Below are 1,153,433 nucleotides of genomic sequence, written 5' to 3'. Positions count from 1 at the left end.
CCAAAAAAATGGCCTGCAGCTCTGTAACCTTCTGGGAGCAGAGCAAGGGGTTGGACAATGGGAAGGGAGGGACCCCACAGGCACAGGGCTGGGGCCAGCTCTGAGAGACCCCCTCTCTCGGCCTTTCTCCTGATCCTGTTACAGTGAAACCTATGAGAGCCGGAACTCAACGGGACTGCCTTTTTTCCCAGGTCTCACAAGTTTTCTGCCTTTGACAAGACCACTTCCCTATCGGTCTCTATTAGTGGAAAGGATCTGAGTTTTCCTTCTCTGACAGGTTTCCACCTTGGTCCAGCTTTCACAGGTTTTACTGTATTATTATTATTTTTTACTGTATTATTAATGGTGGAATTTTTCATCACATTCAAGCTCCCGCTCCATTCTCTGCTGAGCCGTTTACAGAGGGACAGACTGCCCATTAGGACCAATTGTCCAAACCTTGAAATGAAGCAGGGTGAAGCAATGAACATCTTGGCAGAGGGCAGAATTAATCACGAGTGACCATTTGTATTTAAGTTCCCCCAAATGCAAGACTGAAAGGCACTTATGAGTTCCCACAAAGAGGAATTTCTGAACAGCAAGCATTCAATCATTTCCACGTTTACTGTTAAGAAAGCTGCAGAAGAAAATGTACACTCCACAGCTGCTTTCTGAAGGTCCCACAAAAACGAGGCTGTTCTACAGTCTGAAGCATGTCTTATTGTCTTGTTTGTTAATAACTGCAACCTACTGGATTCAATATTAAATGAAATTTTTTCCATCTCCCCAAGCTATGGATAAAGACAACCAGGCTCACTCCCAAATGCATCTTGTACTCAGCATTGCCAGATCCCACCACCCCTCTGTCTGTGTGTTGTACTGTGGTGGCCTGCACATTGTCACGATGCTGGAAGCTATGTCACTAGTATTCCAGACGGCAGAACAGTCACCCATGGTGAACAGGTTTCAGTGGCACTTCCAGACTAAGAGACTAGGAAGAAAGGCCTGGTGGTCTGCTTCTGAAAATTAGTCGAGGAAAACCCTATGGATCACAACAGAACATTGTCTGACTGATCCGTTTTGGACACACATAAGGAGGGATTAATGTAGAGGAGGACATTATGTTTAGCAGATCTGGCTCAGATCACAGACCTACCCACTGACACATAAACGCATGCAAAAATAATACATAGTAGCACTTTGGAGCCGTTAAATGCTGGAGTGTTTGTTACGCAGCATCATGAAGGCAGTGAACAGCTGATACAAACGTAACAAGAGTTACCACCTATTAAAAAAAAAAACATTGTCATCGAGTCCATTCTGACTCATGGCGACCCCATGTGTGTCAGAGTAGAACTGTGAGCCATAGGACTTTCAATGGCTGATTTTCATCAGTAGATTGCCAGGTCTTTCTTCTGAGTCATCTCAGAGGGGATTTGAAAGTAAGTACATGGCACCTGGTACTTTACAGGCTCGTCTCTTGTCTGCCCAACAATGCCAGATGTAGTTCTCTTTATTCCCGTTTTCACGGAGAATGGGATGTGCCTTACACAAGCGGAGCTCAGTAAGCAAAAGAGGCTGAGTTTGAACTCGGAGCAGCCAGTCACCAAAACTCCTCCCAGTTCCCCAAGCCACCTGCCCCCACATTGACAGCTGCCTGCATCATGGCCAGGGGCTCCCTCTGAGCATAACAGGCCAGCCGTGGCATCAGTCTGAATACAACAACAACCTCTCGTTGATAGGCAAGGACTTGATAGCCCGAGTCCTGTCTCTGAATGGTCAGTCTGTCGTGTCGATGCCACATGAACAAACTCAGTTCTCACGTCTGAAAGTAGGCAGACGGGCTAGGAGCTCCCATGTGCAGCCGTGTGTCGGTGCTTCACCATCGGGCTCTTCCTCCCGCTAGGTTGTGAGTGTGGCCTCTCCTAACAGCTCCGCACACGCGGACACCAAGCCCACCGCGCATCCGCCAGGATTCCCACCTTCCGGATGACAACGGGGTGGTGATCGTGCTCTCTGAGGCCTCCAGCTGCAATCACCCACCCTCTGCAGAAATGCACACTTGTGATGGCTCCGCCGCATCCACCTCTCTGCCCTGTGCAGACGCCGGCATTCTTAGCTGGCGATAAGCCTGGCAGCTTCTGCCACATTCCCCCGGAAGCCATGGGCCTGTAAGCCTCATTCACGGCGGCAGCTATCAGCCTTCTTCATCACCATATCCTTGCCATCAGGCACAGTGATAAACATCAGAAATAAATATTTGTTGATGTTGTTAGGTGCCCTCAAGTCAATTTTGACTCACGGCAACCCCATGTGACAGAGTAGAACTGCCCTATGGGGTTTTCTCAGCTGTAATCTTTACAGAAGTGCAGCCTGAATGCTCCTTGGAAGCAAGAATGGTGAGACTTGATTCCAGGTACATTGGACATGTTCTCAGGAGGGCCCAGTCCCTGGAGAAGGACATCATGCTCAGTAAAAGGGTCAGCGAAAGAGAGGAAGACCCTCAACGAGATGGGTTGACACAGTGGCTGCAACAATGGGCTCAAACATAGCAAAGGTTGTGACAACGGCACAGGACCAGGCAGCGATTCATTCTGCTGTACACAGGCTGGCTGTGAGCTGGAACCGACTCGATGGCACCTAACAACAACAACAGTCTTTATAGAAGCAGGTCATGAGGGCTTTCTCCCACGGAGCCACTGGGTGGGTTCAAACTGCCAACCTTTCCCAATGAGCAGCTGAGCACTTAACTGCTGCACCACCGAGGCTGCTCATTTGTTGATGAACGAATGAAAAAACGTCTTGTTGTGCGCCATCCGGTCAACTCTGACTCATCGCAACCCCACCCGACAGAGTAAAGTTGCCCCGGAGGGCTCCCTGGGCTGTCATCTTTGTGGGAGCAGACTGCCAGGCCTTTCTCCCAAGGAGAGGCTGGTGGGTGTGAATTGCCCACCTTTCAGTCAGCAGCCTAGTGCCTCAAAGCGTAACAGCTGTCACCCAGGCTTATGTGTTTATAGCATGCTTCTCCGCACTGGTTGCACATTCGAATCTGAGGAGTTCCAGAAAATCCTGACAGTCAGGCTCCACTCTGGACCAACTAAGCAGACTCCTTGGGGTGGAGCCTGGGTCGAGGTTTTGTTTTAATTCTCTGTAGGAGAGTCAGAATCGCCGGACAGCTACTGGGAGAGGTTGTCAGTGGTTCAGTGGTAGAATTCTTGCCTTCTATGAGGGAGACCCAGGTTCAATTCCCGGCCAATGTACTTCATGTGCAGCCACCACCTGTCTAGCGTGATGCTAGGATGCCGTACAGGTTTCAGCAGAGCTTCCAGACAAAGTCAAACTAGGAAGAAAGGCCTGGCAACCAACTTCTGAAAGTCAGCCAATGAAACCCCATGTATCATAATGGTCCGATATGCAAGAGTTCATGGGGATGGTGCAGAACCGCTCCACTGTGCATGAGGTCACTGTGAGTCGGGGCCCACTCAATGGCAGCTCAAAACAGGCGGCTCTAAAGTGCAGCCAGGGTTGATTCTCCCACCCACAACCCTACCCCCACCAACTTCACTTTAAATACGGAGTTGTAGCCAACTTCCTTCTCACACTCAGAATCTGAGGTCATCTCCCCAGGGGGGCTCTTACATGGGGCTTCCAGAAGAGGGGCCAGGAAAACTCCCTGTGAGTGGATAAGAAGCCCCTGTTGTCCACTCTCTCCATGCTTACAGACCCAGCAGGCCACTCAGGCCCCCCCAGACCACGCAGACCCCCAGATCATGCAGATCAGACCCTGAAGACATCACAGGCCCCGCAGACCCACAGACCCCACAGGCCATGCAGGCCTGCCAGACCCCATAGACCATGCAGGCCCCCCAGACACTGCAGACCCCACAGGCCACACAGGCCGCCCAGGCCCTGCAGACTCCCCAGATGCTTCCGAACCCACAAGCTCCAGACCCCACAGACCCCACAGGCTATGCAAGACCACCAGGCCCCACAGACCATGCAGGACCCCCAGAACTGCAGACCCCACAGGTCATGCAGACCCCACAGGCCATGCTGACCCCCCCGGACACCCCAGAGCCCACAGACCCCCAGACCGCCAGACCCTGCAGACACTACAGGCCCCGCAGACCCCACAAGACAAGCAGACCCCCAGACCAAACAGGCCCCCCAGATCCCACATACCCCGCAGACCCCACAGTCTCTGCACAAGGTCCTGCTTTCCCTGCAGCTATCTGTGCATGTGACTCTCAGGATGAGCAATGAGCTGGGACCACTGAGACACGGCTTGGGAAGGGGCTTCCTGACCTAGCTCTTTGTTGAAGACTGATCCCACGCCAGGCCCCACACAGACTCAGGTTCTCTGCAGCCCCCAAAGACCGCCCCGTGGTGCTGGAACTGTGACTCCACGGCACAAGGCAGACTCAGCAGCAGGCTGGGCCCCGGTCCCAGCCTGTCCCCCTGGTGAGCCAGCCGGCCTGATAATTCGCTGGTAAAGCCACAGCCGAGAGGACTTACCTGACTCTGAGAGGGCACTGATTATGAGTATTGTCCCTTTCAGCCCAGTTAATGAAGCATCCAGTTCACACCAGCTTTTCTGTCAGATAAACACCAGCGAACGAGGTAGAGACCAAGCCAAGCCTGTTGTGAAGCATAAACTTCACGTACATTAGGAAAGAAGAGAACTTGTGGGTTTCTCTAGCACAGACGTGTTGTGTGAAATCAGGCCTTTCAGAGAGGCTCTCGGCCTGTGCTCTAGGGCCATGCCTCAGTGTGTTCTAAGGAGCTCCTGGGTGGTGCAACCCATCATTGCACTCAGCTGCTGACCAAAATGTTGGCAGTTCAAATCCTCAGAAGAAAGGCCTGGAGAGCTACTTCCGAAAAATCAGCCACTGAAACTCTGGGGAGCGCAGCTCTGCTCTGACACATGTGGAATTACCAGGAGTGAGAATCTGCTCGATGGTAGCTGGCGGTTAAGGCCATCTGAGAAGGAGACGTTTGCCACGGTCAGGGTCCTTGACCACACGGCACCAGCCAAGCCAGTGCCGACCCTGGACAGCAAGCACCCGTGCCAGGCAATCAGCTCAAGGTGCACAGTCCTCTACCAAACCGTGTAAAATTGCAGCCATATTAATCCACAAAAACCCCAATTCCGTATGTTTCACCGTGGAAGGACTGGCTATTTTGCTGGGAGTATCTCCCCTGGGATAGAATAGAAAGACGATTGGGTGTGGCCAGTTTTCCAACCGAGGTGACAGCTTCCAAGCACTGTTGGGATTAATAGCAGCAGTCTCAGATTCCAGATCTTCTGGATGGTGGAGGAGGCGGTGGCTGTCTGTGTGTGGGTTCTCTGAACGTGTTCTCTGTAAGCTGGCAAGCCGGCAGGTCGGCCAGTCTCCAGCGCCCACTTGTGCACTTGTGCTCCTCATCCAGCAATTCCGCAGGCGCCTGATTCCCTGCGTTAAGTCACTTTCCGTTCGCAAGGCCTCGAGGAGAGCCTATCCCCAGCACTGAACCCTAACCGATCCCCCTGGTATCTGGATGGATTCCTAGAAAGTGAAGAAAGCTCTTCAATTTTCTCACCATGTACCTGAGTGCTTTCTCTCCATGTGAATTCAAGATACTTTGAATCTTGGCCAAACACGCGTTAGGCTACATAATCCTACCTCAAGTACTTATGGGGCTTGCAGTCTACCAAGCTATTCTGCAGAAATCATTTTGTTCAACCCTCACGACAGCTCTCCGAGGCGGGCGTACTCAGCCCATTTTACGGACGAGGAAACTGAGGCTCAGAGGCAGAATATACTCTGGTCAAGTTCAGCAAGAGACAAAGCCAGAAGTCCATACAGATTCCACACCAGGGGTAGTCCTTTCTCTCCTTCATATAATAGCACCTCCTATGATTTATTCTTCTCGTGACTTCATAAATTACACCCCAACTTAAATCTTCCAGCTTCACACACAGGAACTGCAGAGTAAAAATGGACGTTCAGTTCTACGTCTTAGGCATTATTTTCTCAAGCTCATTCCCATAAGGCTTGCTTGATTGTCCAATGAATAAAACCCTGCTAAGTGAGAACCTGAACCCCTGAGTAATACAAATTGTTAAGGCACTTGGCTGCTAACAGAAAGGATGTTTGAGTCCACCCAGAGGTACCGCAGAAGAAAGGCCTGGCAATCTACTTCTGAAAAATCAGCCTTTGAAAACCGTGTGGATCACGATCCCACTCTGGCACACATAAGGTCACCGTGAGTCAGAGTCGACTGGACGGCAACTGATTTGAGGTAAGAACCAGTTCACCCAATTGTTAGTTTTCCAAATACATGAGGGTCTACTCTGGCAAAATCAGGACACTGCCCAAAGATCCACCATCAGGATGTGATCAAGGCTTGAAAGGCACCCACGCTCCTCTTGCCCAATCTGTGCCTGACACAGGGCTGCCTTCCAGGAGTGTGACCACCTCCTTCATCTGCACAAAGATGCTGTCTTCATGCTCAGCCCTACGCCCACGGGGCCATGCTCACCCACAGGGAGTGCTTTTTTTAATTCATCCTCATGGATGGGTGTGTTTCTCTAATTTGGAAAAGGGCACTGCATCAGCCATGGCAGCCCTGCTCCAGCTGGGGATCCAGGTGTGAGCAGGACCTGTCAGAGGTGGGAGGCATTTGTGATGTCAACAAGAAGGCTGGTCTCCCGGTCCTGAGGTTACCTGCAAACCCTTCAAATATGCCTGCTCCAGAGGACAGTGGATTCTTAGACAGTATGTCCTAGAGGCCAGAATTGAGAGCAAGGAATGGGGATGCCGGGAAATGGGGGCTGATTGTTCAAGGTGTCTGGAAAGAGCCTTCTCTGAGTGCAGCAGGCCCCATCTCGAGGTAGTCAAGCAGAGCTGGACAAGCACAGGACAACATGGGAGGGACGGTTACTACCTTTATGGACAATAGAACCTCAGCATAGGGACCCTCTGAGCCCCTTGTCTGGGCCCTTCACCTTCCCAGCGTTGTTTACGACCACTGGCAGAGAGTATTCCTAAGATGAGTGTCTTCATCCCCCACCTTATTTGCTTTTTGGGGTGTGCAATGCTACCACGCCACAGCCAGGGTCCCTGCCCTGTGTCACCTGTCATCTCATCTGGGTAGGGGGACAGGCAGAGCAGGCACCGCCTTTGCTTCTAATCAGGCAACACAGTGAACAGCACAGACGGAAAGGGATTTGTTTTCAAGGTCCCTGCTAATAAGCAAGGAGCCTGGTGGTGCAATGGTGAAGCACTTGGCTGCTAACCAAAAGATAGGCAGTTCAAACCCTCCCAGCAGCTCCAATGGCGAAAGACCTGGCAATCTGCTCCCATAAAGATTATAGCCTAGAAAACCCTATGGGGCAGTTCTACCCTGCAACACACGGGGTCACCATGAGCTGAAATTGGCTCTGTAGCATCCAATAGCAGCAACAACATGCTGATAAACTGCCTCAAAATAATACATTATGAACATTTTTCAAGCTCTCAGCATGTAATTAGGAGCTCTGATGGTGCAGTGGTTAAAGCACTCAAGTGCTATTTGAAAGGTCGATGGTTTGAACCCACCAGCCACTCCACGGGAAAAAGATGTGGCAGTCTGCTTCTGTAAAGATTGCAACCTTCAAACCCTATGGGGTAGTTCTACCCTGTCCTATAGGGTCGCTATGAGCCAGAATTGACTCAACGGCAGTGGGTTTTAGACATTGACATAGACATAAACATACCAAACCAAACTCATTTCCACTGAGTTGATTCCAATTCCTAGGGACCCTCAGAGTTAGAACTGCCCTATAGGGTTTCCAAGGCTGTAATCTTTATGGAAGCAAACTGCCATATCTTTCTCCCGAGGAGCAGCTGGTGGGTTCGAACCACCGACCTCTCAATTAGCAGTCGAAGACTTTAACCACTGCACCACCAGGGCTTCTCAGACATAGACATAGACCTAGCTATGTATTTATCTGTGTATCTATCTATATGTGTTTGTTTGTGTATTTGTGTTCGGAAAGTGATTTTTTTAACTGGCGTTCACTGTGGTATACGGGCCTGGCAAAACCACAAAAGCAGTAAATGAGTTACTTAAGCCTATGGAAAACTTTTCCAACGAAGGCACCTGGCAGCCAAGCATGAGCCCCATAAAGTCCCTAAGTCAGAGCAGCATTTCCGAGTGAAAGGAATTATGACTGTGAGAACCAGTGAGAAGTGGTCCATAAGCTCCCAGAAATGAAAGCAAGTGCTGGACAGGAGATGGATCCCCCTGCTGTGGCCTTGGGCACCTCAGGAGGGTCAAATGAGCACCAGGGAGCTGGCACAAGGACAAGGAGGCGCTAATGGGGATCTCACCAATTCCCTCTCCAGGTTCCATTAAGAGAAGTTTAGCTGAGTTCAAGGCCCCTTGTGGGCAATTCACTACTGGACTTGGATTGGGGAATTTGGTCCGCCATGTTCTAATGCCACCGTGGAGCTCCAAGAAGGACTTCTTTTTCAGCACTGGTGGCCAGGTCACCCCTCCCAAGAACACGATGAACATGCCTGTCCAGACAGAGGTGAACACTACCCTTTCAAGGAGTGAGCTTGCAGCGAGAGAGTCAGGCCCCTGGAGCACTGCTTTTTGGTGGGAGAGGGCATGTCTGTTTATTTGCTTATTTTTAACTTTGTGGTCTCACCAGCTCTGAGCACTCCCCCGTCCCTCACCAGCCAGACCAGCTGACATCCAGCATTTGAGGAAACAGCAACCTCCTCCAGATGGAAAGTCTCCAGTCAGTCACTCCTGAATCCTTACCACTCAAGACCCGCTTGTTGCTTGGTAACAATTTTCACGGTTGCATTAAAAGGAGAGTTCTGAAAAGAGGATTGCTGAAAACCTGACAGCAATTACAGCGAAGGCAGGCTGCTTCTTTCATTTCAGAAACCAATACACAAATGGAGCTTCCCATTCAGTTAGTATTTTATTATTATTTAAATAGTCTCCCCACTCTACTTGAAGCAGGCTTTGTGTCAACACTAATTCCACTCCCCTTGCCTTTGAGCCTCTTCAGAGGAGGAATGGCAGTCGCTACAGAGAGAAGGCTCTTTCTAACTGGATTTTGACTTCCTCTTGGCTTCAGGGTTTGTGTTAAGCAGCACCACCACAATTCTGCAATCAGATCACAGCCCCAAGAAGAAGAGCCTTCTTTCGCCCCTCCTTCCCCAGGAAGCCACCCCACAGCCATCTCTCCTCTTCCAGTGCAGTTAAAAACAAGTGAACACTAAACTGCTGATTCACAGACTTGTGCATGAATGTGCTGGGTGAAACTGAGTTCCTAGAGGGCAGGAAGAATGTAGGGATTATTTGTCCCTGGGTGGTGTAATAGAAACTATGCAAAATAAACCACAGTGAACAGAGGCTTAAGGATTTATTTGACAATATCAGATAAGCTCACATATAAGCAGTTGGAATCCCAAAAAGAGAGGAGGGAGAAATTTGATCAGAAAAAAAAATTGGGGGGAGGGAAAATGATTGTCAAGATTTTTCCAAATTTGAGAAACTGAACTCCAAGCATGATAAACACACACACACACACACAATACCCATCTAGGAACATCATAGCCAAATTGCACTTAGAGGGACAACTGTGAGGCATGCTACTGGCTTTTCATCAGACATAATTCAAGGCAGAAGACAGTAGAAAGATATCTTTCAAGTACTGGAAAAAGAGAGAGAGCTATCATCCTAGAATTCTATATCCAACAAAAATATCCTCAAAAAAAGGATAATAATCCAAGAATAGAGATTTCATATAATCCAAGAATAGAGATTCTACACTACAAGAAATATTCAATAAAGTTCTTTAGGCTGGAGGCAAATGGTATTAGGTGGAAACTTGGATCTAAATAAAGGAATGTACAGCACCTAATTTAGTAACCATATGGGTAAATAAAAAGACTTTTTTATAAAATTTCTTAACTTTTAAATAGACGGTTGACTGCTTAAAGCAAAAAAACAAAAACAAAACAGAAAAACAATGTATTGCAAAGTTTACAAAGAAGTAGAAGTTAAATGTATGACCACGATATCTCAAAGGACAGAAGGGAGTGAATGGCCGTATATTCTTGTAAGCTTTTTGTATTATACATGAAGTGATATAATATTAATTCAAGATAGACTGTGATAAGTTATGATGAACATTGTAATCCATAGAAAACTTAAAAAAAATAAAACAATGAGTTTTAGCTAAAAAGCCAATGGATGAATTAAAATGAAATACAAAAAAAAGAAAAGAAAAATCTTAAGCTAAAACCAAAACCCCAAACAAAGAAAGCAGGAAAAAAGAAAGAAGCAGAGATAGTGGAAATAGGGGGGAAAAAAGTGAAATAGTAAACTCAAGTCCAACAGTATCAACAATTATATTAAATGTAAACAGACTAAACATTCCAACTTAAAAGCCACAGATTCTTAGAGACCGGATTCGAAACAAAAAACCCAACTCAACTATTTATAAGACATGCACTTTAAGCTGAAAGAACCAGATAGGTTAAAACTTAAAAGACAGAAACAAATACCATGCAAAGACTACTCGTAAGAAAACAATATATAATTCTCTCAGTTATGTTGTTTTGCTGTTGCATTTTTGTTTTATCATTAAGTGAAATCTATATACTATTCCGTGTTTGAAAAATGACCTATATGGCATTTATCTCCCTAAATGAAATTTCATAAATGCATCCAAGATTCTGGAAAAGTTTTACGGTTGCTGTTTGGATAAATTAAGCAGCAATAACACAAAGGACTCACATTGGTTATTCTACGTAAAACCTGTGAAAGTCGGAACTGTTGAAGGTGGAAGCCTGTCAGAGGAGGAAAATGCAAATATCTTCCACTAAAACAAATGATAGAAAACTTGTGAGATCCAGAAAAACAGGGCAGTTCCATGGAGTTCTGGGTTTCACAGGCTTCACTGTAAAAGAAAATGATATTGACTGAGTGCCACCCATAATATCTTAGAAGACAGAGGGCTTCAGAATACCCTTCAGGGCACTGAATAAGAAATACTTACTGATTTAACTTGGTTTGAGAAAGTGGGAAAACACTTTGAAAATCAATTTGTGAAACACATAGGATTCTTGAATAATATTCCACTTATGTTAAAAGAAAAGGGCATCTTCCTTTTCTCAACGAGAGAGACCTGCAAGTTTGGGTAGACCCTGCACTTCTCACTGCAGCTCACAGAGTTAAAGTTAACTTCTTACTGTCGTCTGCATCTGTCGTAGAGAAAACGGGGACATAAAACCCAGCCTCTGTCATGTTCGCTTCAGACGTATCATTTATTTATTTGGTTAGCTAGCTTGTCGGTACTATCAGTTACCGTCGAGTCAATTCCGACTCAGGGCGATCCCGTTGTGTGCATGGTAGAACTGTTCCCTAGGATTTTCAAGGCTGTGTGCCCTTTTGGAGGCAGATCGCCAGGCTTTTCTTCCAAGGTGCCTCTGGGTGGGTTGGAACCAACAACCTTTCAGTTAGTAGTCCAGCACTTAACCATTTGCATCACCCAGGGACCCCTAGTTACTTCAAGGGCTTCAAAAATGTTTAATAAAAAAAAAAAAAATCACGAACCACATTGAAGTTCACGCCCTCCTATGCCTAGATTCTGTTTTCCTTCCTTCTTCCTCTGCAGAGGAAATCAGTACAATCACTCTGACATATACCTAAAACACATGTGATAAGTTATGACAAATACTGTAATCCACAGCAAACTGGAAAAATGAAGTGAAGCACTGGGCTTGGTTTTGCCCGGGAGCCAGCAGGAGTCACTCCCTAGCACCCTAAAGGGGCTGCTGGGTCTGGGCAGAGGATGAGCAATGCTGTGTTACTGGTTGGGTGGCCTTAGGCTCGCCATTCCTCCCTGAGTCTGTAAAATTGGAGTAACAACTGTGAGTGACCCATAGACTCACAGTAAGATTAAATACAAGTATGCAACCCTCCCCCTCGTCCCACCCTTTCTCCCCTTTTTATTGAACGCCCCACAGAATTTCATTATCCCTCTAACCAAAACCAAACCATACCCACAGCCATCAAGTGGATTTCAACTCATAGTGACCCGATAGGGTTTCCAAGGCTATAAATCTCTACAGAGGCAAACTGCCACATCTTTCTCCCACATCTTTCTCACCACTGACCTGTCGGTTAGCAGTCAATTGCTTTAACCACTGCACCACCAGGGCTCCTTATTATCCCTCTACGTGCCCAGAAATTCTAAGCCTACAAAGAAATGGAAGCTAAGACAGGGCATGCCTTGTAGTGGGGGTGCCACGGGAGGAACTTGTCCACCCAGCTGACCCCTCCTGAGCTCTGGGAGCAAACGGGCTGCATGCTGTACCTACCAGCATGTCTCCTCCTGAGAGGCCCATCGCTCCCACTTCTTGATGGGGTGAAAGGAAAGGAGACCCTGGATCTAATGAAATGTTCCAGCGAGGGGACAAATCGACGTCCCCTCGGACTTGTCCAGACTCCTTGTTGTGAGCTATCCAGCTGCTCAGTAGGGGCCTGTGGCCTCCAGGTCCTGGAGGAAAGTCCTGGGCCCTGAAATCCTTCCCACAGCTCCTTTCCACTCTTCTGCTTTTCTTATTTTGAAAGCAAATGCTTTTCCCGGCAAACCGATAACACTAAAGTATAACGATTCCTTGTTCTTCCTCCTGTGGCAAGTTGGCATGGATAAAGGAGGCTCTGGCCATTGACTTCTAGAATCCCTAGGAAGAGGGACAGGCAGCGACAGTTGTCGTGGGGCTGGGTGGAGATGAGGCCAGGACTAGGCGAGGCAAGAGAAACGCCACAGACGGTGAGAAACTGAAGGAGACGATTACTCTCATGGTGCTTCTTAGGGGCAGATTATCCAATAGGCAAGGTAATTACCAGATCATCTGTAGTGAACCAATGAACCCAAACCATTACCATCAAGTCGATTCCAACTCATGGTAACCCTATAGGACAGAGCAGAACTGCCCCACAGAGTTTTCAAGGAGCAGCTGGTAGATTCGAACAGGCAACGTCTTGGTTAGCAGTTGAGCTCTTAACTACTGAGCCCCTAAAGTAAATGAAACCCATGTGAACTGTTCACTACAGATTAGTAAGTAAGCACCAGTAAGGCTGTGCTTACCTTGTTTGCTGGGTCATCCATCCCTGTCAGGGGTTGTAAATTTAAAAAGAGGCTTTGATTCTGTAGGAAGGTGCTGTGGGGTTGGGAGAGAGACAGATGCCAGCCAGACCTAGAAGCAGAGTCTCTGATGTGGTGAAAAAAGGTGAAATTGTTCACTGCAGATGATCTGGTGAGCAAGGTAAGCATTGTGCCTGTTGGATCATCTGCCCTAGTGCTTAGAAAGGAGCACTGCCTTAGGTCCTGTGCCCTAGCCGCCTCTCTTGCCCCACCTGGCCTTGTGGAAAGGTTCTGGAATTGGCAAGGGGACCAAAGCGGTGGAGTGACCTCGGCGAGGAACTCAGCAGAATGCCTGTGGAGTTGCAGTCTTCTCAGCTGCTTCACCAGAGCAAAGCTTGTCCGCACACGTTGGTGGGATGGATTCCCAGCCCACAACAGGACGTCTGGCCCAGGAAGGCAGGGTGAGCCCAGGGAACTGGGTTTCCAGAAGTTAGCCCTGGAGATTCCTGTACCTCACTTGGAGAAGCTCTGAATGGAGTTGGAGTACCCATGCCCTCAAATTATTTTTCAACAACTTTATTGAGGTTTAATTTAAACAGCAAAAACCAGTTGCCGTTGAGTAGATTCAGACTCATGGTGACCCTATGATGTATCAGAGTAGAATCAAGCTCCATAGGGTTTTCTTGACCATAACCTTTATGGAAGCAGATTGCCAGGTCTTTCTTCTGCAGTGCTGTTGGGTATGTTCAAACCGTCAACCTTGTAGTTAGTAGTTGAGCACAAACTGTTTGCACCACCCAGGGACTTTTTAACAGCTTTACTGAGTTATAATTTCTTTTCTTTTCTTTTTTTATGCCTTTCTATACACATACATGGGAGCCCTCATGGCACAGTGGTTAAAGTGCTTGGCTGCTAACCAAAAGGTCAGCGATTGAACCCAACAGCTGCTCCACAGGAGAAAGATGTGGCAGTCTGCTTCCATAAAGATTTACAGGGTTGGAAACCATATGGGGCAGTTCTACTCTGTCTTACAGGGTCGTTATGAGTTGGAATGGACTGGACAGCAGTGGGATTATACACATATGAGCATCAATAACTACCTAAGTAACCACACACATATTTTCTGGTTATTTCTACTGTTGTTGCAAGATTGTGTATGTTACAGCATTTATCAAAATTGTCCCTTTATCTCATGTACATCTCAGTGTCTTTATTTACCTTGGTCAAGTTGTGCAGGCTTCACCCATGTTTGGTCTTGCCTTTCCATCACCAAAAGTAACAAGTGTCTGCTACCTAGAAAGTGATTACCCCTCCCTTCCCCTCCCATCTCTGGTAACCATCAAAACACCTTGCTTTCTGTGTGTATATCTATTCTTGACTTTTTGTAACAGTGGGACCATACAATATTGTCTTTTTGCAATTGAATAATTTTACTCAGCATAATGTCCTCCAGATACATGTTCCATGGACATCTCATTATTCCTTATAGTTTTGTAGTATTCCATTGTATGTACGTACTATAATTTGTTTATCCATTCATCCGTTGATGGGCACTTAGATTGTTTCCATCCTTTTTCTTTTGTGAACAATGCTGGAAAAGGAACATGGGTTTGCATGTCTATTCATGTGATGGTTCTTACGTCTCTAAGATATATTCCTAGGGGTGGGATTGCTGGATCATATGGTATTTCTATTTTTAGCTTTTTGAGGAAGTGCCATACTGGTTTTCATAGTGGTTGTACCATTTTACAATCCCACCAGCAATGTAAAATAGTTCCAATCTCCCCACAGCCTTGCCAACATTTGTTGTTTTGGTTTTTTGTTTATCATTGCCATATTTGCAGGAGTGAAATTGTATCTCATTGTAGTTTTGATGATCACAAGCATCATTTCATGTATTTCCTGGCCACCTGAATGCCCTCTTTGGTGAAATGTCTGTACACGTCCTTGGACCATTTTTTAATTGGATTGTTTGTCCTTTTGTTGTTGAGTTGTGGCATTTTTCTATAGGTTTTAGAGATTAGACCCTTATCAGATATGTGATTGCCAGCAGTTTTTTCTCAGTCTGTAGGTTCTCTTTTTACTCTCTTGGTAAAGTCTTTCGATGAGCATAAGTATTTAATTTTTAGGAGATCCCAGTTATCTAAGTATCTTCTGTTGTTCATACATTCTCAGCTTTGTGTGATAGGCTATTTACCGTATTTTTTACAAAATAACACACATCTTGCAAGTTTGCTTGCCAACCACGCCCTCCCTACAGGTATTTTTGTAAGCATGCTGTCCTAATTTTTTACAGCTATATATTAAAAAAAAAAAAAATTGGCCTAGCAATACTTACGAAAATACCTCACAGGGTCGGGGGGAGAGTGTGGCTGGAAAACAAATACAGAAGGTGCATGTTATTTGCAAGAAAATACTGGACAAGGAAATTTAGGTCCCCTGGGTTTGATCCTATGTCATCTTCCAGGAAGGAACTTTACAGTTTTAGCTTCAACATTTAGGTCTTTGATCCATTTTGAGCTAGTTTTTGTGCATGGCGTGAGGTATGGATCCTGGATTCATTTTTCTGCATATGGATATTCAGTTTTGCCAACACTGTTTGTTAAAGAGACTGTTTCTCCCCCCATTGAATGGACTTTGACTCTGTTGAAAATCAACTGTCCATAGGTGGATGGATTTACTTCTAGGTTCTCAATCCCATTCCATTGATCTTTGTGTCTGCTATTGAACCAGTAACAGGCTATTTTAATTACTGTGACTGCATAGGAAGCTTTGAGATTGGAAAGTTTGAGGCCTCCTATTTGTTCTTCTCCAATATTCATTTAGCAATTCAAGACCTCCTTCTTTTCCCTATAAAGGTGGAGATTAGCTTTTCCATTTCGTTAAAAAAATGTGGTTGGGATTTGGATTGACATTGCATTGTAACTATGGATGACTTTTGGTAGTATTGACATTTTAACAATGCTAACTCTTCCAATCTACAAGCATGGAATGTTTTCTCATTTATGTAGTGTGTTGCTGTTAGATGCCATCTCGTCAGTTCTAACTCAGAGACTCTATGTACAACAAAACACTGCCCAGTCCTGCACCATCTTTACAATCCTTGCTATGTCTGAACCCATTGTTGCAGCTACTGTGTCAATCCAACTCTTCGAGGGTCTTGCTCTTTTTCTCTTGACCCTCTACCTTAGCGGGAGCCCTGGGGGCACAGTGGTTCAAAGCTCAGCTACTAACCAAAAGGTTAGCAATTCAAATCTACCAGCCTGCCCCTTAGAAACCCTATAGGGCAATTCTACTCTGTCATATAGGGTTGCTATGAGTTAGAATTGACTTGACAGCAACAGGCTTGGTTTTTGTTTTTTTCTAACTTATCATGCATGATGTCCTTCCCCAGAGACTGGTCCCTCCTTGTAACATGTCCTAAGTAAGTGGGATGAAGTCTCGCCACCCTTGCTTCCAAGGAGCACTCTGGCTGTACTTGTTCAAGACAAATTTGTTTGTTCTTCTGGCAGTCCACAGTATATTCAACGTTCTTCACCAATCCCATAATTCAAAGGCATCAGTTCTTCGGTCTTCCTTATTCATTGTCCAGCTTTCACATGCATAAGATACAATTGAAAATACTATGGCTTCGATCAGGCACACCTTAGTCCCCAGAGTGACATCTTTGCTTTGAAACACTTTAAAGAGGTCTTTCACAGCAAATTTGCCCAGTGCAATAATACATCCTTTGATTTCTTGACTGCTGCTTCCATGGGTGTTGATTGTGGATACAAGTAAAATGAAATCTTTGATAACTTATATCTTCTCTGTTTATCATGATGTTGCTTTTTGGTCCAGTGGTGAGGATTTTTGCTTTCTTTATGTTGAGGTGTAGTCCAATACTGAAGGCCATAGTCTTTGATCTTCATTAGTAAGTGCTTCACTTTCAGCAAGCAAGGTCGTGCCATCTGGGTATAGAAGGTTGTCAGTGAGTCGTCCTCTAATCCTGGTGCCCTGTTCTTCTTCATATGGTCCAGCTTCTCAAATTGTTTGCTCAGCATACAGAAAGAATAAATATTACGAAATAATACAATCCTGACACACACCTTTCCTGATTTTAAACCACGTAGTATCCCCTTGTTCTTTTCTAACAACTGCCTCTTGATCTATGTATAGGTTTCTCATGAGCACAATTAAGTGTTCTTGGATTCCCATTCTTCACAGTGTTATCCATAATTTGTTAAGATTCATACAGTCAAATGCATTTGCATAGTCAATAAAACACAGGTAAATATTTTTCTGATATTCTCTGCTTTCAATCACGAACCATCTGGCATCAGCAATGATATCCCTTGTTCCACATCCTCTTCTGAATCTAGCTTGAATTTCTGTCAGTTCCCTGTTGATATACTACTGCAACTGCTTTTGAATGATCTTCAGCAAAATTTTACTTGGATGTGATATTAATGACATTGTTCAATACTTTCTGCAATCTGTTGAGTCACCTTTCTTTGGAAAGAACACATATATGGATCTCTTCCCATCAGTTGGCCAGGAAGCTGCTTCCAAATTTTTTAGCGTGGACGAATGAGCACCTCCAGTGCTGCATCCATTTGTTTAAACATCTCACTTAGTATTCTGTCAGTTCCTGGAGCCTTGTTTTTCACCAATGCCTTCAGCACAGCTTGGACTTTTTCCTTCAATACCATCAGTTCTTGATCATATACTACCTCCTGAAATGGTTGAATGTCGACCAATTCTTTTTGGTAGAGTGACTCAGTGTATTCTTATTCTTTCCACCTTCTTTTGATGCTTCCTGCGTCATGCAGTATTTTGCCCACAGAATCCTTCAAAATTAAAACTCGAGCATTGAATCTTTTCTTCAGATCTTTCAGCTTTGGAAATGTTGAATGTGTTCTTCTCCTTTGGTTTTCTAACTCCAGGTCTTTGCACATGTCATTATAATACTTTACTTCGTCTTCTGGAGCCAGCCTTTGAAATCTCTTGTTTAGCTCTTTTACTTCAGCATTTCTTCCATTAGCTTTAGCAACTCCACTTTCAAGAACAAGTTTCAGAGTCTCATCTGACATCCATTTTGGTCTTTTCTTTCTTTCCTGTCTTTTTAACTACCTTTTGCTTTCTTCATGTATGATGTCCTAGATGTCATTCCACAACTCGTCTGGTCTTTGGTCATTAGTGTTCAATGCATCAAATCTATTCTAGAGATGGTCTCCAAATTAAGGTGGGATCTACTCAAGGTCATATTGGTTCTCATGGATTTGTTTTCTAATTTTCTCAGCTTCAACTTAAACTTGCATATGAACAACCGATGGTCTGTTCCACAGTCAGCCTCTGGCCTTGTTCTGACAAACGATACTGAGCTTTTCCAACATCTCTTTCCACTGATGTAGTCTTTAATTCCTGTTTTCCATCCAGTGATGTCCACATGTATAGTCGTCATTTATGTTCTTTAAAAAAGTTATTTGCAGTGAATAAGTTCTTGGTCTCGCAAAATTCTATCATGCAATCTCCAGCGTAGCTTCTATCACTGAGGTCATGTTTTCCAACTAATGATCCTTCTTTGTTTCCAACTTTTACCTTCTAATCAATACAGCTTGATTGCATGTTTGATCAATTCCAGACTGCAGAAATTATTAAAAAGAAAAAAAAAAAAGCTTTAATTTCCTCATCTTTGACCTTAGTGGTTGGTGGGTAAATTTGAATAATAGTTGTATCAACTTCCTTGTAGTTGTGTGGATAGTATCCTATCACAATGTTGTACTTCCCTTTATAGATCTCTTTTAGTTTCTTGCAGTAGTGTTTTATAGCTTTCCTTGTATAAGCCTTTTACATCCCTGGATAGGTTTATTCCTAGGTATTTTATCCTTTTGGAGTCTATTGTAAATGGTATCTTTTTCTTGATTTCCTTTCAGAGTTCTCCTTGTTAGTACAGAAGAACCCACCTGATTTTTGTGTGTTGAACGTGTACCCTGTCTCTTTGCTGAATCCTTCTGTTACCTCCAGTAACTTTCTGGTGAAATCTCTGGGATTTTCTATGTATAAGATTATGTCATCTGTGAAAGGATAATTTTACTTCTTCCTTTCCAGTTTGGATACTCATTATTTCCCTTTCTTGCCTTATTGCTCTAGCCAGGACCTTCAGGAAAGTATTAAATAAGAGTGGTGATAAAGGGCATCCTTTTCTTGTTCCCCTTCTCAAGAGGAATGCTCTCAATCTTCCTCCACTGAGAATAATGTTGGCTGTTGGTTTTGCATATATGCCCTTAATTATATTGAGGAATTTCCCTTCTTTTCCTATTTTGCTGATACTTTTTATCAGGGAAAGGTGTTGGATTTTATCAGGTGACTTTTCTGCATTGATTGCAATGATCACGTGATTCTTTTCCTTTGTTTCATTTATGTGGTGAATCAAGTTGATTGATCTTCTAATGTTGAGCCATCTTTGCTTGGACGAATCCCACTTAATTGTGATAATCGTGATGTGCTATTATTTCTCATTGATATGCTGTTGAATTCTGTTGGCTAGAGTTTTGCTGAGAATTTTTTTGTCTATATTCATGAGAGGTATTGGTCTGTAATTTAAATTTTTAGTGGTGTTTTTGCCTGGCTTTGGATCAAGGTTATGCTGGCTTCATAGAATGAATTAGGGAGTATTGTTTGCTTTTCTGTGTTCTGGATTACTTTGAGTAGAACTGGTGTCATCTCTTCTCTGAATGTTTGGTGGAATTCTCCAGTGAAGCTGTCTGAGCCAGGGTTTTTTTTTTTTTTGGATGGGAGGGGCAGTTTTTTAAAGACTTCTTCAGCTTCTTCTTTTGTTATGGTTTGTTCACATTTTCTGCCTCTGTTTGTTAGTTTAGGTAGGTAGTGTGTTTCCAGAAATTTGGCCATGTCTTCTAAGTTTTCAAATTTGTTGGAGTACGGTTTTTCATAATATTCCATTATGATCCTTTATATCTCAGTTAGTTCTGTTTAACATCATCCAGCCCATTTCTTATTTTGGTTATTCGCATCATCTCATTTTTTTCATTTGTCATTCAGCTAGTGGTTTGTCAATTTTATTGATCCTCTCAGAGAACCAACTTCTAGTCTTGTTGACTCTCTATTGTTTTTCTATTTTCTCTTTCTTTTATTTCTGCTCTGATCATTAGTATTTCCTTTCTTCTGACTACTGTGGACTGCCTTTGCTCCTTTTTTATTTGTTCGAGTTGTAGAGGTAAGCTATTGATTTTGGCCCTTTGTTCTTTTTCAATGTGTGCGTCTATTGATATAAAGTCTCCTTTGAGCACTGATTTTGCTGTGTCCCAAAGGTTTTGGCAAGCTGTGTTTTCATTCCCATTTGACTCTAAGAATTTATTAATTTCATTTTAATTTCTTTTATTATCCAGTAGTTTTTTAGTAAGGTGTTATTCAGTTCCATGTATTTTTTTCTCTTTCTCTCATTGATTTCTAGTTTTCTAGCATTATGATAAGAGAAGATGCTTTGTATTATTTTGAAGTTTTTAAATTTATTGCGGCTTGTTTTGTGACCTAAAATATGCTCTATTCTAGAGAATGATCTGTGTGCCTTAGAGAAGAATGCGCACTGTGCTGCTGTTGGCTGGTATGTTCTATATATGTCTGTGAGGTTGAGGTTGATTGTGTTATTTAGATCATCTGTATCTTTACTGAGTTTCTTTTTAGTTGTTCTGTCTGTCATCAAAAGTGGTGTGTTAAAGTCTTCTACTATTATTTTAGAATAGTCTGTTTCTCTTGCAAATTCTGTTAGAGTTTGTTGGTTTTTTTTTTTTTTTTGAGCCCTGTCCAAAAAAAGAAAAAAACCAAACCCAGTTCTGTCGAGTCTCTTCCAACTCATAGCGACAGAGTAGAACTGCCCCATAGAGTTTCCAAGGAGTGCCTGGCAGATTTGAACTGCCAACCCTTTGGTTAGCAGCCTAGCACTTAACCACTATGCCACCAAGGTTTCCTGAGCTCTGTGAGTGGTTCGTAAATATTTATAATGGTTACGACCTCTTGGTGGATTGACCCTTTATTCATTATATAGTGCCCTTCTTTGTCTGTTATAATGAATTTTGACTTTGCTGCTCTTGTTAGGTGTTCACTCAGTTCCGACTCATAGTAACCCTTTGTACAACAGAACAAAACACTGTCCGGTCCTGCACCATCCTTAAAATGATTGCTATATTTGAGCCTATTGTTGCAGCCACTGTGTCAATCCATCTTTGCATGGATTCGTCTTTTTCTCTAAACCTCTGTTTTACCAAGCCAGATGTCCTTCTCCAGGGACTGATCCCTCTTGATAACATGTCCAAAATACATAAGACAAAGTCTCAAGATCCTCAAGTCCAAGGAGTTATCTGGCTGTATTTCTTCCATGACAGACATGTTTGTTCTTCTGGCAGTCCATGGCATATTCAATATTCTTTGCCAGCACCATAATTCAAAGGCATCAATTCTTCTTCGATCTTCCTTATTCATTGTCCAGCTTTCGCATTCATATGAGGTAATTGAAAATATGATGGCTCGGGTCAGGAGCACCTTAGTCCTCAAAGTGACATCTTTGCTTTGGAACACCTTAAAGAGGTCTTTCACAGCAGATTTGCCCAATGCAATACCTCCTTTGATTTCCTGACCGCAGCTTCCATGGCCGTTGATTGTGCATCCAAATAACATGAAATCTTTGACAAATTCAATCTTTTCTCCATTTACTGGTCCAGTTGTGAGGGTTTTTGTTTTCTTTGTGTTAGGTGTCATCCATACTGAAGGCTCTGGTCTTTGATCTTCACCAGTAAGTGCTTCAAGTCCTCTTCACTTTCAGCAAGGAAGGTTGTGTCATCTGCATATCACAGGTTGTTAATGAGTCTTCCTCTAATCCTGATGCTACATTCTTCTTCGTATAGTTCAGCTTCTCAGATTATTTGCTCAGCATACAGTCTGAATAAGTGTTGTGAAAGGATACAACCCTGATGCACACCTTTCCTGATTTTAAGCAAAGCAGTATCCCCTTTCCCTGTTCAAACAACTGTTTCTTGGTCTATTACAGGTTCCACATGAGCACAATTAATTGTTCCGTAGTTCCCATTCTTCGCAACACGCAAGCTACCACAGTATGACAAACTGATAGATGTAAGGTGGCCCAATGCAATACATTATTTGATTTCTTGACTTCTTCCATGGATGTTGATTGTGGATACAGACGTCATAATCTGTGGACAAGAGGACACCAACAAATGGGCCACTCTCACTAAAAGAGACTAGAAACTGAAGTTGACTTATTTTTTGCCAGAAGCAGTTGTGGTTCAAAAAGGACATGCTTAGAATGTCACTGCTCTGTGCCACTGTCTCTCCTCTGCTCCGGGTGCTCTGGGCTCCTGATCTCTGGAACGTGATTATCAATAGGTATGAATGTACTGCTGCCGTTTTGTTATACTTTTTTTGTGGTGGTGGTGGTGGTGGTGTTGAGGGTTTCTTTGTTCTTCTTAACTTCTTGTGCTGAATTTTTTTGTGTGTGAATTTTCTTTTTGTGTTCTTCATTGTTGTTGCTTTCGTGTTTACTGAAGCTTTTTTCTTTTTCTTCATTTTGATGAGTGAATTTATTAATTTTCTTTGTGGTTATTCTGAAATTTACCTTTATCTTCCTAAATTTAAAAAAAGCAGTCTGTTATATCTTGATATCTCCTTGACTTCCTCTCCATATGGAAGTTCTATAACTACACCATTTATGTCCCCTTTTTGTTTTGATGTTGTTATCGTTTACAGATTGACATCTCTGGCTCCCCATTTTCAGTTTTGCAGCTTTATATTACTTTTGTGAATTCTTTATCTGGCGTGATATCTGAGTGACCATGTCATGTGTCTTAATCTTAGGTTTTTGTCTGACTTTGTCTGTTCTCTGTCCAAAAGGCTCCTTTTAATATTTCTTATAAAGTTGGTCTGGTTTTTATAAAATCCCTTAATTTCTGTTTTTCTGGGAATGTCCTAGATTCACCACCATATTTGAAAGACAATTTTGCTGGATATACGATTCTTAGTTAGCAATTCTTTTCTTTCAGGGTTTCGTATATGTCATCCCATTGCCTTCTTGCCTGCATGGTTTCTGCTGAGAAATCAGCACTTAGTCTTATTGGTGCCTCTTTGTAGGTAATATTTCTTTTTCACAAGCTGCTCTCAGAATTCTCTCTGTTTTTGCTTTTGGAAAGTTTGATTATGATATGTCTTGGTGGTTTTCTTTTGGGGTCTCTCCTGTGTGGGGTTCATTGACATTCTTGGGTGGAAATCCTCCTGTCTTTCATATTTATTAGGGAAATATTCTGCCAATAAATCTTCAAAAATTCTCTCTGTACTTTTTTTTTTCTGCTCCTGCTCTGGAATTCCAATCATGTGTAAATTAGTTCCCTTGATAGCATCCCACACAACTCTTAGGCTTTCTTCATTTGTCTTCATTCTTCTTTCTGTTTGTTCCTCAAGCAAATTAGAATCATATGTGAGTCCACTGTGGTTAGTCTCACATGTCTTCCCTTACCAGTGGAGGTGGGAGAGCAGGCTATTTCCCTGATATAGGGTTAGAAGTGCTGGGTGGTCAGTGTCCCTCTACAGCCCTTGCGGGGCCATGGGGTCCTTCCAGGTTAGTGCTAGCAGTTAGTGCATTTTCTGGAGGTCAGGGCAGGGCATCTCTGTGTACTCTGTGAGAGGGTGCTCCTTAAACAGATGGGGTAGGTCTGCTGTGTGTGCATGAGTTGGGGTCTCGGGGTATCAAGGGGTTTCATGGCAAGTGCAGACAGCCTGCAGGAACTGTTTGAGTGTGGGATGTGTGACGTTGTAGCCAGGTGGACATTGGATGAGGGCACTAAGATCTCCTGCTCATAGCTTTGCACAGATGCAGATGGCACCTGTCAAGATATGACTAGAGTTGCTGATGAGGTGATATGCCTGTCTGGCCAGTCACCAGGGCATGGATGCAGGGACCATTCTCCCCAGTCACTGCTTGTTGCCAGGTGACTGGGGTGAGGATGCATGGGCCACTGATCACCAGGTGGGTGGCACAGAAACTCGCACCACCAGCCACTGGTGAGGGGGGTGGTGGGTGAGGGGTGGGTCTCACAACTCTGTTCAGTTGCCAGTCTGGCAGCAGGAACACACACCACTAGTAGCCAGGTGGGTGGGTCATCATGGGGATGGGTGGGCCAGCAGAGCCTCCAGTTGCAGGTCTGATGGCGTGGGAGGGCACCCTGCGGATCGCCAGGCAAGGGGAGAGGGGACCACAACACTGGACACCAGGAGGGCAGGAGTTGGAGGAGGAGGGAGAGTGCGTTCCCCCAATCTCTTGCATAGGTGCTGGGGCACCCCCTCCCCTCCAGAGTGCAGCCTACCATCAGGACCCACCCAAATGATCAAGTACTGTGCTAGCAAGTAGTTTTGTCCCTATTTTCTGGCTCCCTCCCTGCTCTGTGGTCGCCTGGATTCCTAGCTCTCACCCCGCACCTTCTCTCCTTAGATCCCTTGCTTCACTCCTTGTTTGTCTGCACAGTAGCTCTGTCTGCTGTTGGGAATTCTATGACATTGCCTTCCTGTGCCCCTTACCTAGGAACACTGCTGGCTTTGTCTGAAGGTGGCCACACTGCACCAGACCGGCCAGCAAGATACCTACAGTCAGTAAGTCTCCTCGTTTGCTGTTTTCATTCATTCTCTCCTTCCCTCCGGTGTTCAGTCTAATTCTTCATCCTTCCCTTTGCTGTTCTGGTTCCCAGGTTGTTGTCTGTATCTGTTTCACTTGGTTTCTCAGTTCTTTCCTGTAGGGGGAGAGTGTGGTGTGTGTGACTAAGCCACCTTCTCAGGCCATCTCCCTTGAGTATAATTTAACCAATAAAAACCAGTTGCCACTGAACCGGTTCCAACTCATGGCAACCCACGCGTGTCAGAGCAGAACTGCGCTCCACAGAGATTTCCGTGGCTGATTTACAGAAGCGGCTCACCAGGCCTTTCTTCAGAGGCACCTCTGAGCAGACTCGAATGATCCGCTAGGAGTCCAATGTGTTAGCCACTTGCACCACTCAGGGACTGATTCAATGACTTCATATATTTACAGAGTTATATCCCCATGACCATAATCTAGTTTTAGGGCATCTCCATTACGCCCAGAAAAATTTCTCCTGTCCATTCGCAGTCATTCCCTGTTCCCACCCCGAGTGCCAGGCATCCCCTCAAGTTCTTGCAATGAAAACAATCTAAGTTCACGTGTGCGTATCTGGGGAAGAGAAGATTTTCACTTGTCTTTTTACATGGCTGGGCAAGAACTGCTACCGTTTTTAAACAGGAAACAATACTGTATTTGTTTTCCTCTTGTAGCGATCCTATCTTTATTCAAGAAGAAACAGCATGCCTTGGGTTGTTTCAAGCAAGGACTCACCTCCCCATTGCCTCCTCCTTTCCCTCCAACACTGTTTGCTTTCCGAGCAAGGTGGATTGCCTATGAATCGGTAGAGCTGAAGTTTTGAGAACTCTCACTAGCACCAGCCTCTTCCAAGGCCCTAGGCAGAACCCTAACAATATGTTTATATGGTCGAACATTTTTGCAAAGTTTTCAAAAGTAAGGTATTTGGATTGGGATTTAAGACTGTTCTGTGTTTCCACTCCAACTTCCCCTCCAGTAAATTACTGCTGCCAGTGCCCCTCATCTTCTTCTTTTTTCTTGGAGCAATAGCTTTAATGTAGCAGAGGGATGTAAATAGAAACAGAGCTGTGCATAGGAGGAGGTGCAGGAGGGTCCAGCCGGAGCCTCAGCCTCTGACCGGACTTGCTTATGTCTCAGAGGGGAGCACCACTTGACATTTGACACAACAAAGCAGCGCTGTTTGTTACATAGTGATATCAACAACAGCCAAAGAATACAAACAGTGGAGAAGAAACAAGGACCCAGAAGCTAGTCTGTGGAAAATGTTTTCAAATCTTATAGACCACACAGGAAATAAACTTGGTGCAAGATTTCCCAAATTTGACAGCCATCCAAACATTTTGTATGGCATTAATAAAAACATTTTGTCAAGACACTTGAAACATTCTACAGCTATTAATAATAATAATGCAATTTTCGATCAGTAATGCCAGACGAAATACAATGATTCTTTAGTAGATCATTCCATTTTCTCACCTCTGAAATGACTTTCTTCACTAATTATTGTGATTCAAAGGATGCACTGAGCCTGAACGTGCTTTGTAAACTCTGCAGCCCTGAACTGATGGTAGCTGTTATCATCCATCATCCTCATCATTATCATTAACAACTTAAAATAGTGCTCTTGAACTTTCAGTTTCTGAAACATGTAATCACCTAGCTGACCACGGCAATCACTTAACTCAGCATGAGTTGCGGATATAGTTGTGAATGGAGAGGTTTTTTTTTTTTTTAATTAAAAAGTTTGTTAATTAAGAAAGGTCTGTGTTTTGTTTATTTTATTTTAGTTCTTATACGTCCTCCTTCCTGGTTATGGTCACCTAAGTTCTTCTCCCTGAAGAACAAATAAATCAGTCCTAGGAGAAATACCACCAGAATGCTCCTTAGAAGTAAGGATGGAGAGACTTCAGCTGGCTTATTTTGGACACATCACCAAGAAAGACAGATCTCTAGAAAAGGACATCATGTTTGGTAAGGTAGAGGGTCCGTGAAAATGAAGAAAACCCTCAGAGAGCTGGATTGACACACTGGCTGCAACAACAATGATCATGAAGACAGCACAGGACTGGGCGAAGCTTCCTTCTGTTATACGTGGGGTCGCCACGAGACGGAGCCAGCTCCATGGCACCTAACAGCCACAATGAGAACGTAAGAGCTGCCTTCTGGTGGCTGAAGTTGTCCGGTTTCCATCAATCACTTAGTCTTCCAACAGGGGTGTCTTCAGAGATCTCCTGGGTCAGCCTTCAGCCGGGGAAAACTCCTTCCTCAGCTCCCTGCCAAGCTCCCAAAGAACTAGAAAGGATGGACAGCCCGCCCCACCCCGCATTTCGGGGGTCCTCCCAGCCACCTTGATTTTTCCTAAGCCAATCAGACTCTCAAACACCATCTCTCTGTTGCGGTTCTGTTTGTCTGCCTGTCATTCTACGCGGTATCACTTTCTTGTTTTCTATTTCAGAGAATGAGTTACCTGGAATTGCCGCGAGTAGCCCCAGACCGCACAGCGGTCCCCGCTACCGTTAGTGAGACAGCGGCTCCAGCCTCCCTCTCTGGAATCGTTTGTGCCAAGGGGTCAGGGCTGGCGAGAGCAATGAAAAGTCCTTGCTTTCCTACCATTAGGGCACTTGGCAGATAATGATATGATTTCCCAAGTACTCCTGGGGATCCACTTCAGTGGCCCCGTCTTCTGAGTGAAATTTGACAACAGAAAATTGTGGGTAATTTCTGCTTGTTTGGGTACCATTTCTATAATAAGAATAATTATTAATAAATGGAGAGAGCTGTACTGGGGATACTAGTCAATAAATAATCTTAATTTTTTTTTAATGTTTACAATAGAGCTTTAAGCAGAAAGAAGCAAATAGTGGGTATCTCACAGAGTCTTTTTTTTTTTTTTTTGGCTACTCTTGCAGGTGAGATATCAATTTAATTAAAGGCATGAGAAGTGATGGGCTGCAGGGTTATATTTCTAGCTGCAATCCCAAATGCCAAGGAGTTTGTCTCTGACGAGAGAAGGGGAAAGATGGCTGGTGTGTTTAAAGGACAAGGTGCCTTCCCAGCACGGCCTGCACCTGTCTGTGAACCTGTCACACGTTAGCGCCTGGCACACGGCTGTGGGAAGGAAGTAGTACAGACAGCCGTCGGCAAGCAGTGGCCGCGGCCCCTCCAGTATGCAAACAGGCAAGCACATGGAGCCCCCAAACTGGTGGTACCCCAAGGCTAAAAAAAATGCCCTTCCGTTTTCCAATTGACTGAACAATGAAATGAACAAACGGTCTCCCTTCTTCCTGGCGGTGTTGTGATCCTGGAAAGGTCCCCGAGTGGTACAAATGGCTTGCACTCGACTGTTAGCCTAAATGGAGCCCTGATGGCACACTTGTTAAGAACTCAGCTGCTAACCAAAAGGTCAGCAGTTCAAATCTACCAGCTGCTTCCTGGAAGCTGTATGGGGCAGTTCTACCCTGAGTCAAAATCAATTCAATAGCACCAGGTTTTGTTTTGGCTGTTAACCTAAAGATTGGTGATCGGAACCCACCCCGTGTTGCTGAGGAAGAAAATCATGAAGATATGCTGCCATGTAAAGGTTACAGCCAAGAAAACCCTGTGGGGTAGTCCTGCCCTGTAACACATGGGGCTGCCATGAGTCAGAATTGACTCTACAGTAATGGGTTTTGTTTTGTCTGGTTTGGTGAGTCTGGCAAACTGTGATGGTTAGAGAAGCCTCCCTACCCTTGGGCTGGGAAAACCGAAAATAGCTACCCTTCCCTTAAGACTGAGATAAGACTCACGTTTGCCCCCTGGTTTACCGCGACAAGGCCAGACACCAAAACAGACAAACCTATGACCATCAAATTGATTCTGACTCCTCATGACCCTACAGGATGGAGAAGGACTGCCCCATAGGGTTTCTAAAGCTGTAATCTTTATGGAAGACACCAGTTTTATTTTTAAAATCACAGCTGGGATAGGCTCAGTCCTGGCGACTTTGTTCAGAACATGTTTCAGTTCATCACTGCAGAAACCCCCAGGCCGCTCAAGTGGGGGACCAAGTCTACAGGAACCCCCAGGCTGCTCAGGTGGGGAACAGAGTCTACAGGAACCCCCAGGCTGCTCAGGTGGGGGACAGAGTCTACAGGAACCCCCAGGCTGCTCAGGTGGGGGACCGGGTCTGATTCCGCCTTTTTGTGCCCCTTCTTGGGGCATTGATTAAAGAATTATCCCAACCCCCCCCCCCCCCCGGAAACGAGCCGACCAGAAATCAGTAGTTAACTTACAGTTTCAGAAACAACTCCACTGGACATGCGGGTGGGAAAGAAAGGGCTCCCCCCAGTCGGTGATGCTGGGAGAGCAGCCACTCAGGGGGGTCCTGATAAAAAGGCAGTGACGCAGTGTTATGGCATTCAGGGGTGATGGGCTTTTGTTTTTGTCGTTGTTAGTTGCCAAAGTCAACCCTGACCCATGGCGACCCCACATGTGCAGAGTAGAATTGCTCCATAGGGTTTTCAAGGCTATGACCTTTTGGAAGCAGGTTGCCAGGCCATTCTTCCAAGGCACATCGGGTGGGTTCCAACTGTCAACCTTTTGGCTAGTAGTCTAACCTTAATCTTTTGTGACTCCCAGGGACCCAGGGTTTTGGTGTAGTCATTTTACAATGTGCCCCTGCCCCGGTAATGCACATTCAGTTTTAACCTTCGTGGGTCATTGGGGCAGAACGAGTAGGGTGACACTCGGCGTTCAGGGAAAGATACACAGTGCAGTGGCACTGGTCCCCAACCCAGGTAGAGCTCCGGGCTCACACCGCAAACCGTGGAAACGAACACTGCCTGCTGGAGGAGGGACAGGATTTACTGGGAGCTGATGTAACAACTCAGAGAAGGAAGGGAGAAGCTGGGCACCCAGGACCCAGGAGGAGCAGACCTCTGTGCACAGCTGCGAGCCTCGGTGGCTGGAACCAGCAAATGCTCTGCGTCCCTGCACCCTGTTTGTTTGGGGAGACGCGGCATTCTCACATAGCAGGAGACTATCCTACCATGCCCTGCTTCCCCAGGTGGCCCTGAGCACTCGTCTTCCCTCCGTCTCAGCCTCTGCTTACTGGCCATCCACCCAGAGGGTCCCTCCCTGACCCCTCTGTAAGAAGTACCACTCTGCCTCTCTCGCTGAAGTCAAGACCACGTCCTCTGTTTGCTGTTATATCCTGGGTGCCTAACACGGCCCCTGAGAAACAGGTGGGCACTCAGTCAATATGTGTAGAATAAATGACTGGCAGGGCCCAAACAATTTATAAATTGTCCATTCTGGCTCACAGCAAGCCCGTGTGTGCAGAGTAAAACAACTCCATAGGGTTTCCAAGGCTGTGACCTTTCCAGAGAAGATCGCCAAGCCTGTCTTCCAAGACACCTCTGGGTAGGTTCCAACCACCAACCAACATTTTGGCTGGTAGTCGAATGCTTAACCATTGTGCCACCCAGGGACTTCCTTATAAATTAGGGGAGAATTCTTTTTTTTTTTTTTTTAGGTGCTTTAGGTGAAGGTTTACAGAGAAAATCAGTTTATTGAACAATTAATGCACATAGTGTTTTGTGACATTGTTTGCCAACCCCGTCTGTATCAACACTCTCCCGTTCTCGACCTTGGGCTCCCCATTTCCATTCATCCAGCTTTCCTGTCTCCTCCTGCCTTCTCATCCATGACCCTGGCCTGGTGTGCCTCTTTTGTCTCCTGTACACGGCTGAGCTACATGTATTGTTGTTTGTTTTATGGGCCTTATTTTGATATTTGATTTTTTTTTTTTTTTTTTTTTTTTGATACTTGAGGCCAACACGTTAGCTGGTTGCTGGTCTGCTCATCCTGGACTAACACAGTAATTTATCTTAAAACTTTTAGGAATCAAAGTGCAAATAACACGATTTCAAGACACACATCCCTCCTCCCCCATCCCTGGTGTGAAGCGTTCACCTGCTAACCTTTGGCAGTTGGAACAAACCCAACAGCTCTCCAGGAGAAAAACCTGGTGATCTCTTCCCATAAAGAATACAGCCTAGAAAATCCTCTGGAGCAGTTCTACTCTGTCACATAGGGTCACCATAAGTCAAAATCGACTCAGCGGCACCCAACAACAGTGTCCCCGTCCTCTTTGAGGGGGATGAGGGAGAGGAGCTGACACGGTCCTTCAGCCAGCTATTCTGCATGCCCCGTCTGGATGTCTTCCCTGAGAAGACTGCCATCTGATGGAAGAAGAGTCTTGAGCCCTCTTGACTAGACTTGACAAGGATCCTTCTTGCCTTCATTGCCGCAGTAGAGCAAGCTGTTGCCCTTTGGGGGCACACGCGCAACAAAGAACCAGTTCCTTCAAGGGCCATGTGGCTTTGACTTTTAAACCCCCATAGACAGCATGACATTCTCCCTTCTCTCCCCACTTTTTTGGCTGAGCCCCCCATCCAGGAGCAAGCAGAGGCCCCAGGAAGCTGAGTGCCAGATGCAGATGCAGGACTTTGGGGACAGGCCCTGCTGATAACTGCCTTTCTGTCCCCTTGCTGTGGTGCCCCCATCACCTACTTTTCTGGGCCTGACTTGGCTTATTTCCTGTACACTTGGAAAGAGAGAACATTAAGGAGTAATTTATTCCGTAAATATTTTACATGAGTCCTGCTCTGTAGAGTCACAACTTCTTGTTCTCTGGGCCCCCTGCTCCCCATTTCCTGAGGCAGCCCTGTTTGCTGCCGCTTCATCGTGGCCACCTCCTGTGGCATAGGGGCACATTCCGAGGTGTTGGGGTTCTGGGAACTTCCAGGGAAGCTGAGCACGATGCTCTTTGTGTTACTCATTCCGACGGAGAACTCATCACCTCCGTAGACTAGGAACGGATAATGCACCGGTTGATTTTAAATAATTTTTTTAAGGAATAATAATACCTGATAGGATATGAATTACATGGGGTTTTTTTTCCCCCACTACAATTTGCACTTACAGCATTTTTCATCAATTCAAAGCACTTAAATGAAGATCATCTAGTATTCCTGGGATAATTATGTCTATCAAAGAACACTTCCCGCTGCACAAAGTCTGGGGACGCGATGCTGACTCTGTTTTGTTTTGAAGTATAACTGAAGGGAGAGTAGCTACAGAAACCATGCAGGTTATTCGAATGCCATGGACTTCCTGATAACACGTCCATTAATGAAATAGGACTTTGATTTTCAATCACACTTAATGACATCTTTTGTGTAGCCAAAACCCATACACACCGACAGGATCAAATAGGCCACGACAAGTGGGGCAGTGAAGCGAGGAGGGAAGGAGTGATGCCGGACAGCGCTTTAAGGCACAAGTCAGAGAAACCCACACATATCTCCCTCATTACAGCCATAGCAAAGGGCCAGTAACGGCGGCAGAGAAGTCAGATGAAGTCTGCGCTTTTGGAAAGCTAGTATTATCCATACAACCAAACAGCAAGCCCGTCATTGCCAAGCTGATTCCGGCTTGTGGCAACTTCACCTCTTGGAGCAGGACTGAGCTCCACAGCCTTTTCTTGGCTGCAACCTTTATGAAGAAGGAGCCCGGGTGGTGAAAGAGTTAAGCCTTGGCTGCTAACTGAAAGGTTGGCAGTGCGAACTCACTCCGCGGCTCCGTGGGAGAAAGACCTGGTGATCCCTACGGAGCAGTTCTGCTCTGTCACGTGGGGCTGCTACAAGCCGAAGATCGGCGTGACAGCACCTAGCAACAACAACCATCTTTATGGAAGCAGATTGCCAGGCCTTTCTTCTGAGGCACCACTGGGTGGGTTTGAACTGCCAACCTTCAGGTTAGTTAACAGTCAAGTGCAAGCCGTTTGCACCACGCAGGGACCGTGGTCTTCCAATGTAACACTCAAAGACAATGAGAGAGAGCCCCAGCGGTGTGCCAGATCCAAGCCCCACGCACAGCTCCTGGGCCCCCTGAAAGCCATGCATTTTCACCTGCAAGGTCTAAAGAGGTGAGGGGAGGAGCAAGTGGGGTCCACCCAGAACGCACTCCATCCTTCAGGAAAACCCTCCCGCAGCGCACAGGAGCAGGTCCTAGCCATCAGGGTGGTATGTCTGTGCCCTGGCCGTGGAGGGGTGAAGTCCAGATGGGCACCCCATTCAAGCTGAGCCAATCAGCTGGTCTCCAATTGAGCCAGAGAGAGAGAAGGCAGCCGGGCGGCAGGTAAAGAAGGGAGCTTCGGGGCAGCCACATTCAGCCCCGCATGCACAGAGACAGGGGAGAGAGGGAGAGAGAGGGCCCCGGGTTCCTGCTCGATTCTGTGTCCTACCCACATGCCCTGCTGGGATGCTAGACCTTCCTGTTGCTTTCTTTCTCCCTGGTCTGTGTCATCAGCCACCTCTGTCTTCAGCCACCTGCAGACAGTGGAGCCCCACCTGAGGGCCCCTCTTTGAGGCAGGTTTGGCCAGGTTTCCCCCAATGTTTAGTCCTGAGAAACCAACCTTCCAAAATGAGCCCCACTTCCCCCAAGACCCTCGCCTTGAGCCTTGGGCTCCTCCCTGCCTCCACCATGTATCTTATTTGACTGAGACATTGCTGCTTCCGCCCACAGAACTGGCAGGCCTGGGACACCCCACATCACGCCCAGCCAAGCCGCCTGGCACCAGGGTCCCAGCTTGGCAGTGCTGAGAGCTTCCCTTTCATAATGGATTTTTAGCGATTTTGCTTCCATATTCCTGGCCCTCCATCACAAAATCGCTCTCAATCTAATCAGCAGGACGCACCATGAAGCTGGAAGGGAAAAATACCAATCTTCTGAATGAACAAGGTTTTATTTTGGATCATTTTTTCCCTTTTACTTGAAAATTGTTGACAGCTTTCCTATCCTGTTCTCTCTAAATGTTCACATTCCTGAAAAAAGCCTCTCTGACCTCAGAAGCTAGAGCAGTGCTCGTCGGTGGGATTCTCTGGCACCAGAGGCAGGTGTGAGCCCCCCAGAAATCCTCTCTCCTCCCAGTGTCCCTCACAGGCGGAGCCGCAGCCCAGCCCTGCAGCCAGGAGCGAGACCCACTGATGAAGTTAGCATCTGCCTAAGCAGGGGGTTCAGGCGACGTTCCCCAACTCCCTGTCCATGTGCCGAGAGGACCATCGATGCCACTGTGCCCCACAAACCACCAACTGACCCCAAAGGATATCGCGAGAGGTTACATACAGGGATGTGCCTACAACCTGGCTGATGTCGCTGAAAGCTTGAAAACAGAGAAATGCCCAACCGTGAGACCAGTTGTAAAATGTAAAATCTGGCCGGTACAATCTCGCATCCTAGATTCAGGCTGTGATCTGATGTTGTTTGTTCTTAGACCAAAAGACTCCCTTTAATAATTCTTGTAAATTTGGTTTAGTTTTTATATATTCCCTTAATTTCTGTTTATCTGGAAATGTCCTAATTTTACCATCAATGCAGAGCAGAATTTCAAAGTCTCACGGAATCCAGACTTTCTGGAGCCATAGAGGCTAGATGAGCCCCTGAAACTATTGCCCTGAGATAATCTCTAAGACTTAAATCGAAAATATCTCCTGAAGTCTTCCTAAAACCAAACAATAAAAAAATAGCTTAGGTTAATTAGTAAAGAATGTCTCTCTTGAGCATTGTGCTCTTTTAAAACTATCAATATGGGATCAAATTGACAACAGCAACTCGAAAGATTAGATAAGAAGCTTAGGGGACAGTGAGTTGTTTTTTTTTTTTAATTGAACTTTAGATGAAGGTTTACAGAACTAACTAGTTTCTCATTAAACAGTTAGTACACACATTGTCGTATGACATTGGTTAGCAACCCCACGACATGTCAACATTCTCCCTTCTCAAACCTGAGTCCCCTATTACCGGCTTTCCTTTTCCCTCCTGCCTTCCAGTCCCTGCCCCAGGGCTGGTGCACCCTTTAGTCTTGTTTTGTTCCATGGGCCTGTTCAATCTTTGGCTGAAGGGTGAACCTCAGGAGTGGCCTCATCACTCAGCTGAAAGGGTGTCCAGGGTCCATACTCTCAGGGTTTCTCCAGTCTCTGTCAGGCTAGCAAGTCTGGTCTTTTTTTTTTTTTTTTTTTTTGAATTAGAATTTTGTTCTACATTTTTCTCCAGCTCCGTCTGGGACGCTCTATTGTGATCCCTGACAGAGCAGTCAGTGGTGGTAGCCGGGCACCATCTAGTTGTACTGGACTCAGTCTGGTGGAGACCATGGTAGACGTGGTCTATTAGTCCTTTGGACCAATCTTTCCCTTGCGTCTTTTCTTCATTCTTTCTTGCTCTTGAAGGGGCGAAACCGGTGGAGTATCCTAGATGGCCGCTCGTAGGCTTTTAAGACCCCAGACGCTACTCATCAAAGTAGAATGTAGAGCATTTTCTTTATAAACTCTGTTATGCCGATTGAGCTAGATGTTCCCTGAGACCATGGTCCCCACAGCCCTCAGCCCAGCAGTTTGGTCCCTCAGGGACTTTAGATGTGTCTAAGGAGCTACCATGGTCTTGCCTTGTACAGGTTGTGCTGGCTTCCCCAGTACTGTATACTGTCTTACCCTTCACAAAAGTTACAGCTTATCTTTTGTCTGTTAAGTGTTTTTCCAACCCTACTCTCCCCTCCCTTGTAACCATCGAATATTGTTTCTTTTTGTATGTAAACCTTTTCATGAGCTTTTACAGCAGTGGTCTCATACAATATTTGTCCTTTTGTGATTGACTTATTTCACTCAGCATAATGTCCTCCAGATGCATCCATGTTATGAGATGCTTCACGGATTCACCTAATGTTTTCTTTGTTCCTCTTACTCTCCTTGCTGAATTCCCTTTGTGAATTTCTTTTGTTTTTGTGGATTTTGTTTTTATTGAGACTTTATGTTTTTCTTCTTTATTTTCATGAGTAGGTTTTTTAACTTTCTTTGTGGTTACCTTGAAATTTACCCGTATCTTCTTAGGTTTACCTACTTAGTATTACTTGGTATCACCTTGCCTTCCTTTCCATTAGAAAGTTCTATACCTACACCATTTATTCCCTCTTTTATTGTTCTGATGTTGTTTTCATTTACAGAATAACCTCTCTGGTTCCCTGTTGCAAGTGTTTTGGTTTTGGATAGTCCTTGAAGAGTTCATTTCCTAGGCTGGTATCTGGCTGGTACAATCTTGCATCCTAGATTCAGGCTGTGGTCTGATGTTGTTTGTTCTTAGACCGAAAGACTCCCTTTAATAATTCTTGTAAATTTGGTTTGGTTTTTACATATTCCCTTAATTTCTGTCTATCTGGAAATGTCCTAATTTCACCATCATATTTGAATGACAGTTTTTCTTGGTTGGCAATTTTTTTCTTTCAAGGTTTCATATATGTCATCCCATTGCCTCCTTGCCTGCATGGTTTCTGGTGAATAAGCAGGGCTTAGTCTTATTGTTTCTCCTCTGTATGTGACTTTTTGTTTTTCTTGAGCTGCTCGTGTAATGTTTTCTTTCTCTTTGGTTTTAGTGAGTGTGATTATGATATGCCTCAGTGTTTTTCTTTTGGGGTCTATCTATATGTGGTTTGTTGCTCTTCTTGGATGGTCAGCTTTTCATCGTTCATGATATTAGGGAAGTTTTCTGTCAGCAATTCTTCGGTGATCCTCTCTGGGTTTTCTGTTTTCTCTACCTGTTCTGGAACTCTGGTCATTTGCAAATTTTTGCTTTTGATTGTATCTCACATAATTCTCAGGGTTTCTTCATTTTTCTTTGTTCTTTTTTCTGATTTTCCCTCAAAAAGATTTGTATCCAAGTATTTGTCTTCAAATTAGCTGATTCTGTCTTCCACAGTTTCAAACCTGCTCCTCAGCCCTTCTGTGACACTGCCCATTTCTGAAATCTTGTTGTTTATCTTTTGGATTTCTAATTGTTGTTTTTGTATGATTTCAAGTTGTGAATTTATTTTGGCATTTTGTTCCCGTATTACTTTCCTGAATTGTTCCATTTTTTCGTCTGTATTTTCAATGAATTTGTCTGCTTTTCCAAAAATTTGTCAATTTTTCCTCATTTTTGTCTGCTTTTTGGTTCAACTCTTGGATTGCTTTGGATATTAGAGATTTGAATTCCTATCAGGTAGTTCTAGTGTCTTTTCTTCTACTGGAAAGTCATTTGGTGTTTTATTTTGGAAGCCTACTAGAACCATCCTGTCCTGATTTTTATATATTTAGATATTTTCTGCTGTCTTTGGGGCATTCAGTTCTTATTTTCTTCATTTCTTGATTGCAGATTTGTTTGTTTTGTCCTGCTTTTCTGTTTTATTTTGTTATGTCTGAGCAGGTTGACTGTGCATTCTTTGTTGTTTATTGGTCTGTAGCCACAATAAGTTTCACCTCCTTGTCCAATGGGCAGGGCCAGTCATTCAGCTATGGTGCAGCAGGGCAGATACAGCTGAAGGGGAGGGACTGGGATTTTTTTTGTGGAACATACTAGGGCTGACAGGGCAGGCCAGGAATTAGTGCTGGTCAGGTTCCACTAGGCCATGACTGTGCTGCTCAGGGGTGTGATGTTCAGTTCACAGTGCAGGTGGGCAGGAAAGAGGGGAGGGGTTGTGATGTGTGGAGCTAATAAGGGTGTGGGAAAGAGGAGAGAGAGGAGAGAAAAACAGGAGCCAATAACAAACAAGCAAACAAAGAAAGAGGGAAAAAAAGAGTGCTAAGGGAACTTACCATTGGGGTGGAGAGATGAGAAACTAAGAAATGGAGAAAAGCAAAAAGAAAGAAAAGAAAAACAGAAAAAGAAAAAAAAAACTAGAGAAAAGTTTGGAAAAGAAAAAAAGGACAGAAAAGCACCAGGAGTCCTGGAGTCCCACCGGTGGGGCTGCTAAGATGGGTGAAGTGGCCCCCCGGCTATACAGTATAGCCTGGCTAGAGGGGGAATAGAATGTCACACAGCACCAGGTATTCAGGAGACAGGAAAAGAAGATGAGTGTAGAGAGATGAGAGCTGAGAAATGAAGACAAACAGAAAGGGAAAAATAGAAAGAAAAGAGAAAAAAAAGAAAGCAGAAAAAAATGAGATGCCCCAGCGATCCCACCTACATGGCTGTGCAGATTTGGGAAGTGGTTCCTAAGCTGTGCAGTGTAGTCCAGCTAGAAGGGGCTCCCAAGCTGCAAAAAGAAAAAGAAAACAAAGCAAAACAAGGAAAAAAAACCCAGTGATCCCACCAGCGTGGTGTCAAGGGCCGGGGGAGTGGTTCCCCAGATGAGCGTGGCTTCACAGACTTTCAAGAAGAAGCAAAGATGGCACACAGAGCCATGTGTTTCAGAGAAAACAGAGGAGGGTGGTAGGAGGCACAGAAGAAACCAAAAGAAATAGGAAGAACCAACACCAGCTCAGGGGTCTGGCCAGCCAAGCAGCCTGAGGCCAAAGCAGTTGCCTCCCTGTCAAGAGACTGCGGCTGGCCTGGTAGCAAGCAGAGGAGGCTAGGGGGAGGGGGGAGAAGAAGGGGAGGGCTAGGGAAGCATATACCACTCATTACCGGATGCTCTGGCTCCTACTGGGAACTTTGGGGAGCTGCTTTCCTGTACTACCTGTTTACTGATCTCCAGTGTGGGTGGGGGGAATCCAAGCAGCACGGATGCTGCACTTCCCAGCCAGCCGAGCCACTGCAGCCAGCCAGGAAGCTTGGAGGGAGGGCAGCGGGGAGAGAATGGGGGGTGGGAAAGTGTATATGTTTGGTTACCGGGTGCTCTGTCTCCTTCTGGGAGCTCCGCAAAGCTGCTTTCCCGTGCTCCCTGACTGCCAATGCCCGACGGAAGTCCAAGATGAAGGATCCATGCTGCATTAGCTGATGGGGCCTTCAGCACATATCTTTCCTCGCTCTCCATCCGCTGTCAGTTTCTTATTCCATTCGGCTCTTGGCTGAGTTCTCTATATCTTCTTTTGGCACTTCAGTTTCCAAGAATGACGTTTGTCTCTGTTTTACTTAGTTTTTTAGGTCTTTGCTGTGGACAGTGTTGTGCTTCTGTCTATGGCGCCATGTTGGTCGGAAGACGCAGGTGAGTTTTTGTTAATGGGGGAGGAGCAATTTGGAAAAGGGGGGTTAGAATGGTTGCACAACAAGGGGAAGGTGCTGAGGGGCCCAGAGATTCCACAGCAGACACAGCATCACTGGATGGCGTCGCCTTCAGGCAGCTGTCCTTCCCAGTTGCCAACCACCAACTCTCTGGAGTGCAGCCTGCTCAGCCTGTAGGGCGGGCATTGGTGAAGGGCCAGATGCATCAGTTCCTCCTCTGCCGGAGCAACACTCATTCCAAAGACATGAAAAGCCACTTTTTAAAACCTCTGATCATGCATGAAAGTCTAATTTCAGTGTTCCTGCCCTGTTATTGAATTCTGTATCTTCTACCTGGAATTTTCCTTTCTTGAATCCCCAACCAGCTTTGTCATAAGCCTCCCTTTATAGGGTGGTACCAAAAAAAAAAAAAAAAAACAGACCCGTTGCTGTCAAGTTGATTCAGACTTGCAGCAACCCCGTGTGTTACAGAGTAGAACTGTGCTCTATAGGGTTTTCTTGGCTGTAATATTTACAGATTGCAAAGCGATCAGCTGCTAGTGGAAATGGTGATTCAAACCGCCACTGACTCCATGGGGGAAAGACATGGCAGTCTGCTTCTGTAGAGATCGATGACAGCCTTCGAAACCCTGTGTGGTTGCTATGAGGCAGGATCCACTTGACGGCAGTGAGCTTTGTTTGGTTTTGAATCTTTGCAGAAGGAGGTCTGGTGGCAATATGGTTAAGCATTTGGCTGCTGACCTAAAGGTCAGCGATTTGACCCCACTTGCAGCTCCATGGGAGAAAGACCTGGCGATCTGTCTCTGTAAAGATTACAGCCTAGAAAACCCTGTGGGGCAGCTCTACTCTGTCCTATAGTGTCACCACGAGTGGGAATCAACTTCATGGCATCTAACAACAACAACAGCAACAATCTTTATAAAAGCAGGTCAGCAGGCCCTTGTTCCATAGTGCCACCAGAAGGATTTGAACAGCCAACCTTGAGGTTAGTAGCTGAGCACAAACCATTTGTGCCACCCAGGGACCTAGGAGAAGAGAAAAGAGGGAAGAGAGATTTTCTAAGCAGTTAACAATGCATAAGTGCCACTTCTGCCATTTTCCCCTGCTTTTGGTATTTCATTGTCATGCCACACTGATGAAGTCAATGAAAACCAAGAAGGGAATAGGTTTGGGGAAAACAATAAAAAATGTAATATAGCCACAATTTAGATTGTTTCTATGACTCTGATTTAAGAGACAATTTTTTTTCTCCTTAAGAGTCCAATTACTTAATGGAGCCACCATCTCACACAAAATCAGGTCCTCCTTGGATTAATATCTTTGAAAATTGAGTTGATTTATAACCAATTTTCTCCTCATTTAAACAGCGACCCGCAAGGTCTCCTCTGGGGAACCACAGGATCCGAGAAATGATGTGTTGCCAGGATTGCTCAGTGAAGCAGAATCCTCCGCGAACATGTACATATGGTGGTGGCCGCTTAAGGGAGCAGAATGATGCATTTCCTTGTTCTACATTCCTTCCCTAGTTTTGGATTTATGCATGCACTTTGCTGAGGATGAGGAAACACTAATTGGATAATTATAAAACAACTCCGCCTGTGTTCCCATTTTTAGAAGTAACCACTGCCCTCAGCACTGAGTAGCCGCGTTGGGCGTGGATTGGTTGTCTTCAGAATATTGACAAATCTCGCTCAGCGTCAGATGAGCCAGAAACAAGGGTCACCCTCCCTGAAGCTGTGGAATAACAGAGTGGGCTTCGCTCCAGTCAATGTGAAGTGTGGGATAACTTAGAGATGCTCCCCACCTATGCGAGAGAAACAAAGACTCGATGTGGAGTATACCTGTAGTGGATTGAATTGTGTTCCCAAAAAATGTACACCAACTTGGCTTGGCCACGATTCTCATTATTATGTGATTTTCCACCATTTTGTCATCTGAGGGGATTTTCCTATGTGTTGTAAATCCTACCTCTATGATGTTAAGGAGGCAGGATTAGTGGTAATTATGTTAATGAGGCAGGACTCAAGCTACAAGATTAGTGCGTTTTAAGTCAATCTCTTTTGAGATATAAAAGAGAGAAGCAAGCAGATTAACAGGGGAACCTCATACCACCAAGAAACAAGAGCCTGGAGAACAGGACATCCTTTGGGCCCAGGGTCCCTGCACTAAGAAGCTCCTCAACCAGGGAAGATTGATGACAAGGGACCTTCCTCCAGAGTTAGCAGAGAAAGAAAGCCTTCCCCTGGAGCTGGCACCCTGAATTCTGACTTTTAGTCTCTTAGTCTCTTCGTTAAAACCATCCACTTGTGGTATTTCTGTTGTAGCAGCACTAGATAACCAAGACAGAATTTGGTACTGGGAGCAGGGTGCTGCTCTGACAGATACCAAAAATACGGAAGCTATTTTGAAACTGTGAATGGATAGAGGCTGGAAGAATTTTAAAGTGCCTAATAGTAAAACTCATAACTTATAGCTCCTTGCTCTGCACATTGCAGTGAAGTTACTTCCTCTTTCTCAAAGACAGGTGTCCAGATTATTGGCAAGTCTGAGCATGAGGGACAAGGACCCACCTTCCTGGGTTCGATAACAAGTTGGCTTTCATGCATGGCAACACCATGTAAAACAGAACAAAACATTGCCCTGTCCTTTGCCATCTTCACAATCTTTGGTATGTCTGAGTCCACACTTCTGTCGGTTTGTCATAATGTGCTGGCTTTCATGTGGCTGGGATACTGGAAGCTATGCCACCAGTATTTCAAATACCAGCAGGATCACCCATGCTGGACAGGTTTCAGTGGAGCTTCCAGACTAAGAAAGACTAGGAAGAAAGGCCTGGTGATCTACTTCCAAAACTCAGCCAGCGAAACTTTACGGATCACTATAAATCATTTTAAATGCTACCTGCAACACAGTCTATATTTCATTATTTACTCTGCCCACTGTTTGTAAACTCTGCAAGGACAGATGAATTTCCAGTGTTATTACTAGACATTAGTGTGCCTGGCAGAGAGCAGGGGCCCTGGTCGCACAGTGGTTAAGCATTTGACTGCTAACCAAAAGGTCGGCAGTTCAAATCCACCAGCCACTCCTTGGAAACCCTGTGGAGCATCTCTACTCTGCCCCATAAGATCACTATGAGTCAGAACTGACTCAACGGCAACCAGTTTGTTGTTTGGGGTTTGACTGAGAGCAGCATTCAATAAGTATTTGTTTAATGAATGAATACTGCTCTGAACCATCTCATGCCGCCCAACATAGATCATTCCAGGCTCCGCCAACTCTTCCCAAACTAGGAAAGGGCTTCCCACAGCTGTGGCCACACAGGCTGCCAAGCTTCCGCTATTGAAATGTTTTCCACAGTTAGCTGTGCCCCTAGATTTCTGCCCTTTGCAGATTTCCGGCAGCCCTGGCTGCAGGTACCGATGAACGTTTCTGTGGAAAAGGCACCTGCACTAACTCCTCAGCGTCCCCGCACAACCCCGCGTGGACAATCGAAGGGAAAGAGCACTTTGGAAACAGTTTTGATTTTGCTTTTTGTTGGGGCAAAAGATACATAACAAGAAGGCTGTAGTTTTAACCATTTCCAAATGCACAATTCAGTGACGTCACTCACATTTCCCACATTGTCCCACCATAGCTACTATCTATTCCCAAAGAGAAACTAGGCCCTTTAAGCAGTGACACCCCTTCCCCCCTTCCCAGCCCCTGGTGAACACTAATGAACTGTGTTTCATGTAAGTGGGATCGCACAGCATCTGTTCTCGTGTGGCTGACTCCTTTACTCATCATAAAGTTTTCTAGGTTCATCCTTGTCGTAGGGCATAGCAGAATGTCACTTCTCTTTACGGCTGGGAGATATTCCATTGTATGGATGGACTACATTTTCTTTATCCATCCAACTATTGATGGGCACTGGGGTTATGTTCACCTTTTGGCTTTGTGAAAAGTGCTGCTCTAAGCATTGGTGAAGATGTGTCTGCCTGAGTCCTCGGACCCTGAGTGGGGGTGTAGACATGTCTGTCTGAGTCCCAGGACTGTGAGCGGTGGTGTAAACATATCTGTCTGAGTCCTGGGACCATGAATGGCGGTGCAGACACATCTGTCTGAGTCCTGGGACCATGAGTGGGGGTGCAGACACATCTGTCTGAGTCCTAGGACTGTGAGCGGTGGTGTAGACGTGTCTGTCTGAGACCCAGGACTGTGAGCGGTGGTGTTCGAGTCCCAGAAAACTGTTTGGATTCACTGAGTTCTCCTTCTGCAGCTCAGAGTCCAGAGGCCCAGTTTTCAAGCTGACTTTAGTAATAACAAGAGCAGTTTAAAGTCCGTGGAGAGATGTGTGTATCAGCCACCAGACAGAGCAGACTTGTGAAACATGGATGTGGCCAACTGCACCAGCCACTTGGCTGAGAGTCAGGGAGGGGCACTTCCAGGGAGAGCCAGGATCTGGGGAGAGAATGAACGATTTTACTCTCTTCTGGTGTGAGGTGAAAGGAGCCCCGGTGGTGCAATGGTTAAGTGCTTGGCTGCTAACTGAAAGATTAGCACTGAGGGAGAAAGACCTGGCGATCTGCTCCACTAGAGATTACAGCCCAGAAAAATCTATAGGGGAGTTCTCCTTGTTGTGTGGGCTCACTGTGAGTCAGAATCGACTGGGCGGCTCACAACAGCAGCAACAACCCAGGAGGCACTAGGCGGACCTCACAAATGAACAACGACGCATCTTCCCACCACGTTCCTAACTATGGCACAGCCACACCCCGAGCTGGGACTGTGAGAATTTACAACTGCCACCACCACAAACTCTACCCACCCGCCAGAAGAGTGCATAGCTGCTTCTGGTGAGCAATACCACCATTCCCTGCACTGGTCACCGTCCTCGTCACACGACAGGACCCGCTCACCTGGGTCATTTACAGACAGGCCTAACTCTCCAAATCCCCTCAAGTGGACATGAGTCGTGAGCAGCTCCAGCTGAAGCTGCTAGCTCTGACTCTAACCACTGCCATTCGCTCCATCACAGCCCAGCCCTCCCTACCTGGGGTGATAACGCACACCTTGAAGAATGTCCTTAATGAAAATGGTTGGGATATCAGAGGCCGCCAGGGACCCGCAGGAGAGCGCTTTACCCCAAGCGGCACGCCCACCTTCCTGGGCTGCCAGAGGGAAGGCGGGATTAGAGGGACAGCGGGGGGCGGGCTTCCCTGGGGGCCTCGTCGGCCATGGCTCACATTTTATCACATTTCCTTTATTTAATTTTATCTGGACGCAAACATGATTCCTGAACCAGGGTTGCTGAGAGTCTGGTTAGCTTTAGAAGCTGTGCCCTCTTTAGCAGGATCCTGTCACTCTATCAGCAAGTGTTTACGGAGTGGCTACTGTGTGGCTGAGACGTGGGCACTGGGGAGGCAGCTTCGGAGCCAACGGAGCAGCCCCTGCTCTGCACAACTCCACCAGCTGGCAGGGAAACACGCCCTGCCACATGGGAACCTGCAAGAAGGAAGGGTGTCCTGAGAGGAGGAAGTGTCTTCGCTTCCTGCCACCCCATGGGGTCCTTCGCTCTAACTCCACCTCATCTTTTTTGCAGAAGGGGACACAGAGGAGGCCTGGAAGGAGACGTGGGGTGTCCCCCATATTGAGCTAGTATGGGAGACATACCCATGCCCAATATGCTGGCTGCATTAGTTTCCTATTGCTGCTATAACCAACATTAATGCTGACTTGGCAGCTTTAAACAACAAGGATGTAGTAGTCTCTTCCAGTTTTGGAGATCAGAAGTCTCAAATGTGTGGGCAGGGCTGTGCTCCTTCCTGAGCCTCCAAAGTTGAATCTGTTTCCTTGCCCTTTCCAGGTCCTAGAGGCTGCCCTGGTGGCGCAGTGGTTAAGCGCTTGGCTGTTAATGGAAAGTTGGCTGTTTGAACCCATCAGCTGCTCCACAGAAGAAAAGACCTGGTGATCTGCTCCCATAAAAAGATTTCAGCCTAGGAAACCCTATGGGGTAGCTCTACTCCATCGCATGGGGTCGGCATGAGTTGGAATCGACTCCAGGGCACCTAACAACAACAGAGGCTGTCTGAAGTCCTTGGTTTGTAGCATCTCCTCCATCTTCAGGCCAGCAGGGCAGCATCTTCATATCTCTCTGTCTGAAGATGACCCTTCTGCCTCCCTCTTATTAGGACCCTGTCATTGCATTGCACCCTCCCCCCAGATAATCCAAGATAATCTCCCTGTCCCAAAACCTTAACATGATCCACCTGCAAAGTTCCCTGTGCAGTGTAAAGTGAATATGTTCACAGAATCTAGGTATTGGTATGTGGACATCTTTGGGGAGCCATTACTCAGGTCCCCCCAACCAAAGAGAACCCTCTCTCTGGATAACTAAAATTCCACATCTGGAAATATCACGATGTTTACATATTTATGCTACCCCATGGCAGGGAGAAACACATTTTTCAGGGAATTCGTTGTTTTGCCAAAGAGTTAAAAAAAAAAAAAAAAAAGCAATGATTTAGGATTTCTTTGTTTGAACAGCAAGGAGAGTGAAAAAAAAATCTTGAAATGATTGTTGCTGTTTTTGTCCTTTGAGAAGGTGGAGAATCATTTTGGGTTGGGACTTGCTGGCATCTTCTGTGCAGGAAGATTTCTGAAGTGGAAGCTCCTGTTAGTACAGAATGCCCTGACCAAGGACCACCTTGACGGGGTGCTGGGGGGTGTGGGGGAAGCTTGAGCGCATGTCTGAGAATTCCTCTGCAAAGCCACTTGATCACAGAGCCCTGTAATCCAGGGAGTGTGTCACTGATCAAAGAGTGAGCCCTATGAAAACCCACCTGTTTACACTGTCTCCATGGCAACGGCCTGCATAATGGTGGATTTGACTCTGGGGAGTGTGAAACATTTTCACAAAGCTTTATATTAACCTCCTCACAATCCGATGTGCTGCCGAGAGGGGGAAATAAAAGAAAAAAATCAGGCTGAAGGTTGATGGCATGATGAGAAAGAAAGCAAGGATACAGGTGAAAGGGCAGTTTTCTCGGAAGGATGGAGAGGGGGAGGAGGCAAAGCGACAGGCCTCTCCTGGGCCAGTTAGTCCCTTGTGTCCCTCTAGTCCAGATGTCCCCAGGGACAAGGGACAGAAGAAAATCGATGTCAGACACAGGGTCCTCTCAGACCTGCCCCTTTGTCTGCATGGACAGTGCTGCCCAAAGGAGGACAGACAGAGCACCTCATCACCTGGTTGACAGTGACACTGGTATCAGAGGGGCCTGACACCTTCTGGGGCTTGGGGAGGCACAGCCCTCATGCCCAGGCTGATGCAAAGAGAAGGGTAGGCTCTAGCTCCTCCCAGCCCAGGGCAGTGACAGCTGGGAGGGGATTGTGACTCTCAGTCTTGCTTATTTTGCATGTCAGCAGCAGTCAGGGCCAGAGGTTCCCGCTGCTGTGATGTTGGGTTCTTGAGCCCAGCCCTTCTCGAGGCATCCAGAAGGAGGACACTTCCTGCCCACCTGCCGCTCAGCCCTCTCCCCTGGCCTGCTCTCCCTGTGAAGTGGCACAGCTCACTCTGAGCTGGGACAGGGCTCTGCTGGCTGCTCTGCCCACACCCTACAGTTTGGAAAGTCTGGAGGGCTCAATCTATTACCAGAAAAAAAAAAAAAAAAGTATCTTGAGGGTTAGATGGTCAAGAATGTTCACAGAGTCTAAAGTGGCCAGAAAGCACTGTTCCTTGTTTGTTTTTTTCTTCAATCCCCATTGGGTCCTGGCGGCAACTCCCATCTGTCCCCACCGCCTGCCCCGTCTTCCTCTTTCCCCCGTTGCCTCACACTCTGGAGCCCCCAAGCTGGCCCTTTGCTCTTCCTTGTGGTCTTATTCTCAGGGCCAATAGCTCAGACTGTCCTCCATCAGGCCAATTAATGGATTTGGCGACAACACGTGTGTGAAGGTAGAAAGTGCAGCCCTTCTCCACACAACAAACACTGAACAGTCCACAAGACGAGCATTAGTGTGGCTTTTTATGCTATTGTCCATCAAGGGTCTTTGTCTCTTTTCTCCATCTCTCCAGAGGCCTGTTGTTGTTGTTAGTCACCGTTGAGTTGGCTGGTATTCACAGCAACCTTGTATACAACAGGAAGAAATGTTGCCCGGTCCTGCACCAGCTTCGTGATCTTTGGCAAGTTGGAGTTCATCGTTGCCTCCGTTGTGTCAATCCACCTCATAGAAGGTTTCCCTTGTTTTCGTTGACCCTCTGCATTACCAAACATGATGTCCTTTTCTAGCAACTGGTCTTTCCTGATGACCCGTCCAAAGTAAGTGAGCCAAAGTCTCACCACCTTCATTTCTAAGGAGCTTGCTGGTTTTATTTCTTCAAAGACAGATTTTTTCTCTCTTCTGACTGTCCACATATATCCAGTCTTCTTTGCTGACACCACAGGCCTAACTTGGTGTATCTTTGCTATAGGAAGCAGGTGGGGGTATCCCACTCTCCCTCATATTTGCCTTAAGTTTTTACTGATTGCTTCATTAACAGGACAAATGAGATCAAGACCCATTAGGCCCCTCGTTAGAGAGTCACAGTTCTAGATGGGGAGACCCTGGCACCAGGAGGGAAAAGGGCACTGGGGGCTCCACCGACCCCCAGAAAAGTGCTGAGCTGCATCAGGGGCTGCTCACGTCTCAGGAAACTCTGTCCTTTGCTGTAGCCATCTGTGCACCCAGGAAGGAGCGGGGAGGGGGGTGATTCTCCACGAGAAAAACAGGGCAGGGGCTGGAATCAGCCATGGGACCAAGTTGGAAGCAGACCCAGGGAGGCCAGAGGAAAGAGGTTGGAGGAGATACCAACAGAGAGCGAGCCTGTGGTGAGCGTTTCCTCTGTGAAAAGCAAACAAAAGGAAGCTGCTTTGGCGTCAGTGCTGACCTTTGGCCACCCCGTGTGTGTCTGAGGAGAACTGTGCTCCATGGGGTTTTCAGTGGGTGATTTTTCAGAAGCAGATCACCAGCCCTTTCTTCTGTAGCATCTCTGGGTGAATTTGAACTGCCAACCTTTTGGTTAGCAGCCGAGCATTGAACTGTTTGCATCACACAGAGAGTTTTATATAGATCACTTCCTATCCTCAACAACAGCTGATAGTATTTTTCCCATTTTACAGATGTGGAAAGTGAGACTTGAAAAGATTCAGTACCGAGCCCAAGACCACATGACCAGCAAATGGTGGCAGTTGATTCAAATCCCAACAAGCTCCTGAGCCCAGAGTCCTAAATATTTACCAAACCGTCCTCCACATCAAAACACCTGGAGTTATAATAAACATGCATTTCTAAAAAAAAAACACCTGGTGAGATCCTTTGATGAAGCATCACCTTGTCCGCATGGCTGGGGAGACCGAGAAGTCCTGCTGGGTGACTAGAGACGAAAGCAGTTGAACCCGGATTTCTGAGGCAGAAGCTGCGTGGAGGCTGCATCTAGGCTTCAAGACTCAGGATGGTTGAAGAGGGGGACTGAGAACCCATTGTCGCCGGAAGGTTCAGGAGATGTGACTGTGTCTCTGAAAGCCTTCCGAGCACTATAGGGGATTAATTAGGATTTTGGGGTTGCAAGAAATAGAGAACAATTTGAGCCAGGAGATGGAGGGCTCACTACAATGGCCCCGTGTCTCTGGAGCCCAGGACGGAGGTGCAGCGGACCCCAGAGAGGGGCTGAAGCAGGGACAGGCCACCTTTCCGTGTCCTTTTTCAGCTCTCTTTGCTACCTTCTCCAGTAGTTGGTGGACACAGTCCCCTGGGTCCCCAGTTTGTCTCATGCATTGGAGAGACACTTCCCCACCCTACACAAGAGTGGCATAACCAGGTCCAAATTACCAAAATGCAGAATCTGATTGGTCCACCTGGGTTCATGTGTCCACCACGTGGTGTAACCAATGGACCTAAGATAAGAGCCCACGCGGTGCAAACAGGGCAACCGGGTCCAACCCAAAAGTGCGGGAAGGGCTGAGAGTGCCCACAGGACCTGAGCAAAGACCTCCAAAGAGCCCTCCATGGGCTGACACACCACTGCCCTGCTTGGGTTTCACCTTTCCAGGGTTTTGGGTTTAAAAATGAGGGGCCATGATGAGACATGAGAGATAACTTCTTTGTTTAAAAAACAAGTTGGGGGTTGGGAAGAAGGAGCTTTGTTCTCCTCAAATCAAGCGTTTCCAACTCTGCGGTGTGCAGTGCTTCACCCTCTTCTCCAAACAGGGCCGCCTGCTTCTGTACTGGTTTCTTAGCAACTAAATACCTGACTAATATTCAATTTTTTCCAGGGCTTTAAGAGCTGCAAGGTATTAATTCCAAACAAGACATCTAAATTGTTACTCTGGAAACTCGAGTACGCAACCCTTCACAGATTAGATGATGAAATGCCATATTAAAAATAGCCTGGAGTCACTCACTGCAGCCTTCCCAGGTGTGTGACTGCGAGTCCTGGTCCCCAGGTCCAGAGAGCAGGATGCAGGCTGCTTGAACCCCCTGCAGGAAAGGGACAGCGGGGCTTGGGGACTCAGTTCAGGCTGTGGACAGCTGCAAAGACAGTTTGCACTCCAGTCTGTCCACTTCTTGGCTTGGTGATCTCTGCACATCCTGTAACTCTGCTGGAGGCTCAGTTTGCCCCTCTGTAAATTGGGACTGCAGCCACGTATGCCCCAGGGTGAGGGCCAGGGTGATTCCAAGATGCGTAGTGCAGTGCAGAGGGTAAAGTAAGCACTTGGGAGGCACGGAGGGAGATGCAGGACGCTGATTATTCAAAGTGAGCAATAACTGAGTGACACTGAGAAAATGACCCATGAAAATGCCCGGGTTTGGCTAGAGAGGTGCTCAGAGCCCAAAGTACAACTTTCACACAGAGGGTGAAAAAAAAGAAAAAAAAAAAAAAGAGAATCGAGCTTTTAACTCAAAAGTTAGGGAAAAATCATACTTGCAGTGCTTTGTATTCTTACTGTTCACCAGGCTTTTGGGGTATCATTTCCTTTACTCTTCACCCTGGCTGTTGAGACAGGGACCCTGATCACCCTCATTTCATCGACGGGAAACTGAGGCACAGCCTGAATAAGTGATTTGTCCAAGACCACAGCCTGTAAGGTGGAGGAGGGATTTGAACCCAGGCAGGGAGTGCCTACAGCCTGTCTCCTGAGCAAGCTTACTCCAGGCTGTGCCCCCAGCAGAACACCAAACCAAACCCAAAGGAAATGGAAGGAGGGATAGTGATTTAGGAAAGAAAGGAAGGGAGGTAGAAGAGAGGGAAGGACAAAAGAATGAAGGAAAGAAGAGAAAATCAAAAGTTAGAATTGATCAATAAAGTCACAAAGTATGTATTTTTTAAAGATAACTAAAATCATCAAATCTTTGACATTTATGATCAAGGAGGGGGAAGAAAAAAGGAAGATACAAGCATCAGGATCAAAAAGCAGGACATGCTGAAATAGAAGGCCCAATTGACAGTGCAGGGCCTTGGCCATCAAACCTCTCCCTGATGGAACGAGCCAGGAGCTCTCTGACACCCCAGTCTGCCAGTGATGGGCCCCAGTGGGCTAAGGGGTGTTGGGGCTGAGAGGACACTCCATCTAAAGCCAGGTCCCATGCGCATGGAGCTACCAGGTGTGGGCTCGAGTAGTCTGGATGTTGGTCAGTGCGGACTGTCTCTAGTTGGCTCATTCAGGCTTTATTTAACAAGTATACACAAGCTTTGTGTGCTGGCCAGAGTCTGGGGGTGGAGATTACAAAGATGCTGCCTGTGTTCTCCTGAGAAACTTTGAGGCGAGCCTGGTCATGGGACCTCTTCCAGTCCCCCTGGGCCCCCTGCTGAGTGACCTTAGGAAGCCTCTGAGCCCATTTAAGACACTTCTGTGGCCCAATTATCTTTTCCCTCTGGTTCTTTGTTGATACTGTGTTTCCAGAAATGGAGGGCATGCTGAATTACTGAGCGTGTCTGAATTTTTGGTAGGTAAAACAGCTTTTGATTTATGCCTCATTCCACAATGGTACCTCTGGGGTCCAGAGGTATATATGTGTACCCCTTGAGAGCACAAATTCTACCCCCAGAGTCCAGAGGTACACATGTGTACCAAATTTTAAAAATTCAAAATTTATGTTTTTCTTACCAAAAATTCAGTGATTCAGCACCACCTCCTACAATACTGTGTAAAACCAGTCATCTGTGGCACACACCTCTTTTTCACATTTCAAACTGTTATATAGGACCCTGCCCGCTGGCAGGACCTACTGTCATTGGGACAGCAGCTTCCCGATGAACCCTGGAAATACAACAAGGAAGTGGTAGCTATATATACCACTGGTCCTGAAAGGGTTAAGCCTCTGTCCTTCTCATCTGTAAAGTGGTAAAAAGGTAATGACTGTAGCACCTACCTCTGATGGCTGGGGTTTGGCTCTTATCACTGCACAATATGCTTTTATTATCTCAGTAGCCTTTACTCAGCAGACTTTGAAACCGTTAAGCGCTCAACTACTAGACAAAAGTTTAGCGGTTCGATGCACCCAGAGGGGCCTTGGAAGGCGGCCCTGGTGGTCTTCTTCCTCAAGGTCACAGCCTCGAAAGCCCTTTGGGGCAGTTCTACTCTGCACACATGGGGCCTCCACGAGTTGGAACAGACTCACCAGCAATAGACAGCAGCAGATGGGGAAACTGAGGCTTAAGGAAGGTAAATGATTGCACCAAGTCCCACAAGCAGAGGGTGGCCAGGCCCCAGCTGGAGACCACACCCGCTCCACTGCCCGACCTCGTTCCAGTAAAGGTCCGCAGAGCAGGATGCCTTTCAGAGCAGCCATGGTGCTGAGCACAGTAAAAAAAAAAAAAAAAAAAGCACAGTAGAACCGGTTAAATTGGCTTCCTATCAACTGGAAATCTTACCACATAATGATCACACCACACAGTGATAATTGATATTCATAAGGAACTTAATTGAAATTAAGTTTAAAATAGCTTTAGTGTTAAGTGCATTTTATTCTAATTCCTGGAAAATTGGTCATCCACGTATAGCAAATGAGGTAACAAGAAAACAAGCTTCATACAACCACTCAGCCCCAACCTTCAGGGGCCTCAGTTTCTTACAGAGAAGGAAGGGTGAGAGAGCAGCCCGGGGTCAGGGTCAGGGTCAGGGTCAGTTCTTGACATCTGGCACTCGATCAGGTGGACTGGCTTTTCTTTCCCAGACCCTCGTCTCTGCTCCAGACCCCAGTACATGTGCACACTGTCCCAGAAAAAGCCACATCACCCCGCCCACCAGCCCCCACCCAGGGTCTATAGTAGTATGAAAACCAAAACTCTTTGCTGTTGAGTTGATTCCAGTTCCTAGTGATGCTATAGGACAGAGTAGAACCACCCCATAGGGTTTCCAAGGCTGTCATCTTTACAGAAGCAGGTCCCAGGTCTTTCTCCGTGGAGCAGCTGGTGGGTTCCAACCTCCGACCTTTTGGTTAGCAGTCGAGTGCTTAACCAGAATGCCACCAGGGCTCCTTTTGTACATTGAAGAGCAGTCGCTCAAAAGGTAAGCTCATTCCTTAAACCCCAGGACCAGTGAATGGAACCTTATTTAGAAAAAGGGTCTTTGAAGAAGTGATTAAGGTAAAGATGAAGTCTGAGGGCTTCCTGGATTTGGGATAGTCCTTATGGGAGAAAGGAGATGGGGACTGAGACACACAGACACCAAGAAGACACACAGAAGGAGACGCCATGTGAGACGGAGGCAGACGTTGGAGTGATGCACCCACAAGCCAAAGGATGCTTGGGGCCACCAGAAGCTGGAAGAGGCAAGAAAGGATCCTCCCCTAGAGCCTTCTGTTGGAATGTGTCCCTGTTGACCTCTGGCCTCCAGAATCATGAGAGAATAAATGTCTTTTGTCAATGTGGTGGCTTGTTGGACAGCCCCAGAAACACGACACAGGGCCTGACTCCTGGTCCCCTCTAAAACCTCAGCATGGGTGTGCCTTGTCCCACCCCACCACTGAGTCTCACGCTACTGTGCTCAGCACCACGGCCACTCTGAAAGGCATCCTGCTCTGCGGACCTTTACTGGAACGAGTTTGGGCAATGGAGCGGGTGTGGTCTCCAGCTGGGGCCTGGCCACCCTCTGCTTGTGGGACTTGGTGCAATCATTTACCTTCCTTGAGCCTCAGTTTCCCCATCTGATGGCCAGTTTTCAATTCTTGACCTCATCAATGACTGGAGAAATGACACAAGAAAATGAAACCAGTTTTTTGGTTGTTTTGGGGTGCTGTGGAGTCTATTCTGACTTTTATCGACTCAACGTGACAGAGTAGAACTGTCCCATAAGGTTTCCCAGGCAGTGATCTTTATGAAAGCAGACTGCCAGGTCTTCTTTCCTGCAGAGCTGCTGGTAGGTTCAAACCACCAACCTTTCTGTTAGCAACCAAATGCTTAACCATTGCACCACCAGGACTGCTGAAGCCAATTTTAGCCACCACAGAAACCTCGAAGGAGCCCATAGTCCAGAAGCGCAGCCTTTCCATGACCTTCAATGTCAGCTGAACATAGAAGCAGAAGGTTCTGGAATTTGCAAAAGGAAAGCAGCATTGGTGATGTGGGCCCTCTATTCTACCTCCCCATCCCGCCCCATGTCTCCCAGCCCACGGCCACCTCCAGCCCGGAGTCCCACCCTGCAGACAGAAACACATCTCATTGCTGAAGGTACATGCAGATCTCAAACCCAGTTGGTCTAATTATCTCTGAAGCACATGTTGAAACCCAATTTGCATATTGGAAATATGGCAGGGTAGAAAGAGAGGGCGTTGCCTTCTGATTGACAGCATGAGACACTCTCCTAATGAAGCAATATAAAGAGTGTGAAATATAAAACCACCCAAGGACATCTTCAAATTACACCATCCCCCCTCCTGCAAGGATGCCAAAGGAACGTTTCCCTGGGGACCCCTCCCCGGTCCAGACAAGCAGTGTAAATATTCATGCCGATGACATCACTCACAGCCCAGTCGATGCCTAGATGGCATCTAAATGTCCCCAGGGATAACAGAGCTTCAGATACTAACTACCTGCTGTCCCTGAGTTGATTCTTCTTTATTCTAGTTTCCTGAGCAAGCGATCAGGGCACTGATGTGAAGTCGGCTGCCTGTGCCATTCCACCTTAAAAAAAGAAAAAAAGTTTAATTAAAATATGTGTAACTGTGAAGACAGCCAGGTGCTAGAGGGAGACTTTCTTTTAAACAAAGACACATCTTCCAGCAAATGTTCTATTTACCGTATCTATGTGTGTGTCTATGTGATGCCACATGCCGCTGGGTAGGAAATAACACTGTTGCTAGAGAAAACTCCATGCAGAAGGCGGCACCAAACAGTCTAGGAAACCCTTCACCAGTCTTTTCAGCACCCAGCACTGTCACCTTCAGCTATCCCTCAGAGAAGAGGCAGGTCCCTGCAGTTGGCCTGGGGCCAGACTTTCCCATCTCCCTGCACTCCTTCCCCTCCCAGCAGTAGCACCCCCCACCGAGGAGCCTGTGTTGCCCCTGGGCTGTAGCTCCGGGGCCCTGAATCTTCCACCTGTGACAGGTGACCTGTCCTTGGCTCTAGTCTCCCAGGGCTCTGTTGGGACCAGTGGGCTGATAGGCAGACAGGAGCTTAGAAGCTAATTCACCCTAGAGAGGGACAGGTTAGGAGTGGTTCCTCCCTCACTTCCACCCAGACCCCCCATGAAGGAGGCCCTACAGGCTCCGCCACCACCCTCTCCTTGTCGCTGTGGGTCTTCAGCACCGTCAGCCCCACAGCTCTACCCAGTGTTTGCACAGCTGGCTTCCAGGCCAGGTCTGCAGAGCTGCCCTTGCTGAGCCCTGGCAGTAGAGCCCCTCTCCCTGGAGTCACTCTATCACTTGATCTTGCTTTGTTTTAGCACAGATTTGTCTGGAAGAGTATTGTTTGCAAGCTTATGCATGTATTGACTGTCTAGACCCTCCCTGGACACTAGGAAGTAAGGTCCACAGAGAAGGGAGCACGGTGGACTTCCCTGCCTGTGGCTCCTCACCTAGCACAGGCCTAGGCACATTAAAAATAAAAAATCCACAGCCAACATCACCCTAAATGGAGAGAGCCTGAAAACATTCCCACTGAGATTGGGAACCAGACAAGGATGCCCTTTATTGCCACTCTTATTCAACATTGTGCTGGAAGTCCTAGCCAGAGCAATTAGGCTAGGTAAAGAAATAAAGGGCATCCAGATTGGCAAGGAAGAAGTCAAAGTATCTCTATTTGCAGATGACATGATCTCATACACAGAAAACCCTAAGGAATCCTCCAGGAAACTACTGAAACTAATAGAAGAGTTCAGCAGAGTATCGGGATACAAGATAAACATACAAAAATCAGCTGGATTCCTCTACACCAACAAAAGAACATTGAAGAGGAAATCACCAAATCAATGCCATTTACAGTAGTCCCCAAGAAGATAAAATACTTAGGAATAAATCTTAGCAGAGATGTAAAAGATTTATACAAAGAAAACTACAGTACACTTCTGCAAGAAACCAAAAGAGACTTACATAAGTGAAAGAACATACCTTGCTCATGGATAGGAAGAGTTAACATTATAAAAATGTCTATTCTACCAAAAGCAATCTGTAAATTTAATGCAATTCCGATCCAAAGCCCAAAGACATTCTTTAATGAGATGGAGAAACAAATCACCAACTTCATATGGAAAGGAAAGAGGCCCCGGATAAATAAGGCATCATAGAAAAAGAAGAACAAAGTGGGAGGCCTTACTTTACCTGATTTTAGAACCTATTATAACGCCACAGTAGACAAAACAGCCTGGTACTGGTACAACAACAGATACATGGACCAATGGAACAGAATTGAGAATCCAGACATAAATCCATCCACGTGTGAGCAATTGATATTTGACAAAGGCCCCAAAACAGTTCAATGGGGAAAAGACAGTCTTTTTAACAAATGGTGATGGAATAACTGGATATCCATCTGCAAAAAAATGAAACAAGACCCATTCCTCATTCCATGCACAAAAACTAACTCAAAATGGATCAAAGACCTAAATATAAAATCTAAAACGATAAAGATCATGGAAGAAAAAATAGGGGCAATATTAGAAGCCCTAATACATGGCATAAACAGGATACAAAACATTATAAAGAATGTAGAACAAAAACTAGATAACTGGGAGCTCCTAAAAATTGAGCACCTATGCTCATCCAAAGACTTCACCAAAAGAGTAAAAAGACTACCTACAGACTGGGAAAAAGTTTTTAGTTATGGCATTTCTGATCAGCGCCTGATCTCTAAAATCTACACGACACTGCAAAAACTCAACTGCGAAAAGAAAAAAAACCCAATTAAAAAATGGGCAAAAGATATGAATAGACACTTCACTAAAGAAGACATGCAGGTAGTTTTTCACAGATATATGAGGAAATGTTCACGATCATTAGCCATTAGAGAAATGCAGATCAAAACTACAATGAGATTTCAGCCCTCTCCAACAACAACAAAAAAAAAAGGCTGGCATTAATCCCAAAAACACAAAATAATAAATGTTGGAGAGGCTGTGGAGAGATTGGAACACTTATACACTGCTGGTGGGAATGTCAAATGGTACAACCACTTTGGTCGATTTGGTGCTTCCTTAAAAAGCCAGAAATAGAAATACCCTACGATCCAGCAATCCCACTCCTTGTAATATATCCTAGAGAAATAAGAGCCTTTACACAAAGAGATATATGCACACCCATGTTTATTGCAGCACTGTTTACAATAGCAAAAAGATGGAAGCAACCAAGGTGCCCATCAATGGATGAATGGATAAAGAAATTATGGTATATTCACAAAATGGAACACTATGCATCGATAAAGAACAGTAAGGAATCTGTGAAACATTTCATAACATGGAGGAACCCGGAAGGCATTATGCTGAGTGAAATTAGTCAGTTGCAAAAGGACAAATATTGTATAAGACCACTATTATAAGAACTTGAGAAATAGTTTAAACTGAGAAGAGAACGTTCTTTTGTGGTTACCAGAGAGGGGAGAGAGGGAGGGTGGGAGAGGGGCATTCACTAATTAGATAGCAGATAAGAACTACTTTTAGGTGAAGGGAAAGAAAACACACAATACAGGGGAGGTCAGCACAATTGGACTAAACCAAAAGCAAAGAAGTTTCCTGAATAAACTGAATGCTTTGAAGGCCAGCGTAGCAGGGGCAGCGGTCTGGGAACCATGGTTTCAGGGGACATCTAAGTCAATTGGCATAAGAAAATCTATTAAGAAAACATTCTGCATCCCTCTTTGAAGAGTGGCATCTGGGGTCTTAAACGCTAGCAAGCAGCCATCTAAGATGCATCAATTGGTCTCAACCCACCTGGAACAAAGGAGAATGAACAACGCCAAGGACACAAGGCGATTACGAGCCCAAGAGACAGAAAGGGCCACATGAAACAGCGACTACATCATCCTGAGACCAGAAGAACTAGATGGTGCCCAACTACAACCGATGACTGCCCTGACAGGGAACACAACAGAGAACCCCTGAGGGAGCAGGAGAGCAGTGGGATGCAGACCCCAAATTCTCATAAGACCAGACTTAACGGTCTGACTGAGACTACAAGGACCCCGGTGGTCATTGCCCCCAGACCTTCTGTTGGCCCAGGACAGGAACCATTCCCGAAGCCAACTCTTCAGACATGGATTGGACTGGACAATGGGTTGGAGAGGGATGCTGGTGAGGAGTGAGCTTCTTGGATCGGGTGGACACTGGAGACTATGTTGGCATCTCCTGCCTGGAGGGGAGATGAGAGGGTGGAGGGGGTTAGAAGCTGGTGAAATGGACACGAAAAGAGAAAGTGGAGGGAGAGAGCAGGCTGTCTCATTAGGGGGAGAGTAATTGGGAGTGCATAGCAAGGTGTATATGGGTTTTTGTGTGAGAGACTGACTTGATAATGTAATCTTTCACTTAAAGCACAATAAAAATTATTAAAAAATAAAATAAAATAGAAAATCCAAACCAGTTGCCATTGAGTCGGCTCTGACTCATGGTAACCCCACATGTGTTAGAGTAGAACGGAACTCCATAGGGTTTTCAACAGCTGACTTTTTGGAAGTAGCTCGCCAAGCCCTTCTTCCAAGGTACCTCTGGGTGGGCTCGAACTGCCAGCCTTTTGGTTATCAGCCAGCCTCTTAACCATTGCACAGAGCTCATAAACTTTTGTGCCACCCAGGGATACCAGGGGTTCCTAAATATGAACGAACAAACAAATGAACCAGTGAATGGACTAGTGCCTTGATCTATTTGGAACCCAGAGGTGGAGGAAGGCAGCACAGTGGTTAAGAGCTCAGCTGCTAACCAAAAGGTTGGTAGTTCAAATCCACCAGCCACTCCTTGGAAACCCTGCTGTGCAGTTCTACTCCATCCTATAGGGTCACTATGAATCAGAACTTGACGGCAATGGGTTTGGTTTAGTTTGGGGGAGGAATTGTACACGCCTCCACCCGTTGCCATTTAGTCGACTTCAACTCATGGCGAATCCATGTGTTGCAGAATAGAACTGCTCCATAGGGTTTCCTTGGCTGTAATCTTTATGGAAGCAGATCGCCATGGCACCTCTGGGTGGGTTTGAACCATCAGCTTTTAGGATAGTAAAAAAAAATTGTCTCTGCCACCAGGGACCTTACTTTTGGGAGAGGCGAGGAAGATAATGACACGAGGCAGAGTATGCTACCTGCCAAAGAATGAGTGGCCGCATCCCCTGGCTTATCAGAGTGGGCAGGCAGCAGCTTCCTGCAGGGACCACGTTTCTGGCGGAGCACATGTCTCTGGCGGCCCAGCGCCAGCATGGTGGGGTCCATTGCTCCAGGAGCAAGCCTGCAGGCATCCAAGGTCCCCTGTCTCTGCGTGCAGACCAAGCCAGGAGACCAAGGCGTGGGCAGTCAAGGGCTAGTCTGCCCCCAGCCCACCCTTCAGACCCAAAGGATGGGTATGGCCATCCCTATTTTAAACACGTGAGGATGGTACGATTCCTCCAAGTGCTGATGGGATGCCCTGTGATGGGCAAATATGACACATGGAAAATTCTAGTAGTTTCGGTGGTACAGCAAGAAGACTTTGGGCGGTGTTGTTCAGGGTCTACTTGAATGAAAGGATACACATATGTTTGATTCTCGTCATGTGCCAGGTCCTTTCTCACATGACCCCATTTACTCAGGATAATCCTGTGAGACACGTACACCTTCCTGGCATGTAACATCTTTCCAGGCATCATGTCTAGGGCTGTGGATCAGCCCTTTCTCTTCCATTCTTAGGATCAAGCCCATGGATTTACAAAAGTTGGGAAGACAAAGTCAGAAGCACTCTAGGTAGGGAAATCCATCCAATCACTTACAATATTTACGTTTGCGATGTGTACCATGTCTGAAACTCAAAACACCCACCACATTTTTGGTCTCCCAAACCACTTGGAAATATCTCAAAGGCTGCTGAAACCAGTCCTTGCAAGTGGAATTGCTGAACGTTATTTATTAGCAGTTAATAGGCACACATTTCAGCAAAGAGGCAATCTGTCCAATGGATAAATTTGCTAGCTGACTTTCAGTGAATTGAATTATGTTAGATTCTAGGGATTTGGTTCTGCAGCCAAGTGCTCATTTGGCGAAATTTTGACCACAAGATAGAGTTGCCAGCCGATCAATTTCGGTCCAAAGCTTATCTTTTCGCTCTGCCACAAACCCTTTGGACCATACCATTCTTCTTCAAGGAGTTCCTTACCTTGTCTACCGAGCTCCATATGTTCCACTTTCTGAACCTCATGTCATTGTTATGTGTCCAAAGTAACCCAATCCCTGCCCTGGCCATGCGAACAACTCCAGGGTTTTCCAAAGACGGTGTCCAGGAAGTTGGAGTCTTCCTACTTTTCTACTGCTGCACACGAGATGAGAAATGTGCTCCTTCTGCCCTCCCCCGCCCCACACACATCACAATGATGTCGTCTTCAGGGGGCATTTTGCATACCACGCTGTATAAACCTGGTCCTGTATTTGGCTGATGACAGATGTTTTTCTGCCAGAGTTCACAGCCCACCCCCTGCCCCCGTCCCCCACACAGATGTGATTTAGGGCAACATGAATCAATCACTACTTCTGGATTTCAGCTAACAGATGTCCTTTTTAGAGATCCTAATACAAACACTGCAAACCCACAGATTTCTGTGCTGTTTTTTTTTGTTTTGTTTTTTTTGTTTTAGAAGTGCCGGTTGTCTGTGGACATTGGGTTTCTGGGCAAACCTTCCTTGGGAATAAAATGAATGCATCTCTACGGAGCAAGCTTGGGTGGTGAGTGCCAAAGAGGAGTCCCAGCTGCAGCATCAGCTTGAGCCAGGTGATGTCATGAGCCAGCAAACGGACGCTCGGCAGAGCATCCTAAATTAATCACTGCTGCTGGCATTTTAATAAACAGCTGCTTTTGGAAATGCTTGAGAATGAACACAGACCATGAACAAATCTTTTCAAAAGAAGATCAGGGGGTTATAAAGCTGCCTGTTTTGAAAGCAAGGAGAAAACAAGCTTGAAAGTGACTCTTAATCAGGCTTTCACTAGTCTGCAAAGTGACCCCAAGAGAATTTTCATGAGATCAGGCCCAAATAGGAGCACCAGGTAGTGAGACGCTTTCTCCCCACTAGGCCTGGACCAAGCTCGCGTCACCTTTTCTGCTGCGTAGAAAAGGTTCCGGTCTTCCTGCTTCAGTTCACCACCCGGAGGCAGGCAGGCCTCCCGGTCCTCTGCTGCATGGGTGTCCTCTTAAATGGTGGACCAGCTTGACTTCTTGGACAACTTGTCCCATGTCAGAATGCCCTGTTATTGTTGCTGTTAGCTGCCACAGACTGGGCTCCAACTCATGGAGACCTTAAGTGTAAGAGAACTAAGCATTGCCTTGTCCTGCACCATCTCGTGATCATTGCATGTTGGAGTTCAATGCTGTGACTATTGTGTCAATCCCTGTCATTGAGGGTTTCCCTCATTTTTGCTGGCCCTCTGCTTTACCAACTGCAATGTCCTTTTCTAGAAATTGATCTTTCCCAACGACATGTCCAAAATAAGCGAGTCAAAGTCTTGTCATCCTCACTTCTAAGGAGCGTTCTGGTTGTATTTCTTCTGAGACTCATTTGTTCATTCTTCTGACAGTCCATGGTATATTCAATATTCTTCACCGACACCACAATTCCAATTCTTCTTCTGTCTTCTTTTTCCATTGTTCAACTTCCTAGTGCATATGAGGTGATTGAAAAGACCGTTGCTTGGGTCAGGTGCACCTTAGTCATTAATGTTACATCTTTGCTTTTTAGAACTTTAAAGAAATCTTTTGCCCAATACAATATGTCATTTGATTTCTGCATGTACTAGCTCCCTGGAATACATGTCCAGAGACCTAAGTGGGGACAGCTGCACTCCTAAAATGGCAACCAAGGTGCCATTTTAATGATGGAGCACAGCTAGTTCGGGGGAGACTCCATCTAAATGTACCAATATTTTAGACAATGTTTGCTTTCCAAACAAAAAACTTTTGTTCCTACAGAGAAACTAATCAGGCTGCCTACAGAGAAAATAAACCAGTACCTGTTAGTTAGCTTAAATATCAGTTTCATACTTCAGTGTTTACTAGGTTGAATTCTGGAGCTGAGAAGCCAAAGAGGAAATAATATCCACTGTTTCTAAAGGCTAAAGTGTTGATGTTCATAAAGGTCAAAAAAAAATTGAATTTCTGAGAGTTGCCTTAAAGTAGTCCAGGGAGGGAGGGCTAGTGAAGATGGGTGGACATGAGCAAAGATTGGGCATGCATTGATCATTCCCGAGCCTGGGGGTGAACGTGATCATTCTCTCTACTTTGGTATATGCTAGAAGCCTTCCATAATTCAAGGTCTGTTTCTGTTTTTGTTTTTAATCCACGCAAGTCCCATACTCTCAGCTTTTTGTGTTTCTAACATTTAAGTGTTAAAAAAACAGTTTAAGAACATATGAAATCTCTAAGAGACAGACAGTAATGAGAAGCCTGGCTATGGCTTTTGGAAGCCTTCTCCATTATCGCTGAGACTAATGGTCTGACTGACCCAGTTCTCAAAGGGGGACAAGAGGAATGGCAGTTTTCCAACTTCTCTGCCAGCACTTTGGGCAAAAGTCCAAGAGTCATCTGTCTCTAATGCTTTCCCGTGAGTTAATATGGCAGACACTGTTGGTCTGCGTCCCTTTCCCCTTCCTAATCAGCCCTAGAATTTTACTGCCTGGTAACGTGAGTGGAATGGACTTCCTCCAAGTCTAAGGATGGGCCATAATTGGCCCAAACCCATGAGCAGCATTTTAAATGCCCCCCCCACCCCATGATTGGCGAGGGTTGGGCCATATGACCTGGAGACTTTTGAGAGGGAAAGGGACTTGCTGTAAGCTACCATCAAGATGGTCCCTGACTCACAGTGACCCCCACGCACAATGGAACATGTGGTGCCCGGTCCTGCACCATCTCCATGATCAGCTGAGGATCAACCCTTGTGATCTGTAGGCTTTCCATTGGCTTATTTTCAGAAGTAGTCTTCTGGTTTCTTAATTCAGTTCTTTGGGCCTATCCCCCTCTGCTCCTCCTCCTCCTCCTCCTTCTTTTCTTTCTCTTTCTCACTATCTCTGTATCTATTTTTATCTCTGTCTCTCTCTAATTTAAACTGGGTTTTGATGTTTCGAACTTGGTGATATAAGGATCTTCTTTGAGAATGTAGTTGAGTAAGACCGAATGTGCATGGTTGGACAGTTGCGTGTGTTAACTGAGGGGTTAGTCAACCAATAAATTGTAGCCAACCGAGCAACCGCTGACGAGGTCAGTCGCACATGTGGACACTACAAGGCTGCTTGTTCACTGTAAGGGCTGCGATTACACTTAAAATGATTTATGGCTGTTTATTTAATTCTCTCCTCCTTGACACTCCCTCCCCTCCAATGAAATTAAAAAATTAGACATAGTTTATTTCATAATTGGCATTTTACTGCAGTGCATTTATTGCTCTGCTGGGGGAGGATTTGCAGGCTGCTAAAATGGCCTCTGCTTTGCCAGTGAGGAGGTCTGTGGTCACTGAGGAACCAGAGCCTTCCCCCTCCCACCCCCTGCCATCTCTGCCATGCCTGAGAGCTCCCTGTGGGCACCTTTGAGGTTTCATTACCCACCTCATGAAAGAGCCAATGGGCTCCTTTTGTTACTAGTTGGACATTCACACCCAACAATAGAGCCTCCACAAAATGAACAGTGTTGGCACTCACACTGGATTCTGTTATTAACACAGCCATGGAATGCCATCAAAGGTATAATTCAGGGCTGCCTTGGATGAAAAGGAATTTCAAAGGCAGCTTTCTCTTGCTGACTTCTTTGAATCTACTCGCAAGAAATCAGAACTTGATTCCAAGCTTGCTCTAGAGGATGGCAAATTAATGAACAGTCCTCATCTCACTAAAGACTCAGCTCAAAACCCGGGTTCCCAGGCAGATTGGTTTTTATTAGGTGCCTTACTCTGGCTCTTTGCGATCCCAGCCTCTCATTGTTGCGTTTTCCGCAGGGGTTGTGTGAGCCTGATGAGTGTTTGCTGCAGAGAGCTTAAGTATAATCAGAGATTAAGTCACTCCTTTCTCCTCTTCCACTTGTCTCCTCCTGCAGTCAAAAGAAGCAGGAAGGCAGAATTCAAGTGAAAACTAAGCAGGGCATAATTCCTAAACGCAAGAGTTAAACGCCCATAATAAGTAGAGCAGCTATTAGCAAGGCGCTTTTCACAAAAGGTTCGGATGCTTGCCTCTCTTTTGAAAGATTCTATTCCTTAGATTCTGACTTTGGTGATATTCACTCAGCATGAATATCTCCAAGGCACTTTCACCATAGATAGCTGTCAACTCTTCTGAACAAAGCCGCACATTTACAATATATTTACACGCAGGTCCACGTGGAGAGTGCTTGAATACACTCATTGTGTCCCCTTCAAAGTGGAGTGATGAGGAATCGGAGGGTGCTTTACAGCTCGGGAAGAAGGCAATTTGCCATTATGTGACACCTTTCAGGCTCAAAGAATCCCAACAGTGAACTACTTTAGAAGGAATAAAGTGCTTACACTTTGTAAGTGAGATAGCGTTGGCACAGGAAAGAGGCTGGAAAGGGAGAACCCTCAAGCCTAGGGCAAGTTTGAACCAAACTTTAGACAAGTCTAAAGACAGCCCAGCTGCAATCCCAGTGGAGGTGGCCTTTGAGATGGGTAGAATCTGCTCACAGATTTTAAGTGATCAAAGCCAAGTCCTTCCACAGCCCACTGTTGAGGGCAAAAACCCTGCCGCCAGCTGCTTTCTTAGGGTGCAATCCCCACGTCTCTCTCTTGTTCCTTATTTGCCCAAGGAGCTCTGTCTCCCTCCTCACTTGAATTTTTTTAGTTGTGGTAAATATGCGTAACAGAATACTTGCCATTTTGGTATTTTTCTACATGCAGAGGTCAGTGACACAATTACTTTCCTCACGTTGTCCTATCACTGTTTCCCACCTTCCCTGTCACCCTGACAGAAGCTCAGCGCCCCTAAGCAACGAGTCCCTCTTTCGCCCTCCCTCCTTCCTGCCAGCTCCTGGTAACCATTGATAAACACTGGTCTCTATACACTTGCGTATTCTAGAAGAATACAACCAGAATGCTCCTTAGAAGCAAGGATAGTGAGGCTGCCTCTTACATACTTTGGAGATGTTATCAGGTGGGATCAGTCCCTGGAGAAGGACATCATGCTTGGTAAAGTAGAGGGTCAGTGCAAAAGAGGAAGACCCTCAACAAGATGGATTGACACAATGGCCTTAGCAACGGGCTTGAAGCATAGCAACAACTGTGCGGATGTCACAGTGTTTCATTCTGTTGTGCACAGGGTCACTATGAGTCGGAATGGACTCGATAGCACCTAACAACAACAACAACATTCTAGATGTGTAAGTGGCATCACACTATATTTGTCTGCCTGTGTCTGGCTTATTTCTCTCAGCGTCAGGTTTCCAGGGTCCCTCCATGCCGTATCATGCATCAGAACTTCGTTTCTCTTCATGGCTGAGTAACCACTGCGTGGATGGACCGCATTGTGTTTCTCCACCCTCTGTGGATGGGCACCTGACCTGTGTCCACACTCCAGTGGCCAGCCTGCCATGATTGTCATCCTCAGGTTAGGGAGATTATATGCCAGTGAAATCTGCCATGTTGAGAAAACACTCACTGGGCTTCTGATGTGCCAGGCCCCTCCACACGCTGAGCCGTGGCCTTGGAAGGGCCCAGAAGCCCCTGTCCTCATGGAGCTCCCATTGCAGAGCAGAGGAAGACAGTAAACAAGGAACAAGTAAATGCCCTAGAGGCCCCAGGTATGAGAAGAGCCTCAAAGAACTTGTCGCACACAATGCTGTGATGGTCAGCCTCCTTGGGGATGGATGGGGAGGGGAGTTGTTCCAGTGGGGGGGTGGGGGACACAAGGCTGAGACCTGAGTGATGGAGGGAGCCAGCCATGCGGGGATTTGGGAGAAGTGATTTCCAGGAAGAGACAACAGCGAGTGCTAAGTTCCTGAGGCAGGATCTCTCCTTGTTCAGGGAATGGAACAGAAGAGGGTGTGGCCTCCCTGCAGAGTGCTCCAGAGAGAAGGTCGCCCTAGTGGGACCTGAGAGGCTCACAGGGGTCAGCGTTCCAATGATATTCCAGAGCAATGGAAAGCCACAGCCGGCTTCTCCCTCAGGGTGTAGCACATTCTAATCTGCGTTTTGAAAGATCTCCCTGAACAGTGTGAGAGTGGTATAAAAGCAGGGTGAAACAGGGGCTCAGGGGCTCTTTCTGGAGGCCATCTCAGGTGTTGGCTGGTTGGCAGTGATTAGGTTAGGGACAGAGGAACATCAAGGAGCAGCGAGAGTCACCAGCGTTTGCTGATGCCCTGAACTGAACAGGCAAGGAGTCAGAGAAAGGGAAGAGCAACCAGGCGGACAGGAAAGGCCCTGGACCATCAGATTCCAGAGGGCAAACAGTGTCTGTTTTCTTTGATGGTCAATAGAGTATGAGGGGGGTGTGTGTGTATCTCTGTACCTCTGTGTATATACATTAATATACTATTTATATAGTATAACATTTGTGACAGCGTTTATGTAATATTACATATATACACAGTGTATATATCGATTATATATCAATACATTAATTACGGAGCCCTGGTGGCACAGTGGTTAAGTGCTTAACTGCTAACTGAAAGGTTGGCAGTTGGAACCCACCCAGTGACTCCTAGGGAAAAAATGTGACAGCCTGCTTCTGTTAATATTACAGCCTTGGAAACCCTACCAGGCAGTTCTACTCCGTCCTACAGGGTTGTTGTGAGTCAGAATTGACACAATGGCAATGGAAAAAAAAAAATATGTATATATACACATGTATATACATATATATCAATTTAATTCTTGTTATACATATTATGTTGTTGTTGGGTGCCTTCGAGTTGATTCCTGCTCGCATGGAGCTGCGGGGGGTCACACCACCGACCTGTCACTTAGCAGCTGAGCACTTACCCTTTGCGCCATAAGGGCTGCTTCAGGCAAAGGAGGGAGGCCAGAAATTGCAGTAAGTGAAATGGTGTGGGTTTTTGAGGGGTCATGGGCACAAGCAGAAGGGCTTGGGGTCTGGCCCCCCTCACACCTGGGACATGCTGGCAGTGCCAGTGAGCAGAAGCCTGGAGGCAGCTGCAGTCTGTGCTTCTCTGCAGGGCCTCAGGGTGCCAGTGGGGGGAGGGCTATGCAGGAACAGCAAGGGGGGACAAGGCCGCCTGCAGCCAGGAATGGGTGGGCTCAGGACTGTGGGATCTCAGCTGGCGGGCACCAGTCTCCCTCAGGGCTGATGGTTCATGGAGCCATCTCCAGCCCCTCATTTCCTGCGCCAGCATAAACCACAGCTTTCTGTCGCTCTGCCCACCTCACTTACAGATTAACACAATGGCTCCATGGCCCATCACGTCGCTGCCCCTTCGGTCTTCCATCAGCCAGAGGCTCCACAGCTGCCTCGGGAAGGTCCCCAGTCCAGGCTGTGATGAGTGGTGCTGCCAGGCAAATCAGATATTAGCATATCCTACATAAGCCAGGAGGCACTTAGGCCGGGAAATGACAGACCAGTCTCCGTATCTCAGTATTGTATAAAACAGGTAGGTCTCCTTTTAAGAAAAACTATTCTTTTAATGAAAAAGCACACCCGTGGTGGTTGGGTTAAGGCGTGCAGCGTGGGAACACACAGCCCACTCTCCCACCCTGGCTGCAGCCCAGCCCCTGTCGCAGGGCTGACAAATGTGAGCCGACTGCCCCCATAAAGGCACGGGAGCCTGGAGGTGTTAACACATCACAGGAAACTTCTTTGATGATTTGACCTACAAAGCATGTTATAACTCTTCTTTACCCTCCAGAGCACGTCATGACAGAGAGGGAGGTACCTTCTGCAGCATGGTCAATTTGACAAGTTCAATTTGATCTTACATGCCAGCTGATTTGTTATGAAAAGTTGCCGGGCAAGTGGTTCTCCCAGGAACCACGAGGTTGCCAGGCGCCAGGCCTGCTTCCTTGGCATTGCAGGCTGGTCAAGCCCCCTCCTTCCCAGGGAGTCAAATGTCCCCCTGTGCCCAGTCCAGCCCCAGCATCAGCCAGGCAGAGCTGGGTTCCAGCGAGGGGTCAGCCAAGCCCACCCAGGAGCTCGATGCTGGTGGCCACAGGGGAAGCCAAGAGCAGCTGCGTCCAGTGTTCCTGGGGGACTGGGAACTGTCCAGGACCCCTTGCCTTGAACACAGCTTTGTGTACTCATTGAGCCTCCTCGGAAACATGCCCCCTGTTTGTCTCTGAGGCGATCACCCTGTCTGCAAGAGAAAGCACCAAACTAAATGTGTGCAAGGCTGAATGTCCTTCTGGAAGCAGGAGGCAGCTTCCACCCGTCCCTGGTTCTGCGGAATAGTGCTTCTAGGGGACCACGTTAACAAAACTAAGACCTATCTCCTTTTCGTGGGTGTCAAGTCTGAAAGAGAGATTTGAACTCTGGCATCGTCCTCGTTAAGTGTGTGTGTTTGTGTGTGTGTGGTTTTTACCATACATTTTTAAGAACCATCTTCTGTTGCAGAATAAAGTGTAATCATGGTGAAGGAGGTCAGTCTTCCCAGGATGTCTTCTGCCCCATGGTTCCTGGAAACCCTTGCAGCTTCTGGAGTGCAGTGGGACTGGGGTGACCTAGGACCCAGGAATTCCATCAGCACTGGGGCCTCTCGCAGCCCCATTGGCAGTGACCCTTCTGATTCCAAGATAAGGTGTCAGGGCTGCCAGACTTATAACCCTCAGCACCTTGTTAGAAGAGAGCAGCCACCCCCAGGAGTGTGAACCCCCAAATCCCAAGACTAGGAGAGCTTCCTGGCCCTTGGCCACCCGGCCCCTGAGAGCATTTCCGAGCAGAATTGATTCTATAGATCTTACTCGTCCCTATCACGTGCCAGGGCCCAGGCCAGGGGCAGCCATGGCAAGTACACAGCATCAACCATCCTGAACAGTCACTAGATGCCAGCGGTCTGGCCCAGATCCCAAAGACCCGGGACGCAGCAGACGGTCATAAGAGGTGCGGCTGCTCAGCTTCATTCTTGGAACAGATGGCAGTGTGAGAGCAGATGGGGAAGGCGGGAAGTGGGTGTGGGCAGACCGCCTGGAGGCTCCTGCAACCATCCAGGTGCCAAAAGACGTGTGTTTGAGTGTGTGTATGTAAGTGTACATGTGTGTGTGTAAATTATTGTGTGGGTGTATATATGTGTGTACGTGTGTGAGAGTGAGTGTGTGTGAACGAATGTGTGCATGTGTATACGTGTGTGCACATGTGTTAGTGTGTGTATGTGTGAGTGTGAGTGTATTGTGAGTGTGCATACATGAGTGTGTGTATATATGTAAGTGTGTGAGTATGAGTGTGCACGTGTGTGTAAAACTGTGTGCATGTGTGTGAGTATATGCATGTGTGAATGTGTGTATGTAAATGTGTGAGTGTGTATGTAAATGAGTGTGTGGGGGTGTATATATGTAGGTATGTGAGAATGAGTATGCACATGTGTGTAAATGTGTGTGCATGCAGGTGTGCATTTACTTGTGTGAGTGTGAGTGTGTATGTGTTGGAGGTGAGAAGGGATTTCCAAGAAGAGAGAAAAGGTCAGGATAGGTCAAGGATCTGGACCACATCACGAGCTAGTAAACCACAGAGGCCAGGATCTCATGGTCAGCTGAGAGAACAGAGAGGGGGAAGTCCCGTCTACACATCTCATGTTGTTAGCTGCTGTGAGTCAGCCCCCACTCATGGAGACCCCAGGCACAACAGGATTGAACTGCTGTGACCAATAAGATTTTCCTTGGCTAGATTTTGGCAATAGATGGCCAGGCATTTCTTCTAGCCTGTCTTAGCCTGGAAGCTCCTCTGAAACATGCAAGCCTCTGTGGACAGACAGGTGGTGGCTGAGCATGAGATGTCTGGCCAGGAATCCAGCCACCACTCCCCTCTACATGCCCCAGATGGCTAGAGAAAACAGGGCTTTGGTCTTGACAACCCCATCTGCTTAGGTTAAGGCTCTTGGCCTTTATCCTGAAGGTGATGACAATCTATTTACAAATCTTAAAAAAAAGAGAGTGGACATGATCAAATTTAACACTTAGAAATTTCACCCTTCAGGCTGTCATTGGAGGGGGAATGGGATGGGAGGAGAATGCTTCTTAAGGCTTCTGCAAAAATGAATGAGTCAAATCAATTTCTTCATCTTTAAAATTATGTTAAAAAAAACTCATTTTGGGTTTTGGGGAGTATATAAAATAACAATCATCATAGCTATCATTCATTGTATGCTTAGGCACCATGCCAAGGGCTTCCCATACAAAAATCTCATTTAATTTCATCTTCAAAACAATCTACCAGAGATGCCAGAGATACAATTGCCTGTCTTTCATGGATGAGAACACTAAGTATCAGAGAGTTGGACAATTTGCCATCCAGTGACTGGGGCAGAGCTGGGTTTTGAAACCACAACTGTTTAACTGGGAACTCCAGCCTCTTAAAGTCCTCACACCCCAGAGATAAGGCGACACAAAGCAGGGCTGGTTTGTAGTTTGCAGATCCGTTTGTTTCACAGCAACATTTCCAACATTTCCAGCCCCTACTCTGTCCGATGACACTGTCATGAAGCAGAAGCTGCTGCACATGATCACTGTGGCAGTGCTACCTACAAACGCCCCGTAATGAAAGTATCTTCAAATTTGCGCTTTCATCTGAGCAAGACCTTGAGCAATCTGGCAAAGGGTAAGGACATTTTTAATGTGCAAAAAGAGGAAGACTCTGTGGCAGAACCTCCATCTGAGGGACCAGGCTACCAAGTCACCACAGATCTGAGAGAACTAGGAGAGTGAAGGGGCGGGGAGAGGAAGCCGTCTGGCCGTTGAAGGATGGGATACACAGAAAACAAACCAAAACCAAGCCCATTGCCCTGCAGTTGATTCTGACTCATGGAGTCGCCATGTGTGACAGAATAGAACTGAGCTCCAGAGGGTTTTGAATGGCTGTGATTTTATGGAAGTAGATCACCCGGTCTTTTTCTAAGCAGCACGGCTAGGTGGATTCAAACTATCAACCTTTCAGTTAGTAGCTGAGTGTAAACCACTTTCACCAGCCAGGGACCTCAGAGGACAAGGAAAGGACTCCAAAGGAATGTGGGGAGGGTGGAGTAGTACAAGCTGGAGAAGCTTCATTGTCTCCACGGACCTGCTTTGTGGCGTGGTTCAGGGCTTTTGGTCCTTGGTGATGATGGGTGATGCTGGTGGTGACCACACCCCCACGCCCCATCCAAGCACCTAGACACAAATAGAAAGGGGTCTGTCTAAGTTATTTAGTGCTTCTATAACAGAACTACCACCAGTGGATGGCTTTAACAAAGAGAAATTTATTCTCTCACAGTCTAGTAGACTACGGGTCCAAATTCAGGGCACCAGCTCCAGGGGAAGACCTTCTCTCTCTGTCGGCTCTGAAGGGAGGTCCTTGTCATCTCCTTCCCTGGTTGAGGAACTTCTCAGCACAGGGACCCCAGGTCCAGAGGACACACTATTCTCCCGGCTCTTGTTTCTTGGTGGTGTGAGGTCCCCATGCCTCTTTCCTTGCCTTTTTTTTTTTTAATCTCAAAAGAGATTGGTTTAAGACACAGCCTAATCTGGCAGATTGTGTCCTGCCTCATTAACATGTCTGCCTCTAATCCTGCCTCATTAACATCAGAGAGGTAGGATTTACAATACATAGGAAAATCACATCAGATAACAAAATGGTGGACAATCACACAGTACTGGGAATCATGGCCCAGCCAAGCGGACACACATTTTTGGGGGACACATTTCAATCCACAACAGGGGCTGAGGGCTCTTCAGCGTGAGTCTTCCAAGATAGTTTCCTCGTGGAGAAGCTCCTTGTCCTGATGATCAAGCCTTTTCATACAATCGCTGCTAACATCTGTATTGCCAGAAGAGCCAAAGCAATTTATTTGAGAGATGAATTCAAGCCCTTGAGCAAACCACGTAAAAAATTGTGACTGCAGCTAAAATTCATGAAGAAATGAAGTAGCTAATGGAGTTTCAAAAGTCTTGAGAGTTTGCGATTCTGGAAGGCAAGGTGACAGAGCCCCCGCCTTGGGACACAGTTTGCCCTGCAGTGCATTTGCATCACAACTCGCCATACAGAATGGGGTGACACGAAGTCCTGGTCATGCCAGAAACAGTGCCATGCCCCAGCTTCTTCAGTCTCTCGTTTCTCTTTAAGCCTGTGTGGGTAATTGCAAATGGCAGCACACGTACCACATACTCAGCCCCAAAAGTGTAAGTTTTTTCAACTATTTCATCAAATCATTGCAGATACAACGTGGTTCCATGATCTCACAATTCTTTCATACATACAAAATGCAAAAATAACAAGATTATTTTTCACTGAAGATTACAGCCTGGGAATCCCTATGGGGCAATTCTACTCTGTCACGTGGGGTCATTACCAGTCGGAATCAACTTGAAGGTAGATAACAACAATAGCAACGGCTAGCTGTAGGAGGCCAGTGAGAGGTTTCTGCCCACAGCTGGACTTGTGAGGGAGTGAACGAGGCACAGGATCAGCTAGAGCGGCAGCCCCAGTGAGGGTGGGAGTTCAGGGACAAGGATGGTAGTCAGGGATGCAGGCACACTGTGGCGAGGACCGTGGTGGCAGTTCTGGGGGAGGGGAGGTTGGGGCAAGTGCCCAGAGGACCTCGGCAGCTGCCCTTGTAGTAGAATTTTGTCTGAGCTATCTGTGTCTGTCCATCCATGTAAGCCTGCTTCTCCAGCCTTTTTATTGACTCTATGAACTAAGAGATGTCCTTGCATCAAGATGTCTGTATTAGTGTCCTCTTGCTGCTGTGACAAATTACCACAAAGTTAGAGTCTTAAAATAACACAAATTTATAATCCTATCGTTCAAGAGTTTGCAGTCTGCAGTGGTCTTATGGGATTGAAGCTGAGGTGTCAGCAGGGATGTGTTCTTTCTGGGGGCTCTAGACCCAAAACCAAATCTCTTGCCCTCTAGTTGATTCTGACTCATAGCAACCCTACAGACAGAGTAGAACTGCCCCATAGGGTTTCCAAAGAGCAAGTGGTAGGCTCAAACTGCCGACCTTTCTGTTAGTGGCTGAGCTCTTAACCACTGCGCCACCAGGGCTGTAGGGGAGGATCCATTTCCTTGCCTTTCCCCCCTTCCAGAAGCTGCCTGCATTCCTTGGCTCAGGCCCCACCCCACTGCAAATTCTCCTTCTGCCCTCTCCTGTCCCTATCTCCTTGGACTCTGACCCTCTGTGTCCTTCTCCTAAGATCCTTGTGCTTACATAATCTGAGATAATCCAGGATAACCTCCTCATTTTAAAATCCTAGTTTAATCACATCTACAACGTCCCCTTCACGACATAAGTAACATCCTCACAGCTCTGGGGATTAGTGTCTGGATGTCTTAGGGGAACATTATTCTGTCTACCACCATGCCTTTTGTTTACCTTAATCAGAAACTCTGCTTGATCTTGGCGCAAAAAACTCCCGACTGGACTCAGGTTGCAGCGCCCTGAATGGTTCCAGTTGTTGGGGGTGGGGAGGGGTATGGATATTTTATTTATATATGTTTCTGCATATACATATATACGGGTAGCCCCTGACTTACAAGGTAAGATGAACCACATTTATGACCGCTCATTTTTTCTTTTTTTTGGTACATTTTATCATCAGTAATGTGAACTACCTACACTGTTGCAGCACATAATTCGCTAACGTTGTCATTCTCGGATGTTCACGTGAAGATGTTCACTTTTCTGATTTACCCTTCAAAACATTGCCAGCTTACAAGCTATGGTCTGGTCTACAGTGAAGTTGGTGTTGGTGTTGAGAGTCATAACGGATAGAGAGTTGGGCAATGTTCAACCGTAATGACATACAATTGAACTGCACACGTGCCCAACAACCCTTATGATGCCAGCTTCATTGTTACAACACTGACACTGACTTTCTCTAATTGTGACACCTGCACTGCTTATACCTCCAACAATATGTCAGCAAAAGAAGTCACACCACTGAAAGTTCTAATCCAAAAAAAGCAGGTAAGGAAGACTCTAGACATAGACGTAAAGACGAAGATTATTAAGACCTGCGATAATGGAAAGAAGAAAGGATGAAGAAGGACTGTCTCATTCAACCAATTCTGGAGGCAGTTAAAGGAGCATTATGCAGAAAATCAACAATTTTAACAAAGAAGGGGCAAGGGCCAATCCAGGAGATGGAGAAGCTGTTGACAATTTGGATAGAAGGCCAAATCCAGAAGAGAATTCCTATGAGTTTACCGATGATTCAAATGCAAGTAGGCAGCCTTTTTGAAAACCCAAAGGAACAGCAAGGAGCAGACTACCGTGAGTACTTGAATGCCACCAAGGGCTGGTTTCATCGCTTCAAACACGGATTTGGCTACATAATGCGGGTATAACTGGAGAAGCAGGAAGCGCCAACCTCAAAGCTGCAGAAAAATCAAGGATAGGCTGGACAAGATAATACAAGACGAAGAATATCTACCAGAGCAGATTTTCGATGTGGACAAAACAGGCTTGTTTTGAAAAGGATGCCAGAACAAAGCTGTGTTCACAAAGAGGCAAAGCTGACTCCTGATTTCAAGGAATTTAAAGACGGAATTGTGGTGCTGCTTGGAGGATTTAAATTAAAACCTGTTCTTGTTTACCATTCTGAAAACCCCCGAGCGTTCAAAAACATTGACAGAAGTAAGCTGCCGGTCTACTACAGAAGTAACTCCATGGCCTGAACGATGACTATATTATTCGAAGACTAGTTTTCACATTGTTTCATCCCAGAAGGGCGAGTCTGCTGCCTCGAAAAGAGCAATCCTTTCAAGATTCTGCTGCTACTTGATGATGACCCAAATGACACCCTTCTCACAAAAAGATGATCCAAATCAAGAGGTGAAGGTGGTGGGTCTGCCTCCCAACATGACAGCCGTGATTCAGGCTGGATCAATGTTCTATCTCCATCCTCAAGACAACTACCTACAGACCACGTTTGCTCCGGCAACAGCTGCAACAGGTGGAGGTATGGTAACATTACACAATTTCTGGAAGAATTATAATATTCTTCAGTGTACCTAGAGATATGGAAAAAATTACTGAATTATGTGAACATGGTCCAAGCATTGGACCAGGATAACATGATGGAAGAGGTGGGTGGGAAATCATCCATATGGCAAGAACTCGTTATCCCAATGTGGAAAAGCTCATTGATCATGAAGAAGGGGAATTGACAGATCGGGACTTAGTGAATTTTGAAGAGGAAAAGAAATGCTGAAGAAGAAAGAAAGAATGAGGAAGAGGAAGGAAAGAAGTAGTTGAAAATTTTTACAGCAAAAGGATTAACTGAAATTTTTTCTAAACTAAATCAGGGGGGCTTCAGTTGCTTGGAAACATGGACCCAATCGCTGATCACTTTGCTAAAGTTGATAGGCAGATTCAGGAAGCAGTGAGATGTTACCAGGAAACATATGAAGATATTTTAATAAAATATCTTCACAGATTTATTATTCTTTATTATTACGTGATTTTTAATAAAATATCACACAGATATTTCTCACTAGTTTTTCACCTAGAAACACCATCCCATTCCCAGGGATAATCCGGGTGATCCACAACCTTCCATAAGTGGAGTTATTACCACAATTGACAAAATGTCAACTTTGTCCATCCAGTCTTCACTGTTGGAGTAAATTTTTATGACTTGCGCATTTTTTATGTATGTGTGTACGTATGTGTTAAAATATATCTGTAAGTTTATATGTAATGTTTCCAAACCCTAAAGATAAAGATCAACTTCATAAAGATACTGATAATAAAAGGCAATAATAATGAAAATTAAAAAAAAGAAAAAATAGCAGGTATTTGACTCACATCAGAACTGACTTACAATGGAATTGCCAGAACGGAAGCCTGTTGTTAAGTGGGAGGCTACCTGTATAAACGAGAAAAAGCAGCCCTAAAGTCCTTATGCCAAAATGTTAACAGAAGTATTTATTGGTAATTAGATAATGAGTGACTTTCTTTTGTTCACTTCTTCTTTCCACATTTTCTACTTCTTATCACTGTTGCATTTTATATTATTTTATTAAAAGTTTAAAAATACATCAATAGATGCAGAAAGAACATTTGACAAAATCCAGTACCCTTTCTTGATAAAAACAATCAACAAGCTAGGAAAAGAAGGAAAATTACTCAGCCTGATAAAAAGCATCTATGACAAACCCACAGATAACAAACCCTAGTGGCACAACAGTTAAGTGCTCAGTTGCTAACCGAAACATCGGCAGTTCAAACCCGCCAGTGGTTCCATAGAAGAAAGGCCTGGCGATCTGCTTCTGTGAAGATCATGGCATAGGAAACCCTACGGTGAAGCTCTACTCTGTCACACAGGGTCTCTATGAGTCTGAGCCTACTCGACAGCACCTAACAACAACAGCACACGTCATACTCAATGGTGAGAGACTGTAAGTTCAGGAACAAATCAAGGACATCTGCTCCTGCCACTACTACTCAATGTGATCCTGGATGTTCTAGACAGAACAATTAAGCAAGAAAAAGAAATAAAAGGCATCCAGATTGGAAATAAAGAAGTAAATCTATAAGTAAAAATGACGTGATCTTATATATAGAAAACTCTAAAGAATCTACAAAAAAAATCTATTAGAACTATTAAGTGAGTTCAAGAAAGTGGTAGGATACAAGATCTTTTTTTTAAATATCAGTTGCATACATTAGAAACAGACAACGCAAAAATGAAATTAAGTAAACAATTCCATTTAAACAGCATCAAAAAGAATAAAATGCCTAGAAATAAATGTAAATGGGGAAGTACAAGTATTGTACACTGAAAACAACAAAATATTGCTGAAAGTAATTAAAGAAGACTTAAAAGAATAGAAAGACATCCCACGCTCATGGATTGAAAGACTTAATATTGTAAAGCTGTCAGTACTTCCCAAACTGATCTACAGAATCAATACAATTCCTATTAAACAATTTTTTTTTTTCAGAAATGGGTAAGTTTATTCTAAAATTCATATGGAAATGTGAGGGATCAAGAACAACCTTTAAAAAATCTTGAAAAGTAAGAACAGGCCTAAGGACACACCCTTCCGAATTTCAAACTAACCACAAAGCTACTGTCGTCAGAAGAGTTGGATACTGGCATACAAATAGACATAGAAAAATGGCACAGAATTGAGAGTCCAAAAATAAACCCACACATATAGGGTTAACTGGTTTTCGACAAGGCCATTCAGTGGGGAAAGAGGAGCCTTTTCAACAAATGATGCAGAAACAATTAGATACCCACATAGGAAAGAATGAATTTGGACTATAATCTCACACCATACACAAAAATAACTGAAAATGGATCAAAGACCTAAATGTAAGAGCTAAAACTATAAAACTCTTACAAAGAAGGAAACATAAGTGTAAATCTTCATGATCCTGGGTTAGACAATGGTTTCTTAAATATGATACAAAAGTACAAACAACAAAAGAAAAAGCATAAATTGGAACTTACCAAAATTAGGACTTTTGTGCTTGAAAGGACACTATAAAGAAAGTGAAGAGGCAGCCCACAGAATGGGAGAAAATATTTGCAAATTATATTTTGATAAGGGGCTAGCCTCCAGAATAAATAATACACTTCTAGAACACAGTGATAATAAGAAAAAAAAACCAATTTAAAAAGAGGCAAATAGGGGCGGGGCCAAGACGGCGGACTAGGTAGACGCTACCTCGGATCCCACTTGCAACAAAGACTCGGAAAAACAAGTGAATCGATCACATTCATAACAATCTATGAACCCTGAACAACAAACACAGATTTAGAGACGGAAAACGAACAAATATGGGGAAGCAGCGACTGTTTTCGGAGCCTGGAGCCAGCGTCCCAGTCAGGTAACCTTGGCGCCCGGTTTAGGTCAGGGCCCAGGGGAGCTGATGGCGCAAACAAGGGGCGCAGCCCTACTCCCCTGAAATCACCCCGGGAGGGGACCCAGCCAGTCTGCGCGGGCGTCGTGGCGACGCAGCCTGTGGGAGAAGTCCCCGGGAGGCAGTGACTGGTCTTGGAGCTGGGAGAGCAGCGTCCCAGCTGGGGAATCTTGCTGCCGGGCTTTTGACTGGGTGCTGTCATGGCGCAAGCATGGGGAGCAGCTCCACTCCCCTGAACTAACCCCGGGAGGGGGCCCAGCTGGTCCACAGAGGCAGCACAGCGACGCGGCTGGTGAGACGAGAAGTCCCCGGGAGGCAGCAACTGATTTTGGAGTCGGGAGTGCAGCGTCCCAGCAGGGGAACCTTGACGTTGGGCTTTGGACTGGCAGCAGAGGATCGGACCGTGGCTTCAGTGGGCCAGATCCCCGGGGGCAATCTCCACACAGCCAGCACACATAGGCGACACGCTCCTCAGGAATCTCAGATAAAATAGTCATTCCAAGCAAGACAAGCAACTCTGGCTATATTCCAAGGCGCTACTCTCCTATCTCTCTGATCCCTCCCCCACCCTCCCCAGGCGGCTTCATTAACATTGGAATTTCCTGAGCCAGAGGGAGAACGGCTCCAGGTCTGCGGTGGCTTTGCTTCCCCCCCCCCCCCTTTTTTTTCTTTTGGTCTTTTCCTAACCCACTCTTTCGGCCTGAGAGAAGGAAACACAAAAAACACAGGGACCAAAAATCCATCCCGAATTGGACTAAAAACACAGAACCAGCTACAGCCAAGCATATATGATCCAAATCTCAGACTTTCATCCTTACAGGGAGCAAGGTGGCAGTTATAATCCAAAGGCAGTTCTGATAGGGACCAGACTGCATTTTTTTTAGCAGATTTTCTGGAAAAACAAGTTTCCCAGTGATGGCTCGGAGACAGCAGCCATATCAAACCACATAAAGAAGCAGACCATGACAGCTTCTACAACCCCCCAAACAAAAGAATCAAAATCTTTCCCAAATGAAGATACGATCCTGGAATTATCAGATACAGAATATAAAAAACTAATTTACAGAATGCTTCAAGACATCAGAAACGAAATAAGGCAAACTGCAGAAAAAGCCAAGGAACACACTGATAAAACTGTTGAAGAACTCAAAAAGATTATTCAAGAACATAGTGGAAAAATTAATAAGTTGCAAGAATCCATAGAGAGACAGCATGTAGAAATCCAAAAGATTAACAATAAAATTACAGAATTAGGCAACGCGATAGGAAGTCAGAGGAGCAGACTCGAGCAATTAGAATGCAGACTGGGAAATCTGGAGGACCAGGGAATTAACAGCAACATAGCTGGAAAAAAAATCAGATAAAAGAATTAAAAAAAAATGAAGAAACCCTAAGAATCATGTGGGACTCTATCAAGAAGAATAACTTGCGTGTGATTGGAGTCCCAGAACAGGGAGGGAGGACAGAAAACACAGAGAAAATAGTTGAAGATCTGCTGACAAAAAACTTCCCTGACATCATGAAAGACGAAAGGATATCTATCCAAGATGCTCATCGAACCCCATTTAAGATTGATCCAAAAAGAAAAACACCAAGACATATTATCATCAAACTTGCCAAAACCAAAGATAAACAGAAAATTTTAAAAGCAGCCAGGGAGGAAAGAAAGGTTTCCTTCAAGGGAGAATCAATAAGAATAAGTTCAGACTACTCAGCAGAAACCATGCAGGCAAGAAGGGAATGGGACGACATATACAGAGCACTGAAGGAGAAGAACTGCCAGCCAAGGATCATATATCCAGCAAAACTCTCTCTGAAATATGAAGGCGAAATTAAGATATTTACAGATAAACACAAGTTTAGAGAATTTGCAAAAACCAAACCAAAGCTACAAGAAATACTAAAGGATATTGTTTGGTCAGAAAACCAATAATATCAGATACCAGCACAACACAAGGTCGCAAAGCAGAACATCCTGATATCAACTCAAATAGGGAAATCACAAAAAAAAATTAAGATTAATTTAAAAAAAATGCTCATAACAGGGAATCACTGAAGTCAATATGTAAAAGATCACAATAATCAAAAAGAGGGACTAAATACAGGTGGCATAGAACTGCCATATGGAGAGGGATACAAGGCTTACTTAGAAAAATAGGGGTAAATATTAAGGTAACCACAAAGAGGTATAACAACTCCATAACTCAAGATAAAAGCCAAGAAAAACGTAACGACTCAACAAACATAAAGTCAAACACTACGAAAATGAGGATCTCACAATTTACTAAGAAAAAAGTCTCAGCACAAAAAGGTAAGTGGAAAAATGAAATTGTCAACAACACACATAAAAAGACATCAAAATGACAACACTAAACACTTATTTATCTATAATTACCCTGAATGTAAATGGACTAAATGCACCAATAAAGAGACAGAGAGTCACGGACTGGATAAAGAAACACGATCCATCTATATGCTGCCTACAAGAGACACACCTTAGACTTAGAGACACAGACAAACTAAAACTCAAACGATGGAAAAAAATATATCAAGCAAACAATAAGCAAAAAAGAAGAGGAGTAGCAATATTAATTTCTGACAAAATAGACTTTAGACTTAAATCCACCACAAAGGATAAAGAAGGACACTACATAATGATAAAAGGGACAATTGATCAGGAAGACATAACCATATTAAATATTTATGCACCCAATGACAGGGCTGCAAGATACGTAAATGAAATTTTAACAGAACTGAAAAGTGAGATAGACACCTCCACAATTATGGTAGGAGACTTCAACACACCACTTTCGGAGAAGAACAGGACATCCACTAAGAAGCTCAATACAGACACGGAAGACCTAATTACAACAATCAACCAACTTGATCTCATTGACTTATACAGAACTCTCCATCCAACTGCTGCAAAGTATACTTTTTTTTCTAGCGCACATGGAACAGTCTCTAGAATAGACCACATATTAGGTCATAAAACAAACCTTTGCAGAATCCAAAACATCGAAATATTACAAAACATCTTCTCGGACCACAAGGCAATAAAACTAGAAATCAATAACAGAAAAACTAGGGAAAAGAAATCAAATACTTGGAAACTGAACAATACCCTCCTGAAAAAAGACTGGGTTATAGAAGACATCAAGGAGGGAATAAGGAAATTCATAGAATGCAACGAGAATGAAAATACTTCCTATCAAAACCTCTGGGACACAGCAAAAGCAGTGCTCAGAGGCCAATTTATATCAATAAATGCACACATACAAAAAGAAGAAAGAGCCAAAATCAAAGAACTGTCCCGACAACTTGAACAAATAGAAAGTGAGCAACAAAAGAATCCATCAGGCACCAGAAGAAAACAAATAATAAAAATTAGAGCTGAACTAAATGAATTAGAGAACAGAAAAACAATTGAAAGAATTAGCAAAGCCAAAAGCTGGTTCTTTGAAAAAATTAACAAAATTGATAAACCATTGGCTAGACTGACTAAAGAAATACAGGAAAGGAAACAAATAACCCAAATAAGAAATGAGAAGGGCCACATCACAACAGACCCAACTGAAATTAAAAGAATCATATCAGATTATTAGGAAAAATTGTACTCTAACAAATTTGCAAACCTAGAAGAAATGGATGAATTCCTGGAAAAACACTACCTACCTAAACTAACACATTCAGAAGTAGAACAACTAAATAGACCCATAACAAAAAAAGAGATTGAAACGGTAATCAAAAAACTCCCAACAAAAAAAACCCTGGCCCGGACGGCTTCACGGCAGAGTTCTACCAAACTTTCAGAGAAGAGTTAACACCACTACTACTAAAGGTATTTCAAAGCATAGAAAATGACGGAATACTACCCAACTCATTCTATGAAGCCACCATCTCCCTGATACCAAAACCAGGTAAAGACATTACAAAAATAGAAAATTATAGACCTATATCCCTCATGAACATAGATGCAAAAATTCTCAACAAAATTCTAGCCAATAGAATTCAACAACATATCAAAAAAATAATTCACCACGATCAAGTGGGATTTATACCAGGTATGCAAGGCTGGTTTAATATCAGAAAAACCATTAATGTAATCCACCACATAAATAAAACAAAGGACAAAAACCACATAATCTTATCAATTGATGCAGAAAAGGCATTTGACAAAGTCCAACACCCATTTATGATAAAAACACTTACCAAAAGAGGAATTGAAGGAAAATTCCTCAACATAATAAAGGGCATCTATGCAAAGCCAACAGCCAACATCACTCTAAATGGAGAGAGCCTGAAATCATTTCCCTTGAGAACGGGAACCAGACAAGGATGCCCTTTATCACCGCTCTTATTCAACATCGTGCTAGAAGTCCTAGCCAGGACAATTAGGCTAAACAAAGAAATAAAGGGCATCCGGATTGGCAAGGAGGAAGTAAAATTATCTCTATTTGCAGATGACATGATCTTATACACAGAAAACCCTAAGGAATCCTCCAGAAAACTACTGAAACTAATAGAAGAGTTTGGCAGAGTCTCAGGTTACAAGATAAACATACAAAAATCACTTGGATTCCTCTACATCAACAAAAAGAACATCAAAGAGGAAATCACCAAATCAATACCATTCACAGTAGCCCCCAAGAAGATAAAATACTTAGGAATAAATCTTACCAAGGATGTAAAAGACCTATACAAAGAAAACTACAAAGCTCTACTACAAGAAATTCAAAAGGACATACTTAAGTGGAAAAACATACCTTGCTCATGGATAGGAAGACTTAACATAGCAAAAATGTCTATTCTACCAAAAGCCATCTATACATACAATGCACTTCCGATCCAAATTCCAATGTCATTTTTTAAGGTGATAGAGAAACAAATCACCAATTTCATATGGAAGGGAAAGAAGCCTCAGATAAGCAAAGCGTTACTGAAAAAGAAGAAGAAAGTGGGAGGCCTCACTCTACCTGATTTCAGAACCTGTTATACAGCCACAGTAGTCAAAACAGCCTGGTATTGGTACAACAGGCACACAGACCAGTGGAACAGAATTGAGAACCCAGATATAAATCCATCCACATACGAGCAGCTGATATTTGACAAAGGCCCAGTGTCAGTTGATTGGGGAAAAGATAGTCTTTTTAACAAATGGTGCTGGCATAATTGGATATCCATTTGCAAAAAAATGAAACAGGACCCATACCTCACACCAAGCACAAAAACTAACTCCAAGTGGATCAAAGACCTAAACATAAAGACTAAAACGATAAAGATCATGGAAGAAAAAATAGGGACAACCCTAGGAGCCCTAATACAAGGCATAAACAGAATATAAAACATTACGAAAAATGATGAAGAGAAACCAGATAACTGGGAGCTTGTAAAAATCAAACACCTATGCTCATCTAAAGACTTCACCAAAAGGGAAACAAGACCACCTACAGACTGGGAAAGAATTTTCAGCTATGACATCTCCGACCAGCGCCTGATCTCTAAAATCTACATGATTCTGTCAAAACTCAACCACAAAAAGACAAACAACCCAATCAAGAAGTGGGCAAAGGATATGAACACACACTTCACTAAAGAAGATATTCAGAGAGCTAACAGATACATGAGAAAATGTTCTCGATCATTAGCCATTAGAGAAATGCAAATTAAAACTACGATGAGATTCCATCTCACTCCAACAAGGCTGGCATTAATCCAAAAAACACAAAATAATAAATGCTGGAGAGGCTGCGGAGAGATTGGAACTCTTATACACTGCTGGTGGGAATGTAAAATGGTACAACCACTTTGGAAATCTGTCTGGCGTTATCTTAAACAGTTAGAGATAGAACTACCATACAACCCAGAAATCCCACTCCTCGGAATGTACCCTAGAGAAACAAGAGCCTTCACACTAACAGATATATGCACACCCATGTTTATCGCAGCTCTGTTTACAATAGCAAAAAGTTGGAAGCAACCAAGGTGTCCATCAACGGATGAATGGGTAAATAAATTGTGGTATATTCACACAATGGAATACTACGCATCGATAAAGAACAGTGACGAATCTCTGAAACATTTCATAACATGGAGGAATCTGGAAGGCAATATGCTGAGCGAAATTAGTCAGAGCCAAAAGGACATATATTGTATAAGACCACTATTATAAGATCTTGAGAAATAGTATAAACTGAGAAGAACACATACTTTTGTGGTTACGAGGGGCGGAGGGAGGGAGGGAGGGAGAGGGTTTTTTACTGATTAATTAGCAGATAAGAACTGCTTTAGGTGAAGGGAAGGACAACACTCAATACATGGAAGGTCAGCTCAACTGGACTGGACTGGACCAAAAGCAAAGAAGTTTCCGGGATAAAATGAATACTTCAAAGGTCAGCGGAGCAAGGGCGGGGGTTTGGGAGCCGTGGTTTAAGGGGACTTCTAAGTCAATTGGCAAAATAATTCTATTATGAAAACATTCTGCATCCCACTTTGAAATGTGGCGTCTGGGGTCCTAAATGCTAACAAGCGGCCATGTAAGATGCATCAATTGGTCTCAACCCACCTGGAGCAAAGGAGAATGAAGAACACCAAGGCCACACGACAACTAAGAGCCCAAGAGACAGAAAGGGCCACATGAACCAGAGACGTACATTATACTGAGACCAGAAGAACTAGTTGGTGCCCGGCCACAATCGATGACTGCCCTCACAGGGAGCACAATAGAGAACCCTTGAGGGAGCAGGAGATCAGTGGGATGCAGACCCCAAATTCTCATAAAAAGACCATACTTAATGGTCTGGATGTGACTAGAGGAATCCCGGCAGTCATGGTCCCCAAACCTTCTGTTGGCACAGGACGGGAACCATCCCCGAAGACAATTCATCAGACATGAAAGAGACTGGACAGTGGGTGGGACAGAGATGCTGATGAAGAGTGAGCTAATTATATCAGGTGGACACTTGAGACTGTGTTGGCAACTCTTGTCTGGAGGGGGGATGGGAGGATAGAGAGAGAGGGAGGCTGGCAAAGTTTTCACGAAAGGAGAGACTGGATCATTAGGGGGAGAGCAAGTGGGAGTAAGGAGTAAGATGTATATTAACTTATATGTGACAAACTGACTTGATTTGTAAATGTTCACTTGAAGCTCAATAAAAAAAAAGTTAACAACAAAAAAAATGATGAAAGAAATGAAAACATTTTGAGCTCAAAAAAAAAAAAAAGAGGCAAATAATCTGAATATACATTTCTCTAAAGGAGATACACAAACAGGCCATGAGCACATGAAAAGATGCTCACGTCATCAGCCGTGGTCGTTGATGTGTGCCTTTAAGTCAACTTTCGACTCGTATTGACCCCACGTGACACAGTAGAACTGTCCCATAGAGTTTCCTGGGCTGTAATCTTTACAGGAGCAGATTGCCAAGTCTCTTTTCTGAGGAGCCATTGGATGGATTCAAACCACCAACCTTTTGATTAGTAGCTGAGAGCTTAACAGTTACACCATAAGGGAAATGCAAATCAAATTCATAATAAGATACCATTTTACACCCTCTATTAGGGTGGCTGTGGAAACGCTCGTGGTGCAGTGGTTAAGAGTGCCGCTGCTAACCAAAAGATCAGCAGTTTGAATCCACGAGGTGCTCCTGGGAAACCCTATGGGGCAGTTCTACTCTGTCCTGTAGGGTTGCTGAGTCGGAATCAACTTGACGGCAATGGGGTTAAGGTGGCTATAATAATAATTTTTTTAAAAAATGAAAATAAGTGTTGGTGAGGATGTGGAGACATTGAAGCTCTCATACATTGCTGGTGGGAATGTAAAATGGAGCAACTGCTGTAGAAAATAATTCTGGGGCTAAAATTGCACGCTGGGTAACGTTCAGCTAGATGCTGGCCTCCTCAGGGCCATGTGGGAGACAGAGGTAGTACCGCCTCCTCCTCCCACCTGTCCGAATTTTCTGAAGCTAAATTAAGGTAAAACTCAAGAAAAAGCTTTGAGAATGTTTAAAGAAGACGTGCTCAAGTAATGCTTTTTTATACAAGCTCCTTATAGTTTGATTCAAAGGTCCTCGTGTTTCTTTTTCTTATTTTACTGTTTCAGAAACTGGTCTGCGTTACAAAAATAAAAGAGCACAATGCATGAAGTGGTTTTCCCCCAGAAAGCTGTTGTGAATTTAAAAGATGCATATTGCAATTAATGGTGTCAAAGAGTTGTGGGATTGTACCATACACATGCAAGGTGTTAGTAACAGGAGAAACAGCGTGCAGACGGAAGAGGGCTACTTGAGAACTCTCTGTACTTTCTACACAGCATTTCTGTAAACCTAAAACTGCTCTAAAAATAAAGTCTATTACACACATACACACGTACACACACACACACCAAACACCAAGGAGCCCTGTGGCGCATTGGTTAAGGGCTGGACTGCTAATCAAAAGGTTCATGGTTTGAACCCACCAGCCACGCCACGGAAGAAAGATGTGGCAGTCTGTCTCCGTAAAGATAATAGCCTTGGAAGCCCCATGGGGCAGTTCTACTCTGTCACATGGGGTTGCTATGAGTCAGAATCAACCTGACAACAACAACAGTCTTCACAGGAGCTTATCGCTGGTTTTTTCATTCCGAGGACCTGCTGGGTTGGGTTTGAACACCAACCTTTCAGTTAGCATTCGAGCACCTACCAATTCTACCACCAAGGCTCCTTCCTTCAGCGATGGACCAAGCTCTTCTCCAGGCAGAGAGAAGAATATCTGTACCTCCCATGGCCCCAGCTCCCTCGACAGTGCTGAGACCTGCCTTCCACCTACTCGGACTCCCCCAAAACAGTAGGCGTGTCCCGATGCTTAGAAGCAGAATGATGACTTTGCCGGCTACATTCCAATTAACGGTGCACGGTAACATTTTCTCCGTGTTGCTGAGTATTTTTTTACAATGTAAATTTTTTAAAAGCCTCCTTGGTGGAGATGAAGCATTTAGGTTGTTTCTAATTTTTGGTTATTTTAAACAACACTGTAGTGAACATCCTGTCTAGTTAAATCTTTGGAATCTACGCGCACATCCGTGAGTATTTCTTCAGGATAAATTCCCCAAAGTTGGATTGCTGCACTGATGGTTTTCCAAAACCAAAGCCTTTTGTTAAATATCGCAAACCCTGCGTGGCTGACCAGAGTACGGCTACCAGTGTTCTGATAGGCAAGACACAGTAGCCCCAGCCTAGTCAAGATTTTTGTTTACGAAGAACAACACAGCTTTCGATTAACTTAAACACAAAAGGCATTGTTGTAGAGAGAATAATGTCCCTCCAAATATGTCCACTCGCTAACCCTCAGACCTGTGAGTATGCTAATCACACAGAAAAAGGAACTTGGTGGGTGCGATTAAATTAAGCATCTAAATATGAGATGTGTACGTTTACTACTTTACATGTAGTGGCAACTTTTTTTTTTTTAATCTGACTTATTAAACACAATGTTCCTCATGGCTGCACTGTGGCTGAGGCGTCGTGTTTTTCTTCATCTTAGAGACCTAGCGTGCAGCTGACTGAAATAACAATTTCACAGATTCCAGCTTCGGTATCAAGAAAGGTTATTATTTCGATGACAAACACTAAATGTTCAAACTTTTCTCATGTGTGGCAAATGTGTTTTGCTGCATTTTAATAGCTCTTAGAATTCATTTGTGTTGGAAGAGTGTGGCCAAAGTATGATTTCCAATGTGCAGTGGTATAGTCTGAATGCTATCCTGGCCTTCCTTCCAAGTACGTAAAACCTGTGAAAGCGGAAACCTGTGGTAGGCGGAAACCCGTCAAAGAAGGAAAGTTCAAATATTTCCACTTAAACAAGTGATAGAAAAGTGCTAAGACTATACCCTGTTAAATGCTGGAAACTTGTGAGACCCGGGAAAAACAAGACAGTCTCAGGGAGTTCCAGCTCTCAAAGGCTTCACTGTGTGTGTGTGTGTGTGTGTGTGTGTGTGTGTAAGAGGTCTCGGTGGCACAATGGTTAAGCACTTGGCTGATAAGTGAAAGTTCAGCAGTTTGAACTCGCCCAGTGTCTCTGCGGGAGAAAGACCTGGTGATCTGCTCCCATAGAGATTACAGCCTAGAAAGCCCTATGTGGCAGTTCCACTTTGCCACATGGGGTCTCTATGGGTTGAAAGTTGACTCAAAAGCACCTAATAACAAATACATATGTATATACCAAAAAACACACTGCTGTCAGGTGGATTCCCACTCATAGCGACCCTATAGGACAGGGTAGAACTGCCCCACAGAGTTTCCAAGGAGCACCTGGTGGATTCAAACTGCCAACCATTTGGTTAGCAGCTGTAGCTCTTAACCACTACGCTACCAGGGCTTCCTCCATGTATATGTACATCACACGGAAAAAGGAAGCCCTGTATATACATATATCAAACAGATTAGTTTTAAGTGTACCCATTCACAATTAAAGATTTCGGATCAATAGTGAGATGAAACACAAACTGAGAACTCAGAACACCCCCCAACCAGTGACTGAAGCGGTCTCGTGGTCAAGCAACTTCTTCAACGTAAGGAAATTGTAGGGTTTCCCTGAGCCCTTTGGTTGAGCCCGGTTGCTTGCGGACAACATCTGCATTCTCTGGCCTGGCTTCTCACCTCCTTCTCAGTTAGTTCCCCGGTTAATAAGAGGGTGAGGTGCAACCCAAAAAGGAAGGTTTGTCATCAATTTAAAAACTCTGAATTAGGGTTAGATTTTTCCTTATGTTTAATGAAGTCTAATTAAACAATGCAGACATCTTCCTGTCACCGGTGGTGCGATGATGTTAAATACTTAATGTTTGTGATGGATTAGGTTGCACTTCCAATCTATAGCTAACAATCTGTTCTCTCTCCAGAGTAGTTTTTGTTTAGTTCTGTTTTTGTATCATGAGTTATATTTCAAAGGATATTATTAAAGACTTCAGCACAGAAGGGGCCCTAGTGATGCCCATCGGCTGGAGAAGAGGCACCATGCCCACACAGTTCAAGTGTGAGGCCCCAACCCTTTCTGGACCACGCTTGTGGCTTCCTTGCAGAGAGGAAGGAGGAGGTGCGTGGCTCAGGGCTTCAGCTTCAGGGAGCTGTTTTCAGCTCCATGCAGCCTGGAGATCAAGGGCTCTGGGCGCTCTGAACATATTTCATGGATGCACCTTCTCCAGCCCCCTCAGATCCAAGGGCTCTCAGCTATAGAATGGAAATGTATTTTGTATGTCTTTACCCCACACACGCCCATCCATACTCCTCCCAACAAAACAAAGCCACTCTACAGAGCTGAGCACTTCTTTCAAAGAACTCACTCCAAAGAAAAGGTGGTGGTTATTTCGGAAAGCAAAATTATAAATGCTGAGTAACGGTGCTTGTAGGGCCTCAGGCTCCTCCTCCAAAGGGAAGCTGGTCCCTCGTCATTCATGGTGGCCGGTGATGCTACTTCCGGAAGAAACTCAAAGTGCTCTTCGCATACGCAACGGCCGCTGTGAAGACACTCGAATCTTGAATCTTTGTTTGAACCACATCTCGGAGCAAAAGATAGCGTTGTGTAATGAGTTTCCAGTGGGCCGGCTCTGTGTAATCAGTTTCTCAGGGTTTTTAAAGATCCTCGCTCCACAGGAGAGCAAGGCGGCAATAGCTACTTCTTACTCAGAAGTCAGAAAGAAGATCCTTTTGTTAAATCACGTGAACTATTTCAAAATTAAATTCGCACAGCTAACTGCAAGCACAGGGGAGTGAGCCTCTGTGGTAGAGCTCTCCCCTTCCACGTGGGACACCCAGGCTCAACTCCCGGCCAGCGCACCTCACGTGCAGCCACCACCCTCCTGTCAGCGGAGGCTTCCGTGTTGCTAGGATGCTGAGCAGTCTTCAGCAGAGTGTCCAGACTGAGAAGGACTAGGAAGAAAGGCCTGGCAACCTACGTTCCAAAATCAGCCAGTGAAAACCCTGTGGATCCCAATGGTCCCGTGCACAGTCAGTCACGGGGATGGCAGAGGGCCAGGTAGCTTTTTGTTTCATTATGTATGGGGTCGCTATGAGTCGAGGGCTTAGTCAGCGGCAGTTGACAACAACAACAATGCCAGTTCTGGTGGTGAGCTAGTTACCGTCAACCTTTTTTGGCAGAGAGGAAAATCAACCCTCTCTACCCCTGTCTGTTCAACTCCAAGGCTTCTGAAGAGACCAGGAGAATGAGTCCCTGAAAGGAGCCTGCTCACCAAAACCTACAACTGCTGCCCCAAACTCCCTCCCAAGGCAGGCTGGGAACGCAGACGGAAGCAGAAAGCCAGGCTCATGGTCAGGGAAAGAATCTTGTCTAGGGACTAAGACACTCCTCGGTCGGTTAAGGTTGCAGTTGAACGGTGGTAGCTTTTGGGACAGGCGAGTCCACTTATTTCTCACACACAGAAGTGGTGTTCCATTTAGCAGTGGGCAGGCATGGGGTGATCCTTCAATGTAACTGGCGGGAAGTCCTCACCCCTACCAGAAGGCGCCCCGTGTGAAAACCCAGCCCGCCTGGCTGCCTCGGCACCAGGCACCAGGAAACAGCTCCTCACCACCTGCTGAGAGGCCAGATAAACCACGTGCATTCAAGAGCATAACTGGATTTTCAAAAGTAACTTGACTGTCATGTAAAATTAACGGGGTTTATTCCTTATGAGCTCCATGCGGCGTCTATTAGCCACTCCCTGCTGCTGGGAGCAGAGGCGGAGGCTCCTTAAGCTGGGGTTTGTTGCCCTCTAGTGAAGAAGGTCAGCAGTATGCATGCAGAATTATTTTGATCTCCGCATAATTAATGTTTACAGGGGGAGGGAGAAGCGAGTGGAAGCCCTGCCTGCCTCTAGCCCTAAGCACACATGTGTGTGTATATGAATGTACTTATAAATGTGTGTGTATCTTCCTTCCCTTGCCCCCTCTGACTTAGTTAACATATGGAAGCCATCTCCCCTGTCCCATCGCTGATTTTTTGGCACGGGAGTTTACTGTTACATGGCTATCAACAGGCAAAGATCCAAGCATAAAGAATAAATCAACAGAGCTGCTCAGAGACACAGAGCTTTAATGCTTAAGTATATATTTAATGTGTCTGCTGAAAGAATGTCTAATTATCCCGTCATTGAACAAAGCCCATATTCAACTGTGATAAATTATGCCATCCTTTACTTCTGCAAAACATATTGTGATTTGGGAACACTGCAGCAAAATCACTAAGCTATCTACCCCGAGAGCAGGCGCCCAGGCCACCTGGAGCAAAGGAGGACGGACAGCAGGGCAGAGCAGTGATTTTCCAAGCCTGTCCTTTTCCACCCGCGACTGCATTCGGCAAGAAGAAAGCCTGCTTGAGTTTTCAGTCTTTTTTAGTCGGTCTCCTCTTATCCCCAGATTATGGCATCTGTATCCACAGTCAATGTCCCTGGAAGCAGCAGTCAAGAAATCAAACAATGTATTGCATTGGGCAAATCTGCTGCAAAAGGCCTCTTTAAAGTGTTCAAAAGCAAAGACATCACCTTGCGACTAAGGTGCGCCTGACCACGTCATGGTATTTTCAATCCCTTCATATGCATGCAAAAGCTGGACAATGAATAAGGAAGCCGGAAGAATTGATGCCTTTGAATTATAGTGTTGGTGAAGAATATTGAATATACCGTGGACTGCCAGAAGAACAACCCAGTCTGTCCTGGAAGAAGTACAGCCAGAATGCTCCTTAGAAATGAGGATGGCAAGACTTCATCTCACATACTCTGGACATTTTATCAGGAGGGACTAGTCCCTGGAAAAGGACATCATGCTTGATAAAGTAGAGGGTCATCGGAAAAGAGGAAGACCCTCAAAGAGGTGGACTGACACAGTGGCCGCAACAATGGGCTCGAGCACTGCAACAATTGTGAGGATGGCGCAGGACCAGGCAGCGTTTCGTTCTGTTGTACACAGGGTTGCTGTGAGTCGGAACCGACTCGACGGTACCTAACAACAACATATGCCAGCCTGAACACTGCTTTTCTGAAGACTGGATTCCAACATCCAAAGAGAAACCTGTACATGGTTCAGAAACAGTAAGAACGAGAAGCCCTGGATACCTAGTGCCTTGGCCTCCAGCTGCAGGAGCAATGTCATCATTGTCTCCTTGTGGCTTTAATCCTCTTTCCACGTGAGGCACCATGATTCAGACACCAGAGGCCTATTCTCAAAGAATTTAGCCCCCAGGGTCTTTACAGAAACAAGGGTCAGCTTAAGATGGTGTCCTGCTTATTTAAAATGCACAGACAGATTAGCTTGGGGAGGAGATAAAGCCAGGGTAATTGAGAGCAGGGGGCCGTGCCACTCAGTGGTAGAATTCTCACCTTCCACGCATGAGACCTGGGCTCGATTCCTGACCGATACAGCTCATGTGCAGCCGCTGCCTGTCTGCCAGTGGAGACTTGCGTGTCACCATCATTCTGAATAGGTTCCAGACTAAGACAGACTAGGAGGAAAGGCCTGGTGATCGATTTCCAAAAATCAGCCAGTGAAAACTCTGTGGATCACAGGGGTCGGATTTACTGCTGATCATGGGGATGGCACAGGACCAGGCAGGGTTTCATTCTGTCATGGCCGGGATCACCGTGAGTCGTGAGAAGCCTGGACAGCAGCTCATGGCAATTGTGACTTATAAAAAACAAATCAAAGCACAACTCGCTGACACATGTAGACCATTGTGGTCAGGGATAACACTAGGGCTCTTGGACTTGAGGAACACTCTAGAAACCAGTGACGTAGCAGCCATTCTGGAGAGTAATGCCAAACAGATGCTCCCTGCTAATGTGGGATCAGTTTAGACTCATTCCTCTAAGTAGGTCACCCCTAGTCATGCCCCACTTTAGCACCCTCCGCCTCAGACCTGCTCTCCTGCCCTGAGTCTTGGGGCTTGATGTCTCCCGGTCTTCAAGGCCACTCATCCCAGGTCCATCACAGGTCCCTGGACATTCCACCAGCAGGAGAGAGTCACAGCCCAGAGTCCCAGCTGCCTTTTATTATGCAGCGGCAGGCCAGGGACCCCGCTGTGCTCTATGATTTTTGCAGAACCCGGGCCATGGACACAGAAGTCCTGGGTTTCTGTTTACATCGGCAAGAGGCACAACAGACCAGGAGAGAAGGTACGAATCTGTCCTGCTCCAGCTTCTCTTCCTTTTCTACGAGAACACCCAGAGCAGCTGTCTGCTTTCTCAACGGCGATTGTATTTCTTATGTCTTTGATTACCTCTTGTAATAGTATTTTTTTATTTCCTGACGTATAAGAGAAAGCTTTACCGCGATGTCTCTATCCTGTGTAGGATATACAGCCAGCAACATCAGTCCTTTTATTTGCTTCACTGAGTTGTGATCTGTAGACTGAGGGGTAAATGAAAAATAGAGATAAAAAATCCATTTTTGATACCATATTGGCTTTAAAATGTCAAAGTTCTTTCATTGCTTTAGGAGATTTGTATCCTTATTTATCTTTCTCGGTTTATTTTCAAAGGCTGCCGTTTCCACGCTCCTTGACTGGATTCTGTTTTCATGAACTATCAGGGCTCCCCCTCCCTGCTTTCCTGTACTGCATCAAGGCTTCCTAAACCAGGTGAGAAAGAAAAGCCCAGGCACCGAACCCACCCAGAGTCCCCAGATAGAGACATTGGCATGTGCCAAGCTGGCCAAGTGCCAGGTGCCCACAGGTTAAGCTAATTTTAGTCATTAGCAAGAAATTGATAGGCACCTGTTTCTCTGAATAGTAAGAATTTGATGGACACACTAAATACCGTGCTTCTAAAGGAATATTTAGTGCCTCAAGTTTTACAGCCAGAATTGAGTAACCCAAGCTGTGCTCCACAGTCTTCTTGAACTTAAAAGCTCTACCTAAGTTAGCCAACTTTTCTCTGTACTTGGAAACAAAACACACCTTCAGAATGAGGTTCTGTAGAAGGGGCTGTTTTCCTCTGCTCAACTGTAACTGACTAGATGGGGAACAAAATGAAATAAGACTCAAACAGGGGAAATTATGCCACCGATGTGCTTTCTGCTCTTTTTCTTCAATATCTTGTTGTCATTGTTGAGAATACGCACAGCCAACAGACCAGTTCAGCTGTTTCTGCTGCACGGTCCGGGACGTTGATGGCAGTCTCCGAGGTGTGCAGCCACACCCACCCTCCTCTTCTAAGCTGTTCCTCCCCCGTTAACATAAACTCACTGCCCCCTGAGGTTCCTATCTAATCTTTCAAGTTGCTGTTGTTACTTTGGTCACATTATAGGTAGATCATAAAAGAGCACAGTGCTCAAGGCAGATATTTTTTACTAGTTAAGCTAAACTACTGTTTGGTTTTAAGAAGACTTCAAGGGGTATTTTCTATGACACTCTTTCTCCTTGACTCTTGCTCCAAAACCAACCACCAGCCTCGGCTTCAAGAAGGAAAGGAAGTAGAATGGCCAGAAAAATGTCCTTCCCTCCAGCCTCCTCTGAGCTCTACAACCTCCATAAAAAAATTAAAAAAAAAAATATTTCATGTTAAATTATACTGCCTCCTGGACAGTGGGTTTCTCAGCTTGTGAAGTATCACAGGGTACTGAGCCCACCTTAACAAGCCAGGTTGGGATCATTTCATCTGGGGAGACCAGACAGGGACCTGCCTTGTCTTGGGCCTGCTCACCTAGAGACCGTCTCCCCCGATATCACACGTTGACAGATGTCTGGAGGAACCCCACGCATGGTGTCACTGCCATTGCAAGCTGGAGTCTTGAGACAAGCCCTGTGGTTCCAGGATACGTGAATTGAGGTTTAAGAAAACAGTGACGCAAGGGTTCTGGAAAACCCAAGTACTGCCCCGTGGCTCTGCCCACGAACGTAGCGCTGAGCGAGGGGCTTCGGATTCTCCATCCTGGGCAGTGCTGAGTGGGGCTCCTTGGTGACAGCAACTGAGCAGAGTGAACTCAAGCAACCACAAACCCAAAAACCCAAACCTATTGTCACATTGACTCAAACGCACGGGGACCCCGTGTGCAGTGTAGAACGTGCTTCGTGGCGTTTTCAAAGCATGTGGCCTTTTGTAAGCACAAAGTGCCTCCTTTCCTCCTTTCCTTGGACCTTTCCTAGAAGTACATGCTCCAAGTACAAGTCCATCAGCTCCTGAAAACTTCCCACTACTCTTCCATGTGACAAGTCTTCACTGAACGCCTGCCATCGGCCAAGCAAAGTGCCTGGTACTGGGGCTAAAACCACTATCTTCAGGTCTGGCAAGAGGGCTTCTCTGAAGGAGGTGGGGTGCCAGTCAGAGTCAGAGGAGGGAAGAGTCCTCAAACGAAGTTCTGAGAAGAGCCTAGTTTGTCCTAGAAACTGAAAGAACAGAGAGAAGGCAAGAAGCTTGAGCACTGGAGGGCTTTCCTATCCTGTCCATTAATCGGAGCAGTGGTTTTCACCCGACCCATCCTCCCCACCCCTCACCTCCCACAGCTATTTTGGCAATGTCTGGAGACATTTTTGCTGTCACCCCTGGGGAGGGGGTGCTAATGGGTGAAGGCCAGGTATGTTGCTACAAATCCCATAGTGGGCAGGTCAGCCCCATCACAAGGAATTATCTGGCTTAAATAAACCAAGACCAAACCAGTAACGGTGGAGTTGGTTCTGACTCCTGGAAACACATGTGTGTCAGAGTAGAACTGTGCCCCATAGCAGGGTTTTCAGTGGCTAATTTTCCGTAAGTAGATCTTGACTTAATTCCAAGGCGCCTTGAATGGACTCGAACCTCCAACCTTTCAGTTAGTGGCCCTTCATGTTGACCATTGGCACCAACCAGGAACTCCCAAAATATCAGTAGTCAATGTCAAAAGGTTGAGAACCCTGCTCTAGAGATGTTGCCCTCCAGATTAGCACTGAGCTGCTCTCTGTTATTATGCCTGTCTTGGCTTAGTTTCCTTAGCCAGGTGATTGGCTCCTTGAGAGAAGACTGTTCCATGGCTCAGAACAGCATTCTTTCTCCCAAACACCCTGTCCCCTGGTGGTCACATCCCCACAAAGGCGAAGCTTACCCATAAGAGAGATGCCGCCAGCCAGCAAGGCAAGGGTAAGACTTTGGGCAAGCCGAGGGATTCAGAACAATCAAGACAACCACCTCAATGCCTTTAAAGATATTTTTCACCCAGTAACTTCTCCCAAATTGCCACTGTCTGGTGAGCTTGGGCAGCGTTTGCATTGTCTCTGGGGTGATAAGAGGAGGGGGCAGCCATGACAGAGCTGAAGAAGCAGAAACCTAGAGAGACCGGGTCCAACTGTGCCTCTAAAAAAAATTACGTCGCCATGGCAGCCATTTAGCCTCTGGGTTATTAGAGTCCACATTTGAAAAAGGAGCTTGGCAGTAATAAAAACTACCTCTCAGAAGTGGGGCTAAAGACTGAATGAATTGGAGCCATTTTAAACACACCTGACTCATTGTAGGCACTCAGTTGTTGTTAGCTGCCATCGAGTCAGTGCTGTCATGGCGACCCCATGTACAACAGAACGAAATGTTTTCCAGTCCTGCTCCATCTTCACGATCGCTGGTACGTGCAAGTCAATTGTCGCAGCCGCTGTGCATTTCGAGTGCCCTCCAACCTGGGGATTCATTGTCCAGCACTGTCTGTGGGGTCCACAGGGTTTTCACTGACTGACTTCCAGAAGTAGGTCACCAGGCCTTTCCTCCTAGTCTGCCTGTTATGGATGGAATTGTGTCCCCCCAAAATATGTGCTGTGAATCCTAACCCCTGTAGTGGTTACAATCTTATTTGAGAATGGGTTTCCTTTTTTTATGTTAATGAGACAGTATTAGCATAGGGTGTGTCTTAAGTCAATCTCTTTTGAGATGGAAAAGAAGCAGATTGAGCAAAGAAGAAAAGAAGCTGAGATGGGGGGAAGAGAGATGCCATGCCACGTGAAGATCACCGAGGATGCTAGGAATAAAAAAAAAAAAAACACAGACCTTTCCCCAGAGCAGGTAAAGAGAGAAAGCCTTCCGCTAGAGCCGGTACCATGGATTCATATTTGAAGCCTCCTGACTGTGAAGAGGAGCCCTACTGGTGCAGTGGTTAAGAGCTACGGCAACCTACAACTGCTAACCAAAAGGTCAGCAGTTCAAATCCATCAGCTGCTCCTTGGAAACTCCATGGGGCAGTTCTACTCTGTCCGATAGGGTTGCTATGAGTTAGTATCAACTTGACGGCAATGGGTTTAACTGTGAAAGAATACATTTTTGTTTGTTAAAGCCACTCACTTGTGACATTTCTGTTATAGAGGCACAAATAACTAAGAAACTGTCTTCTCCTGGAAGCTCCACTGAAACTTGTCCACCTTGGTGACCCTGCTGGTATTTGAAATACCAGTGGGATAGCGTCCAGCATCATAGCAACACACGAGCCACCACAGTAGGGCAAACTGACAGATGGGTGGTGGAGACACTCAATTATTAGTGCATATTTAATGAAAGAAACAAATGATTCTCCTTTCTGAAGCTATTTCAGTCCCTTACTTTGGAGCTGTGAGGTCAGTCAGACCAGGGTTATGAAATTTTTGAAACAGTTTTTTCTGGCTTTACCTGCCTGCTGTTTCCTGGGCTTCTGCTGCCCTTTCACAAGCAGCCTTAGTGACCCATGCACATAATGACCCTTCCAGCAAGACCACCTTCCAGACACCCCTTCATATGGGCAGTCAAGGATAGCATGGCCTACAGCTGAAATGGGGCACTTGGTTCCCGAATGGTCTTTTTTCAAATCTTTACTCTTATGCAAAATTCATCAATTCCAGTTTGCTTACCCTAGTCAATTTGATGGTAATGCTCTGATGGAAATGACACTGCACTTGGGGAAGGCTCCAGAGTTCTGATCCTCAATCAGGCACATTCAGGCTTTTCAGGAACGCCAGCTTTCAGTAAAACCCAGATGCATCTAGCAGTGTTGTGATAACTAACCCCATGGCACATGGTAACCAGGTGATGGTTATGAGGAATTGAGTTGTGTCCCCAGACAATATGTGCTGTAATCCCAATACGTACGTCTGGGCTATAACCCCATCTGGGAATGCGTTTTCTTTGTTGTGTTAGTGAGAGGATACTAGTGTGGAGGGTACCTTAAACCAAGGAGCCCAGGCAGCACAGTGGTGAAGTGCTCAGCTTATAACCGAAAGGTTGGTGGTTCAAACCCACCAGCTGCTCCATGAGAGAAAGATGTGGCAGTCTGCTTCCGTAAATATTACAGCCTTGGAAACCCTATGGGAGCAGTTCTACTCTGCACTATCGGGTCACTATGAGTCGGAATGGACTCAATGGCACAGGTTTGGTTTGTTATTGTTGTTTGGTGTCTTAATCCAGTCCCTTTTGAGATACAAAAGCAGATTAAGCAAGTAAGTAAACACAAATGCAGGGGACGTTACAGGTCATGTGATCATGAAGGAACCTAGAAACAGAGGCTAAACAGAGCCAAGGACCTTCCTCCAGAGCCAACAAACACAGAGAGAGCTTTCCCCTAGAGCTGATGCCCTGAATCTGGACTTCTAGCCTACTGAACAAATGACTGCCTCTTGGTCTATGTACAGGTTCTGCATGAGTACAATCAGCTGTTCTGGAATTCCCATTCTTTGCAACGTTATCCATAATTTGTTATGACCCACACAGTTGAATGCCTTTGCATAGTCAATAAAACACAGGTAAACATCTTTCTGGTATTCTCTGCTTTCGGCCAGGATCCATCTGACATCAGCAATGATATCCCTGGTTCCACGTCCTCTTCTGAATCTGGCTTGGATTTCTGGCAGTTCCTTGTTGATGTACTGCTGCAACTGCTTTCGAATGATTTTCAGCAAAATTTTACTTGTGCGTGGTATGAATGATATTGTTTGATAATTTCTGCATTCTGTTGGAATGAGTATGGGTATGGCTTTCTTGCAGTCGGTTGGCCAAGTAGCTGCCTTCCAAATTTCTTGACATAGACAAGTGAGCACCTCCAGTGCTGCAGCCATTTGTTAAAACATCTCAGCTGGTATTCTATCAATTCCTGGAGCCTTGTTTTTCTCCAGTGCTTTCTGTGCAGCTTGAAATTCTTTCTTCAGTACCATTGGTTCTTGATCATATGTTGCCTCCTGAACAGAACAAGGGGATACTACATGGTTTCAAGTCAGAAAAGGTGTGTATCAGAGTTGTATTCTTTCACCATATTTACTCGATCTGTATGCTGAGCAAATAATCTGAGAAGCTGGACTATATGAAGAAGATTTCAGCTTCAGGATTGGAGGACGACTCATTAATAACCTGAAATACGCAGATGGCACAACCTTGTTTGCTGAAAGTGAAGAGGACTCGAAGCACTTATGATGAAGATCAAAGACTTCAGCCTTCAGTATAGATTTCACCTCAACATAAAGAAAACAAAAATCCTCAAAACTGAACCAATAAACAACATCATGATAAATCGAGAAAATATTGAATTTCTTAAGGATTTCATTTTACTTGGGTCCACACTCTATTCTCATGGAAGCAGCAGTCAAGCAATCGAAAGACCTATTGCATTGGGCAAATCTGCTGCAAAAGACCTCTTTAAATTCTTAAAAAGCAAAGATGTCACCTAGAGGACTAAGGCATGCCTGACCCAAGCCATGGTATATTCAATTGCCTCATATGCATGAGAAAGCTGGGCAGTGAATAAGGAAGACCAAAGAAGAATTAATGACTTTGAATTATGGTGTTGGCAAAGAATCTTGATTATACCATGGACTGCCAGAAGCATGAACAAATCTGTCTTGGAAGAAGTACAGCCAGAATGCCCCTTAGAAGTAAGGATGGCAAGACTTCATCTCACATACTTTGGACATGTTATCAGGAGGGGCCAGTCCCTAGAGAAGGATATCATACTTGATAAGGTAGAGGGTCAGCAAAAAAGAGGAAGACCCTCAAGGAGGTGGACTGACACAGTGGCTGCAACAATGGGCTCAAGCATAACAACGATTGTGAGGATGACACAGGACCAGGCAGTGTCTCATCCTGTTGCACACAGGGTGGCTATGAGTCGGAACTGACTCGAGGGCACCAGCCACAATAGCAACAGCAGGTTCTTGAACTATGAGAAAACAAATTTCTGTTTGTTAAAGACATGCACTTGTGATATTTCTGTGATAGCGGCACTAGAGAACTAAGACACGTGCCTACCACATTATTATCATCTCCACCAACCTGGGATCATTGGCAAAACCATTCAGCCTAGAAAGCTTAGCACTCTGGTTTGCAATCAAAGGCACAAGGACAATCGTTTGCTCTCACCTTTCTGCCAGAGACCAAGAATAAAATTCCCAGCATCCTTCAAGAGAAGGATGTCATCCAGGTGAAAGTTTCTAGCAACTGATCTATTGATGGCACACCTGGACAGGCTTTTTAGCCTAGAATAATCACAGTAAACTACCCCTGGCATTTTTCACTCATTGAGGCTTATTCAGAGGAACACATTTACATTTTCTGTGCAATAAATCAAAAGCAAGATACCGTTGTTTCTAATTTATCTTGTAGAGTGTTCTGGTGCTATCTTGCCATCGCAAATATTTCTAATATTTCCTAAAAATCATAAGATAAACAGGTTCTGAATGCTGAATATGGCAGTTATCTTCCTCCCCTAAAAACTTTCTTTCGGAGGTGGGTGCTGTTTTCTTTTCTTTCCGGTTTCTAAAGAAAGTAATATACAAATTACGTGAAGTAAGCATTAGCTGTCAACACAGAAATATTGACTTTGCTCAAACCCCTTCTTACAAAGAGAAAATATTAACAAGTGTGATTGTTAGTAGACCTGGTGCACAAAGCCTGTGAATTATGAATCAAAAGACAAAAATGTGTGCTTTTTTCCTTTCTGCATAGACGTAGAACAGGATATTATAAGCCTAAGGGAAAATAAATGTTTGCGCCCTTGAAGCGTCCCACCCCTGCCACACTGTAAATTCAGCAAAAACAGCCCCCCCTACCCTCGTTGCTCTTTCTCTATGAGAACAGGACCAGCAAGCACTAACCGATTGGCTGACTGATAATAAATTTAATTGCAGGAAATGGTCATTAATGTGGACCCTGCTACTTGAGAATCTGTGCTCAGGCAGGCAGGATTGGCTTGAAAAATACCTTTATAATCTTTATGAGGAAAATTCGATTTACTAGACAAACCTTACCACCAATACAATTACTCTGGAAACATATACCGGGCTTAAGAGCACAGGCTGCTTGTAAGAATATTTGAAGTGTTCCATTTCCCTATAAATTTTTATTATAGCCTAGTTAGGAACCATATTAGCCTGTGTTTAATTTTTATTATGAAATAATGTAGCTTCTTATAATAAAAAACTAGTGTAAAACATACAAAATAGTGAAATTCTCTTAACGGCTACTCCCAGATTGGGGAAGATTGAGCTTCATTGTTCCACCTGCTGGTTCTTTTTTTTAATCATGATGAAAAATATGTAACAAAACTTGCCAATTTAAAAAAATTTCACCTGCACAAATTCGGTGATATTAATTACATTCACCATTGTTATGGACTGAATCGTGTCCCCCAAAATACGTGCTAAAATCCTAACCCCTATATCAGAGGATCGAATCCCATTTGGGAACAGGGTTTTCTTTGTTGTGATAGTGAGGCCATGTCAGGGTAGGGTGTGTCCTAAACCTCATCACATCTGAGTTATAGGAAGCAACAGGGACACAGGAACAAGTAGGAACAGGGAAGACAGATGCCAAGGAACCAAGGAATACTGGGGCTACAGAAGCTAAAAGAGACGAGGATCTCCCCACAGAACTGACAGAGAGAGAGACTTGCCCTAGAGCCAGTGTCCTGATTTCAGACTTCCAGACTTCTGAACTGTGAGAAAATACATTTCTGGTCTTTAAAGCCACCCCCTTGTGGTATTTCTATTCCAGCAGTGCTAGGAGGCTAAGACAACCATGTTTCCCAGTCATCAACACTATCTAATTCCAAATTATTTTCATCAGCCTTAACTGACACTCAGGGCCAATTTAGTAGTAACTCCCCTTTTCCCCTCTCAGCGCCCGTGGTAACCACTAATCAATCTACTTTGGTCTCTGTGTATTTGCCGATTCTGGGTATGTCACACAAGTGAGATAGTACAATATTTGTCCTTTTGGGTCTGACATATCAGTCAGCATAATGTTTTCAAGGTTCGTCCATGTTACAGTGTGTATCAGGGCTTCATTTCTCTTTGTGGCTGAGTAAATATTCTGTGTGAATAGACCACATTTTGTTTATCCATCATCTGTTCATGGACGCTTGGGCTGTTTCCACCTTTTGGCTGTTGTGAATCAAGCTGCAATGAACATTGGTGTACAAGTATCTATCCGTCTCATTCCCTGCTTTCAAGTCTTTTGGGTATATACTCAGGAGTGGAACTGCGGGGTCACGTGATAATCCATGTTTAACTTTTTGAGGACTCACCAAACTCTATTCACAGTGGCTCCACCAGTTTATAATCCCACCAACAATGGATGAAGGTTCGAATTTCTCCACATCGTCGCCAACACTGCTGTTTACCCTTTTTCTGGTAATAGCCATCCTGCCCACCTGGTTTTAATAAGTGGATCCCAATAGACATTCCCTGTTGGCTTAATTCAAGTTGAGATCAACTTGCAAGTAAAGTGGTGATTTTAAAATCAGCAATCCAGAATTTCCAGTAATAGCAGAGATTTATATTCCATCTAAAAGTGCTTTTATGGAATCTCCATTGTTCCTGGTGATGTCACAGGAGTCCCCCGTTCTAGTGGAAGGATGGTCTTTTCTAGACATTCCTTCGTGCTTTCTTCTCGCTCTCTGAGGATGTATTTGTGCCTCCACAGGGCCAACATAGATACTGCCAGGAGAGGACCTGGCTGCCAGATTTTATGATGTTCAGATTCATTAAGCAGTCCCTGGTGGTGCAAGTAGTGAACACACTCAATTGCTAACCAGAAGGTTGAAGGTTCAAATCCACCCAGAGGTGCCTTGGAAGAAGGGGCTGGCAATCTGCTTCCAAAAAATCAGCTATTGAAAACCCTGTGAACCTAGTTCTACTCTGGCACACATGGGGTCTCCATGAGTCAGGGTCAACTCAACAGCAACTGGTTTACTGGTTTTGGATTCATCGCAGGGCTCCAAGGGGATGGAACAGAGCTGAGTCTGTTGACTGTGAGCAAGCAGAGCAGCCAGGGATGGAAACTTTCAGATTCCTTAGCAATGGGGGTGGCCCAGCACCTGCCTGCTGACACTTGACCCAGAGACAGGCTGCATGGTGCTCCTTGGGAGGCTAGGGCTAGAGGTTGGGGGTCCCACTGCCACCAAAAGTGCACACACCTGAGCTTGGAATAGAAGCTTCCAAGAGTACCCCTTTAAAGTAACAAGCAACCAGGACAAGTGCATGTCCATAGTAACCAGTGAGACAAAAGTCAGGTGCAGCACCCTAGAATGTCAGCCCTGCAAGCCTCCTCTGATACCTTAGCACCCACCTGGAAGGGGGTGGGGCCCCTGCAGTGACTCTGTTGAGTTTCCTTCCATGAGGGCTTACTAATGATTTACTGCCTTGCAAAGAAAAGGATGCACTGCCCCTTACCTGCCTTTGTCTGTGGGATAAGGCTCACCCTTTACCAGCAGCAAATGGTGCTGTGAGTGCAGTGGACAGGTTCCTCACGGTGAAAGTCCAGTTATGGAGTCTCCTGTATCCACATGTCTCTTCCTCCCTCTCGTCTGTCCTTTGTGAAATCAACTCCCCGGGAGCTGTCTTTGCTGTATGCTAAGCTAACAAGAACAAAAATAGCCGCCTCTTTGCAAATCTCCAAGCCAAGGATCCATGGGAGTGTTTAGCCCACAGCTATATAAAACACTGACAATATATCTCTCAGTCTTTCTAAGAGGTATAAGCATAGCAAAGGACTGCCTGGGGAATGAGTTGGAACTGCCTGTTCCAGTTGTAGATCACTGTCTACTGGTGGTTGTCACTGGTGGCCTTGGTTCTAGATCACCATACACAGGTGGTCACCGCTGGTAGGCCCAGTTCTAGATCACTGTCTATGAGTGGTCATCATTGGTGTCCCCTGTTCTAGATCACTGTCTACGGGTAGTTGACATTGGTGGCCCTGCATTCTACATCACTGCCTACAGATGGTCATCATTGGTAGCAGCCACACTGAACTGACCTGATGGATGGCCAAAGCTTCTCTTTCATTTCCAGAATATTCTCAGCATGGACCAGGAGCAGATCCAGGAAGGAGAAGGAGTCAGGTGTCATCATGTCCATCCACTCACTAATTAAACTGTTGGCTTAATGACCATTCATGAAGCTCCTATGATGGGCCAGGTGTTGTGCTAGTCGAGCAAAAGCTGAGCCTGGTTCTGCCCTGTAGGGCTCAGTGATAGTGGACCCCAAGTTCAGTCTCCTGCCATATGGGCTGTCTAGGCATCCCAGTTCCTCCACGTCCCTCCTTCTGCCTGTATGTGACCTGGGGATTCTGCTACTTTTCAGCCTGGGGTACAAATTCCTGCCGTTTTGAGGTGCCCAAAGCACAGTGGGAGCTCCCCCATGTCCAGACATGCAGAAGGGTCAGCCCTACCCTGATGCCACACAGGATCTCCTCAACAGCCACTCCGTCCCTTCATCACCCCATGTGTTGAGTTGTTGGGCCCTCCAAAAAAGACATGTTTAAGTCCTAACCCTGGTACCTGAGAATGCGACCTTTTTTAGAAATAGGGTCTTTAAAGATATTATCAGTTATGTTAACAGGGGGCCACACTGGAGAAGCGGGGGTTCTACTGCCATCTGAGTGACGTCCTGTAAACTAGGCGAGATGCAGAGGGCAATGGCTTGTAAGAATGCATCGACAGGCCAAGGAACGCCTGGACTGCCCAAAGTGGGGTAAGACACAGGACGACCTTCACTTGAAGGGGATGCAGAGAGACCACGGTCCTGCCAGTGCGTGACTTTGCCTCTCAGCCTCCAGAACTCTGAGAAATAAAATGTCTGCTCTTTTAAGCCCCTACTTTTTGTTGGGGCAGCCCCAGGGCACTAATGTGCTACAATGGAGTATCCACTGGTCTTGCCTCTTTCTGCCCCATGGAAACTTCATCTTAGGGTCTCACTGTCCTTGCTGGTGACTGGTCTCAGCCACTCCACCCCACCCCTTTCAGGACCTTGGTGTCCTGGGAGATGGTGGTGGGGGTCTCCTTCCTCCCAGCTTTATCCACAGGGATCTTTGCTACCAGACGGAGGTGGCACAAAGGCATAGAATGTGGATGTCTGTGTGGGTGGTCATTTCATCACCGGGCCTCCACCCTGGAGACCCCAAGACATGTGGACCCTCAGGTCCAACTGACACCCCACACAGGCCAAGTGCTTTGGGAGGTTTCCACCGTATCCTTTTGTGAAAGACAATATCCAGGTTAACAGCTGCATGTCTGTGAAAAGCCAAACCCGGCTTATCTGCGAATCAGCCAGGGATAAAGCCTCTGAGCAGGAAGCAGTCAGAGGGAATCAAAGGCACTTGATACTAACACTGCCTTCCGACCCTCAGCATCACGTACACGAGCCAGGGCCAGGCCTGCGTGGTTCCACACGGAGCTGAAGCCATGTTCCAGTGGTGAGGAGGCTGTGGTTCGCTGGGCGTCAGTATCCTGGGACAGCTGCAGCAGATACCACACAGCAGGTGGCTTGAACAGCAGAAATTACTGTCTTACAGTGGTGGAGGCCCCAGTCCTGTAGATTCCTCTAAGGGTTCAGGGTAGGGGGAACCATTCCATGCCTCCCCTGGCTTCAGGTGGCTGCCAGCAATCCTGGGTGTTCCTTTCCTGCTTGCAGCTGCACCCTCATGTGTGTGCCCCCCCCACCCCCAGTGTGTGGCTCTGTCTCCATGCCTGTCCTCCTTTTTTAGAGGAGACCACTCTTACAGGGTTAGGAACCACCCTACCCCAGTATGACCCCTTAGCATAACTGGTAGTATCCTCAAAGACCGACTCTATCTCCTCAAGCAAAGTCACTTCCGCACATACAAGGGTTTCGACTTCAGCATATCTTTTGGGGGAGACAATTCAATCTAAAACGTTGTTGTTAGTTGATGTCATGGATTGAATTATGTCCCCGCAAAAATGGGTGTATCAATTGGGCTGGGCCATGATTCCCAAGGTATTGTGTGATTTTCCTGTATGTTGTAAATCCTGCCTCTGTGATGTCAATGAGGGAGGATGGGTGGCAGTTGTGTTGGTGGGAAAGGACTCTGTCTACAAGACCGGATTGTGTCTTGAGGCTATCTCTTGAGATATAATACATAAAAGCGAAAGGAGAGACAGCGGGACTACATACCACCAAGAAAGAGGCACTGGGAGAAGAGTGCTTCCTTCGGACCCAGGGTCCCTGTGCGGAGACGCTCCTAGTCTGGGGGAAGATTGACGAGAGGCCGACAGAGAAAGAAAGCCTTCCCCTGGAGCTGACACCCTGAATTTGGACTTTTAGCCTATTTTACTGTGAAGAAGTAAATTTCTCTTTGTTGAAGTCATCCACTTGTGGTATTTCTGTTACAGCAGCACTAGATGACTAAGACAGTTGACTTTGAGTTGATCCCAACTCATGGCGAACCCAAGTGTACAGAGCAGAGCTGCTCCTTAGGATTTTCAAGGCTGTGGCCTTTCAGAAACAGATCGCCAGGCCTTTCTTCCAAGGCACCTCCAGATGGGTTCGAAGCTTTCAGTTAGTAGTCCCCGTGCTCAACCATTAGCACCACCCAAGGAAAGCCATCCATAACATGAGGGACACGCATCTGCCCAGTTGGCCAAAGGCATAGGGGAACGACTGGAGTATTGAACAGCCAAGCCCCTAGTCTGGTAAGTTAGAGGAGTGGCCCAGTGCCCAGTTCACTCACCTTTTGGTGGGAACCCTAAGTGGGGTCCTCTCTTCTCCATGTAACACCCTTCATCCAAGCCAAACCTGCGTGTCCGCCGACAGGGAGGGAGGGAGGTGAAGCTGCCCCCTTCATAAATATTTTCTCCCCTGTAATTAGGACAGATAAGTAGCCTAGCTGCCTGCCGAGGCCCTTCCCCGGCTGTCAGAAGGTCTAATCGCTGTGCAAAGGTAAGGCCACTGAGTAGCTGATAAATCATGATATGACTATGATTGCCGTGATTAACGGAAAGGGAACCTCATTAAAGTGTGCACTTTGGTTGGACTGACATCCAAAATGTCTTCAAACATTCTGAATACTAATGAAAGAGCAGTCCACAAGCCAGCATGGTAGGAGAGGAGCAGCCCCACGTCACGCTGCAGGCTCTGCCCAGGCCGGGACTGGCCACCACGGTGGTACAGAAGACACCGCACTCCGTGGTTACAGTCAGCTCCTTCTGGGTACAGTGTGCCTGGAGGGGGAAGGCTGGGTCAGCCTAGGAGGCAAGGCTGCAGAGTTTTAAACAGTCTGGAACATGGTAGTGGTGATGGCCGCCCAACACAGTGAACGCACCTGAAGCCACTAAATTGCATCCTCTAAAATGGCTGTTGTAGGGTGACAGCGAGTCGGTTCCCATCCACAGCGACCCCATGTGACGGAGTGCGACTGCCCCGTAGGGTTCCTAGGCTGTAGTCTCTATGGGAGCAGATCACCAGGTCTTTCTCCCGAGGAGAAAGTGGGTGGGTTCAAACTGTCGACCTTTTGGTTAGGAGCCAAGCACATAACTATTGGGCTACCAGGGCTCCTTTTAAAATGGTTAAAATGGCAAATTTTACATAATGTGTATCTTACTGCTGGAGGGTGGGTGGTTCTGAATCTGGGCAACTCAGGATCTGCAGTAGCAAGACCAGTGGCCCCTCCAGAAACTCCTCTCAGGCAGGTGGCCAGCCTCTGCTCCTCCCCACAGCTCTAAACACTGGCAAAATCCTTTCCATGTTTCTTGTCCAAATTTACAAGCGTGAGCCTGATGGCTGTTGTAAGCTGCTGTCCAGCAGGTCCCTGACTCATGGCGACCCCATGCACATCAGAACCAAAATGAGCCATCCTCATGATCAGTCATCGGAGACCATCGTGATCCATGGGTTTTCACTGGCTGATTTTTCAGAGGTAGACCGCCTGTCCTTTCTTCCTAGTCTGTCTTAGCCTGGAGGCTCTGATGAAACCTGTACAGCATCATAGCAGTACGGAAGCCTCCACTGCCAGACGGGTGGGGGCTGCGAATGAGGTGCATTGATCAAGAATCAAACTTGGGTCTCCGTCATGGAAGGCGAGAATTCTACCAGGGAACCACTGTCCCCTTTAAGCCTGACGAGGCCTGCTTATGTTTATGCCAGACCACGTGGATTTCACGTCACTGACTCAATCGTGGTGGACGCTCCTGAGTCAGATGCACCCTATCAGCTGGCCCAGAGAGGCGGGGCCCAGGCATGCCCACTGTCCCCCCCCAAATTCATACAAAAATTTCCCTTGACCCAAGCCCACCTCAGAGGTTTTGTGTGCATTTTTCCAGACTTGTCTTACACAGGTACATGCAGATATGCACATAGAGATATACAGGGATTTGTCTTTCCACAAAAATGATTGTACTACACTTTATTATTTTGGAAATTGTTTTTTTTCTTGTAACATATCTTCCGGTGGCCCTGGAGCAGAGTGCTGAGGTTGTCCTGGGCAGCTGTGGGGTCTCCTCCCAGAGGCAAAGGGTCCAGGCAGATGCGAATTTCCCTGCGTCAGGAGAGGCAGGTGCCGCTGCACTCACGTCTGTGCCCACCCGAGGCCTTAATGGGTGAGGAAGGCCCCTGGGGGCTGAGCCCAGCGCTGTAGGCGGGTCCCAGGAGGGGCAGAGCGGATCCTGCAGCTGCAGGCCCAGGAAGACGGGAGTGCATGGCCTAAAAATGTGCTGAGTCTGAAGCATGAAGAGAACCAGACAAGGTGTTTGGGAGGACGCCTGGGCCCACTGTGGTGTGTTCTGGGAAACTGTGCTTTCAGTGTGTCCTCCCGGTCTCCCTTCCCTTCCCAGCTACTTGGCTGAAAACTCAAAGGCAATGGAAAGGAGAGATGAGGAGGAGGATGGTGGTGGTGATGAGGGTGAGGACTGCCGTGCATGCTGTCATGGAAACTGACTTCCCCTTTGCAGAAACATCTGAAGTCTCCAAGAGGTTGGGTGGACAGACCCAGGAGGCATGGGGCACCCCTGGAAGTGGGACCGCTGACCGCAGGGCCCTCAGGGAGCTCCATGACTGTGTCCTGGACGGAGCCCCAACTTGACGGCTCCTTCCCTCTCCTCCACGTCCTGAAGTCCTGCTTGGCCTCTACCACCAGCTCTCCCAGCTCCTTCCCAGGCGCTGCCATCATTCCGCCCCAGGGCATTCACACTCACAACCCCTTTCTAAGGGTCAAAGCATCCCTCAAGCCCAGAACCCAGTGCCGTCGAGTCGATTCCGACTCATAGCGACCCTATAGGACAGAGTAGAACTGCCCCATAGAGTTTCCAAGGAGCGCCTGGCAGATTTGAACTGCCGACCCTTTGGTTAACAGCTGTAGCACTTAACCACTACGCCACCAGGGTTTCCAAAAAAAAAACACCAAAGCACCCCCATAATCCCTAATTTCCTGATTGCTGATCTTGACTTTCAGTTTCCTCCACTCTGCTCTCAAAGGAGGTCCAAGTTTCCCCAAAACTGGCATCTGAATGTCCGGATGAGATACTCTGTGTCTTGGAAACCAGCCCCATCTTGGCACGTTGCCTACACTGTACCAGCCACACAGGTCAGCACTGCTTCCCAGAACTTGGAAGGGAGAGAAGCGGGCGGTGGGGGGGCCCGGCAGAGTAAACCGCCCGCGCAGAACATGCTGACAGGGGCCCGCGAGGAGCGCCGTGTTGGTGAAGTGCAGCCGAAGCGAGCTCTGCAAACAGACGAGAACGGCCAGCTGCAGCGGTTCTCATTTTCACTGGCTGAGGTCTGTTACAGCGCTCAGACCGCAGGGGAAATTAAGATGCTGCTGCTCTCCAAGGTTCGGGTTCCTGGAACTCGTCAAGAAAATGACTTGAGGCAATTGTCTTTAGAATAATCAGAGCTGTGCGTAGTGCCATTACGCAGCGTGTGTTGTTGGGTGCCATCAAGTCAATTCCGACTCTCGATGACCCCGTGGAATTTCCTAGGCTGTCATTCTTACAGGAGCGGATCACCAGGTCTTTCTCCTGTGAACCTCCAACCTTTCGGTTCGTAGCCGCGCACTTAACCACTGTACCACCAGGGCTCCTTACACAGGTACACACACCGAAAATACCAGAGACTAGCAATGGTCATCCCAGTTAGCCAAGGGGAAAGTGACTGTTGTGTGAACCCCTTGCTACTCCAAGGACTCTTCTATCCAGAAGGTCCCACAAGGTCTGTCGTGTTTGTAATGATAGACGAGGCTCTGCCTACTTGTTTGCATGGAGAGGAAGTGAGCTCAGTGAAAAGTTACAATGGCCTCGTCTTCCGTCTTCCGTACACTAGTGCCACTTCTCCACCCACGTCCTGGGGAGATAAACACACGCAGCCCTCTAAGGAGCATCTGAAGGTGGTCATTGCAGTGTTTATGGCACTAGCAAAAAAAATTAAAATAAAAAAAAAAAAATGGAACAGCCGAAATGCCCACCAATAGGGGGTTTGTTGAAGAATCCTTTGTGGCGCAGATGTTAAGCCCTGGGCTACTAACCGAAAGGTTGTCAGTTTTAAATCACCAAGGGCTTCGCTGGAGAAAGACCTGTCGATCTGCCCCCATAAAGATTACAGCCTAGGAGACCCTGTGGGGCAGTTCCACTCTGTCACATGGGGTCTCCATGAGTCTGGGTCAACTCAAGGACACATAGCAACAGGATATTTATTGGGTAAATGCTGGTATATCTACACTAGGAGTTGGCAAACTTTCTGAAAAGGGCCAGATAGTAAAAATTTTAGGCCTTGCAGCCAATTTGGTCTCTGTTGTATATTCTTGTCTCCCCCCCCCCCCGCCCCCCACAATCCATTAAAAATATAAGAATCACTCTTAGCTTGAGGGCTGTGCAAAAGTAGGCAGTGGGCTGGGTTTGGCCTGGAAGCCATAGTTTATAGATAGCCTGGTCTATAAATTTATTTGTATATTACATAAATTTTAAAGAATTGAGTGCTTTTTATATGTTCTTATATGGAAACATTTCCAAGATATGTTACAAGAAAAAAACAATTTCCAAAAGAATATAGTGTAGTATGATCATTTTTGTGGAAAGACAAATCCATATATTTCTCTGTGTGCATATCTGCATGTACCTGCGTAAGAAAAGTGTGGAAAAATGCACACAAAACCAACGTGGTAACTACCTCTGAGATGGGCTTGGGTCAAGGGGAATCGCTGTATAGTTTTTTTTTGTTCTTGATTTTTTTTTAATAAGTCATAGTTACTTGTGAAATTAAAAATTTATATTTTTTTAAATAATAAGGACAAAACGGACTGGGATATTTCCCCCACCCATAATGTGTAATACAGTGACGGTTTCTCTCTGCCTGAGAAACCAAACAGGTGCCTGGACATGCCATAGACCTAGACCCTGGCTTCTCCCCTGATGTATTTGCCCCCACACAAGAGAATCGTGGTATCCAGAGAAGCAGGAATGCAAAAGTCCTTCCTGCAGATGGCTCCAAGACTTTCAGGAATTCCATCAATGCCTGGCTTCTCTATTGTAGAAATAAAATAAAGATATTTATGGACACCTCAGGGCACTGAGGTTGTTAATTGGAATACCCTTGGAGGGCTAAAAGTGCTCAGTCATGCACTTTCCTGTCTAAGGCCTCTCTCCCAAGGCAGGGACCAGCTAAATGATTTGCTTTACTTTCATGACCTGGAGCCAGGGTGTCAGGTGAACCATTTACAACCATTTAACACAGGAAGGATGGACAGAGAGCACCGTGGTGGCTCCATAGCAGAATTCTCGCCTTCCACACTGGAGACCCTGGTTCGATTCCTGGCCAGTGCCCCTCATGTGCAGCCAACACCTGTCTGTCAGTGGAGGCTTGCAGCCTGTTGCTAGGATGCTCAAGAGGTTTCAGCAGAGCTTCCTGACTAAAAGAGACTAAGGAGAAAGGCCTGGCGATCTTCTGAAAATCAACCAGTGAAAACCCTGTCAATCACAACAGCACACTGCCTGACTTGCTTGCTTTGGACACATCATCAGGAGGGATCAGGCCCTGGAGGAGGACATGATGTTTGGTGAAACAGAGGGCCAGCAAGGGCCAGGGAGGCCCTATGGATCATGAGGATGGTGCAGGCCATGAAAGATGAGCGCCGTTCCCCAAGGGGCAGATGAAGCCCTGCAGTGTCCTCCTGGACAAGATCCACCAGCTATCTTCTTGGAGTCTCCGTGGTGTGTCTCATGATGGGACCGATTTACTGTGTCAAAAAACCAACTGTGCCTCGTGGGGTGCATGGTAACTGCTGCCTCCACCCTGGAAGGGCCATTCATTTTGCATTTGTTGGTGTTGTAGTGTTTGGCGGGCCTTGGTGGCTCAGTGGTTAAGAGCTCAGCTGCTAACCAAAAGGCAGGCAGCTCAAATCCACCAGCTGCTCCTTGGAAGCACTATGGGGCAGTTCTACCCTGCTCTATACGGTTGCTATAAGTTGAAATCGCCTCAATGGCAATGGACTTGGTTTGGTTTTTTTGGTAGTGCTTTTGTTGTTGGTTTGTATTACAAAACTATCTGTCATAAATGCAGATACTGCAGACATGTGTGAAATAAAAACCCTACCCACACTGTAACGCCATGTGGAGGTAACAGCTGGTAGCTGACAGGTGTGGGGCCCTCCAGGCTTACAACCAACACATACACAAACATACACAAACACACAAGCACACCACCACACACACACAATTTAGTTTTATGATTATGCTTTTTAATAAAATTAGGATTGTACAACGCACACCATCCTAAATTTGCTTTCTACACTTAACAATATGTTGTGACCCCAACCATGGTAATACATAAAGTCTACCCTGTTCTTTCTCATGGCTACGTCATATTCTACTTTATGAGTGTGCTATAATTTATTTAACTATTCCTCTGTATGGTGGGTTTGAACTGACAACTTTTTGGTTAGCAGCTGAGCGCTGTAACCACTGTGCCACCAAGGCTCCATGCACTCTTGTACAGGAGGCAGTAGTGATTGACTGGGAGAATCCTTGCCCTCTCTGTGTTTGTTGTATGCAGCATTCCTGGGATCCGTTTCTGGTTGATGCATGTCATGCACAGCCGTCACTCAGTCAGCGTTGCTATGATGCTGAACAGGTTCCAGCAGAGCTTCCAGACTAAGATGAACTAGGGAGAAAGGCATGATGATCTACTTCTGAAAATCGGCCAGGGAAAACCCTATGGATCACAATGGTCTGACCCCAGTGGATCTTGGGGTGGCACAGAACCTGGCAGCATTTTATTCCATTGTGCACCAGGTTGCCATGAGTCGGAGGCCAACTCAATGGCAGCTCACAGCAATTCTTGTCCACTGATCTGCTGACTCTCAATGATTTCCTAAGGCAACAATGTTGCAATGAACCTTCTTTTTAATACACGGTTGAGCACCCACGCTGGCATTTCTACAGAGCCGCGCACTTGAGGAATGAACTGCCTGAGTAAGAATGAGCTCCTAAAAATCCTACCAAGGGAGAAAGAAGTGCGATCTTCAGTCCAAATTAAAGTCTTCCCAAGCAGTGGGGAAGGAATGTTAAAACCACCGTCTGCACAAATGTGACCCAAGTGCCAGCCCTTTGAGTATTCCATTCACCTGAAACACCCCATAGGTTGTCTATGTTAATCAGCCTCAACACTTAATTGTTTGAAGAGCCACATGTTGTCATAATTGCTCTGATACTTTGGGCAGAGGTAACATAATATTGTTACAATGTCCTGCAGGAGTCACGAAATCTTAATATCCAATGCATGGGAAGGTGACCAGTTTTCAGCCCAGCCAAAGCTCACTCCGGCAGCACCTTGCCAGAGACAGATTGCCTCTGCTTACATCGGGCTGCTGTGTTGATCGTAACATACTACTTCTCACCTTGCTAAATCTGTGAACAAAGTATAACGTGCCTTTCCTTTGAAATATCCAATTAGAAATATAGAAAGTGGGGGATTAAATTTGAATTTCCTACAAGTTAGGTGTTTTTTCCCTCGTCTTCCAATTAAGACTTGATAACTAAACAGTATTGCCTATGGAACTAGATATGAAGCCAAACTGATCTCTCAGTCACCCTTTACGACGTAATGTGTGTTAACCTTGTCTTCAACTTAGTAATGAGGATTGCAGAAACCACTACATCAAAGACAGGCTTGCTTTTGTCTTCCAACCTGCCAAGCCAGGATATACGTACGGGTTGTTGTTGTTGGTTGTTGTCCAGTTGACTAGGGCTCATAGTGACCCTGTGTATAACAGAATGAAACCTTGCCCAGTCCTGTGTCCTCCCCATGAAAGCTGGCATGTTTAAGTCCACCTTTGCAGCCATTGTGCGAAACCGTCTCACTGACTGTCTCCCTCCCCCTCACTGGTCCCCTATTTCACCAATTGATTCCTCCTGGTGAAAATGAGTCAGGCAATGTTATGTTGCAATCCATTGGGTTTTCGTTGGCTTGTTTTTGGAAGTAGACCACAGGGATTTTCTTCCTAGTCTGTCTTAGTCTGGAAGCTCTGCTGAAACCTGTTCACCATGGGTGGCCCTGCTGATATCTGAAAAACCAGTGGCCTAGCTTCCAGCATCACAGCAGCACGCAAGCCACCACGGTACAACACGCCGACAGGTGATGGTGGACGTGCGTGGGAAGAGCGATTTATTTGGTAAAGTCGGTGTCATCCACAACCTCAGGTGTTTAAAAATCACTCATTTCATCTAATTAGATCTCTCAGTAGCTCTGGAAGTTAGATAATATCATAGCAATCATGGTGTTAATAAGCGTCCTAACTTGTGCACGACGAAGACAAGCAACTGAGTGGCCCATCAGGATCTAGGCACTGGTGTGACAGCAGGCTGGGGCAGTGCTTCAACCTAATTTCTGTGACTTAATTTGGGGGTAAATTACCCATTTTTACAAGGCCAAGTGGCATCCAAGTGCTCTGATTATTTAGCTGGCTACATTTAGGGAGAAAAATGAAAAATATATATATAACCAACCATGATTTAACAAAACTGACATGGCATTTCTTCATTTTTTTCCCCCAAACCTTGTGTTTTCAGCATCAACCACATTAAAAAGCATGTAAGCAGGATGAGGCCCTGGGTCTTGCATATATTAATAAAATAATCGATTTTCCAAGAGCAGCTTTTCACCAGTATCAGGAAACTGAGTACCACCATGCAAAAGCATTGCTCGTGTCAATTGCCAATGTACCACCGTTAATATCCAATTTTTAGAGTACATCTTTTATTTGTAAGAACAAATTACTAGAAGATGCAGTTGCCACTGGCATTCTGTGTTTCCAGTTATAGCATGCATCCTCATGGAAAATTTATAGGAAGGAATTTTGGAAATTTCTCCATACCCCGTGTGATCCTGGTGTTTATCATATGTATAGATACATATTTGGCGTGATCAAATTGGAAAAAAAAATAAAAGACGACCCGTATGAATTTAAAATGAGGTTACTTTGGGGTGCATAAATGGAATAGATTTCAATGGAGGATTAAAATGAAAGGCAAAAAGAGTAGGAGCGATAGACTGAAAAACACAAGCCTGAATCACCTTTAGTATTTGGTATGGGGCCCTCTGAGCCAGCAGCTGAGAGCCATCATGCTGCAAGCCGGCTAGATTGGGGAGCCATAGGAGCAAGTCTGGGAATTATAGCAAGGAAATTCAGGGCATTTGCTGGAGAGTTCAGGGAAAGCAATTGTTCTCTGGAATTATTGGCTGAATGCTAAGTCAAGTAATGTTAGCATCAAAGCGGCAACTGTGGACCAGAACAAGTAAATAAAAGAATGATACACTTTATTAAATGCAATTGTTACAAGGTGCACTAGGCAAGCACTCTATTAAATAAACTGCTTGGTGCTGGATGCATTTAAAGCTTCTGATATGTCTTTGTGTATGTATAAAATATAGCAAAACAGGAAAAAAAGTAAGTAGAATAATAATTTCAGCAGGACCAAGGCAAACTGTCACATCAGGCTGTTGATGGTAATAATTCCAGTGACAACAGATCATGAGGCAAAGCCGTAAAGTGGGTAGCTAGAAGAATTACTAAGAACAAGGCAAAACCTGAGAAGATAAAAGCCCCAATGTCCAGAGCAGACTCAGAGTAATTAACCTGTCACCAATGAGGTTCAGGAAAATGTTTGATTTAACCCCAATCATAGTTTTTTTTTTTTTTTTATAGTTATAGAGCAGGGGTCACGAGCAGCAGTCTGATAACAGCCTATCATCTGCTGGGCTGTTTTGTTTAGCTTTCACGGTGCTTTGTTATTTTTTTCTTTTTTTAAGTACCCTCCAATATTTAAAAATGGGGAGAATTCATGTAAAAATCTGGATTCCTGGCTTTGCTTGGAAATTTAGGATTGGAGGGCACGCGGGCCACCTTCCCCGGTGCTCGTAATTTGCTGTAGTTTCAGGGAGGAGGAAGAGAAAAGGAGGTTTCCTTCACTGCATACCTCCTGCACGTTTTACTCACTTGAAGACATTTGATTTTTAGCTCCCTTGTATAAGGGAAAAAAAATAATAACAATTTATTATTTTTTTGTATAAGGGAGGAAGGAGCTCTGGTGGCACAATGGTTAAGCGCTCAGCTGCTAACCAATAGGTCAGTGGTTCAAACCCACCTAGCAGCTCTGCTTGAGAAAGACCTGGTCATCTGCTTCTGTAAAGATTCCCAAAAACCCAAACCCACAGCTGTCAAATCAGTTACAACTCATAGCGACCCGATAGGGTTTCCAAGGCTGTAATCTCCACAGATGCTCCTGAGGAGCGGCTGGTGGGTTTGAACCACCGACCTTTTGGTTGGTTAGCAGCTGACCACTTTAACCACTGCGCCACAAAGATTACAGACTAGAAAGCACTGTGGAGAACGTCTACTCTGTCCTACAGGGTCGATAGGAGTCATAGCAGGTTTGGGGCTTTTTGGATTTGTTTTTTGTTTTTTGTTTTGGCTCTGGTATAACGGAGGAGTCCCCGGGTGGTACCAACAATTAACGCACTTGGTGGCAAACTGAAAGGTTGGAGGTTTGAGTCCACCCAGAGATGCCTCAGAACAAAGAATTGATTATTTACCTCTGAAAAACCAGCCATTGAAAACCGTACGGAGGGCAGATCTTCTCTAACACAGATGGGGTCTCCATGAGTCAGGATCAACTCGACCTCAGTAGGTTTTAAATAAGAGAACTCAAGAGCGTAAGTTAAGTCTTCTTGTCTAACAGGCCAATAAGATGGCTCAATATAACCTGGTGGAGGAGTTTAAAACCATAGGCTGCCTGGTACTGATCATTTTATGCGCAGTGGTGGCATCCTTCACTTATCACTGTAAAGATTATATAAAGATCAGAAGCGCTTGTGCGTTCCAATGTCGTACTAGAAGAAAATCAATTTTCCATTCTTCTAAAAAGCTCATAATGCGACTGGAATTTTACCTGAACGAAGTAAACAAAATTGTCATCTAACTTGAATAAAAAAAAAGTGTTAGAAAACGTCTTGCCTGTGCTATTTTCAACTCTCCCATTATTATCTAAGTCAGACTGATCTTTCAGGGGACAGAATTGTTATGAGATGACATAAAGGTGAACCTGCAGAAACCAAGCTTCAAGGTTTATAATAGAAACACTTTTAAAATTAAAATTACCAGTGGCAGATTGAAGCCATGTGGTCAGGAAGCTGTGATATTTTTGTTTGTTTGTTTGTTTTTGTTTTGTTTTGGGGGGGCGTTTATTTTCCATGGAAAGGTTAACTGAACGTGGCACGCAGTGTGGCCGTCTAACAGTAAAGCTGGTGACGCGGTAGAGAAGGAAGAGTCACCTTTAACTTGCCACTGTCGCAGTAATAAGCTGTCTGTCTCCTGGATCCAGACCCTCAGGCAAGGCAGTTCCACACTGAAGGTGCTACTCAGGGGGGAATGAGCACTTTGAAGGGCGTTTGCAGCTCGCACGGCTATGGGGGCAGTGGTGGCTCAATGGTGGAGCTCTCGTCTTCCACGCGGGAAACCCAGATTTGCTTCCCAGTCAGCGCAGCCCATGCACAGCCACCACCCATCTGTCAAAGGAGGCTTCCACGTTACTATGTTGCTGAACAGGTCTCAGCAGAGCTTCCATACTAAAACACTAGGAAGAAAGGCCTGGCAATCTACTTCTGAAATTCAGCCAATGAAAACCCTGTGGATCACAACGGTCCAATCCGTAACTGATCACGGAGGTGGCGCAGGACCAGGCGGTATTTTGTTCCATTGTGTGTGAGGTTGTCTTAAGTCAGGGGCCAACTCGACAGCAGCCAACAGCAAGGTGGCCGTGAGATGGAACTGACTTGACAGCAATTAAGGAGAAGTTTCAGGATTAGGAGTGTGTTCCCAGGTCACCTGCAGTCCTGACTCTGTTACAGCGAGACCCCCCCCCACCCCCGCAGGCCATTATCTACACATCTGGAAGAAAAGAAGTCTCAGAAAACATTTCTGTGGGTTCCCACAGCCCCACTCATGTGCGATAAGTCATCCACACACAAAGGGGTGTGGTGTATACATTTATAATGTGCTAACACAGAGCCCGCCACATGGCAAGCAATACATCCTGCTGGCCACCTTCACTGTGAAGATGCTGGAGGACTGGACAGTTAGGGGTCAAGGTTCAAAACCTGGTGCCACAGTTGACTGGGAAAACTACTGGATCACTCGTTCTTGTTGTTATGGCCATGAAGTCTATTCCAACTCCTAGCAACCCTGGACACAGTAGCACAGCCCCACAGGGTTTTCTAGGCTGTGATCTTTACAGGAGCAGACGGCCAGGTCTTTCTCAAGGAGCCACTGGGTGGATTCAAACAGATGATTTTTGGTTAGCATCTGTCTTAGTTATCTAGTGCTTCCATAACAGAAATACCACAAGTGGGTGGCTTTAACAAAGAGAAGCTTATTCTCTCACAGTCTAATAGGCTAGAAGTCTGAATTCAGGGTGCCAGCTCCAGGGGAAGTCTTTCTCTCTCCATCAGCTCTGGAGGAAGGTACTTGTCATCAATCTTGCATTGGTCTAGGAGCTTCCATGCAGGAACCCCAGGTCCAAAGGGTGTGCTCTGCTCCAGGTGCTGCTTTCTTGGTGACATGAAGTTCCCCCAGTCTCTCTGCTCGCTTCTCTCTTTTATATCTCAAAATAAGATTGATTTAAGACACAATCTAATCTTGTAGATTGATTTCTGCCTCGTTAACATAACTGTTGCTAATCCCATCTCATCAACATCATAGAGAGGGGATTTACAACACATAGGAAAATCACATCAGATGACAAAACAATAGACAATCACACAATACTAGGAATCATGGCCTAACCGAATTGATACACATTTTGGGGGGACACAATTCAATCCATAACAGCAGCCAAGGCTCCTTTTTTGATCACTATGTCTCATCTATAAAGTAAGAATAACAACGCCTGCTTGGAATTCCATGAGGTAGCATTTGGAACATGAAACAAGACAGGTACACAAATATTATTATCATTACTATTGTTGCATATAGCCTACATTTTCCCAGGACCCGTCTTTCCAGAAATTGGACGTGGCCACGTAAATTGGACAGCTGTTTTCACCTGCACCAACGCTTGAGAAAAACACAACTCATGTAGGAGACGAGAGGGCAGGAAACAGCATCCGTGGCCTGTCCACTGCATTCACTGACTGAAAATGTCCACCTCGGAGTGCCAGCAACTGCAGCACAAAACCCCACACCCGCCCCACGTACCTGCCACGTGCTCAAGACCCTAAACGGTTCACTGAGAATTCTTCGCGAATGTGCTGTTTGCTCCTGGTGGTTGAGAGTTTCATGATTAATGTAATATTGTTAACTGTTGTTCTCTCTTCATAGACTTAGCTATTGCTGTAATTCTGACTCTTGGGGAAGGTACTACGGATTTACTTAAGCTAGTAAAACACTTAGAGACAACCTCAGCAGGGCCAGCAGATCCCAGAGCTGCTCCCAGGATGTGAGGGAGGCCTTCGTCTCCTTGGTATTTTCCATCAAGACCACAGTTGCCATTGCGTTAACTAATCACATTTATTTCAGGACTGTTAACATAAACTTAAAGGAGCCCTGGTGGTGTAACTGTTAAGCACTTGGCTGCTAACTGAAAGATTGGTGGTTTCAACCCACCCAGCAGCCCTGTGGGAGAAAGACCTGGTGATCTGCTCCTGTAAAGATCACAGCCAAGAAAGCCCTACGGGGCAGTTCCACCTTGTCATGTGGGGTCACCGTGGGTAGAAACTGACTCGGTGGCACCTAACAACAACAACATCATGGACTCGTACACCCTTGCAGACAGACCAGCGATGGAACCACTGCTAGAACTATTGACACTGCCTTGGGAACAAGCTGTGGGCCATTATCAGGAATAATGAGTGCATCAAATAGCCAGAACGTATGGAGGCACAGGAGACCTGGTGCCTTAGAGAAATGTTGGGTGCCCTATCACCTTACCACATGAAATGTGCTCGGCTTTGCCAGGGGCTTACAGGTACCTCCGCAGGGGAGCATGCGCTGTGGTTTTCTGTCTTGGATTCCGCGCATGCGCCATCTGGAAGGACGCCTGGACACGTCTCTCATTAAATGATACACACAATCCCTTGAATGCCCCACTTGTATATACTAAAGACATCAAACGCACAAAAAAAGGGTCTTCATTTCACAGTGGAGCAAGCCCCCGAGACTCAGAACTCATATCCAGGACTGCAGCCCACTCACCCAAGCTTGGCTCATTCTCTGGGATGTGTGGTGTCCTTGTAGTTTCCCCCCATCTTATCAACAAATGTCTGATGAGTTGGCTTCTTGCTTGGTATAATGGGGTTTTGATCTGATTTTCTAGCTGACGGCTTCATTCTTAAAGCATTAACTGCTTGGAGCTTTTTTTGGAAGTTGGCCTAAATTGGAAAGTGAGAACCTACTTGTTACATAAACAAAAATCTGTGTGATGAGTTATTGCTTCTTTAATATACTCAGGGAACATCACCTTTCATTTGAACTCCAGAGTTTTCTCCTGATCAGCGAAGAGTTGGGGTCAGGGTTTTAGGTGAACGGTGATCTGTTGGGTTGAATACCCCCAGGCCCCTCCCTAAGCTCCATCCACATTTTCCTCATTTTTACGAAGACACACCATCTGCTTCCAGAGACTCCAAAGGGAATGTTTACCACCTGTTAGCTGCTTCCATGAGGGCAGAAATATTTTGAGAGCTGCCAAGCCCACCTTCCTCACTCTCCATGTATGAAAAATTCATTGAGGTTGCTGTTTGTCAGGAGACTGCAAACATCTCCCATCATTTATCTCAATTCTTGCTTGGATTTCAACACCCATCTCAGAAACCCACAGCCTCTGTTGCTTGATGCCTTCATCCCCTCCCCCTTTTTCCTCAAACCCAAGTTATCCATCACTTATTTTCCAGGAATAGAGAGGATGTCGCTGCATTGGGTCTATACAAATCTCTGTCAGTCTATAGAAATAAATGGTGTGACTTCTGGAGGGAGGGGGGTAGTTTTGCCAGTGGAATTCCACTGTGGAACTCCAGCTAAAGTCACAAGCGAATAAAACTCAGCATGCCCCTGCCCGCTACTAGGAATGCTGTGTGTCTTCAGCATACATGCTGACATGGACATGCCGTTTCCATAAGAGTGGTGTGAAGTTTTCATCATGCTTGCGGATATCTGTTTGTCCAGATATAACCAAAAACCAAAACCAAACCCAGTGCCATCGAGTCGATTCTGACTCATAGCGACCCTATAGCATCTGAATATTGGCATTACACCGTGGCCAGGAAGCAGGGAGTAGAAATCGAATCGCTGTCTGAATTATCCGTTCAGCACAGATAGCCGGAGCAGAAATCCATGCTTTTCTTGCACTTCATGTTTTGTTTTTTAATCATTAGTATTTTCCATCTTGCTTTTTAATTGGCTAGAAAATTCCATCTTTAGGTGCATAATGGTCGGCTTGAGTCCACTCCCTTTGGTAGACAGCTTCCAAGAATTTAACCACAGCCAGGCCAGTGTCGGAACAGCTGATTCCTAAATAGCTTGAACTCTCCTTGTCATTGGAAACCTCAAACTCCATCGCCTAAAAAAATAAAATAATAAAGAGAGCAGCTGTATCCATTCCCAGCGGCTTCACCCTTTCATAAACTGTGTTATTTAGCAGGGGCATGATCACACTGCCTGACTTGTACCTGACATCAGCACTGTCAGAGTTCACCCTCCTCCCAGGCAAAGTGAATAAAGCTCATTCATCTTAAGATATCAAGGGCCATTGATAAACCTGTGTGGCTCTGAGATGTCACAGACAGAATTAAGTGGGCAATTAAGGGGTTAAACAAGATCTACCCAGTAGTTCCTGACACCCATCAGCCTCCAGAATAGAAGCCAGGATGGTGGGGGCTCTTCCCTTCCAGGTCCAGCCAGCCACGTCCGTCAGACAAATACAATAGAAATTACTTAATTTAACACCGTTTCCCTTCTAATTGAATTCCATTTTCTAAATCCTGAATAAATACATTACAACCAGCGGTTCGGTCAAACGGGGAGAAATAGCCATCTTTAGCTGACTCCGCTGTGGATTTAATACCTATTCTCTCCATGAGGATAATGTCTCTGACACCCCTGGACTACACTGAAGGGATAATGGCTATTTAAACATGCCAAGTCTTTATGGAGCAGATAAGTATTCTAATTTGCATTTATGAAAAAGTAAGCACCAGGAAGCCAGTACCAGTGTGTCAACTTTGAAGCCATGGAGCTGCAGAGCCATGGGCTTAGGAAGGGGGGGGGGGGAGGAGCTCGGCCATTCTCTCTGGACAGGACCCGCCACTGGCCCATCTGCCCCCAAGCAGCATTCTGGAGCTTGGCCTTTAACACAACCATCCTGATCACACCCCCACCTGGCTTTAAGCCTTCAATGGCTTCCCCCTGCCCTTAGCATCAAGAACAAAGGGACCAGCTTGGCTGCCAGGCTCTGCCCGGCCTTGGGCCTCATCACCACCACCTCCTTCTTGTGGTCATTGTTAGATGCTATCAAGTCATTTCCAACTCAAAGCGACCCCGTGTACAACAGAACAATACACTGGCCGGTCCTGCACCATCCTCACAATTGTTGCTATGTTTGAGCTCCTTGTTGCAGCTACTGCGTCAATCCATCTCATTGAGGGTCTTCCTCTTCTTTGCTGACCCTCTACTTTACCAAGGGTGATGTCTTTTTCCAGGGACTGGTCCCACCTGATAACATGTCCAAAGTAGGTGAGACACACACACCCACTCCACCATGTGTTACCATATTTTGAGTTATATCATAATCTGACTTACATGTGTCTCACCTGGTAGGCAGTAAACTAGGGATCTTGTCTATTTTGTTCAAGGATATAGTCCCAGCACATTACACCTGGCACACAGTATGATCTTGATAATTTTTTTATTGCATAAATGAATGAATGAATTGATCGATCCATCAATGTCCCACTTTGCAAATTCTGTTGAGCCTAAAAATAATTAAGCCTTTTAGCCAAGCTCTGTTTCCATTACCCTGTGACCCAGCACCTCTTACTTGTGGAATATCTTCATGATCATCCTTCCCTTGTCTTTCCTCTAACCGCCTTGCTCCATTCCTTACAACTCACAATTCACTCGTCACAGTTTGCCCAAGAAACGTTTAACTCTTCTCCAAGGTCCTTGGGTGGTGTCCAGTCCTCTGCCTGTGCCTTTGTCCCAGTCCTGGGGCAGCTTTCCCTCTCTTGTTCCAGGTCCAAAGTATCCTAGTACAGGTGCCTGCCTGAGACTCTGCAGAGGTGGAGCTTTCTCTGCAGGTTCATTGGCATCCTCCCATGGAGCCTAGCACCTCCATCACCTGCCCCTGCCTAAGTGTTGTCTGTCATCCTCCTTCTGTTCCTGAAATGGGCTATGGGGGTCACTCCACCTGCCTGATCTCCAACAGACACTTGGAGAGATAACCCTTGCTCCAAAATGGGAAGCCAGGTCCTCCTTCAGGCCAGCAAGCAGGTCCACTAACTCAAGGTGGAGACTCAAGGGACAGTTTGGGCCAGTGGTGTGGTGGTGGGGGCTTACCAACCAGCTCCTGGGGGAGATCTGGGAAAACCCTGACTTAACGATGTTTGCCAGTTACCACTGTGTAAACACAAGGTGACATCACTGAGCACGGAGTTGGAAAGCGAAGTGCCTGGTTGGTTGCTGCAGGTCATGCAGCCCCTTCACTCACCACTGGTCCTGGAGGGCTTGCAGGAGAGGACTATGTCACAGGGAGCCACCCCCTGACCCCAGCTTCAGCCTTCATTCACTGTAGGCATCTCCCAATATCCTATTCTTCTTAACGTTTGTTCCACTGTTGGCAATGACCCTTTATTTCTCTGTTTGCTTGCCTGACATCCCCTGGTTCTGAGAAAATGCGGGCCACTGCCCCAGCCATTGTGTCCACTCAGGACCTTTTTATGCCGACTTTCTTGTGCCCACTCAGGACCTTTATGTTGACTTTCTTGGTGACTAGAAGATGGTTCCATCCTCCTGCTACAGGGCCTGAGAGAAGGGACCAGATTAAGTTGAGTTTCTAGTTACTCATGGGTCTGCTTTCTTCCCAGAGATCTTTGCAAGCATCTGGGAATGTTTTCCTATAGGGTCTCTATGAGTCCTAATCAACTTCATGGCAACAGCTGTTTTGTTTGTTTGTTTGTTCTTTTTACTTAACTGCCTAATGACGTGGATTTTAAAAGCCCCAAATGTAATTCAAATATTTCTTGGGAAGACATTCTGGCAACTCCATAAACCTCATCTCAAAACACAGGCAAAATTTAAGAGCATCGAGAGGATAAAAATTTTTCTCCAAAGAAGAGTGATGGTCAAATGCACGAATATAAAACATATGTGAACACATGAGATGAACCACCCGTCTGTCATTTTGTCCTACTGTGGTGGCTTGCCTGTCTTTGTGATACTGGAAGCTATGCCCCCAGTATCTCAAATACTAGCAGGGCCACCAACCATGGTGGACAGGTTTCAGCAGAGCTTCCAGACTAAGACAGACTAGGAAGAATGGCCTGGCAAACTACTAAACTAAGATTAAGAAGAAAGGCCTGGCAAGCTACTTCCAAAAATTAGCCAGTGCAAACCCTGTGGATCACAACAGAACATCATCTGATACAGTGCTGGGAGATGAGCCTCCCAGACTGAAAGGCCTGCAGGACTCACAGTTGTCACGACGATGAACTTGAGCGTACCAACAATCGTGAAGATGGCGCAGGGCCGAGCCATGTTTCATTGTTTTACACGTGGCGTCGCCATGAGTCGGAGGAGCCAACGTGATGGCAACTAACAACAACAAACACACAAGAACCCCAAGTCTCAAGTTTCTCTTGCCTTCAAATAAATTTTTCACCACAAACAAAAAAGGAACCAAAGAGGAGAAATGACATCCTCACAGTCTGACGCCCAAGGTGGCAGGGGTCGTTTGGTGGTAGAATCTCATCTCCCATGCAGGAGACCTAGGTCCAGTCCTGGCCAATGCACCTCGTGTGCGGCCACCACCCGGCGGCTGTCAGTGGAGGCTTGAGTATTGCTAGGATGCTGAGCAGTGGAGCTTCCAGATTGAGACAGACTAGGAAGAAAGGCCCGGTGACCTGCTTCCAGAGGTCGGCCAAAGAAAACCCAGTGGATCGCAGCAGTCTGAGCGGCAGTCGATTACGGAGCTGGCATAGGACCAGGCAGGGTTCTGTTCTGTTGTGCAGGGGGCCACCTTAAGTCAAGGCTGACTCAATGGTAGCTAATCCTCACATTTCAGATTCTGACCCCTCCCACCGTCCTGCCTCCTCCTGTGGCTGCGCAGACGTGCCTCTTAGCAGAGCCGCTCAAACACTGACATCCTGTAAGGCAGGTGCTCAGGGACGGGAGCCGGTGTCCCGCCTCAGCAGTGCCAAATGCCTCACCGCCCAGTGCAGGGATCCAGCTTCATGGTTGCCTCGGGATTGCCTTGAAGAGCAGAAGGCCTGGTTGAGGGTAGGAAGACAAGGGGCCTGGGTTTGAACCCCCCTCCCTGCCCCATGAACCTCATTGATTTTGTTTTTGGTGCTCAGCATGGGATGTGCATGTCAGAGAGAGAGGGGCAGGCCAGGTGGGTGGCACAGAGTGACTCCCCTGCCTGCTGAGCTATAATCCAACGATGCTGCCGATTTCCCTCTCAGAAGTTTGAGTCAAAGGCCAAGTGTGGCCAAAAGAGTCACGTCATGGCACGGATGGCAGAATCACGTCACGGCGCGGATGGCAGTGTCACATCCCAGCATAGATGGCAGAGTCATGTCACAGCGCTGACAGCAGACTTAAGTCACAGCACAGATCAAACACCCCCCAGGCAGCAGCCAGCATTGTGGGTGCTGGGCATCTGGTCCACCCTAGGTGAGCAGGGCCTACCACGGCAGCACCTCTGACACCTGGTACCACGTGAGCATCAGCGTGGGCACCAGCAGAGCAAATGAGGGGCTATGCACCGAGATGTGTGCAGGGGTCTAGAATCATTAAATTCCTACGTGTCCCCTCACGAATCCAGTCACTATTTTAACGCATGGTAGCTCCACCCTCCCCTTCTATCCACGGACCCCTGGGAAGAGGCATCTGCCCACCAGGCAGCTTGCCCAAGTGGCGCCACTTTCCTGAAACGACAGGTTGGGGTCCCATTATCATGGCGGGAATGGCAGGGTTGCCAGTCTCATTGTCCTAAGGTGGTGTGGCTGTGGGGGTGGGGAGATAAGCACCCCTACTCACTGTCAGTGAGAGAGCGTGTCGATGGGACTATTTTGGGGGTTCAGGAATTGTTCTGCTTGATTGCATTTTTTTTTGTTTTTAACTTTGCAGAGCAGTTGGGCGATGTCATTTAGAAATAACAATGTGTGTATCCGATGACCCAACAATCTCGTTTCTAGGCAATCTGTTCTACCAAAATAACAGCACAAACGAGCAAAGGTACGTGTGTATGGGTGGTCATCAGGAATAACAGTGAGAACCTGGGAACAGCCTGGCTGTCCCCCATGAGGGGTCTGTTTAGTTCGGGCGCCTGCATATAACAGTGCCGTCAGTGCAGACGATACCAGGGCTAGTGCAGATCTAAACACAATGTTGCAGAGACACCCAGGACAGTTAGCAGCTTTACCAGAGGTGTCGGCGCACACACTAACTGCACGTGTTTAGTGTGTGATTGAGACACATCGACACGTGCACACAAAGCACCGCAGCCACAATCACGCTGGCGGGGGCTCCTGGTACCACAAGCTTCCTGCCTCCCTTTGCAGTCCCGCTCTCCCACTCCTCGCCCCTCCCTCCCCAGGCAACCCCCGATCTGCTTCCTGTCACTGTAGATTAGTAGTCATTTTCAGGAGTTTTACGTAAATAGAATCATACAGTATGGCTTTCTCTCTGGCTTCTTCCACTCAGCACGATTATTCTGAGGTTCATCCAAACCGTCTGAGATTCATTCAACTGTCGTCGCGGGTGTCGCTAGTTAATTCTTTTTATCGCTGATTAGGAACTCATGGTTTGGGTGTGTTGTTGCTGTTGTGTGCCGTGGGGTCTATTCCTGCCCCCAGCAGCCCCGTGTGACAGAGTAGAACTGCCCCATCGGGTTTTCTAGCCTGCAACCTTTAAAAGAACAGATCTCCAGGTCTTTCTTCTGCAGGGACACTGGGAGGGTTTAGACTTCAGACATCTCAGTGAGCAGATGAGCGCTTAACTGCTGTGCCACCAGGGCTCCTGTGGTATGGATGTGCAACAATGTTTTTACTAATTCGCTTGTTGATGGGCAGTTGGGTTGCTTAGTTTGGGGCTAATGCAAATAAGAGGGCTGTGAACACTCATGTCCGAGTTTCCACACGGGCAGGGGCTTTCTTTCCTAACAAATACCTCGAAATGAAATGTCCAGTTCTGCGGTGGTATTTTCGTTGCACGGTTTTTCTATAGTGTTTTCTAGGCTGTAATCTTTAGGGGAGCAGATCACCAGGTCTTTCTCCCTCGGAGCTGCTGGTGAGTTTGAACCACTGACCTTTCTGTTAGCAGCTGAGTGCTTAACCACTGCGCCACTAGGGCTCCCTCCTTATGGTACATGTAGATTTAGCTTTTTAAACTGCTCTCCAAAGTGACTGCACCATTTTACATTCCTACCAGAAGTGTATGACCATTCAGGACGTGTTTTTAAGGGAAATCAAATAAAAGTAAATACCTAAAGGATACATACGGCACTGTTTCAATCTAGCACACAAACACACGGAAGGTATCTGTGTGTTGTACTCCTGTTGTGGAAGAGTCTTCATCAAACTCTTAGTGACGCCTACCTCCTGGAGGTTCAGTTGAGATTTTGAATTTTTACTGAAGTTTTGGAGTAATTTTCAAACGTGTGTTAGTTTTACAGGTTAAAAAATATATATTTTATAGATATCAGAGTGCATGTAAGAATTAAAAATTGACTCCATCTCTCTCAGCCTTTGTCTAGTGAATGCTGAGACCTGATCCAACGGTGTCTCCATTTTGATTCATCCAAGTCTTCATCTCTAGTTCCGGGCCCCTGTCTCTAAGTTGCTGTCTACAGTGTCACTGTGGGACTTCCAGGTGAGAGCTGACTGTGCCATCAGGCTTGGAGATTTCCAGGCTAAGGGGGAATGGCATTGGGCACTCAGGCATCCCTGATTCTGGGGTCTGCTCAGCCCAGGACTAGGTGCACTCTGTCACCCTCTCCACTCTGTCACCTGCTCCGTAGAATGAAGGAATATCTTAGAAGTCTATTCCAGTTGTAGAAACCATTTGCCATATTCTTCCTTTGGGAGGATAATTGTGTTATGTGTGCGTAGTGTTTACATGAAACTGTTGTGTTCAGGTTTGTCAGGCAACTGTTGATTTCACAACTGGCACTTCATAAGATTAAAAAGTAAAAGAAGAAAGGTCTAGAACATTCAGATTGCTGGCTGTGCCTTAAACAATGGCCTGAGAGCCTCTGCCAAATGCCATCATCCCCACACTTTGGAATGATCAGCAAATGTGCATTTTGGAAAGGCCAATGTTTGAGAGAATGCAGGAGAAGCCCTGGGAAAATGCTGCTAACAGGCTGTCCATAGGTGAAGACTCTGAAGGGGCATCTCTTTTAGGGTCTACACCCCAACTCCTGGTGCCCCAGGAAGCTTACTGGACCAGAAACTCAGAGTCAAGATGAAGCACTCAAAAGAGTGAGAGAAATCCACAGGATAGAGCCTAAGGACATACACACCAGCTACAGGGCACTTCTTCCCTCCTAAACACCATAAGAATCTGCTAATCTCTCTCCGGTTCGCCTCAGCCCTCAGGAGGGAACCCTCCTTCCAAGAAGCAGAACATCACCAGGGCGAGGGACCACACTGCTCTTGCTTCAGAAGGCATCCCTATGACTGTGGGCCTGCGCTCTAGGCTGAAAGCAGAGAAAGTTACCAAAATGATCTTCGTTTTCTCTCATTCATTCAGCTAAATATGAATCAAGGTAACATTGACTTAAAGTTACCATTAACTAAAAAGTAACAGTTGCCCCTAATTGTAATATAAAATTGAAACACCATTTTTTTAAACAATTTTATTGTGCTTTAGGTGAATGTTTACAGCTCAAATTAGCTTGTCATTCAAAAATTTATACACAAATGTTTTCGTGACATAGGTTGCAACCCCCGCAATGTCAGCACTCTCTCCCTTTCCACCCAAGTTCCCTGTGTCCATTCATCCAGGATTCCTGTCTCTTCCTGCCTTCTCGTCTTGCTTTTGGGCATGAGTAGCCCATTTGTTCTCCTGTGTTTGAACTAAGAAGCATGTTCGTCACATGTGTTATTGTTTGTTTTACAGGCCTGTCTAATCTTTGGCTGAAAGGTGGGCTTTGAGAGTGGCTCCAGTTCTGAGTCAGTAGGGTGTCTGGGGGCCATAGTCTCAGGTGAGACATCATTTTATACCAGGTTTTTGTTTTTTTTTTTTAAAGTAGGTATGCAACTTACATTTTGACTTCTGTGAATTAGTGAAACTCTCTGGACCTCAGTTTTCTCATCTGTAAAACAAACGTAACAGCACCTACCTCATAGGCTTTGCATGTGCTAAATTACTTAACACCTATACAGTGCTTAAAAATAGGGCAATGGAAATGTTGACTCTTGCTGTTAGGTGCCCTCAAGTCATTTCCCACTCACAGCAACCCTATGGACAACAGAACGAAACACTGCCCGGTCCTGCGCCATCCTAAAAATCCTTATTATGCTTGAGTCCATTGTTGCAGCCCCGGTGTCAAGGCATCTTGTTGAGGGTCTTCCTCTTTTTCACTGGCCCTCTACTTACTTTACCAAGCATGATGTCCTTCTCCAGGGGCTGATCTCTCCTGATAACATGTTCGAACTGTGTGAGAAGTAGTCTTGCTTCTAAGGAGCATTCTGGTTGTACGTCTTTCAAGACAGATTTGTTTATTCTTTTGGCAGTCCATGGTATATTCAATATTCTTCGCCAAAAGCACAATTCAAAGGTGTCGATTCTTCTTTGTTCTTCCTTATTCACCGTCCAGCTTTCGCATGCATATGATGTGATTGAAAACACCATGACTTGGGTCAGGCACACCTTAGTCTTCAAGGTGATGTCTTTGCTTTTTAACACTTTAAAGAGGTCTTTTGCAGCAGATTTGCCCACTGAAATGCATTTTTTGCTTTCTTGACTGCTGCGTCCATGGGAGTTGATTGTGGATCCAGGTAAAATGAAATCCTTGACAACTTCAATCTTTTCTCTGTTTATCATGATGTTGCTTATTGGTCCAGTTGTGAGGATTTTTGTTTTCTTTCATGTTGAGGTGCAACCCATACCGAAGGCCGTAGCCTTTGATCTTCATCCATAAGTGCTTCAAGTCCTCTTCATTTTTAGTGAGAAGTTTGTGTCATCTGCATAACGCAGATTGCTAATGAGCCTTCCTCCAATCCTGATGCCCGACTCTTCTGCATATAGTCCAGCTTTTTGGATTATTTGTCAGCATACAGTTTGAATAGGTGTGGTGAAAGGACACAACCCTGATGCACACCTTTCCCGACTTTAAACCATGCAGTCTCCCTTTGTTCTGCTCAAATGACTCTTAGCACTTGTATTAAACCAAACAAGCCAGTTGCCATCAAGTCGTCTCCAACTCACGGTGACCCCATGTGTGTCACAGTAGAATTGTGTTCCGTAGGGTTTTCAGTGGTTGTAATATTACAGATATGAATTGCCAGGCCTTTCTTCTGAGGCACTTCTGGGAGGATTCAAACCACTGACTTTGGGTTAGCAGCCAAGCTCTTAACTGTTTGCATGGCCTAGGGTCTCTCTAAAATGTGACCCCCTTTTCCTGTTGCTTATTTACTCACTCGCTCAGTCTTTTATTCGTTTATTTGAGCCATAGTTACTGAGTGTCTGCCCTAAAGAGGTGGGTGCAAAGGCTCAGCTAGTTACTGAGGCTGCTGAGTAAGCAAAATAGACTCAGGCACTGCCCTTTAAGAGCTCAGAGTCGGGGAGAAGAGAGGGGCCCCGAGGGGAAGTGAAGCCAGTGGGGCTCGGTAAAAGTACTACCCTGGGAACAGCGGTGGGAAGCAAAAGGACACGCAAGCTGGCAAAGGTGTGAAGCCGTGAGGGCATGACTAGGGTTGCATTTCAGAAGGAGCACTTGGCAGCAGACTGGGGGCCTGCTTCATGGGAAGCAATTTCAGGTGGTGGTAGGGTTCTAATGGAAAGATGCTGGTGCCTTGGAAGGAGCCTGGTGAGTAGGTGTGGGGTGAGCAGGTGTGGGGTGAGCCGGTGTGGGGTGAGTAGGTGTGGGGTGAGTAGGTGTGGGGTGAGTAGGTGTGGTGAACATTTCAGAGGACGAGGTGTGACGATGAGCTGGGGCTGCATCTGGAATGGCTCCTAGGTTTCCAGCTTTACACCGAGCGGAACCCAACACTGGCCAGGGAGCAGAAGCTGGAGATGTGGCCTTTCTGGAAGGAGAATGGCCTTGAGCCTTTACAGATGCCTGCCAAAGGCTCTTTCCTAAAGAAACAAATAGCTTTGAGGTTTTTAACAAGTTACCTAAGCACTGTTGAGTGTAATAGCAGTAGCCACACGCGATGGCTGTAGAGGCTGTCATGTGTGTGAAAAGAGAAATTCATGATCATCCATCATGGTCATCCCAGTTTAGGAGACTCCAAGAGAGTAAGAAAGTGAACACTGTGATTTGACTAGAAGAAGTGGAACCCAAACTTGAACCCAGATCGATCTGATTCCAGAAGTGATTTCCATCCTAAGGGCACCTTGCAGGTTTCTGGAGAATCTTCTATGAAGATCGTAGGAAAGAAGCCCTGGAAGTAATGAAAAGGCGAGATAATGTCTTGCAGATTTCAACTCTGAGATACAATTGGTAGGTGCTCTGAGGCTTGGCAGGGAGCCTGACAGTTCCGTAGAAGATGCAGCAGCCAGATAGCTAGATAAGATCAAGCTTCTATAATGGAAATTTTGTTCCCTGAGAAAGAGTAAAATGCAATCCAAGCCAAGTGGAGTTGGAAACTTCAGATTTTGCTTCGGAAATGGAGAGAGCCGGAGAGTGCATTGTCATGATTACAGCAAGAAGTGGACAGCTGCAAACCACTGGCCCTTCACAGGACTGAGGTTGCAGAGCAAACAACAAACCCCAAATCTGGAGAAATAACAGGTGTTTGCAGGGAGAAAGAGGACCGAACATTTGCTTACATGGGGCAGAAGCTGTCTGATAGCAAACATGTTGGTAAAAAAAAAAAATTAGGTAAAAATATTAACAGACACGTAACAGCCAAGCAGGGGTACGTGGGGAGTGCACACTCTTACAACACATGTTGTACATTTGTAACATACAGAAAAGTGGAATACCTGACAACAATGGCACAAAGAAGAGAAGGACAGACTTAGAAATACACTTACACTACATGTGAACAAGTATGATAGGATTTGAAGGTGATCTCAGATTGTTCAAAATGCGTATTTTAAGTCCCAGGGCACCCACTTAAAATGTCTAAGAGGTATACACAATTAGTCAATGAAGAGATAAAGTGGGGTCACAGACATGGCCAATTAAACCTACAGAAAGAATAAAAGAGGAGGGAAAATAAACAAAGGAAGCAAGTAGAAGACAATTGGCAAAATGGTAGCTTTAACTCGACTATATCATAATTTTAAATGTGGGTGGTCTAAACGCAACAGTTAAAAAACAGGTTGCCATACTGGATATTAAAAAAAAGACCCAACTGTATGCTGTGTATAAAAAAACCTATTTTAAATATATGATACATTAAAAGGATAGAGAATAACATACCACGCAAACACTAACAAAAGAAAGCTGGAATAGCGATATCAACTTCCTAAAAGACAAAATTTAAAATAAGGGATGAGGACATTAAAAACCAAGCCCAGTCTGTGGCTACCAGACTGCCTCCGACTCACGGCGACTCCGTGGGTTACAGGGTGGACCTGCGCCGCAGGATCTGACTCACGGCGACTCCGTGGGTTACAGGGTGGAACTGCGCCTCAGGATCTGACTCACGGCGACTCCGTGGGTTACAGGGTGGAACTGCGCCGCAGGATCTGACTCACGGCGACTCCGTGGGTTACAGGGTGGACCTGCGCCGCAGGATCTGACTCACGGCGACTCCGTGGGTTACAGGGTGGAACTGCGCCTCAGGATCTGACTCACGGCGACTCCGTGGGTTACAGGGTGGAACTGCGCCTCAGGATCTGACTCACGGCGACTCCGTGGGTTACAGGGTGGAACTGCGCCGCAGGATCTGACTCACGGCGACTCCGTGGGTTACAGGGTGGACCTGCGCCGCAGGATCTGACTCACGGCGACTCCGTGGGTTACAGGGTGGACCTGCGCCGCAGGATCTGACTCACGGCGACTCCGTGGGTTACAGGGTGGAACTGCGCCGCAGGATCTGACTCACGGCGACTCCGTGGGTTACAGGGTGGACCTGCGCCGCAGGATCTGACTCACGGCGACTCCGTGGGTTACAGGGTGGAACTGCGCCGCAGGATCTGACTCACGGCGACTCCGTGGGTTACAGGGTGGAACTGCGCTCCAGGATCTGACTCACGGCGACTCCGTGGGTTACAGGGTGGACCTGCGCCGCAGGATGTTGTTGGCTGTAATCTTCATGGAAGCAGATTGCTAGGCCTTTCTTTTGCCAAGCTGCTGGGTGGAGTCAAATTGCCAACCTTCAGGTTAGCACGTGAGCACTTAACCAATGTGCCACCAGGGCTCCTCAGGAAGGACCTTATGTAATGATAAAGAAGTCAATTCTCCAAGAAGAGATAATACTCTTAAACATATGTGCACCTAACCAACACCATAGCTTCAAAATACACAAAGCAAAAAATTACAGACCTGTAAGGAGACATTCAATCACACACTCACACTCACCCCTCCACTCACTAACCCACACACAGTCACACTGACACGCTCACACTCACACAGTTACTAAAACACACTCACATTCACTCACACACATGCACTCACTCACACACATACTTACACACACAGATACTAACACGCACTCACATGCATTTACACACACACTCACAGGTACCAACACACACATTGACACACACACTCTCACTCACATATTGACACAGTCACATACACACACTGACACACACCAATATACACAGTCACACGCACACTCACAGTGACATACTCACACACATTGACACATACCAACACACACACACTCTCACTTGCTCACACACTGACACAGTCACACACACTGACACTCAAACACCAACATACACAGTCGCACACACACTCACAGTGACATACTCACACACATTGACACTCACATACCAACACACACTCTCACTTGCTCACATACTGACACAGTCACACCCACACACACCAGTACATGCAGTCACACGCACACCAGTACACACAGTCACACACACAAACTGATACTCACTCACACCTTCCATCACACTGTTACTCCAGTTCTGTTTCCTTCAGGGCTCTCATGCCCTTGTTCATGAACATGTTCGTTCTCTCTGCCTGTTGACCCCTTCCTTGTCTGAGTCCTTCTCTATAACCTCAGGTCTGGGGGGCCAGGCTTGTTGCTCACTGCCGTCCCCACCACAGTGTCTGGCATAGTGCAGGGGCCCCATAAACACTTGGTTTTGAATAACAGAGGGTGGAAGCCTAGGATAAGGAATGGAAAGGAAAAGAACAAAGAAAAGAGGGGAGAGGATGTGGATGAGAAAGACACCATCTTTGTTGACTAGGGCAAGTGCCAGGCTCGGAGCTAGGCTAGCGGATGGCGCTCTCAGCTTCTGTCTTGTGACTGCCTTTCCCCAGGTCATCACACCACGGGTTCCCCAGCAGGCTGCCTGGTTAGGACAGAACCCTACCTAACTCTGAGTAGACACAGAGCTTTCTCCACACCCAGTTGCCATCTAGGTAACTACCCACAATGGCTCCTCTCACAAGTCAAGGAAGTGTTTCCATGGTGATCTTCTGATAAGTAACTCCTTGGCAGGGGTCCAAGGTAGGCCGGCATTCCCTAGCTTAAGCACCTCCAGGGGTCCTTCCTGCCCCAGGCCATTCATTTTTGAAAGGTAACTTGTATGTTAAGTTCTCAGAAGGGTCATTTCTTCCCCCTTTTGACCTGGGGACTCACTCGCCCATAGATTGTCGTTAGCTGCCCACCAGTCACAACGACTCCATTTGTAATGGAGGGAAACACTGCCCAGTCCTGTGCCATCCCAACGGCCAGTTGCGGATTGGACTATCATGATCCACAGGGTTTTCATCAGCTGATCTTTGGAACTAAATCGCCAGGCCTTTCTTCCTAGTCCATCTTAGTCTGGAAGCTCTGCTGAAACCAGTTCAGCATTCCAGCAACACGCAAGCCTCCACCGACGGATGGGCAGTGGCTTGGCATGAGGTGCATTGGCCAGGGATGGAACCGGGGTCTCCCACATGGAAGGCAAGAATTCTACCCCTGACCCACCACGGCCTCATTCCCAACAGACAGGTGCCATCAAAACCTCCTCTTCTCCAAGCAGGAGAAGCTCTTCCTTCAATCAGTCTGCTGTGAGCTTTACCGACGGCCTCAGGTCTGTTGTGAGAACCCGGAGAGAAACCCAGAGGAAGGAAGAAGGGACAGCCCATTCAGCCACTTTCATCCTTGGCCATCTGCGTAGTTTGGAAATGTAGAAATGACAAATCCCTTCTATGAAGAAAAAGGGATTGCGTGGCAGAGCACTGCAGGCCGACGTATTTTTTAAAGGTATCTTATGTGTCGGGTGGGGGTGTTCCGAGCCAACGTTCTGAAATGCATTGTTTAGCTTCTTTACACTGAGGCAAAACACTTACGGAAGAGACAATGACAGCGCGCTGTGGAAACAATGATGATAAATTCTAAATAGATGTAATTACCCTGTGGCCTGGATAGGGACCTGCACACAACTAATATTGAAATTTGGCAAATGTGCTACCAGAAGAAACATATAATTTATCAAGTAAAGAAATTTTAGGGGAGGGGCCATTTGTCAGCACTGCAGAAAACGTTTTCTGAACTAGACATTGAATCCCATCCTCGATAAAATGCAAAGATGAAGGGATTGTATAACGCTGGGCTTATGGAAACCACAGTTCTGTTTTCACCCCTTACAGCCCCGTTCTAAGGAACCGTGGCTGGGCGGTAGTTAAAGCGCTCGGCTGCTAAACGAAAGGCCTGAGGTTTGAACCCACCAGCAACTCTGTGGGAGAAAGATGAGGCAGTCTGCTCCCCTAAAGTTTATAGCCTCGGGAACCTTATGGGGCAGTTCTGCCCTGTCCTGTGGGATTGCTGTGAGTCAGAATCGGCTCGGCAGCAACGGGTTTGGTGTTTCTGGTTTCAGCCCCAGTTCTGGTGTGACACGGAACAGAATTCTGCAGATTCAGCTGGGAACATGTGTTCCGGAGGAAGCAGACCTGTGGTAGCGACGGCACGGGCAAGCTGCTGCACTTCTCCTGGCCCAGGAATTAAGGAAGTTCTGGTGTGGAGAGGAGCTGGTATGGTCCGCTTGTTTGTATCTGAAGAGAAGCGTGGCCAGACCCTAGCGTGCTGGGCCAGGTACCGACTTGAAGCAGCGGGTTAGGTTTGGAGACATCAGCAGAGCTGAGCAAACTCCCCCAGCCACCTATTCTTGAAGGGAGGTGTTCAGGGTTGATGAAGAGCAGGAGGTCAGGAACATGCCTTGGAATTAGACCTTCCTGTTCCGTCCTGGAGTCTCTCGAGTGGTGCAAACTGTAACACGATCAGCTGCTAACCGAAATGTTGGAGGTTTGAGTCTACGCAGAGGCACCTCAGAAGAAAGGCTGGTCATCTACTTCTGAAAACCAGCCATTGAAAACCCCATGGAGCACAGTTCCAGTCAGACTCTCATGGGGTCGTCATAAATCAGGGTTGTGTTAACAGCAACTGGTGCTAGTTGTTTTGTCCCTTGGTTTTGCCACTTCCTGTGGCAACTTAACAAGCTTCCAAACCATTCGGAGCCCCTGTCTCCTCATCCCTGTAAGGCAGATGGCCATGGCCAAGGGTTAAAGATGACATAACATTAGCAAATTACCTGGTGCATTGCTGTTCTTGTTGTCGTGTGCCATTGAGTTAATTGTGATTCATAATGACCTCATATGACAGAGTAGAACTGCCCCAGAGGATTTCCTAGGCTGTAATCTTTATGGAAACAGATTATCAGGTCTTTTCTCCCATGAAGGGTCTGGTGGGTTCCAACTGCCAACCTTTTGCTTAGCAGCCAAGCACTTAACCAGGGCTCCTGTCTGGCTCTCCGTGGAGACAAGTGAAGCTTTGATTCTCAGATCCCTGTCAGATAGTCTAGCACTTCCTGAATGAAGCAGAAACTAAACCAATGCTAACATTCAATCAAAATAGTAGGCATCCAATGGGCTTTAATGTTCCATTACCAAGTTGAAAAGAAATGGCCCAGCAGTTCAAACTACCTTGGACTCTGCTCCTGATGGGTGTATTCAAATGAGACTGAAGGATGTCCACAAAAAGACTTCTAGTGTTTAAACTTTGACCTATAAACCTTTAAGAAAATTAATCTCCCTGAGTCAGTTTTTACCCATTTCCATCAGAGGGATCACAAAACCACGCAGCTTGGCAGCTCTGGAGTGATGGCCAGGATTGAGGCTGATGTGTCTGGTGTCCCGGAGACCAGCTACCTCCAGCATGTTTACGGCCCCCATATGTATGTGCATCAGGGAGCCGGGCTTACTCAGCTTCCTTTGGCTCTCTCCACAGCAAAAGAAGTTATTCCAAGAGGCAGCCCCTCCCCCCCAAAAGCAGCTGTTTTATTTCTGATTGACTCTTTTTTGAGAAAATCCTCCAGAATCAAGTTGCTTGAAGGGTAATTGTCCCTGACAAATATCTTGTTTTTTCATCTGTGCAGCTGTGGTTATTCAATCGCTGTATCACCATCTATTGAGGGGCGTATTTATTGCTTGACTTTCTTCCCTCCTTTTATTGTGGTCATGTGTTGCTTGGTTCTCTGTTAGTTTTGGAGGGTTGCATTCCTTAGGTTTCGGGGGGTTATTTTCCCCTTTATTGTACTTCTAACACATACCAGTTACCGGCCGGTTCCTTTTGAATCAGTTCCAACACTTGGCAACCCCATGTGTGTCAAAGTAGAACTGTGCTCCACAGGGTTTTCAATGGCTGATTTTTCAGAAGTAGATCACCAAGCTTTTCTTTCGAGGCACCTCTGGATGTGTTTGAAACGCCAGCCTTTTGTTTAGTAGTAAGTACTTAACTGTTTCTTAATGTATAGCATAAGAAATCTTTGTTTTGCAACTAAAAAAGAATAATAATTAAATATAATCTCAATAGGGGCCCTGGTGCCTCAGTGGTTAAGAGCTCAGTGCTAACCAAAAGGTTGGCAGTTCAAATCTACCAGCAACTCCTTGGAAATCCTATGGGGCAGTTCTACTTTGTCCTACAGGGTCGCTATGAGTTGGAATCAGCCCAATGGCAACAGGTTTTTTGGGTTATAGTCTCAACAAAGACATTCTAAAACTCCGACACTGGTCCGTCAACTGACAAGATGAAAATGACTAGCCTCGCATGTCTGAAGATGGCTTTAGTCACTCTGGAACATTGCCTCAGTGAGCTACACGAAATGCCCTGCAAGAAAGAGATTTCATACTCATATAGGTGTTTAACACATCACCAGAATGGCTCGGAGGTATACACATCCCTTGCAAATGTCAAGGGAAAAAAGTTTCATAACCTCCCAGGAGTAATTAAGATTCCTGGGTATTTCCTCTGGGTCCTCTGACTTGTAAAATATCCTCACAGGAAAACCGCAAATTCTCAAGGTCAGGGTCAACCCTGGGAACAGGATCCATCCTAGCAGAACCAGGACAACCTGGAATCAGGGCCAGGGCATGGGGAGGGGCAGAAAGAAGGCACCAGGGAGGCCCAGAAGGAAAAGCACTGTAGATCCTCCTGAGCGCCCTTCGAATCCAGACTGCCACATGTGTGTGAGTCTGCTTCAGAGGATCTAAACCACGAGAAAGGGACCCTGGTGGCACAATGGCTAAGTGCTTGGCTGCTAATGGGAAGGTTGGTAGTTCAATCCCACCCATCTGCTTCACAGGAGAAAGACTGGGAAATCTGCTCCCATAAAAATTACAGCCAAATAAACCCTATGGAGGAGTTCTACTCTGTCGTACAGGGTTGCTATGAGTCGGAATTGACTGATGGCATCCAACAACGTTCCATGAACTTTCCAATCACAGTTCTGTCTTACATAACTTGCCCACACTCAACCCCTGGAAAGACCACCTACATAACATTGGGTCCTCAGCCCCCGCCCTGACCACAGGTGACGGGACCAAGAGTTGGAAAGCACTGCCTGTATTGGAAAGATGCTATTGAACAGCCAGAGAGAGCTGGGCCTGAGAGATTCAGTTCCGGGCAACTTACAAGCTTCAGAGCAGAGAGAGAACAAAGAAACAGAGCACAGAGGAAGTGAGACAAGCCCTCGAGAGACTTGGAAATGACCTCAATTCCCGACTCCCCGGTTTCTGCTCAGAGCCCTGTGGTCAGTCCTCCACAGCCGCTGGTGCTCCTCACACCTCACCATAAGCTTCTTGAGAGTCTTCTCCCTGAAGTGTAAGCTCTGCAAAGACCCACACCTGCGTCTGTCTTGTTCACCACCTATTCCCAGGACACAGCTCCACGCCAGGCACAAAGAGGCTTCCAGAAGGAATGAAGAGTGAGCTTTGTGTCAAGAAAGCAACAGACAATGTCAACAGAAGATCCACAGAATGGAGAGCAGTGGGGCATGTAAGAACTGTAATTATAATTACAGCTAAAAATGTAGATAAACATATTAAAGGGCAAAAAAAAAAATCACTTGGTTAAACATTAGAATAAAGTTTGTTTAATGGATCTAGTAATATCACAATATCTGGTAATACAGCGGTTACATTGTGGGTGCACATCCTACACAATAAGCATCCTCCCCATCCCTACCAGTAAAGCAGCCACGGGGACCCATGTGAAGCATCCCAGCACGTACTCCTAGGAGTCAACAAGGAAAGCAGACAGATCCCCTGGAAGAGTAATTGATCCAATGTCCTGGAGGGAGAAGCCAAGATGATCCTAGACCGTCTCATTGCCAGAGAGCGAAGATTCTTTTTAAGATATCTGGGGATAACACCCAGTGGATGAAAAAGGTAACCCATGAGGCTTCCGATGGACATACTACAACAGTGTAACCACCATCAAGAGAGTGAAAATTATGAGTAATTAGAGCTAATCAATCCAGTGACAAGCCACGGGTCTGTGATGCTACTCAAAATGAGAAAAGTTCACCATAAAATTAGCAAAGCCTTTTGTGAGAAGTGGGTGGGGGTTGAACAGTAATCCCACAGATCGTTGTTGGGTGCTGTCGAGTCGACTTTTGACTCATAGCGACCCCATGAGACAGAGTAGGACTGCTCCCTAGGACTTTCTAGGCTGTATGTCCAGTTCACAGGTAATACCGCAGACACAGGAACAAGCTGACAGAGGGCAGCATCTGGCTGATGCAGGGTGGTCTATAGAACAGCCCATGAGCCTTCTTTGCAAACCACTGCCATGCGGAAAAGTATGAGGGGTGTTCCTCTAAACGAAGAGACTTCACAGATGCTACACCCAGAGTAGAGCGTGACCCTGGACTGGGTTCTTCATGAATAAATAGCAGAGGTACACCTGAGCACATGTGAACATGGCCAAGGCTGTATGACCACAAGGAACCACTATCAGTTTTGTGTGGGAGATGACGGCAGAGTGGTTAAATGGGGAAAATGCCTTATTTTACAGGGATTCATGTAGTTGTATTAGAGTGAGGTGTTGTGATGGCTGTAATTTAAAGCACTCAGTCAAAAGGAGAGGACAGGCGAAGCAATCATGAAAAAAGGTTGACGATTGTTAGGTCCACCTAATGCACAGGTAGGCGTCCATCACTGCATTCTTTCTTCTCTGCTTGAAGTGTTTCATAAATAAAAATCAAATACACACGCAAGTGCACACACACAGACGTCTGTGTGTGTCTGTGTGTTGTCGCTGCTATTTTTAGTTGCTGGCAAGTCGGCTCTGACTCACCGCGATCCCACGTACGAAAGAATGAAATATTGCCCACTCCTGCGCTATCTTCACAATGGATGGTGTGGTCCAGTCCGTTGTTGTAGCCTCTCTGTATTCTGAGTGTCTTCTAACCTGGGGAGGGCTCATCTTCCAGCACCATATCAGACAATGTTCTGTTGTGATCCATAAGGTTTTCATTGGCTAATTCTAGGAAGTAAATCTCCAGGATTTTCTTCCTACTCTGTCTTAGTCTGGAAGTTCCACTGAAACCTGTCCACCAAGGCTGACCCTGATAGTAATTAAGATACCAGTGGCATAGCTTCCAGTATCACAGTAACACGCAAGCCACCACAGTATGACACGCTGACAGATGTACACATATATGCATATGTGTGTGTGTGTGTATGTGTATGTATATATACATATACCACAAAAAAAATTAAAAAAGCCCATTGCTGTCGAGTTGATTCCACAGAGACCCTATAGCACTGAATAGAACTGCCCCACAGAATTTCCAAGGAGTGCCTAGTGGACCTGAACTGCCGACCTTTTGGTTGGCACCCGTAGCACTTAACCACTAGGCCACCAGGGTTTCCATATACATATAAGGAAACCCTGGTGGCGTAGTGGTTACAGATGGCTGAATATGGTGGACTTATACTCATAACAACCCTATAGGGTCACTATGAGTTGTGATCAACTCAATGGCAGCTGGTTTGGCTTTGGACGCAGTGGTTAAAGTGCTCGACTGATAAATGAAAGGTTGGCAGCTCAAAACCACAAGTGGCTCCACGGGAGAAAGGTGAGGCAGTCTCCATCCATAAAGGTATCAGGCTTGGAAAACGTATGGAGTGGGTAGGAGTCGGAATCAACGCGATGACAGTGGGTTTTGTTTTGTTTTTAATAGTTCTTACTGAGCTTTAAGTGAAAGTTTAAAAATCAAGTCAGTCTCTCACACAGAAACCCATATACACCTTGCCACACACTCCCAATCACTCTCCCCCTAATGAGACAGCCTGCTCTCTCCTTCCACTCTCTCTTTTTGTGTCCATTTCGCCAGCTTCTAACCCCCTCCACCTTCTCATCTCCCCTCCAGGCAGGAGGTGCCAACACAGTCTCAAGTGTCCACCTCACCAGCATCCCTCTCCAACCCATTTTCTAGGCCAATCCATGTCTGAAGAGTTGGTTTCAGGAATGGTTCCTGTCCTGGGCCAACAGAAGGTCTGGGGCCCATGACCACCGGGGTCCTTCTAGCCTCAGTCAGACCATTAAGTCTGGTCTTTTTATGAGAATTTGGGATCTGCATCCCACTGCTCTCCTGCTCCCTCAGGGGTTCTCTGTTGTGCTCCCTGTCAGGGCAGTCATCGGTTGTAGCTGGGCACCATCTAGTTCTTCTGGTCTCAGGATGATGTAGTCTCTGGTTCATGTGGCCCTTTCTGTCTCTTGGGCTCGTAATCACCTTGTGTCCTTGGTGTTCTTCATTCTCCTTTGATCCAGGTAGGTTAAGACCAATTGATGCATTTTAGATGGCTGCTTGCTAGCGTTTAAGACCCCAGACACCACTCTTCAAAGTGGGATGCAGAATGTTTTCTTAATAGATTTTCTTATGCCAATTGACTTAGATGTCCCCTGAAACCATGGTCCCCAGACCCCTGCCCCTGCTATGCTGGCCTTCAAAGCATTCAGTTTATTCAGGAAACTTCTTTGCTTTTGGTTTAGTCCAGTTGTGCTGACCTCCCTGTGCTGTGTGCTGTCTTTCCCTTCACCTAAAGTAGTTCTTATCTGCTATCTAATTAGTGAATGCCCCTTTCCCACCCTCCCTCCCTCCCCCCCTCATAACCACAAAAGAATGTTTTCTTCTCAATTTAAACTATTTCTCAAGTTCTTATAATAGTGGTCTTATACAATATTTGTCCTTTTGCAACTGACTAATTTCACTCAGCATAATGACTTCCAGGTTCTTCCATGTTATGAAATGTTCCAGAGATTCCTCACTGTTCTTTATCGATGCGTAGTATTCCATTGCGTGAATATGCCATAATTTATTTATCCATTCATCCATTGATGGGCACCTTGGTTGCTTCCATGTTTTTGCTATTGTAAACAGTGCTGCAGTAAACATGGGTGTGCATATATCTGTTTGTGTAAAGGCTCTTATTTCTCTAGGATATATTCCAAGGAGTGGGATTGCTGGATCCTATAGTAGTTCTATTTCTGGCTTTTTAAGGAAGCACCAAATCAATCCAAAATGGTTATACCATTTGACATTCCCACCAGCAGTGTATAAGTGTTCCAATCTCTCCACAGCCTCTTCAACATTTATTATTTTGTGTTTTTTGGATTAATGCCAGCCTTGTTGGAGTGAGATGAAATCTCATTGTAGTTTTGATCAGCATTTCTCTAATGGCTAATGATCATGAACATTTCCTCATGTATCTGTTAGCTACCCGATTGTCTTCTTTAGTGAAGTGTCTATTCATATATGTTGGCTATTTCTTAATTGGGTTATTTGTCTTTTTGCAGTTGAGTTTTTGCAGTATCATGTAGATTTTAGAGATCAGGCGCAGATCAGAAATGTCAAAGCTAAAACCTTTTTCCCAGTCTGTAGGTAATCTTTTTACTCTTTTGGTGAAGTCTTTGGATGAGCATGGGTGTTTGATTTTTAGGAGCTCCCAGTTATCTAGTTTTTGTTCTACATTCTTTATAGTGTTTTGTATACTGTTTATGCCATGTATTAGGGCTTCTAATGTTGTCCCTATTTTTTCTTCCATGATCTTTATCGTTTTAGATTTTATATTTAGGTCTTTGATCCATTTTGAGTTGGTTTTTGTACATGGAGTGAGGTATGGGTCTTGTTTCATTTTTTTGCAGATGGATATCCAGTTATGCCAGCACTATATGTTAAAAAGACTGTTTTTTCCCCGTTTAACTGTTTTGGGGCCTTTGTCAAATATCAACTGCTCACATGTGGATGGATTTATGTATGGATTCTCAATTCTGTTACACTGGTCCATGTATCTGTTGTTGTACCAGTACCAGGCTGTTTTGACTACTGTGGCGGTATAATAGGTTCTAAAATCAGGTAAAGTAAGGCCTCCCACTTTGTTCTTCTTTTTCAGTAATGCCTTATTTATCCGGGGCCACTTTCCCTTCCATATGAAATTGGTGATTTGTTTCTCCATCTCATTAAAGAATGTCCTTGGGATTTTGATCGGAATCGCCTTAAATGTATAGATCGCTTTTGGTAGAATAGACATTTTTATAATGTTCAGTCTTCCTATCCATGAGCAAGGTATGTTCTTCCACTTATGTAAGTCTCTTTTGGTTTCTCGAAGAAGTGTGCTGTAGTTTTCTTTGTATAAGTATTTTACATCTCTGCTAAGATTTATTCCTAAGTATTTTGTCTTCTTGGGGGCTACTGTAAATGGCATTGATTTGGTGATTTCCTCTTCAATGTTCTTTTTGTTGGTGTAGAGAAATCCAACCGATTTTTGTATGTTTATCTTGTATCCCGATACTCTGCTGAACTCTTCTATTAGTTTCAGGAGTTTTCTAGAGGATTCCTTAGGGTTTTCTGTGTATAAGATCATGTCATCAGCAAATAGAGATAATTTTACTTCTTCCTTGCCAATCTGGTTGCCCTTTATTTCTGTATCTAGCCTAACTGCTCTGGCTAGGACTTCCAGCACAATGTTGAATAAGAGTGGTGATAAAGGACATCCTTGTCTGGTTCCCGATCTCATTGGGAAAGTTTTCTAGCTCTCTCCATTTAGGGTGATGTTGGCTGTTGGCTTTGTATAAATGCCCTTTATTATGTTGAGGAATTTTCCTTCTATTCCTATTTTGCTGAGAGTTTTTATCACGAATGAGTGTTGAACTTTGTCAAATGCCTTTTCTGCATCAATTGATAAAATCATGTGATTCTTGTCTTTTATTTATGTGGTGGATTACATTAATCATTTTTCTAATGTTGAACCATCCCTGCATACCTGGTATGAATCCCACTTGGTCATGGTGAATTATTTTTTTGATATGTTGTTGAATTCTATTGGCTAGAATTTTGATAAGGATTTTTGCATCTACATTCATGAGGGATATAGGTCTATAATTTTCTTTTCTTGTGGTGTCTTTACCTGATTTTGGTATCAGGGATATGGTGACTTCATAGAATGAGTTGGGTAGTATTCTGTCCTTATCTATGCTCTGAAATACCTCAGTAGTAGTGGTGTTAACTCTTCTCTGAAAGTTTGGTAGAACTCTGCAGGGAAGCCATTCAGACCAAGGCTTTTTTTGTTGGGGGTTTTTTGATTACCTTTTCAATCTCTTCTTTTGTTATGGGTCTATTTAGTTGTTCTACCTCTGTGTGTGTTAGTTTAGGTAGGTAGTGTGTTTCTAAGAATTCATCCATTTCTTCTAGGTTTTCAAATTTGTTTGAGTATAGTTTTTCATAGTAATCTGATATGATTCTTTTAATTTCAGTTGGGTCTGTTGTAATATCACCCATCTCCTTTCTTATTCGGGTTATTTGCTTCCTCTCCTGTTTTTCTTTTGTCAGTTTGGTCAGTGGTTTATCAATTTTGTCGAATTTTTCAGAAAAACAGCTTTTGGTCTTGTTAATTCTTTGAATTGTTTTTCTGTTTTCTATTTCATTTAGTTCAGCTCTAATTTTTATTATTTGTGTTTTTTTTCTATTGCCTGTGGGTTTCTTTTGTTGCTCTCTATTTGTTCAAGTTGTAGGGATAATTCTTTGATTTTGGCCCTTTCTTCTTTTTGGATGTGTGCATTTATTGATATAAATTGGCCTCTGAGCACCGCTTTTGCTGTGTCCCAAAGGTTCTGATAGGAAGTGTTTTCATTCTCATTGGATTCTCTGAATTTCTTTATTCCATCCTTAATGTCTTCTATAACCCAGTCTTTTTTGAGCAGGGTATTGTTCAGTTTCCAAGTGTTTGATTTCTTTTCCCTGCTTTTCCTGTTATTGATTTCCACTTTTATGGCCTTATGGTCAGAGAAGATGCTTTGTAATATTTCAATGTTTTGGATTCTGCTAATGCTTGCTTTATGACCTAATATGTGGTCTATTCTAGAGAATGTTCCATGTGCACTAGAAAAGAAAGCATACTTGGTTGCTGTTGGGTGGAGTGTTCTGTATATGTCTACGAGGTCAGGTTGGTTGATTGTGGCCTTTAGATCTTCCGTGTCTTTATTGAGCTTCTTTCTGGATGTCCTGTCCTTCACCGAAAGTGCTGTGTTGAAGTCTCCTATTATTATTGTGGAGCTGTCTATCTCACTTTTCAATGCTGATACAGTTTGTTTTATATAACTTGCAGCCCTGTCATTGGGTGCATAAATATTTAATACGGTTATATCTTCTTGGTATATTGTCCCTTTAATCATTATATAGTGTCCTTCCTTATTCTTTCTGATGAATTTAACTTTAAAGTCTATTTTGTCAGAAATTAATATTGCTACTCCTGCTCTTTTTTGATTGTTGTTTGCTTGATATATTTTTTTCTATCCTTTGAGTTTTAGTTTGTTTGTGTCTCTAAGTCTAAGGTGTGTCTCTTGTAGGCAGCATAGAGATGGATCTTGTTTTTTAATCCATTCTGCAACCCTCTGTCTCTTTATTGATGCATTTAGTCCATTTACATTCAGGGTAATTATGGATAGGTATGAATTTAGTGCTGTCATTTTGATGTCTTTTCTTGTGTGTCGACAGTTTCTTTTTCCCACTTGATTTTATGTGCTGAGTAGATTTTCTTTATATATTGTCCTTTCCTCATATTTGTTGTTGTTGATTTTGTTTCTGCTGAGTCTGTATTTTTCCCTTGTATTTTATTTTGATGAGTAGGATAGTTGGTCTCCTTTGTGGTTACCTTATTGTTTACCCCTAATTTTCTAAATTTAAAACTAAATTTCATTTCTTTATATCGCTGTATCTTCCTCTCCATATGGACGGTGTACGGTTACATTTCTTAGTCCCTCTTTATTATTTTAATGTTGTCTTCTTTTATATAATAACATCGCCGTTACCCTGTGTGTTGGCCTTTTTTTTTTCAATCTTGCTTTTTTTGTTTGGATTTCTTTGTCTGGGTTGACTTCTGTTTGCCTGCCCAGTGTTCTAGTCTTGGGTTGATACCTGATATTATTGATTTTCTAACCAAAGAACTCCCTTTAATATTTCTTGTAGTTTTGGTTTGGCTTTTACGAATTCCCTCAACTTGTGTTTATCTGGAAATATCTTAATTTCACCTTCATATTTAAGAGACAGTTTTGAAGGATATATGATTCTTGGCAGGCAATTTTTTTCCTTCAATTTTTAAAATATGTCATCCCATTGTCTTCTTCCGTGCATGGTTTCTGCCGAGTAGTCTGAGCTTATTCCTATTGGCTCTCCTTTCTAGGTGACTTTTCGTCTATCCCTCGCTGCTCTTATAATTGTCTCTTTGTCTTTGGTTTTGCCAAGCTTGATTATAATAAGTCTTGGTGACTTTCTTTTAAGATCTATCTTATGTGGAGTTCGATGAGCATCTTGGATATATATCTTCTCAACTTTCACAATATCAGGGAAGTTTTCTGCCAACAAATCCTCAACAATTTTCTCTGTATATTCTGCTATCCCTCCCTGTTCTGGTACTCCAGTCACTCGTAGGTTATTTCTCTTGATAGAGTCCCACATGATTCTTAAGGTTTCTTCATTTTTTTAAATTCTTTTATCTGATTTTTCTTCAAATGTATTAGTGCCAAGTGATTTATCTTCGAGTTCAGAAATTCTAGGTTCTACGTGCTCAGTTCTGCTCCTCTGACTTTCTATTGGGTTATCTAATTCTGTAATTTTATTGTTAATCTTCTGAATTTCTGATTGCTGTCTGTCTATGGATTTTTCCAGCTTATTAAACTTTTCATTATGTTCCTGAATAATCTTTCTGATTTCTTCAGTTGCTTTATCCGTGTGTTCCTTGGCTTGTTCTGTGTATTGCCTCATTTCCTTCCTGATGTCTTAAAGGGTTCTGTATGTTAAACTTTTGTATTCTGCATCTGGTAATTCCACTTTCATCTAGAAGATCCCTGGATTCTGTGTTTTGAGAGCCTGTTGAGGTGATCATGGCCTGTTTGTTTATGTGACTTGATAGTGACTGTTGTCTCCAAGCCATCTATAAGTTATTGTATTAGTTTATGCTTGCTTACTGTGTCATAGCTGCTTGCTTTGTTTTGTTTTGGTATACCCCTATGGGTTGCTTGAGTGAGCTACCTTGATTATTTTCACTTTTGGAGCTCTCATGTCCTGTCCCCAGCTGGCTAGAGCTGTTATGAGGTATATCAGTCTAGGAGTCCATTCAGTTTTCTTGTATGAATTCAGCTCAGGTTTCCAGGTAGCTGATATCAAGTGTGTGGTATCTGCTCTGTCCTACAGTCTTAGAGGGGCAGGGGTGATTGGCGTATACACTGGTATCTTATTGCAGCAGGGGGTCACGCTCTGAACAAGGCAGGGGCTGAGAACTGACCCCCAAGTGTCTCTGAGGAAAACAGGTCTCTGTTCCCTAGAGCATGATGGTGGGTGGGTTCTGCAGAGGGATCATGGGTACCCAGTGTTTTTGGCTGTAAGGACTGTGAGGTGCTAGTTATCTTTGGACCCCTGTCACAGGTGGCTGGGTGACCTGAGTGGAGCTACCAGTCCTTAGGTCCCTGATATGGGTAGGTGAGGACCTTGTTTAATAGGCAAAGCAACGTCAAACGTCAAACACCCACCTCTCCACCGCACTGCTGAAATGGTTGGAGTTTGCCAACAAGGGCCTATTCTCCCGAAATAGGCCCACACAGGTCCATGAAGAAGGGAAAGGTGCTCAAGGTCCACGGACGGCTTATGCCTGGACAGGAGCCACTTCTGTCCTGAGATCCCCTGGTTAATGGAGCTAGCAAATTATCTTTTCTCCCTAGATGTAAATTTTTTCCTTCCCCAAGGCCTGGAGGATGGCTCTAGGTGCTGACCAGGGTCTATCTCAGGCCCAGGGATTCAGCCACTGAAGCCGGCTTGGGGGTGGGGGGGTGCAGTAAAATATACGCAGGTACTTAGCTTTTGCCAAGAGCGCCCTTCTCCTCAGGTTCCGGAGGTGTGAGTGGGCTGTGTGGCTGGCTGCTTCTCCCTCAGGAAACTGTGGCCGAATGCTAGGACCAGCCCCCAACAGCCACCTCTCCGGGAATGGTGCCTGAGGGCTCCCTGCGATTCAGGTCGGGTAACTCCTCTCCGCTCCTGAATGGCCTTTTCCTCCCCCGCCCCTCAGTTCTTTGTCTAAGCTTGCCTTTGATGCTCAGGGCTCCCAGCTTGTCACAGATATACTCGTTTCACTTGGTTTTTTGGGTCTTTGTTGTAAAGAGGGCTTGATGGAAGTGTCTGTCTATTCTGCCATCTTGGCTCCTTCCTGGGTTTGGTTTTTAATACAATAAATTCACTCTATTAAAAAAAAAAAAAAAATTTTTTTTTTTTTTTTTTTTTTAGAATGTACTTATTTCTCACTAATTGAACTTTATACATACACAGGGAGATAAACATGGCTGCAATACCAGAAAGCTGCGTTAGGAGATGTTTATTTCTCATTGATTGAAATGTAGGTGTACAGATACAGGTAGCTAACAGGGTGCGAAAGCAGAGGGAAGGCTCCATTAGGAGACGTTTATTTCTTATTGTTGACATGTAGTTGTACAGTGGTGCACAGCCCAGTAACGGCTGGCTGGTTTGAAATCACCTTGGAAGTCACAACCAACTCCTGAGTCACCCCAAAAGGAATTTCTTGATCAATAATTTGGAACCTGCAGCCTCACGCGCGCTGAACTCTGTTCTGTTTCTCGTGTGTTTGGTAAGGTGATGCTAACACCAAGGCGACCAGGAAACGAGGTGTTTGGTAAGGTGATGCTAACACCAAGGCGACCAGGAAACGAGGTTAGCAACAGTTATGGAGTAAGTCCAAACCATATGCTCATACTTTCAAATGGCCTTAAATGCAGGTGTGATCTAATTTTTATAAATTATCGTAATGATGTGTTTGTGCTTTAAGGTGTTGGAAGCACTTGGAGGAGTTTGGCATAACAGACTTGCATGTTTTCTACACTGTTTGGGAGACTAAGACTATAATTGATTTTAAATTCATAAGATAACTTGATTTATAAAATTCATATTTTGATGTATAGCCATATGCTGTTGTTATTGTTAGGTGATGTCATGTCGATTCTGACTCATATCAACCTCATATGACAGAGTGGAACCACCTGTAGGGTTTTCTAGGCTGTTGTCTTTATGGAAGCAGATTCACCAGTCGAGTGCTTAAGCATTGCGCCACCAGGGCTCCTTATATGTAATGTTTCAATGTTTAGGAAAGTGTTGCATGCAGTATTTGGAATCTTAACAAACTGGGCATAAACTGAGAAAGCGCAAGTGATGTCTGAGAAGCAGCTCAGAGCAGTGGTTATGAGCCTGGGTGAGTCATTCTGCCTGGGTTCAAATCCTGCTTCACCACAGCAGAATTCTTCCTAGATTTCTCATCTACAAATGGGGATGATGTCAATGACACCCCACGAAAGCCTTATAAAAGTGAATGTGAAGTGTCTGGAACAGCATCTGGTGTATTGTAGCTATTCCAAAAACTGTTGGCCAGAACTGGCATTTCCTCCTTGCACCACGCCTCTCAGACATTAAAACACTGAGAATTGCAACAGAATCCAGAAGACCTGCTTGGAGACACTGGCCCAGATAAAAGATCAAGACATCGTATCTATAAGCCAGAGAAAGAATGGCGAGCAGAGGCCTTCCCAGGAACACAGGTGGTGAAAACCCAGCCACAACAACCCGTCCTCACTTGGAAAATTGCTGTTTATTATAGAAAATGCTGAAGTCAGTGTCTTTATCAGCTCGCTATTGCTTACTGATAAAGACCCCAGACCACAGCCTTCAGCATGGATTACACCTTAACATAAAGAAAACAAAAATCCTCACAACCGCACCAAAAAGCAACACCATGACGAATGGAGAAAAGACTGAAGTTGTCAATGATTGCATTTTACTCGGATCTGCAAGCAATGCCCATGGAAGCAGCAGCTGAGAAATAAAATGATGCATCATTGCATTGGCCAAATCTGCTGCAAAAAACCTCTTTAAAGTGGTAAAAAGAAAAGATGTCACTTGAAGACTAAGGTGCACCTGACCCAAGCCATGGTGTTTTCAATGGCCTCATATGCATGCAAAAGCTGGACAATGAATAAGGAAGACCGAAGAATTGATGCCTTTGAATTATGGTGTTGGTGAAGAATATTGCATATACCATGGACTGCCAAAGAACAAACAAATCTGTCTTGGAAGACGTACAACCAGAATGCTCCTTAGAAGCAAGGATAACGAAAGTATGTCTCAGATACTTTGGACACGCTATGATAAAAAAAAAAAAAAAAATGGAGGGACAAGGCCCTGGAGAAGGACATTATGCTTGATAAAATAGAGGGTCAGCAAAAAAGAGGAAGACCTTCAATGAGATGGATTGACACAGTGGCTACAACAAGGGGCTCAAACACAGCAATAACTGTGAGGATGGTATAGGACGTAGCAGCGTTTCGTCCTGTTGTATGTAAGGTCACTATGAATCAGAACTGACTAGACGGCACTTAAAAACAACAAATGGGGCCAGCTGGTCTAGGATGGCCTTTCTTGGGCTGGTCTCCTTCTCATAGTCTCTCATTGTCCAGCTCGCTCCTCTACATTCTGCTGGCCAAAGCAAGCCAGGGGCAGCCTAGATCCAAGGGAAAGTGAAAATGACTCCACCTCCCGCTGAGAGCAACTCAGGAGTCACATCACAAAAGTCATGGATACGGGGAATGGTGGGGATGTGGGGCCATCACAAGCCATGGACCACAACCCGCCTGCATCCACTGTCATTACCAGGAAAGGTGGGATGAAAACAAAAGAGGTTTCTCTGTGACTTACAAAGTTGAAAATTTGCATAGCTGGGCTTTTCTCTGTGTCTCTGGAAGAGGACTTCAAGGCCAGTAGAGGAGAGGCCTATCCTTTAATAATGGCAATAAACCGTCCTGACTAACTATGATAAATGGGCCGTAGTCTATCCCGAGCACTTGCATGCCATCTCATTTTTTCTTCCCAACAACTCTGTGAGGTCAGTTCTATTATCATCCCCCTGGGAAGCCGAGGAAGGTGAAGCACAGAGTTGAAAGGTCAAAAAGCTGGTAATGATGGGATTGGGACTGGACCCACACCCTACCTGACATCAGGTGCACACTTGACATGTCTGGAAGCTTCAAGGCCGCAGGTCCCAATCACCAGAGGGCCAACTGTTCGACAAGGACAAATTGGGTAAAATAAAGGCATTATAGGAAATATTTTTCAAATGCTAACTCCATCTACCTGTGTGTGTGTGTGTGTGTGCGCGCGCGCGTGCGTGTGTTTTCTGAGTTGATTCTGACATTATAGCCTTCCTACTTTTGGGCTGTTAAAGTAAACTTGTGCTTATGCAACAGCGGAAAAAGGAAGTAGTGGCTGCATGTTTGTGGCATCTCTGTTTTGGGTTATTGTTGGTGGTGCTGCTGGTGTCTGTAATGTTCTCACCTGCAAAATAAAAAACTGGTAGCATTGCTCTGATCCTCCACAAGATGTCTGACACATCCCTCTTCTGGGAAATCCAAAAGTCTTGAGTTTACTGTAAGGATTTCATTTTACTTAGATCCATAATCAGCACCCATGGAAGCAGCAGTCAGGAAATCAACCGATGTGTTGCCATAGGCAAATCCGCTGTAAAAGGCCTCTTTAAAGTGTTAAAAAGCAAAGACGTCACTTTGAGGACTAAGGTGTGTCTGACCCAAGCCGTGGTGTTTTCAATCGCCTCATTTGCATGCGAAAGCTGGACCAGAAATAACGAAGACTGAAAAAGAATTGGTGCCCTTTGAATGAAGGTGTCATGAAGAATATTGAATATAGATGGACTGCCAGAAGAATGAACAAGTCTGTCTTGGAAGAAATAAAGCCAGAGTGCTCCTTGGGGAAGCGAGGATGGTGAGATTTCATCTCACGTACATGTTATAAGGAGAGACCAGTCCTTGGAGAAGGACGTCATGCTTGGTAAAGTAGAGGGTCAGGGAAAAAGAGCGAGACCTTTGGCAAGAAGAACCGACACAGTGGCTGTAACGATGGACTCAAGCATAACAACAATCGTGAGGATGGTGCAGAACAAGGTAGTGCTTCATTCTGTTGTACATGGTGTTGCTATGAGTCGGAACCACCTCAAAGGCACCTAACAACAACAGAGTTTACTGTAGTGGGCAAACACATTGCCACCATGCATTCCCCACCTCCCTCTCAAATTCTGAACCCCGTAAAGGTCCAGGTGGCAGCCAGACAGCTGTCTCTTCCTTGATCCCAGCACATGAGCTCAGGTCCTAGCTAAGCCCACCGGGGAGCCCCAGACCCCTGTCCACAGGCTCTGGGTCAGGTGTCGGGCCCATCCACATCAAATGAATCTGAGCATGTTTCTGGGAAGACTGGGGCAGAGATGCCCTTTTGCTTTTACAGGATGCATGTCACTCTAGGTATTGCAGCCACCTTGCACTCTTGAGGAGAGGCAGCATTGGGATGAGACCAACCCTTGTAGGAAGAGTAGAAAGATGGAATCCAATGGGTCTTCCATAGAGTACAGAGCCCCAAACAAGTCTACCCTCAAGTCAGCCCTTTATTCAGATTTATCACTTACTTAGCCAATGTATTCCGTTTATTGTTTAAATCAATTGGAGATGGGTTTTTTAGCGGGAACCAGGTAAGATTCCAAATATGACATGTAACACCTTCCTAAACATTAAAACACTACTTATAAGGTGCCCTGGTGGTACAATGGTTACATTAACCAAAATGTTGGGGGTTCGAATCTACCCAGTGACTCTGCAGAAGAAAGACCTAGTCATCTGCTTCTGTAAAGATTACAGGCTAGAAAACCCTACAGACAGTTCCACTCTGTCATATGAGGTTGCTATGAGTCAGAATCAACATGACGTCACCTAACAATAACAACAGCATATGGCTATATATCAGAATATGAATCTTATACATCAAGTTATCTTATAAATTGAAAATCAATTATAGTCTTCGTCTCTCAAACAGCGTAGGAAACATGCAAGTCTGTTATGCCAAATTCCTCCAAATGCTTCAAACACCTTAAAGCACAAACACATCGTTATGATAATTTATAAAATTATTGCCTGCACTTAACGCCATTTCAGAGTATCAATGTATGGTTTGGACTTACTCCATAACTGTTGCTAACCTCATTTCCTGGTCTCCTTGGTGTTAGCATCACCTTACCAAACACACGAGAAACAGAACAGAGTTCAGGGCACCTGAGGCTGCAGGATCCAAGTTATTGATCAAGAGATTCTTTCTGGGGTGACTCAGGAGTTGGTTGTGACTTCCAAGGTGATTCCAGTATAGAATGTGGGACTCCTCAAGGAAGCTCTTCCTCCCATTGTCCTGTTCAACTAGGGAAGGGCCCAGGACTCTGCATTTCCTGTTATTCCAACTAAAATCTGTCGGGCTGGGTTAGGTGTTCCATTCTTTTTAAAAATAAGTTGTCATTTCAGCCATGCCTTCTTCCCTCTAGTCAGCTTTACCCTCGTAGAGTGGGAACCAAGGCTGGGGTGTAGCCATGTTGCTATGTGCCAGGACTGCACAGGAAGGAACGTTCTTGCCATTGGGTTTTCTTTTTATTTTGATGAATCTCACAGACAGACGCCCAGCCTCTGTGGTTCTTCAGGGACACGTCTGGGATCTCAGTCTCATTTCTAACTCACATTGACCCTGCTTCTCAAGAAGTTGCTTCTCGAATCTTAAAACCACTGGCACGGTTGGTGCCTCATTTGGGAGGGAACCAATCTGCAGGGCGGATGATATCTGTAATTATTCTGATGGCATCTGTGATGAATTCCACTGGACTTCCATCAGAATCATTAGTGGAAATCATGGCATCGTGAATCTCAACAATGAAAAGGGAGTTAGAGGGTGGCAGCCTTCCTGTTGTTTCATTAACCTCCAAAAATACATCCAGGTATGTGATGCAAAATTTGTTGTGGCAGGACAGGCAGGCTGGCATGAAAATTCCTCTGTGCTGGTTACTCCACACACCTTTTCTGCTTGTACTGGAGCTCCCTGTTCCATATTCCTCAAAAGCCGAGTTTCAACAAAGAGTTCTTTCCACAACCTCCACCGTTTTCTAGAGACTGAGACATGCATGTCAAATTATTTTAAGTCATTTACAGAAGTATTGAGATTTCCTAATGCTAAATGAGCAGAGTGGGGCTGTGGATGGCAAAATTACCCGTTGCACGCAGTAATTCAGCAGCTGTCCATCACGCACGCGAGACACAGTGGAGGGGAGGCCTGGCTGACGTAAGCTACTCAATGGATGCATCCAAAAATACCACTTAGAACTTGGTATTTATTTTCCATTGAAAAGAGTAACTGCACCTTTTCCTGCTGGGAAATTTACTACGCCTTTATTCTGTTTAACCAATAATACCTATGGGTTTTTGAAAATTATATTCATTTTAAGACCAAGCAATCATTTTCATTTGTCCTGACAGAGAAGTGTGAGTTGCAGTCGGGTCTACAAAGCCCAGCTTCAGTCAACGGTTTGCTAGAATCACAATGGCTACAACCAAACTCATTGTCAAACTTGAATTGTTCTTGTCTAAAACCAGTTACCATTGAGTTGATTCAGACTCATGGGACCCCAGGTGTGTCAGAGTAGAAGTATGCTCTACAGGATTTCAATGGCTGATTTTTTGTAAAAGGATCACCAAGCCTTTCTTCCAAGGTGTCTCTGGGTGGATTCCAACCTCCAACATTTGGTTTGCAGCTGAGTGCTTAACTGTTTGAACCACCCAGTGACTCTCTTGTCTAGTGCTAATAGACACGTCCCCTGTCACGTGGCTTCCTGTTTTTCCTTGTTCCCGCCTGGCCAAACTCAATGCTCTCCCTGAGGTCCTACCCCAGCCTTCTCTTCTCTATGAGGCTCTTCCTAGGCTTATACCCACATTAACCTCTCTCTGTGGGCCTCCACGGTAGAAGGATTAATTGCCCGACTTATTAGCCCCTCCCTACCTCCATGTCCTTGCTGTGTAGCTCTTCAGCTCCTCCCATGGAACAGTCTCCCTCCCTGCACCTAACTTTGGGTTTGGCCACATTATTTGCTCCGCCAGTGGAATGAGGGTAGAAGGGATAGTGTGCCAGCTCCGAGCCTAGAGCAGTAGCTTAGAACTGCCAAACAGAGCCCAGACAAGACCAACAAAGCCATGCCAGACAATGCACAGACACGTGAAAAACAAACCCTGGTGGCATAGTGGTTAAGAGCGATGGCTGCTAACCAAAAGTATGACAGTTCAAATCCACCAGGCGCTCCTTCGAGACTCTATGGGGCTGTTCTGCTCTGTTCTATAGGGTCGCTATGTGTCGGAATTGACTTGACAGCAGCGGGTTTGGTTTTTTGTTTTTATATGCTACCAAGATTTTGAAGATTTTTGTTATGCAGCAATAGCTGACTGATGCAACCTTCTATGGCATCATTTTAAGCCACTCATTTCAGGAGACAGGAATGTAATAAAATGTGTTTGGCAAATATGAAATCCAGCCAACTGGCTAGCATATTTAATAAATAAAACTTTCTTCATTTTTCCCAATGTTAAACCTAACACTCAGGCTCCATTCCACTGGGCTGGGAGAAACTTAGTCTCAGTCTGTTTAATTCTTCACATGCCCTTTACCCTGTGATTGTAGCTAAGACCTAGATGCTTACAAAGTGACAAGACAGAGAAGACTGGGTCCACCTGGTTCGTGGTATCATCCATCTAGATGGTCACTACAGGAACGTCCATTGGTCATGGCCCATTAGGCCACCCTGGAGATACCCTCACCCACACAGTCCCCTCAGCTCTAGTGTCTCGCTTGACCACATCTACCACGTGGGAAGATCTGGCTGCTCCAGCTGTGTGCTGGAATGTGGGGTCCCCTGAGGGGATCCTCACAGCTTTGTAGAGCAGCCCAGGTGCTAGGCACTGTCTGCCTGAAAAAAGTTAGTGTCTCCATCTGTTCTGGGGCCCCACAAATCTCTCTAGATGCTCAGCACAGGGAGCAAGATGAGGGATCCATTTCTACGGTCCCTACTATGACTGCCCCTCAGGCCACCCAACTCCCCCTGCCCCCCATCTTCTCTGAAGGCAGGAGAGCCTACTCTTCGTTTCCTTCCAAGTCTACCAGGCATTCCCTGCATCTGTTTGCTGGTACAGGGACCTCAGCTTTGAAGTTCAAAAGCCAGTAGGAGTCACCATGCCTCTGTGCTTTCTGATGTCACTTTGCTTTTCTCAGTCAAGGACCACAGTCAACCTAAATGTACTGAAGGAGCCAAAAAAGAAAGAAACATCAAGAGGTGGGAGGGTCCATTAATATTACAAAAGTGCTGTTGGAGAGAAGAACATCAATTTGAGGATCAGGGCTGGGTGTTAGTCCTGGCTTGCCCATCACTAGCAGTGTGCTTAGGGCTGAGCCTCCTCTCCGTCTTCTCTAGGACGGAGACAGACTGTGGGGGTCAAATGACAAAACAGATATAATGGCGTTTGGGTATAAGAGGCACTTGATAACAACAATGGCTCCCATTTACTAGTCTTGAGGTCAAGGAGTTCGATAAACATGATCTAATTTAATAAATATTGCCTCTTTTCAATTGAATCATGTTTATGATCCAAGCCTTCCTCTGCCATTTGAACAGGATTTGTCATTTCCCCAATTCACTTAAAATTACCAGCAAGGAACAAATTCACATTGCGTTCTCTCTTTCCTTCAAAGTTCCCAACCTGATGCAATGCGTATAAAAGTTTGTCCAGGCAGTCTTTGAACTGATTTCAAGGCATTATAACAAACACTTCTTGGGGATTGGAGAGGGGAGAACCCCATAGTAATTCTTGTGTTTTGTTTGTTTTGTTTTTATTTTTTATTGTTGTTGTTGACAATGTACGCAGCTAAACATACACCCACTCAACAATTTCTACATCTACCGTTCAGGAATGTTGATTACATTCTTTAAGTTGTGCAACCATTCTCACCTCCCTTTTCCAAATCGTACCTCTGGGTCAGTTCAACAACCTCAAAAACAGCAAATAAAAGAAGTAATTAAGTAACTTCGTTAGTCCGTATTTTGCCACAACCAATCTCCTGATCTCATATGAAGGTTTGTGTAAGAGTGCTCTGTGCCATGGTTTCAGCAGAGGTCTCTTTAACGAATAGTTCGGTATAATTGGTGTTTGATTTGTTGATTTATTCATTTGTCCATTTAAAAGTTATTCAGCAATGACTACAGAACTCTTGACGGGTTAATCTTCACTCATCTGATGTTGTTGTTGTCATTAGGTACCATCAAGCTGATTGTTAACTCATAGCAATCCCACATTACATCGTAGAACCGCCCCATAGGGTTTTCTAGACTGTAATCCTTACAAAAACAGATCACCAGGTCTTTCTCCTGCTGAGCCACTGGGTAGGTTCAAACTGCCAGCCTTTTGGTTAGCAGCGAAGCTGTTACCCTTTGTGCCTTCAGGTCTCCTTTCTCATTGAAAGTAAAAATATGGAAAATGCATTGAAAGAGGAAGCACAGAACACCTTCCATGGCTATTTCTGATGTCCTAAACCTGGGTGCTCTCAACCCTGGCCGCACTTTAGAACGACCTGTGAGAGAACGCTGCTCAGAGAGCACCTGGAACAGCAGAGGCCCCTTGAGTGTTCAGCTGAGCACAAATTAGCACATGCATGTAAGGGAACAGCCTATGGCTGGAGAGAGAACAACCAAATGAATTAGAGGGAACAGTGGCTGGAACTCTCACAAGGTCAGGAATCGTGCCTATGCCCACCAGCCAAATTGGATAAACTCACATTTAATGGCTCTTTGGGTAGAGAACTCAGGAAGCCTGGCTCAGCAGTGGGGAACAGTCAACCCTAGACTGACCACCGCTCTGGCACCCCTCACCAATCATAAAAGCAAGACCCAAAAGGATCAAACTGTCTCCAAGTAGCTTAACTGAATCCCAGGTGGGTAGGGGACAAAACCCTTAAAGATATTTATAAGAATTTTCAAAAACTGTTGTTGTGTGCTGTTGAGTCAACTCAGACTCATCGTGACCCCATGTGAGAGAGGAGAACTGCTCCATAGAGTATGCTAGGGTGTCATCTTTACGGGAGCAGATCAGCAGGTCTTTTCTCCTGCTGAGCCGCTGGTGGGTTCAAACTGCCAACTTTTAGTCAGCAGCTGAGTGCTTCACCCTTGCACCACCAAAACAAAAAAACAGAAACAAAACCCATTGGCATCGAGTCTATTCCTGCTCATAGTGACCCAATAGGACAGAGTAGAACTGCTCTGTAGGTTTTCCAAGGAACAGATGATGGATTCGAACTGTCGACTTTTGGTTAGCAGCCAAGCTCTTAACTACTACACCACCAGCGTTCCTTAAAAAAGTACAGCTCCTGAAAAGGTAAAATTCACAATGTCTAACATCTGACCAAAGATTCCCAGACATAGAAATAGGCAGGAAAACAGGACCCATAGTGAGAACAATCAATCAAAACCAACCCAGAATTGATGTTAGAACCATTACTATAACTGCATCTCATATGTTCAAAAACTTACACAGAGAAATGTTGTTGTTGTCGTTAGGTGCCATCGAGTCGGTTCTGACTCATAGCCACCCTATATACAACAGAATGAAATACTGCCCAGTCCTGCACCATCCTCACAACAGTTGTTACGCTTTAGCCCATTGTTGCAGGCACTGTGTCGATCCATCTCCTTGGGGGTCTTCCTCTTTTTCACTGACCTCCTCTTTATCAAGCATGATATCTTTCTCCAGGGACTGGTCCCTCCTGATAATATGTCCAAAGTACTTGAGACAAAGTCTGCCCTTCCTCTCTTCTAAGGGGTGGCCTGGCTTTGCTTCTTCCAAGACAGACTTGTTTATTCTTCTGGCAGCCCATGGTATATTCATGTAGAGGCATAAAAAGCTATAAAATAGACCTGGGGTGCTTTTAAAAGTACCACCCAGGACATTTCAATCAGAGTCATTAGGGGTGGGGCCTATGTTGTTGTTGTTGTTGTTAGGTGCTGTCAAGTCTGTTCTGACTCATAGCGATCCTACGCACAACAGAATGAAACACTGCCCGGTCCTGCGCCATCCTTACAATCGTTGTTATTCTTGAGCTCATTGTTGCAGCCACTGTGTCAATCCACCTTGTTGAGGGTGTTCCTCTTTTCCGCTGACCCTGTACTCTGCCAAGCATGATGTCCTTCTCCAGGGACTTGTCCCTTTTGACAACATGTCCAAAATATGTAAGACGCAGTCTTGCCATCCTTGCCTCTAAGGAGCATTCTGGCCACACTTCTTCCAAGACAGATTTGTTCATTCTTTTGGGAGTCCATGGTATATTCAATATTCTTCGCGAACACCACAATTCAAAGGTGTCAACTCATCTTCGGTCTTCTTTATTCATTGTCCAGCTTTCACACGCATATGATGTGATTGAAAATACCATGGCCTGGGTCAGGCGCACCTTAGTCTTCAGGGTGACATCTTTGCTCTTCAACACTTTGAAGAGGTCCTTTGCAGCAGATTTGCCCAATGCAATGCGTCTTTTGATTTCTTGACTGCTGCTTCCATGGCTGTTGATTGTGGATCCAAGTAAAATGAAATCCTTGACAACTTTAATCTTTTCTCCGTTTATCATGATGTTGGTCATTGGTCCAGTTGTGAGGATTTTCATTTTCTTTACGTTGAGGTGTAATCCATACTGAAGGCTGTGGTCTTTGATCTTCATTAGTAAGTGCTTCAGGTCCTCTTCACTTTCAGCAAGCAAGGTTGTGTCATCTGCATAATGCAGGCTGTTAATGAGTCGTCCTCCAATCCTGATGCCCCGCTCTTCGTATAGTCCAGCTTTTCATATTATTTGTTCAGCATACAGATTAAATAGGTATGGTGAAAGAATACAACCCTGGCGCATACCTTTCCTGACTTGAAACCAATCAGTATCCCCTTGTTCTGTCTGAACAACTCCCTCTTGATCTATGTAAAGGTTCCTCATGAGCACAATTAAGTGTTCTGGAATTCCCATTCTTCACAGTGTTATCCATAGTTTGTTATGATCCACACAGTCAAATGCTTTTGAATAGTCAATAAAACACAGGTAAACATCCTTCTGGTATTCTCTGCTTTCAGCCAGGATCCATCTGACATCAGCAATGATATCCCTGGTTCCACGTCCTCTTCTGAAACTGGCCTGAATTTCTGGTAGTTCCCTGTCGATATACTGCTGCAGCCGTTTTTGAATGATCTTCAGCAAAATTTTGCTTGCGTGTGATATTAATGAAATTGTTCAATAATTTCCACATTCAGTTGGATCACCTTTCTTGGGAATAGGGCTAAATAAGGATCTCTTCCAGTCAGTTGGCCAGGAAGCCGTCTTCCATATTTCTTGGCCTAGACGAGTGAGCACCTCCAGCGTTGCATCTGTTTGTTGAAACATCTCAATAGGTATTCCATCAATTCCTGGAGGCTTGTTTTTCGCCAGTGCCTTCAGAGCAGCTTGGACTTCTTCCTTCAGTACCGTCAGTTCCTGATCATATGCCACCTCTTGAAATGGTTAAATATCGACTAATTCTTTTTGGTATAATGACTCTGTGTATTCCTTCCATCTTCTTTTGATGCTTCCTCCATCATTTAATATTTTCCCCATGGAATCCTTCACTATTGCAACTCAAGGCTTGAATTTTTTCTTCAGTTCTTGCAGCTTGAGAAATGCCAAGCATGTTCTTCCCTTTTGGTTTTCCATCTCCAGCTCTTTGCACATGACATTATAATACTTTACTTTGTCTTCTCCAGAGGCCCTTTGAAATCTTCCATTCAGTTCTTTTACTTCATCAATTCTTCCTTTTGCTTTAGCTGCTCGACGTTCAAGAGCGAGTTTTAGAGTCTCCTCTGACATCCATTTTGGTCCTTTCTTTCTTTCCTGTCTTTTCAGTGACCTCTTGCTTTCTTCATGGATGATGTCCTTGATGTCATTCCACAACTCGTCTGGTCTTCTGTCACTAGTGTTCAGTGCATCAAATCTATTCTTGAAATGGTCTCTAAATTCAGGTGGGATATACTCAAGGTCATATTTTGGCTCTCGTGGACTTGCTCTGATTTTCTTCATATGTGAGTATTTTTTAAAAGGTACTCTGCTGAGTTGTGTTGAGATCCATCACAGGAAACAAAGAAACTTAACAAAAGACTCCAGAGCTGAAGGAGGTCTTAGTTACCTCCAGAAAGCCACAAAGCACTTTGCATTTGCTAATTCATTGGCCAGCATTCCTCTAAAGGGGAAAGGGAGCCTGGCCACCTACATCCTCCTCACATGGTGCCCTGAGACTTCATAAAAAAACACTTAGTAAAGAGGTATTCCCCTGGTACAGAAAGAAAAAAAAAAAAAGAACCCAGGCCCTGGAGAAACACAGGACAGCTATTTCTGTAATGCATACACAGTTAGCAATTTACACAAAGCGACTGCCACCTAATGCAATTTTCCAAGTTTTAAAATCTGCACAAGTTGCCACTCTCATCGTTTTGAGTTGGAGAGCCCACTCTCTGGTTCTTCTGAGTATGTGGTTTCTAGGAGGCCCTGTGTTCCTAGCAGGCAGGTAAGCAGCCCTGGCTGGCTAGATCTAAATTGGAGAATACCTGGAGAGTTCTCCTGCAAACAGAAGGGCTGGCTGGTTGTGATTGCCCTTACATACATATGCAGAACTGCTGATGGGGGAGGGTGTTTGGAGGGGTCTGGCTCCTGATGCTTGGGTACCACACCAGATCAATCACATCAGAAGGCCTAGGAAGGGGCTCCAGTCATGGGTGTTTCTTTTATTTTCAAGTTGTGGTAAAAATATACACAACAAAACATAAACTAGTCCAATAATTTCCACATGTACAATTCAGTGAGATTGATTATATTCTTCAAGTTAATTATATTGTTCAAGTCGCTACCCTTTTCCGAATCATCCCACCACCATGAACATAAAGTCCCCTTTTCCTCCTCCCTTTCACCCCTGGTAACCACTAATAATCTTCGGTTCCCATACATTTCATATAAGTGAGATCATACAGCATTTGTCCTTTTGCGACTGGCTTATCTCGCTCATCATGATGTTTTCAAGCTTCATCCATGTAATGACACGCATCAACAGGTATTTAAAAAAAAAAAACCCAAGTGGTTTCGGCAGGCAGCTGAAGTTGTGCAGGTGGTGCCGGGGTTACTTACAGTGCTGCAGGTGTGAGCTTAAGAAACAGTGAATTGTATTCAATCCTCTGACTACTCAAGTAGAAAGCCCAATTTGGTATTAATCTTAGCATCTCTCTAACTCTTGTTGATGTGGCCATTTAACATACGGGCTTCTAGCTCAGAACCTGGACCAAAGGGAAAAAAAAGCAAACTTGTTGCCGTGGAGTCAGTTCTGACTCATAGTGACGCTATAAGACAGAGTAGAACTGCCCCATAGGGTTTCCAAGGAGTGGGCTGGTGGATTGAAACTGCCGACCTTTATTGTTAGCAGCTGAGCTCTTAACCACTGCACTACCAGGGCTCCAGACCCTGGGCAGACATCATTATGTTTATCACAATTATTTCAAATCATATAACAATTTTTTCAGTTCACTCAGGCTCATAGTGGCTGCCAAAATGGAAGAGGCAGAGTGAAGAGCTAAGCCTTGGTCCGTCTGTCTCCAAAGGCACGATAATATGCCTGTCTTTAGAGGAGGAAAAGCCATGTAATAATATATTACTTACAAGTTTTAAGGGACATAAACTGTACAGCCTGGAGAAGTAAGGGAAAGTTTTACAAAGGAGCCTCACATCTGAGCTGAATATTGACGAAGGAGAGGTGGAGCCGTGTGTTTCCAGCAGAAAATCAGGAAGTAAGATTTCAGAGAACCTCAGGGAAGGGTAGAGAGTAAGGCAGGCAGGATGTGGAGAGGCTGATGGTCCTAGCAAGAGTGGAGATGGATGTGTTCCCAGAGGCCGACCTCGCAGTGGGTTCACCATGTGCCATGTAAAGAACTGTGGTTTTCATGCAGAGGCTGAGTGGTACCAAAGGAAGATTTTATGAAAGGGGGTGCCCTGATCAGCTCTTTGTTTTGGCAAGAACATTCCGATGCTATATGGAGAACAGCATGCTTTCTTCATCTTTGGCAAGAACGTTCTGGATGCTATTAGAGATCCGATTTAGGAAGGAGTCTGCAGGCTAATACAAAAGAACATAACGTGACTGTGCTGTGTAAAGAATCACCAAACAATGAGTTTCCGAGAAGCCAACAAGCAGGTTAAGAAAAGCAGATCACTGTTGGCTTGGAAGAGCCTGGAGATACTGTCCGCCTTCTCCACATTCCATCTCTTCCCGTCTCAGGTTTGTGCTTACTGTTCCCTTACAGTTCTCTACAGTTTTAACAAATGTGCCTATGTCCCCGGTCAGTATATGCTCAACTTTCCCATGCCTAATTTATTGTGTTGTGAACATTACTGAACTTGATTAATGCTACATATATCCTTCTATAGCTTGTTTTTCACCTGGTGTAATGTTCCTGGTCTGTCTGTCGGATTGTCTGGGGCTGTGACTTGTCCATTTTCAATGTGGTATAATATTCTGCTGTATGAACACACTGCAATTATTTCTCCACTCCACTCTTAATGTTCTGGGGTTATTTTTACTTTTTATTTTTTCCACTGTTACACACAGTACTTCTACAGCCAAGCTTATCCATGCCCCTTGCTGCAGGTGAAGAGAGTTTCTCTGGGGTGAATAGCCAGGAGTGGGATTGCTGGGCCAGGGGGCATGTGTGTCTTCAAATTTACTAAATAATACCAAATCGTTTCTCAAAGCGTGAGCGTCAGTTTACATGCCTCCGGCAGTATACCAGTTGTTCCACATCCTCACCAAGTCTTGATATCGTCAGGGTTGTGTCATATTGTATTGTCCTTAGATTGTCAATCTATTGGGTTTTAAGTGGTGTCTCATTTTGTTTTAATTTGTCTTTCCAAACACTCTTAATGTGTTATTGGTCACTTAGGATTCCTCTTTTGTAATCTCTTTTCAAGTTGTGGTGCCCAGTTTTTATTGGATGTTTAAAATTATTCCTGATTTGATATGGGAGTTATTTGTATACTTTGGGTACTTAGCCTTTGCCTCTTACATGTGTTGCAAATACCTTCTCCAGTTTGAGGCTGATGTTTTTGGTTTCGTTTTGATAGTGCTTCTCTACACTGTTCTCATCGTAGTCTACAGAAAGAATGATTTCTCCCAGATTTATGTGGCCCCCCTGGGGCACTGTAGTCAACAATCCTGGAACACATATTCTTTTCAAGGACAATTAGAACATTTATACAAATTGACTACATACTGAGCCATAAGGAAGTCCTAACATATATCAAAGGACTGGTATACGTGTATCAAATCAGCTACCTACAATGCAATTAAATAGAAATCAAAATTTAAAAAAAGATAAGTAAAAAATTTATATATTTGGGTATTAAAAAAATAAATTACTCATTGGTCAATGAAGAAATTATGATAAAAATTACAGCATATTTAGAATCAAGTGGTGAAAAAATCCCTGCCTGTCAAATTTTGTGGGATGCAGCAAAAGCAACATTTAGAGGGAAATTTATATATGCAGTTTCTGGGTTACAAACAAGATTCATTCCTAAGTCTGTTTTTAAGTCGAATTTGTAGGTAAAGTCGGAACAGGTACATGCGATTCTTATTTAGTGTCAGTTAGTGAAATGTTTGTCTTACTATATAGTATATATTTTACCTTTGTATACATGTGTAACACTTAAGAAACACTTTCAAACCACACACTGTTTTCATGAGTATCATATAAATAGTGCATGCATTTGTTATTATGAACCATTGTACATATTTAACTCAAATTTTTTAATATAATAGGCTTTATGGCAGTCTATTCTTAAGCATAAGTTGTTCATAAGTCAGACATTTATAACCGGGGGACTGCCTGTAGCCTTAAAAATGCTCATATTAGAAGAGAAGGAAGATTGAAAATAAATGAGCTGTGTATCCATGTTATCAAAGAGAATATTCAACTAAAATTCTGTAGAAAGAAGGAAAAATAATACATATAAGAGAAGAAATTGACGAAATAAGAAATTAGCATATAACAAAAAAAGATTAATAAGAAAAAACAGAATAATATAAGAAAAGTTTTAAAAAAAAGAATTCAGTATTTGTTATTAGAATCCATAGATAAATTATTATGAATAACAAGACAGATTATTAAGGTATCTGTAAAAAAATACGCCTTTCTTTGGAAAGAAAGGTGGTCCAACTGAATGCAGAAATTATCGAACAATATCATTAATATCACACCCAAGTAAAATGTTTCTGAAGATCATTCAAAAGCAGTTGCAGCAGTACATTGATGGGGAATTGCCAGGAATTCAAGCTGAATTCAGAAAAGGATATGGAATGAAGGATATCATTGCTGATGTCAGATGGACATTGAGTGAAAGCAGAGAATACCAGAAAGATGTTTACTTGTGTTTTGTTGACTATGCAAAGGTATTTGACTGAGTGGATCATAACAAATGATGGGTAACATTGTGAAGAATGGGAATTCCAGAACACTTAATTGTGCACATGAGGAACCTGTACATAGATCAAAAGGCAGTCTTTTGAGCAGAACAAGGGGATACTGCATGGTTTAAAGTCAGAAAATGTGTGTGTCAGAGTCGTGTCCTTTCACCTTACTTATTCAGTCTGTGTGCTGAGCAAATAATCTGAGAAGCAGGACTATGTGAAGAAGAATGGGGCATCAGAATTGGAGGAAGATTCGTTAACAATCTATGTTATGCAAATGACACAACATTGTTTGCTGATAGTGAACAGGACTTGAAGCACTTACTGATGAAGATCAAAGGCTACAGCCGTCAGTATAGATTACACCTCAACATACAGAAAACAAAAACACTCACAAGTGGACTAATAAGCAACATCATGATAAAGGGAGAAAAGGTTGAACTTGTCAAGAATTTCTTTTTATTGGATCCACAATCAACACCCATGAGAGGCAGCAGTTAAGAAATCAACACGTTGCAGTGGGCAAATCTGCTGCAAAAGATCTCTTTAAAGCGTTGAAGAGCAAAGATGTCACCTTGAGGACTAAGGTGCACCTGACCCAAGTGAGGTGTTTTCAATCGCCTCATATGCTTGTGAAAGCTGGGCAATGAATAAGGAAGAAAAAAGAATTGACGCCTTTGAATTGAGATGTGGTGAAGGATATTGAATATACCAGGAGGGATCAGTCCCTAGAGAAGGACATCATGCTTGGCAGAGTACAGGGTCAGAGGAAAAGAGGAAGATCCTCAGTAAGGTGGATTGACACAGTGGCTGCAACAATGAGCGGATGCATAACAACGATTGTAAGGATGGTACAGGACCGGGCAGTGTTTCGTTCTGTTGTGCGTAGGGTCTCTATGAGTCAGAACCGACTCGACAGCACCTAACAGCAACAACAACAACATAGACTACCAAAAGAATGAACACATCTGTCTTGGAAGGAGTACAGCCAGAATGCTCCTTAGAAGCAAGGATGGTGAGACTTCATCTCACATACTTTGGACATGTTATCAGAAGGGATCATTCCCTGGAAAAGGACATCATGCTCAGTAAAGTAGAATTTCAGCAAAAAAGAGGAAGACCCTCAATGAGATGGACAATGGGCTCAAGCATAACAACGATCATGAGGATGGTGCAGGACCGACCAGACAGTGTTCCATTCTATTGTACGTAGGGTTGCAATGAGTCGAAAACAACTCTATGGTACCTAACAACAACAATAACAAAATATAGGAAACTATACCAGCAAACAGAAATGAAAATTTATGACATATTAATTATAAGAGTACCAAAATGTTAAATACCCAAAAATATATCCAACAAAGGCCCTGTAATACCTCCCTGATAAAAAATTGTAATTTTTTTTGATGCACAAAGAGAACCTAAGTATATATACATATATATAAAATGTTAATGAAATCTGAAGACTGTATCTTTTATATCCTTTTATATCTTTATACCTTTTTTTTTGAAATGTCAGTTTTCTCCAACTGATGTATCAATTTCCTGCAATGCCAGAAATTCTAATCAATCACCTAATGTTTTATGTATTTGTATCTGTGTGTGTAACACAACGAGATTATTCATTCCAACTTTTAAAAAAGACACACAAAGACAACAAGAGTCAATATACTGTTGAAAAAGCACCAAGGTGAGAAGAATTTGCCTACCCAATAGCAGAACTACATTAATTAAGGCATAAAGAATATACCAATAGTCCGGTGGGGAAAAAATAAGAGGGCCAGAATCAGACCCAGACGTGGCCAGGCTGACGAGGCAGAGTAGAGGCAGGAGAGATGGAGTTTTCAATAAGCGGTGCTGAACAGTAGGATTTTCACCGAGGAAAAAAAAAAAATTACACCCCAAACTCAGCGTCAGATTCAATAAACAATTCAATTGGCTTAATGGAATAAATATGAAAGGCAGTTCTCTACAGATTTCATAAAATTATACAGGAGAACACTTACAATTGTTGCTAATGATAAACCAGTTTGTTGCCTAAACTCGTAAGCATTCTTCATCTTTTCTCTCTGGTTGCTTTAAGATTGTCTCTTATCTTTATTTTTTTGCAGTTTCACCAAAATGTGTCTAGATGTGTTTTGTTTTTTCAATTTTTTTATCCTGCTTAAGGTTAATTGCACTTCCTGAAGCTGTAAATTGGAGTCTTTCACCAATTCTGGAGAAGTCTAGCCATTATCTCTTTAGATATTATCCCTGTCTTACTGCCTGTCTACTCTGGAACTCTGAATAGAAATATACTGTATCATTTCAGTTGATGCTTCATATTTGATTTTTTGTCTTAAATATTTTTCATTTCTTTATCTTTTGGTCTGCATTTTGGATAATGTTTTCAGATATATGTTTCAGTAATCTAATTCTCTGATCATCTGTATTTGATCTGCTGTTAAGCCCATCTGTTGAGTTTTTAATTCTAATCCTTGTCTGCTTTTATTTTTACAATTCTAGTTGGTTCTATTTCAAATTTATTTAGTCATTTTATACTCTTTTGCACTTTACTCATACTTCCAGTCCTTTTGTTTGTTTCTTTACATAAACCAAAAGTGCTTATTTAAATCAAGCACATTTATTTTATGTTCGGAGCCCTGGTGGTGTAGTGTTTAAGAGCTACGGCATACTACAGCTGGTAACCAAAAAGGATGGCAGTTCAAATCCACCAGCCACTCTTTGAAGCCCTATGGGGCAGTTCTACTGTGTCCTATAGGGTCGCTATGAGTCAGAATCAACTCGATGGCAATGGGTTAGGTTTTGGTTTTGGTATTTTATATTCTGTATCTAATAATTTTAATGTTTAAAATTTTAAAGTTATTTTTTCGTGTGTGTGTTTACTAGTCCTTGCTATGATTTTATGATTTTTGCATGAGCTCACATTTATTTGCAACCTCATCTATGGGAATTCTTTGTGATCTGTATTGAAGGTAGGGTTATTTCTTTTTATTTCTGAGTTTCCCAGGACATCGCCTGGTAAGATTATTTTAAATTCTCAGTGTGAGATTCACAAACTAGGTGGTGATGGAAATTCAGCCTGCAGAGCTGAATTCTCCAGTTATAAATTTGCAGGCAGATTTTCTCTCTCTTAAACCCTATCTCAAGTTTAGAGACAGGCGGTTTTCCTTGCAGTCTCCTGAGGGATGGTTTTATTTCCACTTCACCTTATAGTCCTCTGGGGCCCAGTTGTATGTGGGAGGAACTCCTGTTAGACTTACCACCTTGGACAGATCCTGAGCTTTGTCTTGCCTTTTCTTCCCTAAACCCCTGGAGGCTCTAAAACTGAAGCTCAGATTTACTTGGGTTGGCAAATGCCTTCAAGGTAAAACTAGCTTCCTTGCTGATGTTACCTCTCTGGGTTCCCAATGACAATCAGTCACTGACCTCCAAGTGTAATGTATGTTCTTGCCAGCATATCATGATTTTTACAAGGTGTTTTTTTTTTTTTTTAATCTAGAATTTTGGATTACTTTCAGTGACAGAGCTTGTCATTTCTAGCCTACCATTCTGACAGAAGGTCTTTTTAATCTCTGCATAAAATTTCACATTATAAATGTCTCACATTTTAAATCGTTGATGGATGGAGAGTCAGTTTGTTTCCGGATCATTTCGTCCATTTTTGATGCTGAAAGAGATGTTAAGCATACATCTTAATGAATGTATGCGCCCATCTCTCCAGGATTGACTCCAGAGGCAGGATGGCACTTTCTTTCTTTCTCTCTTTCTCTCTCTCTCTCTCTGTGTGTGTGTGTGTGTGTGTGTAGATACATAGATAGATTCATTGACATACCTGTAACATTTTACATTGTGCACATTTGCCCCTTCTTTTTTCAGCATTTTGTTTTGAAAGATTGTAAACCTGCTTGATATATAAGGCTGGCACAATAAGCACATATGTGCACAAGTGTACACACACACACACACACACACACGATCAAGGCATTTATCTACGTAAGGACAGTATAGGTTGTTTTACTGAACCGTTCGAATCACACAGCCACCAGGACACTTCACTGCTAAATATATCCATGTGTATTTCTAAAAACAAGGACATTCTCCCCCATAACCACAATGTAGTTACCATACTCAAGAAATATAAAAATATGATTTTATTATATAAAATATCATCCATATTCAAGGTTCTCCAAAGGTTCCAACAACTTCCTTTCCAGCTGTTTTATTTTTTAGTCCAGGAAAAAAAAGGAAGCATTCAGGCTGGCGAGTTGCCTATAGTTACAAGCTTCCCTTCCTCCGCTTTAATCTGGGCAGCCTCCTGTCTTTATTTTCATTTTTTGTCTTTCATGGTATTAATCTTTTGATGAGTCCGGGACAGTCATTTTGCAAAATATCCCTCAAATGTATTTATCTTACTGTTTCCTCATGATTGGATTTGGGAAATCATTTTTGGCTGGGACACGTTTTGGGGTGCAACTCTGTCCTTCCCAATGCATCACATCACGGATCATTAGGTCACTTGGTCTCATTCTTCACGATGTTAAGTTTGTTCATTTGGTTAAGGTGGTGTCTGTCAGGTTTCTCTATTAGCAAGTTATCCTTTGCCCTAGGTAATTAATAAGTGATTGGTGGTGCTTGGCCTTGAGGTGGTGCGGATACTCTCCTCACTGGCAGTCTTTCACCCAGTGATTTTAGCATCCGTCAGTGACTCTTCCCAGAATCGGTGGTTATTGCGGTGTCTGTAAAGTGGTGATTTTCTATTTCTTTCATTCCTCTACATTCAGCAGTTGGCACTTTCTGTAAAGAAAAGCTTTCCTGTGTCCCCTAACTTACAAATATCTATGTGTGTGTGCATGGATACATATATGTACAAGTATATATACATGCCTCTATATATATACTTATACATGTACATATGTAAATTTTTTTTATTTTTTTTCTATATATATACATACATATGTACATGTATACATACATAAGAGCCTTGGTGGCACAGTGGTTAAGTGCTCAGCTGCTAACCAAAACATTGATTATTTAAACTCGCCAGCAGCTCCACCATAGAAAGGTGCGGCCATCTGTTCCTGTAAAGACTACAGCCTTGGAAACTCTATGGGGCAGTTCTCCTCTGTCCTGTAGGGGCACTATGAGTTGCAATTGATGCGATGGCACCCAACAACAACAACCACATAAATAGAGATATGTGTGAGCATGGAGACCCTGGTGGCATAGTGGCTAAGTGATATGGCTGCTAAACAAAGGGCTGGCAGTTCGAATCCACCAGGCACTCCTTGGAAACTCTATGGGGCAGCTCTACTCTGTCCTATAGGGTCGCTATGAGTTGGAATCAACTCGATGGCACTGGGTTTTTCTGGGTTTATATATCAGCATGAACTCATGGATTTCTTTTTTCTTTTCTTACTTGATAAGTTATAACTCATTTGTTTCATCTTACTGTGATGCTGGAATCGCTGCACACCTGGCCAGCAGGCGCCCTATTCAGCTGGGTCTGGTGTCTTTCTGACAGGTCTCCAACAACCCCTGAGAAAGCCCTCACTTCCTAACAGACAGGTACTGACAAGGGGGTGCAGTCGCAGAGGCAGCTGCAGGAGGCCCACCTCGCTGTTTCAGGCAGACTGCACTTCTGTCCGTATCTCGGGCGTTTGGTATCTTCCCTCCTCACCTGTAGCTCCCAGGCCCCTCGACTGGTCAATGAACTCCTCCTCCACAGCACCAGCCACACCAGGCAAACGAAGCTCTCACAAAGGTTCACTGAACACTCAGGTGGACGGGGGTTCTGCCTGTGCACATGTGTCTTTGACTTTGAGCAATGACAGCATGTGTATAATTCCAAATACGTGAAGTCATGCTTCCTTTATTTAGTCTGAGCAGGTTTTCTTTGCATGGCACAGGTGTGCCTCCTGAACTGGGGAACTGGGACTTGAAGAGCAAGCTCGTCTCCCTCTCTGCATTCTCTTTGTGACTCAATAGATACATTTCGCATCCTGTTGACCTTTCTGCTTGGAAAATGACTCATCCTTGGACCTGCCTCTCTGTGGAAGCCATTCTCTCTGCTCCATCACAGGACCCCTCAGAGGGTCCCAGGGTTGCTTGGGAGCTCCCTGAGCCACACTGACCAGCAGTGAGGCAGCTTCCAGGTATAGACACCACCACTTTCCTGGCTCTCAAAGGAGACATAAAAAGACAAGATGCAAAGTGATTAAGAGTGAAATGGCTTGGTCTTATGACCATAGCAGAGCTGCCAGATTTAGAAAGAAAAAAAAAAAAGACCTTCAGTTGAGTTTTAATTTCAGATAAACAAGAAAATTTTTTTAGTATAAATATGCACTGTGCAATAAACAACATTTTTTTAATGTAAATATGCCCCAAATATAACATGTGGGATACTAAGCTAAAATGTCATTCATTGTCTGTCTAAAATTTATGTGCAATTGGGTGTTCTGTATTTCGTCCAACAACCCTTGATCACACATGTGCCTAAGCCACACCCTGCAGTGACAAATGCTGTTGTAGGTATTATCATCCGACTTATTCCTCTCAGTGAGCTGGGCAGAAAACAACAACAACAACAACAATAGCGACCCTATAGGACAAAGTAGAGCTGCGCCATAGAGTTTCCAAAGCTGGAAATCTTTTTTTTTTTTTTTTTACTTAATTGATAACACATGATGTATTTATTTTAGCCCAATGTCTTGTCAAGATTATAACCAAATGTCAAGATTTTCTAATAGAAAATTTTAATTCTGCATTTTTTGTGTGCTTTAAGTGAAAGTTTACAAATCAAGTCAGTCTCTCATACAAAAATTTATATTCACCTTACTATATACTCCTATTTGCTCTTCCCCTAATGAGACAGCCCGCTCCTTCCCTCCACTCTCTCTTTTAGTGCCTGTTCAGCCAGCTTCTGACCCCCTCTGCCCTCTCATCTCCCCTCCACACAGGAAATGCCAGCATAGTCTCATGTGTCTACTTGATCCAAGAAGCTCATTCTTCACCAGCATCTTTTTCTATCCCATTGTTCAGTCCAATCCCTGTCTGAAGAGTTGGCTTTGGGAATGATTCCTGTCTTGGGCTAACAGAAGGTCTGGGGTCCACAACAACCAGGGTGCTTCTAGTCTCAGTCAGGCCATTAAGTCTGGTCTTTTTATGAGATTTTGGGGTCTGCATCCCACTGCCCTCCTGCTCCCTCAGGGTTTCTCTGTTGCGTTCCCTGTCAGGGCAGTCACTGGTTGTAGCCAGGCGCCATCCAGTTCTTCTGGTCTCAGGCTGATGTAGACTCTGGTTTACGTAGCCCTTTCTGTCTCTTGGGCTCATATTTAAGGCTGGCAATCTTTATAGAAGCAGACTGCCACACCTTTCTCCCATGGAGCGGCTAGTGGGTTCAAACCACTGACCTTTCGGTTAGCAGCTGAGTGCTTTAACCACTGGACGGAGCAGGTGTCATTAGCTCCATTGAAATAAGCATCTTTAACAAAAGTCGCAATACTGTTAGGTGGCAAAGCCTCTACCAAGCTTGGTTGTGTGGTTTCTGTTCTACCCATCTCCATGGTTTTGCCAGGGGATAAATGGTTCCCTCCAAAAGGAGGAAGGTGACTGTGCCCGATCACCACCATTCACCACCAGAGCACCATTTTTCCTTTGGGAAGGTAGCTCATCCCACCCTGGGTCTACGTGCTCAGAGAGGGCTGATCCTAGACCCAGGCCAGGGGTTTACGTGGTGCAGCCCCCTGGTCACAGTTGTGAGTTCATTGGCACATGATCTAAGACAAGGCAATAAGTCACAATCGTAAGATTTTGGCTGGAAATTATTGGGAAAGAGGTTCATTCTTCTCTTGGGTGTCCAGTTTGGTAAGCCTGGAGTACTGTTGGCCATCTTGTCACCGTGAGGGGAAAACTTGCCTGACAATTAACCCATCATAAAGGAAAGCAAAGCAATGAGGAAAACGGAGTAATTGAGCACCTGGACCCAGCCATGCTTGAAGCCGAACAGCCGTGGAGTTCTCAATTGTACATGAGCCAATTCATTTTATTTTTCCCTCAACCCAGGTTTGGTTGGATCTATGCCACTTGCCTCTAAAAAGGCCCTGAACACCCACTTGCGTATTTAAATGTCAATCTTTTGAAATATGCCCGGCCAGCAACCTGACAGGTGTTTATTGAGCACTAGCTGTGCTCTGTGCACTGTGACAACCACAGACACACAGCAGCAGACAGCGTAAGCACGCCCGCCCTCTGCCCTCAGGGAGTCAGTCCCAGCGGGAAGGCAGACTCTTCACGTGACCTGGCCAGTTTGAGAGAAGTTTCAAAAGGCCACGCTCTGGACCATTCCTGCCCTACCAGTGTACACATCCAGGGTCCCTGGGTGTGCAAATGTTTAAGCACTCAACAACCAGCCAAAAAGTTGGCAGTTCAAACCCACGCAGAGGTGCCTCAGGAGAAAGGCCTGGAGATCTGCTCCCAAAAGGTCACAGCCTTGAAAACCCTACGGAGCAGTTCTACTCTGCACACGTAGGGTCGCCACGATTCAGGCTTGACTGGACAGCAACCACCAGGTGTACAAACCCCAAGTGGCCTCAGCACATCAGTCACCCAGTGCAGCCCACACAGCCGCGCCTCTGGTTAGAGCAAGCCCCGAGTGTTTCCTTCCCCGTGCCCTGGCTTCTGGTCTGTTAAAGCACAGGACACCTTCCAGCACCACCCACACATCTGCCCATCCTCCAGCCACCTCCCGGACAAACACACCGTCTTGTATAAAATACACAGATACCAGCAGTAAGACCCCAGCAGGTGGTAAATCCCACCCAGCCCCAAGATTTACATCCCGACAGTGGAAGTCAATAAGAACTAATTAGATGTTTACCTCATTTCCTTAGTAACGACCCTGACACGCCACTGATTGTCAAACCGAATCTACGTGTAGGCTGTGCCTCAACTGGGGTCAGGGCTGATGTCTGTGTACACAAAGAAACCTCGTGCAGTTATTTATACCTGGGGCCGGAGTGTGTGTGCAGATGCTGGTAGGCTCATCTCCACAGAAGGAGGTGCTGGAGCCGAGGTATGAGTGCACTGAGCCGGGAATTAGGTACGCAACAGCCATTAGCAATAATGAGAGTTATACACCTAATTCTCCAGCATCGTTTTAAAATTTGTTTTATTAAATAATGCTGTAATGCTGTGTTAAGTAATGCAATGTTAGGTAACATTGACTTCAGCCTCATTAAATAATCTCCTTAACTATCATACTGGAAAACCAGTATCATTAGACAAATGCTATTTGTCGTCTGCCATGATGCAATTGCTACCGAAGGTTCCACGCAGAGCAATTAGTGAATAAACAAGGAACCACCCGTACAGGGCCAATAAAAGGGTGAAAAGAGGTAGTGAGCAGGCCTCAAAGGTCTTAGCAGAGAGAAATCGTAATCCTCCCTATTGGTCGAACTCAGAAACACCAGGTGAAGCAGAAGGTAAGCCATAACCACCCACCTTTGCTCTTGATCTATTGCACCTAAATGAAAGACTTGAACTTCGCGGTGGTTGTGAACTTGATATACTGTTGGGGAGAGAAGGCATCAGTAAACGAACACCATTTAATAGATTTACTTGTCCATTTCTTTCCCTAATATTGGGGAACCATGTGAAAAACCAACCAGAATATCTTAACAATTCTACCTTGTCTAGGTCAGGATAGGTCCATTTTTTAATTAAAGCTATACCTCTGTTGGAAACCCTGGTGGTGTGGTGGTTAATAGGTACATCTGTTAACCAGAAGGTTGGTAGTTTGAATCCACCAGGCACTCCTTGGAAACTCTAGGGGGCAGTTCTACTCTGTCCTATAGGGTCACTACGGGTTGGAATCAACTCAACGGCAATGGGGTTTTTGTTTTTTTAAATACCTTTGTAAGGTAGAACATTGAGATTTTTCTCTGCATTTTATTATCATATTTTCAGTTATGATCGGCAGAATAATGCCCCCCACCCCCTGCCAAGATGTCCACAACCTAATCCCTGGAACCCGTAAATATGTTTAGTTACATGGCAAAGGGGAATTAAGGTTGCAGGTGGAACTGACATTGATAATCAACTGAACTTAAAATGAGATTACCTAAGTGGGTCCAATACCATCACAAGGGATCATTAAAGATGGCAGAGGAGGCAGAGGAAGAGGAGAACCTGATGTGGTACGAGAAAGACGCGACCCACCATTGCTAGCTTCACAGGTGGAGGGAGAAGGGCCACAAGCCAAGAAGTATGGGTAGCCTCTAACCCAGAAAAAACCCAGTGCCGTCAAGTCGATTCCTACTCACAGCGACCCTATAGGACAGAGTAGAACTGCCCCATAGAGTTTCCAAGGAGCGCCTGGCAGATCTGAACTGCCGACCCTTTGGTTAGCAGCTGTAGTACTTAACCACTACGCCACCAGGGTTTCCAAACTGCTCTCTTCTAGACGCTGGAAAGGCAAGGAAAAGGTTCCTCACCTAGATCCTCCAGAATGAACGTCCCCTTCTGACACCTTGATTTAACCCAATGAGACCCACGTCAGAGCCCTGACGTGTAGAACTGTGAGATAATAAATACTTGCTTTTTTTTAAGCCACTAAGTTTGTGTCCACCACCCATCAGTTGGTTTGTCATACTGTGACGATGCTGGAAGCTATGCCACCAGTATTTCAAATACCAGCGGGCTCACCCAGGGTGGACAGGTTTCAGTGGAGCTTCCAGACTAAGACAGGCCAGGAAGAAATGCCTGGTAATCTACTTCCGAAAATCGGCCAGCGAAGACCCTATGGATTATAATGGTTCAACCCTCAATGATCACAAGGACGGCGCAGGGCCAGGCAGCATTTCGTTCGGTTGCGCGTGAGGTTTCCATGAGATGGGGCTGCTCGGCGGCAGCTGACAGCAACCACTCAGGCCCGTGGGTATCAGTCAGCAGGGATCTTTGCACGCACACTGTGTATATACACATGAGTGCACACCTGTGGTGTAAAGAATTGTTTACTATGGCCCTGCACTGGCAAGAACCAATCTTCTAGGGAAGATAAAAGGGCCAAGATGTGAAGGGGAGATCAAAGGGTGTGAATGGAAGGGTTAGCTCTAAACGTCCAAGTACCTTCTGTGAGGAGGAAGATGTCTGTATCGGTCCTCATCTAATATGGTAGCCCATATGTAGCTATTGAGCACTTGAAAGGTGGCGAGTGTGACCAGGGAAATAAGTGTTTCATTTTAGTTAATCTAAGTTAAATGTAAATACCCACGTATGGCTGGTGGTATTCCATTTGCGAGCTTAACTGTGCATCAAACTTCAGGGGCCATTTGCCTTGGAACGGTCGGCTCCATAGACAGCGTCACCCCAACCCCCAGGACCTAGAAATATAATCCTCCCATGGCAAGTGTGCTCGCTCATCCATCATCCTGTCATTTTTAAAAAGACCTTTAGTCTGGGTGTCTTGTATCTATGTCTTGGGTTTCTGTGCCTGTCAATTTGCATTACGCACTGCTCCTGGACCCCCTGTATGCCCCGGGGTGGTTCTCCGGGTGCCTTTTTATTGCACATGCAGAATTAATACCAGTGTTAATTACAGCAATCAATTAAAAACAGAACACATAATAAAAAATACCCTTGAACTTTTTGGAAACTCTTAGCAAAATCACATGTAGGCAGATGTCACTTTGAGTAAGGACGGAGTCCACCACAGGTTCCAGTCCCAGTTTTTCTCACTGGGGGAATTTTGATCATGCCTCTCTCTCACAATCCGTGAAGAGCGAGCCCGTCGCCACTGTTGCTGGGGCACAGCAAAGGCCACGTGAGAATCCCATTCTTTAGCTTCACTTCAGCAGTCACAAGTATCTCCCGCTGCGCTAGGGCCCCCAGACCATAATCCAGATTGAATGACATTTTCAAACGAGGAGAACAAGATTTATAGATTTACTTGCCACTTCCAATGTTTTGATCCTCATGCTGAGAACAGTACGTTTGGCGTGTGTTATTTAGGATGCTGCCTGATTGGGACTCCCGGAGAAACGGCAGCTTCCGGTTCGGAGACCACAGACGTTAGCTGTTTTCACGGGAGAACATTGCCTTTGCTCATTGATAGCCTGTGTTCTAGTCCACACACTTGCTATAAAGTTGCTTTATTGATCACCTGGTAAAATGTGATCTTTCCAGGTAAGACTCTGAAATATTTGTTTAGCTAAGACAGCAGCTGTGGTTTAAGCCAGTTAAAGGGCACGGGGTAAGCACGACAGGCCCGTTACACGCATTTCCAAAGATCTTAGAAGGCAATCCAACCGGGGATCAGTGTGCAGGGGAGAGAGGCTGCTCCTGATGAAGCTTTGGCTTAAACAAGTCACTATTTACCGCTCCCAAGGAAAGACCGAGAAACAAAACCTAACCAGCATGTTCTCAAGCAGCATACACCTAGGTTCCCAACACGCTGGTTCCCAGAATGCATTCCTCGCAATAGTCATGTAATCCACTAGGGTTCTTGCTTCCGAGTCAATAGACTCTGCCTCCAACTACATTAAGGGTAAAACAACCAACCAAGCTCCACCATGGGAGACCCTACTGGTATTTGAAATACCAGTGGCATAGCTTCCAGCATCACAGTCACAGTAAGACACTCTGACAGATGGGTGGTGGGAACTGGGATAGAGACACGTTCCTGACGAGAGGGTGAAGGTGATCCCATCATCTCCCTCAGCGCAATCACCTGGGCTCCTCCCTAGGCCAGAACCAGAACCTCTAGGCAAGAGGCCTGGGGATCTGCATTTCCAACGAAGTTTCCCGATTTGGGAAAGCCTCATACGTTTTCACTGAGCCCCCTACAATCAGAGTCCTGCCAAACCTCCTCCTTGCCCACCTTTCTCTGCCCCCTTGCCCGAACACCAGCATTTCAGACAATCTCTCTTTCCGTCTTCATCCTCACAGGCAAACATAGGGTCTTGGATGCATTGGGGTTTACCTTCACTCAACGCCCATCCGTCAGCCCATCACTCACAGGCTTGTACTGTTTACTGCTCAGAACATGCTAGGACACAGGCATCGATTTCAGTTTAAGAATCTCTCTCACACATATTCAGAGCAAATTAAATCAGATCAAGCAGAAATTGCCTTAAAAAAAAAAGGGATTTAATATTCTGACTAAACTCCTGCTTAAAGCGGCGTGCTAAGCAGCTCCACCACGTTCCACCTATTATCTGGGTCAGATGAATGCACAAACATTGGCCCCTGGGGTGACTTTAAGAGCTGGCTCTGGGAAATCCCATTCGCCTTATACCTCTGGATTTCAAACGATGCCAAGGGTTAGCTGCCCACCCAAACTGGTTTTGAAGGAGTAAAGGTTTAGGATATTGTCTATTCAGAACGTGAAAAACGTATACAGTGCTTGGGAAGCATTAAAATGGAGGCAATGATTTTTATAGCTAGAAACTGGAAACGACTCAAAAGCCAGCGGGAGGGAGTGGAGAGGCACATCAAGGGAAGGGAAACGGAAGTGACATTGCCATTGGAAATGCCAGTTTTGAGGCTTGGGCGGAAACAATATGGTGGCCTAAACCATGGGCTCTTGGGGTGAATAACACACCCCCAAGATGTCCATGCCCCAACGCCCCGAACTTGTGACCATGTTACCTTAGACGGAAAGAGAGACTTTGCAGATGTGATTAAGGTTATGGGCTTGAGACAAGGAGATTCACCCAGGTGGTCCCAATGCATTCACATGAATCCTTAAAAAAAAATAGCTGCCATCATGTCAATTTCCACTCCTGGTGACCCCAAGTATGTCAGAGTAGAACTGTACTCCATCGGGCTTTCAATGGCTAATTTTTCAGAAGTAGATTGTCAGGCCTTTCTTCCAATGCACCTTTGGGTGAACTGGAACCAGCAACCTTTCAGTAGCAGTTGAACGCGTTAACCATTTGCACTACCCAGGAGCTTCCAGACTTAAAAGCAGAGACTATTTCCCAGCTGCGGCCAGAGAAGAAGGCATGATGACATGATGATGGAAGAAGGGTGAGAGAGATGCAACCCAAGAAAGGCTAGAGCAGCCATTATTGGCTTGGAAGATGGAAGAGCAAGGCCGTGAGCCTAGGGATACCAGCAGCCTCCAGGAACTGGAGAAGGCAAGGAAATGGGTTCTCCCCTGGAGGCTCCAGAACAAAACCTTGCCCATCCCTGGGTCACCTTCACGGTCATTGGTATGCTTGGGTCCATTTTATTAAAAAAAATAAATAACCATTGCCATTGAGGCAATTCTGACTGGTAGTGATCCTATAGGATAAAATAGAACTGCCCCGCATAGTTTCCAAGGCTGCGATCTTTACAGAAGCAGGCCGTCACATCTTCCTTCTGTGGAGCAGCTGGTGGGTTTGAACTGCTGATCTTTAGGTTAGCAGCCAAGCACTAACCACTGCACTACCAGGGATCCTCCCACTGCATCTATGCATGTATTTAGGTGTTCAAGAAAACTATATGAATTTGGCAGCTCTGCCAACACCTTAACTTCAGCCCGGTGAGACCAATTTTGGACTTCGGACCTCCAGAACTGTGAGAAAATAAATTTGCATTGCTTAACCCACTAAGTTTGTTATAGCAGCAACAGGAGCCTCAAGCAGCTCTGGAGTCGAGGGCCCCAGCTGTGCCACAGCACTGCTCCACAGGGTTATTTTTAGGTTCAAATGAGATAAAACATGGAGAGGTGCTGGCCCACAGAGAGCACTCAACGTGTGTAAGACATAACTAGAGACAAAAAGGAAGGGACCATGCGCTGCACAACAAAAAATGTAGACTTCATAACGATAACAGTGATGTAAAGTGAAAGACTTGTTGCCACTGGGTTCATCCCAACTCACGGCCGCCCTCATGTATCACCTAGAACTCTGCTCCCCAGGGTTTGCAAAGACTGTGACCTTTCAGAAGCAGGTGGCCAGGACTTTCTTCTGAGGCGCCTCTAGTTAGGTTAGAACAGCCGACCTTTGGGTTAGTAGTTGAGTGCTTAAGCGTTTGCACCACCCAGGGATTCCATAGCAATGATATAAATCATACTGTATAAATAACAGACTTATTACAGAATTTTTCAACAAAGATTTATTGGTTAGCGTTATTTCAATTGAAAGTGGAACCAGTGATATTTAGATGACCCTGCTTCAATTTTTACTCATCCATCGATCCATCCACGCACTCAGCGAGCATTTCGAGCCCCCTGGAGGCTACGCTCTGGGCTGGGCTCTGGGAGACACTTTGCTGGGGTCCATGCAGTTCACTGGCCAGCGGCTCAGTTCATTAAACGCCCCTGGAATATAAGGGGGAGCCAAACGAGGAAACAGTCTGGGGGCAATCTGATAGGAAGCAAGGCCTTTGCAGACTCTGGACAACACTGGAATTCGTGACATTGTCCTATAACACAAAAGGGAAAGGAGTTTAATTCACCCGGCCTCAGCACTTCGAAGTGTGAACTGTTCTATTTTCTTCTTACTTCCCGGGGCCGAAACCAGGGCTTCCTACTGGCACTGTGCCATCTCCATACTTAGTTTGTCCCTCCCCATTTTTTGCTTGTAAATTCCTTCCTCTTTGTGGTTTTTCTCGCACAGGTCATCCTGAGTTTCTTGGGGTGTCTTTGTTTCCTTTGGGAGTGCATGCCTCGGTCTTCATCCCTCTTAGCCTGGCCAGGGACAACCGGACAGCCACTGCTGGCCTGAGGAAAATGTTCTCACTTCACCTCCACCAGGCACGGCTGCACCTCAAAACCAGCCCACGGAAGACAGCGAGCTGCAGGCAGCGCCATTTGGTGGCTGCAAGCCACAGGCACGCCCACTGTGCAGACCTTTCTCCTTAAGCTTTGGCATCAAAAAAAGTGTGTGTGTGTGTGTGTGTGTGTGTGTGTGTGTGTGGTTTAAGTCATCTTTTCATTTGGTTCCTAGAGTTGTCTGCGGATCCCAGAGCTCTGGGGAAATTTGCAGGCAGTAGCAAAATATGAATCAAAGAATCTGATAGAATTACAGAAATTATGTTCTTGCTGCTGTGGTGGGTTGGCCTGGAGTCGGCTCTGACTCATGGAGATCTTACGTACAACAGAATGAAGATTTACCTGGTCCCACTCCGTCTTCGTGATCCTTGGTGCATCTGAGTCCATTATATACGTGTGTGCGTTTATGTGTCCAATAGAATAACATGAAATTGCCATTTTTGTACATCGAAAATAATTGAAAGGTTCAACCTAATATTTATGTATGGAAACAAATATTATATTTGTGAAATAAAAAGTTTTATATATAATAAATATAAACATATATGTGTAAGCATGCATATATATGTATATGTGTACACATATACACATAACTTATACATACATGTGTATATGTGTGTATGTGTATATACATGTATACATACATATATATTTACATATACATGTGCCCATACCCACACCCATACCCATTGTCATGGATTGAATCATGTCCCCAAAAAATATGTGTCAACTTGGTTAGGCCACGATTTCCAGTATTGTGTGGTTGTCCTCCGTTTTGTGATTGTAATTTTATGTTGAAGAGGACTCGGGTGGGACTGTAACACCCTTACTAAGGTCACATCTCTGATCCAGTGTAAAGGGAATTTCCCCGGAGTGTGGTCTGCACCACCGTTTATCTTACAAGAGATAAAAGGAAAGGGAAGGGAGCAGGGAGGGGGGACCTCATACCACCAAGAAAGCAGTGCCGAGAGCAGAACGTGTCCTTTGGACCCGGGGTTCCTGTGTGGAGAGGCTCCTTGTCTGGGGGAGACTGATGACAAAGACCTTCCTCCAGAGCTGACAGAGAAAGCCTTCCTCTAGCTGACAGCCTGAATTTGGACCTCTAGCCTACTAAACTGTGAGAAAATTAATTTCTCTTTGTTGAAGCTATCCACTTGTGGTATTTCTGTTATAGCGGCACTAGATGATAAAGACCCATACACGTACATGCACAGAGTTGTTAAAAAAAAAAAAAAAAAAGAAGTTGCCTTCGAGTTGATTCAGACTTATAGTGACCCTTTAGGACAGAGTAGAACTGCCCCGTAGAGTTTTCATGGGCTGTAATCTTTATGGAAGCAGACCACCTCATCTTTGTCCCTTGGAGTAGCTGGTGGGTTTGAGTTGCCAACCTTGTGGTTAGCAGCCGAGTGTTTAATCGCTGCACCACCAGTGCTCCAGCACTGTACTGTATTCTATTACATATTATGTATGTAATATTACATATTAAACACATCATGAGATTATCATGATTTCCTTGGCGTGTGTGTATGAAATTCCGATTATGTTTTAAGAAGGAGTAAAGGAGCTGAGCACTCTGTCTCCTGAGCTTGCAGACAAGCACTGGTGTTGCATCCATGCCTAGCCTTTTCCCTAGTGACAAGGATGAGCCTTGCTGGGCACTTGGTGGATGTCAGAATGTTAGCCAAGGACTGTGGACAAGAAGGCCATCTGGGAGGGGCAGGGAGGCCTCTGCCTGGGGACAGAGAGGCCCCTTCGTCCTCCCCAGCAGCTCTGAGTCAATGTCCCAGTAAAAGGTGCCGGGTCAGCTGTGTGTGTCTTGCTGACGGCTCCTACCCTCCCAACGAGCTTCCAGTCCCCTTCCTTCTCCTCGGTGTTTGATCCACTGACATGCTCACATCTTTACTTCAAGACAAGTATTTGTTTTTTCAAATAAATGACCTCTCTCTGGGCTCATGTCTCACCCCTTTCCCCTACATGACTGAGGAGGATGGGGAGGACTGCCCCTGCCCACAAGACTTGTAGCTCCCAAGCCATAAAACCACTGACTCCCTGCTGGGGTTCCAATTCCAAACTCTCTCAAGAGAGAACAAAATTGGCTGCTTCTAGCCAGTGAAGAGCTTCCATTAGGTCACATGTCCATGCCTGGTCCAATCAGCTGAGGGCAGGAAGGGGTTGGTCCCTTCTGGCCTCCTTACCTGATGGACTCCTGACCTGATGGACTTCTGACCTGATGGCCCCCTGACTGATGGCATCCTGACCTGATGGCCTCCAGATCTGATGGCTCCCTGACCTGGTGGCCCCCTGACCTGATGGCCCCCTGACCTGATGGGCCCCTGACCTGATGGCCTTCTCACCTGATGGGCCTCCTCTAGCCACCCCATTCTTCCAGTGCCTCCTGCAAAGACCCACCTCAGGCCCCTTGCATTCTCTCTGCATAGAATGTTCCAGGATCCACCCAGTGGTCACCTCCTCCAAGAGGCTTTTCCTGACGACCTTACCAAATGCCATCCACCCCACCATTTAGACTGTCTCTACTGGGATTTCTGTCTTCTCTCCACAGCACGGTCCCTACTGAAATCGTCTAACATGTTTGCTCTGTGTGAGCTGTGCACCGCTTCTGGGATGTAAGTGCTGTGTGAGCTGGGTCCTTGTCTTGTTTGCCGTTTCCCTGATGCTCAGAAAGTTGCCAGGCACACAGTGGGCACAGCCAGTGTTTGCTAAACTAATGAAATGTATCTATTGAAAATAATGCACTTCTCACTGTCAAATGCCCTGAGAGGAGCAAGAGATCTGAACAGACACTTCACAAAAGAAGATACACAGATGGCAAAGAAGCCCATGAAAAGATGTTCAACATCTCATTAGTTATTGGGGACATGTAAATTAAAGCTACAGTGAGATAGCCCTGCACGTTTTCAGAATGGTTTAAAAACAAAAGAAAACAAACCAAAAAAATTGTTTTTAACATTGCCAAATGCTGACCAGGATGTGAAGCAACTGGAACTCTCATGGATTGCTGTGAGAATGCCAAATGGAACAATAATGATGGGACAACAGATTGGCAGTTTCCTACAAGGTTAAACATTCAGTTACTATATGACCCAGCAGTCCTGCTTCTAGGTATTTACCTAAGAGAAACAAAAACACACCCCCACACAAAAACCTGCACTGACTGTTTAAAACGGCTCCATCTTTAATTACCCAAAACTGGAACTAGTCCACATGTCTCTTAGCAATTAAAAAAAACAAAAACAAAAACTACTGATACGTTCAGTAACAACTTCCAGGACTGCACTCTAGAAAAGGCAACTTTTAATGAATGTAAATGATAATTTAATTTTTAAATGCCTTTGAAGACTTTTTCTCCATTGGCTAATTCCCTGCTGTCTGCCTTCCCTGAGTGGTAAAACCTTAGCAATTTCTATAATCGTCTTCTCCCTGCCCCCACCTGCACCCCGCTGTCCACACTTTGAAGAAGGCACCACAACCAGGATTAGGTTGGCCAAATGGCGGCTCCCCTGAGTCTGAGTAAATGTTTCCAGTCTGATGTCCACTTCTGCTCAGCCTCCTGCCCTGGGCTTTAACAGAGAAAATTACATTGAGCAACTCCTCTGAGCCCAGCTCAAAGTTAGACGCCTGGGAACAGGGCTGGCAAGAGAATCCAAAGACCCAGACAGCATCGCAGGTCTCCACTCAAGCAGCCTCCATCCAGGTTAGAAAAGCTGCAAAGGTGCACAAAATGTTGTTTTTTGGTGCCATCGAGACAGTTGCAACTCATAGCAACCCTATGTACGACAGAACAAAATGCTGCCCAGTCTCGCACCATCCTCACATCATTGCTGTGCTTGAGCCCGTTGTTGCAGCCACTGTGTCAATCCATCTCTTTGAGGATCTTCCTCTTTTTCGCGGACCCTCTACCAAGCATGGTGTCCTTCTCCAGGTACCGGCCCCTCCTGATAACGTCTCCAAAGTAAGTGAGACAAAGTCTTACCATCCTCGCTTCTAAGAAGCATTTTGGCCACACCTCTTCCAAGATAGATTTGTTCATTCTGGCAGTTCATGCTGTATTCAATATTCTTTGCGAACACTAACTAGCCATTGTTAAACTTCATTTATCACTGATTTTGAGCCTAGTAAGTGCTATGGGGATTCTCTCCTTTAATGCTTACCCCAGCCCTGTGGGTTGGGTCACCTTGTTTTCCCCATTTTGCAGGTTGGGATACAGATATCCTCAGCTACTTATTTAGGGTCATACCTCTGGTCCTTGAACCAGGGCTGGCTCTAGCCAGAGTCTGTGTGTTAAACCCTTGCCACACTGACAAACTTGATCACCTGTGGTTTCCATGGTCATGAGGAGCAGCTGCTGCCCTTGGTTGTTAGCTAGGGGGTAGGACCATATTCAATGCAGACCTGGTTATGCGCTCAGCTGCTAAACAAAAGGCTGGGGGTTCAAACTCATCCAGCACCTCAATGGGAGAAAGACCTGGCTATCAGCTCCCAGAAAGATTACACCATAGAAAATCCTATGGAGCAATTCTGCTCTGTCACGTGGAGTCGCTATGAGTTGGAATCAACTCACCCAAAACAACAGAACATTATTCTAATCTTCTAATCCTTATTCACTATTGCCCACTGTGGGTGAGACCCTGAAGGTGAACAGCAGGCACCAGGGATTCCCACCATCAGAACTACTGGCATTTAGGTTCTTTGTTGTGGGGCTGTTCTGTGCATTGTAGGATGTTTAGCAGAATCGCTGGTCTTTACCCATGGATGCCAGTAGCATCTGCCCCCCAGTTATGACAGCCACAAATGTCTCTGGTCATTTCCCAATGTCAAATTCTTCATTTCTCACCATCTTCCTGCAAGGAAGAGGTCATCAGTTCTTCACGGAATAGGAGTGTGAGCTCAGAGAGGTTAAGTCATGTGTCCACAGGGACACGATGAGTAGTTGGAGGAGCAGCGATTCAAACCCACACCTCAGCCCCTTTGAAATCTCCAGAATGGATCTGCCTTGCCTCCAACTCCATTGACGGCAGTTTTGTTGAGGCCTTTAACGTTGCATCCGCGTGAGCTGGGGTCCATGTGCCCAGTCTGGTGCCAAGGAGAAGAGTGCCTGAGTCTAGATTGCCAGTCGCCCCTCCGAAACTGAGTGCCACTGTGGTGCTGAACTCATTGCTGAGTGAGTGTGGTCGGTGAGCGGGTCACCTCCTCGGGGCACCGTGCGTCCTGAGGGCTCCCTCCGCACCCCCTCGGGGGCACCGCGCATCCTGAGGGCCCCCTCCGCACCTCCTCGGGGGCACCGCGCATCCTGAGGGCCCCCTCCGCACCTCCTCGGGGCACCGCGCTTCCTGAGGGCCCCCTCCGCACCTCCTCGGGGGCACCGTGCACCCGTATGATGTTGAAATGTGAGGGCTCCCTCCGCACCTCCTCAGGGGCACCGTGCATCCGTATGATGTTGAAATGCCGGGGCTCCCTCCGCACCTCCTCAGGGGCACCGTGCACCCGTATGATGTTGAAATGCCAGGGCTCCCTCCGCACCTCCTCAGGGGCACCGTGCATCCCTATGATGTTGAAATGTGAGGAAGAGGCCGTGGCCCCACTCCTCCCCAGGGCAGTGTGAAGGTCCTCGCTCTGAGCACACGTTGGGGCAGCTGTTAGCAGACCAGGAGGAGGGCAGGTACAGGGCCACCTTCCTGGAGGTGGGCCCCGCATTGAACAACCTGAGCACTAGGACACCTTGCATCTTGAGTGTCCTGGTCCTGGTCCTGGCTCTTTGCCTTGCACTCACCCTGGGCTCTGTAAGATGTTTAGATTCACATATTCCCAATTGTCCCAGCCATAACACCTAGCATCCCCAGACCCAGCCCAGAAAGTTTTTCCAGATTCATCCAGAAAAGGAGGTTGGGCCCCAGTTCCATGGTCCCCTCTGCCACAAAAGAGAAAGGCTGTGCCTCTAGGAGGCTCCTCAAGGCATGGCTGGGCCCAGAGCAGGTAGGCCGGGCCAGCTTAGGCCATCCAGACCAACCTAGGCCAACCCAGGTCAAATCCAGCCCAACTCAGAATAAACCTAGACCAACCCAGGCCAGCCCAGGCCATCCAGACCAACCCAGGCCAGCCCAGACCAACCCACGTCAAATCCAGACTAACTCAGAACAAACCTAGACCAATCAAGCCATCCCAGGCCAAACCCAGGCCAACTCAGACCAGGCCAGACCAACCCAGGTCAAATCCAGATCAATCCAGGCCAGCCCAAGCCACCCAGGCCAATCCAGGCCAGCTCAGGCCATCCAGACCAACCCAGGTCAAATCCAAACCAACCCAAGCCAGTCCAGGCCAACCCAGGTCAAATCCAGACCAACTCAAAACAAACCTAGACTAGCCCAGGCCAGCCTAGGCTGACTCAGACCAAGTCAGGTCAACTGAGGTCAAATCCAGACCAATCCAGGCCAGCCCAGGCCATCCAGACCAACCCATCCCAAATCTAGACCAAACATAGGCCAACCCAGACCAACCCAGGCCAAACCCAGACCAAGCCAGGTCAAATCCAGACTAATCCAGATCAAACCCAGTCCAAACCTAGGCCAAACTCAGTCCAACTCAGACCAAACCCATGTCAACCCCAAGCCAACACTGGCCAGCCTTGGCCACCCTGTTGCACTGCCCCAGCTAGGCTGGCAACATTGTCCCCAGGAAAACAGGCCCATGTGCTGCAGAGACAAGAGGGAGTCTGCGGAGCAACTACCCGAAGTCCAGCCCAATGCCGTCCTGTCCAGGGCTTTGGAATGCTCCTTAAAGTGCACCCTCTCCCAATTAAACACTCTGCATGCAGACGTCTTGACAAGATCAGCATCCAGGAACTGCCAAAACAAAGACCCTGCCAGGTACGGCTTCTTGTTTGACAGCAGAATCATTAGGCTACCAGCTGCTTGACATCACTTTCAAACCACTTCTTTATTCCAATAATTATAAAGCTTCCTGGCCTCTGAAAAATAAATGTGAAGCCTTCCCACACGCCACAGCGCTGGGAAGGCAGTGCTCAGGGAGCCGGCCTCAACCTGTGTGGGGTCTGCTCTTCCTAATTTGTGTTCGCCCAGAGCGATGGGGAAGCTGGAGGTTTGCAGACTTTTTCCTCACTTTCCACCCCGTCAATCATGGTGAAGGTTTACATTATTGGATATGAGTTTGGTATTCAGGTTTCATATTTTGATGAATGGGGAGGATACCTTAGAGAACACAGAATTCTTTGTGTGTGAGGATGTGTGTGTACACACACGTGTGCATGTGTGTGCACCCATATGCATGTGTGTGCACCCATATGCATGTGTGTGTGCTTCAGGAAAACAAACATCACCTTTAGCAATCACCACTTCCACTTCCGGTACAGGGTTTTCTGCCAGTTGTTCATGCACAGCGAGTAATGAGTGCTGAGAGAACTGGAGACGCGCTGCTCTGCACTCACCTCCAGAGACTTGTCTGTCTCCCCAAGCCTCCTTGTCCTCATTTGAAGACGGCAATAGCAGTGATAATAATACCCACAGCCCCGAGTGGTGGGAAGACTATTTACCAAGTGTACCGGGAAATCTGTGTGTTGCCAAGCACTGTGAAAACAGCAACACGCCCTCCTCAGTCATTGGAAAGTACCCACCATCACACTGCTGTGGAAGCCCTGGGTGTGGTACAAATGGTGGATGTGCTCAGCCACTAACTGAAAAGTTGGAGGCCGGAGTCCACCCAGAGGTGCCTTGGAAGAAAGGCCTGGTGATCTACTTCCGAAAAATCAGCCACTGAAAACCCAATGGGACACAGCTCTACTCTGACACATGAGGGTGCCATGACTTGGAGTTAACTTGATGGCACCTGGTTTTTGCACTGGCTGGAAGCAGGTTTTTAAGAATGAACACTGTTAGGTGCTGTCGTGTCAACTCTGACTCATGGTGACCCTATAGGAGAGCATAGAACTGCCCCAAGGCTATAAATCTTTATGGAGGCCGACTGCCATACCTGTCTCCCATGGAGTGGCTAGTGGGTTTGAACCACCGACCTTTCAGTTAACAGCTGAGTGCTTAACCACTGAACCACCAGGGCTCCTTTACACAGGTATAGAGGTTAGGATTGCAACACATATTTTGGGGGACACCATGCAATCTGTAACAGACCTGTTCCATCATCACCTCTAATAAATTGAAGGGTTGCCTAATGATACTGTCCCCCATTTTCTCGTCTGTAAATGAGGGGACCCCCTTGCTTGTGAGAGGTGTCCCAGGAGAGACAGGTGGCCCCAGGATATCAGGAACACGGATGGAAGATGTGACTCCGTGGCACTGTGGTCCTCTCTCCTCCCAGATTTATTTACTGGCTAACCACCTGAGCAGGACAGTTGCCTTTTACTCGTGTTTAGATAACCCCAGAGGATGTTGGGTCAATTGGCTAGATGCAGCGAAGTTTGTCAGAATACCCGCTCCCAGGGAAACCCATCTCTTCTCTCCAAACTTAGCTGGCTTCAGTGGCATCTTGGCAATACACCTCCTCCACCCCGTGTTATTAATTTCATTTATAGCAGAGCCAATAACTCAGGCGTTTGAGGCAGTTTGTCACGCATGCCTGTAAGTAGATTGGAAGTGTACTGAAGCATGGGGGGTAAACATGATCACGGTGTCGGGAGCCACCTGGAGCGGCACCAGGTTCCTCAGATCCCGGCGATATTTTCCAGAATGCATATGCATTCAGCTAGAGAGGCACACCCGCCAACCCGCTCCCCGCCTCCATCACCCCTGAAATTCCATTTAGTTTCAATTTTACTGCTCAAAACCCGCGCTGTGCTTGCTGCGCCCTGTAAAGGTGAAATGTCACCGCCAGCATTTTTGTATTGATTTAGAAGCATCTCTGCCACGGGCATTGGCTCCTGCAGGTTTCTTTTCAGCCACCTTAGCAGAAAGGACTTCACTCTGCACCAGGTGAGGAAATGGAGGCAGGGGACCCCAGAAGAGGGCAGGGGGGTCAAACACAGGCAGGCGGGGTGCACCCCTCACCTGCTCCCCGGGGGGGTCTAGAGTCGCCCACCAAGAGACAGCTCTGGACAGAGGACCCCTGCACACCTAGAGCAAATCTGTTCTTTTTCTTTATAGGTCACATCACAAGAGAGCAGAATGGACATCTGTCCCCAGTCAGCAGTCTGTTGAGCTTTGGGGGACAGCTGTGCTCCCCAATCAACAGTCTATCGAGCTTTGGGGGACAGCTGCAGTCCCCAGGCTTCTCCTGTGGCTGTGTTCACAAACACTCTTATAGATGGCGTATGTTCAAGATAGGAGGCTGTTGTTGTTGTGTACCATCGAGTCAATCCTGACTCATAGGGACACTACAGGGCCAAGCAGAACTGTCTCAGAGAGTCTGTTCCCATAAGGATTACAGCCTAGGAAACTCTATGGGGCAGTTCTACTCTGTCCTATAGGTTCGCTATGAGCGGGAATTGACTCAATGGCACCCAACAACAATAAAAACAACGATCTTTACAAAAGCGGATCACCAGGTCTTCCTCCCATGGAGATGCTGGGTGGGTTTGAACCACCAAGCTTTCAGTTAGCAGCCAACCCCTTTATCATTGCACTACCAGGACTCCTCAAGGTAAGGAGAGCCCTAGGCTGTTAGGGAGGCCCTCAGGCCTGAGGGCAAAAATGCAATATGACTCCTTCATGGATGTCCATGTTTCTTCCTTCCCAGTTCCTGTCCCTTCACTTACGATATCAGGTCCTTGATTCCATTGGGGGATTCCATTCTCTTACTGGTGAAGTTTGAGTCGATTGATGCCACCCTGGCCTATGGCTGCGGTCATATGACCCAGGTCTGGATCCATCACATGGAATCATTCTGGTTTGGTGCTTCACTCAGAGCAGGCTGAGATGACCCAAGTTGGCGCAAAAAGTCTCACTTCTCTTCTAGGACTTTGACTGAGATGATCGAATAAGTTTAGCTCACTTGTTGCTGGGGTTGATGAGAAGGAAGGATATAAACTTGGAGATACTGGTGACCACCATGCCACCACACAGAGAGAGCCTCATTCAGAAGGAACCTAATATGTCCAAATACATAGGAGGTCAGAGTCCAGAGATCAAGAGAAATCTATTGAGCACCTTGATTCAGCCACACCTGGAGGTACTATATGTCCTGACTTTTGGCTTACCTGAAGGAATACATTCCTTTGTTCTTTTTTAACTTAAGCCAGTATGACCCTGACCACAAGGCTGGAGGGGCAGCTGCCAGCTTGCATGGGAAGAGCCCACCACCTCTGTGGCTGGAGCCCAAGAAGGTTCCAGACGATACATATCGGGACAGCAAAGCTTCTGCTCTGGTGTAGCGGCCCTCCTGACCATCCGTCTGAACCAGCCCGTACAATTCCCCTCCCAACTGGAACAAGAAAGTGTGACCCCGGACAGCATGTCCCACCTTCTTACTCTTCCTTCTCAACGTACCTTAGGGACTTGAGTGGGCCCCACACCTGGGGCCATCGACTTAGCCTGGCCTGGACGTCAGTAACCTCCCATCCCAAATCTCTTTGCCAGGTGGGTTTGCAGAGCTGGGCCCCCTCAGTGCCTCTGCCACCTGCTCACAGGGTGAGCTGCCTCCACAGCGAGTTTGGAAAGTTCACTCCTCCCGGCTGTGCGTTCTCGCTCACCTCCCCTTGGCTGTGTGGGCTCTCCGCATGTGATTAGGGTGCCAGGGAGCAGGCTTCCCAGAGGCGTTCCTCCAGTACAGCTGCCATTTGGCAGAGGCTGCTCGGTCAGGGTCAGTGTGCCTGGCCCACAGCCGTCAGGGACCAGGCAGTCTAGAGTGGACACTCCGCCCAGCTTCGTCCCATGATTGCAGTCTTCTAGAGGATGAGCATCCCATTTTCCCCAACATGTTTTACCCTTAGGGTAGTGCTGTGTTGATGTTGGGAGCAATAACACAACAAATGTTCTCCGGATGCCTTCACGTCATCTCGCCAGCCTTAGCTCACGCCCCCAGAGCCCCCTCCTGGGACCCTCTAGTCTCACCTGCTGCAGCTCAGCCCAAGAAAACAGCAGGAGGGAGGCAGAGCCTGTGTCCAGTTTCTTGAAATGCATTATTTTCATCCCCTTTTGGTCTTCTCCTCCCCTCGCCCCCCACATCCTTCTGAGCTTGGGGAGAAAGTGAGTTGACTCCCTGCGCCCTACATCCCTCTGAGCTTGGGGAGAACATAAGCTGACCCCATTCCCCGTGCCTCCCTCTGAGCTTGGGGAGAACATGAGCTGACCCCCTCTTCCGCCTCCCTCTGAGCTCGGAGCTGACCTCCAGCCCCCTGCATCCCTCTGAGGTAGGGGAACGTGAGCTGACCCCCACCCCCCCCTGCCGCCCCCTGCCTCCCTCTGAGCTTGGGGAGAACGTGAGCTGACCACCCTCCCGCATCCCTCTGAGGTAGGGGAATGTGAGCTGAGACACAGGATTTCTGCCTGTTGCTCTCCCACAAACAAGGGTAGGGACAGACTAACAGGCACCACATATGGGGAGGCGTGGGAAGGGCTTGCACGCTGAGCTGGCCCCTTGGAAGCTGCTGCTTCCTCCCACCTGCGTGACTGCAGACACCCCCATTGGGGCACACTGGGGTTTCTAGGTCTGATCTCCATGTTTGGGGCTGAATCAGCAAGGTGTGGAGCTGGATCCCTGCCTTCATCTGGCGGTTCCCTGTGACCAAAGGAAGCAGACACCCTCCTCCCTTGCCCATATCCGACAGCTGTCTGGTGCACCAGCAACCTCAGAGCCTCAAAGGTGCGTGGACAGGAGTGGGTTTCCCTTCTGCGTCTTAACTGCACGTGGTTAAGTAAGCAGACTTGGAGACACGGGATGTGCACCTGAGTAGGTCCTTCCTCTTCAGTCGGCAGTGTAACAGTCAGCTGTTGCTGTGTAACAAATTACCCCAAACCACAGAGGCTTCAAACAGCCACCATCTTGTCTCTCACGATGCTGTGGGTCAGGACCTCGGACAGGGCTTGGCAGGGTGATTCTGTTGCACGCCGTGTCGGCGGAGGCCGGTCGATGGCACTCAGCTGGCAAGCGGCTGGTCTGGAGGGGCCAGGAGAGCTTCACTTACCAGTCTGTTGCGTTGGCCAGGATGGCTGGGAGGAGACCTACCCGCGGACTCTTCAGCATGGTGGCCTCAGAGTGGTGACACGTCTTACATGGCAAATGAGAGCGTATGCAGAGACAATGTCCAGGAGGCCCCCAGGGAAGCTTAAGGAATCTTATGACCTAGTTAGGGAAGACCCAGAAGTCAGCTCTGTACCACTCTATTGGCCAAACGAATCACTGAGACCAGCCCAGATTTGAGGGGAAGGAAATCCAATTGCACCTTTCGTGGAGACAAGCAGCAGAGAATGGGCAGCCATCTTTGCTTTACCATGGGGGCCCTGGGTAGTGAACCCCCTCAGCTGCTAACCAACAGGTTGGTGGTGAGCCCACCCAGAGGCACCTTGGAAGAAAGGCCTGGTGATCTACCAAGAAGTCAGGCACTGAAAACACAGTTCTACTCTGACACACACCTCCATGGCACCTGGTTACTGGCTGACCTACCACAGGCAGAGCTGCTGCTTCTTTTATGAGTTTCGGCTTCCTCCTGTGTGAACAGGGATAATATGGGCCATACCTCGGAGAGTGAACGGGAATATAACATGAAGTAACTCTTAAGGTACTCTGCTCTCGGCCAGTAAACAGGCTTGCAGGAAGGATGGCTCTACTTTTCCTTGGCTCAGGTTAAACCAGAAACTTCCTGGACACCAGCCTTCTCAAGAACTTCAGACCCAGCGAGGGAACACTGCAACCTAGAGGGCCCAGCCCTCTTCACCTGGGTTACCTGTCCCGCCCAGTCATGATGTCCCTCTGACCACTGATGTTCAGGTGCAACAAGCTGGGAGGTCATGGCGGTCACTCAACACCATTCTCTATCTTTTATTGGTGTGTGTGTCTGTGTTGAAAACACACACAGGAAAACATACACCATCTCAGCGTCTCCACACGTACAAGTCAGTGACACTCATTACATTCTTCAAGTTTAGCAGTCATTCTCACTGTCCTTTTCCAAAGCGTTCCAGCGCCATTAACATGAACTCACTGCTCCCTACGCAGAAGCTCCCCTTTTCCCTCCCTCCCACCCTTGCAGCCACTGGTAATCTTTGGTTTCTACAGATTTGCTTATTTCATGTAAGTGAGATCATACAGTATTTGTCCTTTGGTGACTGACTTATTTCATGCAGATTCATGTTTTCGAGTTTCATCCACGTTGTGGCAAGCATCAGGACTTCGTTTCTCTTGGTGGTTGAGTAATATTCCATTGTAGGTGTGTGCCATGTTTTGTTTATCTCCACGCATCTGTTGACGGACATTTTGGCTGCTTCCACTTTTTGGTTATTGTGAAAAGTGCTTCAGTGAACATTGGTGCACAGGTTTCTGTTTGTGTTCCTGCTTTCACTTCTGGGCATATACCTAGGATTGGGAAGGCTGGGCCATATGGTAGCTCTACGTTTGGTTTTGAGGAACCGACAAACTATTTTCCACAGTGTCCATGCTATTTTACGTTCCCACCAGCAATGGACGAAAGTTCCGATTTCTCTGAAATCTCACCAACACCTTTTTTTTTTTTTTTTTTTATAATTGCCATTCAGATGGGGGTGAGGTGCTATCTCAATGTCGCTTTGATGTACAGATCTTCTCATGGCTAATGAAGGAGCCCTGCCAGCGCAATGGCTGCTTACCGAAAGGTCAGCGGTTCGAACTCACCAGCTGCTCCGCAGGAGAAAGATGTTGTAGTCTGCTTCCATAAAGTTTTACAGCTTTAGAAACCCTATGGGGCAGTTCTGCTCTGTCCTGTAGTGTTGCTATGAGTCTGAATCAACTCAACGGCAACACGTTTTTTGGTTTAATGGCTAATGACAGGCCTCTGGAGGGCACAAATTGTTTGCACTTGACTACTGACCTAGAGGTTAGCGGTTCAAACCCATCCAGCAGCACTGCGGAAGAAAGGCTTGGTGATCTTCTTCTAAAGAGTACAGCTGGGGATCAACGTTACTCTGTAACACATAACTTACAGGGTCACCGTGAGTCGGAATGGACGCCCTACAACGAATTTGGTTATTGGAACGGCTAATGGTGTTGAGCATCTTTTCATGTGCCTATTGGCCATTTGAATATCCTCTTTTGTGGAATGTCTGTTCAGGTCCTCTGCCTATATTTCAATTGGGCTGTTTGTCTTTTGTTGTTAAGTCGTAGACAGTTTATACATTTTTTGAATATTAGACCTTTATTGGATCTATGGTTCCCGAACATTTTCTCCCAATCTGTAGGCTGTCCCTTCACTTTGTTGCTAAAGTCCTTTGATAAGCAGAAGTATTTAATTGTTATGAGGCCCCATAACTCCACCTGAACAGGCGATATCCCAGCCACCTTCTCTTCATCAAATCGGGCATTCCTTCGCCCAACCCATGGTAGCCACATTGCTGGGAAGAATACCAAAAATAAATCACCACAAGGTGTGCAAGAGGGAAACATTTGGAAGAGAGTCAATGCCTTAGCAGAAGATGGTGAACACGGGCGTGCATTTAAGTCCCCTGGAGACGTGTCAGGAGTGGAGCCCCTCAAACCCTCAGTGATATTGGCTGAACCTGAATCTACAGGACCAGAGTCCATGCCTCACATTTCTAAGGAGCTTGCCAGGTGGTTCTGCTAGTCAACTAGTTGTTGTTAGTTACCATCAAGTCTATTCCAACTCACGGCAACCCCACATGTGCGGAGTAGAACTGCTGCATAGGGTTTTCAAGGCTGTGACCTTGAGGAAGCAGATAGCCAGGACTGTCTCCTGGGGCAGCTCTGAGTGAGTCTGAACTGCCAACCATTCGGCAGGTAGTTGAGCAACCACTTAACAGTTCGTGCCACCCAGCTACTCAGTTGAAGTTTGGGAATCCTTGCCTTATCCCAAGGAAATGACGTCTATTGGCCATGTTTGAGCAAGTGGCTTCCTCCGTCTGCTACAGCTTCCACTGAGACCCAGGAGGCACAGAGAGGTCCTCACTGCAGGACGAATCGAGGGAGCTTCTGGAGGGCAGTGATGAGAGCCTCTCTGGCCCCCAAGCTTAGCATAGCTCTTGTGTTCAGCTGGTTCTTGATGTTTACTGGCTCCCCCGGAGCAGGACAGACGGGGCTGGGAATCCCTGTCACACTCTCCAGGGATCCAATGAAGGGCTCATTACTATCTGAAAGGTTGGCGGTTCAAATCCACCCAGAGGCACCGTGGAAGAAAGGCCTGGCAATCTGTTTCTGCTTACAAAATGTCACAGCCTTGGGACAGTCAGTGTTTGGAGAAGGTGATCAGCAGCAACCCCCAAAATCTCAGCAATAAACCAGGTTATGTAAATCGGAAAGGATCCCCAGAGACTCTGTGGGTGAAAGATGTTCCCCCGGGGAACCCAGCGGGGACCCCAGAGTGCCTGCAACAATGGGTTCAAACATAACAAGGATTGTGAACATGGCGCAGGACCAGGCAGCATTTCCTTCTGCTGTACAGAGGATGACTATGAGTCGGAACCGACTTGACAGCACCTAGCAACAACAATAAATGTATGTGTGCATATATAGACATATATATATTCAATTATTCAGCATTTACTGAGCACCTACAATGTGCCGGCACTGCCCCTAGTGCTGCTCAGTCCCAGGACAGGGCAGAGCCATGCTGAGACCCATTCTGCCCAGTGGGGACCTTAAATGAGTCCAGACCATGGTGGGTGCCAGAAGGCCCTGGCTGCATAGAGGTGGGGGGCAGGATTCTGCTGTGCAAAGATGGGCCGAAGGCTCCAAGTAGAGGCCACCGCCTTTCCCGGTGCAGTGACCCTGACACAGGAACCAGCTCTGCAGGAGCAAGAAGGCAGGACGGGGGTGGCCCAGGGGAACATCTTTCACCCACAGAGTCTCTGGGGATCCTCTCTGATTTACATAACCTGGTTTACTGCTGAGATTTTGGGGGTTGCTGCTGCTCACTTTCTCCAGACACAGGGCTGAGCACTTGGGGAGGGCAGCGTGCTCAGGGACCGGTGGGCTATAAAGAGGCTATTGGGGCCCGGGGGGGCCACCAAGGGCTTTAGGCCTGAGGCTTTGTTATGCAGTGCTCCCTGATTCCAGTGTACAAGGATCCCTCAGGGCCTGGATTGCAGACAGTAGCCAGCAGACAGTACCCGAGGAAGAGGTGGTGGGAGTACATATAGTTCACTAGCTGGAGGCAGGTGGGCGACAGGCTTGGGATGTGGTTAGGGGAAGAGCCAATAGAAAAGAAGGAAAGAGAGACAGAGACAAAGAAAGAAAAAAGAAATAACAAAAGAGAGAGAGAAAGAAGAAGGAAGGAAGGAGAGAAAGGAAGAGAATCCTGTCGTCTCTGCCTACCCTGGGGCCTGGGATCGTGGGGCTGGCCGGATAAGCTGACAGCAAGACAAGGATGGCCCAGCTCCACTCCCCGTTAGGGGTCCCAGGGGACAGCGTGGGGACAGTGTTAGCTCCTGGGATCCGGGGGCCGTGCCTACAGGGGAACCTAAGGACATAAGGTGCTGGGCCTCCCAATGACACCTATTAGTCCACCTGTGTCAGCGGCTCCCCTCCCGGCCAAGGTCACCGTGACCTCCTTCCGCCTCTGTCAAAAGCCTTCTAAAAGCAGCAAGCAACAACTGTGCCACGCAAAGTCAGGACGGAGAGCTCTGTTATGGTGTCCCCCACCCCCATGACGCGCATCTCCCTGCTCCCCTAACAGGAAGCAACAACAGGAGCCACAGCACAGAACAACACGGAGGCCCTGGGGTCTGGAGGTACTCCCCACTCTCTGTCCTTTCTCTAGCAGCCCCATACCTTTGATGGGCACCCAGGGTGTCTATACATACGTTCCCATGTCTTTCCCTTCTGAGCTGCATCTCCTGCTTTAAGAGATATTCGAAGATCCAAAGTCCCAGGTCTCCCTCCTCCAGTGCCAGAGGAGTGGTGCCGCCCAGAGACCTGAACTCTCCAGGACCCGGTTCTTCCTCAAACCAGCAAGCTCCACAGCCCACTTTTGGGGCACTGTCACGGTGAGGATGTGGATCCGGGTCCAGGCAGCCTGGGTTCCTGGTCAAGTTTCAGGCTTGCTTCCTCCCTCAGTTTCTTTGGAAAATGGGTGGAGCTGTGGATGTGCCCAAGATGGAGGAGAGCTAGGCAAGAGAATGCAAGTGGGGAAGCAGCAAGCCTTAGCTGCTATGATTACGGGCGGCCTCTGGAGGCCCAGGCCCTGCGCTGCATGGAGGGGGCGAGCAGACTCCAGGCTCTCACAGGACCCAGGGACAGACACCTCGAATGTCACTCTAGGAGGCAGAGGTGAGTGTGAGGTCCTAGGTGGCCCATACCCCTGCACTGCCCCTGGAGAAAGGCAGGTGCCTTAGTCACCTGGAGTCCCTGGGTGGTGCTAACGGTTAAGTGCTCAACTACTGGCCAAAACGTTGGCAGTTCGAGCCCATTCAGAAGTGCCTCAGAAGACAGGACTAGTGATCTTCTTCCAAAAGGTTGCAGCCTTGAAAACCCTATTGAGTGGTTCTACTCTGCACACATGTGGTCGCCATGAGCTGGAATAGACTCCAAGGCAGCTGACAACAACAACAAGCTGGTGTAACACAAATACCACAAGTGGGCGGCTTTAAAGAACAGGAGGTTGTTCTCTCACAGTTCTGGAGGCTGGGAATCTGAATCAGGTTGTCAGCCATGTTGATCCCTTCCTTGCTGGTAGCCCTGAGCGTTCCTCCGCTTACAGAGATCATCACCTATCATCTGTCTCCTCCCACGTGTGTATCGCTGTCTAAGCTGCTCCAGCAGTGCCACAGAAGAAAGGCCTGGCAACTGCTTCCCTAAAGGTTACAGCCAAAAAAAACCTAGAGAGCAATTCTGCTCTGTACCACAAAGGGTCGCCATAAGTCAGAATCAGCAGCAATGGGTTTGGGTTTTTTGTTGTTGTTGTTGATGTTGATTAGCATAATAGAGAAAACTCTATTTTCCAGCAGGGCCATAATTCCAGGCACAGGGATTGGGACTTCTTTATATATTTCGGGGGACACAATTCAATCCCTAACAGCAAGGCAAGCTAGAGAGAAGAGCTAGGGTGGCAGCAGTACAGTTGGAAGACAAGAAGCTGTATCTGCTCCTGTCTGGGCTGGGCATCAAGCTCCTGGGGCGAGGCAGTGGGCACGGCTGAGGAGAGGCTAGACAGGAAGATTGGGGTTAGGATGGTGGGGCGGCGGTGGGGGGGATTTGCATCTTTCCCCTGGGTTTTCTGCAGCAGGAGAACCTAGGTATTAACCCCCCGGTGCTGAGTTGCAGTGCCCAGCCTAGAATCTCAGCCCGGCCAGGCACAGCCCGTGACCCTGGCCCACCCCCTTGCTTCTCCAGGGCTGTTTCTGTGTGTGGGGCCAGAGAAACTCTCCTCCTCCTTCCTGTGTGAGAATGACAGGAGATAGTGACCTGAAGACAGTCAGCACAGGGCCTGGCACAAGGAGACGTCAGTGAATGTTAGCGGAGGGACGGGGGCGGGGGGAAGGTGTTATGTAAAATGGAAAACAATAATAATAGCGGCCCTTCGCCCTTCGTCCCCAGTGTAACTCGGCTGGTGTAGGAGCTTTATTGGAGGTGAAGGCAGCACGCTCCTGGTATTGGGCTCTCTTCTTTTTCCCTTTTGCCTGTAAGATTGTTTTCCTCTGCTCCTTGCAGGGGGTTCTCCTGAGCCGGGCAGCAGGCCGCTCTCAGCCAGGTAGACAATACCTTGAATATCTTCACTTGTCCACAAGGCTGTTGTCATTCTGCAAACACACTTCTTGCGAACATCTTCCTTTTTTCTTTACAAGCAGCTCTTTATCTGCATTGAGGTGTGTGAAAAATCATGATAAATGGGGGGTGGGGGACAAAACAAATTAACTTCAGACAAAAAGGAGGCAGGGGACTGTGCCAGTGCAACCAGCCTTGGATTTGTGTCTGGAGATGAACCTCCAGTGAGCGGGGGGGGGGCAGAGAGGCCTATCACACTTAGCAAACGGCTGCAGCCCAGTTACGCTCTACCATTTTAAGGTGTTGAGAGGAAAGAGTCACTCACTCGCCACGCCCTCAAATGCATTTTCTTAAGAACAGCACACTTTTCTCTAGAGCTCTCCGGCTCTCCGTCTGTACTGGGAGCCGACATTGCAGCTCTTTCTCTAGGAGGCGGGGCAGTGGGAGGCGGGACCCTTCCCTCCAGGGGTGGCTAGTCTGCCTTCTCCAACTTCCTCATGCTGAGTGCCAGGCCCCAGCCCTGGAGACCTGATTCAGCAGCTCCAGGGAGGACCTAGAAAGCATCATTTTTCTCACGAAGATCGTGGAGCTGCTTATTATCTGAAAAGTAGGAGCCTTAGTGGCACAATGGTTAAGCACTCGGCTGCTAACTAAAAGGTTGGTGCTTTGAACCCGTCCAGTGGCTCCATAGGAGAAAGACTTGGTGACCTGTTCCCATAAAGACCACAGCCTAGGAAACTCTATGGGCAGTTCCACTCTGTCATTTGGGGTCACTGTGAGTCAGAACTGACTGGATGACACCCAAGAAGAACAACAGTGCCGGTGGGGTAGACCAGGGGTCCCCAGCCTGTAGTGTTCGTGCACACCAGCTGCAGAACCAAAAACCAAATCTGCTGCCTCTGGGTTGATTCTGACTCATAGCGACCCTATAGAAGCTGTGAAAAGAGAAGTTCCCAGGCCCATTTCCCCAAAGCTCCGTGTGGGTGGATCTTGCCTTGGGCCCAGGAATCTGCATTTTTCTGGCACGTCTGGTGACCCTGTGCCAGGGAGTTGAGGACCAGTGGGTGTGCATGGCGAAGAGAACGGTTTACTTCCACCTTAGGATTCAGTAGGCCTGGGGTGGGGCCTGAAACTCTGCATTTTCACCTGCGGCCGCAGCTCAGTGCTGCTGGTCTGTGGTCCGTTCTGAGAGGCTGCAGACCAGCCCTGGGAAGAATTGCTTTAAATCTGAGTGGCTGTTTTTCCCTCCTCTCTAATGTATTCTCCCAGCTTTCTTCACAGCAAGTCTGATAAACCAATGCTCTCTGCTGGACTTCTATCAGCTACTGCAGGGCTTCTGCCTGTATCCATGAGACAGTGAAGGCTGCCGAGAAAGCCTTCCTCCCTAAATATGTTCGGAAATGCCACACACTCCAGGGTCTCAGGGCCTGGGCTGGAATGCTGGCACAGCTTTGTCCTCCTGTGAGATTTTGGCCAGTCACCTCCATGCCTCCCTTGACCAAGTTGTAAAATGGAAACAATAACAGAGCCTGCTTTATGGAGTTAGCATGACTCCACACGTCCGTGTACATAAAGCTCCTACATCTGTGCCGGACACACAGTTAGCACCTGATAAGGGCTGAGGGCAGTGGTGGTGCAGTGGTAGGATTCTTGCCTTCCATGTGGGAGACCCAGGTTTGATTCCCGACGATGCATCTCAAGCACAGCCACCACCTGTCTGTCAGTGGAGGCTTTCATGTTGCTACGATGCTGAACAGACTACGACAGACTAGGAGGAAAGGCCTGGGAATCTACATCTGAAAATCAGCCAGTGAAAACCCTCTGGATTACAATGGTCCATTCCAAAACTGATCATGGGGATGGCACCAGATCATTGCGAGTGGGGTCCCCAGGAGTCAGGGGCTGACTCAGCAGCAGCTAACGACAACAGCAATGAGTTAGGATGTACCCCAATCTTGAAGCCACAATGCACTTAGCAGAATCCAGGCTCTGAGATATTTGACAGTAGAGAGCGGTGTTGACGAAGTGTTTGGACCTCAGACCCCCAACACCATTTCCCCCAAATGGGCTGAATGTCTGCACTTGTGCAGTGTCACGGCACACAGGAGAGCAAACGCTAGGTGAACATAATCCCTCTCCGAAAACCAAGTTTGTGCCCTGCTCAAGCTCCAGTGATGGGCTTTTGGGGGAAGTTGTGAAAACAGGGGGGCTGTTTTGGTGCCTAGAGACGCTTCTGTCATCACACCTTCCCACCCCCCCCCCCCAGGGACAAAGCTCCTTGAAGAGGAATGAAGCAGGAAGGATGCCTCACAGGTGTCAGCATGTGGCTGAGGCATGGGAGTTCATCTCCGTGTGGATTTAGGGAGATTTGTTCATGAACCCTCCCGGGCTGCACAGGACCTCTGACGGCATCTGAGCATAACGGTCAGCTGGTCTGACTCAGCCATTTGAATTGGTGGCCCTTCTCCCACCGGGTTGGGCATGGGATACAATGTGGGCAGGGATGGCAGGCTGGTCCAAATTTCGTGTCCTTTTTAGTAACCCCTGAGTTAGAGAAATGAAGCCTAGCCTTGTGCTCTTGGATGTAAAACTTGCCCTCTTCCTCTTGAGTTATCTGAAACCTGACTGCCTGAAGGCCAAGGCAGAGCCCTAACCATTGGACTTTCCTATCCTCAGGGTTGGAGCTGTGGGAGAGGAAGGTAGCTGGGATATTTTGCAGCTTTTCTCTTTCTCACTCCCAAGTTGACTCTGACCTTGGAGCTGAACATTTTCTCCCAATCTTCTTCCCCTCCTACGGGGCGTATTTCTTAAACCAGAACTAATGTATTCTGGACACAAGGCTCCTCCAAACTAAGACAAAGAAATTTTGAGATATCTAAGCAAACAAAACCACTTTTCTTTACATCTTCGAGCCAGAAGGGAACGTGCACAAACAAGGACTCACTTTCCAAGCTGGACATATTTTTCACTTGATGACTCCCTAAAGAAAAGCCTCCCTCCCACCCCGCCCCCCTCAGCTCAGAAATCGCCCTTGCGGAGCAAATGGGGCTGGCCCTGCCTGCCGCTGGTGTTCCTCAAGCAGTTCTCCCATCCAGGGTGCCTCTAATTTCCTTCTTGGCTTCTAACAGGATGCACTAACAGGAATTAGTACTGTCCCCAGCCCCAAGGAGCACCTCAGAGCCAGGGCCCAGGCTCAGAGCATTCTAAGGAGCCAGATGTCTGCACAGCCCGGCAGCGCTGTGACCCGAGCCTGGTCCTCGCTCTTGTCTTTGGTCATTTGATGGCCTTTCAAGATAGTGACTATCGCTCCAGAGCTGCCTGGCCATGGGTTTATGGCTCTGAGATAGGCCTGGGACAGAGGATTTAGGAAGAGGACACTCTAAAAATGAAGGACAGGGTGGACATTCCCACTCCACCCTTGACCCAGAGGGAAGCAGACTAAGAGAGCATGGCTCCCATGCATAGGGGTGCTGGGGTTTGGGTGTGAGGATTCCAGGCCCTTCTTCAGTCTTCACGCCCCCGTTTTTGTCCCCTGGGGCTTCTTCCCCAGAAGCCAGCTGCAGGCGCCCTGCCCTGGTTTGGCTGGCAGGGACGCGGGCGCGGGCGCCGCCGCGGGCCAGCGCACGCGGCCCCTTTAAGGCCTGCGCAGGCCGAGCCAAGAGCGCGGGGCCGGGCGCGGGGCGGGGCCTCCGGGCCGCCGCTTCCACCTGCAGTCGGAGCGCGGAACAGAGGCGCGGGCGGCTGCGAGGCCGGCGGACGCACCGCCGGGGGGAGCGCGCCGCCGGCCGAGTTGGCCTGGCTCCCGGAGGCGCCGGCGAGCGCAGGGCGCATCCAGGCCGGGGGCGCGGGGCCGGCGCCGTTGAGTGGCGGCGGCGATCGGAGCAGCGGCGGCGGCGATGCGAGCGGCGGCGGGGAGCGGGGTCCGGGCGCCGGGCACCGCGCGGGCGCCTGGGCGCGGCGCGGCAGGGAAGATGACCGTGGGTGCCGGCGTGCTCCTCCTGCTGCTCTCGCTCTCCGGCTCGCTCCGGGTAAGTTGCCGCCTCCCGCGCGGCCGCTCGGAAGCCTGGGCAGCTCGGGGCCGGCGCGGAGCCGGCGGGGCTGTTCGGGCTTCCCGTGACCGCACCGGGCGCCCCCGCCGCGCGCTCCGCGGCTTCCAGCCCGGCGCCCGCGCTCGCCGAAGCCGTCTGCGGTCGGCAGGAGCCCGGAGCCACCGGGCAGCGAGGAGTGGCGGTGCGGAGCGTAGAGAGAGGGTGGGTAGAGACCCGCGCTCTCTGCCCGCAGCGCGACCCGCCGCGCATCTCGCAGCCGCCCCATGCCCGCGGCCGTTGCCCAGGGCTCGGCTCGCCGCGCGGGGGTAAGCTGCTGGCTGGCGGAGTCGGCGCGCCCTCCATCGCCCGGGAGCTGCGCGCCTCTGGAGTTGGCGAGTCCGGCCCGGGCTAGGGATGAGGGCGCGGAGAGCCAGGCAGGAGCGGCTGGGGGGTCGGGCGTTGGAGGGGGGGGCCGGTCCGGCGGCTGCTGCCCGGGGCTGGGGTCCGCGGCGCTGCGCCGCTTCACTCCCCTAGTGCCAACAGGGGCCGTCGCTGCGGGTGGGCAGCGGATGCGGATCGTGGGGCACCCTGGCGCCGAGAACCCCGCGGCGTGGGCCGGAGTCAGAGTGCGTGGGGGACCCTGGGCTCGGAGAGCTGCCGGGGGAGTCGGCACAGTGCGGGCGCGGGCCGGGTTGCGCCCAAGAGCTCGGGCCAGTGCCCGCCCTCTGCCTGCGGAGCCCCTGAGCTGCGTCGGAGCGCGTCTCTGTGCCTCGCGTGGTGTAGGGCCCGCGAAGGCACAGTGCAGGCGGCTCCTGAGCGCCGTTGGGCGGAGGCGGAGGGACGTCAGGAGTTGCAGGCACCCCCTCTCGTGGTCGATTGGCCTCGCTGCCTCCTCCCGGGCGCGAGGTGGAAACCTCGTAAATAAAAAGTGTCCGCGCCTGCCGCTGCGAGGCCGCGGGGCGCCAGGTGCCCAGAGCGCACACCCCGGAGCGGCCGAAACTTTCGTGCTGAGTGGAGCCTCCCCCCGGGCTTTGGGGCTGTTTGGAGCTTCGTTCCCGGACCTAAGCCACGGTCGGGAGCTTGTCTCTCAGCCTGACTCCGGGCCCCGCGCTCCCTCCTCTTGGGGCTTTGGGTGGAGGGCGCCTGCGCCTCGGCTGGTATCCGGGGCCAAATCCACGGTCTCCAGAGCCCAAGCCAGGCGGGCAGCGCGCTGGGCTGGAGCAGGCGGCGGCGGGCAGGTGCACTCGCTCGGCTCCCGTGGGCTGGCTTCCCTGGTACAGATGCTGCTTCTCCCTCCACCCACACCCCCTCGCCTTTGCGCCCACTTCCCGCAGGCAGAGAGGGGGCCGTCAGCCCACGTCTCGGCCTCTCCGCCCCTGCCCTCCCTATGCCATCGGCGCTGGACTTCCTGGCTGGGCAGGAAAGCTAGAGAGCTCCGAGGGCAAGAGGAGGCTGCGCACCCTCTTCGCCAGCTAGTGAGCGCTGGCCTGATTGGGCTGGAGATGGGGGCTCCAGGGTGGACAAGTGTTCAAGGAATGGGGGGGAGTGGAGTATGGAGCGGAGCGGTCCTCCTTAACCCCTGCTGCCCTGCAGCCCCCGGAGCTGGTCTCTGCCCAGCCCTAAGCTGAGTCTTTGGAGAGTCGCCTTTGTCGCACTCCTCCCCCTCCCCCCTCCCCTGAGCTGCAGAGAAGAGACTTAAGAATCCCCCCCCCAATCCACCTCACCCAAGGGCATCAGGGCCCAAAGGGTGAACTGGAGCTGCCAACAGACCAGGCTACACAGCGCCCTTCCCCCACTCTGGCTCTGGCCAAGGGAGCCCAGAGTCCTTCACTGGCTTCAGTGGTGGAAGCGGGGCTACCCTGCCTGCTGCCTTTTGGACACTCTTCTGTCCTCCCCTGCTGCCTGATGCCAATAAGGCTGGCAGGCTCCTGCCCGACTGTCAGCCTGCCCTTCACTGTCCACAGCATGTCCCTCCATCGGCCCCACGGGAAGGTGATTCCAGTCTGGGAATGCCACTTCACGTCCCTGAGCCCCAGAAAGAGAGAGGCAGTTGTCGGGGTGGGCGCTGTGGCTGTGTTCCCGCATGGTGAGGCCTTGCACACAGCAGACCGTCAGTAAGTGACAGCTGGCTCAGTTTCTGTGAACTTAATTCTGTTTACCCCCTTCTTTCTGTTCTCAGGCCCACAATGGGGATCTTACTGCCAGAGAGACCTGCAAGGCTGGGTTCTCAGAAGAAGACTACACAGCGTTGATCTCCCAGAATGTTCTGGAAGGAGAGAAGCTACTCAAAGGTAGGGGGGCTGTGTGTGGGGGAGGGGGTGGTGGAGTGAATTCACAGCCTGCTCCGGATTGGGAAGAATGTTCAGACTCCAGAGCCAAGGCTTAGCTGGGCTCTACCGAAGGGGTCTGTGAGGACAGGAGGTGCACGTTGGCCGACCTAGAAGGCGTTTTGCTTCACAGGTGAATGATTCAGAATCCTGTCAGTTTTGCGTGAGGTGAATCATTTCCTGGGCAACAAATTGGAATTCAAATGTAACGTCACCCAAATAACGTGGAGAGAGACTGGCTTACCAAGTATTTTTATGTATGAAATTCTGGATCCCTCAATTATTCCTGCTTTGAGATGCGCGCTAAGGCAGACGATGTTGTTGGAAATGCAGTAAATAAGCCCACAGACGTTCTGTTCACAAACATGGCATTCGGTTTCATTCCTGCCCCGCTGACAACAGGAAAACACACGTGCGGAAGGGAGCCACCGATTAGCTTGATGGTAATTGCAGGATTATACCCACATCCGAGATGGGGGCCTGGGAGACGGTTTCAGAACGCTATTGACAACAGATCACCCTGGGTATTGATCTGTTTCCCTTTCAAGACAAACTCATTAAACTTTATATGTGCATGGGAGGAGAAATACGTCAGTTTTTCCTTTGCTGAGGTTTCAAAGTCGACCGCTAACACCTTCTCTGCACTGGTTCCCCAGAAGTGGCAGCCTTTGCAGGAATTTCAAAGCCGTGGAGGGAGCGGACTTTAAATAAAGTATCAAAGCTAAATTCCAGCATTCTTGGCTGCATAATCTGCGGGCTGCTGACTTTTCCCAAGGTCTGTTCTCCACTCTCAGCACTTCGTGAGGGATGGGGGTAGGGTTTTCCCTCCAGAACTGACAGCCTTTCGGGGTGTGTGCCTGTGAGTGTGCATGCATACGTGTGTGTATACATGTACATGCACACATACGTGTGTGCATACATGCACATGTGCCTGAATGTGTGCGTACATGTATGCCCTGTGGTGCACATGTATGCATGCCTACAGATGTGTGCACACGTGCATATGCATGAATGCACACGTGTGCATGCACTGTATGCACATGTACACACGTGTGTGTGCACACATACAGGTGTGTGCACGCATGTGTGTAAACGTGTACAGGTGTGTGTATGCTCATACATTCCCGGAGTGACATCCCTTTTTGCAGCCTCACCCTTTGAGACACAGTGTGTTGACTCGTTTGTTTCCGGCTACGCGAGTCATACTTCCTATTCTACACTGACTCCAGCCCCCCTTACTTAGTTATCTGTGTTGACTGCTGAAGCAGCTGTGGGCTGGTATTGACTCTCTCATTCATCACACACACACACACACACACACACACACACACACACAAATCTAGGCAGTTGGCCTGGAAGCAGAATGAATACACCTGTGAATACCGTATGAGCTGGCACAGATGGTGACGTTCTCAAAAGGTACTCCAGGACCTGCACCGTTAGGTCTTTTTCGGGGTGAGGGGATAGGGGCCAACCACAGTCCTTGGGCTGCTGGGATACCTGCATGTCTCAGAGGCATCTGGGGGTGGGAAGTCTCCAGTGCAGGATGGCTGTGGGCCTATCTTGAACTATCCGCTGTCCTTCTGAGGTTGGCCTCTGCATCTGTTGCAGGGATGTTAAACTTGTCATATCTGGGGACATCCATTTCACTCTGGGATTTAAGGAAAAAAAGCCCTCTACTTTAGTAATAACCTATATTGCCTGCTACAGAATAGAATGGAAACCTACCTGCTTTTTATGATATCACGTGAGGTCACCAAGCAGCGCCTCTTTTCTGGGTGGTGCGCTGGATGGGCTGCCCTGCTGTCTCGTAGGTCAGGGTTAATCTTCACGCTGCTCTGGGCCCCATGTGGGGAGCTTCCAGAGACACCTCAATCGCTGGCCCGATGCTGGCCTGGCCCGTGGGGGACAGAGGTGAACTCAGGCTGGCTCAGTTGGAGAGGTGTGCTCATTCTTTGAGCACATATTTGTACCTGAGATAAGGATCAGCCTGCCCTGACTTGGGGGAGAATTTCTGTGTGTCTCCAAGCCCCAGGGAACGCTGAGTCCTGTCAGCCGCTGGGTGGACTGTGCTCGTGTTGCTTCTCCAGTGCCTGGCTGTGCCCCCTACTGCTGTCCTCTTCCGCTGGCTCCTCTCCCCACGCCCCCCGCCCCGCCTCCCTGCTTCCTCTTCCTAATTGTGGTAAACTATACATACATGACAATGTTTGCCACTGTAACCATTTTACCGTCTACAGTTTAGTGGCATTAATTGCATTGCTGTGCAACCCACCACCACTATTTCCAAAATGTTCTCATCGCCCGAGTCAAACTCTGTGCCCCTGGTGACCATAATAAACCTGGGTCTCTATGCATTTGCCAGCCTAGACACTTCATCTAAGTGGTGTCATCCAATATTTGTCCTTTTGTGCCTGAATTCTTTCACTTAGCATCCTATTTTCGTGGTTTTAGTCTGTATTAGAACTTCATTTTTCCTTTTCTTGTGGCTGCATTGTATTCCATTGCCTGGGAGCACTGCGTTTTGCGTCTCCATCCATCTGCCCGATGGACACCAGGTTGTCTCCACCTTTTGGCGCTTGTGAATAATGCTGCAGTGAACGTTGCTGTGCACGTACCTGAGTCCCCGCTTTCAAGTCCTTTGGGTGTCTCCCTAGGAGTGGAATTGCTGGCCATGTGATAATTCTGTGTTAAACATTTTAAGGAACCGTTGATCTGTTTTTTCTGGCTCTTCTTAACGTGTGGAATTTCAGGAACAAAGAGGCATTTTCATATCTTAGAAATAATTTTTATGCATTTAGAGGTGAACGCTGAGGCTGCCTTACACTCGAGCCAGGGCAGGTAAAAACCTCTTTTTGTGTAGAAAACTTTGCAGCCGCCAGTCCATACTGAGTCTACGTCATGTGTCAAAAATAAATAAGAAGCTCAATGTTTCTGTTATTCCGGAAGGAATCAATTTAAATAGATAATGACTACTTGTAATCGAGTTATTCCAACGGAGAGAGCTTCACCTTAATTTGACAAGCGCAGCTTCACCAAGCCACCGTTTGACTAAGTGCGCCTTGAGCTATTAACGACTGCTTTGTGGCTTCTTCGCCTGAGTCGCCTGAGTCAGTGTACCAGCAGCCCTCCAACATCCAGATTCCGGCAGGAGCGATTTGTTACACAGTAATTAACTTGTTTATGATACATGGATGGAAGAAATGTCGTGGGATTTTGTTTTATGTCTAAATGAAAAGCATTCGCATTCTAGAAATTTCATGCTAATTAGGCTTAAAATAGTTTCCTCCAATAGGGGAGCAAATACGGAGTATTTATTGCGAACCTTTTGAAAAGTGGAGCTGCCCAGTATGGAAACCTGAGGGCTCGTGGGCTGATCTGTAGCATTCCTGGATACCCTCCTGAGCTGATTTGGGGCGTTCCTGGATACCCTCCTGGGCTGATTTGGGGCGTTCCTGGATACCCTCCTGGGCTGATTTTGGGGCGTTCCTGGATACCCTCCTGCGCTGATTTGGGGCGTTCCTGGATACCCTCCTGGGCTGATTTGTTGTGTTCCTGGATACCCTCCTGGGCTGATTTGGGGCGTTCCTGGATACCCTCCTGGGCTGATTTGTTGTGTTCCTGGATACCCTCCTGGGCTGATTTGGGGCGTTCCTGGATACCCTCCTGGGCTGATTTGTTGTGTTCCTGGATACCCTCCTGGGCTGATTTGGGGCGCTCCTGGATACCCTCCATGTGTGTCTCCATCTGAGCTTTTACTGGTGAACGCTAGAATGTAACTGCACCTACTCTTAGGCTGTAGTTTTGTTTTTAGGGTAATTCACTTCTGGCCATGATCACTGGCATGTGGCATTATCGAATATGGGGTGATGAGCCGTTTTCTGTGGGCTAAAACGGCACGTTCACAAAGCCAGAGTTTAGTCTGGGACAGTTGCTAAGCTGATGTCTCTTTCTCAGCTTTGTTAATAATTGATGGTCAGCCTCACTGGAGGCTGCAGCCCAGGCCATGGCCTGCATTACTTGCCTGCAGGTGGTGGGTCAGGGAAACCCAGGACCAGGCTGCTGTGGAAAGCCGGTCAGGGCGGGAGAGTTACAGGCGGTGTAGTGTGAACTTATGGCTCCTGGGCCATTATCTCCCCTTGGTCTTGGAGACTAGGGTGGCAGGTGAATAGAAAAGTGGTGTCATGGGGCAAGGAGGAGGTGGGGCGGGTCTGGACAGTGTCCCAGGAAAGCGGGAGTACTTTGAGTTCAAATAATGTAGAAAGCTTTGCTCACGATGATTCAGCGAGACCTCCTCAGCAAAGCCTTTCCTCTTCCCTGTCACCCAGTTAGTTTAGAGCTATCTTGTGTACCCTAATACCACCCTCTGCTTCCTCATGGGAGGATTTGCATGTTTGTTCAGTCATCTCTTAGTTAAACTGGAAGATTCACGAGAGAAGCAGCCCCCTCACTCTTGTTTACCTTTTTATGTCATTCTGGAGTGTTCTTGGCCAACAGAGTAAAACCCAGTGAACAGAATCTTAAATGAACAGGGGATAATTTTTCTCACATGACAACGAGGGCTGGAGCAGCAGCTCAGTGACACCATTGTGTGACTTGTCTTCCTTATTCTTGCCATTCTATCATCTTTAGTTTGTCAGTTGATTGCCTCGTGGTTGCAGACTTGCTGCTGTGGTTCCAGGCATTGCATCTGACTTTAGAGCAGGAAGAAGGTAGGAAAGAATGCTTTCTTAGAACCCTTGCAGAAGGTCTCATAGGATAGAACTGGAGCACATGCCCTTCCTAGCTTCAGGTGGAGGCGGAGGGAAGCTATGAAAGAATTACATTGTCATGTCGACCTGAGGCCCATCTTGGCCCGTCACCTGGGAGATGAGGAAATTGCCATTGGAACAGAAGTGGGGCTCTGCTTGAGGAAGGAAGAAGGGTGGCTAGGTAGACAACTGCCAGCATCTGCCACACCACGTTTCCTCAGTATCCAGCAGCGTGTCTGAAGCAGAGTGGACAGGCAGTAAATTGTTGAGTGAATGAACATGAATGACACATTTCCGTACCAAGGCACACAGAGAGCTGGTTGAGGAGAGGTCAAACACAGGTTCTGAACTCGGCATCCCAGCATTTGCCTTGGTGGGGTGGGCATGGCTAGAAGCACTGTTCTCTCGTCTTTGCAGGTGAGTTGAGACCACCTCTTTACCCATGTGTTGGCTGGACCTCTCAGTGTAGACAGGAGCTGGCCAGGGTAGAGGTTGTCCCTGGATGTATGGGCAAGATCAGCAGGCTTCCTGCATCGTGTGTAGCCCGCGGGATGGGTGCGATCAGTATTAGTCGAGCGCAGTAATGAATAAGCAAGAAAATGCTGACACTGTTCGTGTTCCTGAGGCCCCTTGTTAACGGGCAGCAGGGTGGGGACTGCTGTGAGTGTTGTGAGTGCTCAGATGAATGATAAGCCAACCACGCACGCTTAGAATTACCACACTGCATGTTACCTTACAACATCCGTCCTCTCCTTCTGCCTTCCTAACGACCTGTCTGTGCTCATCCTTTTGGGCAGTGTGCTTAGTTTAAAACACGCTCCAGATTCACTTGTACCGGGTGCCTGCGTGGACCGATTCTGGTTGCGGGGATGGAATGGATGTCTGTTACTAGGCGAACTTCTGGGAAAGCCATATGTGTGTGTGTGTGTGTGTGTGTGTGTGTGTATAGACACATGTATCTATCTATATATATTTTTTTCCCTGATAAGGAGGAACAGACTCATCTAGCCATGCTCCTGCCCTTTTCCTTTACCTCTTCTTCCTCCCTGGAATGCAGACGCAATGTCTGGGGGTGCAGCTGCCGCCTTGTGACTATGGGGATGGTGAAGCGGGATCTAGATCCTAGTTAGCATCTTTGAACAGCTACAGAGCCCTGAATTTGAGGCCCCCTGAAAGGTGAGACAAACAAGGTGAAAACACCACAGGTGAGTTGGTCATCAGGTATAGCCAGATATAGCCACTGACTTATGGAAGGTGAGTGCCAGGCACATAAGTGCGTTCTGTCTTTCCCCCTGGAAGTCAGAGCATGTTTTGTCCTCTGCCCTGAGCCTAGGTTTGCAGGCTCATTGGCCGGCCCATCCTTTGTCCTTGGAGCCTGCTTACCGGCCCTTTGCTCCTTTGGACAGCGCCCCTGCCCAGCACAGAGAACCACGTAGAACAGGGCATGTGGGCACTCAGTATTGTTGAGTGAATGAAATGAACGGTTGCCATTCCAGACTCTCCCCTGTGGGCAGGATATGAGCGGAACAGTAAATACATTAAGCCAGGGTTATCTACCAGAACTAACTGTCAGAGAAAGCAAAATTGCCCTGGACCTCACAGTGACCTCTGCCGAGAAGCCGGGTCAGGCTCCAGGGCTCCGTCTTGCCTGCAGTAGCAGTGGGTCCGTGAACCCTGGTCCCGACCACAAAGCAGAGGCACAGTCAGGTTGAGCAGGACCCAAACCCCCTGGGCGACTAGACTCACTTGGAGCCAGGACTCTCAACTCTTGCAGCCCGGGGACACCTCTCTCTGAGCACCCAGAGCTCCGGCACATTCTGCCGAGGCCAGGTCATGTGTCCTCCACAAGTGAGGCTGGAACACGTAGTGGAGGACACCAGCTCTGTTGCTGCCTTCAGGGCCAGTACCTGCCTTGCCTGGGGGCCTGTGCTGTTTGGGGTTTCTAAGCAGCCTCCCCTGCCATAATTTCCCAGCTGCCTAGAAAGAAGAGAAGGTCCCTAGGTGGCGCAAATGGTTTGCACTCAACTGCTAACCTGAAGGTTGGTGCTTAAAACCTACCCAGCAGTGCCGTGGAAGAAGTCTGGTGATCTGCTTCCACTAAGTTTACAGCCAAGAAAATCCTGTGGAGCGCAGTTCTACTCTGTAACACATGGGGCCACCGTGAGTCAGAATCGAGTGGACAGCCACTAATCACGACACAGTAAAGGGGCGTAGAAAGGGACGTTTGTACAGCTACATGGTGGCTTCTGTCATGTAACTGGTAAGAAAGGTGCAGTGGCCCAGCATGACACCCCTGCACTGGAGGTTGTCCTCAGACCACGGTTCACACCAGCGCAGCCTTTGGTGGTTGTTCGCTGCCGGCACATAGGCCCCCGACTCATGGTGACCCCATGGCCAACGGAACAAAACGCTGCCCAATCCTGCACCATCCGTGATAGGTTGTGGATCACACCATTGTGATCCATGGCGTTGTCACTGACTGATTTGCAGAAGCAGATCACCAGGCCTTTCCTCCTAGTCCATCTTATTCTGTAATCTCTGCTGGAACCTGTTCAGCATCACAGCAACACACAAGCCTCCACTGACAGACAGGTAGTGGTGGCATGTAAGGTGCACTGGCCAGGAATCGAACCCGGGTCTCCTGCATGGAAGACAAGAGTTCTACCACTGACCCACCACTACCCCCAATGCCACGGTTAAAAACAAAAACACAGCAAAGGGACTGTGGTCAGTTCCACCTCCGCTGCCCTCCGTGTGTTTGGCTGCGTCACAGGCCCGTGAGGCAGGCACAGTTCTCGTGGCCATTTTACAGGTGGGCACACTGAGGCTCAAGGAGGGTCTGACAGTTCCCCAAGGCCACTCGGTTCCCAAGTCATCCATGGATCAGGATCCCCGCCCTGCCACCTCCTCGCTGCTGAAGGCAGTGCCGCACCACTTACAGAAACGTGGACCTCTGAAGTGGCCGGCACTTGCGGCTTAATGATTAATTAAAATCCTACATTTTCAGAAGTATGTGTTTTAATTGAGTGCTAAGATGAGGAATGTGAGATTTTGTGTAATGATAATATTGTGATGACATTAAGTTCTGGCCTGGCAACGTGCCAGGCCTGTGTTTAATCCCCACAGAAGCCCTCCCAGGAGCTGGAACGGTTCCCATGTTACGGATCTGGGACTAAGGACTGGCGGGGTCGAGCGGTGGCCGCTGCGGGTGACCTTGGTTCTGTGTCACCTCTTGTGTAGACTCGCACATCAGCTCCTTCGGGTCTCCCACATGACTTAAAGAAGTTGTTTTTTAGGGTGCTAAAGTTATGTGGACATGGGCGGACACCCCAGAGATTCAGGGCTGCAGTCATAAAATCAACGGTTACCCAGCAAGCAGACGTGCTAATTGTTTCTCATCTTGGACGCTTGCAATAAACGGAGACTCAGGGTATCCAGAGTGCTTCGTGAGATGAAGCTGCCGCATCTGGGCTGATGGCAAGGTCCAGGCTCTGGGGACACCTGGGTTTGTACAACTGGCCTGAGATGAGGAGGACAGTGGTCCCTGGTGTCAACTGGAGTCTTCTGACCCAAGCTTGTAGCGAAGGGCCCAGAGCAGTGCTTGCACCAGGCTCTCAGCCTATGCTAGTGTTGGGGATACAGCACAGAGAATCACCCCAGTGAAGGGCCAGCCAGCTCCAGAAGCTGAGAACATTCCATCCGAGTTTGGTTTAGGCATAGTACCAGCTCTGAAGCTGTTCACACCGTGACACAGGGCATTGGGGGCACTCACGGGGCCTAGGGTTCTGGAACAAGAGGACAGCCAGCTGGCTGTGGTCAGAAGGCAGCCCCCCCGACACCATCCCTCCAGGGCCCGTGGGTGAGAGTTGTCCTCATGTCTATGCATGGGGGCTCCCTGCCTGCGCCTGCAGTCCTGGGGTTTGCAGGGCCTCCTGGCAGGTCAGGGGGCACAGCTTTAAAATCTGAAAATGAGGTGCTCCTCAGAGTGTGTGCATCATCCCCCGGCCCCACCAGACCGTGTCACACACTCCCCTGAAGCCCGTGTACCTGTCCTCCCCGGGCTGGCGGGCAGGTGGCTGCTCTGCGCACCGAGTGTGTGGCCACGCAGGGGGACTGGTGGATGTTTGGATTTCAGAACTAGCTGGGGAGATGTGCAACTTGTTTGTTTCAGAAATAGTGATTTTCTAATTGTACCCTGCAGGGTTCTTTTTTTTCACAATGGAATTTGCACACAAGGTTAAACAAAATGTATTTGGTGCAGTTACCCTGTGTTGTTTGCCTCACAAGGTTGATTTCACATGTGGACACGTTGTGAATTTGCTGAGGTGGCAAACGCAGGTGGGTTAAGATGAAGGGAAGGGCCTTCCCCTCCCCACTTCTTTCCCTCCTTCCCCCTCCCCACCCTGTTCCTCTGTGTCTTTCTGTATCTCTCTCTGCCTCTCTCTCTGCCTTTCTATCTCTGTCTCTTTGTCTCTCCCTGTTTCTCTATGTCTCTTTCTGTTTCTCTATCTCTCTGTCTCTTACTTTCTTTGAGTGTGGTTAAGTAGATGCCAAAACTAATCACAAGCTGAGAGAGAGCAAAGTAGCATTTCTCTTTTCAAAGAAAGTGCCTATTCTTCTGACTTTCTGAAGTAACGGTTTTTCTTCTCAGTGAATTCCACCATTAAAAAAGGAAACACTGTGAGGCTAGTTAAGTTTCTCTCTGCCCAGGTGATGAAGTTCTCTGTGTAGGCCCTTATAAAACCTCGTGGCATTTGCCAGTTGTTTGAATGCCCAGAGGGGGCGTGTGGTCTGTTGCTGGTGGGCTGTTAAAATTGTTTGCCCTCTGTCAAAAGGCTCAGAATGTTGGTGGCTGGTTGCCCAGCCTCTGTCCAATCCTGCTGACCTCAGGTCCTGCCCAGGCTGGTGCCATCCCCATCGGCTGTGTATCTTCCCCTGTGGTTCTTAAACAAACAAGCAACAACAACAAAACAAAATGCCGTTGACTTGGCCCAACTCACAGTGACCCCATGTGTGCCAGAGTAGAACTGTGCTTCACAGGGTTTTCAATGGCTGACTTTTTGGAACATGCGCCACTGCTAACTGAAAGGCTGGATATTCAGATCTACCCCAGAGGTTCCTCAGAAGACAGGCCTGGTGATCTGTATCCAAAAAATCAGCCGCTGCAAACCCTACGAGCACAGTTCTACTCTGACACATGTGGGGCCACTGTGAGCTGGGCTGGGCTTGGTTTTTGGTGTCGGTGATGACGTTGGGCTGCACTGGATGACCCAGGACGATCTCCCCATTTCAAGGTCCTTACTTCATTGCACTGCAAAGTCTCCTTTGCTGAGTAAGGTGGCATAGTCACGGGCTCTGTGATTAGGACATGGGTGCCTTTGAGGGCGCCATTTCTGCTGCCCACAGGCATGTCTGATGATGACATGAAGGCCACGTGGGTCTGAACGGCATTTGCTTCTTGTCTCCACTTGGTGAGAACGGCTCAGCAGGCACAGTGCTGGGCACTTCATCAGCGCTTGTAGTACCGTCTGAGGTTCGTGATGTGCCCCCATTTTACTGTTGAGGAAACTGAGCCACAGAGCAACTGAGTAACCTGATCTCCGTCACCAACTAGGGAGGCCCCCGATTCAGCGCTCTGGCCCTCAGCTATGCCCCACGCGGCTCTCTCACCCAATCCAACCCCCTCCTCTCTGGAGCCCCCCACCCACCAGGAGAGTCACCCCTCTATCCCTGTCCACAGGGAGGGCTCAGATTGGTCGGCAGTGGGAAGTGTGAGCCGCGGCTGGAAGGCTCCAGCAGCTTTTGACCGGCTGTGTTTGGATTCACTGCTTTCTTGCTGGGGATTTAGAAGGATTAAGGGAAACCTGAAGTGACAGATAATCGTCCACAGGGCTGTGAGTGCCCCCACGCCTTGCCAGTGGGAGGAGGGTCCTCGTGTGGAGGGAGGTGCTGACCGATTCTCGAGGGGCAGTGGGCAGGAGCTGTAGGGGTGGAAGGCCTTCTTGTCCTTTGAGTGGCCGCATCTCCACCTGGAATACAGTTTAAGGAACCCCAGCAGCAGGGGTGGGTGTGGACAGTGTCCTCCGGACAGATAACCTGATGTCCGGCCTCCGAGCAGGTGGACAAAGGGTCTGTGCTTCTAGGGCACCTCCCAGGAGTGGTGTGTGTCCCATGTGCAGAGATGTCGGGTTTTTTGTTTTGCATCTGTGTGTTGTTGCTGTTATTGTTACTTATTTTTTTTCCCCTTTGGGCTAAACTGTTTATTTATTTATTTTTATTGTGCTTTAAGTAAAAGTTTACAAATCAGGTCAGTTTCTCACACAAAAACCCATATACACCTTGCTACACACTCCCAATTACCCTCCCCCTAATGAGACAGCCCGCTCTCTCCCTCTGCTCTCTTTTCGTGTCCATTTCACCAGCTTCTAACCCCTTCCACCCTCTCATCTACCCTCCAGGCAGAAGATGCCAACATAGTCTCAAGTGTCCACCTGATCCACGAAGCTCACTCCTCACCAGCATCCCTCTCCAACCCATTGTCCAGTCCAGTCCATGTCTGAGGAGTTGGCGTCGGGAATGGTTCCTGTCCTGGACCAGCAGAAGGTCTGGGGGCCATGACCACCGGGGGCCTTCTAGTCTCAGTCAGACCATTAAGTCTGGTCTTATGAGAATTTGGGGTCTGCATCCCACTGCTCTCCTGCTCCCTCAGGGGTTCTCTGTTGTGCTCCCTGTCAGGGCAGTCATCGATTGTAGTCGGACATCATTTAGTTCTTCTGGTCTCAGGATGATGTAGTCTCTGGTTCATGTGGCCCTTTCTGTCTCTTGAGCTCGTAATCGCCTTGTGTCCTTGGTGTTGTTCATTCTCCTTTGATCCAGGTGGATTGAGACCAATTGATGCATCTTAGATGGCTGTTTGCTAGCGTTTAAGACCCCAGACGCCACTCTTCAAAGTGGGGTGCAGAATGTTAATAGATTTTCTTATGCCAATTGACTTAGATGTCCCCTGAAACCATGGTCCCCAGACCCCTGCCCCTGCTACACAGGCCTTCGAAGCATTCAGTTTATTCAGGAAACTTCTTTGCTTTTGGTTTAGTCCAATTGTGCTGACCTCCCCTGTGCTGTGTGCTGTCTTTCCCTTCAGTGAAAGTAGTTCTTATCTGCTATCTAAATTAGTGAATGCCGCTTTCCCACCCTCCCTCCCTCCCCCCTCTCGTAACCACATAAGAATGTTTTCTTCTCAGTTTAAACTATTTCTCAAGTTCTTAATAACAGTGGTCTTATACAATATTTGTCCTTTTGCAACTAATTTCACTCAGCATAATACCTTCCAGGTTCCTCCATGTTATGAAATGTTTCACAGATTCCTCACTGTTCTTTATCGATGCGTAGTATTCCATTGTGTGAATATACCATAATTTATTTATCCGTTCATCTGTTGATGGGCACCTTGGTTGCTTCCATCTTTTTACTTTTGTAAACAGTGCTGCAATAAACATGTTAATGTAAAGGCTGTCATTTCTCTAGGATATATTCCAAGGAGTGGGATTGCTGGATCGTATGGTAGTTCTATTTCTAACTTTTTAAGGAAGTGCCAAATCGATTTCCAAAGTGGTTGTACCATTTGACATTCCCACCAGCAATGTATAAGTGTTCCAATCTCTCCACAGCCTCTCCAACATTTATTATTTTGTGTTTTTGGGATTAATGCCAGCCTTGTTGGAGTGAGATGAAATCTCATTGTAGTTTTGATCAGCATTTCTCTAATGACTAATGATTGTGAACATTTCCTCATATATCTGTTAGCTACCTGAATGTCTTCTTTAGTGAAGTGTCTATTCATATGTTTTGGCCATTTCTTAATTGCGTTGTCTGTCTTTTTGCAGTTGAGTTTTTGCAGTATCATGTAGATTTTAGAGATCAGGCACTGATCAGAAATGTCATAGCTAAAACCTTTTTCCCAGTCTGTAGGTAATCTTTTTACTCTTTTGGTGAAGTCTTTGGATGAGCACAAGTGTTTGATTTTTAGGAGCTCCCAGTTATCTAGTTTTTCTTCTATGTTCTTTATAATGTTTTGTATACTGTTTATGCCATGTGTTAGGGCTCCTAACATTGTCCCTATTTTTTCTTCCATGATCTTTATTGTTTTAGATTTTATATTTATGTCTTTAATCCATTTTGAGTTAGTTTTTGTACATGGCGTGAAGTCTGGGTTTTGTTTCATTTTTTTTGCAGATTGATATCCAGTTCTGCCAGCACTATTTGTTAAAAAGACTGTCTTTTCCCCATTTAACTGTTTTGGAGACTTTGTCACAAGTATCAACTGCTCGTATGTGGATTTATGTCTTGATTCTCAATTCTGTTCCATTGGTCCATGTATCTGTTGTTGTACCAGTACCAGGCTGTTTTGACTACTGTGGCGGTATAATAGGTTCTAAAATCAGGTTAAGTAAGGCCTCCCACTTTGTTCTTCTTTTTCAGTAATGCCTTGTTTATCCGGGGCCACTTTCCCTTCCATATGAAATTGGTGATTTGTTTCTCCATCTCATTAAGGAATGTCCTTGGGATTTGGATCAGAATTGCATTAAATGTATAGATCGCTTTTGGTAGAATAGACATTATTATAATGTTAAGTCTCCCTATCCATGAGCAAGGTATGTTCTTCCACTTATGTAAGTCTCTTTTGGTTTCTCGAAGAAGTGTACTGTAGTTTTCTTTGTATAAGTCTTTTACATCTCTGGTAAGATTTATTCCTAAGTATTTTATCTTCTTGGGGGCTACTGTAAATGGCATTGATTTGGTGATTTCCTCTTCGATGTTCTTTTTGTTGGTGTAGAGAAATCCAACTAATTTTTGTATGTTTATCTTGTATCCCGATACTCTGCTGAACTCTTCTATTAGTTTCAGGAGTTTTCTGGAAGATTCCTTAGGGTTTTCTGTGTATAAGATCATGTCATCTGCAAATAGAGATACTTATACTTCTTCCTTGCCAATCTGGATGCCCTTTATTTCTTTATCTAGCCTAAATGCTCTGGCTAGGACTTCCAGCACAATGTTGAATAAGAGCGGTGATAAGAGGCTTCCTTGTCTGGTTCCCGATCTCAATGGGAATGTTTCCAGGCTCTCTCCATTTAGGGCGATGTTGGCTGTTGGCTTTGTATAAATGCCCTTTATTATGTTGAGGAATTTTCCTTCTATTCCTATTTTGCTGAGAGTTTTTATCACGAATGAGTGTTGAACTTTGTCAAATGCCTTTTCTGCATCAATTGATAAAATCATGTGATTCTTGTCTTTTGTTTTATTTATGTGGTGTATTATATTAATCATTTTTCTAATGTTGAACCATCCCTGCATACCTGGTATGAATCCCACTTGGTCATGGTGAATTATTTTTTTGATATGTTGTTGAATTCTATTGGCTAGAATTTTGTTGAGGATTTTTGCATGTACATTCATGAGGGATATAGGTCTGTAATTTTCTTTTCTTGTGGTGTCTTTACCTGGTTTTGGTATCAGGGATATGGCGGCTTCATAGAATGAGTTTGGTAGTATTCCGTTCTTTTCTATGCTGTGAAATACCTTTATTAGTAATGGTGTTAACTCTTCTCTGAAAGTTTGGTAGAACTCTGTGGTGAAGGCTTCTGGACCAGGGCTTTTTTTTGTTGGGAGTTTTTCATTACTTTTTCAATCTCTTCTTTTGTTATGGGTCTATTTAGTTGTTCTACCTCTGTGTGTGTTAGTTTAGGTAGGTAGTGTGTTTCTAGGAATTCATCCATTTCTTCTAGGTTTTCAGATTTGTTTGAGTACAGTTTTTCATAGTAATCTGATATGATTCTTTTAATTTCAGTTGGGTCTGTTGTAATATCGCCCATCTCAATTCTTATTCGGGTTATTTGCTTCCTCTCCTGTTTTTCTTTTGTCAGTTTGGCTAGTGGTTTATCAGTTTTGTCGACTTTTTCAAAAAACCAGCTTTTGGTCTTGTTAATTCTTTCAATTGTTTTTCTGTTTTCTATTTTATTTAGTTCAGCTCTAATTTTTATTATTTGTTTTCTTCTGGTGCCTGTGGGTTTCTTTTGTTGCTCTCTATTTGTTCAAGTTGTAGGGATGATTCTTTGATTTTGGCCCTTTCTTCTTTTTGGATGTGTGCATTTATTGATATAAATTGGCCTCTGAGCACCTCTTTTGCTGTGTCCCAAAGGTTCTGATAGGAAGTGTTTTCATTCTCATTGGATTCTCTGAATTTCTTTATTCCATCCTTGATGTCTTCTCTAATCCAGTCTTCTTTGAGCAGGGTATTGTTCAGTTTCCAAGTGTTTGATTTCTTTTCCCTGCTTTTCCTGTTATTGATTTCCACTTTTATGGCCTTATGATCATAGAAGATGCTTTGTAATTCAGTGTTTTGGATTCTGCTAAGGCTGCTTTATGACCTAATATGCGGTCTATTCTAGAGAATGTTCCATGTGCACTAGAAAAGAAAGCATACTTGGTTGCTGTGGGGTGGAGTGTTCTGTATATGTCTACGAGGTCAAGTTGGTTGATTGTGGCCTTTAGATCTTCCGTGTCTTTATTGAGCTTCTTTCTGGATGTCCTGTCCTTCACCGAAAGTGCTGTGTTGAAGTCTCCTACTATTATTGTGGAGCTGTCTATCTCACTTTTCAATGCTGAAAGAGTTTGTTTTACGTATCTTGCAGCCGTGTCATTGGGTGCATAAATATTTAATATGGTTTTATCTTCCTGGTGTATTGTCCCTTTAATCATTATATAATGTCCTTCCTTATCCTTTCTGATGGATTGAACTTTAAAGTCTATTTTGTCAGAAATTAATATTGCCACCCATGCTCTTTTTTTGATTGTTGTTCGCTTGATATTTTTTTTTCCCATCCTTTGAGTTTTAGTTTGTTTGTTTTTCTAAGTCTAAGGTGTGTCTCTTGTAGGCAGCATAGAGATGGATCTTGTTTTTTAATCCATGCTGCCACTCTCTGTCTCTTTATTGATGCATTTAGTCCATTTACATTCAGGGTAATTATGGATTGGTATGAATTTAGTGCTGTCATTTTGATGTCTTTTCTTGTGTGTCGACAGTTTCTTTTTCCCACTTGATTTTATGTGCTGAGTGGATTTTCTTTATATATTGTCCTTCCCTCATATTTGTTGTTGATTTTGTTTCTGCTGAGTCTGTATTTTTCCGTTGTATTTTATTTTGATGAGTAGGGTAGTTTGTCTCCTTTGTGATTACCTTATTATTTACCCCTAATTTTCTAAATTTAAAACTAACTTTTATTTCTTTTTATTGCCTTATCTTCCTGTCCATATGGAAGGTGTATGGTTACATTTCTTAGTCCCTCTTTATTATTTTAATGTTGTCTTATTTTATATAATAACATTGTTGTTACCCTGTGTTGGGCTTTTTTTTTTTTTTTTTTAATCCTGCTTTGTTTTTTTGGATTTCCCTGTCTGGGTTGACTTCTGGTTGCTCTGCCCAGTGTTCTAGTCTTGGGTTGATACCTGATATTATTGATTTTCTAAACAAAGAACTCCCTTTAGTATTTCTTGTAGTTTTGGTTTGGCTTTTACGAATTCTTTCAACTTGGGTTTATCTGGAAATATCTTAATTTCACCTTCATATTTAAGAGACAGTTTTGATGGATATATGATTCTTGGCAGGCAATTTTTTTCCTTCAATTTTATAATATGTCATCCCATTGCCTTCTTGCCTGCATGGTTTCTGCCGAGTAGTCTGAGCTTATTCCTGTTGGCTCTCCTTTCTAGGTGACTTTTCGTCTATCCCTTACTGCTCTTGTAATTGTCTCTTATCTTTGCTTTTGGCAAGCATGATTATAATAAGTCTTAGTGACTTTCTTTTAAGACCTACCTCATGTGGAGTTCGATGAGCATCTTGGATAGATATCTTCTCATCTTTCACAATATCAGGGAAGTTTTCTGCCAAAAAATCCTCAGCAATTTTCTCTGTATTTTCAGTTATCCCTCCCTGTTCTGGTACTCCAATCATTCGTAGGTTGTTTCTCTTGATAGAGTCCCACATGATTCTTAAGGTTTCTTCCTTTTTTAAAATTCTTTTATCAGATTTTTCTCCAAATATATTAGTGCCAAGTGATTTATCTTCGAGTTCAGAAATTCTAGCTTCTACATGCTCAATTCTGCTCCTCTGACTTTCTACTGAGTTATCTAATTTTGTAATTTTATTGTTAATCTCTGAATTTCTGATTGCTGTCTGTCTATGGATTTTTCCAGCTTATTAAACTTTTCATTATGTTCCTGAATAATCTTCCTAATTTCTTCGGTTGCTTTATCTGTGTGTTCCTTGGCTTATTCTGCATATTGCCTCATTTCCTTCCTGATGTCTTGAGGGGTTCTGTATATTAAACTTTTGTATTCTGCATCTGGTAATTCCAGGAATGCACTTCCATCTAGAAGATCCCTGGATTCTTTGTTTTGAGAGCCTGTTGAGGTGATCATGGTCTCTTTATGTGACTTGATATTGACTGTTGTCTCTGAGCCACCTATAAGTTATTGTATTAGTTTATGCTTGCTTACTGTGTCGTGGCTGCTTGCTTTGTTTTGTTTTGGTATACCCCTATGGGTTGCTTGAGTGAGCTAGCTTGATTATTTTCAGCTTTGGCACTCTGGTGTCCTGTCCTAAGCTGACTAGAGCTATTATCAGCTATATCAGTCTAGGAGTCCATTCAGTTTTCTTGTATGAATTCAGCTCAGTTTTCCAGGTAGCTGATATCAAGTGCGTGGTATAGGCTCTGTCCTACAGTCTTAGAGGGCAGGGGTGATTTGCTTATATACCGGTATCTGATTGCAGCAGAGGGTCTAGCTGTGAACAAGGCAGGGGGCTGAGAACTGACCCCCAGGTGTCTCTGAGGAAAACGCGTCTCTGTTCCCTAGAGCATGCTGGTGGGTGGGTTCTGCAGAGGGACCATGGGCACCCAAAGTTTTTGTTGTAAGGACTGGGAAGTACCAGTTATCTTTGGACCCCTGTCGCGGGTGGCTGGGTGACCTTAGGTCCCTGATGTGGGTAGGTAAGGACCTTGTTTAACAGGCAAAGCAATGTCAAATGTCAAACACCCACCTCTCCACTGCACCACTGAAATGGTTGGAGTTTGCCAACAAGGGCCTATTCTCCCGAAATAGGCCCACACAGGTCCATGAAGAAGGGAAAGGTGCTCAAGGTCCATGGACGGTTTATGCCTGGACAGGAGGCACTTCTGTCCTGAGCTCCCCCAGTTAATGGAGCTAGCAAATTATCTTTTCCCCGCAGTTGCAAATTTTTTCCTTCCCCAAGGCTGGGAGGATGGCTCTAGGTGCTCACCAGGGTCTGTCTCAGGCCCAGGGATTCAGCTGCTGAAGTTGGCTTGGGGGTGGGGGGGTGGTAAAATATATGCAAGTACTCAGCTTTTGCTGAGAGCACCCTTCTCCTCAGGTTCCTGAGGTGTGAGTGGGCTGTGTGGCTGCTGCTTCTCCCTGAGGAAACTGCGGCCGAACATGAGTACTAGCCCACCGCCACCGTTGATCTGGGAATGGTGCCTGAGGGCTCCCTGTGATTCAGGTCTGGTAACTCCTCTCCACTTCTGAATGGCCTCTTCCTTCCCCTGCCCCTCAGTTCGTTGTCTAAGCTTGCCTCTGATGCTCAGGGCTCCCAGCTTGTCACAAATATACTCGTTCCACTTGTTTTTTTGGGTCTTTGTTGTAAAGAGGGCTTGACGGAAGTGTCTGTCTATTCCGCCATCTTGGCTCCACTTCCTGTTACTTATTTTTCACCTGGGGTAAGTATACAGGTAAAAGAGCCCTGGTGGTGCTAACGGTTAAGTGCCCAGCTGCTAACCAAAAGGTCAGTGGTTTGAACCCACCAGTGAATCCGTGGTAGAAAAGACTGGCCATCTGCTTCTGTTAAGATTACAGCCTAGAAAGATCATAGACTCGGGGCACCTACATCAGTTGGCACAGCATGGTCCTTAAGGACGATGTTCTACGTCCTGCTTTGGTGAGTAGTGTCTGAGGTCTTAAAGGTTTGTGAGCAGCCACCTTAGATACACCCATCTGTCTCTTCTAGTGCAGAGCAAAGGAGAGGGAGAAATACTAAATACCCAAGGGAGTAATTAATCCAAAGGACTAATGGAGCAGATGAACCACAGCCCACGTGACTGAGACCAGAAGAACTAGATGGTGCCCTGCTACCAATACTGAGCGCTCTGACTGGGATTACAGTAGAAGGTCCCCAGGCAGAGCAGGAGAAAATTGTAGGACAAAGGATCAAATTCACAAAAAAGACCAGACTTACTGGTCTGACAGAGACTGGAGAAACCCCTGGCACTGTGGCCCCTGGACATCCTTCTAACAGAAGTTTACCTTTTAGCCAAAGATTAGGCAGGCCTATGAGACAAACGTGTGAGGGATGTTCATCTTAGCTCGGTCAAGTGTATGAGATCAAATGGGTAACACTTGCCCAGAAACAAAGGTGAGGAGGTGAGAGGGGGCGGGAAAACTGGGAGAGTGGACACAGTGAACCTGGGGTGGAAAGGGGAAGGGGGAGAGTGCTGACACATCCTGGATTGCAGCCAACACCGTGAAACAATGTGTGCATAAATTTTTGAACGAGAAACTAACTTGCTCTGTAAACCTTCACCCAAATCACACACATACACACACACGCACACACACAAAACCTTGTAGGTCAGCTCTACTTTGTCACATGGGGTGGCTGTGAATCAGAATTTACTTGACTACATCCAACATATTGTTCAGCCATCACCATGAACCAAACCTCAGTTTTTCTGTCACCCTCAACAGAAGCTCAGTGCCCCCTAAGCATTGTGTCTTCCTTTCCCCCCGCCTCTGTACACTTTGGTCTCTGTACACTTGCCTATCCTAGATATTTTGTACAAGTGTGGTCGTACACTACTGGCCCTTTTGTGACTGACTGATTTCACTCAGCATGATGTTTTCAGGGTCATCCATAGCACCCCTCCTTATGGCTGAGTAATACCATTTTATGTTTTGTTACGCGGATGTGAGTTTGAGCATTGTCTGCGTTATCAGGTTGGAAACCAAGAGGAATGCTGCTCACAGGTGTCCTGAGTGTGCTGTCCAGGCGCCTGCCCCCAGAGAGACCCAGGGTTGCTGGCCAAGACACACACGGATGCAAAGACATTGGCTGGAGTCTGGGCGCCCAGGCGGAAGAGCAGGTGAGTCAGGTGGTGCCCCTGCACTGGACCTCTGCTTATCTGTAGAGTGGAGGGATAGGATCTCCACGCGTGGTTCAGGAACTGCCCACTGGGGGGATGCTTGTGAACGCCAAAGGCCTCAGGGACTCAGCCCAGACCACTGCAGGAGGTGGACAGCGTTCCCCAAAAGCCATACCCACATCAAATCCCCAGAACCTGTGAATATGACTGTATTTGGAGAAGGGGCCTTTGCAGATGGAATTGAGAGTCCTGAGATGAGGAGTGGGTAAGGTTGTATGTCAACCTGGCTGGGCCATGATTCTCAGTAGTTTGGCAGTTATGTAATGATATAGTTATCCTCCATTTTGTGGTATAGTGCAGTCACCTCTGTGATGTGATCTGATGTGATCAGCCAGTCAGTTGTAACGGGAGTTTCCTCAGAGGTGTGGCTTGTATCCAATATATGTGGATATTCTGGCAAAGCTAGCTGGCTTTTGCTCACTGTGGATCCTGCATCCAGCTAATCAGCATCTACCTGCAATAATAGGGACTTGAGCCAGTGGCCTGCCATCTTACCTGCCGATCTTGGGTTCATCAGCCCCCTGCAGCTACATGAGTCAGGAGAAGTCTCCAGCCTGACGCCTGACCCATGGACTTGGAACTTACCAACCTCCACAACCATTTGCTTGAGATAAATTTTTTGATAGTTGGATAGGCAGATAGATTAGATAGATAGACCTCACTGGTTTTGCTTCTCTAGAAGACCCAGCCTTGGACAGGGATTATCTGGGTGGTCCTAACTCCGATGACAAGTGTCCTGAGAGACAGATGAGAAGAGAAGACAGGCCCACATGGAGAAGGCCACTTGAAGATGGAGGCAGAGGCTGGAGTGGTGCGGCCACAAACCCAGGAATGTCTGGGGCCCCAGAAGCTGGGAGAGGCAGGAAGGGGCCGCTCCCAGAGCCTTTGGATGGAGCATGGCCCTGCCTATACTCTGATTTCAGAGTTCTGGCTTCCAGAACTGTGAGGGGATACCTTCCTGTTGTGACAGCCCCCCAGCGTGTGGGCCTTAGCTCCAGCAGCCCCAGGCCACAAAGACACAGACCGAAGGTGAAAGTCTGTCCCAGAAACCCCATGTGGGTTCCAGCCTCTGGACTTAGTGTTCAAGGCTTTCTAGCTTCACAGTTCCCTAGTGTGAAAACATGCAGTCAGGGGGGCGTCAGCAGGGGGTACCCAGTGTCCTGGCAAGCAGATCAGGTGGGCCGTAATGACGCCACCACGTGTTGGATCTCTCCGGCTTGGCAAGCGAGTTTTCAGCACAGTGATACAGCTGTGGTATCACGCTGCGTGACGCCGAGCTGTTCCACTGGAGTTAAAATGTGTGTGGGACACTTGCCCCTATCCCATTGCCTTCCCGTCAGATACGGTGTTAACAAGGATTATGGCTCAGACGATGTCGCGGGGACGCATTGTAAATGTTTTGTTAATCTAAAGGTCTGCCGTCAGGGCGCCGGCTTCACTCCATTCCCGCTACCGCCGGGAGGTGGTGGCGCTCGCAGACAGGGATGCTCATGGAACGGCCTGCTCCCTCAAAATGGCTTACTGTGGACGTGCAGGAAGGCCTGACTTCTGGCTTTGAGTGTCTCGCTCGGGTGTCTCTGGCAGCCACGTTATTGCCCTGGCCGCTGGAAGCAAGCAGCACTGCGCCCAGGAGAGCAGCTGCTGAGCTCAGCCTGGCTCCGTCCTGTCCTGATACTTTTGGGGGGAGGGCAATGCAGTTGGGGGCAGCTCTGCACACACGTAGGGGCCCATGGTACCTGTCGGGGTGTGGCTCCAGGTGTTACCCAGGAGTGGGCGGTGGCAGTGGCTACAGCCCAGCCATCCTGCCTATCTTGCTGGGCTGGGCTGGGCTGGGCTGGGCTGGGCTGGGTGGCCGGAGGGCTGGAGGCTGGGTGGGAATGGGCCTGGCCTGCCCGGAGAGCCTGCCGTGGTGCATACCAGAGGCCCAGTCTGTCCTTTCTCCAGCATGGAGCCTGTGGAGAAGTCTGAGCTCACGGGAAGGATGGGCTCCCTCTTCCCCTTTTCCATCCCACCACCAATGTCTGGAAGGGCTCAACCAGAGGCAACATCGGAGCTCAGGAGCTCCCCTCCGTGGGACCAGGGATCAAGCCAGGCAGGAGAGCAGTCTGCTTGTGCTTCCCAGGAGCCCCCCTCTATGGGGCCGGGAATCAAGCTGGGCAGGTGAGCGGTCAGCTTGTGTTTCCCTGATGCTCAGCGTGGTTTGTGCTCAGTGAGAATTTGAGAGAGGAAGATGCGTTTTTCCCCACTGTCTCTTATGTTTTTATGTTTCCAGTAGGATGTTTCCAGAGAGCTGTGTCCTCATTCTGAGGGCACCCATGGCATTTGACTAAGAGATGCTGTAAAGAGATAACCAGCCTCACACAGCAACCCAGGTGCTGCATCAGAATCCGTGGGAAACCATGTGCTGTGGGCTGATGTGTGTCCCCCATAAAGATGCCCATGTCCTGGCCCCAGGTACCTGGGAACGTGACCTGGTTTGGAAATATGGTCTTTGCATATGTGATTATTAAGTTGACATGAGGTCCTACTGGAGTCAGGTGGGCCCTAATCCATTGTGACAGGTGTCCCTATAAAAGGGGAGAAGAAACAGAGCAAAGGTGGCCGTGTGAAGACAGGGGCAGAGGCTGAAGGGATGCAGCTACTAGAAACACCAAAGATTCACAGGAGCCACTGGAAGCCGGGAGAGATACATAGAGCAGAGCCCCTCAGCGCTTCAGAAGGAACCAACCCCGGTGACACCATGAATTCCGACTTCTGGCCTCGAGAACTGCGAGAGAAGACATTCCTCTTGTGTAAAGCCATTTGGTTTGTGGCTGTTTGTTCTGGTAGCCCGGTAATAGACCAAGAAACAGTGCAGTGCCCACTCCACTCAGGTGTCAGCAGGAGAGTTGTCACTGACCCAGGCTCCTCTGTGCCAGCCCCTCACCTGCGCCAGAGAGTACACGCCCACCTGTGCGGCAGGTATGTCATTCACTCCATTTACGAAGCGGAGATGCTGAAGCTCCACGATGCTGGCCCCTCACTCATGCTCACAGCCGGTACCCAGAGGAGCCTGGATTTGAACAGGGCAACACAGGGCTTCGCCAGGGTGGAGTCCAGTGGGCCCGTGGCCCAGTGAGCAGGCTGGGCAGTGGACAGACCTCGGCTCCAACCTGATGCCCAGTTATCGGCTGTGGTGTCAGGCACACATCGTCACCTGGTCATCTTCAGTCCCCCCTTCCACAGAACGGAAACAACAGTCCCCACTTCCCAGGGAGGTTGTGAGGCTTCCCCAGGATGATGCCTATCAAGTGCATGGCCCGTGGAGAGTCCGAGTCAGTGCTGGCTGCGCTGAAGTCACTGTTGTTACTCACTGATACAAATTCATTAGACCCGACTCAGCCAAGTGCAGGAGAGAGAGCTGTCACTGCTGGGGCCTGACCTGGCCGGCGACTCTCCTGCCAGCCACCGTCTCTTCTGACTCTTGAGGGATGACTGTCCTGGTGCCCCACCTCGCTTTACCCCCGGGACTTTGATGTTCAAGCCTCAGGCTTGTTCACTGCCCTCTGGAAGAATGTTGGTAATCCCACCTCCCTGTGATTCTGGAATCTGGAAGGTGCTTTTCTTTTCCAAAGGCCCCATTTGTCGATGGGTGACCCCAAATCCCCCAGGCAATCCTATTCCGGAGTCTGGTCCCGGGGATATGGAGGGGGTGAGCTGACCTTTGCCACAGTAATTTTCCATTAGACAGAGGCCTGATTTGATAGTCTTCACACTTTTGTTTGAGGACTTTCCTCCTTACTGGCCTTTACATTCTATATGTGTGGCCAGAGACTTTTTGGCAAAAGGCATGTTTTTAAAATTGAATAAATAAATTAAAGAGTGGCTCACTGAAAGCTCGGGAGGTCCATGGGGGAAGGGAGGCAGCACGGGTGTCTAAGTGACCGGCTCTGGCTATTTATTAACAAGGTGTGGGTATGCTGGGTCATGCCCTGTTATATTTCACACTCGAACAGGGATGAACTGTTGAAGTTAGAAAGTGAGTTATTCCAAAGGTAGCCACACCTCGAGGCTCCTGCCTGTTGAAAGCTCTCGTTGTTTTTCTCCCCTAGAGTTATCTTTTTCTTTCCTGTCTCCCCCAGATACAAAGAAGGGATTATAAAACTTGTCTTATCTAGTTCTTAAATTTTAAGATAAAAACTGAATGGCAGTGAAGGGCTGAAGGCTATAAAATTGTGATCAAAAGTCCGTAAAATTATAGAACTTAGGTTTTCACGAGAACAGAGGAGCAGCGTGTTGAAGGACAGCTGGGATTTGGCTTTTTTTTTTTTTTCTCTTAAAGGAACTGGACAGCTTCGGGATTGATCAGCGCAGAAGTATAAGGTATACTTCCATGTGGGAACAGAGAGAGAGTTGGTGCTTGGAAGGTTAATGGCTGGTAAACGTCAATTTTCTGCAAACCTTCCTAAGAAAAATAGCTTGTATAAGATGTCACACTGCCAAAATGACTGAGGCCTCTGAAATCCATTTCAAGTCTTCTATCTTTTGAAACTGGCTGTGGGGGAGGCAGTGCAAGCCTCGAGTATTTTCTCTTTGTTGGGTGATGGCGCCTGTGGAAGAAGGCAGGGCACCGCCAAGACGGGGGAGTGCTTTTTAGGGTATTTGTGGTTGGATAGCTGAGGAATACTCTGGACTGGTAGCTGCCGTCGAGTCAGCTCTGCCTCACGGTGACCCTGTGTGGGTCAGAGTGGAACTGTGCTCCATAGGGTTTTCAGGGGCTGATTTTTAGAACTGGGTCTCTAGGCCTTTCTTCTGAGGCGTCTCTGGGTGGACTTGAACCTCCAGCCTTTCAGTTAGCAGCTGAGTGCGCTGACCGTTTTTGCCACCCAGGGCCTCCCCTCCACCTTGGTGATGCTGACCACTGCCTGTGAGTCCACCATGGGGCCCCAGTTAGGGGTGTTTGCGTTGTAAGCCCAACTGAGTCTGTGATTCCCTAAAAATCTGAGTTTTTAAATGTGATGGGAGTGACAGGCTTCTTTTGCAGCCCTAAGGAGTTAGAATGGGGTTTTCTTCATTTTTAGGTTGGAATTCCAGCGTGCGGGCCTTCCGGAACTTGGCAGAATGTCATAGGGATGGGCTGGGGGATGGAAGAATAAGGACTTCCTCCTGTTAGCATCCCCAACTCCACTTCTCTGACTGCTTTTCCTGGGATGCGACTTTGAGTGGGCAGAAGGAAAGCCTGTGCAGTTAGCAAAAACACCTGGAGCCTGGCTTAAAAAAAACATTGCATCTGTGCCTCTGGGCATAGCACCTTCCCCTGTGTGAATCCAGCCCCTGGACAGCACGTTCCCAGCCCGGCCTTGCTGAATCAGCGCTGTAGTGGGGTCTTTCTCCTGCATTTGGGAGCACCATTAAATTACTCCACAGGCTGGCATGGAGCCACAGGCCTGCATTCCTCTTTTTAGGATGTGAGACCCCCACGTGTCTGAGTGTAAATTATAATTTACATGCCAAGCCCCTGGTGTTTCCTTGGTGGTTCTTACCTGTCACCGACCTGTGGCATGTGAGGCCACGGGAACGGAACGTGGAATCTGAGTTTTCAGCACTGTAAACCTGGGGGCCGCCCTTTCCCCCTGGAACACGAGAGAAACCAAAAGCCAAATCCATTGCCATCAAGTCTATTCCAACTCATAGTGACCCTGTAGAACAGAGTAGAACTTCCCCATAGGGCTTCCAAGGCTGTCATCTTTATGGAAGCAGACTGCCACCTCTTTCTCCCACAGAGCAGCTGGTGGGTTCGAACCACCAGCCATTTGGTTTGCAAACAAACGCTTTAACCACAGTACCACATGAGAAGAGGTGCCACTAACTGGACAACTCTGTCACCACGTGGGAGTGCCTGGGTTTTGTCTTTTCATGAATAAATAAAGGTAGCTGTGATGGCAAGGGTGCGGTGCCCTGCGGTTTGGCCAAATGCTAGTCCAGCCACGTGAGATTAAACCAGTTGGCCTCAAGTAAAGCCGGTCGCCCCCATGATGTAGTGGGCCTCGTTCAATCAGTTAAGGGTCTCAAGAACAAAAGGGAAGTTTCCTTAGGGTGTGTTCTGTCTCCAGACTATAAATAGACATTTTTCTAGAACCTTCTTACTCTTCATGCTTCCCGTTGCCTGAAACACAGCCTGCAGGAGTCTACAGCCTGTCGCCTGACCTATGGATTTTGGACTTGCCAGCTCCCCCAGTTGCCTGAGCCAATTCCTTGAAATGAATCTCTGTATATACACATAAAAACCAAAAAACCAAAGCCCATTGCCTTCAAGTCAATTCCAACTCACAGTGACCCTATAGGACAGAGTAGAACTGCCTCATAGGGTTTCCAAGGAGCGGCTGGTGGACTCAAAATGCCAACCTATTGGTTAGCAGCTGATGGTTTAGCCTTTGGTCTCCATTGACATATACATATCTATATTTCTGTATAAGGAACCCTGGTGGTGCGATAGTTAAGCCTGAAAGCTTGGTGATTTAAACCACCCCGATGGCTCTGTGGGAGAAAGACCTGGCAGTCTGCTTCCATAAAGATTACAGCCTAGGAAACCCTGTGGGGCAGCTTTACTCGCTGTCACATGGGGTTGCTGTGAGTTGGAATCGACTGGATGCACCCAACCCCAACAAGATAGACCTGCATAGCTCTAGGTATCTCACTGCTCTGTTTCTCTAGATGATCCTAAGACAGGAGGTGAGGTCTCCCCACAACCTGCTGAGGTTTGGCTTTAGGGGGCCCGCTGGAACTCCAGGACTGGCCTGATTTTGCACATGCTGTGTTTGAGTAAGGGGCCCTGGTGGTGCACTGTTAAGCGCTCGGCTGCTAACTGAGAAGTAGGCAGTTCAAACTCACCAGCCGCTCCGTGGGAGAAAGATGTGGCAGTCTGCTTCCGTCAAGGTGACAGCCTTGGAAACCCTGTGGTGCAGTTCTGCTCTGTCCTGTAGGGTCGCTATGAGTTGGAATTGACTCCATGGCAACAGTCTTTTTTGTGTTTGAGTAAGGCAGCTCATTCTAGAAAGAGGACAGACCAGCTGATTGGGGGTGGGGTGGGCAGGGGTGCTGGGTGCCTGGGTGAGGGCCAGGGAGAGGCTTAGGCTTGGAAGCAAGACTCTGTTGCTTCTTTCTTTCATTGGAATTGTGTCAGTCACGGCTTTTCCTTCTGCCCAAAAGCAGCCGCAGAAGAGTGTCCTGCCCCAGCCAGGTCTCCGCTCTCCTGGCAGTGCAGAGACCCCAGCCTGCAGGCACTCAGGGTTGTCAGAGATGAGCCCACTGTTGGGTTCCAAAGAAGCATCCTGGAAGGATATCATCCTACAATGTGCAGATATCCCAGTGGCTTTCTGAGGCTGCGGCTTCAGGAAAAAAAAAAAAGAGGAACTAATTAATCACTCTCCAGCCCCAGGGGACCAGAGGGACCACTTTGGAGATAAGGAGGCTGCAGGCCCCCTCCTGTCTGCCGGCTCCTCTTTGCCAGCAGAAATCCTATTGTCTCTGGCTTTGAAAGGGGGCTATTTTATCAGGAAGGCGTCCACGCCATGCAGTTATCTATGAATTGTCTTCCTGCCTTTCTCCCTTATCAGTTTGGAAATAATATGGTTTCCTTCTTGCTAAAATGCCACCCCTGTCAAAACTTCTCTTGTTGGACAATGGTGTCACCCAAGAGTACGCCGTTGATTGCAGAAATTCCTGGCCACGCGCACGGGTGGGAAATGCCCGTGCAAGGCCACGCACGACTCCAGACCCTGGCCTGTGTTTTCTGAGAGTCCGGGGCTCTGAGCTTCCACCAGGAGCAGGGAAGCCAAGCACTTATCTACGTATTTCCTAACACATGTGGCTGTAATCCCAGCTTGCCGCCTCCCAATGGAACTCTTCTTCACAAGACTGTGGGGCTCCAGGAAGTTATTTGATTTTTGATGTAGGGAGCGGGATTAATGCCGTTGGGTTTTGATAAGCCCAGAGTCTCACGATATGGTTGCTCGCCTCCAGCTCAGATCGCTGACGGTGGGGTTTTTAGGCCGGGGCACTGCAAGCACCATCAGACCTGTGGGGATAATTGCAGTTTTGCTATTTAAAAGCTAAGTCGACTTATATGTGACAGACTGATTGGATTTGTAAACGTTCACTTGAAGCTTAATAAAAGTTATTAAAAAAAAAAAAAAAAACCTAAGTCGAGTGCTTTGCAATGTTAAAATGACAGCCTGTTGAGGCAAACATGCAGGGCCCGACTTTTGGCACAGAAAACCCTCTTCCAGTGAGTTGGAGCCTATTCATCTCCTGGTAGCATTCTCACCTTCCCTGCGGGAGACTGGGTTCGATTCCCAGCCAAGGTACCTCATATCCAGCCACCCGCCATCAGTGGAGTCTCGCATGTTGCTATGATGCTGAACAGGTTTCAGTGGAGCTTTCGGAAAAAGACAGACTAGGAAGAAAGGCCTGGCAAACTGCTTCCACAAATCTGCCAATGAAAACCCTATGGAGCACACAGCGTAACCGACCATGGGGACAGAGCAGGACTGGGCAGCATTTCCTTCTGTTGTGCATGGAGTTACCATGAGTTGGGGCTACACGTTTCCCAGGCACGCCTGCTGCTTCCAACTGAACACTTTCCAGTGAGTTTGTGCTGGTTTCACGTAGCTGCCTCTGCTTTCTAATGATCTCAACCTTTGAGATTAGAGGCTTTTGGTCGGACACAGGTGTGGAGCTTGATCTAAGGTGATGCTTCTGATCACGATGTTAATCTCAGTGCTTATGTGGAATTGGGGAGGACAGTGCTAGGAGGCCACGTGTAAGTGGCTGGGAGCCATTGGTGGCCACCTTCCTTCTCCACCAGGAGGATGACAGGTGGTATCCCTAGCACCCTTCTGGGCTATGGTCAGTGTCTCTCTGACTTCCTCTTCCCTGTGGCTGGGTGAGCTGCTCTGGCGTGATGCCCTCCATGGAGGTCCGTGGAGGGGTCCTGGGAAGGCAGTGCAGGGCCACACTGGGCCTGCTCTCCTATTGCAGCAGCTTTCAGAAGGCCGTGGGGTCAGGGCTGGAGGACAGATGGAGGAGTGGAGCCAGCAAGGCTCCTCACTCTTCAACCCTAAGTCACATTGTTCATTTTGCCTTTGTTATTGATGTTTTACTTCATAGATACTTGTGGCTCCCTAGGTGCCTTGATCTCAAAGCAGGAACTTTAGCCAGAGTGTCCTGGAGAGTCTTAGGTCCCCCACACAGTGACTCCCAGGCCCCTGGTGCTGTGGATCATGCATCTTCCCCTTTCTCTGTGCCACGCCCACCCCTTCTAGACACCTACCTGAGGTGTGTGCTGAGGTTGGGAGAACCGGCTCAGCCCTCAGTGCCCTGCGCCTTTGCTCCTCCTCTAGGGAAGCTCGCAGGGCCTCCTGATTCCACTGTCCTTCTCTGCAAAAGTCCTCTTTTGCTGTCTTCTCCCTTGGCTTCTGCCTGAGCTGAGTGAAATTCATCACTCTTAGTACCCTGGGGCCGCCAAAACAGAGGACCACCGCCTGGGTGCTCGAAAGAGCTTTATTGTCTTACAGTTCTGGAGACTAGAAGATTGATTTCAGGGCGTCAGCAGAGCCATGCTGTCTCCAAGTGGTCTAGGGGAAGGTCCTTCCTTGTCTCTCCCAGCTTCTGGTGCCCCAGGCATTCCTCGGCCTGCAGCTACAGCTGAACTCCATTATCAAATGTCCGTCTGCCCTTGGTGTGTTGGGTCAGGACCCACCCTGCTCCAGTGTGACCTCATGTGAACTGAGAACATCTTCAGAGACCCTGTTTCCAAGCAAGGTCACGTTCACAGGTCAGGGGTTAGGACCGCAACAGATTCTTTTGGGGATACAATCCAATCCATAATGATTTCCTACACTTTGATTGTCTCCTGTTTTTCTTAAAATATGTGAGATTTATTGTACTCTCCTCCATGTTTGCCCAGATTGTGGTCTTATTGTGATTGTGTGTGTGTGCGCGTGCATGTGTGTGCATGTGTTCACGTGTGTGTGCATGTGCGTGCATGTGCACATGTGCGTGTGTGTGTGTGTGTGTGTGCTGGCTAACCCCTGTAGAGTGGGGAGGGTGTGTGAGGGAACCGGGGAGAGACAGATGCCCCCTGCAAGCCCACATGGACTCCCTCCTGCAAGGGAAAGGAGAAGGGGGTCTTCCCACTCGGGAGGGGCAGAGCCTGGAACTGAGAAGCAAGAACGTATGAAAGCGTGGTAATTAGAGAAGGATGGGCATAAAAGGGAAAAGCCAGAGTCTGTTGCATTTTGCTTCTGTTGTTAGGGCTTGCTCAGTTTATTTATTAGGTCATTATCAAAGTGAAGAAGACAAGTGGGTCTCAGTCTAATGAAACGGCCCCTCCGTGGACTTGGTGGCTTCAGGCAGTCAGCAAATAAATGGACAACAACGAGGATCACTGCATCTGGAGCTTAGTGAGGGCAGCCTCCCCCTGTGTGGCTGTCTGCACAGTGGGCTCACCAGCACCCTGGGGGACAGGGAGGGGGCCCAGCTCCGGTATGAGCTTGAGCTGCAGTGGGGTGTCAGTCAGGGCCAGCAGAGCACCTGCTCCAGCCCCAGCTCCGTTCTCTAATGCCGGTCTCTTATAACCCTGGGAAAAGGAAATTTGCTGCCATTTGGTAAACCTTTGGTCCCTGGGCAGTCCAGCTGCTCCCGGCATCTGAAAGCCAGGGTCCAGGGTCCCAGGTGGCCTCGTACTTACATTGCTGTAATTTTTATAGGATTTAACTCACCCCCCCAACCCCACCCTGCTCACCCGTCTTCCCCAAGCCTCCCCTCTGCTGGTACCGCTCATGCTGAGAACCAGGCACCTTTAAGATCATAACTGAACTGAGGGAATTGCAACCAGAAGTGTCTATGTGCTCACATGTGCAGGGATCAAACTGCCCAGCTGATAACGTTTTATCGATTCTTCTGGTTTCACCGCGGGGCCGAGCCGGAGCCTCGGTGTTGGGTGCCGTGGCTTGGGAGTCCAGGTCCTCCATGTTGAAGTGACGTGTCCCTGGTCCAAGGACACGGCTCGTTGTCACGGCTCAAAGGGACTTCGGGGGCAGCCTAACTCCCTGACCGGTGGCAGGGGATCTGTTCTACTTTGAGGACCAGTGTCCCCCCCTTTTCCTGGTGATCAGGCCCCCGTGAGATAGTTCAGCCTCTGTTACAGCCTCTTCAAGGGCTTGGGATAACTGCGCTAAGACCCAGGAGAAATAGAGGCCGTTTGGGCGTGGAGGTGACCTGCTGAGCACACTCCCTCCCCCTTGCAGCAGGGCTGAGAATTCCCCAGGCCCTTCCTGTTCACCTGAATGGCAGGCCTTTGGGAGCCTTGTGGCTCTGGGGACCGAGCCTGTCCCTGGGGGTCTAGCCAAAGGCTGACTGATTCAGGACTTGTGATGGTACTGATTGGTGTACCTCATGTCTTAGGTGGGGGCTGGCTTTGGACCCCAATGACAGGACCCTGGGCTGCTGTTGTCTCCGAGTTGGTGTTGAGTCACAGGGCGATTGCCTGGAAAGCAGTACTGATGTGAGATATTGAAGATAGATCATTGGAGCAAAAGAGAACCCTTCACTGGGGACCTTTTGGTTACAAGGAGAATAATGTACTCCAGCTGCAGGAAGCCAGGGCAGCACACGGGTATGACAGTTACTGCGTCCCTAGGTGGTACAGATGGTTAAGCGCTTGACTAGTAGCAGAAAGGATAGAGGTTTGAACCCACCCAGAGGCACCTCGGGAGAAAGACAATCCACTTCTAAAAGGTCACAGTCGTGAAAACCCTGTGAAGCACAGTTCTGTTCACCATGAGTCAGAGTTGACAGCAGTAGTTATTAGAAACCAGCCAAAGGCCTGGCTGCAGGAGGGGCCAAGCCGGCCAGGGACACCCTGGGGCCCCAGCAGAGCGGTGTTCATGCCCCCGGGGTGAGTGAGTTCATCTGGCCTTGACCGAGTCTGTTGCGGGGGACGGACCCCTGGGGAGCTGGGCTTGGGACGGGCTCCCTGAGGAGGGTGAGAAGCAGGTGTAGAGAGAGAGTTGGGGCGTGGTACCTGTAAGTGGCATGGGGAGAAAGCTCGCTTTGGGCTGTATGGCCAGGATGGTGGCAGAGCATGTTTTGTTCAGACGCGGACTGTTAGAACTGAAGGCATGCAGGGCACCAGGCCCTCCAGGTCTTCCTCAAAGCCGGGACTTGCGAGGTGAAAGGGTTTTCCAGAGTTTTTGCGGCTCACACAAGGCTCTGTGTATAACAAGCCCCATAGTGAAAAGGTGACCCCCTCTTACATTTCAGCATAAAGGACAGGCCCCGGGTTGTCCAGGACGCCCCACTCGTGCTAACCCAGCCTGTTCACAAAGAGAGGGCAGACATACAGCATGAAGCCAGAATCTGCTGGCAACAGCTTGCTTTCACTATGCGTAAGTAAGTAGGAGCACAGTCTTAGGGCAGAGATAGAAATTTCCCTATTAAATCCATTGGCTTATGTGCGCAGTGGGGTCAGTTAAAAGCCAGGGCCGGTAGAGGAGTGCTGAAGCTGTGCAGGCGTGGGGGATGACTCCTTTCTGTGGCACAGGCAGAGGCGGCGCCGTGCGGGCGTGGGGGATGACTCCTTTCTGTGGCACAGGCAGAGGCGGCGCCGTGCGGGCGTGGGGGATGACTCCTTCCTGTGGCACAGGCAGAGGCGGCTCTGTGGTGTCTGAGCAGGATGTGTTGGCAGCTCTGGCCTCTCTCGGGTGGAGTTAGGCGCTGAAGTGTCTTTACCAGTTGCCGTCAAGTCAGCTACAACTCACAGCCACCCCACGTGTGTCAGAGTAGAACTGTGCTCTATGAAGTTTTCAATTGCTGATTTTTCGGAAGTAGATCGCCAGGCCTTTCTTCCGAGGTGCCTCTGGGTGGACTTGAACTTCCAACCTTTCGGTTAGCAGTCAAGCATATTCACTTTTTGCACCTCCTAGGGACTCCAGTATGCCTTTACTGTCCATTCGGCCTCGCCGCTCTCCCTTTGCTGTAAGCGAGGGAAGGGCAGGCCCTGGGCTCAGGTCAATGTCCTGTTGTCGGTCTGTTTCTGTCCTTCTCATCATTGCCCCCTCTTTATGGAAGACAAGACTGGCTTTCCATGTGCCGTAGTGGTGGACGGCTTTCCATAAGGTCATGAGCAATTAAAGAACAGACGGCTACAGATGTGGCAGTGACCCTGGGCAGGGCCAGCTGCGTCGGAGCCATGCTGAAATCCTGTGTGGGCCACTTCTCTGTGTCCCTCTTGGACTCATGACCCTGGAGAAGCAGCATGATCTGGGAGTGTCTGTGATGGAGGGGCTTCCTGTCACCCTTGTCTCCAGGCGAAGCCTCCAGGACAGCACGATCAATCTCAGGGGAGCTGAAGGCAAAGGGCAGTGTTTGCCTTTGAGGACAGGCCCTGGAACTGAGCGTCCATCTCGAGGGAACCCCATCAGTCTTGTCAACCACCCAGACGAAGTGCCGACATGCCAGAAACAAAGAGAACACACTGGGTTTGCAAACTTAGCAGTTCTGTCCACACAGAGGAATCCATCTGAAGGTTTCTTTGAGCGTACCCACTGGTCTGCAGAGACCCCAGGAGCTGAAGAGAGCTGGGGGGGCAGAGGCCCCGTGAGCTTCCCTAGGGGAGGAGGCAGGCACTCACTGCAGCAGCCTGCTGCAAAACAGGGCTTTTTTGTCAGGAAGTGCCTGTCTCACTAGTCACTTTTATTTTAGGAAAACATTTTCTATTTTAAGAAGCTAAACATAATTGTTGTTGCAAACTTGAAAAACCAAAAGATATAAAGAGAAAAGTGTAAACTCATCTCCCTCTTACGAACCAAACCCCCTTTAACTGCAAGCACGTCCTAGTGTGTGTGTATGCATGTGCTTGTGTGCACATGCATAGCATGTATGTACCCGTGCTCGGGTGGTGTGCAAGTGTGCATGTGAGTGTGTCATGCACGTATGTGTGCGTACACACGTGTGGTGTGTTCGAGTGCACATGTGAGTGCTGTGTGCTTATCAGTGTGTGTGCCACACACATGTATGTGCACACACGTGAGGTATGTACACATGTTCAAGTGTGCATGTGAGCAGAGTGTGCACGTGTCTGTGTACACATAGGGTATGTGTGCGTGTGCATGTATGTGTGTCTGCATGCCATATGAACATGTGTGGTGGGTGTGTATGCATGTGCATGTATGCGTGTATATGCATGCTATATGAACTTGTGTGGTATGTGTGTGTCTGTATGCCATATTAACGTGTGTGTGGGGTGTGTGTGTGTGCATGCTGTATGAATGTGCATGGTGTGTGTGCATGCCATATGAACGTGCATGGTGTGTGTGCATGCATGCCATATGAACATGTGTGTGGTGTGTGCATGCCATAGGAACATACGTGATGTGTGTGTGTGCATGCTATATGAATGTGTGTGGTGTGTATGTGTCCATGCCATATGAACGTGTGTGTGGTGTGTGTGTGTGCACATGCCATATGAACATGTGTGTGGTGTGTGTGTGTGCATGCCATATGAACATGTGTGTGGTGTATGTGTGTGTGTGTGCATGCCATATGAACGTGTATGGGGTGTGTGTGTGCATGCCATATGAACATGTGCGGGGTGTGTGTGTGTTTGTGCATGCCATATGAACGTGTGTGTGGTGTGTATGTGCGTGTGTATGCCATATGAACATGTGCGGTGTGTGTGTGCATGCCATATGAACGTGTATGGGGCGTGAGTGTGTGTGTGTGCATGCCATATGAACGTGTGTGTGGTATATGTGTGTGTGTCCATACCATATGAACGTGTGTGTGGTGTGTGTGTGTGCATGCCATATGAACGTGTGTGTGGTTGTGTGTGTCTGTGTGTATGCATGCCATATGAACGTGTATGGGGTGTGTGTGTGTGCATGCCATATGAACGTGTGTGAGGCGTGTGTGTGTGTGTGCGTGCCATATGAATGTGTGTGTGGTATATGTGTGTGTGTGTGCATGCCATATGAACGTATGTGTGGTGTGTGTGTGCGTGTGTATGCCGTATGAACGTGTGCGGTGTGTGTGATGTGGCTGGAGAGAAGGGCATTTCCAGTCCTTTGCTCCTGGAAAGAATGTGTGATGAGGATCTCTGTAAACATAGCCTGCAGACCATCTCTTGTTATTCTTTCCTGATGAATCATTAGGAGCAGAATTCAGGATTTTTGGCTCAGAGGCTGTGTTCGTTATACGCCGGGATCCGTGCATCTCAAGGGTGTTTCAGAAAGGCAGTGGCCATTTGTATTCCCGGCGTGCAGGTCGGCGATACCAGCCCCCACCCAGGAGTGCAGCTGTCTTTCAGGCCCACGTAGCCCTGGCCTGACTGTGGATGGAGCCGAGTGGTGACTCCTGTGGAGACCCTGCTCTGTGTCACTAGGGGCTTCTGAAGCCCACTGGGCTGTGTGCCCCGGCCCCTGCTGTGGGCCATCCTCTGTGGGCCGCCCGCCGTGTGACCCCGCCACCATCTGGGCGCCACCTTGTGAGCGCCACCATGTTGACCTGCCATGTGAGTGGCTGGAGAGAGGCTTGCTACCACAGCCGAGTGGCCAGCAGCACACTCCAGGAGGGAGGGCAGTTTTGTTTACGAACATGATAGTTACACAAATCTCTTAATGAGAGCTTCCATTTAGGGAAGTATGTGGTGCCTGCCCATCACCACGGTGGCCACTTTAAACCAGGGTTTCTCAACCAGGGCATTGCCATTCAGGGCTGGAACATTCTCTGTGGTGGGGGCTGTCCTGGGCATTGTGGGATGTTTAGCACGATCCCTGGCCTCTGCCCACTAGATGCCACTAGCACCATTCCCCATCCTCCAGTTGTGATAATCTGTCTGCAGACGTCACCAGGTACCCCTGGGGGGCAGATCCCTGCTGACTGGGAGTTGGTGCTCTGAAGGCATCCTTCTGAAGTCCTTCTGACAACCTTGTGATGTTTGGTGCTGTCATTCCATTTTACAGATGAACAAACTGAGGCCAGCAAGCTTAGGTGACACATCCCAGGCCACGTAGATATTATTGATCGAGCTTGGCCTTGAACTAGGGCTGCCTGACAGCCACGCTGGCAATCCAAGCTCCACCATTCAGAATAGGGTCAGGCATCAGGGTCAAAGGCCATGGCGTGTCCTTGCATGCCACAGTTCCCAAGTCTTGAGGAGTCTCCAAAGGGAAGTAGCAGAGGTGAGGACACAGAGAAGAGCAGACGGGACTGGCCTAGCCCTGCCCTCTGGGCCCCCCACTGAGCACATCCTGCTGGGGAGAGCGCTGATGGCGCCCGTCACGTGGCTGTAACAAAGAGAGATAAAGCACACAGACTATTAGCGACCACTGATGGATAGGTCATTGATGGATAGGATACTCCGTTTTCAATTTAATGATCTGCCGTTGCAAATCTATAGTTAAAAATGAACCAGTTTCTCACTTCCTTTTGCTCTGTTCATCCCAGATAAGGAAATGAAAGGATTCCCCCACAGACTTGAGCTCCAAATGTCAATGATCTGCCTCATTACCGAGCTGGCGCAGATGTCCTGAAGCCCATGCTGGCCAGTCACGTCACCTGCTCACCTGCTCTCAGGTCCGTGGGGCCCGGCCTGGAAGGGAAGGGACGGAGACGACCTGGGGAGCTGCACCCACCTGGGCTGGGACCCCCTGAGGCTACCTTCTTTCCTGTGCACCTTCCTTGAGCAGGCAGTTAATTTCGTCTAATCCATCGTTCCCACCGCCAGCGTAGGCCTGGGTCATTTGTTCCTTGCAGCAAAGTGCAGGCAGCCGTTTAGAACCCACGGTGGAGATGCGTGGTGGCAAATGCTGTACTTGGAGCCCATGATGTTGCTAGGGTTGGTGTCAGCCAGTGCTGTAATCATGGTGTTACCCCCCTCCCATGGACCTCCTGCTGTACCAGACCATACAGAATCCTTAAAAAAAAAAAAAAAGAATCCTTAGGAATGTTTTTTGTACTAATGTTACTCATAAATTGTAATTCCTCTATATCACTCCTTCTTTCCCTTTAATTACAACCTTATTCTCAAAAAAGTTATTGCTAGTGGTTCACAAATACTAATTACCACAATATTGTAGCTGAAACACCAGAAAATTGGACAAAAACGGCGACTCCAACAACACCCGCAGCAATGACAACAACAGTGCAGGCTTGTAGCACGTGCAGACGAAACCACGTGATCAGAAGCGTCACTGTAATTGGGGTAATGATGACAGCTCTGCCAGAACACGTTAGAAGGTTCAAGAAGTAAATTAGCATGGAGCTTTAGCTTGTAGGTGTATTGATGCATGTAAGCTGGGCTTAGGAAAATGTTTTTTTTGGTGTAACCAACTATAACGATATTTTTACACACATTTTGGTGTTGCCCCCTCTGACAGTGTCACCTGATACGATCTGTGCCCCCTCACCCCTTTAGTGACAACACCGCTCAGAATGTCCAGCCCATCCAGGGAAAAGTTGGGAGATCAGAAGGGAAGTTCAGTGTTTTAATTAAGGAGGCCTGGTGGTACAGTGGTTAAGCACTCGGCTGCTAACTGAAAGGTTGGTGGCTCGAACCCACCAGCCGTTCTGTGGGAGAAAGACCTGGTGATCTGCTCCCGTGAAGATTAACAGCCTATGAAATCCTGTGGGGTGGTTCTACTCTGTCACATGGGGTCACTATGAGTCAGAATCAACTTGATGGCATGCAACAACAACAACTGAGATTTGGCCCCTCCGGTCAAATCTTCCAAAATGCCCTGGCATGACAGCTGTGGAGGGAAGCTATGGACACCATCCGTTCATAATTAGCTTCAAACTGGCATCACCGTGCGTGTGCTTTCTGTTCAAAGCCAGGAGCCGTTCCAGGGGCGTGTTTGTGATGAGGTTGGGGGACAATGCTGAGGAACTCACCTCTGTGTGCCACTTGGATTTGAGGGCCATTTTAACTTACTGCCACCACCTGTTAATCAGTTTGTGGTATTGGGTGGCTTGTGAGTTGCTGAGATCCTGGAATCTATGCCACCAGTATTTCAAATACCAGCAGTGTTACTGATGGTGGACAGGTTTCAACGGAGCTCCCAGACTAAGACTAGGAAGAAAGGCCTGCTGATCTACCTCTAAAAAATTAGCCAGTGATAACCTTATGGATCACAACAGATCACTGTCCAGCTAGCTTGCTCTGGACATGTCACCAGGAGGGATCAGTCACTGGAGGAGGAAATCATGTTTGGTGAAGTAGAGGGCCAGCAAGGGCGAGGGAGACCTGAGGTGAGATGAATTGGCGCAACGGCCATAAAGATGGACTTCAACATGGCAGCAGTCTTGAGAATGATGCAGGATCAGACAGCGTTTTGTTCTGTGGTACATGAGATCGGCATGAGTCAGAGTTGATTCGATGACGGTTTATCTATCGTCTATCTATCTGTCTACCTATCACCTATATATCTATCTACCTACCAATGTTATGAAGCCAACTTTTTCCATGTGACTTAGTAGAACTTTCCAGATCAAACAATGGGAACTGCTGCTGAGGGCACGAAGAAACGCAGTCTTTTTAGACAACTTGGGTGTGGGTTGGGGATCTTGGCCAGTACAGGAGCCAGAGTGCTAGCTGGTGCTCTGACTTCAGGAAAGGAGTTACGAGCAGACACGCTGCTCCTCCAGTCTGTGAAAGCAAACATATGACAGTGTCAATGTTTTTTTTAATTTTTATTAAGCTTCAAGTGAACATTTACCATTCCAATCAGTCTGTCACATGTAGGTTTACATACATCTTACTCCCTTCTCCCACTTGCTCTCCCCCTATTGAGTCAGCCCTTACAGTCTCTCGTTTCGTGCCAATTTTACCATCTTCCCTCTCTCTCTATCTTCCCATCCCCCCTCCAGTCAAGAGTTGCCAACACACTCTCCCATGTCCACCTGATTTAATTAGCTCACTCTTCATCAGTATCTCTCTCCCCCCCACTGACCAGTCCTTTTCATGCCTGATGATTTGTCTTCGGGGATGGTTCCTGTCCTGTGCCATCAGAAGTTCTGGGGAGCATTGTCTCTGGGATTCCTCTAGTCGCAATCATACCATTAGGTGTGGTCTTTTAATGAGAATTTGGGGTCTGCATCCCATTGGTCTCCTGCTCCCTCAGGAGTTGTCTGTTGTGCTCCCTGACAGGGCAGACATCGACTGTGGCCGGGCACCAACTAGTTCTTCTGGTCTCAGGATAATGTAGGTCTCTGGTTCAAGTGGCCCTTTCTGTCTCTTGGGTTCTTAGTTGTCGTGTGACCTTGGTGTTCTTCCTTTGCCTTTGCTCCCGGTGGGTTGAGACCAATTAATGTATTTTAGATGGCTGCTTGTTGGCATTTAGGACCCCAGGTGCCACAATTCAAAGTGGGATGCAGAGTGTTTTCATAATAGAATTGTTTTGCCCATTGACTTAGAAGTCCCCTCAAACCAAGTTCCCCAGACCCCAGCCCCTGCTCCGCTGACCTTTGAAGCTTTCATTTTATCTCGGAAACCTCTTTACTTTTAATCCAGTCCAATTAGGCTGACCTTCCTTGTTTTGAGTGTTGTCTTTCCCTTCACCCAAAGCAGTTCCCATCTACAGATTGATCAATAAAAAGCCCTCTCCCTCCCTCCCTCCCTCCCTCCCCTCTTTGTAACCACAAAAGTATGTGTTCTTTTCCGTTTTTTCTATTTCTCAAGATCTTATAATAGTGGTCTTATACAATATTTGTCCTTTTGCAACTGACTCATTTCGCTCAGCATAATGCCTTCCAGATTCCTCCATGTTATGAAATGTTTCAGAGATTCGTCACTGTTCTTTATCGATGCGTAGTATTCCATTGTGTGAATATACCACAATTTATTTACCCATTCGTCCGTTGGTGGACATCTTGGTTGCTTCCAGCTTTTTGCTATTGTAAACAGAGCTGCAATAAACATGGGTGTGCATATATCTGTTTGTGTGAAGGGTCTTGTATCTTTAGGGTATATCCCGAGGAGTGGGATTTCTGGGTTGTATGGTAGTTCTATTTCTAACTGTTTAAGATAACGCCAGATGGATTTCCAAAGTGGTTGTACCATTTTACAATCCCACCAGCAGTGTATGAGAGTTCCAGTCTCTCCGCAGCCTCTCCAACATTTATTATTTTGTGTTTTTTGAATTAATGCCAGTCTAGTTGGTGTCAGATGGAATCTCATCGTGGTTTTAATTTGCATTTCTCTAATGGCTAATGATCGAGAGCATTTTCTCATGTATCTGTTGGCTGCCTGAATATCTTCCTTAGTGAAATGTGTGTTCATATCTTTTGCCCACTTCTTGATTGGGTTGTTTGTCTTTTTGTGGTTGAGTTTTGACAGAGTCATGTAGATTTTAGAGATCAGGCGCTGGTCTGAGATGTCATAGCTGAATATTCTTTCCCAGTCTGTAGGTGGTCTTTTTACTCTTTTGGTGAAGTCTTTAGATGAGCATAGGTGTTTGATTTTTAGGAGCTCCCAGTTATCTGGTTTCTCTTCATCATTTTTGGTAATGTTTTGTATTCTGTTTATGCCCTGTATTAGGGCTCCTAGGGTAGATCCTATTTTTTCTTCCATGATTTTTATCGTTTTAGTCTTTATGTTTAGGTCTTTGATCCACTTGGAGTTAGTTTTTGTGCATGGTGTGAGGTATGGGTCCTGTTTCATTCTTTTGCAAATGGATATCCAGGTATGCCAGCACCATTTGTTAAAAAGACTATTATTTCCCCAATTGACTGACACTGGTCCTTTGTCAAATATCAGCTGCTCATAAATGGATGGATTTATATCTGGATTCTCAATTCTGTTCCATTGGTCTATGTGCCTGTTGTTGTACCAGTACCAGGCTGTTTTGACTACTGTAGCTATATAATAGGTTCTGAAATCAGGTAGGGTGAGGCCTCCCACTTTCTTCTTCTTTTTCAGTAATGTTTTGCTTATCCGGGGGTTCTTTCCTTTCCATATGAAATTAGTGATTTGTTTCTCTATTCCCTTAAAGTATGACATTGGTATTTGGATTGGAAGTGCGTTGTATGTATAAATGGCTTTTGGTAGAATAGACATTTTTACTATGTTAAGTCTTCCTATCCATGAGCAGGGTATGTTTTTCCATTTAAGTGTGTCCTTTTGAATTTCTTGTAGCAGAGTTTTATAGTTTTCTTTGTATAGGTCTTTTACATCCTTGGTAAGATTTATTCCCAAGTATTTTATCTTCTTGGGGGCTACTGTGAATGGTATTGATTTGGTTATTTCCTCTTCGGTGTTCTTTTTGTTGTTGTAGAGGAATCCAAGTGATTTTTGTATGTTTATTTTATATCCTGAGACTCTTCCAAACTCTTCTATTAGTTTCAGTAGTTTTCTGGAGGATTTCTTAGGGTTTTCCATGTATACGATCAGGTCATCTGCAAATAGTGATAGCTTTACTTCCTCCTTACCAATCTGGATACCCTTTATTTCTTTGTCTAGCCTAATTGCCCTGGCTAGGACTTCAAGTACGATGTTGAATAAGAGCGGTGATAAAGGGCATCCTTGTCTGGTTCCCGTTCTCAAGGGAAATGCTTTCAGGTTCTCTCCATTTAGAGTGATATTGGCCATTGGCTTTGCATATATGCCCTTTATTATGTTGAGGAATTTTCCTTCAATTCCTATTTTGGTTAGAGTTTTTATCATAAATGGTTGTTGGACTTTGTCAAATGCCTTTTCTGCATCTATTGATAAGATCATGTGGTTTTTATCTTTTGTTTTATTTATGTGATGGATTACATTAATGGTTTTTCTGATATTAAACCAGCCTTGCATACCTGGTATAAATCCCACTTGATCAGGGTGTATTATTTTTTTGATGTGTTGTTGGATTCTATTGGCTAGAATTTTGTTAAGGATTTTTGCATCTATGTTCATGAGGGATATAGGTCTAAAATTTTCTTTTTTTGTAATGTCTTTACCTGGTTTTGGTATCAGGGAGATGGTAGCTTCATAGAATGAGTTGGGTAGTATTCCGTCTTTTTCTATACTTTGAAATACCTTCAATAGTAATGGTGTTAAGTCTTCTCTGAAGGTTTGGTAGAACTCTGCAGTGAAGCCATCTGGGCCAGGACTTTTTTTTGTTGGGAGTTTTTTGATTACCGTTTCAATCTCTTTTTTTGTTATGGGTCTATTTAGTTGTTCTACTTCTGAATGTGTTAGTTTAGGTAAGTAGTATTGTTCTAAGAATTTATCCATTTCTTCTAGGTTTTCAAATTTGTTAGAGTACAATTTTATGTAGTAATCTGATATGATTCTTTTGATTTCATTTGGTTCTGTTGTGATGTGGTCCTTCTCGTTTCTTATTCGGGTTATTAGTTTCCTGACAGTGTAAATGTTTTAACGGCCCTTCGTGTTGGTCTGGTTCACGAGACGGTGAGAACCGAAAATAAAACAATGAGGAAGGGTGCTGGTGCCAGCTCACAGCGCGGGCTCCCGAATGGTTGACGGGCCCGTTTCTGCTTGTTTAGGGGCGGATCTCAGTGTGGCATCTGTAGCTACTTGGTCTGCACCAGGCATTCTGTGTTTTTGGACTCATGTGGCTGACATTCGCCCCAGGTTTCATGTCACGTGGACCAGATGAAAGAAACATACCGTATCAGTAAAGGCGACTGATGTCATTTTAAACATTTCTGACATCAAACTTCTCAGCAGTACTTCCTTAGCCATTGGACTTGTAGGACCGTGATTTTTAAAAGGGGCAGGAAGCCCCCCAGACGTGCGAGGAATTGATGCACTGTGGACTCCAGTTAGCATGCCTTCTGCCTGGTGGTGTGTGGATGAAAGGAGGAACTCCTGTCAACAGCTTTGCACCGTACCTGTCTGAGATACCTAGTGCTGCTATAACACAAATGCTACAAGTAGTTGGCTTTAAGGAATAGAGATTTATTTCCTCACAGTTCAGCAGGCTAGAAGTCCGAATTCAGGGCACTGGCTCTAAGAGAAGGCTCTCTTTCGGCTCCAGGGGAGGGTCTCTCAGCTTCTGTAGCCCCAGCGTTCCTTGGTTCCTGGACAGTCTCCAAGTGGCAGCTGTTTTCCTCTCTGTGTGCCCACTTCTGGGTCTAATATGCTCTTTTTACAACTCAGAAGTGATTGGTTTTAGGACACACCCTACACAGATACAGTGCCATTAACATAAGAAGAAAACCCTGTGCCCAGATAGGACTGCATTCATAGGTATAGGGGTTACGATTCTGGCTCATAGTGACCCTATAGGACGGAGTAGAACTGCCCGCAGCTGGTGGATTCAAACTACCTACCTTTTGGCTAGCAGCTGAGCTCTTAACCACTGTACCACCACACCCATCTACGGGGACAGGTCAATCCATAACAGAGCCTAATGGGCAGCTACAGCCCACGGTAGCTCTTCGTGAAGATCAGCATGGTTAAGTGCTGTTGTGGGGCGCCATGAGGCAGCTGGGCTGTGTTCTTCCCCAGTAGGGTGGGTTCTCTGGGGGATGCCCAGTCCCCCCACTTCCTTGGGGGGACTTCTGGGCATACAAGTGGTGTCCCTGCTTGGAGTTAGCGTAATCATCAAAGGCCGATTCCCCAGGTGGCTCAAGAACCTGCCTTACGTGCACCGCCTCAGACTTCACTGTGGAATCCTGAAATCTTGTACCTGGGGGTGACTCTGGACACCTGTGTTCACATCCCTGACAACCCCCAGCAGACCTGTGGGGGAAACATGACCATGAATAGGGCTCTTGTCTGCTGGGGTTGCTGTGAAAGATGCCCAGCAGCTGAGTGACCAAGCGCAGGTGTCTGGGCAGGTAACTGGGCACCTGTGTGCATCTCTGTGAAATGCATGCTTGTCACCTCAGTGTGTGGGAAAATTCATTTGGGGCCATATATATATATATTTTTTATTGTGCTTTAGGTGAAAGTTTATAGCTCAAGTTAATTTCTCATACAAAAACGTATACACATATTATTATGTGACACTAGTGGCAGCACACTCCCCCTTTCCACCCTTGGTTCCCCATGTCCATCCAATCAGCTCCTGTCCCTTCCTGCTGTCTCATCCTGTCGCCAGACAGGAGCCACCCATTTGGTCTCCAGTATCTGCTTGAACTAAGAAGTACACTCTTCACGAGTATTATTTTATGTTTTATAGTCCAGTCTAATCTTTGTCCGAAGAGTGGGTTTTGGGAATGGTTTTAGTTCTGTGTTAACAGAGCATTTGGAGGCCATGGCTTCAGGGGTTCCTCCAGTCTCAGTCAGATCATTGTCTGGTCTTTTCATGTGAGTTTGAGTTCTCTTCCACACTTTTATCCTGCTCCATCAGGGACTTTCTGTTGTATTCCCAGTCAGGGTGGTCATTGGTGGTAGTCGGGCACCATCTAGTTCTTCTGGTCTCGGGCTGATGGAGTCTCTGGTTTATGTGGCCCTTTTGTGTCTTAGGCTAATATTTCCCTTGTATCACTGGTGTTCTTCATTCCCCTTTGCTCCAAGTGGGTTGGCATCAATTCATGCATCTTAGATGGCAGCTCCCAACCTTTTAAGACAGTAGATGCCACTCACCAAAGTGGGATGTAGAACATTTAAAAAGAGAGGTTTTTCAGACATAAGTAAGCAGGCAGAAAAAGACTGGGAGTGGGCAGGAACCTGTATTCTTATAACCCCAGGATATAAGCAGATACTACTCTGGTAATGGGGCCTCCTCTCTCTGGAGTTAGCCAGCTGGCCAGCTGGGACTCCAAGAGTCATGTGTATCAGGGCATGCAGGGGGAGGTTGCTGCACCTCCCACATAGGACAAGGAGAAAAAGGACAGGAGAAAAAAATTCACACAGGAAAATGCAAAGAAAGGCTGGTTTTTACAGTTGCTCCTGTTACTGAACTCTTTCTCTCTGGTAGAAAAACACTTGTTTCCTAATCAAAATAACTATCAGTTTTTCTGATTTCCTGTCTATATTCTTGCTGTTTCTCAGCCAGGAATGTCCTTTCCCTCATCTCCACAAATGGAAATTCTAGCCATTCTGTGAGACTCAGCTGAGATACTACATCTTTGTGGATGACTTTGCTGATCTCCCAGTTTGAATCCACCTGCTTGCCAAATGTTGCCCAGACACTTTCTGAGATGTCTGGGGTTAGGCAATCAAGATGGCTAGTCTGGTCTTCTCCCTAGAGAACCCACAACCTGATTAATAAATTGCTCTTTGCTTTTGCTCTATCCTAGCATCCCTTGCACCTCCACGTAACACATGCCTTGTTGTTGCTGTTAAGTGCCGTCGAGTTGGTTCTGGCTCATAGCGACCTTATGCACAACAGAATGAAACACTGCCCAGTCCTGAGCCATCCTTACAATCGTTGTTATGCTTCAGCTCATTGTTACAGCCACTGTGTCAGTCCACCTCGTTAAGGGTCTTCCTCTTTTCCGCTCACCCTGTACTCTGCCAAGCATGATGTCCTCCAGGGACTGATCCCTCCTGACAACATGTCCAAAGTATGTAAGACGCAGTTTCGCCATCCTTGCTTATAAGGAGCATTCTGGCTGCACTTCTTCCAAGACAGATTTGTTCGTTCTTTTGGCAGTCCAAGGAATATTCAGTATTCTTCGTCAAAACCACAATTCAAAGGCATCAGTTCTTCTTCAGTCTTCCTTATTCGTTGTCCAGCTTTCACATGCATATGATGCCATTGAAAATACCATGGCTTGGGTCAGGCGCACCTTAGTCTTCAAGGGGACATCTTTGGTCTTCAACACTTTAAACAGATCCTTTGCAGCACATTTACCCAATGCAATGTGTCTTTTGATTTCTTGACTCCTGCTTCCATGGCTGTTGATTGTGGATCCAAGTAAAATGAAATCCTTGACAACGTCAATCTTTTCTACATTTATCATGATGTTGCTTTTTGGTCCAGTTGTGAGGGTTTTTCTTTTCTTTATGTTGAGGTGCAATCCATACTGAAGGCTGTGCTCTTTGATCTTCATTAGTAAGTGCTTCAAGTCCTCTTCACTTTCAGGAAGCAAGATTGTGTCATTGCAAAATGCAGGTTATTAATGAGTCTTCCTCCAATCCTGATGCCCCATTCTTCTTCATATAGTCCAGCTTCTTGTATTATTTGCTCAGCAGACAGATTGAATAGGTATGGTGAAAGAATACAACCCTGACGCGCACCTTTCCTGACTTTAAACCATGCAGTATCCCCTTGTTCTGTCCGAACAACTGCCTCTTGATCTACGCAAAGGTTCCCCATGAGCACAATTAAGTGTTCTGGAATTCCCATTCTTTGCAATGTTATCCATAATTTGTTATGATCTACACAGCTGAATGCCTTTGCATAGTCAATAAAACACAGGTAAACATCCTTCTGGTATTCTCTGCTTTCAGCCACGATCCATTTGACATCAGCAATGATATCCCTGATTCCACATCCTCTTCTGTAACCGGCCTGAATTTCTGGCAGTTCCCCGTCCATATACTGCTGCAGCCATTTTTTAATGATCTTCAGCAGAATTTTGCTTGCGTGTGATATTAATGATATTGTTCTATGATTTCCACATTCAGTTGGATCACCTTTCTTGGGAATAGGCATAAATATGGATCTCTTCCAGTCAGTTGGCCAGGAAGCTGTCTTCCATATTTCTTGGCATAGACGAGTGAGCACCTCCAGTGCTGCATCTGTTTGTTGAAACATCTCAATTGATATTCCATCAATTCCTGGAGCCTTGTTTTTCGCCAATGCCTTCAGAGCAGCTTGGACTTCTTCCTTCAGTACCATCAGTTCCCGATCATATGCCACCTCTTGAAATGGTTGAACATCAACTAATTCTTTTTGGTATAATGACTCTGTGTATTCCTTCCATCTTCTTTTGATGCTTCCTGCGTCATTTAATATTTTCCCCATTGAATCCTTCACTATTGCAACTCAAGGCTTGAATTTTTTCTTCAGTTCTTTCAGCTTGAGAAACGCCGAGCGTGTTCTTCCCTTTTGGTTTTCCATCTCCAGCTCTTTGCACACGTCATTATAATACTTTGTCTTCTCGAGATGCCCTTTGAAATCTTCAGTTCTTTTACTTCATCAATTCTTCCTTTTGCTTTAGCTGCTCGACGCTCAAGAGCAAGTTTCAGAGTCTCCTCTGACATCCATCTTGGTCTTTTCTTTCTTTCCTACCTTTTCAATGACCTCTTTCTTTCTTCATGGATGATGTCCTTCCACAACTCGTCTGGTCTTCGGTCACTAGTGTTCAATGCGTCAAATCTGTTCTTCAGATGGTCTCTAAATTCAGGTGGAATATACTCAAAGTCATATTTTGGCTCTCATGGACTTGTTCTGATTTTCTTTGGTTTCAGCCTGAACCTGCATATGAGCAATTGATGGTCTGTTCCCCAGTCGGCCCCTGACCTTGTTCTGACTGATGATATCGAGCTTTTCCATCATCTCTTTCCACAGATGTAGTCAATTTGATTTCTGTGCATTCCATCTGGTGAAGTCCATGTGTATAGTTGCCATTTATGTTGGTGAAAGAAGGTATTTCAATGAAGAAGTCATTGGTCTTGCAAAATTCTATCATCCCATCTCTGGCATTGTTTCTATCACCAAGGCCATATTTTCCAACTACTGATTCTTCTTTGTTTCCAACTTTCGCATTCCAATCCCCAGTAATTATCAATGCATCTTGATTCCATGTTTGATCAATTTCAGACTGCAGCATCTGATAAAAATCTTCTGTTTCTTCATCTTTGGCCCTAGTGGTTGGTGCGTAAATTTGAATAATAGTCGTATTAACTGGTCTTCCTTGTAGGCGTATGGATATTATCCTATCACTGACAGCGTTGTACTTCAGGATAGATCTTGAAACGTTCTTTTTTTTTTTTTTTTAATAATTTTTATTGAGCTTTAAGTGAACGTTTACAACTCAAGTCAGTCTGTCACATATAAGCTTATATACACCTTACTCCATACTCCCACTTACTCTTCCGCTAGTGAGTCCACCCTTCCAGTCTATCCTTTCGTGACAATTTTGCCAGTTTCTAACCCTCTCTACCCTCCTATCTCCCCTCCATACAGGAGATGCTAACACAGTCTCAAGTGTCCATCTGATACAAGTAGCTCACTCTTCATCAGCATCTCTCTCCAACCCATTGTCCAGTCCCTTCCATGTCTGATGAGTTGTCTTCAGGAATGGTTCCTGTCCTGAACCAACAGAAGGTTTGGGGACCATGACCGCCTGGATTCCTCTAGTCTCAGTCAGACCATTAAGTCTGGTCTTTTTATGAGAATTTGGGGTCTGCATCCCACTGATCTCCTGCTCCCTCAGGGGTTCTCTGTTGTGCTCCTTGTCAGGGCAGTCATCGGTTGTGGCTGGGCACTATCTAGTTCTTCTGGTCTCAGGATGATGTAAGACTCTGGTTCATGTGGCCCTTTCTGTCTCTTGGGCTCATAGTTGTCGTGTGACCTTGGTGTTCTTGTTCTTCGTTCTCCTTTGATCCAGGTGGGTTGAGACCCATTGATGCATCTAGATGGCTGCTTGTTAGCATTTAAGATGGGGCCATATTTTTAATGACGTGTTGAGTTTCACAGGATGAAAGAAAGCTACGTTTAATAGGATTTGGAAGGGCACTTATCAGCATTAAAAATTACGTTTTTCCAAATTCACTTGGAGAAGGAGGAAGTCTTTGGCACATTTTATTCTCCTGTTTTTGTTTTTCTCAAATGCAATGCATCCCTCTGTAGAGCTCTTTGGGCCTGTGTTCCACTGACGTCTCCCCAGAAAAATCCATTTTTATGGGGACGAGCATATTTCCTGGCTCATCTGTAATGATGGGATTTTCCTGTCTTCTCTTCATGCCCTGAGAATTGAACTGTGTAACCATTTTTAGCCAAAACGATCATGTTTGTCGCTCTCAGCTGACAGCCCAGCGCCCTTGGCTCCCAGCATTTGAGGTTGTGGCCTTTGGTGGCAGTTGACCAGGGTAACCTGGGCCCCATCAGGCCAGCCTCCTTCGTGCCTGGGGAGGACAAGCAGGCAGAGGGTGTGCTCATGGATCTCAGCATCATCCAGCCAGTCCTGGTGGCAGCCCTGGAGCCCAAGGAGGAGGACTCTGAGCAGCACCCTCACTCACTGGCCTCCGCTGCCAACGGAGCCCTGGCTGGCTGGCTGGAGCCGGTTCCCACGGGCCGGGCCAACGTGCTGCGAGGCGCAGCAATCCAGTTGTTAGAGACGCAGCTTTGTGAGGCTGCGGGGCCACTCCAGGTGGGGCAGCGAATAATGGCACCTGTGAGTCCAGTGCACAGAGGCGGCAAGGGCCGCTCCTCGTGGGGGGTGGCCGAATGATGGAAATGTAAGCAGTTCCGGCTTTTCTCTGTGTCGGGAGGCTCCAGGCAGCTACGATCTGCTCACCGCATTCTCAGTCAGGCGAAGGCAGTGGCCGTGCTCCCTGCGAGTTAACAGGCTGACAAGAAAGTGGCTTCTGGAGACCCTGTTAGGGAAGGACAAGAAACCTTTAAGAAGACAGGGATCCATCCTTTCTCTCAGGGATTATGGTGACAAGTGTTCTGTGAGGCACGTGTCTCTGAAAGCCGTGCGCCGTGGAAGGCAGTTATTTCTCGGCCGAGGCTGGATGGAAACTTGCTGCTGCTGCCAAGAGGGATCCAGGATGTTGGGGGGACAGAGGAGCAGGGGCCTCACGACACCCCGACCCTGTCTGTGCATCCTCGTCCTCGTCCCAGCGTTTCTGAGCATCTACGTATGCTGACTGGGTTCCCCACACGGCCCTGCTGGAGGCATGGGCTCAAGGCTGGCCCGGTCCCGGGATCTGGTGCAAAGCCTCTTCTTTCCTTCTAGATGGAAGGGCAGCACCTGAAGGTAGTGAGCCCCTCCCAGGCCCCACCCAAGGCCAGCACCACCCATCTCTCTGGTAACTCCATGAGGAGCTTGTACTGTTATCCCCACCATCCTCCCCCACTTGCAGACAGACAGCATCCTAGAGAGGCCATGGAATCCACCCACAACATCACCAACCAGCCACGCAGGGTGTGAGCAGAGCTGGCAGGCAGAGGAGAGGCTCTCCCAGAGAGCACAGAGGGGCACGGGCTTTCGGAGACAGTTTGTAAGTGGTACAAAGGTCCAGGAGCCCCTGGGTGCTGCAGACAGTTAAAGCACCTGGCTGCTAATTAACAGGCTGGAGGTTCAGGTTCACCCAGAGGCACCACAGAAGAAAGGCCTGGTGATCTAATTCCAAATAATCAGCCATTAAATGCCCTGTGGAGCCCATTCTACCCTCACACACCTGGGGTCACCATGTGTTGGAGTCTTCCTGACAGCAACTGGAGGAAGGCCCAGCCCACTTGAAATCTGTCCCAGTGCTCACGTGCTCCTGGACAGCGAAGTCATTAGGGGGTGCAGACAGCACCGGGCCACCATCGGAGGGGGCCATACCAAGATGACTGTCTGTGAAAAGATCTTTGCAGTTCGTTGTAATGACAAAAGCGTTTTCCATAAGCCCGGTTTACATGGATCAGTACATACCTACAAGGCTGAAACTCTGTGCTGGTTTACTGTTTGAACCTTCTCGTGCCCTCTGACCAGAGCTGTCATTGTTACCCAGTTATAAGGACAGTTGAATCAGGTGGTCTTATCTGCATTTGCTCCAGGCACGTGCTGTTCTCGTTGCTGCCGGCGTTTTTATAGTTGCTAATTTTGTCCAATTATCTGGTGTTTTAGCTACAATATTGTGGTAATTAGTATTTGTGAACCACTATCAATAACTTTTTTGAGAATGAGGTCGTAATTAAAGGAAAAGACGGAGTGATTTATGAGAATTACGATTTACAAGTAACATTAGTACAAAAAACATTCCTAAGGATTCTATGTGGGCTGGTATGGGAGGAGGTCCATGGGCGGGGGGGAGGTGACTCCATGAATTACCATACTGGGTGACACCAACCCTAGTCACACCACTGCTCCTGGATGCTGGGCTGTCCCATTACCAGGCAGAGGAGACGTACTACATGGCTGCCCAGTCCTCTGCCCTGGTGCCCTGAGCCCAGGGCAAAGGCCTCTGTCCTCTGTGACCATCTTGATCTGCTGGCCGCCTTAACTCGACTGGTCGGTCAGGGCAGAAGCTGAAGCCAAGACAGCAGGGCCCAGACGCCAAGACCCTGTGGGTGAGACCCAAGGACAAACCCCCAGCCTGACCCCGCTCGCCGCAGCCCCGACCAAGACTCCCTTTCCTGACCATGGCCCCTGGCCCCGACCATGGCCCCCCGGCCCTGACTATAGCCACCCAGCCCCTACCATGGCCCACCAACCCCAGCAACAGCCCCCCGTCCCCAACCACAGCCCCTCCACAATGACAAGGGCCTCCCAACCCTGACAACGACCCCATGTCCCCAACCTCAAGTGCTTTGCCCTGATCACGGCCCCTGGCCCCAGCAGTGGCTTTTCTGTGCAGTTCACAGGCAGGATTCCAAGCCTTGGCTGGAGAGCCAAGGGTCACCTGGCTCAGGCCCGGCATCCTGACGGGCCACATGACTTTTCTGGAAGAAAAGGGAGCAAGAGAGGGTGGGATCCACAGGAGTGGGAATAGCACATGATTCCAAATGGCCCTAGGTTATTTCATCCAAGGCCTGGGTTTTTGTGGAATCACGTGGTGTAACTGTAACTGCATTTGCGTGCATTGATTATCTGATGATCTGGCTATTCTACGGGATGGGGGGAAGGACGCTTTTGTTTTTAAAATGCAATTAAAGCACTTTCCCACCTTCATGGAGAGGGTGTACATTTCGCCATATGTGGGACCTGCTTACTGATGTTTTAAGCCCCACTGTTATATAGAGACCTGCAGTTAGGGCCCCAGGAGAAGATCTCAGAGGGATCTGAAATTTCATGCCCCAGAGACCCTACGATTAAGCCTGTGGCTCCAATGTGGGTGTCTGTCTGTCCTCTGCACAGGAGGGCATGACGCCATCCCCATCACCTCAAAGAATGTTGTGGTGCCAGGATGCACTTTGCAAACTCTAAAGTCCTCCGTCCCCATCACCTCAAAGAATGTTGTGGTGCCAGGATGCACTTTGCAAACTCTAAAGTCCTCCGTCCCTATCACCTCAAAGAATGTCGTGGTGCCAGGATGTGCTTTGCAAACACTAAAACCTTCTGTGCTTGTCGGAGAGCGCCACTGGTAGTAATAGTCAGAACGTTCCTTCTGCCTTTTGGGATCTGTGATCTGATACTCGAGCCGCCTGTCATCGGCGTCTATGATCCGAGGAAGTCGGGGACTTGGAAGTGACCTTGGGAGCCATCCTGGTGCCTTCTTGTTCGCACGCGAGGAACAGAGACCATGGGTTGTGTTGCCCAGCCCAGAGCTTGGAGCAGACCCAGTGCACGGTCAGCAGGCTGCCTGAGCAGAGTGGCTGGCGGGAGGACAGAGAGCTGGGGGCTCATCACATGCCTCACCTTGGCCGGCATCTGCTCCTACACCTGAGATCAACGCACCCACCCCGGGGCTGCGGTGGGGGATCTACCCTGGCCGTGGGTGGTGGTGGATGTGAGGGTAGGTTAGGGGAGATACTGGAGAAGCCGAGACAGAAGGACAAGGAGAGAGATTTAAGTGGAGAGAGGAGTCCAGGCAGTGGGTCAACCAGATGACAAAGTACTGTCTCCAGCAGGTGAAGAACTAAATTCTGCTGGAAATATTAAAGGTTGTTGGAAATATCAAGGGGGGGTGGTGTGTGTGTGTGTGTGTGAATAAGAAGGGGACGGAGACAGAGACTGATAGAGAGAGGAAGTAAGAGACAGGGAGACAAATATAGAGACAGACAAAGAAAGAGAGATGGGGAGAAAGACCGAGGAAGAGAGACAGACAGAGACAGAGACAAAGAGATTGCGAGACTGAACTATGACCTGCCTCCGTTGCTCCCAGCACTGGGATGCCTGTCTTGGGTGACCAGGAGAATCCCGGCTCACCGTCAGACAGGTTTGACCATGACTCACAGGGAAAGATGAATTTTAAATTGTGAGCCAATGAGCACTCCCTTTACACTTTTTTTTTTACACCCACACACACACGCGCCAACAGAAATAAAAGTTTTACCAAGAGTGTTTATCTTCCTAGGCCCTGTGATATAAATACACCAGGTCTTTTCTATTCTCTTTGACTGCATTAAAGAATGCCCGTCACTACCCACTATGCCTGTGCCCACAGCTTGAAGAGCACTGCCTGAGGCTGGGCACGCACCGGACATCTGGATGATGTTCCAGAAAGAGTGGTTTTGGGTGAAACTGGCCATTTCCAGCCAAGTCAGGTAGGAGGCGTGTGAGAACTTGAGCCCACAGCCCCAGGACTGGAGCTTCAGGGCACTCAGCTCACTGATCCTCAGATTCCTCACAGACAAGAGGGAGTGACTGGGTCTGCTCTCTCTGCCTAGTGCACAGTGGTACATAAATGCGGGGGCTTGATGGTCACTGCCATTTTGTGGTCACTGGTTTCCTTGTTGTTATTTTAGGTATGTAAGCTTTACAAGGGGAAGTCTTTTTACCTATTCTGTTCATTATTGTATCCTCAAATGCCTTGAAGAATGCCTGGACAGTATTAAGTGCCTAATAAGTTTTTATTGGATGGATGGATGGATGATGGGTAGATGGGTGAGTGGATGGATGGATGGATGGATGGATGGATGGATGGATGGATGGATGGATGGATGGATGGATGGATGGATGGATGGATGGATGGATGGATGGATGGATGGATGGATGGATGGATGGATGGGTGGGTGGGTGGATGAATGGATGGGTGGGTGGGTGGGTGGATGGATGATGGATGGGTGGGTGGGTGGGTGGGTGGATGGATGATGGGTGGGTGGATGGATGAATGGATGGGTGGGTGGATGGATGGATGGGTAGTGGGTGGATGGATGGATGGGTGGGTGGGTGGATAGATGGGTGGATGGATGAATGGATGATGGATGGGTGGGTGGATAGATGGAAGGATGGATGGGTGGGTGGATGGATGGATGGGTGGATGGATGGATGAATGGGTGATGGATAGCTGACTGGGTGGATGGATGGGTGGATAGGTAGCTGGATGAATGGATCAGTGAATGAATGATGAATGGATAGATGGATGGGTAGGTGGATGGATGGGTGGGTGGACGGCTGAATGGATGATGGATGGATGGGTGGGTGGGTGGATAGGTAGCTGGATAAATGGATCAGTGAATGAATGATGAATGGATGGATGGATGGGTAGGTGGATGGATAGATGGTTGGTTGGATCGGTAGAAGGATGGATGGATGAATAAGTGGATAGATGAATAAGTGGGTGGATGGGTAGGTGGGTGGATCCACGAATGAATGATGAATGGGTGGGTGGGAGGATGGATGGATGGATGGATGGACGGACGGACGGACGGACGGACGGACGGATGGATGGATGGATGGGTGGGTGGATGGGTGGATGGGTAGATGGGTAGATGGATGGGTGGACTAGTAGAAGGATGGATAGATTAATGGGTAGATAGATGAATAACTGGGTGGATGGGTAGGTGGATGAATCCATGAAGGAATGATGAATAGGATGATTTGAGTTTCTATGTAATAACTGCTACTTAGCAGATTTTCTGGAGCTGCTAGATGAAATTGGCAGGGCTTGGGGCCAAACCACACGAAGAGGACCTTGGAGGCCCCACCTGAGCCTCAGTTGGAGCAGCTCTCTTTTTACCCGCAGGTATTCTGGGGTTCCTCATAAGGGCTCCTTGCTTTTACAAAGTGGAAAAGCCCTGGCCTGCTAGTGTGAAGGACATTGTACCTTTATTTGGTGCCAAACAATACTATGGGCAGTGGCTTCACAGACTATCACGCATCACTCACAAAGTTGTGTCGTGATCTCTAAGTGTCATTGTCACAAGTACATGGTTCCCTCAAGTACCAGCCCCACCAGGGCAGAGGAGTTGTCTTCCTGGCTCACTGTCATTACTGGTGTACAGGACAGTGCCTGGAGGGTAGTCGAGGCTCCATTAACATCTGTCGGTTGAATGAAGAGACACATCTGTCCTGAGCTCCTCAAAGGCTGGATCCTGGAAGCCTTTTGGCATGTTTTCAGCTCCTCGTGTGTGTGATAGAGACATTAGTGCATGTCAAGCCCAGTGCCGGGGGTTCCGTTGTTTTAACGTGTTCCTTTAATCTAATAAGTACGCGCCCTTGGCTGAACTTCCTCAGAGTCTGTGGGGAAGCCGAGTGAATACGTTAAGGCGGTGAGGGGTGAATGACAATCAGCAGGGCCGCGATAGCTGCAGAGACTTCTTTGCCATTGCACAGTGCTGTGCCTTCACCTGGCATTGGGTTTGGGAGGCTCAGGGGACCTGTTACCTGCTTCAGTGATACCCACGCGGGATTTTTAGGGGTGGCTTTTGTGCGGGCAGTTTCAGTCACTCTGGTGGTTTCCGAAGCCTCCTTTGCCTGTGCCTGGAGTCAGGGACAAAGTGTGGTTCAGCATCACGGGTGATGGATCAGGGGTCTCTGCCCTGTACTTGGCGGTGGCCTGACAGTGGACACAGTGACTCAGCCCTGGGCAACCATTGGCGTCCTGACTGCCGGCTCCTCAGCAGCAGGGGATCAATGAAGTTGAGTGTGTATTAAGTCTCAAGGATTAGATTGAAGTGCACGGCATCATTGATCAGTTGTCCTGGCAATCAGCAAGCCCCTGGAGAACCCACCATCTGCAGTGCAGCAAAAGGCCTGGCTGGCTTTTCTCCCTCGCCCCTTCCTCCCAAACGTCTCCACCTTCCTCTCTCCTGGCTTTTATTTCCGGAAGGTTCTCATTGGCCAGGCCCTGCCTGGTCCTCCAGGGCTGTGGGATGATCACCCTGTCTGCGGATGCTGCAAACAGAGGAACCGGGCCCTGGCATTCCCATGGAGTTATCGCTTTTCCTTTGACAAACACCATGTTATCCTGGCAAGCACACTGAGGTCTCTGGCAACCATGTTACCCTTTAATTCTACTATAATTATTACCTATTCTCCTGCCAAAAATACAAATACAAAAAAAAAAAAAATTTAAAAGAGCACCTACTAAAAAAAAATAACTTCCAACTCAAGCTGCAGAGGAGTCTGAAATTAATAGCTGGTAAAGAAGGAATCCACTTTTTTGTCATGGTAACAACAAACACAAGGACAGTTGTGTCTGGGTATCTTCTCAGCATAATGGTCTGCTTAAACTCAGGAACTAAAAAATGCTCAAAAGAACAGAATCGGTTTCCAAAAATAGCAGAGTGGTAGCCCTGGTGGCGTGTTTTGAATAAGAACATCACCAAGGAAAATGGCAGTTTTGGGAAGCCCAGAAGAAAACGATGTGGAACAAAAATGCTGGTTCAAATGCGTGTTGGCAGCCGAGCTTCTTAGTAATGCCCAGAAATGACTTTTTAAAAAAGGAGCGTCCTTCCTCAGTGGGGGCAGGTTTTGGGTTTTAACTTGCTTTGTTGGCTGAAGAGTGAGTTGCTCCGTTCCAGAAACCCCAGGGTTAATGTCTCCACGTCACAGGCATTTTCCCTGAAAGCCACCTCCAGAGACCACAGCTCCCACTTGTGGTGGCCTCACCTGTGTTCCTCGTACACGGCCTAGTAGAAAGTTTGTAAAGGCACGCTCCTTATGCAGACGATGGTGAGGACTAAAGCCGAAGAAAGCAACCCATGAAAGTGTCACTTGTTGCTTGAGTCGATTCTGACTCATAGGACAGGGTAGAACTGCCCCATGGGGTTTCCATGGTTGTAATCTTTATGGAAGCAGATCACCAGGTCTTTTCTCCCATGGAGCGACTGGTGGGTTTGAACCACCAACATTTCAATTAGCAGCCAAGCTTTTTAATCACTGTGCCACCAAGGCGTCTTATAAAAGTGTTAAAAGCCAAAAAACCCATTGCCATTGAGTTGATTCCAACTCCTAGCAACCCCATCAGACAGAGTAGAACTGCCCCATAGGATTTCCAAGGCTGTAAAAAAAAAAAAAAAAAAAAAATTTTTTTTTTTTTTTAAATCTTTACAGAAGCAGATTGCCATATCTTTGTCCTGTGGAGTGGCTGGTGGGTTTGAACTGCCAACCTTTTGGTTAGCAGCCGAGAGCTTAACCACTGCTCCACCAGGGCTCCTTATAAAGGTGTTACAAAAAACCAAACGCAAACCCATTGTCATCTAATTGATTCTGACTCATAATGACCCTATAGGACAGAGAAGAACTGCCCCATACCATTTCCAAGGAGTGGCTGGTGGGTTTAAACCACTGACCTTTCCATTAGCAGCCAAGTATGTAACCACTGTGCCTCCAGGGCTCCTTATAAGAGTGTTAACCACCCCCCCCCCAAAAAAACCCACCTCCATCGAGTTGATTCCAGCTCATAGTAACCCTATAGGACAGAGTAGAACCGCCCCATAGGGTTTCCAAGGAGTACCTGGTGGATTTGAACTGCTGACCTTTTGGTTAGCAGCCATAGCACTTAACCACTGAGCCACCAGGGTTTCCATGAAAGTATTAGGGGCCCTTATATCATCCATAGTGTGGCCAGCAGCTTCCCAGGGATGTGATGTTCACAGCCAGCTCTGCAGGGTTGGGGCTTGGCCGGTGGGTCATTGACATAAAGTTTGTAGGAGGAGGTCGGGGTTTGGGAGGAGTTCTTAAAACACGGTATTTTTAAAATGGTATTTTTGGGTTCCACGTATGTATTTATTCATTCCACAAAAAAGTGGAGGCTGGCTGCCGATGTTGTGGGCCGTCCACAGAGCAGACCCGCCCACCAGAGTCTAACCAGGGAGGGGCACGATTCCCAGGAAAAGTCTGGTACCTGGAACCAGGACAAAATGGTGAGGGGGTGGATGGACTGGCCAGAGGTGAGGACCTATCTGGTACAGTAGCATTAGGGGGACACCTGAATCTTGGGGAGGAGAGGAGGAAGCATGTGAAGACACAGGGGAGAGTGTCCTGGGCTGGGGTGTAGCACATGCAAAGGCCCAGAGGCAGGCCTGAGCTGGCCTATGCCAGGACAGAAGGAGGCTGGTGTGGCCTGGGCAAAGGGAGGATGGGTGTGCAGGTTACAGCAGCCATCTGTCTGCAGGTGACGAAGTTTTTTTTTTTTTTAATAATTTTTATTGTGCTTTAAGTGAAAATTTACAAATCAAGTCAGTCTCTCACACAAAAACCCATATACACCCCGCTACACACTCCCAATTACTCTCCCCCTAATGAGACAGCCTGCTCTCTCCCTCTACTCTCTCTTTTTGTGTCCATTTCGCCAGCTTCTAACCCCCTCCACCCTCTCATCTCCCCTCCAGGCAGGAGATGCCAACATAGTCTCAAGTGTCCACCTCACCAGCATCCCTCTCCAACCCATTGTCCAGTCCAATCCATGTCTGAAGAGTTGGCTTCGGGAATGGTTCCTATCCTGGGCCAGCAGAAGGTCTGGGGGCCGTGACCACTGGGGTCCTTCTAGTCTCAGTCAGACGATTAAGTCTGGTCTTATAAGAATTTGGGGTCTGCATCCCACTGCTCTCCTGCTCCCTCAGGGGTTCTCTGTTGTGCTCCCTGTCACTGCAATCATCGATTGTGGCCGGGCACCATCTAGTTCTTCTGGTCTCAGGATGATGTAGTCTCTGGTTCATGTGGCTCCTTCTGTCTCTTGGGCTCATAATCACCTTGTGTCCTTGGTGTTCTTCATTCTCCTTTGATCCAGGTGGGTTGAGACCAATTGATGCATCTTAGATGGCAGCTTGCTAGCGTTTAAGACCCCAGACTCCGCTCTTCAGAGTGGGATGCAGAATGGTTTGTTAATAGATTTTATTATGCCAATTGACCTAGATGTCTCATGAAAACATGGTCCCCAGACCCCTGCCCCTGCTACACTGGCCTTCAAAGCATTCACTATATTCAGGAAACTGCTTTTGGCTTAGTCCAATTGTGCTGACCTCCCCTGTGCTGTGTGCTGTCTTTCCCTTCACCTAAAGTAGTTCTTATCTGCTATCTAATTAGTGAATGCCCCTTTCCCACCCTCCCTCCCTCCCCCATCTCGTAACCACGTAAGAATGTTTTCTTCTCAGTTTAAACTATTTCTCAAGTTCTTAATAACAGTGGTCTTATACAATATTTGTCCTTTTGCAACTGACTAATTTCACTCAGCATAATACCTTCCAGGTTCCTCCATGTCATGAAATGTTTCACAGATTCCTCACTGTTCTTTATCGATGCGTAGTATTCCATTGTGTGAATACACCATAATTTATTTATCCATTCATCCATTGATGGGCACCTTGGTTGCTTCCATCTTTTTGCTATAAACAGTGCTGCAGTAAACATGGGTGTGCATACATCTGTTCGTCTAAAGGCTCTCATTTCTCTAGGATATATTTCAAGGACTGGGATTGCTGGATTGTATGGTAGTTCTATTTCTAGCTTTTGAAGGAAGTGCCAAATCGATTTCCAAAGTGGTTGTACCATTTGACATTCCCACCAGCAGTGTATAAGTGTTCCAATCTCTCTACAGCCTCTCCAACATTTATTATTATGTGTTTTTGGGATTAATGCCAGCCTTGTTGGAGTGAGCTGAAATCTCATTGTAGTTTTGATCTGCATTTCTCTAATGGCTAATGATCGTGAACATTTCCTCATATATCTGTTAGCTACCTGAATGTCTTCTTTAGTGAAGTGTCCACTCATATGTTTTGCCCATTTTTTAATTGAGTTATTTGTCTTTTTGCAGTTGAGTTTTTGCAGTATCATGTAGATTTTAGAGATCAGGCGCTGATCAGAAATGTCATAGCTAAAACCTTTTTCCCAGTCTGTAGGTAGTCTTTTTACTCTTTTGGTGAAGTCTTTGGATGAGCACAAGTGTTTGATTTTTAGGAGCTCCCAGTTATCTAGTTTTTCTTCTACATTCTTTATAATGTTTTGTATACTGTTTATGCCATGTATTAGGGCTCCTAACGTTGTCCCTATTTTTTCTTCCATGATCTTTATCATTTTAGATTTTATATTTAGGTCTTTGATCCATTTTGAGTTAGTTTTTGTGTATGGAGTGAGGTATGGGTCTTGTTTCATTTTTTTGCAGATGGATATCCAGTTCTGCCAGCACCATTTGTTAAAAAGACTGTCTTTTCCCCATTGAACTGTTTTGGGGCCTTTGTCAAATATGAACTGCTCATATGTGGATGGATTTATGTCTGGATTCTCAATTCTGTTCCATTGCTCTATGTATCTGTTGTTGTACCAGTACCAGGCTGTTTTGACTACTGTGGCAGTTTAATAGGTTCTAAAATCAGGTAAAGTAAGGCCTCCCACTTTGTTCTTCTTTTTCTATAATGTCTTATTTATCCAGGGCCTCTTTCCCTTCCATATGAAGTTGGTGATTTGTTTCTCCATCTCATTAAAGATGTCCTTGGGATTTTGATCGGAATTGCATTAAATGTATAGATCGCTTTTGGTAGAATAGACATTTTTTATAATGTTAAGTCTTCCTATACACGAGCAAGGTATGTTCTTCCACTTATGTAAGTCTCTTTTGGTTTCTGGAAGAAGTGTACTGTAGTTTTCTTTGTATAAGTCTTTTACATCTCTGGTAAGATTTATTCCTAAGTATTTTATCTTCTTGGGGGCTACTGTAAATAGCATTGATTTGGTGATTTCCTCTTCCATGTTCTTTTTGTTGGTGTAGAGAAATCCAACTGATTTTTGTGTTTCTCTTGTGTCCTGATATTCTGCTGAACTCTTCAATTAGTTTCAGTAGCTTTCTGGAAGATTCCTTAGGGTTTTCTGTGTATAAGATCATGTCATCTGCAAATAGAGATACTTTTACTTCTTCCTGGCCAATCTGTATGCCCTTTACTTCTGTATCTGGCCTAATTGCTCTGGCTAGGACTTCCAGCACAATGTTGAATAAGAGTGGTGATAAATGACATCCTTGTCTGGTTCCCGATCTCAATGGGAATGTTTTCAGGCTCTCTCCATTTAGGGTGATGTTGGCTGTTGGCTTTGTATAAATGCCCTTTATTATGTTGAGGAATTTTCCTTCTATTCCTATTTTGCTGAGAGTTTTTATCACGAATGAGTGTTGAACTTTGTCAAATGCCTTTTCTGCATCAATTGATAAAATCATGTGATTCTTGTCTTTTGTTTTATTTATGTGGTGGATTACATTAATTGTTTTTCTAATGTTGAACCATCCCTGCATACCTGGTATGAATCCCACTTGGTCATGGTGAATTATTTTTTTGATATGTTGTTGAATTCTGTTGGCTAGAATTTTGATGAGGATTTTTGCATGTACATTCATGACGGATATAGGTCTATCATTTTCTTGTGTTGTCTTTACCTGCTTTTGGTATCAGGGATATGGTGGCTTCATAGAATGAGTTTGGTACTATTCCGTCCTTTTCTATGCTCTGAAATACCTTTAGTAGTGGTAGTGTTAACTCTTCTCTGAAAGTTTGGTAGAACTCTGCAGTGAAGCCTTCTGGACCAGGGCTTTTTTGTTTTGTTGGGAGTTTTTTGATTACCTTTTCAATCTCTTCTTTTGTTATGGGCCTCTTTAGTTGTTCTACCTCTGTTCGTGTTAGTTTGGTAGGTAGTGTGTTTCTAAGAATTCATCCATTTCTTCTAGGTTTTCAAATTTGTTTGAGTATAGTTTTTCATAGTAATCTGATATGATTCTTTTAATTTTAGTTGGGTCTGTTGTAATATCACCCCTCTCATTTCTTATTCAGGTTATTTGCTTCCTCTCCTGTTTTTCTTTTGTCAGTTTGGCTAGTGGTTTATCAATTTTGTTGATTTTTTCAAAAAACCAGCTTTTGGTCTTGTTAATTCTTTGAATTGTTTTTCTGTTTTCTATTTCATTTAGTTCAGCTCTCATTTTTATTATTTGTTTTCTTCTGGTGCCTGTGGGTTTCTTTCGTTGCTCTCTATTTGTTCAAGTCGTAGGGATAATTCTTTGATTTTGGCCCTTTCTTCTTTTTGGATGTGTACACTTATTGATATAAATTGGCCTCTGAGCACCTCTTTTGCTGTGTCCCAAAGGTTCTGATAGGAAGCGTTTTCATTCTCGTTGGATTCTCTGAATTTCTTTATTCCATTCTTAATGTCTTCTCTAATCCAGTCTTTTTTGAGCAGGGTATTGTTCAGTTTCCAAGTGTTTGATTTCTTTTCCCTGCTTTTTCTGTTATTGATTTCCACTTTTATGGCCCTATGGTCAGAGAAGATGCTTTGTAATATTTCAATGTTTTGGATTCTGCTAAGGCTGCTTTATGTGGTCTATTCTAGAGAATGTTCCATGTGCACTAGAAAAGAAAGTATAATTGGTTGCTGTTGGGTGGAGTGTTCTGTATATGTCTACGAGGTCAAGTTGGTTGATTGTGGCCTTTAGATCTTCCGTGTCTTTATTGAGCTTCTTTCTGGATGTCCTGTCCTTCACCGAAAGTGCTGTGTCGAAGTCTCCTACTATTATTGTGGAGCTGTCTATCTCACTTTTCAATGCTGAAAGAGTTTGTTTTACGTATCTTGCAGCCCTGCCATTGGGTGCATAAATATTTAATATGGTTATATCTTCCTGGTGTATTGTCCCTTTAATCATTGTATAGTGTATTCCTTATCCTTTCTGATGGATTGAACTTTAAAGTCTATTTTGTCAGAAATTAATATTGCCACTCCTGCTCTTTTTTGATTGTTGTTTGCTTGATATATTTTTTTCCATCCTTTGAGTTTTAGTTTGTTTGTGTCTCTGAGTCTAAGGTGTGTCTCTTATAGGCAGCATATAGATGGATCTTGTTTTTTAACCCTTTCTGCCACTGCCTGTCTCTTTATTGATGCATTTAGTCCATTTACATTCAGGGTAATTATGGATAGGTATGAATTTAGTGCTATCATTGTGATGTCTTTTTTTATGTGTTGATAGTTTATTTTTCCCACTTGTTTTTATGTGCTGGGTAGATTTTCTTTATATATTGTTCTTTCCTCATATTTGTTGTTGTTGATTTTGTTTCTGCTGAGTCTGTATTTTTCCCTTGTATTTTATTTTGATGAGTAGGATAGTTTGTCTCCTTTGTGGTTACCTTATTATTTACCCCTAATTTTCTAAATTTAAAACTAACTTTTATTTCTTTGTATCGCCATATCTTCCTCTCCATATGGAAGGTGTATGGTTACATTTCTTAGTCCCTCTTTATTATTTTAATGTTGTCTTCTTTTATATAACATCGCCGTTACCCTGTGTTGGGCTTTTTTTGTTGTTGTTTTAATCTTGCCTGGTTTTTTTTCAATTTCCCTGTCTGGGTTGACTTCTGTTTGCTCTTTCCAGTGTTCTAGTCTTGGGTTGATACCTGATATTATTGATTTTCTAACCAAAGAACTCCCTTTAGTATTTCTTGTAGTTTTGGTTTGGCTTTTACGAATTCCCTCCACTTGGGTCTATCTGGAAATATCTTAATTTCACCTTCATATTTAAGAGACAGTTTTGATGTATATATCATTCTTGGTGGGCAGTTTTTTTTCCTTCAGTTTTTTATATATGTCATCCCATTGCCTTCTTGCCTGCACGGTTTCTGCCAAGTAGTCCGAGCTTATTCTTATTGGCTCTCTTTTATAGGTGACTTTTCTTTTATCCCTCGCTGCTCTTATAATTCTCTCTTTATCTTTGGTTTTGCCAAGCTTGATTATAATAAGTCTTGGTAACTTTCTTTTAAGATCTACCTTATGTGGAGTTCAATGAGCATCTTGGATAGTTATCTTCTCATCTTTCACAATATCAGGGAAGTTTTCTGCCAACAAATCCTCAGCAATTTTCTCTGTATTTTCTGTTATCCCTCCCTGTTCTGGTACTCCAATCACTCGTAGGTTATTTCTCTTGATAGAGTCCCACATGACTCTTAAGGTTTCTTCATTTTTTAAAGTTCTTTTATCTGATTTTTCTTCAAATATATTAGTGCCAAGTGATTGATCTTCGAGTTCAGAAATTCTAGCTTCTACTTGCTCAATTCTGCTCCTCTGACTTTCTACTGAGTTATCTAATTCTGTAATTTCATTGTTAATTTTCTGAATTTCTGATTGCTGTCTGTCTATGGATTTTTCCAGCTTATTAAACTTTTCGTTATGTTCCTGAATAATCTTCCTAATTTCTTCAGTTGCTTTATCTGTGTGTTCCTTGGCTTGTTCTGCATATTGCCTCATTTCCTTCGTGATGTCTTGAGGGGTTCTGTATATTAAACTTTTGTATTCTGCATCTGGTAATTCCTGGAATGCACTTTCATCTAGAAGATCCCTGGATTCTTTGTTTTGAGAGCCTGTTGAGGTGATCATGGTCTGTTTCTTTATGTGACTTGATATTGACTGTTGTCTCTGAGCCACCTATAAGTTATTGTATTAGTTTATGCTTGCTTACTGTGTCGTAGCTGCTTGCTTTATTTTGTTTTGGTATACCCCTATGGGTTTCTTGAGTCAGCTAGCTTGATTATTTTTGCTTTTGGAGCTCTGGTGTCCTGTCCCGAGCTGGCTAGAGCTGGTATCATGTATATCAGTCTAGAAGTCCATTCAGTTTTTTTTGTATGAATTCAGCTCAGGTTTCCAGGTAGCTGGTATCAAGTGTGTGGTACAGGCTCTGTCCTACAGTCTTAGAGGGGCAGGGATGATTGGTGTATATACTGGTATCTGATTGCAGCAGGGGGTCAAGGTCTGAACAAGGCAGGGGGTTGAGAACCGACCCCCAGGCATCTCTATGGAAAATGCGTCTCTGTTCTCTAGAGCGTGCTGGTGGGTGGGTTCTGCAGAGGGACCATGGGCACCCAAAGTTTTTGGTTGTAAGGACTGGAAGGTACCAGTTATCTCTGGACCCCTGTCGCAGGTGGCTGGGTGACCTGAGTGGAGCTACTAGTCCTTAGGTCCCTGTTGCGGGTAGGTGAGGACCTTATTTAATAGGGAAAGCAATGTCAAACGTCAACCACCCACCTCTCCACCGCACAGATGAAATGGTTGGAGTTTGCCAACAAGGGCCTATTCTCCTGAAATAGGCCCACACAGGTCCATGCAGAAGGGAAAGTTGCTCAAGGTCCACGGATGGTTTATGCCTGGATAGGAGGTGCGTCTGTCCTGAGCTCCCCCAGTTAGTGGAGCCAGCAAATTATCTTTTCTCCGCAGTGGCAAATTTTTTCCTTCCCCAGGGCTGGGAGGATGGCTCTAGGTGCTCGCCAGGGTCTATCTCAGGTCCAGGGATTCAGCGCTGTAGCCGGCTTGGGGTAGGGGTGGGGGGCACGATAAAACATATGCAAGTACTTAGCTTTTGCTGGGAGCGCCCTTCTGCCCAGGTTCCGGAGATGTGAGTGGGCTGGGTGGCTGCTGCTTCTCCCTGAGGAAAGTGCGGACCTGCCTGCCACCCGCCAGCACCGCCACTCCAGGAATGGTGCCTGCGGGCTCCCCGCGACTCAGGTCCGGCAACTCCTCTCCACTTCTGAATGCTCTCTTCCTTCTCCTGCCCCTCAGTTCGTTGTCTAAGCTTGCCTTTGATGCTCAGGGCTCCCAGCTTGTCACAAATAGACTCGTTTCACTTGTTTTTTCGGGTCTTTGTTGTAAAGAGGGCTCAATGGAAGCTTCTGTGTATTCCACCGTCTTGGCTCCGCCTCCGGTTACAAAGCTTTGAGACATGTGTGTCCCCCCCCCCCCCCGCCAGGGCCCAGCTCTTCCTCTTTCTGCCGCTAGGGCCTCAGCGCCCTCCTAGGAGCCCTGCGTACTTGGCTGAGCAGCTGCAGGGGGTTCTCTGCAGAGCTGCCTCCTCCCAGGGAGAACGCCGGCTCCCACAGTGCAGGGCCCTGGGCCTTGGCCGGAGAGCCTGCATGCCTCCCATGCTGTCCCCTGGTTCTGCTGCTGATTCTTTTCTCTGCAGGCCTTGCTTGGCCCATCCCCCAACCTGTCCCCCACACTCACCCTGCCCAGGCTCCCCTCTCACACCTCTGCCCCCCCCAAGCAGACATCCCTTAGCCTTACTGCCTGCTGAGGAGTGGGTCCCCTCTGCTCCCCAACCTTACGGGGCCTCTGCAGGTGGGCCAGGCAGGCTCTTGTCTGCCCCCCAGGACACACTCCCTTTAGGGAGGGAATGACAGGATTACTGATGGCGCCCCAGGGGGACTAGCCCACCATCTGGGCCCTGCGTTCTAGAACATTTCCAACTGCAGTGAAGCATGGAGCAAAGGCGACTGGAAACCACCCCCCGCAGTGACGAAGGGCACCACCCACCGACTCCCTTTTCACCGCCCAGGAATCCACAGATTTACTCCCCTTCCTAATCTCGTTTACCTTGAAGGCGTTCCGTTCTGTGTAAGAAGATGGCAGACAGTGGCAAGTGTTCTCTTCTGGCAGGCCTGATGTGCGCCAGGCACCCACCTGCCGTGCCCCTTCTTAAACTTTGTATTGTGTTGAAATACCTGTGGCAGAATGTTTGACATTTTAACGAGTTCTGGTGTCCAAGTCAGTGACAGTAATTACACTCACCACGTTGTACAGCCATCACCGCTGTCCATTTCCAGATGTTTCCGTGACCCTGGACAGAAACTCAGGGCCCTTTAAGGAATAAATCCCCCTTCCCCTTCCTGCCCCCTCCCCGGGTAACCACTAACAAACGTTTGTGTCTATGTATTGGCCTGTTCTAGGTGTTTCATATAAGTGCGATCATATGATATTTGTCCTTTTACGTCTGGGTTCTTTAAGCTGGCATCATGTTTTCAGGATCCTTCCATGTTGTAGTGTAAATCAGGACTTCATTCCTTTTTATGGCTGAGTGAGACTCCATTGTATGGATAGACCATATTTTGTCCATCTGTCGTGCCTTGATGGACACGTGGGTTGTGTCCACCTGCTGGCCATTGTGGATAGTACTGCAAAGTGCAGCATCTTACTGAAGGGTCCCTTTGCTCTCAGCCCATTCTACAGTTGGAGGCACCAAGACTTAGCTGGATTAAGACCTTTGTTCTGGTTACTGGACAGTGGAAGGAGGAGGATCTGGCGCCACCTGTCTTGGTAGCTGGTGTAAACGCTCAGGGTCACCTTGTACAAGCATCAGAGGGAAGCTGTGCTTACCCCTTACACGTTTCCACTTGGGAGAAAGCAGCAAAGTGTGGGCCACATTCCTGTTTCATTTAACCAGGGCTCCTGAGTGTCCCTGGGGGGCACAAATGGCTAATGTAGTCAGCTTCTCCCCCAAAAGGCTGGAGGCTCGAGTCCACCCAGAGACACCTTGGAAGAAAGGCCTGGTGATCTACTTCTGAAAAATCAGCCATTGAAGACCCTGTGGAGCCCAGATCTACTCTGACAGACATGGGGTCCCCATAAGTCAGAGCTGACTCCATGGTACCTGGTCCTTTACTTTGGTGTTCTCTCTTCCCAGACGTGTGTATCTTGCTTGCGCTTGAGCCCAGCCCTGGACTGATGACCCCCTGTTGGTTCTTGACCTCTCTTGCCTTGGGCTTTTGAATCCAGAGAGCGTTGCTGCTTTTTTGATTGTTTTCAGTGATTATTCTCAGGCAGTAAACTTCATTCTTAAAAATAGGTCACACAAAGGCCTTGACTTTCCTTCTAATTAGTATGAGAATTTATTGAACACACATAATATGGTGTAGATCATAATAATATTAGAATCACTGCTAAGATTTTACACATGGAAACATTCCAGGCCTTGGGGAGTCAGGGAGCCTGGCGCTGCCTGAGAATCATATCTGCGTTAGCAAGATAAAGGGCAATTTAGGACGATTACAAAGGAGTGGTTTAGAGGACAACATACAACTCTGCTGAGAACTAATTCTTAATGCCAGCTGCTGCTAAGCTTCTTAATCTTTATCTAGTTCAATTAAAATCTGAATGTTTGGGATTTCATTAACAACTGGGGGTTTGGAAATTACATGCACTTTTACGCCACATTCCACTGCTGATGCACAATTCTGGAAGTTTCCCAAAACACGTTCAGGTAGACGTCGATACAATTAAAACTTAAGCACTTAAAGGGTAATGCAAAGGTAAAAGAGGATTATTTTAATTTTTCAGCCAGATACAATTGACAAAAGCAGAAGGTCTCCCCTCCCACCCAAACACAGTGTACCTTTTGGGCAGGGGAGGGGCAGCGAGGCGCGGAGGCTGTGGGCAGGTCCTGGCTGCAGTGCCAGGCAGGGGGCAGGTTTCATTTCTGGACCAAGAGCTACTCTTACATCTTCTTCTTTTTATTGTCATCGGAAGTAAACAAAGCAAAACATACACCAGTTCACCAGTTCCTAGTTGTGTAAGTCAGTGACGTTGATTGCCTTCTGCTAGTCGGGCCACCAACCTCGACCTCCTTTTCTGAGTTATTTTTCCCCCGTGAACTGCCTCCTAAGGTTCCTCTCTGCCCCTTTCAGTTGCTGTTGTCAGTTTGATCCCTTATAGACAGCTCTTCAAAAGAGCATGATGCTCAAGGCAAACATTCTTAACTAGATGTGCTAACTTACTGTTTTGGTTTAAGAAGACTTCAGGGGATATTTCTCGTTTCAGGTTTAAAGATTATCTCAGGGCAATAGTTTCAGGGGTTCATCTAGCCTCCATGGCTCCAGAAAGTCTGGAGTCCATGAGAATGTTAAATTCTGTTTTGCATCCTCCCCGCCTCCCCCCCCGTTTGATCAGGATTCTTCTGTAGAATCTTTGATCAAAATGTTCAGTAATGGTAGCTGGGCACCATCCAGTTTTTCTGGTCTCATGGCCATGGAGGCAGTCGTTCATGGAGGCAGTTAGCCACACATTCCATACCCAGTGCCGTTGCTCCTCCAATTCCTGACTCTCCTTCCTCCTCTGCTGTTGCAGGCAAATAGAGACCAATTTTCTTGCATCTTCGTAATTGCTCTGCAGCTGCTCTGTTCTGTGCCTGTTCTTCACACCGTCTTCATGTTGGCACAGACATGCTTTCTGTCTATTCACTATGCATCTTCAAGACTTTGCAAGCAGGTCTTTCTAAAATTAAACTAGCTAAACTGATGAGCAAGCTTCATATATAACTTTAGATGAGAAACATAAGGCAGAAGGAATGTTTCACGTGTGTGTTTTACCTTGTCCTGAACTTTACTCTTCTTCCAAGTTTGGAGGGTTCCTTCATCTCCCTCCAGGGTCCTGACTAAGGAACCCTGCGGGAACCTGCATAGTTATCGGACTCCCCATGTCAGCCTGAGGCAGGCGGTCCCCTCAACATGCTCTGCACACCACAGAGAGCAAGGTTAAGAGACCAGGCTGTGTGTGGACGCATCCACTTTCTGCTCTCAGCTTGTGTGACCTCCTGTGTGCCGTCAGCAGGATAATGCACCCAAAGGCATCCACGATCAAATCCCCAGAACTCATGAATACATCACCTTATATGGCAAATGGGACTTAGCATATGTCATGAAGTTATGGATCTGGAGATGGGGAGGTGGTCCTGGATTACCTGGGTTGGTCCAATGTAATCACTAGGGTACTTACGAGAGGAAGGCAGGAGGGTCAGAGAGAGAAAAGGTGGTGGAAGCAGAGGTGGCTGACTACTTTGAAGATGGAGGAGGGGCCCTGAGCTCAGGAACGCAGGCAGCCTCTAGAAGCTGGAAAAAGGAGGGAAACAGTTTCTCCCCTGGAGCCTCCAGAAGGACTGCCCCTGCCAACACGTTGATTTTATTCCAGCGAGATCCATTTTGGATTGCTGACTCCCAGGATGGTAAGATAAAAATGTGTGTTGTTCTAAGGCACGGTGTTTGTGGTAACTTGTTACAGCAGCAACAGGAGGCTCACACACCAAGTAAACCAGAGCAAGTTGTTTCTCTTAGCCTCACTTTTCTGTGAAATAGAGACAGGCGAGTGTGAGCCCCGGGGGGCCACGGTGAGGATCAGATGAGATGGGGGTCCTTAGCAGGGCCTGGCACAGGGCACAGAGCACTGGCCACTGCTTCGAGGGTGCTTGCTCCTCTTACTGGTGCCAGTCCTGATGCTGTTACGGGGACCCTCCCAGGTGGCCAGGGCACGTCTATGGGGAACTGCCCTGAGAAGCTGGGAGGTATCTCCAATCCAGGGGTCCAGTGGCATCTACCCCTTCCTTTGCGCCTTCTCTCAGCACCGCCAGGTGTCTCTTTCCTCCTCTTCCGGGGTCCCCAGGGAGGCTGCCTGGAGCAGTCATGGGAAAGGGGTTCAGGTGCACCCCAAAACCAGTTGCCCCTCTGATTTGGGGTGAGTCTTCTCCTCCCCTCTCTCTGGGAAGCTGAGGGAATGGTGAGCTACCTCTGGGATGTGCCCAGTTCCCAGGAAGTCTTTCCCTTTCCTTGGGGTCTCTGCCCTCTGTCCCCTTCCTTCTCTTGCCCTGCTCACTTCCAGCTCTGGTGTCTAATTGCCCAGTGGCTATTAGTTGGGGCTAAGGAGGATGGAGAAGCAGACCAAGATCCACTGAGGCGTCCATGCACTGCACACCCAGTGGCTCAGAGGCGCCAGGACGAGCCAGCTAGAGTGGAGGTCTTCAGAGCAGGACTTTGAACTGGTTCGTTTTGGTTTGACCTCTCTAAGAATTTGCATTTCTAACAAGTCCCCAGGTGATGCTAATACTGGTAGTTAGGGACCAATTCTGAGAACCACCAGTAGAGCAGTAGTTCTCAAAATTTATTATACATGCGAATCACCTGGGGATTTGTTAAAATGTAGATTCTGATTCAGCATACCTGGGGTGGAATCATTAGCATCACCTGGGAACTTGTTAGGTATGCAAATTCTCAGCAGGAGGCCGAACCAGAGCGAACTGGTTCCAAGCTCTGCTTCAAAGGCAGGGAGGAATCTAAGAGCTTCAGGTGGAAGAGCCGTGGTTTCCCCTGTTAGTTTAGCCCAGCCCCAGGTAGTTTAGGCGACAGATTAATTTGGTCTCGAGCAATAAAGAGGGTGCTTTGGGGTCTCATTGAGTGGGGACTGCCCTTCTGAATGGGGAGCGAGTCATAACTTCCTGTTGGCAGGATGGCGGCAGCACAGAGAGGCTGTTTCTGTTTGTTTCTTCAGTGGCCAGCGCATCCACAGTGTACGCAGCGCTCAGAGAACTCAGGGCCCGTGGTGTAGGAAACAGAAGCTTGGCTCTCCTTTTCTCGGCTACAGATCAGTTCCTTGAAGGCATATGTTAGTGTTTTGTTCCTTCCCTCTCCACCTTGAAGCCAGTGATCCTAGTGGCCGTTTCTTAGAATCTGGTACTTCAGATGGAAGATAGGGAGGAGCTTACTCACTCTGTCATGAGGGTGTTGGTGTGAGTGATTTCCCCAGGTGATAGTCGAACTGTTCGGCATGTCCCGTTTTAAATCATTCTGAAGCCGTAGTTTTCTGCAGCCTCATTTTATTATTTTACATCTTATTGCTTTGTAACTGTCTGCATGATTGTCTTCTCTCTAAACTCTGAGCTCCTTGAAGGTAGGAGGGTTGTATGTGTGTGTGTATGTGTGTGTATGTTCATGAGTGTGTTACGTGCATGTGTGTGAACGTGTGTGCGTGTGTACGTATGAGTGTGCTGCATGCATGCTTATTGTGCATATGTGTGCATGCATGTCTGCATGTGAACTGTGTGCATGTGGATGCATGACTGTACATGTGAGCAAGTATGCTGTGTGCAGGAGTGTTGTGTGTACGTATGTCTATGTATGTTGTGCATGTGTGTGTTTGTGTGTGTGCACGTGAATGTTTTCTGGCAGATCTGATATTGAGCGTGACACTCCGTGAGTGTTTCTTGCATGGATCCATAAACTTGGCTTATCTTTTCATTTAGTGATTTTTTTTTTTTTTGTCCCAGGCTACAAGGGTGGGAAAGAGACGTTGTATCCAAGGCAACTTGTGATACACTTTCCCTTAAGGGTAACTTTCTTATGCCACAATCTTACTTTCTTCAGGCTTTCAACTTTTAATGTATATCAGTGCAACTTATAGGACACTTCCCCTTAAGCGTCACTTACATGTCTTATTCCACAATCTTACCTTCTTCAGACACCTCAATTTTAATGTGCTCACAAACCATGAATCACATTGGAATCTTGATAAAATACCAATTTGGCAGGCCTGGGTGGGGCACAGCTCCTAGCCGAGGCTCAGGCTGCTGGCCCATGGGCCACACTTCTGTACTGAGGGCCCAAAAGACCACATCCAGGCTCCCGAAGTCCTTAAGTCAGCCTGAGTCCCGGAGTGAAATAATGCCACTTCCTGAGAGATCCTAAATAAAACTTTGATTCCTTTAAACTCTCCTGCCCTGTTTACCAGTTTCCACCTCCCCCTCAGTTTGAGAGCTTCGCAGAGCATGGGCGGACAGGCGTTGGCACATGTCTAGGGCAGTCCAGCTGACTGTTCGTGTCCATCTAAGTGGCTGGGTGTTAGAGCAAGATTAAAAGGAGCTGCCATGATTTTGCACTTGTCATTCTTGTAAAGAAGAAGACAGAAGTAAATAAAGGACGCTTTTACGTCACCACTGGATTCGGTAAATGTCTTGCCAGGGAGAGTGTGGGAGTGGAGAGCTGAGCATAACTGCAGATATGATGTGTGTGTGTACCTTTGGCTTCAAACAGAAAAATCCAGCTTCAGATTGCTCCAACAGGAGGAATAAATGCCTGTTGTCTGTAATTGTTCATGAACTTTCTAAGCCTTCTTCTAATAACTCCGTTTCTTTTGTTTTTTTCCTCTGTTGTTGTTTGGCCCCACTGAGTCAATTTTGACTCATAATAGCCCCATGCGACAGAGTAGAACTGCCGCATAGGGTTTTCTAGGCTGTAATCTTTATGGACACAGATCGCCAGGTCTTTCTCCCATGGAGAAGCTGGGTCGGACCCATCCACCAACTTTTCAGTTAGCAGCTGAGTGCTTAACCACTGTGCCACCCAGGATCTCTAGGCCTTTTAATTATTTTCTGACCCAGCTGGGCATTCGAGCACAATTCAGAGAGCTTAACAGCTGTGGGCTGTCGGGCTGTGTGTACTCCTGGGTGCTGGGCTGTCGGGCTGTGTGTAGTCCTGGGTGCTGGGCTGTCGGGCTGTGTGTAGTCCTGGGTGCTGGGCTGTCGGGCTGTGTGTAGTCCTGGGTGCTGGGCTGTCGGGCTGTGTGTAGTCCTGGGTGCTGGGCTGTTGGGCTGTGTGTACTCCTGGGTGCTGCTCTTGAGAAGTTTGGAAGCTCTGAGCCTTCACTTCGTTGCTTAGGGCTTTGTTTTTGTCTGCTGATTTTAAGAGTCTTTCAGAGGTCATTGGAAAGGATAATTATTTTGAATCTTGACTCACCACATCACTTTAGAATATAATAGGCAAAACAATATAGATTCCTTTAAAACGCATTCAACTCCAACAGAAGTGGCTGCTTTTACGGTTGTTGTGGGTTAAATAGTGTCCTCCCCACCCTGCAAATACGTGTTGGAATCCTAACCCCTATGCTGTGGATGTGGTCCTGTTTGGAAATAGCATCTTCTTTTTATGTTAATTAGATCATATCTGAGTAGGGTGGGTTCTAAATCTAACCACTTCTGAGTTATAAAAAGAGCAGATGAGACAGATATACACACGGGGAAAGACAGACACCACGTGAAGATCATCTACAAATAAAGAAAGTCAAAGAACCAGGGAATGCCAGGGCCCCAACAAGGAAGGGGTCAGCATGACTGAGACCGTGAATTCAGACTTCTAGCTTCCAGCAGTGCGAGAAAATAAATTCTGGTTCTCTAAAGCAACCCGGTTGGGTATTTCTGTTATAGCAGCACTAGGCAGCTAAGACAGCAGTGATGACATTAACGTTTCATGCGTTTTTCATTGGCGTCGACCATACATACAAAGTGTACAAGTCATGGGGTGATGGATCTTCTCAGGCTGATCACACCCTGTGGCCAGCATCCTCATGGCCTCTACCAGCTTCTGCTGCCCCCCAGAAGTGCCTGCTGTAGATTGGTTTTGCCTGTTTTTGGACTTTATATATAGGTACTTAGCACATACCCTCTTGGGTATGGCTTCGTGTGCCTGGTGTTGTTTGTGCAATTCTTCCATAGTGTGGTAGGTGGGTATAGCTGCTTCCTTCTCGCTGCTGTAAAGTATTGCTTGGCAAGGAGGCTTGGTCATGCAAGCCATTTACCATTAGCTGCAAACTAAATGGTTGGTGGTTCAAACCCACCTAACAGCACCACAGAAGAAAGGCCTGGCAATCTGTTTCTGTAAAGATTATGGCCAAGAAAACCCTGTGGAGCACAGTTCTGCTCTGTCACACGTGGGGTCGCCAGGAGTTGGGGGCCAATTCGAAGGCAGCTAGCAACAGCAACAATTGCTTAGTGTGAATACACCGTGATCTGTGTATCCAGTCTACCATTGGTGCACACTTAGGAGGTCCCTAATGCTGCCACAATGGACACTGTCATACGTGCCAAGTCCATGGAGCAGCCATGAGCTTAGCATCTGCAGAGGCCTTTTTGAGCACAGCTCTCCCCAGGAAATGAAACAATCAGAAATTTTAGAAGTACAACCAAAGTTTGAAACTGTGGACTGTGCCGAGGCTGAGCTTCACTGCTCAGGAACAGATGCAGCCATGCCTTGCACCTTTTAGTGTTTGTAAGCCTCTCAGTTTTTGCATGTGTGGCATGTTTGGATACATGTTTGTACAGTGCTCAGGGCTGTGCAGTTTCCAGGGTCTGCAGATGAGTTCCTGACTATCAAATACTGTGGGGTGGGCAGAATTGGCCCCAAACTGCCTTGAGCTGCAGGCTGGGGCGGTGCCCTTGGTTTGTGCCAGTCGAATCATGGACTGAACATGATTTGTGGGGAGGGAGAGTCAGGGAGTGAATGAGGTTCTGCCACCTTCATTCCTCTCGTTGCCCCAAACAGGAATGCTAGGCAGAGCGTTAATCTCTGTCCACCTGTAAATCCTGGCCAACGTCACGCATGCCAGCAGCCTCTGAAGTCTTTCTGCTGAAGTGGCTGCTGCTTTTGTTCATGGAGGTAATTGCTGGTGCCGGGCAGGGTGGGGGTAACTGCTGGTGCAGGGCAGGGTGGGGGCGGCAGGACTGGGAGAGCCCCAGCCACCCACCAAGCGTGTTCCAGAGAAAATACTCTTGGTTCACTTAGCGAGTGTGGGGTTGTCATTTGCTAATGTGAACATTTTCGGGTGAGTCCCTGGGGTCTTGCAATAAAGGTGAACTGGAGGATTGCAGGCAGAGGAAAGGCCAGGCAAAAAGATGGCTGGAGGTGGAACTTGCCCAGCAGAAACTTGCACAGTACCAGTGTCCTTCTTCCTGTACATCAGCTGTTGCTGGGCACTTGATCAGAAGGGCCAGGAGAGATGCCCTGTGGGAGCTGACCAGCCTGGATTTGCAGGCGAGGCGACTCCTGCTCGCATCTGGTAGGACCCCACGAGCCTGCTGCTCAGAGCATGGTCCCTTCCTAAGGGCCCTCGACCAGGGCCTGGTACCAAACAGAAACGTGGGACCTCTTGTTAAAATAATATTTAGAATGTCAAGATGCACGGCATGGTTCATAGCAGCACTCTTCATGATAGCCAAAAGATCGATGCCACCCACATGTCCACCAACAGAGGAGTGGATTAACACAATGTGGTCCATCCACGCAATGGAATATCACTCACCCATGAAGAGAAATCCATCTGATACACGCTACGACAGGAACGAGCCTTGAAAACATCATGCTGAGTGAAATAAGTCAGCCACAGAAGGACAAGTATTATATTATCCCACGTATGTGAAATAGGCAAAGATACACAGCCTTTGCCTGGGGGGCACCGAGGGGTGGTAGGGTGGCTGGGAGACAGGTCGTGGCAATGGCTGCACAGTGACGCATGTACTCAGTGTCGCTTGATGGTGCGTGTAAAAATGGCTGAATTGGCAAATGTTTTGTTATATGTATTTAAATGCTTTGTTATGTATTTTCACCACAATAAAAAATAATAATATTAATTTCAAGAAGGCAAAGCAGAGTGTTGACCAAACATCAGCCCTTTAGCGTGCAGGGCCTGCGTGACTGCTTGAGCCACACGCCCATGAAGCCAGCCCTGTGTGGGGTCAGTGGGGCCCAGGAGACCTGTAGTCTCTTTGGGGCAGGGCCCTGAGACCTGACTCAGCACTGGGGGAGCATGTGGGTGGGGGGCTCCCCACACTACGGTGAAGCTGGAGCTCAGATGCAGCTTGAACCCCCAGATCTGTCTGGAGGTGGCACAGCAGAACCGTGCTAGTGCACCCGTGGGGGCCAGCAGCACCGAGCAGCTTCTCCCGCCTTCCAGCTGCCTGGGGTGGGCACTGCCCCACCCCCTCCCTCTGGGCACTTATTGGAGGTGTTTGATGCAGCAGTGAGTGGGTGCTGTGGATAAGGCAGCAAGTTGGAAACCAAGTAAAGAAAGAAAAAATGTAAGAGGGAGGGAAGAGAAATGGTGTACAGACATCGTGACACCCCCAGAGCTGTTTCCAGAAGTGGCCGGTTCCTTTCATGCTACTATTTCAAGGAAATGCTTGGGCTTCATTGTAATATGTAGTGTGAGATTGAGCAGAATGAGACTCCTGGGTAGATCGCCTCACTTATTTGTTCATGCAGCAGCTTATCCTGAACACAGGCTCTGTTCCAGGCCCTGGCCAGAGCAGCGGCCAGAACAGAGTCCAGCAGGATCGAAGGCCATTTGGACAGGTTGAATGTGTTACTTGGGGATCTTTGGGGTGAATGTGGCTATCTCCAAGCTAGTTTTTTACAAATCTATAAAGAATGAAAAAACGGCAATGATGCACATGAGGGCCAGGGAGGGGCTGGCCAGGTGTGGAGGGGGCTGATGTCAGGCTGCTCAGGGCATTGGCTCTATGTCCCTATAATGCACTCCCTTCCACCTTCCCTGTACAATGCTTTGTCAGCAGGCTGGCTGTCCTCTGGGCCACAGGATTGTCCAGGCGTGGCCCTGCAGAAATCCCAGGGTCCACAATGACTGGATGGCTGAGGTTGCCTGTCCACCTCCGAACCAGCAAGTGTGCCCACAGGAGTGCCGACTGTAGAACTGCTGCGGCCTGTTTCGACCCAGCCGGGGGCAGGGTGACAGTTTGGGCCCAGTATGTCTGGCCAGTTGGGGCTGTTCGCGAGCATAAGGGTGGAGCTCTCTCAGACAAGCCAGGTGGGGAGGGTGTGATTTTCCAGGGTGCTTCTACCTTGGCATAGGAACTGATTTTCTGGTTTTCCAGTTTGACCTGGAGTAAGGGAGTGTTGTTGTCTAGCATGTCCACCACGTCCACCATTTCCATAGTGTCCGCTATGTCCGTTGTATCCACCTTGTCTACCGTGTCCACTGTGTCCACCTTGTCTACCGTGTCCATCGTGTCCAGTGTCCGTCACATCCACTGTGTCCACCTTGTCCACTGTGTTCATGGTGCCTACCATGTTCACCTCCTTGTGTCCATAAGAGCCCAAATAGTTGACGACCATCTGACCCCTCGGGGTTAGATGCCTCTTAATGAGTAGTTATTTGAATTCCAGATGGATCAGACAGACCATTAGCACTGGACACACACCCCCCCCCCTCCAGGGAGATGAGTGTTTTCTTGAAGTCCCTGATGGCACACTTGGCTGCTAACCAAAATGCAAAAAGTTGGAGGTTCAAGTCAACCTGGAGGTGCTCTGGAAGAAAGACTCGATGATCTACTTCCAAAAAATCAGCCGTTGAAACCCCATGGAGTATAGTTCTACTCTGACACACATGTCAGGGTCACCATGAGTCGGGGTCACCGTGAGTCAGGGTTACCATGAGTTGGGGTCAATTCAATGGCAACTTTTTTTTTTTTTAATAGCATAGGGAAAGACTTGCTAAACCAAAAAGCAAAAGAGATCCAAAAGGAAAAGATGGTGGAATCTGCCTAAATATTAAAAAATATATATATATAACAAAAAGCTTTCACATTAAAAGGCAAACAGATTTGGAGAAATAATTGTTACACATATGACAAAGAATTCCTCACCTTTAAATATAAATAGGTAATATAGATTGGTAAGAAGAATGCAAATTAGAAAACAGTCAAAGCATAAAATTGGAAACTTAGAGGAGAGCAAACACACTTCCTGAACGAGCAGAATAATGCACAGTCGCTCCGGTAACCAAAGTGAAGGCCTGGAAACACTGTCTCCCCACCTTTGTTCTACTGGTTAATAAGGTATTTTTGTTTGTTTTCCTTTTAAGTGATTTCACTCAAAGCTGGGCATATGCAGAGCTGGGTATTCGTAACACTGCTGAAACACTGGCCATTGTCCTCGCGTCCACCCCAACTCACGGCGACCCCAGGCACGTCAGAGTAGAACTGTGCTCCAGAGGGTTTTCAGTGGCTGGTTTTTTTGAACCAAATCACCAGGCCTTTCTACCATAGCGCCACTAGCTGGGTTGGAATCACCAACCCTTTGGCTGGTGGCTGAGTGTAAGCTGTTTGCAATACCCGGGACCTGTTACACTGCTGAAAGAAATATTAAATTCATGTAGAAAAAACTTGACAAAATCTATCCAGAGTCCCAGAGATGGTGATGCACTGTGACTCAGTGATCCTAGGTCCAGTGACTGATCTAAAAATAACTATACAGTTGAATCCACAATCAATGCCCATGGGAGCAGCAGTCAAGAAATCAGAGGACCCATTGCATTGGGCAAATCTGCTACAAAAGACCTCCTTAAAGTGTTCAAAAGCAAAGATGTCACCTTGAGGACTAAGGTGCACCTGACCCAAGCCACAGTATTTTCAATTGCCTCATATGCATGGGAAAGCTGGACAGTGAATAAGGAAGACTGAAGAAGAATTGATGCCTTTGAATTATGGAGTTGGGGAAGAATATTGAATAGAACTAACAAATCTGTCTTGGAAGAAGCATAGCCTTATTTCCTTAGAAGCGAGGATGGTAAGACTTTGTCTCACATACTTTGGACATCATGCTTGGTAAAGCAGAAAAAAAAAAAAAACCCCAAAAAACAAAAAATCTGTCAAGCTGATTCCGACTCATAGCAACTCTATAGGACAGAGTAGAACTACCTCATAGCGTTTCCAAGGAGTGGGTGGTAGATTTGAACTGCCAACATTTTGGTTAGCAGCCAAGCTGTTAACCAGTTGAGAAAGTAGAGGATTAGCAAAAAAAAGAGGAAGACCCTCGATGAGATGGATTGACATGGTGGCTGCAGCAGTGGGCTCATGCATAGCTACAATTGAGAGGATGGCATGGGCCCGGGCAGTGTTTCCTTCTGTTACACATGGGGTAACTGTGAGTTGGAACCAACTTGATGGCACCTAAGAACAACAACAAAGAAACTTGGGGGAAGATTGAAGCAGGTGTGGCTCCTGGCGATTCCTCTTCATGATGGGTGGACCTGGGCTTCCCTGGCCCACCAATATGAGGACCAGCAAGGCCTTCTGGACCACTGGACGGGGTGAGACCATGGCATCAGCCTGGCATTGCTCAGATAGGAGGGGCCCTGGTTTGGGTCTCAGGGTGTCTCCTGCTCCAGCAAGCCTTAGTCAGGATCAGGCGCTTGAGACTTTTTTTGTTTTTGGGGGGGAGTATACCTCAATAGGAGCCTTGGCAGCACAGTGGTTAAGAGCTATGGTGAGCTACAGCTGTTGACCAAAATGTCAGCCATTCAAATCTACCAGCCGCTCCTTGGAAACCCTGTGGGGCAGTTCTGCTCTGTCCTGTAGGGTCACTATGAGTCGGAATCAGTTTGACAGCAATGGGCTTGTTTTCTTGGTTTGGTATACCTCGATAGGAGTCATTGGCCCAGGCCTCCTGGTGTAGCCAGGGAGGCCCAGAGAAAGGCTCTTGGTGGACAGTGGGGCTGACATCCCAGTTTTTCCTCTGCCTTTGTTGATCTTGTGGTCTTTGACCCAAGTGTTGGTGTCCTAGGGCCTCAGCTGTGTGTTCAGTAAAATGGGTACTTCATGGCCCAACTCTCAGAATTGGGGCTGTGTTCGCTGGGGAAGTGGAAGCTCCGGGTGTACGTGAATGCACGTGAGTGCATTCTGCCAGGTGAGCTGGTGGTCTCCTGCAGGCCCCGTGGTGACAGGTCAGAGGTGACTTCTTTAGCTCTTCTAGACTGAAGCCCCCTTTTGTCCTCTGCCCTTCCCTCTACTGCACCGATTCCTAGCTGTTTCCTGGGAATTCCCAGCTCTAGGCCTCCGTTTCTGCTGTTCCCATTCCCCGAATGCCTTTCCTTACATCCCCTGCCTTGCACCCCTTCTTTGTCAGGCCCAGCTCTTGAACTTTTCTCTCAGGAGCCCATTTGCCACATCACCTGGCCCGTGACATCGCGGTGTCTGTGACATCTGGCCAGCTGCTTTCTTCTTTGTGTGCATCTCTCTCCAGCTGCACGGTGAGCTGGGCACCCCAAAACCAGGGCTGGGGTCCCCTCCCTGTCCATAGTCCCCGCTGCATTTGACCCAGACCTTCGGACCTTGTGTACCAGGTTGGAGGATGGGCGGGGTACTGGTTTGTGTTGTGAAGCCTGGGATGACATCCTCTGGATATCTGATACCCTCTGGTCCCTGCACGTGGAGCTGCAGGGTGGGGACCTCTCACCTGTCTCCTTACCTACTGCATGCCGTTGACCCCTCTGTGGAGCAGCCAGCTCCTCACAGGGTCATAGGGGAGCTCAGCAGGCCGCTACCCCTCCCCCTCACTCAGCCTTGCCTCCAGCCACCCCACTGCCTCCCTCCAGGGGAGCTGGGGTGAGCTTTCCTAGCTACACCCAGCTCCTTCCCTACCCCGCCACCAGTTCTGAGTCCTTCTTGAGATGGCAGGGTTATTCCTTGCACTGTGGATGCAGTTCTAGTAATTCCCCAAGCAGGAGGCAAAGCCATATACCAGCTGGCTCTGCTCCAATGTGACTTTCCTGTTTGACTTATGGAGGTCAAGTCGCATCTAAAGCCTCATTTATTCCTTCCCTTCTTAACCGCATGTAGTACACGGGGCCGGGATTAGCCCACGTGTTGCAGAAGGGGTCCACTGATTGTGATTATGAATGGTGCTCCATGGTGAGTCTCCAGCCACTCTGTGCAGAAACACCCAGAGGACACCCCGGAGCTGGCACCTGGGGCTGGGCAAGGGGGTGGGCACAGGCAAGGGGGCGGGCGTGGGCAAGGGTTCCTGGGCAGTTGGTACAAAAGCTCTCCCTCCGCTCTGGGAGCCTGGTCGACTTCCTCGGCAGGAGGAACTCTGATATTTGAGCTGCTGTTGATGGCCCTCGGCATGCTTAATTTCAGCCTGGACAAGCCTGCTGGGAAGCCACTAGTCCCTCCTCAGGTACATAAGCCTCTAAGTAAGTATGTTTTTAGAACCAAAAGGAGAGAGACATTCACGCCACCTGCAAATGAAGGCTGCTTTGCAGCCTGTGGGATTCCTGGGTGGTGCATACGGTGAGCGCACTCGGCTGCTCATCAAGAGGTTGGCGGTTTGAGTTCACCCGGCGGCAGCTCAGAAGAAAGGCCTGGTGACCTGCTTCTGAACAATTAGCCGCTGAAAACCCTGTGGAGCACAGTTGTCCTCCGACCACACGAGGCTGCAGAGAGTCGGAGTCGACGCAACGACAGCTGGATTTTTCAGGTTGCAGCTTCACAGGGCGAGGGCGTCTGCAGTGAGCTGGAGTGGCGAGGGGTGGCTGTGCTTCAGGGCTTTCTGCTTGAAGGGGGCGAGCCTCCATCCTGCCAGATGTAGCCTGAATTGTGCTCAGCCTTGTCAGGGCAGCTGGTCACATGCATGTGGGAGGAGGGCTTCATTTTGGGGAAAACAAAGGACCCTCTTGGAAATATAACTACACTGCAGTGTGACTTCCAGCTGACGCCAAAGACCACATGGGAGAGAACAGTTACTGCTGCTCAGGGGTCCGCCATATGCTCCCTGGGAGGGCAGTGAGGTACTGGGCCACATGCTGGTCCTCAGGGCCCTGGAGGGCTGCTTGGTGTGTGTCCATCCCTCACCCGTGTACCTTCCCTCGGGTTCCAGGACCTCGGTTCATGTCTGTGGAATCCCTCCCCTCAGAGCCGCCTGCTCTCTGTCGGATTCCTCCTCAGGCTCAGGAGTGTAAAGGGGCCCCAGTCTCGCCGAGCAGCCCTCTCATTTCTGAGGCACAGGGACGGGTTGGCTGGGATCCAGACAGGGCCATGAGATATCTGCAGTTTTCAGGATTCCTTGGAAAGAAACTTCTCCTTCCCTGGACATGAGAGGGGAGGGTGTAAGTTGTGCTTCGCAGCTGTAGCTGGGCTGGTATCCAAACAGAGAGAACAGCTGGAGGTGGGGGGCTCAGAATGGCGCAGGGAAGCTGGCTCTGGTGCCAGTCCCCACCCCCCCCCCCAGCCGATATCCCTGCTACAAAAGCCTGTCAGTCACGTTTTAGTCTAAGCTACTTGAGTCAGATTTGGTCTCATGTTGCAGAAAGATAAGTAACAGAGTGCCTCGGAAGAAAGACCTGGCAATCTACTTCTGAAAAACCAGTGATTGAAAACTCTGTGGAGCGCAATTCTACTCTGACACATGTGGGCGGCACCATGAGTCAGAGTCGTGAGAAGGGGCAGGAGGTCAGAGAGAAAGGAGGATCCCGCTGAGCACATTGTCCATGACATCATCCTCTGGACTTGGGAGAGGCGGGAAGGCCACTGGAGAAAGCTGGACTTCTTTAAGGGCCTCAGAAGATGGAATTTTGATGTGGGAGGCAAGAGGTGTCCTGGGTGGCGGAAAGACATGGCAGCCTTCCCTTTAAAGACACTACTCAGAGACGTCATAATTTGGTGGTGTAAAGTCAATTTCTGACTCAAAGCGACCCCGTGAGGCAGAGTAGAATTGCCCCATAGGGTCTCCTAGGCTGTAATCTTTACGGGAGCAGATCGCCAGGTCTTTTCTCCCTTAGAGCTCCTGGGTGGGTTAGTAGCCCAGCTCTTAACCGTTATACCACCAGGGCTCCTGACTTATAACTCGCCTCCTCCTGAAAGCCTAATGCTCTCATCCTCCCTCCCGCTGCCACAGGTTTGCCAGGCTTCGTGATTTGCAGGTCTTCAGGAAGCCTGTAAAACAAGAAATGAAAGCTTTCTTGCCAAACAGAAGGATATTTTCAGATTGGCTTTTTGATGGATCTGTGTTTTTCAAAATCAGTTCCACTGGGAGAGGTTAGGAAAAGGGAAATCTAATTTTCGGGAACATCGACGCCGGAGAAGGTGGTGCCCCCCCCCACAGATGGAGACTGTGCTTAACCAAGTTTAGGATTTGAAGGCTCTAACAAGGTTGAAAAGCTCCACTTGTCCCCCTAAATCAGGTTCCGGCAGCCAAACAAATGTATTGCTCCAAAGGAGACCAAATCAGCCCTTGGCTGGAAGGGAGGTAGAGACCTCTGCTCCATCTTCTCGGGCTTCTGCCTCTTTCCCTCTCTACCCCACACACCATGTCTCGGGAGCGGGAAGCTGTTGTTAAAGCCAGAGCGGTTGGTTTTCAGCGAGATTAATTTAGTAGGCCGCGAAAGTTGCCGACGGATGGGCGGGCTGTGAGATCAAACAGATTGGTTAATTGGGAGCTGAGAAATGTTGGCCATGTGAGAACGGATGAAAGCGAAGTTGGATGCCGCAGTCATTAGAGCGGCCTCCCCATGTTTTTCCGGGGGGGGGTTCTCTCTCTGGGCTTTTGCTGAGGCTGGAAATGATTTTTTAACCATGGTTCCAGGGTGGCACTCAAAGCTGAGCTGCCAGGCCCGGAGAGGAGGTACCTGGCCTGGGTTCCAGACCTACCTCAGGTGGGCAAGTCAGCCTCTTCACCTGTAAGTGCACAGCCCCCTTTCAAGAGCGCACCCTGGAGGGGAGCTGCAAGTCTTCCCCCTAACCCATTATTTCTAAAGCGGGATAAACTGAGTCTCCTCCTGTGCTATAGATACTGTCCAGTAATGCTGGAATTGAGGTGTTTATTAAAAGTCCTGGCCACATGACCTGGTTGGATACAGGAGGGCTGGCTGGTGCACCCCACTCAGGTATGTGGGGTGCCTGAAGCCTCCCTCCATTTTTGCTGGAGACCAGGTCTTCCCTACCTTGATGCTGCTGACATTTGGGACCGGGTGATTCTCTGTGATGGGGACTGTCCCATGCATTGTAGGGTGTTGAGCAGCATCCCTGGGCTCTGCCCATGAGGTGCCAGCAGGACGCCCTCCCCAACTGTGACAGCACAGATGTCTCCAGACATGGCCACATGTCCTCTGGGGATCAAAGCCATCCCTGGTTGAGAACTGCTGCTCTAGATAAAGGACCAACCATGGGGATGAGGAGTATCCTTTCTCATTTGTCATGGGTGTCTGTCCAGTCAGGCAAGGATGAATTTGCTGGGATCTCTGTAGAGAGCCTGTCAGAAAATAGGGCAAAAAAACAATTTGGTGGTTCCTCAAAAAGCTAAACATGGAGCTACTGTATGACCCAGCAATTCTGCTCCTAGGCGTATTCCTGAGAGACTTGAAAGCAGGGACTCAAACAGATACATGTACACCAGTGTTCACTGCAGCACTAGTCACAGTGACCAAAAGGTGGAAGCAACACAAGTGTCCATCAACAGACAAAAGGATGATCAAAATATGGTCCATCATACAAAAACAAACCAAAACCAAACCCATTGCTGTCGAGTCGATTCTGACTCATAACGACCGTATAGGACAGAGTAGACCTGCCCTATAGGGTTTCCAAGGAGTGACTGGTGGATTTGAACTGCTTACATCTTGGTTAGCAGCCTGAGCTCTTAACCACTGTGCTACCAGGGCTCCAAGAGAGCCTGTCCATCATACAAGGGAATGTTATTTGGTCACAAAGGAAAATGAAGCCCTAATACACGCTACGACACGGATGAACCTTGAAAACATGCTGAGTGAAAGAAGCCAGACACAAAGGACAAATATTGTGTGACCCCACTTAGATGAAGTGTCTACAATAGGCAAATGCATGGAGAAAAAACAACATTAGTGGTCACCAGGGCTGGGAGGTGGGGATGTGGGGAGTTAACACTTCAGGATACTGAGTTTCTGCTTTGGGGGATGAAAACGTTCTGGAAATAGATAATGGTGGTGGGTCTGCAACGTGGTAAATGTATTTAACAACACTGAAGTGTAGTCTTCAAAATGGTTGAAAGGGCAAACTTTCTGATATACGCGTGCAAGCGTGTGTGTGTGTGTGCATGTATGTGTGTATGTCATACACAGTCCCCAGATTGTGAACGAGTTCTATTCCTAAGCCTGTCTTAAAGTCGAATTTGTACATAAGCCAGAACAGTTAGGTTCGGTTTGTAGCTAATGTCAGTCAAATGTTTGTCTTAGTATATAGTGTATGTTGTTAGGTGCCTTGAGTTCATTCCAACTCATAGCCACCCTATGCACAACAGAACAAAGCACTGCCCGGTCCTGTACCATCCTTGCAGTCGTTGTTATGCTTGAGCTCATTGTTGCAGCCACTGTGTCAATCCACCTCGTTGAGGGTCTTCCTCTTTTCCGCTGACTCTGTACTCTGCCAAGCATGATGTCCTTCTCCAGGGACTGATCCCTCCTGACAACATGTCCAAAGTATGTAAGACTCAGTCTCACCATCTTGCTTCTAAGGAGCGTTCTGGCTGTACTTCTTCTAAGACAGATTTGTTCGTCCTTTGGCAGTCCATGGTATATTCAGTATTCTTTGCCAACACCACAATTCAAAGGCATCAGTTCTTCTGTCTTCCTTATTCATTGTCCAGCTTTCACATGCATACGATGAGATTGAAAATACCATGGCTTGGGTCAGGCGCACCTTAGTCTTCAAGGTGACATCTTTGTTCTTCAACACTTTAAAGAGGTCCTTTGCAGCAGATTTGCCTGATGTAATACGTTGTTTGATTTTCTTTGACAGTTGTATATAGCGTACCTTTTTATGCATAAAAAACAGTAAAGAAACTTCTCGATACACTGAAACATCTCTAACATAATAATACAGTGATAATAATAATAATGTCTTGATGCATGTTGCAAAAGAACACTCGTTTGTTATTACAGACCAGTGTACGTACCTTGAATTTTCAATATAGAAGTCTCTGTGGGGGTTGGCTCATACCTACGGGCTATATGTAAGCCCAGCATTCGGAACTGCTTGTGTGTACAGATAGACATCCATATCAATAGAGATCTCTCCAACAAAAATTTTTGAAAATATTTTTTAAAATGAGACAAAAGTGTATAACATGGTAAAATAGAACCATCCAGTCCTTCCTCCATGGGCTAGCGTTGTGAACACCTTGCTGAGGTAAAATGCAGAGTTTGTTTGCTCCCGGCAAGCCTAACAGAGCAAAGATGCAGAGACCAACAGCCGGCCTGTGCCTGCTAAGGAGGGACGTCGTCTTCTCTGCCTGGCCGGGGACACTCCCTGCAGGAGTCCAGTCAGGAGTCCAGTCACTGCAGGGGTGTCTCCTGCAGCATGCAGGGGCTGTATGCTCCCCTACCCTCGGCTGTCATGATGGGGGAATGTCTGCGAAAACGGGGGCGCACCACCCTAGTATAAACCAAAACTCTGTCTGCATGGAGTGCCTGGGCACGTCTCCTGACCACCTGAGGGAAGGTTCTGCCCGAGCAGTTTGCAGAGGTCCCTAGCCCAGGCTGTGACCATCCTAATCGACCAGGAGGTCCATAGGGGGACACAGCCTTGTGTTTGGTTGTGCTAGGGCTTATACACGGACGGACTGAATACCTGGGCATGTGAACATCGTGTGAGTGGACACCTTTTTTCTCTTACCCTCCACCTACTGGCTTGTCTCTTATATGCTTGTCCCTGGGTGTCCACAAGGGATTGGTTCCAGGACCCCCGTGGATACCAAGATCTGTGGGTGCTCAAGTCTCATATAAAATGGCGTGATATTTGTGTATAGCTTGTGTGCACATCCTTCCGTATACTGTAACTCATCTCTAGATTACTTACAATACCTGATACAATGTAAATGCTGTGTAAATAGTGGTTAACTTAAGACTTAATGCTTTCTCAGTCTTTGTAAGCTCAAGCGCTGAGGACTGGAGAGAGGGTGAGGGCCTGTGAGCTGGCGGGAGGCTACAGCTGGGGATGCCTGCACTTCAGTTCATTTGCGTGGATTCAGCCAAGGGCTCAGCACACAAATTCAGGTTCTGCTTTTTGGAACTGTCTTTTGTTATCTGAATATTTTCAACCTAAGGTCAGTCGAATCTGCAGATTCGGAACCTGCAGATATGGAGGGCTGACTGTAACTAATTTTGATGCTCTCCTAAGGAAACTTGATTCACCAGATAATTTTGTTATTAAATCATGAACCAGTTGCATGAATCAAATCAGGAATCAAGGTTGCTGGATACACTCTATGGAAAAAGGCAAATGAGACAAAGGCAGTGGCTGGTGCCCAACAGGAACTTGGGATCTGGAACCCTTAAGTCAGGGTGTATACTTAGTGCATACTGGATGCTTAGAGAATTATAAACTGCTTGAAGTCAAGGAGTGTGTCTAATCTCCTTGACTTTTGCCATCAGTTACTACTGCATGTTTCTTCACAAAACCGGAAAACCAAACCAGCTGCCGTTGAGTTAACTCCGACTCGTGGGGACCTCGTATGTGTCAGAGTGGGGCTGTGCTCCACTGGGTTTTCAGTGGCTGATTTTTTGGAAGCAGATGAACAGGTCTTTCTTCAGAAGCACCTCTGGGGGGACTGGAATCTCCAACCTTCCATTAGCAGCCAAGTGCGTTAACAGTTTGCAACACGCAGGGACTCCAGGTTCAGTAAAGTCTAAATCGGTGACTCTCAGCCAGGGGCGGTTTTGCCCCCAAGGTACATCTGGTAATGCCCTGGAGGGTTGCTGTGAGTTGGAAATGACTCCACGGCAACGGGTTTAATGGGGACCATTTTTTATTATCACACTGGGAACGTCTGCTACGGGCATCTCATGGCTTGAGGCCAGGCATGCTGCTAAACATCCTGTAATGCACATACGGGACAGCACCCTAGAGCAAAGAACTGTTATTGTTAGGTGGAGTGGAGTCCGCTCCAACTCATAGGAACCCTGTGAACAACAGAACGAAACATTGCCCCATCCTGCACCATCCTCACTGCCTGTTGTTGTGCCAATCTGTCAGTCCATCTTCTTGAGGGTCTTCCTCTTTTTTTCTGACACTCAACTTTACCAAGCACCATATCCTCCAGGGACTGGTCCCTCCTGGTAATTTGTCCAAAGTAAGGGAATTGAAGTCTTGCCATCCTAGCTTCTAAGGAGCGTTCTGGCTGTACTTCCTCCAAGACAGATTTGTTCGTTCTTCTCGCAGTCCACAGTGTATTTGATTCTTTATCAGCACCATAATTCAAATGCATCAGTTCTTCTTTGGTCTTCCTTTTGGAGCAAAGAATTATTCAGCCCAAAATGTCAATGATGCTGAGGTTGAGAGACTTCGGCTTCAGCTGAGAGCTGAGGGCTGAATAGGAGCCAGCGGATGAAGAGGGAGTCACGTATGCAGAGGCCGTGTGGTTGGTGGGAACATGAGGAGACTAGCAAACTGAGGAAAGGCCCCATGGCTGGAGGGGGCATGGGGCGCAGAGGCTGGGCAGGAAGGCCTTGGCCAGAGGGGGTTAGCGGGGGCTTGTCTCCCCACCCTGCTTTGAAAAGCAGCCAGTGTTCCCTCTAGCAGGCTTGCTTTGTCTGTCTCCAGCTCTTTGACCACCACATCAGTTCTCCAGGGTCACTGACTTGGGTCCTGCCTGGGGCAGCACTGACCAGCCTCACCTGGCCTCCCAGTCAACAGTGCTTGACCTGAGTGACAAATGACAAGGAACCACACCACAGCGTTCTGCCCCTGAAAGAGCAAAGGAGAGACTGAGGTCAGGGAGCAATTGATCCTGGGAAATTAATGCAGTGTCTGCATTGATCTGGGGATTGCTGGCCTCAGCTCGGAGCAGGGGGTAGGGGGCGGGTTGGTGTAACTCTGCAGGCAGGCCCACTCCCCACGCAGCCCAGCTGCTCAGCCTGGCTTCCTGCCTTTTTCTTTATTTCATTTGTTGATGCCTCCTAAAATATGTCCCTTGAATGCTGATGTCCTTAACGTGAATAGTGGTGTGTGTGTGTGTTTGTGCATGCATGTTTGTGTGTGTGTGCATGTCTGCGTGCATGTGTGTTGTGTACTTACGTACGCTTGTGCATGCGTGTTTGTCCATGCATGTGTGGGTACATGTGTGTGCATACAAGCATGCTTCTGTGTGTGTGTGCATACGTGTGTGTACATGTGTGGGAATCTGGGGACTTTCCCGGGGGAGACACTGCGTCCTCTTCCCTCCCGGTATGTGTTGTGCACCCTGCCCATTAAGAAAAGGTTCTGAGAAGGCCTGCAGTGAGCAAAGGGTGTTTGGCTGGACTGGATGTAGCCATCACCATTGATTGTGGCCCCTCCCTCCCCAAACAGTCCTGCTGAGCAAGTGTCCCTCAGGACAGCCCTCGGGAAATGCCACTCTCTCTTATAAGAAAGTGAGATCACCACTGTAATAAACAGATGGTTTAATTATAACACTTACGATAAGGAACTGGTATTGACTACTTGAAAGGACCCGGCAAAAATGCTTACTGTGTGTTAGCTCTGTCCTCCCCACAGTCAAATGAGGGCTGTGCCATCATCATCAACAGCAGCAGCAGCAGCAGCATCCCCACTTTACAGATGGGGAGACTGAGGCACAGAGAAGTCCGGTCTTACTCAAAGTCATGTGCTAGGAAGACGTCAAGCCAGGTGATGAGCCCGGGATCTGGGGACTCAGTCCAGAGCTCCTCTGTGCTCTCTGGAACAATCTGTGACTCGTATAATGCACATGCTGTCCGTACCTCCTCCTGCAGGCCCTGCACTCTGCTCGGCTTGTGGTTTGGACCTTACATTTTTCATCTTTACTGATTAAAAACCACATACACACACACACACACACACAGGTGAGAGGAGGGGCACCCCGAGATGCCACCTGGCTTGGCAGGTACTCGGCTCTCGTGGCAGCTCTGGGGCCCGTGTCAGGAGCCACAGCCCAGAGAGGAGCAATCACTCCATTTCTGTGTGTGTCACATCCGTCTGTCTCTATCAGCTGCCAAGGACTTACTCGTGAGGGTGTGCTAGATGCAGGGAGGATTCCAAGATGCCCTGGGGAATCTTTGCCATCAGCTGTCTGATGAGTACCAGGCTTGGGGGCATGAGTCCCAGGGCTGCTGGCACGCCACACTTTGGGGGACCTGTAGGAGGATATTCCTGAAGGAGTCTGGACGTTAAATGAAAACCGGTCAACAATGAGCAGCAAAGAGGGGCAGTGGAGGTTTCTGGCATCCGCCAAGAGTTCTGATGAATCCTTTGCAGGGACACCAGCCACGAGTCACTCAGGCTGTTGTCCAGTCTGCATGCCTCCCCATTTATGTTGAGCCAGAGTGCAGGGCACAAGGCCTGAGAGAGGAAACTGGGGTGGGAAACTCCCCAGGGCCGTCGGGTAAGTAGACGGAAGAGCAACATCTTAGACCATCATCAAGCCTTCCTCCTTAACTTGGAGGCAGTGTTTACAGTTGTGTGGCTGTGGGCCTTGGATTTTGCCACGGGTGACATGTGATGCTGGACAGGTTGTGGAACCTTCTAGAGCCTCCATTTTCTCAGCTATAAATTGCACTGTTCTCACAGGGCACTTGTGGACATTCAGTGAGAAGGTGTGTGAAGTACTTTGCACCAAGCCCTGCACGCAGTCAGCCGTCAATAGCCCAGTGCAACCCAGTGACGTATAGAGTTGATATTATTTCTCTGGACCCCTGTAGCATTATCATTCACTGCCGTGTGTGGGTTGTAAATAGTCACTGGGGGAAAAAAATGTCTTGGGTTTTAAGCACTTTCACGTGGAAAATCTCTTGAAATGCTCAGAGGAGCCAACGTCCCAAGTTGTGTTTTGCGCAGCCTTGGGGCAGATCCGAAGGTCCCCTCCTGTTCTGTCTGGAGGTGCTATTTCAAATTCTGTAATGTTCCCTTACCTGTTGAGAGTTAGGCCTCGAACTTTCTCATTTTCCTGACAAACTTTCTCATTTTCCTGACAAAGGGCAAAAACAGATAAGTACAGACGATGCATCTTTCCTGGGGATATCGAAAAGGGGGAGTATGCCTTTGGGGAGAGAGCATGCTTCAGGCAGGAAACGGCCTTCCATCCAGGTGGGGCACAGGGAGGGGAGGGGAGAGTGTGTAGGGGTGAGTCTCTGATGTGTTCGAGGTCCCAGGAGCAGACACAGACCAGGAGCACAGTCAGGGGGTAGGGGTGACAGGTAGGCGCCCTGGAAGCCTTTCTCAGCAAGAAGACTTGATGATGTTGCTCTGGTCAACAGATGTTTATTAAACACACACACACGCCCCTACATGTGCGCACGCACGCACACACACGTACCAAAAGGACATTTTGCCCTTGAAGAATCCTGTTATGAAATGCATTGTGTCCCCCAGAATTGTAAATCCTAACCCTTGTAGTGGTTATCATCCCTTTTGGGAATGGGTTTTCTTACGTTAGTGAGACAGTATAGGGTGTGTCTTGAGTCAGTCTCTTTTGAGATATAAAAAGAGCAGCTTAGGCACAGAGAAGTGGCAGAGATGCATGCCACGGCACATGAAGATCACCAGGGAGACAAGGAACAAGGGCTTTCCCCAGAGCCAACAGAGAGAAAGCCTTCCCCTAGAGCTGGTGCCCTGATTTTGGACTTCTAGCCTCTAAACAATGAGAAAACAAATTTCTGCTTGTTAAAGCCTCCCACTTGTTACAACAGCAGCTGGTGACCAAGACTGTCCTGTGGCCATACATGCTGGAGGGCTGCCTCCAAGGAGTCAGCAGGCTCTGTCAGGAATTGTAGGAAAACGTAGACTCAGCTGTACTTCCATCACAGACAGTCTAACCACTTTGACCCCATTTTCCTGTGGGAGCCCCCGGGGAGCCTGGCCATGCACAGCCATGTGTCTTCACTTGTTGCTCTTTCTGACAATGGCAGCATTGGAAACTACGAGACCATTTCAGACGCTCCAGGAAGAGAAACATTGCCATGCATACCTGAGCAATACAGAAACCAACCAGGTGCCAGCGAGCCAACCCCAGCTCACGGTGGCCTCCAGTGTGTCAGAGTAGAACTGTGCTCCATAAGGTTTTCAATGATGTTTTTGGAAGTAGATTGCCAGGTCTTTCTTCCGAGTGCCTCTGGGTGGACTCGAACTTGCAATCTGTCAGTTAGCAGTTGAGCACATTCACTGTCTGCACCACCCATGGGCTCCACGGAGCAATGCCGGAGTGAAACTAAGTTGGTGGAACCAGTTGTAATCATATATTCCACTTGTTTACAGACACTCATTTCAGGCACTGAATATAAAGAAGGAATGAACAAGGTGACTCCTCTGAGTCTGTTGCGGAAACTTCATTTAGGCAGGTAGTTCATATGTTATTTCCCACAGGCTTTTTACGGAAGTCCATTTGTCTTAGGGAAGGTGTAGCCCAAAGCAAAGCAGTAGGTTTCCGTGAACATATATTGAATGAATGGGTGACATGTTTTGCACTCTGTTGACTCATTGATACAAAATAGCTTGTGTAACAGGGAGCTTGTTTAAGGGGAAAAAGTGTTATCCTAGTGGAAAGCATGGTTATCTCTCGAATGTGTTGAGTGACTTCAGAATCTCCTAGAAACCCACAGTACTGTGGTTGTCAGGCCAGGTTAGAGAGGGTGGAATTTTGGCTAACCAGATGTGGTGGAGATATGAGTGTCACAATCTATAAAACACAAGTTGCTGTCAAGTCAGCTTGGATTCATGGCAGCACCGTGTGTGTAGAGTAAAACTGTGCTCCGTCAGGTTTTCAATAGCTGATTTTGTCACAAGTAGATTGCCAGGCTTTTCTTCCAAGGTGCGTCTGGGTGGATTCGAACCTACAACCTTTTTGTTAGCAGCCAAGTGCGTTTACCATTTGACCCACCTAGGGACTCCTATATATAAAATTGAACACTTTTCAAGGATTCAGTATAATGAAATATAGCTGACATACTTACAGTTACACTATGCATAATTAAATTCCTCTTTAGCCCAGAGGCAGGCAGCCTTCTGGAGAACCTCAAGGCATCCTTGGGGACCATGGGTTGCTGTACTCGGGGCTGCGCATGTGCTGCCAGAGAGAGTCCGGTGGTGAAATTCCACAGAACAGAGGCTTGCTGTATCAGGTCACATCTGTTGAGAGCAAAAATGAGTTGTTTTCTGTTTCCTTGAAGGAGAAATTTGTCTGGTTTTAGGTGGCAAGAAGGCACAAGTGAATGGAAGACATGTTGCTTCTTATGACTTTCCATCTCGGTAATCCTTAAGCGTCTGAAGAGCCAGGATATAGCGGCTGAGGGTGTAGCGAGTTCTATGAAATAACCATTCCTAGTATTGCCTTCCAATATGTTATTCCCAGATAACTTGTGTGTCGAGTATGCTGTTACTGGCTATAAGGTTTAAGATTTACCTCCACCAGGCAAGATTAGGCTATTCTCCTCAGCCTCTCTCTCTGAGCAATTCCACGGCACAGGAGAGTGAGGTGTAGCCCTGGGCGTTTGTGAGCATCATGTGAAGTGGTCTGCTGGAAGCAAATAATTGCTTTGAAGTCTCATATTTTATCTGAAAAAGTCATGTTCCCAGAAGCCAAAAAAGAAAAGAAGGATATGTTTGACTACATAAAAATTAAATTTCCTGACTCTCAGAAATACGCCATTTACGTTTTACAGGGAAAAACAATGAAAACCTAGGGAAAATAATTTGATAGAGTTGATAGTTTTCCTTAATAAATAAAGAGCTCTTAAAAATCAATGAGAAAAAAAAGACCAGCAACCCAACTCGGTGAGGGGGCAGTTGAAGAAACAATCGCTTAATTATGTGACCCCACAGTTAACGAAAAAAGGATTTTAGGTAACTAAGAAACACTTTAAACTATCCTCAAGTTCGCTTGAATTAAATGTTATACATTTTCACTGATCAGACTGGTGAAGATGGTGATACAAGTGCTCCGGGTTGGGAGGCCCTGGGGATGTCGGCCCTCACACCGGTGGCCGGGGGAGTGTAGGTACCCAGCACTGTGCCGAGATGTGACACACCGGTGGCCGGGGGAGTGTAGGTACCCAGCACTGTGCCGAGATGTGAAATGGTCATGCCCTCTGGGCCCGCCATTGCCCTCGTAGGCCCATGCTTTTCAGATACGCGCTCAGGGCTCACTGAAGAATGATCTATAATAGGCTGCTGGAAATAACTCCAGCAACTGAACTGCTCCAGCCAACTGTAGACCATCCACAGAGCAGGAAACCATAAAAAAAAATGAAAAAAAAAAAAAAAAACCCTCTGCCGTCACGTCTATTGCGACTCATAGCAACCCTCTAGGACAGAGTAGGAAAACATGCCACTATGAAAAGAATGAGCTATCTTCCCATGAGTGGCCATGGAGCCTTGATCTGTAACTACTCCTGTGTGAAGAAAACACTCTCTCCAAACAATACATTTGTTACGATCCCGTTGGTGGGAAGTAGGGGACTCTGTGTGTGTGTGTGCGTGTGCGTGTGTGTGTGTATAGGAGCCCTGGTAGCACGATGGTTAAGGGCTTGACTGCTAACTGTATGGTTGGCTGTTTGAACCCACCAAGCAACTCCGTGGGAGAAAGACTTGGCAATCTGTTCCCATAAAGATGATAGCCTAGGAAACCTGTGGGGCATTTCTCCTCTGCCACACGGGGTCACCATGAGTTGAAACTGACCCAGCAGCACCCAACAACATCACCTATATGTTGTTGCTGTTGGCTGCCATTGAGTCGGCCCCCAACTCACGGTGACCCCATGCACAACGGAATGAAAGGCTGCCCAGCCCTGCGTCATCTCCATGGTCAGTGGCAGATCAGACCGCTGTGATCCACCGGGTTTTCATTGGCTGATTTTTGTAGGTAGATGGCCAGACCTTTCTTCCTAACCTGCCTTAGTCTGGAAGCTCTGCTGAAACCTGTTCAGCGTCATAGCAACACGTAAGCCTCCACTGATGGACAGGTGTTGACTGCACGTGAGGTGCGTTGGCCAGGAATCAAACGCAGGTCTCCTGCATAGCAGGCGAGAATTCTGCCACTAAACGACCACTGCTGCATCTGCCATTCCTGTTGTTGTTGTTGTTGGGTGCTGTCGAGTTGATTTGGATTCGTGGTGACCCCATGTGACAGGATAGAACTTCCCCATGGGGTCTGCTAGGTTGTAATCTTTATGGGAGCAGATTACCAGGTCTTCCTCCCACAGAGCTGCTGGGTGGGTTCTAACGGCCAACCGTTCAGTTAGCAGCTGAGCGCTTAAGCACTGCACCACCAGGGCTCCCCATACCGTTCCTAGATGGATTTAAATAGGGGTGAGTGTTTCTCCTCGGGAGAGCGGATTGGGGGCAGCAAGTAGAGAAGGGGTTTTTACTTCTTATTGTGGAATATTTATGGTGAACATCAATTATTTCTATAATAAAATGGCTGGTTTAAAAAACACTTCCAAGTAAGTTTGCTCAAGGAGCCCTTTCTGTTGGGTGTAAATGATGGTCAGAATCCCCGTTATGCTTTATAAGTAATAAAAGTATTCTCGTGCATTTTGCATGCCTAGCCGCTTGCAGCCATACTTAGTACAGGGCGCTATTCCCAATGGTGCTATTCCCAAAACGCCGTGTGTGGGTCGGAGCTTGAGGAATGAGCGCCCCGATTCCCGTGCATCCTCACAGACACCCTCGAGGACCCAGACGCGTTTGCAGGTGGCCGAAGCAGCTATTCCGCCCCTTGCTTTTGTGCTTTACCTGAGAAATGAGCGGAAGCTCGCGGGTGCTTTCTCTCTCCCTCTCTCATATACTCTCCTGCTTCCAGGGTTTCCTTCCTTCTCTTTTAACGATGTTCTTCCTAAGATACCGGAAGGCTGAGCCCTGTCCTCTTCCCTCAGATCCCTGCAGATGCCTGGGTCATCACTGTTGACTGTGTGCTTGTCATGAGAGCGACCCAGGCTTTGGCTGAGCAAGATTTAAGTGGTAGCCAGCAGTTCCCTTCGGAAGAGCACCCGGGCAACTCAGCCTGGATGTCCGCCTCCGGGCAGGCAGCCGGGGATTGTCCGTGGGCGGGGCGGCAGCCCTGCTCTGGCCCAGGCCCTGTGAGGAACTGGCTCTGCCAGGCAAGGCTGTGTGCACGCGGCACCGACGCGCGCCGGTGACGTCCCTGTTGTTGTTAGTTGCCGTTGAGTTGATTCTAATGCATGGCCACCCCAAGTGTGCAGACTGGAGCTACTCCATGGGGTTTTCAAAGCTGTGACTTTCCGGAAGCAGATCACCAGACCTTTCTGTCGAGGTGCCCCTGGATGGGTTTGACCCTAAAACCTTTCTGTTAGTAGTCCAGTGCTTACCCATTTCCACCACTCGAGGCCCCCTAGATACCTCATGTAAGTGGGGTCGTGCAGTATCTCGTCCTTTTGCGTCTGGCTTATTTCACTCAGCACAGTGTTTCTGAGATTTCTTTCCTCTTTATGGAGCAATATTCCATTGTGTGGGTGGGCCGCATTTGGTTTATCCATTCCTTTGCTGATGGGCACTTGGGTGGTTTCCACCTTTTGGCTTTTGTGAATCGTGCTGCAATGAACACCTGTGTGAATCTCTGCTTTTGAGTCTTTTGGAATACACCCAGGAGTGGAATTGCTGGGTCATAGGGTAGTTCTACATTTAACGTTTTGAGGACAGTCACACCGTTTTCCACAGCGGCTACACCATGTGACATTTCCACCAGCAGTGGATGACGGACCAGTCTGGCCACATCCTCGCCAACATCTGTTATTTTCCTTTTTTTTAATAGCCATCCCAGTGGGTGTGAAGTGGTATCTCCGTGTGGTTTTGATTTACATTTCCCTAATGAATGATGATATTGAAACTGAAAAATCCCATTGCTGTCTGATCCGTTCTGACTCACGAACCCCACATGTTATGGAGTAGAACTGCTCCACGGGATTTTCTTGACTGTAATCTTTATGGAAGCAGATCACCAGGCCTTATATCCGTGGTACCACTGCGTAGGTTCGAACTGCCAACCTTTAGGTCAGTAGTTGAGCACAAACCACTGCGCAACTGAGGGATCTAATCATACTGAGCAGAGGGGTATTTGTGTGTGTGTGTGTGTGTGTTTCGTTGTTGTTGTTGAGAATATACACAGCAGAGTAGACATCAGTTCAGCAGTTTCTACACGTGCCAATTCAGGGACATCGGTTCCATTCTCCAAGCTGTGAAGCCGTTCTCCCCCTCCTTTTCTGTATTCCCACTAATGTAGACTGACTGCCCCCAGGCCTCCCATCTAACCTTTCGAGTTGCTGTTGTCATTTTGATCACATGTAGTTTTTTTTTAAGAGCACAAGAGCAGAGGGGCATTTTTAAAAACATGAATCAAATCGTGCCCCCCTCTCCCCAGCCACCCTGTGCTCAGCAGATGCTCCCAGACCTTCACCATGATACAAGAGGCTTTCCGTCAACCGACTCCTCTTAGTCCCCAGACCTGACCCTGGCAACCCTTTGTGAGTGAGCCAGGCTACTCCTTCTGTTCCTCATGCCTCTCCAGGCTGTCCCCTCCTTGGTCTGTGCTTTGGCCCTTCCCTCCGCCTGGAATGTTCCCTCTGGTCATGGCTGCACCTCGCCGTCCATGTCTCAGCTTAGATGCCACCTCCTCACAGAGGCCAGCCCCAACCACTGTGTTCAGCCAGGCTGCAGACATGGGCCCTCGCCCACCTGCTGGAGCCTCTTCTCAGCTCTGCTCTCTGCCTGCCGTTGACTCACTTCATTACTCACCTGCTCAGCTCTGTCTCTTCCTCCTAGACCAGGAGCCCTTGCCATGGTCCTTGGCCCTGCCAGTGCTAGGCACACATCAGGCACACAATAGACACTTGCTGAATACATGAATGAACTCTTCAAGAGAGGCAAAACCATGCATGTTCCTGGGTTTTTTTTTTTTTATTTCAACATCATCAGTCATTAAAAAAAATCATCAGTAATTAGGGTAGTACAAATCAAACCACACTGAGCTATCACTCCACACCCACTAAACCAAAAAACCAAACTCATAGTGACCCTACAGGACACAGCAGAACTGCCCCATAGGGTTTCCAAGGAACAGCTCATGGATTCAAACTGCCAGCCTTTTGGTTAGTAGCTGTAGCTCTTAACCACTGCTCTGTTACCAAAAAACTACCAAGTGTTGGCAAGGGTGAGGAGAGATTGGAGCCCTCACCCAGCGCTGATGGGAATGGAACGCGGGCTCTTCTCGTCATGAGTCTTCATGCTGGGAACAACGCCAGGCAAGTAGTGGGCCTAAAAAGTCCTGATGGGGGTGGAGGCCAGCTTCCAGACGATCAGCTGGACACAGAGAAGAATCAGGCATCCCTACAGAATGGCAGCCAGTGTCCTTTCTGGTTGCCTCCTTCCTCTCTGTCTGCCTCGGCATTGTTTTCGTCTCAGTGGCTGAGTGGTTGGGACGTGGGCCCATCTGGAGAGCTGTTTGGACGAGGCCGGAATGGGTGCATGTCAGCATGGTGCTGGAGGGTGGGTGCGAGGGGGAGGGGGGGTGCCGGGGGGAGGGGCGGGCGCAGGGGAGGGGGGCACATTTCTGGAGCAGGAACAGGCTCATCATCTGGGCACCAGGGAATCGGGGCTTGTGGACTCAGAGCCAGCTGGGTCTTGGTAGAAAAAATGCCAGGCTGTTTCCCCGAATAAGTTCGGAGCCCTCTCCCCCAAAAAAGTCCAGAGCCTTCTTGTGCTGCTGGGTGGGTTTCTAGCCCAGGGACGCCCCTCCTGGCCCCCACGTGTGGGTTGGATGGGCCTGGGTAGCCAGTCTCTCTTGGCAGAGCGCCCTCCCTGGCCTAGCACAGACCCCTCAGTGAACTTCCTCGTCCTGCCGGGTGGGATGACTGTGGGTGCCTACTCCCCCTACCCCACACAGAGTCTCCCTGTGTCTCAGTTGCCCAGACAGGGTCCCTTGAAGAGGATGCAGCTGGTGCCCCCTCTGTCTTGGGCTTTTCACAGTTCTTTCAGACTCCATAGGATCTAAACCAGAACCAAGCCAGTTGCCACTGAGTTGACTGACTGACGGCAGTCTGGTGTATCAGAGGAGAACTATGCTCCATAGAGTTTTTGACGGCTGATTTTTTAAATAGACTGCCAGGCCTTTCTTCCAAAGCACTTCTGGGTATATCTTAAACCTCCAACCTTTTGGTTAGCAGCCGAGCCACCCAGGGCCTCTTCCACAGGATGTGTCCTGGGCAAATTCTGAGACTTCTGACTTCCCTCCACCCCCTAGGTGAGGCCTCCTGTCCCCTTCTTTGCTCTTCTGACTTTTCGACTTGTAGGAAGAAATTGGTCTTCCTGGGTGTTGCTCTCCCTTGCCCGCAGGAGCAGCAGCCTTCCCCAGTCTCACTGGGTTTCCAGCCTCCCGGGCTGTTTCAGGGAAAGGCTGTGGTTCTAATAATCTCAGCCCTGTTGGGATTGGGGGCCCCTGTCCCCTCACATGACCAGTGGAAAGCAGTACCTGAGACCAAGCTCCGCCCCCCCACACCCTATGTGACATTTTTATTTTGTAAAGGGTGGTGCTCCCTGTTCCACCTGGGGTGGTGACCTCCTTCCTCATCCTTGAGCAGGGGATTCCTTCTGGAATCCTTGCAGCAGCTCTAGTAAAGACAAGGAACAGGGATGGGCATGACAGCCACTTGGAACTGCACTCAGTGTCTGCACACACCTGGGGCCAGGAGCGGGCAGTGGTCTCTTTTGTCCACCATTTGGCAGTCCAAGTGCAAAAACCTCCATGTAGACGTTCCAGGGTGCTGGTGAGGCCGGGCTTGACAGGACCCTCCTGGCCGTTACTGCACCTCACAGATGGCCAGATAATTCTGTAAAGAGGACAGAGTGCCCAGCTGCAAGCTGGTTAAGTGGGGAGATAAATGCTCGGTCCTGCCCCCTGGGCTAGTTTATCCCAGCCCCTGGTCAGAGGGAGGATGCTGGGAGGAGGGGGGCCAAGCCCTGAAACCAGGACTGCGGAGGGCACGACTACCCTGGCCCAGCAGTGAGGGAATCCCACCCAGTGCGGTGGCTACGATGCCCAGGCACACCTCCGCTCAAGTCCAGGTTGATACTCCCGGTGGAGTGCACAATAATGTAAAGTTTATTGCCCTTACATCAAAGCGGCTAAAAACTAAACTCTGGCTGTCTGGGAGGCCTGCTGTGAAAACATGTTTTTGGCGGCTCCAACGCTCCATTTGCCACATGGCTGTCTGTGACCTGCAGGGCTTGCAGGTGGGGGGCAGAGTACAATCTTAGTAACTGTTGGAGATGCAGAGGCCAGCTGGGGATGGGGGTTGATGAGCGAGCTGACCCTCTGAGGAAGAAAGCAGCAAACACACCCCCATGTCCAGCCTGGATGTCAGTTATCTGAAGGGGTCATCCTTGGTCCCCATCTTCCTTCCGCTGCATCTTCTCTTGGCATTGCCTGGCACTCCCCAGGCCGTGAACCCCCTGCCTGTCCCCTATGAGTGTGCCTGTGGCCTGCTGCCCCCCACCCACCACCCGGCTGTCAGTGGTCGTGCTGTGGTGGCTTGCCTGTTGCTGCAATGCTGGAAGTTACGACACCAGTATTACAAATGCCCACAGGGTCACCCACAGTCATAGGTTTCAGTAGAGCTTCCAGACTGAAACAGGCTAGGGAGAAAGGCCTGGCCATCTACTTCCAAAAATTAGCTGATGAAAACCCTATGGATCACAACAGAGCATTGTCCAACTCATTTGCTTTGGACATGCCATCAAGAGGGTTCAATCACTGGAGGAGGACATTGTGTTCGGTGAAGTAGGGAGCTAGCAAGGACGAGGGGGACCCTCGGTGAGATGAACTTGAACATGCCAGTGATTGACACAGGACCAGAACCTGGCAGCATTTTGTTCTGTTGTACATGAGGTCACCGTAACTTGGATTTGACTCAATGGCAGCTAGCTAGCTGTATCTATCTGTCTGCCTATCTTTCTGTCTATCTGCCTGCCTGTCTATCTATCCATCATCTATTTACTGTCTGTCTACTATCTATCTATCATCCATCCATCCGTCCATCTGTCCGTCCGTCCGTCCGTCCGTCCGTCCATCCATCCATTATCTAGCTATCTATCTTCCTCCACCATAAAGGATGCCCTGTGAGCATAGACACGCCTGTTTGGCTTACTGCTCTGTGCCTCGTGCCTGGCACGTAATAGGTGCTCAGACTTTTGCTCAGTAAGTGTTGACAGAAGGCATGGTCCTCCAGGTCTTGTCCCATCTGGTCTTGTCCTGGGTACATGAGGCCCAGAAAGGCCATAAAACATGGAGGCTGCCCACAGGGAGCGTACTATGTGGTGAAACAGGACGTGGGTTCCCTGTGTCATGAAGGAATCAGGAAATATCCAAGAAGGTGTTACAGAGAGACGAAGGAGGACGCCCCCCTTCCACCTGCCCAGATCAGCCCCAGCCATCCCTCACCGGTGGAAGGAAACTGTGTGGCGAGCTGCCTGAGCCTTCAGTTACCATTAAACCTCAAAGACCTCTCAGCAGATGCATGAGGCATTCTGTGTCATAAGCATCATGACAGCGATAATGTTGCTACAGGAAGCTAATGAGATAAAACGTATCTGACAATGTTCTCTAGTATTATGGGTCCATGTTCAGCGTGAGCACTCTTAAAAGTCAGCAAGGAGGGGGAGGGTGACTGTTGACAAATGTCAATGTACTTTTATTGATTCCTTCCCTAATGGCCTGGCCGGCTGGGAATGAATGAGCAGGGGACATGTCAGCAGTTTCATCTCTGCTCCACACAACACTTAAAGTCACAGTATACTTGGTCCAAGGGAATTTGAAGGTAATTACTTGGTTCAGAAACTCAGGAATAAGCCACAAGTAAAGCATTTAAAGATTCCAGACAAATGAATTTGATATTTAAAAAATTCAGTTGCACCTTTTGGTGATGCACAAAGTGTGATCACTGGCGCCACGAATACATGACACCTGGTTTGGACACACACTAGCTGGTTACTCGTCTGAGCCTCTGATTCTTCCAGAGGCTAGCAAGGGGTCCTGTCTGCCCAGAGATGTTCCTTTGTTGTTGTTGGTTGCTGTCGAGTCGGCTCTGACTCATAGCGACCCCACATACAACAGAATGAAATGTTGCCTGGTCCTGCGCCATCTTCATGATTTTTGGTATGTTTGAGTCCATTGTTGAGGCTATTGTGTTAATCCATTGATGAAGGTTTCCCTGATTTTCTGTGACCCTCTATCAACCATGATGTTCTTTTCTATTGATGGGTCTTTTCTGATGGGACCTTAATTGCACGAGCAATTGACAAGTTAAAACATCACTTTGAGTATCCCAGACTGACTTTTTTAAATCCCTGCTTCCTGTCAAGGAATCTGCAGAAAATTTGAACCAAGATGGGATCAACAAGTTGAGCAAAGTGTCAGAGAAGTCCTTTGCATGGAGAACATCACCTTCTGAGAAAATGAATGTAAGGAGCCTGACCTGAACATCTCCTTTGGGCCTGTTGCCATAGGCTCATGGTTTGGTTGGACAGCAGTGATTTCTGAGTAAGGTGTAAAGAGTTAGCCTCATGCCTTTGGTCTCAGCCACTAGGCTGTTTAAAGGGTGGCCTTTTTTTGGTAAGAGCCAGCTCTCTATTCCACCTGGCTCCCAACAGAGATGGACTGGCCTGGGTGGGAATCCTGACTTATCTGCTCCCTGATGGGATGGCCCTGGCAGGTTACCACTTTGCTCTCTGAACAGGTATAAAGTGGGAGTGCTTCAGGTACCCACGTTCCAGGAGAACTGAAAGTGAAAAGAGTTGTTCTCTTGAGTGTGGCTGGCAAAGTGGACTTCCAGACCAAAACAACAGCAGTAATGATGGTGAATGATGATGATAATGGTGGTGATGATGACAATGACAATAACGATAATGCGTAGAGACCCCCGCAGATCTGATCCTGAGATCCTTTCAGCGCTCACATACAGGAGTCTAAAGAGAGTCCATTTTTAAAGTCCTCTCCCCAAGGCTTCCCCCTCACACTTTCACACACTGTTCAGCTGTCTTCCCTCTTTGGGAAGTTTGATGTCCTGTTCCATTCAAGATTTCTCCACTTCTGAGCTGTGCTCTTCCTTTATCATGCATACTTTTCCTGGCTTTCTAACCGTCACTGCACCAACGGTTCAAGCTGCTATGAAGGCAGATAGGTGCTTCCTCTCTTCCTCCAGTCATTTGAAATGTGTGAGTTTCTGCCTTGGCGTTCTTAGTTTTCTCAGACTGCAGGGGATTAATTAGTTTGGTTATTTCACAACAGCATTTACAGTTTTCTTATGAAGTGGGCAGACATCCAAGGGCTTATATTCTTCCTAGGGGTCCTTGCAAGGTTTTAATCACAGGGACAGATGGGAGGGTGGCAGGACTTGCAGGGGAGAAGCCAAGAACAAGGAGAGACTGAGCCATTTGCGTCATCTCTAGCTGTCCCCTGGGAAGTCACGGAGCCCAGTTGGCCCCTTGGGTTTGACCAGGGAGGGAAATACCACACATTATGTGGCCCAGTTGTCCAGACTTTGCTTCAAAACACTTGTAAAAGGTTACGTTATCTAAGGAGAGAGTTTTGGAAATGCCTGGGGAGAAGAGAACCTGGAGTTCAGAATCAGCAAAAAGGCTTTTGCTACACATAAGTACCTCCAGAGAGAACATTCTTTCCTGGCCATGATTGAGTTGAAAATGAGACTTGAGCAGGAAGAGAGGTAAACAGGGAAGTGAAGTAGGTTCTTACCATGAAACAGTGTTCTCCAGGAAGAATGGGGTCCTGGGGAGGGGCCAGGTCCCTGCTGGACTCCAGGGCTTATCTCTTACCATCTCTGCTGCCCCGAGCAGTTGCTCGTCCCCCCATTGTCCATTCCTCTGACCCAGGATTAACTGTCGTTCCTTGGAGAGTCTTCCCTGACCCTCCAGGCCAAGTTCCCCCAATCAGCCACCAGTGTTCAGGATTTTAATAATAATATCAAGGCCATGATGGAAGCACTTGCCAGCGTGAAGACATAAATTGGAATCAAAGGGAGATATCGTAACGATACTAATAGTTCTCCAGGAAGTGTTCCTTTTTTAATTGTTGAACAATCCTTGGGTAATACTGGAGACCAGGAATTTTGGGGAAATGCCCATCGTTCATTTTACGTGCATAGATGTCCTAAAGTGAAGTCGCTGCTTCTAGGAGCATCCCTAGAGACATCCTTGAATGTGTCCCCAAGAAGAATATACAGGAAATATATTGCAGCATTGTTGTGATGGCAAAAGCAAACAGAAACAAAAGAAAATCAAAGTTCCAATGATAAGAGAGTAAATATGTAAGTCGTGATATATTCAGTGGGATTCTCTGATGAACTGGAGCAACATACGTACGTGTGTGTATGTGCATGTATGGGTATGTATGTGTTATATGTATGTATATAAATGTATGTATGTATATGTATGTCTAAAACAAACCAAACCCAACCCATTGCTTTCGAGTCAATTTTGACTCATAGCGATTCTATAGGACAGAGTAGAGCTACCCCATAGGGTTTCCAAGGAGCAACTGGTGGATTTGAATTGCAACCTTCTGGTTAGCAGCCAAGCCACTGAACCACCAGGGCTCTGTATGTATGTATATGGGTGTATATGCATGTATGTATGTGTATTCATATGCATGTACATGTAGGTATATGCATGTGTGTGTATGTATATATATCATATTTACGTATGAAACATATGTTTAGTGTATATTGTCTTAGCCTCCTAGGCTACCATAACAGAAATACCACAAATGGGTGGTTTTAAAGAACAGAAATTAATTTTATTGTTGTTCTGGAAGCTAAAAGTCCAAATCAGATCCTTGGTCTTGTGGATCCCTTCCTTGTCAGTAGTCCTGGGCTTTCTTGGTTCCTACGCTTGTAGGTGATTATCACCTTTGTCTTTTCTTGTGTGTTTCCATGTCTGTTCTGCTCTTTTTGTAACTCAGAAGTGATTAGGTTTAGGACACACCCTACACTGATATGGCCCCATTAACATAATATTGGATTTGCAGTATGGAAGGTGATTACATTGTATTTCATCCACAAGTATAGAGGTTAGGATTTCAACACATTATGGGGGGACAAAATTCAATTCACAACATGTATTAGATATATATAATTATATATTCCATAAAATAAAAGTCACATTTTGGCTTTCGTGGACTTGCTCTGATTTTCTTCAGTTTCAGCTTGAACTTGCTTATGAGCAACTGATGGTCTGTTTGACAGTCAGCCCCTGGTCTTGTTCTGACGATGATATTGAGCTTTTCAATCATCTCTTTCCACAGATGTAGTCAATTTGATTTCTGTGTGCTCCATCTGGTGAGGTCCGTGTATATATAGTCACCTTTTATGTTGGTGAAAGAAGGTATTTGCAATGAAGAAGTCATTCGCCTTGCAAAATTCTATCATGTGATCTCCAGCATTGTTTCTATCACCAAGACCATAGTTTCCAACTACTGATCCTTCTTCATTTCCAGCTTTCACATTAAAATCACCAGTAATTATCAATGCATCTTGATTGCATGTTCGATCCATTTCAGACTGCGGCAGCTGATAAAAATCTTCTGTTTCTTCATCTTTGGCCCTAGTGAATGGTGCGTAAATTTGAATAATAGTCGTATTAACTGGTCTTTCTTGTAGGCGTATGGATATTATCCTATCACTGACAGCATTGTACTTCAGGATAGATCTCGAAATGTTCTTTTTGACAATGAATGCAACACCGTTCCTCTTCAAGTTGTCATTCCCAGCATAGTAGACCATTTCAGTTCACTAATGCCTAGGATATTGATGTTTATGCGTTCCATTTCATTTTTGACAGTTTCTAATTTTCCTAGATTCATACTTCGTACATTCCAGGTTCCGGTTATTAATGGATGTTTGCAGTTGTTTCTTCTCATTTTGAGTCGTAACACATCAGCAGATGAAGGTCCCAAAAGCTTTACTCCGTCCGTGTCATTAAGGTTGACTCTACTTTGAGGAGGCAGCTCTTCCCCAGTCATCTTTTCAGTGCCTTCCAACCTGGGGGGCTCATCTTCCAGCACTATGTCAGACAATGTTCCGTTGCTATTCATAAGGTTTTCACTGGCTAATACTTTTCAGAAGTAGACTGCCGGGTCCTTCTTCCTAATCCGTCTTAGTCTGGAAGCTCAGCTGAAACCTGTCCTCCATGGGTGACCCTGCTGGTATCTGAATACTGGTGGCATAGCTTCCAGCATCACAGCAACACGCAAGCCCCCACAGTATGACAAACTGATAGACAACAACATATATGTAATGTTTATCTTAAAATCACAGAGTGACATTTTCAAAATAGTAGCACTTATATGATCTTTAAAAACCTCCCCAATACCTTATTTTGTTTGTGCACGCATGGAATGAAAGCATGACTGTGGACAGAGAACAGGAGAGACCCATTTCCAAAGACAGGTTGTCCCTGTGGAGGGAAGGGACAGGGTGGAGGTGGACAGGGAAGGCTTCCACTGCATTGTGTGATGTTCCCAGAAAATCTGAAGCCGATTTGGTGAAGGTCCGCAGTTGTCAAATTTGGGTGGAGTGTGTGTGTGTGTGCGTGTGCACATGTGTGTGTGATGTTGTTTACATGCTTCTGTATTCTGAAATCTGTCATAGTTAAACAGATAGTGTTGATCTTGTTATGGACTTGGTGAAGAGATTTTCCATAATTGTTTAAGCGTCAGAATCTCCCAGAAGGGGTGGAATTCTTGGGTGCAGATCAAAATCAGGGTCAGCCGTGAGAAAGGTTACTGCCCACCCAGGAGAATTAAGAAACACAGGGTGGCATGTGCGTTTCCCCTGCCTTTTGCCTTTCCCAGACCTGTGACGTGGGGCTTGTGTTTCCTCGAGCTTGGTCACCTGCTAGGCAGGGCTGGGACTCATCTCCCTCACGGGGACGCATGGCTATCTGCTGGGGACTTGGAGACGGCATCTGTCCTTGTGCTGCTGAGGAGCAAGGACTCTGGCGTCCCATGTGAAGCAGCTAGTTTGGAGTGTTCGAAGGGAATGCCATTTGAATTAGTAGCAACTTTGAAGAGTTATTTGCTTGTCAATTCTAAATGCAATCTCATTGCTTTCAAGTTCATTTTATGAATAAAAAGGGTATTACCGAGTTTAAGAAGATGAGTTAATTAAGAAAGTACAATTCCCAGAAAGCCTCTTGGCATAATTAAAAAACCCAGGTGCATATAATCCCATCATCAAAAACCCTACTTTGAAGAGGAGACCAGGAAACAATATTCTGATTGCACAAGGCAAGTAACCCCAAGAGTGGGATGGGGTAGTGGGGAGAGGTAGCTGAAAAAAGGAGCTCCAACTTTGGAGGACCCATAGGTGGGCCAGGAAAGAGATTCATTCTGTTTCTGAGGTCACAGTATACCTGTGGGGACACCTCCGGGAGATGGCTGTAGGTAAACACGTGGACGAGTTACTGACAACTAGAGCCTTCCAATAGTGGGACAGCCGCCAACACACCACTGTCCACCACATCATGGACCAACAGACAAAGGGAAGGTGACTGTCTGTTGGGCTGTTGCTAAAGGGGCTTCTCAATGAGGGCGTATGTTGGACTTTCCAAATATGATTCTGTAATGATCTGCATTTAAGTGATTCCTCAGAAAATAGTTGGTGGATCGAGAATTTAGAGTACACAGTTGAGCAAATAATAATTTCTTAGTCTTTTTGGCTTATGTTTGAGTCTATCTACTTACAAAACTCTGAACAATTGGGTACAAATAAATTTTTTCTAATGTTCAGTCCTGTAAGAACTTCATAGGCCAAAGGTCCAAAACCCTTTGCCATTATGTAGGTTCCAGCTCAGAGTGACCCCACATGTGCAGAGGAGAGCTGAACTCGGGAGGGTTTTCTTGGCTGTAATCTTCGTGGGAGCACATCACTAGCCCTTTCTTCCATGGGGCAGCTGGGTGGGTCAGAACCACCAACTTCTTGGTTAGTAGCCGAGCGCAAACTGTTTGTACCACCCAGGGACCCTGTGGTACGTGATCATAATTGTAGAATGTGACTCATAAGAAGACATCTCATTGTATCACCTTGCACAGCAGGGAGTGTCTGTTGGATAGCAGCAGCAGGTAGCAGCAGCCTCATGCCTCTCCAGTGTGATGAGGTTTGGGATAAAACCCTTATTTATACATACTGTCCTCCTTCACTTGAAAGACCATCAAAGCCCCGGGCTCAACAATTATCTTGATTTCCTAGCTTGGCGCCTGATAAGGCCAGAGCACTTAGTAAATGTACTTTACGGGGTGGCCGCTGATGCAAGGTTGTACTGTGAATGTCTGCACTATTTTCAAGGAGGAAATGACTGGCTGGAGGTATTGCAGCTGGTTGTGATTCATACAGAAATGAGCGTTCAGCACGAGATACGGCACATGGTTTGCTCTCAGTGAATGTTAGTCACGGTTATTACATTTACTGAACTTTTCACGTCAGCTGTGGAAACTCGGGGGAGAAACGAATGACTCCCATGACAAAGGAAAAATGTTGTGGCCTAATATTGACCAGATTTGAGAGTTGTGAAGTAGCCAAGAAACAGCATTCCCTTTGGTTGACCGAACTATCGGAAGATTACTTGGCTTCGGTACTTGTTTTCTTTTTTTTTTTTTAAGATAAATTGGAGTTGAGGAGGGAGATTGAGATCTTGATTCTTAGCAGCCTTGGAAACTGGCAAATGTGAGGACCGGTGAACAACATTAATCCAAAGCAGAAGCTCTTTCTTCTAAGATGATAAACACCTCTGGTGATTAATTGCCGTGCACTATTAATAGGAAGCTGGGTAATTGGAAGTAACTGGCAGAAGGTCTTGTCGACCCATCTGTTTATTGCATTTTATGACCATTTTCAGTGCAGAACATTTTTACAGCTAGCTGAAGAAACTTGAATAGTAATGAACGAGAGACCAAATATAAAAAAGTAGTCGCCATTGAGTTAACTCAGGCTCATAGCCACCTGAAGTATGTCAGAGTAGAACTGTGCTCCACAGGGTTTTCAGTGGCTGGTTTTTTGGAAGTAGAGCACCAGGCCTCTCTTCCAAAGCACCTTTAGTAGACTTGACTCTACAGCCTCTCAGTAGACAAGCACATTAACCTTTTGTTCCGCCCAGGGACTCCAGGATCTCACTAGATATGTGCTAAATGAATGGGTGAAGGAATGAATGATTGTCTTGATCCTTTTGGGAGCCCAACGGAGGAGAAAGAGGTGGCACCCATGGGAACTGTACATCACCCGTGGGAATTGTACGTCACCCCTGGGAATTGTACGTCACCCATGGGAACTGTACATCATTCTCATGGGAACTGTACATCATTCTCATGGGAACTGTACATCATTCTCATGGGAACTGTACGTCACCCATGGGAACTGTACGTCACCCATGGGAACTGTACGTCACCCATGGGAACTGTACGTCACCCATGGGAATTGTACGTCACCCATGGGAACTGTACGTCATTCATGGGAACTGTACGTCACCCATGGGAACTGTACGTCACCCATGGGAACTGTACGTCACCCGTGGGAATTGTACGTCACCCGTGGGAATTGTACGTCACCCGTGGGAATTGTACGTCATTCATGGGAACTGTACATCACCCATGGGAATTGTACGTCACCCGTGGGAACTGTACGTCACCCGTGGGAATTGTACGTCCTTCATGGGAACTGTACGTCACCCGTGGGAACTGTACGTCACCCGTGGGAACTGTACGTCACCCGTGGGAACTGTACGTCCTTCATGGGAACTGTACGTCACCCGTGGGAACTGTACGTCACCCGTGGGAACTGTACGTCACCCGTGGGAATTGTACGTCCTTCACGGGAACTGTACGTCACCCGTGGGAGCTGTACGTCACCCGTGGGAACTATAAGTCACCCGTGGGAATTGTACGCCCTTCATGGGAACTGTACGTCACCCGTGGGAACTGTACGTCACTCCGCAGCTTGCCGTTGAGTCAACTCTGACTCCTGGCAACCTCCTATGTGCCAGGGTACAACTATGCTTCGTAGGGTTTTCAGTGGGTGATTTTTTAAAAATAGACACCAGGCCTTTCTTCTGAGGCACCTCTGAGTGGACACAAGCCTTCAGCCTTTCAGTTAGCGTCTGAGCGTGTTAGCCATTTGCACCACCCAAGAGTTTCAGAGATCAAGTAGAGCCAAGCTTTAGAATGCTGAGCTCCAAGTCAACAACAAAAAGACAAATAATCCGATCAGAAAATGGGCAAGGGGCTTGAACTGAGGTTTCACCAAAGAGGATGTTCGAATGGGCAAAAAACACATGAAAAAATGCTCAATGTCAGCAGCTATTAAAAAACCAAAAACCAAACCCATTGCCACTAAGTCAATTCCAACTCAGAACAACCCTATAGGTCAGAGTAGCACTGCCCATAGGGTTTCCAAAGAGCAGCTGGTAGATTCAAACCGCTGACCTTTTGGTTACTAGCGAAGCTCTTAACCACTGTGCTACCAGGGCCCCGGAACTAGCATATGACCCAGCAATTCCACTTTTAGGTATATACCCGAGAGATTTGAAAGCAACAAAGCAAACAGCCACGTATATACCAATGTTCACTGCACACTATTCAGCCACAAGCTGGAGACAACCGAAGTGTCCATCTACAGATGATGGATAAACAAAACGTATTCCATCCATATGATGGAGTACTACTCAGCCATGAAAAGAAATGAAGTCTGATACCTGCCGCTACGTAGATGAACCTTGAAAACGTTACACTCAGTAAACTAAGTCAGTCATGAAAGGACAAATATTGTATGGTCTCACTTACATGAAATAACAAGAAAACACTCAGAGACAAAACTTTATTAGTGGTTACCTGGGGCAGGAGGGAGGGAGAAAAGGGGGTATCGTCGTTTAGGAAGCAAGGAGGTTTTGTTTGTGGTGACGGGAAATTTGGCAACGTTTATGGGTGATGGCGGCACAGTGTGATTAATGTCATTGATATCACTAATTTGTACACCTGAAACATGTTGAATTGGCAAACGTTGTGTTACATATATATTCACAACGACAACAATAATAAAATAATGCCAAACTCTCCTGGAGAGATTTCAAGATGAGTAGAGTTTTTTCTTGCCCATGGTGTTAGCAAGGGGCAGGGAGAATAGTGAAACCCGATGGTTTAATCCAAGGGCTTGGAGCTCATAAAACTCTTTAAAAATGCAAGGTCCGCAGTCCCAGAGCCCCATCGACAGTGGTGACCTTGTGACAGAATTATGGATTGCTACCAGCCATGCGTTCCGGGGCTGGCGAATGGGAGAGCTCCGATGGCCAAGATTAGCCATATGATTTAGGCCATTGCTCTGCGACGGTAGCGGGAGCCGGACCTTGGCTGGGTAGGTGGACGACACGCATGCCGTTTCCCTGCTTATCTCCCAACTGGGACGTGATTTCTGGGGCTGGAGGAGCCCGAAGAGGGACAGCAGATGAGTTTATGAATGAAAAGGATTTGTATTAAAATTCTACGTGGTAATTCTCGCTGGACGTAAAGGTGGCATCTTAAATGGAATTGGCCCAATTGTACAAATAGCGTTTTTCATCAGTCACACAAGGGAATGAAGAACCCTGGATATTCAAAACTTTTGCCTGTGTTGGTCGGGAATCAAACCTGGGTCAACTGCTTGGAAGGCACCTATGCTAACCACTATACCCCCAGCACCTCAACTCTGGTGGCAGAGTGGTTAAGCACTCAGCTGCTAACTGAAAAGTAGCAGGTGGTTCAAACCGACCAGCCGGTCCATGGGAGGAAGATGTGACAGTCTGCTTCTGTAAAGATTACAGCCTTGGAAAACTTATGTGGCCGCTCTGCTCTGTCTTATAGGGTCGCTGTGAGTGGGGATCCACCCAACAGCAATGGGATTGTTCTTTTGGATACTTGACGTCATCCAGCCTCATGCCGTCAAATGTACCTTCCCTCTTGCTATCAGAAAGGATTTCACTGACTATCAAGAAAACGGAACTTGAAGGAGCCCTGATAGTGCAGAAGTTAAGCGCTCAGCTGCCAAATGGAAGGTTGGTGGATCGAACCCACCAGTGGCTCCACAGGAGAAAGGCCTGGAGATCTACTTCCATAAAGATCATAGCCAGGAAAACCCTGTGGGGCAGCTCTGCTCTGTTACATGGGGTCACTATGTGTCAGAATCAACTCAACAACAACAAAGCCAATTATGTAACAGTAAGTGGTAATCTAGCCCTTCAAACAGAGGAGAGCATGGAACCTGGAAGTGCTGCCCTTCCTGATTTCTGTGGGCACACGTGTGTGTCAGCTCCCAGGCTGGAGGCGTCTCGTGGTGCTGTCCGGAAGCTCTGCTGCGAAGGCAGAGGGTGCTGGTTTGCGCTGACACCGGGGAGGTGTGCGTCTGTTTATACCTCCTCTGGAATGTATTCTGTTCCTGAAGAGTGTTTTTGCTTAACGAATGTCATGTGGGTCACTAGATGAATACCTGCTCTGTGCTGCAGAGGAAGGCATGAAGTGATTATGAATTAAGGTGAAAGAAGTTTCAGGTTGGGAGTCCCTGCCAAAAAAATAATTTTCATTCAGATTATATCAAGAGGCTGGCTGGGAGCCAGGCACATAAAAAGAACAATATTTGACTAGACTTTCTGAATCGTTATGTGAGAAAATGTGTGTGTGTGCACATGTACGTGTTGTGTATCAGTGTTCAAAGCCCAGAGAGACCTCAACCAACAATATGATGTGTGTAAGGAACTCGCTCTGTGTGGATATGTGCAAGTATTAAACATGTCGAGTAATTATCTCCCACTCTTTCCCCCTCCATTTCCCTAAAGAAACAAAACCGAACCAGGTGCTGCTGAGTCGATCCCGACTGAGGGCAACCCCAAGCGTGCTGAGTAGAACTCTGCTCCCTGGGGTTTTCGGTGGCTGGTTTTTCAAAAGTAGGTCACCAGGCCTTTCTTCCGAGGTGCCTCTGAGTGGGCTTAAACCACCAAGCTTTCAGTTAATAGTTGAGTGCTCAACTATGTGCACCACAAGGGACCCGTCCCATTCCAGCGTAGATCCTTAGTGACTCCGTATCAATCAGCACAGGTAAGTCATGGCTGCTGTAATAAGTGACTCCAGAATCTCAGTGGCTTATAGGCACAGAGGTTTATGCTTTGCTCACAAAACATGTTGTGGCTTGACTTAGTGTCTTTTTCTTCTGGGATCCTGGTGCAAGATGTCAGGCATCCTTCTAGTTCCTTGTGTCTTTTCTTGAAAGCTGTTTTCCTAGTCCATATTGTAAATGGGCTTGTGTTATTGTTATGTTATGAACTACATGTTATCAGGAGGGCCTAGTCCCTGGAGAAGGACATCGTGATTCGTAGAGTAGAGGGTCAGCGAAGAGGAAGACCCTCAATGAGATAGGTTGACACAGTGGCTGCAACAATGGGCTGAAACATAACAACGATTGTGAGGATGGCACAGGACGAGGCAGTGTTTCTTTCTGTTGTGCACAGGGTTCCTATGAGTGGGAACCGACTCAAGGCAGTGAACAACAACACAACAAGCTCCAAGAAGGGGTGGATCCTTAATCTGCATCGTAGAGCAGAGTACGTGTGACAGCAGTGCCAACCAGTCCCATCCGCTGAAAGAAGGGGGCCTACTTAGGCCAGATAACAAAGTAAAACATAAGAAAGCTCCCTGAGAAATTGACTTAGGTTTAGAGAATGGCATGCAGGTGAAGAAGGCAGGACGCACATTCCAGATAGAGGGCGGCTGTGCAGGGCTCCCCAGAGGACAGCCATGCACAGTCCACAGAGGACAGCTGTACACAGTCCACAGAGGACAGCCATGCAGGGCTCCCCAGAGGACAGCCGTGCAGGGCTCCCAGAGGACAGCTGTGCACAGTCCACAGAGGACAGCCATGCAGGGCTCCCCAGAGGACAGCCGTGCAGGGCTCCCAGAGGACAGCTGTGCACAGTCCACAGAGGACAGCCATGCAGGGCTCCCCAGAGGACAGCCGTGCAGGGCTCCCAGAGGACAGCTGTGCACAGTCCACAGAGGACAGCTGTGCACAGTCCACAGAGGACAGCCGTACAGGGCTCCCAGAGGACAGCCGTGCAGGGCTCCCAGAGGACAGCTGTGCAGGGCTCCCCAGAGGACAGCTGTGCACAGTCCACAGAGGACAGCCGTGCAGGGCTCCCCAGAGGACAGCTGTGCACAGTCCACAGAGGACAACCGTGCAGGGCTCCCAGAGGACAGCTGTGCACAGTCCACAGAGGACAGCCGTGCAGGGCTCCCAGAGGACAGCCGTGCAGGGCTCCCGGAGGCATGGCAAACCTTGGAGTGCCAAGGATTTCTGGAAGTTACCTGGGCCTGCTAAGGTAGGCAGCCAGGACTTTCTTCCATGGCACCCCAGGTGGATTCAAACCACCAACTTTTTGGTTAGCACTCAAGTGGTTGTTGAAATGGAGAGAGAGAGGCAGCACACTGAGAGCTTGCTCCTCCTCAGTTCCCTTGTTTTCCGTTTGCCCTTTTTCCCAGTGACGAGGTAGCCGGGGCTGAATATCCATTCACTGAAAGTCGGAAGTGGTTTTGCCTTGTTACCCATTAATCCATAAAGTTCCAAACATTTTGCCAATTCCTAAATAACTTTTCGGGGTTTTTTTGTTGTTGTTGGTGGTGGGGGGGTTAAATAACTTTCCAGGAGGAGGTTTGGCTTAATCTTAGTTCCTACTGTCTTGTATTCCACTTTAATATTTTACACTTTCTGGTGATGTCTGTAACAGTAACAAGCTCAAACACACACTCAAAACATGGCTTTTCCTACATTAAAATCGATGCTGCAAAGTCACCCTAGAAATGAACCGAATTGGCAGAATTAGACCCAAATTAGACAACACTTAATCATTGGATCCCAAGGTCTGGGGCAAATCTCCTTTGAAAGCAGTTAGTTTTATGCTCTAGCTGTGTAACTGGGGCTCAGGGTGCACCTGGATTCTTACTTCTGCTGTGTGGAGACTAAGATTATGGTAAGGGTCCAGGGTGGAACTAAGGATCAGATGATATTTGGGGCATAAACGTTTTCCGTATCATCTTGATTCTTAGCTGTCTCTTTTGGTAAATGATCAAATTCTACTAAAGTCAATGTGCTGTTCCCAGTGAGCAGCATCAGTAGATTGTGTGTGTGGTTTGTGGTTGTCCTGCTTTGTTCCCCTCATTGTGACGCATTTGTGGATTCCATCCCTATAGAAGTGATGGTTCTGCCCCAGTCACATGAAGACGGACCCCTTCCCAGTTTCCTCTTCCGTATCTTATCTGAGTAGCTTTAAAAACACCGCACGGTATTAGCACAGTGAAACCCGGACTCTCGGGCTTTGAAAAGCTGTGTTAGTTCCTGGAATTAATTAGCCATGTTTCGTTGGGAATATAATGTTTCGCTGCACGTTCCGTGTTTTATTTTAACTCAATTTCTCAGTGTAGGACGGGGTTAAAGTGGCCTACCTCAACCAACTAGCTGGGCCTTTAGGGGATCCCTGAGGTGTCGGGTCTGTAATAACTGCGTAGCAAAAACTTACTGGGACACCGCTAATAGTTTATTCATCTTACTAAGACTAAGAGAGTGTTTATCTACCACCTATTGGGTTTTTTTTTTTTATTGGGTTTACATTCACCTTTTTTTTTCTTTTATTGCGTATTTTACGATATACTCACCGTTCACTGCAAGTCTGAGAAGGGAGAGTGTGAACCTTCACCTGTGTAATAAAAAAAAAAACCCAAACCCACTGCTGTCGAGTCAATTCCAACTCATAGCGACCCTATAGGACAGAGTAGAACTGCCCCATGGGGTTTCCAAGGAGCGCCTGGTAGATTCGAACTGCTGACCTTTTGGTTAGCAGCTGGAGCTCTTAACCACTAACCCACCAGGGTTTCCACCGGTGTGATAGTGACTCAAATAGAGAACAGTGGCTGGGACCCTGGAATTGTGTGTAATTCTCGAGGAGGGTGGACACACTGCTCGGAAGAAAGGCGTGTGACAGATAGGAAGGTCGTCCGAGGGCCATTTCTCCCACAGACAGCCACTTCAGCTGCTAGTTCTCATTCAGCACACGCTGACTGCACGCCTGCTACAGACCCAGCACTGCTCCAGCCATCTAGGGGACACACACACCTTCCCTCACGGGGATCCAAGTCTAGTTTCAGAGGGAAAAATACACACATGGGCATATATACGAAAGATGACTTCACGTGGAGCTAAGTGCCATGGGGAAAATGAAGCAGAGTGGAGCGTCACGATGGAGCTGGATTGTCGACTTTAGACTGGCTCTTCATAGGGGTGAGGAGTCCTGGTGGCGCAGCGGCGAAAGCACTCAGCTGCTAACCGAAAGGTCAGTGGTTCCAATCCACGAGCTGCTGCATGAGAGGAAGATGTGGCAGTCTGCTTCTGTAAAGAATACAGCCTCAGAAACCCTGTGGGGCAGTTCTGCTCTGTCCTACAGCGTTGCTGTGAGTTGGAATCGACTTGATGGCAACAGGCTTTTTTTTTTTTTTTGATTCATGGAGGTGAGGTGGATGGTTGATCCAGCCAAGCCTTGGGGTTGACATTTCCTGCAGAGGAAACAGCAAGGGCAAAGAGACTGAGGCAGGAAAGAGCAGGGCGTTCTAGAGGAAGAAACAGGGCCGCAGGCTGGGGCACATGACCCAAGGAGCATGGTGGTCCATGTCTGGTTGGAGGAAGAGGGGGCAGTCAATCGGGGCATATGACCTGAGGAGCATGGTGGTCCGTGTTTGGTTGGAGGAACAGGTGATGGTCAGACGGGTGGTCAGACAGGTGGTCTTGGAGGCCATAGGACAGTTTGGGTTCTGTTCTCTGTGCAGTAGGGTGGCATTGGAGGGTTGCATCACGTGCGCGGCTTCTGGTTAGCATAGCCCTCCTGGTGTGTGAAGGTGGGCTGGGATGACAGTGCAGCAGGGAGGCCAGCAGCTGCTGCGTGTTCTCCCTGCGAGCAGTGGTTGGAGCTGGGCCAGCACGGGGAGGTACGTCCTAATGACCCATGCCCAAGGGGCTGGCTAGTGCACCCCTCCTCCTACCTCCCCTCCCCAGGCAGAGCCACTCCCCAGCTTTCTGGTCCCTGCAGATGGCACATATTCTACTAAACCACATGCCTCGTTGTCTGAGAATGTGGTTTTCTTGTCCGTCTCCCTCCTCAGTCTATAGGCTCATGGTCAGTAGCCAGGCTTGACATTGCTATTGTTCATCCCCAGTGCCTGATGCAGGTCTGGCCATCACAGTAGGATCCCAACTACACCTGATCAATGGATGACTCACCTGTGCAGAACCTGACACTGTGAGTCCAACATTGGGGACTCCCCCCGCAGGGCCCTGAAAAAGCCAGTTGCCAGTTGCTGTTGACTGTTACTCATGGCGACCCCGTGTCAGAGGAGAACTGTGCCCCGTGGGGTCTTCAATGGCTGTGGTCTTTGGGAATTAGATCACCAGGCCTGTCTTCTGAGGCTTCTCCGGGTTGGTTTGAACCATCAACCTTTTGATTAGCAACCATGTGCTGAGCCGTTTGCTCCACCGAGAAACTCCACATGGCCCTGAGACCCTACCTTTCATTTCAGAGAACGATTGAACATCTATTCTTTGACCTGGCAAACACTGTTACATGTTTTGTTAGTGGCAATTGAGCTTGTATGAGATGGTGGCCCTGTTTTTAGTAATACACATATAATCAGGTTAGAAGAGCCTACCATTTTAGATTGTTCTGAATGTTCTTATTTGGATTTCACTTAAAGAAGAAAAAAAAGAAAACTATCAACACATTTTTCCTTCTTCATACTTTATAAAGAAAAAAAACACAGTAACAGGATATTGAGTCTCCCACGATTCTTCCAGTGATGACTAAGTATAAACACCACTGACAGATGACACAAGGAGCCATGGATGGCAGCTGTCAGTGTCATGTAAAATGAATTAGACCTTTCAGTCTCCCCTGTAGTACCGAATGCAGAGAGAGACATTTAAGCTTGTTCAGCTTCATCATACACCTGGGAGTCAGGAATCACACATACTCACAAGGCAGAATGAGTTCTGCCAGTGTTTGTGAGATGTCAGCAGACCTTCTCTGTCTTGTGATGGCGTCTACACCGTCTTTTCTTGATTTGATATGAGACATGGGTCTTGTCAGCTTCCGCCGATATGACCCAGTTGGAGTTTGAGCCACAGGTCGTGCAGGGTATGAGAACTAGACCTTTCAGTCCTGCATGGATCATCAGATAATCCTGCGGTTGGCCAGTCTTGACCACTAGAGGGAATGTTGATTCCATAAAATTAGGTGTAGCCCATCACAGAATTCAAGGGATGTCCGGAAACACAGGTGTTTGTCAGGGGAACTCCTGTCTCCGGCTGATAGGTCTATAGTATGGTTCCCACTGGGCTACCCTCCAGTGTGAATTGTAAATGTATGGTCAACATTGCTACGTGAAATCAGGAGAGAGTAGAAAGCTGACTGAACTCCCAACAAACGTATGTCAGCCAGCAGTTCTCTTCTACAAAGTGTGTTGTTGTTGTTGTTGTCTGCCCGTGGAGTTGGCTCCTGACTCATGGCCACCTCACGCACAGTGGAACAAAACACTGCCCACTCCTGCGCCGTCCCCATGTTCGGTTGGGGGTCAGACCATTGTGATCCATAGGGTTTTCACTGGCTGATTTTTGGAAGTAGATCATCGAGCCTTTCTTCCTGGTCCATGTTAGTCTGGAAGCTCCCCTGAAACCTGTTCAGCATCCTAGCCACACACAAGCCCCCACTGACAGACAGGTGGTGGCTGCCCTTGAGGTGCACTGGCCGGGAATCGAACCGGGTCTACTGTGTGGAGTGTGAGAATTCTACCACTGGCTCAATTCTACCCAATGTTTCTCTAACCTGAAAACCCCATTTCCAACGAGAGCACCATTTCTGTTCCCCTCACCTGCCTTCTGACCCCTGTATTTAAATAACCCATGATCTGTTTATACTTCCTGGTGGCCAACTCTCTCCTAATGGCCCGGAGACCCTGGCACCTTCAGGGAGAACGGACAAGTGTGGAAAAGCAATGTAAGACCTCCAGAAATAGCAAAAAGCTTGCCGTTTCCAAGGAGTGACTCTTCCTGGCTTCAAAACAAGCAACCGGTTGAGAGCGAATAGCTGCTTTTCTTTTCCTGGATGGAAGAGGAAACAGTTTGGATTTTTAAAAATAATTGATATAGGGTCTCCAAAGTGGTTTTTTTTTGTTGTTGTTTTTTGGTTTTGGTTTTGGGTTTTGTTACTTGGTTTTGTGCTTCGGTTTTCAAGCTACCTTTTTGGAGAAGAGGCATAGGATGCTCCGTTTGCCTCACCTGGGTGGGGAACACAGCCTTCTCTTTCCTTGGCTGGTCGAGGTTCCCGTGGATAATGCGGTGGGGTGGGAGAGCAGGGTCACATGTCACATTTTGTCAGTCACTCCGTGCGGTGTCCAGCTCCGTGTTTTGTTCTATGCTGTGTAGCCCTGCCACCCAGGACTTTTGTGCTTGGAAAGCCACAGTTACAGCATATAGAGGGCCTTTCTGCACCGAGCATGGGCCGAGTCTCTGGAGCTAGCATAGGGTCTAGAGGGGACCAGTTGTTGCTTCATGAGTGCGGGGAGCCCAGTGCTTCCACCGAGAGCACCCCCCTGCCACTGGCTGGTGGCAGCTCTACAGGAAGCTGGGTGGCATTCTAGGAGAAAAGAGGAAAACAAGTGGAGGTTCTTTTCACCCATCCTTCAGGTGGGGCTTTGATGGGCCCTGCTCTGATGGGTAGGGTTTCACGTATCCACTGGGGAAGTTATCATCCTGAGTACCAGCTGATGTTGGCTGTGACTTGAATCATGGAGGAGAAAACACCCACTCAAGGTGTGAGCCGGTTAATTTACAAGGTCAGTGCATGAAGCCTCCAGGGAAGGTTTGCAGATCCTTTTCTGCTGTCTTTCATCTCCTCAGTTTACAGCCCGAGAGTTACTTTAGCTGGGTGTGAGGCTGTGGCACACGGGAGCCCGGGAGTGTAGACACACCTTTGTTGCAGGTGGGCTGAGTGAGAACCTGGCTCTCCAGAGCCCCTTTCTGGGTGAAGGGCTCTAGCGTGTCCCATGATACACAGCCCTGTTGTTTGAAGAGTAACCCGCAGTTCCGTTTGTCAGCAGCTCACTGGAAGGAGTCATGCTGCGGCTGCTGCAAAGTTAGACCCCTCTGCCACAAAGCAAGAGCCCTGAGTGGTACAAACAGGGAATACTGCTCATCAAAAGGTCAGAGGTTGGAGCCCACCTGGAGGTGCCTTGGAAGAAGGGCCTGGCAATCTACTTCAAAAGAATCAGGCATTGAAAACCCTATGGAGCACAGTTCTTCTCTGACACACCTGGGGTCACCATGAATCGAATCACTCAGATGGCAGCTGGTGACAAAGCATGTGCTGAAGAAAAGGAGACCACGTAAACATGGTGCTTTTGCAGAGAGGACAAAGCCAAGCACAGATTGGGGCTGGCTTCTCGCCTGGCCTGCCTGCCATGCCAGGAGCCACTTGAGGGGCAGCGTCTAGCAGCAGACTTGATGTCAGACACACCCCAGTTACGAGCCTGGGGAACCCCTTCTTCACCCTGCACCACAACCTGCCGTGTTTGGGGACAGTCATGTAAGGACAGGAAATGTGTAACAGTCACATCAAGGGGGGAAGGTGGCCCTGCCCTGAAGTTCAGCTAGAGGTGGTGCTGGAATGGAGATCCCTGGCCCAGAACAGCCATGCCTGGCCTTTGTCAGCAGAGACCCCCGCCAAGTGTGTGGAAAGCCTAGCCAGGTGCTAATTAACCTTGCCCTTTTCCCAGGAGTTTTTCCCCCTGTGTGGCCTTGAGACTCTGTGGGCTCTGTTCTAAGCAAGAAAACTGTGCGGTTCTCCCAGGAATGAAGTCAAATTTGGAACCCTGGCTTCACTTGGAATTATTATTCCGCGAGCATGCCATGGGTTGCTTTTCTTTATTTTCCAGAAATAATTTTGAAAAGAAACCTTGTACAAATCAGTGAGTAAATCAAGAGAGACAGAGACTAATGCTGTAGGCTAAACAAAGGGGAAGTGTGGTCAGATGTCAGCCGTGTCTCTACACGCACGCAGACCTGTGTTTCTACATGCACGCAAACCTGCGTTTCTAAATGCACGCAAACCTGCGTTTCTAAATGTGCACAAACCTGTGTTTGTGATGGGACGGGGACAAGACGTGGGGTCCCTGCCCAGTGCTGAGTCCCACCAGACTTAACTCTTTGTCAACTGATACTACGCACGTACTTCTGCAACCTGCTTTTTAAGGTTTATGTGCACTGGACCACACGCCATGTCAGAACGCATAGTTGTACCTCCTTTTTAGTAATTGCAGAAGAGTGCGTAGATATCCATTTATGTAAAAAAGGAGCCCGGATAGCGCAGTGGTTAAGCACTCAGTTGCTAACTGAAAGGTCGGCGGTTCGCACCCATCCAGTAACTCTGTGGGAGAAAGACCTGGTGGTCGTCGCCAGGAAAGATTACAGCCTAGGCAGCCCTCTGGGGCAGTTCCCCCATATCGCCACGACAACCATGTGTGTAACCGTTAGCAGCGATGTTTACTTTGTTGCCAATATTTTCCCCTTTTAGAAACAGTGTCCTTCTCCAGCCTGATCACCACATCTAAAATTGTGATGTTGTTGTTGTTGTTAGGTGCCATCGGGTCAATTCCAACTTGCAGCAACCCTATATACAACAGAACAAAACACTGCCTGGTCCCGTGCCGTGCTCATGATCACTGTTATGCTCGAACCCATTGTTGTAGCCACTGTGTCAATCCATCTCATTGAGGGTCTTCTTCTCTTTCCTTGACCCTACTTTACCAAGCAAGATGTCCTTCTCCAGGGACTGATCCCTCCTGATAACCTGTCCAAAGTCTGTGAGATACAGTCTCACCATCCTTGCTTCTAAGGAGCATTCTGGCTGTGCTTCTTCCAAGACAGATTTTCCATTTTTCTGGCAGTCCATGGTATATTCAGCATGCTTCGCCAACACCATAATTCAAAGGCATCAATTTTTCTTCGGTCTTCCTTATTAATAGTCAGCTTTCTCAAATGGGATAAATTCTGTTAAATTGTCTTTAAAAATGGCATCACCACCAATCTACAAGAGTGCTCGTTCTGGTAGCCTCTCCAGCATGTGATAGTTTCAACCCTTCTAATGTGTGACCAACTGCTACGTAAACCAAACCAGATCCATTGCCACAGAGCCCATTTGAATTTGTAGTGACCCTACAGGACAGAGTAGTACTGCCCCATAGGGTTTCCAAGCCTGTAATCGTTAACTGCCGCATCTTTCTCCTGAAGAGCAGTTGAACCACTGACCTTTTGGTTAACAGCTGACCGCTTACCCAGTGACCCACCAGGGCTCCTTTCCCTAATAAGTAATAGGGTTCGACCTTTCAGTTCTTTCATTGACCATTTATATTTCTACTTGGTTGGGTTGCTGTTTCATTCTCTTTGTCCATGTATTTTTTGGGTGATTCAGCTTGTTCGTGTTGATTGGTAGGAGCTCTTTATATATTCCGGACACCCATTACTTGTTTGCCATGCTTGTCGCATTTGCTTTCTGGGCATCAGCTGTCTGCCCTTTTTCTTCTCCTCTGAGTTCTTTAGCGGAACATCAAGCAACCTGACACCCTATGGATGTGTGAAATGCTGCAGGCACAAGGGGGCCAGTATCCCATTCTCACGTGGCACAGAAGGCCACAGGACTGTAGGAACCTGATGAAGTACCATCCCGCCTGTCTGGGCTTGGAACTGACAGGTGCCCCGAGGTAGAATCAGGTCCCTGGAAGTCAGGACTCTCTTCCTGTTCTCCCATCATCTCAGGACACACTGCACTGCCCATCCTCCCCTCCACACTTTGAATAAACACACAGCCAAGGGCTTCTCAGCTCTTCCGGCTTCTAACCCTGACGGGGTCTCACACACCCGGCTCCTCCCAACTGTTCTTGCCCCTGTAATGCTCCGTATCCACATTCCACACTGATAAGCCCTCTGTTTCCCCAGCATGCAAATAACAAATGTGCTTCTCCCTCTATTAGAGGCGAAGTTTTGTCGGAAGTGGAGACTCAAGGTTGGGGAGGAGGTGCCTGGGGGTAGCCAGACACAGGGCCAGAGGGACATGCGGTAGCGGAGACCCCCTGGAGCAGCCTATCTCCCAACGAACGTTTCCTCTTCCATTAAAATTAATTTCAGGATCTCTGGCAACATGCCAAGCCGCCACAGATTGCATAACGCTGTGACTCGGGCCTGTAAATTCATTTCACTGCCGTTATCTAACTCATTACCTTGTAAACGGCCTTAATATACTGTGGCTCTGCGGAACATGGTCTTCACATAAAGCCAGATTTTATTCCACAGCCCAGAGAGTGGATACCATTCTAATTAATCACTCCTCCTGCAGCCTGGCTTTGACTCACCTTAATTCTGCCCTTTTTGTTTTTTCATCATTTTATTTGCCTGTAGAGGTCGATGAAAATGTGGTATTTATGATTTGTCCCTGTTTACCTTCCAGTGGACAGGAGTGGGCATCCAGTTCTGAGCTGGGAATGGGCCGATTTGGAAACATCTGAAAATGAAAATTGCTTTTCAGCCCAGCTGAGTGATGACATTTATCTCCGAGCGTAGTCCAGAACAAGGAGGTTTCACCCCAACACCCCTGACCTGTGTTTAAGGGACTGACCTGGGGGTTCACCGTCCTAGGGGCCATTTTTTGCCGTTTTTTTTTTTAGTGGGAAAGCGGGTAATTGACAGTGATGGTCATAATTCAGAAAACTCTGTGTCAGTGATTCTCGATGGGAGATGTTGGGGTGTCTCCTGTCACGGGTGGGGAGGAAGGTGCTACGAGCATCTTACAGGTGGAGGCCAGAGGTGCAGCTGAACATCCTACAATGCCCAGGACAGCCTCCACCTCAAAGAATGATCTGGGACAAAATACCAACAGTGCCAAGCTAGAGTACCCTGCTCCATGGAGCTGAAATGCTCTTCAGGCAGCATGTGTGTGAGGAAGGACACAGGTTTGCCAGAAGGTTCTCCTGGACCTGCTGGACTCTGGGTCACATGCTCCTTCTTGGAACACCGAGGCTTGCCGCTTATTAGCTATTTGGTGGGCAACTTAATCTCTGTATCAGCGTTTCCTGGTTGGTGGACCAGAGATAGCTATACCCAGTTTGATGGGTTGTTATGAAGGTCTGTATGGTAGTTCCTGCTTGGTGTTGTTGGGTGCCATCAAGTCAGTTTTGACTCACAGCGACTCCATGTAACAGAGTAGAACTGCCCTTTAGGGTTACCTAGGCCGTAATCCTTACAGATTACCAGGTCCTTCTCCCACGGACTCACTGGGTGTGTTTGAACCTTTCGGTTAGCACCTGAGCGCCTAACCTTTGTGCCACCAGGGCTCCTTCATTCATACTTAGAGCTTATCGGAATACCTGCATGTGGTATTCAGATGGCAGTCGCTACTGTTGCTGCTGGTGTTGCTCTTGATATAAACCAAAGATAATAATCCAGACGAGAGAGGGGGGCTCTCCAACCTCAGCCTGTCTCAGGCCCCAGACAGGCCAGACCATGACACCCCCACCTGCCACCAGCCTACGCAGACTCCCCTTTTGTGCCCTATGCCTGGTTGCATGGGGAACAATGGGCCCGCCTGCAATCTTGGCTTTGTCGGGAATGCCAGCCTCGGCTTTGTGGGTCTTAATCAGCCCGCTGTCACAGTGACAGCCGTCACACACCCGCTCTTAGTGCTCCGGGTGAAACTTTTGTGTCAGGGAGCCAGCAGGGCTGCACTGGGCGCTGAGGAGCAGGTCTTTGCAGGGATGCCAGCCGAGCAAGGAGTGTTTGTCCGCTACCACCGAGGCGCCCACTTACATGCGAACACCCTTTTAATTAGGCGTTCCCAGCCTCACTTGGAGCCACGATTAATGTTTTATAGGCCATTTTCTCATAGAGAAAAGCAGAGCCAACTTAATTCTTGCTGGCTTTGGGGTTCTGGCTTCACACTCAGCACATCAGACATAGCCACTTGGGGAATAAAATTCCTTAAATGTGGCCATATTTGTTGAGTTGAGAGGAAAAGGCTCAATTTCAGTTCCTGTAGCGAAGACCTCCCAAATCCTTTAATTTCCAGGCAGTAAATACTGAGTGAACCTGCCTGGGAGACTTTAAGACCCCAGAACGAGCTACAGGTCACAGGGACCGCCAAGAAAACAAAAATTCGGAAAGACGAGCAGAGAACGCCACTCCCATCTTGTCTTTGCAGAAATACAAAGTATATGTTTAGAGGCAAAGCGAAGCACACATTTGTGCTGTAAATGTACTTGGAGCTTGGATGTGCTCTTGGGGTACGGTGGGAGGGCCAGTAGGTCTTCCTCTAGAAAATCTGAATGTTCGGATCATAGCCGGACACCAAACATGAGGCAAAAGAGCATCCCACAGAAACTTCAGTGTCCATCCTGAGCTCTTTCGGTCTTAACCTAGATGGCCTGTGCCTTAGTCACCTAGTGCTGCTATAACAAAAGTACCACAAGTGGACGGTGTCTCAGTCACCTAGTGCTGCTATAACAAAAGTACCACAAGTGGATGGTGTCTCACTCACCTAGTGCTGCTGTAACAGAAGTACCACAAGTGGACGGTGTCTCAGTCACCTAGTGCTGCTGTAACAGAAGTACCACAAGTGGACGGTGTCTCAGTCACCTAGTGCTGCTGTAACAGAAATACCACAGTGGATGGTGTCTCAGTCACCTAGTGCTGCTCTAACAGAAATACCACAAGTGGATGGTGTCTCAGTCACCTAGTGCTGCTGTAACAGAAATACCACAAGTGGACGGTGTCTCAGTCACCTAGTGCTGCTGTAACAGAAATACCACAAGTGGATGGTGTCTCAGTCATCTACTGCTGCTATAACAGATATACCACAAATGGATGGCTTTAACAAAGAGAAGATAATTGCTCACAGTCTAGTAGGCTAGAAGTCCAAATTCAAGGTTTCAGCTCCAGGGGAAGGCGTTCTCTGTCGGCTCTAGAGGAAGGCCCTTGTCATCACTCTTTGCCTGGATTAGGAGCTTCTCTGCACAGGAACCCTGGGTCCAAAGGACATGTTCTGCTCCCGGCACTGCTTTCTTGGTGGTATGAGGTCCTCACTCTCTGCCTGCTTCCCTTTCCTCTTATCTCTTGTAAAATAAAAGGTGGTGCAGGCCACACCTCAGGGAAACTCCCTCTACATCGGATCAGGGATGTGACCTGAGCAAGGCTGTCACATCAAACCCTAATCCTCTTTAACCACTGGCAGGGATTATGATTTATAACACACAGGGAAACCACAAAATGGAGGACAACCACACAATACTGGGAATCATGGTCGAACCAAGTTGACATGTATTTTAAACCCACTGCCGTCGAGTGAATTCCGACTCATAGCGACCCTATAGGACAGAGAAAAACTGCCCTGTAGAGTTTCCAAGGAGCGCCTGGCGGATTCGAACTGCCGACCTTGAGGTTAGCAGCTGTAGCACTTAACGGCTACGTCACCAGGGTTTCCGACACATATTTTAGGGGGACACAATTCGATCCATGACACTCTCCTTGTTTTCTGTCACTCATGAGTGCAGCCATGAGAGGTTCCTTAACTTGGAGGAGACTTGAGGTGTGGGGGCTGCTAAAGGCGTGTGTATCGAGAACGCTGAGAACAGTGGCTGACAGCTTGGTGTCGTGAGTTGCCACTCAAGGTGACACTGTGTACAACAGAGGAAAACACTGCCTGGTCCTGTACCATCTTCACAGTCATTCGTATGCTCAAGTCTACTGTTGCAGCCACTGTGTATTCTGAGTGCCTTCCAACCTAGGGAGCTCGTCCTCTAGCACCATCTCAGACAGTGTTCCGTTGTGATCCATGGGGTGTTCATTGGCTGGTTTTTGGAGGTAGATCCCCAGGCCTTTCTGCCTAGTCTGCAAGTCTGGAAGCTCTGCTGAAACCGGTCACCATGGGTGACCCTAACGGTATTTGAAATACTGGTGGCATAGCTTCCAGCATCATAGCAACATGCAAGCCATCACGGTAAGACAAACTGACAGACTGGTTGTGGCTGACAGCTCAGTACGTGTGCATGTGTACCTTTGTGTGTGAGTATGTGCACTCTCTACACACACGTGCACATGCACATGCAGGCACACACATGCATGTGTGCACACACGCATGCACACACGCAGACAGGAACACACATGGACACATGCATGTGCACACATGCAGTCACACACATGCACACGTGCATACATGCACGCACACATGCACAGACAGGAACACACATGGACACACACGCATGCACACGTGCACACATGCACACACACAGCAGTCATAAGAAGTGAAAAGCATCAGGAGGCTGCTGGGCCATTTTATAGACATGGACCTGTCCCACCCTCTTCACAGCCCATAAGGACCTCGGTGTCCATGGATGCCCTGGCAATGGTCAGGCTGTCAGGAGAACTTGCTGGTGTGTCAGCCATGGAAATCCGTCATGCAGTTTGTAAAAGTTTCTTTCCAACAAGGTTAAACTTTTTTCCTTCATATTATTTTTCACTTTAAGAAATTGTCTTTGTTCCTCTGGACGTTGCATTTAGGTGGAAGAGTAAATACAGCAGGGACATTTAGCTCTCCCACCACGTGGGGTCGCTATGAGTCAGAATCCACTCAAGGGCACACGACAACAACACTTATGCACATAGCAGTACAGCTGTCCCCCCAAAGGAGGAGGCCATCAGTTCTCCAGGGGTGTTGGGAAATGAAGCGTTCCCCATGAGTGCCCCAGGGCCTTAGCCAAGGGAGCCGAGCGCCTGGACGCCTAGTTGTTTATGAGTCCAGCCAAGCAGAGAAATGGCGGATTTGCTTTTTATCCCTTCACCGTTAATTGTCCAACTGCATTTTATTCACGAGGCAACAAAGAGTCAATGCCAAGCAGTTGCTTTGCTATTTAGCTGGTTGTAAATATTCAGCCAGAATTTGACTGACAGTGCAATATTGTGCTCCCCAAAGCCTGCACCGTATGTGAATATTTTAATTAGGATTGTAACAAGCTATTGAGAAACTTTGAGCTAAATTGGTTCAGCTGTTTTTGCGTTAGTGAAGCATGAAGAGGAATTTTTTTCTCATCTATTAGAGAATATCCCTTTTTATAAGATTAAGCCCAAGCAACTGAAAACCAGCCAGTTTGGAAGACTTTAAAGTCAGTGGGTTGGCTCTGTTGTTGAGTGCGGTTGAGCTGATTTCGACTCATGGTGACCCCATGTGACAGAGTACAACTTCCCCGTGGGGCTTCCTAGACTATGATCTTCATGGGAGCAGATCGCCAGGTCTTTCTCCCTCAGAGCCGCTGGGTGGGTTCAAACTGCCAACCTCTCAGTTAGCAGTCAAGTGCTTACGTTGCGCCACCAGGGCTCCTTGGGTTGGCTCTAGGGTGGGAGTATGTGGACAGATTTAAAAATTTTGAAGTAAAGTTTAAGGAGGTTATTCATGTTTAGCCCCTTCTTCTCTCTGACGGCTGTTTGGAAAGAAGAGATGGTTGTGACAAGGACCATCTGTTCTGAAAATGGAGAAAAATCATAGCCAAGTTCTGATTCTTCGTGGAGGCTCAGGTTGGGAGAGCCATAAAGGCGATTTGCCCTGTGTCATTGATTGAATCTCGTTGCCATCGAGTAGATTTCAAATCATAGCAACGCTGTAGGACAGAGTAGAACTGCCCCATAGGGTTTCCAAGGAGCAACTGGCTGGTGGATTTGAACTGCTGACCTTTTGGTTAGGAGCCAAGCTCTTAACCACTGTACCACTAGGGGTCCATCGATTGAATGGTGTCCCCCAAAAGGATATGTTGACGTTCTAGCCCCCCAACACCTGTGAACATGACCTTGTTGGGAAATAGGGTTTTGAAGATGTTGCCAGTTAACACGAGGCCACACTATGGTAGGGTGTGCCCTGACCCCATCTGCGTGGCATCCCTATAAGAGAGGAGAGCAGACACAGACGTACACAAGGAGAGACACCATGCAAAGATCCATCTACAAGCCAAGGAATGCTAAGAACTGCCCGGGGCTACCAGAGTCCAGAAGAGAAAAGGAAGGACCTTCCCCTAAAACCAACAGAGAGAGAGCAAGACCCCGTTGATGCTCTGAACTCAGACTTCTACTTCACAGACAGTGAGAGAATGTTTATTCTTAGAAAACAACCATTTTATGGTCTTTTGTTACAGCAGCCCTTGTTGTTGTTAGGTGCTGTTGAGTTGATTCTGACTCATAGCAACCCCAGGAGCAACAGAACGAAACACTGCCTGGTCCTGCACCATCCTCACAATTGTTGCTATGCTTCAACTCATTGTTGTAGCCACTGTGTCAGTCCATCCTGTTGAGGGTCTTCCTCTCTTTCACTGACCTGCTACTTAACCAACCATGATGTCCTTCTCCAGGGACTGGTCCCTCCTGGTAACATGTCCAAAGTATGTGAGACGAAGTCCTGCCATCCTTGCCCTAGAGCACTAATACACTCCCCCACCCAATAAAATCCTGGGATACCTTGTCCAACGCATGACACCCCCTCCACCGGGGACAGCTCCAGATTGTACTCCTCCAATAGCTGGAGGCACAGGCAGTGCTGCCATCTTGGGAATCGTGTCGAGCTGAGGTCTGATCCCTGTCTTCCACCTACATGTTTGCTCTGTCTCCATTATTTCTGGGTGGTCTCAGTTTTGCTTTGTTCATGCTTCTTCTGGAACATCACATGTCCCTCTTGTTTCCCTGGGGGTTAAGTAAGAGGAAGAGAAGGCCATGGCTGATCAGATCTACTGCTAAATCACGCTCATCACAACAACCCTTTATGGCTGGGACACCCCTTGGCTTCTCTGGTCCTCGGAAGTTCCTTTATCCCTGCGGACCTCAGGAGAAGGGCTCTCGTTTGCCTCTGGTGGCAGCGAACTTCTGCTTGCACGTCTCACCTCACGGACCAGTCATGGTCCATCTTCTCAGTCCTGCAGGGCTAGACAGTCCCCTGGGGAACCTGACAGCGGGCAGCTCAGGACCCACGTGGGGAGGAACAGATGGCAGTAGCAGTATGGAATTCCGGCCCGGTGTTGCCAGATCTTCACATTTTTTAGAAGAAGCCAGAAATCTGGAATTAAATGTGAAATCTCCCATTTTCAAATATTGGCCAGTAATTCAAATGTTTTTTAAAACATAGTGCAGACCACACAAAGCAGATCTGTGTCCCAAAAAGGGCTGAAAGCCAGCCAGCAACTTGTGATTCTGATCCTGTCCCCGCCAAGGGCAGGAACCATGGCTCTTCGTCCTTATTTTTCCCCTTTGTTCCCCCACGACACCTACAAGACCGAGCACTTGGTCGTTGCTTAATAAATGTTTTCTCAAACAAAAAATACGTGTGTATTTTTGTCATACTCAGTATTACAGCAGCTCCAACTTGTGCATAGTGTTAAGGATGGGTGTACCTTAACTGCTTATTCCAGTGGGAAGTGTTAATAAGTAGGAATTATCCTCTTTTTTTTCTTTCTGCGTATTGTGATTCGACTGATCCCAAGAGCTCAGTTCACGGGGACCGTTCCCCGCACCGGTTGCCGTGGAGACAGCTCAGCCTCCCAGTGCCCGCTGTGTGTCACAGTACAACTGTGGTTTTCTATGGCTGGTTTTTTTGGAGTAGATTGCCAGGCCTTTCTTCTGAGGCACCTCTGGGTGGACTCGAACCACCAACCTTTCAGTTAGCAGCCAAGCATGTTATCCACTTGTACCACCCATGCACAGGGTCCTCAAAACCCTTGCTCGGAATCTGTCCTTTGAGTTGTTGGTTTGGGATGATCCATGGTGGTGCCTGCTGCTCTCCGGCACAACCCACCAGGCTGGACTCAGCAGGGTCTTCCTCTCTCTCCCCCTCAAAGCCCCCCACCCACGTCCAGCACACGGGGGCATCGGTAAGCGCTTTACTACCGAGGCCCTGCAATAGCCCAGGTTAACTGCAAGCTCCATGAGGGCAAGGTCCCATCTGCCTATTTCTCTGCCCTATCCCAAGCCTATTAACGGGTCTGGGGTAAAGCCGGCATTCCATAAATATATGCCTGATAAAGGCTGGGTGAACTGTGGGTTCCCTTCACCTGCCTCCCAACATCTTTGATGTCCATTGTTGCTGTTGTTGTTGGGTGCCATCAAGTCCATTCCAAATCATGGTGACCCCATGTGACCAGTAGAACGGGCCCACAGGGTTTCCTAGGCTGCGACCTTTACAAAGATTACGGAAGGAGCCCTGGTGGTGCAGTGGTTAAGTGCTGGGCTGCAAACTTAAAGGTCCAGCTGTTCTGCCGGAGAAAGACATGGCAGTCCGCTTCCATAAAGATGACAGCCTTGGAAACCCTAGGGGCACTTCTGCTGTGCCTTACAGGGTCGCTGTGAGTCGGAATCGATTAGACGGAAACAGGCTTTGTTTTGTTTTTATTTTTATAATCTTTATGGAAAGGAGTCCTGGCAGCTGGGTGGTGAAGTGCTCGGCTGCTAACTGAAATGTCAGAGGCTCGAACCCACCAGCCACTCCACAGGAGGGAGATGTGGCAGCCTGCTTCTGTACAGATGACAGCCTTGGAAGCCCTACGGGGCAGTTCCACTCTGTCACAAAGGGTCGTTATTAACTCGATGGCAATGGTTTTTGGCTTGATCTTCACAGAAGCAGATCACCAGGCCTTTCTTCCTGGGAGCTGCTGGTTAGCAACCAAGCACTTAACTGTTGACCCACCAACGCTCCTTCTTTAGCATCTGAAGGAGGACATTTTAAGCCATTCACATTATACTATTAATAAGTAAAACCGGAACCCAGGCCCTCATCACGGAGCCTCTGTGTTCGCTAGGGGAGGGTCTTCCCCAGATTCTCCTTTGCAAACCCCAGGCAGAGTTTGTCTTGAAAACACATTTGCTTCTGTTCTTACGGGCTGGGCACTGGAGCAGAGGCTTAAGGTGATGGTGCAGCTGGCCTCCAGCCGAGGACAGTAATTCTTGCCGAAGGGGACAATTCCACACATGTAGGCGGGAAGGAGAAGAAGCCGAAATAAAGCCACATAAAACCATTCACTCTACCGAGAGTCATCCTGCCAAATGCTCCCCGTAAACTTCACCCAGGGACAGAGGGAGGGAGAGGTTCTCTGGGGTACATTCAGCTTCCGGGCATGGCGCACCCCAAATGAGAGCCAGGGAGTCTTCTCCAATCGGGGTTTTTGCCCTTAGTCCTGGAACTTTTCGGAGGGTCTGATGGGGAAGCAGAATGTGGAAAGTGGAGGCAGACTGACCCAGAGACCAGCTGGCAGCCTGAATTCATTAATTCCTGGGGAGGTTCCTGGGTCAGTGGCTTCTCGTCCTGGCTTCCTCCTTAGGAAGAAACTACAAGCTCACAGGTCAGCACCCCAGGAGAGCCCTGCTTCAACTGGGCCATCATTTCCTCTGTGCACTTTGCTCACTTTATTAGGACACGGGTGGGGGGCTGGTGAGGAGGGTCTTCCTATCTGGTTAGCCTGCTGTACCCCCCACACCCCTGCAGTTCTCTGCGTGTTTGTCAGTGTGTGCATCTGTGTGTGTGCGTGTCTGTGTCCATGTGTATCCATGTTCATGTGTGTGTCTATGTGTGCCTTTGTATGTGTCCGTGTGTTTGTGTGTATGTCTCTGTGTCCATGTGTGCGCATGTCCGTGTGTGTGCGCCCACATGTCTGTGTGTTCATGTCCATGTGAGCATGCATGACTGCGTATGCCCTTGTGTGCCTGTGCGTGCGTGCTTGCTTGTGTGTGTCCATATGTGTCTTTTTGTCCGTGTGTGTGCATGTATGTGTGTGCCTGTGTGCCCACATGCGCACATGTGCTCATGTTCTCATATGCTTGTGTCTGTGTGTCCGTGTGTCTGTGTGTGCATAGCCCCCACCTGCCTTTACTGAGAAAGCCTGCAGGAAAATGCAAACACACCAAAGTGCCAGGGTCTGTCTAGAAACAATGGCCCCGAAAGCCCCTTAGTTGCTTACTAGGATCGCCTGTGCCTTGAGGCTGACTGGTTCCCACCACCCCAGTGTGTCGGGGTAGAAGGGTCTGGGCTACATCTTTTGTCCTGTCCCCACAAAGCAGCAAATGAAGCATGCACCCCGCGCCCCAGGCAATGGCAAGCCGGGGTCTCTTTGGCGTGAGGGTTTAGCTCTCTCGTCTCCGTTCCCACAGCTTTGTCTCCGGCCCTGGTGAGAAAGGCGGAGGGGAGGGAAGACTGTTGAGGCTGTGCTCACACTAAGCGCTGTGTCAGAGCCCGCGGCGGCCACGCAAAAGAGGCTGATGGAGGGAAATCAGAAGAGAGGAAGACAACATTCCACCCCAGCGAGACGGTGCTTTGAAGGAAAAGGCCTGGGAAGGAAAGTTCTTGATGAAGCAGTCAGCCGTAATGAGCCCAGATGAGACAGCAGACCAAACGAGCTTCCTTGGAAGAAAAGAAAAGAGACGACGACTTTCTGGAAGCAACAACAGATAACATCCAAAGCTGAAATCTGGAGCTCTTGGCCAGAGCTGGGCTCTAAATAAAAGTAAACTGCTACACACGGCTTTCTCTTCTCACTGAGCCCGAGGGTAACTGGGGTGCTCGAAGCTGAGAGAGGCTGTCTTTGAGAAGCTGCTTGGTAGGCTCAGAGCCTCGGTGGAGAATAGCAAGGTGTTTGAGGTCACAGATGTGTTAGAAAGAGCCAGGGACAGGGAACCAATGTCCAGGTGTGCCGAGATGGGTGCTAGGCACAGGTGCAAGTGGTTAAAGAGTGGTGGATGTGGTCCTTGACCTTGAGTAGCTCTCAAGGAGCTGAACATACAAGGGCAGGGTTGGAAGAACCTCTTCAGAGGCCTCAGCCAGGGTCTCAGAGCTGCTGCTGCCTCGAGGTCCCTGCGTCCACCCATCACCCAACCCTGGGTGGTTGTTAATTATTGATCTTTGTATGAACCAGGCAGAGGCTCTGCTAGAGTTGCAGGGGTAAGATCCCCTGCTCAGGAGCCCAGACTCAGGGAGCCATGGTTGCAGCCCAGCGTGGTAGACTCAGGGGTGATATTAAGAGAGAGGCTGCCGCCCAGCCTGAGCAAGGGCGTGGGGCCTGGGAGATCCCAGGAGGAGAGGAGTTGGAAGAACAAAGGTATATCTCTTCATGCTCCGTTCTGACCGGTTCTCGGAGCCCGTGGGGGGTGAGGTTTCTGTATTTCATCCTTTACAGAGCCTATTGAAAGGCAGCCAGGGTATCCAAGGTGTATCAGCTCAGCTTTAGGAAGAACACTTCGATAAATAAGGGCTTCGTCGGTGCAAATGGATGGTGTAAAGCTGCTGCCCAAGAAGGGTGATGACTGGCTGGTGCTCATCTCAACAGAAGAGCAGAGAGGATGGAAGGGATTGCAATGCAGCAGAGGGAACCCTGGGTTCTGGGATCCAGGGTGTTGTAAGCTCTGCTCTCATCTCAGCAGGTTAGAGACTGAGGAGACGACAGAGGGCAAGAGGTGTGGCCAGCGTCAGAGCTAAGACAGCAGCGTGTTGTGGCCTAAAGTCTGTGAGAGGTCCATGGGGCGTTTGTCCAGCTGAGGTCCAGAAAGGAGGCACCATCGAGGGCCCTCATCTCCATCAGCTGGAGCATGGGGCTTGTCCTGGTGTTCTGGAGACTTCTAGATGCTTTTAGACTCTTCTAGTTATGAGAAAAGATTTTTCTTTTTCCTAAGAGACCAGGCACTGGTGATCTTACGTGTGGGCCACAGGGGGAGTAGGGGAGGGATATTATTATTTCTTACGGCATAACCATACGTGCCAAAGACGAGAGAAGAGAACTTGGGAAAGTGAACAAATTAGAGACTCGTTGGCAAGCTGGTGAGTGTTTGTAACTCACAAAGAGGTGTGACTTTAGGGGAGAGGCGGAGGATGGGAATTTAATGATCAAAGTAGACATGTCAGCACGCTGTTTGGGCCTGCTTCCTGTAATCTGCTCGGTGTCTGTTCCTGGCCCTTACTCCAAGAAGGAAAGCACCCTGTGCTAACTTTGGGTCCTGACAGTCATGCTGGGGAGGAGGCTGGAAACAATGCCTCCTTCACACAGACACCAGCTAGACAGATAGACACACAGACACCAGCTAGATGGATAGATACAGGCAGAAGGTATGAGGGGAGAGCAGCTGTCCAGGGAGGGGTGCGGGATGTGGTTGCGGGGGCCTCTACCTGTCCATTTTCCCTGTACCACCACCCTGACCAGCCATGGCGGAGTCCGGGAGGGTGCTGTCTTCCCACCAAGAAGGCAGCCTTGCCTAGCATGCTGCCGTCCCCCAGGCCACATACTTTCCGGCCCCAGAATTTCCGTCAGAGTGAGCAGGTGGGCACCTGCCTCCATGGAACTTGCTCTCTCAGGGGACAGAGTGGACCAGTGAGCGAAAGTCTGTCCCATGAGACCAGTTCACATGGCAGCAGGGGCCAGTGAAGAACGCCCAGCAGGGGTGGGCAGGGGACAAGGCAGGCCAGGTCCTTCCATGGGCATGATCAGAGGGGCTTCCTGAGCAGGAGCTGTAGGGCTGAGTCCTGAGTGGCCACAGCTGGGGTGAGAACAGTCCAGGTGGGGACGCAGTGAGGTGGGGCCTTGTGGTGGGGGGAGGGAAAGGGGCCTGGGGCCTAAGTGCAAGGGGAGCCATGGAGTGTTGTAGGCAGATGTCTTCTTCCGTGGGAGACGAATATATAAAAATATTTACTTTAAGGAAATGGCTCATGCAGTTGCAGGGCAGCAGGTCTGTGGGTCAGGCAGTAGGCGGAGTCCTGCTGACTCAGGTCCCAGGACTCAGAGGTCAGGCAACAAGAAGAGGCCGCAGTTGAGAGAGCGAGCTTTCCAGAACAGACATTTCTATCCTGGAGGCAGGCCACACCCCCAAGGAAACGTCTGTTTCAACCGATTGGCTGCTCACGTCAGCTCACAACATGGAAAGTGATTACATTATATTAGATTACAGAAGAGCACCCTGTCCAGTGTCTGCCATGACATGATTTTCAAATATATATGTGTGTGTGTGTGTGTGAATAATATTTCATGCAAACAAAAGTATATATAAATATGTTTTAAAGAATAATGGAAAAACCAAGCTCCTGGCATGAAAACAGGACCTTTCCAGCCGAATAGAAGCCCCTGTGTGCCTGCGCCCTCTCAGTCCCACCTGCCCAGTGGAGACGGTCACTACTGGATTTTGTGTTTCTCATTCCTTGTCTCTCACACTGCTTTGTTTTGAGCTTTATAAAAATGAAGTCAGGATGGACACACTCTGAGCTGGCTTGTTTCACTGTGTGCTGAGAGGCAGAAGGATGAGTGGCGTTGACTTTGGAACAAAGGGTCCTGGGTTCACTTCCCAGCTCTGCCCTGTGACCTGAGCAAGCCCATCGCTGTTTGCCCTCTGCCTTTTCACCTGTAAGACCTGCTGCACAGGTGTGTTTCCAAGCACTGAGAAGAGTAAGTGGCACGTAGGAGCACTCCATTGTACACATTGTTGTTAGCTGCCCGGCTCCCGCTGCTTTCGCTGACCCTCTGCTTTACCAAACAAGATGTCCTTTTCTAGCAGCCGGTCTTTTCTGATGACATATCCCAAGGAAGTGAACAGAAGTCTTACCATCCTAGCTTCTAAGGAGCATTCTGGTTGTGTTTCTTCTAAGACTGGTTTGTTCATTCTTTTGGCAGTCTATGGTATATTCAGTATTCTTTGCCAGTACCACCATTCAAATGAGTCAGTTCTTATGTCTTCCCTTTTCCCTATCCGATTTCCGCACGCATGTGAGGCTTGGGTCGGGCACACCTCAGTCATAGTGTTTTTAATTAAAAAATAAAATACATTTATGCATTCACGTCACTGCCTGTAGCTTTGAGTCCTTCATTGTCACTGCCGTGAAGGGCTCCCTTGTGTGAATAGACTGTAATTTATCCAGCCTCCTGCAATGGACAGGTGGTTTGTCTCTAGGTTTTTCCTTTCATGAGCGGTACTTCTGTGAACTTTCGCAGTCCGTGTAGAACTACTCATTTCCAACTTTAATAGAAAATGTCAAATTGTTTTGCAAAGTGGCTGAATAGGTTTACACTCCCACCAGCAGTGTTTAACAGCTCTTGTTGCTCCAAAGACTTCGTGAAGCTTTTGTCAGGTTTTTTTTAAACTGTTGCCTTGCTGTTGGGCGATTTCATTCCTGAAATTCTTAATGAAGTTGAGTATCTTCTCATTTGTTCACTTGTTCGATGGCCATTCTTTATGTTAAATTTCAGTTTCACTCTTTAACTCATTTTTCTGTCGTCTGTTTTCTTAAACCCAAAAAAACTATAGAAATTGCTTATATATTCTGGATGCAAGTAAAATTATGCTGAAGATAATTAAAAAACAGTTGCAGCAGTATGTGGACAGGAAACTGCCAGAAATTCAAACAGCATTCAGAAGAGGACATGGAACTAGGGATATCATTGCTGATATTAGATGGACCTTGACTAAAGCAGAGAACACCAGAAAGATGTTTGCCCATATTTTATTGACTATGCTAAGGCATTTAAATGTGTGGCTCATAACAAGTTATGGATATCATTGCGAAGAATGGGAATTCCAGAACATTTAATTGTGCTCATGAGAAACCTGTACATAGACCAAGAGGCAGTTGTTCGAACAGAAAAAGGGGATAGTGCATGGTTGAAAGTCAGGAAAGGTGTGCGTCAGGGTTATATCCATTCACCACACTTATTAAGTCTGCATGCTGAGCAAATAATCTGAGAAGCTGGACTGTATGAAGAAGAACAGGGCATCAGGATTGGAGGGGGACTCATTAACAACCTGCGTTATGCAGATGACACAACCTTGCTTGCTGAAAGTGAAGAGGACTTGAAGCACTTACTGATGAAGATCAAAGACCACAGCCTTCAGTATGGATAACACCTCAACATAAAGAAAACAAAAGTCCTCCCAACTGGACCTATAAGCAGCATCATGATAAACAGAGAAAAGATTGAAGTTGTCAAGGATTTCATTTTAATTGAATCCACAATCAACGCCAGTGGCGTGGCAGTCAAGAAATCAAATGACACAGTGCACTCGGCAAATTTGCTGCAAAAGATCTTTTCAAAATGTTGAAAAGCAAAGATGTCACTTTAAGGATTAAGGTGCACCTGACCAAGCCACGGTATCTTCAATCGCCTCATAAGCGTGCAAAAGCTGGACAATGAATAAGAAAGATGGAAGAAGAATTGGTGCCTTTGAGTTATGGTGTTGGCAAAGAATATTGAATAACTGGGCTGTCAGTGGAAACCCTGGTGGCGTAGTAGTTAGTCTGCTAACCTAAAGGTCTGCAATTGGAATCCACCAAGCGATACTTGGAGTCTGTATGGGGCAGTTCTACCCCGTCCTATAGGGTAGCTATGAGTCGGAATCAACTCCACGGCAACATTTTTTTTCTTTCTTTTTTATGCACTGCCAGAAGAAGGAACAAATCTGTCTTGGGAGAAGTAAACAGCCAGAATGCTCATTAGCAGCAAGAAAGGCAGGACTATGTCTCACATAGTTTGGACGTGTTACCAGGAGGGACGATTCCTGGAGAAGGACATCATGCTTGATAAAGTAAAAGGTCAGCAAAAAAGAGGAAGACCCTCAAAAGGTGGATTGACACAGTGGCTGCGACATTGGGCTCAAGCATAACAACGATTGCAAGGATGACACAGAACTGGGCAATCTTTTGTTTTGGGTCGCTATGAGTTGGAACCGACTCGACAGCACCTAACCGCAGCAACATGGACTGCCAGAAGAAGGAACAAATCTGTCTCGGAAGAAGTACACCCAGAATGCTTCTTAGAAGCCAGGATGGCGAGACTTCATCTCACATACTTTGGACGTGTTAATCAGGAGGGACCAGTCCCTGGGGAAAGACATCATGCTTGATAAAGAAGAGGGAGGGTCAGCAAAAAAGAGGAAGACCCTCAGTGAGATGGACTGGCACAGTGGCTGCATAATAGGCTCAAATATAGCAATGATTGAGGATGGTACAGGACCGGGCAGTGTTTCATTCTCTTATACGCTGGGTCACTATTAGTGGAACCAAATGGATGACACCTAACAACAGCAACAATAATTATTTATTAGATTTGTGTGTGGAAAATCTTCTCCCAATTAGCAGCCAAACACAAATTCTTAACTGAGTGTGGGGGAAGTTATCCATATTTTTCTTTCTATATTGAGCTTGTATCATCTTATTTAAGAAACCCCTCCTTAACTGGTACTGTATTTTACACAAATAACACGTGCCTTCCATGTTTGTTTGCCAACCACTCCCTCCCCCCACAAGATATTTTTGTAAGTGCGTTGCGCAAATTTTTTACAGCAACAAGTAAAACAAAATTAGTATAGTGGCACTTATGAAAATACCTCACTGGGGGAGGTGGCGCAAAAACACAGCAACTATTGGAAACCCTGGTGGTGTAGTGGTTAAGAGCTACGGCTGCTAACCAAAAGGTTGGTAGTTTGAATCTACCAGGCACTCCTTCGAAACTCTATGGGGCAGTTTTACTCTGTCCTGTAGGGTCGCTATGAGTCAGAATTGGCTCGATGGCAATGGGTTTTATTCTTCTTTAGTTGCTTCTAAAAGTTCGCACTTTTGCTGCTCACATTTAAGTCCTTCATCTTTCCAGAACTGATTTTGCAAATGATGTGGGATGTTGTATGTCTTTGAGTCAATTCCAGCTAATAGCGATTCCATGTGAAGAGCAGAGCTGCCCCCTTGGTGTTTTCTTAGTTGTAATCAGATCACTAGATCTTTCTCCTGCAGAGGCACTGAGTGGCTTGGAAACATCAGCATTTCAGTTAGCAGCCAGGGCTCCTTAGGATGTGGATAGAGGTCCAGTTTCACTTCGTTCTGTGTGGGTAGCTGACTGTTCCAGATAGTGTGTATAGTGTGGGGTGTGTGAGTGTCTGTGAGTGTTGGGAGCGAGAGCGTGTGTGCATGAGGAACTCTGATGACTGACTGATTTCCTTTAATGGTCAGAGGACTATTAGAACATCCTGCTGATCCGCAAATCAATTTTGGCTGTTCATACGGCCCTTAAGGAGAGAGCTCTACTCTTCACAGGTGTCCCTCGTCTCCCAGGTGACCCCACGTCTCCCAGGTGACCCACGTCTCCCAGGTGACCCCACGTCTCCCAGGTGACCCACGTCTCCCAGGTGACCCCACGTCTCCCAGGTGACCCACGTCTCCAAGGTGACCCACGTCTCCCAGGTGATCCACGTGCTGCAGTAGATTTGGAAAGCTCTCCTGATCTCCCATTCCTTAGGTGACATCTGTGATCCAACACCTGATGATGCCCTTCCACCTGTGATGCCTGCCACCTGCCCCCACCAGATGTTCAAAGGTTAATTAGGAAGCAGTCCCTGCCCAGGAAGCATGCAACTTATCTGGGATAGAGACGTAGGATGTGTGGGGCCAGAGTGTGGTTGCTGGGGCAGGTGCCAGAGACAGCGGAATCTTCCAAGATGAGCAGAATTCATGGCAACCCCATGTACAACACAACAAACGCTGCCAGGTCCGGAACCATCACCAGGATTGTTGGTGTGCTCAAGTCCGTATTGCAGCCACTGTGTATGTTGAGTGCCTTCCGGCTTCGGGGGCTCATCTTCCAGCACTGCACTGGACAATGTTCTATTGTGGTCCATTTTAGATGTTAATAGCCAGGACTTTCTTCTTAGTCTGTCTTAGTCTGGAAGCTCTGCTGAAACCTTTCCCCCATCGGTGACCCTGCTGGGATTTGAAACACCGGTGGCATAGTCTCCAGCAACACACAAGTACTTGTCTGTCAGTTTGTCGTACCCCTGCAGAGCTGGTTGAAATCCTCCTGACCAAAGGAATCACAGGGAAGTATTGACAACAAAGACCTCGGCGTCCCGCTCCCAGAGTTCTGATTGAAGGGCTTCCTGCATACCTCAGCAAGCTCAGGTGTCCTTGATGCAGACGCCCTGGCCACTCTAAGAAGGGCAGCTCTGGGCATGGCACGGTGTCTGGCACCCACCATGCTGAGTGGAGAGTGAGTAGGGAGAGGAGCAGAAATTATATCAGCCAAGAGCTGGCTCTCATTCAAGACAAACCATTATTGAGTGCCTTTTTTCTTTGGTGAGAATATATACCACAAAACATATACCACTTCAACAACTTCTGCATGTACAATTCAGTGATGTTGGTGACATTCTTCAAGTTGTGCCACCCCTCTCAACAACCTTTTCCAAACCATCATTAACTCAAACTCACTGCCTCCCTAAGCTTCTCATCTATCCTTTCGAGTTGCTGTTGTCACTTCGATCACATGTAGATAGCTCTTTAGAAAAGTATAATGCTTAATGCAGGCATTCTTTTCTAATTAGCCTAAACAATTATTTGTTTCAAAGGTGACTTCAGGGGATAATTTTGGTTCAAAGGTTAAAGAGTTCCTCAAGTTAATAGCTTTGGGGTGGAGGGGGTCACTGGTCTCCATGGCTCCACAAGTCTGGATTCCAGGAACATTTGAAATCCTGTTCCTCATTTCCCCCCTTTTGATCAGGATTCTTCTATAGAATCCTTGATCTAAATGTTCAGTAATGGTATCCAGGCACCATGCAGTTCTCCTGGTCTCATGGCAAAGGAGGAAGTTGTTCATGGAGGAAACTGGACACGTATTCTTCAGTGCTGTTTTTAGAGAATTAAAAAATCTAGATTTTGCCCTCAGTTCTTGGAAAGTGATTCTTGACCTAAAATGGCAGGCCTTCATGCTGAAGGCAATGCATTCATGCCTCACGATGCATTCATGCAGAGGGGGTAGAATCTTCCAGATGTCAGATGTACCCAGAGCTGCCGTGACTGAGTCTCCTTAGGAAGCTGTTTTAGGAGCGGGAACAGCAGCTGTCTCAGTGGGCCCACGTTGGTCCCACCTGCTGGGTTTGTTTTGATAGCAGCGTGGAGCCGGTGTACACTCTTTGGGTGACTTATCAGCTCTAGCCTGCTATTTGCGTTCATCTGCACATCACTGATAGGGCGCTTACCAGAGCCCCACACCTGCCCCAGCTTCCCTCCGCAGCAACGCAGACGAGCTACATCCCCGGAGAGCAGAGGAGGCCCTTGATCACAGCCTGCAGCCAGCGGTCTCAACGTCTGCTGCCTCAGAGGCTCAAGGTTGCCTGCTGAAATGCAGATTCCTGGGCCTTGGCCTTAGAGATCCTAGGTCAAGGGTCTGGGTGTGCCCAGGAATCTGCATTTTAAAAGCAGTTGGTTTGTAGCCCAGGGGGTGGTTCAGATCCCACCCACCTCCTTACTGCTTATTAGCACGCGGCCACACTCTTTCTAATTGTCTGTGGCTGCTCTGCACCTCAGCTTCCACACCTTGCGGGCAGAGTTAAGTTGTTGCTGGGACAGTGTGACCACCACCAGCTGCTGTGGGGTCAACCCCGACTCTTGATGACCCCTGAGTGTCAGAGCAGAGCTGTGCTCCAGAGAGCTTTCAGTGGCTCATTTTTGAAGTAGATCTAAGGTGCCTGTGGGTGGACTTGAACCACCAAATTTCTGTTAGCAGCTGAGCGCATTTACCGCCTGGACCACCCAGGGGGCTCCCCATGAACTGTCCTCCGTGGCCTTTGCCATCGTGCTCCGTTAGGCGCACCTGTATCCACTTTTGGAAAGAGACTTTTCTAGCTCCAAACAAGTAAGTGAGACAGGAATCTCCTTGAGGCTAGGAGGGATCAAAGCGCTATCTTCAGCCTTGTGATGACGTGTGCATGAACCAGGATGAAACCACGTGTCTGTCAGTGCGTCCTACTGTGGTGGCTTCCGTGCAGCTCTGGTGCTGGAAGCTGTGCCGTTGATATTTCAGATTCCAGCAGGGTCACCTGTGGAGACAGGTTTCAACAGAGCTTCCAGACTAAGACAGACTAGGAAGAAAGGTCTGGAGATCTACTGAAAATCAGCCAATGAAAACCCTATGGATCACAACAGAATATCGTACAGTCTAGTGCTGGAAGATGAGCCCGCTAGTTTGGGAGGCATTCAGAACACACCAAACCAAAACCAAACCCAGTGCGGTCGAGTCGATTCTGACTCATAGCCCACAATAATGGATTTGAGCGTATCGATGATCATGAAGATGGCACAGGACCGGGCAGTGTTTCCTCCTGTTGTACATGAGATCGCTATGAGTTGGAGCTGACTGGATGGCAGCTCACAACCTCCCATGACCCCGCTGTCTGACAGGACTGTAACCTAATGCCACTTCTCATTTTGTCCAACGCCAGGCTTTCCCCATCTAAGGGCACAGCTGTTAGTTGCGTCTAAGTCCTGGAAATGGACTCAAATAGACGCTGCCAGCCAGGGCTTGAGAAATGGCTGACTTACAAAAAGACAGACCATTCCACAGAGTCCTTAAATGCTGATTGCTTCTTTGCTTTGCAAATAGCTCAGTGGTAAATTTTTACAATATTGTTTTTACAGGGACTGTAACGAGAAGGCAATTTTTCCTCCCTGTTGCTTGGATATTAAGCTCTTTAACGAGTGTACATGAGACAGCTACATAAACCTTGGTGTGGAGCACGCCATGTTGGGGCCGGATGCTATATTGAAGTTGCAAGGGTGCCAATAAACTGATGAAGGGCCCTTTTGTCATTGCAGGGAATAGAATCGCCCAGGCTGCTTTTCTTTCTCCTCCTTCCCTCGTCCCCGCTTGTCTGCGGAGAAGCCAGGCTGTTCGCGGGCCAGTCACTCAGGTTTCCTGGGAAAGGGTGAGAAGCTTGGCCCGGGGGATTTTGTATTTGGGTGCGTGCCTACTTTTTAATTGGCCTTGGTGCTAATGAATTGATTCGTTCTGTTTGGAGCGAGCAGGGCTGGGTGCTGGAGCGTGTAATCTGATTGCAGCCAGGTGCTCTGGGCCCTGCAGAGGGTTCTGGAACGTGCCATGATTGGTTTGGCCCGGGCTGCACAGTGCTTGGCAGCGGCAGGGCAGGAAAGGGTGGGAATGTGCCCTCAGCCTCCGCTTGGGATTTGGAGGTCATCGGGCTGAGCAGTCACCTTGCAGCCCTCCCTGAGAGGCTGGCTTTGGGCTCCGGCTCTCAGTGGCTGGTACAGAAATGGAGATTCCTTTCCTGGCACAGGTGCCGGGACCCAGTAGGCAGTCAGCAGACATCACCCCCACCCTGCTTGAGGACCAGGAGACATCATCACGGATGTCTTCCATCCTGAGAGCTCCTGGTCCAGCCAGTAAAGCCGTCAAACAGGTTTGTGTCGGACACTGTCTTAGTTAGCTGGTGCTGCTGTAACAGAGGCATCCCAAACAGAAATTCACTTTCTCACCGTAGGAGGCTGGAAGTCAACAGTCAGGGCACTGGCTCTAGGGCAAGGCTTCCTCTCTGTCTGCTCTGGGGGGTGGTCCTTGTTTCTTTTCAGCGTCTGTTCCTTGGTTCTTTGGGGACCTTCATGTGGTGTGGCATCTCTCTTCCCCCGTCTCTCCTTGCTTGCTTAATCTTGGGCTTTTATGTCCCAAAAGAGGTTGATTTTGGTGCAGTCGTTAAGAGCTCGGCTGCTAGCCAAAAGGTTGGCAGTTTGAATCCACCAGCTGCTCCTTGGGAACTCTATGGGACAAGTTCTGCTCTGTGCTGTAGGGTCCCTATGAGTCAGAATTGACTCAAAGGCAACAGGTTTGGTTTTTGGTTTTCTTCACTAATACTGCCTCATTATCGTAATAAAGAAAACCCATTCCAAATGGGATTATATAACCGCAGCTATAGGGGTTGGGATTTACAATTCACAACAGGGACCATCTGCTTTTCCCTGAGCTCCTTCTTGTTTTCTTTCTGGGGTTTCTCAGCCTTTCAAGGCATGCTGTGCTTTAAGCCCCCACCCAAAGGTTCCCCCCCACTTTCTGCCAGGAAGGGTGTGTGCCCCCAGCTTCCTTCCTGGACTCCTGCCTCCTTGGGAGACCTGCGACATTCATGGCAGGGGCCCCAGAATGGCGCTGAGCTGAACCTCCTGCAAGATGAGGGAGCACACCGTGGAATCAGGCCTCACCCCTGCTTTGGGGCACATCCTGAAGACAGACTTTGCATCTGAAATCCGTTCCCCCAGTGATGTGCCCCCTCCCCCGCCACCCGCCACCTCTGCCATGCACGACCATTGTTGTCATCTCTGCTAATGTGGACCGTGGCCCATCTCGTGAGCATGTCTCAGAGGGGATTTGTGCTCTGACGGTGGTGACAGTGGGTGCTTGTGAACTTGGGGCCCGGGCAAAGGCTAGCAGACTTCTGTAGGGATCTAAGTAATTCGGAACTGCCTTCAATGTGTGAGCCCAAACCCGTGTCCCAGCCTCCCCTCTTTGGATAAATGATGATGCAGGCTCGCTGGGCTGCTGTTCCTGCCCCAGAGTTAAACATGTGGCTGGTGTGGCGGCCTGGTGGCCTTTGGAGGGCCAAGTACCACGTCCTCCAGATGACCCATCCCTTGTTTGTGAAGTCACTCAGTGTGGTGTGCCTGTGTGTCACACAAGACACGGAAGTGGGAGCCTCAGCCCAAGCTCCCACCCCTAAAGGCCAGGATTTTTGTGAAAAGAACAGGACTGAGGTTTGTGTAAATGTACATCTTGGCTTACTCTCTTAGTCAGGGTTCTCTAAGAAACAGAACCACTGAGAGAGAGAAGGAGAATGAAAGATAGTCACTGATGGATTGATTTTAAGGAATTGGCTCATGAAATTGTGGGGAGCTGGAGAGCCCTGGTGGCTCAGTGGTTCAGAGCTCAGCTGTTAACCATAAGGTCGACGGTTGGAATCTACCAGCCACTCCCTGGAACCCTATGGGGCAGTTTGACTCTGCCCTATAGGGTCGCTATGAGTCGGAATCGACTCAGTGGCAATGGGTTTGGCTTTGGTTTGGCAAGTCCAAAATTCGTGGGTCAGGAGACAGGCTGGAGACTCCTGCAGGCTTCTGTCCCCAAACGTGAAGGTCAGGTGACAGGAAGAATGAAGGGTGTGGGAGTTCTGGCAAAATGTCTGTTTATAGTCAGGAGGCAGAATCCTCCCTCAGGAAGTTCCCTTTTTGCTCTAAGGCTTTCAGCTGAGTAGATGAGGCCCACCCACTTGATGGCAGGTCATCTGCTTCACTTGAGGCCAGCTGACTAAATCAGGTGTAACTGCTCCACAGCAGCAACTAGACTAGTGTTTGGCCAAACCACCAGGCAGCAGAGCCGAGCCAAGGTGGCACCTAACATTCTCCAGCTCACTTCTCTGTCTCTCACTTCACCGCACCCCTGCCGAGTCACTGGGGTCCCTGTGCTCACCCCGTGGCTCTCTACACGTCTGTCTGTGGACGTGTTTCAGTGACTTCCCTGGAGTCAGGGCACCCTCTCTGTTTGGCCATCATTTCCACCAGGGCCAGCACCGCACTGGGGTTTCCTGCCTGGCCGCCGTGGCCGGGCATAAAGCCTGTGTCTTTGTGTACGTGGTCGTCAGTGTTCACCAGCCCCCGATTCTGTGAGGTGCTCCAGGACCCAGCACAAATCCTGGCTGTAGGTCAAAGACCTAAAAAGCAAACCTGCTGCTGTGGAGTCAATTCAGACTCATGGCAGCCCCACATGTAACAGAGTAGAACTGCGCCATTGGGTTTTCTTGGCTGTAATCTTTACAGAAGCAGATCACCAGGCTTTTCTTCAGCAGCACCCCTGGCTGGATTCAGACCACCCACCTTTAAGCTAGGAGTCAAGTGCAAATTGTTTGCCCCACTCAGGGACCTTTTGGCCCCAGGTAGACAGATACTGGGAGAGTGAATGGGGGTTACACCATTTTGTCCTGGGAGAGAGAAGTGGGCCTGCCCTCTAACCGCTCATTTTGCATTGTCGGAGATGGAATCAAGAGCAATGACTGTCCTTTGCTCCCTGAAGATAATTAGTGGAGTTTCTTCCATTACATTTCTTGTAATGAATGCCGTCCTCACCCTCTTAGGGCCTTTTGGGCTTAGTGGGGAAACTGTAGCAGATAAGACTCTAGACGGTCTGCCTAGCTGACCTCGCAGCAAAGCAGGATTAGTCACATCCATTCTCATACCTAACTGACACCTGAATTGTTGGGTGACCCTGAGCCAATTGTGTGGGATATCTGGCTCTGTCTCTGAGACTGCAAAATTGCAACAATAATTCTTGCCTTCTGGATGTTCCTTGGATCAGTTGTTGAATACATCACAAATTGATTTGAAAACATCTAGGGCAACAGGATGTTGAATATGATTTATTCAAAGGCATGGTTACCTGAAAAATGGAAATACATGTGTATCTGTATAAACTCTCTGTACATAATCACATTATACATGCGGGATACCCTGTCCTCCTGAGGAAATAATGGAAATTGGTGTGGAAGCTGCCACACATGGACCGGGGGGCTCTGGGGGTAGGGGGCAGGCGTGATGCACACGCGGGTACAGGGGAGGGGAAAGCTACAAGGGTCACGGAGCTGCTTGATGAATGTGAGTCAACACTTTTCAACAGGTCACCCACTCTGACTGTTTACGTGTTTGTCAAACCCTGTTGTGGACCAGGTACTAAGCCTGGTGCTGGTAGGGGGGTGGCTGTCAAATGCAGGCATCCCTGAGGAGCCTGATGTCTAACAGAGAGGTGGAGGTGGAGAATGAGCCAATGAGGACTGGTGGGCAGGAGACATATGGGGCAGGAAGGGTGACACCTCGCCCACAGGATGGGGAAGGCCTCACAGAGGTGATTACTGGGACAGGGAGCAGGATGAAGGATGTGAATTTGAGGTTGGCTAGGGCAGCCCCCCGTGGCAGCGTGACATACCGTGATATGTCTACCAGGAGTCACAGGTGAGTCCTGAAGAGGGAATGGGGAAGGCAGTGTGGGGCTATGGTCAAGCATGGACTCTGGACTTGGTCTGCTGAGCTCCAGTCTGGCTCCTCCACTTACTTCCCCTGTGACCGCAGGCTAGTTGCTGAAGTTACCTGGGCTTCAGTTTTCTCAGTTGTAAAATGGGATAATTACTAATATCTACCTCACAAGGTTGTTACAAGCTTGGAGCTTAGGAGAGCGCTTGGCACCTACTAAGTGCTCAGCAGTGTTAGAAAGTAGCAGCCGGTGGTGGTGATGGTGATGGTGCTGGTTGGATGGTAGTTACAGTGGTGATGGTGGTGACTGGTGCTAGTGGTGGTGATGTTGGTGGGGATGATGATGAGGATGGTGGTGATGGTGATGGTGGTGGTGGTAGTATCGGCGATGATGGTGGTGATGGTGATGGTGGTAGTGGTAGTATCGGTGATGATGGTGGTGATGGTGGTGGTGGTAGTATCGGTGATGATGATGGTGGTGATGGTGGTGGTGGTAGTATCAACGATGATGGTGGTGATGGTGGTGGTGGTAGTATCGGCGATAATGATGGTGGTGATGGTGGTGGTGGTAGTATCGGTGATGATGATGGTGGTAGTATCGGTGATGATGATGGTGGTGATGGTGGTGGTGGTAGTATCGACGATGATGGTGGTGATGGTGGTGGTGGTAGTATCGACGATGGTGGTGATGGTGGTGGTGGTAGTATCGGTGATGATGATGGTGGTGATGGTGGTGGTGGCAGTATCGACGGTGATGGTGGTGGTAGTATCGGCGATGATGGTGGTGACGGTGGTGGTGGTAGTATCGGTGATGATGATGGTGGTGATGGTGGTGGTGGTAGTATCAACGATGATGGTGGTGATGGTGGTGGTGGTAGTATCGGCGATAATGATGGTGGTGATGGTGGTGGTGGTAGTATCGGTGATGATGATGGTGGTAGTATCGGTGATGATGATGGTGGTGATGGTGGTGGTGGTAGTATCGACGATGATGGTGGTGATGGTGGTGGTGGTAGTATCGATGATGGTGGTGATGGTGGTGGTGGTAGTATCGGTGATGATGATGGTGGTGATGGTGGTGGTGGCAGTATCGACGGTGATGGTGGTGGTAGTATCGGCGATGATGGTGGTGACGGTGGTGGTGGTAGTATCGGTGATGGTGGTGGTGATGGTGGTGGTATTGGTGGTGGTGGTGATGGTGGTGGTAGTAGTATCGGTGATGATGATGGTGATGGTGGTGGTGGTATTGGTGGTGGTGGTGATGGTGGTAGTAGTATCGGTGATGATGGTGGTGATGGTGGTGGTGGTAGTATCGGCGATGGTGGTGGTGATGGTGGTGGTAGTATCGGCGATGGTGGTGGTGATGGTGGTGGTGGTAGTATCGGCGATGGTGGTGGTGATGGTGGTGGTGGTAGTATCGGCGATGGTGGTGGTGATGGTGGTGGTGGTAGTATCGGCGATGATGGTGGTGGTGGTAGTATCGGCGATGGTGGTGGTGATGGTGGTGGTGGTAGTATCGGCGATGATGATGGTGGTGATGGTGGTGGTGGTAGTATCGGTGATGATGGTGGTGACGGTGGTGGTGGTATTGGTGGTGGTGGTGATGGTGGTGGTAGTAGTATCGGTGATGATGATGGTGATGGTGGTGGTGGTAGTATCGGTGATGATAGTGGTGATGGTGGTGGTGGTAGTATCGGTGATGATAGTGGTGATGGTGGTGGTGGTAGTATCGGCGATGATGGTGGTGATGGTGGTGGTGGTAGTATCGGCGATGGTGGTGGTGATGGTGGTGGTAGTATCGGCGATGGTGGTGGTGATGGTGGTGGTGGTAGTATCGGCGATGGTGGTGGTGGTAGTATCGGCGATGATGATGGTGGTGATGGTGGTGGTGGTAGTATCGGTGATGATGGTGGTGATGGTGGTGGTGGTAGTATCGGCGATGATGGTGGTGATGGTGGTGGTGGTAGTATCGGCGATGGTGGTGGTGATGGTGGTGGTAGTATCGGCGATGGTGGTGGTGATGGTGGTGGTAGTATCGGCGATGGTGGTGGTGATGGTGGTGGTGGTAGTATCGGCGATGGTGGTGGTGATGGTGGTGGTGGTATCGACGATGATGGTGGTGATGGTGGTGGTGGTAGTATCGGTGATGATGATAGTGGTGATGGTGGTGGTGGTAGTATCGGTGATGATAGTGGTGATGGTGGTGGTGGTAGTATCGGCGATGATGGTGGTGATGGTGGTGGTGGTAGTATCGGCGATGGTGGTGGTGATGGTGGTGGTAGTATCGGCGATGGTGGTGGTGATGGTGGTGGTGGTAGTATCGGCGATGGTGGTGGTGATGGTGGTGGTGGTAGTATCGGCGATGATGATGGTGGTGATGGTGGTGGTGGTAGTATCGGTGATGATGGTGGTGATGGTGGTGGTGGTAGTATCGGCGATGATGGTGGTGATGGTGGTGGTGGTATTGGTGGTGGTGGTAGTATCGGCAACGATGGTGGTGGTGGTGATGGTGGTGGTAGTATCGGCAATGATGGTGGTGGTGGTGATGGTGGTGGTGGTAGTATCGGCAATGACGGTGGTGGTGGTGATGGTGGTGGTGGTAGTATCGGCGATGATGATGGTGGTGATGGTGGTGGTGGTAGTGGTAGTATCGGTGATGATGATGGTGGTGATGGTGGTGGTGGTAGTATCGGCAATGATGGTGGTGGTGGTGATGGTGGTGGTAGTATCGGCGATGATGATGGTGGTGATGGTGGTGGTGGTAGTATCGGCGATGATGATGGTGGTGACGGTGGTGGTGGTAGTATCGGCGATGATGATGGTGGTGGTGGTGATGGTGGTGGTGGTAGTATCGGCGATGATGATGGTGGTGATGGTGGTGGTGGTAGTATCGGTGATGATGGTGGTGATGGTGGTGGTAGTATCGGTGATGATGATAGTGGTGATGGTGGTGGTGGTAGTATCGGTGATGATAGTGGTGATGGTGGTGGTAGTAGTATCGGCGATGATGGTGGTGATGGTGGTGGTAGTATCAGCGATGGTGGTGGTGATGGTGGTGGTGGTAGTATCGGCGATGATGATGGTGGTGATAGTGGTGGTGGTAGTATCGGTGATGATGATGGTGGTGACGGTGGTGGTGGTGATGGTGGTGGTGGTAGTATCGGTGATGATGATAGTGGTGATGGTGGTGGTGGTATTATCGGTGATGATGATAGTGGTGATGGTAGTATTGGTGATGATGGTGGGGGTATTGGTGATGATGGTGGTGATGGTAGTGATGGTTGGTGATGGACATGGTGGTGGAGGTGCTGACAGCAGCAGAGGGCATTGATGGCATAGTTAATAGTAGTAGCTGTACTGTTCTGTCACCCTGTCCAATTCATGATGGTAAGATGAGTATAGAATCCACAAGAAAGAAGGCTACAGAATGAAACACCCTGGAATTCTGTGCCCTACAATGTGAGTGCTATTGGAAAGGATCCCAGGTGGAGGAGGGCTGTAGGTGGGAGGAGTGGGAGGATCTGGGTTCATCCCCTGGAGAAAGCCAGGCTTTGACAGAGCCTCAGAAGGGAGGCTGACTTTCCTAGTTTGGGGAAATTGGACCAGCACAAAAGTGGAGGCAGGACGAGCATGGAGCCAGACCAGAGATTGGAGTGGCCATGTGGACTTGGGCATGTCTGACCACAGAACGCCTCTCACCCAGAGCAGTTTAGCTTACCTGTTTGGCAATGGCCACCATGGATTGTAGTGTGAGGCTGAGTGGCCACCTCCTGCGGGCCCTTCTGTGTGCCCAGCACTTCCCTACACCATCTCTCCCAGCACAGACCCTGTGAGGTTGGGCTAATATTCCCATTCCACAGACAAAGGAAACAGAGGTGAGGAGACTTACCCAAGGCCACCTAGCTACCTCGCTAAGGGTGCTGAAGCCAGGAGTCCCCATGGTGTGGGGGCCCCACCCACACTGCCTCTCACTGGCAGTCCCTCTGGGAAAATACCACACTCCAGCTGCCTTCCTGCTGAGTTCAGACATGGGTTGGAAGCCTCCTCCACATGTCTTGAGGGACATGTCCACCGTTCCCACCAGTGAGCACTAGTTAGGGAAGCTTGAAGCTGCAGAATGATCCAAACATGGAGGTGTGCCCTGCACCAATACAAGATGGGAGGCTGCTGGCCTTCATGCCTGCGTTGCTAAGGTAATAGGGGATTTGGAAGGGGCTGTGAGTGACATGTTTTGCAAGCAGTTTTCTGCAGTTATTGGAGACTTTGTGGCTCAATCCAAAACTGAGGGGATTTTGAACTTGAGGAGGTCCTGAGGACAGTGGCCTCTTTCCTGGAGGACTCAGGTGGCCAGCTCTAGACCTGGCTGCTTTTACTTTCCTACTTCCTTTGGGGGATGCTACAGTTGGAGGTTCCTGGCCCTGATGGATCCAGTGGGTCCTTCTGTGTCTGAGTGCCAGTCTGATGGTTGAGTTGTCCTGTGGCAGAGGGACTCTGGTCGGGACTCCCCTCCTGGTTTCTAGCTTCTATCATCTTCTCTCCCTCCATCAGCTTCTCTCCTCCATCAGCTTCTCCCTTCCCATCAGCTTCTCTCCTCTATCATCATCTCTCCTCGTGTTAGCATCTCTCCTTCCATCATCTTCTCTTCTTCCATCATCTTCTCACCCTCTGTCAGCTTTTCTATTCCAGTCACCTTCTCTCCCTCCGTTATCATCTCCCCTTCCATCAGCTTCTCTCTTCCCATCAGCTTCTCTCCTCCATCAGCTTCTTTCCATCTGTCATCATCTCTCCTCCCATCAGCTTCTCTCCTCCCATCATCTTCTCTCCTCCATCAGCTTCTCCCTTCCCATCAGCTTCTCTCCTTTATCATCATCTCTCCTTGTGTCATTGTCTCTCCTTCCCTTATCTTCTCTTCTTCCACCATCATCTCCCCTTCTGTCAGCCTCTTTCTTCCCATCAGCTTCTCTCCTCCATCAGCTTCTTTCCCTCTGTCGTCATCTCTCCTCTCATCAGCTTCTCTCCTCTCATCAGCTTCTTTCCCTCTGTCATCATCTCTCCTCCTGTCAACTTCTCTTCTCCTGTCATCTTCTCCCCTGCTTCCTTTGGTACCTTGCCCAAATGCAGAGCCCTCCAGCACCGATACTTTGCAACATGTAACTTGGATGAGAAGGATGTGATCATTAAAGGCACCTCCAACTGTCATTGTATGTAATTAGGGGGCATGAGGGATGCCCAGGCTGGTACTCTGTCCAGTGTCTCTTGCCTTCTCTGACTTATTTGAGGCCATGGCCCTCCCACTGCTGTGCTAGCACACCCATCCTGGCTGGGATGAAGGCTAGTTTGCCTGAGTAGAGACCTTGTTGGTTTAGCTTCCCCAGTGTGTGCTTTGAGACATTCTGGAGTCCATCCCCATTTGGAAACCCCCAATGCCCCTGAATAAACCTGACCTCACACAAATTCTGAAAGTGCTTTGAACCTTCTGCATGCATGAAAGGGAATTGGTCTTTTGCCTTTCAACTCAGATATGAAACAAAAACTGCTTGCTTGGTACCTTTGTTGTCAACTAATCACTTGAGTTTTGAGGTAGCCTCTGTCTCTCTGATCTGGCTGGGACAGTGTGAGCTGGATTCCCAGAAAGAACACCCACACCGGGCTCATTTCAAGGCCCTTTTAGAATCCAGAGGAGCCCCAGCCCTCAGATGGCAGACTCAATGGTTGAGGCAACCCTTCAGTGCCGTGCAAACAGGGCTTTCCACCTGTTCCTCATCGTGGCTGCTTGGGACGATCCTTCAGCAACGTGTCTGGTTTGGGCATGATCGCTTGTGTCACGGTAGCTGAAAAGCACATCCAGATGGCCTCGTGGTGACCCAGCCCCCTTTCAGACAACCCCGTGGCTCTCCCCCGGTACATATAGGATGACTTGACGGCTGTGTCCTTCAGGATTTCTTACCAATGTGTTGATTTCAGTTGATCTGAATAAACTTGCTTAGGGAAAAACGGTTCTGAAGATTTCATCGGGGCACAGTTTTCCTTTTCTCTAAGAGTTTGAAGGTTTGGTGTATGAGATTGCTGCAGGTGCTGTAACAAAGCGCCACAAACCGAGTGGTGTAGAGCAACAGAAAGGCCTGCTTCCATAGTTCTGGAGGCCAGAAGTCCAAGATCAAGGCATAAGCAGGGCTGCCTCCCTCTGAAGGCTCTCTGGAAAATTCCGTTCTTGCCTCTTCAGCTCCTGGTGGCTCTAGGTGCTCCTTGGCTTGTGGGCACACTCCCTCCTGTCCCTACCTACGTCTTCACAGCACCACCGCCTTCTCTTCTCTGTTGTCTCCCTTTGTGTGACCATCTGTCATCTGCCTGTCTCTTAGAAGGACACCATCATCAGGCTTAGATCCCACCCAGAAAATCGAGGGGATCTCATCACAAAACGCCTCACCTAATCACAGATGCAAAGTCCCCATTTCCAAATAAGGCCACATTGACAGGTTCCAAGGATTTGGTATGAATGTATCTGTTGGCTGGGGCCACCATTCCGCCCACTGCATATAACTCTGGATAGAGGGATAGAAAGATGGTTTAGTATAACTAAAAACAAAACAAAAAAACATTCCATTTGGAAATAATTAAACATCCCAGTGAAGTTGCGAAGACAGTAGAGACAGATCTCTCTACCCAATGTCCCCCGGATCGTAATACCTTGCCGAATGATAGCTCATCACAACCAGGACATTGGTGCAATTCAGGGATTTCAGGCATGATCTTTTAAAGGACTTATTTCAAGTCAGAAAAATCTTTTCTTTTTAATCCCAGGCCCCCACTTCTTACCAATGTGACTTTAGGCACACTTTTAACCATCTGAGCCTCCCTGGGTTGTTGTTTGACCACCCTTGGGGGGTGGCGTGGATCCACTTGGTGGGGGTTGTGAGGGTTAAAGTAAGGTCCGGGGAATGGCGCCGCAAGCCTGCCTGACCACTGCGGAGGGCTGTTCCTGTTAACGGATTAAAGCGGGAGCTCAGGAACGTAACCAGTTTCCAGGTTGCCTCGTTGCAAGAGGCCTGGAGATCAGACACAGAACGTGCAAGTGATTGGGGCAGGTGTCTTGAGTATGGAGGACAGGGTCTCTGTGGGCTTCTGGGAAACCTCTGCTCTCCCCATCACTCATAGGAGACCCCGCTGCCTGGAGATGGCACGATTGACAACAGAATCCTGTACTTCATGAGGTAAATTTCCAGGACCGACGAGGCAGAGCCATGGTTTTCATAGTTACTGAGCTTAATCCAGCGTGTGAATCTGTATGGGAAAACCCTGAAGGTCATAAGCAGATTCAGAACCGCATCTTTCTGATTCAGAAGGAGCAGGGAGGGGGCGGCAGTGGCCATGCTTTCAGTTGGTGTTTAAATATCTTACCTTCTCCCTGTTTTACAATATAACCGTCTCACTTTTTTCTGTCTAAAATGATGGCAGGGAGGGATCTTCTTACTTAAAAGAAGAAGAAGAAAAAAAAAAGGCGGGGCTATTAGCATGCCTCATTTAAATCCTTGATTTGATTAAGAATTCCTTTAAAGAGCAATAGAAAAATTGCCGCTACGTTCTTTCCTGTTCCCACTGTTGAGCCAACTCTACTCCAGGCTCCTGTGCCTAGACGTTCTTTGTGTAAATTCCGTTTGCACGGTGCAGAAGTGAAGTGTCAACTCCAGGAGTATTAAACAAAAGGAAGTATCACTAAAGGTAGGCAGCAGTGCCTGGAGAGGAGACAGATGACCCAAGGCAAAGCAGACTGTGATTGGCCTTTGTTTAAAGCAGAGTTATGCAAACAAGGATGGCGTAGATAATTCTGTTGCAGGCTTTATTTTTTTTTTTAATTACACAGATTAATTTGATATTGTCCTGGAAAGACATCCCTTTGAATATTCAACAAAAGCCACAATGCGCAAGGAGAGATGGCAGAGTATTATTTTTGCATAATTTATGCTGGGTGACAGTTATCGCCTACTTCACTTCATCACTGGCTTACGGGAGGCTGCTCTATGCTTCAAATCTCATTAAGCTATTTATTCATTGTAATGGATGATTTTAATGTGCCGCATTAGGGTTGTGCCACACTGAACTGTTAAGGAAATCCGTCTTATTGTACACGTTTTAATCTTTGCAGCTAAATTAATACATTTATTACGGCCTCAGTGGTTGGATGGACACCGTTTGCAGATGGATCTGACTAGTCTCGGCTTCATCCCACCGTGCCGGGCCACTCCTGATGGAGTTGTGATAACCTCAGCCTGTCAGTGTCTGCAGACAGGTGCCTTACCCGATGTGCCTAAACGCACGCTATTCCAGAGGCTTCTGATCACAGCCCTCTTCAGTCCTTGGCCTCTCCCAGAGACAACTTCCCTTCTGCCTGCAAACCCTCACTTTCTCCCTCCCACCCATGTGTCCCCCGCCCTGGATCCTTCAAGATGTTGTTGGCATGTTGCAAGGACAGGAAGATAATATCTTTGGGGAGGGTGGAAGGCAGTTCTAATAAAAAGCTGTCATTCACAAACCCAGCTCCACTTTCACACTAGATGCATGTTAACGACCATATGAACTGTTAAATGGCTCAATCTGGGTAGCCAGCATGGTGATTACACTTGGAGAGTTTTTAACAGCATGGAAAATGCGGTGCGGGGCCGCTCACAGCTTTGGCAAACGCAGGGGCTTGGATGGTACAGAGAAACGTGGCATCTAGGTGCTGGCGCGTCAGGATTCTCTCTCCAGCACCTGTTTGAGGAGCCACCAGAGACACTCGCCGTGAGCAGGGAGGAATGGGGGCAAATGGACGTGTAATGAGACACCGAGTGTCATCCATTATGATCTAGCAAATATTTGAAGACATGTGACAGTGTCGCCATCTGAATACAGCAGATGGAAGATGAGAGCGTCGCTTTGCAAGGGGAAGGCTTGGGAGGCCTGGGATGGAGCGCCCTAAAGTTGGAGAGGAAGAGGGTGAAAGAGAGAGCACGGGCTAGGCGCCCACCTTTGCAGGACTGGGGTGTGAAAGAAGCTAGGCGCTCCTGAGCTCTCCCTCGTTTGTCCTTCAAACAGGTAGCTCTGTTTTCCTCACCAAAGGTCACCAGGCCCTACTGTGATGGACGTGCAATATGAATTCCTGCTTATTTTTACAGATGACATCACCAAGGTCCTTTCAGGAACTTGGGCTTTAAAGTTTAAGGGAGAAGAATGCGTTCTTTGGGAGAAAGCAAATGCAGAAAATTGTAGACGATTATTTTGGGCATGTTGTAGATTGTGCAGAAATAATTAGTCCGTCACATACAGCCAGGGGTGGAAGACAAAGAAGAACATCCACTTAGCGGGAGGGTTTTCAGTTTCAGAAGAAGAGAAATGGCATGAAGCAGGAGAGCGGTGCCCCTTTCCCCCAGCCTGTGGGCCTTGTCACCTTTCCGAATGGCTCGAAGCTCAACACAAAAATTGCAGAAGTTACTGAGGACCAGTGCTTGCAGAATCAGTAGGGCATCAACCTTGGAAGGTCCCCACTTTGAGAATGTGAGCTCTCCATCCGTCCACCTACCCACTCACCCAAAGAAATGAGAGTTATTTACTTCATCATTTGTTTTCTTTTGGCCTTCTGCAGAATTGAGTAACAGGGGAAAAAAAACCTTCTTCAGATAATGTCTTTCAGAGAACTATTTAGAATGACCACTACTGTAGAGGAGAATTTTTAACACCTATGGAAAATTCTTTCCTTTAATTGGATGCTTAAAGGTAAAAAAGAAGCAGGCGCAGAAAGGAGAACTAAAAACAGTTTTTACTTGATACTTATTAACTACCTAGATGCCTAATGGAATTTTCGAACTCAGTGGCTCTAACTTGTTATGTAAGGATGGGGAATAGTGAGGTGGGCACCATTTTTCAGCGACGGCAAAGCAACAAAGAGAAGGAAAGCCTTGGTGTCAAAAGAAGACAAGCGACTTGGGGAGGTGTTCCTAGCATCTGCCTGCCGTTGGTGCCCCAACTGAAGGCAAAGGAAGGGAGCACCTTTATGAGTCTCCTGCGGCTGCTTTAACAACCACACACTGGGGGCTTAAAAGAACAGGAACGTATTCCCTCACTGCTCTGGAGGCCACAAGTCTGAAATCAAACTGTTGGCAGGGCCGCACACCTTCTGGAGACTCTAGGGGGAGAATCTTTCCCAGTCTCTTCCAGCTTCTGGTGGCTCCAGGCATTCCTTGGCTTGTGACCGCACAACTCCAGACTTTGCCTCCATGCTCACATGACTTTTCCCCTATATCTGCCCTTGTCTTAGAAGGACACCAGCCACTGGATTTATGGATCACCCTATGTACAGGATGGTCTCATATCGAGATCCTTAACATCTGCAAAGATTCTTTTTCCACATGAGCTCACACTTCCAGGTACTAGGGGTTAGGACTGTAACATATCTTTTTGCGGAAAACGATTCACCCTGGTGGCACAGGGGTTAACAGCTACAGCTGTGAACCAAAAGGTCAGCAGTACAAATCCACTGGCCACTCCTTGGAAAGCCTCTGTCTTAGAGGGTCGCTATGAGTCAGAATTGACTCGTTGGCAACAAGTTTGGTTTTTTGTTTTTGGGGGTATTTTTAGTATACCCAAAAGAAGAGACAATGATGCTGTGGAGGAGTTGCCAGGTCAAAACCAGGGGAGAACCAAGAGGGTGAGAACAGTGTCTCCCCACAGAGCATGGACCCCTGTGTCACACCCTAACCTATGTGGTTTAGCCGGCATTGCTCAAGGCTTGGCATCCTATCCAGGCCTGAGAAGGATGGAGGAGTGTCACACCACCACCCTGAGTGTCTGGCATTCATGTACTGCCCTGCATCTTGGAGTAGGGGGTGACCTGGGAACAAGTGGGCCCTGCAAACCACAGCCTTCTCTATAGGTCTGTCAAGTTGTCATCTGTTACCCATGTTTTATAAGCTTTTATTTTCAACCTCTTTGACTCATTTGTTGTTGCTGTTAGAGGTGCCTTTGAATTGGTTCCAACTCATAGTGACCCTGTGTACAACAGAACGAAACACTGGCCAGTCTTGCGCCATCCTCACGGTCTTTCCTTTATTGGAGCGCATTGTTGCAGCCACTGTGTCAGTCCGTCTCATTGAGGGTCTTCCTCTTTTTCACTGACCCTCTACCTTACCAAGCATGATGTCCTTCTCCAGGGACTTGTCCCTCCCCATAATATGTCCAACGCACATGAGATGAAGTCTCACCACCCGTGCTTCTAAGGAGCATTCTGGCTGGACTTCTTCCAGGACAAATTTGTTCCTTCTCAGGCATTCCATGGTGCATTCAGTATTCTTAGCCAACGCCATAGCTCAAATGCATCAGTTCTTCAGTCTTCCTTATTTGTTGTCCAGCTTTCACATGCGTATGAGGTGATTGAAAATACCATGGCTTGGGGCGGGCGCACCTTAGTCATCAAAGTGACGTCTCTGTTTCTCAACACTTTAAAGAGGTTCTTTGCAGCAGATTTGCCCAGTGCAATGTGTTGTTTGATTTCTTGACTGCAGCTTCCATGGGCATTGATTGTGGATTCAAGTAAAATGAAATCCTTGACAATTTCAATCTTTTCTCCATTTATCATGATGTTGCTCATTGGCCCAGTTGCGGAGGATTTTTGTTTTCTTTATGTTGAGGTATAATCCATACCGAAGGCTATAATCTTTGGTCTTCATCAGTAAATGCTTCGAGTCCTCTTCACTTTCAGAAAGCAAGGTTGTGTCGTCTGCGTAATGCAGGTTGTTAATGAGTCTTCCTCCAATCCTGATGCTGCATTCTTCTTCATGTAGTCCAGCATCTCGGATTATTTGCTCAGGATACAGATTGAATAAGTATCGTGAAAGGATACAATCCTGACACACACCTTTTCTGATTCATACCACACAGTATCCCCTTGTTCTGTTCAAATACTGCCTCTTGGTCTATGTACAGGTTCCTCATGAGCACAATTAAGTGTTCTGAAATCCCCACTGTTCACAATGTTATCCATAATTTGTTATGATCCATACATTTGGGTGCCTTTACTTAGTCAATAAAACAGTTACCTTTTTCTGGTATTCTCTGCTGTCAGCCAAGATCCATCTGACATCATCAATGATATCCCTCATTCCCTGTCCTCTTCTGAACCTTGATTTTATGGCAGTTCCCTGTTGATATGCTGCTGCAACCGTTTTTGAATTATCTCCAGGAAAATTTTACTTGCATGTGATATTAATGATATTATTCAATGATATCTGCATTCTGTTGGATCACTTTTCTTTGGAGTGGGCACAAATATGGATATCTTCTGTTGGTTGGCCAGGTAGCTGTCTTCCAGATTTCTTGGCATAGACGAATGAGTGCTTCCAGTGATGAATTTGTTTGTCCAAGCATCTCATTTGGTATTCTGTCAATTCCTGGGGCCTTGTCTTTTGCCAATGCCTTCAGTGCATCTTGGACTCCTTCCCTCAGTGCCATTGGTTCTTGATCGTATGCTGCCTCCTGAAAATGTTGAACATTCACCAATTCTTTTTGGTACAGTGACACTGTGTATTCCTTCCATCTTCTTTTGATGCTTCCTGAATCATTCAATATTTTGTCCACAGAATCTTTCAATATTGCAATTCAAGGCTTGAATTTTTTCTTCAGCTCTTTCAGCTTGAGAAATGTTGAACGTGTTCTTCCCTTTTGATTTTCTAATTCCAGGTCTTTGCACATTTCATTATAATACTTTACTTTGGTTTCTTGAGCCACCCTTTGAAATCTTCCGTTCAGCTCTTTTACTTCATCATTTCTTCCATTCACTTTAGCTACTCTACATGCAAAAGCTAATTTCAGAGTCTCTTCCTACGGTCTCTCAGTATTGCATCCTAAATTATTTCTTCTTGCCGGCCTTCCAGTTTACCAGTTCTCTCTTCAGCAGTATTGACTCTACTATTAATCCCACCCACTGAGTTTTTACTGCCAATTTCTGTATTTTTATTTCTTGGGATTCTTTTTGATTTGTTTTAAAATCTTTTTGGTTATCTTTTATAGTGTTATGTTCTGTGCAGCTATATCGAAGCCTTAAAATCATCTCTTTAGACGTGACAAGCATAGTTATTCTAGCATCTAAAGCAGATAACTAAATTCTGATGCACACAGTTCTCTTTCTACTGTCTTTAGTTTCTACTTGTTCTTACACATAGCACCTGTTTCTGAGTGTACTTCACTTAGTTGTGTTTAGCTCTGAATTACGTGCTTTCTGTGGATGCTTTTGGTGAGAAGTTTTTGGGGCTGAGAACGTAGATGCATGATCCAGAGAGGATTTGCATTGTTTTTTTTCCCAGGCATTGGAGTGTTACCAGTTCAGAAACACTTTAAATTCAGTTCACACCCTGAATTTTGTTTGTACTACCTAAAAAAAAAAGCCTTTGCCATTGAGTTGATTCTAACTCATAGGGACTCCATAGAACAGAGTAGAACTGCCCCCTAGGGTTTCCAAGGAGCAGCTGGTGGTTTCAAAACTGCTGACCTTTTGATTAACAGGCGTAGCCCTTAACCACTGTGCACCAGGGCTATTATTGTACTACCTACGCGTGGTGAGTTTGAGCTACTAACTGTAGCACAGTGGGGTCAGAGGGATCTGGGCTTACTTGGTTCTGCCTTTTCTAGAGAGGCTTGGATAGATCCTTTTCCTCTGAAATGTCTCCCCCAACTTGGGGTAATGGTGTCCACTGATGGTATTGTTGTAAAGGTTAAATGGGGTAATGCTGCTAAAGTACTTGGCACGGTACCCAGCTGGTAATGAAGTGCTTGAGTAAATAGTGGTCATTACCGTCGATATTTTGACTCACATTCTATAGGTGCACAAGCTATGCATGTATCTGTATCTATATAGGTATATCTATATGTTACAACTTGATTGTTTTAATATATAATGGACAATTGACTGATGTTGGTTGTGTGTGTGTATACAGATATATATATATACACGTTTTACACTTTTATAGTCTATTTTTTTTATTTGACAATGTATCCTCGAGCTGTTTCATGAGAACAAAAATATATCCTAAACATTAATTATGCGATTGTGTGAACATAACATACATTTAACTAATCCCTTATATTTGGACATGCAAGTTGTTTCAATTTTTCACAATTATAAACCGCTTTGAGATAAGCCAGCTTGAAGTAAAATCTTCTCACATTTGAATTTTTCTGCCTTTAGGGGATATTTTCAATAGTAGAATTGTTGATCAAAGGGCATATTCATTTTTAAAGCTTTGTGATGTGCCTGGCTAAACTGATCAAGGTTTTTGGGTGGTGTTCTTCGTTTGTTTGGTTTTGTTCTTGTTTTTTTGAGAAAGAAAATAACTCCAGGTTATTCCTGGAGTAGCTGCGACTTCCATACACGGTCTGTGAGTGTATCCCAGGGTGGCCCATCCAGCCAGAGGCAGACGAGGGAGGATGGCAGCAGGGCCATGGTCTTTTCCATCCTCTTTCTCTTTGGCTTGTGCATTCTCATCCACCAGCAATTGGCTTTTCCTCCTTGATCACTCCGGTGGCCTGGCCACATGTTCTCTATCACAAGACGTTGTCTGTGATAGCACCCTTGGCACTTTGCACAACGTGTGAATATCTGCATGCCTCCTTGGCTACCGTCTTTGTCCCCATAAGAAGGTGAGCGTGTCTTTGTGGCTCACCACAATATTCCTCCTGCCTAGTTCTCGCGCTTACGTGTAGTAGGAGCTTCACGAATATTTGTTGAGTGGATGTTTGATTTGATTTGATACATACATAGAGAGACAATTGGAAGAATGTCTACCAAAATGGTAAGAGTAGTTATCCAGATCATTAGTTCTAGACCGGACCCAGGGGACACTGGGCGATGTCTGGAAACATTTTGGTTGTCACTGTGGGGTTGTCTGCTGCTGGCATCTAGTGGGAGGGGCCAGGGATGCTACTGAACAGTCCACAAAGCCAAGGCAGCCCCCACCACAAAGAATTATCCGGTTCACATGTCATTAGTGCCAAGTTTGAGAAACTCTGATCTAGATCATGAGATTGTACGTGATCTTTTTCTTCCTTTGCAATGAGTCAGCATTCCAAATTCTCAGAAATAATTTTGTAATTAAAAAATTGTTCATTGAAGAGGTGTCGTTAGTCAATATGGAGTCCCAGGGTGGTGGTGGTACAAATGACTAACGCACTCAGCTGCTAACTGAAAGGTCGAAGTTTCGAGTCCACGCATAGGTGCCTTGGAAAAAAGGCCTGGTGATCTATTTCTGAAAAGCAGCCATTGAGAACCCTCTGGAGCACCATTCTACTCTGACATACATGGGGTCACCGTGAGGTGGAGTTGACTTGATGACAGCTGTATTTGTTTTTTTTTTCTTTCTTTCTTTTATTGTTATTATTATTATTAATTAATATGGGCTGGAATGAGAGAAGCAGTGAGCCTTGGGCATGACCTGACCACAACGCACCACTCCTGAGGCCAGTGTTTGTTCTGAGGGGGAGGAGCTTTTTGGTGCCTGCTTGAATGCTGCCCTGGTGACACAGTGGTTAAGAGTTCACCTGCTATGCAAAAGGTCGACAGTTCAAATCCACCAGCTGCTCCTTGGAAGCCCTATGGGGCAGCTCTGCCCTGTCCTGTAGGGTCACTGAGTCGTAATCGACTCAATGGCAGTGGGTTTGTTTATTTTGATTTGGCTGAATGCTGCACTTGCTCTCAGGCCCAGAGCACTTAGAGGTTTAAAGAGTGTTCTAGAAAACATCCCCGAGATGTATGCACTCTGTGATCTGCTGAGAAAGTGAGTCTGATAAGGCAATAATTTAAATAGAATCAGCATGGTTTAGGGAGAGAGGGGCTGGGAGCAATCAAGGCTGGGCTGGGAGCAATCAAGGCTGGGCTAGGCTGGGCTGGGCTGGGCTACGCCCTGAACACGTCAGGTCTGAGCCCGGCACCTGCAGCTGCAGAAAAGGTCTAGGGCTGTTGGTTTTCTTTGGGGAAGGATTAGCCACCTGCCGCTGTCCCATCCCTGTAGTGGTGAGAATGGCTGCCTCCTGGGCCCCGTTCCCCCCACTGAACTGCCTTAGTGGACGTAGGGACAATGTCAGAGCTGGGCAGGAGCTACCACCTCAGCACTGTTCACTAGCCTTTCGGGAAAATCCCCTTTGGCATAAGGGACCTATGTTGGTCCCTGAGGGCTGCCAGAACACAGTGCCGAAAACGGGTGGCTCGTGAGACCGGAAATGTGCTCTCTCCCAGTTCTGGAGGCTGGGAGGCTGAATTCCTGGTGTCGGTCGGCAGGGCACTGACAGCCCTACAGGAAGATCCTTCCTCGTCTCTCCTGGCTTCAGGTGGCCCCAGATGTTCCTTGGCCTATGGATGCATCTTCATGTGGCCATCTTACCTCTGTCTGTCTGTCTATCCGTGTCTGTTTGCTCTCTTACAAGGACTCTACTCAGACTGGATGAAGACCCAGGCTACGGCAGCATGACCTCATGTTAACTGATGACATCTTTAAAGACCCCGTTTCCAAACCAGGTCACGTCCACGGGCCCTGGGCTTAGGACTTCAGCATATCTTTTTGGGGGCACACTTGAGTCCATCACGGGGCTCCGTGGCCATCTAAGTGGCCACCCCTTCTTGGACAGCACAGAGGTGTGCTTCATATCCACCCACTGTATTTCCTGTGGGGATGTTCCCTGTTCTACCACACTGAACTTGGCTGGTATCATTAGTTCGCCCAGCTTGTTTCCTCCCTCAGGGAGTGCAAGCAGAACAGTCCTTGAGTGAAAAAAAAAAAAAAAAAAAAAGGCGGAAATTGTGTTTTGCATTGGTGGGTTGTCCTCTGAGCCATGGGCGAGAGTGAAGGAGGAAGGACATTGCCTGGCCCTCATTACCAGCCCTGCATCCAGTTGGGCTTCCCTGGGCAGCTTTCCTGAGACATGGCCGTGGGGGCACTGAGCCGGCAGCTGGCAAGGGGGAAAGTCTGGAAAATGTATTTCTGCCCGGCACCTTCCTCTCTTGTGTCCAGCTGGAAGGTGCTAATGAGCAAATGAGGGGAGGACAGCCCTGAGTGCTCCCTGCACTGATAAGCATATAAGCACAGAATGCAGGAAGTGCTAATGAGCAGATGAGGGGAGGACAGCCCTGAGTGCTCCTTGCACTGATAATCACATAAACACAGAATGCAGGAGGTGCTAATGAACAAATGGGAGGAAGACAGCCCTGAATGCTGCCTGCACTGCTAATCATATAAACACAGAATGCAGGAGGTGCTAATGAGCAGATGAGGGGAGGACAACCCTGAGTGCTCCCTGCACTGATAATCACATAAACACAGAATGCAGGAGGTGCTAATGAGCAGATGAGGGGAGGACAACCCTGAGTGCTCCCTGCACTGATAATGACAAACACAGAATGCAGAAGGTGCTAATGAGCAGATGAGGGGAGGACAGCCCTGGGTGCTCCCTGCACTGATTATCACATAAACACAAAATGCAGGAGATGCTAATGAGCAGATGGAGGGAGGACAGCCCTGAGCGCTCCCTGCACTGATAATCATATAAACACTGAATGCAGGAGGTGCTAATGAACAGATGGAGGGAGGACAGCCCGGAGTGCTGCACACATTATAATTGCATAAACACAGAAGGCAGGAGAGCAGGCATCTCCCACCCTTGCCCAGGCCTTAACATTCAAGGAATCTGCTTTTGGAATCTGTGATATGCTCTAGAGCCCAAATAGGGAACCCTAGTGGCACAGTGGTTAACCAAAGGGTCGCCAGTTCAAACCCACCAGCTGCTCCGTGGAGGGAAAATGTGACAGTCTGCTTCTGTAAAGATTTACAGCCTGTGGGCAGTTCTACTACTCTGTGCTACAGGGTTGCTATGAGTTCAGTGGACTGAAAGGCATGACAACAGAGCCCAAATGTGAGGCTAAGAGTGAGCAAAGCTTTCAATCTGACGAGTGTGCAGAAAATGCACAGAGAACGTGGAGGAGCAAATTTGCTTTGGGTGGTTGCCTAGCTCGTGTTACGTGGGCATGAATGCAGGCTGTCATGTAAAAGCAATGCTTCATTTCCTGTCATGCTTTCCACCTGTTTACACAGAGTGTGACCAAATTTGCACGGTACGAGGAGAACCTGGTGGCATAGTGATTAAGTGCTAACCAACAGTGCTGACCAAAAGGCTGGCAGTTCAAATCCACCAAGCGCTCCTTGGAAACTCTATGGGGCAGTTCTACTCTGCCATATAGGGTCGCTATGAGTCGGAATTGACTTGATGGCAACAGGTTTACAGGCATGGTGTGAACAGTTAATGCACTCAGCTGCTAACCAAACCTTTGGAGGTTCTGGTCTGCCCATATGCGCCTCAGAAGAAAGGCCTGCCAATCTACTTCCAAAAAATTAGCCATTAGAAATCTTCTGGGGCACAGTTCTGCTTGGACACACTTGGGGTCGCCATGAGTCCGAGTAGACTCAACGGCAACTGATCGGTTTGACCGACTTCAAAACGAAAACCTGAGCCGTGTGTCCTGTGTGTGGCATGTTGCTGAGGAAAGCGGCCCCAAGCCGAAATTGTCTGTCAAGTGGGCGCCTTGCTCTCAGGACCCAGACTCTTGGTGGGAACAGACTCTCACTCCGACTTTCATTTTGGAATCAGATCCCCTCAGCGAGTGCCATTGTAGGGCCCCATTGTGATGGAACACCTGAGGCCTGGGCACTATTTCCCAGAGAATTGAGTTCCCTGCATAGGAAAATTAACCTTTTTTTAAATAACAAAAATGATACCTTCCATTGAAGTAGGGTTGAATTTATCTTATGACTGTGCTTGTCACAGCCTTGAGTATTCACTGAGTAGTTTTAAAAGTTCATTAAACTCAGGAGATTAAATATGGCCCCGAGTGGTATCCCATAAAGGGGAAATATGGCCCTATTACTTGGTGAAATGTTGTGCTATGCTGTTAATTTAACTCCCCTGAGTTCTCATCTTCTGACTCAAAAGACATTTTCCCATGCTCCTAAATTTGACATTTTCAAAGAAGCTTGGACTGCTTCTTGCAGTGTTTGGCAGAAGCTCAATATTGCGCATTTATTTTGTGGAGGGGAGGAGAAACACTCGCCCCCCACAGCTCCCCAGAAATGTCAGATGCATTAGTCCTCCATTTGTCCGCTGCCGTTTTCCTGGGCCACTATACTCGGCAATAACCAGCTGGCTGGCACAAAGGCCCCCTCCTGGGGAGGGCGGTGCAGACTGGACCCGGTACTTAGGCCAGGCCCCCTGGCTATGCGTTCCCCTTGTCCCCGGGAGATCAAATGGGACGGGAGACGTGGGACAGGGCCACGCGTTGCTACCTGCTGGGCCCTGCCTGTGATTATTGCCATTTATGTGGCTTCTAATTTCTCACTGAGTTGGTTCCTGCTGAATCTCGGTAGGAATATCCTTTTTATTATTTGATTTGACCTGAGGGCCTTCATTTGCTTTATACAGAAAAGTCTTTATGACATGACAGCACTGGCTAATTGGTCTCCATGTAACAGGAAGATATCTGATGGGGACCTCACATCTCTGGAGAGGAAAAAAGGATCAGTGTTTGGTCTCCCTTTGGTCGTGGGGTAAGGGGGGGATCCTTCCTTACCTTGTGTTTGATGGGGACCCCATAGTCCTAGAGAGGAAAGGCCGTCTGGTGTTTGGTCTCCCTTGGTCATGGGGTTTGGGGTGGGGAGGTCTTGCTTACCTCATATCTGATGAAGACCCCACGTTCCTAGGGTTGAAAGAGGATCAGCACTTGGTCTCCTGTTGGCTGTGGGAGTTGGGATGGGGGGGGTCTTCCTACTTCATGTCTGGTGTAACAACCAGCCCCTCTGATGTTAGGGCCCCAACAAGGACTGGCAGAATTAAGCCTGGAAACTTTGATTGGAGGTGGAGAGGGACACCCTGAAATGAGGCTTTCTCAGCAAGGTGACTCTGAATTCAAGTCCAGCCCCGAGTCCTCATTGAGTGCATTCATTACCTTCATTACCTGGAAGGTGTTCAGTTTGCACCTATTATGGTGGGCCGTGGTGGCGAAGTGGCTGCTAACCAAAGGGTCAACAGTTCGAATCCACCAGCAACTCCTTGGAAACCCTGTGGGGCAGTTCTACTCTGTTTGTTTGTAGGGTCGCTATGAGTTGGAATCGACCCAACGGCAACGGGTTTGTTTTAGGTGTGGTCAGTGCCATCATTCAATAGTGGAGACTGTCTTAGCTTCCTGGTGCTGCCATCCCTAGCAGAGTACCACAGACGGGGTGGCTCAACACTGCAGAAATCTAGTCTCTCTCAGTTGGGATACCAGAAGTCTGAAATCAAGTAGTTGGCAGGGCTGGGCTCCCTCTGAAGTATCAAGAAGAAGATCATTCCTTGGCTTGTGGCAGTGTCGCTCCAGTCTGTGCCTCTGTCTTGAGGTGGCCGTTCCCTCTGACTGCCTGTCACTGTCCTCTTTCATAGGAACATCAGTCATACTCCACTCCGACCTGTTAACTCAACCAATTACACCTGCAAAGACTGATTTCCAAGTAATATCACACTCACGGATACCAGGGGTTAGGATGTGGGCATATCTTTTTGGGGGGCTCCATTCAACTCTGCAGACACAAAGCGTAGTGGTCACTGCATGGATAGTGGAGGTGGGCTTCCTGGCCATGTGGCCTGATCAGTCCATACCTCTTGGCTCCCTTGTTGCATCAGCAAATAAGAGTGTGTAGCTCACAGGTCTCTTGTGGGGACTGACTAGGATAATGCACAAAGGCTGAGCATCATGGCAGGGGAAAGGCTCAATTATAACAACCATCAACACCGCCACCATCCCACCACCAACAGCAGCAGCAGCAAGCACCAGCATGGATTAATCCCTTGTGTGTTCCAGACAGTGGCCTAAACTGTATTCGCTCATACAGTCTGCACATCAGCCTGCGTGGGGGCACTCCTACAGTGTCCAGATAGGGGACTACAGAGCACATCACAGAGAGGTTAGGTAACTTGCTCCAGGTCTCATAGCTAAGAAGCAGCAGAGCCTGGAGCCACATGCAGGCTGCCCAAATCGTATGATAAAAACAAAAATCCACTGCCATCGAGTCGATTCCGACTCATAGTGACCCTAAGGACAGAGGAGAACTGCCCATAGGGTTTCCAAGGAGCGCCTGGTGAATTCCAACTGCCGACCTTTTGGTTAGCAGACAAATGCTTAACCACTGCACCACCAGGGCCTCTTGGCACCACAGGGCCTCTCAATAAATGCTAGTTGCTTCTACCCTGAGCACCAAGACGGATGTGGGCTCTCCCATCACAGAGCACACACCTTCTTCTGTAAAATGGGTCTGCAACCCCACCTGGTAAAGAGTATTGTGTTAGCCATCAATAGCGTCACAGCCACCACCACGGTGATAATAATTGTTACATGTTACACTAATGCGGCCTAGAAACATTAGGCTGTGCCATGTATTGAAAAATATTATGTTTTTGTTGTTATTATTAGCTGCCACTGAGTTAACCCCAATTCATGGCAACTCCATGAACAATGGAGCAAAATGCTGTCCGGTCCCGCACCTTTCCCATAATTGTTTGTGGGTCAGACCATTGTGATCCACAGGGATTTCAATGGCTGATTTTTGAATATAGATCGCCAGGCCTTTCTTCCTAGTCTATCTTAGTCTTTAAGCTCCTCTGAAACCTGTTCAACATCCTAGCAACATTTACGCCTCCACTAACAGATGGGTGGTGGCTGCACGTGAGGGGCACTGGCCGGGAAGCAAACCTGGGTTTCCTGCATGGAAGGTGAGAATTCTACCACTGAGCCGCCGTTGTCACCAATGTATACACACATACGGAAACCCTGGTGGTGTAGTGTTTAAGAGCTGCAGCTGCTAACCAAAAGGTCAGCAGTTCGAATCCACCAGCCACTCCTTGGAAACTCTATGGGGCAGTTCTACTTCGTCCTACAGGGTTGGTATGAGTCGGAATCACCTTGATGGCAATGAGGTTTTTTAACAGGTATACATATGTGTGTGTGTGTGTGTGTACATATATGTGTGTGTGTATGTATGTATACATACATGTGTATGTATATGTGCATATGTATATATATGTAAAATCTCCCTTTTCATTCCCTTTCATAGAGGTATATATACCTACTCCCAGTCGCCATGGAGTTGACACTGACTCATGGTGGCCCCATATGTGTCAGCATAGAGCTGTGTTCCATAGGGTTTTCAGTGGCTGGTTTTTCAGGAGATCACCAGGCCTTTCTCCCAAGGTGCCTCTGGGTAGACTCAGACCTGCAACCTTTCGCTTAGCAGTGGAATGCATTAACGGTTTTCACCACCCAGGTGCTCCGAGTATCTATGTACATACCAAAAAATCCCAAATCCATTGCCCTTGAGTCAATTCTAATTCATAGCAAACCTATAGAATAAAGTAGAACTGCCCCATAGGGTTTCCAAGGAGTGGCTGGGAGGATTTGAACTGTTGACCTTGTGGTTGGCAGCCATAGCTCTTAACCACTGCAGCACCAGAGCTCCATAAATATACATATGTACATATATATGTATGTCTGTATGTGTGTATGTAGTATTGTTGATAATGTTCTAAGCACTTAGCTTTTAAAGGCCTTACTAAGTCTGCTATCATGGTATTATTTTCTCAAAGCACAGTAAAAAGAGTGAGGTCCCTTATTAATGGTAATGGGAATAAATCCATATTTCAAATAGTGTTCTTATTAATTTCACATGTTTTAGATGAGTTCATGGTAGTCAATTAGATCCTGGTTGTCTTTAGCCTCCTAACGTGGCCGACAGAGAGCTCAGATTAGGACTAGAAGCCGGCCCCCAGTTCTGGCCCACTGTGTGTTTTTGTAAATAAAGTTTTATTGGTACACAGCCACACCCTGTCATTATGTATTGTCTGTGACTGCCTTTGCTCATGGCGATCGTCATAATACGCTTTTTAATACTACTTAAATCTTTAAACTGTGAAATTATTTTGATAAAAGAATAATTTAAAGGGAAAACAACAACAAGAACTAGAGAGTATTTTAAAATGAGGCTTCCAATGGGTGGTGGTTCCTTTGGGGAGGAGGAAGGAGTGGAGGGAAGTCCCAGGAGGCTGGTGGAGGTCTTCCTCCTGATCTGGGGGCACTGACATCGGTGGAGCCACTTTGTGGAAATCGATTAAGCCGTGTACCATGACTTTGGTGCTTTTCTGCATGTATTACATATTTTAAGCATATATACGTATGTATGCATGTATATATATATAGGCGCCATGGTGGTGCAGTGGTTAAGTGCTTGGCTGCTAACCAAAAGGTCGGTGGTTCGAACTCACCAGTTGCTCTGTGGGAGCAAGCTGTGGCAGTGAGCTTCCATAAAGATTTACAGCCTTGGAAACCCTGTGGAGCAGTCCTACTCTGTCCTACAGGATCGCTATGAGTTGGAATCAACTGGACAGCAACGAGTTTGGTTTTGTTGTGTGCCGTCCAGTTGATTCCAACTCATTGACCCTATAGGACAGAGTAGAGCTGCCCCATAGGGTTTTCTAGGTGGTATAGCAGTTAAGAGCTCAGCTGCTAACCAGAAGATCAGCTGTTCAAATGTTACCGGTCGCTCCTTGGAAACCCTATGGGGCAGTTCTGCTCTATCCTATAGAGGTGCTATGAGTTGGAATCTAATTGACAGCAACAAATTTTTTTTTCTTTTAATTTTTACAGGAGCAGATCCCTGGTCCTTCTCCTGAGGAGCTGCTGGTGGATTGGAACCGCCAGCCTTTCGGTTAGCACCCGAGTGCTTAACCACTGCCCCACCAGAGCCCCTTTGTGTGTGTGTGTGTGTGTGCGTGCGCCAGCGTGTGTGTGTGTGCGCGCACGCCAGCGTGTGTGTGCACATACAGGCCTTTGAGGCGGGTCTGAACGAGCTCGCCCCGACAAGACTGAACGTAGAGCCTGTGTCCGTCGCACTCAGCCCCCGTCACCCTTTGAGTTAATACATCACAAACCCTTGTCCTGGGAATCACACGGTCACAGCGCGTGGCACTTTTACTTTTTGTTCCCTTTTTTTTTCCTTTAAAGTGTTAACATCTTAGACGTACACATTTAAGTTACACTCTAGTTTTTGTTAGTGAAGAAGGAATGTGCACTGGGGCAGGGACCCTTCCATAAATGCCCAGCAGAGTGGCGGCCTGAACCTTAGGGAACAGCTGTCAGGTGACTGGGTGCCTGACCGAGGGAGCGAGGTTCTGACCGAGGGAGCGAGCGAATGAGGTCCTTGCTGTTGCTGTGAGCTCTCGTCGAGTCCGCCCCTGACTCACGGAGGCCCCCGTGCACGTTGTAAGGAAGCGCTGCCCAGCCCTGCAGCACCCCCACGATGGGATTGGTTGCTGATTGGACTATTGTGATCTATAAGGGTTTTTGTTGGCTGCTTTTCGGAAATAGAGCTCCAGGCCTTTCTTCCTAGTTCATCCTAGTCTGAAAGCTCCACTGAAACCTGCTCAGCATCATAGCAACATGCAAGCCTCCCTGACAGATGGGCGGTGGCTGCGTGTGAGGTGCGTTGGCCAGGAGTGGAACCCGGGTCTCCTGCATGGGAGGCGGGATTCCACCACTGACCTGCTCTACTAGAACTTTACCTAAAACTCCTGCCTGGATTTTTACTGTTTTTTAAGCGCCCCCACTCTGCTGAAGCCCTGTTTCTCTTTTCGCCCTCACTCGTGCTCTGAAGAAGGCAGACATGAACCCTGTTTCTCTTTTCGCCCTCACTCGTGCTCTGAAGAAGGCAGACATGAACCGGCGGTCGAATGAACCGGCGGTCGAACAATGGGAATGGCACCTGCACGGCCCAGTGGGCGGGCCTGCACTGTGGACGTGGAGGCAGGACCATCAGGAATGTGAGCCTACACGCACTTGCCTCCATGGGACTTGGTCTCCATTTACAGAGGTGTTGTCACTTTGGAATTGAATGAGCTTTCAGGTAGATCAGTCTTAGTTACTTATCTTGGAATTGATCATGTGCCTCGAAAGATTTTTGGCTTTAACTGTTTACAGAGATCTGATTTTTGCATTATGATGGATTTGCATTCTAGGTTTTTGCAGCTTAGGCATGAAATGTATGACGTTCCCAAGAGTGCTGTTTAAGGGATGGCGGGGGGATCTCTGATGATTTTGTGTTGTGATTGGTAGAGTCTGTGTTATGATCGGTAGAGTCTGTGTTATGATCGGTAGAGTCTGTGTTATGATCGGTAGATTCTGTGTTATGATCGGTAGAGTCTGTGTTATGATCGGTAGAGTCTGTGTTATGATCGGTAGAGTCTGTGTTATGATCGGTAGAGTCTGTGTTATGATCGGTAGATTTGTATTCCAGATTTTACAACTTATATTTGGGTCTGGGTACATGAAAGGTAGGATGTCCCAAAGATTGTCATTTACCAAAGGAGAAGAAAGAAAAAGAAAATCGGGGGTGGGTCAGTGGTAGAATCTCACCTTCCATGCCAGAGACCTGGGTTCCATTCCCAGCCAGTGGACCTCATACACAGCCACCACCTGTCTGTCAGTGGAGGCTTTCATGTTGCTCTGAGGCTGAACAGGTTTCAGCAGAGCTTCCAGACTAAGACAGACTAGGAAGAAAGGCCCAGTGATATATTTCCAAAATCAGCCAGTGAAAACCCTGTGGGCCACAACAGTCCAGTCCTCAGACCCATCATGGGGATGGCGCAGGACGGGGCAGCGTTTTGTTCCATTGGGCATAGTCAGGGGGCCATCTCAGTAGCAGCTCACAGCAACAATACAACAGGGGTGAAGCCAGCAGGTAGGCTGGGCCTCTTTCTCCTGGGTTCACTGACAGGTGCCTCAGAAGGTCAGTACAGTGAGGGCAGGCGGTGTTGTTTTTCCATCCCGAGCCCCTGACCTGCACTTAACAGCGTGAATTGTGCCGAGAGGGAGGAGAGGAATGCTGTCCTGGTCATCCCTGACTGTCTAACCAAGTGCCGTCTCTGCGGAGGCGGAAGAGCAGTTAGAGGAGGTGCGTGATGGCCTTCCCCTCGTTTCCACATCTCTGACTTCCCAGACAGGAGACACAGGAGTTCCCAGTATCCCAAAGGCCTTTCACATCCTCAGGAGCAGTAACACCAGCGGCCCAGGTCAGGCACCCAGACTCGAGGTCGGCTAGAATCCAGCTGAGCGATGCTGTACTGCGAGGCATTTCTTGAGCTTCGTACATTCTGTCCTGATGCCTTCAGATGCAGGTCGCGGAAAAACATGGGCCTTGGAGGTATTCCATACCGCCACTCCAATTAGAGCCTTGCTGGATGGCCTTCACACCCTTGGGGAAGTTAGGAAAGTCCCCATTTTCTCCCGTGGTCCTCTCATCCTAATCTTATTACATGTACTCTTGTTTAAAAATAAGCTTGAGGAGACGGTTCCTGAGCAGCATCACTCTGGCCATCTGACTCTTCAGAGCCACACAGAAAGGGTGGTTGGTTTCTCATTCACTGGAGGTTGGGTGGACACAGTGGCCATTAGCTTCTGGTGCCAGACTCACCCACATCCCCCAGAAGCTAGGAGCTGCAGGCCGCCCCGAGGCCACACGATCCAGGATTAGACACTGGGCTAAATTTCTCCCCTCTTCCTGCCACCTCTGGCACAAGGTGAAGCAGGAGCATTTGTGTCATTGTCATGATGGCCTGGTCCACAGGCAGCGGCCATTCGCCTCCACTCCAGGGTATCCTCATTTCTTGGGAAAGCATTCTATGTGCATCAGCCTTGAGGGTCGCTCTCTTTTATCATATCCAGTGTCCTAGCCGGAACCTCAGAAAGAGCACCCACCCTCAGTCCCCCGAGCAGTGCCACCCGGGGTCCTGTGCTCGGGCTGGCGTGCACCCTACTGAGCAGATTCAGCCTGCGCAAACCCCTATAGCAGAGGCATCACGCCGCCAACCTGGGTCAAAACTGTTGTAAATGGAACCCCAAACCTTTATTCCTGCTGACTTATTCGGATGGCCGCTGCAGGCAGGACCTTGTCATCATTCAAAGTTAAAAAAAACCCACTTGTTTTTTAAAACACTTTTTAATGGGAAATTTCCAACTTATTTGAAAATAGAACTTGAACCCTGGCCCGTCTCTGAGCTTCTGAGCTACCACAGTGGCCCATCCTTTGCACCTGTGACCCTTCTCTGATTCCCCAGATAGCCACTCCATCTTCATGCAGAGCCACACAGCCATTCACGCCTGGTCCGTTGTCATCTGTGGACTTTGCTCAGGAATGCCCCTTGTGCTCACATCTGACACCGATCACTCACTGACTTCTTAGCATCTCCGGTTTGGAATCCGATGTTTTTTCAACCAGCCTCTTACTTACACCTGCTTATATGTGCAGTGGTCCCCCTGTGGCACAAATGGTTTGCACCTGGCAACTAACTAACTGAAAGGTTGGCAGTTTTAACCCACCCAGTGGTGCCACAGAAGAAAGGCCTGGCAATCTGCTTCCATAAAGATTGAAAACCCAAACCAAACCCATTGCCATCAAGTTGATACTGACTCATGTAGTGGCCATAAAGATTACAGCCAAGAAAACGCTATGGAGCAGTCCTACTCTGTAAAACAAGGGCCACCATGAGTCAGAATCGATTTGAAGGCAACGGGTTTGGTTTTGGTTTGGTTTATACCTTCGATGCTGGGTCATGGAGATAATGAAATGAGACGAGCCCAGAACCTACCCTCCAGGGGCTCAGGTCCAGCAACTGGACAGCAGTAACCTCAGGACAGGGGGTGAGGGTGGTGAGGTCTGGGGTGAGAGGCTCTGTGCTTCTTGGATGAAGGAGCAGTGAGCACAGGACACCGTGCCCCTGAGCCCAGATGGAGTCAGGGCTGCCCATCGCCAGAGCCATTTCTCCCATGGCTCTGGGTGCAGAGGTCCTTCCAGACAGCTCATTCCAGATGCCCAAGGATTGAGAGAAATATTGCTTAGTCCCTGGGACTTTTCCACTGCAGTTACAGGAAGAAGCCAGGAATCTAAATGGTCAGGGCATGTCACAAGTCCCACCATGTGGAGAGAGCTTGCTCAGCAGTGGAAAGAGACACTGTGCCCCAGTGACAGCACTTGAGTGCCTAGATCAAGCCGTGCCTGAAGTCAGTCTCTCTCTACACATCAAGGTGTGTGAAGAAACCATTCTCTTTTTGATTTACACTAATTTGACTTGGGTTTCACTAACAGCCCTCTGGTGGATGGTGTGCAGGGGTGACTTTGTGGCCACCAAGGCCTTCCTGGACCTCAGGGTATGCCATTCTCTGCATTCTTCCCCAGACGACTGTGACTTTCCGTGTGTCTGTGCTCAGCTCACCTACCACGTGTCTGCTGCTGAGTTTACATAGGAGGCTTTTGCTATACAGATAAATAATAGATCTTAAATTTCCTGTCCTCTGCTGGCACAGCGGTTAAATGCTCTACCGCTGACCCAAAGGTTGTTGGTTCGAACCCACCAGCTGCCCTGTGGGCGAAAGATGTGGCAGTCTGCTCACGTAAAGATCACAGCCTTGGGAACCCTATGGGGTAGTTCTTCCCTGTCCTGTAGGGCTGCTATGAATTAGAATCGATTCCACGGAAATGAGTTAAACCCAAAGGGAAAACCAACAACTTTGACAATGAAATAGCTTGTCCCCTTTATCTAAACCCAACAGCAGAATGTCTGGCAGGACACAGGGTATCAGAGAAAAAGCGAGAAACTGCGGTCTGCAATCTTTGACTCAACGAAATATCTCCACATGTCATTCTTAATTAATTATACTTTATTGAAGCATTTAGGTGACTTATAACCTCAGTTAAGGACTAATGAAAGGACTGTGTCTTTTCACATGCTATTGACAGGAAGCGCCGCTGGGAATCCTGGGGTGGGAGTCCGGCCTGAGCTGGTGAAACCAGGCAGACAGGGGGTCCTGGCCCGTGGTCCCCGCCTCCTCTGTCCCATGTTCAGTCTCCCTTCCAGAGGAGAGCTGCTCCTGCCCGGTTTTATCCCATTCCTCTGCTTTTTGTGTGTGTTTTGATTTCCAAAAACAACGAAGACAGCTGCCGAAGTCTTGAACCAGTGCTTCTCTGGGAAGTTGGATTAATTTGTTTAATTTCCGCACCCTTCACTCTCCCCACAAAGGCAGAGCAGTTCTGCATCAAAGCATCAGATGAATTTCACGCTTCTTGCATTTTCCGAAATATCCAGTGGCATTAAGAGAACCCAGCGCACCTGGCTCAGACCTGGGGCTTGGAGACGTAATTGTGATTACGACGGGTGGAAGGAGGGGACGTGATTATTCTCGATGTCACGTAGAGGGAGGCACCGTGACAGCGTGGGCAGGGATCGGGGTGGCACTGATTTCCCGTTAGTCTGAGTTCCTTTTAGGGGCTTATGCCAAACATGGGGCTTCCTGGATTCATGGATGGGACGTTTTGTTCTTTCTAGGAGGAAAATTGCTTAAAAAATGATTATTTTTACTGATGTTGTTAATATGTGGATCAAAGGCCTTTTTCTGGCTGATCTTTGTTTTTTGGGTTTTTTTTTGTTTGTTTTAGGCCTAGTATTGCACTTAAAGGAGCCCTGTTGGCACAGTGGTTAAGAACTCAGCTACTAACCAGAAAGTTGGCAGTATGAATCTGCCAGCCACTCCTTGAAAACTCTATGGGGCATTTCAACTCTGTCCTATAGGGTCAGAATGAGTGAGAACTGACTCAATGGCTCTTAATAGCTTGTGCTTAAAAGGCCCTTGGGAGGTGCAAGTGATTAAACGCTCGGCTGTTAACTGAAAGGTTTGTTATTGCAGTCCACCCAGAGGAGCCTTGGAAGAAAGACCTGGCAATCTACTTCTGTAGGATCACAGCATTGGAAACCCTGTGGAGCTCAGTTCTACTCTGAAACACGTGGGGTCTCTGTGAGTCAGAATTGACTCAATGGCATTGGGTGTTTTGGTTTTATTGGGGCCAAAGGTGCCCTTGAGCCTCACTTTATGTCCAGCCTTCCCATGCTTGAGTTCCCTACAGAGAAGCCACTGCCAAGCTTGGTCGTGACCTTTTACGACGTCACCCTGTTCTGTGAAGCTGTGTGTTTCTGCAGTGTGGATCCCAGGGAGACGTCGTCCCTTCTCAGGTTTTGTAGAAACCAGCCCTCTCTGAGTGCTGTTCGCGGCAGGGTGAGACATCAGCATCTCAGAGACGCGCCTGGGGGTGGTTGATGATTTTAGGGCTGTGATCCTCCTCTCCTGTGAGGACGCTGCTTGCAGAATCAGTGTGGTCAGACGCGTGCTTCATCCCCCACCCAGTCCCCTGCAGATTCATATTATTAAACCAGTTAATATTCTCACATCTGTGACAGGGGAAAAGGAGACTGTAACACGTAACCATAAAATGTGTGTGCGTGTGTGTGAGACCCACAATCCACGGGTCTCAGCTCCCCTCTTAGGCCTTTTCCGTAGTAAGTAGTTAGAGCAGGTGTGGAAAGAAGTGAACTTGCTGCATTTGAGCAGTTAATCCCTGTAGATCACAGTGACATTTGCCCCACAAACCCAGCCCCTCGCTTTGGATCAATGTCTTCTAAGTCTTCATTTCTACTTTGCTGCAAGGTCTCTGTGTTCTCTTTCAGGAAGCTGACTTCTCCCCATGACTGGTGCTTGGTTATCCTGGCAGTGGGGCGTACACAGGGGTTGGCTGGTCCCTGGACTGGTAGATGGGTGGAGTGGTCTGTTCACTCATAAATACTTGCTGAGCCTTCTGTGGTGAGTCTGGGGACACAGTGAAGAGGCCTACCCCAGGGAGCCAGCATTTTACGGGGTGCATCTCTGTTTGATGTTCCAGGGGTCATGTCCGATGTTGGGGTACTGTAAAGACATCACGTGGTGGATGTAGGGGGCTGGGAGGGGCAGTCACAGCTCTGGGTTGGGGCAGCACGGCCGGCCTCTCTGAGGAGGAGAAATTAGGACTGAGATTTGAAGCTGACTGATGCGGGCTGGCCTTCAGGAAGCCGGGGGGCAGTGGGGGAGCACATTCCAGCTGAGGGCAGCATACCAGGAGCCGGAGCTCTGAGCTGGCTTCTCAGCGTCCCACTGCCTGGACACGGCACGGTGTGACCAAAGCCATGGGTCGTCCTCATGGAGCAAAGTGTTCCTCTTTCACAGGTCACTGCGAGCTCCTTGTTGAGACACCTGAGACTGCAGCAAACATACTGCCCCCTACAAAAGCCGTCTCCTTGGCCCGCGGCATCTCCCTCCTGGAGTGCCTTTCCCCACTTCTGTGCACACTCGTTCCTTGTCATACAGGGCTCCCCTGCCATGTCCTCTCCTCAGAGACCATCCCACCTGCCCAAAGGTGACAGTGGCCACCTCCCCCGCTCTGCCCCGCAGCGCGCTCTTTAACTTCGTAATATCTGCCATGTCCCCTCTGCTTTTTAAGGTGACATAGTCACAGGTTCCGGAAGGGACAGACGACCCAGTAAACAAGGCAAGCACATGCTTAGGGGCGTCAACAAGACAGGAGCACCAGGTGTCCAAAGCAAAGACGCAGAAATGCCAGGCAGACGGGACACGAGGAAAACCGAGCATCGCAGTGGACGGGAACCAGTGGGGCATGAAGCGAAACTGATACCAGGTCTGATGTGCGAGGACGTGCCAGCGGGAAATAAGGTTCACGGGGTCCGCCGGGCAGCACGTGCAGGGTCGTGTAAGCTGTGAGGCCCCTACTATGGGCTTGTTTTCTACGTTGTAAATATGTGGAATATTCTTTTTGTAGAAAATGTTGTGTATAATAAAAATCTTGGTACTCCCCCTTGCTAAAAGCTTTATAATCTAGCTCATCTCATCCTGCTAAAATGGCACGTGCCACTTTTGTGTTCAATTGCTGATATTATAGACACATTTAAAGGGAAGTTACATCCCGGAGAGCTAAGACAGACAGACAGACACACACACACACATAACTCACATATCCCGTTTGAAAGCATGGGTGGGCAGAGGAGGGGGCACCACAGGTTATGGGTGGGTGTTCAGGGCCCTCACACACCCTAACCTGGCCCTGAGCACTGGATGTAAGGCTGAAACCTAGTGGGTTTTTCCATACATACATACATGCCTGTGTAACTAACACCCAGGTCATGATCTAGAAGATTCCCTCAGGCCCATTCCCCATCAGTACCTCCCCCAAGGTAACCCACTACTCTGCTCTGGGGCCGGCGGAATAATGCTCACCCCACCCCAAAGGTGCCCATATCCTAATTCTAAGTCATGACCTGGGTGTCAGTTACACAGGCAGCCACATATGGAGACTCCACTGGGCTTCAACCTTAAATCCAGTGCTCTTTACTGCACCTAGGCTATACCTCGTTCAGATTTTAAAAAAGAAGGTTGAGCTCAGTTGTCCTCCAGATACTACGCTTCCCAAGTGGAGCCATTTCACTTGGGCTTGGTAGAATGAACAAAGAAACAGCCAGGTTCTGGTGTTAGTTAAGGTCTCTGGGTGGCTGCTAGCCAAAAGGTTGGAAGTTTGAGTCCACCCAGAGGCACCTTGGAAGAAAGGCCTGGCGGTCTACTTCTGAAACGTCAACCATTGAAAACCTCATGGAGCACAGCTCTACCCTGACACACGGGGTCACCATGACTCGGAGTTCACAACAAGTGGTTTGGTTTTTTGGTTGGTGTTAGGGAGCTCTGGTGGCGCAGCAGTTAAGAGCTTGGCTGCTAACCAAAAGGTCAACAGTTCTAATCCACCAGCTGCTCTTTGGAAACCCTATGGGGCAGTTCTGCTCTGTCCTGTAGGGTCACTATGAGTCGGAAGCAACTCGAAGGCAACGGGTTTGGTTTTTTTGGTTTTTGGTTAGGTAGCAGCATGCCGATGCCTTAGGACCTTGTGGAAGCAGCAGGGTGGTAGAATGGCCACTTTGCAGCTTCAGTCTGGTTCTGTTCATTCTGTGCATGAGGCCCATGGAAGCAACACACTTGAAGAGAGTGGAGCAACTTCTTTTTTGAACAGGGCCCCTGGCAGTCTGGAGAGTGGGCTCTTGTAAATGTTTGTGATGTTTTCTGTGATCAGCACTCTTTCCCTAGCTTGTCTTAAAGGATCCCAGCCAAATGGCTATCCAGGTAATGGGGCCCCTGGGGCCTGAGCACTGCACGCACAGCCACGCTCTTGCAAAGATGACAGGCCCCGCAGGCGTCTCCACTCTTTAAAGTGGCACTTAGGGCTCTAGAAACCGTTCAGTTTAGAAAACTGCTGGGTAGTTTTGTCAAAAGAATGCACTGTGGACGTTTTCAAGATATTTTTGCCATGAAAGGCCCAGCTCTGTCTGGCAGGTATACAAAGAACCAGGGAGCTCTGATGCAGTGGCTCTCCGTGACCCCACGTGCAGGCTTTGCGGTGTGCGTGGCTCATTGGCCGTGAGAACGGTGTCCTTGACCTTTAGCTTCTCCTCTGCCTGGAGCCAGAGTCAGAGCTATCAAGCAAACGTTGCAACGGGGGAGGACGGGGGGTTTGCGAGAGAGAGAAGCTACACCCCCGCATCACTCTGTAAATAGCAGCAGAGTAAAACTGCAGAAAGGGGTTCCCTCCCTCCCCACAAGGAACTAAAATATGCTCTTTGCAGATAAATATTTCAAGACCAGACCAATTCATTTGGATCAAATTTTGCCTTTCTAAAGACGCAAGTTGAAAACCAAGCATCAGAACACTGGCTTCTGGAAGGCCACTACCACGGGCTGGGAATTGTCCATCAGACCCAGGGCCAGCTGGAAGCCTGGTCCTACTGCCTGGGGGCTCCTGAGATGCTCCTCACACTGAGCTGTTGCTTCATTGAGTTGTCTTATGTGATGACACATAAGAGAAAATAGGATAAGAACCACTACACATCTCCCAAGTAGGTGAAAGCCACTGTGTGTGAGGTGTGAGACAGGGAAGTTACAGAAATCATCCTGACAGACGTTGGCAGGTGTTCCTCAGCACTGCAACCTCATTGAGGCCATGGGGCATCATTTGCTTTCTCACAGTCCCAATCTGGAAACTTTTAAAGTAGGTCGAGCAAAGCTACTGCAGAGATGTAGCGTTAGGAACGTAAGCACACTCAGCGGTTTAGAAAACTCATCATCCAAATGAATGTCGGGGATTTATAGGACCCCAGGTTCCGTCCTTGCCCAGGCCTTCTGGTTCAGCACAACTATCACTCCCTTTCCTCAAATAGAAATAGGGAACCTGGAGAAGGGATGTGACCTGCTCAGGGGCACACAGCTCAGGGCAGAGCAGGGATCTAAGTCCAGCCAGTAAGAGTCCTGGTAACAAGCCACTTCATCTAATGGGGAGTTGCTCTTATACTGAGCTACCAGACAAGCTGGAGTTTCAGAGAAGTCCGCTGATGCTTTGGTAGCCTTCAAATATGTTATTGGGGAAAGAAGAATGTCCTGTATTCATCCATCCACCCACCTCTTCATCCATCCATCCACTCATCCTCCCACCCACCCACCCATCTACCCATCCATCCATCACTTCACCTGCTTACCCACCAAGACCTCCAACGGTTTCAAAACTGTTCAGTCATGGCTGTTGTAAACAAGGGCAGCATAGGAGTTGCATAGCAACCAAACTTGTTGCCCACTGGGTTTTAACCGAAATAGGCAACAGCAGTGACCTGTTCAAAGATGGCGGCCGACCGCACAGCTTTGAGTGTTTCAGGAGCCTGATCCAGAGTTTGGATTATTGGCAGGGCTGTAGAAAGCAACACACATTCAAAGCAGTGCGGTTGGCCACCGTCTTTGAGCAGGACACCGCTGTTTGTTTCCTACTTGGGTCAAAATCCTACAGGCAACAGATTCGGTTGCTATGCCATGCCTACACTGCCCTGTTTATGACGGCCGTGACCGATCCACTTCAGAACTGTTCAGAGCCCTGTTACCCATGCATTCATCCATCCTCTCACCCACCCACCCATTCATTCACCCATCCACCCACCCACGCACCCTCCATATCGAGGATTCCACAGCCAATGAGACTGATGGGGTCACTCCTTTTGCGGGTCTGATGTTTTCACCCCTTGTCACCCTGAGCCCTGTCACAATGGGGAGCTGTGTCAGTGCTCCCCACTGGGAGTCCACTTTGGAGCCTGTCCAGTGTGAGTCTGACCTCAAAGCTGCATCAGTTCCCCCTCACCCAAAGAAGGCTGCGTCTGTAGATATAAACACCTCAGCATAAAAATGGGCCTGATAATTGCCTTGGCTGAAGCTCAAGGAAGGCTCTCTCTCATCCATTTATTTTAGTTTTCAAATGGGCAGCATCCCTGAGGATGGGAAAGTCCAGCTTCCCCATGGAACACCAGCTGCCGTGCGGCAGGTGCCTGTGTGACTTGCATGGAAGGTGCCAGCGCCGCCAGAGGCCACCTTTCAGGTGCAGCTGCCATGCTTCCTGCTCCGCGCCTAGGCCAGTAGCTCCTTCCAAGGCTCCCTGTGCTGCAGAGCAATTTTGAGCTCAAAAGAATAAGAATGAGATGAGCAGGGAGGCTGGTCTGGATGGGAAAGAATGAACAGAAGTAGGGAGATGTATGTGGGTGGGTGTGTCAGCCCCAAGGGCAGAGCTGGCGGGCAGCCGCAGACCAGGGTGGATGGAGCCCACAAGATGACACTCATCAGTGCCCTCAGGCTGTTGACATACCTGCTCCATAGCAGGAGACTGGACAAGGCCTGAGCCTCACCAGCGCAACCCCGTGATGGGCAGCTCCCTCTTCCTCTCCACCTTGTGGCCATCAGGAGGCTTTGTGGCCATCACCAGCCCCATCTGCAGGCCCTTGCCCCTGCTTATTCCCCCCCAGACCTTGGCGGCAGGCAAGTAGCTCTGCCGTTCCTTTGTGGGGGTTGTTGTTGGGTGCCCTCGAGTCAATTCAGACTCCTGGTGACCCCTGTGAGAGGGTAGAACTGCCCCACAGGGTTTTCTTGGCTGTAACCTGCTCCCATAAAGATTTCAGCCTAGGAGACCCTACAGGGTGGTTCTGCTCTGTCCTGTTAGGTCACTCACTGTGAGTTGGATTTGACTTGAGGTCACATAACAACAACCACCAGGGGCTGGAGGGGGTGCTCATTGCTTAAGGGACACATAGCTATGGCTGAGGGTGATGGAAGAATCTGGAAACAGTGGTGATGGCTGCCCGTCATGATGAACATGGTCAATGTCACTGAACTGTACGTGTAAATATTGTTGAGATGCAGATGTTGGTCACACAGTCTTACCACCATTAAAACTCCACCGCGTGCACCCTAGGACCAGTGGGTTCACCGTTTGCATAAATGACAGCTCTTCAAGGGAATGAAATCTTTGGGCAGTTTTTCCTGAGATGGCTGCCTGCGGGGAGGATTGGACATCTGTCTGTCTGTCTGTCTGTCCACAAGGCTGTTCGTTTTGAGGGTTAGCCCCGTGGTTGGTTGGAAATGACTTTGGACCCGAGGAAAGGCCAAGTGGGAGGTGTTTGGAAACACCATCAGAACCCAGCAAGCCCACGAGCTGCTCAACAGAGAAACACAAGCAGCCCCAGAGCTGCCCATGGCTCTCTGCAAGACCCAGAGCCAGGGGCCTGGTCCTTCTTAAGAAAAGACTGCTTCAGGGGAGTGCGATCCCAGGTCTCCAGGAGACCAGCTCCTATCGCTCCCTCAGTCTATTTATCTGTCTCTCCTCCCTCCATCCCCCTCAGTCTGTCTTTCTCTCTTCCTCTGCCTCTCTCTCTTCACCTCTCTCTTGTCATCGCACTGTCTCTGGCTCTGTGTCCTCTATTCTGTCACTCTCTTCACCTCTCTATCTTTGTCATTGCACTGTCTCTGGCTCTTTCCTCTATTCCTTCTCTCTCTCTTCATCTCTCTCTTGTCATCACGCTGTCTCTGGCTCTCTGTCCTCCATTCCTTCTCTCTCTCCTCACCTCTTTCCTTCCCCCCCTTCTTTCTCTCTCCTCCTCGCCTCTCCCCTTCCCTCCACCCCTGCATCAGCAAACCTGCTGAGGTGGCCTCTTCTACCTGAGCCAGCTGTAGGTGCAGGACCAGGGCCTAGTGCCAGCTGTTTCCTCTAAAAATACCACCCCACATGAGGCATGCCTCAGGTACAAGGAGTTGGCCGTGGAAGGCGTCCCCTTCTGAGGGGTTATTATCGAAAACCATTAGCAGGCTCCTCCTGGCCCTGGCTGGAGCGAGTTCTGCATGGCTGTCTGATGGCGCTCGCAGCACCAGGGTTCTGGGGGCAGGGCTCTAGTGCCTAGGACTGGAGATTCAGCTTCTTCAGACTGGTGACACTTGGTTTACTGCTAAGGTGGAGGGGCGCTCAGGACAGGAGGCATGCCTGACGTTGTTCTTGGGGCCAAGCTTGGCTTCTCCAAAAGCCTCCATTCCCTGGCGCTGCCCGAAGCTTGAGCTCCAAGGAACAGGCAGTGTGGGCCACCCGGCTGTGCCAGCAACAACCAGCCATCTTTACACCCAAAAGGCACAACCCTGAAAATAAACGAGCCTTCTGCCCCTTAGGTTTTCTGTTGGGGACATGTCCTACCTGTGGGATAGTGTTTTACATGTGAGGGGTCTGCAGGCCAGTGAGCTGTCTGTGTGATGTGCTCTGCCCATAGGTCACAGGGAGCGGTGTCACCTGGATCTGTTGTTTTCCTGTCACACCCCAAGAGCTGATAAGGAGGGTGAAGATGGCCCTCTTGCCTTTTTGGTCCTGAAGTCAAGACATTTGATTTAAGCGAATGATGTGGGTTGGTGTTTTGTTTTTGTAATATAATTGTTAGGTGCTGTTGAGTCAGTTCTGACTCATAGTGACCCCACATATAATAGAAGGAAATGTTGCCCAGTCCTGCACCATTCTCACAATTGTTACGGTTGGGCCCATTGTTGCAGGCACTGTGGTAATCTGTCTTGTTGAGGGTATTCTTTTTCACTGACCTTCTACTTTACCAAGCATGATACCTTTCTCTAGAGATTGGACCATCCTGATAACATGTCCAAAGTAAGTGAGACAAAGTCTCGCCACCCTGGCTTCTAAAGAGCATTCTGGCTGTGCTCCTTCCAAGACAGATTTGTTCACTCTTTTGGCAATCCGTGGTATATTCAATATTCTTCACCAATACCATAATTCAAAGGCATCAATTCTTCCATCTTCCTTATTCATTGTCCGACTTTGGCATGCACATGAGACCATTGAAAACACCATGGCTTGGGTCAAGTGCATCTTAGTCTTCAAGGTGACATCTTTGCTTTTTAACACTTTAAAGAGATCTTTTGCTGCAGATTTGCCCAATGCAGTACCTCCTTTGATTTCTTGACTGCTGCTTCCATGAGCGTTGATGTGGATCCAAGTAAAATGAAATCCTTGGCACCTTCATATTTTCCCCATTTATCATGATGTGACTTATGGGTCCATTTGGGGGGGGGTTGTTTTCCTTATGTTGAGGTGCAATCTACAGAGAAGGCTGTAGTTTTTGATCTTCATCATGAAGTGCCTCAAGTCCTTTTTACTTTCAGCAAGGAAGGTTGTGTCATCTGCGTATAGCAAGTAGTTAATGAGTCTTCCTCCAATCCTGATGCCCTGTTCTTCATATTGTCTGGCTTCTCAGATTATTTGCTCAGCATACGGATTGAATAAGTATGGTGAGAGGATACAACCCGGACACACAACTTTTCTGGTTTTAACCACATGGTATCCCTTTGTTTTGTTTGAACAACTATGTACAGATTCCACATGAGCACAAAACCCATTGCCGTCGAGTCGATTCCGACTTATAGCGACCCTATAGGACAGAGTAGAACTGCCCATAGAGTTTTCAAGGAGTGCCTGGCTGATTTGAACTGCTGACCTTTAGGTTAGCAGCCGTAGTGCTTAACCACTATGCCACCCGGGTTTCCTCGAAGCACAATTAAGTGTTCTGAAATTCCCATTTTTTACAGTGTTACCTGTAATTTGTTATGATCCTCACAGTTGAATGCCTTTGTATAATCAAAGGTAAACATTCTTCTGGTATTCTCTGCTTTCAGCCAGGATCCACCTGTCATCAGCAATGATATCCCTCATTCCACATCCGCTTTTGAATCTGGTTAGAGTTTCTGGCAGTTCCCTGTCAATGTACAGCTGCAACAGTTTATTAATTGTCTTCAGCAAAATTTTGCTTGCCTGTGGTATTAATGTTATTATTCAATAATTTCTGCATTGCATTGGATCACCTTTCTTTGTAATAGGTATGAATATGGATCCCTTCCAGTCAGTTGGCCAGGAAACTGTCTTCCAAATTTCTTGACTTAGACGAGTGAGCACCTCCAGTGCTGTATCTGTTTGTTGAAACATCTCAGTTGATATTCTGTCAATTCCCGGAGCTTGTTTTTCACCAGTGCCTTCAGTACAGCTTGGACTTCTTTCTTCAGTACCATTATTTCTTGGTCATATACTGTCTGCTGAAATGGTTGAACATTGACAGGTTCTTTCTGGTACAATGAAATGCGCAAAGAAAAAAAAACCAAAAGGGAAAAACACGCTCAGCATTTCTGAAGCTGAAAGAACTGAAGAAAAAATTCAAGCCTTGAGTTGCAATCCTGAAGCACTCTATGGGCAAAAAAACGAAATAATGCAGGAAGCATCAAAAGAAGATGGAAAGAATACACAGTCACTGTACCAAAAAGAACTGGTCAACAAGTTAGCATTTTAGCCCTGGGCTTTTCTAAGTGGGATCATTGGATGAACCACTTTTCCCCCCAAAACTCTAATTTCCCATCTGTAAGATGGGGTGATAATAGCACTTATGTTACAGTCAAGCAAAATCATACGTGAGTCTTAGTCTCCAGGGGCTGCTGTCACAGATGACCACAATCAGGACGGCTTAACAACAACAGAAGTGTGTTCTCTTACCACTCTAGAGGCACGTGTCTGAAGTCAAGGTGCCAGCAGGGTTGCTTCTCTCTGGAGGCTCTTGGGGAGGATCCATTCTTGGCTCTTCTCCAGCTGGTAGCTGCTGGCATCCCTTGGCTTGTAGGCGCATCCCTCCGATCTCCGCCTCCATCTTCACATGGTGTCCTCCTCTGTGCATCTGTCTTCTCCCCTTCTTTTCTCTAAGGACACTCACCATTGGATTTGGAGTCCCTGGGTGGCGCAAGCAGTTAAGAATTCATCTGCTTGCTGAAAGGTTAGAGGTTTGAGTCCACATATAGATGCCTCAGAAGAAAGGCCTGGCAATCTACTTCTGAAAGATCAGTCATTGAAGACCCTATGGAGCAGAGTTCTACTGTGACACATGCAGGGTCACCATGAGTCAGAATTGACATGGAGCTCCCCTCATCTTCACAATGCCGGTTGACGCGGCTCCTCCACATGCTGGGAGGGTGGGCTGGGTGGGGGCTTGAGGGCTGAGAGTGGCGGCCTCTATCCTTAGTTCAGGAGAGCCCTGGTGGTGCAGCAGTTAAGCACTCCACTGCTAACCAAAAGGTCTGGGGACCCACCTGTGGCTCCGAAGGAGAAAGGACCTGGCCATCTCCTTTGTAAAGATCACAGCCTAGGAAACCCTGTGGGGCGATCCTAGTCTGTCACAACATGGGGTCGCTGTGAGCCAGAATCAACACGATGGCAAGTAATAATATAATAAGCATATAGAGACCTGATTCGTTTGGAGTGCACCAGGTTAAGTGGATTTGCAAATTATTACCTAGTTTTTATTAAACTCTCCCTCACCAAATAGAAAAAAGCAAAACAACAACAAAAAAAACCAAACCCGTTGCTGTCAAGTCAATTCTGACTCATAGCAACCCTATAGGACAGGCTAGAACTGCCCCGTAGGGTTTCCAGGAAGCAGCTGGTGGATTCACACTGGGATCTTTTGGTTTGCATCTGTAGCTCTTAGCCGCGGCTTCACCGGAGCTCCACCAAATAGACAAGTGGCTTCAAAATATTCCTGCAGAGAAGCTGCAGCCTGATGAGAGGGTCCTCAGCCTGTAAGGGTTAAGTGAGGCGAAAACTGCAGAACGACACCCTATCCACATGCAGGTGAAGCCCCTCGTCACCACGTTCCGAGGTTAAAACACAGAGGTGACAGAAAACGATAATCTCATCATGTCAGATGAGACGTTGGCCCCAAACAACTTTCTGAAAGATAGCCCGCTCCCGGACTCTGCATGCTGAGCCTTAGGCTACTGGCTGGTAAGAGCAATGCACTTCCATATAGATACCTCGCATTTATGTGTTTATGCACGTGCGTCTTAGCTTCCTAGGGCTGCCATGACAGACACCACAAGTGGTGGCTGAAAAGAACAGAAATGTGTTTTATCACCGTTTTGGATGCCCAAAGTCCAAATCAGGTCTGGGCCGTGTGGATTCCTCCTGTGGCCCCTGTCCTAGTCCTGGTGGCTGCCGCAATCCTTGGGGTTGCTTTGGTTGCAGACAGTCCTCAGATGGCGTCTGTGCCCCCCTCCCCCGTGTCTCTGTGTCTATTCTGGTCTTTTTATAACTAGGAGGCAGTTAGGTTTAGGACCCACCCTGCTCTGGTATGACCTCCTTAGCATAAAAAAAAAGAAACCCCCTCTTTCCGAAGAGGATCTATTCACAGGTACAGGGCTTAGGACTTATCTGGGGGGACACCATGAAGTTCATAACAGGGCGCATGGCAAAAAAAAAAAAAAAGTCCTCTTTCTTGATGGACACAGGTATAAAAACTTACAGACCAGCCGTCTAGAAGAACACCCTCGTCTGTGGATCAATTCTGAATCAGCTGAGGCCCACTGCTCAGCACATCAGCCCCATGAATAGCTTTCCCCCGGCCTCAGCAGCTTCAGCAAGCTCTAGCCCTGGCAGCCATTAGCCACCCCGCTCTGCTCAGTGTGTCAGGGAGTTTCGTTGGCCTGGGTGCTCATTGTTTATCCCCTCTGAGCCCTGAGCAGCAGTGGGGTGCTTTGTGTGTCATGGGGAGCCCTGCCCTTGTTTCTGGAATGAGTCTGTGTCGGGATTCCATCAGGGAAGCAGATCACTCACAGCAACATGGAATAAGGGATTTCCTGTAGGGCCCCACCCTTGCACAGTTGCGGAAGAGCTGGGGACGGGGATTCGGAAGAGGACGTTGGAAGGGCAGAGAAGTCACAGACCAAACAGAGATGGGAGAGACGAAGACACCTGTGGACAGCTGCTGCCACTGCATTTGGTGGGCTTGGGGGCAGGGCAGGCAGTGGGAAGAAAAGCTGGGTGCAACGTGGGGAAAGTGAGGGCACACAGACATGGCGTCTGTCCTTCACACGTCGGCAGGCAGGAGAGGCTGGGGCCCCAGAGCTGTGGTCAGGCACGGCGGCACCAATGAGGGCAGCCCACAGGGGAGCAACCACAGTGCCCCTGGCCTGCACCCACCCAGCAGATGCAGCGGGTGCCGTCTGTCCGTCTCAATCTGTTCAAAGTTCTCTCGTTCCAGACAACTGGTCTGTGAGCTTTTGTATGTGTGTCCCATCAGCAGAGGGTACGTTTTTGCCATGCACCCTGATACGGATTTCATTGTACCCCCCGCCACATGCCTTGAAGTCCTAACTCTGTGCCTGTGAATATGGGCCTTTTAGATACAGGGATTTTCTTCTGTAACGTTAAGGAGGCTGTATCCGTAGGCTGGTCCCACACCTAATTCCTTCAGAGTCCGATAGCACCAGAGACTGGCGGTGATCTCCGGTGCAGACCCCACCGCAACATGTTCTGGGAGGTGCTTTGTCTTCACCTGGTTGACGGATCACAGGGCGACCAGAGTCCAGGCCAGACATGGCGTGGCAGGCGTGGTCTGTCTGAGTTTGGTCCTGGGGTTGGCTGATGTGGCACGTGCACTCTGACAGGCAGAGCGTCAACTTCAGAGTGTGTTCGCGAAGTCGCGTCTGTGGGAGCCATGGTGGAGGGTGCCGTCTGCTGCCAGTCTGTGCGGCGACCCCTCCTTAACCTGGCAGGTGCATTTGTCATTGCGTTTTTCTCGTTTTAAGAGCTACGTGCTTAAACCCTTTTATTTCTGCTTCATCAGGAGTGCTTTCCTTGGTGCTAATGAAATGCGTCCTCACCTCAGCTGCATCCACAGACATAATCGATGCTCCTACCGTAGCACCAGCCACACAGCTTACGGGCTGCTGAGAACTGCTACCACCTGACTTCTGCCTGCACCCTCAGCTTCCCATTGCATCACCCCTGCGCACGCGCACACGTGTGATGCACATGTGTACACACGGCACAAAGCACATGAGCATATGTGTACACACTTGTGCACACTTCACACATAAGGACACAACAAGAACACACGTACACACGTGCTGCACACCTCCCACATACAGAGACAGCATAAACACATGTATACACACATGCACACCTCACACAGATACAATGTGAACACACGTATGCACACACGTGCTGCACACCTCACACATACAGACACAACGTGAACACATGTATACACTGGGGCACACATCACATATACAGACACAACATGAACACGTGTATACGCTGCTGCGCACTTCACACAGACACAACATGAACACATGTATATGCTGGTGCACACATCACACATACAGGCACAACATGAACACATGTATACGCTGGTGCACACCTCACACATACAGACACAACACGAACACGTATATGTACACGTGCACACCTCACACATACAGACACAATATGAACACATGCATACACATGTGCACACCTCACACACACAGACACGTACACATAGACACATGTACACTACACACGTGTGCACACTTCCTGTATTACTTGGCACCACTCCATTGCACGATGGCCAGTCGTAGGCATATCGATATCTGTGAACCATCATCAGTATAATTGAAAGTCTGTTCAAGGTTCTTTGTCTAATAAGACAGGGGAAATCACAGGCAACTAATGGTTACAGTGCTTGTCTCCTGGATGAGATCTCTGGGGACTCTTGATCCCTGCTAGTTGCCTGCAATGAGAAGACATGATGAAGAGGTATTAAATTTGTGATCAAAAAGTAGTAAAATAAATAGGAGAGGACAGAGGAATGTGCAGTGTATTTAATGGAGGTGGCCACGTATTTGTTTTTCAATTTGTCATTTAAGGGAATTCAAATTTGACAGAGCCAGGCATTTTAATCTACTTGATTGTAATGCGGGCTTTTCTAGAAAATACTTTGGCTTAATATACTAAAGATGAGAAATATTGGAAAATGTAGGTATATATAATCAGCTACGTGGCCAACCACTGACTGGAAGAGATCCATATCTGTGCCTATTCCAAAGAAAGGCAATCCAATAGAATACAGTAATTATCGAACAATATCATTAAAATCACATGCAAGTAAACTTTTGCTGAAAATCATTCAAAAGCGGTTGCAGCCATACATTGATAGGGAACTGCCAGTAATTCAAGCTGGATTCAGAACAGGACGTGGAACCAGGGATATCATTGCTGATATCAGATGGATCCTGGCTGGAAGCAGAGAATACCAGAAGGATGTATCCATGTGTTTCATTGACTATGCAAAGGCATTCAACTGCGTGGATCATAGCAAATTATGGACAGCGTTGCAAAGAATGGGAATTCCAGAACACTTCATTGTGCTCATGAGGAACCTGTACATAGACCAAGAGGTAGTTGTTTGAACAGAACAAGGGGATAGTGTGTGGTTTAAAGTCATAAAAGGTGTGGGTCAGGATTGTATCCTTTCACTATGCACATTCAATCTGTATGCTGAACAGGTAATTCCAGAAGCTGGACTATATGAAGAAGAACAGGGCATCAGGATTGGAGGAAGACTCATTAACAACCTGCCTCATACAGATGACACAACCTTGCATGCTAAAAATGAAGACTTGAAGCACTTACTGATGAAGATCAAAGACTGCAGCCTTCAGTATGGATTGTACCTCAACATAAAGAAAATAAAAGTCTTCACAACTGAACCAGTAAGCAACATCCTGATAAACCGAGAAAATATTGAAGTTGTCAAAGATTTCATTTTACTGGATCCATGATTAACACTCAAAGAAGCAGCAGTCAAGAAATCAAACAATGTAACGCACTGGGCAAATTTGCTGCAAAAAATCTCTTTAAAGTGCTAAAAAGCAAATATGTCATTTTAAGGACTAAGGTGCACCTGACCCAAGCCATGGTATTTTCAGTAGTCTCATGTGGATGTGAAAGCTGGACAATGAGCAAGGAAGATTGAAGAAGAGTTGATGCCTTTGAATTATGGTGTTGGTGAAGAATATTGAATATACCGTGGACTGCCAGAAGAACAAGCAAATCTGTCTTGGAAGAAGTACAGCCAGAATGGTCCCTGGAGAAGGACATCATGCTTGGCAAAGCAGAGGGTCAATGAAAAAGAGGAAGACCCTCAAAGAGATGGATTGACACAGTGGTTGCAACAAAGGGCTCAAGTGTAACAACGATTGGGAGGATGGCGCAGGACCAGACAGTGTTTCCTTCTGTTGTTCGTAAAGTCACTAAGAATCAGAACCAACTAGATGGCACCTAACAACAACAAAGGTGTATATAATGGAGAGTTTCTATATCCTATATAACATGTTATCTGCAACTCTTATCTACTGAGGGTACATAACTTGCTAGTTGCTGTTGAGTTGGCTCCCACTCGTGGCGACCTTATGTACTAACAGAACAAAATGTTACCCAATCATGTGCCATCTTCAAAATTGTTGGTGTGTTTGAGTCCATTGTCACAGTTATTGTGTCAGTCCATCTCATTGAGGGTTTCCATTGCCTTCACTGGCCCTCCACTTTACCAAACATGATGTCTTTCTCCAGCGCTTGGTCCATCCTGATGATGTGTTCAAAGTAAGTGAGTCAAAGTGTCTGTTACCACACAGGTAACTATCCATAGGGTTTTTTTTTTTTTTTTTTTTATTAACTTTTATTGAGCTTCAAGTGAACATTTACAAATCAAGTCAAACTGTCACATATAAGTTTATATACACCTTACTCCGTACTCCCACTTGCTCTCCCCCTAATGAGTCAGCCCTTCCAGTCTCTCGTGACAATTTTGCCAGCTTCCAACTCTCTCTATCCTCCCATCCCCACTCCAGACAGGAGATGCCAACACAGTCTCAAGTGTCCACCTGATACAAATAGCTCACTCTTCATCAGCATCTCTCTCCTACCCACTGTCCAGTCCCTTCCATGCCTGATGAGTTGTCTTCGGGAATGGTTCCTGTCCTGGGTCAACAGAAGGTTTGGGGACCATGGCCGCCGGGATTCCTCTAGTCTCAGTCAGACCATTAAGTGTGGTCTTTTTGTGAGAATTTGGGGTCTGCATCCCACTGATCTCCTGCTGCCTCAGGGGTTCTCTGTTGTGCTCCCTGTCAGGGCAGTCATCGGTTGTGGCCGGGCACCAACTAGTTCTTCTGGTCTCAGGATGATGTAGGTCTCTGGTTCATGTGGCCCTTTCTGTCTCTTGGGCTCTTAGTTATCGTGTGACCTTGGTGTTCTTCATTCTCCTTTGATCCAGGTGGGTTGAGACCAATTGATGCATCTTAGATGGCTGCTTGTTAGCATTTAAGACCCCAGACGCCACATTTCAAAGTGGGATGCAGAATGTTTTCATAATAGAACTATTTTGCCAATTGACTTAGAAGTCCCCTTAAACCATGGTCCCCAAACCCCTGCCCTTGCTCCAATGACCTTTGAAGCATTCATTTTATCCCGGAAACTTCTTTGCTTTTGGTCCAGTCCAGTTCAGTTGAGCTGACCTTCCATGTATTGAGTATTGTCCTTCCCTTCACCTAAAGTAGTTCTTATCTACTAACTAATCAGTAAAAAACCCTCTGCCACCCTCCCTCCCTCCGCCCCTCGTAGCCACAAAAGTATGTGTTCTTCTCAGTTTATACTATTTCTCAAGATCTTATAATAGTGGTCTTATATAATATTTGTCCTTTTGGCTCTGACTAATTTCGCTCAGCATAATGCCTTCCAGGTTCCTCCATGTTATGAAATGTTTCAGAGATTCGTCACTGTTCTTTATCGATGCGTAGTATTCCATTGTGTGAATATACCACAATTTATTTACCCATTCATCCGTTGATGGACACCTTGGTTGCTTCCAGCTTTTTGCTATTGTAAACAGAGCTGCAATAAACATGGGTGTGCATTTATCCGTTTGTGTGAAGGCTCTTATTTCTCTAGGGTATATTCCGAGGAGTACTATCCATAGGGTTTAAATTGGCTCATTTTTTTGGAAGTAGATCCCCAGGCCTTTCTTCCTAGCCTATCTTAGTCTGGAAGCTCCTCTGAAACCTGCCCACCGTGGGTGATCCTGCTGGTATTTGAAGTAATTGACCCGTGGTGGCATAGCTTCCAGCATCATAGCAGCACGCAAGCCACAGCAGTATGACAGACTGACAGACGGGCTGTGGGCACGTAGCTTAGGTACAGAAAATACCCATTTCCATGATAAGCTGATAGATAAGTGGTCTCTGACATCCTGTGGAGAGTATTTTTAGACATGCATATTGCTCAGTTCTGGTCTTCAGAGAATACACAGGTTTTCCTCTCTGCTCGTTCCTTATAGATCGCCGGTGTTTCTGTTGTGTGTGTCACTCATGACTGCCCCTGAAATTCCCGGTGAGCGTGCGATTGCACAGCGCAGGCTGGGCCGTTCCAGACTTCCAGAGATTGCAGGGCTGCCTCATTATCAAAGGTGGCATGGGCTGTTGACATCTGCGGAGGTGGCTCAAGGGCTTTGACCAAGCAATTTCCTGGCAGGAATCGAGGCCAAAGCACAGTTTCTCTATTAAGTCTTTGTTTGGGATTGTCTCAGAAATATAGCACAAATTCAGGGGTGGTTTCAGGTGTTTAGTATTTTGAAATAAAGACATTCTTCTAAATAAAGATCTGGCTTGTGACTTTTTCTGTAAAACCAATTATACAGTCCTGGGCTAATTGTTAGTAATTTTTCTGTTATTGGGTACTGTGTTCTATGTAGGTGGTGTTTTCCTTTAATGATGTTCTTGTCATTCATTTATGACTGAAGTGAGCACTGTATGTAGGGTAGCAACTCCAAGGCTAATTAGGGAGAAGAAAATTCAGGGAAGTATGTGCTTCCCAAGCCGGCATCTTTGGAACAAGCAATTAAAAACAACCTTGAAGGCACTCGCACAGACAGCTTCCTGATGCATCTTAAAATGCTGAGATGGAAACTTCAGTGTGCGTGCAACTCTTGGTTTGAGCTCCGTCTTTCCAGCACTACGGAGGAGACCTTTTGCACAGTGTCGTGTTAGAAGCCGCCGGTTCTGTTGCGGTAGCAGCCTGGCCCTGTTCTGGTGAGCTATGTCTGCAGTACAACCTTGCCGAATGGGCTGTGATAGCCTATTTCCCAGGGGCCAGCCAGCATGGGGACTTGTCATTCTCCCAGCACAAGCAGATCCAAAGGCCAAAGGCATTAGCAAATATTCTGCAGGGGTCTTAGGAATCATTGCATAAAATCAGAGCTTCATCTTCTCTGATATTAGGTTTACTTGCTGGCTTAGTTCTCTAGTGCTGCTATAACAGAGATACCACAAGCTGATGGTTTTAACAAACAGAAATTTATTTTCTCACAGATTAGGAGGCTAGAAGTCTGAATTCAGAGGGCCGGCAGTAGGGGAAGCGCTGTTTCTGTCGGCCCTGGTGGAAGGTTCTTGTCTCCTTTCAGTATCCATAGCCCCAGTATTCCTTGGAGATCTCCATGTGTCACGGCTTCAATCTTCCCCTGGGTAAAGGAGGTTCTCAGCGCAGGGATCCTGGGTCGAAAGGACTGGCTGCGCTTCTGACTCTTTCTTGGTGGTATAGAGGTCTCTTTCCTCTCTGCTCACTTCTCTATCCCTTCCTCTCTTGTAAGACAAAAGGTGTGACTGAAGCAAGGGTGCGACTTGAGTAAGGGCGTGACTTGAGTAAGGTGATTTGACTCAAGATACACCCTGCCCTAATCTTGCCTCATAGATGATTTTGGGTTTACAACGCATCACAATATGGAGGATAATTACATCAGATCACAAAATGGAGGATAATTACATACTACTGAGAATAGTGGCCTAGCCAAGCTGACACATATTTTGGGGGGACATAATTCAATTCATGACATTCCACTCTTTAGTCCACCAAAATTCATGTCCTTGCCACATGTAAAACACATTCACCCCCCATCATATCATACCAAATATCTTAAATCGACTCCAAGCCCAAAATTTCATTTTCTGAATCATCTAAATCAAATATGGGTGAGACTTTAGGGGTATTCTATCCTGGGGCAAAATTCCTCTTCATCCGTGAACCTGTAAAATCTAGAATACAGGTTATCTGTTTCCAAAGTACAATGGAAGAACAGACACAGGATAGACATTCCCATTACAAATAGGAGAAATTAGAGGGAAAGAAAGGATAACAGGCACCAAGTAGGTACAAAACTCACCAAAACAAATTACTTTAGCTCTCAAGTCTTAAAAATAATCCTCTCTTCTCTGAGATCATGTAGGCAATGGCCCGCCCTCCAGACTCTGGGTGTTGACCACACCCTGGCAAACCCCATTCTTCTTCCCTTTGGGCGTGGCAGTCCCTCCCCCTCAGCTTTGGGTGGTGGCCCCATCCCCCGGTATACCTTAATGGCAGCCCACACTTTGGAACCACGTTGGTGAAGATCTGACTCTTTGAAACCTAGGAGGCTGTAGCCCCACCCTTTGAGATCTGGGAGACCATGGCCTCACCCTTTGAAACCTAGAAGGTTCTGCTTTCTGTGACCCTTCCAACAGTTCCGCTGATCTCCAAGCTGCTCCAGGGGAAGATTGATGCCAAGACACATGGAGATCTCCAAGGAATGCTCGGCCCACAGATGTCAAAGGAAGACAAGGACATTCCTCCAGAGCCAACAGAGAAAGAGCCTTTTCCTAGAGCTGGTGCCCTTAATTCAAATATGTAGCCTCCTAAACCGTGCGAATAAATTTCTGTTTGTTAAAGACCCCACATGTGGTATTTCTGTTATAGCAGCACTAGACAACTAAGACATCTGCCATCCTGAATTAATCTAAGCTGTGTCCCACCTGAGGTTTCTCGAACCACTTGGGCTTCTAGCCTGTTTAGCTGTATCTCCACCCCTCTCCTGCCCACCCTCCCACCTTACACTTTATTCTCCACACTGCCAGGCTGCTACTTCCAGTATCCTGAACGGGATCATCTAGTCAGGGCCTTTGGAGCATGTGGCCCATGCTCTATCTTCTGCCTGGAATGGCAACCCTGAACCACCATTTTCCATAGTGGACAACCACCTGTCCAGTCATCCCGAACATTTGTTCTAGTAGCCCCTACCCCATACATCCCCAACTCCAGGTAATCAGTCCATACATATCTGCTAGGATTTCCAGTTCCAATACAGTAGAGTGGCTGGTATCAGACTAACCTCACGAAAAATAAAAGCTGTATTGACAGATAGAAAGGAAGGAAGGGAATGGAAGGGAGGGAATGGAGGGAGGAAGGGAAGGAAGGAAGGAGAAAGAGAGAGAGGGAAGGAGAGAAGGGAGGAAGGAAGGAGGGAGGGAGGAAGGGGAAAGAAGGAAGGAATAAAGGAAGGAAAAGGGGAGGGAGGGCAGAAAGAGAGAAAAGAAGGGAAGGAGAGAATGGAAGAGGGAGGGCAGGAGGGAGAGATGGATGGATTGATTTTGAAAACATCAGAAAACAACTGATGTAGTCAGAACTTGAGGAGCCAAAATCCCAGGGAAAAGAGAACCACAGAGAAGTGAAATCAGCACTTCCTGTGGCATCTTCTCTGAGCCATCACTGACTCCTTGGCTGCATTCACTGGAGCGGAGACAAGGACCCCAAGCAGGAAGCAGCTGCTGAGCAGGAGACAGAGTGGGGACCCTCTGGTTCAGTGGCTCTTAACAGTGGGGAACAAGCTCGTTCTAAGTCCGTCGGAAGAATTGGTGTCCTGTCTTGTTCCCTCTAAATTAAGCCCAGATTACTTTAGTCTACCACAAAACCTGTTGCCGTCAAGTCGATTCTGACTGATAGCAACTCTATAGGACATAGTAGAACTGCCCCATAGGGTTTCCAAGGAGCAGCTGGTGGATTTGAACTGCCAACCTTTTGGTTAGCAGCCAAGCTCTTAACCCATGTGCCCACAGGGCTTGACTGTCTACCCAGGAAGGGTTTTAAAAATCTTCTTGGAGATGTGGGCTATTGGCTAATCCGTTGATAGGAGTCAGAGTAGTGGGTACTTTGGGGAGTAGTGACTGGGAGGGGACATGCAGCAGGCTTCTCTTGTCCTAGAACATTCTCATCTTTTTTTTTTTTTTTATGTCTAACTGGAACATTCTCATCTTGATCTGGATGCAGGTCCACAGGTCTGTTTGCTCTGCAAATCCATTGAGCTGAACACTTGTGATTCGTGCACGTTACCTATACATACTTTAATATAAATGTTAAATAAATAAATGGCAAAGTAAATAACGATGGCTTACCATGTTCCAGGGACAGTAGCATGCGGACTGAGGTCTGTTTCTCCCATCTTCTCAGTATATTTGGATTCTTCTACCTCTTCTATAGAAATTATCCTATTATATTGTACTTGCCTATATTTCTGGACTGTGAGTTCCTTGTTCACAGAGTTGATGATGAAATTATGGCCATAATGGTAGGTTATACTTGCCACTCACTTTTTCTAGATACTGTTCTGAGAGTTCCCTGTGGGTTAATTCATCTAAGCTTCATAGACAACCCTTGGAGGAGGAACCATGATAACCCCCATCTTATAGATAGGAGAAATTTGAAACTCAGTGAGCTTACTCAACTTTCTCGGAGTCACACAGCTAGTAAACAGCAGAGGCACATTTCAGAGCCCACACGCCCTAACCATCAGGCTCTCCTACCTCTCCTGGTGAAAAGAACATCAGCTTATTTATGGCCAACTGTATGCCAGATATTGTTCAGAGCACAACACCAGTGAGGTTTCTCATCCATGTGTCTCCCATACCAGGCATCAAGTTGGTGTACAGTATCTGTTTGTTGAATGGATGGATGGATGGACGGATGGACGGACGGACGGAAGGATGGATGAATGGATGGGTGGGTGGGTGGGTAGGTGAATGGCTGGGTGGATGGGTGGGTGGGTGGATGGACAGGTGAATAGACGAATGGATGGATGATGGATGAATTGTTGGTAAATGCGTGGGTATATAAATGGATGGATTAATGGATGGGTAGGTGAGTCAGGGAAACCTAGTGGTTAAGAGATATGGCTGCTAACCAAAAGGCTGGTGGTTCGAATCCATCAGGTGCTCCTTGGAAACTCTATGGGGGCAGTTCTACTCTGTCCTATAGGGTCACTATGTGTCAGAATCGACTCGACGGCAATGGGGTTTTTTGTTTTGTTTTGTTTTAGATGAGGCAGTGGATGAATGAATGTGTGGATGGGTAAACAAATGGATGAGTGGTTGGTGAGAATGTTGGATGGATGAATGGGTGGGTAGATGGATGTGTGCATGGATGGATGGATGGATAATGGGTGGATGGGGAGAATGTTGATTGGATGAATGGGTGGATAGATGGACGTGTGCATGGATTGATAGATGGATTATGGGTGGATGGGTGGGTGATGGGTGAACAGTTGGACAGATGGAGTCTTTCAAAGTGTTACCTCTGTTACAGAAGATTATCCGATAAGCAAGTTACACTCAAGCTTATTTGTGCTTACTTACTAATCTGTAGTGTGGTGAAACCATGTGAAATCGTTCACTACTACTGTAGCTTCCCTCTGATCCCATCTTGAGCCTGGGCCTGCAGGTAAGTGACCCCCTGAGAACAGCCCCAGGGGGCACAGGTTACCTTCTTGCCTGGAGCTGCACTTTAAAATAGATTCCTGGGTCCATACCCAGAGATTCTGAGTCAGCATGTGTCCCTTGGGGCTTGCATGCCTAACAAGCTCGAAGGGGTTCCTCTGTTGCCGCTGGTCTACGGACCACACTGGAGCGGCAAGGACGCAAAGCTCTCACCTGTGCCTGCACTGTCGCAGTGGCTAATGTTTCCCCCAAACTGTCAGCCGATTGGACTCAGTGGAGACAGAGCGATTCCTGGGGCACGGCTTTAGGGCTGTGCAGAGTGGAGGTGTGCACGCGGGGCCGGCGGAGCACGTTTCCAGCAGCCTCCCCCACCCCTGAGTCTGCACTCAGCTTTGAAGCCGGGCTCATCAGCGTGCCAGGCGGCCTTCTGCCTGGAGGCTGTTTATAGTGCTGCGGCTTGTGAAGCTGAAACGGTTTGAAGTGTAATTGCAGAAGGAAATGGGAAACCCGCTGAGCGTGGTAGGATATAGTGCCTTATCACCCTTTATGTGCAGCTGCTGCTCCCCCAATTGCCAGCAGATCTGCACCAGCGACAGGACGGTGACATTTTTCACGGGCCGCAGTGTTCTGAATCAACACTGCAGAGGTGCGATTAGAGAAGGGAAAGGGAGGAAACAATCACAGAGCCGCGCTGACACGTCCCTCCTCGCAGTCCTTCCTCCCTCCTCACTGCCTGCTGCCCCTGTGATATGCAGAGCAGCTTCTCCAGACGCATTACACCTTCACATTACCTGAAAATTGAATTTTATTTGGTGGCCTGCATATAATTTATAGCACTCCTCCAAGACGTTTCAGTTCTCATTTAGCTAAAAGTGTGTTCTTTATTTCCTGCCGGCAAAGAAACAGAGAAAGAAGCCTTAGTGTTCATTTGTGCTTTAAGCCCCGGGGCCCTATCTGAATGGGGCTCCAAGATGCTCTGGCTGCTCCCTGATGAGGGCGGCCTGTCTCAGAAATGCTCTCAGATGCCTTCTCCCTAAAGGGTGAGACCCTGCCCTCAGCATTAACCACAGGAGAGTTCTCGGAGCCGGTGTTCGTGCTTGGCTAAGGTGTCCTTGCTCCGTACACCAGGCATGTTAGACACACCTAGGGATTCACCATTCCCAGTGGGGCACCTCAGGATAGGACGTGGCTGTTTTAACTTTAAAGCTTCATTGGAATGGTTTTCTTCTAAAAAACAAGCAAATACTCCTTCACACACACACACACACACATGCAATTTTAAATCTTAAAATAATCTTGGAAGTTGTGCTCGGACAAGTCTTGGCATGTAGAAGAAAATTCTGCTTGGCCAAATTGCTCTTCAAAAAAAAAAAGAATCATATCACCCCCATTAAAATGGCAGTGATAAAAAAAAAAAAAAACAGAAAACATTAGGTGTTGGCATGGAGAAACTGGAACCCTCATCCATTGCTGGTGGGAATGTAAAATGGTACAGCCACTGTGGAAAACAGTTTGGTGGCTCCTCAAAAAGTTGAATATAGAACGACCACATGACCCAGCAAGTCCACTCTTAGGTGTAAACCAAGAGACCTGAAAGCAGCCACGTGAACAGACACATGTACACCAATGTTCACTGCAGCACATTCACGATAGCCAAAAGGCAATATAGCCTAAGCCCATCAACAGGTGAAGGATAAACACAATGTGGTCCATCCATACAATGGAACACTACTCAGCCATAAAGAGAACGAAGCCCTGATGCATGTCACAGCGTGGATGAACCTAGAGGACATGGTGCTGAGCGGGATGAGGCAGATGCGAAAGGACAAACACTATATGATATCACTTATATGAAATAATCAAATATATACAGACCAAAAGTAGTTAGTGGTTACCGGGGGTGCAAGGGAGGGGGAAGGAGGGCAGTTTTGTGCAAAATGTCTGGAACGTATGTTAATGGTGTTGGGATCATCTGGAAAAAGAGAGCTAAAATAGTCACGCAACTTGAAGAATGTAATCAGTGCCACTTAAGTGTACATGAAGAAACGGATGAATTGCCGTATGTTTTGTTGGGTGTGTATCACTGTAATAGAATAAATCAAGTTCCGGTATAATCTGTGTACAATAAACAGCACCCATTTAAAGAGTACATTTAAATGAGTTTTGGCGGATGAAGACGTCTGGGAAACCACCACCATAATCAAGATACAGGATATTCCTGTCTCCCCCGAAAGTTTCCTGGGCCCCTTTGCAAGCCATCCTTCCCTCTCACCCCAGCCCCAGGCAATGACTGGTCTGCTTATTATTGCTATAGATTAGTTTGCACTTTCAACAATTTTATATAAATGGAATCGTAGGGTGTGGACTCTTTGTGTCTGACTTCTTTCAGGCATTTAAAGATTTTGAGGTTCATCCATGTTATTAACTGTAGTTTGTTCCTTTTTTGGAAACCCTGGTGGCATAGCAGTGAAGAGATATGCCTGCTAACCAAAAGGCCAGCAGTTTGAATCCACCAGGCGCTGCTCCTTGAAAACCCTATGGGGCAGCTCTACTCTGTCCTACAGGGTCGCTATGAGTCAGGACTGATTTGACGGCAGTGGGTTTGGTTTGGTTCCTCTCTTATTGTTGCATAGTATTCCACTGGATGGGTATAATTCCTTTTTTATCCCTTCGCCTGCTGATGGACATTTTGGGTTGTTTACAGGTTTTCACTATGGTAAATAAGGCTGCTATCAACATTCAAATACAAGTGTTTTATGGTTTCATTTATCTAAGGTAAATATCTAGGAATGGGTGGCTAGGTTATACGGAAGGTGTATGTTTAACTTTTTAAGATATTGCCAAATGATTTTCCAAATTGGTTGAACCATTTAGTAATCCCACCAGCAGCGTACGAGCATTCAGTTCCTCCACATCCTGTCCCACGTGTCCTGTGGTCAGTCCTTCTAGTGAGTCTGTAGTGGAGTCTCATTGTGGTTTGGTTTTCATTTCCCTGATGACTCATGACGTTGAACATCTTTACATGTTCTCACTGGCCATTTATGTATTTTTTTTCTGTAAAGTGTCTTTTAAGATATTTACTCATTCTTAAATTGGATTGTCTTATTATAGCATATAGGATTTCTTAATATATCTGGGATATAATTTTGTCATATGTATTTGTATATATATGTGTGGGTATAGATAGATAAACAGACAGACACCTAGTGCCCCTTCCTGCCTATACATGTATGAGCCAAACCAAACTCGTTACCATTGAGTTGATTCCACCTGACAGTGACCCTATAGGACAGAGTAGAACTGCCCCATAGGGTTTCCAAGTAGCGGCTGATGAATTGGAACTGCTGACTTTTGGGTTAGCAGCTGAGCTCTTAACCAGTGTGCCACCATATATACATACCATATTTTTACGCATATAACATGTGTCTGCTTTGTTTGCCAAAAGCTCCCTCCCCTGGGAGGTATTTTTGTAAATGCATTATGCAAATTCTTTTACAGTAACAGTAAAAAACAAAATTAGCATAGTGGTTCTTAGGAAAATATCTCCAGGTGGCCAGAAGCAATTGGCAAACAAATATAGAAAGCACTTTTTTGTGAAAAAATATGGCGTGTGTATATATATATGTATTGAAACATAGCAATGATAGTGAGGATGGCACAGGACCAGGCAATGTTTCATTTTGTTGTATATAAGGTCACTGTGAGTTAGAACCCACTCAACAGCACCTAACAAGAACTATGCACACACATTTAATATATATAACATACAAATATAACACCTTGTTGTTGTTAGGTGATATCGACTGGGTTCTAACATAGCGACTCTACGTACAACGGAACAAAACACTGCCCGGTCCTGCGCCATCCTCACTATCATTGCTGTTTGAGCCCATCGTTGCAGCCACTGTGTCAAGCCATCTCTTTGAGGGTCTTCCTCTTTTTCACTGACCCTCTACTTTACCAAACATGATGTCCTTCTCCAGATAGTGGTCCCTCCTGATAACATGTCCAAAGTACATGAGACGAAGTCTCACTATCCTCACTTCTAAGGAGCATTCTGGCTGCACTTCTTCCAAGATGGATTTATGCTTCTGGCAGTCCATGGTATATTTAGTATTCTTCACCAGCACCATAATTCAAAGGCATCAATTCTTCAATCTTCCTTATTTGTTGTCCAGCTTTAGAATGCCTATGAAGCAATTGAAAATATCATGGCTTGGACCAGGCATACATTAGTCCTCAAAGTGACATCTTTGCTTTTTAATACTTTAAAGAGGTCTTTTGCAGCAGATTTGCCCAATGGAATACATCGTTTGATTTCCTGACTGCTGCTTCTATGGGTGTTGATTGTGGATCCAAGTGAAATGAAATCTTTGACAACTTCAGTCTTTTCTCTGTTTATCATGATGTTGCTTATTGGTCCAGCTGTGAGGATTTTTGTTTATGTTGAAGTGTAATCCATACTGAAGGCTGTAGTTTTTCGTTTTTTTTTTTTTTGCAAAAAATGTGAACACTTGATTAAGAAAGAGGTCTGAGTTTATTGTTTACATGATGGGTTGGGTTTGGAAGACAGTGAGGTTGCTTAAATCCTGTCCCTGGTATGTTAATTTTTTTCTTCTTAGGCATTTAAAATTGGAGCTGGTTTTCTTGCAGCAAGGCTAGTTGTGAGTGAAGAGTCTAGTAGAGACTAAAAAAAAAAAAAAATTTTTTTTTTTTTTTTTTTTTTTTTGACTAGGACACCTCAATTTTCCTGCGTCATGTCCTCTGCTCTTGAGCTGTTTCTCCAAAGTAAGCGAGTGGAAGTCTTGCCATCCTCACTCCTAAGGAACATTCTGGTTGTATGTCTTCTAATACTGATTTGTTCATGGCATACTCAATATTCTTCATGTACACCATAATTCAGATACATCAACTCTTCTGTCTTCCTTTCTCATTGTTCAGCTTTTGTGTGCATATAAAAAAAATTTTTTTTTATAAGGTGATTGAAAAGACTATTAGACATTTAAAGTCGGACCTGACATCTTTGTTTTTTAAAAGTTTAAAGAGATCTTTTGCAGAAGATTTGCCCAGTGCTATCTGTCGTTTGATTTCTTGCCTGCTGCTGCCATGGGCATTGATTGTTGATCCAGGTAGAATGAAATCCTTGACCTTACTACATGTGAAAATATTTATTGTTGATAGGGCTAAACAAAATATGACACATAGTAGATGAACTGTGAATGCTTGTGGATTTAAATCTTAATCTGCCTTGCATAGACCCACCTATCTGCCTTGCTAGGTAGGGTATCTCCGCCAGTGCTCTCTCATGCCCAGTCGTCAGCATGATGGCCAGTGGCAGGCGTGGTGTCTTGTTAAGGGTTAGGTTTTACCTTCTAGAACCCACTACTCTGTGGTTTCTGTCCAGGGGCTGATGCTCCATGACTAGTCCTTGTGACTTCCACTGCTGAGTACTGAAGTTCAAATCAGCCACAGTTCATAGAAACACCCACCAATGACATCTGACCCCGGATAACTGCTCAGTCAAAAGTAGGCTCGCAGCTGTACCTGCCTTGGTTGTGCCGAGCAGTCCTTGTTAGATTTTGCATGATCCGATTTAGCCCTGCTCTGTGAGAGCCTGTACAAACCAGCCCCTCCTCTCTGCCATTTGATAGGATAATAGATCCATGGGAGAATTCATTTGCGACTCTAAGCCCAAGTTGAAGATGTCTCCTGGGATCCACGTGGGTGATTTGTGGAGCGTTGCGATGCATTTAGGAGATAGACGGAGTATTCCTGTGCAAGGTGAGACCCAGATCAGGTCGCATTAGAGGCGTCAGCCTCTTCCGTATATAATCTGGCTCTTCTTTGGGGGCGAGAACACAAGCTTTAAAGAGTGCTAAGTATGAAAAGCTGCAGTGGAAATTGCTTTCGTGGCGCTGGTTCTGGGAGAAGGCACCTGCTTGCCATTCTTTAAGCCATTAGTGGACTTCATAAACCCTGAAGTGGCTCACAGGGCGCCTCATCTCCAGCCCCAGCCACCTCTCCCGCTGTCCCACACAGGCAGTGAGAAAGAACTGGGCTGGGCCTGACAAGCTGCAGCTGGCAGAGTGGGGTGGCAACTTCCAGACCCCCATGCAATGTTTGGCAGGTCTGTCCTTGGCTGTATGGCCCCATCTTGCCCTCCACTTCCCTCTTCTTGCTGTCCTCCACTCCCTATCTTTCACACATGTCTTGGCAATAAATCTGTTCATTGGTACTTTTGTAGACACCCCAGCTATTCCCCTCATGATGTAAAGCCCCTGGAGTGACTGGTTCAATTTCCTCTTGCTTTTTCTTGGTGCGTGGCTTTCACCCAGTCTTCATCCCCTCCACCCCAGCCCACATACCAAGTGAAATTCATTTGTTCCTTGTCTTGAACTTGACAAAGGACATTTGTGTACGCGGATGTGGTTTTTCTTCTGAAGCCGTGATGCTATGTGATTTGTGAAATCAGTTTTGTAGTAATTATGCCTTACTGTACCAAGGTCCCTGGCGGTGCAAAAGGTTAAGACGCTCAACTGCTCACCAAAGGATAGAGGTTCAAGTCCACTGACAGGCACCTTGGAAGAAAGGCCTGGTGACCTACTTCCAAAAACCAAACACTGAAAACCCTGTGGAGCATAGTTCTACTCTGACACACATGGGGTCTCTGTGAGTTGGAGTTGACTGGACAACAACTGTTTTTGTTTTTGTTTTTGTTTTCATTACTGCATCCAAGTAATCTCTGTGAGTCTTCAGTTCAGAAGACATGGGGGCTTGCAGTGCACCACTGTGCCCATTTTACAGATAACTGAGGCTTGGAGGACTGATGTGACCTGCCCAGGACAGGCAGCTCCAGGTGGGGGAGAAGGGTTCAAACCTGCACTTGTAAGACCTCAAGCCTGGCTCCTGCACCAGCCATCATGCCCAGAGGGCCCAGGCCCGCTGCCCAGAGCACAGCCCCAGGGACATCATTCCTCGGACTCACCTGGGCCCTGGTTCTCTGAGAATAGTCAGCCCGGCTGCCCTGGACTCTTCCTGGGTACACAGAGGGGAGAAGAGGTGGAAGATGGAACATGGAATCTCAGGGTAGGGCATGGAAAGCAGGAAGTAGACAGAGATAGTAGGTCAGGGAATCGGGGAAATGCCACTGTCCTCGTAGCTAACACCTGGGCCCTGTCCCCGTGGACCTAACCCAGCCCTCCACCTCTCTGCAGCTGGCTGCCACACCGCCCATGGTCAGGTGAGGCGCCCTGCCCCGATAGGTGGCTTTCTGCACCTGATCCCATGGGACCAGCACATGATGCCTCCACAGTGGCCTGCCCACTACCCCCCAGCCTCAACATCTACCCCCCAAAACAGCCCATCTTCATTATCGCAGCAACTAATGGTTTCTTTGCCCTTGGCAGGGGCGGACTGCTGAGCCCAGTCCTTTAAATGGATTTGCCATTTTCCTTCTAGAAGCTTCTACCCAAGGAAAAATTCACAGTCACTGAGCTCAAGGATTCCAGGTAGGGGAGCAGGAAGCAAGGGATTGTGGGACCATAGGAAGGGTGAGAGGAGCCTGTGCTCTTGATGGGTCTCAGGACTGGCTGCAAAAGTGGCGGTGGGGACACCAGGTGCACTCAGTGAACCAGATGCACTTGGTGAACCAGATGCACTCGGGGAACCAGATGCACTCACTCAGCCAGGTGCACTCACTCAGCCAGGTGCACTCACTCAGCCAGGTGCACTCAGCCAGGTGCACTCAGCCAGGTGCGCTCAGTGAACCAGGTACACTCAGTGAACCAGGTGCACTCAGTGTACCAGGTGCACTCACTGAACCAGCTACACTCACTGAATGGTGGAAAGGAGGTCCTTCTGGCTCAAAGGCTGGTGCAGGGGCTCCCGGGGCTGTGGGGCCACACCTCTGTGACCACCAAGGCCACGTGATGTGGCTGCTGCCCCCTCCCTCGCTCTCTTCTGGCCACACTCACGGTCTCTTGGTGCCACCACAGGGCCTTTCCCTCTGCCTGGAGTGCCCTTTCTGGACCTTCAGATCTCAGCTTATAGGTCGCTCACTTCCTCAGGGAACCTCCCAACTTGGCCTACTGGCCAGGCCCTCCTGGTTTCAGTGTTGGCCAGCCTCATTCCTCCTGGGCATCCTCACGGTACCAGCTGAGATGTCACACGTCTGTGTGGACATTCCATTCTTGTCTGTCTGTCCTCCTGTAGTAGGCTCAGGCCTTGCTTCTCTTTGCTCATCCTGGACCTTTGAGCCCACACCATGCCCAGACCATGGTGGATGGTCCCAGAGCACTCATGTTTGATGAGGGAGGCAATCTCAATGTTAGTAGCAAGGCCAACAACAGACTTGGGAGGAGACAAGAAAAACCATCCTCCAAAATGTACCTCACCCACAAAAGATGGAAGCTGCCCATGTACCCATCCACAAACAAATGGATAAACACAATGTAGTCCATTCACACAATGGAATATTACTCAGCCATAAAGAGAAATGATGTTCTGATACGTGCTAAGATGTGAATGAACCCTGAACACATCATGCTGAGTGAAATAAGTCATGAATACTGTGTGATCTCACTTGTATGAAGTGTCTGGAATAGACAAGTGCATACAGACAAAAGATTAGTGGTTACCACGGGCTGGGGAAGGGGCCCTGGTGGTGCAGTGGTTAAGTGCTCGGCTGCTAACTGAGAAGTTGGTGGTTTGAACCCACCAGTGCCGCTTCGTAAGAGAAAGACCTGGCGATCTGCTCCTGTAGAGATTACAGCCTAGGGGACCCTATGGGGAGGTTCTACGCTGTCATGTGGGGTCGCTATGAGTAGGAACCTACTCAAAGACACTCAACAGCAACAATAACAGGGGCCAGAGGAGGAGGGAGCAAGGAGTTAAAAAAATGCACCTGGGTCTTTGAAGCCCAGATTGAAGAACCCTACACCTTCTGTGCCTGCAGTCTTCTTCTGTTTCCTCAGTCTTCCTTAACTGCTGTTCAACCAGGGAAACAGCTCCTTTGGCGAGGTCTTACTTCCAGGGAAGGAGCCTGTTTATTCACCTTGATGAGATTTTTTTTTTTTTTTTTTTTTGGTGTATGCTATTTTCCTCTGGCAAGATCCCTGTTTTCTCTGGAACAGAGCTTAAAATGATAGCATTTCACAGAAGAAAGAGCAGCCCCTCTTCCAGGGAAAAGAAGCATTGTAGCCTCGCCTCATTCCCCTCTCCTTGGCCTTGCCAGTCATTACTGGCCAGGCAGTGACTGCTGAATGAGGCTTCTGGACTCCTCTCAGCTTGTCCAAGAGCAGTTTTCAGCAGAGTTCCAGCCATGTAGGCCACCCTTGCTGGGGGACAGTGCTGGTAGGGCCCTGTGTAAAGATGGATGCACTGTTGTAATCTTCCAGGTAGCCAGGTAATAAGAAAATGAGAGCGTTTTTCTTTTCCTCCCTAATGTCACTGTGCCTAGTGGTTTCTGTTGTGTGGCTCAGGTCTGTTGTGCCCCATGTAAATAGGAATTAAGTCACTGGAGACCCCATCATGACTGATAATAGTGTGTTGTTGCCAGGTGCCATCGAGTCAGTTCCGACTCATAGTGACCCTGTGTGCAATAGAAGGAAACGCCGCCCGGACCTGCACCATCCTCACAATCATTACCATGCTTCAGCATATTGTTGCAGCCACTGTGTCAGTCCATCTCCTTGATTGTCTTCCTCTTCGCTGCCCCTCTACTTTACCAAGCATGATGTCCTTCTCCAGGGACTTGTCCCTCCTAATAACATGTCCAAAGTATGTGAGATATAGTCTTGCCATCCTTGTTTCTAATGAGCATCCTAGCCGCGCTTCTTCCAAGACAGATTTGTTTGTTCTTTTGGCGGTCCGTGGTATATTCGGTATTCTTCACCAACACCTTAATTCAAATGCATCAGTTCTTCTTCAGTCTTCCTTATTCATTGTCTAGCTTTCACACGCATATGCTATAATGTAGACAGCACTGTTTTGTTGACACAAGACTAGTGGGAAAATCCCAGTAGACCTACAGACCTCCCCTTGGAAAACAGAAGCTACATTTATGGTTCCAAAGAGATTGGTCATTTTCAGTTAATTTGTTGATGGTTTTAGCTGCTGCCGTGGCGACCCCATGCGCGACAAAGTTGAACGCTGCCAGTCCGGCACCGTCTTTTGGGTTGTTGGTATGCTGAGTCTGGTGCTGCAGCCACCATGTGTTTTGAGCGCCTGCCAGCCTAGCTGCTCATCTTCTGTTGTGATCCGTAGGGTTTTCATTGACCGATTTTTGGAATTAGATCACCAGCCTTTTCTTCCTAGTCTAGGCAGAAAGATCAGTTAGTGAAGGGGCCGGCAAACTTTTTGTGTAAAAGGCCAGGTAGTAAATATTTTCAACTTCATGGGGCATAGAGTCTCTGTTGCGACTACTCAGCTCTGTTGTTGCATCATGAAGACATCCACAGACAATACGTAAGTGATTGGGCCTGGCTGTGTTCCAGTAAAACTTTATTTACAGAAACAGGTGGCGGTCCAGAATTGGACCGGGGCTGATTTCATCCTTTCTGTGATTCTGACTCAAGTGTCCACAACTAGGCAACACATACCCACCATTTCCCTAACTGATGGATCAAATTTTACCGGTTATCCCTTGAGTTAAAGGCTCAGCACCTTGAGAAGCTTCACAGTTCTTTTTTTAACGTATGCCGTCATAAAAATAAACAAGCTCTCCAGTAGGAAAATGCAGCTTCCATGAAGAATCCACATCAGGAAATATGAAAATCCTTACCCTGTGCAATTTAATTGTGTTTCTTCTAAAGAAGCCAGTAAGCCTTTTGCTAAGTTTTCATTTTATAGTGTCTGTTTTGTTCTTCTTGAAAGTACCTCATAAATCAATTGGACACACTTTGCTATAAAAGCAATATTTTATGTGTGAAGTACTTTCGCCAAGACTCTTCTCTTTTATCAGGACTTTGTAAAAGTGCAGACTGACATGTGGACATAATTGGTTGGCCATAGTCCTTAACTGTGCATGTTCTATATCTCAGCTTATGCAAAATTTATTTGGGTGTCAGAACTTTATTTGAGTGGATCAGGGGAAAAAAGCTGCCCTGAACACATTATATATGGAAAAGAATATTCTGGGCTTCAAAGAAACTTTTGGCAGAACCTTGCAACCTTGTGTTGATAGAATGCTAAAATAACCCACAGAGAGCATCCCAATAGTATCCAGAAATATCCTCCTGGAAAAACATAAAACCTGCCATCTTATAAAATCAATAACACCCCCAGAAATCTGAGAAAAGAAGCCAAACTCATTTTCAGAGCCCCTATAATAGTAAAAATTAGCAAAGCAGACTTAACTCACTTAAAAGACATCAAGAACACAGCATTCAGTTATTATTTACACAGTGAAAACACATTGGATGAAATGCTTCAACCCTTCTTTTATTTTTCCTCTCAGCCTAGCATATGTCTTCTTGTGTTGACTGTTCTGACTGAACATATTTTTAACTTTTTAAAAGACCTGTCTCCTAACTGAAAAATAGTTTGACTCTTTGTCAAAATGGTCAAAACAGTCTCGGTACTTGAAATCATATTTAAAGATGCTTGTCTTTTCAAAGCAAGCACTTGAGATGACTGTGGAAGTATACCTTTCAGCCATCTATTGCTACAAAACAAACCTCCCCAAAACACTGAAACTTAAGATGGAAATCTGTTATTATCTCATATGGTTTTGTGGGTTGGCTGGGCTCAGCTGGGTGGTTCATACTTGAGGTTTCTCTTGCAATGGCAGCAGATAGTGGCTGGGGTTCGAGTCATCCCAAGCTTCATCTAGACTGGACATCCAAGATGGCTCGCCCACGTGGCTAGCAGTGGGTACTGGCTATCAGCTGGGAGATTGGCTGCTGCTGTAGATTAGAGGTGACTCTTTTTTTTTTTTCAGTCTTCCCACAGCATTGGACTACTTCTGAGAGGGAAATGTCTCAAAAGAGAGCATTCCAGAGGTCCAGGAGGAAGCTGGAAGGCTCCTCGTGACCCAGCCTCAGAAGTCAGGGAACAGCTGTTCTGTTGGTCAAAGTATTCTATCGGTCAAAGCAATCACTGAGCAGCCCAGACCAGATTCAAGGGCTGTACTGATAGAATGCTGAAGTAAAAACGGTGAATACTCTTCCCCTCTGGTGGAAAGAGCAGTCTGCTAGTACAGAGAAGGAAGGGTTAATGTCATCATCGTTGGAGACCATCAGCCACAGCACAGGGGGCAGGCTCCTCTCATCCTAGCTCTTGACAGTCAGTTCTCATTATTCGTAATAATGTCCCATAAAGTCATTGCAAATGCTGCGATAGTGAACACTGAAGCATTGCTCCTCCAGAGAAGTACAGGGTTAGGCGTCTGCAACCCTGTGGTCGCAGCGTTTTGTCAACTGATCAGTACGTGACCTTGTTATATGTGTGTTTCTGTGTAAAGACACCTTATTTAATATGTATTGTTGATTCATTAACATTGAGCTCACAGCCAGCACCACTGTAACTCACACCTGAACAAGGCTTATCTGACACGCAAGTTTTCTTCATGAAGCACATCACCGCCTTCTCGGACTTCAGAACACCAGACGACATTTTGGCACTATACTTAGGGACCGTGTTAAACAGGAGAATCACCAACATAAAGCATGAAAATGCAGAAAATGTGGCACTAAATGGACCTCAAAAAAATAAGAAGGCAGAGCACCACCTCGTTTGACCTCAGTGGGGAACAGGCGTGTCGAGCAGCTCAGGTTTCTCACCGCTCTTCACACGTCTGTGAATGAATGCAGAAGTGCCCTGAGTGTTGATTTGGGGGTTACAAATAAATTTAGCAAATTTACAAACACAATCCGTGAGTGATGACGATTGGCGGTATCTGTGTCTCCCTAGTGGGGTGGCTGTATGGGGAAGAGAAAGGCGCTTTTGTATGGACCCCTCGTTAAATGGATTCCCACTTACACACGCCTCTCTCCCTGTGGCTGAGCTCCGCCTCTGCCTAAGACCCTTGTCCTTTAGGTCAGTCTTAGCTGATTGTCCAAGGTTGCAAATGTAGTAAACCCCAAATGCAATGCAAAGTGATTGCTGAGTGAAAGTGCAAATGTTATAGAAATCCAGGGTTTTGTGAAGTGATGAAGTGATGTTGGAAACCTGCAGGGATCGGCATCCCCATTGTTAACAAACCAAGATGAGGTGGAGTTTAACCACTGAAGAGGTAAAATCAGTAACTGAGAATAATATATGTTCATCAAAAGAGAGTTACTGAAATGTTAAAGAGTTAAGAAAACTCCTTCGGGAAATTACTGAAATTCTAGACTATTTTTGAAAAATTACGCACTTTAGCATAAAAAAAAAACCCATTGCCGTCGAGTTGATTCCGACTCAGAGTGACACTGTAGAGCAGAGTACACTTGCCCCGTAGGGTTTCCAAGGAGCGGCTGGTGGATTTGAACTGCTGACCTTTTGGTTAGCAGCCAAGCTCTTAACCACTGTGCCACCAGGGCTCCCTCTTTAGCACAGCAGTCTGAAAGTCATCGGTAAAAGGGACATCCTGTTGGGCTGCCATACACTTCTGTTAGGTGGTGTTGCCATCGAGTAGACTTCAACTCATGGCAACCTTACATAAAACAGAACGCAACACTGCCCAGTCCTGCGTCATCCTCATAGTCACCAGCTTGTTCTGGTCCATCATTGAGACTACGGTTCCAGCCTGTCTTACCAAGGGTCTCCCTCATCCTTGCTGGCCCTCTGCTTCACCAAGCACGATGTCCTCCTCCAGCGATTGATCCATCCTGCTGACATGTCCAAAGCAAGTGAGTCAGACGGACAATGTTCTGTTGTGATCCGTAGGGTTTTCACTGGCTAATTTTTGGTAGTAGACCACCAGTCATTTCTTCTTAGTCTAGGAGCTCTGCTGAAACCTGTTCGCCATGAGTGACCCTGCTGGTAACTTGAAATACTGGAGGCATAGCTTCCAACATCACAGCAACATGGAGCTACCACAGTAAGACAAACGGACAGATGGGTGGTGAACTTTAATTAGAAAGTGACACCGAAAGAAACAATCACTTCTTGAACCATTCTCTCATTCCAAAAATTAGCTGGTGGCGGCAATTATAACAGAGATTGTATTAAATATAAGATTTTTTCCCAGTATACAGTGCTAAGCAAAGATTTGGTCTGTATTATTTACTACAAAATTCTAGTTTGGGTGTTCAGTGGGTTTATTTTAAGTGGCTTTCTGAGAGTTTGGACTGTTGTCAGTAACAGGAACCTCCTGGGCTTTAAATCCAGGTGCCTGGATTGGAACTCTAGCTCCCTACTTAGCCCATGGGCCAGGAGACACTCTTGGAAACCTCTGTGGATTGGCATCGGCAGTTAGCTGTCCCGGGATCCCTGGCCACCATGGTCCTTTCCTGAGACAAGGCGAGAAACGGGGAGAGGTCCTGGCATCCATGTAGGAGGTGGCACCAGTCTCAAAGTGCTAAGTCCCCGAAGGCTACAGTTGTTGGGAAGAGCCCAGATCAGCACATCTGCAGGCAGGTTGCCCCCGTGAGAAGGGCAACAATCAGAACAGAGATTGGGGTCTGTAGTGGAAGTTTCTGTCAAGTTCAGATATAACTTCAAAGCTGCCTTCCCTCTCTGACTTCAGTCTTGGGGTGAAAAAGATACGGGTCTTTGTACATTTCCGAGTAGAGAGTAATTTCCTTGAGTCTTCAGTGTGTGCTTTGTGACAGCTTCCTCAGCACTGTCACAGAATAGCAGACTTGAAATGCAATGTCAGAGCACGTCCCTGCTGCTGTCCCGCCCATCACGGAGTGAAAGTGACATTCTCCTGGAAGAATAAAAAGAGATAGGTTTAAGTTTTAGAATTGGGGATTGTAGACAGACAGAAGCTAGAGGGACCAGCCTCTTGGTTTTAGAGAGCAGGCCAGTGTGACTGGGCCAGAGCTAGTTGGCACAGGGAATGGGCTGGGCCTCAGGGCTCTGACAGCCCTCTCTGGTGCCAGTTATACCCACTTGACTTGGGAGGAAAGCCACCTTCTTCCTGTTGCCACTTGACTACTTTTTGGTCTGTAAAGTGAGAAGGGTCAGGCTGAGTTGGTCATTTTGCAAGATTCGTTGATTCAGGTGTCCTCGCATCCTTCTTAGCTTAAAAACTCTGGCTTCCGGAAGACTCAGACCCCGGTGAGGTAGAAGTGATTGTTAGATTTCAAATACCGCATTTGTGCATTGGTGCGCTTCTCCAGACGATAATGTCCGTGAACCACATCCGAGCTCTAAGACCACCTCAGTGCAAAGGCAGTGCAGGCTTCCAGAAACAGTTATTACTATTTTAAACGCTTCCATTTAACGTGATGGATTTCATCAGTCTTTGCTAAATTGGGCACGTAAATGAGGATTTATCCGAGATGTATGTAAAGGCATGTCAGTGCACTTTTCATAAAAACCAAGTGCAGGAAAAAAAAGCTGGCTGGCACCAGTGTTGAAACCAGTGTGTGCACTGTTAAAGAGCGTCACTGGGCTCCACTAGGGTCGAGCCCTACTGGTGGCATGGGAACCCTGGAGGCTTCACCTGCAGAAACCATGTTTAAACATGCAAAACCTCCATATCCCTTATGCTCATCCTCTTGCTGTGAAAATGCTTATGGTAAAAAATAGCAGATTTTGAGAACTCCCATAAAATCACTGCAGAACTAACCACCCCTTTCAACAGAAGTGGCTTTTCTAATTGGCCCACTTGGAAGCACCCGGCCTTCACTTTGGGAATCCACATGAAGCTGCAGTCAAGCTGCAGTCAGGCCGCCCGTCATCGTGAGCAGGAGTGAGCATTCTGGGGAATGAAATACAGAACGCTGCACACGAACCCTGTGCGCCGTCAGTGACTGCCAGGCCTGAGCGAGGGTGTCAGGGACCTCCGGGAACAGGCTGATGCAGCTGTTTATATAAAGTAAGCAGCAAGGAAGCACTTTAGCCCTCTTTTTGCTGATTAAAATGATACACATCTGTAAGAAGGCATTTCTTGAGTTTGAGCACCGCTTCTAGAATCTCAGACCTTGTTCATACAGGATTTCTTACCGTGGCACTGTTGACACTGGAGCCCCGGTACTTCTTTGTGGTGGGGACTGTTCTGTGCACTGTAGGATGTTTAGCAGCATCCTTAGCTTCTACCCGCTAAATACCGGCGGTAACATCCCCGCAAGTTATTAGAAAGAAAAAGTTGCCACGGAGTTGATTTTGACTCACAGCAACCCCACGTGTGTCAGAGTAGAACGGTGCTCCATAGGATTTTCAATGGCTGGCTTTTGGGGAGGCCGTTCTTCCCAGGCACCCCTGGATGCTCTCGAACCCCCAGTCTGTTGGTTAGCAGCCAAGTACGTTAACCCTTTGCACCACTCGGAGAATCCTCCCTGTGTTACGACAACCAAATACATCTGCAGACGTTGTCAAATGTCCCATAAGTATAAAATCAACCCTGGTTGAGAATCACTGGCTTAACCCATTGCCGTCAAGTCCATCCCGACTCATAGTGACCCTATAGAACAGAACTACCCCGTAGAGTTTCCTAGGTTGTGATCTTTACGGAAGCAGGCCGCACATCTTTCTTCCGCGCAGCAGCTGGTGGGTTCGAAACGCTGACGTTTCGATTAGAAGCAGAGCACTTAACCACTGTGCCACCAGGCCTCCTTGCCACTGCTTTAGTAAGACACATTCTTAAAAACATATACTTTTTGCTGGGAGTCGTAGTTGAGATGCCCCACGTCCCAGCAGCACATGAAACAGCTTACCTTACCAGTGAGACACTGCACTTTTACATAGAGAACCCTTTTGCCATAGGAGTTGCTAACAGTCTTTAATTGGTGCAGTAAATATTCCAGAGTCTTCCTTGTTATGCTGGAGTCATTTGGAAATCAGCTGTGGAACGTGACTGCTATTTTAGGGATCATCACACATCATCTGCTGTTTGGTGTCAAACCCCGAGCCGCTGTGATTTAATACTGATTAATAGATGGCACGTTGTCAGTACCGGTTGGGAAGACGCTTCAAGGAGCCATTGTTCTTTCAAATTAAAACATTTAAACATTTAAATCCAGGGCTGGTTCTGCTGGCTCGTTTTAATTGTTCCTTTTTTCTGCGCAACACCTTTCTTCTCCTGGGCACGCAGCTGTCTCACCGGCACTGCCTGGCAGTGAGTGTGTGACAGCCCTTTCCCATCAGCTGCCATTATTTTTACAAGGAAAGCTGGGAACCACTGGAGCAGGCATTAATTTCACCAGAAGACTGCTGGCTAAGTTATTAAAACGAACATATCTGAGGGCTACAGCTCATTTGATTTATGTTCTGGGAAGGGTTTGCAGGACTGGGCCTTGCTTGGCTCTGTGTGTGTGTCCTCAGGTGTATATGCCCTTGCCTGTGTGTGTATGTGTGTGCTGCGTGCCTGTGCATGTGTGTGCCCGTTCACACGTGTATGTGCACACGTGTATGTGGGGGGGGCATGTGTGTGTGCACGTGTGCATTTGTGTATGCATACACGTGTGTAAGTATGCATATGCATGCGTATGCACACGTGTGAGGTGCGTATGTGTGCGCATGTGTATGTGGGTGTCAGGGAAGCACTTTTCATTTCTGTCTCCCTGCTCTCCGCACCCCTGCCCCTCCTCACTGAAGGACTGCACTTGGCTCTGGCTCTTTAACAAATGGCGGATGTTCAGAGACTCTCAGGGAGGTCCAGAATTGATGGAGCTGGACCAGCTGGTTGGACAAGAGGCAGGAACCAAGTGGGCTGTGAAGGACCAGGCCAGTGACCAGCCTGGTCATTTGGACTCCCATGTGGGGACCCCCTGCTATCCCCACATGGGAACAGCATCTATGCTCAAGAGTCAGTCCAGAGAGGGCCCAGTTGGCCAAGCCAATGTCATCGGCCCTTTTCCAGGTGGCACTGGGTCTGGCCCCTTCAAAGTGGGCAATCGTGGTACTCCAGACCAAGACTGAGCAGAATGAGGGGTCCCTAAAGGGCAGATTAGATGCTAATAATAGGAAGGGCTGGAATGCCAGAGAGTTGAAACACAATTTGTTGTTGTTAGGTGCTATTGAGCCAGTTCCAACCCTATGTACAACGGACGAAACACTGCCCGTCCTGTGCTATACTCACGATCGTTGTTATGCTTGAGCTCATAGTTGTAACAAGTGTGTACTGCCTTTCAACCTGAGGGCTCGTCATCTGACACCATATCAGATAATGTTCAGCTGCTATTCATAAGGTTTTCACTGGCCAGTTTTTTCAGAAGTAGACTGCCAGGTCCTTCTTCCTAGTCTGCCTTAGTTTGCAAGCTCTGCTGAAACCTGTCTACCATGCGTGACCCTGCTGGCATAGCTTCCAGCATCACAGCAACACACAAGCCATCGCAGTACAACACAGACAGACATAATAAACGCCCACTCTTCCTTTCCCTTCTCCCAGCTCGCCCCACTGCCCTCTCCTCCCTTTCTCCCCTCCCTTCCTCTGCCTACCCCCTTCCTCTGACAGGGCAGCAGAGGCTGAGGGACTACGGCTACTTAACTTGCCACTCTAGACCATGCAGTTTTCTCACCAACTTCAGAATCCACCTGGTTTGCGGTATATTTAGCTCTGCTCGCAATAAAAAAAAAAAAAAAAGACACTGCCGCATTAAACTGCTGGGAAAAGAGCAGCAATTCCCATGGACTATCACATGCATCCCAGACCCAGTATTCAAATAGAGTTCACTCAGGAAGACCAGATTCGCGTGGAAACCTTGGGCGTTGCTTTTAGAAGTCATGGGCCCTGAGTCCACTTTATGACAAAATGCTAAGACTTTTTAAGAGAAATGGTATAGTTGATGATCCCCATTTAAATACAATTAAATGAGTTTTTTTTTTTAATAGAAAAGTAATTTTAATAGGTGGAACAATTCGTCAAATATGTACTTGTTGTTGTTAGTTGCCGTTGAGTTGATTTTAACTCATAGTGACCCCATGTGACAGGATAGAACTGCCCCATAGGGTCTTCTAGGCTGTAATCTTTACAGGAGCAGATCGCCAGGTATTTTCTCCCAGGGAGTTGCTGGATGGGTTCAAACTTCCAACCTTTCAGTTAGCAGCCAAGAGCTTAACCGTTTCATCACCCGGGCTCCTTAAAACGTAAAAGCTGGCATCACAATGAACAACCCAAAACACCCATCTACGAGAGGCAGGGTGGCTCCGTGAGGTTTTGGAAAAGGTGTGCTGTACTGAGACTGCTTTGGGGCCCAGATCCCTGTCATCCAACTGGGAAGAAAGAGGTAAGGTTGGCACACATTGGGCGTGATAAAGCGAAGATTATATTTTTAAATCCGTTGAGTAGGATAAATGGCCACCTGCTCTTTTCCCATAACATTCATTTCCATAAATTTACCTTGGTATCAATTGTATATTTAAGATGTGGGAGTACAAGTTGTTATGTTACTTAAGTAGATATTTGATTCGTTGCTTTCCCTATGAAATTACTTTTCCAATTAAAAAAAAAAACTTTACACATGAATCACATCCATGCTTTTTAAACTAGAACAATTTTAAACAAATTTGGAAGTCACACTTTTAAGCAAGAAATTTCATTTTACATGTTTCACGTACACCAATTCATGTTATCAAACATTCAGCCACCTAAGAGTCCTTTGCTGGACTAGCACTCCTTAACCACGCCTCCTCGTCTTGGGAGAGTCAGGCTGTGATCACGTTTCATTACGAAAAAACAGCTCTGGAGGGAGCATTCTCATGCTTGTGGGTTTCAGGCACACCTGAGCATTTCCTAGTGGTGGAATCGCGGGGCCAAAGGACCTGAATGGTTTTAAGACTTTGTGCACAGGTTGCCACTCTACCTCCAGAAGGGCCAGCCCATTTGTACATTGACTGTGTATCAGTGCCATAGGGTTGATTCTGACTCAGCCACCCCCTGGAACAGAGTAGAACTGCCCCATAGGGTTTTCCAGGTTGGAATCTTTATAGAAGCAGACTGCCATGTCTTTCAGGGAGCCACTGGGTAGGTTCAAACCCCCCACCTTTCGGTTGGCAGCTGAGAACTTAACCATTGTGCCGCCAGAACCCCTTATACACACACACACACACACGTATATATACTTATGATGTTGTTGTTAGGTGCTGTCAAGTCAGTTCCAACTCATAGTGACCCTACGAACAACAGAATTAAACACTGCCCTGTCCTGCACCTTCACAACTGTTGTTATGTTTGACCCCTTTGTTGCAGCCACTGTGTCAATCCGTCTTGTTGAGGGTCTTCCTCTTTTTCACTGACCCTCTACTTTACCAAGCATGATGTCCTTTCCAGGGACTGATCCCTCCTTATAACATGTTAAAAGTATGTGAGGTGAAGTCTCGCCATCCTTGCTTCTAAGGAGCATTCTGGCTCTACTTCTTCCAACACAGATTTGTCCTTTCTTTTGGCAGTCCACAGTATATTCAATATTCGTCGCCAACACCATAATTCAAAGGTGTCAGTTTTTCTTAGGTCTTCCTTATTCATTGTCCAGTTTTTGCATGCATACGAGGTGATTGAAAATACCATGGCTTGGGTCAGGTGGACCTTAGTCTTCAAGGTGACATCTTTGCTTTTTAACGCTTTAATGAGGCCTTTTGCAGCAGATTTGCCCAGTGTAATTCAAAATCTTTTCATTTCTTAACTGCTGCTTCCATGGGTGTTGATTGTGAATCCAAGTAAAATGAAATCCTTGACAACTTCAGTCTTTTCTCCGTTTATCGTAATTTTGCTTATCGGTCCAGTCATGAGAATTTTTGGTTTCTTTATATCGAGGTGTAATTTATACCAAAGGCTATAGTCTTTGATCTTCATCAGTAAGTGCTTCAAGTCCTCTTCGCTTTCAGCAAGGATATGTCATCTGCATATGGCAGGTTGTTAATGAGTCTTCCTCCAATCCTGATGTCGTGTTCTTCGTCATATAGGACAGAGTAGAGCTGCCCCATAGTGTTTCCAAGGAGCTGTTGGTGGATTCGAACTGCCAACCTTTCGGTTAGCAGTCAGGCCCTGTGCCACCAGGGCTCCACTGTGCCACTAGGGCTCCATATATACATGTACATACATATGTATATATGTAAATTATGAGATATATTAATTTCTGGCAGTTTTTTGGGAGAACATATTGTTTAAACTTTTATGTGCCATTTTTAGTGAAGCTAAACTTTCATTCCCACTTTTTTTTTTTTTGGTCATTTGCTTTTTCTTTGTAAATTTCTTATTTTTTGTTTATTTTTATTTTGTTTTACTTTTTGCTTATTTTTTCTACTGGAGTACTTTTTCTTTTTGATTTTTAAGAATTCTTTGTATATTGTTTATTAACCTTTTTGGCCTGCCACACTTACTACAAAATGTTTCCCCTAGCTTTTTGTCCATTTTTTGGTTTTTATGGTGTCTGAAAACTCTATGGAGTACAGTTCCACTCTGACACACGTGGGGTCACCATGAGTCGGAGCCCACTCCACGGTGACTGGTTACTGGCTGTGATGGTTAAGGTTGTGTGTTGCCTTGGCTGGGCCATGGTTCTCAGTGGTTTGGCAGTTATGATGTAGTTTGGTAGTCATATGATGATGTGATCACCTCCATAATGAGATTTGATGTAATACAATCACTTTCATGATGGGATCTGCTGTGAGTAGCCAATCAGTTGAAACAGAGTTTCCTCAGGTGTGTGCCCTGCATCAAATATAAATGGATGTTTTGGTAAGACTTGTGGGCTTTTGCTCACTCTGGATCCGAAAGCTGGCACCTGTTCATCTTACCTCTGGTTCTTAGGACTTGAGCTAGCAACTTACCTGTCATTGTGCCTGCTGATCTTAGGGTTTGTCGATCTCCACAGCCTGTGAGCAAGAGCCCTGCTCTCTTACCTACCAAGCTTGGGTTCGCCAGCCCCTGCAGCTATGTGAATCAGGAGAAACCTCTATTCTGATCCACAGACTTGGGACGTTCCAGCCTCTACAACTGTGTGAGCCATTTCCTTGATATAAATCTCTCTGTATATATATTTATACACTTTATTGGTTTTGCTTTTCTAAAGAGCCCAGCCTAAGACACTGGTTTTGACTTAGAGAATCCCAATGTATTTTTAGTCTTGCCTAAAAGTCTTTTAGGGAGCCTGGTAGTGCAAGAATTAAGCACTTGGCTGCCAACTGAAAGGTTGACAGTTTGAACCCACCCGGAGGCTTCAAAGGAGAAAAACCTGGCTATGTTTTCCCGTAAAGATTACAACCCAGGAAACCTTATGGGGCAGGTCTACTCTGTCCCATGAGGTTGCTAGGAGTCAGAATCGACTCAGGGGCAGCCAGCAACAACAACAAAAGGGTTCAGCGTCTTATCTTTCCCCCTTTTCCTCTCTGATCTGTTTTCCTCCCCTTTCTCCTCATACCTCCTAGCACTTTCCTTTTCTCTGACTCTCCCAGTCCTGAGTTTTCCTTCTTCCCTCATTTCCCCAACATGACACTGGGAGGAATGAAGGCTCCTTGTTGGACCTCCAGGCCTTTCCCGGGGCCCTGCTGTCCTTGCCATGTCTTCACTGGGGTCTTATCAGCTGATTTCCATCCACTTAGAAATGAACCTAAAGAATCTCTAAAATGGGTCAGCCCAGGCTGCTCTCCCTTCACTCAGCTCAGCAGAATCTTCCAGTCCAAGCTTGGGAAAAGCAGAGACCCAAGAGACCCTGGCACGCCGTTCCTGCATGCCCCCCAAACCACGGGTGCCTGAGAACTGGTCTTACATTCTTCCGACTGTAGAAAAGACACTTTTCTAGTTTCCATAAGAGATTTTGTTAAACAAACCTGCACTCTTCCAGCCCAGAAAAGATCTGATGTGAGCGTTTTATGAGCTGACTGGAGAAATTAATGGAGACAAAACACCAGAAACTCAGGCTGTGTGGCCTCACTTGCTGCCGGCGCCCGACGGAATACAGCGAATCATACATCACGTTGCAGGTTCCTCTAATCTCCTCCGTAATGTGGTTTTTATTTCCATTTGTGTGGGGCGTTTTATAAAATAAACACATATTGTGTTCTCCAGAAAGATAATGGGCATCTCCAGAAGGACAAAGAAGACTGATTTGGCGGGCTCGGTTGGCGACAGGAGCAGGAGGCGTGTTATGTGTTGCGTTATCACCGCTTTGGTGGAAGGAAGCGACTTAAATAGAAGCAGGCGCTGGAATGGTAATTGTGTTAGACCTTGTTGTATGGACTTCCCTCCCGTGTGTGTGCAGTTCTGTATAATGAACACACAAAACTGTGCCCGCACACCCCAGCTTTTCCTTTTGATACTCTGAAAGAGCCATTCTTTCTTTTTTTTTTTTTTCCTCAGCCAATCTTCACATCTCGTGATGGAGAAATAGCAATAATAATAACAACGGCACACACAGAAATGAAACAGAGTCAGAAAGCCCTGAAATATTTCCGTTTTTATCAGGAAAGCAGCTGCAGTGACTTGCTTATACAGTTGGGCATGTCAGGGGTGGCGAGGTCTTGAATATGCAAGGCTTTGCTCTACTGTTCTTTAAAACCTGGATTCTCATTAACTTCTGTCACTTTGCACAGTCTCCTGGAGAGCCTTTGGGGGTGGGGGTGCATCTGCCCACCACGGTGGCAGTGCGGGGTAGTGTCCAGGCTCGGTCTGTGCAGCTCTGAGGACCGCTGGGACCGGCCATGCTGGCGTTTCCAACCCAAGCCAAAGCTGTCCTGGGAGGCTGACATCTTGGCGCATCCATCCCCACCATGGAGCAAAGGTCATTGTGGGGTGTCAGGGCCAGCTGCCATCAGAGCCAGGGAAAGTGGGAATTAAATCCATTCAGTCATCCACAGATTCTTGAACTCTCTCTGTGAGGCCAGTCTTCTCACTCATTGGGCAGCTCTCAGCTCCCCACATAGGGACACTTGGCCCCCCTGCCTTCTGTCTCACTCCGCATCTTTTAATTCAACGCACAGCCCACCCGGCTTAACTCACAATTGTGTACATTCTTCTAAAGGGGCTAGACTTTAATCTTTACAGGAGCAGATTGCCAGGCCTTTCTTCTGAGGAGCCAGTGGGATGGGTTCAAATCAGCAGCCTTTTCGTTAGCAGCTGAGTGCTTAACCATTGTGCCACCAGGGCTCCTTCAACAACGTCTAGTACCACCTAAAATTAATGTGACAGTGTTGTACGCTCCTGGGTGAAAGTTTAATAAAAATGGATAAGAAATAAGAACATAAAAGCAATACTGTTAATATTTTGGTCTGCATCTGTCTTACCAGGCCTTCTTCATTAAACCTATGAAAATGAAATTACACCAAATAATTTTGTTTTCTCCCCAGCTTATCCGTGGCTGTGGCTGTTTTCCATGTTAGGCATGATTTTCCGCACCATTTTTAAGAGCTGTGGAGCATCCAAGGACCTGGTGGTTGTAGGAACAGCAGTGTCCATAATCCTAGCCTGGTCAGAAGAGGTACTTTCCTTCAGCTGCCCTGTCCTTAGAGGGGAAGGGCATTTTGTGTATGCGGGTTTTGTGACGTCAACAACACCCGGTTAGGTATTCTTTGGGTGGATGTGTGGCTTGAAGAGAAGCTGTTCTCCAAACCCATGACTCATGCCAATCCTTGTGCCTGATGGATGATCAGAGTATGTTTGTTTTTGCTTAATTTGACAATGATGCCATTATGATCCAAAGATCTAAGTGGGTTCTTTGAAATCTTCTCGGGTGGTCTTCCATGGGCCATGTTTATGAACGTCTGGGAGTCGGGACTGTCCCCGAGAGACCCCTCCTTCCTGGGATCGCCTGGTGGGACCCCAAGCTCTAAGCTCCTGGACTGATTGCAGGGCTGCTGTTGCTGTTAGCTGCCGTCAAGTCAGCTCCAACTCATGGCAACCCCATGTGACAGAGCGGAACTGCCCCTCAGGGTTTCCTAGGCTGAAATCTCTGTGGGAGCAGTTCGCCAGATCTTCCTCCCGCAGAGCATTGTGTGGGTTCCAACCACCAGTCTTTCAGTCAGCAGATGGGCGCTTAGCTATTGCCCCACCAAGACTCCGTTGCCCTGTGTAGCACAACACCATATTGTCTGTATTAACCCAACAACCCATCAAGGAGAAAGTCCACATATTGGGGTTACAAACCCCCACAGAGAGGGGGCCTGGGGAAGTCAGGGGAAAGAGAGTGATTTTTGCGTAAGTGTTGGTAAGGAGCCCTGGTGGTGTAAATGGTTAAGTGCTCAGCAGCTACCCGAAACGTGGGTGGTTAGAACTCACCCAGGGCTTCAGAGGACAAAAGCCTGGTGATCTGCTCCCATAAAGAGCACAGCCAAGAAAACCCTCTGGGTCGGTTCTGCTCATCATTTGGGGTAAGCATGAGTCGAAGTTGACTTGACAGTGACCAACTACAACTACAAAGACTCTGGGTTATCACTCTGAGACTCCCGTCTCCCGCCCTCCCTTGCCCGTCCTCATGTTCCCTCCGTACCTTTCTGAGTCCCTGCATGCACCCAGAGCTGTGCTTAGTGCTTTAGAGGCCCCACAGGTGAACGATACTCAGCACCTGGCTTCAGAAGGCTCACCGAGTATAAGGAGGAAGCGGTGCTGAGAACTAAGGAGGGGGTGTGTCTTAACCATCAAGCAGTTGCTAAGACTTTGTTGCCAGACAGACCTGGCTGTGAATCCCGGTGTGACCACTTACTAGGGGCCCTCTTGAAAGCTTCAGTTCCCTAATCTGCAAAATGGGTAAAATAATAGTTTCTACGAGGCAGGCCAGCTAGCAAGTCCAAATAAGAGAACATATCTGTGACAAAGCGTGAAGCATCAGCTCTTCTTCCTCTGCTGCCTTTTAAGGACCCACCAGGGCTTCCTAGTTTTGAGCTGGCTTGTGGCTAAAGGAGTGGTGGTCCAGTGGAGAATTTCCACCTCCCTTGCAGGAGACCTGAGTTCAATTCCCGGCCAGGGCACCCCATGCACAGCCACCACCTGTCTGTCAGTGGAGGCTTGCGTGTTGCTATGATGCTAAACAGGTTTCAGTGGAGCGTCCAGACTAAGAGACTAGGAAGAAAGGCCTGGCAATCTACTTCCAAAAATTAGCCCATAAAAACTTTGTGAGTCACAATGGTCCTATTCCATCACACATGGGGTCGCCGTGAGTCAGGGGCTGACTCGACAGCAGCTACCAACATTTCCAAATTAAATATACCCATAGTAAAGAGATCACAAACCTCAGTGGGTTTCCAAAGACCTAATCTGTGTCGCTCAGATTAGGAGGGAATTTGGATTCCTCCCTACTCTCTCCTCCCCCAGCTGTTACCACATTTATGGGTGCTTGGATGATTTAGGCAGAAACTATTTGAAAATTAATTAGCCAGATAATTGTCTACCACTTAACTTCATTTTGTAAAGTGTAAACTTGACTGTCAGCCTGACAGACCCTCATCTGGTGTCCTTCAGAAAGGCACTCTAGCCTCTGCCTGAAACCAGGACACGTTGGTGCCTTTTCTCTCGTGCGTTTGCTGATCTCAGAGACCAGCCGCACAGGCGTGGGCCCTGCCGCAGACGTGCGTGGCTGTTGGAACGTTGTGCCCCGCTTGTACTAAAAAGTACTACAGCTGGCAGACAGGCGGCCGATTTACACGTCTGCTTTCAGGCGTCTTTGGAATTAATCTCGTGTCAGAAGATTAGACCAGATGATGCTTGATTCTGCTGGTCTGTGATGGATCTTAGCTCCTCACTTAAGGATTTCCTCACATCGCTTCATGGGGAAGAAAAACCAACTTTAAGTAGCTTTGTATATGGAGTTTGATTTCTGAAAAGTTTGCTAATCCTAGTGGAAATTTATGTAAAAGCATTCAGGCCCTGCAGAATAGTCAAGGTTTCCATATTTATCAAAAGCAGTTCTTCTCCTGTGGATAATGCATTCCAGGGCAGGCTCCATAAATTGCCTCAGTTAATGAATTTCAAAGGTAGAGATGGTCGTTGAAGCATCTTATCTGTGGGCTGCTGTTGGAGTTTTGTTATTTATTCCGTTTACACTTCTGCAATCATGGAGAGTTTTTCAACGTTCCGTACTAAGACAGGGAAAGCAAGAGATATGTTATTTGATTTTTTTTCTTCATAATTAGTCCTCAGGGTATGTTCTTTTTATCCACGCAGAGGTCTCATACTGAGGAAGTACTTCAGTAGGTAAAACCCCGAGGGAGGTGGTTGTTGTTAGCTGACGTCTAGTTGGCTCAGACTCCCGGCGACCTCATGTACAATAGAATGGAACGTGGCCTCATCTTGTGCCTTCTTCATGATCTTGGATATATTCAAGTCCATTGTTGCAGCCACTGTGTCAGTTCAGGTCTTTAAGGGTTTCCCTCATTTTCACTGACCCTGTACTTCACCAAACATGATATCCTTCTCCAGCGATTGATCTTTCCTGGTGTCCAAAGTAAGCGAGTGGAAATCTCGCCAACGTCACTTATAAGGAGCATTCTAGTTTTATTTCTTCTTCAGGGAGGTGTTGAATAAAGGTTTCGACAAAAAGAGAGACATGAGTGACGTTCTGTACCTTGCCTGGCTTCCCATGCATCCGTCTACATCGCAGCCTAATTGATCTGTCTTCTGTAATAACACCCTAAAGAGAAAGTGTAGCTGATATTTAACTCGGAACTTCTTAAAAGTTAGACTTGTGACGTGTCTTCTAAGTTAGCAGTATAGGAAAGGTTTTTATTAAGAAGCAAATGAAGAAATAAAAATCAAACTTCCTGTGAAGTAATTATATCCGTTTATAAAAAGCCAGGAGAAATTTAAAAGGAAGGGGAGGGGGGAGCCTAGTGAAGGAGTATATTGAGGAAAATTGAGGAATATTAAATTAAGTAATTTTAGTGTCACCACTTGATATCTAGGAACACGAACAATTTATAGTTCTCCAAACTGTCAAGTTGAAGCATTCATCTTTCTGGTCTTTCTGTTGAGGGAACAGCGGTGTTGATGTGGGATTAAGGATCTCAGTGTACATGAGGAAGGAGCTCGGGCTTCACTATGCAGATGTGGGCGCTCTTTGTTGGGGACAGAGGAGGGCCAAGTGGGCAGGACTCTGGGCCCTGGGCTTAGGCATGTCCGCCCTGGCTCAGTGGGAGTTCTGGGTGTGTTGCTGCCTCTCTGAGCTGAACTTGATGCCCCCACTCTGATATGAGGAGGACGCCAAGCACCTGCTTCATGAGGTCATCAGGAGGCAGTGAGCTAGTGCCTGGGGGCACCTGTGTGAAGCCAGGTCTAGGGAGGTGCTCCATCCCTGCTTAGCAACAAACTCTTCCCTTAATGGTGAGCTTCCCCCTTAGTGATGAGTGCCACCCGTAGTGAGGAGTGCCACGGAAGAGCATCAGACCGCCTATCTGCTGATAATCTGTGGGCTGCAGGCTTGTCTTATTTACTTAAAAACAAAATTAAGTTCTGTGCTCAAAAACTTCTGTCCTTGGAGGACTGGCTGGTGGGCTGAGTGAGGCATATATGTGGGGACTTCCCCTGCTTCACAGGACATCTTGGCATCAATAGCCCTGCCCATAAATTTCAAATGGCACCCCTAGGTATCATGGTAACAAAAATGCACCTCCCACATTTCTACAGACCATCAATTACTCATATGCAAGTTCAAGTTGAAGCTGAAGAAAATTAAAACAAGTCCATGAGAGCCAAAGTACAACCTTGGGTATATCCCACCTGAATTGAGAGACCACCTGAAGGATACATTTGATGCATTGAACACTAATGACCAAAGACCAGACAAGTTGTAGGATGACATGAAGATATCATAAATTAAGAGACAAAAAGGTCATTAAAAAGACAAGAAAGAAAGGAAAGACCAAAATGGGTGCTAAAGCAAATGAAAATGATGAAATGAAAGAGCTGAAGAGAAGATTTCAAAGTGTAGCTCCAGAAGACAAAGTAAAATATAACAAAACGTGCAAAGACCTTGGTGAAGGGTAAGACAGTACACAGTACTGGGGAAGCCAGCACAGCCTGTACAAGTCAGGGCCGTGGTAGCTCCATAGACACACACAAACCCCCTGAGGAACCGAATTGCTGGGCTGAGGGCTGTGGGGACCATGGTCTCAGGGAACATCTAGCTCAATTGGCATAACGGAGCTTATAATGAAAATGTTCTACATCCTACTTTGGTGAGTAGCGTCTGGGGTCTTAAAAGCCTGTGAGTGGCCATCTAGGACACTCCACTGGTCTTGTCCCTTCGGGAGCAAGGAAGAATGAAGAAAACTAAGGACACAAGGGAAAGGTTAGTCCAAAGGACTAATGGATTACATCTACTACAGCCTCCGCCAGACTGAGTCCAGTACAACGGGATGGTGCCTGGCTACCACCACTGACTGCTCTGACGGGGATCACAATAGAGGGCCCCAGACAGAGCTGGACAAAAACATGCACAAAATTCTAACTCAAAAAGAAAGACCAGACTTGCTGGCCTGACAGAGACTGGAGAAACCCTGAGAGTATGGCCCCGGGACACACTTTCAGCTCAGTAATGAGGCCACTCCTGAGGTTCACCTTTCAGCCAAAGATTGAAAAGGCCCATGGAACAAAACAAGACTAAAGGGGCGCACCAGCCTGGGGGCAGGGACTGGAAAGTAGGAAGGAACAGGAAAGCTGGTAATAGGGAACCCAGGGGTGAGAAGGGAGAGTGTTGACATGCCATGGGGTTGTTTTTCAGTGTCATACAACAATCTGTGTACTAACTGATGAGAAACTAGTTGGTTCTGTTAACCTTCATCTAAGGTTCAATTTTTTACAAACTTGCCAAATTAAAAAAGAATCAAATGGCATATTGCATTGGACAACTCTGCTGCAAAAGACCTCTTTAAGGTATTAAAAAGCAAAGATGTCATTTGGAGAGCTAAGGTGGGCCTGACACAAGTCATAGTATTTTCATTCACATTATATGCTTGCGAAAACCGGACAATGAATAAGGAAGACCACAGAATGGATGCATTTGAATTATGGTGTTGGCTAAGAATATTGAATATACACCATGGACTTCCAAAAGAAGGAACAAATCTGTCTTGGAAGAAGTACAGCTAGAATGCTTCCTAGAAGTGAGGATGGCAAGACTTCATCTCACATATTTTGGATATATTATCAGGAGGGACAAGTCCCTGGAGAAATACATCATGCTTGGTAAAGTAGAGAGTCATCGAAAAAGAGGAAGACCCTCAGCGAGATTGATTGATACAGTGGCTGCAACAATGGGCTCAAGCGTAACAGAGATTGTGAGGATGGCGCAGGACTGGGCAATGTTTTGTTCTGTTGTACGTAGGATCACTTTGAGTTGGAACCGACTTGGCAGCACCTAACAACAACAAAAACGTATTTCCAAAACTTCTCCTTGGGGTGGTATCATCCCTCATTGATAGCCACTATGCTTCACTATGAGTGCCTCTGTGTCTGTATCTAGTTCTTACATCTCTACCTGCGGTACAGGCCCTGGCAGGTGTAAAATAGCTACATGGAGGGAGCAGTTGATGGGTGGATGAATGAACAGGGTAGATGCATGGTTGGGTGGATGGGTAAATGGATGGATGAGTGGGTGGGTGGGTGGATGGGTAGATGGATGAATGAATGGGTGGATATGTGGATAAAGAATAGCAGGGCAGATGGATGAATGGAGGATGGATGGGTAGATGGGTAAATGGGTGGATGAAGAATAGCGGGGTGGATGGATACATGGAGGATGGATGGATGGATGGATGGATGGATGGATGGATGGATGGATGGATGGATGGATGGATGGATGGATGGATGGATGGATGGATATGATGGATGGGTGGCTGGGTGTGTGGGTGGACGCATGCATAAATAGATGTGTGCCACTTAAAAATCACTGTGTCTGCAAAGCCCTCAGGAGCCTACACCCCAGAATATGTGCCATGTTCACCATCTCTGGCCATTGGGTGTGGATGGGCCTTCCCGTTTCTCAGTGGAAGGATGTGGTTACTTGGTGGGTGAAAAGCATAGTTTGGCTATTTTAAGAACAAAACATTATTTAAGAACCTGGGGCTTTACTAGGGGTTAGTGGTTCTTGACCAGAGAGACTTGGCAATGTCCTGGGATTTGGGCAATGGCTGGGAACATTTTTGGGTCACACTGGGAAGCGTGCTACCAGCATCTAGTGGGCAGAGGCCGGGGATGCTGCTAAACATCTTCCAATGAACTGTGCAGCCCTCCATGTCCAACACGGAGCATTATCCAGACCACAGTGTCAAAAGTGCTGAAGTTGAGAAGCCCTGCAGAAAGAGTTGAGGTGTATTATTTTCTAGAAGCCACTGTGGTGTGAGTTAACAGATCTTTGGAATATAAAGACTGGTGAAGACGCAGTTGTTCTATAAATGCAGCGACGCTTCTGAGGATAATAGGATAACTTTTCCTGGGGGTGAGCAAGTTAACATGTGGAGAATGAGAAGCCTGGGTGCACAATGGGGTAATAAATGGAAACTCGCTGCACAAAGAAAAATCGGTGTTTTAATTTGTCAGAAAATGACTGACTGGCAAGATGTGCTTTGTACCACAGCTCTCCTTTCAGCGCATGCATTTTCCTTAAAAGAGAGCCAACTGGTGTTTACAGCCTTCGCCTGAAACAGTAATTTGGAAACAATGGGGACCTACAGGGAGTTCAGGGACGCCGCAGTGCTCCAGTAAACTCAGGACCTTCTGGAGACGAGTAGTTGTCACCCGCATCCGCCAAGGCTGTGGCAGTCTGCTTCCCACATACCTTGGAGATTAACAATGTCCACAGTTAGTTTTTCTCCTCACCAAAGCTTCCAACTCCCTGTGCAGTCTCTGGAGCTAAGAGGGGCTTATTTTGCTCCCTCTCAGGAAGTCTGTTAAATGACTGCACCAGGGTGGGGAGAGACAGCTGAACACGCCAGCAGAACGTAGAGTCACTCTGAGAAGTTCACCAGCAAGGCAGCTGGATTTTGGTGGTGGCTGTGGTGGTGATGGTGGCGGTGATGGTGACAATGGCAGTGATAGTGGTGACAGTGACAGTGGTGATGGTGGTGGTGGCAGCGGTGGAGGTGGTGGCGATGGTGGTAGTGACGTTAGCAGTGATGGTGGCAGTGGTGATGGTGGTGGTGGCAGCGGTGGAGGTGGTGGCGATGGTGGTAGTGACGTTAGCAGTGATGGTGGCAGTGGTGATGGTGGTGGTTGTAGTGATGATGGCGGCAGTAGTAGTGACAGTGGTGATAGCAATGGCAGTGACGGTGGTGGTGACAATGGCAGTGGGGGTGACAGGTGGTGGCCGTGAATGAAGCACTGGGCTCCTCCCCTGCATCCATCCATCCTTCCACCTCAGAGGTCCAGCCTTCCCCACTCTCCTCCCTCCTGGAGCCTGGACCAAACCTGTGTGTGTCCCGTTCTCTCATTCAGAAGCCTCTCCCGGACCTCCCTCTGACTGTCTCCTTCTGTGCGTCAGGTTCCACCTCACACCGCCCCTGGGGAGGACTCCCTGCTGGCCCCAGCCTGACCCACACGTCTGTCACTCCTGCTGCCTGCTGTTTTCTTGTCCTTGGGGTTGGCCTTGCCCCTGGGAGGGGTGTCCTTGTTGGTGCCTGTTGCCCCCTTGCCTTCTCTAGAAGGTCAACCGTGGGAGGGCACGTGATCACACTGGGACTCATGAGCCCAGGCCTCAGCCCATGGGGTCAAAAGGACGTCGCCAGGGAGAGTCCCTGACCCAGAGGCTTGCCACACACATGCAGGATTGGTTCATTGTTTGAGTGTCTCTCAGGTCCCCCTCCAGACACCTGGAGGGACCGTTTAAGGACCCTCTCTGGAGCCCCCAGGGCCCCGTCTAATCACAGCAGCCCTTCTTCCCCCAGGGCCACATATCGGGATCATCCGGGGTCTGGGTTGCTGGGAACCTCCCCCCCCCCCACTGCCAGGTACTCCCCAGGCCCCCCCCCAGAACCACCTGTGCGTCAAGCAGGAGACAGCCTGGGGTCCGAGAGCACTCTGCCCATCCGTCAGTAGTCTCTGTACCAGGAAGTCAGTAGGTGCATTTCACATGAATGTGTACAGGTGTAAAACTCAAGGAGACAAGGTGGGGGAAGCCCTGTACCCCGCGGCAGGTCTTAAAAACTGAATGGCCCCACTTCTGCCATTGGTGTCCTTGCTGATCACAGCCCCTGGGCGCCACTGCTGAGGGGAAACAGGGTCTCTACAGCCACCTCTTCCTGCCAGAGGTGGCTTCTGCCCCTTCAAGGAATGCAGTGTCCTTGGGTGACCAGCTGGTGAGGCCCGCTGCCTTCACCTGGGCCCAGGAGCCAGGTTTTTCCCATGATGCCTGGCGTTAGGGGAGTGGCTGGTGGAGGCTCAGGCTTATCTGCCTGAGGGCTGCAATAGGTGAATCTGGCCCCACCTGCAGTTGGCATAGCCAGGTCTCACAGGGTCTTCATAGGCCAGGAGCCCTGGGACCATGCCTCTGAGACTGCAGAGGCCAGGGTGCCCAGTCCAGATGGGAGCAGAAGCCTCAAAGAGCAGGGAGGCTGCTGGGGAGGGTGTGTGCTGAGTGGGACCCCTGGGGAAGCACAGCTGGCTGCCTGTCTGGGGAGGGTACAGGATGAGTGGGCCGCTTGGGGCAGCCGAGCTGGCTCCCTGTCTGGGGAGGGGGTAGTGGTGGGTCTGAACTTGGTACCTGCTGCCCTGGGTCAAGGTCACAGAGGGTATCTGGCTCAGTCAATGCATGAGTTGTTTGGTCTGTTACTGTGAACAGTATCACTGTGATACCTGACGCCCTCTTGCCAGTTCAGCCCAGGCTCCCTGCTCAGCCTTCCCTCCCGGCAGCTCTGACAGCAATCCCTGCTACAGCTGCCAGCCCTGACCCACAGTTTCTAGGCACGTCCCACATGAGGATTGACAGAGGACCAAGCTCCAAGCCCAACATGGCCGTATTTCTAGGCCCATCCATCCCAGCCTGAACTTTAAAAAGGTAATGTGGCATCCTGCCTCCCCCTCCCCCAGTTGCTCATCCACCATTCTAAGGGGACAACTGACAGTCCACGGAGCACATCAGATAAAAAGCGCGAACCCCCCAAACCTGGAACCTCCTACCCTTCAGCAGGGAGGACAGCAGCCCCTGTGCCCCCACCCCTACCCCAGGGGAGGCAGGGCTGCTCAGACTCTCTTAATTTAAGTCAGCTGTTTTTTTTGTGCAGGGTTAATGACCTGTATTAGTTCACTAAAAAGTAGCATATTGACTGTCAGAGGCTGGTACATCAGCGGTCAGTCGAAGGAGCCTCTGTAGAATATCTTTGTAGAAAATTAAAAGTGACTTTGCTTCCTCTGGAAGAATCAGACTGGAGCGGCCTGGGCATGGGGTGTCTTTGCAAACCGGATTCTTAGAATCAACTTGGCTCCCAGCAGAAGGTTGGCCTAGCTCCAGAGCCATGAGCAGAGGGCTCAGGTGAGCTTCAGAGTTGCGAGCAGAGGGGCAAGGCTAGCCCCAGAGTCACGAGCAGAGGACTGGGCTAGCCCCAAGTTGTGAGCAGAGGAACCAGGCTAGCCCCGGAGCCGTGAGCAGAGGGACCAGGCTAGCCCCGGAGCCGTGAGCAGAGGGACCAGGCTAGCCCCAGAGTCACGAGCAGAGGACTGGGCTAGCCCCAAGTTGTGAGCAGAGGGACCAGGCTAGCCCCGGAGCCGTGAGCAGAGGGACCAGGCTAGCCCCAGAGTCACGAGCAGAGGACTGGGCAAGCCCCAAGTTGTACGCAGAGGGACCAGGCCTGTGCAGATGGCCCCTGGGGAGGCGGAGGTGGCTGTGGTGAAGGCTCCTAATTACTTTTTCCCTAAACCACAGCTCTGGAAATTGCTGCTTGTCCGCCTGTGTTATTTACGTGTTTGTGGGGTTGTTCACTTAACCTGTGCGCTGACCTGTGATCGTCCTGCCCTGAGATGGACTGCACCCAGAGACCTGAGATGTTTGCGGGGAGTCATCCTGAGCAAGCACACTCTTACGCTGGGCCAGCAAGTGACCAGAGAGGTGTTATTCAGCTCTTGGCCAGATGGCCATGAGAGTCCCGAGGGCCGAGGAGGCCACATGAAACTCGGCGCCAAGATGCCCACGGAGAAATTGAGTTGGCAAAAGGATTGCACTCCTGATATCCCCGGTTCAGGCCCCTCCGCTGCACTCATGGGCGCTTACACTCAGCTGCAGTCAAGCTTCCTGACGAGAAAGTTGTCAAGGGCAGGGTGTTCGCTGGGTTAATGAACAAATCCAAAATTAACCCAGGGCTTGGAAGGATGGTGGCTTTGCCAAACCAGCAGATAAAGTGTGTGATAGGAAAGGGGTCGGAGCCTCTTGTCTGTCTGCCTTTCTGAAATCTCGCTCCAGACTAGAGCTTTCTTCCAAAGTTCTCACCTTCATTCCTTTTCCTTCTCATAAAACCTGTTGCTTCGGGATACACAGTCAGTCTTTGTTATTGATGGGTTCTGAATTTGTGAATTCGCCCACTCACTGAGATGTATTTGTAACCCAAAATCTTTAGTCACAGAGCTTCCTTGGTTGTTCACAGATAGGTACCAAAACCAAACAGCCGAGCCTGCTGCGGTGGCATCGTTTCCGACTCAGCGACCCAGCACCCAGCGTTACAGAGTATAGCTCTTCCAGAGGGCTTTCAGTGACTATGATCTTTACAAATGCAGGTCGCGAGGCTTTCTTCCCTGGAGCCACTGGGTGGGTTCGAACAACCACCCACTAGGTTTACAGTGGAGCACTTCCCACAGACTTTCACAGATGTGTACACAGCAGCGAGAATAGTGAGTGCCGCACAGACCTTCACTGACATGTACACGGCAGCGAGAAGAGTGAGTGCCGAGCAGACCTTCACAGATGTGCACACAGCAGCGAGAATAGTGAGTGCCGCACAGACCTTCACTGACATGTACACGGCAGCGAGAATAGTGAGTGCCGAGCAGACCTTCACAGACATGTACACGGCAGCGAGAATAGTGAGTGCCGTGCAGACCTTCACTGACATGTACACGGCAGTGAGAATAGTGAGTGCCGAGCAGACCTTCACTGACATGTACACGGCAGCGAGAATAGTGAGTGCCGAGCAGACCTTCACAGACATGTACACGGCAGCGAGAATAGTGAGTGCCGAGCAGACCTTCACTGACATGTACACGGCAGCGAGAATAGTGAGTGCCGAGCAGACCTTCACAGACATGTACACGGCAGCGAGAATAGTGAGTGCCGAGCAGACCTTCACAGACATGTACACGGCAGCGAGAATAGTGAGTGCCGAGCAGACCTTCACTGACATGTACACGGCAGCGAGAATAGTGAGTGCCGAGCAGACCTTCACTGACATGTACACGGCAGCGAGAATAGTGAGTGCCGAGCAGACCTTCACTGACATGTACACGGCAGCGAGAATAGTGAGTGCCGAGCAGACCTTCACTGACATGTACACGGCAGCGAGAATAGTGAGTGCCGAGCAGACCTTCACTGACATGTACACGGCAGCGAGAATAGTGAGTGCCGTGCAGACCTTCACAGACATGTACACGGCAGCGAGAATAGTGAGTGCCGTGCAGACCTTCACTGACATGTACACGGCAGCGAGAATAGTGAGTGCCGTGCAGACCTTCACTGACATGTACACGGCAGCGAGAATAGTGAGTGCCGTGCAGACCTTCACTGACATGTACACGGCAGCGAGAATAGTGAGTGCCGTGCAGACCTTCACAGACATGTACACGGCAGCGAGAATAGTGAGTGCCATGCAGACCTTCACGGACGTGTACACGGCAGTGAGAATCCTGAGTGCTGAGCACACATTCCAGCTGAGGGCGGACTTGGCTAGTTCCGCATTTGTTAATTCAGTGTCCACAGGGACTTTATCAAACAAAACTGCCGCAGATAATGAGAACTTCGTATCACTTTCTGGGAAGCTGGTATTGAGGGGCCCTGATTCGCATTGGAAGAAAGTGCTGGAAGCTGAGGGTAAGTCCTGCTGCAGAGAGGGAGAGTATTAAGTGGACACCAGAATATTAAATAAATTTTAAAAACCTGTGGGTTAGTTTTCGGTTATTACAGATGTGGCCTTGTTGTTGTTAGCTGCTGTCAAGGTGCCTCTGACTCCTGGCGACCCCATGCACAACAGGATGAAACGTTGCCTGGTCCTGCACCATCTTCACGATCGTTGTCGTGCTTGATTTCACTGTTTTGGCCACTGTGTACTCGGAGTGCCTTCTGAGCTCGGTGCTCATCTTCCAGCACTCTACCAGACAGTATCCTGTTGTGATCCGAAAGGTTTCATTGAGTGATTTTCAGAAGTAGATCCCCAGGCCTTTCTGCCTAGTCTGTCTTAGTCTGGAAGCTCTGCTGAGACCTGTTCGCCATGAGTGACCCTTCTGGTATTTGAAATACGGGTGGCATAGCTTCCAGCATCATAGCAACACACAAGCCACCACAGGAGGACAGACTGACAGAGGGGTGGTGGCAAGATGGTGATAGGATGGGGTCTCACTAAGCCTCCATTTGGAACCCCGATGGAACATAAAGACTGAGTGTTTCGAGTATGTTCCAGGCTCTAGAAGGGAGAAGTTAATGCTGCCCCTGTAATGTTGCTGAGATGTGACAACGGAATATCGGGGCTGCCGACCAGAATATTCTCCTTTATGCTCACCCTGAGCCGGGCCTGATGCTGAGCGAGACAGCCCTGTGCTTTTTGCACACGGCCTGTTCTCCCTGAGTAATGAGTAATACTTGCGAAGGTTAATTGATTTGGCCATTTTGGACACAGTTGCCCTCCCCAGACCTTGAGGTTGAGGGTGGAGCCGCTGGACCATGGCTCTCTCAAATCCAGCTTCATTAAAAGTCAATAAACAACAGAGATGTGTCCACAGCCCTCAGGGTAACAAGGGTGCAGTCTTTGCACCAGCTGAGCCCCAGCCTCTTCCTAAGCGAGAGGGGTCACTCACACCAACATCTGTGGGGGTAGTGGTAAGGGAAGGCGGCCTGCCATTCTCTGGGGACACAGAGTTGTTACTAAACTCATTTTCACAGAGAACAAAGAAGCCGGCTTCAAAACCGGGAGCCTGGTGAGAAGAATGACTCTTTTATGTAGGCCATGCATTTTACATTTGCCCTGTTTAATAAGCTGAAGTCTGAAAATGTTGAATTTGGATCCTTCATGAGGCAGGTCCTGAGAGTGCACACCAGCCTTCAAAAGTGTGTGTAGTTTTATCTGCCTTCACATTTCAAGATGCGTTTGAACCTCCAGGGTGAGCCCACGAGGGGCCGTTGATGGAGAGCAGGGCTGCGATGTGTGTTTTTGTTCCCCTGGGTCTGAGGAAGGGGCTGGGGGAGCATTTGCCGGACAGCCTGATTTCTGACTGTATGAGAATAGCCAGGCTGCTGTTGCCCACTTTGTAGCGTAGTGTCCAGGAAGGGTGGGATTCTGGTTGGAATTCTGCATTACAACATCCCAGGGAGATCTGTTCAGGGGGAGGGAGCAACAGGCATTAAACAGTAGCCTTCTTTTTTAAAAACCTCTCCTTTATACCCTCTCCCTTCAAGCATGTAAAGTGTTCCTAGCAAAATGTACTTACCCATGGTAATGAAGTTACTGTTTTATTATCTTAAAAAATGCTATGGTTGGCGAAGTGAGGCTCAGCTTGATGAATAGCAGGGAGCCGCTCTCCGTGAATTGTGTGTACATATCGATTTTACTCAGAGACAGCTAAACGCAGTGGAAGGCAAGTGCGTCTTGGTGGACGTTTGTTTGATCTGTTGTTAAATAGCTTTACTTTACTTTTGAGTGTTTATCTCCGAGTTTTTTTGTTCGTTTGTTTTTGTCAACCCTGGCACATTTCGAACTCGATTTCCATTTGTGGGCGCGTCTCATGCTTGCAAAAGTTACTTTCAGTGTTGACCACCTGGAAAGGGAATTGTTAAAAGCCATGAACCAAAATAACAGATTCTGTATCCTGGTGTATGATTTCGTAGGGTACAAAATAGGACTTGTTGTTAGTTTGACCTTGCAGTGTTCTCCATAGGCCAGCTCCCAAATTACTTTGCCTCCCGTGAGTTCACAGTAGAAGAACACAGCTCATTTGGGACGCAAGGAAATAGGATCAAATCTTCCCTTCGGACAGTCTCTCATTTTGAGACTGCATCAGAATTTAGCTCAGCCTGTGGGTTGCGTATAATGGCCTCCTACCCATCAAAGGAAAAGTTGGGTTTCCGTTTTTTTTCTTCCTGTGGCTGCCCTTGCACAACAGCCAACTGGAAACATAAGTTTAGCCAGATATTTGCAAAGCACCAAGCAAAGTCTATATTCCTGTGAACCCAAATATCAGACCATTTGATTCAAGCATTTTTTTTTTGTTTGTTTCTCTCCAGATGTTTGGCAGTATGTGAACCCAGCTGGGTTAGCCTCACAACACCATTGATTTTGCTATAGTCTTATCAAATAAAGCCCCCCCCCCATATATTTTTTTAATATGGCTAAGAAGGGGAGATGGCTTAGGACTGAGCAACGTTTCGTTCTGTTATACACAGGGTCGCTGTGAGTCGGAACTGAATCGACGGCACCTACCAACAACAACAACATCTAGGGGAAGGGCTAGACTGCTATAGAAATAAGAGTGCAAATAACGAGTTTATCAGGGGACTAAAAGACACATAACAAATGACTCAATACAATTCTAGAATTACTATCCATGATTGAAAAATTTGTTTTGCAAATAAAAGATTGCAGCATCCTAGTTATGATGGGGATGACTTGAGGATCAATTCCTTTTTCCTCACTGTGATGCTGATAGCTGGCTAGTTAAACTGTAGGTTTTTAATAGCTGTTGAAAGCATTTATTTGAGTTTGAAATTCCTATCTCTACGTCCCCCCACCCCCAACTTAAGCATTAATGCTACCCTAATTTAATATGGCAGTGAGATTTACCGTCCCCGGAGTGGTCTCCATGAACCAGGTTTTTAATAAGCCAGTGCATACATTGTTTGCTAAATTCCTCTAAAGAGCTATGAGAGTGTTGGGATCACCTATATTTCATGGATGAGGAAACTGGTACCTGCCCAGGCTCACACATCTGTGTATTGCATATTCCCAAGCTCACGCCAGAATGCCCCTTAGAAACAAAAATGGTAAGACTTCGTCTCATGTACTTTGGCCATGTTATCAGGAGGGGCCAATCCCTGGAGAAGAGCGTCATGCTTGGTAAAGATGCACCAGTGAAGGAGAGGAAGACCCTCAACAAGATGGATTGCCACAGTGGCTGCAGCAGTGGGCTCAAGCATAGCAACACTTGTGAGCATGGCGCAGGACCAGGCAGTGTTTCGTTCTGTTGTTGAAGGGGTCGCGATGAATCAGAGCTGACTTGGCAGCACCGAACAAGAACAGTGCAATCACCAGTTTACCTAAATCAAGCCATTTCCCTTAGGACGGGTAAAGAATGTCTCAGCATCTGAACTCACTTGGACCCCCGCTAATCACCAGGCTTGGGTTCACTTGGTTCTTTTTTGGAATCTTACACTGTGAGCTCTTACTTCTCAGAACTCCTGCTTGTTTTAGGGTCTCTGTGCTGAGTCTCTAACCCATTTGCCTTGAGTGTGATGAGAAATGTACAAGCTTCTAGCATATTCCTTCCCGCCCACGCCTTCACCCTGCCCTGCGCACACTGGGAGAAGTTTCGGCTACGGTTGACAAGTTCAACGTCCTGTAACCCTGCCAAGATCAGGAAATCTTCCTTCATGTACTTCGTCCCAAATCTGTGAGCCCTGCTCCTGTCAGTTATGACTTGATTGTTAGTATTAAGTGTGAATACATTTTTCTTTTAGTATTGACTTGGCCACTTCCTGGGAAGCCAGTGTTGTTCAGTTGGTCTCTTATGGGTTGTTCTGTCAACCTTACAACTTTTACCAATGAATTTTTGCAGCAGCGACGCTGTTGGCCTGTATTTCCTGTAAGCAGGATTTAACACAAGCCTGCTTCCTGCTCACATAGGACTCGTCCACTCCCCCTTCGCTAAAGAGGCATAATTAGTTCCCCCACGGTTAGGTTCTGTGGTGACACTTTGTTTTAACTTCCTGCTGTTTCACTTAAAAAGTAAGATGTAGAGGGAGGCAGAGCCAAGGTGGCGGAATAGACAGATGCTTCCATCGAGCCCTCTTTACAACAAAGACCTGAAAAAACAAGTGAAACAAGTATATTTGTGACAAGCTGGGAGCCCTGAGCATCAAAGGCAAGCTTAGAGGACGAACTGAGGGGCAGGGGAAGGAAGAGACAGTTCAGAAGTGGAGAGGAGTTGCCGGACCTGAATCGCGGGGATCCCTCGGTTACCATTCCCGGAGCGGCAGCGGCGGCTGCGGGCTGGTCCTAGCGTTCGGCCGCAGTTTCCTCAGGGAGAAGCAGCAGCCACCCAGCCCACTCACATCTCTGAACCTGAGGAGAAGGGCGCTCGGGCAAAAGCTGAGTACTTCCGTATATTTTACTGTGCCCCCCACACCCCCAAGCCGGCTACAGTGGCTGAATCCTTGGGCCTGAGACAGACCCTGGCGAGCACCTAGAGCCATCCTTCCGGCCTTGGGGAAGGAAAAAAATTTGCAACTGGGGGGAAAACATAATTTGCTAGCTACATTAACGGGGGAGCTCAGGACAGAAGAGGCTGCTATCCAGGCATAAACCGTCCATGGACCTTGAGCACCTTTCCCTTCTGCATGGACCTGTGTGGGCCTATTTTGGGAGAATAGGCCCTTGTTGGCAAACTCCAACTATTTCAGCTGTGTGGTAGAGACGTGGGTGTTGGACATTTGACATTGCTTTGCCTATTAAACAAGGTCCTCACCTACCCACAACAGGGACCTAAGGACTGGTGGCTCCACTTGGGTCGCCCAGCTACCCGTGACAGGGGTCCAGGGATAACGTACCTCCCAGTCCTTACAACAAAAACTTTGGGTGCCTATGGTCCCTCTGCTGAACCCACCCACCAGGACGCTCTAGGGAACAGAGATGCGTTTTCCCCAGAGACACTTGGGGGTCAGTTCTCAGCCCCCTGCCTTGTTCAGAGTGAGACCCCCTGCTGCAATCAGATACCAGTATATATGCCAATCACCCCAGCCCCTCTAAGACTGTAGGACAGAGCCTGTACCACACAGTTGATATCAGCTACCTGGAAACCTGAGCTGAATTCATACAAGAAAACTGAATGGACTCCTAGACTGATATACCTGACAACAGCTCTAGCCAGGTGGGGACAGGACACCAGAGCTCCAGAGGCAAAAATAATCAAGGTAGCTCACTCAAGCAACCCATAGGGGTATACCAAAACAAAACAAAGCAAGCAGCTACAACACAGTAAGCAAGCATAAACTAATACAATACCTTATAGGTGGCTCAGAGAGAACAGTCATTATCAAGTCACATAAAGAAACAGGCCATGATCACCTCAACAGGCTCTCAAAACAAAGAATACAGGGATCTTTTAGTTGAAAGTGCATTCCTGGAATTACCAGATGCAGAATACAAAAGTATAATATACAGAACCCTTTAAGACATCGGGAAGGAAATGAGGCAATACGCAGAACAAGCCAAGGAACACACGGATAAAGCAACTGAAGAAATCAGAAAGATTATTCAGGAACATAATGAAAAGTTTAATAAGCTGGAAAAATCCATAGACAGACAGCAATCAGAAATTCAGAAAATTAACAATGAAATTACAGAATTAGATAACTCAATAGAAAGTCAGAGGAGCAGAACTGAGCAAGTAGAAGCTAGAATTTCTGAACTCGAAGATCAATCACTTGGCACTAATATATTTGAAGAAAAATCAGATAAAAGAATTTTTAAAAAGGAACAAACCTTAAGAATCATGTGGGACTCTATCAAGAGAAATAACCTACGAGTGACTGGAGTACCAGAACAGGGAGGGATAGCAGAATATACAGAGAAAATTGTTGCGGATTTGTTGGCAGAAAACTTCCCTGATATTATGAAAGATGAGAAGATAACTATCCAAGATGCTCATCGAACTCCACGTAAGGTAGATCTTAAAAGAAAGTCACCAAGACATATTATAATCAAGCTTGCCAAAACCAAAGATAAGGAGAGAATTATAAGAGCAGCGAGGGATAAAAGAAAAGTCACCTACAAGGGAGAGCCAATAAGAATAAGCTCGGACTACTCGGCAGAAACCATGCAGGCAAGAAGGCAACAGAATGACATATTTAAAAAAGTGAAGGAAAAAAATTGCCTGCGAAGAATCATATATCCATAAAAACTGTCTCTTAAATATGAAGATGAAATTAAGATATTTCCAGATAAACCCAAGTGGAGGGAATTCATAAAAACCAAACCAAAACTACAAGAAATACTAAAGGGAGTTCTTTGGTTAGAAAATCAATTATATCAGGTATCGACCCAAGACTAGAACACTGGGCAGAGCAACCAGAAGTCAGCCCAGACAGGGAATTCCAAAAAAAAAAAAAAGCCAACACAGGGTACCGGCGATGTTATTATATAAAAGAAGACAATATTAGAATAATAAAGAGGGGCTGAGAAATGTAACCATACACCGTCCATATGGAGAGGAATATACGGCCATACAAAGAAATAAAAGTTAGTTTTAAATTTAGAAAAATAGGGGTAAATAATAAGGTAACCACAAAGGAGACAAACTATCCTACTCATCAAAATAAAATACAAGGGAAAAATACAGACTCAGCAGAAACAAAATCAACAACAAATATGAGGAAAGGACAACATATAAAGAAAATCTACTCAGCACTTAAAATCAAGTGGGAAAAAGAAGCTGTCAACACACAAAAAAAAGACATCAAAATGATAGCACTAAATTCATACCTATCCATAGTTACCCTGAATGTAAATGGACTAAATGCACCAATAAAGAGACAGAGAGTGGAAGAATGGATTAAAAAACAAGATCCGTCTATATGCTGCCTACAAGAGACACACCTTAGGCTTAGAGACACAAGCTAAAACTCAAAGGATGGAAAAAAATATATCTAGCAAATAACAATCAAAAAAGAGCAGGAGTGGCAATATTAATTTCTGACAAAATAGACTTTAAAGTTAAATCCATCAGAAAGAATAAGGAAGGACACTATATAATGATTAAAGGGACAATACACCAAGAAGATATAACCGTATTAAATATTTATGCACCCAATGACAGGGCTGCAAGATACATAAAACAAACTCTATCAGCCTTCAAAAGTGAGATAGACAACTCCACAATAATAGTAGGAGACTTCAACACACCATTTTTGGTGAAGGACAGGACATCCAGAAAGAAGCTCAATAAAGACACAGAAGATCTAAAGGCCACAATCAACCAACTTGACCTTGTAGACATATACAGAACACTCCACCCAACAGCAACCAACTATACTTTCTTTTCTAGTGCACATGGAACATTCTCTAGAATAGACCACGTATTAGGTCATAAAGCAGCCTTGGCAGAATCCAAAACATTGAATATTACAAAGCATCTTCTCTGACCATAAGGCCATAAAAGTGGACATCAATAACAGGAAAAGCAGGGGAAAGAAATCAAACACTTGGAAACTGAACAATACCCTGCTCAAAGAAGACTGGATTAGAGAAGACATTAAGGATGGAATAAAGAAATTCAGAGAATCCAATGAGAATGAAAACACTTCCTATCAGAACCTTTGGGACACAGCAAAAGCGGTGCTCAGAGGCCAATTTATATCAATAAATGCACACATCCAAAAAGAAGAAAGGGCCAAAACCAAAGAACTATCCCTATAACTTGAACAAATAGAAAGAGAACAACAAAAGAAACCCACAGGCACCAGAGGAAAACAATTAATGAAAATTAGAGCTGAACTAAATGAAATAAAAAACAGAAAAACAATTCAAAGAATTAACAAGACCAAAAGCTGTTTTTTTGAAAAAACTCAACAAAACTGATAAACCACAAGCCGAACTGACAATAGAAAAACAGGAGAGGAAGCAAATAACCCGAATAAGAAAGGAGATGGGTGATATTACAACAGACCTAACTGAAATTAAAAGAATCATATCAGATTACTATGAAAAACTATACTCAAATTTGAAAACCTAGAAGAAGTGGATGAATTCTTAGAAACACACTACCTACCTAAACTAACACAAACAGAGGTAGAACAACTAAATAGACCCATAAAAAAGAAGAGATTGAAAAGGTAATCAAAAAACTCCCAACAAAAAAAAAGCCCTGGTCCAGAAGGCTTCACTGCAGAGTTCTACCAAACTTTCAGAGAAGAGTTAACACCATTACTACTAAAGGTATTTCAGAGCATAGAAAAGGATGGAATACTACCAAACTCATTCTATGAAGCCACCATATCCCTGATACCAAAACCAGGTAAAGACACCACAAGAAAAGAAAATTATAGACCTATATCCCTCATGAATGTAGATTCAAAGATCCTCAACAAAATTCTAGCCAATAGAATTCAACAACATATCAAAAAAATAATTCACCATGACCAAGTGGGATTCATACTAGGTATGCAGGGATGGTTCAACATTAGAAAAACAATTAATGTAATCCACCACATAAATAAAACAAAAGACAAGAATCACATGATTTTATCAATTGATGCAGAAAAGGCATTTGACAAAGTTCAACACTCATCCATGATAAAAACTCTCAGCTAAGTAGGAATAGAAGGAAAATTCCTCAACATAATGAAGGGCATTTATACAAAGCCAGCAGCCAACATCGCCCTAAATGGAGAGAGCCTGGAAACATTCCCGCTGAGATCGGGAACCAGACAAGGATGCCCTTTATCACCACTCTTATTCAACGTTGTGCTAAAAGTCCTAGCCAGAGCAATTAGGCCAGATACAGAAGTAAAGGGCATACAGATTGGCCAGGAAGAAGTAAAAGTATCTCTATTTGCAGATGACATGATCTTATACACAGAAAACCCAAAGGAATCCTCCAGAAAACTACTGAAACTAATAGTTCAGCAGAGTATCGGGATACAAGATAAACATACAAAAATCAGTTGGATTCCTCTACACCAACAAAAAGAACATCAAAGAGGAAATCACCAAATCAATGCCATTTACAGTAGCCCCCAAGAAGATAAAATACTTAGGAATAAATCTTAACAGAAATGTAAAAGACTTATACAGAGATAACGACAGTACACTTCTGCAAGAAACCAGAAGAGACTTACATAAGTGGAAGAACATATGTCTGTTCTACCAAAAGCGATCTATACATTTAATGCAATTCCGATCCAAATCCCAAGGACATTCTTTAATGAGATGGAGAAACAAATCACCGATTTCATATGGAAAGGAAAGAGGCCCCGGATAAATAAGGCATTGCTGAAAAAGAAGAACATAGTGGGAGGCCTTACTCTGCCTGATTTTAGAACCTATTATACCGCCACAGTAGTCAAAACAGCCTGGTACTGGTACAACAACAGATACATGGACCAATGAAACAGAATTGAGAATCCAGACATAAATCCATCCACATATGAACAGCTGATACTTGACAAAGGCCCCAAATCATTTAAATGGGGAAAAGACAGTCTTTTTAACAAATGGTGCTGGCAGAACTGGATATCCATCTGCAAAAAAAATGAAACAAGACCCATACCTCAATCCATGCACAAAAACTAACTCAGAATGGATCAAAGACCTAAATATAAAATCTAAAACAATAAAGATCATGGAAGAAAAAATAGGGACAACATTAGGAGCCCTAATACATGGCATAAACAGTATAGGAAACGTTATAAAGAAGGTAGAAGAAAAACTAGATAACTGGGAGCTCCTAAAAATCAAACACTTAAATGCTCATCCAAAGACTTTACCAAAAGAGTAAAAAGACTACCTACAGACTGGGAAAACGTTTTTAGCTGTGACATTTCTGAGCAGCGCCTGATCTCTAAAATCTACATGTTACTGCAAAAACTCACCTGCAAAAAGACAAATAACCCAATTAAAAAATGGGCAAAAGATATGAATAGACACTTCACTAAAGAAGACATTCAGGTAGCTAACAGATACATGAGGAAATGTTCATGATCATTAGGCATTAGAGAAATGCAGATCAAAACTACAATGAGATTTCATCTCACTCCAACAAGGCTGGCATTAATCCAAAAAACACAAAATAATAAATGTTGGAGAGGCTGTGGAGAGATTAGAACTCTTCTACACTGCTGGTGGGAATGTCAAATGGTACAACCACTTTGGAAATCGATTTGGCGCTTCCTTAAAAAGTTAGAAATAGAACTACCATAGGATCCAGCAATCCCACTCCTTGTAATATATCCTAGAGAAAAAAGAGCCTTTACACGAACAGATATATGCACACCCATGTTTATTGCAGCACTGTTTACAATAGCAAAAAGATGGAAGCAACTAAGTTGCCTATCAACGGATGAATGGATAAATAAATTATGGTATATTCACACAATGGAATACTACGCATCGATAAAGAACAGTGAGGAATCTGTGAAACATTTCATAACATGGAGGAACCTGGAAGGCATTATGCTGAGTGAAATTAGTCAGTTGCAAAAGGACAAATATTGTATAAGACCACTGTTATAAGAACTTGAGAAATAGTTTAAACTGAGAAGAAAACATTCTTTTGTGGTTACGAGGGGGGGAGGGAGGGAAGGTGGGAGAGGGGCATTCACTAATTCAGATAGTAGATAAGAACTACTTTCGCTGAAGGGAAAGACAGCAGACAATACAGGGGAGGTCAGCACAATTGATCTAAACCGAAAGCAAAGAAGTTTCCTGAATAAACTGAATGCTTCGAAGGCCAGTGTAGCAGGGGCAGGGGTTTGGGGACCATGGTTTCAGGGGACATCTAAGTCAATTGGCATAAGAAAGCCTATTAACAAAACATTCTGCATCCCGCTTTGAAGAGTGGCGTCTGGGGTCTTAAACACTAGCAAGCAGCCATCTAAGATGTATCAGTTGGTCTCAACCCCACCTGGATCCAAGGAGAACGAAGAACACCAAGGACACAAGGCGATTACGAGCTAAAGAGACAGAAAGGGCCACATGAACCAGAGACTACATCATCCTGAGACCAGAAGAACTAGATGGTGCCCGGCTACAACCGATGACTGCCTTGACAGGGAGCACCACAGAGAACCCCTGAGGGAGCAGGAGAGCAGTGGGATGCAGACCCCAAATTCTCATAAGACCAGACTTAATGGTCTGACTGAGACTGAAAGGATCCCGGTGGTCATGGCCCCCAGACCTTCTGTTGCCCAAGGACAGGAACCATTCTGGAAGCCAACTCTTCAGACATGGACTGGACAATGGGTTGGAGAGGGATGCTGGTGAGGAGTGAGCTTCTTGGATCAGGTGGACACTTGAGACAATGTTGGCATCTCCTGCCTGGAGGGGAGATGAGAGAGTGGAGGGGGTTAGAAGCTGGCGAAAAGGACAGGAAAAGAGAGAGTGGAGGGAGCGAGCAGGCTGTCTCGTTAGGGGGAGAGTGATTGGGAGTGTGTAGCAAGGTGTATATGGGTTTTTGTGTGAGAGACTGACTGGATTTGGAAACTTTCACTTAAAGCACAATAAAAATTATTTTTAAAAAAGGTAAGATGTAGAGTTGATGGGCTCGGCCCAGGGATGTGCCGATGAACACTTAAGAGGCTGTTGTGGGAGTGGGTGGGGGAAGTGAGAGAGCCCTGATTCGTAGTGTCTGTGCCAATTTCTGTGGTGTGTTTCAAGCTAACATCAATGAATGTGGAACTGGGAAATGAGGAACAGTGGCACGCCAAGCCACAGTGCCTCTGCCCTGCAGGGATAAGCCAGTGGCCATCAATCTGTCCATAGAGCTTTCAACAGCTGTTTTTTTGTAGATTGCCAGGCCTTTCTTCCAAGGCACCTCTAGGTGGACTCCAACCTCCAACCTTTTGGTTAGCAGCCGAGTGTGTTGACCATCTGCACCACCCTGCAGATATAACAGACCTAAATAACCTCAATGGCGTGGAAAAGAAAATGTGGTAAAATAATTAGAAAGTGAGAACTTTTGAGTATTCATTTTCTTTTTTAAAAAATAATTTATTTATTTGTAGCTTTTCACAAATTCAGTTTTAATAGTAGGTATGTTTAACAATAGGCCCACACAACTCCTGGACATTCAGCAACTGACTCTGGGGGTCTGTCCCCGCCAGCCCTGGCCAGGCTGGATGTGCTCCTTGGTTTCTCCTGTTGTACCTCAGCCAGCGTGTCTTTTCCTCCAACCTCAGGTTTTCATTTCCAGAAATAACTTATTTTAGGGGCTCTCGTTTTACCCAGTAGGCCCCGTAATTTAACTGCAATGCAGAAAGTTGAATTTCTGGTTCATTTAGCAGATTGCTTATAGTTCTCGGGCCTGTGCTCTTGTAATAAAGTAAGTGGTGGAAAAACGGCCCGCCATGCCCGTGCGATTGTGTTAACGCAGCTCTAATAAGGTAATCAGTGCAGAGCGGCTACCACACCCCGCCCAGCACACCCCAATTTCTGCGTGTCTGTCCCGGAGCGAGAAAAGAGCGGTTTTGGTGATCACAGCTGACCTTCTTCTTTGCTGTTTCCTTCACAGCTGTTCTTATTTTTTGGTCCTTCTCCTTGATTTTGTTGTACAAAAAACCACTGTGGATTATCGGGCCCCTCTGGCTCACTGCGAAGGTCCAGGCTGTTTTGTTGAGGGTGACAGAGAATGAGTTCTCACCTTTCCCCACTTTCTGGGTCTTTGGAAAGCATCCGCTCTGTGTGATGTCCTTTGGTAATGGAACAGTACGTTGTTATTGGTGTTCCTTGACACAAAAGAAATGCGATACCTTCGGGATTATAAATACCACGGATTCACACAGGTTGGGAGAGCGGCTGCAATGTTTTTCAGATTATTAAGAAGGCTCAGCGTACTCCAGGATGGAAAGACAGATGAGTTTTATAATCATTGTGCCCTGGGTGACGTGGGTTCAGCAATCAAACCCTCTCTTTAAAACATAATTATGATTGCTTTCAACATGCTTTTTTCTTGAGCTGTACTTTTTTTTCTTTTTCCTTTTCTGATACCACCTGGGGCATTTTTATATGTTCTATTAAGAAAACTCCTGCTGTGGCAGATGCCGCCAGCAAACACTCCCGAGCAGACTGCTGTTTTTTCACTGGGTGAGATTTTATTGCCTTATTGAGCATTTTAGAAGTTACATTGGAAGTACAAGATGCAGGCTTTGGTTGTCAACTTCGAGTTTTCCGTTGCCATTTTGGAAACCATCCTCCTGATGTCGTTCATTTCCAGTATCTCTGAAAATATTAAAACACTCAAAGCAAATAAAACACAAGCAATATCTTCATATTCACTTCGGACGCATGTTGCCTTTTGATCACAGCAGCCCCCACGTAATTAATGACGTGCTTTCTTCGAGAAGACTGGATGCTGTAAAGCAGCCGTGCAATTCAGTGCACAAAAGGGATCTGTGTGTCATGGGATCGCGCACTGCACGGTCATGCTTTTCTCCGATTACGCTGAGCATGGTATTAAAAAGTCTTAATGAAAGGTGTCTCCTGACTTTTCGTCTGGAAGGAACCTCGGCTGCACCCCACGGATGGGATCTAGAAGGGCCTCCTGCGCTCCTCCAGCCTCCTTCCAGTGCTCAGATTGGAAATACTCTTCCACCAAAAACTGCTTTGTCCAGAAGGGTGGGTGTGGTGCCCTGCCTCAGCGCCCTCTTCACTTTCCTCCTGGGAGAAGCCTTGTCTCTCTCGGCCCCCAGGATCCTGGCGTTGCAGGGCAGGGTAGAGCCTCGCGGCTTCTGCTAAGCCTCACCCTGCTCTCTTAAACCAAAAAAAAAAAAACCAAACCCATTGCCGTCAAGTCGATTCCGACTCGTAGCGACGCTGTAGCGACCCTATAGGGCAGAGTAGAACTGCCCGTGGAGTTTCCAAGGAGCACCTGGTAGGTTCCAACTGCCAGCCCTTTGATTAGCAGCCATAGCACTTAGCCACTATGCCACCGGGGTTTCCACTGCCCTCCTATATGCCACCGGGGTTTCCACTGCCCTCCTATATGCCACCGGGGTTTCCACTGCCCTCCTATATGCCACCGGGGTTTCCACTGCCCTCCTATATGCCACCGGGGTTTCCACTGCCCTCCTATATGCCACCGGGGTTTCCACTGCCCTCCTATATGCCACCGGGGTTTCCACTGCCCTCCTATATGCCACCGGGGTTTCCACTGCCCTCCTAAAGGGCCCATAAATGCCTGTGCGACTGCTATTTTATCACCAACTACAAATGAGCACCACTTGTGAGATAATGCACAGTGTTTGGTGTAGTCATTTGCGAGAAAGCTTCCTCTGGCAATATGGCTCTGCATCTGCCTGTGTGTGCTGTGGCCAAAGGCAGAATTCTGGGTGATGCCGGAGTCGGCCGTGAACCCTACAGAACCCAGGGGTTCCGCAGCCGGCCACGTCAACGGGACAGAACCCCGGGGTCTCTCTCGGATATCGGGAGGCCTCTGCGGAGCGGTGACCACGAGGACAGTGCTGCCGGGTGACTAATGATAACGACAACAGCAACGAGACACTTCACCTGCAGGTTTAATATTCTGGCTAATGGAGACACATGGTTCCTGTGGGATGGAAGATTAGTCGTGTTACAGACAAGTGTGCGTCTTTACATTACGTGTGATTTTGACTCCAGTTTTAATATTCTGGCATCATTTCTGAGTCCTTGTTTCACAAATATTTTCATTTCAGTACTGGGTTAAAGTCCACAGTAGGCCCCAGGAAGGGTGGAGGGACCAGGGTTCCTGTGCTGGGGTCAAGATGTGACAGTAACGTTGACAGAACACGCATGAGTGCTGGACATGTGTATGTGTGTGTACCAAATGTATACATGCATATACATGCAACATGCATGTATGTGCACATATACAAAAGTTTATATTATATAAGTATAAAACGCATTGCCTCCGAGTTGGTTCCGACTCTTAGCAACCCTGTAGGGTTTCTAAGGAGTGGCTGGTGGATTTGAACTGCCAACCTTTTGGTTCGTAGCCATAGCTCTTAACCACTGCACCACCATGGCTCCAATATAACATATCAATATTATATATTAACCCAACCCATTGCCGTCGAGTCAATACCAATTCATGGTGACCTCATGTGTTACAGAGAAGAACTTCTCCATCGGGTTTTCATGGCTATACTCTTTATGGGAGCAGATCGCCAGGCCTTTCTTCTGAGGTGCTGCTGGGTTCGAACTGCCAACCTTTAGGTTAGTAGTTCAACGTAAACCATTTGTGGCACCCAGGACCTTTCAACATTGTAGATAGGACATAAATCATGTAGATGTGTGTGTGTTGCTATCCGGTCAGCTCTGACTCACAGCCACCTTATGTATAACAAAGCAAAACATCGCCGGGCTGCACCAGACAGCTTCAGGATGTGTAGTTTACTCACATTCGTTGTCGCATCTATCGTGTCAGTCCATCTCATTGGGGTTACTCTTGTTTTCACCGACCATCTATGTGACCAGTATGATGTCGTTTTCTAGCAATTGGTCTTTCCTGGTGACGTGTCCAAAGTGAGTTGAGTCTCACCATCCTTACTCCTAAGGAACGTTCTGGTTACATTTTTTTCTAAGACAGATTTGTTTGTTCTTTTGGATAATATTCTGTTGTGATCCATAGAAGATAAACATATATATAAAATATATAAAGTTAAAATATATGTATATAACCAAACCGGTTGCCATCAAGATGAGTCCCATTCATGGCAACCCTATGGGACAGAGTAGAACTGCCTCATAGGGTTTCCAAGGAGTAGCTGGTGGATTAGAACTGCTGACCTTTTGGTTAGCAGCTGAGCTCTTAATCCCTGCTCCACCAGGGCTCCATCCATACATATGTGTGTGTATATGTGTGTGTGTATATATATATATTTGTAAATTTATATGTCCATATATGTTGTTGTTAGGTGCCACCGAGTCGGTTTCATATCTTAGCGACCTCATGTACAACACAACAAAATGTTGCCTGATCTTTGACCACCCTCACAGTCGTTGCTGTGTTTGAGTCCATTGTTGCAGCCACTATGTCAAGCCATCTCTTTTTTGCTGACCCTCTACTTTTTTGCTCCTCTTTTTTGCTGACCCTGTACTTTACCAAGCATGACATCTTCACCAGGGACTGGTCCCTCCTGATAATGTGTCCAGAGTATGTGAGACAAAGTCTCACTATTCTCTCTTCTAAGGAGCATCCTGGCTGTACTTTCCAAGACAGATCTGTCCATTTTTCTGGCAGTCCATGGTATATTTAATATTCTTCTCCAACCCTACAGTTTAAATCCATCATTCTTCTTCTGTCCTCCTTATTCATTGTCCAGCTTTCACATGCATCTGGGATGATTGGAAACACCATGGCTTGGGTCGGGCACACCTCAGTACATGGGGATAGCTGCAGTACCTACCCCATAGCCTTGTTGCGAGGATTAAATTAACAGCAATGCTGTGGGGTAGGCACTATTGCTACTGTATTTACAGCTGATGCTTGGAGGGATTAAGCTACCAGGCCAGTAAGACACAAAAGTGAGCAGTTGGGTGAGATTCTCACCCCCCATTGGTATCAGATCTGCACTCAAACATGACCCTCCATGGCTCCTGTGTAGCCAGAATCCTTAGACCAGCAATGCCCAATATGGTAGCCACATGTAGCCACTTCAACTTACATTAAGTAAAATTAAACATTGAGTACCCCAGTTGCGTCAGCCATGTTTCAGCTGCTCTACAGCCCCATGTGGCTGGTGGCTACCATGTTAGATAAGGCAGATGAAGGGCATGGCGGAAAGCCCTCTTGGGCAGCACCGCATTAGACTGCACCCTCACCACTGCTCACGGAGAGCATGAGGCCAGGCGAGGCCACACTTGGACGGCAGCCACATCCGACACTCCTTAGTTGGGAAGAAGTTTTGAATATAAAAACAGTACCTCAGGTTCAGCACTTTTCCAAACTGACCCTCACCTGGCCTTTTAAAATCTATTTGAGATTATTGGGGTGAAATTGGGGAAAGGGGTGTCCACAGATTAGCATGTTCCCCTGCACCTCTTTAATTTTTCTCTCTCATTGTTTGCTGGGTCCCTGTGGTAGCCTGCATCGAACACAGCCATCAGTATAATCCTGAGGACAGTCGCTTCTACACAGTAACGCTTCCAGGAGCCATTTCCCTCCTTCCAGCCCATTGCTCATAAAGGAGATTGCTAGTCTTTCCCAGGAGAGAGAGTGACCCCCTCGCGGCACTGTTTACAACCCCATTACCTGGTGAATGCTTTAAAAGGTAGTAGAAGGTTTCAGGGCTGGGAAATAATTCCTTCCTCTCAGCCTCTTACACAGAGATAGAGCTTTCGTTGTTTAAAATAAAACACCAGCATCGCTTATGAGATGTAAATATAACTCTGTAAAATGAGACTCTGAAGCCGCCTGTAATTGAATGAGGAGTGACATTTCCTTCCGTCTATCGGCAGAGACCATAGCTGCTCAGAGTACAAAAATATGCCTCTAAATTGGGAACTGTGTATCTGGCACTCTAGGCAACAAAGAAGAGACTCGCCCAGTGTGCTTGGGTTCCAGGCGCCACCTGCACCATTGGACTTGTAACATGGTGTGTACACAAAATTGACACAGGAGGATGAGGAGGCATTGAAGCTCTTGTATATGCCAGGGGCCAGGCCAGCTCTAGGACCCCAGTCTCAAACAGGGACAGGTGTCCACCCTCAGAGCTGGTTACAAGAGGCACCTGGTTTGGGGACAGTTGTGGACACAGTGAAGCAGTAGTGTTCTGTATTTTAAGTGTGACCTCACTTTGGATCCACGGCACAAGATCTAGTTTCAGATGACTGAGATGTACCCAGGGCTAAACCTGGCTGCTGTCGAGCAGATAACCCAGGTGTGGCGCTTGCCTACAAATTATTATTGTCCACCACGATGTGGCTGTGGTCTACGACAGTGTATGTTAATTTATTGGGCGTTTAGTAAGTGCCTGATATGTGCTAGGCGTCATGTTTTGTGCTGGGGGTATTAAAGTGAACATGCAACATCAGAGTCCTCTTTTAAAGGGTCAAAAGCCCTAGGAAGTAGCAGATGTGGAAGCAAGAAACCATCGCAATGGGAGAAATGCATAATAGACATAAACTATGTTTCGTTTAAGGAGGTCTGGTGGTGTAGCACTTAAGCACTTGGCAGAAAGGTTGGTGGCTCAAACCCACCAGCAGCTCCACAGGAGAAAGACCTGGCAACTTGCTCCCGTAAAGATTGCAGCCTAGAAACCCCGTGTGGCAGTTCTCCTCTGCCGCTTGAGGTTGCTATGAGTCAAAATTGACGTTGCAGCACACAACAAAAACATGTTTCACTTGCCATTTTTCATAGAGATAAAAATAAGAAAAGCAGTCTCTTGTATTTACCATTTCTGGTGCTTCTCATTCTTTAGAGTAGAGACAGGTTCCCATTCGGTGGTGTTTCTCTTCTATCTGAAGGACTTCCTTTAACTTTTCTGGTAGTCCAAGTCTACTGTGAGGTTCTGTCAGCTTTTATATATCTCAGAAAGCCTTTATTTTGCCTCTTTTGACAGACGTTTCTGCTGAGTATAGGATTCTAGGTTGCAAGTTGGTTCCCCACCCTACCCCCGCCCTTTCCTCAAAGATGTGACTCCACAGTCAGATGGCTTTCATCAGTCCTGACAGGAAATCTGCTGTCATTCTTATCTTTGTTCCTCTGTATGTGAGCTGGCTTTTCCCCCACTCCAGTTACTTTTTAGATCTTCTGTTTATCACTGATTTTAAGCAATTTGATCATAATGTGCCTTCATGTAGCTTTCTTCATGTTTCTTTTGCTTGAAGTTTATTGAGTTTTTTGGATCTGTGGATTTATAGTCTCCATCAAATATGGGAAATTGTGGTGATTATTTCTTCAAATATTTTTTTCTCCTACCCCTATCTCCTTTAGGGCTTCCAGTTATATGTGTGTGTGTGTGTGTGTGTGTGTATATACATTGTTGTGTGTGTGTGTGTGTGTGTGTGTGTGTGTGTGTGTGTGTATATAGTTGTTGTTGGGTCCATCAAGTCAATTTTATGTTCAACAGAATGAAACACTGCCTGGTCCTGTGCCATGTTTGCAATCATTGCTATGTGTGAGCCCATTGTTGTAGCACTGTGTGTATGTGTGTGTGTATCAGGCCCCTTGAAGTTGCCCACAGCATACTGATTCTTTGTTCCTTTGGAGGGGGAGGGGGGATGTAATTCTTTCTTCTCTGTGTATTTCATTTTGAGTATCTTCTATTGACTTATCTTCGTTTGCTTTTCTTTTTTTTTTTCTTCTGCAGTGCCCATCCTGCTGTTAATTCCACCCAGTGTGTTTTTCATCTCATACATTGTAGTTTTCCTCTATAGAAGTTTGATTGGGAACATTTTCATGTCTTCACATGTTTATGCTTCATCTTCTTGAACATATGTTAGACTGTAGTTATAACATCTCAATGTCTACCTATTGTCTACCTGTTCTCTCATATCTGGGTTTTCTATTGATTGCTTTTTCTCTTCATTATGGGTTGTATTTTCCTGCTTCTTTCTATGTCCCTTTTTTTTTTTTTTAATTGAATTCCAGAAATTGTGAATTTTACTTTGGTGGGTGCTGGGTATTTTTGTTTTTCTGTCTGTCCTATGACAGTTAAGCTATTTGGAAGCAGTTTTAGTCTTTTGAGTCTTGCTTTTAAGCTTTATTAGGCAAGATTAGAACAGTATTTAGTCTAGAGCTAATTTTGTCCCACTACTGAGGCAATTTTTTTTCTGAGTAATCTACTCAATGTCTAATGAATTATGAAGTTTGTCCACTCTGTCTGGTGAAAATACAAACGATTCCCAGCCCTTTGTGAGCTCCTAGTATTGCTTCCTTTGAAACTTTAGGGTGGTTCTTTCCAGCTTTGGTAATTTCTCGCTTATGTTCGCTTAACTCTAGTCAGCTAAAGACTCAAGGGGGACCTTCTGCAGTTCTCCTGAGTCTGTTTCTCTACAGCTCTCTGTCTGGCTCCTCTCTCTTTCCTCTCTCTCTCTCTCTGATTCCCTTTCTCTCATCTCTTTTTCTCCTCTCTCTGTCTGACTTCCTCTCTCTCTCTGATTCCCTCTCTCTCCTCTCTTTTTATCCTCTCTCTGTCTGACTTCCTCTCTCTCTTCTCTCTCCTCTGTCTCTCCTCTCTCTCTCCTTTCTCCTGTCTGTCCTTTCTCTCTTTCTCTGACATCCTCTCTCTCTCCTCTGTCTCTCTCTGACATCTTCTCTCTCTCTGATTCTCTCTCTCTCCTCTGTCTCTCCTTTCTCCTCTGTCTTTTCTCTCTCTCCTCTGTCTCTTTCTCTCCCCTCTCTCTGTCTGACTCCCTCTCTATCTCTCAGGTATTTTGCCTTATGATCTCTAAACACCTTGCCCCCTCTCTTCCCAAACTCCTCACTTCATCTAGGCTGTGCCTGGTCTTCCCCTTCCTGTGCCAGGGCCTGAGAACTCTCCAGGCAATAACCAGCAGTCATATGGTTCACCTTGTATGTTTCCTCTCTCTTATGCATCCCTGTCCTGTGCTGCCTGGTATCCAATGTCTGAAAACCACCGTATATTCTGTTTGGAGTTCTGTTGTTTCAAGTGAGTGCTGGGTATAAACCCAGTCCCTGCTGCTCCATCTTGGTAGGAAGCCTTGTTTTCCACTATTAATCCAGAACAACCTACCATGGTGCCTGGAAATTAGAGGCTCATAATAAATATAGAATTAGTGAAGATATGCTGGGCAGCCTGGGAGAGCCAGTTCCCAGTCTTCCTGGGAATAAGGAAAAGTAATGATTGCATGTTGACGAGTGCCTTGGATGCCAGGCTGCCAGGCAAAGGAGGCTGAGGTGATAACATGGGGAAACCAGAGCCTTGGCGAGGGCTATAGCTGCTCGGTGCTGATATCCATAAAGGGCACTCTGCATGTCTCTGGGAGGTGCCACAGGGAAGACTAAGAACTCCCTCCAGCATCCGGCCAACTGGCTTTGCATTCCCACTCCACCAACAGAGGTCATAAAACTAGAATTGTGACCCAGTTTTTGTACTTGTTGGTTGTTCAGATTTAAGGAAGGCATGCCCCTTCCCCAAACCTCAGTTTGTCCATCTGTACATTAGGGCTAATACCACAGGCTTCATCTACACATTAGTTCTTATAACCAGGATGATATAACTTGGATGCTGCTGTCTGTTTTAAGCATGTTCACTTTGATTATTCCACCTGATCTTCAGATAACCGCTCTGAGGGGTGGCGTGGGGACAGGTAGCTTTGTTCCTTTTCTACAGATGAACAGACAGAAGTACCCATGGTTCAGGTAACTTTGCAGTAGGTCACACAAGGAGGTGGTGGCCATCCTTGGTCTAGAACTCAAGTCTGTACATGGCAGATCCAGCCCCGTCTCTATACCAGCCATTCCCAATGGGGGTAGTTTGGAGAGCAGTGGAAGTTCAGTAGTGTAATTCTCCCCTTCCATGTGGGAGACCTGGGTGTGATTCTCAGCCACGGCACCTCATGTGCAGCCACCACCCGTCTGTCAGTGGAAGCTTGTGTGTTGCTAGGATGCTAAACAGGTTTCAGCAGAGCTTCCGGAGTAAGACAGACTAGGAAGAAAGGCCTGGTGATCTACTTCCCAAAATCAGCCCATGAAAACCCCGTGGGTCACGACAGCCCGACCCACCGCCCCTCATGGGATGGCGCAGCTGGGCGGCATTCATCCGTCGTTGGTGGGGTCGCCGTGAGTCGGGGTCGAGCTTGACAACTGCTGTGACAACAGTAAGGAGACATTTGGTGATGCCCGCAAACATATTTGGTTGTCATGACTTGGAGGGCAGCCCCCAACAACAAAGAACTGCCCAGTCCACGATGCCAGCAGTGCTGAGTTGGAGAAACCCTACTTTATATTTTCCTGTGAAGCACTTAGAAAACCATGAAGGCCATGCAGATAAAATCTATTATGGCGTGACTTTGTTGCTGTTACTGCTACATTCCAGGCCTTATTGCTGTCATCGTGTCTAAAGGAAATACATCTGTTTAAACCCTTACGTCATCTGCACGCTTATGTAGGTGAATTTATTACCTTTTTCTTTTTTCAGCCATTCGTTCCAGATACATACGATGAAATTTCTTTAGAGGGTATGCAGGGCTTGAGTAAGCAGGTATTATATCAGCCCTGGAGTGCACGCTCCTTTCCGGAGCATAAGTGCGAGCTTAATGTGCTGGCTGCATTGCACACACACAGGCAGAGCTAATTTGGTGTTAAAAATGTAATAACTGTTTAAAAGAAGCGTAGCGTCTCTCTCATTCTGACTGTTCGTGCATTCCAGTGTATGAAAACAGAGCAACCGAATATATGATGGGGTTTTTCTTTCCCAGGCATGAAACTGCTTCAGCACCTAGTTTTCAAATACAGTAAAATACTCTTAATTTTTTACTTTTGAAGTGTTCCCATATGATATATCTTTCGTCTCCATGCATTTCCATGGCTTTCTGTGTCTCTTTTATCACGAATGTTCTTCCCTTTCCTTCCCCCTCTTGAGATCCAGCTAGCCGGTCCCATGCAAATGTTCCCCGGCTCCATTTTCAGGAAAACATGCTATGGCGTGGTAGCGAGTCAAGACGTTGGAATTCTGTTCTCCTTTAGCCCTTCTCTCTGGCTCACCCAGGCTGTTCACATACTCCATGCTTGCCACCTTTTCTGCAAAGTGCAGATTAGCAGGGGGCGATTCTGCAGGTCCCTGAAAGTGCCAGATGGTATCTGCGATCTGGCAACAGCGGAATGCTCAACTGCACTCAGCCAACCTTTCTGGAAACACTTGTATGTCTGTCCTCTGTTGGCATGTCTGTTACCCCTAAGGAAATTCCGATGTAAGCAGTCGGTCCATTTTAACTGCACAGACGTTTCCTGCAAAGACTCCAGCCATCAAAGTGGTTTGAGCACTTTCTGGTGGCAGCAGGGCTTCATGGCAGATTCTAAGTTCTGCTCACTGGAGTTTAGGGTCAGGACTCCCCCACTTTCTCCCCCTTCTTCTGCTATAGGGCCTAGACTCTGCTTAGCCACCACCACCCTCCCCCCTCCGCTGCCCCACCTTAGTGGCCTAGTGCTGCTGGGACAGAATCACCACAAGTGGGAGGCTTTAAAAACAGATGTTTATTTTCTCACAGTTTAGGGGGCCGGAAGTCAGAGTTCTAGGGGAAGGCTCTCTCTCTCTGAGGGAAGATCCCTGTCTCCTTCAGCTTCCGTTCCTTCATTCCGTAGCCATCTTCGTGGAATATCCATCTTCCCCTGTTTGTGCTTGTTTGTCCCTGTGTCTGTGGTGCTCCATAGAACTCAGAAGTGTTTAGGTTCAGAACACACCCTACCCTGAGATGGCCTCATTAACCCAACAAAGAAAACTGTATTCCCAAATGGAATTACATCTATAATGGTGGTTAACCTTGTGTGTCAACTTGACTCGGCCACGATTCTCAATGGTTTGGCAATTATGATGTAGTTTGGCAGTCGTATAATGAGGTGATCACTTCCCTGATGAGATCGGATATAATGTGATCACCTCCATAATGGAATCTGCTGTGAGTAACCAATCAGTTGAAAGGGAGTTTCCTTGGGGTTGTGGCCTATATCCAATATAGGTGAACTCTCTGGCAAGGCTCACGGGTTTTTGTGTGCTGTGGATCCTGCAGCTGGCTCCTGTTTGTCTGGATCCTGCAGCTGGCTCCTGTTTGCCTGACCTCTGGTTCTTGGGACTTGATCTGGCAGCTTGCCTACTGATATTGGGATCCATCAGCCTCTGCAGTCTGGATCTTGGGTTTGCCAGCCCCTGCACCTATGTTGATTGGGGGGATCTTCCAACCTGACCCATAGATTTGGGACTTTCTGGCCTCTACAGCCATATTAGCCATTTCCTTGATGTATATATTTTTTTTCTGCGTGTGTGTGTGTACTTCACTGGTTTTGCTTCTCTAGAGAGCCCAGTCTAAGACACGCAGGTACAGGGGCTAGGATTTCAATACATAGTTTGAGGGACACAATTCATTCCATGACCTCCCTTAACGCCTACCTCCTATGGGGTTGGGGCAGCAATGTGACACAGGAGCAGACACTCAGCAAGCTCTCTCCCTGAGCTGTCCTTGTAGTTTAGGGATGGAGCGTGACCCATGCTGTTGCTGTGATGATCCCAGCAGCAGTAACTGCCAGTGTTACCGCGTTCACCACACGCCAGATGCTGCGCTAACCGCTGTATATACTTTCATTGATGGACCCCTCATGGCCACTGCGTGAGGTACGTCATGCCATTATCAACCCCATTTTACAGATGAGGAAACTGAGGCACAGGACTTAGCCAAATTCGAAAGCTGCTAAATGCCAGGTTTATGAGCAAATAAAATAGTGATAGTTTATGCCACTACATTCCCAAGTGTCGGAGTGAGCAGCCAAAGCTAACAGAAATGCCCGTTCCCTATGTTTACCTGACAACCTGTTCCCTTTCCTTTCTGGTTCCAGGCCCACCTTTCACCTCGTGGCTGGCCCATCAGATACGTCCCTCCTCAGGCTTCTTCCTCCCTCCAGGCACTTCTCTTGCTTTTCGTCTTGATCTTTGCTGTAGACCCTGCTTCCTAAAACATGCCTTCATCATGCCCTGCCCTGTTGGCCAGCCTTCAGCAGGCCTCGGTCCTTGTGAAGCAGAGCCGAAATGCCTAGACCACATCCGAGGCCCCAAAGTGGGTCTTCACCTGCCTGTCCAGACTTGGCTCGCAACATGCCCCACTCGCGTCCTCCCCTTAACAAAAGCGGCCACCACCACGCCACATTCATTCCCACATTTTATGCTTTTGCCCTAATAGCCCCTTCTTGGAACATTGCCCTCTCCTCTTTCCTAAGATTCTCGTTGTTGTTATTGTTATTGGTGGTGGCCATTGGGTCAGCCCTGACTCATGGTGACCCCATGCACAATGGAAAGAAATGCTGCCGGGTCCTGCGCCAGCCCTGTGATCCTTTGGCGATTGGGCCATTGTGATCCAAAGGGCTTTCATTTCCATTTTTGAAGTGGATTGCCAGGCCTTTCTTCCTAGTCCATCTTAGTCTGGAAGCTCTGCTGGAATGTGTTCAGCATCCTGGCAACATGCACGCTTCCACTGACAGATGGGTGGTGGCTGCACATGAGGTGCACTGGCTGGGAACCGAACCCAGGTTTCCTGCATGGGCGGCAGGAATTCTACCACTGAACCAACAAAATTCAACCAGCTCTTGAAGAGCTATTTCTCCTCCTAACATCTCCCCAAAGCCTTTGCAGACAACTTCATGGAGGTGGGGAGGGGTTGCTCCTGCAGAGTCCCGCACTGAGAGAATCCACACTGGGTACAGCTCTGTGATTGTTTAGCCAGCCTGCTCACCTCTTCATCAGCCCCATTATCTTCCACCCGTTTGCCACCTTGGGCACTGAGCAGCCTTTGGCGTGACTTCTGTTTCCCTGTCTCTACAACTAGGTGACAAGCAGCTTCAGAGCCAGAGCTGGCTTTGCACAGTCAGCCCCTCAGAACTCTTAATTGCTTTGCTGTGGATGGCTTCAGTTCATTGAGCGTCTACTGTCTGGTGCCACCATCAAGGAATCCCATGCACCCTTATCAGATCCCTAAGGCACCCTATAGGCCCTCATCAGATCCCTAAGGTGCCCTGTGCGTCCTTGTCAGATCCCTAAGGCACCCTGTGCATCCTCGTCAGATCCCTAAGGCACCCTGTGCATCCTCACCAGACCCCTAAGGCACCCTGTGCGTCCTCCTCAGATCCCTAAGGCGCCGTGTACGTCCTTATCAGATCCCTAAAACACCCTGTACATCCTCGTCAGATCCCTAAGGCACCGTGTGCATCCTCGTCAGATCCCTAAGGCACCGTGTGTGTCCTCATCACATCCTTAAGGCACCATGTGCGTCCTCAACACATCCTTAAGACACCTTGCATGTCCTCGTCACATCCTTAAGACACCTTGTGCGTCCCCCTCAGATTTTTAATGCACTGTTTGCGTCCTCATCAGATCCTTAAGGCCGTGCGCGGGAGAAGCTGTCATGACCCAGTTCCATCTCAGGCACAGAGGGGTTAAGTAACTTGATCAGTAACAGAGCCAGGATTCAAACCCAGGTTGGTGAGGTACAGAGTTAGTGCCTAACCATTCCCCGACACTGTCTCTTTGTGCAAAGCCACAATGATAGGATCAGGAGCATGTTTTTATCTCATCTGTTTCCAATGCCAATTTGATAAGATCAGAGTATGAAGTTGCCAACACTTTCTCCTGGGAGCTGAGAAAAAAAGACTGTTGAGAGGCACCCGTGCAGCCGTATGAAAAGAATTAATATGGTAGACCAGTTCCCTGCTAAGAAATAAGAATTGCATCCCTGTCCAACAGGCAGTTTCACTTCTTGAAATGAATTGGCATACTGCACTTCATTTTGATGATTTTGGCAAAGGAGTTGGGTTCTTCGGAATTAAAGTCAGCACCCCAGTTTCGTTGTGGGATGTGGTTGGCAGCCATGAGCTCCTAAAGATCTCTTTGATAGAGAATTGTATTCAATTTTCCTTTTTAATATAATTATGGGGTGACAGGGAAAGCTGCCCAACTTTATTTCCCTCCACCGCCCAGCTCTTCCTCTCCGTTGGCTAAATTTTGAGTGACTGTTGTGAATCACAGCACCACACTTTCTTCCAGAATAGCCTGTGTTACACAAGCACCTTTGCAAAGAGAGTTGCAGGTTTGCACACTGGTACTCTTGGAGATTTCTTTATCCAGTCAATGAATATGCGTTGAGCCCATCCACTGTGCCAGGGATGGTGTTAGGTGCTGGAGGTGTTCAGATGCAGGAGGTGGTCATAGCCAGGGCAAGAGCTGCACCACACACCCCTGTGCATGGCTCCAGGTGCCACAGCCCAGGTGTGAGCTGGGGAAGTGGGAGGGGCCGGAGAGGAGGGTCCCAGTGGGCTCTTATTATTGCTGAGGCTGGTTCTCCATGGCAACCACCGGGGATGCTCCTGACCCCGGCAAAGAGCAAGTGAACCATAGTATGAATGGGCACTGGCTATGTACTCTGCCATCCGGTGAGCCAGACCACTGTCCCTGCTGCGGTGCTCAGGGCTGGCAACATTCTCCCCTCACCGTTCTCCACGTGCAGGTTTTGGTGGACATAAGCTACCCTGCTGCCCAGAGCAGTCTGTGACCAGCTTCCCTCTCATTGCTCGGCCCCAGCTCCTCCTGGTGCTGCCTGGATTGGAGGGAGTCCCAGCACCCATTTCTCTAACTGCTCAGCCCCTTTTCATCAAGACTGACAGTCACTCATTTGTCATTATTATCGTCTTATGTTTTTACTGATTTGGAGCTCCAGAATACCAGCGTACTCCACCTAACAGGTGGAGGAAAGTGGGGAGTATTTGCCTACGTGTGTGAACAATTTTTTTTTCATTTCTGAGATCACTGTGAACATGAAAAATGCGTAAAACATGCAAAAGAAACCCAGCTAATGGCAAAATGTCTAATTCTGCTGCATTTTGTTACTTTGTCCTCCGCCCTTCATGATCTGAGCTTAATGCACCCCGAGACTGAGACAGTGACACACAGACATGGTTCTCTGCAAGCCTGTGACCCAGGGGCAGGACCTAGGGCACTGCAGGTGCGGCAGGTCACCTCCATGGGGGAGGGGCACTGCCATGACTAATAGTATTCACAGGTACGTGGCGTCCCAGGGGCACGTCCTCCTGCACTGAGGGGAACCCCACCCTGTCATTCCCACATCCAGGCAGCGTATCCAATCACAGCTGTGTGAGGGTTAAGTCACTATTACGAGGATAACTTTGACTCTCGCCAATTCCATAAAGACAAATACATCCTGTGTCAACGTTATGACTTTAACAGTTATTAGAAATAAACTACATGTGTTCTGTTACCTCAGTTAAGAGTCTACTTCCTGAAAGACGGGCTGTGTTTCCCCGAGGATTGCAGGTGCTCAAAGGAGTGGATGCGCCTCACTCTTCTTTACAGCAGATGGTGCCTGGAGGGGGAAGGCACATGGGGTGTGTTTGTTCATTGACTCAGACAGTTGTTTCCTCATCCAGTGTATTTATTTAGCACCTACTGTATACCAGTTGATGGATCCCTGGTGGCACAGTGATTAAGAGCTCGACTGCTAACCAAAAGGTCGGCAGTTCGAATCCACGAGCTGCTCTGTGGAAACCCTGTGGGGCACTACTACTCCTCTGTCCAGTCGGGTCACTATGAGTCAGAATGGACTCCACAGGAACGGGTTTGCATATGCCAGGTGACGAGCCCTGGCGGCACAACAGTGAAATGCTAACCAAAAAGTTGGCAGTTTGAACCCACCCCGCAGCTCCATAAGAGAAGGACCTGGTGATCTGCTTCCGTAAAGATTACAGCCGAGAAAACCCTCTGGGGAAGTTCTGTTCCATCACATGGGGTCACTATGAGTCCGAATCAACTCTGTGGGCTCAGCAACGATGGCAACATACCAGGCACTGAGAAAAGAGAGCTGAAGAACAGTAATAAAAAAAAAATTCCTTCCCTTATGAAAAGTGCAGTCCAGAGGAGGGGAGACAGGGATCGATACTCACATAAATAAACGTGTCCATGAACTGTGAAAATCACCTGGCAGAAAAGAACGGGGCTATGAAAATAGGGGCTCATTTAACTGGAGGCAGGCAACCCCTCTGTAAAGAAAGGACATCCTTCCGGAAGAGCCCTGCAGAAGCCCAGGAAACCAACCTTCTTTCAGGGCAAAGGCCCTGAAGCCGGGAGTTGACGTGACAGGAGGAGATGCAGGAGGCTGAAACGGCAGGAGAATACCCAGAGGGAGAAGGGGCGGTGGCCCAGGGAGGGGGCGGGGCCATAGCACATGATAAGGCCTCTGGCTTTTGGCATCAATGCGAGGCTTTTTGACCCAGCCAGACTAAGGTGTCCCGTTAGATTGCCGGGTGCAGGAAGGACTAGACGGAGACCAGCAGGTGGGCTTGAGACATGCTTGGGGAGGCTTCGAAGGGAGGAGACGAGCGGGCTATCCCTTCTGGCTCCAGCAGCCATGTGACTGAATGTTTACTGGGACAGCGGTGACTGCAAGGAGGGGTGGGGCTGGGGGCAAGTGTGGTGGACAGGACAGGCAGGATCGGAGAGTATCTTTGTACCTGTGCACACCTATGTACACCTGGGAGGTCCAAGAGGAGATGCCAGGGACACAGCTCCAGCCAGTCCTGGCGTCCCCCAGGGGGTCTGAGCTGGAGTGAGAGCAGCGAGGTGGCCGTGATGGGTTCAATGCCTGCAGCCCAGCTTTCTCACCCTTCTGGGAAAGAGACTTTTTGGTTCCTCTGGAAAACCTGGTGGCATAGTGGTTAAGAGCTATGGCTGTTAACCAAAAGGTCAGCAGTTTGAATCCACCAGGCGCTCCTTGGAAACTCTATGGGGCAGCTCTGCTCTGTCCTGTAGGGTCGCTGTGAGTCAGAATCGACTCGACAGCAATGGGTTTTTTGGGTCGCGGGCTGGAGGAGGTGGGCGGCCTAGGGGTGAGAGGCTCCCAGGAAGGGGAGGGGTGGGAGAAAAATCAGGGACAGGGTCCCCTACCCCTTCTCACCTTATTGATGCATTTATGTACATATTTATTGGGGAGTCCCTGGGTGGTACAAACGGCTAACACACTCAGCTGCTAACCAAGACGTTGGAGGTTCAAGTCTACTCAAAAGAACCTCAGAAGAAAGGCCTGGTTAACCCACTTCCCAAAACTCAGCCATTGGCAACCCTGTGGAGCACAGTTCTGCTCTGACACGCGGGGGCGCCATTTGTCAGAGCTGACTCCAGGGCCACTCTTTTTTTTAATTTATTTATTAGACCTCAGTAATGGAACCAACGAGTACCAGGAGCTTCAGCCACGAAAGAAAGGGGAGCAAGTCTTTAGGGAAGTACCCACAAGGAGTTTGTATTTCCACCGGCTGTTAACAGCTGGAGTTGTGCAGATTTTATGATTCTCCGCTCTTTGGCCCTTCAGCCCGGAACAAGCTTCAGAGAGAAATGAAATGCAAGCTGACAAGACAGCCCTTCAGCAGGTTAATTTGTACCAGCCCCTCGGTTTTCCAGCCAGAAATCTAGCTTGAAACACTAGTGCTCAAATAGCCTCCATCAAAGCCCAACATCTGGGTCCCCCAGCTGCCAAGCTCAGCCCGTGAGGATCTGTCAGCAGCCCAGTCAGCTTTGCAGTTGAAGTACGACTCACAGTGCAAAGTTCTGTCCGTGATGGTGTGCTGCGTACGTAGCTAGAGCTGTATGTGGGCTTCGAAAAGACGAGCTGAGGTCGGCTTGTCCAGGTAGGAGGACCTGAGCCAGGTGTGTAACTCTTGCAGCCATCATGGGGTCGTCATACCTGATCTTTGATCATCATGGCCAAAGCCAAAATGAGGCAAGTCCGTCAGTGCTTTTGTGGGGAGAGAAGGTATGTTAATTCAGGCAAAAAAAAAAAAAAAAGCTGTTGCCATCAAGTCGATTCCGACTAATAGCAACCCTACCGGACAGAGTAGAACTCCCCCCTGTGGTTTCCAAGGAGCAGCTGGTAGATTTGAACTGCTGACTTTTTGGTCAGCAGCTGAGCTCTTAACCACTGTGGCACCAGGGATCCAGCGATTCCGGCCAGGGACATCATTTAGTGCTCTTTGTTTCTTCCAAATGAGGAAGCAGTGGCTGCTCAGTGGTCGAATCCGCCGCGTTCCATGCAGGAGACCTGAGTTCAGTTCCCACCCAGTGCGCTTCAAGCACAGCCACCATCCATCTGTCCGTGGACGTTTGCTATGATGCTGAACAGGTTTCAGTCAGCAGAACTTCCAGATTAATACGGACTGGGAAGAAAAGCCTGGTGATCTACTTCTAAAAATTAGCCAAAGAAAACCCTATGGATCACAATGGCCCGGTCCACAACTGACCGTGGGGATGGCGCAGGACTGGGCAGCATTTCGTTCTGTTGTGCACAGGGGGCGCAATGAGCCAGAGGCCAACACCACAACTGCTGTCAACGTTTCTTCCCAACTGTGCAGGAGACTATGGCACGTCTTCACTGAGGATCAGCAAAAGTCATTGGGCATTTTCAAAAAATGGAGCGTTGCCTGGCTTCCCAAGTTCACTGCTCTGACCTTCTCCAGAAAGCAAAGAGTAAGGTGGTGTGAGTGTAAGCTGGTTTCATACCATTTCAATGCAACAGAGCAGTTTTTAATTTTTTAAAAGAACATTCCAAATTAACACCATTGCAAAAGCCCTCTACAGACAAACGGTTGGAGTCCACACGGGCGCGCCTGGTAATAGGTCTTCGTAAGCGGCTTCAGCTAACAGGCATCCCGTGGTGGTGAAAGCTTGAAGGTTGTTTCAGTTGAACTGAATTATACTTGTGGTAGAATTTGTACTGGGCTGATTTATTTTAAATTGTAGGATAAGTTCTAAAGTACAAGAAGTATGTACTCTATAAGAAGTGTCCTGGGGTCTCCCTGTAGCAGGAGGATAGAATGAGAAACGACAATGTAAGAGACGCCAGGTTCACTGTTAGCGTGGACATCCTATTTCTCAGTTTACCCGCTGCCATTGCGTCGATTCTGACTCATAGCAACCCTGTAGGACAGAGCGGAACGGCCCCATGGGGTTTCCAAGGCTGTCATCTTTACGGAAGCAGACTGCCACATATGTCTCTCACGAAGTGGCTGGTGGGTTCAAACCGCTGACCTTTCGGTTAGATGCCAACCACTTAACCACTGCATCACCAGGGCTCTTTGTTCCTCAGTTTACCCAGTCGTAAATTTGGGAATGCCCTTTTTTATTTTTTTTTTAAAGTATACACAGCAAAACACATCAACTCAGTGATTTCCGTATATACAATCCAGTGACATTGATTACATTCATGTTGTACAACTATCCTCACCCTCCTTTTCAAAATTTTTCCTTCCCTGGTGCCATGAACTCACTGTGCCCTGAGTTTCCTGTCTGACCTTTTGAGTTGCTATTGTCACCTTGATCCCATATAGTTCCTGCAAAGAGCATGATGCTCAAGGCAGACTTTCTTTACTAAATAAGCTACCTTGTTATTTTTTTCAAAGAAGATTTCAGGGGATAGTTTTGGTTTAAGATTTAAAGATTATCTCAGGGAAACAGTTTTGAAGGTCTACTAGCCTCCACAGCTTCAGAAAGTCTGGCTTCCATAAGAATTTGAAATTCTCTTCTGCATTTTTACCAGGATTTTTCTATAGAATCCCTGACTGTAAATGCTTTTGATAAGTGTTTTAAGAATGAGAGACCACTGTCCTGCTGGCTGGGATCTGTGTTCCTTGCGGACTGTCTAAAACGCAGTAAGGATCTGCAGGCACACACCAAGTGTTTGCTGTGCGCTTTCTGTTCCCAGAGAGACCCTCAGAGCAGCAGCAGCGGCAGCACGGCATAGACACGCTCATCGTGTCGAAAGACACAAAGACAGTAAAGCAGCGTGTCTAGCTGCTGTATGCTGGTCAAGTTCACTTTTTAAATTCATCCATCAGTTTGGAAAATACTGCATGTCATCACTTTGTGTGTTAATGTATTACGTTATGGTTCACTCGTTGATATCTCTAGGGCACAGGAACAAGATTTCCGGAGTCTTCGTTTGGGGGCTTCTGGGTATCAGTTTCTCAACAACCCCCCCTCCTGCCAGCCTCACTAACGTGGGTCTCTTTGGGAACGAGGAAAGTGTCTGCATATCGGTAGATCCGTCCCTTTGCAGGTCTCCAGTGGTTTGTGAGTGGTTACTCCATCCTGCATGCAAGCTTCTCCAGTGTGTGTAGATGAACAGCACTTCTGTGTGTAGATAAGAACCAGCTGTGTGCATAGATAAAAAAACCCATTCGTGTGCATAGGTTAAACCAGCTGTGTGTGCATAGATAAAACCAGCTGTGTGTGCATAGATAAAAGCAGCCGTGTGTGTGTGTACGTATGTATGTAGATAAAACCAGTTGTGTCTATAGATGTAACCAGCTGTGTGTGTAATAAAACCAGTTGTATTCATAGATAAAAGCAGTTGTGTTCATAGATAAAACCAGTTGTGTGGGTAGATAAAAACCATTTGCCATAGTCAGTTCTGACTCATGGTAACCCCGTGCGTGTCAGAGTAGAACTGTGCTCCATAGGGTTTTCAATGGCTGATTTTTCAGAAGTAGAAGGCCAGGTCTTTCTTTCAAGGTACCTCTAGGTGGACTCAAACCACCAACCTTTCCGTGAGCAGTTGAACATATTAACCCTTGCACCACCCAGGGACTCCGTGTGTATAGATGTTGCTGTTAGGTGCTGTCGAGTTGATTTCAACTCCCAGCAACCCTGCGTGACACAGTAGAACTGCCCCATAGGATTTTCTAGGCTGTAATCTTTACAAGAACAAATCACTGGATCTTTCTCCCATGAGCCATTGGGTGGGTTTGAACCGCCAACCTTTTGGTTAGCAGCGAAGTACATTAAGCATTTTCACCACACAGGGTCTCCTTGTGTGTAGATAAAACCAAGTTAAGATCCAGGCACAGCCAAGTGATACTTGTAGCAAATAAAATTGTGACAAAGTAGCATTACACTTGAAACTAGACTTGATTTGCCTTTCCCCTAAGGGGGTGAGACCTGATTTCCCGGGTCACGTCCAAGTTTGAGTTGCACCCTCGGCCAGCTGGGGGTTGGGTTACAGATGGGTCTGTCCAGCCCTGGTGGTCAGAGCTTGCTGGCATCCTGCAGTTCCCCTGAGCTAGACTCAGCTGCCCGTGCTGGGCGTGTATTAAACTACATCATCTGCTCAGCAACACCAGGAGGGGCTGCTGTCACCATCCTCAATTTACGGGTCAAATACTGAGATGCACAGAGGTTGGGAAACCCTTCTTAAACCCAGTCCCGCTGGTCTCAGCATGTGTGCTCCTAACCACTGCACTACACTGCCAGCTGTCTTCAAGTCCATTGGCCCAGGTGGCAACGGTGTGGGGTACACTTTGGATCCATAAAGTTTCCAAGGGCTAGTGCATCTTGAGAGCTGCTGTCATTTAGTAATTGTGGCCCTTTTAACAAATAAGCACACCTGTTTTTTAAATAGGTCGCTGTGTAGTAGACAGGATCCCTGGTGGCACTTGGCTGCTAACCAGAGGTTGGTGGTTCAAACCCACCAGATGCTCCCCAGGAGAAAGGCCTGGCAGTCTGCTTCCATAAATATTAACCCATTGTTGTTGAGTCAGTTCCAACTCATAGAGACCCTGTAGGACAGAGTAGAAATGCCCCATAGAGTTTTCTAGGCTGTAATTGTTTTAATCTTTACAGGAGCAGATTGCCAGGTCTTTCAACCCAGGAGCAGCTGGTGGGTTCAAACAGCTGACACCTCGGTTAGCAGCTAAGTACTTGACCATGGCGTCACCATGTCTGCTTGTGTCTTGTGTATGTGGACCTACACATGTTCACACCCACAACACCGCAGTCACTCCTGGGGCACCCCCGGACTAGGGGCACTTTTGCACGTCCATGGCACACAGCTGCAGAATCATCTCGGTGTCGATTCCAAAGCAAAGATCTTAAAATGCCTCGTTAAATACAGAATCACATTGTGAGTAATCAAGGTGCCGAGAAGGGTGGTTGATTGTATCCTAATTCTCCAACAGTGGACAATCTGGCTAAGATTCTCATGGTCACAGAGAAGAGGTGGCTAACCAGAATTCCTCAGCATCACTGGCAAGAGCTTACCAAACTTCTGCTCGCTTGTGGAAGAATGCCAGCCACACGACTTTACAGCTGACTTCACGGCGGTACAATATATGATGCATGGTATAACCAGCTCCAGGTCGGAGCAAAGCGTTTTTGCATTGGGTGTTCAGTCTTGCATGTGTGTGTCTTATGGGTAAGCTCAGAGATAGCACATTGGTTTTTGTGAGAGTTTTCCACACGGCAAGTTGGGCCAAGGCAGCTGGGACCCAGCGGGCTCAGCTCATACTGGTTAAACTCGGCCCCAATGTTCATCACCTACACACTAAGGTGGGCTGCCCAGAGCTCCGCCCCCAAGCATCTCACAGAACAGACTGTAAAGTGACTTATGATATTGGTAAACTTCTCCATCAAGAGCAAGTGAAAAGCAGAAGAGACAAAAGGAAGGACAGCACAGACTGATATGTGTGTGGCTGTGGGTCATGTGGAGTTTATACAATGGAAAAATGTTAGAGATGCACGAAGACTGCGATTTGGTCTTGAAGAAGGAAGAACTTTCTTCCTGGGAATTTATAAACAAGTCTACCATTGTTTCTCTAGCATTTTGCCCCTTGTGCCAGTATTCTTCCTTTTGTTGTTGTTGGTAGTGGTGGTGAGGTGTTGGTGGTGGTGGTACTATTTTTGGTGATGGTGTTGGTGGTGGTGTTGATGTTGGTGGTGATAGTTAATGGTGGGGTGGTAGCGTTGGTGGTCGTGGTGGTGGTGGCAGTTAGTGATGGTGTTGGTGGTGGTGGTGGTGGTGGTGGTGATGAGGTAGCAGTGGTGGTGGTCGTTGATAGTGGTGGTGCTGGAGGTTGCTGATGTTGGTCTTGGTGTTGGTGGTGCTGCTGTTGATAGTGTTGTTGGTGAGGATGTTTTATGGAGTTTTTGTTATTGCTTATGATGGTGATGGTGGTGGTGGTAGTACTATTGGTGGCGGTGGTGGTGATGGTGATGGTAGTGGTGGTGGCAAGTCCTGTTGTTGACGTTGTTTTTGTGGATGATGATAGTGTTGGTAGTGGTGGTGGTGGTGTTGTTACTGATTGTGGGGTGGTAGTGATGGTGCTGATATTGCTGATGGTGGTGGTGGTGGTGTTATTGTGATGGCAGTGATGATGGTGGTACTATTGTTGATGGCGTTGGTGGTGGTGTTGATGGTGTTAGTGGTGATGGTAGTGGTAATAGTCATGGTATGGTGGGGTGGTAGTGTTACTGGTGGTGGTGGTTGATGGTGATGGTGGTGGTGGTAGTGATTGTTGATGCGTTGGTGGTGGTGGTAGTGATTGTTGATGGTAGTCTTGGTGCTCTTGGTTCTGTTCATGGTATTGCTGGAGCTGTTGATGGTGTTGTGGTGAGGTTGATTGTGAATTTTTATTCATTTCCTAGGTGGAACACTCCTTCAAGTAGATAGTGCCTTTCTGTGTGTCAAGCATCATTCATTGAGTAGAAGGTTGGGCAAGCTTCCTGCCCTCATGGAGCTCAGAGTCTGGGGGGAGGGGGCAGATAATGAAGATGTCAACGTACAAGGACAATATCAGAAGCACAAAGTGCTATGTACAGAATCAAAATATTGTCATATGTGATAGAGGGTAGGGGCTACTTTAAACTGAGTGGCTGGGGGAGGCCCCTGTGGGGAGGGAACAGGTGGACCAAGACCTGGATGGGGAGGACACCCAGGTGGAGCAGGGAAGAGCAGCTTCAGCAAAAAGAGACTCAGGTGAGGTACAGCACAGCATGTCTGAGAGGGAGGGAAGGCTAGCCTGGCCCAACCAGCGCTGTCCAGTAGAAAGATAACGCAAGCAACTTAATTTTACGTTTTCTAATAGCCATAGTCAAATGTACAAAGACAAGTGAAATTAATTTTGATAATGTTTTATTCAACTCGATATTTCTGAAATATTATCACTTCAACATGTAATCAATATAAAAAGTATTGAGGAGATATTGTGCATCCTTTCTCTCTCTCTCTCTCTCTCTCTCTCTCTCTCTCTCTCTCTCTCTTTGTGCTGAGTCTTTGAAATCCAGGACATTTCTCCCACTTACTGCACATCCCCAAGGGGACTTGCCCCATTCCAAGTGCTCGATAGCCCCTGGGGTCCTGGCCCCTGTTGGGCAGCACGGAACTCCCACAGAGTGAGGGAGTGAGTGAGGGGTGTAAGGAGAGGTCAGGAGTTGATGGGGCTTGAAGGGCAGGGGCCTGGGTCAGAGTCAGGAATTTTCTGTAGGGGCAGCAGGGAGCCAGTGAGGGTGCTACTGATTTGTCTTTCTGGGAAGAAGTTGCTCTCCATCCTGTTTCCATTAATTAATTCCAAAGCATTGGCTCGGGTGTCTATCCAGCCCAAGTCAGCCTGCCTCATTTGAGAACACGATGTTGGAGCAATATAACCCTGTGGTGGGAAGACACATCTGGAGGGTGAGTTCACATACCTGGTGCCAACATTTCAATTCACAACGAAACACACAAAGGAAATGCCACCTGCGGGCATTCCCCAGGAATAGATTCCAGGGAGAGGTGGAATCTGCCTTCCATGAAGAAGATGGAAGAGTGGAGGAGAGCATGGAGGGGAGGATGGGAGGATGAAAGGGCTCAGGAGCTCGCGGAGGGGAGGATGGAAAGGCTGAGGAGTGTGTGGAGGGGAGGATGGAAGGGCTCAGGAGCTCGCGGAGAGGAGGACGGACAGGCTGAGGAGTGCGTGGAGGGGAGGATGGAAGGGCTGAGGAGAGCATGGAGGGGAGGATGGAAGGGGAGGGTGGAAGAACAGAGAAGAAGATGAGGGGAAGATGGAAAAACAGAGAAGAGGGTGGAGGGAAGGATGGAAGAACAGAGGAGAGAATGGAGGGGAGGATGGAAGGACAGAGGAGAGGATGGAGGGAGGATGGAAGGACAGAGGAGAGGATGGAGGGAGGATGGAAGGACAGAGGAGAGGATGGAGGGAAGATGGAAAGACAGAGGAGAGCATGGAGGGGAGGATGGAAGGACAGAGGAGAGGATGGAGGAGAAGATGGAAGGACAGAGGAGAGGATGGAGGGGAGGATGGAAGGACAGAGGAGATGATGGAGGGAGGATGGAAAGACAGAGGAGAACGTGGAGGGGAGGATGGAAGGTCAGAGGAGAGTGTGGAGGGGAGGATGGAAGGACAGAGGAGAGCACGGCATTCCCAGAGAACAGAGGAGAGCATGGAGTTCCCGGTGACCAGAGGAGACTGCGGAGTGCAGGCCCAGGTGAAGCTGGAGGCTGTGCTGCACCAGCCAGAGTCCTCACTGAATACTGGCAACTCTGAGGACTGGGGCAGTGCGGGCGGGTGGGGTCTGCACAGCCAGTGTCTGGGCTCAGGGCTAATGGTTCTGGTACCCCGACAGCATCAGAGGGGCCTGATGGATGGGGTGGGGTGTCATTTCCGCTTTGAGCACCAACACTTGTCAACCTGAGATAGGTCAACCCGGACTTAGATTTGGGTCTCGACTGTGGAGACAAAGGTTCCTCAGGATTGATGTGTGTGTAAGAGACAGAGGTGGATCTGCAGGATTGATGAGTGTGTGAGGAGACAGGTGGATTCACAGGACTAATGAGTGTGTAAGGGGACAGGTGAATCCACAGGGTTGATGAGTGTGTAAGGGGACAGAGGTGGATCTGCAGGACTGATGAGTGTGTAAGGGGACAGGTGGATCCACAGGATTGATGAGTGTGTAAGGGGACAGAGGTGGATCTGCAGGATGGATGAGTGTGTAAGGGGACAGGTGGACCTACAAGGTTGATGAGTATGAAAGGGGACAGAGGTGGACCTACAGGGTTGATGAGTGTATACGGGGACAGAGGTGGATCCACAGGACTGATGAGTGTGTAAGGGACAGAGGTGGGCCTTTTCCCTCTTCTGGACAAGTCTTACAAACGGGATCATGCAATGTGTAGGCTTCTGTGGCTGGCTTCTTTCCCTTTGCACTTCACATCCTGTTGTAGCGCACATCAGAACTTCATCCCTTTTTCTGGCTGCATCGTATCCCGCCGTGTGGAGAGACCTCCGTTTGTTTATCCATCCACCAGATGATGAGCATTTGGGCTACCTCCATGTTTGGGGATTGGGATTAATGCCACTGTGATCACTCAGTAAATCTGAAACGGCCTTAATCTTCCTTTACACGAAGCATCTTTCCGAGTATCAGCTGAAATGAAGATTCTCTGGCCCTGGTTCAGCAGGTGAGGAGAATGCAGCTGTCCACTCGCTGTCAGCGTGGACCCACACAGAGCCCCAGTCTTCACGGGGTGGCCCATGCAGAGCTCCCGGGTGTTATCCGCACCAGGAGTAACCAGCCTATGCTCCTCTGAAGTTTTTGTTTCGTAACCAAATTCCGGGCACCGTTAGAGACAGCCGCGCAGGCTGGGAGCGGCGTGACCACCTGATCTGCCCCGCTGCACCTCAGATAACTCCCCAGGAGGCCTGGGGGCTTCATCTCAGGCTCCGATGACTTTAAAAGGACTGCTCCCGTTCCTTCTGAAAGTTAAGAGAAGTTTTATGTAAGGCGTTGCCAATGTCTCCCCAGTCTTTATAAACTTGATAAAGAATCATGTCAGCTCTCCCATGCTGTGTCCAAATCGCAGGAATCTATAAACCTTGAATAGATTGAGAAAACCACACTCCACTATGAAAGAAGCCCATAAATGAATCTTTATGCTTGAAGTTTTGTCATTTAACAAATGCGTTGTTAGCCATTATCTTTTCAATACTTAATAAATAACTCATAACGAAATACAGAAGGGCTCAATTGGAAGGACTTTTTTTTTCTCTCTGTCTTTCTTTCAGAAACAGCTATTTCCTTGCAGGTAGTAATTTTGTTTTAAGAAGAGCGATGTTTAGCGCCAGGCTTCTTAATAAAATGTGTGAGAAAATAATTCTTCTAAAACATTCTTTGTCTACAAAAATCTGTATGTGGGAGAACTTAAATTATTCTCTAATAGACTTTATTACATAGCAGTTACGAATTTTTCCAAGAAACATCTAGTCAAAGGCATCAATTTTGGGTAACAAAGCACTGGAGAGAAAGGCAGTTATTGAACACTGGCATTGGTCCCCTCTTGGTGAGCTCTTTATCTGGTCTTCTAGCCCCTATTTTCTCCTAGAAGGTGAAGCATTTTAGGGTGTAGATTGTTAGAGTATGGAACATTTCGTGCATGTCTAATGTAATTAAGAAGTCCCTGGGTGGTGCAAATGGTTAATAAACTCAACTGCTAACCAAAAGCTGGAGGTTCGAGTCCACCCAGAGGCAGAGAAAGGCCTGGCAATCTACTTCTGAAGAATCAGCCATTGAAAACCCTTTGGAGCACAGTTCTACTTTGACACACGTGGGGTTGCCACCAATTCGATGGCAATTGGTTTAATATAATTAAAATAAGTGAGGATTTTTGGACCCACATCTTTGAGATTGTGCTGCGCACCGGGCTGGGGAAAGAAAGATGTGAAGAGGCTGGTCTGCAATAGGCCCACCTTGAATGGTGGGAGTAAGCGACAAAGACTGGAACACTGATAATGCTGGGAGGCAGGCCAGAGCCCACCGTGGGGTGAGGAGGCCCGTGGCAAGGGCACAGCTGCTGTTTTAGTAAATGAATGTGGACTCCATGTGGCCAAGTGCTGTCCAGTTAAGAATGAGAAACAGAAAGAGAGGAGCTGGTGACCCTAGGGGTGATTCATCCATTCATTGGAAAATGGCTGTTGAGTGCCTCTCCTGGGTCAGGTGTGTTCTGCAGCAGAAACGTGGCCACACCTCTGCTCATGCTTTCTGGGGAAGACTGAAAAACGCTAACCAGTTGCCATTAAGTCGACCCCAACTCATGGCGACCCCACGTGTGTCAGAGTAGAACTGTGCTCCATAGGGTTTTCAAGTGGCCAATTTTTCACAAGTAGATGGCCAGCCCTTTTTTCCAGTGCACCTCCGGGTGGATTTGAACCTCCAACCTTTCAGTTACCAGCTGATGGCATTCACTGTTTGCATCACCAAGGGACCCCGGGGTGGTTCTAGGGATTGCAGTCCACACCATAGGCTACTTACAGATTCCTGTAAAAACAATCAAAGCAGCTGCCTTTCAAAGGACAGGAGTGACGGAGCATGAGGGAGACCAGTCAGGAGTCAATTGAAGTCGGCCGGCGGATTTACACAGAGCCCTGGTGGCGCAGTGATTAAGAGCTTGGCTGCTAACCAAAAGTTCGGCAGTTCGAATCCACCAGGCGCTCCTTGGAAACCCTATGGGATAGTTCTACTCTGTCCTGTAGGGTCGCTATATGTCTGAATCAGCTCGGCAGCAGTGGACTTTGTGTGTGTGTGTGTGTGTGTGGATTTGCAGTTTCCAAAGGGCACGCTCAGAATGTTCTGGCTTGAATGGCCCCAACTGTAAGCTCAAACTCTATGATGTGACTTTATTGATATTTTAATAATTAATGGTAAGCCTACTCAGGGAGCAGCATCGCAAGCTCAGCTTTCAGTTGCATCTTTGAAAGGAATTCAAAGGGAATTTAATAACTACTGAATTAAAAAAAAAATGCGCACTTCACATAAAAAAACGTTAATTTTTAAGATAAATTCCGGGAAACGACAGCATTGAGTCTCAGTTCTGCCTCACTCTACAGCTAAGTCAGGGACAGTCACAGGAGGACGTACCCCAAAAGTCCACATTGCTGTCAGTGGGGACCTGTGGATATTTGCTCTGCTGGCTCTGCTCTATAAAGGGGAGTGACTAAGGTTACGTCTAGGGGCACCCCTGTCTCCAAGTGGGCAGGTTCGACTCCTCTGAACTAACTTCCTTCAGTAAATTGTGGACTGCCAGAAGGACAAACAAATCAGTCCGAGGAGAAATACAACCAGAATGCTAGTGAGAAGTGAGGATGGCAAGACTCTGGCTGGCTTACTCTGGACACATCATCAGGAAAGACTGTTCCCTGGAAAAGGACATCACGGTTGGTGAAGCAGAGGGTTGGCGAAGGCGAGGCAAACCCTCCATGAGATGGGTTGACACAATGGCTGCGACAGTGGACTCAAACATGCCAACCGTTGCAAAGGTGGTGAAAAACCAGGCGATATTTTGTTGTGTTACATACAAGGCTGCCGTGAATCAGAGCTGGCTTGGTGGCAGCTAACAACCACCACCACCACCCAGGCGTGTGTACAAACGGTATGCACCAGAGATGGGGCCCCTGGGACGGGGGAGGGGGTGTGTATGGGAGAGGGCACCCTGACACTTAGGGAACGGAGTCCCTAGCTGCCCCGGGCTTCCTCAGTTCCCCAAAGCCACTGGAAGGCCGTCTGCCATGCCCTTCACCACAGCAGGGCCGGAGTCACGGGCGAGCCAGTTCCTCACCGACTGCCCTGAATTCAGGGGCCGCGTGGCCCCGAGCTATGTTTTATAGTCGCTCACAGAGCTGTGCTGAGCAGGGTTGTGGGCAACTTCCAAAAGCAGCCTCTGTCCACTCAGCAGCTGTCTCAGGGAGCCAGGCGACGTCGAGGCTAGTCCACTGCATACCTCCCCACCCCACGCCCTGACCAATTACCCTTGTGAGCCTGGGCTTCCCCACTAAAGAAGGTATTACTGCCCCCGCCGTGGACACGTTGAGGGTGGAGCGAGAGGTGGGTGTGGACGCACCACACACACGGGGAGCATCAGAAAGGGCAGCTGTGACCGTCCTTCTTGGAGACAACTTCCCTTCTGCTTGTTTTAAGACGATGCGTTGGGGCAGTATGTGCAGACGCGCTGTTTGGTGCCTGTGGCGTGTCCCCAAGCTTTGGACCTCACCTGCAGACAAGTGTGCAAAAATGGCGTGGCGGCGGTGACTGACCTAGTCATCTAACTTCACAAGGGGGAGAATCACCACCAGCATCAACAGGCCAAGGCTGATTCTTCTGGAGGTCAGACGTACATCCTCTCTCCAACTTTTTACCAATTCTGACACCAGCCGTCCCTCCCACGGCACTCTCTACTTCCCTGCTGGGTTTGATAATTCATTGCAATGGCCACATAGAATTCAGACCATACTCGCAGTTACGGGGTTGATTAGGGAAGTAACAGGTTACAATTCAGGATCAGGAACAACTAAGGATACAGTTCTTTGATCAGGACAGCCTCTTTTCGGCTGTGCCCACAGGCAGGCCTCACCCTGGCTCTCGGTCTTTCAGCCCTCCGTCCCTGAGGCCCCTTGGGCCAGCCTGGCCTCTGCCCTGCTCAGGCAAATGTTACAGAGTTCTTCAGCTCTACTGATAAGTGCCCAGAGGCATCACACTCCGCCAACAAGCCTCAGCCCAAAGGCACTCAGCTCTCTAGCTCATGGGTTGAGAAGCCTAGCTCCACCACCAAGTGCCCAAAGGCACCCCACTCAGCCAGTGAGCCTCCTGCCCAAAGGTACTCAGCTTTCTGCTATCAGGCCAGGAAGCCCACCACGCTGTCTCCTGCCAGTCTCCTGGTTCTGCTTCCTCTGCTGCTGCTATTTCTCTGCTGCTGCTCCTTGCCACCTCTCACTGCCTCCTTTGTTACAGCTCTCATCCTCCGTTTCCTGGGTTCAGGAGATTCTCAGCGTAAGGATCCCAAATCCAAAGATGCCCTCCACTCTTGGCTTTTCTTTTTTGATGGTAGTGTGGACCCCCTTTCCACCTCTGGGGTGACTCATTCTAAGCTTACCAGGATGGCAAAACTGACCAATCCCTTTGTTTAGATTCTATACACCTTATTTGCATGGTCCCCCCCTTAAAGGGTTCCAGGCACCTTTTTTGCATTAGCAGCCAGCTGTCCAATCCCTTTGGTGGGCCACAGGAACATTATTTGCATAGCCTCATCCAGTCATTGTGTGTAGTCACAAAGACTGTGGCTCTGTTGTTGTTGTTAGATGTCCTTGAGTCACTTCCAATTCATAATGACCCTGTCTGTGTACAAAGAATGAAACACAGCCTGGTCCTGCATCATCCTCAGTATCATTGTTACGCTTGAGCCCGTTATTGCAGCCACCGTGTCGGTCCACCTCGTTGATGGTCTTCCTCTTTTTTGCTGACCCTCTAAGGACCATATTAAGTAATTCACTGCGCTGCATCCCGACAAGCCCACCCCAGACCCTGGCCACACTGCCGTCATATGGGCGCAGGGACCTGGGCAGCAGCCCCGAACCCCTCTCCTGGGCGTCGCCATTGGGAACAGCGTGCTGAGGAGGACTTTGGGGCAGTGATGGGCCCCGCAGGGAGGGGCTGCCCTGAGTTCCACCTGCACTCTGGAGACAGGCGCCCGCGACCCACCCCGGCTCCCGGGTTCTCTGAGCCTCGAGTCCTCGTCCCTGGGTTACAGGTGATGATTCTTTCTGCCCCAGGGTGCTGGCGGGGTTGAATGAAGTTCCCATAAAACTCACTTAGCGGGAACTAAAACCACAGCCGAAGCCAACTCTTCAGACAGAGATTAGACCGGACTGTAAGACAGAAAATATACTGGTGAGGAGTGAGCTTCTTAGCTCAAGTAGACACGTGAGACTATGTGGGCAGCTCCTGTCTGGAAGCGAGATGAGAAGGCAGAGGGGGACAGGAGCTGGCTGAATGGACACAGGAAATACAGGGTGGAGAGGAGGAGTGTGCTGTCATACTGTAGGGAGAGCAACTAGGATCACATAACAATGTGTGTATACGTTTTTGTATGAGAAACTGCCTTGAATTGTAAACTTTCACTTAAAGAACAATTAACAAAAAAAGGAAAAAAAATGCACTTAGCGGGGTGCCGGGCACATCTGCAGTGCTCCCTGGGCTGTAGGCTGGGCCATTATCACTGCTTTTATTAATTTCATTACAACCCTGGTTACTATGACGATGGCTGTCTGCATGAAGACGGCCGGGTCCCTGATAGGACTGCCCAGACGTCCTGCCTCTCCCAACTTGGGCCTGGGCTTGCGTGTCAGTAATTTGTTTACATTACTGTTGTGTTTGTCAAATAATGGAGATGTTATAGGCCATGCTCAGAAATGGAAGTTAAAGTTTTAATAGGATATACCGTGGTAGTAAAGAAAGGATGGCACCAGGGAGGGCTCACGCACGGTAATTAAGAATTATAAGGTCATTACTCAGCGTTGCTTTTGGAATTGAGGAGTGAATTGAAAGGCGTGTCTGGGGGCAGAGCCTGCAGTGCTTGCTCAATAAAAGGCCGCCTCGCTGTCAGAGCTGCAGGGAGGCCACATGCAGAGCCTCATCCCTGCATCTACCTGGCCCAGGCTTGGTTCTGTCTCAGGCCATGGCACCACAGCATCACTCGCCTTGAAGAGACTTAAGTCGCAGTATTTACGCACTGAGGCGGAAAAGACAGACAAGCAGGAAATGGCTGTGGATTTTTTTTTTTTTTTAATGCCTTCCTCTTTTATTGATAACTTTTTAATAAATTTCAAATCTGTAGAAAAGTTCAGAGTAGTACAACCAATACCCACATACTCCTCTCCTGGATTCATCAGTTCTTAACATTTTACCACAACTGTTAACATTCTGCTTTACCGCAGACTCTATGTCTTGGTAGGAGCCCTGGTGGCACAGTGGTTAAGAGCTCAACTGCTAACCAAAATGTCAGAGGTTCGAACCCACCAGCCACCCCGCAGGAGAAAGATGTGGAAGTCCACTTCTATAGCGATGACAGCCTTGGAACCCTGCAGGGCGGTTCTCCTCTGTCCTGTAAGGTCGCTATGAGTCGGAACTGACTCAACAGCAATGGGTTTTTGGGTCTATTTTAGTATCTGATTATACTTCCTACTTCTCCCTGGGTGGCACAAATAGTTAAGCGCTCAACTATTAGCCAAAAGTTTGGCAGTTCAAACCCACCCAGAGGTACCTTGGAAGCCAAGCCTGGCTATCTACTTCCAAAATGCTACAGCCTTGAAAACCCTATGAAGCAGCTCTACTCTGTACACATGGGGTCACTGTGAGTCGAAATCCACTCGACAGTAACTAACAACAACGACATCCTTACTTCTCTGCTGACTAGTGACCTACATCCATTGTAGCAGCACACGACACTTCCGCGTGTATCCCCAAGAGTAAGAACATTCTCTTACCTCACCTGAGCATCATCGTACCTAAGAAACTTAACGTTGATAAAGTACTTTTGATCTAGTATCTAATATGCTGGAATAGATCGCAGAGTAACTTTCTTTCCTGACAGAAATGACTGCATTTTTCAATTTGTGTTCTTTCCCCCTAAGACGTCCAGGAGAAAGCCCTGTGGGGAGCTGCGTGTTGTTTTGTAACGAAAAGTGTGACTATGTGACGGTGTGTCTGTAGCATTGGATGGAGGCCTTCGCTACAAATGGCAGTCTTTTGTCTTTATACACTGTGTTGTCCTGAAATTATTGGCTTGTCCACAGCCTCGCTGTCTGGAATCTCGAATGCACCTGGTGCTGAAGTGTGCGGAGATCACCAAACCCCCAGTACCAGCATGCTCAGGTGTCTGTAGGCACGGGGCACCCTTGGCATGCAGACATGAAATGCAAACTCGTTACTTGCAAAGTTCTGAAACATTTAGCTGGAAGCACCCATTTCTAACCCTTTAGCATTTCTTGGCATCTGTGCTTGCTTTTCCAAGGTGATCCTCAGGCTTGCATCTTGGGGAGCTAAGGTTGTTCTCTTGGTTTGTGGCAAGTGGTTTGGTTCTGAGGTGCTCAGGCACCTTTGCTTTGTTGGGTGAACCCAGTCTCACCAGGAGGCTGAGTTATCCCCGTGTCCACAGCGCTTGAACCACTGGGACAGTGCTCATGCAAAAGTGGAGAATAAGCTTTCTCCCCTAAAGATATGAGGTGATCTCCAAGGTCTTTTCTGGTTAGGATGGGAATTATGTGTTTCTAGAGCCCTGTACAGCCCATGTCTGCTCATGCTCGGAGTTGTGAGAATACTTTCCACAACAACCACACGGCGCCTCTGCTCTGTCTGCTGTAGAAATGTGAAGAAGGCTCTCTGTGAAGTTATTCGTTGTCCGTGGAGGAGACTCAAGGCAGAATCAGCCTCTTAGGAGTTGTTGTGTGTTGCTGTTAGCTGTCGAGGAGTCAGCCCGACTCGGGGTAGGGAGGCGGAGGCGGCGCACAGTCCACCGCCCTGACCCCAACAACCTCGCTTTATTGTATTTAAAGTTTCCGCATTTCGGTGTTGATAGTTTCTCTAGGTCTGCACCCTAATAAGGTGACGTAGATGATGCACTGCACTGCCCGGCTGCTGTGCGGAAGAGCAAGCTTAAACTGATGGGAAAGGAGCACCCGGGGGCGGGGGGGGCCTGGAGACAAATGAGGTGCAGCACGCTTAGGAAACGCTGCGCACCGTTCCTATTTACGCGGCCACCCGTTTGGCCGCTGGGAGCCCAGCTATGAGTAGTTTTATTAGTTGGGTGACGTGGTTAGAAAGAGGCCTGTCTGAGGCATCAGGAGACAGTTGTTATTGTCTCACCAGCTCTCAAAACTGTCGAGTGCTTGTTTCTCTGTAACTCAGACCCGCTGACCCTGCTCACCCAATGGAGCTGTCATGAGGCTCAAAGACCACACAGATCTGTTACTAGAAAGAAAGGCCTGGTGATCTACTTCCAAAAATCAGCCCATGAAAACCCTATGGGTCACAGCAGTCCAATCTACAACCGATCGTGGGGATGGTGCAGAACCAGGTGACATTTCGTTCCATTGTGCGTGGGGTCCCCACAAGTCAGGGGCTGACTGGAAGACAGTTAACAACAGTGACTGCTAAAAGATTGATTCCAACCTGAGTCTTCTCTGTGCTTACCAGCTAGTTTAATAGAGAACCTTCACGTTTCTATAGAAAACACAGTGGAGGGTGCCGTGCAGTTGTTTTAGAAAGTACGACGTGCTACACAAATTAAAGGGTGATGCTGGAATATTCGTTATTGTAACTGCAGTTAGGGTTCCAAGCGCACAGACCGCCAGACTCAGCTAACGAAAGTTCTCTCTTCTCTCCTTTCTAGGTAAGTGACCGTGGCCAAAGCTGGCAGCCATGCCCTTGCTTGCAGCATCGCGCCTGCGAGAACGTGTCCTTGTTCCCCCAGCTCCTCTGAGGCGACCGTGTAAAGTAAGAGGCTCTGACTGAGCCCGTCTGCCAGGATTCTTGCTCCTTGGTCAGCATGTGAGTGACGGAGGTCACATTCTCCAAGCTCATGATGGCATCGCGCGATCTCCTGGTCAAACTTGTGCAAATGAAGTAGAGCCAAAAAAAAAAAAAAAAAAAGAATGAGATAGCTAAGCAGTGAACCAGAAAAAAAGCAATTGATATGGACTACCTAACCTGAGAAAGCAGCCCAACAATGATTAAATCCACTCCGCACAGCCTCGGCCAGGCCCGAATGAGAGCCGGCAACACAGAATTTCAATTTAACTTCAAAACCAGCTCTCACTGTGCGAGGGTTTTCGTATCTCACGACCTGGAGGTCTCGCCTATCTTTTTTCTGGAGAGTAACTTGGAAGCATCCATTTCTAAATCGTTAACGTTTCTGGGTGTCTGATTTTGGCTTTCCCAAGGTTGTCTTCAGCTGGCTTCTTTCAAGGCTAAGGCAGTTCTTTAGGTCTGTGGCAACTAGTTCAAAGGTTGTTTTTGGTTAAAGAATGTGGTAAAAGTAAATAGCCAAGGTTTTTTTGTTTTTTTTTTTTTTCCAGCTCCTTGAAAAAGGACTGAGATACAGTGTCAGATTTCTGTGAAGCCCTGGTGGTGCAGTGGTGAAGAACTTGGCTGCTAACCAAAATGTCGGCAGTTCAAATCCACCAGCCACTCCTTGGAAACCCTATGGGGCAGTTCTACTCTGTCCTATAGGGCCACTGTGAGTCGGAATTGACTCAATGGCAATGGTTTGGTTTTTTGGTTTGGTCAGGTTTCTATGAGTAGAAAATGTTATCTTTGTACCTGAGTCATAGGTTAACATGCTACCTCTAACCCTCGAGCTGCACAATTTTACTCTATAAGTTTATGTGCAAACTTACTTGTGTTCACTTTAAACAGCAAAACAGAGCCAGGCCATTTGGTACTCCCTCATCTGTGATGATGTGTTCATATGAAGGATGCCAGGAGCAGAGCACCATGAGTGAAAAAGTAAAACGAAAAGCAAGAGTCTCCAGGGCCAAGGGAACCACATGTGAAATAGAAAAGCACTAGAGGTGAGGTGAACTGCCCTTGAGGGGGCAAGCGAGTCTCACACCTGTTGGTGAGCTTCCTGGCATCCAATGAGTAGAGGGAAATATGACTAGCTAAAATAGTTCCATACATCATGAAGAACTTCCTTCCTTCCTCCCTCCCTCCCTCCCTCCCTCTCCTCCTTTTCTTCTCTCCTATATTCTTTTTTCCCTCCCTCCCTGCCCCTCCTGTTCTCTCTTCCTCTCCCCTTCCTTCCTCCCTCCCCTCCTTTTCTTCTGGGTTTTTATCTTCTTTCTTGGAAACCCTGGTGGCATAGTGGTTAAGTGCACAGCTGCTAACCAAAGGGTTAGCAGTTCGAATCTGCCAGGCACTCCTTGGAAACTCTATGGGGCAGTTCTGTCCTATAGGGTTGCTGTGAGTCAGAATTGACTCGAGGGCACTGGGGATCTTCTTTCTTCTCTCCCTCCCTGCCCTCTCCTCTTCTCTCCTCCTCTCCCCTTCCTTCCTCCTTCCCTCCCCTCCTTTTCTTCCCTCCTGTCTTCCTTCTTCCTTCCCTCCCTGCCCTCTCCTCTTCTCTCCTCCCCTTCCCTTCCTTCTTTCCATCCTTCCTTTTATTTTCCTGGCAGAGAACACTCTTACCAACATTTACTTCTAAAAGAATTTTTACCTCTTCGTTGTCCTGTGTTGAGGTTCTGAGTAATGTAATAGACAACAGTCTAGTGTTTCTACAGAAAACACAATGGGGGGAGGGAGGCCTCCATGCGGAAGTTTAGGGGCATTTTCTCCAGTAAAGCACCTAAAAATGCAAACACTGAAAGCATGCTATAGGTCAAAGATAATTTGGCGTAAATAAATGTTCTTTTAATGATTCGGTTTGACCCCAGAGGCCAGCCTAGAATAACGGGGAATCAGATGGGCTGTGCCTGCCATGAGCAGCCCTCTGCCCGTGGACCCTGGGCGCGCAGGCAGGAGGCAGCTCGCACCCCCACACACCTGCCTGGGCTGCACAGGCTTGCAGGGCCAACGACATTAGTGGCACCACTTGTTTTAGGAAACTAGACACATGATGGGCTTGAGGTCCTTTGGGGAAGGCCAGAAGCTGAGTGGAGACTAGAGGGAGAAGATGTCTACTCAGAGTTCTCTGCGGAGTGACGTGAGCATGGCTGGAGCTGACCAGTGTCTGAAAACGACACTTCAGGGTGCAGATTTCATGCCGATGTGAAGGACTTCCTCTAAAATCAGGACAAAGGGAACTAAAACACAGATGGCAGGAGTGAAGAAGGGACCGGCCAGTATCACTTAAGATGAGCGCAAGTGTCTTTTGACAAAAGCAGCCCCAGTGTTTTCACCGGATGAGCGGACGGTTGGGCCATGAATCCAGAGAGTGAGGGCGTTCCAGGTGTCAGGACACATGGGTTCCTGCGTGGTGGGGAAGGACACGGCCATCCCTCACCATCCCTTGGGGCATAACATTTGACCTGAGACCGGTTGAGTCCAGGGTGTGACAAGGTGCATTCTGAATGAATCTAATTCCCCCTTATCGTTTCTTAGTGTTGTTCAACATAGCAGGTGAGACTGAGGATGGAGCAGACACTGGGATTTTTTTTTAATTCACTGAGTATGACCCATTGTTCTCACAGTGAAAAGGCACATGGACATTTGAACTCTGTGCTTCGTTCTCTCTCCCCTAAGGGCCATGCGTAGAAGGCGCTTGTTTGGGGTCTGTGTTCTGTGGGAACTGCTTCCTCACCTGCTTTCTCCCTGAGCTTCAGAGAGTCCGCCGTCCCCACCCCACTCACCACCTCTGGGCTGCAGGGGCCCCTGGGCTGGATGCCACATTCTCAGAACCGGGCCTCGTTATTGACAGGTATTTGCAAAGACCACGGAGCCCCAGAGTCCAGAGTTAGCACCCCAGGAAGCTCCCTGCATCTGTCCCTGGGGAGGCAAGCCCATTCTGGTGGGGGCGGCTAGGGGCTGACACCCACGGACGGGGCATGCGGCTCCCTTCAGGGACACTGTGTCTGCATGTGACCTGAGGTGGGTTTAGACTGAAATTCAGTGGGTTCCTTCTCAAAGTCTCCCTCCTCGATATTCAGGTTGTAGACCGTGGTTTCCTCCACAGTCTGCAGGGACACATTTACTTCTGAAATGATGTCCCACATTGGCCCTTCTGCCTCATCATTAGAGACCGTCTCCTCCCGGTTGTCTGTGACGTTCTCTCCCTTTTACTCGGTGGGTCTCAGCTGGGGGACAGGGCGTGATACCTGCAGACATTCTGGGTTGCTGTGACTTGGGGGAGGGGGTACTGCTGGCATCTAGTGGGTGGAGGCCAGAGACGCTGCTGGACCCCGTACAGTGCCCAGGACCGTCCCACCACAGAGAGTCAGGAGCCCAATGTGTCAGTGGTGATGATACTGACAAACCCTGCTCTCTGTGCCATGTGGTTGTTGTCCTGAGTTGCAGTCTAGTTGGCTCTAAGTCACCGTGACCTTACGTACAACAGAAGGACACATAGCCCAGTCGTGTGCCATCTTCACGGTCGCTGGCACGCCAGGTTAATGTCCATAAAAGTGAATTTAAGGAGCGTGAACACTGGCAGTGGAGCTTCAGGGTGCAGAGCCCTCAGCCACGCTCACACCCATCTGCTCATTTAATCCACTGCTCTGTGAGGTGCGTGCCATTTTTGCTCTCACTTTGTGAATGGGGAAACTGAGGCCCAGAGATGCTATGCGGCTGGCAGGTGGTGGAGCCGCTCTGTCCTGGCCGTCCAGGCAGTGCTGCCTCACATTGCTGCTTTTTCTCCCCCAAACAAAAGGAAACCCAGCCAGCCAAACCAGTTGCCATCAAGTCAGTTCTGACTTCCAGCAACCCCACGTGTGACAGAGTAGAACTGGGCTCTGTAGTGTTTTTTTAGTGGCTGATTTTTTGGAATTAGTTTGCCAGGCCTTTCTTCTGAGGTGCCTGTGGGTGGACTCAAACCTCCAGCCTTTTGGTTAGCAGCTGGCAGATTAACCATTTACACAACCAAGGGACTCCAAACGGGAGTTGGGCCGGTAGGAAACCCAGAGAGGTTCGGCTCCCAGGTGTTTCTCAGGTAAGCCCAGGACCCCAGCATCCAGCCCTCCGTTTAGGACCTGGCCCAGTGCGTGCCGGGCACACTCTAGGCACAGCCCTCGGTGCCTTTGCAACATGTAGCTCCGACTAATCAAGCGCATGAAGTGCAGGCTCCACGCTCCCAGCCACGCTGCACCCCTTGCCTATATCCCCCGGGGCTTCATTTAGAAGGAGTGTCTGATTTACTGGGGAGGAATGAGACAACAATGGCAGGCTGTCAGACGCCCAGCTCCGCCTTCCCCTGTCACTCTTTAAAGTCTTGGTTAAGACATAGGGCTCAGGTGACTTCTTGTGAAATGATTTTTAAATCCGCGTCTCCATTCATTCACGAGTTGGAAGGAGGTCTGTGACCTGAGGTGTGGGGGGTGTTGCAAAGTTCACAGCGAGGTAGTAGCCAAGAAGAGCTCAAGGCAGGACAGGACAGGAGGAAGGGGGGGGGCTGTCCTCACCCCGACATTTTGCTGCTGACTCTCTGAAGGGTGGCTCTGAATGAGCCCCAGGCTCTCCGGTAGGGGTGCCAGCTCTTCCAACAGTAAGATGCAGCTCCAGAACAGCACCATTTGGAATCCGATCAATAGAAATGTGATGCGAAGTCAGGGAGTGGAAGCTTGCAGGTTTTTGCTTTATGTCTTTGCTTCTTGAAAGCCTGAGAAGAATTAGCACTGGACGAGGGAGTCCAAGATGCCATTCCAGGCTGTGTGTTTGGCCCCTGACAGGATTCATACAGACTGCCGAGCGTGGTTTGCACCTGGCTACCAGCGTCTACATCAGGCACAGAGGGGCACAGGTGGGGCTCTGTTGATTCATTTCTGCATCATCTGCACTTGACATCACACCTGGCATGTGGGAGTCACTCTGTGAGTTTTGGTAGAAAAGGGAGTCAATGAATAAGCAAACCAGATTCTTCCTGCATCTTGGAAGTCAACAGTCAGATGTGTTTTCTGGGAAATCCTCTCATCGCACCTGCGTGCATTAAGATGACTGTGTTTATCGATGCTCCAAAGCATGCCAGGGTTCAAATGCCATTGGTGATATTTCCATTCTTTGGTTTCTATCCTTATGAAATATTATATATTAATAAAAATGGGGGGCAAAACAGTTGTTGTCGCATCAACTTCGACTCATGGTGACCCCATGTGTGTCAGAGTAGAACTGGGCTCCATGGGGTTTTCAGTGGCTGATTTTTCCATAGTAGATCTCCAGGCCTTTCTTCTGAGATGCCTCTGAGTGGGCCCGAACCTCCAACCTTTTGGTTAGCAGCTGAGCATGTTAAACGTTTGCACCTCCCAGGGACTTTAGAAGTGGGAAATGCTATTAACTGATAGCAGGAAACTCAGATGCATGGCAGCCTTGCAGGGCCATTAGCAGCCTGGAGATGGTTTAGAAAAATGCAAGCACAGTATCATAATATCACCTCACGCTTGTCCTGCGCACAGGACTTGGTAGACACTTGCTCCCAGTAAGAATTCTGAATGTGAATAACAGCAAAAATAAAATGGCTTTATTGTTCGTGTGGAGGAGTCCTGGTAACACAGTGATTAAGTGCTCGGCTGCTAACCAAAAGCTCAGTGGTTTGAGCCCGTCAACCACTTTGTGGGAGTAAAATGTGGCAGTCTGCTTCTGTAAAGATTACCGCCTTGAGAACCCTGTGGGGCAGTTCTGCTCTGTGCTAGGGGGTCGCTAGGAGTCAGAATCAACTTGAAGGCAATAGGCTTTTGGCTTTTTTATTGTCAGTGCTAAACAGTCACGTGGACTATAGAGGGGAGCAAGGAGAATGTGACACGTTATGATATAAATGAGTCTTCCCCCAAATTATGGGATAGGAGCCTTATCCATTTGGTAGGGAGCAAGGGAGCCTATGCATCTTATTTTCATATGCGGTGCAAGCAAGAAACAAAACTCGAGACAATGCTCCGTCCTTACTAAAACCCAGTTACAGTAATAGCTCAGACTTAAACTTGGAGTGCTATGAATGCAATGTAAATGTTTAAACAGTTGGGTTGCTTATGCTATCTCCTCGGCGCATCTTTCTTACCACTGGTGATCTGGTTTGCAATTAAAGCGGACTTTCTGGGGTTCATTTGGTAAGAGAAATTCAAAAGAACAAGCTGCTGAATACATTAAATTGTATCCACATGATTTTTTTCTTTCCCCTTAGAAATAGTGCCCCCATTTCACGGGAAAGCAAGCAATGCCCTGTGCGTTAGGCTGAACCGTATCAAATAATTAATTCACCGAGTGTTTATATGGCACCGACTAGGTGCAGATGACTTTGCTCTGAGTAATGTAAACACGACCCAGCCTGCAAGAGTTGGGGGAGAAAAAGGTTCAGCCAGCTCTAAGCTATGGTGGACCTAGGTGTTCTGACCATTGTGATTCTAGAAAGGTGCTCTGGGGGTAGCCAGGTGAAGAATGTTGATTGGGACCCACCCTTGTGACTGACTCTGGTGGGAACTGGTGAGAGAGCAGGGAGGCACACTTCTGCTTAGGGTATAAATGTTTCAGAAAGGAAAAATGGTCCCTCTTGGTCCAGTCACTTCCTGTCTACCAGCATGTTGTACTGTGGTGACTTGCGTGTTGCTGTGATGCTGGAAGCTATGCCACCAATATTTCAAATGCCAGCAGGGTCACCTACAGTGGACAGGCTTCAGCAGAGCTTCCAGACTAAGACAGACTAGGAAGAAAGGCCGAGCTATCTGCTTCCAAAAACTAGTCAATGAAAATCCTGTGGATCACAGAATAATGTCCAAGACTTTGACTCACTTATTTTGGATGTGTCATCATAAGGGACCAGTCACTGGAGAAGGACATCATGTTCGGTAAAGTGTAGGGTCAGTGAAAATGAGGGAAACCCTCTGTGAGGTGAATTCACAGTGGCTGCAGCAATGTACTCAATAGGACCAATGATTGTGAGGATGGCACAGGACCAGGCGGTGTTTTGTTCCGTTATACGTAAGGTCACCATGAGTCAGAGCTGACTTGATGGCAGCTAACAATGACAAGATAGTCAAGCAGCTTCAGAATGGTTAAAAGCTTTGGGTAAAGAGACAGCAATGTCCACCTACTCAGATATGAGGCTCTCCAAGCGTCAGGCCACAGAAAGAATGTAAATTACTCGACCCCAATGGCCTGCGGCCACAGCTTGCCCATGGTGTGGCTTTAGTGAAATATGCTTCAGTTAGTGAAATGTGCCCCATTTAGTGAAATATGCTCCATTTTGAGACTTCGGGATATTTTGTCTTCCTAAGTGGGTTTGCAACAGGTTGTGTAAGTTGTTCAGTAGAATACAGTTTTTTGAGTCAGATGGAACAACTAAAAATAAATGTATATACACACATACACAGACATTTATAAATATATACATTTTTTCCAAAGGTACTTTTTGTAAAAGCCAAAATAGCTTTTGGTCCCCCATCTAATTAGGAGATTGTAGAACAACGCAGAGCCATCTTGATTATAATAACCATCTTGCAGATAATGCGCTGTTAAATTCGCTCAGTCAACATCTATTTTCTAAGTAGATTTGGTTTATTTTTAGCTCTTCTTTGAAGCCAGAAATCCAAGAGGAGAGGAAGCTTTGAGTGCGTGAGACCAAGGAGGAGGCTGGCCCGAGGCGCTGGGCCTGGCAGCTCTTCTCGGAGTTGGCGGTGCCCAACCCAGGGAGGCCATAAGTAATGCCAGCAGGACAGGGAGAGGTCACTGTGTCTCAGATACCAGCTTTTGCTCTAAGAACAGCAAATGTTGGTGCATTTAGAAATAACAGTGTTGTTGGTAGCTGCCCGGAGTCAACCCCAACTCATGGTGACCACATGCACAATAGAATGAAACGCTGCCCCCTCCTACTCCATCCCCATGATTGGCTGTGGATAGGACTATTGTGTGATCCATAGGGTTTCCATTTTCAGAAGTAGATCTCCAGGCCTTTCTTCCTAGTCTGTCTTAATCTGGAAGCTCTGCTGGAACCTGTTCAGCATCACAGCAACACACAAGCCTCCGCTGACCAACGAGTGGTGGCTGCACATGAGGTGCGCTGGCCGGGAATCGAACCCAGGTCTCCCACATGGAAGGGGAGAATTCTACCACTGAGCCACCACTTCCCACAGTGGAATAATGGGTGTTTTTAATTGTTAATATTTTTTTAAATAAACTTTTTTATTTTAGTGTAGTTTTAGATTTACAGAACAGCTGCAAAGGTGCTGACCAGGATCTGGAGAGTTATGTCCCTTCTCCCCTCCATACTGCCGTCTCTTTGCTGGTGTCCACAGAGAGAAGGCACCCCTCTGCCAGCCCTCCCCTCCATCTGACAGGCACCTTCAAGGGAGCATGTTCACCTAGACCCGTGTCAGGCGCCAGGGCGTGTAATTCTTGGTTGGCTCAGCCTGGGTTCTTGAGCTGGTTGTCAGAAAAAGGGTGAATCACTGTGCTATTTGGGCTGTCTGTCCCCACCCGTGGCAGGTGGTGGGGAGGCTGGGTGGGTATGGGCACATACACCACAGAGTCTCCTGCAGAAGGAAAGCCAGCCAAACAGAGACTCATGAGGTCGAGCCTGGTGGGGCACCTCCCAAGGTCTAGGCAGGGCCAGCATTAGAATGCTGATGCCCACACAGAGCCCCCATGCCCAGCTGGACAGACATGCATGCAGCGCCCGCTCCTCTCGCTCTCACAGAGCCTAGCACTCAGGACCCCACCTACCCGTGACCTGACTCTGTCTCCCACACACAGAGGTGCCTAAGCCCTGCTCCAGGGAAGAGTGTAGAGACATCCAACCTCAAGGACAGTAACTGTGATTGAGGTGGCGAGTGATGTTTGAGTTGTAGAAATAACACCAATACCATGCTCTGAGAAGTCAGCTGGGGGCAGGGAGGAGGCCCTCCTGGAGGAGGTGACATTTGCAATGGGCCTTGAAAGAAGATGAGAAGTGAATGATAGTTAAAGGGGAAAGTTCTCCCCAGCTGTGGAACAGGATGGCGGGGGAAGGAGGAAAGAGATGGATACCTGAGGCAAATAGGGAGATCGTTCTGCCTGGGGATTCAGGGGTCAGATGCCATCACCCCAAAGGCCAAGAGGTAGGGGTGCCAGAACCAGGGCAGAGGTCCTGGAAAGTGGAGGAAAAAACCAACTGCCATCAAGTTGGCTCCAACTCATGGTGACCCATGTGTGTCAGTAGAACTGTGCTCCAAGGGTTTTCAGTTGCTGATTTTTCGGAAGGAGATCACCAAGCCTTTCTTCCAAGGTGCCTCTGCGTGGACATAAACCTCCAACCTTTCAGCTTAGCATGTTAGTGTTTGCACCACCCAGGGACTCTGGAAAGGGGAGAAAACCAAAAACCAAGCCCGTTGCCGTTGAGTCGATTCCGACTCATGCCAGCCCTGTAGGACAGAGTAGAACTGCTCCATAGAGTTCAAGAAGCACTTGGTGGATTTGAACTACTGACCTTTTGGTTAGCAGCTATAGCACTTAACCACTACACCACCAGGGGAAAGGGGAGAGGAGGCCACAACTGAGAGATTCTGTAATGCTGCATGGGACAGCAGTGGGCCTCTGGCAACTTCAGATGGTACATTGAAGAGGTAACTACCCACTGCCGTCAAGCCAATTCCAACTCATAGAGACCCTATAGGACAGAGTAGAACTGATCCAGAGGGTTTCCAGGGCTGTAATCTTTACAGAAGCAGACTGCCACATCTTTCTCCCGCAGAGTGGCTGGTGGGTTCAAACCACCAACCTTTTGCTTAGCAGCCAAGTGCTTAACTACTGTGCCACCAGGGCTCCTGAAAAAGTAACGAGGACTGGTTAAGTCAGAGGAAAAGCCAGCATACTACTGCTCACAGATGCTGACAGAGCCAGATCTCCAGTCACAGCTGGTATCTCGGGATGTTACAGAGTGAAGCATCGTATTTTAGGGGTAAAAAAGGAGGGAGAAAGAAAAGAGGCGGGGAGATTTTTCCATATGGTGAAGATTCTCATTAAAATCAATTGTAAACTTTGCTAATGGCTGGGTTAACATCATTTGGAAATCATTGTAAATATCAGCTGCATCTATATTCAGCCTTTGGCATTTTCCTATTGAAAGCCTGTATAGCTTTGCGTATGTTTTTTAGTGGAATGTTATTCATTTAAAGTTGTTTGAAAATCTGATCAGAGGGCTCTTCAACCCAGAAATTTAGTGATTTGAGATAGGTTAGAGCCTACACTCTCTCGTGCTTATTGTGAGTGGTGCTTATAAAAGAATGGTACACTTGGTGCTTGGCGTTTCTTAGGTGAGGACTGGTCTTTGCATTCCATGGAGCTTTGGTTTGTCCAGGAGGACTGTATTTTTACCTAAGGCCAGACACTCGAGACAGCTGGGGAGGGGAAGTAGAAGATGTCTGGTTCATGAAAGTTTGCATAGAAGTTAAACCTGGATTTTTAATTGCTTCCTCTTCATGCCCTTGGTGAGGGAGGGATTCCCCCTGTAGGGTTATGGGGATGGGTGAACACACAGCACGTGACACTGGACAGGAGAGGTTGACGGCAGTTTATTAGCCATTTATACTCACAGCTCAGGAGGAGGATGCCAAGCTATGCAGGGCCACAAGGGGGCTGTGCTCACAAGCAGAGTGAACATCCAGGGACTGTAGGAGGCAGGCTTTGTAGTAACAAGAAGGTGGAGTGGCTCCTGGTTCCCATGGAAGGGTGTGATTGGCATGTTTGAATAACCCTGCAGGCTGGCAGGGATCTGAAACCTGCTATCAGGAATAAGTAGGAACCACACCTGGCCCCCGTGATAAGGAGGGTTGTTTGGTTGGGGGACATTCTCTGCAGGAGCAGAATGGGGAGGAGAACTTGTGGTTAGGCCATTTGAGGTTCTCCCCTCTCCGTTTTTCCCAGTTTCAAGCCCTGTGTCACACCTGGCCGCTCCCTTTTGCTTCCATGAGAGAAATGGAGGGTGCATTTATTATTTTAATACAGTGGTTTTCCAGATGGGCTGATGGCTTTTTTCTGAAGAAGAGAGGTGTGTCCTGAATAAAATGGTGCTGCAGTCTCCTACCTAGGTGCCAGGAGAGGTTGGAAGACCTTAGGCTTGCCCCCCACCCCGGTATTGCTCCCTATTACTGCTCAGTGGTTGAACACCCACGATGTGATTGATAGGGGTCACAGTAGTGATAACAGTTATGCAAATACGTGTGCTAATTATTTTAAAGGAGGTGGATCATAAGTGAGTGAGGTGGAACACACTAGTAGAGTAGGAAGTTTCTGTTTTCTGGGTTGTCAGCTACCTGTGCTACGGCTGGTGGGCTGGGTGCCTCAGCATCACTTGGGGACGTCTTGAGTCCTGTTCCCCACCGACTGAATCACAGAGCCTGGAAATCCACATTTGGAGAACCGTTGGCCTAGAAGACATTGTAAACTTTCTTTTATCCCTCTAATTCCATGGCTTGTATTATGTTCTGTTATACACAGCAGCATCGCCCAAGTTGGTGTCACCCAGTGCAATAACTCGTGGTGTCACCCCTCCCCTGTGGACCTCTTCCTGTACCAGACCATACAGAGACCTTAGAAATGTTTGTTGTACTAATGTTACTCATAAACTGTAATTCCCATATATCACTCCTTTTCCTTTAATCACTACTTCATTCTCAACGAAGTTATTAATATAGGTTTGAAAATAGTAATTACCACGATATGGTAGCTAAAACACTAGAATATTGGACAAAATTAGCAACCATAGAAACACCAGCACCAATGAAAGCAACAGCTTGTGCTTGTAGCCCGTGCAGAGGAACCCACGTGATTCAAAGCATCATTGTAATTGGTGATTATGACAGCTCTGATCAATGTCCACTAGAAGGTTCAAAAAGTAAGTTAGCAGAGAGTTTTAGACTTGTAGGTATATTGATGCAGATGGTACTGAAGGAAGAGGCCCAAGCTGCACTGAAGACATTGGCAAAAAGCAAGCCTCCAGGAATTGATGGAATACCAATTGAGATGTTTCAACAAATGGATGCAGCCTGGAAGTGTTCACTCATCTATGTCAGAAAATTTGAAAGACAGCTACCTGTCCAACTACCTGGAAGAAATCCGTATTAGTGCCCATTCCAAAGAAAGATGACCCAACCTAATGCAGAAATGATTGAAAAATATCATTAATATAACACAAGTAAAATTTTGCTGAAGATCATTCAAATGCCATTGCAGCAGAACACCAACAGGGAACTGCCAGAAATTCAAGCCAGATTCAGAAGAGGATATGGAACAAGGGATATCATTGCTGATGTGGCTGAAAGCAGAGAACACCAGAAAGATGTTTACCTGTTTTTATTGACTCTGCTAAGGCATTCAACTGTGCGGACCATAAGAAATTATGGATAACATTGTGAAGGATGGGAGTTCCAGAACCCCTCATTGTGCTCATGAGGAACCTGTACTTAGACTAAAAGTATCAAGGGGATACTGCACAGTTTAAAGTCAGGAAAGGTGTGCATCAGGGTTGTATCCTTTCACCATACTTAGTCTATGATGAAAGTGAAGAGGACTTGAAGAACTTACTAGTGAAGATCAAAGACTACAGCTTTCAGTGTGGACTACACCTCAACATAAAGAAAACAGAAATTCTCACAACTGGACTAATAAGCAACATCATGGTAAATGGAGAAAATACTGAAGTTGTCAAGGATTTCATTTTACTTGGATCCATAATCAACACCCATTGAAGCAGCAGTCAAGAAAACAAAGGATGCACTGCATTAGGCAAACCTGTTACAAAAGACCTCTTTAAAGTGTTAAAAAGCAAAAATGTCCTTTGATGAAGTATAAGACAGTACATGATACTAGGAAAGTCAGCACAGCTTGTCCAAGGCAAGGTCATAGAAGCTCTGTAGACACATCCAAACTCCCTGAGGGACCAAATTACTGGCCTGAGGGCTGTGGGGACCACGGTCTTGGGGAACATCTAGCTCAATTGGCATAACATAGTTTATAAAGAAAACGTTCTACATCCTACTTTGGTGAGTAGCATCTGGAGACTTAAAAGCTTGTGAACAGCCATCTAAGATACTCCGCTGGTCTCACCGTGGCCGGAACAAGGGAGAATGAAGAAAATCAAAGACACAAGGGAAAGGTCAATCCAAAGGACTAATGAATGGACCACAAGTACTACACCCTCCACCAGACAGAGTCCAGTACAACTAGATGGTGCCCAGCTACCACCAATGACTGCTCTGACAGGGATCATAATAGAGGATCCTGGACAGAGCTGGAGAAAAATGTAGAACAAAATTCTAACTCACAAAAAAAAAAGAGGTGGGACCAAGATGACAGAGTAGTCAGATGCTTCCAGTGGTCTGCCTTACAACAAAGACCCAAACAAACAAGTGAATTGATTATATATGACATCAAAGACCAAGTTGAGGAGTCAGACTGATTGGCAGGGAGAGGAAGAGACAGTTCCGAAGCAGCGAGGGCTTGGCAGACCTGGCCTGGCCGGCACCATGCGGGCTGGATCAGCCAGTGTGAATGGACTGAGGCAAGCAGGAGCATTCAGGACATGTTTTCCACACTGGGAGAAAACAAGCAGCAGAGAATCTGTACAAGCCCCCGGAGCCAGAGGGAGGCAGTTCTGGATCTGAGAAAGTTAAGTGCAAGCACTAACCCATCACACGGGATCAAAATAACCCTTCCTCCCCTGGGAATTGCCTCTCTCCCCTTCACCCAGCTCCTCCCCACTCTACTCCCATCCCAGTCCAGCTTCAGCGATTGTTGCACCCCCTGGGCTGGAAGTGGGACCCGTCACTCACCCAAGCCATTCTCCCAGCTTTGGAAAGGGAACTAATTAACAAACAAACAAGGAAAAAATAATCTGCCAGCTCCCTTAAGCTTGGACCTCAGGGCAGGCACAGCCCCTTTGCCTAGGCACAGGCATAGGGGATCCATGGACTTTGAATACTTTTCACCCCTGCCTAGACCTGTGTGGGCCCATTTCAACAGTGTAGGCCCTCATTAGCATAGTATAACAGGATATGTACCTGAAGCCTATTTTTCAACTGCAACAGCTAAGGGGGAGTGACAGATTCATGATATTTGACACTGACCTGCCCATTAAGCAGGGTCTTCATCCACCCACATCAGGGGCCTGAGGACTGGTGGCTCCACGCACTCCGCCTAGCCGCCCATGATAGGGGTCCAGGAATAAATGGTGCCTCCCAGTCCTTACAGCCAGCAGCAGTGGGTGCCCAAAGTCCAGCTGCAAAACCCACCCACCTACATGGACTAGGGAACAGGGACACGCCTTCCACCCAGACAGTCAGGGACGGCCATCAGCACATGACCCCCTACTGCAGCCAGATATCTGTGCCTGCTCCAATCACCCCTACGTAGCCCTGCCCATCTAGAACTGCAGGTGAGAGCCTGCACCACACACTTGGTGGTCAATGACCGGAACACCTGAGCTGAATCCGCACAAGAAGAGTAAACGGACTCCTGGGCTCATGTACCTAGTAACAGCTCTAACCACCTCCTGACAGGACATAAGAGCTTCAAAGATGCCAATAATCAAAGTCGCTCACACAACTAGCCTATATGGACATATTAAAACAAAAGAAAACGGTAAGCAAACATGAAATAAATAAATATAATTTATTAATGGCTTGGACACAGCAGTCAATATCAAATCACATAAAGAGACAGATCATGATGGCTCCAGCAAGCAACCAAAACAAAACAAAACAAAAAAACAGGGAACCTCCTGGAGGAAGAGAATGTCTTGGAATTATCAGAGGTAGAATTCCAAAGATTAATATACAGAGCTCTTCAATAGATCAGGAAGGATATCAGGCAAAATGCAGACTAGCACAAGGAACACACAAAGTAATAGAGGAACTTAAGAAGGTTATAAGAGCAAAATGACAAATTTAACAGGCTGCAAGAATCTAGAGAGACAGCAAACAGAAATCAAAAGGTTAACAATAAAATTTCAGAAGTAGACAACTCAGTAGAAAGTCATAGGACTAGAATTGAGGCAATGGAAGTCAGAATTAGAGAGATTGAAGATAAAGCACTTGACACCAATGTATTTGAGGAAAAATCAGAGAAAATGATTTTTAAAAATGAAGAAACCTTAAGAATTATGTGGGATTCTATCAAAAAGGAATAACCTATGAGTGATTGGCATACCAAAATGGGGGGGGGGGAGGCAGGAAACAGAAAATACAGAGAGAATAGTTGAAGGTTTGTTGACAAAAAACCTCCCTGATATCATGAAAGACGAGAAAATATCTATCCAAGAAGCTCATCGAACACCACACAGGGTAGATCCCAAAAGAAAGTCACCAAGACATGTCGTAATCAAAATTGCCAAAACCAAAGATAAAGCGAATTTCAGAGTGGCTGGGGTGAAATAAAAAGTCATCCACAAAGGCGAGTCGATAAGACCAAGCTCGGACTACTCAGCAGAAGCCATGCAGGCAAGAGGGCAGTGGGATGACATATATGAAACATTGAAGGAAAAAAAAATGCCAGCCAAGAATTATATATCCAGCAAAACTGTCTCTCAAATATGATGGCAAAATTAGGGCATTTCCAGATAAACAGAAGTTAAGAGAATTTCTAAAAACCAAACCAAAATTACAAGAAATACTAAAGGGAGTCATCCAGTTAGAGAATCAATAATATCAGATAACAACCCATGACTAAAACACAGGACAGAACAACCAGATATCAACCCAGATAGGGAAGTCACAAAAATAAGTCAAAGCTAAAACACTGAAAATAGGGAAATAGAGATGTCAGTATGTAAAAGATGACAACATTAAAACAAAAAAGAGGAGCTAAATAGTGTAGTAGTCATAGAACTTTCATACGGAGAGGAAGCCAAGGCAATATCAAGAAATAAAAGTTTGGTTTAAACTTAGAAAAATAGAGGTAAATTTTAAGGTAACCACAAAGGAAAATAATAGCCCTACACATCAAAATAAAAAAGAAGTAAAATATAAAGACTGAGCAAATACAAAATGAACAGCAATGAAAAAGATGAAAAGAAAATACGTAAAGAAAAATGACTCAGCACAGGAAATTAAGTGGAACAAAGAAACTGTCAACAACACACATAATAATACATCAAAATTACAGCACTAAACTCATAAAAAAAAAAAAAACTCATACCTACCAATAATTACACTGAATGTAAATGGACTAAATGCACCAATAAAGACTGGCAGAATGGGTAAAAAAAAAAAAAAAAAAAAAAAAACCACAACCCATCTATACGCTACCTACAAGGGACACCCCTTAGACTCAAAGGCACAAGCAAGCTGAAACTCAAAGAATGGAAAAATATATATATCAAGCCAACAACAATCAAAAAAGAGCAAGGGTGGCAATATTAATCTCTGACAAGATAGACTTTAAAGCAAAATCCACCAGAAAGTATAAGGAAGGACACTTAGTTTTTCTACCTTGGTTTGTGTTAGTTTAGATAGGTAGTGTGTTTCTAAGAAATTTGCCCATTTCCTTTAGGTTTTCAAATTTGTTAGAGTGCAATTTTTCATAGTATTCTGATTCTTTTAATTTCAGTTGGGTCTGTTGTGATATTGACCATCTCATTTCTTATTCAGATTATTTGCTTCCTCTCCTATTTTTCTTTTGTCAGAAATGGCCAATGGTTTATTGATTTTGCTGATATTTGCAAAGAACATAATAACCGTAATAACCAAAACCACAATAAATATTTACGCACCCAGCGATAGAGCTCCAAGGTACATAAAACAAACTCTAGCAGCATTGAAAAGAGAAACAGACAGCTCCACAATAATAGTTGGAGACTTCGACACACCACTTTCTGTGAAGGACAGAACATCCAGAAAGAACCTCAATAAAGACATGGAAGATCTAAATGCCACAATCGACCAACTAGATCCATAAAAATATACAGAACACTCCACCCAACAGCAACCAAGTATACTTTCTTTTCCAGCACACATGGAACATTCTCCAGAATAGACCATATGTTAGACCACAAAGCAAGCCTTAACAGGTTCAAAACATCAAAATATTACAAAGCTCCTTTTCTGACCATAAAACCATAAGAGTAGAAATCAATAACAGAAAAAGCAAGGGAAAAAAAATTCAAATACATGGAAACTGAACAACACCTTGTTCAAAAACTACTGGGTTATAGGAGAAATCAAGGACAGAATAAAGAAATTCAGAGAATCAAATGAGAATGAAAACACATCCTACCAGAATGTTTGGGATGCAGCAAAAGCAGTGGTCAGCGGTCAATTTATAGCAATAAATGCATATCCAAAAAGAAAAATGGACCAAAATCAAAATATCAATTCTACAACTCAAACGAATAGGAAGAGAGCAGTAAAAGAAGCCCTCAGGCACCAGAAATAAGGAAATAATAAAAATTACAACGGAAATAAGTGAAATAGAGACTAGAAAAACAATTGAGTTAACAAGTCCAAAAGCTTGTTCTTCGCAAATATCAACAAAATCAATAAACCATTGGCCATTTCTGACAAAAGAAAAATAGGAGAGGAAGCAAATAACCTGAATAAGAAATGAGATGGGCAATATCACAACAGACCCAACTGAAATTAAAAGAATCAGAATACTATGAAAAATTGCACTCTAACAAATTTGAAAACCTAAAGGAAATGGGCAAATTTCTTAGAAACACACTACCTATCTAAACTAACACAAACCAAGGTAGAAAAACTAAATAAACCTATACCAAAAGAAGAGATTGAAGAGGTAATTAAAAAATTTCCAACAGCAACAACAACAACAAAAAAAAAGCCCTGGACCTGACGTCTTCACTGGAGAATCCTACCAAACTTTCAGAGAAGAGTTAACACCACTACTAAAGGTATTTCAGAGCATAGAAAAGGATGAAATACTCCCAAATTCATTCTGTGAAGCCAGCATAACCCTGCTACCAAAACCAGGTAAAGACACCACAAAAAAAGAATATTACAGACCAATATCCCTCATGAACATAAATGTAAAAATCCTCAACAAAATTCTAACCAATAGAATTCAACAACATATCAAGAAAGTAATTCACCGTGACCAAGTGGGATTCATACCAGGTATGAGGGATGGTTCAACATTAGAAAAACAATCAATGTAGTCCATCACAAAAATAAAACAAAAGATAAGACCACATGATCTTATCAAGTGATACAGAAAAGGCATTTGACAAAGTTCCACACCCATTCATAATAAAAACTCTCAGAAACCAGGAATAGAAGGAAAATTCCTCAGCATAATAAAAGGCATTTATACAAAGCCAACACCCAACATCATCCTAAATGGAAAGAGTCTGAAAGCATTCCCCTTGAGAATGGGAACCAGACAAGGATGCCGTTTATTACCACTCTTAATTCAACATTGTGTTGGAGGTCCTAGCCAGAGCAATAAGGCAAGAAAAGAAATAAAGGGCATCCAAATTGGCAAGAAAGAAGTAAAAATATCCCTATTTGCAGATGATGTGATCTTATACACAGAAAACACCAAAGAATCCACAAGAAAACTACTGTATCTAATAGAAAAAAAAAAAAATTTTTTTTTTAAAGAGTTCAGAAAAGTATCAAGATACAAGATAAACACACAAAAATCAGCTGGATTCCTCTACACCAACAAAGAGAACTTTGAAGAGGAAATCACTAAATCAATACCATTTATAATAGCCCCCAAGAAGATAAAATACTTAGGAATAAATCTAACCAGGGACATAAAAGACCTATACAAGGAAAACTACAAGACAGTATTGCAAGAAACCAAAAGAGACCTGCGTAAGTGGAAAAACATGCCTTGCTCATGGATAGGAAGACTCAACATTGTGAAAATGTCAGTTCTACCCAAAGCAATCTACCAATGCAATGCATTCTGGACCATATTTCAATGACATTTTTTTGTGAGATGGGGAAACAAATCACCAACTTCATATGGAAAGGTAAGAGGCCAGGGATAAGGAAAGCATTACTGAAGAAGACGAACAAAGTGGGAGGCCTCACACTACTTGATTTTGGAACACCAAAAACGCAAGGAAAATACTAGCACAAGAGACAAAAGGGCGTCCTAAACCGGAGACTCCATCAGCCTGAGACCAGAACTAGATGGTGCCTGGCTGCCACCAATGGCCGCCCTGACAGGGAGCACAACGGAGAGTCCTGGAGAAAAGTGGGATGCAGATCTCAAATTCTAGTAAAAAGACCAGACTTAATGGCCTGACTGAGACTAGAGGAGCCCTCGAAGACATGGCCCCCGGACTCTCTGTTAACCCAGAACTAAAACCATTCCCGAAGCCAACTCTTCAGACAAAGATTAGACTGGACTATAAGACATAAAATAATACTTGTGAAGAGAGTGCTTCTTAGTTCAAGCAGACACATGAGACTAAATGGACAGCTCCTGTCTGGAGGCAGGATGGGAAGGCAGAAAGGGATAGGAGCTGGTTGGATGGACACGGGAAGTCCAGGGTGGAAAGGAGGAGTGTGCTGTCACATTATAGGGATTGCAACTAGTGTCACATAATAATATGTGTATAAATTTTTCTGTGAGAAATTAACTTGAGCTATAAGTTTTCACCTAAAAAAAAAAAAGCACAATAAAATTAATAAATATGTAAACCCCAAGAGTATGGCCCCCAGATACCCGTATAGCTCAGTAATGAAGTCACTCCTGAGGCTCACCCTTCAGCCAAAGATTAGACAGACCCATAAAACAAAACGAGACTCAATGGGACACCAGCCCAGGGGCAAGGACTAGAAGGCAGAAGGGAACAGGAAAGCTGGTAATAGGGAACCCACGGTCAAGAAGGGAGAGTGTTGACATGTCATGGGAGTGGATATTAATGTCACAAAACAGGATGCATATTAATTGTTAATAAGAAACTAGTTTGTTCTGTAAACCTTCATCTAAAGTACAATTTAAAAAAATTAAAAAAAAAAAAAAGTAAAGATGTCACTTTACGGACTAAGATGCACCTGACTCAAGCCATGGTGTTTTCCGTCACTTTATATGCATGCAAAAGCTGAACGATGAACAAGGAAGACTGAAAAAGAATTGATGCCCTTGAATTATGGTCTTGGTGAAGAATATCGAGTATACCATGGACTGCCAGAAGAACGAACACCCCCTGCACCCCCCTAGTGACACCACTGCTTATACGTGTCGCCAGAAGGTACAAGTCCTTCCGCTAAAGCTAAGTAGCTTAGACTTTGCTGTAGATGCCGGCACAGCCTCCTCCCCGGCTACGGAGAAGAGAGATTCCAAGAGAAATTTATCTTCACCTTGACCAGCACTTGACACTTTCAAAGTTCGTTTAGAACAATTTATAGCTTTTTGCAAATATACCGGTGAACCGTAAAACATGTTTCTGCACTAAGGGTCTTTGTGGCCGTTGTAGAGTTGGGGAAAGAAAGGCAGAGAGAGGTTTTGATGCTCAGCAAGTATCTGGCTGACTTTAAGGAGAACGCCAAGCTTCTTAACCAGCAACAGAGCTAATAATTTTGTCTGAGATTGAGTGACCTGGGGTGCTCTCTCCCGTGACCGGAGTGCTTGGCTTGCAGATACTCTGCCGGAGAGCAGGGATACACTGAATTATGAAACCCAGGGTATTTTATTCCCCCATGGTTTTTTTTTTTTTTTATGGCTATATCGTAGAATAAATATCTGGAAAAGCCCTACATTCCTGATAAGATGCCAACGGAGAGAGTTCTGTTTATCTGCTATAGGGTCGCTATGAGTCGGAATCGACGCACTGGGTTTGGTTGGTTTTTGGTGCTCTTGAGAACTGTGAAGCTTGCCTGCTGGGATGCTGAAATTTCACAGTGAGCCAAGGACACCTTCCACGTGCCTTGATTTATTCTCCTTTCGTCCTGTCCCAAAGTTTTCCAACCAGCCCACTGCCTTAGGTTGCTGGCTGTCACAGGAGCAGCCAAGGTAAAGAACCTGAGCAGGCGTCTGTTCTGCAGTCCAGGGGCTGGACCGTTCAGTGGCTTGGGCTACAGGCCTTGAACGCCCTCCCCAGTAGGTCTGTCTCTCTCTCAAGTGCGTTTGCCAGTTTATTCCTCTCTCCAGAGGTATTGTTGTTAGTTGACATCTGGCTGGCTCCAACTCATGGCAGCCCCATGCACAACAGAATGAAATATTGCCTGGTCCTTTGCCATCTTCACATTTATTTGTTTGCTCAAGCCCATTGTTGTGACCTCTGTGTAGCTTGAGTGCCTTTCAACCGAGGGGTTCATCTTCCAGCACTGTATCGGACAATGTTCATCATGATCCGTAGGGTGTTTATTGGCTAATTTGGGCGAGTAGATTGCCAGCCCTTTCTTCCTAGTCTTAGTCTGGAAGCTCCACTGAAACCTGCCCACCATGGGTGACCCTACTTGTATTTGAAATACCAGTGGCACAGCTTCCAGCATCGCAGCAACATGAAAGCCCTGCAGAATGGCAAGCTGACAGATGGGGGTGGCTCTCCAGAGTTGGCAAGCAAGCAGGAATTGGGGTATGCATGTGTGTATGTGAGCGTGTGAACACTAAAGAAGCGATCCCAGCCTGCCAAAGAAACTCTCAAGCTTGGGGGCAAAGGGGACTTGATCATTCAAATCCACCATACTCTCTCCCGAGCTGCCCGTTTCCAATTTGAGTAATAAGCTTCATCTTGTCGAAGGCCTGGAGGAATGGCAGGTTAAACGGCCGAGTCTGTGAAAACATCCATCACTGCAAGCTGCCTCCCATCATGACCCAGTTCTGCGAGTGCTGGCTTAGGAAAGACCAAAAGTAGGTCGGCAGAGGGGGATGAATTGGTGGGGGGGATCATTTTGTGAGCAGTAACTTAAAAACATTCCAGCGTCAGCTTCTGAAGATTAACAGATGAGAGCCGTGTTTCAGGAGACCTCGTCGCTGTTAATGACCCAGGGCGTAGACGCCTGTAGAGGCCAGTTGCGGATACGCAGAGAGCGCGGGGGACGTGGATGAGTCTGTCCTTTCCTCTATTTGTAAGCTCAGAAGTTTGAGCCCACGAAGCTGAACTTCTTGAAAGTTCTCAGTCCTCGTGGGAACATGGATAGATTTGTCATCGAGGTTGTTTGGCAAATTAGAAATCCCGGCCATCAAAATCCAATTGATTTTTAATAGTAGGGTCAGGTCACTTATAAGCCTGTTTTCTTTTTTTTTTTTTTGATGTTTAAAGCATGTGTGCCTTCCACAGTGGGAGCCACGCTGTCCATTAGCAAAGCACTGTTTGAAATCTTGAAGGACTTTGTCACAGACGCTGGGCTTCCTGCCGCTTCCAGGCGCATACAGGTAAAGGACAGGGAGTGGGTGTTTCTGCCTCGCCTGGAGCGCTGTCACCAGGAGCTGGGCCCCAGGCTCTGACCTCTCCCTGCCCCCACACACCTGCTTGTGGTCACCTGCTGAGGGTTGTGGGTGCTGCAAGGTGCCAGGGTGTCGAAGCTCTCTGCGGACTGGCTCAGAACACACAGGCAACAAAGTAAGACCACGGCATTAACGTCATATGGTACTGACTTTCAAAACAATAACTCATAAACTTTATTTTTCTAGCACACTTTTAGATTGAACAGAGAAGATTGAGCTGAAGTACAGAGCATTCGCATATCCCCCCTCCTCCCACCTCTTACCCCCTGTTCCTTTCTTGCATGTGTGTGCACACTCACACATGCACACTCACACGTGCACACACATGCACACGCACGCATGCACACTCACGTACACACATGTGCACACGCACGCATGCACACTCACGTATGCACATGCACACACACGTATGCACATGCACACACGTGCACACACACGTGCACACTCATGTGCACACACACACTCACACGTGCACACACGTGCACATGCACACGCACACATGCACACTCACACACATACATACACACACACTTTCTCCTGTTGTGAACACCTGGCGTTCCTGTGATACATTTGCTGCAATGGATGAACCAGCACTGATACATTGTTACTAACTAAAGCCCACCGTTGACATTAGTGCTCACTGGCCGAGGTATAGAGGCCTCTGGGATTTGGCAGATGCATAGTGTCATGTGTCCACCATTACAGTAGCCTGCAGAATAGTTTTCCTGCCCTAATAATGCCCCGCGCTCCACCTGCTCACCCTTCCCGTCCCCCCTTCCCCCTGGAAACCACCAATTTTTCACTGTCTCTATAGTTTTACCTTTTCCCTGTCTGGCCTCCCCAATCCTCTACCCACCTTCCAGGATCCACAAGCCTCACGTCCGAGGCCTCTGCCGACACCGTCACCACCGGCCTCCACCTCACTGTTCATCACAGGTCTGTGCGAGGGCTGTGGGCATTAATTGAATGGCAAACCTTTACTGAAGCCAGGTATTCACTGGGCCTGAAGCTGACTGGTGATATATCAACATGACCCTCGGCAGTGGAGCTGGATTGAAAGCAATAAATTTATTTGGCCTCGAAAAAGAAAAGCAGGATTCTGGCCCAAGTATTCATCTTCTCAAGAGCAGCTCTGGGATTGCCATCGAGGGGATTTAGATGAGTTGTAAATAATGAAGTTTTCTGTCAGTGGTGACAGGCAAGTGGGCAGCAGCTTGGGGTGGCGGGTGGGGACAGTCTCCACCATTCCATGGCTGCAGGCCTTTGGGTCAGGGGCCAGTGGACACCACTGGACTGCTGCCCTTCATGTGAACACAAGATGCTGGCTCTCCCCCCAACATTCAGGAGAGTGGCAAGCACAGCATGAAAGCTCCATCACTGGTGTTGAGAGAAAAGAAAACTGGATTGTTATTATTGTTTAATGTAACACTTCCTCACTTTTGCATTTTGGCAAATGATTGAGAAACTTTAGAATTTCCGTGTAGACCAGCAATGGGCAAGCCCTGCCCACTTCCCACCTCCATTCGAGCTCCTGGTTCAGGGGAGCCTCCAGGGTGGTCCCCATTCACAACAGGACCTGGTGACCCATTGGGAACATCAGAGCCAGGGGCCAGCTGGCCCTGGAAGAGCACAAAAGGACACAGCCATCATGAAAGGACATGGGGGCATGCTGGCTGCACCCACAAAACCAGTGTGGGTCTCCATCTGCTAATGAGCTTAGGCTGTGGGTTTCCAGCCGACATGGTGAGCCGGGGACTTATGGCTGCAGGGTGATGGCCAGCTGGTCGGCAGGAGGTTCTCTCCCTCCCCACCTGAGCTATAGATGCTGACAGCGGGAGTTGGGTTTCTCTTGCCCTCTCTGTCCCAGGTGTCCTCCATGCAGGTGTAATTGAGCTGTGTGTTCCCTCAAGGTGGTGGTGTCACTTTGCACCAAAATTCTAGGAGCATATGGACAGCCATTCTTCTGGCTCAGAGCCGCAGTCAGGCGCCCGCTGTGGGTCACTGCCTCTCTTGTAACTATGCCCTATGCCCGGGAAGAAGCCTGATTCTGCAGTTACAGATAAGACAGAGTCATTGCGTCCGGCCCCTGTTGTTCTTACCGGAAAGCTACTCTAACGGCAGGCGTGCTCGCTCGCTCGCTCGCGCTCGCCTCTCTCTCTGTCTCTCTCCCTTTTACTATTTCTCTCTCTCTCTCTTCCTTTCCCTCTCTGTCTCTCCTTCTGTCTAGTCCTCTCTCTCTCTGCCATCCCCTCTGTCTCCCTTTGTGTCTAGTTCTTTCTCTCCTCTGTCTCTCTCTCTCTGCTGTTTCCTCTCTGCCTCTCTTCCTGTGTGTGCCTCCCTGTCTCCCTCCCTCCCTCTCTCTCAGAAGCTGCCGCTTCCAGCTTTGCTTGTCTGGTTTTCATACAAATTGCCCTCCTGTCGCTCTCCTGCAGTCTGGGGTTGTAGCTGGGCGGCCCCTGGGTGAAGTGCAGATCCTCCCTTACCCTCATCAGCCAGGCTCCAGATCGCTTCCTAACATGACTCTGCAGTCAGCATCCCCGTTCCTGGGTGGTGATTCTTGCATCGTGTAGCACCCCCATCGCAGAGGTTGAAAGTCAGCTCTTCCAGCAACTTCTGAGGATTATGAGCTGGAAAGTGAATGCAGCCACCATAGGTTCCTGCCCTGGGTTCTCTACATCAGGGTCAGGGTCAGGCCAGGAGACCTGCACACGCTCTTTCTGACCCGAGCAATCCATTCAGAGTGCCCATCTCCCGCTCCACTGTGCCAACACCATCATTCCAAAGTCGGCTGTGGTAACAGTGCTGTAACGACAGCTGCCATCGTGGAGCCCTTTATGTGTGTCCCCTCCACACGTCACAAACCCCCCACCCCCGTGAGGCAGACCGATTCCGACTTCCATTTTATAAGTTGGGAAACTGAGACACAGAGGCTGAGCCAGGACCACAATCCAAATAGGAAACGTAATAGGGGGAAAGATACCATTGGTGTTAGCAAAAAAAAAAAGAAAAAGCTAAATGCTAACTGGGAATAAAAGGCCTGCACTCCCTTCTTCTCAACCCTGTGTCCTCGGAGTCACTGCGATGTGGAAAACAATTGACAAGGTCGTTAGGCCAGAAGCTCAGCAGCTAAGCTATTTTAAAGCAAAATATCAGAGCCTTGGAGAGCCCGGAGTGATTGTAGTGATACAGTGCTGCGAGCCAGAATAGGGTGAAATGTCAGAGTACTGCCTTGCCCAAGGTGGTCACTAAAAATAACCAGGCCCTATGCCCTGGGCCACAGAGCGAGCCCAGCACCCACACTCGGCCCCTTGTTAGGAGATGGCACTGCTGTCCACACAGCCCCTTAGGGTCACGGAGGCCCGTGTCCTCGTCCTCACTGCCTTGGCCTGGGTCCAAGTAGGGAGCTCTAAGGATCAGCACCCTGTCAGTTCCTGCAACGAGTCCTGTTTTTGTAACACGGGCTTTTCGTTGTAATTTACTGAGGTTAAAACAAAAAACATTGCTGTCACGTCGATTTTGACTCATAGCAACCCTATAGGACAGAGTAGAACTGCCCCATAGGGTTTCTAAGAAGCAGCTGGTGGATTCTAACAGCTGACCTTTTGTTTAGCAGCCAAACTCTTAACCACTAAGCCACCAGGGTATAGCATTAAAAACAAACCCATTGCTGTCTCATCAATTCCGACTCATAACGACCCTACAGGAGGGAATAAACCTTTTGGTTAGTAGCCGAGCTCCTAACCACTGCGCCACCAGGGCTCCAGAGTATGGAACACACACTGAAAATGAACACACAGTAAGCGCTCAACCTGATGTTTGTGAGATCCGCCCAAGTTGTTGGGCGTAGTTGCCGCTTCTCCATCCAGTTGTCTGTGGAGTAATCCGCTGGTGAAAGATACCCCGTTCCATTTGCCCATTTGCCTGTTGCTGGGCATTTGGGGAACTTGAGGCCATGGTGCTGCCATGCAGATCCTGTGACACGTCCGTGGGTGAATATTTGTTCTCTCTCTTCTAAAACTGCCTTCAACAAGCCTTCAACAACCATTCATGAACTTTGGGCACATTCGAGACCCCTTCAAAACTGGTAGCAGTTGATTCCTAGCGTTTCCACCCCTGTGCCTGGCATTTGCGGCCTCGGGGGGCTGCGGGGGTTTTCGGGGGGCTTCGGGGTCCGTGCCCCTGGATAACCACCCAGAGGGAGTTTGTGCTTGCTGCACTTGAGGACGTGAGGGTGGCAGTGGCAGGGGTGCTTGTCATTCTTTACAAAGCCCTTTTGGCCAAGGACCTGTATTTATTGTGTCTGCTCTTGTATGCTAAGCATCACCATTCTGTTTCCACAAGGATGTTAATAACGACACGGTTCTCAATGGTTCTCAAGCCCCTGAAGTTACAGGGGCTCCATCTGAAAGGCCTAGTGATCCCACCCTCCGACATGACCAACGTGCATTACCAGGGGTCCCACTTTCAGATGTACCCACATACCTGCTGAGCCACCTGTTCCCTCTCCCTGGAAGGCTAGGTGCCATTGCTGGTGGGAATATAAATAGATCCCATTAAAAAAAAAAAAAAAATTGCCATCAAGTCGATCCTGACTCACAGTGACCCCATGTAACAGGAACTCTGCCCCATAGGGTTTCCTAGATTGTCATCTTTCCGGGGGTAGATCCCCAGGTCTTTCTCCCTCGGAGCCTCTGGGGTAGGTCTGCTGTTTCACATGGGGTCGCGATGGGTTGGAATCAACTCTACAGCAGCAACAGCAACCAGAAGAAGCTCTCAGTCTTCTTGGAAATAGGACTGTAATCAAACTAGTGAGAAAACAAAAGGGGCTAGTGAAGTGCCCGGATGGGCAGTGGAGCCCTGCCGGTGCTGCAAGGAAAGCTGGAGGCCGGGGGCCGGCGTGGGGCGTGGCTTCTGCCGGGCCTGCAGGCTTCCTCTCAGGGACCTGTCAGCAGCTGAAAGGTTGACGCAGGTGGCACTGAGTCAGGAAGGAGGTTCAGAGCTGTTCCCGACACCGGGTGTCACACTCATTAAAGTCTAATTTGATCTTTTTTAATATCCCATTAAAACGTTTCCATCTTGGAATGGAACGGTTATCGCAGGCATAAATCTGCCATACACACAGTGGCTTCATTTATATTCGCTTTTATTTAACTTGGTAAAAGGCAATTTGTTTTTATTAATTGATTCATTCTGCCCCTCCATCGAGCAAGCCCCAGGAGGCTCGGGCGCCATGCAGCTGCCGGTGGGAGCCAGGGAGTGCAGCCCCTTCACCTTGTTGTAGTTGTCGTCCACCGTAGAAACGCAAATTAACCATCCAGGTGCCCGTGTGGCCTTATTACCTCCCCCAGCGCCCCCTCTCTCCCTTCAGTTTTTGAGTTGTCCCAGCCGACTGATTCGTCAGATACTTACTACAGACATGGGCTGGCACCATCCAAAAAAACCCACAGTGCTGCGAATGCAGGGGCACCTGTGCAGCTGTGCCACGTCCAGAACGTGCCGTCTGCAGTCAGGTAGGCTGACCCTGTCAGCCATGGCGCCTCAGAACGAGAACAAGTAGCCCAGGGTGACTTCTGTCTGTACTTCTGATCTTTCCTCAGCCCCACTCAATTTTAAAAAGTTGCCATCAAGTCCTCTCTGATTCATGGTGACCTCATGTGTGTCAGAGTAGAGCTGTGCTCCACTGGGGTTTTCAGCGGCTAAGTTTTCAGAAGTAGGTTTCCAGGCCTTTCTTCCAAGGCACCTCTGGGTGAACGCAGAACTTCAACATTAGCAGCTGAGCATATTAACTGTTTGCACTGCCCAGAGGCTTCATATTAAATATTCAAAAAAACCCATATCGGTTGCCCCCGAGTCAGTCCCACCGCCACTGGTCTGTGAGTTTGCTGTACTACGGCAGCTTTCATGTTGCTGTGATGCTGGTAGCTATGCCACAGGTATCTCAAATACCAGCAAGGTTACCTGGTGCACAGGTTTCAGCTGAGCTTTCAGACTAATACAGACTAGGAGGAAAAGGCTGGTGATCTACTTCCAAACATTAGCCAATGAAAACCCTGTGGACTAACAGAAAGCGATCTGGAAGATGGGCCTCCTGGGCTGGAAGGCACTCGGGATGCACCCCGGCTGCAACAGCGGACTCGAGCAGAGCAACGATCGTGAAGAGGGTGCAGGACCAGACAGTGTTTCATTCTGCTGTACAGGGGGCTACCGTGAGCTGGAGCCAACTCGATGGCAACTAACAACAACAATATTGAAAAAAATGACAAACGACAAGAGCTAAGAGCTATTGTTGGAGATTTGCCAAAACAAAATAGCCACTTGGCTCGGAGTATCTCATCTAAAGGGGACACGTCGTCTGATTAACTCCATTACACCTCCCTATCGAAGAAAAACGAAGCTACTTTTGGCTTGGATTTCTAAGCGGGCTGCCTTTACAGACCTGGCAGCGTGCGTACGGCTCAGCCCTTGGCTGCTTGTAATGTACCGATGTCGTGTGAGTGATTTGTAAACACCGAGGCGTGGTGCAAACTCGGGTCTGTTTTACTTGCCCTGCAAACATAGCACAATTCTAATTGGGTCAATTGTTTTCCATGGTTCCGATGATGACACTTAAGATTGTGGAGTGCTTTAAGCTTTTCTCAAAGCTTTTTCATATCCATTATGTCGTTTAATCCAACTAATTGAACTCAAACTGGAACAAAGAAAAACATTGATAAATTAATTAAATCCAGTCCTTTCATGGGGCACGTGGGGCGAGGAACCCAGCTGAGTCACGCTTCGTGAGTGCCTGGTAACTAGGACAGGAAAAACAAAAAACCAAAATCTACACCCCTTCCAGGGGGCCCTGGTGGCGCAATGGGTAAGACCTTGGCTGGTAACAGAAAGGTCAGCGGTTCAAACCTACCAGCTGCTCCGGGGGAGTAGGAGCTGACAATCTGCTCCCATAAAGATCATAGCCCTGGAAACCTATAGGGCAGCTCTACTCTGTCCTGCAGGGCCACTGAGTCAGAATCAATCCAATGGCAAGGGGTTACACCCTCCATACTCCAGAGTATTTCAATGGAAAAATAGGAAAGAAATTGGATTAATATTTAGATATTATGAAATATTTCAGGAAAAATACTTGTTCCCTGATTTCCTTCTCGTCCCTGACACTCCCCTCATCACTGCCATACATAAATATATATATGTACCCAGACCCAGTGCTGTCGAGTCGATTCCGACTACACACATATACATATATACGCATATATATGTATATGTGCGTATATATGTATATGCGTGTATATATGTACATATATTCATATATATATGAAAGTTTTATAAAAGTACTTATAAGAGCATATAATACCTGAACATAAGAACTGTTGCTTGTGAGATTCAAAGACTAATATAAAACCAGGGGTTCTCAACCTTGGTGCTAATGACGTTTGGGACCAGGTAATTCTGTGGGGGGCGCAGGGGCTGTCCTGTGTACTGTAGGGTGTTTAGCACCATTCCTGACCTTGACCCACCAGATGCCAACAGGGCCCACTAGTTGTGGCAATAAAATATGTCTCCAGTGTTGCCAGATATCACTGGGACGGGGGAACCACCCCTGGTTGAGAACCACTGAACAGGGAGGCTTGTGAGTGGTCAGTGCGTCTGCCCCAGGTGACGCTACGGGCAGGGGTTTCCCTTTCACCAAGAGCCGGGGAGGGCAGAAAGAGCCCAGTTCTTTAGCCGGAACAAGGAAGCATCCCTGTGCACATTTAGCAGGACGCGGCGTTGATATTTATCTGGCTCAGAGATGCAGGGTTGGAATAATCAGAGCACATGAATATAACAGACAAAGATGTGTTATCTTTGACTCTGCGCTTGAACAGATGCTGACAGAGAGACAGAAAATTCCAGCTTTTGGACAATGGACCAGTGAGGAGAATGCTGTCAGGTCTACGTGAACTAGGTGGTGCACCTGGAGAAGTGGCCAGCCCAGAGTGCCCTCCACACCTGGTGCAGAGGGGATGGACACACACACACACATACACACAGTCACACACATGCACGCACCCACATGCACGCACCTACACTCTCACACACATACATGTACCCGCACACATGCATAGACATATATGCACACGTGCATACATACACATGTACACGCATGCATGCACATATACACATACATGCTCTCGCACATGCATGCACACACATACATACACATGCCACGCGCACACACGCCCACTCACACGTGCACACACTGAGTTCTTTTTTCTTTTCCCCCAGTACCTCTGGTAAATCCTGCTGAGTTTGGATTCATTTCATTTCGGGGGTGAAAAGTGTCAAGAGGCTAAAGGGCTACAGGAGCTCAGAGAAGGTGTCTCTGCTCTGCTGTATCTCAGGAAGACCCCGAGGGCTGACACCTGAGCATGGGGGGCTGGGGGTATGTGGAGACCATGGGGCACAGGGAAGAGGCAGCATAAAGCGATTCCTTGGTTAAAATTTGTAAATGATGTGATTCAGCTTGTTTCCAGAACCTAGTAGCCACAATCTTGAAGCTCTCAGCTCCCCGCGGAGCAGGCAGCAGGGCCAGAATCCAACGCTTTGTTTTCAAGAGGGGAAGAAGCTCTGTGGAGACAGGTGGGGAGGACTGGGAGGCTGGGGACTGGCAGCCCCACTGAGAAACCTCTGTGGGCTTTTCTACCCTGCAGATCAGCTTGGCCCTGAACAGGCACCCTCCCCAGGCCGTGCAGCCCCACCCTGCTGCAGGGACCCACACCCAGAAGAAAGAGAAAGTCTGGGATTTGTTCCCTGAAGTGACAGAGAAAGCGGGCTATGTGCCTTGCAGTTATGGGCCGCAGGGCTTCCCAAAGACACTGCAGCCGTGACCTAAACAGGGACCTGGTTCTTCTTAGTGGGGCCACGTGTTAGACCCACGGGGAAGAGGACACTAGAATTCAGTAGCTTGTTGTCATCAGTTGTGCTGCTTTCTGTTTATGCTGCTGTGGTGATAAGAATGTTGTTGTGAAAAGGCCACATTTCCACTGGAAATGCCTCCTGGCTAGAGGAATAGATTCAGAATAGGGAGTCAACTAAGTATCCCTTTTAAAGAGCACGTGTGAAATCGGCGACAGCCAGACGGACTGTGTGACTGAGTTCACCGTGTCGTGCCAACTGGCTTCCTGGTTTCCGGAATGGACTTTGGTTACTTTAGGTGCTGCCTTTGGGGGAAGCTGGGTGAAGAGTACTCGGGAACCCTCTGCAGTCACTTAGCAACTTCTGATGAGTCTTAAACTAGGTGAAAATTCAAATTAAAATAACACGTATTCATAACATTCAGTTCTCATTCACTACATAAAACCATCACAGACAGATTTCTTGAACAACAAAGTCCCTGACCCGCCCTTTGACAAAAAGAAAGCAGAATCTCACGTACGAAAGCCGCTCTTCCCCGGACCCTCCCCGCCCCCAGTGTCTTCCGTTAAAAACCAATCCCACTGTCTAACGCGCACGTTGAAATCTGCATTGGACTCGAAGGCGGGTTTCAATGCCAGCTCTTCATTTCCAGGTCAGAAGTGATTTAGGGGGGTCGTTTTCTGAATGATAGCTCTGTTGTTATTAAGCACAAATAATACCTTTGCCAGACCTCACAGGGGATGAATTCCCAGGCTGCATCCTATTGCCCATTTGTTCAAGGCTTCCCCCATATAATTTAACTCAGATGAAAGTTTCTGGTGACTGGACACCCAGGATGGAATATCAGAGATGAGGATGGGAACTGAGGTGCCGGAGCTGTGCTGTTTGGAAGAGTATCCATAGCTGTTTCAGAGACAGGGCTGGAGAACACTGGAAGAGAGAGGGCCAGCGGGGCGTGGTTTGCGCGGTGCATCCCACCTCTCTCCTACCTGCAGATCATCACCCAGGTGGTTGTGTTCTAAGATTTCACAAGCCCACACTGAAAAAGAGATGATGAGACCTGGGAGGATGCTTCTCCCTCTCTTTATAGGAATAAACATGACCCACTTAGGTTCTGAATCAGCCGATAGCCTAGGAAGGTTTTCTTGGTGCTGAAGGAAACACTAAAAACAGCAGAACAGCTGCTGTTAGGCTGACTTCAACTCATGGTGACCCCATGATTGTCACAGTGGAACTGTGCTGCGCAGGGCTTTTAATGCTGGTTTTTCGGAAGTAGTTGGCCAGGCCTTTCTTCCGAGGTGCCTCTGGGTGGACTTGAACCTCCAACCTTTCAATTGGCAGCTAAGCATGTTCGCAGGAACTGAAGGAAGCTCAGGCCTCTCTCAAACGCCTGTGCCCATGGTCAGAATTCTCAGGTACTGCTTATGAGACAGACTCCGTTCACTTGTGTCGTGAATGCCTTGCAGGAACTGGGGTTTTCCCTTTAGTGAGGGATTCATCTTTTTTGAAAGGTTAAATAAAGACCACATCCCCGGTTGTTTTTCCTTGTTATTAATTTTATGGAGAAAGCTATCCTGTGATTGTTAGATAGGAATGATGGAGAGAGTGGTTTCAGCTTCATTATCTCAGTTGTCATATTTCAGAACTTCCTAAATATAGCTTTATTTCAGAAAGAGCCCACAGCCTTACATCAAGATAAAAAGGTTGCTGTCAAAATCAAATGACATGTCAATTTTAATGAGCAACTGAAAAATTAACAAATGTTACGTTTAATCTAATTACGTTCCTTCAGAAAGCTCTTTGAAAATTGACTCAAGTTTGATTTGTCAAGCGCTCTGCCACCAGACAGGGACAGCCTGGTGGTGGAGAATCATGCCCCGGGCCATCCTGGGTGCTCAGAGGGGGCCGTTTTGGCTTCATGGTATTTCAAAAGCTTTTAATTTACTTGCTAACCCTCTAGAACTTTTCATGAGCTGTAACATGCATGCAGAAAAGTGAACAAACCGCAGGGGTGCCCCTCTGAATATCTACAAGAGAGTCACAGCAACAGAACCGGCACCCCAGATGCCCACCTGATCCTCCTTCAAAGTCATTATATCACCACAAAAGTAACCGCTACGTTTTTTTAATAGACTTTATTTTTAGGAGCAGAGTCCCTAGGCGGTGCAAACAGTTCATGTGCTGAGCTAGTAATGAAAGGTTCAAGGTTCGAGTCCATCCGAGGCGCCCGAGAGGACAGGCCTGGTGTTCTACTTCAGAAAAATCAGCCACTGAAAACCCTGTGGGGCGCAGTTCCACTCTGACACACATGGGGTGGCCGTGAGTCAGAGTTAACTCCATGGTGCCTGTTTGTTTTGTTTGGCGCAGTTTAGGTTTAGGTTTAGGGAAAAACTGTGTGGAAATCACAGGGCGTCCCGTATGCGCTTCGTGCCTTGCTCACAGTTGCTGCCGTGATGAACGCCTTGCCCTCCTGTGGTGCATTCGTGACGGTGGGTGAACCAGCACAGATGCATTATTGCTCACTAAAGCCACAGTTTCCCCGAGGCTCACTCTCCGTGTTGCAGAGTCTGTGGGTTTTGACAAGTGCATAATGTCATGTGGCCACCATTACGGTGTCATACAGAACGGTTTCCCTGCCCTAAAAATGCTCTGAGCTCCACCTATGCAGCCTTTGTTTTTTCCAATAATACGTTTTTTTTTTTTTTTTGTAAGCATGTAGTCCGCACTTCTGACGCAGAGAGCTGTGACCACTTTCTCAGAAGATGGTGGGATGATAAGGAAGGAGGGAACCTGTTCCACCTGCCAGCTTCCTACTCGGTGTCCCTTGTAGTTTGGAAATCGCAGGTCTGCTCTGCACGTTTCTGTTCAAGAGCAGGGAGAGAGCTGCCCCGGATGTCTCTGATGAGTGAGAGCTTGGATGTGATGTCACCGTGGTTCCCCAGGTCCCGCCCTTACGAGGCATTTGTATCTTGTCCCCGGCAGCCGGCGTGCCGTGCCACTATGACATGAGATTCTATCACGGTGATGGAATTAGGCAGGGGAGCGTCTGTTAGCCAGAGCCTGGCTCGCCAAACCCCTCCTTTCCTCATTTTGCTTTTATTGGCAGCACTTCAACTTCTGGAGAGAGTGATGCTATACTGTTAGTGCCATCAGAAATTTCAGACAAGCTACAGGCTTTACTCTGGGTTTGAGAGAGCACAGTGGCTCACCCAGTTCCTCCTCTCAAGGGTGTTACTGATTAGATGGGAACAGGGCACATCCGAAAAATAACAGCAACAAAAATGAAAACAGAAGCTTAAACTCAGTGCCAAATCTGTTGTCATGGAGATGACTCTGACTCAAGGCGACCCCATGTGTCACAGAGTGGAACTGCCCTGTAGGGCTGTCTTAGCGGTCATCTTTACGGGAGCTGATCGCCAGGCCTTTTATCCGTGGTACCCCTGCTGGAGTGCCAGCTGCCAACCTCAGGCTAGTGGTGGAGCACAAACCATTCGCACCACCTAGGGAACTATACAGTGGCCAGGGATGCATAAGGACCCGGTGGGGAGGGAAGAGGAGGCCACAGCCGTGGGCACTGAGGCAGGAAATAGTCCTGGGCTACCACTGATGTCTAGAAGTCACCTAAAAACAAAGCTAGAAGCATCGTCAGGAGACAGTGAGGCAACCCGAGCTCCGTCTGCTCCGCCTCGTCTTGTTGCTCTGCAGTGTATTTAGAGAGTTAATTGAGGCCAGTTTTTTTTTTTTTCTTTTTTTTCCCAAGACACATGCTTCTGATCCTTTATTATGAAAGATTACATTTGGGTCCATATATTGAACTTCCCTACGGCAGGGAATTAGACTTTTAGTACAGTTTCCTCTACAGGCCAAAGTGAGAAGCGTGTCCAGGTGACATTTCCAGTGTTAGGCTAGTGAGAATATTTTATTCCTGATCAAGATTTCAGCCTGTAGACTTTAGATTTCATATCCACAGGAAGGAAATGGCCATTTTCACAGCAAGACATTCGTGATTGATTCCTAAGACCCAAAGCCACATTTAAACCTTCTACTGAGATCCTTTTTGATTGTGCAAACCCCAGGAGTCTAGAGACCTTAGATATCAGGAAGATAAATTTGCATAGATGTATACCGTAATTCTTATTTCTAATGTATTTTATATTGCATCATTTACATATGTTTTAAATATACAGTGAATTGTAATAAATGGGAACTCATAATAAAATGTAATAACGTGGATTATTCAGGTGATGCTGTTTTATTATAGTCTCGTTATGATTATATAATCCTTATTAAAATCTGCATCAAAGATGAATTTCTCACTAGAGGCGCTTCACAAGCACTTTAATAAATTCTATTTATTGCACAATCCCGGGGCGAATATTGGTTTTTGTAATTTCATACAAATGTGCGCTAGCACGACACAGAATCCATCTGTAGGAAATCCATATCACGATTCCTTGGGAATTTGTGCTCCATTTCAGAACTTCTTGTTCTTCCCCTTGATTCTTTTTTTAAGAGAAATGTGTGCTGGGCGGAATGTATCCATAAGCATTATTTTTCATCTTTACTTGTTATAAATGTTGCTCCCAGAAGGCCCTTCCTTAGAATCTTTCTCCAGCCTAATTTGGGGTTCTCGGGTGGTGATTAACGCTGCACGTGCAAGAGTGAAGCCGAGTGAATACCAAGGCTGTGCCAGAGAGATGCAGTGATTTACTAGCCGGAACCCTCACAGCTGGGGCCTGGCAAAGAAGTTCCTTACTCTGGCACTTCCAGAAAGATCTATCATAACCGGAGAGGCTCCAGAGCAAGACAGCAAGGATGATCAAGGGGAAGGCGCGGCAGGCTCTCCAAACACGGGCTAGCAATTAGGATGCTCTGGCTGGAAGGAGGATACATTGGAAGTGTTTATATCATGAAAGAGATGGATCTGTACCCCCAAATCTTGGATGTGGGATGCAGGAGGCAGGGCCCACAAGCCAGGAGTACAGCCTGGGAACCAGGAGAGGGAGGGCTGCTGTCAGCTTGAGCCAACAGGTACAGACAAATAGTATGGGCATCTTGTAACTTTTTCCTCTTGTAGTATCCACGGCTCACAGCCAGCGCTGTTCATCTGGCAGGTGCTGAACACGTGTCTGACAGAGCCGCCTGCTCCGCCATCACTGCTGTCAGGCCAATTGATATCCAGGTTTATGGGTCATTGAAAGGAGGTGAGGGGAGTCCAGGCCCCTGTACATGCAGGCAAGAGAAAAAGAGGTTAGAACTGGGTGGAATTCCTTGAAACGCAGGAGTCCTGGGTGGTTTTTGGGGTAGGGAAAAAGGCACAGTAAGGGGACTCTGGATGACCCTGGCTGAGTGACCTTCTCTTGCCTCAGTTTTCCCATCTGTAAAATGGGTGTAATGAATTAGTCTTGAAGTGCTAGAACAATGTCTGGCACCTAATGCCTGTTGTAAAGGTGTTTGCTAAAGTAATTCAAATCAGTGTACGTAGTATTATAGTCACATTTAAAAAGAAGTTCCATCAGGGATACACATATATATGTGTGTGTGTATACATATGTATATGTGTGTGCATATATATATATATATATATATATATATCTCACATATCACGTTCAAATGTGTGAGTAAGCAGAGTGGGGGCACCACAGATTATCAGTGCTTAGGGACCTCACATGCCTTAATCCCGCTCTGGCTGGCAGACAGCAGCTGATTGAGTCCAAGCTTGTGGAAACCAGTGATGGTTTTGAGATGAGGTGGGAGATGAACCACCCGGCCTGACTGCCAAGCCCAGGGGTTAAGGCTCTCAGAGGCAGACGGAAAATGGGTGAGGAAGCTCTCTTCTGCCGATGTCGGTTGGGGACGCACAAGTTTAAAAGCAAGGTTTAGATAAAACTGCTCGTTACTAAAGCCAGGATTATCCAGGATTTTAAAGTTTGTTCTTATCTTCTGTACTGCTCATGTGGGGAGCTCGAGGGGGCTTCAACCTGGCCAGGATCTGCAGCTGTAAAAGTGCCCAGTAGCTTCCCAGAAGTGGCACCTGCTTCCAGCGCTCGGCACGCTGCCACCCTGGAAGAAGATGCTGATAAAAATGAATGAGAACAAAACCAAAGCCAGCCACAGGGTCCATTACCTACCCACTGTGTCCTGTGCACGGCCCTGAGTCACCGCGGAGACGGCCCCAACAGAGGCAGCTGGATCCCCAGAACAGGACTCTGCTGACCGCACCACCTCCTGAGCCACCCTGCTCTTTCCTGATCTTCACATGTAAGGAGATCTCATTCAAGGTTCTGATGTGTTGTGTGCCTTGATCAGCATGGGGAGCAGGTACTACAATGAGACAGGTAGTCTAGGCCAGGTGTTCTCTGGATTTGGAGCTCAGAGATCCCTAGAACTGCACCTTCCCAGCCCTCATGTCAAAGGCAGCCTGTCTCCAGAAAGAGCTGGGCTGTACTACAGGCCAATAAGAAAAAGGCCACTCAACAGAAAAAAAAAAAAAAAATGGAAAAGTAGACAAAAGATACAGCAGGAAAACACAAGATGAACACGTGAAAACAACTGACCTCCGTCCACAGGGAGTAAGTAGGGTGAGGACGTGAGGGCGGGTGAAGGTCCCCAGCAGGCCACTGCCCTGCAGAGAGAGAAGGGGGGAGGAAATGGAGTCCCTGGTGGCACAGATAGTTAAGATGCTCGGCTGTTAACTAAAAGGTTGGAGGTTTGAGTCCACCCAGAGGTGCCTTAGAAGAAAGTCCTGGCAATCTGCTTCTGAAAAATCAGCCCCTGAAAACCCTGTGGAGCGCAGTCCTACCCCATAGAGCGGTCCCACCCCGTGGAGCGCGGTCCCACTCTGCCACAGATGGGGTCACCGTGAGGGGGCACATCCAGTGGCAGCTGGAGGGTGTGGGGGTGGCTCCGCCAAGGAGTGCATGAGGGAGCAGAGGAGGGCACCGCTGGCGGTGGGGACGGTGGCGTTTCCCTGTCGAGAGGAAAAGGCGGTGTGGGCATTCCCAGTGTTCCGTCCTTGCTGCCTAGGGGGTTGTGGAGCGGGGGCGGGGGTGCAGCTTCAGGGTTAGGACACCGGAGAGAGCAGAGAGGGAGCTGCCAGGGAGAGAACGCTCAGAGGGCACAGCCAGAGGCCGGACACCAGCAGGGGCAACACAAGGTCCCTGAGCTCAAGGATAGTGAGCTGTTAGGGGAAAGGAGGGATCCACAGCAGCGAAGACGACCTAGCGGCCAAGGATGCCAAGACAGGGCTGATGGCAACACAGAGCTGGGGGCCAGTGAGCAGGTGAGGCTGCAGTGCAGGGAGAGGTGAGACACCTGGTGGGGCTGTAGTGTCTACCGAAGGCAGAGGGCGAGGGGCATGCCCCCGAGTCCACCAGGCAGCACAGCTGTTCATAGATGCACCACCCACGCACCTGAGCATCCCAGGCAAAGGGGTTGAATAAGCTGTGCTCTGACTCCGGTCCTTATTGAATATATGGGTGTCCTAGGGGCGTGGGGAGAGCAGAGTAGCCTGAGAGGAAGGGGCCATGTGTGACACCCACCGGAGGCTTGATGCCCCGGTGCTCATGTCAGACCCCTGGCCAGGGCCAGGACAGTCCTGATACTCCATCAGTTCCCCTCTTCATCAGAGACCTCTCGGGCTCCCTTCCTCTGCCATTAGGGCTGCTCCGTGTGCTGGGCCATCAGCTGCCGCCTCCTTGTGCATTACTGAGCAGCATCTCTTGGGGCCGGGGCAGTCTCCCACTCTTCAAAGGGAATAAATAGGGTGAGGATGGGAGCAGGAGCTAACTGTGAGAGCTCCGGGTTCTGCAGATCATGCAGGCACAAGGCCTAATTACCCCTTTTTGCTGGAGGGAAGGGAGGTCTTCTGGGAGCATTAGACAGGGACGTATGACCTGCAATGAGAATGCTTCTGAAAGATTGACTCTGAGACCTTGAAGAGCCATGAGGAACACCTAGACACCCCGACTCCCGAATACATACCTGGCCACGTCATCCTTCCATCCACAGCGCGTTTGAAGAGGTGTTTCTTGCCATTCGCGTTGTTCTGATAGGATTCCCCGTATTCTCCAGTTTCGGGAGATGAATTGACTGAACGCTAACACATTTGTTCCATTAACATATTCAGCACTATGCAGGCATGAGATAATACAGCTCCATTTCTACCCTAAATCGTTGTTTTAATCTCCTCCTCGGATCTCATCGTTTAATTTGCACATCCAGCTGGAAATATTGATTTTCAGAGGCATTCGTTCTGTGCATTCTGCAAAATTCTATTTGCTCTACACTATAGAAATATTACTTTGTGGCTTAAACTATTATTTAGATTGTTCCATTTTTCCCCTCATTTCCCGCTTGCTCTAATATTTCAAGGCAGACGTGGCACTGTCTGACTTAGCTGAGGAGCTGGGACCGTAGCTGGCTGGGATGAGAGGTGGTCATCCAGTGCATGGTTTGGTGGAAGAGACAAAGCAAAGATAATTGCTTTGCATTTGCCTGGTTTCCATGACTACATGTGGCTTGGAGTGTGTGTTCTATATTTAATGCATGTTTTTTTAACTGGTAAAATCGCAGACTCGTGAATCCGACCGAAGGCAGGGAATCAGCCTAAGCCACCAGGCTGGCTGTTTGCAGAGGTGGCAGGAGGAGGGGATCCGGTTTTGTTCCAGTTGTATCTTCAGCATCAGGGTCAGGGTCAGCGTCAGGGTCAGCGTCAGGGTCAGCGTCAGGGTCAGCGTCAGCGAGGACCTTGAGTTACAGAAGCCCCTCTGCATCCGCACTCACCAGGTTTTGTTTCTTTGTGGACATTTCTCTAAACGTGCACCCCTGCTAGTCTCCCCAGGGGGGCTCGCAGTGGAGAAAGCATGTGGCCCCTGGTGGCAACCTCCGGTGTGGCCAGGGCAGACGGTGACCATCTTGCTGATCTTGTGGCTGCCCTGGTGTCGGCCAGCTCATAGCAATCCCATGCACAACAGGATCGGAATGTGGGGATCCATGGGGTTTTCTTTGGCTGATTTTCAGAAGTAGATCGCCAGGCCTTTCTTCCTAGTCCATCTTAGCCTGGAAGCGCTGCCGAAACCTGTCAGCATGAGCAACACGCAAGCCTTCGTCTGGTGGTGGCTTCACCTGAGGTGCATTGGCTGGAATTGAACCCAGGTCTCCTGCAGGGAAGGTGAGAATTCTACGACGGAACCACCATGCCACCCAGAAGAGACAATAATATGCATTAATTCCACCCTCCCACTTAACATAAATACTCAGAGACTTATTCATATGGAGCATCTGCCCTTGAAGCTGTTTCCTCCAGGGCTGAAGCCGTCACTACAGTTGATCTCCCAGAAACCTCCTGACCCTGGGGTCAATGATAATTATTTCCATTTCACGGACGCGGAAGTCAAGGCTCAGAAGCATGACCTCATCTCACCAGCAGATTATTGGCACTTAGACACCAAACAAGGAGCCCCGTGGTGCAGTGGTTAAGAACTCGACTGCTAACCAAAAGGTTGATGGTCTTCTCCCATCCGGCAGCTCTGCGCCTCACACTGACCCCAGGGCTTCCTAGGCTGTATTTTTTACAGAAGCAGATCACCAGGTCTTTCTCCTGGGGAGCTGCTGGGTAGGTTCTAACCACTAACCTTCTGGTTAGCAGCTGAGTGCTTAACCGTTATGCCACTAGGGCTCCTTGCATTTAGAATACTGGTAATAATATCACGCTTTGAAAAAAAAAATCGCCTTCTAGTTGCCCAGAAAACCTTTTAAGTGTGCTTACAGATGAGTTAAGTGCCAGTCAGAGCCAGCTACCTGATTCGGGGCCTCGTGCTAGGCAAAAGTGCGAGGCTCCTTGTTCAGAAGCCATAAAGGGTTTTAAGATGCTAACGACAGAGCCCTCTGAGCATGGCTCGTGTGGCTGCGAGGGTGCTGGTCCCTGGCGTGGGGTCTCAGGGCCCTTTAGGAAGAACTTCCGCTAGCTCAGCCCTTGGCCATCAGTGCCACTGCCTTCTTTCACGTTGCCCTCCTCTGGATCAGAAGCGCTAGGGTGGAAAGGTCGGAAACGGGTCCCTTCTGGCCACTATTCTGAAAGATGGAGGCACTCTTAACCTCTTTGGGGGACTCCTGCCTCCACAGAACTCCACAGTCTATGCTTCCACTTTCCTGCTTGTCCATCGTGTGTTTCATGTCCAAGAGTGGTAGGTGTGTTCAACATAGATGAACATGAATGAGTGATGGTCAACATAGATGAATATAAATGAATGGGTGAATGAGTGATGCTCAACATGGATGAACATGAATGAGTAAATAAGTGATGTTCAACGTAGGTGAACATGAATGAATGAGTGATGCTCAACGTAGATGAACATGAATGAGTGAATGAGTTATGCTCAACATAGATGAGCATGAATGAATGAATGGCGCTCAACATAGGTGAACATGAATGAGTGTGTGATGCTTAACATAGGTGAACATGAATGAGTGAATGAATGATGCTCAACATAGATGAACATGAATGAGTGAATGAGTGATGCTCAACATAGGTGAACACAAATGAGTGAATGAGTGATGCTCAACATAGATGAACACAAATGAGTGATGTTCAACATAGGTGAACATGAATGAGTGATGCTGAACATAGGTGAACATGAATGAGTGATACTCGACGGATGAATGTGAATGAATGAATGAGTGATGCTGTGGCCTCCCTGGAACCAGCTGAACCCCAAGCTCAGCTCCCTCCCTCTCTGCAGACCCTTCAGCAGAGCTGGAGTGTGGGGTGAGGCGCTCTGGAGCTGCCTGGTGAGCCTGCCCTGCCTGTATAAGGCCTCAGGAATCCTGGGAGGGCCCTGAACCCCGAGGTTTGGATCTCTACCACTTTTGAGCATTTCCCTTCCTTTCCCAAACCACCTTTGTCACACACGGAACACGTTGCCGTCAGTTGCTATCAAGTGGATTCCGACTCCTGGTGACCCCAGGTGTGCAGAGCAGAGCTGCTCCATAGGGTTTGCAAGGCCGTGACCTCTCAGAAGCAGATCACCAGGCCTGTCTTCCAAGGTGCCTCTGGGCGGGTCTGAGCTGCCAATCTTTTGATTAGTAGCCGAGCACTCAACAGTTTGTGCCACCCAGGAACTGCCCGCTAACATGGAGGCGTGTGAAGAGGGGTTGTTAAGATACTTTTTCTTCGTGCTGTGAGAGGCCTGCGACTTGCAGCCCTGCATTGAGTGGTCACTTCTGGTGCTTTTTCAGCTCACAGTCGTCGCTGGGTACTTCCCAGGCACCTGTGCCCGTGGCCGTACAGCGCGATGCTGAATTCCCCGAGAAGGTGGCCAAGGGTATTCTCAAGGCAGCAGTCTCAGCAGGAGGTCCAGGAGGCAGGCATCCCGGGAGGGAGGAGGGGAGCAAGGGGAAGCCTCACCCCTGCACACAACAGGCAGATCTTCACCGCGTCCTTCACCTGCTGCCTCCTGTGCCCGATTCCGACTCATGGCGACCCTATAGGACAGAGCAGAGCTGCCCCATAGAGTTTCCAAGGAGTGCCTGGTGGATTCAAACTGCCGACCTTTTGGTTAGCAGCCGTAGCACTTAACCACTACGCCACCAAGGTTTCCCTGCTGCCTCCCGCCGCTCTAAAAAAAAAACACAAACCCAGAAGAAATCCCCTGTTCTGTCTTTAAATGTCCATGCAGCAGCTTGGAGAGGCAGCAGCGGGCGCCATACAGCGGGGGCAGATTACCTAATAGGCAAGGTAAGCGCAGTGCTCACCTTGCTTACCAGAGCATCCATAGTGAACAATTTCACATGGGTTTCACCACATCTGATGTAAACGGAGCGCAGTGAAATTGATCAGTACAGATGAGTGAATAAGCACAATCAGCCCATGCTTACCTTGCTGGCGGGGTGATCTGTCCCTGCTGTACAGTCCCAGGCACCCCCCGACCCCCTCCACAGAGCAGGCATTTTCCCAGCACACTTTTTAAACCCACCGCCTCCTGTCTGTGCAGACTCAAAGGCAGGCACTGTGTGGGAGTCGCAAGCTGGGCCTTTCAAAGGCGAGGTTGAAAAGGAACCTCACGAGGCAGAAGCCAGCACGGCTAGGAGTTAGGTTCTGAAAGAGCCCGGCCTCGAGCGTCCGAGACATCACAGCGCCTTCAGAGGGGCCAACGCGTCCAACCAGTCCTGCCTGTTCTTCCCGGCCCTCCGAGGCGGTGCTCGCGCCCCTGGTAACTACCACCGGCTCTCCACTGGGTCAAACCAACCTGGCTGCAGGGCTGTGAAGACGATGACACACCAGCTCGTCGAAACGACAGGGAGCCCGCCCCACCCCACACGTCTTGGAGCCTCTTCTGGGCTTCCGGGCTGTTGAGAGAACTTCCTGTGTTGTTAGCTGCCGTCGAGCTGGTTCCAGCTCCTGGCGACCCCACGTGTGCAGAGTAGAACCACTCCATAGAGTTTTCAAGGCTGTGACCTTTCAGAAGCAAGTCGCCAGGCCTTTCTTTCGAGACGTCTCTGGGTGGGTCTGAACCACCAACCTTTCGGCTAGTGGTCAAGCGCTTAACCCTTTGGGCCATCCAGGGATTCCTCTCTCAATTCTTAATTTAGTGCAAAGTAACAGCACCAGATGCCCAGACTGAGCACTCAGCTAAGGAGGTGACTTCACACTGGTGTCTGTGGAGTGGCCAAGTGTCCAATAACAGACACCAATGTCTGCCGGGAGAACTGGCAGATCCATTTATCCCAAGGCATTCAGTGGGCACCCCTCTTCCCTCAGTTTCCCGGCAGGTCCCTTCTGGTCTGGCCGGCCTTAGTTTGCTCCATCCCGTCCACAAGCTGCCTAGGGCTGCTGCTGCAGACTGTCACACACTGCGTGACTTAAAGCAGGAAGGAGCCTGATGGCGCAGTGGTTAAGCCCTCAGCTGCTAACCCAAAGGTCAGCAGTTCAAACCCACCAGCCACTCTGCAGAAGAAAGATGTGGCAATCTGCTTCCATAAGGATTACAGCCTTGGAAACCCTATGGGGCAGTTCTACTCTGTCCTATAAGGTCACTGTGAGTTGGAATCAACTCCATGGCAGTGGGTTTGGTTTGGTTTTTTTAGGCAACTTAAAGCAACAGACATTTATTCTCTCCCCATTCGGAGGGCCAGAAGTCAGAAATCAAGGTGTTGACAGTGTTGGTTTCTTCCGAGGCTCTGAGGGAGAATCCGCCCCGTGCCTCTCCTGCAGCCCTTCGTGGCTATTGGCAGTCCTTGGTGATCCTTGGGGCTTGTGGCCATATCAGTCCATTCTGCGCATCATTTGGCACGTGCCGTTCTCCCTATGTGCGTCTCTGGGCCTCCCCCCTCTTCTTATAAGGACATCACTCAGCCGGGGTTGGGACCCAGCCTGTGTGCATCTCTGGGTCACCCCACTCTTTTTATAAGGACATCACTCAGCTGTGGTTAGGATCCTACACCAGCATGGGGTAATTACGGCTACAAAGACCCTATTTTCAGAAAAGGTCGTCTCCAGGTACACAGTCAGAACTTCAACACCAATGTTTGGGGACACACTTCAATCCACAACAGGAACCAAGGAGCACTGTTCTCTGTGTGCCTGGAAATCAAGTAGATCTGCTTATACAGGGACATCCACAGTGCTCAGCACCACCCTCCCCCGGCTCTCACCCTCCACACCACCTCCTTCCTTCTTGCTGTTGTTGGGTGCCACCACATTGATTTTCAATTCATAGCTACGCCATGTGACAGAGTAGAACTGCCTCGTAGGGTATTGTAGGTTGTGATACCACTCACAGCGACCCCACGTGACAGAGTAGAACTGCCCCGTAGGGTATTGTAGGTTGTGATACCACTCACAGCGACCCCACGTGACAGAGTAGAAGTGCCCCGTAGGGTATTGTAGGTTGTGATACCACTCACAGCGACCCCACGTGACAGAGTAGAACTGCCCCGTAGGATATCGTAGGTTGTGATACCACTCACAGCGACCCCACGTGACAGAGTAGAACTGCCCCGTAGGGTATCGTAGGTTGTGATACCACTCACAGCGACCCCACGTGACAGAGTAGAACTGCCCCGTAGGGTATCGTAGGTTGTGATACCACTCACAGCGACCCCACGTGACAGAGTAGAACTGCCCCGTAGGGTATCGTAGGTTGTGATACCACTCACAGCGACCCCACGTGACAGAGTAGAACTGCCCCGTAGGGTATCGTAGGTTGTGATACCACTCACAGCGACCCCATGTGACAGAGTAGAAGTGCCCCGTAGGGTTCCCAAGGAGCAACTGGTTCAATTCAGACTATCAACCTTTTGGTAAACAGCCCAGCTCTTAACCGCTGTGCCACCAGGGCTCCATTTTGGTTTGTTTTTTTTTTAATCTTTACAGAAGTAAATAACCAGGGCCTTCTCCTTCGGAGCCACTGGGTGGGCTCATCCCTCCGCCCTGCTGTACCCAGAGTCCAGAGCAGCCAAGGGGAGGTGATCCCACCTGCAGCCTGTTGCCGGTGGGCGGCATTCCAGGTAGAGAAAGGGCAGAGAACCCCTCAGATTCCGCGCGCCCCATCCCTTGCTCTCTGCCCAGTCCTGCGCGTGCATCTTCCAACATCGACCCCCCTGCGCCTCGCTCATGCCTGTGGCTCCCCGACACCTGCAGTGGGGCCGGCACAGGCCAGGACTCGGGAAGCTCAATGAGCAAGCGAGTTAAAGAACAGCAGTGGATCGCTTCCCAGTTTTAGAAACTGCTTGTATAGAGATCTTGCCCGAAGTAGCACATGCAAAGAATTGCCTTTGCTGAAAGGAATAAAATTACTTAAAAGACATGTACAATCCAGTCAAAAATGTATCCGTTAAAACGGTCCTTGTGTTTTGGAAATGGGGACGACATTGTAAACTGTTCATGACCCCACTTACAGCTGTGTTTGAAATGGGAGACTTTGGAACATAGGAGAATAAACACCCCAAATACCAAAATCTAGTTCACGGAAACCTATTCATCTGTGATCAGGGAGACAGGTGGATGCTCTCTGGGCCACACAATCTCAGCTTCCGATCTTGGGGTTCTGACTCCAGTCAAGCACTACCAGGGGCGATATATGCACCAGACAAAATGCTGGGTGCTGTGGGCGCCACCCTGGACAGCTTCGTGTGGGGGTGCCCTTTTCCCAAGGGAGGGCTTATAAAAGCCACCATGGGTGAGAGAGGACTATTCAGAAGCACCCTCATTTTCGTTGTTGTTGTTGATGTTGTTAGGTGGCGTCCAGTCGGTTCTGACCCATGGCAACCATATGTACAACAGCACAGAACACCGCCGGTCCTACACCATCCTCGCGATCGCCGCTGTGTTTGGGCCCATTGTTGCAGCTAATGTGTCAGTCTGGCTTGTTGAGGGCCTTCCAGTTTCTTTGGTTTTTTTTTGTTTTTTGATGACCTTCTACTTTAAAGCATGATGTCCTTCTCCAGGGACTGGCCCATCCTGATAACAAGTCCAAAGTACATGAGACGAAGCCTGGCCATCCTTTCTTCTAAGGAGTGTTCTGGCTGTGCTTCTTCCAAGACGGATTTGTTCCTTCTGCTGCCATTTTCAATAGCCCTTTTCCAATTCTAATGTCTGAGTTTGGGATAGAGTTTTCTAGATCTCTGATGGAACCCAAGTGGTTTGACTGGGGCCTGGCTGGTTTTGTGTAGTTTCGAGATCAGAGACAACATGGGAATTTCAACTCTCGGCAGCACCTGACCTGCTGGAATAAGTGGTTTCCAGTGATTAAGCTGAGTGAGAGCCTGCTCTGTGGAGCCTATAACCAACCAACAGGCCATTCGGTTAAACCCCTCCCACCTCCCTCCTGAAGCCCATCACACCCTTGTGTTTCTCCTCCCTGTGCTCCATCAGAGCCTGCGGAGAACCCCAAAAAGGGTGGGAGGAAGAATTTCATGGGTCCCCCTTGCTAATTAAAACGCTCATGAGCCGCCATTTCACCCGAGTGCCTGGAACGTTTCGGAAGGGAAGCTGTTCACATCTTTTCCACCCTTCTCCAGAAAGTAATTAAATTTCATCAGTCACCATGAATTTCATATGTATTTGCTCAGGTTATTAATAATCAAATTGTAGAATTCTTGATCATCGCTGTCGCTCCACCAGAGCCAGTGTGTTAAGCCTGCAGGTTAGTGTGTGGAGACGGTTGGTGAATTTAAAGACACTGCCAACAATTAAGATACGCAAAGGTCACACCTCAAAACAGGATGGAGCCCCGGGTGGGACCCACCGTGACAGTCTTAGCCTGGTCATCGTCACTCTCTGCTGCTTCTTTATGTGTGTGATTGCCATGCGGGATGTGGGCCTCTGTTTTCAGTAAGAAAATGTGTTCCTTTTGCATCTTAAAAATTTTCAATAAATCGCTGAAAAATACAAAAGCCATAACCAGGATTGGGGTGTCCTCCACCTGGAAGGAACAGATGTTGATATTTTATCCTATCCGCTTCCAATTTCTTAAAGAAATAAGATTGTGGAGAAGGCGACTGTCTCTGTATTCCTTTCTTTCCCCAGAAACAACACTTTAGAGTGTGGTACCTCTCCAGTCTGTGTTTTTGTACTTTTGCTATGGATGGATAGATAGACCGTAGGTAGATAGGTAGGTAGGTAGCTAGGTAGGTAGCTAGCTAGGTAGGTAGGTAGCTAGGTAGGTAGCTACCTAGGTAGAGAGGGAGAGAGAGGATGAATAGATGTAGATTAGATAGATGATAGAGATAGAGATGGACAGATGGGTGGATGGACAGACAGACAGTAGCTAGATAGGGATAAGATAAACAGAGAGATAACTGCCTTCCAGTGGACTCCAACTCACAGCGACCTCATGTACAATGGAACAAAATGCTGCCTGGCCCTGTGTTATCCTCGCAATCACTGGCATGTTCAAGTCCATCGTTGCAACAACTGTGCCAACACATCTCGCTGAGGGTCTCAGCCTGCCTCGCTGACCTTCCACTTCCTCCAGCAATTGACCCCTCCTGATGACATGTCCAGAGCAAGTGAGTTGAACAATGTTGGATTGTGATCCATAGGGTTTTCACTGGCTGATTTTCGGAAGTAGATTGCCAGGCCTTTCTTCCTAGTCTGTCTTAGTCTGGAAACTGCTGAAACTTGTTCAGCATCCTAGCAACACACAAGCCTCCACTGACAGGTGGTGGCTGTACATGAGGTGCCTTGGTGAGGAATTGAACCCAGGTCTCCTGCATAGAAGGCAAGAATTCTACCACTGGGCCACTACTGACCCTGATCCATCTGTCTAAAAAATGTCCCTCTAAAGGAGTTACCTGGACGTGCAATCACTGGGTCAAAGAGAGTCGCGTTGTCACCTCTCCTGGGGTTGCCACCTTTGTTCTCCAGAATTGCTGCGTCAGCGTACACTTCCAGCAGAGAATGGAGGCTTTTCCTCCGCGTCTGCCCCGGGCCTGGTGTTTCCGACTTTGCTGGTCTGAGGAGTGTGACGTTCATTATTTTATCACTTTCATTTGCAATAGACTCTTTACAGATACAGTATAAGTTATGTGGCTCCAAAATATTAATCAAAGTAGCAGACTTCTTAATGAACAAAAATCATATTTTCCAATTTTTTTTTTTTTAATGTTGGCATTAAAAAAAAAGCCATTAACATCTAAGTAAACTTTTGGAAACACACGGGGAAAATATAAAACTAGAAAATCATGAAAGGCTTTTCTGCTCCTTTTGATAAATAACTTGCTTTTTGCGTGTCAATGAGAAGGGCGTCTGCTTGCCGCCGCGAGGAGAGGGAAGCCGCGCTGTGGCACCAGCCCTTTGGGGTGTTTGGCGCCATTCTGTAAATGAAGTAAATGAAGCCTCCCATGACTTGGAAAAGTGACAGTTTCTTTTGTTAGTCAAAGTTTGGATGGCAGTGTTTAGTTAAGTGATAGAAACGGTGCTAAATTCACTGATGTCACTCAGCCCTGCTTATTTCACAGCCCTAATAGCTTTCATTTGTCACTTACGGCACCGCCAAGCCAAGCAATATTTTCTTTCTGACTTCAGTTTTAAGAATTAAAAACAAAAAAAGCGGATGGCGCGTCTGTGGGTTGTTGGTGCTGAGACATGGTAAAGGGGTTTAAGTTCAGGGGGTGACTGGGCAGCGTCCGCAGAGACGCAGACAGCTCTGAGAGGCGCCTCCCTAAGCGCTTCACTCTCATGAGAGACCAGCAAGTGTCAGTGACTGCAGCGATGGGCTCAGGCATAACAACCATCGTGAGGATGGTGCAGGATCGGGCTGTGTTTCGTTCTGTCGTACGTAGGGTCGCTATGAGTCAGAGCTGACTCAACAGCATCTAACCACAACAACGTTTGTTTCACAGGGCAGGCACCTTCCTTGCCAGTAACTTCTGCAGGAAGCCAAGCTGTTGCCTTCGAGTGGATTCTGACTCACAGCTGGAGCTGCCAACAGCCACAGCGCTCAGCATCTTCCTCACTCCTTCCAGAGGGTTCTGGCAGCAGCTGGGACTGCTCTGGGCTCTTCTGTCGTCAACAAGGATGCACTTTAAAACAGAACTAGCCCTGGTGGTGTAGTGGTAAAGAGGTGCTCCTTGGAAGCGCTATGGGGCAGTTTTACTCTGTCCTGTAGGGTCAAAATGAGTCGGAATCAACTTGATGGCAACGGATTTGTTTTTTTGTTTTTTAGTGAATATGGGGGCAGTGGTGGTTCGAAGGTAGAAGCCTTGCCTTCCATGGGGGAGACCCTAGTTCGATTCCCAGCCAGTGCACCTCAAGTGCAGGGTTCTGCGTTGCAGGCATCACCTGTGACCACCCTCAGAGCCCACTACATCACGTGATTGGTGCTCCACCAGGCCACAGAGGGAATAACCACGGCATTTTTAAAAGACCAAGTAGCTCTCCGTGTTGAAAATCACACTTATAATGCTAAAATGAGGGCTGTGGCCAACAAGTGCACATTTGGGAAATGGCGGTAAATTCCATGAAATACCAATTAACATTTCAAACCCTGCCCATGGGTCTCTTTAAACCGTGCATGGCCTGTCAAAACTAGGTGCCAATTTTCCTTCCTGTCCTGACATTCACAGGGGCCACTGCTCTGAGTTTGGAAGGACACTGACTGTCCACTCAGACATCCCACCCTGGGCCGTCCTGTGCTCATGCGCTGTCACCAAGTGCTGGCATCTAATATTAGCTCATCCATCATGGTAGCCTTGTCTCTGCCAGGCTGGCTCTCCACCCCTGTCTCCCTATTCTGTAAAGGCTCAGGGTGAAGTTCCTTTCCTTTTCATGGTCGCTGTGTAAGTTCATTTCTCTCGTCATCCTTATTGTCCAGCTGCAGGAGCACTTGGCAGAGGCATCAAGACAACAGCCAGTCTTGGATACTTGTGCCATTCTTACTTGGCACTGACAGGCAGGAACGACCCCCTGTGACAAAGTGGAACTGCCCCAAAGAGCTTCCTAGGCTGTCATCTTTATGGGAGCAGGTCACGAGGCCCTTCTTCCGCAGAGCCTCTGGGTGGGTTCAAACCACCAACCTTTCAGCTCGCAGCTGAGCACTTAACCACTGTGCCACCAGGGCTCCTTAGCCTCTACCTAAGTCTTGCTTTTTCCAGGTAACAGATGGAGATCCTCATTCTTCCTAGGGGTCACAAGAAAGGCAGGGGTCTCCGGTAAAGCCCCATCCAGCCACCATTCCAAGGCCTTCCACCACCAGCAACCACGATGAGACCCGTGAGACAGCTCCAGCACAAGAAATAACGTGTGTGTGCGTGCACAGGTGTGTGTGCATGTATGTATGTGTATGCACGTGCTTGTGTGTCTGTGTATGGCACACACGGAAGTTATGTGAATCCAGCACAAACCTCGGATGCACACACTTCATTGTTGGCAGTGAGAGGGACTTACAGTGCCACTAGCAACCGTGGGTCCCCGCTATCTGCGACACTTCAAGCCTCTCCCCGAGGACACTAACTGAAGCATTCCCAAGGCCTACATCACTTGCAGGCAGCGTTTCTACCTGCGAGTCTAGGTGTTTGTGCATGTGTGTGTGTTTCTTCTCTGCTAAGATGGAGAAAAAGACATTAGAGGTGTGGAGATGGAGCTGGTGCCGCAGTGAACTCCCTGCTCGCTGAGCAGGTCTGGGGTGTGGCGAGCTGGTCTGGTGCCGTAGTGAACTCCCTGCTCGCTGAGCAGGTCTGGGGTGTGGCGAGCTGGTCTGGTGCCGCAGTGAACTCCCTGCTCGCTGAGCAGGTCTGGGGTGTGGCAGGCTGGTCTGGTGCCACAGTGAACTCCCTGCCCGCTGAGCAGGTCTGGGGTGTGGCGAGCTGGTCTGATGCCGTAGTGAACTCCCTGCTCGCTGAGCAGGTCTGGGGTGTGGCATGCTGGTCTGGTGCCACAGTGAACTCTCTGCCCACTAAGCACATCTAGGATGTGGCAAGCTGGTCTGGTGCCACAGTGAACTCCCTGCCCACTGAGCAGGTCTGGGGTGTGGCAAGCTGGCCTGGCGCTAAGTAGGTCTGGGGGGTGGCAAGCTGGTCTGGTGCCGCAATGAACTGTCTGCCCGCTGGGCAAGTCTGGGGTGTGGCAAGCTGGTCTGGTGCCACAGTGAACTCTCTGCCCCCTGAACACGTCTGGGATGTGGCAAGCTGGTCTGGTGCCACAGTGAACTCTCTGCCCGCTGAGCAGGTCTGGGGTGTGGCAAGCTGGCCTGGCGCTAAGTAGGTCTGGGGTGTGGCGAGCTGGCCTCGCACTGAGCAGGTCTGGGGTGTGGCAAGCTAGTCTGGTGCCACAGTGAACTCTCTGCCCACTGAGCAGGTCTGGGGTGTGGCTAGCTGGCTTGGCGCTGAGCAGCTCTGGGATATGGCGAGCTGGTCTGTCTGAGAGATGGAGATACAGGCAGAACCCCCAATAGGACCTGGGCAGCTTTTCTTTCAGGAGGATGCAGGTCTGACTGGGCAGTTGGCTGGCGTTTGCTGGCTGGGGAGTGGCTGTGCCAAGGACGTCCTCACAGTGAGCAGCTGCTCATGCCCCAGCCTCCGGGGGCGCGGCGCTGCCAGTGTGGACCCCGCGTTTCCTCTTCCAGCTCGCGTGCGTGCCTGGAGAGGGGGGACAGCAAAGGACTGTGCCCGTGAGGATGCTGTTGGGGAAGGTCCCTGAAGAAGCCAGCCAGCACGAGTCCTCCTGTCCATTCTTCTGCCTCTTGCCGTCTAAGCTGGGGCATTGTTATTTACTCCAGGGGTCTGTTCTCATTCCCTGATTCATCCAACAGGTGCTTACCTGGTGTCCACTGAGTGCCAGCCTTGCAGCGTCCTCTGGGTGCCAACCTTTCAGCACTTAATTGTTGGCACCACGCAGGGACTCCTACCCTGCAGATTGTCGCTGTTGTTGTTGTGTGTTGTGGAGTCCAGTCCTGTAAGGTGGAAGGTGGAAAAGCAGAAATAAGGGGAGGAGAGGGGCCCGTGTGTTTGTGTAAATCGCTACGATTTTATCCTGTCTTCCTTAACAGCTCTAGAGTATTTTTAAATTTAGTTTTAAACTATTGAGCAAAGTTCTCGGGAGAACACTTTATTTAGACTTGTTGCATCTTAATGGCTGAAAATGACTATTAAAAAATTAAAGCGTGTTTACGGAAATTCAAATTCTAAAGGTGTAGCAAATAAATTGCCTCTAAAAGCATGCGTTCTTAAGCAATTCACAGAGAAAAGTCAGAAGCGAGTAGCTTCTGATTGCACACCCTACCCTGGCAGGTTTTACACAACAGTCGGGGCGGCACCGTCAGGCTCGTTCTTGTGAAAGAAGCGTCACGGAGTAGGAGCTGGAGGAGGGAGGATGTGGGACCTTGCAGGAACTGGCAGGTGACTGGGACGTTGTCCTTAGGTGAATGGATCGAGGAGGCCTGGAGAAATGAAGTAGGAAGGTTACGGAGCTGCTGCTTCAGAGAACACGAGCTTGTGTCTTGCAGAAAATTACAAATGGCTCAGCCTTGGGGGAGAAACAGGTGGGCGGTGTTAGCGGAATGGGGGGATGGGGGCCTAGGTGTTAGCGGGACGGGGGTGATGGGGGGCTAGGCTGGGCTACCCAGCGAGCACTGAAGCGGTGCCGTTCTGCCTGGCCACATCTCGACTCTGCAAACGCGTCCTGGCCCAGGAACAGCCACACCTTGCCTTCCTTTGTAGCGCTCCGCGAGAAGTCACTGTCCTCCAGGCTTGAGAAGGAGCGCGTCAGACGCCAAGGTTGAACCAGTGGCAGTCGGTGTAGGATACTCTGTTAGAGCGGCTGGGAGCACAGCCTGCGCTTCACGGGCAAGATAATGGGTGACACATGGGGGCTGTCACCCCCCCTTCATTGCAGACACCTGGCCGGAGCATTTCTGGAGAGCAGAGACCCGTGCCCTCATGGCATCTGCTGAGGAACAAGATGCAGCTCAACGGAGCCAAACTGGGGGCTTCTTTTAAAAAACAGCAGTGCTTTGAGGGAGGTGGGGCTGGGGGAAAGCAGTTGCCAGGGAAGATGCCTGGTTCACTTTCTTCATGGACAGACTTTTAAATTCAGAACTTCCATCTTGGGTTTTAAGGGTGTGCGTCTGTACAGCCTGGAAGACTTTTCAATTCCCCTTCCTCATCCTTTGCATGGAATTAAGCATCCCCCGCTTGAAGGAGTCCCTGGCTGGTGCACACGGTTAACGTGCTGTGCTGCTAACTGAAGGGTTGGAGGGTCCAATCCACTCAGAGGCACCTTGGAAGAAAGGCCTGGCAATCTACTTCCCAAAAAATCAAGCAGTGACAAACCCTGTGGAGCACAGTTCTACTTTGATACACATGGGCTCGCCATGAGCTGGGGTCAACTCAATGGCAGCTCGTTTACTGTTTGCTTAAAGGAAGGTGCTAGCAGAGCCTCTGGGTTATGGAGGGTAGGTACCAGCCTCTTGCAGCTTCCCCGGGACCTGGGCGCTGTCCTCTGGAAGAGGAAGTGTCTGCAGAAATGGTTCAGAAAACAGACTTTGGCAACAGACAGACCTGGGTTCCAGTCCCAGCTTTGCCACTTGCTGTGCAACTCCAGGCAGGTTGCTTCACCCCTCGGAGCCTAACTTCCTTGTCAGGTGATGCACGCATATGCTGGAAGGGGTATTATCGAGCACCAGCTGCATGCCAGGTCATTTCTAAGTGCCAGGATTACAGCGTTAGACATTAGAATATATAAGGAACTCTTATACTCAAAAATAAAAAGACAACTTAGTTTTAAAAATGGGTAAAATATTTGAATAGACATGCTTCTAAAGAAGATATACAAGTGGCCAAGAAGCACATGAGAAGATAGTTGACATCATTAGCCATTTCAGAAATGCAAATCAAAACCAAAATGAGATACCACTTCACACCCACTAGGATGGCTGCAATTGAAAAGGAAATCAATAACAAGTGTTGGCGAGGACGTGCTGGTGGGAATGTAAAATGGTGCAGTCGCTTTAGAAAAAAAAGGTTTGGCAGTTTCTCAGGAGGTTAAACATAGAGTTACCATGTGACGCAGCAATTCTCTTGTCGCTGGGTGCTGTCCAGTCAGTTCTGACGGGCACAGGACTTCTTTTCGGGGTGATGAGAATTTTCTGGAATTAGTGTTGAGGGTTTATCTCTTTTTCACTGACCCTGTACTTTACCAAGCATGATGTCCTTCTCCAGGGACTGATCCCTTCTGATAACATGTCCAAAGTATGTGAGATGTAGCCTTCCCATCCTCACTTCTAAGGGACATTCTGGCTGTACTTCCTCCAAGACAGAGTTGTTTGTCCTTTCAGCAGTCCATGGTATAGTCAATATTATTTGCAAACACCATAATTCAAAGGGGTGAATTCTTCTGCGATCTCCCTTATTCGTTGTCCACCTTTCACATGCATGTGATGCAATTGAAAATACCATGGCTTGGGTCAGGTGCACCTAGTCTTCAAGGTGACATCTTTGGTCTTCAACACTTTGAAGAGGTCCTTTGCAGTGGATTTGCCCAATGCAGTGTGTCTTTTGATTTCCTGACTGCTGCTTCCACTGGCGTTGATTGTGGATCCCAGTAAAATGAAATCCTTGACAACTTCAATCTTTTCTCCATTTATCATGATGTTGCTCATTGGTCCAGTTGTGAGGATTTTTGTTTTCTTTCTGTTGAGGTGCAATCCATACTGAAGGCTGTGGCCTTTGATCTTCATCAGTAAGGGCTTCAAGTCCTCTTCACTTTCAGCAAGCAAGGATGTATCATCTGTGTATCACAGGTTTTTAACGAGTCTTCCTCCAATCCTGATGCCCCATTCTTCTTCATATAGTCCAGCTTCTCGGATCAGTTGCTGAGCACACGGATTGAATAAGTATGGTGAAAGGATATAACCCTGACCCACACCTTCTCTGCCTTTAAACCACTCAGTATCCCCTTGTTCCGTTTGAACTACTGCCTCTTGGTCTACATACAGGTTTCTCGTGAGCACAATTAAGTGTTCTGGAACTTTCATTCTTTGCAATGTTATGCATAATTTGTTATGATTCACACACAGTCGAATGCCTTTGCATAGTCAATAAAACACAGGTAAATATCTCTCTGGTATTCTCTGCTTTCAGCCAGGCTCCATCTGACATCAGCAATGATATCCCTGGTTCCAAGTTCTCTTCTGAATCCAACTTGAATTTCTAGCAGTTCCCGGTGGATGTACTGTTGCAACCGCTTTTGAATGATCTTCAGCAAAATTTTACTTGCGTGTGATATTAATGATATCACTCGATAATTTATGCATTCGGTTGGATCACCTTTCTTGGAATAGGCATAAATATGGATCTCTTCCAGTCGGTTGCCCAGGTAGCTGTCTTCCAAATTTCTTGGCATAGACGAGTGAGCACTTCCACTGCTGCATCTGTTTGTGGAAACGTCTGAATTTCATACATACCGTAAAAGCGGCATTTTTATAGTATCTTGGATCTTATTTTTTTTTAAGTGGCGGGAAAGTGGAAAATACAGCAGTTGGGACAGCCTTTGATTGCTTCCAGTTGGGACAGTTCCAGACAATGCTGTGTGGACGTGGTGGGCGTGGGCGTCTCTGCTGTAAGGGCTAGTGTTGCTCACAGGAAATGTGTGCCACCCGCTTTAGTGGACACGACCAACCAGTTTCTGAAGGGTGGTACTGATTCACACATCCCCCCCCAGCACTGCATCAGCTGTGGGTGCTCCTCAACCTCGTCAACACTTAGAGTTATCTGCCTTTTCCGTTAACCGTTCACATTCCGTCTCCCCGTGCCGTCTGGGAGAAGGACCTGGCTATCTGCTTCGGGAAAGATTTCAGCCTGGGAAACCCTATGGGGTCCTACTGTGTCATATGGAGTCACTATGAGTTAGAATCAACTTGACAGCAATGAGTTTTTACCCCTCTCCCACAGTTATCCCAATCCCCTGATAGGTTCTCTGCAGATTTGCGATGCCTCGAATTAAGACAGCCCAGGTCACAGACCTGTGACTGTCCCCTCCGAGCAGAGCCACAGCCCCAGAGCTGTGCACGCACCTGTGCACCTGTGTGTGTGTGTACATGTGTGTACAGCATGTGTTCACGTGCGGCTGCGTTGTGCACACGTGTCTGTGCACAGGCTGCATTCTCATTGGGGGCCCTTCCAGTCTAAGCCGTGTGTATGTGTGTGCATGTGTGTATGTGCGTGTGTGTGTGTGTGTGTGCACAGAACACATGAACATGGGGAGTGCTCATCCAGTATCAGCTGTAAGCGTCTGTATGTACCTTCTTCATTGGCTCACGAACTCAGTTCCTGAGGCCCAGGCAGCTTCCTGGGTGAGTGACGGGTGCCAGGCTGAGAGGAGTCATTTGAAGGAGTGAAGCTTTATTTATCCTTTAATTGTGGAGACTGCATGGGGTGATGGAGGCCCTGGATTCCAGAAGAACTAAGGGCCACTGAGTTTCCATCGACTTCAGTTGAAATTAGACTGTGGTCCTTGGAAGCTGGCCTGACTCTCTGTCCTCATGGCTGAGTCTGGGGTACGGGATTCAAAGGGTGGGGCTGCCCAGGGTGGCCTTGTGCAAGGTGAGTGGAGTGCCCTCCTGCTGCCAGGGGTGGGGGCAGGGGACACACTCTACACCCTCACCGTCTGGCGGATCTTTTGCCCAATCTTCATGCCTCACACCTGGAGGGGAAGCCCTCACTGTTGTCTTCCTGATTATATTCACCTCTGGAGCCATTTGTGCCTCACCTAAAACAGATTTGATTTGATGAATTACACAGTTACACCCTTTATTCAAAAACTTCCCATTAATAGCGATTCTACTGGGGTGAGCAGGCCCATCCAGTGAGTTAGGGACTCCTTAGGACAGCAGAGTGGGTCTCTCTGTTGTATCAGGTTTATTTAAATCACACAGAGCGTTCATTTTTGGAAAAAATTGGCACCTGCTTAAGGCACCATCGGCATTGCTGTAGGAAAGTGGATACAACCCTGTTTTTAATGGGGTTCACATGGCTTACGGTGATATGACAACTTGATTCCATTGTCTTCCCCATGGGGACAGCCCATTAAGATTGATTATACGTTAAAAATGGTATTAAAGGAAGACGTAGCCTGGTGGATGGTCCTCCCTACGGCACTGAGCACGGGCCAGGCTCACTCTCATTGACACGCCTTCCTGTGGTGGCACCTCAGATCTCAGCCCAGGGGGAAGCCACCCACCCTTCCTCCTGGCCCCTGGAGGAGCAGAGACAGCCATAGCCATTGGCCAAGGATGGTGCAAGCGTTGGTGACAAACTTTGGCACCCGGCTTCTCTGTGTTTTCAGAGCTGGTCTCTGCTGGGAAGTTGTTCCCCAGCCAGGACAACGTGAGCAAGCACAGGCTTGTCCTCTTGGGAGTTCCCAATGTACGTGCTGCCGGTACCCCTGGCATGGTGGAGAATCTTCAACCCTTTAATGACTGAGAAGAAAGAACTCAGTGAGGGTCTCAGGGTGCAGGTGGGGAGTCAGATACAAAACAGTTCCAGGCTTTGACTGGAAGAAGCTTTGTTCAGAAAGAAAAGGGACTATCATATTCGTGGGGGAGGGAGATGCCTGCAACAGGGAGAACACGCTGTGAGCCTCCAGAAGAGTTAGGGAGAAGCCTTTGGGGGCGCAATCGTTAAGCATTCAGCTGCTAACCAAAAGGTCGACAGTTTGAACCTACAAGCAGCTTCGTGAGAGAAAAAGGCCTGACGATCTGTTCCCGTAAAGATGACAGCCTAGGAAATCCAGTGGGGCAGCTCTGCTCTGTCCCTTGGGGTCGCTATGAGTTGGGATTGACTTAATGGCATCCAACAATGACAACGCCACCAATGACAGGGGCTGTCCAGCCCCCCCAGTGTGTGCTGTGGCCACCAGCGCACCTGGATACACTGCAGGGTTTTATTAAACCAGACGAGAGTCCTCAAAGTGAAATAGCCAGGGTCAGAATGTAAGCTAGAACGCTCTCTTCGCTGGTCTGCGACTGAGAAGAAATATACAGCAGGTGCTCTCTCTCCATCACACGGTCTGGCGGTTACCTGAGCTTCCACGTGAGGCAGCTTTCCCTCCGACAACATGCCTCATGGTCAGCAGAGACAAGAGCACTCACGATGGGCCACGCACTCTCCGTCCCCCCAGCCGAGATCCCTCCTGTCCACAGCACACACTCCTTTGCTTCAGCCCTGGACGGGAAGGTGAGGCTCCCCTCTGCTGCCACCTCAGGGGACCCACTGAAAGTGACCAGACACACTGTCGTCTTTCTTGATGCAGCTGCAGGCCTGATGAATAGAAGTATTATGGAAGTATCACCAGAACTGGATTTTCAGTTTAAGCAGCAGAGAAATTCATTTTTGGGTCTTTCCACATCCTTTAGCAAGTTGGTGAAATTTTCAGTAAGTTTTCAGCCCTGGTGTTGCATGTTTATGGGCGTCATGTCCACAGGTGATCAGGCATCCAGAGCTTCTTTCAGCCAGTGAATGAAGGGTCAGAGTTGGCCCCAGTGAAGGAGAGGGTAAAAGGACGGGGTGCCAAGGGTGTCCCCCTGCTCCTGGGCTCTCCTCACGCAGCTGACTCTGGGCAAGGCAGTTCTGTTGGGGAACACAGAGGCCAGGCAACATTTCCTGTGAAGGACCAGCTGGTATTTCAGCCGTGTGGGCCACGAGCCTCTATTGCAACTGCTCACCTTGGCCTTTGTAGCTCAGAAGGAGCCATGTTGTTGTTCGGTGCCTTCGAGTGGATTCCTGTTCATAGTGACCTCATGTGACAGAGTAGAAGTGCCCCATAGGGTTTAGTTGGCTGTAATCTAATGGGAGCAGACCATCAGGTCTTCCTCCCTGAAAGCCCTGAGATACGGGTTCGAACCGCCAACCTTTCAGTTAGCAGCTGAGCACTTAACCACCGTATCACCACACCTCCTTAGACAATACGTAAAGGAACAGGTGTGTCTGTGTTGTGGCAATACTATTTATAAACAGGAGGTGTGTTGGGTTTGGCACACAGGCCTTAGTTTGCCAACCCTTGATCTAACAGATGGTTAGCCCTTGCATTCCTTGCCAAAGGCTGCAGTGACAAAATACCATAAACCAGTGCCTTGTAAGAACAGAAATGTATTGTGTTATCAGTTCTGGAGGCTGGGAGTCTGAATTCAGAGTGTCAGCAGGACCATGCTCTCCCCGAAGGCTCTTGGGGAAGATCCTTTCTCTTCTCTCCCAGCTTCTAGTGCCCCGGGCTTTCCGTGGCCTGTAGGTGCATCCTCACGTGGCCATTCTTACCCCTGTCTGTCTGTCCGTCTGTCTGTGTTTTGTCTCCCCTTTTATGAAGATAACACTCATGGATTGGGACCCATCCTATTCCATATGACCTCATGTCAGCTGATTACATCTTCAGAGACCCTGTTTCCAAACAAGGTCACGTTAACAGGTAAGGACCTCATCATACGTTGGGGGGGCACAGCCCAATCCATACAACCCATGTGGCTTTGACAAAGACAAACCGTAGAACGATGATGGTACCAGATCCTACAAAAGCAGATTGAATCCCAGAGGTGCCGTCAAGTGGAAAGTAGATTTTATGGACCTCAGGGCCTTGGTCCATTTACTCTGGGTTTCGGTTATGTATTAATTGCGTTTCTTCTTGTGGCAGCTGTTACTGTGAAAATCGGAGAATGACAGGGGCTAAAATTGATGCACAGCATTGCCTGGCTTTTACGGTCTTACTCGCAAGCACGTCCTGGTCTGCACAGACTCGCCGTACTTTTTTTCCAGCAGGGACTGAACTGCCAAGCTCCTCTCGGTGGTTTGCGATTGCCTTGGATGGATAGCTGGGGTGGAATCTGAGAAGTTTTGTTGCAAACATTAATGAACAGCCACGTGCGTTTTAATCATGCAAAGACAAACTCCGGCAGTTCCGTTCTGCCGACCACCACCAATTCTGATTATACAACGACTGTGCGGCGCTGGATCCCAGAAATTAGGCCTCCGAGGTTGGTTAGCGGTGTGCTATAACCTGAAGGAACAGCTGTGTTATTATCGAGGTAACTCAAAACAAATTTCAAGCTGCGGCAATAAAATTGTCCTCGTAGGTGGGGCTCGCGCTGAAACTGCTGGTTGGAACAAGAACAGTTATGTTTTCAAGTTGGAATTTAGGTGGACTGATTTTGCTTACATTTTCATCAAATTCTGAACAAATTCGAGCAGTGTGGTGATAGCCGACTTGGGCAAACTGCGGTTATTGCTTAACGATGAAACAGTATCCATTTCGCCGAATTTAGCTTGTGGTGGTCTTCGGGCTAGGATTACGAGGTTCTGTGCTGTGTCTGGGATAAAGAAGAACACTCGAGAATTCAAACCAGGAATTCTGTCCCCAGGGGGAGTTGGCCCATATCCAGAACCTTCCATCTGAAATCCTCCCGCTGATGCTTCCTGCTCTCATAGCCTCATTTCCGTTCTCGTTACTCGCGTTCAGTGCAATCAGAGCCCATTGCTGTCAGCTGCCACCGAGTCAGCTTCAGTTCGTGGCGGCCCCGAGTCCAACAGGATCAAACGTTGCCCGGTCCTGTGCCGCCCTAACGAGCTTGGGTATGCCGAGTCTGGTGCTGAGGCTGCTGTGCCTGTGGAGCGCCTCCAGCCCAGGCGGCTCCCTTCCAGCTCCGTACAGGACGGTGTTCTGTTGGGTCCATGGGGTTTGCACTGGCTGATTTTTGGAAGCAGATCACCAGGGCTTTCTTCCTAGTCTTAGTCTGGAAGCACTGCTGAAACCTGTCTACCATGGGTGGCCCTGATGACATTTAAAATACTGACGGCATAGCGTCCAGCATCACGGCAGCACACGAGTGTGACAGACTGACAGAAAGTAGTGTTATCCGTTCCAGAATAACAGTTTTAAAACAGTGCGCATCATTTTAAAAAATGGAATATTTGGGGGACAACTTTCAGGCATTTTAACAAATGTACAAATCCGTGTTACAGTCGTGGAGAAAGTTGTTCCATAGACAGTCCCGTTCTTGGCTGCGGGACAGTCAGCTCTGACTCACGGTGGCCCCGTGGATAACAGAAGGAAACCCCACCCGGTCCTGTGCCATCTTCATGACCCGTGCTCTGTTCCAGTCCATTGCTGTGGCTACTGTGTCAGTCCACCTCGTGGAGGGTTTCCCTCGTGTCTCAGTCACCTAGTGCTGCTGTGACAGAAATACCACAAGTGGACGGTGTCTCAGTCACCTAGTGCTGCTGTAACAGAAATACCACAAGTGGACGGTGTCTCAGTCACCTAGTGCTGCTGTAACAGAAGTACCACAGTGGATGGTGTCTCACTCACCTAGTGCTGCTGTAACAGAAATACCACAGTGGATGGTGTCTCAGTCACCTAGTGCTGCTGTAACAGAAATACCACAGTGGATGGTGCCTCAGTCACCTAGTGCTGCTGTAACAGAAATACCACAGTGGATGGTGCCTCAGTCACCTAGTGCTGCTGTAACAGAAATACCACAGTGGATGGTGCCTCAGTCACCTAGTGCTGCTGTAACAGAAACACCACAGTGGATGGCGTCTCAGTCACCTAGTGCTGCTGTAACAGAAATACCACAGGTGGATGGCTTTAGCAAACAGAAGTTTATTCTCTCACAGTCTAGGAGACTAGAAGTCCAAAGTCACAGGGCCAGCTCCAGGAGAAGGCTTTCTCTCTCTCAGTCAGCTCTGGGGGAAGGTCCTTGTCATCAGTCTCCCCCTGGTCTAGGATGTTCTCAGTGCAGGAACCTGGAATCCAAAGGACGCACTCCCCTCCTGGTTCTGCAATCCTGGTGGTATGTGCTCACATCTGTCTTTTATATCTGGAAAGAGATTGACTTAAAACACACCTAATCTTGTACATTGAGTCCTGCCGCATTAACAGAACTGCCACTAATCCCACCTCATTAACATCATAGAGATCTGATTTACAGCATATAGGAAAATCACATCAGATGACAAAATGGACAGTCACCCAAGACTAGGAATCATGGATAACCAAGTTGATACATATTTTGGAGGGACAAAATTCAATCCATAACACCTCGTTTTCACTGACCCGCACTTTACCAACCACAGTGATTTCATAGATAGTTCTAGATGTCTGTATATCCAGATGGTGAAGAGTGGCAGCATAGATGGGCTGGGTTCGAGCCCCCTGCCCACCTCTTCCTGACCTTCCTGTGCACTGAAATGAGGGGCTTGGCACCCCATGTGGGACTGTGATGGGGGCCATGTAGAGGATGCACAGAAGGCTCTTGGCCCTGTCTGTAACATGAGCTGTCCCCAGGGTCACCATCACTACCTCACCCTAAAGGTGTAATCCACAGGCAGGAGTTTCTGTCTCCAACCTTGTGGGCCAAATACCACCAGCTTTTATAAATAAAGTTTTATTGGCACACATCCACGCTCATTCACTGACATCGTCTGTGGCTGCTTTCCTGCTACAGTGGCAGTATTGAATCATTGTGACAGACACCACGTGGCTGCAAATCTCAAAATATTTACTTTCTGGGCCTTTACAAAAAAAAGTTTGTCGACCCCTGCTCTAACCACCTAGATAGAAAGAAATAAACGAACCCACACACACTTTTGCACTTTATTCCCCTTGCTCCAGAATCAGTTCTCCCGGTCCTGGGGGCTGGCCTCTCCCTTTTCCTGGGCAGTCCCTCTGACTGTGATGCCGAAGTTGCGGGGTAGGGGAAGGAGGCAGGGTTCAGGCCTTTTGCAGGGCAGGGACTTGCAGTGTTTTCAATTCTCAGATAGCGGTTATCAGGGAAAGTGGAGGAGCTGCCCTGCACCCACCTCAGTGCACCGCAGCTCGGTGGCCTGCAGGATTTGAACACAGCACCACAGTGGATGGCAGGGCCCTCGATGGTAGAGCCACAGAGCGTTACAGTGTGCCAGACAGAACTGCAGCTGAACAGGGCAACAGCCATTCTGAAGACTCCCCTCTGGCCATGGGACTGGCTCTCTGATTTATTATTTAATTAAGGGCTTTTCAGCTTTAATTTAAACATTTAAAGGAGTTGTGTTTATATGTAGTTCATGGGGGAGCGAATTATCAAGCACTATAACTGCGTCCATATATATTATATATATTACCAGACGCAGTTATTATCTGATGGGGGAGCTTTATAGCTGACCAGGTGCCCAAACCTGAAATCCCAACCTGGCCTCGCTCAGGAGTACGATGCCGGGGGGTCTGGGTGCACGGAGGCAAGGCCTTCCCTGGGGGACCAGCGCCGGTCTGGAAGGACGGTGCTCTCCACCCCATCTTGTGTCTGACTGCCCTCACTGACCCGAACATGATGTGAACGTGGACGTGAATGTGGACAGTGAGTCACTGTGCTGGGCACGGCTTAGGGACAAGGTCGTGTGCGTTCTGGGCATCCCCTTGCTTACTCCAGGAAAGCGGGGTAAAATAACCATTTGCAAATGACGGACACTTGTGTTAGAGTTCACTCCTGGCCCTACTCCTGGGAACACTGCAGGAAGACAGTCCCTGGAGATTTGGATGGTGAGTGAGTTGGAGGGCTCCATGCATCCAGCTCCCACATCCCGTCCCTCTCCCTGTGTGTGCTGCTGGCTTTTAGAGTGCACTCCCCCTGCCTGCTCTCTTCCTTGGGGGCCAGCACCCAGCACTGAATGGGGCCCACAGGGCCCAGGGTGCTGCTCTGGGGTCTCTGCAGCATCATTGGAATCCATCCTCATACCATCCCATGTGGCCACAGCCCAGGACGCCGAGTCACTGCATCATTGCACCAGGTGGTCCCCAACGTCCAAATCCAGGATGGCACTTTGCTCCCCCGCCCCATGCTGGGTCTGTCCTTGTCCTGGCAGCTCTCTGAGCCTGGGCAGACCTGCATCTGATAGAGGAGCTCAGCCCTGCACTGTGGGCTCCAAGCCAGTCTTCTCTGTAACCACGGGTACCCACTGTCCTACTCACACACCTGGCCCCCTGGGAAGCCCACCTGGTGCAGGGTTCTGGGGACAGCAGGCGAATCTCCCGAGCAGATGAGGAGAGTCCACTGTGCCATCCCTAATCTGGCGGCTGGAGCCGCAGGCCCTGACCAAGAGGGCACTGGCCCTAGGACAGAAGACCATGCCAAGGGTACCCAGTCACTGGAAACGTCCAGCAGATGCAGGCAATGACAGCACAGCGGACACAGTCAGTGACGGCCCAGCGGACACAGTCAGTGACGGCCCAGCGGACACACTCAGTGACGGCGCAGCGGACACAGTCAGTGACGGCCCAGCGGACACAGTCAATGACGGCCCAGCGCACACAGTCAGTGACGGCCCAGCGGACACAGTCAGTGACGGCCCAGCGGACACAGTCAGTGACGGCGCAGCGCACACAGTCAGTGACGGCGCAGCGGACACAGTCAGTGACGGCCCAGCGGACACAGTCAGTGACGGCGCAGCGCACACAGTCAGTGACGGCCCACCGGACACAGGCCGTGACGGCGCAGCGCACACAGTCAGTGACGGCCCAGCGGACACAGTCAGTGACGGCCCAGCGCACACAGTCAGTGACGGCCCAGCGCACACAGTCAGTGACGGCCCAGCGGACACAGTCAGTGACGGCGCAGCGCACACAGTCAGTGACGGCCCACCGGACACAGGCCGTGACGGCGCAGCGCACACAGTCAGTGACGGCCCAGCGGACACAGTCAGTGACGGCGCAGCGCACACAGTCAGTGACGGCCCAGCGCACACAGTCAGTGACGGCCCAGCGGACACAGTCAGTGACGGCGCAGCGCACACAGTCAGTGACGGCCCACCGGACACAGGCCGTGACGGCGCAGCGCACACAGTCAGTGACGGCCCAGCGGACACAGTCAGTGACGGCCCAGCGCACACAGTCAGTGACGGCCCAGCGCACACAGTCAGTGACGGCCCAGCGCACACAGTCAGTGACGGCGCAGCGCACACAGTCAGTGACGGCCCACCGGACACAGTCAGTGACGGCGCAGCGCACACAGTCAGTGACGGCGCAGCGGACACAGGCCGTGACGGCGCAGCGGACACAGGCCGTGACGGCGCAGCGGACACAGTCAGTGACGGCGCAGCGGACACAGGCCGTGACGGCCCAGCGGACACAGGCCGTGACGGCGCAGCGCACACAGTCAGTGACGGCCCAGCGGACACAGGCCGTGACGGCGCAGCGGACACAGGCCGTGACGGCGCAGCGGACACAGTCAGTGACGACGCAGCGGACACAGTCAGTGACGGCCCAGCGGACACAGTCAGTGACGGCCCAGCGGACACAGGCCGTGACGGCGCAGCGGACACAGTGACGGCGCAGCGCACACAGTCAGTGACGGCGCAGCGGACACAGGCCGTGACGGCGCAGCGGACACAGGCCGTGACGGCGCAGCGGACACAGTCAGTGACGGCCCAGCGGACACAGGCCGTGACGGCGCAGCGGACACAGTCAGTGACGGCGCAGCGCACACAGTCAGTGACGGCGCAGCGCACACAGTCAGTGACGGCGCAGCGGACACAGGCCGTGACGGCCCAGCGGACACAGTCATTGACGGCCCAGCGGACACCGGCCGTGACGGCGCAGCGCACACAGTCAGTGACGGCGCAGCGCACACAGTCAGTGACGGCCCAGCGGACACAGGCCGTGACGGCCCAGCGGACACAGGCCGTGACGGCGCAGCGCACACAGTCAGTGACGGCCCAGCGGACACAGTCAGTGACGGCCCAGCGGACACAGTCAGTGACGGCGCAGCGGACACAGTCAGTGACGGCCCAGCGGACACAGGCCGTGACGGCCCAGCGGACACAGTCCGTGACGGCCCAGCGGACACAGTCAGTGACGGCGCAGCGGACACAGTCAGTGACGGCGCAGCGGACACAGTCAGTGACGGCCCAGCGGACACAGTCAGTGACGGCCCAGCGGACACAGGCCGTGACGGCCCAGCGGACACAGTCCGTGACGGCCCAGTGGACACAGTCAGTGACGGCGCAGCGGACACAGTCAGTGACGGCCCAGCGGACACAGTCAGTGACGGCCCAGCGGACACAGGCCGTGACGGCCCAGCGCACACAGTCAGTGACGGCCCAGCGCACACAGTCAGTGACGGCCCAGCGGACACAGTCAGTGACGGCGCAGCGGACACAGTCAGTGACGGCCCAGCGGACACAGTCAGTGACGGCCCAGCGGACACAGGCCGTGACGGCCCAGCGGACACAGTCCGTGACGGCCCAGCGGACACAGTCAGTGACGGCGCAGCGGACACAGTCAGTGACGGCGCAGCGGACACAGTCAGTGACGGCCCAGCGGACACAGTCCGTGACGGCCCAGCGGACACAGTCCGTGACGGCCCAGCGGACACAGTCAGTGACGGCGCAGCGGACACAGTCAGTGACGGCCCAGCGGACACAGTCAGTGACGGCCCTGCGGACACAGGCCGTGACGGCCCAGCGCACACAGTCAGTGACGGCCCAGCGCACACAGTCAGTGACGGCCCAGCGCACACAGTCAGTGACGGCCCAGCGCACACAGTCAGTGACGGCCCAGCGGACACAGTCAGTGACGGCCCTGCGGACACAGGCCGTGACGGCCCAGCGGACACAGGCCGTGACGGCCCAGCGCACACAGTCAGTGACGGCCCAGCGCACACAGTCAGTGACGGCCCAGCGCACACAGTCAGTGACGGCCCAGCGCACACAGTCAGTGACGGCCCAGCGCACACAGTCAGTGACGGCGCAGCGCACACAGTCAGTGACGGCCCAGCGGACACAGTCAGTGACGACGCAGCGCACACAGTCAGTGACGGCCCAGCGCACACAGTCAGTGACGCCCCAGTGGACACAGTCAGTGACGGCCCAGCGGACACAGGCCGTGACGGCGCAGCGGACACAGTCAGTGACGGCGCAGCGGACACAGTCAGTGACGGCGCAGCGCACACAGTCAGTGACGGCCCAGCGGACACAGGCCGTGACGGCCCAGCGCACACAGTCAGTGACGGCCCAGCGGACACAGTCAGTGACGGCCCAGTGGACACAGTCAGTGACGGCCCAGCGGTCACAGTCAGTGACGGCCCAGCGGACACGGGCCGTGACGGCGCAGCGCACACAGTCAGTGACGGCCCAGCGCACACAGTCAGTGACGGCCCAGCGGACACAGTCAGTGACGGCCCAGCGCACACAGTCAGTGACGGCCCAGCGGACACAGTCAGTGACGGCCCAGCGGACACAGGCCGTGACGGCCCAGCGGACACAGGCCGTGACGGCCCAGCGGACACAGTCAGTGACGGCCCAGCGGACACAGGCCGTGACGGCCCAGCGGACACGGGCCGTGACCAGTACGGCATTGGCCACAGAGGGCTGCTGCCAGGAGCCACATGCCTTCGCAGTGCAGCCTGCTGGGAAGTCCTCAGCAGGTGAGGATGTGCTGCCACCTGGTTGGGGGTCTCTGGATTCTCCCTCTGTGCTCTCATAGCATGCGCCAACCCTACTATTGCCTCCCACCTGCTTTGAGGCCCCCATTTTGCATCTGTTTGCCATCAGGTGCAGGTTACCCATGATGGCCCTGCCCAGTCCTCCCAGCATTCAGTGCAGCCAGGGGCGAGTGGCTGAAGCTGCATCCCCAGGTGCTGGAGACCCGACCTCCATCCCCAGGTGCTGGAGACCCGACCTCCATCCCCAGGTGCTGGAGACCCGACCTCCATCCCCAGGTGCTGGAGACCCGACCTCCATCCCCAGGTGCTGGAGACCCGACCTCCATCCCCAGGTGCTGGAGACCCGACCTCCATCCCCAGGTGCTGGAGACCCGACCTCCATCCCCAGGTGCTGGAGACCCGACCTCCATCCCCAGGCAGTCGAGACCTTCCCGGAGTCTCTTCCTGCACAGGATGGTCCCTTTCAGGGGTTCATGATGTTGGGGAGAGCATAGCTGTTGAGTTCCAGGGCATTGTCTGGGAGCACGGGGGTGTCCCCTGCACTGCTCCTTTCATCGGTGACTCACTTTAAACCTGTCAGAATTGGCTGTCTCCCTCTTTCCAGACCCCTGCTGCACCCCCTTTGCTCAGGTCTTTCTGTCCTTCATCCTGTGCCTGGGGTTGGGGCTGGGCTGCTTGCCATTGCCCAGGGGGACCGCAGGATGACCCGCTGCTCCGCCCTTCCCAACACATTGGACCACGAATCGCCTCTTCAGGGAAGGCAACAGAATGTCACTTTTTGGGCTTTCATTATTTTTGGTTCTACAGTAGATTGCGAAAGGGATTGAAAGCAGTCATGTTCTCAGTCATGTTTAATCATGAAGAATCAGATTAAAAATTGATGCTAAACGGTCGGAGTAAATATCCAACTACTTACCATGAGTGAGAGAAGTCGGCTATTGCTGGGGTTGGTGTGTTATTATTTTATAACCACAGACCCTTGGGTGCCACTCTTCACTAAGACGGAGGGGGCGCCATGTGTGGGTATGGGGTGCAGGGGAAGCTCAATGCCTGTTTGAGGTGAATTACAGAGCCTCTGCATTCTGGAGGAAAACGTGGCCCCAGGAACCTGTCAGCATCCAGAAGGCACCCGTAAAACATGAGCTTTGGTACATATTTGCCCAAACCTCAGTAAATCACTTTCTAATTGAGCAGTCATTGCTTGAGAAGCCCAAGAGATTGAAAGCCCATGGAACAACTGAGTAAGGCCAATTTCTATTCAAGAAAAGGTCATTGGGCCAAGAAGCGGGCCTATTTTTGGTAACTGCCTGGCTCCCAAGATCCAGGGGTGTCCCGAGTTTGGCGTCCACATCTGCTAACAGTGTCAGAGCAGAGAGGACTATGTGTCTTCTACTCACTGTCCCATAGCCCATGGCTGTTGCTGACAGCGAGGACTGATTAGCCTGCCTTTGGGGAGGTGTTTAAACGTGGAGGGGACTGGTTAAATGCCTAGGGGTCTGCAAAAGAAAGAGGAACTTCATTCTGAATGACAAGTCCTTTGATGACAGAATAAACCCTAAATCCAACCAAACTACTGTTCAAAAATCGCTGTTCAGTGTGTCTTTTGAAAACGGCGTAGTTCAAATGCACAGGGAAGTACCAAAGTCAATGGCACAGCTGGATACCCATCTCCAAAAGCATCTTGAGCAGGCCCGGAAAGCTCTTCCCTATGGAGACATCTCTTGCCAACAGTACAGGAGACATCAGCAGTAAACGTAAATGTGTCCTCCCTCTGCGGGGAAGAGGGTGAAGGGAAACTGGACGCCGTTCTTATTGTCATTAGGTGCTGTGGAGCCAGCTCCAACTCACGGCAACGCCACGTACAACAGAACGAAATGTCGCCCGGTCCTGCATCATCTTCTCGATTGTTGGTACGCTTGTGCCTGTTGTTGTGGCCATCTTTTCAGTCCATCTCGTTGAGGGTCTCCCTCACCTTTGCTGGTTCTCTAAACATGATTTCCTTCTCCAGCAATCGGTCCCTCCTGAGGGTGCATCCAAAGTAAGCAAGTGAAAGTCTTGGACAATATTCTGTGATCCATAGGATTTTCACTGGCTGATTTTTGGAAGCAGATTACCAGGCCTTTCTTCCTAGTCCGTCTTAGTCTGGAAGCTCTGCTGAAACTTGTCTACATGGGTGAATCTTCTGGTATTTGAAATACTGGTTTATCTTAGCTTCCAGCATCACAGCAACACACAAGCCACCACAGATGGGTGGTGGTTAGCAATGATTCTATACTTTTCTCTAATCCCTAGTCTGCGTCCCAGGTTTTCCAGTTGTCCCGACGATGTCCTTTGTGGCTACCTTTCACCCAAGCCAGCCTCCAGTTCGGGATCACACACTGATTTAGCCATTAGGTCTCCTCAATCTGGGGCAGTTCCCAGGGCTTTCTCCCGGGTCTGTCATGGCACTGGCATTTTTGTTGGTGGTGGTAGTCTCTTTTTTTTTTTTTTTTTTTGATTGTGCTTTAGGTGGAAGTTTACAGAGCAAATTAGTATCTCATTAAACAACTAATACACATGTTCTGTGACATTGGTTGCCAACCCCACAGACGTATCAACACTCTCCACTTCTCGACCTTGGGCTCCCCATTTCCGTTTGTCCAGTTTTCCTGTCCCCTCCTGCCTTCTTGTCCTTGCCCCTGGGCTGGTATGCCCATTTAGCCTTGTATACATGGTCAAGCTACGTATATTATTGTTTATTTTATGGGCCTGTCTGATCTTTGGCTGAAGGGGGACCCTCAGGAGTGACCTCAGTACTGAGTTAAAAGGGTGTCCGGAGGCCATAGTCTCAGGGTTTCTCCAGCCTGTCAGACCAGTAAGTCTGTTTGTTCTTTTGTTTGTTTGTTTTTGTGAGATTGAATGTTGTTCTACATTTTCCTCCAGCTCTGTCTGGGACCCCCTATTATGAGCCCTGTTAGAGCAGTTGGTGGTGGTAGCTGGGCACCACCTGTTTGTGCTAGACTCAGTCTGGTTGAGGCTATGGTCATTGTGGTCCCTTAGTCCTTTGGACTAATCTTCCCCTTGTGTCTTTGGTTTCTTCGTTCTCTCTTGCTCCAGATGGGGTGGGACCAGTAGATGTATCTCGGATGGCCACTCACAAGCTTTTAAGACCCCACATGCTAATTAATCACCAAGGTAGAACATTTTCTTTATAAACTATGTTAAGCCACTTGAACTAGATGTTCCCCGAGATCATGGTTCCCAGCCCTCAGCCCAGTAACTCGGTCCCTCAGGGAGTTAGGATGTGTCTGTGAAGCTTCTATGACCTTGCCTTGGTCAGGTCATGCCGACTTCCCCTGTACTGCTTACCCTTCACCAAAGTTACCACTTATCTATTGTCTAAAAAAAAAAAAACCCACTATTGTCTAGTTAGTGTTTTTCCCTTCCCACCCCTTCTTTCCCTCATAACCGTCAAAGATTGTTTCTTTCTGTGTGTAAACCTTTACGTGAGTTTTTATAATGGTGATCTCATACAGTATGTGTCCTTTTGTGATTTGACTTATTTCACTCAGCATAATGCCATCCAGATTCATCCATGTTGTGAGATGTTTCACAGATTCATCATAGTTCTTTATTGTTGCATATTATTCCATTGCGTGTATGTACCATAGTTTGTTTATCCATTTATATGTTGATGGGCACTTAGGTTGTTTGCATCTTTTTGCTATTGTGAACAACGCTGCAATGAACGTGGGCGTGCTCATGTCTATTCATGTTGCAGCTCTTATTTCTCTAGGATATATTTCCAGCAGTGGAATTGCTGCATCATATGGTATTTCTGTTTCTAGCTTTTTAAAGAAGCACCATCTCATTTTCCAAAATGGTTGCACCATTTAACATTCCCACCGGTGGTGCATAAGAGTTCCAGTCTCCCCACAGCCTCTCCACCGTTTGTCATTTTCTGTTGTTTTTTTTTTTTTTATTTGTGCTGGTAATGTGGGGGTGAGATGGTATCTCATTGAGGTTTCAGTTTGCATTTTTCTGATGGCTAGTGATCGTGAGCATTTCCTCATGTGTCTGTTAGCCGCCTGAATGTCTTCTTTGGTGAAGTGTCTGTTCACATACTTTGCCCATTTTTTAATTGGATTATTTGTCTTTTTGTTGTAGAGGTGTTGGATTTTCCTATATATTTTAGAGCTTAGGCCTTTGTTGGATATGTCATAGCCAAAAATTTTTTTCCCAGTCTGTAAGCTCTCTTTTTACTCTTTTGGTGAAGTATTTTCATGAGCATAAGTGTTTAATTTTTAAAAGATCCCAGTTATGTAGCTTATCTTCTGGTGGTTGTGTATTGTTAGTTACAGCTTGTATCCTATTTATGCTGTATGTTAGGGCCCCTAGCGTTGACCCAGTTTTTTCTTACATGATCTTTATAGTTTTTGGGTCAGTTTGGTGTATGGTATGAGACAGGGGTCCTGTTTCATTTTCTTGTAGATGGACATCCAGTTTTGCCAGCACCGTTTGTTAAAAAAACTTTCTTTTCCCCATTTAATGGACTTTGGGCCTTTGTCAAAGATCAGGTCCTGACACTGGCTTTTTTTTTTTTTAATTGGGCTTTAAGTGAAAGTTTACAGCTCAAGTTAGTTTCTTGTGCAAAAATTTCTACACACATTGTTGTGCAGCCGTAGTTGCTCCCTCTGTAATGTGATAGCACATTCGTCCTTTCTACCCCAGATTTCCCGTGTCCATTCAACCAGCTCCTGTCCCTTTCTGCCTTCTCATCTCTCCTCCGGACAGGAGCTGCCCATTTAGTCTCATGTATCTACTTGAACTAAGAAATGCACACCTCATGAGTATCATTTTATGTCTTATAGTCCAGTCTAATCTTTGTCTGAAGAGTTGGCCTCGGGAATGGTTTTAGTTCTGGGTTAACAAGAGAGTCCGGAGGTCACATCTTCCAGGGCTTCTCCAGTCTCAGCCAGACCATTAAGTCTGGTCTTTTTACTAGAATTTGAGTTCTGCACCCCACTTTTTCCTGCCCCTGTCAGGAACTCTCTGTTGTGTTCCCTGTCAGGGTAGTCATTGGTGGTAGCCAAGCACCATCTAGTTCTGGTCTTAGGCTGATGGAGCCTCTGGTTTATGTAGCCCTTTCTGTCTCTTGGGCTAATATCTTCCATGTGTCATTGGTGTTCTTCATTCTTCTTTGCTCCAGGTGGGTTGGGACCAATTGATGCATCTTAGATGGCTACTCGTGAGCTTTTAAGACCCCAGACGCCAGTCACCAAAGTGGGATGCAGAACGTTTTCTTAATAAAATTTGTTATGCCAGTTGACCTAGATGTCCCCCTAAAACATGGTCCTCAGACCCCTGGCCCTCCTACTCTGTCCCTTGAAGAAAAAAAAAAGAGTTTGGTTATATTCAGGAAACTTCTTAGCTTTTGGTTTAGTCCAGTTGTGCTGACTTCCCCTGTACTGTGTGTTGTCCTTCCCTTCACCTAAGGTAATTCTTTTCTACTATCTAGTTAGTGAATACCCCTCTCCCTCCCTCCCCACCCTCCCTACCATCAAAGAATGTTTTCTTCTCTTTTTAAACATTTTCTTGAGTTCTCATAATAGCGGTCTCGTACAATATTTGCCCTTTTGAGATTGACTAATTTCACTCAGCATAATGCCTTCCAGATTCCTCCATGTTATGAGATGCTTCCCGGATTCATTATTCTTTATCATCGCATAGTATTCCGTTGTGTGAATATGCCAAAATTTGTTTATCCATTCATCCATTGATGGGCACCTAGGTTGTTTCCATCTTTTTGCTATTATGAACAGTGCTGCAGTGAACATGTATCTATTCATGTGACAACCCTTATTTCTCTAGGATATATTCTGAGGAGTGGGATTGCTGGATCTTATGGTAGTTCTACTTCTAGTTTTTTAAGGAAGTGGCAATTCGATTTCCAAAGTGGTTGTACCATTTTATATTCCCACCTGCAATGTATAAGTGTTCCAGTCTCTCTACAGCCTCTCCAACATTTATTATTTTGTTTTTTGGATTAATGCTAGCCTTGTTGGAGTAAGATGGTCTCTCATTGTAGTTTTGATTTGCATTTCTCTTTTTTTTAATGGGTAGTGATCACGAGCATTTCCTCATGTACCTGTTAGCCACCTGAATGTCTTCTTTGATGAAGTGCCTGTTCATATCCTTTGCCCATTTTTAATTGGGTTATTTGTTTTTCTGTTGTTGATGATTTGCAGTATCTTGTAGATTTTAGAGATTAGACCTGGTCAAATATGTCGTAGCCAAAAATTTTTTCCCAGTCTGTATGTTATCTTTTTACTCTTTTTGTGAAGTCTTTTGATGAACATAAGTGCTCGATTTTTAGGAGCTCCCAGATGTCTAGTTTCTCTTCTGGTGTTTATTCATTATTAGTAATGTTTTGTAAACTGTTTATGCCATGTATTAGGGCTCCTAGTGTTGTCACTATTTTTTCTTCCTTGATCTTTATCATTTTAGATTATATATTTAGGTCTTTGATTTTGAGTCATTTGTTGTGCATGGTGTGAGGTATGGGTCTTGTTTCACTTTTTTGCAGATAGATATCCAGTTATGCCAGCACCATTTGTTAGAGACTGTCTTTTCCCCCATTTAACGGACTTTGGGCCTTTGTCAAATAACAACTGCTCATAGGTGGATGAATGTACGTCTGGATTCTCAATTCTGTTCCTTTAGTCTATGTACCTGTTGTACCAGTACCAGGCTGTTTTGACTACTGTGGTGGTATAATAGGTTCTAAAATCAGGTAATGTGAGGCCTCCCACTTTGTTCTTCTTCTTCAGTAATGCTTTACTTATCTGGGGCCTCTTCCCTTTCCATATGAAGTTGGCGATTTGTTTCTCCATTTCGTTAAAGAATGCCATCGGATTTTGAGTCGGGATTGCGTTGTATCTGTAGATTGCTTTGGTTAGAATTGACATTTTCACAATGTTGAGTCTTCCTGTCACTAAGCAAGGTATGTTTTTCCACTTATGGTTTCTTACAGTAGTGTCTTGTAGTTTTCTTTGTATAGGTATTTTACGTCTCTGGTTAGATTTATTCCTAAGTATTTTATCTTCTTGGGGGCTATTGTAAATGGTATTGATTTAGTGATTTCCTCTTCAAAGTTCTCTTTGTTGATGTAGAGGAATCCAACTGATTTTTGTATGTTTTTATTGTATCTTGATACTTTGCTGAAGTCTTCTATTAGTTCTAGTAGTTTTTTTGTGGGTTCTTTGGAGTTTTCTGTGTATAAGATCATATCATCTGCAAATAGGAATACTTTTACTTCTTCCTTACCAATTTGGGCGCCCTTTATTCCTTTCCCCTGCCTTACTGCTCTGGCTAGGACCTCCACCACAATATTGAATAAGTGTGGTGATAAAGGCATCCTTGTCTGGTTTCTGTTCTCAAAGGGAATGCTTTCAGACTTTCTCCATTTAGGATGATGTTGGCTATTGGCTTGTATAAATGCCCTTTATTATGTTGAAGAATTTTCCTTGTATTCCTATTTTGCTGAGAGTTTTTATCATGAGTGGGTTGAACTTTGTCAAATGCCTTTTCTACATCAATTGATATGATCACGTGGTTCTTTTGTTTTATTTGTGTGCTGGATTACATTGATTGTTTCTCTAATGTTGGACCATGCCCGCATAGCTAGTATGAATCCCCCTTCCAGCACCACTCCCACTGCTGTCGAGTCAATTCCAACTCTTAGTCATGGTGAATTATTTTTTGATATGTTCTTGAGTTCTGTTGGTTAGAATTTTGTTGAGGATTTTTGCATCTATATTCCTGAGGGATATTGTCTATAATTTTCTTTTTTGTGGTGTCTTTACCTGGTTTTGGTATCAGGGTTATGCTGGCTTCATAGAATGAGTTTGGGAGTATTCCATCTTTTTCTATGCTCTGAGATACCCTAGTAGTAGTGGTGTTAACTCTTCTCTGAAAGGTTGATTGAACTCTGCAGTGAAGCCTTCAGGGCCAGGGCTTTTTTATTGTTGTCGCTGAGAGTTTTTTAATTACATTTTCAATGTCTTCTTTTGTTATAGGTTGATTTAGTTATTCTACCTCTGTTAGTGTTCATTTAGGGTAGGTAGTATGCTTCTAGAAATTTGTCCATTTCCACTAGGTTCAAATTTGTTAGAGTACAGTTTTTCATAGTATTCTGACTCTTTTAGTTTCAGTTGGATCTGTTGTGATATCGCCCATCTCATTCCTTATTTGGGTTATTCGCTCCCTCTCTTGTTTTCCTTTTGTCAGTTTGGCCAATGGTTTATTGATTTTGTTGGTCTTTTCAAAGAACCAGCTTTTGGCCTTCTTAACTCTTTCTATTGTTTTTCTGTTCTCTATTTCATTTCATTCTGCTCTAATTTTTATTATTTGGTTTCTTCTGGTGCTCGAGGGCATCTTCTGCTGCTATTTGTTCAAGTTGTAGGGTTAATGTTTTGATTTGGGCCCTTTCTTCTTTTTGGATGTGTGCACATATTGCCATAAATTGACCTCTGAGCACTGCTTTTGCTGTGTCCCAAAGGTTCTGGTAGGATGTGTTTTTATTCTCATTTGATTCTGTGAATTTCTTTATTCCATCTTTAATTTCTTCTATAACCTGGTAGTTTTTGAGCACGGTGTTGTTCAGCTTCCATGTGCTTGATTTTTTCCCCTTGCTTTTTCTGTTATTGATTTCTACTTTTATGGCTTTATGATCAGAAAAGATGCTTTGTAATATTTCGATGTTTGGATTCTGTTAAGGCTTGCTTTGTGGCCTAATATGAGGTCTGTTCTGAAGAACATTCCTTGTGCACTGGAAAAGAAAGTATACTTGGCTGCTGTTGGGTAGAGTGTTCTGTATATGTCTATGAGGTCAAGTTGGCTGATCGTGTCATTTAGATCTTCCGTATCTTTATTGATCTTCTTTCTGGATGGTCTGTCCTTCACCAAAAGTGGACACCAGCATTTTTAAAGAGTGCAACCTTGTTGTTTTGTTGAATGCCCTTCAGTTTGAGTTTTTCTGATGTTTTCTGATAATTTTTTTATTATTTTCAGCAACACCATAGTCCCAGACTGGTGGGTCCCATCGTAACAGAACAGGGTCAGTTTTTCAGGTAAAATATGAGCATCTTTTGGCTGGCGTGTCACCACATTAGTGTTTCTTTCCTGCATCCTGTTGCTTCCTAGAGTGAAGTGCATGGTTGCTGTAGTGCTGGTATCCAGGGGGAGTTATGGGAGAGGCAGGCTGCTAACCTGAAACAAGGGCAGCAGATAGTGAGTGATGTCTAGGGCCTGTTTCTTGGGGAGTGCCTCGGAAGCTTCCAGAGAAGGCATTTTAAGACCATAATTCTACTTAAATGAGCTGGGTTCTGTACGACTTATGTGCAGCAGGAGAAGACGTTTGTATACACATGTGTATACGTGTCTTACTGGAAATTCAGAAAGACTATCTTCAGGTGCCAGAATTACTTGTGAGCTGGGTAAATGATATCCTGAAAAACCACTTCCCAGGTAGAGCAGGAAATATGACCTCAATTAAGCTCACCTGGGCCCAGCTGGGCAAGTGGGTCCCTGGGTTTTCACAACCTGGTTTATCTTTGTGGCTTCTTTCCGGAAGCTGGAATCTCTTGAGGATGAGAATAACAAATTAGACAACAGGAGACAATTTGCTTCACCTCCGAGTGTCACATCTCATGGCCCCTTAGCCCCAGTATCTCACCCTGTAAAGGGTCCCACTGTGTATGGGATGTGATGGACGATTTTGCTTTTCAATGATAATGGATGGCCCCAGCCCTCGTGGCACAGCGGTTAAGAGGTTGGCTGCTAATCAAAAGGTTGTTGTTGTTGCTGGGCGCCATCGAGTCAATTCTGACTCATAGCAACCCCCTGTGATAGAGTAGAACTGCCCCGTAAGATTTTCTGGGCTGTGATCTTTATGGGTCACTGTGAGTCAGAATCCACCCAACGGCAAGGGGTTTTTTGATCTTACAGGAACAGGTCACCAAGTTTTTCTCCAGTGGAGCCTCTGGTAGGTTTGAAGCACCACCAACCTTTTGGTTAGCAGCTGAGTGTTTAACTTTCTTACCAGGACGCTTGGGAAGATCATCCATCTTTAAACATCCCCATGGCTGACCTCGGGGTTGTTGGGATGGGAGTGGAGACCAGCTCACGTTGGGCATGGTGAGCAATCTTACGGGCCAGAGTCCCATCAGGAGAGTGGGCTGGATCCCAGAGAAGGAGTTTCAGCCATGATCTAAGGCCCAGGAGGTGAGACCCCCATGGAGGAGGGAAATCAGGCAGGTGAAACACCATCCCATTCATCTCGGCAGGGGAGTTAAAAGCCGATGTCACTGCACGATTCCTGCCCTGGTGGGTGCCCACAACTCGTTTTGGCATTTGCCCGGAGATTCGCTCATTACAGGGAAAAAAGGAAAAAAGTTGAGGATTTGTCGATTCTCATGGAAATGTCACCTGGGCTGGCATTTTCGAGAGGAGAAAGAGCATGGCTGTTACTAGGTGGGGCAGTCCTGATGGTAATTGGAACGTAGGTCTACAGAACATCTCACAATTCTCAGGGTCCACACACGCCACCACTTCCCCATGGGCTCCTCCTGTGTGTCTGACCATCCTGGTCACAGACAAGGACAAGGGTGGGGACATCCCCAAGATCACGTGGCCAACACACAGGCTCAGCCATGGAGCCTCTGACCCTGGCCATGTAGAGCCAGCTGGCCCAGGCTGTTTGCAGAGACCCGCCAGCCCCGAGTTCCCTAAAGTAGCATGTGCCACTGAAGCCAGGACACCACCAACCTGGGCGCCATGTTCACTGCCATTAATGTCACCAAGTCACTGATGGCAAAGGGGCGGCTCTGTCAGAGGACATAGATTTAGTCACAGTGCAGTTGTGCAGGCAAACACGGTTGTACATAAACTGCCCACCGCCATGATTGTGACCGCCTCAATACAGGACAGGTGGAAGGAAAGCTACGTGCCCAGGGCATCCTGAGCACCCAGGGAGGCGGCTCCCTCCCACACGGCTCAGTCCCCTCCCCACAGCCTGCTCCCTCCGCTACCAGCACCATGTCCCCTGCCTGACAGTCCCTCTACTGCCTGCCCACCTCCCCTGCACACCCCTCCCCCCCACAGCCTCTCCCCTGCCTGCTCCCCTCCTTCATAAGCCTCCTTCCCCACCTACCCTTTTCCTCCCTTGCCTGCCCCCTCCCGCTACTGCCCACCCTCACATACTCCCTCCCCATGCATCCTCTCCCCTGTCTGCCCCCTCCTCTACAAGACCCTCCCCGACCTACCCGTTTCCCCCCGGCCCCCCTCCCTTACCCATCCCCTTCCTCTATTGCCTGCCCGCCCCCCTTCCTGTCCCCCCCTCCTGGTAAGCAGGCACACTAGGTTCTCACTGCTGGTCAGGCTGAGCCTGGACAGTAATTGACTGAGACTCAAAGAAGCCCCAAGAAACCAGCTGGTCCAGGAGAATCTTCTGGCCCAGCAGTCCTGAAGGGCGGGAAGCAGCCCAGGTGTCCACTTGTCACCTGGCCAGCTGACCCCATGGCCTGCCGTCCCCCACGAGCCATTCCTGGGCCTGAGTCCCTCCTCCTCTTATGGCAGCCCCTCCATATGTTGGATTCAAAAGAGCATTTCACACTGTCACCGAGCCAAGGCTAATATTTTCATGGGATCCCTGCTGGCGCCAGCCAACAACACAGGCTGTGTGCTTCTCCACGTGCGGGGGAGGCGAAGGGAGCCCTCAGTGGCAGAATGAAGTGAAAATGGATGCAGGTATATTAGTGTAATGGGGGCAGTGGCACACACCAGAACACTGGCCACAGTCCGCAAATTGTGCCGAAAATAAATTTTACACACAGTCAACATACTTCGAGCAACTGGCCGGCACCACCTCCCTCTTTTTCCCCTGCCTGACCCCATTTAGAGAATGCTGGTGAAACTGTGTGGATCTTATTTATTATAGAGAAAAAGTCTTCAGTTTAAATAATATATATATATATTTCTGAGCTCCAGCAAATGACCCAAATATGAGAAGCAGTAAGTTCTAGCCAGGCGAGAGCTTGCTGGCCCTCTAGTCATTTGTCACAGGATGATGTTGGGATTAACACTCCCTGGCTTGCACATGGAGTGGCTCTGCTTTAGGAATGGTATCATGAGCACTTCTCTGAGGACTCTGGCCCCACCCCATAAAGCCTGGCTGCTCTAGACTCCATCCTGGCTGGCGACCAGCCCAGCATTCTCAGGGAACTGTCCATTGGCATGTGGCGAGCAGTGGTTGTGTAAGTGCCTGGGGCTGGTGTTCCAGTGAGGGTCAAGCAATACAGCAGTGCCTTCACTGGACAGAGCTGGGATAGTCATAGGGCATTTCCTACAGCTAATAATGAACTCACAGAGCATTCTGCCACATTAAAACATGCATCGCTGGAAAAGTACGGAAACTGGGTCAAAACTTCGTGTTTTATTAATCAAGCTCTCACAGTCAGGGCGCTTTCAGTTGCAAGTAACAACACTGAACTCCAGCTGGCGCGCACAAAAAAGTGAAGTGACTGAGAAATCCAGTGACAGCTTCAGGTGCTGTTTGATCCAGGCACTAAAGCTGTTATCATCAGAGCTTGGTTTCTGTCTTTTTCTGCTGCCTCTGGGTTGGCTCCATTCAGTCAAGCTCACCTCTCATAAAGGCAAGATGGCAACAGCAGACCCAAGCCTGCCTTTTCCCAAGTTTAAGTCAAGGGGGACGGACCCTGATAGCGTTAACACACCTCCAAGGGTGTGCAGACTCAGTGCCTCCTCCCACAGACATTTATCAGATGGACTATGACGGTATAGGTGAACACAGTCCTGTAACACGGAATTTAAATCTGTTAGTGGGGGATGGACATTAATAAAATCCTGAAACAAAGAGCAGGCAACGAGAAGAAAGGAAAATTATTTTAGAGCAAGAGTTGGTAAATTATGTCCCATGTTTCAGATCTGGCCCTCTTCCTGTTTTTGTAAATAAAGCTTTATTGAAACACAGCTACGCTCACTCATGTACATACTGTCTATGCTGCTTTCACACTACAGCAGCAAAGTTGAGTAATAGCGACAGAGAGATTGTGGCTTGAAAAGCCTGAACTATCTAGTATCTTGCCTGTGACTGAAGGCAACATATGATAAAGGAACCTGGTCCAATGGGAGGTCAGGGTGTGTGTCCCTGGGGACCTGCAAACGGAGATCTCAGGAATAAATAGGAGGGCAGTGGTGTTCAGTGGTAGAATTCTCGCCTTCTGTGGGGAAGACCCAGGTTCAATTCCCAGCCAGTGCACCTCGTGTGCAGCCACAACCTGTCCATCAGTGGAGGTTTACATGTTGCTAGGATGCTGAACAGGTTTCAGCGGAGCTCCCAGACTAAGATGAAAGAAAGACCTGGTGATCTACTTCCAAAATCAGCCAATGGAGACCCTGTGGATCACGACAGTCTAATCTGCAACCCATCACGGGGATGGTGCAGGACTGGCAGCATTTCACCATGGTGCTGGGGGTCACCATGGGTAGGGGCAGACTTGACAGCGGCTAGCAACTGCAATAACAACAAAGGAGGGGTGAGGTGTGATGTGAGGCGGGGCTGGAAAGACAGGCAGGGCCCCCACCCTCGGGTCCTTGCCATTCTTGGCAGGTGTTGCTGCCTTTAAAACATGGAGCTACTCTTAGGACTGCCTCTGAGGAGAGGGAGGAGGGGCAGGGAGGAGCAGGGACAAGTGGCGGAAGAGGAAAGCAGAACCCGGAGGACTGCGCCACCTGTGTGGGAGCGGCAGGGGTGAGTATGAATCCAAACTGCCAGGAGGAACTGGAGCACAGCTCCTGGGAGTGTGGCTTGTAGTGTGGGCTCTGTTTTTGCTGCTATTTTGTTTGTGTGTGTGAGCCTAAAACGAAGGGTCTTCCTGTGGCAAGATGGTGCGCCAGGATTCTTCTTCAGCTGATGGTGTTTGTAGCTGGCAAGTCAGCGTGAGGAGGGCCAAGAATCCCCTGGTGCTCAGCAGACCACCGCGCTTCACAGGGTTTACCATCCACTCTAGCATCACTGCTTTCTATTTGAGCAACCAAGCTGGTTAATGCTGTCCAGCACCTAGCATGGCAACTTGGACACCTGACAACCCCACGTGTATGTCAGAGGACTGCGCTCCTTAGGGTTTTCAGTGGCTGATTTTTCAGAAGTAGATAGCCAGGCCTTTCTTCCAAGGTGCCTCTGTGAGGACTTGAACCTCCAACCTTTCGGTTAGCAACTGAGTACATTAGGCATTTGCACCACCTGGGGTCTCCTCCGTGGATGGAGGGTGGCAAAAACATGGCATCAGTACAGCTGTGCTCCCTTCCCTCGGCCGAGCCAGACATAACTAATCAATCCCACTGCTCTCAGCACAGAGCTCTTGGCAGCCACTAACAATCGCTCATCACCCAGCAGAAGCTGTGCTCCCGGTCCAGGACTGGGTGCTCCCAAAACTCCAATAAATGAGAGTGCTGGTAGGAAGTGCGCTGTGTTCTGTCTGGCAGTAAGTGTGCCCTGAACGGTTTGTTTAGAAGATTGAAATTGCGAATCCATAATTAGCTCCGTTTAGCCCTGGGACTTAGTCTTTGGAGATTTATTTTTTTAATGCCAAACAAGAATGTCATTGGGAGAGTCATCAAATGCAGGAGGAAATAAAAAAGCCACGAGAAGTCAGTTCGCAAGCAAGGAGTCCAGGGGGCCTGGGGAGGCAGAATCTCGGGGAGGCGGGACTGTGGGAAGGTGGGGCCCCAGGGGAGGTGGGGCGGTGAGGAGGCGGGACCTGGAAGAGGCGGGGCCCGTGGGGAGGCGGGGCCCGTGGGGGAGGCGGGACCCGGCTGGGAGGCGGGACCCGGCTGGGAGGCGGGGCCCATGGGAGGCGGGGCCCAGTGAGGAGGCGGGGCCTGGAAGAGGCTGGGCGGTGAGGAGGTGGGGCAGTGGGGGGAGGCGGGGCCCGTGGGGAGGCGGGGCCCGTGGGGAGGCGGGGCCCGTGGGGAGGCGGGGCCCGTGGGGAGGCGGGGCCCGTGGGGAGGCGGGGCCCGTGGGGAGGCAGTCACCAGGTGGCGCTCAGGGATGTCTGTGTTACTGGGTCCGTGCAAGCCCGGGGCTGCAGGTGCTGAACTGAATTTCCCACCTCCTCGGCCACAGTCATGGGTCTGGGGCTCCGGAAGGCGAGCGTAACTGGTAGCTGGCCCTTTGGGGCTGACCGTCTGAAAGGCAGCCTGTTGGTGGGAGCTGGTGGGATGGGGAGAAGAGCGGAATGAGGCCTCCCCTCATGGTGGCCTCGGCAGCCCCAGGAGGCTGCCGGGAAGCTCAGGGCCCAGTGTGCTAATTGACATAATTAACATTTCTGATCTTCTCTTCCCTCCTCAAAACCGCTGGGAAGCAAACTAGCCTGCGGCAAAGCTGCCGAGTAGTAAAAGCTCGTCTTCGTTTCGCTCCCACCTCATCCCTTTCAGCCTTTCCTTCCCCAGCTTCGCGCCCCCTGCCACACTGGGCAGACCCCGGCTGCCTCCGTCAGGGCCATCTCTCTGCGGCCTTACCACCCTCTGCTCAGATCAAGACGTCGTTCTCCGGCTTCTGTCAAGGGTGATGGAAAAACTTGGAAGGTGGATAATGGTGATGGTTGAACACCACCACGAATGTAATTAGTGTCACCGAATTGTACATGTAAACAATGTTAAAATGGTAAATGTTTTGTTACATATATATTTACAGCATTAAAAAGAGATTAAAAAAAAAAAGTTGTCACATGCCCCCTCTCTGCTGACCATCCCCCCCCCACCCCAAGAAAAAACCGCCAAATTACATCTGTGATCCCACCCTGGGAGCATTTACCTTTGTGAGGAGACCCTCCCCTCAGCTGACCCCAACAGCCCTGCTTGTAACAGTGAGGCACCTAGCCAGGTGTGGGCAGAGGCGTGGGGGCAGGGGAATGAACCTCGCCCCACGGTGTGAGAATTTGCAGATCCATGTATTCTAAAGCAATTTAATTTTTTGGTTTTGTCAGAAGCTTCCTGTACCATAGCATTCTTTGATTTCTCTGGTGATAGACTTTCTCTTCAAATTAATACAAAATAACTGGGAAAGGCTCCACTTCCCACTGGTTGAGCTTGAAGCAGTGAGTGAAAGTTACAGAAAGACAATTCACAGCTCATCCAAGAGAGAACGTTCCTACAGCCCAGAACTTTCCGATGTGCCCAGCAACCTCACGATGGAGCTTGCTGCAGCCCCTAGAGCCATTGGAGCAGGCAGCTCCCTGAATGCTCCCTGAGCTGACCGTCCCCGTTCACCTCCTGTGGTCCTCGAGCCTGCCTCCAGTCGGAAGTCCGTCAGCTCCCCGAATGCTCCCTGAGCTGACCGTCCCCGTTCACCTCCTGTGGTCCTCGAGCCTGCCTCCAGTCGGAAGTCCGTGGGAGTGGTGCACCGTCGCGGCCTTTGCCTTCACGCTGAGCTCAGATCAGGCTGATCTTACTTAACGTCCCAACAATGGGGCTCCTCCTACTGCCAGCGTCTTGCCTTCGTGGTCGTTGTTGTTAATTGCCGTGGAGTCAATTCCCACTCCTGGCGACCCCACATGTGAAGAGTGGAACTGCTCTGTAGGGGTTTCAAGGCTGTGGCGAATCTCCAGGCCTGTCTTCCGAGGTGCCTCTGGGTGGGTTCAAACCATCAACCTTCCAGCTGGTAGTCAAGCGCTTAGCCATTTGTGCCACCCAAAGACTCCCTCCCGCCTTACGACGTGTTTTGAATTAATGTTACTGTTGTTCTCAGTTGCTGTCAAGTCAGCTCCAACTCGCGGTGACCCATGCAGCACTGGTCCTGTGCCATCCTCACGATTGTTGGTGTGCCGGAGTCCATTGTCATAGCCACTGTGTATTTTGAGTGCCTTCCAACCCAGGGGGCTCATCTCCAGCACTGTATCATACAGTATTCTGTTGTGATCGATAGGGTTTTCACTGGCTGATTTTTGGAAGTAGATCTCCAGGCCTTTCTTCCTAGTCTGTCGCAGTCTGAGCGTTCTGCTGAAACCTGTCTACCAGGGGCAACCCTGCTGGTTCCTGAAATACCAGTGGCAAAGTTTCCGGCATCACAGCAACATGCAAGTCACCACAGGACGACACACTGACAGATGCATAGTGGTTAATTAGTGTTGAGCTCCACATACTTGGCCGTCTCCAACAAGAAGATGGTGCCAGGCCTCACAATCTCCTCCCACTCCACCCAGGGAGAGAGAGGACACCTCATCTAGGTGGGCTTGAAGACAAAGAGGAGCCTTCTCTTTCCCAGACCCCTGAGTTTGCTTCTCCTCATAGTCCACTGCTCAGGACCAAGCTGCATGCCTGTCCCTGAATAGAGCTTCACAGCTGTGCCTGGACCAAGCTCCACACCTGTGCCTGGACCAAGCTCCACACCTGTTCCTGGATCAAGTTCCATGCCTGTCCCTGAAACAGAGCTCCCCGCCTGTCCCTGCACAGAGCTCCACGCCTGTCCCTGCACAGAGCTCCACACCTGTCCTTGTGCACAGCTCCATGCCTGTCCCTGCGCAGAGCACCACACCTGTGCCTGGATCAAGCTCCACACCTGTCCCTGAATGGAGCTCCACACCTGTCTCTGCACGGAGCTTCACACCTGTGCCTGGATCAAGCTCCATGCCTGTCCCTGCATGGAGCTCCACACCTGTCCCTGCACGGAGCTCCACGCCTGTACCTGGATGGAGTTCCACACCTCAACCGCATACCTGGGAATGGGACCCCTAAAGAAATCTAGGTCCCCAAACTGACATGTACATTTTACCCCTTCCTCCCAGGATTCCTCAAACCCACGTCTGGACCCCCAACCCTGAACACCCCAACACCTAGCTCAGTGATCTAGCCGGTTGCCTCCAAGTCTCACTTGATGGAGGTGTCAAAACCCACCTGTCCTATGGATGCAAGGCCCAGGTGTCTGTGGAAACAGAGCCCATTCCTGCCTTGTCTGATGTGTCCTTATTCCAGCACCCAGGGCCAAGAACAGCGTAAACGAGACAAAGCAAATACACGTTGCCCAGGAGTCGATTCTCAGGGCCACCTATGTGACAGACTAGAACTGCTCCGCAGGATTTTCTTTGCTGTAATCTTTACGGCAGTAAATCGCCAGACCTTTCTTCTGCAGTGGCACTGGGTGGGTTTGACCCTCCACTCCTTAGGTTGGTAGTCCAGAGCAAACTGTTTGCACCACCCAGGGACCTTTTCAAGTACAGAGTAGGCACCTACTAAATACTTACTGAGCTGCAGTGAACATCTAATCTTGATGCCAAACTAGATGGCATTTGCCTTCATATTGAAACGTCAATAAAATTGAAGGATAAGGCTGGGCGGCTAGTTATGGATGCAAATGTCCCTCTATATTAGAGTTATTCAGAAGCTCTTGGAGCCAAAATGATTTTTTTTTCCAAAATAAAATGGCTAATTAAATTGCATACACTTTCTGAATAAATAACAACAACAAAAAAAACCTGTAAAATAAACAGCTGTGCACTTGGTTTTTCCAGAGCCTCCCCTGGACCTTGTGTCTTTATCAGCTTGGAAAGGGCTGATTGGCTCTGCTGTACCCTTTCCGCTGATGATGCGACCAAGGGCAAAGGCCTTGGCGTGCAGACTCCACTGTTGGTTTTTTGTTTTTTTTTTAAGATGGAAGAAATCAAGGCGCGCTCTTTTTTTACAAAAATTGCATGTTTTTATCACCACTCAGTGAGGAGCTGTGACATGTGGGCAGCAGGGGTCTCTCACCTTAATTAGAGCATGAAGGGCCCGGTGCAGCTGCTTGGCATGGACATAGGAGCCATTTGTTCCTGAGGTGGGCACTCCAGGTGGCTCAGTCCCCTGGATGTCTCCTGGCTGAGGTTGAGGCGCTCGCTTGGGAAGACTTCGGTGTCTGTTTCCAGACCACCAAGTAAAGAAAGGTGGGAAGGGCGGAAGTGAGAGGTGTGTCAGCAGGGGCGGCACCTCCTGGGTGCTGAAGCAGTTCGCCCTCTTCACAGTCAACAAAGGTGGAAACAGCCCAGGTGTCCGTCAGCTGATGATGGATAAATAAAGGTGGCCCATCCACACAGTGGAACAATATTCGGCCGTAAAAAGGATTGAGGTTCTGGTACATTCTACAACAAAGCTAACCTTGAAAACATCACAGTAAGCAAAAGAAGCCAGACACGAAAGGCCCACGTGGTATGATTCCATTTTTATGAAGTGCCCAGAATAGGCAAATCACAGAGACAGAAAGTAGACAAGAGGTCACCAGAGGCTGGGGTAGGGGTTGGGGGGGACTGCATAGTGGGTACAGGGTCTTCTTTTGGGGTGATGAGAACGTTCTGAAACTAGGTTAGGATGGGGGTTGCACAACATTGTGAATGTGCTAAATGCCGCTGAACGTTCACGTTAAAATGGTGAATTTCTGGAACTTTATGGATCACCGCAGAACACTCTCTGACTCTCCTGCTTTGGGTGCGTCATCGGGAGGAATCAGTCACCAGAGGAGGGCCTCGTGTTTGGTGAAGTAGAGGGACAGCGAGGGTGGGGGAGACCCTCAGTGAGATGGATTGGCACGATAGCTACAGCGATGGACTCGGTCACGCCAGCCACTGTGAGGATGACACAGGACCAGGCAATGCTTTGTCTTGTTGTACATGAGGTCTCCGTGAGTCAGAGTCCACTGGATGGCCACTATCTCTCTCTCTCTCTCTCTATCTCTATCTGGAGCCCTGGTGGCACGGTGGTTAAGAGCTTGGCTGCTAACCAAAGGGTCAGCAGTTCGATCCACCAGCTGCTCCTTGGAGACACTGTGAGGTAGTTTTACTCTGTCCTATAGGGTCACTGGAAACCCTGGTGGTGTAATGGTTAAGAGCTACAGCTGCTAACCAAAAGGTTGGCAGTTTGAATCCACCAGGCACTCCTTGGAAGCCCTATGGAGCAGTTCTACTCTGTCCTATAGGGTCACTATTAGCCGGAATCGACTCGACGGCAATGGGTTTGGTTTTTGGGGTTTTGTAGGGTCACGGTGAGTTGGAATAGACTCAACGGCAATGGGTTTTAGCTATCTGTCTGTCCATCCATCTCTCTGTGTATTTTCTATCATCTACCTATCATCTGTCTGTTGTCTGTCTATCATCTGTCTATCTACCAGTAAACCTAAGACTAGAGAGTGGGATTTCAGTCTTCCTTTAGGGGACTTGGCCTTAGCTCCCAGGACAGAGTGGTGGTCCTGCTTCCAGAATCAGGTTCTGGACAGAGAGCAACAGAAGTGAAGGCTGGAAAGGAGACAGTTCCATCTCGATTTATTTCCTTCATACTCAAGCATGTGTTCTGGGCACAGCACCGTTCTAGCTCCTTCCAGGAAGAGATAAAGAATGAAGACCTGACTTCTACATGGAGCAGCCTTTTCCAGGTATGAGTGACTGCGTCTTGTAAACCTGAGCAGTGGCACATCCCCCGAGGGGAAACTGAGTCATCCTTTTGGACCCAGGTACATTCGAGGTCTTCCTGCTTCAAGGCCCTGCTTCATCTCTCCCCTGTCCACCCGGAGCACTGACACCCCTGCCCCTTCTCTCCTCTAGCAGCCCGGGGCGCTTGTATCTATTATTCAACTTTCTCCCTAAAACCCGCCAGCTCACCATGGTTTTCATTAATTTGGCCCCCCTTTCTGTTCTGCCTTTCGCTAGAAAAGCCAGTAAAACCTTGCACCTCATAAATTTTAACAGGCTTTTCCAAGGATGTGTTTTATGTCTGAATTGTTTTATCTGTCTGCTTTGATTGTAAGCCCGAGGGCTGGGGCCTCACCCTGTTTCATCCTCCGTGTGGCTTCAGGCACTCTTCCAGCACTCAGCAGGTGAAGACACAGGAGGACATAAATATATGCAAACGTCTGTAATCGTTTCATTTACCCGTCTCACGACACATCAGAGGTGTGTCTGTACCTGTACATCTGAGGCCTAAACATCATTTCATTGCACGTCTTCATCGGCTCCGTGGGTGTCAGTAATTTGTAAAACATGACTTATTTGCTTAGTGTTTTTCTTCATAGCTTTGGATATGTGCATAATATAAAGAAAAATTTAATCGTGTTTCTGATTAACTTTTGCTGCTACGGTTATCTATTCTTGCACAGAGACTTATAAGTAAAACTCAAAGCATTTGTCTTAAAAATAAAAATGCAAAGTCTTCTTCCTGCCTAAACGTGAAATGATGCTGAGACGGAAGGTTCCGCGTGGATTTAGACAGCTCCGCGTGAATCAGGAGTGATTTCATCTTCGCTGAGTCTGAGCGTGTTTACGGAAGGGAAATGATGGACCTGGCTTTGTTTTATCTGTTAACTGTGTTTCTGATGTGTATACTTTCAGATGCTCTTTTGTTGAAAAATGTCCTTTAGTAAATACAGTACGTCTGTAGCTCACATAATTCAACAAGCACCATACAGAAACAGACGTGAACCCAGCAAGATCAGTCGCAAAAGCCCTTCGTTATTTCTTTTAAAATTTGTTTGTCGAACACCTACTCTGAGCGAGGTGATGTGCTGCGTGCCAGGAACCTGGGAGTGAAAGAGAAAGGCAAGGTTTCCAGCCCCAGGGAGCTCCCAGACCTCCTGGTGAGACAGAGAATAAGTAGACCAACAAAATGAACAATACCGTTGCCTTTCAGTCAGTTCCAACTCGTGGCGACCCTGTATGTGTCACAGTAGAACCCTCGTGGCGACCCTGTACGTGTCACAGTAGAACCCTCGTGGCGACCCTGTATGTGTCACGGTAGAACCATGCTTCGTAAGGTTTTCAGGGCTGATTTTTCTGAAGTTGATAACGAGGCCTTTCTTCTGAGGTGCCTCTGGGTAGACTAGAATCTACAACCTTTCAGCTAACAGCCCCGCAAGTTGTTTACACCACCCAGGACTGCTTCACACTCTTAAAAATCGCGAAGACCCAAAGAGTGTTTGCATATGTGAGTTAAATCATCTTAGACTCTAAAATAGCTGTGGATTAATTCCTTTAAAAGTAACAAAACTAAGCCCATTACATGTCAACATAAATAACATGTTTTATGAAAACTAACTATATTTTCTAAAACAAAACGAATTTACTGAGCAGAACAGCAGTGTTTTGTGTTCTTATAGATCCCTTTAATGCATGGCTTAAAATGAGATGGCTGTATTTTGCGTCTGCAATCAACCTGGTAAGATCTGTTGTTTGGGTTGAATTATATGAAAAAAAAATCCAGCCTCACTCAGATGTGCAGATGGAAAGGGAGGAGCATATTAATAGCCTTTTAAGATAACTGTGGATATTCTTCTTTGGTGCTACCCCAAAACCCAACAAGTGGTAGTGAAGACACTTGTAGTTGCAATGTGGAGTCTGAAGCCATGGCAGTGGCCGCGTGAAAACCCACTGGCCCGTCTTGTGCTCCGAGTGGCCGCGTGAAAACCCACTGGCCCGTCTTGTGCTCCGAGTGGCCGCGTGAAAACCCACTGGCCCGTCTTGTGCTCCGAGTGGCCGCGTGAAAACCCACTGGCCCGTCTTGTGCTCCGAGTGGGCCTTTTACCCTTGCAGAATTTTGCAGCCTCGTGGACTAGTCGTTTGGAAATTCTTGATTTTCTGTGCTACGCAGATCTCCCGTTATACAATATTTTTAAAAATTGCATTTGTTAGTACGGACACAAATTTCATCACAAAAGTCGCCAAGGATTGAGAAGCTGGCACGCTCACAAAGGCAGATATCAGTTCTCAAAAATGTTTTTTGCTGGAGAGCTCCAATTTTATCACCGACAACAAACACTTTTCACTTGTTTTTATTGAGGCGACAGATTTGCTTTGCTCGTTTTTGAGAGAATGTCTGCCAGACACTCAAGTCTGATAAACTGTAGCTTGTCTGCAGTCATTCTTTTAGTAAAAATAGCTTCCCAAGGAAAAGGTGGCTAGTTGAGCTGGCAACTCCATGATGCCAGCGCTTCTTGTCCGGACTGCATGAGCGTCAGGACATGCCTCATCTCTTCTTCCCGTTTCCCCACATCGGATGGCAGAAAGCAGTGCACTCAGGGGTCAAGATCCAATAAAGTTAAGTTTTACCGCTTCTGCTTCATGGAGGACATTCCCTTGTGAAATGACTGCCCCCTCTCCCCAAGGTGAACAACGTGTACTAGTTATTCTTCAGGCCCCATGATGGTTAGTTTTATGTGTTGTTGGCTAGGCCATGCACCCAGTTGTTTGGCCAAATGCTAGTCTAGATGCTGTTGTTGTTGTTGTTGTTTTGCTGTTATTGTTGGGTGCCATCAAGTCGGTTCCATCTTATAGCAACCCCATATATAACAGAACAAAACGCTGCCCAGGCCTGTGCCATCCTCGGAATAGTCGGTATGTTTGAGCCCATCGTTGCAGATACTGTGTCAAGCCAGCTCGTTGCAAGGCAGGTATTAATATGTGATTAACATTTACAAGGAGTCCCTGAGTGTCACAGATGGTTAAGTCCTTGGCTGCTAACCAAAAGGTTGGTGGTTTGAATCCACCCAGAGGTTCCTTGGAAGAAAGGCCTGGTAATCAGTCATTGAAAGCCCTGTGGGGCACAGTTCTACTGTGACACATATGGGGTCACCATCAGTTGGGGTTGGTCTGACAGTGACTGATAATAATAACACTTACAATCAGTAGACTTCAAGTAAAGCAGATTACCTTCCATAATGTAGGTGGGCCTAATCCAATGATGACATAGCAGAACCGCAGAAGGGCCTTGGGGACCCCCCAGGAGCTCATGGATCACTCTTGAAGCACAGCTGTGCAATCCTATTAAACATTTAGGGCAGGTCCCCCTGTGAGAATGTAAGTACCCCAAGGGCAGGGATTTTTGCTTTGCGTGCTGGCATCCCCAGCATATGTTAGACATTCAGTGTTTGCTGGACAGATGAAGTGCGAGCTCAGCGGGCACTTGGAAATGCAGGTTTGGAGGTCGGGAGAGGCCAAGGTTGTTGGACAGTTGTGTGATGGTTGTGTGAGAGTCTCCTGTGGTGGAGCCTGAAGCCAGGGGGAATGGGCCGGGACACCACCAGCAGGGGGAGTGTGTCCACTCAGCTAGGCTGTGAATCTTGGTGGCTTGACAGACACTGGACTGGGTGCTCCTCCATAATGTCATATAATATAGTCACTTTCCATGACCCAATCTGATGTGATCAGCCAATCAGTTGAAAGGGGCATTTCCTTGGGGGGTTGGCCTGCCTTCAGTATATAAACAGGTGTTCTGGCAAAACTCGCTCTCTCAACCCTGCACTCTTCTCATTGCTTGACCTCCAGATCTTGGGATGTGAGCTGACAGAAGCCTCCGGCTGCTGCCTGACCTATGGATTTGGGACATACCGGCCCCCACAATTGCATGAGCCATTTCCTTGATGTAAATCTCTCTGTAACACTGGTTTTGCTCCTCTTGAGAACCCAGAATAAGACAAGGACAAGCAGGAACTGAGTGTACCAGCTTGTGCCCTGAAGCGCTCAAGTCCATCTCAGGAGGCTGAACTGCAGCGGTTGCCCAGTGCCCGCCTGTGTCTGCCCTGCAACGTCACACCCCAGCAGGAAAAAGGCAGTGATGACATTCATCTCCTCAGCTGTGAGGCCAGGTTCCTTGCCCCCACATCCCAGCCCTGCAGTACCTGGCATGTGGAACGTCGCAGGGTAACTGTTGAATGAACACTTTCAGGATCGAGCCTGGTGCCACTCAGGGAGTTCTTGAGCCCCTCCCAGTCCTAAACATCTACCTTAGCGTTTCTCCAAGACCCAAAGCCCAAACGCAGCTCGTTGATGCGGCTCCTGTTTGTACTGCTGGCAGGAAGAATCAATGGGTTCATCTAACTAGAACCTCGATGCTGATATCAGGTTCCAAACACACCGTTGGGCCGCTGAGCATCGGCTCCGCTCAGGTCCTTGACCAGAAAGATACCTGTGGGAGCTGAAACATTTTCATTTAACCGTAGACACCGTTGGCTTTTTCAACATAGATTGTGTACCAAAAAATATAAGGATGATCTTAATAGCTAATATTTGAGGACTTTACATTCATTGTTTCATTAAATCCTCACTGTGATCATTTGTTCATTCATTCATTGTTGACTAAGCACCTGCTTTGTGCCCCATCTGGAGTCCCCAGCATGGTACAGACTGTTGGGCACTCAGCTACTGACTTAAAGGTTGGCAGTTAGAATCCACCCAGAGGCACCTTGGAAGAAAGGCCTGGCGATCTACATTGGAAAAAAATCAGCCATTGAAAGCACTGTGGAGCACAGTTCCACTCTGACACACATGGAGTCACCATGAGCCAGAGTTGACTCGACGGCAACAGGTTTTGGACTTTGTGTCCTACCGTTGGTGTGCTCTCAGGTACAAACTGTGACTGTGGCTCCGTCCCACGACATGTTGTTGTTGTCAGGTGCCATCGAGTCGGTTCCAACTCTTAGTGACCCCATGTGCAACAGAATGAAATTTGCCTGGTTCTGTGCCATCCTCACAATCCTTGCTATGCTTGAGCCCATTGTTCAATCCATCTCGTTGAGAGCCTTCCTTGTTTTTGATGACTGTCTACTTTACCAAGCATGATGTCGTGCTCCAGGGATGGATACCTCCTTATAACATGTCCAAAGTATGTGAGACAGAGTCTCGCCATCCTCCCTACTAAGGAGCATTCTGACTGTACTTCTTCCAAGACAGATTTGTTCATTCTTTTGGTAGTCCATGGTATACTCAGTAGTCTTTGCTAACACCATAATTCAAATGCATCAATTCTTCTTCGGTCTCCTTTATTCATTGCCCAGCTTTCACATGCATATGAGGTGATTGTAAACACCATAGTTAGGTCAGGTGCACCTTAGTCCTCAAAGTGACATTCTTGCTTTTCAACACTTTAAAGAGGTCTTTTGCAGCACATTTGCCCAATGCAGTACATCATCTGATTTCCTGATTGCTGCCTCCACGGGCATTAATTATGGATCATCCACAACACGGGTACTATCATTTGCCCGTGTTGCACAGAGGAAATGGGGCACAGGGAAGTTGGCTGATGTGTATGAGTTACACGGCTCCTGAGGGTCAGGCCCAGGACTCACACTCAGGTTCATGACCACTCAGCACCTCCCATGCAACCTTTTAAATAGAATGGGAGCACCCAGCGTTGGTGAGCGAGCCAACCTTTGCAGCCATGTCCGAGCCCACCCCTCATTGGCCCCACACTGGATAAGCAGGACCTGCAGACGTTCTGCACACAGAAGGAAATGAACTGGGCCCCTTGTCAACTCTCGCCTTCAGCCCAAGTCCCTAATGTTGAGCGGTGCTGACCCTCAGCCTGAGTCCTGTGTGTTGAGTGGAGCTGACCTTCTGCCCGAGTCCTGAGTGTTGAGTGAAGCTGACCTTCAGCATGAGTCCTGAGTGTTGAGTGGAGCTGACCCTCAGCCCAAGTCCTGAGTGTAGAGTGGTGCTGACCCTCAGCCTGAGTCCCGAGTGTCAAGTGGTGCTGACCCTCAGTCTGAGTCCTGAGTGTTGAGTGGTGCTGACCCTCAGCCTGAGTCCTGAGTGTTGAGTGGAGCTGACCCTTGGCCTGAGTCCTGAGTATCGAGTGGTACTGACCCTCAGCCTGAGTCCTGAGTGTTGAGTGGAGCTGACCCTTGGCCTGAGTCCTGAGTGTCAAGTGGTGCTGACCCTCATCCCAAGTCCTTTGTGTTGAGTGGTGCTGACCCTCATCTTGAGTCCTGAGTGTCAAGTGGTGCTGACCCTCAGTCTGAGTCCTTAGTGTTGAGTGGAGCTGACCCTTGGCCTGAGTCCTGAGTATTGAGTGGTACTGACCCTCAGCCTGAGTCCTGAGTGTTGAGTGGAGCTGACCCTTGGCCTGAGTCCTGAGTGTCAAGTGGTGCTGACCCTCATCCCAAGTCCTTTGTGTTGAGTGGTGCTGACCCTCATCTTGAGTCCTGAGTGTCAAGTGGTGCTGACCCTCAGTCTGAGTCCTTAGTGTTGAGTGGAGCTGACCCTTGGCCTGAGTCCTGAGTATTGAGTGGTACTGACCCTCAGCCTGAGTCCTGAGTGTTGAGTGGAGCTGACCCTCAGCCCAAGTCCTGAGTGTTGAGTGGAGCTGACCCTTGGCCTGAGTCCTGAGTATCGAGTGGTACTGACCCTCAGCCTGAGTCCTGAGTGTTGAGTGGAGCTGACCCTTGGCCTGAGTCCTGAGTGTCGAGTGGTGCTGACCCTCATCCTGAGTCCTTTGTGTTGAGTGGTGCTGACCCTCATCCTGAGTCCCGAGTGTCAAGTGGTGCTGACCCTCAGTCTGAGTCCTTAGTGTTGAGTGGAGCTGACCCTTGGCCTGAGTCCTGAGTGTTGAGTGGTGCTGACCCTCAGCCGGAGTCCTTTGCGTTGAGCATTCCTGATCCACGGAAGTTACCTCAGCCATTTTGCTGTGCGCTGAGCATGCACGTGCCTTGCTTGGCTCTCTAAATGCATACGGAGCCACAAAAGTTTATTCCAGAAGGCTCCCTCATTGTCAGAGAAGCCTGTGGAAAGAAGTGGTTCGTGATGACTGCGCTTAATTGAGGGGACACTCCAGGGCCCATAGACCCAGCGGGGAGAACTACACAGGAGTTAGCATTTTTTGAAAGGAAAGTGTTCTTGCCGATTCTTCTTTGTCAATTAGAAAGCGTTCAACAAAGTTCCTTAGCATGATGATGGGCAAAAGTTAGGATTCTGGAGGCGTCCTGTCTGTATCCCTTGTGTGGCATCACTGTGTGTCCCATAGTGCAGAGTGGACTCTGCCTACTGACTGCATCCAGGATGTGCCAGTGGGGAAAACAGAATGTTCAGGGATGGATTCGGCCTCTGACCTGCAGACACAACCAGGAAAGTGAGCGGGATGGTTCCCATAAAACCTTCTTACCCCATGTAATGTTTGCCCATAAAAACCCAATCCCATTGGCCAAGGCAAGGAGAGGCCGCTTATCCTGGCTAATGCCACTCCTTGGGGTCCAGAACTTGTGAGCTCGTGGAAGTACTCCTTGGGGAGCAGACAGCTGCTCCATACAGCAACAACCCCAGAACAGTTATGTCCCTGAGCACAAGGAAAGGCTGGCTGGGTTGAGCTGAGAAGTCCCTGGGGACTGGCATGGCAATGCATGCTGGATGGTTTTGCTCTGAACTCTAAAATTCTCCTTTCCCTGCTCTATCCTGACTATTTCCCACCCACCTAAAACCAAGTCAGTGCTGACAGGTGCAAGTGAGCTTCTGAAGGGCAAACCTGCAAGAGTAATTTCACCTTTGCCCTGGTGGCACAGTGGTGAAGCGCTCAGCTGCTAACTCAAAGGTTGGTGCTTCAAACCCACCCATCAACTCCACGGGATAAAGACCTGGTGATCTTCTGCCACGAAGATTACAGCCTAGAAAACCCAATGAGGCAGTTCCACTCTGTCACATGGGGTTTCTGTGAGTAGAAAATCAACTCAGTTTCACCTAACAACAACATGGTGGAACCACGGGTAGCTTTTGTCTTTTCTAGTTTCTCTAAGTTTTTACTTCTAAAGCATATTGTTGCGCATACCAGCAATTGTGAAGATGGCCAGGACCTGGTAACGTTTCTTTCTTTTATGCATAAGATCACCAAGAGTCGGAGCCAACTAGATGGCAACTCACAACAGCACCATTTTTGCAACTAGGAGAATTTTTTTTTCTTCAAAAAGCCCCTTCATCAGCCACCTGATTGTCACCAAGTCAAGTCTGAAATCTTTTTTGTTCATTCAGCAAGAAACCTACTGAGCGTTTATCAGCCGGAGAAGCCCTGGTGGTGCGGTGGTGAAGAGCTCAGCTACTAACCAAAAGGTCAGTAGTTTGAATCCACCAGCCGCTTCTTGGAAACCCTGTGGGGCAATTCTACTCTGTTCTGTAGGGTTGCTGTGAGTTGGAATCGACTCCACAGCAATGGGGTTTTTGTTTTTGTTTTTAATCAACCATAAGCTGCCACTAAGCGTCAATTTCTCTCAGTAAGGCTTAGCTCTTCTGGAAGCTTCTTGGAGTGCATTGAACAAACACTTACTGAGTCCTGGCAGAGAGCCTGGAGATGAGTCAACGTCTCCTCTTCTATTTTAACTGGTCGGATTTAATTGAGTTCCTCGATCCACATCACTTCGAAAGGCTTTTTCTTCTCGTTTTGTTATTGTTGTTAGGTGCCATCAAGTTGGTCCCGATTCATAGCGACCCCATGTACAACAGAACAGAACACTGCCCAGTTCTGCACCATTTTCACAGTCGCTGCTATGTTTGAGCCCATTGCTGCAGCCACTGTCAATCCGTCTCGTTGAGAGTCTTCCTCATTTTTGCTGACCCTCTACTTTACCAAGCATAATGTCCTTCTCCAGGGATTGGTCCCTCCTGATAACATGTCCAAAGTACGTGAGACATAGTCTTGCCATCATTGATTCTAAGGAGCATTCTGGCTGTACTTCTTCCAAGACAGAATTGTTTGTTCTTCTGGAAGTCCATGGTATATTCAATATTTTTCACCAACACCATAATACAAAGGCGTAATTCTTCCTTGGTCTTCTTTATTCATTGTCCAGCTTTCACATGCACATGATGTGATTGAAAACACCATTGCTTGGGTCAGGTGCACTTTAGTCCTCAAAGTGACATCGTTGCTTTTTTACACTTTTAAGAGGTCTTTTGCAGCAGATTTGCCCAATGTAATAATGTTGTTTAATTTCTTGACTGCTGCTTCCATGGGCATTTGATTGTGGATCCAAGTAAAAAGAAATCCTTGACAACGTCAATCTATTCTCTGTTTATCATGATGTTACTTAGTGGTCCAGTTATGAGAATTTTTTTGTTTTCTTTATGTTGAGGTGCAATCCATACAGAAGGCTGTGGTCTTTGATCTTCATCAGTAAGTGCTTCAAGTCCTCTTCACTTTCAGCAAGCAAGGATGTGTCATCTGCATAACACAGGTTGTTAAGGAGCCTTCCTCCAATCCTGACACTCTGTTCTTCTTCATATACTCCAGCTTTTCAGATTATTTACTCAGCACACAGATTGAATAAGTATGGTGAAAGGATACAACCCCTACGCACACCTTTCCTGACTTTAAACCGCGCAGCATCCCCTTGTTCTATTTGAATGCCTGCCTCCTGGTCTGCATAGGCTCCTCACCAGCACAGTTCAGTCTTCTGCAATTAGTCTCCCTTTTACTGACTCCTAATGCTGCCCCTTTCCCTGGTTAGTGGGGCACCTGCCCCTGCTGCCCTTTCCTCAGAGGTGGCCACATGAGGGCTGGCTTCCCTCCCACCCCTGGTTGTCCTTCTCTGGCCCCTCCAGCCCACAGCTTTGACCTGTGCACTGTCCTCTGGGCAGAGGGCTCTGCTTTCTCCCAGGGACTCTGGGGGAACCACGCCTTTGTTCATCTCAGGCATCACGGAAGCCTCGTGAGCTCAGAGTTTGGGCTCTACCTGGAGCGAGTGTGAGGCTAGGATGATGCTGCTTTCTGGGCTCTGGTTTGGTGACTGTGCCCCAACTCATGGTGATCCCATGCACAACAGAATGAAACATTGCCTGGTCCTGTGCCATGCCTATGATTGGTTGTGGATTGGACCACTGTGATCCATAGGGTTTTCACTGGCTGACTTTTGGAAGTAGATCCCCAGGCCTTTCTTCCTAGCCCATCTTAGTCTGGATGTTCTGCTGAAACCTGTTCAGCATCACAGCTACACACAGACCTCCCCCGATGGACAGGTGGTGGCTGCACATGGGGTGCCCTTTGGGAAGGGACACCTTTGTGCCTAGACCAAGTCTGGAGGCGAGCCTTTGAGGAAACCGGGGCAGTCTGAGGTGCTGAGTGAGGGCTGGCAGGTACGTCTGTCAGGGGGACCACAGGTACCCTTTCTTCTCAGGGGACTTCCACAGCAGCAGAAAGAATGCTGGGCAAGTGATGTCACGGCAGCTGCCTGGGCCTGGGTTTCTGGCCTATCACCGGTGGTATGAAAACCCCGTTAGGCCCCATCAGGACATGGCGCTGCTCCAGGCCTCCCCTGCAGCTGTCTAAGCACGCTAAGTGGAAAACAGGCCCTGAGCCTCCGTCCTTCCAGGCAGGCCAGGTATGCAGCACCTGGGGAGGAGGGGCAGTGCTCAGATACCAACCTGGACAGCTTCCAGGATGCACGGGAACAAGCTGGTAGAGGCTGCTGGCTCCATTTCCCTCTAAGACAATAGGCCCCTGTGTGTCCTGTCCTAAGAAAAGATAAAGCCGTATTCAAGAAGCATCCAGAATCTTCTCTGCACCTGGAGCTCCTTCACCTGCAGCATCATCTCTTCTTCACAGTGTGCCTCCCTTCCTCCCTCCTCCTCTCTTCTACCATTTACCCATGTTCCTTCCGTGTTCCTGGCTAAAGCTGAGAGCTGGCTTCCTCGCCATGGGGAACATGGGAGCATCCTTTTCATCCACACACTCGTTGTGTGAAAAATACAGAATGGGGGTACCTAGCCACAGGACAGAGGAGCAGTCTTTCCAGAGTGAAGCCACCGTTTCCTGAGCCGATATGACAGGTACACCATTTTAATGACTGGGAAAGTCTGAAGGGTTAGTATAATCTCAGTGTGGTTTCCACTTGAACAGACTGTCGGGACATCCAGAGATGTATCTACGTCTGGCTGGCTTCCCGAATGCTGTTGAGAATAAGATCAGGCAAGACCTGAGAATTCAGCCCAAGTTCCCCCATCAACGGCCGGCCATGTGGCAGTTGGAGCGGCCGTGGGCATCAGTCAGGAGGGCCACATCACCTAATTTTGGTAGAAGAGATCAACTCCAAGTGCCTGGATGCATCTCAGGGAACTTCAACGGTGGGACCCACTTCCATAGCGCCCCTTCGGGTAACGCAGATGCGTGTGGTGCTGAAGGACACGGACTCCAGGTACCAAGCAGGGTTCTTCTGTCGGGCCTCAGGTGAATCACTGCACATCTCCAAGCCTCAGTTTTCCCATCTCTGAAATGGGAATGGTGATGGCATTGACATCCCAGAGTCGCTGTGAGAATCTAAAGCAGAAACGCCAGGAAGTCACCTCACACGTGCCTCACACATAGTGAGCACTCGACCAGTGGCGCCTGAGTTAATCATTTCAACCTGACCTCGTGGACTTCCTTTAATTTTTAACCCTGCTTGCTCTGTGGTGAGCTCCTACTCCATCTTCAGCACCCATCTCTATTGCCCCCTCCTTGCAGCAGCTTTCCTGGCCCTCCTACTAGCACACCCTTCGTGGCCCTGGCAGCTCCGCCTTGCCACTCTGGTCATCTCTGGCCTGTGGCCCTGCTCACAGTGGGTGCCCATTGTGGAGACTCCCCCATGCACTCCCTCAGCCTCTGTCCCAGCGTGCTCCCCCATCTCTCCTTGCCCTGCTCTGCCTCCCCATTGTGTGTAATCCCTGGGTTGGGCAGAGGGGGTGAAGCAGAGATTGGACTTCTCTTGGCCTCCCTGTAGCAGCTGTGTTTGCGCTGTTTCGAGAACGGGCTCCATTCTCTGCCCCCGAGCCAGATCAGGGCAAGTCCGCACTCCGTACTTTGGGGACTTTTGTCTGCACCCCCACCTCAGCTTGGCTCCACAGCCCTGGGTGCACTGAGGCTGCAGCCACAAATGGCACCCTCCTTCAGGGCTCAGCACAGCGTTGGACACACAGCCACATGGAAACCCAGTTTAATGTTTAGATACAGAAAATCGTGGTAGAGAAAGCGCCAGGCACCAGTGGCCTGTCCCACGGCCCCAAGGCTGCTGCGCTCCTTGGGAAGGTGGAGCTGCCGTGTCTGCCTGACCACGTGGCTCTAGGCAAGCACACTCCCTGGTGACACACAGCCATGACATGGCTGGGTCAGGGCCACCACCTGGTTCCACTGCGTGCAGGCCTCCTGGGTGGAAATGGAAGGCGACACTTGTCACCGTGGGTGCAGCCAAGGAGCTGCTGTGTGATCAGTGCCTTTCCTTCTACTGCATTTCACCTGGCTGACAGTGGGGATGGGAAATGGGGCCTTAGACCCCCAGGAGACTTGCTGGGTGTCAGGCCCTGTGCTGGCAGCCATGCATGTTCAGGTAGCTCCCGATGGTGCCTGAAGAACAGGGCTGACTGGAGAGAGCTGCTCGCCCGGCATCACCTCCTAGTGCAGGTTCACCCACCCACTCAGCACACCCCAGAGGCACCACATTCTACCCCGACCCCCAGGTGACTTGGGCTTACCAGCGAGGCTCTGCCCAGAGACTCGGTTTGCACAGCTGTGTGTGTGTATCAGCGACGCAGAGAGACCCACTCCTGCCCTCAGAAGCTCCTGCCTCAGTCGGGAGGTGGTAAATAAGACCAGTGTGGTGCGTCTCTCATTCTCTGAGTCAGCAAACAATTGGGCTGAGCACCATGGGTGGCCCTGAGGGGTGCCGGGATAGAGCCCTGGGCGAAAGGGGTGGTACCTGCTCCCACAGAGTGGAGCGTTTGTTCCAGCCGGAGATAGAGACCAGCTCCGTAGAGTGGTCTCCAGTGGTGGTGAGTGCCACGGGGAAAGTCAAACCAGGCAATGGGGCAGGGAGTCTTCAAGGTGGGGGCACCAACCACTGCCCCTTCCTGTGGCCCCTGGCAGAGGAGCAGCTGGCCACAGAGATGGGGGCAAGGAGGCTCGAGGAGAGGGAGAGGCAGCCAAGTAGGCCAGCACGCTGGAGGGGAGGCAGGCCTTGCAGGCCCCGAGGGAGTGTGAGGGGAAGACCCCAGGAATTGTGAGCAGAGAGACCCTGATCCCTCCCAACCCTCACAGCCCCAGTTTGGGCCTTCCAGGCTATAAAGTTCTGTGGGAGCCCAGAGGAGCATGCCCAGGGGTGCGTGAAGGCTTCCCAGAAGAGGTGCCATTGGAGCTGGGTCAGGTAGCCGACCTAGGACTTCTCTCCAGGGAGCCAAGCAAAGACCCAGTCCCTGTGGACCGTGCTGAGAGGCAAAAGATACTGCAGGGGGACCTCGGACTTCTCTCCAGGGAGCCAAGCAAAGACCCAGTCCCTGTGGACCGTGCTGAGAGGCAAAAGATACTGCAGGGGGCGCTCCAGCTGCAGGTAACCCAGGGACATTCACATACACATGAGGTGTGCAGTGCCTGCACACACGTGCACACACAGACAGGGTGGACGCTTCCCTTTGAAATCCCAGCCAGAAACTACATCATCCTCACATGGGCCCCTCTGAGCTTCTCCATCCTCCACCTTCTAGCTGGAGAGCGTGTTGTTCGACACCGTCAACTCCCAGTCCACGGTGCTGATGTCAGCGCTTTCTTCCCAATTAACATTTGTGTCTGGAGCCAGGAATACACTATTTTTCAGCCCCAGAGGAAGAATTCTGAGACGGTGACTGTCCAAAGAGTGAGGCCTGGCTGCCTTTGTATGAGATGAGATGCAACCTCAGTCATGGCTGCAGCCCTGGCGGCAGGCACCCTGCCTCTCCTTGTGCCATTCTGGGCAGGGCCGCTGATTTCCTGTGAGTTATAGATACCTGATCTCCCATGGGTTATTGATACCTGATCTCCCGTGGGTTATTGATACCTGATCTCCCATGGGTTACTGATACCTGATCTCCCGTGGGTTATTGATACCTGATCTCTCGTGGGTTATTGATACCTGACGCAGCTGAAATAACTGCATGAGGAGCACAGGACCCAGAGCGGGGTGTCTGGCAGTTGAAGAGATGCTTCCAAGACTTCTCCTTTTGACATATTCCAAGGCAGAAGGCCTGCACAGAGCCATGAGACTGCTTTCGGGGTATTTTTGGCAATTCAAATCTTCTAGAAAGAGCCTGCCTCTCCGTGAGTCAGAAGGAAGAGCAAGGAAGTGGGGCACCCTGGCTTCTGGGGGCTCTCTGTTGGGCAGTGGTTCCCATCGACACACCCCTTGCTGCACATATTGGAGCGCGAACGTCCGCTGAGCCCCCCAAATGCTCAGGCACGTGGGCTTTCCACTGTGATCCCTTGGACGAAGCACTGGCGAACAGACTGCTCCTCACAAAGCTGCTCGCAGCAGCGCTCCCATGGTGAAGCCCCTGGTGGACAGTGCTCTGGGCGTCCGTTCAGGAGAGTAGGGATGGAATTCGGGGCAACGGACAAGGGGGGAGGTAGGCCAACCCGTCTCCACCAGCCAGCCGCCTTGCGCATTGGGGCTGGGGTCAGCCTGGTGGGGTTTCCAGGGAATTCTCAGAGTGATTTGTGCTGGCGATGTGGATGCGAGCAGTGGCTACAGGGGGCTTTTGTGGCGCCTGTTTTCCATTTTCGGGAAAAGCAGCTGCATACCCAGCGAGGTGTCATCCTGCAGGTCAGCGATGAGCTGCTGCTATTGGAAACGATGACTCCTGACGCCATGAGGTGAGGTAGGCGGTGGCTCTGCCACTGAGGAAATGTGGCTTTCGCTGACTGCCCTTGGGGGCGGGGTGAAGAAGGCCCCTCAGTGAAGAAAGGACAGAGCTTGCTGCCTGCTGGGGTTTAAAACCAAAAAGCAAACCCATCGCCGTCCAGTGGATTCTGACTCCCAGTGACCCTGTAGGACAGAGTGGAACTGCCCGGTAGGGTTTCCAAGGCTGTCATCTTCACAGGCTGCCACACCTTTCTCCCACACGACAGCTGGTGGGTTTCAAACGCTGACCTTTCAGTTTGCAACTGAGTGCTTTAACCGCTGTGCTACCAGGGCTTCTTGATTGGATGTTAGAGTTTGTGAATTCTCCCTTCTCTCTCTCTGTCCCTCTCCTCTCTGTCTCTGTGTCTTTCTCTATCTCTATCCTTCTCCATCGGTCTCTAGCATCTATCGTCCATCTGTGTCTATCATCTGCCTGTCATCTGTCTACCTCTGTGTGTGTCTCTCTGTATCTGTCTGTCTCTCCCGTTCTTTCCCTCCCTCTATTTCTGTGTGTGTGTCTTTCTGTCTCCTCTCTCTCTCACACTCACACACACACCCACACTTCCTTCCTTCTCTATATGTGTGTGTCTCTCTGTCTCTCACACACACACACTTCCTTCTCTCTCTCACACACACTTCCTTCTCCCTTACACGCACACATACTTCCTTCCCTCTCTCACACACGCACACATTTCCTTCCCTCTCTCACACACTTACTTCCCTCTCTCTCTCACACACTCACTTACTTCCCTCTCTCTCTCTCACACACACACACTTACTTCCCTCTCACTCTCACGTACACACACTTCCCTCTCTCTTACACACACACACTTCCTTCCCTCTCACAGACACACATACTTACTTCCCTCTCTCTCTTACACACACACACACACTTCCTTTCCTCTCACAGACACACACACTTACTTCCCTCCCTCTCTTACACACACACACACTTCCTTCCCTCTCACAGACACACACACTTCCTTCCCTCTCTCTCACAGACACACACACTTACTTCTCTCTCTCTCACACACACACAAACACATACTTCTTTCCCTCTCTCTCTGTCCCTCCCTCCATCTCTGTGTGTGCGTCTCTCTCTCACACACACTCACACTTCCTTCCCTCTCTCTCACACACACATACTTCCTTCCCTCTCTCACACATACACACATACACACTTCCTTCCCTCTCTCTCTCTCACACACACACTTCCTTCCCTCTCTCTCACACACACATACACACACACTTCCTTCTCTCCCTCCCTCCTCCTATCTCTGTATGTGTATGTCTCTCTCTCACACACACACACTTCCTTCCCTCTCTCTCACACAGACACACACACTTCCTTCCCTCTCTCACACATACACACATACACACTTCCCTCTCTCTGTCCCTTCCTCCTTCTATCTCTGTATGTGTATGTCTCTCTCTCTCTCACACACACACACTTCCTTCTCTCTCTCACACACACACACACACTTCCTTCCCTCTCTCTCACACACACACACTTCCTTCCCTGTCTCTCATCCTTCTTTTCCTCCTTCACCCCTCTTCCCCTGCAACAGTGAACAGACGCCATTTCAAAACCTAATACCGGGCAGGTTCTGAACACAGAATCAGTTTTGCACGTTAATAAAGTGTCTTTGCAGCATAGCTTGGTGCTGAAGAAGGAGTCAGCACATTGCCTGAGTCACACTGTTGCCAGTAGAGGTCAGTGCTGGGGAAGCAGAACAGGTGGTGGGGCAGAGGGAGGGAGTTCGTCCCCTGAGGATTGTGGGGGGGACCTGCCCCAGGACAGGACACTGCTTGTCAGGGAGACGAAGCCAGGTGGCGGCCCAGAGAACGCACAGGTCCATGTGCACCCACGCCCGTTGTTTGGCACTCATCACAACACGCACCCACCTTCCCAAGGGGAATGGCTGCGCCCCCAGCGCCCTAGGTAGATCAATGCTGAGTTAACGAGGAAGGAGGGCAGAGGTTTGCAGGGCAGCCTCCCAGTCTCAAGTCCTCTCCACGCATGTTCCCATGGTGCCCACTGGACGTTTCCTCCCCGTCTCCACGTGAGCTGCCAGGAAGGTCTTGCACATCCATCTGCCAGACGAGGAAATAGGCCCAGAGACTCGGGGGCCCAGCACAGAGGAGACTAGAGGAGTGATGATAGTTAGAATAATGGCTTTTTCCTACAAAAGCCACCTCTGCCCTGGCCTCCCTGAAGTCCTTGGCATGCTATCATTCTTTCAGCAATCCTAGGGGGAACATTTTGTATCCCCATTTTACGAATGAGGAGACAGAGGTACAGAGAGGCTTAGCAACTTTCCCAGAGTTGCACAGTATGTAAAGCTCAAGAGGCAGAATTGGAACCCAAGCCCACGTGGCAACGGGTATACCATCTGGCTCCAAAGCCGCCTCTTTGTAGCTAAGTGTGATGCTGCCTCGATAGCTAAAATGGACTGCTCTAGCGCCCCTCTCCTGGGTGTGTGCTGAGGTTGACCTTTCTCTTTTAATTCCTCCATGCACCTGACCTAATTCTTACTGGCAAAGAAGCTGGAACCAGGGAAAGATCAATGAATTCACTGTTCCCTGCGCCTCAGTCACAGAGTGCTGCTGTAGCAGAAATACCCCAAGTGGGCGGCTTTAAAGAACAGACGCATATTCTTGCAGGTTTAGGAGTCTGGGTTCAGGACCCTGGCTCTGGGGGGAGGCTGTCATTCTCTCTGTGGGCTCTGGGGGGAGGCTGTCATTCTCTCTGTGGGCTCTGGGGAAGGATCCTTGTGTCTTTCAGCCTCTGTAGCCCTGATCTTGGTTCCCTGGAGATCTCCACGAGGCATCTCCATGTTTGTGCTTGTTTCTCTGCCTTGTCTGCTCATTTTATAACTCAGAACGGATTCAGTTTAGGATCCACCCTGCGCTGATATGGCCTCATGGGCACAACAAAGGAAACCTTGTTCCCAAATGGGGTCACATCCACAGGCATAGGGCTTGAGGTTCCAACCCGTATTTTGGGGGGCACAATTCAGTCCGTAGCCCGGGGCTGCTCCCTGAGAACCGGCCGTGGTGGCTTCGCCCGCCTTCAGCTTCTCTCCCTTGCACAGGATTTTACTTAGGTCCAGGGCTATTTTTGGACCCTGCATGTTGAGAATGGAAAGAAAATGAATTTCTAATTTGATTCGTGTTCGGTGAATCCCTGTGACCTGATTTGAAGGGGACAATGCTGAGACACTGTCACCTCCAAACTGGCACCAGGGTTCCTGCTGCGAGACCTTCAGGGAGGCAGCAGCCAGCGTCCAGCAGGATTGTTGTAACCGGCTGGGAAACTGGGCCAAAGGCCTGACCAGCAACGCCGAGGCCATCTGAGAGCTCCTGAGCCACGGGCCTTGGGATTTATCTACTTCCTGGTCTGTTGACCTTTATGCTCTCACCTGGGCAGTCCCCTACCTGAATCTGCCTTTGCCGCCCTGACATCGAGTCCAGATGCCAGATATACAGGTTGGATGGAAAAACAGACACCTCAGCTTAGGGCTGAGCGAACTTTTCTTCCAGTTGTGGTAATGCGTGTGTCCCAGAACATCGGCCATTTCAGCGTCCTTCACGAGCGTAACTCAGTGACATGAACTCTGTTTATCATGTTGTTCAGCTGTCAGCCGTCTCTCTTTCCAAAGTTTTCCGTCACCCTTAACTCAGTCCCCTCCTACCCACCCCTAGTAGCCAATGATAAACTTGTTCACTATACGCTGGCCTCTTCTGGCACTTTCACATATGTGGGATCATACAGTATTTGTCCCTTTGTGACTGAGGTGGACCTTTAGCCTCTGGATACATGAAGGCAGTCTCCTGGTCCCAGGAGGCGCTGAATGAGACAGTTTCTTGGTTTTTGTTTTGTTTCTTTTCTTTCCTAAGATCCCATGGCTTTCTGGACTACAAAACAATTTTTTTTTTTTTAACATCCAAAAAGCTTTTTTATCCCACTTAAGAAGAAAAGGCACTATTCTTAAAACACATTTGATGTCTCACACCCATTATTTATGATTTTCTCATGAGTTATTTTTCTTATAGACTTTTTAAATGTGGACATAAACCCTAGAATGTCAGCGCAGAAAGGAGAGAGAATGCTTTGATGGTCGGCAGGCATGACGTTGGGATGTAATAAGGTTATGTGAACAGTGTTTAACTCTTTTCTTTAAAGTAAAGGAAGTTTGCCAACACGTGGCCTTGTGGGGGGCTCCATGAGGGTTCAAGGTAGAGGGGAACAACAATCATCAAACCCAGGCCAAAGAGCCATCTTCTCTGGGCACAGCGTTCTCGTTACCTGGGCACAACATTCTCCTTACCTGGGCACAGCGTTCTCCTTACCTGGGCACAGCGTTCTCCTTACCTGGGCACAGCGTTCTCCTTACCTGGGCACAGCGTTCTCCTTACCTGGGCACAGCGTTCTCCTTACCTGGGCACAGCGTTCTCCTTACCTGGGCACAGCGTTCTCCTTACCTGGGCCAGTTTGCCCTTGGAGTCCAATTTGCTTCTGGTTGAGCTTTCCTCTGCGCTGACAAAAGTCGACTTAGGGAGATTTTTTTTTAGGAACAGGAAATGAATTTCTTTGACGGAGAAAGCCTCGTCCTGTTAAAGCAGGGCAAGAAACCAACCACCCATCGGCCGACCCAGCTGCCTCTTTTCCTCTAATCCAGTGTTCACAGGATGGTCTAACCCGGTGTTCACAGGATGGTCTAACCCGGTGTTCACAGGATGGTCTGATCCAGTGTACACAGGATGGTCTGACCCCGTGTTCACAGGATGGTCTGACCCCGTGTTCACAGGATGGTCTGACCCCGTGTTCACAGGATGGTCTGACCCCGTGTTCACAGGATGGTCTGACCCCGTGTTCACAGGATGGTCTGACCCCGTGTTCACAGGATGGTCTGACCCCGTGTTCACAGGATGGTCTGACCCAGTGTTCACAGGATGGTCTGACCCAGTGTTCACAGGATGGTCTGACCCAGTGTTCACAGGATGGTCTGATCCAGTGTTCACAGGATGGTCTGATCCAGTGTTCACAGGATGGTCTGACCCAGTGTTCACAGGATGGTCTGACCCAGTGTTCACAGGATGGTCTGATCCAGTGTTCACCAGGATGGTCTGATCCAGTGTTCACAGGATGGTCTGACCCAGTGTTCACAGGATGGTCTGATCCAGTGTTCACAGGATGGTCTGATCCAGTGTTCACAGGATGGTCTGACCCAGTGTTCACAGGATGGTCTGACCCAGTGTTCACAGGATGGTCTGACCCAGTGTTCACAGGATGGTCTGACCCAGTGTTCACAGGGTGGTCTAATCCAGTGTTCACAGGATGGTCTAACCCAGTGTTCACAGGGTGGTCTAATCCAGTGTTCACAGGATGGTCTAACCCAGTGTTCACAGGGTGGTCTGACCCAGTGTTCACAGGATGGTCTGACCCAGTGTTCACAGGATGGTCTAATCAAGTGTTCACAGGATGGTCTAACGCAGTGTTCACAGGATGGTCTGACCCAGTGTTCACAGGATGGTCTGACCCAGTGTTCACAGGATGGTCTGATCCAGTGTTCACAGGATAGGCTCCCTTTGCTTTGATGAGCGTTTCTCTGAAATCGTACCTTTTCTTGTTCTTGTTGCCATGTCAATTATCCCCTCCGTGCATGTTCATATCCTTTGCCATTTTCTGTCTGTTTCTTGGGGTTTTGCAAGCATTTCTTGGATATCATACACTGTTGATTTTGCAAGGTGAAAAGTCTCCAATCTGATACTGATTGGTGTCTTCGTCAGTTATGGCTTTGTCGTTGTTGTTGTCATTGTTGTTGTTGTCGGGTGCCATCAAGTCAGTTCTGACTCATGATGACCCATGTGACAGAGTAGAACTGCACCATAGGATTTTCTCAGCTGTAATGTTTACAAAAGCAGACCACCAGGTCTTTGTCCTGTGGAGCCGACGGGTGGGTTCAAACCACCAACCTTTCGGTTAGCAGCCGAGTGCTTAACCATTGCTCGAAGGGACAGAAATCTTTCATTGTGATGTAGTAAGACCCATTCCTTTTCAGGGTTTAGAGTCTTGGGTCTTATTTAAACAACCTGCCCCATCCCAGAGTCACAAACATTGTCTCCTTCATTTTCTGTTAACATTACAGCTTCTGGTGTTGCAGGTAGGTCCGTAACCTCCAGAGACTCTGGTCTTGAATCGAGTGTGAGGTGGGGATCGTACACTTGAAACTTCCCCCAGGCCCTCCATTTCCCAGTTGGGTCCTTGGCCATCCCTCTGTCCAGCTTCAACGACAGGGAGCCCAGCCCTCACGTAGCCTCTGGCACGGTCTCTGTGTCATATGAACAGCACAAAGTGACCGTGAGTGCGGGTCAGACCCCTGGGAGGGCAAATGAAAGCATGAATCAGGGGCTCCTCCATGCACAGGGGGAGGGGCTGCTCACGCCCAGGCTTAGAGTAGGTTCTTTGCTCACCTTTTCTCACCACCAGGCATTTCCTTGAAAAAATTTAAAAACCAGGGTTTTCTCTTCTTTCTCTCTCTCCCCCACCTCTGCCTCCATCTCACACCCTGGCCTCCTTACTGCAGTCACCGTCTCAACCCAAGTGCTTCAGAAACAAACCCAACTTAGGAGTAGCTTAGAAAGAGGAGCCAGCTTAGAGAGACTCAGTGTTGGAGCAAGCGGGCTTTATTCCAGAGCCCAGCTGGCCCCCGGGGGACAGGCCTGACCTGGCACTGTTGACATGGGCCAGTTGGCAGGAGCAGCCCCGAGGGCAAGGTACCGATATTCTCACCTCTGAATATTTCCCTGGAAACATGCTTGACGCCACGCTGAGCATATATTTGTTTTCATCACCTCCACATTGGTGTTAGCAATAGTCATTTATAAACTCTCCATCTCTGAGCAGAATCCAGGATGCTGCACTGAAAAAACAAACAAAAAAAGGCTTCAAAAGAAAAAAAAATCCAACTGGGTACCTAAACCACCAGGGACATAATTAATTCCAATAGATTAAGAACAATAGAGGAGCTGCACAGGAGGAAGTCTTGGCTACGTCTGCCTTCGTCAGGGAGCACTGGTGGTGCAAACGATGGAGCGCTCAGCTACTAACCAAGAGGTCAATGGTTCAGACCCACCCAGCAGTTGTGAGGGAGGAAGAACTGAGGATCTGCTCCCATAAAGACCACAGCCCAGGAAACCCTATGGGGCAGTTCTGCTCTGTCACAAGGGGTCGCTATGAGTCCGAGTCAACATGATGGCACCCAACACCAACAACCTCTGTCCTTTTCTGCCCCTCACCATGCTCTCTGGGAATGACTGTCTGCTCAGCCTTTGTAGGCTCCTTCAGACGTCTTCAGAGCTCAAATCAGGAGCTGCAGGGAGGGGCCCGTATGTTCCCCCACGGTGGCCTCGGCTCAGATGTCTGCGTATCTCAGGATCCCTGTGACCGCTGCAGTGACCACGTCCCCACCACAGCTGTGTCACCCTGCGGAGGCCGACCACGCAGACGGGGAGGTGGCAGCAGCTGGAAGGGATGCCAACAAAGCAGGTGCAAAATAAACGTCTCTTGGTTTTTGCAGGTAATAGAGCTGAAGCCTAGTTTCTCAAAATTCACTGAGGGAGCAACTAAGTCAACGAGGCCTAGTCTTACAGGTTCCCTGAGAACAGGCTCAGGGGCCACCTGCGCAGATCCCCGGCACAGGGTGTTCCCAGCCCAGCCTGCCTCACTTTGAGCGGTAACCAGTTGCCATCAAGTAGGCCCTGACTCATGGCAACCCCGTGTGTGCACAGTAGAACTGTGCTCCATAGGGTTTTCAATGGCTGATATTTCAGAGGTAGATTGCCAGGCCTTTCTTCTGAGGCACCTCTGTGTGAACTCAAACCTCCAACCTTTCTATTAACTGTGCATATTAACTTTTTGCACCACCCAGGGGCTCCAATTTATACCTAAGAGCTTACGTTTGGTTTTTATCACCATCCTGTGGGATAAGGATTGTGTCCTCCCATTTTCAGGTGTGGAAACTGAGGCTTAGAGAAGTTGAGGGAGATAATACACGAGAAGGCTCAATGGCAGGCCCTTTGCGTGGTTTGCCTCTAACCCTTACTGCATCTTCACAAGCTGGGTTCTGATCTTCCACTTGCCATTGAGCCAATTCTGACTCGTGGCAACCCCACACGTGTCAGAGTAGAGCTTCGCTCCATGGGGTTTTTAATGGCTGATTTTTGGGAGGTAAATTGCCAGGCCTTTCTTCCTAGGTACCTCTGGTTAGACTCAAACCTGCAGCCTTTGGATTAGTGGTCCGATGTGTTAACTATTTGCACCCCCATCACGCCTATTATCTATCCAGAGGACAAATTCAGCATGGGAACTGTGGGTGCTCCCCAACCTGGGGGCATCAGGAATTGGCAGGCACCAGGTCCCGCTGGAAAAGACCCTTGGGGTGTCACTATTCTTGGCTATTTGGAATCCTGTACATTTGTGATTTACTCACATATTTTGCAAGTTTTTTTTTTAAGTGAGTGGTTTCCATGATGAGAAACATTTATAATCAGTTAAGCCTCAAAGCGCTCAGGTGCAGCTTTTTCACCAACTTTTAAGCCTCCGTCATTAGTATTTCTTAAAGGAAAACAGATTAACAGGCGGCAGGTAGTTAAACACTTTCTTGCTAAATATACTCATGGACTTGGATGATTCCCACTTTGGCATTTTCTCTAGTCTCGTTGTAGCATCTTGAGAAGAAGTATGTATCTTGGCCCAACTAGCTGGACACTCCCAACAGATGCTGTAATTATTTATGTAGAGATGTGAGGGTTTGCAGAGTTCACCATTTCTAGAAGATCAGTGTATGTGAAAATGAGGACAACTGAACTTTCCATTGTTGATTTAGGTGGTCGTAAGGGTGAGTTTTTTTTTTTTTTTTTAAGGGTGAGTGTTGCCTGGGGTGGGTGGTGTTTACCAAGTTGTGGGCTCTTCCTCCATCCTCACAGCCGAGGCTGGATGGGTTAGAGGGCGTCGGCACCTTGACAGCCAACCTCACGCTGACATATTGGGCCCTGGAATGGGGAGGGGTCTCTGGTGGAGGTCATGTCACCATCAAGAGAAGACAGATGAGCGGCCCCTGCTTCTTGACCCTCCTTCCCAGTGGCTACGTGCTCCCTGGTCTCATCGCCCAGCCCCTACAGTGGGAACTCACAGTGAGCCCACTGCATGGGTCAGGAGCCCTGGCCCACAAGGTCACAAAGCCCCGTGTATAGCTGGGAGGGGCTGGGAAGGGGGAGAGCACAGAGCCCAAGGGCTGGGTGACCACCTAGGGTCAGCACTCTTGTCTCTCTTGGGGGGATGGGCACATGGCTGGGGCCAGGAGACCCCCCAGGAGGCTTTGGGGCCCCGAGGTGATGTGGGTCACCTGCAGCTTTTCGTGGGGCAGGTTTGCCCTTCATCACCTTCCTTGTGCCCAGCGGGGTGTGCACCTGTCTTTGAAGTCCTCACAGGAATCCTGCAGTGGTGTGGGCGGGTCTTCTGTCTTTTGGGAAGTCTGGAAGCTCACATTTCAGAATGAGCCCTGACAGAGGACAAAGAAGGCAACCACAGAGTGGTCCCTGTTTAGGTCCCTTCTGGTGCAAGCAGTATGTGCTCGGCCACTAACAGAAAGGTTGACGGTTCAAAACTACCCAGTGGTGCTGCGGAAGAAAGGCCTGGCGACCTGCTTGCATAAAGATTATGGCCAAGAAAACCCTACGGGGCAGTTCTACTCTGCCACACATAGTCGCTGTGAATCGGCATAGACTCGAGATCAACGGGTGTGGTTTTGATTTGGTCCCTGTTCTTACCTCAGCTTCAGAGAAGAGACCCACCTGGCAGGAAGGGGGACCCCAGCCTGTCAGTAGGATGGCCCAATAAGCATGCTTGGCAACCACAGGAGGAGATGCCACGTGGGTCTGGGGGTTACATAATGGAGATGCCCATGACAGGAAGCACCGGATTCCGTTGCTGGACAGCTGAGCTGATGGGCAGAGCAGGGCTGGTGTTGCTGAGACTGAACGCAGCAAGGCCTGCTCCTCCTCCCATGGGACGTGTGCTCTGCAAAAACGGTGGTGACCAAGGGCCCTTACCTGTCTCTCGGGGTGCTCACGGTTTAAAGGCTGAGCCTTTGCAGCCTTGGAGAACTCCTACACCCTGCAGAGACCGGGCCTGAGAACCCACAGCTGCTCTGGCCCTTGCTGGCCGTTCGCCTGGCCAGGGGCTCAGCTTCACGACCTGAGTGTGTCCTCCCATTTTCTGGGAGCAGCGGACGCAGGGGGGCAGCTGGAGAGACGGGAAAGACCAAGATCAAAGGGTTGAGTGGATAGGAGCCGGGCGTACAGGAACCAACCAGTCACCATGGAATCAACTCCGGCTCATGGCGCCCCCACGTGTGTCAGAGTAGAACCCACAGGGTTTTCAGCGGCTGATCTTTCAGAAGCAGATCACCAGGACTTTCTTTGTAGGCTCCTCTGGATGGACTCAAACCTCCAACTTTTTGGTTAGCAGCCAATGGTGTTAGCCATTTTCACCACTGGAGACTCCTTTGGTGGGAAAGCACTGACCAATAACGCCTTAAATCAGCCTGAGCTGGCCCTGTTTCTGGGGGCTGGACAAATGCCCACAGGTCACTCACACAGACGGCCATTGGCACATTCCTTGAAGCACAGAAAACATGTATGTCAGGAGTTAACACCTTCATGTTGCTTTATTTTCTTCAAACCAGCCTCCCAGCTCCCCCTAGGGATGCGGGTTATGTCCTCGGACCCCCAGTAATCTCCCCACTGGCTGCCAAGATCTGAGTTGTGCCAGTGAACCTCCTTCCCCAAATCCCAGCTCAGGGTCTGCCTGGAAGGGGCGTTCCTGGGCTTGTGGTTGTTGACCCGCCCGCCCATGGGCACTTGTTTACAATTTCGTGTCATGGATCATCTGCAGAGAGCGGGGGCCCAGCCTGGTCAACTTGTGGGGTGAAGGAATGCTGTGAGTGGGGTCTTACTGGGGTGCAGGCGGGGTACTGGGGGGTTCTGAGCAGCTGGTGCTGGAGTAGGATGTGAGCATTTGGGTAAGGGGGCCTGGCCGCAGCGGGGAGCAGACCCCGCAGAGAAGAGCTGCTCACAGGACTAGTAGTTCCTCTGTGGTGTCCTAAGGAAAAAGTGTGTATCCTGGCCCAGCTCGCTCAGAGATGCTATCGTTATTACTGCAGGGACATGACAGTTAGCAGAATTGATGATTTCTAGAAAATCAGCGAATGTGAAAATCAGGGCAACTGCATCTTCTGGATTTAGGACGCTCGTGACGATAAGGAGGATCGTTTGGCCTGACCTGGGGAGCCACGGAAGGTTCCGGAGCAGTGGATGCCACAGCTGGAGTGCTGCTGGGGGAAGACCCTCTGCTCTGGGCATGTGAGAGACATATGTGATGTCTATGCTGAGGGGGGAGATGGGGCGAGCCAGCTGGCTCTGTCCCTGGTCAGACACTGTAGGCCAAGCCCCCCCTCCCCTGCCCTCCACACCGCCCACCTCCCATTCCCCGCTCCTTGTATGCATCCTGCTTTGTTATTTGGTCTCCTCAGAACTAGGAGGAGGACACCGATCAATGAAATGATTTCCTGAAGTTGTGTCCAGCCAGGCAGTTTATTGAAAAGAAAAATCCAAATAGTTCTTTTCTCCTCCCAAAGCCATTCCTATAGCAAAGTGGTGGCCATCCCTCTGGACTGACCACAGAGCTGACACATCACGAGATGCTGATGGTCCTTCTCTGTTGGGCTTGCAGTGCAGGCCACATGGCATTGAGGTGAGCACTTTGCTCCTCGTGGACTCTGCTGGAATCCAGTTCTGCCTCTCAGGGCCATCCTAATCGCAGTCCTCCAGGGCAGAGTCCAGCGTTACAGTTTCATGTTTCATGGTGAACGGGTCATCTATTTGCAATCCGTATCACACACAGGAACATTGTTGGACAGGTGGGGTTTCCTACCTAGGGTTGTAGCTGGTGCTGGGTGTCCTGAAGGAAGGCCATTCTCACACACCCCAGAGGAGGGGCAGCGCTCAGTGGTGTTTGGGAAGGACCTGCTGGGCAGGGCTGGCAATGGTGGGTGCAGCAATGGTGGGCGAGATGCTGGTGGCCATGGTGCCGTGCAGGGACAGGACCTCAGAGCACAATACACGGCACCGGAGCCGAGCCATGGTCTCTGCATCCAGGGCACGCTGTACACCTCTTCTGGGATGCCTTTGGTGGAGGGCAACTACGCTGGTGGCTTGCTCTAGCCCAGAACTTGAGGGGAGCCCGGCAAGGAGTTCTTTTAGATACTTGTCCTCTCTAGGGCGTGTTCGTGGCTGAACAAACTCAGAGATGAGGGCTAACAGGGCACCCCTGTGGACATGGGTGTGTAAAGTCTTTTATCATGGTACCTTTAAGAGTTACAGATAGATGGACCAATGGGCGGTCGGATGGATGGATGGATGGGTGAATGGATGGATGGATCAATAGATGGATGGTTGATGAGTAGACTACAGAGATGGGTGGATGGATGATGAATAGATAAATTACAGATAAAGATAGGTGATGGATAGATGGATGGATAAGCAGACATAGATAGTAGATAGATGGACGGACAGACAGATGTATAAATATTTACGACATACAAAATGGAACAAGAAGAATAGAGGTGAAAGCTGTTGTTTACCAACATGTTCCATAATTTATTAACAAAGATGTTTAAGTTATTTTAATTTTACTCCATGTTTTTTAAATCTACCTCTGGGCTCCCTGGAGAGGGGTGTTTGTTGGTTTGTCTGTTGGCCGTGCCTGGTCTTCTATGTTTTAATAAGAATCAGACACAGAATTGAAGCACCCTCCCTGGGAGTGCCATCCTGGTTTACCAAATGCCAATTTCCAGCCTACCTTCCCAGTGCTCTCCTGTGGGCTCCCAGGGACGAGTGGCCCTCTGTGCCGGGAGGCCCGCACAGGCCCTGGCGGGTTGGGTCAGGCCTGGTCACCCACCCTCACTTGTGGGGGTTTGTGGAGGACTCTGCGTGTTCGGTGCGCATGTTCGTAGGTGCTCTGGGAGCCCTCTGCATCTGTTCCTGTTTTGAGCCGCACTGCTAATATTTGTCCTGTGACTCTTCAAACGGCACCGTCAATATTTCCTTAGGCAAAGGTCAGTGTAGTGAACTGGTGTTTCTGTAGCAGAACCGCCATCAGGGAGAGTTTAAATTCAAGAGAAAATTTCTAATGACCCCCAATTCCAGATAGGGCACTAAGGCGTCTCTGGGACCTGCCGTTGGCCGAGAGGTCATGTCCTGTTCCTCCTGTGCACCGTGCAGCCACCCAGTCGGCAGCAGTCACACCGCCATCAGGCTTCACGTCATCTAACTTCCTGCAACAACAGCCTGTCTGCTGCTGGCTGACAGAACACGCCTGAACACAAGTTCATTAGCCCGTGGAAGCCTTCCCGTTAATTGCAAAGCTAGTCCCGGGAATTGCCGAGTTCATATTTCCATCTGTGCGCCGGTGCCATAATAAAGAGTGTTTTGGACACAGGTTAATTTGGCTAAAATACCAGGCAGTCGATCAGAGTAACAAAGCCGTCAACGGCCGCATCTGTCAATCCCGGCTCTCGGCACCACAGCCCTGCTTCCAGAGCCTCGCTGGTTGGCGCGAGCTGGCAGGATTACAGCAAACGACCACGGCAGCTGCAGAGAAAATACTATTCCAGGACTAAACACCGAACAGCTGGGTGTTGCGCTGGTGAGGGTGGTTTATAGTTCGCGTCCTTTCTGGAAGTAAAACGTAGTCATTGAGAAATAAGATGGCTTTAATATTTAATTCGGATTATTGGTGTTATTTACATTTGTTAATTTTACATTTCACTTAATTTGCCGCAGATGGGAGCCCTCTTTGAAATGAAGTGCGTGTGTGAGCTTCTGTCTGAAGATCCCTAGTACACATAGGTGTTTAATTTAAAAACACAAATAGATTAAGTGTATAAAGTGTAATTATTAAAATGGCCCACTGCGAAGGCCCTTTGTTCCCTCCACACTTCAGAGCGTGCTCTGAGGTTCTTGGCAGCCAGCCGTCAATCTCTGGTGATCAGTACGTATCGTTGTGCAATCGGATCCTGTCCTCTGGGGCAAGCCTCACATCTGGATCGATCCCCGGAGGCCCACCGCTGTCGGGGACACAGGAATGCGTCAAGCAATAGTAGGAGCAAGAAAAGGAGCGAGAAAATGGCCCTGGAGGATGAGGTTCTGAAAATCATGCCCGTGCAGAAGCAGCAGTGTGTGGCCAGTGGATCCGGTCCAGGCATCCATTGCTATCAGGGACGACAAGGGCCGTGCTGGCCCGGGTGTTAAGTGCTCCAAGGAGTGGCCACCGCCGTCCTTGGGGCCATCTTCCTGGCCGAGCTCCACATCATTCCCGTGTGGCAAGACTCCTGGGGGAACGAGGTCAGCAAGCCCCATACTGTTCCCTGCAATGTAGGGAAGTGGGAGGTGGGACTTCCTGAGCCCCTGACCCCCATCCCCTTCTAGGCGACCGGCTGCTGCAGCTCTGTGCTAATAACGCCTCATCCCTGCCACCACAGGCACCGGCACCGGCACCAGCACCGGCACCGTCTCAGCCCCTGTCCGTGGGCCCAAGAAGCTGCTGATGATGGCTGCTATTGATGACTGCTCCACCTCGGCCAGGGGCTGCACTGCCACCCTGGGTAGCTCCACCAAGGCCGCCTTTGATACCATCCCCAAGACCTACAGCTGCCTTACCCCAGCCTCTGGAAAGACACCATGTTCACCAAGACTCCCTACCAGGAATCCACCGACCATCTGGTACAGACCACAGCAGAGTCTCTGTGCAGATGACCCGGGAGTCCACTGACCATGAATTAATTAAGGCTGAAAAGAGAAAGGAAAGGGAAAGCATGATTTGGGGGGTCCATGACTGTGATCACAAAATATGGAAGTGGTGGGGAGAGGCTTCCAGAAGGCCTTTGTGCCCGGCCTGACGTGCCAACCTGCTCTCTCCATTCATGCATGTACAGAAGAAACACATGTGTACCACAGCCTCAGGTGTACTCTGGACACCCCTTCCCTCTAAGGAAGAGAGCCCTGGACAGCCAGCACTGGGCAGCCACTGTGAGCTAACTTGTCCAAAGCAAGACAAGGCATCAACCGGCCAGGAGCAGTTTAAGTGTGCAGGGTGAGAAGGTCCTTGGATAACTGGATTTAGAACAGGAGGGATGCAGGCCACACTCACCCCAAGGCCAGCCATAGGTGGCCTGTGCCCAAGGGACCAATGGAGAGACAGGAAGGGTCAACGCTTCCCCAGCCCAGGAGCCTCCTCTGCAGATGGCACAGGCTGCCGTTCTGGGGCCCTTCCTACAGAAGACCGACCTAGAAATCCACATGAAAAATCAACTGATGCACAGCCAGGCGATATTCTGCTAGACCAGAAATAGAAGGATGACATCCAGTTGTGAACATGCTGGCCGGCAGCTGCAGGCAGGTTAGCAAACGTCTCTGGGACTCAGTCTCCCCACCCATAAAACGGGGCTGGAGGATTGAGTAAGGTCATGTCTGGAGAGAGTTCATGAGGCCCTGCCCAGTGCAGATGCCTGAAGAACAGCGAGGCATTTCGTATCGTTACCTGTAGAGCGTAGGGCATTGGTGGGTCAATGGTAGAATTCTCACCTTCCATGCAAGAGACCTGGGTTCCATTCCCGGCCAGTGCACCATACACACAGCCACCACCTGCCTGTCAGTGGAGGCTTGCATGTTGCTGTGATGCTGAACAGGTTTCAGCAGAGCCTCCAGACTAGGAAGAAAGGCCCGGCAGTCCACTTCTGCAAATCAGCTAGTGAAAACCCTGTGGGTCACAACGGTCTGCTCCACGAGTGATCACAGGGATGGGCAGCATTTCGTTTGTTGTGCGTGGGATCGTCATGAGTCAGGGGCCAACTTGGGACAGCTGGCAACGACCACCACCAGCACCACCTGTGGGCCCCTCCTTGCTGGACAGTGTGGGATCCTAGAACTGCCGGGCGGGGGGCTCCAGTGCTGCAGAGCTGGAACGTGGCCAGAGCGAACACAAGACCCCTAGCGAGCAGCCGAGGTCGGGGATCACGGTCCCACACGGGCTGGCTGTGCTGCTCTGTGTCACTTGTCACAGCTGCCTGTCCTCAGCACTGGGGACGTCCTGTCAGCAGTCACTCTTCTCTGTGGCTGCGTTCCTGGGTGGAACCCTTGGTGGACATGAGGGCTCGGCTCTCCCTGATACCTTCCTCCCGGCCCCACCACGGGCCCCTACCCAGCCCCCATAAAATACGGACTGTGTTAATTTCACGTGCCTCTCCTTCATGCAGATTGCACTTTTCATCAAGGCTTTTAGATCCACCATTACAACGGGAACAATTTCTAGAACAAATTGAACACCTAAAAAAGCATAATTCCCCAGTTAATTAAGCCATAGGGGAGAGTCGGGTGGACTCATTGGAGCATACCCAATGACTGCCTTGTCTTCTCTGTACCTTAGTGTGGTTTGTAGAGCCTGCGATACGGCCCATCTTTGGGAAGGTTCTGACATGTCTCCACACATCTCTGGGGACCAGCCATCATCGGTAAAAAAGCAAGTCATAGAGCATAAAGTATTTTTGCAAGCAGAAAATAAAAATTAACGTAGACTCTAACAGGAAAGAAAAAGAGAAAGCTTGGGACCACCCTCTTGGGGGAATGTGACCCTGGAGGACCTGAAATGCTGCCTGTCCTGTGTGCCCTTGGGATGAGGAATGCAGGTCGAGTCAGATGCCGGTATTAAAATCCGGGCCCGACACTTCCTCACCGCGTGTCCTTGGGCTTATTCTTCCTGAGGTTGCCTTTCCAAGATGAGGATGGCAGCAGTGCCCACCTTGGAGGTTGTTGGTGGGATGAAGCGAGATGCCCCAAGTATCCAGGAAATATAACATGAGGCCGCCAAGCGAGACAGGGGGCCCAGTGACCACCCTCACCGTGGCGACATCCTTCAGAAATTGGGAAGATGTTAATAGTTGTTGAGTGGCTTACTGAGTCCCATCAGCACGCAGGATCCAAACAGGTCACAGAATTTCTTGTTTTTTCCCAAAGCTTGTCCTAAAAGCCATTCGGTGACCACTGGGCCTAGAGTTTGTACTGTCTGACCCCAGGTCTTCACAGAGGCACCTGGGAAATGGGAACTTTGGCTTCAAAGTTTCACCTCCATCACGGAAGCTGGTTTCTTTCTGCCCCGGCTACCCAGGAGAATGGTTCTGGACCTGCGTGAAGCCATCGGGGAAGGGTGGTATTCATCAGAGGGACTCCAAGGCCAGGCAGACATGCCAAGCCTGAGGGAGGGAAACTGAGGCTTTCAGCTTGACAACAAGGACAAAGAGAGAGGGGACGATGGTGTCAACTTCAGAGACAAAAGTGGTCAGGGGAAACAGCCCAGGGGAAGCAGTGGGGTCCCCCAGTGAGGAGCCAGGGAAGGTGGGAAGGTGGTTACAGGGTGCCCAGGGCACAAGACAAGGAAGAAAGTGGATAAAGTCCAGGTGAGAAAGCGGAGTGCCGGCTTGTTCCAGGGCCACTCAACACGAGCCTCAGAGAGTGCCAGACAGCTGCCAAGTACCTCAGGGCACCGTCCGTCAATCCCAGTGTCCCTGTGGGCTTACCCAGCAGCACCTGAGGCTGACAGAGGGTCCGCGACCCCACCACCACCTGTGGGCTTACCCAGCAGCACCTGAGGCTGACAGAGGGCCCGCGACCCCACCACCACCTGTGGGCTTACCCAGCAGCACCTGAGGCTGACAGAGGGCCCGCGACCCCACCACCACCTGTGGGCTTACCCAGCAGCACCTGAGGCTGACAGAGGGCCCACGACCCCACCACCAGTTCCGGCAAGGCGACTCCGACTCCTGGTGACCCCACTGAGTCAGCAGAACTGTGCTCCATAGGGTTCGTGTGGCTGATGTTTTGGAAGTAGATGACCAGGCCTTTCTTCCAAGGCACCTCTGGGCGGACTAGAACCTCCAGCCTGTTGGTTAGCAGCGGAGCAGTTTTACCATTGGCACCATCCAGACCAGTTACAGTTGAATTGAGTTCGACTCAAGTGCTCCACAGGGTTTTCAAGGGCTGTGACCTTTCAGAAGTAGTTTGCCTGGCCTTTCTTCCAAGATGCTTCTGGGTGAACTTGAACCTCCAACCTTATGGTTAGCAGCCGAGTGTGTTAATCATGCATCACCCAGAGACTCCCCGACTTAGCCAGGTGAATACGATTAATGGGTAGGTGAGCCGAGCAGGTTAACTGTAATTGGGGACCAGATGTAAGACTCTGAACCCAAGGGGTGGATGCTTTTGTTTCTAAGTCATGGAGCTGGGGGTCTTCTTGGATACTCTGTGTTACCCTTTGTGGTTAGGGCATCGTTAATGGGATGTAGGAATCCTGTGGCCGGACCCACCAGGGCAGGGCAGAGAGAAACGACTTCTGAGAGGTGCTTGGTTCCTCTGTGAGCATCATTCTGATGGAGCCAGGGTTCCCAGAGGCAGCTGACCTGGATTTGATAACGTCCTCCTCTCTCGGTGGCCGCGAGGGAGAGCTGCTGTGAACAAGTTGTGTTTCTCTGTGTACTTAATTGGTATGCTCATTCAACATTCAAATATTTAATGAGAACTCTTTCCTCCTCCATGACATCAGAAATCACTCTGACATTTGCTGAACCAACTTGGCAACTTTATTAGAGATTTGAATGGGAGTCGTCCATGGTTTGGAGCTGTCTGTGCCGTAGTTAGTTCCAAAAATCGTGTGTGGGAGCGCGAAGTAGGAGAAACTCGGGGCTGTGAGGGTCAGGAATAGTATCATCTACTTATCCCGGGAGCCAAATAGCAGCAGATCAACGCAAGCACGACTGAAAGCAGTGAAAACAACAACACTTCAGAGAGGAAAAAAGCAGTGTTTTGTTTTGCAGGGTTTTTTAGACTTGGCCGCATTCGCAGAGTCTGCTCAGATGCTCATGGCCCCCGCACTTCAGAAAATCCATGCCGTAGCCGACCCGAGAAAGCACTGTCATGAATTCACGTCCAGTTTAGCATCACCATCCCATTGTACAGATGGGGAAACCAAGGCTCACAGAGGCGGGGTTATGCTAGAGGCCTGAGGCCAGGCTGGGTCTTGGCCCCAAGTTCGCTGATCACAAGTCCTGACTAAGCCTTCTTGTCCCACCACCAGGGTTGCTGTGAGGGTGGAATCGGACGCCGTCCATCAGAGCACACGGTCAGTCAGAAAACACCGTGCGAACATTGGTGCTGCCACTGCACATGGTCTGGCGTGGGCCGGTCCCCATGGTGGATGCCGAGCTCACTGAGGGCAGGCAGCCTCTCAGCCCCTGTGCCTTGATGGACACTCCTTATTCAGCACGTGTTTTGAGCACCTCCTATGTGGCAGACAGGGTTCCAGGTACGGAGGGTGTAGCCCAGCGTGAAGGGACAGACTCCCTGCCCTTGGCGAGTGGCTCTGGAGGTGGTGGGGGAGAGAGGACATCAACAATGAGTGAGCTGTGGCACATGCTGGGCCGTCAGTGCTTCGGACACAGTAGAGGGGGGTGGGGGGGGCACTATCTTAAATGAGCTGGTCTGTGAAGGTGACATCTGCTCCGTCCCAGGCCATCAAAGGTTGGAGAGGCCAGTTCCCTTTGTCTCATTTTGCTCTGAAGTATGTTTGTTTTCAGTTGTGTTGACACAGGTGCACGGTCTGGCCTTGTGAGCCATGTGTGTGAGAGACAGAGACAGTTTCACAAAAGAAAAGGAGAAGGACCTGTGTTCCTTAAGTCAGTTGTGGGAGCAGACAACGGGAGGTTACAAAGGGGTTTGAGGAAGCAGGGGCTCAGTGTTTATGCTGTGACAGACCCCAGGGGAGCACCACTTCTCTGAGGAGGAGGGAGAAGCAGGATGATACTAAGCTGGTTGCAGGTGTCTGGCCTCACTGGTCCTTTCTGAGTGCCCAGGATCCTGACCATTCCAGTTGTTAGCAAGTTTGAAGGTCACCTCTGGTAAGTGTCTGAGCTAGCCCACCACTAGGTGGCGCTGCTAACCCTGAACAGCTTTGTTGCTCTTATTGCCCAAACAGGCAGGAAAGTTGCCCCCATCCTATGGATAGAATTATAGGAAGTCGGAGATTTATAACCTGGAGTGTCCAAAACATTTTAAAACTGTACTTGAAGAGTCATGAAAATTAAATTCAGTCCAAGGGATGGGATGAATGACTGTAGGAAAACATGCTCAGCTTTCAAACCTTTCTTCCTAGTTCTTCGATAACTCTGAAAACCAGGATTTCTGGAACCTCTTCATGATTCCATGGGAAGAGATATCCTGCACCCCTACGCTGGTTCACATCGGGGACGAGAGGCGCCTCAGCACTGATGTGCAAACATGGACAACCCAGAGGGGTTGATGTCCAGCCTAGGCATGTTCTTTGTTGTTTTTAGAAGAGGGTCCATGGATCCTGAGACATGCCTAACAGCTCAGTGGCTTCTCACAGAGGGCAGAGAGGGGCAAGTGCATAACTTCATCCTACCTAGGCACCAACCAAAGCCCCATTCCTAGGGGCACCCCTCTTGGGCAGCAGAGCGTTCGGGGCTTATGTAGTCCAGGGGGTCATCTGTGCTGGAGGCTGGAGCCCAGGAAACCCTGCCTGTGTGCAGGGTCTGTCCAGGACTTCTCCAGACCTCCGAATGTCCAAAGATGCCATGTGGAGGGATGGCCTGTAGGTGTCACCCTCCAATATCCTGTCCCGTCATGCCAGTGCCCATGAGCAAAAGTAAATCATTGGCTGGAGAGAATAAAAAAAGAAGAAACAACCAGGCCAGACAAGCCATGTCAACTTTAACTACAAGGTAACAAAAGTCAGCGCACATATTAGTTATCTAGCGCTGCTATAACAGAAGTGCCACAAGTGGGTGGCTTTAACAGCAAGAAATTCATTTTCTGTCAGTGTAGGAGGCTGGAAGTCCAAATTCAGGGCGCCAGCTCTAGGGGAAGGCTCTCTCTGTCCATTCTGGAGGAGTATCCTTGTCTCTTCAGCGTCTATTCTTGGGTTTTTGGCAATCATGTGGTATGTATCTTTGCCTCTGTGCTTGCTTGCTTGCTTAATCTTTTATATCTCAAGAGAGATTGATTTAGGACACACCCTACAGTGTACTGCATCATTACCATAACAAAGAAAGCCCATTCCCAAATGGGATTATAGTCACAAGTATAACCAATACCAAACATGTTCCCGTTGAGTTGATGTCGACTCTTAGCAACCCTATAGGACAGAGCAGAACTGCCCCAAAGCGTTTCCAAGGAGCAGCTGGTGGATTCGAACTGTTGACCTTTTGGTTAGCAGCTGAGCTCTTAGCCACTGCGCCACCAGAGCTCCATCATAAATATAGGGGTTAGGATTTATAGTACATATTTGGGGGGGATGCAATTCAGTCCATAACAGTGCATAATGGACACAGTAGGGTTTTAATATCCACAGGCGTGCCGCTTCCAGAACTGTTGGCTCGGGTCACAAGACACATGGCTTATTGCCTTCGCCCACTCCAGTGGGACTTGGCTTCAGAACCTGTTTATAGTTCTGAGGTAGAGCAGTGGGGCAGGGTGAGCAGCTTCATCACTTGATTCATTGAACCTCCTGTTTCAACTCCATTTTGAGGTGTTCCTAGGCTCTGGGATCTTAGCTACTTCTCAGAGCCCCATGCGTTTGTGTATTAATTCATCAGTTCCTTCCTTCCTCCCTTCCTTCTTTCCCTCTTCCTTCCTTTTGTGATCCTTTCTCCCTCTCTTCTCCCTCCATCCTTTCCCTCCCCTCTTCTCACCCTCCAGTCCTTCCTTCTTCTCATCTTTTTTCCCTCCCTGTCTCCCTCAGCCATTTGTTGGGTGGGATGATGGATCTCAGGCTCACAGGGCATTTAGCAGTGAATAAGCAGCTGCAGTCTCTACCTGGGTGGTGGCTGTCTCAGTGGGTGCTCGCTGCTCCATCTCCTGTTTTTTAAGTAGCCAGAGGTCCTCGGCCACCAGCTCCTCAACTGCCCTGGACTGCTCCCTAGAGTGTGGCTGGCCATCCTTGGTGCCTTGCAGCCAGGTGAGAAGGGGAAGAGCTTATCACCCAGCCCAGTGTGTGTGAGCAATGCCAGTACCTGGTCTGAAGCTTGTCTCCACCCCTTCCCTTCCACTAGGAGGCGCTGACTCGGACAAGCCAGTGGCAGTACTAAGAGACCTTCGGTGGGGCAGGGGAGGAGGGAAGACAAAGACAGCTTATTCCTGACATAGAAGTGGTCACTCCTGATATAGAAAAAATATATCAGATATACAGGCAGTCAGTAAGGTTGGCAGGACCTCAGGGACACAGGATGCGCAACGGAGGGAGCAACTCAGGCTGGATTGGACTCATGCTGGAGCACCTGAGAGCAGTGAACATTCCAGAAGGTCCGGAGAGGCAGGCCATGGAGCTTGGGTTGAGTAAGAAGAAGCAGAAGGAAGAAAAGTGTCTGAAAATGGCACACAGCATGGGCGGGGCCAAGGCAGCATCTTCTGGGAGCCTGGTGACGTGGAGGAGGGGTATGAGCACAGCCTGGAGGTCAGGCTGGAGGCCCTGCCATCAGGGACAGTGGGAACAAGCCCTGGGAAGGAGCTGGAGCAGAGGAGAGATGGGACCTGCACCCTAGCCTGGAGGGGCCACTGGCTGGATGGAGCCCCCTGGGGAGGGGCTGCCTCTGGGACTTGGGAGGGGAGACTGCCTCCCTCTAGGAGCATGAATGGTGCTTCCCCAGATGAAGGGGGTGGGTACTAGGCAGCCACAGGGACAGGGCCTCTGAGCTGTGGCTGGGGGGGCTGTGTCTCTGAGCTGTGGCCAGGGGGCTGTGTCTCTGAGCTGTGGCCGGGGGGTTGTGTCTCTGAGCTGCAACCGCGGGGCTCTGTCTCTGAGCTGTTTCCGGGGGGTTATGTCTCTGAGCGGTGGCCAGGGGGCTGTGTCTCTGAGCTGTTTCCGGGGGGTTATGTCTCTGAGCGGTGGCCACGGGGCTCTGTCTCTGAGCTGTTGCCGGGGGCTGTGTCTCTGAGCTGTGGCCAGGGGTTGTGTCTCTGAGCTGTGGCCATGGGACTGTGTTTCTGAGCTGTGGCCGGGGGGGTGTGTCTCTGAGCTGTGGCCGGCGGGGTGTGTCTCTGAGCTGCAGCTGCGGGGCTCTGTCTCTGAGCTGTTGCTGGGGGACTATGTCCCTGAGCTGCGGCTGGGGGGGGCTCTGTCCCTGAGCTGCAGCCAGTAGGGGGTGTTGTGTCTCTGAGCTGTAGCCAGGGGATTGTCTCGGGGCTGTGGCTGGGTGGCTGTGTCTCTGAGCTGCGGCCGGGGGGCTGTGTCTCTGAGCTGTGGCCGGGTAGCTGTGCCTCTGAGCTGCGGCCAGGGGCTCTGTCTCTGAGCTGCGGCCGGAGGGGTGTAGTGTCTCTGAGCTGTGGCCAGGGGATTGTGTCTCGGGGATGTGGCTGGGTAGCTGTGTCTCTGAGCTGCGGTTGGGTGGCTGTGTCTCTGAGCTGTGGCCGGGGGGGCTGTGTCTCTGAGCTGTGGCTGGTTGGCTGTGTCTCTGAGCGGTGGCCAGGGGCTCTGTCTCTGAGCTGCGGCCGGGGTGGGGAGGGGGGGTTGTATCTCTGAGCTGTGGCCAGGGGATTGTGTCTCGGGGCTGTGGCTGGGTGGCTGTGTCTCTGAGCTGTGGCTGGGTGGCTGTCCCTGTGTCTGGGTGGCTGTCCCTGTGTCTGGGTGACTGTCCCTCTGCTCTGTGGCCAGGGCTTGCCCCTGTGAGCCATGGCCGGGTGACTGACCGCCTGTAAGCTGACACGCAGCTGCACACTGTGCCACCAGTCTACCTGTGGTGATGTTCCTGGGGACCGCTGCTCCATGAGTGAACCCCTGCAGGAATGGAAGCTGCCTAGGGGGTTTCATCTCCCCAACATCAGCCCTCACAGAGCACTGCACACAGTGGGGGCTTGATAAATGTGTAATGACAGTGTACAGGATATGCCTCTCAGCCGAAGCAGCCAGCAGGCGTGTTGGCTCTCTGTGGGTGGGCGACGCCTGGGATGCACAGCGGGCGAGGTGGAGGCTGGGCCTGGGCAGCTTCCTCGTGGTCATGTTTGCAGCCAGGCAGTAAACAGGAGCCTGCACAGGGCTGCAGAAGTGCCGTGTGTCCTCTGACCACAGAAGGACAGAGGGCAGGCAGGGTGTGCTCGTGGCCACCTGCCAGCCGGCTACCCACCCCAAGGCCTTTAGTGGCCAAGGGATCTGGCCTCTGGCCACCGTCTCCAGAGCCCACTGTGGAGAGCCGTGGCGGGACACTCTGGGCAGTCACTCATGCCAGAAATGAAATAAAAAAATAATTAAGAGCTTGGACTCCAAAGGTCCAGGGATTAAAAGTCCCCAATGCAGAACAGGGCCCTAATCAAAGGGATGGCACCATTATCTGTTCTCCACACATGTCGCTGCACACAGGCAGCTGGCTTTAATTACTGGTAGTTCTTTTTAGGTTAAAGATGAATTTGAGACAGCTACCAACTTGGAAGGTTTATCTTCCAGTTACAGAGAAGCCTGTTAATGACGATCACTTAAGGCGGCTGCCGTTTTCCAGCCGTCACAGAGGCTCCAGTGCCTGGGGAGAATGGGCAGCCACAGACAATCAAGGGCACAGCCAGTGAACTGGAGGGGGTGTCACGGATGGGGACCTTGCCAGGCCCTGCCCGGGAAGACTGCTGGTGCTGATGTCTGCCCCAGGAGGCCCCACCCTCATTGTGACCGGGGCCGACCCTGAAGAGGTCTCAGGCTTTCAGGTGGCCTCGCTGTGTCTCTCTTGTTTAGCTGCCTGGAAGGTGGGGTGAGGGTCAGAGACCCCCTTGGGTCACTCCATCAGGGCCTCAGGGAGACATGGGCCTACGGCTCCAGCAACAGCTGACTCTGTCTTGTCCCGACAACGCTTTCCTGTCCCTGGGCTGGCAGCCCTCGAGATCTGGACAGGTGGAACCAGGCCCTGCCACGCTCAGACCTGTCAGCTCAGAGGCCCTTCCACTGAGCATGGTACAGAGCTGTGCTGGACCTTTGAGACCTCGGCCACTGCCCCCAGCTGGAACTTCCTCTCCACTGGCCAAGCATCCTGCTGCCAGCCAGCACTTGGTGCTCTCTTTCCCCACTGCCCACCTGCTTGAAGCCATGCCTGGGCATGCTTGACCCCAACAGTGTGACCATTCCTATGTTTAGGCCATGAGCCCTGCTTGCTTGTTTTGGGAGTGGGACCCAGAATCCAGCATCCCAGTTACCCCCAGGGGATTCTGAGTCTGAGAACCCGTGAACCAAACTGAGAAAGAGCCTTCTGAAGCCATGAGGTCAGCTACTACAGTTATGTCTTCTGGAGCTTTCTCCAGTGTTAAGTGGGCTGAAGATAGCATTCTTGAGGACAGCACTGTGCCCCCAGGGCTCTCCTTCTGCGTCATCTCGCTCCCTGGAATGAGGGGAGGACGGAGCAAGGCCCCTCAGGAGGGACGTGTCCTCCCGCACGCCCGGTTCCTGCAGGACAGCACCCCTTCTGGGCAGAGAATACAGTAGAAGCCTGGATAGGTTGGCCCAAAATAGGTTATTCCATCTGACAGCTGCGTCGTACAGGCTGCTCAGAGTGGCTGTAAGGATGAATAACAAGCTCTGCTGAGGCCTCAGGTCTGCCGGCACATACTGCACATGCATACATGGCACACATATGCACATGCACACACATGCGTGCACACGCACATACACACGTGTGGACTCCTGTAATGTACACACACATGCACACACATTCTTGTGGACCCCTGTGATGTACAAACACATGCGCACACATACATGCATGTGGACTCTTGTACACACACATGCACACACATACATGCATGTGGACTCTTGTACACACACATGCACACACATACATGCATGTGGACTCTTGTACACACACATGCACACACATACATGCATGTGGACCCCTGTAATGTACACACACATGCATGTGGACTCCTGTAATGTACACACACATGCACACACATGCACGTGGACCCCTGTAATGTACACACACGTGCACACATATGTGCACGTGGACTCCTGTAATGTACACACACATGCGCGCACATGCACGTGGACCCCTGTAATGTACACACACACGCACACACATACATGCATGTGGACCCCTGTAATGTACACACACACACACATACATGCATGTGGACTCCTGGGAGGTACATCCACAAGCACACACGTGTCAACTCCTGTGAGGTACACACACATGGACACATGTGTGGACTCCTGTGAGGTACGTGCACACACATGCATATGGACTCCCGTGAGGCACACACATATGTAGACTCCTGTGAAGTACAGTCACATGCACACATATGTGGACTCCTGTGAGGTACACACACACGCATGTGGACTCCTGGGACGCAGGCAGCATGCCAAGGGGGAAAGGGTTTGCATGGTCTGGTCTCCCTTTAGTGTCGTCTTCAGAAGATGCTCTCTGGTGCAGAGAGAGCAAACGAAGAGAGAAAGTGTGGTAAAGGAGGCCCGCAGGAATGTACGGAGCAGGGGTTTGCTCTAATATAAAAATGAACTTTGAAGCCGTACCTCACCTGTCTGGAGGGAGGCCCAGGGCTGCCCCCTTGCAGAGCCCCATGCCATGCTGTCACCCCTCATTACCAGCGCGGCGTGCTGGCTCGGCTGGGAAATGTCACCTGCTCCTTCACCTTCTCACCGTCGGTGGCCGGGCATGTGCAATGCCTGCTCCATCAGATGGGAAAAATCACAGAAGACAGCCCCCGGGATGTGACCCTGCTACGTCTGGGGCAGGCCGGCCGAGGGGTTCCTCCCTAAGTGGGCTCTTTATTTTGTAGTAATAGAGGGACTGGCCATTCAGGGAGGTGGGGGCCCAGAACGTGGCCAGGAGGGCCTTCCCTCCTGGTGCTGTCCTGGCTTCTGGCCACTGCACAGGGGCACGAGATCCTCTCAGGCAGGCCTTAGAGGTATGTCTCCTCCCACCTGGCCTGTGCTGGGTGTCCATCTAGGCCCTGCACGTGACAGCCATGGTGGCCAGCGGGGGAGAGCAGGGCTGGAGCAGCGAGCCTCCACCCTGCAGACTGTCTGGACCCATTTCTCCCACTCTGTATTTTGTCCATTTCATGCACTGCGACTCCCACCTGCTCCCAGGACCAAGTGCTCCCAACCAGTCTCTCATTTGAGACTCTGCTAAAAAACAGGCAGAGAGCAACGTGGGGGTTTCTTCCGTGGGGGCCTCCCTGAGCCCCGGATTGGCCATGTGTACAACTCAGGGACGTTCCTTATACTCACCTGTTGTGTATCCATCACCGCTGTCCATTTCCCAAAGTTTTCACCCCAAACAGACTCTGCGCCCCTTATGCAGTCCCTCCTGCATCCCTCAGCCCCCAGTAACCACTAATAAACACTAGTGTCTCTGCGTTCATCTGCTGTAGGCATCTCATCTGAGCTGGGTCATACGATATGCACCTTCAGTGTCTCATTTATCTCACTCAACATAATTTTTTCATGTGTCGTCATCATGTTCTCTGGGAGCACTGACCACGGCCTTCTTGTGACCTCGCCCAGCTGGGGACAGGGTGGGGCACAGGTGGGTGACAAGCCAAAGCTCCACTACCATTTGCCTGTCGGGGTCCAGTCGATTCTGAAGCTACTGTTTGGAGGTTGCCTTTTTCTGGATTCAACGTTCACTCAGTTGCCATGACCCGTTTTTGACTGGTTTCCAGAATTCTAACAAAGTTCATTCTTCTTGTTGCTGCTTGGAGTCTCGTGTGTTTGTGGGGCTCTTGCCACCACCTTATCCAGACTGTGGTCTGCGTTTTGGAGGCAGACCTCCCAGGTCTCCGTGGACCGTGCCATCTCTTTCCAATTTTGACACTCCTATGGTCCCCTGAGAAGGGCCAGGTGTCCAGGAACAGTAGGTTTCTATAAGGGAAGGGCAGGGCCTGGTTGCCCAACCAGGAGTGTCGGCAAAGGAAAGGGCTCTTGGCAGAGGTCCTAGCACAGCAGAGCCGGGAACATGGTAGAGGGGATGTGCTTGTAGGGACTCCCCAGCTTCCCATCCACCAGGACCCCTGCTGCCTGAGCGCTGGGGTTGAGGGCATCCCTTTGCTGGTCCCTGGACTTCCTGATCTCCCCATGGTACCCAGAGAGCCTAACCAGGGTGCTAATCATTGCTGGGTCTCAGGGCTCTGCTTCTCTGCTGTGGAGGCAGTGGGGACTCAAGGGGCCCTGTTGGGAACAGGTGGACACAAAGGCCACCAAGACTTGAGTCCTTTCTGGGAACAGAGCAAAGCCAACCCACTTCCCATTCCAGCCTGTTGGATGCCAGCCTCTCTCCAGTGGGGGAGGACTTTGGTGTCAGCCTGGGGACTTTGCTTCCGGCTCCTTTCCAACACACAGAGCTTGCCCTGCGAGCTCATGGCTGTCGCAGAATTCTTCAGGCACACCCCTCTTTAAACTCCAGATCCTGAATCTTCTAAGAAAGAGCGCCAGGAGACTCTAACATGGAATGTGGGGACATCAAAAAGTTAGTGAAAAGACAAAAAGCAGTTTCCTGTTTAACCTAGGATAGTCTGGCTCGAGCCCTTAGCAAGAGAGGCAAAGGCTGCTTTCTAAGAGAGAGGCCTGCAGGGCTCTTCTTACCTTCGTGAGAGAGGTGTGTCTTTCCAGCTAGGACCTCTGCTGGAATCACTGGCTTTGTCATTTACCAGCTAAAACGGAAGCCGATTTCTACTCAAATCGTTTGACTGTCCTATGGGGCCCGTTGGCTTTTGCTCATCTCAGACCCAGCTAAAGAGAACCTTTCTGCCTCTCCTTTCGGGAGTCTTTTTCTGTCATGTTTCCACTCTGCTCTTGGTCCTGCCTGCAGCCCAGGCTGGAAGGTGGGAGAAGATGGTGGTTGTTGGTTCCCACCCTGCTCTTTACTCTACCTCCCCTCCAGCACATTCTGCCTGAGTTCCACACCCACCCTCAGGTCCCAATGAGACATCTGGTATACCCAGTCACAGGAAAGCATGGTACCAAAGGCTGGCTCTCTTAGATGTTCCAGAGAGAAGACTGGAGAAGCTTGATCAAAAGCAGGAAGAGGGGGATGGATGCCAGCGTCCGTAGGAGAGCCTGCTGCTGGGCCTGTGTGGAAGAGCACAAGGTTGGGGGTGTAGAGACAGGTCCCAGCACACCGGGCCAGGTTGCAATCCCAGCCTCTCCTCTGCCAGGCCAGGATCCCAGCCATGCCCGGACACACAGCTGCCCCCTCTGAGTTTCCTCCTCTGCACAGCCTAAATGCACTGGTCGGGGAACCCTATCAGCTCTGAGTAAGCATCGAGGCGTAAAACGATCCACCTGGGCACTCCTTAAAATGCAGATTCCCATCTGTGGAGACCCGGATTTGGTACGTCAGGGGTGGGGCCCACAGCTTTGGGTTTTTTTTTTTTTTTTTGCTCTGCTTTGCTTTTTGCATTTGTTTGTTTTTCTTCTAGTACTTTAAAAAAATGTTTTATTTTGAAATAGGTATGGCATCACAGGAAGCTGCAGGGATAGTAGAGAGCCTAAGCACCCTTCATCCCCAAGGAGCTGCATCTTACTGTAGCCCGTGTCACAGCCCTGGTGGCGCAGCAGTTAAGCACTCAGCTGCTGACCCTAAAGGTCTGGAGTTGGAACCTACCAACCACTCGCGGGAGAAAGATGTGGCAGTCCGCTTCCGTAAAGATAACCCCCAGCCTTGGAAACCCTATGGAGCAGTTCTCCTCTGCTCTATCTGGTTGTTATGAGTTGGAATTGGCAATGGGGATTTTTTTCATATTACGTGGGGCAAGGAGCCCTGGTGGCACAACAGTTGAGTGCTCGGATGAGCGGAAAGTTTGGTAGCGATTGACAAACCCTTTGGAGGCAGGCTTACTCTGCGCATGGGGTTGCTGTGAGCCGGACTCCACTCGATGGCACCCAACAGCAGCAGCGTTTAAAACTACTGCATCCTTACGTTCCTTTGCACTGACTGACGCTGTCATTTTTTCTCACCAGATGCTTTAGTTCATCGCTGTTGTTGTCAAGTGCGATGATTCCGTTCTGACTCATAGCGACCCCACGTACAACAGAAGGAAACACTGCCCAGTCCTGTGCCATCCTCACAATCGTTGTTATGCTTCAGCCCATTGTTGCAGCCACTGTGTCAATCCATCTTGTTGACGGTTTTCCCTTTTTTCACTGATCCTCTACGTTACCGAGCATGATGTCCTTCTCTAGGGACTGGTCCCTTCTGATAGCATGTCCAAAGTATGTGAGATACAGCCTCGTCATCCTTGATTCTAAGGAGCATTCTGGTCGTACTTCTTCAAAGACAGATTTGTTCGTTCTTCTGGTAGTCCGTGGTATAGTCAATATTCTTCACCAACACCATGATTCAAAGGCCTCAATTCTTCAGCCTTCCTTATTCGTTGTTTAGCTTTCGCATGCGTATGAGGCAATTGAAAACACCATGGCTTGGGACAGATGCACCTTAGTCCTCAAAGTCATATCTTGTTTTTTAACACTTTAAAGAGGCCTTTTGCAGCACATTTGCCTGATGCGATATGTCATTTTGATTTCTTGACTGCTGCTTCCAAGGGAGAAACGCTGGTGGCCTAGTGGTTAAGTGCTACAGCTGCTAACCAAGAGGTCGGCAGTTCAAATCCTCCAGGCACTCCTTGGAAACTGTATGGGGCAGTTCTACTCTGTCCTATAGGGTCGCTATGAGTCGGAACCGACTCGATGGCAGTGGGTTTGGTTTTGGTTTTGCTTCCATGGGTGTTGATTGTGGATCCAAGTAAAAGGAAATCCTGGACAACTTCTTTGCAGTAACACTAAGAAATTCCTCTCGCTGCCCTGTGTCACTTTTCTATAAAGTTCCACTGCTTCCATTTTTCCTTTCCTCACGTCAGGCCCCCCTTCTGCCCTAGCAAGTCTCTAACCCTTATAGAACATTAGCTTTGCTCTCCTGCTCCATAAAACATCTCTGACATTATAAGAAAAATGGCATAAAGATAAATAGCAGGTTTACTGAATTTGCATTGTTGCTCAGCTAGGTTGTCCTGTGCTGGGAGGTACTGAATGTGCTTCGGACAAGTCGTCAGTTGCAGACCGTGGTGGTAAACTCAGGTGATGCTCACCCCACCTATCAACCAAGTGCCCAGCTCACTGACTTGTTTCTCTGAGTCTCTAGACTCCCTGTCTATCTATTGATGCTCCTTAATTACCTAAAACGTAGAGATGGTGAGCTATAAAATGATGTCTTCAGACTGAGCACCAGCCAGTACTGACTCTAGTTCAGCAATCAGACCCCAGTGGGGTTTACTGCAGCTCTCTGAGGTCTGGCACCCATGCTCCACAGGCTCTCCACTTGGTGGACACATTCTCCCAGGAGCTTCTGCTGGCCAAGCCACCATCCTCAGTCATGTGGAGATGTAACCACCCTTCCAGGCCTGCCTGTGAGCTCACCCTGCTGGCTTGGTGTGGTGATAAGGAAGCACTGATGCTACAGACTTGACTAACTCCGAGGGCATGAGCGCCCGGTTGCTTGAGTAAACGTGGTGTCTGATCATTCAGCTCGCTGTGCGCTGGGTTTGTGAACAGAGACTTCTGGAATGTTTCCATCTGCATCTTCTGTATCCCTCCTTCCAGGCCAGCTTCTTCTTCAGCTGAGAAGGCTTCTGCCCTTCTCCCGACAGCACGAGCATTTTTCCTGCCTCCTCACCATGCTGCCTGGTTGTCTCAGGAGTTAACCGTTTGTGTGCGATCCTTAAGCTCAGCCCCCAGCCCCAAAGAGGTATCACTCCAGAAACGGACGTGAGGACGTAGACTGGTGAAACGGTTACAAAATTCAGGGGCAAACAGGAGAGGGCGCACTGAGTCCCCACTCTGCGGGGGCTGGGGGAGACCTGGAGTCTTGGAAAGTGGATAAGAAGTCGGATGATAGGGCAGGAAGAGGTGGCCAAGATGTGGTTGATACAACAGCAACAAAAAAAACATTGCCATCAAGTTAATTCCGACTCATGGCGACCCCATGTGTTACAGAGTAGAACTGAGCTCCGAAGGGTTTTTCTGGGCTGTCAGAATTGACTTGAAGGTTTTTGTTTTTTGGTTTTTGTTTGTTTGTTTGTTTTCTTAACATTTTGTGGAAGCAGATTGCTAGGCCTTTCTCGCATAGTATGGCTGGTTGGGTTCAAACCACCAAACTTCCGGTTAGGAGTCGAGTACAAACCGTTTGTGCCACTGAGGACCTTATAGACCAGCCCTTGCAGGGGTTGGACAGAGTCACAGGGAGGAGCTGAGATGGGAGGCAGTTGGCATCTCAGTCATCGAGGGCCTCCAATGTCGTTTCGTGGACCGTGGGACTTTCTTTCATACAAGCCGTTAGCTCTGAATTTTGGATTTACAGATTCCTTTAAGACTTGGATTAAGGCCACACAGACAGCAGCATGTGCACATAGTGTTCTGTGTGGGACCCTGTGCTCAGTCATAGGCCCCAGGTTGTCCGTTGGTCCCTGGCTGGCCAAGCTGTGTGGTCTGCTGGAACTGCTGGAACTGGACTGTGTGGTGTCTGGAGCAGGGCTGGCTGAGCTGTGTGGTGCCTGGAGCAGGGTTGGCTGAGCTGTGTGGTGTCTGGAGCCGGGCTGGCCGAGCTGTGTGGTGTCTGGAGCAGGGTTGGCTGAGCAGTGTGGTGTCTGGAGTGGGGCTGCCCTCTGCAGGTTCTAGGGCTGCCATGCTGATGGGCTGTGTGGGTAGGGCTGGGGACTCTAGCACCCACACCAGCGGGGAGGCTGCCACAGGAGCTCAGAGAAGAGCCAGGGGGCCTTGTGCTAGAACGGTGGGAGGCACAGTGTGTGGGAGGGAAACCAGTAGAATGGTTGTTAACTCCCATCAAGTCTGCCCCCAACTCATGGGAGCCCCTCGCACAATGGAATGAAACGCTGCCCAGCTCTATGCCATCCCCACGATCAGTTGCAGATCGGACCACTGTGATCCATGGGGTTTTCACTGGCTGATTTTCAGAAGATCGCCAGGCCTTCTTCCTAGTCCATATTAGTCTGAAAGCTCTGCTGAAACCTGTTCAGCATCACAGCAACACACAAGCCTCCATGCATGGACAGGTGGTGGCTGCCCACGAGGTGCGCTGGGTGGGAATGGAAGCCCGGTCTCCCGCGTGGAAGGCCGGCGTTCTACCACTGGACTATCAAACAGCTGGTTAAGAGCTCTGGCTGCTAACCGGAAGGTCGACAGTTCAAATCCACCAACTCCTCCTTGGAAACCCTATGGGGAAGTTCAACTTTGTCCTACAGGGTCGCTGTGAGTCAGAAACGACTCAGTGGCAATGGGTTTGGTTTTTGGTTTTATTATTGCTGGTCGAATGAATGAATGCCTACAGGAATGAATGAAGGTGAGAAAGAGAGAGGCAGCATCCACCAGGAACACACTTCTGTGCAGGATGGGCATCTCGTATGGTGTCTGGCAACCGTTCTGAGCTGCACTGTGGGAGGCGCTGGAAATGCTAGAGAAGCTTGAATTTGTAATGTGAGTACCTGACCTCACTTCACTTGGGGTGATCAGTACAGTTATGGTCTGTGCTGTAAGGGCCTGTACTTCAGACTGGGCTATCCAGCATGTTCTACCACCGTACTCCCCTGGAGAAGTGTGGGACCAGAGTGCTGGCGGGTGCAGACTCCTCGTGCTGGCGAGGCCTTTCAGCTGGCCAGTATCCTTGGATTAATTGATTTCCTGCTTCAATTGTGCTGGACAGCTGCTTTATCTTTTCCTTCGTATGCTTATTAACTGCCCCAGTGCTCACAGTGCCCGACTTGAAATGAAACCATTTACAATATTAATTTAAGTACACAACCTCTTCAAAGGCGTGATCAAGGCGTTGAGCAATAGGGCATTTTGATTAAAGCCGGAGTTCAACATGATGGTTAGGAGGAAAAGGTCAGCGGTGCAGCTGCCTGTCCACAAAGGGCCTGGCACTGGCAAAGTGTTGACGGCCGATGGGTTGTCCTCCCAGCCTCGGTCTCCTCTGGCTCTTAATACTCTCAGAGACGAGAAGACGCACGTGTCTCCGGAAATCTCCAAGCCGGGAAAAGTGTCTTTATTTCTGGATGGACTTTAGGTCAGCTGGCCAATCATATTATGTCCTTTTTGATATTAAGGCCGCCATTGTGAACAGAAAACTCTCTGGTTAGCTGGCAATGAAAACGCTCATCTTTGTCACCTCAGTGCCATTTTGTCAGATGCTGAACCCAAATGCAGCTCTGTTTTGTCATAATTACCTTCTGTTCAGATGTGAAGTAATTCCGTCTTATAGGTGCAGTTGTTGTTTTATCTTAGTGGGTAGTTCGCTTGGGAGAGCTGGTGGGAAAAAGAAAGCCATAGCTCCGGCTTCCACAGGAAGCCTTGTCGCTTTTGTTGGTTACTGGTAGATTTTGATATGAAATCCCTGAGAAAATAGCAAGATCTCTCTTTAGCTGGAGGAAGAGAAGTGCTCACAGCCGGTTACCTTTTCTTGATCTTTCTGACATTCTTAACAAAGCAACCCAGGTCAGCCTTCCCACATGAAGAGATTTAAAGCCAGCTCATCAGAGGAAACAAAATAATGACTTCTTCTGTGTCTCTGTGAGCAAGCCCACGACTGACCCCAGTGGCCCCATGCCAGCCCCGATTGCTCGGGAATCCCAACCCCAGAGATGAGTGTGAACCAGCATTGGGCAAATGCAGATACAGCTTGGAAAACAAGCTGTCCTTGTGTTGGCTGCTGGGGTCACCGAAGGGACCACTACTGGCTAGGGAGATTGGAGGTGGCTTTAGACCAGTATGGACTCAAACATAGCAAAGGTTTTGAAGATGGTGCAGGACTGGGCAGCGCTTAGTTCTTCTATACATTAGGTCGCTATGAGTTGGAGCTGACTTGACAGCAGCTAACTACTAGCTACTCCAAGCTAGTATAACGTGAAGAGAGTACTGCCAAAACCGTGTTATAGTTGGGTGGGTCGTCAATTCCAACGCATAGCAACCCCATGTGACAGGGTAGAACTGCCCCGTAGGGTTTTCTAGGCTGTAATCTTTACAGAAGCAGATCACCAGGTCTTTCTCCCTGGGAGTCACTGGGAGTGTTTGAACTACCAACCTTTCAGTTAACAGCGAGTGCTTAACCTTTGCTCCACCAGGGCTCCTTTGCCACCACCATTTAGAAAGGTGAAAATGAATCTCCAGGTATGGGTTCACCTCACCCACCTGGGAGGAGACCAGGGACACTTGGCGGAGGGGATGGAGTCCAGATGATCTTTACGAGGGACAGGCATCTACTGTGGGGGATTATAGGAGACCAGTGAACACGTACGTGTTTTCCCTCCTGTCTGAAAAATCTGCTGTCATCATCAGACAAGCTCAGTGAGAATTTACTGAACATGAGACACGGATGAATATTCGAAGAGCGAGGGGAGCTTGGGCTGTGCTGCTGGTCTGTTTGGGGTGAGTCTTGGTTCCGTTTAGGCTAATAACTCCTTCGAGCTGAGAGTTTCAGCTGAGCTGGGGAAATGGGTGGCCGTGTCCATGGCGGGTGACAGGCGTGGAGGGAGTACTTGTCTGTGTGTCCGGAGGGGCTGGTGGGGGCCTTGTGTTAGCCACACGTGGTAATGCAGGCTGGTAGCGTGAGGCCCCGTCAATTCTGAGGAACAGTTGGTGCCACTGTGTCCTGCCCTGTGTGGCCTTCCACCTGCCTGTGTTACTGTCCAGGACATAGCGATGCCTGTGGGGCCAAGAGGGATGACTGAGCAGGAGAGGGGAGGTGGTGAGAGCCTCGTCCGACCACCTTCCGGCTGTGGTTTTGGGCATCTATGTGCTTTTCCCATTTCACTCTGGTTTACAGACAGGGCCTTCTGGAAGACGGGGAATCTCGTTCAGTCAACTTCGAAGTGGCGGCGTCCCACAGCTAACAGGCCCCTCGGTCCCTCCGCACCCCCAGGCTTCACACTCTGAGCCTTCCCCCCACCCCAACACACACACACACACTTATTCTAAAGTCCTTGAGGGACAGCAGAAACCTCAATACTATTTATTCAGCAAATGTCTGGAGGGCCCTTCCCACGTGCCAGGGGCTGAAGGTGAATGGAGAACATTCTGGAAGGGCCCGGTCCCCATGGAGCCTGCAGGCCTTGGGGATGAGCCAGGGCCATACCTCCTGGGCACAGTGGGTGCAGAACCCAGCTCCCACCCAGCTTTTATGGGTATGAGTGTCCTCCTGCCACTGCAACGGATGGCCCCAAACCTGGTGGCTCAAAACAACACACACTGATCATCTTACAATTCCAGAGGCCAGAGGTTGGAATGTGTTTCATCAGCTAAGATCAAGGTGTGGGCAGGGCTGGTCCTTTCTGGAGGCTCCAGGGGAGTCTCCTTGCTTTTTCTAGCTCCCAGAGGCTGCCGGCATTCCTCAGCTTATGGCCCCATCCTCCTTCTTGAAAGCCAGCAATTCCATGGCTCTGACCTGTGATTCGTCCTCACATCCCCTTCTCTGTCTCTCTCTTTCACTTATCAGGACCCTTGTGGTGACATCGGGCCCATCAGGTAAACGAGGCTCATATCCCCTTTCAAGGTTCCTAACTTCATCATGCCAGCTAAGTCCCTTTTGCCCTGTAAGGTGACAGGTCCACAGATTCCGGGGATTAGGACGTGGACATCTCTGGAGACCAGCGTTCTGCTGACCACCTGTGGAGAAAGGGCACAGCGTGTGCTCAGGCTCTGAGTGCACTGGGGCACCAGGAGATGCCCACGCCCCAGCTCTCTGCCGCCCTCTAGATCACATGTGAGTTGAAGAACAGGTTGTTTAGGGTTTAAAGCCAGTGAATCAGACCAGGCTTCCTGTTGTCGGTCTAAACAGGTTTTGTTTTTGTTTTATGGTGGGGGGGTGGTGATTTTTCTCTTTCATTGAGCCGTGCTACAAACATCGGGTAGGTGGCCAATGCATGCTGAGCTGTATCCTCATGATTTTCTGCCCCGTGTTCTCTGACTTTGAACCTGTCTGTCCCCAATCTTCTGAGTTTTATGTTGCTCACTGGTGGTGTAATATCTTCTATTTATTCAGCCCCTGTGATGTCCCAGGCACATAACTGGTCATTGGAGCAGGCCCGGGAGTAAACCACCGTCACCACCCCCTCCATAGATGTAGACACAGGTGCACAAAGCCCTTAGCAGACCCCCACACTCTGCACCTCCTTCATGTCCTTGTGTGTCTGACCCACACCTCTTCCCCATGCCCACTGGCTGAGCCCTAGGGGCGGTGTCTGCCTGCCACCACATTGGAGAGCCTGAGGGGCCCACGCTGAGGACCTGGATGTGGGGGGCGGGCGTTGGCATCTGGTGCTCCAGGGCTCACCCGGCTCTGCCCCCACACCTGTGTGATTCTGGGCCTCACCACTTCCTCTAAGCCACAGCTTCCTCATTACAAAGTCAGAAGAGCAAAGTGGGGCCTATGGGGGGCTCCCAGGAGTGACTGGGTGGAGAGGGGTGCGTGGGCCTGGCCACAGTGAGATATCTGAGCAGTGTATGCTTTCAAAATTTGCAGGCAGGTGAGGGCCAAACACCTGGCCTAGGTGGGCCTCAGCATCATGGTTCTGCCCCGACCCCCTCCTTATGCCACCATGGCTCCAGTGGTGGAAGTGGCTCTGGGAACATCCACCACCGATTCGTTATGGTCAACAGCGTTGTAACATCCTGTACAAACATTTCAGTAAAGGGCCATGAATTAAATTACAGTCATATGCCACATAACGTCCAACTGGGTGACAGTGTATATGTCTGTGGTCCCATAAGGTTATAATAGAGTTCAGAAATCCCAATCGGAGAAGGGAGCATAGCTGACATAACTGAGAGTAGCAAACGCAGTAGCTGCCCTCTGGCAACATGTGCATCTCGTGTATCTTGTGTGCAAAGCAGTTGAGCTGCCAGGCACATATAACCTATAACACGTATGTCTTGATCGTCGTAATAAACGCCTGCTTCACTGGCTTACTATGTACTGTACTGTACTTTCTATCATTATGATAATGTGAATATTCCCTACTCACAAATAAAAAGTTCACCGTATAACAGCGTACGCTTCAACTCGAAGACAGCAGCATCCAATCTCATGTACCACGCGTCTCGAGTGTCGTAGTATTATCTCTCTGTTTAGTTTTCTTTTGAACATATTACCATGAAGTACATCGTGGCTCCCAAACGCAGCAAAACCAGCGCCGGTGATGGCAGCAGCAGGGGGCAAAGGAGAAGGGTCGATGTGGGAGTGAAGCAAAAGGTTATTACACAACAGGAAAGTGGAAAGTCAGCGAACGCTATTGCCCTTGATTTAGGCATGTTTTCATACCGTCCAAGTCACATAACATCCTATTTCACAGGATGTATCCTGGACATAAGCACTGCGTGACTGTACTGAAAGGAAGTGGTTAGAATGAGGTAGAGGTTGTAGGAACATTTTCTGATTCAGAAGTGATGGAAGACTTTACTTTTATGTTGGCTCAAAACCATAGGCGTAGTTTAAAAAAGATCTATTGCTGAGGGTCCTGGGAAAATGAGGAATGTGGTGGCCTCCTGGCATTTGCCTTGTGTGTGAGTGCACCTCAGAGGCTTGGCTGGAGCGTGGGGACACTCCGAGCCACCACCCCTCCTGTCTTCACTGTCCATCGAATGCTTCAGAAGGGAGCCTCTCCCAGTGCCAGCCCTGCCCTAGGTACGTGGCCCCCAGGATATGAGGTGCAGGACCAGGATCTGATGCCTTGTGTGATAAAATCGCTTTCCTTCAAGCCCACCCAGCTCTGCCCCCAACACACTGCCTTAGGCCCAGCCCTGCCACAGTGTACCCTTCTCAACTCTGAATTATTAAGCCAAATCTGCTGAGTCAGCAGGGCAAAGGTTCCTGTACAACTCTAAGAAGTCAGAGGGTGATTGGATTTGCAGAGGACAAATGGAAACTGTCACATGCAAGAAACACGTGCCCTGTGTCTTCACTCTAAAGTGATAAAGGCGCTTACAGTATTTTTATGCAAATAACGCACGTTATACTTTTTTTGCCAACCATGCCCTCCCCACCCTTCTGAGTATTTTATTCAGCGTGCTATGCTAAATTTTTTACATGTTGCTGTAAAAATAAAATTAGCATAGCATGGTTACGAGAATACCTGAAGGCAGGGAGAGAAAGGTTGGCAAAGAAACATATAACACATGTGTTATTTGTATAAAAATACAGTGATAGAGAAAAGGCTCATAAGCTGGTTCACCTTTTAAGATGTGCACACAGTCACACACGAATGCACACAGGCACACATGCACATGTGCTCACACATGCACACACACGTGTACACACACACACTCACCCTATTTGCTCCTTTCTGGATGTTGAGGTGGACCACAGCTGTGGCAGGGGAAGACCCCCCCGCCGCCCCGCAAGGCCATTCCCAATCTTAGAGGCTGGGTTGCTTTTCCAGAGGTGGAGAGAAGGGTGGTCTCTGTTCCTGGCCACGCGTGATTCCTAGGAAGCTGTTTTCGGGACCTCCCAGGAATGGGGTCGCCATGGGGCAGCGCCCACAGTGGACATTTACGCAGCAGCCATTATCAGAAGCAGTAAACCTGGCCGAGCAGCACAAGGACTTGTGTCATTATCTCAGCCACACTTGTCACTTAGCCTCATTAACGCCCTCCCTGCTGAGGCTGCTTGCTGGGCCTACCTGCTGAGCCTTGATGGGGTGGCGGACAGAGGTTGGCAGGCAGGAGACCTGATGACTGTGCGTGCAGGGACTAAAGAGGCAGCATGTCCCAATTAGGAATGCCACTCAGCACCAGCCAGCGCTACCACACGTCTCTGCCACCACTCCCCACCCAGCCTCCGAGGGACGCAGGTGCAGAAAACACAGCCTAGACAGAAAGCTCACTCCCTGGGCCACCTCCGCAGACCCTGGATCAATGGACATGTCTCATGCAACAGAAAAGGAAGACCAGCCCCCCCACTCAAAATGCTAATTCATCATCCACATCTGGCCTACAAAATGTGGAGGCGGGGACAGAGAAGAGGGAAGCTTACAGAGAGAGCCCCCTGTCCGTGGGGTGCCGCTGGGGAGGAGAAGGATCAGGCCCGGGCTGAGAGCCTCACAGGCTTTAATGATCGCCTCCCCTGGTTGCATGTGCCTTATGCGTAAGGCTCTGGTCCTGCAGGCGTGATTTCTGGCTTAACAGCTCACAAGGCGGCAGGGCAGGGAACAGACGGCTTGGGCTACAGGCCGGATGGAGCTGGGTTCAAATCCCAGGTCTCCACTCCCACCTGGGCATGCTCTTCCCTGAGCTTATTGCGGGGAGGCAGTACCACCCAACACGGTTGTTGTGAGAATTGACTGATGTGAACCTGGTCTCCTCCACCCCCAACCCCCAACCCCCCTTCTTTTCTTATTCTCCATCTAGTGAATGTCTCTTGATTCCTTAGCTAACACAACCAGGGGACCCTTCCCTTTAGTGCAGTGGTTAAAGGTACTTACTGGGGTCACATTTCCTGGGTTCATCCCTACGAGGCACAAATGGTTTGCACTCAACTACAAACTGAAAGAACCCCTGGTGGCGCTGTGGTTAAGAACTCCACTGCTAACCAAATGGTCGGCAGTTCAAATCCACCAGCTGGCTCCTTGGAAACCCTATGAGGCAGTTGTACTCTGTCCTATAGGGTGGCTGTGAGTTGGAATTGACTCGCTCACAACGAGTCAACTAACCTAAAGGTTGGTGTTTCAAACCCACCTGGTGGTACCATGGGAGAAAGGTCTGTTGATCTGCTTCTGTAAAGATCACAGCCAAGAAAACCCTGTGGAGCAGTTCTACTGTGTCACACGTGGGGTCGCCCCATGAGTTGAAATACCTGGAAGGCAACGTGTTTGGATTGGGGGGGAGTGATTCCTGGGTTTAAGTCAAGCCCACTCTCGAATGAGACACCTCCCTGTGTCTCAGTGTCTCTGTTCAGTGGGGGGGAAGAGTAGCCACACACCCCCAGAGTTGTTTTGAAGACCAGTTGAGTTGGCAGGTGAAGCACCCAGAACAGTGTCCAGAACTGCAAGTGGTGGACCGACTGCTGTGAGTCGGATGAATACTACCGAAGGCAGGCCAGGAAGGAGCTTGAGTTGGAGGATGTGCCCTCTCACCCTCTTGGGATGACTTGATTATAATTATAGTGATAAAATTGGCCAGTTCCACCTTGGTTCAACCTTACCTACCCACTGTGTCCATCTGCCAACGGGAAATACCCTCTTCTACTGCCATGACCGGATCGTGACCATGTTGAGGGTCAACACAGAAAGATCACAGAACACCTGAGCTCGGTGTGAGCCTTCAACCACACCCTCTGCCCGGAGCCCAAGGTCAAGGGGAGTGCAGCTGGAGGTGAGATCAGAGAGGTGAGCTGGGCTCAGCTGGAGCCTCGCGAGCCAGGAACGCAGTTTAGATTTTAGCCTGAAGCCTTTATACTTTCTCTAATTTCTTCTAAAAAGTTTCTCTTGCATGCAACCCAGTTGAACTCCTTAAAACTCTGAAAGTTGTACATCCAGGTCACGATTTATAGGTTGTCATCAAACTCAGCTTCAGAAGTGAAAAATTGACACTTTTGCCTGCAGTGGAGACAGGAAATCAAGGAAATCTGCATTAATTACAAGACGTTGTTTCCTGCAGGGAGCGGCTGGCGGATCTGGCACCTGCTGGGAAGGCTCTGTATCAGTTCTGCCCACGTGGCTGGGAGGGATGCCCTGTACCAACTCCAGTAGATGGAGACCTAGAGACTGTAGAGCCACCTGAAAGGTGCTCCTGTGTGGTTATCAGTTTGCGAGGAAAGCGTAGTAGCAGCAAGCAGCCTTGGTGATCTCACTCCCAGGGGATCCCCTTGACCCAGGGCCTGGTAGTTACTTCGAAGGCTGTATCACCTGGAAGGAGGCTGGCTAAGGGCCTGGGGTGGACACCGCCTCATCCCAGCAGGCCGAGATGTGGCGTGGCCTGGTGGAGGAGGGAGGGCACGTGGAGTCCATAGAAGCTTCTTGTGTGGTTGGCTGTGGCCTGCCCCTGTAAAATTTCAGCACACAGGAAGCAGGTGTATTTCTGCCTGTGCTAGAGCTGCTGAGTGATCCCAGGTTGCGCCAACAGTACCAGTCTCTCAGTCCCTTGTGCATCTGCTGAAGGGGCAAGCCTCCCCTCTACCATCACACTCTTCTCCTCCATGCAGCCTCCTGGCCATTCAGTATTTTTATAATGGAAGTTCGATCCTGTTACTCCTTAGCTTCAAGCCCGTCAATAGCTTTGCCTGTCATTTAGAGTAAAATCAAGACTCTTCACATGGCCCCCAGGCCCTCAAGGCCTGGCCTGGCTGACCTCTGCCTACCATGGCACTGGGGGCTGCTTCCTCCTTGGCCAGGCCCTCTGGCCTCAGAGCCCGTCTCTGTTTCCTTGAACATGCCAAGCACTTCTCAACCTCACGTCAATGGCTCACTCCTACTGGAATGCCATTTCCTGACAATTCACCTGGAAGGTTCCTCCTCCAGGTCTCAGCTCGAAGGTCAGCCCACCAAGAGGCTTCTCCTGAGCCCCTCAATATAAACTAGATTCGTCCCTCCTCCCTACTTTTCATTCTTCTCTCACAGCCTGTTCTCTTCCTCCACAGCACTCTCCATTCTGTTGTCATCCATTTATTGTTTAAGATGCACTTCGCCCATTTACCTATAAGCTACATGAAGGACAGGGACTGGTTTGTTTCCCATTGAATTCCTAATGCTGATCACGATGACATGCACGTAGTCAGCAATGTATATATACTTTCTAAGTGAGTGTTGTATTCTTTATCCATAATGTGACATATATTCATGCCACCATTTGTCAGTGAGGCCTTGCATGTTGCTGTAATGCTGAATGAGTTTTAGTGGAGCTTTCAGACTAAGGTGAACGTGGAAGAAAGGCCTGGTGACCTACTTCTGAAAATCAGCCAGTGAAAACCCTATGGATCACAACAGTCCAATCCACAACTGATCAGAGAGATGGTGCAGGACCAGGTAGCATTTCATTCCAATTTGCGTGAGATTGCCATGAGTTTGGGGCCAATTCAATGGACCAAACAACAACCTATGCATAAAAGTATACATAGAAGCATGGGCAAATTTTGGCTGTCACTGTCTTGAGCCAATTTATCTTAACATTAGCCAGGAAGCTCTGATTGTTATTAAATATATAATCCTGGTTTTCAACAAATACTTATTAAACCCTGGTAGCGTAGTGGTTAAGTGCTACAGCTGCTAACCTAAGGGTCAGCAGTTCAAATCCACCAGGCGCTCCTTGGAAACTCTATGGGGCAGTTCTACTCTGTCCTATAGGGTCACTGTGAGTCAGAATCAACTCCACGGCAACAGGTTTAGTTTTTTTTGGTTTGGTATGTTGAGCACTGCCCTAGGCAATGAAGATACAGTCTTGAATAAGATAGACAAGTTCCTACCTCCAGAAAGCCTATATTTTAGCAGCAACATAGATGATCACCCATATACCGTATTTGTTTTGCATTATTAAAGGTTTATTTCCATACTTAAAGGTAATAATGATTATAGGTCTTTAGCGTTGCTAATTCAGAAATAAGTAGTATTCTGTTAGTTCTTCCAAGAGCTAACAATTAGCTCAGCCTCTGCAACTGGTGTGAGATTTATTTCATTTAGACATTAACAAGGTTTTTAATCAGCACATCCATGCATAGATGTCCCATGTAATTATGTTCTTAAATGGACCTCATATTTATTGCCACCCAGGGCTCACGTGAAACCTCTTCTGCAGTAGGTTTTAAAACTAGTGACATGCAGCAGAGGGGACATTTTGGTTTGTGTGTCACAACTGATCTAGGAGTTGTTTGCTGTAGCCGTGACTTTGACTGTAGGCTCTCAGCACTCTGGAAAGAACAACAACCTTTCAGTGTCCATTCCTCAAACTCCACTGATAATTAACAAGTGCTTGGGTCACCCCCAAGGTGAGTTTCCCAAACTTGTGTCAAGAATGCAGAGACATCCTATGAATGTGGCTGTATCTGTTCCATCGTTCTCCTTTTTCTTTTTGCTGGTTTTCTCATCCCATTTCCTTAGGACAGTTGTTTTTAGATGCCTCAAGCTGATTCTGACTCATATCGACCCTATGTACAACAGAACAAAACACTGCCCAGTCCTGTGCCATCCTCACAGTTGTTGCTATGTTTGCACCCATTGTTGCAGCCACTGTGTCAATCCATCTCATCGAGGGTCTTCCTCTTTTTCTCTGACCCTCTACTTTACCAAGCATGACGTCCTTCTCTAGAGACTCATTCCTCCTGATAACATGTCCAAAGTACATGAGATGAAGTCTTGACATCCTTGCTTCTAAGGAGCATTCTGGCTGTACTTCTTCCAAGACAGATTTGTTTGTTCTTCTGGCAGTCCATGGCATATTCAATATTCTTTGCCAACACCATAATTCAAATGATGAATTCTTCTTTGGTCTTCCTTATTCATTGTCCAGCTTTCACACACGTATAAGGTGATTGAAAACACCATGGCTTGGATTAGGAGCACATTAGTCCTCAAAGTGACATCTCTGGGCTTTAACATCTTTACTCTTAGGACTAGACGTTATTTTAACAGGGTCCCTAGGTACAGTCAGCCCCTCACCTGGAAACCATGTGGCACACTGAACGGTGTGTGGCTTTGGACTCACACCTGAGCCAGAACTCTGACTTCACCACTTAAAAGCCTTGTGACCTTGGGCAGGTTGCCCCACCTCTCAGGTTGCCCAAGAGCCATCTGGTCAACCCTGCTTAAGGGTAATCCCACAATCTCCTCTTGTCCAAATAAAGGAATACGCAATTCTTTTGATCTATACTCATTTATTTTCCAGTGATTTAATGATTTGAGTATCATTCTCTGAATTCTCTTTGTTTCCTAATTGTGTCTTGAACACAATTATAGAAAATGACAACCCTCTTTTAATTCACTCTGACTTGGAGATCACTGATGATGGAAGACACCTGGGGGAATCCCCAGAGGCGGGACCCCCACTGTGGGGTGGGAGCAGGCTCTGCATTCACCTTCCTGCAAGATGGTACACAGAAGGGGGAGGAGACCCCATAACAGAGGCTGGTGGACACTGGGTGGCAAACAGCGGTTGTTCCTCCCCGTATTTACTTAGAAGATGTCCTTGGTTAGGATCACAGCCTGTTATCACAGCAAATAGAAAAGTGCAAACTGAAGAATGTGGGGATTGAGCCCATGCCAACATTCCTTTAATGTCTTCATGTCCTTAACTTTTTGGAAGTATATAATATACATTCTTGGTAGAAAAATTTTAGATAAGCGAAAAAGAAAGGAAAAATCACCCCAATCCCAGTATCCATGCAAAATTACTGAGATGTGTTTGCATAGGGCTTTCCATACTTTTACTCGTGGGCGGGAGGGTGTGCATGCACAAGCGCATGTGCACATTTATTGCAATGGGATCGTGTGGCACCCTTTACACAGTGAGGTACTTTGTGACTTAATAAACCATGAGCACCCATCCCTGCTATAAATTTACATCATCATCATAAATAACCAAATTCTATGTTATCGGAATCTGTAATCTATTAAACCAGCAGTCCTTTGTAACTGACGTTTGGGTTATTTCTAATTTTTCAATATTATACATACTGTGGTGATGAACACACTTAATCTTTTTTTGCATTTCTCTATTATTTCCTTCGGAAAAATTCTTAAAAGTAGAAGTATCAGGTTACAATGCGTGGACATTTAGAATGCTTTCCATAAATACTGTCCTTCAGAAAAAAAATTGTATTCCCACCTTTAGTGTGTTTGAGAAAACCCATGGAATCTCAAATTTCAATTCAACTGGATCGTTGTCCCAAGGGTAATGATGCCATTGAATCATGGGGTGATTTTTTCATTGGAAATAAAAATTTCATTTCCCATAATGACAAAGTTCAAGAATTTTAAAGAACTTAAATCCTTAACCAGTGTGCATTTACATGATATGAGAAGCAATGTCGTTAAAAAAAAAAAAAATCATACATAAGATTATTTGATCTTTTCACCTTGCTCTTTTATAACCTATTACAGTTTGACTTATTAGAGGTGTCTTAACCCATTTCTGAGGTTCAGCTGGCACCAAGAACACTTATTAAAAAAGTATTTACTAAAGAGCATTAAATGACATAAAATGGTTATGAAATTAGGTTCAACAATAAAGCAGGATATAAAATTTTGTGGGAAGTATGATCCCACGATGTCAGCCTGGCAGAGGATGGAAATTAAGCTGGGGGAGGGAACTCCAGCAGCATGAGAAGGCAGCCAGAATCCTCTGTGAGGAGCATGGATCTGCTCTGTACAGGCAGACTCAGCCGTGGCCGCATATGATGTATGTGTGTGCATATAAATGTATGCAGGTATACGCCCCCAAGGCTTGTGGGAACAAGGCTGAAAATGAGTCGCCACTGTCTACTGGGCTGTGGGGAAGAAGGCAGGGAACAGAGGACACAAGGAGGAACTTGAATTTTTGTTCTGTATGTTTAAGCTTTGTTTGCCTTCTTAGCAAACACAATTATAGCTGTAATTATATTAAAACAATATGCATGTATTTAATATTGTATATGTATATCTAACATGTACGTAGACATATTGTGAAGCTTCTGACAGCAGGAATGCAACAGGACTGCCTTGTTTTTCCAGGTCCCGCAAGTTTTCCACCTTTGACGGGGTGCAGTCATCACTTCTCTATAGGTCTCTGTTAGTGGGAAATATCTGTGTTTTCCTTCTGACAGGTTTCCGCCTTACACAGCTTCTGTCCAGCATTTGCAGGTTTTACTGTGTTTGTTGTATGTGTCTGCATGTACGTATATATATCTATATTGCATATGTGTGTACATGTACAGATGTGTATATCTATTGTATATGTATGTGATGTGTGGGTACTTATCTATGTATTAAAAAAAAAAAAGGAAAATGGCTGGAAGCAAACATTTGAAATGTTCGCCATGGCTCCTTCGAGGTGCTGGGATTATGGTGTAAAGTTTCTGCTTTAAAATTCAATGAGCCCTCCAATTTTTTAATAGAAAGAATGTATTGCATCTTTAACAGGAAAAAAATATAAGTATGCTCATTTTTAAAAAGTATACACGCCAAAACCAAACCAAACCCATTTCCATTGAGTCGATTCTGACTCTTAGCAACCCTGTAGGACAGAGTAGAACTGCCCCATGGGGTTTCCAAGGAGGGGCTCATGGATATAAACTGCCAACCTTTGGGTTAGCAGCCGAGCTCTTAACCACTGAGCCACCAGGACTCCGAAGTGTTTGCGCACACACACACACACACACACACACGATATTGAAGAGTGAGATGCAAACAGGATCTAGTTCAAGAAGGAACTGCTGTGACAGGCAAAGCCCAGCCTCCTTGGCTACCAGCTCGTCCTCTCTCAGTTCTGCTTTGGTGGAGAATAAACTGCACAAACAGATGGAATTGGGGGATGTGGGGTGAAGGGAGGCATGCTGGAAAGGGGACCCCGTGTGCTCTGGCCTGTTCCTCAGTGAGGTCCCCTTTAGCACACGGGGTCTGGATGGCTCAGTGCGCCTGGTGCTCTGGGGAGAGGCGTGGTGAGTCAGCAGTGCTGGGGAGCGGCCCCTCTGACAAGGTGCTGAGAGTGCCCTGAGCCTTGACCACAGGGCTCTGGGGTCCATTCAATCAGCAAACATGGCACACACCCATGATGTTGGGCCAGCTGTGTGACCTGGGGCAGGTCCTTTGGCCACCACACCCCTACCATAATGTGAGGATGGAGACAGGCCATGCAGTATCTTGTGGGGTAGGGTGACATACTGGTGGCATGTCCTCAGCCCTTCCTGAGTGTCAGCACTTGGTGTTGTCCTACCTCCCAGACCCGTGCTGGTGGAGGCCTGCACGGAGACGTGGCTTTTCCTGCATCTCCAGCATCTGGAACTGCCTGAGGACCGGAGCAGACGCCAACAGGTTGTGGGGGGTCTTATCACAGGTACCGCAATGAACACGCAAACCATGGTCTGTTGGACAGTCATGGCCAGGTGGTCAGCACTGCCAGGCCCCAGCACCTCTGCGCTCCCTATCCTGAGCTGTTTAGGTGTGTTTTTCTCTTGAACCCACACCGTGCAGAGGTGTTTTTGACGCCTAGACATATAACGTAATTGCTAACAAAACAAGGTCAGCTCTCCTACCTGCTCTGAGTCATAAGATGAGCGCAGCTCCTGAAACAGGCTACCCCTGCGAGTCTCGCGTGGCAACTTTTGCACAGCGTGTGGGTGTTTTTCTGAAGGGTTTCTAGGGTTGAGGGGTAAGGAAGATAAATCCGCAGCACTGTTTTCAAAGCAGCTTAGTAATGCCTTTCTTAACCCATTAGTTTTATGACTTTTCTCCTCACTTACTAAAAACCTTTCCTTGAGGGTCTCTGATGATGTAGATACGTCATTTTTCAGTTTCCCAGATTGTGAAAATGTAGGGCAGAGGTTTTTGTGACTTTCTTCAAGGTCATGGAAAAGGAGAAATTTTTTTAAAAACACAACTATTGTGAAGGAGCTACGGAAGGTCTCAGATGTGGTTTTTCTGGGCTTGTCTTTGGCGTTCCATGTTTTGGTGAAGGCATGCAGTAAGAGGGTCTCGAAATGATGGTATTTGCAGAATGCTTAATAACATAAACACGGCATTCCCCTCATAAGGAAATGAGAACCTGTGTGGGATTGCTGATAGACCCAAAATCAGTAGTGTTAAGCCTGTGTCAGAAAAAGAACTAATACGTAAAAAATAAAATACACTGACGTGCCCATTTTCAGCTCACTGTGAGTATGTGGCTGTGGGAAGCATCCGTTGCGAGGGGATTAAAGGTCGACGAGCCCCACGTTGGCCTCGGCAGGAGGGGGAAGGACCAATGGAGTACCGTGTGTGTGCGCCATTTTGTTTGATGAGCCTTTTACTGGAGGAAAATGGAGCAGAATAAGTGAGCGGTGGTACCAAGTACATAGCTGCTGATTTCCCAGGGTAATGGAGTCTCCTGGGAACTTAATGTTTGTTGCTGGTTGCCATTGAGTCGGCTCTGTATGTGTGCGTATGTACTCTGTCCTATAGGGTCGCTATGAGTCGGAATAGACTCGACGGCAGTGGGTTATATGTATGTATAACAGCCCAGTCCTTATGTCGCCCAGTCCTGTGCCATCTTCACGACAATCAATATGCTCAAATCCATTGTCGTAGCCAGTGTGTATTTTGAGCGCCCTCCAACCTAGGGGGCTCATCTTCCAGCACTATATCAGACAATGTTCTGTTGTGATCCATAGAGTTTACATTGGCTCGTTTTTGGAAGTGGGTCACCAGGTCTTTTTTCCTAATCTGCCTTAATTTGGAAGCTCAGCTGGCCCTGCTGGAATTTGAAATACCAGTGGCACAACTTCCAGTGTCAGAGCAACACACAAGCCACATAGTATGACACACTGACAGACGGGCAGTGGTCCATCTCTATGCCCTTGTCTATACCTGCGTGACTATGGGTTGGACAATGGCTTATCACAGTGATATTAACCCTATGAAAAAGGATGGTGACTAAGTGCTGACTGTGTTCCAGAATGCACTATGCACTTTGAATAATTAACTTATTAAGTCCCAGAAAAGTATGCTATAAGGAGATCATAAGGAGCCCTGGTGATGCAGTGGTTAAGCACTCAACTGCTAAACAAAAGATGGGTGGCTGGAACCCACCAGTGACCTGGCAATCTGCTACCACGAAGATTACAGACTACAAAACCCTGTGGGGTAGTTCTTCTCTGTCGTAGAGGGTCACTATGAGCCGAAATCGACTCGGCAGAAAACAACACAATAACAAGATTACGTCGATGTCCCTGTTTTTCCAAAAGAAACTTGCAGATCAAAGGGATAAAGGAAGTCACCTAAGGTCACACAGGCAAGAAGTGACTGAGCAGATAGGTGACCCCAGCCCTTCTGACTCCATCACTCTGTCCATTAGGGGGCACTCCACCAGCTTGCCTCCTTACTGGTGCTAAGGAGGGGATGGTGGGTCCACCCTGCTGCCCAAAATGGTGGCCATGTTGACCATAGCGGTGTCACCTTCCTCTGCCCCTCATTCAGCCTGCAGCCATACCTGATAGCCTGCGGTCACCCCTTTACTTCAACTTACCTCGCCTCATGCTTCCTTGTTGCCTCCATTTTGAACAGAAATGCCCACAAGGAATCTATTCTCTTCTTATTAAACAAACAGCATTTAAAAACTAATTAATTAACTTTGCCTTCTCATAAACCAGACATGTTACACAGAAGTCAGCGAGTGTCAGCAATAAAAAGAGGGGTATTTTTTTTTTTTTAATATTAGACATCTGTGAAGCAAGGACTCGGTTTTGTTCTCCTAAGTTCTGTCCCCACCCACTTTTAAATGTTGTTGTTGTCAGTTGCCCCAGAGTCAGTTCCAATTCATGGCAACCCGTGAACAACAGAATGAAACCTTGCCCAGTCCTGGGCCATCTTCACGATCGTTGACATGTTTGACCCCATTATTGCAACCACTGTGTCACTCCACCTCACTGAGGGTGTCCCTCGTTTTTGCTGACCCCCTTCTTGAAATAAGACTGGCCATGAGATGCCTACGGTATGGATTACACCTCAACATAAAGAAAACAGAAATCCTCACAACTGGACCAATAAGCAACATCATGATAAACAAAGAAAATGCTGAAGTTGTCGAAGATTTTGTTTTACTTGGGTCTACAATCAACACCCAAGGAAGCAGCAGTCAAGAAACCAAACAACGTATTACAATGGGCAAATACGCACAAAAGATCTCTTTAAAGTGTTAAATGGCAAAGATGTCACTTAGATGACTAAGGTGCGCCTGATCTGAGCCATGGTATTTTCAGTGGCCTCCTATGCATAGGAAAGCTGGCCGATGAATAAGGAAAAGAAAAATCGATGTCTTTGAATTATGGCATTAGCGAAGAATACTCAATATACCACGGACTGCCAGAAGAACATCAAATCTGTCTTGGAAGAAGTAAAGCCAGAATGCTTCTTAGAAGCAAGGATGATAAGACTTTATCTCACATACTTTGGAAATGTTATCAGGTGGGGCCAATACCTGGAGAAGGACATCGTGCTTGGTAAAGTAGGGAGCCAGCAAAAAAGAGGAAGACCCTCAGGAAGATGAATTGACACAGTGGCTGCAGCAATGGGCCCAAGCTTAACAACGATTGTGAGGATGGCGCAGGACCAGGCAGTGTTTTGTTCTATTACATATGGGGTCACTATGAGTCGGAAATGACTTGACGGCACCTAACAAAAACAACGATCTTTACGGGAGTATATTGCCATGCCTTTCTACAGAGGAGCTGCTGGGTGGTTTCGCACCGTCAACCTTTCAGTTTGCAGCTGAGCACTTAACTGTTGCACCACCAGGACTCCTTACATGTGTGCATACATATATGTATATGTGGATATGGGTGAAATATATATGTATATAAACCAAAAACCCACTGCCATCGAGTCGATTCCGACCCATAGTGACCCTATAAGACAGAGTAGAACTGCCCCATAGAGTTTCCAAGGAGTGCCTGGCAGATTTGAGCTGCCGACCTCTTGGTTAGCAGCCATAGCACTTAACCACTACACCACCAGGGCTTCCATATATGTAATATACAGGAGTAAAATGAGTCTGTTTAAAGAAAAAGAGCACGCAGAAAGTGTGGGATAATTTAAAACAATGAAGTGTGGGGAGTGGTGGAAGAAAGCTGGCCATCTGAGTGCTTAGGAGTCTTTTTTGAGACTATTTGCTCATTTCCTCTTTTCTTGGTGCCATTGATGTGTGGGCTATTGGAAAGGTAGTCAGACCCTGGGCTTTGGCTGGGTGGGGCAGACCAGCATTCTGTGGGCCTCTCTTAGTCCCTCGGTGGCTTGAGAGTGAAACATGGGTGCAGTTCCTTGGGTCACCCTGAAGAAAGCTCCCATGAGGACCCTGGTCCACACAAAGGGCGGCTGGGCGTCGATGCCCCAGTACTCCATGAGAGGTTGGTGCAGGCCCTGAAATCACCCAGGTGCACGTTAACCAATCAAGCTGGGTATCTTCCATGCCAGAATTTCTCCATTGTTCATCATGAGAGAAGCTGCAAAATCAGAGTTCTTCAAAATCAGACCTGATTTAAATGGCATGTTTAGATCTCACAGAAGTGACTGCTGGCTCAAGTGTGCTCTGCAAGCCTTCAGGAGCTCACGGCAGGTTTCCTGGAGCTGCACAAAGTGGCTCCTGCCAGCAGGTGGTTGGAAGAGTCCAGGCTGCGCTGGCCAATTAATTACGAAACAATCATTGTCAACCTCCCCAGCACCAAGTGCAGCTTCACAGTTCCAAACACAGGCGGGCAAATGTGGCTGCAGAAAGACATGGGGAAGAAGACCATAACGAAATTCACTCTAAAATGATGGGCTGGAGCGTGTGGGCCAGGAGACAAGGAATGGGTACATTCAGACCCAGGCTCATCGGAAGACTTCTGTGAATCGTCTGCTATAGGCGGCAGCATGGCTTGGCCACAAGGAGGGTTGGGCACAGGAAGGGATCATGTGAGATCTCCTGGTACCAAAAGTCCATTCAGCTACTCACTTAATTACAGGATGGATGGAAACCATCTCCATGACCAAGGTGTGCCCACCTTCTCCAACGGCCATCACGCAGCCTCTCGCCTGGGCTCCCGAGAGAGAGAGGTGCATCACGCATGCGAAAACGCACTTGCACATGCTTGGGTCCACGTGTACAAATCTGGAGGCAGCCCTAGGCTCACCTTCCCACTGACAGCTCAGCAACAGCCTTCTCTCTCTTCCACACTCCACGCCCCACCTGTGGCGCTGAGGAGGCAGGTATTACGAGCTCCAGAATTGGGGAAACTGGTGAAGATGAGGAACATTAAAATACCCCGCTTCCCCCACTCAGCATCTTAAGGAGAGAGGGCTCTGTCATGGGTTGAGTTGTATCCCTAACCCCCAGTACCTGTGAATGTGGCCTCATTTTGAAGTAATATCTTGGCAGAAGCCATCAAGTTAAGATGAGGCTTTAAGGTGCGTTCTAATCCAATATGACTGGCATCCTTATAAGAAGTGGAGAAGAGACACAGAGAGAGAGTCAGAGGGGAGAAGCCCATGTGAGGACAGAGGCAGAGACTGGAGTGATGCTGCCACAAGCCAAGGAGTGCCTCGGGCCACCAGGAGCTGGGAGAGGCAAAACGAATTCTTCCCCAGAGCCTGACCCTGCTGATGCCTGGATTTCAGACTTCTGGCTTGTAAACTTCAAGAGAGTAAATCTCTGTTTTTGTAAGCCCCCTCGGTGGCTTGTTAGGGCCGCCCCAGGGGCCTGATACAGATTTCCCATCTCCATCTACAGAAATCCTGCCCATCCTCCAGGTCCCCACCTGCGCCCTCCCCCAGGCACCACCCTAGCCAGCCCTGTGACTGTCCCCACACCCCCCAGGTGACATCGATTATCGTTTGGGTTCCCTGGTGCCCAAACGATGCACATCAAATACCTGTTCAAATAATTTTCAAGGAAGTGAGACTCTTCCACCTGTCCGGGAATCAGTTTCCAACTATCTGTTCATGAGCGCTCGGCTGCTAACCAAAAAGTTGGCAGTTCAAACCTACCCAGCAGCTCCAAGGGAGAAAGACTTGGTGATCTGCTTCCATGAAGATTTCAGGTTAGAAAACCCTATGGGGCAGTTGTACTCTGTGCTGCAGGGTCACTGTGAATTAGAATTGGCTTGACAGCACACAACGACAACAATTTAATGGAAAGCACCTGTCCACAAGGAGCTTCCACTTGAGTGGATGACACATAGGATAAAGAAGGGAGGAAATGAGAGAGATGACTGTTGCCAGTAGGGTCGTGTGCTACAAAGCAAATGTGACGCAGTCGGCCTCAGTGGGCTGTCAGGAGTGCTCTGGACAGGGTTAGCTCTCTCAGAGGGGCCAGGGTACCTCTCTCAGAGGTGATACTTCTGCTAACACCTAAAAAAGAGCATCATAAAAATTAAAAACTCACCCACAACAATGGAAAGCAGGGATTCCACCAATGTTCACCGCAGCACTATTCACAACAGTCAAAAGATGGAAACAAACCAAGAGTTGGTCAACAGATGAAGGGATAAACAAAGTGCGGTCTATCTATACAATGGAATATTACTCAGCCCTAATGAGAAATGAAATCCTGACACAAGCTACAACATGGACGAGCCTTGAACACATTATGCCAGGTGAAATAAGCTGTCTTGGTTATCTAGTGCTGCTATAACAGAAATACCACAAGTGGGTGACTTTAACCAACAGAAATGTATTCTCTCACAGCCTAGGAGGCTAGAAGTCTGAATTCAGGGTGCCAGCTTTCTCTCTTTGTCATCTCTGGGGGAAGGCCCTTGTCTCAACATCTATGGGCCCAGTGTTCCTTGAAGATCTCCATGTGTCTTGGGATCAGTCTTCCCCTGGGTCTAGGAGGTTCTCAGCATAGGGACCCTGAGTCCAAAGAACACACTCCACCTCCAGCTCTTCTTTCTTGGTGGTAGTGAGGTCCCTCCCCTCTCTGCTCACTTCTCTCTCCTTTTATCTCTTTTAACTATGGAAGAGATCCATATTTATGACTATTCCCAAGCAAGGTGATCCAACCGAATGTGGAAGTTATAGAACAATATCATTAATATCACACGCAAGCAAAAATTTTGCTGAAGATCATTCAAAAATAGCTGCAGCAGGGAACTGCCAGAAATTCAGGCCAGTTTCAGAAGAGGACGTGGAACCAGGATATCATTGCTGATGTCAGATGGATCCTGGCTGAAAGCAGAGAACACCAGAAGGATGTTTACCTGTGTTTTATTGACTATGCAAAGGCACTCAACTGTGTGGATCATAACAGATTATGGATTACATTGCTAAGAATGGGAATTCCAGAACACTTAATTGTGCTCATGAGGAACCTTTACATAGATTAAGAGGCAGTTGTTGGGACAGAACAAGGGGATACTGATTGGTTTAAAGTCAGGAACGGTGTCTGTCAGGGTTGTATTTTTTCACCATACCTATTCAATCTGTATGCTGAGTAAATAATGCGAGAAGCTGGACTATATGAAGAAGAACGGGGCATCAGGATTGGAGGAAGACTCATTAACAGCCTGCGTTATGCAGATGACACAACCTTGCTTGCTGAAAGTGAAGAGGACTTGAAGCACTTACTAATGAAGATCAAAGACCACAGCCTTCAGTATGCATTGCACCTCAACATAAAGAAAACAAAAATCCTCACAACTGGACCAATGACCAACATCATGATAAATGGAGAAAAGATTGAGGTTATCAAGGATTTCATTTTACTTGGATCCACAATCAACACCCATGGAAGCAGCAGTCAAGAAATCAAAAGACCATTGCATTGGGTAAATCTGCTGCAAAGGACCTCTTTAAAGTGTTGAAGACCAAAGATGTCCCCTTGAAGACTAAGGTGCGCCTGACCCAAGCCATGGTATTTTCAATGGCATCATATGCATGTGAAAGCTGGACAATGAATAAGGAAGACCGAAGAAGAATTGACGCCTTTGAATTGTGGTGTTGGCGAAGAATATTGAATATACCGTGGACTGCCAAAAGAATGAACAAATCTGTCTTGGAAGAAGTGCAGCCAGAATGCCCCTTAGAGGCAAGGATGGCAAGACTGTGTCTTACACACTTTGGACATGTTGTCAGGAGGGATCAGTCCCTGGAGAAGGACATCATGCTTGGCAGAGTACAGGGTCAGCGGAAAAGAGGAAGACCCTGAACAAAGTGGATTGACACTTTGGCTGCAGCAATAAGCTCAAACATAACAACAATTGTGAGGATGGCTCAGGACCAGGCAGTGTTTCGTTCTGTTGTGCATAGGGTCACTATGAGTCAGAACCAACTCAACAGCACCTAACAACAACAAGAAGATAAAAGGTGTGACTCAAGACACACCCCACACTGGTCCTGCCTCGTTAACATATAGAGGTTAGGATTTACAACACATCACAAAATGGAGGATAATTATATCAGATCACAAAATGAAGGACAACCACACAAATCTGGGAATCATGGCCTAGCCAAGTTGACACATATTTTTGTGGAACACAATTCAATCCATGACATAAGCTAAAGACAATTGTAATCTGATCCCACTTAATATGAAATACCTGGAGTAGGCAGTTGCATAGAGGCAAAGTTTACTCATGCCCACCAGGGGCTGGAGGAGGAGGGAAAGGGGAGTTAGTGCTTAAGAGGCTCTGAGTTTCTGTATGGGGGCGGGGGGGCTGAAAACCCAGTTGATGTGGAGAGATGGTCTGGGTGTGCAGTTCTGTGGATCAGCTCCATGGGGCCACCTTGGCTTCTCAGAGGAAGATGCCTTCCTGGCCCACAAGCAGTGAACCTTCCCCAGAGTTGAACAGGCAGTGGCCTCATTGGCCTGCAACCCCCTACCTTGAGTGGGGGTCACCTTGCCTGCTGACACCCTACCTTGAGGAGGGATCACCTTGCCTGCTGACATCCCACCTTGAGAGGTCAACTTGCCTGCTGACATCCCACCTTAAGCGGGCATCACCTTGCCTGCTGACACCCCCACCTTGAGTGGGGGTCACCTTGCCTGCTGAAACCCCTACTTTGAGCAGGGGTCACCTTGCCTGCTGACACCCCTACCTTGAGCAGGGGTCACCTTGCCTGCTGACACCCCCACCTTAAGCAGCAGTCACCTTGCCTGCTGACATCCCACCTTGAGCGGGGGTCACCTTGCCTGCTGACATCCCGCCTTGAGTGGGCATCACCTTGCCTGCTGACACCTCTACCTTGAGCGGGGGTCACCTTGCCTGCTGACACCCCCACCTTGAGCAGCGGTCACCTTGCCTGCTGACATCCCACTTTGAGCGGGGGTCACCTTGCCTGCTGACACCCCCACCTTGAGCAGGGGTCATCTTGCCTGCTGACACCAGCAGGTCCTCTGTCACTGCAAAGACCCCATGCCATGTGCCCCTTGGGGAACAGTCCAGCTGCCTGCTTAGTCAAAAGCAGGGTGGAGATGGTGGGGAGACCACTGGGATGGGGGTGGGGAAAGGCAGAACAGGAACTGGGAGCTGCAGGTGTGCTGGCACCCGTTGGCAGGGATGGTGGTCCGATACCACCCCTGTGCTGACTGAATGTCACCTGCCCGTGAGTCATAGTCCCCCGAATGGCTTGTTAAAAATCCGACCCCCAGCTCCAATCATTGTGCTGGGGGGCAGGGGGACTGCTGTTGCTGTTGTCAGGTGCCGTCTAGTCAGTTTTGACTCATGATGACCCCTTGTGACAGTATAGAACTGTCCCACAGGGTTTCCTAGGCTGTACTCTTTACCAGAATGAGTCACCTGGTCTTCCTCCCGAGGATCGACTGGTGGGTTCCAACTGCCACCTTGTGGTTCGCAGCTGAGCACTTAATCGTTGCACCACCAGGCCTCCTTCTCTGGTTGCTGAGTGATGGGTGTTGCCATGCCAGCTTGGTGCCCCTCCATCCGACCTGGAAGGTGTGAGGAAGTGTTTAGAAGGACAGGTGGCTGACCCAAGTGTCCAGCTGTGTCCTAGCACTGGGAGAGCCTGTTCTCAGCCGGGTTCCTGGAGACATCTCTGTGGCATGTAGAAGGGGAAGGCGAGAGGTGTTGTGGGGGGCCTGGTAACCGTGGCATCCAGACCATGCAAATGTCCATGTGGGTGTGCCCACTTCAATCTGGACAGCTGTTTCCACGCCCCTGGCCTGTCCAGGATGGCAGCCCTTGCTCCCTAAATGGCACACACAACTATTTCATCTTTGATCACTTGAGTGTCTGGCTCCTCTGGCTGCCATTATGAAACACCAGAAGGTGGGTGGTTTTGAAGACATTTTTTCTCTCCCAATTCAGGAGGCTGAGAGTCCAAATTCAGGGTATCGGCCACCCCGTGCTCTCCTGTCGGCTCTTGGGGGTGAGCCATCCTTGTCTCCCCCAGCATCCAGCAGCCCCAGGCCTGGTCACGTGTGACTCTGTGTCTGTCTGTTCTCCTCTTTCTAAGACACCACATGGAAGGGGTTAGGACCCACCCTGCTTGGTGTGACCCAGTTATATCACCCTGACTGACAACATCTTCAAAGACCCTATTTCCAAACAGGTATAGGGGTGTGAGGACTTCAACATGTTTTGGGGTAGGGACACAACTCCGTCCACAACAGAGATGCTAAATCAGCCTGGATTTTCAAGCGTTGGTTTAAGAGAAAAGCCTGTTTGTAAACAAGTGAGGGTGATTTCTCTGGGGGCTTTGCCTCTGAATGTGCAGTGAACCTTTCCCGCATTCTGCCCGCTGCCTCCTCAGAGATGCCATATCCCCGGTCAGATCCGCTTAGCCCATGATAAATGCCTCCTATAAAGCCTGCATTCCAGGGACCTCGGGGGCTGGGAAGGTTCGCAAGCAATCCTTCAAGATTGCGGTGGAAGTGCAGAGGCCCAGTGGGCTCATGTTTATTCATTTTTGATGAGGCGTGGTGCAGCTGAGGGCAACTGGGCCGTCTTATGATGCACTGGGGTCACATAACATCAGATTTATCTCTGACCTTTGAGCGTCTAAAGTGCAGGCTGTGCTATTGCGGTGTGCAAAGTTTACGCAGTCCGCCAACACTGACTGCAGCCGCGGGCCTCTGGGCGGAATGAATCTGCCGAGCGGTACTGGCTGGTGCCAGCTGAGAACACAGTGGAAGAGGTGGGGTCCTCGGAGGCTTTGTGTGAGGGTCACGAGCCGGACAGCAGGGTCACCCAGGTCACTACAGAGGCAGGGCAGGAGGATGCCTGGGGGTCTGAGGATGAGCTCCCAGCAGTGTGTTGGAGGTTCCAGCCTACTGGGCCAAGTTAAATGTGGGGCCCCAGGTGTTGTTGTGTGCCCTCAAGTCAATTCTAACTCATAGTGACCCCATGTAACCAAGTAGAACTTCCCCATAGAGTTTCCTGGGCTGTAATCTTTACGTGAGCAGATCACCAGGTCTTTCCCCCATGGAGCTGCTGGGTGGGTTCTAATCGCCAACCTTTGGATTAGCAGCTGAGCGCTTAACTGCTCTGCCACCAGAGCCCCTTACTGCAAAGTGGTTAGTAGAGTTGAAATGGTAGGGGAGCGTGTTGTTGTTGTTGGATGCCATCAAGTCAGTTTCGACTCAGCGTGACCCCATGTGACAGAGTAGAACTGCCCCATAGGGTTTTCTAGGCAGATCGCCAGGCCTTTCTCTCATGGCGCCTCTGGGTGGCGCAGGTTCAAACAACCAACCTTTCAGTTAGCAGCCGAGTGTTTAACCATTGCACCACCAGGGCTCCTGCCAATGCTGCTACTCCCACCAGCGATGCTGCCGATCATCCTAGAGAGCATGGGGGACAGTGACCTGGCTGAGCTGGCAGGGGCTCAGCTCCTGGGAAGGAGAAAAAATCTGAGGACCACACGGGAGGAAGTTGGAGGCGAAAGCATGTCTCCCCTACCCACCTGATGGTCCCCTTGGGCTTCCTCCCTGACCTCTAAACGGGACCTAGCATCACTGTCGACTGTGGGATCCTGTTTACGTGCTTCCTGGCATTCAGTGCCGTCGGTGATGTTGTGACCCTCGTATCTTAGACATGTCTTTCTTCCACATTACAGCGTGGACTCCCAGGGTGGGGCCTCGTCTGGCCCGTGTCCACTGCTCACCCCCTGTACCCCCAGCAGATGTGCCCTGACCCCAGTCCACGGGGACCTCAGCACTGTGTGGACCAAGCACGCTTGAAAGAGCAAGTCCAAGGTCAGGCTGACAGCAGAGGGTGCAGAAGAGGGACCGCATCATGGTCAACAGAGCTGGAGGGATGCCCTCAGCTGCTGGGGGTGTGCTACAGGCAGGGCGTCTCCAGGGAGCATCCACAGGGGGCTGTGCAGGACACACCCACAGCACCCCACGGCATGCCCACAGCACACCATAGCACACCCACGGCACGCCATAGCACACCCACGGCACACCACAGCATGCCCACGGCTCGGCCACGGCAGGCACAGCACACCCACAGCACAGCACAGTACACCCATAGCACGCCCCAGCACACCCACTGCATGGCACGGCCCAGCACACCCACAGCACAGCACGCCCACAGCACACCCCAGCACACCACGGCTTGCCCACGGCACAGCACGGCATAGCACACCCACAGCACACCCACACACTGCCACAGTCCCTACACAGCCCTGTCTCCTGAATGCCCCGGCTACAGCCACTGGTGAACATCAGTGTGGGTGATGAGAGGCCGCAGAGGGCTTTCTTGCCTAGACGTCTGACGCCCACCTGAGATGCTAACTGCCTTTAAGTTGAAAAGAGAGAGGACTTAATCCGTTCCATCTCTGCTACCCCGTAAATATTCTAGCCCCCTGGGAAGAGCCCTATTTCCTTCAAGATGCAGGGGTGGTTATCATCCTGGGGAGCTAAGATTCAGGTGCAGGGCTGGTTATTATCCTGGGGAAGCTAAGATTCAGGCGCATGTGTGTTTATCTAGAGAAAAGAGTTGTGAGCATGTGCACACGAAAACAGTGCACTTGTATGTGTGTATATGTGCTGGACACTGGCACACGCAGACACGCACATGCGTGTGCACACACGTGGGGAACTGAGCCCTGCGGCCCCAGCAGCTCCAGCTGCTGCCCTTGCCGGATCAAGAAAGCCCCAGGTGCTCTCAGCGGCTGGGGAGCACATGGGGACCTCGGATTCTGGAACACGACAGAGCTGCCACTGCTCTGAGGCTGTTCGGGATCCAGGTCCCTGCCGCCAGCACATCTGTGTCCACTTGGGGGCCCAGGCTACCCCCTCCCCGCCCGAGGCCACCACTGTCTGGGGAACACTCCTACCAGGCACCAGGTGGTGTGTGTTCCTACTACCCTACAGGGGAAGTATTATCACTTTGTGTGGTGAAGAAGAGGAGCCTGGGGTCAGGGTGGTCCCACTGCCAGCATGGAAGCCTGGCTTCAGAGGAGAAGGTTCCACTCGATGCTGCGCAGGCCCATCACGGGGTCCCAGCCACTGACCTGGCGCTTCCCCTGCACTCCTGGCTCGCTGGGCCCTCAAATGATGGCCCTTCCCTCCCAGCTGTGTGGTGCCATTAAAGTTCCCTCCAGAGAGAGCACAGAAGATGTAGGAAGAAGTGTAATTAGGACGCGCCACAAATGAGATTCCCATCAGCATGCCCTGGAACCTTCCACCTGCACCACCTCACCAGAGCAAAGCCCCTCCTGTCCTCAGGGGGCTTCTCCTAGTGCTGCAGGGACAGAACGGCCACAAGTGAGGGCTTTAAAGAACAGACGTTTCTTCTCTCGCAGTTCAGGAGCCCAGAGGTCAGAATCCAGGGTGCCCGCTCTGAGGGAAGGCCCTCTCTGTCTGCTCTGGGGGAAGTCCTTGTCTCTTTCAGCTTCTAGTCCTGGGTTCCTAGGCTCCTTGGTGATCTCCACGGGGCTTCGATCTTTTCCCGTTTGTGCTTAGTTGCTTCTCTGCCTAATCTGCTGGGCCTATACCTCAAAGGCTTCGAAGACACACCCTACACTGATACAGACACATTAACAAACAAAGAAGCCCCTTACTCCCAAAGGGGATTCCATCCACACGTAGAGGGGTTAGGGTTGTACAGCACTTATTTTGGCCGTGAAGCCAGAGATGGGCGTTTCAGAGGGCCCTGCCCAGGAGGCCCAGGCTCCCTTTGCAGCCTACAGAGCCGGCACAGTACCGGCCGGCTCCACCCTCGGAAGCTCAGGGGCAGTGATGATGCAGACAGGCGGCGCCTGCATTCTTGTGGGTACTTGAGGGTCAGACAGATCCGCTTGGCAGCGGCATCTCACCTGGTAATGACCTGGTAAGGGCTTTTGGAGGGTTATGGGGTGGAGAGGAGAATGCTCTCCAAAGAGACGTGAACGGAGACCTCCAGCATTGAAGGATCTGGCCCCTGGAGGACACGGGCTGTCGTTCCTGAGCACAGCAGTGCAAAGGCCTAGCGGCAGGACAAGGCTTGGAGCGTCTGGGCCCAGAGAGGTTGGGGCTGGTGTGAGGGGTCAGCAGCAGGATCACAGCTGAGCTCGGAGAAGCAGGCAGGACCAGATCACACCAGGCTTTGGAGGCTGTGGTGGGAGCTATGGGTAGAGTCTGAGAGCGGTAGGGAGCCACTGAGGGTCTTAGAGGGCGGGTAGGGGAGTGGAACCCAGGGCTGGTACAGTGGGTTCGAGCCCAGAGGACTGGACAAGGGTTAGAAAAGTGGGAAGGAGGCTTCCAGTGCTCACCAGGCGTCATTCCATGTCCTGTCCCAGTAGACGCGCGTCCCTGACATTCGAATCTGCCACTGACTCGAGGGGTGGTTTTCCCTTTAAACGCGCTTCCTTCTTCACGCCAAAGGCGTGCCCCTTCCCCGCCCCAGCCACAAAGGGCCTTAATGAAAATAACTGGCAGCTGTGTTTATGAGCATCTGCCGTGGGGTGGAACGTGACATCTCAGTGTGAGCAAGTGTGGAAATGTATGCAGGATGCCGCTCTGCAGCAGGCAGAGGTGCCAGGCTCCACTCATCCCTAAGGGCTCGGGGAGGCTCTGTGAGCACCCCCATCTCCCTGGGGAGCCCATGGCATGTTAGTAGGTACTCGTGGACCTTGGCTGGGGGAGGTCATCTCTAGGTCCCCAAGGGCAGCCAGGTGAGAGCTCCCACCTCCATTTCACAGAAAGGAGGTGTGTGGCCCCAGAGGTGGTGCTGGTGGGGGCAGGCCGTGAAAGCCCAGATCAAGGCAGACTGACAGATGGAGGGCTTCCCCAACACCCCCGGGGACTGACCTCAGGGGTGGCAGACCCATTGCTCAAGGAAGCCTTCCAGAAACTCTCTTTCGGCTTCCCTCAGTTGAGGTTGTCCTCAGGCCTGTGTTTAACCCACCAAATCCAAGTTCACTTATCCCAGCAGGTCAGTGTCTCAGCCGGATCCTGCCGCCCCTGGAGAACGGTGGGTGGACAGCTCCGCCAAGGTCCTTTCCCTCAGCCAACTGTTCATTGTATCCTTTAAAATCCCCACCACGAAGGGTGACAGGTTCAGATCCTAATCGCTGCTGTGGAAGCCGTGAGGGTTAGCACTTGGGTCCTTTACATTGTGTACCTGGCAAGAAAAAAGGTCGTGAAGAAGCCTGGCAGTTTTCACCTCAGATGAAATGTCAGCTCTGATATTCCACATCTTTGTTAGGGTCTCATTACCTCAGAGGCTGACTTGTTCACGTTCAGCCATCTCCCCCGGTGCTCAGTCTTGCCGGCTGGGGAGGATCAGCTGGGCCAGAGTCAAGTTCATTAGCTTGGTTCGCGTGTCTCAGGCTCACGGCGCTTTCAAGAGGCATCATCGTGAAGTAAATCCAAAATGGGTTCTGGAGATGCCCACAGAGTACACAACACAAATCCCCACACCTCTAAGGAGAGAGTAAAAATCGCTTCTCTCTTCTAGGTGGTATGACAGGACCGGGCAGGAGCCGGGAACAGGACGTTCAGGAAACCAAGGCCCTCACTGTGGGCATCATGTGAAGATTCCCTTCGAATAGGCGCATTTTCCAAACTTAAGATATATCTTAATAGGAACAAACCCAAGTCTCTGACAAAGGGCTTGGGTAGGGCTTCCTACTTCTCCTTTTCAGCCAGAAACGATTGTCTGGCTTGGGGGCGTGAAAATGTTTGCTTATTTTCTAGCATTCCTCTTCAACTTGTGGGTCCGTCCAACAGATATGGCCCCAGCTCCCTGGCTGTGCGTGCCAGGCTGTGAGCTGTGAGCTGTGAGCAGGGCAAGGGCTTCCTGGTGGGGCAGTTGCTTGGTCTAGGGATTGCCCAGGATGGCATTGCAACCCCACGTCCAGACTCCAGGCTTCCTGGTGGGGCAGTTGCTTGGTCTAGGGATTGCCCAGGATGGCATTGCAACCCCACGTCCAGACTGCAAATCTGAGATGGCAGGCATCTTAGAAAAAGGTCCCCAAGATGTCCTAACCCTCAGGCCCTGTGAATGCGACATCTTACATGGCAGTAGGGACTTTGTAGATGGGATTACGGTTAGGGCCTTGAGGGAAAAACAAACAAACCAACCAACAAACCAGCCAACAATTACATAAGTGGACCTGAGAGGACCGGCTGGAGAAAAGGCGGTGGGGCGGATCACATAGGGCCTTGCTGCTCTCATGAGGACTTTAACTTCTATTTTGCATGACAGGGGCCCACAGGGGTGACTGAGTTTTAAAGGAGGCCCCCTGTCTGCTAGGTGGAAAATGGCTGTTGAGAGTGGGGTAGAAGGCAGGGGCAAAAAAATAAAAACAAACCCAAACCATTGCCGTGTCGAGTGACTCCAACTCATGGCAACCCCGTGGGTTACAGAGAACTGTGCTCTGTAGGGTGTTCAAAGGCTGGTTTTTCAGAACTGGATTGCCGGGCCTTTCTTCCACGGTGCTGCTGGGTGGGTACGAACCTTTAGGTTGGTAGCTGAGCACAACTCATTGGCGAAACCTGGCTAATGGGGAGTCAGCGGGACTAGATGGAGGCGGCTGAGCTGCCAGAGGTGGTTCCCTTCAGGCTGTCTGGGAAGAGGCCAGTCCCTGGTGTGGCTTCAGTCACAGGAAACGGGCATTTAACCACTGTACATGACAGACTGTACTCGGTACATTAGCAAGTCAGCTCGCCTCCCGCCCACGAATGTGCTAAGTACGCAACACCAGGCAAGGTGCAAGGAGGAAAACGGAGCTTCGCGGCTTCATTAGGGGTTTCCAGCCCGCTCTACCTGACACCGGCACACTTGTAGCTGTTGTTAATGTGTGATAGCGGATGTTAATGTACAGGCTTGAATGTCATAAAACTGTCTTTCTTAAAAAAAAAAAAAATCAACAGAACACGTCAGACGTCCTGGCTAACACAGGCCGCCTCCTCCTGCAGCCCTGCAGCCCCCAGATTCAAGGTCAGGGAAGTCCCCAAAATACATTCCGATGACCAAAGGTTTTATTTAAAAAAAAAAAAAAAAAAGTCCTCAAGTCAAGCCCGACTGAGAGTTAATGTGATCACTTTAGGGATCTTGAGAAAAAAAACAGTTGCCATAAGTGGATCAGAGAGGAGGATGGGCTGGAGAAGAGATGGTGGGGCAGATGACACAGGGCCGTGTGGCTCCTGTGAGGACTGTAACTTTTACTTTGAATGACAGGGGGCCTCAGAGGTGACTGACGTGACTCCAGTTTTAAAGTCCCCCTCTGGCTGCTCGGTGGAAAATGACTGGGTGGGGCAGAAGCCAGGGGCAAAAAAAAAAAATTGCCCCGTTGAGTAACTCATGGCAACCCCATGGGTTACAGAATAGAACTGTGCACCATAGTGTTTTTAAAGACTGATTTTTCAGAATTAGCTGGCCAGGCCTTTCTTCTGAGGCAGCTCGGGGGGACTCGAAACTCCAAGCTTTAGGTTAGCAGCCAAGTGAGTTAGCCACTTGCACTACCTGGGGACTCCTTTCTTCTCCTAGGGGTTTTATAAAAAAAAAAAAAAGGGTTTTATAGACGTTTGTGATTTTCTGAAGCTGTTCACTGGTTTATCTGTTCAGAATCTTCAAAAGAAAGTAAGTAAATACGAAACTGTCCAGGGGGCCAGCAAGCCAACAGTTGACTATTCTTGTCCTATAGATGCACCAGGTAATTGTGCCATTCCAGAGGGCAGAGGCCGTGTGTGTGTGTGTGTGTGTGTGGTTCACTGCCACACCAGGCATGCAGAACAGTGTTCTCTGTGACAAGGGTGAGGAACTCACGGGTCAAGGTGTCAGAGCAGACAAGCAGGCAGGTGGACGGCTGGACGAAGCACTGGCCTGTAGATTTTCCATTTTGCACCCAACGCCCTGCTCCTCTTTTCTTCTCATGGTGCCCCTTCCCTCCGTGAAAATTACAGCTGGTGATGTTGTGGTTGGGTGCCATCAGGTCTATTCCAACTCACGGTGACCATATATGACAAAGTAGAACTGCCCTCATAGGGTTTACTAGGCTGTAATCTTTACAGAGGAAACCCTAGTGGCTCAGTGGTTAAGTGCTACGGCTGCTAACCAAAATGTTGGCAGTTTGAATCCACCGGGAAGTTCTATGGGGTGGTTCTGCTCTATCCTATAGGGTCCCCGTGAGTCAGAATCGACTTGGCAGCAATGCGTTTAGTTGGGTTTTTTTTTTTTTTTTGGTTAGTGTTTATGGGAGCGAATCACCCGGTCTCTCTTCTGTGGAGCTGCTGGGTGGGTTTGAACCACCAACCTTTTGGTTAGCAGCTGAGCACTTAACTGTTGCGCCACCAGGGCTCTGTGAGTTGGTGATGATTCCAGAATTTGTGTTTGTTCGCATGCATTCTTCCTCCATCTGTCGCCCAGCTTTGCTGCAGTGCACAGTTAGAACAGTAGTTCTCCAACCCAAAGGGGCACCAGACCTCCTGGTGGGAACTCGTTAAAACTCCAGAATTCATCCTGTCCCCTGGGTGCCAAAGCTGCTAGCCAGGACAACTTTGAGAAGCACTGATCCAAGAGCACACAGAAGGCACACAGAAAGGTCCGAAAGAAGTGAGCTCCACCCCTCAGGGCAGCACCCCACCCAGCGGATCGCTCGTCTCTCTCAGAGGTCAGCTCCTCCATCGGAAGTCCAGGGTGATGCCAGCACCCCTCTAACTGTGTGGAGGGGAGGGAGCTGCCTGTAAGACCCTGGCGAGAATAGTGCCCTCCCCCACTCCCCCCTCCAGGGTGCTCTAAGCTCTGGTGCGCTTCCCGGCTCACGAAGAACATTCTGGGCTCAGACAGCCCACTTCTCTGCAGCAGAAAGGGGGCCATGGTAGTTCCCAGGCGTAGTGAGGGGGCAGAAGGGGGCACTTGCCCTGGGCGCCAGGCCAAGTCCCAGACAAGGCGTGGAGTGACATTCTGAGGCGCCACGAATAGGAAAGGCTCCTGACCGAGGCAGCAGGACAAGATGGGGGGAAGGCGTTTCTGAGGACAAGTCACTGCTGTCAACATCTATTCACCTTGAAGTGAGGGGGCAGAACTTAGAGGTTGCCCCTGGGTGCTCTACCCTCGCTGCACCCCTGGCTATTCCATTTGTGACAGCCTCCAAGACTCAGCTTAGGGCTTGCTTGCCTGTCCTGGTGGACGCCAGGTGGCCACCTCGGACCTTCCCAAGGGACAGTGCAGTGTTGATGGTGGAGGGACAGGAGCCATGTGGCATCCAGACACAGGCTGAGCCCAGGTGCCTCTGGATGAGCAGTGAGGGAAAGATGCCAGAAGGCTGCTCCAGTGCTGGGGCACCCTGGAGGGCGGGGACAGCTGTCTGAGGGACAGAGAGGAGAGAAAAGAGACAAAAGATGGGCCCTTGCCCTCCAGGGGTGCCACCTACGCGGAGGCAAGGAGCAGGTAAAACACTGGAAATACCTACTGAATGAGCTGAGGAACACCAAAGTGAATGGGGCCGTGAACTGGTGCACCCCCTTCTAGGGTCTCCCACCCCTCCTGGGGTCTCCCACCTCCTTGCATGGTCTCCCACCACCTCCCTAGGTCTCCCACATCCTCCCAGGATCTCTGGCTCCCTCACCCTGCCCAGGGCTGGGGTAGGATGTGAACAGCATCAGCAAGAGCCCTGGGGTCCCTGAGGCTCAAGGGCCAGACCAAGACCTGGTCTTGGATTTTGAAGACAGTGGGTAGGTGTGGCCAGGCTGAGATCAACCGGACTCAGGGGCCACCTGCCCTGAACAAGAATCGAGGTACACTAAGGTGGGACGTAGAGAGGCCAGACTTGGGGGTCTCGAATGCCAGACTCAGGGATATTGGAGACCTCCTGGCCTGGCTCTTTCACGGCGGTGATGCAGCCGGCCCATAGGTTAGGACCCCTGACCCGTGCCTCACCATGAGGCCCAGGGACCCAGGCCCTCCCAGCCCCCACCCAGCTAGCTGAGCCCTCCACCAGGTCTCACCTTGGTCCTGAAGCAGTCAGCATTTGTTCAGATGAGGAAGGTGAGAAAACAACTGAAGTTTGGAGACAAATCCCAGGTGTGGAGGTGAGCTGGAAACAAGGCCACCAGTTACATCGCAGCTGTTGTCATGGAACAGTGGGGGACACTCCACCCCGAAGGCAGAGGCATGACGGCCAGAAGAAAGAGGCAGGTGAGGGGTAGGACAGTGGCTGGGCAGGAAGGGACCCAAGCGCCACCGTAACCCCACCCCCATGCTGGTGACGGTCAGGACCCAGAAACAGTGTCCATTTTTCATTTCTGAAGAAATGTCAGGATACACGTTTTTAAAGTTTTCATCATCAGAGTCCAGCAGGCCTGATGCCCTCCTCTGGGATGAGGAAGGCTTTTCTGGAATGGAACCATCCTGGAGTGATGAGGAAGGCTTTTTCTGGGATGGAGCTGTCCCAGAGTAATGAAGAAGGCTTTTCTGGGATGGGGCCATCCCGGAGTGATGAGGAAGGCTTTTCTGGGATGGAGCTGTCCTGGAGTGATGAGGAAGGCTGTTTCAGGGATGGAGCTGTCCCGGAGTAATAAGGAAGGCTTTTCTGGGATGGAGCTGTCCCGGAGTGATGAGGAAGACTTTTCTGGGATGGGGCCATCGCGGAGTGATGAGGAAGGCTGTTTCTGGAACGGAGCTGTCCCGGAGTGATGAGGAAGGCTTTTCTGGGATGGGGCCATCCCGGAGTGATGAGGAAGGCTGTTTCTGGAACAGAGCTGTCCCGGAGTGATGAGGAAGGCTTTTCTGGGATGGAGCTGTCCCGGAGTGATGAAGAAGGCTGTTTCTGGGATGGAGCTGTCCTGGAGTGATGAGGAAGGCTGTTGCTGGGATGGAGCAGTTGCTGAGTGATGAGCCTGTAGGTGGCACTGTCTTCTCATGGGAGTCCCCGGGTGCTGCAAATAGTTAATGCGCTCAGCTGGTACCTGAAAGGTTGGAGAAAAGGTTGGAAGAAAAGCCTACTTTGGAAAAATCAGCCGTTGAAAACTCTGTGGAGCAAATTGTTGAATGGGACTGTGTTTTGCTGAGTATATTTTCACCAAAAAGAAAATAAAATTATTTTTAAAAAGCTCTATGGAGCACTGTTCTACTCTGACCTACACGGGACCACCATGAGTCCGGGTCCACTCAATGGCAACTGGTCAGCTGGCCTTCCCATGACATGTGGGATGTCAGGCAGCATCAAGAGCCCTAGGGTCCCTGGCTGTGTCTCAGAGTCCTCTTGTCACTACTGCTCATCGATGTCCTCATCAGGCCAGCTGGATGGAGCACATGGGGTGGGCTGGGGCATGGCCACCTGTCCCCCAAGTAGCCACCTCCCATCACGAAGCTTCAACAGGTTGAGGACTCAGCCTCTGGGCAGTGCAGTGCCGAGTTAGAGCCGAGCTGGGCATGGTTTTCCTCCTTCTCCTTCCTGCTATTCTCAGCCCCACTTCTTTCAGCCAAATGGGTCACATTCCAGAAAGAAAAACATGTTTCAAGTGAAATGGCTTCTCTTATGCACACTGAATCATGCTGAGTGTGTGTTAGTGAATCATTTGACTGTATCACTGAAGGGGGAGAACGCAGATCTTCCAACTTTATTCACGTGACCTCTCAGCTCCAGGGTAGAATGCCCACCCTCTAGGATTCCTCCCCCTCTTTCAGACAAAACCCAAAACCCACTGCCATCGAGTCGATTCCCCTAGGGCTTTCGAGGCTGTAAATCTCTGCAGAAGCAGACTGCCACATCTTTCTCCCTCAGAGCCGCTGGTGGTTTCAAACTACCGACCTTTCAGTTAGCATTCGATGGCTTTAACCCCTGCGCCACCAGGGCTCCTTCTCGTTCAGCCACAACGGTCAAATATGAGACATAATCTGACGCGAATTACCTGTGAATTGTATACAGCACTTCAGGACTAAGGGGCTTTTTACTGGCTCAGTGTGAATTTTCTCTTTTGTCCAAGTCATACAAAATGTTCTCTCTGAATTGTTAAGATTTTCTGCCACGCATAAAAATGAGACTTAAATCCCTGAAAAGGTGACAAAACTGTGTCAGACAATCTGGAAGTCTGGGAGTGTGCCTGCATCTTAAGGAACATGTTCCTTCCAAGCCCATCTTTGCGGGGAAGGAGAAACCAGGCATCATCCAAGCATCCTGGGCTGGCGGTGGAGAGGGGACTGATGTCCTCACAGAGAAAGCCCACGAGGCTCAGGGCTGAGGTGGGCTTTGAGGCACCCCAGGAAAAGTTCTCGGGCATCAGGAAAGTCAGGGTGCCCCCAGGGCTGGAATGAGGGTGCATGGAGCTCCCATAACAGGAGACTCCATGTCCGTATTTGCGAATGACTCCCAGGGGTGCAGCGGAGAGGCGCTAGTTTCATGGGTGGGGAGACAGAGACAGGGTGTCTCAATGTTGGCTTTTTGTGATCGAATACTAACCCATCCAGCAGCACCACGGAAGAAAGGCCTGATGATGTGCTTCCATAAAGATTACAGCCGAGAAAACCTATGGCACAGTTCTACTCTGACACGTGGGGTCTCCATGAGTCCAAACTGATTCCACAGCAGTGGGTTTTCTGGGCTTTTGTGGTGTGCGTTGGAGCAAAAGGGTTAAGTAGAAAATAATGGGATCACCAGACTTGGGTTGTGAACGTGGGGGAGCTGCCAGGGACAGCTCTAAGGGGAATGCCACATCCCAGGTTGAGGTTGGCATGATGTGAGCCATTTGTGATGACTCGAGTGACTTGGTAAGGGGCTGGGGACCAGGCTTCCAAATCTCCATCAGTACCCGCTACCCTCGGGCCTTCAGAAAGAAATCAGTGAACAAGAGACAGATAGGCAAGGCTTGTGTTTACAGTCATAGGGCTAGTGACGTCTCCGTCTGTCTGTGAGATGAAGAAACAAAGTAAGTTCTGTCACCTTGTGTTGGGGCTGTTAGGACCGTGGACCAAGCCCAGAGCACCCCTGGAGGGCTCATGTACACACAGACTTCTGGGCTGCACCGCAGAGTTCTGATTTAGCCCTGGTGGTACAGTGGTTAAGCACTCAGCTGCTAACTGAAAGATCAGTGGTTTGAGCCCACCAGCTGCACCAGATGTGGCAGCTGCTTCCGTAAAAATCACAGCCTTGGAAACCCCGTAGGGCAGTCCTACCCTCTCCTACAGTGTTGCTATGAGTTGGAACTAACCAGACAGCAAAGGGTTTGGCTTTTTATTTGTGGGAGGGATGGAGAATGTGCATCTTAAACAAGCCCTCTCTCCACAGTACGTTGGCTTCCTGTGACTGCTGTTATAAATCACCGCACTTAGTGGCTTAAAACAATACGAATGCTCAGTCCTGGTGTCACACTCTAAAATGGGTCTCACTAGGCTAAAATCACTGTGTCGAAAGGCAGGCTCCTTCTGGAGGCTCCAGGGGAGAACGTTCCTTGCCTTCTCAGCTTCCAGAGGCCGCCTGCATTCCTCGGCTGGTGGCCCCTTCCTCCATCTTCAAAGCCAGCGGCGTAGCATCTTCAAACCTCTCGACACTGACGTCTTTCTTTTCCTTATATGGAGCCTTGTGATTACATTGGGGCCACCCTGCTAATTCAGGCTAATCTCACCATCTCAGGAAACTCTGGTGGCATAGTGGTTAAGTGCTACGGCTGCTAACCAAAGGGTCAGCAGTTCAAATCCTCCAGGCACTCCTTGGAAACTCTATGGGGCAGCTCTACTCTGTCCTGTAGGGTCGCTATGAGTCGGAATCAACTCAACAGCACTGGGTTCAGTTTTGTTTGGTTTTCCACATCTCAAGGCCCTTGACCTTAATCACATCTGCAGAGTTCCTTCTGCTGTGTAAGGTGACATGTTCACAGGTTCCGGGAAGCACAACATCCGCGTCACTGGGGGATGCTGATGCAGCTGATCTGGGGACCAAAGTTAGAAAGCCCTTGGGTCAGCATTCCACTGATAGGGCTGTGGCCACACCTGGCTTTCTTCCTGGCCATCTGCACAGATGCCTTCCCTGACCCAGCAACCCAGGTCATCCGCCCTCGTGGTGCCACAAGACTCTTGGAGTATTTGCCACATTTCTTACAGGTGGCCTTGATGACTTTCTCTCTCACTAAACTGTGAGCTGCTTAAGAATAAGGATCCATGTGTTTTCTCCCCACTATTTCCCCAGGGCCTTCCGTTGTCCCTGGCACATGGTATACTCTCAACAAGAAAGGATGGATGGATGGATGGATGGATGGATGGATGGATGGATGGATGGATGGATGGATGGATGGATGGATGGATGGATGGATGGATGGATGGATGGGTGGGTGGGTGGGTGGGTGGGTGGGTGGGTGGGTGGGTGGACAGGCGGATGGATGGACAGGCGGATGGATGGACAGGCGGACGGATGGACAGGCGGACAGATGGACAGGCGGACGGATGGACAGGTGGACGGATGGACAGGTGGACGGATGGACAGGTGGACGGACAGGTGGGTAGATGAATCAGTGGCTGATGTGGATCAGTGGATAGATGAGTGGATGGATGGGTAGACAGACGGTGGGTGGATGATGGATGGATCAACAGATGGGTGAATAGATTGATGGATAGATGGAAAGGAAAGAGGGAGAGAATAGGGCATTAAGGATAAAAAATGACTAAAGGAAGGGCCCCCAATGGGTTTTAGCCCACAAGGAATGTTCAATGTTTCTGGCTTAATGAAGACAAAATTGGAAAATTCCAGATGATTCTGGTATGTGGAAAACTGTATTCCTCTCAGATATGTAGGTTCATGGCATCTGTTATGGGAACTTTTTTTTAAATTGTGGAGCAGTATATCCATAAACGAATTTCCTGCAAATAGATCTTAACTGCTCACCATTTAGCATTGCCTTTTCTTAGGAACACGTATTCAGTGAGAAGAGACATAGTAAAAACTGTGAACGGTTCTCACTCTGCTGGTTACTGAAAAATTCAGCATCTTTTTATAAAGATGGAAATGACCGACTGAAGTCTATTAAATAAATATAAAGTCACCCTGTCATTCAGGGCAGGCATAGGGATGCACTTCATATGATTTTGATACAATGTTTTCTCCCAGGAATGCCTTTCTGTGGATTTATATGCTGGGTATGAATGTGCAGGGTACAAGTAAATACACACAGCTGTGTTTTCCTCATGTCTGTGGCACAGGGCACATGATAAATCTTGGGGTCCATGTGTTTGTCTTATAAAATTCCGATCTCTAAAAGTACTAAGTAATAACCATTAGGATGCAGAGGGGGAAAAGTCATTACATGAGGACATAATGCATCTCAGAGGCTGTTTCTGCCACACAAAGGAAGTGCTGGGCAGAAGCTTCTATTGTCCCTGGCGGTGAGCACGGGGACTGGGCTTCTCATACCTGTCATCATTCAACCCGGCTCCCAGCTCCCTGTGAATCCTGGAAGACAGAGGGAGTGTGGGCCCCGGGGACTGCTACCTACCTACCACGGGGCTGAGGACCTGCCCACCAGGGCTGATCATCCAATAATCAGGATAAAAGCCAGCTTACTTGTGAACAATTTCACATGTTTTTTACCTTACCACTGGTCACACCGCAGCCAGGCCTCCTGGGCTCCATCCTGGTGGCCAAAACACTCAGCGAGGGTCGGGCTCTAACCTACCCTCTAACATTTTAGAGCCCCTTGGATATTTTTATTTCCCCCCAAAGCCTTATAAAACCATGTTAGGACTTTGGCTACAGTAGCTCCCAGGCCAGGCCTGTCCTACCAACACCTTGCAGTTCTGACTGGCCCTGGTGAGCAAGGAGGTTGGAGAGCCCCCCGCCCCACCCCGCCCAGACAGCGTGGGCCAGGCGGCCCAGCGGCCTCTCTCTCCACCTCACACCCACACCAGCGCCCTCTCTACCCTCCGTGAGATCGCTAAACCCCTCTGGAACCTTCAGATAAATGGTTCAACAATCAATATTTGTTAACCCTAGATTTACCAACTCTTTTGAGCTAGAATTATCATACCATAAAGTCACCTGTTTAAAGGTTACAATTCAAAAATGTTCAGTATATTTGCGGAATTGTGCAACCATCACCAAAATCTAATTTTAAGATTTTCATCACCCCAAAAAGAAACTCTGCACCCTTCAGTAGTCACCCCCCGTTCCCATCAACCCCCCAGCCTAGGCAACCACTAATCTACTTTCTGTCTCTGTAGCCAGACAGATAGCTGCCAAGGGGTCACCTCTGACTCTTGTGACCCCAGGTACAACAGAACAAAACATTGCCGAGTCCTGCACCCTCTTCACTGTTGCTGGCAGCTACTGTGCCAACTCACCTCTCCAAAAGTCTTCTTCACCCTCGCTGGCCCTCTGTTCCAGCAAACACAATGCCCTTCTCCAGTGATTAATCCCTCCCGATGGCATATCCAAAGCAAGAAAGTTAGACAGTGTTCTGTTGTGATCCACAGGGTTTCCATCGGCTGATTTTCAGAAGATTGCCAGGCCTTTCTCCCTAGTCTTTTTAACCTGGAAGCTCAAATGAAGGCTTTCCACCATGGGTGACCCTGCTGGCATGCAAAATATCAGTGGCATAGCTTCCAGCATCACAGCAACACGCAAGCCACCATAGTACGACACACTGACAGACTCGCCTATCTTGGACATTGCAGATAAAAGCGATCACACACTCTGGTTTTCTGTGATGGGCTCCTTTCACTTGGCATGACGTTTTCAAGCTCCGTCCATGTCACCTGAATGTTTTTTGGCTTATAGCATTTCTTGAGATTGCTAGTGGCTTTCAATCTGGCTCTCACTTACTGGTCTGTTAAACATCTTAATCACTCAAAGCTTCTGCCTTCCCGTAGGTGAAGTGGGGTGACAGCCGCCTAGCTGGCTTATTACAGGGATGAAATGAGGAGTCTGTGTGCCAGCAGCTCCCAGCATGCCTGCCACATAGCAAATGCCTGGTCACGTTAGCGTTCCTATCAGAGGGTGTCTTCTTTTTATTGGCTACAAATATCTCTACCTCAGGTTACAAGGCATGCTCCTGAGTCCCCACACCCGAGCTGATGGTGGACCTTCCCATCCCCTTCATTATCTTAGGACAGTTATCTTTTCCAAAAGGGCCCTGGTGGTGCATCAGTTAAGTGCTTAACTACTAACCTAGAGGTTAAGCGTTTGAACTCACCCAGCAGCGCTGCAGAGGAAAGACGTGGTGATCTGCTTCCATGAAGACTGTTGGGTGCTGTTGGGCCAGTTCTGACTCACAGGGACCCCGTGTGACAGAGGAGAACTGTCCCACGGGGTTTTCTTGGCTGTGGTCTTTACGGGAGCGGAGCGCCAGGTCCTTCTCCCTCAGAGCCGCTGGGTAGGTTTGAACCGCCAACCTCTCACTTAGCAGCTGAGCGCTAATCAACATGCCACCAGGGCTCCTTCCATAAAGATTACAGCCTAGAAAACCTCACGGGGCAGTCCTACTGTGTAACACACGGGGTCACCCTGAGTCAGCAATAGGCTTTTGAATTTAACTTTTCCAGATGGAGCTCGGCGTTTGGTGCGGTCACCCTGCCCCTGTGGGCAGTGTGAGACCATCCTCTGGACGCCCCATCGTCCTGACTTATGCCCCAGAGGCACCCACCCTTTGAGAGTTCCCAAATTCCCGCCCTCGGTTGTGTCTGCGAGCAGCCCCTGTCTGTTATCTTCCCGCCTTCCAGGAACTTAAAGAGCCCTTGCCGACATCCCCACAGTGCAGACCAGCCAGGACCCCCAGGGTGGCACCCCCACTCCCTGACCCTCCAGAGCCCTGTGCCGACATCCCCCTGGTGCAGACCAGCCGGGGTCCCCAGGGTGACCCCCCTACTCCCTGATCTCCCAGAGCACTGGGAGGAGAGCCTTCTCCTTCCCAAATGCTTCCCCACCGCCCTTCGTGCCGGCATCAGGCCACCCTCTGCGTCTCTGGAAGATGCCGGTAAACCCCGAAGGCCAAAATAAGCTCCATCCTTGCGCCATCAGAAGGGGCAGGGTGCTTTCCTTCCAGTGAGAGCAGACCAGCACCATCTGTTCTGATAACTTTATGTCTTTTTCTGCCAAGAGAATGGGGTCTTGCAAGCTTTTCCTAAAAGAAATCAAAATCTTCGTGACTCTCCTGGAGCTCAACAAACTGTCCGGGAGCCAGATGACACTTAGTTTCCTTGCTGAGTTGGCTTGCGAGGGTCTTTGTCCTTCCCCACATCTGCTTAGCTAAGGGGACCCATGAGCGCACGTTCCAGAAGGTTCTGGAGAAGCCCCTTGGAGTGTGTCCATGCATGTGTGCACCAGCGGGGAGGGGGTGATTATCTTACCGCCAACTCTTCACATTCGATGCATGCTCCTTCCTGAAGCCCGCAGTGCTCGGTCCCCTGGCTGACACCTTGTCTTGGCATCTTCTCAGCCGAGAGTTCAGCCTGGGCATTGCCCTCTGTCCTGAGTTGCTGCTCCGGAGAGTCTGCTGACGGTGGAAGGTGTCCTGGCCGCTGTCCGTCACATCTAACGGGCAGAGTGAAAGCCGTGTCTGGTGCTCACTGAAGCAAGGCATACCCTTCCTGGGGCGCCAGAGGTGGCCTCCCTCCTACCAGACACGTCTCGCTTCCATCCCAACAGCAGGCATGACCCACGGGGCAGAAGTCGGCAGTCCTTCATTTCCTGTTGGCCAGTAGACGGGCTTGTTGAAAATAGCCTCTTGCAAAGCCCTGAACCACCTTGTCCGTGGTTCCATTTACATGGGGGAGCCTGTGAGGAATGAAGGTGTGTTACCCAGATGCAGGTGAGCATCCCTAGAGGCCACGTGGCCCCCATCCTGAGCCGAGGGCCGGGGGAGGGAGACCCGCTGACTCAGACGTGGCTTTAATTCTCTGCAACGAAACCAGGGAGCTATTTTAGGAGTTGTTTTAAGCACAATGAAGAACCTTGCTTAAAAACAGATTTGACAAGGTAAAACAGGCAAGGGTTCCTTTCCGGCAAACAAACTCACTCAGGATTTTTAAATTCCAAGTAAATGATTTGGAACTGCTTTCTCCCTTAAAGCGAGATCAGAGGGACGTGCTGACAGGTAGCATTTATCACAGGAGCACCTGCTCAGAGCCAGCGACTGATGGGCAGGACTCTGAAAAGCAGAAAGCTGGCCCGTGTTGGCAGCGGCGTCCAGAGAGTAGAAGACGCTTCCTGGTGGGAGGACCCCACCTGCCTCATAACTGTGGAGGGGGTGGGGGGTGTCCCTGTGTTCTCAGAAGGAAGTTAACTCACTCTTGTTAAGAAGCGTGAGTTTGGATGTTATTTAGCTTAGATATCGTTATCATTAGCTTGTTAGGTGCCATCAAGTCAGTTCTGACTCATAGCGACCACATGCACAACAGAACAGAACCCTGCCCGGTCCTGCGCCACCCTCACAATCGTTGTTACGCCTGAGCCCATTGTTGGAGCCACTGGGTCAGTCCATCTCGTTGAGGGTCTTCCTCTTTTTCGCTGGCCCTCTACCTTACCAAGCATAATGTCCTCCTCCAGGGACTGACCCCTCCTGATAACATGTCCAAAGTACGTGAGGGATGAGCAAGCTGACGCCTGGACGAAAGGTCATGCTGGGTTAGGAGCTCTATCCCTTAGCCCCACAGGCCAGCCCTCCAGTGCAGCATCTGTGGGCACACGGAGACTCAGTGCACGGCAGCATTAGGTTGTCACCGCAAGGGAGATGGCTGTTCTCTAAGTGCTGGACAAATGCCGAAAAATTCATTAACATCAGGGCCGACTTCATGATCCGGAATATCCTTATTCACTGGCCTGTCTCTGCACCATCATCGTATTCAGAGTGCTTGTGCAAAACAGTTGTCAATTCAAGTTACGGGCGTCTGGTCTGGCCCGTGTCAGTCTGCCCCTCCTGTGTTCCCTGCCCCCTCCTCCCTCACCACTCCCTCCCTCTCCTTCCCCCTCCCCTCCCCCTCCCTCTCCTTCCTTCCTCTCTGTCCTTTCCCACCCTCCCTTCCCCCTTCCTTCCCCTTCTTCCTGTCCCATTCTGCCCTTCCCCTCCTCTCTTCCATCCCCCCTCCTCTCTCCCCCATCCTCCCCCTTCTTTCCTTCCTCCTCCCGCCCCATTCCTCCTCGCCGCCTCCCCCACTCCCCCAAGGCATGGTGACCTGAGTTCTGAGCACTGGTTTGTCCAGCACTTAGGGACCAGCCATCATCCTCGTGGTAATAACACGAGGCCGCCACACACCGAGTCTCCACATGCCCGTGTGTCCCCCCCTCTGCACCTGCATCCTGCACTCACATGGATACGCTCAGCCCTCAGGGCCACATGAGGAAACCAAGGCCCGGTGACCCCGTCACCCACTTGCCACATCACAGGGCCTTTGTGGGAACAGTGCTGGCAGCTCCAGCCACCCTTCACTGGGCAGAGTATCACCTCATCCCAGACACCTTCACAGGGTGTCCAGTGTGGGCCAGAACTTGGAGTCGTCTCCTTGGGCCAAGTGCTTTGCAGGAATCCTGATGACAGAAGTCACACAAGTGACGTGACGTGTGAAACATCACCCTGGACGTGAATGTCCCCCCTCCACCTCTGGGGTCGCAGCCTTTGCCTGCAGTGAGACTGCACGTGAATGCAGGGTGTTCTTCTTTTTCAAATGAGGCCCCACCGACGGCCTGCACCCCCTTTCCCCTTCCAGTGAGCCCGAGTGACCATGCACGAGAGTGTCTCCCATCGTAGGGCTGGCGGTCCCTGGACTGTGGCCTCTCCAGATGGGCACCCGTAATTTACTCCCACACAAGCCTCGTCAGTGGCATTAGCCCCATCGAATAAGGACAATACTTGGGACACAACATGGGGGACAGTGGAACATGGGGCACCTCACACTCTAGGGTCTGCAGGGATGCGGTGATGTGGTGTGCTCCTGGCCACTCGGGGGACTTTGGGAGATGGGGCCATCTAGGAGTGACTTGAACGGTGACTGAGTTTTGTGCATCCAAAGACCACAGGAATGGGCAGATGAAGATGGGGGGGCAGGTGACAGTCAGGGGCAGGTGATGGTGAAGGTGAGCTTATTAGATGACTTAGAGAATCAGTGGAGACCTGGTGGCGCAGAGCTCGGCTGCTAACCAAAGGGCCTGCGGTTCGAATCCACCACCTGCTTCTTGGAAACCTTATGGGGCAGTTCTACTCTATCCTATAGGGTGGCTTTGAGTCAGAATCGACTCGACGGCAGTGGGTTTGGGTTTTTAGCTTTGGTGACCTTTTCCTCCTGGAGTGGCATGGTGACCTAGCCCTGGGCGAGCTGGGACCCACAGTCAGTCTCCTATTATTGTGTCCCCCCATTTGTTCTCTGTACCTGAAACTCACAAAGACCTGGTGCATTGCCGATCCCAAGACTTGGTGGGGAGAAAAACCAGCGATAAATAAAAATATATTATAGCAATAGAGTAGATATAGATGTATCATTGAAGCCTTAAAATAAACTAGCACTCATTACAGCCTTCCTGGAATTTCTAACTAGCGCACGAATCTGCAAAGAAATAAAGCCCTTTGTTTTTGCCGAGAAAGGAAAATTCTTTACCTTGTTTTTGTTTGCCTTGGTGCAAGGAAATTTCTAGGCATGAGAGAAAGTGAGGTCCAATGAGGAATGAACATATAGATAGATGACAGATAGAAAGACAGACAGACAGAGAGACAGATATGATAGGTACGTAGAGAGGTATGACAGGTAGGTACGTAGATAGACAGGTGATAGATATGATAGAGATTATATATACGTGTGTGTGTGCATGCGCACGTGTGTGTGTGTGCATGTGCACGTGTGTGTGTGCGTGTGTGTGTACAGTTTTTCCATTTGTTTTCATCACCTGTGCCCTCAAGTTTAATCAAGGAATTTATCGGAGGAGCATATGTTTATTTCCAGAGGCATAATTTTATTTTCATTCCGGTCCACATATTCCAAAAGGATCTGTTTGAAGCAGATAGACTGACCTAGCACTAATCTCCCTTTGGGTTTAAAAGAGGGAACTAAGATGAGAAAAAGACTTGGCCTCCGTCTACAGTCGTCGCAGGGCTGTGCTTGCGTCGGTGTGCTTCATGCCACGTTTCCTAACGAGCATGTATTGACTGAACCAGGAAATCTTCTCAGCTCAGCGTCCGAGCCAGCAAATCTCCCAGCACTGAAGTGCGATGGGGGTGGGGGTCAGATTTACGACAACTTGACACCATCGCAGAAACCCATCTGCACTCCATGTGACTCAATTTGCAGCCACTTATGCACGTTCTGCAGCAATTGATCAGAAAAATTGACTTCGATGCTATTTTAATGCTCTATTTTCTACCAGCAAGTGAGGGTTTTTTGCAAATGCTGGATGGGACCTCGGAAATGCCTGTGTGAATATTGGTCAAAAGTTAGCACATTTCCCTGAAAGCGTTTAAGCTAATAGTGTCAGGAGGTTTATGAAAGGAGATTTTTTTTTTTTTTTTTTCAGTTATCCAAGTAATATGATCCATGAGCACAGCCTGCCCAGGACAGAGGCAAGGAAAAACACTATTTGGGGTTTTGAATGGCTAGTTTGAAATCTGTAGCCAGGTCGGCTGGTCACCACTTAACCTATTAGTCACTGCGTAACCTGATAACTACCAGGTCGACTGGTCACTACTTAACCCACTCTGGTACCCACTGCCATTGACTCGGCCCTGACTCCTGGCACCCTCCTGTGTGTCAGGGTAGAACTGCCCTTTAGGGTTTTCTTGGCTGTAATCTTTACAGCAACATAGTGCCAGGCCTTTCTTCCAAGGTGCTACTGTGTGGGTTGGAACCACCAACCACTCGATTAGTAGTCAAGCACAAATGTTTGTGCCACCCAGATACTTATTTAACCTCCTAGTCACTGTTTAACCTGGTAATTACCAGGCTGAATGGTCACTATTTAATCTGTTATTGTTGTTAGTTGCTATCAACTCATAGCGACCCTATGTACAACAGAACAAAACGTTACCCGGTCCTGCACCATCCTCACGATTGCTGGCATGTTTGAGTCCATTGCTGTGGTTGTTGTGTCAATCCATCTCATGGAGGGTTTCCCGCATTTTCCCTGACTCTCTACTTTACCAAACATGAGGTCCTTTTCTAGTGATTGGTCTTTCCTGATGGATCACATTAGAAGCTTAACCTATAGTCACTGTTTAACCTGATAACTACCAGGTTGACTGGTCACTACTTAGCCTACCAAAAGACAAAACCAAACCTGCTGCTATCGAGTCAATTCCAACTCATAGGGACCCTATAGGACAGAGTAGAACTGCCCCGCAGGATTTCCAAGGAGCAGCTGATGAATTCAAACTACCGACATTTTGATTAGCAGCCGAGCTCTTTACCAGTGCACCACCAGGGCTCTGCTTAACCCACTGGTCGTTCACTACTTGATCTGACAATACCAGGTGGACTGGCCCCGTGTCAGGCGTCGCGTCACATGATTGCATTTTTAAGGCCTCACTACAGGTCTGCTCTTTCCCTTAGGAAAGCTCACTGGCCCATTCGCTTGAAGGAGAAGTTTATTTGTCATTTGGTCCCAGGTGGAAATACAAGGATGTCCCTTTGACCCAGGGGAAGGAGCCCTGGTGGTACAGTGGTTAGACACTTGGCTGCTGACTGGAAGGTTGGCAGTCCAAATCCACCAGTTGCTCTGTGGGAGAAAGATGTGGCAGTCTGCTTCCATAAAGATTTACAGCCTTGAAACCCTGTGGGGGCAGTTCTACCCTGTCCTGTGGGGTCACTATGAATCAGAATCGACTCAAGAGCAGGGGGTTGACCCAGGGCAGTGAGCAGGTAGGAATATTCCCATCACCCATGCCAGGAGCAAGTGTGAACTGGGACTTCAAACTGAAAATGAGCCTCTTTCCTGGGGGCTGTGCTCCTCCAGAGGCCATGGCAGGCTTGCAGGGAGGAAGGCTGAGTCGGGATACAAGTGCAAAGATGCAAAGACAGATGGGACAGGTGCTCCTGGGAGGCGGGGTGGCCAGCCCACAGATGCACGACCAGGGAGCCAGGCAACATTATCCTTTGCCGTCCCCACATCCGCGAGCGAGGAGCCACTCCCAGACACAGCCGGGAGAAGGTTAGCCAGGTTTTCTCCCCCGCGGGAGCCGCGCGTGTCGGGGTGCTCTCGAGGAGAAGGTTAGCCAGGTTTTCTCCCCCGCGGGAGCCGCGCGTGTCGGGGTGCTCTCGAGGAGAAGGTTAGCCAGGTTTTCTCCCCCGCGGGAGCCGCGCGTGTCGGGGTGCTCTCGAGGAGAAGGTTAGCCAGGTTTTCTCCCCCGCGGGAGCCGCGCGTGTCGGGGTGCTCTCGAGGAGAAGGTTAGCCAGGTTTTCTCCCCCGCGGGAGCCGCGCGTGTCGGGGTGCTCTCGAGGAGAAGGTTAGCCAGGTTTTCTCGTCCGCGGGAGCCGCGCGTGTCGGGGTGCTCTCGAGGAGAAGGTTAGCCAGGTTTTCTCGTCCGCGGGAGCCGCGCGTGTCGGGGTGCTCTCGAGGAGAAGGTTAGCCAGGTTTTCTCCCCCGCGGGAGCCGCGCGTGTCGGGGTGCTCTCGAGGAGAAGGTTAGCCAGGTTTTCTCCCCCGCGGGAGCCGCGCGTGTCGGGGTGCTCTCGAGGAGAAGGTTAGCCAGGTTTTCTCCCCCGCGGGAGCCGCGCGTGTCGGGGTGCTCTCGACACAGCAATACCCAGCAGATAGTGCCGGCAGAAGCTAAAGTGAAACGTCACGCTTCCAGATCCCAGCACCGCGGAAGAGCTGGAAGGAGGCCTGTTGCGCCTTCGGACACTGACAGCTAGGTCCTCCTTTCTCCCAGCTCCCGGCATATGGCATGAAGCAGTGTGTGAAAGATAGTTTTCTCTGGATAGGTGCAGAAAATGTGTGCCACGCTTCCACTGCTTGGCTGCATCGAGAGATCAGAACAGCCATGTTTTCGGAGAGCAGAATTCTAATGCTTTGAAACCAGGCCTCCAGATTGGCGATGTTGATACAGAACTAATAACTACTTAGCGTGATTACCGGTTTGCTCGGGAAGCACAGGGGTGGCCAGCACATGGGGGATTAGCTGAGAGACACCCCACGTGCCGACTGGGCATTGTGCCCCTCGCCTGGAGAGGTCCCCCGTTTGCACAGCAGCACACGCTTCAATTTTATTCTGCCCTGTTTTGGGGTTCAAATTGAGTTGGAGGGAACTTGCAGACTATCATGGTGCCCAGCACAGAGGGGCCAGTGTCCCCTGGGGCTTCGGGTGTTTGAGAGAGATTGATCAGGGTCTGGGGGTGCTGGAGCTGCCCTGTCCTCCCCGGGTCCTCACCCAGAGCCTCAGAGGTGGACATGCCTCCAGGGCTGGCCAGGGAGCCAGTGAGGCGCTGCGGAGGGCTTTGGTCCCGACGGGTGGCGTTTTGTCAGGTGGAAAACAGTCAGCACTCAGAGCCTAGAGCACCACCTGCGGGGACGTGAGACGTGTAGACGGAGCCTCCATGGCTTCGAAGAGAAGAATTAACTGATCCTAACAACTCATCGGAAACCCTGGTGGCGTAGTGGTTCGGTGCTGTGGCTGCTAACCAAAGGGTCGGCAGTTCGAATCCGCCAGGTGCTCCTTGGAAACTCTATGGGGCAGTTCTACTCTGTCCTATAGAGTCGCTGTGAGTCAGAATCGACTCGATGGCACTGGGTTCTCCGTGTGGAAAAGACTTGGAGAACTGTTCCTTAAAGGTTATAGCCAAGAAAACCCAGGAGCAGTTCTACTCTGTCATATGGGGTCACTATGAGTAGCAGTTGACTCAAGGGCACCCATCAACAGTCAGCCTGGAACAGCTCATTCTCCTTGGAGTCCTGCCAACTTTGGTTTTGTTCTGTTTTTTCCTCTCTGCCATCCAGCCAGGCGAGTGGGCTCTGTGTGCAAAGGAGGAAGACCGTGGCCACCTTTGAGGCCACCGCCCTTCCCCATCTCACATCCGCAGGCTCCCAGGCCTGAGCGTTTCTGACTCCCATCCTCCCCCAGGCCCTGGCCCCAGCTGTCTGGCCCCAGGCGGGCCCACCAGCACCGATTGCTGAGCCCTTTCACGCTCCCAGTCCTGGGTCAGCACAGGACAGCTGGAACAAGGAGGGTGGTCAAGTCTAGTGAACGGTTCTACGGGGGCTCTCTCTGTGCCCCCGACGCATGCCGCCACCCACCACACACCACGCAGATGAAAAGAATTCGCTCCCCCCCCCCCGCCCCTGCGCAAAAGACAGACTCAGCGAGGAAGGATGCTCAAAGCTCCTGGGGGGAGAGTCGAGATGGCAGGACTGGCCCGTGGCCCCTTACGTAGATGCCACCTGAGCCCACCCTGGGCTGCAGAGACGGGGCCGGGCCATGGCTCCGCCTCAGACTCGAGACTATGTCTGCAGCTCACTGGCATGGACCCCAGGAGCCTTGGGGAGGACAGCAGGAGCAGAGATGCTCATGGGGGAACTCGGCACCTGCTCACAGGAGGGTGGGCACTGATTGAGCACTAGCTGTGTACACTGTGTGTAAGCCCTTCCCACTGTCCTGGAGGGGGGTCTTCATCGTCCCTTCTCTGAGGAGTGGACACCTGGCCATGAGCCCCAGGTGAGGGGAAGAACTCTCGTGGGTTTGACTCAGCAGTGCCATTTGGAGCGCCAACTAAGGGAGCCGAGCCCGGCACTTGGACAATGACAGCACATAAGTAAAACAGGCCTGGCCCTCCCTGCCCTCACGGGGTCACCACCCAGCGGAGCAGGCCAGCCACCAAGGAGGAGGAGCCTGTGTAGGCTGTGATCGGGTGCCTAGGAAGAGTGGCAGGGACCCACTGGAAAACCCGAACCAGTTGCCATCCAGTCGACCCAAACTCATGGTGGCCGCATGTATGCAGATGAGAACTGGGCTCCACTGGGTTTTCAACGACTGATTTTTCGGAAATAGATCACCAGACCTTTCTTCCAAGTTGCCTCCGGTTGGACTTGAACCTCCAACCTTTCAGTCAGCAGCCCAGTGTATGAACTGTTCCCCCCGCCCCCCAGGGACTCCAGGGGACCTGTTGTGGATCAAGTGGTCAGCGAGGGCTTGCCAAGGCAGGGGAGGCTGTGAGCAGAAACCGGAAGATGGGGTTTAAAATTGTTTCCTGGGTGTTGACCTTGGCATTTACCCTCTAGAGCAGAGCTTCTCAGCCTCAGCAGCACTGACATGTGCAGCCAGGTGAGTCTTTGTTCTGGGCACTGTAATGTACTTAGCAGCATCCCTGGCCTCCACCCACTAGATGCCAGTAGCACACACACATCAAAACCAGAACCAAACCCATTGCTGTGGAGTGTTTTCCGGCTCATACTGCCCCTATAGGACAGAGTAGAACTGCTCCATAGGGTTTCCAAGAACCAACTGGTAGATTCGAACTGCCGACTTTTTGGTTAGCAGCCAAGCTCTTAACCGCTGCGCCACCAGGGCTCCATGCGTGTGTGTGCACACACACGGACGGACACACACCACGTTATGACACCAAAAATGTCTCCTGACACTGAGTTGAGAAGTGCTACCCTAGTGTTAACCCTTTGAGAATGGAACCACACGTTAGATGGGCTGGGCATTTGTACCGTCCGTGAGGCTGACCTGTGCTGGAACACAGTACCAGGTATTCAGTGAGCACCTGTCAAAGCAGTGGCTACTGAAGACCAGCTGATCAACCACTCCACTGCAGCGTCTCTTGGAGCCCTTGGGTGGCCATGTCCCACTGAGGTAACCACCCACTTTACGTGGTACACAAATGACCACTGTACCCCAGTGCGGGGCTGCCAGTGTGGAACGTGTGTTTACATGATCTTTCTCTGGACAAAGACGATTTTCCATTCCCATGGCTGCCTCTGCCACAGGCATGATTTATTAGAGCATCACTGTGAAATATGTGGAGGCGTGTGGAGGCTCTGACTTTCTCCTCATCCCATGTTTAATTGTCCGGTCACCCCATCTTTCAGTAAAGGTCACTGTGGCTGTAAACATGTGAGGGGGTGGCCAGCTGGCCCAAGTGCAGGCTGCACTGACAAGGCTGGAGCAGAAAGCAAGTCGTCATGACCCACACACCCAGAAGTGTACTGACATCATCTCCAGCCCAGCACACAGCGCAAGCGTACCCACCCCAAAGGGCTGCTCGGGGTGGCCCTGGTCACAGGGTCAACAGCACTGTGTGAGGGCTGGTTGGGGTGGCCATGGTCATGGGGTCAGCAACACTGTGTGGTCAGGGCTGGTGGGGGTGGCCATGGTCACGGGGTTAGCAGCACCAGTGTGGTCAGGGGCTGGTTGGGGTGGCCGTGGTCATGGGGTCAGCAGTACCCGTGTGGTCAGTGCTGGCTGGAGTGGCCATGGTTACAGGGTTAGCAGGACCTGTGTGGTCAGGAGCTGGTGGGGGTGGCCATAGTCACAGGGCCAGCATCACTGTGTGGTCAGGGGCTGGTTGGGGTGGCCCTGGTCATGGGGTCAGCAGCACTGTGTGGTCAGGGGCTGGTTGGGGTGGCCCTGGTCATGGGGTCAGCAGCACATAGCACACAGTTAGCAATCACTCTTACTGACCAGGAAGCCGAGGGTGGACCCTGCCCAAGGAAAATGCCATCCTTCAGCCAGAATTCCATGTGGCTGATTAGGACAAAATGGCGGCCATCCCACGGTGCTCCAGGTTGTTGTCGAGTCAAGAAATGACTGGACACCACCAATGCTGTTTTCCAGCTATTCCCCAGGCCCCGTGAAGTATAGCCAACTTCCCCTTTGCAGCACCTTCACTTCCACCATTGTTTTATGGAGGCCACCATGTCAGCAGGGCTTAGAATGAAAGTGGAGCTCAAGATAAATTAGAGTGAAAGAAAGAGAAGACTTGGGGAATTGGTCAAGATAGAGACAGGCAGCGAGGGAGAACGGTGTAAGAGGGACCTTTTGTCTCCAGGAAGGGTCCAAACCAAACCCCATAGACCCCTGCTTTGACAAAGGAAAGCAGGGGTCGTCCTCCGTAGGCAGCCCGGTGTCTAGTTGGGTGTGCATTATACATCTGCATTCTGTGTGTTGCTGCGTGTCCTATAGTCATTTTAGTGATGCTGTTAATTATTGCAAGGTGCGGGGAAGTTGAGCGAGACCTGGATTCAGAGCTGTCAAATTTAAAGCAAGGCCAGGTGGCTGCCTTGTAATTATAAGCTTTTTTGTTTATCTGTGTATGCATCTCAAAATCACAAAAACTTCACTTGTGCTTGAGCTTCAGAGTCCAAAGCGCTCCATAAATCCAATTACGGGCACTGTCGCCTCTAAAGGAAGCACGGGGTGGGGGGGGGAGGGGGTAGGGTTCTGTCTAGTTTTATCATGTTATTTTCTCCAGAGTACTTTGAAGGATTTTGCGATTAATCCGCTCTTCCATTTGATGGAAATTCAGAGTTCTCAATCTACATCTGCCTCTTTCCTACACAGCAAACCACGCCCAGTGTACCTGCCCAGCCGCTTATCCATGAGGGCGGTGTGCCTGCCCGGCCGCTCGTCCCTGAGGGTGGCCGTGTCATGCGTGTGCTGAAGTGTGGAGCATGTGCAGGTGTACCTGAGGGTGTCCAGTCTCTTCCTCCACGTGCCCTTTCTACGTGCGCCGTGGTCAGTGCAGCATTCTGGGGTAGAGCGATGTGCAGGACAGAAGCAATCCCCTCTTTGATGAATGCAGTCTGGTGGTGGGGGCTCACATAGCCGCCAGGGGTCACTGGGTGCCGTACATGCAGCCGAGACAAGCCAGCCCCTGGCAGCGTGGCCTTGCCAACAAGCTCAGCACGCGAAGCACCTGCTCCCCTTCGCCTGTGTTTGAGCTCCTCCTTCATGCCCGAGGCCTCTCCGTGTGCCAGGACCCATGGAGAGCCCTTCCTTATGGAAGGGGACGGCAGTGAGCACACAAACACATGGACAAAACACGGAGTGACAGGAAGTGTGACAGAGGAAGCAACACCAAGGAGGAGAAGGAAGGTGGTGAGCGGGTGGGAGCTGCCTTGTTCAGCGTGGACCCTGCTCAGGGTAGACTGTTACTCAAGAGCAACCCTCCTGCCCTGCGTTAGTCTCCTGGGGCAGCCGTAACAAAGGACCACTGAGCGGTGGCTTAAAGGAACAGAAATCTATGGTCTTACGGTTCTGAGGCTACAAGTCCAAATTCGGGGTGTCGGAAGGGCCACGTTCTCTCCGGAGGCTCTAGGGGGATCCTCCCGTCTCTCCCGGCTTCTGGTAGCTCCAGGCATTCCTTGGCGTGTAGGCGCATCTTCACAGGTGTCTTCACTCTGTGTCTCTTTTAGAGGACACCAGTCAGGTGGGATTAGAACCCACCCTACTCCACGATGTTGTTAATTGCCGTCGAGTCAACTCCGGCTCTTGGTGACCCCGTGTGTGCACAGTAGAACTGCCCCATAGGGTTCTCAAGGCTGTAACCTTTCAGAAGCAGATCGCCAGGCCTGTCTTCCAAGGCATCTGTCTCTAAGTGGGTTCAAACTGCCAGCCTTTGGGCTAGTAGTTGAGCGCTTAACTGTTTGTGCCACCCAGGGACAATTTCAGTATGACCTCACGTTAACTGATACCATCTGCAAAGCCCCTATTTCCAAACAAAGTGACATTTACAGATTTCAGGGGTTAGGATTTGAACATATCTTTTTGGGGAACACAATTCAATCCATAACATGCCTTAGCATGTAAGGCGTGTGCTGTGGTCTGGTGGGCCTGGAGGGCATGTGTGTGGTTGGTGACATGTCTAGCATGACAAGGTGACAGCAGAGCTGGCATTTCCCTAGGGGAGGGGCTCAGGGGACAATCTGGCTGGGAGTGGCTGAGATGTGACACTGCCGGCATTAATGGTCCACCCCTCCACCACGTGTCTGTCAGTTTGTCGTACTGTGGGGGCTTGTGTGTTGCTGTGATGCTGGAAGCTATGCCACCAGTATTCAAGTACCAGCAGGGTCACCCATGGAGGACAGGTTTCAGCTGAGCTTTCAGACTAAGACAGACTAGGAAGAAGGACCCGGCAGTCTACTTCTGAAAAGCATTAGCCAGTGAAAACCTTATGAATAGCAGCGGAACATGGTCTGATACAGTGCTGGAAGATGAGCCCCCCAGGTTGGAAGGCACTCAAAAGATGACTGAGGAAGAGCTGCCTCCTCGAAGTAGAGTCGACCTTAATGACATGGATGGAGTCAGGCTTTTGGGACCTTCATCTGATGATGTGGCACGACTCAAAATGAGAAGAATCAGAGAATCAGCCACAAAGGGAGGAGTAAGGTTAGGGGTGGAGGCAAAGCTCCTGAAGTCCCACCCTGCCTCCCTGCCTCCCCCAGCCCTGCCCGGTGCTAGGGTGTCTGCTCGGGGACTCCAGGCCCATGTGTGCAGCTGGCTGACCTACCGAGTGATGGCACACACATTTCCTCTGAGAGCCAGAGGCGGCGGCGTCCAACTCAGGTCTGAAAGTTTCCATCTCTGCACAGAACAGGCCCCCAGCCTCCCTCCCCCAGCCTCGCCTGTTGATTTTCACTTTAAGCACATTGCACCGGCTGTGGATTTTAACAATATTTACTCAGAGCTGCTTTACCTTATATTTTTCATTTGGAAATATTAATTGTGACCTTTCAGAACTCCCAATTAAAATTTTCCAATAAAATGGAAAGGTTGAACAAGCAAAGCCAGTGTAGGGTCACAGGGGATGCAGGGCAGAGGGGGGTCACTGCCCACTGGAGCCTGTGTGTTTGGGGAATCCTGGCCCCTGGCCCTGTCCTGGAGCGGGGGTGCCAGAGGCCATGTGGGCGGGAAGGCATGGGTCCACAGCTGGGAACCCCAGCTCAGCCTATCCCAGGCAGACTATGACCGGTCTGGGATCAGGAGCCGGGCTGGAATGGATTTCCACAGGGCGGGAGCTGTCATGGCATCCCCAATACCTGAGGTTGCAGCATTCGAAAAGTGGCAGAGGCGATAGGACTGGGCCTCCGGCTTTCTCTCGGGGGCCACCCTCAGGCCGAGGTCTCCACAGTTACAGGAGAGACATTAACTCAACGGGACCCTGACGTCCTTTTCACACAGGGGTCCAGCAGGAGTGTGCTCCTCATCACGTGGTCTTCAGAACCAGCTGTTATGATGCCGGCCCGGGTAGTTGGAGTGCAGGAGGCCCTGGTCTGCCCGGTCAGGGGTGCGCGCGTTAAAACTCGAAGGTGCTTTACAGCCCCACAACCACCGCCACCACTTTGCTTCCTGAAAGCTCTGGGGCTGCAGATGCAGAACCTCCAGCATCCAGGCAGGGGAGGCCCAGTGGGGAGGTAGGCGGTGGACGCTGGGGTGGGCAGAGGGGCCGGTGTCGTCTGATATGGCAGTCACCACGCGCCTCCAGCCAGTTGTTGCCATGGGCTGCATCAGTATTGCAGATGGTTTGAATTGTCAGAGGACCTGAGGACCTGGATTCTTTCATGTGAAATTTCCCAATATCTGGTCTCTGAGTCTAGACTGCTGACATTGGGGTCTGCACCAAGGCCCACATTCGCTGGGGTGGGGACTGTCCTGGGCACTGTCTGCTGTTGAGCAGCATTCCTGGCCTCTGCCCACTGGATGCCAGGAGCAATCTCCCTGCCCCACAGCTGTGATGACCAACTCTGTCTCTAGACATTGCCCAACGCCCCTGGGGCAGGGTGGGGGAGTCATCCCTGGTTGAGACCCTCTACTCCAGACTACCGGCCAACATTTTGTAAACTCTGTCATGCCAAACCAAAAACCAGACCTGTTGCCATCAGGTCAATTCTGACTCATAGTGACCCCACGGAGAACTGCTCCATAGGGTTTTCTTGGCTATAATCTTTACAGGAACAGATCCCCAGATCTTTCCCCCATGAGGAGCCGCTGGGAAGGTTCAAACCCCAACCGTGTGTGAGAAAATGCACAAAACGGGGGGCCCAACCAGGCCTCTTCTGAAAGGTTCTGCCGTCTCGCAGATTTAATCAAGACGTTCCCAGGGAACTTCAGACTTATTACTTTTTAACGGTATTTTTTATTGCTGGCTAATCACGAGGTGAACAATGGAGTGAGGCAGAGCTAGTCACACAGTTTTTAAGTAAATTCGTGTCGCAGGTCCATAAATTAAACCCCGGCTGGAGATAGGTCCTCGCGTCTGCGGGAGGCCCAAAATGGAGGGATGGAGCAGGGAGATTTTTCCTTTTTTTCCACAGATGGCACCAGCTAATTGTTGTCTTCTGTGTAACACCTTACACCTCTGTAGACTTCAGAACGTTGGAAAACAGATGATCACGTCTGTTTTTGCAGCCATGAGAGTGTTTTTTCATTAGCAGGATTGGGCTGGACCATCTGTGTGTCTTAGTGAGAAGTTTACCACCAACCGCAAGTTTGAAACTTTGGAACAGTCGCTGAGTGGGCTGATTCTCACCTGTTCCTGGGCTGCCGGGGGTAGGGGAAGGCGAGCCCCCAGTGGGCTGAGAGGCTCTGGCCTGAGGTGGAGCAGGGAGTGGGCTGAGAGCTGAAACCCATGTCTTCATTTATCCAACAAGTAATTGCTCAGCTTGGCGTGTACATGTGCTCCGTAGGAGATGAGCACGCGCCAAGGTGGTTCCAGGTGAGCAGGGAACCAAAGGCTCACTCATTCACTCAACAAACACACCTGAGGCACCACCTGCGTGCTCGGCACTGTTGGGGTGCTGGGCAGCAGTGCAGACCAGGGTGGCGCCCCTCCTCTTGAGCTGGCCTGACAGGGAGGATGTGGTGCCCTGTGGCTGCAGTGACAGACCCATGGACTCAGTGGCTTAAAACCCACAAACGTAATATAGGACAGTTACGGACATCAGGAGTCCAAAATGGGTCTCTCTGGGATAAAATCAAGGTGTCGGCAAGGCTGGTTCTTTCTGGAGGCTCCAGGGGAGAGTCAGTTTCCTGGCCTTTTCTGGCTTCTAGAGGCCACCTGCCTTCCTTGGTTCCTGGCCCTCCTACCTCTTCAAGGCCGGCACTATAGCAGCTTCCAGCCTCTCTCTCTCGCTCGCTCTCTTTCCTCTCTCCCTTTTTCTCTCTCTCGCTCTCTTTCCTCTCTCCCTCCCTCTATTTCTGTCTCTTTCTCTCTCCTGTCCCTTTTTCCCTCTCTCCTCTTTTTTCTCTTCTCTTTCTCTCTCTCCCTGACTTCTTCCTCTGCCCTCACATCTCCTCTACCTCTGACCCTCCTGCCTCCCTTTATGAGTCTCCTGTGATTACACTGGGCCCACAGGATAATCCAGGACAATCCCATCACAAACTCCTTAATCCACCCTCAAAGGTGACATATTCACAGGTTCCAGGATAAGGACGTGGGCGTCTCTGGGGGCCTCTCTTCTTCTTCTGCAGAGAGAGATCAGACATCCACCCAGAGAGTGCTTTGTGCAGGCTGCTGTGGGCTAGTCTGATATGGGCCAGGCTGACGTGGGCCAGGCTGCTGTGGGCTAGGCTGATATGGGCCAGGCTGAGAAATAAGCAAGGGACATGACCCTGTGAGGCCAAGTGGTCAGGGAAGGTGCCTCTGAGGCAGGGCTGTCCCACCGCAGGGAGTAGGGGACAGCAATGGACACATCTGGGGAACAGCCAGCACACGTATCATGTGTGCTGGTCACAGACATTTGACACCGAGATGCATCACTGGAGTGGGGACGGCCCACACTGGGTGAGGAGGCCCACAGGAGGATGGGCAGAGGTGGCCCACCTGGGGCTTTATGTTCCAGGAGGGGAGCAGTCTTGTAAGGGATGCAGGGTGAGCAAGGCCTGGCCGGTGCAGGAGGTGGGGGGACTTCCTGCTGGGAGGGGGAGAGGCTGACACAGCTAGGTGGTCTGTGGGGCTGGAATATGACCCTGAAGGTGATGGACCCCAGCAGGGAGCCTCAAGGTCTGCAAAGGGCCCTGGCATCACAGGGGTGGAGGGAGGACAAGGAGGGAAGGGGCCAGCCTTGCAGGGTAGGGGACGGAGGAGGCACCTGAGGCTCTGCCGGCCATGGTGGGAGGGGAGCAGACAGATGAGAGCAACAGGCGTTCCAGAAGGGCATGTAGGCACTGCCGAGGGACACAGAACATTGATCCTGAGCCAGCACCGACTGCTATCCGCCCTCAAGGCCTGGACCCTGAAACAGGGGCCAGGGTTTGAGGAGATGCCTCGGGTGACACAGGAGGGACCCCCCCCCCCCGCATTAGGACACACCAGAGGAGAAGAGCAGCATCCCAGGTCTGCTCACCCTGCCCTGGGCGGGGGCACTACCTGGGCAGCCTCACTCCAAATTGGGCAGCCACGCCCTCCCTCCTGATAGTGTCCTACCTTCCTCCTCAGCTGCAGCCTGGACATCCAAGCTGTGTGGCGACTTGGGTGGGTCTGTGAGATGGTGATAAGTTGCCTTCTAATCGGACGTTAACATTCGTTTAAACCAGAGGAGTAGTGAAGGTGTTGCGTGAACAAGTGGGCTCGCTGACAGCAGATGGTTTCTGGTACGGAGTGCACTGGGGTCATCTGCAGCCCCTCAGCCCCTCTGACACACATGCCTGCGGTAGCGAAGGTCTAACCGGAGATACCTGGGGCTTCAGCGGCTCTCGCTGTCTGGATTTCAGGACTCACCATGTCTGTGACGGGTGGATGGCACAACCCTCCTGCCTGTCACTGTTTGAGCTCCACCACTCATCTGCCATCTTGGTGCCCTGCCCACTGGGCACCAGACGAACAAGCCCCATTCAGCACCGTGAGTGGCCACGATGGCACCTAAGCTACAGAAGACTCTGCTAATGGGAAGCGCTAGCCAGAACACAAGCTCAAAATTGCATCCAAGCTTCTTGATGTTATCTGCAGCCAAATGGCTTTGCGTATGAAAGCAACATATAATTGTGAGTTTCAATGGGTCCTAATCAGAGATATGTTTTTTTAAAAGTCTTGGCAATTTTTGTTCATTACTAATACAGAGAAAGATGCAACCCACTGTTGGGTGCCTGAGTGTAAAAGAACATTTCCGTGCCACTGAGCCTCGTTGCAAAGTATTCCAAGGTATGAGCCAGCCAAGGAGACTTGTTAGAGTTTTATTCCTTTGCTTTCAAAAACACAAGCTGTTTTCCCCCGGAAGAGCCTGCAGTGTGCGAAAACATGAGCGAGATTGCAAAATGGTTGCGTGAAATAACTGTGGGAATGTTTCACTACAGCATTAACCTTCGTTGGCTTCTCTTCCCCTCCCAACCCAAAGAGATAATTTCTCTGAGTCTTTATCTTGTTCCTCTGTATAACTGCTGCTCTAAATCACAAAAGCCTTTGGAGTTGTGAGTGCAAAACGCACAGAGCTGCATTTAGACCGCGCTCACCTATAAAGCCGCATGAGGAAAATACAGGGAAGCCAGGATTTTCTCCCCAGCGTGTTTACAAACATCGGTGTTAATACTGTATGACAAGAAAGGGCTGGCGTCTTTCCGTGAGTTCCTTTTGTTCTTTCCACCCAAAGAATGGGCAATTCCTCAGAGGCTCATCTCACTCCATAATTGTTTGTTCTTTTTTTTATGAAGAACACGCGGCAGCCCTGACTGCTGAGATAAAGACGTAGCTGGTGGGGCAGGACCTAGCTTTTGTTAAAAGTAGGAAAGGTGATAAGAAGCTGCCTTGCGGTTATTGGCAGAGTTTAAAAATAGTGTGATGGTGAGGGCAGTGTCTTTGTTCCTCTAAGTTCCTGTAGGAGAGGGGGCTGCACTGCAGGACCTCCAGCTGCACCCTGCCTCCAGGTGCTGTTTTCCCATCTGCCAGCGTGTGTGCTGAGTGGACACTTAGTGTAGACAGAGCCTCCTTCTAGGCTCTTCGCCATGCAGCAGCCTCGGCACGAAGCTTGGTACCCAGGGCCAGTTGCCTGGGCCGCACCCACCTGGAGCTCTGTTCTCACTGCACTTCTGAGGTCTGGTCCTGGCTCATCAGGAGGCAGGGCATGGGTTGACTAGTGATGTCTGCAGGGAGGCAGGATGGGGGGGGGGGCATTCTTTAACCACCGTCTTCTTTTATCTTCTGCTTCCTACGTATTTGGGGCTCGGAGGGAGGGAGTTTGTTTCTCTCTGGTGCGATTTTATGATCCTTGGGCAAATCCACGCTCTTCTGCGTTAACATCTCCTGGGCTCCCTCTAGCTGCCAGGCTTTGTGCTGGGCGCACTTCCCACGTATCGTGTTGTTGGTTGCCATTGAGCCAGCCTTGGCTCGTGGTGACCCCACGAGCAACAGAACGAAACACTGCCCTGTCTTGCGCCATCCCCATGATGAGTTGTGATCCATAGTGTTTGTACGGGCTGATTTGGGAAGTGGATCACCGGGCTTTTCTTCCTAGCCTTAGTCTGGAAGCTCTGTTGAAACCTGTTCAGCATCGTAGTACCACGCAAGCCTCCACTGCGGGAAGGGTGGGGCTGTACCTGAGGTGCACTGGTGGGGAATCAGGCCCAGGTCTCCTGCGTGGAAGGCAAGAAGACCCCCAGTTGACGCACACAGTAGGTGCTGATCACATAGCAGGGATGTGGTATACAAACGGTGAGGTCAGTTGAATGCATCGTCCACAGCCTGTCTTTTTCGGCAGCCAGAAGTGTCTAGTCCAGGGGCTGCCTTTCTCGGTGAGAGGCCCTTTCATTTTAAGGAATGCTCGGAACCTTTAACCTGCGGTCAGCGGGAGGAGAGGGTAACTGGGAACCAATCGCGTTTGGCCAGGCAGGAGCAGGCTGGGTGAGACCGGCCAGGCAGGGGCAGGCTGGCTGAGACCGGCCAGGCAGGGGCAGGCTGGCTGAGACCGGCCAGGCAGGGGCAGGCTGGGTGAGACCGGCCAGGCAGGGGCAGGCTGGCTGAGACCGGCCAGGCAGGGGCAGGCTGGCTGAGACCGGCCAGGCAGGGGCAGGCTGGCTGAGACCGGCCAGGCAGGGGCAGGCTGGCTGAGACCGGCCAGGCAGGGGCAGGCTGGCTGAGACCGGCCAGGCAGGGGCAGGCTGGCTGAGACCGGCCTGGCAGGGGCAGGCTGGCTGAGACTGGCCAGCCCTGTGCAGGTGAAAAGCCCGGAGCAGGCAGCGACCATGCCAACCATGCCGGGGCTTCTCCATTTGCCTCCAGCTCCTCCGTTCTCATTTGTCCTAATCACGCGAAAAAAAAATCATTCCTGGTTCATTGCCCTTTCTGCATATTTTAATTTACACCCAGGAATAAAATGTCATATAATTTTTATGCATTTGGCTGAGAGCTTCTTCACTGCTGTCTTTTTTTTAAAAAAAGCATTCTTTCTCAAGATTTTATGTCAGAATTGTGCAGGGGATAATTACCTCAGGATAAACGTTTCATTTGCATAATGCACAAGGCACAGTGTCTTCCTGCAGACGGGGGGGGGCATGGTGGGCAGTGTGGCGGCTGGCTGCTGTGCTGTGCAGACCATCCGGGGAGCATCTATGAGGTTGAGGATCGGGTAAGAACTGTGCAAGGCAAGTATTGATTGCCTCCAAACCCACTTCATTAACTGGCTTTTTTCTGCCATGGGTTAAGTCACCAAAGCGTCAATGAGATGGGTTGGACTCTCCGGAGACATAGTTGCAGGCCCAGTCCGTGCAATGGGAGAGTCCATGGTCAGCTCCACTCATGGGCCTCCCTCGGCGATGTGGGGTGTGTTAGAAAGTGCTGGGTCAGGGCTCATGGAATGTTAATTTTCTTTTCTGCTTGAGAATAGAAAAGATGGAGAAGCACAGCCTCCACCCGCAGGAATCCTACAGTTTAATATGAGAGAAGAACAAAGTGAGATAGCAAGGAGACAGAGGAAAACTTTCAGCTCCTACGGATGTGCGCACCCCGGGCAGAGGTGAAAGATAAGTTGTTTTGGAGAAATCTATGGAAATCCCTCCTTTAGATGAAGGACTTACCCCAGGGCGGCTGTCTTTTAAATTACCATGTTATTTATCGTAAAAAAAGAAATCAGAGCTTAAAAGTGCAATGGTAGCTCTAAATTTTGCATCAGGTCTGTTAATAAACAAAAAAAGCAAACAAAGGTTAGGTGGCCTCTCACACAGTCGGCAGAGTCCCTGGGAGTTGCAAATGGTTAAGCGCTCAGCTGCTAACTGAATGGTTGGCAGTTCGAGTCCACCCAGAGGGCCTAGGAAAAAAGGCCTGGCAACTTCCCAAAAATCAGCTCCCAGCAACTGTTTTGTTTTTTGGAACCCAGTGTTGTTGCTGTTGCTGTCGAGTCAATTCTGACTCTTAGAGACCCTACAGGACCAAGCAGAACTGCCCCATCAGGCTTCCAAGGCTGTGAACTTCATGGAAGCAAACTGCCACGTCTTCCTCCTGTGGAGTAATTGGTGAATTCAAACCACTGACCCTTCAGTTAGCAGACCAGCACTTAACCACTGCACCACTAGGGGTTCCTTTTTGGAACCCAGTGTAGCAGTCATGAACACTGTGGACAAAGAGCCCCTCCTCCTCCCGGGCACAGAGTCGGGTTGTACTTCTTCACACCCTTCAAAGTGTGGAGATGGAGGAAAGCAAAATGTGTCACTCTCACCAGCTGCCAGCGAGTCATCATCTCCTGGAGACTCCATGAGTGTCAGAGTGGAACTGTGCTCCATAGGGTTCTCAATGGCAGATTTTTTCAAAAATAGATTGCCAGGCCTTTTTTCCGAGACACCTGTGGGGGGACTTGAACCTCCAACCTTTCTGTTAGCTGGCGAGCACATTCACAATGTGCTTCACCCAGGGACCACTTGTAGGAGGAAGCTTTACAGCCAGTGGATAATCACCAACACTAAGGAGCCCTGGTGGCAAAGTGGTTAAGTGTTCGGCTGCTAACCTAAAGGTTGGCAGTTCAAACTCCAGAGCCGATCTGCAAGAGAAAGACCTGGCAATCTGCTCCCATACAGATTACAGCCAAGAAACCCCATGGGCAGTTCTACTCTGTCACACGGGGTCACCATGAGTCAGAATCGATTTGGTGACACACCGCTGGCCCTGAATCATGCCCCTTGGGACCTCCTTTGGACAGTGATGTCAGGACTCACAAAGAAGCTGCTCCCTCCTCCTTCCCGCCCCTTAGGAACAGGCTTTGCATTGGGAATGACCAGCAGATGTCTCAGGATGGCCCATGGCTGGGGAAGATGATGCTACAGAAAGACAGAAACAGGAATTGTGGGGGTTTCCGTATCGGTGGGCTCCCTTCTTCGTCTCTGAGCCCAGCCAGTTTCGAGCGTGGTAAAGGTGTCCCCAGGTGCCTGTCGTCACAGAGCATGAGCGCGTGTGTTAGAATTCCACCCAGGAGGGACCCTCAGGAGCGCCGCGTGTGGCCTCTTTTCTCTGAAGAACCTTCTCTTCACCCTGCAGGCCTTGAGGACCCCAGGCTGACAGGATAAGGCGGACCCCTGGTTCTCGATGGCGCCCTAGGTGGCGCAAATGGTTTGCTCATCACTACGCACCTGAAAAGGAACCCTGGTGACAAAACTCTTTAAGCACTCGGCTGCTAACCGAAAGGTTGGTGGTTCAAACCCACCCAGTGGCTCCACGGGAGAAAAGACCTGGCAACCTGTTTTCATAAAGATTACGGCCAAGAAGATCCTATGGGGCCATTCTGCTTTATCGCCTATCACATGGGGTCGATATGAGTCAGAATCTGCTCAATGGTACCTAACAACAACAGCACACCTACAGGTTGGTGCTTTGAACCCACCCAGTGGCACCGCAGAAGAAAAACCTCGCGTCTGCTTCTGTAAAGATCACAGCCAAGAAAGCCCTACGGGGCGGTTGTACTCTGTAACACGTGGGCTCGCCGTGAGTCAGAATTGACTTGACGGCAACACATCTGGTTTTTGGTTTGCTTCTCAGTGGGGTTCCCTGCCCCAAGAGGGCCTTGTAGCTTGGTTGGGTCAGCCCGTGCTCTTCCTTCTGCCTTGTCCAGGCGCCTCCTCCACCTGGAAGCCCGCCCAAGGCCCAAGGCTCAGCCCCTCCCAGGGCTCTTCTGCACCTGGCTGGAGTCTCCCCAGTTGACCCGCGAGTCTGTGTCATCAGCGTCTGCTCCTCGCTGCCCCGGAGCCTCCTGGGAGAACAGGTCGTGTCTGCGTTTGCCCCCGGCTCCAGCTGCCTGGCAGGCTGTTGGGCGAATGGGCATCAAGGGTCAGTCAGAAGTTTCCATCCTGGATTTACAGATCCCCAGGGGTCTGCCCCTCTCAAGTGGTTGTTGTTGTTAGGTGCTGTCGAGTCAGTTCCGACTCACAGCGACCCTATGCACAACAGAACGAAACACTGCCTGGTCCTGAGCCATCCTTACAGTCATTGTTATGCTTGAGCTCATTGTTGCAGCCACTGTGTCAATCCACCTCGTTGAGGGTCTTCCTCTTTTCCGCTGACCCTGTACTCTGCCAAGCGTGATGTCCTTCTCCAGGGACTGATCCCTCCTGACAACATGTCAAAAGTGTGTAAGACGCAGTCCCGCCATCCTTCCCTCTAAGGAGCATTCTGGCTGTACTTCTTCTAAGACTGATTTGTTTGTTCTTCTGGCGGTCCATGGTATATTCAATATTCTTCGCCAACACCACGATTCAAAGGCGTCAGTTCTTCTTTCAGCTTCCTTATTCATGGTCCAGCTTTCACATGCACCATCTCAAGGGGGCCCCCTAAATAATGTCTCAGAGCCAGATGTGGCTAGAAGGCGCTTGGGGATAGAAGAGGTGCGCCATCCCTGCACCAGGGAGAGGTGGCCTGGCCGGCTTCTGTGATCTAGAGATGGGAGAAAACATGTTTGCATGTCCTGAGTTGCTTCATGTTGGCTTCAGGAACATGGATGGCAGCCAACCTGAGTGTGTTTACCCAGGAGCAGGGCGCTAAAGTTCAGGCTCGTGTTTGGATTTAGCCCCAGCAAACGGAAACCCCCGACATGCCAGGCAGGAGGGGGGCTGCCAGCTGTCCCCAAAGCAAACCCAAGGGAGGGGGGCTGCCAGCACTGCCCCCAAAACAAACCTCAGGGGAGGGGCTGCCAGTGCTTCCCCCCAAAACAAACCAGAGGGGGGCGCAGCTGCAGCTGAGCCAGCCCAGTCACTGCGCTGCTCAGGGGTGGCTTCTAGAACCCTTCACTCCTCAAGGTGCCCTCCCTGCACCCCCCCTTCCTGCACCCCGTGTGTCTCCCACAGAGAGCTCCACCACCCCAGAGCGGTGAGTACACCCCCCTCTCCTGTGACTCACGGTGCTGGGAGCAGGGTGGACTCTGGACCTCCATCCCCACACAGCTCAGAACCGTGTCTCCCCGAGACTCCCAGGGAAGCTCCCTGTTACAGATTGGATTATGGCCTCCACAAAATATGTGTTATAAATCCTAAGCCCTATACCATACCTGTGGAGGAGCCCTGGTGGCTCAGTGGTTAAGAGCTCGGCTGCTAACCAAAAGGTCAACAATTAAAATCCGCCAGCCACTCCATGGAAACCCTATGGGGCAGTTCTACTCTGTCCTATGGGGTTGCTATGAACCGGAATCGACTCGATGGCAGCAGGTTTTGATTTTATACCTGCGCATGTAATCCCACATGGGCATTGGGGTTGCTATGAATCGGAATCGACTCGATGGCAGCAGGTTTTGATTTTATACCTACGCATGTAATCCCACATGGGCATTGGCGTTGCTATGAATCGGAATCGACTCGATGGCAGCAGGTTTTGATTTTATACCTACGCATGTAATCCCACATGGGCATTGGGGTTGCTATGAATCGGAATCGACTCGATGGCAGCAGGTTTTGATTTTATACCTACGCATGTAATCCCACATGGGCATTGGGGTTGCTATGAATCGGAATCGACTCGATGGCAGCAGGTTTTAATTTTATACCTGCGCATGTAATCCCACATGGACATTGGGGTTGCTATGAGTCGGAATCGACTCGATGGCAGCAGGTTTTGATTTTATACCTGCGCGTGTAATCCCACGTGGGCATAGGGTTTTTTCTGTTGTATTGATGAGGCCATATCAGTGTCAGGTGTCTTGAGCCAGTCACCTTCAAGATGTTAAAAAGAGCAGCTCAGACGCAGGGAGAAGCGAGCACAAAGGGAGACCGATGCCACGGGGACATCTCCAAGGAGCTGGGAAAGGAGCGCTGAGAAGCTGAAACAAGGACGTCCCCTAGAGTGGGCAGAGAGCGCCTTCCCCTAAAGCCAGAGCCCTGAATTTGAGCCCTGATGGCACAATGGCCAAGTGCTTGGCTGCCAACCAAAAGGTTGGAGGTACAGACCCACCCAGTGGCTCTGTAGGAGAAAGACCCGGTGATCTGCTCCTGGCAAGATTACAGCCAAGAAAGCCTATGGGGCAGTTCTACTCTGTCGCATGGGGTCACCACGAGTCGAATCAACTCGACAGCACCTAAGAACAACAAACTGTGAGAAAATAAACTTCTGTTTGTTAAAGCCACCCACTTGTGGTATTTCTGTCATAGTTGCACTAGATAACTAAGACACCCTGCTCAGACCCCAGGTTTTCCCACCGTGTGAAATCCCGAGGCATTGAAGTTGGGGTTTGGCCTGCAGCGGTGGATCCCACCGAAGCCTGGTCCTGACATTTAAGTGCTGCAGGAACTGACCCCTACATGGCTGGGAGCTCACTCTGCTTCGGGAGAAACCAGGGCAGGAGGCGCTCCTGGCCTCCGTGCTCTGCCGGGACCTGAGCGAGGAGCCCTGACCCTCCCTCCCGCTGCCGGGGCTCGGCTGGTCCAGGGCAGCCATGGCAGCTGTAGGCCCAGACCTGAAGGAGGCTCCTCCCTGCGCCGGCTGCCCCAAGACCCTTCTGGTTTGTACGTCTGCAGTCAGGGGCGAACAGGGAAGTTTTGTGTTGTTTGTTTTTAATTTTAAAAAAGGAAGGAGAGAGAGAGAAAGGGAAGGGGGGAGGGGAGGAGAGGGGAGGAGGGACAGGAAAGGATGGGAAGGGAAGGGAAGAAAGCGAAGAAAGGCTGCCAGTCCCAGTGTCTTTGAGGCACCCCCTGGGAGAGCAGGCTGAGTGGATCCGTGGTCCTGACTGACTCATGTGCCCCTCTTGTGAGCTCGGCCAGCCGCCTACCTGCAGGAAGGCCAGGCAGGACGGCCTCTTTGTGGGGGCCACGGGCTGTGCCCACGGACACACAAACCCACTGCAGCGTGTGCTCCGTCCCTCCATTCACTTACTCACTCACTCATTGGTGACAAAAACCTGCCCTGTGTTTTCTCACTCCATTGCCTTCCGGCTGGCTCCACACAGACCTGGCTCTGCTGTCCTGTACTGTGACCACCAAACTAGCTGCCCATGACGCCGGTCTGTCTGCCTGCACACCTCTCTCCTGCCCTAGGATGTCAGCCCATGGAGCAGAGCCCACGCTCCACCCCGGCTGTCCCCCAGGCTGTCCCCTACGGTGAAAGCAGCACTCCCCAAGGAGGGGTTCCCCCACGGCAGAGGGGGAGTGCTGGAGAGCCAGCAGAGGGCGGACAGGTGTGTGAACCCACTGAGCGGACAGGCTGATCTATACTACTCACTCACACGTGCTGAGCTGGCCCGCGAGAGCACTCTCATGCTAGATCCTCAGTGTCCCCCCACTGGGGGACCTGCCCAGGCCCCAGGGCTGGAGAGCCAGAGCTGGGGCTCGAGCCAGGCCTCCAAGTGGAGCTGGAGCTGCCCCTCCAGACTCCAGATCCCTCCCTCAGCTCCCCAAACACCACTTCCTCCGTAGACTTTGGTTCAGCTCTGAGAGAGCTTTTTAAGGACAGAAAATGCCTGACCCCTCAGCCAGTGACGGGCGCGGCCGCAGTAGGAATCCTTCAGAACGCGACAGCAAGAAGCCGGCTGCTGGGCAGCCCCAGGTGGCACCTTGGGTAAAGTGGGGCAAAACCACAGAGCTCTGAGGTCCATGGACCAGCCCTCTTCACGTGACCCCCCATCAGCTGAGTGGGAGTGAGGGGGGCAGGGGGATGTGGAGGAGAAAGGTGGGCTCCCGGGAGACAGAGCCATTCTCTACCTGGGCCTTAATGGAGAATGATTTCATTAGCAGGCTTGCGGTTCACAGATGCTAATGAGAGGGAGGCTGATGGCTCTAAAAATAGCCTGGTCCTGTTTCTTGTGTTTTCAAGGCGGCACCCCGGGGCCTGGCTCCCCCAAGTCCTGCTGTCAATTGCCAACGTCTTCCTCTGCACCCACTCACACTATGGTGAGGTGTTCCCAGTGTGGGCTACAAGCCGCTGGAGGGGCAGGAGCCTGGCCTCCAGGTGACAGGATTAAGGGGACAGAACATGAATCAGAACCCACCTCAGACAGCACTCCTACCTGCTTTACTCTCATAGCCCACTAGCATGTCTTGGTGCTGCCGGCTCCCAGCGCTGAGGACATAGAACCAGCAACACGGAAGAGCAGGGAGGGCGCTGGGCCCGCCCCAGCACAGGTTGTGGGGGTTTGTGAACGGTGCGCTGTCTTGGCTTCTGCTCGGGAGCCCTGTATTCATTCCCTGTGGCTCCCGTGACAAAACACCACAAGCTGGCTTGTAAGGACAGAGATTCACTGTCACAGTTCTAGAGGCTGGGAGTCTAAATTCAGCGGGCTGCGGAGCCATATTCTCTCTGAAAGCCCTAGGGGAGGATTCTTCCCTGTATCTCTGCTCCAGGGGCCCCAGGTGTTCCTTGGCTTCTCAGTGATGACGTCCTTGATACGCGTTCTTTCCCACCCAGACAGATGGCCCACTATACCCTGCCCAGGGCCGCCCCAGTGGACAGAGGGCCTCAGAAAACTGGGAGAAAGATCCCAGGCTGAGATACACCCAGGAGGGCTCCTCGGAGGAGGGGACACCTGGACTGAGGCACGAAGTCGACTGATGGAGCACAGGGAAGGGCGTTGCAGGCCAGAGTAACAGCATATGCCAAGGCGTAGGGCTCACGGCATTTGGCCAACAGAGGAGTTTCTCTTCCTGGGGTGGGCGCAGTGGAGGTGAGCTTCAGGGGCAGCTCTGAGGGAGCCGTGTGGGATGAGAACCAGCCCCTGGTGGAAGCTCCATGTTCAGCATGTGCCATCTGGGCGGCAGTGCAGCCCTGCTGACCGTGGGCTTTGGAGCCAGGGACCCCCACACTGAGCTGTCGATATCGTTTAAGAGATACGCAGTTGTTTCAAGTGGATTCTCTCTTTTTCTGAACAGGAATCTTCAGAGTAGCAGACACCTGTTCACCTGTCCACATGTCCACTAACACAGCCCACACCCACCAGGCCTCTGCCCACTGCAGAGCCTGAACCCTGCTTCTCCCCCCGCCCCCCACACACACACTCCCTGCATTTCCATCCAGTCCCACTGGCCTCTCTGTGCCTCAGGGCCTTTGCACGTGCTGTTCCCACCTTCAGAACACTCTTCCTTTGATCACACCTGGCCAGGCCCCCATCAGGAAGGCCTCAGCACTAACCCTCTCACCCCACAGACCCTTGTGTCTCTGTCCCTCTCACCCCCACTGTCCTTGGTGTGCTGTCCTGCTCATGGGCCCCCACAACACGTGAGCTCCATGCAGATGGCTCTGGGCCTGCCTCACCTCCACTGACTCCCACACCTAGAAGAGCCCTGACTGTGGGAATTCAGGGAACGTGTGTTGGGTGGAGAGGACAAATGAACGAATGAAATAAGGAATGCATGCTCCATCCGTGAGTTGGACTGACAGCCCACACGGTGTCCCCAGCGTGGTCCCACTACAAGCTCACCTCTGGCTCCTGCCATCTTTCTGCACTCACCCCACACGAAACATAGTAAAAAGGGGGCGCTTCATAACCACAGTGCCAGTTGCCCCTCTCCCGCCTTGGGAAGCTGCCCCGTAAAGCCTCTGTAACATTGGGCGGCCACAGCAGATGAAGAAAGAGCCACACGTCACTCACTACCTGTTCCCGCTCACTGTCACCCGCTCCTTCGGGAGCAAGCAATTAAAAATGATGAGAGTGAGAGGTGAAACAGAAAGGCTCCTAATGAAGGGAGCTGCCGTGCTGCCTTTCATTGGGCTCCTGAGGCTGGTTTTGGCATAAACTTCAGATAAGCCTCGCTGCACATGTCTTAAAAAGTGATGTTTGTAAAGAAGTTATTTGCACCGTCCTGGAGAAAAGAAAGAAGTAGGTGCCGCTTAGCCGGAGCCCTAATCACAGCCGAGTCAAATGCTGAATATGAAATCCTTGGGACCTGATCTCAGAACCAGCCCAAGCCAGAGGAAGGCCCACCCCACAGCCTCACATTTGGGATTTGCATCCACTTCGATTTTATGAATGCACGGAATCCTAAGAACATAACAGCATCAGGCTGGCTGCATGCTCTGCGTTTTGGGCATCAGTTAAATAGAGAGTTAAGGTGTCCAGGGTACTGGACAGGGAAGGCGGCGTAACAGTGACTGGGCTCAGCTCCCTGCAGGCACTTAGGGTTCGTGCAATCACATGGATGCACGCTAAAATGTAATTTTCTTCCACAAGTTCAGTGTTCTTCTCAATAAAATGTGGGCTGAAGCGGGCAGTTTGTGTAGCGCCTTCCAGCCCTGACATTCTGTGGCGTGTGGCCCTGCTAGGAAATCCTAGAAGCATAGTTAAGCCATTGTCATTTCACTGTGGCTGTATCTTCTGTCTGCCCGTCCAGCACACAGACATTCACACATGCACACACATATCCATCTAGGGAATCATGCAAGAAACTTCTAGAACTACCTCCCTACTCCCCAGAGCCACAGTCCAGCTCAATCGTCACCGTTTCCTGCTGCGCCCCCAGGCCTTCTCGGCCCCTCACATAGGGCTCTCAGGTTGTGCCCCTTGCATCTTGTGTAACAAGGTCCCTGAGTGGTGCAAATGGTTTTCACTCAGCTACTAATCGAAAGGCTGGTGATTAGAACTCACCCAGCAGAGCTGCGGGAGAAAGGCCTGGCGATCTGCTTCTGTAAAGATTCCAGCCAAGAAAACCCTGTGGGACAGTTATGCTCCGTAGCACATGGGGTCAGCATGAGTCAGAATCAACTCAGTGCCCAAGACATTTGGGGTTGTGGTTTATGACGTGTGCCAGGTCACTTGGGCCCAGCTGTTTCCTCGAAGAAGCAACGCTTCCACCTTGTTTCACACCCATGAGCACTTGCGTTTACATCTGAGGGGGAAAGATGAGGGGGCTGGGAAGAAGGGAGGGGCTGGTTTTGAGGCCTCTGGGTGGGAGGGGGGAATCAGGGCAGCCACTGAGGAGCCATTCCAGGGATACCAGAGACCCTGGGCTCAGGCAGCAAGGCCTCGGCCCTGGGGGTCACGGGGGATAGAGCTGAGGCCCTTCTCTCTGCCATTTCAGCGCCCAGGAACTGGGGGGCCCTGAGCATAAATGTCACCATTTTAGTCATTCCCAAGGGACCAGCTTAGTGGCATTTAGGACATTCGTGGTGCTGCACAGCTATCACCAGATCTAGTTTCAAACATCCTCATCACCCCAAGGAGACCTCACCCATAACACAGCTGCTCGTCACTCCCGTGTCGCCTCAGCACTGGCGACTACCCAGCCTGCTTTCTGTCACTTTGGGCATCATTGCTGGCACTCCAGAGTGGGTGTGGGCAGTGATGGTGCTCCCCCAGGGGCCTCAGGGCCAGGAGGCAGCACCACGGGGGGGCGAGGGAAGATGGCCGCGAGCGTGTCCACTGTGTGGGTGGACCACACTGCGTTACCCTGTCTGTCTGCTGGTGCACACCTGGCTGGTTTCCACCTTTTGGCCACAGTGAGCAGCGCTGCAGTGAACGGTGTGAACCTGTGTCTCTTCGAGCACCCGCTCTCAAGTCTCTCAGGCAGATACCTATGAGTGGGATAACTGGGCCCTTTCTGAGAAACCGCCAAACTCTTTCCACAGCACGTGCACCGTTTTACAATCCCACCACCCGCGCAGGAGGGCGCCAGTTTCTCCACATCTGCGCCAACACTTGTTATGTTCCGTGTTTCTGACAGTAGCCATCCAAGTGTCACCCAGCTCCAGTTCTGGGTTCCGGCTGGTGTGACTTTGACCCGTAAAGACAACCCCAGGGCGAGAGCAAAGAGGATTTATTCTGAGCCGTGCACCAGCTCAGGCAGAGCGGACTGCAGCCCTCAGATCTGCCTGCCTAGGGTTACACAGGCCGGACCTTTTGTACCCTGAGGAAGGGGGAAAAGTCCTTAACAAATCACACAGCCATAGGGTTCTGCATTTCCTAACACTACGTAAGCCGAATACAGCCCTAACCTCATTCAGTGTCAGCTTGTCTAGTTATCCTCTTAAGTCTCCACCCAGGGAAGTCGTTTTTACGATGCTAATGAGCCTTCTCCCACCTTTGGGCTCAAGGCTCTGGTGCAGAGTGTGATACTGGACAGTCGGCCTCTCATGCTTGTTGTTCTGACAGTTTAACGGGGAGTAGCTGTTTTGTTCTCAGCAAGCTTTGTGTAAACCAGCTCTTCAGGGCATGCTGATGGTATCACTAGGGGTGTGACTTACTCTTTTCTTCTCCTGCCCATTTCTGTCCCAGCAGACAGGTCTGAGAGCGTGTGTACAGAGTGGGTGTTGAAGTCCCCTGGGTGTCAGAGCCCCCGCTCCACAGGCGAGGTCAGCTTTGTCACCGAACGTTGAGGCTCTACTTCCAAAGCCACACAGTGGGCGCCTAGGAAAGGCTGTGACCCTCTCTAAACAAATACGGCAAAAGGCCGAGGTGCCTTCCACTCAGGATACCTCCTTGATCCCAGAGGCTGCTGGACATGCGCAGAAACCACCCCGAGTGACACGCAGTAGCCTTTCCTCCCAATCCTGAGAGGCTTGCCCAGGGTGTGTGTCAGCGATTTGCGGGCTCCCCGGGACCCCGGCATCCGTGTGAAGCATCCCTCCTAGAAGCTGAGCCCTCTGAATCTTTGCTTGCTGGTTGTCATTCACGTCACTTCCCACAGCTCTGCTCCAGCCACACTAGCTGCGCTGCCCCTGCCACGGGGCCTTCGCGCAAACACTGTCCCTGTTGCCTGGAGTGTTCTCTCCTGCCCAAGCCTCCTAATGACTCTCTCATCTCAAAGATCCCAGCAGAAGCTTCAGGTCCTTGGGGAGGCCCCCCAACCCCCGCCAAGTCTGGGTCCAGTTCTCAGGGAAACATGTCCCCTCCTTCACAGCCAGCCTTGGCCGGTGGTGTTACACCTTCTAATGTAATTAACCAGTAAAACCAGTTGTCGTGCAGTCAACTCCAATTTGTGGCAACTCCACGCATGTCAGAGTAGAACGGTGCTCCACAGGGTTTTCAATGGCTGATTTTTCAGAAGTAGATCTCCAGGCCTTTCTTTGAGGTGCCTCTGGGTGGACTCGACCCTCCAGCCTTTTGGTTAGCAGCCGAACATATTCACGTTTGCAACACCCAGGGACGCCCTCTGATGTAATGACTTAGTGAATTTCTCCACCCTGCCCTCTGCCCCCACCAGGCAGTGACTCCCTGTTGTGCTGAGGGTGGAATCCGTGAATGTTTGCTGAATGGATGAATGATGGCACCCATGTTGACTCTGCCTGTCCAGAGTTTCCCATCACCTGTAATGAAGGGCAGGGGGATCCTTTCTTAGGGCAACAGAATCGGCACGAGTCCTGGGAGATGAAGCTGGCAGGAGATCATCCGGGGCAGGGCCAGCGGCAGAAGCCCCACCAGCCGCACAGATGGGCACTCTGAGGGAATGTCGGCGTGGACGGCGGGGTAATACAGAGACTGCCTTTTATGCAGCATGAAGGGAAAGCGTGTCCGTGACAGATGACTGGCCAGGTGCGCCCCTGTCCTTTATCTGGGCCAACGGCATCCTGGCCGCAGAGGATGAGCCTGGAATGTCTGATCAGCTCTTTGCTTTGCTTTCACCTACTCCACTGCTAAAATGAAATTCCACGGTTGTTGAATAGTTGGTGTTCTAGGCTTCCCTCCTTTTCTGGACATCTTTTCCGAACGGAAACGTGGGCTTTAGAATCAAATCCATCCTGTTCTCCCTGAGACACGCACACCCTCCCTGAGGCGCGCACACCCTCCCCTCCACGGACACACCCTCCCCGCGGCGCGCATACCCACCCCTTGGCGCACCCCTCCCCGTGGCGTGCGCACCCTCCCCAAGACGCGCACGCCCTACCTGTGGCTCACGCACTCTCCCCGCAACGCGCTCGCCCTCCCGGTGGCGCGCACACCCTCCTGGTGGCTCACGCACTGGTAGGGCCGGTAGCACCGCGTCGCAGAAGTGTTGGTGCTTGCCCGGCCAGGTCGGCCCACGGCCAGGACAGGCCTCTCTCCTGCTCCTCCCCGCCCGCCCTCCGTCGCTGCTTGCCCTCTTGGCCCGCATCCTCCAAGGCCGGCCGGGGCCGCTGTGACTTCCCAGTGGGGCCGCTCGCCTGCCGGGGCCTGGTCCACCGCCTCCTCCGCAGCTGCCACTCGCCCCCACCGAGGGGACGAGGCTGTCTGAGGTGCTTAAACAATTATACCCAGTTTCTCTCTGGATTCCTTCTGTCTCTTGTCAAGTTTGTTTAAAACTGATGAAAGTAATTAGCAAACCTCAGAGAGACACTGGCAACAGCTAGAGATGGGGAGGTAAGGTGTCTAGCATCGTTCCAGGCCAGGCTGAGGAGGCACTACATCGTCTCTGAGTGGAGGACTGTTTTATGTTTTGTTTTTTGTTCGGTTTTTTACTTTATTTTTATTGTGATAAAAAAAAAATGTATAAAATTTGCCATTTTAGCTGTTTTTAGTGTGCAATTCTGGGGCATCAATCACATTCAAAGGAGCCCTGGTGGTACAGTGGTTAAGCGCTTGGCTGCTAACCAAAAGGTCAGCAGTTCAAACCCACCAGCCGCCCCTGGGGAGAAAGATGTGGCAGTCTGCTTCTGTAAAGATTACAGCCTTGGAAACCCTAGGGGGCAGTTCCGCTCCTTCCGACAGGGTCACTGTGAGTCGAAAATTGACATGATGGCAGCGGGATTTAATTGCATTCATAATGTTGTGCAGCCTTCCCAACTATCTAATTTCAGAACATTTCTGCCACCCCAAAAGGAAGCCCCACCCATTAGCAGTCACTCCCCATTCCTCTACCCGCCCCCAATGGCTAATCTACGTTCTGTGTCTGTGCATTGGTCTATTCTAGACGTCTCGTGTAAGTGGGACCCTGCAGTGTTTGTCCTTTTGTGTCTGCGTCCTTTAACTCGGCGTGTTTGCAGGGTCGGCTGTGTTGCGGCACGCATCAGGACTTCATTTCCCTTTATGTCTGAGTCACGTTCCATTGTATGGATGGACCGCATTTTGTTTATCCATCCCTCCCTTGACGGACACTTGGGTTGTTTCCACTTTTTGGCTGTTGTGAATCATGCTGCAGTGAACATTGAGGTACATGTATTTGAGTGTTGGCTTTCAAGTCTTTTGGGTCTATGTCCAGGAGTGGAATTGCTGAGTCATATGGTAATTCTGATAGGCTCAAACATAGCAACGATTGTGAGGATGGCACAGGACCAGGCGGTGTTTTATTCTGTTGTACATGAGGTTGCCATAAGTAGGAATCAACTCAACGGCAACAGGTAATGGCTAATGATGTTGAGCACCTCTTCATATGCTTACTGCCATTGGGATATCTTCTCTGGAGAAAGGTCTCTTCAATTCCTTTGCCCGTCTTTTAATTGGGTGGTTTCAGTGGTTTTTAAAGTAGGTTGTCATCTTCAGTGAATTCAGTGAAGTGATTCTTTCCTCTTCCACTTGTTTGTTGTGGGGCTTCCAGGTCCACAGGAAAGGGCCGGGCACTGCAGGCTGGCTCCAGGTCTCACCAGTCACCCCACCTGCAGAGCGCAGGCATTGTGGGGGAAAGGGGAGGTTGACAAGTACTAACAAGGCAGTATGGTGCGGCTAAAGCCTTGGCAGTTGGACAAAGGTACAGCCCAGGCTTGATTTCTCATAACAACTGCAGAAGTTTCCCACACGATGACTAAGATGTGAAAATTACAAGACACGTGAAGCTTCTCACTCCACCAGCTTCACATGGAGAACCCAGCCCACCATGGCAGGCAGAGGTCCAAGATCCTGCAGTTGCAGGTTCAAATTCTACCTCTGCCCCTTGCAGGCTTCAAGAAGTTGTGCAATGTCCTTGGGCCTCAGATTCCTCATCTGTGAGATGGGTACTGTGCTCCCTACCCACCTGCCTTCCTGTTGGAGCATCACAGAGGATGAATACAAACCACTCAGCCAAGTGCCCAGGACACAGACAATACTCCATCCACATGGCAAACCCCAGAAATGCCCAGTGTGAACCAGGACAAAATGTGCAGTCTGCACTTCTTAAATCAGGATGAAAAAAGTCTCTTCCAGAAAGTACACCCAAACAGAAAAGGGCGAGGGCCAAGCAGGTCTTGGCTTTTCCGTGTACCCGAGAGGATCCCAGGGATGAGAGGAGGCCTCTCCTAGACCTGCCACAATGGCCCTGCTCTGCGTGGCTGGTTCCCACTCTCCTTAGAAAAGGGCTGCCTCTACCCATCACCCAGCAGGGAGGAGGTGGACAGAATAGAGCCCGTTTCCAAAGCTGAAGTGAGCAGCCACCGGGCCAGGCAGAAAAGTTCGCTCTGGCCTGTCTGGGGAGGCTGGGATGCTGAAGGGCAGATGGGGCAGAGTCACAAGAGGAGGGTGAGTGACAGCAGGCATGAAGCCCAGCGCTGGCACCTGGACACGCTGCCCAGTACCACCTGGAGCCTGGCAGTTGTGGGGTACAGAACAACCAGCTGCTCTCAGCGGCAGAGGTGGAGGTGGAAGGGCTTAGAAGGGATTGAGAAGCTTCCATAAGCAGCTTTAGCCGCTCCAGCTGAGGTCTCAGCTCAGACTCCAGCACACATTCTGGGGGCAGCGGAGCAGAGAAAGGGCAGACAATCAAGGGCAACCATACCGTGCTGTGCCTGACTGTCAGGGTCCTCCTCTGTGCACATGTACAGTGTATGCTGACACCTGCACGGATATACACAGGTTCACCTCTTCCCTCCTGGAAAGCATTTAAACCTGCAGAGGTAGAGGTAAGAGCATGAAGTCAGGCTGAAGAGGAAAAAAAGATGGGAGATAGGACGGACCAATGCTGAAGTTAGTAAAATGCCTCAACACTGTTAGACGAGCCCTGGCATTGTCACATGTGAGCTTCCCAGTAGCCAAGGGGAAAGGGGAAACTGCCTTCAGGAAATTCTCAAGGAAAGACAAACAGACTTCTGAGAGAGAGAAGTTTTTCCTGTACTAAGATTTTGGGAGTGCCTAGTCCTCATTTTTTCAGCAGGGCCAAGTGTTAATAACATTCTGAGCCATGTTTGTGTTTTGAGCAATTTAAGCCCACATTTCACAGGGTTTCAAAAGGGAATGTTCATTTATTCAGTGCTAATGTTTTATTAATGCCCCTGGTGACTCAGAAAAAGCTTGCCTTATTGATCTTTTTCTCTGCCCAGCGTGCGCAGGAGCAAATGCTGTTCTGAATTTCTGGAAATTTCTGGAAAGCTGGTGGTTGCAAAGCCTCAGGTGAAACCCAGCACGCCTCCTGCCTTCCAGGCCTCTCTCCAGCATTGGGGTGCGGGTCAGGGCCAGCTGCTAGACCATCCTCAGGCCTTCATCCCCTGGGCTTCTCCCTTCATGGATTAAAGCTCTTGATCACAAACCCAAATGGTGAAGCCCATCACCAGCAGGCAAACGTTTCCAAAACTGGGATACTGGGTGGAGCAGTTAACCCAGGTTATGGTTATACTAGAGCTGATGTTGGGATGTCACTTGGTCAGGTAGCCCCCATGCTTTCGCATGTTGGATGGGTCTGTGGTGGGCACAGCTGGGAACATTCACTTTAAAAATTCTGTGAAAGCTACAACTTGGATGAATCTCAAAAACATCGTGCTAAGTGGAAGAAGCCAGATGCAAAATGACACCTATTGTGTGATCCATTTGTGTGAAATGACCAGGATAGGCAAACCCAGAGTGGGTGCCAGGGGCTGGGGCAGCAGGGTAGGAATGGGGAGCGTCTTTTAGGGTGATGAAAACGTTGTGAAGCTAGAGAGAGGTGGTGTTTGCACAGCATTTTGGATGCGCTAAATGCTGCTGAATTGTACACTGTTATACGTACCCAACAGTGTTCTTAGAGGCTGGGACCAGTTTTACATTCGGGGAGCATAGAGGAGTAAACCACCATCTGTTAGTTTATCCTACTGTGGTGACTTGCGTGTTACTGTGATGCTGTGGGCTATGCCGTCAGTATTTCAAATGCCAGCAGGGTTATCCGTGGTAGACAGGTTTCGGCAGAGCTTCCAGACTAAGACAGACTAGGAAGAAAGGCCTAGTGATCTACTTCCAAAAATCGGCCAATGGAAACCTTGTGGATCACAATAGAATATTTTTCGATACAGTGCTGGAAGATGAGCCCTCTAGGTTGGAGGGCACTCAAAATACACAGTGACCACAACAGTGGACTTGAGCATACCAACGATCATGAAGATGGTGCAGGACCAGGCAACACTTCTTTCCGTTGTACATGGGTCACCATGAGTTGGAGCTGACTCACCAGCAACTAACAACAAGAACTGAATTCCACCTAAAAAACAAAAACACAACTCCATGAAGAACTTATGTGATAAATAAGATTGTGTGTCAACTTGGCTGGGCCATGGTTCTCAGTGGTTTGGCAGTTATGATGTAGTTTGGCAGCCATCTGATAATGTGATCACCTCCATGATGAGATTTGATATAATGTGGATCACCTCCATGATGGGATCTGCTGTGAGTAGCCAGTCAGTTAAAAGGGAGTTTCCTTGTGGGTATGGCCTTCATCCACTATAGGTGGACTTTCTGGCAAGGCTGGGAAGCTTTTGCTCACTCTGGATCCTGCAGCTGGCTCCTGCTTGTCTGACCTCTGGTTCTTGGGACTTGAGCTAGCAGCTTACCTGCCAATCTTGGGCGTGCCAGCCCCTGCAGCTACATGAGTCAGGAGAAGCCGCTAGCCTGACCCATAGATTTGGGACTTGACAGCCTCTACGACCACATGAGCCATTTCCTTGATGTAAATCTCTCTACATACATACATAAATAGACGTTTCACTGGTTTTACTCTCTACAGAACCCAGCCTAAGATACCTTATGAACACCTGTGCGAAGAAGCCCTTGTTCCATCCCACATCCACAGGTACAATACTTGGAACGTTGCAGTCAGTACTGTCTTAATGGCACCATCTTTAATCTCATAGAGGGTCTCCCTTCTGTACACCGAGGGACCCCCATCACCTAAACCTTGTTTAACGCGAATAACGACTGAGCTTCCTGCTTGGGCAGCTCAGCTGTCGGCTTTCTGTCTTTCTTAAACCGTGTAGACACTTGCCTGAGATGTCACTGAAGGCTTGTGACTATTTTTTTATACACCTGCGTCATTATTTAATGCTGAAAAACACAGACCCTTCCTCCCCGCCATTGCTGTCCGATTCCATTGGTTTCGTTGGAGATTTGCTTTTAGAGAACAAAGAGGCTTATTTATGTATTTCATGTTAATCTTCCAGCAATCATAGGACTGTCATTTTTATCTTTGTCAGTGACAATTGGGTGTCAGAAATGATTGATCTGCTCAGTTTGTTGCCAATTTTGTTTACCATTGGGGCGAAGAGTATTCTAATATCTGTTTGGAATTTTCCTGTCATTTGAAGAAAGGTAATTATTCCCTCATTAGTGGTGAATATCTTAAGATACAGCTGAATTCTACCCCCCGGCTGTCCTCACCCGGTAAAGGAACGGCCTGTTTGTGCAGCCCTGGGGCTGTGGGCACCCTTGACTCTCAGGCTCAGATGGGGAGGAGACGCCTGGTTTCATCCAATTTACAAACATCTTTCTACTCAACCCCGAAGTGGGAGGTGCAGAAACTGGAGAGATGGAGAAAGTGAAGTATTTGAGAGGAGGGAAGATGCACGTTATTTATTACTTTAAGGCGGGCAACAATAAAAGGTGAACAGAGGGGGAAGGACACTTTTTCAACCCTAACAGTGAGTCACTCTTTTCGCTTTTTAGAATAAATAGTAATTAAATCATGTAAGCTGTGACAGTGAAATTGCTTTTAAAACCAACCCTCCTACAGTAATTGCTTAGATACCCACATTTTTATAAATACCGGGTAACTTTCCCCATCCTTTTCATCAGCAGAATGTGACACTGGCTGTTGGTGCCTCATAATTTACCATGCATTAGGTGACAGTTGGAAAAGCACATAAATTTTTTTTTTTAAGAAGCACTAATTTTTTTTTAATGTGGTCCGGATGCCCGTGCAGCCCCGGAGACCTCTTTTTCTGCAGTGGAGAAAAATGGCGGCGAGGCAGGGTCACTGGGCGTGGGCCACATAACCTGGTGCCTGAGGAACGCTTTGGAAACAAAGCAGTCTTGGGTATGCAGCAGCGTCAGCTCACAACCTGCCACATGCTGTTTCTGTAACCAAGCGAGCGCTCTGCCTGGGTCAGCACTCCGACCTGCTCCTGACCTGGCCTCTGTGGAGGCAGATTTACAGGCCCAGGTCCTCTCGCTGACAGAATGAGAAAGGCCAGGAAGCAGGGCAGACCCAAGCGCTGCTCACAGAGTCCAGCTGCTTGTGGGGTCATAATGGTCCTATGTTGGGTTCCTGGGGCTGCCGTAATGAAACACCACAAACAGACTGGCTTTAAGGAACAGAAATTGATTGTCTTAAGTTCTGGAGTCTGGGTCCAAACCACAGTCTTGGCCAGGTGTTACGGACTGAATTGTGTCCACCCAACTTACGTGTTGGAATCTTAACCCAGTACCTGTGGATGTGATCCTTTTTGGGAATAGGGTTTCCTTTGTTGTGTCCATGAGGCCATATCAGTGCAGGGTGGGTCACTTCTGAGTTGTAAACACAGCAGATGAGACGCAGAAGCAAACACGTACAGGAGAAGACAGATGCCAAGTGGAGAGTGCCAAACAACTGAGGAACGCCAAGGCTACAGAAGAGGAAAGAGACAAGGATCTTCCCCCAGAGTAACAGAGAGAGGCTTCCCCTAGAGCTGGTGTCCTGAATGTGGACTTGTAGCCTCCTGAACTGTGAGAGAATAAATCTCTGCTCTTTAAAGACACCCACTTGCATTCCCCTCACTGCAGCCGGGGCGGGGCTGAGACACCATGTTGGTTCCCTCTGAGGCTCTGAGAGCCGAGCTGCTCCTGCCTCCCTCCCGGCTGCTGAGGCTTCCTAGGCACCGTCACACCACGTCTCCCCGTGTGTCTCTATGTCTGCCCTCCCCTTTTATATGACACCACTCAGATGGGATTAGGACTCACCTGACCCTAAAATGACCTCGTGCTGACCTTGACCTGATAACATCTCTCAAAGACTCTATTTCCAAACAAGGTCACGTTCCCAGGTACTTGGGTTAGGACTCCAAGATATATTTTTGGAGAACCCCATTCAAACCATAACAGCTCCTAAGTAACAGCTTTCTCTTGCTCCTTCTCTGTACTTGGCCTTGTCGAGGTGGAAAAATAGATCCATCAAGAGCTTTAAAGACTGTGCCAGCAAGAGAAGGTTTGCATGCCTTGGAGTGTGGGTTGGGGGGATTGAGGGAATACTTCTTAGATGGAGAAGGCTCACCGTGCTATTCACAGACACCAGATGAAGTTACAGGTAGCAGTGATGGGCAGAGCCATTGCAGAAATGAAGCGCAGCCGCATTTCAGATACGGTGAAAGTGTGTCCCTGTGCACCTTGTGTCTTTTTTTTCCACTTTAAGGCCCTAGGGGGTAGAGAGGAGCCCTGGTGACTCAGTGGTTAAGCACTCGGCTGCTAACTGAAAAGTCGGCATCTCAAACCCACCAGCCGCTCAGTAGGAGAAAGATGTGGCAGTCTGCTCCCGTAAAAATTTACAGCCTTGGAAACCCTATAGGGCAGTCCTACCCTGTCCTATAGGGTCACTAAGAGGCGGGATTGATTCAATGGCAACAGGTTTGGTTTTTTGCAGGGGGTAAAAACAAACCACAGACCTTCTTGGAAGGTGAAAAGATCGGTTAAATCATGTTTTCCTGATGCTTACCGGGCCCAGGGCCTGCTGCCAAGAAAGCGGGCCTGTGAGCCCCCATGGCAGCCCGCCCAGGCCTCACTCTCCTCCTCCTCTCTTGCAGTCAAGTTCAGCAGCTGCCTGGGCACCCAGGGGACGCAGTACGAGACCAGCAGCCTGGACTTCAGAGTGGGGGCAGACGGCACGGTCTTCGCTGCCCGAGAGCTGCGCATCCCCTCCGAGCAGGTGGCATTCACGGTGACAGCGCGGGACCACCAGACGGCGGAGCGGTGGGATGCCGTGGTGCGGCTGCAGGTGGCCCAGGCTGAGGCCCCACATGCGGGACACAAGGTAAGTCTTGGGTACGTCAGAGCTTAAAGTCCAACGTCCTCCTCAAGGTCCCATAGGAAAACTTCTGGAAGGTTCCATGAGGCCCAAGGTTCAACACAGTGAGTGGGCAATGCCACTCAGAGGAGACCCCAAGCTGCACCACCAGGCCATCTGTGACTGTCCATCTTCTGAGGCCACTTCCTGGGTGGGCGACCACACCCACCCACACGTGAGGGCCCTGTGTTGGGCTCGACACTCTGCAGCTGCCACCTGGGCGCTTTTTGAACATGGGGCTGTGCAGATGATGTGGCCAGTCCTGCCTGAGTGTGGAGCCCACCCAGCGCTTGTGGCTCTGAGTCCTGGAGGGACGGCAGGTGAGGCAGAGAGCACGTGGCCAGCAGTGAGAGTCAGCTGGAGGCACAGGTGCTGGACTAATTGAGAGAGACAGAGGAAGGGAGACAGAGACAGACAGAGACAGAGGGGGCAGAGACAGAAGGAGGGAGAGAGACAGAGACAGAGGGAGACGGGGAGAGACAGGGAGGGAGAGAGGCAGACAGAGACGGGGAGAGGCAGAGGGAGGGAGAGAGGCAGAGACAGAGACAGGGGGCAGAGACGGAGAGAGAGAGACAGAGAGAGATGGGGAGAGACAGAGACAGAAGGAGATGGGGCAGAGACGGAGGGAGAGAGACAAGCAAACAGAGAGAGACGGGGAGAGGGGCAGAGACAGAGAGAGGGAGAGAGATATGAGAGAACGACATACAGAGAGAGACAGGGAGAAAGACACAGAGAGACAGACAGACAGAGACAGAGGGAGAGTCACAGGGACACAGAGCCCTTCACGTGGGCAGAGTTGTGTCACCCAGCCCTCCAGCCCTTCCCTCTGACTCAGTTTCCCTCTTGCCCCACCAGGGGATCAGTGGCCACAGGACAGGAAGGGGTGAGAGTCTACCTTCCCTGGGTCCTGAGAGGGTTCCCTCCGCCCTTCACACCCCAGCCTCCTCAGTACCCCATGCTCACCCCAAAATCCCAAGCGTTGGCTCTCACAGGTCTGGCGGGGACCCAGACGCTGTTCCCTCTCTCCAGCCCTGTGTTAGCAGCCATGTTGGTCTTAGGCTTAGAGGTGGTGGGGGAGGGAGCCTGGGCCTGCTGCCCAAGCCACCTGCCTGCAGAGCCCCGGGAGAGGGAGAAGGTGTGCTGCGTCCTTGGTGTCAACATGAGGCCTTTGTGGACTTATGAGCATTGTGACGCCATGTGTGGTTCTCAGCACAGGAAACCACGTTGGCTGAAGCAGGCAAGGTGGCATTCCCCAGTGTCCATGGGTACCCACCCTGAAAGGGGCCCATGGGGAGTAAAGAGTTAGACAGTTGAACAGATTCCTTTATATAGATTTTCCCAGGACCTTCCAAACATGGTTCGTGAACTTCTGAGTGGGAAAACCTCTGCACATTTCCCCAACCTTGTTTGACTAAGGAACCCTTCCTCATGGGACACCTTGCAAAACAAGTATTCCAAGGAAGCCACTTTGAGAAACCAGTGGCCTGGCTGGAGGATTTTGTTTTGTTTTCTGCTTTTGGTTATAAACAAAGTAGAGGTGGTTGGGATTAGGGAAGAGAAGGAGGTGGCACTGGTGGAGCCATCTTTACCATGAGCGATGAGCTGTTTTTCAAAAGTTGATCCCATCAGGAATGTAGGTCTTAAAGCACCCTCCAGGGTCTGGATGGAATGCATAAATATCACTATCCTAGGCATTAGGGAACTGAAATGGACTGGTATTGGCCATTTGGAATCAGACAATCATATAGTCTACTATGCTGGGAATGACACCTTGAAGAGGAATGGTGTTGCATTCATCGTCAAAAAGAACATTTCAAGATCTATCCTGAAATACAGTGCTGTCAGTGATAGGATAATATCCATACACCTACAAGGAAGACCAGTTAATATGACTATTATTCAAATTTACGCATCAACCACTAAGGCCAAAGATGAAGAAATAGAAGATTTTTATCAGCTGCAGCAGTCTGAAATTGATCAAATGTGCAATCAGGATGGATTGATAATTACTGGTGATTGGAATGTGAAAGTTGGAAATAAAGAAGAAGGATCAGTAGTTGGAAAATATAGCCTTGGTGATAGAAACAATGCCGGAGATCGAATGATAGAATTTTGCAAGACCAACGACTTCTTCATTGCGAATACCTCTTTCACCAACATAAACGGACATGGACCTCACCAGATGGAACACACAGAAATCAAATTGACTGCATCTGTGGAAAGAGACGATGGAAAAGCTCAGTATCATCAGTCAGAACAAGGCCAGGGGCCGACTGTGGAACAGACCATCAATTGCTCATATGCAAGTTCAAGCTGAAACTGAAGAAAATCAGAGCAAGTGCTCAAGAGCCAAAATAATGCCCTCGAGTATATCCCACCTGAATTTAGAGACCATCTCAAGAATAGATTTGACACATTGAACACTAGTGACCGAAGACCAGACGAGCTGTGGAAGAACATCATCCATGAAGAAAACAAGAGATCACTGAAAAGACAGGAAAGAAAGCAAAGACCAAGATGGATGTCAGAGGAGACTCTGAAACTTGCTCACGAACATCGAGCAGCTAAAGCAAAAGGAAGAAATGATGAAGTAAAAGAACTGCACAGAAGATTTCGAAGTGAGGCTCAAGAAGACAAAGTAAAGTATTATAATGACGTGCAAAGAGCTGGAGATGGAAAACCAAAAAGGAAGAACACACTCAGTGTTTCTCAAGCTGAAAGAACTGAAGGAAAAATTCAAGCCTCGAGTTGCAATAGTGAAGGATTCTATGGGGAAAATATTAAACGATGCAGGAAGCATCAAAAGAAGATGGAAGGAATACACAGAGTCATTATACCAAAAAGAATTAGTTGATGTTCAACCATTTCAAGAGGTAGCATATGATCAGGAACCAATGGCACTGAAGGAAGAAGTCCAAGCTGCTCTGAAGGCATTGGCAAAAAATAAGGCCCCAGGATTTGACAGAATATCAATTGAGATGTTTCAACAAATGGATGCAGTGCTGGAGATGCTCACTCATCTATGCCAAGAAATATAGAAAACAGCTTCGTGGACAACTGACTGGAAGAGATCCATATTTATGCCTATTCCCAAGAAAGGTGATCCAACTGAATGTGGAAATTATAGAACAATATTAATATCACACGCAAGCAAAAATTTTGCTGAAGATCATTCAAAAACGTCTGCAGCAGTATATTGACAGGGAATTGCCAGAAATTCAGGCCGGTTTCAGAAGAGGACGTGGAACCAGGGATATCATTGCTGATGTCAGATGGATCCTGGCTGAAAGCAGAGAATACCAGAAGGATGTTTACCTGTGTTTTATTGACTATGCAAAGGTATTCAACTTTGTGGATCATAATGAATTATGGATCACATTGCTAAGAATGGCAATTCCAGAACACTTAATTGTGCTCATGAGGAACCTTTACATAGATCAAGAGGCAATTGTTCAGACAGAACAAGGGGATACTGAATGGTTTAAAGTCAGGAAGGATATGCATCAGGGTTGTATCCTTTCACCATACCTATTCGATCTGTATGCTGATCAAACAATCTGAGAAGCTGGACTATATGAAGAAGAATGGGGCATCAGGACTATAGGAAGACTCATTAACAACCTGCGTTATGCAGATGACACAACCTTGCTTACTGAAAGTGAAGAGGACTTGAAGCACTTACTAATGAAGATCAAAGACCACAGCCTTCAGTATGGATTGCACCTCAACATAGAGAAAACAAAAGTCCTCACGACTGGATCAATGACCAACATCGTGATAAACGGAGAAAAGTTTGAAGTTGTCAAGGATTTCATTTTACTTGGATCCACAATCAACACCCATGGAAGCAGCAGTCAAGAAATCAAAAGACACATTGCATTAGGTAAATCTGCTGCAAAGGACCTCTTTAAAGTGTTGAAGAGCAAAGATGTCACCTTGAAGACTAAGGTGCGCCTGACCCCAGCCATGGTATTTTCAATTGCATCATATGCATGTGAAAGCTGGACAACGAATAAGAATTGACGCCTTTGAATTGTGGTGTTGGCGAAGAGTATTGAATATACTATGGACTGCCAGAAGAACGAACAAATCTGTCTTGGAAGAAGTACAACCAGAATGCTCCTTGGAAGCAAGGATGGCGAGAGTGCCTCTTACATACTTTGGATATGTTGTCAGGAGGGATCAGTCCCTGGAGAAGGACATCATGCTTGGCAGAGTACAGGGCCAGCAGAAAAGAGGAAGACCCTCAACGAGGTGGACTGACACAGCGGCTGCGACAATGAGCTCAAACATAACAACGATTTTAAGGATGGCTCAGGACCAGCAGTATCTCATTCTGTTGTGCATAGGGTCGCTATAAGTCGGAACTGACTCAACGGTACCTAACAACAACAACGGGGTCCGGTGAACAGCAGAACCTGCTTCCAACAGCAGTGGCTCCTTCTAAGGAAGCCTGTCCCCCCAAATCATGAGCCTCAGCATGCAGATGCTGAGAAGATACAAGACAGGTGGAGGTGGGCTTTTTTAATCTCTCCAGAGTGGCCATCACACGCCAAACCCAGCGAGACCTCCATAAGCAAGCCCCGTCCCCAGAGGCAGGCAGGATGCAGTCAGCAGCCTGCAGACACCATCCCACAGCAGGCGGGGCTCCCCTGAGGTGTGTTGGGGGAGGTTGCAGGGCAGGGCACTCCCTGGTCTTCCTGTAACTGGACCAGAATTGCCCAAGTCCCTGGCTGCAGAAACGTACCTTGTAACCAAGAGTGAGCTACTTCCAGCCCACTGGTGCCTCAGATGTTGTTGTTGGGTGCTGTCAAGTCTATTTCAACTCATGGCCGCCCCATGTAACAGAGTAGAACTGCCCCATAGGGTTTTCTAAGCTGTCATCTTTTCAGGAGCAGACTGCCAGATCTTTCTTCTGCAGAGCTCCTGAGTGGGTTCCCTCCAACCTGTTGAAGCCTCAGACAGAATGCGTTAATGGAAACTATGATGACACTTTGTGTTAGGCATGTTTCTGAGGAGGTTTCTGATGCATTTGCCACTGGTCCACGTTAAGTACGCACGGCGGTGATTACAATTAGACAGCCTGCAGCACCAGTGTGCTCCGCCCTTCAGCTGGTGTGGCCCAGGAGGCATGGGATTCCAGCAGAGCCTCAGAGCACCCTGGATATCGCCATGGGGTCACTAGGGGGTATGACCATGCGTGTAGCAGGCAGAGGCTCCCAGCCCACAGGACCTGGTCTTTCTCCTACACATCACTTTCCTTCATGGTTGATGGCCCCCTTGTTGTTGTTGGGTGCTGTCAAGTTAATTCTAACACATGCCCACGTGTTACACAGTAGGACTGCCCCACAGGGTTTCCAAGGCTATAATCTTAACAGAAGCAGACTGCCACATCTTTCTTCCACGGAGCAGCTGGTGGGGTCAAACCACCAACCTTTCAGTTAGCAGATGAGCGCTTAACCATTGCACCACCAGGGCTCCTTGTTGGCTGCCTGTTCTCTCTTCTATAAAGCCAAAACTCCCATTCCTGACTTTCTAGGACCCCCATGATATATTACTTAACAAAGCTTGTATTTCAGGTGTGCCACATGCCAAGCCTTGTCCTAAATGACGTGGACTCTCCTCTTTCTCACACCAGCCCTAGGGCCAGGTGCAGTCGTCCGCCCCACCATAGTGATGAGGGTGCAGAGTGGTGGCCAGAGAGCCGCACCCGAGCCCTGCACTGTGGGAGAGAATAGGTGTTCTGGAGAGAAGTAAAAAATGATCTAGGTACGGCCAAGCCAGCGTGGCAAGGACTTGAAAGCAAGCCCTAGAGCCTAGCCACCCTGGCTATGGGTTTGAATCCTGTCTGCTCTACTTAGCAGCTGTGTGTTTGGGAACAAGTCATACAATCTCTCCGAGGTTTAGTATTTTTGGAAATAGGATAAGTACCTACCACCTAGGGGTGTGGAGAGCATTATGGGATGTGAAATAAGAATCTACCACCTGGGGTTGTAGAGAGCATTACAGGAAATAGGACAAGTACCTACCACCTGGGGTTGTTGAGAACATTGTCACATGGGGTAAGTGCCTGCCACCTGGGGTTATTGAGAACATTATGTCACATGAGGTAAGTGCCTACCACCTAGGGTTGTGGAGAGCGTTATGGGTTGTGGGATAAGTATCTACCACGTGGGGTTGTTGAGAACATTACATGAGGTTGGGCAGGTAGAGGGTTTGACAGGAACCCTACCCCACAGAGGACAAAAAATAGCAGCTCTTACTGGTGTCATTGTCACAGTCCCAGGCCTTAGCAGCTGGTTTATTGATCGATGTATTGATTTATACCCATTAATTTATATTACTGCAGAGTGGATAGCATTGTTAATATCCTTTCTGGCACCGTAACAAGACTCTGGATTTCTCAGACTTTCTCCCCATCTTGTTGGAAGGGGGGAGGTGGTCCAGTTGAAGGCTTATTCACCCCAGATAAACAGAGGCAGCTGCAGGCTTTGAGGCCCAAACCCCAGGCCCCCAGGAGCCCTTTCCTGGGTATTCCAGCCCAGCCACTGTGTCCCGCCTCTGCATTTTCACACTACGGCCAGCATCACACCAAACAAGTGGTTACAGCTGCATTTCAACCACTTCCTGGGTAAGAAAACCGCCGCCTTCTGGCCAGGGACCATGTTTTCGACCTCAGAGGGGACTAAGGCTCAGGGACTCACAGTGACCCACTCAGCTGGGGACAGTGCAGCAGGAATTCTAACCCATGCTCATAGTCACTGCACACCCTGCTGTGGAGGTGCTGGGCATTGACCAAGCTGGGTGGCTGGTACTCAGGCGTGTCCTGTGTATTTGAAATATGATCAAAATGTCTCAAATCGTACAACGACTCAGTGGTCAGTATTACGAGCAAGAGGGCAACAGTGCCATGACAGTATGTAAGGGGGCACGGTCTTGTTCTAGAAAAGAGAAGACCCCAGCCTCAGATTGAAAATGAAAGTTTGTCTTTTTCCTAAATGGATCACAGGATGGGAGCTGGCAGTGCCCCTCCACCACTAACTGGGTAACCACACAGTCTGGGCACAATCCCAGGCTCCCTGTACACAATCCATCCCAGAGGGTCCCTTCAGGAATTGTTTTGTGGCTGTCGGAAACAGGAGGGTACTGGTCATACTCAGGTAGACGAGGGAAGGGAGGTTTGTGGTCATAACTCAGGAAACTCCAAAAAGATTATTTGCAAAGAGTGCTGACAACATATATCTGAAAGGAGTCACAAGGTTCCCCAGGAAAGTTCCAAGATACTCTTATTTTTTCTGGACTTTAGCTTTCTTTCCTATTGACCTCATTATGAAAAAGCTGATTGTTCAGCTTCCATCTGGGAAGTGGGTAGGGAAGGTCTCCAAGAGGAAGCGTAATGGGAACAATGAGGTTGACAGCTGTTAGAAATAAGAAAACGAAATGAATCACAATCACGATGCCTGAGAAGCAGAGGAGGAGAGAAGGAATCTTGTAATCAGACTGCCGCAAACAGTCGCTGGCAAGGAAGGTATTACAGTCCTCATTTTTACAGACTGTAAGATTTTTCCCCAAGTTGTGCAGTTTCAGCGCAGAAAACCTGGCTCCTAATCTGGTCATTTTTTAATGAATATTTTGTGCATCTGTTACGATCCAAGCACTGTCCCAGGTGCTGAAGATATAGCACTTGAACAGGACTAACAGCTCCCAGGAAACCCTGGTGGTGTAGTGGTTAAGTGCTACAGCTGCCAACCAAAAGGTCCGCAGTCTGAATCCACCAGGCGCTCCTTAGAAACTCTATAGGGCAGTTCTACTCTGTCCTATAGGGTCACTATGAGTCAGAATCAACTCTATGGCAATGGGGTTTTTTTTGTTCATTTGTTTGAACATAGCTCCCAGGAGCCCTGGTGGTGCAACAGTTAAGCGCTCAACTGCCAACCAAAAGGTTCATGGTTGGAACCCACCCAGCGGCTCTGCGGAGAAAGACCTAGTGATCTGTTCCTGTAAATATTACAGCCTGCCCTATCACACAGGGTCGCTATGAGTCGGAATAGACCCTGCGGCACCTAACAAGACAAGACAATATAGCTCTCACCTAACCCTGGTGGTGCAGTGGTTAAGAGCTTGGCTGCTAACCAAAAGGTCTCCAGTTCAGATCCACCAGCCGCTCCTTGGAAACCCTGTGGGGCAGTTCTGCTCTGTCTTATAGGGTCATTATGGGTCAGAATCAACTCGATGGCAACGGTTTGGTTTTGTTGTTGTTGTTCATGACGTTCATATCTGAAAGGCAGGCACATTGTAAACAGGAATGACAATGAAGGCATTCAGTTCATTCCCCAAACACCATGCAGCCTCATCTGCACCTGGTACTGGGATTACAGCAATGAATGCAAACAACACCGTCCCTGTCCTTGTGGAGGTTACAGAGCAGTGGGGGAGGTGGACCATATACAAACAAGAAAACAAAGCATGGGAACATCATAACAGGGTGCCTGCAGGGCCCAGCAACAGAAGCAATAACTGGATGAAGCCCGCAGAGCTTTCAGGATGAAGGGGCTGGTTCTCTAGCGAGGGAAAATGGATGCATGATACACCAACATAGCATGGTAACTTAGCCTGCACTTTGGACCCATACTACTCGAGTAACCGTGAACAGGAAATGTTACGCTTCTTCACCTCACTTTCCCCATCTGTAAAATAGGTGCAATTATAGTATCAATGTCAAAATCTTGTTGTGAGGGTTAAAAAAAATGGAGACTCATGTTTCAGAAGGGCTAGGAAATTTGGAACAACCCTCCCCCCTAAAGATAACTGGGAGCACTGTACCAAAAAAAAAAAAAATCTAAAGGCATCAGAGGGCTAAGGAGGCAGTGAAGAATTACGGTGCTAATACCTATTAGAATCAAATTACCCAGAGACATGAGCCCAGCAGTGGTGTTTGTCTGCTCTGGAAGTGGATGATAAGCTAAAAACTGATCAGGTCTGTGACATCCTTATAGGACTAAGGGAGCAAAATGTGGAGTCTGTGGCCATCTGAAGCAGTCAGAAGCCTGTTAAATGACCACACCTGGAATCAAGAACCCAAAGATCTACACCTTAGAAGTTAAGGTAAAATAGAAGTACACATGATCTTACAGGACTGACACCAAACTTCAAATAATGCCAGTCTCTATAAACGGATTCACATGATGCCAGATTGCTAGTGTCCCTAGTTGCCTGTCAAAAGCCAATGTAAATCTTCTCTGGTAGAAGGTATCATTCCAGGCCTCCATTTTTTTTTTTTTTAATATTCCTTCATATAAAATGTCTAGCACTCAACTGAAAATAACTGGGCACATGAGGCAGCAAGAAAATATAAATGAAAATCAGGAGAGGATATCAGGCATAAACCAAAAAAAAAAAAAAAAAAAAAAAACTGCTGTCATTGAGTCTATTCCAACTCATAGTGACCCTATAGGTCAGAGTAGACCTGCTTCATAGGGTTTCCAAGGAGCAGCTGGTAGATATGAACTACCAGCCTTTTTGGCTCACAGCCATAGCGTGCCATGGCTCTTAACCACTGTGCCACCAGGGCCCCTTATCAGGCATAAATTTTATAATAACTATGTTTACTATAAAAAAATGTACAATTTTTTGACAGAGAATTGGAAAATATAAAAAAAGAACTAATTGGACACTTTAGAACTGTAAATACCAAACATAATTAAGAGCTAGATACGTGTGTGTGTGTGTGTGTGCAGATTAGACACAGTTAAAGAGAGAACTAGTGAAGCAAAAAAAATCAAAAAACTATTCAGGCTAAAGTATGAAGAGCTGTACAAAAGGAAAATGAATACAGGAGAAAGGTAAGAGATATTGGAGATACGGTAAGAAGGTCTAATGTATCTGTGTTTGGAATCTTAAGAGAGATAAAATGAAGCAGAAGTAATATTTTATAAGATAATGGCAGAAAATATTTCAAAACCGACAACAGACATCGAGGCATAGATTCAAAAAGCCCTGTAAACTCAAAGAAGGACATAAAGGAAATTATCTTAGTCACTTCATGGTGAAAATTAAAGTCAAAGAAAAATCTTGAGAGCAAACAGAGCAAAAAGACAGCTTTCCATCAAAGGACTAACAATTAGACTGTCAGCTAACTTCTAAACAAGAATTATGGAGGCCAGAAGACAATAGAATGGTATTTTTAAAGTAATAAAAGAAGAAAAAAATTGTCATCGTAGAACTCTATTACCCAGTAAAAATATCCTTCAAGAAGTAAAGTTGAATAAAAATATTTTCAAATAAACAAAAACTGGAAGAATATTCCACAAGTTGTGTTTTTAAGACAAAAATAAAATGATTTGAGGTGAAAAGTTAAGAAATGCAGGAAAAAATGAAGAACCATGAAAAGATTAAGTAGATAGGGAATATAAATGAATAATGACTGTTATATTTTGTGGGATTTGAAATAAGTGATTCCAATTCACAGTGGCTTAAGATTTGAGAGAGGATAAATGGAGTTAAAGGGATTTAAAATATTTGCGTTGTCGCAGAAGATAATTTAAATACTGAATTAATATTATACTTTGATAAGACAAATCCTTGTCTTATCTTGCTGTAAAAGAAAAGCTATAAGGTTCTAGAAAATCACTTAAAAAAGAATCATAAGATTGCGTAAGTTCTAAGCTAATAAATGGAAAAATTGAATAATAAAAATTACCAATCCAAAAAAATGCAAGCAAAGAGAAAGAGGGGCTTAGAATAGATGGGTAATATATTTCTCTTTGGTTCAAGTAGTAGAGATACAAATTACATATATATTGTAAATATATTAATAATTATATTAAATATAAACACATCAATGTTCCAATTAAAAGAAAAAACACTGACAGATTGGAAGAAGAAACAGTTCAACTATATGCAGTTTACAAAAGATATGCCTAAAAAGTATAAGGACAGAGAAAAGGTAAAAGGAAAAGGATAGGAGAAAATACCATGCAAATACCAATCAAAAGAAAGCTGATAGTGGCCCTGTTGTTGTTAGGTGCCATCAAGTCAGTTGCTGTTAATACCAGACAAACTAGACTCTAAGGCAAAGAGCGTCATAAATATAAAGAGGAACACTTTATAATGATAAGCACTTCAATTCACCAAGAAGGTATAAGAATCATAAATTTGTGTGTGCTTAATAGTACAACTTCAAAATATTTAAGCAAAAATTGATAGAACTAAAAGAAGAAATAAACATGCAATTAGTGGCAATTTTTACAAACAACTCTCAGTAAGAATAGAACAAGCAGACAAAATATCAGTAAGGAAATAGAAGATTAGAGCTGTGCAATTAGCAAGTTTGTCCTTACCAAGACACATAAAACACAGGACCCAACCACTACGAAATACACATTATTTTCAAATACACACATAACATTTTTAAAATTAACCATGTGCTGAGCTTTCAAATAAGCCTCAAGATATTGCAAAGGTTTAAAATCAAAACATAGTTTGCTTTCTGAACACAGAGCAATTAGGCTAGAAATCAATAAAAAAGATAACCCAGTGCCATCGAGTCGATTCCGACTCATAGCAACCCTATAGGACAGAGTAGAACTGCCCCATAGGGTTTCCAAGGAGTGCCTGGTGGATTCGAACTGCTGAATAAAAAAGATATAACTGGAAAATCCCCCTGTATTTCAAAGTTAGGTAAAAGCCACCTGAATAACCCATGGATAGAAAAGAAATCACATGGAAATTAGAGAATATTTTGACCTGAATAATAACACTAGTAGGATGCAGCTAAAGTCATGCCCAGATGAAAAATGTTGTTGTTGTTAGGTGCCGTCGAGTTGGTTCCAACTCATAGCGACCCTATGTACAACAGAACTAAATACTGCCCAGTCCTGCGTCTTCCTCGCAGTCGTTGCTATGTTTGAACCCATTGCTGTCAGTCCATCTCATTGAGGATCTTCCTCTTCTTCACTGACCCTCTACTTTATCAAGCATGATGTCCTTCTCCAGGGACTGGTCCCTGATAATATGTCCAAAGAGTGTGAGACAAAGTCTTGCCATCCTCACTTCTAAGGAACAGTCTGACTGTACTTTTTCCAAGACAGATTTGTTTGTTTTTCTGGAAGTCCATGGTATATTCAATATTTTTTACCACCAACACCATAATTCAAAGGCATCAATTCTTCTTTGGTCTTCCGTATTCATTGTCCAGCTTTCGCATGCATATGAGACAATCAAAAATACTAAGATGTCCTTAAAGTGATATCTTGGCTTTTCAACACTTTAAAGGGGTCTTTCGTGCTAGATTTTTCCAATGCAATACGTCATTTAATTTCTTGATTGCTGCTTCCATGGGTGTTGGTTGTGAATCCAAGTAAAATGGAATCTTTGAGAACTTCAGGCTTTTCTCCATTTATCATGATTGCTTATTAGTCCAGTTGTGAGAATTTTTGTCTTCTTTATTTTTAGGTGTAATCCATACTGAAGGTTGTAGTCCTTTGATCTTCATCAGTAAGTACTTCAAGTCCTGTTCACTTTCAGCAAGCAAGGTCGTGTCATCCACGTATTGCAGGCTGTTAATGAGCCTTCCTCCAATCCTGATGCTCCGTTCTTCTTCATATAGTCCGGCTGCTCATGGAATTCAGATGGAAATGCTTAGCCTTAAATGCATATATTAGAAAATTAGTGATCTAAGTTTTCATCTCAAAAAATTATGAAGAGAACAGGAAATGAAACCCAAGCAAGGTAGAAAGAAGGAAATAGTCAAAACAAGAAGAGAAAATAATGAAATAAAAAATAATAGAATCAATGAAGGCAGAAGTTAGTCCATTAAATAGACTGGTCAGACCAAGCAAGGAAAAGGTGGAAGCTACAAATGATTCATATCAGGAATGAAGAGGCTACCAAGACCAATCTTACAGACATTAAGAGGATCATTTCAGAATATTATGAAAAATTTATCACAATTTATTTGAAAATATACATTAAATGGATAATATCCTAAAAAAACACAAGCTACAAAAACTCTAACACAAGAAGAAAGGGAAAATATGAACCATTTTGATGCTACAAACAAAATTAAAATCTTTGTCACAAAGAAACACTCACAGCTTGATGGCTTCAAGGGTAAATCCTACCCAAGAAATAAAGAGGAGTTAAAACTAATCGTTTATAAACTTGTCCAGGGAGTAAAAGAAGGAGAATCGCTGCCCAAACTGTCTTTGCCCCAAACCTGACAGGAGCCATGTCCAAATCCCAACCTGAACCGTGTCTGGAACTGACAGGAACCACGTTCAAAACCAGCAAGAAGTTCACCCAGTATGGTCAGGAACCTCGTCCAAAACCAGCAAGAACTGTGTCCAAAAACATTGAGAGAGAGGTTAATTATAAGCCAATCTGACTCCTAAATAGATGCAAAAACCAAAGAAAAATACTAACAACCTTGAATCCAGCCATGTTGACTTATGATAATATGTATGGATTTGTGTGAAGAATGCAGGCAAGAAAAAGATGAGAATAAATAAAACTAACCTTATTTATAGCTAATATGAATACGAACATAAAAAATCAGAAAGAGCTTGCAGATAAGTTGTTAGAATTAATATGTGAGTTTAGCAAGGGTGCTCAGTTATAAAAGCAATTGTCCTGTGTATCAGCAAATGTTAGAAAGTGAAGTCTGCACAAGATCTGGTTATGATAGCATTAAAAATGATCATATACCTAGGAATAAGCCTAACAAAAAATGTACAAGACCTTTACGTATTATTGAGGAAAATTAATGAAGACCATTAAAAATAGGGGAAGTATGCCCCTGGTCTTTTCAATGACCTCTTGCTTTCTTCATGTGTGATGTCTTTGATGTCATTCTACAACTCGTCTGGTCTTCGGTCACTAGTGTTCAATGTGTCAAATCTATTCTTCAGATGATCTCTAAATTCAGGTGGGATATACTCAAGGTCATATTGGATGTCAGAGGAGACTCTGAAACTTGCTCTTGAACGTCGAGCAGCTAAAGCAAAAGGCAGAATTGATGAAGTAAAAGAACTGCACAGAAGATTTCAAAGGGCGGCTAGAGAAGACAAAGTATTATAATGACATGTGCAAAGAGCTGCAAACGGAAAACCAAAAGGGAAGAACATGCTCAGCGTTTCTCAGACTGAAAGAACTGAAGAAAAAATTCAAGCCTCGAGTTGCAATAGTGAAGGATTCTATGGGGAAAATATTAAACGATGCAGGAAGCATCAAAAGAAGATGGAAAGAATACACAGAGTCATTATACCAAAAAGAATTAGTCGATGCTCAACCATTTCAAGAGGTGGCACATGATCAGGAACTGATGGTACCGAAGGAAGAACTCCAAGCTGCTCTGAAGGCATTGGCGAAAAACAAGGCTCCAGGAATTGATGAAATATCAATTGAGATGTTTCAACAAACAGATGCAGCACTGGAGGTGCTCACTTGTCTATGCCAAGAAATATGGAAGAGAGCTTCCTGGACAAATGACTGGAAGAGATCCATATTTATGCCTATTCCCAAGAAAGGTGATCCAACCGAATGTGGAAATTATAGAACAATATCATTAATATCACACGCAAGCAAAATTTTGCTGAAAATCATTCAAAAACGACTGCAGCAGTATATTGATAGGGAACTGCCAGAAATTCAGGCCAGTTTCAGAAGAGGATGTGGAACCAGGGATATCATTGCTGATGTCAGATGGATCCTGGCTTTCATGGATCCTGGCTGAAAGCAGAGAATACCAGAAGGATGTTTACCTGTGTTTTATTGACTATGCAAAGGCATTTGTGTGGATCATAACGAATTACGGATAACGTTGCGAAGAATGGGAATTCCAGAACACTTAATTGTGCTCATGAGGAACCTTTACATGGATCAAGAGGCAGTTGTTCGGACAGAACAAGGTGACACTGAGTGGTTTAAAGTCAGGAAAGGTGTGTGTCAGGGTTGTATCCTTTCACCATACCTATTCAATCTGTATGCTGAGCAAATAATCCGAGAAGCTGGACTATATGAAGAAGAACGGGGCTTCAGGATTGAAGGAAGACTCATTAACAACCTGCGTTATGCAGATGACACAACCTTGCTTACTGAAAGTGAAGAGGACTTGAAGCACTTACTAATGAAGATCAAAGACCGCAGCCTTCAGTATGCATTGCACCTCAACATAAAGAAAACAAAAATCCTCACAACTGGGCCAATGAGCAACATCATGATAAACGGAGAAAAGATTGAAGTTGTCAAGGATTTCATTTTACTTGGATCCACAATCAACAGCCATGGAAACAGCAGTCAAGAAACCAAAAGACACATTGCATAAGGTAAATCTGCTGCAAAGGACCTCTTTAAAGTGTTGAAGAGCAAAGATGTCACCTTGAAGACTAAGGTGCACCTGACCCAAGCCATGGTATTTTCAATCGCATCGTATGCATGTGAAACCTGGACAATGAATAAGGAAGATCTAAGAAGAATTGACGCCTTTCAATTGTGGTGTTGGCGAAGAATATTGAATATTCTATGGACCACCAGAAGAACGAACAAATCTGTCTTGGAAGAAGTACAACCAGAATGCTCCTTGGAAGCAAGGATGGCGAGAGTGCCTCTTACATACTTTGGATATGTTGTCAGGAGGGATCAGTCCCTGGAGGAGGACATCATGCTTGGCAGAGTACAGGGTCAGCGGAAAAGAGGAAGACCCTCAACGAGGTGGACTGACACAGCGGCTGCAACAGTGGGCTCAAGCATAACAACGATTGTGAGGATGGCTCACGACCGGGCAACATTTCGTTCTGTTGTGTATAGAGTGGCTATGAGTCAGAACCGACTCGACGGCACCTAACAACAACAACAACATGCCCCTGCTGGCACAGTGATTAGGCACTTGGCTGCTAACCAAAAGGTCAGCAATTTGAACCCATCAGCAGATGAATACCCGTAAAGATTACAGCCTAGGAAACCCTATGGGGCAGTTCTACTCTGTCTTATAGGGCCTCTATGAGTTGGGACTAACTCGACGGCACACAACAATAACATGCCACATTCATGACTTGGAAATCGTAAAGTTATCGCTTTCACCCAAATTTTTCTGTAAAGAGTCAGCACAATTCCAATAAAATCTCCAGCATTTGTTTTGCCTGCTTACCTTCAGAAAGGTAAAGAGCTGATTTTAAAAGTTTAACGAGAAGTGCGAAGAACCAAGAGTAGCCTAGAACAACAGAAAGGTGGAGGCCTTGCTCTTTCAGCGTCCAGACTTTCTGTCCAGCTACAGCTGGATCTCTCAACCGGCCTTGTTGACATTCTGGGCTGGATAATTCTTTGGTGTGGGGCTGTCCTGGACGTTGTAGGATATTTAGCAGCATCCCTAGTCTCCACCCACTAGATGCCAGTAGCTCCCGTGCTCGCGTGCACACACACACACAGTTGTGACAACCAAAACTCCAGTCATTGACAGACTTTGCCCGGAGAACAAAATCGCACCGGTTGAGAAGCTCTGAACACAGTCATTAAAGCGATGTGTTTTCCTGAACTGAATCTAAGCCCTGAGACTACCTTGTAGCTAAATAACAGGTTGGCTCACAAAATAATGAAAATCACCCCTGAGCACTCTGCTTCTTTTAAAAAAATCACCTTTATGAGGCCAAATGGTCAACAATTACTTTAAAACTAAGATGAGAAGGTATGAGGGGGAGGGGAGCTAGATTAATGGAAACAGAACAACCAGGATGGAAACAATGAAAATGTTCATATATTTTGAAGAACATAACCAATGTCACTGAACAATTTGTGTAGAAATTGTTCAATGGGAACGAAAACTGCTGTGTAAACCTTCACCAAAAACACAATAAAGTACTATTTAAAAAAATAAATAAACCACTGTGGAGCCAGGCACTGGAAGAAAAAAAAAACTATGTGGTTTCAGTGCGAAGACGAGCAGATAAATCAATGGAACAGAACTTAGAGCTCAGAGAAAACAGTTTTTTTAATCAGCTTTATTGAGGTATAACCTTCATACAGTCAGATTCCCTTCCTTTACTTATACAGCTTGATGCACTTTGTTAAACGTACACAGGGCAGACACGTGATGTTTTATGAATGGCACAGAAGAGCCGGGGTCAGCAAACCACAGCCCATGGAAAAATCTACTTGCCACCTTTTTTTATTTCCTGCAAACCAAGAATGGATTTTACATTTTGAAATGATTGCGTGGCTACATAAGTAAAAATAATAATTGTCATGTCAGCTCTGACCCATGGCAACCCCACGTGTGTCAGAGTAGAACTGTGCTCCACAGGAGTTTCAATGGCTGATTTTTTGGAAGTAGATTGCCAGCCCTTTCTTCCAAGATGCCTCTGGGTAGACTCAACTGCCAGCCTTTTTTGGGTTGGCAGCCAAGTGCATTACCCGTTTACACCTCCCAGGGACATAAGTATCTACATAATCTCCTCGATTTTGCCTCAGGACCTGCAAAGCCTGAAATATCTACTATCTGGACCTTTGAGAAAAAGTCCACCAGCCCTGCTATCGAGTAAGGGAGGAAGGATTGTCTGTTCGACATCGTCTGTTCAACATCCCCACGGGCTAGCCTGTGAAAAAGCCTGAAAGGACCCGACCCCACACCCCCAAATATCAGCCCCAGGTGAGTTGTGAATCTAAATGTGAAAGGCAGGACAGTGCGCAGTCCGGAAGGAAACGCAGCAGCGTACGTGATCGCTGACATCGGGGTGCAGACGCTGTCTTACGGGTGACTCACAACGTGTGCAGGAGAAGATCGATAAATCTGACTTCATTAAAATAAGAACTTCTGCTCATCAAAACCAAGTTTAAGGAAGTGAAAAGATTAGCCAGAGGGTGGGAAAAGATATTTGCAACCCTTAACGCCTAATTGGCAAAGAGCTCACATCCAGAAGGTATTTGTTTTGTTTTTCTTGTTGTTGTGAGTTGCGTTCAGGTCGGCGCTGACTCGTAGTGAGCCTATGCACAACAGAAAGAAACCTTGCCCAGTCCTGCTTCATCTTCACAATTGTTGACATGTTTGAGTCCATTTTTGCGGCTACTGTGTATTCTGAGTGCCTTCCAGCCTAGGGGGCTCATCTTCTAGCACCGTATCAGACAGTGTTCTGTTGTGATCCATAGGGTTTTCACTGACTTATTTTCAGAAGTAGATCCCCAGGCCTTTCTGCCCAGTCTGTCTTAGTCTGGAAGCTCTGCTGAGACCTGTCTACCATGAGTGACCCTGCTGGTATTTGAAATACCGGTGGCATAGCTTCCAGCATCACAGCAACACACAAGCCACCGCAGTAGGACAAACTGACAGACAGGTGGTGGTCAAAATATATAAAGACCCCCAAATCACCACCCAAAGACAGCGCAATAGAGAAATGTGCAGAGAACATAAGCAGGCCCTTCACCTGAGAGGAGAGCTTAGTGGTTAAGAACCATGTAAGATGCATTTGGCCCCAGCAGGGCAGTGCAGATTACACGCAAAAATCAACCAGAACGGCCAACATTCAAAAGATTGACACTGTCAAGTGCTGGTGCGGTTAGACTTTTCATATACTCCTGCAAGGGTGGACACTGGTACAGCTACTTCGGATGTTTGCTGTTTTTATTTAAAGCTGACGATCTGTGTAGCTAGCTTTAGGTGTATGCCTGATAGAAATACGCGCACGTGGATACCAAGAGAGCTGCACCAGCACGTTTATAGAATCATTGGACCTAAATAGAATCTGGAAGCAACCCAATTGTCCATCACCGTTAAGACCAAAAGCAAATCCTGTTTACACAGAGTCAGGTCCAACTTATGGCGACCCCATGTGTGTCAGAGTAAAACTGCTCCAAAGGATTTTCAATGGCAGTAATCTTATGGACATAGATTGCCAGGCCTTTCTTCCACAGTGCTGCTGGGTGGGTTCAAACTGCTGTCCTTTTGGTTAGTAGCTGAGCACCGACGGTTCGCACCCCCCCCAGGGAACCTCCGTCACTGTTAGAGTGGATAATCACGTCGTGGTGGACCCATACAGAGGAATGTTTTGTGGCAGTAGAATGAGCAAGGCCCAGCTGGAATCCACGAGATAGATGAGCCTCACAATTGTGTTAGTGAGGAAAAGAAGCCAGGCACACACAGACCAGTCGGATTCCATTCACAGCAAATCCGATCACGAGCAACAATCAAGTGCAGTTCAGCTACAGTATAACGTCAGGTTGCTGTTTTTGGGTGCCATCGTGTCCATTCCCACTTAGCGACCCTATAGGTCAGAGTAGAACTGCCCCATAGGGCTTCCTAGGCTGTAGTCTTTATGGGAACAGATGGCCAGGTCTTTTCTCCCACGGAGCTGCTCGTGCGATCAAACCACCAACCTTTCTGTTAGCAGCCGAGCGCTTAACCATTGCACAACCAGTGCTCCTCCCATTAAGATTAACCCAAACCAAAAACCCATTGCCATCAAGTTGATTCCGACTCATAGCGACCCTATAGGACAGAGTAGAACTGCCCCATAGCAGTTCCAAGGAGCGGCTGGTGGATTCGAAGTATCGACCTTTTGATTAAGCAGCCGAGCTCTTAACCACTGCGCCACCAGGGCTCCCCCATAAAGATTACAGCCTAGAAAACCCTATGGGGCAGTTTTACTCTGTCACCTAAGCTCGCTGCGAGTCAGAATCAACTCCATGGCACCTGACGACAACAGTCTTTACGGCAGCAGATCACCAGGCCTTTTCTCTCGGGAACCACTGGTGGGTTGGAACTGCTGTCCTCTACATTACCAGCCAAGCACTTAACTGCTGCACCACCGGGGCTCGTTAGGGTCAGGATAGAGTTACCTTTTTTTTTTTTTAATAATTTTTATTGTGCTTTAAGTGAAAGTTTACAAATCAAGTCAGTCTCTCACATATAAACTTATATACACCTTACTCCATACTCCCATTTACTCTCCCCCTAATGAGCCAGCCCACTCCCTCCTTCCAGTCTCTCCTTTCGTGACCTTTTGCCAGTTTCTAACCCCCTCTACCCTCCCATCTCCCCTTCAGACAGGAGATGCCAACATAGTCTCAAGTGTCCACATGGTGCAAGTAGCTCAATCCTCATCAGCATCTCTCTCCAACCCATTGTCCAGTCCAATCCATGTCTGACAAGTTGGCTTCGGGAATGGTTCCTGTCCTGGGCCAACAGAAGGTTTGGGGACCCTGACTGCCGGGGTCCTTCTAGTCTCAGTCAGACCATTAAGTCTGGTCTTTTTATGAGAATTTGGGGTCTGCACCCCACTGTTCTCCTGCTCCCTCAGGGGTTCTCTGTTGTGTTCCCTGTCAGGGCAGTCACTGGTTGTGGCCGGGCACCATCTAGTTCTTCTGATCTCAGGATGATGTAGTCTCTAGTTCACGTAGCCCTTTCTGTCTCTTGTGAGCTTGGTGTTCTTCATTCTCCTTGGATCCAGGTGGGTTGAGACTCATTGATGCATCTTAGATGGCCACTTGCTAGCGTTTAAGACCCCAGACGCCACACTTCAAAGTGGGATGCAGAATGTTTTCTTAATAGATTTTATTTTGCCAATTGACTTAGATGTCCCTTGAAGCCATAGTCCCCAAACCCCTTCCCCTGCTTTGCTGGCACCTTCAAAGCATTCAGTTTATTCAGGAAACTTCTTTGCTTTTGGTTTAGTCCAGTTGTGTTGACCTCCCCTGTATTGAGTGTTGTCCTTCCCTTCACCTAAAGTAGGTCTCATCTACTATCTAATCAGTAAATAACCCTCTCCCACACTCCCTCCCTGCCCCCTCTCGTAACCACAAAAGAATGTGTTCTTCTCAGTTTAAACTATTTCTCAAGATCTTTTAACAGTGGTCTTATACGATATTTGTCCTTTTGCAACTGACTAATTTCACTCAGCATAATGCCTTCCAGGTTCCTCCATATTATGAAATGTTTTGGATTCCTCACTGTTCTTTATCAATGCGTAGTATTCCGTTGTGTGAATATACCATAATTTATTTATCTATTCATCCATTAATGGACACCTTGGTTGCTTCCATCTTTTTGCTATTGTAAACAGTGCTGCAGTAAACATGGGTGTGCATATATCTGTTCGTGTAAAGGCTCTTATTTCTCTAGGATATATTCCGAGGAGTGGGATTGCTGGGTCATATGGTAGTTCTATTTCTAGCTTTTTAAGGAAATGCCAAATCGATTTCCAAAGTGGTTGTACCGTTTCACATTCCCACCAGCAGTGTATAAGTGCTCCAATCTCTCCACATCCTCTCCAACATTTATTATTCTGTGTTTTTTGGATTAATGCCAGCCTTGTTGGAATGAGGTGGAATCTCATTGTAGTTTTAATTTGCATTTCTCTAATGGCTAAAAAAAAAAAAAATGGCTAATGATCGAGAGCATTTCCTCATGTATCTGTTAGCAGCCTGAATGTCTTCTTTAGTGAAGTGCTTGTTCATGTCCTTTGCCCAATTTTTAATTGGGTTGTTTGTCTTTTTGTGGTTGAGTTTTAGAAGAATCATGTAGATTTTAGAGATCAGGCGCTGGTCGGAGATGTCGTAGCTGAAAACTTTTTCCCAGTCTGTAGGTGGTCTTTTTAGTCTTTTGGTGAAGTCTTTAGATGAGCATAGGTGTTTGATTTTTAGGAGCTCCCAGTTATCTGGTTTCTCTTCGTCATTTTTAGTAATGTTTTGTATTCTGTTTATGCCTTGTATTAGCTCTCCTAACATTCTCCCCATTTTTTCTTCCATGGTCTTTATCGTTTTATATTTTATATTTAGGTCTTTGATCCATTTGGAGTTAGTTTTTGTGCATGGTGTGAGGTATGGGTGCTGTTTCATTTTTTTACAGATGGATATCCAGTTATGCCAGCACCGTTTGTTAAAAAGACTATCTTTTCCCCAATTAACTGACACTGGGCCTTTGTCAAATATCAGCTGCTCGTATGTGGTTGGATTATATCTGAGTTCTCAATTCTGTTGCATTGGTCTATGTGTCTGTTGTTGTACCAGCACCAGACTGTTTTGACTACTGTGGCTGTATAATAGGTTCTAAAATCAGGTAGAGTGAGGCCTCTCACTTTCTTCTTCTTTTTCAGTAATGCTTTACTTATCCGGGGCTTCTTTCCCTTCCATATGAAGTTGGTGATTTGTTTCTCCAACACATTAAAAAATGACATTGGAATTTGGATCGGAAGTGCATTGTATGTATAGATGGCTTTTGGTGGAATAGACATTTTTATAATGTTAAGTCTTCCTATCCATGAGCAAGGTATGTTTTTCCACTTATGCAGGTCCCTTTTAGTTTCTTGCAGTAGTACCTTGTAGTTTTCTTTGTATAGGTCTTTTACTTCTTTGGTAAGATTTATTCCTAAGTATTTTATTTTCTTGGGGGCTACTGTGAATGGTATTGATTTGGTGATTTCCCCTTCGATGTTCTTTTTGTTGATGTAGAGGAATCCAACTGATTTTTGTATGTTTGTCTTGTAACCTGAAACTCTGCTGAACTCTTCTATTAGTTTCAGTAGTTTTCTTGGGGATTCCTTAGGGTTTCCTGTGTATAAGATCATGTTGACTGCAAATAGAGATAATTTTACTTCTTCCTTGCCAATCCGGATGCCCTTTATTTCTTTGTCTAGCCTAGTTGTTCTGGCTAGGACTTCCACTACAATGTTGAATAACGGGCATCCTTGCCTGGTTCCCGTTCTCAAGGGAAATGGTTTCAGGCTCTCTCCATTTAGGGTGATGTTGGCTGTTGGCTTTGTATAAATGCCCTTTATTATGTTGAGGAATTTTCCTTCTATTCCTATTTTGCTGAGAGTTTTTATCATGAATGGGTGTTGGACTTTGTCAAATGCCTTTTCTGCATCAATTGATAAGATCATGTGGTTTTCGTCTTTCATTTTATTTATATGGTGGACTACATTAATTGTTTTTCTAATATTGAACCAACCTTGCACCTGGTATAAATCCCACTTGGTCAAGGTGGATTATTTTTTTGATATGTTGTAGAATTCTATTGGCTAGAATTTTGTTGAGGATTTTTACATCTATGTTCATGAGAGATATAGGTCTGTAATTTTCTTTTTTTGTGGTGTCTTTACCTGGTATTGGTATCAGGGATATGCTGGCTTCATAGAATGGAGTTAGGTAGTATTCCCTCCTTTTCTATGCTTTGAAATACCTTTAGTAGTAGTGGTGTTAACTCTTCTCTGAAAGTTTGGTAGAACTCTGCGGTGAAGCCGTCCAGGCCAGGGCTTTTTTCTTGTTGGGAGTTTTTTGATTACCTTTTCAATCTCTTTTTTTGTTATGGGTCTATTTAGTTGTTCTACTTCTGATTGTGTCAGTTTAGGTAGGTAGTGTATTTCTAGGAATTCATCCATTTCTTCTAGGTTTTCAAATTTGTTAGAGTACAGTTTTTCGTAGTAATCTGATGTGATTCTGTTAATTTCAGTTGGGTCTGTTGTGATATGGCCCATCTCATTTGTTATTCGGGTTATTTGTTCCCTTTCCTGTATTTCTCTAGTCATTCTGGCCAATGGTTTATCAGTTTTGTTAATTTTTTCAAAGAACCAGCTTTTGGCTTTGTTAATTCTTTCAATTGTTTTTCTGTTCTGCTCTAATTTTTATTATTTGTTTTCTTCTGGTGCCTGACAAATTCTTTTGTTGCTCGCTTTCTATTTGTTCAAGTTGTAGGGACAGTTGTCTGATCTTGGCTCTTTCTTCTTTATGTATGTGTGCATTTATCGATATAAATTGACCTCTGAGCACTGCTTTTGCTGTGTCCCAGAGGTTGGGATAGGAAGTGTTTTCAGCCTCGTTGCATTCTATGAATTTATTTATTCCCTCCTTAATGTCTTCTATAACCCAGTCTTTTTTGAGCAGGGTATTGTACAGTTTCCAAGTATTTGATTTCTTTTTTCTGATTTTTCTGTTATTGATTTCTTCTTTTATGTCTTTATGGTCTGAGAAGATGCTTTGTAATATTTCAATGTTTTGAATTCTGCAAAGGTTTGTTTTATGACCTAATATATGATCTATTCTAGATAATGTTCTATGTGCGCTAGAAAACAAAGTATACTTTGTGGCTGTTGGGTGGAGTGTTCTGTATAAGTGTTCTATGAGGTCAAGTTGGTTGATTGCAGCAATTAGATCTTCTGTGTCTCTATTGAGCTTCTTACTGGAAGTCCTATCCTTCACCTAAAGTGGTGTGTTGAAGTCTCCTACTATAATTGTGGAGCTGTCTATCTCACTTTTCAATTGTTAAAGTTTGTTTTATGTATCTTGCAGCCCTGTCATTGGGTGCATGAATATTTAATATGGTTATATCTTCCTGGTAAATTGTCCGTTTAATCATTATGTAGTGTTCTTTATCCTTTGTGATGGATTTAACTTTAAAGTCTATTTTGTCAGAAATTAATAGTGCCACTCCTGCTCTTTTTTGATTGTTGTTTTTTTGATATATTTTTTTCCATCCTTTGAGTTTTAGTTTGTTTGTGTCTCTAAGTCTAAGGTGTGTCTCTTGTAGGCAGCATATAGATGGATCGTGTTTCTTTATCCAGTCTGAGACTCTCTGTCTCTTTATTGCTGCATTTAATTTATTTACATTAAGTGTAATTATAAATAAGTATGTGTTTAGTGCTGTCATTTTGATGCCTTTTTTTCTGTGTTGTTGACAATTTCATTTTTCCACTTTTTTGGGCTGAGTCTTTCTTTGTAAATTGTATGTTCCACATTTATTTTCATAGTTGAATTTATTTTTGCTGAGTCATTATGTTTATCTTGGTTTTTATTTTGAAGTATGGAACTGTTAGACCTCTTTCTGGTTACCTTAATATTTACCCCTATTTTTCTAAGTAAAAACCTAACTTGTATCATCCTATATCACCTTGTTTTCCTCTCCATATGGAAGATCTGTGTCTCCTGTATTTAGTACCTCTTTTTTGATTATTTTGATCTTTTACATAATGACTTCAATGATTCCCTGTTTTGAGCATTTTTTTCTTTTTTAAATTAATCTTTTGTTTTTGTGATTTCTTTCTTTGAGCTGATATCAGGATGCTATGTGTTGGTGTCTGATATTATTGATTTTCTGACCAAAGAATTTCCTTTAGTAATTCTTGTAACTTTGGTTTGGTTTTTGCAAATTCTCTAAGCTTGTGTTTATCTGTAAATGTCTTAATTTCACCTTTTTATTTGAGAGAGAGTTTTGCTGGATATATGATTCTTGGCTGGCAGTTTTTCTCCTTCAGTGCTCTATATATGTCATCCCTTTGCCTTCTTGCCTGCATGGTTTCTGCCGAGTAGTCTGAACTTATTCTTATCGATCCTCCTTTGTAGGTGACTTTTCTTTTATCCCTGGCTGCTTTTAAAATTTTCCCTTTATCTTTGGTTTTGGCAAGTTTGATGATAATATGCCTTGATGATTTTCTTTTGGGATCAATCTTATATGGGGTTCAATGAGCATCTTGGATAGATAGCCTTTTATCATGATGTCAGGGAAGTTTTCTGCCAACAGATCTTCAACTATTCTCTCTGTGTTTTCTGTTATCCCTCCCTGTTCTGGAACTCCAATCACACACAAGTTATTCTTCTTGATAGAGTCCCACATGATTCTTAGGGTTTCTTCGTTTTTTTTTTTTAATTGTTTTCTCTGACTTTTCTCAACTATATTGGTGTCAGTTGCCTTATCCTCCGGCTCCCCCACTCTGCATTCCAGTTCCTCAATTCTGCTCCTCTGACTTCCTACTGAGTTGTCTAATTCTGTAATTTTACTGTTAATCTTTTGGATTTCTGAATGCTGTCTCTCTATGGATTCTTGCAGCTTATTAATTTTTCCACTATGTTCTTGAATAATCTTTTTGATTTCTTCAACTGCTTTATCAGTGTGTTCCTTGGCTTTTTCTGTAGATTGCCTTATTTCATTTCTGAGGTCATCCCTGATGTCTTGAAGCATTCTGTATATTAGCTTTTTATATTCTGCATCTGGCAATTCTGGGATTGTATCTTCATTTGGGATTTTGATTTTTTAATTTGGGGATTTGTAGAAGCAATCATGGTCTGCTTCTTTATGTGATTAGATATCGACTACTGTCTCCAAGCCATCTATAAGATATTGTAATGATTTATTTTATATTTGCTCACTGAGTCTTATCTTCTTGTTTTGTTTTGTTTTGTTTCAGTATACCCAGATGGGCTACTAGATTGCTCTATCTTGATTGTTGTAGCCTTTGAATCACTTATGTCCTATTACCAGCTGGTTTGAGCTGTTACCAGATATATGAGCCTATGAGTCCATTCACTATTCTTTTGGGATCTAGAATAGAATCAGCTTAGGTGTGCTGATTGTGGGTCACCTAGTGTGTGGTGTGGGCTGTCACCTATTAACTTAGAGGAGTAGTGGTGATGGTTGTATTCACCAGGTTCGCACTCCGAGGAGGGCAGGATGCTGACAGCCTTCCCTCATGTGCCAGTGAGGTAGGCGTGTATCTATTCCCAGAGCACTTTGGTGAGCAGGCTCTGCTGCTGTACCTTAGGCACCCAATGCTGGTACCTCTAAAGATTGGTAGGCGTCACTATTCTCAGGCCCCTTTAGCAGGTGGCTAGGTAGTGTGGGTGGAGCTTTAGCCCTCAGTTCCCTGCTGTGGGTCAGTGAGGGCTCTGTTTAATAGATAGAGAGGTATCAGACCTCCAAAACTTGTCTTTCCACTGCTTTACTAGAACAATTACAGTCAAATCTCTATCAGAGTTGCCTTTGCATTATAATAGCCACCTGGTTCCCTGTAAGGATGAAAGCCAGAGGCTGTGGATCTCTTTTGCTTGGCTGGAGCCAGTTGTGTATTATTATTCCAGTTTAGGGAAGTCAGGGAAGGATTTTTCTCTCCTGAATTGTTAATTGCTGCTTCTCTCAGGCCAGGAGAATGGGTTAGGAAAACAAAAAAACCTGCAGAGCACTTCACTCCCTGGCCCAGGAAATTCCAATGTTAATGAAGCCGCCTGAGGCAGGGAGGAGAGGGATCAGATAGATAGGAGAGAGTAGCACGGGCAATATAGACAAAGTTACTTATCTTGTTTGGTAAAGACTGTTTTATCTGAGATTCCAGAGGGGCGTATAGCCTGTGTGCCATGGCTGGGTCGAGATTGCCTCTGAGGGTCAGGCCTGCATCCCATGCTTGCACTGTCTCAGGAAGCTATGATCAGCTCTTCCACTCCTAGTCCAAAGCCCAGCGCCCAGGTTTTCTGGCTGGGACGCTGAGCTCCAGGCTCCAAAACCAGTCTCTGCTTCCCTGTGATTTCTCCTTCTCCTGTCAGCCCCGTCGGTTTGCAGCCTGCGCATGCTGGCTGGGTTTCCGGCTGAGGTTACTCCAGGGGTTTAGGCCTGTGTCCCATGCTTGCACCATCTCAGGAAGCCATGATCTGCTCCTCAGCGCTTAGTCCAAAGCCCAGCGCAAGGTTTTCTGACTGGAACGCTGGCTCCAGGCTCCGAAAACAGTTGCTGCTTCCCATGGGTTCTCGTTCTCCTCTCAGCCGCATCAGTGTGCAGCCTGCTTGCGCTGGCTGAGTCTCTGCCGAGGTTGCTCCAGGGGGTTGGGGATAGGGCTGCGTCCCATGCTTGCCCCATCTCAGTAAGCTGCGATCAGCCCAACCACTCTAGAACCAGGGAACCGCGAGGGCTCCAGGCTGTGGCAGGGGACACTGGTTCCAGAAGCGGTCACTGCGACACCACACGGCTTTTCGCTCCACTGTCACTCAGGTCAACTCCTTAGCTCTGTGTTTGATGGTCAGGGTTCATAGAGTGTCATGTATGTGATCAATTCACTTGTTTTTCTGAGTCTTTCTTGCAAGAGGGATCCGCGGTAGATTCTACCTAGTCAGCCATCTTGGCCCCACCTCTCCTGGAGTTACCTTTTGAGAAGCAGGCGTAGGCTGTCCTGAGGGGGGCCAATAACGAGTTGCCAGAGGTGTTGCGGCACTACAGGGGCGGGTGTTCCCTCTGACGGTTCATTCAGCTGCCCATTTGTCTCATATGCTTTCCTGCGTCTAAGTTCTAACATGCTTCCCACGTGAATTAGATGCATGCAGAGGGCTCCTGGCTGGTTTGGGGAAGACAAGAGTTCAGATGGGGACACATTCAATGGGAACACAACACCATTTCTATTGGCAGAAGGTTCTAGAGAACAAAGAGCCTGAGGAGGGGTTTATGGAGAGTTCAAAGTCCCAAGGAAGTGCTAATCAAAAGGAGCCTTGACGTAAATCCCTCAGGACCACCACGCAGGGACCCCCTAATTTCTCGGTTCCATAAATCTTGTTTCTGTGAAATTGAGGCTTCTGAAGGTGCCGCCTCCCCGGCCGTTCTTTTACGACTGTCTATGGACTTGGGTAAAACTGACGGCTGTACAGGTAGAGGAACCATAAAAACTTAGCAGCTGTCTCCTCTCCTTTTCCCTCCCTCTCTGAGGCTCCTCAAAGGTGGCCTTTCTGTGGGTAACACCACAGCGCTGGAACCTGGGTGAGCTCTGTGTGTGCGTGTGTGCATGTGTGTGTGTATGTGTACATGTGTGTGGTGTGTGTGTGCATGTGTGCATGCGTTTGTGCATGCGTGTGTGTGTGCATGTGTGTGTGTGTACACGTGCATGTTTGTGGGTTGTATGTGCAGTCTTGCAGAAAAGCTGAGAGCAATTCAATTAGAAAATGCAAACGAGGTCACGTACCCCCCTCCCCGCCAGAGCACCAGAGTGTCCCTGAGGAACCTGAGCAATATTCCAGCGTCACAGTAAATCCTTGAGAAAAAATTCCTCACACAGCGTCATCTGACGGGCGAGTGGAATACTTGGAAGTAGCGATGGTACCTGTGGGTATAGTTTGCAAGAAGGAAGCTGGTGTTTATGAAACTAATATTAGGTCCTACAGCGTGCATCAGCATTTATGAAAGGTAAACTCAGCCAAGCGGTCCCCGCAGTCAGCCTGGCCCGGGGACCAGGGTTTTTTGGGGGTGTCTGCTCCTCGAGAGTATGTGAGTATCTTCCAGGCGAGGGAAGACTCACCCAGGGTGGAGTGCATGCAGACCCCATGTAGCCCCTCAGAAGGATCCAGCCCAGCACTCAGACACCCCAAATCCTCTGGGCAGCCAGCCGCCCCAGGTAGGCGAAGAGGCCAGAGTGGTGGGATAAGTCCTGTGCCCTAAGTAGGGGCACCCTAGAAGCTGCATAGGTCTCTGGGGGACACACATGATTTGCACTCAACTGCTGACCGTAAGATTGGTGGTTCAAATTCACCCAGAGGAGCCCCAGAAGAAAAGCCTGGCACTCTACTTCCCAAAAATCAGCCGGTGAAAACCCTCTGGAGCCTGGCTCTACTCTGACACACATAGGGTTGGCGTGAGTCATTGGGTGTTTGTGATGGGAAGCTGGAGCTGGGGGGCAGTGGCCACAGGTAAAGCTGGGGTGCCTGTGCCACTACCAGTTCAGAATGTGCAGGGTTGTCACCACAGGGCACCCTAACTAGGTGAGCCTGGATATCCCAGTAGGTGAGCCAGGATCGGTGCAGGGCCACAGGGTTTGGATTCAAGCAGGTCCCAGCAACGCCCCTGCCGGCCATGGAACCAAGACCCTACCTCTCCGAGTCGCTCCATCCTCTCATCTGTAAACTGCAGTGAGGATTCCTCCTGTCAGATCACTGGGGTGAGCAGGTGAGATAGTGCGCATGGGGCCAGCACCCTCACAGGCTGGCGGGAAAACCACCTGTCATCAGGTGGCTCACCTGGCCCCTCCCCTCAGAAGGCCCCAGAGGTAGGACTGGGGAGGAAGAGGGCATGTGGGGAACCCTGGCCATCAGGGTCCCAGGCTGCCCTGAGCATCAGCACCTCCCTCCCAGCAGAGCAGGGACCCCCACTCAGGCCCAGTGCTGTGGGGGGCGAGGGAGTCAGAAGGTATCCCAGTTGCCCCGTGGACTCACAGTCTGGGATCAGCAGCAAAGCAGGAGCCCCAGGGGGCAGGGGGCAGCAGGGTGAATCCTTGTGGTCACACCAGTAATGACGCAGGACAGGCGTGTGGACACTAACCCTGAGGCTGCCAAAACTGGCTCAGAGCTAAGGGCCTGGCCAGCCGCTGCAGGAGGATGGGGAAACTGAGGCACAGAGTGGGATGGGCTCCCAGCAGCCATGGTCCCAGGACTCCTCCCCTCAGCCAGCATGGATTGTTTGAGGTGAGGCTGAGCTCAGGAAGTTGTCTGGGCCCAGGGTGTGACTGAGCCCTTACTCCACCCACCTCCAGGGCTGCCCCCTTGGGTCTTATTCACCCCATCCCCCTCCTCTGCTGTCTGTCCCCCTCCTCCGTCTGCCCACCTCCCCACCTCCCCACAGCCGCTGCCCCCTGCAGCCCCAGGCAACACCCTGGTGTCCCCACCCCTCCACCTGCTTTGGGCTCCACGGGAGAGGAGGGGTGGGAAAAGGGGACCCCTCAAAGGTCTGCAGCACACACATGTATGCAACACATGCCACACACATGCCACACGTGCACACAGCCCACATACACCCCACATACCTCATGTATGCACACACCCCACACGTGTGCAAACACCACACACCATAGGTGTGCACACACACCACACGTGTGCACACACACCCCACACGCACCACACGTGTGCACACACCCTGCACGCACCACACGTGTGCACACACCCCGCACGCACCACACGTGTGCACACACCCCGCACGCACCACACGTGTGCACACACCCTGCATGCACCACATGTGCACACAGCCCACACACACCACACGTGTGCACACACAGCCCACACACACCATGTGTGTGTGCAGCCCCCATGCCACATATGTGCACACGCACTACAACACAGCACACGCACACATACTGCACAATACACCACACACATCACACATACACAGACCACATATTCCACACACACAGCACATCTCACACACATTTGCCCCACATACACACACGCACACCATGCACACAGATACACACATTATAGACACACACGTACCACACACTGCACATGCCACATACACACATCATGCCAACCACGCCCTACGCTTGCACACACGGTACACATGCACACAGCACACATGCACATATACCCTGTACCAACACGCAGAGTGCATACTCACACACAACATATCCTACATACACATACACACTATACATGCTGCACACTCCCACACCACATGCACACACACACAGAAATGCGTGTGCATGCACACACACTCCAACACTAGACACCCTGGGAAAAAATCGTATTCACAAGAGGGTGAGCGGAGGAGCTGGTGCCATGTGGAGGTGGCACAGGTATGTTGGGGATAGGACCTCGAGCCCTGTGGCGGAGGCAGAGCACATTAGGGGTATCACCTCTGTGACGCCAGGTTGGTTACAGAGACAGTGGGAAGAAGAGGGCTGGCTCAGAGCCAACTACTGCATTCACCCTCAGAGATGAGGCCTCACAAAGCAAGGCAGCCGTGTGAGCCCAGCGTCCAGAATGGCTGGGATGTCCCCAGTACAGGTGCGCCGGTGCCAATCCGTCGTGGCCATGGTAGGGTCGGCAGCGTCGTGGGGGCTTCCCAGGCAAGGTTGCCACCACAGGCATTCTGCCTGGTGAAAACCACCCAGAGTCACCAGGTGGTGGCCCAAGTCAAGAAGAGAGCGTCTCAGAAAGCAGCAAGACACTCGTTTTGTCCTTTTCCAGAAGCTGAAGCCCTCAGAGCCACTGAAAAGCAGCAACTCGAGCAAAGCAAACAGCCCCAGTGTGGTGGTGAGCTTGTCAACAGCCCGTTCGAGGTTTGTGAAGATGATGACTCTTTTAATGAGTGTTGGTAACCTCCAGCTCAGACGAATTCTGGCAATATCGCCGACACACAGGCCTGCTTCAGGCACAATCCTGATTGGCTTTGGGGACTGGGGAGAAATGTGTGTTTTTATCTATTTATGTGTGTTTCTCCACGTCACAGGCCTGCCCAAATTGCCAGGCAACTTGGGGGAGAGGGGGTGTTCTGTTTCTAAAGCCTGAGGTCACGACCACAGCTGTCCCGTGGGACACACGTGACAACGATGGATCTAGGAAGCGGAAGTCCCCGCATGTCTCTTCAGAAAGAATCTAACTCAAAGTCCAGTTAATAAGACTCTCTGTCAGCCTTCTACCCAGGTCCTGACCAAAGCCTTCTAGAATCGTTAACACGGGGCAAAAGGGATCACTTTTCTCACTAAGCAACACCAGCATAAATAATTCATTCAGTTCTATCTCTTAACGACTCTGAAAAGAGTAATATATTTTGGCTTAACTAGCTAATTTAATGTTTTTTTCTGTGATTTTGTTTTTCTGTTAACTGAAGGGTAATTTTGTTTACGATGTTTCTAATTAAACGTGGTTTTCTTGACTCTAGAGCAAATCCTTCTCAGCCGGGGCATCTGGAAAGGTCTGGAGGCATGTTTAGCTGTCCCGACTGGGGGAGGGGGTGCTGCTGGAATCTGGGGGCAGAGGCCGGGGATCAGCTGACCATCTCACAGCAGACGCCCCCACCGCAGAGAAGGGTCGGCTGGAATGTTGTAGTGCCGCGGTGGAGAAAGCCCAGTCTAGAGCCAGTTTAAGGCACCCAGGTGGCACAATGGTTAAGCGCTGGGCTGCTAACCGAAAGGTTGACCGTTCAAACCCACCCCGTGGCTCTGCAGGAGACAAGACCTGGCAATCTGTTCCCATAATGATTATAGCCTAGAAAACCCTATGGGGCAGTTCTGCTCTGTCACACAGGCTTGCTGTGAGCCAGAATCAACTCCATAGCACCCAACAATAGCAGAGCAGGGTTGAAAACACCTCTGGTCTGGGCGTCCTTGGCGTGCCAGGGAGGGAGGGAGAGACAGCCTGGCCTGGTGACCGAGGTGGTTAAACCACCTGCCAGCTTGTCCAGGGCTTTGTGTACAGATTTTGGAGTCTCCCTCTCTGCTTTCGTTTGCTCAGGTGGACACTCATTACACGTACCATCTTCCCTAAATGGGGTGTCTGAGCCGCCTGCCACCTTGTCAGTTACAGCTTCTCCCTTCCTGTCTTGTGGCATCTGTGCAGCTCAGAATGTTGCCTTTTTGTGTCTTTGGGAGAGGAGCAGGTGACTTTGAGATATTTTTAAGAGAAATGTGGTTCTCATGTAATTAAGAACAATATAAAACCTTTCCCCCCAAGATGATCGCAATTCTTAAAGTTGCCTAAAGACCATGTCTAAGATATTTTCCTCCTAAGACTGCCCACACCTTCAAATTCCATACTGCTAAGCCTTTGTTTTTTTCAGTCACCTCGTATGCATGCAAGAGCTGGACAATGAAAAAGGAAGACAGGAGAAGAGCCGTTGCATTTGAATTGGGGTGTTGATGAATATTGACTATGCCGTAGACCACCAGAAGAAGGACAAATCAGACTTAGGAGAAATACAGCCAGAACACTCCTTAGAAACCAGGATGACGAGACTTTGGCTCACTTACTTGGGACACGTCATCAGGAAAGAGCACTCACTAGAAAAGGACATCACGTTTGGTAAAGTAGAGGGTCAGCGAAAACAAGGGAAGCCCTCCATGAGATGGTGTGACGCGGTAGCCACAACAATGGACTCAGACATGCCAGCAATCGTGACGATGGCTCAGGACCTGGCAGCGCTTCATTCCGTTATACACGAGGTCTCCGTGAGTCAGGGCCAACTCAGTGGCAACTCACAACAACAAAGCCTTTGTTTTACACATGGGGGCATTGGAGAAGGGCACCAGGATTGTGGGGTGTTGGGTAATTTACTGTCCTCGGCATCACTGTGAACTCTTCTGAGAGTGGGTCAAGAGCCACTCACCCCCGCATTTCCAGCTGTGTTGCCTCGGGCAGGTACCTGAACCACTTCCCCTGATGAAAATGAGGCCGATGCAGCTCCCGCCTTCTAAGCTGTGCTGGGTCTGGGTTCTCCAGAGAAGCAAAACCACTAAAGCATATAAATATATATAGAGAGAGAGAGAGATTTATATCAAGGAAGTAGTTCACGAGGTTGTAGATGCCGAAATGTCCCAAGTCTGTAGGTCAGGCTGGAGGCTTCTCCTGATTCACGTAGGCGTAGGGGCTGGTGAACTGAAGATTGGCAGGTCATACAGCAGGGCTCTGGCTTCACAGGCTGTGAAGACTGACCAATCTCAAAATCAGCAGGCAAGAGGGCAGGTAAGCCTCGAGCTCAAGTCCCAAGAACCCAGGAGTCAGCTGCAGGATCCAGAGTGAGCAAAAGCCCCTGAGCCTTACCAGAAAGCCCACTTATGTTGAAAGCAGGCCACAACCCCAAGGAGACTCCCTTTCAACTGATTGGCTACGCACAGCAGATCCCATCTTGGCGGTAATCCCATTACATCGGATCTCACCGTGGAAGTGACTACATCATTATACAACTGCTGAACTGCACCATAACTGCCCAACCGCTGGGAATCATGGCCTGGCCAAGTTGACGCACAAGTTTAACCATCACAAGCATTGTGCTCTTTTAAAGGATTTTTTATGTGAAATCAAATTGAAGGCGGCAACTGGAAAGGTTAGAGGAGAAGCTTAGAGGACAGTGAGTTTAAGTCAATGGTGGTGGAACAATTTGGTGAGAAAGGCTGCACCGCCTAAAGAACATACACAACGTCACTGAGCTGTACGTGCAGCACTTGTTGAAATGGTGTCTGACTGTGTGCATTTTCACCTTTTTTTTTTTTTTAAAGAAAGAATCTATATAGTTCAGGAAACCTTTTTATTATTCCTATGGGAATTTTCAAAATGATCTCCCTTCTTAGAAGAGATCCAAAGTAAATTCTGCCATGCTTTTGGGGGAGGGTGCTGCACTCTGAGGAGTGTCGTTGAGGTAAGACAAGCCCAGCGAGTGCCTCTTCAGAGCCAGATGATGCAGACGTTTGTTTAGAAGGGCTCATGCACTCTATTTGTTGCAAAACAGCAGATATCTTTCTGTTATCTTATTTGCTGTTTGTTAAATACCATTTTATTCTGTCCTCCTTAGCTACCATGGAAACCAATTGAAGGCTGCAGAAAGTACCCTAGTTAAATATTTTAAATATACATGCTGGCAGGCAAGCAAAATGTACCGTTTTCACATGTATATTGAAAGGGAAATAGGAGGTGGGGGAAATGAGCTATCTGTATAGATTTCAGTGCATCTTTATTTTTTTTTAAGAACTCTAATTATCCTCGGTAAAAATCGGTACCAAGGCTGACATTCGGGGAGGTGAGGGGCCCATGCTATTTCCTTGTTGAAGCATGTTTAACCCAAAGCTATAAGGAAACAATGAAAACAGCGAGACTGGCGAATGAGAGAAATACAGGAGTCACATGTAACATTGATACCTAGGGAGTGAATCGTACCTGCCCTTGTTCCAACAAAAGTAGTGTTGGCTTACAATGCAGAAGTGGCACGTCACATCCCTGAGTGGAAAGCGTTTCATTTGGACTACAGATCTCTATGAAATCAATAATCTTGGAAGACTAGGCCTTAAAAAAAAAAAAAAGCCTTAAGACATGGACTATTTGTATGGCTGGGATTGACCACATATTTACCCAAACATTAGAGCAATCCCAAAAAAACATGTGGCAAAGCAAGAACTCAGAATTCTACATGAGATGATGTAAACGGATTTGTGATACTGCTGGGGAGTAAGACCCAGAGGCCTTGGAGGCCAGAGGCTGGGAGATACCAAAGGCGGGTTGGTCAAAAGGGAAAGGAGCCAGCTAGGTGTACGGGGACAGTTGAGTGCAATGAGAGGTAAGGGCTGGTTTATTTGTGGATAGTGGAAAGACAGGTGCTTACACCCTCGTCATGGCCCCAGGACTCATACCAGCTTCCCAGCGCCCAGGGCTTTCATCTTGTTGTTGTTAGTTGCTATCAAGTTGGCTCCAACTCATGGCCATCTTTTGTACCATGGAATGAAACGTTGCCCAGGCCTGTACCATCTTGACGATTCTTGGTATGTTTGAGCCCAATGTTAAGACTATTGTGTCAATCCATTTCATAGAGGATTTCTCTCATGTTCATTGCCTCTCTGCCAAACATGATGCTTTTCTAGCGATTGGTCTTTTCTGATGACACACCCAAAGTAAGTGAAGCCAAAGCCTCACCGTCCTCACTTCTAAGGAGCATTCTGGTTGTATTTCTTCTGAGATTGAATTTCTTCTCAGACTTCTGGCAGTCCATGATATATTCAGTATTCTTCCCCAAGGCCACAGTTTGAATGTATCAGTTCTTCTGTCTTCCTTTGTCATTGTCCAGCTTTCCCAGGCACATGAGGCAGAAGGTGCTTGTGCTGCGTGTGATCTTAGGAGCAACCTTCTCCTGGCGTTTGCAGACAGAGCACTTTCCCTGGAACATGGAGCTCCAGTGCACGTACAACTCTTGTGACTTCCCATTCTCAGTCAAGTAGACAGTCAAGCCTAGAAGGACCGCGTTGCAGGGTGGGGCATGAGGAGCAGACAAAGTGTTTTGCTTTTGCGGCCGGTCTGACGGTGGGGTCAGTGGGGACACTGCCTGGCTCTGCCGCATGGATTTGTAGGTGGCTACAAGGAGTTGGCCTTCTCGGCTGAACTCAACAGCACACATTTCACAGATAACATACTTCACTGTGTCTAAGTAATAAAGTGTCGTGAGCAGCCCACGGTCTGCATTATATCCATCGTCACTCTGCACAATCACAAGATGATTGGAAGAAAGGTAAATCTGCAAGTTGGATGCTGCTTCCCCTTGACCTGACGCCAGAGCGAGCATCCTCAGGGCCCCAGCGTGGAGAGGAAGCACCTGCCCTTGACCTGACCCCAGAGCGAGCATCCTCGGGCCCCAGCGTGGAGAGAAAGAACTCCTCCTTGGTCTCAGTCTGCTCGAACATCAGCCGTCCTTAACACCACGCCCACCTGGACTCCTCTGTCTGCCCAGATCCACACCTATGGTGGCACTTCCCACCTCTGTTTTTATCTTCAGAGGAGAACCGTTTCCCCAACGTGTGGAAGACAGCCAGTAAAATCAAGATAGTTAAAAAGCACAACACCCTCTTTATACGCCCCCCAGCACACACACACACTCACACTCACAGCATTTTCCACTGGGTTGAGCAAATGGCTCTCAGTTTCTGCTTATGCAGATCGGAGCCCCAGGCTCTCCCTGTTTCGGGGTTCTTTGTTTCTCAGCACCGAGTTCATAGGGCTACCCTGCCAATCATAGAAATTATAGATCACACAGGAGGCCTTTCCAAAGAGCCACACTCTGGGTAATGAGAACTGATGCTTACATCTTGGGAGGTGGGGGGCAGGGCTCACTGCGTGGGGTGAACACGAGTCACATTGATTAAGGATGGACCTCACAGACATCAGCCAGGATAGTACCTGGTTGGCATGCTTATGGGGAATTAGAAAAAGTTTTCAGAAATTGCTTGCGTTGAACTGGGTGAAGTTGTATCCATACCGGAAACTCTGGTGGTACAGTGGTTAAGAGCTATGGCTGCTAACCAAAACGTCAGCAGTTCAAATCCACCAGGTGCTCCTTGGAAATCCTATGGGGCAGTTCTTCTCTGTCCTATTGGGTCGCTATGAGTTGGAATCGACTCGATGGCAACGGGTTTGATCTTCTGTTTTTTTTGCACCCGCACTAACCTGTACTACTTTCTCAAAACGTGGTGAATTTAAGGTGTGAAAGAAACAACCCACAGGGTCAGCCCGGACACCAACAACTGGGTGCAGTGGGCAAGTTGTGGGAGGTCACGGTTGTCACATTTAACTCCATCTTCAGAGATCAGGGCTGCTCCGCTTTCCTTAGAAACACACATGGTCTGGATCTGGGACTCTGTCCACGGCCCTTTGAACCCATCTCTATAGTCAGCAAGAAGGCCTGTTGACGCAAGGGTTAAGCGCTCGGCTGCTAACCGAAAGGTTGGTAGTTAGAACCCACCAGCGGCTCCTCAAGAGAAAGACCTGGCAACCTGCTTCTGTAAAGGTGACCGCCTAGGAAACCCTGTGTCATATGGGGTCACTATAAGCTGGAATCAACAGGACAGCACCTAACAACAACCACGGTCAGCGTCTGCCGCCTCCTGAGGGCAATGACTTCTGCGAGCTTTCTGCTTCTGGCCAGGGTGACCGCTCTCTTTCTGGCCCTGTACTTTGTGGAAGCATCAGGGTGCCTCTTTGTGTCCAGTAATCTGTGCTTGGTATCTTACTTACCTAGTGCTGCTGTAACGCAAATACCACGGCTGTTGTTGTTAAGTGCCGTTGAGTCAGTTCTGACCCATGGAGACCCCATGCGCAACAGAACGGTGCCCCGTCCTGCACCATCCTCATGATCATGTTATGCTTGAGCCCGGTGTTGTAGCCGCTGTGTCAATTCATCTCATTGAGAGTCTTCCTCTTTTTCCCTGACCTTCTACTTTACCAAGCATGATGTCCTTCTCCAGAGACTGAGCCCTCTTGATAACATGTCCAAAGTGTGTGAGATGAAGTCCCACCATCCTTGCTTCTAAGGAGCATTCTGGCTGTACTTCTACCAAAACACATTTGTTCATTCTTCTGGAAGTCCTTAGTATATTCAATATTCTTTGCCAACACCATATTTCAAAGGTATTAATTCTTCTTCCGTTTTCCTTATTCATTGTCCAGCTTTCGCGAGCACATGAGGTGATTGAAAACACCATGGCTTGAGTCAGGTGCACAAATACCACATCAGGTGGCTCTACAGAACATCAGTTGATTGTCTCACACCTCTAGAGGCTGGAAGTCCAGACCAGGGCGTGGTTGAGGGAATGGTCCTTCTTTGTCTCTCTCAGCTCCTAGTAGCTGCCTGCAGTCCTTGGAGTTCCTGGGCTTGTGATACATCTGCCTTATCATCTGATAGCGTCTGTCTTCCCCGATCATCTGTGTGTGCTTCTGTGTCTAGTCATCTCCTTGTGTAACTCAGAGGTGATTAGGTTTAGGACCCACCCAACACTGGTATGACCTCAACTGATTGATTTATTCAATTACATTAGATTTTATTATGGAAGATGACCAAAATCATTGCCATAGAGTTAATGCCAAGTCATAACAACCCTATAGGACAGAGTAGAACTGCCCTACAGGGTTTCCAAGGCTGTAAATCTTTACAGAAGCAGACTGCCACATCTTTCTCCCACAGAGCGGCCAGTGGGTTGAACTGCCAGCCTTTCAGATAGCTGCCAAGCACTTAAACACTGCACCACCAGGGCCCCTCATGGAAGATGACTAACCCAAAAAACCCAAACCCAGTGCTGTTGAGTCTATGCCGACTCATAGCAACCCAAGAGGACAGAGTAGAACTGCCCCATATGGTTTCCGAGGAGCAGCTGGTAGATTCCAACAGCCGACCTTTCAGTTAGCAGCTGATTACTTTACCACTGTACCACCAGGGTGCCTGGAAGATGACTAAAAACATGATATTAATTAGATTACATCCATAGGTAGAGAGGTTTGCATTCCAGGACATATTCTGGGGGAAGACAAGTTAGTCCATAACACTTGGATAAACCAGTCCCCTATCCTATCCACTCCTTGGCCATGGATTCTGATTGGGTCATTTCCCAACTTTGTCCATCTACTCAAGAGGTCTTTGATTTTGTCACCTCTAGATCTGTGACTGCCCTTCTCTGATACCTCTGTGGTTCTGGGAGGCATTTCTGCCCAATGTAAAAGTGCTGTCGAGCTCACACTTGGTGCTGAGTGCCTAGGGAGCATGTCCACCGTGCCTGTCTGGAGGGGTCCCTTCATCTGCATGTCTACCAACCCCTCATCCCTGAGTTGAGTCCTAATCCCAAGAGAGTTTGAAAGGTGTTTATTATATGTTCACTGGCTAACCAGTTCATGCCCACCTCAAGCCAAGATGGCGGACGAAGGAGCCCCCAGTGGCGGGGACTCAGGAAGTCGCTCCGTTGAAGGCAGACTCTTGGTTATTTATACTTCCCCACTCAGCTTCGCCCCGAGTGTTTTATGAGCCTTTCCATTTACTTAAAAGCAAGTGCTCACACTCGCTCTTTATAATTCTGCTCTCCCAACAGGTGAATGAGCTGGATAATGGAAAAATATGATAAATTATAACTTTTTGCATGCAGATTGAGGGAGTGCATATGATTATATTCCTTCTCTTACAATTATTTTTTTCTTTTTCAAAAAGAAAGGAGTGATAATTTAAACCCTGCCCCAGGCAAGTTTTGCATTATTCATCATTTTCTTCTGAATGAGGATGGAAGAGAAACGACCTGGCTTTCTGATGCTGAGTGGTCCCTGTGGACTTCACCTAGAAGTCACATTCAATTACACTCATAATCAGACACAGAGAACAATCCTCCGTTACAAGGAGCGCAATTCCTGGGCAAGAGTGGAGCTAGCTGCTCGGCACTCGGAAACAAAATAATATGCCCTCCGTGACAGCCACCCTCAGGGACAGGGTAGGATTACTACTGGGAGAGGGCACAGGGTGGGGAAACAACACTGACTTTTCTCTGCAAGAAAACGTGCACTTGCCCTTGAATTTGGGGCCTCAACCTCCCTTTGTTGGTGCCTTCCTTTGTCCTCTTGAATTCACTTACCTCTCACCTATTCACCCAAAATAACAACTCGCATATCCTTAAGCCGGAGGGATTGTGACATTATCCCTGGAAAGTGAGAATGCCTGCATTTAAGGTTGGTCAAGAAAGCCTGCCTAGAAGTAAACACCAGGACCTGTTTCAAGTTGACCTGGAAAGATCCTAAGACCGTCCGCCTTTCCGGGGCTTCCCAGACCTCCACACATGCTATAGACAGAATGCACATTCCCAAAAGTGGGACCAGCCAGGGCAGCACGCGGCGTCCTTTCATGTCTCAGTGTTGATGTCCACAGAGCACATGCCTGCGGGGTAGATCTGGATTGCATCATGGCGATACCACTTAACTGTCCCCCAACTGTGAAGTGAAGGTGATGCTCCAGGAAGGTGCCCCCGCCTACAACGTCCCCCAGCTTACTGCTTACCCCCCAGGTGTCTGGGTAGCCACAAAGCCCAGCTTGTCCAGCCCCTTCCATGGGGAACTGAAGCCCAGAGAGAGTAAATGAGCCATACAAGGTCACAGAGCCTGGAGCTAGGACCTGGCCTGGGGACACTTCACCAGAGCTTATCCACCCTCTCTCCCCCATAAATCACCATCTTGAAGCCTTATCAGCTCAGTGAGGAGAGGCAGCCTGAAATGAGAAATGCTTTGTAAGTAAGAGCTGGTTAAGATGCAGGCATATTTAGGGCTTTGCCAAAGAGCATCTGGCCTCTGTATCTCCCTGGGCATGGCTCACCCACCCTTCATCTGCCCTTTTCCAGAAATCACACCAAAGGGGGGCCCCAGGAGACACACAGGGCCAGGCCCAGGGAGGTCAGGTGTCCCTGGAGAGGCCACATGTCCCCTGGGGCACCTGGGAAGGTCGAGGTATCCAAAGAGGGAAACCCTTCCTCTGCATTATGAACCAGTCCTCCCAGGTGATTGGTAATCCCAAGGAAATCTGAAAACTGCTTATGGAGCGTTCCCCAGCTAATGATCCACACCCATCTCACTACGACGACGGGCCATGGAGCCCCCATCTCCTGCCCGTCCTATCTGGTCAGGACCCCAGAGGGTCACAAGAGTCATCCAGCCCCATCCAGACTCACCTACACAAGAAAAAGACGCAGCTGGATCGTTCACCAGAGACGTCGGAGAAACCGCTCGAGGGCTCACAGACGTGGCCGGCTTGGAGGTTTCTCCACCTCTGGTCTCTGTGCACTGCAGTTACACACTCAGGCACACTCATAGCTACACACTCACACTTGCAGTTACACATCACACTCGCGGCTGCACACCCACTCAAATGCCGTCGCACACTCGCTTACACAGTTGCATAGTCACATGCGAGTTACTCATGCTCGCAGTTACACACTCACAGTTACAGTTACACACTCACAGTTACACACCTGCTCATGCAGTTACACACTCACTCTCAGTTGCACATTTACCGTCAAAGTTGCAGCCCATTCACACATGCAGTTGCACGCTCACTTGCAGCTACACACTCATACAGCTGCACACTGATTTATGCTCACAGTTACCATTGCACACATATGCAGTCACACACACACTTGCAGTGACACAGTCTTACCCTCAGGTACACACACAGTTACCCGCTCACACTCACAGTGATACAGTCTTACACTCAGGTACACACACAGTTACCCGCTCACACTCACAGTGACACAGTTGCACATGTAATCACACATGCTGTTAGCATGTAGTTGCAAACCGCAGTTCCTCACACTCACAGTTGCATACTCGCTCATGCGCTTAGACGCCCGATCGCGTGCACAGTCACTCACATGCACACTCAGCCCACCTCTCAGCAGCCGTCTCTCGAGCACCCAGTCAGAGCTGAGGCTCCTGCTCTCAGGGGCGGTGGGAGGAGACAGGTGAGTCCTGCCCTACAAAGCCACAACCAGTCCACAGGTGCACACTAGACCCCGGGATTAGGGGGTAGCAAGTGGCCCCCCGGCCCTGGTGGTGCAGTGGTTACGAGCTCGGCTGCTAACCAAAAGGTCGGCAGTTCAAATCCACCAGCCGCTCCTTGGAAACTCTATGGGGCAGGTCTACCCTGTCCTATAGGGTCGTTATGAGTCGGAATTGACACCACAGCTATGGATTTAACAGGATAATAATCCTCTAGTGGCACAAATAGTTGAGTGCTCGACTGCTAGCCAAAAGGTTGGTAGTCGAAACCCACCCAGAGGTGCCGCTAAAGAAAAGCCTGGCAATCTGCTTCTGAAAGGTCACAGCCTTGAGAACCCTGTGGAGCAGTTCTCCCCTGCACACGTGGGATCAGCATGAGTCAAATCAACCCAACGGCAGCGCCGTGAAAGTACTAGCAGTCCCCAGGGCGGCGCAGGTGATTAGGCGCTTGGCTACCAGCCACGAGAAAGGCCTGGTGACACACTTCTGAAAGGTCACAGCCTTGAGAACCCTGTAGAGCAGCTCTGCTCTGAACAAGCGGGGCCTCCTGAGTCGGACTGACTCGACGGCACTAACAGCAGCAGCAAGATAAAGGGGGGGGGATGGTATTTGAGCGGCAGGATTCTCATCTTCTATGTGGGAGACCAAGGGTTGATTTCAGTCGATACACCTCATTAGCAGCCACCACCCATCTGTCAGTGGAAGTTTGTGCGTTTCAGGGGAGCTTTCAGACTAAGACAGACTAGGAATAAAGGCCTGGTGGTCTACTTCCAAAAATCAGCCAGTGAAAATCCGATGGATTACGGTAGTCCAATCCCCAAGTGATCACGGGGGTGGTGCCGGACCAGGCAGCGTTTCGTTCTGTTCACTCCGTGAAGCATTTCGGGCTGCTTTCCCTGGGTGGATTTCATTACACTGACCATCAGCCCATGAGAGGTGGGCTCTGAGGTCAGACGGGGTGTGTTTAAGTCCACGCCCTGAGGGCGTGCACCTGAGCAGGGACTTCCCTCTCTGAGCCCCACGGGCCCCCATGGGCTCTCTTGAGGATTTCATGAGGGAAGTTGGGAAGTCACGCTGTGCCAGGCCTGTGGCAGGTCCCTGACCACAGTCACAATAATCAGCAGCTTCTGGCCTGCTCCCCCCTGCCCCCGCCCCAGACCCCCACAAGACTGTTCGAGGACCAGGGCTGGGAGTCAACTGTTTGGGCTTCTCCGAGTGGGTCTGCTTCATCGATCGCTCTCAGTAAATGTGTGTGAAACTCAACTGCCTGTCCCCTGAGTTTGCTCCAATGGAGGTGGGGACTGATGGACCCCACTGACCTGTGTACTCAACTGTCTGTCCCCTGAGTTTGCCCCGACAGAGGTGAGGGCTGATGGACCCCACTGACTTCTGTCACCCCGAGGCTGTGGGGCAAAAAAAAAAAAAAATGCCATGGCCCCAGGGCAGTGTGGGGGAGGGGGCCACATGGTAGGTTGGGAGCTCCATGGACTTTGTCATGGAGGATCCTCAAGGTCTGAGCTCCTGGAAGTTTACCTGGTACACACCTTCTGTGTTGTCAAATAAGAGGCAGAAGCTGAGCAGTGACTTCCCTTTGTTCCACAGATCTGCAGGTGAGCTTGGTGGACCCAAGGTCCAGCTCAGCACCAGCCCCCCACCCTCATCAATTACACACCTGTAGACCAGGCTCACCTGTCTGGATAAGCCTGGTGGTGGGATTTGGGCAGCCTCTGTCCTGCTTCAGGGCTGCTGGTTTTCAGAAAATTGTAATACATCATATGTGCATGTGTTCTCATTAGGTGTCATCCTGTCGATTCCGACTGATAGTGATCCCACGTGGACAGAGTAGAACTGCTTCACACAGCTTTCTAGGCTTTACAGAAGCATATTTTCAGGTCTTCCTCCTCTGGAGCCGCTGGATGGGTTCAAACCACCAACCTTTCCATTAGCAGCCAGGCACTTAAGCACTGTACCACCAGGGCTCCATACACAGAGACACTGTGCCAAAAAGTATTGGTGAACGTTCAGCCATTTCAGGACGTAGTACATGATCAAGAACCGATGGTACTGAAGGAAGAAGTCCAAGCTGCACCAAAGACATTGTCGAAAAACAAGACTCCAGGAACTGGCGGAATACCAATTGAGACGTTTCAACAAAGAGATGCTACACTGGAAGCACTCACTCGTCCATGCCAAGACACTTGAAAGACAGCAACCAGGCCAACTGGCTGGAAGAGATCCATATTTGTGCCAGCTCCAAAGAAAGATGACCCGAAGGAATGCAGAAATTATTCAACAGTATCATTAATATCATGTGCAAGTGAAATTTTGCTGAAGACCGTTCAAAAACGGTTGCATCAGTGCATCCACAGGGAGCTGCCAGAAATCCGAGCTGGATTCAGAAGAGAACGTGGAACAAGGGATATCACTGCTGATGTCAGCTGGATCCTGGCTGAGAGCAGGGAATACCAGAAGGGTGTTTACCTGTGGGGCATTCGACGATGTGGATCATAACAAATTATGGATAACGTCGCGAAGAACAGGAATTCCAGAAGACTTAATTGTGCCCATGAGGAACCTGCACATAGACCAAAAGGCCGTCCTTAGAACAGAACAAGGGGATACTGTGTGGTTTAAAATCAGGAAAGGTGTGTGTCAGGGCTGTATCCTTTCACCATACTTATTCAGTCTGTATGCTGAGCAAATGCAAAGAAGAATTTGGTATCAGGATTGGAGGAAGGCTTACTAACAACCTGCAATATGTAGATAAAACAACCTTGCTTGTTGAAAGTGAAGAGGACTTGATGCACTTGCTGATAAAGATCAAAGACCACAGCCTTCAGTATGGGTTACACCTCAACATAAAGAAAACAAAAATCCTCACAACTGGACCAATAAGCAACATCACGATAAACGGAGAAAATATTGATGTTGTCAAGGATTTCATTTTACGTGGATCCGCAGTCAACACCCATGGACGCAGTAGACAAGAAATCAGACAACGTATTGCATTGGGCAAATCTGCTGCAAAAGACCTCTTTAAAGTGTTGAAAGGCAAAGATGTCACTCTGAGGACTAAAGTGCACCTGATCCAAAACATGGGATTATCAGTCACCTCACATGTGTGTGAAAGGTGGACAATGAATAAGGAAGACTGAAGAGTTGATGCCTTTAAATTATGGTGTTGGTGAAGAATATTGACTATACCATGGACTGTCAGAAGAACGAACAAATGTCCCTTTAAAGAAGTACAGCCAGAATGCTCCTTAGAAGCGAGCATGGTGAGACTTTGTCTCACGTGCTTTGGACATGTTATCAAGAGGGACCAGTCCCTATATAAGGACACCATGTTTGGTAAAGCAGAGGGCCATCAAAAAAGAGGAGGACCTTCAACAAGATGGATTGACACAGTGGCTGCAACAGTGGGCTCAAACATAGCAACAATTGTGAGGACGGTGCTGGACTGGGCAGTGTTCCGTTCTGTTGTACACAGGGTCGCTATGAGTCGGAACCGACTTGACAGCATCTAGCAACAACAACGTGTGTGTGTGTGTGTGTGCATACACACATGGGCCCCTGGTAGTGCAGTGGTTAGGCACTCAGCTGCTAACCAAAAGGTCGATTCGAACCTACCAGCTGTTCCAAAGGAGGAAGATGTGGCGGGTAGTCTGTCTCCGTAAAGACTACAGCCATGTAAACCCTATGGGGCAGTTCTCCTCTGTCCTACAGGGTCACTGTGACTGGACAGCAATGGAGATATATATGTATAGATATATATGCTTAAACACACTGTACGTGTATATGTGTATGTGTTGTTGTTGTCCTTAGGTGCCATCAAGTCGGTTCCTATTCCTAGCGACCTGTGTACAACAGAACGAAACAGTGCCCGGTCCTGCACCATCCTCACAATCGTTGTTATGCTTGAACCCATTGTTGCAGCCGCTGTGTCAGTCCGTCTCATGGACAGGCTTCCTGTTTTTCACTGACCCTGTATGTATGTCCGTATACATACACAAAATACACACAGATACATAAGTACTTACAGGCATGTGTGGGCATATATATAACGTAAATATGCACATATATGTACAAATATAAATATTTACCCATATACACGTAAATATACATGTATCCATACACATATGTGCATTCACATGCATGTCTATACATCTGTGTGCATGTCTGTATACATGTAAGTATGCGTGTGTACACATGCATATACAAACATACATACGCATGCAGATGCATTTGTATGTGCGCATAAATTACACGTGTAATTTTTTTGTGGAGGAGATGGCAGACTCTGACACTCTGCCACCGCTCACTCAGGAACACCTAGTACAGGGACGTATCGGGAACACCGTCAGATGTCATCTGTTAGAAAATGTTTTTAAGAGTACCTGGAAGCATTCTTCATAATTAGTGCAGCTGCGCGGCGACGTTTGTGTGCCACAGTCTGAACGGGCCCAGGATGACTGCGCGTCCGAAGGTCTGTTGGTGGGGTTCTGTTAATTGCTGTCGACGTTTTCACTGCTCCTCCCGAGAGCGGGCGCCCGTTCCAGGCAGCAGCTCTGCGCCGGCCTGGCATTGATTTTCACCAGATTTTGTCATTACATTTGTCTCACAGCTTTAAAATAGTAGCAAATATGTGCAATTTATTTAAACAACACTCGGGAAATTAACGCCATACAAGCCCATCTAAGCAAATGAAGATGAAGCAGGTTTAAAAAAACAGAAAATGGCTGCGTGAAAGCCCTTGAAAACCCTGCATGTGAAATTCGAGGGCTGAATTCCACAGGTAGGGAAGCATCCCAGGTGAGAGCCAGGAAGACCGAGCATCCTAAAGTGCTGAGAGGCAGGCAGAGGCTGTAAACCCAGCCCACTCGCACGCCAAAGCTCAGGTGTGCCTGCTGGGGGCGTTCCTCCAAGTGAAGTGGGTGCAGGATGGGTTTGACCTAGGCTGCTGTCCCCCTGCAGGGGCCTCAAGAACAAAAGTTAACCCACCCTTCCCCTGAGGCAGGTACCTGGGAGGCACGGTTGTCCCAGTGCACCAGACACCTAGGGGCTCATTAAGGCCATTGCTGGGCCTACCCCGCGTTTCTGAATCCCTGGTCCAGGGGTGGGGCCAAGAAACAAGCGTTTCTAACTAGAACAAGCATTTCTTATAAGCTGGGAGTGTGCAGATGCTGCTGGTCTGGCCACACTCGGGTCTGGGGATCCAGGGTCATCAGCAGGCTCTCTTACCCAGCACGCACAGACACGCCTGTGTCCACCTCCTTGGCCTGTACTTGCTCGGGGACTTCAGGGGTTTCAGCGGAGCTTCCAGACTAAGATGGGCTAGGAAGAAAGGCCTGATGATCTGTTTCTAAAATCAGCCAATGAAAACCATGTGGATCACAACAGGCTATCTGCAACTGATGATGGGATGGCACAGGACGAGGCAGTGTTTTGTTCTGTAGTGTGTGGGGTCACTGTCAGTCAGGGGCCAACTCGGCAGCATCTAGAGACCCAGAGTTGTACCCCCACCCCGTCTGGGGTTTATCACAGTTTCCTGGTTGTGGGGAAACATCTCTGAGCCCTTTCGCCCTGGCCCCCTCCTGCTCCCAGGGAGTGTCAGTTTCTGCCCAGCCCACCGCACACCTGGCTGAGGGTTGTGAATGGAATTCAACTTCACAGGCAAAGCCCCCGGGAGTGGGGTTGCCCTGGCCAAGGGCCTGGCTGTGCGGACTCCCGGTGTGCAGAAACCCCTCTGCTGAGCTAGCTGTGTGACTGTAGGGAGGTACCTGCCCTCTCTGACCCTACCGCCTCCCTGGGAAAGTGGGAGTTTTGACGCATAACCGCTTAACCGAAAGGTTGGCAATTCAAACCCACCCATCAGCTCTGAGGAAGAAAGACCCGATGATCTGCACCTGTAAAGGTTGTGGTTGTGGCGGTGGTGGTGGTGGTTGTGTGCCAAGTCAGTTCCGACCCTGTGTGACGGAGTAGAACTGCCCCATAAAGTTTTCTAGGTTGTAATCTTTACGGGAGCAGATTGCCAATTTTATCTCTCGAGGAGCCGCTGGATTCAAACCGCCAACCTTTCAGTTAGCATCTGAGCACTTAACTGTTGCGCCACCAGGGCTCCTTCTGTAAAGGTTACAGCCTGGAAAACCCTATGGGGCAGTTCTCCTCAGTCGCACTGGGTCGCTATGAGTTGAAATCCATTCAAGGGCACCGAACAACAACTGAAGTGGTTGTAGGGACGGTTCAGGGAGGCTTCATGGAACAGCAACGCACAGAGCCTGGAACCTAAGTACTCGGTGGTGGTCACAGTTATTGTGATTGTTTTTGTGTTATTTCAGGGACCTTTCAGCAGCTGGACTAACCTGGTCTTTACCATCAAAGCTTAGACCTCATGAGCCCACAGGGGTGAAAGTCAGACCAAGCTCCCGAGGAGGCCTTGTTTGTTCTGGGCCAGGCCTGAGGGACACACAGGAGCTCGTCCAGCAGGAGAAGGCCTGCGTGGTCCCCCAAAGGCAATTTCACTGTCCTTCTTATCTGATGATGAAACCTATGAGTCACTGCCCCCGCCCCCGGGGCAAGGAACCCTCGGAAGCAGGTGTCTGCACCCCCATTTCAGTGTGGGAACATGCAGCCAGGACGTCCTAGAGCAGTCTGGAGGTGCCCCCGCCCCTTTGTTATCATGAGGTGGTGGGGCGCTGAGAATAAATGAGCACAAGTTGGTACAGCCGTATTCCAGTAGACACCGAGCTCCGGGAGCACGCACCTGGCTTGGCCCCTTCTAAGGCGGATGGGAAGTAGCCTACAGAAAACCCCAGGTTTTTCATGGCTGCAGACTCTTGAATGCAGGAGCTCAACTCAGGAGACACCTGGAGCTCTGAGAGGGGGACCCGGTCTCAGGGGAGGTGGCTTATCCAGGCAGAGTTTTCCATTGATGAGGTTTTATTTTTTACATCAATATGCTTCTTTAAAAGGTGAAGACATCTCCTGTAGCCAGAACATTATCACACAAATAACAAAATTAATAATTCATTAATATTATGTAAGCCACAGTCCATATTTACATTTCTCCAATTGTCCCTTTGCAGGTGGTCTGCCTGAACCAGGCCTTCAAACTGGTTCTGTTCCAGTTTGAACCCCTGCTGAGAATTAGCATTTCCACCCCAGATATACTGAATCCAAATCAACAGTTTAACAAGATCCCCAGGTGATTCTCATGTATAATAAATTTTGAGAACCACTGCTTTACTGGTGGTTCTCAGAACTGATCCTGCACCAGTAGCATTAGTGTAGCCTGGGAACTTGTTAGAAACGCAAACTCTCAGCAGGGGTTCAAACCTGAATGAACAGGTTCAAAGTCCTGGTCTGAACCGGATCCAGGGCAGACACGTCTTGCTAAGCCCGAGTCTCTCTCAGTATTCACCGGTACCTTCTGTGAGGATGCTCTGGGTGCTGAAGTCTCTTCAGTTGTCCTTTAGAACAGTCATGCTGTCCTGATGGCTTTCTGGTGATGGTGTTTCTCTTGTTCCTTTATTCCAAGATTACTATCTTGGTGATCTAGGGGTCAAATCTAAAGGCTTTTTTAAATTCAAGTTAAATATTTTTGTCAACGATGAAATCATAGATGGATGAGGTTGTAAGTTTGGGTTTTTAGGGGCAAATGCAAGAATTTGTTTTGCGTCAAGCAGACAGTTGTGTGTCTCTCTCTGTGTTTAGCTTATTTCTGTGCCAACCTTTTTGTAGAAAGGAGTGGGAAGGTGCTCTGTGCATAGAGCAACACCAAGACTGCTGCGTCCTCTGCCAGGCCTGGAGCCCAGCTCTGGGGTGAGGGGTGACTAGACCAAGACCCTGCTGTGATCGGGGAGGGGCCAGGAGCAGGGAGCCCTGAGATCAGACGCCCCTAGACAGCTTTGTTCTCCCTGCCTGGGCTGCTGCGAGAGTCTCATTTCCATTTCACAGGCTCCGAGTGAAACGAACAGGGTCCAGAACTTGAGACGAGGCGTGTGGAGTGCCTCGAAAATACATGCAGGCGTCACATAGGCTTGTTGGTCGTGTATATATATGAAGCGCTGTGGGCTCCTTTAATCGTAAAAATCCACGTACGTGGTAACGTTTAGGAAATACAGGAAGTTAAAGAGGACAAGGGAAAATAAGACTTAACGGTGACCCAGAGAAAACCAGTGTTTACACCTGGATGTATTTCCGTCCAATCCTCTCTCAGACTGTAAAAACATTGCCAGTCATGCAGCAGCATGGATTGAATCGTGTCCCCAGAAGTGTGTGTCGACTCGGCCGTGATTCCCAGTGCTGTGTGCTTGTCCCTTTGTCATCTGATGTGATTATACTGTGTGTTATAAACCCTCATCTCTATGATGGTAATGAGGCAGGACTCAATCTGCAGGATTAGGTTATATTTTGAATCAATCTCTTTTGAGATATAAAAGCGACCATAGAGCAGAGAGGATAGGGACCTCCTACCACCAAGAAAGAAGAGCCAGGAAGCAAAGCATCCTTTGGACCCAGAGTCCCAGAGCTGAATGAGGGAGAAAGCATCCCCCGGGAGCTGATGGCTAGATTGAGAGAGAATAAATTTGTTTGTTAAAGCCACCCACTTGGGGTATTTCTGTTACAGCAGCACTAGGTAACTAAGACATGCCGTGTGTATACTTTGGTTCCCTCTCTCCACTTACCATCATTTTATGGACATGTCTTCCCGTCAGAGTTTTCAAAGCATAAGTGTTCATGATTGTGTAGTACCCTAGGATATGAACATGCCAAACCAGCTGCCGTGAAGTCGCTCACGCTATCAATTCCAACTCATGGAGACCCCATGTGTGTCAAAGTAGTGAGTCCTAGGGCTTTCAGTAACTGTAATCTTTTGGAAGTTCTTCTGAGCTGCCTTTGGGTGGATTCAAACCACCAGCCTTTTTGTTAGTAGCTGAGCACTTAATGGTTTGCTCTACCCAGGGACTCCTAAGAGATGAACATAGCATAATGCATTTAACCACTATTTACTATAGTCATCCAGACATCTCCCTGGTGGTTGTACTGTGTTAAAAACATCTGCAATTAACAGCTTTATACAGAGACTTTTGTCCATGTGTCTTAAAGTGTCACTGGGACAGCTCTGCTGCAGTGGAGTTGTTGGGTTCAATGGGAGAGTCTTCCTTGCTGCTCTTGATGTCCAAGGGATCTGCTCAAAGGACTGTGTTAACTCACAGTCCACCAGCAGGTATGAGCCTCACCAACCCTAACACGGCCAATATTCACACCTGCTGTTCTCCACTAAGCATGGGGCTCTGTGTTTTTTCAGCATGGTCTAAATAATTCCCATAGCAACCCTCTGAATTCATTATAGTTATTAGCAGCAGCGTTTTAGAAAAGAAGAAACTGAGGTTTAGGGAGTTGGAGTGACCTACTCCATGTCACATAAGTATTCAGAGTCATAGCAAGGTTAGTTTAACCCCAAAGCTCACACTCTCGACACTTTCACTCCACAGATTCACAACACTCTCCTCAGTGTTGAGTCTCCGTGTTTTTAGTCTTGTCAACATGGTAAGAGAAAAAGATATCTTACCTTAGTTTGCATTATTTGATTACTGGAAGGCATGAACACTTTTCATAAGTTCATCAGTCATTCTTATTTATTTTTCTGTGAATTATCTACTCGTTTTCTTTCCCTGTCATTAAAAAAAAGACTCAATTACTTTTCTTATTGATTTATAAGAGCTCTTTTTATGTTGTTGGGTGCCGCCGAGTCGACCCTGACTCACAGAAACCCCATGTGACAGAGTAGAACTGACCCATAGGGTTTCCTAGGCTGTAATCTTTGACACTAATGACTGTAGACCAGACTAGTTGTGAGATGACATCAAGGATACATACATGAAAAAAGCAAAAGGTCTTTAAAAAGACAGGAAAGGAAGAAAAGATCAGAATGGATGTCAGCAAAGACTCTGAAACTTACTCTTAAAAGTAGAGCAGCTAAAGTAAACAGGAGAAATAATGAAGTAAAAGAGCTGAACGGAAGATTTCAAAGAGCAGCTCGAAAACGCAGAGTATTATAATGCAATGTGCAAAGACCCAGAGTTAGAAAACCAAAACCTGTTGCCGTCAAGTCAGTTCCAACTCATAGCGACCCTACTTATAGAGCAGAGTAGAACTGCCCACAGGGTTTCCAAGGAGCAACTGGTGGATTTGCACTGCCAACCTTTTGGTTAGCAACTGAGCTCTAAACTGTTTGGCATTTCTCAAGCTGAGAAAATAAAGAAAAACTTCAAGCCTTGAGTTGCAATAGTGAAGGATTCTATGGGCAAAATACTGAACAATGCAAGAAGCATCAAAAGAAGATGAAAAGAATATGCAGAGTCACTGTATCAAAAAGAATTGGTCGACCTTCAATCATTTCAGGAGGCAGAATATGATCAAGAGCTGATGGTACTGAAGGAAGAAGTCAAGCTGCACTGAAGGCACTGGTGAAAATCAAGGCTCCGGGAGTTGATGGAATACAATTGCAATGTTTCGACAAACGGATGCAACACTGGAAGCACCCACTCTTCTATGCCAAGAAATATGGAGGACAGCCACCAGGCCAACTGACTGGAAGAGATCCATACACATTCAATTCCAAAGAAAGGTGATACAACAGAAATGTGGAAATTATCAAACAATGACATTAATATCACACACAAGTAAAATTTTCCTGAAGATAATTCAAAAACAGTTGCAGCAGCACATCTACAGGGAACTGCCAAAAATTCAAGCTAGATTCAGAAGAGGACATGGAACAAGGAATATCATTGCTGATGTCAGATGGATCATGGCGGAAGGCAGATAATAGCAGAAAGATGTTTACCTGTGTTTTATTGACAATGAAAGGCATTTGACTGTGTGGATAATAACAAATTATGGATAATACTGCAAAGAATGGGAATTCCAGAGCACTTAGTAGTGCTCATACAGATCCTGTACACAGACCAGGAGGCAGTCGTTAGAACAAAATAAGGGGATAGTATGTGGTTTAAAATCAGGAAAGGTGTGCATCAGGATTGCATCCTTTCACTGTAGTTACTCAATCTGTATACTGAGCAAATAATCTGAGAAGCTGGACTATATTGAGAAGAATGTGGCATCAGGATTAGAGGAAGACTCATTAACAATCTGAAATATGTGGATGACACAACTTGGCTTGCTGAAAGTCAAGAGGACTTGAAGCACTTACTGATGAAGATCTAAGACTACAGTCTTCAGTGTGGTTTACACCTCAACATAAAACAAAAATCCTCACAAGTGGACCAATAAGCAACATCATCATAAGTGGAGAAAATACTGAATTTATCAAGAAAGGTCTGGTGACCTACTTTTGAAAGATTGCAGTTATTGAAAACCCTAGGGGCACAGTTCTACCACGACACACATGGTGCCTCCATGAGTTGGAATCAACCCAACGGCAGCTGGTTTGGTTTTGATATGTTCATAACTAGGATATTACACAGTTACAAAAACTTATGATTTGAAGACTGTGACATGAAGAAATGTCCATAAAATAGTAAGTGGAGAGATGGAACCAAAGTATACACACAGTATGTCTTAGTTTTCTAGTGCTGGGAAAAAAAAAAAAAACACTGCTGTCCAGTCGATTCCAACTCATAGCAACCCTATAGGACAGAGTAGAGTTGCCCATTAAAGTTTCCAAGGAGCAGCTGAGGGATTTGAACTGCCAACCTTGATTAGCAGTCAAGCTCTTAACCGCTGTGCCACCAGGGCTCATATCTAGTACTAGTATAACAGAAATGCCTCAAATGGATGGCTTTAACAAGCAGAAATTTATTCTTTCACAGTTGAGGAGGCCAGAAGTCCAAATTCAGGGCACCAGCTCCAGGGAAAGGCTTTCTCTCTCTATCAGCTCTGGGGGAAGGTCCTTGTCATCAATCTTCCCCCGGTCTAAGGACCCCAAGTCCAAAAGTCAAGCTCAGCTCCTGGCTCTTCTTGGTTAATGGTAATGAGGTCCCTATCCTCTCTGCTTGCTTCTCTTTTATATCTCAAAAGAGACTGACTACTCAAGGTACAACCTGTAGATTGAGTCCTGCCTCATTAGCATAATTGCCTCATTAACGTCATAGAGGTAGGATATACAACACATAGAATAATTATATCAGATCACAAAATGGAGGACAACCACACAATACTGAGAATCACAGCCTAGCCGAGTTGACACACATTTTTAGGGGACACAATTCAATCTGTAACAACCCTTGATGAGATGGATTGACACAGTGGCTGCAAAAATGGACTGAAGCATAGCAAGTATTGTGAGGTTGGTGCAGGACTGGGCAGTGTTTTGTTCTGTTGTACATGGAATTGCTATGAGTCAGAACTGACTCAACAGCAGGTAATAATACCAACAGTCTTTATGGGAGCAGGTAGCCAGGCCTTTCTTCCATGGTGCCAACCTTTTGGTTAGCAGCCGAACGCCTAACCTTTGTGCCGCCAGGACTACTCAGTATTTATGTATTGAGACTATTAACCCTCTGTCAGATTTTTGGTAAATCATGTTTTCCATATTTGTCAATTGCTTTTTGATTATGTTTTCATAAACAGAGGTTTTAAATTAAAATCTATTGGTCTTTTCCTCCGTGATTTGTCCATTGTTTTGGGCTTTAAAAGCTCTTGATTAAATGTTGTTGTTTTGTTGTTGTGTGCCCTTTAGTTAATTCTAACCTACAGCAACCCCATGTGACAGAGTAGAACTGCCCCAGAGATTTCCTAGGATGCAGTCTTTATGGGAGCAAATTGCCCAGTCTTTCTCCTGCAGGGCCTCTAGGTGGCTCCAACCCTCCAGCTTTTTGGTTAGCAGCTGAGTGCTTAACCACTGTGCCACCAGGGCTCCTTTTTGGTTAGAGTCACTTTTTTTTTCTTCTTTTTTTAGTTTTTTTTCCCTCCAGTTTAACACGCTAATCCGTCTGCTGGCACAGGTGAGAGTCTTTCTTGATTTTTCCCCGAACACTTACCCACGTCTCCCAAGATCATCCAAGCTCTCTCTGTCGGCCTAGGGTGCTACAGATACTCTTAACAGACGCCTCTTTCTTGTGCAAAACTTAACCAGGCTTTTTCGACTCTTCTCCCCCACAGAAAGGAAAGAAGAATGTGGTTCTGGACCCTTCTCAGCCGCTGAATGACATGCTACTGCCGTGGCCTCAGCATCAGAACCCCAACGGCCTGAGAAGACAGAAGCGGGACTGGGTCATCCCACCCATCAACGTGCCGGAAAACTCGCGTGGGCCCTTCCCCCAGCAGCTCGTGAGGGTAAGTAGACGACCCCTTCCTGCTTGACATGAAGTCAACCTGATGAAGACCAGCTCAGCATCAGCCCAGGCCTCTCTCTGTGGGTATCACCAATCTGCTGGATGGACTTGATCCAGAGGCAAGGGTAGGTTCTGCACATGGTGTGTGAGAAGCCCAGGTTGCGCCTTTCTGGTGATAAGTGTGACCCAGAGCAGAGAACCTTCAGGACGGGGTTGTGTCCACCAGGGCAGGAGATTTTCTTAGGAACCAGTGACCTTTCTCTGGGTGATTTTCAGAAGATGCTCTTGGGTGTGGAAGGAGTTGAGGATGGGCCCTCGGGTTGTGGCTTTTGACCTGTGGACACCCTTTCTTTGGTCTGCTTACTCGCATTCCTTTCCACTTCTGAGTGAGATATCGAACGGTGAGATGGTGGTGTGTCTGCAGTGACAGTAATCAGGATGAGTAAGCAGAAGACGGGTTGGGGAAGAAAGGCTAAGCAGTTGTGTGGCCGACCGCTGGTGACCTTGGTGACTGGGAAATGTCCCCCTTGTGGACAAGCTCCTCACCAGCCAGCATAGATTACTTGTCCCAAAGGGAGAACTCATTTTACAAATTTGTGTTTCAGTAATCAGGGCATTAGCTAGCATTTTCTTCTTCCCTTTGAAGGAAATTGTCACCCTATCTGAGCAATAATTAGATGAAACGATGGCGAGAAATCCATTAAATAATTCCCGGTCATGTGGGAAGCCCTCATCCCACTCTCGCTTGAAGACAGGGTCTCCAGGGTGCTCTTAGGGAGTCATTCTCATTCTTTGAGCCAATTAGCCTCTCTTTTGTTTCCTGTTCCTTTCAACAAGGAGAGATGGGGCTGGGTGTTAGAAATGCTGAGATGGAGCTGAGGGAAGAAGGAACCTCGCAGAATCACCCTCCAAACTCTGCATCTCCAACATGAATCAAACACGGGGACTTTGCCCATCCAGTCAGAAAAGGGCAAGAGTCACAGTGTATTTACAGTAGAGACCCTGAGGCTAGTGAACAAGTCCGGCTCTACCCACCACCAAGGGGACTTGGCCGTGGAGTGCCATCCTGCCTTCTCTGCATAAAGCTCACCCGACTGACCCAACCTCGCCACCCAGTGTGGGTTTGGCTTTTCTGGGCCAACTGCATCCCCTGGAGTTGCCTGGCTGGGTTGAAGATTTCACTATAAAATTTACCATACCCGTTGCCATCGAGTCGATTCGGACTCAGAGCAACCCTATAGGACAGGGTAGAACTGCCTCATAGGGTTTCCAAGGAATGGCTGGTGGATTCGAACTACGGACCTTTTTTTGGTTAGCAGTCCATCTCTTAACCACTGCACCGGAGCTAAGAATATGAGCACAGTACTCGAGATTGAAGCCCTGCCTGGTATAGTGTGTACAGGATACACACCTGGCCAGTTAGCGTTTTCCATGAATGATGCTGTTGATGATGGGCCCTGTCATGGAATGAATTCCCAAAAACCCATTGCCGTCGAGTCGAGTCAATTCCGACTCATAGCGACCCTACAGGACAGAGTAGAACTGCCCCATACGGTTTTCAAGGAGCACCTGGTGGATTCGAACTGCCAAGCTTTCGGTTAACAGCTGTAGCACTTAACCACTGCACCACCAGGGTTTCCTGGATTGAATTATGTCCCCCCAAAAATGTGTGTATCAACTTGATTAAGCCATGATTCCCAGTATTGTGTGGTTGTCCTCCATTTTGTGATTGTAATTTTATGTTAAGAGGATTAGGGTGGGGTGTAACACCACCCTTACTTAGGTCACCTCCCTGGGGTGTGGCCTATACCACCTTTTACCTCTCAAGAGATAAAGGAAGCAAGCAGAGACTTGGGGATCTCATACCACCAAGAAAGAAGCACCAGGAGAAGAGTGCATCTTTTGGACCTGGGTTCCTGCACAGAGAAGCCCCTAGTCCAGGGGAAGATTGGTGAGAAATACCTTCCTCCAGAGCCAGCAAAGACAGAAAGACTTCCCCTGGATCTGACGCCCCGGGTTTGGACTTTTAGCCTACTTTACTGCGAGAAAATAAACTTCTCTTTGTTAAAACCATCCACTTGTGGTATTTCTGTTATAGCAGCACTAGATGACTAAGACAGACCCCAATCCATTCATGATGCTATTGATGATGGACACCGATCCATTCGTGATGCTATTCATGGTGGACCTTGATCCATTCATGATGCTATTGATGATGGACCCTGATCCATTCGTGATGCTATTACTGATGGCTTCTAGATTGATTCATGATGCTGATGATAAAGAGGAAGACGTAGTTGTATAGTACCCAAACCGCACTCATTTCCTCTCTACCTTCAAGATACTTGCTCTGCCCAGCTATCACTTATATCGCCATTTCCTGAAAATGTTTCTTTAAATGACTCATTTTTTCTTTTCATTGCCTAGTTTTTAAATTTATTTTTTACTAATAAAGTTTACATGAGATTATATTCACTATTTTAACCATCTTAGCCTTTAAAATTTGTTTTTTTTTTTAAGTATATTTACAATGCTATGCAACAATCACCATTACATTTCATTTCAGAAAATTTCCACCACCCCAAAGAGAAACCCCACACTTGGTGGCGGTCACCTCTCATGACGCCTTCCCCCACCTGCTGGCAACCACGAAACTATTTTCTGTCTCTGTGGATTTGCCTGTTCCAGACACTTCATAGAAATGGCATCGGCGGTTCTTTTGCAATTGGTTTCTTTCACTTAGCATAATGCAAAGGATTTGTTTTTAACAGAACTGAATTTGTTTCAAAAGGAAACTTCATATTAGACGTAGAAGTTGACAGCAAAAACAAGCGTAAGGCAGAGAAAACATTGCTGTTAAACAGTAGCCAGGTAGTCGTCGTCTGTCTGCCATCAGAGCCTGGATGCTGCCCTCGGTTTGAGCAAGTATCAGAGTGTTTTAAAGACGGACTAGAGCCAGAGAGAGATTCTCTCCTTGAAAGTCATCAGGATGGAAAGCAAACTGGAGAGGGAGTGAGATTCTCATTGTACAATTCCCTTTTGTCTAATGCTTTGTGTTTATACCCAAAAATCACTCCTTGTAGAAGATCATTGGTCTAACTCGTTGCTGTTACTGTGGGGTGCTGTGGAGTCAATTCAGTTCATAGCAACCCCATGTGACAGAGTAGAACTGCCCCAGAGAGTTTTGTAATCTTTACAGAAGAAAATTGACAGGTCTTTCTCCCACGGAGCCACTGGGTGAGTTCAAACTGCCAACCTTTCAATCAGTGGCCAAGCACTTAACCATTGTGCTACCAGAGCTCCTTGGTCTAACTTCCAAAGCCCTTTGCCATTGATTGATTTCAACTCATAGCAACCTTATAGGACAGAGTAGAACTGCTTCACAGGGGTTCCAAGGCTGTAATCTATACAGAAGCAGACTGCCACATCTTTCACCTGCAGAGCAGCTGGTGAGTTCGAACCACAGACCTTTTGGTTAGCAGCCAGGCACTTAACCACTGCACCACCAGGGCTCCTTTGATCTAACCTAGAGCTTGGCAAACTTTCTTCTATAAAGAGCCAGGCAGTAAACATTTTAGGCCCTGCAGGCCAGACAGTCTCTGTAGCAACTAATCAACTCTGCATTGTGGTGTGAAAGTGGCCATAGACAACATGTGAACTGTGTTATCAATAAAACTTTATTTACAGATCATAACAGAGTATTATGAAAAACTATACTCCAACAAATTTGAAAACCTAGAGGAAATGGACAAATTTCTAGAAACACACAACCTACCCAAACTAACACAAAATGATGTTGAAAATCTGAACAGACCCATAACAAGAGAAGAGATTGACAAGATAATTTTAAAAACTCTCAACAAAAAAAGCCCTGGCCCACCATCCCCGAAGACAACTCATCAGAAATGAAAGGGACTGGTCAGTGGGTGGGAGAGAGACGCTGATGAAGAGTGAGCTAATTATATCAGGTGGACACTTGAGATTGTGTTGGCAACTCTTGTCTGGAGGGGGGATGGGAGGATAGAGAGAGAGGGAAGCCGGCAAAATTGTCAAGAAAGGAGAGACTGAAAGGGCTGACTCAAGAGGGGGAGAGCAAGTGGGAGTAGGGAGTGAGATGTATGTAAACTTATATGTGACAGACTGATTGGATTTGTAAACGTTCACTTGAAGCTTAATAAAACTTATTAAAAAAAAAAAAAGCCCTGGCCCAGATGTTTTTACTGGAGAATTCTACCAAACATTCAGAGAAGAGCTTTCACCAGTACTACTCAAACTATTTCAGAACAACAACAAAAAAAAAAAACTATTTCAGAACACAGAAAAGGAAGTGATAGTTCTGAATTCATTCTATGAAGCCAGCATAACCCTGATACCAAAACCAGGCAAAGACACCACCAAAAAAAAGAAAATTACAGACCAATATCTGTCATGAATATAGATGCAAAAATTCTCAACAAAATTCTAGCCAATAATTCAGCATCATATCAAAAAAATAATACACCATGACCAAGTAGGATTCACAGCAGGTATGCAAGGATGGTTCAACATTAGAGAATCAATCAAGGTAATCCACCACATAAATAAAAAGAAAGAAAAGAATCACATGACCATCTCAATCAATGCGGAAAAGGCATTCAACAAAGTCCAACACCCATTCCTGATAAAAACACTCAATAAAATAGGTATAGAAGGGAAATTTCTCAGCATAATAAGGGGTGTCTGTACAAAACCAGCAGCCAACATCATTCTCAGTGGAGAGAGGCTGAAAACATTCCTCCTGAGAACCGGAACAGGACAAGGATACTCTTTATCACCACTCCTATTTAACATTGTGTTGAAAGTCTTAGCTAGAGCAGTAAGACAAGAAACAGAAATAAAGGGCACCCAAATTGGTCATGAAGACGTTAAACTGTCCCTATTTGCAGATGATATGATACTATACTTAGAAAATCCAAAAGACTCCATGAGAAAACTACTGGAAATAATAGAAAGATTCAGCAGAGTTGAAGGATACAAGATAAACATACAAAAATCGGTTGGATTCCTATACACTAATAAAGAGAACAATGAAAAGGAAATCAGGAAAACAGTAATTTTTTTTTTTAATTTATAATAGCTCCAAAAAAAATTAATTTACTTGGGAATAAATCTAACCAGGGATGTAAAAGACCTATATAAAGAGAACTTCAAAACACTACTGCAAGAACCAAAAGAGATCTACATAAATGGAAAAAATATACCATGCTCATGGATAGGTAGACTCAGCATTGTGAAAATGACAATTCTACCCAAAGTGATTTACAAATACAACGCAATACCAATCCAAATACCAAGAAGATTCTTTAAAGAGATGGTAAAACTTATTATTAACTTTATATGGGAAGGGAAGAAGCCCCAGATAAGTAAAGCACTACTGAAGAAGAAGAAAGTACGAGGACTTACACTACCTGACCTCAGAACCTACTGTACAGCTACGGTAGTCAAAACAGCCTGTTACTGGTACAATGGCACATACATTGACCAGTGGAGGAGAATTGAGAACCCAGATGTAAATCCATCCACCTACAGTCACCTGATGTTTGACGAGGGCCCAAAGTCCATCGAACAGGGAAAAGACAGTCTTTTTAACAAATGGTGCTGGCAAAACTGGATGTCCATCTGCAAAAAAATGAAACAGGACCCATACCTCACACCATATACAAAAGCTTTATTTATAGAATCAGGCGGTAGGTGGGATTCGGCCCGAGGGCCATAGTTTGCCAACTCTTGATTCAGCTTATTCCGCAAACTCCAGGGAGGTCTTCCCAAGTCATCCCCACCAGCATGTTTGTTGTTAGCTGCCATTGAGTCGATCCTGCTCGTGGTCACCCCTTGTGTGCAGACGGCCAGGCTTATCTTTGAGTTACCAGCACAGTAGCTCACTGTTGAGCATGTGAGAAATGCTGACTGCTCCAGTGCGCTCACACACCAAAGAGGGGGTGCCTTGCTGTTGGGAAGGTGTCTCTGCACCGCTGGAATGTTCTGCTGCCCAGCTCTCAGGGGGTCTCAGGTCAGTACAGACACGTGGAGCCACACTCCGCTGCTCCCACCCTCAGACAGGCAGGTAAAAGTACCAGGGAGGAGGGAAGGTGCTGTGTGCAGAGCCCTGTCCTGCAGGCTCCCTGGGCTGTGTGTGATCTGTTGGGCTCGTTGGTCCAGCCGCTTCTGACTTCTCTGGACATGCAGAGAAAGATGCTTTAGCATCTTCTGCCTGACCGACCTTGGGGATAACAGTGGCTGAAGGAGTCGGGGCTGGGGTCTGTGTAGCTGGAGGCAGCCAGACGGCCAGGATCCCCCGCAAACCAAGTCCTCATGCCAGTGTGGGACGTCGTTCCTCTAGAGGCCACTACGCGCAGTGGACTTCCCACCTGTCAGCTCTGAGCAGAGAAGGTGATGCGTTTTTCAGCATGAGCAGCTCTGGAGCAGGAGCATCTACCCCTCCTCAGGGAGCTCTGGTGGCTCAATAGTTGAGAGTTGGGCTGCTAACCGAAACCAAAAGGGCAGCAGTTCAAATCCACCGCCACTCCTTGGAAACCCTACGGGGCAGTTCTACTCTGTCCTGCAGGGTCAGTAGGAGTTGGAACCGACTCGATGACACCCAAGAACAGTAAATATGAATCGTGGGATGTCCACCTGGGAAGGTGGCGGACAGCAGGCAAGCTCGGCCGCAGACTGTGGCCCTCAGGCCAGATCCAGCCCACTCAGGCCCGCAGACTGTGGCCCTCAGGCCAGATCCAGCCCACTCAGGCCCGCAGACTGTGGCCCTCAGGCCAGATCCAGCCCACTCAGGCCCGCAGACTGTGGCCCTCAGGCCAGAGACTGCCTGGCCTGCCGAGCCTGAAATACTTACTATCTGGCTCTCTATAGAAGGAAGTTTGCCAACCCCCAAGTCAGATAAAAGGCCCCCTGAAGACTCTGCTGTGGACATCCTAACCCAGAAACGTGGGAAAGGAGATGTGGTTTTGGCTTGCCAGGTCCATGTGAGAAGAGCTGCAAACTCCACGGCGCTGGGAAACCATCCCCAGCAGCGTGAACACATTGAGGTGACATTGTCCTCTATCCCTCAGGCACCCTAGCTTGTCCGCAGTCCCTGTGGGGTGCACTCCCCCCTTCGGGCACCATCTGCTCCTCCCAGGCTGTGAGCAGAAGGACGTGAGTGTTAGGGTTGACCAAGTGCTGTAACAAGCATTCCCGAACAAGTCAGAAGCAACACCACCCACGCTCTGGTTTTCTTTCCCTCCCTCTCCTCTCTCTGTCCCCTCCATTAAACTTCTGTCTAGCACATGCAGCAGTTTAGGGGGTGCTTCTCTGCCCCGTTTCTATCTATAGGAAGTTGATGAGTTTCCTGTCAGTGTTGGGGGTTAGGGGGGTTGTTCCTGAAAGAACCCCCAATCACGGTGAGTGTGAATGCAGCTTGATGGAAGCGGGGAGCAGAGCACTTTGAGGTTCAGCTGGGATCAGCTGCAACCCTGTGCTCATTAAGGCATTTCATTCTGATAAAATATGTTAAATGAAAGAATGGGAGGGAGGGGGCGGCAGAACATTCTTCCCAACAAACCTCTGTTAATGACAGGCTTTTCCTGGGAAGGATGGCCACATCTTCATGTCTGCATGAGCTTTGGCTCCACGTGCGGGAGGAGGGAGCTTGCTGGTGAAGGAGAAAGATCTAGAAAGGAGAGGGCTGGCTATAACTGGCCAGGCTGCTGGAGCCGTGAGTCTCCTGGCAAAGAGCAGCCACACGCCCATGCAGATGTCCACTGGAATTTGCCCACCGTCTAAGTCAAGCAGTGAGAGGGCAGTGCAGAGCGCCCTGAGGATCCCACCGAGAGGTCCTGGCTGTCTGTGGCTCTCAGGACAGAGGAGGGAGCACCCACAGGCATCGAGCTAATCCTCTAGGAAGTTGCACAAAAAAACAAACCAGTTGCCATCAAGCCAACCCCAATTCACTTTTTTTTTTTTTTTTTCCTGTGTGTCAGAGTACAACTGTGCTCCGTAGGGTTTTCAATGGCTGGTTTTTCGGAAGTAAGTCACCAGGCCTTTCTTCGTAGGCACCTCTAAGTGGACTGAAATGTCCAACCTTTCAGTTAGCAGCCAAGCATTTTATCCATTTGCATCACGCATGGACCCAGGAGTTGGATTTAAAAAAAAAAAAAAAAAAACACCCAAAGCCATTGCTGTCAAGTCAGTTCCAACTCGTAGCAACCGCATGCACGTCAGAGGAGAGCTGTGCTTCATACTCCATAAGGTTTTCAGAAGTAGATTGCCAGGGGAAACCCTGGTGGCGTAGTGGTTAAGTGCTACGGCTGCTAACCAAAAGGTTGGCAGTTCAGATCTACTAGGTGCTCCTTGGAAACTCTGTGGGGCAGTTCTACTCTGTCCTATGGGGTCGCTATGAGTCAGAATCGACTCAACGGCAGTGGGTTTGGTTTTTGGGTTTTAGATCACCAGGCCTTTCTTCTGAGGCATCTCTGGGTGAATTTGAGCGCCCAGCGTTTCAGTCAGCAGCTGAGCACTTTACCATTTGTGCCACCCGGGGATCCCTCAGAAGCTGGGTAGCAGCTCTTTATTTGTTCCCAGAAGTAACTACGGAAAATGAAAAGTTCAGAATCCCATTTGGTTTACCGTTGGGGCCACCTGTCGGGTGCCAAACACTGTGCAGGGCACAGGGGCTTCAGAGAAGTAGAGGGCACGGGGCTCCTCTGAGGCCTTGGACAGACACCGAGCACTCAGCTTTCAGCTCATGATTCTGAGTTTGGTTTCCTTACCCTGGAGGTGGCTGCAATCCCTTCCTTGGTGGGTGCGTGGAGGGTTTTGAAACGCCACGTGCTTTTCCTGCCTGCGTGTTCCACTTGACTTCAGGCAAGATGGCAGATTCAGAGTGAGGTGAGTGTCAAACTTTGAAGAGGAGGCCGCATTTCTCGGCTGAGGCTAATGAAAATCCAGCATGTGTTAACGTCATGGGCTGTCTGGAGCAACTGTAGGAGCTGGCTGAAGAGGAGCAGGAGGCAGCCAGTGCCGCAGGGGGACAAGTCCTTTCATTTTGGAGCTTGGTATTCTGGAAGACAAGATATCATGCTAACCAGTCCTCAGGGCCCTGCCGGAGAGCAAGCCCTGGACAAAGAGCTCGAACAGAAGACGCTAGAAGGAAGTCATTATATCATAGTCAGCACAGAGACAACAAAGGGAGGGAGACCATCCCTCGCCTAAGGGGGGCCACAGGGCAGTTCCAGGAGGTTGGGAGAGGATTGCTAAAATCACGGCTCACACTGAACTACTCAAACGGGCAGAAACTACTCAGCTGAACAGTTTTCTTCACATTTCCCCCAAACACTTGCTTCTCGCTTTGTGCACGTACTTTTCAATGGCTTCTCGCTTTGCGCACATGCACCTCATTGGCCTCTCTTCTTTGTGCGCATACACCTCATTGGCTCATATCCAGCCAACCAAAATTCACTGACCTTCTTGTGAAAGGAGGTGTGCGGGGTCTCTGGGGGTGGGGGGATGTGGGGACCTGCACTCCGCCTTCCACAGGCTCAGACACTGGCTGGGTGAGGAACACCCCGAGCTGAGGGCTATATTGTTGTTATTGGGTGCTGTCGAGTCGATTCCAACTCCTGGTGACCCCATGCGACAGAATGGAACTGCCTCACAGGGTTTTCTAGGCTGGAATCTTTACGGGAGTACATTGCAAGCTCTTTCTCCCGAGGAACTGCTGGGTAGGACAGAGCTTCCAACCTTTCGGTGAACAGCCGAGTGCTTAACCGTTGTGCCACCAGGGTGATGTATACGAGGGCACAGTGAGTTCACCCATCCCCAACCCAGAGTAAATACTCCATGACAGGTTATCGAATGTACAAATACGTGTAATGGAGCTGGCTGGATCCTACCCCAGTGTTACCACTCATATGCTGGCTGTGTGACTAATCAGTATAGTTTTCATCAAGGTCAGTCACCTGTTTTCTAGAGTTTTGAAGGCGCCGTTTGTAGACAGATGGCTGCTGTGGTCCCTATATGTTGTCCCGTGGAAGCAGGGTGGCCTTTCCAAAGCACGGGTCTGCCTGTGTCATCTCCCCCCATCCCATGCTGTCCCTATTGTTCTCGGGGTAAGGTCAGACTTCGTGGTGAATCACACAGGAGTCCAGGACCCGACTTCATCCTCGGCACACCAAGCTGTAACCGTGCCGGCCTACTTGCAGCACCCAGGCTTGGCCACACCTGTTGTTATCTGTGATCCAGTGTGCAAGCCCTTCCCACTGCCCCGGACACCCGCCTCGAAGGAGATGCTTCCTGCCTCCTCTGGGAAGCCCCTCAGAGGCCCTCCCAGGGGGTCCATGGCACCCGCTTTGCCTGCCATCGTGCCAGAGTTCTTGACACTGTTTTGACTTGATTAAGGAGCCCTGGTGGCACAGTGGTTAAAGCCCTTGGCTGCTAACTGAAAGGTCGGCAGTTCAAAACCAGCAGCCATTCTGTGTGAGGAAGATGTGACAGTCTGCTTCCATGAAGATTACTGCCTCGGAAACCCTATGGGGCAGTACTGCTCTGTCACATGAGGTCACTGTGGGTGAGTCAGAATCGACTCAACAGCAGCGGGTTTGCTTTTTGATATGATGACTGGTCTGTCTTCCCCACCAAACCTGTAGCTCCTTGAGGGGTAAGCCATCTGTCAAGCACAACATCGGGGACAGTGTAGATGTCTGTCAGCATTTGTGAATGAATGAATGATGTGACCCTCATGCCATCTCTATGTGTTAGTCCTTCCTGATTGTTGGAAAGACTGTGCAGCACATGAAAGTAATAAAATTAGAAGCTCTGCTGTTAAAGATGAAGTAGTTTGTATCAGACTAACACTCCCACAAACAATATTTATAAACTTCAGAGAAAAATACTAAAAACAACTCTTGGTGTTCCTTGAGGGTGATCACTAGTAGGTGGAAACTGTTGTGGATTTGGCCTTTGGAAGAAGGAAACAAACTGTACAGACAGGTACACTTTCTCACAGGCAGATATACACACCTGTGCACAGGCAGCAACACCCACTCATGGGCAGGTACACACCTATACAAGCAGATAGGTATACCTGTGTACAGACAGGAACACCCATGCACAGGCAGGTACACATCTATACAGGCAGATAGGTACACCTGAGCACAGACAGGAACACACACCCATACACAGGCAGGTACACCCATGCACAACCCCACCCTCCCTTCCTGCCCTGAGTGGGGGTTCTGAAAACACAGCCCCCGCACAGATGCAGCGTTGGAAATGTTCCTGCAGCGGCGCTCAGGCACCCCTGTAACGGCACGCAGCATAGTTCCTCGTGTGGAGACCTAGAGGGAATTCACACTGTCCTTGCTAAAGCCCGAGGGAAGAGGAGAAAGCAGCCGCTTACGAACTGTGATGCCTTGAGTTCTATAATTTAATCAGCCCTGCGAAAGCAGCGCCCACCCTCTGTGATGATCATTCCCGCATGTGAGCAGAAGATGCAGCCTCCCTTGAAATGCTTTAATGCCTATATTTATGCAGCTGAAAGTTCCTAAAGAAACGAAAGCAAAAGCCAATTGCTGCAAATTCTCAGATAATTTATCAGAGAATATTCAATTAGAATACATTAATATTTTAGATTTCCATCATTAATTTAATATTCAGAGATTTAACTTAGCCATTGTACAGCCATAGCCCCTTGTGTGGGCGGGTGCCCAGGACGAGAGCTTAGAGCACCTGCAGCAAATAGGGACTCACAGTGGGACACCCCCAGCAGAGTTTCCCCCCAGGGCGCCTTCTGCGGCAACTTGGAGACTCGTGTCTGCTGAGTGGCACCATGACTCTGGATCGGACTGTGTGGACCTTGCCATGGACAAGAGCAGCCCACTCCGTGGGGCTTCAATATCCAGGCCAGGAAGAAGACGGGACAGGTCGGGCTCAGATAGCCTGGACCACGGGGCAGTGACTGTGGGGCGACGGCACCAGGATAGAGCCCTCCTCTGGTCCACCCGTTGCTTTCACTCCCAGCTCCCCTCCAGAACATCTCAGACGTTACTAGGGAAACCAGTGACCTATCCCCTGGGCTCCCATGCTGTTGAGTGGTTTCCTGGGCTCCTTGTGGTAGGCTGCTCTGCAGACAAGTTGAAGGGTGATGTAGAGTCCTTGTGGGTATGTCAGAGCCACGTTGCCAAAGGCCCTTTCTTGGAAGGCGTGCCCTCCGTTCTGAGAGTGTGGCCTTTTGTCCATCTATCCCTGTTAAGTCTTCAGATACGCGTTGATTCCTCCTCTGGCTGGTGCTGATCTGAACGCAGAGCATAAAGCAGGGGGAAATGAGACCAGGTCCAGCCCTTGGGGTGTTTAAGCAGAGGCTGAGCTAAAGAAACTCATAATTACATATTCGAGACCGACGAGGCCATGGTGTGGGTGGGCTCTGTCTCAGATAAAACCGTTGCCCTCGAGTGGATTCCAACTCCTAGCAACCCTATAGGACAGAGTAGAGCTGGCCCATAGGGCCTCCAAGGAGCAGCTGGTGGATATGAACTGCCAGCCTTTTTTGGTTAGCAGCCATAGCTTTTAACCACTGCACCACCAGGTCTCCTTACCAGTCTCAGATAAGGGGGTCCCAAAAGTCATCTCTGATGCAAGAACTGAGTGCAATGGCAGATGGAGCCGTGCTGATATCGGCACAAGTGTTCCAGGCAGAGGGAACAACAATCAAAACAGCCAACATCGATGGGCTGTTCGCTGTGTGCAACACTCGGCAGAGCTGAGGAGCAGCTGCCCTTTAGCAGGGGCAGGGGCAGGGCCTCCAGTTGGCCACACGCCCCACCCCGCGGAGTCTCCCACCCTGCCTGCATCACTCGGTGGTTGTCCTGGTTGCCTCTGCACAGTCTCTCTGGGGTGTGAGATGGGTCTGCCCTGTACAGAACTCTGCATGGAGAACTCGGGACCAGCCCCAGGCGATTCCTTTAAGATGAAGCTGCAGGCAACCCCTGGGGCGGGGAGAGGACAGAAGAGAGGTCATTTCTGCCCTTTGGTTGGCACTCTCGTGGGGGGTATCTGCTGGGTAGATGCCCCGGAAAGTGGCAGGATGGGGAAGGGCTTGAACAAGATTCTGGGGCTCGCAGGCATGAGACACCCCCTTTGACGGAGCTGACTCACCTCCATGCTACAGCGCCATGGAGCTCCTGTTTGGGTGTGTGTGTGGTGATCTGAGCTACAGTGGGGCTCGTGCTCTGAAAAGATCATCAGCCCTGGAGGTGAGGGGAGAGGGCGCGGTGGTCTTTCAGGGCCTGAAGTGAGAGAACGCACAGTGCAGGCTTCTCTGTAAGACTCTGTGCTCGGAAGGGAATTGACGCAGAGGACGGAGCTGCCATGAAACCCATCTCTCCAGGAGCTTTTCCCAGAGCAAGAGAGGTGGGCCTGGCTGGTACCCAGCGGTGGGCCAGGAGGGGCCAGGTATCCCAGCACGTGTTAGAGCTGCTGTGGAGACAGCCACCCTTCCTAGGGAGCCTGGAGAATTCCCAGCCAGGCTGTTTACTCCTGCTGATTCTTGTCCTCCGATTGTGTTTCTGAAGACGGTGGGTGTTTCCTGTTGAATTCTTCCAACCAGCAGACATTTTGGATGGAAGACTCCTTCTCTGAGAGCCACAGAGAACGGGGAGGGGTGGGGAAGGGAGTCTACCTCCACCGAGCTCTCAGCTGGAGGACCTGAATTCTACTCACCACAGCGAGGGCAAGGGAGTGAAGGTCGACACACCTCAAAGCAAAGCCCACCAAAGTGGAAGTGAGTCCCAGGAGTGGGGATACCACTCAGGAAGTCAGACTTTTCTAGGCTATGGTAGACGGCAGAAAACGGTCCTTTGGTTTCCGCAGCCCCAGTGGTGCAAGGCTGCTTCCTAAACAGATACCCTGGGATGAGACTCTGTTCAGCAGCTCTCACTGGAAGCCTGAGCTTTGTGCTGTTGTCTTGGGCTTCTGGCTGCAAGTGTCATCAGACACCAGCATGGGACCTCACTGGCTTCAACTGTCGGGTGGCCCTGGATATAATCAAACCCCAAGATGGCCTAGCAGGCGTTTGCATCTGCACCCAGTGCCCCGGCCCTGCAGTCTGCCTGGCAAGTGAGTTATGGGCTTGGTTTGGTCTGGGCCTGCATGTACTCTCACGCTCATTAAAGTTGAGTTGCTGATTTCATTTTCCCAAAATGCAAGCTATTAAGCAAGACAAGCACGGAGCCTCGTGTCTGTTAAAAGCACAATAAAGCAACAGCAAGGCAGCATCTGGGGAGAGGCCGGAGACAGCCAGACTGGAAGGGAGATGGCCTCCCTGGGCTGGGCAGGGCCAGCAGCCACACACAGACACGCACATACACACACACACACCCCCGTATGGAGCCCAGCTCTGGGCTTACGAGGACCGCTTTGGGACATCCTCCTAATGACTTCTAATGACCTCAGGAGTTGTCTACACACAAAAACAAGTTAGGGAGGAGAGGATGTGGTGGGCGTGCCCCACGTGTGCGATGGACGCTATCCACCGTGGAGTTGTGTGTTACGCAGCTGCCTCATCCAGGGCGCAGCACCAGAGCCCAAGTACATCCATGCAGGGGGGTCTGGGCCGGGGTTGATGCACAGCACTGTCACGTGCTTGTCATTCTGGGACACAGAGCTGGAGGGAAGAGAGGAGGTGTGGCTGTCCTGTGTGGCCAGCTTGGGGCAGTCCAGGTATGGGCACTTTATCTCTGGGAATGAGTGACCAGGTCAAGATCTAAGTTTTCTATTAAAAAGAAGAGAATGCAGTAGGTAATCTAGGTTGCACGTTTAATCTGTAGGTTCAGGCAATGTTGACACAAATTCATAAGTGCTCAGTCTGAAACTATTAAAGGATGACAGGAAGTGAATAGTACACCCATAGACATTAGGCCATCCATCCATCCATTATTCCACCCACCCATCCATCCATCCACACACACACACAGCCATCCACCCATCCATCTATATGTCCATCCATCCACCCGTCCATCCACCCATCTGTCAACCGATCCATCCATCCACACACACATATGCATCCACCCATCTATCCATCTGTCCATCCATCCATCTATCCATCCATCCATCTGTCCATCCATCCACCTGGCCATCCACCCATCTGTCAACCGATCCATCCATCCACACACACATATGCATCCACCCATCTATCCATCTGTCCATCCATCCATCTATCCATCCATCCATCTGTCCATCCATCCACCTGGCCATCCACCCATCTGTCAACCGATCCATCCATCCACACACACATATGCATCCACCCATCTATCCATCTGTCCATCCATCCATCTATCCACCCATCCATCTGTCCATCCATCCACCTGGCCATCCATCTGTCCATCCATCCATTAATCCATCGATCCACACACACATCCATCCATCCACCAACCCATCCATCTGTCCATTCATCCGCTTTTCCATCTACCTTTTCAACTATTTCCTATGCATCCACCCACCTGTCTACCCATCTTTCTGTTTATCCACTCACCCATCCATTCATCCATCCACCCACCTATCCACCTACCCATCTATCTATCCATTCTTCCACCCATTCATCCATTCCTCCACCCATCTGTCTGTCCATCCATTTGTTTATTCTCATCCTCTCACCCTCAGGCCAGCCCCTGCTCCTGACAGTAACAGGACCTAAATCAGGACTCTGGCATAACCACAGCAACACAGCTGCAACTACTCTGTCAAAGCCTTAAAGGCTTTTGAACTAAAGGACAAATTAAACAGCTCAAAAAACTGCCTCATTAGTTGCCATCCTTAAAAATCATTTCAACATTTGAAAACCCCCAGTTGAGGATAAGGGTAATAAGTTTTTGACACTGGTGGAAAATTCTTCAAGGGGTTTGGGGAAGAGCCATCCCATTTGCCTTACATGTCAACAGTACACAAAAAATATTTTATTTTATGGTGAAGCCTACCCTAGGGGACCTGAGAGCCAGAGAAGACTTCTTGATTGTTTTCCTAAATCAACAACAGCAACAACAAAATGTGGGATTATAAAAAAGAAGTGTGTTTGCTCCTCCGGATTTCTCCTTAGGGGCACTTTTAGTTTTCAAGAGGAAAGTCCATCTTAGACCAGATGCGAGCGATGCTTCTCCTGGTCCAAAAGAGATATTTACTGAGGACCAGCCCTGTGACAAGCACTGGAGACAGCAGTGAATGTATGAGCGTAGCTTCTGTTCTCGAGAGCTTCCATACTAGTGAGGGAAGACAGACATTAACACAGAAAGAGGAAAGGTCAGAGCGTGGAAGGTACCTGGAGAGCATCAAGCACGGTGATGAGACAGGCAGTGACAGGCAGGTTCAGAGAAGGGAGCAGGCCTTCTAGATGGGACTCCAAGGTCCCAGTTGTTGAGCTGGACCCATAAGACTCTGAGCTGGCCATGCACAGATCAGGCAGAGAGAACAGCCAGTGCGAAGGCCTTGGGACAGGAATGAGCTTGGCAAATCCAAGGAATGAGGAAGTGGTGGGAGTGTGGCAAGCATGAGGAACGAAGTGGGAGAGAAGACCTGGGAGGAGGGCAGGAACAAGTCACACAGAGCACCCCAGACCAGGTAAGAGGTCCAGGTTTGCTCCAAATGTGACAGGCAGCCTTTGAGGGTGCAATCTGATCTGTTGTCCTCATGATCCTGTGGCTGCTGTGTTGAGGGTGGAAGGATAAGGGCAAGAGCTGCACCAGAGCACCAGGAAGGAAGGTGAGCCCAGGTGAGCAATGATAGTGGCCTGAGGACAGTGAGGCATGGAGGTGAGGGGTGAAAAGACAGTGGAGCCCACATATGCTGGGAGGAAGAGTCAACAGGACTGCCTTAGGGGGTGGGAGGTGGGGGAAAGGGAGGCATTGAGGCTGGTTCTTGGGTTTTCTCCTTGAACCCCTCAGTGAAAATGGAGCCTTAAGCTAGGGTGGGGAGTCTGGGGCAAGAAGCAGGGGTGAGGGGTAGAAACCAACCCCGGTGCTGTTCTCATTTGTAACCATGAAATGCTTGTTTCAAACACCCCTAAAAATTATCTCCAGCCTGAATCAAGGTCCTAACCCAGGGTTTCTCAATCTCAACACTGCTGACATTTGGGGCTAAATCATTCTCTGTGGTGGGGCTGTCCTGGGCATTGTAGGATGTTAGGAGCATCCCTGGCCTCCACCCTCCAGGTACTAGTAGCACCCCCCAGTCATGACAACCAAAGATGTCTCCACACATTGCCAACTGTCCTTCAGAGCGGGGATGACATCACCCTTGGTTGAGAAGCACAACCCCATCCTATGGAGGCACTCTGCCTAATTGAAGTGTGATGGCTATAGTACCAGGGGACCCCATGCAGCACCACACTATGTGTGATGGTGATGATAACGGTGGTGGTGGTGGCCCTAATAAGAGTCATTATGGTAATCATGGTGGTGACGGTGGTGATGGTGATGGTGTAATTATGGTGATGGTGATAATAATGGTAACAGTGGTGATGGCGGTAGTGGTGGCAAAGTTGGTAATGATGGTGATCATGATATTGGTGGTGGTGGTGGTGTGGTGGTGCCAGTGGCAATGGTGGTAGTGATGGTGGTGGCGATGGTATTGATGATGGTGATAATTATATTGATTATGGTGATGATGATAGTGTTGATGGTATGATGGTGGTGATGATGGCAGTGACAATGGTGATCATAATGATGGTGATGGTGGTGGTGATGGTCGTCATGATGGTGATGGTGGTGGAGGTGATGGTGGTAGTGGTGGTGAAGCTGGTGATGACATTGATTATGGTGATGGTGATGGTGCTGATGGTGGTAGTGATGGTGGTGATGGTGGTCATGATGGTGGTGATGATATCATTGGTGATGGTGATGATTATGTTGATGATGGTGATGATGGTGATTATGATAGTGTTGATGGTGGTGGTGATGGTGATGATGAATATGACAACAACAACTAGCATTTATTATCAGTACCAGGCATCATGTAAGCCTCTTACCCAGATAGTCTCTGATCCTCACAAACCCCATCTCCTCCCCAGCTCTCACTTTGCACTGCCTTCCTTCACTCACCATCATTTCCTGACGCCCTCCCCACCTGTGCTGGGCACCAGGAACAAAGTGCTGAGTGACACGGTCCCTGCTTGTCTCAAGCTCCCAGGCAGGTGAGAGGGATGACACGAGAGTGGGCAGTGACATCACAGCCAGAGAAACATGAGGCTCAGGGTGAACATCGAACCCCTGGGGAGGTAGTGACCTTGGGCTTGAGGAGATCAGGCAGCCTTCTCAGGGGTGGACAGCTGTGGTAGGAGAACAGACCAGGAGGCAGGGTCCACCCCAAGCAGGGAGGTGTCGTAGCCAGAGAGCAGCTCAAGGCCAGCAGGCCCATAGCAAGCACAGCGGGTTGTGTTTCCCAGGAAGGTTAAAAAGGAAGGGACAGGGGTGCAGTCCCAGGAGAGAGGGAGACTGAGTCAGGAGCACAAGCACCCCGGGCTTCGTCACACAGTTGTCTTAGCCCTGAATGAATGAATGAATGATGCAGAGCTGTGTTAAGAAGTTTGGGCTTTATCTTGAGAGTAATGGGAGCTTTCTGCATCGAGTGCATGGTCAGATTCGCACTTACCTGTGGGAGTCTGGGGTTAGAGAAGCTGAATTCCCAGCCCTTGCCTCCCTCCTGGAGCAGCAGGCTGAACACAGGTGGACGGTAGCTTCTTCCCAGGACCCTGAAGCCCAGGCCCTACTATCCAGGGGTCACCATCCACTGAGTGGCAGGTACCAGCACCACACCTGCTCCCTCCTTCTTGCCAGCATTGGATGCACACAATATTCTCCCCCAAATCTGCACAGGGAGGAAGCCTGTGGGGTGGGCACGGCTGAGAACTAGGCCACCTCGTCACACCATGGTTTCAGTGACTTGTAAAGAATCCTTGCTGTCGACACACAGCAGCTGCGCCCACCCATCCAGATGACTGGCTCCCTGCAAACCAGCCCTCCCTCCCCTAAGAGAGAACTGCTCACCAGGAGTTAGGAGACAGAACAGGGGCAGATGTCGCTCCCCGCAGTCTGCTAACTAGGGGAAGTCAAGCACACAGGAAGGGCCAAGCTGGGGTGAAGAAGGCACGCGGAAGCCAAGTGCCGTCATCTGGAATCAGGGACTCGTCACTGTGTTTGCCCCTGGAAGCCTAGCAGGTGCTCGGAACCCCCGCAGCTGAAACTGTGGGGCCCACTTATCCAGCCTGCACCCCTGCTAAGCCACCACAGTCATCCTACAGGCAAACCCAGGTATGAGGCCATGAGCGGGCATCACCAAAAACCTGCCCATCACTTGAGGGCTCCCGCTACGCAGGCCCCTGTCCCAGCATCCTACAAGCCCAGAGGAGGGGGAGGCCCACATGGAGCCCTGCCCTGAGTCTCAGGACAGACAAGCTGCTGGTGTGGCCAACGGCTGGAGAAGAGACAGGGCCCAGGACAGGTGGAGGAGCTGCGGGCAGCCCTGGGAACGCTGCTGCCAGGGAGCCTCTCACTCACGGCCCTCTGGGGTGCCCTCACCACCCCCGCCCCCGAACAAGCTGTCCTCTCCCAGTCTTAGCACACCCAGCCCTCTGTCCGTCACACTCAGACCTGCCAATAATCTGGACACCGGCCTTTTAGAAAGAGAAAGTAACTTTATTGCAGTGTGCAGAGCAAGGAGCCGGGAGGAAGTTCCTCAGATCTGACTGTCCGAGCTCTGGGGAAACAGGGCTTATATGTGATTTTGGCAGCAAGATGGTGGCTGAGCAGGCTTGGGAGGGAAAATTGTAGAAGGCAGCCAGGAGACAGAAAGTTATGTGGTTCTTGCTGGACCTCTCGATTTGGAATAGGGTCCAGGTGATGATTTTCCTTCTGATTTATTCCACCTGTTGCTGTGGCCTCTGTTGAGGTCAATTAGAGGTCACAGCTGGCCCCTCTGCACATGTGGGGCAGGCCAAATCTGGCTTGGGCTAGTTTAAGGACTAATGGCAATTTACTGGCATTCGTCGGGTCAAGTTACACTTGGGGTTGGCAGCTGGGTGCTTACCTACTGTGCCACCCCTCTCTTAAAATGCAGATAGCCTGGGGGGGTGACACCCTTTGGAAGAGGTGGGTTGGGGCAGCGAGCCCTGGAGGGAGGAGGGAAAGGGGTAGGAGATGCCCTGAAAATGTGGGAGAAGCAGTCCAGCACCCCTGGAAGGCCAGGCATGTACGAGCTGGAGCCAGAGGCCCAGGTTCGAATCCTTCTGCCCTTAGGTGCCCACCTCGCTGTGATGGTGTCTCTGTCTGACTTCAGAGAGATTACTGTACTCCTGAGGCTCTGTTCTCTCGCCTGTAAAGTGGGGCTCCTGGGGCTCCTAGGGATCCTGCCAGGGTTAAATGCAAGAGCAATGCACACCTGGCACCTCCAGCGAGCACAGCCATCACTGAGTTGCCATCCCCCTGGAGCAGACTCCTCAGTGCTCCAGAGCCCCTGAGCACTGTGTGCTGAGTGGACACCCACCTGTCTCTGATGCTCAGGGCAGCACATCACCAGGCGTGCCCTGATCTCCTGGGCACTGTGTTAGGATGCAGACCTCTGGGCCGCCTGGGCTTCTAAGTGAAAACATTCCACAGGGCGGGGTTTCTGCGTTCTGGAACCCTCTGCCTGTCTCCCCACAGCCAGCACAACCTGGGCCCACAAGGTCCAGTGTGTGGATAGACGCAGCTCAGCACCCCTTGGGCTGGGCACCATGAGCTGCCCCCACCACCACCCGGCCAGGACTAGGGCTCCAAGTCTCCTAGTGGGCAGTCGTGGCCCCCAGACTATCCTCCCCGTGGCTTTGTCCCACTTGTGCCCCAGGTACTGAGCTCCTAGTGGCCACCTGGCGTTGTCATTTGGGTTTTCTCTGGCTTCCAAGGAATGACAAAGTGACATCCTGGGCTTGTTCTGGCACCCAGTGGCACCCTTCACCCAATATTGCCTGGCATCAGGCCTCCTCCATCCCTCCCCTCCACGGTGCATGGGGCTGGCCAACATGAAGTGTGGCTGCGCCCAAGATGGGACACCACTAAGCTGGGCCCCACCTGCGGACGCCTGCCCCTTCCCTAGGGCCTGTTGCCTGATCTCTGGCTCTGGGCCTCCCCTGAATCCCGAAGCCCTGCAGCCAGCACAGGCCTGCACCCTACTCTGGGTAACCACCACCCGTGGCCACTGGAACGCTTCAGTGTGCGCCAGCAGGGAGGACGGGAAGATAGAACTGCTGAGCAGAGCCGTTTAAGGAGCTGTGGCTGAAGTGGAAAATCTCCTACTTCACCGAGAAATTGTTTTAAGTTTCACGCTGCTTTCCCAACTGTGACAAGCCGTGCACGCGCGGCTGCTGCAGGACCACCATATGGTTCTCGCCTCCAGCACGAGGCGTGCTGTCCCTGCAGGAGGGCCGAGGGCAAGACTCGTGCCGCAGGCGTCCCTCCCCACCCCCACTGGGGGGCAGGTCTGCAGGGACCTCCCAACCACACTGGCGACTGGAGGATCAGTCTGTGCAGGGCCCTTGGGTGGACCAAGTCCTGCCAGTAAGGAGGCTTCAGCCTGTCCCACAGGAGAGATGCCCTGGATCAGAGCAGGAAGGTCAGTGTTGAGTCTCGTGGCCACAGAAGTATTTCTGCACAGCCCAAGTTCTCAAATCAAGCAGGTCTGGCTTGAGGAGCCCTGGTGGCACAACAGTTAAGCACTCGGCTGCTAACTGAAACGTTGATGGTTCGAACCCAACCAATGGCTTCGTGGGAGAAAGACCTGGTGATGTATTTCCGTAAGGATTTACAGCCTTGGAAACCCTGTGGGACAGTTCTACCTGTCTTATAGGGTCACTATGAGTCAGAATCAACTTGAGGTTACACGAGGACAGGTCTGGCTTACATGCAGCTGTGGTTGTGTTAAAAGAAAACACCTGGAAGGTGATAAAATGCCATTGGTGGCCCTCCCCTGAGGCTCTGATTACAGGCCTGATGGAGTGGGGCCCAGAAATCTGCATATTTAACAAGGCTAGGTGGCTATGGAAATTCTGGTAGTATAGTGGTTAAGAGCTACGGCTGCTAACCAAAAGGTTGGCAGTTTGAATCCACCAGGCACTCCTTGGAAACCGTATGGGGCAGTTCTACTCTGTCCTATAGGGTTGCTATAAGTCGGAATCGACTTGACGGCAACGGGTTTGGCTTTTTTTTTTTTTTTTTTTGGTTTAGGGGGCTATAGGATGCCAGATGCTGGGAACACTAGGTGCATGCTTCCTGCTCACTGGGAAGAACAGGGGCTGGCCCAGGACTGGAATGCACCGGCCGGTATTGGCCAGTACAGTCAGTCTCACAGGGTGGTGACCATGTCCCAAGGCCAGCCATTCCCCAGTGTTGACACACAACATACTGACCACACACTGCCGGCCACTGACCTTGCGAAGCCCGCAGCCTGTAAAAATTAGCTCCCTGCTCACCCCATCCCACTGGAACCGGAGGCCGAGAGTGACAGCTGCTTCACTGCAGTGAGCAGTCCCCCAGATCTCCCGAGCTCTGGGCCCTGGAGGTGTGGGTTTAAAACGTTGTTAATATATGTTAAGTAAATTCCAGCTACTTGTCAGACTGTGGTTATTGAGGATTAATTTCATAGCTGCTACATTTGTGATCAACTCTTACTTGTAATTAGCCCCTGTGAATGTTTCTAAATAATCAGATAATATTTGAATAGCTTAAATAAACTAAATAACTGTCTTATTGCTTCTATCGGGAACTCATGTTTAAATAGCTAGAAATTAGGAATGTTAAAATGGTTGGTCCTGTCTCCGGCTGGTTTAATGTTGAGTTTCCTGACACCCCGCTGTTATACTCCAGGGGGAAACAAGTTTCAATATGTCTCATAATGCAAGGCGGTTACAGGCAGTCCCCGGATTACAAATGAGTTTTCTTTCTAGGTTGGTCTTCAAGTTGAATTTGTACACAAGTCGGAACAATTAGGTACGCTTCGTATCTAACGTCAGTTAGTGAAATGTTTGTCTCAGTATGTAGTATATAGTGTACCTCTCTATGCATAAAAAGCATTAAAGAAACACTTCCAGACACACTAAAACATCTTTAACTCAATAACACAGTAATAACAGTAATAATGTTTTGATGCACGTGGAAAAGTGGTGCCCGTTTGTTCTTATCAATCATTGTGTGTACCGGGGGGTTTTGATATGATGGGCTTTACAGGGCTTGGTCCATAACTACTGGTTGTAGAGAGCCCGAGGGTCCTAACCCAGGCACTGCCCGTTATCTGCGATGTGCCCGTGAATATCTGGAGAGTGCCAGCTAGCCGCAGATGTTCCTACGTCCACTTCTCTGCAGGCTCGGAGCCAGTTCTTGTTTTAGAAGTCATTCGTAGGCATAGCTTCACCACAGCATCTGTGCCCAGCAGGTGGGACCAATCTCCATTTTGGTTGTGTGGCCATTTGGGGCTCGGGAGGTGAAGGTCCAGCCCACCTACTTCTGGAAGCTTCTGAGGCCATTCTTCCCCATGGATACTCAGCTTGAGCATCGAGGGAGGGTGCTAGACTGTCCATAACCATGCTGTTTGCTTGTTTGAGGGCCCTTCCCCATATCTCCCGGCCCCTCAAGCGGCATCTCCCTCCACAGCTTGTCTGGCCCAGAGATGCCCTGCTCAGCGAGGGGTGTGGAGGGGAGAAAACGAAGGTCCCTGTCACAGCACCATTGATTTTCCCACGATGCTTTGCAGACTTTCGGCTCAAAAGGCCATCACGTGGCCATCATGCCATGAGCCATGAGGCTCCACGTACCACTGCCCCCCACGATCCGGCATCCTTTTATCCACTTGGGCCTCGTTCAGTCTAACCTTTTCTTAATGATGCTGGCTTCCCTGCCCCCAGCCTGGCCCTCTGTAGTGGCCATCAGTCTACGGGGTCCCTGGGGCATCTGGCCTTTCATCTATTGTGCTTCCTCACGAGGGATTCCCAGCCTGGGCAGGGTGGGCGGGTGGTGGCGACAGCCTTGCTTCCTCCACTTTGAAGGCCTAATGCTAAGCTGGCTTCTCCCTGATGTCAGCATCTCTGGGCGGACTCGGGCTTCCAGGCTTTCCATTAGCAGTCAAGTTCATTCACTGTTTGCATCACCCAGGACTCTTGGGCACCCACAGGCCCCCGAACTCCTGAGGCAGGCCCTCTCATCCCTGTTTGCCCATCTCTGAGTTAGTCACAAAGAAAAGCATTTCCTCTGCAGAATATTGCTTTGAAGGAGAACTTAATGGGGGGAAAAGACACCCTTCTCAGTCAGAGGGGACTAGGAAATGGAGATTTCTACTTAGGTTCTTGCTTGCTGCTTCCAGCTGATGGGCCGCACCAGCTGCAGGTCTTCTGCACACCAGACAGTGACGAGCAAACACAAGCTGGGGCCACAGAGACGCCTCACGCTCCAGGGCCACATTGAGGGGAAGACCAGGACAGTGGTGCGGAGGTGCCCGCGGCCTTCCAACCACTGGGGCCTCCCTGTGGCCACTGCCGTCTGCTGTGGAGCCTTCCAAGAAGCAGTGCAGCCCCCCTCCCCCATGGCGTCCTTGGATACCTTCACCGCCTCACTCCAGCCCTGAGCTGATTCCTCAGAACACCTGTGTGTAAGGAGCCCTCGTGGTGCAGTGGTGAAGTGCTCAGCCGCTAGCCGAAAAGTTGGCTGTTCAAAACCACCAGCGGCTCCTCAGGAGAAAGACCTGGCAATCTGCTTCAATAAAAATTACAGCCTAGGAAACCCTATAGGGCAGTTATGCTCTGTCACACGGGGTCGCTGTGAGTCGGAAGGGACTCAGTGGCTCCCAACAACAACCACCACCCTCTGTGTGTCGGTGGTCCCAGCGCCTGGGCAGGAAGCAGAGGCTGTGCTGATATTGCCACTGCCGGAGTCTGACTCACCTGCCAGCTGGGGCAGCCCAGGACCCTTCCTCACCCCATCTCCCGATCTCCCTAGCCCAGCCCCGTCCCCCCCACAGACCCACACGAACCCCCGTTGTTAATTATAGCCGCCCATTAATCAGCCGCCCTGTTCAGTGAAGTGTGTGCAGGCATCTGCTGTCACCCATGTTTCCTCCCTCCGTGGCCCAGGCAGATTCTGGCCTTTTTCCAGAAGCTTCTGGATCAGCAAAGAGCGTGTAGGGTGCTTGGTATGCTTGGAGCGATCCATCCAAGCCACAATTAATGGTGCCACAGAGGAGAGACACAGCCAAAGAGTCTGTCCAAGCCAGTTTCCCAGGGCCGGCTTATTTGAAAGTCTACGAATTCCTAGTTCCGTAAGGCAGGCGGTGTTTAAGTTTGTTTGGTTCCCAGATGAGAGTTTTTGGTTCAACTACTGGACTTTCTCTGAAAATACAAAACAGGTACATGACTGCATGTGACGGGCGGGGTGTCTGCGGCAAAGTCCCTGCCCTTCTGCGCTTCTCAGGCTTCAGGGGTCCATCCAGACGTGGGGTTTGTCCCGCTGTCTTAGGCAGGTGCTTGCCAAGTGAGAGCTCAGGTGTCCCGGGGCTGGCTCTATGGCCCTCGATTCCAGGTGGTAAAGCAGATGCAAAGTGACCTCCCAGCTATACCAGCCATGGTGGTGATGCAGAGATGTACCTGAAAGAAACCTGACTCAGCCATGTTGTGTCTGGCCTACGATCAAATCACTACATTATTAAACTGTCAAAATGAAAATCCATTATAGGACACACTTCCATTTCCGGTTGTTATGGATTGAATTGTGTCCCCCCAAAAAATACATGTTGCAGTCCTAGCCTCTATACCTGTAGACGTGATCCTGTTTTAGAAACGGTTTTTGTTTGTTATGTTAATGAGGGCATACCAGAGTAGGGGAGTCCTAAACCTGATCAATTCTGAGCTGTAAAAAGAGAAAAGACACAAAGACACATGGCGGAGAGGGCAGAACCAAGGAGCCCCAAGGAATTCCCCGGGCTACGGGCTACCGACAAGACAGGCCCACCCCCTAGAGCCAGGCCCTAATGCAGACCCACCATGGAATCTGTGTTAGCACAGCACTAGGTGGTCCCACCGAGGTCTCGCAGCTAAGAATACTGAATACCCACCCAGGGAAGGAGGGGCCATAGGAAATGAGAAAATTCTACACAAACCAGGAGGCATAGTTCTGGCTCCATGTCCCCAGGAGGCATCACACAGGCCCTAGGGTTAAAGAACTAAAAGCAAGTTTAGACTCTTGTTTTTAACACGTCTCTGACTCAGCGAAGTCACCTGGCGTACGAATGGCCTCTCCACAAAACAAGCTGGTGCACACTCATCCTCCAGACAGGCTTGCTTCCCTAAGGGAGCCGATACCAAAAAAACACTCTGTTGCCTTCGAGTTGATTTCAACTCACTTCGATCCCATGTGACAGGGTGGAATGCCCCGTTGGGTTTCCGAGGCTGTCATCTCATTGGGTTTCCGAGGCTGTCATCTCATTGGGTTTCCGAGGCTGTCATCTCATCGGGTTTCCGAGGCTGTCATCTCATTGGGTTTCCGAGGCTGTCAGTCATCTTTAAGGGAGCAGATTGCCAGGTCTTTCTCCCACAGACCTCCAGCCTTTCAGTCAGCAGACAAGCACTTAACCACTTCTCCACCAGAGCTTCTTAAGGAGGATGAAAGAAAACGGAAACTACATGGGGAGCCTCGTTCAGGCGGAGAACACCACAGCCTGCAAACTGCCCGTCATGGAAACATGCTGTCCTGCTGAGTGCTCCCTGGGCACCAGGCCCTGCAGAGACGCTTCCCCTGCTCTGTTCCATTGGTGTATCAGAGCAGAACTATGGCCCATGGGGCTGCTCCAGTCAGTCCCCGAGGAAGCACACAGCAGGTGTCCCCCCACACTTAGAAGAGGAGGAAAGCGAGGATCAAGGCAGGTGTCGGGGCAGAGAGACGTCCCTGGAGCCCCCCATCCCTGCCATCCCGGAAGCCAACATGGTCCAAACACGCCCTTAGTGCCGGCTGTGCCGAGCACTTGGGCGTCTGGGAGCAAGGTTGCCTGTCCCATTTGATAGGACATGAGACAGGATAGCTGAGTACCAGCCAGCGTCGAAAGAAACCTTGCTGAAGCTAGAATCGGACCCCTGCCATCCACCAGGCTGCCTAGTCTCAAGGGCCAGCTTCCCCCAGCCCCAGGAAGGCGCCATTCATTCACGTGAACCTGCCCTGTGTGCTTCATCCTCTGCAGGTATGAACACCCTGGGAGTGCTGTGCCAAGAGCATGCAGGGCTCTGATTGGCCCATCCAGGGTCACATGTTCAGCCTGGAAGTAGTCACTGTTCTGAGAGCATGCAGGTCTCTGATTGGCCATCTCAGGTTACATGTTCAGCCTGGAAGTGGTCATTTGCCAAAAGGATGCTGGGTTCATATTGGCCATCCCAGGTCACATGCCCCCTCCAGAGCCATTCCTACAAGCCTCTTAAGCAGAGGGAGGGAAGCAGCTCTAAAGGAATGTTAGGGTGCTTGCCTCAAAGGAAAGGAAGCCTGGTGGCACAGTGGTTAACACTCAGCTACTAACCAGAAGGTCAGTGGTTCAAACCCACCAAGATGTGGCAGTCTGCTTCCGTAAAGATTACAGCCTTGGAAACACTATAGGGCAGCTCTGTTCCACCCTGTAGGGTCACAGCAATAACAACACAAGAAACTGTTACAGAAGATGATTTTGAAAATGTCGCTTTCGTTCCCTGGAATATGCGTTTTCAGGGCTGTAGGCCCCCCACCCCAAACAGCTGAAGTGCCCGTGGGGAGGGGCTTGGAGGGGCTCCGTCAGTGTCTGGGGGACCTGCCAGGCTGAGCATAGCTTGTGGGGAAGAAGCGAGACTGGGAGAAAGAAAGGGCGTTGTAGGATCCAGACCCTCCGGGACCTGAGCGGAGGGCCCACCTGCTTTCATTGGGTGCCTTCCTGGAGTGATTTAGGAGCCACACCCTCATGGAGGGGGACAAGTGCCAAGGTGGGGGGCAGTGCTGCAGCCCTGTCCCCCCAGCCAGGCTCTGGGTGCAAGGACGCCGTGTCCCACAGGCCCCCGTGCACTGAACACTTCAGAGCCCTGACTGTGATTTTGGACCTCACACATACAGTCTGTTTTCTTGGACTTGTTTCAGATCACATCAAATACAGCTAAGCTTCCGTGCAAAGACACATTTATAACCACTGCACCCTGTAGTCAAGAAGAGAAAAACAGAAAGCCTGCGTTCAGCGCTCATTCTGAGCCCCCAGGCACATTAAAGACCATCTCTCAGTCTTAATGACTTGGGGCTTCGCTCCACCTCCGCTTGCATTGCCCCTCCAGGGAACATTAAATGGAATATTTGCAAAACCCGTTCTTAATGCGACTGGGACCCACAGAGCAATCCCTCAGTGTACCTCAGAGCAACGTCTCCAGTATCACTGCCCCCTCCCAGGTTTTAAGCCTGGTGTTTGCCTTTCAAACGCAAGAGCTGTTTCCATCTTACACACGGGAGCAGGCTGACAGGGCTGCAGAGGGTGCGTCCTTCACACACCCACCCTGGCACCTTCACCTGTTACCAGTACAGTATCATTTTCCTGGTGTTGTTATTTAAATCAACTCACTTTTTAACACCACGTAAGTTCATATTTGGAAACCCTGGTGGCGTAGTGGGTAAGTGCTGCGGCTGCTAACTAAAAGTTCGGCAGTTCGAATCCACCAGCCACTCCTTGGAAAATCTAGGGGCAGTTCTACTCTGTGCTGTAGGGTTGCCATGAGTCAAAATTGACTCGACGGCAACTGGTTTGGCTTTTTTTTTTTTTTTTTGTAAGTTCATCTTTGCAGGACACTTTATGTAGCCATTATTTAAGGGGAAACCCCCATCACTAACCATAAAGAGAATACAATAGAATGACAGCAAAATAATGTTGTTGTTTGGAGTGAGTGCGTGTCACCGAGAATCACCTCAAGTCCTAACAAGGAGGCATGTGTCACCTAAACACCAATGACCATCATGGCTGAGGCCTCCAACTGGAATTCATAGATCTGATCTGGTCCCGCTATTTGGGGTGGTTTTCCTCCTTCCATCACTGTTCAGAAGTGTTTCTAGAAAGGACAAGGTGTCAGAGGCATCCTTTACTGTTCCAGGGTGGCACATTGTTTCAATCCAGAAGTTAAAGTCATCTATGATCTTAAACACACCAGGGATCATGAAGATGGCGTGGGGCCAGGCAACATTTCGTTGTATTATCCATAAGGTCCCTATGAGTTGGAGCCGACTCGAAGCAACTAACAACAGTGTTCTTAAATGTCGTGGCAAATTGTGACACCCATGAAGACAGACTCACCTGTTAACTGTGTGATGCACGTAACTAAAGCCAATCCCCAATTTGGGGGAACCTGAACGCAAGTGACAGTTCATTAAAGACCACGGTCCCAGGGTGCTGGGTGATTAAGAGCGATAATATCTGAGTGTACCCGACACCAGGACTAATTAGCATGTGGCTCAGGAGGGAGAGCTCTATCTGATGCACACAGAGGAGGGCCCGGATCCAGCTCAAGATCGGTCTGCCCCAGGAAGGCGAGAAGACAGCAGACAAGGAGACCAGGCCAGGAGCACATTTTCAGCGCCGTGAGAGGTTCCAGTAGAAGGCAGGGACTTTCGCCAGGAGATCGCCTTTCATCGTGGGTATCTGGTTGGGCAAAGGCAGAGCCTTCAGTGCACGTGAATCATCACAACCCACAAACAGCTAAGCCCTGGGGGCGAGGGGCACGCCTGATCTGAGGGAGCTCTGAGCATGTGCTGGGGGACGGATGCAACAGACCAGAGCCTTCGCCCAGGCTGAGAACACGTCAGAACTCAGAGGCTACAGGGAGGAGTTTGGACTTTGTCCTAAGTTTGATGGGAGACTATTGGAGGGTCTTCATCAGGGGAGGGACATGATCTGGGTTATACTTTAAAAGATCAGTGGATGGTTATCAGCTGTTGCAATAACCCTGTGCGATAATCACCCACAAAACCTCAGTAGCATACAACAAAAAATCAAAAACCCATTGCCGTCGAGTTGCTTCCAGTTCATGGCGATTCCGTGTATTAGAGTAGCACTGAGCTTGGTTTTCCTCGCTGTAATCCTTACAGCAGCAGATCGCCAGGACTTTCTTCCACAGCACCTCTGAGTGGGTTCACACCACCAACTTTTAGGTTAGTAGTCGAGTGCAAGCCCTTTGCACTAAGCATACAGCAACAAGTGCCTGATGCTGAAGTATCCAGGGGTAGCCAGGCTGGGCAGCTGGTGTAGGCTGGTCCAGGTAGGCCTTAGCTGAGCTCTAACCCGTGTGCCCCCTGCCCCTCAGCACCAGCCCAGACATGTCCCCTGGCCAGGGCAGAGGTGTGTGATAGAGGGCACACCCGATCATGCTGACATCCCACTGTCCATGCAAGTCACGTTGTCGGCCCCAGAGAAGGGGGTCCAGTGCCAAAGGGCATGGCAGGCCACGTGGCCATGGGACGGGGCAGGGACTCAGCGTTCTGGAACCCTGCCACGATAGTTATGGGGTGCTAAGGAGAGTGGGCTATATTCAGTTCCTATTGCCAGCTGGACCTATGTGGGTATCTGGAGCAGTTTTCCTCACCCCCACGTTCCCGAGACTTTTTCCAGCAAAACCTGAGCCCTGGTAAGATCCCAGCCTGGTTTCTCAGACCCAAGTGTTGACCCCTATCGCTCCTCCCAGAGAGCAGCAACGAAGGGATTTATGGGAATCATGACAAGCATGCCACCCACTCAGGACAGCTGGCGGTGCGCAGGATCTGTGTGCCCCACCTCAACTCCCCCCTGGCTCCCCACCCCCATCTCGACTCCTCACCCCCACCTCAAATCCTCCTCCATCTTCCTCATACCCTTCCCTCTGTCTCCCCACCCCTCACTCTCCTCCCAGCCCCACCAGCCCACCCAGCCGCTGATCAGCCAGCAACAACCCCAAAGGCTAAGAAGCAAATAAGAAGTGCATTAGATTCAGGCTCTGGCTGCCAGGGCAAAATCAACCAGGGCTGCAGTCTCTGAGAACTTTCCGGAGCCTCCATATGCCCCAGCATAACCCAGTCTTGCCCCACTGCCCTTGGATCCAGAAGAAACTTTCAGTTAGCAGTCTCCAACGAGCTCAGCATACAGAAAACAAAAATCCTCACCACTGGACCAATAAGCAACATCATGATAAATGGAGAGAAAACTGAAGTTGTCAAGGATTTCATTTTACTTGGATCTACAATCAACGCCCGTGGAAGCAGCAGTCAAGAAACCAAACGACGCGTTCCATTGGGCAAATCTGCTGCAAAGGACCTCTTTAAAGTGTTAAAAGGCAAAGCTGTCACTTTTAGGACTAAGGTGTGCCTGACACAAATCATGGTGTTTTCAATTGTGTTAAAACTTATTGCTGTCAAGTCAATTCTGACTCATAGTGACCCTATAGGACAGAGTAGAACTGCCCCATAGGATTTCCAAGGTGCAGCTGGCTGGTAGATTCAGACTGCTGACTTTTTGGTTAGCAGCCAAGCTCTTAACCACTATGCCACCTTGGCTCTTCATTTACCTTATATGCGTGCAAAAGCTGGACAATGAATAAGGAAGACTGAAGAAGAATTGATGCCCTGTAATTATGGTGTTGGCTAAGAATATTGAATATACCATGGACTTTTGGCAGCTCTACTCTGTCCTATAGGGTCGCAATGAGTCAGAATCAACTCAATGGCAATGGGCCACTGGCCTCTGTGAGAAGAATGAACAAATCTATCTTGGAAGAAGTACAGCCAGAATCTCCTTAGAAGCCAGGATGGTGCGACTGCGTCTCATGTACTTTGGACATGTTATCACGAGGGACCAGTCCCTAGAGAAGGACATCGTGCTTGGTAAGGTAGAGGGTCAGTGAAAAAGAGGAAGACCTTCAATGAAATGGATTGACACAGTGGCTACAACAATGGGCTCAAACATAGCAATGATTGTGAGGATGGTGCAGGACCAGGCAGTGTTTCGTTCTGTTGTGCACAGGATCGCTGTGAGTCAGAACTGACCTGATGGCACCTAACAACAACAGCCAGCTTGGGGACAACAACAGCCAGCTTGAGGTGCCTGATTGTTTTGAGGCCGGAGCTGCCCAGGGCTGGAGCTTCTGACGTTCTGCTGCTCGGCAGCTGACCCTGAGTTTGTAAGGGCGCAGGAAGGGTGTCAGTCAGATGAGCACACTGCTCTTAATCCCCTGTGGAGCTGGAAACGGCACCGGGCTGGCAGCCACTCACTTGGCAGCCGCTGCACGCCTGCTAAGCACACCGTTTCAGAAGAACAAAACAGAAATCACATTTTTAAAAAATCGCATACACCCCCAGACACTCAGGGAGAAAAAGCTGTAATCCCAGCTTCAGCTGCGGTGCAGGTGGAGTGGGAAATTGCTAGAAGGGCCCCAACAACTCAGTGTGGGAGCCAGCGCTCCTGGACGCTGCGTTCAAACCCAGGCACCTCGGGAGCACCTTCACCAAGGCTGTAAATTAAATGCCCGCCCTTGGCCCACACAGACACAGCCCAGAAGGGAGCATGGTGATAATTATTTGCCCGTAATAAACATCAAGCTTCCCGAGACCTGAAGCAAGGAGAAACCAATAAATATTTAGCTTCTGTGCCTTTGGAGTGGGGAAAGCAGGCTTCCAAAGAGCAAAGAGCAAAGCAAATGAAATCAACTAGTTGAAAATGGAAAAACAAATTGGAAAATAACGTTGCACAGTCCAGGAGGTTCTGGGGATTCTGGAACACTGGCCTTGCCAGCATTGATGTGTGGACGGTAACCACCCTTAGATAAACCCTCCCAGCAGCTGCCCACCTGGGGCGCGTTGCATGGAACTGCCCCAAGAGAGGCCACTTCCTCCTGCTGAGCCCACCTTGCCTTACAACTTTCAACAGGGTGGGGTCGGGGTGGGGCACGGTATCTGAAGCCCCTACGGTGTCCAGCCCCTGGCAACGAGGCGTTTTCAGTGATCTCCCCCTCTCGTAGGGCCTCAGTTCATCTGCCCTGGAGCTGACTGCCCGAGCTTCTGTGGGGTTCCTAGGCACAAAGCCAGAGACTGGCATTCAGGTGCATGTTATCTAGGGGGAGCATACTGTCAGGAGAGGGACCAGCTGCAGCCTGACCCTCTGGAAGCCGAGGAGCATAAGCTGGCCCTCAGCATTGCACCCCCCCTTGAACCCCATGTCAGTCATTGGGGGCCTCTGGGTCGTGCAAATGGTGAAAGTGCTTGGTTGCTAACCAAAAGGTCAGAGGTTTGAGTCCCCCCAGAGGAACCCAAGAAAGGCCTGGCGATCTACTTCCAAAAACCCTATGGAGCACAGTTCTACTCTAAGACACACGGGATCGCCTTGAGTCAGAGTCATCTCGACAGCTGTTGTTCATTTTTTTTATCAGTCATTGGCTGTGGTTTGTCTGTGTGGGCGTACATAACTTCCTGGCTCCATTGGCCAAGGGCATTTTTCCCAACAAGGGGGCAGCTTTGAGTTGTTAGCAGCCACACTGTCCAGCTGAGGAGGGGTCACCGCCCAGGATGTGGTTCTAGGCTGGGGACCAACCACATTGCTCCTGTCTTTGATGTGTCTGAGCCCCCCGAGAGAATTCCTCCTACCCCGACATGGCCTGCACTTTAAGTCAGCCACCCCAACCATAACAAACAACCCACTGCTGCCAAGGCGCAACTGGCTGGTGGATCCAAACTGCCAACCTTTTGGCTAATAGCCTGAGCTCTTAACCTCTGTGCCACCAGGGCTCCACTCCAAGCATAGCCTCAAAATTTTGTGAAAATATTCTCCACTGGTTTTGAGTATAGGGTCATTAGGAGCCCAAATCAACTCAACGGCTCTGTGTGTGTGTGTGTGTGTGTGTGTGTGTGTGTGAGAGAGAGAGAGAGAGAGAAACAAAGCACCACAAAGTGGGCAGCTTAAAAGCTTAAAACAACAGGGATCTGTTGTTTCACAGTTCCAGAGGCTAGAAATTCAAATTCCTAGTGTCAGCAGGCTGTGCCCTCTGTGGCGCCTCCAGGGGAAGGTCCTTCCTTGCCTCTCCAGCCGCTGGTGGTTCCTGATGGTCCTTGGCGGCCCTCGGCTTGCAGCAGCACCACCGCTCTCTCTGGCTCTGTCATCCCCTGGCTGTCTTCCGTCTGTGTCTCACTGTGTCTTGGGAGTCAGGTTGTCCTGCTGCGCTAGGACCTACCCTGTTCCAGTATAACGTCTTGTTAACTGGTAATATTGTCAAAGACCCTAAGGATCACAGTTCCATCTTGACACACGTGGGGTCGCCATGAGTCAGGGTTGGCTCGACGGCAGCTGGCTTTTTGTTTGTTTAGTAATGAGCGGGACCTAACAGGTTACAACCCGGCATCAGAACCCTGGGCAGAACCACCAGTACTTGGGCTTGGAGGACGGGGGCCGCCTACTTATTTACATGGAGGAAGGCTAGCACCCACCCCACACTGCCTTCATTTTTTCAGCAGAGAGAGGCCTGTCTTAAATTATTGCTGCCATAGATTTCAAACAGAATTTCTAACGTCCTTGGCAAACTCCTTAGTCGGAGAATTAGCAGTGTAAACAAGGTTGCGGGGGATGTTTAAGATGTTTTGTGAGCTCCCCACAGCACCCCAAAGGCCCTCAGCTTCGTTCCCACAAATCCGATAACGAGCCAGGAGTCTCATCCACTCATCCAGGCCAGCGCCTCCCGAATCCTGTGCTTCTCCCAGCTAGGAGTCTATGAGGACCCATAGCGGGCCCTCAGCTGGCACGGCATTACCGAGCCCTGTGCCCCTGCACCCTCTCTATGGTCCCATCCCCCAGACCCACCCCGTCCCTCAGTACCTGGCTCGTGCCTGCACTATAAACAGAATGGAGCAGGCGTCTCTGTGGGGCTGGCCTATAACCCTGTTCTTTTCACAGATGAGGAAACCGAGGCTCAGAGAGGCTGAGTCACTTGTCTAGGGTCACCCAGCTGGTAGATGGCAGCCTTAACCCCAAAGCCCCATGTGGATATGGTATTTCCAGTTCCCAGTGCCCTCGCCCATACCTGGACCAGGTGCGTGGCTCAAGAGCCCCCGATGTGCACAGTCCAGTCCGACTCAGAGCCTGGCATCCGAGATGTCAGGACCGAGCGGACACAGCTCCTCCTGGCTCCTCCAGCCTCTGCCAGCACCAGTGCCTCCACCTGGGCCACAGGCTGCCTCTCTCTCCTCGAGAAGTGGTCCCGGCTCCCGAGGGACCCTCAGCCCTTCTATGGGCTGCCTCTCTCTCCTCGAGAAGGAGAATGCACAGAGGTAGCTGTTACCAACCCTTCAGCATCTTAAATATGTGTTCAGGGAGGTGGCCATCACACTCCAAACACACGGCAAATGCGCCCGCCCCAGTGAAGTCAGAGCTCTTGCAAGTTATTCTGGGAGCCTCCAAACCCCGGGGGTGAGAGCTGGGGTGGGCACCACCAGTTCACAGCCAGAGGCAGCAGAAGCAGGGCGAGAGGGACCCCTCAGCCCCTCTACGGGCTGCCTCTCTCTCCTCGAGAAGTGGCCCCAGCTCTCAAGGAACCCTCAGCCCCTCTGGCACAGCGATCTGCCTCAGATCCAATCATGCTCTGCACGGGTGTGCCTGTGGGTTGGCTCTGTCAACCTGGGGAGCCAGGGGAGGAGGCCACACCCACTCACTCACCTGGGTCGGCTCAGGTGCTCAGTGTCGTTGCTGTGTGCCGTCGATTCGATTCATAGTGACCCCGTGTAACAGAGTAGAACTGCCCCATAGAGTTTTCAAGGCTATAATTTTTACAAGAGCAGGTTGCCTGGTCTCTCTCCCTCAGAGCCATTGGTGGATTCAAACTGCCGCACCTTCAGTTAGTAGCCAAGCACTTAACCACTACACCACCAGGGCTCCTTTGTCTAAACAGGTGCTCAATGGGCACTGAGAAAGGACAGCTCCAAGGCGCCCACATTCTTGGGATGCAGGCCAGAGCTCCAGGGGTGATGGACCACAGAGGCTGAGCCCAGAGCCAAGTGAATGCAGGGAGGTTGGGAGGTACCCATGCTCAGAGAAGCCACCCTGGGGGCTGGGAGCCTGCAGCACAGGGAGAGGGCTCGGCCTGAGGCCCGCCTGTGGGTTCACATCCAGACCCCCTCCAGCCCCACTGCGTGCCACGGGCAAACTGCTCACTCTCTCTGGGTCCTCATCTGGGAAACAAGAGCTGAGACAGTGTGTGGGCTGCCCCCACTGAGAACAGCTTCCTCCTGTCCCCCCAGAAGTCCTCGGAGGGGGCCCGTAACCCTCGCCCTGTAGGTGAGCAAGCAGAGCCATAGGGAGTGTGAGCCGTGCACCAGGTAACACACCAGGACAGCTGCCAGTCTAAAAGGCCCCACTAGGGACCAGCTCCACAGGACTCAGGTGGCTATACCTGCCTGTGTCCCAAGGGCCATCCTTTAAGCCACACCTGCTTGCCAGCCATGGAGCCATCCTTCCAGCTGCACCAGCTTGTGCACTGAGGGCTGTCCCTCCAGCCCCACCCACCTGCCACAAAGGGCCGTCCTTCCAGCCCCACCTGCCTGTGCACCAAGGGCTGTCCCTCCAGCCCCATCTGCCTGTGCACTGAGGGCTGTCCCTCTAGCCCTCTCGCCCTGCTTCTGCTGCCTCTGGCTGTGAACTGGTGGTGCCCACCCCAGCTCCCACCCCCGGGGTTTGGAGGCTCCCAGAATAACTTGCAAGAGCTCTGACTTCACTGGGGCGGGCGCATTTGCCGTGTGTTTGGAGTGTGATGACCACCTCCCTGAACACATATTTAAGATGCTGAAGGGTTGGTAACAGCTACCTCTGTGCATTCCTGATAAAGCTAATTCTTTGAAAGAACACAATGCGCAAGGTGAACATCCTTTACTAATTCAGCTCAACTGTTCAGTTTGAAGATGACTTCAGGGGTAGTTTTCATTCAAGGTTCAAAAATTTTCTCAGGCCAAAAGATTCAATGGTTCTTCCAGCCTCAATGGATCCAGTAAGTCTGGATTCTATAAGAAATTTAAAAAATTCTGTTCCACATTTTCATCCCTTTTGACCAGGACTCATCAGTTGCATCTTTGATCAAAACATTCAGTATTGGTAGCAGGGCACCATCCAGCTCTTCTGGTTTCCTAGCAGATGACACAGTAGTTCATGGAGGCAACTAGACCTGCAGTCCACTTCCTTCTCCAATTCCTGACACTTCTTTCTGTGCTGCTCCAGGCAAATGGAGACTAATTGTATCTTGGATGGCTGCTCCAAGCTTTTATGAGCAGGCACTGCTCACCAAGCTGGGGGGTGGGACAGAAACTGTATCCTCTTTTTTTTTTTTTTTTTGGTTGTCGTTGTTATACGGGATCAGATTTTAAAGAAGGCATACTCTTGCCCCTGGAATAGCAGGCTCAGCATGAATCTGTCATTTCTCTGACCTGAGCCACACAGTGAAGGCCCATCCTCCACGCCTCCACTCTGCAGAGCTCAGTCCCCAGGGCAGGAACTCCATGTGCCCCCCTCACCCTCCCTAACAGCTGGAGCCCTTTGCTATGATGCACGCGGCATGCCAGCGCCTGTGTGAGCGTGGTGTAGGCCTCGGGAGGCAACTCCAGGAAATGGATTTCTCCCAGTCCTAAAACCAAGGGTCCCTGCCCTGGTTTTGCAGTGCTGTGGGTGGATTTGTGTTTCCCAAAAAGATATGTTCAAGTCCTAACCCCCAGTACCTGTGAATCTGATCTTCTTTGGAAATAGTATCTTTGCAGATGTAAGTAATTAAGTTACAATGAGGCCATACTGGGATGGATGGATAGATAGGTAGATAGATAGGCAGGTAGGTAGGTAGGTAGACAAATAGCTTCTGTTGAGCAACTCTGACTAATGTACAACGGAACAAAACGTTGCCTGATCCTACGTCATCCTTGTAATCACTGACATGTTCAAGTCCGCTGTTGTGGCTGCTATGCCAGTCCATATCCCTCGCCCTCGAGGGCCCTCCACTTCCCCAAACATGACATCTTCATCCAGCACCTGGTCCCTCCTGATGACATGGGTAAGTAAATGAGTTAAAGGGTGTTCTGTTGTGATCCTAAAGGTTTTCATTGGCTGGTTTTAGGGAGTAGATTGCCAGGCCGTTCTTCCTTGCCTGTCTTAGTCTGAAGCTCTGATGAAGACTGTCCCCCGTGGGTGATCCTGCTGGTATTTGAAACACTGGTGGCAAAGTTTCCAGCATCACAGCAACACACAAGCCACCACAATATGACAGGCTGACAGCGAGTGGTGGGTGCTACAGTAGGGTGAGCCCCAATCCAAGAACACTGGAGTCCTTATAAGAAGGGGACATAGACATGGAGAGACGAGGCCACGTGACGATGGAGGCAGAGACTGGAGTGATGTGGGACACAGGGGGCCACCAGAATAGACAAGGAAGGGTCCTCCCCTAGAACTTTCAGAGAGAGTGTAGTCCCGCCGACCCCTTGACGCCCTCCAGATCCACGAGGGAGGGAGTGTCTGTGCTTTTAGCCACCCCGTTTGTGGTACTTTGTTACGGCAGCCCCAGGACAGCAACACGTGAAGTGAGCCCGGGCCTCTAGGTGATGAGTGGTAGTTGCCATTGAGTCAGTCCCGACTCATGGTGACCCCATGGTGCAGACTAGAACTGCTCCATAGGGTTTTTAAGGCCGTGTGACCTTTCAGAAGCCGATAGCCAGACCTGTCTTCTGAGGCACCTCTGGGTGTGTTTGAATCGCCAACATGTCCACTAGAAGTTGAGCACTTAACTGTTTGCACCACCCAGGGACTCGTAGCTATTAAATAGGATCCTGGAAAATTCTGCACCCAGATTGAACTTGGGTCCCCTCTGATGTTTAAATGCCCATGGTTTGTGCCCTGAGTGCGCTGGGGAGGCAGGGAAAGCTGAGGGGCAGAGCGGGCTTCGGGTGGGTGACCCCTGTGGCCCCCAGTGTCTCCCAGGCCATGACTCCTGCCTGACATCAAGGAAATGCGGACCTGGAGCCCAGTACTGGGGGCCACTCAGTCACCGCCAGGAGGGATGGGCTGCTTGCCTGTAGCCACTGTGCTGTGTCAGGCTGGGGGGAGGCTGAAAATACGAGGTAGCTCAGGACCGACCCTGTGACAGTGACAGCCAGGAGGGCAGCCGTGGCTGTCTTCCAGAACAATCTGAGCTGACCTGGGCTTGACCCTTCCCCTGTTTGCCCCAGGAAGGCTTGAGACACCCAGCAAAGCACAGCCTTGCACCCCGACCATCCCGGGTCTCTGGAGGGTGAGCCTGTGAGAGTAGGCCACACGGCACTCAGGGGCACCGGAGACCCCGGCGGAAAGTTCCCCAAAGTGGAAACCTGCTTCGTTGGAGCCCAGCCTTTCAGCAAAGCACAAGGGACCTCATAAAGGGTCAGAGACGGTGTTCTGACAGCCCCGGAGGCCATGGCTGGGAAACTCCCAGCTGGAATTACAATAACCCAGAGGAGCACTGGTTTTCAGATTTGAAATCTCTGAAACTGTTAATCCTGGATTATCAGATGCAAAATATCCTGAGCCAGAATTGGAAGTTCAGGGTAGCTGGAGTTGGACCAGGAGCTGGCCTTCTGTCCTCCGTGGTCCCAGCTGCCTGGTCAGCGTGAGGCTGGCGTTTAGCTATTAAACTTTCACTTCTCTTCGCTGAAAAGAGAAGGCTTACCGATGCAATTTCACCTGGCCTTGGCACAGAGGAATGTAAAGCTGCATAAAGCCCAGGAAACTCGGGTGTCTCCTGTTCAGGAGCAAAATCAGGGGCTTTTGGAGGCACCCCCCCGCCCCCACCCCGCACTGGGCTGGCTTTGCTCCCAGAAAAGGGCAGTTAAGGGCAGTTAGGGTCAGGCCTGGTGTTTAGTTTTGTGGTCTGAAGGCTTTTCTGCCGCCCAGCCTCAGGAAGAAAGGAGTCGGCAAACAAGGGTAGGAGGGAAGGTTACGTGGAGCTAAAAGCTGGGACGCAGAGGTGCTGCCATCTTACCCGAACTGAAAACCCACTTCCCACTTCCGTTTGCTTTCCTCATTATTTGCCTGATGTTTTCCACTATGTTCATGGAGGATAAAACACATGGCAGACTGAGCAGATTCCTCAACTGCTCCCCACTCCCGGAATTTCTAAATACAAAGTAGCAATTCTGACAGCACAGTTCAGCGGAGATTCTAATGTAAAGAGGATAGAAAATTCTACTTCCCACTTCTCTAAGCACCAACCTTACTTCCTCGTATCCTACTAAATGTTAGTTCTTATGACAACAGAGGCCATGTTTATGCCTATAAAAACAAACAAAACCCATTGCTACCAGGTCAATTCCAACTCGCTGCGACCGTGTAGGAGTGGGTTATAACAAGTGGCTACCTACTATAGATCAAAACCCTTTGCATTATCTTGTCATGACTTATCCAAATGACCACTGGAACTGGAAGAGGACCCGCCGGGCCCCTACCAATTGGAATTGGACGGGGAAACCTCAGAAATCCGCCCAGTGTGCCTGAGAATGGTGACGGTGCCATAGGCCTCGAGTGCTGCTGGAACAAAAATACCACAAGTATTTAAAGAACAGAGATTTGTTGTCTCACAGCTTGCAGGCTAAAGGTCCAAATTAGACCATGGCTCTAGGGAGAGGTAGCCCCTCGAGTGCCTTGGTGTCAGTCTCCCCCATGTGTCTCTGCCTAATCGGCTCTTTTTATAACTCAGAAATGACTAGGTTTAGGGCCCACCCTGCTCAGGTATGACCTCATTAATGTAACAACACTCTCTTTGCAAACAGAATTACACCCACAGGTACGGGGCCCAGACTTCAATGCGTATTTTGGGGACCCTCTTAGTGCCCATGGAAGCCCTGGTGGCATAGTGGTTAAGTGCTATGGCTGCTAACCAAAGGGTCGGCAGTTCAAATCCGCCAGGCACTCCTTGGAAACTCTATGGGTCAGCTCCACTCTGTCCTATAGGATCGCTATGAGCCAGAATCGACTCGATGGCACTGGGTTTGGCTTTTTTTTTTTTTGGTTTCTTAGTGCCCTGGGAGTAACCCTCTCCCTGGCGCTGTCTCCCACCAGGGATGGTGAGTGAGCTCCTGGGGGTCACAGATTTCTCCATATTCATCTCTGAACCACAGAGCTAGTCGGGCTTGCTGGCACGTGGAGGCAACAGCTGACATACAACGGATCGGTAGGCCCGTTCTCAGCAGCAGCGAGGAGGCCCCCAGAGCCAACACTTGAGTCAGGAGCAGGTTACAAAGTGATTGATGGAAAGCTGTGCATGCCGGGATAGTCTCCCAGTGGGTCATAGGCAGCCAGTGAATGTTCTTGAGCAGCAGCAGAACACACACTGAGCACTCAGCCAGACTCAGTGGCCTTCAGTAACCCAGGGATTTGGACCTTGTCAGGTTTTAGCCCATAACCTCAAGCCTGCAAAGGCTGTCCTGCCTGTGAATACTTTCTTATTTTGTGTATTTAACAAACACCACCTAACTTCCCGCAGATGGTGGGGGCTTGCCTGGGCTCTGGGCCAGCCTTGGCCTTCCAGGTTGCCTGGCGTTTCCTGGGAACGAGGATCCCATCCCTGCAACAATGCCCCCCCACTGGCACCAGGTCCGACTCTGGGTGTTAGTCTTGGAAAGCCTGCCCTCCAGGTCAGAACTGCAAGATGTGAGAAGGTGCTTTCTGGGCATTGGGTTGGGGGCATTATGGGCTCTATCACATCTTGGGGACCCAAGTGGGGGGCAGTGGAGGTGACACTGGTGTTCTGGACAGTGCTCTGTGTGGCTCTATCCCCGACAGCCCAAGCGGAGCCGCTGCACAACATCCTAACTAATGATACGGATTAGCGATGGCGTCTCCCAGCTTCCTCTGCCATCATTCTTCATGGCCTGGCCCGCTGGGCTGCCTAGTGGGCAAGTCAGAGCCGCTGGGACTCACTGGAACTTTCTGAGGTCAGCTTTGCAGCAGGAGCAGCAGGGCCACACCCACACATCCCAGACGCCCTTACCAGACAGGGCACCTGCCTGGGGCTGCTGGTCGCCTCTGTGGTTCCCAGCCCCATCCCGGAGGTCTGGTTCTTTGTACCTACCAGGGCCTTACCTCCACCTCCCAGCAAAGCCTTACCTGGGTGAGCACCTTGGCCAGGCCCTGAGCAGTCGGCCAAGGTCTGCTGACGTGGAAGAGCAACAGAGACCACGTTAGCCTGGAGACTGGTGCTTTCTGGAAGCACCTGACAGAATGCGCACCCATCCATATTAGCATCTGCTATTCGTTTCTCAGATGCGTTTAGAAGGCATCATTCATTTCTCCCAAGGAAAATTCCAGATGTATTTGTATTCTGCAGCCTCCCTCAGCTGGGTGATCTGTCACGTCTCCTGAAAATACATCATTAAGATGATGGTGTGCGTTATGGAGCCTGGAGCTGGAGCCGGGCTGGTCCCATGATGACACTCCAGCTCTCCCCTCTACTGTTTTGCCATGATTTAGTGCTTGTGTACGTCAGTTAGAAGAAAGTACCACTTTTAATATCCTTGTGGGTTTTTTTTCCCTCTGCAAACTGATTGGTATAATTTATAGGAAGGCACCAAGCCCCCCGCTGGGCTTTGACGGCTTGTGATACACATATGATTACAAACCCTTCTTCCCAGCTTTGTGTACCGCAAGGAGGAAAGACATTTTTAAAGGAGCTATTTTAGTTGTACTGATGAGATACATATTCATCTTGGGGAGAGTGGGGGCTCAATTATTCAGCTGTTAGCTCACGGCACGGCTAGCTGTCTGGGGCCAGGCCAGATAGAGGGGTACAACACAGGGGACTTGACCAGGCAGAGGGCAGGCGGGGGAGGCAGTGTTGCTGGCTTGCCCCATGACCTTGAGCTGTGTGGCAGCCTTGCCTTTGGAAGGCCTTGGTTAGCCCCTCAGGCAGGGACCCTTTGAATCTGGAGGTGACCCTTCTTTGTCCCAGACCTCTCAGCTGTTTTTCTCTCAGGATGTCTCTGTCCCCCTCCCTCCTATTCCTTCCTTCCCTGCACCTTGTTTCAGACTCGGAGGCCTTGCCCGCCTCCCCCTCCCCCCCGTATTACTAATGCTGCACTCATTCCCCCAAACCCTGCTTTGCCACAGATCAAAGTCATTTGAGGTCCCCGAGCCCCAATTCCACCTTACCCAGTGCCCATTACCCCACTCGGTACACCTAGTGGCTCCCCAATGCGACCTCTTGGGATGATAACACAAACGTCTGTTGAGTGTGTTCCATGGCAGCCATGGTATCTTGGTCAAAGATTGGATGTCCTCAGACCAGGCTGGTCACATAGGGGGTGCCCATTAGCTGTGGTACAGCTGGGTAGTCCTGCTAGAGCCCACCTGCACCAGCTAACCAACTCATGACAACTCCTGTGCGTCAGGGAGAACTGCGCTCGTGGGGTTTTCAATGGCTGATTTTTCAGGAGGAGATCACTAGGACTTTCTTCTAAGGCACCTCTAGGTGGACTCAAACCTTCAACCTTTTGGTTAGCAGCCAAGCACCTTAACCATTGGCACCACCTAAAGGCCTTTGCATTCAGATTTCAAAAGCCCAAGCTGGCCAAACTGAGTTCACCAGAGGTCCCTTTGTCAGCCATCGGCTGTGATCATGTCATGAGCCTCAATGCTGAGGGCTCTGTGCAGATGTCACCTAAGGCCAGAATCACAGGCAGCGGCTATTGTGACAGGCCTTGGAAGAAAGAGGACAGGATGCAGGCTTGGATCCCCCTGCCTCCCCTCCCCCCAGTACAGGGGCCTTCTTAGAAATTCACAAAGTCTATAAGTAACAACGTCTATAAGTAACAAGGTCTATAGGTAACAAAGTCTATGAGTAACAAGGTCTATAAGTAACAAAATCTACAAGTAATAAGGTCTATAAGTAACAAAGTCTGTGAGTAACAAAGTTTATGAGTAACAAAGTTTATAAGTAACAAAGTGTAAAGTGAACACCTCCCTCCACTTAGTAACCTTTCCTGATTTCTTTCACACAAAAAATTAGCTGATGAAAATGCCCACACATACTGTTGGGTAAAGGGGTGGTGGGACATCGCATGCCGGCTTGCCTCCATCCTTACCAGCTTACAGTGGAGAGTCTCTTTTGCCAGCTAGTGGGATTGACCAGTAGGCTGCTGCTGTAAGAGAAGCCACTTTAGGGGTTAGAGGGCTCCCTGACAGCACCCTAAGTCTGAGGGCCAGGAACCTATTGCACCAAGGCGTTGCCTTCTCTCCCACACTCAGGATATGAGCAGACCTCTCACCTACCCTGCTCTTGCTCTGTCAAGTCTGCTTCTTCCCTTTGGAGGAAACTCTGGGACTTTCTGGGCCCAGGGCCCTTGTATCCATCTCAGAAGCAGGCTCTGTGGCTGGCCAGCTATCCCCTGCTTCCCCTGTGCACCCTAGAGCCCGACAGTAAGAAAATCCTGGTCCTCTCTATCCTGGGGCAGCATCAGCGCAAGGACAGAGAACTCAGCCCACAGCAGCCTGAACATTCAATGTTTATTTCAAGCTACAAGCAGTAAGGATAGTTGATATTGATGTTGGTTCATTAGGTCAGAGACACCATCAAGGACTCTAACCATGCTTAGCTGTTGGCTTTTTGTCTTCATGGTTGCAAAAGGACTGTCAATACACCTGCCATCATGTCCACTTCAAGGAGTAGTCCGCTCTCCAGCTCTTGGTCAGGAAAGCAAAAATATCCCCAGACTCCCCCCTTATGTCTCATTGTTCAGAAATTGACCACAAATCCAATCACCCTGAGCTGCAAAGGAGACTGTGAAAGCAGATGGTTGGTGTTATTCTGGCCTTCTTGCTGGGAGGTAGGGAAGGTTAAAGGAGCTTGGAGCCTATTCCCAGGCAGGGCAGTCTCCTCCCCGTGCTTCACTTGTCAAGGACTGTGGACCAGGTTCCCTGGGCTCCTTCCAGCAAGTGATGAATTTGAAAATTATTTTCGGCTTTGATAGTTCCTAGATCTTTTCTCTCTCTCTTCTTTAGGGAGGAAGGTGGGGCTTTGCAGTTTTATTTTTAGACTTCTTATTAATAATTTACTTATTTGCAGCTATTGAGGGTTGCATTCTAATGTGTTGATGAGTTATGCCTTCATTACTCGAGTTCAGCGTAAAAAACATCTTGATGCTTAGAAAAATCACTCATGTAATAAAATCCTTTGTCATTTATTCACTTTAATACAATAACCATCTTGTATCACGTTGCGAGGGTTATTATCGAGCCTCTGATGATGGCAATAACGTGAGGAGACGGTCGTTTCATAGAGCAGAGTTATCGCCATGTTTAGATGATCAGGGTTTTTATTATGGTACTAAAATGAAAACTGATAAAGGGAGAGAGTAGCCCCACGCCCCTGTAGTTCCCCAGGCTCTGGTGCAGAGGGCTACAGCAAAGGTGTGCTTCTGCCGTCAGTAAGCGGGGTATTTTTTCAGTAGGGCCTCCTATATGCACCATGCCAGGCTGGGACCAGGGTGTCTGGCACCAGGCAGAGTGGCGTGGACATCCGAGGGGGAGTTGGTCTGTTTCAACATCTCTCAGGAATAACTGGGGAGCCCCGGAACCCCCCACCCCCACCCCGTGCATAATCTCACATGAGAACCTCTAGGCTTTGCTAAAGTGTGTGGCGGGAAAGGTTTAAGGAGGCACAATGCTGCACCCCCCTTGGACACCCTCGACTCAGAGGCCCTAGAAGGCACTGTCTGGGGAGGCACAGTGCTGCACTCCCCTTGGACACGCTCGACTGAGAGGTTCTAGAAGGCACTGTCTGGGGAGGCACAGTGCTGCACCCCCCTGGACACCCTCGGCTCAGAGGCCCTAGAGGCACTGTCTGGGAAGGCACAGTGCTGCACCCCCCTTGAACACCCTCGGCTCAGAGGTCCTAGAAGGCACTGTCTGGGGAGGCACAGTGCTGCACCCCCCTGGATACCCTCGACTCAGAGGCCCTAGAAGGCACTGTCTGTCCAGACCCCTCTCTGTCCTTGTCAGAACATCTCAAGAATGAAGCAAGGTGGTACCACTTCCCTCCTTATAACTGTGGCCTCGCCTCTGCCTGGTCCCACCCCCCATGAGTGCCATCTCTCTGCACGCACGCTGGAGCTGCGGGTTGGGGGGACTGCCTGAGTTAAAGCCAGTGGATGCCCTGTCACTGGGACCAGGAGAAATAGAGTGGGTCCTAAAACTCCTGCCTCAAGCCACGTACTTGCTACTGAGATGAGGCCATTTCTGGTTTCTCTGAATTTGCATTTTGTATCCTCAAAAAAGCCAAAACTTGGAGCCAGGAGAGACATTCTAGAGAGTGGTACAGACAAGGAAATTAAGGACCAACACAGGAAAAGGGCTTGCCGAGTCACCCAGCAGGTTGTGAGTGGGGGATGAGCAGCCTGGTCCCTGATTCGCACCCCCCAACTCTGTCCACATGGCCTCCCAGCTTGGCCTCTAGGGATGCTCTTCCAGAGCCTTTTGTCACTGTATCTAAGACCCTCACTGGAGGCAGCAGTAGGTGGTGGGCATCCTTCAGCACCCTGTCTTGTAGGCAGTATTTGCACTGGAGCTCCTGGAGAAGACCTCCTCCAGACCACACAGCACTCTCCTAGCTGCAAATACTCTGGCCACAAGGTACCAAATAAAGAAAATTCTGATTCATCACAGAGAAGTTATACATCTGACATTCATTGTATCAGACACAATGTCTAGTATCCTTGAGAAGCATAAATTCTCACGCTGTGACAATATTCAGATACTCTGTTCTGTTGCCCCACAATTTCTCTTGGGCATGTCCACCTTTGGAGTTTGTTAATTTTGTCAGCATGGTTAGATAACATACTTATCTTATCTCTTGTTCTCCCTCTTTCTGGCCAGATGACCCCCTCAACCATGATGATGGTCATGATGTTAATTGTGGTGTTGGCGTGATGATGGTGATGAAGGTGATGGTGGTGGTCCTGATGGTGATAGTGGTGATGAATGTGAGTTATTAAGATGATGATGATGGTGATACAGTGATTATGACCGTGATGGTGATGATGATGGTGGTAATGGTGGTGATGAAGGTGGTGATGATTTTAATGATGATGATGGTTGTGGTAATAATGTGCTGATGGTGATAACAGTAATGATGGTGATGATGATGGTGATCATGATGGTAGTGAAGAAAGCGATGATGATGATGATGGTAGTGGTTAAGGTTGTGTGTCAACTTGGCTGGGCCATGACCCTCGGTGATTTGATAGTCGTATGATGGTGTGATCACCTCCATGATGGGATCTGCTGTGAGTAACCAATCAGTTGAAAGGGAGTTTCCTTGGGCGTGTGGCCTGCTTTGAATATAAGTGGGTAGTCTGCCAAGGCTTGGGGCTTTTGCTCATTCTGCATCCTGCAGCTGGCTCCTGTCACCTGATCTCTGGTTCTTGTGACTTGAGCTAGCAGCTGACCTGCAGTCTTGCCTGGTGAACTTTGGAATTCATCGATCTTCACAGGCTGTGAACAAGAGCCCTGCTCTCCAACCTGCCGATTTGGGGTTCACCAGCCCCTGTGGCTATGTGCATCAGGAGAAGCCTGATGCGTGGACTTGAGACGTTTCAGCCTCTGCAGCCCTGGGAGCCATTTCCTTGGTACAAGTCTCTCTATACACGTAGACTTATATGCTTTACATGATTTTGCTTCTCTAGAGAACCCGGCCTAAGACAGTGATGATGACGTGAAAGTGATGTCAGTGATGATAATGGCGATGATGAAGACGATGATCGTAAAGGTGAAGGTGAAGGTGATGACGGTCGTAGAAGAGGAGGAAGTTTCAACCACTGTATCTTGAACTCTTCCTATGAGTCTTTTAAGTCACTCATTGCTTTAATCTTTTTGACAGTTTTATGCAATAGTACCATTATCTCCACTTTATAAAGGAAGAAACTAAGAGTTAGGAAGGCCAAACTTGTCCAAAGACACACTAGTAAGGGGTAGAATTGAGGTTTGAACCCAGAACTATGTGCATCCAAAATCCATGCTCGTAACTGTTGAAATGGTATCTTCATATGACTGTGTACTTCGTACCCAGTTGAACTGCTCAACCCCCAGATGTCTACTTAAATATTTGACGGCATAAGAATAAATGTGTACATAGCACATTTATGTTGCCAGTTCACGTAAATTCTTTAGAAAATAAGACATGCTGTTCTCTGCTAAGTAAATTTTATGCCAAAGAATGGCTCCTTCAATAAATACTGTGCAGTAAAACCATGTGGTGGGACAGCATTCTTTATGTGTTAAAGATGTGTTTTATGGAGAAAATTTGAAGAGACAATGTCTTTAGGATAGGTAAAGAATTGCTAGAGGAAGCAACGTAGCTGAGGACAACTCATTTTGTTTGCCACTGTTAAACATGTCAGCTTGTTTTCTTTTTCCATTATAATTTTCCACCAGATGTCTGCAGGCAACACGTGCCTCGAGCACCAATCTCACTGTCCTCCACAGCTTTAGGATTATGGCTCTCTGTCCTGCCAGCTTTCCTTTGACCTTGAGGTTGTCCCATCAGATATTGTTTTCCAAAGACATCTTCATTGCCTCCTTGTCAAGTGAAAGTTGCTGGTGGGTAATTGGTTTCCATGGAGAACTGGTATGGCTTGAGATCAGCAGTGGCTCTTGGGTGTTACAAAGATGAATAAAAACACAGAAAAGATGGCCTTCTTCTCCCCCTGTCCCACCCCAGCTACATGAATTAGGTGAATTGATGACAGTAGAAAGGCAGGTGGGAATGAAGTCAGAGAGGCTCATGGGGAACGGCATTGCAGGGTCTTACCTAACAGGCAGAACTCCCATCATGTTCTTACCTACAGCTCGCTGTGTGCTTCTCTGTGTGAGTTTGTGTGTGCACGTGTTCATGCTTGCAATACCAGCCTCATTAAATTATTTGTAATTAACCAGCATGAAGACTTGGGAGAAAAGAGGTCTTGATAAGAAATAGTAATCTGGTGCCAAACAAGAGATCCAGGTCAAGTTTAATCCAATTGTAAGGATATTTATAAGAGGATAAAAAGAGAATCCTTTCATTTGAAGACTTTTTTTCCTCTGTAGCCTTCCCACTGCTATCAAGAAACCATTAAATTGTGTAATAATACTGGGGCCATAGGCACTGTAAGAACAGGCTTAACCCTCCTAAGATTACAAGACCAAGTTACATTTTCTGGGTGTTGAAGGCTTAAACATGAGGCTTCTTCGAGGAGAATGTTTAAACATTGGGTCTCTTGAAATCTCACCCTCTCATTTATCCTATAACCACAGTTACAATGTTTGGGTTTATGGCCTAAGAGTTGGTTTTTTCTCACTTGACGTGTAGATCCTACAGTTGGTATTTTCCTTTCCTCCCATATGCATTTCTTTAGCCCATGACTTTAAAAACTATCCATACAGTAACACCACAATTCAGAATTTGAGATCTAGTCTCCAGCTCTTGCCTCAACACCAGGCTCGTTCATGAGAATTTCAGTGGGCACTCACTGTGAGCAAGGCACCGCTCTCATGCTTCCCACACTATAGCTTTTTTATTGTGCTAAGAAGTGTGTTGTTGTTGTTGTTGTTGTTGTTGTTAGGTGCCATCGAGTGGGTTCCAACTCATAGCGACCCTGTGTGCAACAGAACAAAACACTGCCTGGTCCTGCGCCATCCTCACAATTATTGCTATGTTGGAGCCCACTGTTGCAGCCACTGCGTCAGTCCATCTCCTTGAGGGTATGAATGGATGTTTACAGCTGTTTCTTCTCATTTTGAGTCATGCCACATGAAGGTCCCGAAAGCTTGACTCCATCCACGTCATTGAGATCGACTCTGCTTTGAGGAGGCAGCTGTTCCCCAGTTGTGTTTTGAGTACCTTCCAGCCTGAGGGGCTCATCTTCCAGCACTATATCTGACAGTGTTCTGCTGCTATCCATAAGGTTTTCACTGGCTAACTCTTTTTGGAAGTAGACTGCCAGGTCCTTCTTCCTAGTCTGTCTTAGTCTGGAAGCTCTGCTAAAACCTGTCCACCATGGGTGACCCTGCTGGTATTTGAAACACTGGCGGCATAACTCCCAGCATCACAGCAACATACAAGCCACCATAGTGTCACAAACTGACAGACAAGTAGTAGGTAAAATGTATAAAAAAAATAAAATAAAATTTGTCATTTTTACCATTTTTAAGTGTACAGTTCAGTGCCCTGCATGGCCATTTTGAAATGAAGCATTCCCCCTCACCAGCTAAGCTGTTCGTTCCCTCAAGGCCCCACATGCATCCACAAACAGGGCTTGGAAGCTTTTGCAGTCGCATGACGTTGGTTTCTTTTTGAGATGATTTTGATCTCAGTTCCTTGGTTTCTTTCCTTTTCCCTGGCAAGTCTTACACTTGGCTGTTCATAATCACGTCTCACGGTTCTGAGCGTTTGCAGTCTGCTTGCCTCAACTCTTCTATTCCAAACGTCTCCTTTTGGGAATCATGGGAGAACTCACACCATTGGGAAATGGGAGCATCAATTAACATATCCAATGTTTTTCAAGGAGCCAGCGAGCGTCTGGGTGTGTCTGCCTGGCCAGGCGGTGCGAGCAGTTGTCACCTCACTTGACTGCCTGTGGAATTCAACGCCTTTGTTATTCAAGGCCCAAGCCTCAGAATTCTTAATGTCTGATGTAAACAGCCAGCTTCCCCTGCTCCTCAGGACCCATCCCACGCTCCATGGAAGACAGATTTGACAGTAGAAGGTGGATGTTCACAAAGGCACCCAGGCATACCCTGGATGACAGTAGTTCCTTCCCTCGAACCTCAAAGTGCCTGGGGTCTGCAGACGCCTCCACCGTGTTTGTCTCGTCACAACCCATCACAGCGGGGAGGCCACCAGGATGCCCCTAGCCCCGTTTTTCACATGAGGAGACTGAGGCCCAGATAACAGAGAAGGGGCCAGTGTTGAGGCTGCAGCTCCAGGTGTTGGTGCTCCTCCCGGTGTCGGTCTCGCTGGTGCAGTCTGCTTTTCCCTGTCCTCCTCCTCACCTGCACCCCACATTGGGACAGGCCCGGGGCTGGGGGTCAGGGTGCCTCTCTTCAGCTTCAGAGCAGAGAGAAGACGTGGTTTGGCCAAGAGCAGCTCTTGCCCTGCAGAGGGCTCTTGCCACCTGGGGAAGCTCCACCTGTCCTCAGAAGCCCCTCTGGGTACATCTGCTTCCAGGGCAGCTTCTCCAGGGCTGGACTGAGGTCACTGTGAACCTGAGAAAAGAGCAGGGGGTAAATTGGGAAGCTGGCCTAGCCCCCACCACCTCTCCAGCCCAAATCCTGCTGGCCAGAGAGAGAGGTAGGGGAGAGGTGGCAGCCACAAGACTGGTCGCTCAGACAGAACTTTAAAAATCAGTACAGATTTGCTAATAGAGTGGTGAAGGGGGGTGGATTTCAAGTCAGTTCTATGAGTAAATTTCCAATCAGTCCAGCTCAGCTGCTTTGAAATGTGCTCAGAACAGGTGGGGTCCTGAATGAATCACCCCACAGGGCCAGGGGCATTCCTGGACAGGGAGGGAGAGGGCTGAGCTGAACAGGGAAGGATGGCAAGGTTCTGGGCAGAGGCAGGGCCAGAGTGTCTGGAGTCACAGAGGCTGGGCAAGGTGGCTGGAGAGCGTAGCGGGGGCCAGTCCCGCTGGATAGCAGGTACCATGGGCCAGCATGGGCCTGGGTGGGGCAGAGGGTGCTCTGTGTTCATTGGGGGACAGGGAAGGCCTGGCACCCCACATGCCTCCACCAGCCAGAGATGTGTAGTCTGCTTCCTTCTGGCTCCAGTCCTCCAAGTTGAAATCTGAATCCATCTCTGTCTGTCTCTGTCTCTGTCTTTCTTTCTCTGTGTCTCTGTCTCTCCCTGTCTTCCTGCATCTCTCTCTGCCTCGCTGTGTCTGTCTCTGTCACTGTCTCTCTGTGTGTCCGTCCCTCTCTCTCTCTGACACATGCACACACCTCTGTACACACCATTCCTAACTGCAGAAGCCCTGTGGCTCAGGCAAAGCCTGCAGTGTGTCCCTGGCAAAGCCACCCATCCCTGACAGCACAGGGGTCCATGCACTGGAGGTGGCAGAACCATGGGGGGCAGTGGGTAGACAGCAGGGACAGCCTGGTGGAGACTTCAGCAAACAACACACACTGGAGATTCTGACGAGTGCTAAAAACATGACATAAAAAGAGGGTAACTTAGTACTGGACCTTGAGGGGGCTCGGCAATGGCTTCCATGAGGAGGTGCCCCTGAGCTGCAAGGGCCTGGAGCAGGGAGAACCCCAGGCAGGCCGGGGTCCCAGCCTCTCAGAACCACGGGCCGCTTTCCACTGGTATTGGGAGTTCTTTGTGGATGCCCTGTGCTTAAAATCCGATTTGCGTGTCCCCCGGGAGGCCCCCAGGCCCCTCCCCAGCGCCCCAGGATAATGTGGCCACGGCCTCTGCTTGCTTGTGGCCTCATCAGCCTGTCCCCGAGCTCTGCGGATGCAGGAGGCCCCTGCAAATTGAGAATGAAACTACGGAAATCCGAATTACGAGGGTAAATCACGGTGATGGAGGGGCTCCAGGTGACGGATGGGAACATGGCCGCGGCTTCAGGCAGAATTGAGTCGCAGCCACTTTATAAAGGTTGACGTTTTAGGCGGCGACCCACTCAGTGGGGCATCGGAGAATCTGCTCTCTAGCGGGGCCCTGTCCTGGCCAGCAGCCCCACCTCCACCTGGAGCCACCTGCGCTCCTCCTGGGAGCCGCCCTCCCCCGCAGCCGCCAGCGAGCCCCCACTGCCAGCGTGATGGGTGGCCATGCCCATGCCCAGATCTTTTATTAATATCAGCTTTTCATTTTTTTTTCATTTGTTTCCCCCTTTCTTGCCATCCTTCACTGGAACAACGGGGTGTTGTTGTGTCCTCATTAAACTTTGATGCGCCACAGAACGGGCGTCTCACTGGGCAGCCCTCCTCAGGACCCGAGGCCCACCCTGTACCCCACGCCCCCTCCTCAGGACCCCAGGCCCCCCCCCGCACCCCACCCCCCCAGGACCCCAGGCCCACCCTGTACCCCACGCCCCCTCCTCAGGACCCCAGGCCCACCCTGTACCCCACGCCCCCTCCTCAGGACCCCAGGCCCCCCCCGCACCCCACCCCCCCAGGACCCCAAGCCCACCCTGCACCCCCCCTTCAAGGACCGCCCCAGTCCCATCCTATAGCCCCATTCCTCCTCCTCAGGACCCCAGGCCCACTTGCACCCCACCCCCTCTTCTCAGCACCCCTAGACCCACCCTGCAGCCCCTCACCCCTCCACAGGACCCCAGTCCCACCCTTCCCTCCCCACTTCCCTCCGTCACTGGGCTAATGGAAGTGCAGCATCCGCAAACACTGATTGGCTGAGGGAGATGGGCATGTGACCTCATAATGGGCCAATGGAAGTGCAGCGTCCCTTGTAACCATGACTGACTCAGGGCTGGGCGTGTGACTTACTCAGAACAGAGCCTGCAGCTTCCCTGATACTGTGATTGGCTGGAGGTGAACATGTGACGTCGAGTAAAGGGCAAGTGCAGCCATCTCTTGTAGGAGGACCCTGTCCTGGCTCCGCTTGAGGGTCCCCAGCCCGAGACAGCTGAGCAGCGCTTTGACTCAGATCTCTGGCTAGCACTCAGGTGCCAAGTGTGTGCTGAGGGCTCCGCAGGCCGCATCTGCGTCAGGCAAGTGCTCTGACTTAATGCATCAGAACAACGCAGACAGGAACATGCTGGCAGGACCCCGGGCTGCTCCCAGGAGGCTGGAGAGCCAGGTGGCCCAGGGCTCTGCTCTTGACAGAGAGCGGCCCCTGCCCTGAAAGGGCTGCCGCCATGTTTTCCATCCTGGGCGCATTCTTTGCTCAAGACTCAAAGTTGAGAGCGAGGCTGCCTGGCCAGCTTGAGGCGTGGGCTGCCGGTTGGCTAAGGGAAGGAGGGGCGCCTTGACTGGCAGCCTCCCCGAGACCACTCGCAATGGGGAGGAACAGTGGCTCCTACAGGAAAGGAGTCCTCTGTTCCCAGACGAGCAGGGAATGGACTCAGCAGCCAGGTGCCTCCAGCCACTGACGTCTGCTCTAATCCCACACCGGAAAGTAAGGGGTGCCTCTCCTTGTTACATTGGTGCGACCTGAAGTGCATTTTTGAGAAGCATCTAATTGACTTCCCCACCAGGCAAATTTCGTAAGAACATATTCATGGCTGCCATTAGCATTCATATGATTTTGAGGATTTTTTCATGATTTATGAAACTCCAGTTGTGAACAGTAATGTATGATAGCATCAATGTTACACAACAAATGCCTTTTGATACCACATTCTGGGTTTTCCTGCTCATTGCAAGAACCTAACTGAAAATAATTGAGGGCTGAATTTCATCATGCACGGGAAGTGTTTCCTAAAATGCAAGAAATGCAAACATCTTCAAGCCTCTCAATGTTCAAGAATCAAGGAAGCGTTGGGGAAAAAAAAATGAACTAAGAATGCTTCTCACTCGCTGCCCCACGTTAGTCCCGTTAACTTCCTGAGAACACTTTGAATCTTGCTGCTTATCCAGCTTTGTGGCAGAGGGCTCTCAGGTGAAACTTTGCAGCGAGCTAGAAGTGGTTCATGCAGGACTGGGCTACATTCCGTAATCTTCTTCAAAAGCATCTGAAGTGGAGTTCTAGTCCAGGACCTTAAGTCACTGGACGTTTAAAAACACGTGGTTTAACAACACCTTGTGTATTCGTGTCCTGGAGCTGCTGTAACAAAATATCACAGAGTGGGTGGTGAGAGGGGGCTTATAAAAAAGAAATCTATTGTCTCACAGTTCTGGAGGCGGGGAGTCCAAGATCAGGGTGTCGGCCGCGTTGATTCCTTCTGAGGCTCTGAGGGAGAGTCCCCCAAACCTCATTCCTGTTTTGTGGTGGCTCCAGGTGTTCCTTGGTTTGCAGCTGCAGTGTCACATGGTGTCCTTCCTCTCTCTGTCCCTCTCTGTGCATGTCTTCTCTTTTATGAGGACAGCAGTCATATAGGATTAGGACCTTCCCTACATTAGTATACCTTCATGTTAGCTGATAACATCTGCAAAGACTCTATTTCCAAACAAGGTCATGTTCACAGGTACAGGGGTCAGGACTTCTACATATATTTTTGGGGGGACACCATTCAATCCATAACACCCTGCACATCCCAAGTCAGATCTGTAGGCCTGGCTAGAGTGAGAGAGACAGCCAGCGTTTGAATCTCTGGAGATGCTGAGGCATCCTGCACTCTGCCTCCTCTGCCTTCCCCTTCTGCTTGTTGAGACTTGGTGGGGAGGTAGGCTGACCACCAAGATGGGGGTGGAGCACCACCCTTGATCTCCAGTTACTTACGAAACCTTTGCCAAACCTCAGCCTCTCTGGGCTTTAGTCTCCCCATCTGCAGAGTGGGCTGGATAAGATGGTCAGATGGGCTGACATGCTGGGGTTTTCTTTCAGGGTCCCTTAAGGAATTTCAGTAAGTCCCTGGGTAGTGCAAACAGTCAATATGTTCGGCTGCTAACCAAAAGGTTGGAGGTTCGAGTCCACCCAGAAGAGCCTGGGCGGAAAAGCCTGGCAACCTACTTCTGAAAAACCCACCACTGAAAACCCTATGGAGTTGGAGTAGGGCCATGATTTTATGGGACAGTCCAATCAATTGGCATAATTTAGTTCTTAAAGTTTAAGTTCTACCTCCCAGTAGAGTGAGTAGTGTCTGGGGTCTTAAAAATTTATGAGCAGTCATCTAAGATACAACTAAAGGCATTTATTTGCCTGGAACAAAAGAAAAAGAAGGAAACCCAAGAATTGGGAAGGAACTGGACTACAGGACTGTCTCCGTAAGCCACTATGTGCTCCACTTTGAGACCAGAAGAACTAGATGGTGCCCAGCTACCACTACTGAACGTTCTGATCAGGAACGTAATTAAGAAATCCTGATAAAAAAGGGAAAAAAGGAGAAAAGAACTTCAAATTCTTAAAAAATGCAGACTTCCTGGACCTATTGAGTCTGGAGGAGTCCCCAAAACTATGGCCCTGAGTTGCTCTTCAAACCTTGAGTTGAAACTACCCCCTGAAGTCACCTTTAAACTAAGTAACATTTTAGCCCAAAGAGTAAAGATTGTCACCCCAGTAGTGCGTTACTTTAAAAATATATATATATAAGGCCAAAGGGTCAACATCTATTTTAAAGCGTAGATGAGAAGGTTGGGGGCCAGGAGGTTAAGTAAATGGAAGTGAAGCAACGAGAATGCTGATGCAACGTGAAGAACGTGACCAGCGTCACTGATCATTCTGTCTGGAAACTGTGGAATGGGAGCAGGTTTTGTTGTGTATATTTTCACCAAAAACAAAATTAAAAAAGAAAAAACAAACGCTGTGGAGCACAGTTCTACTCTGACACACATGGTGCCGCCATCACTTGGTACTGACTCCGCGGTGACGAGTAGGCATGGAGCGTAGAGCTCCTGGATTCTTCCCTGGGAGTGTGGTGCTCTGTGCCTGCTCCAGAGTGGTGGCGGGCTTCCTAGGCTGAGGTAAGGACCAATAATGTTATGGACTGAATCCCAAAATATGTGTTGGAGTCCTGACCCCTACACCTGAGGAAGTGATCCCATTTGGGAATAGGGTTTTCTTTGCCGTGTAAATGAGATCATGTCAGTGCAGGGCGTGTCCAAATCCTAATCACTGCTGAGTTACAGGAGAGCAGAGACACAAGACGAGCAGCACAACAGGAAGAGAGACACCACGTGAAGAACGGCAAGGAACCGGGAACACAGGCTGAAAGAGACAAGGGCCTTCCCCCAGAGCTGACGCACAGAGCCTTCCCCTTGAACCAACCGGCGCCCTGAATTCAGACTTCTGGCCTCCTGAACTGTGAGAAAATAAATTTCTGTTCTTTAACGCCACCCACTTGTGGTATTTCTGTTACAGCAGCACTAGATAACGAAAGCCGTAGGAAGGGAAACCCTAGTTGGCGCAGAGAGGCACAAGATGAACTCAATAACCAGCAGGGTGAGGCTGGGCTGGGGAAGCTGTCCAGGCAAACACTGACCTCACCGCTGCGTGCGATGGGCCCTAGGGGTGAGACCCCTCCGCAAGCCCCACGGGCCCTCCCCTCAGCCAGAGGCTTGGCAGCCTCAGGGTCACCTGCAGTGTTTCCAGAAGCCTCTATTCTCTAGGGCAGAGTCGTTCTGGCCCCTCGCCCAGCTCCCACCCCAGCCTGAGTCTCTGGGGGCTCCAAGCCCTCGCCCCTCCCTCCCACCTCTGCTCAGGGCCCTGTGGAGCTGTCCTGGGACTCGCCCTGTGAAGGATGGGGTAACAGCACCTCGCTTCTCCCTCCTCCTCCCTGTTCCCTTCTCCCCTCCCACTTTCTCTATTCCTTTTCTGCTCAGCCATTCATTCAACAACTGTTTGGTGAACCCCCAGAGCCTGGAATGAGCCTCCAAAATGTCCTCTCTGGCCCAGCCGTGCCAGCCTCCTGCCATGGGCCCTCTCTCTCTACCTCCCATCAGTGCACATGCAACCCCACCTTTCTGTGCCCTCCTTATCATTTTCTTCCCTCCTGGTGGCATAATGGTTAAGTGCCATAGCTGCTAACCAAAAGGTTGCCAGTTCGAATCCACCAGGCACTCCTTGGAAACTCCCTGGGGCAGTTCTACTGTGTCCTATAGGGTCGCTAGGAGTGGGAATCGACTCAAAGGCAACAGGCTTTTTTCAGGTCTCAACATGGCCAGGAAGCCCTTCTGACGTTCCACACCAGCCTAGGGCCCCCACAGCACATGGGGGTGACCCTGGTCATCTGCTCACTTGGCTCCCCACCCCCAGTTTTACATCTGTGATTCAGCCTTTCCTCAAATAATACCAGCAGTTCTGCTCCTGTCTGGAAGACTTGAGAGCAGGGACTCAAACGGACACATGTGCACCACATTCACTGCTGCACCTTCACAACAGCAGGAAGGTGGACACGACCCAAGTGCCCATCAACAGGTGATGGAGAAGCAAGATATGGGCCATCCGTACAATGGAATATTACTCGGCCGTGAAGAGAATTACGTCCTGACAGAGGCTGCAACACAGACGAACCTTGAAAACATGATGCTGGATGAAATCAACCAGACACAAGGACAAATACTTGATAATCCCATTTTTATGAAATATCACAAAAGGCAAATGCATAGAGACAGAAAGTTCATTGGTGGTCACCAGGGTCTGGGGGAGGGGCTTGGGGAGTCAGGGCTCACTAGTACAGAGTTTCTCCTGGGAGGTGGAAAATTTGGAAATAATGGCAATGTCTGCACAACGTGGCGATTGTAATGGTTGCTGTTGTTAGTTGCTGTCGAGTCAATTCCGACTCATGGCAACCCCATGTATGCAGAGTAGAACTGTTCCATAGGGTTTTCAAGGCCGTGACCTTTCAGAAGCAGGTTGCCAGGCCTGTCTTCTGAGGTACCTCTGGGTGGGTTCCAACCACCAACCTCACTGCTAGTGGTCAAGAGCTTAACTGTTTGCGACACCCACCCGGGGATTCCTGGTAAATGTAACTAATGCCCTGAATTGTACTTTTAACAAAGATTGAAATGGCAGATTTTATGTTTTTATGTATATGTGTATATATATATATATATACCAAACCCGTTGCCATGGAGTTGATTCTGACTTATAGTGACACTATAGGACGGAGAAGAACTGCCCCATAGTGTTTCCAAGGAATGGCTGGTGGACTCAAACTGCCAGCCTCTTGGTTAGCAGCCAAGCTCTCAACCACTGCGCCACCAGGGCTCCTGTTTATATATATACATATAAATAAATAATAAAACCACAATAAATAAAATAATGATGATGATGATGGTGGTGATGGTGATGATTCCGTACCTACTGTGTGCACAGGCCAGGCCTGCCGAGGTTGTCCTTGGGGACAGAGGCCACCATGTTTGTGTCCCTGGGGCTCGGAAAAGGGCGTGACATATCGTTTGTGCTCAAAAAAATGATGGGAAGTGGGGAGGGAGGGACCATCTGTGCAGAGCGGCAGGAGAGCAGACAGATAATCGAAACTGCTCCCTTGTCAGCATGGAAAGCAGGAACCCTGGGAGCTGACACAGAACCAGCGAGGCTGTGCGGGAAGCTGCATAGCACTTAGGTGGAATCGTCCTCTTTAAAAGAAAATTGCCTCTCAGCCAGGCAGTCGTCAATGCCAAGTGCAGTCCACAGCGGGGGGAGGGGGGGAGGCAGGTAAAGAAACGGGACCACTACAGGCGACTCCAAACTCCTATCAGGTATGGAAGGTGAGGGTTTGCAACGTTTCCTTGGGCAAACCTCAGTTTAATATCGTGCAAGGAGAAAGAGCTGAAACACTTCACACACCCTGTGGAAGAGCCTGACGCTAAGGATTTTTAAACGCGTCTTTTAAAAGGCCAGGACAGGAATCCATGGCATGCCCAAAGCCATGAGAATGCAGAGGTGCTCTCACCTTCCAGGAGGCGCGGTGCAGGAGAGAGAAGGGAGACCCCGTGCTGTGAGTGTGTGCGTGCATTCACGCGTGTTCATGTGTATGTTCATGTGTGTGTGTGCATGTGTTTGTGCTGTACTCGTGTGCGTGTCTGTGCACATTCACGCATGTATGTGTGCATGTGCGTGTGTGTACGTGTGCATGTGTTGGTGTGCATGTGTGCATGTGTGTGTGTGAGTGTGTCCAGGAGCTCTGCAAGGCAGCGGACAACACCAGGCAGACTCCATTTAAACCCGACTTTCCACAAGTTCTTCTTGCCATGTCCCCCCCACCCCGCCACCAATTCTTCCACCAGCGTCTCTCCCAGACCCTGTCCTTTCCTCCACAATCCTTTTCACAATTATAGATTAAGAGTGTGTCACCTTTACCTTGTATATCAATGTTCACTACGGCACTGCTCACAAGCACCAAAATGTGGACACAACCCAAGTGTCCATCAACAGATGGTGGGTAAACAACACGTGGCCCATCCATATGGTGGAGTATTATTCAGCCACGAAGAGAAATGAAGTTTCTACAACATAGGTGAACCTTGAAAACATCATGCTGAGTGAAATCAGTCAGACACAAAAAGACAAATGCTAGCTATCCCACTTACGTAAATACCTAGAACAGGCCGGTGCACAGAGGCCACGGTTTACTGGTGGCTACCAGGGGCTGGCGGAGAGGGAGGTGTTGCACTGAGTTAAGGCTGATTTTTTTAAAAATTAGAAACAAATCAGGTGCCAGGGAGTCGATTCCGACTCATGAAGACCCCATGTGACGGAACAGAACTGCCCCAAAGGGTTTTCTAGGCTGTAATCTCTACGGGAGCAGATCACCAGGTCTTTTTCTCCCAAGGAGCTGCTGGGTGGATTCGAACCACCGACCTTTCAGTTAGCAGCTGAGTGCTTGGTTGTCGTGCCACCAGAGCAGTTAACGTCGTCAAATTGCACACGTAAAAATCGTTCAAACGGCAAGTTTTTGTTATATATATTTTACCGCAATAAAATTAAATTAAAAAAATAAAAGAGTGTGTTACTGTCTTGAACCTCTCTCTTGCTTCTGTCCTGCTGGCATCTGTCGGGGCAGCGCAGGGCCTGGCACAGCGTCCCTGGGACAGAGTGGGGCCCCTGTGAAACGAGCAGAGCAGGAAAGTGACAGGAGAGAGTTGGGGGCCGTTGGGGAGGGCACAGCCCAAAGCTGGGTCCTTTCCGCTTGGGTGGGCCCTCCTCTCCTGCCGTGAGCCTCATCTTCTGGAATCGCCGCCTAGAGTCCTCCCCTAGAACGCTTTGGGAGTAAGCCTGCAAGGTGTTTGCAGTTCAGTGCTGCACACGGTGACTTTTCTCCAGTTTCAAGTTCATTTGAAATCAGGCAAATGCCTCCTCCTGGGGGATATTCTGGCAGAATCCTTCACTTCCTGCAGCCTCTCCTCAGGACGGCGCCAGCCTTCCAAGCAGCCGTCCCCAGGTGAACACAATCGCCGGCACCATAAGTTATTTTAACGTAGACATCACTTTAAACTAACCTTTTACCATCTGTTCTGTCCTTTAATAACAAACGCAAAAGAACATAACTCTCCGTGGCGTCATAAAAGTGAGGTCATGGTGGAGATGCCTGTCTGTGTTACCGGATGCTTCTGCCATGGTTTTCTCATTTTCCAGACACAAATCCGGGGGAAATGGCTCTCCCCTGGCCTGGTGCATTCACTCACACACTATTTCTTCTTGGTTTGGTCAACCACAGGGGATTCAGAGCATTCTGAGGGCTGAAGAGAGAGCCCGAGACACCCACCGCAAGTGGAAGCCTGCCGTATTTCAGAAGGCCCCACTGAATGGCGCCTTGAGGGTTAGGGAAATGAGGCCCAGTGGTCAAAATATAATGAGATTTCTTTGCAAAAGAGGGGAAAAAAATTATTTTTAAATATGTGGGTTTTTTTTTTCCAGAGTTATATAATTAAATTTCCTTATAAAAGATGAGTAGTTTGGCCCAAAAAATGTAGCCGTGGACACATGGGAGTCCACTATGTCTGCCATCCGGGCCTCTAGAGACAAGCTGCTTACAGTCGTCTTGTCTCCAAAAGACTGTTTCTGGGAGGAGGTGGTCTCCTGGGTCCAATTCAGATACTATTTGAGGGCCTCCTGTGTACTCAGGGCACCCTTCTCTTCACCTCACGTTGAAGCAGGCTTGCAAGCTCACCAGCCCTTCTAGGACCTTCCGCACTCCCAGAGGGCCGAAGTGCAGCTTTAGAAGCAGCCAGCCATGAATTCTTCACCTTAATCACTCAGTTCTCTCCCCACTGGCGTTTGGTCTCCTTGTCCGTTCTCGTAGCACATGTGCCAGGGAGGACAACAGCTTTCTCCGTCTCATTAGATTGCGAGATGCCCGTGTGCCCTGGTGACAGAATCTTGGTGGAAAACACTCCATGGGTGAAGAGATGGATCCCACCCATGGAGCGTGGCCATAATGGCCGCCAGGAAGACCCTTCACCTGCTGCTTGTTTCCCGGTACTCCACCAGGGATTGTGCTTGTTGGCATTAGTTATGCCTCGTCAGGGGCTGGTCAGAGAGGACGTCACTGGTGACCTTCAGCTGCAGAGGGAGGTGTGGTGAAACCCTGGGATGGGCCTCTTCCTGGGATGCCCAATGCTGTTAGTGGGACAACAGGCAGGAGACTGGAGGCAGAGGACCCAGAGTGTCATTGCAGCAAGTGGAAGCGGGGGTGGGGGGGGCAGCTGAGATGAACAAGCCAATGCTGAGCATTCTGGGGCCTGGGGGCAGTGCAGGGGTGGCTGCTGAACACAGGTGTCTGACCCCTTGTCCAGGCACTGGCCACTCTTTCAGTTGTTCTGCTCAAAACTCTGCCGTGTGCCGTGAGCTGCTCAGAGCAGAGTCGGGAGGAGCCCCACCTGGTGCGGGGGTGGTGAATCAGGAGCCAGAGAGGGAACAGCCCTTCCCTTTTCCCAGAACAGAGTTCCTCACAGCCTCTGTGTGTGTGTGTGTGTGTGTGTGTGTGTACGTGAATGTGCAGACATAAGGGAAAAGGCTGCAAGTCTGTACACGTGAAAGGTGAGCTAGAGCCCGTGTATGACCCGTGTGTGTCAGGGTGTGAACACACACACACTAACGTGTACATCTGACCCAGCACACAAGCAGCCCCCAAATCTATATTGACCTATACAATGTCCATGTAATGAAAACTTCATCTCCTTCTTACTGTTAGGGAAATAGTTGTTTCTTTTTCGTGTCCTATTGCATTGGCAGAAAAAAAAAAAATTTTTTTTTTTTTTCTGCATTGGCAGGGATGATGTTAAATAGTCTTGGGCTGGTTGGCGTCGTTGCCACCCTGCTCATTCATCTGGTGGGAGAGACTGTATAGTGTTTCACCAGGAGGTGGTGGTTTAAGAAAGACTGCTCATTGTCACATGTCTTTTGAGCCCCTGTAGAGACTGCCCTGTGATTGTTGTTATAGAAACAGGTTGCCTAATGAGAAACCATCCTTACGATTCTGAGATGAGTCCTACAGATAGCCATATGTATTAGGCCTGACGAAGGAGGTGCTTAGTTCACTGATGAATCCCATTTACCAGTATTTCAGCTTGGCTCATCACTCCTACATCTGTACGTGGACTGGTTTGGGCACCTAACAACAGTTGCACTGTGAACCTGTCTCTCCACTTAGCAAAAGAGAAAAAAGGAACAACACGTGGACCGGTTGGCAGTGGTCTTACTTTGTACGATGATGGTTAGATGGTATCATTTTCTCTCTCTTCTTCTCTGTTCTAGAAAAGCTGACCTGTCCCTGGGGTGTTTTCGAAAGATATTCCTTAGGGAAATAGTGGTCTTTTCAAGTTTCTTCCTTCTTCTTGTCAAGTTTGGCAGTGTATATTTTCTCCAAAAAAAAAAAAAAAATCAAGTTTATAAAAATTTAAATGTGTTAGCATAAACTTAGAATAAAATGCAAAAAAATTCTTATTTTTTCCTCTTAATTAAATTTGCCAGAGGTATATCTGTCTTATAGAGGGTTTGGGTTTGTTTTTTTTCTGAGTATAGCTCTTAAATGTACTTATCAATACTTCTGTTTTTCTGTCTTCAGATTCGGCATTTTCTGTTTTCACCTTTATTACTCTGGTGTTTACTACAGCCTGCGTTATCACTGCTTTTCCTTCTTGAGTGGAATGCATAGTTCATTTCACAGAATTCTGTTTTAACGATGAAAACATTTAAAGTTATGAGTTTGCTTTGAGTCAAGCTCCAGTCTCATTCTATGGTCTTCACTGTGTAATAGTCTTTTCTTCACTGTTACTTTTAAATAGCCTCTAAACTTACTTTTGATTATATTTGACCCAATGGTTATTTAAGAACATTTTTAACTTTCTAAAAGGTCCTTTTTTTTTTTTAGGTTTTCTCATTAAAGTTTAATTGCATTGTTCTAATAAAAGGTCCCAGGTGATTTTTGCCTTTTTTCTTTTTTAGATTTTCACAGTGGTCTATTTTATTATAAAATGTCGTAATGGCCCCATGGGCTTTGATTTTAAAAAGCTGTATTTTCCAAAGGTGTACTCAAAGTTGAATGTAAGCCCATTAATTCCACGTTATTGACTATACCTTTCAAAACTCTGCCTTATTTCCCCACCCGTCTATCAGTGTGTTGTACTGTTATGCTGGAAGCTATGCCACTGGTATCTCAAATACCAGCAGGGTCAGCCATGGTGGACAGGTTTCAGGTGAGTTTCCAGACTAAGAAAGACTAAGAAGAAAGGACTGGCAGTCTACTTCCAAAAAAATTGGCCAGTGAAAACCTTATGGATAGCGCGTGGAACACTGTCTGACATAGTGCTGGAAGATGAGCCCCTCGGGGTGGAAGGCACTCAAAATATAACTGGGGAAGAGCTGCCTCCTCTGAACAGAGTCGACCTTAATGACATGGTTGGAGTCAAGCTTTTGGGACCTTCGCTTGCTGATGTGGCACCGCTCAGAATGACTCCCACCCAGTTGCCGGATATGCAGGTCTTCACTGGGGGTGTGTGTGTGACTGGGTTTCCATCAACACTTCCTTATCATTCTGAGAGGTTTTGTTTCATCTAAATGACTGTATACACCTTATTTTTAATTCTGAGGAGCCCTGGTGGTACAGTGGTTAAGTGCAGGGCTGCTAATCCAAGAGTAGGTGGTTCAAACCCAGCTGCTCCAAGGGAGAAAGACCTGGTGATCTGCTTCTACGAAGAGTGCAGCCTCGGAAGCCCAATGGGGCAGTTCTACTCTGTCCTGTAGGGACGCTGTGAGTCGGAATCGACTTGACAGCAACGGGTTTGGTTTTTTTGGAGTGTCCTTTTTGTGTCCCCCAAACTTGTTCTTGTTAGTTGCTGTCTGTCTAGTCAGCTCTAACTCATGGGAACCTTATGTACAACAGAATGAAACATTACCGGGTCCTTCCTCATCTTCCTGATGGCTGGGTATGTTGGAGTTCATTGTCGTAGCCATTGTATCAATCCATCTCATGGAGGATCTCCCTCTTTTTCACTGACCCTCTACTTTACCAACCATGACATCCTTTTCTAGAAACTGATCTTTCCTGATGACCTGTCCAAAGCAAATGAGCTGAAGTCTCAGCATCCTCACTTCTAAGGAGCATTCTGGTTGTATTTTTTCTAAGAGTGAGCCCCAAAACTTACAGGTATCTAATTATCTGATAGAAAATGATGTATTGGGTCACCCTGCCCTACCCCATATAAAACATGGACTTTGGAGTTATCTGGGCTCTTTTCATTTCTTCTCCCGATTCTCAGTTTTTGCCAACTTACTTTGGCAAAGCGAACAAAACCAGTTGCCATTGAGTCAATTCCATGTCATGGCTAGTCATGAGTGTCAGAGGACAACTGTGCTCTGTGGGGTTTGCAATGACTGATTTTTTGGAAGTAGATTGCCAGACCTGTCTTCTGAAGTGCCTCTGGGGGGATTCAAACTGCCAACCTTTTGGTTAGTAGCCAAGTGCTTAACTATTTGCATCACAGAGGGATTTCTTTGGGATCCAGATAACCATCATTAAATTGTTATCACTATAGAATACAGCTTCTCTGTAAAAATGTCTTTGTATCTGTATATAACTCTGTAACTATATTGATGACAATTTTAGTGTTAAATTTCTATTTCTGAATACTAGCCACTGGCCACTTTATGTCACCGCCCCCATTCTCGAGACCTCAATTGCAAGTTACCTCCCGGGGGACTGAATCATATCTTCAAGTGACTTTGTCAAGAAGAGCAAGAAGATGGGATATTTCCTTGGTCTCTGCAAGTCCATAAGCATCTGTTGCCTTCAAACACTAGTGAAAACTTGGCTGGGTGTACATGTATTGGGTCCCAACCTTTTCCCTCAAAATTTGGCAGATGTTGCCTTCTTGTAGCTCATGTCTCCCTGTGCCATCTGAAGCAATCATTTCCATTCTTTTCCCTACTCCATCCTGCGTCCTAAGGTCCCCTTAGCCCCATTTCCCATCACCTGATGAGCCACTTAGGCCCCTGGGTCCATAGTTGGTGGCGCTCAGTAAATCCCTGACAGCTGGCTGCCCTGCCAGTTGCCAAAGATGAGTGAAGGTTTGGAGGTGGCTCAGCTGTACCTCCAGAACAGCCAGGTGCTGGGAGCTCGGGGGTGGGGTGCATGTACGAGGCCCCCGTTCCAGGCTGCAGGCTGACACCCTCTTGCTCTGCTCCTCCCTTTCAGATCCGGTCAGACAAAGACAACGACATCCCCATCCGGTACAGCATCACGGGCGTAGGCGCTGACCAGCCTCCCATGGAGGTCTTCAGCATTGACTCCATGTCAGGCCGCATGTACGTCACCCGGCCCATGGACCGGGAGGAGCGAGCCTCTTACCATGTAAGTGTCTGCAGCTGCCCTGGCCTGCCCCTGCGCTGGCTGTGAGAGGAGGACTTGGTTCCCAGGTGGTTCTAGCTGTAGCCTGTGTCAGAATCGCTGGAGGCGTGGCTAAAGCACAGGTCGTGTCTCACTCAGAAGGTCCAGGGGGCACCTGACCGTGTGCACTGCTAACGCGTCCCGGGGTGCTGCTCCTGCAGGCGAGGGCCGCACTGGACCACTTGTCTAGACCTCCACCGCCTGATCCCCAGGAGCATGTTGTGTCCTTGCTGCTTCACCCTCTGACGGAGCGAGATTGCACTCTGAACCTCCAGGCCACCACCTCCGCTAGTCCCTTTCTCAGCGGCAGCCCTGTGGGCCCTCACTCCCTCTCCAGTTCTTCCATGTGTGTCCCCGTCTCCTCTCTTCCTCGTGACTCTGTCTGACAGCAGGAAACCAGCCCCAAGACGAGGCAGGTACCCAGGCCGTCGCAGCTGTGCCTGGGGAAGGGGCCATCGACAGGAGAGGGCCTCACTGACAGGTGCCAGCAACAATTTGCCTTCCTCCGCCTCACTGATGCAGCTGAGGGGAGAGGGCGCTGGACCACAGGTGGAGGAGCTGGGCCTCCACTCCCTCCGCTCTCTCGGAGGCTCTGCCTCCTCCAAATGGGGGTGCACTCATGGAGGGGGCACGGCACACAGACCAGAGCCAGGATGCCTGATCCGACCGCACTCCCCTCTCCAGGTGTGAGACTGAAGGCAAACACTCAGCCTTTCCTGCCTCGGTTGTCTCTCCTGCAAAGTGAGGTGACAGCCGGAGCTGCTGCATGTTGTTCTGAGGACTCGGGGTTCATGTGTGCAAAGCGCTTAGACAGACCCGCTGCCAGGTGAGGGTGGCGTAACGGCGGTGGTTATAGTAGGTCTGAGCTGCCAGCTCCTGGGCTGCAACGTGGAAGCAGAGGTGATTTAGAGAGGATGGTGCCCTCAGCCCCTGCACTGATGCTGCAGCATGAACTGGACCTGATCTCACTGGGCTCAGCTGACTCACTGCCTCTCGTGTTTGCTGGCTGTTTGTCTTGGGGTTATTGTCCTCTTCCTCCAGTAGAGACTGGCTCTCTGCAGGCAAGCAACTGTGTCCCCAGGTTCAGGTTCAGCCCCGTGCAGGGGCTCAGTAATGATCAATCAATCGGTGGGAGGGAGGTAGTCTGCAGGAGGAGGCTGATTCTGTCGTTGGCAGCGATGCCCATCCCCAGCGGTCCCCTGGTGCCCCGTTAGAAGTGGGGTGCTGGGCTGAGTAGACCCTGGGGGCCCCCATCAGGAGGCCAGTTGGTCTGTTCTGCGCCATGAGGATTTTCCTCTCTTCTCAAACTGGCTGCCCGAGTCCCAGGCAGCTGCAGCTGCATGTGGATGAGAAGATGTAGCACACCCAGGTAGTTTCCTCCTTAGAGCAGAGCCACAGGTGTGCAATCAAACTCAGGCTTGTGGCACCTGACATCAGCTCCCCAGCTCACAGGACTCAGACATCCCTCTTCAAAGCAGCTCCCAAGAGAAGCTTTGGCCTATTCTTGAGACTCTTCCCCTTTTTCTATGCCACCTCATCTTCCATCTACCCGTTCACCTATCCCGCCATCCACCCATCTACCTATCCAACCATCCACCCATCCATCTAACCATCCACTCACCCATCTGTCCATCCACCCATCCATCTAACCATCCACTCACCCATCTGTCCATCCAAACACCCATCTGTCCATCCATCTATCCATCCATCCACCTATCCATCCAAACTTCCACTTATCCAACCGTCTGTTCATCCAACCATGTAACAGTCCATTCATCCATCTGTCCATCCATTCAACCATCTGTCCATCCACCTATCTAACCACCCACCTAACCATTTACTCACCCATCTGTCCATTCAGCCAACCATCTGTCCATCCATTCATCCATCTGTCCATCCATTCACCCATCTGTCCATCCATCTAACCATCCATCTGTCCATCCATTTGTCCAACCTTCTGCCCATCCAACCATCTGTTCATCCATCCATCTAACCATCCATGCATCCATCCGTTCATCTATCCATCCAACCACCCATCTGTCCACCCACCGACCCATTCATCCATCCAACCCTCTGTCTATTCACCCATCCATCCACCCAGCACCACTTGGCCCCTCACCCTACAGGGTCCCCTCCAGTCACATCAGGACCTCGTCCACAGAGTGCTTCGCCTCCAAACTGCCCACCTAAGGTGGCCATTTGCCTGATTAAATCCACCTTCTTGACATTTAGGCAGGTTTTTAATTATCTTGGTCACTAAAGGAAGCCCGCAGTGCCTTGAGCAGCACCACCCCCTTCTCTCTTCTCCCAGGACCTGAACCTCAGGGCTGGCATCCACCTCTGCTCTGGTTTCTCGCTGGGATGCTGCTCCTGGCAGACGCATCCCTGGGGGTCTTGGGTTCAAGCACTGGTCCCTTCAGGGAAAGGGTGGCCCTTGGCATGGCCCCTCTGCTGCCCTCCCGGCGGCCCCCAGCATTCCCAGGGCAGGTGCTGAGTTGCAGTCGGGGTCTTCTCCCACCTGTTTCCTCTGGACCCTTAAGAATCTTTCTGCTGAAGAAAGTCTTTTGCACCAAATGTCAGGCCCAGCTCAAACCCTTCCGTGAGACAGAGACAGACAGACAGAAAGACAGATGGACAGAGAGAGGCAGAGACAGTTCCCTCTGCTGTCAGAATGTAAAGCAGATCTCTCTGTCTTCACCCCTCCTCTCTCTCAGTCTCTCTCCATCTCTCTGCCTCTCTGTCTCCATCTGTCACTCTCTCTCTCTTCCCCCAGGCCTCTCAGTCTAAATGCACTTGCTGGCAGGCAAGGGGTGCCAAATCCCAGTTCTTGAGGGCATTACAAGCCTGTGTTGGTGGGGACGCGCAGCCCAATTGGAAAGCTGACAGGCATGTTTCAGATGATGTGACAGCAGAGAGGATCCCCCCTGAAACTGTGGGCAGAGGGGCAACCCCTCATTTGTGAATCCCCAGCACGTATATCTAAAATTTTTTAACCAAAGCAAAGTTGGGTCACAGTGAGCCTGGCTCTGCAGTGCAGCCTTCAGATGTGTGGGACCTGGGGAACAGGGTCCCTCCCCGATCCAGCCAGGCAGGGTGCTTTCGAGATTTGAAGAATTGGGGTGCCTGGGAAATGCAAGGCTGCACCTGGAGAACCTGCCACAGGGGATGGCCGCCTCCTTTTTGTATATATTCCTTTCTGGCAAACTTGGAGCTCCAAACTAGCCTAGTCCTGGGTGTTCTGGTTTGGAGTGTACTCTGCATATTCACACCCAAGTCTGCAGGCTGGGCCGCAGTGGGGGCTGAGGGACCAAGGCCCCCATGCCCGCAGACATGGCCCGTCCGAGGAGCAGCCGGGGGTCAGGAGTGCAGCTAAGCTCGTGATCATCCAGGCTTCAGTGGACAGCCCTCGGCCCCTCCATCACCACGGCAGGAACTTCCAATCCACCAAGCACCAGAGTGGCGCAAAGGGCCCTGGCTCGCACTTTGCAAACACCTTGGTTTATCTATGATCCTTTCTGCCTGGTCCGTCTCCAAAGCTGGACAGGCACCAGGAACCAACTTGATGACACCTAACAACATAAAACAAACAATAACACACATAGTTCAACCATGTGTACAAGACTAAATGGGCACACCAGCCCAAAAGCAAAGACGAGAAGGCAGGAAGGAACAGGAAAACTGGACAAATGGAAATGGGGAACCCGAGGTTGAGAAGGGGAGAGCTTTGACGCATTTCAGGGTTGGCAACCAATGTCACAAAACAATATGTGTATTAATTATTTAGTGAGAAAGTAATTTTGTGCTGTAAACTTTCACCTAAAGCATAATAAAAAAGAAGAAGCAAGCCTTCGTGATCCACCTCTGACAGGCCACAGCCGTTTGAAAACTCTACGGAGCACGGTTCTCCTCTAACACACACAGGGTCACCATGCATCGGGATCAGCTTGACAGCAACTGGGTTTTTGGTTTTTTAACTGTGGAAGGGACAGCTCACGGGATTCCCAGCCACGGGGATCAGCACGGCACATCGTTGGGGACATTTTGGAATTCCACCTACCTCAGGAGGCTTGAATCCTGTTTGGTTTTCCACTGGCTCCTGTGGCTGACAGGGCTGCAGAGAGGGCACCTCCAACTTGGGAGCGTCCCAGCAGTTTCTGGGCACAGTCACTTTAAAAAAAACCAACACATAAACATGAAAATGCATAAAATAGGTACATGAGTGGCCACTGTTTGGGTTGCAAAATGATTCCGTAGAAGCTTCTTCTAAGGATTCCATAAGTAAGACAAGCTGTTGAGTATCACCATATGTTGTCCTCTTGGACAAGCTCTCTGACCTTCCTGAGCCTCAGTTTCCCCGTCATGACAATGCCAACCTCACGGAGTTGTTGTAGGAACTGAAGTGAGCTAATGCCTGCAAATCTCTTCCTCGGAGCCCAGCCCAGAGCAAGCATACAGGAAGTGTTCGCTGCCATGTGGATGGAAGGAGATTTCCTGGGTCCACACAACTTTCAAGGCCCCATGCCTGTCATTGGTCACCTACCCCCAGGGGGAAAGCTGTGGGCCATGTTCACCCTACAAAGAAGAGAGAGCAACCAGAAAAGGAGCGAATTAGAGCCCACACACTTCAAACTCTCCGATCAACCAACCAGACCAAAGAAAACCAAATCCAACTCACGCAGCCTCACATGTTGCAGAGTAGAACTGTGCTCCACAGGGTTTTCTTGTCTATAATCTTCATGGTGGAAGCACACCAGCAAGCCGTTCTTCCAAGGTATCTCTGGGTGGACTTGAACCTGCAACCCTTAGGTTAGTAGTGAAGTGTAAGCCATCTGCACTACCCAGGAACCTTATCGGTCAATAGGCACTCAGAGTTTCCTTCTCACTCCAGTGTAAGACTAAGCCCACATTTTAATATTTTCTGATCTTATCTCCCATGACGAGAATAGAAAGTGCCCCTTTCAACGCATCGCAGGAAATTCATTTTTCGACTGACACGCCGATTGTAAAGCTTGGCCTCCTCGGGGCTGTTTTCTCCACGAAAGCAACCCCCAACCCTGCAGCATTGAGCCCAGCTCTGAGAGGTGCACTGGGAGGTGTCTTTCCCCTGGAGATTTCCAGAAGTACCCAGACAGAATGACAACTTGGGGAAGTGGGAGCACCAGGCGCAGCGTGGAGGCTTTATCTCCCCTCACTGCTTCTGCTGCTAAAGATAGTGCCAAACTTCCACGGTCGTGTTCCTGAGAGGATAACAACTTTAATTTTAGCTCAGAATGACTTTTTCTTGAAGACATCATGACCTTTGACCTGAGCATTATTGAGAGACTGCCTTTGACAAGATAAAGGATAGCTGGGCCAAGAGGCGCATCAGCTGATTTCAGGGGTGACTCAGAGCAGGCCGGGAGGAAGGGATGGGCCACAGTTAGACCAACAGTGAGGCATTGCAAGGTTTTTAAGCGTAAAGGTTAAAACCAACTCTGGGCGTGTGCACAGCCACGTCTAGCGTTGTCTGTGTTTTCTCCATGAACCCCCCGGTTTGTCCCCTGACAACGACATGAGAAAACCTTGAGAGCCTTCTTGCACACACAGATTACAGGGCTGTGGAACCAAACCAAACACAGACGCCCACATGAAGGTGATTCGCCCCAGCATCTCTGGCATCATGGGAAGTAGACACCCATCTCCTGAACCCCAGAGGTTCTCGGAGCAGCTATGGGGAAGTGAGTCACCAAAGGGACAATATGGGGAACTGGTGCGGAGCCTCTAGCTCCAGAGACCCTTGCAGGCCTCTGGCACCGCTGTCTCCGGCACCCTGACTTGGAACAGTCTTACGAAGACCTTGAGTTCTCTTTGTCAGATTTCAGAGGTGACGTGGTTTGGGCAGAGAGCTATGGGCAGGGTCACCATGTACCACAGTCACAGCTAGCCTCTTCCATCTCTAAACCTTGGCTTTTCCCTCCAAAACCCCAGGCCCAGTGGCCTCCAAGGCCTTGCCCACTCTGCCCAGTCCCTGGAGCCCCTCTCCCACAGCTGAGCTCTGGTCACTCTAGTCTCCCAGGCCAGGGACCTCCGAGCTGGCGGTGCTCACATGGGGCCCCTTCCCGCACTCGCCATTCCTCAGGTCCCAACTCGATGTCTGCCCCTCAGACACTCCTGGCCCTCCCCAACCAGCAGGGTGCCGCCCGACACCGAGACTCCACCCCCAAGCTTCCCCTTCTTGTGTCCACTGCCCTCCAGAGAAGGGGCTTGGGGGACATTCTGTCAAGCAAGGATCTGGGGTCCAGCCTGCATCCCCACATGTCAGACCCATGGTGGATACTTGTTGAGTGAATGAATAAATGAATGAATGAACAATCCAAAACATACAGGTGAGTCTGAGCAGCCCTTCTGGAACCTTCCAGCCCAATTTCATGATGTCCCTTTTGACCTTGAGGACATTGCCCCTCTGAAGTTTCCTGGCTCCCCGCTCCCCCGAGCAGTCAGGAGGGGCTTCCAGTCCAACCTGCTCCTGGGGTGGTCACCAGGAGCGCCCCCCAACAGCTGCCCACTCTTCTGTTATTCAGCTCCCTCCCCCGCAGAGAACTAACATAGCAAGCAGAGGGGAAAGGCCACAAGGGTAGACACTCGGTGGACACCCGATAACCTCAGCCCGCGTCCTGGCTTGAGGCCTCTCTGCCCGCCCCCATCTCCTCCCCAGGCCCAGGCCTCTCAGCTGCAGGCATTTAGGGACTCCCCCCTCCAACACGTTGGGCACAACTGGCCTACTGTGGCCACCATGGCAGACATAAGCCTCCCCTGAGCAGGAGGCTGGCATGGAGGACATTCTGGTCAGAGATGCTTCTCCTGTCCCCATATCTGATAATGCGGCCAGTGGAGCTAGGACTGGTCTAAGCAGGCCCAGGGGCCCTATGGGTGTCACCATGGAGCCACTAGGTGGGGCCATGGGGTCAACATCCAGCGTCTTTGTTTTGCCCAATTTCTCCTCTCACGAACTCCTTCCCATTTCTGAGGTCGGAGAAGTCATACGCTGCCCCCAGAGTCCTCCCACTCCCAGGTGCCTGAGCTGTCCCTTGGGGGGTTGGAGCTGTTACTCTCCCCACCCCAATGCTGCAGGCCTAAGCGTCTCTATTGGGGGGACTTGCACCCACTGTCCCCGAGGCAGACCCTCAGCATCCCCATTGGGGGGCCTTCCACCCACTGTCCCTGAGGCACACCCTCAGCATCCCCCCATGGGGGCATGCCAGCGCTGATGGAGCCCATGTTACCTTACAGCTCAGAGCACACGCCGTTGACATGAACGGGAACAAGGTGGAGAACCCCATTGACCTGTATATCTATGTCATTGACATGAACGACAACCGCCCCGAGTTCCTCAACCAGGTCTACAACGGCTCCGTGGACGAGGGCTCCAAGCCAGGTGAGCGCAGCCACTGCTCGGGGCGCATGGGATCTGCTTCCTGGGGTCCTCCAGGGCGGGAGTGGGGGGAGGATCCTCTGAGGAGGCCACTCAGCCTTGCCACAGTGACGCCAACATGGGGCTAACGCTCATGAGCTTACCTGACCAGTGTCCACCAGCCCCCAAGCCAGGGCTTGCTCAGGAGGGGCAGACAGCAGGAGGATGAGGCTCTGAGGAAGGGTGTGGGCTGAGATGGAGAACAGGGGGGCTCCCTGTGGAGGGACACTGAGGGGAGGGGGTGTGAGGGGCCAGCAGAGAGGGGCTGGGGCTGCGTGTGTTGGGAGGGGCCCTGGAGGGGCCAAGAGAGGTATCAAGGCCCTGGGCAGGCCGCAAGGCTGAAGAGAAGGCTGCACGTGTGGGATGCATAAGCCCATGTGTAGAAACCCTCACCACCCCGGGACTAGCCCAGAGCCACCTCCCAGTCGGGGACAATGAGGCTGCATTATCCTGGTCTGGGGCCCTTGTGAGGCACGGGACAGATGGCATCTCTGTGGATCCCATGACTAGGGGAAGGGGCACTTCCTCCCCCTTTAGTGATGAGAGGACTGGGGCCCAAGGAGGGGACGTGGCCCCCAGGCCTCAGCGCGTGTGCCCGGAGCCTCTGTCTGCTCCCAGAGCGGTGCGGGGAGCGGGGGGCATCAGCATCACCTGGGAACTTGTCGGAAAAGCAGGCTCTCTGCTGACCTGCTGATTCAGGTGGGCCTGAGCTCTGGGCCCTCACGAGCCCCCAGGTGATGTTTGAGCCATTTGAGAAGGCAGTCCAGACTGCGCCGTCTCCAGGGTTGGGGAGGGGAGGAGGTGCCCCTGCTTGGGCTGTCAGGTGTAGCAACTAAACACAGGAAGAGAAAACAAACAAACTCGTTGGCATCTAGTCGATTCGCACTCACAGCGGCCCCATGTAACAGAACAGAGAACTGCTTCACCGGGGAGCAGATCGCCAGGCCTTTCTTTCGTGACACCACTGGGTAGGTTCAAACTGCCAGCCTCAAGGTTAGTAGTCCAGTGCAGACTGTACGCGCCACCTGGGAACCTTAAAGCCCGGTTAAATCTAAAGTTCAGATAAACAGGGGACAATTCTTTAGCATAAGTATATACCATGTAGCATGCGGGGCATACTTATACTAAAAAATGACGTGTTGCTTATATGACATTCTAAGTTAACTAGGCATCCTGTCTCTTACCTGGCACCCCCACCCCTGGCTCTCTGAAGAGCACCCTGTGATGGGAGCCGGGTCGGGCAGACGAGAACACAGAGCCCAGAGCCAGGCTCCGGCAGGCCTCAGAGGGTCAGCCAGTGCTGCTCTGGGCAGCGAAGGCAAACATTTATCATGGCGTTCCTGGCTGGAGCTCCGGGGGCTGCCATTTTAACAAGGAGAATTGCATTCTCGATGAATTGTCTTTCAGAATCGCGAGACTCAGGCGAGTCCAGTGTCACCGAGGGGAACAGGATATAACTGTCTCTGCCAGACCTGGCTGATGGTCTCAGCATTCCCCAGAGGATAGGGGGCAGACGCTGGGTGGGCAAATTAGCTAGCAGCCACCGAGGAAAACAAATGGGGCCTGCCAGCAGCCTCCTCTAGAAGGGCTGGGGGCCAGGGTGGGAGCCTGGGTGGGGTGCGGCTTGTTAGCAGAAGCTGGGGCCTCTCTCCCCAGACCCAGAACACCATTCAGAGGCACCTGGGTTTCCTGGCCTTCCTATCACAAATGAAAGCTCCTAGGTCTTATTTTTAAACAAATCAATAGAGAAAGTCTTCCCGAGTGTATAACTGGCTTTACTCATTAGGATAACAAAAGCAGCAAATTGCTGTGTCTCTCCTCCTCGGAAGCCCTGAGAAACCTTTAAGCCCTGAAATCCTGAAGGGGCTATCAGATCACCCCGCTGGAGGGGCCGTTGAAACGCCAGCTGTGCCTGGCTGGAAGGGCCGAGGGCTGGCTTTGGCTCCTGAGTAGTAACTCCTGAATCCTCCCCTTCTGTCCTTGTCCGCAGTCACTCCTAAGGATCCTGCGTGCACTAAATGGTGACTGACTTTCAGAGCCCCTGGGAGACCCCAGAGTCTGTCCATGGTCCCTGGATGAGCCCACCCAGGGCAATAGTGACACGTGTCTTTGTACAGAGGCCATGGTGGAAGACCTTCCCTCACTCCCCTGTCTCCCCCCATGGAGGGTGCGAGAAGAACGTCCAAGTCCAGGATGCCTGCAGTTCTCAGGCAGCAGCTTCCCGGGACTTGGAAACCATTTCTAGACTTTCTTCTCTGATCTCAGTAAATTATAGTAATAGAAAGGTTTTACTCGGCGCCTTTGTGGGATAAGGGAAAACATTGCCAGAAATTAGTCATTATTCCCCACAACACTCGGCTAATGAAGGGTTTCAGTTGTACATTCTAATAGGAGACAAACGGAAAGATATTTCAATATTGACTCAGCCAAATGAGAACCTCTCAAGACTGGGGAGTTCATTTGGGGATGTTAGTGAGCAGACTCAGAGCCTGGGACCCCAAGCGATCCCACGTTCACCCCGTGTCCTTTCCCAGCCCTGGGCGCCCCACATTTTTGTGAACCACTCTGTGGCATGGCTCATCTATGCTCTCTGCCCTTGTTCAGTGCTGGGGTTGATGGGCTCAGAGGGTGTGGACAGCTCAGGATGGCTCATCTGCACTGGTAGAGTGTCACACAGGTAGACCCCTTTAGTACGCAGGTAGCAGAAACCCACCTCAAATGCTCCCAAGAAAGGGGGCTTTATTGGTTCACATAGCTACAAAGTCTAAGGGTAGATGGTAGCTTCAGTATGGCGCTGTCCAGTGGCTGAGGTGAAATTGTCCAGAGTCTCGCTTGCCACTTCTCGATTCCACTCTCCCCTGTGTTGGTTTGTTCTGGAAGGTTCTCCTCTCCTTACGAAGATGGCCCCAGCAGCTGCTGACTTATTCCTAAGCAGCTGACGGCCCCAGAGGAAGGGGCACCCAAGAGCTCTAACGGAAGTCCCAGGGCAGATTCTCATTGGTCTGGCATGGGTCACGTGCTCATCCAGGAACCAATCCCAGCGACCAGTCCATAGACAGTAAGGCTTATTCAAACATGAACAGGGTCCCTTTCTGGATCCCACCCAAGTCACATGGTCTGAGTGGGGGGGGCGGGATGCATCCCCGAGGGAAACCCAGACTGTTGTCCCAGGAGGGTCTGTCATAAGGAACTTTTCCATAAAGAAAGGAGGTTTTGTTTATTTTTAGTTCATCAGAAAGTGGACCCCAAGAAAAAAATCCCCCTGAAATGATATGGGAGGCCCTACAGGGTTTCCACCGGTTCTCAAGGGGGCCCTGGGGTCCATGAGGTGTCTCGGGGCCCCTGGCTGGGACAGAAACGGGCCAGGCTCTGTGCGCCTTGCACCATCTTCCCAAGCGTCACCACGTTCACTCAATTTGTGTACTGGCTTCTGGGTGGGATTTCACTGGAAGAAATGACTTTTTTAAAAAACTTTTTTTTTTTTGAGATAATTGTAAATTCACATGCGGTTGTAAGAAATAATGTGGAGAGATTCCGTGTGCCCTTTTCTCAGCTTCCCCCTGAACACACCACACCAGGATCCTGACGTGGCACCATCCACCCACCTCGTTCAGCTTTCGCCAGTTTCACCTGCACTCATTGTGTGTGTGTGTGTGGGTGTGTGATTATGTATGTGTGTGTGTGTGTGTACATGCGTGTCTGTGTTTATGTATATATATATGTGTGTATATTTTATGAGCGTGAGTGTATCAGAGAGTGTGTATATGTAAGTGCGTGTATATGTGCGGATGTGTGTGTGAGAGTGTGAGTATATGAGAGGGTGTGTGTGAATGTGTGTTTTAATATGCAAATGGCATGGCAGGGGCGACGTCTGACCTCCTCTCACTTCACAAAGCAGAAGGAGAATCAAGATCAACAGCCCAGGCTGATTGCTATGAGGCAGGGGTCAGACATGCCTCCTCCCTTCACCACCTTTACCGATTCTGACACCAACCGTCTCTCCCACGGCACCGTCTACTTCTCTCCTAGTTTCGATAGTTTGTTACAATGACCACGCAGAACTCACAGACGATACTTACAGAGGATACTCATAGTTGTGGAGTTCATTAGGGAAGTAACAGGAACACTCAGGATACAGTCCTTCCATCAGGGCAACCTCTTCTCAGCCGTGCCCACTGGCAGGCCTCTCTGGCTGCTCGGCCTCTGCCCTGCTCAGGCAAGTGTTGTAAAGCTCTTTTAGCTCTGCCAGGAAGTGCCCAGAGGCTCCTACTCCACCAGGAAGCTTCCTGCCCAAAGGCACTCAGCTCTCTTGCTCAGCTCTGTGGGCCGGGAAGCCCACTGCACCTTCTCCTGCTGGTCTCTCCTGCCGCTATTTCTCTGCCACCACTTCTCACCACATTACAGCTTCCTGTCTCTCTCTCTTTTTCTGTCTCTTGGTCTCTTCATTCCAGGAGCTTCTCAGTACAGGGATCCCAGGTCCCAATGTCGTGCTCTGCTCCTGGTTCTTCTTCCTTGGTGATGGTGAGATTCTCTCTTCCCACCTCTGGAATGGCTCATTTTAAGCCTAGCGGGATGGCGAAACTGACCACTCCCTTCCATATACATTATTTGCATAGTCCCACCCCCACATATGTGCCATGAACTTTATTTGCATTCTTCGCAAGCTATCCAGTCCCCTTGGTGGGCCACAGTTACCTTATTCGCACAGTCCCACCCCATCACTTGGGTGGGATTTACAAGATCGTGGTGAGAAAAGCCTCACAAAGCAACCCATTGGCCTGCAGTGAGTATAGAGTGTGTGTGTGTGTGTGTGTGTGTGTGTGTGACTGTAGTTACGTGTCTATGTGTGTTTGGTTGTGTATTTAGTTCTATGCAATGTTATCACATATTTATATAATCTAGATTTGTGTGACCCCCCACCACAGTCAAGGTACAAAACATTCCATCACAAGGACCACTCATGCTACCTCCCTGCCCCTGCCCCCGACCTCTAGTAACCACTAGCCTGTTCTCCAGTTCTATAATTTTGTCATCTCAAGCATGCTTTAGAGATGGGGTCATACAGTGTGCGACCTTTTGGGATTGGCTTTTTTCACTCAGCGTAATTCCCTTGAGACCCATTGAAGTTGTTGGGTGTATCACTGGTCCTTTTTATGGCTGAGTAGTATTCCACGATACGGTGACCACAGTTTGTTTAACCACTGAAGGACATCTGGGTTGTCTCCAGGTTTGGGCTGTTATGTGTAAAGCTGCTATGAACATTTATGTACAGGCTTTAGTGTGACGTAAGTTTTCATTTCTCTGGGATAAATGCCCAGCAGTGCAATTGCCGGGTCGTGTGTTAAGCATGTGTTTCTGTTTGTAAGAAGTTGCTGTACTCTTTTCCGGAGTGGCTGCACACCATTCTACATTCCCACCAGTCGTGCGTGAGTGATCTGGCCCCTCCAGTCCCCGTGTGAGTGGTCTCCCTCCTCCAGTCCCCGTGTGAGTGGTCTCCCTCCTCCAGTCCCCGTGTGAGTGGTCTCCCTCCTCCAGTCCCCGTGTGAATGGTCTCCCTTCTCCAGTCCCCATGTGTGAATGGTCTCCCTCCTCCAGTCCCCATGTGTGAGTGGTCTCCCTCCTCCAGTCCCCGTGTGAATGGTCTCCCTCCTCCAGTCCCCAGGTGTGAGTGGTCTCACTCCTCCAGTACCCCCGTGTGTGAGTGGTCTGGTGCCTCCAGTCCTGGCTGGCATTCGATGTTGTCACTGTTTTTCACCTTAGCCATTCTGACAGGGTGAGTGGCGATGTCTTCTTGTGGTTTTCGCCCGCGTCTCCCTGAGGGCTCATGCCATTGCTCGTCTTTCCAGCTTGTTTGCCATCTGTATGTCCTCCTCAGTGAACTGTCTTTTGTTTCTTTGGCCCATTTTTTCGTTGAATTGTTTCTTGGTTTTTTGAACTGTTGTGTTTTTAGGGTTCTTTACATGTTCTAGATACAAGTCCTTTGTCAGATATGTAGTTTGCACATATTTTCTCTCAGTCTGTAACTTTTCATCTTCCTCACAGAATCTTTAGCAGAATAAAAGTTTTATTTGTTTTGGTTTTTATGAGGTCCAATTTAACAATTTTCCCTTTTATGGATCAGGGTTTGGCGTCATTTCTAAAAAGTCTTCACGAAGTCCTAGGTCCCAAAGGTTTTCACTTATGGTTTTCCTGAAATTTTTACAGCTTTTTTACATTTCACATGAAGCCCTCAAATCATTTGGAATTAATTTTTGTGTAAGGTGTGAGATTAAATCAAAGTTCGTTTTTTGGCCATGAACATCAGTTGTTTGAGCTCCATTTGTTGAAAAGTCTCTCCTTCCTCCACTGAATTGCTTTTGCTCCTTTGTCAAAGATCATTTGGGCATATTTGGGCAGGTCTATTTCTGGACTGTCATTAATCTGCTGTTGATCTCTGACACCACAGTCTTGATAACTGGAGCTACGAACTAGGCCTTCCCATCGGGCAGGAGAGATGGCTTCCAAACAAACGCTGGCTGTCTCCGTGGACTTCCCAGGTGGATGCCACGTACATAGTATGTGGGCTTTTGTGTCTGGTTCCGTGCCAGTGCCGCCTGGTGCCCTCGGGCAAATCCTCAGCTCTCAGTCTCCTACATCATCAGAAAGCCAGAGGTAATTACTGTACCCACCTTGTGGAACTGTGGGGACTAGGTGGGGCATCCAGATGGGGCTCCTGACAAACAGGTGCTGCTGGCCATTCTTAACAGTGTTGTTATTTTTTTTTTTAATTTTGTTTGTTGGCGTTGAGAATACACACAGCAGAACACATACCAATTCAGCAGTTCCTACATGTAAAATTGAATGACATTCTTCGAGTTATGCAACCATTCTCACCCTCCTTTTCTGAGCTGTTCCTCCCCCGTTAACATAAGCTCACTGCCCCCTAAGGTTCCATCTAATCTTCAGAGTTGCTGTTGTCGGTTTGGTCCCATATAGATAGATCCTGAAAAGAGCACAATGCTCAAGGCAGACATTCTTTACTGGTTAAGCTACACTGTTGTTTGGTTTTAAGAAGACTTCAGGGGTTAACATCATGGTTAATATTAATAAAAAAAAAAAAATAGGTATTAACATATCCATATTGTTAGAAATTTCTACTCAAAATACGAGTTCACACCCTGATTCTGCTGAGTGGTGTTCATCAGATGGAACCCCTCGGTAAATACAGCTCACTGAAAAATCACCCCTCCTCTTGCCCAGCGTGAGCTAGAGGCACGCCCCAGCCAAGGAGCTGGCCTTGGACTGCTGAGCTGCAAGGGACCAGTTTACATTGCGGTGGCCCACGGCCAGTGGCCTGCAGATGTCAGAGTGCACAGCCCAGCAGCCTGGCCTGGGTGGGTCGCTGTCCGAGGTGTCCTTTTGCTCCAGAGCCCCCAGCGGGCTCAGGCTGAGGAGGGACTCCCTGAACCCCACCCCACCTTGCAGCTTCCTCCCCTTCCCTGTACAGTGAAGCCGGAAGGCATTGCAGAGACGGTGACCTAGCCAGCCCAGGGGAGCCCCTTGGTGTCTGCCAGAAGCCAGACACAAGCCCACATGTCCCCTGTGGATTAAGGTCCCTGAGCTGCTTGTCCTGGAGCCAGCCCCTCCCATGGGTCCTGGTACCCAGCGGCTGGCTCAGGAGACCCCCCGGGGACCCGTTGAGAGAAGCAGACACAGCTTGCAGGACAAGTTCTCGACCACAGCAAATGCCTTCCTGCCCCTCAAGCTCGTCTGCCTGCGGCTCCATGCAGACCTCTAGTCAGCACGCCCATCTTTAAAAGGCCAAGTTCTGCCCCTTTGAACTTGGCCTCGCCAAGAAGAGCCCAGCGACAGGTAAAAAATAGTGGCTGCTGTCCCCTGACCTGAGTCCAAGGGCCTGCAACAGCCTGTACCGCCCAGCTCTTTTCCAGCAAGAACTTGGCTGCGTGGAGGCTTCTCTGTCCTCAAAGGTGATCCCTGCTGCTGTGCCCTGAGGGCCGGACCAGGAGGAGCTCTCCGCAAGTTCAAGGCCAAAGGATGTGCCTTCCCCTGAGGACTTGACTGCACTGCAATCACAAAAATACAATGGCTAGAATTTAAATGGATGATAGAGCTGATAGATACGTAGATAGATGGGTAGGTAGGTAGGTGGATAGGTAGATGATAAATAGTTGATTGATAGATAATCCACAGATACACAGATAGATAGTTGATAGACAGATAGAACCAGCCCTGCAGCCCATTGTCCTCGCTGGTAGAACTTTCCAGAGGGAAATACAGAACTGCTATCAAGTCCCTGGGGCAAGGGGACACACCACCCTCTTGTCATTAGGGACAAACCACCCCCAAAAAAGACGCCTCTGCTCTGATTATTTTTACATAAAGAAGGCTACAATTGCAATTCGCTGCTTTCCTAAGCCCTGGTAACAGCAGGAGGGCCTGCATTACAAGTTTGGAAATTAACGTTGTTCTAAAATATCAAATGGCAGAGAAATGCTGGTGCTGCGGTGAAGCCACAGAGACCCTCCTCTACCCAATGCAGAGTTCCTGCTTAAACAGATGATTCGGTTAGCGGGCCTGCTGATTTATTTACTTTACGTCTATTCTGTGGAGGTCCCCCTGAGATTAATGCCACGGCCGAATGCGCAGATGGCACCAGATATTTGAAAGTCATCTGAATATTAAGAATTTAAATCTTTAGCCTCCGTGATTTGAGCAGAAAGCCAATTATGGGACTGAATTAGTTTTCAAATTAAACTGCAATTTAAGGCTTGTGAAATTAATCCTTTAAGGCGCATGGTAGCATTGGTACGTGAATTACTGTGAAGAGCCCAGCCACGGCATTCTGCGCTCTCTCCCCCTTTACCTGTTAACGCAGTGAGCACCAAGGTGCCCACCATACGGTAAGGCAGCCTGCTCAGCCTTCTGCGTGGAAGGCGGGCTTTGCCTCAGCTGATCAGGGGAGAAAACAAAGCGCCGCCTTTGTGGTTCATTTGTTAGGAAAAATCCAAGGCTTTGTGCTGGCAAGAGGAGGCCTCCGGAGAAAACCCTAGGAAGACAACATGCCTTTTGCTGTCTGAGCCCATGAGACGGGGATACTACTTAACTCGCCACATCAGTGCTGGTGCTGCCGCCATGTGCGCTCAGCAGTGGTGGGCACCAGGGAGATTAAAATAAAAAAACAACAAATTACCATGGAGCCAGCCCCCCACTCATGGCAACCCCGGTCCCGCTCCATCCTCTTGATAGGTTGTGGATTGGACCGTTGTGATCTATAGGGTTTTCATGGGCTGATTTTCAGAATAGTTTGCCAGGTCTTTCTTCCTAGTCTGTCTTAGTCTGGAAGCTCTGCTGAAACTTGTTCAGCACACTAGCCACGCGCAAGCGTCCAGTGACAGACAGATGGTGGCTGTGCATGAGGTGCCTTGGCCAAGAATGGAATGTGGGTCTCCTGATGGAAGAGGAGAATTCTGCCAACGAACCACTACTGTCCCCGTGTTTTGTAATTAGCCGGGAACTAGAGGGCAGTTCTTGTTGCCGGTGAGTTAGATCCTGAGCTGCCACCCAGCCCAACGAGGGCCCCACTGCCCCCCATTTCAGGGCAGGCATCTTCTCTGGGGCTGAGGGAGCGGGAAATTCTTGAGAGCAAGAGCCTCAGCGACAACCATGACTCCAGAATATTCTCTTCTCTCAGCTTCTCCAATCCTGAGATTTTAAAGCCCTGGTAGTTCTTCCTCCCTGTTTGCGGGTTTGCCAGTCAGGGGGCTGTGTCAGAAGCAAAGGACTTCTTGTCAAGATGCTTAAGACAAAACTGAGGCCTAGCTGCCATAGCTTCCTGGGTGCTCACCAACCCAGTCCCCCCTTCCCCTCCTCTTCCTCTTCCCTCTCCTTCCTTTTCTCTTCCCCCTCCTCCCCTTTTCCTTCCCCTCATTCCCCCCTTCCTCCTCTTATTCCTCCTCCTCCTTCCCCACCTCCCCATGCACCCCAGGAGAAGCAGAGGGCACCTTGTTGTGAGGCCAAGAGCGAGCTAGAGAGCTGTGTGGTTGGTTCACATCTGCTACTGTCTGGGGTTGAGGAGCTGATGGGATAGGACTCTGGCTGCACCAGGCTCCTAACGAGCCCGGCCTTTCTTATGCTGGGGGTGTTAAACTAAGCAGCTCCTGGGTCAAGATGTGACTGCCAGGCTAGCCACCATCTGCATATTCTGGGCCCTCCAGGTCACCCAAGACCCCTCCTGGTGAGGAAGATGTCCCATTTCTGCAAACACTGCAGGAGGCACAGTGAAAACCTGAGGGTACAATTATTTTTACACAAAAAAGCCAACAGAGGCTTGGGCTCCTGATGAACTAGGTTAGCGCTTCACTAACAGGCAGTAGCCCCAAATGGCACATCGCCCCATTGTTCACACCCGACAGTCAGGCATGAAAGGGTACCATTCTGGAAGAATCAGGACTCGGAAGGTGGAATCTGGGCTGGGCCATGGGACTAATCCCCTCCAGGAGTCCTTCCCAGGGCAGGCACCCGCCAGGCACTTGCCTTCCATGGGGCAGGGACCAGGGATGTGGGGGGGTCAGTGAACTATCACCTAGGGGCCAAACCTGGCCCCCCACCTGGATTTGTAAAGACGTTTACTGGCACGTGCCACACCCATCCCTTCACTATTGCCTGTGACTGCTTTCACTCTGCAACAGCGGAGACTGTGTGGCCCTTTACAGAAAAGGTGTGCCCACCCCCGTTCTGGGGGACGCGACCACAGACCAAGCTTTTCCGACAGCTGCTTTCAGACGTGGACCTAACACCTCATTGCGGGGCTTTACCCCAGTCTTCTCCACTGTGGGCTTCAGTGTCCCCATCTGTCCAAGGAGGGACCTGCTGGTCCTACAGCTGGCACTCCTGACTTCGTCTTCTGCACATTTCATCCGGCCCCTTCCCAGATGCTAAGCCTTCTGGCCTCCACCTCCCCCATGGGTCTCCAAGGCTTCCCGGGGGCTTTACCGTCATCCACAGCATGAAATAACCACGTGCCAGCAGGTCGCCACCCAAGGGACTGCTCGAAGGGTGCAGCCTCGATGGGTGGGGAGGACTTTATGTGTGACCTTGGCGTGCGTTAAGATTGGTCTTCAGAAGGTCACTGAATGCACCCTTCCATCTCATCCTGAGTGGTGGATGACCCGCGGGCGATGAGGAGCTAATGGCATACAGTTGGGTTTTCTAGCCCCATGCACGGAGCCCCTCTGTGCTGGGGGCTCGGGAGGCTTCTTGCCATTCTGCCAATTTTTCATCTCATCCTTTTCATTCCTTGAGTGTGTCAAGTTGTTGGGGTTTTTTTGGTTGTTGTTTTAAAAATCTGTACCCGATTGTGCCATTGTATCTGCGTCTCCTGGGGGCTCAGTTTTATTGTCTGTTTTTTCTCTTTGCTGTCAGTCAGCTTTTATCTCCCTGTATGCCTGGTTAATCAAATGCTAGCCATTGTGTATGAAAAAAAAGCAATTATACTTTGGGGCTGTGTGTAATGTTACTTTCCTCCACAGAGAATTTACTTTCGCTTCTGGCAGCGCACACTAATCACAGGATGTTACCACTTTAACCAGCCTTACCTTAATCAGAGCTGTGTTTCTCCCTATGTTTATTGTTGTTGTGTGCCATCGAGCTGATTCTGACTCCTAGCCACTCTTAATGATAGAGTAGAACTGCCCCATAGGGTTTTCTTGGCTGTAATCTTTACAGAAGCAGATCTCCAGGTTTTTCTTCCAAGGAGCTGCTGGTGGGTTTGAACCACTGACCTTTTGGTTAACGGCCAGGCGCTTAAGCATTACACCCCCAGGGCTCCTCTTCTATCTACTAAGGCTATTTATTTCCAGTTCACCTTCACTCTTGGGGTGTAACACTTTGGGGTTCAAGCCAAAGATTAGAGCTTACCAGGGCTTCCACTGCTTGGAGAGACTCAGTTTTGACTCCTATTCCCATAGATCTATTGAAAGCTCCACACAGCTCTTCAGCCTGCCGGCAGCCAATTAAAAGTCAGCAAATGTCTTGAGAGAGAAGATGACCCCAGATGTTGGGCTGTCCTTTTCTACCAGATTTGGGCTCAAAAATCTTTGTTGCTTGGTATCTCTCTAGTGCCTTTAAACAGATACTTCTCTTTTATATTTTGTCCAGCTATTCCAGTTTTCCTCAGCAGGGCGGCTTGGTTTAAAACAGCATAGCCCACCATTTGCTGAAAACAGAACTCTGTATTTCTTCTAAATACTAACTGCCTCTGGGGAAATTCTATTGATAATTAAAATTGAGTTTGCATGCAACCATTTGAGAATATATCCATTGCATGAAGTAAAGTGGGTCTGTTTGGAGATATTTTTCCCTAGGGCTCTCAAAACACAGAAGTTATTTTTTTTTTTTTTTTCCTCTTAGAAGATACTTAATAAATATGTGTTCAGTGAATGAATGGATGTCCTAGTGGGTGATCCCTGGTTGCAACATCTTCACGGTCCTATCACAGCCTTTTCTCTAAAAACCGAAGTAGTAAATGAGCCTTCTTCCTATCCACTCCCCACGACTGCCTACAGTGTATTTTCCATGCAAATCTTAAAAATGTAAATTTGGTCACATTGCCCACCTGATGAGAATACAATGATGGCCTCCCTGTGGTCTTAGAATAAGGCCCAGAGTCCTCACCTTGGCCCTGTGAGGTCTGCCCACCCCCTCTGGAGCCCCCTTCTCCACACTGCACTCCCATGGCTCTGGCCTGCCCTCTGGTCTTCGAGCAGGTGAACTCATCCCTGCCCCAGGGCCTTTGCACCTCTGCCTGGAATTCTCCTCCTCCCCTACCTACCCCACCCCATCATATCTCAGATAAGGTGTCTCTTCTCAGAGAGTCCTATCCTGATTCCCCTGCAGTTCCCCTAATCACCCAACGATCCAGGTGTTCATCCATCCATCCATCCATCCATCCATCCATCCATCCATCCATCCATCCATCCATCCATCCATCCATCCATCCATCCATCCATCCATCCATCCATCCATCCATCCATCCATCCATTTGTTCGTTCCCTGCCAGACACTCATCAAACTTGAAATTATGTGTTTCTCTACTTGTTTCTCTGCCGCCCTGCACGAGTGTCTAAGGGGCAAGGCACCGTGTCTGTCTGGCTCTTCTCCTTACAATATCCTAAGCACAGAGCATGGTGTCTGGCAAGTAGAAAGTACTCAGTAGTGTGGAGCGAGTGCCTCCATACAAGGGAATATTCAAAACCCAAAAACACATGGCCCGCAAGTTGGTTCTGACTCAGAGTAGAACTGCCCCATAGGGTTCCCAAGGCTGTAATCTTTACAGGAGCGGACTGTCACGTCTTTCTTCCGCAGAGCAACTGGTGAGTTGGAAAGTCTGACCTTCCTGTTAGCAGCCACGTGCTTTAACCACTGCACCACCAGGGCTCCTTAAGGGAATATTACTCAGCAGTAAAAATGAATAAAGTTCTGATACTACAGTGTGAGTGAACCTTGGAAACATTGCTCCAGGTGAAAACAGCCGGACACAAAAGGCCACATACTGTATGAGTCCATTTTTAGGTAGTCCCGGACTTACGACCAGGCTCTGTTCCAACGACTGTGTCATAAGTCAGCTCTGACGTAAGTCGAATACCTCTTTTTTTTTTTAGTTTTCATTATTATTGCCTTTTATTGTCAGTATCTTTATAAATTCAATCTTTGAACATCTGTGAGTGAACATCAGAATGATAACATCAGCAAATTATGCACCGCAATATTGTACATAGTACATGTTACTAACAATAACGTGTACAGACAAAAAAAACACTGGCGGTCTGAGCGTGGTTTGCCGCAACCTGAATACATTGTAAGTCGGGGACTACCTGTATATGAAATTTCCGAACAGGCAGATCCAAATACGGAATGTGGATTGGTGGTTTCCAGGGCCTGCAGTTGGGAGAATGCGGGGTACTGCTAGTGGGTACGGGTTTCTTTTGGGGGCGTTGAAAACGTTCTGCAATTAGATAGCGGTGATGGCTGCACAACTCTGCCCACACTGAACACCACTGTGGTGTGTGCGCTGGATCTTATGGGTGGCTGGGTGGGTGGGGCAGTGGAGCAGCCTACCATCACTGGCCTCTGGTGTTGGGGACACCACCCCTAACCCTCCCGTTGCATCCCGGGGTGCAGCCCCTGCCCTGGCGGCCGCCTCTCCTCTTTAGGTAACGAGAACACAGTGGCCAGCCACGTCCTTCTCCGGATGAGAATGTAGAGCCTGTGCCCTCTAGACGGACTCCCCCTTTCTGCTTCTGTTTGCTCTCCTTTCTGTTTTTGTAATAGGTGTCGGCTCTGAGAATTTTCTATTCTAGTAAAATCTGGAAAAACCCACTGTCATCGAGTCAATTCCAACTCATAGCAACCCCATAGGACAGGGTAGAACTGCCCCATAGGGTTTCCAAGGCTGTAATCTTTACGGAAGCAGACTGCCACATCTTTTTCTGGAGGAGTGGCTGGTAGGTTCAAACTGACGACCTTTTGGTTAGCAGCCGAGCGCTTAACCAGTGCGCCATCAGAGTTCCTCTACAAGCTGAAGCAAATTCCTGTCAGACACCCCCAGGCCTGCGGGGGAAGGCCAGGTTGAGGGCCACCCTGCTATACTGTGGGCAAGGGGAGATGCTCACCTACCCTGCCTGCTCTGGGGTCCCAGGAAATCAGAAGTGTCTTTGGGCTCCCCCAGGCTCAGGCCTGGGCCACCATGGAGCAAGTGGCAAAAAACCTAAATTAAAGTGGTGTAGACCAAGAAGGGAAATTTGTTGGCCCAGGTATACCAAAAGTCCACAGTACAGCTTCAGGCACAGCTTGATCCAGGGGTTGCCTGGTGAGAGGTTGTCACCAGAGCCCCTCTCGGCTTTGCTTCCTCTGAGATGGTTCTATCCTTGTTTCCCTCTTGCTGGCCACAAAGTGACCACAGCCCCCAACTCTCATGGTCACCCGCCAGATCCAGCACAAGGGACAGCGTGTTGGTTTCTGAAAAGCCCAACAAACACTTCCTCCTTTATCACTGGGCACCAGGTAAGGTGCTCATCACTGAACCTGTAGCCAGGGTGAAGAAGGTACTGACCCAATCAGGGCCTCCAAGGCTGGAAAGGGTGGGCACCCAAACAAAACTCGAGGGGCTGCTCTCAGATGCAGGGGATGTGCCAGCATCCACTACAGACCTCCACCCCAGCACAAGGATGGAGTGAGCTGAGGGAGGCTCATGCTCCTCCTCAAGGCCTCTGGCTCCATCCTCAGTTGGGAAATGCAGACACCCCCACAGGCAATGCAGACGCCCCCACGGGCAATGCGGACCCCCCCGCGGGCAACGCGGACGCCCCCCCGGGCAACGCGCACGCCCCCACAGGCAATGCGGATGCCCCCACAGGAAATGCAGACGCCCCCACAGGCACCCATGGCTTACGCCCTCCGGCTCTGAGTGCCACATGTCAGCCTCCCCACAGGGGCACTCGTCTAGGTTTATTTTTCATTTTGTTTTCCTCAGGTACTTATTATATACCTTCTGTATACCCAGCCCTATGCTAGGCCCTAATATTGGCCTTTCAGCCTGTTTCTTTATTGTGTGTCTCTGGGTCCCTCCCTTTAAACCCCACTGGGCCGGACTCCGCCCAAGCCAGGTAAGCCTCTGCAGCTGACTAACCGCCAGTGCCAGAGGCCAAGTGGTTGAGGAGGGGGCACAGGGTTCCTCGTTGGGAGCCTGGTTTCTGGCCTGGTTCTGCTGCCCCCATGCTGTGCAACCTTGGGGAAGGTCCTCCCCTTCCTTCCCTCAGTCTCACCCCAGACAAGAAAGGAAGAGGTCAGAGTAGATGATCACCAAGGAGGCTTGAGCTCTCAAATCCTTTAACGATTCTGTCTTGGATGGTGCAGTTTTGCCATCTAATACCACCTCTGACAGTCGGCCAGGCATCTCAGCATACAACCTGCAGATGGGCGATGCTGTGGCAATGTCCAGTCTCAGCCAGAGAGCACTGGGATCGGCCGGTGATGTCTGCCCTGGGTGTGTGAGCAGGAGCAGTAATGTGTGTGGTGGGTCGTTTCTATCTCTGCTTTAGACCAGGGAGGCACCAAGTTGCCTTCTGACATGCCCGTGACAGCCAGCAGGGCATCAAAGCACACAGTGTGGGGGTGGGGATACTGCAGCTACATCCTGCCTCAATGAGAGACAGCTGGGATCAGTTGGTGATGTCTGCCCTGGGTGTGTGCATTGAGGCAGCAGCGTGTGTGGCGGGTCATTTCCACCTGAGCTGGTTTCCTGTTCCAGGCACCTACGTGATGACAGTCACAGCCAACGATGCTGACGACAGCACCACGGCCAACGGGATGGTGCGCTACCGGGTCGTGACCCAGACTCCACAAAGCCCATCTCAGAATATGTTCACCATCAACAGTGAGACGGGAGACATCATCACAGTGGCGGCTGGCCTGGACCGAGAGGTGAGGGGGTGGCCTGCTAGGTGGGTGGGTGCCGTGGGGCAGGTCATCCACTGCAAGGGGTGGTCCAGGCCTGCTTCAGCAGCCTGGGTGGGAGAGGCCCTGATCGCCCAGACCACACAGGGCACAGTTACAGTGTAATCAGGGAACCAGGTCTGCATGTCCACCTCCCAGCACAGCTGGAGGCAGGAAACCCAGCAGAGCAGATTCTCCAGCATCCACCAAGCTGTTGCCCACGCCAGGCTCTGAGAACAGTCCCCCCTCCCCTGCGCCTCATGTGTACAAGTGAGGGAGGAGGGTTGAGCCAGAAAAGCGGGGATGGGCCTCCCATGGGTCTCAGTGCAGCCACAGCCTCTGAGGTGCTAGGGGAGGGTCCTTCCTTGCCTCTCCCAGCCTCTGATGGCCCTCGGCATTCCTTGGCTTGTGGCTGCATCATTCCAGCCTCTTCCTTGGCCCTCACATGGCCGCCTCCATGTGTGTCTCTGGGTGGCTCTTCCTTTTATAAGGACACCACTTGTTGGATTTAGCCCCTCCCCACCTCCCATATGACCTCAAGTTAATGTAACTAATTATATCTGCAAGGCCCTTGTTTCCAAATAAGGTCACATGTCCTGTGGGGACATGAATTTGGGGGGACACTACACTATTCAACCCACTGGAGGCATGGAAGACTTTTCTTGGAATTCCTAAATTGTGATGGGTGTCCCTTGAAACTTGAGGGTAAGAGCAGGCAGCACCCAAAGAGCTGGAGCTGCACCGTGTGATATGGTGGCCACTGGCCACATGCGGTCGTTTCAATGTAAAATAACACAAAATAACACAAAGATTCAGCCCCTCAGTCACACCAGCCACACTCTAAGAGCTCACTGGCCTCACGCATGGAGTCACTGGATGGCGCAGAGCAGGACATCCTTACGAAGGTCCCAGTGTCCAGAGCTGCCCTCAGGGGCTGCTGTCCAAGCAGAGGGGGCAGCCAGAGGTCTGGAGCTGAGCAGAGTGAATGAGGCGGGGACGGTGGGCTGGGGGCTGGTCCGCTGCCTTGAATCTTCCAGGGATGGTTCTGGCCCAGCCTGCCTGAGCGGCCACATGGTGGCGGGGCATGGGGACCGGCTGGGTCTCCTGTGAGCAGCCACATGGCAGCGGGACGTGGGGATCTGCTGAGTCCGTGTGAGTGGCTAAGCGGTGGCAGTGGACCTGCTGCGTCTTCTGTAAGCAGCCACATGGCAGCAGTGCACGGCAATCTGCTGAGTCCATGTGAACAGCTAAGTGTGGCAGCACACCGGGATCTGCTGCGTCTCCTGTGAGTGGCCACGTGGTGGTGGTGCTCTGGGAGCCTCTGGGTCCCCTGCAAGCGCAACCACGTGTCGACGTTGCGTTGGGGTCTGCTGCGTCGCCCGTGAGCAGCCATGTGGCTGCAGGGTGTTGGGGTCTGCTGGGTCCCAAGTAAGCGCCACCATGTGACGTTGGTGCACTGGGTCCACCAAACCCTCAGTAAGCAGCAACATGGCAGCGGTGCTTGGGGACCTGCTGCGTCCCGGGAGAGCAGCCACGTGGTGGCAGTGTGCCACGTTTGCAGAGAGGTTACGCTCCTGGCGTCCTGTGCAGTTCTCCAGGTTCACATCCTTGGGCCTCAAGTCCTCACACCCAGAGAAGCAGGTGACCCTGTGCCTCCCCACCTTTAAAGGCAGGGCTGCACAGCCCAGGGGTGCCCACCTGCCCCAGGGTGCACCACAGGGACATGAGTGGACACCAGACACCCCTCAAGGCTAGGTTTGAGGGGTGTGGTCCAAGAGGGACATTTCCAGCTGCCTCCACTTTCCCCAGAAAGCACTGATGGGGAAGGTGAAAGGGGACCCCCTGCACCCTGGATCTGGATGCAGATCTGCACAAAGCTGCTTGCCCCTCAGCCCTACACCCTTTGCCTCTGTCCCCCTCTGCTCCCGCTCCGTACTCGCCCTGTGCTCATTGATTCTGGCTCCACACCCCTTGGCTCTGCACCCCCTGGCTTCACTGCCTCCCTCAGCTCCGTCCTCCTCGACTAGGGGTGACAGAGATCATTGTTCTGCTCTTCAAAAAGCACCTCACACGGGACCAGCCAGTTTGATTCCGAGCCCCACAGGCGGAAGGGGGCTGTGCGGGGAACACAGGCCCTGCGTCCCCGAGTAATGGCACACGGGAGAGGCTGTGCCTTGGAAGTTACAGGCCCCAAGTGAAAGCCACCTGGCAGGTCCGGCCAGTAGGCCCAGAGGCCTACGCAGCCCCCGACGGGTGAGTGGCTGGCGGATGGGCAGCCTGGAGCTTTGGCGGATGCTGATGAGGGGCGGGTAGCATTTATGAACTGGCCCGGCTCCTCCCAGCTCTGCCGGGCTCACCAAGCACCGCAATCGCCAGGGGAGGAGGGGAGCCACTCCCACCTTGGGGTTCCGGGGCCTGCATCTCCCCTGGGTGGACGCAGGCAGGGCAGGATGGAGGTGCCATGGGTAGGGGGCATCTCACCAGCCAACCCCAAGCCTTGGTAGTACGGCCAGGCCATCCCCAGCCAGACTGAAGGGGAGCTGCCCTCCCCCCAGAATTCTGTGGAGGCCACTGTCTGCTGGATGCGACCTACTCGCCCGGCCACCTGTCCTCAGCTGTCCCGTGCCCGCCTTTCTCCTGCCCCCCTCCCCAACAAGGCCAAGGGTGCAGTTTCACCTGGGGCGCGCTGATTCCCCATGCGGGGAGGCCAGCCCCTGCCCGGCAGAGTCTCGCCCTCCCGCCACCTTGAAGCACACTTCTGCTAAATATTTGATGAGGGACAACTTGAGGCACAGGAAAGCTGGGAGGAGGGCGTCCCTCGCTGTCCTCAGCTGTGTGGATGGTAAGCAGCTCCCTCACAGCCGTGCTGAGAGCCAGGCCCAGGGATGCGGCTTTAGGAGGAGCCATTCTGCGCCTTTTGTGTCCAGGAGAAAAGGACACTTCAAGAGAACCTTCCAGAGGCTGCAGGGGCAGGAGAGGCGGCCTGACTTTGGGGAGCCAGCCCCAGCTCTGGATGCTGTGCCTCAGTTTCCCTAAGCTGGCTTTGCTGTGTGAGCTCCCAAAGGGGCCAGAGGGAGGGGTCTGCCTGGCTTTGTTTGTATTTGTGATGGAGGGAGGGCGGGAAGTGAGGCTAAACCCATGATGGCCATCACCAAGCAGTGGGAGGGATGGTAATAGCTGACATTTAGGCAGCACTTCCTGCCTTTTCTTCCTGCTCCGGACAGACGGGGTGCCTCGGGCCCAGGGAGGTGCACCATGCTCCACACACCGTCACATCGAATCCTCACAAGGCTGGTGATCCCAGAAGAGCCACTTCCTCACACACGAGAGGGGCAGGCTCCCATGGGTGACAGTTACCCAGGGTTAGGGCTGGATGGCGGCTCCACCTCAGGGCCAGGCCCTCACCCCCTGCTGGGGTTGGAGGGCTGGTTCTGGTGGGCCGGAAGACCACGCTGAGGAATAGCAGGGCGGGCTGTGGGGGCAGGGAGCCCACGGGTGTGTGTCCGTACTTAGGCTTTCTGGGCAGAGAGCACGGAGGGCCTCCGGTTTGCTGTTTTCACGCCCCACGCAAGCCAGGCAGAGCGCCCAGGAGGGCACATCAAGGCTTGGAACTGCCCGCGGTGCCCTGGGCTCTTGCCATACGGGCAGCGTTATGTAATCAATCGGAGGCTTAGTTTTCCTCATCTCTGAAATGGGAGTGGGAGGGCTCATGCAGCGAGGCGTGCTCAGCCCTGAAGCTGGAAGAAACCAAAAAAAAAAAACAAACCAGCTGCTGCTGAGTCGAGTCCCACTCATGGTGACCCCATGTGTGTCAGAGGAGAACTGCGCTCCATAGGGTTTTCAATGGCTGAATTTTTGGAATTAGATTGCCAGACCTTTCTTCCAGATGCCTCTGGGTGGACTCGAACCTTCAGCCTTTCGGTTAGCAGCCAAGTGCATTAACCATCTGTTCCACCCAGGCTGGGGAAAGGCACCCTTCAAAGGCAGACAGCGATGAATGGGATGTATTCCTGCCCTGCCCCAGCCTGGCCTCTTCCTCCACACCAAGCCAAGGAGCCGTGCTCCACCTAGTATTGTACAGGATAGGCTGCCCAGTTACAGCTGAACTTCACACAGACTTAGACAACAAATCACTTTTAGTGTAAGTATATCCCAAGCATTGCATGGGATATACTTACACTAAAACACAGAGGAGAATGCCAAGTGCTGACAGAGGCTGGAGCCAAGGAATGCCAAGGATTGCCAATAGCCACCAGGAACCGGAAAACAGGCCTGGGATGGGTCCTCCCTCAGAAACCCCAGAAGGAGCCAACCAGACTTCCGGCCTCCAAGACTGAGAAGGAATAAATGTCTGGTCTTTCAAGTTTGTGGTCATTTGTTGCGGCCATCCCAGGAAACCAGTACAGATTTTCGTATGTCCCAAATATGGTCCATACTTACACGAAGATATCGTTCGTTGTCGTTGTCACTGCCATCTGTATTTTTATTTGCTGCACATGGACACCCACCCTGGGGCAGCCCCCGCCCCCTGGAAGCCATGTCCAGGGGCCTGGGGAGCAGACCAGGCAGAGGGTGGGTTCGGAGGAGGGCGCCACGGTGACACCAGGCACAGGTGGGTCTGGAGGGGTGCTGACGGTGACAAGGTCCTGCGAGCCTGGCTGGACAGATGAGGGAAGCGAGACGGGTGGAGCGAGGTGATGAGGATGACACAGCAGCCAGCCCTGCACTGAGCCGGCCTGCAGCGCTGCCCACCCTCCTGCCAAGAGGTGCTGATCTTCCCGTTATGGGAGAGCATGACCCTTCCAGAAAACCGCTGCGGTCAGAGGGCTCGGGCTTGCTGGGCATGGAGGACTTGATCCATTAGCCCCAAAAAACACAGCTCAAGCAGGACACCTGGTACATCTCCTGAGTGCCCAGGATCCTGGAGGCCGTGAGGGGGACAGAGGCAGGCGGGCAGGCCAAGGATGGGCTTGCTTAGGGCTGGCCAGGGGTGGCACCATGACCCTCCATCCAGACTCTGACCTCTGACCCTTCATCCCACTCAGACCTCTGGCCCTCCACCCCAACTGCTCAAAGACCTTCCATCCAGACTGAACTTTGACCCCCCCCATCCCAACGACCAGCGGCCCTCTGCAGTCTCCCTTCCCATTAGAACACATCCAGGTCTCCCTGGACCTTGGGAGTGAACCACCCGCCCACCTCGCCCCCTCCCCTTCCAATTGGCTGCCGTCTGTCCCTGACACCCAGGGCGGCTATCCACCGCACCCTCTGTCCCTGACACCCATGGCCACTGCCCACCACACCCTCTGTCCCTGACACCCAGGGTGGGCCTCTGTCCTTCACGTGGCCACTTTCCTCATTCTCCAGGTCTCTGCTCTACACTTCTTCTCAGAGAGACCCTCCCCACACCTTGGAAACAGGAGTCCCAGGTTAGAGGAGCCCCCCAGCACCCCAGAGACCCTCCCACACCCCAGAAATTGGAGCCCCTGCCTAGAGGAGCCCCATGGACCCCCCCTGAGTCAGGCCCCCACTTCACTGGGACTGTCGGCACAGCCCTCCCCGGGGCCACACAGGGTCTTGCGGGTGATTGCTTTGCTCTGCACACGCCCGACACTGGTCAGCCTCACCACCCACGTGGAGGGGTGGCCTGCTGCCCAGCTCTGTGGCCATCGTGGCCACACCTCAGATGAACGTGTACAAGGCAGGCCCACGCACACGGGTAGATCTTGGCTTTGTGCAGCCCTGCCATCCAGAGAGGCTCTGGGCCGGCCCCCGTTCCTGGAGGTAACAGCAGTGTGCCTGGGTCAGACAGCCGGAACCCCTCTTGCCCACTCATTTCTACCTAAGCCCCACTGCCATGTGTCACGCTTAGGCTCCTGCCACATGTTTGCGGGTCTGCGTGTCTTCACCTCTGCATGTCTGCGCATCTGCGTGTCTGTGCTTCTGGCTCCTGATGCTCATACCCACGGGGTCTGCCCCTGGGTGGACCCTCCGCCTGACTCTGACCTCTGACCCTCCACCCGACTCTGATCTCTGACCTTCCAACCCCAACTGACCTCTGGCCCTCCACCAGACTCTGACCCTCCACCCCAACTCTGACCTCTGACCCAGAGTTCAGCATGCAGCCCTCACTGGTGCTTTAGAAACACTGAAAGCCCCTGAGCCGCACCAGAATCCTGCCGAAGGAAGAGGATACGCTGCGACCATCAGCCTGGACAGCCCGCAGCCCCTAGGCTTGGGCCCCTCCCGGCTCCCAGCCTCTTGGGTCTGTCCCACTCCAGGGGGGCCTGTGTCTTCCCCTACTGAGCTGCCTGCCTCAGGCGGTCCCTCCTGGCCCCAGCCCCTCCCTCCCAGAGCAGTGACTTCTGAGTCTGCAGCAAGTCCGCACTGATGAGTATGCCCACAGCCCACTGTCAGCATCGTCAGCCAGTCGGCCACTGACACTGTCCTCCCAGTGCTTCGTCCTGGTGTGGCACCAGGCCTTGTTTGGTGACAGGCAAGCCCAGAAGCCCATCCTGAAAAGAAAGGTCACTAAAGAGACACAGCACCTCTGCCCCTCATCTGACTAAGGAGAACAAGCCCAGCACCCAGCAAGATGCGCAGCACCCAGAGGCCCTGGGGGCCTGGTTGTTTCTACTGTGGACGGCCACCACTGCCCCCGATGGCACTGAGGACCGTCCTTCCCCCTCCCTCTGTGGCATGGTCCCCTCACTCCTGAGAGCTGTGGCCCGGCCCACCCCATCTCCACCTGCTTTCAGTATGAGCTGCATGGTCCCATCTGGTTCTCCCTAAGTGGAGGTCCTGACACCCCCAAACTGAAGCTCAGAGAGGCCAGGTATTGATCGGGCTTGGCTTTTTCATTTCTTAGTAAGTCAGCACTCCAACCAGCACGCCTGGCTCCACACTGCCTTATCTACTAGATTGCTGCACTCCCTGGAAGAGCAGATCAGCAGTTTTATACTAACGTGTGAATGATTGATAGTGGCTCAACTTTTCCGTCCAATAGCATTTGCACTTTATCAGAGAGTAAAGCCTGAAGCTAAAGAAGGGGCTGCTGTGGACTGAATTGTGTCCCCAAAAAATGTGTGTCAAATTGTCTAGGCCATGATTCCCAGTATTGTATGGTTGTCCACAACTTTATGATCTGATGTGATTATCCTATGTGTTGTAAATCCTACCTCTATGTATTAATGAGGCAGGATTAGAGGCAGTTATGGTAATAAAGCAGGACTCAATCTACAGGATTAGGCTGTATCTTGAGTCAGTCTCTTTTGAGATATACAAGAGAGAAGCAAGCAGAGAGGAGAGAGACCTCATTACCACCAAGCAATAACAGCCAGGAGCAGAGTGCATCCTTTGTACCCAGGGTCCCTGAGCTGAGAAGCTCCTTGATCAGGGGAAGATTGATGACAAGGACCTTCCTCCAGAGCAGACAGAAAGAGAAAGCTTTCCTCTGGGGCTGGCACCCTGAATTTAGACTTCTAGCCTCTTAGACTATGAGAGAATAAATTTCTGTTTCTTAAAGCCATCCATTTGAGGTATTTCTGTTAGAGCAACACTAAATAACTAAGACACCAAGGATGACGGTGAGATGTTGTTGTTGTTAGGTGCTGTCTAGTCTATTGCAACTCATAGCAACCCTATGCACAACAGAACGAAACACCGCCCGGTCCTGAACCATCCTTAACAGTCGTTGTTATGCTTGAGCTCATTGTTGCAGCCGCTGTCAGTACACCTCGTTGACGGTCTTCTTCTTTTCCACTGACTCTGTACTCTGCCAAGCATGATGTCCTTCTCAAGGGACTGATCCCTCCTGAAAACATGTCCAAAGTATGTAAGACGCAGTCTCACCATCCTTGCCTCTAAGGAGCACTCTGGCTGTACTTCTTCTAAGAAAGATTTGTTCATTCTTTTGGCAGTCCATGGTGTATTCAATATTCTTCGCCAACACCACAATTCAAAGGTATCAATTCTTCTTCGGTCTTCCTTATTCATTGTCCAGCTTTCACATGCATATGATGCGATTGAAAATACCATGGCTTAGGTCAGGCGCACCTTAGTCTTCAGGGTGACATCTTTGCTCTTCAACACTTCGAAGAGGTCCTTTGCAGCAGATTTACCCAGTGCAATGTGTCTTTTGATTTCTTGACTGCTGCTTCCATGGCTGTTGATTGTGGATCCAAGTAGAATGAAATCCTTGACACTGTCAATCTTTTCTCCGTTTATCGTGATGTTGCTCATTGGTCCAGTGGTGAGGTGCAACCCATACTGAAGGCCGTGGTCTTTGATCTTCATTAGTAAGTGCTTCAAGTCCTTTTCAGTTTCAGCAAGCAAGGTTGTGTCATCTGCATAGTGCAGGTTGTTAATGAGTCGTCCTCCAATCCTGATGCCCCATTCTTCTTCATATAGTCCAGCTTCTCGTATTATTTGCTAAACATAAGATGGAGTAGGTATGGTGAAAAACACAACCCTGACGCACACCTTTCCTGACTTTAAACCGATCGGTATCCCCTTGTTCAGTCCGAACAACTGCCTCTTGATCTATGTAAAGGTTCCTCATGAGCACAATTAAGTGTTCTGGAATTCCAATTCTTCGCATTTGACTGTGTCGATCATAACAAACTATGGACAGTGAGATGCCCGCCAGATATTAGGAGACATTTTGGGGGCCGTGCTCCTTCCCTTGGGGAGCTCACCCACGCAGGCAGAGAGCCCCCACCTCAGACTCGAGGTTCTACAGCATTCATAGTTTTCACAGGGGCCTTGGACAGCATGGGGTAGGGGGACTTCCCTGATGGCATGAGGGCTGGGTGGAGCATGACCTCGTCTGCAGCTCACCCTCCTGGCTCCTTCCCACCACCGGCACGGAGACCAGCCGGGTGCTGCTCTCCTAGCAGAAACAGCCCTGGCAGCTGTGTCCATGGAAGCAAGGATGGCAAAAGGATGGCTAGAAGGACTGGGGTGTTCTTCTGGTTTACATTTTAGGAAAGAGTAAATTATATTTTCCAGGCCAAAAAATATATATACAAACATCTGGGGGTTCTCCTTCATAGCTAAAAATATGAAGAGGCTGGGACAGCAGTGGAGGCAGGGTGGGGGGGCTGCAGGCTGTGGGTGGGACCTCTGGGAGAAGAAGGAGGGCCACGGGGCCCACGGGGTCGTTGGGCTCACCCCGCCAGCCTGTGCACGTCCTCCGCGCCACAGATCTCCTCCTGTGTGAGGTCAGAACGGGACCCAGTGAGGACCCCCTGCTCGGTCACTCAGTCTGTGGGACAGAGACCCCTCCTACCTGCTGAAGAGGGCCCAGTGAGGTGAGCTGGATGGCATGCCCTAAGCCGACCCAGAGCTTCCTGACCTGGCCCGCCTGTGAATGTTCCAAATAAGAATCCTCGTTTAAGAGCTATTTGAGGTAGGCATGTTCAAGGGGTGGAGGCTGATGATGACTGAGAGGACGCGAAGGGCTGGGCCACGGAACAGGCTCGGGGGGTCTCCACGCAGCCTCCCCAGTGAGGAGGGTCTCCACACGACCCTGGCCTTCCAAGGGACCTGGGGAGCGATAGGCTGTGTTTTGCTTATGTTTTTTCTTGGTGACTAAGGTCAGAAAGATGCAGTTGCTTCATCCGTTTCCATCTGGTGCTTGTGTGGCAGAATTCCAGGTGCAGGGCGACGGGGCCAGCCAGGAATGGAAGCCCGGGACCCACACAGACCACCACGCCCAAGGCCATGTCACATTCTCAGGGTTCTTGGAGCAAAAGACACCATGGGGTGTACTAGCTGGAGTGTCTGGTGCTTTGTTCTGAGAGCAAAGCCTTGGGACAGACAACCCTTTCCTGGGATTCTCGAATGGCAGACAGTAAAACGACAAAGGGCCCTGTTCCCAAGCCCTGGTAAAGCTGCTGGCAGCCACCATTAATGGCGTGTTGGTGACCCAAAGTGATTCACCGTGCTCCTGCTCCACTTGGCGACGTGGGCTTTCATGGTGCCAGAGTCACTGCCCCTCCAACCGGCAGGGACGTCTCTGGACTTGGCCAGCTGGGCACAGCAGGCAGCTCTGCCTAGGCCAGAGCTGGGGCTGGCTCCAGGGAGGTGCGGACAGGCCATTCTCCTGGAGACCTTGCTTGTCTTCCTCTGGGTGAACCTCTGTTGTTGTCGGGTGCCACTGGGTCTGTTCTAACTCGCAGCGACCCGTGTGACAGAGTAGAACTTCCCCACAGGGTTTTCTAAGATGTAACCTTTATGGCAGCAGATCACCGGGCCTTTCTCCCGAGCAACCGCTGGGTAAATGCAAACCGCCAACCTTTCGGTTCACGGGCAAGCACTTAACCATTGCACTACCAGGGCTCCTTGACTGAACCTCTACACAACCATATCTAAAAAAGACACATCAGTGATACCCTGTTTTCTTTTTTCCCTTTGAAAAATATTTATTCATCTCCCCCACCTTGTCGCCAAGAGGAAACAGCAGCATCTTTGGGGAGAAGGGAGGATATCACAGATTAAAAAAACAGTTGCCTGTTTGTGTTGGTGGATATTTCGGTATGTATGTTTTCACCACAATAAAAAAAAAAAGAGGAGAAAAAAGTTACCCTTGAATCGACTCCGACTCATGGCGACCCCATGTGTGTCCAAGTAGAACTGTGCTCCACAGGGTTTTCAGTGGCTAATTTTTCAGAAGCAGATTGCCGGGCCTTTCTTCTGAGGCTCCTCTAGGTGGACTCACGCCTCTAACGTTTTGTTCAGCAACCAAGCCTATTCACTGCATGTGCCTCCCAGGGACTCCATACCACAGATTCTTGTTTGTCATTGCAGCTTCCTTTTTGACAGAGCAAGCAAGTCATCTTTGGGAAGGGAGAAAATCCACACACATAACTGCCACCGTGTCTAATTAGGCAGCGCTGTGTAAATTGAGTGTTTCTACGTGATTAACATGTCAGGAGAGTTGGATAAGTGTCTCTTGTGTACCTAGGCTGAGATGTCCTTCCTACTGATCCTCTTCATCTTGCATCGTTTCCTGATTAGAATCTTTATATCCTAATAAGAAGTGAGCATGACACTCAAGCTCCACTCTGAAGGCGAGCAGGGTTTCTCCAGGCCTGGCGCTCACAGCGTAATTAGCACAAGAGGCACGTGGTTCTCAGCCCTCCTTCCACGTGGCTCTTGCTGAAGTTCCTTGGTCGTCAGACTCCATCTCTCAGCCTGTCACAGGCGCCTGTCGCTGGCAGCTTTCACAGCATGGAATTTCCTCCCCAGAGTGCCAGAGTGGGCCACACTAATGGTTCCCCGGTCCGGACGCCCAGGGCAGGCCACGCTAATGGTTCCCCGGTCCGGACGCCCAGGGCAGGCCACACTAATGGTTCCCTGGTCCGGACGCCCAGGGCAGGCCACACTAATGGTCCGGACGCCCAGGGCAGGCCACACTAATGGTTCCCCGGTCCGGACGCCCAGGGCAGGCCACGCTAATGGTTCCCCGGTCCGGACGCCCAGGGCAGGCCACGCTAATGGTTCCCCGGTCCGGACGCCCAGGGCAGGCCACGCTAATGGTTATTTCATGGTTGAGATGCCCAGGGCAGGCTACACTAATGATTTCATGGTCTGGACACCTTCCTGCTGTTTTCAAGACTCCCCTTTCCTTGTCTGCAGAGAAGATGATTCCAGGCAGAGTGCCAAGCACACCGTTACGTCACGGCTCACGCGCGTTGCTATCAGCACCAGCACTGGCACCTGTGCAGTCACATTATCCAGATCCAGGCAGAAACCCTTCCTAGTGGCGCGGCCAGTGTCTCAGCAGGCTACACAGGAAACCCTGCAAGTGCTTTTCTTCCAGAAAATGAGCTCCTCCTAAGTCCTGTCGTGACACTGAGTCTGCGTGGGTGATGGTGTGGTCTGGGGTGACATCGTGTCCATGCAGGGTGACACCATCTGTGTGTGGTGATAGTGCCAGCTGCGGTGACAGCGTCTCTGCAGGGTGACAGTGTGTCTATGCAGGGTGACAGCATGTCTGTGCAGGGTGACAGCATATCTGTGCAAGGTGACAGCATGGTCTGGGGTGACAATGTGGGCTGGAGCGGAGGAAGTAGGCTGAGGCAGAAGCCCTAAGGAGCCTCGGTGTTCAATACCTGCAGGTGTGCAAGGCGCCAGGCCTAGGCTGGAGGCGGGAAGGGGAGGGGCAGGAGGAGAGGGTGGGCCAGTCACAGGAGAGGTAACAGCCCAAATTGCAGCTGGCTTGGTCCATGACCAGGACTCCCGCCTGGAACCCCTCATGGCCATTTAGATAGTGCCTTCCATCTGCCTTTGGAGCTGGGCTCCACAGTGACGGGTCAGGCTGCAGTGGAGAGAGGTCCTCATCTCCACACTGACTGAACAGTTCAAAGTAGGGAGGGGTCCACATCTCCACAGCCACAGTGAGGAGGTGTCCTCGTCTCCACAATGACCAGATGGGCCACGGGGGCAGGGGTCTGTGTCTGCACACTGACTGGGCAGGCCAAAGTGGGGAGGGGTCCACATCTCCGCAACCACAGTGGGGAGGGATCCTTGTCTCCATAGCCGCAGTGAGGAGGGGTCACATCTCTGCAGGGTCCACATCTCTGCAGCCACAGTGGGGAGGGATCCGAGTCTTTTAAGCCAAAGTGGGGAGGGCTGTTGCCTAGCACAGGGGCAGGAAGAGGAAGGGCAGCACACACTTGCAGGCCTGGGGATGCAGAGGAGGGGGAATCAGTCACAGCTGGAGGTCAAGGTTCTCTGGGGTTGCCCAGCCCCAGCTGCAGACCTGGCTGAGCCAGCATCTTAGGGCTAGGTGGAGCCTCAGGACCACATGCCCACATCCTAGCCCCAGAGACCATGAGCATGACCTATTTGGAAAAAGGGTCTTTGCAGATGTGATTAAGGCTAGGATCTCAGGATGAGGCCCTTAAAGACACAGAGGCAAGACAGAGGGAGAGGAGACCACCCCATGAAGATGAGCAGAGATCAAAGTGACAAGGCCACAGGAACCCCTGAGGCCACCAGAGGATGCAAGAGGCAGGAAGGACCCTCCCCTGGGACCTCCGGAGGGAGCCTGCCCCTGTAACACTTGATTTCACACTCCAGCTTCCAGAGCTGAGGGCATAAACAGCCTGAGCACACAGTGTCACCCTCCCGGTCACAGTCTTGGGGGTCAAACTAACCCTAAACTCCCCAGATGGTCCACATCTGCCAGATTCTCTGTGTCCCCAAGCCTTGGGTGGCATCTGCTCGTTGTCAGTACCCAGCCCATGGCCGGGAACTGGATCTACAGCCACCTGTGTTGGGGTGACGGCAGCTCCTCCCTGTGTCCAGGGCCAGCTACCTGGTGGCTTGGAGACCCCCAGCTCGCTTAGACTCCGGGGCTGATGAATGCTGGAGGGATATTTCCACAGGCACCACAGGAAGGGGCACGTCAGCGTCCTTGGAATCTTCTCTATGAAAAAATACTTCTGAGAAGAAAGAAAAGGTGGAGGGGGTGGGTGGCCAGTGGGTCAAGCGCTGCCCACATATATAAGATCAGGGCACGGCCTCGGGGTTTGGAGGCCCAGTGGGAGAAGCAGAGAGGGATCCTGACCAAACAAGGATGTGGAAATGGGGGGTGGGGGGGGAGGATAGACCCCTGGGCTGGTTTGCCTCCCCCCTAGCAAGGGCTCACACCCTGCGTCTTTGAATCCTCAGATGGACCACCGTGGGTAGCCCAGCCACGGGCTGAAATGATTGCAGGAGACTGGATGGGGTAGGACAGGATGACCCATCCCGCTCACAGCAGCCCCTGCACAAGGAAGATGAGGGCCTCCCTTTATTCCTTTTTAATCTCCAGCCTCTAAGTGTCCTGTGATGCTAATTTAGGGCGAGTGGAGCCTGTGGAATTCAGCCCCCCGTGGCAGCCCCAGGCCTTGTGGGCGCAGGGTGACAAAGGCCCTTCTGGGGGCCGCCAGCACACCTCTTTGGAGAGAAAGGAAGATGAAAAAAATAAAGCCTTCTTCACTCACTGTGATTCCCCTGATCCCCGTCTGCACAAAGCCACCCCCAGCACCTCTGAAGGGACTCACTTGGCGGTGATCTTGCAGCCCGTCACTAAGCCTCCAGTCCTGGGGGATGGGGGGTGGCCGGAGGTGCTTCTTAGCCATGGCCGGTCCAGGGGCCAACCATCCTGCCTTCCTCCAGGAGCCCAAGAGCCAGGGCTGGGGGGCGTCTCGTGCAACGACAGTGAAGGGCCTAGGGCAGAGCGGGCAGCGTCAGCACCCCCACACAGAGCCCGGCCTGGATTTTCCCCACAGCCAGGACAACAGTGCAGACCCAGCATGTCCAGGCAGGCTGGTGGCCACGGGCCCCTCGAATGGCCTGTCACACCCACCGTGCTGCAGCCCCCTCCTCCCACCCAGCCCCTCACTGGGCACCCAGCAGGTGGTCAGCAAATGCTGCACATTAAGGCCACCTAGACTCAGCCAGCAGACTACCCCCCCCACAAGACCCTCTCTGCTGCACGAGGTGGTCCCCAGCCCCCCATCAGCGACTCAGGCCCCTCAGCGCCATCCCCAGTGCCCTGCCTGTGCTGCCCGCACCCTAGGGCTCCTTGCCTCCTGGGTCTCCCAGGGCCATCTCTTCTGGAAGCTCCCTCCCTCAGACTCTGGGAGATTCCAGGTTGGTGAGTTCGCCCACCACCATGGCCAGGAAAGACCCCCCACTCCTTCCAAAAGCGGGGCTGGTGCGCCGCCTAGTGGCGATCATCCCCCACGGGCTTCTGACATGGTCTGTGTGTTCACTGTCCTCTGAGCAGGTGGACGGGACTGGGCGGGGACAGGAACGGGGATGGGCATTGTAACAGAGATGGGGACCAGGACGGGACTGGATAGGGCAGGAACAGAGACTAGACAGGGAAGGACTAGACAAGGAAGGGACTGTGGCTCAGTAATGGAGGGAGAGGGATTAGGAGAAGCAACTTCTCCAGGCCATGACTGCTACAAGGTAGCAACTTCTCACTAGCTGGACTTCCTTCTTTCCTCTCATTGGTCAAACCCTTCTTCCGTCTGCCCCTTCCGATCAGGAGCGCTGGGCAGTGAGGGCTGGGCACTGAGGTGGTGGGGGTCCTAGGCCACGTCTGTCTTTGCCAGGCCCTCCTTGGTCATGGGGACGTAGCCCAGCTCCCCCCAGCCCCCAGCAGGTGAACTTTATAAACACGTATGTTTAGGTTTGGGATTAAGTTCTACTTGTGGCATGGCACTGGGTTCTTTTTGGTGGTGGCATGGCACGCTGGTTCCCACTGACGGCAGTGACAGGAAGTGTGCTTTCCAGTGTATTTACTGAAGTAAGAAAGTCCCCGCCTGAGGAATAACATGAGAACCAGACAGAGAGGACGGGCAGAAGGAGTCTGCCTCGTGAGGATGACTACGTGGAGCCTTGGTGGTGCAGTGGTTAGAGCTTGGCAGCTAATCAAAAGGTCAGCAGTTCAAATCTGCCAGCCACTCCTTGGAAACCCTATGGGGCAGTTCTTCTCTGTCCCGAAGAGTCGCTGTGAGTCGAAGTTGACTTCACAGCAACAGGTTTGGTTTGGTTTTTTTAAGGGTGAATGTCTCTGAGCTGGACTCAGGGGTCTCACCACGACACCCTGGGTGTGGCCACAAGACCCAGGCCTTGAATCTGTCTTCAGGGCCCCATTAGGGCCCCAAAGGGGAGCAGAGGGACAGTGGGGCTCTGGGGGGCATGGAGAGGACTTCCGGGAACCATGGATTTTTCCCACATCTGGCACCCTGCCATCCCATCGATCTCCCAAGACATGTATTTGTGGGTGGGGGGCAGAGGGGTCATGTGATAAAGTTTCACTGAAAGGAATGACAGTAACAGGCCAGTCCCTCAGACCCCCTTCTGTGGCAAAGGACAGAAACCAGCTCCAACTAGTTTAAACAAAAAGGAGGGACTCGTTGGCTCACGTGACTGAGAACACAAGGTTCAGCTTCAGGACTAGCTAGATCCAGGCGCTCAATGGTGGCATTAGGACCCACTCCCTCCCTCTCCATCTCAGCTGTTTCCCCTCACATTGTACCAAAGAAGGCCTGCCAGCTCCCAGGACTGCGCCCCCAAGTCACCAGCTGCAGTGGCGGGTGGGGGGGGGCCTGTTTCCCAGGAGGTTCTGCTTTCAGAGCGGCTCAGGGCCATGCTCATCCCTGATTGGCCAGGCCTGTGTCCTGCGACTCCCTCTGCAGCAGGAAGCAGAGTCTGCCCCATCCTCAACCACATGGGCCACAGTCAAGGGGACACAGAAGGCAGGTCCCCACCTCACAGGCCAGGGCTTGCCCCGTTGGCTGGGTACTGGCAGCCTGAGGCCCTGCAGACCTGTCCCTGCCCCCTTGCCTCATGCCCCTCCCCCACAGCCCCCTTCGCCCACTTTGGGGAGCCTGTTCAGCCCACACTTTCCCAGCCCTGCAGGGGCCCAGATTGCTGCACTTGTCACTGCATCTCTCAGGTGACAAGTCCCCTTGAAGGATCCCCTGGGAGGGAGCTGAGGGGCCGCTTCCTGCTCCTCTCAGAGTCTCCCGACACCTGCTGGGAACAGGGACGGGGCACATGGGGGGAGGGGAGGGGAGGCATCCTGCCCCAGTGAGCCACCAGGCTGCGGTCCTCCGACTTGTGCCAACCCCAGGCTTCAGGGACAGAGCTTTCAGGGGTCTGGGTGGGAGATGGTGTGGGCATGAGGCCTGAGCCCCTGGACCCCCTGCCCCGCTCTGGCCACACCTTCCCCTTCGCTTCCCTCTGCCTGTCACCCCTGTGCCACCTCTTGCCAGAAGCCCCCCCAGGCCCCCGCCCTCACTCCCAAAGACATCTGGTGTCGCTCTCGGGCCTCTTCAGGAGGCAGTTGGCTTATGCTGCTGCTGTCGTCGGCCAGGGGTTGGCAGGTGTTTTCTCTAGGGGGCCAGGGAGTAAATATGTTAGCCTGGAGGGCTGTACAGTCTCTGTTGTCACTACTCAACTCCATCTTGTGGCGAAAGCAGCCATAGACCATTATGTAAATGGACAGGCAGGGCTGTGTGCCAATAAAGCTTTATTTACAAAGCCACAAAATGCTGGGCAGGTTTGGCCCCTGGGATGTAGTTTGATGACTGTTGTAGACGCTCCTTGGGTGCTGACTCCCAGCTGTCCATGGAGTAACGTGGGGACACCTCAGTGAGCCTTGAGGTCCTCTGTGGACTGGCTTGTCATTGCTTGGAACCTCTGTAAGGGGGAGCATCCAGCTCCCCCTCACAGAGCTCCTGCTGTGTGTTAGGCACCCCCAGAGTTCACAGTTCAGCAAGGGACACAGACAACCATCAGGTGGCAACACAGTAAACGTCCCATCAGAGCTGCGTTGCAAGCCATGGCGAGCGGGTACAGAGGGCTGAAAATGCGCAAGGGGGGACCTGGCTTGTCTGGGGGGCCAGGGGAGAGCTCCATGAGAAAGGGACTTTTGAGCAAAGACTGGAAAGAAAAGGAGACATTCTCTAGAGGAGAAGAAACAGCATACTGTAGGCGGGACAGCATGTGCCAAGGCCCTGTGGTGGGCAGACATGTGGCAAGGCTAGGAACTGAAAGGAGGCTGTATGGAGGGTACAGGGGAGCATGAGGCTATTCAAGGCATGGCTGGAGGGGTGGGCAGTGGCCAGGCCATGCAGAGCCTCCCAGGCCATGTTCAGAATTGGGGTGTGTGTCAGCTCCTGCTGCCTGATAAAGCACCCAAAACTTAGCAGCCTAAAACAACACCCATGTATTTAAGCCACCATTCTGCAGACTGGCAATCTGGGCTGGGCTCACCATGCATCTGTCATGAGCGGCCAGGTTGGCTGGGAGCTGGCTGCTCTGGGAGGGAGGGAGGGAGGAGGTCTGGGAGGGGGTGGAGAGATGGAGCGATGGAGAAATGAAGGAGGGATGGAGGGAGGGGTAGATGGAGGGGTGCTGTTGTTATTGTTAGGTGCCATGGAATCGAGTCCAACTCCTACTGACCCCATATGACAGAGTGGACCCGCCCCATAGGGTTTCCTGGGCTGTAATCTTTATGGGAGCACATTGCCAGGTCTTTCTCCCAAGGAGCCGCTGGTTGGGTTTGAATCACCGGCCTTTTGGTTAGCATCCGAGAACTTAACCATTGCACCACCAAAAACCAAACCCATTACCATCAAGTCAATTGCAACTCATAGCAACACTATAGGACAGAGTAGAACTGCCCCCATAGAGTTTCCAAGAAGAGCCTGGTGGATTTGAACTGCTGACCTTTTGGTTAACAGTTGTAGCACTTAACCGCTACGCCACCAGGGTTTCCATTGCACCACCAGGGCTCCTTAATGGAGGGATGGAGGGATGGAAAGAGACAGTTTGGTGACCCATCTGCCCTTTGTAACTCCTGACAGAGCCAGTTTGTGCAACATGAACACATTTTACTGAATCACGATGGTGGAACTGGCCTTCCTCCCTCTCAGGGAGCGGGACTCGGGCCTGGGTGTCAGCCACTGGGGGAGCATTTTAACAGCTCCCTCTGCCTTCGTCCCCAAGCCCTCCTTCCCCAGGGGTGCCAGCAGGAGGCGGGCTATGGTCCCTGCAGACCGCTGCCACCAGCCCACCCTCCCCTGTCACACAGGGACCACCCATGACCCGTGGGTCAGAATAGGGGTGGAAGGGCCAGCCTTGGCTCAGCACTGATAGAAGGCAGGGACATGAGAACCCTCAACACCCATAAAATGCACCCTCCCATCGAGCCTGGTTTGCCATCTAAAGCTCACACCTGCACCTGGAAGCCAACGGCCCCTCCAGGACCAAGCTTTCCAACAGCAAGCAGGCCACTCCTGCAGGGAGGGAGGATGAAATACCCTGGACACACGTCCGTGGGAGTCCGCCGGCCTCTGCAGCCCCTCCCTCCCTGGTTCTCCAAACCAGGGGCCCCTGTTCTCCTCCAGATCCTGGTCTCAGCACCAGATAGGATCCACACCTTTCAAAGCCACTGAGATGAAAACACAGTCACGCCTGTCCAGGGGCACTGCTCCCCACAGCACGCAGGCACCGAGCAGCTCGGAGAGCCCTGCTCCCGGCACGCAGCCACACAGGTGGCAACCAGCTGTGACCACCTCCACCCAGGAAACACGTTACTCTGATGGCAGGTACAGACAGCCTGGAACAAAAACCCACACTGACCCACCCTTCTCTTCTGACCCTCTCACCATTCCAGAAAGTTCAGCAGTACACAGTCATCGTGCAGGCCACAGACATGGAAGGGAACCTTAACTACGGCCTCTCCAACACAGCGACAGCCATTATCACAGTGACAGATGTGAATGACAACCCGCCGGAGTTCACTACGAGCACGGTGAGTGCCTGGTGCCGTCGCGGTGACATATGGTCCATGCGGGCTTGTGGCTAACTGACGTTGGATGCTTCTCTCTCTGCTACTCTGTGAAGAGGACGGGCCTGGCAGGTGGAGTAGCAGAGACCCCGGGCAGTAGGCTGACGGGCACTGGAGGGGCTCCCCAGGTGCCTCTGCCTGGGAGGGGGCCCAAGGCCCAGCCAGAGACCCCATCTGCTGGGCAGCCCAGCGACACCTGGCATTGAGCAACGGCCGACGGCTTGCAGGTGCCCAGGACAGGCTGAAGTGCAGCCAAACTGGCAGGGTGGGGGCTCTGGCCGGAGGTTGGTGTCTCGCCTCTCTGGGAGGCATGTGTGTGGCTGTGTGCGGAGGGTGCCTGCTCGGGTGACCAGACGGGGCTCTGGCCAGAGGTAGGGCATGTCCATGAGTGAGGAACTCAACAGGCCCACTGTGGCCGTCCGCAGGAAGGGAATGGCGGAGGTGACAGGGGGACATTCTTCCTTCCCAGTATGGCCAGCTGGGCTCATCAGGACCTGGGTGACCAAGGTGTTCTGGGGGGCCCCCTGCCTTTACTCCACAGCGACTGACCCTCAGTGGGGCCCCCAGCTCACAGACAAGCTCCGGGGCTGGGGCAGAGACAAGGGCCAGGTCCTGAGTCCTGCCAACCAATTTCTTCTGGAGGCAATGGGCAGCTGTGTGCCGGGAGGGTGTTCAGTGCCCAAAAGACGTTTGATGACCCCACTCGGTCCTGGGAGCCCTGGCCCCCCCTCCCTGCCCACCACCCAGCACCCTCCCTGATGACCCCCCGGGGTCCTTGGGTGAGTGACTCCACGTCCCCAAGCACATGTTTTCAGACCCTGTGCGGGGGGGTGCTGCCGTCACTGGGACATGTGCCTGGCCCGCGGTGCCGGCTATCCCGACAGGCTGCAGCTCTGGGAGTCCTTACACCTGGGGGCCAGCGAGGGCCACAGAGCACTGGGCATGGGGCTGAGATGCTCAGGCCGCCCTAGGACCTTGGGGTCTCCTTCTCTCCACCTCTCCAAGCCGGCCCACCTCCAGTGAACAAGGGACCTGATGCAATAACAGCAGCCATGTTAGCAGTGGTCGCACCTGGGGGCTCCTGTGGGCCTGAGACCACACACCCTCCAGGGGTCAGGGCCACAGTGCCCAGCAGGAGGACACTGAGGCTCAGAGGAGTCTGGCAACTTGCCCAAAGCTGCACAGCCGTGCTTGGGTGCAAGCAGGGCCCGATTCAGCACCGTGTTCTCCCCCAGTGGGGAGCCAAGGGGGACAGGGCTAGAGAGATGGGGGCGGGGGTGGGGACTGTGCCTTCCCACAGAGCAGACCTCAGGGACGATGTTGGGCAGCCTGCCTGTCCTGAGGAACCTCGCAGGCCAGCACCCCTTGTGGAGCCCCCTCCCTGTGTCGCCGCTCCCCAGTTCAGGCCCCAGATGCTACACCTGCCTCAGGCATGAGTGCACAGCGACACTTAGTGGGCGGCCAGGGATGGCAGCGAGGAATGGCCCACTTAGGCCCCGCAGACAGGATTGGGCTGGGACCAGCTTCCTGGGCTCCATCCAGACCCCATGCGGCTTCCGCCCCCTTCAGATACGATGCAGCATCCTGCCCTCGTCTGAAGACTGGTCAGTTCTGCCAAACACTGCTCCAGGGGTCCTCCCTGTGTGTGTCTGTGCATCAGAAAAAGAAAAAAACAAACTCATTGCTGTCAAGTCAATTTTCAACTCATAGAGACCCTATAGGGCAGAGTAGAACTGTGCATTGGCCACCCCGAAAACACCCCAATGGGCCCCCAGAAATGAGCCCTGGGACAGCCTGAGGAAGAGGGGGAGAGGAAGGGGTAGCATCCCTAACTGTGTGGAGCCAGTGCTTCTGCCCTTGTTCTTCGCTGGGGCATCAGTCCCAGGGTTGGAAAATACTCAGCAAGGTGCCCTTGTCCCCTGAGGCTCGGGAAAATGGGCCCCCAGGAGTAGTCACACTGGACGTAGGATGGAATTTGCGTTTGACCCAGAAGATGGCACAGCCCGTTCCAGGTGGAATTCCTGTCTGCCAGCCCCATGAATGTAAGGTGGGGTGAGCTTGCCTCCCTGAGATGCTGAGAAACAGGGAACAGGAATTTAGTCCTAGACCCCAATAAACTGAGGCCCTTCCATCCAATCCAAGCTCTGCCCCTCACCTGAGGCTCCAGGCCCCTCTCAAGAGGCACCCCCTCCCACATGCTCCCCTAAACGTGGGTCAAGCACACAACCCCTCAGCCCAGGCTGACCAGACCAGATCCCATCTGTGCCCTTCCAGACAGCCAAGAAAGTGCAGAAGGGTTTACCAGGGAGACACTCCTGGGCTTCCCGAGGAGCCGCCCTGCTTGTCCCACCTCTGTCCAGCTAACCTCAGGCAGCCAGGCCCTGGGGCACTGTGGAGAGTCGGGCAATGTCCTCCCCGCCAGAGTGAGAGGATCATGGCAGGTGCGTCCTGGCCACTCTAACGTCCTCCAGGAGAGGACCTGAAAACACATCTGCACGGCCAGATAGGGGCAGAGCCACATTCCAGGCGGAGGTACTGCCTGATCCGACTCTGAATTCATTTCCCCAGCACCTGGGTCACAAGGTCCCTAACACCCAGATTCCCCGATGGTGCAAGCAGTTAACAGGTTCGGCCCCTGACCGAAAGGCTAGAGGTACGGGTCTACCCAGAGGCACCTCAGGAGAAAGTCCTGGTGATCTGCTGCCAAAAAATCAGCCCCCGAAAACCCCTTCGGAGCTCGGTTCTGCTCCGACACACGCGGGTTCACCAGGAGTCAGAACGGACTCGATGGTTCTGCTCCGACACTCCCGGGCTCACCAGGAGTCAGAACGGACTCGATGGTTCTGCTCCGACACTCCCGGGCTCACCAGGAGTCAGAACGGACTCGATGGTTCTGCTCCGACACTCCCGGGCTCACCAGGAGTCAGAACGGACTCGATGGTTCTGCTCCGACACTCCCGGGCTCACCAGGAGTCAGAAAGGACTCGATGGTTCTGCTCCGACACTCGCGGGCTCACCAGGAGTCAGAAAGGACTCGATGGTTCTGCTCCGACACACGCGGGCTCACCAGGAGTCAGAAAGGACTCGATGGTTCTGCTCCGACACACGCGGGCTCACCAGGAGTCAGAAAGGACTCGATGGTTCTGCTCCGACACACGCGGGCTCACCAGGAGTCAGAAAGGACTCGATGGTTCTGCTCCGACACACGCGGGCTCACCAGGAGTCAGAAAGGACTCGATGGTTCTGCTCCGACACACGCGGGCTCACCAGGAGTCAGAAAGGACTCGATGGTTCTGCTCCGACACTCACGGGTTCACCAGGAGTCAGAACAGACTCGATGGTTCTGCTCCGACACTCACGGGTTCACCAGGATTCAGAACAGACTCGATGGTTCTGCTCTAAGACTCACGGGTTCACCAGGAGTCAGAATAGACTCGATGGCAGCAGGTTTGGTTGTTTTTCCCTAACACTCAGGTCAGGGTGGCCCTCGCCAAGTCCTGCCTGAAACGGGTGACAGGCAGGCGGGAGGCAGGACAAGGCCTAATCAGCACAGTGGGGTGGGTGGGGCGGTGCGGGACCGCCTGGCCACCCCCACCACGGCTAGGCTATTTTTATCAGCTTTAATCAAGAACAATCAGTAGAAGCTGAGCGATGCAGAAGGGTTTGCATGATCCAACTCCTATTCTAAAATGGTAGTTAAAAGTTATTTTCTTTGGCTGACTCTGTGCAAGCTGCTCTGCCGGGGCCACGCCTCCAGCCAGGGCCTTCTTCCTGCACCCAGCCCTCCTGCAAGGGGGCTCGGGGTCTGCCAGGATCAGGGCTGGGGACCCACAGGACCCAACCCTCAGTCCCTGCCCTGGGACCTCTTACTTGCCACATCCCATGGGCCTGGGATGGCTTGCCAGGGATAGTCCCCCCGTGACGGTGCTGTGGACCCAGCACTGCCCGTGCACCCATCCCCTGCCCATAAGGAGGGTCTCTTGAGTCAGGAAGTCCAAGCCCTGGCCCCTCTCGGTCCCTCTAGCTGTGTGGCCTTCGGCTGAGAGCTGGACCCTCTGAGCAAGGCTGCTGTGCCTCATTTTACTTATCTTGCCCATCTCAGAGTGCCATCAGGAGCATCCACGAATCCATATGGGAGTTGATGCCTCGAATGATGTAAGCCAGTTGTCATCAAGTCAGCTCTGATTCATGGCGACCCCACATGAGGCTGGACAGGTGGGCTTTGGGCTTCAACAGCCCTGGGGGCCTGTCCCAGCCCAGTGGGTAGCATCTGAGGGGCTGCAGCAGGACCCCGAAATGTCCTGAGCCTGGTTCCCCCACCTGTTAAAGGTGGGGTCATGGTGCTTTGAAGGGGGCGGGGGGATGGTGATCACCAGGCCATCATCGCTGCTGACATTTACATACGCCTCCAGATGCAGTGGACCAGCAGCATAGGCGGTAGACCAGCAGTGTAGACAGTGGACCAGCAGTGCAGGCGGTGGACCAGCAGTCTAGGCAGTGGACCAGCAGTCTAGGCGGTGGCCAGCAGTCTAGGCGGTGGACCAGCAGTCTAGGCGGTGGACCAGCAGTCTAGGCGGTGGACCAGCAGTCTAGGCGGTGGCCAGCAGTCTAGGCGGTGGACCAGCAGTCTAGGCGGTGGCCAGCAGTCTAGGCGGTGGACCAGCAGTCTAGGCGGTGGACCAGCAGTCTAGGCGGTGGACCAGCAGTCTAGGCGGTGGCCAGCAGTCTAGGCGGTGGCCAGCAGTCTAGGCGGTGGACCAGCAGTCTAGGCGGTGGACCAGCAGTCTAGGCGGTGGACCAGCAGTCTAGGCGGTGGACCAGCAGTCTAGGCGGTGGCCAGCAGTCTAGGCGGTGGACCAGCAGTCTAGGCGGTGGCCAGCAGTCTAGGCGGTGGACCAGCAGTCTAGGCGGTGGACCAGCAGTCTAGGCGGTGGACCAGCAGTCTAGGCGGTGGACCAGCAGTCTAGGCGGTGGACCAGCAGTCTAGGCGGTGGACCAGCAGTCTAGGCGGTGGCCAGCAGTCTAGGCGGTGGACCAGCAGTCTAGGCGGTGGACCAGCAGTCTAGGCGGTGGACCAGCAGTGTAGACAGTGGACCAGCAGTGCAGGCGGTGGACCAGCAGTCTAGGCAGTGGACCAGCAGTCTAGGCGGTGGCCAGCAGTCTAGGCAGTGGACCAGCAGTCTAGGCGGTGGACCAGCAGTCTAGGCGGTGGACCAGCAGTGTAGACAGTGGACCAGCAGTGCAGGCGGTGGACCAGCAGTCTAGGCAGTGGACCAGCAGTCTAGGCGGTGGCCAGCAGTCTAGGCGGTGGACCAGCAGTCTAGGCGGTGGCCAGCAGTCTAGGCGGTGGACCAGCAGTGTAGACAGTGGACCAGCAGTGCAGGCGGTGGACCAGCAGTCTAGGCAGTGGACCAGCAGTCTAGGCGGTGGCCAGCAGTCTAGGCGGTGGACCAGCAGTCTAGGCGGTGGACCAGCAGTCTAGGCGGTGGACCAGCAGTCTAGGCGGTGGCCAGCAGTCTAGGCGGTGGACCAGCAGTCTAGGCGGTGGCCAGCAGTCTAGGCGGTGGACCAGCAGTCTAGGCGGTGGACCAGCAGTCTAGGCGGTGGACCAGCAGTCTAGGCGGTGGACCAGCAGTCTAGGCGGTGGCCAGCAGTCTAGGCGGTGGACCAGCAGTCTAGGCGGTGGACCAGCAGTCTAGGCGGTGGACCAGCAGTCTAGGCGGTGGACCAGCAGTCTAGGCGGTGGCCAGCAGTCTAGGCGGTGGACCAGCAGTCTAGGCGGTGGACCAGCAGTCTAGGCGGTGGACCAGCAGTGTAGACAGTGGACCAGCAGTGCAGGCGGTGGACCAGCAGTCTAGGCAGTGGACCAGCAGTCTTGGCGGTGGACCAGCAGTCTAGGCGGTGGACCAGCAGTCTAGGCAGTGGACCAGCAGTCTAGGCGGTGGCCAGCAGTCTAGGCGGTGGACCAGCAGTCTAGGCGGTGGACCAGCAGTCTAGGCGGTGGACCAGCAGTGTAGACAGTGGACCAGCAGTGCAGGCGGTGGACCAGCAGTCTAGGCAGTGGACCAGCAGTCTAGGCGGTGGCCAGCAGTCTAGGCAGTGGACCAGCAGTCTAGGCGGTGGACCAGCAGTCTAGGCGGTGGACCAGCAGTGTAGACAGTGGACCAGCAGTGCAGGCGGTGGACCAGCAGTCTAGGCAGTGGACCAGCAGTCTAGGCGGTGGCCAGCAGTCTAGGCGGTGGACCAGCAGTCTAGGCGGTGGCCAGCAGTCTAGGCGGTGGACCAGCAGTGTAGACAGTGGACCAGCAGTGCAGGCGGTGGACCAGCAGTCTAGGCAGTGGACCAGCAGTCTAGGCGGTGGCCAGCAGTCTAGGCGGTGGACCAGCAGTCTAGGCTGTGGACCAGCAGTCTAGGCAGTGGACCAGCGGTGCAGGCGGTGGATCAGCGGTCTAGGCGGTGGACCAGCGGTCTAGGCGGTGGCCAGTAGTCTAGGCGGTGGACCAGCAGTCTAGGCGGTGGACCAGCGGTGCAGGCAGTGGATCAGCGGTCTAGGCGGTGGACCAGCAGTCTAGGCAGTGGCCAGCAGTCTAGGCGGTGGCCAGCAGTCTAGGCGGTGGACCAGCGGCGCGGGCGGTGGACCAGCGGCGCAGGCGGTGGACCAGTGGTGCAGGCAGTGGACCAGCAGTCAGGCAGTGGACTAGCAGAGCAGTGCAGTAGGCTAGCAGTGGTTTTGCCCGAGGCAGGGTCCACTGAATACTAGCCAGGGCAGCTCTGGCCTATGGCCTCGGTTCTTTTGGAACCTCACAAAGCCCGGAGAATTAGGAGGTTTTGGGAGTCACCTCCCCAGCTAGATAGAGAGGCAGCTTTAGCTTTAGGGGTTAAATGGACAATGGGCTAGCCTTGGCCCCTTCCTGGGGGCACTGGGCTGGCCCAGAGGGCTCCCACCGCACTGCCCCTTCACTGGAACTTGAGTTCACTCTGATCCAGTCCTGTGACTCCCTGATCATCTGTGCTTTTCAATTACATCCCCAAAACCTAGGGAGGAAGAAATTGCAATTCTGCCTGAGTTCCTGAGAATAAGAACTTGGCATCTGAAAATTGGAATGGACTCGGTGCCCTTAATTATGCCTGGGTGCTCTGTGCACGCCTCGGCCATCAATAATTAATTGGCACTGGCTTTTCCGAGGGCTGAGCGGCTGCAGAGCCAGGGGCCAGGGCTGCCGTCCCTGGTTGACATCACATACTACTTTCCCCCCAGCCCTGTGTCCACTCTTCCAAGGGCAGCCGTGCTGGGCAAGGGTACAGGGTGAGGGACAAAGGTCCCGCCTCCTGGAGTGCATGGGGCAGGAGACAGATAATTACTGCAGCACTGAGGACTGCGGTGAGTTGGGACACTCAGAAACAAGAGGTCCCTTGCCTGGGAGGGCATGAACAGCGACCAAAACATTTCACAGAGGACCAGCTCCTGTCCCTCATGCCAGTATCCCTGGCTGATGGCTGACCACCACTTTCCTCCACTAGCTGTTTCCTCGTGCTCCCTGGAGCCCTGTCCTGACCTTCTCTACCTCAGTTTCCTCATCTGTAAGATAGGGAGAACATTAGGGCCATCCTGATATGGGGTGAGAATTGGATGCGCCCCTAGATGTCAATCACTCAGCAGTGTACGCAGCACCCCATAAAATCCAGTGAAACAACGTCGTCATGGTGGTTGTTAGTATCATATCATTCATGATTATAGCTGTTGGTCCATTATTCCCCACCTGCAGAAACAAGCTGCTAGAGATTGTGGACCGATCATGGTCAGACTCCTAAACATCTGCACTCTTTCTAGAAACAGTGTGAACCAACCTGGTCTTTGAACCAAAAATCTCGGGGTGGGAGGTCCAGTCTGTGTTTTGGCTGAATGGTTGGCCCTTCTCCGTGTGTACCGGGCTGGCACGGGGCACCGTCCCCACATTAGTCCGTTCACTTTCCCAGCAGCACTACGAGGTGGAGAAACACACTTGGAGGGGCCAGCGGCCCAGGAATGTGCTGCCTGTCTGGCCCTGACTCCTGGAGTGCAGAGCCGCTGGTCCCGGTGCTGACTCTTGGAATGCAGAGCTGCTGGTCCTGGTGCTGACTCCTGGAGCGCAGAGCCGCTGGTCCCGGTGCTGACTCCTGAGTGCAGAGCCGCTGGTCCCGGTGCTGACTCCTGGAGCGCAGAGCCGCTGGTCCCGGTGCTGACTCCTGAGTGCAGAGCCCAACAGGAACCGTTGTTGCTTCACTGGATCCCACTCCCATTTGCCCTCATGTCGATTCTGGCTCACAGCAACCCTATAGGACAGAGTGGAACTGGCCAATAAGGTTTTCTTGGCTGTGGTATTTACGGGAGCAGACCACCAGGACTTTATCCCAAGGAGAGGCTAGGTGGGTTCAAACCGCCAACCTTTCTGTTAGCAGCAAGTGCTTAACCACTGCGCCACCAGAGCTCCTCAGAGTCACCAAACCAAAAAGCCAAAACCAAGTCTTTGCCATCAAGTCATTCCTACTTACAGCAATCCCATAAGAGTAGGGCTGACCCATATGGTTTCCAAGGCTGTAATCCTTATGGAAGCAGGCTGCCACATCTTTCTCCCACAAAGCAGCTTGTGGGTTCAAATCACCAACCTTTTGGTTAGCAGTCAAGCACTTAACCACTGCACCTCATTTTACTAGACAGAAAACTCAATTTTGAAAAATTAAAAACGTTGCACTGTCCAAAGGAGCCCATCCTGTAAACTTTCCACAGACGCAAATCCAGTACAAAGATGCAGCCGCTGCTGTGTCCCTTTGCGGGACCAAGGGGGCAGTCCCTGGCCACCCTGGTGGTCAATAGGGTGCAGAATGTACCCTGGCCAGACCTGAGCCCCTGGGCCCTTCATGGTCTGCTCTGCCAGACCCTAACTGGACAGGCCAGGCAGTTCTGGGGAGATGGACAGTAGCAGAGAGTGGTGGAGGTGGCCTGAGTGGGAGACTCGCAGCTCTGCTCCAGTATGTGTGCCCTGGTGCAGAGCACGGAATGAGAATGAGGTTATTAAGCCTCCCTGGAGCCAGAGCCAGATCCCGGGTGAGACAGCTCATCAGTGCAAAAGTCAAGCTCGGTTTATAAAATATCGAGTCCCCGGAAAGAGCCCAGCTGAGAAAAAAATTTTAAAGGTGGGGATGGAGGGAACTAGAAATTAATTACAAGTCACAACATCACAGTCCCCAGGACGCTGCCTCTGTGAGGACCGCTGGGGCCGTGATGTCACTGGGAGCTTGAAACTCATGAACAGCGTCCCACACACAGGCACACGGACCCATCGGGGTGCCATTTTCAGAGCTAGTTTGGTGGCACAGATCAATAAACAAAGGGAGGCCTTGACAATGAGCCAGGGATGCTTGGCTCGAAAATGAGTAGGGTCCCTCTCCCTCTCCAGCTGTGGGCCCCAGGCTCCGGCCACCCCACAGCCCCAGAGACAGTGGCCAGGCTCACCCTGGGCTCATGGGGTCCCCACCACAGCCGGGCAGCCGCACAAGTCCTGCATCCTGACCACTGTCCAACATCCTTCCAGGCCAGGCTCCCTGCTGGAGTTGTGACCCCCTGGACGCCCACGAGGCCAACGTGTGTGCCCTCACTTCTGCTGTCTAAACCCCTCTGTGCCCTTTCCAGGGGAGAGGGAAGGGGACAGTGTTTATATGACCCCACCTCCCTGAGGGATTTGCATCCCAAGGACAGTCTGTTAATCCAGCCATGGGCAAACCATTTCTGTAAATGTTTTTGACATAGAGGACCATAGTGGTCTCTTGCTACTATCCAGCTCTGCCCTTGGAGCTCAAAAGCCCCAGGTGGTATATAAGTGAATGGGGATGGCCACGTCCCAATAAAACTTCATTTACAAAAAGAGGTGTTGGGCCGAATTTGGCCCGAAGGCCATCATCTGTGGACCTCTGATTTCATCTTTGCATTTTCCTCTTGAAAATGCATCTCCTTTCACACTTTAGGGGGCATTTGAGAGGCCACCACATCTGAGAGGCCACGGCTGGGTCCACTTCCAAGCCAGGTCGTGTGGTCTGGCCCGAAGGGGGGTGGCCCGAAATGTGGAGAGCGTGGGCAGCATGAGGTCCTGGGAGCCCAACCCAGGCTGGCCCTGGCATTTCAGAACATTTGGGGCAGAGGATTAGCACCAGCACCTCAAGGGAAGGGGCTATGGTGGGGACCATGGGAGGGCAGACCCTGGGATTCTGACGTCCAGGGCTGCATTTCTCCTCGGGGGCCATCCCCAGCCCTCTGAGTGCATGGAGCACCCTGGAACAGGACGGGAAAGCTTGGGAGCCCCCAACTGGCCTTCTCTCAGAGGACCAGGCACATGTTCAGAGGTGACAAGGTGTGTGTGGGGTGAGCCATGGGTCCTGCACCCTCCTCGGTCGTCTGCCCCTCCTGTTCCCCTCTTCTTTCTTCCCTCCCCCTCCCCCCTTTCTCGATGAAATATCTGGCTTGGCTGGAACCTCAAACTCATTTCACCCACCTCCACCTGCGGGGCAATCTCTTAGACCTTAGCACAGGGTTACATCATCCCTACCTCACAGACCTGAGGTGGGGTCACAGGGTCACCCTTCCTCACACAGGGTCATGGGTCACCCCTCCTGAAGCAGGGTCACAGGGTCACCTTTCCTGAGGCAGAGTCACGGGGTCACTTCTCCTCAGGCAGGGTCACAGAGTCACTCCTCCTCAGGCAGGGTCATGGGATCACCCCTCGTCAGGCTTGGTCACGGGGTCACCCTCCCTGAGGCAGGGTCACGGGGTCACTCCTGAGGCATGATCATGAGATCACCTCTCCTGAAGTAAGTTCACAGGGTCACCCCTCCTCAGGCCTGGTCACAGGGTCACCCCTCCCGAGGCAGGGTCACAGCCACCCCTCCGTTAGGTACCCTCTGTTAGGTACTTCTGCCGTGGCTGAGCACTACATGCCGGGCCCCTCCCACCCCCAGCCCCAGCCCCAGGTATGGTGACCTCGGCCTGGCCAGTTGTTGTCCAAGGGATGGGCCCAGGGCCTACAGTGGGAAGGGCCAAGAGCCCCCCGCCCCCGACTTCCGGGGTAGGGCAAGGCCTGCGAGGAAATCCAAACCTCCTCCCGACCCATGGAGGAAACTGGCTCCATCATTCTCAGACACCATGACAGGGAGCCGATTCCCGGCCTCACCACCTACCAGCTCTGTGGCCTTGGGCATCGTTTGGCCGCTTTGCACTCCCACTTCCCTGACTGCAAGCCGGAAGTTCTGATGACCCGAGTCACCGGCCACAGGGTAGGGTACATAGAAAATGTCAGCAAGTGGACAATGTCGGACCTGTTCCCTGGGGAAGGGCTGTCTATGCCTCTATGGTCTCCCACCCCACTTCTGGTGCCAGCACACAGTGGGTGCCTGGTGGCCCGAGGGCCTCGCTGGGCCTGTGTAGACAGACCTGCTATTCTCTGCCCGGCAGCCTGCCTCCGTTGGTGAAGTCATGGCTGAGCAGGCTTCACCTGAATCCTGCTGCATGTTCTTCACACCCAAATCCTCCCCTATGCTAATGTGGCCTCCCCCGGGAACCGTGGGTTTCTGCTGCAGAACCCGGATTGTGCTGGAAGGCCCATGCAGGCAGATGTAATCCACTCTGCCACAGGGACAGGGTAGATGTGAATTCTGGATTACGGCCAAGGCAAGAAATTCCATCCTGACACTCTCAAAATTCTTCCTTCCCCAAATATCTGCCTTTGTCTCCCCCAGGGCATGAAGGAGGCTTTCCCTGTGCCTGAAAGTCAGAAAAATTAAATTAAAAACTCACTGTGGCTGGGAGAAGGTTAATAAGAAAATCCTAAACCAGATTTATCAGCTTAAGGCCCTTCTTTGTTGTTCTTTATTGAACTTGCCTGAATTAAAAGAGACTCTTCTATATAAACTTGGCACAAGAGCCTGGAAGGAGGTTGACGCAGGGGCGTGCATTCCCTGTCCCTGGTGCTACACTGGGATGACAGAGCAGGGCGGGGCAGGCAGCAGGTGTGTGTCACACCAGGAGCTGAACCCTTACCTGGCCTTGGCCATACCTCGCTCTGACACTCCAGCTGACAGCAACAGAATCCACTCCGGTCGTTTCTCAGAATGGGATGCTATTAAAAGGCATGAATGTCACTCGAAGCCTGAGGGCACAGGGAGCCAGGTGTGGGGGCTGCTTCACCGTGCCCAGCACGGGGACCACACTTTTGTCCTGCCACTGCTGCACACAAGGCCTGTCTGCCGTGTGCACCCCAGGACCAGTCACTTTCTCCACCTCCTTCCTCAGGCCACTCTTTTCTAAATCAAAGTCAGGCAGGTGGGTCTGACAGCACGTGACCAAGCAACAGATTAGAGGATGCAGACAAGTGAGTCTCTGACTTCCGCCTTGGAGGGGAAAAAAGGAAAGAAATTCAGAAGGTGCAGGAGAGCCAGGAGCCTAACCCTTGTCCACAACACTGACCTACAACTTGAACAAAAAGGGAACCCCTCATCTCACAGAAGCTGAAAAGTCCAAGAGGGCAGACTTCAGGCATAGCTGGATCCAAGCTCCTACAGTATCCCTCCCTTTGGCTCTGCTTCCTCTGGGGTGACTTCGTTCTTGGGCTTTGTATGGCAGTCCCCCCAACACCTTCAGACTCATATCCTAACAATATCCAGGCCAGCAGTGGGGTCACCAGAACTGAGCCCTGATTGGTTTATGCCGATCATGTGCCCATTCCTGAACTAATTGTCCAGGCTGGGGGGCGGGGACGGGGGATCTAAAGCAGGGGCTGGCAACCATCTTCTGTAAAGGACCAGATGGTAAGTGTTTTCAGCTTTGGGGGCCGTACAACCTCTCACAATGATTCAACTCTCATTCCAACAAGAAAACTGCCATAAACAGCAAAAGAGTGAATGGGCATGGCTGTGTGCCAACGAAGCTTTATTTACAAATACAGGCAGAGGTCAACTGTGGGGCCTGTAGAGGCTCTGACTGATGTCCGTAGGGGCCTTGCCCTGAGCTGAGAGTCAGCCCAGGATGCAGAGGAGGAACACTGGGTGGTGACAACTAGCCCAGCACCATACAGCACCTTGCCATGGGGATGAGTGGCCAGCTCCCTGACGTGCCTCACCAGGTGCCCAGGGCTCATGAGACCCACTCAGGTGCAGTAACACAGGTCTGCAGGCAGAGGCCAGGGCTTTTGCAGGGGATGAGCAGAGCCGTCCTTTGGCGTGACGCGATCACGGTGTCTGGGACGTGAAAAGCCATCTCGGGCTGCGGCCCTGTGTGGACACACCGCGTGGGCTCACTGCCTGCTCTGAAAGCACATCATGAAAAGCAGGGCAGCCACCACAGGCCACTTGGCGAGGGGCAGCAGGGGGTGTTGGTGGCGGGAGCCTCACGAGGCCTGTGCCTGCTTCCCCCAGGCGCTGGCTGAAAGCAGGCGAGTGCTAAGGAACCCCAGAAGGATGAGAGACTGGAGCAGAGCTGCCACAGACAGATGTCTGTCCCCAGGATTCCCTCCTTCCCTTTCTGGGATCTCAGCCACAGTGCTGGGCCTGGGGGGTGCCTCCTTCTGAAAGAGGCTAGTCCAGCTCCTAGCCAGCTCTCAGGTGGCCTACCCTGGGCTGAGTCCTTGGGGCTTGATCCATAGGACTGGGCACTCAGGGCCTCTTCCCTTTGAGACACCTCAAAGTCTCTGAAGTGCTCTGGCTTCAGTTTCTTCATCTGTAAAATCAGGGTAAGAGTAGGGTTGTTCTGACAAACAGGTGAAATGATGCATGAGGAGTGCCAGGCCTAGTGCCTGCCCACAGTGGGCACTCAGCAGTTCACCATGGGGCTGCTGCTGCCGCTGCTGTAAATACAACCAAAAATCCCTAGACACGGGTCCAAACTTTACCTGCATGCTACACAGTGACAGGACTGACTGTATAACATGCAGGGCCCAGTGCAAAATAAGAATGCATGCCCATTTTTCAAAAATTATTTAGAATTTCAAGACAATGACAGCAGAGCATTCAACCAAGAGCAGGGCCCTTCAGAGCATGGGGGACCCAGTACTGCTGCACAGGCCACACACTGACAAAGCTGGCCTTGCACAGCGATTCTCTATTGGTAGGAGGTGCTCAGCTTTCTGTCACCACCTCAACACACACACGCGTGCACACACACACGATGGCTTTTCCTACTTCACACCTGTCGCTGCCACAATGAACCACAGTTGCTGATGGAAGTGGGTATAGCCCTCGTTGTGCTGTGGCAGGAAGAAAGAGGTGAGGCCCCAGTTTGGTCCAACAGCTGACCCCAAGCCCTAAGCCATGTGGCAGGGACCAGCAGGAAGGCAGGAGCCCAGGAATGGCCCTCCTCGGGAAGCCTTTTGCAGCCCCACTCCATTGCTGCTTACGCTCATCTTGCATGTCCACGCTGCTATTCACTAGTATGTCTGTCTGTTCACCAAATATTTAATGAATGGTCTTGAGCACCCAATTTTCCCCAGCCTTCTGCACTTGCCCAGCTGCTGCATGCGGGAAAAGCTTGAAGGGGACTAGGAGGGAGATCTGGTGTGTCTGTGTCTGTGTGTAAGCCAGGCAGGGCTTGGTTTGGAGATGGATATGTGCAGATATGAGAAGTCCCAGCCCCTCGAAGCCTGCCTGTCTCACCACCAGGCCCCGATGGCCAGCCAACCTGAGCCCCCGTGGTCCAGGAACAGCTCAGGGAGGAGGCACCTCCCAGGTGCTGACAAAGGGCCTCTCCTCACCTCTCCAGCCTTCTGTCTGGGTTCTTTTGTTGTCGTTGTTCTAAATTTTATTTTGTTGTTGTTGTTGTTGTTGAGACTATACACATCAAAACATACACCAATTCAGCAGTTTCTACATGTACAATTTAGTGACTCTGATTACATTCTTTGAGTTGTGCAACCCTTCTCACCCTCCTTTTCTGAGTTGTAGCTCCCTCATTAGCATAACCTCATAATCTTCCAAATTGCTGTCGTCAATTTGGTTTTGTATAGATATTTCTTAAAAGAGCATAATGCTCAGGGCAGACAGTGTTTACTAGTTAAGCTAATCTATTGTTTAGTTGTAAGAAGATTTCAGGGATATTTTTGGTTTAGGGTTTAAAGGTTATCTCAGGGCAATAGTTTCAGGGGTTCATCCACCCTCCATGGCTCTGTAAAGTCTAGAGTTCATGAGAATTTGAAATTCTGGTCTGCATTTTCCCCCTTTTGATCAGGATTTTCCTGTGGAATCTTTGATCAAAACGTTCAGTAATGGTAGCCAGGCACCATCCAGTTCTTCTGGTCTCACGGCAAAGGAGGCAGGTGTTCATGGAGGCAATTAGCCACACATTCCATAGCCTCCTCCTGTTCCTGACTCTCCTTACTCTGTAGCTCCAAGTGAATAGAGACCAATTATTGTGCCTCAGATGGCCGCTTGCAGGCATTTAAGACCCCAGCCATGTGGGCTCTTAACATTCCTCTTTCTTACATCTTGCAGTATGCAGGGGAAGTCCCCGAAAACCGGGTGGAGACAGTGGTCGCCAACCTCACCGTGATGGACCGAGACCAGCCCCACTCACCAAACTGGAATGCCGTCTACCGCATCATCAGCGGGGACCCCTCCGGGCACTTCAGCATCCGCACGGACCCTGTCACCAACGAGGGCATGGTCACCGTGGTGAAGGTGAGTGCCAGGCATCCTGAGTCCTGCTACCTGGAAAGTACCCTGAGACAAACTCAACAGAAACGGTATTCAGTGTAAAGTGTGTGCCACTCCTCATAGCCAAGGGCAAAGGACATGGTGGCCAAGACAGCCTTCACAAGGAACTTGCAATGTGAGCTCTGGGACACAGCAGGGCCTGACCTGCCACTTGCCAGAACAGTAACTCTCCCACCCCCTCCCTGACATCGATACCCATTGACCCATTGCCATCAAGTCAATTTTGACTCTTAGAGACCCTATAGGGTCAAACTATAGGGTGGGACTTCTCCACAGGGTTTCTAAGGCTGTAATCTTTTTGGAAGGCAGACTGTCACATCCTTCTCCCAAGGAGCCGCTGCTGGTGGGTTTAAACTGCCAAACTTTTGGCACTTAACCACTGGGCCACCAGGGCTCCTATGTCAGTATTGCCCCCTTCATTTATGAATAGACTTTCTAATGCTATCCCATCCTTGCATTGCTGAGATAAATACAACTTAGTCATGAAGTACAGTAAAGCCTGTGAAAGCTAGAACCTGTGTAAGGCGGAAACCTGTCAGAGAGGGAAAACTCAAGAAAAGTAGTAAGACTGCACCCTGCCCAAGGCAGAGAACTTGCAAGACCCAGTAAAACAAGACAGTCCCATCGAGTTCCAGCTCTCACAGATTTCACTGTAGAATTTTTTTTTTAATAATTTTTATTGTGCTTTAAGTGAGCGTTTACAAATCAAGTCAGCCTCTCGCACAAAAACCCATATACACCTTGCTACACACTCCCAATTATTCTCCCCGTAATGAGACAGCCCATTCTCTCCCTCCACTCTCTCTTTTCATGTCCATTTCACCAACTTCTAACCCCCTCCACCCTCTCATCTCTCCTCCATGCAGGAGTTGCCAACATAGTCTCAAGTGTCCACCTGAGCCGAGAAGCTTACTACTCACCAGCATCCCTCTCCAACCCATTGTCCAGTCCAATCCATGTCTGAAGAGTTGGCTTCAGGAATGCTTCCTGTCCTGGGCCAACAGAAGGTCTGGGGGCCATGACCACCTGGGTCCTTCTAGTCTCAGTCAGACCATTAAGTCTGGTCTTATGAGAATTTGGGGTCTGCATCCCACTGCTCTCTGTTCCTTCAGGGGTTCTCTGTTGTGTTCCCTGTCAGGGCAGTCATCGGTTGTAGCCGGGCACCATCTAGTTCTTCTGGTCTCAGGATGATGTAGTCGCTGTTTCATGTGGCCCTTTCTGTCTCTTGGGCTCGTAATCGCCTTGTGCCCTTGGTGTTCTTCATTCTCCTTAGATCCAGGTGGTTTGAGACCAATTGAGGCATCTTAGATGGCTTTAAGACCCCAGTCACTGTAGAATTTTTAATTTTTAATATTTTTTAAATATTTTGCTAATATCTGAAGCTTTTTAAGTGTTTTTCTGAGCAATTTAGGCCTATATTTTTACGTTCCCATACTGTTCTTATCTAGATTTTGGTATCAAGTTTTAGACTAACCTCGAGAAATGCTTCAAGGAGTGTTCCTTCTTTATCTATCCACTGAGACAAATGTGAGGTTGTACTTACCTGTCTGCAATGTTGGGTGGAACTTGGCTGTTACACCAGCTGGACCTGGTGGTTATAGGTTTTGCTTTTGCTTTTGTTTTGGGATGGGATAAATTTCTAACTACCAGTCAACTTCTTTAATGGTTTATTCAGTCATACTTTTCTAGAAAATTGCCAACTTCATCTAAATTTTCAAATTCATTTAAATAGCCCATAATCCAGTTCTCTAACCTAAGTCTTTTTCTGTACTTCCAATTCATATTCCCCTGGAAAGGCAGGTTCATAGTGATATAATAAAACTTATCAGTCATTTACAACTTAGTATGAAGCAGTTTAGCAACTCCTATCCCAAAGCAATTTTTAGGAGGAGTAAGAAGAAAAGAAACAATAGAACATCAGGTGTTTGTAGAGAAAGATAACAGAGACGTGAGCTTAAGCCAGATAGGACACATCAAGGTATAAGAAAAAACAAGTTTAATTTTGGATTCTATCCTTTAGAAACTGCGTTCAGCTGCCAGCAGCAGGGACCTAGCCACGGAAGTATAAACACGGGAGGGCTTTACCCTGTCAAGGAAGAGGAGTCTTGAATGGAACTGTGTCCCCCAGAAATAAGCATCAGCTCGCCTAGGCCATGATTCCCAGTAGTGTGTGGTTGTCCTCCATTTTGTGATGCCATTTAGCAGCCTATGAACACTAGGGCATGCTGCCGCTCCTCCTGTTTTTCCAAGCAGAGCCACCTGGTTCCAAGCATGCAGCATGGACAAGTCTGTGATGTGTGGACGGAGGGTACCAAGGGCCTTGCAATCTGAACTGCCCCCTTCAGCTTCTTCTTCTCCACCAAGAGTGTGCCTGGAGAGGGACAGTGTAGAGACATGCGCACCGTGGGTCAGTTACTGGGCAGAGGTTGTCCTTCAGGTGAGCTGCAGGTGGGGTGACAGGGTTGATGAAGGAGGCCGCAAAGGCAGTGCTGACGGGCTATATGGGCATCTGAGATCACCGTTGACCTTCTGCACTTTACAGTTTGGCAGAGGACTGCCTCGTTAGAAGGTCACCAGTCTGCACTCTGCCATCCCCACGGCCCGCCAGTTTGCAGCTTATTCTCCCTCACCGAGCCTCTCTGTGAAGGCTCCTGGTCTACACAGCTAGAACAGTTTGTCCAAGTCCTTGTGCACTGGTCCTCAGAACACATGTCCCTGTTACAAGGACCCTTGTGATTACATTGAGCCCACCTGGGTAATCCAAGATCATCTCCCACCGTAAGGTCCTTAATTTAATTTGTTGTTGTTGTTGTTAGGTGCTGTCGAGTCGGTTCCAACTCATAGCGACCCTATGCACAACAGAACGAAACACTGCCCTGTCCTGAGCCATCCTTACAATCGCTGTTATGCTTGAGCTCGTTATCGCAGCCACTGTGTCAATCCACCCTGTTGAAGGTCTTCCTCTTTTCTGCTGACCCTGTACTCTCCCAAGCATGATGTCCTTCTCCAGGGACTGATCCCTCCTGACAACATGTCCAAAGTATGTAAGACGCAGTCTCGCCATCCTTGCTTCTAAGGAACATTCTGGTTGTACTTCTTCCAAGACAGATTTGTTCGTTCTTTTGGAAGTCCATGGTATATTCAATATTCTTTGCCAATACCACAATTCAAAGGCATCAATTCTTCTTCGGTCTTCCTTATTCATTGTCCAGCTTACATATGCATATAATGCAATTGAAAATACCATGGCTTGGGTCAGGCGCACCTTAGTCTTCAAGGTGACATCTTTGCTCTTCAACACTTTAAAGAGGTCCTTTGCAGCAGATTTACCCAATGCAATAATGAGTCTTTTGATTTCTTGACTGCTGCTTCCATGGCTGTTGATTGTGGATCCAAATAAAATGAAATCCTTGACAACTTCAATCTTTTCTCCATTTATCAGGATGTTGCTCATTGATTCAGTTGTGAGGATTTTTGTTTTCTTTATGTTGAGGTGCAATCCATACTGAAGGCTGTGGTCTTTGATCTTCATTAGTAAGTGCTTCAAGTCCTCTTCACTTTCAGCAAGCAAGGTTGTGACATCTGCCTTAATTTAATAGCCTCTGCAAAGTCCCTTTTGCCCTGTAAGGTGACATCCCTGGCTCCAGGGACTAGAACCTGGGCCTTGGGGCCCATTATTCAGCCTGGCACAGTGACAAATTAAAAAACGGTTTTTTGCATTTTCATTTTCATTAAGAGCACATGGATTTTTTTTAATGTGTTTTAATCAGTTGTAATCATTACTGTTTCTGATGCTCAGATTGGTCCATCTCAGTCTGTGGAGCCTCATCAGGCTGCTTGTTTCCTGCCCACTGTTCTGAGAGCTTCCTTGCTTTTTGGCCCAACGAGAATCCTGGGTTCATCTTGTTCAGCTCTTGCTTCACATTTGAATCAGCCATTTCTTAGTGAGGAATGGTACTTAGAAACCAAAACTTGGGCAGAAGAGGTGCTCGGTGCCACTGAGCTGCCTTTGCTTCCAGGCATTTTCAAGGGGCAGAGCTAGGAAATACAATTTCAAACATGCGTTCATAAAGATTATTTCAGATTCATTTCGCTGATTCAAATTATTTTTTTAGGCAAAGTTGACATCGGAAGGTGTGGTGAAATGAGTTCCTTTATGTGGCCTTTTGCCTTGGTTCTCTGGAAAAATAGCTCTAGAGATTTCCTCTCTAAGCCCTGAGGAGTTACCTTTGCCCTAGTTTCCTACTCCAGAGGGTTTGTTACTTTTGTTCAGGTTGATTGACATTTCCTGGGTAAGCTGTAAACAACTTGTAGTTTGATACTTTTTGTCTGGCCCTGGGCTGCAGCCTGCGCAGTGATTGGTATGCATCTTGCAGGAATTGATCAATACGCTATGCAAATAAAGTGTCTGTAGCCTACTGTGCAAATTATGAGGAATACCAAGAGATGATTGGTCAGTTTATGGCACCCACTGAGAGGAGACATGGTTTGAAATTGGCAAGGAGTTGTATATATATGTAGCTAACCCCACAGAGATTTTGAGCCAGAAAGAAGCAGAAAAAAAGAGAAGGAAAAGAACCTCCTAAAAGAGCTGTAACACGGGTCAAGGGCTGTAACACTGAAGATGGCAAGAGGACCAGAAGGGGCCCAGCAGCAGAGCTGGGGGTAACAGGCCTGGAAGGGGTCCTGTGGCAGTCAGTGGTGACAGACAGCAGGGCCAAGAAAAGCGTGTCCTGAAGGGGCTGAGAGAAGCCTGTCCTCAGGGGGTCAGAGGAGCCTGTCCTCAGGGGGCCGAGAGGAGCCTGTCCTCAGGGGGCCGAGAGAAGCCTGTCCTCAGGGGGTCAGAGGAGCCTGTCCTCAGGGGGCCGAGAGGAGCTTGTCCTCAGGAGCTGAGAGGAAGCCTGCTTAGCCAAGAGGAACTGAGAGACCTGTCCTGCACTGAAGAAGGGAAAGTCTGCCTACATGCTTTCTGGTTGTGATTCTGAGTTGTAGCCTGTTGATCCTGACCTCAAACTGTACCCTGTTACCTCCTTAATAAACCATTTAACTCTAAGTATGATCTGAGTTCTGTGTAAAACAGATTTTCAAACCCAGAAAAGAAGTAGAGAGCGTTGTGGGAGGGACGACTGGTGTCAGAGTTGGTAAAATGTTTGGAGAGTGGAGGTATGTCTGACCTCCACCTCATGGGAATCAGTTTGGGGATAATCCTGGTCATTATCCTCCCTGAATTTAAATAGATTCTAATGACCTTACTGCTACCATCGCTTTACACGTTTTTATTTAACTCCATTGATTTTATTCTGGCATCTAATTTTCTCACACTGAAAACTTTAGTTGCTAAAAATATTAAAGTAGTTGCTTACTTTATGCTCGGTAAAGTAGAGGATCAGTGAAAAAGAGGAAGACCCTCAACAGGATGGATTGACACAGTGGCTGCAATAATGAACTCAAACATAGCAACGATTGTGAAGATGGCACAGGACTGAGCATCGTTTTGTTCTGTTGTACACAGGGTCACTATGAGTTGGAACCAACTCAACGGCACCTAACAACAACAACAGTTGCTTATTTACTTTATAATATGCATAAAAAGTTTTAAAATAACACCAAAATTACTACTAACACCAAGAGGCCCAAATGAGCCTAAGATTTCTTTGCCATTATTATTGTCCTTAGAATGTGTCCTTTAAGGATTTATCATCTGAATACTGTGCTCTGAAATCACTTGAAATGATTATTTTCTTTGGGAGTTATGTTGCCAGTTGATACACGGTTAGTTTATTTAATGCCATTTCTTTGGAATTTTTAGCTATTGCTCTCTATATATACTTTCATTTTTAGTACCTACAGTGTGAGTAAGAGACCACATGACTCCAAAGTCAAGGTTACGACAAAGCACACAGCAAAGCCATGCCCACAGCTCACCCTCCACCACCCTCCTGCGCTCTGCTTATGGGTTGCCATCTTTATTAGTCTTTGATTTATCCTTAAAGCATTTCTTTTTGCAAATATGAGCAAATACATCTGAAATCCACAATCCTCACCCTCTTTTACACAAAAAGCAGCAGACCACGTGACTGTTTCCAAGGGCCATGAAAAGAAAATAATAATAACTAGATAAGACAACAAAAACGTCTTCTCACAGTTCTGGAAGCCACAAGAACGTCTTCTCTCACAGTCTGGAAGCCACAAGTCCAAGGTCGAGGTGTCAGCAGGGCTGTTCCTCCTGGAGCCTCTGAGGAGTACCTGTTCCATGCCCCGCTCCCAGATCCCGGTGGTTCCTGCTTCCAGTCTCTGCCTCTGTCTTCACACGGCCTCTCCCCACGTCCATGTCTGTGTCTCCCTCGTCTTTCTCTGCCTCCATCTTCACATAGCCTCTCCCTGCGTCTGTGTCTGTGTCCCCCTGTCCTTTCTCTTATGAAGACTCCCCTCCTTGAATTTGGAGCCACCCTAATCTAGGATAACCTCATCTCAAGATCCTAAACTGAGTTACACCTACAGTGACCCTACTTCTAAACAAGGTCACATTCACAGGTTCCTGGAGAACATATCTTTTGGGGGGCCACCATTCATCCCACTGTACCTGGTGATGCACCCCTAGATGAGCAACAGTGGGGAACCTCTACCACACTAGCCTTGAGGGTGCAGGGTGGGGGGCCCAGCATTGCCCCAATTCTGCCAGAGGCAGATAAGAGTTGAAGCTGTAGGACTCAGCTACCCAAACCACGGTCCGGTGCAGTGGGCAGGGGTTATTGATCCCAACTTCTCTCTCTCCCATTGGCCAACCCAGCAGGAAGCCAGAAGACAGGGAGCTAGGAGATGTAACCCCAAAGCCCAGCCTCCTGGGGTGCAAAGCAGGGCAGAGACGGGCAAGAAATGGATAAGAGGGTAGAGATTAGCCAGCCCAGTGTGCACCACCAGGGAGCTGCCCCTCCACGCTCACCCGGCACCAGCTCACCCTCAGGCTTCTCTCATTCCAGGCAGTTGATTACGAGCTGAACAGAGCCTTCATGCTGACCGTGATGGTGTCCAACCAGGCACCGCTGGCCAGCGGCATCCAGATGTCCTTCCAGTCCACAGCAGGAGTCACCATCTCTGTCATGGACATCAACGAGGCCCCCTACTTCCCCTCCAACCACAAGCTGATCCGCCTGGAGGAGGGCGTGCCCATGGGCACTGTGCTGACCACATTCTCTGCGGTGGACCCTGACCGCTTCATGCAGCAGGCCATGAGGTGGGCCCACCCGCAGTGCCCACAAGCCCTCGACCCCCCGCTGACCAAAGAGGAGGTTCCCCAAGCCCAGGAAGACCTGCAGCTCAGTCCCAGGGGATGGTTGGGGGTCCCCAACCAGGGCTGTCTTTCAGGATAGGGAACAAAGGAACCCAAGCCCTGGGGGCAGCCAGGGTTGCCCGCCCACCCAATACAGCACAGTCAGCCCTCGAGAAACCATGGCTGAGGTCACTGCTTCCAAAACCTTCAGCAGTGCCCAGCACTGGCCGGGCTCTGGCCTGCCCCACCCTCACTCGCTGTATGACCTTGGCGGGTTGCCCACCCTTTCTGCTGCTCAGTGTCCCCATCTGTAGAATGGGGATACTGAGAGTATCTGCCAATAAGAACTCTGCATGCTGGCCTGGAGACAGCAGGTCCCAGCCCCGAGGTGACGGCAGACACAGAAGCAGTTCCACTCAGGCTGCTGGCCCTTCACCCTACCTCAGAGCCTCCTTGGGCAGAGGAAGGCCTCCAGGGCCCCAGAGGGGCCGTTCCCTTCATCCCCCTCCCATAGCACGAATTGAGCTCCTACTCCTGTCATCATTCTGCCAGCTGCTCCCTAAGCATCCCATAAGCCCCAGGGCCACAGAGGGAGGGTGTCTTCTCTCGCGAACAGACAGTGGGGGCTCTGGCATAGGACCTACACAGGCTATGGGCCTGCCCTGCCCGAGGAGTGGACGCTGGGCTGCCCCCTGATGTTGTCTGGGAGGGCAGTACAGAGGGGCCCAGGCAACTCTGTCCTTCCAGCACCCCACCAGGCCATGGGAGGCCTTCACCCCGCTCCTCTCCCTACAGGTACTCAAAGCTGTCAGACCCGGCCAACTGGCTGCATATCAACACCACCAACGGGCAGATCACCACAGCGGCTGTCCTAGACCGCGAGTCTGTCTACATCAAAAACAATATCTATGAGGCCACCTTCCTGGCCGCTGATAATGGTGCGTCCTGCTCCAGGAGGCAGCTCGTGGGGAGCCTCTGCTATGGGTGTGCGAGGCCGTGGGGAGCCTCAGCTGTGGGGCCTGAGAGGCCATGGGAGGTCTCAGCTGTGGGGTGTGAGAGGCCGTGGGGGAGCAGGGCAGCACAGGGTGCTGTCGGCTGTCATTCAGAGCCTCAGTTATCCACGTGGCTGGCGCAGCCCATCGTCCCCTACTGGATGCACACCATTCAGTGGCTCACCGAGTCACTTGTCAGCGGGGGCAAGAGGGTGGCAGGCAGGCCAGAGGGTGTCCCGGGGTGTCCTTGACCCTGCAACCCCAACCACTTCTCGGCTTCTCCTTCTGTTACCTGTGGCAGCTGAGTCAGAGCCCTGGTTGTCAAACAGATTCAGACCTGTCCTGGCCAAGGACCTCACAGGCTGACCACAGGTCAGAGGGCTAGTCCAACCCATACCCCCGCCATACTGGGAGTCCACCCCTCAAGGCTCTGACCCAGACACAGCCCTCCTGCACCCTCAGTCAGAGTAGGGAGCAGGGGCTGGGGCCCAGAGGCACTGGTAGTGGGGGAGGGCTCACATCAGAACCTGGGCCCAGGACAGGTAGAGGGGCCCCAAGGAGCCTGGTGTGGAGGGGGAACGGGCTGAGCAGAGGAGGGGCAGGGGAAATGAAGGTCCCAGAGCACTTGGGTCTTTCTGAGAAACTCGAACTGGTGTCTCCAGGAGCTGAGAGCTTGTGGCTCTGGGAGCCCACCCGTCCCTGGACAGGCGCCTGGAGCTGGGGCATCCACAGCCTTCCCACTGCACTGCTGAGCCCATGGGCCATCAATGCAGAGGGGAGATGGGGAGGCAGGGCAGGCAGGAGGGAAGGTTCCAGAACCAGAGTGCAGTCCCAGCACCACCTACTGACTTGACCCTCCATGCCCATTTCCTTCTCTGCAAAGTGGGGCGACTAGATGAGAAAGTGACGTTAAGTGCTCGTCACTGCCCTGGCGCAATAGAAAAACACACGGACACCCGTTTTTGGCTCCTCCTGGGTTAAGGGGTCCGCTTGCGCCTCTCCCGCCTGAGTGCTGATCCTCCATCTTCTTTGAGCCTTTTCCAGAGGCAGGAGCCACGCACGTCACGTAAATGAGTTTGGAGGTGCTTCCTGGAAGATTCAGAGACATCTGTTGGGTGTATTTTTTTACACCTTCTGCCTGCCTCGGCCAAAAAATGGGGCTGTTCTTCTAGACCCTGGGGGCCTTGCTGGGGAGGGGGGGGGGCAGGAAAATGCATGGGGAGGGGCAGGGAAAGGCTGACCCTGAGAAGCCCTTGGGCTTGGAAAGATGGCAGGGATGGCACCCCGCTGCCCAGCATCCTTGAAGCCGCCCAGGGCCCCCAGCGAGGCGGGCCCCTGAGTGTGCGGCTGTGATCTTGGGCACAGCTCTGAGCTTGGGAGTGTGTATCAGTCCAGGGCGTGCCTGTCGTGTGGTTGTGTGTGTGTGTGTGTGTGTGTGTGCAGCTGGAGTGGAACTGCGCCTTGGGGGTGCCTTTGTGCTGTGTGCGGTTGAGGGGCTGGGATGGCAGGTGTTGGTACAGGTGGGGTCCAGGACTATGGCTATGGCTGCATGTCTGCCTGTGCTGAATGTGTCTGTGTGTCTGTCCTGCATCCAGCCGTGTGTCTGTGTGTCTATCCTTCATGTGTGACGGTGAGACCATCCGTGTGTCCCTGTGTGTGTTGAGTGTGGTTGTCTGTGTGTCTGTCCTGTATGGGGCGTGGCCACGGCGCGCCAACAGTGACCGTGTGTGCATGTCTGTCCACAGGGATCCCCCCAGCCAGCGGCACCGGGACCCTCCAGATCTACCTCATTGACATCAACGACAACGCCCCTGAGCTGCTGCCCAAGGAGGCACAGATCTGCGAGCGGCCGGGCCTCAACACCATCAACATCACGGCGGCCGACGCGGACGTTGACCCCAATATTGGCCCCTACGTCTTTGAGCTGCCGTTCATGCCGGCCACCGTGAGGAGGAACTGGACCATCACCCGCCTGAACGGTGAACCCCTTGGCTGAGCATCCCTCCGCCAAGCCCCTGGGAGAACCAGGCGGGGCTGGCACAGCCCCAGGGGCCACAGTGGAGGTGGGGATGGCCCGGGAGGCCCTGGCCCTCCTGCAGGGCCCCCACAGGGATGGGGACACACACCGTGCCTCCACTGCTCCGCAGTGTTCACTCTGCTCAGGAGGAGGCCGTGCCTGGAGCCCCTGATTCCCACCTTTTACGCAGCACAGTCCCAGCACCCTTGCGGCACAACTTCGTGCTTCTGACAGCTTCCTGGGCCAGCGATGGGGCCTGGGCCTGCCTGGTCTGTCTCCTTAGATATTTTCCCAGCCTCGATTTGTCATCTGAAGGGTCGCAAAGCTCTGAGGTTTTAGTGGCATCGTGGAAATGCCCTCACCTCACCAATGCCTAGTACCACTGTTTTCAGAAGCATTTTGCCGACTTTATGGGCAAGATTACTGTTTCCTCCTGCATCTTGAGTGTTGGAGGACACTTTCCCCACATTCACTGGCCTTTTTATTTCTCCTGTGATCTGTTCAAGGCCCTTGCCTATTTTTCTCTGTGGGCTGTCTTGTCTAATGGATTTGCTAAAACCTTCCCCCGGAGAAAGTGAGCCTTCGTCCCACCTGGTGCAATCGCTTCCTTTCCTTGCATTGCCAGTACCGTTCAGTTTTGTTTATGGTGGTGGTGGTGGTGTGTGTGTGTGTGTGTTGTATGTCTGTGCATGTGGTGTGTGTGGTATGTATGGGCCCTATTTGTTGTATGTTGTGTGCTGTGTGTGGTGTCCTGTGTGTGTTGTGTGCTATGTGTGTATTGTGTATGTGTGCTGTGTGTTATGTGTGCTGTATGTTATGTGTGCTGTGTGTGCTGTGTGCTGTGTGTGGTGTGTTACCTGTGTGTGGTATATGTGCTGTGTGTGCTGTGTTACATGTGGCATGTGGTGTGTGTGCTGTGTGTTATGTGTGCTGTGTGTTATGTGTGGTGTGTGGTGTCTGTGCCATGTGTGCTGTGTACTGTGTGTGGTGTGTTACATGTGGCGTGTGGTGTGTGTGCTGTGTGTGATGTGTAGTGTGTGTGGTATGTGTGCTGTGTGGTATGTGTGCTGTGTGCTGTGTTACATGTGGCGTGTGGTGTATGTGCTGTGCGTGATGTGTAGTGTGTGTGGTATGTGTGCTGTGTGGTATGTGTGACGTGTGTTACGTGTGGTGTGTGTGGTGTGTGGTTTATGTGCCATGTGTGCTGTGTGGTGTGTTACATGTGGCGTGCAGTGTATGTGCTGTGTGTTATGTGTGCTGTGTGCTCTGTGTGCTGTGTGGCATGTACGTGTGGCATGTGTGGCATGTGTGCTATGCACCTGGTGTGTGGCTGTTAACCAAGCCCGCCTGGGACCTCCACACCACCGGACGTGTGGTCTTGTCCTCTGACGTGTGCTCAGGACGGAGGCCGCTCACGGAGCACCGTCTCTTGCTCTGGCCAGGTGACTACGCCCAGCTTAGCCTTCGCATCCTGTACCTGGAGGCAGGCATGTATGACGTGCCCATAGTCGTCACGGACTCTGGGAACCCCCCACTGTCCAACACGTCTGTCATCAAAGTCAAGGTGTGTTCATGTGACGAGAACGGCGACTGCACCACTGTGGGTGCAGTGGCAGCGGCCGGCCTGGGCACCGGGGCCATCGTGGCCATCCTCATCTGCATCGTCATTCTGCTCAGTGAGTGCACGCAGCGTGGCGGCCCTCCTGGGGTGGCGGGGGGGGCTGGGGTCATGGACACAGCAGCCCTCCCGGGGTGGCGGGGAGCTGAGGTCATGGGCACAACGGCCCTCCTCGGGTGGTGGGAGGCCAGGGTTGTAGGCCAAGGGCTGGGGTCACAGGCACGGCGGCCCTCCCAGGGTGGCAGGGGACCAGGGTCATGTGCCAGGGGCTGGCGTCATGGGCACAGCAGCCCTCCTGGGGTGGTGGGAGGCCAGGGTTTTGGGCCAGGGTCACTAGCACGGTGGCTCTCCCAGGTGGCAGGGGACCAGGGTCATGGACCAGGGGCTGGGGTCATGGGCACAGTGGCCCTCCAGGGGTGGCAGGGGGTTGAGGCCATGGGCACACTGGCTGTCCAGGGGTGGCAGGAGGGTGGGCTCCACAGCAGACATTTCTCAGTGAGGAACCCCTCAGAAAACCATTTAACTTGACTTCACGATAAAGTGTCTCTCGTTAACTGTCAATCTTGGTGCAATGCCAGCTCGATCCAGCCACTTAGGGTGTCTCCAAGGGCCGTCTCCTTCCCGCCTCTCCACTCAGCCTTCCAGAGGTCCCGTGTCTGAGGCTGGCTCCCCTAGATCCCTGCGGGCACCCCCACTGGTGGACAGAGACCCTGGCCCCACCCAGTCCCTGAGCCTCTGGGTATTCCAGCCTCAACCACATGCACTTCTGGAGCCCACTACTGGCCAGGAGCGGGTGTGCTCATTAGCTCTGCCCAGGTCACATGCCCCACCTGTTGCTTGGTTCTCCAGACAGGAGTGGGGCTGGGGGTGGGCAGAGGTGCTGGAAAAACAATCCCAGAGGTACCCTCCCTTCTGGACAGTCGCCTGTTGCAACCAGAGCCCAGGCGGGGGCCACTCCCCCATCCCAAACCCGAGGCTCCGAGGGTTATCTGTTCCACACCTCTTCCTTCTTCCGGGGTCCCTGTCCAGACACGTTGTGCCTACAGACACCCCCTCCCCACCTAACCCCTCACCTCCTGCTTCTTGAAAAGTGACTGCCACAAAGCCTTGTGGATGGGCCACCTGCTCCGCTCTGTGTCCCATCCTGCTTCCTCGAGCAGGATCTGGGAGGAGGGAAAATAGGTAGAGGATTAGATTGGATTGATGGATTGGATGGGTGGATAATAGATATCTCAAACAGCACCCCAGTGTTAGGCAGGGGTGGGAGAGAGAACAGTTGGGCCTGTCCAGCTCTACCTTGGAAACTGTTGGACGTGTGTGTGTGCACATACACTCAAATATGCAGACATGCACCACAAATGTGTGCACACATACATGAGTCCACATTGCACACACGTGTGAGCACACCTGCACTCAGGAGCACACACAGACATATGAAGCATACACATGTGCCCCCGCACAAACAGCATACTTGTGTACATTACATGCATTGTGCGCAAACCTCTGTATGTATACATTTGTGCATGGTGTACAAGGCACATGAGCCATACACGCACACACACATTTGCACGCACCACAGACATGCACACATACACATACACACTGCACGTACACACCTGCATGTACATGATCACACATGTGACACACATGTGCATGCAGGTATACTTGTGTGTACACACACATGCGCACACAAGCACAGCTGCTCACGACACGCCCCTGCCCGCAGCCATGGTCCTGCTCTTCGTCGTGTGGATGAAGAGGCGGGAGAAGGAGCGCCACACAAAGCAGCTGCTCATTGACCCCGAGGATGACGTGCGAGACAACATCCTCAAGTACGACGAGGAGGGGGGAGGCGAGGAGGACCAGGTGAGTGGGCACGCGGCCAGGACCCGCCCCACATGCGGGCACTCACCCCACACGCCTGTACCTGCCCTGCACACCGGCACTCGCACAGGGCTTGCTCTCAGGATTTAACAATACCGTTTTGTCCTCCTTCCTGGTGTGAATGCACCACATGACCTCGTTAGGTACTCAGGGAAGGTGGGCACGGGACACCTGTGTCTTCCCAGCCCTTGGCTCCCCTGCCCACGGCCACATCCTCAGATGCCAGCCTGGCCCTGGGTCTGCACCTGCCCCTTCCACCCACCATCACCCTACCCTCCGACTTCCCATCAGCCTGGTTCTCCTAGGTGGAGGCGGGGAGGGGTGGGAGGGAAGAGGACAGCATGGCCCTGCCCTGGCCAGGGGCAAGGGAAGGACAACACAGCCCTGTGGTGGTGGGGGGGCACCCAAGGCTGCGGGGCTGTCAGGGTACTAGGACACCAAGGGTGTGGACTAGGAGACACTGCCCAGTTTGAAACTGGGCTCTGCTATTGGCTATGGGGAAGGACCCCTTACCCCCTGCCTGCCCCACTACCCATGCTGCCCCTCTGATTGGCCCTGTCCCCCAGGACTACGACCTCAGCCAGCTCCAGCAGCCAGAAGCTATGGAGCACATGCTCAGCAAGGCCCCCGGGGTTCGGCGGGTGGACGAGAGGCCGGTGGGCGCAGAGCCCCAGTACCCAGCCAGGCCCATGGTGCCTCATCCTGGGGACATCGGTGACTTCATCAACGAGGTGCGTGCCTGGGAGGGGCCCAAGCAGGGTTGAGGCAGGCCTGGGTGGGGAACACCAACCACATGGCACCAACGCCCAGCCAGGTGGACCACTGAGCCATCGTGGGCCCCAGTACCTGCCTGAGGACCACACATCCCACCCCACCCAGGCAGGACTAGCACTGGGGGATCCTTTGTGGATGTATGAGGGATCCTGAAAGCCCTTCTCTGACCTCACCTGTGTCTGAAATTCCATGACTCGTGAGGCTGCAGGCCTCTTTCCACGGCCAGCACAGTCCACCTCCCCAGGCATCTTTGTCCGCTGCCCCAGGCCCACAGGGGGAAATGCCACTCGAAGGGACTCCTTGGCCCCAGAAGATCAGGGGTGAACAGAACTCTCCTCCCCATTAAAAACAAATTCTGTGAACTCGGACAAAAGCCGTCCCCAGTGCACGGGGCCTGGCTGCCCTGGGAGCGAGCAGCCATTCAGGCCAGGCGTGAGGTGGGGGCAGACAATCTCCCATCCGGCCTTGTCTGGCAGAGGGCCGTGACCCCCACGTGGTGGGCACAGGGCCTTCTCACAGCAGATGTTCACTAAGGCTCCGTGGCTGCGTGGGCTTCGGTAGCAGCAGGAAGCTAGTGAGGTGGTGGTAACACCTTTTCGGAGCAGAGCTGCAGAAGTGGAGCCGTGGTGGACACAGGATCATGGCTGTGATGCTGGACTTTTGGTCGATGGCCACTGGGAGACATTCCCTGCCTCTACTCCCGTCCCTGGTGCCCCAACAGAGAAACTGAGGCCCAGACACACCGGGAGCGAGCCCCGGCCTCAGGTACAGCCCAGGCCAGCCTTGGTCTTTCTCCCGCGGCCCCTGCGCACAGGTGGCGTCCTTCCTGAGCAGTGTCTGAACTCGTGGCCTGGTACCAGTCCCAACATGGGGGCTTGGAGGCAGCTCAGCATCCATGTCCCAACAAACACCCTGCCCAGCCTTTAATTTTCCCCCTTTGTGACAGAAGCTTAAAACGTCTACTTGCAACTTAGCCAGAAAAAAAAAAAGCAAACCCCTTGCCATTGAGTCAATTCCACCTCATACTGACCCCATGAGTTCCAGGGTAGAGCTGCTCCATAGGGTTTTCTTGGCTGTAATCTTTACTGAAGCTGATCACCAGGACTTTTTTCCACTGTACTGCTACGGTACTGCTAGACGGGTTCAAACCACCATCCCTTAGGTTAGCAGCTGGCTGAAAACCACTATGCCACCCAGGGACCAACTTATCCAGAGAAATACCTTTGCTTCCTTCTTCCTTTGTTGTAAAGCAAATAAAAGAACAATTTGTACCAGGCAATGAGAGACTTTTCCCAACAAGTTGTTTCCCTGGTAGTTAATATCTGAGCAGCTACAAGCGTGTCTCACGTGTGGGCTCTCAGCAAAGTGTCATGTTCCTGGTCTTTCATGAGCTGGCGTTGGTCCCTGTGGTTTTGACCACCTGGCCTCCGATACCAGCTGTATTTTTTAAAGGGGCTTGGGCAACACATATCTCAGCCTATATTGGAATCTAACTTTGAAAGAATTCATTTAAATAGAATATAAGCATGGGAGGGATTTAGTACAAATATAAAGAGATTTCTAAGAACATTCCCCAAAATAGATCATGTCCTGGTGGCAAATGAAATTTCTACAAATGCCCAAAAGCTGATGCTTAGACCACATTTACTGTCTACACTGTAATAAAATTTTTAAAATCACAAAAAGTAGGTCCCCTGATCTATATATTTAAAAGCCTGCTTCTAAATAAATAACTCTTAGAGGAAATTAAAAATGGAAACTACAAGTCATTTAGTACTGAATAATGACAGCAGCACCCCTCCCAGGAGGAGGAGGTTGAGCCAAAGCAATTCTCTGAGGAAAATTCGCAGTCTGAAATACATTCATAGAGAACTGGAAAGAATGAACACAAAGGGACTAAACTTTAAACTCAAAGAGTTAGAAAAAAAGAGACAGCAAGATAAATCCAAAGACAAATATCCCCAAGAAGGAGGAAATTAATAAAGGCAGCTGTTAATGAAGTAGGAGACTCCAATGGCAGCAGAACCCAGTCAAAGAAGATGGTGGCTGGCCTCAGAGCCGACAGGTCTGGGCAATTCCACCTCAGACCTTGTCCCGCCCGCCAAAAAAAGATTGCACAGACTGAAGCTCTGGCTCTTCCTCTCTCTAAAAAGACGAGGGCTCTTGAATCCTAGTGAGAGGCCATCTTGTCTTTGTTTATTCCCAGGGTCTTTGAGAAATTGTTTTCAGCAGAAGGGATTTATATTTAAATGGCACATAGTATTAATTAGCTGAATCCCCTCCTTCTGGGGTGCACAGGAAAGACTTAAGAGCCTTTTGGAGACTGCAGACTTGAGAGGGGTGGGCTGGCTCCTGTCTTGGCGGGTAATTTGGAGACTCAGTCCTGCGAAGCTAGCTAAAGCAGCAGGGGCTCCAGAAAGTAGGGCTGACCTTACTGGTGATACCCCAAGGTCCCTAAAAATGGAGGAGCAGTGTGGGCAGCAACAAAGCCTGACCCACCTCTACAGATGGAGGACTCCAGACTGCACCTGGTGGGCCCCCTAATTTCCATCCCTCAGCTCGAAGCCCTCCAATCCACAGCTGTCCGTTACAATTCACCCATTTTGACTTCCTTAAACCGAAAGACACAAATCGGCAGGCAGGGAGCTGTGGGTACATTTCTTTTGCCCACTGGTGTTTATTTTGTTTGAATTAGTTTCTGATCTTAGCCTGGGTTTCACCAAATGCGGACACAAGGACAAAGATTCCAGAGCCTGGGGCCCCAGGAAGTATCAGTTAGGAGAGGGGAAAGGAAGCAGGAAGGGGAAGGAGCCAAGGAGGCACAGCATCATGCCAGAGACCACTGCAGGCACCCGATCTCAGTTCTGCTGGGGACTGCCGAGAGCCAGCGTATGGCATGCCCCTCGGAGCCGTGCCGCCCAGGGAGAAGAGAGGCTAGGGTGGTGATCCACTCCTGGGGTCCCTGGTAGAGGGCTGCTCCCAGTGGCACTCTCAGCCGGCCACACGGGAAGCAGAGTGCTGGAGGCCACGGTCCCTCACAGGAGAGAATGTAAGCGCTGGCGGTGGAGGTCTCACCAGTGGGTACTACAGGGGCGAGGATGTGGGGGCAGGGCCTCCAAGGCACCTCCTACTTTGCCAAAATCTGTTCTTGTGAATGTTTAACCCCAGATTTCCAACTCCTGCCCACCCTAGGTTCATACTCCCACGTGGTAACAGTCAGCTAGATGGAGAACCATCTTCCCCTCAGGAAATACTGAAGCCTAGCCACAGGCCCCACCCAGCCCACTTGCCTCATTATGGGCATTGCTGGCATTTGCATTTGCTACCTCCTGCACTCTCCAGCCACTCCATTTTCCTCAACTCCCTCCCCTTCTGATTCTCTGAAATGCCCCTAAGTTAAACAGAGGGGGCACTTACTGAGCACCTACTATATACCTCCTATATTAGGAAACCCTGGTGGTATAGTGGTTAAGTGCTACGACTGCTAACCAAAGGGTCAGCAGTTCGAATCTGCCAGGCACTCCTTGGAAACTCTATGGGGCAGTTCTACTCTGTCCTATAGGGTCACTATGAGTCGGAATCGACTCGATGGCACTGGGTTTGGTTTTTTGGTTTTATATACAGGTCCTACATCATCCTTTTCCCACCCTACCACCCCAGCTCCTCTTCTGGGCTCCCCTTTCTGTTCCATCAGACCCTCCACTCTAACCCCACGTCTGTATGAACCCAGGGCCTCCGTGCCGCCGACAACGACCCCACAGCACCCCCCTACGACTCCCTCCTGGTCTTCGACTATGAGGGCAGCGGCTCCACCGCAGGCTCCGTCAGCTCCCTGAACTCGTCCAGCTCTGGAGACCAGGACTACGACTACCTGAACGACTGGGGGCCCAGGTTCAAGAAGCTGGCGGACATGTACGCGGGCGGCGATGAGGACTAATGACCTCACGCCCTCAGACAAACTGAGGAGCCGCGCGGGACGCCGGCGACGGGACTGGCCCGAGGGCAGCTGGTGCCCACCGCGGACTGTGCGTTAGTGGTGTGTTAGGAGGTCCCTGCCCGCCCCACACTGAGCTGTCTAGCATGAACACTTCGCGCCTGCCCGCCCGCCGGCGCCGGGGCCCCTCAAGGTAGCCGACGGAAGGAGAGCGAGAGGCACTCTGTCTTAACTTGAATTTCTTAGAACAGAAGCACTGTTTTTAAAAAAATGAAAGTGCCTTTTGGTACATGTATCCGATCCCCTCAAACTCAGGAGTGACTAAAACAAGCAGGCAGACCAAGCTCCCACCACCCCGCGCCCCAGCCCAATCGGCATCCCTGCCCCAAGCGGCACCCCAACCCTGAGTATCACCCCAACTCTGAGCCATGTGGCACCCTGGCCCTGAGTGTCACCCGAGCCCCAAATGGCACCTGGCCCTGAGCGTCACCCCAGGCCTGAGCATCACCCCACCCCCGAGCGTCACCCCAGCCCTGAGCAGCACCCCAACCATGAGCAGCACCCCAGCCCCAAGTGTTACCCCAGCCCTGAGTGGCATCCCAGCCCCAAGCATCACCCCAACCTTGAGTGGTGCCCCAGCCCCGAGTGGCACCCCAGCCTTGAGTATCACCCAGCCCCGAGTGGCACCCCGGCCTTGAGTATCACCCAGCCCTGAGCATTACCCAGCCCTAAGCATCACCCAGCCCTGAGCATCACCCAGCCTTGAGCATCGCCCAGCACTGAGTGGCACCTGGGCCCTGAGTGTCACCCCTGCCCAGCCAGCCCCAGCTCAGAAGGCATAAATTAAGGCATGGGGAGAATGGTTTTGTTGGGTTTTGTTTTTATTTTTTTATTTTTTGGTCTTTTAGTAAGAAAACAGTGGCTGACTAGTTTAACAAAATTCACCAAGAAAAATTAGTTTGGGGCTCCAACCCGAACAGAGTCCTTCCCAAGTCCTCACCCTTCACTGCGTTCAGCCAGCATCTCCCAAGACCACACTCCAAGGGTCCAAGGCCAGCAGGGGGCTGGAAGCTTAGCTTTCAGCTCCAGCAGCAAAGGGCTCCCCAGGGCCAGGCAGGCTCTCAGTGACCCCAGGAGCCAGTGTGGGGGTGTGGCTGCCCCCCAACTCTGGGTGCTCAAATATGAGGCAGGCAGGGTCCCACAGACAGTCCCACAAACTCCCATCTCTGCACTTCCCCCATCTCTGAGGTCCCCTCACACCACCTAAGGCCTCCTTTGCCACTATTACTGCAAATGCCGCCCAGACCCCAGCCTCCTGGCTCAGGAGAGAGCATTTTCCCCAGCATCAGAGCCCACCTGGCCAGAAACCCATCAGGTCAGACTCACACGGGACCCTCCCCTGCCTTGAATACACCCAGACACCTCTGTCCCTGTGGGGCTGGACCACATCCTAGGACAGCGGAGGCCTGTAACCACTCTAACATAGGGTCAGTGACCACCTCTTGGTCTTTCCTCCAGCCCCAGCCACTAGGACCTGAGTTACTGCTTTTATGGCGGAGGCCCATCAGCATTCTTGCTGTCTGCCCCACTGCATGTCTGGACAGCAGGCCCCGAGCGTGTGTGATGTCTGACTGCTGCCTGGTGGCTTTGCGTTGTCACCCCCATAGTGTCACTGCTCCCTCGGTGGGTGGGTTCCGTGGGACAGTGGAAGATGCTGTGAGGACCCCTGGGAGGCTCCGAGGCTGCGCCTATCACCGAGTGAGAAAGCACCCCATCTGTGCCTATGGGCGGGGAAAGGGGTGTCTCTCCAGGGACCGCTGGATGTGAGGGCATTTCAAGGACCCTCGTGCTGTGTCTGTGCTCGGCAGCGGCCCAGGCCAGTGGCAGTGAGGGCTCCCAGGAAGGGTGCCAGCCACCTGGGCAGGAGCTGACTTCAGGTCCCTTGGGAGGGAGAATCACCACGTGGGCCTCGGCCACACCTGCTCCCTGGTGTCAAGAGGCGGGGTGCCAGCTCCCCTGTTTTCCACCGGGGCTGGGATCTATGGCCTCCTCAGCCTCGGGCCTCCCCCATTATGTCCATCCCCTTGGCCAACAGCCTTGGCGAAAGGACACACAGGGTTCTTCCCCAAACAACATGTATCCCCCCAGTCGAGCTGGCATCATGTGCTCAGACATGTGGCCCATTGCAGCACCCAGTGATGTGCCCAAGGAATGGAGAGGTGGACAGAAAGGACAGGGTGGCCATCGCCAGGCACTGGACCTGAGGGCCTCCTCAGGGCCCATACTCCCTGCAACGCAGATGGCTAGCTCCTCCGGGAGACCGGCCTTCCCCAAGGGGAGGGGGCAGGCAGGCCTGTCTCAGCCATGCTATGCAAATCACTCGGGTCCAAGGGCCACTGAGAACTGTCCTAGGGGCCAGGAACCATCTGAGGGGCTGCTGCGAGTCTCTGTGGCTGAGGGCTAGGGCTGGTGGGTATAAACTGAAATGCTCTGTTTCGTTTGTTTTTGAGAAGTCATCCTTCAGTGGAATTTTGAACTGAGGACTCTGAAAGACTGTGACCTGGGGCTGGGTGGGTGGGGATTCTTCTCTGGAACCCCGACATGCCTTTGGGCAGAAGTGCCCAGCCCACTCAGGACTCAGCATCAGACACCAGCGCCCCCAGCTCCTGGGGGGCCAGGAGCCCCTGCTGCCCTTGCACACCGCTCTGCCCTGCAGGGTAAGAGTTCACCATTTCCTCTGCCCCATCACGGCTGGGCCTGTGCCATTTTGCCGGAGATCCCGCGGGCTGAAGCTGTGGCAGCAGTTGGAGGGAGCCAGGGGGCCTGGTCATGTCCGTACCTGCCTTCCAGAGAGCTGGCTGGCAACCCTGTCCCCTCCCCACATGGGCCAGCACCTGGGGGCCAGAGGAAGAAAAGCCCCCACCCCCTCCCAGGCCTCCTTGCGGCTCATTGGAGGCCAATGACTTAGAGTTAGCCAACTGTACAATCAGTGTCAAACGTCTCTCTTCTGTAGCCTGTCCACTCAACGTATCTGTGGCCGGTGGGCCCGGCCAGAGGAGGGGACCCTGGCGCTGGCAGCCCAGTCGGCGCCACCACGTCTCTTCAGGGGTGTTCGTTCTTCAGACCTGAGAAGCCCACACTGTGGGTTGGCGTGGGGAGCCTATGGGCCCTAGCCACCCGAAGCCTGGCCCCACAGTCCTTCCCTTCCTCGCGTCCTTCAGCACATCCAAAGTGCTGGGCCTCCTGCCACCAGAGGGGCAGGGCTGGGGCTGAGGGGCAGGTCCACAGACATGCCTCAGTTTCCCTACTGTGCGCATGGGCCAACACACGCAGTCCCTCTAGTCAACAACTCCGTTTTCCCCGAGGTAAAAAGTGGAAGGGGGGTGTCTCAATTTCTGGCAAAGTTCAAAGGAATAACACCACAGAACAGAACCCCTCTCCAGCGCACAGCGCCCTGCGAGGCGCCAAGGTGTACATAGACCGGGGACCGCGCGGTGGACGCCCAGCGGGAGCCGCCTTGTGTATAATCGGAACGTGTCTCACTCTTCCTTTCTCTCCTTTTCTCATTTCCGGCTTTTCTGTTTGCATGTTTCTTTTGGAGAACGGACAGACTGTGTAGCAGCCCGCATGACTGTGGTTGTTTCGGGGGAAAGAAACCGGAGTGTAATTGTCCACGCTGCAACTCTGAGCACCGCTCACTCGCGTGCGGTTAGGCAGACATCCCGACTTTTTTTGTAATCGTCAACAGCACAACTATTTTGTATTGTTGTTTGTATCATTTTGTACCAAAAAAAAAAAAAAAAAAAAGGGAAGAGTCAATGTTTTCAGTGTGTTTCCAGTGCCACGCTGTCTCGGTCCGCGCTGAGGAGCGGCTTCGCGGAGGTGTCGTGTGCCGGCCGGGCAAGGCAAGGCGCACTGCTCTGAGGAGTAAATAATAAAGTCCCCTTTTAAATATCGGCCTCAACCTGCCTGGTTTTTCTCCCATGCATTCGAGAAGCGGGCTGTGTGCTGGCTAGAGGGGTTGGTGGTGTCCATAGTGGGCTAGGAGAGCCACCCGCTGGGGCCAGAGGCGAGGGCATGCAGCTGGAGGGGGTGTCAGGGAAGGCTTCACCAGAGGGCTCGGCCACGCTCCCAGGGCCACGTCCCCACCTGGAGCTGGCCGTGTTTCAGGGCCTGCCAAGCCCAGACACCATCCCCTTCTGGACAGAATGTACCTGGAGTTAGTGTCAAGGACAAATTTCAGACACTGAAGGAAAGAGCTGGGTGAGGGGCTCAAGACTTCATTCCCCTTAAACTCAGCACCGACATCGGGTGCCATCTGCCCGGTCATTGGGGAGGGATCTGAGTCACTGGAGGTCCTGGAGCCAAACCAGAGCCAGGTCCCCCACAGCCCACCTCCCCTGGGTCTTGTGAGAACGGCAGCAACGATGCCCCTTTGCATTATGGAGTAGAAACAACCCGGCTCAAAACCCAAAACCAAGCCCACTGCCGTCAAGTCGTTCTGCCTCCTAGCAACCCTGTAGGACACAGTAGAGCTGCCCCATAGGGTTTCCAACACTGCAAATCTTTACAGAAGCAGACCGCCGCATCTTTCTCCCGGGGAGTGGCTGGTGGATTTGAATCACTGACCTTTTGGTTTGCAGCCGCATGCTTTAACCACTGTGCAACCAGGGTTCCCCGAAATGACTCAGGTCTCCCCAACGGTTTCATGGGGACCCAGACATCAGAAGAACAAGCAGTGAGGGCCCCAAACCACAATGGCTCCAAACGGGCTTAGAGCCTGACGCACCCTTTCTTCCGAAAGGCGGGCACCGTGGCCTGCCCTGCAGAAGACCGTTCAGGGCTGCGACCTGTGATAGGTGGGGGGTTCAGCCCCAAGGGCTCCCGAGGCTGCACAGCTACTGGCCAGGCCTCTGCCTTTGCCTATGGCTGCATGCAGTGGAGGGAACACCAGAGCCCCCTAGGGGTTGGCCCATCCATACTGCTATGCCCAGCACTCTCTCTGAATGAAACTCTCCAGGGGCCTGCTCAGCTGCACAGTTAGAGGGAGGCGAAGGAGGTGGCCCGCACTCCTGAATCAGTGCCCACTAGGTCCTGTCATATGGCAGAGGTGGTGACATCCTAGCCCCAGATGCACAGACCTGCAGGCGCATGTGTGTGAACACACATGCACACACATTCTCACACATGCACACATGTGCACATTCTCACACAAGCACACACGTGCACACACATGCACACACTCACGTGCACACACATCTCAGACAGGCACACATATCCACGCATTGTCTGAGTGACCCCCCCATCCCAGAAGATGTCCATATGCCATCTCAGGGATCCCCAGTGCCAGCACCAAACAGCAGTTTCATCACCCTGTGTGACCTGGTTCCTCAGCTGGGCATGCTCCAGTGCCCCCAGGGCCCTCTGCCCCCGTCCAGCTATCAGGGCTGCACCACAGGGGGCCCAGGGAGGGGTGTCCAGGGTCCAGGCCAGGCCTGCCCTAGGGCAAGGGGAGCCCTAAGCCCTCCCAGCACAATGCCCGAGGGCAGGGAGTCCTCACAATTGCAGGATGCCCCAGGAGTTGGGAGGCATCAGGCAACCCCTCCCAGGGAGAGGTACAGACAAATCACAACCACCAGCAAACCCGTTTGGGCCACCAATCAGCTGTGGAGGGGTCCACGATGGTCATCCCACTTCACAGATGAGAAAACTGAGGCTCAGACAGGTGAAGTCACTGGCCAAGTTTCTTTGGACAGCAGGCAGGGCACGGAATGCTTAAAGTGGAAAAGAGAAGCTTAGGGTATGCCTGATTGGAGGCTGTCAGCTGGGAAGGTAGGCTAAAGAAGTGGGGTATCTTAAGTGATTGATTTGGGGCACACGGTTGGCTTTCTCTGGTTGGCCTGAGTTGGAAGTGGGGGCAGAAATGAGGGAAACCAGGTCCTGGCTGTCTAGGGGGCTGCTGCAGGTCCTGGCTGTCTGGGGGCCTCTGGGCTGGCTGCTGCAGGTGGGGGGCACTGTCCTATTTTTATAGGCAACCTGGTCGTTGTGTGTTAGTATTTTCAGTCTTTCACTGTGCAAGCCTCTTGCCCATTTTTTAACTGATTTGTCTTTCTATTAGTGATGTGTAAGAGTTCTCTGTATCCTAGAGCTACACCATCTTGAGCCTTTGAAATGTGACAAGTCCACACGAAATGGGCTGCTGGTGTAAAATGCACACCATCTTTCAAATGCTGTGGATGAAAATGAAGAATGCAAAGTACCTCGAGGGTCATTTTATATTAGGTTATATGAGGATGTGATAGTATCTTGGATTGACAGGGTTAGATAAAATGTTGTTGTTGTTGTTAGGTGCTGTTGAGTCAGTTCCGACTCATAGTGACCCTACGCACAACAGAACGAAACACTGTCGGGTCCTGCGCCATCCTCACAATCGTTGTTATGCTTGAGCTCATTGTTGCAGCCACTGTGTCAGTCCACCTGGTTGAGGGTCTTCCTCTTTTCCGCTGACCCTGTACTCTGCCAAGCATGATGTCCTTTTGCAGGGACTGATCCCTCCTGACAACATGTCCAAAGTATGTAAGACAGTCTCGCCATCCTTGCTTCTAAGGAACATTCTGGTTGTACTTCTTCCAAGAGATTGTTCATTCTTGTGGCAGTCCATGATATAGTCAATATTCTTTGCCAACACCACAGTTCAAAGGCATCAATTCTTCTTCGGTCTTCCTTATTCATTGTCCAGCTTTCACACGCATATGATGTGATAGAAAATACCATGGCTTGGGTCAGGTGCACCTTAGTCTTCAAGGTGACATCTTTGCTCTTCGACACTTCAAAGAGGTCCTTTGCAGCAGATTTACCCAATGCAATGAATCTTTTGATTTCTTGACTGATACTTCCATGGCTGTTGATTGTGGATCCAAGTAAAATGAAATCCTTGACAACTTCAATCTTTTCTCCATTTATCATGATGTTGCTCATTGTTCCAGTTGTGAGGATTTTTGTTTTATGTTCAGATGTAATCCATACTGAAGGCTGTGGTCTTCGATCTTCATTAGTAAGTGCTTCAAGTCCTTTTCATTTTCAACAAGCAAGGTTGTGTCATCTGCATAACGCAGGTTGTTCATGAATCTTCCTCCAATCTTGCTGCCCTGTTCTTCTTCATATAGTCCAGCTTCTCGGATTATTTGCTCAGCATACAGATTGAGTAGGTATGGTGAAAGAATACAACCCTGACACACACCTTTCTTGACTTTAAACCGATCAATATCCCCTTGTTCTGTCCCAACAACTGCCTCTTGATTTATGTAAAGGTTCCTCATGAGCACAATTAAGTGTTCTGGAATTCCCATTCTTCGCAATATTATCCATAATTTGTTATGATCCACACAATCGAATGCCTTTGCGTAGTCAATAAAACACAGGTAAATATCCTTCTGGTATTCTCTGCTTTCAGCCAGGATCCATCTGACATCAGCAATGATATCCCTGGTTCCACATCCTCTTCTGAAACTGGCCTGAATTTCTGGCAGTTCTCTGTTGATGTACTGCTGCAGCCGCTTTTGGATGATCTTCAGTAAAATTTTGCTTGCGTGTGATATTAATGATATTGTTCTATAATTTCCACGTTCGGTTGGATCACCTTTCTTGGGAATAGGCATAAATATGGATCTCTTCCAGTCAGTTGGCCAGGAAGCTGTCTTCCATATTTCTTGGCATAGACAAGGGAGCACCTGCATCGCTGCATCTGTTTGTTGAAACATCTCAACTGATATTCCATCAATTCCTGGAGCCTTGTTTTTCACCAGTGCCTTCAGAGCAGCTTGGACTTCTTCCTTCAGTACCATCGGTTCCTGATCATATGCCACCTCTTGAAATGGTTGAACATCGGCTAATTCTTTTTGGTATAATGACTCTGTGTATTCCTTCCATCTTCTTTTTATGCTTCCTGCATTGTTCAATATTTTCCCCATGGAATCCTTCACTATTGCAACTCGAAGCTTGAATTTTTTCTTCAGTTCTTTCAGCTTGAGAAACGCTGAGCATGTTCTTCCCTTTTGGTTTTTTATCTCCAGCTCTTTGCATGTCTCATTATAATACTTTGTCTTCTCAAGCTGCCCTTTGAATTCTTCTGTTCAGTTCTTTTACTTCATCATTTCTTCCTCTTGCTTTAGCTGCTTGACGTTCATGAACAAGTTTCAGAGTCTCCTCTAACATCCATCTTGGTCTTCTCTTTCTTTCCTGTCTTTTCAACGACCTCTTGCTTTCTTCATGTATGATGTCCTTGATGTCATTCCACAGCTCATCCAGTCTTCGGTCACTAGTGTTCAGTGCATCAAATCTATTCTTGAGATGGTCTCTAAATTCAGGTGGAATGACTCCAAATGAGAAGCAACAGCTGCAAACATCCATTAGTAATCAGAACCTGGAATGTATGAAGTATGAATCTAGGAAAATTGGAAATAGTCAAAAATGAAATGGAACACATAAACATTAATATCCTAGGCATTAGTGAACAGAAATTGACTGGTATTGGCCATTTCATATAGTCTACCATGCTGGGAATGACAACTCAAAGAGGAATGGTGTTGCATCCATCGTCAAAAAGAACATTTCAAGATCCATCCTGAAGTATAACGCTGTAAGTGATACACTTACAAGGGAGACCAGTTAATACAACTATTATTCAAATTTACGCACCAACCATAAGGCCAAAGATGAAGAAATTAAAGATTTTTATCAGCTGCTGCAGTCTGAAATTGATTGAACATAAAATCAGGATCCATTGGTAATTACTGGTGATTGGAATGTGAAAGTTGGAAACAAAGAAGAAGGATGGGTAGTTGGAAAATATGGCCTTGGTGACAGAAACAACGCCGGAGATGGAATGATAGAATTTTGCAAGAAATGATCTTCTTAGATAAAATATGCTATTAAAATTAATTTTATCTGTTTCTTTTTGGTGTTTGTCTTAGTTATCTCATGCAGCTATCAAGTCGATTCCAACTCATAGTGACTCTATAAGGTGGTAGAACTGCCCCATGGGGTTTTGAAGGAACGCCTGGTGGATTCCAACTGCTGACCCTTTGATTAGCAGCCAAACTCTTAACCACTACATCGCCAGGGTTTCCGGTACCAGAAATACCACAAATGGATAGCTTTAACAAAGACAAATTTATTCTCTCAGAGAATAGTAGGCTAGAAGTCTGAATTCAGGGTGCCAGCTCCAGGGGAAGGCTTTCTCTCTCTGTCAGCTCTGGGAGAAGGTCCTTGTCATCAATTTTCCCCTGGTCTAGGAGTATCTAAGTGTGGGGACCCCTGGTTCAAAGGACATCATGCTATTCTCCTGGCTTTTGTTTCGTGGTCGTATGAGGTCCCCATGTCTCTCTGCTCACTTCTCTCTTTTATATATCAAAAGAGATTGATTAAAGATACGATCTAATCTTGTAGATTGAGTCCTGCCTCATTAACATAACTGCTGTTAATCCCATCTCATTAACATCATAGAGACAGGATTTACAACACATAGGAAAATCACATCAGATGACAAAATGGTGGACAATCACACAATACTGGGAATCATGGCTTAGCCAAGTTGACACACATTTTTGAGGGACACAATTCAATCTATAACAGTATGCAGTGTAGCTACTGGAAAAGTTAAAATAGCACATGTGGCTCACATCTGTGGCTGGCGCTTCCTTCCTGTGGGACAGTGCTCAGCTTGCCATGTCTGGATGAGATTGGTCCCTCCAGGCTGTGGCTTGCCATTTGGCTTTCTTCATGATACCTCTAGCGGAGCAGAAATATTTTGTTTTGATGAGGTTTGATTTACTGACTGTCTCCTTTTACAGTCATGCTCTTAAGCCCTAAGAAGTCTTTGCCTACCTCAGGATCGCAGTCTAGAAGCTTCATGGTTTTTGCTTTTATGTTCGGATCTATGATTTGATGGATGCATCTCACATTCACCTGAGTGTGGTGTGCGGTAGAGGTCAAGATTCATCAGCTCCAGTTATTCCAGACTCAGTTATTGAAAAGACTTTCAGAAGTTAACTTTCTTTTTAATTGTGGTAAACATACCTGTAACAGAGCATTTGTCAATTCCACAACCTTCACACCTACGTTCCGTGACACTAACCGCATACGTCGTGCCTTTCGGCTGTCACCATCACCTTCCAAAAGTATTATGTTGTCCAGTGGTCAGATGTGAATGTGGGGTGCGGTTTTGCAGCTGAAAGTCCAGCCCCTGGGAACTCAGGGTAGATTTCCTAGGTCTCCTTCCAGAAAGCCCCACGCCAGGCCTCACCCTGAGGTCCTCAGTGACCAGATCTGCCTCCCAGCCAGGTCCTGGGGAGCACAGGCCTCCCTCCCCCAGCCTCCCAGCTACCTGCAGCAGCCCACTTCCCAGCCAAGCCCTTTGTAGGGGGTCAGCTCCTGGGTATCTCATCAGTGGCCAAGTCAGGTCCGAGGCCAGCCGGTGCCTCCCCCCTCCAGACTGCAGTGGGGGACTTCGGAGAAGAGTGGTCAGCCCAGGCACCACTGAGCAAGGCCCTCCCCCGCCCCAGCCCCACCCCACCCCAGTAGAGCTTGTTCTTCTGACTCCCTTCTCCCTCCCCCCAGCCAGGCTTTCTCCTGCGCACAGATCTGCAGCCACAGTGACTTGCATAACAAAAACTCACTCATTTGCCTAATGGCCTAATCGGGTGCAGCTGATTATTACAGGCACAATTAACCACTTGCTAATAGTGAGGGTGCCTGGCAGGGAATCACAGTCACAAACTAGGGACTGCTCACCTGGGACAGAGGTGTGAGGGCAGACACTGTCACAGGCTCCAGTGAGCCAAGGCCCTGGGGTGGAGGGTTCAGGGCATCTGCTGGGAGCCCAGTCTCCCAGCGCCAGAGCAGGGGGCCTGGGTGGTGCTTGGCAGACCACAGTCTGGCTTGGGGGGGTGGGCCTGGAGGGAGGGGCCCTTCCCTAGAAGCCACGCCCCCTCTTGGGTCCTGTCCCGGCAGGACCCCGAAGGGAGCATTTGGAGTAGTCAGCTCAGGGGATTGCTGGGCAGAGCCAGGGCTGGGGTTGACAACCCCTAGGGCATGGAGATCAGTCTTCTGTGGGGACTCTGGAGCTGACTGGACTCAAGCCCCAGCATCCCCAACACAGAGATGCAAAGCTGCCCTTCACACCCTGGGGCCCCAGCTGTGTCCCTGAGAGCTGCTCAGACTGGTGGGGGTGAGGGGCAGGCCGGGGGAGGCTGCGCCTTGCAGGGAATTCCCTGCCAGGGTGCTGTCAGAGAGCAGGTTCAGGGCAGATGACCACCCCCTCCACCTTCTTCCTGGGCAGGAGGCCAAGACCAGCCATCTGGTACCTGGCAAGAAAGACCTGGTCTCAGCCAGCCCTGATGTGCAGCAGCCAAGTGACCTTGAGCAAACTCTTGCCCTCTGAGCCTCGTTTTCCCGGTCTGTGAAATGAGGCAATAACAGCACCTTCTTCATAGGGAGGACCCCCCTCCTCAGCGCGGGGTCTCTCTAAGCCTCGGGGATCTGCAGCGACCCCCACAGAAGGCCAGCAGGGTCGGCTGACGTCCCTGTGAGTGGCAAGCCACTGAGACAACAATGTGGCTGCCAGCGTCATGTGCCCACTGAAGGGAGTCCCAGAGGACCAGGAGTGAGGTACACAGGGCAGACACCCTCCAGCCACCTCAGGCCCTATGGAAGGACAGTGCTGTACCTCAAGAAGAACTCAGGATGACATGGAGAGGGGCTGGAGCCCCACATTAGAGCAACCTTAGTAAAGAGCCCTCTGAAGAGGTGGTGGCAGGCCTCGGGGTGTGGATATGCAAGAAGCTCTAACAAGACCTGCTCTCAGATGCTACAGGGGAACCAGGGAACCCTGCCGTGTGCAGTTTTCCTTGACTCCAGCATGTGATGATCAGTGCTCAAGGGGGACCCTCTGCAGATCTCTGGAATTCTTTCTCTGGGCATCTCTGTCCTCTCCAGTGCTCCATCCCACAAACCCTAGCCACCTTAGGCTCCCTGAGCAGTCAAGTCTGTCTCGTCAACTCAGGAAGTCTCCCAGGCTTCACCCAGGCCCCTCCTCACCCTACGACCTGAGAGTCTCTCTAGGGAGGGATTTGTTTTCCATCTCTCGGGGATCACTGTCCTTTACTGACTGATGTCTGAATGTCTCACAAACTGGTTTCCTGTATTTTATCCAGTTTTTTAGCTGTTTCAGGGAGGAGGGTAAGTCGGTCCTTGTTACTCCATCTTGGCTGGAAACAGAAGCCTGATTTTTTCCATACATAGACTTTTAAGTTAGTTTAAAATGGTACATTTTCTTTTGTATTTTTTTTTACTACTGTCCTGGTTAAGAAGGTTTTCTAGATTGTACTAGTTGCCTTGATTTTCTTCTAAGATTTTAAGAGCTTTTTCCCTTTATTTGCCAGAAACTTGTTTTTGTATATGAAATGAAAAGTAGTCCAGCTTCGTTTTCTTTCAGATGATAGGTTGTTATGTTGGTAATATTTATTAAATAAGTCACCATTTTGCTCTAAATTGAAATACTACCATGGCCATGTACTCAGTTCTCAGGTATGCTGGGATCTCTTTTTGGATTCTCTCTTCTGACCCACTGGTCTCTCTGTCTACTCCTATGCCCAAACCAGAAACCCTGGTGGTGTAGTGGTTAAGTGCTGTGGCTGCTAACCAAACGGTCAGCAGTTTGAATCCGCCAGGTGCTCCTTGGAAACTCTACGGGGCAGTTCTACTCGGTCCTATGGGGTTGCTGTGAGTCGGACTCCACGGCAGTGGGTTTGGTGTTTTTTTTTAATGCAAATGCCATACGATTTGATTGTAGTGTTTTTTTTAATATATTCCCATGTCTGATAAGGCAAATTCTCTCCTCTTACGCTTCTTCTTCTTTTTTTTTTTTTAATAATATTTTATTGTGTTTTCAGTGAAAGTTTACACAACAATTTAGGTTCCCATTTGACAACTTCTATACAAATGTTCAGTGACATAATTACATTTTCACAATGTGTCAGTCTTCTTTATAACCGCCCCAGTTTCCCTACCCCATACCATCTCCTCTTTGCTTTAATTGTTGATCTTATGGTCTCACATAGAAGGTTTTTTAATGAAGCACCATACTCACAGGTAATACCCTTTATTTTGTGTGCCTCAGGAGATAGTTTCGGTTCAAGGTTTAAAGAGTGCCTCAGGGCAATAGTCTCAGGGAGTCCTCTAGTGTCAACTGGTCCAGGAAGTCTGGACTTTCTAAGACTATGAGTTCTGTTCTGCATTTTTCTCTCCTATCAGGGCCCATCTATTGTGGCTCTGATCAGAACGGTTGGTAGGGTTAGCGGGCACCATCTAGTTCTTCTGGTCTCAGAGTAGATGAGACTGCATGTAGGCTATTAGTCCTGTAGACTAATTTCTTCTCTGAGACCTTGGGTTTCCTTCTTTCTCTTTTGCTCCTGACAAGGAGAGACCAATAGTTTGACTTTAGATGGCTGCTCTCACTCTGCTTTTGCATACTTTCCTTGGCGATGAAAGCCAAGGGAAGGGCACCTAGCCTGCCCTGGGGGCACAGGGAGAGGGCCCAGAGGAGGGGGTACCCAGGTCTGGTTGGGACGGATGAACAAGCATCATCAAGGTAAAGAGAGGCAAGAGCTGGGAGGTAGAAGGCAGGTGCAGGATGCGACGAGGCAGGAGAAGGGAGCTGCAGGGCTTTGACCTGAGGGTTCTTGGGGAACACAGTGCACAGTGACCCCCTATTGTCATTTGATGGGAGCTGGTCTCATACTTGGATTTGGTTCAGTCCATACACTGAGGACTAATTAGCAGTTTGCAGGGCTGCGGGTTCCAGACCAACGGGAAGATGTCTCAGGCAGTCGGGATTCCAGAACACAGGAAGCCTGTGTGCTCAGAAAGCAGGGGCTCTCGGGGAAAAGGTGCCCCTATGCTGATGGGGGAGCCCGGGTGGCGCAGTGGTTAAAGTGCTTGGCTGCAAACCAAAAGGTCAGTGATTTTCAAATCCACCAGCCACTCCACGGGAGAAAGGTGTAGCAGTCTGCCACCGTAAGGGTTTCCAACCTTGGAAACTCTATGGGGCAGCTCTACTCTGTCCTATAGTGTCACTGTGAGTCAAAAATTGACTTGATAGCAGTGAGTTGAGTTTGTTTTTTGGTTGTGTCAGGAGCCCTGGTGGCACAGTGGTTAAGCACTCAGCTGCTAAGTGAAAAGTTGGCAGTTTGTACTCACCCAGGGGCTCCAAGGGAGAAAAGACCTGACCATCTGTTTCCATAAAGTCTTACAGCCTTGGAAGCCCTATGGCACAGTTCTACTCTGTCCTATAGAGTCACTCTGAGTCAAAATTAACTTGACAGCAATCAGTTTGGTTTTGTCGTGCCCTTTTTTTTTTTTTTTTTGGCGATGTGAGCTCATTTGAGATGTTATTGTAAGGTGCTGTTGAGTCGGTTCCAACTCACAGCGACCTTATTTATAACAGAATGAAACGCTGCCTGGTCCGGCGCCACCCTCACAATTGTTGGTATGTTTGAGCCCATTGTTGCAGCCACTGTATCAATCCATCTGGTTGAGGGTCTTCATCTTTTTCCTGGCCCTCTACTTCACCAAGCAAGATGTCCTTCTCAAGGACTGATCCCTCCTGATGACATGTTCAAAGTAAGCAAGACAAAGTCTCGCCATCCTCGCTTCTAAGGAGTGTTCTGGTTGTATTTCTTCTAAGACTGATTTGTTCGTCCTTCAGGCAGTCCACGGTACAGTCAATGTTCTTCACCAACGCTGTCGTTCAGATGCTTCAGTTCTTCTTTGTTCTTCCTTTTTCATTTGGCACGGGGCCAGTAAACACGTAGGGGTTGCTGATCAGTGGTGTCTGCTGATCACTGCCCAAATGGAGGCTTCAATCCCCTTAAACCTAAGCACTTCACCCAGGAGCCAGAGGTCTGCATTTGAGTTAAGCCATGCCCGCCGCGGGGGCCTGCTTGCCCATACCCACTGCCGTCCAGTCGATTTCGACCCACAGCCACCCTATAGGGGGCCTGCTTGCCTCCCTTAATTCTAAGGTGAGGGGAAGAGAGTTGGCAGGGCAGGGCTGGAGGGGGCCCAGCTGACCCTCTTTATCCGGAATACAATCCATGTCAGGAGAGTACCCAGGAACATACTTAGAAAAATTTAGCAAGCCAGGCATGTGGTTTACATGAAGAAAACCGCTCAGAGGCTCTGTCCTGGCAGCGTGTTCATGTCGGGGACACTGGTCTCCGTGCAACTTGAGCTGTGGCCACCAGGTGGCAGTATGAGCCTGCGTCAGGCCACCGAGTCTCAGCCAGGACCCTACCCTGCACAAGGGGAGGGGGACGGAAGGGCCACAGAGCACGTGGGGGAGGGAGTGTGGGAGAGGGCACACATCATTCTTAGTGGCAGAACAATGAAACAGTTGCCCTTGAGATGGGAAGGAGACCGGGTGCCTGCGTTCACCCTCTGTACGCACATGCTAGAGGGCCCAGTCAATGCAGTGAAACAAGAAAAGGAAATAATCAACCCAAAGAAATCATCAACTCAAAGGCAACTAACAACAACAAGTTACATCACTCTGTCAGACTGGAAGATTCAATGTTGCAGACACGGCAGTCCTCCCCAGACTGGCCTGCACACCAATTAAATACCCAGCCAGTGTGTCAAACACTGACCGACACGTTCCAAAATGCCCAGGGGGCTGAGAAGGTTCGCGTGGACCTTGAAGAAGCGCTAGGAGGGAGGGCGGGCTCCCCCAGAGGTGAAGGAGCGTCGCGAAGCTGGAGTGCCGGGGGCGGTCAGGGCCACTCCTTCCATCCCAGGGAAAACACGCGGAGCTCCAGGGGCTCTGTGTTTCCTTCTCACCTTGTGGCCGTGTGGATGGGAAGGCTGGCCAGGTTTCCACTCACCCAGCGGCCGTGGAGTCTTCCAGCCGAGGCAGAGCCAATTCCACAGGCAGCTGGACCACGGTTGAGGCGGCTTATTTCCAGGGCCGTGTTGTGTCCCTAGCCTGTTTGGCTTTGTCTTGCCCCTGCTTTACTCTTGGTCCTTTGCTGGTCCTTGGAAAGAGCCTCGGTAGAGAACCAAGGGTAAAGACAGTGGCCTGTGCTGGGCTCTGGTGGCTGGCTCGGCAGCTGAGGTGGCTGCTATACCCACCCAGGCCATTTCAGAAGGCAGGCAATGCTCCCGGCCCCAAAGTGGGAAGGTGGGGGTCTGGTACATGAGCCCTACTCCTCTCTGGGTGTCCGTCCACTCCATCGGTTTTCCCACCTGTGTGACCGTGGGTGTCTGGAACATCTCAACACAGGTGAACGTTCAAGGGCTCTGACAACCTGGTGGATGCCTCTCTCCGGGGGGCCAGGTATGCCCCGACGTCAACCACCACTGCTGTAGGTGTATGTTCCGCTTCCCCCACCCCACCCCAGGGCTGCACAGGGCCTGACCCACAGCGCCCCGAATTTGTTCATGGTTACTGCAGCTGCTCTGGCTCCGCACTCCGGCCACAGCCGCGTCCCCTGGTCCCCAGCCCCTGACCTCCGTGCAGGTCCAGGGCGGAGGGGACAGGGGAGGACTGGGCCAGAAGCAACAGGTCAGAATGTGCAACGCGGGCGGTGGAGTAAATGAGACGTTATTAGTGTCCCGTCCGAGAAGGACCGGACCAGCGCACATGGGCCATGCTCACGTGGCGCTTCCAGGTCCCCTTCCCGCCGCCCCTTCCCCCATGTGCTCGGTCCTTACCCCCCCGCCCGGGTGCTCCACGCCCCTTGCTGCTGGGCCCCAGGATTGCCCCTCCGCGTGTTCCGGCCAACCCTGCCCCCTACTCTCCTGGACACCCTCACGCTCCTATGTGCCACGCGCGCCCTTCCGCGCGCGCACCTCATGCTCACGTGCTCCTGCCCCCCTCCGACCCCTCCCGTGAGCTCCCCTCCTTTATGGGCCCCCTTCCCACGAGCGGCCCCCTCCCTCGCGCGCCCCCATGTGCCCCCTTCCTTTGCGCCCCCCTCTCACACGACCGCTTTGATCACGTGCTCCGACCCCCCTCCCCGTGTGCAGGGTGGGGGTCTCCGTCGAGCCTCGGCCGCCCGCCGTGGGCTCACACTGCCACCTGGCGGCCGGAGCCCGAGCTGTGCGGAGGCCGGCGTCCCCGGACCGGATCGCTGCCAGGACAGTGACCGGCTGCCCGCGCGGAGGGCTGAGCCCCGAGGGTGCAGCAACACCCGGCAGCCCCTCGGCCCAAAGGCGCCGGAGCCCACCCTCTGGTGCTGAGTGAGATTCCAGTCTCGGTCGAGGGGTGTCACCACCAATTTAGGCACCTCAGAGGTGGACCTTGGGCGCAGGGTGAGACCACCCACGGGCCGTCCCTGCGCCCTTCTTCTTCCTCCCCCACTGTCCCCTCTCTCTTCCAAAAATCCCTGACAGCCCTTCGCCTCAAGTTGGCATAGAGCGCAGATGGGTGGAGGGACAGAGGATACCCTCCCGGGGAGCCTCTCCCGCCCTCCCCTGGTGGTGGGGGCCTTTAGCGCGGCTGGCCCAGATCACCTGCCGTTGCTTTCCTGGCTCCCTCTGCCCAGGAGGGAAGGAGGGACCGCGAGGGTGGGTGTGAGGACTGGGGTCTCCTTTTCAGAGTGCAGGTGGCAACGCTGGGGTTCTCCTTTGTCTCAGATGGGCTGGATCTGCACAGGCCTGGCTGAATGGTAAGTGAAACTGTTATCCCCACCCCTCACGGCTTCCCCCCATCACTAAAAAAGCTGCCTGACTTGACCTCATATCGGTGCATGGTAGGTCACCCTACCAAGTCCTCTTCTAGCACCAGCACCCCCCACCCCATGCCCAGGTCCCCCCAGGGCCCTGGCTTAATTCATCCCTCTGCCCCTTCGTCTCCACTTTAAGCCTCCATTCACTTAACTGTGACACACCCTGTGATGGGACATCAGGCATAGCTGGATCTAGGGGCTCTGATGCCATGCACACTGCTGCTTTTCACCTTTTGCCTCTTTGTTGGCCTCAGTATCTGCTGGCTCCCACCACGTACGTTCAAGGTAGTTGAGGCGGCTGAGCTGATGTCCAGGCAGCCTAGAAGTCCCCCAAAGTGAGCCCCTTTCTACAGAGTTCCTGCAAAGGGTCCAGGTCACATGATATTGGGCTGACTGGGGTCCCTGTGACCCAGATAGGCCAGGCCACATGGCCCCCAAGAGTCCACCCCCCCCAGATCAGGGTCAGGGCCACCCACCCAACAGGTGGCATGGATGCCAGCCAGCATTGTGTTCACGGCACTGTGGCAGCCAGGACTGGGAAAGGCACTCACTGAGTTGTCACGTGGCTTTTTTTTTAATGCTCTGTCAATGCCACTGAGCTTCTGGGGTGACACAGGACAGCCAGACCTCCACGGGTGGTGGGTGGGCAGGGGGAGGCGGGGGCTTCTTGGAGCTGGTGGCATTGGAGAACCTCCCAGGGGAGGAGAATCCCACATGCAAACACCAGGGCAGAAGGGCACGTTTGGGGACAGTGGGAAGGTGGACAGGACTATGTGGCTGGCTCCTCCCCCTCCAGCCAACGGCAGCATGGTCCCCGGAGAATAAGGAAAACAGATCTGGATCCCCTCCGGTTCCACTAACCACCGTCGTCCACCCCCATTAGACCTTCTCCCTTCCCAGGACGCCCCACATCTTCCCATGCAGCCCACAGCCTCTCCCCACCCAGAACCAAGAAGGCAGGAGCTTCATCCCACTCGCTCTGCCTGGCACCACCAAACCGCAGCCTCCTTTCCCCAAGGAGAGCCCCTCCCTGTACCCTCCTCCTCCACCCTCCTCCCACACCCTCCTCCTCCTCCTCCCTCCTCCCACACCCTCCTCCTCCTCCCTCCCGCACCCTCACCCTCCTCCCTCCTGCACCCACACCCTCCTTCTTCTCCTCCTCCTCCCTCCTGCACCCACACCCTCCTTCCTCCCACACCCTTCTCCTCCTCCTCCTTCCTGCACCCTCACCCTGCTCCCTCCTATACCCTTACCCTCCTCCGTCCCTGAACCCTCCTCCTCCTCCTCCCTGCACCCTCCTCTTCCTCCTTGTGGTTCATTTCAGGTTCATTTTTAATATGATTCAGGGTGGTTTTGAATATGGATCCCTAATTGTTCCAGCACCATTTGTTGTAAAGGTGATCCTTCCCCACTGGGTCACGAGGAATCTTGGTTGTAAATGAGTCAACCACAACATCTGACTCTGTTTCTGGGCTCCGTACTCTTCCACTGATCTCTCTGCCTTTAGGCCAACGCCAGGCTGTCTTGTTCGTGGTAGCTTTATAATAAATCATGAGGTCATGTAGTGTACGTCCTCCAACTATGTTCTTTGTCGAAATTGTTTTGGCAATTCTAGCTTCTTTGGTTTTCCATATGAATTCTAAATATAGCTTGTCAACTTCTACCAAAAGCCCTGACTGGATTTGCCTGGGACTGTGATAAGCCTGTAGGTCACTTTGGGGAGAATGGACGACAGTATGAGTCTTCAGACACATAAATACCGTATTTGTTGTGGCTGATTGATTGCCGTAGGGTCATTCTGACTCCTGGCGACCCCCATGAACTGTATAATCTCCCGTTTACGTGGATCTTTCAGCTCTCTCGGCAGCGTTTTAGAATGTCAGCGTATAAGTCTTGCATGTGTCTTATCAAGTGCATCCCTGGGTATTTCGTATGTTTTGATGCTGTTGCAAATAGTATTGATTTTTTTTTTTTTTTACTTGTATAGAAACACAGTTGATCTCTGTGTATTAACCTTGTGTCCTGCAACCTTGCTAAACTCCCTCATTACTTCTGACAGCAAATTTTTAGATTCCTTGGGATTTTAGGGATCATGGAAACCCTGGTGGCGTAGTGAGTAAGTGCTATGGCTGCTAACCAAAGGGTCGGCAGTTCGAATCTGCCAGGCGCTCCTTGGAAACTCTATGGGGGCAGTTCTACTCAGTCCTATAGGGTCGCTATGAGTCGGAATCGACTTGATGGCACTGGGTTTTTTGGGGGGATTAAGACAACCATGTTGCTGCAAATAAAGACAGTTCTACTTTCTCATCTCTAGTCTGTCTGTACGCCTCTTGTTTTTCTTTCTTGCTTTATTGCACAAACCAGGGTCTCCAGTGAAACGTTGACTAAGCGGTGAGAGGGACACCCTTGTCTCATTCCCAGCCTCGAGGGGAAACAGTGAGACTTCCACCATGAGGAACGACATGAGCAGTGGATTTTTTGCAGATGCTCTTTATGAGGTTGAGAACGTTCACTTCTGGTGAACTGAACTGCCGAGAGGTTAGGTTTCTCTGCATCTATTAAACTTTTCTGGGAAGGGCCACCCAGTAAATATTTTAGGTTTTGCAGGCCTTATACCATCTATTGCTCCTCTCCCTCTTCCTCCTCCTTCTTCAGCCATTTTAAAATGTAGGATCATTCTTACCCGAGGACTGTACAAAACCAGGCCACAGAGCAGATTTGGCCCACGGGCCACAGTTTTCCTACCTCTGTATTGGAGGGTTGTATGGTCTTTCTGCCTTAGTCTGTTAAAATGGTGAGTTACATTGATTTGATTTGCTTTGAAATGTTAAACCAATCCTGATTCCTGGGATAAACCCCATTTGGTTATGAATGTATTACCCTTTTTATATATTGCTGGTTCCGATTCCCTAAAATGTTACTCTGTGTTCTTGCGTATGTTCACGAGGGGTGTTGGTCTGTGGTTTCCTTCCTTTCAGTGTCATTGTCTGGTTTTGGTGTCAGAGAATGAATGCAGAATTATTTTCTTCTTTTCTGTTTTCTGGAAGAATTTATGTAGAATCATTATCATTTTTTTTCCTGAGATGTTTGGTAGAATTCCCTGTTGAAGCCATCAGGGGCTGGAGCTTTCTTTGAGAGAAGGTTTTTAACTTCAAATTGAATTTCTTTAAAAGATAACGGGGTATTCAGATTCTCGGTTTCTTCTTGAGTGAGCCTTGGCAGTTTGTGTCTTTCAGTTTATCCAGTTCATCTAAGTTGTCAAATTTATTGGCATAAGATCTATTTGTACTATTCCCTGATCAGCCTTTTAATATTCTTGATATTGGTATTTTGTGTATATCTTTATTTTTTTTCTTCATTAGTCTGGCTAGGGGTTATCACGGATTGAACTGTGTCCCCTCAGAGTGTCTACCAACTTGGCTAGGCCATGATTCCCAGAATCATGTGATTGTCCAACATTTTGTGATCTGATATGATTATCCTGTGTGGTAAATCCTAACATCTAGATGGTCAGGAGGCAGGATTCGAGGCATTTACTTTAACGAGGCAGGACTCAATCTACAGGATTAGGTTGTACCTTGAATGGATCTCTTTGGAGATATAACAGAGAGAATCAAGCATAGACGGGGACCTCCTACCACCAAGAATGAAGAACCAGGAGCATCCTCTGGACTTGGGGACTTGTGCTGAGAAGCTCCTAGACCAGGGGAAAATTGATGACAAGGACTTTCTCCTCTAGAGACGACTGAAAGAGAAAGCCTTCCCCTGGAGCTGGTGCCCTGAATTCGGACTTCTAGCCTCCTAGACTGTGAGAGAATAAACTTCTGTTTGTTAAAGCCACCCATTTGTGGTATTTCTGTTATAGCAGGACTAGATAACTAAGACAGGCGCCTATCAATTTCATTGATCTCAGAAAAGTGGCTTTTGATTTTAACTATATTCTCTATTGTTTTCTGGTTTTCTGTTTCATTGATTTATGCCATAAGCCTTATTATTTACTTTCTTCTGCCTACTTTGGACTTAATTTGCCCTTGTTTCTCTAATTTGTTATGGTGAAAGCTTAGGCCGCTGACTTAAAACCTTTCTCCTTTTGTAATCTAAGTGCTTAATTCTATAAATTTCCCTCTAAGCACTGTTTTGTCTGCACTCTGAAAGTGTTGCTTTGTGGGGATTGTCCAGATACCATCCTGTTATTGATTTCCAGTTCAGTCTCCTTCTGGGCAGAGAACATACATTCTATGACTTGGATCCTTTTAAATGTATTGAGACCTGTTTTATGGTCTGTTGTTGTTGATAGGTGCCATCAAGTCGGTTCTGACTCATAGTGACCCTATGTACAACAGAACAAAACACTGCCCAGCCCCGTGCCATCCTCGTGATTGTTATGCTTGAGCCCATTGTTGCAGCCACTGTGCCAATCCATCTTATTGAGGGTCTTCATCTTTTTCACTGACCCTCTACTTTACCAAGCATGAAGTCCTTCTCCAGAGACTCATTCCTCCTGATAACATGTCCAAAGTACATGAGATGAAGTCTTGACATCCTTGCTTCTAAGGAGCATTCTGGTTGTACTTCTTCCAAGATAAATTTATTTGTTCTTTTGGCACCCCATGGCATATTCAATATTCTTCACTAACACTGCAATTCAAACGCGTCGGTTCTTCGGCCTTCCTTATTCATCATCCAGCTTTCACATGCACATGAAGCAATTGAAAACACCATGGCTTGGGTCAGCAGCATCTTAGTCTTCAAGATGACATCTTTGCTTTTTAACAATTTAAAGATAATCTTTTGCAGCAGATTTGCATCACGCTGCGCAATGCAATGTGTTGTTTGATTTCTTGACTGTGACATCCATAGGTGCTGACTGTGGATCCAAGTAAAATGAAATCCCTGACAACGTCAATCTTCTCTCCATTTATCATGATGTGGCTTCCTGATCCAGTTGTGAGGATTTTTGTTTTCTTTTTGTTGAGGTGCAATCCATACTGAAGGCTGTGCTCTTTGATCTTCATCAATAAATGCTTCAGGTCCTCTTTACTTTCGGCAAGCAAGGTTGTGTCATCTGCATAACGCAGGTTGCTAATGAGTCTTCCTCCAATCCTGATGCCCCGTTCTTCTTCATATAGTCCAGCTTCTTGGGTTATTTGCTCAGTATACAGACTGAATAGGTATGGTGAAAGAATACAGCCCTGATGCACACCCTTCCTGACTTTAAACCATGTGGTATTCCCTTGATCTGTTTGAACTGCCTCTTGATCCATCACAGTTTCCTCACGAGCACAATTAAGTGCTCTGGAATTCCCATCCTTCACAATGTCACCCATAATTCGTTATGATCCACACAGTCGAATGCCTTTGCAAAGTCGGTAAAACACAGTAAATGCCCTTCTGGTATCCTCTGCTTTCGGCCAGGATCCAACTGACCTCAGCAATGAGATCCTTGGTTTCATGTAGTCTTCTGAATCCGGCTTCAATTTCTGGCAGTTCCCTGTTGATGTACTACTGCAGTTCTTTTGAATGATCTTCAGCAAAATTTTACTTGCATGTGATATTAATGATATTGTTCAATAACTTCCACATTTAGTTGGATTCCCTTTCTTTGGAATAGGCATGTCATGGATTGAATTGTGTCCCCCAAAAATATATGTATCAGCTTGACTAGGCCATGATTCCCAATATTGTGTGGTTGTCCACCATTTTGTCATCTGATGTGATTTTCTTGTGTGTTGTAAATCCTGCCTCTATGATGTTAATGAGGTGGGACAGGCAGCAGTTACCTTCATTAGATAGGACTCAATCTGCAAGGCTGGATTGTGTCTTGAGCCAATCTCTTCTGGGATATAAAAGAGAGAAGCGACCAGAGAGACAGGGGGACCTGATATCACCAAGAAAGCAGCACCAGGAGCAAAGCATGTCCTTTGGACCCGGAGTTCTTGCAAGGAGAAGCTGCTAGTCCAGGGGAAGATTGATGACAAGGACCTTCCTCCAGAGCTGACAAAGAAACCCTTCCCCTGGAGCTGGTGCCCTGAACTTGGACTTCTAGCCTAATAGACTGTGAGAGAATAAACTTGTTTGTTAAAGCCATGCACTTCTGTTACAGTAGCACTAGATGACTAAGACAAGGCATAAACATGGACCTCTTCCAGTCAGTTGGCCAGGTAGCTGTCTACTAAATTTCTTGGCATAGAAGAGTGAGCACTTCCAGCGCTGCATCCGTTTGTTGAAACATCTCAGTTGATATTCCATCAATTCCTGGAGCTTTGTTTTTTTGCCAGTGCCTTCAGTGCAGCTTGGACCTCTTCCTTCAGTACCATCAGTTCCTGATCATATGCTACCTCCTGAAATGGTTGAACATAGACCAGTTCTTTTTGGTGTAGTGACTCCGTGTATTCCTTCCATCTTCTTTTGATGTTTCCTGCGTCGTTTGATATTTTCCCCGTAGTATTGCAACTCAAGTTTTGAATTTTTTCTTCAGTTCTTTCAGCTTGAGAAATGCTGAGCGTGTTCTTTTCCCTTTTGGTTTTCTAACTCCAGCCCTTTGCATGTGTCATTATAATACTTTACTTTGTCTTCTCAAGTCACCCTTTGAAATCTGTTCAGCTCTTTTACTTCATCATTTCTTCCATTTGCTTTAGCTACTTGATGTTCAGGGGCCAGTTTCAGAGTCTCCTCTGACATCCATTTTGGTCTTTTCTTTCTTTCCTGTCTTTTTAATGATCTCTTGGTTTCTTCATGTATGATGTCATTCCACAACTTGTCTGTTCTTCGGTCCTTAGTGTTCAACGCGTCAAATCTCTCCTTGAGATGGCCTCTAAATTCAGGTGGGATATACTCAAGGTCATACTTTGGCTCTCGTGAATTTGCTGTGATTTTCTTCAGTTTCAACTTGAACTTGCATATAAGCAATTGATGGTCTATTCCACAGTCAGCCCCTGGCCTTGTTCTGACTGATGATATTGAGTTTTTCCATCATTTCTTTTCGCAGATATAGTTGATCTGATTCCTATGCATTCCATCTGGTGGGGTCCATGTGTATAGTCTCCATTTATGTTGGCAAAAAAAGGTATTTGCAATGAAGAAGTCATTGGTCTTACAAAATTCTATCAACAAGGCTATGTTTTCCAACTACTGATCCTTCTTCTTTGTTTCCGACTTTCACATTCCAATCACCGGTAATTATCAATGTGTCCTGATGGCACGTTCCATCAATTTCAGACTGCTGCAGCTGATAAAAATCTATTTCTTCATCTTTGGCCTTAGTGTTTAGTGAGTAAATTTGAATAATAGCCGTATTAAGAGGTCATTGAAAAGACAGGAAAGAAAGAAAAGACCAAGATGGATGTCAGAGGAGACTCTGAAACTTGCTTTTAAACATCGAGCAGCTAAAGCAAAAGAAAGAAATGATGAAGTAAAAGAACTGAACAGAAGATTTCAAAGGGCGTCTCAAGGAGACAAAGTATTATAATGACATGTGCAAAGAGCTGCAAACGGAAAACCAAAAGGGAAAAATGCACTTGGCGTTTCTCAAGCTGAAAGAACTGAAGAAAAAATTCAAGCCTCGAGTTGCAATAGTGAAGCATTCTATGGGGAAAATATTAAATGATGCAGGAAGCATCAAAACAAGATGGAAGGAATACACAGAGTCATTATATCAAAAAGAGTTAGTCGATGTTTAGCCATTTCAAGAGGTAGCATATGATCAGGAACCCATGGTACTGAAGGAAGAAGTCCAAGCTGCTCTAAGGCATTGGCAAAAAACAAGGCTCCAGGAATTGACAGAATATCAAGTGAGATGTTTCAACAAACAGATGCAGCGCTGGAAGTGCCCACTCATCTATGCCAACAAATACGGAAGACAGCTACCTAGCCAACCGACTGGAAGAGACCCGTATTTATGCCTATTCCCAAGAAAGTTGATCCAACCGAATGTGGAAATTATCGAACGATATCATTAATATCACACGCAAGCAAAATTTTGCTGAAGATCATTCAAAACCAGCTGCAGCAGTGTATCAACAGGGAACTGCCAGAAATTCAGGCCAGATTCAGAAGAGGACGTGGAACCACGGATATCATTCCTGATGTCAGATGGATCCTGGCTGAAAGCAGAAAATACCAGAAGGATATTATTTACCTGTGTTTTATTGACTATGCAAAGGCATTCGACTGCGTGTGAATCATAACAAATTATGGATAACATTACAAAGAATGACAATTTCCGGATACTTAATTGGGCTCATGAGGAACCTGTACATAGATCAAGAGGCAATTGTTGGGACAGAACAAGGGGATATACTGAGTGGTTTAAAGTCAGGAAAGGTGCACATCAGGGTTGTATCCTTTCACCATACATATTCAATCTGTATGCCAAGCAAATAATCCAAGAAGGTAAACAATATGAAGAAGAACAGGGCATCAGGATTGGAGGAAGACTCATTAATAGCCTGCGTTATCCAGATGACACAGCCTTGCTTGCTGAAAGTGAAGAGGACTTGAGGCACTAAGCGATGAAGATCAAAGACCACAGCCTTCAGTATGGATTACACCTCAAAATAAAACAAAAATCCTCACAACTGGACCAATAAGCCACATCACGATAAACGGACAAAAGATTGAAGTTGTCCAGGATTTCATTTTACTTGGATCCACAATCAACAGCCATGGAAGTAGCAGTCAAGAAATCAAAAGACGCATTGCATTAGGTAAATCTGCTGCAAAGGACCTCTTTAAAGTCTTGAAAAGCAAAGATGTCACCTTGAAGACTAAGGTGCGCCTGACTCAAGCTGTGGTATTTTCAAACACATCATATGCATGTGAAAGCTGGACAATGAATGAGGAAGACGGAAGAATTGATGCCTTTGAATTGTGTTGGCAAAGAATATTGAATATACCATGGACTTCCAGGAGAACGAACAAATCTGTCTTGGAAGAAGTACAACCAGAATGTTCCTTAGAAGCAAGGATGGCTAGACTGCGTCTTACACACTTTGGACATGTTGTCAGGAGGGATCAGTCCCTGGAGAAGAACATCATGCTTGGTAAAGTACAGGGTCGGCGGAAAACAGGAAGACCCTCAATGAGGTAGATTGACACAGTGGCTGCAACAATGGGCTCGAGCATAACAATGATTGTAAGGTTTGCGCAGGACCGGGCAGTGTCTTGTTCTGTGGTACACAGGGTCACTATGAGTTGGAACTGACTTGATGGCATCTACCAACAACGACGTCCTCCACATTCATCCATGTTGTGAGATGTTTCCCAGATTCATCATTATTCTTTTTAACATTGTATAGAATTCCACTGTGTGTTCCATAGTTCATCTGTTCATCTGTTGCTGGGCACTTAGGTTGTTTCCATCTTTTTGCTATTGTGAATAATGCTGCAATGAACATGGGTGTGCCTATGTCTATTTTTATGACAGCTCTTATTTCTCTAGGATATATTCCTAGGAGTAGAATTGCTGAATCATAAAACCAAACCCACTGCCACTCAGTCAATTCCAACTCATAGCAACCCTGTAGGACAGAGTAGGGTTTCCATGGAGCAGCTGGTGGATTCAAACTGCTGACCTTTAGGTTAGCAGCCGTAGCTCTTAACCACTGTGCCACCAGGGCTCCGCTGGATCATAAGGTATTTCTACTTCTAACTTTTTAAGGAAGTGCCATACCATTTTCCACAGTGGTTGTACCATTTTACAATCCCACCAGCAGTGTGAGAATTTCAGTTTCCCCATACCCTCCCAGCATTTGTTGTTTTTCTGGTTTTTTTTTTAATCTGTCATTGCCATTATTTCCAGGGTGAGATGATATTTCATTGTAGTTTGATTTGCATCTCTCTTTTTAATGGCTAATGATTGCGAGCATCTCTTCTTGTATTTGTTGGCCACTTGAGCCATCGAGTCAGTTCTGACTTATGGCACTTCATGTGTTTAGAGTAGAATTGCTCTACAGGGTTTTGAAAGCTGTTACCATTCAGAAGCCGATTGCCAGGCCTTTCTTCCCAGGGCACCTCTGGATGTGTTCAAACCACGAACCTTTCTATTAGCAGCCAAGTGCTTAACAGTTCCTGCCACCCAGGGACTTCTGGCATTAGCATTATTGCTGTCGTTAGGTGCCGTCAAGTCACCTCCAACTCATAGCAACCCCACGTACAACAGAATGAAACACTGCCTGGACCTGCGCCATCCTCGTAATCGTTGCTATGCTTGAGACCGTTGTTGCAGCCGCTGTGTCAACCCATGTTATTGAGGGTCTTCCGCATTTTCGCTGACCCTCTACCAAGCATGATGTGCTTCCCCAAGGACTGCTCCCTTCTGATAACGTGTCCAAAGTACATTAGACAAAGTCTCACCATCTTAGCTTCTTTTTTTTTAATTGAACTTTAGATGAAGGTTTACAGAACAAGCTAATTTCTCATCAAATAGTTAGTACACACATTGTTGTATGACATTGGTTAACAACCCCATGACATGTCAACACTCTCCCTTCTCAACCCTGGATTCCCTATTACCAGCTTTCCTGTTCCCTCCTACTTTCCAGTCCCCGCCCCAGGGCTGGTGCACCCCTTTAGTCTTGTTTTGTTTCATGGGCCTGTTCAATCTCTGGCTGGAGGGTGAACCTCAGGAGTGACCTCGTTACTAGCTGAAAGGGTGTCCGGGGTCTATACTCTCAGGGTTTCTCCAGTCTCTGTAAGGCCAGCAAGTCTGGTCTTTCTTTTTGAGTTAGAATTTTGTCCTACGTTTTTCTCTAGCTCTTTCCAGGACGCTCTATTGTGATCCCTGTCAGAGCAGTCAGTGGTGGTAGCCGGGCACCATCTCGTTGTACTGGACTCAGTCTCACCATCCTCACTTCTAAAGAGCATTCTGGCTGTACTTGTTCCAAGAGAGATGTGTTCATTCTTCTGCAGTGCATACTATACTCGGTATTCTTTGCCAGCACCATAATTCAAAAGCATCACTTCTGCTTTGGTCTTCCTTATTTGCTGTCCAGCTTCTTTATGCATTGAGGCAACTGAAAACACCCTGGCTTGGGTCAGCCACATCTTAGTCCTCAAAGTGACACCTTTGCTTTTTAACACTTTAAAGAGGTCTTTTGCAGCAGATTTGCCCAATGCAACACATCTTGACTACTGCTTCCGTGGGCGTTGATTGTGGATCCAAGCAAAATGAAATCCTTGGCAAATTCAGTATTTTCTATATTTATCATGATGTTGCTTATTGGTCCAGTTGTAAGAAATTTTGTTTTCTTTATGTTGAGGTGCTATCCATACTGAAGGCTGTGGTCTTTGATCTTCATTAGGAAGTGCTTCAAGTCCTCTTCACTTTCAGCAAGCAAGGCTGTGTCATCTGCATAATGCAGGTTGTTAATGAGTCTTCCTCCAATCCCGATGCCGCATTCTGCTTCGTGTAGTCCAGAGCGTTAGCATAGGTGTCTTTTTCCACCTTTAATATGGGTTTCTTATAGACAGTGTAGCTGAGTCTTAGTTTGTTTGTAGTCCAATCTGACAATCTTTGCCTTTTGGTTTGGGTTTGGTATGTTTTTTCATTGCTGCTGTGACAAATTACAACAAATACAGCGGGTTAGAACAGTAGAAACTCTCACTGGGCCAAAATCAAGGGGCCTGCAGGGCTGCGTTCCTTCTGGAGGCTCTGCAGGAAAATCCCTTTGCCTTTTGTAGGGTCTAGAGGCTGCTCACATTCCTTGGCTCATGGCCTCTGTCTTCAAAGCCGGCAACGCCTGGTCAGGTCTCTCTCACGCTGTTGTCTTTCTGGTTGTCCCTCTTGCCTTTCTTTTTCACTTTTAAGGACCCTGGTGATCACATTGGGTACACCCAGATAACCCAGAATAATCTGTTTTCAGGTCAGCTGACTGGCAACCATACTTCCCCTTGGGCGTGTAACCCAACATGTCCACAGGTCCTGGGGATTAGGACACAGGTATCTTGGGGGTGGGCATTGTTTGGCTGACCACAGGTGTTCAAATTACTGTCATTACGGATCTTGTTGGATTTAAGTCTACCATCTTGTGGCTTGTTTTCCACTTGCCCCATCAGTTCTCTATTCTTTGCTTGTCTGCCTTCTTTTGGTTTAATGCGGTATTTTTCATGATTTCATTTTTCTCCCTTGTTGGCTTACTAGCTTTAACTCCGTTGTGTTTCAGTGATTGCGCCGGGGTTTGTCGTATCTGTCTTTCACTATGACACTCTGTTTCACGCAGTACTATACCATGGCACGGACAGCACGAGAGCTTTCCATGGTGCACCCCCATATCCCTTCCTGGCCTCCATGCTATCCTTGCCGTACGTATGACTTCCACACTTGTGCCTGGGTGCTTCATCTGCCTTGGGTTTGTGGAGTTTACCGCTTTCATCAAATCTGTAAGCTTTTTGGCCATTATTTCTTCCAATTTTTTCTGCCCTCCCCCCCTTTAGGACTATAGTCTCAGGCATGCTGGGCAGCTTGGTGATGCCCCAGATCCCACTGATGCTCAGTGTTTTTCCTCTACTTTATTTTGGGTAGTTTCCATTGCTACATCTTTAAGTTCACTGATCTTTTCTTCGGCAATGTTAACGGTGTTGTTAGTTCCTGTCGAGTCGATTCCGACTCCTGGCAACACCGTGTGTTACGGAGTAGAACTGCTCCGTAGGGTTTTCTTGGCTGTAATCTTAACAGACACAAATCACCAGGCCTTTCTCCCATGGAGCCACTAAGTGGACTCGAACTGCCAACCCTTAGGTTAGCAGTCAGGTGCATCACTCTCTGTAATGTCCAGTCTACTGTCAGTCCCATCCAATGTATTTTTGTCTCCAACACTCTGTTTTTCATCTCTGAAAGTCTGATTGTGTGTGTGTGAGTGTTTGTGTGTCATCGTCCACGTCTCTCCTGAACATGACCATGTTTCCAGCTACCTTGCACACTTGGAGAACATTTACAGCCACTGTTTCAACACCCTTGTCTACTAATTCTGTCATCTGGGTCATTTCTGGATTTGCTTCCATTGATTTTTTTTTTTTTTTCTTTCTTCACTGTAGGAGCCCTGGTGACACAGTGGTTATGAGCTCAGGCTGATAACCCAAAAGTGGAGAGTTTGAATCTACCAGCCACTCCTTGGAAACCCCATGGGGCAGTTCTGCTGTCCTATAGGGTCACTGTGAGTTGGAATCCACTCAGTGGGTATGGGTGGATCATATTTTCCTGCTCCTTCACATACGTGGTAATTTTTTAATGTTTTATTCTGTGTTCAGTGACACTTTACACAGCAGTTTAGGTTCCCATCCAATAATTTCCACGCGCGTCATTCAGTGACATTGGTTACGTTCTTTGCAATGTGTGCGCATTCTCGTTATTTCTGCTCTGGTTGTTCCATTTTCATTAATCTAGTTTCCCTCCCCCCTTACCTTCTCATCTTTGTTTTAAAGTCATTGTTGGCCGTTTGGTCTCATATAGGTGGCTTTTTTTTTAAAGAAGCACAGTACTTATGCGTGATATTATTTTTTTAGCCAATCTGTTATTTAGCTACAAGATGACCTCAGGGATTAGTTTCAAGGTTTGAAGGGTATCTCAGGGAAATAGTCTCAGGAAGTCCTCCAGTCTCAACCAGTCCAGTAGGTCTGGGCTTTTTTTTTGTTTTTATTTTTTAGGAATTTGATGTTCTGTTCCACATTTTTCTCCCACTCTATCAGGGTCTATCTGTTAACCTGATTAGAACAGTGGGTAGTGGTAGCTGGGCACCATCTAGTTCTTCTGTTCTCAGGGTAGTTGAGGCCATGGTTGCACCTGGTGATTTTTATTGAATTTCAGACACTGCAAAGCTTATGTTGGTGAGTGCTGAAGGGTTTTGTATTCCATTAAATACTTGGGAACTTTATTCTGGGGGGCTATTAAAGTACTTGGAGATAATTTGGTCCTGTGTGAGCTCCAGGGATTGTCCAGCTGATACTCTTGGGGGTCTTCCCAGCCCCCGTGTCTTCACGTGCCTGGACTGGCTAGTCTCTGTTGGAGACTCAGGGAGCCATTTACAGGCCCTGGGGCTCGTGCAGCTCCCCCTGACGGCTGCCTTTGACCTCTGAACTCGTTTCTTCAGCTCAGGAGACCCCCTCCCTGCTCCCTCCCTGGGTGTTCCTGCTGGGCAGTAAGGGGGCTCCCCTCATTTGTTTTCCTCTCTTAGGGGCACCACCCTATGCTGTCTGCTGTCTGGTATCTGACACTAGTTTCCCCACATTTTGTCTGGTTTTGAGTTGTTCGAGGCTGGACGGTAAAACTGCTCCCTGTTCCCCCTCGTGGCCAGAAGAAGATACTCATCCTGTCCCTCCTGTTGAAGATTTCCTGGTGGGGTATGCCTCCCTAGGGGGCCTGTCTCCTCCCCGCCGGCACACTCACCTCTAACGGCACTGAACCCAGCGACCCCTCTGCCCCCCGTGCGGCTCAGCCATCCCCTCCTGCCGGTGCAGTGAGCACCCCGTCCCCTGTCCCCTCATGTCAATGCAGTGAACCCCCTGCCCCCTCTGTCTCCCATGTGGCTCAGCCATCCCCCTCCTGCCCGTGCGGTGAACCCCCCGTCCCCTCTGTCCCCTCCCACCCATGCAATGAATCCCCCATCCTCTGTCCCCTCCTGTCCATGCAGTGAACCCCCATCCCCTCTGCTCCCCATGCTGCTCAGCCGTCCCCTCCTGTCCATGCAGTGAACCCCCCGTCCCCTCTGCTCCCTGTGCAGCTCAGCCATCCATCCCTTCCTACCCATGTGCGTTTTTCCTCCGAGAGCCAGGCCCTCATGGGGTTCACTGTGATGCCCCAGCCTCTGCCAGCGGCCCAGCCAGGGTGGGCTGTCCCCCCCGTGCTGCTCCTTTGACTGATGGGGGTGCCGGAGCACTGCCCACGCCTGTATTCCGGGCCCCGATGGGGGACCCATGGGCGGGGTTGGTGTCAGGCCCAGAGCCAGGTTCCCCAGAACGTCCCCTTTCCACGATGTGGGGGAGGAGGGCAAGGCACAGCGGGCCGTAGGAGCTCCTCACTGTCACTTGGCCCCCAGACCCCAAGCGTCCACCCCTCAGTCTCAAAGGCAGACTCGTGGCTCTGGCCCCAGCTTCCTGACTCCACTCGCACACGGGATCTCCTGCCCACCTGTGCCCCCAGCCTTGGGTCTGCCCCTTTGGCCCCTCAGCTTGAAGCCCACCACTACACCCTCTCAGGGCCTTTTTCCAGGGACTTAACACTCGTCAGAGCCCGAGGCCACACTCGACTCCTCTGAAGCTGGAGCTCCCAGAGCACGGGTCGGGTGGCTCGTCAGCACCTCCCCCCTAGCAAGCGACAAGCAGCAGGTGCATTTGACATAGCCCTGTCTCCCCAAAGTCCCCTGGGCATCCCTTTCCTGGGTGGGCCTGTGTCCGTGGGCCCGTGCCAACCCCGTCAAGAGGAAAGGGAGATGCTACGGGGACAAGATGCTTGGCCTATCGATGGGCAGGGGATGTGGAAAGGCCATGTGGGGCGTGGGGTCTTTCTGACAGCACACCCACCACCGTGAACACCCAGAGCATGCACTGGCTGAGTGCTTGCTGTGTGCGAGGTACTAAGGCTCCAGGGGCCTCAGCTGGGTCCCCGAGGCTCCTCAGACACACACACAGAACATGAGGCTAAAGAACAGATGCTCTGCAGACTCGACTGTCCAGGGAAGGCTGGGTGAAGACCACAGCCCGACAGACAACTAGCCAAGCTAGAGATAACTGAGGTCTGTTATCCTGAGGAGGAGGAGGAGGAGGAAGCAGCAGCAGCCAGTAGCCAATCACGTACTTAGGACACAGGCCCCAGGCCATTTACAGGCCTCATCTCCTGAGCACAGATCAGAGGCTCCAGGTGAGATGACCTGCTCAGGTGGGCTGCGCTCCAGCCCAGGGGGATCCCAGGCTAATCTCTCCCCGTCCCATACTTTATTAGGTACAATTTACACAGGTTAAAATGCACACATGTAACCATCAACTTGACCTCCAGTTCTGTACGTCTACGTGACCACTACCCAGATCGGGACAGAATGTTTCCCTCACCCCAAAGGTTTCCTCAAGCGCCTTCCAGTGTGATCACACCTGACTCCTGCCACCATAGTTTTACCTGTTCTCAGACTTTGCACAAACGCCATCCTAGGGAGCATAGACTTTCCTGTCTAGCTTCTTCACTTAGCGTAATTCTTGTGAGATTCATCTGCGTTGTTGAGTGTATCAGCAGTTCATCCCGTTTGATTCCTGGGTAATATTCTGTCGAATGAATTGTTGGTAGGTGCCGTCAGGCTGGCTCCGATTCCTAACGACGCCACGTATAATAAAACGAAATGTTGCCTGGTCCTGCACCATCTTCATGATTACTGTCATGCTGAGTCCATTGTGGCTGTTGTATCAGTCCACCTAATGGAGGGTTTCCCTTATTTTTGTTGACCCTTTACCCAACATGGTGTCCTTTTCAACCTGGTCTTTCCCGATGACATGCCCGAAGTAAGTAAGCCGGAGTCTCGCCATCCTTGCTTCTAAGGAACATTCTGGTTGTATTCATCTATCCGTTCACCTGTTGATGGACATTTGGTCATTTCCATTTTTTTTTCCATCAGTGAATAATACCACTGTAAACATTATTGTAGAAGTCTTTTGATAGACAAAGGTATTCCTCTCTCGAGTAAATACTTTGGAGTGGAATCGCAGGGCCATATGGTAGGTATATATTTTATTAGAAAGTATGAAATTGTTTTCCAAAGTGTTAGCACTGTGTTACACATAGGCCAGCAATGGATAAAAGTTCCAGTTGCTCCACATCGCCACCAACATTTGGTGGTATCGGTCTTCTAATTCAAGCTGTTATGGTGGGCGCGTAGTGGAATCTCCCTGTGGTTTCAATTTGCATTTCTCTGATAACTAATCATGATGAGCACCTTCTCATTGACTCACTGGCCACCTCTATCTCTTTATGATACAGTACTTGTTCAAGTTTTTTTAGTTGGGTTATTTGTCTTTTTAATACTAGTTGTGGAATTCTTTATACATCCTGGATACAAGTCCTCTAGCAGGTGCACACATCTCAAATGTTCTCTCCCAGTCTTCACTTTCATAAAGTGAAAACTCATAATAAGCATAAGTTTCCAAGTTTGACACCTGACTTGTCATTTTTTCTCTACAGGCTGTGCCTTCCGTATCCTTAGAAGTCCTTTTCCATCCAGGTCATGAAGATCTTCTTCTGTTTTCTTCTAGAAGCTTTATTGTTTTAGCTCCCATCCTTATGTTTGTGCTCCAGCTTGAATTAACTTGTGTGTGTGGAGCAAGGATGGCGTGGAGGTTCACTCTCACCCCATCGGCCATCCAGGGCACCAGCAGGCTTCCTTCCCCCACTGAGTCACAGACCCCTTTGTCAAACATCAGTTGACCACACGTGTGGACCCATTTCTGGGCTCTGTTCTGTTCCATTGATGTAAGTCCATCCTTATACCAGAGCCAAGCTGTTTTCATTACCGCAGCCTTAAAGTCAGTCTTGAAACCTGGGAGTATAAGTGCTGGGGTTTCGTTCCAGATTTTCTTGGCAAGTCTAAGTCTTCTGCATTTCCATGTGGATTTTTGAACTCAGATCATCACTTTCTACGAAAATCCTACTGGGATTCTGATTGGGATGGCATTAAATCTATGCATCAACTTGAGCAGAACCTGTATCTTAATGAATATGAGTCTTCCAAGCCATGGATATGGGGTATTTTTCCATTCATTTAGGTCTCCTTTAATTTCTTTCTCTTTCAGTGTAGGGGGTTTATACATCTTTCATTAAATTTATTCCTAGGTATTTGGGGGTTTTAGTGCTACTGTTAATGATATCCCCCCACCTTTTTTTTTTTTTCTAGTTGTTCATTGTTATTACAGAGAATTACAATAGATTCTGGGTATTAACTTTGTATCCTGTAACCTTGTGATATTCACTTATCATCAGTCTCATTAATGTTTGTAGATTCTTTTGGATTTTCTATGTACACAATCATGTTATCTGTGAATTTTTTATTTACACTTTCTTCCTTTTCAAATGTTATAGTTTATTTCTTGTTTTTGCCCGACTGGAATTCCTCACACAGCGGTGACTAGAAGCGGTGAAAGCAGACACCCTTGTCCTGTACCTGGCCTGTTCACGCCAGGAGAGGCACTGTTACACTGCCTCTGCCCCAGGGCCTGCAGATAACCAAAATGGGTTTAGGGCAATAATGTGTGGTGGTGTGAGACTGAAGGGCAACTGAGGGTCTTACCAGAGAAAACCAAGGACCATGCCTGTGAAGAGCGTCCGCTGGCAAGCCTCCACTTTGAGGCAGCTCCACCTGAGTGCAGGACTCAAGGCCATGTCCCGAGGGCAGGCGGACTGGGCCCAGCAGGAACACAAAGAGCTGAAGTGAATCTGTCACACCTGTGGAAATTCAAGTCCAACTTCCTTCCCTGACACAACTAAGTGATTTTAGGCCGAAAACTAAGCATGGCGACAATCAATTGCTTGAGCATATTCATGCACAGGGAGGCTGGAGACTGGGGCCCTTAAGGACTCCTCCAGAGCCCCGGTGGTGCAGCGGTTAAGAGCTCAGCTGCTAACCAAAAGGTTGGCAGTTTGAATCCACCAGCCGCTCCTTGGAAACCCTGTCCTTTAGGGTCGCTAGGAGTCGGAATCAGCTTGTGGCAACAGGTTTGGTTTGGTTTAGTACTTCTCTAGTACTTCTGCTGGAGTCCCTGGGTGGTGCAAACAGTTAAGCACTCAGCTGCTAACCGAAAGGTTGGAGGTTCAAGTCCACCCAGAGATGCCTTGGAAGAGGGCCCTGCTGCTCTACTTCTGAAAAATCAGCTAGTGCAATCCTTATGGAGCGCAGTCTACTCTGACACCCAGGGGGTCACTGTGAGTCGGAGTCAACTCCACAGCAAATGGTTTTAGCACTTCTGCTAAAGCTCTCCAATTTAGGGTGCGTTTCTTCCATCCTCCAGCATCGCAGTTATCCAAATGAGAGCTGTTTTCCGACAAGACAGACCTACTTCAGGAGATCTGTTCAAGTGTCAGAGCAAATGTGGAAACTGGGAACCAGCTCCAGCTACACCAGTGGTCGGCACTCTGGACGCACGAAAACAGGGTGTTGGTGTCGGTGTGAATTTAGGCACTGAGCCCAGATGAGCAGCCCATCAGGAGCTGTGGCTCATCACAGCCAATGCCACACTCTGTCACTGTGGAGCCGGGGGGCGGGGGTTACCCAGGGTGGGGCCCCCCAGTGTGCTGCTGTGTGAAGTCCCTCCAAGGAGGGCCCACCCCAGGCTCGCCGCCCCCCTCCCCAGCGGTGCCCCCGCTTGTCCCCAGGGACAGAGCCAGCACACACAGCACAGCATGTGGGGTCCAGAGCCGGGGCGCTCCCCCAATAGAGGCAGCCAGTGGCATGGGAAGGTGCAGGTCAGCAGTCGGCTGCAGACATGGCAAAGCCCACCCTGGCTCTGCCCATAAGAGCGTCCGTCCAGGAAGTAAAAGGACCCGTGCTCCACTCCCCGGCTCTGACTGCTGGTCCTAACAAGAAGGTCGTAAACCAACCCTCCGCGGAACCTGATGGGAGCCTCGGGCAGGGCAATCTACAGCTGGAGCACAAGGAAAAACAGGCAAAACAAATACAGATAGATTTGTTTTTAATAAAGGAGTTAATTTTCTTTCAATCCTATATAAAACAATAGCGATTAAAAACTTCATTTTTGAAAGTAAAATATTTACATATGAACAAGTAACTGTGCAAAATTTACATGAAAAAATGGAAAGACAGGGATTTCCTAAAAGACAAAATAAAAGGCGTAACAGTTTTCAGGCGTTGATAAAAAATACTGGTCAGCACTCCGTCACGCGCGCTCAAGTCGAGCGTGAGAAATTCCACGAACAAGGCCAGAGTATTTACAGTCATAAAAGTACTATCAATAGACAATTTAATACAATAACCTCTGAAAATATAAAGAACCAATTAGTATATTTGTAATAAAAAAATAGGTACAAAGAAGGGCTTTGCTCTGGGCGTCTGTAAAGTGGGCCCACAGCTTGCATACAGTCTTGTAGCAAAATAATTATCGTTCAGGTCACCATTCTTATGTCAGGTGCCAGAGATTATGTACAATTACTGACAAAATACACCAACCATTTTTCAACACTTGATTCACACTGAGAAACAGTCGTCTGATGATTCTTCTCAACTCTGATTTTATTTCATCTAAGCTTTCACTTTGAGCTAAAAAACACAGTGCAAGTAAAATATATTTATGCTGAAAAGGTCATCTCTTTTAACTTTACAGCTTTACAAACAATAGCAAATCAATGCCTTTGTACAGAGGCTGACAGTGCGCACGGGGTGGGAAGGTGATACAGTCGAGGCAATGGGTCGTGGATTCCTGGAGAAGGGTGGACGGGAGGGGGCCAGGGAGGGGGATAAAGAGTCTAAAAACGTCAGTGTGCTTTGCCAACTGACTCTTACAAAAATAAAACACATGAGATGAGGTCACGGGCTGTAGACTGTGCCTATGTCGGAAGTTAGGTGGAACGAACCAAACGCACACGTGACGTGGACATGGCTACGCGCTGACGGACGGCAGCCCCAGCAGTCTTTTATATGGCTTGTTTGGCAAGAAGGCCACTCGATCAAAGATGAGCTCAGCTTGAACTGTCCTCTAAGAGTATCCACAGGCCTTGAGTTCTCTCTGCTACAGAACGCTTTTTCTCTCACACTGAAGAGCTGATTTATAAACAGGAATAGAAAACTGTTCCGTTGTAAAGAGGTGACTGTTTTTTAAACAATATCCCATTTGCTTGTTACAAAAAGGTGTAATCTGCAAATCTATAAAAACGTCCCCAGGCATCCCCATCAGAACACCACGCTCTCCCGTCACTTCAGGAATGCTTTGTAGAGCAGCAGTGAATGGCTTGTCTCGCGCTCATTTTCTAAACAAAATATGAGGTCCCTGAGGTTGACCCGCGTGATCCGCTGCCGCGTGAACTGTCGGGGGGTTCCGACGCCAGAGCTGCCTGGGACTGCAGTGCCAGGGCCCGATCCCTAGTGGCCAAAAGGAAGAAACGGGCGGTTAGTGGAGCTGGAAGCCATGGCGAGGAGGCCCCACCCCAGGGCTGGAAGGGTCTGAGCTGTGGCCTCCAGCTCCTGCCTTAGGGCCCTCCTGCCTGCGGAGGGTCATCAAGAAAGTGCTCCCGGACCCCAGGTTTGAGAAGCCCAGCATGGCCCAGGCTCCTTCCAGGCAGCCTGCTCCTCGAGCTACTGGGCTTGATCACCACTGGGGTGAAGACGAGGGGGCCCCATGCTAACTGGGTGGCAGCACCCCTTGCCGACCTCCAGGCCTGGCTCTGAGTCCTGCAGCTGGGCTGGGTGAGCTGGCAGTCAGCTAGGACAGCCCGCTGCTCAGTGGTCAGTCACCCCATGGCCGAGAGGGGGCTCCCCTGCACCCCACTGGTCTGAGTGAGCTGCCTCTCCCTGGGGCTGACAGGCATAGGTGCTCGCCCCCTCAGTCAGCCTCTGGCCTGACCAGGAGGAAACACCTGCTGCTGGGGCTGGTTTTTCAAGGTGTGTCTGTCACCTCTCGGCAGCGGCAGCCACCACCTCCGTCGTCTCACACTCTTTGGGCACAAACCACAGAACACGCACTGGGCAGCTTTTGGTGCTGCATTCAGGGTGTGGTTTTGTGTCTTTAAAACACTGAATGCTATGCACCTGTTCTCTGATGGCTGCAGGTGCTCGTGTGCATTTTAAGCACAAAATCCACCACGGTCGATGACAGCCTGTTCTCAAAGGTTAAACTGTTGGGACACTACCAGCAGGCACGCTGGACAGACCCCAGGCCAGACAGACCCTGGGATGGACAGACCCCAGGCCAGACAGACTCAGGCAGGACAGACCCTGGGACAGAGCCCAGGCCGGACAGGCCCCAGGATGGACAGTGCCCAAGATGGACAGACCCCGGGCTGGTGGCCCAGGAAGCGACTGGCCTGTGGGAAGAATGGCAAGGTAGTCTGGCCAGCAGGTGGCAGGGGAGGCCCACCGCGCCCCGCTCCCCTGGCTCTTCGTGAGGCCTAGGATCTGGCCGCAGCTCTCTCTGCCTCTAAGGCACACACGCGTCTTGGGACACTTTCTTCACAAATACGAGATGCAAAGAACATGTCACCCCTTCAGGCCCCTTCACTGCCTTGGTCACTCCTTCAGACAGCGCCACTGCTCACTTTGGGCCGCTTTTCTTGTCTGAAAAACAGCTTAGGTTTTGGAGGCCAGGTGTCGCTCAGCCTTCACAGCAGCCTTCAAGGGGTTCTGAGTGTAAAGGAAGCCAGGCTGTGCGGACACTAAGTGGTTAAAGGCACCAGGGGACATGGGTCCTCTCTCCACAGAACATCTCAAGGCCACCAGGCGTCCCTGAGGACTGCACGCTGGGTGCCCCAGCGGGAGTTGGGAGAGAAGGCTATGACCGTGGGGGGACAGGGCTGCTGCTTCTCCCATGGGGTCAGGTCACAGACTTCATTTTTCCACAACCAAGGCGTTAAGATCCTGAGAACAGATGGTACCTAGGTGTGAAGATGCCCCGGGCCCGAGCACCCGACCCTCTGTTTGGCACTGACGTGGGGTGACCTGTGGCCGGGCTGCACTTCCCACACTCGCTACAGACTGCATGGTTACAGACCAGTGCAGCCAGACTGCAGGGCCACGAGGACACCAGGGGTCCTTATACGGCACTGACGGAATAACCCACCTAAAACATCTGTGACATTTTCTACGAATTCTGGATCATAGTAACTGTTTCTAAACAGTTCAACTCCTAAAACAGGGTGAGATGCTGCCTCAGGCTCAAAATCTAAGGTGTGGTTTCTAATCAAAATTAAGGCAAAACACCTAAGCCGAACACAGGCCAATGCTGTATACAAGAGGTCCAGGGCAGGCACAGCCTCCAGGCTGCACTAGCCCTAGCCTTGACCGTGGGATCCAGACTAGACTGTGTGGTCCAGGTTGGGGAGACGCTGTTAATTCCTCGTGGTTCTCTGGGCTTTGTGAACACAGCGTAATTACTCTTAAATCTAAACACCAGCCTGTGCTCAGGTCTGTCCTACTTGACACTGCTGACCTAGTGACAGGGGCTAGCTCCAGCTCTGTCCATCTCTCCCCAGACAAGGGGCTCCAAGGGCACAGTCTTCCTGTGACCACACGGCTGCTTGTGTAAGAGGCCACCCACGCCTTCACTTCAGGGTAGAGTGGGAACGTGACACTCGGCCCCCAGCCAGCACCAGATGACCATCAAGAACCTCAAGTGTTAGTGACTGTGTCGCTCTCTAGGTTTATGCAAAACATGTGCTGAATGTGCCCACAGCTGGAGGCTAGCAGGGAGGCAGGGCCCACGGCCGAGGGTCACAGCACTCAGGCACGAGGCCTCAGGGAGAAGCCCCGTAAATGCTGATCACTGGGACAGAAGTATCCTTGGTGCTGGGAGAGACAGGCATGGATCCCGCTCGCCTTGATGACCACAGAAGACACTGGCGCAGCATCAGACCCTGGGAGGCCTCAAAGAATAAAATTTAAATTCCAGGAAATCTGCACGCTAGGACTCAAGGATTTCTTATTTTTAAAGGAAGTTGAAAAACTTGCAAAATGATGCCTGCTGCTGGCACTGGGTGGTGGGCACATGGGAATTTGCTGTTTAATTGTAGTGAAACACACATGACAAAGGTTTGCCATGTGAACCGTTTCTAAGGGCACAACTCAGTGACGTTACTCACATTCACCGCGTTGTGTTACCATCACCACTACCCGTTCCCGAAAGTCTCAATTGCCTCCAACAGGAGCCCAGGGCCCCTTTTGCAGAGACTCAGGTTCCCATCCCCTCAGCCCCTGGTGGCCACTGCCAGACTGTCTATCTCTGGGCATTTGCCTCTTCTAGATGTTTCCTACCGGGGGAGGGGGATCACACAGTATCTGTCCTTTTGTGACTGAGTTCACTCAGCATGATGTTTGTGCGGTTTGTCCATGTCACAGCATGTATCAGAACTTCATTCCTCTTTGTGGCTGAGGAACGTTCCACCGTAGGCATGTACACCCTGCGTCACCCGTATTCCTTTGTAGGCATGTACACCCTGCGTCACCCGTATTCCTCTGTAGGCATGTACACCCTGCGTCACCCGTATTCCTTTGTAGGCATGTACACACTGCGTCACCCACATTCCATCCTAGGCATGTACACACTGCGTCACCCGTATTCCTCTGTAGGCATGTACACACTGCGTCACCCACATTCCATCCTAGGCATGTACACACTGCGTCACCCACATTCCATTGCAGGTACGTACACACTGCGTCGCCCACGTTCCATCGCAGGTACGTACACACTGCGTCACCCACGTTCCATCGCAGGTACGTACACGCTACGTCACCCACATTCCATCCTAGGTATGTACACGCTGTGTCGCCCATGCTCCATCACAGGTATGTACACCCTGCCTCACCCACATTCCATCCTAGGTATGTACACACCGCGTTACCCACATTCCATCGCAGGTATGTACACCCTGCATTATCCACTGACTGACACTTGGGTTGTGTCCACCTTTTGGCCGTTTTGCACGGTGCTGCAGTGAACTCTGGTGTACGTGTGTGTCTGAGTCTCTGCTTTCAAAGGCTCTTAGGTGTAAACCTAGGAGGAGAACTGCTGGGCACACAGAAATTTACTATACCATCCTCACTAGTTTTGTGTTTGAACTTTTAATAATAAAAAGTTTTTAAGAATTAAAAAAAAAACTCCAACAAGGGTTTTTTTTAAGTGCAGACATTGGCATCAAAAATAAAAAGGTGACTTTGACAAATCGTGTTAGCTGTCTGAGCACTGGTTCCCATCTGTAAAATGGTGCTGCAAACGCTTGCCTTGTCAGAGCCTGCTGACAGGATGAAGCCAAAGGAGGTGGCTGTTTCTGAGGAGGCCCATCTGTCAACTGTCAGAAATACCTCAAAACCTCTGACATGCTAGGAACACTTGAGGTAAAACCCAAATGGGAACAGTCACTGTCCCTCACGGGCCGTTGGAAGGTTCACGTTCACCCGAGGTGACACCACTGTGTCCAACAGAAATGTCCTTGGTAGCAGCAGAGGTGGCCCCTGGGGAGTCTGCTGATGGAAGGGTGCCTGGCTCCCTGTGCTTCCTATGAGCACTCGCCAAAAGCAGGCCCGAGCATCAGCCACGTTCCTTAGTCTAAGCAGTGGGCTGAGGCCTGCGAGCACCACACTCACGCCCACACCCACAGCCATGCCCACGCCCATGCCCATACCCACACCCACGCCAACGCCCACACCCACACCCGTGCAGCCCTGGAGAGCAGGACGGCGGTCCCTTGGGCGAGTGGGCATCCCTGATCGCCTGCTTGCTTCGTCAGGGACAGAGTGTCGACCTAGGACCCACACAGGCTGTGGCTCACAGCAGACAAGTGCCCAGTGGTCATCGCGGTTCTCCTCACACAGGCACAGTCTTCAAACCTCGCTTACACCCCCTCTGCTCCCTCAGCGCCCAGGAAACATGAGCAGCACACAGATAACGGTGCACATCTTAGAGAATAACAACAGTGTTAAAAACTCGCAGGTGCTCGGCTTGAGAAAATGAACATCAGTTTTACGAAGCTGAAGACAGTGGCGGCCCCCAGTGCCCATCTCCCAGTATGGGTGCTCTGCATACCCTCCATCTCCCACCGCCGCCAGGCATGTGACCGAGGAGGACTGAGAAAACCCAGGGCAGGAAGATGGGGGCGCTATGAGGTGCTGGGGCCAGTCCAGCCCACTGTTGGGAAGGCCACGTCCACCCAAGCCTGAAAACTGCGAGGTAGCCAGGGCGTGGACCCCGGGGAAGGGACGGTCTTCAAACACACAGCCTCTGGGGGGAAAAAAAGGCAACTGGCGGCAAAAGGGGACATTCAGAGCCCTGCAGAAGAAAGAGAGCCTCAAAACCAGAGGACACAGGACCCCTTCCCCAAAACACCAAAATTAACAGTACCCGCTAAACCACCCAGACTTCCCAATGCTGCCAGAAGAGGGCACCATTGACCCAATAATCCTGTGAAACACCCAAGGCCTCAAAGGTCATCCCCTAAGAGCTGCTCCAACTGAAATTCCACACCCACCAACCAAGGTAGAGTCACCCCAGAGGAAGAGAAGGAAACCAAGGCAGTGCCCCAAACAAACCAAAATAGATTTAATGTGAGGAGATGAAAAACCACCTTGACTCAAAAACTAGGAGAAGCAGACAAAACAAACCCAGAAAGAATAAGAGAGCTCTTGAACTCAAGAAAGAAATGGTAGGAAAAAACAAAATTATCTCAGAAATGAATATAAGGGAGAAAGCAGAGAATACCAGAAGGGTGTTTACCTCTGTTTTATTGACTATGCAAAGGCATTCGACTGTGTGGACTGTAATGAATTATGAAAGATATTGCGAAGAATGGGAATGGGAATTCCAGAACACTTAATTGTGCTCACGAGGAACCTTTGCATAGATCAAGAGACAGTTATTCAGACAGAACAAGGGGATACTGAGTGGTTTAAAATCAGGAAAGGTGTGCGTCAGGGTTGTATCCTTTCACCATACTTAATCAATCTGTATTTTTTTTTTTTATGCTGAGCAAATAATCCGAGAAGCTGGACTATATGAAGAAGAATGGGGCATCAGGATTGGAGGAAGACTCATTAACAACCTGCATTATGCAGATGACACAACCTTGCTTGCTGAAAGTGAAGGGGACTTGAAGCACTTACTGATGAAGATCAAAGACCACAGCCTTCAGTATGCATTGCACCTCAACATAAAGAAAACAAAAATCCTCACAACTGGGCCAATGAGCAACATCATGATAAACGGAGAAAAGATTGAAGTTGTCAAGGATTTCATTTTACTTGGATCCACAATCAACACTTATCAAACAACTCATTGCATTGGGTAAATCTGCTGCAAAGGACCTCTTTAAAGTGTTGAAGAGCAAAAATGTCACCCTGAAGACTAAGGTGCACCTGACCCAAGGCATGGTGTTTTCAATTGCATCATATGCATGTGAAAGCTGGACAATGAATAAGGAAGACCGAAGAAGAGTTGACGCCTTTGAATTGTGGTGTTGGCAAAGAATACTGAATACACTGTGGACTGCCAAAAGAACAAACAAATCTGTCTTGGAAGAAGTACAACCAGAATGTTCCTTAGAAGCAAGGATGGCGAGACTGCGCCTTACATACTCTGGACATGCTGTCAGGAGGGATCACTCCCTGGAGAAGTTCATCATGCTTGGTAAAGTAGACGGTCAGCAAAAAAGGCTAAGACACTCAACAAGATGGACTGACACAGTGGCTGCCACATGAGCTCAAGCATAACAACGATTGTGAGGATGGCACAGGACCAGGCAGTGTTTCATTCTGTGGTATATAGGGTCGCTTTGAATTGGAAGCGACTTGACAGCACCTAACAACAGCAAGGGGAGAAAAGACTCAAATAAAAAGTTAATAAGGTGCACCGAAGAAGGCATGAAAATCAAGAGAAGTAAAACAGGCCAGAGAAAACAGAGCAGAAATGGAAAGCAAGCAAAAAAGAAATGTTGTGGCTCTGACTCACGGTGACCTCACGGACAACACAGTGAAACTCTGCCAGTCCTGCGCCATCTTCCAGCGCTACTGCGAGCATAGGTTTGTTTTTTTTTTTTTCTTTTTAGTAATACTGTATTTTCGGTGAAGGTTTACACAGCAGTTTGAGTTCTCATTCGACAATTTCAGTAATACTGTTCAGTAACATTGGTTACACTCTTCACAATGTGTGAACATTCTCATAATTTTTGTTTGGGTTGTTCTGTTTCTATTAATCTGGTGTCCCTGCCCCTTACTTTCTCATCTTTGTTTTAAACTCATTGTTGACCATTTGGTCTCATATAGGTGATTTTTTTAAAAAGCACAGTACTTATAGGGGATAGACATTATGTTTTGAGCCAATCTGTTATTTAGCTACACGGTGATTTCGGAGGTTAAGTTTTGGTTCAAGGTTTGAAGAGTATCTCAGGGCAACAGTCTCGGGAGTTCTCCAGTCTCAACCAGTTCAGTACATCCAGTTTTTTTTGTTTTGTTATGTTTTTCTTTTTAAGGAATTTGAGGTCCTGTTCCACATTCTTCTCTTATCTATTGGGGTCCATCTACTGTGGCTCTGATTAGAATGGTGGGTAGCAGTAGCCAGGCGCCATCTAGTTCTGGTCTCAAGGTAGATGAGGCCACGGTTCGTGAAGACTATTTGTCCCGTAGACTAGTTTCTTCATTGACTGTTGGTTTTCTTCTTTTTCTTTTGCTCCAGACAAGAAAAGACCAATGACTGTATCTTAGATGGCTGCTCACAAGCTTTTACAACCCCAGATACAACTCACCAAACTAAGCAGAACACAACTTTATGAACTACACTATGCCAGTTGACATAGATGTCCTACAAGACTATGGTGTTAATGCTTCAAACACAGACTTAGGGTTTTCGTTGGCTGTTTTTCAGATGTAGATCACCAGGCCTTTCTTCCTAGTCTGTCTTAGTCTGGAAGCTCCACTGAAACCTGTCCGCCACGGGTAACCCTGATCTGAAATACTGGTGGCTTAGCTTCCAGCATCAGACGGCAAACAGACAGGCAGTGGTGGAAAGAAGGACTACTACTATTCACATGATCAGAGCCCCTGAAGAAGACAAATAAAACAATGGAGCAAAGCTAATATTTAAACTATAATCCAAGAAAACTTTCCAGAAATAGAAAAAAAGTCCAAAACCTACACACTGAAAGGGCCGAGTGGGTACCTGGGAACATGAACCCAAAACAATCAACTCTGAGACACAGCCTTGTAAAAGAGGCTGGCACCAAGCTTTTCAAAACAAACATATAAAGCAAGGCAACAATGAAATAGCATTTAAAAAAATAAACTTAATGAAAGCGTGAACCAAGGATTTGATATCTACCCAAGCTGCCCTTCACGTCACGACTACACAAAAGCTGCCTCACCATACACAGCCTTGGGGGCCTCGGCACCCATTCGCCCAGCCCAAGGAGCCCACAAGGGATGAGCTTCACCCAACTGAGAGACGGCAGGGGAACAGCCAGCAGGGCCTGAGCACTCGTGTACATCTAGTCCTAAAACGAAGGCGGGCCAGTGACAGCTGCTCTGTGCATGACAAAGTACAGATAACATGGCGGAAGAGGCAGAGGAGACTAGACTGAGCTCACTGGTCACTGTGTAACCAACAGGTGGGGCTGATGGATACCAATAAAAATTTGTAAATTCAATAGCAAACAGTTAAGTAAAAAACAGGGGACTAAAGACTCGTGGTGCAGTGGTTAAAGCGCTTGACTGCTAACCTAAAGGTTGGCGGTTCAAACCCACCAGTGGCTCCATGGGAGGAAGATGTGGCAGTCTGCTTCCATAGAGATTTACAGCCTTAGAAACCCTATGGGGTATTCTACTCTCCTGTAGGGTCACTGTGAGTCGGAATCAACTCACTGGCAGTGGATAAGGGCATTTTCAAAGAGCCCTGGTGGTGCAGTGGTTAAAGTGCTCAGCCACGAACCAAAAGGTCATCAGTTTGAACCCACCAGCCAGTCCATGGACGAAAGATGTGGCAGTCTCCTGTAAAGACTGAAAGCCCTATGGGGCAGTTCTACTCTGTCCTATAGGGTTGCTAGGAGTCGGAATAGACTCCATGGCAGTGCGCTTGGTTTGGTTTTTTTTAAGGACATTTAAAAAGGCCTAAGTACAAAATCAACCACCAGAACACAGATGCACACCTTCTTAGATACCAAAACTTATGTTTAATTACAGAGCAAAGAAGGAGAAAAAGAAATATAACAAAATACACATAATTATAATATTTACAATACAGCCAGGACCAAACATGTCAGTCATACAGATAAAGTGAGTGGGTCTAACTCGTCTATGAAAAGAATCAGAATTTTTGTTCGGCTCACATAAGACCCAGTTATCTGATGAACATGAGACATGCCCAAAACAAGGTGGTTCCAAAATACTAAGAAGGAAGGAACAGACCAAGGTATTCCAGGCTAAGGGGGCGGAAAGAGCCGGAGCAGGGAGGGATCCTGATCATCACAAGTAGGGTTCAAGCCCAAAAGCAGTACATTTGACAAACATGGATATTTTGTAATGCGAAAAGCCGCAATTCACAATGAAGCTCCAACACATACGGATGTTTATGTCCACACGACAGCGTACCACCTTTCGGAGCAAACACTGCTAGAGATTCCAGGAGACAGAGACACTGGCAACAGGAGACTTAACACATCACACCCACCACGAAACGAGTGGATAAAAAGTACCCCAGGAGACAGAAGGCCTGACCAACATGATCCATGAGGCAGACAGTGTGGGCAGCTCTCAAGCTCTGGACCCTGACTGGAGAGAAAACGCCTTCTTCTCAAGCGCTCACAGCGCACTACAAAAACCACCCATCGACTGGAAAAGTATGATAGCGCATGTGTTGGCAAGGCCCCCAAGAGCGGGCATACCCACACCTACAACACTACACACACACAGACCTTTAAACCCAGCCCATCCACTTCTGGGATTTTACCTCCAACAATACAATGTTTTTGTTTGTAATAGTTTAGTGTTGATAGTAACCTAAATGCCCCTTATATAAGAAAGCAGTTGAATGCATTGTGTTTACCTGAGTTTTACTGACTACACAAAGGCATTTGACAGTGTGAATCATAACAAATTGCGTGTATCACTGCAAAATGGGAATTTCATCACTGCTGAGCCGTGAGTTACTTAACAATGTCCTTCTAGTCACAGTTATCGTTAACTCCCACCAAATGACTGGGACTATGCAAATTAGGTGCTTGTGGCCCACCAAGGGGATTGCATACCTTGCTAATAACATAAATAAAGGTGCACAGCACCCTTGTGGGGGTGGGACCATGCAAATAAGGTGTATGGAACCTTAATGAGGGGATTGGTCAGTTTTGCCAGCCCTCTAGACTTAAAATGAGCCATCCCAGAGGTGGGAAGAGAGGATCTCACCACCACCAGGAAAGAAGAGCCAGGAGCGGAGCACACGTCCTTTGGACCCAGCATCCTTGTGCTGAGAAGCTCCTGGGACCAGGAGACGGAGAGATACAGCTGTAACATCAAAGACGGTGAGAAGCAGCAGCAGAGAAACAGCAGCAGTAGAGGGCACAGCAATGGGTTTCCCGGCCCACAGTGCATGAAAGCTGAGCATCTTCAAGCAGGAGGCTTGCTGATGGAGCACAGTACCTCTGGGCACTTGGTGGTGCTAGGTTTGCCGACCCACAGGGCTACAGCTGAGCACCTTCAGGTTGAGGCTTACTGGCAGAGTGGGGTGCCTTTGGGTACTTATCGCAGAGCTAAAAGAGCTTTGTAACACTTGCCCGAGCAGAGAGGTATGTCTGTGGGCACAGCTGAGAAGAAGCTGTCCTGACATAAGAACTGTATCCTAGCATTTCTCATCCTGAATTGTAACCTGTTACTTCCCTAACGAACCCCATAACTTTGAGTATGGTCTGTGAGCTCTGTGTGGCCATTGCAACAAATTATTGAACCCAGAAGAGAAGCAGATAGTGCCGTGGGAGAGACTCTTGGGTGTCAGAAATGGTAAAGATGGTAGAGAGAGGCATGTCTGACCTCCACCTCACAGGAATCTGCCTTGGACTACTGAGCTTGATTCTCCTTCCCCACCAAGCCACCAAGTCATTTTTACAAGAACACTTAATTGTGCCCGTTCGGAACCTGTACACAGACCAACCAAGAGGCAGTCATTCAAACAGAACAAGGGGATACTGCATGGTTTAAAGTCAGGAAAGGTGTGCAGCATGGTTGATCCTTTCCCCATACTTATTCCACCTGTATGCTGACCACATAATCCGAGAAGCTGGACTATATGAAGAATGGAGCATTAGGATTGGAGGAAGACTCATTAACAACCTGCGATATGCAGATGACACAACTTCACTTGCTGAAAGTGAAGAGGACTTGGAACACTTTCAGTCATGAAGATCAAAGACCACAGCCTTCAGCATGGATTACCTCAACATAAAGAAAACAAAAATCCTCAGAACTGGACCAATAAACAACACCATGATAAACGAGGAAAAGACTGAAGTTGTCAAGGGTTCCATTTTACTTGGATCCACAATCAACATCTATGGAAGCACCAATCAAGAAATCAAATGACGTATTATTGCATTGGACAAATCTGCTGCAAAAGATCTCTTTAAAAATCTCTAATGCAAAGGTGACACTTGATGACTAAGGTGCGCCTGACCCAAGCCACGGTTATTTTCAATTGCCACATATGCATGCAAAGCTGGACAATGCAAAAGAATTGATGGATTTGAACTGTGGTGTTGGCAAATAATATTGAATATACCACGGACTGCCAGAAAAACAAACAAATCTGGCTTTGAGGAAGTACACCCAGAGTGCTCCTCAGAAGACAGGATGGCGAGACTTCATCTTGCTTACTTTGGACATGCTATTGGCAGGGACCAATCTCTGGAGAAGGACATCATGCTTGGTAAAGTAGAGGGTGAGTGAAGAAGACGACGACCCTCAATGGGATGGACTGACACAGTGGCTGCAGCAAGGGGCTCAAACACAGCAACAACTGTGAGGATGGCACAGGACTGGGCAATATTTTGTTCTGATGTACGTGGGGTCCCTATGAGTCAGAGCCGACTTGATGACTACTAACAACATACCCATACAACGGAATACTATGCAGCTGTGAAAAAGAATGAGTTCTATGAACAGGTATGGAATAAGTTCCAGGATATATTGTTATGTGGAAAAAACTACCTACAAAAGGGCATCTATATCATGCTACCCTTCAAATAAGAAAGAATGGGTGTAAGCAAACACTCACTTGTGTGGTGAGAGGGAACGGGGTGGTAAGGATGAAGGGGTGACACCTCTGAGTACTTCTGCTTATCACTCTGACTCTTAGAACCACAGCAATGCTTCAGCCAAACAAATAAGCCCAGTAAACCAACATGTGGGGGGCCCACGACGAGATACAAAGAGTAACCAGTGAGCCTGTCTGTGCTACAAGGGAGTGCTGCAGCCACACCAAAGGGGCAGGTGAGAAAAGAGCTCGGCTAAGGACCTTTGGAACCAGCATTCTGAATGGATACCGCGGGGCTAGGACAAAGAGAACTGCACACAAACACTGCACTCTCAGTAGTTGGTACACTTGCTTCTCACAGGGGTTAGCAATGCTGAAGCTCCTTTATCTGTATATTGTTGTTGTGGGTTGCCATCGAGTCAATTCCAACTCATGGTGACCCCGTGTGTGTCAGAGCAGAACTGTGCTCCACGGGGTTTTCAGTGGCTGATTTTTTGGAAGTAGGTTGTCAGGACTTTCTTCCAAGGTGTCTCTGGGTGGGTGTGAACTTCCAACCTTTCAGCCAATAGTTGAGTGCTTAACCGCTTGTGCAAACGGTAGGATGGGAATGGAAATGGAAACCACCATCAGCCAACACAGCCAACACAGGCAGATACTATCGTTAGATGCTGAAGTCACTGGGTGAGAGCAGGATGAGAAGCAGGTATCAGCACAGTTGCTAAGTGTCTCCCCGGAGGATACTTGTTAATCGCAAAGGGAAAACACTGTAGCCTCACAGTGGAGACCCTGGCTGCCACCAAGCGTTCAGTCATGACAGCACTGGGACAAGATGGCACCCCCACAGGAAGCAGAGAAGGGCACAAAATCGCTTTGGGGAATTGGTACCAAAATTACATAACCTAAATTTAGTCAGGAGGAAACAGAAAATGAACCCCATTAAGGGGTACTGAACAAAATAAGTGACCACTACTCTTCAGACATGTCAAGATCATGAAAGACAAGAAAGACTGAAGAAAGTTCAGGCGCTGGAGGAGGGTGAGGAGACGTGGTGACTAAGCCACATGACACCCTGGATGGAATGCTGGTGCAGAAAGAGGACATCCTGGGAAAACTAGTAAGATTCAAAGAGGTGTTACTTAACAGGTCTTTAATGGACTGAACTGTGTTCCCCCAAAAGTTATGCTAAAGTTCCAACCCTTTACCTATAAACGTGACTATTTGGAAACAGGGTTTTCTTTTGTTATGAGGTCATGCCGGAATAGGTTGGGTCCTAAGCTAATCCCTTCTGAGTGGTGTGTTATAAAAAGAGAGACACGCGGGAGACACTGTGTAACGACAGAGGCAGACAGCTCTAAGCACCAGCTGAACCCCAAGGACTGCCGGGAGCCACCAGAAACCAGGAGAGAGACCCACAGAAGGAATCCACACGGCTGAGCCCGATCTGGACTCCGAGCCTCCAGAACTGAGACAATAAATTCCTGTTCCTCACAGCACCCACCTGTGGTATGCTTTGCACAGCATAGCAGGGAACCAAGACGAGTGTCACACCAGCGTTCAACACTGGGGGGAACTGCTGAGAGAGACAGGGAAGCTCCCTGCTATTTCTGTAAATTTTCTGTAAGTCTAAAATTAATTCAAGATAAAAACCTTAAAATTAAAAACAGAATAATCAACGTCACTAAATTATACATGTAGAAACTGTTGAACTGGTGTATGCTCTAGGGCGTATATTCTCAACAGCAACAAAAAATAATTTTAAAAAAATTAAAAATAACTCCCCTAAGGAAATATTCCTAATTATAAAAAAGAAACTGAGCATTATCTCTGATGAAGAAAGGCATATGAAGGACTTCAAAAACGGTGGTTTTTGTGTTGGTCGTTACCTCTGTATGACACAAGTCTCTCTCAAGTTCAAAAACAAGCAAAACCATCAATGTGTGAAACTCCCCGTAAACATCTTTTGTGACATGCTTCACACATCAGTAACATCCTCCTCAAAGTACCCTTTCCCGTCTCTCTCGTCTCTTGTGTAGGTTTTCTCTTTGTCTCCTTTTTCCATTTCCCATGCCCTCCCCATTAGTCTGGAAGTACACACCCTTTTTCCATTCTTCGGGGGTTACTGTGCACATTTTACCTCTGATGTCGAAAATTCATGCCTTTCTCATCCACCCTCCCCTCCTAGCACTGAGACCCCACAGCCAAAGCGGCTGGGAAATTGGTTACATTGATCAAAAAATACATTGAGAATAATGGGAGCTAGACTTCCTGCTATCTGAGAAAGGACTGACACACGGAAAGGGGGAGGCTAGAAAGAACCCTGAGCTACTAGAGCGTTCCAAGTACCAGTACGAACGCTCAGAATTTTTTTACACACACACGCGCACACATGCAGACACGTACACACATGCACTCATGCATGCAGATGCACGCACACACGCATTCACACACATGCACGCCCATGCACATATGTGCACACACATGCAGACAAGCACACATGCAGGCACACGCACACACAGACACATGCACTCACATACGTGCGCACGCACACATATCTGAGCTCTGGCTGCCGAGAGTGCAATGAGCATGCCAGGGTCCAAATCCTCATTTACAAACACCACCCTCTCCCACAAGGAACCAGGGCTCCTGGGAGAAACTGCTCACGAGGGGCAAGGAAAGTACAAATAAGCCTGGAATATCTCATGACACCCGTGAAAAACGTATGCTTAAAGAACAAGGGAGACATTTCAAAAGGATATAGAAGCCAGCTTGAAGAATTTTCCACCAACCCAATCTAGAAAAGGAAACCCTGGTGGCATAGTGGTTAAGAGCTACAGCTGCTAACAAAAAGGTCAGCAGTTTGAATCCACCAGCCGCTCCTCAGAAACCCTACAGGGCAGTTCTATTCTGTCCTGTAGGGTCACTATGAGTTGGAATCAACAGGATGGTAACGGGTTTCGTTTTGGTTTTTTAATCTAGAAAACTTGAGCACGATATAGAGTACTGATTACAACCCACTGAGTATAGTAGGAATCCACACTGTTGTAGTGAATGGATGGAGGGAGGGAGGGACTGACGGACAGACGGATGGATGGACAGGAGAAGGAAAGTCTCTTCCTGAGGTAGAAGGCAACTAGGGAGTGTGGAAGGCGTGATGGAAAGAGACGATCGCTCGGCAAACATAGTGATAACTGTTAGCGGATGCCAAGGCCGGTGGGGGAGGCAGGTCTAAAGTGCAGCAAAGTGACTGCAAGCACAGTGACTACGCTGCGAAGAAACCCCCCAGACGAACGTGACGAGGCAGCCAAGGCTGAGCGCCCAGTGGTCAGGAAGGTCAATGTGGTGGGCCTCCTGCCGCTATGCCGTGCAGGCCTGCTGGTCCTGGGGCTCTCAGGCCTATCAGAGGTCCCCGCCTACATGAGACCATTCGGGTCTGGCTCTGTTCTAAATATGATGGGTTTTGGTTTGTTACCTAGTTGTTCTGTTTCTCCTGCAGGGATTCAGCTCAGCACCAATCTGGAGGTGTTTCTGGCAAGAACACACAGCCTGAGCGTGGTCCAGAGAGATGCCTGGACAGACCCAGGTGGGGGGCTGTCCCACAGAAGCAAAGGCCTGTCTTCTCAGAATTGCTGAGCACAGGAGACTCAGGAGACAGTGGGGAGACCTGAGAACATGTGGACGGACTCCTGGGTCAGACCAGCAGGTGGTGAGGTCTGATCCAGGACCTGGACTGGATGGCTGCGGTACCTCGGAGCTGAAGGTCTGACTGGGCAGCTCCACGTCCGTGACAAGAGAGCATGGGTGTGACAGTATGGGGGTGGGGGGGGTGTATATCAGAGAAAGGCTTTTAAAACATGTATGTATACAGAACATACACAAGCACATACATACACATTTGTGGAGAGAAAGAGTGTGACGACGCAAATGGAACAAAACGTTAACAACTGGAGGATCCGAATGAAGGGGTCGCAGGGTTCTCTGTACTGTCCTTAAACTTCTCTGTCGATTTGAGCCTATTTCAAAATAAAAGAAAACCACTTTGAGAAAAGTTAACAGATATATTCTAAGAAGGTGTTGGAGGACAGTTTTAGGATTTTCCTGAATTCCCACAGGAAAGACGGCCACCAGGTAACAAACCAAAACCCAACATATTTAGAACAGAGCCAGGTGAAGGCAAGTCTCGAGCAGCCACAGACCTGAGTGGTCTCCTATGTGGGGCCTCCAATGGGCCCAAGGGCCCCCAGGACCAGCAGGCCTTCCATGGAGACACAGGCCCATCTAAGAACGATGGCCACACCTGCGAGGGGCTCTGTTCATGCAAACAGGGGTGAGTGCAGGTGAGGACCAGGGCGGCCTGGCGTCCGAATGCTCAGAAGAGACCCTCCAGCTCAGGGGAAGAGATTCCACTAGGGAGGCAGTGATGCCAAGCAGGAGGGGACAGCAGAGACAAAGGAGGGGATACAGCTGTGAGATCTCAGAAAGCGAGTCGCTGCATTTCGGCACTAGATGCAAACCACAGACAAGGTACTCTGAAGGCCTTCAGCACAGTGACCTCAAACCACACCTCCCCTAGAAAGCCACAGCAACGTGCAGCAGAAAAGCCCGTGAAGTTACTACCTAACAACAGAGAGTAAGCAGAGAGACGTAAGGGCTGTGGGCACCAAGCTTCAAGCCGCTGCCTCCAGAATGCCCTCTCTTATCTCCCAGGGGAGCTCAGTACCACCAGGGGCTGGCCAGAGATGGAGCCCCAGCCCAAGGAAGCCTCTGGGTCCAGCTCCTCGCCTGTAGGGAGGACAGAGAAGCACATGGCACTGTACCAGGTGGGCATAATCAGCAATTCCAGACCGTGGGAAACTCCACAGGTCCCAAGACCAGGCTGTGAACGGATCAGCTGTAGCAAACAGGAACAATGGGGCGGTGGGGGGTGTCCTGGAGACTTGGAAGCCTTCACTTTTTACTTTAAGCCCCAGGGTCTGGTGCTGCCAGGCAGGGTGGTCAGCACTTCCTGCACCTCTTCCTGGGTACCCATGAAGTCTGAACACAGTCAGTGGAGGACGTGGGGGCTCTGGTGGGCACACATCAGGACCTGGGAGGGGCCGCCAGAGTCCTGGATCTTGAACTAGTCAATGTCCTATGCAGTTCACTAAGCAATGAAGAAAAAAAAAAAAGTATCTTTACCATCCTTTCAAAAATATAAGGAACTTAAAACACTCACAGTGAGCCCTGGTGGTGCAGTGGTTAAAGTGCTCAGCTGCCAACCAAAAGGGTGGTGGTTCCAATCCACCAGCTGCTCTGTGGAAGAAAGACGTGGCAGTCTACTTCCATAAAGATTGGAGCCTTTGAAACCCTACGGGGCAGTTCTACTCAGTTCTAGAGGGACCCTGTGAGTTAGAATCGACTCCACAGCAAGAAGTTTGTTTGTTTTCTTGTTACAACACTTTAACTGCCCTTCTCAATTTATGCTGTTATTGTCCAAGATTTTAATTCGTTCTTGGTTTTAAACTAAATTTTTGGTGTGGGCTTTTAGGCTCTAGAGCTCATTAACTCAGGCTGGAGCCCAGATAAGTACAGGCTCTTGCTAGAGGCCCTGCCCAGCTCGCTCCTGTCCCTGATCAGCACCCTCATGTTACTGAAGGCTCTCGCTAGATGCCCCAGCTCCATCCCCCGTCCCTGATCAGCATCCCCATGTCAGCGCAGGCTCTCACTAGAGGCCCCAGCTCCATCCCCTGTCCCTGATCAGCACCCCCATGTCAGCGCAGGCTCTCACTAGAGGCCCCAGATCCACCCTCTGTCCCTGGTCGGCACCCCCATGTCAGCGCAGGCTCTCACTAGAGGCCCCAGCTCTGTCCCCTGTCCGTGGTCAGCACCCCCGTGTCAGCAAAGGCTCTCATCAGGGGCCCCAGCTCCGTCCCCTATCCCTGGCCAGCACCCCCATGTCAGCGCAGGCCCTCACTAGAGGCCCTACCCAGCTCACTCCTGTCCCTGGCTGACGCTCCCAGGACTCAAGCTGGCAGAGCCTTTGCCAACCCTCAGGAACCTGTACTTTCTCCTGATTCCTGGCCCACCTAGGGATTCCCCTACTTTGCCTACAGCTCGGGCATTCATTAAAACAAGAGGTCTGGGTTTTTTCCTATATTGTATCTAGCACTTTTAACTATATTACACTGGGAGGAATTTCTCAGAACCTCTAGGATGCCACGCTGCCCAAAGCCCAGCTCTTTGTCCATCTTCAGGGCCTTCCTCACCACCAGGAGAGCACTGACTGGGGAGCCGTGCGGGCATCACACAGGGGAGCCCAGCCCGCATTCCTGACAGCCCTGGGGGAGCACAGCGCTGCCTGAGGAGATACTACCCGAACCCTGTCCCAGGGCTTCACTCACGAGACCCAAATCAGCATCACCAGCCATGGTCTCTCTTGAGCCCCACACGCGACAGCTCCGCTTGTAACACCTGCAGGGCCTGCTAGACACCGACTTCTAACTCCACCTGGTCTTCCCTGTTCCAGTAACAGCACCACAGGTTCAGTGTGCAAACCAGGGACTTACAGGTTGTTCTTCCTTTTCCTCTACACCTAATCCATCAAGGAGCCTACTAATCCTACCTCTAAAATTCTTGTTTCTTCTGCCACCCTCAGGCTACCAACGTCTCTGATCTAAATGACCACAGGCCTCCTGACAGCCCCGTCTGTGCTCTCGGGCCTGCAACAGCATCTGCTCAGCACTCCACACCCTCTCCTTGTTGCTCTCTGGGCTGGTTCATGCTCCACCATGGCCTGCAGGACCGTGGCATCAACCTGACGGCCCCCCTGACACAGTGGGGCTCATCCCCTCCTTCAGGCCTCAGCTTACATGTCAACATTCCAAACAAAACGTCTCTGACCACTTGTCCTAAAACAGGGGTTCTGGTCTGTCTGTCTGTTTTTCCCTCTCCCAATCCGAGTACCTTCAACCTTGGGGCCCTGGTTGTTTCCTTCGCACCGCCCCATCTCTCCCACCAGATGGGACCAGGAAGCAGGGCTGGGTCTATCTCGCTCACCATGCTGGCGCAGCACTGGGCAGGCACTCAGCAAACACCCTCTGAGTCAGCGCATCATCTCTGGCCTCACAGAAGCCCTGCAAGATGGTGCTGGACCCTCATTTTAACATAAACTTGGGCTCAAAGAGGTGAGCATCTCGTTCAAGGTCAGACAGCAAGCAAGGGGCAGAAGGAGTATTTTAACCCAGATCTATCTGATTAAAAAGTACGAATTACAGGGACGCCTGTAATTAACAACTGTAACCTCGAGGACGTGTCTGCATACCAGTTTCCAGGAAGCTGAGAGCCTGAAAGAGGGGTCATTACCAAGCCCACAACCACCTGGCTCAGAGTTGGAGCTGGAACCTGGCATGGCCATTCCCTTAAGTGAACAGCAGAGATGGCATTCAGGGTGCTGGAATCTGCGAGGGGGTTGTACCCATAGGGAGGGAGCCCCAACTGAGGCCTGAGATGGGCTATACATGGTCAGGGCAAGACCCCCCAAAGTGTACAGATGGCAGCTGCTATGGGGTGGAAGCAAAAGAGAGCTGTGAAAGACGGGCAGGATGCTAGGGAAGGAGCAGGGCCAGACGCTGCAGCCTCCAGGGTAGAAAGGTTTCGCTAACCCCCGGCATCCTGCTGAGATGCCAAAAAGCCTTTCTCTAGGAACAAGGACCACCCTGACAAAGTCAAAAACCAAGACCTGACAGGAAAGACAGGGTTTGAAGGTTTAGACCCACCAAGCTAGAGATGCTTGAGAAACATGTCTAGATTCTTACTAACAAAACATAAAACCAAGCCTTCACAAGTTCCACACACTCGGACAGAAATTAGACTTCCTGTTAAAACAAAAACCAACACATTTCAAAGGAAGAAAACAATCCAGGGTCTCTCAACATGTCATCCACAATGTCCAGGACTCAACCAACAATCACTAGACATGCACACAAACGTGAAAATGGGATCTGCAGTCAAGAAAACAAAAGCAACCATAGAAACTGAATCTGAGATCCCAGGTGTTGGACTTGAAACAAACTCTAAAACAGCTTTTACAAATATGGTCAAAGAATTAAAAGAAAATACAGTCTCAAGTGAACAGGAAACCTCAGCAAAGAATAAGAAACTATTAAAAAAAATGGAAATCCTAGCATTGCAATACGTTAACAAATAAAAAACTTCATTGGATGGACTTAACGGCAGACTGGAGATGGCAGCAGGGCCACGGGACCTGGTCACAGAGCAGCTGAAGTTACCCAGTCTGAAGAACAGAAAAAAAAGAATCAAAGAAAAATAAACACAGCTTCAGAGACCTGTAGAGCAATATCGAAAAATCTAATATACGTGTGATTAAAGTCCCACAATGAAGAAATAAGACTGACACAGAGAAAACATTTGAAGAAATTAATTGCCCAAATGTCCAAGAAACTTCAAAGACAACTACCCTGCCAACTGACTGGAAGAGAGATCCATATTTACGCCTATTCCCAAGAAAGGTGATCAAACCAAATGCAGAAACTATAGAACAATATCATTAACATCACAGGCAAGTAAAATTTTGCTAAAGATTACTCAAAAGTGACTGCAGCAATGTATCGACAGAGAACTGCCAAAAATTCAAGCCGAACTTAGAAGAGGATGTGGAACCAGGGACTATCACTGCCGATGTCAGATGGATCCTGGCTGAAAGCAGAGAATACCAGAAAGATGTCTATTTGTGTTTTACTGACTATGCAAAGGCATTCAACTGTGTGGATCATAACAAATTATGGATAACATCGCGAAGAATGGGAATTCCAGAACACTTAATTGTGCTCAAGAAGAAACTGTACATAGATCAAGAGGTAGTCATCTGAACAGAACAAGGGGATACTGATTGGTTCAAAGTCAGGAAAGGTGTACATCAGGGCCATATCCTTTCACTATACCTACTCAATTCGTATGCTGTGCAAATAATCAGAGAAGCTGGACTATACAAAGAATGGGGCATCAGGACTGGAGGAAGACTCGTTAACAACCTGCGTTATGCAAAGGACACAACTTTGCTTCCTAAAAATGAAGAGGACTTGAAGCACTTACTGATGAAGATCAAAGACCACAGCCTTCAGCATGGATTACATCTCAACATAAAGAAAACAAAAATCCTCACAACTGGACCAATAAGCAACATCATGATAAATGGAAATGAGATCGAAATTGTCAAGGATTTCATTTTACTTGGATCCACAATCAACACCCACGGAAGCAGCAGTCAAGAAATCAAACAACATTATTGCATTGGGCAAATCTGCTGCCAAAGACCTCTTTAAAGTGTTAAAAAGCAAAGATGTCACCTTGAGGACTAAGGTGCACCTAACCCAAGCTAGGGTGCTTTCAATCACCTCAAACGCATGCAAAAGCTGCACGATGAATAAGGAAGATCAAAGAGGAACTGACGCCTTTGAATTGTGGTGCTGGCGAAGAATATTGAATATACCATGGGCTGCCAAAACAATCAACAAATCTGTCTTGGAAAAAATACGATCAGAACGCTCCTTAGAAGCAAGGATGGTGAGACTACGTCTCACATACTTCGGACATTTTATCAGAAGGGATCAGTCCCTGGAGAAGGACATCATGCTTGGTAAAGTTAAGCATCAGCAAAAAAGAGGAAAACCCTCAACGAGATGGATTGACACAGTGGCTACAACCATGGGTTCAAGCCTAACAACGATTGTGAGGACGGCACAGGACCGGGCAGTGTTTCGTTCTGTTGTACATCGATCGGGTCGTTATGAGTCAGAACTGATTCAATGGCACCTAACAACAACAATAAATGACCCAAATTTGATGACAAACACTGACCTATAGATCTAAGAAGCTCAGTAAATCCCAAGTAGGATAAATATAAATAGAGCCACACCTAGACACAGCACAGACAAATTGCTAAAAACAAGACAAAGAAAAAAAAAATCTCCAAACGGCCAGAGAGGAGAGATACATTATATTCAGGCAACAAGGAAAAAATTCTGGCTCGACCCAGAAGACAACAAAACAACATCTTTAAGGTACTGAAAGAAAAAAAAAGGTCAACCCAGAATTTTATATCCAGGAGAAATCCTTCAAAAATGAGAGTGAATGATAAGCACTTCAGGTAAACAAAAGCTGAGGGACTCCGTGGTCGGAAGACCTGCACTACAGGAAACCCTAAAGGCTGGCCTTCAGACCACAGGGAGATGATGCTGGACAGAAACACAGATCTACAGGAAAGAATGAAGAGCACCAGAGATGGTCAAATAAGCAGATAAACATAAAACACCAAAACACCATGTTTCCTTTCTTCCTGAAACTTACTTAAAAGACAACTGACAGTTAAAATTAAGAATAACAACACTTTAAGGTTGGGCTTATAAACACTCTAAGGATAAAGATACGACAACAAACAAAACCAAACACTAGAAGTTCAGGCAAACAGAATGGAAAAAGGTACTGACTCCTTTCCTTCGTCCTATTTATCCACTGGACATTATCCACTATGACAGACTGATCTCATGTCCACCTTTCAGTAAGAATAGCTACTACCCCCCTTGCCCACGTTATTTCCGAAGTCAGCCTAAACCTCGTCATATTAAACGACAATTATCTAACCTCCCCCTGGAAGGACCCTGTAGCTCATTTTGATATCCACAAATAAGTTATCTGACTTTAAAGTATCAAATGCAAAACAAATATTCCAAGGGGGTTGTGACAAAATATAAATGGTAAGAAGGCTGGTTCTGACGCGATTAGCATCCGCACACCCAGAAGCTGGCAGGTGCCCCACAAGGCCCCTCCAGACCTAAAGCCCCACGATGCTGCTATACCTCTGTTCCTGATCCCGGTCCTGGAGAATCCACTTTCCTCTTCTTCCGGGGCCCGATGGCCGCCAGGGCCGTGAGGTTGGCATCTCGCTGTCTCATCTGAGCAAGCTCCTGTTGCTGCATCTTTGTTTTGAAAAGAAATGAGAAATATCAGTTCTTGCACATGCCTTCCACTTACTACGAAAGCAACACAGAGACACCCAAGGGCTTTCTGAAACGTTCTAATTGTGATTAACGCTTTGATTTTCCTTTAGTAGTTAAGCATATCAGCCCTATAACCAGAAAAACACAGGCTGTTTAGAAAAGCAGTCGAAGCCATTCCTGGAAAGCTCAGAAAACACAGATTCAAAGTACAGGGGGTAAAGGCACCCAAAGAGAAAGCACTATCACATGAAAACGGAACAAAAACAGGGCACAAATGGTTTGCAGAGGAAAATATTTGTCCTGGTATCATCTAAACTTTGCAAACATTTTAAATGCAATATAAACACCCACTGTACAGAAATACCACTGTCTCCTCAATCTTCTCTTTGGTTGTACATTCAGGTTGCATATAAACCTGTTTTCACGTCTATAATAAAGAGTCTATGCCTGAAGAGCCTACCTCTTTTGCCTTCTGTTTCAACCTTAATTGTTCTGGATCTTCTTGTCTGGATCGAGACTATTTTTGGAAAAGGTAGAAAAGAAAAATAAGTTATGACCAAAATGGCTATCATCTAACAAAGATGCTCTCCTAGTCACTATACAAAATATCTAAGTTGTATGGCAGAATGCATATTGGGTTTTTTAATTTATTATAGGCAAAAGATAAAATTCAGGTTGCACATGGTAAAAAAGAAATTATTCTTAAGAAAGCCAGTACCATCTAAGTAAGACATGGCCTTTGGCACAGCCTACCAGTTACTAGAATCTGATGTCAGATGGGGACAGTGTGTCCAGTGCAGGGCCTCACAGGCCCTCAACTGTTGTTACTGGTCCTGTCCCCACTCACGACCACCGTCAACCTAGGTGCCCCTCCCACCTTAGGATAACCTTCTCCATGGAATCAAGGTCTCATTTCTGATCCTGTTAATAATGAGGTATGTTACCAAAAAGGAGCCCTGGTGGCACAGCAGTTAAACACTCAGCTGCTAACCAAAAGTTAGCACTTTGAACTCACCAGCCACTCTGTGGGAGAAAGATGGGGCAGTCTGATTCTAGAAAGATTATAGCCTTGAAAACCCTAAGGGGTAGTTCTACTCTGTGCTATAGGGTTGGTATGAGTTGGAACTAACTCAACAGCGACAGATTTTATGTTATCAAAATAAACCAAACCCACTGGCGTTGGGTCAATTCCAACTCATAGTGACCCTGCAGGACAGAGAAGAACTGCCCCCTAGGGTTTTCTGGCTCTAAATGTTCTTCTAGCTCAACACAAGGAACCATTGGGCATCTAAAGTTCAGGTGGGCTCAGAGGAGGCATCACCAGGGAGCCTACTCCACAAGCGTTTCTAGGTGTAAACGGCAGCTACACTTGGAGGAATGTGAGGTGTTGAGAACAGCCACACTTCACGCGTTTACATCAGCAGACGGATGGACTGAGTGCCTGTGGGGAGGTTCCTGTAGTTCCGTCTGTAGCCCCCGCCCCCCTCCTTCCCACTTCTTCCAGGCAAGCACCCCACTGCTCTGGGCCCTGAGAAGCCCCCCAAAGTCCACCTGAGCTGACCGGTGGAAGCAGGAGTCTGAGAGGGAGCTGCTAGGCCAGGAGAACAGTCTGCCCCTGGGAACCCTGGAGAACGGCCTGCCCCTGGGAACCCATGAGAACGGCCTGCCCCTGGGAACCCGGGAGAACGGCCTGCTCCAGAGAACCCGGGAGAACGGCCAGCCCCTGGGAACCCGGGAGAACGGCCTGCTCCTGGGAACCCGGGAGAATGGCCTGCCCTGGGAACCCAGGAGAACAGCCTGCCCCTTATGACCTAGGAGAACGGCCTGCCCCTGGGAACCCGGGAGAACGGCCTGCTCCTAGGAACCTGGGAGAACGGCCTGCCCTGGGAACCCAGGAGAACCGCCTGCCCCTTATGACCTAGGAGAACGGCCTGCTCCTAGGAACCTGGGAGAATGGCCTGCCCTGGGAACCCGGGAGAACGGCCTGCCCCTTATGACCTAGGAGAACGGCCTGCCCCTGGGAACCCGGGAGAACGGCCTGCTCCTAGGAACCTGGGAGAATGGCCTGCCCTGGGAACCCAGGAGAACAGCCTGCCCCTTATGACCTAGGAGAACGGCCTGCCCCTGGGAACCCGGGAGAACGGCCCGCTCCTAGGAACCTGGGAGAATGGCCTGCCCCTGGGAACCCGGGAGAACAGCCTGCCCCTTATGACCTAGGAGAACGGCTAGCCCTGGGAACCCGGGAGAACGGCCTGCCCTGGGAACCCAGGAGAACAGCCTGCCCCTTATGACCTAGGAGAACGGACTGCCCCTGGGAACCCGGAAGAATGGCCTGCCCTGGGAACCCGGGAGAACGGCCAGCCCTGGGAACCCGGGAGAACGGCCTGCCCTGGGAACCCGGGAGAACGGCCAGCCCTGGGAACCCGGGAGAACGGCCTGCCCCTGGGAACCCGGGAGAACGGCCTGCCCCTTATGACCTAGGAGAACGGCCTGCCCCTGGGAACCCGGGAAAACGGCCTGCCCCCGGGGACCCGGAAGAATGGCCTGCCCTGGGAACCGAGGAGAGCAGCCTGCCCCTTATGACCTAGGAGAACGGCCTGCCCCTGGGAACCCAGCACTTGCCTTGGCTGCCCGCATTAGGATTTCTCTCTCCTGCTCGTCCTTCCTCTGCTTTTCGATTTGATCGAGCTGTTCAAAAAACTTGAGCTGGGCCCGCACATCGCTTGCCTGCTCATATCTTTCATCATCCTGCAAAAAGGGTAAAAACACTGTTTGTCATAAATTAGGGAATTCAGCAAGTAAATGCGTCTGGGGACGCTGCCTCCTCCCTCCAGTCTCTTCCCACAGTCGCTTTTACAGCTGGTGAGGGACTGGAACTGCTCCCAACTCACCAGACTGGTCCTTTGCCTCATGAGCCGTGCGTGCTAACACACGCAGAGAGAATATCTCCCGCCACTCATCACAGGGAGTGGGCTCGGGTATCATTTGGCTTGTTTAACATTCAAAATCTTTTGTAATTATGTAGAAACCATTGTAAAAGCACAAGGGCCTAAATGTTTTCAGTTAAATGTCCTGCGGTGGATGCCCCTTCCCCACGCCCTGCAGCCCCTCCTGACAGCCCAGAGCTCCCCAGTGTCCTTGGAGTGGTGGTCACAGGGTTTCTAAGAGGGGGCATACTCGGCCTTGAAAACCTTCTCCGTGAGGCTGGGGCTGACAGATGAACCGTATGGAACAGGACAATGCTCTGAAGCCCAGGGTCAGGCAAGACAGGACGCTCAGCCTCGGGGTCAAGGTTTGGGTGGTGCCTGGGGGAGGGGCCCTCGCCTGCAGGTGCTGGGCCGGACCTGCTGGAACCCATTGGCTCCTCCGTCCCAGGGCTGAATGAGGGAAGACTCCCTAATCTTCTAAGCTGACCGGGTTCCCCTTGCACTGTACAGTCCCCACAGAGCGGCCTCGCACGGCTCTCCGTCACACCATCCTACAGCTAAAAGAAATGAAATCTACTTCTGTTCAAAAGGATCCTCCCCACCCCCCCACTTTCTGACTGGATGCGAAGAGGCTTACAGAGGGCGGGGAGTTGTGAGCCCACAGAGGGACCCATGCATCAGGGAAGCGGCACCCTCACCTTGTAAGAGAAATTTTTCTGCTGTGCCGTCTCTGAGACTTTCTCCACGAGGTTCTGCAGCCTCTGCTGCGTGGCGTGTGACACATAACTCACCACATCTGGATGCAGTTCCGTGATGCCGTGTTTTTTACCTGGGTTAAAGGTCAGGCAATGAAAAAAAGTACTTCCAATCACTTAAATGCTTCTCTTTCCTCATGACTTCCCTGCTTGCTCTCTTGTCCACTAGTTACTGCTTTGTGCCCTCTGAAGGCGGCCCCCCAGGAGTGGAGAAGAGTGGTCCACAGACACCTCAGCGACCTGAGTCCTTTCACCATCAGCCACGGGAACGTGACTATGATACGGCCTGTTATCTGACAAGGTACGCCACCTGCAGCCAGCCACCCACAGCGGGGCTGCTGGTAGGAGGAGACCTTCAAAATGAGTCTGTGTTACAGTCACAGTGACGGTCACCAAACACGAACTCACCTATTTCTAATATTCTTCTCTGTAAAGGAGCTGGGAGGAGGAAGGTCTCGTCCTTACAGGACCTCGTTAACGTGCCCACTAGTTCAGAGTTGGTGGCTAATATTCTTGCACTTTCTTCCGACAAGTTTACTCCTGCCATGGAGGCGACATCATTGATGTCATCATCATCCCTAAAGAACAGGAGATGAGATCACGGTAACTGCACAAGGAACGCATCCGGGGCACCCTTTGCAGGCTGATCTGGGGCAGTGACAGGGAGGGCTGGCCCGGGACCCCTGGTGAGGCTGTGGCTGACGCCCACTTGGGCCCTCTATCCCCGGCTCCCTCCCGTCTGCGTTCCTTCCACAGCCTGACAGGAAGCTGCCTAGTTCATCTGAACATTAATGCTTGCTTTCACAAGGAGAACCTTTTGTGTGGGGCTGAAGCGAGGCCCTGGTCTCACGTGCTCACAAGTGTGTAAAGTGTTTGGCACAGCTGGCGCGCGGGTGGGAAAGCGGAAACCAAGAACACTTGTTGCTCTGAGGAGCCTGTTCCAAGCAGAGGCTTTGTTTTGTGCGTTTCTTCCAATCACAGCCAGCACTGATTTCTTTTTTTAAAAGAATCACAAACTCACAGAGGAGTTGGAAGGACAGTACAGAGACGTTTTCTGGATGCATTTCCACCAGAACAGGGTGTCCCCCATCAGACCTTGAGCAGCCCCCGGACCCCCATCCCTCCTCAGAATCCGAGTCGGGCTGACCGTCCAACAACGTCCCCCATGGCAAGGGCCCCCCTCCGTGTCCTGGCTGCACTGAGCCCTATCTTGACTCCCGTTATGCCTCGGCTCGCTGACCCGAGCTCAGAGCCCTGATGCTCTTGGCGCTCACAGGCAGGATCTGAAGAATGTGGCATGCCACGGGCCGGGCAGCCTCAGTGAACTCACAGGCAGCAGTGGGCCTTCTGCTTGAAGCACACAGGTGGCCGAGCTCAGCCGTCCTCACCCGGTGCACTCGAGTGTGAGGGCGCCTACCAGCCATCCACCACCACGTGACTGCCCCTGTGGTCAGTGAGCACTTCCTGGGGGGCACACTGAGACCATGGACGCCCCATCGTGCATAAACGTCCAACCTATTTCTGACCAATGTCTTCATGGACTTGGGGTTTCCAATCCGACTCGGAGGTTTGAATCTGTCACCATCACTACTGAGATGTGAGCTCACTGTCCCCCATTCAGCTGTAGGAAGGTCCAGTCGAGCATTTGAACTTCTCAACCTTTGAGCGCTTCCTAGCTTTGGGGCATAACAAGACGCAATCAGCTCTCCTGTACTGCTCCTACTCCAGCCCTGGAACCAGCCTGTCCTGAGGCCTGGTCACTTTGGGAGAATGGAATTTAGAAGATGGTGTGTGTGGTGCTGCAGCGCCCAGGAAGGAGCTCATGGTGGACAGAGCAAGAAGCTTCCATCTATGCTTGTGTCCAAAACCCGCTCTGCCGTGCAGTGAATTGTTCTACTGTGGCCCTTCTAGCCATGGTCTTATAACTTCCACAAAACGATTGGGAAGAGCTATGCAAATAAGGTGCTTGTGGCCCATCAAGGCATTGGACAGTTTTGTTAATGCAAGTAAGGTACACAGAACGCTTGTGGTGGTAGGACCATGCAAATAAGGTCCCTGGAACCTTTGTAGGAGATTGGTCAGTTTTGCCATTCCACTAGGCTTAAACGGAGCCAATCCCAGAGGCTGGGAAGGAACCTCACTACCATCAAGAAGAAGAGCTGGGAGTGGAGCACATCCTTTGGACCCAGGGTCCCTGTGCTGAGAACCTCCTAGACCCAGAAGACAAAGAGAGCTCTGTAACACTGTAGCCAATAGTGGTGCAAGATGGCAGGAACCAGGAGACCAGCAAGAGACAGCATGATTGGCTTCCTGGCCCACAGGGCAAGGGTGGCTGCAGTGCATGTGCCAGCCCACAGAGTGAGACAGCTGAGCACCTTGACAGCAGGCTTGCTGCAGAGGACCTCCAGGCACTTGTTGGAGGAGCCAGACTCACCAAATCACAGAGCAAGAGAGATGAGCACCTTCGGATGGGAGGCTGCCTGGTGGAGCACAGGGCCTCTAAGCACTTATTGATGGAGCTAGAGAGCTTTGTAACACTTGCCCAAGCAAGGCAGTGCCAGGCCAAGAGCCAAGGGCCAAGGACAAAGACCAAGAGAGACGCCTGCCCACGGACATGGCCAAGAAGAAACTGTCCTTGATCAAAGAACTATACCCTGAGTCCTTCCTGTTACCTCCAAGTTGATTCGGATCCTGAACTGTAACCTGTTACTTCCCTAATAAACCCCATAATCCTGAGCATTGTCTATGAGTTAGTGTGGCCACTGCAACAGATTATCGAATTTAGCAGAGAAGCAGAGAGCGCTGTGGGAGCAACAGCTGGTGTCAGGACTGGTGAAAAGGTTGGAGAGTGGAGGCATGTCTGACCTCCTCACAGGAGTCAGCTTTGGGCTACTGATGCTGATGGTGATTTTTTTCTCCTGCTCCTGAAGTCAGAGGACCTCTGACACCAGCCCTTTTTACTGGCTCTGTACAGGGAGCCCCAAGTTCACACCCACAGGTCCACGTCCATCTACAGTCATGTTACCCTCAGCTCTGTACACCAAGCCCCTGAGTTCACACCCACACGTCCACTTCCATCTACAGTCGTGTCACACCCGGCTCTTTACACCAAGCCCGAGTTCACACCCACACGTCCACTTCCACCTACAGTCGTGTCACACCCGGCTCTTTACACCAAGCCCTCAAGTTCACACCCACACATCCACTTCCATCTACAGTTGTGTCACACCCGCCTCTTTACACCAAGCCCCCGAGTTCACACCCATACGTCCACTTCCATCTACATTCACGTTACACCCAGCTCTGTACACCAAGCCCCTGAGTTCACACCCACACGTCCACTTCCATCTACAGTTGTGTCACACCTGGCTCTTTACACCAAGCTCTGAGTTCACACCCACACGTCCACTTCCATCTACAGTCGTGTCACACCTGGCTCTACACCAAGCCCGAGTTCACACCCACACATCCAGTTCTACCCAGCAACAAAGAGTCACCTGACATTACTCCAGTATTTCTGACTCCTCCCTGATGCTGGGAAATCTGGTGCCTGACAGCCTTGATTTACTTTTTCATCTGTATCTGGGGCTAAGCTCCCATCATTTCTAGCAGCAGCTCTGTCCCCTATGCCCTTCTCCCCCTGCTCGAGTCTGAGCCCCACGCCAAGCTTCAGCATCCTCCATCCACTCCCTCACCCACATGGGCCATGACTTGCTTTCCCACCTGACAGCTCTGGGACAGAATGGGAAGGGAAGGTCCCAGCAAACCTGAAGCATGCCCACTTTCCTCCTGCTTGGCTAAGCTAACGGCATCCCCAGCGGACCTTCCTGCCACTCTCCTCCCCCGTGAACGACCAGATGCAGACCAGAGCCCAGTGCAGGGTGTCTGGAGGTTCAAGAGGTGAGAGAACAGCAAGGGAAGCCATGTCTACTGTCTACACTACAAATCACCGTGAACTCAGAGTAACACTGAGTTATAAAATCACAAGGAGGAATTTTGTGTTAGTTTGCATACAAATCATTGGTCTGCATGTCTGGTCTGCATGCATGAAACACGCATCCCTGAGCTGAGGACTGGGGGGAACACACTCACACAGGCCGCCACATGGGGGGACGCACTCTCCAGGCCCCCAATGCCGTGTGGCGAAGCCCAGGGAGGAGCCAGGGGAGCATTGCCTCTTCCTCCCTTGGCACAGGTCCTCCGTGAGCACAGCTCAGCGCTTACCGAAACGAACCTCCCCCAGGTTCCTTGAGCTTATTCTTCTGAGCAGCAGCCGCTTGTGCAGAGACGGTGGACAGGGCTTTGGTTCCCGGTAATACAGCAGGTTTGACCACGGGGACTGCAAAGGCCGAGACACAGGGAGACCATTGGAGGCGAAATGAGGGGAGCTGCTCGCACTGTACCTGGAAAGGCCGAGGCGACGCGACCACCCTCCCAACTGGCCACAGTGGTGCTCGGAAAGCCTCCAGCTAACAACTCTAAACACGGCAGAAGTCTAGGCCGCCCCTCCCAAGCTCCCGCTCTCCGAGCTCCACCACAGGCCGCTCTCTGAGTTCCACCACAGGCCGTCGGGACAGGACAGCCTTCTCACCTGGCTGCAGGGGGTTGAGCTGGATCTGCTGTGGCGTGGTGAGCATGATGCGGCTGTGCGGCTGCCGCAGGGCCACCATGGGCGTCTGCGTCAGCGTCACCTGGGGAGGGCGCATGAGGGTTCCCGGCTTCTGAGGCTGCTGGATCACCTAGAGGCACAGGCGGCACAAGACAGTGAACGTCCTCCCCTGGCCAGGCAGCAGCACTCCCTCCCATCACCCCGTCCTCGTGAGTGAGCTCCAGGACCAAGAAAGCCCGAATGTGTTACACACCAGGCACCACAAAGTAAATGACACTTTAGGGGAATCTGCTGCTCAGAGGCTACATCTGGGCCTGCGGTCAGCTGCCCAGGGACACAGGTCAGCAAACCCGAGTGTCTGCTGAGCTCAGGGCTCCACAGCGAGGGGACCACTTCTCCCCAAACATAAGCGGAGGTCAGTGTCAGTGCCTGGTACCTAGAGATCAAGTTTCTTTTCCAAATTTTCTACAAAAAGGCTAGAAGACGTTTATGCTAGATCTCTAAGTCCGTCCCTGAATTTGGCCCTCAAGGTCTCTACCGATTGGCCCTCGACCCTCCATGAGGCCACACCCAGGTGAACCCCCCAATTCCCAGGCTCCAAGCCCCTCTCTGGCTGTGTGCACGCTGGCCCCTAACCAGGGCCTGCTCACACTAGAACACTCTCCTCCTCCATTCCAGCTCACGGAGCCGTCTGTGCAGCTGCCTACCTCCTCTGCATCTGGCCTAGCGCCCCCTGCCCAGGCAAATGGCAGGAACACCCAGAGCTGCAGTGAGCTAGTGGCTCCTGCGCTCCACGCTACAACCTACCTTGAGGGAACACGCAGCCCACATCGCTTCACTAAGCTGTCCTTCGAGGAGCAAACCCCTCTTGAAATTTAAGACAACATCAACCTGCCTTCTTTATGTAGCCAGTCAGCCTTGGGAGTGCACGGAAATGCAGCTCTTCCCACAAAGCCATCCTCTGACACAGAGGACACAGCCTGAGGCTGACACAGACTGAGGCTGGGCAAGGCCTAGGCACGTGAACTACCACTGGCCTGAGCTCCTGTCCTGAGACCCACCTAGACCCAAACGCTTGCTGCACAGCTCTGCCATCAATGATAACTAAGGGCTCATCCAACCTCCTGCCCCAACAGATGGGACACCAAGGACGCCGTCCGCTTGCCTGTGTCTGGACCTTTGCTCCTAATCAAAGATAACACCCTCTAGGAGTCCTTGGAATTCCAGAACACTTAATTGTGCTCATGAGGAACCTTTACATAGATCAATAGGCAGTTGTTCGGACGGAACAAGGGGATACTGAGTGGTTTTAAGTCAGGAAAGGTGTGTGTCAGGGTTGTATCCTTTCACTATACCTGTTCAATGCGTATGCTGAGCAAATAATCCGAGAAGCTGAACTATATGAAGAAGAACAGGGCATTAGGATTGGAGGAAGACTCATGAACAACCTGTGTTATGCAGATGACACAACCTTGCTTGCTGAAAATGAAAAGGACTTGAAGCGCTTACTAATGAAGATTAAAGACCACAGCCTTCAGTATGGATTGCACCTCAACATAAAGAAAATAAAAATCCTCACAACTGGACCAATGAGCAACATCATGATAAACGGAGAAAAGATTGAAGTTGTCAAGGATTTCATTTTACCTGGATCCACAATCAACAGCCATGGAAGCAGCAGTCAAGAAATCAAAAGACGCGTTGCACTGGGTAAATCTGCTGCAAAGGACCTCTTTGAAGTGTTGAAGAGCAAAGATGTCACCCTGAAGACTAAGGTGCACCTGACCCAAGCCATGGTATTTTCAATTGCATCATGTGCATGTGAAAGCTGGAAAATGAGTAAGGAAGACCGAAGAAGAACTGATGTCTCTGAATTGTGGTGCTGGCGAAGAATATTGAATATACCATGGACTAACAAAAGAATGAACAAATCTGTCTTGGAAGAAGTACAACCAGAATGTTCCTTAGAAGCAAAGATGGCGAGACTGCCTCTTACACACTTTGGACATGTTGTCAGGAGGGATCAGTCCCTGGAGAAGGACATCATGCTTGGCAGAGTGCAGGGTCAGCGGAAAAGAGGAAGACCCTCAACGAGGTGGACTGACACAGTGGCTGCAACGATGGGCTCAAGCATAACAACGATTGTAAGGATGGTGCAGGACCCGACAGTGTTTCGTTCTGTTGTGCATGGGGTCACTGTGAGTGGGAACCGACTCGAAAGCACTTAACAACAACAACGGGAGTCCCTGGTGGTGCAAACAGTGAATGTGCTCAGCTGCTAACCGAAAGGTTGGAGGTTCAAGTCTGCCCAGAGGCACCTTGGAAGAAAGGCCTAGCAATCTACTTCTGAAAAATCAGCCATGGAAAGCCTATGGACAGCAGTACTACTATGACACACACAGGACCTACGTAAGTCAGAAGACTCGACAGCAGCAGTAAGAACGTCACTAACACTTACCATGTTCACTTAAACCAGCACCACCCCAAATGACGCCAGGCATGGATGTGCCAGCGGTTAAGAGCCAGGACACTGAGACACCAGAGCACAGGGCTTGGCCTCACGAAGTTTATGGTCTACCTATTTAAGAGAGTGCGCTACCCCTCCTGGCGAGCATCTCTGGTGTGTGTGGAAGGTCTCCAAGAGCTGTGGCCACGTTAGAGGCCGGAGAGGTACGGGCAGGCCTCCGGGCCCGGCGTGGGAGGCTATCACCTTCCATACCAGTAGTGTGGGCTGCCCCGGCTTGCCGACGCCAACCTGTGTGGGCTGCGTGAGGCTGATGACAGGGGGCTGGAGGGCGCTGGTCACAGTCGCCGCCGTCTTCCCGGCCGTGCGCTGGACAGAGCTGCTCAGCACCACTGCCGTAAGCGCCGTGGTAGCCTGTGCAGCGGGTGGCGGCTGCTGCTGGCTCTGCTGGATGAAGGCTGCGGAGTCGGGGGTCAGCTGTCTCAAGGCGGGTAAGCTCCTCTGGGTGGGAAGACAGACAGACAGGGTGGATGGCGGCTCTAGCACCACGTCCCTTTTTAACAATTTGGAAACATCAGACTTTAGAAAACACTCTCACACTAAGTAGACTTTAGACACACCGAGGAAACGTGTCAGCACCTACCATCACCCTCCCTTCTACATCACCCGGCGGGAGACAGGGCTACTCCTACTGAGAACTGCTTGAAATTTGTTAAAAACCAGCAATCAAAAAAAAGCCAGTATTTTTTAAATGCTCTTAAAAACGTTAATTGCAGTCCCTGGTTGGCAGAAAGAGTTAAGCACTCAGCTACTAACTGTAAGACTGTGATCTGGGTCTACCAGAGGCCCTCAGAAGAAAGGCCTGGCGGTCTAGCGTCAAAACCTCAGCCACTGAAAACCCTGTGGAACACAGTTTTACTCTGACGCACAGGGGGTCACCAGGAGTTGGCATCCACTCAATGGCAGATGGTTTAAAAAATGAATTACATCTCAAGCTGTTATATTAAGAAGTCGAAATGTTACGATAGCAATGATTATCTCAAGAATCTGGCCCTGTTTAGTCTCGGTCCCATGGGGTGAGCACAGCCCCCTTCAATCTTCACACTTACTGTATTTTTACCAAATAACGCATGCCCTCTGCATTAGTTTGCCAGCTGTACCCTCCCGCCGCAAAGCACCCCCACAAGCGCTGCCAGGCCAATTCTCTTCCATGTGGTGCTGAAAAAAAAATTAGCATAGCGCACTTATGAAAATACCTCATGGGGGGAGGGTGCAGCCAGCAAACGAACACAGAAGATGTGTTATTTGGGTGAAAATACAGTAAATGACCACAACCACTCACTCGGTAGCCACAAAGCAGATTCAATCTCTTAAGGGTACAGGCTTCCTCGTCCCTCCAGTTACACTGAACAGAAGGCATTCTAAGAACTTATAAAGAGCCTCTTCTTAATAGAAAATTTAAAAATTTTGTCATGGAGGCACTGTTAAGCCTTTATACCTAGAACGCACCGCAGTTTAGTGCGTCAGTAGGAGTGCAGAGCCCAACTTCCCCCATCACGACCCCAGCTACCAGTGTTTGCAAACACACGTAACAAACAAGAATCAAGGGCCCCAGAGTCTAGAATTACCTTCAGGAAAGGCACAAGGTAAGGTTGAGGTGAAGAATTAAGTTCTCGGTATAAACGACTAGTAAAATCTTCTGCTTCGATTTTTCCATCCTTAAAAACAAAATCCACATTGAAATTCCTGGATGAGCAGACCGTAACACGCACATCTCCTTGCTCAGCACAACCCTGGCCCCAGGCTTTATGGCATGTGTCCTCTCAGCCAGGGCATCCTCTCATGGGGCATGCCCTGCACAGAGGTGGCCGGGAGCCGGCATACTGCATGTTCCCACAGGCATCGCTGAGGAGCGAGCGGAGGACAAGTCTCTGTCCAGGTGGTCTACTAGTCTGCCTCTTGTCTCTGCTGTCGGTGTCTTACTCAACTCCATTCTCAATGACTCAACATTTACCACAGACCACAGGCTGGACATCTAGTGAGGAAGGAGTTTTGAGAGAAAGCTCATGATCACAGTCTGTGCTATGGGCACAGGGGACACAGGAAGGTAGGTGGCCCAGTCGGAGACCAAGGCAGCTTCACAGGAGGTGACAACTGAGCCAAGCCCGGTCAGACACAAGTGGCACTCCAGAGCAATGAGGGCTTGATGGGTGCCCCACGCAGAGCGGAACAAGGTGTCCAGCGGGAGAGAGGGCACAGTTTGGAAACCGAGAAGCTTGGCGTAAAAGGGGGAGGGTGACAGGTGTGGGCACTCGGACAGGACCACGGGGTAGGCATCTCAAAAAGTCACCGAGCAGCATGGGGACAGGGAGGACAGGGATGGGGCCCTGTTGGAGCCTAGAGATGAGCATGTGGAGCTCTGTTACAGAATTCCGTATCTGTTTAAATTCTCCAATGGAGAAGGGGGAGAGAGATAAAACCTTTTAAAAAAAAAAACTCTGTCAGGTGTATCAGATGTATTTAAAACTGGCTTCTGTGTTGTCAACATGAAACTCGCAAGCGGCAATACGTGAGCAAACTCACTCACTGGTTGGAACACTTCCAAATACACGCGTGTTCCAGAGAGCATGGGTCTCCGGGCTGGGTGTGGCAGGACACCCACATTCCAGGACGAGGGTCCCCGGCCAGACCACCACACCCTCTAGTGGATGTTCCCTCCTCCCCAACAGAGGCCTGGCTGCAGCAGCAACGGCCATGTGTCACAGGCAGAACGCCACAGGCAAGGCACAAACGGCACCCAGCCCCTCACCAGTAAATTCTGCACAAGTTCTTTCACATTTGCTGCTGTCTCTGTGGACTGTTTACCAGACGAAGCCAGCTTTATCAATGTCGACAGAAAATTTTTACATTTCTTCACGTTTTCCATAGTTTCCTAGAGTAAATTGAAAGAGATGTGTGAGTGTCTTGAAAGGCAGGTTTTCACGATCACTTTTGACCCAACTAAGACGTATGCACGTATGTAAGCTAAGTAAAGATCTCCTCTAAATGTCCCTCAAGAGCACGCCGTGGCTCTCCACTGACGGCTTTCACGCCACAACTGCTTCCCCGGAGGGCAGCCTGACCCACAAACCCAGGGCTATGCCCCAGTTCACACTCGCAAGCCCAGCACCCTCGCTTTCAGGACTGCAGGCTGCATGAGTGGTCACAGAGGTGGATCCACAAAGACATCCGTCACCATGCTGCTATCACAAGGAAAAACGGCACCTAGCTAACTGCACAAAAGGAGAAGCTCCTAAAAAGATGGAAAATACCTAGCAAAGAAACACGAAAAAAGCAAGTTATAAATAAAGTATGATCCTGTTTTGTTTAAAACTGTATATGTGGGTAGAAAAATACTGGAAATACAAAAAAAAGGATGAGATGCGGTTTTTATAGACTGCAAGCTTTGTACAATACACGTGTCACTTTCTAACAACGTGTATTGTACTTTTGACTTCACATTTCTCAGCGGGAATCGAGGCCTTGTCACCTTCCACACAGAGGCCACAGCAGTTCAATGCCACCTCTTTTGGGGAAGATCCTATATTCCAAAAAATTCTCATTTCTCAGGCTGCTGGCAAGATGCAGGAGTGAAACCCTTCCGACAGTGGTTGAACAGATGTTACCACAGGCCGGGCTTGCTGGCCTCTGTCTGGGGCCCTGGCTGGGTGGCCTCGGGTGCTCACAGTAGGGGTACAGCTCTTACCGTGGCAGCCGTGGAGGTGGTGGTTGCTCCCGGGACAGTCCGCTGAGGTGTTCCCGTCTGCACCGCTGTCGCCGTCCCTAGCGACGCTGTTTGGGCAGTGCCTCCCAGGACAAGCTGGGGCTGCAAGAATCAAAAACACGAGGTCAACACATCTGCTGCCACAGATGGGCCTTCCTGTGGCAGGTGGGGAGTCAGACAGAAGGGCCACGAGCTACTGCCCTGCAGCGTCAGAGCCTGCCACTGTGTGGCCCAAGATGCCCCATGTCCAACCGTGTGGACGGTCAGGGACCAGCCAGCTCCGCTCACACAGGGTACACACACTAATGTGGATGGACCCGAGCCCCAGACCCCTCCTTCACCCTGGGTGCACATGCTAACACACACACCGAGCCCCGGCCCCCTCCCTCACACTGGGTGCACACGCTAACACACACGCACCTGAGCCCCAGGCCCCTCCCTCAAAATGAGTGCAAATGCTAACACACAGGCACCCAAGCCCCAGCCCCCTCCCTCACACTGGTGCACACGCTAACACATGCACCCCTGAGCCCCAGCCCCCTCCCTCACACTGGGTGCACACGCGAACACACACGCACACACGAACACACGCTGACGCAGATGACCTGGGCCCCAAGGGCTGCAGGCTCAGCCCCATCATGAAAGGTCAATAGAACGACGCCCAAAGGAAGGAGGCTGCTGCTCAGAGGTGGCCAGAGTCATGTGGTGACCAGTGACCAGTGCAAATGACCTCTAGTCACCAAGCCAGATCCCCACCTTCCAAAAATGGGGAAAAAAACCCAGAAACGTCTGTCACCACCTCCTGGAAAGCTGCAGGGACGGCAAAGGGAGGCCATGAGAGAGCAAGAGGTCCTCACAGCCGCACGGCCCCTCCCTGAGGGAGCCCACAGACCTGCAGGGACAGCACGGGGTCAGCTCCCCAGGGAGCAGGTGGGAAGGCCCCAGCTTCCCCGCAGCCCCATGCCAGGCTTTCCTTGCTCTCCACGAGCACCACAGAAAGAGGGGGTTTCCAAGCAGACTCGGAGGGCCAGAGGAACGGTTAGCAGGCAGAAGCTGCTCTGCTGAACAAAATGCGGTCAAGCAGACACGCCGCTGTCTAACAACTGCCGCCAGTCGGGCCCCTACGATTTCTATCCTATGTGGGCAATCAGGGTATAAGCAGCTAGTGGTATTTTTAAGCTTGTACTTTTCATCTCTAAGTCTAGCCTTCCGCACTTCCCTTGCCCGCCGAGCCTCCCTCTCCCTTGTGCAATGCTCCTGTTCCCGGCTCCTGAGGGTAGGGGGCAGTGCAGTCCACGGGGAGGACTCCGGGCTATACCCTGAGAGGACCCTGGCATGCGAGGTGGGGGGTGAACGTGGAACCAAGGTTCCCCAGGGTGCTCCTGGCTGGGGACACTTGTGCGTGGAGGGGGAAGGAAGGACATTGGGGGAGACGGTCGGCTTTTTCTTTGTGAATCTCTGTATTCTTTCACAACAAGCATGCAATTAGAAAACATCAAATCAAAAATCCAAATGAAGAAAACGTGAGAGAAAAAACCAAGCCTCCAAAGTATCGGAAGAGAAGCACCTTTTCCTGGAACTTCAGGAGGTCTGCTCCCTCCTTCCGTATGACACCCCTCCTCAGGCTGACTGCAGGCCCCCACCCCGACCCGCACACAAGCTCCCTGAGAAAGCAAGTTCACCTGCTCCAAGAACATTCCTTCTGCTGCGCCTGCTGTAAACGCATGCCTGTATCGGCAGGACGGGTGCAGGGCCAGACCATGGTGCTGGCGCCCCTGACATGCAGAGCCCCCGCCTCCCCGCCACCCTCCTTGACTTGGGACCGAGCTGCTCCCCCCACTCCACCTTCAAAAGCAGGTCACAGCCACAGACACCACAAGGAGAACCGGGGGGGGCCCAGTGATCCGGGAGAGCCCACCACTTACCAGCCACCACCCTTCCCCTCCAGCCTCGGTTTCCTCATTTGGGAACGGGAAGGGTCCTACTCAGCAGCCCCACAGCGAGGACCGCACACAAAGCGGCAACGAATGCACCAACGCAGGGGTCTGGCACACGGCTACTTCGCCGTGGCGATGAGCCCTGCAGACGCCAGCATCACAGAGCACACTCACAAGCACAGGCTAGCAGCGCCCAAGTCACTCTCCTCTGGCGGCCCTGGCCTGTTGGGAAGGCTATTTCCTGACCGGAGGTCCCAGGGCATAGGGCACCTTGGCAATTCCCTCCCCATTGTGGCCCTCACTCCTCCTCCGGAACAGAAGGGACCACCCGGAGGCACACAAGTCCCTCTTCGCAGCCTCACGAGCAGGGCCAGGCAGTGAGGACACGGAACACGGAAGAGGCCGGCACCAGCTCAAGCAGGGCCAGACAGTGAGGAACACGGAACACAGGAGAGGCCAGCACCTGCTCAACATACTCTCCTTCCCAGAGCTCACACACGCCAGGCTGATGTGGATATTTCTGGAACCCAGATCTTATTCCTTGACTAAGGACACATGCCACAGGGGCAATGCAGCCTGCCGGCTGCCACCCACACACTCCACAGCTCACCAGCTGAGACAGGAGCATGTTCCGGAACCCCTAGCCTCGCCTGTAAAACAGCCTATCGGTAAACTAAGAACAATAGTGGCACCCACCCCCCAGGGGTGCTGTGAAAATTACCAAGACCATGCACGTGCACAAGAAGAACAGCATCTGGGGCACAGAGAGTGCTCAGGGCAGGTGACACCATCTCCCCACTGCACAGCCAGCCAGCACATGTGTGCACACAGACCGCCGGCACCTGGTTCTTTCTGAATCACATGCCGACGCTGCCCTGTTTCTCGTCACAGTCCTGGCACAGAGGCACTGTGAGAGCAGCTGACGACAGATTCCACATTGGTTTAAAGAAAGGGCCTGGCTCTCTGCTGTCACAGACCAACTCCTCTCTTCAAGAGGGGTTCTCTTCCCAGAATTCAACTCAGTATCACTTTAAGAAGGCTGCTGGGGGGCACGGTTTCACCCGACTACTAATCTAAAGGTTGGCAGTTCAAACCCACCCCGAGGTGCCGCAGAGGCAAGGCCTGGTGATCCACTTCCATAAGGTGACAGCCTAGAAAACCTTACGGAGCAGGTCTGTCCTGTGACCCAGGAGGTCACCAGGAGCTGGAGATGACAGGAATGGGTACTGACTTCAGAATTCTGAGGCCTCCTCTCTGCCTCACAGGAAGTCCACACTCTGCCTCCACCGTGACCAGCAGCCTCGCTGCCCCCGCCCTCTTGCTGCCTCCACTGCCCACCCACCCCTTCAGCCTTACCTGCATGCCGGGCGAGCGCTGTAGTGTGGTGGTGGGCTGTACTGTCGTCTGGGCCTGAGACACTTGCTTAATTATGGTCGTTGGGGTCACCTGCCGGGCAATAATAGGCGTCCCTTGAGCCTGAAAAATATGCAAGTATCACAAAATGAGCTATAAGTGAAAGCAATTCCCCATCCACCAACTGTACCCAAAAATCAATCCTTAAACAAGTAACTGCTGTAGTCAAGTGTGTTTATTCACAATTTTCTTGAAGCCACCATAGTTGTAAAGTTTTCTCGCCAAGGCAAAAGCACGTGATCAAAATCTTTCCATCTACTTTTCATGTACAGGCTCCTTCCACAAGCCTACAAAACGCCATCTCCAGAAAGCCCGCGTATCTGGAAGCCAGTCCTGGGCTGACTTCTGTGGTCTTATTGACAAGAACTACATCAGTGACAAAGGTGGGGTGGCACCTGGTCACGGTGCTGCAGGAGGGGGCACAGGAGGAGGTCCGGCTGGCCACTGGCGCCTCAACCCCGACGGACGGATGTCTTGAGCCCCGAGGGGAGATGTCAGATTGAGGCCTGTAAGGCCGACCGCTGGTGTGAAGCCAGCCAGCGCTCTCACTCAACAGACACAACACTCTGACCATGAAGGCACGGTTCTTAGCCGTTACAGATATCAGAGTGGGGGCAGGGGCTGGTCTGCCCATCTCCCAGCACACACCCCCTCTGTCTACACCACAGACGAGGCATGGCTGATGTCACGGAAGGGAAACGTTCTCTCAGGATCTTGTCCCGTCTCCACTTCAGCTACTTAGGAGCCACGGAACTCGGAGCAGCAGGATCACAGCACCAACAGAAGCGCATCAGGAGGGAACAGGCAATGTGCTGGCAAAAGGCCAAATCAAAGTAACAATGCTGAACGTGTGGCAGAGAGGGAACGCCTGGGGACTTGGCAGCCAGTGTCAGAGCAGGCCTCTCCACCGCCACCTCGGTGTCAGGGTCTGTGACTCCGTGAGGCTCAACGTAATCCCGTGAAGTCCCCATGCCTCCCGGACAAGAGCAGCACTAGCACAGCTCAGCACTCGTCTGCTCCGCTGTTTTTGGCGCTTTGAGGCCAAGTCCCGGGAACAGCCCTACAGGCTTGTTACATCTCCATTTGCAGGTAAGGAAAGTGAGGCACAGAGGGGTGCCCACCTCCTGCACAGTGTGGTGGGGTGGGGGCTGGTCCCAAAAACCAGGGCCCTGCATGGCCATCCCCAGAGCTTCCGGCCAGTCCTCCGCCCCCTTATGCGGCTGGGCCTGACCCCAGACCTCCAGCGAGGGTGGGCTCCAGGCCGGGGGTGGGCACTCACCTGTACAGTGGAGATCTGGACAGGAGGGGCACTTGTGGGGGTTGCAGGGCGGGGCGCCATGGTGGTCTGAGGCTGGGCCTGGGCATGGGCCTGCGCCTGCATCTGGGCCAGCGCCTGCTGAGGGATCATTAACAGCTGCCCGTTCTCGCTGCGCACGAGGACCATACCTAGGACATACGAGACCTGGTCAGGAGGGCAGCCCCGCCCCGTGGGCACGCTGGGGACACACATCCTACCGAGGGGAGGCCGAGAGCTCTGGGAAGAAAGAACGAGAAGTTGTAAAACAGACTGGATCTGCCCAACTCTAAACGCATGTGCCAGGGACAATGGGACAGAGGATGGAACAGCCATGACAGGTTTTTAAAGGATCGTGAGACTCAAATGGTCACTGCACCTGCCTTTTATAAATAAGCCGGGCAGCAAAGCGAGCACAACCCTTCTCTGTACCATACCACCTCCCCACGCAACACCCCCGCAGGCCCATAAAGCCACACCACAACCCCGTCTGCAGGCAGTAAGGCCAGGTGCAGGGATGCCGAGGCTGCGCCCACAACCCCACAGCTGGTCTGGAGGAATTTATACGGTAAATTCCATTAGAAACAGTAGAGAGCTGTCTAACTTTTACATTAATTTCCCACGACAGGATTGGTGATGAAGCCGCAAGAGCAGGCCTAATCACGCCATCATCTGTCTCCAAGGAAGCCACCAAGGTGGCCTGCACCCATCACACCGACTGAGAAAGAGGGCAGACGGGAGGATGAGACACCTCGGCTGCTGCTTCCTCGCCTTTAGGATGAACAGAAAGTCATGCCCTCCAGAAAGCAGAGGGAGACATGCCAGGATCAAATGTGAACACTGGGCTCTTCTTCCTCTTGAGCTAAACAAGACTTGGAGCAATCTTAGAAGGTTTAGAAGAGTCTCTGAAGCCGTCAAGTTCTGGGCTTTTCAAAACCCGTCAGGACACCAAGAAGTAAGTGAAGCCGCTTCCTGGGCTCACGTCTGAATTCTCCGTCCACAAGAACTACACTTGTGCCCGTTCAGAGCGCTTTCCTCCCAAAACAGAAGTACACAGAATGAAAACAAACAAAACCCAAAGCCCAGCTGCTGGGAGCCAGTCACTCTGCAGTCTCCAGAGCCCGAGGGCTCCTCATTCTGCTCCACCACTGAGACCAAACCAAAAACCAAACCCAGTGCCGTCGAGTCGATTCTGATTCATAGCGACCCTATAGGACAGAGTGGAACTGCCCCATAGAGCTTCCAAGGAGCGCCTGGCAGATTCAAACTGCTGACCCTTTGGTTAGCACCTGTAGCACTTAACCACTACACCACCAGGGAAACCACGAAGACCAGCCCCTCTAAACGCCACGGCTGTCAGTACACGAAATGCTGAAGAAAGGCTCTTGAGGCGAGGAGGGGCCACCCGGGTTTATGTGTCAGCCATCAAGGGAGAGTGCGGCCACCCGAAAAGCAGATACTCTGCTGGGACCCCCAAAATGAGGACAGACACAGAATGCTGCTTGACATTATTTTCTCAAACCCGACCATTCGCTCATTACACGTATTCATTCACTCAGAGGCTCCCTCTCCTCCTTCCTCTCAAGAATTCCAAGGAGCCAACACTCGGTGCAGGGTCAAGAGGATCCAAGCGAAACAGAGAAGGCTCTAAACCCCCAACTTCAAGCGCATTTACCTGACACAGTGAATGTACACGCTTCAATTATCAGAAGCTTGCTTGCTTAGAAAACTACATCTACAGAAATCTAACAGGATATTAAAATAACAAATATTCACAAGATAGCAACGGGCTAAAGGTCTAACGAAATTAAAGTGTTATGGTGGATGTCGTAGAAACCCTGGTGGCTTAGTGGTTAAGTGCTATGGCTGCTAACCAAAGGGTCAACAGTTCATAATCGCCAGGCGCTCCTTCGAAATTCTATGGGGCAGTTCTGCTCTCTCCTATAGGGTCACTAGGAGTTGGAACAGACTTGACAGCAACCAGTGAGCATCGCAAAAGTGCAAGGAAACAGACGCTGCTTGCCGTGAAATAGTTTTCAATTAAAGATGCGCCCGAGGCTTAGAGCAACAGTTGGGGCAGGAATTAAAAGCCCTGCCAAGAAGCGACATGTGACGCTAACCAGGTAACTAACCTCTCTTAGGCGGTAAAAATGCCTCCGATGGGGCTACAAATCGGTAAGGGAGGGAAGGGCAGATGGAGCTGGAGATACACGAACGTGGGCTGCTTTAAACAAAACTGGACTCAACGGCTCTAAGCTGATGCTGAGCGCACAGCCACCTCCCTCCTTAAACAGAACTGAAGCTTGTTTCAATCAAGAGGCCACATACTTGGCTGGGGGGCACTCTTCTTTGACAGTTTCTCTGGTTACAATGAGTTACAATCACTGATTCTGATTAAAAGTCTGACACACACGCGATAAAAAAAAAAAATTTTTTTTTTTTAATGATAGCTGGAGATAATCAAAATACCTAGAGCTGTATCGGGTGCCATGTCTTAATGACATTATCGCTGCTCTGGAGCTTGTAAACTCTGCTTATAATCACTCATTTCAAACAGATAAACAACTACAGTGAACTATTTATGCAAAGGCAAGGAAACACAACCTTGTCTTAACTGTAACTAACACTAGTTTACAAGAAAGTCAGGAAACAGTAATCTGTCTCCTCCAAAGGCAGCACCGTCCTCCCATCCCACTCAGCTCTGGGAAACACTCTCCCACTCCCCACACTGCACTCACAACGGGCAGTCATGCTGACTCGTAAGGAGCTGTCTCTCGCTGCTCAGGGACAGGCCCGTTTTCTATCAGGAAGGCCTCTCTGAAGGGGACAGCTGCCTGGAATGTCGGGCCTCTGGTCCCTAGCCCAGCGCTCCTCCATGACAAACACGTATCTCACACAGACACATACCTCACACCACCTCACCAATACCACCTCATACCACCTCACCAACACCATCTTACACCAACGCCACATTACATCTAACACCACCTAACACCAACACACACTTCACATCACCTCACACCAACGCACACATCACACCACTTCATGCCACCTCATACCAACACATACCACCACCTCATTCCAATACACCCCTCACACCAACACACATCTCACACTTCATACCAACACACACCTCACACCACTTAACCAACACCACCTTACACATATACCACATACACCTCACACCACCACCTCACATCAACACACCCCTCATACCAAAACACACCTCAGCAAAACACACCTGTTACCACCTCACCAACACCATCTCATACCAACACACACCTCATACCACGACCTCACACCAACATATACCTCTCACTAACACACACCTCACACCACCTCAAACCAACACACACCAACACCAATACACACCTCTCACCAACACCACCTCACACTCAGCTGGGCTAGTTTTGTTTCAACACTGACTGGAAGAGGCTCTCCAGAGAGAGAGATAGCCACTGACCCAATCCTTATATCAGGGAAGGTGGTCAAACTTGACACAATAAACACACCTTCCATTTCAAAGACCCTTCAGCTTCATCACCCAGCCAACATGGTCAATGTGAGGCAGGCAGCAGAGGTCTGGGAGTGGGCACCAGAGGCACTTAGCAGCTAAGATGGGGAATGAGGGACTGCAGGCTTTGCCTCCTGATCAGACCCCGACACCTGCCCTCTGCCCACCAGCCCCACGAAGCCCACTCTCTCAGGCAAAAACTGAAGTACCTAGAACAGACATGAGCAGTTGGCCAGCATCACCCCCCACCCCTATTCAGCCCTGCCCCTGCCCCTCACCCTTCCACCTCCACCTTCGGGGGCTATTCCCTCTCCCTGCACTGTCTCTCTGCCCCACCCCCTCATGCGTGGGCCACTGTGAAACCCAAACCAGCCAAATGGCATCAGTGATAACCATGATCCATCTAGATGGAGCAGACAGAAAACAGCTTAACTTTTCCTCTTTGGTAATTCTAACATCTTTCTTAGACTAGAAATGATAAGTGTTCATCACAGAAAATCTGAAATGCAGATAAGAACAAAGGAAGTGGAAACCTACTGAGGCCCCCTCCTCCGTTAACATGGCAACACCTTCCTCCCCATCTGTGTCCTATGTGTCCGTACGTAAGCGTGTATGTTTTCATCACCGTAAAGAAAACTGAGGTGGCTTTGCTGACACGTAGTTGCGTGTTCTTCTCACTTCTTCTATCGTAACCATTCTCCAGGTCATTAAACATTCTTCAAAATCATCACTCTCCACGGCTGTATCATTTCATCAATAATGTATTTATAATTCCCTTACTGATGAAGATTTAGCCTATTTTCTTTCATTATTGTGAAAATTTAGGTTTTGAAATTACGATAAACAGTGTGAACATGCTCAGTAGTTTTTAAAGCAGCGCTGTCTGGCAGGGACCGAGCCTCCATATGCTCACATCTAAATTGGGGCCACACACCCAGCTTCTCTGGTGCTGGGGGCGCCACACGGGGGCAGGAATGTGAAGCTCCAACACAGGCGGGGTCCTCCCTCAGTGCTGCCAGGCCCTTCTCCCAGCCCCAGGAACCTTGGAGGGCATTCCGTCACCCCATCACAGGGCGGCACAGCCTAGCACTACCACCAGTTTTTTAAAGAGTGAGTGAACCCTGCCCTCCCTAGGCACCAGATTCAAGATCAGGGTGCACTTTCTCACCCAGTTTTACGGCTGTCCCGCTCCTGTTCATCACCGGCAAGGGAACAGGCTTGCTTTTCACTGTACCTTAAAGCAGTCTCCAGGGCTACAGCAACCCTTTCTGCGTAGCCTGGGGCTGCGCCCTCCCCGCTGCAGACCCCGCTTCTAGGGAAAACACAGGTTGGCAGCCATGATAATGCTAGCACGATCCCTTGGAAACTGGGGACCCAGAGGCTGACCTGCTTGCAGCCTTCAAACGTGCCCTTCTGCTCACCTGCAGTTTAGAGGTCCCCACGCCCAGGTGACGGCTCCCCTGAGGCTATAATGACAGTGACCAGACAAATGCCAGTCCTCTGGTCCAGCGGACAGACGTGAGGGTCAGCAGCCCATCTGCCTCACTCACAACTCTGGTCCCTAGGTTCTGTCACCTGTCAATACAATGCCGCTTAGATTGGGCAGAGTGTGAAGACAAGGATGCGAGCCCCTCTGCCGGTAAACGTGTGGTAAACGACACCATGTGAGACACTGGATGCCTGAGTAAGTGCAGGCACGCCAAGGGGACATGAGGTACAGGCTGGAGAAGGGCCCTCCCTGAGGCTGCCCACCACACAGCACTTGCGAGTGTGCTCAGGAGCCCTTTCAGTAACACTGGGGGCTTCTCAGGGGATTGTCCCCAACAGGCACCAAGGACACATGGCGCTCTGGGTGGCAAAGCAGAAGCACACACCTGTGCCCACCAGGCTGCGGTCAGACGGACGGGCAGTCCAGGAGGAGAACTGCATCTCGCAGCACAACATGAGAGCAGCTGCCCTCCTCGTCCCCTCACAGCCACTGGCCAGGGCTGGCCCAGCCCCTCCATGCCACAGCACCACCACTACCCTCCCCAGGCTCCCTGAGACCACACAGAACCTGAGGGGCTCCAGTAGGCCTCTCGGGACAGGCCTGTCACCCCAAGAGCAGCAGATCCACCACAGGCTCTGGACAATGTGGCCACAGAACACAGCCAAGCTGACTTACACTATGGCCGAAGTGTTCCTTTTACCCTGATGGCTCTTGGTGAACTTTTTGCCTTGCAAGTTGTGGAGAAAAAAATACCTAAAACTGTAGCGTTGTGAATACAGGAAAGTGTGGCAGAACCCCAGGTCTGTCTCTTATAAGGGGAGCCAAGACGTGTGTGTAAACACGGCTCTTTTATCCTTCTGGTCGCCACGCTCACAACCTCATAAGATCCCAGGACAGAGGGAACAGGATGCACAGACGTGACAATGTTACCTCACTGCTCAATTCTGACTCGGGTTCACATGCCAGCTCAGCGCTGAGTGGTACCTGACCCCTGACCCTCCAGCCCCAAGCTTCCCCTCCTTCAAGGCAAGAAGATTCCGCATCGCAATCTGAATATACTTTGGAGACATTCCCACCAGCTCACAGCCCCCGACCCTGCTTTGCGTTCTTTCTCTCACTTTGGACATAAAAAGAAAGAGGTGCAAGAAGGATGTCAGCAAGATGGTGGCACAGGCACCTCTACACTCCCCTCTGCCCCCAACACCGAAAAACAAGCAGAAACCGTCAGAACTCTGGAAAACAGCAACAGAGCCAGCACTGAATCAAGAAAAAGGCAACATCAAACGCTAGGAGGGCCTTGTGTGTAGAAACTGACAAACTGAAACACTGTAAAACTCCTACAGAAACACAAAGGTCCTGGGGCAGGCAAAACGAGTTTGTAAAAGAAGAACAGAGCTGGAGGGCCAAAGCTACCTGATTTCAGGATGTATTCACAATGATCACAACAGCGTAGTACCACGTAAAGTTAAACAAATACATCCGTGGAACAGAAGAGAGTCCAGAAACAGACCACGCATATGTGGACAACTGGTTTCTGACAAAGGCAAGTAGGAGGAGAAAGAATCTTTCAACAAATGGGAACAATCAGATGTCCACATGAAAAAGCTGAACTTGGACCCATCCTCCTACTGTATACCAAAATCAACTCAAAATGGATTTTTACCTAAATGTAAAATCTGAAACTCTAAGCCTTCCGGGAGAAATCATAGGAAAAAAATCTTTGTGACCTTGGGTTAGTCAAGATACAACACCCAAAGTACAAGCCATAAAAAAACAAATTAACAAACTGGAGTTTATCAACATCTTCTGCTCCTCAAAAGACGAACCACAAAATGGGAGCGATTTTTATAAAGCACATATCTAATAAAGAAATCATGATATATATAGAATTCTCGAAACTCAAAGTAAGAAAATAAACAACACAATAAAAAAGGCACCTCACCAAAGATGACATGGACTGCAAACAAACAGGCAAAAAGATGCTCAACGCTATTTGTCGTCTGCCAAAAAAACCAGCTGCTGTTGAGTTGAGTTGACTCATGGTAACCCATGTCATTAGGGAAATGCAAGTTAAAGCCACAATGCAATACCATTACACGCCCGCTAAAACGAAAAAGACTGGCCACGTCAAGTGCTAGCAAGGACATGGAGGAACTAACTCTAAACACCACTGGTGGGAATATAAAATGATACAACCGCTCTGGAAAACAGTCCTGCAGTTTGTTTTAAAAAGTTAAACACACCCCTGCCATGTGATCAAGAAGCCCTGGTGGCGCAGTGGTTAAGCACCAACCGAAAGACCGGCTGTTCGAACCCACCAGCTGCTCAGCAGGAGAAAGACGTGGCAGTCTGCTTCTGTAAAGATTACAGCCTTGGAAACCCTATGGGGCAGTTCTGCTCCATCCTACAGGGTCGCTATGAGTCAGAGCTGATCGGACAGCACCCAACAACAACAGTACAAAATGAAAGTGTGGGATCCCTTGTTCAAAAAAGGAGCCCTGGATGGTGCAATAAGTAGTGCTCAGCTGCTAACTGAAAGACTGGCACTTCAAACCCCGCAGCCGCTCCAAAGGAGAAAGACGTGGCAGTCCGCTTCCGTAAAGATTACAGCCTCGGAAACCCTATGGGGCAGCTCTACTCTGTCCTAGAGAGTCTCCATGAATATGTCCTTACAGAGACTTATATGTGCACCAGTCCTAACAGCTTTCCCTGTAATGCCAAAAACTGGAAACAACCCAGAAGTTCAGCAGGTGAAGGGTAAACAATGTGTGGCGATCCCACACGATGGGAAAGTTCTCAGAAGCAAGAAGGGGCGCAGGCAGCAGCATGGATGCACCTTGAAATAATGATGCTGAGTAAGAAGTCAGAAAAAAAGCAGCGGGGTGCACACTCTATTCTTCATTTCTATAAAACTCTAGAAAACGTTATCTATAATGACAGAAAGCACACGAGTGGTGGCCTGGGGGAGGGGGCGGGGCGGGGTGGGACACAAAGGGGCAGATGGACACGTTCATTCTCTTAACTGTGCTGACGGTCTCACAGGTATGTATGTACACGTCAAAACTCATTAAACTGTTCACTAAACGCGTAGTTTATTGCATTCAATTATACCACAATAGAGCCATTAACACACACACACACACACACACACACAGTCCTTAGTAAGAAAATGGTCCAACAACTCCACCAATGATGGAAAGCAATTTTACTGAGGCATTTTCTCCATGCCCTGATTTCTGAGTTACCCTAACTGCACGTGTTTTACACCCGGTGCTGCCTTCTCCCAGACAGTCCTGTGTTCTCAGAACACCAGCAGCAGCCCAAGAGTTGTACCGGCCTTTCCAGTCACCATGACTCGCACAAAGATGGCCCTGAGTCGCCCTGTTAGTGCACCGGCTTCATGCAGGGTACACAGAACCAGACTGCAGGTGGCACTACCGAGTGACTGCGTGCTGCGTGTTCCTTCTGACACACCGTGTCATCAGACAGCAAGTGATGACAACATAATCCTTGAGTTATCAGGCTGGGGTAGGGTCCTCGAGAGCTCCCAGGCCTCAAGATACAATCATACGTGGAACCTGTACAGGACCCTCAGGGGGCAGCAAGACGATGGCAGTGGGGCAGGAGCGACTCGCAAGAGGAGGGAAAAGGTGGTACAATCAATGCCACTCAATTGCACACATCCAATCTGTCGAGTTGGTCTATGTGCTGTGTGTATTCTCAACAACAACAAATTTTTTGAAAAACTGCATGTGAAGATTTTCAAAATACAGCCGACCCAGCTCCTCTGCAGGAGCCAGGCCCCGAGGAGCCCAGACGGAGGGTGGTCAGGCCCAAAGGGCAGGTGTGAGGAGCGGCTCCCAGTGCCCGTGACACAGCTGTGGTGCACAGCCCGTGTTCTAAGTGGCCTCCCTTGCCTCCAGGAAACCAGACGTTGTCAGAAGCGAGACCAACAGGTGTGCCCCTGTCATGAAGGATCAATCTCTGCAGAGTACCGGGACTCAGGCCCCAAATGCCTCCAGCACCTGCTGACCCACCCTGGTCACCATTGCCCTGCTTGTAGCAAAAGCACCTGCTGACCCACCCCGGTTACCACTGCCCTGCTGGTAGCAAAGCTAAACACTAACCCCTAACCAATTCCACTGACCATATTTTTATTCTGTTGTATTCATTAATTTACCCATTTTAAATTTAACCATTTAATTAATTTTAGGAGGTCCTTTTTTTTTTTTGGGTGGTACAAACAGTTAAGTGCTTGACTACTAGCCAAAAGGTTAGCAGTTCAAACCCACTGAGAGGCACCGCAGAAGAAAGGCCTGACCATCTACTCCCAAAAGGTAACAGCTTTGAAAACTCTACAGAGTTCTACTCTGCACACATGAGTGCCATGAGTTGGAACTGGCTCAGTGGCAACTTCTTTTATTTTTATTTTTATTCATTAATTTATCTTTGACTCAACAGGAACGATTACCCTTGAGGCCTACGTAAGAAAGAAATGATGTACAAATCAACAGACGGGAAACTGTACAACACGTGGAAACCTGTGTCTAAAATTCACCGCAAGTTTCAGAGACTCTCTTTCCCTCTAAATTCGGAGGAACTGATGGCCAAGCAGGTGGACACCAGTGTCACCAGCATAAAACTGAAATAAAGTGAAGTTCAAGAGCAGCCCAGCTGTCCTCACTGGGACAGCAGCACCACAGGTGTGCTGGGTCAATCACACGGGAAGCTGACCCCCTATCTGGGAACAGCAGCACCACAGGTGTGCGGGGTCAGTCGCACGGGAAGCTGCAGCTGAAAAGCCCTGTCTGGAAGGGCCTCAGTGGCTTTGGAATAACCCAGAACCTGGCACCTCCTCCTCATCTCCCAAAACTCCTCGTGCATCAGCAGCTGTCCCTCGATGGCCCATGCTGTCCTGGGCCTTCCCCACCGTTCTCGTTACTCCCTCCGTCTCCTCTGCAGCCCACCTTCCTCTGCTGACCCGTCCAAGGCCCTGGACCTGTCACCCACTCTTCTTCCCTAGCTCTCTGCCCGGGAAACGTCTCATCTGACTCTGGGCCCTGTAATCCAGTGACCCGCTTCTGGTCTCCTCCTCGGTGACCCTCCCACCACCCTGAGCCGAGCGTGCCAAAACCTCAACAGGAAGTCTTCCCCAACACCTTCCAATCCTGGCCCCTCCACACTCCACTGTCACCGCAACCTACCATCTCACTCTCAGTATCCCTTAACGTGGCTTCAGCTTCAGCTCCACGGCCTAATCTAAGCTGTCGTCTCACATGCAACTACGGCAACCATCCCCCAACCTCCCAACATAGTGAGATCTGCTCAGAAGTTTCCAGTGATTTCCCACAGTCCTTGGGGTCAAAGCGACCCTCCCTACCATGACCCAGAGCCCCACAGGGGCAGCATCTCCCTGCCTCCTCCCTCCCTTCGAGTCTCATCTCCTGGGGGAACCTCGGCCTCCTCAGCAGGGACCACAGGTGCGACATTGTGACTGTGTAATCCCCACTCAGGGGAACTCCCTGGGGGCAAGGACTGAAGCTCTACTGGCGCCCCTCGGATATTCAAGAAAAGCTTCGGGCACCTGTACTGTGGGCCTCCACGGCACCCCATCCACACTGTCCCACACAAGAGTCCCGTTGTGGCACCAAATTCCACTTGCACTCCTCAGTGGGACTGTCTTATCTCTCTTTGTACCCTCGGAGTAAGATAATCGTCAACTCCATCATCCAATCTCTTATTCTTTCAACAAACATCCAATCTCTTATTCTTTCAGCAAGGGTTTATCACATGTTTCTTATTCGCTGAGCACTGGGCAGACAGCAGGAAGCCCAACAGCTCTGGTCGGATCACTCTGAACGGGACAGGAAGATGTGCCACTGAGAAATACGCCCCTCGCCTGTGCCGTCCTGTCCCCCACCTGCCGTGTCCACGTGTCCCAGGCAGGAACCCTGCCTAGGCACACATCCGCTGGCTCAGACAGGACTGTGCGCTCTGACAGGACTCCCCAGCTTGTACGGCCAGGCCACAGAGGTTATGAACGCTCTGTCTGCTTCCTGTCATAGTTTCCTAATGAGACAAGCACCCCTTCCCTGATGCGGGCTCCAAGCACAGGGACATCATGGGTCCAAACGGGATGACTGCACTCCCGGGGGAAGGGGGACAGTGGTCACATGATAACCCAGAAAGGACCATGGGGAGGCCCCTCTGCTGGCGACACGGGTGGTTACAGGGTCCAGGGCTTCCTTGAGCCCAAATATACCCCCAAAACGCTACCACTTCAAATTATCTTTAAGTACAAGTTCACTTCAAATGACCAACATACTTCGGTAAGACTACTTCGAGGTTAGTAACGCGTGAACGCGTGTACATGTGCACACGTCAGTTATGTACACGTGTGGATGCACACAGTCTAACGCCAGCTTATGCTGGAAGCAGAGCTGAGCGTGAACTAGAACCTTAAGTTTTTCTGAAACTTATCATGCTGGTCTCCCGCTTCGGTCCACAGATGCTTCCCATGGGAGCCACACACAAAGACTCCAAGGTTTAAGACAACCTCCATGGTGGCCACGGACGAGACTCACTCTGCTGGAATCGTCCACAACTGGGGAAGCTGGGGGCGAGCACTGAGGTGCTCTCTCTGCCACTCTTCTCTGTAAGTCTGAGGTTTTTCAAACAAGAAACGGGAGGCAGGGAGCACTCTGCCATGTGGACTGAGCATGGAGCGGCGCAGCCAGGGGAGCAGAAGCATACCTACTGGACACTAGCTTACAGAGGTGCGCACATCAGAGCCCACAGCAACCTACACACGTGCCTTCTCAGTCATCCGGTCACCCTGCACCCAAAGGCTACCTTGGGCTGCATACTGTGCTGGGCACCGATGCCAAGGGATAAAGAAGGCAGGGCTCTCGGCTTCCAGGAGTTAACCATCCAGGAGAGAACATGGACAGAGAACAGACAACCAGTCAGCAGGACCAGCCCGGAAGACTAGCGCAGGGAAGGACAGGTGAAGTGCGCATGAAGAGCTGCCCAGGGGCACGAGGCGGGACATTCCAGAAAAGGCAAAAGAAAATGGCACTCACACCTGGCGCTGCAGGGGGACCAGTGGGAAGTCCAGGACCCAGAGCACCAGGAGACCTCACATGCCCTGCCATGGGACTGAGAATCACAGGCGAGGGGTGGATGACTGGACTGATGAATGGATGAATGGATGGACAGACAGATGCGTGGGTGGGCAGGTGGATGGGTGGACAGACCGACAGTTGGATGGACAGACAGGTAACTGAGTAGATGGGCAGATGGGTGAGTGGACAGACGAATGAATGGATGGGTGGATGGACAAAGGGGTAGGTGAGTGGACAGGTGGATGGATAAGTAGGTGGGTGGGTGGATGGGTGGGTGGGTGGATGGTTGGGTGAACAGATGACAGATGGGTGGGTCAGTAGATGAGTGGGTGGATGAAGACAAATAAGCCCCCTAGGATCTTAAACACTAGCAAGTGGCCATCTAAGATGTATCCACCTAGAGCAAAGGACCAAAGGAGAATGAAAAACACCAAAGACACAAGGTAATTATGAGCCCAAGAGACAGAAAGAGCCACATAAATCAAAGACTACAACAGCTTAAGACCAGAAGAACTAGAGATGGTGCCTGCCTACAGACGATGACTGCCCTGACAGGGAACACAACAGAGAACCCCTGAGGGAGCAGGAGAGCAGTGGGATGCAGACCTCAAATTCTCATAAAAAGATCAGACATAATGGTTTGACTGAGACTAGAAGGACCTCAGAGATCATGGTCTCCAGACCTTCTGTTAGCCCCAGACAGTAACCATTCTCAAAGCCAACTCTTCAGACAGGGATTGGACTGGACTATAGGATAGAAAATGATACTGGAGAAGAGTGAGCTTCTTGGATCAAGCAGACACATGAGACTATGTGGGCAGCTCCTGTCGGGAGGGGAGATAAGAAGGCAGAGGGGGGCAGAAGTGGGCTGAATGGACATGGAAACAGAGGGTGGAGAGAAGGAGTGTGCTGTCTCATTGGGGGAGAACAATTAGGAGTATATAGCAAGGTATATATACATTTTTGTATAAGAGACTGGCTTGATTTGTAAACTTTCACTTAAAGCACAATAAAAAAAATTTTTTTAAAGCCGCCTAGAATAAATGGCCCCAACAAGTCTGTCAGGTTGTCGTACTGTGGGGGCTTGCGTGTTGCTGTGATGCTGGAAGCTATGCCACTGGTATTCAGATACCAGCAGGGTCACCCATGGAGGACAGGTTTCAGCTGAGCTTCCAGATTAAGACAGACTAGGAAGAAGGACCAGGCAGTCTCCTTGTGAAAAGCATTAGTCAGTGAAAACCTTATGAATAGCAGTGGAACACTGTCTGATATAGTGCCAGAAGATGAGCCCCCAGGTTGGAAGGCACTCAAAAGATGACTGGGGAAGAGCTGCCTTCTCAAAGTAGGGTCGACCTTAATGACATGGATGGAGTAAAGCTTTTGGGACCTTCATTTGCTGATGTGGCGTGACTCAGAATGAGAAGAAACAGCTGCAAACATCCATTAATAATCGGAACCTGGAGTGTACGAAGTATGAATCTAGGAAAATTGGAAATCGTCAAAAATGAAATGGAATGCATAAACAGCGATACCCTAGGCGTTTGTGAACTGAAATGGACTGGTATTGGCCATTGTGAATCAGACAATCATACAGTCTACTATGCTGAGAATGACACCTCAAAGAGGAATGGTGTTGCGTTCATCATCAAAAAGAACGTTTCAAGATCTACCCTGAAGTACAATGCTGTCAGTGATAGGAAAATACCCATACGCCTACAAGGAAGACCAGTTAATACAACTATTATTCAAATATATGCACCAACCACTAGGGCCAAAGATGAAGAAACAGAAGATTTTTGTCAGCTGCTGCAGTCTGAAATGGATCGAACATGCAGTCAAGATGCATTAATAATTACTGGTGATTGGAATGCGAAAGTTGGAAACAAAGAAGAAGGATCAGTAGTTGAAAAATATGGCCTTGGTGATAGAAACAATGCTGGAGATCAAATGATTGAATTTTGCAAGACCAACAACTTTTTCATTCCAAATACCTTCTTTCACCAACATAAACAGCAACTATACACATGGACCTCGCCAGATGGAACACACAGAAATCAAATAGACTACATCTGTGGAAAGAGACGATGAAAAAGCTCAATATCATTAGTCAGAACAAGGCCAGGGGCCAACTGTGGAACAGACCATCAACTGCTCATATGCAAGTTCAAGCTGAAACTGAAAAAAAGCAGAGCAAGTACACAAGAGCCAAAATATGACCTTAAGTATATCCCACCTGAATTTAGAGACCATCTGACTAGATTTGACACATTGAACCCTAGTGACCGAAGACGAGTTGTGGAATGACATCAGGGACATCATACATGAAGAAAGCAAGAGGTCACTGAAAAGACAGGAAACAAAGAAGACCAAGAGGGATGTCAGAGGAGACTCTGAACCTTGCTCTTGAACTCCGAGCAGCTAAAGCAAAAGGAATAATTGATGAAGTAAAAGAACTGAACAGAAGATTTCAAAGGGCCTCTCGAGAAGACAAAGTAAAGTATTATAATGACGTGCAAAGAGCTGGAGATGGAAAACCAAAAGGGAAGAACATGCTCAGCATTTCTCAAGCTGAAAGAACTGAAGAAAAAATTCAAGCCTTGAGTTGCAATAGTGAAGGATTCCATGGGGAAAATATTAAACGATGCAGGAAGCTTCAAAAGAAGATGAAAGGAATACACAGAGTCATTATACCAAAAAGAATTAGTCGATGCTCAACCATTTCAAGAGGTGGCATATGATCAGGAACCGATGGTACTGAAGGAAGAAGTCCAAGCTGCTCTGAAGGCATTGGCGAAAAACAAGGCTCCAGAAATTGATGGAATATCAACTGAGATGTTTCAACAAACAGATGCAGCGCTGCAGGTGCTCCCTTGTCTATGCCAAGAAACATGGAAGACAGCTTCCTGGCCAACTGACCGGAAGAGATCCATATTTATGCCTATTCCCAAGAAAGGTGATCCAACTGAATGTGGAAATTATAGAACAATATCATTAATGTCACACGCAAGCAAAATTTTGCTGAAGATCATTCAAAAACAGCTGCAGCAGTATATTGACAGGGAACTGCCAGAAATTCAGGCCAGTGTGAGAAGAGGACATGGAACCAGGGATATCACTACTGATGTCAGATGGATCCTGGCTGAAGGCAGAGAATACCAGAAGGACGTTTACCTGTATTTTATTGACTATGCAAAGGCATTCAACTGTGTGGATCATAACAAACTATGGATAACACTGCGAAGAATGGGAATTCCAGAACACTTAATTGTGCTCATGAGGAACCTTTACATAGACCAAGAGGTGGTTGTTCGGACAGAACAAGGGGATACTGAGTGGTTTAAAGTCAGGAAACGTGTACACAAGGGTTGTATTCTTTCACCATACCTATTTAATCTGTATGCTGAGCAAATAATACGAGAAGCTGCACTATATGTAGAACAGAGCATCAGGATTGGAGGAAGACTAACAACCTGCGTTACGCAGATAACACAACCTTGCTTGCTGAAAGCAAAGAGGACTTGAAGCACTTACTAATGAAGATCAAAGACCACAGCCTTCAGTATGGATTGCACCTCAACATAAAGAAAACAAAAATCCTCAAAACTGGACCAATGTGCAACATCATGATAAACGGAGAAAAGACTGAAGTTGTCAAGGATTTCATTTTACTTGGATCCACAGTCAACAGCCATGGAAGCAGCAGTCAAGAAACCAAAATCTGCTGCAAAGGACCTCTTCGAAGTGCTGAAGAGCAAAGATGTCACCCTGAAGACTAAGGTGCGCCTGACCTAAGCCATGGTATTTTCAATCGCAACATATGCATGTGAAAGCTGGACAACGAATAAGGAAGACCAAAGAAAGACTTGACACCTTTGAACTGTGGTGTTGGCAAAGAATCTTGAATATACCATGGACTGCCAAAAGAATGAACAAATTTGTCTTGAAAGAAGTACAGCCAGAATGCTCCTTAGAGGCAAGGATGGTGATACTGCGTCTTACATACTCTGGACATGTTGTCAGGTGGGATGAGTCCCTGGAGAAGGACATCATGTTTGGCAGAGCACAGAGTCAGTGGAAAAGAGGAAGACTCTCAACGAGGTGGACTGACACACTGGCTGCAATAATGAGCTCAAGCATAACAACGACTGTAAGGATGGCTCAGGACCGGGCAGTGTCTTGTTCTGTTGTGCATAGATAGGGTCAGTATGAGTTGGAACCGACTCGACAGCACCTAACAACAACAACAGGAGAAATGGAGAAATGATTGAAGTTGACAAGGATTTCATTTTACTTAGACGCATAATCAATGCCCACGTAAGCAGCAGTCAAGAAATCAAACTACGCATTGCACTGAGAAAATCTGCCACAAAAGAGCTCTTTAAAGTGTTAAAAAGCAAAGATGTTACTTTAAGGACTAAGGTATGCCTGACCCAAGCCATGGTGTTTTCGACTGCCCCATATGCATGCGAAAGCTGGACAACAAATAAAGAAGACCAAAGAATTGATGCCTTTGAATTGTGGTGTTGGCAAAGAATATTGAATATACCACAGACTGCCAAAAGAACAAGCAAATCTGTCTTGGAGAAAGTACAGCCAGAATGCTCCTCAGAGGCAAGGATGGTGAGACTTCGTTTCATATACTTTGGGTGTGTTATCAGGAGGGACCAGACCTTGGAGAAGGACATCATCATGCTTGGTAAAGTAGAGGGTCAGCAAAAAGGAGGAAGACCGTCAAGGAACTGGATTGACAGTGGCTGTAACAATGGGCTCATGCATAACAATGACTGTGATGATGGGGCAGGACCAGCCAGTGTTCCATTCTGTTGTACATGGGGTCGCTACGAGTTGGAACCGACTCGACAGCACCTGGTAACAACAATAGGAGGTTCACCCACCTACAATTCAGGAGCCATGAACTGCCCTAACGTGTGTGCTGGGTGAACACAGTTAACAAATCAGGGCGCCAAATCCTTCTAATGGAGCAGTTGCAACAAATGCCGTCCATACCAAGGGCATTATGTCCCCTAAACCAAGAGGCCCACGGCTTTTTTCGTAAAGGTCTAACACTGATTTAGATCTGCTTTAATGTATAAGCACACTTATAATCTAAACAGCCCTAAAATGTTAACATGGTTTTCCAGTCATTTAATCATACCACTAAGCCACGGCCTCCACCAGGCTGAGTCCAGGACAGCTAGATGGTGCCTGGCTACCACCTCTGCCCTGCAGGGATCACAATAGAGGGTCCCAGCCAGAGCTGGAAAAAAATGTAGAACAAAGTTCTAACTCACAAATAAAGACCAGACTTACTTGCCTGACAGAGACTGCAGAAAGCCCGAGAATATGGCCCCGGACACCCTTTTAGTTCAGTAATGAAGTCACTCCTGAGGTTCATTCACCCTTCAGCCAAGGATTAGACAGGCCCATAAAACAAAACGAGACTAAATGGGCACCCTAGCCCAGGGGCAAGGACTAGAAGGCAGGAGGGGACAGGAAAGCTGGTAATAGGGAACCCAAGGTGGAGAAGGGAGAGTGTTGACATGTCGTGAGGCTGTTACCCAATGTCATAAAACAATACGTGTACTGTTTAACTAGTTTGTTCTGTAAACCTTCATCTGAAGTATAACTTGAAAAAAAAAAAACTGATAATAATAATACCAGTAAGAACAACTGCCACTGCCTAGCAGTGTACACTGGAGCCCTGGTGGTGCAGTGATTAAGAGCTCGGCTGCTAACCAAAAGGTTGTCAGTTCGAATCCACCAGGCACCCCTTGGAAACTCTATGGGGCAGTACTACTCTGTCCTATAGGGTCGCTATGGGTTGGAATCAACTCGATGGCAATGGGTTTGGTTTTTCTGTTTTTTTTTTTTTTTTAGCAGTGTGCATTAAGGCTTCTCCTCAGGATCACGTAACCATGGCCTGTTTGTGCCCTTGCCCTTATTTCAGTCAACCCTGTGGCCCGCTCTCTCGGGGAGGCTCGCTGCGGGGAGAGGGGGTCTTGGGGCCTCTCTGCTAGAAACACTGGGGAGCCACCCCGTTAACACACCCATAGCCACCCTCCTGGAAAAGCACCCACATTAAAAAATGGCATCGCCATGCTTTTATCTGATATTCAGAGAAGTAAAAATTAATTTTCAACTACCCACCTCAGGCCAGCCTGCAAACAAGAAGATCAGCCAGGATAAGGCAAGAAGCCAAGAAAAATAAAATGAACGCCTAATGGTATATCTATTTGATAAGAATGTAGAGAATTATTTTTCTATACTGTCAATACTTTTAAAAATTCCAAAAATTAGAAAAGATATCAGAAACATGTCATTTTTTAAAAAGCAGCCCAGGACCAAGCAGGTTTCTCCCACCTTCATCTAGCGTTGAAGGTGGGTTCCCCACAACTCACTTCCACTCTCAGGGCATGCACACTCCAAGTGAGGGTCACCAGTACACACAGCCTGAGAGTCAAGAGGGCCCTACACCTCGTTTCCAAATCTGCTCATTTTATAAGAGTAAGTTTCAGAGTCTTGATAGAACCTGGGACGGTAAGGGTTTGAAGTAGTTTGTCCCGAAACTCCGTCAACTCTGTTTGAGAGCCTCACTGAAGTACATACACACACACACACACGCATCCACATGTGCACATGCATGCACACACACATATGCACACACGTGTACATACACATGCAACCTCACACATGTCCACGTACACATGCATGCGTGCACACACACACACAGGAACAGTTGGCATGCTGCCCGCAGCGGATGGGTTTGAGACTGGGACCAGGCGCTACAAAGGGAGGGGTCTTTCCTTACAGTATACACTTCTTTTACAGGTTGAAATTTCACGGTGAGCATGTTTAGAATAACAATTTCTGAAAACAAAATTTTGCCAAAAAGCTTCATTAAGTTGCCAGTAACCATGATTGTCTAATCGACTTTAAAAATTGGCCAAAAAATATACCAGGCAGTTGACAAAAACAACGCAAAGGGCCAAACAGCAGAGAGGCTCAAGCCCACTAATGAGCACAGAGAAGCAAATTAAAGCAAGATGACATTTTCCATCTACCAGATGAGCAAAGATTAATGTGATATATGCTGCCTAGTGTGAGCAGCAGAGTGGGCGTGGGGCGGTGTCTGCTGGGAGACTCAGTCTGAGGTAAGACCTGGTCCTCTGACCGGCAATCCCAGCTCCAGGTCTCCATCCTGCAGGAATGCTCCATGCTGCGGTATGGTGCCCGCCAACAGGGGACAGGCCCCTGCTGCAGGGCAATGGGTTTCTCTTTATATGTGGCCCTTCTGGCCTTGGGTTTGTAATTCTTCCAAAATGACTGGCTGGGCCACAATCTTACAAGGAATTGGTCAGTGTACTATGCAAACAGGGTATGTAAAACCACCCAAGAGGATTAAGTGACATTGTGGGAACTGATGGATTACTGTGCAAATTAAGTGACTGGCACCTACCTAGGGGACTGGTCAGTCATGACTTGGCAGGAAAACCATGACTTGAAATTGACAAGAAATAGGCTTGCATAAGGCCAACTGCAGAGGTTGAGGGGGACCTCACTACCATCAAGAAGAATCTGGAGCAAAGCACATCCTTTGGACCCAAGGTCCCCGCGCTGAGCACCTCCTAGACACAGGAGACAGAGCTGTAACGCTACAGACAGTGTGAGATGGCGAGAAATGGAGGCAACCACAGCAGAGAAGAGCAACAGCAGTACGAGGGGTGGGAGCAGTACGAGGGGTGGGAGCATGAGGCAGCTGCAGTGGGCTTGCCGACCCATAGAGCGAGAGCTGAGAGCCTTTGGGCAGCAGGCTTGCTGGTGCAGTGGGGTGCCTCTGGGTACTTGTCAGTGGAGCTAAAGTGCTCTAACACTTGCCCAGGCGGGGTACAGTCAGGAGAAGGCCCAGCAGTGGACATGGCCAAGAGAAGGGTCGCCTGCCTGTGGGCACAGCCTAGAGAAAGGGTCACCTGCACACAAGCCGAGAGAAGAGTTGCCTGACTACGGACACAACTGAGAGAAGGGTCACCTGCTTGTGGACACAACTGAGAGAAGGGTCGCCTGACCGCAGACACAGCTGAGAGAAGGGTCGCCTGCCTGCCAACGAGGCTGAGAAGAAGCTGAGAGCTGTGTTGGTTGGAAGCTGTCCTGACTGAAGAACTGTATCCTGTAGCCTGAAGTTGTATCCTGTTACTTTCAAGTTGATCTTCATCCTGAATTGTAACCTGTTACTTCCCTAACAACTCACATAGTCATGACTGCCGTCTGTTAGTTCTGTGTGGTCACTGGAATGAATTACTGAATCCAGCAGAGAATGCTAGGGGGGTGGGGGGGTGCTGGTGACAGAAATGGTGAAGAATTTGGAGAGTCGACATATGTCTGAAATCCACCTCACAGGAACCAGCTCTGAGCTGATCTTGCTTCTCATCCCTCCACTTGAAGTCAGAGGGCAGATGCCACTAGATTACACTCGAGCCTACTGCACAGCCCCACAGAGTGAGGGGGGCCTATATGAACTAGTAGGAAAGAAGGTCCCGGATGTTCCCGTGAAGATGAGGTGAAGAGGCAACTAAATAAGAACACACACGACTAGTTAGCACAAAACAGTTGTGTGTGCGCACAGGACTAGTTAGTGCAGAAGGTGTGCGTGCATGCGTGCACACGACTAGTTAGTGTAGAAGGTGTGTGTGTACACGACTAGTTAGTGCAGAAGAGGTGTGCGTGCATGTGCGTGCACACTAGTGCAGAAGGTATGTGTGCACACTAGTTAGTGCAGGTGTGTGTATGCACACGACTAGTGCAGGTGTGTGTGTGCACACGACTAGTTAGTGCAGAAGAGGTGTGTGTGCATGTGCATGCACACGACTAGTGCAGGTGTGTGTGCACATTAGTTAATGCACAATGTGTGTGTGCGTGCACGTGACTAGTTAGTGCAGGTGTGTGTGTGCACACATGACCAGTTAGCACAGAAGAGTTGTGTGTGTGTGCATGCACACATGCATGCGTGTACTCAGCTATGCACTTCAGAGGAGAATTAAACACAGCCGAGACACCAACAGCAGCGCGTGCACCTGGAAAAGGACAGGGGTCAGAACATTCGTGATGTATTTTTTATTTTAATAAGCATGCACTGTTTACATTTCTTAAAATCAGCATTTAAACCATTTTTTAATTTAAAGAAAACAATAAAAAGTATCGTGAGTGCTCCAGGCGACACTATCAGGAAAGCCTCGAGGTCCCCTCAATGCCCCTGGGACCTTCCTCTTTCCTTCCTCTTCTCCAAGTCCCACCCAGACACCAAGCACCTTCCAGCTGTGCCTCCTCTGCAGCCCATACCCACTGTGTCCTATCCCTGTCATCCACCCATCTCCAACACGCCCTCCCAATCCTCATCCCCGTCATCCACCCATCCCCAACACGCCCTCCCAATCCTCATCCCTGTTGTCCACCCCGTCCCTGTCTCAACACATCCCCATCGTCTGCCCCATCCCCATCACGCCCACCCTGTCCTTGTCCCCATCTCAGCCTATCCCCATCACCCACCCCGTCCTGTCATCATGCCCATCTCCACTGCCCCATGTGCCCTCTCTCTCCAGGTCTGTCCACCTGCCCCTGGTGCCCGGTGCTGCCCTGGGGCATTTGCTCTGTGGTGTTTCCTGGGCCTGACCATAACACTCACTCGACACTGAGGGCCACGCGTCGCTCTGCCTGCTCACAGCTGCAAGGCTCTGTGCACTTCCTAATCTCTCAGCGAGCTCTCTTCTGGAAGGAGTGGGCAGCACCCTGTCCCAGAGAGCCGTGCGGAGGTTCCGTGGTACCCGCAGTGGGGCTTCTCAGCACAAGAGAGGGTCTCCCTGGCACTGGGCCACATTAGCCCACCACACCAGCACCCCCCTTGGCACTCCACCTGCTTTATGGGACCCCAGACACGGGTCAGGCTGGCCCTGCATCCTCTCCACCCGCAGGACATGGGCGCAGCCCCCCTCGCTTGTACACACGCATCTTTTTCCTCTTCGGCCCTTCACGCACACGCATCTACACCGAGGCTCCCAGAGCGCCCGTCTCAGCGGTAAAGTGAGTGGCAGGAGGGGCTTCCAGGCGACTTCCAGCCGGTGTTCCTCACACCCTGGGGGACACATCTATGGAAACATCACGGGGTGGTTTCACAACCACTCCTTCCATCCTGAGTGTTAACCAGTCCCGCTAACCTCCCATCCATCACCTCTTCGAGAGCTCTGAAACCATGCTCAGGGGCTTCTCTGAACCTTCCAAGGCAAGGTGGGAAGATCCCCAGACTGACGACAAAGCCTCGTGTCCTGCACAGGGCCCCAGGCCCCCGAGGGCAGCCTCAGAGGTCCAGAGCGCCACTGGTGTCAGCCTCCTCCAGCTATCGTGAAGGATTCAGACAAACACTAAATACATCTAACCTTTATTCTTCCATCTGAGATCCACGTTCTCTACTCGCACAGGGAACCTTTCACAGTGGACAAGTTTAACGTGGTCTCTCAGCAGAGGAGCTGGAATTCCGCTCAAGGACTCTGTGGGCGTTCCCTCTGCCTTGACTGCCAGGAGCTCACTTCCCAGCCTGTGCCGGCACGATCCCACCCTGTGGCCCACGGTGGGCGTTTCTGCACAGGGTCCCGGCATCTCCCTCTCTTCTCCCTTTCCCCCAAGCACCAGTTCACCTTATCTTCTCATATGACGGACATCTTTACTGCTCACCTCAAGCTCTGCCCAAAGTAAGGTGCTGTGGTGTGTAAACACAGCACACAGACCACGCTGGCAATGCTCCAATCCCAGCCCCAAGGACACAGGCAGGCAGCTCCAGCTGTAGGACCTGCGGGCAGGAGCCTCTGCAAACAGGGCAGGGGGCTCTCTGTGAGAACCAGGATGCAGAACCCACAAAATGCTCTGGACACCAGCTCTGGAATCTTTCCAAGATCAGTAAGCAAACAGGAATTAATTCTCCTTCGTCACAGTGGCCACATAGCAGTCTCCTTCCACATGGGTCACGGTTTCCCGCTTTTCGCTCTTCCTGAAGCCCCTAGAGCTCGGGTTTATCTGGGGCTTTGTTTTCACGCTATTTAAAACCTAACATACACCGATATTTTATTTGCCAACTTAAAGAAAAACCACTTGTGAGGTTATAGCATGCCCCGTGCTCACGCCTCAGCTATGGAGCCTTCTCTGCTCTGGAGAGGTGAGCACAGGATTGTTGTCACTGGATCCGACTCATAGCCACTCTATAGGACAGGGCAGAACTACCCCATAGGATTTCTAGGGCTGTGATCTTTACAGAAGCAGACTGCCACATCTCTCCCGCAGAGTGGCTGGTGGGTTTGAACCGCTGACCTTTTAGTTAGCAACCGAGCACTTAACCACTGCTCTACCAGGGCTCCTTGAGCAGAGGGCTAGGCTTCTCAGTTCCTGCACCTCCAAACCGCCTGGTGTCCCGAAGCCAGTCCAACTCAACTACTTGTCTCCTTGGCTGGCTGGGCACCACCCTCCCTAATCTGAACTCCACAGGTCTGCCCAGATCAGGCTGCATGGCTATTAAGTTGATGTTCACCCAAAGAGGAACAGGTATTTTCTACCACACCAGGGAGGGTGGGCAGTGGTGGTTCAGTGATAGGATTCTTGCCTTCCACGCATGAGACCTGGGTTCAGCTCCCAGCCAACACACCTCGTGCACAGAACCACCCATCTGTCAGTGGAGCCTTTTGTGTTGGGTTGCTAACCTAAAGGTTGGTAGCTCAAACTCACCCAGCAGCTCCGCAGAAGAAAGACCTGGCAACCCACTTCTGTAAAGATTACAGCCAAGAATATTCTATGGAGCAGCTCTACTCTGTAACATATGGGGTTGTCATGAGTTAGGGGCGGCTAAAACCAACAACAACATGATGCTGAACAGGCTTCAGCAGAGCTTCCTGACTAAGTCAACATAGGAAGAAAATCAGCCAGTGAAAACCCTATGGATCGCAACAATCTGATCCGTAACCAGTCATGGGGATGGCACAGGACTGGGCAGCGTTCCATCCTACTGGGCGTAGTAGGGTTGCCAGAACTCAGCTCTGAGGCCAGATGCAGAGGGTACCCAGCAGCCTGCATGGAGCTGCTCATTCTGGGCAGTGGCACATACTCCCCGAGGACCTATGTGGCCGGCCTGGGGACCCAGCCTCCGGAGCTCCCCCCAGAGCGGGACACAGCCACCAGCCAAGCGAGGCCCACCACCTGCAGCCACAGCCACTGCCAGCACCACGGAGAGCCATGTGGCCAGGAAAGCCCACAGGCTGGTCTCACAAAGGAGCAATGTGGAAACGACACCAGAAAGAGGAGTGGGATTCACCTACAGGAAGCGGTGAGGGGGGCATGCCAAGCAGGAGCAGCAGGGTGGGCAAAGACAGTGGGAAGGGCAGGGGGGATCCCAAGGGGCTGCAATCCACACCCAGGAAAAGGGTGCAGCCATAGAAGAGAGACCCCCAGCAGGCAGGACGAGGAGCTGTGGGGCCCGGGCAGCCAAGTTTAAGCACTTGGTGATGGGGGCTGGGGGAGTTCCCAGCTGCCGGCTTTAACACTCTCCATGAAGGAAACAGAAATCCACGGGCCGGGGTGCAGGACCAGCAGAAGCAGCGGACGACAAACCAGAAGGAAGGCGGGAGGACAAAAGAGTCAGCAAGTGACATGGTTCAGTTAAAAGTGTGACGGCAAATCCCATAGTTGCACTTGAGAGTCCACATCCACTCAGGACAACTGAATAGGCGTCCCCCCTGCAAAAACGCAAACCAAAACACAACTTTGGAAGTTTTTAGGAACGGGAAGGAGCTTCCTTAACCTGACTGAAGGAAGCTACAAAAGCACCTGTCATCACCATCATTCTCGACCGTGATGCACTGAACGCATTTCCTTTAAAATCAGGGACAGTTCAAGGATGCCGTCCTCACCACGTCTGCTTGACGCTGCAACAAAAATCCTAGCGAGCCCAATGAGGCCGAGGATACTTGGGGAAGTAGAAGCACGAAGATCTGACAGACTAAAATTGTCGTTAACTGCACACAACACCCAGGGAGTTCACACACACAGGTTTTAAATTAAAGGGTTAGCTAAGATTGCTAGTTGTAAGACCAATATCCGATACATCATCAGCAAAGAAGACTCAATTTTAAAAACACTGTTTACAACTGCAGCGATAACTTCAGAATGCCCTGGAATGAATCCAGCAAAATACGTGCAAAACCTACCTGGAAAAATACATAAAGCTTAAAAAGACATTAAAGAAGATCTAAACAGAGTGATATACTACGTTCACGGGTAGGGAGACACTATATTGTTGATGTCAATTCTCCGCAAATTGATCCAGATTCCATAAAATTCCAACCAAAACACCCACAGGGATTTTCATGGGCCTCAAAGAGTTGACTCTAAAATTTACAAGCGAGACCAAAATGCCAAGAACGGCAGAGACAATCCTCAAGAACAAAATGGGTTACTAGCCCTGGTAGATATCGAGAGGTAGTCTGAAGCTGTGTTACTTAAGGGCAAGATGCTGCTGATGAAGGGAAAAGACAGATAAAGCAGAAGACACCCACTGGTGAGAAGCAGACCCACACAGAGTCAGACCGGAAACACCACAGCAAGGCCACACAGACCAGTGAGGAAAGAGGAGTCGCTCCCCCCAACAGCGCTGGGAAAACTGTTTATCCAAGTGGGAGAGATATGGAATGGAACCCTAACATATGCCAAATGCAAGCCCAGTTCCAGAGGATTAAAGATTTAAAAGTAAAATAACCCTAAAATTTTAGAAGGTACTACAGGAGAATACCCCTATGACTTCAGAGTTAGAAACAACTTAAAAATCACTCAAAAAAGGTGTTTACCATAAAAGAAAAGATAAATTCAGCTACCTTAAAATCAAGAACTTGTATTCACAAAGAAAGTGAAAACACGGATCTAAGCTGAAGAAGATATTGACCAAACATATGACCTATGAAGGACCAGCAAGCAGGATGTAAGGAGTCCTGACGGTGCAATGGTTAAGCACTGGGCTGCTAACCAGAAGACTGGCAGTTTGAGCCCACCTCGTAGCTCTGCAGGAGAAAGACCTAGCAATCTGCTCTCCTAAAGATTATAGCCTAGAAACCCTCTGGGGCAGTTCTACTCGAGCACGTGAGGTCACTAAGAGTCGGAATCAACTCCACAGCACCTAACAAAAAACACCAGGATATATATAGAACTCCTACAAATTAATAAGAAAAAGGCAACCCAAAAGAAAACTAGGCAAAAAGACACAAACGTTTCACAGGGCACCCACTGTCTTAGTCATCTAAACGCTGCTGTAACAGAAATACCATGAGTAAGTAGATTGCTTTGAGAAAGGGAAATTTATTCTCTCACAGTCTTGGAGGCTAGAAGTCCAAATTCAGGGTGCCAGCTCCAGGGGAAGGTTTACTCTCTCTGTCTGCTCTGGAGGAAGGTCCTGTCCAAAGGACATGGTGTTCTCCTTGCTCTTGTTTCTTGTGGCATGAGGTCCCCTGTCTCTCTGCTCACTTCCCTCTCTTATATCTCAAAAGAGACTGACTTAAAACACAACCTAATCTTGTAGATTGAGCCCTGCTTCATTAACATAACTGCCTCTAATCCTGACTCATTAACATTATAGAGGCAGGATTTACTACAACACATAAGAAAATCCCTTCTGATGACAAATGGTAGACAGTCACACAATACTGGGAATCACAGCCTAGTCAAGTTGACACGTATTTTATGGGGGACACAGTTCAATCCCTGACACCCACAAACCACAATAAACATAAAGTTATGTCAACTTCCTCAAAATTAAAGGATATGAAAACTAAAACAACACTATAATAGCATTTTACACCTGCTAGATTTGAAAAATTGCAAAGTCTGACAATACTAAGTTCTGTCAAGGAGTAAGACAACAGGAGCCTTGCTAGTAGGCATCTAAACTGCTGCCACTAGAATTACTCTAATTCCAAACCCAATGAAGACACTGCAAGAAAACTACAGACCCAGATCCCCCAGGAATTTAGACACAAGATTCCAGCAAATCCAATGTAACAATATATAAAAAGGATAATAAATCACAACCATATGGAGTTTATCCTAGGAATGCAAGGTTGGTTTAACATTTTAAAATCAATTAATATTAATAACGTGGTTAAGATGTCAATACTACCCAAAGAGATTCAACACAATCCCAATCAAAATTCAACAGTCCTCTCTGTAGAAATAGAAAACCCAGTACTCAAATTTATATGGAATCAGAAGAGGACCTAAAGGGACAAAACGATCTTGAAGAAGAAGAAGAACAAAGCAGGAGGACTTCAACTTCCTGATTTCAAAACATATAATAAAGCTACAGTAATCAAAACAGTCTGGTAATGGTATAACAATGGACATATAGACCAGTGGAAGACAACTGAGAATCCAGAAATAAACCCATGCATCTACAGTCAATTTATTTTTGACAAGGGTGCTAAGTCCACACAATGAGGAAAGAATAGCTTCTTTAAGAAACGTTGCCAGGACAACTGGCTCTCCATATGCGAAGAATGAGGCTGGACTCACACCTCACACCATAAACGAAAACTAACTCAAAATGGATTAAAACCCTAAATGCAACGATTAAAACCATAAAACTCCTAGAAGAAAACACAGGAGCATGATTTTGGGACCTGGTTTTTAACAACGGATTCTGAGATTAAAAAACACTAACTGGACTTCATCAAAATTAAAAACTTCAACAAAAGAACCAAGTAAAGAGCCTATGGAGTGGGAGGGAAATCTGGGGAACCATACACTGGATATGGATTTAATATCCAGAGTATATAAAGCCTTCAGTATGGATCACACCTCCACATAAAGAAAACAAAAATCCTCACAACTGGACCAATAAGCAACATCCTGATAAATGGGGAAAAGATTGAAGTTGTCAAGGATTTCATTTTCCTTGGATTCACAATCAACATCCATGGAAGCAGCAGTCAATAAATCAAAAGACACATTGCACTGGGCAAATCGGCTGCAAAAGACCTCTTTAAAGTGTTAAAAAGCAAAGATGTTACCTTGAGAACTAAGGTGCACCTGACCCAAGCCATGCTGTTTTCAATCTCCTCCTAAGCATGCAAAAGCTGGACAATGAATAAGGAAGAACAAAGAACAATTGATGTCTTTGAAGTATGGTATTGGCGAAGAATATTGAATATACCATGGACTGCCAGAAAAATGAACAAATCTGTCTTGGAAGAAGTATAGCCAGGATACTCCTTACAAGCAAGGGTGGTTAGAATGAGTCTCACATACCTTGGACATGTTGTGAGGAAGGATCAGTTCCTGGAGAAGGACATTACGCTTAGTAAAGTAGAGGGTCGGTGGAAAAGAGGAAGACCCTCAACGAGATGGACTGACACAGTGGCTACAACAATGGGCTCAAGCATAACAATGACCATGAAGATGGAGGAGGACCAGACAATGTTTCATTCTGTCGTACACAGGGTCGCTATGAGTGGTAACCGACTCGACAGCACCTAACAACAACAATAATAAAGAACTACTACAACTTAAAAATAAAAAGACAAACAACTCAATCAAAAAAATGGCCAAAGGACAGGAGCCAGACAAGGGTGCCTTTTATCACTACTCTTATTCAACATTGTGCTGGAGGTCCTAGACAGAGCAATTAGGCTAGATAAAGAAATAAAGGGCATTCAAATCAGCAAAGAAGAAGCAAAAGTATCTCTATTTGCAGATGACAAGATCTTATACACAGAAAACTCTAAAGAATCCTTAAGAAAACCACTGAAACTAGTAGATGAGTTCGGCAACTATCAGGATACAAGATAAACAGACATAAATCAGTTGGATTCCTCTACATCAACAAAGACCACATGGAAGAGGGAATCACCAAATCAATACCATTTACAAAAGCCCCCAAGAAGATAAAATACTTAGGAATAAATCTTACCAGAGACGTATAAGACCTATACAAAGAAAACCACAAGACACTGTTTCAAGAAACCAAAAGAGACCTACATAAGTGGAAAAACATACCTTGCTCAAGGATAGGAAGACTCAACATTGTAAAAGTGTCTACTCTACCAAAAGCCATCTCTAGATACAATGCAATCCTGATTCAAATACCAGTGACACTTTTTAATGAGATGGAGAAACAAATCACCAAATTCATATGGAAGGGAAAGAGGCCCCAGATAAGTAAAGCATTACTGAAAAAAAACGAACTGGGAGGCCTCACACTACCTGGTTTTAGAACATATTATACCACAATAGTCAAAACGGCCTGGTACTGGTACAACAACAGATACATAGACCAACGGAACAGAATTGAGAATCCAGATATAAATCCATCCACATATGAGCAGCTGATATTTGACAAAGGTCCAAAGTCTGTTAAAGGGGGAAAAGACAGTCTCTTTAACAAATGGTGCTGGCGTAACTGAATATCCATCAGCAAAAAAATGAACAAGACCCATACCTCACACCATGCACAAAAACTAATTCAAAAGGGATCAAAGACCTAAATATAAAATCTAAAACTATAAAGATCATGGGAGAAAAAACAGAGACAACGCTAGGAGCCATAACACAAGGCGTAAACAGTATACAAAACATTACTAACAATGCACAAACAGCAGAAGAGAAACCAGACAACTGGGAGCTCCTGAAAATCAAACACCTATGCTCATCCAAAGACCTCACCAAAAGAGTAAAAAGACTACCTACAGACTGGGAAAGAGTTTTTGGCTGTGACAATTCTGATAAGCGTCTGATCTCTAAAATCTACATGATACTGCAAAGCTCAACAACAAAAAGACAAATAACCCAGTTAAAAAATGGGCAAAGGATAGGAACTGGCACTTCACCAAAGAAGACATTCAGGTAGATAACAGATACATGAGAAAATGCTCACGATCATTACCCATTAGAGAAATGCAAATTAAAAGTACAAGGAGATACCATCGCACCCCAATGAGGCCGGCATTAATCCAAAAAACACAAAATAATAAATGTTGGAGAGGTTGTGGAGAGGCTGGAACACTTATACACTGCTGGTGGGAATGTAAAATGGTACAACCACTTTGGAAATTGATTTGGCATTTCTTTAAAAAGCTAGAAATAGAACTACCATATAATCCAGCAATTTCACTCCTCGGAATATACCCTAGAGAAATAAGAACCTTCACACGAACAGATACATGCACACCCATGCTCACTGCAGCACTGTTTACAATAGCAAAAACATGGAAACAACCAAAGTGCCCATCAACGGATAAATAGATAAATTATGGCATATTCACACAATGGAATACTATGCAATGATTAGGAACAATGATGAATCCATGAAACATCTCGTAACATGGAGAAATCTGGAAGGCATTATGCTGACAGAAATTAGTTGGCTGCAAAAGAACAAATATTGTATGAGACCACTATTATAAGAACTCAAGAAAAAGTTTAAACACAGAAGAAAATATTCTTTGATGGTTACGAGGGGAGGGAGGGAGGGAGGGAGGGAAGTATTCACTAATTAGATAGTAGACAAGAACTATTTTAGGTGAAGGGAAACACAACACACAATTCAGGAGAGGTCAGCCTAACTGGACTAAACCAAGAGCAGTTTCCTGAATAAACCAAATGCTTTGAAGGCCAGAGTGACAGGGGCAGGGGTTTGGGGACTGTGGTTTCAGGAGACATCTAGGTCAATTGGTATAACAAAACATATTAAGAAAATGTTTTACATCCCACTTTTGTGAGAGGCTTCTGGGGTCTTAAGTACTAGCAAGCGACCATCTAAGATGCATCAATTGGTCTCAATCCACCTGGAGCAAAGGAGAATGAAGAACACAAAAGACATACAACAAAGATGAGCCCAAGAGACAGAAAGGGCCACATAAACCAGAAACTACATCAGCCTGAGACCCGAAGAACTAGATGGTGCCTGGCTACCACCGATCACTGCCCTGACAGGGAACACAACAGAGAATCCCTGAGGGAACAGGGGAACAGTGGGATGCAGACCTCAAGTTCTTGTAAAAGGTCTAAAACTAGAGGGACCCTGGAGGTCATGATCCCCAGACCCTCTGTTAACCCAAGACTGGAACCATTCCCAAAGCCAACTCTTCAGACAGGGATTGGACTGGACTATAAGATAGAAAACGATACTGGTGAGGAGTGAGCTTCTTGGCTCAAGTAGACACATGAGACTATATGGGCAACTCCTTTCTGCAGGCAAGACGAAAAGGCAGAGCAGGACAGGAGCTGGCTGAACGGACACGGGAAATACAGGTTGGAGAGGAGGAGTGTGCTGTCTCATTGGGGGAGAGCAGCTAGGAGTACACAGCAAGGTGTGTATAACTTTGTATGAGAGACTGACTTGATTCACACACATTTACTTAAAGCACGACAACAAAAAAAAATGGCCAAAGGACTTGAATGGACATTTCAGCAAAGAAGATATACAAATGGCCAACAAGCACATTAAAAGATGCTCAACATCATTAGCCATTAAAAACCAAAACCAAACCCGCTGTTGTCAAGTCGATCCCAACTCATAGTGACTCTATGGGACAGAGTAGGGTTTCCAAGGGTTTCCCAGAAGGTTTCTGAGGAGCAGCTGCTGGATTTGAACTGCTGACCTTTTGGTTAGCAGCCGTACCTCTTAACCACTGTGCCATCGGTACGCCTTAAAAAAAAAAAAAAGTTTCCGTAGAGTCGATTCCGACTCATAGCAGCCGTAAAGGACAGCCTATAACTGCCCCATAGGGTTTCCAAGGAGCACCTGGCAAATTCAAACTGCCAACCTTTTGGTTCGCAGCTGTAGCTCTTAACTACTACACTACCAGGGTTTCCCCAGGACTCCTTAAAACCAAAAACCAAACCCAGTGCCGTTAGGGAGATGCAAATCAAAACCACAATGAGATATCACGTCACCCCTATTAGGATGATTAAAATTAAAAAAACAGAAAACACCACAGCCCCGAGCAGCCTCAGCCCAGAACAACGAGATGGTTCCTGGCTACCGCCACCAACTACTCTGACAGGGACAGAACAGGAGAAAAATGTAGAACAAAATTCAGAATCACAAAAAAAAAGATCAGACTTACTGGTCTGACAGAGACTGGAGGAACTCCGAGACTACAGCCCCCAGACACCCTTTTACATCAGAACTGAAGTCACTCCCAAAGTTCACCCTTTAGCCAAAGATAGGTCCATAAAACAAACAAAAATACACATGAAGAACATATTTCACAGTTCAATCACGTATACGAGACCAATCAGGTATACCTGCGCAAAAGCAAAGCCAAGAAGGCAGGAAGGGATAGGAAGATAGGACAAATGAGAACCAAGAACCCAGGGTGGAGAAATGGAGAAAGCTGACACATATTGGGAATTGCAACCAATGTCTGAGAGTAATTTGCATAGTAATGGCTGAAGGACAATCTAATTTGCTCTGTAAACTTTCACCTAAAGCACAATGAAAGGAAAAAAAAAAAAACTAACCAAAAAGAAGAAACAAACAAACAAAAAAACAAATGTTAGCGAGGATGTGGCGAAACTGGAACCCTTATCCATTGCCAAGGTCCCTGGAGGGCACAAATGGTTTGCATTCTACAACTAATCTAAAGGTTGGCAATTCGGACCCACCCAGAGGCACCACCAAAGAAAGGCCTGGTGGTGTGCTTGCACAAAGATTACAGCCAAGAAACCCTCTGGGGCCGTTCTACTCTATAGCACACAGGCCTCCATAAGTCAGAATCAACTTGACAGCAACGGGTTTGGTTTGTTTTTTTCCATTCATTCCTAGTGGGAATGTAAAACGGTACAGCCGCTATGGAACACAGTTTGGTGGTTCCTCAAAAAGTTAAACATAGAAGTACCATATGACCCAGCAATTCCACTATGTACATGCCCAACAGACTTGAAAGCAGAGACTCAGACACGTCCACACCAGTGCTCACTGCAGCACTGTTTATGATAGCCAAAAGCTGGAAACAACCCAAGCGTCCATTCACAGATGAATGGATAAACAAAATGTGGTACATACATACAATGGGCTATTACTCAGTTATAAAGAGAAATAACGTACCGACACACACTACGACACGGATGAACCTTATAAAATATTATGCTGCCTGAAATAAGCCAGGTACAAAAGGACAAATAGAGCATGATCCTACTACGTGAAACAGCTAGAATAGGCAAATGCACAGAGACCAAAGTCTGTGAGTGGTTACCAGGGGCAGGAGGGACCAGGAAAGAGGGGGTCTATTGTTTAGGAAGCAGTGAGTTTTTACCTATGGCGATGAAATGTGGCGACGGACGTTGGTGACGGCTGCAAAACATGATCAATGTCATCAATGTCACTGAAGTGCACACGTGAAAAATGTTAAATTGGCAAACACTGTGCTACAACAGTAAAAATCGATGTAATCCACCATACTAACAGACTTAAAAAAAAAAAACACTATGATCATCTTAATACTTTAAAAAAAGACATGCGACAAAGCTTAACATCCACTCATGACAAAAGTTCTCACCACACTAGGAAAAGAAGCTCAGCTATGAAAAAAGCACAGCTTGTATCACACTTAATAATCAAAAACAAAACAAACCCACTGCCGTCCAGTTGATTCCGACTCATAGCAGCCATATAGGAAAAGACTAACAGCTTTCCCCTAAGATCAGAAACAAGGCAAGAGCATACCTTCTCACCATTTCTGTTTAACCAAGAGGTTCTAGCCAGTGCAGTACAACAAGAACAAGAAATAAAAAGTATACAGATTGGAAAGGAAGAAGTAAAACTCTCTTTATTGCAGACAATACGACTGACTTTGTAGAAAATACTAAGAAATCTACAAAAAGATGACTACAACTCATGAGTGAGTTAAGCAAGGTAACAAGATAAAAAATCGATATGAAAAAAGCAATTGTGCTTCTAAATACTAACAACAAATAATTGGAAATCAAAATTTGTGCAAGTATCGTTTGCACAGCATAAAAATATGACTACTTAGGAATAAAGTGGAAACCCTGGTGGCGTAGCAGTCAAGTGTTAAGGCTGCTAACCAAAAGGTCGGCAGTTCGAATCCACCAGGCACTCCTTGGAAACCCTATGGAGCAGTTCTACTCTGTCCGATAGGGTCACTATGAGTCAGAACTGACTCGATGGCAACAGGCTAACCGGTAAGGATAAATTCAACAAAATATATTAAAGACAGATACACTGAAAACTACAAAACAATTCTGGGAGAAGTTTTGAAAAAACCTAAATAAATAGAGGTATACCATGTTCATGGATCAGAAGACTCAATATTTTTAATATGCAATTATCATAAAATTGATCTACAGATTCACACAATCCCAAGCAAAAAATTAGGAGGCATTTTTGTAGAAAGTGACAAGCTGACTTTAAAACTTAGCTAGAAAAGCAAAGAATTTTTTTTAAAAAGTATTTTTAAAGAAAGCAATGTTAGAAGAGTCACACTACCTGACTTCAAGACTTACTATAAAGAAGCTACAATGATGAAGAAAGTAGTGTATCGACATAAAAGACATATAAATCGAAGGAACAGAACAGAGTCTAGGAAGAAAGTTCACAAGCATATGGCCAATGGATTTTCAATAAAGATGGCAGAATAATTCAATAGAGAAAGGAAAGTCTTTTCAACAAATGGGGCTGGAACAACTGATTATCTACAAAAAAAATATCAAGCCTCTACCTTACACCTATCTCAAAATCATCTCAAACTGGATCAAATACGAGCTAACCCCTGTTGTTGGGTAAAAACATCACAAAGTTCAGTAAAGCAAAAAGAGAGTTTTATGCAGCATATATTCAAAAAGACAAAAGTTGAGGAGCAGACAAGCATGCTAACAGAGCTAATGTCTGCCCAAGTCCAAGGAAATATTACAGAGTAAGCAAGAATGGGAAAACAGACAAGCATGTTTCACAGTCACGTCTGCCCAAGTCCAAGTAACATTACAGAATAAACGAAAATGGGAAAACGGACAAGCACGCTGCCATAGCCATGTCTGCCCGAGTCTAAGGAACATTACAGAATAAACGAGAATGGGAAAACGGACAAGCACGTTGCCACAGCCATGTCTGCCCTAGTCCAAGCAAGGTTACAGAGCCATCAGTACATATTAACATTACAAACAGGCAAAACCATTGAAAGCTTCACTTTTTCACAGACTGGCTAGAAGCTGTCATCCTGCATTTTGACTTGTCTTTCTTAACAATCATTGGTACAGGTTTCAGTAAGGACAGTCAGGAGGGTCTATGGTCCAACAAATCTCTATTCACTATACGTTAACAGAAGAAGATAAGGGTGGAAAGTCTTTTGTGTTCTGTTTGCTTGGCTTTATGTGAAAAGTTCCCTAAAAGACATTTAAGATTATCTTAACTGTTGTCTTTACACGTTAGGGCCCAGTTGATGTGTCCTTGTGAGCCCAACTCCAGCTGGGTCACACTGTCTGTGCTCAAGGGCAGGGAATAATGATTCCAATATTATTTCCTAAATCACCCCATAAAACTTGTAGGTAATAACCCTTGTGACCTTCAGTGAGGCAAAGATTTCTTTGACAAGACACAAATAACTTGAACTGTTAAATAAACTGATAAAGTGGACTTCATTAACATTGAGAATTTTATTCTTTGAAATTCACTGGTAAGTAAATGAAGAGACAAGCAAACTAAGAGATATACTTACAAAACAATCATATCTGATAAAGGATCTGTATCTAAAATGTATTTTAAGAACTCTTACCAAGTTCAATACGAATGATTACTTTTGTGTTGCCTTTCTAGCCATGGTTTTGTAACTCCTACCCAGACCATTGGGCAGGACCCTGTGATAGTGTAATTGTGGCCCACCAACAGGATTGGTCAGTTTTGCCTTAAAAAGAGAGCCAATTCCAGAGCAGAGGAGAGGATCCTACCACCACGAAAGAAAAACTGCCAGGGGCAGAAGACACCTGGCAGCAGCAGACAGCACGGGGGCTTCCTCACCCCCGGAGGATCCCTTTGGATCCCGGATCCCTGAGCTGAGAAGCTCCTGGAAGCAGGAGACAGAGAGAAAGAGAGCAAGCTATCAGCCTGAAGATGGTGAGAAGCAGTGGCAGGAGACACCTGGCAGCAGCAGACAGCACGGGGGCTTCCTCACCCCTCAGAGAGAGAGAGCTGAGTACCTCTGGGCAGAGGCCTAGGGCCAGGGAGAGGCGTGCCTGTGAGCACAGCTGAGGCTGTCCTGAGGGAAGAACTGTATCCTGAGTGTTCCTGAGCCTGATTTGTAACTGCTACTTGCCTGATAAACTCCCTAATTGTGAGCATGGTCTCTGAGCTCTGTGTGGCCACTGCAATGGATTATCGAACCCAGCAGAGAGTGCTATGGGAGATACAGTTGGTGTCAGAACTGGTAAAGATGGTAGAAAGAGGAGGTTTGTCTGGCCTCTACCTCACAGGAGTCAGCCTTCCGCTGTTGATCTTGGTTCTCCTTCCCCTTTGTGCGGTTGGAGAAGGTCAGGCATTGCCCTCACACCATTTTTACACCAAGCCAACAACAACAAAATGAACAACCCAATTAAGAAACACAGGCAAAGATATGAACAGACACTTCACAAAAGAAGTTGTACGAACGACAAATAAGCCCATGAAAAGATGTTCAATACCATCAATTGTTAGGAAAATGCAAATTAAAACCACATTATCATTATCATTAAAAGACTGACAATGCCAACTTCTGACAAGGGTGTCATCATCCATTGCTGGGGAGAACGGAAAATAGAATAGTCATTTTGGAAAACAGCTTGGCATTTTCTTAAAAAGTTAAATATTCACTTACTATATACCCAGAAATCTCATTCCTAGGCATCTATCCAAGAGAAATGAAAATGTGTATCCATACAAAGACTTACACCCTCTCCTCACTTAACATGGTTAGGTTCCAAAGACCAGGTCATTATGGAAGATCAGTTTTATCTGAAAATGCAGGATGACCACATCAGATCACAAAATGGAGGATGACTATATCATTACATACCTACCAAATTACATTATTACATAATCGCCAAATCACAGAGAATCACATCCCAGCCAAGTCGACACATAGCCTTAACCATTATAAAGCCAGCTTTACTTTCATCTTGCACCTCAGCATTCATTACTGCCAGGCGTACGTCATTAATGCACAAAATTGTAGGACAGTAGGTTTTTCACTATTGACATAAATGCAAAACGCCAGATAATGATAGTCGGTATGTGACAAGGTGTATAGGGAATGCTCATAGCAACTATTCATAATAGTCAAAAGCTGGAAACAACCCAAATGTCCATCTACAGGTAAACAGAAGAAAATATATACATAGTGCATCCATCCCCAATGCGTCTGTCAGTTTGTGAGGGCTTATGTGTTGCTGTGATGCTGGAAACTATGCCACCGGTATCTCAAATACCAGCAGGGTCACCCACGGTGGACTGGTTGCAGCTGAGCTTCCAGACTAAGACGGACTAGGAAGAAGGACCTGGTGGTCTACTTCTGAAAAAAATTAGCCAGTGAAAACCTTATGGATAGCAGCGGAACACTGCCTGACACAGTGCAGGAAGACGAGCCCCTCAGGCTGGAAGGCACGCAAAAGGCAACTGGGGAGCAGCTGCCTCCTCAAAGTACAGTTGACCTTAATGTCGTAGATGGAGCCAAGCTTTCGGGACCTTCATTTGCTGATGTGGTCCAACTCAAAATGAGAAGAAACAGCTGCAAACATTCACTCATAACCAGAAGGTAGACTGTACAAAGTACAAATCTAGGAAAACTGGAAATCGTCAAAAATGAAATGGAACGCATAAAGATCGATATCCTAGACATTAATAGCAAAATGGATCGGACAATCATATGATCTACTATGCCGGGAATGACAACATGAAGATGAATGGCATTGCATTCATCATCAAAAGAACATTTCAAGATCTATCCTGAAGTACAACGCTGTCAGTGATTGGATAATGTCCATACACCTACAAGGAAGACCAGTTGATACAACTATTTTATTCAAATTTACACACCAACCACTAAGGTCAAAGATGAAGAAACTGAAGATTTTTAGCAACTTCTGCAGTCTGAATTTGATCGAACCTGCAATCAAGATGCACTGATAATTGGAATGTGAAAGCTGGAAACAAGGGAGACGGATTCGTAGTTGGGAAATATGGCCTTGGTGACAGAAACAATGCCAGAGATAGCATGACTGAATTTTGCAAGACCAACAACTTCTTCACTGCAAATACCTTTTTTCACCAACATAAATGGTGGCTATAAAATGTGGACCTCACCAGACGGAATATGTAAGAATCAAATCGACTACATCTGTGAAAAGAGACAATAGAAAAGCTCTGTACATCAGTCAGAACAAGGCCAGGGTCCAAGGGCTGATCAGACCATCAATTAGTCATATGTGAGTTCGAGTAGAAAATGAAGAAAATCAGAACGAGTCCCCAAGAGCCAAAGTACGACCTTCAGTATATCCCACCTGAATTCAGAAACCATCTCAAGAATAGATTTGATGCGCTGAACACTAATGACCAAAGACCAGACAAGTTGTGAAATGACATCAAGAACATCATACATGAAGAAAGCAAGAGGTCATTCAAAGACAGAAGAGAAAGAAAAGACCTACATGGATGTCAGAAGAGACTCTGAAATTTGTTCCTGAATGTCAAGGAGCTAACACAAAAAGAAAAAATGATGAAGTAAAAGAGCTGAACAGAAGGCTTCAAAGGATGGCTCAAGAAGACAAAGTATTGTGATGACATGTGCAAAGACCTGGAGATAGAAAACCAAAAGGGAAGAACACGCTCAGCATTTCTCAAGCTGAAAGAACTGAAGAAAAAATTCAAACCTCGAGTTCCAATACTGAAGGATTCTACAGGAAAAATATTAAACAACGCAGGAAGCATCAAAAGAAGATGGAAGGCATACAGAGTCACTATACCAAAAAGAAGTGGTTGACATGCCAACGTTTCAGGAGGCAACCTATAATCAGGAATGATGCCTTCAGTGCAGAGTTCCAAGCTGCTCTGAAGGCATTGGCAAGAAACAAGGCTCCAGGAATTGGTGGAATATCAATTGAGATGTTTCAACAAATGACGCAACACTGGAAGTACTCACTCATCTTGGCCACGAAATCTGGAAGACAGCTACCTGGCCAACCGACTGGAAGAGATCCATATTTATGCCTATTCCCAAGAAAGGTGATCCAACCAAATGAAGAAATTATCGAACAATACCATTAATATCACACGCAAGCAAAATTTTGCTGAAGATCATGCAAAAGCGGCTGCAGCAGTATATCGACAGGGAACTGCCAGAAATTCAGGCTGGACTGGGAAGAGGACAGAGAACCAGGGGTATCACTGCTGCTGTCAGATGGATCCTGGCTGAAAGCAGAGAATACCAGAAAGATGTTTACCTGTGTTTTATTGACTATGCCAAGGCATTCAACTGTGTGGATCATAGCAAATTATAGATAACATTGTGGAAAACAGGAATTCTGGAACATTTAATTGTGTTCACGAGGAAACTACACGGATCAAGACGCAGTCGTTCGGAAAAAACGAGGGGATACCACATGGTCTAAAGTCAGAAAAGGTGGGTGTCAGGTTTGTAACCTTTCACCATACCTATTCAATCTGTATGCTGAGCAAATAATACAAGAAGCTGGACTATACAAAGAACGGGGCATCAGGATTGGAGAAGACTCATTAACAACCTGCATTATGCACATGATACAACTTTGCTTGCTGAAAGTAAAGAGGGCTTGAAGCACTTACTGACGAAGAACAAAGACCACAGCCTTCAGAATGGATTACACCTAAAAATAAAGACAAAAATCCTCACAACTGGACCAATAAGCAACATCATGATGAGTGGAGAAATGATAGAAGTTGTCAAGGATTTCATTTTACTTTGATCCACAATCAATGCTCATGGAAGCAGCAGTCAAGAAATCAAAAGATGCGTTGCATTGGGCTTACCGGCTGCAAAAGGCCTCTTTAAAGTGTTGAAAAGCAAAGATGTCACCTTGAGGATTCAGGTGGGCTGACCCAAGCCATGGCATTTTCAATCACCTCATATGCATGCGAAAGCTGGGCAGTGAATAAGGAAGACCGAAGAAGAAATGATGCCTTTGAATTGTGGTGTGGGCAAAGAATATTGAATATACCAGGTACTACCAAAAGAATGAACAAATCTGTTTGGGAAGAAGTACAACCAGAACGCTCTTTAGAAGCAAGGATGGAGAGACTTTGGACATGTATTAGGGGGGATCAGTCACTGGAGGAGGACATCGTGCTTGGTAAAGTAGAGGGTCAGCAAAAAAGAGGACGACTCTCGATGAGATTGACTGACACAGTGGCTGCAACAATGGGCTCAAACATAGCAACAACTGGGAGGATGGCGCAGGACTGGGCAGCGTTCCATTCTGTTGTGCATAGGGTTGCTATAAGTTGGAATCGACTCGACGGCATCTAACAACGACAACAAAGTACATCCATACAATGGAATACTACTCAGCAATAAAAAGGAATGAACTATCAATACATGCAATAGTTTGGATAAATGTCAGAAGTATTTTGCTATGTGAAAGATGCCAGACACAGACGACTACAATTGCATAGGTTCATTTATGTAAAAATTCTACAAAAGGCAAGATACTAGTGACAGAAAAAAGCTCGGTGGTTGCCAGGGGATGAGGACAGGGAAGGAGGCATAAGACCATTTTTTTGAGGGATGGCATGATTCAGCACCTTGACTGTGGTGGTGGTGGTTACACAACTATGCGTTTGTCGAAACGCACAGAGCTGTCCACGAAGGGTAAATTTCACTATGTAAATTATGCCTCAGTAAATGTGACTACTGACTCGACAGCACTGGGTTTGGTTTTTTGGTTAAATGTGACTATAAAAAATAAACACAATGGCAACCAAAGCCCACGCAGCAAAAGAGATAAGTGGCATCTCATAAAAATTACATAGTTCTGTACATCAAAGGGCTTTAAAACAAAGTGCAAAGACAACCTACAGGTTGAGAGAAAATGTTTGAGAATCATATACCAGATAAGGGCCTAATATCTAAAATACATATAAAACTTCTACAACTTAACAACAAAAAGACAAACGCCCGATCGAAAAATGGGCAAAGGATTTGAACAGACATTTCACCAAAGAGGACATTCAAATGACCAATGAGCACGTGAAAAGATGTTCAACATCATTTGCCATTCATGAAACGTTGCTCAACGCCATCAGCCCTTAGGAAGATGCAAATCGAAACCACAATGAGATAACCACCTCACCCACACTAGAATGGCTATGATGAAAACGGAAAACAGCAGGTGTGGGTGAGGCTGTGGAGAACTGGAAGCCTCGTTAATTGCTGGTGGGAGTGTAAAACCGTGCAGCCACTGTGCAAAACAGTTGGGCAGATCCTCAAAAAGTTGAACACAGAACTACCATGTTGTTATCACTGGGTGCCGTAGAGTCAATTCCGACTTATAGAGACCCCATGTGACAGAGTAGAACCGCCCCATAGGATTTTCTAGGCTGTAATCTTGGTAGAAGCAGAGCACCAGTCTTTCTCCCACAGAGCCACGTGAGCTGAAACTGCCAATCTTTCAGTTAGCAGCCAAGCACTTAACCATCGCACCACCAGAGCTCCTTAGAACGAACTACCACATGATCCAGAAATCCTATTCCTAGATATACAACCCGGAGAAACGAAAGCAAGAACACAAACAGAAACTTGGGCTGTTTGCTGCAGCACTTTCCACAAGAGCCAAAAGGCAGAAACAAGCAAGTGTCCGTCCACGGATGCACACATGAACAAAATGCGGAATATACACACAAGGGAATACTACTCAGCCATGAGAGAAATGAAGTCTTGATACACGCTATGATACGGATGATCCCTGAAGACTTTATGCTGAGCAAAATAAGTCAGTCACATAAGGACAAATACTGTATCATCTCACTTATACGAAACGAGCAAATATACAGAAACTAATGATTACCAGCGGTTACCGAGGCAGGAGGGAGTGGGAAGAGGAGTTGTGTTCAGGGAGGGACTGATTTGGAAAAGGCTAACGACAATGGCGACCCAACATGAAAAATGAAATCTAGTGTTGACAAGGACGTGGCACAACAGAAACGTTCCTGTGACAAGCACAAAGCACACGGGCACGCCACTTAGAAAACGGTGGGGCCGCCTCTTGTGAAACTGGACACACCTTCCACGTGACTCAGCAACTCCACCCTAAGTGCTCACTCACGAGAAACGAAAACATATGTCCACATCAAGGCTTGCACTGAGTGTTCAGCAGCTTTACTCAGAATGACCAAGCACTGGAAACAACCCAAATGCCCGTCAACTGGTGCGTGGATAAATAAACTGTGTCCCGTCCAAGCACAGAATGTCATTCAACATAAAGCAGCAACCTACTGGTACCTGCAACAACACAAATTACTCTCAAAACAACACACCTAGTACAAGAAGCCAGACACAACACAGCACATAATGCAAGGTTCTGTTCACGGGAGCTTTCAGAAAGGTAAAATGAAACTGTACTGACAAAAGGAAAAAAAAAAACAGGCTGCTAGCTCCCAGAGTGTGCGGACGGCGGTAGAGGGCTGGAAGACTTTCTAGGGGCGAATGACACGTTCTGCATCCTGACCGTGGAGGCGGTTACACAGGTGTATACACAGCTGTCAAAACAGAACCTGTCAACTCTGCAAAAGCGAGCATACTTTATGGTATGAAAATTATGCCCCCAGAATGCCATCTTCTTTACAGGCATGCTAACCTATATTCTGGAGTCCCTGGGTGATGCAAACGGTTAATGCACTCAGTGGCTAACCAAAAGGTTGAAGGTTCGAGTCCACCCAGAGGCTCCTTGGAAGAAAGGCCTGGAGATCTACTTCCAAAGAGCCACTGAAAACCCTGTGGAGCACAGTTCTACTCTGACACGCATGGGGTCGCCATGATTCGGAATACACTCAACAGCAACTGGTTTTAGCCTATATTTAAAGGAAAGCCCTTTAGACGAGCAGATCCCATGGACTTGGTTGACACGCGACCCCAGGTTACTGAGTGCGTATTTCCACGCCCATGACAGGTTGGAAGCACTGGACTGGAGGGCCAGGAGGAGCAGGTCCAGGAGCCTGTAACTCCCACCAATGAAAAGGCTACCTGTTGAGCTTCCCTGGGGACTGACCCTCTTACCTCTCCAGGCCAATACCCCAGGTGTAAGCTAACTTGTACTTATGATACTCTCTTTAGGATGGCAAAGAAAAACATAATGTATTTTTAAACTTTCCCTTTCAAAATTATTTCTATTTGGCACTTAAACAGAAAGGCATCACTACTCAGTTATTTCTTCCCTGAGTATACTAGTTGCCAAGTTTGAAGCTTTTCAACTAAAAAAAAATGCTACCGGAACATGATCTCCAGGTTATATTGTTAAGGAAAAAAAGTCAAGGTCCCAATCAGGATATATGCTACCTGGGACATGAGAAAAGAGGAGAAAATAAGAATACACATGTGTGCATACGCGTGTGGGTGTGAGTGGACATGTTTGCTTACTTTTAAGGAGAAGCAGTGAAGGGACAGACCAGACACTAATGAAAATGGCTGTAAAGGGAGGGGGAGATGAAGGGAACAGAGGGGAAAGCAGTTCTCCGAGGATCATGTTTTGTGAAAAAAAAACCTTCTACTTCTGAACCATGTAAATGTTGTTGTTAGTTGCTGTCAAGTCAATTCTGACTCATGGTAACACCATGTAAATGTTTTAACCCCATTGCCGGCATGTGGATTCCCATAACGACCCTACATGACACAGCAGAGCTGCCCCAGAGGGTTTCCAAGGCTGTAATCTTTACGGAAGCAGACTACCACATCTTTCTACAGCGGAGCCGCCAGTGTGTTGGAACTGCTGACCTTTGGGTTAACAGCCGAGGGCCTAACCACTGTACCACCAAGCTCTTTCCCTGTAAACGTTTACATATTAAAATATAAAACTAAAACAAACCACTAAAACTGAACTGTTAATCAGGTTGGCACCACACCCTCCCAGGAAGAAAGCCCTTGCACTGGAGCCGGGAACTCAGCCACCCTCCCAGCCTTGGGAGATGCATTCTGAAGGTGGCAAACTGCCAAGGAACCCTAAACTCGACTCTGGTGGTGTAATTTTGAAACTTTTAAGTATACTGTAGAACAAACCAAGTAAATATGTTCACATTATTAGTATCTAATATTTTCTCTTTAGGAGAAAAAAGACACAAATATAATTTCAAACAACTGGTGGAAAAAACCTGCTGTGTTAAAAATGTGCCCTGGAAATATCAGTCTGGATCACTTCTTAAAGCTATTTCCTAGCTCCCTCCACTAACCCAGGGAGTACCCCAGAACCCAGGTCCTGGTTTCAAACACCACTCCCCTCTAAAAGGCACGATGACAAGCCTGGCCAGGGAAGGCAAGGATGGCTGGCAGCCCTCCCTGACAGGAGGCCCCAGGGCTGGGTGGCAGGGCCAGCATCTGACAGCCTGTGTTCCCAAAGTCACAAAGGAGGCACTAGAGAGATGCTTACCAAATCAATCAATTAATTAACTAATGCGTTATTCAGCATTTAGTGCTGAGAAAATGAAACCAAACCAAACCCGCTGTCGCCGAGTCTCCATTCCAACTCATAGCGAACTTCCCCACAGGTTTCCCAGGCTTTGATCTTTACACGGGAGCAGATCGCTAGATCTTTCTTATGCGGACCTTTCAGTTAGCAGTCGAGCACTTTAACCACTGTGCTACCAGGCTCCTTGAGGAGAAAACGGGCTGCCTCCAGAAACTTCTGATTATTGACTCACTTTATGATACACTGGAAACCCTGGTGGCATAGTTGTTAAGAGCTAAAGCTGCTAACCAAAAGGCTGGCAGTTCCAATCTACCAGCCACTCCTTGGAAACTGTATGGGGCAGTTCTGCTCTGTCCTACAGGGTTGCTATGAGTCAGAATCACTCGACAGCAAGGGGTTCTGATTTTTGGTTTTATGATACACTAAAATCAATCCCAGCTGGATTAATGACTAAAAGAAAAACATTTTCAGAAGTCCTAGACAGCAATACAGGTGATTTTTTAAGTAATGTCTGGTAGGAAAAGACAGTCTAACCGTGTACGCATTAAAAGAAATCACACAACGGATTATTTCTCAGCGATGAACAGAAATGAAGTCCTGACACAAACTATGACGTGGATGAACCTTGAAAACTTAGTTTTTGTCGTCGTTAGGTGCCATCAAGTCGGTTCCAACTCATAACGACCCTGTGCACAACAGAACAAAACACTGCCCCGTCCTGAGCCATCCTCACAATCGTTGTTATGCCTGAGCCCATCGTTGCAGCCACTGTGTCAGTCCACCTCATCGAGGGTCTTCCTCTTCTCCACTGACCCTGTACTCTGCCAAGCATGATGTCCTTCTCCAAGGACTGATCCCTCCTGACAACATGTCCGAAGCATGTAAGACGCAGTCTCACCATCCTTGCCTCTAAGGAGCATTCTCATCGTACTTCTAAGACAGATTTGTTCATTCTTTTGGCAGTCCATGGTATATTCAATATTCTTTGCCAACACCACTATTCAAAGGCGTCAATTCTTCTTTGGTCTTCCTTATTCACTGTCCATCTTTCACATGCATATGATGTGACTGAAAATACCATGGCTTAGGTCAGGAGCACCTTAGTCTTCAAGGTGACATCTTTGCTCTTCAACATTTTAAAGAGGTCCTTTGCAGCAGATTTACCCAATGCAACGCGTCTTTTGATTTCTTGACTGCTGCTTCCATGGCTGTTGATTGTGGATCCAAGTAAAATGAAATCCTTGATAACTTCAATCTTTTCTCCATTTATCATGATGTTGGTCATTGGTTCAGTTGTGAGGATTTTTGTTTTCTTTATGTTGAGGTGCAATGCATACTGAAGGCTGTGGTCTTTGATCTTCATTAGTAAGTGCTTCAAGTCCTCTTCACTTTCAGCAAGCAAGGTTGTGTCATCTGCATAACACGGTTTGTTAATGAGTCTTCCTCCAATCCTGATGCCCTGTTCTTCTTCATATAGTCCAGCTTCTCGTATTATTTGCTCAACATACAGACTGAATAGGTATGGTGAAAGGATACAACCCTGACACACACCTTTCCTGACTTTAAACCATGCAGTATCCCCTTGTTCTGTCTGAACAACTGCCTCTTGATCTACGTAAAGGTTCCTCATGAGCACAATTAAGTATTCTGGAATTCTCATTCTTCGTAATGTTATCTATAATTTGTTATGATCCACACAGTCGAAAACTTTATACTGAGGGAAATACATCAACCACAAAAGGACAAATATTGTATGGTCTCACTTATACGAAATAACAAGAGGCAAACGCATAGAAACCAAAGTTTACCAGTGGTCACCAGGGGCGGGAGGGGGGCGGGAGGGGAGCTGGTTTACGGTGGCAGGAAATTTGGCAACATTTATGGGTAATGGTTATACAATATGATTAATGGAATTGAGATCACTGAACTGCACACCTGAAAAATGCTAAACTGGCAAATGTTGTGTTGCATTTTTACAATAAAATTTTTTTAATCACAAAGCCACTCTTTTGAAATGTAAATCACTGCATGACATTCCCCTACCCAAACACTCTCCTCACAGCCCACCATCACACCGGGGTCTACCAGTACCACCCCAACAGTCCCCCCTCGCCCACCTCCGCCAGCCAACCAGCTGTGCCTGAAACAAGTCAGGCACAGCCCCACCTGGAAAGCTCTCACCCAGGAACTCAGGGGGCTCACTCCCCGGCCCCTGTGTGGACAGGCAGTCCGCAGCCACTCATCTAAACAGCACCCGTCCCTCCCTTCCCCAGGCCCCGCTTCCCTGTTCTTCATGGAATTTACCACAGTTACATGTTATTTTCTGTGTGTTTGAGCTGCATGAGAACAGGTGCATTTCCCACTAACCTCAGTATCCCCAAGCAATATAAGGTGCCTGGCACACAGTTGCACTCAATAAATATTTTGAAATTAATGAGTGAACATTAACTTAGCCACATGTCCACTAGAATCCCACTTCCCCAGAATACCTTAGGGCCTTCGGAAGCAATGCATCAGATGACCTCAGCTTTATCTGGTCTCTTGGTGACAGGAATACAGACTATTTTTCATTTCTTTTCCACGCATGTTTTCTTTATCAAACTTTCTACAGTGAGCATGCATTGCTCACTCTGAAAGACAGTAACTATACAAAACCAGACGTGATGGTCATTTGCAAGGACAGGACCATGGAAGCTACACCTTAATAATCACACTATGGCAATGAGCAGGCCCAGAAGGAAGCACGGCAGATCTGAGAGGTGCAAGTGGCCCTTGAGCCCTGGATGAGGCAAGGTTCTCTCCTGAAGGTGGGATAGACACTTCTGCCTGAACAAAACAAAGATGGAGCTGACTACAGTAACACAAACAGGCCCCTAACAGATAGCTGCTGCTCTGTGCTCCCTGGGAGACGAGCAGTAACCTATTTTTACAGGCATAACTCATAAACTTCTCCCTCTCATGCAGACTCCCAAATGCTCCCACCCTCCGTGTTACAGATAAGAAGAGGGAGGGGAAGCAGCCAGCAGCAGGCCAAAGAGGCAGCGGATAGAGCTGTTTCCAACAAGCCCCACAAACGCCGATCTCAGCCCCTTGCTCTATCACATCTTGGTTTTAGGAGACAGCGGACCACTGGTGTTTTATACAAATAAATGCAAATGAGAACACAGGTTACGACCCTAACCACAACTAACATTCCCCTGAAACATTACACAACACCTCAGCAGGAAGAAACAGGCGCCATGACTTTTTTGTACAGCTTTGCTGAATCGCATTTTACATAAAATAAAGGTCACCTGTTTCAGATGTGCAGGTCGATGAATTTTGAAAATCGTATACAGTTCTGTAACTACTACCAGTCAAGATTTAAAACATTTCCATCAACTTAAAAAGCCCGTTGGTGTCCCTCCATCCATCACCCCAGTTGAGGCAGTTACTATTGTAATAGTGTAGCCTTTCTCAGGACTTCAAATGGTGCCGCAGCGGTTAAGAGCTCGGCTGCTAACCAAAAGGTCGGCAGTTCGAATCCACCAGACACTCCTTGGAAACACTATAGGGCAGTTCTACGCTGTCCTATAGGGTTGCTATGAGTCAGAATCGACTAGACGGCACCGCGTTTGTTTTTTTGACCATATATGGCCTTTTGAGTCTGGCTTCTTTCACTCAGCAGGGCATTTTTGGCAATCGTCCACACCACTGCGTGTGTCAGTCACGTATTCCTTGGTATCACTGAAGAGTATTCCATGGTATGGATGGACATATCACGTTCTGTCAACCATTCACCACCTGACAGACATTTGGTCTATTTCTGATTCGAAGTTATTCTAAATAAAGCTGCTATGAACGTTTCCATGCGAGCCTTACGTGGATGTATGTTTTCATATCTCTTGGAGTGGGATTACTAGATACGGTAGCTAGCTTTTTAAGAAACGGCTAAGCCATTTTCTGTAAGTGGCTGCACCATTTGGCATTCCCACCAGCAGCACCTCCACACCCCTCTCAACACGTGGCATGGTCAGTTGTGTTCATGTTAGCCAGTTTAGTGGGTGTGTAATTCTCTGTGGTATTGCACTGTGGTTTTGATTTGCATTTCTCTGATGACTAATGACACTGAGCATCTTTTCATGTGCTTGTTGGCCATTTGCGAATCTTCACGTGCATCTGTCTATTCAAATCTTTTACCTGTTTTTCAACTGGGTTGTCTGATTTCTCACTATTCAGTTGTAATAGTTCTTTACATACTCTGGATACGAATTATTTGTTACATATAGATACTTTCTTCCAGTCCATGGCTTGCCTTTTCGTTTTCTTAACAATGTCTCTCAACTAGCAGAAGTTTCCTTTTAATTTTGATGAGTATTGATTATTCCTCTATGGCTCATGCTATCTGTGTCTCACCTCAGAAACCGTCTCCAGTTTCGTGATACATTTAGCCCTTTATTTGTCTACAACCACTTTCTTTTTAAGACAGTAACTACAAGTGGGACACGTTTTTATCAGCCGGGACTCTGGGGTTCAGCATCTGCAAACCAAGTGCTGACTGAGTGCCCTGGTCACCTCAGCAGTCCACCCCACCGGCCGCTGCTCTGATGCCTGCATGTCATCCTTCCAGAAGCTTTCATTTTCTCTGGGCTCCTGAGGAGAAAGTTTGAACAGAGTCACTCTGAAAGCATGAGTGTCTCTGACAGCTGATGAGTATTAACCAGACCCTCACAGAAGAGACAAAACCTGCTGCTCGCCAGCATGCGCTCCTGACAGACGTGCGGGAGTGCACAGGAAGACACCGCGTGTCAGTTTTACTTTCTCCCCTCTAGATGGGGCCCTGAGCAGGACAGCGACATCGTAAGGATAAACTTACACTCAAGCAAAACAAAGACACTAGCTATCAGCAAAATGGGACAAGTCTTCGGTGGATTCTCAGTCTAAGAGCTCCTGAGGCACAATCTCCCTTCAGATAAACCTGACTGGAAATGGGTGGATAAACCCTCCTTACAAAAGGGACACCTGACTGGGATGCTAACACCGTCAGCCCTTTTTCCCTCTGCTGAGAAGGCAGCCGCCACACCTGCAGTCTGGGCGTCAACCCCAAGGTGAAGCAATGTTCTCAGGAACTAATCTGGCTTTGCCACAGAAGTCAACTCTGGTTCCCGTCGTACGAACGTTACAGATTATATACACACGCTATCAAGTTTTAATCAAAAATGACACATCAAGGAAGCCAGAAATATATTTTTATAAAAACTACTACCGGGATATTCTTGAGTCTCCAATTTCCTGGGGAGCCCCTGAGTCAAGGGCTGCCCAAGATCTATTCTTTTCTCGTCCCTCAAAGAAATCCATCATGGCCACTAAGTCACGCCTTCCTCCAAAGCTCCCTCCCTATCCGCACGCTCATGACCCCATCACCCGACAGTCCCCTCCCTCACCACCACACGCCCTGCACCATCACAGGCCTGTCACCCCACAGTCCCCTTCCTCACCACCACACACCCCGCACTTTCATGGGCCCATCACCCACAGGCCCCTCTCACAACCACATGTCCCACACCCTCATGGGCCCACCATCCCACAGTCCCTTCCCTCACCACATGCCCCGCACCCTCACGGGCCTGTCAACCCACAGGCCCCTCCCTCACCACATGCCCGCACTCTCACGGACCTGTTACCCCACAGTCCCCTCCCTCATCACCACACGCCCTGCACCCTCACAGGCCTGTCACCCCACAGCCCCCTCCCTCACCACACGTCCTGCCACGAGAGTTAGGCAGGAAGATGCACTATAGAATGTGAGAAAGGCTGAGTCGGTTCCAGGGGCCACTGAAATCATAGCTCCACTGGGACGTGGAGCGCTAAGCAACCCCCTCCACTGAATGCTGTTACAGGGTAAAGGCACAGGGCTCCCAATACCACCTCCAGACCAGGGGAGGGGACAGCTGTACCCACATGGTTACCATGACTCTCCCCCCTGCCTGCCACTGTTTTCCAGAATACCTGTTTTTTTACTATCACTATGTTAGCAGGAAAAAAGCGTTTAAATACCACGAAAAGCCAGACTTTGTGAACCACTCATGCGCCCATGCTCCTCAGAAAGCCACTGCCCTAGAGTTAATTCTGACTCACGGTGACCCTACAGGACAGAGTAAAACTGCCCCATAGGGTTTCCAAGGAGCAGCTGGTAGATTCAAACTGCCAACCTTTTGGTTGGCAGCTGAGCTCTTAACCACTGCGCCACCAGGGCTCTACTATGCTCCTCAGAGCCCCTGGCGTTCCCACCATGGACACCTGGAGCCCAGGGCCTCCGGCCTAGACCGCCTGATTTGCCCCAACTTCAGAACATGCCTCTGTCTCAGACCTCTCCCTGAGCCCCACGCTGTGCCCAGTCCTCATCCTCCACACTGTCCCCCACCCCCCATACTGTGGCCCCCAGCATGTCTGCAACAAACGTCTACAGCCTTCAGCACGGACTATTCATAGCTGACTCCCAGTAAACTACACACCCCTCATATACAGAAGTGAAGCTGACACTCACCCGATGGTTACCGAAAGCCCACCACCCATACACCAAGACAGAACATCTCATAGACAAAATATTTTCGTAGAATCTTATACAAAGGAGCTCTGGTGGCGCAATGGCTAAGCGCTAGGCTGCTAACCAAAAGGTCAGTGGTTCACACTCACCAGCAGCTCCTTGGAAGAAAAGACCTGGCTATCTGTTCCCATAAAGATCACAGCACAGGGAAACCCTATAAGGCAGCTCTACTCTGTCACACAGGGTCGCTATGAGTCAGAATGGACTCAACGGTACACAAAAACAACAATCTTATACAAAGATTAGGTTAACCTGTAAGAAAAGACAACACAGAAGGCACCTCTACAGGGGGTACCATCATGTTCATTCTAACCCCATGGCAGCAACCATCTCTGCCCCCACAATCTGCCCCGACCCTAGCTAGCCTCCACCCTGGATGATGACCTGTGTGCCCATGGCAGGAGTCTACTCAGGCTCCTGGCCTCTCCCCCCTACAGCCCACCTGAAAGCTGCCCAGGGCGACTCTTCCTGAATCACCATGGCCCAATGTGCTAGTACCTGGGGGGGCCGCTGGGCCCCCTGAAAAGCAGCCTTAGGGTAGCTGGCTGACCAGCACAATTATCCACCCCCATACAAGAGTGGGAAATATAAATGATACAACACCCCCTCGAGAAGTAGAAAGCAGAATACAGATTCCAACCACTGTATGGAAGAAGGAACAGAGCCCGTGGTAACCAGCAGCACAGGGGCCAGCCCGCAGAAGAGCCAGGCGGGGCTGGCAGCCACAGCCCTGAGAGGACTGGGGCCTGCGAGGTCAGATGGGGGCCGAGCTGCAGGGGGCTGGGCAAGTCCGGTACCAGGGAGAAAAAAAAGATAATGGCGGGAAGACCCCTTTCTAAGGAGCCAGAGCAGCCACATCCTGGCATCTGAGATGCCCAGAGTTATACCTGGCCCTGACCACCCAGAGCTCTGGGCATCCCAGCCCTCGACCCTACTGCACAGACACTCCATGGGTGCCCCCAACAAGAAAGAGACCTCCTATGCACCTATTCGGCACCAAGCTCTGCTCTGGGCCTTGGGGTGTGGCGGAACACTAAGACCCGGCCCCTCGCTCCGGGAGCACCTCAGGGCTGAGGAGGCAAGCACTCCAAACGGGACAGGTAACAAGAATCAGAAAACAAGAAAAGGCTTCTGAAAAACCAGAAGCGGTCTCATGAGGGAAGAGGAAACCTCAGGAGAGAGGAAATAACCAGAGGAACAACATGGGGACACCGAGGCTCCAGGCGGAAGGGACTGGGAACAAGAGCCTACCCTGGGCATGTGTACCTCGCAACGGCCGATATGGAAGACAAGCAGGGCTCCTGGGTGCTTCCTGGGCAGTTTGAGAGTGAGGGGGCTCCGTGAACACTAAGCCACAGGAGGCCCGATTCGCCCTGAACAACCCCGTTTGTGCCTTCTGTCGGGGAGGCTTTATGTCACCAGTGCCCTTCTCTGGCTCTCAAAACACCCCTGCTAAAACCGTAAACCACCCGCCGGCCCAGCGGAACACACCTAACACCCAGTCCCCTAGCCCCGGTGTGTGAGGTCCCTCGCTCACCACAGACCTTAACGTACATGCCTGGTCTCCCCAGGTGTGCCTATCGAAGAAACTCTGATGTTTCCGGTCGATCCCAGGTCCTGGCTGCAGCCGATCGTGAACAGCAAAGGCCTGGGCAGGAGCACCTACCCTCCTCATAGGAGCAAAGCCACAGACCACACGAGGGCAGTGGGCGACCACGACACGCGGCCTGTGAGTGACCACACTGTCGACACACAATCGACATTCCACGGCCTTCACAGTGGGTGCCTGCGACCTGCGACCTCAAGAACGAGTCTTGGCTGTGTAATATTTAAGTGGCCAAGTCTCAGACAACACAGCACTCTCTTTACAAAATTAGAACTACAACAAAAACAAAAACAAACAAAACCCAGTGCCATCGAGTCGATTCCAGCTCATAGCAACCCTATAGGACCGAGTAGAACTGCCCGTAGAGTTTCCAAGGAGCACCTGGAGGATCTGAACTGCTGACCCCTTGGTTAGCAGCCATAGCACTTAACCCCTACTCCGCCACAGTTTCCAGAACTACAACATAACACACTGCATTTCAGAGATGTGTGAGGAGAGGGCATGAGCTCCAGTGACAGGAGGGCTGAGGGTCAGTGACCAGGGGTCAGGGCACCGGCTGCACCCTAGCCTTGTGTGAGATGGAAGCTTGCAGGTGCTTCCTGAGTTGTTAACAATGACTACCTATACAAATAAAAGCAGGCCAGGCAGGGGCCAAGGACAGTGACTAATCCAATTCCATGCACCTGAGAGCCAAATCCTCTCTCCCATCTCCCACATTCTTCCTCCACAGCACCAGCCCATCCACCCAGCGGACAGCCAGGATTGCCTCCAGGAGACTCACTGACCCATGCCCCGGGCATCCTAGCACGTTAGGCCTCACTCCACGCCTGACTCTAAGGGGCAGAGGGCCACACAATGCTCCACGCCTGACACTACGGGCCAAAAGCACACCACACTCCACACTTGATGCTAAGGGGCAGAGCACACCACACTCCACGCCTGATGCTAAGGGGGGAGAGCACACCACACTCCATGCCTGATGCTAAGGAGCAGAGGGCCACACCATACTCCACGCCTGATGCTAAGGGGCAGAGCATACCACACTCCACGCCTGATGCTAAGGGGCAGAACACACCGAACTCCATGCCTGATGCTAAGGGGCAGAGTACGCACACTCCACGCCTGACGCTAAGGAGCGGAGGGCCACACCACACTCGACGCCTGATGCTAAGGGGCAGAGCACACCACACTCCATGCCTGATGCTAAGGTACAGAGCACACACACTCCATGTCTGATGCTAACGAGCAGAGGGCCACACCACACTCCACGCCTGATGCTAAGGGGCAGAGCACGCCGAACTCCACGCCTGATGCTAAGGGGCAGAGCACACCACACTCTACACCTGATGCTAAGGGGCAGAGCGCACACACTCCACGACAGATGCTAAGGGGCAGAGGGCCACACAACGCTCCATGCCTGATGCTAAGGGGCAGAGGGCCACACCACACTCCACGCCTGATGCTAAGGGGCAGAGCACACCACACTCCGCACCTGATGCTAAGGGACAGAGGGCCACACAACGCTCCACGCCTGACGCTAAGGTGCAGAGCACACCACACTCCACGCCTGATGCTAAGGAGCAGAGGGCCACATCACACTCCACGCCTAATGCTAAGGGGCAGAGGGCCACACCACATTCCACGCCTCATGCTAAGGGGCAGAGGGCCACATCACACTCCACGCCTCATGCTAAGGGGCAGAGGGCTACACCACACTCCACGCCTGATGCTAAGGGGCAGAGGGACACACCACACTCCACGCCTGATGCTAAGGGGCACAGGGCCACACCACACTCCACGCCTGATGCTAAGGGGCAGAGCACACCACACTCCACACCTGATACTAAGGGGCAGAGGGTCACACAACGCTCCACGCCTGATCCTAATGGGCAGAGGGTCACATCACACTCTACGCCTGATGCTAAGGGGCAGAGCACACCACACTCCACGCCTGATGCTAAGGGGCAGAGGGTCACACCACACTCCACGCCTGATGCTAAGGGGCAGAGAGCCACACCACACTCCACGCCTGATGCTAAGGGGCAGGGAGACACACCACACTCCACACCTGATGCTAAGGGGCAGAGCACACCACACTCCATGCCTGATGCTAAAGTACAGAGCACACCACACTCCACGCCTGATGCTAAGGTGCAGAGGGACACACCACACTTCACGCCTGATGCTAAGGGGCAGAGCACACCACACTCCGTGCCTGATGCTAAGGTACAGAGCACAACGAACTCCACACCTGATGCTAAGGGGCAGAGCACACCACACTCCACGCCTGATGCTAAGGTACAGAGCACAACGAACTCCACGCCTGATGCTAAGGGGCAGAGCACACACACTCCATGCCTGATGCTGAGGTACAGAGCACAACGAACTCCACGCCTGATGCTAAGGGGCAGAGCACACCACACTCCACGCCTGATGCTAAGGTACAGAGCACAACGAACTCCACGCCTGATGCTAAGGGGCAGAGCACACACACTCCATGCCTGATGCTGAGGTACAGAGCACAACGAACTCCACGCCTGATGCTAAGGGGCAGAGCACACACACTCCACGCCTGATGCTAAGGTACAGAGCACAACGAACTCCACGCCTGATGCTAAGGGGCAGAGCACACCACACTCCGTGCCTGATGCTAAGGTACAGAGCACAACGAACTCCACACCTGATGCTAAGGGGCAGAGCACCCACACTCCATGCCTGATGCTACAGAGCAGAGGGCCACACCACACTCCACGCCTGATGCTAAGGGGCACAGGGCCACACCACACTCCACGCCTGATGCTAAGGGGCAGAGGGCCAAACCACACTCCACGCCTGATGCTAAGGGGCAGAGGGCCACATCACGCTCCACGCCTGATGCTAAGGGGCAGAGGGCCAAACCACACTCCATGCCTGATGCTAAGGGGCAGAGGGCCACATCACGCTCCACGCCTGATGCTAAGGGGCAGAGGGCCAAACCACACTCCATGCCTGATGTTAAGGGGCAGAGGGCCACATCACGCTCCACGCCTGATGCTAAGGGGCAGAGCACACCACGCTCCACGCCTGATGCTAAGGGGCAGAGCATGCCACACTCCATGCCTCATGCTAAGGGGCAGAGGGCCACACCACACACCACACCTGATGCTAATGGGCAGAGGGCCACACCACACTCCACACTCGAAACTAAAGGGCAGAGCCGGGCAACACAGCCCCGGCCTTGACTCTCAATCTGCCGCCTAAACTCGGCTCAGATGCACAGTGGAGACCTGCAGGAAACCCAGGGGACACCAGCTTTGTAGGAGCTGCCTAGTACCCTCAGGCCACTGGGAAGTTGTAAATTTTTCCAGAGTTTCCACAGGAACCCCGGAGGCCCCGAAATGGTTCAGCCCCCGAGCAGAGAACGAACCAGGTGAGTAAGGACCGAGCAGAGAACCCAGCTAGGGGGCTGTGGACACACACGAAACACCTCAGTCACCAAGGCCTCATCCTCCCCATCTCTGTGGCTCCGCCTGGCGTGTGTCAAAGACGTGCCACTGAGCATCTACTGACAGTTACCTCTGTGATTTTTCTTTAAAGAAGTTTTAAAACACAGACAACAAGAATAAACACCCAGGTACCACCCACCCAGAAAAAATGCTTGTTAAAAATGACCATTGCTAGAGGGGAGATGAGAGGGCAGAAGGGGTTAGAAGCTGGTGAAATGGACACGAAAAGAGAGAGTGGAGGGAGAGAGCGGGCTGTCTCATTAGGGGGAGAGTGATTGGGAGTGTGTAGCATGGTGTATATGGGTTTTTGTGTGAGAGACTGACTTGATTTGCAAACTTTCACTTAAAGCACAATAAAAATTATTTAAGGGAAAAAATGACCATGCTTCAAATCTCTAAGAAAAATGAATGATTACAGAAAGCTGATCCCATCCCTAGACCTACTCCCATACAGCAGCCTCCCAGGAGCAACCGCTACTGAGAATTTGGGGTACATCCTCAGGACAACTTTCCAACCTCTTACAAGCATATGCTGCCCCACATGTGTGCACAGACTAGTCATGTACGAAGGACTACTACGTGTGTGAACAGGCACAGCAATGCTGCACCCCACATGTGTGCATGGGCTAGTACACGTCTGAAGAGGCAGTGCAGCGCTGCAGCCCTATATTTGTGCACGGACTAGTACACGTGTGAACAGGCACAGCAATCCTTCAGCCCACATGTGTGCACAGACTAGTACATGTATGAACAAGCAGTGCAGTGCTGCAGCCCACATGTGTGCACGGACTAGCACATGTATGAACAGGCACAGCAGTGCTGCAGCCTACATGTGTGCACAAACTAGTACATGTATGAACAGGCAGTGCAGTGTTGCAGTCCACATGTATACACAGACTAGTACATGTGTGAACAGGCACAGCAATCCTTCAGCCCACATGTGTGCACGGACTAGTACATGTATGAACACGCAGTGCAGTGCTGCAGCCCAAGTGTGCACAGACTCATACATGTATGAACAGGCACAGGAATGCTGCAGCCATACATGTGTGCACGGACTAGTACATGTATGAACAGGCATAGCAGTGTTGCAGCCCATGTGTGCACGGACTAGTACATGTATGAACAGGCACAGCAGTGCTGCAGTCCACATGTGTACGCAGACTAGTACACACATGAACAGGCACAGGGACGCTGCAGCCCACGTGTGCATGGACTAGTACATGTATGAACAGGCACAGCAGTGCCATGGTCTCACACATATGCACACGCTAGTACAGACATAAACAAGCACAGCACTGCTGCAGCCCCACACATGTGCACAGACTGGTACACATATGAACAGGGACAGTGATGCCACGTGCATGTTCCGTCCTAGGGAAATACACAGAGCTGCACTGCAGGTCATTCCTGCACTTTCACGTGGCATGTGTCTACAACCTGGCCATGCACACACACAGCGGGGCTCACTTCAAGTCACATGGAGCCAGCCACACGGAGCCATCTGCGTGTGGCCCCATCCTGCACAAGAGAAACTCCCTGTCCGTCTTCCCAAGGCTGTGCCTATGGCTTTGCAAGCTGGGAGCCAGGTACACCCCATGGTTCCCCTCGGAGCACAAGGCCACCCGCTCCAGGACCCCAGTGCAGCCAGGCTGGGAAGTGCGGCCACCGACAGGCCAGAGCACTTAGTGGTCAGCGGGGCTGTACAGCCTCCTCAAGTGATATGCCCCAGTCCAGAGACCCAGTAGGGGCTGTGCCTGGCTTGCTGGGTACCCAGCGAAGGAAGGGGACCCCTGCCTTCACCAGCTCAGACTCAGCCTTAGAGCACCTGGACCAGCAGATGTCAGAGGTGAAAGCACTGAGTGCCCTGAAGGCAGGCCCTGGTCTACGCAGTCAGTGTCCAGGAGGATGCAGCACCCAGGCGGCTAGGACCCAGCCTGAAGCACACAGACCTCCCCACCCTCGCCAGGGAGTGCAGGCTCGCCCTGTCTAGAGGCTGTTCTCACTCACCGCTCTAGGGTTTTCAAAATAACATTCTGAACGGCTAAAAACACTTTTTATCTAAGCAGAACAGGGAAGGGAAAGCTCAGGATGTCCGAAGCTGAAGATAGCAGGTAAAATGCTATTTTGAGAACATCGCTGGGGGGAAGGCGTGGCTAGTGATGTCCTATTTAAAAATTACACTCCATTAGCGTGGCCCCCACCCCTTATAACTGACCTGCTCCTGGTTCCCAAACACAGCTCCATCAGACAGCAGCCTGCCAGGACTGAAGCTAGCTGACTCTTGGCAGATCACAAACCCCAGCGGAGCTCTAACCTGAAGCTGGTGCTCATGTTTGCTGACTGACTGATAGCCCCACCAAGCCCCACTCTGGCCTGAGAGTCCATACAACGGAGCCTGTTTGGTGTCCATCAAAGTCCCCAGCCCCTTTGTTAAATGTTGTCGTTGTTGTGTGCCACTGAGTCAATTCCGACTCGTAGCAACCCCATGTCAGAGAGCAGAACTGCCCCACGGGGTTTTTTTGGAGGTAATCTGTATGGGAGCAGATCACAAGGCTTTTCTCCAGGGGGGCCACTGGGTAGGTTCAAACCGCCAACCTTTGGGTTAGCAGCCAAGCACTTCATCACTGTGCTACCGGAGCTCCTCAGAGTCACCACACCAAAAACCAAAACCAAACTCACTGCCATCAAGGCAGGGGCTTGTTCAGCCTCAGGACCACCCCTCCCCAGACCGGCCCCCAACACCCGCATCGGCCTGGCACGCTGGCCTGACACATGCCGGAGCATAAAGGAACACAAACAGGCCACGGCCATCACCGAAGACCACGGGCATCACGCAGAAAGGGAGCCATCTCACGATTTAGCAAAGAAATCTGGTTCAAAACAAGACGCGGTTTCTTCTGTGAAAGGGGACCAACTTCCAAGACGGAAGACTTTGGTGATGGTTCTAATGACTCTGAAAGTGTAAACTGGCCCAGTCTTCTGGAAAGCAATTGTGTCAGAGACTGGAGAAGCTGGGTCCACTCAAAGGCACTCACCGAGGGTCATCTGCTACAGACAACGGGGCTGACCAGCTGCGTCCCACCCTCGAGCACCACAGGGGCTCCCTGGTGGCAAGAAGGGCAGAGTCTCAGAGACCATCCGGGGTGGGGGAGGGCAGACACCACTGCAGCACAGAGCAGTTCACACCCCAGCATCATGGGGGAGCCTAGCTTTGTGAAAATAAAAAACTTACACACAGACACAGACCACACGATGCTTCCCAAAATGTCGGCTATCTTTTTCACGGTTTTGTTTGCTTTCCAAACTTCCTACAGTGAGTACGAATCCATCTCACGAGAAAAAGCACACAGGAAAATAAGTCCTTTGCAAATGGCTGACTTTTATAACATAGTTACATAAAAAAAATCAAATCAAAACTGCTTTCCTGTAGAGGTGGTGACGGCTGACTGAACTGTACACTTAAAAAATGGTTAGAATGGCAAAATTTGTTATATTCTACCATGATAAAATAAAAAAACAATTTTAAAGAATACTTTTCCTCTTTCACGGTCAACCATGCTGGCACTTCAGATACTAGTCTCTTAGAGCATTTTCACAAGGATCAAGCTTGACTGGATGAAGGCTCCTCTTCGTTCTTTGCTGTTTGCTAACTAACACTCAGCATTCAGCGTTCCACCCTCGATACCTCTGTACACAGATTGTATTTACAACCCTGAGGAGAAAGTTCCTCTGTGAAATCCATAAAAAGTTCCTTCAAAAACTTCTCACAAGTTGCTGTTCACATACTCTCATGCAAAGTTTAAAAATGAAAACAGATGCCCTCCCCCTTCACACACTGTGAAAGGTGCCCGTCAACACTATCGCGGCCTGACAGCCTTCCTTCTGGCACCTTCTTTTTGCAAAGTGCTTTCGGTGAGATCACCTGATCCCACAACATGACTGCAGGTACGCCAGGCAAACCCCCTCACTGACCGCCAGGCCACACCTGGCCAGCCACCCAGAGTACCACAAGAATCCGCCCCTGCTTAACATCTGGCTCTGCCCACCTGACCTCTGACCCCCAAACAAGGCCCTGGTAGAGCTACAGAGGTTCTGACTGCTCACCCTGTCTCTAACACCTGACATCCAATATGTCACAACTGTTTTTGCTTTTTCCAGACACAGCCCCCTAAGCTCACCATCCTACACCCAGACCCCACTTGCTGGACAGGAGAACGCGAGGCCAGCTCAGGCTCTCAGACCTTGGTGCGCTGCGAGGCCAAGCTCACCAGCCCGGCGTCGTCTCTCCTCAGACACGGTCCCAACGGCGCCTGGATGAATGACGCCCACACCCGAGCAATGGAAACCCCTGTCCCCACCTGTACCCATTCACACCCTGGGCTGCAGCAACTGTGAGGGGCCTGGGGTGCCTGAGGTCAGGGAAGCCGGGAACCAGGGAAATAGGAGAAACAGGGCAACGGGAGTTTATGCACTTTTCCAATTTGAGTTTTGCCTAAATTACGGACAATCTTTTTTTAAGCAGCTTTAACTTCTTGGTGTGGACATTCAAGAACATACACAGATCAACCATTTTAATTCAATGTTAACGTGGCCCTACCGTAGAAATATACCAACCAACCAACCAACCAGTTGCTATCAAGTTGATTCCAGCTCCTGGTGACCCCATGTGTGTCAGGGTAGAACCGTGCTCCACAGAGTCTTCAATAGCTGAGTTTTCAGAAGCAGATCTCCAGGCCTTTCTTCTGAGGCATCTCTGGGTGGACTCGAACCTCCTATGTTTCGGTTAGCAGCCAAAAACATTTCACCATTTGCACCACCCAGGGACTCCCCACAGAAATACAAAGTTCCGAATTTTCAAATCTGACCTTGTAGTTCTTGATCTGCTTCCCTGGGGTTTTAAAGTATAAGCTCTGACACGCTGAAGACACACAGCAAAGGACCCAGCAGGCGCACAGCACCCAGAACAGAAGGCCGCCACGGAACGCACCTCTCTCTTCCCCCGTGTTTTAACTTAACTGCTTTACTACCACCAAAGGCCTGATGAAGCAAAAGACTGCCAACCTCCAGCTCAAGACAAATTCCAAAGGTGAGAGCCCTGAACAGCCAGTTCCCCAGAAGACTGGACAACCTGTGACTCCTGCTTACTGTGGACAGGAAGAAGAGTAGAAGGGATTTTAAGGACTATGCAAATTACCCCCATCATCTCAGGCAAGTCTCTCCAGAGTCCTTTCAAATCTCTACGTCAAGATTTTCAGAAACAGTTATTAATTATGTTCTGATCAATTCACATGTCACTAGCTATTTATAAAAGCTTCTTCAGGTTTATCACTTAAATACAGAAAAGCTTAAATTTATACACAGAAATGGGCACGGAAGCATACCAGAAACTGCCTTTATTTTATTTTGAAATCAAGAAAACAGTCACACACTTGAATACGCACACCTGCGCCACATGCACACATGTGTACATGCATGCACACACTCACATACACATACGTGCACATGTACGTACACACAGCATTATAAGCATACATGTGCATGCGCACAAGCACACGCATGTGCGCACACATGCACGCATGAACACATACGCACGCACACTTGGTCACCCCTGTGCTCTGGTCCTCTGAGCTGCTCCACTTTTAGGGCAGGGTCCGAACTGGGTCAGCACAGTTCTGATGACACCCCACTGCCAGAGAGTGCACCGCCAGCTAACTCTCAGAAACCTTGTACAGGTTTTTCATGTGAAACTCCCCACAGCACAACTGGGAGCCCAGTGACCCCAACTCCAGCCCGGGAGGCTCTAGGACAATGCGGGCAGCCAGGGCCACCCAGACACTTGCCCCTGGAGAAGAGCAGGCCAGCCTCACAGACCCCTGGCCCTAACCTCGGGCTCCTAGGCCACCTGAACTAAGACAGCATTTTCCCAACCAGCATCCTCAAGGGGCCCCAGAGGGTCTCCTGGCAAACAGCTAAGTATGAAGGACCTGGAAAACCATCCTCTCTTCAGACAGACAACCCGCCACCAAGCACAGCACACTACCCTTGACAGAGCTAGCGGTCAGATACAGACCCCAGTCTCCTTTGGGCCCCCTTGGCCAACTGTGGCTAAACCAGGACCTCCACCAGCTCCCCAGATGCCCACTATATGAGCCTGACATATCCTCCCAGTTCAGCCCAAGACAACGGACACAGACAGACGAGGCCCAGACAGAGGGACAAGGACAAAGGCACTCCCTGCCCCCCTTCAAGGATGTCCCCTGACACCCAGCCGTTCGAAAGGGAAATGCTTAGAGAAGCTACATTTGTTCTAAGCTAGGTAGGGCTGCCCAGTGCTGGCCTTGTACTAGCTCCGCAAAAAGTTATTTTTCTTTTTTCTTTTCAAATGTCATCGTTACCTAAGCTTATCAAGAGGCAAAGTCGGTTCATGCCTTTGTCCAGAACAAGTCCCCGCCCCAAGTCCGTGCTCTCTGCAGCAGATGGCACACCCTCTGCCCAGACCGGCCCCTGCGCCAACCTCGGCCATCTCCTGTGTATGAAGAAGCTCTGACGCAGAGCCCGCCAACCTCTGCAGATGCTCGGCCACAGAGAACACCTCCACTCCAGCAGCCTGTCTGAAATGGTGGGAAACAGGGAGACTGGGAGAAGGCAGGAGCAACAGCAAACGCCGCTTGATGCTGGTGTGTGCATCCTCCCTGCTGGAGTTCTGCAGCTTCACAAAATGATCACCCCCTCCATAGCTGGGAAACTGAGGCTCCAAGGAACGGTATGGTTTGTTTGAGGTCAAACAGCAGGCGTGCCCTCAATTCACAAAGTCTGGACTTCTAAGAACTTCCCTAGTGCCAAAAGCTGGCCACCAGCATTTCCAGCTGCCCTAACTTCAGAGGTGGTGGCCTTTCACCCTCTGACCCCTAGCTTCGGACAAGGCCTCCCAGAATTCGACCCCGGCCCACCTAAGATGAGGCTTTCTCTCTCCTCTCCCTGCCAACACCTAACACCTTCACCGCGGTGGGAACCAATGCCTCAGAAACCTCTCCTCAGAAGCAGGTCCACCTTGGAAATATGCATCTTAAAATAAGGAGCAAATCACACGCTCCCAGGTCAGGGTATTTAGGCCTACTGGGAGGAAATGGTTCTCTGCCCGGGAGTGAGAACCCACACCTGGCCAAACCTCTCAGACCAACAGGAGAACAAATTCTCCAGGAAAGCAGAATGAGCAGAGGTCCCAGGTGTTAGCAAAAATGCTAACATGCCAAAAGATAACCCTCCGAGTGAGCATCCTTACGGTGAACACCGATCTGAAAAGATGTTCCAAAGCCATCTACGCACATGTTAATTTGAGAAAAAAAAATCACTTCTTCCTTCTTTCAACTACCATCACGATCTCGTGTTGACATTACGCCTGTTCTAAACCGTGCAGAACTGGTGCTTCTCAGCGTACCTGGGACAGCATCTCTGTTGCCAGAGCCTCTCTAAAGATGCCTTATGTTCTCCAGTTACCCCAGAGTACACAAAAGTTAGACTCTGCTACCTCCCAACAAGCCGATTCTGACTCATGGCGACCCTACAAGACAGAGTAGAATTGCCGCATAGGGTGTCCAGGGCTATAACCTTTACGGAAGCAGACTGCCATGTGTTTCTCCCATGGAGCGGCCGGTGGATTCCAACTACTGACCTTTTGTTTGGCAGCTGAGTGTTTTAACCACTGCACCACCAGGGCTCCTTAACAAGCAAATACACGAAACCATCCCGGTGCAATGGTTAAGCGCTCAGCTGCTGAGAGGTGGGTAGTTCAAACCTACCTGCAGAAGATCTACAGAAGAAAGACCTGGCGATGTGTTTCCATAAAGATTATAGCCTTGGAAATCCTGTAGGGCAGTTCTAGTCTATCCTACATGGTTGCTATGAGTGAGAATCGACTAGATGGCACCCAAGTACGCCACAAAACTATCCTGCCAAAGAACTATCCTGGCTAGAACCAAATTCAACAAACAGGATGAAGTATGTATAAGACCTATGACCTGACCCCAAAGACGTCACAGTGAAACCTGTGTCCCTCAGCTCTCCACCCTGGAACTGGGAACCTGCAAGGGGCGAGCCCTTTTCACACAGGACTCCAATTGCCACGGACCTAAGTGACTGCACTTGACACCTACGTGCAGCTCTGAAAACCCAGCCCTCCCCAACACCTCTGCAAGCTGGTATCACTGAGCCACAACAGGCACAGGCTGTTAGCCAAGCAAGAGTCATATTTTTAAGTTGGTTCCACCCCAGTTTTACACACTTTTACGAGGGAAGTTTCCAATGAAGAGGAAGCATCAACTAGGACAACTTAACATTTCTCATTAACCAATAATATACTGTAACTGAAGTATGTATAACTTGTTTCGATTTACAACTTCGGTCAGGACGTGCACAACTCACAGTCTTAACCATACTTGCTTTGCTTCTGTTGTCATGAAAACAAAGTGATGTAACTTATCAGAGTCCCTAATGAGCAGATCAGCTGAAGGTGGGGACACGAAGGAATGGATGTAAATATGACTTTCAGGAAGCATTTGGCCCCTGGAAGCACAGCCCTCAACATCTGTCACCGGATGTCAGCATGCGCTATTCTGCTCCCATAGACATGGGGACACCCAGACTCACGAGAACCCATGCACAGAATCAGCATTTTCACAGATTGTTCCGAGGGTCTGTCTGCTGGTGGGATGCAGACATCCAGGAGCTGACAGAGATGCGGTGAAGACGGCACAGCCCCCTTCCTATCCTGGCTCCCTCCTCCCCAACAGAAATAAACAGGTGTGCTCTACCTGGGCTGGGCTCAGAGCAAGGCAGCCCAGCTGGCCCTGGTGAATGGACAAACCACAGGTCTTCAAGGACCATCCAGCGCGGGCTCAGCCCCTCTCCAGCCGCCAAGTCAATCAGAGCGCAGATTTCCCAAACCTCCCTTCCCACAAAACTCACCCCAGTTTTCAACAGTGAACCTACAGCATAGGGGTAAGTCTGGGTGACCGTGGAAGGAGAGTGCTAAAAAGGCAGGACTGCTCAGGGACATTTTAACAAATAGACACAAAGGTATGTGCAAAAAAAGTGCTCTGACATTTCACATGATACAGTACAGCCCAGAACTACGTCTGTCAAACTTTACTACAGGTCAGATGTACTTTCCACTAAAAGGCCAAAACACATGTCATGGGCAAAGCAGAGCCTTCAATAAAACACCCCACAAACGCTTCAGCACCCTGGCTTTGTTGCACCGTGCGTCTAGGTAGCGCCACAAAGAGAACTTGGGCCGTAAACCTCCCGAGCAAGAAGGGAGCAAGGGACCCCATTGGCAGTTTAGCACCCGTCCCACCCTCACCCTCTGACAGGTTAACCCTCCTCCTCTTCTAAAACTCCAAAATTGTTCCAAAGCGACAAGTCCTGCTCCAGAGAGCAGGAGGGGCTGCGGGGGCGGGGGGCGGGGGCAGCATGGGCAGTGCTGTCTTCACTACTGCCACCCTCTACTACAACTGGACCCACCCATGTGACCCGTGAGGGCGGAGCCTCGGCCGAGCCCACAGTCCTGAAGCTGGGGGAGTGGATGGGAAGGAGGAGGCGACTCCTTCTAAGACCTGCCCCAGGCTGGCTGCTGAGGGAATCCCTCACTGTCAAACTTCAGCTGCAGGGCCAGCGGCAGCCTGTGCAGCGAGACGCTGAAGGCTGAGGCAGCTGCTGACCCCAGAGCCTCCCTCTGCAAATGTTCTGGGTTTGAACCACTCTCAGACCCACTGGAGCGTCTGGAGAGCCTCTGACCACCAACGGCTTCCAGAGTTGCACAACTAACCAGGCAGTCCTGACAGTGTCTCTGCTGAACTGAAAATACTGACAGCGTAACAAGTCCAGCTAAGATGATACTCAAGCATGGTTTTCAGACAAGGACGCGACCAGGAAGGACATGTGCCGGGAGGATTGTGCTCAGGCTGAACGGGAGGCTGCAGTGTAGGGGGCCCCATCACCGCAGGCAGAGTGCACACCTCGCCAGCTCCCAGAGAGAGGCCACCCTGCTGCGACAGCACCTTTAGGAGGGGTCTCTCCAGCCCACTGTCGGGACCTCTAGAGCCAGATGGTAAAGGAGCAGGAAGGAGCCAGGTGGGGACACAGGCCAGACACCAGGAAGGGGAAGCCTGACCACCCAAGCTCCAAGTACACTGTGCTCCCGTGACGCCCAACCTCTGGACAACCTGTCCCTGCAATCGCTGCTATTGCTGCCCATGGGGGCAGGGGCACGCAGGGCCAGCCACCCAACTGCGAGTCTGCCACAACCAAACAAGCAATGCAGGACACGCAGTGACAGACCAGGACGTCACGGGTGGGAAACCCACAGCTGCACTGGGCATGCATACGCACACACACCCACAGAGGTGTACTATGCAGAGGTATGATATACACACAGCACACACAGAAGTACATGCACACACACAAGGGTACCTACAGATGCAGGTATACAGGTACAGAGAAAGGTGTGTTACACAGACGTGTACCTACATGCAGATGTACATACACACACAAGCGCACGTACACAGAGGTACGTTACACACACGGGTACACACAGATGTACGTATACACTCGGGTGTACATACACTCATACACGCAGGTATACATACACACGTGAGTGTACATACCTAGTCAGAGGAACTCTACACACACAGAGGTGTGTACACACCCACGGGGTAGATAAGCACACACAAGTATACATGGACGTATACTCATGCCTGTATACACACAAAAGTACCTACAAACACAGATATACATAAACACACACAGACATACACACACATACATGTATATACACACAGGTGTACGTACACACAGATACATAAGCAGGTAATTTATGCACACACCCGAGCATGTACACACATATCCAAGTGTACACAAACACATACATGTACCTACACACACGTGTACATACATGCACACAGCCCTAGCCCGGGCTGCCACAACACCTTTTTAGAGGCTACTACACCTGTGCAGCCCCAGCCCCTACACCGCAGCCAAATAAATCGCCGCCCGCCCTGTAGGACACAGGTGACCTTAGCGTCTCCGTGAGTGAGTAGGGGTACTTCCCGGAACTCCGCGGCTCGCAGACCCGCCCCTGCCCGCGGGGGGCGGCCACTCACCTGGGGGCAGCTGGAAGTTCTGGATGTTGGTGGGGTTCTGCGGCGGCTGCGGCAGGCGCGGGGCCAGCACGGTGGGCGTCAGGGTGGCCCGGAGGCCGGGCGCGGCGGCCGTGGGAGTCCGGGGCGGCAGGCTCGGGGCGGCCGCGCCCTTGGGCAGCGCGGCGGGGGCGCCGGGCGCGGGCGGGGGGCCGGCCGGCGGCACAGTCTGCCCGAGCAGCACGCCTGCTCCCGCGCCCGCCGGACAGCTGGCCGGCAGCGTCTGCGGCGGGGGCGCCGCGGGCACCGAGGTCTTCGGGGACTCGGCCTTGGCGGCCTGCGCCGGCGGCGCGGCGGCAGGGGGCGCGGGGGGCGCCGGCTGACTGTTCACCAGAGGGGCGGCCTGCAGGGCCGGCGCGGCGGCGGCGGCGCCCCCCGCCGGCGCGCCCCCCGCGCCCAGCGCCGCGCCGATCCCAGTGCTGCTCCCGTTCTGCGCGGCGGCGGCCGGGGGTCCCGCGGGCGTGCCGGACGGCCGGGCCGGGGCGGCGGGGGACGCGGCGGCGGCGGCGGCGGCCTGGATGACGGAGCCGGCGGGCTGCGCGGCGCTGACAGCGCCCGCTTTGGCCGGGGGCGGCGCGGCCGCGGGCCCGTTGTTGACCGGCGGCGCGGCGCGCAGCGAGTTCACCACCACGCTGCTCCCATTCAAAGTTTGCACGGCGCCGGGGCCGCCCAGCTTGCCGGCGCGCAGCGCGGGGCCCGCGGCGGGGCTGGCGGCAGGCTTGGCCGGGCCCGCGGCGGGGCTGGCGGCGGGGCCGGGCTCGGGGCCCGCGGCGGCCGGGGCCGGGGCGGGCGCCGGGGCGGGCGCGGGGCCCTCGGACGGCGGCGGGCGCGCGGCGCCGTGGCTGGCGGCTCCGGGCCCTGCAACAACAAGGAGAGAGCGGTGAGGACGCGCGGCGGCCGCGCTGACAGCCCGCCCCGCCTGGCCCCGGCTACCTGCTGCGGGCCGCTCCGGCGGGGCGGCCTCGGCGCCGGCGCTCCCGGCGTGGTTTCCGAGCGCGGCGGCCGCGGCCCGCGCGTCGGGCCTCAGCGGCAGGTGATGGTGGTGGGCCGCGCTGGCCGCCAGCTGCGACTCGAGCGAGCCCACCAGGTCGCTCACCACTTTCTCGTCCACCTCGCTGTTGAAGAAGACCTCGTCCAGCAGATCCGAGCCCGCCGCCATCTTTTTTCCTCGGCCGCCGCCGCCGCCGCCGCTCGGCCGGGGGGGCGGGGCGGGGCCGCGGGCGGGCGCCAGTGCGCAGGCGCAGCCGCGCGCACCGCCCCCGCCCCGCCGCCCGGCGGGCGCCCATTGGCTGCGGCGCGCGCTTAAAAGGCGCGACAAATGGCTGCAAGCGTTAGAGGCCGGGGCGAGGGCGGGCGGCCGGTGGGCTTGGAGCTCGGGGCCGGGCGGCGGGTGCGGGGGGCGGACGGCCGGGTCGGGACGGACTGCGGGGACGGACGAGGCCGGCCGGGGGTGGCGGCGGCGGCGGCGGCCAGCTCTTTGTCTCCGCTCGTTCCAAAATGGCTGCGGCCGAAGCTGACTAGAGCGGGCGGGCTGGCGGGCGACGGAGCGACGAGGGGCGGCCGGGCAGTCCGCCCCGCTGCCGCCGCTTGGAGAGCTCGGGAGGCCGCGCCGGGCGCCACGGGGAGCACGGGCGGGCCCGGGAGCGGTGGCGGAGAGCAGCACCCCGGCTCGGCCGCCATTGCTCCCCGCCAGCGGGCGAGGCTCCGGGCCGACGCCGTGACCGGGCGTGCAGGCCGGCGGTGCTCGGGAGGACGGCGGGGGGCCAGGGGAGCCGGGGCCGGGAGACCCCGGCAAACGCACGGGGAAGCGCCGCCGGAGGGGCGCAGGTGCACGCCCCGGAGACCCCCGCCGCCTGCCGAGGTCTTGGCGGCACCGCTTAAAGCAGGGACCACCAAACGCGCACCGTGAGGGCCGCAAGAGCGCCTGGACACCCCCCGGTAGCCGCTTCTGAGGCACCAGTGGGTGGACGAGGCCTACCGGCCAGACGCGATCACCGGGATGGGTGACATCCGGCGGACAGAGGGGGCAGGGCGGGGACAGATGTGTACAGAGGGGCGACCCTCGCCGGTGGTGGTCACCGGAGGGCGGGCCGGCATCGTGCGCGCTGGCACCCTGAGGGCTATTTCTCCTGCAGTAAAACATGATCGCACTCGGCTGGGTGCAAGCAGCCTTCTACCCTCAATGCTGGGGAACGCGTGGGAACTGGGGCTGGGGGGCTGCGGGGCTGGCCAGACTGGCGGGTCCTGGGAACCGAGTCTGCGCGGACTCCCCTGCTTACCCTCCAGCTGGGACTACCGTGGGCCTTCCCCTCCACTTTTAAGTCAATAAACGAAGTTCTCCGGGGGATGGGACTCTGAGGCTCAAAGGTGACTGCCATGTAATGACCACAGACCCCTCCCCCAGACAGAAAGGTAAGTAGACCAGGTACAAAATAAAATTCGCTGGTATGAAGCAATGGCTTTTGGAAGTACTTTTCTGCTCTTTATTTACTTTGGGCAGGGGAGGGAGAGGTAAATGACCCAAAATGATGTTTAGGAGCCCCTCTACAAAAATATTAAAGTTCCCTTTTTCTGAGTTGTTTTGGTTTTTTTAACCAAAAGACTCGTGTTATTGGAGATTTTTAATGGTTTTCTGATTTTTTTCTTTCTTTTTTTTTTTGTAAAAGCCCAAAACAGTTTCCGCAGAGAACTGCTTTCTCAGTCACTGGCAACACGGAATCACAGGACCTGTCTTTATTGCTGAAGAGACAGTCACCACAGTAAACACCAGTCTCAGCACAGCCAGTGTTGACATAGTAAATGATTTTTCTAACTGCCTTCACAAAAGAGACTGCTCAGCTCTCAAAAACAGAGCCTAAGGGGGTGGGTGGGTGGGTGGGTGTGTGTGTTCCTATTGCAACCTTTCAACCTAACCGACCTATTGATAACAAACACACGATTTTTTCTCCAGGTTTTTTCTCTTGAGAGCAGCAGTAGATAATCATAGCGGATGTTGGAACCAAGGAAAGGTGTCTGGGCAGGGGGTGGGGAGTGTTTTGAATTTTAAACCTGAGTTTTAGCCCCCAGAAGGCAAGGCTTCAGAAATATCCTGAAACTTTGAAAGTAAACTCAAACAAATAAAGATCTTAGCCTAGCCCTTGTGATTCATTCAGGTATTTTTCGGCTCTGCTGTAGAAAGGTCAGGCAGGAAAGTAGAGGAATAAAATGAGCTGGGTTTGAGGAGGCCCCAGGGTGCACCAGGGACTGACCACTGGGGACCTGTCCCAGTATCCAAGGGGCAGCCGGGAGCTAAGAAGACCTCAGCAGGGCAGGTGGTCTGAATCTTCAAACAATAGAAGAAATATGGAGTCTTGTGAAAATCTCTCAATTTTTAAATGTTGACAACTATTTAGAACATTTTGAAGTAGACCAGACAAAACCCATCAGCTGCCTGGTGCCAGCCCCGTGTGCAGCCCCTCAGAATTTAGAGTCAGGAGCAGAGGAATAGCAGCAGCCAGTCCACAGGCAGGACTCAGTGCCCCATGAAGGTGTCACCATACCAGGGTGAGGCCCCGTCACAGGCTCAGGGAACTTGGGCTCTCACATCTGCAGGTCTGCCAATGCAGGAGTGAGAGCTCTGCTAAAGGAAAGGTGAAGACATGGGGTGAGTTGGGGTACAGTGGGTGCTCAGCACTGAGGCCTTGCTCCTGTCAGTTCCCTCCAGCCAGCTGGGCTCCATATGGGCTGGCCTCCAGCTCAGCGTCTGACCAGCCTTCTGCCACCAGGCTTGCCTGGGGGCTTCTCCTAGTCAGGGTGTGCTCCAGCATCGATACATTTCCCGACGTCACGTCAGAGTCTGCCGGAACAACCTCAAGTCCAGCAGTCGCAGGAAGTGTAGTAAGGTCATGGCTCTGTACCCACCCAGCTCACCTCCCTTCCCGGAGGGTCTTCTGCTACTCCCCAGACAGACAGCACACTTTGAGAGGTCAGCTCTGCTTCACCTGGAGAGCACTGCCCACCCAGCAGTTCTCTCCTGATGGGGCAGAGGTGGGCGAATATTCGCCAACTCTTCCGCCCTGGGGACTCAGGCCAAGTGCCTCTGACCATTTCCATCTGGCTTCACTTGGGGCCACAAAGCATCTTGGCTTCTGTGGTTTGCAGGGAAACTCACATCTAGCGTGAAAAGAGGAGAGAGGGATGAAACACGTGTGATATGTGACCACAAATGCTGCGTTGGAACATGGGTCAGGTTTGCTACAAAAGAGAGTTAAGATCCCAGGGCTGCACACCCTCGCTACTGGCAAATGTGCCAGGCTGTGAGCATAAGTGCTGCTTCCCAGGCCAGCAGGTTTGTGGGGCCTTTAATTTATTAAGCAATAAAATGAGGAAAAAGCATGAGACACACAAATACAAGTTTTATCAAGACTCCATGGTTTCAATGCTGGGCTGTGGGGAAGGTGTGCAGTGGCATGTCACCTATACTTTCATTCTCTGTCTGCAATATTACATGATAAAAACAAATTTAAAAAAAAACATGGCTAGATGGCCATTCACCTGGAGGACTTCACCACCCCAGCCAGCAGCACTCCTCAGCCCTGCAGACAGGGATGCTCGAGAACAGATCCGCCTGCCAGGACAGCTTTGTGAACATGTCTCATGACTGATCTGCAAATGCAGATGGCCAGTCTGTCCACTCACAGGGAGAAGGCCTCTCAGAGGTCAGAAGGCACTCGGCCCGATGGCCCCTTTGCCCCAGGAAGCAGGCAGGGGAACCTGGAGAATTAGGCAGTAGCCTCATGGGTAGATCTGGGGTGGAGCCCACCCATCTCAACAGTCCCCTTTCTGGCTCTTTCTTGCCAAGACTCTCTCACCAGGGACAGTCTCAGGTGGCCTCCAATAACAACAGCACTCACTGTGTGGCAGGTTTAGCCTCTTCCAGAGGAGGGAGCCGAGGCTTGGAAAGGTTAAGTAAATGGCCCAAGACATTCCCAGTGGGGGCAGAACTGGCATTGAAGAAACCTGGGACCTGGACTCCAAAGTTCTGCTCAGGCTGCCCCGGCTGACCAGCCCCTCTGGTCCCTCTCTCTAATGATAGTAGGACATCACTGATTAGAAGTCCACTCACTAAATTATAACCACAGACTGGCTGGCTTCTGCTCTGAAGTTGACCCAGATCTCCTTGATGGGGGCCATGGGTGTCTGCAAACTCTTGAGTGACTCATTTACAACAGTCTCTTGGCCTACTGCCATAAATGGCTAATTGCAGCCATTGTGGATGGGTGTAACTGGTTTAACTCAGAGAGGAGCTTACTTCAAAGTTCAGGAGGGAAACTGCCCTCCTTAACCTCACTCCAGCAGGTCGATGTTCCCTAATGTCTCCTTTGCCATCCCAAACTGCAGTCAAGTAATGGCCTTACTTTCAAGTAAGGGGAGCCCTAAGGCACCTCAGCTTCTCCCTTAACCTGCAAAGCTGCCACTCTACCAGCCTCTACTTTCTAAGCACAATGCCCATCGGGTGACTTATTAGAATTTCTTGCTGCTTTGGTTAATTCTTAACTGGAACTTGTCCCTCATTCAACCCAGGTGCTCAGTTTGTAAAGCCCTATGACTTCATTCCAGGTGGTTTGGAAGATGCACCAAGCCTTAGATTTTGTCATTGGTATTTAGTAAGTATCAATTGCTCAGATGGGATGTATGAAGCTAAGATTTAGATATTGATCTTTAAATGTCAATTTCAACATAAAAAATTAAACTTTTAAAATGAGACCATTTGCAAGAGTACCCAAAAAAAAAAAAAACGCAATATAAAACAAAAAGAAGTACAAGACCCGTAAACAGGAAATTGTAAAGTGTTATTGAGAAATATTGGAGAAAATATAAATACATGGAAGGATATTCCAAGTTCATGAATCAGAAGACTCAATGTTGCGAAAATGACAATCCTTCCCCCAAATTAATCTACAGATGCAATGCAAAAGGGATTTTAAAATCCCAGCAAGTTTTTTCCCCACAGAAATTGACAAGCAGAGCTTCCATTTCCATATGGTAGAGTAAGCTCCTGCTGGACTGACCCTCCCACAGACAGCACTGTAAACTCTGGCCGAACATGAATCAACAACAGCCTGAAGTCATCAGAGAGTGAACACAAGCAAGCTGGCAGACTCCAGAGGAGAGTCAGCACTTGAAAGGAGGGATCAGTGTTGGATAAGTTGCCTGTTTTCACAGCTTCCAGCCTAAGGGCAGGCCACAGTCTGTGCCATGAAGAGAGGATAAAATTCCAATAAAACCTGTAGTCTTCCTGATTTGAAGACAGAGTTGGGACAATGACAACTTCTGGAAAATGAGGGGGCAACCCAGGTAGAAGAGAGCTAGAGAGGAGGGCCCCAAATTATGTTTATACACTTGGCCTTGACCACTGAACCACATGCATGGAGCAGTCTCCAAGCAGCTTAGCTAAAAATGAAAGAACCAAAATAAGATTTGAGCTGTTGCTCAAGGGGCAGAATTTGCAGTTTGAATCCAACCAAGTTAATTGCGTGCTAAGACAAATAAACAAACAAAAAATCAACATCCTTCAAGGTTATATAAGAGAATCCAAAGTGTACACAAAATAATATTTGCGATGCCAGGATACAATCCAAAATTACTCAACATACAAAGAAACAGGAAAATGTGGCCCAGTCTCTAAAGGAATGATAAGCAAAGGAGGTTGACCCCAATAGTGACCCAGATGATAGATTTAGAAAACAAAGATTTTAAAGCAACTGTTAAACAACTATATTCACTGATGTAAAGAAAAATATAATTTTAATGAATGAAAAGATAGGAAATCTCTAGAGAACTAGAAACTATATTTTTAAAAAGGGAATTCTGGAACTGGAAAATAAAATCTTTTAAAATATAAAGTTCACTTAATGGACCTAACAGCAGAGGAGTGGAGGTGGCAGAGGAAAAAGTCAGAGAACTTGAAGACATTACAGTAGAATTTATTCAATCTGAAGAAGAAAGAGGAAAAGGATAATGAAAAAATAATAAATAGAGCCTTGGGAACACATGGGACAATGTCAAAATGTCTACTGGTACATATACCAAAAAAAAAAACAAAACCAAACCTATTGCCATCGAGTCAGTTCTGACTCACAGAGACCCTACAGGACAGAGTAGAACTGCCCCATAGAGTTTCCAAAGACCGTGTGGCAGATTCGAACTGCTGACCCTTTGGTTAGTAGCCATAGCACTTGCCACTATGCCACCAGGGTTTGTATGTAATTGAAATAACAAAAGGAGGGAAGACAGAAAATACAGCAAAAAGAAATAATGGCTGAAACTTTCTATATTTGCTGAGACAAAATCCACAGATTTAAGAATTCCATGATCCTTATAAATATGGCATGGAGGTGGCATCTGACCTCCTGTAACTTCACAAGGGGGAAGGAGAATCAAGATCAATAGCCCAAGGCTGATTCCTATGAGGCAGGGGTCACACTTGCCTCCTCTGTCTGCCATCTTTACCAACTGGGACACTAGCCCTTCCTCCCATGGCACTCTCTACTTCTCTGCTGAGTTTGATAATTCATTGCAATAGCCACACAGAATTCACAGACAGTACTCGTGATTATGGGGTTTATTAAGGCAGTAACAGCTTACAGTTGAGGTTAAGGAACACTTAGCATACAGTTCTTGCATCAGAACAGCCTCTTGCCAGCCATGCTCACAAGCATGCCTCTCTCTCTCTGGCTGCTCGGCCTCTGCCTTGCTCAAGCAAGAGTTACAAAGCTCTCTTAGCCCCTGACAACAAGTGCCCACAGTCACCCCACTCCACCACCAAGCCCCCTGCCCAAAGGCGCTCAGATTTCTTGCTCTGTGAGCTGGAAAGCCCACTGTGCAATCTCTTGGCAACCTCTCCTGCCGTTGTTTCTCTGCTACCGTTCCTCTGCCACTACTTCTTGCCGTCTTCAGTGCCACCGCTATCTCTCTCATTCAGTCTCCTGCTGGTCTCTCCTGCTGCAGTCTCGTAGTTCCAGGAACTTCTCAGCACAGAAATTCCGAGTTCAAAGGACATGCTCCACTCTTCGCTCTCCTCCCTTGGTGTGGTGGGATCCTCTTCTGCTCTGGAATTGGGCCTCTTTTAAGGCAAAACTGACGGATCCCCTTGGTGGGCCACAACTACCTTATTTGCACAGTCCCACCCAATCACTTGAGTGGGAGTTACAAGACATGGAGAAAAGGCCACACAAAAGCAATTCATCACGCCACAATCCCCAACCAGGATAAACTCAAAACTGTACATAGGCACATTGTAGTCAAATTGCTGAAAATCAAATATAAAGAGAAAAATCTTTAAAATAGCCAGAGAAAAACAACACATTACACACAGGGGAGCAATGAATTGAATTACTGATGACTTCTCATCAGGAACTGTGGAGACCAAAAGAGAGTGGAGGCATATCTTTAAAGTATTAAAAGAATAACCTGTCAACCAATTTGTAGAATTTAAAAATATCCTTCAAAACTAAGAGTAAAAGACCTTTTCAGATAAAAGAAAACCAAGCACATTTATCACCAGAAGATCTGTATCACAAAAAATGCAAAAGGAAATTCTTTGGGCCGAAGGAAGATGATATCAGATCAAAACTCAGTCATCAGGAAAGAAGTGGAATCAAAAGGACAAAATGTTAATTACCTGGATAAATACAAAAAACAAACTAGCTTTCTTCTTAATTTCTTTAAAGTACTTGTTATGGATTGAATTATGTCCTCCAAAAATACGTACTGTAAATACTAACCTCTATGCCTGTGGTTATAATCCCATCTGGGAATGGACTGTTTTTGTCACGTTAATGAGACAAGATTAGTATAGGGTGTATCTTAAGTGAATCTCTTTTGAGATATAAAAGAGAAAAAACACAAGCTAACCAGAAAGATGAGGGAAAATTGATGCCAACGCACATGGAGATCTCTGAGGAACCAAGAAGCAGAAGCCGAAGAGACAAGGACCTTCCTCCAGAGCTGACAGAGAGAGAAAGGCTTCCCCTAGAATTGGCACCCTGAATTTGGACTTCTAACCTCCTAAACTGCGAGAAAAAAAAATTTCAGTTTGTTAAAGCCATCCACCTGCAGTATTTCTGTTATAGCAGCACGAGATACCTACAACAGTACTTAAGTCTGTTTAAAGCGGAAATTACAATGTTGTGTTGTGGATTTTTGATGCATGTGGATATCATACACAAATCTCTAGCATAAAAACAGGGGAGGAATATAAATGGCCTATGAGGTTGTAAGGTTTCTACATTTTACACGAAATGGTACAGTATTAACTCTGAGTTAAGGATGTGTATTGTAATCCCTAAAACAAAAAATTTAAAACGAATATAAATTAAAATCCAACTGATAAATTTAAATGGAATGTTAAAAAAATTTCAAATACTCCAAAAGAAGGTGGGAAAAAGAGGAAATTTTAGAGGAAACAAACATAAAACAAATAGTAAAATGATAGACCCAAATCCCACCGTATTAATTATTTCAAATGTGAATGCATTAAGCACATCGGTTGTTGTTAGGCGCTGTTGAGTCAGTTCCGACTCATAACAACCCTATGTACAACAGAACAAAACACTGCTTGGTCCTGTGCCATCCTCACAATAATTATGTTTGAACTCATTTTTGTGGCCACTGCGTCAATCCATCTTGTCGAGGGTCTTCCTGTTGTTCACTGACCTTCCACCAAGCATGATGTCTGTCTTAGGCTGGGTTCTCTAGAGAAGCAAAACCAGTAAAGCTTATAAATGCATAGAGAGAGAGAGAGAGAGATTTTTACCAAGGAAATGGCTCATGCCATTGCAGAGGCTGTAACATCCCAAGCCCATGGGTCAGAAAAGAGGCTGCTCCTGATTCATGTAGCCACAGGGGCTGGCGAACTCAAGGCTGGCAAGCTGGCAGGAAGGGCTATTGCTCACAGGCTGTGAGGATTGATAACTCCCAAGACTGGCAGGCAAGACTGCAGGTAAGCTGCTAATTCAAGTCCCAAGAACCAGAAGTCAGACAAACAGAAGCCAGCTGCAGGATTCAGAAGAAGCAAAAGCCAGAACGTCCACTCTACTCACACTTGATGCAGGCCACACGCCCCTTCAACTGACTGGCCACCCATGGCAGATCCATTCATGCAGGTGATCACATATCAAATCTCATCGTGGAAGTGATCACAGCATCATACGACTGTCAAACCACTGAGAATCATGGCCCAGCCAAGTTGACACACAACCTTAACCATCACAAAGTTCTTCTCCAAGGACTGGTCCCTCCTGATAATATGGCCAAAGTACGTGAGACGAAATTTCGCTATCCTCAGTTAAAAGATACAAAAGCAAAACCATTCTGATTTCAAGTGAGGCACTTTAAAAAGATATACTAATCACTAATTGCTCTGACAGGGATCACAACAGAGGGTCCCAGAATGAGTGGGAGAAATACGTAGAACAAATTCACAAAAAAGACCAGACTTATCAGTCTTATGGTGACTGGAGGAACCCCCAAGACTATGGTCCCCAGACAAGCTCCTAACTCAAAACTAAAGCCACTCTAGAAGTCCACCTTTCACCCAAGGATTAGACAGGCCTATAGAACAAACAACAACACACTAGAGGAACATGCCTCTTGGTTCAATCAAGTATATGAGACCAAAAGGACAATACCTGCCCAAAAATAAAGATGAGAAGACAGGAAGGAACAGGATTACTGGATGAGTGGACACTGAGAACCTAGGGGGGAAAGGAAAAGGGGGAGAGTGGTGACACATTGAGAGGATTGCCGCTGATGTCACAAAACAATTTGTGTATAAAATTTTGGAATGAAAAACTAATTTGTGCTGTAAACATTTGACTAAAACAGAATAAAAAGGAAAGATGTGCCATGCAAACAGTAAACACGCAAAGGCTGAAGTGGTTGTATTAACATCAGCACAAAGAGTACCATCAGAGGTACAAAGAGGTGCTGCATGATGATAAAACAGTCAATTTGCTAAGAAGACATAAATCATAAATTTGTATGTGCCTCATGACTTTTTTTCATGACGGAGCTTCAAAATACATGAAATAAAAATTGACAGAATTAAATGCAGAGATAAGTAATTCCACAATCATTGGTGGAAACTTTAACGTCCATCTCTCAACAATGGTAGAAAAATTGGACAAAAACCCCAGGAAAGATAGATGATCTGAATAGCACTCTGAGTTGTCTTGACCTAAATTGAACACTACGCCCAGAGATAACACAATCCACATTCTTTTCAATTGCATGTGGTACATTTCCAAGATAATCCAAGTGCTGGGTCAGAAAACAAGTCTCAATAAAGTTAAAAGGATTTAAATTATACAGAATACATTCACTGATTACAATGGAATTTTAAAATCAGTGACAACAAGATAGATAGGAAAGCCTCAAACATTCGGAAATTTAACATGTTTCTAAGTAACCCATGGGCCAAAGAAATCACGTGGGAAGCTAGAGACGAGTTTGAACTGGTAATGAAAATAACCTATCAAAATTTGTGGGATGCAGCTAAGGCAGAGCATAGAGGAGACTCTGTAGTTTAAAATGCCTGTGTTAGAAATTAAAAAGTTAAATTCTAAAGTCTGAATGGAAATGCTTAGAGTCAAGAACAGCCAAGATAATCTTGAAGAAGAATAAAGCTGGAGGACTCGCACCACTAGAAATCACAATCATTATAGTGATTGGACAAATGAACAATCCATGGAAATTCCCAGTTGTATGCTGGTAAATGCTTAACTGTCTCTGGGAGGTGAGGAGCTGATCTATAGTACTTGTCTGTCCATTTCCATGGTGTAAATGCTTCCATCAGCTGATTTCCAGCCGCCAACATGACATCCCTGGACACGGAGGTGGGAAGAGAAGCACACGATGGCTCTGATGAGCTGGATGCAAGATAACCCTGCATTTATACCTCGTTCTCAACACCTTGCCTCCAATCAGAAAGTGCACGCAGAGGTCTGGGCAGGAATAAACTGTCTTCCGGTAGATGCAGAGAGTTTAATAGACTACCCAGAGCTGGCTACAGAAGGTGCCCAGCCAGTGCAAAATGAAAATGCAGGGCTCCAGGGGAAAAAAAAATGCAGGGCTCCTTGCTCAAACATTATTAAGAATTTCAAGGCAGTGTGGTACCTTCTGAGGAGCCCTGGTGGTACAGCAGTTAAATACTCGGCTGCTAACCAATCAATCGTCAGTAAAAACCCACCAGCTGCTCCACGGGAGAAAGATGTGGCAGCCGGCTTCCGTAAAGATTTATAGCCTTGGAAGACCTATGGGACAGCTCTACTCTGTCCCACAGGGTCCCAGTGAGTCCGAATCCACTTGACAGCAGGGGGTTTGGTTTGGTTTTTGGTAGTCATTTCTGAGCGTGGGCTCTGTGCCGACGCATACCCATGAAGCCAGCCCTACCATTAGCAAGGCACTGTTACCTTGGACTTGAGAGTGGACTTGGAGTTGGTGGACTTGGACTTGAGTAGACTTGGACTTGAGTGGGCCTCCAGGGTGCTCTGGACCTCCAGGGATGTGCACAGGGTCAAAGAGGATAAAAGAAACTAAATCAAGGGTGACACAAGGAGCTGGCAGCAAAAATACACATCCAGGGGGAGCAGGACCCAGGTCTGGAGAGAAGAGACTTAATTTCATTGCGCGCGCTTCTGATATATCAGACTTTTTTTTTTTTTTTTGACCATCCGATGTATTGCTTTTTCAATAATAATTTTTAAAAAATGTTTACAGTGGTAAAATATATATAACAAAATATCTGCCATTTCAACCATTTTAATAGTCTTTTAAAGCCAGTTTTAACTGACTGCACTCCCTCTGGGGAGAGTCCTTGGATGAGTGGTGGTCACCAGGAAATTTTGCCTTTTCTACGTTTTGCTGATTTGACATTTAAATTATTTCACATAAAAAGCCAGGGCAATAGAAATCCCTCTGACGAAGTCTGGACACTGGTGGCAGGAGGGCTCTTTTAAGATCAAGCAGCGGGCAGAATTTCAAATTGAAACTTGTTTCATGCCCCGCCAGCCTCCCATGCCATCCCTGGCCCTAGATCTCGGCCCCCTCTTCTCTGAGAGTGGCCTTCAGATGCTCGGCCCTCAACCCCCCACCTCTACAAGCGAATCTGTGTCTACCGTGTTCTCATTTCCCTTCTGCCTGTTAGGATGAAGGAAGTGACCTCTACCCACCTGAGGCAAGCTCACTGGAGGCTGTGCTCACCTGAGGCTGGGTTCACTGTAGACTGGCTCACTGAAGGCAGGCTCAGTGGAGGCTGTGCTCACTGGAGGCTGGTTCAGTGGAAGGTGGCTCAATGGAGGCTGGCTCACTGGAGGCTGTGCTCATCGGAGGCTGGTTCAGTGGAGACTAGCTCACTGGAGGCTGGCTCACTGGAAGCTGACTTCACCAGAGGTTGGACAGGGTTCAAGAGAGCAAGTAGTAGCACACAAGGCCTCTGGGGCCCAGGCTAGAAGAAGGCAGAGCACTTCTCATTGTAGCCTGTTGGCCATGGCTTGTGACCAGGCAGTCCAAAATCAAGTGCAAATCAGGGAAGCAGCTCCTCTCGATGGATGCCCTCCCCCAGGCAGTGTCTTCGTCCTGTGGCTGTCCTGGCAACAGTTGGCTTCCTGGCAGTAATTCCCCCACCCTTACCTACTCTTGACACACCCATTTGGCATGCATCCTCCCTTCTTAGAGTTTTAAAATATGTCTGCAAATTCTCTCAAGAGGTGAAGCGTATTTTCCCCCGCCTTTGAACCTGAGCAGACCTTGGTGACTGCTTTAGCTAACCAAGTGGCATTGTGTGACTTTCACGGCTAGGTCACAAAAGGTGACCTGGTTCTCCTGGAAGCTAGCCACCATGCTGTGAGGAAGCCCAGGTGCTCTTAGAGGCCACATGCAGAGGCCCCGCATCAGTGCTCTGAGCCACAGCCAGCTGAGGCCTGGGGACAGCCATCGACCCAGCGAGAGGAGGGCGAGAAGCCGCTCGTGGGTGGTCCCAGCCCAGCCTTCAGTCTACCAGCCCACGCCCGAGGATCTGGGACCACGGGCCCTGGAGGCGGTAAAATCTGGATCAACATGCGCTTCCTCTCAGCAGGTTCACAATGTTGTGTAGCCATTGCCACAATCAAGCTCCAGAACACTTTCTTCACCCCAAATAGCAACGTGAGCCATTTGCAGTCATGCCCCCCCCAACCCTGACAGCCACTCATCTGCTTCCTGTCCCTATCGGTTTGCTTGTTCTGGACATTTCATATGAGCAGGATCACGCAGTATGTGACTGTGTGTCAGGCTTCTTTCACTCCCCCGAGTGTTTTCGAGGTTCATCCGTGTGGTGACACGCATCAGAACCAGAGGCGTAACTAAAGTGGCAGGGAGGGCGTGTGCCTTGGGCGCTGCTTGACGAGGGCACCAATAAGCAGGTGTTAGCGGCCACCGGGAAACCCTGGTTGCGTAGTGGTTAAGTGCCACAGCTGCTAACCAAAGGGTCGGTAGTTCGAACCCGCCAGGCGCTCCTTGGAAACTCTATGGGGCAGTTCTGCTCTGTCCTGTAGGGTCGCTATGAGTCAGAATCGACTCAACGGGTTTGGGTTTGGGTTAGTGGCCATCACCAGATGTGAGAGACCAGCAATTTAGCATTAATTGCCATAGGTGCGTTTTCCATGGATAGGCTCCTGATAGGAATGTCAGTCACTCCTTCTTTTGGCTGGAGCCGGGGAGGCTGTGGGGGCCTCAGCCCACAGGAGAAGCCCTGGCCTGGGCAGATGGGAGCACAAAGCTGGGATGGGGTGGAGGAGGGCAGGGCAAGGAGGCCTGGGGAAGCCCAGTGGGAGAAGACCAGGGGAGCTTGGGGCACCCAGGGGAAACGGGCTCCCGGAGGGTCTGTGAGGAGTATTTTGTTTCACTTTTTGAAAGTTAAATGTATCATGCATCTCAAGGGTGTATCTATCACACATGCATATTCTAAACAAGAATAGGTTTAGGATTAGCGTCCATGCCGCTGAGCACCAGGCTGGCTTGAGGGGGTTGGATCACGGAGGTCACTACGACTGGCCTGGAACAGTGGTGGGGTGGACGCTAACTTGGGGCCAAGTGGAGACCGGACGGTAGCGGAGGAATCGCTGAGAGCCAGCATGGACAGCAGCCTCAGGGCAGGCCAGCCAGGGAGGGATTATCAGGATGGGCAAACGACAGGGTATTGGTGGGCTGCTGGGGATGACTCAGTAAACAGCGGGTGTTGACGATTCCCTGGGAGAGAGGGGAAGGAACCAGGAGTGGGGAGGAGGCACGAGAGGGGGGGAAGAGAAAGAGGAGACAGGAGGGGAGGGGAGGGGAGGAGTCAAAGAAGGGCTTAGCCTCAGCCGCAGCAGGCACGCAGATGGTGGCCAGTGACACACTCAGAGCAGCTTGATGCAACCGAATGAGCCAGGTCCCTTTGGAGCAAAACCAAAGACAGGCTGAACAGTGGGGCCTTTCGGTGCACGCAGGAAAGAAAGCCTCTCAGAGTTTCCAAGAAACACCGGTCACTGTGGATGCCATCGTAGAGGGCTTCCTGGAAGAGCTGGGAATCCGGGAACAGGGATCAGCTGGAGGGTGGGAAGAAATCCACCAGAAGGAGAGGGAGTGCTAGCTCTCCAGGCAGGGCCAGACGTGGGCTGAGCACGGGCCCCAGCTGCGGACTAGGAGGCGTGGCAGGCCAGTCAGTGGAGGGGGGTGACTGAAGGAGGCCTGTGGGGGCTCAGACAAAGTGGACCTCAGTGCTCTCTTCAGGCCCAGGAGGCAAAGCCACTGCACCTGCAAGAGGAAAGGGGCACACCTGGTTATGACCCCAGAAGGTAAGGGCAGTGAGAGGGAAGAACCCCCCTCGGAAGCTCAGCAGCAGCTCCCTGCTGAGGGCCCTCCCAGGGAGCACAGTCCCTGTCCCCAAAGTTGGTGCCTGACCCTGTCCCTGTGGCCGTAGTGGTGTCGAAGGTCCTTTATTAGGTTCATGGCTTCCGTGGGTTGGATGTCACACTGGGACCAGCGAGCAGGGCTGGTCTCTGCTCCACCATGTCTGGGGCCAGAATCATCTGAAGGCGCAGCCACTCAGTGTCTGGTGGTCACTGCTGGCTGTTAGCTGGAGGCCCTCAGTTTCTAAGTTCAGGCTTCCTCACAGCATGATGCATGGTTCCAAGGGTGGGTGTCCCAGAGAGGAAGCCAGCAGAAGTCACATCATACCTGTTACTCCTTCAAGAAAGGCCTTCTTGCCTTCCCAGGCCCTCCACCCTGCTTCTGCCCTCTCCACGCTGGCTGCATCTTCTCTTCAACGGACTTTAGCCCCAGTAACCAGATACTTGTGTGTTGATGGTATGTGTAATACTGGTCTCTGCCACTAGCTGTAAACTCCACAAGGTCCACCCCTCCCCCTGCATCAGTTCTTGCTCACCATTGTGTCTCCAGTACCCAGCACAGTGTCTGGCACTTGGCAGGCATGCAATAAATATTTGAATGAATGGATGGGTGCATGAACGGGTGAGTGGGTGGGTGGGTGAGTGGATGAACGAATGCATGGATGGATGGATAAATGAATTAATGGACTGACGGATAGAAGGGTGAATGGATGAATGGGTATATGGATAATGGATGCGCAGATGGACAGATGGGTAGGTGAATGAATGTATAGGTGGGTAGGTGGGTGGACGGGTGGAGGGATGCATGAGAGAATGAAAGGATACATGAATGATCAGTGGGCAGACGGATGGAGGGAAGGAAGGAAAGATGCATATGTGGATGGACAGATGAACAAATGGGTAGATGAATGGATGGAAGGAAAGACGGATGGGTGAGTGGATGAAGATCAGTTCAACTCCATATTCCTAGGACCAGGTTGTCTCCCACATCCCCCAAACCTCCTTCAGCCTTTTCTTTCATATCACTTTCCTCTTTACCTTTGTTCTCAAGGGGCTCTTGTCTATAACTTTTATTTCAGGATATCGTTATAAATAACCTTGCATTGTTATTTAAATTATTTGTGTGTAAACATTAACTTGCAAATACTTCAAGGGGCCATATCCTGTCTTCCTACTGCAGACTAGTGAATCGATGGTGTCTGAGTCTCTGTACCCTTGGTGATGTTCTGGTCACTCGGGCACCAGAGGGTCCTCTCTGAGTACAGATGTGCTTCTTAAGCACAGAGGCTAGCTCTGACTCACTATAACCTTTACCCATGTATGGCCTTCAGCCATAAATGGTCTGACTTAAACCCCCAGTGCTCCCCAGACCCTTCTTGGCCCACCATCCCCTGGGCAGCTCCCCTCCCCCAAGCTTTACCTCTCTCTCTCTCTCTCTACTTACCCTGACTCCCGTCACTCCCCACCGGCCTCTTTCCAGTTCCCCAGACCTGCCGCACCCCCTTCCGCCACAGGACCTTTGCCCATACCGTTCCCTGGGCGTGGTTCCTGTTGCCAAGCCTGTCTTTGCTGGGTTAATTCCCATACATCCTTCAGCTCGGGGCTCAAGTGCCACTTTTTCAGGGATACCCTCCGAGTCAGGATTGTTGTTGTTGGGTGCTGTTGAGTTGATTCCAACTTATAGTGACCCCATGTGACAGAGTAGAATTGCCCCATAACGTTTCCTAGGCTGTAATCTTTATGAGGGATCCCTGGTGGCATGGTGGTTAAGTGCTCAGCCTCAGCTGCTAACCAGAAGGTTAGTGGTTCAAACCTACCAACTGCTCTACAGGAGAAAGACCTGGCAATCTGCTTCCGTAAAGATTACAGCCTTGGAACCCTTATGGGGCAGTTCTATTCTGTCCTGTAGAGTTACTAGGAGTCTGGATGGACTCGATAGTAACAACGTAATCTTTTATGGGAACAGTTTAAATCCCCGACTTTTTGGTTAGCGGCCAAGCAGTTAACTGTCGCACTACAAGGGCTCCTTCTAGTCAGATTGTTATTGCGTGCTCTTCAGTAGATCCTGGTGCCTAGCCACCCCTGTGACAGAGTAGAACTGTCCCCATAGGGTTTCCCAGGCTGTAATCTTTACAGGAAGGAGCCCCAGTGGTGTAGTGGCTTAGCACTTGAATGCTAACTGAAAGGTTGGAAGTTCCAATCCAACAGCCGCTCCACGGGAGAAAGATGTGGCAGTCTCCTTCCCTAAAGATTACAGCTTTGAACGCCCTATGGGGCAGTTCTAATGGGGAACACAGGCTGGAACCCCAAAAAGATGCTTTCTGCTGCTTCCTCAGGGCTTCACAGAGGGCCTGGGCCTTATTGGGGCCCAGAGACAAGTCCTCAAGCCTTCAAGTCAGCCCATGAGGGATTTGTCATGGGGTCCGCATGCAATTGAGCGGGCAGGCTCTGTGGCACTGGACTCACAAATGCCTCCCGCTGCTTGGAGCTGTTTCTTGAGAGTTCGCCCACCACTCCCCGCAGACGGTGGGCTCTGCTTCTTGCACTCCTCTGCAGCCCATGACTGGCACCCAACTCCACCCAGCCCCATGTGCGCCTCCAGTTAGAGTACCCCCATCATTCCCAAGAGAATCACCCCAGCCAAGGGAGCAGTCCCATGTCAGGTGGCCATCCTCCAGGCAGTAGTGGCCAAGGACAGACAGCACAGACATGGCCTGTGGATGCGCAGTTCAGCAGGGCACTGGGGAGGTGGTAGCTGGGTTTGTGGTGAACCCGTGTGTCAGGGTAGAACTGTGCTCCCTTCATGGGGTTTTCAGTGGCTGTAACCTTTTAGAAGTAGTTGGCCAGGGCTTTCCTCAGAGGTGCCTCTGGGTGTACTCGAACCTCCAACCTTGCAGTCAGCAGCTGAGCTCACTCACTGTTTGCAGCCACCCGGGGGTCCTAGGAAATGACGTGCTGTGATAGTGTGGAGGGCCTTCCCTGGCAGGGAGAGATCACACCAAAATGCTGACACCCTATGTGGCCAACACTCAAATGCCCACTCAAGCCCCCCTCCAAGAAAGGACTCACTGCCCAGCTTCGAGGAGTGGAGGAAAGTAGCTGTTAGCTTCAAGCTGAGGTCACACTCTTCCCAGGTGGCCCAGGAGGCTGAGCAAGACACTGAACAGGACCAGTTCTTCCTGCCCAGTGTGGTTCTCCTCTAACAGGCAACCTGTGCCCATGTTTCCCGCTAGGCTGGACAGAACTTACCAGGCCCACACCAAAGGCTGAGGACTCTCCCTGCCCCAACCCTGCCTCCTCCCTTCTTCCTCTTAAAGCTGGGACTCCCGAGAAACCTTTTGCTTTCTCAGCTCCATCTCTGCATCTGCTTCTGAGAAACCCAATAGGTTGTGCTAGGAGGGAAGTGGCTGGAGAACGCAGGCAGTGAGAGACTTGGGCTCATTTACTTAGGACATGTCATCAGGAGGGACCAATCGCTGCAGAAGGACATCATGTTTGGTAGAGGGCCAGCAGAAACGAGGGAAACCCTTCATGAGATGGACTGACACGATAGCTGCAACAACGGCCTCACCCCCCAGCAGTGAGGACGGAGCGGGACCAGGTACAGGACCAGGCCAGCAGTGAGGACGGAGCGGGACCAGGTACAGGACCAGGCCACGCAGGGTGCCTGGACTCACACCCCCCAGCAGTGAGGACGGAGCGGGACCAGGTACAGGACCAGGCCACGCAGGGTGCCTGGACTCACACCCCCCCAGCAGTGAGGATGGAGCGGGACCAGGTACAGGACCAGGCCACGCAGGGTGCCTGGACTCACACCCCCCAGCAGTGAGGACGGAGCGGGACCAGGTACAGGACCAGGCCACGCAGGGTGCCTGGACTCACATCCCCCAGCAGTGAGGACGGAGCGGGACCAGGTACAGGACCAGGCCACGCAGGGTGCCTGGACTCACATCCCCCCAGCAGTGAGGACGGAGCGGGACCAGGTACAGGACCAGGCCACGCAGGGTGCCTGGACTCACACCCCCCAGCAGTGAGGACGGAGCGGGACCAGGTACAGGACCAGGCCACGCAGGGTGCCTGGAGTAGAAGTGGACTTGATAGCAACCGCAACAAAGATTGGGACTGATCACCCACCATGTGGCTGAGGGCCCCTCGAGGTGGGATGTGACTGACTCGGGTGTTAACATTTTCCCTGGAGGTGGCTCCTTGTTACCATCCCTACCCTCATTCAACCCAATTCAGGCATTGGAAATGTCCTGGGAGGAGAGAACGATGGAATTGAGGGTTGTTGACTAAGTCGCATTGACTTGCGGATAGTTAGTGACAAGCTGAGGGTGATTAACAAACAATTGAAAACTAAGTGTGAGAGCCAGCAGTCTTTTTGATGGCTTCAAAGAACCTCCTCTCCTGGAGCACAGCTGGCTGAACTTCAAAGATGGCTGAGGCTCCTGAGAGGCATGACCACCATGCCAAAGCTGGAGGGGGATGGGATCCTGGGACCACCACCCATGGGTGGGGACTACTGTGTGGACAATCCTGAAGAGCTGGAGTCTGCAGAAGCCCCGAACCTTCTGAGCCCACAGAAGCAGCCCAAGCCTCCCCACGATGAGCCAGTCCTTTCCCTACGGGGAGGATGATGCAGCAGTCTCACCCCCACAAGGTACCAGGCTTCCCTCAGGAGTTGTCCCCATGTCCTATTAAGTCATCAGGTGCTGTCATCTGGGCCCTCTTGGTACTCCCTTGCTCCACTGTAACTGGACCGCAGCTAAGACAGAGATGGCTGCTCAGGTCCCCATTGAAAAAGGACTTGCTGCCAACTTGTGAAAAGTGAAGTGAGCTGAAGTCTCCTGCTGTCAGAGCCTCGAGGGCTCACCTCAGGTTTTGAGCTATGGTCCTGCTCGATGAGGCCAGCCAGTGACTACGCAAGGCAGCGGGCCCAGGGCTTTGGGCTCCCCTAACAATTTTTTTTTTTTTTTTTTTTTTTTAATGGACAGTATTCCCTCCAGAGCTCCCCGCCAGCCGGCTGAGGCTGTCAGGTCTGTGTCTGGCCTGACAGCCAGCTCCCAGCCCACAGTGGTGGCCTCCACTTTCCCTCTCACAGGTGGTGGTGTTTGTTGGTGGCTGTCAAGATGATTCCACAGTAGAGCTGCCCCATAGGATTTTCTTGGCTGTAATCTTTTCAGAAGCAGACCACCAGGTCTTTTCTCCTGCAGAGCAGCTGGTGGGTTTGAACCACCAACCCTTTGGTCAGCAGCCCACCACTTAACCGTTGTGCCACCAGGGCTCCTTTTACAGGTGTTAAAAACCAAAAACTCATTGCCACAGAGTCAATTTTGACTCATAACAACCTTGTAGGACAGAGTAGAGAGTAGAACTGCCCCATAGGGTTTCCTTAAAGAAGCAGACTGCTTCCCATGGAGCAGCTGGTGGGTACAAACTGCCAACTTTTCAGTTAGCAGGTGTTACTCCTCCATAAGCCTTTTGTGGTCTTAGCTCCATCCCAGCATCTGCTCTTTGGAGAAACCAGGCTGCAGCACTCTCCGTGACAACAGGCAGGGCAACGAAAGAGGGTTCATTTACTCACTCAGCAAACATTTGGGGAGCATGTGTAATATCATGCTCAAGACAATTGGTTCCCAAAACCTGGGTTGCGTCCGGGCTCTGCTGGGATGGTGGGCGCATTGCTTAACTGCCCAGGTCCTCAGTTTCTTCTTATAAAATGGGAATAATTATAGAACCTGCTCCAGAGTGTTGCCATGAAGATCATATGTGTAAACTGCTTAGCATGATGCCCAGCACTCACTGAACAATTATGAATTTTGACTGCTGTTAGTTTTTCTCTTAGTGTCCACTTCACGGTTGTCTTAGTCATCTAGTGCTGCTATAACAGAAATACCACAAGTGGATGGCTTTAACAAAGAGAAATTTATTCTTTCGCCGTTTAGGTAGGTAGGATGCTAGAAGTCTGAATTCGGGGTGCCGGCTCCAGGGGAAGACTTTCTCTTTTGGCTCTGGAGGAAGGTCCTTGTCATCAATTTTCCCCTGGTTTAGGAACTTCTCAGCACAGGGACCCCAGGTCCAAAAGACATGCTATTCTCCTGGCTCTTGTTTCTTGGTAGTATGAGGTCCCCATATCTCTCCGCTTGCTTCTCCCTTTTATATCTCAAAAGAGATTGATTTAAGACACAACCTAATCTTGTAGATTGAGTCCTACCTCATCAACATAATTGCCACTAATCCCATTTCATTAATATACTACAGGTGAGATTTACAACACACAGGAAAATCACATCAGATGACAAAGTGGTGGACAATCACACAATACTGGGAACCATGGCCTAGCCAAGTTGACAGGTATTTTTGGCAGAAACAATTCAATCCACGGCAAAGGTTTTTGCTATAAAAAAAAAAAAAAAAAAAATTCCCGTTGCTGTCGAGTCAATTCTAACTCATGGTGACCCCATGTATGTCGAAATAGAACTGTGCTCTATTGGGGTTTTCTTGACTGTAATCTTTACAGAAGCAGATCACCAGGTTTTTCTTTCACAGCGCTGTCTAGTGGGTTCAAACCACCAACCTCTAGGTTAGTAGTCAAGCGCAAACTGCTTGTGCCACCTGGCGACCTTAAGGTTTTTGCTACAAGGGCCTTATTTTTCTGTTCAGAACTTAGAATGCACGGCCTGACAAGAATCAGGGCAGGGATGGTAACACCAGGGCTGGAAATTGTAAGAGCTGGTGATTCCAGGGCACATGGCCATTGCTCTCAGGCGCTTATGTGGCTGGCTGTGTGTGTGTGTCAACCACAATGCAACTTCTACCAGGTCTCAGTCCATGGGCTAGCACAAAAGAAGCCTCTATCTGCCCTGCTCATCTGAGCATGAAAGTCTGCCCCTGGGCTACAGCAGGTGGGAGATTGGACACTTGGTTCTGAGGTGGTAATCTGAGCATGGACTCAGCCCCGAGTAGGGGACAGCACAACTGAGACAGGAAGTCCCTGTTCCCAGAGAACAGAAAACCAGAACGACGTCTTATAAAGCAAGGGCACCACCTCACACACTGGCGCTGGGGGTGTAAAATGGTGCAGCCACTTGTGAAAACAGCTCGCACTTTCTCAAAATGTTAAACGTAGAGTCACCATATGACCCAGCAATTCTACTTCTAGAAGAAGTAAAAACTACCCAGGAGAAATAAAAACAGGTTCACCCAAAAAATATATCCATGATGAATGTTCACAGCAGCATAGACTCTACCCACAATCGCTGCAGACATGGAACCAAGCCAAATGTCCATCAACTGGTGAATGGAGAAACAATCGTACAATAGAACATTAAATGGCAACGAAAACGAAGGAAATGCTGATACATGCTACAACATGGATGAACCTTAGAAACGTCGTGCTAAATAAAAGGTGCCAATTCAAAAATACCACATGTTGTGTGATTCCATTTATATGAAATGGCCAGAATAGGCGAATTCAGGGACAGAATGTAGATTACTGGTTGCCTAGGGCTGGGGTAAGGAGGCCTGGTGGTGCAGTGGTTAAGAGCTTGGCTGCTAACCCAAAGGTTGGTGATCTGAACCCACCAGCGGCTCCGTAGCACAAAGACCTCATGATCTGCTCCCATAAAGATCACAGCCTATGAGGGCTGTGGGGACCATGGTCTCAGAGAACATCTAAATCAGTTGGCATAACATAGTTTAAAAAGAAAATGTTCTACATTTTACTTTGGTGAGTAGTGTCTAGCGTCTTAAAGACCTGTGAGCGGACATCTAGGATACTCCACTGGTCTCTCCATTTCGGGAGCAAGGAAGAATGATGAAAACTAAAGACACGAGGGAAAGATTAGTCCAAAGGACTACCACGGCCTCCAGCAGGCTGAGTCTGGTACAACTAGATGGTGCCCGGCTACCACCACTGACTGCTCTAATAGGGATCACAATAGAGGGTCCCGGACAGAGCTGGAGAAAAATGTAGAACAAAATTCTAAGTCAAGAAGAAAGACCAGACTTGCTGGCCTGACAGAGACTGGAGAAACCCTGGAGTATGGACCCCGGACACCCTTTCAGCTCAGTAGTGAGGTCACTCCGGAGGTTCACCCTTCAGCCAAAGATTGAACAGGCCCATGGAACAAAACAAGACTAAAGGGGCCCACCAGCCCTGGGGCAGGGACTAGAAGGCAGGAGGGAAAAGGAAACTGGTAATAGGGAACCCAGGGTTGAGAATGGAGAGTGTCATGTCATGGGGTTGTTAACCAATGTCATAGAACAATGTGTGTACTGTTTGATGAGAACCTAGTTTGTTCTGTAAACCTTCATCTAAAGTACAATAAAAAAAAAAGAAAACAAAAGATCACAGCTGAGGAAATCCTATGGACCAGTTCTACTCTGTCACATGGGGTTGTTGAAAATCCACTTGATGGCACCCAACAACAACGGGGCTGGAGTGGGGGGTGGCGAGAAGAGGAGAGTGACTGCTAATGGGTATGGGGTTTCTTTTGGGCAGTGATGAAAATGCTCTAGAATTAGATGGTTGCACAACTGTGTGAATACAGACTTTACAAGAGTGAATATTTGAATATTATGGTATGTAAGTAACATCCCAATAAAGCTGGTAAGTGAATGAATCAATGAACAAGTGAATCAGGAGTTCTGGTCCAGTCCAGCATGGAGAGATATCAGACACTGAGGCTCAACCAGAGGTTCCATGGGTGCGACGAATGCCATCCACAAAACCACTCTGCACCCAAGCCAGCAGGACTCCCCAGGCAACCATGGCTCCAGAGCTTGGAAAGATGTGTGTTCACGTATGTCTGGGGTTGCCTATGTGGTAAAATGAGTTCCTTCATGGGCCTTTTGTCTTGGCTCTCTGGAAAAAGCTTGAGAGATTTATCCCAGAAGCCCTGAGGAGTTACCTTTGCCCTAGTTTTCTGCCCCAGAGGGTTTATTACGTTTGTCCAGGTTGATTGACATTTCCTGGGAAAGCGGTAAGGTAAATAATTTGATGGCTTGATCCTTTTTTGTTTAGCGCTAGGCTGCAGCATGACCTGCCATTAGTATGTACCCTGCAAGGATTGGTTGATAGACTATGCAAATGAGGTGAGTTGTTACCTACTATGCAAATGAAGTATCTGTGGCCTACTGATAGGGGATTGGTCAGTTCTTGGCCCTGTGGGAGTGCCAGGCCTTAAAACTGACAAGGGCTTGGTAGGTATAAGCAGCCAGCTCCTCAAAGTTTTTTTCCTGACAGAAAGAAACAGGAAAAGCAGCAGCAGGAAGAAGAAGGAAAAGAAGCAAGCAAGTAAGGAGCCTCCTAAATAAGCTATAAAGTGGATCAAGAGTGCTAACACTGAAGACAGTGAGCGGTCCAGGAGGGGTCCAGCAGCAGAGCCAGTGGTGACAGATGACAGCTGAGAAGACCCTGTCCTCAGGGAGCCGGGAGAGCTGTCTTGCACCGAAGAAAGCTTTGGCTACATGCTTCCTGATCCTCAGTTGTACCCTGTTCCTTAATAAACCACTTAACTGTAAGCAGGTCTTCAAGGTGGGTTTGTACCAGGTTGAAACTCTGCTGAGAACTTGCATTTCTAACAAGTTCCCTGCTGAGAAGTTGCATTTCCACCCGCCATACATACTGAATCAGAATCTACATTTTAACAAAATCCCCAGGTGATTCTTATGCGTAACTCCCTGGAAACTTGTTAGAAATGCAAATTCTCCGCGGGGGTTTTAACCAGAACCAACCAGTTCAAAGCCCTGACTGTAAGTACAGCCTGTGAGTTCTGTGTGGCCACTGCAATGGATTATCTAACCCAGCAGAAAAGCAGAGACTGCTTTGGGCATGAAGGCTGGTGTCAGAATTGGTAAAAAGGTTGAGGAGAATGGGGAACCCAGGGTAGAAATCGAGAGAATGCTGACACATTCCCGGAATTGCAACCAATGTCAGGAACAAATTGTGTGAATAAGAAACTAATTTACTAATTTTCACCTAAAGTACTAAAAATGCTAAAAAAAAAAAAAAAAAAAAGTTGGAGAGTGGAGGTACATCTGACCTCTGCCTCATAGGAATCAGCTTTACACGGATGGTAGTTCTTATCATTCCCTCTTGTGAACTACATTCATTCGTTCCTAGCATTTTACACCTGCTGGGCAATGGAGCCCTAGAAAAGCTAGAAGAAGCCTGGGGGCTGAGAACCTCGGAATTTCCTTGGGTAGGGCTCCTACCTCCACCTGCCCTCTCGCTGACGCTGCCCTGAACACTCCCCACCACCCACCCTTGGTTGTGGGCATGGCAGTGGCACGCATCTGCTGGGTGAGCCTGCATGGATGTCCTGCCACCCAGAGCTCTCGGGGCAGGTCAGGCAGGACAGCAGGAAAGGATTATGGTGTTAACAAGTCAGAGCTGAACGCGAGTAAACACCGCCTGGCAGAGGCTTTTATCCCCCAGCCCTGGCCTGGAGCCGTGCAGCTGAGATAGTCGTAAGTACAAAGATGGGAGCCTGGATGAGGGGCCCTTGGTGGCTGATGGAGCATCATCAGGTGAGAATGGGCTTCAGAGAGGCCTGGACCAGCTCTCTTAGCCTCTGTGGTCACTCTGTATCTACGTGCCTTCGTTCTTGGCCTGCACAAGGGAAGTGCCCAAGCCCACCTGGGACTGCTAGTTTTTATCCTAGGACACTCCCAGGTAGGCCTCTGGGCCGCCATGGCAACTCCCTGGATGCAGTCTGCATCCTTTCCATGGAGTCAAGAGGATCAAGAAGAGAGACCTTTGAAAAAGCAACTGCCTCCCACAGGGCCCGGCTCTAGCCTCAGGTCTGGATGCATCCAGACATCTTCGCTGGGGCGTTCGCAGTGGTTAAGCAGTTGGTTGTTAACTGAAAAGTCAGCAGTTCAAACCCACCAGCGGCTCTGTGGTAGAAAGTTGTGGCAGTCTGCTTCTGTAAAGATTTCTGTCTTGGAAATCCTGTGGGGCAGCTCTACTCTGTCCTGGAGGGTCACTAGGAGTCAGAATCTACCTGACAGCAACAGGTTTCTGATTTTTTGATACTGAGGTATATAACACACACACAGGTATAAAGGGCACAGGTCAAAAGTATTCACTGCATTTTCACAAATGACACACGCTTGTGTAACTGCACTATGACCAGCCCCCAAAAGCCCACTCAGGTCCCTTCCAGCCACAAAGCCCTGGGACCACCGCCTGACGTCTAGCAGTGCTGGCTCACTCCTACCTTTCACCCATGGTGTCCTCCGTGCCCTGTTCAGACAGCCCTGCACAGCCCACTGGAGCCTCCCTGGCTGCCCGTGGCTCTGGCTGCATCATGGGGATGCTAGGACACCCCCTCCCTGTGCCGGATGCTGAATGCGAGGAGGGGACAGGTTAGGCACCTTCACTGTGCATTCCCACACTTCAGTCCATGTTTGCCTAACTGCTGGACCACCTACGACTTATTACCCATGTTTTAAATCAGCTCACCTGTTTTTTGTTTTGCTCCTACTAAACAATGATCTTGTGAAATCAATGACTGTGTTGGCCGTTCTTTCTCAGAGACCAGGGCTTCTCAGCAGTGCGTACTCCTGCTGGTAATTTTCATTTCCACCCCAGAAACATGGAATCAGAATCTACATTTTAAGATTCCCAGGTGACTCTTATGTATAATAAATTCTGAGAGCCACTGCCTTACTTGTGGTTCTCAGAATTGGTCTGTAAAAGTGATGGGGGTGGGGGGAGTGGCGCCTGATGTCCTCTCCCTTCACAAGGTGGGAGAGGATGAGGGGGAGACAGAATCACCATCAGCATCAACAGCCCAAGGCTGATTCATTCCTCTGAGGCAGAGGTCAGACAAATCACCTCTCCAACCTTGTTACCAATTCTGACAACAGCCATTTCTCCCATGGCACTCTCTGCTTCTCTGGTGGGTTTGGTAATTCATTGCAATGGCTACACAGAACTCACAGACCATATTCACAATTACGGGGTTTATAACGGAAGTAAAGGTTACAATTCAGGATGAGAAATGACTCAATATATAGTTCTTCAATCAGGACAGCCTCTTCTCAGCTGTGCCTGCAGGAAGGTCTCTCTCTGGTCCTTGGCCTGGCCTCTACCCTGCTTGGCAAGTGTTACAAAGCTCTTTAGCCCAGCCAATAACTACCCGGAGGCACCCCACTCTGCCAGCAAGCCCCGTGCCCGAAGGAACTCAGCTTTCTCACTCCCTGGGCCAGGAGGCCCAGTGTGCCGTCTCCTGCAGGTCTACTGGTTCTGCTACTGCCTTCATTTCTGTGCCACTACTTCTCGCCATCTTCAGAGTTAACAGCTTTCCCTCTCTGTCCTGGTTCTGCTGCCTCTGCTACCTCTGACTTCCATGTCTCCTCTCCCCTGCCCCCTCATGTCTCCTTTTAAGCTTACCGGGGTGACGAAACTGACCCATTGCCTCTTTAGGGCTCTACATACCATATTTGCATGGTTCCACCCCACGAGGGTACCATTATTAGCAAGCTATCCAATCTCCTTAGTGGACCACAAGCACCTCATTTGCAAAGTTTCACCCAGTTATTTTATTTTATTTATTTTAGATTTTTGGGTTTTTTTTATAACAATTTTTATTGAGCTTTAAGTGAACGTTTACAAATCAAGTCAGTCTGTCACATATAAGCTCATATACACCTTACTCCATGCTCCCACTTATTCTCCCTCTAATGAGTCAGCCCTTACAGTTTCTCCTTTCGTGACAATTTCACCAGTTTCTAACCCTCTCTACCCTCCTCTCTCCCCTGCAGACAGGAGATGCCAACACAGTCTCAAGTGTCCACCTGATACAAGTAGCTCACTCTTCATCAGCTTCTCTCTCCTACCCACTGTCCAGTCCCTTCCATGTCTGGTGAGTTGTCTTCGGGAATGGTTCCTGTCCTGGGCCAACAGAAGGTTTGGGCACCATGACCGCCAGGATTCCTCTAGTCTCAGTCAGACCATTAAGTCTGGTCTTTTTATGAGAATTTGGGGTCTGCATCCCACTGTTCTCCTGCTCCCTCAGGGGTTGTCTATTGTGCTCCCTGTCAGGGCAGTCATTGGTTGTGGCCGGGCACCATCTAGTTCTTCTGGTCTCAGGATGATGTAAGTCTCTGGTTCATGTGGCCCTTTCTGTCTCTTGGGCTCTTAGTTATCGTGTGACCTTGGTGTTCTTCATTCTCCTTTGATCCAGGTGGGTTGAGACCCATTGATGCATCTTAGATGGCTGCTTGCTAGCATTTAAGACCCCAGATGCCACATTTCAAAGCGGGATGCAGAATGTTTTCATAATAGAATTATTTTGCCAATTGACTTAGAAGTCCCCTTAAGCCATAGTCCCCAAACCCCTGCCCTTGCTCCTCTGACCTTTGCAACATTCAGTTTATCCCGGAAACTTCTTTGCTTTTGGTCCAGTCCAGTTGAGCTGACCTTCCGTGTATTGAGTATTGTCCTTCCCTTCACCTAAAGTAGTTCTTATCTACTAATCAGTAAATAACCCTCTCCCACTCTCCCTCCTCCCCCCCACACCCAGTTATTTGATGGGCATTACAAAGACTATGGCAAAAAAAAAAAAAAAAACTAGAAGGGCCATATTAAGTAATTCACTCTACCACAGGTCCCTAAACCACAGCATTAGCTTATTAGAACTTGCTAGAAATGCAAATCTCCAGCAGGAGTTCAAATCTGAATGAACTGGTTTGAGATCCTGCTAGAAACACAGTAAAAACCAGGGCTTTGAACCAGTTCCATCGGCCTCAAACCCTTGCTGAGAGTTTGTACCCAGCAAGTTCTCAGGCGATGCTAATGCTGCTGGTTAGGGACCAATTCTGAGAACCACTAGTAAAGCAGGGGTTCTCAAAATTTACATGTGAGAATCACCTGGGGATCTTGTTAAACCACAGGTTCTGATGCAGTGTATCTGAGATGGAAATGCAAGTTATCAGCAGGGGTTCAAACCAGAATGAACTAGTTGGAAGCCCTGGTAAAAAACTAACCAGCTGCCATCGAGTGGAGTCCATTTCATGGTGACCCCACATGTGCAGAATAAAACTGTGCTCCATAGGGTTTTGAAGGTTGTGACCTTTCGGAAGCAGATTGCCAAGCTTTTCTTCGGAGGTGCCTCTGGGTGAGTTTGAATCAACCAACCTCTCAGCAAGGAGACCAGCACTCAGCCGCTTGTGCCACCCAGAGCCTTCTAGTCCCTGAAATCAGCAGCTGTACTGGCCATTCTTTCTTGCGGACACAGTAGAGCCACAAAATGGTTCTGTGGCAATCCGCCTCACGTACCTGGAGGACCTCAGCTAGTGTGTGGGGACAACCAGGTGGGCTCCCTCCTCCAGGTGCTCACACCTGTCTCCCTGGAGACCACACTGCTCTCCTGCGTACTCACCACGGGAGCTTCATCAGTGGCTCTGGCTGCAGTGGAAACCTCCCAGCTGCCTCTTTGTCCACCACCCACCCTATCTGCCATGAGCGGGCCCCTGGCCGTCCACAAAGCCCTTCACAAGCATTAGCAGCTGCTAGGGTCCTCACATCCACCAACGAGATGAACAGGGCAGACGGGGAAACTGCAGCAGAGGGTCTGACCTGTCCAGGGCCTCCCAGAAGCTCTGCTCTCTGGACTAAAGCTTGCGTGCTGTTACAGGGCTTTTAGGGTGGAGGTGCCAGGTGGGGTGTGGCCCAGTCTGGAAAACAATCTGCACCAATGCCCTCCTAGATCAGGTCGAGGGCACGCTCCTGCTCCCACTTCGGGCAAGACTCCTGCATTCTTGGGCCTGGACACCACGTGTATTTTTAGGCCTTTGCCCCGCCCAGGCACTCGCACTGCCGCTTGTCTTCAGGGACCCACCCTGCTGCACTACCAGAAGCCTGGCAGCATTTGGGAGGTCTCTGGAGCTGCCTCTTGCCCTGGCCCTGAGGCCCATTACCTGGACTCCACAGGCTTGGGATGCAGTTCCTCTTTCTAAGAGGGCATCAGCTCATGTGCCCTGAGAACGCAGCCCCACCCCTAACACAAACAGGCTTGTGGCTCAAAAACCAGGAGGTATAAGGTAGAGGATAGGTGCCCTGCTCTGTGGGGTAAAGAGGTCTGTAACAGTTAGCTCTCAACCTCGGCAGAACAGTGGGATCACCAGGCCAGCTGATGTGAGGTGCCCAGGAGACCCCCGTCAGCGCCTAGTGCAGACAGGTGCACCTCAGTAAGTCGGAGGACAGGATGAGAGCCTGGATCTTCCTCCTAGGGGCAGATGAGCCGATCCCCAGCACTTCTCTTACTGGGCTGGTCTAACTGCAGCTTCACTGCTTGTGCTCCTTGTTGGTGCTGTTTCCCAGGAGGCAAGGAATTCCAGGGTGTGCAGGTAAGTCCTGGCAGACACACCTGGAAGACTTTTCCAGCTTCTTGTCTGCTTCCCCTGAGCTCTCTTCGTCAAACTACTGTTCTCTGGCTGGATGTTGCAGGGGTCTGGTTGCTCTGGGGCGGTGCTTGGCAGAGAGCCTGGCTCGGACCCCTCCAGACCTGCCCTGAACGCACCTCCTCCGCTGTAAAATGGGGTAGTCAAAATTCCGTGTCTCACATGGCAGGTGAATTGTTCTGATCACGGCTTTCAGCTCTGATCAAGTACACACGTACATGTGTACACGTGAGATAAGCACTTCATAAATAATACGTCTCCTCAGTCCCTATGTAGCGCGCTTTCTAATGTTTCCAGTTTTACTTACATACAACGCAGGTCACCACCCACTTAATTTTCAGGAGCCAGCACGGGTCAAGGAGAGATAAACAGCCGCACATGCGTATTAACTGCTTATTGTGCGAGGTGCCGCTTGAGGGGCGTAGCGAAATAAACGGGGTTGGGGACCGTACTACATTATTGCCCTCCGGGGCTCCAGCCTCCTTGCCAGCGGGGTAGGGCGCAGGGGCGAGCGGGCAGGGCCAGGACAGGTGGGGCCTGGGGCCCTGCCAGCCACCAGGCGCCGCAGGTCTGGGAGGAGATCCGGGGTTAAGGAGTGTCTCAGCGCGTTATATTTAGGGGCTGACCCGCCGGAAGTGCTGGATGCCGGTGCCACTGCGCTTTACTGTTGTCCTCCCTGAGAGACTGCACGGCCTGGGCGCGGGGCCGCGCGAGGAGCGGGCCCTCCCCCTGCTTCCCTCCGGGCCCATCGGGAGCCCCCCGGACGCCGCGCGCCGATCTCGGACCGCGGGACGTGGAACGGGGAAGCGCACCCGGTCGACGGCCGCGGGGCGCACGGCCGCCCTACCACCCTCGAACCCATGCCACGGAGAGGCTGTGCGGACCCGGATAACGCAGACGGAGAAACTGAGGCTGGCCCCACCCCGCGGTCTGCACACGAACACCCCGTCCGAACACGCGCGCTGCCGCGCTGGATTCCAACCCCTTCCACGGCGCGCGCAGTCTCGTGCTCCCCGCTTTTCGCAGGGCCCGCCGGGAACAGGAGGGGCGGGGGGCGGGGGGCGGGGACGTCGCCCTACGCAGGCGCAGGGCGCGGGCCCGCCCCCGGGCTGGCGGTGCGGCCATCTTTAAAGGGAGGCCGGCGCGGCGGGCCAATGGGAGGTGCGGGGGCGGAGCGCTCCGCGGGGACCCGGATGTGGCTGCTGCGCCCCTTCTTCCCGCGCCCCTCAGAGCCCGGCGGCGCCCTTCTTGGCCCGCCTGGTCCCCGCGCAGGGCTCTTGGGCGGCAGCGAGCAGGCGGCGCGGCGGCGGGCCGAGGCGCGGAGGAGCGGGCGGCGAGGCGAGCGTGAGGCGGCGGCGGAGCAGGCCGCGGCCCGGCGCCTCGCCCCAGCCCCGCGGCCGGCTGCCGCCATGAGCGGCTCCTCGGGCACCCCGTACCTGGGCAGCAAGATCAGTCTCATTTCCAAGGCGCAGATTCGCTACGAGGGCATCCTCTACACCATCGATACGGACAACTCCACCGTGGCGCTCGCCAAAGGTACGCCCGCGGAGCCGGCCCAACCGCCCGAGCCCGGCCCCCGCCTCTGGGTGGCTCTCCCACCGGTGCGACTGCCCGGACCCGTGCCCAGACCACCTCACGTCCGCCGCCTGCCCTACCCCGGGGGACCCTCCCCTCCTCCAGAGCGTCCCCCTCGACGACCCTCATGCTCCACTCTCCCCCAGGACGCCCCCCCAGACCTCCCCTCGAGGATGCTCTCCGCCCTTCCCGCCCCCAGAGAACTCCTCCTCGCACCCTTTCTTCCGCTAGTGCGCCCCCCGCGATGCTCCTTGCGCGACGCCCTCCCCCAGGACGCAGCCCCCGACCTCCCCTCCCCCAAGGATGCTTACCCTCCTTTTCGCCCCCAGAGAACTCCCTTCTCTCCCGCAGAGCACTCTCATGACGCCTCCCGCGCTCTTCCCTCCCCCACGACGCCTCCCTTTGCGACATCCCCACACCCATGACGCCCCTCGGGCTCTGTCCTAGCCCAAACGCCCCCCCCCCCGGACAAATCCTTGCGACCTTTCCTCCCCTGGGTATGCCCCTACTTTCTCGCCACCACGACGCCCCTTTCCCCCCCAGGATTCCTCCTCCCCCACGATGCTCCCCTCCACACTTTTTTCTCCCCAAGAATGTCTGTCACCTTTACCCCCGCGACGGCCCCCCCCCCGCCCCTGTTGGAGAGTGCCCCGAGCGCACCCAAGCCACACAATAGTCTCGCCTCGGCCCTACGGCCCCACAGCAGCGTCATTGTGCGCCGGGGCGGAGTGGAGGCAGGGCGCGTCCCGCATAGACCCTGGGGGGCTGTCTGAAGTCTAGCCTGCTCCTCACCTGCCCTTGGGACGGGAGGGGACAGCTGGGCCAAGAAAGGGAACTCGGGCGGGGGAGGCGAGAGGCGGTGCAAGGGGCCAGGAGTGTCCCAGAGGCCTTCACAGGCTTAGGGACCTTCACAGGCTGAGGGGGGAGAGAACATGAATTCTCAGGCCTTTCTGGAACCCATTAAGCATCTGGGGTCTTGAGCTGGAACAAATACCACTTCTTAATGGCAGCAGCTCAGTTTTCCTATCCTCTCCCAGATGCTGAGGCTTACCCCTTGGTGACAAACTTGGGTAGGCTCGGCTAGACTTAGACTTGGGGTTCTACATCAGTCCAGGATGTTTTCTGAGCTTGCTGAGGCAGAAGGTGGTCCACACTCTACAGAAGATGGGCAGGTACTCCTGCCGTTTGGAAAACAGCCCTTGTGGACCTAGGTCTGCAGAAACCAGCCCTTTTTGTGCCAGGTCAGGGCCACTGTGGTGGGTCAGGATCTCTGCCGGGAGGTGTGCTGAGGCTGCTGCCACAGAGGGAGCCCCAGGCCTTCTGGACATAGTCATGCTTCCCGGAGTGGAGACTGCACTGCTACTGCGGGAACGGGAATGTTTCAGCGTAGAAGGCTCCTTTTTCTCCTGGTGCTGCACCTGATAGAAGCTGTCTGTTAGAGAAGCTGAGCCCCTGCCCCCCAGTACTCAGCAGGAGTTGTGCTTGTAGTCTAGGGAGGCTGCCCTCAAGCCTCGATATGCGCCTGAGTTCCTGTGAAGCAAAGATGGGACCCCTGAGCCCTGCCTATCAGGGCAGTGCCTCCGGTTCTGCAGCTTAGGAGAGAGTGACCACTCAGGTTCTGGGTTCTCTCCTCCGCCAGTATTTTCACTACCGAAACAGCTGTTCAAGGCTGATGGTGGGAAGAAGGAAGGGGGATGGCACAGCTCACTGGCTTCTCTCCTGAAGAGCATTGTTCCCTGGGGAGGTTTCAGGCTAAGCCAGCTGTCAGCTGTTTAACTTAGGACTAGTTGGGAGTCCTGCACGTAGGTGCGTTTGCGTTAGGGAGCTGGCATGTCATGGAACTGTCAGCATGAGATTGTTCCTTGTGGGCTCTGTCAGGTGGCTTAATTCTGTAGGTATCGTTCGCTGAAAGTCAGAGTGCCAAGTCAGTGCTGCAGCATAAGATCCGGGTGCTGCATGTGGACGTGCTCAGGGGAAGGGGCCTGCTGGGTCCTCTTCTGTCTTCGGAAGGTGTGGAGCTGTTGTGCTAGAGAGGTGATTGGTGTGCTTGGCTATGGATGACAGTCTTATACTTGGCTCTTCTTATCTCTCAAGTGAGGTCTTTTGGTACTGAAGACCGCCCCACAGATAGGCCTGCCCCCCCGAGAGAGGAGATTTACGAGTACATCATTTTCCGTGGAAGTGACATCAAAGACATCACCGTGTGCGAACCTCCAAAAGCTCAGCACACGCTTCCTCAGGATCCTGCCATTGTACAGGTAAACGTGTCACTGAGCTGCTGTGGCATGGCTTCTGATGTGTGCTGGTGCCCAAGTGAAACTGGTTGTCATCTGTCTGGCTGGAATACTCAACCCAAGGGGTAACCTTTCAATGAAGAGGAAAGGGGATGGATTTGGTCAAGGCTGTTGACGTTCCTGTGGAAGACCTGGATCCAGGCAGCTTTCAGGAGGTGGCTGTGCTGTTAGCGGGGCCCCGGGAAAGGCGGCCTGTGTGTGTCTTTCTATATGTGTGTGTGGAGTGTGCTGTCAGCTGGGCCCCAGGGAAGGAGACTCGTGTGTGTGTTTCTCTTTGACTTTGTTGGTCTATACTTCTGTCCACGTGTGTTATTTTTTTTGTGCGTTTGTCTGTGTTTCTGTGTGTATGTCTGTCTGTCTGTGTCTGTGTGTCTCTTACTTTGTCATCGCGTATGTTCTTCTCTCTGTGTCTTTATGTCTGCGTGCACGTGTGGTGTGAAGGGGCAGCGCCTCTTGTCTGGTTTTGGGTGCCTAGGGAACAGTATTGGTTTTTTGTTTTCGGTGGGATAAATCTAAAGCCTGAATGGGTGGAGAGGAGTGAGAGATCCTGGTAGGGGCAGCAGGACTTGCTCTCTTAACGCCGTCCAGATGTTAAATCATGTGACTAGGAAGCTAGATCTGCAAGGCTTGTACCACGTGCCTGCCCGTTGTGCTATGAGAGCATGTCTTGTTTAGGACACTGAGGCCCAGGTTAATGCTTTCTTCACTTGTTAGTTGAGGTATTTATTGGCTCCCCGGGTTCATGCTCTGCACCCTGCCTGGAAGGTGGAGCACAAGGAGCGGCACCTGGGCCAGACTACTGAAAGGTTGGAGGTTAGGTGGGCCAAGCCTCGAGGGACAGGAAGTAGCAGGCGAAGGAGGTGGGAAGGCCTGGCTGAGGCAGCAGGGGGGCAGGACAGAAGGGGGACGTTCCGGAGCTGCGGACAGTTCCCCAGCTACGTGCTCCGGCTGCATGCATGCGTCGGGGCTCCAGGGACCACGAGGCTACCTGATGGCAGTGGGGGCCGCTGGAGGGTTTTCATCAGGTGGGGGGTGATTGTCACAGTTACACAGACACAGGAAACGGGGAAGAAATTAAGTGGAAAAGGAAGCTATAATTCGTGTGAGTCTTCCTGAAGCTCAACTCTGGGAACCATCTGATTGTTTCAGAAATACAGGAGGACAGTGGGGTGCTTGTCCCGTCCGAACAGGTGCTCTGAGTGCAGGCTGCGGGGCCGCAGAGGCTTTGCGCTGCTCTAATTGTGTTCTCGTTGTCCAGTCTTCCCTGGGCTCGGCCTCCACGTCGTCCTTTCAGCCACACGTGCCTTACAGCCCCTTCCGAGGGATGCCCCCCTACAGCCAGCTGGCAGCCAGCTCCCTGCTCAGCCAGCAGTACGCAGCCTCCCTAGGTCTCGGTGAGTAATGTCCCTCTGGTAAGCTGCTTGTGCTTGTGACTGTGAGGACGCAGAGCCAAAGTCTCTGACCTGCGTCTTCTCCTATGAGTTACCCAGCGAAACGTCAAGTAATCAGAAAGCTTAGTCACTACTCAATTTAGGGCAGAAGAGGCAGCCATTCTGAGTCAGAGGCAAATCAGAGTTCATTTGAAACGTGAGCCTGGGTCTGGGTGGAGCTCTGGCATATCTGCGTCAATGCAGAGATTATTGGCATGTGGTTACAGATGGCCTAACCACTTGCACATGTGAAAGCTAGTAATTATAAAAGTCACCCTCCCTGTCACCGTAGTCCTGTAAGATTCAGTTGAGGTAGGCCTCCCTGAGTAAGGTGCTGTCCGACACACATCCTTGTCGGGACGCGACTTTGGGGATGTGTCCAGAACCGCCCTGTGCATCCGCTAGTGTGGAGGTGTAGAGGTGGGGTGCACTGTGACCAGACCCCAAACCGTGTTTGCCTGCCGCTTGCTACCAAACGTCCTGTCTGTCTCTGTTGCTGTTCTTAGCATGATAGGTGGCCTCGGCCTCCTCGTCCAGTTTCTAAAATACATTGTGTGAGTGCATGTCCCCCGGGAGGTTGCTGGGCACGAGATGGTGCATCTTCACTGATGTGTATTCTCTGTTTCACTGTTTTTTTTTATCTTCCTTCAGAGAAGTTGGTAAGCCCACCAGCCTCAGCTGCTGCTTCCAGCCCTAGCTCTTCTCCATCTCCACAGCCTGTGTCAGAGCTTGACATGTCTTCAGAGCCACACCAGCTCACATCCAAGGGTAACAGCAGTGTGGAAGAACTGCATGCTGTCTTGCAAACCATTCTGAGAGCAGGGGGTGCCAGTAGGCCAGCAGCACAGTGATCATCACAGAGCAGGGGTGAACCTGCAGGCCAGCAGCACGGTGGTCGTCACAGAGCAAGGGGGTAAACCAGTAGTCAGCAGCACGGTTGTTGTTACAGAGCAGGGGTAAACCAGTAGGTCAGCAACACATGGTGGTCGTAATAGAGCAGGGGGTAAACCACTAGGTCAGCAGCACAGTGGTTGTCACAGAGCAGGGGTAAACCTGCAGGCCAGCAGCACAATGGTTGTCACAGAGCAGGAGTGAACCTGCAGGCCAGCAGTGCGGTGGCTGTAGCTTTAGGTCCCGCCCAGCATCCTTAGGCTCCTCTGTGTATTCTGGGTCCAAGTCTGCTCTGGTCTGGGCCTCCACTGCACGTGTGGGAGACTCCTTCTCACAGAAGGCAGCTTCCTGGGGGTTTGTTGGGTCCCAGACACGTTAGAGATGGCCGGGAACGTATGCGTCTAGATTGAGGGCAGCTATTTAAACCACAGTGGGACCTGATCACACCCCGAACTGCTTCTTGGTCTGTGTGGGACCTGAGGCAGTTCAGAGCACTGAGGAGCTGGGCTTCAGGCATCTTCGTTAATACCAAGCCCCGTTAAAACTTGGGTGATTATCCCACGCTGCTTGATGAGGTGAGCAAGGGCTGCCCTGCCGGCCACTCACTGATAGTAGCATGTCCCATCCGTCTGCTGAGGGGGCAGCACCTCCTGGGGTTACTTTCCCTGTCCACGTACTTGTCATTTTACCTGAAGCTCTGAAGTTCATGTTGACACTTCTCACACACGCCTGTTTCGTGTACGGTACCGCATGCTTTGCTGCAGGCTGGAACCTGACTGTTACATGAACTTCATCCAAGATGGTAGCTTGGGCTCTCCCGGGGCACACAGCAACTGTCAGTGTGTTATCTCACGAGGGTCCTTGTCCAAATCTTACGTTGACGCCAGCGTACCTGATTTACAGAGTTAGCTTTTTTCCCACGTAAAAGCTATGTTAGGTAATTTCATTGTTCTTGGGACCGTTGACATACAGTTGCTCATGGAGTTTTGGTTTCTTAAAAAAATGGTTTGGTTTTATGAAAAGCACATGAGTCCGTCTAGTTATAGCACGAGTGTGAAACAGCCATAAGCTGTATCTGTCCCTCAAGGGTCCTCCAGCACTGAGGGGTGCCAGGCCAGACAGCGTGGGGTGGGTGCATTCTGTGAGAGAACACTTTGAATACTGAGGCCACCCCCAGCCTGCCCACCCGTGTTTCTGACCTGGTTACTGGACTTTCTCCATGGTGATTTTTCTGGTTTCTGTCCCATTACAAAAGTTTTTATCTCTTGTTGGGCTGTCCTCCAGTTATAGCTGTCCCTGGTTAGGGCTTATTTGTTCTGGTTCACATCTCTGTATACCTCTTAGAGTCCAGAATTGAGTAGTACCCACAGACCCAGGAATCTAGAGAGAAGAGTGCCTGTGTGTACCCTGCGTTGCCCTTTTCTTCTGTGTCAGGGGGTCTGGTGAGGCCAGGGATGCCTATAATGAGGCCACTGGAGCCTCAACCCCATATGTTGACCCTGGAGACGAGCATGGCTGTCATTTCTCTGAAGTGCAGCTTTTACTGCTGTATCTTTTTAAATTTGTCACACCTTAATCAAAACTGTAGTAGTCTAGAATTCAGTACCCATGGCATTTTCTAGAAGGTGGTAGACCGGGCTGGTCTTGTCTAGCATGCACGAGAATGAAACATTCTCGGATCCTGAATTCAGCAGCTCAGTTGGGGTTGTAATGTATGTGATTTTAGGAAAGCCAGGTCTGTGCGACCTGGGAAGGCCTATTGCAGGCAGGATGTTTGTCCCTCCTTGGTTCCCTGAGGTCAGTGTGCTTGAGGCTTCCAGAGGTGAGCTGGACTTGGTGCTGGCTGGTGCTGTCAGGCGGCGTGACCGACTTTTCTGTCCGAGCTAGCCTTGGAGAGGTGTGCCCTGTTGGGGGCTTGACCTGGGCTTGGTAGAACTGTCTAGGCTGTTTCCTTTGTATCTCCCCTGACGTGCTGGCCTGAAGAGAACTGGCTGGGGGTGTGAGGCTTTCTTCTTTTCTGATTTAAATCCTCCTCCTGTCCCCAACTCAGGGCCTGGTTTTCCATCCATCCCAGTCGGCAAGAGTCCCATGGTGGAGCAGGCCGTTCAGACTGGTTCTGTTGATAACCTGAGCACCAAAAAGCTGTTGCCTGGCAAGGGGTCTGCAGGGGTGCAGCTCAACGGTCGCCAGGCCCAGCCAAGCAGCAAGACCCCCAACGGTACTTGAACACTGTCCGCTCCCTCCTTAGCGCTCACCTCCGGGTTTCAGAGTGGGGTGGTGTAAAAACAGACCCACCACCAGAGACCCTCCCGGCCCTAAGCCCCTGGGGCCTGGCCAGGTGGGCCTCTGCTTCCCCCAGTGCTGCTGCGCAGGTGTGGTGGTGGGCGGCTTCTGTCGCTGGGCTGCTGGCTTTTGCAGAGGCTTTGCCTTAATTTGTCCTTTGGCGCCTAGATGGAGCTCAGCCTGCAGCTGTGCAGAATCAAGGGCTGGTGAACGACGAGAACAGGAGACCTCAGAGGAGAAGATCAGGTACAGCTGCTGCCCTTCCAGTTCTGGGCCAGGAGTGACCAAGTTGAGCTTTGCTTGCTCCTCCCACCTGCTGCTTTTTGGGCGATCATCTCAAGGGGTGCAGGGTGCCTATCTCTGCACAGACTTGTTGTCTCAGGGTGCTGTGCTCCCTTTTTGTTGTCTGTGGGCTGTATCTGTAGTAACGAGGTCTGCAGCACCAAGCAAACTACTTTTGAAATCATCCTTGGAAATACCTCACCAAGCCGGTGGCTGACTCCAACCATGTGTGTCTGTCCTCTCCAGGGAACCGGCGGACAAGGAACCGCCCCAGAGGGCAAAACCGCCCAGCTGCTGTGAAGGAAAACACTATCAAGTTTGAAGGCGACTTTGACTTTGAGAGTGCGAATGCTCAGTTCAACCGAGAGGAGCTGGACAAGGAATTTAAGAAGAAACTAAACGTTAAAGGTCTGACCCGTTACGTGAAAACTCACGTTGCCTGAAGGAGCGTGTTAAAAGGAGAGGGGTCACAGGGAGCCAGTGGGGTGGGGACCAGCGTGGAAACCACGTCATCTAGGAAGGAACGAGATGAGGGGGTGAGTGGAATCATTCTCCTGGGGTAAGCAGCAGATTCTGTGCCCCCATTACAAGGGCACAGGGAGCCGAGCAGTGAGCAGTTGTGAGGAGATTTCCACTTAGTGTAAGGCACCGATGTGGCCGGAGTGCACGCCGAGCAGACCCTGCCTACGTTAAAGCAGGCTCTGCTTCTCTCCACAGACGACAAAGCTGAGAAGGGGGAAGAGAAGGACCCAGCAGTAGCAACCCAGAATGATGAGACCCCCGTTGAGGAGGACCTTCTGGGGCCCAACTGCTACTATGACAAGTCCAAGTCGTTCTTTGACAACATCTCCTCTGAACTCAAGACCAGGTGAGCCTGAGCGGACGGGTGGAACAGATACCCTGCACACCTCAAGAGGACCTGACTTAGGTGCTGTGTCTCCATGGCCAAGGTCAAGTCAAGCATCTTAGCATCACGCTTGGGTTTGTCGTAACAGATAATGTCAGTCCTAGTGGTGCCTGCGTTGTTCCACAGTAGGTGCGACCTGGGTGTCCTTCAGCGGTCACAGGCACCTGCAGAGGTGCAGCCGAGGTGAAGTCCGCCCTCACCTCTCCATCCCGTGAGGGCCGGACTAAGTATTCCTGTTCGCCTGAGGAAACTGGACTTTGAGTCCTGCTACACCTTGCCTTGGCCTGCTTGTTTTTCTTCAGCTGGCCTTGGTGGCCCGACAGCCTTGGTACCCGAAGCAGCGGGCTGCAGCCTTCTGGCCACGCTGTTTTCTCACTTAATGTTTTGAGGCCAAGGACCGAGCACAGGCTGCTTAAATTTTTAGCACCTGACTGCTGGTACTGGTGTGTCGTCCCAGAGGAAAGCCTAGATGGTAGGTAGATGAGGCCTGTGGAATGGGCGTGGCACAGGAGACTTGGTCCATTCAGTGCACAACTTATACCAGACACACACCTGGCCATGGAAGACATCCCAGAAAGCAAGATGGGGAGCTTGTCTTCCCACATAAGCAAGATGGGAAAGCCCCCTCCTCACCTTCCCCACACTTGGGTTTTGGCAGGGGAAACAGGTCATGAACAGCTAGAAGAGGAAGTAGGCTGCCCTGGGGAAAATAGCAGCATGGGCCAAGGCAGCAAAGTGCAGGGGCAGGCATGTGGATAAAGGAGAGGGCGGTGTTCCCAGACAGGGCGCTGGCTGAGAGCAGGGCTTCACAGGTCACTGACGGTTCTGGCATGACTCTGGGTGCTGTGGGGAGCCGTGAGTGGGTGTGGGCTGAGGGATGATGGCACCGGATGTTTCCTCTGCACTTGTCGAGAGTGGGCTAGTGGTGCACAGGTACAGAAGCTGGTGGTCACTGGGGGCCTTCGAGGTAACCCAGGTGTCTTGGAATAGGGTGATGGAGAGGGCTGAGGGGCTGGGTCCTGTGCACAAGGTGAAGTTGCTGCCTCTGACTGAGGAGGCCAGTGGGGGCAGCAGGTTTTGGGCAGGAGGTGAGGTCCCCAGTTTGGATGTGTTGAACGGGAGCCTGCAGTGTGGGTGCACCACTGGGTGTGGAATGGGCTCAAGGAGCAACCCAGTTGGGTGTGGAAGGGTGCGTCAGGAAGAGTGTGGGGGGCTGGTGCTTTGTCCCCTTGCCCCCACCCCGGAAAGCACAAGCTTCATTTAGCCCAGTGTCCTCTTCCAGCGGTCACTTGATCCTGGAGGGGTGTGAGTTGCCTGTCCTGGAACCTGTCATGAACTTGTGTGGGACCCTGGTCCTGGATGATGGGCGAGGGCCCCATTAGGCAGCCTGTCTGTGGAGAGCAGCAGGCCTGGTGTGAAGTGTAGCTAGGTCTTGGGCTCCAGAGTCTTGACAGGGTCTGTTCACCTGTGAAATGGATTGTGTCAGTCTGTTCATGGGCGCTGAGGCTGGTTCAGACGCTGAGTCGGTACGAGCAGCGGCTGTAATTCTTACGTGCTGTGTCTGGGGTTCAGTTCCAGGCGTACTACGTGGGCTGAAGAAAGGAAGCTCAACACGGAGACCTTTGGGGTATCAGGAAGGTTTCTGCGCGGCCGCAGCTTCCGGGGTGGATTTCGAGGGGGTCGAGGCACCGGCACAGCTCGTCGCAACCCAACCACCCACAGAGCTGGGACTGGTAGGGTGTGAGGATGCAGCCCGACGTGAGTGATGGAACTTTTTGGATCGAGACTACAGGCTTTGGGTGGGAGGAGTAGGAACAGGAGTCCCTGGGTGGGAAGCCTCCTCAGGAAGAGCTTGGAGCCAGGGAGTGGGCTGCTCTGTTTTGAAGAAAAGCCCCAAGGGTCAAGGGCCCCTTGAGGGCGGGGACCTTCTAAATACTTGGGCGTACTTAGAAATGGCAAGACTGCAACCCCAGCCCTGACCCCAACAAAGACCAGCTGTGCCAGGGTCCCCAGGGAGGGATCCCCAGACCAGCTACCGCAACCCCTGGGGGGCCCAGGCCCCAGTGTGGTGGAAGCCCCCTGCAGTGTTGTGTGCGCTAGAATCTTATCAGAGTGTGGTCAGCAGGCAAGAGCTTGTAGCACTCTGAGTCTCAGCCCACCTACCTGCCCTGAGCAGAGTCTGCATTTTAACGATGTCCTGGGGCTTGCTTGCATGAGGTTCAGGCTCTAGGCAGAGCTTCCCCTGTGGGGCGGTGAGGGAGTGTCCAGTGCTGGCCCTCCCTAGCCCTTGGGGAGGCCAGAGGGGACAGGGAGCTGCCTTACTGACCCAAGTGCTCAGTTTTCCCCATGGGCAGCCCTGGCCGACCGAGGGAGAGTGAGAGGCTCCTGTCCCCACTCAGGCCACAGCACCTGGCTGACCCTGGGTCGCTGCCTAACCAGACGTGCTGTGGAAGCCAGCTTGGTGGTGTTGTGTCTTTGCAGGCTCCCGCTGAGGCGGCACAGAAGGAGCTGCGTACGTGAGGACAGGACAACGTGGAAGACGCCGCACTTCTTGGGCGAGACACGGGTCGCTTTGTTTACTGTGGAAAGTTCCCGCCCTGCTACTTGTGTTTTGGACTTACTGTGGAGTGGTCCAAGTTAGAGCCACTTGTTTTGGGGGACGTGTCCCAGGTGGCCTCCTTGAGGTGACCTGGCCTGTTTTTCTCGTTCAGTGCTCACAGCTAATCCCAAGGTTTGCTATTTTTCAGAAAGGTTTCCACTTGGGCCTCACTCAGTGACTTTTTATGACTGCTTTGACTTCTAAAGTGGAACCAAATTGCATTTGGCAAATACAGCAGCCAGGTGTGTCTGCAGCAGACTGGCCTTTGGTGCTGCTGGCCTGGTACCCCCGCTGTCCAGGGCAGGGCCCCAGGAGCCAGGGCCAGCTCAGGCGGGGTGGGCGGGGTATCAGGCGGATCATGTTGTAAAGCAAACTAGGGTGCCTTGCTGCCACCTGAAGTGGGGTTGTCAAGGTTGGGGACTGGCAGATGAGGGAGGAGGCTCAGGAGGACCCCTGGGAATAGGATGGGGCACTGAACTTAGCTTCTTAGTGCAGAGTGTGCTTCTGTAGGGGCTGATGTTGGGGTTGAAGCCCAGGATAGGCCCCTGCCTGATCCTGGCAGGCTCTGTGTCGGGCCCTGGCAGAGGACAGCAGTGTCCTCGTCCACTTTGGAAATGAGCCAATCTTTTGCTAGTTCAGCTGACCAAGAGCATATCTTCTCTCAATTGTAAATAGTTGTGTTTTTCTCTCTCAAGGTGGGGTGGGGGTGGGCGCGGGCGGGTGGGCGGGCGGGCATATAAACTCATTGCATGGGTAGGTCAGACTTAGTGTAGCATGCGTCCCCGACGACGGGGCATTTTCTTGAAAACAAGCACCTTGGTAACGAAACCCCTTCCAGTTAGCTGTAAAGGTTTAGTTGTGTATTATTAAGTTACTGTAAAGCTGGGTTTATTTTTGTAGGACTTCATGGCTAACAATTAGGACATAGCAATGGGGCTGCTCTGTTGGAGTAATGTAAATTGTAATTATAAATAAACATGCAAATGTTTGTTTTTTTCTCTTACCTAACGCTCAGTAAGTAGCCCGCTGACTCCCCTGTCCAAGTCAGATGTAGCGTCACATTCACGGTTCCATGTGTTTTAGTCTAAAGGTCTGTTCCAGGCCTGGAATGCACTTGGGGAGCATATTGGCAGGAGTTGGGGGGACTGGTGGTCTTGAGGAGTAAGCTGACCAGGCTTGCTGTAGGTGGCAGGAGTTGGGGGAGCCTGGTGGTCTTGAGGAATAAGCTAACCGGGCCTGCTGTAGGCGGCAGGAGTTGGGGGCCCTGCTGGTCTTGGGGAATAAGCTGACCGGGCCTGCTGTAGGCAGAAATCTGGGCAGGAACACCAGTTCAGAGGTAACCTGTCTCAGGGGTGGTACATTTCCTGCCAGGAAGCAGCTTCCATGCTTGCGTGGTTCCTGGGAGCTAAGGAGATGGGGCACAGGGCTGTCCAGCTCCTCACTGGGGCCACCATGCAGGACAGCAGGTGGACTTGCCAGTTCCAGGCTGAAAGCACCCCGCTTCACTGTAGTGGGGTCAGAGATGATAGCTTTTAAGCAATCCTCAGAGGAGGAGGAATATCTGGGAAGTTGTGCCAATTCTTTGGAAGCTTGCGTGTTGAGTTACAAGCCTGTGACTTAATTGGGTGCCAAGGCAGGGATGTTCCGTGGGTGATTTGGTGGACCCCCCTTTCCAGGCAATTGGTCCCTGACACGTGGGGACAGTCCCTGACACATGGGGACGGTCCCTGACATGTGGGGACTGGCCAGCATCTCCAGCAGAGCCCAAGCACCTGGCGGATCTCCCGGGGTGGTCTAAGCTCCAGAATTTGGACCAATTCTTTGTAGCCTTTTCTGGCAGCAGCCATCCTTGACCTGTAGAAATGAAACCCCCACTGCGTAGTGTACATGCTAGATATTAGCAGCCACAGCCCCATTCTCAGCCAGCTAGGTGACTCGCGGTTAACTGCATAGGCTGATACAATTTTAAATTGACAGCTGAGACAGTGACCCAAGCCCTCATACAGCCGTGGGGAAGGGGCGAGCCAAGGACCCCTGAGTCTTTTTTGTGGGCTCGAGATGGTGACTCCATTCAGTGCAGAGCCGGGCCTGGAACTGGAACCCAGCACCCAGCAGCAAGCACAACTGCTCAGGCCCGGGGGTCACTATTAGGATTTTTTTGTGAAGAAAAAGTTTCCAGTTATGAAGGTGAACTGTGTTGGACTGGAAGGCAAAATGCTGCAAAAGGAGGGGGACTTCCAGGAACAGAGGGACATCTGAGATGGAAGACTCGGGAGACTCCAACACAAAGATGTGCTAAAGCCCGCGGCAGGAAGTTCGGAATGGCGCTGCTCTGCAGGATCTGAGTTAAACAGGAAACTGAGTGCTTTCAGGTATACGTCTGGAGCCCGACTCTGATCCGTGGGGTGGGAGCCCCAGCAGGGCATCTGTGCCCCTCAGTCACCTGGGGCTGATCCCGAGGGAGGACCCCCACCCAAATAGCTAACAGCGAGAGAAGCTCACATCAAAGGAAGCCCTCGGATCCCAAAAATGGGGGGGGGGATTCTCTTTTCCTGAGAAGCTACTGTAATCACACCTACAGAACACACATTCTCTTTAAAAAAGGTTAAAAAATACAGAGGTTTATTGTTGACGATCAGTGTGGGTAAATGGGTGAAGCCGCCACGTCCTTGAGGATCCGTGATCTGAAGTTAAAAATCACAAGCAAGAGAGCTCATCATGATGCTTTTTTCTGTTTCTTCTTTTCATTTTCTTCTTTTTCCTTTTCAATTTCAGCAACATATTTCTCAATTTCTTCAGGATTTAAAATCTACCACACACAAAAAAATACATATATATGGTTAACCCTGGGCCCACGGTGCCAAATCACTAGCGTCTGCTTTGATGGGGGACACTCCTGGCTCCGGCCAGTGCGAGACCAATTCTAAGCCTCCCTGGGAAAGGACAGAAAATGAGACTGCGCATGCCTAGACCTTGCTGCCCATCAGGAAAAACAGGTTCTGCACACCAGCACACGCGTGCCACCTTGACACAAGAGGACGGAAAGTGTGCCTTCAGACACACCTGTGGGCACTTGGGAAATGTTTCCTTCTAAGCTAGTGCTGCCCTGCCCCAACCACTGAGAAAACTACAGGCAGAGGGAAAAGAGGAAACTTACCTTGAGGGGCTGATCCCGCCGCATGACAGCAAGCTCAATGTTTTTGCCACCTGACTGAACCACCTAAGGGATGAGAAGACGGCAAGATCAGGTGCCTCACTTACCTCGACACAGCGAGTATGCAAGCACCTTAAACGGTCAAATGTGTGCCTTGTCCAAGGTCTGGGCACCCACCGCCTCTGTCCTAAATGCACGCGAGTGTGTGAAGTCCACTTAGCACATGGTACACTCTCCTATGCCGCTCACACACTGACATCTGCCCCCACATGCAGCCATTCTCACCATCACCCGCCGTTTCTCATTCTAGCCTAGCCTCCACAGGGAGGCCCACTCGCCTCTTTAACTCCACCCTCTAGCATTTCCCCAATAGCCCTCGCCCTTCTCCCCTGGCTCCACAGCAGCTCAGAGCCTCAGAAGGCGCTGGTGAGGGCCGGGAGTGGGCAGGCAGCTTGCCTGTGCCCGCACTCTGCACCGCTTACTAGCTGAGTGCCTCGGCTGCCCAGGTGCACAGTGGTGCACTGCTGCTGAGAGAACATGCTAACCAGTACATGCCCCGGGAGAGCCACTGCCTCGGCAAATGCTGAGACCCCAGCCATTACCGCTGGCATCCCCACCACTACCTCCACATCAGCCATCCTGTCCTGTCCATTCCATACACGCAAGGAATACTCCCACCACATGCGGACAAAAACCTACCTCCAGGAGGGCCTTGATAACAAGTTTAACGGCCAGGTCGTCTGTCTCAATGGCTTCATCCGTATAGTTCTTCTCCAGGAATTCACGCACTGACTTCGCCCCCCGGCCGATGGCATTGGCCTGAAAAAACATGTTCCATGCAGCACAAGGCATGCAGCCCACAACCCCCTGAGTGGCCAGCAACTGCCCTGCTCCCCGGGCCCACTCTGCCTGGGGTCCAGGGAGCTACAGCGGCAGGGCAGGGGTGGGCTGGGCCCAGGACCTGCTCTATGGGTCCCTCCTGTGAAAGCTCTTAGAGTTGGTGCTCACCCTTACCAAGAAACAGATTATACTTTCATTTCATTCCCAAAGACACCTGGGAGCTTTTAACTGTTCTATTTCTCAAACCTCACCATCCTTTGACTTCCTCCCAAATGTCTCTGCTCCTGTATGGTTAGAGCTGTCTTAAAATGTCTCTGCCCCCGTATGGTTAGAGCTGTCTTAGAACACTCACGTTCCATGTGTACGTGCACCTTAATGTGCACGTTAAGATTAGGCTAATTTTAACTGGCACCAAGGATCACTGATTCAGGCCCAATCCCTGTCGGCGGTACCCAAAGTCCCTTTATCTAGAAAGAAAGGCTGCCAGACTCACCTTCCAGGCATGGTATGTGCCTGAGGGGTCGGTCTGATACAGTCGGGGAGTGCCGTCAAAGTCAAAGCCCACGATGAGGGCAGAGATTCCAAAAGGTCTGCGCCCATTGCTCTGCGTGTAGCGCTGCCAAGAAATGAAACAAGTCAGCGCCACCTTCCTTCAGCCTTGGCACTGGCACAAGGCCCCAAAGCTAGCCACAGGAATTACCAACGACACCCCAAACAACTATGGTCTATCTCGGAAATTCCAGGGAAGAACGGAAGTATTTTAAATTGCTCAGCCCACTCTCAGGTTACTTGCAATTCCGATTATGAATGAAACTAGCCCACAGCTTTCAGCATTCCTCTCTGCGTATCCGTCACCCTCAGGAAGACCCGCCTGTGACCAGAACCACATCATGGAGCATAACAGAGGATCTCTGGAGTCACTCTGATGGAAACAGATGGGCTCAGCCTGCTGAGGGGTGGCTTTCCGCCCCTCCCACGTGCCTGGTGCCATTTCCCCACGCCACCAAACGAGAGCAGGAGACCACCATAGCGAACTGACGTGTACCACTGAGAATCAGGACTACCCCGGTGCTCTGACTGCCTCACGAGTAACACGGGACACTTTCCACAGCAGGCCGATGCCCCATGCTGGAGCCGTGCACCCAGGCAGTGCACACCTGCTTCAGACTGGCAATATAGCGGGTGATGTACTCCACGGTGACCGGGTCCTCCACTGTCAGCCGGTGGCTCTGGCACTCCACTCGGGCCCTGTTGATGACGATCCTTGCATCAGCGGTGAGGCCTGCAATGACAGCAGAGCAGAGCTTCCACCTGAGCCACACGTGCCCAGTCCAGTGAGGACGACACTCGGGATGCAAGCAGGACAGCAGTGGCCCTCTGGCATGGATCTCAGACTAGTCCCACGCAGCCAAGCACGGAGGCCACCTGAACGACTGCCCGCGCTTAGCCACACTAGGTTATTCCCTTGGGAATTCTGTCACGAGGCTGGTCAACCCCTTATTCAGGTCATGAGAGGCAAGATGAAGAGAGCTAACCCGCACCACGTGCTCAGTGGCCCTGCCCTCTCACCTTACAACAGCGTGTGCAGCCCAAGAAAGCCTGCCCTTATATCACAACAGAACAGAAAAATGGCCATGAAGGGACACGGCACAGCAGCCACATCCTGGAAGTGCTGCAGAGGTATCCTGTGACACTCTGGCCAATCCTTTAAAATCCCACACCCATTTCTTGTTATGGATTGAACTGGGTCCACCCCAAAATATGTGTTGTAAATCCTAACCCTGTAGATGCGACCCCATTTGGGAACAGGGTTTTCTGTTATGTCAGCGAGGCCATGCCAACACAGGGTGTGTCTTCAGCAGTCAATTTTGAGATGTAAAGAGCAGATGGGGCACAGACAGAACAGAGATGACCAGGGACCACTAGAAAAGCTGCGACAAGGATTTCTCCCAGAGCAGACAGGGAAAGCTGTCCCCTAGAGCTGGTGGCACCCTGATTGCAAACTCCCAGCCTCCTGAACTGTGAGAAAATAAATTTCTGTTCATTAAAGCTACCCACTTGTGGTATATACGTTACACCAACACTCATCAATGGCTCTTGTTGACCAGTTGACACGTCCCCCAACAGCCTTTCCCCCCCGCCGCTGCCCTTAGAAGTTCTGTTCTTTGCTGGACCTCAAGGAACAAAGCCCTGTCCTGAGACTGGTACCTGCAAACGCCATGCAGACATTGTCATCCAAAGCACAGATCTTCCGCACCGTTCTCTCATCCTGCAGTTTGGCCACAGATTTCTTTTCCACTCCAAGAACAACAATTTCTCTTCCTCGTACGCCAACCTTCAATAAAAATCAACAAACCGCTTAATACAGTGACTGAGGTTCTGCCACCAGGCGAAGCAGCAGCCCTCACCTCACCAGGTGTGCCAGGCACAGCCTGCCCTCCTCCATGTGCCCGCCACTACAGTCAGCAACACACCCTGCCAACCCTGGGTATCGGCTCTTTATTGGCAGAACTAGCTGAAAGTGAAGAGGACTTGAAGCCCTTACTGATGAGGAGCAGAAGGTACAGCCTTCCGGATGGATTACACTTTAACACAAAGAAGACAAAAATCCTCACAACTGGACCAGTAAGAAACATCACAATAAAGGGGGAAAAGACTGAAGTTGTCAAGGATTTTATTTTACTTGGATCCACAATCAACACCCATGGAAGCAGCAGTCAGGAAATCAAAAGACGCATTGTATTGGGCAAATCGGATGCAAAGACCTCTTCAAAGTGTTAAAAATCAAAGAGGTCACTTTGAGGACTAAGGTGCGCCTGATCCAAGTCATGGTGTTTTCAATCGCCTCATACGGATCCAAAAGCTGGACAATGAATAAGGAAGACGGAAGAAGAACTGATGCCCTTGAATTATGGTGTTGGCAAAGAATAACGAATATACCGTGGACTGCCAGGAGGCAGAACAGATCTGTCTTAGAGAAAGTACAGCCAGAGTGCTCCTCGGAAGCGAGGATGGCAAGAGTTCATTTCACTTACATTGGACATATTATCAGAAAGGACCAGCCCCTGGACAGGGACATCGTGTTTGGTAAAGTAGAGATCAGTGAGAAAGAGGATGACTCTCAATGAGATGGACTGACTCAGTGGCTGCAACAGTGAGCTCAAACAAAGCAGTGATCGCAAGGATGTCGGAGGACCGAGTAGTGTTTTGTTCTGTTGCACATGGGGTCGCTATGAGTCAGGATGGACTCGACAGCACCTAAACAGAGGTTATCCAGGTACTCTAACCTAAAATGCCCGACGCCATGCTTTTAAAATACTGAGAGTTCAATCATAACGTAACTAAATTACTATATAATTAGCATATGCGTTATTTAAATCTAATGAGTTAAACAGTTGCCCTTAATGTCGTTGGGTGCCATCAAGTCAATTCTGACTTATAGTGACCCCATGAGACAGAGTAGACTTGCCCCATAGTTTCCTAGGCTGTGATCTTTACAGGAGCAGATTGCCAGATCTCTCTCCTGTGCAACCGCTGGTGGGTTCAAGCCACTACCTCTTGGATAGCCGCTGAGCGTTTAACCATCATACCACAAGTGCTCCTTAACAGTGAAGTTAGGTATTCTGAAACGAACGTTTCTAAGTTGTGAAATTACGAACAACCCATTGTGCCTGTCCCAGCAGTGCCGTGTGCTAATGCACCTGGCTGTGTGAGGACTTGCCATTGGGGACAAAGGTGTCAGCTGTTGTTGGGAGGGTAGACAGGAGATGATGTGGCCATTGTTCCAAAGAGAGAACCTCAGTTCCGTCCCCACTGAGACAGAAGCAAACACAACGGGACAACTCTCAGAGAGATAACAGCCCTGGTTATTTCTGAGCGGAGCCTCCCAACACCCAGCACTGCTGACGCTCTGGCTAGATGACTCTGTGGGCAGCTGTGCGGGCACTGTAGGGAGATTAGCAGCACCCCTGGCCTCTACCCACTGGATGATAGTACCCCTCCACCTCCTTAAAAATTTAGATACCAAAAATGTGTCTTAAAATTGCCAAATGCCTCCGGAGGAAAAAGTGCCCCCAGTTCAGAACTACCTGACCACTCCCAGAGAAATGGACTGGTTTGCAGGAGCTAAGCCAACAGGTAAGATTTGGGGCCTTCATTTCTAAACAGCTAAAACTTCAAGAAATGAAAAGGAAACGCATAGCACCGCACGGGTTGCCTCTGCTCTGCAGCTCCAACCTCCCCAGTGCTGGGCTTGAAGTGAAAAACTGGCAGAGAATTTGCAGTGACAAACGGACGGCAGCGTCACGTGCTGTCTCTAAGCTCCCTGCACATCAAAACGGCCCTGTGTGGTGTGAGCTGAGGCCCAGCGTGGTGTAAGCTGAGGCGCGGGCTGACTCAGATTGGGTCGGGCTTCTGTGGCCTAATGGTCAGATCCAGGGACGCACCTGCCCAGGCCCTGCATTGCTGACACTGGGAGCCAGCAGCTTTTTGTTCTCCAAGCCCACCAGGTCCTTTGGAGACAACTCATTTCCCTAGTGGAGGAGACCCCCATAACTCGGAGCTGGCTGAGTATCGTTGCTCCAGCGCACCAAGGAAGCCTGCAGGAGCCAGCCCTGAGAGCCCATCTGCGCCCCTGCAGTGCGTGGGCCAGCCACACCCCCGCCGCAGTCCCGCCCAGTGCAATGGTGACCACGCCAAGATGGCCGTCACACTGCCAGCATCGCGCGGGGCTCAGGGGGGCACTCCGCTGCAATGAAAGATAAGCAACCCTCCTTAAGTTTCCACCCCCTTCCCGGAACTCCGCTGTTTGTGAAAACGCCTGTCAAAAACCGTGGGCAAACATCTGCCGATATTTCTTTCAGTTACCAACGCTGTACGTCCCCGGCCTACTCAACCTCTGAGAAATAAACAAGCCGCTCAGTCCTGGCTCGCTCTCCACCCAAACAGCAGAAAGCCACTGACACCGCAGGCCCAAGGCCTCAAATCACAAACGCGGTTCCTCCTCCGTTTTCCTTTCGAACAGCGGCGTCGTTGCTTCCGTGCGCTCCACTCCTACCACTAAAACAACCTAAAACCAAACCCACTGCTCTCGAGTCGATTCCGACTCATAGCGACTCTATAGGACAGAGTAGAACTGCCCCATTGAGTTTCCAAGGAGCACCTGGTGGACTTGAACTGCCGACCTTTTGGTTAGCAGCCGTAGCAATTAACCACTACGCCACTATGCTCAGTTAAAACAGCGAGCCCACCACACACGCCCCCGAATACAAAGAGGGATCAGCACAGCGGCTCGACCAAAGCAGGGCAGCGAAGGCAGAGCTGCCGCGCCGCGCCAAGGTTTAAGGCGCGTACCGGGGAAAGCGCCGCCGCCCGCACGAGAACGCGCCGCTTCCCGAGCCCCCAGCACCCGCCGCCGCGCCCCGGACCACCGCACCCGCCGCGCCTGCCTCCAGGACGCAGGCAGCGGGACACACGGCAGCTTCCCGAGCACCACCCTTCCGGGACCCCGGCACAGCCCGAAGCGCAGCCCTCCCCGGGAATCCTCCCTGCGCTCCCCCGTAGGCTTCCTGGGATCCCCCAGCCCCATCCCGGCGGGCTCCGGGCGCGCACGCCCCGGGAAATTCCCGGCCCACGGCTCGGCCCACTGACCCTCCCCGCGGGTTTCGGGGCGCACACCTGCCGTCGACCCCGGCCCAGGGCGCGGCCCTGCTCGTTCTCCCTTCGGGGTCCGGGGCACGCACCCTCCGCGAAAACCGCCAGGAGCCCCGGCCCCCGCGCGGCCCACTTCCGCCTCGATCCCCGGGCTCGCGCAGGCCTCGACCCGGCCGGTCTTACCGCGGTGGAGCCCTTCTTTACGGCCTCCTGTGCGTACTCCACTTGGAAGAGGTGGCCGTCGGGCGAGAAGACGGTGATAGCGCGGTCGTAGCTCATGGCCGGGCCTGGCACGGCCTGCTCCGGAGACTGCCCGCTGCGCCCCAGCAGGTAGGGGAGACCGCCCGCGCGCGTCCTCAAAAGCGCACACTCATGCGCCGCTGCGGCCGACGCACCACGCCGGGCTACGGCCTACGCTGCCGACGCATGGCTACGCCGCCGACGGAAGCCTACGACTGCGCTGCTCGGCTGACCCGCCGACGGAGGCTTACGGCGCCATCGCACGGCTACGCTGCCGACGGAGGCCTACGCTGCTGGCGTAAGGCGTGGGAGGGCGTCCGGAGCGCACCACGGCGGGCGCGGGGGAGCGCGGCGAGAGCGGCGACGGCGGGTGCGGCGCGCGGGACAGGCGGCGGAGCGCACGGCGCGGGGCGCTGAGATAGGATCGGCGGCGCGCGGGGCGGTGGACGGGCAGGCCGGGGTACGAGGCGGAGGCGGCGGCCCGGGCGAGCCCACCGCGCGGCGCCCCCCGCCCGCCCCGCCCCCACCGCTGCGGAGACAGAGCGTCCTCGGACGCCGCGCGCGGCCAGAGAATAAGCCCCATGAGCCAGGGCTGAACCTCTGCCACCATGTCCGTGGCCTTCGCGTCCGCCCGACCGAGAGGCAAAGGCGAGGTCACGCAGCAGACCATCCAGAAGGTGGGCCGCGGGCCGGGGCGGGCGCGGGGGGCGCAGGGCCGGAACAAAGCGCGGGCGCTGCCGCACCGAGGCCGCCCCCCGCGCCCCTCGCAACGCTCTCGGGTGCGACCGCCGAGGCGCGCCGCCTGCGCCAACTTTGTGGGGGGCGCGCCGGCCCGGGTGGGTGCGGGGGTGCCCGGTTCCCCAGGACGCAGCCGGTGTCCGCGGTGCTTGCCGGAGCCAGCCCGGGTCATGCCGGGGACAGGGTGCCGGGGACAGGGTGCCGCCGCCCGCGGGGCTGGGGACAGGGTGTCTCGGGGCCGGGCAGGAGCAGGGCTGATCGCGCTCGGTTGCAACCTGGGTGGCGAAGCGGCGGCGGCCACTTGCTTCTGCTCGCACGTTGGCGAGTGGAGAGGGGCCGGGTGGGCCTGGGGTGCATGGCTGGGGCGGCACGCAGCCTTTTCACAAAGGTGCTGACGCTTGGAGCCAGGAAGGGTCGGAGCAAAGTGTGGGGATCTCGTCCCCGAAGCCCCGCGCGTGAAGTCCACTTGCTCACCAGTGCGCCACCACCTCGTACTCGCATGTAACATTCTTTTTAGCGTGACACCCTGGCCTGCTTTTTCAGCTAACAGAAACTTTGTAGATTTGCCTCACAGCGTTCCTTCTCGTTTTACAAGCTTGGCACTGCAGTTTTCTAGGGATATCATTGATCTAGGCTTAGGAACGTGTTTAACAAATGCTTTTTAGACAAAAGCCTGTAGTTTTGAAAGGGAGACTTGGGATGTCTTATTGTTTCTTATTAGAAGACTCGCTCAGAAGGGAATCCGAGGCAGGCATTCCGCTTTAATCTCCACAACGTCATTTGTAGCTACATCGTTTTCTTTTCTGAACTTTTGATTCCGTTATCATTCTTCCTGCGGGTTCCCAGGAGCGTCCAATTTTCCTTCGGGGTGCACTTTGCTGACTGTGCCCTGTGTTCTTTGGTAATCTGCTGGGTCCTCGTGGAGGTGGCCCTCAGTCTGTGACTTGTCGTCGTATAAACGTTACTACATTAGCTGGCGTTAGGTGTTCAATGATTTTAACAAACAAGGAGCCTCAGCAGATTGAGAAGCAGTAGAAATGCAGATCTCAGAGTGTGGCGTTTTAATTGTGTAATAAACATTACTGTAGTGCTTATTGCGTACCAGCCAGGTTCTAACAGTTGTCCAAGTCTTTATTCGTTCTGTTCTTCCAGGTGCTTACTATCTCTTCTGCTTTATAGGTAAGGAAGCTGAGGCATAGAGAGGTTAAGTGCCTGCCTGGTAAGTTGTAGAGCTGGGAGTCGAACCCACACAGTGGAGCTCCAGGGCCCTCTCCAACCATGACACTGACCTTGGGACACTTGGCTAGGCAGAGGGCTGGGCATGTTTTGGCAGTTGAGAGGGGCTCCTGGCACCCTGGTTTTGGGGAGCTTATCTCTGATAAGCACAATCGTCATTCCATCTTTGGCTTCCTGCCCCCCAACTTCTCCAGGCAAGCATGTGTGTTAGTGCGGCCACCCCCAAACACAGTGGTCAGAAAGAGGAGAGCCTACCTTCAGACCCTCAAAAATGGGCTGGCAGCTGGCTTGACCTGTCCAGTCGGCAGTCCACATCCTCCTGCCTGTGCGTTTTGACAGTGAGTCCGTGCCCCCAGAGCTGTTTTACTGGGTTGCCTGGGGGGGTGTGACAGTCTGTGCCTTGCATTCAGAGTGTGGTGTTTGCAATGTGTGGTCGTAGGTATGCGTTGGGGGCGTTGAGGAAAACCAAGGGTGGTGGCGAAGAAGCAGGAGGTGTACGCCTTGTTCTCAGAGCGTATCTGTCGGTGGGATTCTGTTAGGCAAAGTCCTATGCCACCTTCAAGGCCCTACTCAGATGCCTTCTCTCTCTTTGGTTGGCATATGGCCAATATAGCAGTTTGACCCATAGCTTGAGCTCCTGGGCTACTTTCTGTTTGCAGTCTCCTGAGCTCCTGGGCAGGGTGAGGGCTCAGGACATACTAAGGGTGGATGACACTGGCTTTGTCAGTGGGAGTGCTTTTGTTAAGTGGGTGTGTGCGTTTTGGGGGTGTTCGAGACAAGAAACAAATGAAAAGAGGGTCTAGAAGTTTGAGGGAGTCATGGGTCGTCTCATGCAGGGACTGCGTGGAGCAGTCCAGAAAGGCAGGAAAGGCTGGCCTGCCCTGGGGACCTGGGCCCCGTGCTGAGGACATGGTGCAGGGGGAGAAGCAATCAGAAAGTGCTTGGGTGAGAACTGCTGAGCTCGGGGTGCCACTTTGGTGGGCCTTAGCAAATCCAGCAGCCCCTGCACTCAGCTGCCTGGCTGAGTGGCTGGGACCTGTCCTCTGCGCCTCCCCTGCGTCTTGGGACCAGTGTGTCCTGTTGACCAGCACTGCACTCTGGGGAGGGCAGCAGTGTGGCCAGGTGTGGGCATGTAGGAAAGGGCCCTGGGCACGAAGCTCCTCTGGCCTGCTTGGTGCTTCCCTGCTGCTCAGCACACAGTAGTTGCTCAATAAATGCAGCCATTGTTGTTACACTTTGTATGGCATTCTTGATTGTAGGCTGGGGATGAGGTCTTGTCCCTCTGCGTCCCAGCAGCACATGCAGGGCGAGATCGGTACACAGCCCCGGGAGGGGGGGGACGAGGTGGGGACCTGGGGCTGTTTGCCAGTGAGGAGCTGCAGGGGTGGCGCCGTCAGGCTGCCTGGGCCCCTTTCCTTCCCCAGTTTCTTTGTTCTTAAGACCAGAAAGGGTGATGCCCTACCCAGCATCCCAGAGCATGAGTGGGCCAGCCCTGCTCCAGTGTCCTGCGTGCGCAGGAGCAGGGGGTGGGGACGTGGGGAAGGGATGGCCAGCTGGGTGGCGGATGGGCCTCAGGTAAGGGATGGGCATCCAGGCAGAGGGTGGGTGCCCTGGTAAGGGATGGGCGTCCAGGCAGAGGGTGGGTACCCAGGTAAGGGATGGGTGTCTGGACAGAGGGTGGGTGCCTTGGTAAGGGATGGGTGTCTGGACAGAGGGTGGGTGCCCAGGTAAGAGATGGGTGTCCGGGCAGAGGGTGGGTGCCCTGGTAAGGGATGGGTGTCTAGTCAGAGGGTGGGTGCCCTGGTAAGGGATGGGTGTCTAGTCAGAGGGTGGGTGCCCTGGTAAGAGATGGGCATCCAGGCAGAGGGTAGGTGCCCAGGCAGGGGATGGGTGTCCGGGCAGAGGGTGGGTGCCCTGGTAAGGGATGGGTACCTAGGAAGGGGGGGTTCACGTTGGGTAGGGACGGGCTCTTTGGTTAGAAAGGTGAGCCGGCTGTTCACAGAATGAGACTGTTCCCCCAGCTGTGAGTGGTCCAGGGACACCCCCAGCTTCCCACTAACATTGCTAATTGACAGTTTTTAGTGAGTTGTTACAGAAAGCTTGCTGCCCAAAAGTAGAGTCCCCCCTGCCAAGGGAAACACCAGCTACCTATATTTACATCCCCAGGGATGGAGAGGGGGTGATCTCCTGGGAGGGAGTAGGGGTGGGGTCCCAGGAAGCCACAGGAGCCCAGCCAGGGGTGCTGAGCAGCCTTGGCTGGCTTCTTGGTCATCTTCTGTGCTTGAGTTGCCCCCGTGAGGGAGCCACCCTGCCTTGCAGTGGGTTACTCAGTATGGCCCGTCTAGCCATAGTCTTTGTGATTCATACACAATCACTGAGTAGGACAATGCAAATAAAGTGTAAGTAAGGTGTATGGAATTCTAACAAGGGGATTGGTCAGTTTTCCTATCTCACTAGGCTTAATATGAGTTATTCCAGAGGCAGGAAGGGAGGATCTCACCACCACCAAGAAAGAAGAGCCAGGAGTGGACTGTATCCTTTGAACCCGGGATCCCTGCACTGAGAAGCTCCTGGAACCAGGAGAGAGCGAGCGAGCAAGTAAAGGAGCTGTAACACCAGAGACGGTGAGAATTGGTGGCAGCAGAGGCAGGAGATGGCACGGTGGGTTTCCTGGCCCACAGAGCAAAATTGCTGAGCACCTTCGGGCAGGAGGCCGCTGGTGGAGTAGGGTGCCTCTGGGCGCTTGGTGGAGCTAGGTTTGCTGACTCATGGAGCTGGAGCTGAGTGCCTTCAGGCAGAGGCTTGCTGGTGGAGTAGGGTGCCTCTGGGTACTTAATGGCTGAGTTTAAAGAGCTTTGTAATGCTTGCCTGAGCAGGGCAGAGTCCGAGGGGCCAGAGAGAGGCATGCCTGCAGACATAGCTGAGAAGAGGCTGTCCTGATGGAAGAACTGTATCCTGAGCGTTCCTGAACCTGAGTTGTAGCTCTTACTCCCCTAATAGACCTCGTAGTCTTGAGGGTTGTCTTTGAGTTCTGTGTGACCATCGCAGTGGATTATCAAACCCAACAGCGAAGTAGAGAGTGCCATGAGAGGGACGGTTGGTGTCAGAACTGGCGAAGACGGTGGAGAGAGGAGGCATGTCTGATCTCTGCCTCATAGTGATCAGCCTTGGGCTGTTGATCTAGATTCTTCTTCCCCTTTGTGAAGTTAGAGATCAGGCATCTTGGCGTACACACCCCCACAGCCCTTCAGCTGCGCTTGAATCCAGCACTGTTGAGACTCAGGTGCCACACCTGTGGGCTGAGGGTTGGCAGGACTGCAGAGAGTAAGGTGCAGCCCCTGTGGGTGGGGGAGTGACAAGACAGCAGAGACTCAGGTACAGTCCCCATGGGTGGGAGGTGCAGGACTGCAGAGGCTCAGGTTGGCCCCTGTGGGCAGGGAGGTGGCCGGAAGGCTTTTCCTCTCTCCTGCCAGAAACACCTGGCACCAAGCTCCCTTGCTGGGTGTTCCCCCAAAGCAGGCATTCTCAGAGCCTCTCTGTCTGTGCAGCCCCCTTGTCCTTTTATCTCTCCCTTCTGAAGTGGCTCAGGCTCTGAGATTAGCACCTTGCACCTGCAGCTATGTCTGGAGACTGGCAGCAGAGAGCGAGGGTAGAGCCTGGTCTCTCTCTCTTTCTCTGATTCTGTCTTTCTCTTTCTCTGTCTCTGTTTTCTCGTTTCAGGAGCTTCTTAGCACAGGGATCCCAGGTCCAAAGGACAGGCTCTACTCTTGGCTTTTCTTTCTTGGTGGTGGTGAAATCCTCCCTCAGCTCTGGAGTTGGCTCTCTTTTAAGCCTAGTGGGCTGGCAAAACTCACCAACCCCTTTGTTAGGGTTCCATATACCTTATTTCCATAGCCTCACCCCCACAAGGGCACCATGCACCTTTTTTACGTTTTTAGCAAGCTATCCAGTCACCGTGGTGGGCCACAAGCACCTCGTTTGTATTGTTCCACCCAGTCATTTGGTGGGAGTTACGAAGGTTGGCTAGAAGGGACATTCTAAGTAATTCGCTGCACTGCACAGATTCTCCCAACCACGGAAATCTTGTTTCAGGTATTCCAGCAGGTCTGTTTTCTTGGGGCAGTTCTTCTTGAGTCTTGGGTCTCCCTCCACCATCCTCCTGGACTCCTCTGGCATCTGGTATCATTTTCAATTCCACAGTCCAGTCCAATCCCTGTCTGAAAAGTTGGCTTTGGGAATGGTTCCTGTCTTGGGCCAACAGAAGATCCAGGGATCATGACCACTGGGGTCTTTCTAGTCTCAGTCAGACCATTAAGTCTGATCTTTTTACGAGAATTTGAGGTCTGCATCCCACTGTTCTCCTGCTCCCTCAGGGGTTCTCTGTTATACTCCCTGTCAGGGCAGTCATTGGTTGTGGCCAGGCACCATTTAGTTCTTCTGGTCTCAGGCTGATGTAATCTCTGATTTATGTGGCCTTTTCTGTCTTTTGGGCTTATGATTACTTTGTGTCCTTGGTGTTCTTCATTCTCCTTTGCTGCAGGTGGGTTGAGACCAATTGACGCATCTTAAATGGCCACTTGCTAGCGAAAAACACACTTTTGGAGGCTGGTTAATTGTCCACGTATAGCTGTATCTTACCTCGCCTACCCGCCTCTGTTACTGACCCTTTGCTTTCCCCCTTCTTGAGCTGCTATACTGTGGGTGTTCAGCTTGTGACCTTGGGAGCACCCCTTGTATGGGAATGATCCCTCAGGGTGAAGCGAAGAAGCCCCTCAGGGTGGCTTTCATGGGGAAGGAAGAAAGCCGGTCACGATGGTCCTTCCTTGGTGTACTCTGGGGAGAGCCATCACACCAGCACCTGTGGGCTGCAGCTGTCCTCACCTGCCCAGCAGGCTGACAGGTGGGCCTGCAGGTCAAGCAGTCTGCCCTCTGTGGGGGGAAGATGCTGAGCAGGAGGGAGGAAGTTGTAACTTAAAAACAGAGCAGGAGAACCCAGCCTGGAGGCAGAGGTCAGGGATGGTGAGACACGGATCCACGGAGCCTGTCCTGTGGCGGGGAGGCTCGCTGCTTCAGTTTTCCTGTCTGTGAATGGAGCTATGGGTCCTGCCTCTAAGGGCAGTTTTGAATTAAATGATGTGGGATGAGCCTGGCTTCGGGCCTCAAGAAGGGGGAGGATGGGAGCGGGTAGTGCTCCACGTGATGGAGGGGAGGAGGGAGCGATGAAGGGGAGGAGGGGGTGGAGGGAGTGACGAAGGGGAGGAGGGAATGCCGCGTGTAGGAGAGAATCTCACACACACCAGCAGCCTGCTTGGGATTGGGCAGGGGGCTTGGAAGCAGTGGGACCCCAAGTTCTGGGAGATGCCTTCACAGGGTGAGTGGGGGGGTGGGCAGCCCTTGGGACTGGGATAGGATGCTGGATAGCCAGGCTCAGTGGGGCAGGGGGGCCACCTGCTTTGAGGGAGCCCACCCCTGCAGCAGTGCTGTTCCTGCCCCTCCCCCAGGCCGATCGCAGCCTCCGTTGGGAGCAGGCTGCTTTCCCTGGGGTGGCACTCTGTCTGCCCCTGTGGGGGCTGCTCCCCATTCCCCATCTTCTGTGGTCTGATTTGTGGGTCTGTCATACCTGTAGACGTGGGCTTGGAACCTCGTGTAAGCATCCCCAGCCCCCTCCCCCCCAGGGTCCCAGCAGACTCCTGGAGGAGACTTGCTGGGCAGATGCATGGTCAGAAATGGGCAGGGAGCCCAGACGGTTGAGGGCAGCCTGGTCAAGGGCACCCCAAGGGGTCGGAGCAGCAGGGAGCCTGCCCTAGGGTTTGGGGGTGAGCTGTGCTCAAGGGTGGAGTCCCCAGCACAGACCTTGGTAAGTGCCTCAGCTGAGGTTGCATGTGACAACAGTGTCCCCCCCCGCATCCCCCCCCCACATTCCCGTGTCCCCGCAGATGCTGGACGAGAACCACCAGCTGATCCAGTGCATTCTGGACTACCAGAGCAAGGGCAAGACAGCCGAGTGCACCCAGTAAGTGCCGCCTGCTTCTGCCAGCACCGCAGGGACTTCAGGGACATGGAGGTGGGTGGTAGTGGGCCCAGGCTGGCCACTGCTGGATACACCATGGGACAGGGCCCGCTGGACCCCAGGGCCTGATACAGTCAGAGGCGTTCATGTGGGAATGGGGCATTTTCAGAGGCCCCCACGTGTGGAGCTGGCTGCCCAGGGTCAGCAGGAGGAGGAGGGCTTTTTCCCTCACAGCCCCCCACCCCCGTCTTCAGGCCCCTAACTTGTCCCAGGCGATCTCCGGGGCATAGGGCCGTCTTCACTCTGCTTCAGGATCAGCCTGTGACTGTGGCGGTGTTGGCGTCCCCCCCCCCACCCCCGCCCCGTGCAGGTACCAGCAGATCCTGCACCGGAACCTGGTGTACCTTGCCACGATTGCCGACTCCAACCAGAACATGCAGTCCCTGCTCCCGGCCGTGAGTACCGCAACAGGATACCTGAAAGCGGGCAGGGGGGAGTGAGTGGAGAGAAGAAGAGGGGCGACCCCCTGAGGCAGGAGTCAGGGCTGGTGCCCAGCGTCCACCAGAAGGGCAGGGTCTGTACCAGCTGACTGCTGGAGGAACTGAGATACCTCAGAGCTTTCAAGTCAGGGTTCGGGGTTGTCAGCCTCCCCGCCCAGCAGGAAGTCGCCATAGGCTGTTGTGGTGCATGGGTTGGGGATTGTGGGTGGAGACAGTGGGATGGCTGGAGGCCTGTGGCCCACTTGCCTTCGGATGATTTGAGGAGAACTCATGAAAAGGGCTGTTCTCAGAGACTGGGACAGACATTGGTGCTCTAACTGGAGCTGGTACCGTAGACCGGTTTCTGCCCCTGCACTCCAGATGGCCAGGGGAGGGAGCAGGTACTGCAACCAGATGTCAGATCTGTGTCCACTGCTAGTAGGAATGTAAAACAGTGAAGCCGCTGTGGAAGACAGTTTGGTCGTTTTTCAAGAAGTTAAGCATAGAGCTACCACGCCAAGAAATTCAAATCCGTTGTTGTCGAGTCAATTCTGATTCATGGTGACCTTATAGGACAAAATAAAACTGCCTGGTAGGGTTTCCAGGGAGTGGCTGGTGGATTCAAATTTGCCGACCTCTTGGTTAGCAGCCGTAGCTCTTAACCACTGTGCCACCAGGGCTCTGGCATGGAGCTGCTGCATGATCTAGCATTTCCACTCCTGGGCGTGTACCTGGGAGATGAGAAAGAAGGGACTCAGATTCGTGTGCACCAGTGTTCTTGCAGGGCCATGGCAGAGCACAGAACGTGCAGCCGAGTAAACCAATGCAAGGCCTGGGCATGTCAGCAACAAGGCTCAAACAGCCTGTGCAAAGTCCCGGCGGCCGGGGGTACTGAGGCTCATAACAGCCTGTGCAAAAGCCCAGGGGGACTGAGGCTCAGAACAGCCTGTGCAAAGTCCCGGGGGCTGGGGGAACTGAGGCTCAGAACAGCCGGTGCAGAGTCCTGGGGGCCTGGGGAACTGAGGCTCAGAACAGCCTGTGCAAAGTCCCGGCGGGACTGAGGCTCAGAACAGCCTGTGCAATGCCCCGGGGGGACTGAGGCTCAGAACAGCCTGTGCAAAGTCCTGGGGGCTGGGAAGACTGAGGCTCAGAACAGCATGTGCAAAGTCCTGGGGCCTGGGGGTGGGGGGTGGGAGGGCATGGTAGGACCGAGAGATGCAGAGATGGTGAGGCAGCTGAGCCCAAGGGGCAGAGCAAGTGTGGATCAGATGAGGGCACAGTTTGTCCTTTCATCCTAGGAGAAGGGCCCTGCTTTTAGCACTCAAGCATGTTGATAAACTTGATGCTTGTTTAGGTCTTCCCCATCTTGGCCTTGATGCATCCTGGCATTCTGGCCCTTTGGGGGCTCCGTTGTGCCTGGAGTGACAGTGTTGACTATAGACGTTTGTCAGGTGACTGTGAAGTGTAGGGGAAATTCTCCTGGAAGCTGTCCTCGGTCAGACTAACCACCCGCCTGTCGCCCGCAGCCGCCCACCCAGAACATGAACCTGGGCCCGGGAGCACTGTCCCAGAGCAGCTCCGGCCAGGGCCTGCACTCCCAGAGCAGCCTCGGCGACACCATCGGCACGGGCCTGCCCCCCTCCTCCCTCATGCAGGGCCAGATCAGCAATGGTGAGCATTCAGAGAGGCAGGGCTCCCGGTCACCTGGAAACGGGGTCACTGATGAAGGCTCTGGGTGGCACCCCATACCCTGCCCGGGCTGAGACGGCCTTCCCTCTCCTACCTGAAGTCCGGCACAGGTGGCGTGCATGTGCAGAAGGGACTCCTTTCTCTGTTGTGATGCTCAAATTACACCCATCTCAAATGCAGAACGTGGGTCCGTGTTGATCTTCTGTTGCCATTAATGCCATTGAGTTAGTTCTGACTCACAGCAACCCCACGTGTGCAGGATAGAACTGTGCTCCATAGGATTTTCAAGGCTGTGACTTGTGGAAGCGGTTGGCCAGGCCCGTCCTTCCAAGGCTACTCTGGGTGGGTTTCAACTGCAGCCTTCCGGTTAGTAGTCCAGTGCGTCACCGTTTGCACCCCCACGCTCCTCCTGATTGTCTAATAAGCTGCTCCCATTGCTGTCTTTGAGTTGGGAACCATGAAAGTAATTGCCAGTTACACAGTCATCTTGAACTTGGGTTCATGTGGCTTGTTCACTAAGTGACTAGTGTTATTAACCAACATGTCAATCTCCCTTTAAGAATCCCTTGGAGGGGCAGCGTTGGGCGAGCTGCAGAGGTGGTCCTGGCTGCCCAGCCGCCTCACCCATCATTCCCTCCCGGCAGGTCCGAACCACGTGTCCCTGCAGCCGACGGCACAAAGCACACTGCCCACCACTTCCATGAGCCTGTCAGCCAGCAGCCACAGCTCGGGGCCTGGCTACAGCCATGCGGGACCCGCCTCGCAGAGCGTGCCCCTGCAGGGCCAGGGTGCCATCGGCAACTATGTGTCCCGGACTAATATCAACATGCAGTCCAACCCAGGTATCTCCTCTCCTGCCCCCTCCCCGGTCCCAGGGGCCCCTGAGACATGGTCATGTCCCACACTGGGTCCCTGGGGGCGGAGGGAGGGCGCCCTCACGGCAGGCATTGTGCTGCTGCCCCCTCCAGCAGCCTCGGGGGTGCACGGCGCGGGGAGGCAGGGTGTGCACGGGGCTGGCTTGCAGCCTCTGAGGAGGGCGGCGTTTGCTTTGGCCTGGGAGGGGAGGATTGGGCTCACGGAGGCACAGATGTCCCCACGCAGGAAACCGTGTGGCTGGGGTCACAAAAGTAAAAAGCGTTGACGGTCCACAAGTGCCAGCCTGAGGGCTGGGCCTTCTCTGGGGCAGCGGAAACCACCAGAGCTGGGCTGTCAGGATGGTGGCCACTGGCTGCTTGGGGCTGTTGAGCACGAGCCCTAAGTGAGGTGTGCTGTGGGCACCAGAGGCACCCCAGGTTTGAAAGGTTAGCATGAAAAAGACAATGGAAAGGATCTGTTGAAAGTAAAAACGTGGGTGGAAAATGATTTTCTGGACATTTTGGGTCAAAAAAAGTACATTATTAAAGTTGATTTCACCTGTTCCATTCTGATTTTTTCAATGTGAAGTCACACACGTGGCTCAGCTCTGTGGCTCCCATCCTGTTTCTGTTGCCAGCATTTTCTAGAAAGTTCTTAGGGGTGATGTGTCAGACAGGCCTGTAGATGTGGAAGAGTCCACTGTGACTGTAAAACCAGTAGGGCACAGGGGGTCAGAAGTAAGGGTCATGGTCATGGGAGAATTAGAAGAGCCATAGGTCACCGGGGATTAGGAGTAAGGGTCATAGGTCACAAGGGCGTCAAGAATGAGGGTTACATGTCACAGGGTCAGGAGTGAGGGTCATGGGTCACAAGGTGTCAGGAGGGAGGGTTGTGGGTCACGGGTGAGCATCGTGGGGGGGCCAGGAGCAAGGGTTGTAGGTCACGGGGGGGTCAGTAGTGAGGGTCATAGGTCACAAGGAGGTCAGAAGTGAGGGTAATGGGTCACAGGGGGGCCAGGAGCAAGGGTTATGGGTCACGGGTCTGGAGCAAGGATCATGGGTCTTAAGGGTGTCAAGAGTGAGGGTCACAGGTCACAAAGTGTCAAGAGTGAGGGTCGTGGGTCACAAGGGGTCAGGAGTGAGGGTCACAGGTCATGGTTGCAGGTCACAGGGTGTCAGGAGTAAGGGTTGTGGGTCATGGGCCAGGAGCGAAGGTTGGGCTCTTGGGACCAGCCCTGGGGAAGGAGCCGTGGAGCCCTGGTTGGGCTGCCTTGCCGAGGCAGTGGGGGCCTGGTGTGGAGCCGTGGTTGGGCTGCCCTGCCGAGGCAGTGTGGACACGTGCAGTCTTGTTTGCTGTGGGGCCCCCATGGCCCCTGCCCAGCAGTGCTCTGTGTGCTGAATGTTCTATGGGCTGGGGTTCGAGGGGGCAGGACAGTGGTGCACACCCATGGGTGGGAATGTGATTGGAGTTGGGGGGAGGTTGCTGGGAAGACTGTGGTTCACAGGTGAGTGAGCGGGGGGGAGGGCGTGTGCCACTTGGATGATGTCCCCCCAGCCACTTGGGTCCTCATGTCCACAGTGTCGATGATGCACCAGCAGACAGCCACGTCCCACTACAGCTCGACGCAGAGCGGGAGCCAGCACTACCAGGGCCAGTCCTCCATTGCCATGATGGGCCAGAGTGGCCAGGGCAGCAGCCTGATGGGGCAGCGGCCCATGGCACCATACCGGGCCTCCCAGCAAGGTAACGCCCGTCGCATACGCACACCGACACACCCTGGGCTCCAGCTGTTGCTGAGCCCTCGTGCACACTCAGCTCCCCTTCTGTGAGTCGGAGTGGTGCTCCTGCCCAGGGGTGCCTACGAACGAGTCCGTACATGGCTCTGGACCTGGGGCTGCGCTGGGGAGGACAGAGCTTGATGCTGATGGGAGTGGGGCTTGGTGCAGGGTCAGTGCTGGGTGCCATTGTTTTCGTAAGTACCAAGCTTAGAGTGTCAAGGACTGGAGCAGGGGGAGAGCGAGGGGTAGATAGTGAGGCTGTCCTCCCGCCCCCCTGGGTGACATTACAGTGTGTTCTCTGTGAGCTGACTGCCCACTCCGCAGGCCTGCATCTGAGGTTTGTTTAGGATGTCCTCGTCCATAAGGAGAGCACTGTGCAGCGGCTGGCTGAGTGTGACGTGCAGTATCCGGTCCGCAGGCTCATCGCAGCAGTACCTGGGCCAGGAGGAATACTACAGTGAGCAGTACAGCCACAGCCAGGGTGCCACAGAGCCTATGAGCCAGCAGTACTACCCAGATGGTGAGTCGAGGCACAGGGGCCTTAGGCGGGACCCACATGCCTTGGTAGCACTTGTGGGGTTACTGAAGTGGGCCAAGGGGGCCGTGCTGGCTGTGGGAGTAAGCCATCTGGACCTTTTCTCGGTTGCTCCAGTTCAGACTCATAGCCTCTGAAACTCCGTCTGCAAAGCGTCCAAAGCCAGTAGTAAAAACGGTGGCAGTGGCTGTAGACTTCCTCATCTAACCCTGCAAGGGAGAAGAGATAGTCAGCATTGGCACCAGCCCAGTGTTGACTCCCGTAAGGCAGAGATCAGACGTACCTCCTGTCTCCGACATTTTTACCAGTTGTGATACCAGCCATTCCTTCCACAGCACTCTGCTTTTCTGCTGGATTCGATAATTCATTGCAGAGGCCACAAAGAACTCACAAACTATACTCAGAGTTACAGGGTTTATTAGGGAAGTGACAGGTTACAACTTGGGATCAGGAATGACTCAGGATGTAGTTGTTTGGGTCAGGACAGCTTCTTCTTAGCTGTGCCTGTAGGCAGGCCCCTCTCTCAGCCCCTGGGCCCCTTGGCCTGGCCTCTGCCTTGCTTGCGCAAGTGTTTATAAAGCGCCCTAGCTCTGCTGACAAGTGCCCAGAGGCACCCCACTCCAATAGCAAGCCTCCTGCCCGAAGGTACTCGGCTCCATGGGTACTGTTGCTCCATGGGTCAGCACACCCACCATACTGTCTTGCTCAGTGGGTCAAGAAGCTCACCGCACCGTCTCCTGCTGGTTTCCTGGTCCTGCTGCTGCTATATTTCTGCCATCGGTTCTCACTGTCTTGTGTCTTCTCCAATATTAACAGCTTCCTCTGTCTCCTGGGTCTAAGAGGTTCTTAGCACAGGGACCCTGGGTCTGAAGGACGTGCTCCACTCTTCATTCTCTTTCTTGGTGGTAGTGAGGTTCCCCTTCCTGCCTCTGGGGTTGGCTCCCTTTAAGCCGGATGGCAAAACGGACCAGTCCCTTCATTAGGGTTCCTTATACCTGATTTGCATGCCCCCCCCAAGAAGAGTTCTGTGTACCTTATTTGCATTGTTAATCTGTCCAATCCCATTGGTGGGCCACAAGCACCTTATTTGCATAGTCCCACCCAATCATTCTGTGGGAGTCGCAAGACCATGAGTGGTTAGAAGGACCGTATCAAGTAACTCCCTGCAGCGCACCTTGTCTGAGCACGTTTGAGGTTTGGGATGAGACTTGGGCTGGCAACGGGCAGTGCCCGGTTCTAGAGAGAAGCCTCTGGCACATGCCACTGCCACTTAGGGCCCCTCGTTTCATGCAGAGACATGCAGTGTTTTGAGGAGGTGGATGTATGTCCCAGCGTACAGTGATTCAGGAAGGGACCTGATCCTCCGTGACAGTGTGTCTGTTTCTTATAACCGTGTCCTCACTGCCCAGTTATAATTTCCACAAATTATTTCCCTTTTAATCATCACCTTTCATTGGCTTTAAGTTCTAGTCCCCGGGGCTTTTAAAGTGTCCTATAGCATGGCTGGAGCCCTGGTCGCACAGTGGTTCAGAGCTCGGCTGCTAGCCAAAACGTCGGCAGTTCGAATCCACCAGCCACTCCTTGGAAACCTATTGGGCAGTTCTGCTCCGTCCTGTAGGGTCGTTATGAGTTGGAATTGACTTGACAGCATTGGTTTTTTTTTTTGAAAGTGTGTCTTGGACTTGGGAGGTGGAGATGGGGCTTCCCAGAGAGGGTCCCCCCAGCTGGGGAGCAGCAGGTACACGTTGGTGAAAGATTGGCTGTGGGCGAGTGGCAGAGACTGGCTGCAGTGTGAGCATGTCCCTGCAGCATGGTGTGACACAGGACAGGGCCCCCCTGGGTAGATGAGGCAGGAGTGGCAGCCACAGTTCCTGGGTGGTTGTCACCATCAGGCACTTGACACACTTCACTGTCTGCACAAACCAATCATGTCATCCTCACGCTGGCCCACGAGGTAGCAGAGGGAAACTGAGGTGCGGAGCATTGAGGAGCTTCTTCAGGGCGCAGGCTATCTGTGGAAAGTAGTGTTCGCCCCAACTCCGTCTCATACCTGGCTGCTGCCTTGGGTTCCCTTCTGACCCTGTGACCCCCCCCAGGACCAGCCGTGGGGCCTCTGCTGACTGCAGCCCTGTTTCTTTGCAGGCCACGGAGACTACGCCTACCAACAGTCGTCCTACACGGACCAGAGCTACGACAGGGCGTTCGAGGAGCCTGCCCAGCACTACTACGAAGGCGGTAAGGCGCCGGGGGCCCTGGGGTCAGGGCTGTCCTGAGGAAGGGGCAGGTTAAATCTCAAAGAGGGCAGTCGGAGTGCCATTTGGGAAGCTGCATCCACCTCGGGAAGCTCGACATGCCCGCTCTGTGCTGGGACCCCACCCATCAGGTATGGGAAGCTTGAGGTGCCAGCTCTTTGCTGGGACCCCCCCCGCGCCCGCTTAGGTATGGGAAGTTGACATGCCAGCTCTGTGCTGGGACCCCCACTGGCTTATGTGCGTTCACCAAATGGGTGAGGTGTTAACTGGTCATGTTGGCTTGGGTCAGGGGGTGCTCTGCCACTGGTCGGATCCACAGCTGACCAGCTGCTCTAACACACTTCTCACATCTGTGCTTTGGGTGTGTTTAACGTTTGTGTTAGTGTGCTGGGGCTGCTGTAACAAAGTTCCACAAATTCGGATAATTAAAACAACAGGAATTTGTCTTCTTGCTATTGTGGAGGCCCCAAGTCCGAGATCAACAGTGCTTACTTCTGGAGGCTCTGAGGGAGAACCCTTCCTTGACACTCTCCCAGCTTCCGGTGGTTTCAGGCAATCCTTGCTGTCCTTGGCTTGTGGGCACATCACTCCAGTCTCTGCCTTGGTCATCACATGGCATTCTGTCTGACTCAGTGTCCAAGGTTCCTACTTTTAAGAACAGCTGTCATTGGCTTAGGCCCCCTACTCCAGCAGGACATCATGTTACTTAATTATACTCACAGAGACCCTGTTTCACATAAGCTCGTGTTCATGGTTCTCAGAGGTTACGATGGGGACGAGTTGCTTTTAGGGAGCACAGTTCAATCCATAACAGTGGTATTAGTCTTCAGGTCGATTGTGATGTTAACTCTCTCGATTATTTTGGTTTTCTATCTATTGTTCCAAAGCGGTAATAAGAAAATGTAGTGAAACGTTTGGGTCATTGTGGGAAGAAACACATACTGACGCAGCAGACATGGCCCGGGGCCTCTAGGTCACCTGTGCCTTGAGTGCACAAGTGCGCCACCTCTCAGGTCTGGCACCGAGCTTGGCATTTCCTTCTTTGCTGCCAGGAAACTCAAAGTACAGCCAGCAACAGGCCGGCACCTCTCAGGTCTGGCCCTGAGCTTGGCATCTCCTTCTTTGCTTCCAGGAAACTCTCAGTACAGCCAGCAGCAGGCCGGCTACCAGCAGGGGACGGCCCAGCCGCAGACATACTCCCAGCAGCAGTATCCCAACCAGCAGAGCTACCCCGGGCAGCAGCCAGGCTACGGTAGGAGACCCCACACAACCACCCAGGGTGCCACATACGGTCATACACTATCACGCCGTCGTTTGAGGGGACTGGTTTTGTTTTTTTTTTTTTAATTGTGATTTAAATGAAAGTTTGCAATTCAAGTCAGTTTCTCATACAAAAACTTATACACACGTTGTTATATGACCCAAGTTGCTCTCCCTACAACGTGACAGCATACTCCTTTTCTCCATCCTGTATTTCCCATGTCCATTCAACCTGCTTCTATCTCTCTCTGCCTTCTCATCTCGCCTCCAGACAGGAGCTGCCCACATAGTCTAACGTGTCTGCTCGAGCTAAGGTTTATTCCTCACCGGTATCATTTTATGTTTTATAGTCCAGTCTAATCTTTGTCTGAAGAATGAAGAGTTGGCTTCGGGAATGGTTTTAGTTTTGGGCTAACAGAGAGTCCCGGGGCCATGACCTCTGGGGTCCCTCCAGTCTCAGTCAGACCATTAAGTCTGGTCTTTTTACTAGAATTTGAGGTCTGCATCCCACTTTTCTCCTGTACCATCAGGGATTTTCTGTTGTTTTCCCTGTCAGGGCAGTCATTGGTAGTAGTCGGACACCATCTAGTTCTTCTGGTCTCAGGCTGATGGAGTCTCTGGTTTATGTGGAACTTTCTGTCTCTTGGGCTCATAATTACCTTGTATCTTTGGTGTGCTTTATTCTCCTTCGCTCCAGGTGGGCTGAGATCAATTAATGCGTCTTAGATGACCGCTTGCTAGCATGTAAGACCTCAGGGGGACACTTTTTAATAAGCTTTTTGTTTTGGAATGATTTTAGATTTATAGAAAGTTGCAGGGTAGGACAGAGCTCCCAGGTCCCCTGTCGTTAACGTATTACGTGGCTGTGATTCAGCTGTCACAGTGAAGAAACCAACATGGGCACGACACCACTCATTTAACATTGGGCTTTATTCTAGTTTTCCATTAATTCTCTCTTCTGTCCTGGGACCCCATCTGGACTCCATGTCACAGTTAGTTGTCCAGTCTCCTCTGGGCCATGACAGTTTTTCATACTGTCCTTGGTTTTGATCACCTTGATAGTTTTAAGGAGAGCTGGTCAGGTGTTTTTTAGGAGGCCCCTTTGGGTTTGTCAGATGTTTTTCTCGTGGTTACACTGGGGTTGTGGTTCTTGTGGGGAGGACTAGGGGGCGAAGTGCCCTTTTGTCACACCATACCAGGGGCCACCTGACATCCACACATCACTGGGGAGGTTCACCTTGATTACCTGGCTAAGATGGGGTTGGCCAGGTATCTCTGTGAAGTCACTCTGTGCCCTTCCCCTGTCTTTGTAGGCGAGTCAGAGTCCAGCCCACACTCGGGAGTGGGAGGGTGGTGGGCATTAATCCCACATCATAGAGGGGAGCGTCAACGTGTACTTTCGGGGTTCTTCTGCATGGGAGTGTTATGTTTTCTCCGCCATTTACGTATCTATTCAGTCACTTCCTGTCAGTGTGAATTCACACACACTCACACTCTGGGCTATTACCCAGTGCTACGCCTTTGTTTGGTTACCTGCGTTGCTCCTGCACTGGCCCTGAAGGTGGCCCTGGGCCCCCTCTTTTTGTACTCCTGGCCCTCCTCACTTTCTGGCACCACCAAGTGCTCCAGGTCCTCTTGCTTCCCTGCTCTGGAACCCACCACCTCCCCCAGGAGCCCTGGTTTCTTTGCTTGGAAAATGACCTGGGCACAGGTGGGCATTTATTGAGCTCCAGTTTTACGTACGTGTCCCCCAAAGCAGCCAGGTGTTGGCCAGTGTTGCCATGGCTCCTCCCTTATTGGCCTTGTCTGGCCCTCGAGGGTTTGCTAATGCAGGACTGGGCCAGCAGCCTGCTGGAGATATGGTGAGGGCGCCCACGTCCACAGGGCTGCATTGGGACACAAGGAAGTGAGCAAGGGCCTTTTGAGCTTCGGGGCGGGGGGCGGGGGTCATGTTCACCAGAAAAAGGAAATGGGCAAAAGTGAAGACGTCCACTCTCACTAAGGTCCAGTCATCCGAGGAAAGCAAAAGGCGTTGGCAGGACCACAAGCCGCATCTGCCTGGAGCTATCTAGGCCTTGACCCCCTCCCCAACCCCGGGCAGCGTCTACCACTCACCATGGACGAGAGGCTCTCCCCACATTTCTGCCCATCCCCGAGGTGCACCTCAGCTTGCTCAGTGCTCAGGACCTCCCGTGAGGCTGTCACTGGGGGTGGCTTTCTTGTGTGGTGGTCACACAGGTGACCACGTTCAGAATGCACAGTCAGAGCCTTTGTGGAGGATGGGGTCAGTGTGACGTGCATCGGCTCAGTGAAGAGTTTGAGTGGCAGTGAGTATTCACATGACACTCGTGGGTGTCACAAACCCGGAACCCTTCATTCAGCCAGGGACGCACACGGATACTCCATCACCTAGGCCCTGTTCACACCTGTTCTCTGCCTCCGCTCTGCTGGTAGGGCCTAACTCGTGTTCCCAGGGGCCCCCAGCAGTGCCTTGGCCCTCAGGCCCAGCTCCCACCTCGTTAAGGGCAGGGCTTGGGGAAACGCCCATGGGGCTTGACCACAGTCACCCTGAGAAGCATTTGGGAAGCTTTTGAAAAACAAGGGGCCAGACCCCCCAGGCAGGTGACAGAGTCTCAGTTCTCGGGGTGGGCCCGTAGGCCAGGGTTTTGTTTTTGGTTAAGTTCACGGGATTCTGATATATGCTGAGGAAGGAGAGCCACACTGATAGGTTTTTTCCAGCCTTTGACTAGATGTCTTGGCTGTGACTGATTAAATTGCCTTTATGGATTCTATCCAAAACCTTACCGTTCACAGAATCGATCACCGGATCTTGTGATTTTTAATTAAGTAACGTATTTACAGTAGCCACCATCACTGACAGAAACCGATTTCAGAACAAATAGGACACAGCTTTGTCAGCACTCCACCCACCTGCTTCCAGGAAGCACAAGTGTGCAGAGAGGCCCTGGAGGCATGCCGAAGGGTGGAAGGATTCATCCCAGCCTCACAGGGGACCTAGAGAGCACAGGGCACCCAGCAGATTGGCGAGGGGGTTAGGTGGGGTGGTTGAGCACTTTCACTGTCTGGATTTCATGTGGTGCAAAGGCAGATAACAGGTCTTAGAGACTCGGTGTGTCACTTGGCTCCTGGTATATCTCCTCAGGGCCTGCCCAGGGTGCCCCCGCGCAGTATTCCAGCTACCAACAAGGACAAGGCCAGCAGTACGGAAGCTACCGGTCATCTCAGACGGGACCGTCCGCGCAGCAGCAGAGGCCATATGGCTACGAGCAGGCAAGCTTCCGCAGTGTTTCCAGGCGTGGGCATCTGCCATGTCTGTCGAGATGCAGTGACGATTCTCTAGTGGTCATGAGGAGTGATGAGACAGGGCTCATGGGCTTTCAGGGCCCTTCTGGAATGTTAATTCTGTGCTTACAAGGCCCACATGCTCAGTTCTACAGGCACACTCACCTTGCCACTGAGCTTACTGTTGCCTCAGTAGGTGTGAGTCCCTCGTCCATTGGCTCACCCCTGCAACAAGCATTTGCTGAGGGCCCGCCCCAAGCTATCCCCCTACCCTGAGCCCAGGATGCAGTGGTGGCAGACACGGCTGCCACGCCGCAAGAGCTCACAGCCTGCTCTGGAGGGCTGCTCACTCAGTAGGCCAGACTTTATCCTGCAGGCTGGGGCCAGGGGCTGGGCCATTCTTCCTTCCCATCCCTATCATTGTAGGTGCCCAGGAAACCTTGCTGATCAGCTGGGGCTGAGAATCCAGCACCCAAGGAGCCTTCCCCTCTTCCAGCCTCACTGGGCATGTGCCCTAGTCCTCTTTCTTTCAGATTTCACATGGACTGAAATCGTTACCCTGGCTATCCCCACTGCCATGTCAGCATGCCGGGCTGGTGATACCGATTGTGTGTGGCTGTGGGCCCGTCGGGTGTCCGCTGAGGCAGTGAGATAGTGATGAGGCTTCCTTTGTTACATGTTGGTGTGAGGACCTCATGGCATAGCGAGCGCAAGCATACGACTGGCTGACAGGCCTCTCCGACCTGAGTCCTTGGCTGCAGGGTTGGACCAATGAGTCTTTGTCAACTGAGTTCTTGGCCGCAGGGTTGGACCAATGAGTCTTTGTGACCTGAGTCCTTGGCCACAGGGCTGGACCATTGAGTCTCTGTGACCTGAGTCCTTGGCCTCAAGGTTGGACTAATGAGTCTCTGTGACCTGAGTCCTTGGCCTCAAGGTTGGACTAATGAGTCTCTGTGACCTGAGTCCTTGGCGGCAGGGTGGACCAGTGAGTCTCTGTGACCTGAGTCCTTGGCCTCAAGGTTGGACTAATGAGTCTCTGTGACCTGAGTCCTTGGCCGCAGGGTTGGACCAGTGAGTCTCTGTGACCTGAGTCCTTGGCCACAGGGTTGGACTAATGAGTCTCTGTGACCTAAGTCCTTGGCCGCAGGGTTGGACCAGTGAGTCTCTGTGACCTGAGTCCTTGGCCTCAAGGTTGGACTAATGAGTCTCTGTGACCTGAGTCCTTGGCGGCAGGGTGGACCAGTGAGTCTCTGTGACCTGAGTCCTTGGCCTCAAGGTTGGACTAATGAGTCTCTGTGACCTGAGTCCTTGGCGGCAGGGTGGACCAGTGAGTCTCTGTGACCTGAGTCCTTGGCCTCAAGGTTGGACTAATGAGTCTCTGTGACCTGAGTCCTTGGCCGCAGGGTTGGACCAGTGAGTCTCTGTGACCTGAGTCCTTGGCCTCAAGGTTGGACTAATGAGTCTCTGTGACCTGAGTCCTTGGCGGCAGGGTGGACCAGTGAGTCTCTGTGACCTGAGTCCTTGGCCTCAAGGTTGGACTAATGAGTCTCTGTGACCTGAGTCCTTGGCCGCAGGGTTGGACCAGTGAGTCTCTGTGACCTGAGTCCTTGGCCGCAAGGTTGGACTAATGAGTCTCTGTGACCTGAGTCCTTGGCCGCAGGGTGGACCAGTGAGTCTCTGTGACCTGAGTCCTTGGCCGCAAGGTTGAGCCAATGAGTCTCTGTGACTGGAGTCCTTGGCCGCAGGGTGGACCAATGAGTCTCTCTGACCTCTGGGTCCTTGGCCGCAGGGTTGGACCAATGAGTCTCTGTGACCTGAGTGCTTGGCTGCAGGGCTGGACCAGTGAGTCTCTGTGACCTGAGCTCTCGGCCCCAGGGTTGGACTTTCAGGGAGTCCGTCCCTGCCCTGTACAGAGATACTGGTGCCTACTTGTTGGGTGTCTGTGTGTCTCTCTGTGTCCTCCCACCTCGTCCTGGCTGTTGGCCCCGGGTGGGTTGGGGCCTTATACACGCTCACCCTGGAGGTATAACACGTTGTCTTCATCTCTTTTAGGGCCAATATGGGAACTACCAGCAGTAAGGGACGTGCGTTCTTGTCGGTGCCCTTGCAGCAGTGTGTCTATCTGGGGAGCGGATGGGCCAGCAGCAGTTCTGATGAGCTGTGATCCGTGGGTTCCCTCTGCCCAATGCAGCGTCTGCATGCGAAGCTCATTTCATGCTGGCTATGACACTGGGCGTGCTCGCTGGCACAGGCCACGCTTGAATGGTGTGACATATTTGGTGCTGTGTAGAGTATTGTGTGTTGATACGATGGAGAGGTTGTCCTTTCTCACATCCCCTTCCTTGATGTTTCTAGTTAGTTGTAGGGTCATGTCACCAGAGCACCCTGTGTCCAGCGATGGGAAAGACCTCGACGCTTAGTCCGTGTATCCATATAGCAGGCCTCAGGTCTGGGTTCTCTGCTTGTGCAGCTTTCCTGAGGTGAGCTGTAAACTTCTCTCTAGCTGGCCACACTGCATGTTGACACACGCAGCCCTGACATGGCCTCTTCTGTGCCATAGGGGAGCGTTCTTCTGTGTGGGGTCAGCTGCTGTCACAACACACGGGACAAACGTGTGCCATTGTTGGAGAGGCTGTGAACGGTCATTCCCAGAGCTTGCTCATTACCTGTGTCTCACACTGATTGTTTTTCCAGAAAGTTCCATGTATTTGATTCAGATGTAAAGAGGGCTCAGTGACTATGTTCCAAATAAGCATGAATCCACAAAGGCAACATATGGTCAGCATAACTAGGGAGAGTGGAGTGACCACCAGAAAGCCATTCCCTGGAAATCAGGGCATCGGAGATGACTCTGGCTTTGGCCCTTGTTTATCTGATGCCCATTTCTGCAGTCTGAATGTTTAGTATACCCAATTCTAAATTTAGAGATAAATTTAAATATTGGTACCAAATGTTCCAAACCATTGGCAAGTTGTTTATATTATTTTTTCCAGGACCTACTTGTTCAGATCTGCAAGCAAGTGTTCCTTTTCTTTTAGGGATATCTGAAATGCACGTCCTATTTTTTAAAAGGAACCCCAATAACTTTACTGTATTCTTCCTCATGAAAAGTAAAAGTTATGTGGAGAAATTTGAGTAATTTTTACATTCCTGGGATATTCTATCCTACTCAGACTGTGCAGACATTCACAACAGCTCACTTGGAGAGAAGTGTGATCAAAGGAAAACTCTGACATTGCCACTAATGTGTAGAGTGAATATTTGATCTACTTTTACTTCGGTAATAATATCCATATTGGCTGTGAATCCTTTAAAAAATAAGTGCTTCAGATAAACGTTGAGGTACTTCCAAGAACTACCAAGGGGATGCAAAAAATATCCAATTCTGGATATGTCAGGTCTGCTAAAGATAATGCTTTCCTTTGATAAGCTTTATATTTAAAAAATTAAAAAGCAATTCTTTATCCAGAGTGAGTTCGTGCTTTACGGTTTACGAGGTACGTGTGTTTCTCACTTGAACGAGTCTTGGCAGACTACACTGGAATAGGAAGCGGTGATGGGTCCCACTCAGATGAGGACAGGCTCAGATGAAGGCTCGCCCCCAGCCCCGCCCAGTGTGCAGTGCTGTTCTGGGACACACTGCCCATGTTCACGGGATGTCAGTGTGCAGTGCTGTTCTGGGACACACTGCCCATGTTCACGGGATGTCAGTGTGCAGTGCTGTTCTGGGGAGTTCTCAATTGCTAAATGGAGAGGGTATTAGCAGTCTCACTTAGGGATCCATCTCTCTCGATTTTGTTCTTTTCCTTCCTGACAATTTTCATGTAACTAATTTGCAGACTCAACTGGGGATTAAAATTTCCCGTTGAAAATGTTAAACAATGTAGAAAACTGTGAAAATACCATTTATTTTTATTCCTTGCCAGTCTGGGAATATGCCTTTTGTGTGTGCGTGTGTGTGTGTGTGTGTTTTTTAAAGTGCTGTAGTAATACTTTTGGGGAAAAAAAAAAAAAGTATCCCAAAACTTCTTTAAAAACAGAGTATCTCAAAACTTCCATCTGAAATGTCTTACGTTAAGTTCTTGAATGTTGTGTACATATCTAAAAAAGCACTTTGCAAAACAGTTTGTACATTTATTTCCTAATTTATATATGATTTTTTGGTGTTAATATATTTAATGATTAATAACAGAGTATTTAATGTGTTACCCATTTTTATGTAATATTGTATTGTGGGGACAAAGTGACGCCAGCAGTTCTTTTTCGTTAATTGTATCTCCTGTAACATGAATGTTTGAAAAAGGCTTAGGCTGAAATGCATCGTTTGTGCAGTGTGGTTGGTGGCGCTTGCTGTTTATGACTACTGGGGAAGGCCGGTGACAACGCAGAGGAAGACTCGGAAGTTAAAGTCCATTCTTCCCACTCTTGTCTTACATCCAGCAAGTAGTGGGTTTGAAAAATGACCACAGTATTCAGAAGTGCTGACAAGTTTATGTTGGTATGCAAAAGCTCCTTACCCGTTAGGGTTTGCCGTTGAACCAGTGGTATCTTTGGACTTAGCATATTAAAAATTACCCTACAACTCATGTCGAGAGCCATTATGAACTGTATTAAGGTGGACGAGATCTTCTAGGAGCTCCAGAGAAGCCTTAATGTGCTCTTTTAGTTGGGGGGCTACATGAGCCTCTGATTCTCTCAGTTTATACGTGTGTAGGTCTGAATGTTGGGCGTCCATTCAGAGCTGTAAAAAGAGGAAGACTGCTTCCATTTTCATTTTAAATTTCATCATTACTTCGTTTCTTTATTGAACAGGCCAAACTTAATCGTGAGTACATTTTTTTTTAAACATCCTTTTTTTCAGTCGGAGTTTGGTGTATAAATTGTTAATGCTTTTGGTGTAATCTATTAATAAACTGGTTCTTCAAAAACCATCCCATCAAGTGAGTTTTTTTGAAGTTCACAGGATTTGATGCACTTGCAAACACCAATTGGTAGGGCCCTGTTGACTGTAATGAGGTCTCAATTGAGAATCACCTTTCAGGGAGAACCCTGACCCCTGGGCAGAGTCCAGATGCACTCACCCTCTATTCTTCACCCAATGGGAAGCGGCCTGTGACAACGTGGTGTCTCAGGATAACGTTGAAGTGTGCGGTGTAGGGACTGGACAGAAGGTGTAGGCTTGCTGGCTGTCGGTTCCCATTGTTTATACAACGGCTCCCAGCTGTTTTGTTTGATCCTTAGGGCGGCATGGGTGTCTTTATCAGACAGTGTGTTGAAAGAAGGATCAAGAGTTAGGTAACATCGGGGATTTGATGGGGAGATGCGGTCCGGTGGCATTGCTGAGCAAGGACAATGGAGAAATTGAGTTAGCGTCCTGCAGGGAAGCGAGGCCTCGGCGCTGAGCTGAGGGAAGCCTTTCTCTATCCCTTCCCACCTCCCTTCATGAAGTGCTTCTCCGCCGCTGTCCGTCTGTCCAGTGCGACCTCCGGGGGTCTGCCCAGGCGGCGCCCACCTCTCGCTGGCTGTCCACCCAGCCTCCAAACACTACACCGTTTAGGCTGCCTTCGGGCTTGTCTGGACTCCCGAATCTTTACATGGAAACTCCAGGTCCCTCTACCCTGTGTCCGCGGGCGCAGCTGCCAGGCGTCCGGGGTACGAGAAGCCCAGCCCGGCGGCGGGTCAGCACCAGCGCCTAGTCCGGGACCCGAGCTCCTCTCCCAGATCCGCATGCTTCTGCACATGCGCGCCGGGGAGGCCCTGCGCAGGCGCATCAGGACCCCGGGGCGGGGGCAGTGGAGGGGCGGGGCCGATGGGTCACGACTCGCCCGTGCCGCCCTGGAAGTGACCCTCTGCCTTCACGGGCGAGTGACCCGGAAGTGGTGAGCCCTTCCGAGCCGGTGAGTGGGGGAGCGCGGCGTACGGGCCTCGGGAGCGGGGGGCGGGCGGCCCGGACCCTCGGGGCCACGCCGACCGGGGTCCCCTGCGACGACTGGGGCCGCGAGCTCGGACGTAGGCGCGAGGAGTGCCTTCCGGGATTCGGGACGCCAGCACGGTGTCCCGGCGACACTCGAAACATCTCGGTCATTCTTCGTTTGGCGACGTGGACGGGGCCGCCGGGTGCTGGGCTGCCCTGGCGACGTAGCCGGAGCGAAGGCGAATCCCGCCCGGGGGCTGCTGTCCGGCCGCACGGCCTCTGTCGTGCCCGAGCGGCTGGAGGTTCGCCGCCGACTGTGCTGGGAGCCCCCGGCGCTGCAGCTTCCCCCGCCCCGAACGTGCTGCACGTGGGGCGCGCTTGTCACAGCTGTAAGACACTGTGACTAACGGCCCCAGATTCCAGGACACCCCGGTGTTGTGCAGCCTGCATCCTAGTGTAAGTAGTCGGAAGGATCCTAACGAGTGGAGCGTTTGAGGATAAAGCCGTTACACAATTCCTTGGATGTATTCGGGAGTCTGCGTAGTCCACACTCTCGCATGCACACGAGAGGAAGCTCCTAGTTAACGGGGAAAATTACATTGCCCCGCTTTCGCTTCGAACTTGTACTTCCTTTCCCCTTTTCTCACAGGAAGTATTTTTTTTAGTTGAAAATCTCTTATTAATTACCCTATTGTAACTGCCACAAAGATAGTGTACGAAATCAAATTTGAACTTATTAGAAATTTCCTTTCGCCTGAAGTTCTTAAACCAAACCAAACCTGTTGTAGTCGAGTGTAGGTATTAAAATTTTTTTTCCTGGATGTTTCTTTACAATTATTAATAGTATACAGTTGTACAGAAATGACAAACAAATGCACGTTTTGATACCAGAAAACCAAACCCATTGCTGTCAAGTCGGTTCTGACTCAGTGATCCTATAGGACAGAGTAGAACTGCCCCATAGGGTTACAAGGAGCACTGGTGGATTCCAGCTGCCGACCTTTTGGTAAGAAGCTGGACACTTAACTAACCACTGTGCCAGCAGGGCTCCATAGCTTGGTAAATATTAACCAAAAAATAAAGTTTTATTTATTGATTGATAATTGAACCAACTGCTTATAAACACGCTGTCAGTGAGAGGGCTTGCTTTCCAATTAGTCCATCTTCCGTGGTTGAGTTTTCTGACGACAGAAAGGTCTCGAAGAGCAAGTGGTAAGAAGATAGCCAGCATACACATTCCAAAAAATAACTAAACCCGTTGTCACCGAGTCGATTCCAATTCATATTACCCGCTCGTTAAATATATGTGTGTGTATATATATATATATCTCCTGTTACTCTTGAGTGGATTCCGACTCAGTGCCCATAGGACAGAGCGGAACTGCCCCACAGGGTTTCCTATAGACTGAACCGCTAACCTTTGGATCAGCAGCTGAGCGCTCACCACCTCACCACCAGGGCTCCTTTCTCCCGCATACGGGGGTTGTAAGCAATGAATGTAAAAATCAGTGTTGGTTTAGAAGAGGTTCTTGGCAAGTAATAACTTCTGTGAAGTAGCGGACATTGAGCTTAACCATTTTATGGAAACAACAGCAGTATTGTCTAATGTGGAGCCCTTACTGCCTTACTGAGCGCCTTTCCAGGCGTTTGTTTTAGGATCCACTGATTGACGGAACAATTGCTCAGAAGGTCCCGAGATTTCCCATGAACCTTTCTCCCCCTGCACAGAGTTTCTCCTGTTATGAACATCTTGCATTGGTGTGGTACACTGGTTACAGCTGAGGCGCCAGCATTGGTGCATTGTCCTCACTCACCAAAGTCCTGGTTTACGTAAGGGCTCACGCTGTGCTAGACAGGCCTGTGGTTTTGATGAATGAGTGATGTCATCTGGCTACCGCTCCAACGTGGCCCCAGCATTTTCAGCAGCCTTTTCCTGCGCTCATAACCCCTCTGTCAGACTCCGCAGCCCGGCTTCCTCTTCTGTCCCTTATACTGTGCTGGGCTCTGCTGGATGCTGTTAGGAGGGATTTGAGTCACCTTTTCTGTGCTCGTACTGCACAGTACAGACCAGTGTTGACCCGTAGGACTTTCTGTGGTGGTATAAATGCTCTGATGTGCATGTTCAGTATCGTAGTCACTTGTCATCTGGCTGTGAGCATTGAAATGTGGCCAGGGTGACTGAGGAACTGAAATTTAATTTTATTAAAAATTGGACAGTACAGGTAATGTCTTATTGGAAGGAAATAAAGACACCAGGTAGCACCATGAAGCAGCTGAACTTATTTGCTGGCAAAGGAGAGCCGCGTCTCTCGGGAATGACCTTGGTGGGCTCTCCAAGCAGAAATTGAAAGGGCAAGGAGGAGGCAGGCCAAATCGGAAAAGATTCTGAGCTCAGGACTGGTGGGCTTTGCAGTCAATCACCTTCGGGACTGATTGCCCTCAGGTGGCGCATCCTTCACAACGGCTGGGGAGCCTGCTGTCAGCTGCATCTGGGATGGATGGCCTGACTCTGCAGCGGGCACAGCTGTGGATACGCTTGTACTAACGACTGGTGAGTTGTGTTCTTTCCTTGAAACAATCTCTATTATCACAGTCACTCCTGCCTCCTGTGTCTCGTAGCTCCGTGACCTTGGGCAGATCACTTCACCTGTCTTTGCCTCAGTTTCCTCATCGGTAAAATGGGCATCGTGTGAATACTTTTCTTTTTTTAAATATACACACTATTTTTTCGGGCAGTTTTAGGCTTACAGAAACTTGTGCCTGTAATGCCAAGAACCCTGGTGTGCCCTTCCTCCCCGCCCCACAGTCTCTCCTGGGATTAAGGCTGTGCATCCCTGTGGTGCGTTTGTCACGATTGGTGAGCTACCATTGATACATTCTTAGTAACTAGAGTCCTTCGTCTACAGTGGGGTTCCACTCTTCGTGTTGCACAGTCCTACAGGCTTTGACACACGGATAATTTCATGTACCCACCATGACAGTATCACGCAAAATTGTTTCACTGCCCTAAAATGCCCTGTGCTCCCCGCCTTCATCCATCCTTCTTCCCCAGAACAGGAGTAACACCGAGCTTTTCACTGCCTCTAGAGTTTTGCCCTTCCAGAATGTTAAGTAGCTGGAATCATGCAATAGTAGCTTTTCCAGACTGGCTTCCTTCACTCAGCAATATGTTGTAGTTAGTAGATTCCAACCCATGGCAGCCCCACGTGTGCAGAGTAGAACTGCTCCGTAGGGTTTTCAGGACTGTGACTTTTCAGAAGCAGATCGCCAGGCCTGTCTCCTGAGGTGCCTCTGGGTGGGCTCTAATTGCCAACCCTGGGATAGTAGTCAAGCGCTTAACCGCTTTGAACCCTTTTAACCGTTTGTACCACCCGGGAACCTTCAGTTAGCAATGTGCATTTAAGGTTCCTCAGTGTCTTTTTGTGGCTTGAGAGCCCATTTCTTTTTATTTCTTAATAATACATCATTCTACAGATGTGCCACAGTTTGTTTATCCATTCACCTTTTGAAGGACATCTTAATTTTTGGCAGTTGTAAATAAAACTACTGTAAACATCTGTGCCGGCGTACAGTGGGTGCTCAGCGCTCAGGGAAGGAAGGAGGAGGCCCCCGCGTGGCCCAGAGTTGCCAGGGGCAGCCTAGTGGGCGAGGGATGGTACCAGCAGTCTACCATGTGGAGACTTGTTCACAGAGCACCCATGGGTGCCTGCCAGGCCCTACTGTCAGTGCCTCTCAGGCTTAGCTCACCCTGTTCATTTTACAGATGAGGAGACCGAGGCGGGGTGGGCAGGGAAGCCATGGAGGGGGAAATGGGGAGGAGCAGCACAGGGAGGCTGAGGTGGAGGGGCAGGGAGGCTGAGGCCGGGCAGGGAGACTGAGGCCGGGCAGGCACACTGACTTTCCTGGCCTCACCTCGCACCTCAGGGTAAGTGGCTCCAGAGTCTGGGGGCTCAGCCCCTGCATGCCATGATTTGCTGTTCTGATTGTAGCGCAGCTTGACAGCCTAAAAACTGCACAAGGTATCACACTAACATTTGCATCATGAGAGTTTTGATTTTTGGGAAACTTGAGGTCAGATTTCTTTTTAATACTTTCATTTAGCAGATATTTGATTTTCTATGGGGGAGCGTGTCAGTGTTACGAGGGTTTTGCAGTTTAAATCATACACCATAAATCCTGGCCCCAACTAGCGTTGAGGCTGAGAGGGGCCAGGAGACCTTCATGATTCCAGGTGGAAGTGGTGAGTGGCGTAAGAAAGGCGTGGCTGTGGGTGTATTTATTTGTCTGAAAACCCCTATCGAGCTCTTCTCTGAATTCATGTTGATGTTCAGGTTTAAACTCAGCTATTTTTTTTTTTTTGAAAACGTTACTTTTTTTTTGGCCAACATTACTTTTGTCAGGTGGCATGATACCTGCCAGATTTTTCTCAGCAAGATGGCAGACTGCGTTGGAGGGCGTGAGGCGCTGGACCCCATCCACCCGGGCCATCCTCCAGCCCAGCTGGCTCCTCCAGCCAGAGCCTGCTGCTCGACTCCTCTCCATCAGCTGTGCCAGCTGTGCCAAGCGCCAGGAGTCCCCCCAAAAGAAAATGCTTTCTGAAAAGAAACTGGTAAGCATTCCAAACTTAATGGCGTTTGCCTGCGTTTCCCCTCAGCACCCTCCCATTATTGTCTCCATTTATTCTGGCAGTGATGTTGAAGGAACACGTGTGCATTCCCGTCCTGTCAATTCCTACTCCTGGCAACCCTCTAAGACAGAATAGAACTGTCCTGTGGGGTTTCCAAGGCTGTCATCTTTACGGAAGCAGACTGCCGCATCTTTTTCCCAGGGAGTGGCTGGTGGGTTCAAACCACTAACCTTTCATTTAGCAGCCAGGCGCTTAACCGCTGCACCACCAGAGCTCCTTGGAGCACATGTAGCTTTTTGAAAGTGGCGAAATGAAGCAAAGGCCTGCCTGTGCGGAATATTGTGTGTGGTTAGCGCTGAGCGTGCTCTAAAGCACAGCCGGTGTTCTCGTCCTTAGCTGGGTGGGGGGCGTGGGGTTCTTGTTTACCAGAGCCTCGTATTTAAAACACAAATGGGCTTTGACCAAATTTGAAAAAATACGGGTTTATGACCCGTTTTGTTTCCCCCTAAATGGAGGGGTTCCAGATAAGCATTTTTAGGGCAAATGGTTGTATTTTTCTCATTTCCCTGGAAAAAATGCTATGACAATCTGTATATTTACTCAAGTGGCGACGTTTCTACATGGTTTCTGTCTTTCCCCAGAAGGAAGAACCAAACCTAAGTTTTAATGCCAGAACAGGGCTCATCTGTTGTGCTTTTTTCTATCAGGGTGAATTTATTAGTTTTTAATTTTTATTATGGTGAAATCTAGATAAAACATTGACCACTTGAACCATTTTTATGGGTACGATTCGGTGACGTTAGTTGTGCTCCCCATGTTCTGCAGCTATCACCACCGTTTCCAAATGCTTCCACCACCGCAAACTGACACCCAGGGCCCCTTAAGCTATACATCCGTATTCCCCCTGCCTCCGGCCCTGGTAACCGCTAATACACTCCGGTCTCTGCATTTGCCTTTTCTGGACATTTCGCAGAAGTGGGATCACACCGCATTTGTTTGTCAGGGTGACTGATTGGGTTGGCTTGCATCGAAATTAGGCATTGAGTTTTTGAAGCTGCAGTTCATGGTTTTTCCATGTGATGGTGCCAGAGAATCTTAAAATATTTGTGTATTATCTTAAAAAAAAAAAAAATCTGTCTATAAAGCAGTTGATAGAAGTGCAGCTGGCCTGGGCACTGGTGGGGCCCACAAGACCCTGGCGGGGTCCGTGGGGCCCACGTAGTGAGGAAGGCAGCCAGCGCCCTCCCGGATACCATGTCCTGTTGTCTCAGAGATTGGAATTTCTTGTAGAATTATTTAACGCTTACTACAGATAAACTCGTTAGTTCTAATTCTTTAGCTAGCTTGCCCTAACCTAGGGACCTGTAGAACAATTGACTCTCAGATGAAGGCTCTGTTTATAGTACAGAATTTAAAACTATGCCCTGCATACATCAGGCCGCCGAGACCTGCTTTCTTCCTGGTTAGAACCGTGACGATTGCCCCAGGAAGGCTCGTCCTCTCACTCTTGGTTGGCCCTAAAGAACTATTTTTTCAATAATACGCTTCTATTTAAAAAGAGCAAAACGAAACCAAACTGTAAAGATGCTTTATTTGAAGACTTTTCTGGACACTCCTGCTTCTCTAGATTGGAAATGTGTTGGTATTGAAGTGCATACCCACGCTGACCCTTACATGGCATTGTCAATCGTGGGAATACATGTGACCGAGGAAATGTTTTTATCTTTGGATTTTAGGAGTGGTTAGCAATTATAGCAAACTTCTCATTGTAAGAGGCCCATTGCAGATAGAAAAGGTCTATTTAAAACGGATGTTTGGGCTTGCAGGAGGGTTTTTTTTTTTAATAATTTATTTTTTGTTGTTGTTGAGAATATACACAGCAGAACATATACGAATTCAACTGTTCCTTGCATTACGATCTTTGATTTGTGTAGCCATTCTCAGCCTCTTTTTCTGAGTTGTTCTTCCCCCGTTAACATACACTTGCTGCCCCCTAAGCTTCATATTTAACCTTTCAAGTTGCTCTTGTCAGCTTGATCCCATATAGACGAATCTTAAAAGAGCACGATGCTCAAGACAGACATTGTTTTCTAGTCAAGCTTAACTGTTGTTTGGTTTTAAGAAGACTTCAGAGATATTTTTGGTTTAAGACTTAAAGATGACCTCAGGGTAGCAGTTTTGGGGGTTCATTGTGGGAGGATCTTAAGTGTCACTAACGGTGTGGGGTGCCCTGTGTTTGGCAGAAGAGGTACTTTGTGGATCACCGGAGAGTGCTCGTCCGTGGAGGAGATGGAGGCAACGGGGCGAGCTGCTTCCACAGTGAGCCTCGGAAGGAGTTTGGAGGCCCCAGTGGTGGTGATGGAGGCAGCGGCGGCCACGTCATTCTGAAAGGCAGGTGACCGAGGGCGTCTCAGGGTGCACATCGTCCCAAGAGGCAGGGGCCCAAGAGCCCTCTGGGACAGGCCAGCATCAGGCATCTCGGAGGCCCATCTCCACCTCTGGACCTTGACATGGATGTGGAGTAAATACTGACATGTGGACACCATTTTCATTATGCCGACGTTCATATTTAAATAATGCAACCGGGCAGCTTTGGCAGGCTTTCCGGAAGGAAAATAAGAACTTAGCTTTAAAAGAACAATCACATTGCTGTCTTTATAACTTCTGCTGCTATTTCCTTCCACGCTGCCAGGTGCATTTCCAGTGTTTGTAACTGAAGGAAAGACAGTGGCTGCCCTGCAGGTGGTCTAGACTGCAGGGTGAGGCGCTTCTCTCCTTCAGTTGACAGGCAGGTCAAGTCTCTGTCCTCGGTCCTGACCCGCTATCAGGGTTTCCATGGCGAGGACGGCGGCCGGAAGAACTGCTTCGGTCGGAACGGTGGTCCCCTCTATGTCCGGGTAAGCCACAGGGCACCTAGTGTCAACCCCACTCCCGTTGTTCAAGGTCATCACGTGTCTCGGGGTTCTGCAGTGATTCAGTCAGCCCCCTTGACTGAAACACACAGTCAGGAAAACTAAGAGACTGAGCCAGACAGACAGTCACCCTAATGCGGACCCATAGACGGGCTTTTGTGCTCACGTTACACCACGAGCCTGTGGGACCTATTCGCAACCCCCCAAAACTGCAATCTCTGGAAGGGGAAGCCCACCAGGTCCACCCTCCTCTGTCGCCCTGCCTCAAGCAGCCTGTGCCCTGGGGGCCGCCGTAGCCAAGCTTCTTGGCACATCCCCTCCTGCGCTGAGGGTTTACCTTCTCCCAGGTGATTGCAGGTCTTTCCTGTGCATCACTTCACCCCAGCCTTTTAGAAACAGTATCTGAAACAGCCATCCACACCGTTTGAAGAGAGCGCGACAGCCCGTCACAGCCCCCTGGGAGCAGGGCCTTTCCTTGGTGCTTTGAAGCTCCATGACGCTTCCTTATTCCAAAATGGGGTCAATCCAGAGGAACCGTCTGCTCTTCTCGGTTCTTCCTTGCAGATATGTGCAGGAGTAAGTTACAGGTGGCCTCTCTCTCTGGTCGTGGCCCTCAGACTGTGAACACTTGACCCTTCTAGGTCCCCCGGGGCACTTTGGTCAAGGAAGGAGAAGACACCGTGGCTGACCTCTCTTGCCCGGGTGATGAGTATGTCGCCGCTCTCGGGGGTGCAGGAGGCAAGGGCAACCGCTTCTTCCTGGCCAATGACAACCGCGCCCCTGTGACCTGCACCCGAGGGCAGCCCGGACAGGAGCGTGTCCTCTTCCTGGAGCTCAAGATGGTGGCTCAAGCAGGGATGGTGGGTGTCAGCACACCAGCCCCTCCGTCCCTGACACCCTGATGGGAGGGAGTCCCAGCTGTCCCAGGGAAGAAAGAGGCACTGCCGCTGGGCTTGCCAAGTTGGCTCGCACCTCCATACTCCTGGCCCGCAGCCCTGCCCTACTCTGCCTCTACCAGTGACGGGCTCGTGGCTGTGAGGTCACCTTCCGCCACACCCACAGTCCCCAGGCTTGCCCCACTTCACTTCCACCGGTGACAACCTTGTGGCTGTGGGTCGCTTTCTAGAATCACAGGGCTGCCCACTCTTTGTCTGCAGATTGGCTTCCCCAATGCCGGGAAGTCCTCGCTGCTCCGAGCCATCTCCAACGCAAGGCCTGCTGTGGCCGCTTACCCGTTCACCACCCTGAAGCCCCACATCGGCGTCGTGCACTACGAAGGCCATCAGCAAGTGACAGGTGGGACTTCCCACCATGCAGGGTGGCCTGGGCCAGATGATGGAAGCAACTCAGGAAAATCATAGGCAGCTTCATTTTTAAGATGTAACACTGCTATCCCTGATGGACAGAACTAGGGGCGGCTGCTGTCTGTCAGAATGAGGTTTGTTCCCCTGCCCTCCGCTCCAAGGAAGCTGCTAGTTCCTGTTCAGGAATTTGAGTCTGAGTTTCAAATCAGAGGGAATTGTTTCTTCTCGCTCCTTTACCCTGCTCTCTCTCCTGCGGGGAGCTCGCATCAGTATGCAGGCAGCACGTGATTTGAAAAGCTCTCCCTGTATCATTTATTTTAAGGGAATAAAACTTTTTCAGAAAGTAATGTACTCATTAAAAATAGTAAGCCGGCTGGTAACGTTGTTTTGTATAGCATTTTCTGTTTGCAGAGTACTCCGTTTAATTGCTATCGGCAATCACATTATTAAGAGTATAGGAAGCCATTTCCGCTTTTTGGAATCATTTTTGGAGCCAGCAAGACCAGAGGGACTGTGTCACTTTTCTCTGAGAGACGGACCAGCGCTGCCTGCCACCCAGACGTTTCAGAGCTTCTTGCAAAGCAGAACACTGCAATGCCCAGTGTCAGCTGTCCTCAAGAATCCCTGAAATAAAGAAATTAAGAGCTGCATTGCTCAACTTTCCACTGTTTCTTGAAAGGACAAGCCGTAAAACACGAGAAATTGGCCGCAGGCTTGGGCTCCGGGCTTCCCGTGAGGCTCGAGGTGGAGGGTCGTCTTCGGGGCGCGGAGGGGCTGCAGGCGTGATCCTGTGCTGTGTCTCTTCCCACAGTGGCCGACATCCCCGGAATTGTCAGGGGCGCACACCAGAACCGCGGCCTGGGGCTCGCCTTCCTCCGCCACATTGAGCGCTGCCGCTTCCTGCTGTTCGTGGTCGACCTCTCGGTGCCAGAGCCCTGGGTACAGCTCCAGGACCTGAAGTACGAGCTCGAGAAGTACGAAGAAGGCCTGTCAGAGAGGCCCCACACAGTCATCGGGAACAAGATCGACCTCCCTGAGGCCAGAGCCCACCTGCCCGAGCTCCAGGCCCGCCTGGGACAGACTCTCATCCCCCTGTCAGCCACCACCGGGGAGAACCTGGAAGCCCTGCTCCTGTGTCTCAAGGAGCTGTGTGACAACCATGCAGAGGCTGAGCGGGCATGTGGCCGCCAGCCACTGAGCAGGTAACACCCTCACAGGACAGGGCTGCCAGCATCTGAGCTGGTAACACCCTCACAGGACAAGGCTGCCAGCCACTGAGCCTGTAGTGTCCCCACAGGACAGGGCCGCCAGCAGCTGAGCTGGTAACACCCTCACAGGACAGGGCCACTGGCTGCTGAGTCAGTAGCACCCTCACAGGACAGGGCCACTGGCTGCTGAGTCAGTAGCACCCTCACAGGACAGGGCCACTGGCGCCAGCAGCAGCCACGGTGGGTGTGGGCACCAGGAAGGCAGAGGATTTTCTGGGCTGCTGCACAAATAAAACCCAATTATGAAATGCGGTGCCTTTGAATGTGTGCAAGTACCGCCGGGTAAATCATTCAGGGACATCGGTGTCCATGTCTTCCCCAGTCAACTCGGGCTCGCCTCTAATGCATCCCTACTGTCTGGCCCAGGATCCCTTGTGTTCCAGAATATTCTGTACCACCTGACACCCAATCTGCGCCCAGCAGTTCACACACCTGTCACCTTCACTGGCTAATTTGCTGAGGTTAGACTCATTTGTGTTAACTAATGCCCTTAATTAGCAGGGGACCCA

The 1,153,433-nt window shown here is 49.3% G+C and overlaps 7 protein-coding genes and 1 pseudogene across 11 annotated transcripts; 6 read left to right on the top strand and 2 right to left on the bottom strand.

Moving 5' to 3' along the window:
- Nucleotides 1–205,421: 205,421 nt before the first annotated feature.
- Nucleotides 205,422–914,747, top strand: LOC126067531 (cadherin-4). Its single transcript, XM_049869539.1, has 16 exons — nt 205,422–205,540; nt 207,720–207,831; nt 714,688–714,914; nt 770,553–770,726; nt 837,028–837,183; nt 844,489–844,633; nt 860,976–861,148; nt 880,353–880,490; nt 896,034–896,219; nt 903,236–903,489; nt 904,321–904,463; nt 906,263–906,496; nt 907,977–908,210; nt 909,879–910,018; nt 910,603–910,767; nt 914,541–914,747. The coding sequence occupies exons 1-16, from the start codon at nt 205,484–205,486 to the stop codon at nt 914,745–914,747; spliced, it is 2,745 nt and encodes a 914-aa protein (XP_049725496.1). The 5' UTR covers nt 205,422–205,483.
- Nucleotides 611,646–612,418, top strand: LOC126067544 (40S ribosomal protein S2-like; annotated as a pseudogene).
- A 37,453-nt stretch (nt 914,748–952,200) lies between the features above and the next one.
- TAF4 (TATA-box binding protein associated factor 4) lies at nt 952,201–1,064,483 on the bottom strand. Its single transcript, XM_049870083.1, has 16 exons — nt 1,064,229–1,064,483; nt 1,063,260–1,064,153; nt 995,573–995,739; nt 994,237–994,356; nt 990,926–991,045; nt 989,990–990,112; nt 988,809–988,898; nt 987,436–987,681; nt 984,699–984,846; nt 984,332–984,446; nt 980,516–980,685; nt 980,051–980,181; nt 979,048–979,173; nt 976,886–976,942; nt 976,285–976,404; nt 952,201–953,586 (listed from the first exon to the last, which is right to left on the bottom strand). The coding sequence occupies exons 1-16, from the start codon at nt 1,064,452–1,064,454 to the stop codon at nt 953,419–953,421; spliced, it is 3,021 nt and encodes a 1,006-aa protein (XP_049726040.1). The 5' UTR covers nt 1,064,455–1,064,483; the 3' UTR covers nt 952,201–953,418.
- Nucleotides 1,064,484–1,094,081: 29,598 nt separating this feature from the next.
- On the top strand, nt 1,094,082–1,095,748 carry LOC126067817 (uncharacterized). The gene is made up of 2 exons (XM_049870074.1): nt 1,094,082–1,094,563; nt 1,095,236–1,095,748. The coding sequence occupies exons 1-2, from the start codon at nt 1,094,453–1,094,455 to the stop codon at nt 1,095,746–1,095,748; spliced, it is 624 nt and encodes a 207-aa protein (XP_049726031.1). The 5' UTR covers nt 1,094,082–1,094,452.
- A 30-nt stretch (nt 1,095,749–1,095,778) lies between these two features.
- Nucleotides 1,095,779–1,107,579, top strand: LSM14B (LSM family member 14B). Its single transcript, XM_049869698.1, has 10 exons — nt 1,095,779–1,096,153; nt 1,098,287–1,098,450; nt 1,099,745–1,099,880; nt 1,100,568–1,100,684; nt 1,102,858–1,103,025; nt 1,103,259–1,103,336; nt 1,103,619–1,103,780; nt 1,104,090–1,104,240; nt 1,105,852–1,106,037; nt 1,106,761–1,107,579. The coding sequence occupies exons 1-9, from the start codon at nt 1,095,811–1,095,813 to the stop codon at nt 1,106,021–1,106,023; spliced, it is 1,491 nt and encodes a 496-aa protein (XP_049725655.1). The 5' UTR covers nt 1,095,779–1,095,810; the 3' UTR covers nt 1,106,024–1,106,037; nt 1,106,761–1,107,579.
- Nucleotides 1,107,580–1,109,478: 1,899 nt separating this feature from the next.
- On the bottom strand, nt 1,109,479–1,116,932 carry PSMA7 (proteasome 20S subunit alpha 7). Its single transcript, XM_049869717.1, has 7 exons — nt 1,116,708–1,116,932; nt 1,113,081–1,113,207; nt 1,112,030–1,112,154; nt 1,111,366–1,111,488; nt 1,110,732–1,110,851; nt 1,110,036–1,110,098; nt 1,109,479–1,109,687 (listed from the first exon to the last, which is right to left on the bottom strand). The coding sequence occupies exons 1-7, from the start codon at nt 1,116,801–1,116,803 to the stop codon at nt 1,109,595–1,109,597; spliced, it is 747 nt and encodes a 248-aa protein (XP_049725674.1). The 5' UTR covers nt 1,116,804–1,116,932; the 3' UTR covers nt 1,109,479–1,109,594.
- A 384-nt stretch (nt 1,116,933–1,117,316) lies between these two features.
- On the top strand, nt 1,117,317–1,141,939 carry SS18L1 (SS18L1 subunit of BAF chromatin remodeling complex). Of its 4 annotated transcripts, none has more exons than XM_049869602.1 (12): nt 1,117,355–1,117,441; nt 1,121,217–1,121,362; nt 1,124,675–1,124,751; nt 1,125,119–1,125,203; nt 1,126,754–1,126,898; nt 1,127,561–1,127,758; nt 1,129,350–1,129,514; nt 1,129,968–1,130,069; nt 1,132,227–1,132,319; nt 1,133,469–1,133,588; nt 1,136,760–1,136,887; nt 1,138,952–1,141,939. In XM_049869602.1, exons 3-12 carry the CDS (start codon nt 1,124,675–1,124,677, stop codon nt 1,138,976–1,138,978), a joined length of 1,140 nt encoding a protein of 379 aa, XP_049725559.1. In that variant the 5' UTR covers nt 1,117,355–1,117,441; nt 1,121,217–1,121,362; the 3' UTR covers nt 1,138,979–1,141,939. The 4 variants fall into 4 exon arrangements, with proteins under 4 accessions (XP_049725557.1, XP_049725559.1, XP_049725560.1 ...); XM_049869603.1 differs by having other exon boundaries at nt 1,117,365–1,117,441; nt 1,121,196–1,121,362; XM_049869601.1 differs by lacking the exon at nt 1,117,355–1,117,441 and adding an exon at nt 1,117,837–1,118,721 and having other exon boundaries at nt 1,121,196–1,121,362.
- Nucleotides 1,141,940–1,142,704: 765 nt separating this feature from the next.
- MTG2 (mitochondrial ribosome associated GTPase 2) lies at nt 1,142,705–1,153,195 on the top strand. 2 transcript variants are annotated; one of them, XM_049869679.1, is made up of 8 exons: nt 1,142,705–1,142,796; nt 1,145,257–1,145,364; nt 1,147,214–1,147,422; nt 1,149,684–1,149,831; nt 1,150,222–1,150,337; nt 1,150,994–1,151,212; nt 1,151,510–1,151,648; nt 1,152,468–1,153,195. In XM_049869679.1, the coding sequence occupies exons 3-8, from the start codon at nt 1,147,219–1,147,221 to the stop codon at nt 1,152,860–1,152,862; spliced, it is 1,221 nt and encodes a 406-aa protein (XP_049725636.1). In that variant the 5' UTR covers nt 1,142,705–1,142,796; nt 1,145,257–1,145,364; nt 1,147,214–1,147,218; the 3' UTR covers nt 1,152,863–1,153,195. The 2 variants fall into 2 exon arrangements, with proteins under 2 accessions (XP_049725636.1, XP_049725635.1); XM_049869678.1 differs by lacking the exon at nt 1,142,705–1,142,796 and adding an exon at nt 1,142,803–1,143,269.
- Nucleotides 1,153,196–1,153,433: the final 238 nt, after the last annotated feature.

The sequence above is a fragment of the Elephas maximus genome, chromosome 25, assembly GCF_024166365.1.
Source record: "Elephas maximus indicus isolate mEleMax1 chromosome 25, mEleMax1 primary haplotype, whole genome shotgun sequence".
Classification (NCBI taxonomy): Eukaryota; Metazoa; Chordata; class Mammalia; order Proboscidea; family Elephantidae; genus Elephas; species Elephas maximus.
This window is presented reverse-complemented; position numbering and strand designations above follow the sequence as displayed.

Bases quoted from the DNA above. Each gene is read 5' to 3' on its own strand.
- PSMA7 (XM_049869717.1), bottom strand. From the start codon at position 1,116,803: ATGAGCTACGACCGCGCTATCACCGTCTTCTCGCCCGACGGCCACCTC. The intron at 1,111,489-1,112,029 runs GTGTGCACTGCC...ATTTCTTGGCAG, and splicing joins ATATTGCCAGTCTGAAGCAG to CGCTACACGCAGAGCAATGG. The intron at 1,110,852-1,111,365 runs GTGAGTCTGGCA...ATGTTTTTTCAG, and splicing joins GCACATACCATGCCTGGAAG to GCCAATGCCATCGGCCGGGG.
- SS18L1 (XM_049869600.1), top strand. From the start codon at position 1,117,373: ATGTCCGTGGCCTTCGCGTCCGCCCGACCGAGAGGCAAAGGCGAGGTC. The intron at 1,124,752-1,125,118 runs GTAAGTGCCGCC...CGCCCCGTGCAG, and splicing joins AAGACAGCCGAGTGCACCCA to GTACCAGCAGATCCTGCACC. The intron at 1,126,899-1,127,560 runs GTGAGCATTCAG...CCCTCCCGGCAG, and splicing joins GCAGGGCCAGATCAGCAATG to GTCCGAACCACGTGTCCCTG.
- LSM14B (XM_049869698.1), top strand. From the start codon at position 1,095,811: ATGTGGCTGCTGCGCCCCTTCTTCCCGCGCCCCTCAGAGCCCGGCGGC. The intron at 1,098,451-1,099,744 runs GTAAACGTGTCA...CTCGTTGTCCAG, and splicing joins AGGATCCTGCCATTGTACAG to TCTTCCCTGGGCTCGGCCTC. The intron at 1,099,881-1,100,567 runs GTGAGTAATGTC...ATCTTCCTTCAG, and splicing joins CGCAGCCTCCCTAGGTCTCG to AGAAGTTGGTAAGCCCACCA.
- MTG2 (XM_049869679.1), top strand. From the start codon at position 1,147,219: ATGATACCTGCCAGATTTTTCTCAGCAAGATGGCAGACTGCGTTGGAG. The intron at 1,147,423-1,149,683 runs GTAAGCATTCCA...TGTGTTTGGCAG, and splicing joins TGCTTTCTGAAAAGAAACTG to AAGAGGTACTTTGTGGATCA. The intron at 1,150,338-1,150,993 runs GTAAGCCACAGG...TGACCCTTCTAG, and splicing joins GTGGTCCCCTCTATGTCCGG to GTCCCCCGGGGCACTTTGGT.
- TAF4 (XM_049870083.1), bottom strand. From the start codon at position 1,064,454: ATGGCGGCGGGCTCGGATCTGCTGGACGAGGTCTTCTTCAACAGCGAG. The intron at 995,740-1,063,259 runs GTGAGTGGCCGC...CGTATGTCCTAG, and splicing joins GAACTTCCAGCTGCCCCCAG to GTATGGTCCTCGTGCGCAGC. The intron at 984,447-984,698 runs GTGAGAAGGCTG...CGGCCTTTGCAG, and splicing joins GCTCAACCCCCTGCAGCCAG to TCCCCGTGGTCAAACCTGCT.
- LOC126067817 (XM_049870074.1), top strand. From the start codon at position 1,094,453: ATGAGCCGATCCCCAGCACTTCTCTTACTGGGCTGGTCTAACTGCAGC. The intron at 1,094,564-1,095,235 runs GTAAGTCCTGGC...CGTTATATTTAG, and splicing joins AGGAATTCCAGGGTGTGCAG to GGGCTGACCCGCCGGAAGTG.
- LOC126067531 (XM_049869539.1), top strand. From the start codon at position 205,484: ATGACCGTGGGTGCCGGCGTGCTCCTCCTGCTGCTCTCGCTCTCCGGC. The intron at 837,184-844,488 runs GTAAGTGTCTGC...GTTACCTTACAG, and splicing joins AGGAGCGAGCCTCTTACCAT to CTCAGAGCACACGCCGTTGA. The intron at 910,768-914,540 runs GTGCGTGCCTGG...GTATGAACCCAG, and splicing joins TCGGTGACTTCATCAACGAG to GGCCTCCGTGCCGCCGACAA.